This window comes from Oryx dammah, unplaced genomic scaffold, assembly GCF_014754425.2.
Source record: "Oryx dammah isolate SB20612 unplaced genomic scaffold, SCBI_Odam_1.1 HiC_scaffold_3, whole genome shotgun sequence".
In the NCBI taxonomy this organism is placed as follows: domain Eukaryota; kingdom Metazoa; phylum Chordata; class Mammalia; order Artiodactyla; family Bovidae; genus Oryx; species Oryx dammah.
The window spans coordinates 75,976,631-76,981,020 of record NW_024070187.1 but is presented as its reverse complement, the minus strand read 5'-3'; the positions used below and the strand labels follow the sequence as shown (position 1 = coordinate 76,981,020).

Genomic DNA, 1,004,390 nt, shown 5'->3' with positions numbered 1-1,004,390 from the left:
CTATAACAAAACAACCACAGAAATTTGAAATTTGGGACCCCCAGCTCCCCTCCCCCAAGGCTCCTGGAAAACCAGCTCTGTGTTCATGTTTCTGGGGCTTCTTCCCCAGGGCCCTGGCTGGCTTGGTGTACATGGTATATTCAAGTCCAACCAGAGTATGGGATCTGGAGAGGCCCCTGTGTCTGCATCCCTGAGTCAAGGGTTAGTGTTCATGTCCAGAAAAATGATGCTAAATATCTTTAATCTTGTTCTGCCCTCACCTGTGTTCCCGCTTCAGAACTTTTTGCCTCTTCCTTTCCGCAGGTAGGACCCTGGGCAGAGGTGGGGAAAGCGTGTTGTGTTCAGAGTCTCCACTTCTATTTACTGTATGGACCGGTTCCTGTTAAGCTTGGAAGCACAGATGTGCCAGTCACTTTGGCTGGGACCTTCCCCAGACCCCCAAAATCTGCACATCTCACGTGAGTAAGGTCCTGCCTTGTCAATCAGTGTCTCTAAGGGACACCCTGGGTGACAGAGCAGAGGCTGGTGCACCACTGTCTGAGGGTGCCTGTGGGAAGACCGGTGCCTTGGACTCCTTTTAGAAAACACCCTATTTATGGTAGAACAGGTCAAGGTATGTTTGCCACCTACTGCTGGTGACAAATGTGTTGTGTCACCCTGTGGGTGTGCAGGTACAGAAGGCAGAGCAGGCTCCTGCCCTGACCTCCCATCTTGGTGTGTTTAACCCCACTGGCCAGTTATCTTGCTCCCCTGCCTCAACTCCCCCAGAAGTTTTGCATCCTGTGTCAGCCAGGTACCAGGAAGCTTGAGGGTTCTAGAAACCAGCTGCAGCCCTGCCCCTCCCTACAAGGCAGAGCTTCACAGGAGCAGTCTGTCAAACTCCTTGGTTGCTGTGGCAGCAAAGGCCAGTATGCAGGCCCTAACACCAGACCAGTCCTCCGCTGCTACGGTGACATCCCTGGCCCCGCTTTGCCCAGAATTCTGAGGACCCCCCCAGTGTGGATGAGGCAGGTCTGCCCACGCTCAACATCCACCCTGACTCTGGGGGTTGCTGATGTGTGCATCTCCTGGGAGCCTAAGGCTGAAGGGAAACAGAGAGGCTTCAAGAAGTGGGTCCCTGGGAATACAGGCTCTCCTAGAGCAGCCCTTGTCCCTGCCTCCAGACACCCACCTATCTGTGGCTGTGCCCAGTCTCCCAGATGCTTACCTTCTCAGTACTGAGTTCTCTCCTTTGTTGAAAATGCTCCCAAATGAAGTCTGGCTGGTCTCCGCTGGACTCTGCACCCCTTTCCATCTCCCCCACTCTACTCCTGTTCTGAATGTCCTAACTCTCAGAAGTTAGTGCCTGCAAGCAGAGTCAGGGGTCCTCTGGTCCTTGCAGAGGTCAGTGGGTCAGGGTATGTGTCCCTGTCATGGCCTTTCAGGGTCCGCTGGCCCAGGAGGAGGAGGAAAGCCTGGTGGGGGAGAGCCCGCAGCAAAGAGGTCAAGGGACCAGCCACAGTCCCACAGGGCCTTGGGCCCCCACAGAGCCTTTAATGGAAAACACTGTCACTGCCAAGTAGAGCTGAGGCGATGGCTACACTGCCAGCCAGTGGGAAATATTATTTTTCTTTTCTTTCCTGTTTTTTTTTTTAAACCTCTGGACAGAAAGTTATTATTAAAAATTATTTTAATAATTATTATTATAAATAAAATAATAATTATTTTAAGATGAGAGATATATTGGTCTTGAATTGTTGGCTTTAGTAATAAAGTATAGAATTCAAACCTTCTCCTGAAGACCTTGAAGATAAATTACAAAATATGGTTCTTTTTTTTTTTTTAAACTAAACTAGTTTTGAATCATTGCCAAGTCTTGCAAAGGTAGCCAGGTTAGTCTTCACTGTTTTTGCGACATGTCAGTCATGGTAAAAATGGAAAAAAAAAAAACATAAAACCTTTAGAAAAAAGGAGTTGACCATAAATAAATAAAAAGACATAAATCTAACTATATCAAAACAGAACATATTTATCAAAAGATGTTTTAAAGTAAGTCAAAATGTTGCAAAGTGGGATAAAACATTTGCAATATACTTAACAAAGTATTCAGATGTTACATATAAAAAGACTTTCACAAAGTAAAATATGAAAAAATTTTAAATGATAAAATAAGTCAAAATGGATGGAAACTTTTCAAAGAAAAAAAATTCACATGACCAATAAAAATATTAGCAGTGGACATGGAAATACAGAAAAAACCTTGCAGTGAAATACTTTTATGTATACTATGTGTCAAAAATAAAATAAATGATAGACAGAAACACAGATTTTGTAAGAATTTAGGGGCTTATTTAATTTGGGATTCTCTCTCTAAGGAAAAGAGATAAAGAATAACTAATAACAAATCTGGTATAAAATTTAATATTTATTTAGAATGAAAAATTATAACAAATTAAATTTTAAGAGCTGGCAAAAACCACAAATGGGCTTCCCACCTGACACTCATGGTAAAACTTGCCTGCCAATGCAGGAAACTTAAGAGAAGTGGGTTAGATCCCCTGGAGGAAAGTAACTAACTCCAGTATTCTTCCCTGGAGAATCCCATGGACAGAAAGGCCTAATGGGCTGTTGTCTATAGGGTCACCCAGAGTCAGACACAACTGAAGTGACTTAGCACACACACATCACAAATACCATAAGCTAAAACAAACAAATGAACTTTAGAAGTCTCCTTTGGACATATCTTTATGTGTCCTAAACTTTTTGGCTGAATATTTTGTATTGCTTTTCATAGAATAAAGATTTTGGAAAATTTTAGTGAACAGAAAGAAAAGCAATTCCAATTTTTAAAGCATGATTGAAGTTTGTTTCTAATATTGATAAAGTAGAAAAGTTTCAATTTTATGGGTTATCATTAGGAATATCATTTAGACTTTTTTTTGTTATTGTTGTTAAAATTAGGAAAACCTATCTGTTTGCTTTATATATGAGCTGTGAGTTTTCGGAGCCTTTAAAATCTTCTTGTACAGGGAAATATATTAAAGAATTATGTATTCATTAACCAAATTACTTATAAACTCATTGTGTGGCATATTTTATGGTATATTCATCAGTGTTAGTATTTTGGGTCACATCAGCAGGAAACCTTTCTTTTTTTAGCATAAGCCATAAAACTGCAACTTAAAAGACAAATGCATCAAATATACTAAGATGTGCTCCCATGTGTTGAGATGCACAAAACAAGGGTGGACATGCTGGTGTGCTTATTTACAGCATGTTTACAGGTCTGTGCCCTACCGAACACTGAATTCTGTTGTGTAAGGTACTTTTTTAAAAAGTGTGTATTTATAACTGTACATGTAAGTTATTGGATATGTACCAGACAGGACAGAGCTTCTGTTTTGAATAAGCACCAAGAAGGACAACATCCTGTACTTACAATTTGATTGGAAGATTTTTTTATATATATATAAGTAAGTTCCTACATTCATGTTTCTCAAAACATTTTTCTCCTCCACTTCACATATGTCTTTGTTGCTAGGGACTGTAGGACAAGTTCATATGGCAGCTCAGCCTCAGGGCCATAAGTTCTGTGTGGTGAAGCCAGGTAAGACTATACCATATGAGACTGGAGAACTCTTAGAAGGCATTCCCATACCAACAAGGCAAACAAGAATTAAAAATCCAAGAAAGTAACTCTATTAACCACATAAACAAAATTCTCTACTCCCAAAATACTTATCTCCTTAGCTGAATTCCCCAGAGTTCCATGGCCATGCTATTTAATTTAACCAAAACATAAGGTAAATGAATACATTGTTTAAGGACTTTCAAAGGGCTTTGTTACTGATAGGAGAAAGGTTTAGAATTGGAAAATAGATACTTGAGAAAAAAAGAATTCTTAAAAAGTTATAATTCACAATATTCTTAAGAAAGACAGTGGATGTTGTTGAATAAATAATACAAAATAGACTTTATGTCAAAAAGTACAGCTAGTTATTGAAGAGAATAAGTATAATTTTCCAGAAAAATATAATCTGATAGACAGAGTCCCTGAAAAAACTATGGACGGAGGTTCGTGACATTGTACGGGAGGCAGTTATCAAGTCCATCCCCAAGGAAAAAAAGGCAAAAGGGTTGTCTGAGGAAACCTTACAAATAGCTGTGAAATGAAGAGAAGTGAAAGGCAAAGGAGAAAAGGAAAGATACACCCATTTGAATGCAAAGTTCCAAAGAATAGCAAGGAAAGATAAGAAAGCCTTCCTCAATGATCAGTGCAAAGAAATAGAGGAAAACAACAGAATGGGAGAGATGAGAGATGTTTTCAAGAAAATTAGAGATACCAAGGGAATATTTCAGGCAAAGATGGGCACAATAAAGGGCAGAAATGGTTTAGACTTAAAAGAAGCAGAAGATATTAAGAAGAGATGGCAAAAATATACAGAAGAATTACACAAAAAAGATCTTCATGACCCAGATAACCACAATGGTGTGATCACTCACCTAGAGCCAGACATCCTGGAATGTGAAGTCAAGTGGGCCTTAGAAAGCATCACTACGAACAAAGCTAGTGGACATGATGGAATTCTAGTTGAGCTATGTCAAATCCTAAAAGGTGATGCTATGAAAGTGTTGCACTCAATATGCCAGCAAATTTGGAAAACTCAGCAGTGGCCACAGGACTGGAAAAGGTCAGTTTTCATTCCAATCCCAAAGAAAGGCAATGGCAAAGAGTGTTCAAACTACCACACAATTGCACTCATCTCACATGCAGGAAATGTGGCCGAGAGGAGCTACCCCATGGACAATGTCAGGGGCGGCAGCCAAGAGGAGCTACCCTACATCCGAAGTCAGGGAGGGCAGCCGAGAGGAGCAACCCCACATCCAAGGAGAGGCGGCTGTGCGGGCGCAGGAGGGCCCAGAGGAGCTACTCCATGTTCAAGGTCAGGAGGGGCGACTCGTCCAAGGTAAGGAGCAGCAGCTGCACTTTGCTGGGGCAGCCATGAAGAGATACCCCATGAACAAGGTAAGAGAAACCCAAGTAAGACAGTGGGTGTTGAGAGAGGGCATCAGAGGGCAGACATACTGAAACCATAATCACAGAAATCTAGCCAATCGAATCACACAGACCACAGCCTTGTCTAACTCAATGAAACTAAGCCATGCATGTGGGGCCACCCAAAACAGACGGGTCATGGTGGAGAGGTCTGACAGAATGTAGTCCACTGGAGAATGGAATGGCAAACCACTTCAGTATTTTTTGCCTTGAGAACCCCATGAACAGTATGAAAAGGCAAAATGATAGGATACTAAAAGAGGAACTCCTCAGGTCAGTGCCAATATGCTACTGGATATCAATGGAGAAATAACTCCAGAAACAATGAAAGGATAGAGCTAAAGCAAAAACAATACCCAGTTGTGGGTGTGACTGGTGATAGAAGCAAGGTCCGATGCTGTAAAGAGCAATATTGCATAGGAACCTGGAATGTCAGGTCCATGAATCAAAGCAAATTGAAAGTGGTCAAACGAGACGGCAAGAGTGAACATCGACATTTTAGGAATCAGTAAACTAAAATGGACTGGAATGGGTGAATTTAACTCAGATGACTGTTATATCTACTACTATGGGCAGGAATCCCTTAGAAGAAATGGAGTTGCCATCATGGTCAACAAGAGTCAGAAATGCAGTACTTGGATGCAATCTCAAAAACGACAGAATGATCTCTATTAGTTTCCAAGGCAAACCATATAATATCACAGTGATCCAAGCCTATACCCCAGCCAGTAATGCTGAAGAAGCTGAAGTTGAGTGGTACTATGAAGACCTACAAGACCTTTTAGAACTAACACCCCCCAAAAATGTCTTTTTCATTATAGGGGACTGGAATGCAAAAGTAGGAAGTCAAGAAACACCTGGAGTAATAGGCAAATTTGGCCTTGGAATATGGAATGAAGCAGGGCAAAAGCTAATAGAGTTTCGCCAAGAGAATGCACTAGTCATAGCACACACCCTCTTCCAACAACACAAGAGAAGACTCTACACATGGACATCACCAGATGGTCAACAACGAAATCAGATTGATTATATTCTCTGCAGCCAAAGATGGAGAATCTCTCTACAGTCAACAAAAACAAGACCAGGAGCTAACTGTGACTCAGATGATGAACTCCGTATTGCCAAATTCAGAATTAAATTGAAGAAAGTAGGGAAAACCACTAGACCATTCAGTTCAGTTGCTCAGTCATGTCCAACTTTTTGCAACCCCATGAATTGCAGCACGCCAGGCCTCCCTGTCCATCACCAGCTCCCAGAATTCACCCAAACTCATGTCTATCATGTCAGTGCTGCCATCCAGCCATCTCATATTATGTTATCCTATTCTCCTCCTGCCCCCAATCCCTCCTGTGCGGGCTCAGGAGGGCCCAGAGGAGCTACTCCATGTTCAAGGTCAGGAGGGGTGAGTCGTCCAAAGTAAGGAGCAGTGGCTGCACTTTGCTGGGACAGCTGTGAAGAGATACCCCACGTCCAAGGCAAGAGTAACCCAAGTAAGACGGTAGGTGTTGCAAGAGGGCTTCAGAGGGCAGACATACTGAAACCATAATCACAGGAAACTAGCCAATCGAATTTTTGCGACCTCCCAGCATCAGAGTCTTTTCCAATGAGACAACTATATGACCTAAATCAAATCCCTTATGATTTTACAGTGGAAGTGAGAAATAGATTTAAGGGACTAGGTCTGATAGAGTGCCTGATGAACTATGCATGGAGGTTAGTGATATTGTACAGGAAACAGGGATCAAGAGCATCCCCATGGAAAGGAAATGCAAAAAAGCAAAATAGCTCTCTGAGGAGGCCTTACAAACAGCTGTGAAAAGAAGAGAAGTGAAAAGCAAGGGGAGAAAACAAAAGATATTCCCATTTGAATGCAGAGTTCCAAAGAATATCAAGGAGAGATAAGGAAGCATTCCTCAGCTATCAATGCAAAGAAATAGAGGAAAACAAAATAATGGGAAAGACTAGAGATCTCTTCAAGAAAATTAGAGATACCAAGGGAACATTTCAGGCAAAGATGTGCTCAATAAAAGACAGAAATGGTATGGACCTAACAGAAGCAGAAGATTTTAAGAAGAGGTGGAAAGAATACACAGAAGAACTGTACAAAAGAGATCATGACCCAGATAATGATGATGGTGTAATTACTCACCTAGAGCCAGACATCCTGGAGTGCGAAGTCAAGTGGGCCTTAGGAAAGCATCACTACAAACAAAGCTAGTGGAGGTGATGGAATTCCAGTTAAGGTATTTCAAATCCTGAAAGACAATGCTGTGAAAGTGTTGCATTCAATATGCCAGCAAATTTGGAAAACTCAGCAGTGGCCACAGGACTGGAAAAGGTCAGTTTTCATTCCAATCCCAAAGAAAGGCAATGCCAAAGAATGCTCAAACTACCACACAATTGCACTCATCTCATACGGTAGTAAAGTAATGCTTAAAATTTTCCGAGCCAGACTTCAGCAGTACATGAACTGTGAACTTCCAGATGTTCAAGCTGGTTTTAGGAAAAGCAGAGGAACCAGAGATCAAATTGCCAACATCCACTGGATCATTGAAAAAGCAAAAGAGTTCCAGAAAAACATCTATTCTGCTTTATTGACTATGTCAAAACCTTTGACTGTGTGGATCACAATAAACTGTGGGAAATCCTGAAGGAGCTAGGAATACCAGACCACCTGACCTGCCTCTTGAGAAACCTGTAGGCAGGTCAGGAGGCAATAGTTAGAACTGGACATGAATCAACAGACTGGTTCCAAATAGGAAAAAGAATACGTCAAGGCTGTATATTGTCACCCTGCTTATTTAACTTATATACAGAGTACATCATGAGAAACTCTGGGTTGGAAGAAGCACAAGCTGGAATCAAGATTGCTTGGAGAAATCTCAATAACCTCAGTTATGCAGATGACACCACCCTTATGGCAGAAAGTGAAGAGGAACTAAAAAGCATATTGATGAAAGTGAAAGAGGAGAGTGATAAAGTTGGCTTAAAGCTCAACATTCAGAAAATGAAGATCATAGCATCCAGTCCCATCACTTCATGAGAAATAGATGGGGAAACAGTGGAAACAGTGTCAGACTTTATTTTGAGGGGCTCCAAAATCACTGCAGATGGTGACTGCAGCCATGAAATTAAAAGATGCTTACTCCTTGGAAGAAAAGTTATGACCAACATAGATAGTATATTAAAAAGCAGAGATATTACTTTGCCAAAAAAGGTCCATCTAGTCAAGGCTATGATTTTTCCAGTGGTCATGTATGGATGTGAGAGTTGGAGTATAAAGAAAGCTGAGTGCTGAAGAATTGATGCTTTTGAACTGTGGTGTTGGAGGAGACTCTTTAGAGTCTTTTGAACTGCAAGGAGATCCAACCAGTCCATCTTAAAGGAAATCAGTCCTCTATATTCATTGGAAGTACTGGTTGTGAAGCTGAAACTCCATTACTTTGGCCACCTGATGAAGAACTGACTCTTTGAAAAGACCCTGATGCTGAGAATGATTGAAGATGGGAGGAGAAGGGTTTCTTGGAACAGATATCAAATTTGCCCTGAGAGCTCCATTGTATAATTGTTTTCTATCATCACATCTCTTGTACCTAGAGTCAGGCTAGATATACAGGGTCATCTGAAGCCATTTTTAAAATTATTTTATTTTAATGAAGATAGTCCCTTAGTTTAATGAATGTGTCTTTTGTGTTGCACAGTGACTTCCTCCCAAAAGCATTCCATTCACCTAGGAATAAAGACACCTGACGTGTCTTCATCCTGAAGGTGCACTCATGAATCTGGGCATGAGCACCACAAATTCAATTCTATTAAAAGTAATGAAGTGGGAATGACAGCATAATTATCTGCAAATGGTTTGTGTCTGTTCAGATTTTTTCACAGTTCAGGCTAATAGCTGCTGTAGGCTTATAAAATTTCTGTGCAGCAAAGTCTTACTATAGGATATATATCTGAACTTTAACTAATAGTTGGCTTTTACTTATTTATTTTTTCAAACAGATACCCTAAGTCCTACCTAGATGATGATTTTGATCTCAAAATTAGTCACCAAAAATGTAGTAGAGACTTTCCAGCTCACAATATTTAGAGAGAGCTTAAAAATAAACACATTTTTCTGTTTATAATGTAGTGAAGGCAGTTGTGGAGTTGGAGATAGTTGTTTTATTGGTTGTATGACTTGAGCCAAGTTACTGAGATTCTCTGTGCCCTGGTTTTGTCAAATATAATATGGGGGAATAGTGATCACCTAACTCTTAAGACTGTTAGTAACCTTATGTGAATACTAAAAGAGATAAACTTGTACAAAATTTAGTTCGCCACTAGCCATGCAGTAAGTCATTAAATAGCTGTTAACTTTTATCAGTAATAGCAAAACTAAAGAATATATTGACAAAACTTTATTCTAAGAATATCTAGATTTAATTTTATTGATAATAATTTGTAAATTATTTCTTCTCTTCTATGACTGTTACACAGACAAGTCAGGGTAGCAGAATCAGTACAGAGAGAATAGTTGTAAGCAGACTCCTAAGATGATCTGTAGTAATGCCTGCCTCCTGTTATTTATATCATTTTATGATCCCCTTTACTTGTATGTGGGGTGAACCTAGTAATCTGCTTCTAATGATTTGAACCCAGCAAAGTACATGGGATGGTACTACCAAGACTAGATTCAAATCTGTCTGCAATTTGCTGACACACCTTTCTCTTGTCTTCTTGCTTGGTAGTTCTGATGAAGCAGGGTGCCCTGTTTTGAGTTGCACTATAGAGAGGTCCAAGTGGCAAGGAATTGAAAGCAGCCACTGACCAACAGCCAGTGAAAAACCAAGGCCCTAAATCCTACCAACAATTTGGTGAGTGAGCTTGGAAGTGGACCCTTTGTCAGTTGAACCTGACAATAACTGCTCTTCTGACTGACATCTTGACTGATTGAAACTTGAAACAGAATACCTAGCCTAGCCTCACTTGGATTCCTGACCTACTGAAACCAGGAGATAATAAATATTGTTGTCTTAAGGCAATCTCAGGGTAATATTTTATGCAGCTATAAATAACTAATATAAGGAGGAAGGATTTGAAACCTTTTGAAGTTTTTGAGCCATGTTTTCCAATAGCTTAGACAATCTTTAAAGGAGAATTAGGAAACATGAATTAGGATCTTTACATGTAAACTCTAAAGGGGCTGTTTTGTAGGAGAGATTATACTTACTCTTATTTTTAAAATATAAAGCTTGCTTCTGCTTTTAAGTATTCTGCTCCCATAAAAATGATTCCAAACAAAAATTATTTTAGAAACTGTCTCTGTGCCCAACTGATGTATTTATGATATTTTAAATGACTACTTCTGTGGTTTTAAAAGATTTTATAAAGATTTATATATAATTTTTCTGGAGGGAAATTGGCAATAAAAAAGGATTACAATAGGATATTAGGCAATAAGCTCTCAAGCTCCAAAACAAAATAATTTATCTTTGTAGCATTAGCAGTTAACACAGAATCTGGCACATAGTACAAGCCACAGAGTTGTTTTCCTTACTGAATGAATTGAATTTTTTAAAAACAAGAACTATGTATATGGAGTATAAATTTTGGAGCCAGGCAGATTTTATTTCAAATGCTGCCTCTGCCCACCCTGAGATATGTATCCTCAGGCAAGCCAGTTACTTTCTTAAAAAGCAAAAATTACAAGTAAGTTTCACATAATGGAAAGAAACATTAAGGAAAAAATGTTTAGAGGAACATAGTCCTTATAGATTAAAATATGTTGTACAGATAATTTTACATTATACCTTATATGTTGTAATAATTTTACAATTTATTATTTGGATTTTAATAGAAAAAAGAGTAAGCAGGCATGTCAGTGAATCAGAATTAAATGCTTGTTAATTAATCCAAATACAGTTCTGCAATTTGAGAATAATATATGTGGAATTTCATACCATGGAAGAAAACAGAATATTTGGATAATAAGGTTTAAACAACAAAATGATCTGTGAAAAACAAATGACATGGAACACTTAAGACAATATGAATTATTACATTAAAATTCTCTAAATGATTTAACCAATTTATTGATATATTAAATTAATAAACCAGTACAAACAAGACCAGGCAGCCCTGTTAGAAACACATTCAAATGATATTTAAAACATTAGTTCACAGGAAATAAACCTTATTGTCCGGTATATCTATGAATACAGCTCAATACCCTTTCTTCATAAATTGCATTCATGCAAGGAAACATAATATGGTGATCTACAACTGTTCACTTGAAAGACTGCCAAAGATGAAAAGTATTAACATCTAATGTTAGCCATGGGATGGGGAAAGAAACTCTCATAAACTATATGTGCGAGTACAAGGACTAAGACTTTGTTAACGGAAATTTGTCCCACCTGTCAAAATTAAAAATCCACGTACCATCTTTGCTAGAATATTATGAAATGATGTTTGTAATGGTGCAATGTTGGACCTTCCAAAATCCCATCATAAAAAGAGGTGCAGAAACTACATAGAAAAACCCCAAACCTCACAGCTAGCAGCTACAATAAAATTGACAAAGTATTTCCATGGACTCCCAAATACTAGCAGATAGGAGTAGATCACCAATAATTATAAACTATAATTCATAGCATTCATTAAAGGGACAAAAATTAAGCAAATGGGAATCTGAATGATCTGAAAGGAGGAGAATGCCAGAATTACAAAAGATTTTTACCAGAAAGCACAGAAGCTAAAAGTGGGGGAGCTTTTGCATATTCCAATTCTTGGGTGCACAAGTTCCATGGTAAGTTCTGACAGGATGGAGCAGTACAGTTTCTGTGAACATTCAAAACTAACCAGGTGAAGCTACCATCTAGAACAAAGTCCCACAATGAGAAGAAAGTTTGGGGAATAGATTCCAAGTGAGCAAGACAGGGACAAGATAAGAAAAGTGAAGGTCTGAATAAAAATAGAAGGGTGCCAGATCAGAAGAGTTCAGAAAATCATATTTCTCATAACACTTTATGGCAATGAGAAGGACCCCTGAAACTACAAAGCTAAAACAAAAATTCTGATCCACCTCTCCTTTCTAAAAGTTTAGGAAAACTAATTTCAGATAAAAATGGGACACAGACAGGGATTGGTTTGAAACTCATACAAAACTTTTGGAAATAAGGAAAGAATGTGGAGCAGAACTTCCCACAGACATTAAAGCAGGACAGATATGCTCCAAAAAGATAAAAATTATAACCTATAATTTTAAAATAAAGTGGAATAAATAATAAAATAATAAGTTGTGAAAGAACAATATATATTAGGATTTTAAAAGTTCAGACAAGGTGATTGAACTTAAAAAAAATAGAAAAATATATTCAGTAATAAAAATAATTATAAAGAATATCTGAGCTACTAAACTCAATAGATAACTTCTTAAAAGAAATACAAAGAAAAAAGGAAAATTGCAAAAACAAAAAGTGAGGAAAGCAATAAGAAATTAAGGAAAACACAGATAAAGATGTGGGTAAATATGTTTCAATATATCTATAATAGTAATCCCTGAAGAAAAAAACAGTGGAATGAAATAGAAGTAAGCTATAATAGATGTCCTCAACAAAAACAAAATCAATTCCAAGAAATGAAAAAAACAAAACAAAACAAAAGTTATAATTCAGGAAAACTATCTGAAAATGCAAGCCATATTGAAAAGGAATGCATACTGAAAAACTTGACCCAGAATGGCTACCCTTGAAGACATATTTTAATAACATCATAGAAATTTTAAGCAAAAAAAGTCCTGTGAACATTAAGTCAAAACGACCAAGCTACATATGAGTAAAGAAGACCTGATTGTCACCTAATTTTCAATAGCAGCATTTTATGCCAAAAGACCTTCAAGACTCCTTTGTCTTTGAATATACTACTCAGTATATTCATCATATTTCAGATACTCAAGAAAAGCAAATTTGACTCCGTTTTTCTTGCCAAATTTTTTAGTATAAAAGTCACAGTTCAGCTTTTTAAATCTTCTATGAACTCTGTTCTCATGCCCATGCCCCTTTTTGAGAAATCCATTAGGGAAATAAGCCTCAGATAATGAAAACGACTGCACATATATTGACATCAATACTGATGGCATTATCAATGGCTACTCATACTATATATAGAGAGACAAACAGATATGATTTGCTTCCTGATGAAAGAAAGGAGTGAAACATCACCTATGAAGTAATCTTGCTTAAATCACTGTACATGATTCTACTCAAGCTTCTGGACCCAACACTCATTGTAGAGTGCAGAGAGTGGAGGAAACTAGCAAAAGACATCATAGTGATGCATCAAGTAAAATCTTGATTGTTATAAACAAATAACAAAGCAAACAAACAAAAAACAAATTTTTTTTTTTTTAATCAAGGGGAAAAAATGGCTTAAAGACCTAATCAGCCTTAGTGAGTGACTTAACTGATTCTTGATTCTAAAACATGTAAAACAATTGGCAGTTGAATATATAAACACTTGCTAGGTATTTGAGAATTTTAAAAGAATTATTCTTTTATTTTAAGGCATGTAAATGATATCACAGTTATGTCTAAATGAAACAGTAATTTCTTAAAGAGACATATATGTATGGATATAATTGCATGAGTTGCTTTATGAGAAGGAAAGTAAATCACAAAAATTATTTATTTCAAAATAAAATGGGAAGGAAGGAGATGTATAGATATAGATGAACACACTGGCCAATGCTTGATGATAGTGGAGGTTGGGAAGTACTTGGGGGTTTATGTTTATTTATTATAACACATTTAAAGCAGCACACATCTTTGACTTGGCAATTTTGGTTCTAGGAGTTTATCTATAGATACATTAATATAGTGTAAAGAATGTGTAAAAAAGAATTACAGAAAGCTAGAATTAACTTAAATTGGAGGTTGAAACTGGTTGGAAAAATTTACTGTTATAAAACATAATAGAAACACTCATGTATCGCATAGGAAGCTGTCATTGAACTGCTCAAAATGTAAAAAAAAAAAAAGTCTTTTGCTGAAAATAAGTAACATATTAAATGCTAATATATAAATGTAAGTCAACGTAGAATATATAATTACATAAAGTATAAAGCATGCCTATATCTGCATGTAAACATACATATACATGTATGAATGTATACCTAGGCTGTGTATACACATTGGCATATCCTTAGAAAATTTTTAGAAGGAATACACACCAAATTGATACCAGTGGCAAATTTTATAATATGCTATTTTAAAGTTTTTCATTACTGCCTATCCAGTCATTGACCTATTCCTTTATCAAATATTTATTTAGTGCTGCCACATGCCATATACTATTCCAGGTACTGGGAATACACTAATAAATAGCACAGACATAAATCACGACCTTCATGGAAATAAAATCTGGAGAGACAGATAGGATGCCAGATAAATAAGTAAAAATGACAGTATGTCAAAAGAAAAATTAAACAGAGGAAGAGTGGAAGGAGGAGATTGCTGAATTTTTAGATAGGCTGGCCTGCAGAAGCCTCACTGAGGAAATGTGGGTGGTATCTTTGGGGATTTTCTCAGCAAAGAGACCTGCAGCAGAAAGAACAACAATTGCAAGGGTTTTTTTTGCAACAACACACCTTCTGTCCTTGAGGACTGGCATCAAGAACAGTGTAGCCAAAGGGAAAGAATGAAGAGAGGAGTATAGAAGATGAATTTAGAGGGAACCGGGTACCTAATGTTGAAGGTCTTATAAGGACTTTTTAACGCTGGATGAGGTGAAACAGGCCATAAGACATGTTTTATTGTATTTGCAATACTAGTTTGGGGATTTTTCTTATGTAGCTATTTTGGTGCTTTATAAGTTTGTATCATTTGCACATGAAAATACTGATGCTTATAAAAGACATCTGTGGTTGTCTTCATTTAATTTGGAAGGTGACCATTTGCAGAAAAGGAAAGCATCTGCCTGGCTTTCAGTTGGCAGTAATCTGTTTGCGAACCTATCGCATCAATCAATCAGTCACTTTTTTTTTTTCCCAAACATGAACCCCCCTCCCACCTCCCACCCCACATCATCCCTCCGGATCATCCCCGTGCACCAGCCCCAAGCATCCTGCATCCTGCATCGAACATAGACTGGTGATTTGTTTCTTACATGATAGTATACATGTTTCAATGCCATTCTCCCAAATCATCCCAACCTCTCCCTCAGAGTCCAAAAGTCCGCTCTACACATCTGTGTCTCTTTTGCTGTCTTGCATACAGGCTCATCATTACCATCTTTCTAAATTCCATATATATGTTAGTATACTATATGTGTTTTTCTTTCTGGCTTACTTCACTCTGTATAATCGGCTCCAGTTTCATCCATCTCATTAGAACTGATTCAAATGTATTCTTTTTAATAGCTGAGTAGTACTCCATTGTGTATATGTACCACTGCTTTCTTATCCATTCATCTGCTGATGGACATCTAGGTTGTTTCCATGTCCTGGCTATTATAAACAGTGCTGTGATGAACATTGGGGTACATGTGTCTCTTTCAATTCTGGTTTCCTCGGTGTGTATGCCCAGCAGTGGGATTGCTGGGTCATAAGGCAGTTCTATTTCCAGGTTTTTAAGGAATCTCCACACTGTTCTCCATAGTGGCTGTACTAGTTTGCATTCCCACCAACAGTGTAAGAGGGTTCCCTTTTCTCCACATCCTCTCCAGCATTTATTGCTTGCAGACTTTTGGATCACAGCCATTCTGACTGGTGTGAAGTGGTACCTCATTGTGGTTTTGATTTGCATTTCTCTAATAATGAGTGATGTTGAGCATCTTTTCATGTGTTTGTTAGCCATCCGTATGTATTCTTTGGAGAAATGTCTATTTAGTTCTTTGGCCCATTTTTTTTATTGGTTCGTTTATTTTTCTGGAATTGAGCTGCATAAGTTGCTTGTACATTTTTGAGATTAGTTGTTTGTCAGTTGCTTCATTTGCTATTATTTTCTCCCATTCAGAAGGCTGTCTTTTCACCTTGCTTATATTTTCCTTTGTTGTGCAGAAGCTTTTAAGGTTAATTAGATCCCATTTGTTTATTTTTGCTTTTATTTCCAGAATTCTGGGAGGTGGATCATAGAGGATCCTGCTGTGATGTATGTCGGAGAGTGTTTTGCCTAAGTTCTCCTCTAGGAGTTTTATAGTTTCTGGTCTTACATTTAGATCTTTAATCCAATTTGAGTTTATTTTTGTGTGTGGTGTTAGAAAGTGATCTAGTTTCATTCTTTTACAAGTGGTTGACCAGTTTTCCCAGCACCACTTGTTAAAGAGTTTGTCTTTAATCCATTGTATATTCTTGCCTCCTTTGTCGAAGATAAGGTGTCCATAAGTGTGTGGATTTATCTCTGGGCTTTCTATTTTGTTCCATTGATCCATATTTCTGTCTTTGTGCCAGTACCATACTGTCTTGATGACTGTGGCTTTGAAGTCAGGCAAGTTGATTCCTCCAGTTCCATTCTTTTTTCTCAAGATTGCTTTGGCTATTCGAGGTTTTTTGTATTTCCATACAAATCTTGAAATTATTTGTTCTAGTTCTATGAAAAATACCGCTGGTAGCTTGATAGGGAGTGCATTGAATCTGTAGATTGCTTTGGGTAGTATACTCACTTTCACTATATTGATTCTTCCAATCCATGAACATGGTATCTTTCTCCATCTATTAGGGTCCTCTTTGATTTCTTTCATCAGTGTTTTATAGTTTTCTATATATAGGTCTTTAGTTTCTTTAGGTAGATATATTCCTAAGTATTTTATTCTTTTCATTGCAATGGTGAATGGAATTGTTTCCTTAATTTCTTTTTCTACTTTCTCATTATTAGTGTATAGGAATGCAAGGGATTTCTGTGTGTTGATTTTATATCCTGCAACTTTACTATATTCATTGATCAGCTCTAGTAATTTTCTGGTGGAGTCTTTAGGGTTTTCTATGTAGAGGATCATGTCATCTGCAAACAATGAGAGTTTTACTTCTTTTCCAATTTGGATTCCTTTTATTTCTTTTTCTGCTCTGATTGCTGTGGCCAAAGCTTCCAGAACTGTGCTGAATAGTATCGGTGAAAGTGGGCACCCTTGTCTTGTTCCTGACTTTAGGGGAAATGCTTTCAACTTTTCACCATTGAGGATAATGTTTGCTGTGGGTTTGTCATATATAGCTTTTATTATGTTGAGGTATGTCCCTTCTATTCCTGCTTTCTGGAGAGTTTTTATCATAAATGGATGTTGAATTTTGTCAAAGGCCTTGTCTGCATCTATTGAGATAATCATATGGCTTTTATTTTTCAATTTGTTAATGTGGTGAATTACATTGATTGATTTGTGGATATTGAAGAATCCTTGCATCCCTGGGATAAAGCCCACTTGGTCATGGTGTATGATCTTTTTAATGTGTTGTTGGATTCTGATTGCTAGAATTTTGTTGAGGATTTTTGCATCTATGTTCATCAGTGATACTGGCCTGTAGTTTTCTTTTTTTGTGGCATCTTTGTCAGGTTTTGGTATTAGGGTGATGGTGGCCTCATAGAATGAGTTTGGAAGTTTCCCTTCCTCTGCAATTTTCTGGAAGAGTTTGAGTAGGATAGGTGTTAGCTCTTCTCAAAATTTTTGGTAGAATTCAGCTTTGAAGCCATCTGGACCTGGGCTTTTGTTTGCTGGAAGATTTCTGATTACAGTTTCAATTTCCTTGCTTTTGATGGATCTGTTAAGATTTTCTATTTCTTCCTGGCTCACTTTTGGAAAGTTGTACTTTTCTAAGAATTTGTCCATTTCTTCCACGTTGTCCACTTTATTGGCATATAATTGCTGATAGTAGTCTCTTATGATCCTTTGTATTTCTGTGTTGTCTGTTGTGATCTCTCCATTTTCATTTCTAATTTTATTGATTTGACTTTGCTCCCTTTGTTTCTTGATGAGTCTGGCTAATGGTTTGTCAATTTTATTTATCCTTTCAAAGAACCAGCTTTTGGCTTTGTTGATTTTTGCTATGGTCACTTTTGTTTCTTTTGTAGTTATTTCTGCCCTATTTTTTAAGATTTCTTTCCTTCTACTAACTCTGGGGTTCTCCATTTCTTCCTTTTCTAGTTGCTTTAGGTGTAGAGTTAGGTTATTTATTTGACTTTTTTCTTGTTTCTTGAGGTATGCCTGTATTGCTATGAACTTTCCTTTAAGCACTGCTTTTATAGTGTCCCACAGGTTTTGGGTTGTTGTGTTTTCATTTTCATTTGTTTCTATGCATATTTTGATTTCTTTTTTGATTTCTTCTGTGATTTGTTGGTTATTCAGAAGCGTGTTGTTCAGCCTCCATATGTTGGAATTTTTAATAGTTTTTCTCCTGTAATTGAGATCTAATCTTAATGCATTATGGTCAGAAAAGATGCTTGGAATGATTTTGATTTTTTGAATTTATCAAGGCTAGATTTATGGCCCAGGATGTGATCTATCCTGGAGAAGGTTCCATGAGCACTTGAGAAAAAGGTGAAATTCATTGTTTTGGGGTGAAATGTCCTATAGATATCAATTAGGTCTAACTGGTCTATTGTATCATTTAAAGTTTGTGTTTCTTTGTTAATTTTCTGTTTAGTTGATCTGTACCTAGGTGTGAGTGGGGTATTAAAGTCTCCCACTATTATTGTGTTATTGTTAATTTCCCCTTTCATACTTGTTAGCATTTGTCTTACATATTGCAGTGCTCCTATGTTGGGTGCATATATATTTATAATTGTTATATCTTCTTCTTGGATTGATCCTTTGATCATTATGTAGTGGCCTTCTTTGTCTCTTTTCACAGCCTTTGTTTTAAAGTCTATTTTATCGGATATGAATATTGCCACTCCTGCTTTCTTTTGGTCTCTATTTGTGTGATATATCTTTTTCCAGCCCTTCACTTTCAGTCTGTATGTGTCTCTTGTTTTGAGGTGGTTTTCTTGTAGGCAGCATATATAGGGGTCTTGTTTTTGTATCCATTCAGCCAGTCTTTGCCTTTTGGTTGGGGCATTCAACCCATTTATGTTTAAGGTAATTATTGATAAGTATGATCCCATTGCCATTTACTTTATTGTTTTGGGTTCGGGTTGATACACCCTTTTTGTGTTTCCTGTCTAGAGAATATCCTTTAGCATTTGTTGGAGAGCTGGTTTGGTGGTGCTGAATTCTCTCAGCTTTTGCTTGTCTGTAAAGCTTTTGATTTCTCCTTCGTATTTGAATGAGATCCTTGCTAGTTACAGTAATCTGGGCTGTAGGTTATTTTCTTTCATCGCTTTAAGTATGTCTTGCCAGTCCTTCCTGGCCTGAAGAGTTTCTATTGAAAGATCAGCTGTTATCCTTATGGGTATCCCCTTGTGTGTTATTTGTTGTTTTTCCCTTGCTGCTTTTAATATTTGTTCTTTGTGTTTGATCTTTGTTAATTTGATTAATATGTGTCTTGGGGTGTTTTGCCTTGGGTTTATCCTATTTGGAACTCTCTGGGTTTCTTGGACTTGGGTGATTATTTCCTTCTCTATTTTAGTGAAGTTTTCAACTATTATCTCCTCAAGGATTTTCTCATGGTCTTTCTTTTTGTCTTCCTCTTCTGGGACTCCTATAATTAGAATGTCAGAGCATTTCATATTGTCCTGGAGGTCTCTGAGATTGTCCTCATTTCTTTTAAATTGTTTTTCTTTTTTCCTCTCTGATTCATTTATTTGTACCATTCTTTCTTCTATTTCACTAATCCTATCTTCTGCCTCCATTATTCTACTATTTGTTGCCTCCAGAGTGTTTCTGATCTCATTTATTGCATTATTCATTATATATTGACTCTTTATTATTTCTTCTAGGTCCTTGTTAAACCTTTCTTGCATCTTCTCAATCCTTGTCTCCAGGCTATTTATCTGTGATTCCATTTTTATTTCAAGATTTTGGATCATTTTCACTATCAATATTTGGAATTCTTTCTCAGGTAGATTCCCTATCTCTTCCTCTTTTGTTTGGTTTGGTGGACATTTCTCCTGTTCCTTTACCTGCTGAGTATTCCTCTGTCTCTTCATCTTGGTTATATTGCTGCGTTTGGGGTGGCCTTTCTATATTCTGGGAATTTGTGGCATTCTCTTTAATGTGGAGTTTCCTCACTGTGGGTGGCGTATCAGTGGCTTGTCAAGGTTTCTTGGTTAGGGAGGCTTGTGTTGGAGTTCTGGTGGATGGAGCTGGATTTCTTCTCTCTGGAGTGCAATGGAGTGACCAGTAATGGGTTATGAGACGTCAGTGGTTTTGGAGTAACTTTGAGCTGCTTGTATATTGAAGCTCAGGGGTGTGTTCCTATGTTGCTGGAGAATTGGCATGGTATGTCTTGCTCTGGAACTTGTTGGCCCTTGGGTAGTGCTTGGTTTCAGTGTATGTATGGAGGCTTTTGATGAGCTCCTATTGATTAATGTTCCCTGGATTCAGGAGTTTTCTGATGTTCTCAGGATTTGGACTTAAGCCTCCTGCTTCTGGTTTTCAGTTTTATTTTTACAGTAGCCTCAAGACTTCTCCATCTATACAGCACTGATGATAAAACATCTAGGTTAAAGATGAAAAGTTTCTCCACATAGAGGGACACCCAGAGAGGTTCACTGAGTTACATGGAGAAGAGAAGAGGGAGGGGATAGTTAGAGGTGACTGGAATGAGATGAGGTGGGATCAAAAGAGGAGAGAGCAAGCTAGCTAGTAATCACTTCCTTATGTGCGCTCCACAGTCTGGACTGCTCAGAGGTATTCACGGAGTTATACAGGGAAGAGGACAGGGAGGAAGTAGACATAGGTGGCCAGGAGGATAAAAGAGGGAAATGAAAAGGAGAGAGACAGATCCAGCCAGTAACCAGTTCCTTAAGTGTTCTCCTCCATCTGGAACACACAGAGATTCACAGAGTTGGGTAGAGAAGAGAAGGGGGAGAGAAGAGACAGAGGCCACCTAGTGGAGAAAAAGGAGAGTCCAAAGGAGGAGAGAGTAGTCAAACCAGTAATCTCGCTCTCAGGTAAAATTGGGTAGTGAAGTTTGGGTTTTTAAATGTACAAAATTGACAACAAGAACCAAAAAGCAAAGATTAAAAATCTAGAGTAGAGGTTGGATTTTCAAAAATACAATATTAAAGAAAAGAAGAAGAAGAAAGAAAACAAAACAAAAAAACAAAGCCATAAGAATTATTAAAAAAAACAACAACAACAACAACCACACAAAGACTATATATGGCGTTTGCTTTAAAAAATAGGGTCTTTTTATTCTTTTGAAAAGTAATAGTAAGTTATAGAAATAAAAATTAAAGGAGAAATAGAGGACTGTTTTTGAGGTCAATGATCTGCTATTCTGGGTGCCTGATGTCCTCTGCCAGCATTCAGAAGTTGTTTTGTGGAGTTTGCTCAGCGTTGAAATGTTCTTTTGATGAGTTTGTGAGGGAGAAAGTGGTCTCCCCGTCCTATTCCTCCACCATCTTAGGACCACCCCTCTTCAGTCACTTTTAAATACTTATACATTAAGCTGTAAATATCTTCACTATTTTTCCTTGTAATCATTTGTTAAAACTAGTTTCTTCACTTGCTAGCACACATAATTATACTTTTTCTGTTTGTTCCTCTTAATTTCAAGTAACAGAGTTACTTGTATGTGTGCAGAGACATTCAGAAATGTCCATCTAAGGAATACTTTTACCCTAAAGTGACTTTACCAACCAATTGTGTATCATTTGCAACTGATTGTGTCCTATGATGTGTGTCCTGTGTTACTGGGACAGAGTTGTACCTTACTGACATCTTTGGGTAAAATGGTACGGCTTTATCAAGAGGACAAAGAACACATACCTGATCATCACACCCCCTATTAAGATACTTCAGTATTTGTTAAATAGCCATTTCCTGATGTGTTTCCATTATGAATCTTGCTAAACTTTATCTAGTGCTCATTTTTAAATGAGTAGTCAAATGTTGATATAAAGACCTTTCATTCATGAGACAAGAAGGATTTGTGTTGCTATCAGGTTTTACTTGAACTTCACTATCTTTTGACTAAACAGTGCATTGTCATTTTCATAATGGACTTCCCTAGTGGCTCAGACCAGAGAAGGCAGTGGACCCCACTCCAGTACTCTTGCCGGGAAAATCCCATGGACGAAGGAGCCTGGCAGCCTGCAGTCCATGGGGTCGGTAAGAGTCGGGCACGACTGAGCAACTTCACTTTCACTTTTCACTTTAATGCATTGGAGAAGGAAATGGCAGCCCACTCCAGTGTTCTTGCCTGGAGGATCCCAGGGACGGTGGAGCCTGGTGGGCTGCCATCTATGGGGTCGAACAGAGTCAGACACCACTGAAGCGAATTAGCAGTGGCTCAGATAGTAAAGCATCTGCCTACAATGCGGGAGACCTGGGTTCAATCCCTTGGTCAGGAAGATCCCCTGGAGAAGGAAATGGCAATCCACTCCAGTACTCTTGCTTGGAAAATCCCATGGATGGAGGAGCCTGGTAGGCTACAGTTCACAGGGTCGAAAGAGTTGGACATGACTGAGTGACTTGACTTCACTTCACTTCAGTTCACTTCACTTTCATAATGATTACAACCTTTAAAGGAAACTCCTCCTAAAGCTAGGCTAATCTGGTTCACTGGAAAAGGGAATGGCAAACCACTTCCATATTCTTGCCTTGAGAACCCCATGAACAGTATGAAAAGGCAAAATAACAGGATACTGAATGAGGAACTCCCCAGGTCAGTAGGTGACCAATAGGCTACTGGAGATCAGTGGAGAAATAACTCTATAAAGAAGGAAAGGATGGAGCCAAAGCAAAAACAATATTCAACTGTGGATGTGACTGGTGATAGAAACAAAGTTCGATGCAGAAAAGAGCAATATAGCATAGGAACCTGGAATGTCAGGTCCATGAATCAAGGCAAATTGGAAGCAGTCAAACAAGAGATGGCAAGAGTGAATGTCGACATTCTAGGAATCAGTAAACTAAAATGGACTGGAATGGGTGAATTTAACTCAGATGACCATTATATCTACTACTGCAGGCAGGAATCCCTCAGAAGAAATGGAGTAGCCATCATGGTCAACAAAAGAGTCCGAAATGCAGTACTTGGATGCAATCTCAAAAACGACAGAATGATCTCTGTTCATCTCCAAGGCAAACCATGCAATATCACCATAATCCATCACGATGGTGTGATCACTCAATTAGAACCAGACATCCTGGAATGTGAAGTCAAGTGGGCCTTAGAAAGCATCACTATGAACAAAGCTAGTGGAGGTGATGGAATTCCAGTGGAGCTGTTTCAAATCCTGAAGGATGATGCTGTGAAAGTGCTGCATTCAATATGCCAGAAAATTTGGAAAACTCAGCAGGGACCACAGGACTGGAAAAGGTCGGTTTTCATTCCAATCCCAAAGAAAGGCAATGCCAAAGAAAGCTCAAACTACCACACAATTGCACTCATCTCACACGCTAGTAAAGTAATGCTCAAAATTCTCCAAGCCAGGCTTCAACAATATGTCAACTGTGAACTTCCTGATGTTCAAGCTGGTTTTAGGAAAGGCAGAGGAACCAGAGATCAAATTGCCAACATCCACTGGATCATGGAAAAAGCAAGAGAGTTCCAGAAAAAACATCTATTTCTGCTTTCTTGACTATGCCAAAGCCTTTGACTGTGTGCATCCCAATAAACTGTGGAAAATTATGAGAGAGATGGGAATACCAGACCACCTGACCTGCCTCTTGAGAAACCTGTGTGCAGGTCAGGAAGCAACAGTTAGAACTGGACATGGAACAACAGACTGGTTCCAAATAGGAAAAGGAGTGCGTCAAGGCTGTATATTGTCACCCTGCTTATTTAACTTCTATGCAGAGTACATCATGAGAAATGCTGGACTGGATGAAACAAGCTGGAATCAAGATTGCTGGGAGAAATATCAATAACCTCATATACACAGATGACACCACCCTTATGGCAGAAAGTGAAGAGGAACTAAAAAGCCTCTTGATGAAAGTGAAAGAGGAGAGTGAAAAAGTTGGCTTCAAGCTCAACATTCAGAAAACGAAGATCATGGCATCCAGTCCCATCATTTCATGGGAAATAGATGGGGAAACAGGGGAAACAGTGGCAGACTTTATTTTTTTGGGCTCCAAAATCACTGCAGATGATGATTTCAGCCATGAAATTAAAAGATGCTTACTCCTTGGAAGAAAAGTTATGACCAACCTAGGTAGCATATTGAAAAGCAGAGACATTACTTTGCCAACTAAGGTCTGTCTAGTCAAGGCTATGGTTTTTCCAGTAGCCATATATGGATGTGAGTGTTGGACTGTGAGGAAGGCTGAGCACCGAAGAATTGATGCTTTTGAACTGTGGTGTTGGAGAAGACTCTTGAGAGTCCCTTGGACTGCAAGGAGATCCAACCAGTCCATTCTGAAGGAGATCAGCCCTGGGATTTCTTTGGAAGGAATGAGGCTGAAGCTGAAACTCCAGTACTTTGGCCACCTCATGCGAAGGGTTGACTCATTGGAAAAGACTCTGATGCTGGGAGGGATTGGGGGCAGGAGGAGAAGGGGACAACAGAGGATCAGATGGCTGGATGGCATCACTGACTCGATGGACGTGGGTCTGAGTGTTCTCCAAGAGTTGGTGATGGGCAGGGAGGCCTGGCGTGCTGCCATTCATGGGGTCGCAAAGAGTTGGACACGACTCAACAACTGAACTGAACTGAACTGAACTGAATATTTAGTTTATGCTGTTTTGGAGAAAACACAACACTATTACAGATTTTGAATACCTTGGGTTAAAAAATGTGTTTCAGTCTGTTTAATCTGAATGTATTTGACTCACAGAAAATCCTCCTTCCCACCTCCCCTCCCCCACCACACACATACATATCTTAAAGAACCGAAGATTATCGGAATAGTTTGGGAAACACTGACTTTCTTACACTTCATTACTGCAGAAATATCATCATGATAGAGATTATTTTGAAGGCCTGATAATGTTTCCAAACTCTTTGAATAAGAGGTATAAGATAAACATTCATTTACTGGAGGACCATTATGATTAGTTTGAGGTCAGTAGATCAATTTTTTTTTTCCTCTAAGAACTACAAAAAGGAAATAGTTATTCAAAAACTTTATCTCTAGTCCTTTGTGTCTTAGTTTTTAACATCTTAAACATTCTTTTGCCACGGTAGGGTAGCTTTTGAGAGAAAAAAAATAACCCTAGCAGGATGTACTTAAAAAGTCACTTACCTGTAAGTGACCCTCTACAATCTTTTGTTCCTCTATGTTATATTCCATCCACAAGCCTGCTTAATGTACTTCAAACTGATTGTTCTGGGGATATTGTTAAATATTTGTGAAATATTAATAATGGGAAATACTTATTTTGGTAAGTTGTTTCTATCTAGTAGCAGTTATGTATTTTTTAGTCCACAAACTATAATGGTGCACTGGATCTTAATATATAGTAGTAAATAAATATCTAATGAGATAATTAAATCTCACCAAGAACATAATTTTTGAAGGACTGATGCTAAAACTGAAACTCCAATACTTTGGCCACCTCATGCGAAGAGTTGACTCATTGGAAAAGACTCTGATGCTGGAAGGAATTGGGGGCAGGAGGAGAAGGGGACGACAGAGGATGAGATGGCTGGATGGGATCACCGACTCTATGGACATGAGTTGAGTGAACTCCGGGAGTTGGTGATGGACAGGGAGGCCTGGCGTACTGTGATTCATGGGGTTGCAAAGAGTCGGACACCACTTAACAATTGAACTGAACTGAACTGAACTGAGGGACATAATTGCTGAAGAATCTAAAACTCAGGATACAGCCGAGCTTCAGCTCATTTAATCAAAAAGGTTTTATTATTTGCATAGACAGTTTATATTTACCCTCTAAAGAATGGTCTTTACAGCATCTATTTTGCATGACAATCACATCAGGATTTATTTGCAGCACAATATGCTTAAATTACAATAGTCTTGAGAGTTAAAATCCTTTTCTGTCTCGCATACAGGGTTATCGTTACCATCTTTTTAAATTCCATATATATGTGTTAGTATACTGTATTGGTGTTTTTCTTTCTGGCACAGATGTATAGAACAGTCTTTTGGACTCTGTGGGAGAGGGCAAGGGTGGGATGATTTGGGAGAATGGCATTGAAACATGTATAATATCATATATGAAACGAATCAACAGTCCACGTTCGATGCATGATACTGGATGCTTGGGGCTGGTGCACTGAGATGACCCAGACGGATGGTATGGGGAGGGAGATGGGAGGGGGGTTCAGGATGGGAAACACGTGTGTACCTGTGGTGGATTCATGTTGATGTATGGCAAAACCAATACAATATTGTAAAATAATTAATCTCCAATTAAAATAAATAAATTTATATTTAAAAAATCCTTTTCTGCATTCCCTTCTCTTGAAAGTGTTTTCAAAAACTTGGAGCATGCAACTCTATAAGCCCCAAGTGTAATTTAATCCTCAGTATTTTCCCATTGTTTTTGAAGTTGATATTCCCTCAAGAAAAGTGAAAGTATGTGTTGACTTTGTATATTGTTAGTATTTAGGTAGGGTGACAGGAAATGGGTAAACATTTTATCATCTTAAAAACTTTAGCATACTGAGATTATGCACCTGCTTTAATGTAAAGCCTGTATAGATAAAGGATGAGGTCTTTTGTAGTAATCAAGTTCCAAAATTCCAAAATCCAGGCTTTTAGATCTGGCAAACTCCCAATAGAGCATTAACATTCAATTGAATTTTATTTTTAAATGACAAAATTTAATCTTATCTGTAATTAAATCACTATTAGGCTTTAATTTTTTCTAATTAAAGATTTGCATCATTTCTTTATGATGGTCTCCCCTCTAGCTTGTTTGAAATTAAGTCTACTGGAAATAGTAATTTCCTCCGATGTATATCCAAGTTTTTGCATCTCAGATTTGGAACACTTCAAACTATTATTTTTTTTTTAATGAGACCACTCAATTAGTTTTTATTTTTGTCTAGCTTTTAATATTTTTGGAAATGCTTCAAAAGAAAAATCAAAATTTAGCAGCACTTCTAGTTTGTTTATTCATAAAAATCTCAATAATTACTTTCACTTAAAACTGAAGAAACTGATAAATAAAACACAACTATACAGTCATATGGATCATGAAGCAGAAGAGGTAGGACTATAATTGTGTTTCACTTTTGACTTATTTTGGTAGAACTGAAAATCCTATGGCTTTATACAAGGGGTTGGATCTTTTTTTTAACCTAAAGAATATAGAACACTGCAGAGTATGACACATATATATTCCTCCTTAGTGAAACTGGAAATGGCAACCCACTCAGTACTTTTGCCTGGAGAATCCTGTGGACAGAGAAGCCTGGAGGGCTACTGTCCATAGGGTCGCACAGAGTTGGACATGACTGAAGTCATTTAGCAGTAGCAGCAGTGAAATTGGTGGAAAGCTGCTAGGACTTGCGTTTGTTTGCTAGAATTATATATATATTGGAGTAGGAAATGGCAACTCACTCCAGTATTCTTGCCTGGAAAATCCCGTGGACAGAGGTGCCTAAAAGGTTTCAATCCATGGGGTCACAAATTAGGACATGACTGAAGCAACTTAGCATAGTCACACACACACACACACACACACACACGTATATATATATATATATTTTTTTTTTTTTCTCCTCATTTTCCCTCCAATAGTTGTGTTTTTGTATGTGTGTTTGAAGGTAAGATCAGCACTCCATATTCAAATAAACTGCTTTTTGTGCAAGGCATACTTTGGGAAAACTCCTGACCATTTTATCTGAAAGATTGTTTTCAACTGGTGGCAGCATGTTGGAATTGAAATGTAATTATTCTTTTGTACAGATGTATGTATTGCAGTGGGGTGTATCCTTCAGTTTTAAACCTTCAGGCTGGATGAGAATAACAACTTCTCTGGCTGTCTCTTGCTAATCCTGGATTAAACCTAATAGCATTTTCATCTCTACCCTTTTTTGACAAAGAGTTTTCATCAAATCCAATTTAATTATCTTTTCAAGGACACATAAGTGTTAGAAAAAATAGTATTTCTCTACTTGAAATTTTCAAACTTACAAAGTAAAATTCAGGACTCGACTGAGAGAAGAATAAAAGAATGAAACATTCACTTCTGATTTTCTAATGTTTATAATTAGACTTATTAAGGAGAGGAGAGAAATTAATTGTAACTGAGGGAAATATGCCACTTTTGTAATATTGATTGGATTATGGGTTTACTAGGTGCTTTTGTGAGATAGAACTGAAACTAAATCAAAATAATCAGTTAAGGTCAGTCAGATGTAAAGCAGGATTTAGCTGTGAAAGAGTGACATTTACAAGGCCCATGTATCAGATGGACTGGATGAGACACAGCACTGTAAGAACTGATTCTACTCCAAGTGTGTTTTTCCAGCATCCCCCTCACATTAGCTCCTCTTAAGACTTTGTTGTCCTAGAGGAGATAGGAACAGTAACCTAGGCTATCCCAACCATGGTACATAATCCCAGAGGGAAAACTGGTCCAGGGTAAGCTATGAGAACCAAGCATGATGAATCTGAATCCTTCCTTGTGATTTTTCTAACCAAATGCACTTTTAGATTTTCATGGCTCTGTTTGATTCAAAGTCCAAAGCTGCTGCCAAACATGACTCTCGATAAAAAGAAACTGTCTTGTTGCAACAGAAAGAATAGGAAACAGTTCTTAAGCATGTATTACATGTAAGGCACTGTTCTAAAAGCATTTTATTAACTTACAATTTTACTGTATTATCTCACTATAGAAACAGAGGAGGGGACTGAACTATAGAGAACTTGCTCATAATCACAGGACTAGAAAATGGAGAAGCAGGCTTTTAACTCAAGCAGTGTAGACTCAAAGTCTGGAAACTCAGTCACCATCAGATACTGCTTCTCAGTAGGGAAATCAAGCTAGCACATAGGGAAAAGTAGATACAAATAAGACACAGAGCAAGTCTTTACTGTGTTCATTGTCCTGGTTCCTAATTAGGTTTGTCTTCACCCTTTTCCTTCATGATTACATGAATCAATAAATCCCATTAAATATTTGATTTTTTTTATTTGTTTAGCTTAAGAAAGATTGAGTTTTGGTTCTGTTTCTTAAAAAAAAAGTATCTTGAAATTATAGTAAGAGAGGAGAAACTATATCACATGTGAGGTAAACATATTGTCATAGGAAGGGTAAACCAGGAAAACATTTTAAAAATAACATAGTGTAAAATGTGCTAATCAGGAAACCCTGACTCAAGAATTAGCTCCAGCATGAATCTTATGACATTGAACACTTCCATGACCTCTGTAGTCCTCAGTTTACTTATCTGTGAAGTAAAAGGATGGAACTAAATGATTTCAAGAGTTGTCTCAAGTCTGCAATTCTGTGAATTTACCCTGTACACTGGGGACACAAATGGCTTAAAGTGATGAGCAAAGAAGTCCAGAGAGATGGATGAAAATGACCTAGAAAAAAAATTTGGGTTGAGGACTAACACAAAATTGGGTCTGGGAATATTGAAAGGAAAAGAAGGGAAACAAAAGAAAGGATTCAGTGATGAGTAAATCTTTAGACGGAGTGGGAGAACATGCTGTTGATAAGAAACATCAGATAAGGCAGAAATGACGTTTGTGAAACACAGACCTAAGAGGGGAAAATGAGTAAGGCTAAGAGTAAAGATAACAGAGAGACCGAGAATGAAATTGATAAGGAGGAAAATATTAAAGAGAAAAGAGATCTCATATTTCTATGAGATTAGATAGAATATAGCCTGAATATGAGGGAGACCAGACAGGCATGTGGTAAGATGGAAGTAATGACTAGATAGAGGAGAGGAGAGCTTACGTATAGCTTTGTGAAAATATTGGGAATGGAAATTTTCTAAACATAGCTCAATAAGTAATATAAAGCAAACATGAGAAAGAGGTAGAGTGAATGATTATAAATAATATTTCTGCTCCCCGTTTAAAATATTTTTTATCATTGCATAACTGAAATAGCTGTCATCAAAAAGGAGCTAGGACTCTGGATTCTTCTAAATATGTATCAGATATTTGTATTAACAACTTGTATATAAGAGATGAAAAGTGAAATTGAAAGTGTTAGTTGCTCAGTCATGTCTGACTCTTTGCAACCCATGGACTAGAGCCCACCAGACTCTCTTATATACTATATGTTTATATAAATATGTAAATTGCACATGAGTTAATTTATTACCCCTGTGTTTTTTTTTTCCCCCTTACTATAGCAGATGTAAAAAATTCATTATGGGATTCCTTCTTACTAATCTTAGATGCAGCTTTCAAAAGGTATGTTCCAAGCAGACATTAACATCTGTCAGTTGTCACTAGAGTAAAAAAACTATTTGACATCCTATCATTTTATCTATGAAAGTTATGCGTTAAGTAGGTTGGTAATTTAGATGTAGTAATTCTATGTATTATTGCTAACCATTGAAGGAGAATACTAGTGGCTGTGAGAACCCAACCTAAGAGGTTATTTCTAATGAATGGTTACTGATTTTTCTCTTACCTTCCATGCGGTCCTCCATGCTATACCTGATTAGAGAAACATTTAGGAATCAATGTTAGTTGTTTACTAGAACTTAAAATAAAAATGTGAATTGGATGACCAACAGGTAAATATTAGCTGGGCATTATATTGAAGAAACTTAATTTACTATCTGTTATGCATTGTTAATAATAAAAAATTATATCCTTCATCATTTTATAAGCAACTCATTTTTACAGTGAGTAGATTTTTGAATAGCTGGATTTGTAAATAGCTGTGCAAAATGCCAGGTACATATATGGTTTGGTAGTAGTCAAATTTCCAGGGAAAACTTGAAGATACTTTTGTTCCATGCAGTTAATTCCTGGTATTTATCTTTGAATTCTGAATGATCTAAAGCTAATAACTGACTTCTTTGTATATGATAATATTCAAGGACTGGAAAATGGTGATAGAAACCCAGATATTTTGAACAAGAGTTTTTCAACTATGAATTAAATAATGAAAAATATACTTAGTAATCCAGTTGATTTATATTTGAACAATATATAAATTATCTTCATAAGTTGAGAGAAAAACCATTTAGATGATTAATCAGACTCACCTGAGGATAAGAAATTCTTTGTAATTTTCTGTATATAATTTCTGCTTTAAAGAGAAACTTTATAATATTTTGAGCATATTTAAACATCTTATTAATGTTAATACTTACCAATATTTATTAAACTGTGGGCCCTGAAGATTAATTTATACTTGGTCACCACCCAGAGAATCAGATTTAATTGCTATGGAATGAGGTGTGTGTTTGTTTGTTTTCTTTTCTTTTCCTAATATACTCTAGGTGATTCTCATTGATGACAGGGCTGAGAAATACTGAGCTAACTATTTTATTGACCTTTATAATAACATATGAAAATAGCAAGATAAGTTTAATCATCCTCTTCAAAATAAGAGAACGAAATGTAGCAGAATTATTGTGTTTCATAGGGATTTGAATTAGTCTCTCTTTGTAAATGAGAAACATGATTGTTGAGTAAAAACTCTGTCTCCAGTGTCTGTTGCCAAATGGATATTTGATGTTAGAAGATAAGAAGGTATATTAAAATAAAGGGATTCTATGATTAGGCAGAATTCTTAAGGTGTCATTCATCTTAATTGTTCTTTCTCCACCTGCAGAATGGGACCAGATATTTAGGGCCAATACTTTTGTAACATTATTTTATGATGAGTTATAAAACCAATTAATATTGAAGGAGTCACGCCTACAGCATTTCATTGATGTAAAATACTCAGGGAAAATAAAAAATGCAGTTGTAACAAAAATATCTTGGGCAGTGTTTTACCAAGTGAGTTCCATAGGTTAATAATTTTAAATTGTTGCTCTTCAGATTCCTTGAGGATTTTAGGGCCAAATAAGTTTAGGAAACAACACAATACTCCTCTTTTACTTTGCAGCACATTCTCTGAAATCTTATAATAAAAAGTTATGTTACCTTGTTTAGCCTGACATCTCCCCAAAACATGTAAACTCAAAGACATTTTTTTCATCAAATGAGACTTGCTGAAAAACAGCACACACATAAGAGTTTATTATGTATGAAAAATCTGTTGTAAGAGGGGTTTTTTTTTTTTTTTTGAGAATATCATGTGTGTCAATTACATCCCATACAAATTAGGTGTTGCATTTACTTTAGAGATGAGATGCTCTATTCTTAGAAAAGTAATTTTTCAAGTGTACAGTCAGTGACACTTCTCTATTTCTGCCAACTGCTTAGTAAAATGGAGTTTGCATAAAGTCTGAGCTCTTTAAAAAGCAGGCGTAACATTTTTCTTAAAGTTTCCTTGAATATCTGTTTTCACTCCTTTATTTAAATAAGAAGTGAAAGTAAAAGTGTTAGTCACTCAGTCATATCTAACTCTGTGACCCAGTGGATTGTAGACCACCAGGCTCCTCTATCCATGGAACTGTCCAGGCAAGAACACTGGAGTGGGTTGTCATTCCCTTCTCTAGGGGATCTTCCTGACCCAGGGATCCAACCCAGGTCTCGTGCATTGCAGGCAGATTCTTCACCATCTGAGCCACCTCTTTTCAACTAATCATTTAGTTGATGAGATTAATACAATAGACTTTAGACCCCCCAAAATCTATTTTTTTGAACCAAAAAAGAGATTTTGGTTCAAAATTCACTAGTTCTATGACTCTGAGGTCTGAATTTCAATTTCCTTTGTGTGAAAAAATCCATTTCACCATATGATTGGAAAGATCAAATGAGGCGTTGTAAAGTGTCAGGGACACACTAGCCACTCAAGAGTTCCTGATTTCTGTTTCCTTTTCAAAGTACTTTTTTTTTTTATGAAAATGTATTTTCAATATTACAAAGTAGAGGCATCTAAATTACATTTCCTCTAGCTGAAATTTGTACTGATGCTAAGAGTTAGTAAACCAAATAATCAGAATCCCTGACAGTACAGAATGATGATTATATAATGTCTACCTTTGTGATCTACAACATTTACTATTTATCACGCCTTTTATTCAAAAGAAGAATAGTGGTGGCTCAGATGGTAAAGAATCTGCCTGCAATACAGAAGACCCAGGTTCAATTCCGGGGTTGGGAGAATTTTCTGGAGAAGTGAATGGCTACCCACCCCAGTATTCTCGCCTGGAGCCTTTCATGGTGGGCTACTGTCCATGGGGTCGCAAAGAGTCCGACACAACTGAGCAACTAACACCTTCCACAGAGAACCTAATTCTTCTTTGGGCCAAAGTTTCATTGGTGACTAATTCTCCTACTTGCCAGTTTGAGAGGAGGAAAAAGAAATTGATCAGGCAGCAGATATAGGACTGCATTTGATTATATCACATCATTGGCAAACTTTAAGGGCAAACACTAAGTTCTAAATTTAATTTTCTGTTTTCCTGGAAATAACGAATCAACTCATAGACACCTCAGATGGCAGCAGTTTTCCGAAAACATAAACAAAATAGTTCATTGTTTTATTTTCAGCTTGTCAGAGGAGATTGAAGGGGTGGGGATAGTAAGGGTCCATGTTTCAATTATTATCCTGCAGTTGAAATACTGTTCCCAAACCAAAGTTTGGGTCTTACCATATAATAACAGTGACTACATCACTTATTGTTTACTGATATTTTTTATTGAGGTTTGTAGCTTATGATTTTACATGTGATTGTACAGAAGATTTAAGGGGGAAAAAAAGTTGGAAACGTTGTACAAGGGAAAAAAATCCAATAGATTGAAATCTGGTAGGTGTATATGATAATTTTAATGCCATGTGTAAATATATGAGAATGTAAGAGACCAAAGCCTGCAATAGCTATATTCTAGTTTCTAAAAAAGTGATTTTTCTTATCAATGAGAAATGGTTCATTAGTTGTTAGTTTTTAAAATAAACTATCATTTTTCAAAAGATGTATTTTGAATTAGACTTAATGCTTGGCAAGTGGGAAAACAGTATGAAAAAACTCTTCTAATTATCCTTCCATTTTCCAATATATTCACAGAAGCCATTAAGGGAAATCAAGTTGACCCTCTCTATAATTCTTGACTTTGTAGTTCATAGGCAAAGATCAGTGTTAGAATATACAAATAAGACTTGTTTATAAATGAACACATTCTGATTGTCCACAGCTGCTTCAAGATGTATCATCTTATATTACTTAGGATGGTAAAGGAAATCTCTATTTTCAAATGAGGCATGAAAACCAATTTTAAATGTTTTTTACTAATCTCTTGATTCATGATGTCATTCAAAACATAAGACATGGTGACAAGTTGAAATTCAAGGCATTAAAAAATGTACTAGAGGACAAGGCAGTGGTCAGCATAAGAAGACATTCTGTTTAGTCACTGTATCCTGAGTTCCATCCCCAAAGACCTCTACCTACTACTAAAGAGTTGTTGTTATTTTGTCATTTTTTTGAGGTCAACCAATATAGTTCGTTTTGAATCTGGCTCTATTTTACCTGCTCCACTTTCAGAAGAATCAGAGGAATTCTTAACATTTAAAAGCCAATTTAGGTATGGATTTTAAACCTATTTCCTTGCCAATATATTGTGAAATTCTGCACTCTTGGGCCATTGAGACAAACTTAACTCCTTTAAAATTTAAAATTATCCAACATTGGGCTAACTGTAAACTTTAATAACTTCTCCCTCAGACCACAAAATGGAACATTTTCCTTTTAAAATTATTCATTCTGAATGACAATGTTTATCTAAATAAGATCCTTAGAAGGCATTACTTTCTTCTTCTTTCAAGCTCTTTCCTTTGGCATTTTAGAATGAAAGAAGCACTGGGAACTTTTAGACATACTTGGATTATGGAGTACTTTGATAACACATCATGTGTACAACTGTCTGCAGAATTTTATGAATTGACTACAATAACTGAAGAGAGAGAAGGACTTGAGAGTACTATTTTCAGCATTGTAATTATTTGTATTATTCAGTCTCAAAGTTTAATCATATATATATATATTTATAATGAATTAATGATTATTGCTTGGTTATGAATTGTTTTGCACAATGTACATAATTCCAATTTAATGTTAATTTAATGTTTATTAGAAAGATTCATAATAAAGCTCTAAAAGGTACAAGGCTACTAGTAGCATTAATTATATTGACATACAATAGAGCAAGCAGACTACAGTGTGAATGTTAATTGAGGCAAAAATACTTCTATTTAAGAGACATTTATAAAATATTCATGTTTCCTTGAGACAAGACTAAACAAGAAATATCTAAAGAGGGTTAAAAGTGTTTAGTGTTTTCTGTAGTAAAAATTATAATATGGTAAACCTAAATTTGATTTTTTTCAATACATCAATAACATTTGGTACAGTGTTTAGGATTTTTATCACTCTAAGTAGTTTTATTATTTTTTCCTGGATAACTTTTCTCTCTATCTCTAATTTAGTTCTAGTTACCTCACCATGAATTCAACTTGGTTCTGCTCTTCTGTTCATATTGTGGTTGAAAACACTTTATTACCTCAACAGAGGTTTGTTTCCTTAAATAGTCTTCTATGACTTCTTCACATAAATCAGAGTTCTCCTTTCACATGCCTTCTTAAAAATCATAGTTTGTATTTACCTTTGAAATGCTCTAAGGGGATATGAGTTTAGAATGATTTGTGTGATGTCCTATTAAGAGACAGAAATATTGAAATCAACACATTTGAATAATAACTTAAAGATCCTAGATATTAAAGAATTGCTGGCTTTTAACTTCTTAAGAATAGGGAATGGCAATAACTTTATTTCAAATGAGAAGATGCAAAACCAAAACAACTACCTGTTTCATTGCAAAAATCACAAAGTTTGCAATAATGTAAACAAGCTATTTCCTCAGCAAACAAGAAATAAAATAAATGGCATATGGAAGTATGTGTACAGATGAAAGTTGACTGATTTCCTTTTTAAAGCAAAAAGGAAGTAATCAAGTTAATTAGCAAATAGGAAAGTTCCTCTTATGGCCTAAGCAGGAAAGAAGAAGCTATTGACACTTGAACTTACTTTAGTCTAGAAATGAAAATTTAGATATTTGTCAATATTCTTCAGATGATTATATATGGACCTTTTTACTACTGATTACAAAATTGAATTTATGGTTGGGATCCATCAAATCTATTTTACAAGCTCAAAGATGATTCTCATGTAGAATTCATTTGCACAAAAATGCTCCCATAAGCTATTCTGCAACATTGTTGCTTCACTTTTGTGCTTCCATGTTACTAATTTATGTGTAGAAATCTAACAAAAGACATATTTAAAGTATTACTTAGAAATGCATAATAATTACTTATGTGGTGAGCTATAATTAAGAATTGCTAAACATGAGCTAATTAATTATTAATATCTTGATACCATTATTATAGTACATTAGGGATATCATATATATTGCTATTTTATCTAAAATATATATTTGTTAAAGAAGAAAGGACATTCTTGTCAGTATTTTCAGAGTTACTCAAAATCAAATCAAATTAGGATTTGGGTTCTTTTTTTTTTTTTCTTTCTAAAGTTTTATCTCTCTAAATATGAACTGATTACATACTAGTTCTACAGTGTTTTTTGAAAAATGCCATAAGCAGTTGCACTTTGGTACAGTATTGATGGACAACTAAAAAAATGAGTTATTCTTTCATTAATAGGAGGTGATGATTTTGAAGTTGATCTTTAGACAACCTAGAAGAAATATTTTCCTCTCCCTTTTGGTCTCCACAATTGAGCAAAAAGTTAGTCTTTGAAGTTTTTAATGTCATTTTTTAAAGCAGGCAAATTACAATGGATTTGAACAGGTTTGAGGGAAAAAGCTGCAGATATTGCCTGACTTTAAGTTTATGGGTTCTTAAATAATTCATTTATAATATATGCTTTTTTCCATTATTATGAAAACTTTTGTTATACCAACTAAGTTAATATTTAAAAATTTAAATATGAAATCTTAAAAACCTTTCCTCATAATGTCAACATTTTTAGACTAATGGTATCTTAAAAATACAAATCATAACTACATTTTAATTTCAGTCATTATAAATTTGTATTACAGGAGGTAAAGGGGTGTCCTTTACCTGCATTTAATTACTACATTATATTGACTATTTTTAACCTCAAGATAATTTTTCATGCCAGTTATTTTTTCCATTATGATTATTTTAGCATAACAAATTATTATTTAACTATAGTATTGTTAATTTCAATAGAGTGAAAACAAAAGATGCTCAAAAACTTAATTGGAATTCCCGCTTATTTCTCCTCACAAAATTTATATTTCTCCATAAATATTATCAATTAGGAACATGGGCTATGCAACAATCCAACATTTTCTAAATCAACTAGACATGAGGTTTGTAAGCTAATGTCCTATTAAAGTATCATGTGAAACAGACCTCAAAAAGGAAACAAAATTGTAAAATGTTACAAAAATGTTTTTTACTTGGAAATAATAACTTGTTTCACTGACATAACTTTTACTTCCAGCTCTCCAAATAATGCAGTGTAGTATAGTATGTTTGGTGAAAAATTTTTTTTGATGGAAAATCAGATAATTACACCAAAATATGCAAATAAGAGGGTGATAAATGTCACAAAAGTACTGAAAATATAGGGTCAGCCAAATATGATTAAGAAAATTTTAAAATTATCAATTGCCACACATGAAAATGCACGTGAAAGAAGATTCAAATTCAGGAATTCAACACTTGCTAGTGTAAAGAGGACTAGAGGAATATATGATAGACATACACAAATTTCTATTGAAATGTATACATAATTAACTCTTTCATCCACTATTTTGTCTTCACTATAGTCACATTCAATCTGGGGGAATAATCTCTTCTTGTGAAAGTCTTTGGGATCTTAAGTCTCTCTGAAAGCATACCAATTATGATGTATGCAAGTTCAAAAATCTGACCCTTTCATCTTGACCTAAGTGCTTGGTGGTTACCAACAGGACTGAATGGCTTTCCACATCAGTCTATGTATTCAAGTGATCTCCTTCAACTTGGACTATGTAGAGCTGGGAGATTCTCAGCTTCAAATTTCCATATAATGAAACACAAAAAATAATGGTCAGGGAGGTAGCAATAGCAGAAAATCAGAATTGGCATCATCAGCAAGCTGAATTGAGGTAGCTTCCCCATTATTCTGTGAAACTAGCTTCTTATTGATGGAGCTGTTTTCATATAGATTACTGTTGGATTGGCAAAACTAGCATAAGTACTCATAAATCCACAGACTACATTCGTGTTTCTGAAGTTGCCTTAAGCATATCTAAAAGGGATTCTTTCATTATCAAATGTATTCTATGTACCAGATAGACTAACCACCTTTTAGGGAGCTAATATTGCCATATGTGGTAACTGAAAACCTAATTACTCATAAAGCTTGTGGTTCTCCTGTAACTTAGAGACAATGTGTAGACTTAAAAAATATTTCTGTCAAGTGACTAAAAGGAATGATGCATAAGATATTTTGAGGTGATATTAATTTAAGGTTATGATGTACTCTGGCCCAGTACAGAATTTTTTCTTTCGTTTTATATTAAAACTGTATACATAGATTACTGGCTACTCTCTAAACTACTCTTTCTAATCTTAATTCAAGAAATTAATTTATAGGTGGCTGATGTTTAAATTTTTTGAAAAAAATAAAGAAAAAAAATCACCAAGAAATCATATAATACAATTAGAAATTATAATTTGGCAAATTCATTCTAACTTTGCCCTAGGAGGGTCCCCATGCTTGCACACTGCTGGTAAAGATTCTTCAGTAATTGGAGATCTAGAAAGTTTCTTTGAAAGGACTTTTTCCCTCTCATTTTATCTATACACAGAAAAACAACCAAAAAAATAGCATAAAAATGTCTTATGTTTATAAAATGGGTATTCTCTTTGCCATTATTCTTGTATGTTTAGCCAATGGAATGAATTTAAATATTCAACATCAAAATGAAGAATACAAGGGAGGAAAAAATATGATCCTTCTTTTCCAAATACTTTAAATCTCTGATTTAAGCTGACTTTTATAATAAACCATGTGACTGAAGCTGGCTTATAAATTAGCACATAGTAATCTATATATTAACCTGCTTGAAAGTAAGTTATGCATCTTATTTCAGCCAACATAAAAATGCCCATCTCATTTTTCTCTCATACTTTGTCTGCAAAAACTAATTTTGTGCTTAGTTTATTCACCTAGGCAGACTGATTTCTTTAGCATGGCTCATTTGGGCCACAGAGGATTAGCAGAATTTATATACTGAAAACAGAAGGAAAGAAAGGTGAGAAAAATGAAAAGAATAATTAATCATATAGTACATACATCAATACAATATCTTCTAAATCTCAATCAGTTGTTTATTGGTTGGCAAACAAGTTTCACTTTTACAACAAGTATTAGTAATGAGGTCATCCAACTTTGAGACCATACAAAATGGATCATAAACTTAAAAAAAAATTATATGTGCTGCTAATTTACTTCTTATATTCCTACATTACTTAAAATCCTGTCAAATAAATAATTTTCCTGTTAATAAACAGAAGAGTTTTCTTTTTTAAATCACTTCAAAATAACTTGACCTTTTGCTTCTTTCTACAATTGAGTGAATTTCCTTTAAAAATTGGTAGTGCAGGTGCCCACTTGGGGATCAGACTGAGTATTCAGCACTTTCACACCTATGGGATACCGTTTTTCACATGCAGAAGCCCCACTAGTTCTATTGACATCTCTTGACTTCTAGAATCATAGCTACTGTCTTAGTGATGAAATGCTTGCCAAATATGCTTTGCATTACAACAGATGTGCACTGTAAACATAAAAGTTCTTCCTGCTCTAACTTGCAAAAATGCTCTTGGAAATATTCTGACTGAATAAAGATATATAGTGAGGGAAGGAAGTCTAATTTTATTTATTTTATTTTTTTTGTAAAAAATAATTTGTTTGCATTACTAGAAAATGATTCTTATAAAGTGATAGCTTCATTTATTTATTTATTTATTTTTTGCCAGGTGAAATTTTAAAGAAAAAAGGAACGAAAGAAAGAAAAGAAAAGAAAGAAATGAAGAAAGAAAAGAAAGAAGAAAGGAAAGAAACTTTGCTCTTCTGGTAGACAAACTTGCAAGACCAGCACGAAAGAAAAAGAAAATTTCTTTTTTTTTCCACTACATTAACAGGACTCAAATTCTGGAGGAACAGAAAGCAGACTACATGTGCAATGCTAGTATCTGTACATTACATAGAAATTGTTCAGTTTTTTTTCTGCCATTAGTTTATCATCAGTTAATACAGCAAATCATAAAATATGCATTTAGCATATAATTCTAGAATTCTCCTCCATTTCATTATTGATTTTGTTGTTTGATTTTGTATACCACAGCTATTCCCACTGTGGTGAATTCAGGTTGTGAGTGACTAAAAACCACTATGTGATACAGTTTGCTTTGCTTTTATGTTTGTGCAGCACTCCAGTCTAGATGCAGCATTGTTACTAACTTCAAACAACTGTTCTGGCCTTTGAAAAAATCAGGTCCTTGTAATTATAGTAACAGAGCATCAGAGATGTTAGAACAAACACAACATAATTCAACAAGGCCACAATGAGTGCCATTTTCTTCAAATCTCGTTCATTAACATAATGAAGTCTCCATCTTGGGTGCGGGGGGTGAAGGGCAAGAAAGGAGAGGGCACAGGGGAATTTCAGCAGTTATCTTTCTCCCCTGGGCTGACCTAAAAATCTCAGTTTAAAAACAAAAAAAAAAGGAGTCTGAGAGTTTGTGTTTGTCGTTCAAGAACAGCATAAAGATTTAAAAGTACACACATTATTACCACTGTGTATATCAACTCAGCACAGTCTATCAGGTGTTAGCAGTCTTGTTGGCTTAAATTTCTGTCATCTTCTATAGGCTAGTGACCAAATGAGCTGGTCCTTTTGAACTTCCCTCTGGAGGGGTCCCATCTTTGTTTGGAGGAACTATAAACCCGTCACTGCTACCGCGACCTAGCTGGTAGTAGGTGTGCAGCTGATGGACGTGGTTTCTGGAGCCGAGGTTTGGCATGCTTTTGTAGTAAACATCTTCAGCATCACCACATTTGGCCGGTGGGGGTTCGGTCTGGGTGCTGGTGGTAACGCTCTCTGCAGTGGGCACACCAGCCAGCGCTGGCATGCTGGTGTAGAGAGAGTCCCTGTGGGGTGACTGGAGATCTTCTGTGTGCTCGTTGGTTAGCAAAGGGAAAAAGCTCTCACTGTGATCTTGGGGGATCCGCCTTCTGGTGTAATGATGTAGCTGATGGTTCTCTGTGGCGTAGACTCTTGGGGGCAGCAAAGGAGCATCTGATTCCTCATGAATCAATTCCAGGCCCAGACTTTCCTCATGGTTAAAGGAGGTGGCATCATCCAGGACAATGGCATCATCTTCACTCCCACTGCCCAGGTTGTTCACCAGCTTGTTCATCAGATTCCTGTTCTGTTCGCTGGAGCGCTCATGGTTATTCAGGTAAGATGGGATATAGTTGGAAGTGAGTTCCTTCAGAATCTTTTTCTCTAGGGCGGTCTCATTATGGTTATAGCCACGGTCTATGATTTGCACACAGTTGCTCAGGTATTCACCACTGGCAATGCTGTAACTATTGCCATGGTTACCATTCAGTGGTAGAGTATCCATGACACTTGTATCCCTGGCATTGTTCAGAAGCCCCTCTGAAAAAGATCACAAAACATTATGACATTCATGTCCAATTGGCAATAGAACACATACACAGAGACACAGAAGCAAAAACACCCGACTATGAAGTATGTATAAACTGGTAGCAATTTTAATTAAGTATAAAATGTTTGGAAATAAAAAAGTACTATTCAATCTATATGTACATATCTATATAAATATATATGCATATACTTGGACAATTGATAGAAATCTTATAAATAGAAAATAAGTATTTACAGTAAATCTCTAAAAGAATTTTAAAACTATAAATTTGCACAAAACACTATAAAGTTCCATACAAACATTTCCTGACACTATTTGAAACATATTTGGTTATAACTTAGGAAAAAAACACAAACTTTTCTGTAGTCATTCACAGCTTTCAATTTATACACACCAAAGTCAATCAATAATTCATTACCTTTTAAATTTATGTGTTGTCTTAACATTGAAATAGGTATAGAATTAACATAATTCATGGTGTGGCACTTTGAATATACTAATCAAAGTAGAAGATTCAAGCACTGTCTAATAATTTGGTATGTAATTTTGTAAAACTGAGAAATCCCTATACAAAAACCACAAAAGGATTATGTTAAATTTGTCAGAATGATATAGTTATGAAATAATGCCTAGGTAAATAAATGGCACATCAAAATAATTTGCAAATGGGAACTCTCAAAACAGAAATATTTTGATTTACTTTCCAATTTTTTTTCTGTTATAAGCACTTTAGTTACTATTATATATCCATTAGTAATTGTTAGGGTCATTAGATAATTTTACAAAAGAATGCATAAAACATGGGGATCTAATTCCTAAAAACATAGTGTCAGTATTTAAGGTTCCATTTCATAATAGTGATGACTTTGTGTGCATATTAAACTTTGGGTTTAAAAGAGATTAAACATCTTATTCTGGAAAGAAACAGCTGTAGTGATATAAATCTGACCATATGCTTCTTCAAGGTTTTTGCATTTTCTTGAATGAACAAGAATCCAAGAATCAATAACAGTTACATAAATTATTTCAAATGCAACCACAAAATAAAATAAAACACAAACATTTAACCAATACTGCTAAATAAGGGTACTTCTTTATAGAACAATTTTTTTTAAGAATTCCATTAAACTTCTCAATACATCATTAACTTGTGAAAATATAGCATTCATTCTATATCTGTGATGCAGTTATGTTTACCAAAAGTGAGCTAGTTCATTTAATAAAGTGTTCCAAATATATCAATTTTTATATGGACTTCTGATGCATACTCTGTATTCAAGTAACACAGTTTTCAAAAATAACAATGCACTGAATACATTAAAAAAGCAGCCATCACAGACATAGGGTGAAGCGATTTATTTTCATGTTATAAGATATCTTTGAGACAAATCCACGATGTTAAGAAAAAATAAAAGTAAATGTTTTTTAAAGGGCCATATGTGATGGGTGATTGCTGCTGCAGAGGCTGCTATGGTATGCTTGATGGTTATGGTTGAGCAACTGATGCATTGAAACGTGTTTATTATTTCTGTTGTCAATGCATTAGGTACGGGTTGAAAACAGCCATACTAAAAGAAGGTGGACACATTGTATGTGACATGTATTTGTGTAATGGAATGTAGTAATGAAAATTAAAAGTTTATGAATTACTTAGCAAAAATAAATGCTTAATTTAAAAACAATTTAACTCACACAAACATTACATGAGACTTAACAACTATGTTACGTGACACAATAAAAGAATCAGACAACAAAAGCGTCTAATCTCTGTTAACATATATTTATATAAGTTGATTTATAGGTTCTTTAGTTTTTAAATTGTGAGATGAACTGTTTTTAATAACTACATCATCTATATGTGATGCAATAAAAGTGAACTAAAAAAAATTACATTTGATATGCAATGTTTAGCTTTACTCCCATACTTGTCTCTCTGTAGGGCTCTAAACGACAGCATGGAGAAAAGGAAAGAAAAAACAACAAGTAAGCTTACAGCGACAGTAGAAGAAACATGAGTAAAAAGCAAATTGATGATATGCAGAAAAAAGAGTCAAAGGAAATAATTCCACTGCCCCAAAATTCATGAGTCTGTGTTACATGGCTTATCATAATTAAAAATACTGAAATGTTAGAAAATAAGAAACCCCCATAACACATGCTAATAAAATGAGTAATAAGCATTTAGTCAGTTTGTAAATTTCAAACAAATACACATTTATTTTAAAGTTAAAATTATCACACCAACCAAAGAGAGTAAAATCCTGAGGGCAAGCCATGACTTTTTCCACAACTTTAATTCAATATTACATATATATTTGTGTGTATGTGTTAAGACATATTTGCTTCTAAGGAATATCACTTTAAGTTTTTTTCAGTTAGATTATAAGTAAATTCTTTAGTTTGTATAGCGAGAAAAGAAAAACACTTTTCTTAGTTTTTATGTTTGTTTTCTTATGTATCTTCTCATGTACAAAGGTTATTTTTTTCCCACTGTACCTATACAAATACTTTTTATCATTTGTAAATAATATTGATCAATACTGTCATTTCTGGAGCTCATATTCAAAAGTTGTATAACTATGGAGAAAGAAAAATGTTAAATCCAACCATTATTCTGTATCATGAAAATGTGAAGGGAAAAAACACCAGCAATCAGTATCAAGTTTTCCTCTGGATTGTTGCATAATCATATGCAATCAAACATTTAAAAAGTTAATACTTTAAAAACAACTATAAAAACATTATTTTAAAAAATTCTCACATTTTAATCCAGTCAAAAAACCACTCTTGCTGATTTTCTTTATAAGAGGATTAAATTATCACAAAATAAAACCCAGCAAAGTCACTGGGCTAGATAATTTCAAGAGATGCAGACTTGTTACCATTTAACTACTGCTTTAGAGGTACTGTTTTTGTACTTTAAAAGCTGATTTGCTTCTCAGCAAAAGACCAACAATATTTCAAAATGCAGAGAAAATTTCTTTTAAAGAAGAAGAATTTGAATAAAAAGCCAAATTAGTATAGCAACAGATGTAAATTGCTTGTAGGCTCATTATGGCCCCTTCTGTAAACGATAACATTTTAGAAGTGGAAAGCACAGGAGAGGTAACTGAAGTTCAGCTCCTGCTTTGCAAGATGAGGAAGCTGCAGCCAAGAGAGACTGAGACTTATCGAACACCCCTCTGCTAACAGTGGCAGAACTGGGATCAGAAAGGGAATCTTGATTGACTTCATGCACTACTCTCCTCTACCTCCTTCTCTTCACATTCTGCCTTAGACTCTGAAAGCTGTAACAGAATATTTAATTATATACTTTATACTATAACCTTGTATTCTTGACAACTATAATGTATTCTTCATGTATCCCATCCTAAAGATATGTCTTTCTTTAAAGTTTTAGAATTGAATTAAGTCACCTTAAAATGTAAATTAACTTGTAAAAGCATGACTTCTCTATATATTACATTTTGTTGGCAGGTTAATCTATAATAAGATTTATCTAACAAAAACTTAACTATCCAATATTGATAGGAAGATAATGGTCCAGAAATACTATGCATGAAATTTTAAATATTTCCACAAAGAGAATCTGAATCCAATCTAACAAAAGTATATTATTCATTTTTGTTCCTAAGTCTATATGCATCAGGAACAATATAATATATCTTTATATATTTTAAATAAAGGCATCAAAAACAAAAATGGATACTTTAAATCCAAACGCTTCTTTGCTTGGATGGCATTGGTATAACAGAATTAAAGGACCAACAGAACAGAACCAAGTTGTAATTCAACACAAACCACTCCAGTACATACCGAGCCACCTATATTTCATGTAAGATTTCACCTTGCCAGTAAGAATATAAGTGCATTCATCTGAAAGCATAAGATTAGTAGCAATATGATAGTCACCAAGTTTTATTTTTGGTCAGTGGTAAAACATCATTTTAAGCACTACCATAGTTTCTTAACATCTTAAAAAATACTAAAACATAAAGTAGTTGAACAATTCCATTTTTGATTCTGAAAACCAATAATAAAATTATTTACTTCTGTTTTTAAGAAAAGTCAGCTGAATGTAATTTACTGGCATAAACAACAAATCCATTCAGAAGTAACCTTTGCGTATTTATTGATAATCTTAATAGCAATATTCAGTAATAGGCTTGACAGGAATAAAACTTTGGATTTATATGGTACTATTTTAAATTTTGTCATGAAAAATTCACTTTGAAAGTGTTTATATAATAGTGTTCCATCCTTAGAAAAATCTCCTAATTTAGAATGCCAGTAATAAAGTAAGACAAGAAGGCAAGAATTAGGGAAAACATAGATTAATGATTGTAACTTTTTCATTATGTATGACACTAGAAATTATATCTGAATAGTCAGAAGAGCTAAACAAAATGTGTTCTAAATATATTACTTATTTTAAACCAATTTCCAACAATTTTTCGTGTAAGGTGAATAATGTAGAATAGATAAAATTTGCAAATATAGTGTAAATCTTTATTTAGTATCCTTGAAAACTTAATATGTCAGCACACTTTAAAATGCTTCTGATGACACGCTATCTGTCATTTAGACTAATGAAAATAAAGAAAAGCCCCAGACATGCCTCTGTAAAGTCTGCAGAACTGTTCTGCCAAACCATATTTGTTGCATTGTATAATATACACATCACTGAGTGTTACAACGAAATAAGGATATTGGCAAACGGTGAATGATATAAGGGGGATAACCATGAAGAAACTTTCTTCTATTGATAGCATAAGGCTGCTTTACTAGAATAAAAAGGTGACTAAAAGAAGCCAGATTAACTACTTTCAAGTATTTAAAGGATGCCACAGACAGCAGAAAAATGCTTTGCTCATCTTTGTTCGAGAAGGCAAAGCTAAGCATCCTGGCCAGAGGCAAATTTCGGCTTGGTGGAAAGAAAAATATTTATAACAAATGGAACATTTCAACAATTGAATACTTAAGATCCTGAGCTAGGAAAGGAGTCATTAGAGGAAATACTTAAGCACAGGCTGACAGAATGTCCATAGTATAGCAAAGAGGAGTCAGTGTGTTCTCTCCCTTCTTTTAATTTTAGGTCTATGATTCTCAGGTGTAAATCTTAAGTAACTGGATACAATTAACAGTTTGCTTAATTATTTTTTCTACTGACAAACAACTTGACTATATTCCTGAAGTCACTTCTGAATTATTGGCTTTGAAATTTTTGAAATCATTTATAGTCGTCTTTTGTATCTAACAAGGTGTCACCTAGGAAACTCAGATGATTTTAGGGAGATATCCAAAGACCATGTTGCAACAAACACGCTTTTTTTGGAATAAACATTCACACCAAGTTTTCACATACATGCCAGTAATTTTTTACCTCTGACCAAGGAAACACACACACACACACACACACACACACACACACACACACGGATTCCCAAAAAAGGATAATAGACATTTTACTCAAGATTGCCTAGGAAAGTTAAAATATATCTAATCTATCATGTCCAGCTTGAAGGAACTATTGAAGTCTCTTTATTATAGTGAGTTATTTTCAAATATAATTTTAAATAGTTGGATCACTGACTAAAATTTTTCTTTTACAAAACTTTTACTTAATTTTTTCTGTGGTCACTTTACTTATGATATGAATTTTTAAATTTCTTGTGCCCCCAATATATTTTTATCTTAAAAAAGGTAGTGTCACATACAAATGCTTAGAGTGTAAGTGGTTTTAAAGAGACTTATGCTTATCTGAGATATAATTTAAAGTTGGAGGATATACAGAGGAGCCATATCCAAAACCCTTGCTGTTAACATGCAGTCACAGTATAAAAAGCATTTCACGACCTTCCTAAGTCAGTGCATATAGGCAATATTAAGATAGGGTAGAACTTGATCTGTTACTGTTCAGTTCACTGTTCTTTCCTCCATAGCTTATTTCAGTGTTTTCCAAGAAGTTGATCTAAGTGCTTTCATTAGTACTGATATTTGTGCCTAGAGTGTGCTTCATGGTAGAAGAGAGTAAGATTACTTTCTTGATCTTATAGCATTAAGATTACTGAATCAAGTCTTCTTTATCTTACTTACCTTAGGCAAATAGCTCATTTCTCAAAATGAATACATAGGTATTTAGTATGGAAATCAATCAACAACAAGAAAAGTACTGACAAACCACAAAACATTTTATAACATTACAGAGAACAAACACATATTGGTGAATCAAGCATTTGTTTATCAGAAGGAAAAAAATCCATTTCTTACTAAGGAAAACCTAAGGAAAATGGAAAATAAAAGCACCAAGAAGAGTGAAAGGTGAAAAGAGTCTGTGTGTCTGCTTCCAAAAGAAAGAAAAGGCAGGAAGAAGGAAAGAAAAATAGAATGTGGCCATAAAAGCTACATAAAATGGGACTTTCACTTGAAAAAATTAAGATAAACTCCAGCACACCTTGTGCGTTGTACATGCTGACAGAAGGGTTGTTACAGACCGCCGGTTCCCCAAGCAATGTATTATAGGGATTGTTAGTACCATGCGGACGAAGCAGAGCATTGCTTATAAGATGATTAGCCATGGCTCCTGGAGCAGCCCCATAGAAAGACAGAGAAAAAAAAAAAAAAAAAAGGTCAATCAGGCAAATGTGTTTGAAGAAAAGAAAGGAAACATTTAGAATGATAACAGTTGATATAGTCCTGATTACAGGCAGGCAGCTAGTCAGACTCAAAAATATATGCCATTAAAGCACACGTTTCCAACAATGCACATATCTGAGTCAATGGGAAAGAAAGAAGATGATTTATAATGTTAAGCCACATTTAGGGTGTTCTCTTTCCCAGAGTGTAAGCAAGAATATATTCCCATGCTTGCTAAAAATGAAAGATTTTTTTAAAAAAGCAAAATATAGTCTTCCATATAAATGAAACACAAAACACAAAAGCTTAAAGAAAGTTTAAAACACAGAAAGAAAAGCTAAAATTAAAACATTCATTCAATCACAGAAACCACTAGGTTGTTTCCAATGAAAATAATAAAAGGCAACATTTATGATAAAACACTCATTTGGAGAGCAGTTGTGGACACAACAGAAGATTTTGACATTACTTACAATTCTATGAAGAGACTTATTCAAATTGAAATAAAATAAAATGCAATCATACTTGTTAGTTCACCATAGTAAGCATTAGGTGAACTTTCAAATCTGATAAAATGATCATAAGGATATTATTCTAAAATATTTTAAGTAAAATATCAAGTTCATGGTATCAACCATACATATAATTACATTTTCCATTTTCCAACTGGTGGGTTTTGGCATAGCAAAGTAAGAAAGTTAAACTCTTTCATTTCTTTATGAATAGAAGTACTTAGTCTCTACCAAACTGTCAGCATGCATTACAACTTCCCATCTTTCATAACAATTTAACCAAAAAGGCAAAAACTTTAGAAGACAGTTTTATTAAATAGAATTAGGCCATATATGAAAATTATAGATTTATATGTATTTATGCTAGATGATAAAGGAAAGTAACTGAAGAAAGAAAAATACAAACTGTATAAGGGTAGGGTGAAAGCACTGTAAATTAATTTAAATATATATATATATTAGAAAATGAAAATATAACATATAGAACAGGAGAAAATATTTGTAAGCCAATTTACAAATGTTTGCAGTCCAACAAAGGACTAGTATCTGGGATATCTGGGACTCTGGAGAACTCCAAAAAGTCAACAGTAAAAAACAACCAACAACAAACAAAACCAAAAACAATTAGAAAATGGGCCAAAGGTATAAACAGATGTGTCATGGAAAAGAGTACACAGGCGGCAAACAAGTTCATAGTGAGAAAAGGAGAAAGAATGCTTTAGGAAAATAACAGGTTAAAACCATAACGAGATATCACTATACACTTCAAAATGGTGATGACATCAAATGTTGGCATGGATAAAGAGAAATGAGATCACTCATACGTTGCTGATGGAAGTATACAGTAGTACAGCTATTCTAAAAAGTAGTTTAGACTTTCTTATAAAACTAAATGTACAATACTGTAAAGTAATTAGCCTCCAATTAAAATAATTAATTTAAAAAAACCCTAAATGTACAATTACCATACCACCCAGCTACTATTTATCCCAGAGAATTGGAAATTCATGCTGGCACTAAAACCTACAGATTCATGGCAGCTTTATTCTTAATTGTCCATAATGGGAAAGTGTCCAGATGTCCTTCATCTGGTGAGTGGTTAAACAATCTGTGGCACATCAATACCATGGAATACTACTCGGAAATAAAGCTGAACAACTATCAATACACATAATGACCTGGATGAGTTGCTAGAGAATTATACTGGGTAAAAGAGACAATTCAAAAGATTTACATCAAATGACTCAATAAATATGTATATAATAATCTAGAAATGACAAAATTATAGAAACGCAGAACAGATCAGTGGCTTCCAGGGTTGAAAAATGCAAGTGGGAAGGAGGTGGGCATGGTCATAAAGGGGCAACATGAGGCATCCTTGATGAAATGACTCTGTATCTTGACTATGGTGGTGGATAAACAAACCTACTCATGGGGTCGCAAAGAGTTGGACACAACTGAACGACTTTCACTCACTCACTCATTCTTATGATAGAATTACAGGGAATTAAATACATACACACACACAAATACAATTAAATACAAGTAAAACTGAAAAAATCTGAGCAAAATTGGTGGGAAGTTTCAATGTCAATATGCTGGCTGTGACACTGTAGTATACTTTTACAAGATATTATTGAGGGAAACTGGGGAAAAGGTACATGACCTCTGTAGTATTTCATTACAACTGCAAGTGAATCTACAACTGTCTCAAAATAAAAAGTAATCTATCCTGAATGCATAAAATAGGAACATTCAGTTGCTCACAGAAATATTAAAAAAGTGAAAAGGGAAAATTTTCCATGGCAGTTTTAATTTTTTTAAATCATACTGTTATACAGTAAATTACCAGTCAAATATTTTAATGTCAAAATTGGGAAAGTGAACTCTTGATTTAAAGGACAATAAACATTGTCTTGGGTTTCCCTGGTGACTCAGACAGTAAAGAATCCGCCTGCAGGATATGGCACGCTTGGGGCTGATACGTGGGGATGACCCAGAGAGATGTTGTGGGGAGGGGGGTGGGAGGGGGGTTCATGTTTGGGAACGCATGTACACCTGTGGTGGATTCATGTCAATCTATGCCAAAACCAATACAGAATTGTAAAGTAAAAATTAAAAAAATAAATAAATAAAAGAATCCGCCTGCAATGTGGGAGACCTGGGTTCGATCTCTGAGTTGGGAAGATGCCCTGAGAAAGGGTACTCACTCCAATATTCTGGCCTGGAGAATTTCATGGCCAGACAAAGCTTGTCTGATCTGTAGAGCTGAAAGGTTTCAGTTATATTAGGAAATAAGCCATATGTTTACATCCTACACATTCTGCAAAGAACTAGCACACAATTTTTCACTTACTATATGCTTGATGAATATTTATTAAACTTGTATTTCATATACATTTACATGTCTTTACACAGTGAGATGACAGATCTTCATCTTATTATAAAATGGGTACATCAGGATATTATTTTTCATTGATGAATTAAATACATGGTTTATTAGTAAGGAAAGCTAAAATGAGTTGGCTATAGTGGTCTTTCAGATAAGAAACTGAATATTGATTAATCTTAAACATGGATATTGCACAAATTTAAGATAAACTGATTGAGACAGGATTTGATTTGCCCAACATTTTCTGTAAACAAACTACCTATAAATTGTATTTATGTAATATTTATTATTGCAACATTTTTCAAATAAAAAAGGTTAGTCTTCTAATACAAATAATTGTTTTCTAAAGTTACTATAAATGAAAATTTAAATTAAAAATGAAACGTGTAAGAACTTAAAATGAACTAGGGTAAAACAAAAATATGAAATTATTCAAACTCTTTATATTTTCTCATAGATCAAATAAGGGTAAGATCTTTATTGCTGGGACTTACATGTGCATTTCTATAGATTTCCCTTCATTTCTACATATTATTTAAAGTAATAGGAAAACAAACAGTAGGCTGGGAAGATGGCTTGTGACTTTTTTTCCTTACTTCACATAGCTTATAAAAGAAAATATCCCTTTTTTTTTCCTATGCCGATGTAAAAGATAATCTGCTTAAAAGTTACCATCAGAAGAAAACTAATTATGTATGGTAATGAATGTGAACTAGATTCATCGTGGTGACTTTCATAATATATACAAGAAGTTAATTATGCCATATACTGAAAACTAATATGTCAATTTACCTGAACTTAAAAACTAATAAATAATAAAAATACAATTTAAAAAAGATGACCTAGAGAACAAGTAAACAATTGAGTTGGAAAGAATCAAGCATAAGCAGGAAGCAGGTGACTCAAATTTTGGTTTCTGTTTAGAATTTGGTTTTCAAAAAAGCTAATAATAAGAGAACAAAAAGTGGAATTCCATAATGGAATTCTAATGAAACTATCAAAATCTGTATAGATAACCCATTTGGTTCTAGCTTTCCTAGCATAAAGTTCCTGTTCTGTTTTTCTTAGGGGTTTCCTAATCTTTAAATGTATTTTAAATTTAAAGCACTTTTATCAGTGAAATCTACTAATGTAGGAAGACTGAATTTTAAAGTTTTCTTATTTGTCATCAATTCCTGCTAAGTTAGAAAAGGCCAGGAATAATAGCAGCAATGGATTGCCATACAGCTGTATTATGATACAGTGTTGCTGAAATGGTACACTATCCATCTCTACCACAAGAGTTTGGTAGGCTGTTTCAAGTCTGAGGGCAAGGAAGAATCAGCTACTAAACTACAGCCCTAATGAGTGACATTATTGGAGATCCACCTGCTGTTGAATCTAAAGCCAGATAAAAACTTAAAAAAAAAAATTAAACTTAAAACTAAAATCAGCTTTCTCTTTATCGTTGGTGTTAAGGACCTTTCTTCCTGATAGAAAAAGAATCACTATTTACATTGTTGGCTTTTTTACTATCATTCATTTTTATACCTCATGCACCATTTAAATCTAATATAATTAGTGTCACTGAAACTGACTTTAGTCCTGAAACCGAAGAGTTATAAGAAGTATGGCTTCAGTTATAGGAACTACAGAGCAGGATGTGCCCTTTGGTGATCAATGTTTTGCAAAGATTATAAAGTTTTGGATAAGCTCTATGAGTTTGCTAGTTTGAAATTTTGAGGGCGATATCTGAATAACTCAACAATTATGCTTCATTCGATTCATCTTGTGTAAGAAGTTAATACCTTTTCATGGACACTCATAGCTGTTGTAATCTCAAGAGGCCATGTTTCCTGTTGGCGTGCCAAACAAGTGCAATTTTCCTAGAAAGTGACACCTATCTTCGGGCTTCCCTGGTGGCTCTGTGGTAAAGAATCTGCCTGCAATGAGGAAAGACCCAGGTTCAATCCCTAGGTTGTGAAGGTCTCCTGGAGAAGCAAATGGCAACCCACTTCAGTATTCTTGCCTGGAGAATCCCATGGACAGAGGAGTCTGGAGGGCTATAGTCCATGGGGTCACAAAGAATCAGACATGACTGAGCAACTAACACTTACTTTCACAGTACCCACTCACATTTAGGCATTTAAGTTATACTTCTGAAAGATAGAACTGGCTGTACTAAAAAACTCTGCTTGTTGATAATGCCCAATCTTTTATTTAAACACCTGCACAGAAACTATCTTCCTTCATCTTTTAGGTACACAGTTATGCCTATGTCTTTCTCTGCAGCTGCACTGCATTTCATTTCTCTTTTGCCCAAGTCTGTTCTGTTTGCTTCTGGCTGCTTCTTCAATTTATTTGGGTCACTTTGAATTCTGATACTGTTTCCCAAGGTTCTGTCCATCCTGTCTTTTCCCTTTCCCTCCAAATAACTTCTGATTTGTAAACTTCCCTTCTAATAACTGTGAAATTGCTGAAGACTTCCAAGAAGATCAGCGTTTACAAACCATCTGTTACTAATTTGCCACTAAAAAGTTAAGCCTACTGGTTAGTCAGTTTGAAGATAGAAATAAATTGATGGTGGGAGGTGGAGAGGAAGATAGTTATAACACTATGTATGGGAAAATCCTGTTCATGTGCTAATTTCACTGTAATGTAAACCCCAGAAAACAGAGAATATATAGTGTGGGGCCCTAAATGGGAAACCTTAAAAAAATGGGTTTTGCGGTTAGAAACTAAAAGGGCGCCTGGCGAAAGAGATAGGGGCGTGGTCTATGTTAAAGGTTTTGATTGGCTCTCTTGATTTCCGTGCACGTGGACAGCACGTGATCACCATAGACTCCTGTTATAATGAAGGCACATGATCATTTGACCTTTAATGTGATTGGTGCAACTATGGCATATTACGATTTGACCTTTAACATGATTGGTGCAACTATGGAAAATCCCTTGCAAAACCCCCCTACTTGCCTATATAAACCAAGAGCTGTGGCAATAAAGCGGAACTGCTCAGATGGAACCCCTGTCTCGTCTGATTGTCTCTCGCTTGTCGAGGGGCTGGGTTGGTGGACAGCAGGCTCACCTCTCCTTGGGACCCCTTGGCTTTGCTGAGGGAAGTTCCACTGCCTCTCTCTTTCTGCAGAGCGCCCCCCCGCAATATAGGGTTTTTTTCACTGCTCTGTATCTCATGTCTAGGATAGTTCTTAAAGCTCAATAAATATTTCCTTAATTAAAGAAAAAATTTATGTGAAATACATGATATTATAAAAACTAAAACAAAATCATTTTTTTCAATTATAAGCAGTTTTATACTTTGAGTAAATTTTTTAAGAGTGTAATTGGTATAATTCCTACTGTGATTTCAGTTCAGTCATTCAGTCATGTCCGACTCTTTGTGACCCCATGAACTGCAGCATGCCAGGCCTCCCTGTCCATCACCAACTCCGGGAGCTTACCCAAATTCATGTCCATTGAGTCGATGATGCCATCCAACCATCTCATCCGCTGTCATCCCCTTCTCCTCCTGCCTTCAATCTTTCCCAATATCAGGGTCTTTTCAAATGAGTCAGCTCTTCACATCAGGTGGCCAAAACACTGGAGTTTCAGCTTCAACATCAGTCCTTCCAATGAACACCCAGGACTGATCTCCTTTAGGATGGACTGGATGGATCTCCTTGCAGTCCAAGGGACTCTCAAGAGTCTTCTCCAACACCACAGTTCAAAAGTATCAATTCTTTAGCGCTCAGTTTTTTTTATAGTACAATTCTCACATCCATACATGACCACTGGAAAAACCATAGCCTTGACCAGACGGACCTTTGTTGATAAAGTAATGTCTTTGCTTTCAAATATGCTGTCTAGGCTGGTCATAACTTTCCTTCCAAGGAGTAAGCGTCTTTTAATTTCATGGCAGCAATAACCATCTACAGTGATTTTGGAGCTCAAGAAATAGTCAACCACTGTTTCCACTGTTTCTCCACCTAATTCACCATGTACTGTGATTTATTTCCTTGCAATACTACACTGATGACCATAATAGTGAAACAATTAAAGCAAAGATTAATATGCATATAATTACTTGAAAATGGTAAATGCTACCTGAATATTGATTGCAGATAATAATTAGAGGGGGGAAAAACAGCACTGCCTGCCATGAAATACTGAAATTATTAAAGCAAAGACAATATTCATATAATTATTTGTAAATAGTAAATGCTACTTGAATATTAACTGAAGATAATAATTAGAAGGGAAAAAAAAAACAGAACAGACTGCTATGACTCAAAAAGCTTAAATAGGGTAAAACAGTTCAAAGTGGCTATGTAAAAATAGTTATTCTTTAATTCTTTGACTCATTACATCCTGACTACAGTCTAGTCAAATTGATTATTTGCTATCAGAAACAAGGGGTTGCTCTTTAACAAAACCATAGGAAAGGAATTAGTATTGAGTTTCAACATACATGACTCATCAACAAGGCTGTCAACAGAGGACTAAGCACAAAATCTTTATTTTTGGTAAAAGCGTGATAGAAAACAAAATAAGATTTTCATATTCCACACTGAAAACTTAGAGGTTTTTCTGGCAGTTTTTTGTCAGACCCTGTGCTACTGAAAAAGACTAAGTGTAAAATCAAAGGTAGTCATTTTAAGGTTTTTTTTTAATATAAAAAAATTTAAATATTGAGGTTTATATAAAAGTTTTTGAATGAGTGAAATTTGAATGGATTAATAGTATATTCTTTTCAAATGTGTAGTCTTTTACCACAAACCTGCTACATTTCTTTCCTTAGGAAACTAAAATATGTGTTCTGACACTGGGAGGCCCTGAATGACAGCACTGCCTAGGTTAGTTCAATGTGATACCTGTAATTGAGGACTGAAAATCTAAGGCAGATTCACCTGCTTTGAAACTGTGAAGGAAGGAACAGATCTGAAACAAGATCACAGTTGGATCTCACTTGAATCTACATTATATGATTCAGAAACATAATCCAAACAATGTTTCTTCTTGACAGCAGGCTAACAAAACTATACTGAAAAGCTCTTAAAATAACTAGAACTATCACTCTCTTTTGCCCCTCACACTTCATTAAAAAAAAATGCACTTACATTCACACTGATCATATTAAATGGGAAAAATTGTATAATTTAAGACCACAGTGATCCAATGAACCAATTGAATACAACCATTCTCTAATAATCACATATCAATATACCTCAATTTTCAAATTCTGATGTATAAATATACAGCATAGTAAATGTTCTGTTTGATTTATTTCAATAAAATAGCTTTACCCAGATGATTCCTCACTCCTTAATATACCTCATCCTCCATTCAGTTCCCTCATGGTTCTCTCCTTTGGTTTGGCATAGTTTTGTTTTGTCTTCTATGAGGTCATTTTCATTATATATATTGACCAATGCATATAAGTCAGAGTTTTACACAAAGCAGAGTTACGCCTGAGTGATGTCTTTGTGCTTTTGTCTTCAGATAATAATACTGGCCCACAGCAGAGACTTCATTTTGTATAAGTAAAAATATTTTCACCAATAATATATTTTCTATAGAAATTTAGAATACTAATTTCAGTGTAAAGCAAGGATGCTTTCACCAGGAAATGGTCTCTACAAAGTTGTGAAACCCTTAAAATTGTATGCAAAATAGGTGTATGTTTGTGTGCTCAACTGTGCTCATACAAGAATGGGAGTACTGTGGCTTTTACTTCCTTTTTAAATATTTAAGAAAAGTGGTATGCAGGACAAAAAAAATGTCTTTTTCTTTAGCAAGCGACCAATAAAATAAACAAGGATTCAGACATACCCAAAGTATACCTTACATATATAAGTATCACCTAATCAATTGCAATGTAATAATGGAAAAAGGTTATAACCAAGAATTTACAATGGAATGAGATTTTAACATTATCTAAACCTTTTTTGAACTGTGGTGTTGGAGAAGACTCTTGAGAGTCCCTTGGACTGCAAGGAGTTCCAACCAGTACATCCTAAAGGAGATCAGTCCTGGGTGTTCATTGGAGGGACTGATGTTGAAGCTGAAATTCCAATACTTTGGCCACCTGATGTGAAGAGCTGACTCATTTGAAAAGACCCTGATGCTGGGAAAGATTGAGGGCAGGAGGAGAAGGGGATGACAGAGGGTGAGATGGCTGGATGGCATCACTGACTTGATGGACACGGGTTTGGGTGGACACTGGGAGTTGCTGATGGACAGGGAGGCCTGGCATGCTGCAGTTCATGGAGTTGCAAAGAGTCAGACATGACTGAGCAACTGAACCAAACTGAAATGACTATCATCACACAATATGTAAAGAAACACAGGATCAGAGACATTCATAATTTATTCAAGGTCACACATGACTCTGATCAGTATCAGTAGCTATCAGTTCTGTCACTCAGTCGTGTCCGACCCTTTGCAACCCCATGAACTGCAGCACGCCGTGCCTCCCTGTCCATCATCAACTCCCGGAGTTTACCCAGACTCATGTCCATTGAGTCAGTGATGCCATCTAACCATCTCCTCCTCTATCATCCCCTTCTCCTCCTGTGTTCAATCTTTCCCAACATCAGGGTCTTTTCAAATGAGTCAGCTCTTCACATCAGGTGGCCAAAATTACTCTGGTAGTTTTTCTTAAATATATTTAAGTCAATGACTTTCAAACATATTTTAGCATCTTCTCCAAAAATATGTTTCAACAAAATTTTATTAGGAAACTTATAGTAGTGTATTACTTTGTCATAATGTTTTTCTGCAAATTCAGTTAGTTTATTTTTCATATTCACATATTAATTCATATAACAAATAAAAATAAAAGTAGATAAAAGTGACTTCTAGAACTATGGAGAACTGATTCAATAGGCAGTTTCTCTTTGAAATATTTTGTTTCCTACTTTTCTGCTTTTTTGTGTAATAAAACAATATCAGTACACAAATGCAATCTGCTGAAAGACAGTGTGAGCAATGATTAAATCAATTTTAAAGGGCTATTTTATAAAATAGAGATAGACATATTAAGACCAAGATTTTTATAATGATAAAAGTAAAATAATCTGCATGGTGCCCTTACAGTGATACAAATTTTAAAGCCATAGAAACCATATTTTTATATTTTTTCAGTTTTTATTCAAACAATTAATTAAATTACAAAGTGTCAAAGAAGAGATGTTTTATTGAAACTCATCACTTTTTCCCAAAGTCATAAATTGAAGAGCTGACATCTTGATTTATCACACTATGCACTTTTAATAGCCAACAAGTTTGCTATTAAATATTAATCAACCTGCCTATTAAATTTCTTTCAAATGGTTGAGAGATACTTCAGTTTCTTTTAATAGCTAATTCATTCACTGGAAATCTATTAATATGGATTTCAATGACATGTTGTCTCTAAAGACTGGATTATTGTTAGTTCAGTATAAAATGGAATATTCTGAATGTAGAGGTGTTGCCTCTATTTTAATATGTAAATTCAGAGCTTTAGAGTCAGGAGGCCTAGATTTTACCTATTCTCTTTTCCCTTATTTTGTGCTAATTGGCTTTATACATGTCTTCTTGTCCAGATACATGAGTTTTTCTACAATAAATACTTAGAAGTAAAATTACTGGGTCATATGTTGCCCACATTTTCAGTTTTTTCAAATACATGTGTATCAATTCACACTTTCACAAGTAGTGCATATTTCTTAAATTTTTGCCAGGATTTAGTATTGTTTGGCTGACATTTTGCCAATTTGATAGAGTATGAAATATATCATACTACCCCTATACTATGCATTTTCTTGAATACTAGAGAGATGGAGTAATTTTTCATGTATTTATTGATTGTAAATGTTCTTTATTCTGAGAATTGATTTATATCTTTTGCCCACATACACATTAGATTGTTGAATTTTATATAATAATTTGAAGACATTCATTGCAATGTAGGCATTAACATTTTGTTGTTACATGTACTGTTTACATCTCCTTCCAGTAGCTCACTTTTTTTGAGTACTGTTTAAATTTTGAGATGAGAATCCTATCTTTTTCTTGTAGTTTATGTTTGTTATTTTATTTTTAAGAACTCCTTTAACCTAAAATCTAAAATATATTTTCTTCTAAAAGCTTTAAGGTATTATTTTATGCATGTATATATATATATATATATATATATATTTTTTTTTTTTTTTGCTCTGCAATGCAACACAACCTGGTTGTACTCTATTGAAGAAACTTATGCTATTAGATATTCATTGTTGTTTTTTTACATAATTAGCTGAAAGAAAGCTACTCAGAGATCTTATGTTTTCTGACTACTCAAGTCAATGGTGGCAGGGCTGGAAATCAGAATTCTTGGTGAGTCTTTGCTTCGCAAAACAGGAGGTGGATGGTCTGCAAGTAGAAATGATGAACCTATACTACTCAGTCATTCATCTCTAAAACTCATCTTTTGTGGTCAGAGCCATTTATTTCTGTATGCTTTTAACTTAGACATTTTGAATACTTTGGCAAGGTACTCAAAACAAGAATACTGAGCCCAAATATAATAGGCCCAAAGTGCTTAACCACAGGAAAAATAGCAGTAAATCACATTTCTTTTTAGTAAGAATGTAGTGTATCAAATGTGGTATGTGATTCCCACAGTTATATTCATTTGTAAATCACAAACTGCTTGTGATTTTTTGCTGAATAAAACAAATTTCAGAACAAAGGAAAATATACTAATTAAACAACCTAAAATACCAATTTGAAGAAAATATGACTTTTCATAGAATTTTTTGCCCTATATTGTCATACTTATAGTGTACAAATTATCTAAACTCACATGCAGAAAGTCTGTGAAAGTTAGTGTTAGTTGCTCAGTCATATCCAACTCTTTGAGACCCCATGGACTGTAGTCTGCCAGACTCCTTTGTCCATGGAATTCTCCAGGCAAGAATACTGAAGTGGGCTGCTATTCCCTTCGCCAGGAAATCTTCCCAACCCAGGGATCAAACCCGGGCTTCCTGTATTGCAGACAGATTTTTTACTATCTGAGCCACAAGGTGAAGCCTATACCAGCTAAAGTTTGAATTTTAAATTTGGACACATTATTTAAAAAGTATACAGAGAAAAGTAGATATGAATTAAAACAATGTGTCTATGAATACAGAGATTCTTGATAATGTTTTTCAGAGAAAACTTATTTTGTCATATAATCATAATCAGCTCAGCTCTGTTTTGTTTAGACTGAGGCTATTTCAGGAAACGTATTGTTTCTATTTTTCTACATCAAGACTAACTCTCTTCCTTCAATCTGTAATATCATTTTAAACCTATCTTAGTTCTCCAGTGATTTTCTGGGATTGTAAATTACTCTGTGAATGTGATGGGTAACTTGTTTTAGTTTTTGAAGAACCCACATCCTTTCTAATAATAAGTTATGAGGAAAGTCTATTACAAGATCAAAGGAGTGCCTATAACATAAATACTTACTTTTAAATGGCATGTTGTATATAAGATTGAACTATATGAAACAAAAGACTCACTATACAATAAACAGGGGCTATTGGATACTACAGAATTATTGGCAATTACAATTTAAGTATTTTTTAATCTAATAAGACTTTATTTATGCTAAAACATATCCCATTTCCAGATTTTAATTTTTCATGTAAATGAACTAGCTTCTATTCACTTTCAGAACAGCAGATATGTTAATATAATCTATTTCTTAGAAAAAAATCTGAACAAGTGATGAATCAATTAACTTTGGATATTATATATTGCAGTTATACCATCACAACATTTATGCTTATAATATAGTAGGAGCATTTTTCCAGATGAGAAGGACAGTTTAGTTTGTTTTTAGATTTTGAATTAGATGTTTCATGGATTTTTTGAACCTGAAATGAGCACATGAAACTAATAACTTTAACTTACAACATTCAGTTCAGTTCAGTAGCTCAGTCATGTCCGACTCTTTGCAACCCCATGAATCGCAGCATGCCAGGCCTCCCTGTCCATCACCAACTCCCGGAGTTCACTCAAACTCACTTCCATCGAGTCAGTGATGCCATACAGCCATATCATCCTCTGTCATCTCCTCCTCCTCCTGCCCCCAACCCCTCCCAGCATCAGAGTGTTTTCCAATGAGTCAACTCTTCGCATGAGGTGGCCAAAGTACTGGAGTTTGAGCTTTAGCATCATTCCTTCCAAAGAACACCCAAGGACTGATCTCCTTTAGGATGGACTGGTTGGATCTCCTTGCAGTCCAAGGGACTCTCAAGAGTCTTCTCCAACAATATAGTTCAGAAGCATCAATTCTTTGGCACTCAGCTTTCTTTACAGTCCAACTCTCACATCCATACATGACCACTGGAAAAACCATAGCCTTGACTAGATGGACATTTGTTGGCAAAGTAATGTGTATGCTTTTGAATATGCTATCTAGGTTGGTCATAACTTTCCTTCCAAGGAGTAAGCGTCTTTTAATTTCATGGCTGCAATCACCATCTGCAGTGATTTTGGAGCCCCCAAAAATAAAAGTCTGACACTGTTTCCACTGTTTCCCCTCTATTTCCCATGAAGTGATGGCACCAGATGTCATGATCTTCATTTTCTGAATGTTGAGCTTTAAGCCAACTTTTACTCTCCACTTTCACTTTCATCAAGAGGCTTTTTATTTCCTCTTCACTTTCTGCCATAAGGGTGTTGTCATTGCATATATTAGGTTATTAATATTTCTCCCAGCAATCTTGATTCCAGCTTGTGTTCCTTCCAGCCCAGTGTTTCTCATGATGTACGCTGCATAGGAGTTAAATAAGCAGGGTGACAATATACAGCCTCGACGTACTCCTTTTCCTATTTGGAACCAGTCTGTTGTTCCATGTCCAGTTCCACCTGTTGCTTCCTGACCTGCATACAGGTTTCTCAAGAGGCAGGTCAGGTGGTCTGGTATTCCTATCTCTTTCAGACTTGTCCACATTTTAGTGTGATCCACACAGTCAAAGGCTTTGGCACAGTCAATAAGCAGAAATAGATGTTTTTCTGGAACTCTCTTGCTTTTTCGATGATCCAGCAGATCTTCGCAATTTGATCTCTGGTTCCTCTGCATTTTCTAAAACCAACTTGAACATCTGGAAGTTCACGGTTCACGTACTGCTGAAGCCTGGCTTAGAGAAGTTTGAGCATTACTTTACTAGTGTGTGAGATGAGTGCAATTGTGCAGTAGTTTAAGCATTCTTTGGCATTGCCTTTCTTTGGGATTGAATGAAAATTGACCTTTCCACTCCTGTGGAAACTTACAACATTAACACTACCTAATTGCAGTCAACTCAAATAAATTTCCAATTTTTTTCTCGGTATTATTATACAGCCTTCTGGGAGGACACAGTTCAAGGAACATCAAATTCAGGAATATAGAGATTTGGAAAAGTTATATCTTTGGTTCTATTACTAAATTATTATATGCAGAAGCTATTTACCAGATTTTTTAAACACAATCTTTGCCCCAATCAAAATATTCATCCTTTTACTGAAACACAAGAAATTAAAAATAAAAGAGAAAAGGATTCTACTAATAAAATTTCTTGATATTTTGCATACTTGAGAACTTCCAGGAAAAAAGGATGATCATAAAATTCTTGCAACCTAAGTCCTGCAGTTATATTTAAATATATAGTTAAACAGTTATGTTTAGTAATTCTGCATATTCAATATCAAATCATTTTATAAAAAAATTGTATTGTCACTCCATCTCCCAATTTACTCACAATATCTTACAGTTTCCCTAAGTGAGTAAGATGAATGAATCCATACTAAAGTACTGTGCTTAGAACAAAATAAAGCGAAAGGAAATGAATCAAGGCAATTAGGAAATAAAGATGTGAATAATTGTGCTTTAAGAACAACATATTTCCATATAAGGTAATAAAAATCATTCTGAAATATATTCTTGGAAAAGATCTCTAATTCTAATCCTCAGTAAGCTTCCTGAAAAGTTGTCATCATAAGAAAATAATGAAAATTTTTATTGCTGTAGTAGGGCTCTCTGGTCAGAAAGACCTTGTTTGGAATTTAGATTTAGTACTTTATTAGCCACATGATTTTGGACAAGTTGCCAAGAAACCCAAGTTCTTCGTGGATATAAAGATAATGGATAATAAATAATGAACAGTGTACAATAAGAAAATGACAGTTACACACAATAACAGAGAAATTTCAAATTTATAAAGGCTAAGAAGGAGCATATTGTGTTCTAGCAGAGAAAAGAACACCAGCAATTTCTGAAGATAAGTTGGAGTATTCATATTTAGTTCTCAAAAAAGATACTATTCCCTAAAAGAAAAAAAATCCCATCCTCAGCAACTTACAGAAAACAGTAGTATTTTAAAACTAAATGGAAATGGTCTATAGCACCATATTTAGAAGTTATCAAGGTATCTCACTGTGGCTTGTTTGGTTTATAACAAAGCAGTAAGAGATACTGCTAACTATAAATTAAATATAAAGGGAGAAAGATCATATTTTATAAAAATAAGAAATCTACTCTACATAAATGACCTTCTTTATGAAGAGATCTTTAAAAATTATAATAATAACAATAGTAATTAACACCATTTTTACTATTGTATAGTTGGCTGTGAAGCCTGGACAATTTCAAGGATTCCTAACAAAGGGACAAAGTTAAGAGCAAAAGATAAGTAGGACTCACTGGGAAAGCATTTTAAAGGTTTTTCTTTTTCAGTTCCTGCTAAAAATTGATAGCAACAACATATGCCCCAGACTGATTAGAGATCAATATTTAATATATCTCATATTGCAATGGAAAGTTCATTCTGAAAGTTACTTGGTCTTCCTTGAGGAATCAAGGAATCAGGTTATTAGTAGCATTGTTACATTATCTATTTGATGCAATATTTCACTTTTAAAATCTGTATCATTTTGCTTTTGTGTATTGAATTGATTTTCCTAAAACACGAGATACTCTTATTTTATCATATACTTTTGGAATATTGAAGACACATAGAAAGGAAAGAAACACAGAAGTCACTGTTGCCTCATTAACAATCACAAATACAAAAGTAAAAAATACTAGATATAAATAAAATGGTGAATCTCAAATAAAAAATGTGTCCATGCATAGGATACTTACTGCATTTGCACTCATGTCATCATAATACTTATTCATAACAAAGTAATTTGTTATATAGCCCAGTCTGATCTGTTAGCTATGCAAGTTCTCTTAGGCATATGATAACAGTGTCTACAAATTTCACAAATAGATATCAGATTATATTAGAATCTGGTTAATATTTACAGCCAATGATTTTATAATCCTTCAAAACAGCAAGGCTTTGGGGGCAATAAGACATATGCATGTAAGCCAAATTATACTTACTGACATTAATAAGGTGGTGAATGAGTTTGAGTATTCACCCTAGTAGTTTTAATATATATAAATAATTAATTACAGTGAAAGACCACTTATATCTTTTCATTTGCATTTTTCTTTAAATATATAAAAATAAAATATGTTTAGTAGCCTAAATATTAAGGAGACAGCCAGTAATTTCTTGTGAAGCTTCATCTGTCCCAGTGACCAACCTCCTGGGAAAGACAATATAGGTTCTGAGAAGATATGAATTTAAAAAGGGACCAAGTCATATTCCTACTCTGTTATGTATCTAGTTATCTAGAGGACCTGTCTACATTGAGCTAGTGTCTCTAAGCCTCTGAAGCACAGGAGGGCTTGGAGGAAAGAGAAGGTTGTGCTTGTTTATACCATCTAAGGTAGGGAGAAAATACATTTTACATTTATTTCCTCAATGCTAAAATATAGATACAAATCAAAAATAGAAAATGCAACTACACAGGTATAATTTGCATTTAATTTCTAATTCAAAAGAGACAATTCAGTTTTATTAGTTTATTTCCTTTTGTTAGTGTCAAGGGGAGCACCATATTAGGTAAATTATTTCTTTTACTTGATATTCAGGTAATTACCTCATTCTTCCCACCTATTACTAGAAACTACAAAGTGAAAGAAACCTTTGCAATGAATGATGAATTTTAATATCTGATTACTTGAGATCATTGGCAAGTATCAGTTTTAATTTGTTAGAAAATATTAATGAACTTGTGAATACAATAATAATAATAGTACTTATTATGTTCCTGGCATGTTGTAAGCAATTATGATATATTAACTCAATCCTTTCAAGGTCCCTCTGAAGTGGGTACTATTTATATCCCTACTGCAAAGACACTGAAAAGTTCAGCAATTTACTGAAAGTTCCTAGGTTAACACTTCATAATCAAAACTGCTATGTAAAATACAGCTACAGATTAGACAGTCTTCTGCCATATAACACTTAATCTTGGCTTACATAAATACAGCTTTACTGGTCATAACTCCATGAAGAAAGATCTACATTGTGTGGGATGTTGATGGGAAGGAGAATGGGAAGTAAGGGAAAATAAAATTCACAGTACTAGCCAAGTCATTATTCCAGAAGGAGAAATGCATTTTTGGTGGTTCTCCCACTCAAATGGGGCACATTTTTGCAGTCCACAGCTGGGAGGTGGGGAGGCACCTTTTGATAATTCAGACATATTGGTAGCAGCTACCTACCAAACCTTGCTTTTAAATTGAAATTTCTGATGTCAATTCCACTTATTAAACAAAAAGAAAAGGAGAGATATAAATATTATTCATGATGATAGAGCCTAATAAGATCTCATTTCAGAAAATATCACAATTTCTATATATATCTACAAAAAGAGTGGAAACGTGTAACAATTATTATAACTGAACTACCAGAGAATATATTTCTCATCAAATGCTATATATTTGGATCAAACTCAAGTTTGCTAATCTAAATCACTCAGAATACAGTTCGGCCAGTAGAGACTGGGTAGGAGATACAGGTGGGAAACCTAACCTGAGCTACAAATTGTTTCTACTACTATCAGGAATTCTGAGCTACCAAAAATTTGAATTAGTGTTCCATTGTCCTGGGAGCAGCTTGGGAACTGAGCATGACTTCAAGGTATATGCAAATTGTATATATTTAAATGAACAAAGGAACAAACTATCTGGTGGGGTTTGTGAAACATGTTTTGGATCAGAGTTAGCTTTCTCTGAAACTCTCTGTAAACAACCATCACCTCACGGTTCTCAAAAAGCTCCTTCTCCCTGTGTATACAGTGGAATGGGTGAAGTTAACTTGATGTTAGTTCTGGGACTTGGGGAATTGGGTTCATGAAATTCTGGATTTGTATGAGTGTGTAGCACTGTGGCAAACAAATCATCAGAAGAAAAATGTCTGAAAATGTATAGGGAACACTTGGAAAACATCTTCAAAATATAGAAATTTCAAGGACAATGTAATGAAAGCTTTTAAAGAGATGAGGTGACCAAATAACAAAATCCCCAAGAGAACGTCTAAGAATGATTTCATAAATTTTAAAATTATCAATAAATCTTCCAAAGTCTTGCTTGATTCCAAGGAGTACAATCCCAATAGTAATCAAATTTATCACACTGGAGATTCTAGACAGATAATCTGATACATAGGATATAACTAGTTGGTTCAAGAACCAAACATTAGGGATAATTTGAAAAAATATAAACCACTGAGAAGGATTTATTCACTGCATGGTAGATGTTTTATTCTTAATGAATCTCAAAGATGATAATAATGGTTCTTATTTGGAAGAATAGATGATAAGACATACAGAATTTTAAGATAATTTTCTTTTAATGAATTGGACAGTGGTATGAATAGAAAAGAAATCCTGAATTGAAAATGGGACTAATTTTTAGACAACTTCTTGTAGTTTTCAAAGGTCAGAAGTACTCTAAAGACAAACATAAGAGATTTAAAATATCTAATTTAGAAAGAAAGGAAAATGAAGTTGGAAATTAAAAAATTATAACTGTAAGAAAAAACTAAGAATGAATGGGAAGTTAGAATATATGAAGATGTAAAGATGTAGTGCCTAACATTTTTATTTTAATAATAGAGAATATAATCTTTTGAATACATAGATGTAAATAATTATGCTGCTGAGGTGACTGAAGTGTTTATCTGGAAGGGTGAATCTTATATGCCACCTACCTAAATATGATACACACGCCTGAATGCAGGGAAGATAGGACCCTGGGGAATAAGACAAGATTAAAGAAGGAAGTTAAAGACTAGCTTCAGAGATATTATATGAAGAAATAAAATTTTAAAGTACTGCACTCATCTAAGATAAAAAATAATGAGATGAGAATAAAATGAGGAGTTTCTGACTCAAGGGACTAGGAAATTAATATAGGAGATCAGGAAGATCACTATGATGTCTCCCCATTAAAGTCACTGAGTGAAAGGAAGAATATATATCCTGAAGGAAAAGATCACTGCATAGGCATACTTCAAACAAACCATAAAGTCAGTTTTACCCTCTCCCCAAAGTCATCGTCAAATAACTTACTGGATATCACAAGAAATTTTGTACCCTTTCTTCAATAACTTTAAGAAGTATCCTTTAAAACTAAAGATTTTTAAAAACAGATTTAATATATAATCAGACAATATAAAATATTATTATTTTCTTTAAATATATTTTAAATTGACCTATTCATACATAGCATATATTCCAAGTTGATGAAATTTCTGAGAAGGAACTAAAAAGGGCAAAATCTTACATAGTGCAATTGACCTTAAAATCAAGGTCATAAAAATTATTCAGTTAAAATAATTTTTAATAAAGCTACATACTTTAATGTCAATATAAATCTAGATCACAATGCTAAGCCAAGTAGTTTACATGTTTTCTCTGTCTTCACAGTAAGCAAATAAATGGTGCATTATTATAATCAAACCTCATCTTTTGTAAAAATAATACATTCTATGGTTTCTGTGATCATTAGATGCAAGATACTCCTAACAAGAAATCTTATTAATAAGAATAGCTTTGAATAAAAGAATAGTTTTCTTAAAGGAGCATACTATACTATTTCAATGTATTATTTCTATGTATTATTTAAAGTAAAAAGAAAATCTGTCACTATGAAAGCAATTTATTTCCTAAACTTTGGAGGCATGTGTAGATAATATATATGCTCTGATTTAGGAAGTATTTCAAAGAGTTAAGAGTATTCATATTTAAATTTTCATAAAACTAATCATAAAAGTAAACTTAAAAAGAGAACACTTGTGAGATACTATGTAAAATAAACTGAAAATGAAATAAAATACAAGAGGGTAATTGTTTTATTTTAATGTATTTTCTTCATATTTGGAAGAATATTTGCACTCACTGTTCTAACTTAAGCAAAACTGTTGTAGAAAATTTAATATCATCACTAGGTTTATAGTTACTTTATCACTACCACACATATAAGCATGGAAGTCAATCAAGATTTATACAACATGGATGAATCCCTAAATCAAATTTAACTTAGACACTATTTGTTATAACTTCTTTTATATAAACAAGATGCAACTTTTATTTGACTAAAAGTAATCAAGAATACCAGTATTTGAATCATTCTTAATCATAAGCCATAATTAGTGAATTAGTTGTTTCTAAGTAGCATTTGATGTAACAAAAAGTAGACACAAGTAGGTTTAAAGCAAACAATTCCAGTTTGGAGCTAATAAAAATAACAATATTGATCATAAAAAAGTCATGAAAATAACCACAGAATGTATGCATCAAAAAATGTCTCTTTTAGGACAGTCTGATTAAAATGTGCTCATGCCAGCACCATCCCCAAGATACAACTATGTTCTAAAGATTTCCCAGCACAGACTGTAGTGTACCCCAGCTCTGTGCAAACATTGTTTGTACCCATTTTTATTGCAATCAATTTAATTTTAATCTCTCTCTCACACTCACACATACATTTACGATGGGGAGGAGGAGGAGAGGGAGAAAGTAAGAGGGAGAGAGACAGAGGGAATAAGAAAGATCCAGCACAAACAAAATAGTAGATTAAGGGAACATCAGTTTTAAAATCTAAATGGTATTCCAGAAAAATTTTAACCAGAAGCATATACACACTGAAAGAATTATTATATACATATATGTATAAAATTTACATATAGTGGGTTTTTCCTTCTGTATCTTTAAATATCCAATATTATCTGAACACATCTTACTGATATTAAGATTAAATGGGATTTTTCCAAAAATACACAGGTTGCCTTAAGTATATTAGACAGTATAATTTTACTTCCACAAAGACTAAGAAATTGCTCTATACCTGGGACAGTGTGGAACTCTATGATGCTTAGCAGACTATATAGCCACATAATTGCCCATTTTCAAAGCTTCCAATGAGGCCTGACAACTCACCAGTTTATAGCAGTGGCAGATGATTAGAGAAAGAAATTTTTCACTTTTTAACTTACTTTCAGAAAAGATATGAAAATTCAGGATTGAGAAAAGAAGCCTTATGAATAATGGAATACACAGCTACACTCAACCACTTTTTATATCTTTGCAACATTTCTATCACATGGAACAAAGTCCAGAAGTTGCAAATAAAGCAATGCATTTAGGAATTTTTTTAAGTAATCACAAAAAGAGTAAATATGAAAAATTATTTCTAATTACCTCTGTTGAGTGATGCTGAACTGTTTATATCTCCAGTAATGAAGGAAGACTCTGACTGTTTTCGGACTGTATCATTCCACATTCTACGAATTCGGCTCTGGATGAAGAAAAAGGAAAAAGGAGATAAAATCACCACACAGTGAACCTCGCACAAGTCACTCTTTTTTTTAATTTCTGTAATATAGGCTTATATGAGGCTTTTATTTCTGGCATCTGGCAAATACACAGCTTCCACATGCTTGTAGTACAGGAGCATGAGAATATCAGGAACTAAATTAATGATAATCATTGGTTCTTATTAAGTGTATTCTTAAATGCATATGCCAGAAGTCATTATAACTATTTAAAAGAAATAAATGTAATGGTGGTAGTTTAGTTGGTCAGTTGTGTCTGATGCTTCGCAACTTTATGGACTGTGCCCACCAGGCTCCTATGTCCATAGAATTTTCCAGGCAAGAACAATGGAGTGGGTTGCCATTTCCTTCTTCAGGGGATTTAACTGACCCAGGGATCAAACCCGTGTTTCCTGTATTGCAGTCAGTCCCCTGCATAGCAGGAGGATTCTTTACCAGCTGAGCTACCAAGGAAGCCCTAAATGTAATATGATATGCCAATTTAAAAGATACATATGATGTATGTGTAGATACATAGAAGATACATAGAAGTGTACTCTAGATAGAATATAGTAATTTTAATTTCTAAGGTAAAACAAGTCATTTTCACTGTAATTTTATGGGAATTTAATATTTAAATGTGCATTAAATTAAAGCTTTAGTAACAAAAATTTTACTTAATTCAGAATCTTATAACAACAAATATTTTGGGATGAAAAGAATATAGAGTATTATTAAGATGTTACTAAACAACATTTTCTATAAATTTTGTAAGAAGATCAATATAATTTTACAGGTTACATACTATCTTGACTTTTCTATCTTTTGAAGTAAACAAAGGAAGTCAGTTGATCTTTATTCATTTCCATATAGTAGGAAGTTTTATAGAGAATTGAAATTCTTACATCATTATATAAATTCTCAAACAATTTTCTAAGTGTCTGATAATTCAAGAAAGATTTTTCCACTGTGGGGCGAAACTTTTTTCTGGTTTACTGTTCAGTTACTTTATTAGACTTAGGGATCAAAAATGAAATAATGGTCTTATGAACAGGAAACAAAATATTTTCAGAAGCTTTTCCAAGGATGAAAAAGTTATAATACTAACTAGTACTAACTAGTACTAATGGTGAAACCAAGCTCACAGAAGGGTTATGTTTCAAATATATTTGAACTCAAATAATAGGAGTACCTAATCCTCAAATATTAGATGATTGGTTTAATGAATATTGGGTCATGTTTATCCCTTGGAAATACTGTCTATTTTGTTATATAGGTGAGAAACTATACATATTACACATACAAACAAAGCAAAAGTAATAAAAATACAATAAGAAAACCAATGCAATAAACCTGACAATTAAAAAATGTTTCTATTGAAAAATACTCCAAAATTCAAACTGAAATACTTGGAATCAATTTCTCACATTTGTTTTATTGGTTAACTAACTATAAACATATTAATTGACCTCTTTAATGTAGAAGATACAAAGAGGAAAGGCAAACACAAACATCTTTGCTTTCATGGTCCTGCTAGACTAATGACAGATTAATCACACAAATTAATAAAACAAATGCAAAAGTACAATATGTCCACAAATCTCTATAGAAGCATTACTAATTATAGCTGAAAACTGTGAACAATTCAAAGACTATCAATGGTACGATGGACACATAAATCATAGAATAATGTATAGTGATGAAGGGCTTCCCAGGTGGCTCAGTGCGTAAAGAATCCGCTTGTAATGCAGGAAATGCAGGCAGACACAAGTTCAGTCTTGCAATTGAGAAGATCCCCTGGAGGAATGTATGGCAACCCATTCCAGTATTCTTGCCTAGAGAACCCCATGGACAGAGGAGCCTTGTGGGCAACAGTCCATGAAGTCACAAAGATCAGACATGACTGAATGGACTGAACACACATAGTAATGAAAATAAAAGGGCAATATAGTCACTTGCAGTAACATAAAGCCCAAGGAAAGAAGGAAAACATAAAAGAATATGTACTGGATGATTTCATGTGAATAAGTATCAAATATATGCAAAAAAAAAGATACTGTTAAAAGTTAAGCTACTGATTATGTCTTGAGATGACTGATTAAGAAGCATTCAAAGGGTATCTAAGTTACTGCCAATGTTCCAATAATTGATCTGGGGAAGGATAAATCAATGTGCCATACACTTAAATTTTTGTGGTTTTGTTAATATCTATTATGATACACAATTGAAATAAGTGCACATAACAAAAGAATATATCCTTGTCTAGGAAATCTGAAACCAATATGTTACTGGAGATCAGTGGAGAAAAAACTCCAGAAAGAATGAAGGGATGGAGCCAAAGCAAAAACAATACCCAGTTGTGGATGTGACTGGTGATAGAAGCAAGGTCTGATGCTGTAAAGAGCAATATTGCATAGGAACCTGGAAAGGTAGGTCCATGAATCAAGGCAAATTGGAAGTGGTCAAACAGGAAATGGCAAGAGTGAACATCGACATTCTAAGAATCAGCAAACTAAAATGGACTGAAATGGGTGAATTTAACTCAGATGACCATTATATCTACTACTATGGGCAGGAATCCCTTAGAAGAAATGCAGTAGCCATCATGGTCAACAAGAGTCCAAAATGCAGTACTTGGATGCAATCTCAAAAACGACAGAATGATCTCTGTTTGTTTCCAAGGCAAACCATTCAATATCACCGTAATCCAACTCTATGCCCCAAACAGTAACACTGAAGAAGCTGAAATTGAACGGTTCTATGAAGGCCTATAAGACCTTCTAGAACTAACACCCAAAAAAGATGTCCTTTTCATTATAGGGGACTGGAATGCAAAAGTAGGAAGTCAAGAAACACCTGGAGTAACAGGCAAATTTGGCCTTGGAATGCGGAATGAAGCAGGGCAAAGTCTAATAGACTTTTGCCAAGAGAACGCACTAGTCATAGCAAACACCCTCTTGCATAAACACAATAGAAGACTTTACACATGGACATCACCAGATGGTCAACACTGAAGTCACATTAATTATATGCTTTGCAGCCAAAGATGGAGAATCTCTATACAGTCAGCAAAAACAAGACTGGGAGCTGACTGTGGCTCAGATGACGAGCTCCTTATTGCCAAATTCAGACTTAAATTGAAGAAAGTAGGGAAAACCGCTAGACCATTCAGGTATGACATAAATCAAATCCCTTATGATTACATAGTGGAAGTGAGAAATAGATTTAAGGGACTAGATCTGATAGTTAGAGTTGCCTGATGATCTATGGACTGAGGATTGTGACATTGTACACGAGACAGGGTTCAACACCATCCCCATGGAAAAGAAATGCAAAAAAGCAAAATGGTTGTCTGGGGAGGCCTTACAAATAGCTGTGAAAACAAGAGAAGTGAAAAGCAAAGGAGAAAAGAAAAATATAAACATCTGAATGCCGAGTTCCAAAGAATAGCAATGAGAGATAAGAAAGCCTTTCTCAGTGATCAATGCAAAGAAATAGAGGAAAACAACAGAATGGGAAAGATTAGAGATCTCTTCAAAAAAATTAGAGATACCAAGGGAACATTTCATGCAAAGATGGGCTTGATAAAGTACAGAAATGGTATGGAACTAACAGAAGCAGGAGATATTATTAAGAAGAGGTAGCAAGAATACATGGTAGAACTGTACAAAAAAGACCTTCACGACCAAGATAATCACGATGGTATGATCACTCACCTGGAGCCAGACATCCTGGAATGTGACGTCAAGTGGGCCTTAGAAAGCATCACTATGAACAAAGCTAGTGAACATGATGGAATTCCAGTTGAGCTATTTCAAATCCTGAAAGATGATGCTGTGAAAGTGCTGCACTCAATATGCCAGCAAATTTGGAAAACTCAGCAGTGGCCACAGAACTGGAAAAGGTCAGTTTTCATTCCAATCCCAAAGAAAAGCAATGCCAAAGAATGCTCAAACTACTGCACAATTGCACTCATCTCACATGATAGTAACGTAATGCTCAAACTTCTCCAAGCCAGGCTTCAGCAGTACGTGAACTGTGAACTTCCAGATGTTCAAGCTGGTTTTAGAAAAGGCAGAGAAGCCAGAGATCAAATTGCCAACATCCACTGGATCATCGAAAAAGCAAGAGAGTTCCCGAGAAACATCTATTTCTGCTTTATTGACTATGGCAAAGCCTTTGACTATGTGGATCACAATAAACTGTGGACAAGTCTGAAACAGATAGGAATACCAGACCACCTGACCTGCCTCTTGAGAAACCTGTATGCAGGTCAGGAAGCAAGAGTTAGAACTGGACATGGAACAACAGACTGGTTCCAAATAGGAAAAGGAGTGCATCAAGGCTGTATCTTGTCACCCTGTTTATTTAACTCCTATGCAGAGTACATCATGAGAAACGCTGGGCTGGAAGAAGCACAAGCTGGAATCAAGATCGCTGGGAGAAATATCAATAACCTCAGATATGCAGATGACACCACCCTTATGGCAGAAAGTGAAGGGGAACTAAAAGCCTCTTGATGAAAGTGAAAGAGGAGAGCGAAAAAGTTGGCTTAAAGCTCAACATTCAGAAAAAGAAGATTATAGCATCTGGTCCCATCACTTCATGGCAAATAGATGGGGAAACAGTGGAAACAGTGTCAGACTTTATTTGGGGGGGCTCCAAAATCACTGCAGATGGTGACTGCAGCCATGAAATTAAAAGACGCTTAATCTTTGGAAGAAAAGTTATGACCAACCTAGGTAGCATATTCGAAAGCAGAGACATTACTTTGTCAACTAAGGTCTGTCTAGTCAAGGCTATGGTTTTTCCAGCAGTCATGTACGGATGTAAGTTGGACTGTGAAGAAAGCTGAGCACTGAAGAATTGATGCTTTTGAAGTGTGGTGTTGGAGAAGACTCTTGAGAGTCCCTTGGACTGCAAGGAGATCCAACCAATCCATTCTGAAGGAGATCAGCCCTGGGTTTTCTTTGGAAGGAATGATGCTAAAGCTGAAACTTCCAGTACTTTGGCGACCTCATGTGAAGAGTTGACTCACTGGAAAAGACTCTGATGCTGGGAGGGATTGGGGGCAGGAGGAGAAGGGAACGACAGAAGATGAGGTGGCTGGATGGCATCACTGACTCGATGGACATGAGTTTGAGTGAACTCCAGGAAATGGTGATGGACCGGGAAGCTTGGCGTGCTGCGATTCATGGGGTCGCAAAGAGTCGGACACGACTGAGCGACTGAAGTGAACTGAGGAAATCTGAGAACACTGCAGTGAAGAAGTGACATCTCAACTGAGAGTTGAATAAATTATGATCATTTTTGCATGTGTGCTCAATTGTATCTGACTCTGTGACTCCGTGGGCTGTAGCCTGCCAGGCTCCTCTGTCCATGGAATTTTCCAGGCAAGAATAGGGAATGGGTTGTCATTTCATTCCTCCAGGGGCTCTTGCACACCCATGTCTCCTGTGCCTTCTGCATTGATAGGCAAATTCTTTACCATCTGAGCCACCTGGGAAGCCTGCCTATTTTTCCGTTCAGTTCAGTCTCTCAGTCATGTCCAACTCTTTGTGATCCCATGAATCGCAGCATGCCAGGCCTCCCTGCCTATTTTTTAGGTGATGTTTATTTGAGCTGGCCCCATTATCTTCTATTATTATTATCTTCTATTAATCTCTCAACCTGGGCTTGCCACACCTGTTCCCCTGCTCTTTCGTAACAAGCCAAGCATGCTTCTGCCTTAGGTTTTATTTGATTATTTCTTCTGCATGGAGTACTCTTTCCCCAGATATGGGTATGGATAACTCTTACATCTCTTTCAATCTTTGCTCAAATACTTTCTCTTTAAAGAGACCTAACTTGATCATCCTATATAGAACTGTATTTCATGCACTCAACTTTGCAACTTTTTGCCCTCATAGCTTTACCATTTTCTATATACAACATATTATTATAATATAGTCATTTCATATATTTGTATTTAATGTCCAAAGTGTAATGTCCAATGTCTGCATGTAGGTTTGAGGCTCTAGAAACCAGAAAGTTTGGGAATTCCCTGGTGGTTGAATGGTTAGGAATCCACACTTTCACTGCTGAGGGCCCAGGTTCAATTCCTGGTCAGGGAACTAAGATTCCATTGGCCACATGCAGCCAAAAGAAAAAAGTAAAATAAAAATTCTGTCCTTTTTTGTTCACCTGAAATGGTACCTGATATATAATAATTATTGTGTGTGTATATAAAATATATTTTACAAATATAACAAATATTTCAATTTATTCTTCTAGGTTCTCTCATGTGTTTTTCATGTATTCACTCACTGAAATCTCCCAAGAATTCCCTGAGGTATGTACTCTCCTATTCAATACAAAATTGAGATTTAGAGGTTAACATGTACAATATCACAGACCTAATAAGTGGTATAACTAATATTTGACTTCAATCATTTGGCTCCTGATTTAGGAGATTAGAACTTATTCAGTTCAGTTCAGTTCAGTCACTCAGTCATGTCCGACTCTTTGCCACCCAATGAATCGCAGCACGCCAGGCCTCCCTGTCCATCACCAACTCCCAGAGTTCACTCAGATTCATGTCCATCGAGTCAGTGATGCCATCCAGCCATCTCATCCTCTGTCATCCCCTTTTCCTCCTGCCCCCTATCCCTCCCAGCATCAGAGTCTTTTCCAACGAGTCAACTCTTTGCATGAGGTGGCCAAAGTACTGGAGCTTCAGCTTTAGCATCATTCCTTCCAAAGAAATCCCAGGGTTGATCTCCTTCAGAATGGACTGGTTGGACAGATCTCCTTGCAGTCCAAGGGACTCTCAAGAGTCTTCTCCAACACCACAGTTCAAAAACATCAATTCTTCGGCGCTCAGCCTTCTTCACAGTCCAACTCTCACATCCATACATGACTACTGGAAAAACCATAGCCTTGACTAGACGGACCTTAGTTGGCAAAGTAATGTCTCTGCTTTGAATATGCTATCTAGGTTGGTCATAACTTTTCTTCCAAGGAGTAAGCCTCTTTTAATTTCACGGCTGCAGTCACCACCTGCAGTGATTTTGGAGCTCCCCAAAATAAAGTCTGACACTGTTTCTACTGTTTCCCCATCTATTTCCCATGAAGTTACACTATATCAAATAATAATTGAAAAAAGTAAAAGGAGATAAGGGTAAAGTGTTGCAAGCAGAGAAAAATATATAATATGTAACATTAAGCTTATACTTAAATATTCATGGAAAGGACCAGGACAACCTTTAGAATATGCCAGTGAATAAAGCAAGTCTCAGAAGATTACACACAATAAGATACCATTTTAAAGAAATATTTTAAGAAGGTGAAGTAATTAACATCTTTTAGAGAGATGAAGAAATTTTTAGAATAAGTCATGAAAATGATAAACAAAGGTTAGTAGATTGTCTCTGGTAGGGAGATACAGGGATTGCTTAGAGAGAAGTTTCAAGAAGGGAAAACATATGGCAAATACTCTATTTCCTAAGTTTGATGATAAGTTCACAGGTGTTCTTACTACACTTCACAATATGGTACATATATTTTTTGTTTAAAATACTGTATAACAAAAATAAACACATCTACAAATTCAACAAAACAACTGAAAATAGATGACAGAATAATTAATGAAAGGTCAAGGTAGAAAGAACAATACTTCAGAGTTTTTCTAAACCAATCCTTTATAAGTGATTACCACTGGGAGATTAATAGATGGAGAGGATTTTTACTTTTTAGTCTTGAAAATCACATCCTTCCACTACCTACACAGTAGCCACATGATTTTATTACCTGTGGGTGATTTCCTGCCACCTCCTTTTCTAAATTATATTCTTAACTTTCTAAATAGTCAAAATAAAATAAAAACTCCAGTTCTCTTACAAATACCTAAGGTTCTGTCTCCAGCTTTCTTCAGCTCCCATTCACATACCACTTGAACCAATGACATTCTTCCTACTCCCAAAGTTTCAAGTTCTTACCCACCTAAATGGCTTTACATCTGATGCACTGTCACCTGAGATTCTCTTTCCCTGAACACCCTTCCTGTCATTTCTCCAAACAGTCTTTGCCTATCACTTAATCCAAGTAACCACCTGGACTTTATGCATCATATGGCTATATTTGGTTCTGCACCAACTTTTATAATCTGATATTTTCTGTTGGTTTATTTGATTGCTAATAAATGTTCTGCCTTTTACAGTTAGTATGAAAGCCCCAGATCTTGGAGGAAGTTGTCTTTTAACCATTTTATCACCAGAGCTTATAATATTGCTTGGCATTTTATAACATAAATCCAATGTTTCTTAACAACAAAAAATAATGATTGTGATTTTAGAAGCTCTCTGATGTGGAAAAAGACACCTATACTCAAAATTTTACCTCAATATCAGTGAGTGTTTTAGATGTTGTGCATGGAATTTCACAGTTAATGTAAAATGTTTATTATTTCTACCTAAACAGACTATATTTAAGTAATAGTACTTTGTGTAGTGTTAGACTGTCAAAGTTAAACAGAATTGCATTATATTAAGCACAAGAAAACAACGTGAGGTTTTTCTTCCCAATATTATAATTGTGATGTTATAACTATAAAAGTAAAAAAAAAAGAGACAGCTTTAAAATATATACCTGAAATTACACTACTAAGTGATATCTATTCCAACTTTTTGAGCATATACAATTTGTCATGTTTTGTAAAATTAGCTTAATCTGCCTATTGATGTAAGAAATCAGAAACCACTTTATTATGAAAAAACTGAGGGCTAGTGAGATTTAATGACTTGTTTTGTGTCACAGCTGGTAGGAATATGGCAAGGCTAGAATTAAAACAAGGTCTACTAACTCACAAAGTTTATGATTGTTCTTTTAAGCTGAAGTATTTTATCTTGTGGGTTAGAAGCAATGCTAAACATTGCACAACTCTGTTTTAACATAAAGCATAAAGCTCCAAAATATTATGATTTCACTGAAGACATTTGTCAATAAAATGGCTATAGGATAATGGTTGATAAGCTCAGTTCTATGAAAGGAATGCAGAAACAAATTAAGTTAAATGACATACTGAATCTCAGAAATTTCAATTCAAACTTGTTGAAAAGACTGTTACAAAAAAGAGAGGTAAGAATTTATCAGGTTTAAAATGAAGGACTGGATCACAAGAAGGTCCTACAGAAAGTATCCAGGTGTGCCTCCACTGTTACATGAAACTCAGATTCTGAATGACAATTTACTAGTCCTGACTCAGAAATCTCAGTCCATCTAATTTGGTACATTTGCTTCCTTAATTTACAACTGTGCAACCTTACTAAGGCATAGAAATAATAAAATAAATTCAAATTTTAAATAACTGCCTATTATATGTGGAAATAAGTTCCATGATTATTATGATAATTTGTGTTGTTAAGTGTCAGGATAACTTGTCAAAATAAAAATAAACATTCTAAAACTGACATATAACTGATAGGTTTGACAGTTACATATTAGTTTTAAAATGTTTAGTTGGAACTATTAGATTGATAGCAGATATATGGTTTTATTCATAAAATAAAATATAACTCCTTTAGTGTGATGAAAACATTTCTGAGAATATTGTTTATTATTGGTTTATAAGAGTTTTTCAAGTGCTAGTTCAGTGTGTACAACTGTCCAGTCTGACAATGAATGTGTTTTAGAGAATCAGATATATTAGCTTGGCAAGTGCTATTATAATTAAAGGTTCCAAGGGTATTTAATTTTCTAAGCATATGAATGGAATTGTTTAGAGAAACTAAACCTATTATATTTATAAGCCAATTGGAATTAGTCAAAGAACAAATGATCTTTTTTATTATATATATGTGTATATAATTACCAAATTAAAATAAATAAATTTAGAAGTTTGAGTTAATAGAGTTAAAATATGCTCCTGATTTATAAATTTATTTTGGAATTTCAATTCAAGTCTTCTTCAGAATATTTCAATTAACAACACCAGAAAAATGATTATTTTTCCCACTAAATCATATATTCTTAGAAATATTAGTTTGGTAACTGGAATTCAAACTCACTCATGTATGACCCACATTATGTCTTTTACTTTGCACATTTTAGCATCCTAGAGTTGCTGAAATTTCTACATAGTAATCTTTGGACTGACATTGTGTGGAAAATAGAAGACAAGTTACTTAAAAGTTCAGAATTTCCTTTGAGAGGGGTGACACAGTCATTATTAATATATCTAGTGCTGATGTTGAAGCTGAAACTCTAATACTTTGGCCACCGGATGCAAAGAGCTGATTCATTTGAAAAGACCCTGTTGCTGGGAAAGATTGAAGCAGGAAGAGAAGGGGATGACAGAGAATGAGATAGCTGATGGCATCACCGACTCAACGGACATGAGTTTGGGTAAACTCCGAGAGCTGGTGATGGACACGGAGGCCTGACATGCTGCAGTTCATGGGGCTGCAAAGAATCGGACAAGACTGAGCGACTGAACTGAACTGAACTGAACTGCTGGAGTGATGAGAGTAAGCACTTTGACCAGTTAAATTAATGATGCTATTTTGGTATTCTGAATTGCCCTTTGACCTACTAGCATACAACATGAAATGAGTTATAACTTTCTGTTAAACCTATTTAATAAGTAAATATTTTCAGTATTCAATAAAGAATTACTAGACTAGTTAAAAGAAGTAATTAACTCAAAAACATTTATGTAAAGTATTACTTTCTTAGAATTTTAGGTGAAATGTCAAATTCCTTTCCTCATCTTCATTTTTCATTCAACTAGGAACAATCTGAAATCATGAATTACTATTCAAACTTAGACTCTAAACTTCAAATTTTTTGCAGTTTGGTTTCTTAAATTTCTGTCATAACCATTTTCATTTGAGACACACTAAAACAAAACAACAAAATTGTGTTGTGTTAAATGCTTTGGATAGAAAATAAATCTCATCAAGATAGGACAGCAACTCATAATAGAACACAGATAAGAGCTATTTCATTTTAATTAACAAATATTGTTTACCTGTGAGCCTGTAGAGTAGCGCCCAGGAGTTCGAGAACCAGATGTTTTCCCTGAGCCGATGGAGCTCTCTGTACTTTTGCCACTACAGCAATGTGTTCGCAGGCATTTCCCATACTCTTTTCGTACCTAGTCAAAAACATTAGCTTCTATTATCAAAGAATTCATTTCAGCTAGGAATATAAAATGTATGTAAATTTTATTTTCTGATAATTAAAACATTTTGCCCTACACATATAAATAAGAAAGTCTGTTCAGAATACATTTTATATGTTTTTTACAATATAAAATAATATCCATAGTGTCAAGATTGAAATTTGTACAACTGGACTTTTTAAAACACATAAACACACATATGCCCAATCACACCATAATGATATAATCTCTTAGTTGAAAAAACAAAAATTTAAGACTTTTCTACACTATTTTTAGCTTCATAGATCTGATACAAAGTATCCCTACTGGTGCAAATATTATTTAGAGAAGGAATTTAGAGAGAAGAGGAAATGGAAATAGGAAATGGAAATACGTGAGAGAAAAGAGGGGACAAAATATTTAAAGACAGAGCAGACAATGGAGTATTACTCAGCCATTAAAAAGAATACATTTGAATCAGTTCCAATGAGATGGATGAAACTGGAGCCGATTATACAGAGTGAAGTAAGCCAGAAAGAAAAACACCAATACAGTATACTGACACATATATACGGAATTTAGAAAGATGGTAATGATGACCCTTTATGCAAGACAGCAAAAGAGACACAAATGTATAGGATGGATTTTTGGACTCTGAGGGAGAGGGAGAGGGTGGGATGATTTGGGAGAATGGCTTTGAAACATGTATACTATCACATAAGAAACGAAGTGCCAGTCTATGTTCGATACAGGATAGAGGATGCTTGGGGCTGGTGCATGGGGATGATCCAGAGAGATGATATGGGGTGGGAGGTGGGAGGGGGATTCAGGATTGGGAGCTTGTATACACCCGTGGTGGATTCATGTCAATGTATGGCAAAACCAATACAGTATTGTAAAGTAAAATAAAGTAAAAAAAAAAAAGAGCAGAAAACAAGAATGTGTTGGGCTAAGCATTTTAAAATAATTTATATTTCTTTGAAATGTATTTCTCTTAAAAGAGGGAAATTGTCTATTTGAGAATATAAAATTCAAAATATTTAAAATTTATTCCCTCAAAATGGTGGTGGTTTAGTCACTAAGTCATCTCCAGCTCTTACAACCCCATGGAATTTTCCAGGCAAGAATACTGGAATGGGTTGCCATTTCCTTCTCCAGGGAATCTTCCCAACCCAAGAATTGAACCTGGGTCTCCTGCATTGCAGACAGAGTCTTTGCCAACTGAACTGTGAGGGAAGACCTTCATCAAAATAGTTCTATTAAATAATTACAGAGAAATATGATTGCTTTCCTATATAGCACCGCAATTAACTAATTAATCCTTGCTGTAGTATAAAAATCACAATATAAAAGGAGATATACATTTTTTAGCTGATACTTTCCAAAAAGAAAATATATCAACAATTCTGGGGGAAATCAATTTAATCAGACAAGACTTAAAAAAATAAACAGAAATTGTCCTAAATCATATCTCCACTAGTAACATCAAGAAAAATAAATGTCAATTACTTGTTCATCAATTAAAACACATTATAGGATAACTTACTGGTTTTACATTCACAAAGTTTACATTCATTATGAAATAATATTGTATATATATTATCTTTAGCATTTCATTGATTTCACATGAGTTCATAGTTTCCAGAATTTGTGACAATGTAATATTATTTAAAACAAACTTATAAAAACATGCTTTCCTGAGAAATTTTACTTAGAATCAAGAGAAAAATAAGGAGTGTGTATGATATATTAAAGTTAGTATTTGAAATTAAACATTATCTCAATAAATTACAGTTCATTCCATCTATAATATGGCAAAATCAGAGACTGACTATATTCAGATTTGTTTGAAGAACTCACATTCACTAAATTATGTGATAGGAACAATGATACAAAGTCATGTGAATCAAAGCATGGAGAAGGAGTGCCTGATAGAAGTAGAGAGGGACCAAGAAAGGCTTCCCAGAGAAGAAGACTTCTGAAATAATCTTCCTGTGTATACCAATGGCTGATTCATATTGAGGTTTGAAAGAAATCAACAAAATTCTGTAAAGCATTTCCTTTAATTAAAAAGTAAATTAATTAATATATATATATATATATGTATGTTTGAATTTGTTGGTTTAGTGAATTAAGTTGAAAGATAGGATAGATAAGAGAAAAATGTGCTCAGTGTGAGCAGAAAAAGGGGCATGATGTGCTAATTCTTAAAGCCTTTCATTAGTTATGCCAAAATTTAAATTATATTGTTTCCAACCAAGTTTTTTATGCCATTTATCATTAATTAGAAGTCATCATTTTTATTCACTATTTACAAGCCAATTCATATTTTGTTTTTTATGTGACCACTTCTGTGTGTGTGTGTGTGTGTGTTGAAGATATGCGTGAGGGTGAGATAGGAGGGTGAGATGAAGAAGCCTCTCCATCTTAAACATTCTTTGCTAGGAACTATGCGAGGCTCCTCCCTTGAAATGAATCTAGAAAATAATTATTACTGACATTTTACAAATAAGAACACTAAAAATATTAAGCAATTAAAGTAAACTGAAAGACTGAAAAGGTTAAGTGATATGCATTATATGAAAATATCCAAATCTATGATCAGAAAGCTCTCACTAAGATGCCACATTTCTAATATTTATATGACCAACATAAGGTATTATATATTATTAATCTATTAGATTATCTCATTCTTTGTCTCTGGAGAAAATGAGGACAAATATTTAATTATAATTTCAGGAAACTTAAAATAATCTCCACCCATAGGGAGGCATTATCAATTACAGTTTAGTAATTTGTATTCAATTTATGAAATATCTCCTAGAACCTAAATTTTCAGATAACCTATATCCTATTTTGTTTTTCCTAATGAACTCAACAAGTGATGCTTTTCTCCTTACCAAAGGAAGTGTTTTTTAGTAAAGTGATGTAAATCTAAACAGATATTTTGGGGAGAGAGGGGCTATTAGAGAAAGAACAAAGGGAAGCACTTCCATTTCTGTTACTTACAAAGGGAGCAATATTGTATAAGCAGGAATTCAGCATGAAAATTTAACAAAAAATGTTAAATGTTCTGAACTGATTATATAAATAATCAGTAAATAAAGGTATATAGTGATACCTAGTCCCACATTTAGCTATATTACTTACTGAATCATTACAGACTTTATTTTTCTGTGATTACATCTGAAGTGGTGAGCATGTATGTTAAAAAGAAAAAAGCAAAAATAACATGCACCATCTCCATGAGAGGTATCTCTTCAGATTATAATATAATTTATTTGACAATTTAGTCATTTGAATATTCTAATCCACTATTTCACATGATACAACATCCTATCCCAATCAGATATGGCATGTGATTATTCAACATGAGGTTGTTCTAAAATATATAAAGATGGGAAAGAAAATATACCTGCCCAAAGAATATTTCTTTTATACTCTCTGATCAGAAATAAAATAATTATGAAACTTTCTGTGATGTTTCACATAATTAACAACAAAGCAAACGTGACGACCTTAATGACAAAGTAGAGATGCTGGTGACACATCATGTAACCTACACTCTAGAAAATGACTGACAATTATTTTTTTGTTGTTAATGAGTTGAATCAATCAACAAATAATCCTATAAAACAAATGATCTCAAAAATGGAACATTTTACATTTCTCTACTCAAATATGAGTAACTACATAAGACGAGCATATTATTGAAATCAGTCAGATGGCTTAAGAAAAACATCCTACAAGAAATAAGACTGTTAAAATGTCCATAAGAACCAAAGCTATCCATAGGTTCAATGCAGTTTCTATAAAAGTTCCAATATTTTTCACAGATACAGAAAAAGATATCCTAAATAGGTACAGAACCACCAAAGACTCCAAACAGCCAAAGCAATCCTGAGAAGAAAGAACAAAATGGAGGCATCACATTGCAGACTGCACACCATACCACAAAACTATAGTAATCACGATGGTATGGTATTGGAAAAATAGATCAATAGACAAAGGATCAGACTCTGAAATGAAAGTTGCTCAGTCGTGTCTGACTCTATGTGACCCTATGGACTACACAGTCCATGCATTCTCCATGCCAGAATACTGGAGTGGGTAGCCTTTCCCTTTTCCAGGGGATCTTCGCAACACAGGGATCAAGCCCAGGTCTCTTGCATTGCAGGCAAATTCTTTACCAGCTGAGCCACAATTCAAGCCCAATGGAACAGATTGTGAGCCCATAAATAAACCCTTGTCTATACCTGGTCATAGTAAAAACATCCTCTTCCAACACACAAGAGATGACTCTACACATGGACATCACCAGATGGTCAATACCAAAATCAAATTGATTATATTATTTGCAGCCAAAGTTAGAGAGGCTCTATACAATCAGCAAACACAAGACCACGAACTGACTGTGGCTCAGATCATGAACTCCTTATTGCCAAATTCAGACTTATATTGAAGAAAGTAGGGAAACTAGACCATTCAGGCTTGACTTAATTTGAATCCCTTATGATTACACAGTGGAAATGACAAATAGATTCAAGGGATTAGATCTGACAGAGAACCTGAAGAACTATGGATGGCGGTTCATGACATTGAACAGAAGGCAGTTATCAAGACCATCCCAAAGAAAAAGAAATGCAAAAAGGTAAAATGGTTGTCTGAGGTGGCTTTACAAATAGCTGAGAAAAGAAAAGAGATGAAAGGCAAAGGAGAAAAGGAAACACATACCTATTTGAATCCAGAGTCCCAGTGAATAGCAAGGATAGATAAGAAAGCCTTCCTCAGTGATCAATGCAAAGAAATAAAGGAAAACAATAGAATGGGAAAGACTAGAGATCTCTTCAAGAAAGTCAGAGATGCCAAGGAAACATTTCGTGCAAAGTTGGCCACAATAAAGGACAGAAATGGTATGCACCTAACAGATGTATTAAGAAGAGTTGGCAAGAATACACAGAACTACACAAAAAAGATCTTCATAACCCAGGTAACCACAATGGTGTGATCACTCACCTAGAGCCGGACATCCTGGAATGTGAAGTCAAGTGGACCTTAGGAAGCATCATTATGAACAAAGCTAGTGGAGGTGATGGAATTACAGTTGACCTATTTCAAATCCTAAAAGATGATGCTGTGAATGTGTTGCACTCAATATACCAGCAAATTTGGAAAACTCAGCAGTGGCCACAGGACTGGAAAAGGTCACTTTTGATTCCAGTCCCACAGAAAGGCAATGGTAAAGAATGTTCAAACTAAGCATAATTGCACTCATCTAACACAAGCAAAGTAATGCTCAAAATTCTCCCAGTGAGGCTTCAGCAGTGCGTAAACCATGAACTTCCAGATGTTCAACCTAGGTTTAGAAAAGGTAGAGGAACCAGAGATCCTAATGCCAACACTGCATCATAGAAAAAGCAAGAGAATATCAGAAAAACATCTACTTCTGCTTTACTGATTATGGCAAAGCCTTTGACTGTGTAGATCACAACAAACTATGGAAAATTCTTAAAGAGATGGGAGTACCAAACCACCTAACCTGCCTCCTGAGAAATCTGTTTGCAGGTTAAGAAGCAACAGTTAGAACCGGATGTGGAACAACAGACTGGTTCCAAATCATGAAAGGAGTATGTCAAGGCTGTGTATTGTCACCCTGCTTATTTAACTTATATTAGACATCATGAGAAATACCAGGCTGGATGAGGCACAAGCTGGAATCAAGATTGCTGGGAGAAATATCAATAGCCTCATATATGCAGATGACATCACCCTTATGGCAGAAAGTGAAGAGAACTAAAGAACCTCTTGGTGAAAGTGAAAAAGAAGAGTGAAAAAGCTGGCTTAAAACTCAACATTCAAAAACGAAAATCCTGGCATCCATCCCCATTACTTCATGACAAATAGATGGGGAAACGATGGAAAACAGTGAGAGACTTTATTTTTTGGAGGGCTCCAAAATCACTGCAGATGGTGACTGCAGCCATGGAATTAAAAGATGCTTGCTCCTTGGAAGAAAAGCTATGACAAACCTAGTATTAAAAAGCAGAGACATTACTTTGCCAACAAAGGTCCATCTATCTAGTCAAAGCAATGATTTTCTAGTAGTCATGTATGGATGTGAGAGTTGGACCATAAAGAAAGCTGAGTGCCAAAGAATTAATGGTTTTGAGCAGTGGGGTTGGAGAAGACTCTCAAGAGTCCGCTGGACTGTCAGGAGATCCAACCAGTGAATCCTAAGGGAAATCAATCCTGAATATTCACTGGAAGGACTGATGCTGAAGCTGAAACTCTTTGGCCACCAAATAGTTTGGCCACCTGATGCAAAGAACTGACTCCTTAGAAAAGACCCTGATGCTGGGAAAGATTTAAGGTCAGAGGAGAATTGGGCAACAGAGGATAAGATGGTTGGATGGCATCACCGACAAGATGGACATGAGTTTGAGCAAGCTTGAGAGCTGGTGATAGACAGGGAAGCCTGAGGTGCTGCAGTCCATGGGTTGCAAAGATCAGACAGGACTGAGTAACTGAACTGGACTGATATTGTCAACTAATATCTGATAAGAAAGCTATGAATAAATAATGGGGAAAATACAGTCTCTTAATAAATGGCATTAGGAAAACTGGATAACTACATGTAAATGAATGAAACTGAACCTCACTATCTTATACCATACACAACATCTAATTTGCGAACTCTTAGTTGCCATGTATGAGACCTTGTTACCTGACTTGGGATTAAACAGGGCCCCCTGCATTGAGAGTGCTGAGTCTTGGCCACTGGACCGCCAGGGAATTCCCAGGCCTGGAATTTATTAAATCAATCAATCAATTTTTTTTTTTTTTACAAATTTAAGACACCTGTGGAGAGGAAAAAAAGATGGCACCCCAGAGCTAGAGCAGGTAGAGGGATACGCCAAAGATGGCACCCCTGGTGCCCTCACTGGAGGGCATCCAAAAGCTCTTGGAAGTACATGTTAAGTTAGACACCTGCCCCTTAGGCTGCTTCTGCTTATACATAAGTAAATGAGCCTCTTTTCTCCTGAAGTCTGGTCGCATCAGCAGCTGCAACTGTGCTGGACATGAGGTGGGTTTCAATACAAAAGAGGCCATCTGTGGACTAGTGGAGAGGACTGTACCTCACCAAATGTTTGTTATGGGCTCAGACAGTAAAGAATCTGCCTGTAATGTGGGAGACCCAGGTTCAGTCCCTGGGTTGGGAAGATCCTCTGGAGGAAGAAATGGCAACCTACTCTTTCGTATTCTTGCCTGGAGGAATTCCATGAACAGAGAAGCCTGGTGAGCTACAATCCATGGGATCGCAAAGAGTTGGACACAACTCTGAATCTAACACACAAACATAGAAAGAAAAAGCAACAAAAGAAAAAGTAATAAGTTGTACTATATCAAACTAAAAAGCTGCTGCACAGCAAAAGAAACAACAGAGTTGAATGGCTATCTACAGAATAGAAGAAAATATTTGCCAATCATATATCTGATAAGTAGTTAACACCAATAATATACAAAGCACTCATACAACTCAAAAGTAGCCCCCCCCAAACAATCCTAAAATGGACAAAAGAAATGAATAGACATTTTTTCTAAGAAGACATACAAATGGCTAGCTTGAAAAGATGCTCAATATAACTAATTAGAAAAATGAAAATCAAAATCACAATTAGATATCACTTCACATGTGTTAGAATGGCTATCATGAAGAAGACAAGAGATAAGAGTTGGTGCTTCTCTGGTATCTCAGGGGTAAAAAATCTGCCTGCAGTGCAGGAGACACAGGAGACATATGTTCCATCTCTGGGTCAGGAAGATCCTCTGGAGAAGGAAATGGCAACCCACTCCAGTATTTTTGCCTGGGAAATTCCATGGATAGAGGAGCTTGGTGGGCTATAGCCCATAGGGTTGCAAAGAGTTGGACATGACTCAGAGACTAAACCACAATAAGAATTGGTGAGAATATAGAGGAAAGAGAGCTATTGTGCCCTGTTGGTGAGAATATAAATAAATAAAGCTGTTATGGAAAGCAATATGAAGGTTCCTTACAAAATTGAAAAAGGAACTACCATATGACTCAGCAATCCCACTTCTGGGCTTATATCCCAAGAAAACAAAAATTAGGATCTTAAAGAGATATCTGCACACCCATATTCACTGAAGCACTATTCACAACAGCCAAGATATGGAAGGAACCAAACTGTCCATCAGTGAATGAATGAATCAAGAAGAAAACTGTAGTTTGCTGTATGCTGTTGTAATGAATCACAAAATTGAGCTTGATGACATATATTTTTAAAAAATTCACCTTTTTAAAATACATTCAATATACTAAAAACCATAATTTGTTTTTGGATTGAGATTTGGTATCTCTACCTGGATATCAAAACAGTGATGTGTATTTTGGACATAATAAAATAATAATTGGGAAAACTCTAATAGGTACTGGCTAATGAAAGTAATCCCAATCAAAATAATTCATGCATAAAGCATAAAAATCTTTTCTGTTCTATAGGAAATTTCAATACTCACATTGAAACAAAATTTCCAGCTAATATAGAAAAGAATTGGCAAATTGTTACTTTATTTGAAAATGTTAGTATAACTACCTATGAAGGCCCAATATTCCCTTATTTACATGAACAAATGTTACCTTTTCCTGGTTTTGCTTCCACCTTTTTACATATTTCTCTTGACAATCAGTTATGGTTCCTTTCTAATAAAATCTAGAAATCTTTTCAAGTCTTTCTGACTTCTTTGCAGTGTTTTATAATACTGACCACTGTTGTTTACTTCTGGACACTTCCCCCTATCTTTAATTCAGATACTATCTTTTCATTCTTCTCCTCAGACACTTTCTTCCATTTCTATTCTTACTCGTCACTCACGTCTCCAAGTCTTCACACTGACCAAGTGTGATCAAATACTAGCTGTTTGTATTATAATATCCAATTCTTCATCTTCCTGGGGTACAAGAGGTAGACTGTTTCCCAGCCTTGCTTGCAGTTTGGATGGTACTACTAACGGTGTCCTATCTGATGGAATGTGAGTGGAAATGATATGAACCATTTCCAGACTTTTTATACAAGGTTCCCTCTCTTTTTCTCAGATTATCTGCCGGATACCAACACCCAAAGTAACTATGGAAATAAAACAGTGAGGTTAGTTGAGCTGTCACTGGCTGTGTCCCTCCATTAGGCACCTGCATCAATTGGGCCATGAGTAAAAAAGAATAAACATTTATTAGGTTAAATGATTGCAATTTGGGGTGAATGCACATTAAGTATTTAGGAAGATTTATCCATTCTAACATCATAACCTGTTTTCTGTAACCTACATTAACTGTCCTAAGTCAACACTGTTATTCTAGCTTACATTTAATATCATGCCAGCACATTTTTAATATCTAACACCATATAAAGCTGAAAACAGGATAAAACTGAACTCATTTCAATAAGTGGACACACATTTCTCAAATTTGTTTAGTCTTTCAAACCAAATATCATAGACTGATATATTTACTTTTCATTTTCCAAAGAAAAACTGTAGGTCTTATTGTTGCTTAGGGAAAAAAAAAATCACATTTTCCCATTTCATCTTCAGTGCCACATCTCAATATATCATAATTATTTTATTATCTCCATTTTATACATGAGGAAACTGGAGCACATGCACGCTAATTAAATGGCCCAAAGTCACATAAGCCATTAAGTAGAGGAACTAGGATTTGGACACAGTCTTGGCTCAGGAGTCTATGTGATCAGAACTATAAAGACCACATTTTTAATTGAGTTAAAAAGTATAAGATGAGAAAATCAATGTTGAGATTAAAAAAAAAAGCAATGTAAGTGTTTAGTTGCTAAAATTAACTTTTAAAATTAGCACTTTAGGTCCTGGTAGATGTGAAAAATAATAAAAAAAATAGACCATTATAAAAATTAAATATTGCATTCTGATCATCAAAATCATAAATTTTAATAAAATATGCTTTTAAAGAAGTTCAAAGATCTTAGGTTTCCCTGGTGGCTCAGACAGTAAAGAATCTGTGTGTAATGCAGAAGACTTGGGTTGGATTCCTGGGTCAGGAAGCTCCCCTTGAAAAGGGAATGGCAATTCACTCCAGTATTCTTGCTTGGAGAATCCCACGGACAGAGGAGCATGGTGGGCTAAAGTCCATGGGGTCACAAAGAGTTAGACATGACTGAGCAGCTAACACATACATAGAGATATTTACTAAGTGTTTTACCATTCACTAAAATAATAAATGCTTTCTATCATAAATTGTTTAGATATTTACATTTCTTAGAATATACAACTAGTTTTTTAAAAAATAGAAAAATATATGTTTCCTATGCTGTGCCATATAATATATACATATGTATATTCTTTTCCTCCATACATCTTAGAACATCTACTTCCTAATATACAAATTCCATGTGTCTGCCAATAATGATATCAAAGACATTAAGGTCAAATCTATAAGAATATTATTTTTGTGCACTGTCTAAATCAAAATATAATTCTGTCTTTTGTTGTTAACACATTCATCATCTTTTACACTTGCATTTTATGTTTGTTTTTCTTTTCTATTATAAAAGTGAAATTAACCAAATAATATATTTATTTTTTAGATACAAAAAGATAAAGAATGATTTATATTATGGGTGTTTTGTTATCATAGAATATATGCCATTTATTCTTTTTTTTGGTATGCCATTTGTTCCTTAACAGAGATTTCTAACTTACCTTCTTTTGTAGGACACAATGGAAAATGAATATAAACATTCCCTGTAGAGAATTGAAAATGGTGAAGAGATACGCCATGATGACTGTGCTTTCATTAATATACATGAGTCCAAAGGCCCAGGTCAATCCTAATAGGCAGAGAAGAGCTATTGCACCTATAACCCATGATCTGCAAAGAGAAGAGAAAATTAAGACTTATCAAATAGTTTGTTTTTAGTTAACATAGTCATATTGTATCAACAATACTGACACTGAAAAAATGTTACGGTAAGTTTATTGACAGGAAATGTAAGACAGGTGGTATAAGTACTTCAAGGTTTTAATGAGAACTTACAAGTTTTCAAGCTTGAGGAGATATACATGAATGAAAATGTTATGAACACAGAAATTCATTTAAGCAAAGCAGATTTGTACTATTAAACTATTCACATATTTGCAGCACATATGTGAATGATATGGAGATGTAGTTATGGTTAATGACAAGGTGGGAGAGTCTGTAAAGTTATGTTAGTCTCCACTGGTCTCATTGGTATGATAACATTTATTTGACTAGACTCTTTCCATTAGTGCTTCACCTGATACACTTTTACCCCATTTTTCCAAATTTCCTATTTTTCCATAAAAAATTTAATGTGTACTGATAAAAACAGAAGGAACCAATATATGGAACACATATAAATTTCTGTCTGATTCTATACTTATGTAGAACAAATGTGATATACAGTAGATGGAAAAAAAAAAATAGTTCCCCTCTAGATCACCATCTACTCTTTCAGCCTTTGGATTGCTGTCTTCTGGGTTATGTTGGACTAGACTTTGGAAATCAGGCAATTGGCAGCTTTACTGAAAAGAAGCCCAAAGGCTCAGGACACCTTCATGTCTTTGAAGTGTCTGTAAACTCATGGGAGAAAATGAAGTTGAAAATGGGATGGAGAGGTATGAACAAAGTAGTCCAGAACGGAAGAAAAATCCCCACTCTCACTCCATTCCCTTAGTTTCCTCCAAGCTGCCATTCACAATATTAGTAAATGGGTGACAAAAGTTCATATATTTGTGGTTATGTATTCACTATCAACATAAAATAAATCTTTCCAATAGATAGGAATCCAATAATTGAAAATGGAATCTTCTCAACTTCTATGTACATACAATAGGACCAAAACAGTCTAGATTTCTGTAATCTTAGCCCATCCTTTCCTTTCCCAGTATACTTTCCTGAACATGGTAAATTAATATTTCTTTTCAGCAGACTACTATCCTCTACTTACATTGTCTAAGAAATGAATATTTATGGGGATTGAAACTTTGCAAAACAAAGGATGGAAAATTGCATATATTTACTATAATCTGAAGCTAGGTTTAATAAATTTTTCAGAGAGAACTACATTTTAAGAAAGATATGTCCCAGAGTAGTTAAATATTATTAAAGTCTTATTAAAGTTAATCTCAAATATTTACCATTTTCCTTCTATAACCATCAGCCACTATATTTCAGATGCAAACATCCCCTAAATTTAATGTGCTTAATTTAAAACATTAATAATCTTGAATAAAGAATCCCTAAAGGAAGTTTGCCATGCCACAAACATGTATGTGACATGTTTGTATATAAGAATTAGAAAACATCTTAGAAGTTAATATCTTGTTTCACAAGCAGATTCAGAAGTATGAGAACTTTCAAGATAAAGCTCTCAGTTTTTTACATATACTGGAAAAAGGAAAAATGGGAAGAGTTGCCATTAAACCAAGACAAAATTGTTATTCAGCTTTAGAAATAAAATGATAGGATAAAATATTCAAGTCAGCTATCCCCTAGAAAACACATATGGGCTCAAGTGTTAATGATATAAAACAGTGATGAGCCCAATTCTAAAGAAAAAAGAAGTAAGAGCATGAAGAAATAAGTGAAATGGTACTGGAGAAAATGAAAACAAAGGACTCTTCACCAGAAGAACAAACTGAAAGTCTACAGCAAGATCACCGAAAGGTTGCCAATCTTGTTTATTGCTGCAGGACATAGAATTTTAAAATGTACAAAGGAGAAAAAGCCCAAATCTTAACATTTACGTTTATTTTTATTAGATTAGTACAGACTTGTAGCTTTGTTTCAGAAGCTTAAAAGATATGATCGATAATCAAGATATGTGTCAAATTTGAAAGAGATTATTTTGCATACGCAAGATTTAATTTTTGAAGGAGGTATTTCCCCTTCTTTTGGATATTTAGCCTAAGAACTTCATTAGTATCATTTGTAACTCAGTAGTTTCATATCCAGAAAATCATTTGAAGAAATAACACTAAATCATGAAATAGCTTTAGATGAATGATGTCCGAACAAGCAACAGAAATGACGACATATGCAGCACAGAGGAGCACATCACAATGAAAAGAGAAAGCTAATAAAAGCAAAACAAGTCTGTACCACATGAAGTTGCTATTACTGTGGCACTAAGTTCAGGTGATATCCAATTAAAAGAGGTGAAGCAGAATTTTTCTGGCAATACACCCGCAGCATATTTATTCTGCAGAGAAGTTGTATGCCTGATTATTTTCCTGCACAGTTTGCTCTTCTGCCTCAATGTGAATGACAGAAGCTCTAATGATTTTTCAGTACTGATCTGACAGCTGGTTCATGGGACCACACTGATAAATGAAATTTATCAGCCATTCAGGTCATTCTTACTTGATGAAGGGTCTGTTATCCTCATAGCTAAAGAATGCATAGACATAAAGACAAGAACACCAACATTAGCATTTTATGACAAAGAATTTCATATGAAAAATATTCTCCTGGTTCCCAAAGGCCTCTGTCGCCCACCTCCCTAGAAGGCATCATAATCTTCCCTTTATATCCAGAAGGTAAATCCTAAAATGACCATGAGAACCTAAATAACAAGGAACAAAATCAATTTTACAATACTGCAATATCCCTTATGAGACTAAAAAATTCCATTTTTTTTCATCATGTGCACATATTACTTGTGACTTGACAGAGACATTTATTTCTAAGAGACCACATTTCTCTAGAGAATGAGAAATCTTATGAGCAACCTGGAAAAGGCTTGGGGGCATACTTAAAATGACAGATTTCATGTCACCTAAAGGTCTCCTTATTCTATAATATTAGTAGGTAAGATTACTTAACTATGGACAGTACACTTCTGAGTAATTTTAACTTGCAGATGATTGACCTGAGTTAAATCGGAACATTATAGCCCATTGAAAATAATCAACAAGACTACTTTAAAATTATTTCTGATGGTGCATTGAGAAAAATTGTTGAACAATCTTTTGTAGTAATAGGAGCAAACAGACAGCACCTGTCCATTATCACTTATATGTACTATTTAGTATCATCCACATAAAATGAGATCCAAGCACCAAATCAGTAGAGATTAGTTAGGGAATATTTTGGATTTTTTTTTTTTTTAAACATAGTTGCTTCTCAGTGAACTGTGACAGGACTGAAAAGAAACAGAAACCTTGGTCCTCTATTCTCTTACCTCTTGCCAGAGGCAATGGTTTCTGATATCATGCATACAAAGTAAAGCTCTTAGAAAGGCTCCAACTGTGATGCATTTTGAACAAAGCAAACCACAGATAAAAAATCTCACTCTCCAGCATGATAAAAGAGGAAAGAACAGAGTGACAGCCTGGGATTTGAGGCCAGTTTGCCTGAGGTTTACATCCTAACTTAGTCACTTACTAGCTATTTGATATTAGGCAAAAATTATTAATAATTTCCCTGTGGTTGTGTCAATTTTTACATCTGTAAAATGGTGATAATTATAATGTAAGTTTCCTGTGATAATGAAATGATACATTGTGTATCAAGTGCTCAGAATAGTACCTGACATATTGTTTGATAAATATTCCATAGTTACTATTAGACCATTTTCATTCTGAAAATACAGAATTTCTTACCACCCCAAAGAATATAACAGAAAATAATAAATGTTGAACAGTTAAATTCATTTGATGATGCTTCAGGAGTAAATATTATGCTGTAAAATAGATATGGTGAAAATAAGTTTGGAGATGGAGCAGGGAGTGACTAACTATAATGTCTAATATGGAGTTACTGGCCACATGGGTTTATTTATATTTAAATTTAAATTAATTAAAAGGAGATTAAGTTTAAAATTCATTTCCTTTGGTCACACTAGTTACATTACAAATACTTAGAAACTTCAGTAGCTACCATGTTGAACAGGGCAGTTCTAGAACATTTCTGTCATCACAGAAAGTTCTATTGGACAGTGCTGAACTAGAAGATTCAAAGAGAGTTTTTAGCCAGGAAATGAAATTTTAAGAAATATTTAAATAATGTCATGGATATGGAAAAAGATAAAGAGAAGAATTTCTAAGAATTGATCATATTTAACACTTGTAAATTGTGCCTAAAAAGAAAATCCTGTACTTACATTAATATTGAAAACTTACAGAAGATAATAGCATGATATTTATTCTACTATATGCATCTCCTTGGTATCAACAGTTTCCACCGATGATGCTAAATTTATTATTAGAATGACTCTATTTTAATTTATACAGTACAATATTAGGTAAAGAAAGTTACACAGGTTAACATGTAGGGATATCTACAAAAATGCTATACAAAATTATATTAAGCTACCTAAATGTTTCAAAAACAATATACAGTCGATTCTCTTTGATGTACAGGAGAAGCTAACACAACACTGTAAAGCAACTATGGCTCACTAAAAATATTATACACACACACACACATGTATATATATATATAGATATATATACATATACATATATAGAACTTGGACTATAATTGCTAGAGTGAGATGTCTACCTTAATGAGAAATACCAAAAAAGAGAGATATCAGGGTGCTATTCTGTGATTTTTGTTGGCAACTCTGGGGATCAGCTACTTGCTATACTCAGTAGCAAAGACTGCAATTCCAATTCAAATTTTACTTAGAGTTAGCTACACACAAACTGCAGAAAAATTATACCACAGAAATTCTTGAACTGTTCAGAAAGTTCTAGGACCCACAGCAGACTTCCCAAACTGGGGATCTGGCAAAGGGACAGAGAACCCTAGGGAATTTGACTATGGGGGCCACTGGGATTTGATTATAGAACTTCCACAGGACTGGAGAAACAGACTCTTGGAGGGCACAAACAAAACCTTGTACACACAGGAGCCAGGAGAAAGAAGCAGTGTCCCCACAAGAGACTGAGTCAGACTTGCCTGTGAGTGTCCAGGAGTCTCCAGTGGAGGCATGGGTTGACAGTTTGGCATTAGGCCAAACAACAGGGAGGGAACACAGCCCTACCCATTAACAGAAAATTAGATTAATGATTTACTGAGCATCAGTAATCATCAGAGGGCAGACAAAATGAAAAACAGTCACAGAAAACTAACCAAACTGATCACAAGGACCACAAGCTTGCCTAATTCAATGAAACTTGAGCCATGCCATGTAGGGCCACCCAAGACGAACAGGTCATGGTGGAGAGTTCTGACAAAATGTGGTCTACTGGAGAAGGGAATGGCAAACCACTTCAGTATTCTTGCCTTGAGAGCCCCATGAACAGTATCAAAAGGCAAAAAGATAGGGCACTGAAAGATGAACTGCCCAGGTCAGTAAGTGCCCAATACGTTACTGGAGATCATAAGAGAAATAACTCCAGAAAGAAGGAAGAAACAAAGCTAAAGTGGAAATAACGCCCAGTTGTGGATGGAACTGGTGATGGAAGTAAAAGTCCAATGCAGTAAAGAACAATATTACATAGAAACCCAGATTGTTAGGTCTATGAATCAAGTTAAATTGGAAGTGGTCAAATAGGAGAAGACAAGAGTGAACATTGACATTTTAGGAATCAGTGAACTAAAATGGACTGGAATGGGCAAATTTAATTCAGAAGATCATTATATCTTCTACTGTGGGCAAGAATCCCTTAGAAGAAATGGAGTAGCCCTCACAGTCAATAAAAGAGTCTGAAATTCAGCAGTTGGGTGCAATCTCAAAAACGACAGAATGATCTCTGTTCGTTTCCAAAGCGAAATATTCAATATCCCAGTAATCCAAGTCTATGCCCCAACAACTAATGCAGAATAAGCTGAAGTTGAATGGTTCTATGAACTCCTAAATACCTTCTAAAACTAACACCAAAAAAAAAAAAAAAGATGTCCTTTTCATCATAGGGGACTAGAATGGAAAAGTAGGAAAACAAGAGATACCTGGAGTAACAGGCAAGTTTGCAGTTGGAGTACAAAATGAAGCAGGGCTAAGGCTAACCGAGTTCTGCCAAGAGAATGCACTGATCACAGCAAACACTCTCTTCCAACAACACAAGAGATGACTCCACACATGGACATCACCAGATGGTCAATACGAAAATCAGATTGACTATATCCTTTGCAGCCAAAGATAGAGAGGCTCTATACTAGAGCCAGACATTCTGGAATGTGAAGTCAAGTGGGCCTTAGAAAGCATCACTACGAACAAAGCTAGTGGAGGTGATGGAATTCCAGTTGAGCTGTTTCAAATCCTGAAAGATGATGCTGTGAAAGTGCTGCACTCAATATGCCAGCACATTTGGCAAACTCAGCAGGGGACCCAGGACTGGAAAAGGTCAGTTTTCATTCCAATCCCAAAGAAAGGCAATGTCAAAGAATGCTCAAACTACCGCCCAATTACACTCATCACACAGGCTAGTAAAGTAAGGCTCAAAATTCTCCAAGCCAGGCTTCAGCAATATGTCAACTGTGAACTTTCTGATGTTCAAGCTGGTTTTAGAAAAGGCAGAGGAACCAGATATCAAATTGCCAACATCCAATGGATCATGGAAAAAGGAAGAGAGTTCCAGAAAAACATCTATTTCTGCTTTATTGACTATGCCAAAGCCTTTGACTGTGTGGATCACAATAAACTGTGGAAAATTCTGAGAGAGATGGGAATACCAGACCACCTGACCTGCCCCTTGAGAAATCTGTATGCAGGTCAGGAAGCAACAGTTAGAACTGGACATGGAACAACAGACTGATTCCGAATAGGAAAAGGAGTATGTCAAGGCTGTATATTGTCACCCTGCTTATTTAACTTCTATGCAGAGTACATCATGAGAAACGCTGAGCTGGAAGAAACACAAGCTGGAATCAAGATTGCCAAGAGAAATATCAGTAACCTCAGATATGCAGATGACACCACCCTTATGGCAGAAAGTGAAGAGGAACTAAAAAGCCTCTTGATGAAAGTGAAAGAGGAGAGTGAAAAAGTTGGCTTAAAGCTCAACATTCAGAAAACGAAGATCATGGCATGTGGTCCCATCACTTCATGGCAAATAGATGGAGAAACAGTGGAAACAGTGTCAGACTTTATTTTTTGGGGCTCCAAAATCACTACAGACGGTGAGTGCAGCCATGAAATTAAAAGACATTTATTCCTTGGAAGAAAAGTTATGATCAGCCTAGATAGCATATTCAAAAGCAGAGACATTACTTGGCCGACTAAGGTCCGTCTAGTCAAGGCTGTGGTTTTTCCAGTGGTCATGTATAGATGTGAGAGTTGGACTGTGAAGAAGGCTGAGCGCTGAAGAATTGATGCTTTTGAACTGTGGTGTTGGAGAAGACTCTTGAGAGTCCCTTGGACTCCAAGGAGATCCAACCAGTCCATTCTGAAGGAGATCAGTCCTGGGGTTTCTTTGGAAGGAATGATGCTAAAGCTGAAACTTCCAGTACTTTGGCCACCTCATGTGAAGAGTTGACTCATTGGAAAAGTCTCTGATGCTGGGAGGGATTGGGGGCAGGAGGAGAAGGGGACGACAGAGGATGAGGTGGCTGGATGGCATCACTGACTCCATGGACATGAGTCTGAGTGAACTCCAGGAGTTGGTGATGGACATGGAGGCCTGGCGTGCTGCGATTCATGGCGTCGCAAAGAGTCGGACACGACTGAGCGACTGAACTGAACTGAATTGATACAGTCAGTAAAAACAAGACTGGGAGTTGACTGTGGCTCAGATTCTGAACTCCTTATTGCCTAATTGAGACTTAAATAGAAGAAAGTAGAGAAAACCACTAGACCATTTAAGCATGACCTAAATCAAATCCCTTATGATTATACAGTGGAAGTGACAAACAGATTCAAGGGATTGATCTGATAGACACACGGCCTGAAAAACTATGGAAAGAGGTTCCTGACACTGTCTAGGAGGTGGTATCAAGACCATCCCCAAGTAAAAGAAATTCAAAAAGGTAAAATGGTTTTCTGAGGAGACCTAACAAATAGCTGAGAATAGAAGAAAAACTGAAGGCAAAGGAGGAAAGGAAATGTATACCCATTTGAATGCAGAGTTCCAAAGACTAGCAAACAGATAAGAAAGTTTTCCTTAGTGATCAATGCATAGAAATAGAAACCAATACAATGGGAAAGACTAGAGATCTCTTCAAGAAAATTAGAGATACCAAAGGAACATATCATGCAAAGATGGGCACAATAAAGGACAGAAATGGTATGGACCTAACAGAAGCAGAAGATATTAAGAAACGGTGACAGGAATACACAGAAAAACTGCACAAAAAAAGATCTTTGTGACCCAGATAACCACGATGGTGTTATCACTCACCTACAGCCAGACACCCTAGAGTCTGAAGTCAAGTGGGCCTTAGGAAGCATCACTACGAGCAAAGCTAGTGGAGGTGATGGAATTCCAGGTGAGATATTTCAAGTCTTGAAAGATGATGCTGTTAAAGTGCTGCACACAATATGTCAGCAAATTTGGAAAACTCAGCAGTGGCCACAGGACTGGAAAAGGTCGGGTTTCATTCTAATACCAAAGAAAGGCAATGGTAAAGAATGTTCAAACGACCACACAACGGCACTCATTTCCCAAGACAGCAAAGTAATGCTGAAAATTCTCAGTGAGGCTTCAACAGTATATGAACTGAGGACTTGAACAGATGTTCAAGTTAGATTTAGAAAAGGCAGAGGAACCAGAGATCAAAATGCCAATATCCATTGTATCATAGAAAAAGCCAGAGAGTTCTGGAAAGATTTACTTTTGCTTTATTGACTATGCCAAAGTCTTTTACTGTGTGGATTGCAACAAACAGTGGAAAATTCTTAAAGAGATGAGAATACAGACCTCCTTACCTGCCTTCTGAGAAATCTGTATGCAGGTCAAGAAGCAACAGACCCCAGACGTGAACAACAGAACTGTTCAAAAATGGGAAAGGAGGATGTCAAGGCTATATATTGTCACTCTGCTTATTTAACTTATATGCAGAGGACATCATGAGAAATGCTGGGCTGGATGAAGCATAAGCTGGAATCAAGTTTTCCAGGAGAAATATCAATAACCTCATATATGGAGATACCACCACCCTTATGGCAGAAACCAAAGATGAACTTAAGAGCCTCTTGATGAAAGTGAAAGAGGAGAGTGAAAAAGCTGGCTTAAAATTCAACATTCAAAAAAATGAAGATCATAGCATTGGTCCCATCACTTAACGGCAAATAGACGGGGAAAGTATGGAAACAGTGAGAGACTTTATTTTCTTGGGCTCCAAAGTCAATGCAGATGGTGACTGCAGCCATGAAATTAAAAGATGCTTGCTCCTTGGAAGAAAAGTTATGATAATTGTAGACAGCATATTAAAAGCAGAGAAATTACTTTGCCAAGAAAGGCCCATCAGTTTAAAAGTATGTTTTTCCAGAAGTCAGGTATGGATGTGATAGTTGGACTATAAAGAAAGCTGAGTGCCAAATAATTTATGCTTTTGAACTGTGGTGTTGGAGAAGATGCTTGAGAATCTCTTGGACAGGAGGAAATCAAACCAGTGAATTCTAAGGGAATCAGTTCTGAATATTCATTGATGCTAAAGCTGAAACTCCAATACTCTGGCCACGTGATGTGAAGAAATGACTCCTTGGAAAAGACCCTGAAGCTGGGAAAGATTGAAGGCAGGAGGAGAAGGGGACAATAGAGGATGAGATGGTTGCATGGCATCACTGACTCAACGGACATGAGTTTGAGCAAGCTCCGGGAGCTGGTGATGGACAGGTAAGCCTGGAGTGCTCCAGTCCTTGGTTTTGCAGAGTCGGACAGGACTGAGTGACTGAGCTGAACTGATGGCAATGCGTTTAATTCATGGGAATATGAACATAGGTGAACTGTGACATTTCTGGGTCTTAGCAATTAAAAGATTGGAATTGGGCTTCCCTGGACCTTTTTATCCTTCTCTTTTCCTAGGAGACATTGACAATACAGCCTCAGATCTAATAGGAAGCTTGTTTGATGGCAGAGGATGAGACAGCTGGGTGGCATTGCTGACTCGATGGACGTGAGTCTGAGTGAACTCCGAGGGTTGGTGATGGACAGGGAGGCCTGGCGTGCTGCGATTCATGGGGTCGCAAAGAGTCAGACACGACTGAGAGACTGAACTGAACTGAACTGAACTTATTGATGGGGAGCCACCTTTTAGATTTAGATCACCTATTTCTATACTCTAATGTAAATTTAAGCTACTATAATTGAGAATAATTTTTATTGTGCCTTAGCCTGTGCAATAATTACTAAAGCAGGTTTTAGCTATAAGAATCCCTAGTTCACATGCAATATAGAAATTCATGCTAATGACAAAGAACTATTTATTAATTTTATCTCCAGAATGACATGAATAATATACAATAGTTTAAAATCTAAATATCACTAAAGTTTATCTATAATATGTCAGTTATTTTCCATCATTTTGTCAGATATTCTACTGGCTTAAAGAATCTAGTTTCAGAATGTCTTTCCATCAAATCTAAATTAAATTGATGATAATGTTGCCACCTGTTATGGTGACAAAGATATATTCTATTGATTCACTTTTTATTAAAAAAAATCTACATAGCTAGTTTCTAAAGTTGAATAATTTTCATTCTGATTCACCAATGAAAGTCCATTGATACAAAAATTCATCCCAAGTTGTAAGACTGAAACAATTTTACTGTAATTATTTTAAGGTCTTATGAAAATATGGACACAAGGGCTTAAGATGTTCTTGGTGATGTTAATAGGAACTTGCAAGTTATCTTAGAATTTACAAGTTGTGACATGGAAAATGAAATAAAACATATTGTGTAGTTTTCAAGGTACAAATAAGAAAAAATATCCATTTTTCTTAGTAAGTACATTTTCCTTTTATCAGACATTTATCATTTTATCCTTACATTTAAAATTCAAAATTTTAAATATTAAGGTCATAATATTATCTTTAGGAGTGATCCTTAGACTAAAGTTCAGAATTTTTAGGGGCCTCTATGGTAGAGAATTTTTAGGGGTACTAGTGGTAAAGAAAAGTGAAAAGTGAAGTCGCTCAGTCGTGTCTGACTCTTTGCGACCCCATGGACTGTAGCCTACCAGGCTCCTCTGTCCATAGGATTTTCCAGGCAAGAATACTGGAGAGGGTTGCCATTTCCTTCTCCAGGAGATCTTCCCAACCCAGGGACTGAACTCGGGTCTACCACATTGTAGGCAGATTCTTTACCGTCTGAGCCACCAGGGAAGTCCCTCCTGCTAATGTAGGAGACATAAGATACATGGGTTCGATCCCAGGGTCGGAAAGATCCCCTGGATAAGGACATGGCAACCCACTCCAGTATTCTTGCCTGGAGAATCCCATGGAAAGAGGAGCCTAGCAGGCTATAGTCCATAGTGTCACAAAGAGTTGAACATAACTGAAGCGACTTAGCATGTATGCACATAGATTGAAAATACTTATGCATATGTTTAGTTTATATAGTCTATAACAATTATTGTGATCCCATGGACTGTAGTCTACCAGGCTTCTCTGTCCATGGGATTTTCCAGGCAAGAATACTGGAGTGGGTGGCCATTTCCTTCTCCAACAATTCCAAAGAACAAAAAAGGCTATTAAAATCTAGCCCCCTAGAAGCTTAGCTAAAAAAAGAGAAATACATCTTCAAAAGATTTCATAACCAAAACATTAACTTATAAATTAATGCTATAATTGTGGTTTAGTTGCTAAGTCTTGTTCGAGTCTTGTGACTCCATGGACTGCAGCCCTCCAGGCTGCTCTGTCCATGGGATTTTCCAGGCAAGAATACTGGAGTGGTTTGCCAAAAGTCTTGTAATATAATACATCAGTATAGACAGATGACAAATGGACAGAAACAATATAATGAATCAATTTAGTTATAGGATATTCTTTCTCTAACTTTAATAATTCAAAATAGAATATTATATTTAATAAAATTTTTAAAGGACATATTACCTAAACTTCAAGATAAAAAGAAGATTAATTCTTTAACTAGTTTTAAAATTTCCTCTTCATTATATTAGATACACAGAATTTTTTTTTCTTTTTTAAAGAAAATAGTAGAATGGGTAAGGTTTGGTGTGAAGGAAAATGAAGGAAAATACATGTTTATTTCACATATATTTTATCTTACTGGGACAATACCATCCTAGAATTATTATTCCGTTATCTTTTTTTAAGCAGTGTAGGAAGATTAAAAGGAAAAGTCATTTAGAATGTAATTCAATATTTTTGAGTAAAATATAAACAATGTTTCATCATGGTCATATGTTTAAATTAGTTAGCATTAAATATATTAAAATCCTTTGAAAAATATGAAAATTATATAATGAATATAAAATTTATAAATAGATAAGATATTATTTCAACTGTGGATTTTATTACTATTAATATATTACTACTAAAAGCTATATTTTTACACTTGCTTATATAAAAATATAAAGAGGAGAGTGAAATGAACCAAATAAAGAAAATAAATGGTTTTGAATACATCATAAACATTTTTATTCCTATCCCTCAATGTCCTTACAATAATATTGCAGTGTTGAGGAGAGTAAACACCAATATTAAATTTTGAATCTCAGAATTTTACACTCCTGATAAATTGGGTAAGTCTGAAATTTGGAAGAATTGAGTATATAATAAATCAGGATTAATAAATATTAAATAAATGACTAATAAAATAAAACTTTAATTATACTATCTCCAAACTCAATGCTATACAAATTCTTATAACTCAGTACAATATGGTCAAAGAGCTAACTTATATGAAAGACATTAGGAGTATCAATTATGAGAATGAATAATGAATTAGTATATTGGACACAAACAGCAAAAAATTATCACACTTTAGTATCTCCATCTATCAGATTTATAAAATGAATCAGTAGGTTTATAAAAATGAATTTATGAAAATTTATAAAAAGGAATTGGTAGTTTCCATGAAAATAAGATGCTTCCCCCTGGTGGCTTAGACAGGAATCCTCCTGCAATGCAGGAGACATGGGTTCAATCCCTGAGTCTGGAAGATCTCCTGGTGAAGGAAATGGCAACCCACTCCAGTATTCTTGCCTGGGAAATCTCACGAACAGAGTAGCCTGGCAGGCTACAGTTCATGGGATTGCAAAGAGTTGGACACGACTGAGCAACTAAGCACAAATGTGGATGTGCAATTAAGATATAAAATTTTGGAATTACATTGGAAGCAAATAAGATCACTGTATGATTATCAATACTAATACATGAAAGATAGTGTATCTTAATAACTGAAAGCACTGATTTGAGAATCAATCTGCCTGCACTCAGATGAGCATTTTACAACACTGGGCACATTATTCATCCACTCTGACCCTCACAGTCTTCATCTTTGAAATGTGTAGAAATATAGATCTTTGTTCATAGGGCTGTTGTGTGTATCAAAAAAGTTCCAAAAGCTCCTTTTATTTAATATGCAAAAAATATTCAATAACATATAATTTTAATATACAAAGGTACCATACACATACTTGTTATTACATTTGCTGTTGTGTATTGACCTTCTGACCTCAAAAAAAGAGCTACACGGAAAAAAGTGTTTTTCTTTTAAGTGTTTTGGAAATTCATATATTAACTAGAAATCCAAAGAGCAAGGGAGAATCACTGCCTTTTTCTGAAATCAATATTTAGATTGAGAAAGCTTCAGTCTATTTGATGTTTTATTCTGGATTTTCTTTAGGCTTAGTATATGCTATGAAATTCTACATTTTCATTTGAACTGGGGTATATATCCAGATTTCTAATGAACATTAAAATAGAAACCAATAGTTCTTTGTATTACATGAGAAATCCAAATTTAATTGATAAATATATTGTATCTTCAGTGTCAAAAAGTACACTAATAACTGCAATAGTTCACTAAATGTAATCCTTTGATCATCAAGTCAGACATAACATAAAATTATATGTGAAATGTTCATGAAAATTCATTAAGATACCTGTTATAAAATTGAATTTCATAGTTCCTCATGATTTTTTGAAAACTTGAAACTCTGAATAGTATAAAGTAAATGACAAACTATATAAAGAGAAGTTTGCATTTCTTACTAATGATTTTTGTCTTGTAATCTATGAAAACTGTGGTTCTAGTATGTGATAGAAATATCTCAAGATCTTAAAATAATGGCAGCAAATTGACATCTTTTATTTTTTTAAAACTTTCAGATAGAATCATGTTTCCTGGCTCATTATTTAAGGATCAATGTTTTTCAAGCTAATAAGCTTGATCATTGGAATGCAAGAAAAGGAAGTACTTTAAAGAATATATAACATACTTTCAAGGTTTCTTTTTCCAATTTAGAAGATATAAAAACTTTTAAGTTAAGTAAAATAAGAGAGAAAATTTGATAACTTTTAGATATTCTTGCCAAATGTGTTTTGACACGTTGAATTGTTATATCTTTCTCATACCATATGGTATCATCACCTCTCATTTCAACAACTTGCAAGAGAAACATTCATCATAGCCTATCTGTGAATAAACACCTTATTATAAACTGCTTGTAGAACAACTAAAACATAAAAAAGTACAGCTGTGTATTTTAAACATGTTGGTATTTACTAAAGATTCTAATAAACGGAACCAAGGCAGACCTTGAAACACAATAGGATACAGACAAGTCTTATTTAATGTTGGTCAAGTGATGTAACTTTCATTAGGCCTAGTTTACTCACTTTCACAATGAATGACATAATCTTGCATGTGTGCGTGCTCAGTTGCTTCAGTTGTGTCAGATTCTCTGTGACCCCATAGATTGTAGCCCTCCAGGCTCCTCTGTCCGTGGAATTCTCCAGTCAAGAATACTGGAGTATCTTACTATGATCTTTTTAGAGTTGAATGCAACCAAGAAAAGAATAGTCTATGCCTCAACTAGTTTCTTGAATAGTGAGTAGACCTAGGTAATGACCCACAATCTCTACTGCAAGTCTGCTTCTAACATAGAAGCTCTGTGAGATGTTGTAGCCCCTAAATATATGTATAACTAGAAATCTGAATATAATTTTAAAATTATGTCAACAAGAAAACATTGAGAAATGGTATAGAAAATTTAAGCAAATATACACATAAATCAAACTTTAAAGTTATACAAACTCCAAATACCAAAATAACAGTTCTTAAATCAATCACACGTTAGCCCAAAGGGCAACCTTAATAAAAACTAAGAATTAATATCAAACCTACTGCATTCTCTGATGATCGTGACATCAAATCTTGAAATCAATAACTTATAAAACAAGCATAGATATACATGAACATGTATCCATCTGCTGCTACATCTCCAAAGAAACCTCAAGACCCTAAATATTTTACAAATAAGTTCTGTTTAACATTAAAACAACAAATAATCCTTTTTCCATGTAGGTAAGGCCTAAATGAAAAAGAAGAAAAGCTTTATGAGACTACTATAACTTACTAGGTAGGTAAAATTTAAGAGAAAAAAAAGAACATTTTTATTTAAAATCTTACTTAAAAATCCTAAATAAGCTATTAGATAGCAAAATCTAATGGTGCATAAACATCATGATCAATTATTACATAATGGTGAAGAAGAACTTGAAAAACGGATTCTGAAATTTACATTGAAGAAAAATGAAAGTCTAAGAGAAGATAAAGCAATTTTGAAAGATGATGAAAATGGGAGGACTCATGCTACCAGATACTAAGCAAGGTTGGTAATAATGAAGTAATGGTAGAGAAATGAAGTCTATGTCCATGGAATAGAAGAGAGCACACAGAGATTTGGTTTGGGACAGTGAAGCAGCAAAAATCTTGAGGAAAAGGATGGATTATTTTGTGAACGATGTTGGAAATTTGGCTGGTCACATTAGGAACACATGTCCTCCAAAGACCTCAAAATCACACACTACAGAGGAAAAGTTGATGGTTTAAATATATAATATTGTTCTCCATAGTAAAACAAGAATCAACAGAGACATGACAAATGGAGAAGCTACATGCAATAACTGAAGTATTTAAAGTGTATATTAGCAAGTAAATGAGAAAGTTTACAGAAAGGCTCATTGAAAAAAAAAAGGGGGGGAATTAAAATGATTTTAGAAAGATTAAAAATAGAAACAAATGACCATAATCATTTTACTAATAGGGTTCCTGTAAGTATGAACTGACATGTTGAATATTTATTGTTTTATTGCTTTAAGTTTTTATATACTACATTAATGAAAATAACTGAGTGGAAGATCTGGTAATTTTAGATATCTTTCTACAGCTAACTGAACAAGATGTAAATTCAAAGGCAGAAAAATGAGAAAAGTGCAATGACAATGACTATCACAAAGAAAATTTGCCATTTTTTTTACTTCTTGGCATATGTAATGTTAATATTCAATTATGTCAATATTTTTCACTATATCTTACTACTTTTTATGCTCATGGTTTGCTTTCTTTATCTCATAGACAGTTTGGAATTAAAGCTAAAACCGTTAATCTCAGTTCTGGAACTGAGAGGATTTTTGTGTTAGCATGTTTAAATGTCTGATTGAAAATATGAACTTCTACAAACAACATTCTGAGTATTCTAGAATACATGCTCAAATATACATTTATAAAAGAGCCAGGGGACTTGGATGACAGATCTTTTTAAAATACATAATTGTATATAGTGGAAAAATCCAGCAACAATTGGGACTCAGCCAAGAGAAAATTAGATTAGGAAATTTTCAGCTGTGGAATGAGCAGCTCAAGACAGCTAACATTCCACTATACTGTCTGCACATTTTATTTAAAAATCCAGGGATTTACTATACAGTCCTTTATTTAAAATAACTGTGACTTACATTGTTTCACTACTTGTTAATATGAGGTAAACTTAATAAAAACAAAGTAACACTCCTATTAAAAAAGTACTCCTGGAAAGTAGGAGAATGAGAAAAGCTGAAGTTTGAAAAAGTGTTTTTGCTTTAATGTTGTTCTTATTTAAATGAGAGGTATTCCCTTGGAATTGCAGAGTACATCATGAGAAACGCTGGACTGGAAGAAACACAAGCTGGAACCAAGATCGCTGGGAGAAATATCAATAACCTCAGATATGCAGATGACACCACCCTTAAGGCAGAAAGTGAAGAGGAGCTAAAAAGCCTCTTGATGAAAGTGAAAGAGGAGAGTGAAAAAGTTGGCTTAAAGCTCAACATTCAGAAAACGAAGATCATGGCATCTGGTCCCATCACTTCATGGGAAATAGATGGGGAAACAGTTGAAACAGTGTCAGACTTTATTTTTGGGGGCTCCAAAATCACTGCAGATGGTGACTGCAGTCATGAAATCAAAAGATGCTTACTCCTTGAAGAAAAGTTATGACCAACCTAAATAGCATATTCAAAAGCAGAGACATTACTTTGCTGACTAAGGTACGTCTAGTCAAGGCTATGGTTTTTCCAGTAGTCACGTATGGATGTGAGAGTTGGACTGTGAAGAAGGCTGAGTGCTATTGGAGAAGACTCTTGAGAGTCCCTTGGACTGCAAGGAGATCCAATCAGTCCATTCTGAAGGAGATCAGCCCTGGGATTTCTTTGGAAGGAATGATGCTAAAGCTGAAGCTCCAGTACTTTGGCCACCTCATGTGAAGAGTTGACTCATTGGAAAGGACTCTGATGCTGGGAGGGATTGGGGGCAGGAGGAGAAGGGGACGACAGAGGATGAGGGGGCTGGATGGCATCAGACTCGATGGACGTGAGTCTGAGTGAACTCTGGGAGTTGGTGATAGACAGGGAGGCCTGGCGTGCTGCGATTCATGGGGTCGCAAAGAGTCGGACATGACTGAGGGACTGAACTGAACTCATTTGTACCCAGAGTGTGCTGGTAAGTTGTTTAGCTCGATTGTGTAAACCATAATTTGTGATTATTAGTTTCCCTGTCAGTGATCATCTATTTATTATCTTTAATCATAGAGCATTTCAGTCTCCTTTAATGAACTGGAATATAGGTAAATAGCCCGAGATGTGATTTTTAAGATTAAGTACCTTGGTATTTTCTAGAATTTGAGGAGAAAATGTATGTATCTAAGGCAGAGTGTAAGTAGTGCTTTCATCTATCTAGGGGGATTTTCCATTGGTATGGGTACAAAATCTATTATCTAAGATTATAAGTGACTGCAAGAAGATAGTAAATAATGAATGGGTACCACAAAAATGGTTCCAAGCTTGCTCCAATTACTTAAAATTTATGTGCATATCTTTTAATTCAATCCAAATTTTCACTATTTTCTGGTTCTCCCCAAATTCCATCCTATCCTTTGAAATTCAGAATCTAATATCAACAAATTCCCCTACATTCTAATATTCTGTCCTGAGTGTGTTTTTGTCATCTTCATGCTTTAAGTGACATTGTTGTCTGCTGACAGTGCTTTCCCTGAAGACCACACAAACTCAAATACTGGATTTCTCACAAATCAGGCAGTAGAAGTAATATTGCCAAACCATGATTTTTACCTCTGTCAAAACACCAGCTCCTTTGAGAGTCTTGCCATGAAATATCTACTACCACCATTTATTTTCTTTTTTTGGTTGTTATTTACTAGCATCTCCAGACATCCCATTTTTCAGTCCCTCCACACTTTCACTATATATCCTCCATTTGTACTCATCCTTTCCTGCCTGACCAGACTAGATTCTATAATCTTTAACTTCTTGCATCTCCTTTCATCTTTAATGATTTGAAAAAATATGCAACCCTGATTAGATGAGTATTGAACAAACAACAGATGTCTAATAACATTTAACAATATCCAGAAAGTCAACTAAACTCCCCTATCAATGTGCTTTCCCTTACCCCACGAGGAATATTTAACATCTTCCTTGTACCTCAAACTTCCTTTTTATCCCAACACCTTCAGCTGAATATTGCTTCCTATTTACTTTGAAAAAAGCAATCTGATAGTTGCAAATGCACTGGTGCACTGTCTGGACCTCACAATCCCTTGTATAGATCATGACTTTATCCCTCATCTGCTGCATGCTTAGCTGATAAAGATTTGGCCTGTGACCTGCAGAGGACTGTTTTTTTGTACCAGAGCTAGTAGGCCCATACAGCCAGAAGTGCCTGGGAGTTTACATTCCACTCTCACAACCCATCCCATGCCCCTCAGCAAGACTGTAGTCCATTACTAACAGGTCTGAAATTATAGAATCCCAGTTCCTATGCCTTAACATTGGACAGTTCCGAAGTGTTATTTACACTCCAGAGCTCCATTTGGGATCAGGGTCAGTCTGAGACTTCCCCAGAATGACAACCTTGCATAGCTTCTTCTTCTTATCTATCCTGCTTCCCCTTACTTTCTTATTGATTTCCTATGAAAGGAATTCCTTTATTAATTGTTTGTGCTGAATCCTTGGCTCAGAGTCCACTTCTGGGAGAACTCAAACGAGACTACTGACAGAAACGTCCTCATCTTTCTGAAACCAAATCTATAAACTACTTTCAGCAGTACCCACACACACTGTGTTCCCCCCTTTTATAATAAGATAAATGCCTCTTTCTTATTATGGCAACATATCCACTCATTCTGATGCTTCTCAAGAACTGTGCTCCTTTGAGGATTCTTCTCTCCTGCTTTTTATGAATTATCTCTTCGTCTATAGGTTCATTCCCATCAACAAACATACTTCAGTACTTTTTACTTAAAAAAACAAAACAAAACACCTTTTATATCCCACAGACTCTCCAAGAATCTTTGGTGTTATCTTTACTGAAAAATTTTGTCAACAGTTTTCTAAATATATAGTTCATACAGGCTCACTTCTTATTTTCATAAAAGCCACTCTACTTAGGCACACATTCCTCATAACTCCACAATGTCCTGTCATTGCCAAATCCCTTGTCAACTTTTCCATCTCATCATACTTGAGTACTCAGGAACATCCTATAGTTGATCATCCCCTTCTATTTTTTGGCTTCTATAGCATAATTTTTTATTTATCATGTTGACTATACTTTCTGAGTCACCAAAGTGACTGTTTACCAAAACCACATCCTTCTTGGGTAGCTTCATTCAGTAATACACTTTAAATTCTAGTTACTCTGAAATCTCTGTCTCTAATTCTAAGACCACTGTTACATTAAGATTCCTGAAAGCTGCACGTTACTAACCTTATTTTTCAGCTCATTATTTAAAATATTAAAATAATCACAGGATTTTGAAGATGGGGTTCTTGAGTCATGTATTCCAGTCCATATTTGAATTTAAATCTTCTTTAAGCATGTCTTCATTCTAAAATGATCCTTATGAAAAAACTCAAGTGAAGCACAGTTTATCTGTATATGTACAATGTGATACAATAAGGAATATACGGTAATAATTGGGAAATGGACTCAAACCAGATGGCCTATTGGAATCCAAGTTTTGGCACTAACTATCTGTAAGGTCTCAAAGTAAGTTAATTATCCCTTTTGATATCTCAAAGAGTTATTACAAAGATTAAATTTACACAGGTAGAGGGTGCAGAACTGTGCCTGATACAGAGCAAAACTTCAATAAATTAAGTATGTCTCATTATTTTGCTCACAGTTTCAAATAGACAAAACACATGAAATCTTAAATTGATGTTGGATCAAATGCAACTATTAGGGCTGATTTAAGGGCAGAACCACACAGTCAAAGGCTTAGGCATAGTCAATAAAGCAGAAGTAGATGTTTTTTTTTAGAACTCTCTTGCTTTTTCAATGATTCAAAGGATACTGGCAATTTGATCTCTGATTCCTCTGCCTTTTCAAAATACAACTTGAATATCTGGAAGTTCACAGTTCACCTACTGATGAAGCCTGGCTTGGAGAATTTTGAGTGTTACTTTGCTAGCTTGTGAAATGAGGGCAATTATGTGGTAGTTTGACCATTCTTTGGCATTGCCTTTCTTTCGGAATGGAATGAAAACTGACTTTTTCCAGTCCTGTGGCCACTGCTGAGTTTTCCAAATTTGCTGGCATATTGAGTGCAGCACTTTCACAGCATCATCTTTTAGGATTTGAAATAGCTCAACAGGAATCCCATCACCTCCAGTACCTTTGTTCATAGTGTGGCTTCCTAAGGCACACTTGACTTCTCATTCCAGGATGATGTCTGGCTCTAGGTTGGTGATCACATCATTGTGATTACCTGGGTTGTGAAGATCTTTTTGGTATAGTTTTCTGGGTATTCTTTCCACCTCTTCTTAATATTTCCTGCTTCTGTCAGGTCCATACCATTTCTGTCCTTTATTGTGCCCATCTTTGCATGAAATGCTCCCTGGATAGCTCTAATTTTCTTGAAGAGATCTCTAGACTTTTCTATTCTATTGTTTTTCTCTATTTCTTCGCATAGATCACTGAGGAAGGCTTTCTTATCTCTCCTTACTATTCTTTGGAACTCTCCATTCAAAGGGGTATATCTTTCATTTCCTACTTTACTTTTCACTTTTCTTCTATTCGCAGCTATTTGTAAGGCCTCCTCAGACAATCATTTTGCCTTTTTGAATTTCTTTTCCTTGGGGGTGGTCTTGATCCCTACCTCCTGTATGATGTCACGAACCTCCATCCATAGTTCATCAGGCACTTTGTCTATCAGATATAATCCCTTGAATCTATTTGTCACTTCCACTGTAATGTAAGGGATTTGATTTAGGTCATACCAGAATGGTCTAGTGGTTTTCTCTACTTTCTTCAATTTAAGTCTGAATTTGGCAATAAGGAGTTCATGATCTGAGCCACAGTCAGCTCCTGGTCTTGTGTTTGCTGACTGTATAGAACTTCTCCATCATTGGCTGCAAAGAATATAATCAATTTGATTTCAGTACTGACCATCTGGTGATGTCCATGTGTAGTGTCTTCTCTTGTGTTGTTGGAAGAGGGTGTTTGCTATGACCAGTGTGTTCTTTTGGCAAAACTCTATTAGCCTTTGCCCTGCTTCATTTTGCACTCCAAAGCCAAATTTGCCTGTTACTCTAGGTATTCCTTGAATTCCTACTTTTGTTTTCCAGTTCCCTATAATGAAAAGGACATCTTTTGGGGGTGTTAGTTCTAGAAGGTCTTGTAGGTTTTCATAGAACCATTCAACTTCAGCTTCCTCAGCATTACTGTTTGGGGCATTGACTTGAATTACTGTGATATTGAATGGTTTGCCTTGGAAACGAACAGAGATCATTCTGTTGTTTTTGAGATTGTATCCAAGTACTGCATTTCAGACTCTCTTGTTGACTATGAGCACTACTCCATTTCTTATAAGGGATTCTTGCCCACAGTAGTAGATATAATGGTCATCTGAGTTAAATTCATCCATTCCAGTCCATTTTAGTTTGCTGATTGCTAAAATGTCAATGTTCACGCCAGCCATCTCGTTTGACCACTTCCAATTTGCCTTGATTCATGGACCTAACTTTCCAGATTCCTATGCAATATTGCTCTTTACAGCATTGATCTTTACCTCCATCACCAGGCAAATCCACAACTGGATATTGTTTTTGCTTTGGCTCCATCTCTTCATTCTTTCTGGAGTTATTTTTTCTCTGATCTCCAGTAGCAAATTGGGCACCTACTGACCTGGGGAGTTCAGATGGGAATACCATACCACCTGACCTGCCTCCTGAGAAACATGTATGCAGGTCAGGAAGCAACAGTTAGAACTGGTCATGGAACAACAGACTGGTTCCAAATTGGGAAAGGAGTACGTCAAAGCTGAATATTGTCACCCTGCTTATTTAACTTATATGCAGAGTACATCTTGAGAAATGCTGGGCTGGAGGAAGCACAGGCTGGAATCAAGATTGCTGGGAGAAATAACAATAACCTCAGGTATGCAGATGATACTACCCTTATGGCAGAATGTGAAGAAAAAGTAAAGAGACTCTTGATGAAAGTGAAAGAAGAGAGTGAAAAAGTTGGCTTAAAGCTCAACATTCAGAAAACTAAGAGCATAGCATCTGGTCCCATCAGTTCATGGCAAATAGATAGGGAAATAGTGGAATCAGTGACAGATTTTCTTTTCTTGGGCTCCCAAATCACTTCAGATGGTGACTGCAGCCATGAAATTAAAAGACACTTGCTCCTTGGAAGAAAAGTTATGATCAATATAGACAGCATATTAAAAAGCAGAGACAGTACTTTGTCAACAAAGGTCTGTCTAGTAAAAACTATGGTTTTTTCCAGTAGCTGTATGGATGTGAGAGTTGGATTATAAAGAAAACTGAGAGCCAAAGAATTGATGCTCTTGAACTGTGGTGTTGGAGAAGACTCTTGAGAGTCCCTTGGACTGCAAGGATATCCAACCAGTTCATCCTAAAGGAAATCAGTCCTGAATATTCATTGGAAGGTCTGAATCTGAAGCTGAAACTCCAATACTTTGGCCACCTGATGCAAAGAACTGACTCATTTGAAAAGACCCTGATGCTGAGAAAGATTGACGGAGAAGGGGACAACAGAGGATGAGATGGTTGATGGCATCACCAACTCAATGGACATGAGTTTGAGTAAACTATAGGGGTTGGTTCTGGACAGGGAGACCTGGTGTGCTGCAGTCCATGGGGTTGCAAAGAGTACAACATGACTGAGTGACTGAACTGAACTGAAGGACAGAACCAGAGGGTTTAGGTCATTTATTTCAGAATCTATGACTAAATTTTTACCTGCAGTATGTGACTCAAAACATATTTCAATATTTAACTTAATATTACCCACAAATTTTCTTTAAACATCTCCATGAAACATTTTAAATATGGGTTGATTAGGATTTGCAAGTAAAAAAGTCTTTGAGCCCAATAATATTCATGCAAAATTTCTCACAACAAATTTTTTAAATCGTAAGTTTTGGTCAACTTTCAGACAAATTTATAGGCTGATAATCATTGTAGTAAATAGAATTTTCAGTTTAAAATAATTTGTGTCACTTTGTCCTGTTCTGTGCTGAGTCGCTCAGTCATATCCAACTCTCTCAGAGTCACATAGAGTTATATTAGGAGAAAATGTTATTATGACCTGGTTCTAGTTATAGCCACCAAGACAGCTCTTAAAAGCCACATAATTGTGATATCCATGTGATTTCATATATTTCATTCAGCCTTTAAGCAATCATAGTTTACACTTCATATTTTAAAGAATTATGACCCTAAGTAATCACTGGGGCAAAAACTGACTTATATGTTTAAAAGGAAGATGATCTTTATGGAAATAAATCAAAGTGACTCAAATCTCTTTATTTATATTTAAAATATATAGTTCCAAATCTATTATTACCTTTTATAATTGTTTATAAGCTGAAAGTATATTAAAATAAATATATTACAAACTAATGAAAATGCTTTAGGATAAAATTTGTGAGTTTAACCAATAGCAAGCAAGATTGTTTTACAAGACAGAATTAAACAAGATAATGCAAAATACATGTACCTGTTTGGAAAGTGCACAGCAATTACACTTTTAAAAAATGAACAAAAAAGATTAAAACAGTAAGTTTCAACATTTTTAATTCCTAAATAATAACTAGATTCTTACATTAATTTCTTCTATGGTATAAATAAAAGCAAAGACTAGAATAAGTTCTATCTGTCAAAGAACCTGGGGATGAATGAACTACAATAATAAGATTTACCTGAATTTTCATAATGTAGACATATCCACAACAGACATTTAATAATAGATAATTAGACATGAGAACAACCTGGAGAACAATTATATCAAAGAAGTTCTTGCACTGTGGTGAAAGTTCTAGGGCCCACAACCGATTTCCCTATCTGGGGATCTGGCAAAGGGACTGAGAACCCAGGGAATTTGACTTTGAAGGCCAGTGGGATTTGATTACAGAACTTCCACGGGACTGGAGAAACAGACTCGGAGGGCACAAACAAAACCTTGTGCATACTAGGATCCAGGAGAAAGGAGCAGTGACCCCACAAGACACTGAGCCAGACTTGCCTCAGTGTCCAGGAATCTCCAGTGGAGGTGTGGGTCGACTGCAGTCTCCAGTGGACTGCATGGTGTAAGGGGCACTGAATACAGTAGTCCTGGGATAAGTCCTTTAAAAGGAGGTCATCATTACCCTCATTACTCCTAGTAGGGAAGTCAACCCCACCCATCAATAGAAAATAGGATTAAAGATTTACTGAGCATGGCCCCGCCCATCTGAGCAAGACTCCAGTTGCCCCACAGTCAATCCTTCCCATCAGGAAGCTTTCATAAGCTTCTCCTCTTTATCCATCAGAGGGCAGACAGAATGATGACTACAATTTACAGAAAACTAACCAAACTGATCACATGGATCACAGGCTTGTCTAACTCAATGAATCTATGCACCATGCTGTGTAGGGCCACCCAAGACGGACAGGTCATGGTGGAGAGTTCTGATAAAACGTGGTTCCCTGGAGAAGGAAATGGCAAAGCACTTTAGTATTATCACCTTGAGAACTGATGAAGAGTATGAAAAGGCAGAAAGATATGACACAGAAAGATGAACTCCCCAGGTTGGCAGGTGCCCAATATGCTACTGAAGAAGAGCAGAGAAAATAGCTCCAGAAAGAATGAAGTGGCTGAGCCAAAGTAGAAACAATGTCCAGTTTTGGATGTTACTGGTAGTGGAAGAAAAGTCTGCTGCTGTAAAAAATAGTATTTCATAGGAACCTGGGATATTAGGTCTGTGAGTAAAGGTAAATTGGAAGTCGTGAAACAGGAGATGGCAAGAGTGAACACTGACATTTTAGGAATCAGTGAACTAAAATGAACTGGAGGGGGCAAAGGTAATTCAGAGGACCATTATATCTACTACTGTGGGCAAGAATCCCTTAGAAGAAATGGAGTAGGTCTCATAATCAACAAAAGATCATGAAATGAAGTATTTGGGTGCAATCTCAAAAATGACAGAATGATCTCTGTTTATTTCCAAGGCAAACAATTCAATATCACAGTAATTCAAGTCTATACCACAACCTCTAATGCTGATGTTGAACAGTTCTATGATGATCTACAAAACCTTCTAGAACTAATACTAACAAAAGATGTCTTTTTCATCATAGGGGACTGGAATGCAAATTAGGACGTCAAGAGATACGTGGAGTAACAGACAAGTTTGGCCTTGGAATACAAAATGAAGCAGGGCAAAAGCTAGCAGTTTAGCCAAAATGATATACTAGTCATAGCAAACACCCTCTTCCAACAACACAAGAGATGAGTCTACACATGGACATCACCAGATGGTCAATTCCAAAATCAGAATGATTATATTCTTTATAGCCAAAGATGGAAAAGCTCTATACAGTCAGCAAAAACAATACTGTGAGCTAACTGTGGCTCAGATCATGAACTCCTTATTGCCAAATTCAGACTTAAATTGAAGAAAGTAGGGAAAACCACTAGGCCATTCAGTCATGACCTAAATCAAATCCCTTATGATTAAACAGTGGAAGCAACAACAGATTCAAGGGATTAGGTCTGATAGACTGAGTGCCGGAGGTACTAAGGACAGAGGTTTGTAACATTGTATAGAAGAGGCTTTTGACGATAGCAGTCTTTTCTCTCTTTGTTTTTGCTTTTGAACACAATTGCTGAAGATAAGATGGTGGGAACTGAAGGAGACATTTCTGGACCATAAGTTGACACTGAGAGTGACAATAGCCAATATGCTAAGGGTGATAAATGAAAAGGGAAAGAGCTTAGGTACTTACTAACATCACTGAGTTATTAAACCAGCTACAGAGACACCTACTTCTGGATTTCAGTTTTTATTAATCATCAGGATCATTATGATGTATATACTCACAGCAAGGATACCCTAACAGTAACATACCATGACAAGTGACACAAACCAACATGACTGGAAAATCAGTATCTTAACCTTTTGTCATGTCTGCATACCACCTTTACATTATTAATTTTTAAAAAATCATCTCACTTTTCTTAATGGTTTAACAGGAAATACATCATTGTCATAAATGGAAAAAAAAAAGCAGAATCATTTACCACTATAGAAAGGAATAAAGATATATAAAACAAAATCAATATTTAATACCTGAAAAACACTAAATGCAAAAATCAAATCAAATCTATATACCAATGATTTCAAATTTAAATCTTCAGCTCTCTTCATTATTCCAACTGCTTATGCATCATCAGCACTGCAATATTTATCCAGCTGCTTATGCATCATCAACACTGCAATATTTAGTAAGTCTTTCAAAGTTATGTTGTTCAACTCCCCTCCCAAATCTCCTAATCTGCCCCTAGTGTGTCTTTTTTCTACAATTCCATATCTCAATACCCAATGCCAACAACCTTGGAATCATACTCTACTACTTTTTATTATAGTTTGTGTAAATAAATTAGTCATTTGGTAAGTTATGTCTTCAATATATATGCAAAATTTTATCACTTCTCATTTATTAAATAAATTAATGAATGAATAAAAGACTAAAATAAAATCTATACATTAAACTTAAATAAAATATGTGACTAATATAGAATATAAATATTATTTATTATTATTCTTGTATTTCTTCCAACCTAATGAAAGTTTTAAGTGAATATTGTCTCCTAGTTATTTGGGGGGAAAAACTATACCCTTTTAATAATTACTTATTTTAGATTAATTCTGCTGTTGCGTGTATAATTACTACAGAAATGCTAGTTTCATAAAACAATTCTGATTACCAAGCTTTCCCAAAGTCTTACTGCACATTTCATATAGGATACAAAGGAAATCTGAGTTTAGCCAACATATAAAGAATACAGGCGCTACTAACTTTTAAGTTTTTCTCATAAAGCATAATTGGCGCCCCCCCCCCCCCCGCCACTTAGGTAGTCTTTTAGGCTTTTTCATCTTTAGACTGTAATTGATTGTCCTAATCCTGATATAAACCTGATCATTTTGGGAAAAAGTAAAAGAATTATTTGATCTCAAGGTAAAATGCCTAACAGTTTTCCAGTGAGCCCATGACTGTCATCCTTCAAACTGTTTTTTTTTTTTCTCTCAGTGTCAGCTCCCAGAAAATGAAATATGCCAAACACAGTGATGTAAAATACACCTGGTTCTAGAAAGATCTCATGGGGATCTGAATGCATTTTAAAGAGAAAACCTGAAAACAGAGACTAACACTTTTAATATTTTACAAAACTTAAAACTACAGCCTAAAATGCATAATACAGTGGGGCTGGCAACAAGACTGGCCGAATGCACAGCTTTGTGAACTGGTGGCTAAAGTTAATTTTCCATAGAAGTGACTGTTATATGTTTGTAGTTGAAATTAAGTTAATCGGTAAAGGACTAACTAAAACCTAAGGAAAGTCTTAACTTATTTGAAATAAATCTAGTGGTGTCATAAAAATACACAGAACTCCAAACAGTGCTGTTTAGATTGTATTACTCTTCAAGTACACCTCGATCATTTATGATAACTTTGTGGAACATTTTCAGTGATGTTTAACCACAGACCAAGGAAATGGAGGGAAGGTGGGGAAAATGAGATACTGAATGATATTCTTTTCAGAATATTCTTAAAAATTATTTTATTACAGTGAATAAAGTAAATAAATTACTGGTTCTCTTTTAAGAACTAAAGTGTTCACAGTGTGTGGGGGTGTTGATAATTATATTTGATTAAAAAGTTTTGGAAAAACATCTCAGTAAAGTGTGTTGGCGAGGAATTTTTTTTACAAGAGGTGACAGTTTCTAAACACATCTCTAAATGCTAAAATAATTAGAAATCTATGGCATTTTCATTTAAATATAGTAATTTGGGTGGTGGAAGGTAAACAATGAATAAAATTAGCTGAATAGAGACACAAGTTTTTCTTTTTTTTTTTGTCTTCAAGGACTATATAAACTATACTGAGCTTCCTTTATAAAAGCCCAAAACAATATTTCAGCCTTTTAATTCACAGCTAATATTTTTCCCTTCATGGCTCACAACTTGGCCATGGTGAGGGGGCTTGAGTAACTCAATGAAGCTATGAGTTATGCTGGGCAGGGCCGCTCAAGACAGACAGGTCACAGTGAAGAGTTCTGACAAAACATGGTCCACTGGAGGAGAGAATGGCAAATCACTCCAATATTCTTGCCAAGAGAACCCCAGGGACAGTATGAATAGGCAAAAAGTTATGACACTGGAAGATGAGCCCCCAGGATGGAAGGTGGCCAATATGCTACTAGTGAAGAGCAGAGGGCAATTATTAATAGCTCCAGAAAGAATGAAGTTGCCGGCCAAAGCAGAAATGATGTTCAGTTGCGGATGTGTCTGGTGGTGAAAGTAAAACCTGATATTGTAAAGAACAATATGGCATAGGAACCTGGAAATCAACCCTGAGTATTCCCTGGAAGGACTGATGCTGAAGCTCCAATACTTTGGCCAACTGATGCAGAGCTGACTCATCAGAAAAGACTCTGATGCTGGGAAAGGTTGAAGGCAAAAAGCAAAGAGGGCAGCAAGGGATGAGATGTTTAGATAGCATCACTGACTCAATGGACATAAGTTTGAGCAAACTCAAACTTCTGTCAAGGATAGGCAAGCCTGGCATGCTGCAGTCCCTGGGGTCACAAAGAGTCAGATATGAATTAGTAACTGAACAAGAAGTTAATATTTTAAGAAGAATGAGAAAGTACTATACATATTTTCCTCAAAACTCATCCAGAAGGCATTGAAGTGGGCAAATATATTTATTACACATAATTCAGAACTAGGTTTCCAGTTTTCATAAAAGATCAAACTCTTTTTAAGATACTGTACTGACTTCAGTATAAAAATGATACCACTTTAAAAAGCAGGGAATATATATATATATATATAATTTCATCTTAATATATTAATATAAAGAAAAATCAGAGTATTGAAAGTTTTTGTGATACTGTTACATTTTTCATGATTGTATCATTCTGCTTTTCCACTTTCAGTTTTTAAGAACCTACCACACTTAATTCCATGAAGTACTAATGTAGTACTAGCAAAGGTAAATGACTTATTTCTACAAATATCTAGAAATACAGTACAAAGCAAAAATTACCTCGTTAAGGAATAAGTAAGTTACTGTGGATACCGGTAAGGCAAAACATTTTTCTATTCATCCCTGAAGCTACTCAGAAGCCTTCTTAGTTTTCTTTATGTGTGGCAGATGTCCAAGTTCACTGAGACACTTCTTTTCCCCCCTAATTTAAAACTAACTACAGAACTTGCTACTTATTAATCAAATGAACATTTCACTCCTGGAGCCAATTCTTTCATAATAGGATAACTTTTGCCTTAAAAGAAAAAAAAAAAAAAAAGAGAGAGAGAGAGAGAGAATCATATCAGGCCAGTTCTACATGAGAAACAAAGCCAGTCAAATTCTAATGAGATTTTGATAGGAGAATGAGCAAATTTCATTAAGGAAAACACTAAGAACGAAAGGCAGAAATGTATTTCCACATAGATTAAAAATAGGTTAAAAATAATCAAACCATCCTATATGAACACTAAATTATGTGTTGTATTCTTTATATATATGATAGTTTTAATTATAACAAAACTCAGTAAAGCAGAAACAATTATTCCTAATTCTGAGGAGATACTAAGACTTTAGAGCCATGATGTAACTTGTGAGATCATATTACCAATTCAAATTGAAATTGTGTATAACATGAGTTGTTGCTTCTCTTCAGCACTATACCTTCCCTTAGGAATCAGAGCACAGAGAGGAAGGAAGGAAAGTGAAAACTGTTTCTTTAAACTATCTGACATTGTGTTTGCCAATTCATCACTCATGCAAAACCATAATGAAGGGGAGATACCAGAAATTGGAAAACAGGACTAGGTCAAGATAAGAAGTCTGGATGCAGAAGATATCTGTCCCTGGAAAAGGGCAAAGGGACAGATATAGAAAAGGTAAATCTAGCAGATTCTTTTTCTCTCCATATGGGCACCAATTTTCTTTCTTTGCCCTAAAGATTCCTATTATTTATTTTTATTATTCAAAGTCAATGTGATGCTGTTAGTTTTTTCAACAATACAAGTAGTTGATAACTATAGAAATGATTAATTTTTATTTCTAAGGTAAATGTCACAAATGCTATAAATGTTCCTCAAAAATTAAAGTTATACATGTCATAATACTTCAGCAATACTATAAATTACTTTTGTGCTGATAACAATTCATTAATTGCTTTACTATATTTATATATATATTTAAAATATTAGGCTAGATTTTCCTTATGTCTGAAATTCAACACGAAAATTCAAGTGACTGGAGTTATTTTTTTCCTCCAAATATAATTACCTATTTTGATGAAAAGAAGACAAAGGACAAGTAAGAAAAGAGCAAACAGAAATGTAGTTTTAAGTATTTTTTTGGTTATATCTGAGTCATGGAATACCTCTACCTCCATAATTATGTTAACTATAGCAATTTAATATATTATTATTTTTTCCCAGATTATATCATTAATATAGTCATGATCAAACCAAATGAATACCATATACTACCATCAAAATGTATTTATTTACTTATTTTTTTATAAGTCAAACACTAATTTATCCACTTATAATAAGAATTAACTGTCAAGTAGGCTGGAACACTTCATGTCAACTGGTTAGCAAATATTCTCCCCATAACAATAACAACAAAAAAGTATTAATATGATGACTATGAAGTAAATTTAAATTAAAATATAACTAAATAGTTTTTAAATTAGAGTAGTATCAGTCATGCAGTGTTAGGGAAAAGAAAGTCTATAGAGAAATAGCAGATAAGACCTGAAGGAAAAGTGAGTGCATCTAGAATGGCCAGAGGGGCACATAGCTTAAAATGAAGCTGTAGAAAGAAAGGGGCAACTAGATTAGGAGGGCTTAGTGGGCCATGGTAGGAAGTTTGGACTTCAGTGTTACAGTAACAGGAAACCGCTGAGGAGTTTTACCCAAGAGAGGTGCATGATCAGATTTAAACATTTTAAGAGATCGTTCTATCTAATGAAGGCAAGGGCAAGAATCAATGTGGGGAAAATAGAAGACCATTGAAGCAGCTTTGCAGAAGTTCACTGTGGCATAAAAGTGGTGGTGGTGAATATGGGAAGAAGCAACAAATTTTGGATAAAGAAGATATTTCATCTCTGTGAAAGAACATATATAATAAAAGTAGCACATATTTAATAAATGAATGAATGAATGGTTTTAGAAAGACACTGTCTGGCAAAAGGCCTTATATGGTGAGCTTATTTTCTCAGCAAACTGTGTAAGGTGGTGGATCTTATTCATTACTTTACAAAATAAAACAAAATAAGAAAACATACATTTTTATGCCCTCTCTCCATACTAAAAAAGATTTCCCAAATAAATCAACTATGCCTTTAAAATAAATACCCTTATATCACCCATACCACTTAAAAATGTATATTATACAGATCCTTATTTTTACTAAAAACAAAAAGAATGCCAGATTTTGTGTTTTGCTTTTTCTTAAATTCTCTTTTTTTCCTTTTAATTATGCCCTGGTGATTTTTTTTTTTTACAAGCACCTATTAAATAGTTAAAATATTTTGAATGAAATAAAATGTTCCTCAAATTCTATAAAGTTCTAAGAAATATTTTCTTGAGACTTCTTTCTTAATTTTCTCTCTCCCACATGTCCTCATAACCTGTAGATGACCATTTTTCTTACTTTGTAGAGGAGAATAGACAGAAATTCCTCAATTTACTGTTCTACTCTGGTTCTACCGCATATGTACATCACACCTATTAACTATTTTATCCATTCTGAGTAGAAAAGAATTCCCCTAGCTGGTTTATGGTATCTCAGTACAAAAGTGTCTCATGAAATCTAATGAAGTGGAATTACAGTCCCACTATTCTGGATCTCATTCCCCTCAGTTCCTTGGATCATGATTATAGCACATATTCCCTTTCCTCTATTTCTAACCATTTTTAAAACTGGTTCTTTCCTATCAGCATATCCATGTGCTTATCTTTCCATCTTAAAACTACACTCTATATTCTTTATAACAGCTACCTTATTTATCTCCTTGTACTTTATTAACTTTTCCTGAAAAACCATCATCATTACATCATTACATTCCTGATAACATTATTCTGCTCATGGTGGCTCAGACAATAAAGCATCTGTCTACAATGTGGGAGACCCGGGTTTAATCCCTGGGATCGCCTGGAGAAGGAAATGGCAATCCACTCCAGTATTCTTGCCTGAAAATCCCATGGACAGAGGAGCCTGGTAGGCTACAGTCCATGAGGTCGCAAAGAGTCGGACACGACTGAGCGACTTCACTTGACTTCATGCTTCATTATTATACCCATTTTAAAGAAGAGAGAAAGGCTCAAACTTGCCAAAGGCTGTAAACTATAAAGGAATTTATACAGAATTCAAATCAAGACAGCATCATTTAAGGCCTTATTTTGCTTCATAATATAAAATTTGATGCCATCTATACTATTACATATAATTATTGCTTTTGTGTTCTTGTTTTTCTAATTAGTAATATCACAGAGATTCAACTCATATTACCTAAATAAATATATATGAATAATGAGAAAACAAATATATATTTTAAAATATGTGACTGTACTAAGTTAAGACATTTTTAAAATTTTTAATTTGGTAAAAGCTGCCACATAAATATCAAAGTGTTATTCACTTATTTCTGATAGTACTTTAAAATGTAACAAAATGATAATAAAATATTAAATGCATTCTTATATTACATAAAGATACATATAAAGATATAATTTATACAAAAGTGAGTAGTATGCTAAGATAAAGAAGTTATATTTTATGTGCCTATATAGTTGATCTAAATTCAATGCCATTAGGAACAAAGAGTCCAAGGAATTATAATGATATTTTAGAAGGGCAGTCTAGTTGTACATAATTCAAAAGTGTAATGACTCAACTAAGTAATATTAAACTACAAAAGACTATTACTCACAGTAGATAAGTTCTAGTTTGCTCCATTATATTTTTATTTTCTCTAACCCTTTAGCTACTTTTTCAACTGTTATAGATAGAAGATCCCTAAAGCCAAATTAAGCACTTAATTTCAATGCACTTTTGTCACTACAGTCTTTAATGCATTACTTTATTCTGAAAACACATTGAGGGCTTACTATGGGCAAGGAACTATGTCAGGTGCTAAATGTAAGTAGATGAGAAATGGGTGACAGAGCTGCTATTTGAGGTAGTTCAAGATAGTTCAGTAGCACATGAAAGTGCAGGCAACTTCATTAAACCTCTGAAAGTACATTCATTTAAATAAAAACATTTAACCAGTTTACACATAGCATAGGCAATCACATACAAAAGCTACTTAATACAGACTATATGTTAATGACTAAAGTACATCTCCACACTATTCTTTCTCTAATGTCACAGCATTTAAGGGAATAAGACAAAGTTTTTGGTTATACTAAAGAACTTTTTTTTTTCCCAGAAAATGTAAATTGGATTCTTTTTGTGTATATATAAAAGAAGTACTACTAGGGAGGAAAGGAATGTGGATATTTTCTTATCTCTGCATGTTTCAGATTTTTGAGCATAAAAAAGCAGATTTTGGTTAAAGGATAAACCTTGAGAGTTAAAAGATGATCGCATAGTGAGAGTCTTCTGGTGGTATTTACTTCCCAAGAGATTTGTTAACATTTCAAAGAAAGTAAAATCTGGAACCTTACATTTGTATACCATAGGATTTTACATTAGAGAGATGTGAAGTTTCTCTTTCTCTCTCAGGAGGACAGAAGGGCAGCAATATAAGAATTCCTCTGTAAACACCCAGATTAATAATTTCTGAGTTCCTCCCCTGTAGTGTAAACACCCTCCTTTGATACTCGCAGGTGGCACCATCTTGCTCTCTTCCCACTGCTCTGAAGTAGGAGATGGAATGTTGAGCACTACCGGTGTGGCTATTGCTCTACGAAACAAGAATCTGCCCAATATAGTAACTGTATATTTGCTTCCTGGACAAAATAAATAAACGCATCTAATAAAAACTTGGTCTTCCCTGACAGGTGAGTTGGTAAAGAATCTGACTGCAGTGTAGGAAATCCGGGTTCGATCCGTGGGTTGGGAAGATCATGGGGTCACAAAGAGTCAGGCATGACTGAGAGACTAACACACTTTCAATAAAAACTTTAAATTTTTTAAATTGGAATTTAGGAGAAAAAAAGTTTCTTTGAAGGCAAAGCTTCACTATACTTATTTTCAGGCAGATCAAGTCACCTAAGTAGTCAGTAAATGATCTTATTCAGCAAAGAAAACACATCGATCTTAATCATTTTGTCATAAAAATCTCAATACAATTAAAAGCTTGAGTAGTTTAGTGTATCAAGGTAAGGTAGACTGAAGAAAAGCAAAAGAAAAGTTACTTACTTGATATTATCAAGACAGCCAGATTCAGGTTTCAGAATGGCAGTGTGATGAAACATTTTATATAAAGCAATCCCAAGGAAGATTACATTAAGCTGGAATGTAAAAGGTACTGTTATGTAGCATAACTGGAGTAGAAAAAACAAAGTAAGTCGATTTTCTATGACAGATGAGTTGTTCTGGGAAATTAGCTCTCATAAAATAATTGGATCACAGATAATTATCTAGTCTTTTTGTAAAGGCAGCTTGGAAACTTGAGATACCAAAGGATTACAAAGCATTGATATGCCAAATGCAAATAGAAAATCAGCAGCAGTTAGAATGATGCTGTAGAAACTATAAAACAATTCAAAGTCAAGTATATGTTTATAAAAAAGATAATACCTATTCCAGGTTGATATTATATCCACCCTCCAAACATAGACCTTAACTTATTCAAATGCTGCATTACAAAACTAATACTCAAAATCATAATATTTGTGAGTAGCTAGATTGAAAGGGTTATAAAATGCTGGTTAAATTCTCATGCTACAACAAATTAGAATTAAAGTAGTGGGCACCCCCAATGACACTGTTATATCACTGGACCAAGAAAGAGCATATGACTAGAAATAAAGCAAACCACATGTTAAAATGCCCTTGTTACCTGCTTTGTTTATACTTCAGAACTTGGGGCAATCTTGTATTTTAAAATGATAAGCATATAAATAATGATACCAACAATAGTATCTAAATTAGGATAAACAATTCATATTTGAAAGATATTATGCATTTAAAAATAAAAAAGAAAAAGCATAATTCCAGAATGTTTACCTAACTTACTTGTCATTCTCAAGTAAAATCTTTTTAAATTTTAAAGTTTTTGAAATTTATATAAAAACAGAATTGAAGGAACAGAAGGTTATTTATTTATTTTTTTGCCACATTTCCAATTTGATTCCATTCATAGTTCAAATTATCCAAGTGAAAAAGAAAATGTATTACTGTCAAACAAAGTCATCACTGCTTAAAACCTATACAGCTAAATAGATTATGCTAGATCAGGTTCCTGAGGAGCTATAGTACTGCATAATCTTGTTCAAATGCATGTTTTATACCCCCGAGGGTTTTGATTAAGCATTTTACAATATAAAAGTAGACTAATGAGTGTCTAATTGCTTGAGTTATTTAGGGTCAAATAAATACATGCTTACCCCCAAATTAATCTATGTAAATTAAAGATAGCACAGGGAGAGTGAAAGTTTTATTTCTTGACCTGGGAAACACACAGTTAATTAGGAGTTCTTACCATAATTATCAAGGTCGCTGGTCCTATAAAACTCCAAATGAAGTAGGTGTCAAGTCGGAGCCAACATCTGCAATGAAACACAGGGAGAGAAGGCATTCAAGGACTGGCTGTGGGACATACATCAAGAGTGAGCGAGTGACAGAGAAGAATGTGAGCTGCAAAGCATTCCACTGGGAGACAGGAAATATTACATTGCTTGTTCATTTAAATGCTGAATTATGTGCCCAATTTCTGACAGCACTATTGATGGAATAAGATAATTACCCCTGGAGGAAGCAGGAATAAATGGCACTGGGCCTCTTTGCTGGGGCCTTTTGTGTCTGTCACAGAAATCTTAAGAAAAAAGAAAGAAAGAAAGAGCCATACATATAGCCATTAAGTCGAGTAGCTTTAAGCTATCCTTTTCTCTCCAATTATGGTGCTACATAACCTGCCTATCAGCTGTCAGGTAAAGTGACATTTTCCTGTCAAGAAGATCTGAGGAAATTCAGTACAAAGAAGAAATAAATTTGGTATCAGAAGATTGAAGTTTAATTAGGTTGGGCAGCCAACCTTTGAGAGTTCTTGAGTCTTAAAAAGTGCATTGTTACTGCTAGTGCTTCTGAGGTTGCAAATGATCCTTAGCATCCCATGAAGTTGATTCATGACCCAAAAGTAAATTATTAATCATTTAATTTCAGTTACATTTAATACTCCCCAATTCTTAAAGCCTTTGGGAAATTACATTTTCTTTCTTCAGGATGACAGGAAGACAAAATGGAAGTGACTAGTTATGAGAAAGATTAACGTAAATCTTGAATAAATTACCTTTAATGTTAAAAATCATATCTTAAATTATTTGCCATTTGGATATATTTGAAGCATAATTTATAAAAAAAACAAACTGGAAAATAGTTCAGTGGTGTGCTAAGCGTTCTAAAACAGCATGCATGTTGTCTGAAGTATGTAAATATTTCTCATTATGTAACTACTCATTAAATCTCAACAATAATGGAAAACTAGAAAAGCTATGAAGAAATTTATATATGTCAATAGAGCAACAAATAAAAATATTTCTATTCATGTGATGAAATGTTATAAAGTAGTGAAGAGGGAGGGTCTTCATATGTCAGTAAAATAGATCACAGTAACAAAATTTAGTGAAAAACTAAAGTGACATATCTATATGAACTATAATATTTATATTTTTGACAGATATATATATATACATATATGAATGCAATTTTTTAAATTAATTGGGAAAAATCACCAAACTCAGGTTAGTGATTGCCTCTCATATGAGTGTACAGAGGACTAGAAGTGCACAAAAGAGGCGTTAGCTATATGCTTTGTTTTTAAAACTACTGAAAGCTACCTGCCAAAATACTAACAGTTTTATCATCTGAGCAATAGAGCCAATGAGGTTTACTATTTTTTTTCTTTTTACTTTTAAGTAACTTAAATTTTTTATAAAGGTTAAAAGTTAGATTTTTTAAGTAAAGAAATAACCAAATGCCCTGAAAAAAACCTGATTAGAAAATAAGAAAATTTGGCTTTATTCTATAAAGTAAAATATTTGTGAAATAATTTACATTGGGATATATTTGCAGTCCAATAAGAAACTGACTACAAGTTCATATTTTTACATAATTTCTCTTCATTCACAATAAACATAATAATCATATTTTATAAAAATGTTAGAGAGGCAATCAATACTCAAACTACTAGCCATTAATTTGTTTGAGTACTTAGTAATCTTTTTGTTGTGCTGTTGTTAACAAAGTTTGGCCATGGAAAAATAAAAGTGTGGTACTGGCAATAAGCAGAAACAAACCAGAGAACTCAATGGTTGAAATAGGAACACTGTCTTCATTCTGACTGTAGGCTACTTTGTTACCTCTCTAATAATGAGTTCCTATTTGTTGCCAGGAGACCAAAGCAGAGGAAATATCCATGGTCTTTCAGGGTTTTCAACAAGGATTATATTTTCCCACAAAGTAAGATCAATAAAGGACAAAGCATGAACATTTTCCCAGATTAAAACATACATAAGCACACGTGCACACACACACAGACACAGAGTCCAAGAATGTTGCTAAAAAGCCAGGCTCCTCTGTCCATAGGATTCTCCAGGCAAGAATACTGGAGAGGGTGGCTATTTCCTTCTCAAAAGGGTCTTCTCAACCCAGGGATTGAACCCAGGCCTCCTGCATTGCAGGTAGATACTTTACCATCCGAGTTACCAGTGAAGCCCTCTGAAATTATAGCAGCATGATATTCTAACAGCACATTTAAGAATGACTGTTATTAGTGTAGCCTCTGTCCATGTGTAGGTCAAACAAGTTTTTGAGAGTTAATCTGAGAACCAAAACAAATTCTCTGCAAATTGTTTTCAAAGGGAAATGTATTTTGAGGATTTCTGAAAACAGTAACTCTATAGGTTAAATAGTTCTTATATGAGTAATTTTAATTACAATATTGCAGAGTATCTTGGATTAAGTAGGACATTTTAAAAAAAACTTTACATAATCTCACCAAATGTGTTGTTAAAATAACATCATTAAATTTTATTCTTACAAAACTTTTATACTTTTTTGAAAAAAAAGTCTCTACTTAGCAAAGGCTTTGTTTGGAAATAGATATGCTTTTGGCATAGTGATCTCTAAATGTAGAAGTGAAATTACTTTAGAAGTTTTCTTTGGGGAGGGGGGTAAAAAAATTCTTCAATATCTATTTGGTATAAGTGAAATTACTTTATAAGTGGTTTTTTTTTTTTTTGAAAAAAAAATCTTCAATATCTATTCAGTACAACAGATTTAAATTCCCTGGAGAACTAAACGACGAATGAGGCAATATGAAAGACTTAACATGTGCCGAATAAATCATCCATCCCTAAGGGCTGCCTGGGCCTGACTATCTTCTGGAAGGCAACGTGGCAAGAATTCCTTTTCTAATTCAATTGCCATATGGCCATACCTGCTGTTTCTGGCTGCATGCTGGCTTTCTCAAAAGTTTCTGTATTTCCTCTCTTTCTCATTAACTATCTCAAAAGTTTGTGTGATTTGTGCCCTGAGTTTCCTATGCCAGTGTTGAAAGAACTCACCCTGGCTTTAAGGTCAGGGAGAATACAGACATCTCTCAGTATCCATGGGAATTGGTTCTAGGACCCCAAACCCTCAATTCACAGATGCTCAGGTCCCTTAAAGCTGGGCCTCCATATTCACAGATGCTGAACCCATGGATCTGGAAGGCCAACTGTATTATGTGGGTGTTTTACATGCCTGGACACATACAATCCACCTCATAGTATTCCACAAGTCTAGACAATTCAATGTCACTTAGATATAATGTAAAACCATTAATTAAGGGAAGATAAATGTTAAAGGAACAATTTATTGCACTAAACACAGTGAAGTCTAGTTTGCAAATGACTGCATAGATCTGCCACTGAAAAAATATGATTTATCTGAAAATTTCCTTTATCTACTAAGCATCATTCAATTCATGAAATTGTTAATTTTGTACTTAGTCACTCAGTCATGTCCGTCTCTTTGTGACCCCATGGACTGTAGCCAACCAGGCTCCTTCGTCCATGGGGATTCTCTAGGCAAGAATAGGGGCAAGGAGTGGGTTGCCATGCCTTCCTCCAGGGGATCTTCCCAACCCAGGGACTAAACCCAGGTCCCCTATATTGCAGATAGATTCTTTACCATCTGAGCCACCAGGAAGCCATTTTTGTTTAATTTTTAAGATTATATCAATTCTTTTCTAACTAACTTCTGTCGTTTACATATAATCTATACATTAGGTTTATAGCAGTACTATAACAAGAGAGATAACCCGCTCTTGAAAGAGCAAATGTATTCTGATGACACAACATGCTTATTTGACTCGTTTGGAAAACTTTGTAAGACCAGATATATCCTGTAATCAAAAGAACTTGTCACAAACCATAAACTGACTTTTTCTCCCATGTACCTATACAAAGATGTCATCAAATTTTTTTTGTAGCAATTTTTAAAAATTATAAAATCAGCATATATTGCTAAATATTTGAAAAAATCTTACTACATTAATTCAAGTTTATTGGTTTAATATGCTAAAGAAGTAATGCTAATTTACATGGCTAAATTATCATTCTCTTCTAGAACTGTCTTCTTCCAAAATATAAGAAACATTTGCAAATTAGATGATAATAAAGGTATTGATATCTGGATCAGTCTCACATAAAAATATCAATTACCAATCCAGCAAGTACTACCTAAAAGTTTACTCAGAAAACAGAAAAATAAAAATAATGAAACTAATTAATTTCTCAAAACAAGACCAGAGAAAACCATACTTCTAAAGCTAATTCTCTTTTACTAAAATATTCCTTACTGTTTTTCTTTTACTCTTTGCAACCCCATGGACTATACAGTCCATGCACTTCTCCAGGCCAGAATACTGGAGTGGGTAGCTTTTCCCTTCTCCAGGGGATTTTCCAGACCCAGGAATCGAACAGTCTCCTGCATCGCAGGCAGATTCATTACCAACTGAGCTATGAGGGAAGCCCTTCTTTCACCAGAAAAATGGTACTGAAGAATTTATTTACAGGGCAACAATGAAGAAATAGATGTAGAGAACAGACTTATGGACACTGGGCAGGGGAGGGGAGGAGAGGGTGAGATGTATGGAAAGAGGAACATGGAAACTTACATTACCATATGTAAAATAGATAGCCAACGGGAATTTGGGAATTTGCTCTATGGCTCAGGAAACTCAAACAGGGGCTCTGTAACAACCTAGAGGGGTGGGATGGGGAGGGAGATGGGAAGGAGTTCCAAAAGGGAGGGGATATATGTATACCTATGGCTGATTCATGTTGAGTTTAATAGAAAACAGCAACATTCTGTAAAGCAATTATCCTTCAATAAAAAATAAATTAATAAACACACACACAGAGACATGAATGATTCTGTGTTTAGAAAAATGTCAAAACCAATTGCCAAATATATATAAATGTTACCAAAAACATATGACTTATAACGTGTTACAGTTCAGTCGCTCAGTCATGTCCGACTCTTTGCGACCCCATGAATCGCAGCTCGCCAGGCCTCCCTGACCATCACCAACTCCTGGAGTTCACTTAGACTCACGTCCATCGAGTCAGTGACGCCATCCAGCCACCTCATCCTCTGTCGTCCCCATCTCCTCCTGCCCCCAATCCCTCCCAGCATCAGAGTCTTTTCCAATGAGTCAACTCTTCACATGAGGTGGCCAAAGTACTGGAGTTTCAGCTTTAGCATCATTCCTTCCAAAGAAATCCCAGGGTTGATCTCCTTCAGAATGGACTGGTTGGATCTCCTTGCAGTCCAAGGGACTCTCAAGAGTCTTCTCCAACACCACAGTTCAAAAGCATCAATTCTTCAGCACTCAGCCTTCTTCACAGTCCAACTCTCACATCCATACATGACTACTGGAAAAACCATAGCCTTGACTAGACAGACCTTAGTCGGCAAAGTAATGTCTCTGCTTTTGAATATGTTATCTAGGTTGGTCATAACTTTTCTTCCAAGGAGTAAGCGTCTTTTAATTTCATGGCTGCAATCACCATCTGCAGTGATTTTGGAGCCCCCAAAAATAAAGTCTGACACTGTTTCCACTGTTTCCCCATCTATTTCCCATGAAGTGATGGGACCGGATGCCATGATCTTCGTTTTCTGAATGTTGAGCTTTAAGCCAACTTTTTCACTCTCCTCTTTCACTTTCATCAAGAGGCTTTTTAGTTCCTCTTCACTTTCTGCCATAAGGGTTGTATCATCTTCATATCTGACGTTATTGATATTTCTCCCAGCAATCTTGATTCCAGCTTGTGTTTCTTCCAGCCCAGCGTTTCTCATGATGTACTCTGCATATAAGTTAAATAAGCAGCGTGACAATACATAGCCTTGACGTACTCCTTTTCCTATTTGGAACCAGTCTGTTGTTCCATGTCCAGTTCTAACTGTTGCTTCCTGACCTGCATACAGATTTCTCAAGAGGCAGGTCAAGTGGTCTGGTATTCCCATCTCTCTCAGAATTTTCCACAGTTTATCGTGATCCACACAGTCAAAGGCTTTGGCATAGTCAATAAAGCAGAAATAGATGTTTTTCTGGAACTCTCTTTCTTTTTCCATGATCCAGCAGATGTTGTTTAAATACCAGAAACACTGCATTAGTGCAGTTCCTTATTCAAAGTTACCATGTTTAATACAGTGCCGCTTAATTAAGAGGCCATGATACACTTATTTTTTTGCCTGTTTTTTACTCTTATCAAAGTAGACATCTAACTATGAACCATTTTTTTTGAAGTAGTGTAAATTAACAATGGTATTTGCTTCACTTTCTGCACACTCTAAATCACAGACAAAACTGTCCTTGATGAGTATTAAATGTAACCAGTAAACAATCTTCGCTACTGGTAGATCATGAACTTTACATGGTCTCATCATATCAGGTTGTTTATGAAAGTTTGTAAACTACATATTTGTCTTTTCTCTGTAACATATGCAGATCTCTGTATAGTTGTACTACGTATATCTGGTAAGATTGAGAGAGAAAAGAAGAAATAAGGAGAATTGAGGAAAGAAAGGGGAGAAGAGGAAAAAGGACAGATATATACTTAAAGCATAAATCTAGTTCTAAGCTTACTGAATAATACACCTACTAAGGATTTTTTTAATGTAACATATCACAATACACTATTCCCTCTAAACTTGAAATACTTTGTAAGTGCATAAACTGGAAAATAGATTGGCAGAGTGATGTAGGAATAGAATGTGATCCACTGGTACTCCAGACTAGCATTTGTAGTTCAGCTCCACTTTTGCATCTGATACATCTCATACACCAAATATAGGTTATGTTGTCTTCATGTACCCAATATGCACTTATTTTTTAAAAATAAGTGTTTCATTATTTCTTCAGCAAAATACATCCTATAACTTTATGGTGGACTACAAAGGTAAGAAAAGTGCTATTATAATTTATTAATAGTAAATGTTGGAATAATCCCTATAGTCCCATGTTGCTTAAACTAACAGGAGGCAGTAGCATAAGAACTGCAATCATTACTTTTATAAATGGATGCTTTTAATAAAATTTATTTTGCAATTAAAACTATGTTGCTAATCATAGTTTGTACCCCAGTTGAGTAATAGCACCAGTAATAATAATACTTCTATTTTAATAAATATTTATATATGCCAGATATTTTATATACATTCATTTGTTGCTGTTGTTGTCTAGCCACTAAGTCGTTTGACTCTTTTGAGACCCCATGGATTGCAGCCTGCCGGGTTATTCTGTCCATGGGATTTCCCAGGGAAGAATACTGGAGTGGGTTTCCATTTCCTTCTCCAGGGGAACCTTTGACCCAGGGATCAAACTTGCATCTTCTGAATTGGCAGGCAAATTCTTTACCACTGAGTCACCAGGGAAGCCCACATGTACACATAATTAAATATTTATACATATATATGCCCACACATACATACATATATGTATTTACTCATACACACACAATTTCAAATATTGCAGTAGTTTCACACGGTACTTATATAATAACCCTCATATTACGAATTAGAAAGTGAAACTGACTTGCTCACAGGCACATCACTCATAATTAGTTGTGCCTGAATTTGATTCTAGTCTACCTGACTCCAAAGTCCCTTAACCTAGTTTTTCTCAAAAAGAATACACAAGATATAAAATAATAAAATCTAAGTTTTGTTGACAATTATAAATTCTAAATGATTAGATGAGAAATGTATATGTTGCATATAAATCTCAGATTGCCCAAGTGAAAATATTAGATCTTTGCAATTATAAAGTGATCTGTTGATAAGATATTATACTTCTTTGGTTCCAGTAAGAAGTTAAATCCTACATTTGACATCAGTTACATTTTCTAAATAACAAGACAGTAGTCTTGATGTTCTGTGATATAGCTAAATCTTTAAACACAAAAAAAATAGGCTGAACCGTAAATTCTTATATACTGCATACAGTGATAATCTCACACTCAATGCAGGTTCCTGGGTGATGAAATGATGATATAATAAGCCCTCAATCTCTGTAATTCATACATAAAACATGCTCTTGGCTTTAAAAACATAACATATAACATACCGAGCACTCCTCACACACATATTGAATGATTAGCTTCATATATGTTGAAGGTAAATACTTCTTCATTATCTATATTATTTCTCCCTGGTCAACTTAAAGTCAAACATGCCTGTTGACAACATATTCAATAAGGTAAGTGCTTCATGTTAATACAATATTACAAGTAGGAATATTTTACATATAATAATATGATTAGAGAAACATTTCAGATGAATATATAATGTTCTATGAGTAGGATGAAGTGCTTAGACATTGTAAATGTATTGAATAAACCTATGCATATAACTTTCAGATACTATCAAACATAATGTTCCTTGGCCGGCTTCCTTCTTGAATGATAATATAATCCAGTATTTTAAAAATCAATAATCAGTTTTCTACTCAAATGATTATGTAGGTTAGAGAATGAAGCTGAAATAAAGAAACTGGAGGGGGGATTTTAACTAGCAGAGGAGAGACTATGCTTTTTAGAGCTGTTGTTAAGCTCACTAGGAAGACAAATCTAAGACTTAATAGATGATTTATAATAATTTTCAGATCATAAAATTGATTTCAATTATCTTTAAGAGCTCACTTATGCTTCAAGAACTCAAGGATGTTCTGGTCCATTATAAATGTTCATGACCTAATCAATGTCTTTCAGAAACCTCTTACCAATTTTTGAACTTGCACTTTAATTCCTGGGCTATTCTCTGAGGTTTACTACTTCCCAGCACTCTTCCTTCTCCTCCTATTGGAATCTACTTCCTTCCAGCCCTTTTTTCAATCTACCCATCACTATAACCACTGCTTTTACTGCCCTTAACTGAGATTTCAAGGAAAGCGCTATAAAATATAAATGTATTTTTTTCCTTTGAATAAAAATTAACTGTTCAAACAGTTTACATTTGGGGAGGTAATACTGAGGTAAATAAAGTTTACAGGAACTGATTAGTTTCAGGTCATAAAATCAAACTATTTATCACAGAATTTCCAAATCAGTTCTGTTTGAATTATTAAGTCAATGCCAGACTTTTTATCTTTTGACAGAATCATACCCAGTGGCTTTGCTGAATATTGATATAAATAATAGTATGGATGCATGCCTGCATGCTAAGTCACTTTAGTCATGTCTGACACTGTGTGATCCTATGGACTGTAGCCCTCCAGGCTTCTCTGTCCATGGATTCTCCAGGCAAGAATGCTAGAACAGGTTGCCATGCCCTCCTCCAGGGGACCTCCCTGAACCAGGGATCAAACCGGTGACACCTGCATCTCCTGCATTGTCGGTGGATTCTTTACAGCTGAGCCACTGGGAAAGCCCCAAATAACAGCATAAGAGAGACTAAAGAAGATATAAAAAGAAGAGAGAAATGGAAAAACTCCCATAGTTAGAACAATTTAGACCTGTGGTCTACTAGCTGAGGTTTTTTGTGTTTTTTCTTAACAATTGTATTGAAATTTTAATTTGATTTTTTAAGTATCTTATAATTTTGAGTAAATGTAATTCTAATTGTCTCAAGAATAATGTCAACACAGATTAAAAGATTACACTAAACACTAACATGAAACAATGAGATTCTTTTATAAACTTTGCAAATTGATGGCAAACTAAGCAACTTCTCAAAATCAAATTATGTATGCTTTGTGTGTCAGTATGTGTTTTGAACATAATAATCAATTCAACAACCCTAATAACTTTCATAGAAAACACATCATAATCCATCAGCCAGATGGAATATGATAGTTACCTCTATCTGTATCAAAATAACATTTATTTAACCTACAAAAACAATTTTGTCTCCAATTTTATCTCCTACCATTGATATGATTCTGTACTTTTTAGAAATGTAAGCTATTATTATTAAAGGTTTCATAATAAAACCTCATTGCTACTATAATAAAATACATTAAGAACATTAAGGTGAGAAAAAAAGAAAGAGAAGCCTGTTATTTGGAATACTCTAATATATATTCAATGGTTTTATTCTAGATGTAATCAAGCAATTGAGGCTAACAAGTAAAAGCGCATGATAATAAAATTCCAAAAATAAGTAAAATAGACTTCTAAGACAAAAATTTTACTGTATCAATTTTAATGACAATTTACAAAAAAAAAGTGGGACAATATGTCTTTGATTTCTGGCTAATTGCTATTTATTATGACTGTGGACTTACATATTTGTACTAAAAACATCAATGTAGCACATAAAGAGGTAACACTGGCAAAAAAAACCCAAATAAACACTGAAGTATGATGAGCAGGAAGAAGAAAATGCCATTATAAGTAAAAGAAATAAGCAATAGTAACAGAAATCAGACAACAAAGACAAATTTAATAATAAGCAATAAAATACATAATTCTATATACAGAAATTCTTCTAGTTGTATACAAATTCTTTGCTTATATATATTTTTAAACGATATCTTGATTAAACTCCCTACAAAAACATGGTCTGTTCGTTTCAGCTTATCAAGTACATACAAATGACTGAATAACATTTCTTTTTCAACATGTGCTTCCTCAAAGAGCAAAACAGAACTCTATACACACTGGGCTGGATGAAGTCCCAAAGGGATAAGTCAAACATTTTTTCCATGTATTTTGAAGGTCTCTCTCTGGACAATTTATTGAAAATATAAAAATAAGACACTAACTGCTCTGTGCCCACCTGTGATAGAGTTAGTACAATTTTCCCTATTCTTTTCTATACTTCTTTCATTTATCTATTATTTTATCTGTATCTGTTTTACTTCTCCTTGTTTTGGGAAAAATCATAATGGTGAGACTGAATTATCATTAAGGCTTGTTTCAAATGAGTGCCTGGGAAATAAATTAGCCTCTATTCTTACAAAGTAATAATGTCAGTAAATGAGAGCTTCCAGGTATGGTGCAGGAAATTAAGGAAATGATAGCCAAGGCTTTAACAAAGTCACAAGAGAATATATAGTATTGATTCTAAGAAAAGATAGATAACAAATAACTATGTCAGTCAATTTAATATATTAGAGTGGAAACATATTAATTAAAACATAAAATCCTATGATTTAAGGGCAGTGTCTGCTAATGGGTTTCTTTTAGAAAGGATAAAAATATTTTAAAATTAGATAGTGGTGATGGATGCCTCACACTGAATATACTAAAAACAATGGAAGCATATTCTTTAAAAGAGTGAATTTTATGGCATGTAAATTATATCAATAAAAGATTTTAAATTAAATTCTATCATCTATCTAATTTCCCTCTCCTAAAATGTCTTTACAACAAAATATAGACAATATTTTTTATCTAATCCTAATCTGGTCCATGATTGCCACTGAGATATACAAAATGACCTTAGATTTGACAATTCACAAGGTTTAAATTAAAAAATAATTACTACTAGCAATATTAGGCAAATGGTTTTATGTAGCTTGTCACTGTTCTCAATAAAAAATTCAACAGAAGTGATATAGTCTTCTTTTAAATACACTGTTGGTGCTTCTACACCAAAGCATATTCTATTTTAACTATGCTCCTTGTAACTGTGGAGTCCTCTTGTCATTCCCTCCTGAATCTTCTCTTCTGGGAAATGAGCTGCTTTATTGCTAGCATATTCAGGCTGCTGACTGCTGGTGGAAAGTCATGAAATTTGGCTTATTAACTTCTGTATAAATTGATGTTATCTAACCTCATCTGAGCCTTCACTATTGCTTGGAAATCTTTTTATTAATATCTAATTGGCTCCTTAAAACATTTTCCATAGTGCTCATTTCAAAGCTTTTCAAATCTCCTGTCTTTTTAACATGACCTCACCTATTCATTCAGCAAAGATCAGCATCTCCTACTTGATGAAAAAATTCCTCCACTTCCAAATTTATCTTATCTGTTATTTTCTTCACACCTCACAAGACAAGGGTCATCTGACTATTTCAAAATAAACCTGACTTATTTCATTACATGTCTGCCACCATCTACCTCTATCATCATGGGCAAGGCAATTTACCTGGCTCCTGATTTTTTCATCTGTAAAATTAATGCCTTGGACTAGGTGAATTTTAAGGTCACTTTCAGTACTGAATCGAGGTTTTTCTCATCTTATGTCTAATCTATGCTTTTCTATCCCCCTAGGACCTTTCCTTTTCATTCAGCCTGTATAGTGAAGTCAGTGAAGTCGCTCAGTCGTGTCCGACTCTTTGTGACCCCGTGGACTGTATAGCCTACTAGGCTTCTCCATCCATGGGATTCTCCAGGCAAGAATACTGCAGTGGGTTACCATTTCTTTCTCCAGGGGATCTTCCTGACCCAGGGATCGAATCCGGGTCTCCTGCATTGGAGGCAGACGCTTTAATCTCTGAGCCACCTCAAATGAGGCATAAGATACTTTCTCTCTACTAATTTCCTCTTTCCAACTTGATTCTTCACACCCTAGATATTCTTGCAGCTTCACTTTTAAAAATTCTTCATCACTGCTATCATAAATTAATATTTGTACTATTTCTCAATCAAATGTTTTCAAGCTGTAGATAACACATGAAGACTCTACTGCCACTGACTTATCTCTTCCCATCTTCCAATTTGGCTTCTGTTTCTAGCACTTTATCAAAATAGGACAAATGATTTTTCCTCCATGCTTACCCTACTTACATTACCTTGGACATAAAGCACCACCTTGAAACTTTTTCTCACTTTCTCCATAGTTCAGAGGCTTTATTATTTTACCTCTTTTCCTTCTCTATTTTTATTTTCTTTCCTTAATCTATGTCTTAAATGTGAGTATTCATCAGAGATCTATCTTGTTCTTCTTTCTAAACTTTCTTCTATGAAAACTGATTAATTCTCAGGATCCCAGTTATTATAATGATGTGAATTACAGGAATATTTTTCACTGAATTTCTTTCTGTAAGTATGCTTAACATCTCTATGGGTATGTCTCACCAATTTGAAAGTATGTTGAAAATAAAGGTCATCACTAGACCCCAGTAGCTACCCAGGGAAAAAAGGGAAACCACAAGTTGCCCCTGAACCTCTAAGTCTACCTTTCTATTAATGGTATAAGTTACTTTATAGTGAACTAGATTTGATATGTCAGGAAGGAGACAAGGTTTCAATGTCAGAGACTACACTCTCCTCTGAGTACGCATCTTTAACATAGCTAATTCTTGATCTGACAAAAGTCTCAATGCTCTGAAAGATATTAAAAGTATCGTCCCTGTACAATTACTCAAGTTTGTGACATAGATGTGGAATCTCAGAATATTATCTTTTTTTTATATATCATAACAAAAGTACAACCCATGAATTGAATTATCTTCATTTGCTTCTATAGTTCTGTCATTTATTGCTGTAAGGTGATATAAAGATCTTAGTTTCTGAGAAAATTAAAAGTTTCCATTCCAACTAGATTTAAAAAGAAGGGAAAAAAGGATAGAAAACATAAACTTACACTTTGTCAGTTCCATAACTCCTATAGTCTACAGCAGCTGACACAGCCACAATGAGGGCAGGCATTCCATAGCCAACCAGGTAGAAGTATTTCCTTCGTGAATGTTCACTCTCAAAAACCTCCACCAGCATGATATAGAGTTGCACTCCCTCCAGGAACATCCATGTGAAGGCAGCCAAGAAGAAGAAATGTAATAGGGCAGCAAAAACTGCACAGGCAATCTAGGGAAAGGAACACATGAGTCAGTCAGATAACTATCAAATGAAGTTCCAATTGCCATAAAGTTAAAATAAATATTTATCAAGACTACAGTAATAAATAGGTCTGCAAAAAAATTGAGACAAGATTCTTAAAATTCATATACTTAATCCATATATTAAAACATAATCAAATATAACCTATATTTAAAAATCATCAGTTCAGTTCAGTTCAGTCACTCAGTCGTGTCCGACTCTTTGACACCCCAAGGACTGCAGCACGCCAGGCCTCCCTGTCTATCGCCAACTCCTGGAGTTTACTTAGACTCATGTCCATTGAGTTGGTGATGCCATCTAACCATCTCATCCTATGTCATCCCCTTCTCCTCTTGCCTTCAATCTTTCCCAGCCTCAGAGTCTTTTCAAATGAGCCAGTTTTTCGCATCAGGTGGCCAAAGTAATTGAGTTTCAGCTTCAGCATCAGTCTTTCCAATGAATATACAGGACTGATTTCCTTTTGGATGGACTGGCTGGATCACCCTGAAGTCCAAGGGACTCTCAAGAGTCCTCTCCTACACCACAGTTCAAAAGCATCAACTCTTTGGCGCTCAGCCTTTATAGTCCAACTCTCACATCCATACATGACTACTGGAAAAACCATAGCTTTGACTAGACAGACTTTTGTTGGCAAAGTAATGTCTCTGCTTTTTAATATACTGTCTTGGTCATAACTTTCTTCTAAGGAGCAAGCATCTTTTAATTTCATAGCTGCAGTCACCATCTGCAGCGATTTTGGAGCCCCCCAAAATAAAGTCTGTCACTGTTTCCACTGTTTCTTCATCTATTTGCCATATTTAACATTTTATTAATAATATATATGGATGAAAGCAGAGCATTATAATCAGAAAAAAGTATAACATGTAAGAAAATGTACTAAGAAGATCCTATTGATAATTATACTGAAGATTAGTCTAAAGGTTTTAAAATAGATCTCACAAGTTTTTTTCTTGGTCCTGTATAAATAATCCTGTATTTATTAACATACTAAATTATTCAATGTAAATGAAGGAGAAACACTAAAACCAAGGAGAAAAATAGCTCAAAATAAAAATATAATAATTATAGTTTATGAGATTATTACTTATTATTAATCATTTATTTCTTCCTTGCCTTGTTTCAGAAAGGATTTAACCTGAATTGCGAAGTTTGTACTGCAAAGATGTAAAAGTAGATCTGGTAAAAATAAACTGTTCCATAAGTGCTTTCATTTTCTTATTTTTTTGTGTTATTTTACTAAATGGTGGTCTACACAAGCTTGGTTAAAAAGGCAGCTGGCCCTACTCTGTCATATTTTCTAAGGTACTACAAGTTTCAGCTGACCGTATATTAATTTTCTTATGTCTGTTCCTGAAATTCTCACTCTTCTGGAGGGGAAGTCTTTATTTTTATGAGTCCTAAGTAAAATCTGTGGTTCCTATAAAAAAAAAAGAGGCAACAAATTCATACAAATGATCTGATTAGTATGGATTCAATGATGAGTATGATCCTTGAGACATGAGGCAAAAGGCAGGTCTATATCCTTGGGTTAGAGAGATGATGATGAAGGGGTGATACGGAAGTCAGGCACCAAAGGAGCTAGAGAGAGAAAAGGGAAGTGAAAGTCACTCACTTGTGTCTAACACTTTGCAACCCCATGGACTTTAGAAGCCCACCAGGCTCTTCTGTCCATGGGATTTTCCAGGCAAGAATACTGGAGTGGGTTGCCATTCCCTTCTCCAGGTGATCTTCCCAACCCAGGAATTGAGCCCATGTCCCCAGAATTGCCGGCAGATTCCTTAATGTCTAAGCCACCAGGGAGGCCCACAGAGAGAGAAAGCAAAGCTTAACTGCCATATAAGATGCAGGAAGAGGACACATATCCAGCAACAAGAGTAAAGACAGCTGGGCTGAACTGCACATATCCAAGTTTCATATCAATCATTGTCCTCACGCTATTGTCAGAAATTAGTTTTGTGTAATCTGCAAAATTTGGAGAAGTTTATCATACCATATGTATCATCAAGAAGCAAAAATAAGGTTTCTAAGTGAAAGGAAAAATCAAACAGCAGTTGAATTGCAGCTTAAAAAGAGAATGAAATGATTTCTTCTTGGGAAATATCACAGTTTCTTGATTTTTAGAGTTAGGGCTTCAACTATTACCTTTTGTTATCAGAGAGTAGTTTTTGGAGAAAAAGATGTGTACTTTGATTGCTTATTCATCTATATGCATTTCTGAGAAAAATTGTCACATTTGTATATGATAACCAATTAAAAGTATAATCACTGTAATTGCACCTTTTAATTAATCATGAAGCATAATCACAAAAATGAATTCAACTGCTTTTTCATTGTGAAGACTATACATATGGACTCATACTAGAGAACAGCAGTAAGTGAATGAATTATTTATTATGCCTAAAAGTCTTCTAAAAAAATGAGTTTTCATTTGTAGTTTTAGTCAGGAGAACAAATGTGCTATTTTTATGAATTTAAGGGACATAGAAAGGGCCTCACAAAAGTTACAAGTGGGCATAAAATTTGTTTAATATATTAGATATTATCTGTTGATCATGGACCTGGAATGTCAGGTCCATGAATCAAGGCAAATTGGAAGTGGTCAAACAAGAGATGGCAAGGGTGAACATCGACATTCTAGGAATCAGCAAACTAAAATGGACTGCAATGGGTGAATTTAACTCAGATGACCATTATATCTACTACTGCAGGCAGGAATCCCTCAGAAGAAATGGAGTAGCCATCATGGTCAACAAAAGAGTCTGAAATGCAGTACTTGGATACAATCACAAAAAACAACAGAATGATCTCTGTTCGTCTCCAAGGCAAACCATTCAGTATCACAGTTATCCAAGTCTATGCCCCAACCAGTAACGCTGAAGAAACTGAAGTTGAACGGTTTTATGAAGACCTATAAGACCTTTTAGAACTAACACCTCCCAAAAATGTCCTTTTCATTATAGGGGACTGGAATGCAAAAGTAGGAAGTCAAGAAACACCTGAAGTAACAGGCAAATTTGGCCTTGGAATGCGGAATGAAGCAGGGCAAAGACTAATAGAGTTTTGCCAAGAAAATGCACTGGTCATAGCAAACATCCTCTTCCAACAACACAAGAGAAGACTCTACACATGGACATCACCAGATGGTCAACACCAAAATCAGATTGATTATATTCTCTGCAGCCAAAGATGGAGAAGCTCTATGCAGTCAACAAAAACAAGACCAGGAGCTGACTGTGGCTCAGATCATGAATTCCTTATTACCAAATTCAGACTCAAATTGAAGAAAGTAGGGAAAACCGCTAGACCATTCAGGTATGACCTAAATCAAATCCCTTATGATTATACAGTGGAAGTGAGAAATAGATTTAAGGGCCTAGATCTGATAGATAGAGTGCCTGATGAACTATGGAATGAAGTTTGTGACATTGTACAGGAGACAGGGATCAAGACCATCCCCATGGAAAACAAATGCAAAAAAGCAAAATGGCTGACTGGGGAGGCCTTACAAATAGCTATGAAAAGAAGAGAGGCGAAAAGCAAAGGAGAAAAGGGAAAATATAAGCATCTGAATGCAGAGTTCCAAAGAATAGCAAGAAGAGATAAGAAAGCCTTCTTCAGCAATCAATGCAAAGAAAGACAGGAAAAGAACAGAATGGGAAAAACTAGAGATCTCTTCAAGAAAATTAGAGATACCAAGGGAACATTTCACGCAAAGATGGGCTCGATAAAGGACAGAAATGGTATGGACCTAACAGAAGCAGAAGATATTAAGAAGAGGTAGCAAGAATACACAGAAGAACTGTACAAAAAAGATCTTCACGACCGAGATAATCATGATGATGTGATCACTAATCTAGAGCCAGACATCTTGGAATGTGAAGTCAAGTGGGCCTTAGAAAGCATCACTATGAACAAAGTTAGTGGAGGTGATGGAATTCCAGTTGAGCTCTTTCAAATCCTGAAAGATGATGCTCTGAAAGTGCTGCACTCAATATGCCAGCAAATTTAGAAAACTCAGCAGTGGCCACAGGACTGGAAAAGGTCAGTGTTCATTCTAATTCCAAAGAAAGGCAATGCCAAAGAATGCTCAAACTACCACACAATTGCACTCATCTCACACGCTAGTAAAGTAATGCTCAAAATTCTCCAAGCCAAGCCTCAGCAATACACGAACCATGAAATTCCTGATGTTCAAGCTGGTTTTAGAAAAGGCAGAGGAACCAGAGATCAAATTGTCAACATCCACTGGATCATCGAAAAAGCAAGAGAGTTCCAGAAAAACATCCATTTCTGCTTTATTGACTACGCCAAAGCGTTTGACTGTGTGGATCACAATAAACTGTGGAAAATCCTGAGAGAGATGGGAATACCAGACCACTTGACCTGCCTCTTGAGAAATCTGTATGCAGGTCAGGAAGCAACAGTTAGAACTGGACATGGAACAACAGACTGGTTCCAAATAGGAAAAGGAGTACATCAAGGCTGCATATTGTCACCCTGCTTATTTAACTTCTATGCAGAGTACATCATGAGAAACGGTGGACTGGAAGAAACACAAGCTGGAATCAAGATTGCCGGGAGAAATATCAATAACCTCAGATATGCAGATGACACCACCCTTATGGCAGAAAGTGAAGAGGAACTAAAAAGCCTCTTGATGAAAGTGAAAGAGGAGAGTGAAAAAGTTGGCTTAAAGCTCAACATTCAGAAAACGAAGATCATGGCATCTGGTCCCATCACTTCATGGGAAATAGGTGGGGAAACAGTGGAAACAGTGTCAGACTTTATTTTTGGGGGCTCCAAAATCACTGCAGTTGGTGACTGCAGCCATGATATTAAAAGATGTTTACTCCTTGGAAGAAAAGTTATGACCAACCTAGAGAGTATATTTAAAAGCAGAGACATTACTTTGCCGACTAACGTCCGTCTAGTCAAGGCTATGGTTTTTCCTGTGGTCACGTATGGATGTGAGAGTTCAACTGTTAAGAAGGCTGAGTGCCGAAGAATTGATGCTTTTGAACTGTGGTGTTGGAGAAGACTCTTGAGAGTCCCTTGGACTGCAAGGAGATCCAACCAGTCCATTCTGAAGGAGATCAACCCTGGGATTTCTTTGGAAGGAATGATGCTAAAGCTGAAGCTCCAGTACTTTGGCAACCTCATGCGAGGAGTTGACTCATTGGAAAAGACTCTGATGCTGGGAGGGATTGGGGGCAGGAGGAAAAGGGAACGACCAAGGATGAGATGGCTGGATGGCATCACGGACCTGATGGACGTGAGTCTGAGTGAACTCTGCGAGATGGTGATGGACAGGGAGGCCTGGCGTGCTGCGATTCATGGGGTCGCAAAGAGTCGGACACGACTGAGCGACTGAACTGAACTGTTGATCATATTTTCTGTTTTGTTTTTATCAAGAACAGTTGGCTGGTACTATTCCTTATTATCCTCTTTTATTTCTTTAACTCCCTTCCTTCCTCCTTTCTTCTCTCCCTCCTTCCCTTCCTTTCTTGATATGGCTAAATGTCATTAGTAATAAAGTATGACATTAGCATTTAAAATGTAAACAGAACTTGAAAAAATAAAAAGTGTAAAACAAAATTGGGACAAGTATATAAATTAAACGCATGTACACCCGTGGTGGATTCATGTCAATGTATGGCAAAACCAATACAGAATTGTAAAGTAAAAAAAAAAAAAAACAAAAAACACAGTATACAGTTTGAACTATTTTCCAAAATAAGTCAATTAGAAAAGTCATGTTAACATCCTGTATCATGCATTGAACCTGGACTTGCAATTCATTTCACATATGATATTATACATGTTTCAATGCTATTCTCCCAAATCATCCCACACTCGCCCCCTCCCACAGAGTCCAAAAGACTGTTTTATACATCTGTGTCTCTTTTGCTGGGATGACCCAGAGGGATGGTATGGGGAGGGAGGTGGGAGGAGGGGTTCAGGATGGGGAACATGTGTACACCTGTGGCAGATTCATGTTGATGTATGGCAAAACCAATAAAATATTGTAAAGTAATTATCCTCCAATTAAAATAAATAAATTTATATTTAAAAAGTCATGTTAGACATGCAATTTTCAACATAATTTCCACTGTCTTTAAAAAGTTTATTATTAAAGAATAACAAATACGCATTAGAAAAGATACTCCTCCATTCCCTAAATTACTTAACTCTCCTCAATATTCAGCTCTGTGATTAAAAAATAAAGACTAATAAAGAAACATGGTTCTTTAGAAAGGCAAATTTATGAACAGAATTTCTCAAGAAATGTACATTCATACATCCATATATTCTCTACTTCTTTATGACAATTGACATGAAAAAGGGCAAACTGAATAAGATATGAAAATTCTTAACTAAGACAACTGGAAAAGAGGACACTTTCAAACAATAATATTTTGAGTATTGGAAAGCTACAAGTGGAGAAATTGTTTTCTGATAACAACATAAGTTGCTTACTGGTTGATCTGTTCTGTTGATCCCAATCAAGAAAAGCAGTTCTGCTACAAAAAGGCTGATGCAGAGGTTCTTATGGATGGTGTTACGGTCACTCTGGAGCCCACGGAAAAAGCAAAATGTGAAGATGCAAATCAGGAGGCACACAAGGGACAGCAAAATTCCAACCCAGGTGATCACATCCAGAAGAAGGTCATGGACAGCATCACTATGCTAGAAACATGACAAAAAATACGTAAGTTCCAATCATATATAATGAATTACAAAGTTTTATAAGGGCCTGGATTCATGAAACATGATTTTTAAAATGTATTAAAAATCCTCCACACAAACAATGAGTAAGACGACTTATTTATTTTTTCCTAGTCCACAGGTAATGCGTTTTATCTTTACTCTGAGGTGTAAATCAGTTTGTCAGTAGTGTTCACACCTTACTTAGATATGTTCATTTTCAGCATATAAATAGTTGAAGCAAAACAACTTAGTTCTGGCCAAAGATTTCAAGGTAAAGCTTTTCATTTTTCTACACCATGTTGCTTTCTTACAACTTGTTTTTAAACAATTCTTGCTAGGGAATACTTTCTTTAAAAATCGTTAAACATTTAGGGAAGTGGTATCTTAACTGAAGTGTTCTCTGAATTATTGTTTTTTAAATAAAAATTATAATTTATCTGTTCTATAAATCCTTTATCAGAATTTCCAAGGTTGAGTTCATAAAAGTATGTGATTTTATAAAGATTCCCAGTTAATTCTGAAGGACAGTCACATATGTGTACCATTTATTTAGTAGAAGATCTAAAAGAAAAAGGATAGTCATTGGATTTATATTCATACTGAAGGGCTTAAAGAGATCAAGAATTGTGATCCCTAAAAGGTTTTACATGAATAGAACCTGTTACATACAGATGGAAAATAAGCATTCAAAATTACTATACTATATAAGAAGCCCAAAACAGATAGTAGAATTATGAAAAAGAAATATGCTCATGAGACCTTCCACACTGAAACTGCATTTTGTGGCTCTGTTATAGACCTGTGAGTTCCATACCTGACACGTTTCTTGGTTTTTCCACAATCTCATGTGTCTTTGTTCTAAGATTCAAAACTCTATTTCTACTCTATGATAGTTTACCTCCATCCAAAACCACTTCTGTGAAGCTTGAGAATTTATAGTAACCCAACACATTGAGAAGGCAATGGCACCCCACTCCAGTACTCTTGCCTGGAAAATCCCATGGATGGAGGAGCCTGGTAGGCTGCAATCCATGGGGTTGCTAAGAGTCGGGCACGACTGAGCGACTTCACTTTCACTTTTCATTTTCATGCATTGGAGAAGGAAATGGCAACCCACTCCAGTATTCTTGGCCTGGAGAATCCCAGGGACAGGGAGCCTGATGGGCTGCCATCTATGGGGTTGCACAGAGTCGGACACGACTGAAGCGACTTAGCAGTAGCAACACATTGATATGCCAACATGTTGGAGCAGACTTGAGAAATTTTCTGACTGTCAATTCCTTTTTTCTTTCTAGGTTTCTTGAAAAGTCTTAAAGACCTAACTTCCATCAAAAGGGTTAATAAATAAATATTGGTTGATACTTAGGAAATGGTATTCAAAAGAGGAGTAGAAAATTAGTATTCTAGAGATACAGTCCCAAACATGAATACTTCTCAAAAATCTAATATTAGACTTTAAAAAATGCAAGTAGAAAAAGTACCTATACAGTATGATTCCATTTATATAAAATTTTAAAAGACACAATTCAATTACACTGATTTTTATGGGTCTATGCATAAGTAGAAAAAAGAATAACATGTGCATAGGAAATTTTTTAGTAGAAAACAAAGAGATATGTTTCTAATTGACATCTTCTCAACTGTAGAGATCATACACATTGATTTTTGTTTTAGGATGGAGTTACTATTTACATTTCATTGACTCCCACATTGTTAGTTCACCTTAGAAATATATATATATACAGTTTTTTTAATTTTTTTTATTTTATCCAGACTTCGTCCTTTTATGTTTTATGGAAACTTCATACAAAGATTATTCTGAATGTGGAAATTCTCCTTACAAGTGAGCCACCATGCTGCAACCTGAATCACAGCACTTCACATACCGCCAGATACAACTTCACAGTTGTTATCTGATAAAGAACTCTGCTAGGACACTGTCAATGAAACAGTTTTGATATATTCCTGCATAACTCTAGATGTATTTCTCAGAAGGAGCTCAAATCATGAAAGAAAAACCACATGAAATTTTGCTTTAACTGCTTTTTTCTCCAGGGGACACAGACTAGTGTTGGTCTCTGACAGCTTAAATTACTGTTACTATTGGAGAGTGGTTAGTGCTACTGGTTCCCTGAACAGAGGGCTATTTGCTCTCTTCTTTGACTTAAAGGAAAGATGCTGTAATTGAATATCAAGCACCAATGTTCAGCACAGCAGTCTTTCATAAATGGCAGATATACTACATTCTCAAATGTATCCTAAAGATCTATAAAACTAAAAAAAAAAGAAAAAAAAGAAACCAAATAACTTCTGTCTTTCCTGGGTAGTTGCATTATTAGAAATGTATATATACTATACTCAGTGCCTTCACAGGTCTTAACCTCATGCAGAGTTATTAAGAGAAGAGTACCAAATGTCAAAACAACAGTACAAAAAGTACAAAATACTCAAATGAAGAACAAAAATGTCTAGCAATTAATTAATAATCATCTTTCAGGTAATACTGTCTAGCTCAGAAAACATAAACATCAACAACCTTATATATACCATACTGTGATCAAATGCAACTCACCACTCGAATTTTATCAGTAAGATGAAAGAGAAAGAATGATGGGCACTAAATGTGAACAAGATCTATGAGTTTAGCATTCTTTATATCTGTCATATCAGAAATTTCAGGAGACCAAGCCATGATAAAAACCAACCCTTCTTCAAGAGGATGGTCAATTGACTAAAACTCCAAATAGGAGTATATCTTTAACAATGCTATAACAGATCAAGTATTCTTATTTCCAAGGTTTCATGTTTGTGAACACTATATAATTCAAATCACCTTTGACATGAACTACATATCATTATGTGACTTGAGATCTTTTTAAGCATATATCTTATTATTATATTCCAGTACTCAGTACTGGACATGACACATAAGAAATGCTTAATATTTGTTTTTGAATGGTTATAACCCTGCACCATTTAGACCAAATGTCCTAGGACCCGGACCCTCTTACATCAGTATAGCTTTAGCTTCCATTTAATCTCCATTGGAATTTAAAAAGGATCAATATCAAACATTATGTTAAAAACTGAGTCCTTTATCCTGTTTCTCCCTCCACTCTCACCCCCAGATCTACATTTCCCTCTATTTTTTTCATTTCAGTAAATAGCAACACTTCATTCTTTGAAGTTTTCTGGCCAAAAACTTAAGAATCATATTGATTCCTTTTACACACACACACACACACACACAAATTACTCTTAATCCATCAAGAAATCTCATAGATCCTGTCTTCTATCTGACAGCTGCCAGTCATCTCAATTGTACCACACTGGTTAGAACCACCTGATTTTTTTTTAACAGCCTCCTAAATGAATTCCCTACTTTGACCCTCATCTCTATTGTCCTTTCCTCTCTATTCAACAAGATAGAGACACTGGATGCTTCCATCAGTGAGTCAGGTAATAAGACTCTTTGATGGAAGCATCCAATGTCTCCCATTTCAATAAAAGTAAAAACCAAAGTCTTTACAAAGATCTACAAGGTCCCAGAAATCTGTGCTTCTGTGGAAACATTTTCTATTCTCCCCTTCGTTCAGTTTACTCAACCCCAGTTGGCCTCCTTTGGCCCATGAATATGTCCAGCACATTCCAACCTCACAAACTTTGTACTTGATGTGTTCTTGGTCTGGAATGCTCTTCCAAAAGATAGCTGTGTGATTTGATCCACTACCTTCCTTCAGTACTTCATTCAAATGTCACCTTCTCACAGAGCTTTTTTGAATCATCCCATCTAAAATTGCAAATATCATTTACCCAACTGACTCTATTATTTTTCCTGCATTATTTTTCCCCTTAACATTTACCTATATTAGATACTTTATTACTATTTGTTTATCATCTGTGGCCTCTACTAGAAATTGCACTCCAAGAGAATAAGTTGTTTTATCTTCTGATCCCCAATGTATCCTCAGGTCCTATAAAGTTGCATCCTAGAATAGATGTACAATTAATATATGAACTGAATAAATGAATCTCTCTCTAATTATTCCTCTCTTCTGAAATGGCCTTAGATTATAAACTAAAAGTTGCATCATGCTGCCCAATCTTTGGGACTTTTTTGGCTACATCACATGGCATGCAACATGCAGGAATGTGGGATCTTAGTTCCCTGACCAAGGATTGAATCCCTGCCCCTGCAGTGGAAGCAGAGTCTTAACCATGGGACCAGCAGGGAACACCCACTTTGGTTCATAAATCACCTGCTCTAAAATCTTGAATAAGATATTTTAAAAAATAGAGCTGGAGAATGAGGAGACTGTTAAACCACAATATCTTAAAATATGTGGATATATCAAGGTGTCAGTATGACAAGGAAGGCAAAACTCTGCATGGAAATAAGAGGACTACAGAGTAAATCTGAGAATCAAAAGATGCGGATTTAACCTTGTCACTCTAATTTTGCAATTGTTATCTTGAAGAACTACCTACCCTTTACAGTATCAAAACCTCATACATATACAGATAAAATAACAGAGGATTCAGGTTATTGTGTGGTAAGATAATATCTGTGAAAGTAAGGAAGTCAATATTTCTTTGTTCTTGATTAATCTAAAAATATTCTTAAATTTTTTCATGCTTGAGAGCAACCTTCATTTAAAAGTCAAAAGTCTATACGAATAATACAGGGTAGAACAGAAAAATAATAACTGTAGCAAGAACAAATGTTAATGTTATTTTGCCTAAGGATATCAAACATTATTGCAACCAACTAATGAATTACCTAATTTCTTCTTATAACATTGTCAGTTTACTTTATATCATTAATAATATTTGCACTATTATAAATTAAGAGCAAAATATGTCCATAGCATATGAGGAGAGAGATTTTAACTTTAGAATCTGAATTCAACCTTTATTGCTATATGTTTGTGCTAAGTTGCCTCAGTTGTGTCCAACTCTTTGTGACCCTATGGACTGTAGCCTGCCAGGCTCCTCAGTTCATGGGATTCTCTAGGCAAGAATACTGGAGTCGGTTGCCATACCCTTCTCCAAGGGATCTTCCCAGGTCAGGGACTGAACCTTCATCTTTTAAGTCTCCTGCATTGGCAGATGGGTTCTTTACCACTAAGACCACTTGGGAAGCCCTTCATTACTATACAATTCTGTTTATGATATTTATATAACAAAGCCCAAAGGTACTTAATTTCACCTCTATACATATTTTTTCCAGAGTACCATAAACTGCTTATGTACCAGTGTACCATAAACTGTTACCATAAAACATTTGGAAAATTCACAAAAAATAAAAATAAACAAAAAAAATAAAAAAAAAAACTTCAAGGCAACTAACCTCTTAAAGATGATGGAAAACTATGCAGAATCATTATAAGCAGAATGATTCATCAGAATATACTTCCAAGAAATTCATTGACTCTTCCATTTTAGAAAGAAATGTTTATGAAAATAACACTTGTTTTTCTAGCTTTTTATGAAGTTTATATTCACATATGAAATGCAGATATTTTGTAAAGGCTACAGAAAGTTTCTGATTTCCCTTTTATCTTCATCTCAATGAATCTGCTTTGTGCCATCACTGTTGGGTTACTGAGTAATTCAAATACCACAAAAGAAATAAGTACTTCAACAAAGGAAAAAGATGGCTTAAACAATGATGCTTTGTGAAACTCACTCTGTCAATATAAAACTCTTAAATAAACCAATAGGTATATTTAATGAAACAAAGCCCAAATTCATGGAATAGGAAAATGTGGCTTTTGCCTCAGAATATAAAAATAATCTGAGTCAACTAAGACCCTTATGTAAATTTTGATATTTCCAACTTTATTTTCCAAAAAGTAAGTCAGCAAATAAGATGGAGAAATAGATTTTGAAATGCTTTTCATTTTAACTTCATAAGTGTTTCCAGATAGGACATAAACTGTATGAATTAATTCTGAACCCTTCTGTATGTTTTCTCTTTTATATATTTTTAGAAAGCTGAATTTTCCAGACACTGCTTAAACAATTACCCTATAATAATTATTATTTGTTGGTCAGTAATTTTCAAGAATCTGTTTTACTTTCTGCATTAAAATGTATTATTTTAATGTTGAGTCAGATTTGCTAAGGTGTAATAATATGTTTTTTAACTTGCCTCTCAAACATATCTTGTTCTGAAGTGCTTGTAATATAGCTAAAATGAGTTTGATTTTTTAATTCTTTGCCATTGCAGGAGCACTAGATTTGTTATTAATGTATCACATCAGCATAAGGCATTGTTCTGACTCAAGAATTTTACTGAAGCCAGTGTTTGTTATGAAAGCCCTATTTTCTGATAAATGTGGTAAGAATTCTGTGAAATAAGTTTCTTGCATTGCTCCAACAGATCATCAAACACAAAGGTCACTCCACAAATACTTGGCAAAATAAAGGGCTCAATGGTTTGAGGAAATAAGGATTTTCTTTGTGGAATAAGGTGAAGGTCAAAGTTGAGTAACAGTAAAAAGAATGATGAGGCTGCATTTCTTATGATTTTTATGTAGATTAACCAAAATAACACAGCAGTAATTTCCAAATTTATATCAAATTGAAAAAAAAAATCAATCAAATATTTTCAGACTTTAACTGCCGAGAGAAACACTGGCAAGTAAGAGCACACAAAAACATACATATCCAACTGTCTTCAGAGTTCAACAGAACTTATTCAGAATATCTCTTTGGTTTTAGAAGCACAGCATTGTATGCCTAACTTATGTAAGATTTACTTGATTTGAATTATTATTATTTTTTAAATTTCATCACATTTGGGGAGCCAGATTCACAACTACATTAATGAAGGAAACAGAAAAAAAAATAGTAGGAAATGTGGAAGCTAGGTATCATACAGTAGCTGAGAATTAAATGGGGATATAGGTTTTTTAAAAGTACAGTTGATTAAAAAAAAAAAAAAAACAACACAACTGGCCAATTAGAATATTTTTAAGTAAATGATGTAATCAAGCAATAAATAAGAAAAAGATTTTAGAGAAGTGGGGTGAGGGTAAGAAATGAAGTGAGGTAGAGAGAAAATTTCATCTTTAACATTTCTGACAGTGATGATGATGATGGTGATAACAATAATGATGACGATAATGATAGCTGACACACAACTTTCAAAATACCAGATTCTTCTAGAGGTGCTAATTTATTCTACTAGGGTAGTCACTTAGTCCTATAAAACAATATGACATTATATTATTATTACTTCCAATTTACAGATGAAGAAACTGGAGCACAGAAAAGTAATTTACCCAAGATTATTCAGCTAGTAATGTGGCAGATACAGCATCAATGGCAGAGTGACTACCTATCCAGGTTTGCTCAGGAATGTCCTAGTTTTAGCAATCAAATTTTGGTATCCTGGGAAAATGTTCTCCAAGACAATGAAACTATTTCAGAGATCAGAGATAGGTTCAGTTTGAAAGAAAAATATAAAATCCATACAACTGTTTAGAAAATAGAGGCTGAAAGCAACACTATTTTTAGTATCAAATGTCTGTGGCATTGAATATTCACTTTCCTTAGTGACCCCTGCTGTTCTTGCCCCTGACTGTTGATGTTGGAAACCCTGATCTGCAGTTCCTAGTATAGAGTCAAACATGATGGCATCATTCTGACTGATGAAACCTAAGTATGCCACTTTAGTGTCTTGTGATCCTCAATTCCTCTTTGACTTAAATGTTTGGATTAATTGTTGTACTTTGTATCAAGACTGCTAAATTGATTTTTAACATTGTTAATACTGGGACAATGTTTCTAAGAGTTCACTGATGAAACTGAGAACAGCTATAATATAATGATAATAACGAAAAAGAATGCTAAACAACTATGCTATATTAAAAATACATGAAATTAGATTATAGAGGTAACAAAAACAAAGCATACTGCACAAAATGCTGAATTTAATTTGTGACCAGGCATAAGTGTGAATGTATGGAGAGAGGCTGAATCTCACAGGAATGTTTTTGTAAGATAAAAAGCTATTTTTTTTTCCAATCTCCCCTCAAATGGTACCAATGTTCAGTTGAAATTAACGATGGGATAAGCTTGAGTATTCCAAAAGAGTAAACATGCATTAATGCTTTGTTCCCTTGATTTGTCTGTACACCTGAGTAAAGGTGCATTTTTCCTGATGTACTTTTCCAGATTCAGAGGTTGCAAATGAAATGTCCTATGGGTAGACAAAAGGGGAAATTTTGATAACCAATGTTTTGCTTCCTTATAAATCTCACCAGAAAAGAGCTGATTCTGTCAGATCTTACTAATGACAAAAAAGTGATGTGTTTAATCTCAGAAACAAAATAATGTTTCCCCTAGGTCTTATATATTTCAATTTGAAAAATGAAGTTTCAATTGTCTTCTTAATTTCCATAAAGATTTTGATTAAACTTCAGAAGACACAAAAGACTGTTAATATCTTGTCCAGACATAAAATAGACTTTGCTTATCTGTCTGCATACTTGATAGACAGTGCAAATGTAAATTTTGGAAAATGTCATTCAGTCTATAAACTCTTTACAAAAGAAAATGAAAAAAAAAAAAAAAAGAGAAAGAAAATGAACAGCTGTTACCCACTTAATGTCCTGTACACTTTGTAGAAAATGCTTCTAAAAAGGGATGTGATTTGCTTACTTGTGATAATGAGGACTCATAATGAAATTATTTGGTCACTTTTCAGTTTCCTCAAAGTGTGTAGAAGTACTTAATGAGCCTTTTCACTTTCTAAAAATGGAAGGAAACAGTCTCCTTGAGACATGTGCCTTCAGGATGACTATTACTGGGGCCGGCCATAGACAAGATGCTATAATACTGACTTTCATAAAATCCTATTTTCAAAGTATGGAGCAAGAAAAATGTCTTTCTCTAAATTTTATATATATGACAGATGACAGTGGAGAAAAATATTACAATATGACACATTTATATGTTTTTCCAAAACTGTTTGATGAGCTCTGAAGCAGCTATGAGGAATCTGGTAAAAGATACTCTATCTTATTCTACCCAAGTTGTGTGAACTTCTGTGTAGGTTAGAAAAAAAAAAAAAGTTACAGAAAAACATTGCTTATTTTTGGGATTTAAGATTGTTTACAAAAAAAAAAATCTCACCAGAAAAGAGCAGTTATGTTAAATAGGACTTTATGATTTCTATATTAAAACTAAAACTTTATTGGATTCCAATCTTTATTTCATAATTTCACAACTATTTATTTAAGTGCTTTAAAGCCATTATCTCTGATAGTGTTTTATCTTATGCTGACATTCGAGGTGCTTGAAAATGGTTCTAAATCATGAATATTTTGGACATGGACAGACTATATGATGAATTCAGAGATTCAAAGGAATAAATTGAAAAACAGCTGGTTTACCAAAACAAGCCTGTACATATAAAGTGAATGGGAATTTTTGGAGAGCTGGGAACTAATACCCGCAAGTCTAAAAACCTACTAAGCAAAGTGATTAAGTAAAGTCCTAAGTATTCTTTGCTGAAAAGTTTTGTTGAGCAGATATTTATTTTGATGCCATCATATTGTATTGACATTAAGAATCAATGTAATCTGGTTTCATAAGATGAAAACTACAGGTTAGAGTGAATTTTACTATACACTATATTCAGTTTTAACACTATCAAAAAAAGGATAAAGACTACAAATAGAAAAAAAACATGTCATAGTTATTTTTATTAAACATATATCATATCTGTTTAATTATTTTGTTGTACTAACTTATTTAATTCTCACATTTATAAAATGTATAATAATATAGTCTAAAAATTTTAATATACAGTAAAGATTTTTGCTGTATCAGAGTACAGAAAAAGCATTTAAAAATATAATTATAGGTTTTCACAATATTAGCACTACTACTAATTAGTATTAAATACTAATTGTAACTTTTAAGTAGTAACTGTAACTTTTAGGTAGTAATAACACAATTATCGAACAATTATACCAAAGAAACTCTTATACTGTTAAGAAAGTTCTAGGACCCACAAAAAATTTCCCAATCTGAAGATCTGGCAAAGGGACTGAGAATCCCCTGGGAATTTGACTTTGGAGGCCAGTGGGATTTGGTCACAAAACTTCCACAGGACTGGGGAAACAGACTCTTGGAGGACACAAACAAACCTTGTGTGCCCCAGGCACCAGTATAAAGGAGCAGTGTCCCCATGAGAGATTGAAGCAGACTAACTTGTGAGTGTCCAGGAGTCTCCGGTGGAGGCAAGGGTCCACAGTGGCCTGCTATAGGGTCGGGGCACTAAATAAAAAGGTGCATGACGCACAAGTCGTTTTGAAGGAGATCACCATTACCTTCATTACCCCTAACATAGTTTGGGTTCAGGACAAAAAACAAGGAGGGAACACAGTCCTGCTCATCAACAGAAAATTGGATTAAAGTTTACATCAGAACAAGACCCAGTTTCCCCCACAGTCAGTCTCTCTCATCAGGAAGCTACCATAGCCTCTTATCCTTATTTATCAGAGGGCAGATAGAATGAAAGTACATTCACAGAAAACTAACCAAACTGATCACAAGGACCATAACCTTGTCTAGCCCAATGCAACTAGGAGCCTTGCCATGTGGGGCCACCCAAGATGGACAGATCATGGTGAAGAGTTCTGATAAAACGTGGTCCACTGGAGAAGAGAAGGGCAAATCACTTCAATATTCTTGCCTTGAGAACCCCATGGACAGTATAAAAAGGCAAAAAGATAGGACAATGAAAGATGAACTCCCCAGGTTGGTAGGTGCCCAATATGTTACTGGAGAAGAATGGAGAAGTAACTTGAGAAAGAATGAAGAGATGGAACCAAAGTGAAAACAACGCCCAGTTATGGATATGACTGGTCATGGAAATAAAGTCCAAGACAATAAAGAACAATATTACATAAGAACCCAGAGTGTTAGATCCATGAATCAAGGTAAATAGGAAGTGTTCAAACAGGAGATGGCAAGAGTCGACATCAACATTTTAGGAATCAGTGAATTAAAATGGACCAGAATGGGTGAAATTAATTCACATAACCTTTGTATCTACTACTGAGGTCAAGAATCCCTTAGGAGAAATGGAGTAGCCCTCACAGTCAACAAAAGAGTCCAAAAATGCAGTACTTGGGTGCAATCTCAAAAATGAAAGAATGATCTCTGTTTGTTTCCAAGGCAAACCATTCAATACCACAGTAATGCAAGTCTATGCCCCAACCACTGTTCCGAAGAAGTTTAACTTGAATGGTTCTATGAAGACGTACAAGACCTTCTAGAATTAACGCCAAAGAAAAACATGTCCTTTTCATCAGGGAGGACTGGAATGCACAAGAAGGAAGTCAAGAGAAACCTGCAGTAATAGTCAAATTTGGCCTTGGAGTACAAAATGAAGCAGGGCAAAGGCTAATAGAGTTTTGCCAAGAGAACACACTGGTCATAGCAAACACCCTCTTCCAACAACACGAGACAACTCTACACATGGATGTCACCAGATGCTCAATTCTGAAATCAGATTGATTATATTCTGCAGCCAAAGATGGAGAAGCTATACAGTCAGCAAAAACAGGACCAGAAGCTGATGTGGCTCAGATCATGAACTCTTTATTGCCAAATTCAGACTTAAATTGAAGAAAGTAGATAAAACCACTAGATGATTCAGTATGACCTAAAACAAATCCTTTATGATTATACAGTGGATGTGACAAATAAATTCAAGAGATTAATCTGACATAGTGCCTGAAGAAGTATGGATGGAGATTTGTGACATTGTACAGGAGGTGCCAATCAAGAATGTCCCTCTAAAAACAGAAATGCAAAAAGTCAAAATGGAGGTCTGAGGAAGCCTTACAAATAACTGAGAAAAGAAGAGAAGCCAAAGGCAAAGTAAAAAGGAAAGATATACCTGTCTGAATGCAGAGTTCCAGAGAATAGCAAGGAGAGATATGAAAGCCTTCCTAAGTGATCAGTGTAAAGAAATAGAGGAAAATAATAAAATGGGGAAGACTAGAGACCTCTTCAAGAAAATTAAAGATACCAAGGAAACTTTTAATGCAAAGATAGGCATAATAAAGGACAAAAATGGTATGGACCTAAGAGAAGCAGAAGATATTAAGAAGAGGAGGCAAGAATACATAGAAGAACTGTACAAAAAACATCTTAAGGACCCAGGTGTGATCACTCACCTGGAGCCAGACATCCTGAATTCCAAAGTCAAGTGGTCTTACGAAGCATCACAACAAACAAAACTAGTTGGAGGTGATGGAATTCAGGCTGAGCTATTTCAAATCCTAATAGATGATGCTGTTAGAGTGCTGCACTCAATGTGCCAGCAAATTTGGAAAACTCAGCAGTGGCCACAGGACTGGAAAAGTTCAGTTTTCATTCCAATCCCAAAGAAAGGTAATGACAAAGAATGTTCAAACAACCACACAATTGCATTCATCTCACATGCTAGCAAAGAAATGCTCAAAATTCTCCAAGCAAGGTTTCAACAGTACATGAACCAAGAACTTCCAGATGTTTAAGCTGGTGTTAGAAAAGGTAGAGGAACCAAAAATCAAATTGCCAACATCCATTTGATAATAGAAAAAGCACGAGATTTCCAGAAAAACATCTACTTTTGCTTTATTGACTATGCCAAAGCCTTCAACTGTTAGATCACAATAAACTGTGGAAAATTCTTTAAGGGATGGGAATACCAGACCACCTTACCTGCCTCCTGCGAAACCTGTATGCAGGTCAAGAAGCAACAGTTAGAACCAGAATGGAACAATGGACTGGTTCCAAATTGGGAAAGGAGTATGTAAAGGTTGTATATTGTCATTCTATCTATTTAAGTTATATGTAAGAATACTTTATGGGAAATCCCCGGCTGGATGAAGCACAAGCTGGAATCAAGATTGCTGAGAGAAATACCAATAACCTCAGATATGCAGATGCCACCACCCTTATGGCAGAAAGCTAAGAATAACTAAAGGGCCGCTTGATGAAAGTGAAAGAGGAGAATGAAAAGGCTGGCTTAAAACTCAACATTCAAAAAGAGAAGATCATGGCATCCAGTTGCATCACTTCATGGCAAATAGATGGGCAAACAATGGAAACAGTAACAGAGTATATTTTCTTGGGCTCCAAAATCACTGCAGATGGTGACTACAGCCATGAAATTAAGACACTTGCTCCTTGTAAGAAAAGCTATGACCAACCTAGACAGCATATTAAAAAGCAGAGGCATTACTTTGCAGACAAATTCTGTCTAGTCAAAGCTATGGTTTTTCTAGTAGTCATGTAGAGATGTGACAGCTGACCATAAAGAAAGCTCAGCACTGAAGAACTGATGCCTTTGAACAGTGGTGTTGGAGAAGACTCTAGAGAGTCCTTTGAACTGCAAAGAGATCCAACCAGTCAATCCTAAAGGAAATCAGTCCTGAATATTCATTGGAAGGACTGATACTGAAGAAGAAGCTCCAATATTTTGGCCACCTGACATGAAAAGCTGACTCACTGGAAAAGACCCTGATGCTGGGAAAGATTGAAGGCAGAAGGAGAAGGGCACGACATAGGATGAGATGGTTGGATGGCATCATTGACTCGATGGACATGAGCAAGTTTGAGGAAGTTCCGGGAGTTGGTGGTGGACAGGGAAGCCTGGGTGCTGCAGTCTATGGGGTCGCAAAGAGTTGGACGCGACTGAGTGACTGTACTGAAGTGGACATGGAAGCAACATAAAAGTCTACTGACAGAAGAATGAATAAAGAAGATATAGTTTACACAATGGAAAATTATTCAGACATAAAAAAGAAGGGAATAGTGATATTTCTCCTCCCACCTTCAATCTTTCCCAGCACTAGGGTCTTTTCAAATGAGTCAGTTCTTCACATCAGGTGGCCAAAATATTGGAGTTTTAGCTTCAGTATCAGTCCTTCCAATGATTATTCAGGACTGACTTCCTTTAAGATGGACTGGTTAGATCTACTTGCTGTCCAAATAACTCTCAAAATTCTTCTCCAACACCACAGTTCAAAAGCATCAATTCTTCAGTGCTCAGCTTTCATTATAGTCCAACTGTCACATCCACACATGACTACTGGAAATACCATAGCTTTAACTAGACAGACTTTTGTTGGCAAAGTCATGTCTCTGCTTTTTAATATGCCGTCTAGGCTAGTCATAACTTTTCTTCCAAGGAGCAAGTGTATTTTCATCATTTGGTTTATCTTAAAAATCATCTCACACATGAAGAAGAAATTCAATCAATGAAAGGATTATGTATACTTAGTACTAACTTATGATTGTAGTTAAAATTGAATTTGGTGGTGCTGACATTGTAGGAATTCACAATGTCCACATCACCATTTTGAAGCACTGGGAAGTTTTGGGCAGTTATGATGATATCTTGCTGTAAATCTATTTATAACTTGACAATTCCGTTGTAAAAAAAAATAATCTGTCACTTTGAACAGTGATGCAAAGCACTGGTCTAAATGTCTTTCTTTCATGTACCAGTAAAGGACTATTTATTATTAGAAACTCAATTAAATATTGGAGTCTTGATAGTTAGCTACTCCTAGGATCAAAAGCTCAAAGGTTTTGAGGGCACTTGAGTATATAGTGAATTAAAAATTTATATTTTCAGAAATCTTTATAATTCTCAACATGATTTTAATAGATTTTGCTGTTCAATCACTAATTTAACCCTGAAACAATGTTAGAAAATAATTTTATTAACCTCATTTACCTGATTATAGCTGTGAAAAGGAGAGAGGCAAAAAGCAAAGGAGAAAAGGAAAGATACAAGCATCTGAATGCAGAGTTCCAAAGAATAGCAAGAAGAGATAAGAAAGCCTTCTTTAGGGATCAATGCAAATAAATTGAGGAAAACAACAGAATGGGAAAGACTAGAGATCTCTTCAAGAAAATTAGAGATACCAAGGGAACATTTCATGCAAAGATGGGCTCGATAAAGGACAGAAATGGTCTGGACCTAACAGAAGCAGAAGATTTTAAGAAGAGGTGGCAAGAATACACAGAAGAACTATACAAAAAAGATCTTCATGACCCAGATAATCATGGTGATGTGATCACTAATCTAGAGCCAGACATCCTGGAATGTGAAGTCAAGTGGGCCTTAGAAAGCATCAGTACGAAACAAGCTAGTGGAGGTGATGGAATTCCAGTTGAGCTATATAAATTCCTAAAAAATGATGCTGTGAAAGTGCTGCACTCAATATGCCAGCAAATTTGGAAAACTCAGCAGTGGCCACAGGACTGGAAAAGGTCAGTGTTCATTCCAATCCCAAAGAAAGGCAATGCCAAAGAATGCTCAAACTATTGCACAATTGCACTCATCTCACATGATAGTAAAGTAATGCTCAAAATTCTCCAAGCCAGGCTTCAGCAATACATGAACCATGAGCTCCCTGATGTTCAAGCTGGTTTTAGAAAAGGCAGAGGAACCAGAGATCAAATTGCCAATATCCGCTGGATCATGGAAAAAGCAAGAGAGTTCCGGAAAAACATCTATTTCTGCTTTATTGACTATGCCAAAGCCTTTGACTGTGTGGATCACAATAAACTGTGGAAAATTCTGAAAGAGATGGGGATACCAGACCACCTAACTTGCCTCTTGAGAAATCTGTATGCAGGTCAGGAAGCAACAGTTAGAACTGGACATGGAACAACAGACTGGTTCCAAATAGGAAAAGGAGTATGTCAAGGCTGTATATTGTCACCCTGCTTATTTAACTTATATGCAGAGTACATCATGAGAAATGCTGGACTGGAAGAAACACAAGTTGGAATCAAGATTGCCGGGAGAAATATCAATAAGCTCAGATATGCAGATGACACCACCCTTATGGCAGAAAATGAAGAGGAACTAAAAAGCCTCTTGATGAAAGTGAAAGAGGAGAGTGAAAAAGTTGGCTTAAAGCTCAACATTCAGAAAATGAAGATCACGGCATCTGGTCCCATCACTTCATGGGAAATAGATGGGGAAACAGTGGAAACAGTGTCAGACTTTTTTTGGGGGGGGCTCCAAAATCACTGCAGATGGTGACTGCAGCCATGAAATTAAAAGACGCTTACTCCTTGGAAGAAAAGTTATGACCAACCTAGATAGCATGTTCAAAAGCAGAGACATTACTTTGCCAACAAAGGTCTGTCTAGTCAAGGCTATGGTTTTTCCTGTGGTTATGTATGGATGTTAGAGTTTGAATGTGAAGAAGGCTGAGCGCCGAAGAATTGATGCTTTTGAACTGTGGTGTTGGAGAAGACTCTTGAGAGTCCCTTGGACTGCAAGGAGATCCAACCAGTCCATTCTGAAGCAGATCAGCCCTGGGATTTCTTTGGGAGGAATGATGCTGAAGCTGAAACTCCAGTACTTTGGCCACCTCATGTGAAGAGTTGACTCATTGGAAAAGACTCTGATGCTGGGAGGGATTGGGGGCAGGAGGAGAAAGGCACAACCGAGGATGAGATGGCTGAATGGCATCATGGACTCGATGGACACGAGTCTGAGTGAACTCGGGGAGATGGTGATGAACAGGGAGGCCTGGCGTGCTGCGATTCATGGGGTCGCAAAGAGTCGGACACGACTGAGCAACTGAACTGAACTGAACTGAACAGTGAGTTCAGATAATGTGCTGTAGAAGAAAAGACAATTACTTCAAGAGCTGGAATCAGGACACTGAGTTTCCTAAATTTTCTTATCCTAACTTCCCTTCAGATTATAAAACAAGGAAATAAATTATGATGACAATACCTATTATGGTATTATGGATCAAATAAGATGATGTAAGTAGACATTAAAGAAATTATATCAATTCCTACTATCACTGGCCTCTCTGAGGGCTGAAGTCTTTATCAAATCTCTACTTTTTGCAATCTCCTTAAACTTTATTACTTATTTTTCTTATAAAGTATTTCTCACTAGAATTGCAGATGCTGCTCCAGCTGCTATTTTTAGCCATGTTTATCTACCGAAGACAATCAAGAGTCTGAAAAATTTAAGGGTAAGGATTTAGGATGTGTTAGAAGACTGCAGGGTTTTTTTGTTTTTGTTTTTTTTTTTTTTTTGCTTAAAAATGCTACCATGTCTCAAAAATAAAACAAATAAGAGGAAGAATGCAACTAATACTCACTAAAATAATATGAAATTTACTTAAAATACACACCATAAAAAACTGAACCTTATTTCATGCTACCTCAACCCTGTCACTCATTTTGCTTAAAGTTATGGCATTTCATCTAGAGCATCTTCTTTGATTTCTTAAGGTCAAATTAAGGCTTTCCCCTATGTGTCTCTACCTGGAGGAGGAAATGGCAACCCACTGTGGTATTCTTGCCAGGAAAATTCCATAGACAGAGGAAGCTGGCCAACTATTTTTCACGGGGTCGCAAAAAGTTAGACTTGACTGAACGACAGCACGCCCACACCATGTGTTTCTACAGCATTCTCTAACACAACAATAAGACATTTCTCATAAGACACTAATTTTGCTGATTATTTATCTATATTACTAATTAGATCAGAAATTTTGTCCATCCCTAAAACAGTACTTATATATTTGAGGAACAAATGAAGGGTGGGATAAACTGATTACAATGAAATAAACTGAGATTGATAAAATTAACTTTTCTTCCACGTTTCTCTTAATTAAAAACTTAAATGTTCCCATACAATGTAACTTTAAGGTGGTCAAACTTAGTGACTCCTATAAGTGGCTTCCTTTTGCAGTGGGAGTGAAAGTGTTAGCCGCTCAGTTGCGCCTGACTCTGCAGTCCCATAGACTGTAGCCCACCAGGCTCCTCTGTCCATGGAATTCTCCAGGCAAGAATCCGGGAGTGAGTTGCCATGCCCTTCTCCAAGGGATCTTCTCCACCCAGAGACTGAACTTAGGCCTCCAGCATTGCAGGCAGATTCTTCACTGTGTGAGCTACACAATGGGAAGGATATAGCATCTCCTACAAGGTATTATTTTGCCCAGAAAATTTAACCTGGATTTAATTATGAGGAAACAATCAGAAAGATTGAGATTGTGAAACATTCTATAGGACAAATAACCTGAACTCTGCAATATATCATTTTCATGAAAGACAAAAATAGGTAGAGTTACATCTAAAGAAGAGCAAAAAAATGTCACAACTAAAGATAATGTGTGATGTTTGAGTAGGTCCTAAGTGGAAACACAATGGCTATAAAGCAATTTATCAGGATAATTAGAACACCTGTGTATAAATTATACAGTAGATGATAATACTGAGTCAAAGTTAAATTTCTTGTGTGTTTTAATGGTAGAGACTTTTCCTGAAACACATTTGCTGCAAGATTTAGGAATTAAATATTATAAAATCAGCAATTTACTTTCAAGGAGTCAAATAATATAATATATATGTTATATACATACAGAGAAAAGTATGTCAAATATGTCAAAAATTTAAATGTAATTCCAAATAAGGAGTATGTGAGTATTTACCACTGTTTCATCTTTTTCTATTAAAGTTCTATAAAGAGTATAAAAAATAAGTAATGAAAAAAAATTTTTTTCCACTCCAACTACACTGTTCTTATAGTTCACATCAGAATTACCCCCAGTTCAGGATTTTGTTCTTGTCCATTCTGCCTAGAAGAGTCTTTCCCTAGATGATCTGTAAGACTGATTCTCATTTCTTTCAGGTTTCTGTTCAAAATACTGAGCTTAGGGTCTAGCAGAGGAGGCAGACAATAAAACAGCATACTAGCAAATAAATAATTTCATATTTTAATAAATCTATGAAGGAAACATATTACTATGAAATTGTTTAATAAGAAAATCCAATAATAGTTCTTGGTTCTAAGAGGTTGTCAAAAATTTTGATAGAGTTAGTATTTAAGATTATTCAATAAAATTTTACATTTTTGAAACCATTTTGTTTTCATAGAATTTTACATATTTGGAGGGTATTCAATTTGTGAGTTACCTACTTTTATTTTTTTCCTCTTAATAAATACATCAATTAAAGTATTATATACTTTTGTTATTCAGTCTCTAAGTCATGTCTGACTCTTTGTGATACCATGAACTGCAGCATGCCAGGCTTCTTGGTCCTTCACTATCTCCCTGAGTATACTCAGACTCATGTCCATTGAGTCAGTGATGCCATCCAACCATCTCAGCCTCTGCCACCCCCTTCTCCTCTTGTCCTCAATCTTTCCCAACATCATGGTCTTTTCCAATGAGTCAACTCTTTACGTCAGATGGCCAAAGTACTGGAGCGTCAGCTTCAGCATCAGTCCTCCTAGTGAATATTCAGGACTGATTTCCTTTAGGAATGACTGGTTTGATCTTGGTGTCCAAGGGACTCTCAAGAGCCTTCTCCAACACCAGAGTTCAAAAACATCAATTCTTTGATGCTCAGTCTTCTTTATGGTCTAACTTTCACATACATACATGATTACTGGAAAGATCACAGCTTTGACTAGATGGACCTTTGTCCGCAAAGTGATGTTTCTGATTTTTAATACATTGTCTAGGTTTGTCATAGCTCTTTTTCCAAGGAGGAAGCATCTTTAATTTCATGGCTGCAGTCACCATCCACATTGATTTTGGAGCCCAAGAACAGTTATGAGTTTTAATCTCTACCTTCACCTCAAACCCATTACAGTACAGATGACAATAAATAAAATGAGAATAAAAAAAACTGGGAATGAAAGTGTACAACCTTTATCAACAAACATTAAACATTCTATTTTTCACTAATAAAATCATCTCTTAAACACTTAACTTTTCTTTTGGACTTTAAAAATAAAATTACTCTTTTTAAAAAGCAAGTACTTTCCTTCATGTTCTACTGCAGAATCCTGCAGTATATTTCCTTCTAACCTAGAAAGTCTAGTATAAAATATCTGACACACAGAATCCATGGTATGAAGTTAAAAATTTCAAAATTGTTTGAAATTGTTCAAATTGTTTTAAATCAATATTAAATTTAAAAAGAAATACAATGTATTTAAACAGAAAAAGAATACCTATCCTTGGACTGGGGTAATGTTGAAGTAGAAGCAATAGGATATACTAAACTAAAAAGAAAAGAGAGGGCAGAAGAGAGATGCAAGCATCAGACTAAGGAAAATGAAGTCTTTTAAACATAATAAAAATCAACATCAAGCTGAACTGACAGGAATGATCATGGGGACTTTTTAAATTCTCTCCCCCCAAATTATCATTTGAGTAGAGGAAAAAGCTATCAGTGATTTCTAAAGCATTTGTCACTGTGTTCTCAAAAACCACAGTAGAAATGTTAGTCAATTAGTTTGAAACTTATGACCCTGCAAACTAAAATACTCTTCCCAAACAGATTGTTCACAAAGAGAATTACTAGTAGGAGAAGAGACAGACATTTGAATTTAGTGTATTCAACATTTTACTGAACAGCAGACAAATCCGCACATGATTCCAATAATGAAAAGTTTTTAAAAATGCCATACATACTACCAGAGTTTGGGATAAAACTGTATTATATAAACTTTCATAATGGAAAGAGAAGAAAATCTAAACGAGAAGAAAATCAAATGTTTCCATAGACAAGAGAAGCAGAGAAAACTCAAAAGTAGTTAATCAGCTGTGTAGGACTGAGCAGGACCCTGTAGGGCTCCCAGGCAAAAAAGTCTTTCCATGTTCCCTGTTTCTCGTACAAAACAGTCTTCACTCAGCCTCCATGATCTTCCCTGAGTTCCAAAGGACAGATTCAAACAGTTGCTAATAAGAAAAGAGAGGAGATGAAGAGACAAGGAAGGAGCAGTCAAGAAATAATAGTGGAGCCTTGGGAAAGGGTTCTGGTTCCTCCTTAAGGCATATACATAGCAATGTCTTTGAGTTCTGTACAGAACCAAAACCCCCACCAAATGGAAGTTGTTAACTTAATGAAGCCTCCTTCATTGCAGACAGAAGGTCACAGAAGAACCTCAAAAACCACAGAAGGTCACAGAAGAACCTCAAAAACCACAGAAGCTCATCCAAAGACCACCTGATGCCAGATGACCTCTGGATTGAAGGAATGCAGGCCCCGCATGCACCCTGATCCTTATCAGCAACCCTGCCTACAAACTCTAAGACTCCTCACAACAGCTCCTCAGGTGGGGATGCACAATTTTGAGAGCATTAACCTGCAGTAGCCCCCTTTACTTGCTAAAGCAATGTTCTTTCCTAAATCACCCAAAATTATGCATCTGAGATTCAATTTATAGGAAAAGGAGTACGTCAAGGCTGTATATTGTCACCCTGCTTATTTAACTTATATGCAGAGTACATCATGAGAAATGCTGGACTGGAAGAAACACAAGCTGGAATCAAGATTGCTGGGAGAAATATCAATAATGCAGATGATACCACCCTTATAGCAGAAAGTGAAGAGGAACTAAAAAGCCTCTTGATGAAAGTAAAGAGGAGAGTGAAAAAGTTGGCTTAAAGCTCAACATTCAGAAAACGAAGATCATGGCATCCGGTCCCATCACTTCATGGGAAATAGATGGGGAAACAGTGGAAACAGTGTCAGACTTTATCTTTCTGGGCTCCAAAATCACTGCAGATGGTGACTGCAGCCATGAAATTAAAAGACGCTTACTCCTTGGAAGAAAAGTTATGACCAACCTAGAGAGCATATTCAAAAGCAGAGACATTACTCTGCCGACTAAAGTCCATATAGTCAAGGCTATGGTTTTTCCTGTGGTCATGTATGGATGTGAGAGTTGGACTGTGAAGAAGGCTGAGTGCCAAAGAATTGATGCTTTTGAACTGTGGTGTTGGAGAAGACTCTTGAGAGTCCCTTGGAGTGCAGGGATATCCAACCAGTCCATTCTGAAGGAGATCAGCCCTGGGATTTCTTTGGAAGAATGATGCTAAAGCTGAAGCTCCAGTACTTTGGCCACCTCATGCGAAGAGTTGACTCATTGGAAAAGACTCTGATGCTGGGAGGGATTGGGGGCAGGAGGAGAAGGGGACGACAGAAGATGAGATGGCTGGATGTCATCACTGACTCGATGGATGCAAATCTGAGTGAACTCCGGGAGTTGATGATGGACAGGGAGGCCTGGAGTGCTGCGATTCATGGGGTCGCAAAGAGTCAGACACGACTGAGCAACTGAACTGAACTGGTGCACAGAGGCAGGTTTTCAGTAATATTGTCCCTTCATGTGTGTGAGCGCTAAGTCACTTCAGTTGTGTCTGACTATTGCGACCCTATGGACTCCTCAGACTGTGGGATTCTCCAAGCAAGAATGCTGGAGTGGGTTACCATGGCTTCTTCCAGGTGATCTTCCCAACCCAGGGATCGAACTCATGGTTCTTATGTCTCCTGCACTAGCAGGTGGGTTCTTTACCATTAGCACCATCTAGGAAGACCTATTGTCACTTTAGTGCATCACTTTCCTTCAAAAATCAGTCTTAATGCTTCTCTCCCTTGATAAACTGTAAACTAGCTGAGGCCAGTGACCTCCTTTCTCTTACTTTCCACAATATTTTGTGGGGATGGGTTATTCCAGAGCTTTTGGAAAGACAGAGTAACCATTTACTAAGAAAGAAAAGACTGATAGGAAAACACCAAAAGTGTTGTTCTGGAATTGTGACACTGATTAGAAGTCTAGATGGATATATCAAGTTAACTATTGAATCTAGGAGTCTGGAGTTAAGAAATGGAGATAGAATCTGGGGATCATGAGATGATGGTTACAGCATACCACCATATGAGATCAACTACAGAGAAATGGATAGTGCCTGGAGTACATCTAGGATTACACTCCTGGCCAGGGCAACAACAAGAGGCTGTGGAGATGGGGAGGCACCAGCAAAGGAAGCTCAAAAGGACCAGTTGCTGAGGTAGGAAAGAGATAAGAGAGAATAGCGTACCCAAGGCAAAGTGTTCCAAGAATGTGGTTGATGCAAGTTTTACACAAGTTACCTTACTAAATTCATCCCACTTATCCTTCAGTGCAGGTCACTTTTTTGATAAGCCCTCTCTGAGCAGTCCTGCCTTAGATGAACCCCTTCTGTGTCCTAAATCACAGTGTAGGTATCAATTATAAGGCTTATCACAATTATGACTGAAGCTTCATTTCTCTGCCCTTTCCTTCCCCTCAAAAACGTAAGCATCATGAATGACCTAAGTTCCACTGGAATGCTAGAATTTTGTGGTATCTCTGGCAGATCAGAAGGAATGAGTTACATTTATTGAGAACCTATTGTGTAACACATCAATATCTTTACTTAGGTGCTTGAAAAATATTCTTTAAAAGAAAGAAGGAAGTACTGAATGAATTGCAGGGATAACACAGATGATAGAAAAGAGCAACTCAGTACATCGGTAGAGCCCTGGAGTGAAGATACATCAGGGCACCACAGATTAATAGCAACAGCATCTAGACTCAGCTAATTCTTCTTGCTCTTTCCAAGCTCATCAAGCAAAATTCTCCAATGTAATTTTGTTTTCTTTATAGATTTTCCTGTGGAATTAGAAACTGCTAACTAGACAATGTAAATATCTATTCTAACTGGCTACTGCATATCTCACTGTGCATGAATAAACTAGCCTTCATTTCTAGACATTAGTCTAATGTAAGTTTGGTTGCTGTGTTTTCTTTCAGACTTTCAGGGATGATCATTCTGTTTGTTTCTCGTTTTTCAAGTGTCAAATTCATGTTGCATGATCAAGATGGGAATGACTCTCATAGCTGCAAGAGATTGTGATAGAAGAAATCAAGGGCATACTTTGTTACTGACTGCTGAAGGAATATACTGATTTCCATTTATCTCTTTTTGACCCACAAGAATGGTCACAGTCAAGATTCTTGTGTAATGGACTGAGTAGAGATTGTTGCAATGGACTGAGCAAAAAATTGTATTTTCTTGTTCCTTGAAATATGATCCATTTTCCTGTGTTTGAATTTATACCCTAAGCTGAAAAGAGAGAATCCTAGAGTCATACGAACACATTCCAGGCTTAAATCTAATATTTGTTAGTGTAGCCAATCTTGCTTAGCTTATCAATTTGTGAAGTTCTGACAAAATACTGTTTGTAGTCCTTAAAAGACCAAATTTGATTGTGTTGACACAGCTAAGGTAATTTATTAGGTGCTAAGTGGGCTTGGATTTGGTTTTCCTCTAAGATACCTTTATCATTTTTAACTTCAAAAGAGCCAAAGAAAATTCTGGATAAAATTATCGGATCAATGATATCAGGTAGATAAAATCTTTGCCATGGTTTTTATGTTTTAAGATGTATTGGAGAATGAATGATACTTCCTCTATTTTTATTGACATCAGGAAGATGAGAAGAGAATTCACAATCATAACTTCTTGTTACAACCTATCTGTCAATCTCTATAGCCAAGTCAGTAATCCCTTTGTATTTTTATATCCTAAATATATCTGAAATCTAAATACTCATCCTGCCTTCCATGATAACCAGTCACCTAGAGAGAGACTGATGCATCCAAGTTAGCCATGTTTATGATTTTGGAAACAATCTATTACCTGAATATTTCCTTAGAATTGTGTCTTCTGAATGGGAAGAACCATTATTACAATGTGTTTAATGGCTATTTTCCCAATACTCATTTTGAGAGTATTTGATCTCATGTATGCATCCTTAGTTTTCAGCCTAACAGATTCTAGCTTCCTAACCCCATTGCCCTGACCTGTAGTGCTGAGGTCCTATCTTGTCCAGATCATGAGGATATGGTCTGACATTTATTCATACAAAATAAAAGCAGGGAATAACAGAGGAAGTTTTATCAGCAAAATTTTATTTCATATCAGATTTCAAGATTATGGACTATATTGATAATAGAGAAAAAAAAAGAGTTCTTTGAATCATCCACTATGGTATGGGTTGAACATCAGAGAGTTCTTGAATAGAATTACTACAAAAGCTAGAATACTCTCCAAGATAGTGCAGAGGTAAGACTTTTTATAGTTAGTGTCTTAACTGTATGCTAAGGAATTTTATCGTATGCTATGTATCTTACCTTAACTTCCACATGTGCCATCAATACTGCAAAATTGGTTAGGTGGTTACAAGAGCATGTAGTATGTGTCTTATTTGTTGTCAGGAGCCGACAGCCTTGGGTTGACCAGTAACCTGTCATTGTGCGCTTGGAATAGCTCCAAAATGAACAGTTAGGATTGAAGTTTTCCTCAGACTGCTACAGAAAAAAAAGAAAAATCAGTAAAGCCAATAACTACTTTATGATCATGCAAACTAAGTAGGCATTTTATTTACATCTAACAAAACTTCATACTATGTTCCAGTATTTCTGGAGATGTCTACCGATGTTTTCATATTAACTGGGGCTTATCAATTCTAAATAAAGTTGAATATATGAATATGTTATTTACACCCCTTGATTACAGGTGAATTCATTTAAAAATAATATTAAATGGATACCAGTATTATCTCAGAAGCACATCAATTAATATATCCTACAAAGCAAAGAATTGCTGTATACAATAAACTTCTGAGATGATAAAAGTGAAAGTGAAAGAAAAGTGAAAGTAAAAATTGCTCAGTCTTGTTCGATTCTTTGCTACACCATGGACTGTAGCCCACCAGACTTCTCTGTCCATGAAATTCTTCAGGCAAAGATACTTAACATTCTAAGAACTATGGGCTGCCATTCCGTTCTACAGGGGATCTTCTCAACCCCAGGATCAAACCTGGGAATCCTGCATTGCAGGCAGATTTTTTACCATCTGAGCCACCAGGAAAGCCTCTCTGAGAGAACAGGTTTTAAAATTTTTTGTTCAATTTACGCTACAGTCTTTGTATATGCATAAAATTATATCTACACACAAAGGGCATAATTACTTGTAATGTCAGATGTGTAGTTATGCCGAGTTCCACTGAACATATTGGTAGTTCTTTTTAATTACAGAGAAGTATTTATAAATCCATCTATGAATACTTTTACCTAATTGCTACTTTTGAACTGTGGTGTTGGAGAGATTCTTGAGAGTCCCTTGGGCTGCAGAGAGATCAAACCAGTCAATGCTAAAGGAAATCAGTCCTGAATATTCATTGGAAGGACTGACACTGAAGCTGAAGTTCCAATACTTTGGCCATCTGATTCGAAGAACTGACTCAATGGAAAATACCCTAATGCTGGGAATGATTGAGGGCAGGAAAAGAAGGGGGCAACAGTGGATGAGATGATTGGATGAAATCACTGATTTGATGGACATGAGTTTGAGCAAGCTCCAGGTGTTGGTGATGGACAGAGAAGCCTGGCATGTTGCAAGTCCATAAGGTTGCAAAGAGTCAGACACAACTGAGCGACTGAACTGAACTGAATTGATATACATATACAAGAATTACTCTCCTGCCTCACTTTGGGGGAAAAAGTCACTATTTCATAGAAAATGAATTTCTATATGTCAAAGAATATGGACAATGAAAGGAAATTAATATACTTCTTAATTATAACAAATATAATGTGGATAAACATTTTCTTACCTTGATGTGTTTAACAGTGAACACCACAGGATCAGCCAAATAAACCTTATTACTGAACTCTTTGTTTATGGCCGCTGTGATAACTGGAGAATTGACGATAACAGAATGATTGGTGGACATGGCCTCTGTTCCTAACTTCATGCTGGCATTCTCCGTGGACAAATAAGGACCCAAGTTGTTATAAAGGACAAAGGCCACTCTGATCTCTCCTAAAATAAGTACATATAAATTGGGAAGAAACTAATTAGCTTGTACATCCTTTTTAGACTAGGTGTTTCTAATTAGATTATAATCAAATTTATATATTATATATATTCACAACAAAATTCAAACATTCATTTCAAACAAAGTGCCAGTCATTCATGAGGAAAGGAGAGTCTAATGATGTGAAAATAACTACTTATCAGTACTAAACAAACAAACAAACAAATAAAAAACTTCAATCCCTATCTCATTCAAATCAAAGAGAGTCTGGAACAAAATATCAGATGTCTATGTGATCTTGGGGAAAGCAAAGATTCTTTGGATAGGACCTAAAAGCCACTAATTATAAAAGAAAAAGATGGCAAACTAAATTTTATCAAAATTGAAAATCTGCATCTACCAAAATACAATATTAAGAAAATTAAGAAGATAGCCACAAACTAGGAAATACAAATGCATATGACTCATAAATACATAAAGCATTTCTTCTACTCAACAAATAATTTCATACTAAAATGGAAAAACACATAAAATTATTATAAAGTATTATTATACTTTATTATAGATATATAAAAAGCTAATAGATACAAGAAAAACTGTCAACATTATTCATAATTAGGGAAGTAAAAATCAAAATAATATTGAGATAGCATTTCATACCCACTAGAATCTCCACAACTCACACTACAAAAGACTAGCCACACTAATGTTGGTAAAAGTGTGGAACAAATGAACCTCTGCATACTATTGGTGGGAGTTCAACTATTTAGAAAAATATTTGGCAATTTCTTATAAAGTAAAACGTATATCTACCCTTGCTAGATACATGGAAACATATATACACAAAGAAAGAAAAGGTTGTATAAGCATGTTTATAACTACCTTATTCACAAACAACTCAAAGTATATCAATTGGAGAATAAATAAATTATGGCTTATTAAAATAACAGAATTACTATACATCAATAAAGAACAAACTAATGATAGATGGAGCATCATGACTGAATCCACAAAATATTATAAAGAATTAAAGAATACAGATGGAAAGAATACACACTTTATTATTCCAGTTACATGAAGTCTAAGAACAGACAAAATTTGTAATGAGAAATATTAATGAGAATAAAGCAGTTCATCAGTTTGGGAGATGGGGTGAGAAAACCAGAAAGAGACATCAGGACATTTTCTGGGTTGTTGTTCAGTTGATAAATCATGTCCAACTTTTTGCGATCCCATGGACTACAGCATGCCAGGTTCCATGTCCTTCACTATCTCCTGAAGTCTGCTCAAATCCATGTCCATTGACTTGGTGATGTTCTCTAACAGCCTCTTCCTTTGGCACCCCTTCTTTTGAATTCAGTCTTTTCCAGAATCAGAGTCTTTTCTAGTGAGTCAGCTCTTCGTGTAAGTTGGCCAAAGTATTAGAGCTTCAGCTTCAGCTTCAGCATCAGTCCTTTAAATGTATATTCAGGGTTGATTTCCTTTAGGATTGACTAGTTTGATCTTCTTGCAGTCCAAAGGACTTCTCCAGCACCATGATTCAAAAATATCAATTCTTTGGCATTTAGCCTTTTTTATAGTCCAACTTTCACATCTGTACATGATTACTGGAAAAAACATAGCTTTGACTATATGGACTTTCATCTGCAAAGTGATGTCTCTGATGTCTAGCTTTGTCATCGCTTGCCTTCCAAGGAGTAAGCACCTTTTAATTTCATGGCTGCAGTCACTATCTGCAGTGATTTTTGGGCAAAAGAAATTAAAGTCTGTCACTGCTTATAGTTTCTCCTTCTATTTGCCATGAAGTGATGGGACTACATGCCATGATCTTAGTTTTTTAATGTTGAGTTTCAAACCAGTTTTTTCATTCTCCTCTTTCACCCTCATCAAAAGATTCTTAGGTCCTCCTCAGTTTCTGCCATTAGAGTGGTATTATCTGCATATCTGAGCTTGTTGATATTTCTCCTGGCAATCTTAATTCCAGTTTATGATTCATCTAGTCCAATATTTCACATGATATATTCTACACAGAAGTTAAATAAGCAGAGCAACAATATACAGACTTGTACTCCTTTCCCAATTCTGAACTAATCTGTTGTTCCATGTCCAGTTCTAACTGTTGCTACTTTCAGTTCAGTTAAGTTCAGTCATTCAGTCAGGTCCAGCTCTTTGCGACCCCATTGACTGCAGCATGCCCGGCCTCCCTGTCCATCACAAATTCCTGGAGTTTACCCAAACTCATGTCCATTGAGTCAGTGATGCCATCCAACCATCTGATTCTGATTCTCTGCCATCCCCTTCTCCTCCAGCCTTCAATCTTTCCCAGCATCAGGATCTTTTCAAATGAGTCAGCTCTTTGCATCAGGTGGCCAAATTATTGGAGTTTCAGCTTCAACATCAGTCCTTTCAATGAACATTCAGGACTGATTTCCTTTAGGATGGACTGGCTGAATCTCCTTGCAGTCCAAGGAACTCTCAAGAGTCTTCAACACCACAGTTCAAAAGTATCAATTCTGTGCCCTCAGATTTCTTTATAGTCCAACTCTCACATCCATACATGACTACTGGAAAGACCATAGCCTTGACTAGATGGACCTTTGTTGGCAAAGTAATGTCTTTGCTTTTTAATATGCTGTCTAGGTTGGTCATAACTTTTCTTCCAAGGAGTAAGCGTCTTTTAATTTCATAGCTGCAGTCACTATCTGCAGTGATTTTGGAACCCCAAAAATAAAGTCTGCCACTGTTTCCCCATCTATTTGCCATGAAGTGATGGGACTGAAAGTCATGATCTTACTTTTCTGATGTTGAGCTTTAAGCCAACTTTTTCACTCTCCTCTTTCACTTTCATCAGGAGGATCTTTAGTTCTTCACTTTCTGCCATAATGGTGGTGTCATTTGCATATCTGAGGTTATTGATATTTCTCCTGGAAATCTTCATTTCAGCTTGGGTTTCATTCAGCCCAGAATTTTTCATGATGTATTTTCCATATAAGTTAAATAAGCAGGGTGACAATATATAGCCTTGATATATTCCTTTCCCGATTTAGAACCAGTCTGTTGTTCCATGTCCAGTTCTAACTATTGCTTTCTGACCTGCATACAGATTAAGAGGCAGGTCAGGTGGTCTGGTATTCCCATATCTTTCAGAATTTTCAAGTTGTTTGTGATCCACACAGTCAAACGCTTTGGCATAGTCAAGAATGCAGAAATAGATGTTTTTCTGGAACTCTCTTGCTTTTTCAATGATCCAGTGGATGTTGACAATTTGATCTCTGGTTCCTCTGCCTTTTCTAAAACCAGCTTGAACATCAGGGAGTTCACAGTTCACTATTGTTGAAGCCTGGCTTGGAGAATTTTGAGCATTACTTTACCAGTGTGTGAGATGAGTGCAATTAAGAGATAGTTTGAGCATTCTTTGGCATTACCTTTCTTTCGGATTGGAATGAAAAGTGGCCTTTTCCAGTCCTGTGGCCACTGCTGAGTTTTCCAAATTTGCTGGCATATTGAGTGCAGCACTTTCACAGCATCATTTTTTAGGAATTTATATAGCTCAACTGGAATTCCATCACCTCCACTAGCTTGTTTCATACTGATGCTTCCTAAGGCCTGATTAACTTCATATTCCAAGATGACTGGCTCTAGGTGAATGGTCACACCATCATGATTATCTGGTTTGTGATGATCTTTTTTGTATAGTTCTGTGTATTCTTGCCACTTCTTCTTAATATCTTCTGCTTCTGTTAGGTCCATACCATTTCTGTCCTTTATCGAGCCCATCTTTGCATGAAATATTTCCTTGGCATCTCTAATTTTCTTGAAGAGATCTCTAGTATTTCCCATTCTACTGTTTTCCTCTATTTCTTTGTACTGATCACTGAGGAAGGCTTTCTTATCTCTCCTTGCTATTCTTTAGAACTCTGCATTCAAATGGGTATATTTTTCCTTTTCTCCTTTGCTTTTCGCTTCTCTTCTTTTCTTAGCTACATGTAAGGCCCTCCTCACATAGCCATTTTGCTTTTTTACATTTCTTTTTCTTGGGGATGGTCTTGATCCCTGACTCCTGTACAATGTCATGAACCTCTTTACCTGCATATGAATTATTCAGGCAACAGGTAAGGTGGTCTGGTATTATTATCTCTTTAAGAATTTTCCACAGTTTGTTGTTATATACATAGTTAAAGGTTTTAGTTGAGTCAATGAAGTAGAAGTAGATGCTTTTCTGGAATCCCCTTCCTTTCTTTATGATCAGTGATGCTAGCAATAAGATCTCTGTGTCCTCTGTCTTTTCTAAACTCAGCTTTTACATCTGTAAGTTCTCAGTTCACACACCACTGAAGCCTAGCTTGAAGCATAACCTACTAGAATGTGAAATGAACACAACTGTACAAAAATCTGAACATTCTTTGGCATTGCCCTTCTTTGGCATTGGAATGAAACTGAAATTTTCCAGTCCTGCGCCTACTGCTGAATTTTCCAAATTTGCTGCCATATTGAGTGCAGCACTTTAAAAACATCACTCATCTTATTTTATGTGATGTAACAGAGAAATGTATAACTGTCAAATTCATCAAGCTAAATACTTAAGATCCTGTAGTTCAGTCACCAAGTCACATCCGACTCTTTGTGACTCCACAGACTGCAGCATGCCAGGCTTCCCTGTCCCTCACCATCTCCTGGAAACTGCCCATGTTTGTGTCCATTGCATCTGTGATGCTATCCAACCATCTCATCCTCTGCTCCCCTCTTCTCCTTCTGCCTTCAGTCTTTCCCAGAATCAGGGTCTTTTTCAATGAGTCAGCTCTTTGCATCAGGTGGCCAAAGTATTGGAGCTTCAGCTTCAGCATCAGTCCTTCCAATGAGTATTCAGGGTTGATTTCCTTCAGGATTGACTTATTTGATCTGTTTGCTGTCAGATCAGATCAAGCAAGGAGATCAAACACTTAAGATAAGTGCATTATTATATTCCAATTATTTCTCAATTTCAATTAAAACAAATTAAAATATTCAAAATCTTTACCTGTAGTTACTGAAGGGGAGTGAGTATGGGAGAAAGAAGGATTGGGAGTTTGAGATTAGCAAATGCAAATTATGTAGAGAATGATTAAACAATAATGTCCTACTATAGAATGCAGCATATTTAATATCCTGCAATAAACCATAATGGAAAAGAATGGATATGTATATTGTAAATATAACATTGTAAATAACTGTATTTCAATGAATTTTAAAAATTCCTTACCTGTCTTAAACCTCAACTATCATATTCAAGATCACATTCTTTTTATGTCCTTCTACCTTATTTTTTTCTCTTGTGACAATCTCTTACGTATAAATCCCCTGTAAAATTAACTTTTTAGTATGTTTCTCTTAAATTTTACATAATTTCCTTTCTTAAAGCCCTGTGTCTTAGTTCCAGTATAAATCCATTTTGGTTCCACAAGAGACAGGTGCTGTCCTGACCACCGTAGTAACCAAGACAGGGAAATCCCTGAATCTTAGAGTGAAGTGGGGATAAAGATAAAAATTAATACATTTTTTGAGGAAGGAGGGGGCTGCCCATATCTAAATTGCACTCCCACATTTGGGAAATGCCCTACTCTTAGATACTTATAGACACAAAAGGGACATATATTTGCTTTCCCAGCTTGCCTTTCAAAGAGGTTGCTTGGGGCACATCAGTTCAACATGCCCAGTCAGATGCACTAGCCTCAGATTTCAGATGCGGCGCTAGTGACTCAAGGACATAGGAGGTGCAGCAGCAGCAGCAGCACCTTCCCTTGCGGCAGTAGTGACACATCACAGCACTGTTTCTTTGTGATGACACTGGCTGCTGTCGGCCTCTTTGCTCCTGTATGTTTTCTGGGCCTGATTATCTAGCTGTCTCAGTAATACTATAAGATTTCTAATCAAGTAAAGAGATTATTATCCAAGCCATCTAACAGAAAGGGGCATTCTTATACTTTCTAATACAAACAATAATGTACTAAATACTTCTTGACTGTTACAACATAGCATTTAATTTTAGTTCTTTTCCTCTAGATTTAACATAAAAATGTTAATCTTTGGAGGGCTACACTTTGGAATGGCTATGTATTTTTATCATTGATAGAAACAACTGCTATTTTAATTGGTTTAAAACTGGTGATAATTCATACCAATTTGCCCTTGTGGAATGGTGTCAGACTGTCATCCCACCTTGTTTTACCAGTGTAATTTGTCATATATAATTGTTACAGAATCTCCACTCCAGAATTCATGCTTAAATGTGGCATAAAACACACACAGACACATGCACACATTAATTTAGTAAATAAAATGAGTTCAAAATTATATCACTATGTAAACTATATGTCTATATGACTAATGTAGACATATTTCAGTCTTCATTGGCTTTATATCTGAAAGTCCATACATTATTTGATAAACCCTTAGTGACTGCATCCATGTGCCAGGCACTAGGGTTACATCAGTGAACATATTGGAAAAGCTTCTTGTTCTCATGGAGATCATCTCCTAGAGAAACAGTCAGACAATATGCAGAAAACTTAAAAAAATAATAATTATTATTAATAATAATTTCATATAATGATAAGTAAATAAATCCTATGAAGAAGCACTTGCAGAAAATGGCTAATGGGAAAAGAATGATTAGGGAAGACTAGTCTACCTTTGAGGCAATAGGAAAAACTTTCCTAAAGGGTTAAGATTTATACTGAGCAATAAATGATAGAGAAGCTTCTAGAACAAGTAAGGTAAAAATTGTACTTCAGAAGAAAGAAAATACAAATGTAGGATGAGGGAATATTCTTGGTACATTCAAGAAAAAGTATTGAGACTAAACTAGGGAACACTTGTGTATTATTGGTGAAAATATAATTGATATATCTACTATAGAAAACAAAAAATTAAAAATATGAGGATTCCTCAAAAAATTGAAAGCAGGATTGTCAGATGATCAGCAAGTCTACTTCTGGGTATTTATCTGAAGCAAATAAAAGCAGTGATTTGAAAAAGACCCATGTTCACTATAGAATTATTTATAATAGCCAACACACGGAATCAAGTATCCACTGATAAATGAACAAATAAAGATAATGTTATGTATATAATTATATAGAGATATAAAATGGGAAATGGAACACTCTTTAGCCATGAAAAGGAAAATTTTGTTATTTGCTATAAAATGCATGGACTTTGAGGGCATGATGCTAACAGAAATAAGTCAGATAGAGAAACACAACTATCTCATTTACATGTGGAATCTTAAGAAAAAACAAACTAGCTAACTAACTAATAAAGAAAACAGACTACTGGTGGCTAGAAGTGAAGGGTGAGGATAAGCAAAATGAGGGTAAAATGTAAAAACTTCTACTTATGAAATAAATAAGTCATGATGATGGTGATTATAGTTATGATGCTATATTATCTGTTTTGAAAATTGATAAAACAATAGATTTTAAAACTTCTCTCAAGAAAAAGAAAATTAACTCTCTATGGTGATGAATGCTAACTAGACTTATTGCGGTGTCATTTCATAATATATGCAAATATCAAGCCACCATGTTGTACACCTTAAACTAACATAATGTTATATGCCAATTATATCTCAGTTTAAAAAAGAAGATCAAGACCTGACTGTCTAGATCACAGAGAGCATGCTAAAAACAGACATAAGCTGGAGCAGCTGAGGCAGGAAGGAACTGGACTAGGGAGCAGGTGATAGGTCTATGAAGTCATTTTATTTCATCCTAAGTGTAAGTTGGGGTGAAGAACTCTCTGTCAATAGGATAAACTGATGTGGGCCAAGAGCCAAAGAAGGGAAATCATTAGGAAGAATCAGGAGTCTGATTTCACTCTACAGAAAATCTTAGCGTTGCCTCAATATTCACACTTAATAACAAAATAAATACAATTTTAAGTTAGGGCTGATAAAACTTCCAGTACTAAAGAATTTTGTTCTGCTGGCAACAAACATAATCTGTTTTTCTTGATATTATTTAAGTCTCTTCTTTTTCAAAACTATTTACCTTGTAATATGAAACATCAGCTTTGAGTTGGTTGTACAACCTGAAGTCATCTTCCTATCACATAGCAGGTTAAAACCTATCATCTCCTTATTTAAAAATGTTAATATTAGTGAGGCTTGAGACATACTCTCTATGAGATTATTTTTTTAATATTTATTTAATTTTAATTACACTCAGTTACTATACTCTGGTACTAAATTGATCTGTATATACTAGTTCCATTGTCCAAAAGCATCTGCTTACATTTACATTTTCTATATGCGTTGCAAAGGAAAAGAATAGAAACATCATCAAAATTAATTTAATAAGGACAATACAATTTTTAAATTATAAATAAAATTTCTATAGAAATTTTAGAAACAAAATCTGTCAAGTTGGTGGGTGTTACTCCTTCCAAAGGAAAAAGTCAGAACTTCTGGATTTTGTTGTCTATCAATTTTCCTCATATTCAAGTTTCTGATATTTTTCTATATCTGAAAGGTAACAATTTCCAAATATAACTGGGAATTTTGTAGAGCAAATATCATTAAAATATTGTCAGTGTAGAAGCTAAGAAAGAGGAGAAGAAAGAGATCAGTGGAGAGAGAGGAGAGAAAAGATTTTAGATAGCAGATCTAAAATTCTAACCTAAGACTCAAAGAATTAATGAAGAGTTCAATTCCATCAAACTTAATAAATTCTAACCTACCATTTCGGCCATTTTGTTTTAGAGTATTTGCAGAAAGCTGGATAGTGCTTCCATGACCAGTGTTTTCTGGAAATTTCAGGTCCTCTAAGTTTCCTTCTGTGCTCAATCTTGCAACTTCCAATTCTATTAACGGTAAAAAGATGTCAGTACTCATTGAGAAACATGCCAAAGTTAAGATAATCTAATTACTAAAACATTTCTGAAATCAAAACACTGGAACTGATCTTCATCTGCTATACTTTATAGTAGTTCAGTGTTTTTAGAAATTCTTTTTTTTTTTTAGTATTTCACTTTTTTTTTTCAAAATAAAGCAAATAAAAGTTATTAAAAATCAGATAAGTAAGACTATCAATTATAAAGCCTAGAATTTAAAATTAAAGCTCAAATATAATTTGTCATTGACTATCAGTTTCCTTTCAAAATGTTATCTTTATTTTATGAATTAAGTGAAATCTTTTTACAATCTTGAGCTCTACTATTATATCAATATTGACTTGTCTTTAAATCTAATAACTTTGAAATAACTTTATCAAATCTTCTGAAATGAAACTGTCAGCTACATCCTTAAACACACTTATTAGATTTATACTTTTGATGAGCTAGCAATACAATTATAAAAAATTATTTTTAACACTTTCACTTAAATTACTACCTTATTTATAGTTTATAATTCAGAGAGATTCTTATTATAACTGAAGTGACCCATAGGGTAAAATTTAAAATACTACCCTCCATAGATAGAAACTTATATGTATACATAAGTTTCACACATAAAAATTGAAGAAAAAAAAAGGTCTCACTGACCTCGATCTCAGGTCAGGCTAATATAATCAGTATTGAAATGTCCTTGGAAAGATACATACATGATTATGAGGACACTCCTAAGCTAACGACAAGTGATACCCTCCTAAGTATGTGTGTGTGTAAAGTCGCTTAGTCATATCTGACTCTTTGTGACCCTGTGGACTGTAGCCTACCAGGCTTCTCTGTCCATGGGATTCTCCAGGCAAGAATACTGGAGTGGGTTACCATTTCCTTCTCCAGGGGTCTTTCCAACCCAGGGATAGAAAAAACAATAACTTATCGCCCCTGAAATAAAGTACCACTCATAATATGTGGTCCACCATAGATGACACTTTTTTCTTTTCCCTCTTCTGCTGAACAAGATGATAGTTTTTTCTTGTCCTTCTCTGGCCCTTCTGTATAACAAAAGCCACTTACGAATATTGTCTGTGTTCTCCCTGACAATGTCAGTCTTCAAAAGGTTATCAGCCAGCACAAAGGCACTTTCCTCCACAGTGTCAAGCAACATGGTGGCTGCACGCAGTTGATCACTTGTAGTCAGGTCTCTCCAGGCATTCAAGGCTTGTGGCTGGAGGAGGTTGTTAACTGTCTCGACCATTGCCTACAAGAAGATGAACAGAATGACAGAAGTCTCTAGTGAGCCCACAGGGCTGTCAGAAATCCAGGCATACATGCTGTCCAGCAAGTAAGAATCACTGGTGTGCATGAGTTCAGTATTGTCCCAGCCTCCCCTGTGACATGCTGCAGTGGAAGCATTCATTATTTTGTGCTGTAAAATCCTAGCTGAGACTTTGCAAGACAACAGGAAAACCTGCTTTCTGTTTTGAAGGACAACAAATAGAGCTATGCTTCTTTCTTAAAATCAATAGCAAAGGCTTCAATAAGACTATAATCACATAATTAAATTATTTGGCTGGGAAACTGTTGGCAAGTAATTCCAACTAAGACTTTCATCACATCACCACAAAAATGATTTCCTTTATACATCACCATAAAACTAGATGCTGAACATAATAGAAATCAAAAGGATGACTAAAGACAGGACAATACAAGAATTTGTTATGCATAGGTTAAGAATTCACTGCTGCTGCTGCTGCTGAGTCGCTTCAATCGTGTCCGACTCTGAGCGACCCCATAGACAGCAGCCCACCAGGCTCCTCTGTCCCTGGGATTCTCCAGGCAAAAACACTGGAGTCGGTTGCCATTTCCTTCCCCAATGCATGAAAGTGAAAAGTGAAAGTGAAGTCAATCGTGTCTGACTCTTAGCAACCCCATGGACTGCAGCCCAGCAGGCTTCTCTGTCCATGGGATTTCCCAGGCAAGAGTATTGGAGTGGGGTGCCGTTGCCTTCTCTGAAGAACTCACTAAGCAAACCAATTTTTTTCTTAGCCAGCTAGTAAAATGTCACGATGGGGAAAATATCAAAGCATACATACTCCTAGGGCTTTGGAAGAGAAACCTTTGTGCTGTTTACTACTAGGAAGAGGAGTAAGCAGTTGGAGCTTGCTACCTTGCATTTTTCCTTAAAAAAAAAAAAAATCAGCAGTAAGTACACTCACACATAGAGACAAAGTACCAAAGTTCTCTCTGCTTCATCCAAAAGAATTGTCTTTCTAGTTACAATTTATATATTTCCAACTGTTAGCTCAATACTCTGGGTTGCAAGGAGACAATTCTTCCATTAAGGTCTTAAGATTTCACTCAAACATAGAGAATTGCACAACAGAAAAATACACCACTGACAGTTTGAAAGTGATCTTCCTTGAACCTGTTGATTATGAAATATGCATCTAATCCGGAAATAAGTTGAATAAACAGCAAACACAGGCACTTTCCAGGCAGTACATAGGTGTTCTAAAACAGGACTCACAGTATTGACACCTTGGGAGAGGGAGTGGGAGAGACTGGGGGAATACCCCTTAAGCTGCAGTGTTTTCTTCTGGCTGGTGTTTTCATAGTAACCAAGTAACAACTGTTAAAAATTCAGCTTCATAATGAAACACCTTGCTGCCAATTAACACCAGCTTCAAAAACTAATCTGCCTTTTGATAAAAGTTGTTCTTGATATTTTTCCCAGCTATTCCAAGTTCTGGCTAAAAATCAGCATCACTGGATTTGTACATAAAATAGTTCTACTTGCAAGTTGAGTACTTTGCATTGTTAAAAAAAAAGTCCCTCATGAGTTTAATGACTATTTCCACATAGTATGCTTCGCTCTATCATTTGTTCTGTGTTTAAAACATGACCTAGAAACCAGACAAAAGCATTTCTTGATCACAGCAATCTGATCTGCTTTCCAGGAAGTTCTCTATGGGGTGATGCCAACAGGACATGCCAAAAAAAGGAGATGCTGGATAGAAATCAAACAACAAAAAAGTTTAGGTATTCTCTGAAGCCAAACAGAGGACACTGACCTCTTGAGTGCAAGGAAGTATTCTTTCTGGGATTCACTGATCTTCTTAATTCATTAGAAATGCTCTGAAAACTCCATATGTGACAAAAATTATGCCATTTCTTTATGGACCAACCATTTTAACATTAATGAATCACCTTACATTGATTAAACCTTACCTCAGGGAACATTTTGGAAAGATAATGCAATGTTTCTGCCCTCTATAGATTTTTTTTTTAATTTAAAAATGCAAAAGGAAAAGAAGCAACTATAGTCAACTCTGAGATGTTCTAAATAGGAAACTGTTTACAAATGGGGTACTTTACATAAAATACTGAGTCTTTAAACTGACAGTAATTACATCAGACACACCCCTTATTATCTTAGTTTTGCAATTGAAAATGTATAAGGTGCAGTATTTTTTCATTATATATTTTGAGCATATTTTAACAACTGCTTTGTCCCAAATAAGACAAAGTCTTTAGAGAAGTTTTCTGTTAAAGCCTAAATGATTTCTAAGTTTATTGCAGAAATGACATGTCCTAAAATCGGGGTGGGTTAAGACACAAATCTAGTATTTATTTATTTTTAAAATAGCACCTATTATGATTGCCTAAGTATATAAAAGGAAATGTCAACACAAGAAATGAGACAGAATTCTCAGGTGCTAAAATCAGTATGGGATTTGGAACCATATCTGCTGAGTCTGCAATTGTACTTTGCCAACTTACTAGTTGTGTGCTATTGGGCAAGTTTTTTAACTTTTTTGTACTCTTCTGTAAATTAGAGATGATAATGAAATCATTTCATAAGGTCTCCTGGCTCATAACAAGTGTTTAGGTGTAATCCTATCTTTATTTTAATTTGATATCAAAGTTCAGTGTGGGAAGAAGAGAGGTATTCACTGAATAAAGCACAAGTCATCCCTGATAACTGCAAAATATTCACACTGAAGTGAGAACTGGAAGGAATGCCTCTTCTACAATGCAATCTCATAAGCAGAACTGATGCACAACTTAACTACTATGGAGGAATGGGAGGAACATGTGTATTAAGATAGTTCATAATGTTCCCTGGTGGTACAGTGGGTAAGAATCCACCTGCCATTGCACAGGACAAGGGCTTGATTCCTGGTAAAGGAAGATTCCGCATGCCATGGAGCAATTAAGCCCATGCCCAACTACTGAGCCTGTGCTATCTAGAGCCCACAAGCTGCAGCTATTGAGCTCATGTGCCACAACTACTAAAGCCTGTATACCCTAAAGCCTGTGCTCCACAATAGGGGAACCCACCACAGTGAGATACCCATGTTCTGCAAAGAAGACCAGCCCCCACTCCTCACCGCACCTAGAGAACACCCACACATAGCAACAAAGACTAACTGTAAAAAAATATATAAATGATTTTTTTAAAAAACTCATAATACGTATTCCAGAGGCTTGAACTAACTGATCTGTTTTCTGCTAGTGAGATAGCACAATTAAGTCAATTTTAATAGCTTTATAATTAATACAATTTGTGTAAGCTTTCCAAAGGTTGTTGACATGTCCCTGTTACCAGTTTCATGAAGATCAAATAAATAGTCACAAATATTCAATAGCAAAAGAACATCTATATTTCATTTTCCCTATATATTCATACATTTATACATTTTACATACAAATGATGACTTTTGGCAATAAAGCTTTCATTTTGGGGGGTTTTCTGGTCAAACTAGGTATTGTATTGCTTTCACTACCTCAAAAACATTTCTTTTAAATATGTTACTTTTTCATTTTATTTGGTTCCAAAGAAATGAACTTAACTACAGTTTTGAACCAAAGTTGAACAGGAAATACACAATGAATTTGATTAAAGTGAGGTAATGGGACACTGATCAATAGCTCTCATCAATTTCTCATCTGCTATCATTTTTTTTATTGACCTAAGATTTATATTCTAAAGTTAGAATAAATAAGACTAATTCTGGATAAATCTTAAAATATATTCTAACCACAAAAGGTTGAAAAAGGAAAACAACAAAAATACCTAATGGTTTTGACATTATAGACTGAAATAATTTAAAATTTGGGGATGTTAATTTAATTAAAAATATCTTTGCCAGAAACTAAATGTTAATTCACCCTACTATCTTTTTCAAAACACAAAAAAACTGAATAGAAGATGGACCTGGGAATTTATATTCTGGTTTCACCACACATTTCAGTGTGCGTTTGGGCAATTTGATGTTTTCTAACCAATTAACAAAGTGTGAACTGCATAAGAAAATAAGATGCATCATATTTCAATTTGAGGGTGGTTAGGGGCATGCTATATAAGATACTACTTTTCTTATTAAGCAGTTTACAGACTAGACTCTAAAGTCACTTTTGCCTTCCTAAAAATCAAACATAAATTAGGAAGTGTGAAAAGTCAGTTAGATTCATACCAGAATTATAGACATCCCATATCTTTCCGGACATGTATTGGCATTGCACAATATTATCTGACCCCTCATCATTAAATTCAGATCTTAAGCAAATTCATTTGACTAATTTTACACTGAGCATGTTTGTTAAAAGGTGTTTTAAACTGTTTAATCACACTTCATATATTTCAAAAGGGACACTGTATTTATTTGTTTTTATTTGTATTTATTTATTTGTTGAAATACTGTGAAATTTTGGTGAAAAATAGTTGTATATCTTTCCAATATCAATTTTTATCATTTTCCCAGGAGAATGTGCTTGTGAAATAGTCTAGAATTCCTTAGCAAGAATGCATAAAAGGGTCCATGGTGAGAAATATATCAATGGCATTTCTTACCAAGGTAAACTCTAAATCATAAACTAGGTAACCTAATCACCTGGGAAACTTAGTTACCCTTCTTCCTTGCTTGAAAACCATTAAAATAAAGATCCAAACAGAATGAATGCCTTTGAAAGGATATACAACTATACCATCATAGTAGTTTTTTTGAAGACAAGCTTTTTAATCATGATCTCATTCAGGTTTTAGCTCAGGTATCAGCTGCTCATATAGGTCTTCCATTAGCAGCATATCTAAGGAGAGTCACCCACTTAAATCCATTATATGTTTTGTCTTCTTTGTAATGGGTATCATTATCTAAGGTGTGTCAGATATTTATTCACCTACAAAGCTATTTAACTGGTAGATCACTCACTCAAAAAAGGGTAAACTTCATGAAGGTAGTGATTGTGTCATTTGTAAGTGCCCAAAACTGCCTGGCACACAGGAAGTGTTCAATAACTCTTTGCTGAATTATTGCCGTCTAGTGAAGATTCACATGAAAGTGAGTTTTCTCCCTTTTCAAATCAGTAGGAAAAAAAAAAAAATCTCTGATTTTATGAGTAAAGATTATCTAAGTACAAATGAAAAGATCTATTAATTAGCCAGTATTATCCAAATCATTATCATCAGAGACTTGATGTCACAATGGGCTCCCATTTTTAGTACTTATTCACCTTTAATAGAATTATTCATATTTGGTTTGGCTTTCTCACTAGATTATGATGTCCTCAGGGGACATATCATGTTCATTTTTATTTTTCCAGGGTAAATTTTAGTGTTTTGAGACATTTTAGTATTCAATAAAGGCTCATTAAACAAAAATCTCCTACTTTTACTATCAAATCATTAATACAATAGGGGAACTGAAAACATCTTCTTTTAATCCTATAACTTTTTGCTATGTCACCCAAGAAGTCTTCTGAGTGACCAGACATCAGCATGGTTTGGAAGGAAGGCAGGATGAGTTACAGGGAATGAAGGTAATTCATTTTAACTTTCAATGCAACTCATATTTTATTAAATATGTATGATATGCAAAGAACTAGGGAAATCACTGCTGGGTAAGTTTAGGAAAAACAAGGAAATCTGTTCTTAATTTGCCTACACACCAAAGCAGAAGGTAAACATATCGCATGGGACAGAAAGTACTGAATTATTGCTGAGAAAGATAAAAGATCCTGGAGGTGTTTGGTTTTGAATCAGACATTAAAAGATAAATAAGCTTTCTTTACCTAAGAAGAGGAAGTTTGAGGCTGAGGAACATAATAAGCAAGTTAATGATTAAAAAAGAAAAAATGAAGGTATTGAGGCAAGAAATGGTTTGTGTTTGGGGTGAGAAGAATGCATGATGTAAGAAAAGATAGATTTTTAAAAAGTGGACTTCCCTGGTGGCTCAGACGGTAAAGCATCTGTCTACAATGTGGGAGACCCGGGTTCGATCCCTGGGTTGGGAAGATCCCCTGGAGAAGGAAATGGCAATCCACTCCAGGACTATTGCCTGGAAAATCCCATGAACAGAAGAGCCTGGTAGGCTACAGTCCATGGGGTCGCAAAGAGTCGGACACGACTGAGCGACTTCACTTCACTTCACAAAAAGAGTACAGTGAGAGAAATGGTGAGTATAATTCAGATCTTAGAAGATTTTCAGTATGATAGCAGTTTGGGCTGTATTGTGTAGAAAATCTATAGCCATTAAATATATTTACATAAAGGATTTATAAATTTAGATCTTAAGTTCTTGAGGTCATTCATTATTTTTAAATGAATTTTCTTTTTTTTTCTTTTGTTGAACCATGTGTTCATATATATGTATATTATCATCAGGCAGCCCATTAGAATGTTAAGAGCAATTATCTCCCATTAGTGGATAAATTTAAATTAATAAATTGCTGACATCCTTTTGAAAAAAGAAATTTTATTTTTTACCTTCACATCTTTGTCTTTTTCCTGTGTTCTCATGAACACAGTACTTTTTTTTATCAATATATACAGTAATCATGCTGAACACTGTTTCCCTTACTATATCATATATATATATTTATGTTTAATAGATAGAAGGAAAGATAGCGCTAAGTGGTGTCCAACTCTTGTGACCTATGGACTGCTGCCTGCCAGGCTCCTCTGCCCATGGGATTTTCCAAGCTAGAATACTGGAGTGGGTTGCCATTTCCTTCTCCATGTTTAATATATGTCATGTATAAATCTCAGGCTATGTAGAGAAAGAAAAATAAGTTTTCTTGCTTTCTGACTCTCTCTCTATATATATATATATGTCTATATATATATAATATATAATTTACATTGATTTATAATTAAAATTTAGAAAAAACTTTAACTCTTCATTTTTGACTTTGTAATAAGTTTGTCATTTGAGAATAAAATAAAATAGAGCAAAAGTTTAACATCACTCCTGAATAGGTCACATTGTACTCCAATCTACCTTTAGACATTGATTGAAATCAAAATTTTAAAGGTAAAATGTTAGAAGTCTTCAAAACAGTTTTAAACTTAAAAGTTTTTTTATTAGAAGTCAAGCTGAGTGACTGATATTTACACATCTAATCAATAAACCTAAGATTCTTTTAATAATCACTGTTATTTAATATTACTAAGCATATAAAAACCACTAATCTCTGAACTCCCTTTTATATTACAGAGAAGTGTTGGCATTTTCAAGTCTTAATAAAAATGATTGTATAACACAACTGATCTGAATATAGTAACAAGAACCTTTAATAGTAGAACAAGATAAAACAGAAATTTTACAAAAAAAAAGACCCTGCCTCTTCAAGAAACTCCTTGTTATTTAAAAATGTATTTAACAATCTATAACTGACTGTATTATTTTTAAATCTTATATAAAATTACATGATTGCTGCTGCTGCTGCTAAGTCACTTTAGTCGTGTCCAACTCTGTGCGACTCCGTAGACGGCAGCCCACCAGGCTCCTCCATCCCTGAGACTCTCCAGGCAAGAACACTGGAGTGGGTTGCCATTTCCTTCTCTAATGCATGAAAGTGAAAAGTGAAAGTGAAGTCGCTCAGTCGTGTCTGACCTTCATGACCTCATGGACTGCAGCCTACCAGGCTCCTCCAACCATGGAATTTTCCAGGCAAGAGTACTGGAGTGAGGTGCCATTGCCTTCTCCAAATTAAAATGATTGAATGCTGTCACATCTATGTTGTGTTATAGAAATTTTGCTAAGTCCCTTCAGTCATGTCCAACTCTTTGTAACCCTATGGATGTAGCCTGCCAGGCTTCTCTGCCCATGGAGATTCTCCAGGAAAGAATACTGGAGTAGGTTGCCATTAACTTTTTGCTTACTCAACATTCATTCAACAAATATTAATTAAGTGCCTTTAACTGAGATACTGCAAAGAGAGATAGTTATTCTTCCTTCCTTCAAAGTGATAACAATATAGTGAAACCAAGGAATTAAACAAGTAAAATACAGCATGACAAGCATTTTAATAGTGGAAACACAAAGTACAAGCTTTGTATTAGAATGGCTCTATGAGAATTTCAAGCTTAAATACAACATTAATCAAACAGACAAGAGGTAAATCAGGCCTTCCTACCAATCATCTATCTATCTATCATGTAAAATAAAAGGAAAATATACATTATGGGGGATTCAGAGTTAGGGGTAGGGCTGGAAACAGGGTGGCTTTTGGCTTTTACTTAGGATGGCCCAGGTGGGCCTCCTTGAAAATGTAATGATTTAAAAAAGACAAAGTTGCTGAGAGAGTTATCCATGTAGATATTTGGAGGAGGTATTTCAAAAGGGTGTATAAACAGAATGCAATTCAACAAGTGGAAATATGCTTTGCATATTTCAAAATCTTAAAGAGGCCCATGTTTGGAGCTTTATTTAGAAAACAGGAAGTGGCGGGGGTGAACCAAATCAACTGAGTAGGTAAACACTGTACATAAAACTAGTTTTCAGGTGAAGATTGGAAATTTAGTTATGAATTTGATGTCTATTTAAAAAAAAGTGAAGATTTGAAAAGTTACCTTCAAGCTAATTTTGGAGTTCACAAAAGTGGTCTGTGCTATAGATAACATCTGTGAGTCTTAGGCACATAGGTGCCATTTAAATCAACTAGCTCACATAGGAGTGTCAGAACAAAGAGCAAAGAAGAGTCAGCTGAGCTAAGAGGCACCCAAACCCATGGATTTAGAAGAAAAGGAGTGAAGAAAATTAAGAGAATGAGTTTTCTTCAGGATAGTGTATTAAGGAAGACAAAGAAATCAACTGTGTCTTCTGACTGGTTAAGTACAGTTAATTGACATCTGACTACTGAGTTCATCAGCATGAAATCATTAACGACCTCAACTAGTACAGTTGCAGTAAAGTAGCAAGGGCAAAGTCTGATGAGGTGAAATTAAGAGACAGTATAAGGAGAGGGGCTGGTGACAGTGATGTAGAGAAGTGTTTTGAGAATTTCTACTGCAGTGGAAATGTTGTTTCTGCTGTTGTTCAGTAGCTAAGAAGTTTCCAACTCTGCGAACCCATGGACTTCCCTGCCCTTCACTATCTCTCGGAGCTTGCTCAAACTCATGTCCATTGAGTCAGTGATGTCAAGCAACCATCTCATCCTCTGTCGCTCTGATCTCCTCCTGCCCTCAGTCTTTCCCAGCATCAGAGTCTTTTCCAATGAGTCAGCTCTTCTAATCAGGTGGCCAGAGTATTGGAGCTACAGCTTCAGCATCAGCCCTTCTGATGACTATTCAGGGTTGATTTCCTTGAGGATATATTGGTTTTATACCCTTGCTGTCCAAGAGACTCTCAAGAGTATTCTCTACACCACAGTTGGAAAGCATTGATTCTTCAGCACTGAGTCTTCTTTATGGTCCAACTCTCATATCTGTATATAACTACAAGAGAAACCATAGCTTTGACTACATGGACCTCTGTTGGCACAGTGATGTCTCTGCTTTTTAATATGCTGTTTAGATTTGTCTAGGAGCTTTCTGGGTGGTGCTAGTAGTAAAGAACATGTCTGCGAGTGCAGGAGATGTAAGAGACATGGGTTTGATTCCTGAGTCAGGAAGATCCCCTGTAGGAGGAAATAGGATTTGAAATAGCTCAGCTGGAATTTCATCACCTCTGGCTTCATCATTAGCTTTTTTTCATAGTAATGCTTCATAAGGCACACTTGACATCACACTCCAGGGTGTCTGACTCTAGGTGAGTAACCACACCATGTGGTTATCCAGGTCATTAAGGCAGTTTTTTTTTGTATAGTTCTTCTGTGTATTCTTGTCACCTCTTCTTAATCTCTTCAACTTCTGTTATGTCCTTACTATTTCTGTCCTTTATTGTGCCTGTCTTTGCATGAAATGTTTCCTTGATATCTTCAATTTTCTTTAAGAGACCTCTTGTCTTTCCTATTCTTTGCTTGCCTCTGCCTTCTTTGCACTGTTCAATTAAAAAAGCTTTCATATCTGTCCTTGCTATTCTCTGGAACTCTTCATTCAATTGGTTATATCTTTGCCTCTTTCCTTTGGTTTTGCTTCTCTTCTTTTCTCAGCTCAAACAACCAATTTGTCTTCTTCCATTTAATTTTCTTTGGGATAGTTTTGGTTACTGCCTTTGTATAATGTGATGAAGCTCTGCCCATAGTTCTTCAGGCATTCTCTACCAGATCTAGCCCCTTGAATCTATTAGTCACCTCAACTATATAATCATAAGGGATTTGATTAAGGACACACCTGAATGGCCTAGTGGTTTTCCCTATGTTCTTCAATTTAAGACTGAATTTTGCAATAAGGAGCTCATGATCTGAGCCAGTCAGCTCCAGGTCTTATTTTTGCTAACTGTATAGAACCTCTCCCCCTTCGGCTGCAGAGAATATAATTAATCTGATTTGGGTATCGACCATCTGGTGACGTCCATGTGTAAAGTTGTCTCTTGTGTTGTTGGAAGAGGAAGTTTTCTATGACCAGTGTGTTCTCTTGAAAAAACTCTGTTAGCCTTTGCCCTGCTTCATTTTGTACTCCAAGGCCAAACTTACCTGTCACCCAGGTATCTCTTGACTTCCTACTTTTACATTCCAATCCCCTTTGATGAAAAGGACATTTTTGTTTGATGTTAGTTCTTGTATATCTTCATAGAACTGCTCAACTTCAGTTTCTTTAGTGTTAGTTGTTGGGGCATAGACGTGGATTGCTGTGATGTTAAATGGTTTGCCTTAGAAACGGAGAGAGGCCATTCTGTCATTTTTCAGATTGCACCCAAGTACTGCATTTCAGACTCTTTTGTTAACTATGAGGGCTACTCCAATTCTTCTGAGGGATTCTTGACCATTCTTATAATGGTCATCTAAATTAAATTTGCCCATTCCCATCCATTTCAGTTCACTGATTCCTAGAATGCCGAAGTTCACTCTTTCCATCTCCTGCTTCACCATGTCCAATTCACCTTGATTCATGGACTTCACATCTCAGATCCTGGGCAATATTTTTCTTACAACATCAGACTTTACTTTCACCACCAGACACATCCACAACTGGATCCATTCCTGTTTTAATCCAACTTCTTCATTCTTTCCAGAGCTATTTCAACTCTCTTCCTCAGTAGCATATTGACCACCTATCAACCTGGAGGGCTCATCTTTTGGTGTCATATCTTTTTGCCTTTCATACTCTTCAGTGCAAATACCATCAAGCAATTGGAAACATTAGATGAAGACCTAAATTAAATGGTAAATATTTAGAGATCATTTTTCATGTGCTAAGTACAATTTAAATGGTCTTCAGGATATAGGAATAATCCTATTTATGCATCAAGTAAATGTTGTCAGATAAGTGAATGCTACTGAGAAGAAGGGAAAGAGAAAGGAGAACAAGTAAAGAAGGAATCCAAGTGGAAGGCACTGTGACTACAAAGGCACGGAAATATGACATGCAAGTCCTTAGGTCATTTGGGAGTGTAGAATCCAAGTTTATGGAAGGGGCCAGCTAAGATGTGGGAAATCAGCAAGAGGAGTCACATTCTCAAACACTATTGTCCAAAACAGGACTTTTTTTAAAGGGAAAAAGACAGTCTTTGAGTGGGATCAAGTCTTGATCAATCTGCATTTTAAAAACATTTCTGTGGCTAGAGAGTATTTAACTATTTGGTGTAGCATTTTATTCAACTGGTTTTCCTACTGATAAACTTGTTTTATTGGTATAAACTGTGATGCAAGACTGCCTTTCATCATCAGTATATGTTTATTCTTTCAGTGGTGGAATGCTACCACATAACGTGAGTTTGCCACAGCTACTCTCAACGTCCTAGTAGTAGGCAAGGAGAACAAACACTGTTTAGTGATTGTATGATAAGATTTATAAAGACACATTATAAAAATATGGATATGAGAAAAACTAGTCTTCCCTGGTAAGATATTTAAGAGGTTGATACAGTAATTGTTTTGAGGAAGGAGATATGAATTACTGGGGAGAGAGGCAGGGCTGCTTGCACCTTTCAGCTCCGAGGGGACACCACTGAAATAGGACACGTCAGTGGCATGCCCTGGAGTTAGCAGTGTGGTGGCCTGACTGGGAAGGAGACATATCTATTATTCTACTTTTTGAATTTTCTAACATATACCTATATTAGCCATTCAGAAAAGTACTTAAAAAGAAAAAAATGCCATCTGGAAATAATTTGAAATAAACTATTTTTCTTTCCTTTAAACAAAAATGATTGCCTTCAGACTATAACAATCAAAAGGACATTTTAATCTCTACTTAGGATTTAAAAGTAACCATTGGTATTGTATCATCATAACTCTCTGGCAGATATCACATCAAAACTGGAAGAATATATCAATATGTACCATCAAATATGAAAAAAGTATTTTTTATTTCATCTAAGAATACTATTTCCCAATAATTCTCTTGTTTTAGATACAGAATCATTGGACACTATGCCCAGCTGCAAAACTGTATCTATCAAAGAAGAATTTACTTATGTAAACTGAACAGCCAAGGGATACGGTTAGGAGTAGGGGAAATGATTAAATGTAATTGGGTGAGATTTTTGGAAAGTTGTAACAGAAATGAATAGTTTACTGTCCTTCTCTGTGTGTAGAAATCAGCATGAAGTGATGATTGGATCCTAAGTAAGCATCTTGTCATTTTGAAGATAAGCCCAGGTGCTAAAGACAATATAGCAGAAAAACAGATGAAGCCTTGGTCTCTGAAATGGAGTGTTCATACTAATCTTGAACTGCTTCAACTACATTTCCTTTTTATTTATGAAAATAAAGTCCCAGTTTAAGTTACCATAGTTAAGTTTCTGTGACTACTGTCTGTACAAAATTCATACATAAGTGAAAATATAAAAATTATAATTCTGTTGGGAGTGGTATTAAAAAATCATTTGTTTGGTTCCAAGTCATTAGGCAACTATTTTACTGCAAATGACACCTTAAAGCTTCCATTTCTTTTCTAACCTGCACCAGAAATGCTAATGATAGGTTCAGAAAGTAGGATTTTAAAGCTCTAATGCTATTTTAAGTGTATTTTTGGCCTTCTCGTTAGGTATATGATCATAAGGCTTTAAAGACACATAGTAAGGTAAATTGATGTGTACTCTCTTATGTTTGCATAGAAATAATATATATTTATGTTATATGTATTTAAAACTTCTCTGAAGGTAAACTCATGTTCAGAAAGCAATGATGCACTAGAATGGACTTTAAATGAACAATTTTACAATTAAATAATGATCCAGGCTTTAATCAAGAAGTTATAAGAAAAGAGAGAATAAAATTTGGTGAAAAAAAAGTGAGAAAATACTTTTGTTTTAGATGAAAGTATTTTATATAGAAATAAAAGGCCTTTCACTCCCACCCTTATTAGAATTACTTCCTGGATATATATATATATATGTTCTCTCTATATATATTCCATATATATAAACCATATATATATACATTCTAGCTATATATAAATATATATGAAAACAGGAACATTTTGTTGATTTATAGGAAATGTGCAAAATGGAAGAGTTGGAAATAACTTTGTAAAGCAGTCATCTCTGCCTGATCTGACACACTATTCACGGGGATTTTGAGAGATTCCCAAAATGATGTTCTTTGCACGTCAAAGCAGAGAGTCCATCATCAACATCTGTCACTATCCTTTGGAGGTTTTCACATCATTAGATTTATGAACTGACCTGTCCAAGATCTTAAATAATAGCCTGTATAATTTACACTGCTTATATTACATATGGTTTTACTATCTTTTGATTCAGCAATTTCTTTACAACAGTATTTAATGACTACAATGTATAAAAAAGAATTCTTATATCTTCTTTATCTAAAGAAAACTACTTGTACATGGAAGTCACTTTCTTTGATCTCAGTGTCTTTTAGCAATAGGGTCAGGGCACCAGAAACATGCAGGGTGCAGATTTATATTTTCTCTCTTACACAAATCAAGTACAGATTTATCAAGCTGTGAAATATATTATGTTCATAGTGTTTTAACAAAGGGTTACCAAACCTCAAGAACCTGGCGTGATTCAAACTACTTTCAGATGTCCTTTTAATTATATTAAATGAAAGTTTGAGTTGGCTTTGATGCTTATGGGCAAACATCGAAATCTCTTGAAAGAGCTGCTAAAAGTACTCCCCGTTGCTGTAGTTAATATACTACATTGTATGCACACCACTAGGCAATTTATTCTAGCCACTTTAACAAGGATATCCAGCCTGACAGGCCACAAAGAATAGTATCACAAGTCAAGCAAAGCACAAATCATTAGAAGACTCAAAAACTTGTTTGACATGCACCACGGAGCTCTTTGTCACACAGCCAATTAAATGACCAAACAAGGAACTTGAAAATACTCATTAATTTTTCCCTAGCAGTATAAATGGAGGTTAGAATCTTTTCTTGTCTCATCCACCAAAGGCACACAAGTAAAAATGGCATAATTCAATTTTCACTTTGTCAAAGGTGCAAGTAGCAACTTTGGTTCACAGAAAGTCTGTATTAAAGACAAAAAAAAAAAAAAAAAAGAAAGCAATAGGTAGAAATGTTTATGTATCCAGGCTTTAGAATCTTTTAAAATTCATCAAATGTTGACATTACTTTTATCACTGAAAAGCTGTATTTGTGTTTCTGAGCAGATTCAGCAGCACCTGACATCCTTTTCTTTTGTGTGAGATAAGAACTTGAGTTGACTCCTGGATGTCATACTCTTCAGGCCCTCCTCCTTCTTAAGGTGTTCTTTAGTCTCTGCTGCTGGTTACTCTTCCTCTCCCGGATGTCATCATACAACAGTGTCCCGGGTCTCAGACTTAGATTCTCTCCTCTCTATACTCATTTCCTTGATAAACTCATCTAGGAAATGAAACATTGACTGAAAATGCCACTCTAAGTGAAACATTGTTTTTGCTTTCGGTGTTTTCCAGTGGCTCAGTCATGTCCGACTCTTTGCGTTCCCAAGGACTGCAGCATGCCAGGCTTCCCTGTCCTTCACTATCTCCTGGAGCTTGCTTAAACTCATGTTCATTGAATCAGAGAGGCCATCAAATCCCATTCTCTGTCATGTCCTTCTCCTCCTGGCTTCAATCTTTCCCAGAATCAGGGTCTTTTCTAATGAGTTGGCCCTTTGCCTCAAGTGGCTGAAGTAATGGAGCTTAAGTTTCAGCATCAGTCTTCTAATGAATATTCAGGATTGATTTCCTTTAGGATTGGCTGGTTTTTGAAACATTACTAAATGATTACTTCTAGCCTGACCGTTCAGCTAAATTTTAAGCTCATATACCTAAACTGCAAATTTACCATCAATATTGCATATCTGATAAGAAACTTAACATACTTCTTAGTGAAGTTCTTTTCATGTTCCTCCCAAATTGGTCACAGATAGACCATTTCAGTAAAGGGCAAATTCATTCTTCCAGTTGCTCAGGCAAAACACTGTGGGTCACTCCAACACCTCTCTTTTCCAGACACTTCACCTTACAAGCCCTTCAATTCAGTTCAAGTGCTCAGTCATGTCCAACTCTTTGTGACCCCATGAACCACAGCACACAGGCCTCCCTGTCCATCACCAACTCCCAGAGTTTACTCAGACTCACACCCATTGAGTCAGTGATGCCATCCAACCATTTCATCCTCTTTCGTCCCCTTCTCCTCCTGCCCTTAATCTTTCCCAGCAACAAGGTGTTTTCCAATGAGTCAGCTCTTCGCATCAGGTGGCCAGAGTATTGGAGTCTCAGCTTCGACATCAGTCCTTCCAATGAACACTCAGGACTGATCTCCTTTAGGATGGACTGTTTGGATCTCCTTGCAGTCTAAGGGACTCTCAAGAGTCTTCTCCAACACTGCAGTTCAAAAGCATCAATTCTTTGGCATTCAGCCTTCTTCACAGTCCAACTCTCACATCCATACATGACCATTGGAAAAAATATAGCCTTGACCAGATGGACCTTTGTTGACAAAGTAATATCTCTGCTTTTTAATATGCTGTCTAGGTTGGTCATAATCCTTCCAAAGAGTAAGCGTCTTTTAATTTCATGGCTGTAATCACCATCTGCAGTGATTTTGGAGCCCAGAAAAATAGTCAGCCACTGTTTCCACTGTTTCTCTATGTATTTGCCATGAAGTGATGGGACCAGATGCATGATCTTCGTTTTCTGAATGTTGAGCTTTAAGCCAACTTTTTCACTATCCTCTTTCACTTTCATCAAGAGGCTCTTTAGTTCTTCTTCACTTTCTGCCATAAGTGTGGTGTCATCTGCATATCTGAGGTTACTGATATTTCTCCCGGCAATCTTGATTCCGGCTTGCGCTTCATCCAGCCCAGCGTTTCTCATGATGTACGCTGCATAGAAGTTAAATAAGCAGGGTGACAATGTACAGCCTTGACATACTCCTTTTCCTATTTGGAACCAGTCTGTTGTTCCATGTCCAGTTCTAACTGTTGCTTCCTGACCTGCATACAGGCTTCTCAAGAGGCAGGTCAGGTGGTCTGGTAGTCCCATCTGTCTCGGAATTTTCCACAGTTGATTGTGATCCACACAGTAAATCCTATTTGTTCCACTTTGAAAAAAAAATCTTGAACCAAAAAAATTATTTGAGCATGCCATACTCATATCCTGTTTTAAGTAGTTGTTATTGCCCAAATGGTTACCCTGTTTCAGCCCTTACTTTCCCTGCTATCATCTATTTTCTAGTTTTAAAATGTACCAGACCATGTCTTCCCTCTGCTCAGAAACCTGGAGTGGTTTCTTATCTGTCTATGAATAAAAGCTGGTGTCCTTACAAAGGTCTATCAGATCTGGGCCCTGATGTCCTGTCATCCTTTTCTCTTTCACTTTGTTCCAGTTGCACTGGCTTCCTAGACAACACAGGCATATTTCTACCTCAGAAACTTTCTGTTTTCTTTGCTAGAATGCATTTTCCTACATATCTTCACAGTTCACCCCTTCAGAGTTTTTCTCAAATGTCACCTCACCTCAGTGATGCATTTCTTGCTCTGTTTTTCTCCATAACATTTATTATCATCTCACATACCATATATGTACTGTTTATATTCTGCTACTAGATATTTCACCCTATGAGAGTGAACAGGCATTTTGACCTGTTGTGGGCCCTGCTGTTTTCCCAGTACTGAGAAGATTATTGCGCACATGTGCTCAACTAGTAATTCTTGAATGTTTTTGTTAACTACTGTGTGCGGTTTTTTTTTTTTTTTTTAAACAGTTGAAGCTGAGATTGCTTTTACAGTGATGATACCTAGGATATAGATTTCTAGTGGATAATGAAGGTGAAACAAAATAAATAAATAAATAAATAAGTAAATTTTAAGTCCAAATAAAATAAAATAAGTAAAATCTAATAAAAAGAGGGCTTATTTCAAATACTTTGTAAGACTTAAGACATAGACTATCTACCTTTTAAAAAAATGAAAAATAGAAGGAAGGATGGGAAGAAGAGAAGAAACTTGGTGTGTGTCCTTTTTAAAAAATTTGCAGCTATTTACTAATTGTTAAATCAGTTCTTGGCCTAACTATGCAAGTAATAGTGGTTTCCAAAGAATGACTCAATTCACATCAATAACGATGCATGTGTGTCCAGTCACTCAGTTGTGTCCAGCTCTTAGCAACCCCATGGACTGTAGCCTGGAAGACTCCTCTCTCCATGGGATTTTCCAAGAAAGAATACTGGAGTAGGTTGCCATTTTCTCCTCCAGGGGATCTTTATGACCCAGGTATTGAATCCCCATCTCCCACATCTCCTACACTGGCAGGCAGACTCTATTACCATCAAGCAAGATTGACTATGAGCCTCCAGGGAGTCCATGCCACCTATGGGATTTGGAAGACAAAGGAAACTGCTGGCGAAAATCAAAACATATTTCTTAACTAGGAAAATGTTCTGCTTTTAAAGCATTTAAAATGGAAAAACATGAATGTCAGTAAATTTTAATAGTCCCTTAAAAGAATATGAAATACGAATTTATGCAAAATGCTTTTCACAGTGAGGGTCACAATGCCTAATAAATGATTTATTCTTCATAATACATCACTGTTATTCTTAAGCATGGTGTTGAAGAAGCACTGGATGCACCAGGAAAGAAGCATTAGTGTCATCAGTGTCAGCTATGTGACCTAGTTCCAGTCATTGGCTCTCTCCAGATTTCAATTCACTCATCTTCACCTCTGTGGCCCCTCCTGGTAATAATATATATGGTAATTACTTAATATGCATATGGAACACAAGCCTTACTTGTCTTCTTTGGCATAAAACTTAAAACCCTCTTCTACATGAAGATATGCATTGTGTCTGGGATATGGTAATGATATTTTAATTTGATGTATGTGAATACCTATATTTTAATAGTCAACAAAATTTTTAGGGTAATCTAAAACTACAACTGAATAAAGAAAAATAAAATATATTGGACCTAGTTTTTTATTTTCATTAAAATTCTTGATATAAAAGCATAATAAGTTTTAGGAGATTCATATATTATTTTAAAAAATCAAAGCAACTGACTTTTAATTGCTCTTATAGATCAGTTATCATAGCTGACTATTGACAGTCCAGATTTCACTGTTATTGTGTGTGTGTGTGTGTGAAATAAAAAGTGGGAAGCGAGAAGTAATGAATGGATCTAGATAATTCATAAAATAGACACTGTATTTCTAAATAATTAAATGCTAAATGTATTTAGATGGTCAAAATTATATCTAGAAGAATCACTGCTGTGCCCATGGAAAGGAAAAAGAAAATTTAAGTATCTTGTAATAAATATTTTTTTTCAAATTTAGTGCAAAAACCTTTTTAGTATATTTCATTCTTATTTCATAGGTAGCTTAGAGTGTGCTCTGAACATAGAAATAATAGAGAACATGTCTTTAAAAGCCAAATAGATTAAAGATTTAGGTATTATTCAGTCTAGAATTTCACAGAATAATGATCTATACAAAAGGAATAGAAATAATGCCATGTATTAGCAAGCAGAGCATTTCCACTTCACCAATATTCTGTTTGGTCTTATCAGATGTTTGGTCAATAGCTGAAACATTTATTCATAGCCAGTCAATTATAACAACAGGAAATCAGCCATTGAATAAACTGTGCTATTAATTTTCCATCAGAGATTCTTATTTGAATGACCATGCATTTCATAGATTTAAATACTGAAAGGCTAAGTCTAATTATTTCCAAGGCCCCATTAAAAGAATAACATAGATTGCAATCAAAAACAATCCTAATATTGCTCAAAAATGATCCTCAGCTTTCAATTCTGAAGAGTACTTCATTTTTTTCTATCTATTGCACACACTAAGCAGTATATATACATAAACCTCCCAAAGTAATTTCTTTTCCAAAATATTAGAAAAACCTGAACAGTTTCTTATATACAACGGTTCATTATTTTATAAGAAAAAAATACAAATTAAAAGGTTTTCTTCCTAATCTCTGTTATGCAGATTTTTTTCCCCCTTTAAATGACTGTCTCACACAATGCCCTTATTGTGAATAAACAGATACAGTTTAATTTCTGGACTACCAATCTGAGAACTAGTAACTTGGGTCTTGAGGACATTCTTCTTTACAAATGTAGTTGACCTTCCCCTTTAAAAATGCTGATATACCCACATAGGGAATAAAATTTACAGCTACACAGTTTCAAATTTTTCTTCCTTCTGATAAAGTTAACTTGTATATTGGAACCCACAGAATGGAAGCTGCCTCAGTAGCCAGGCCCATATCACAAATCTAAACCTGCATTTATGTGAAATGACTGTCAAGGAGCCAATCACAACCCTCTAACCCAGCTCACTTTACCCTAGAAAACTGGATCTGCTAGCCTTATAAGGAAATCCCCAATTTCCTTTGCTTTGTTTTGAGTTGTCTCCATAAAACTAACTCTTGCTCAATATCCCTCAGGAAGAGTGTGCTACTGACGGTGAGGCACTGACTCTGGCAACCCATGGATTGATTTACCTTGAATAAAGCAGAGTGAAGTCATTACTAAATTATTTTGTCATTTGACCTTGCCTCCCTTCCTTTGTTCTTTCCTTCACCTCTCTCCTCTCTTCTCTCTCCTATCTTCTGACATCCACGCCCTTCTTTTCCTTCTAAAAATAACCATGAAGCTTGCTTCAGGGATTCCTTTCCAAAAGAACTCTTAAACATAGAAACTTTTTTTTTTTTAATCCTGCTTAGAAACAGATTACAACATGTTAACTGAAACATTCACTTTGGGATTCACGTGCTTATAATGACTGAAAGAATAAAATCATCACAGCATGTCTTGATCAATTTGGTACAGAAGTATAACATTCCAAGTATCCTGGAACTGTTGTCTTATTTGATTGTCATTTCTGGATGACTTGTTACTCAAATATTAACCAGATCAATATATGAATGAAATGTTTTCAAAGCCCCCTCTGAAGAAATTGGAGATTTATATATTATATCCAACTCACCTTTCAATGATGATCAAAATTCTCACACCAAAGTTGCATCTCTTTGCTAGTCTATGATCCTCTTGTATGATAGAGCACTGTCACTCTCACATTTCTTTTTAGCACATGCTCTTTCATATAGCTTTCCATTCCCACCCTCTATGCCCTCCCTGAAATTCTTCAAGTTCAATACATTATCATCTTTCTGTCTGATTCCCATACATGCTATTGCCAACAGAGATAATTTAACAACTTAACACATTTATAAAAACGCAGAAAGTACCTGGACATAGGCTCTGCAAGAGCGCTCTCTTTTCTGAAGCTGAATCCATTAAGACAGCAGATTAAACACAGAATAGAAAAAACAAGTTAGTGACAGAAGAAAACAAGAAAAATAAAAGAACACATCTACACAAACACCTTATTTTGTTGTGCACTACTTCCTAGAAGAGAATGATAGCTAAGCAGCAGCAAAATGTCAGCATTGGCTTGAAAAATAGTAACCAATACTTTTCCAGAACCCAAGTGATAACTGGATGGTATAAAGCTGTTAATGATGGAAAGAAATCTTAGAATAAATTTAGTAGAAATTAGTAAAAATCAATATACTTTATTTTTTTGACATGATTCATTTCATATGAGGTTAGTTATTAACTTGTGGGCCACAGATGAAGACGTGTGAAGTAAGTAAATTATGTCAAGAATTTGAAACCCATTTTTTAAAGATAGTAAATTGTCTGTGGTTTAAAGATAATTTAGATAGTTAATATGTACCACAAACCATTTGTTCATACATACAAAAAGTTCCATTTATTGATAAAATAGAAATGCATATTCATTTGACTCATTGATCCTAAGAGACAAATACCAAGAGATAAGTAACTTCTGATTAAAAGAATGTGATTAATCTTCTGATTTATCTCTATTTTTATTTCTTGAAGAATTTCTTCTAATGGTTTTGACCAGAAGATTTTACATATTTTAGAAACTTTTGTGGAATAACAAGACTGTGTTTATTTGTTTACATACAGAATGATGTTTTTCTGGGAAAAAGATTAACAGCAACTCTATTCAGTACCAAATATTTTTTTCCTGGTGATAAAATGAATAATTAATACATATATTTGTTCGGTTTAAATAAATGACTGCAAATTTTATAAATTAGATTGTAGTTTTCCTCCTCTTCTAGTTTTTTTTTTTCCGTCAGTAGCCTTGATTGTTGAAGGAGAAAATTACCCATTTTTAAGAAGCAGTTACTCTGATACCTTTTGTGTGGCTAATACTCTCCCAACTTTAATTCATACATTCTTCAATGAGCATAGTGTAGTTACTCCTCTAAAGAATTAAGTGAGTAATGAGTACAAGTAAATTGCCAGTGTTGTCATTGGATCACTGACTAGCATCTTGGTTTAAAAGTTCTCTAAACTCTCCCGTATTTCAATGTGGAGCACAATCGATTTGTACCGAGATGACTTTGCAAATCTGTTGGGTTATAACTGCTTCAGGGAACAGTGGGAATCACAGGAAATGGTAGCAAGCCAGGAAGCATGTGAATAACCTTTGCCATCCCATCTCTTTACCCCATCATGCAAATTAACATATGACAAACCACATTATATAAACAACTGAAAAGAGCCAAATAAGAAACAAAAGAGAGCATTAAAAAGCTTCACAAATGGAAATTTGCCCATTATGTAGTTATTTGATATTCAGACTAGGCAAGCTGATTAGCTGTAGCCTGTTAGAATGTGACATTAATTGCCAGTTTTACCTGATATTGCCAGACATCAACATCATTTTTAAATAAAGATACAAAATATTCTATAACAAGTAGTGTTATGGATATGTAGCATTAATAGAAATTACTACTTCTAGTACATTATAATAACAATAGCTGGCAGCTATATTCATTAACAGCATCCAGTAAGCCTTGGTAAAATCACAGCATGCCCAGATTACGTAGACAAACAGCTGTGGATTATGTTCTGTCAGGGGCTGGGCTGAGATTCTATCATGGATGTGAGTGACAAAAATAACTCCTTTTCACTTAGCATGAAAATAACCAAAAAAAAACCTTAGTAATATATTCTATCTAACTGATAAAACTGAATCTATTTTTTGAGGATGAAGTTGCAGAAAAAACTGCTAGATAAAATATCTAGCTTATTTTTTTCTTTAATGTCAAACAATCATCATTTAAAAAATGTCTTCCATCTCGTGAGACTCTTAGTCAAATAAGACAGAAAAGAAATAAACATAACAAAGACCACTCTGTAAAGTTATTTTTTCATTCTAAAGGGGAATATTCATTCAGTGAATTCCACAGGCTATTAGTCTGTTGCTGCCAAATTCTTGCTGTTTGAAGTATCCCTGATATTAAGATTATCCCTGATATTTAAGGGCTTAAAATACAGTTTCAATAACTGATCATCTTTATTACAAAAATGCCATTAAGAGAATATATGTTATCTAATGGCAGCAATTCTATTATCTTTTCACAACGTGAAATTTTGTTACATAAATGATACTCCTTATAAATATATATATATAAAACATATTTTATACACTTAAGTAAATACAACACATATCTGTATAAGTTATATACAAAATGTTTACATATGTGTATATAATGTATATAAACATACATTGTAGATTTATAGCTATATATTAAAACACATAAAATTCCTTAAAATTTAAAAATATTTTTATTACTTACAATTCAAAGTTGCTGAAACACATTAAAACCTATTAAGTTATAATGGTAGTGATGCAAAATAAGTTACTGGAAAATTAAAACAAATGCTTTGTCCAATGAGCTTTTAAATGTGATATGAATTAGGTTAAATTATTTTTTAATCTATAATATAATGAACTGATAATATATTATTTATATCTTTTCTCACTGTTGTTTTCTAAATTTCTCTTTATTGATTAGATTTGTTTTACTGTTAATCATATTAATAAAGGCTTGAAAGGGGGGGAAAAAAGAAATAAAAGAAGTGGCATTTATCTATATTAACCATGTCAGAATTTAGCATCCAGAACAGGATTCTACAGAAAATGAATTATAATTCAAAATATATTTAAAGAGATTATCATTTATTGTTCCTTAAATTGAAAGTCAAATAAGGGCATTATTATAATGAGACAGTGAAGTGAATTGAATATAGCTAGCAATTTTTTTTAGAATGATCTGATTTTATGGAAAAAGAGAAATTAATCAGGGCAGTCTCACTGATTTTACTACAACTTTAAAGATGCATGTAACTAAGGTCCTTACCTTGTTCAAACTTCGTGCAGCACTATCTTTTCCACCTGGAGTCAAGTTCCGGAGTTGTACATCTAGGAGGCCTACCAACTGATCCATGGCCCGGACAGAATAAGTGATATCTCCAGCATTCAAATGATTTCTTGTCTGTTCAGCCAGTTCTCTAGCAATGTTGGCAGCTGTCTCTCCAGATTTCAACTACAATTTTGAAAACAGAACAAAAAGGAAAGAGATCTTAAGTAATTTTATTGGCTTCTCTGGACAATTGTTTTTGCATATGTTATAATCATTGAGGTAAGTAAGTTATTAAACTCCCTCTTTATTTGGTACACATTCCCTGAGTTTTCCTGCTAATCCATTATTTTCTTTAATAACTAACTTGAAAGTCATGCCTTTAGGAAGCTCCTCTTGAGGACTCTAACTTCTGGAACTGATTCTCACTTTACCCATCTGAGGGGATAAGTCTAAGGTTTGCCCAGTGATTTTTCTCTATGCATTTCTAAATTGAACATTGATGAATTTGTGTTGTAAACAACTGTGTTCTCAGAGAACAATACAAATTTTCCATTATGTCTAGTTTAACACTTAGTTCACAACGAATATTCACTGTCTGCTAAACTCTGTGAAAATGTAATTCCAAATAAAAACTCTTCTATTTAAAATGGTCTTCATCTTCTTACTAAGTAAGAGATTTCACCTCCCATGTACTTGGGAGCAAACTATTGCTTAGATTCTATCACTTTCCTTCTCTCAAACTACGTGCTGATTTTTTAAGTATATTCTATAAGAATTGTTCAAATTGTCAACAATCCAAAGATGTTAAAAGAGATAAAACTTATATGCTATGATCACTTGAACAAATTTGACAGCTCTGGGTAATAAGATAGGAATATATACTAATTTGTAAGGAAGGCCTGTAAAACTTTTTTTAAAAAGGTAAATAAGTGTACTTTTCCAAGTTATAATATCCTTTATCTTTTTAAAAATTAAACTAAAGTACAATTATAACACATTTATGCAATTTAGATATAGGTATGCAATGCAAAAATAATGAGTGTCTCTTCTTTTGACTCTATACATTCCCACTTTCTAGAGATTGTTGATGGTTTGGCATATATCTTTCCTAATTTTAGTCTGCCCTACTATTACTTATACTAAAGTGTCATTATTTAGAACATTTTCTTTTCTTCTCTTTTTCTGTTTTTAACAGTCTGATATAGAATTTAGGATCACAAACAGAAAGGGCTTCTCTTTGTAAGGCTATCTTCCTAATTGATATTCAGAAACCTGTAAGGGGTACAGCTTTCAAAACTCAGACTGGTTACCACTATTGATGCAGGGATACTTAATATATTTGTAGCAGGACTAAATGTTAAAGAAATAAATGAATAAATTGGAGCAATTGGAATACCTAAATTGTTAACAATCACATTCTTAAGTTTATAGAAAATCCTAATTCAAATATGCAAAAATAGCTTAGTAACCAAGTGTTGGCAAAGATTTGTATAAATGCATATGACAATCATAAATTACTACTGGATATGTATATTTGTATACTTCCTATGTAAATTATAGTGTCTATTAAACTCTGAAATATGAAGACTGTATAAGACAGAGATTTTTCTTATCACTATCAGCCGTAAGAAAATAATCCCACTGTTACGAAAGGGAAATGTTCAAATATATTCATTCCAGCTTGCTTATAATAGAAAACAAAATGGATTATATCTGTGCAAAACTGGACATATATATAAAAATTATGGAATACTATACAACAGCTTTGTAATAAAGAGAACAATACTGTTAACATCAATCTTCAACATGTAATACTGACTTAAAATAAATGCAAGTATAAAAATTATAAATATATACTAATATATATAGGCATGGTATTTGTGAAATATGAATATTACTTGAGTAGCATATAAACATGCTATGAAAAATAAATATTATATGTAGATATTTTGTGTGTTTATAAAAATATGTGTATGTTTAAACACATAGGACAAAATTGAAAGATGGAAATTGAAAGAAGAATCATTTTGCTCAATGCTTAAATTTTATAAGAATATATATTGTAAGAAGAATATGTTAAAGTATTATATGGTTAATTGGTACTTTTTAAAAACCTTTAAAATGAAAAAAGACAAAAACACCTGCACTAAGTTTATTGAATTTGTAAAATATTAGGGCCTGAAAAACTAAGATAGGTGTAACACCAAATGGAATACATTATAAGGTTCAAGGATAAATGTGTAACAAAGTCAATGTAGATCAAAGTAGCATTCATGACCCACTGATGGATCATGAAAGTACTTTGAAGCAGTCACAAAATGATATAAATGTGATTATAATTCATATATTTAATCATTATATACAATTTAGAGCTATTTACTGGTAATCTATTAACTCACTTAATGATTTATAAAATTCACTATTCATTAATTAAATTGATAAAATGTTAGTATTCACAAAGTGTTCAGCTTCAGCATTCCATCAATTAAGTCTGAACACCTGATACAATTGCTTAGCAATGTTACAAAACCCCTGTGCACATGAGTATCCAGATAGCTGGAGTTCCTGTAATATCCGAAAGAATATTCTTTTAATCAGTGCACCATGCACAGAGTCTTGCATTTGCTATCGTGTTCCACCTATGCTATTCTCATAAAAAGGAACATATTTGTGAAATTACTATTGTTTTACTTTGTTAAGCATTGTGCTCTTGTGTAATTGTTTTATTACCATTGTTACTATTATCATTATTATTGTATTGTTTTCTTTTATGTCTTTATTACCACATAGTACTTTTTCTATCAGAAAATGTCAAGGCATATGCACCTCTGGAGTCTTGTGATTCAGTTAAATGAGCCCTTTTGGAAAAAGGCTGGGATCTACTAGAATAAGTAATAGGCTTTAGCACATTATCTTCAAAACTAAAGATTCAAGTAATGGCTTTCATTACAGCTATCAGGGAACATTATAAAAAGAAAAATTACTTAACAAACAGAAAAAAATAATAGGTATTTTCATATTGCAATTCAATTTTTTTTGGTTCTGGATAGTTGTACAAACTTTGTTTTCAACATTAATTATTATAATATTGGGATAGGACAAGATAAGATAAAAAAGAAGGCTATATAATTCCCTAATATAAAAATTTAATTTTTTTTAAATACAGTAATGAAAAAGCTGAAAATATAGATGATAAGTCAAAATATAACTATTTTCAACATAAAAGATAATGATGTTGCCAATGTATGTGTCAGTGACAGATAGTGTGTTGTTGTAAATGCCGAATCAAATACAAAAATCATCAGTAATTTATCTTAAAAATAGTTATTATGTTTTTGCATTCAAGAAGTATTTATTTATGAAGAATAAATCAAATTAATTCCACAAAAGAAGTCTGGAACTCAAAGTTCACTAACAAGAAAGCTGCAACAGAAAAGAAAAGTACAGATAAGTTATAAAAAAAGTTTAAAATAAAAACGTGAAAACCATATTTAAAGTAAAATAAAAATGGATATAACTAGTTATTTATTATGATCCCCTCTTTCTCTTAAAATTGAAGAAACTGTAGTAGTAATATTTTAAAAATTTTAAATATTAAAAATTAAAAAATTATTTCATTCATTTAACAATCATTTGGACACTTATTTCCTAAAGAAATAAAGTCAAATGTTATATGTAGTTTTGCTCACATTCAGGAACCTCACATTCTACTGCTTGATATGTGGGGTACATAAAAGCAGATGGTATTAATTCAAAAATGCAATTATAAGATAATTTCTGTGAGGTTTTATGGGAATATAGTACAGGGGTAATAAAGACCTGGAAACTAGGTAAGAAAGCAATAGAAAATATCAAATAAGTTGAAAGTTAACAGACAAGTTGAGGGTGACCCAGTAAGATAAAATTCTGATGGGGACTGTGGAGAGAGCCAAGAGGATGCTATATAAGTAAGTGAAGTCTAGAATAACCATGTTTTGGGAAGACAGGGTACTAAAAGTGGAAAATAAATTTAAAAAATATATACCTTCAGAATTCAATCTGCTACCAACATAGAATAAATTGTGTATATGTACACAAGTACATATGTATATATAGTCATACATATATAGATACAGTTTTAAAGAATAAAATATTTCTATTTATAATTTCAAAAACTGTTCTATCATTCTATATGTTCATTTGTTATTTAACCACAATTTGAATTTCTATGAATAACACTATACTAATGTCTGGGGATAAAGGTAAATAGTGGTTTCACATAATAAAAGACCTATTAATAAATTAACTGCACAATTATTTAATTTTCATTTTTTTTGAATTTAATCCAGAATCCCAGTGCAGCGGATCAAATCTAAAGACAGCTTTTTTTTTTTTTTCATTTATTTTTGACTGTGCTGGGTTTTCGTTGCTGCTTCCCGACTTTCTCTGGTTGCCATGTACAGGCTTCTCCTTGTGGTAACCTCTCTTGTGGAGCACAGGATCTAGGGTGTTCAGGCTTCAGTAGTTGTGACGCATGGGCTCACTAGTTGCAGCTCACAGGATGCAGAGTGCAGGCTCACTAGTTGTGGCACATGGGCTCAACTGCCCTGACACAGGTGGGACCTTCTCAGACCAGGATTGAACAGGTGTCTCTTGCATTGCAAGGTGAATTCTTAACCACTGGACCACCAGGGAAGCCCTAAAGGCAGTTTAGCCTGGTGTTGAAGTTAGGGAATAATTTAGGAAATACTTCTCTGAGAAAGAATGTTTAATCTGAAGAGAAATAGAAAAGATAAAATTAGGTTGGGATGAGGATAGGGGCTTCTAGGCAGAGAGAGAAGCTTTTAGGAAAGAGGTGCAGGGAGACTTAGGGTACTGCATGAAGGGTACTTGTTACTGGGGTTCAGGCAGCTGGAGAGATGAGCAGGAGCAGAGCAGTAGTACTGCTTGAAAGGCATGATGATGATTTTGGGAAATTGTGCTAAGAGCGATGTGAAGGTATTAAAGAATCTAAATAGGAGTGGTCTACTCAGGCTTATATTTGAAAGGGAACTCAGTGGAATGGATTAGAGGGTTCAGGAGTGAGTGAAAGGGGACCTACTATGAAGCTAACACAGTAGAAAAAGCTGTGGTGGATTAGGGTTGGAGCAGCATGGAAAATGAAGTGGCCTGATTTGGGAGAGATTTACAAGTACAGACAGGCTTACTCTGATTGGATGTGTGAGTGAAATGAGAGAGAGGCACCAAGAGTCTTTCCAGGTTTCTTGTTAATGGCAGTGGTGCCATCAATTGGATTCTCCCATAGCTACTATTCTTTGCAGCCAAAGATGGAGAAGCTCTATACAGTCAGCAAAAACAAGACCAGGAGATGACTGTTGTTCAGAGCATGAATTCCTTCTTGCCAAATTCAGACTTCAGTTGAAGAAAGTAGGGAAAACCACTAGACCATTCAGATGTGACCTAAATCAAATCCTTAATGATTATACAATGGAAGGGAGAAATAGATTTAAGGGACTAGATCTGATAGAGTGCTTGATGAACTATGGACGGAAATTTGGGACATTGTACAGGAGACAGGGAGCAAGATCATCCCCCCAAAAAAAAGAAATGCAAAAAAGCAAAATGGCTGTCTGAGGAGGCCTTACAAATAGTTGTAAGAAGAGACGTGAAAAGCAAAGGAGAAAAGGAAGGATATGCCCATTTGAATGTAGAGTTCCAAAGGATAGCAAGGAGAAATAAGAAAGCCTTCCTTAGTGATAAGTGCAAAGAAATAAAGGAAAACAACAGAATGGGAAAGACTAGAGATTTCTTCAAGAAAATTAGAGATACCAAGGGAACAATGCAAAGATGGGCTCAATAAAGGACAGAAATGGTAGGTACCTAACAGAAGCAGAGATATGAAGAGTTGGCAAGAATACACAGAAAAACTGTACAAAAAAGATCTTCATGACCCAGATAATCATGATAGTGTGACCACTAACCTAGAGCCAGACATCCTGGAATGTGAAGTCAAGAGGGCCTTAGAAAGCATCACTACGAACAAAGCTAATGGAGGTGATGGAATCCCAGTTGAGCTATTTCAAATCCTAAAAGATGATGCTGTGAAGTGCTGCACTCAATATGCCAGCAAATTTGGAAAGCTCAGCAGTGGCCACAAGACTGGAAAAGGTCACTTTTCATTCTAATCCCTAAGAAAGGCGATGCCAAAGAATGCTCAAACTAATGCACAATTGCATTCATCTCACACGCTAGTAAAGTAATGCTCAAAATTCTCCAAGCCAGGCTTCAACGGTACATGAACCATGAACTTCCAGATGTTCAAACTGGTCTTAGAAAAGGCAGAAGAACCAGAGATCAAATTGCCAAATCAGCTGGATCATCAAAAAAGCAAGAGAGTTCCTGAGAAAACATCTATTTCTGCTTTATTGACGATGCCAAAGCCTTTGACTGTGGATCACAGTAAACTGGAAAATTATGAAAGAGATGGAATACCAGACCACCTGACCTGCCTCCTGAGAAATCTGTATGCAGTTCAGGAAGCAACAGTTAGAACTGGATGTGGAACAACAGACTGGTTCCAAATTAGGAAAGGAGTACATTGAGGCTGTATATTGTCACCTTGCTTATTTAACTTGTATGCAGAGTACATCATGAGAAACACTGGGCTGGATGAAGCACAAGCTGGAATCAAGATTGCCAGGAGAAATATCAATAACCTCAGATATGCAGATGACACCACCCTTATGGCAGAAAGTGAAGAACTAAAGAGCATCTTCATGAAAGTGAAAGAGGAGAGTGAAAAAGTTGGCTTAAAGCTCAACATTCAGAAAATAAAGATCATGGCACCCGGTCCCATCACTTCAAGGCAAATAGCTGGAGAAACGGTGGAAACAGTGGCAGACTTTATTTTTGGGGGCTCCAAAATCACTGCAGATGGTGACTGCAGCCATGAAATTAAAAGACGCTTGCTCCTAGGTAGAAAAGTTATGAACAACCTAGACAGCATATTAAAAAGCAGAGACATTACTTTGCCAACCAAGTTCCATCTAGTCAATGCTATGGCTTTTCCAGTAGTCATATATGGCTGTTGGAATTGAACTATATGGAAAGTTGAACGCCAAAGAATTGATGCTTTTGAACTGCGGTGTTTGAGAGGAACTCTTGAGAGTCCTTTGGACTGCAAGGAGATCCAACCAGTTCATCCTGAAGGAAATCAGTCCTGAATGTTCATCGGAAGAACTAAATTTGAAGCTGAAACTCCAATCCTTTGGCCACCTGATGTGAAGAACTCACTCTTTGGAAAAGACCTTGATGCTAGCAAAGATTGAAGGTGGGAGGAGAAGGGGAGGACAGAGCATGAAATGATTGGATGGCATCACTGACTCAATGGGCGTGAGTCAGAGTAAACTCTGGGAGTTGGTGATGGACAGGGAGGCCTGGAGTGCTGCAGTCCATGGGGTTTCAAAGAGTCAGTCGCAACAGAGTGACTGAACTGACTGACTGATAGCTACTATGACTTTAAGGTTCAAGCTCAGTTCAAAGGTTGCCTATCCAGATCAGGCCTGCATGAAACATATTCTTTCCAGTAGCATCCTGAAGCTACTCTTTTTTCTGATTGTCCTATTTATTTCACTCACCACAGTTATTATTATCTAATTTCCATACAAAAATATACACATATCTTACATCTGCCTCAAGTCTTCTGTGCAAAGAGCAAGACTGAAATAGTTATTTCGCTTATTCTAGCTTAAAGACATCATTACAATGTCTATCTCTAACAATTCTTTTAATAAATTCTGCTAAAATTATTCCTCAGAAATAGGTACAGGCATACTGAGAAATCTTATAAGTTTTGTGAGGATTAGTAAATTAATGCCTGTATTGAAATGGTAGGATTATACCTAAGGCTTGAATAGGGGAGGGGAAACCCTGCTGCTGTAGTTAAGGATAATAATTATGACAGAGATGGATACTATTTGCATTTCAAATTTTGACACAAGAAAAAACCATTTTATTTGAAATAAGCTTTGACATTTCACGGGATTTTATACATCAAACATTAATTAGGTGGCAAAGCATTTCATGGAGGAGTTACAGTGTTTAAGTACAAAGCTACCATTTCTTTGAAAGATCTACCTATTTTTCTATGAATCTGAGTCAAGTGGGTTTATAGACGATAAAATGCCTCTACCTTACAATTGAATGTAGGCTAATTAAGCTTGAAGATATGGAAATGCCACAAATCTCTGATAAAATTAATAAGCAATTTACTTTTATTCCATAGTAGATCTATGGGTGCTAAAAGAATGGTGAAGTTAAGATCTGGGTACAAGATTCAACCACAGTTCCAGAACAAACGGTTGGTTTATTTTGTACTGTAACCTGAACCTGGGGCTTCCCATGTTTTGCTGGTGGTAAAGAATTCGCAAATGCAGCAGATGTAAGAGGTGTGAGTTCGATCCCTGGGTCGGGAAGATCCCCTGGAGAAGGGCTGGCAACACACTCCAGTATTCTTGCCTGGAGACTCTCCATGGACAGGAGCCTGTGGGGCTACAGTCCATAGGGTTGCACAGAATTGGACATGATTGAAGCAACTTAGCATGCACATAATATAAAACAGCAACACCATTTCTAGATCTACACATCCTTCTTTAGAAAATGCAGGAAGAACCTTACATTATCTCAAAATCTGTCAGTAACTTGTGTGCGGACAAAAGAAAAGATACTTTAGTTTGCTAGAAACAGAAAGACTATTTCCTAGTAACAATTCAGGTGTTTCTTTTGCATATAATACTTGGACCAGTTAATGAAGTAGGAAGCAGATCTCACTTTACATGGAAATATTATAAATATGGAGGGTCTTCACATTTATAATTTCATAGTTTTCAACTGAAAAAAAAGATATGAGGGATTATAAAGTACAATGAATTCTTTACAGATATGCAAAAATAGAAAATATAAACTCCTTTTCGAAGACTTGAATCCAAGCTACAGGTCAAACTAAAGCCAGAGATTATGATTTCAGTTGAACAGTCTTTGAGAAATGTGAGAAAATCAGATATTTCATCACATGTATCTGAGAACGCAGAGCTCTAAACTAATTTGTTGGCTTCCATAAACAGGAAAATGTTTTTAAAACATTAATTTGAAGACATGTGTACTCAGCTTCACTATCTAATCTTTTTATCCAATCATCTATTTATCTTTGTATCTGCCTTTCTATCCACCTGCCCATCCATTTGTCCACTCACCTACCAATTTCTCCTTCCTTCTCTGCTCCTACACTTTCCCGTTGCTGCTGAGGTAAATTTTCCTTTTTGTATTTTGCTTTTCCTTTCTACACAAATTTGGCTTCTTATTAAATCTCATGACTATGAAAGTATTATGGCCAGCATTTAACAAATTTCTTCTGACTTTAAAGGCTTACATTTTCTCTAGTGAAATGTAATCTACTCTATAATACCACTCAAAATTTAATCTATCATTTTACCCATATATAAGTGGCCTGACTTCATTTGTGAATCACAAAACCATCAAGATTCTGTGCTTGGTTCTTCCCTCCTTGCCTGACTGCAGGAGGAAAAAACACAACTCATTTCTTAAGAAAAATGATAATGTTTGCTTTTTTCCAACTAAAGTAAGCATCATGATCCATTTATTTATTCATATTTGCAGCTTACAGTGGTACCCACAAACTTGGGTAGAGGATACTGGATATACTGTTCAAATGAGAGAATCACTCCCTCTTTCTTTTTTCCCTATCTATACTGTTACTGGGGGTAAACAGTGTTCCTCTACTTTAAAAATTCTCAGAACTACAGTGAGTGGAGGAGGGGAGGAATAAATCAGATACCTATTTCACTTTAAGTTTTTCAACATGGCATAAAACATAAGAAAAATGGGGAGGTCAGAGCAGAGGAAAGAGGATGGAGCAAGAGAAAGGAAGGAGGGAAGAGACAGACAGTGAAGAGAGGAAGAGGAGGAGAAAGGGAGGACGGGTGAGAGAAGCAAAGAAAAACTGAACTCTGCTGGATACTTTCCATTTCTTAAGTCAGGGAAGACCACTTTCCATCCTCCTCCGTCCTTTTCTCTATCTTAGGAAATGGACTTACATGATATATTTACGACATCTCTCCCTCTGGCTTTTGTTTGGGTTTGGCTAGTGGAGAGGCTCAGAGAAGGCAATGGCACCCCACTCCAGTACTCTTGCCTGGAAAATCCCATGGGCGGAGGAGTCTGGTAGGCTGCAGTCCATGGGGTCGCGAAGAGTTGGACACAACTAAGCGACTTCACTTTCACTTTTCACTTTCATGCATTGGAGAAGGAAATGGCAACCCACTCCAGTGTTCTTGCCGGGAGAATCCCAGGTACGGGGGAGCGTGGTGGGCTGCCGTCTATGGGGTCGCACAGAGTCGGACACGACTGAAGCGACTTAGCAGCAGCAGCAGCAGTGGGGAGGCTGGGCAGGTGAAGCCAGTTAAGAGGTGTGGGGTGGGTGAGATCAGAATATTTATTCCCCTAGATCTTTTCTGAAAAGTTGCCTGAGGCTAGGAAGCGTCTCTTGTCTAGAGGCCATCTTTCCTCTCAAAGACACTCTGTTACCAATTTTCCATCATTCCTTTGATCTGTCAACCATAGGCCTGGGGTTGGGAAAAGCTCCATCCGGTTCCTAGCATTGGAATTCCTCTTAATCCCTTGCAGTTCACCTTTGTTACCTCAATACCACTGTAAACAAGTTCTCTGCACAGGTTCCATCTGTTTGCTGTTGGGACTTGGGTACTGAGGGAGGAAATGAGTAAAAGGATGAATTCTGCGGAAGATGCTTTGGAGAGGAGGGAGAGAAAACAGAGACAAATCACTATGGGAAGTGCATGCAGATTCTCTCTCAGAGGTTTACAACATCAATATTTAAATATGTTGGAGTTTCGTGGTAGCCTGTTCAACTACCATTATGTTTAATGAATGGCATAAATAGTTGGAGGTATAATGAATACACCAAGGAAAAGAGTAGAGAGACGTGAAGAGAGACTAGCTAAGTGGGTATGGGATATAAAGGCCATCATGATCTATTCATCGTGTAGCTAGTGATGTTGCTAAGCATGACATCTCAATAAAGGTAGAACCAGTTAAACACCAGCTCCAACGGTGACCTAGCAATAAGCACATAAGTCGATTTCCAGGGCTCAAAAGCCCACTATGAAACATTTGACAGTTCTACAAATTTATAAGTAATCTAGCTAAGGTATTATAAATTTTAACTATCTAAACTGTATAATCTTAATATATTTTTACAGATGCTATAAGAATTATACAGAAACCCTCCAAAAGAATGGAACATATCTATTATAAAATAAAAACATTCCATCCCTAAATCAAATGGGCAACAACTGTCTGGTCTTTGCAAGGAACTGTGTCTTTTGTCATAAGATTAGAAGGCCTGCAGAGGAAAGGAAAGAATTAAGCAATATTATCAGTTAAAGTCACCAGTATTTTCTGCAATGAAATATGCCAACCATATTCAAGAATTAACATGAAAACACAGCTTTCTAGGTGAATTATTACTGAATTAATGTTAACCCCCAGGCTAAGTATGTAGGGAATATTTTTTAAAAGTTGCTAATGTAAGGTGATATGCTACTGATCTTTTAATCTGATCACATCGAGTAAGAGTTATTTGCCCTGGGGTCTGAGCTACACTGTAATAAAATCAAAGAACATAAAAACTGTGTCAGGAACAGTACTGAAATTGGAGAAGCATCATTATGAATAGCAACAAGTATGGAGATGCATATGTAAGAGGGTAACTGGAGTCAATACAACCACTGGTCTTCCATGATTTAGGGTAAATAGATAGTTATGGCTCATCTGCTAAATGATCTACTGGGTAGATATTTATGGATTATTATACAGTATATTATTGAGGATAAGCCTGGTTAAAAACAAATAGAGAAAAGAGCAAATGGCACAGACAGGCTTTTAGTGAGGCCATCACTTGTAATATTTCTCAGGAAAAATCTCTTTCAAAAATTCCTCAGCATAGCTAATGTGCTATAGAAGGACTCTCCATTTTAGGAGTGCATAAATCTGCACAAATTGCTATAATAAGGATTCATCCCATAGCCCTTTTGGCATAAATGCACATCTGGTCTCTGTTTGTAATGAAATCAGTTCAAAGCTCCACAGTGCATTAATAATAAAAATGCTCAACATATTGCAACCAAATAAGCCCTGCAAATTTGAGTCTGCAAGATTCTGTCACACATGTGTATACTTTTAACATTGATAAATGAACAGGTTACAGAACATTTATCAAATGGATTAAGATTCCAAAGGTAGATTTTTTTTTCTTTTGGTAATTATTATTTCCACAGGATAATCCATATGTATGAATACTAGAAGCTTTTGCTTGTTTGATTTATAATACCTCTTAGACTTTTATATCTGTAATTCACAATACCATAAAATTTGTATTAATAATAAAACTATTATAAGCCATAATGCCAGTTTAGGGGAAATACACAGATTTGCCCTTTAAGAACAACAAAATTCTAGACTTAGCTCACAGCATATTAGAACTGTCATTAAATCTTGAGTTAAAATAAAATGGGAGAATTTTTCCACATTAATTGAAACAAATATTGACTATTTTGTTTTTAGCTGTTATATTCAACAGGATCTAGAACTGGCAAAGCCTTCCTTGACAGTCACATGGTTTACCTTCTGTGTTATATGGTTGACCCAAGGAGAAGAACAGTTGCTAAGGTCTGGTCCCTGGGGGTCCCAGATTCCATCAGGAGCCAGGCAGAGATAAGTTGATACTCCTAAAATAATGAGAAAAATAGGTCTGCTTCAAATATTCAAACAATCTTTCTTATAATGACTTTATGTCCATGATATTTTTACATATGAGCAAAAGATAAGATTGTGATCATTGAACTGAGGTAATGACTATTAAAGTACCATTTATAGTGCCTGACAAGCAAAGCAACTATCATTAGAAAATCATAACACAACAAACACTCAGTATTTTTAAAGCATTTACGGACAACTACACCAGGTACATGAAATAATTTCATGAATTAAATGAATAAGCCTCCACGGGGCTTATTGCTTGAGTTTTCAGATGTAAGGTAGCAGCTGAGTCATAAAGGAATCACTCTGCAAGGTGGGTAAGGACATTCCAGGCAAAGGAAAAATATGCTGTCTTTGGGAATCAAGTGTTTTGAATTGAGGTCTGCTGGGTAGGGGAGTTGTATTTAATGGAATTGGAAAGGCTGGCAGAGCCAGATTGTAAACGCCCTTGTCTGTCATCTGCGGGTGTTGGAAAATCAATGAAGGCCATTAAGCAGAGGAGACAAATGGGCTGATTTAGGTTTTAGAAAGATAACTGTGGCAGCAGGATGGAGGATGAATTTCAGGGAGTGATGCAGGGGCTATGAAGAAGCTATCACAATAATTCAAGTGAAAAAAGACTGTGTGGGCCTGAACACAGGATCAGCAGAGGGGACAGGGAAAGGGTAAAAATAAGACCACAGCATAACTTAGTCACCTGGGAGGGAGGGTTTCAGGTTTTCTTTAAATCTCTTTCTTCATTTTCACAGAAATATAACAACATATTTCTGTAGTTCTTTACAGTTTGCTAACTGCTTTCAAAGAAAAAGTACTTCACTAAGCTCTACAACAAACATCTGAAGAAGTTAGTGCTATTATTTTTTCTCTGTTAGAGATAAAGGAATTGAGGTCCAAAATTAGGGGACAGTTCTAGAGAAATTAAAAATGTTTCTGATTCCAATACCATAGAAAACAATGGGACTAAACACTGTATACCTTCATAAAGGGAAGGGAGATTTCAGAATAATTTTTAACACTTTGCTGAAAAAAATTTAATGTGCACTTTTATAAAAATCAATATACATCTTCTGATCTTCCCATCACTTTATATACCATGGAATTCAGAAGTATGTGTCCACATTGAAACTTTGTTAAGACAAACCCGTTGAAGTAATCAAATCAATAAAACCCAGAGACAGAGTCCTAACAATGCTAGTCTAATGACATCTATTGCCTATGTTTTACTTACATATTTTATGGAATAATTCAAATTTTATGCAGGGTGTCAAGTATTAATTTTATGATGATTTATATGTAACAATAAGAAATCAAACTATTTCTGAGTTTGGGATATTATGAATTGTTCAGTTCAGTTCAGTTCAGTTGCTCTGTTGTGTCCGATTAAGAGTAGAAAAAAAGCAGGGGGCGGGGAGGTGTTGGTGGAGGGCAAAGAGCTATCCAGTTCTTGACTGTTCCCTACAGAAAACAATGCAGGATTGATGTCTCCAGTGGTTGCTGGGTAAGAGGTGGTTGGCTCCTGCCAGCATCATCCCTGACAACAAAGAGCCTCTGATTATTAAGGCCAGCTATGAGGACTGGTAATAAAAGATAGTTACAACTTTTCTCTTGTTAAATGATATGTAGTTCCAATGATTATCTAATACAGAAGTCCTCAGTCTAGTTTTGTGTAATATATATTTGATGGTAACAAGCATGAGAACTAGTGCCTCCTCTGTCTAGCTTTATGTCATCAACATTTGATGGTGACAGGCATGAGAACTAGCGCCCACTAACCTAGTGATTTAACTCTGAGCTTTTGTGTAGAAGAGCTGGCTCTTTGGAAGTTGTGCTGTGCCGTGTTTAGTTGCTCAGTCGTCCAACTCTTTGTGACCCCATGGACTGCAACCTCCCAGGCTCCTCTGTCCATGGGATTCTCCAGGTAAGATTACTGGAATGTGTTGTCATGCCCTCCTCCAGGGGATCTTCCCAACCCAGGGATTGAACCCAGGTGTCTCGCCTTGCAGGCAGATTCTTTACCATCTGAGCCACCAGGGAAGTCCCTTTGGAGCTTAATTGAAACTTGACCTAGAAACGGCACAGCATGGGTGAGAACTACTGGTCTCATAAATATTACCAGCAGATTCTCACCTGTGACTTCTTTAGGCTGCATTCTCAAACTCTGGAAATATTTTGCTTTCAATTGTAATTTAGCTGAGTCCAGAATGTAATCAAATGTTAAAATATGTTGTGACAAAAACAAACAAACCCCAAACCACCACCAACAACAAATAAACAAGACAAAAAAATGCTAGGAAAGCAAGCCAAATTAGCAATACACCTTTAGCTTAGTTTTGCAGGACAAACTTACCTATAGTTCCTGCAGGGCATGGCTGCTTCGCCATCTGTCCTTGACGAGTCTTAAACCACATGATTTCACGAGCTTCCACAGCCTCACAGCTCTCTTCTAGAGCTGGGATTTGGGGCGATGCTGATGGAAGGTGTGTGGTAATGTCATTAAGCACCTCGACAGCTGGAGATGGGGTGCTGGTACTCCTGTTTCTTCTTCCTGACACTGAAGGGGTGGTACTCCTGCCTGGGCTCCAGGTTGTGGTCCGAAGGGTGGTACTGGTGGTGGTGCTTCCCATGCCAAGAGGTCCTGTGGTAGAGATTTCTGAAATAAAATCCAGAAGAAAACACCTGCATTGCTGGTTCAAAGTAGGATCTAAAGACATCCTAATACTTCAGAAGTCTTTTTTATTTGACGATTCAAGGAGCTTTAAATATGGGAAAGATAAACCAATATAAAAATTTGAGAGTGTCACTTGAGTATCAAAACAAGTCATTTGACTAATGTTAAACAAGTCATTTGACTAATGTTAAATGTAGTCTTGTCTGTGGTTCTCTTTGACTTCAATTACAGAAAACAAAGTTACAGCACAATTCAACTCTTCAGTAAGCTTTAAGAAGCTTCAGGACTTTTCAACAATTAGGGGATTAAAAAAAGTTTAAAGCCCTCTCTTTACCATTTTCAAACTCAGTATAGATAGGGAGAGAGCTATATATTGAAAGCAATATTCTTTCCACATTAACCTTAACATGAATTTCTAAAATGTTGCAAATAGAGGACAAAAAAAAAAAAAATCAGAAATTTAAGTGCTCACAAACTAAAAAGTAAAAGAGCAAATCTGAATCTCCTTAACACAAACTGGAGTAGCTTGGTGATTTACTCTGATGCTCTTAAAAACTGAACCATTGTATCAGAACTTTCAAGCTTGATATTTGTTGTTGTTCAGTCACTAAGTTGTGCCTACGTTTTGAGACCACGTGGACTGAAGCATGCTCTTCTTCCCTGTCATTTACTGTCTCCGTTAAGTAGCTTCCTATTGGTGTGTTAATAAATTATTTACTAACTAGATTTTTTAAATTGGCATTTTCCCAATGTACTCCAAATTCCAAATGAAAGTGGCTAGGTTATTTGACCAGATATTAAGTGAAAAGTGAAAGTGTTAGTTGCTCAATCATGTCTGACTCTTTGTGACCCCATGGACTGTATCCTGTCAGGCTCCACTCTGCACTGAATTCTCCAGACAAGAATACTGGAGTGGGTAGCCATTCCTTTCTCCAGAGGATCTTCCCACCCAGGGATTGAACCCAGGTCTCCTGCATTGCAGGCAGATGCTTTATCATCTGAGCAAACAGGGAAGCCTAGATATTAACAGATTATTAAATCTATAATGTATACAAAGGAATGTCCTAATAATACTATAGAAATAACCACTGCAGAGAATCATCTTTCTGGTAAAATACATTCAGATCCCCATCATAGGAATACAAGCTTATACCAGCCCTCCACATACTTACACTGCTTTTCTAACTGTAAGGTTAGAAACTACTCAACCTCACTTACAGGCAACAAACAGAAGGGGCACTGGCTATGGTCAGATTCAAAGTATCTCAGGATTAAGAAACTGCAGAGAGTCCTGTAAGGATCCTGAAGAGTTGCCAAACCCATCACAGTGCATTTGGGATATAAAACAGGATAGAAGTGCTATTTTGTTTTCTTGCTTATTTTTCTGTTTTCTCTCTTTCTCCTTTTTCTCTTGTGTCCCCTCTTTCTATGGGAATGGTAATGTTCTTAACTACATTTACTCAAAGTTTATACAAGAAAGCAGAGTATTCTTTTTTCCCTTCATTTTCCTTATACACAATATACTTAAATTGCCAGGTCTGGCAGATTCTATCTCATTAAAAAACTTTTCTTTCTTCCCAGTCACCATTATCTACATTCAGCCTACCATCATCAGTGAATGAAAACAGCAGTCTTTTAACATTTTACTAATAAAAGCAAAAAATGTGAACAGTAGTATTTCACTATCTACTTTTGCAAAATACAAATTCAGGAATTAGAAAGTAAAATTATTGACCCAGCATTTAATTCAATTCAAATATAAAATTTAGCAACATATTTTAAAATACTAAGTGAAACTGAATTCTTAAAATAATAAACAGTAAAAATGATTTTAATATGTTTTTTGCATATAAAATTATCTGGATATTTCAAAAAGAAAACATAAAATTAAGAAAATTTAATAATAAAAACGAAGTTTAAATATTATGTGTTGATATTAATTAATGTTAAAATTAAGTGATATAATTTTATTAATATTAAGCAATAGGTTTAAAAATGTGTGTCAATGGTGTCATTGCTGGGATGTTAAGACATTTTCTCTGCAAATTTTTCCAGTTGATGGAAAAGGTTCTTTTTTTGACTTCTTACTGCTTGATGGAGTTTTAAAGGAGCCATTTTGAATAACAAGTTTTTGAAAGGAACTGTAAATCTTTTCATTGATAGTGAGCTCCAGATTTTGTTTCAAGCAAAGCATCTTGAGTTCTTTGTCTTCTAGTTCAATCATTGCTTTTCAACTGTCTTCCTTTTCTTCTTGAGAATTATGTAGGTACTAACGAATGCTTTTGAATAAATGCACCCTTCTTCAGTTAGATATTTTAATTAACACTCTGGGAGAAGAGATTTGTTTGCAATCATGTTTGCTCTGATTGCACCATCAGAGATGGTGCATCAAAGATGCATCATCACATGTGCATCCCATGTGTGGTAAGAAGATTCTTCAGCTTACTGTGTCAATCACATGGTTAAAGACAAGGAGTAATGACATTATCACAAGATTTTTCTTGCGATAGTTTCAGACTTGCCAAGTTTGAATGTATTTGTCTTTTAGCATAGATTTAATATGATCATTGTGCTTTTTTCAAATGATCCAGATTTCAGATTTTTAGAGACTACAGTATCCTACCAAACTATATTTAGCAATAGCATCACATAATGAAAATCAATGTTCTTTGTTTTTCTCTAAAATTTCGCTATCCAAACCATTCTCTACCATTTGCCAGGGGCATTCTTAGGGTATATATTAGAATAGGTGACTCCCCAGATTAAAATCCTTGAATGTTTTCCATCTGCCTTCCAAACAAAGGCTGATCTCTTTTTCTTCATTCCTATAGCCCTTAGGAGTTTCTTTCTTCAGTTCATTTACAATGTTTTTTCATCTTTACTTCTACTCTTAAACCATAAGAAATCACCAGTAGTTTCCCAGCTCTCCTGTTCTTTTGGCCCCAGGGTCTTTTTTGTATGCTACAGTATTCCTACCTCCATTTCCATCTGGTAATTCCTATGTATTCTGTTGAGTTTAGATTGGATACCATCTCCATCAAGAGACCTTTTCAAATTTAACAAGTCAGGGTTATGTGTTACAAAGTGTTATGACAAAATTATTTTCTCAACTTTTAGCCTTGTGTCTAACTAAGAATTAATAAGCTCCCAGCCAGTATAGATGACCATCAGGGATAGGTCAAGGAAGCATGGGAGGGTCCCACATTGTAAAACTTCACAATAGATAGGAATGGATAAATGGGGAAAATAGCAAGCAGGGCATCTAAGAATATCTACAGTTGATGGGCTGGAAAATTTATTTTATCAATGCATTTTATTCTACATTAAGAAAATTCAAGAGATAAGTCAAACAGAAAATGAACAGGAGGAATACAAAGCCCCTTTCTCCCAAATGACCTTATCTCAGAACTATCATATTTAAATTGAATTATTTTTGTGAAGCAATAACACTGATAAAAATTATATTTTTATGTTTAATTTGTTATGAAATACATTGTAAGGACTTTATTTAGTTTAATACAGCAATACTAATGTCAAGGATCAATACAGAACTTTTTCCCTCAGAACTGTGCTTCAGAGAGATGTCGACAACCAGGGTCATATCTTTCTGTTTGGCTTTAAGCAGAATAAAAGTCTATTTTCAAAGCTGTCTCTGATCCTCCATCCCTTCCATTCCATTTACTGCCATGTAAGACTAACAAGGGCTCTGCTCAATGCCAGCTTTTGGAAGAGTAAGTACAACGAGTGATATACATGTGACCACCATCCAAGAAAGAACCTTTTACTGGTAGACGCTGTGGGGAAAGATCTACATTTATTAAAGAGTGTTACCAACACGCTTGGCAAAGTAAATGACGAGAACAACAGATTAATAAACATTTACTATCAGTCATGGTGTTGTTGGAGAAGGGAATGGCAACCCACTCCAGTATTCTTGCCTGGAGAATCCCGTGGACAGAGGAGCCTTGTGGGCTACAGTCCATGAGGCTGCAAAGTGTTGGACACACATGACTGAAGTGACTTAGCACAGGACATGATATTGTTATTTATTCCTCAACACAACCGAGAATTATTGATTGCTTATCACATGCTATTCTAAACACTGGGATACTGATATGAACAACAAAACAACGAAAAGTAAAAACTCCTGCCTTCAAAGAGCTTGTATTTTAGTATGATAAATAGGACAGAAATTAAAATATATAGCATATTAAATATTTAAAAGTGCTAATGACAAGAAGAAAAGAAAAACACGGGGAAATAATCAGAAGTGTTAGAAGAGGGAATTGCAGTTTTGGATAGGGTGTCAGGCTTTGCTTAGCTGTTAAGGTGACAAGGAAGACCTGAAGGAAGTGGAGGCCTGAGAGATGTGAGTAACTGGGGAGCTTTCCAGGTAGAGGGAGAATCATCTGCAGAATTCTCTATGCAGGGAGATGGCCAGTGTGGCTGGAGCAACATGAGGGAAAACCAATGTGAGATGAGAGCACAGAGGTGTTGAGGGACTGAGCACGTAGGACTTTACAGTTATGGGGAGGACCTCGGTATTCACTCTGTCTGGTGTGGGAAGCCACAGTAAGTTCTGAGCAGAGGAAAGATACGATCTGACTTAGGTTCACTTTGGTGGTTGTGTTCAAGAGTAACTGAGTTGGAAGAGAATGGAAGTAGGGAGGACAAGTTCCTATTTGACCATATATTTGAGGGTTCAGTAGTGATGAAGATGACTCGAATACTATGGGTCACGTGCATACATACAAGAACAGGGGGCTGTAAGAGAGGTGATGGCTTTTGAATATGGATTCTATGCTCCTCATTGGTACATACTAGGCCTTCAGTAATGGTGGAATTGAGTCAATGCCTGAGTCTTTATTTCAACAAAAGAACAGCTAGTCCTTCTCAAGTAAACTCTTCTTCAGCTCCATCTCAAATACTATATGTACTTAAAATTGAAATGACCACACAGACATATTAACTTCAAACAGTATGAACATATTTCTGAGAATTCCTGAGTTATAATCAGCAGTTATGTTGATTTTCTAATTACAGTAAAATTTCCAGAAATTTTGATTTATGAGAATATTAAGTAAATTTTGTTGGTTACAAAACTATGCACACAAAAAAACTGGGGGAATAAATTCAACTGAATTGAATTTACTGATTTCTCATCAAGCAGCAAAACATTCAGAGTGTAATGATGCTGAATTGGTATTAGGATTTAGAATAATTCCTTACTTATAGCCTCAATATTGTATTTTATTTCCCTAGTTTTGACATCATTGTTATCCAGTTACTGAAGTTATCGCCTAATATTTGCAGTGACATATATTTGTGAATTGTAGTTTACCTATGAAGACAAAGTGGTTTCAAAATATATGGGTTATACATGATTTATTTATAAGTATGAAGTTAAATTTAAGAAAAATAAAATTATTCTGTTTCTGGAAATGAAACACTCAAAGTGAGTAGGGAAGAAGAGCTCATAATTTAAGCTCCAGTTTTTCTTTTTTTTAAGAATGTAATTTTAGTAACTTCGATCTATTGCAGATGCTTAAAGTAATATATATGTGGTTATCCCTGTTACATATGCACAAGTTCCTAAGAAACTGATAAAATGTAAGGCCTTTGTTCAGAGTGGCTGAAGTTCTCAGCTATTTGTTCTGCTGTTTATGTCTAGGGTCTGGAAAAAAGAAGGTCATTAGATTGTATTCTAAGCACTTTCTTAAAAGCAACAATTAAACAAACTCAAGTATTTTTTCTCTTTTTAACCAAAAAACCTAACAGTGACACAAATGGGAGATCCAACTCATTGCTAGAATAGGAATACAAGATTGAATATGACATGACCCCTCTCCTCAAGGAGTTTATATAGGGTAGGGTAGTCAAGCTTATTGTATTATGAGTTGTAGACAGTCAAATCTTGGCTCTTCACTGTGCCTATCATCTCTCTAACACTCACAAGACCACTAAGCATTTCATTTTCTTCAGATAATTAAAATTATAAAAAAGAGAGCTGCATAATTGTCATATAAATGATACTTAATTTCAAGTAAAAACATAAATGTTCTTTTAAGTCACTTAATAATCAGCATATACATTACAGACTTGATAAATTAATTCATCCTTCCAAAACCACATTTAAAGTCTTCAACTCTATAGCTTACTGAATGCAAGGAAATTCTACTCTGTTTTCCATGCAAATATACTGACATATATTAAATACTCAGTAATTCATGATGAGTGCATGATATAACAAATATCTATGCTTTATTTTGAAAAGTATGTTCAGATATATGTATATATGTAACTGTATCTCATTACATTGAGGTTTTAATAAAGTTGGATTAAATAATGTAATTGTTCATTCCAGATTAAATTTTGTATGATTTAATTTACAAGAGTTTCAAACTTTTACTTCCATAATATTAAGCCGTAAGATTAGTATCAGAAAATACAGACCTAGACTCTTGAGAAACTTAAATATTTATATAGATACTGATAATTCCATTAATTTCCTCTAAAATAAAGGAAGGGGTAGAAATTGTCTTTATTGTTGTTCAGTTGCTAAGTCATGTCTGAGTCTTCGCGACACCATGGACTGCAGCACAGCTAACCAGTCCACTATTCTTGCCATAAGAACCCCGTGAACATGAACAGTATGAAAAGGCAAAAAGATATGATACCAGAAGTTAAGCTCTCCAAGTCAGAAGGTGTCCAAATATGCTACTGAGGAAGAGGGGAGGGCAGTGAAAATGACACTCAGTTGTGGATGTGGGACTCCCTGGTGGCTCAGGCGATAAAGCGTCTACCTACAATGTGGGAGACCTGTATTCGATCCTTGGGCTGGGAAGATCTCCTGGAGAAGGAAATGGCAATACACCCTAGTACTCTTGCCTGGAAAATCCCACGGACGGAGGAGCCTAGTAGGTTACAGTCCATGGGGTCGCAAAGAGTTGGACACGACTGAGTGATTTCACTAACTGAAAATGTGGATGTATCTGGTGGTGAAAGTAAAGTCTGATGCTATAAAGAATAATATTGCATAGAAATTGTCTATCTTGAGAGAATTAAGTGTTTGAGTGATTAGGCCAAGGTATTTTCTGTTTTATATTCAGGAACAGATTTCAGGACATTTATCTCTAAGGCAAATGTTTTGACTAGTCCTCATGTTGGGAACTTATTAATTTCTCCTCACTCAGATATATACCAAATAGTTTATTTTCTTTTTAGTATCATGCTAACCATGCCTACTGAAAACCTTCCAGATAGAATAATAAAAACCTCCCCAGTTTGCTTTCTCCTGGTGATTTTTCTTCTAATAAGATGGAGTCATGCATTTCACAGGTAGTAATAAATGGATCAGAGAAGCAAATTGTTTAGGAAAAAATTACAATTTGGAATAATAATTTTGAGGTTTCTCTACTAAAATATATGGATATACATATATGTATATACACACAGATGCATAAATTGAAAGTGAAAGTGAAGTTGCTCAGTTGTGTCCGACTCTTTGCAACCCCATGGACTGTAGCCCACCAAGCTCCTCTTTCAATGGGATTCTCCAGGCAAGAATACTGGAGCGGGTTGCCATTTCCTTCTCCAACATATGCATAAACATACACACAAATACATGCATATGCACATCTCACATATATTTTAAATTGCTAGGGAAACAAGGAAATAAAATGGATACTGATTATACTGAGGTTTTTTTTTTTTTTTTAACTCCAAAAGAATTATGTTCATTTTTAGAGGCCTATGAAGAGAACTCAAAGGCTTCATAAAACAGTATGTTAAAAAATTTAGACACTGACGTGTACTGGAAAGAACATTCATTTTAACTTCAAATATTAGATAATCATCTACTGCTGCTGCTGCTAAGTCACTCAGTCGTGCCCGACTCTTGGCGACACGATGGACTGCAGCCTACCAGGCTCCTTCTTCCATGGGAAGCTGTGTGGATTTGGTCAAGTTAATTCTCCAGAAAGCAAAAATTAAAGCTTTAAAAATGTGGATTCCTATATTCACTTGAGGACATATAATATATTACATATTATAATGTGTTCAAATTATTAAAAATAGTACAGACTACAATAGATATTCAGCAACAATACCATGGGCTTTCCTGGTAGATCATCTGGTAAAGAATCTGCCTGCAATGCTGCAGACCCTGGTGTGATTCCTGGGTCAGGAAGACTCTGGAGAAAGTATAGGTTACCCATTAAATTATTCTTGGGCTTCCTTGGTGGTTCAGATGGTAAAGAATCTGCCTGCAATGTGGGAGACCTGGGTTCAATCCCTAAGTTGGGAAGATTCCCTGGAGGAAGGCGTGGCAACCCACTCCTGAATTCTTGCCTGGAGAATCCCCATGGACAAAGGAACCTGGTAGGCTACAGTCCACAGGGTTGCAAAGAGTTGGACATGACTAGCGACTAAGCGCACATACAACAGTAACATTATTATAATCAAATTCAGGTTATCCTAAGATGCCACTGACTATGTTTCAGGAAAGTTATAAACAGCCACCTAATTTAGAAGGTTGAACTATTTCCTGAATTTGTATAACAAGAACTGAAGTTAGACCAGCCTGAAGTACAGTCATAAAGTTTATCTTTTTCACCTCAAGCTCTGAAGGACATTTAAAACCCCACTAGTACTCTACTACCTAGTTTATCCAAACCAGCTTTAGAAAAGATATAGGATATTGTTACTTGCACTCCAATGGGAAATATATATATATATATATATATATATATATGTATATTTTTATTTTTTTTTTAAATTTATTTATTTTTTATTTTACTTTACAATTCTGTATTGGTTTTGCCATACATTGACATATTTTTAGAACCCAAATTTTTATTTACAATTTTCAAACATTTATAAATATTCTATTTAATTTATTTTCAGGTTAAAAACAACATTATCCAGAAAATTTTTCATTCTAGTATTGACAAAAACTTCAGTATCTTGTGAGCATGTTGTCTGTTGATTTTTTCTTCTCTTGGTTTTTGACCATTTGTCCTCTTTCTTCATATGCTTCCATATTTTTAATTGAATGCTACACATTATATTTTTGACATTGTAAAGACAATGTATATAGTACTGCAACAAAGGTTAAATTTTCCTCAAGTAGCAGATAGAGTAAAAACAGATCAGTTTGATCCCATTTAAGGATTCATGTTGTAAAAATAACCTAAACCACTTTTGGTCTTATTTCTGGGATGTGACCCTTACTCAGGAATATGACCACCTTTTTGAGATCTCTGCTGCAAATATGGACTGTTTTTAGGATATCTAATTTAAATAAGGAGAAAATATTTCTTCGAAATCATTTGTCTGCTCTGTGGTATTTCAGAACATGAAATTTGGGAGCATACAGGGTTTAACAAATCATTTTATCCCAATAAAGCTAAATTCAACAATTAGCTTTAAAAGTAAAATTAGAGGGATTTTAGTTTCAAAGTGGAGAGAAAAAGGACATTGTATATCAATATTGAAATATATGATATGAAAAAGATCAAACTACTGTAAAATCAAAATTACAGATGGCCCACATAATTTAGGAGTCCACAAATCATAATAAAATTCAATCAGCAGCTTGATCTCTTAGAAGCACAGCCTGGTCTTTATATAGGAGAGTGCCAAAATTTTATAACATTCTCTGCAGGCATGTTTTAGACACCTGATAGCCCAAAAGCCCCATTAAAGACAGACTCTTGCTGTTTTGCCCAACAGTGATTCTCAGTGCCTGCAACAGCCTGGGACACAGAGAGGCTGTTCAATTAGTATTTGTTCAATGAAAGCACTCTAGCATCAACTGCTTTGATTCATTACAAAATCTTAACACTGGGACTTGCAAATGTGATTGTCATTGAGCCCACAGGACATTGCCTTTCTCATTCTTTACCATCATCCCATTCTAACCTAAGCCTATTCTATTATGATAGCCCTTTAGAACTCTTTTTTATTTTGAAATAAGCATAGACTCATAGAAAGTTGCAAAAAATAGTACAGAGTCCCTTTCTTTATCTTCCCTCCAATGGTGAATCCTTATATAACCACAGTATAATGTCAAAGCCAGGAAATGGGCTTTGGTACAGAACTGTTTAATTTTCACTGTTCTTCACCTGCATTCATTTATGCACACCTGCATATAGTTCAATGTGATTGTATCTCATGTAGACATGTTTGTCTACACCTTAATGACATGGCAATGTTCTATTCATACCTACACACTCCCCTCTCATCCCTATTTCCTAGCAACCTCTTAACTATTCTGCATCTTTATAGTTTCAACCTTTCAAGAATGATATATAAGTAGAATCATAAGCATGAAACTTTTGAGACTACTTTTTTTCTTTAAGCATAATGCTCTTGAGGTCTACCCAGGTAGTTGCAGTTATCAATAGTTAAGTCATCTCCCTGAATCATCACAAAAATACCTGCAATCTTTCACCTTTTACCTGAATGATTTCTGAAAAATGCAAATATAATGTTGTTGCTCTTTAAAGGCTCCCAACTGATATTATTATAAATTTGACATGCTTAAACATGATTTTAAAAGGTCTCTAATCCTCATCCTGCCTACTTCTCCAGCGTCACTGAAGCCATCCTGCCTTTGTTCTCTCCCTTCTAATAATTCTGGATTTACTTCCCGTTCCAAAAAGACTCCCTTTCAACCTCAATGATCCAAATGTTTCTTTCTGGGACATACTCTTCTCAGTCTTAACTATTTTTTCCCTTTCACATTCCACTTCATTTCGCTAAATCCCTAATCATAATGACAGCTGTGATTTTTAATGATTGCAATCAGAAAAGGAGGAAGAGTGAATGAAATGATCATTTTTAGATGACTCATAATTGTATTCAGTGTATGTTTATTATTTTAGGACATTAATTTAGACTGAAAGTTCAAGATTTCATTCTTCTGGGAGTGTCCTTTTTTTTTTTTTTTTACACCACCAGTTAGGAAGAACCACATGAAAGGACGTTTGTATATGAGTACCAGCTGGTGCACTTTCTAGCTTTGAAACTTTGGGCAAATCTCTAAACCAGGAAAAGTATTAGTTCCCTTTTTTAAAAAATGGGCAAAATAGACTTATGAATGAGAATGAAATATTGCACACATAGTACCCAGTTCCTGTTAGATAATACGTGCTTAATAAACCTTTTGTATATGTGTGAAATCCATGTAAGATATGCAAATGGCTCAAATGTCCAATGAAGTTATTTGAAAGAAACAGAAAATTCTATTTGACTATATAATTTTCATGTCTCCAAAATTATGCATTATGAGCATATTTTCTATAAAAACAAACTCTGAATTCTATGAATGTGAAAAAATACTTGATATCTATCAAAATGCAATTTTATCAGTCATCACATATGTATTAAGTACCATAGAATATGTCTTTTATAGTATAGCTAATAGATCAAACAGTAAACAGAAAGAACTATAGTTATTTGTGGAGCTTCCCTGGTGGCTCAGCAGTAAAGAATCTGCCTGCCAACACAGGATACTTGGGTTCCATCCCTGGGTCGGGAAGGTCCCCTGTAGCAGCATTGTTATATATCAGTAGATAACAAAAGTTCTAACTGTTGTCACAGTTGTATGTGATTTAGAATTTAAAATTTAAGATATGATTTGGTTCCACAACTTTATTGAGAGCAAGAATTCCCAACAGTGATACTATTGACACTTTGGTGTGTGTGTCTTAGGGAGTGGGATTTGTCCTGTGCATTTTAGGATTTTAACAACGTCCTTGGACTTTATGCACTAGATGCCAATAGTACTCACTACTCTTAGTTGTGACCATCAAACATAACTTTTAGTTCAGTTCAGTCGCTCAGTCGTGTCCGACTCTTTGCGACCCCATGAATTGCAGCACGCCAGGCCTCCCTGTCCATCACTAACTCCCAGAGTTCACTCAAACTCATGTCCATCGAGTCGGTGATGCCATCCAGCCATCTCATCCTCTGTCGTCCCCTTCTCCTTCTGCCCCCAGTCCCTCCCAGCATCAGAGTCTTTTTTTAGAGACTGCCAAATAACCTTTTTTGGGGAAAATCACCTCCATTTGAGAAATGGAATTTGCAGGAATTTCTTCATTTACCTCTTATCTATATTTATTCAACGAGAGGGCTACTGCATGCTGATAATGGTTTTAGAATCTTTTAAACATATATTAATCTAAACATGAAATGGCTGGGTGGTTGCTTTTCAATTTGTGAAATGAGTCAAAGTCTGTAAATAAAGGAAATTGGATGGCTTTCAAAAATACAGATTATGCTTTTCAATTTCTAGTGATTCCATGCTTCTAAAACACATTTCCACAAATCACACATTAATATATAAAAAATGGCTGTATTTTGCTTTTTTAATTAAGGAGAATAGACATAACAGCATACTAGAAAACTAATGAAAAACACAAAATACAAAGCATCTCAAGTTGCATGCTTGAATTGGGTCAAGGATGGGGAAAATTGGTGAGAGAAAGAAAAACTGTGGTGGTTTCATGTTTTCTGATTTCAGTGATCACACTGCACAGATAAATTCTGTGAGACTCTTGTTCACTACATTAGATCTGCCTTCCAAAGATGTTCAAATGCCTTTAGTGTCCAGTTACTTTTTGAGTGAGAAATCTGAGAATGAAACTTATGGTTTCAATGCCACTGCATTTGATGACCACAAATTATCAGCTTTCACGTAAACATATCTCATGGATGTCTTCTCAAGTTAAACATTTAAGGAATAAATTATGAAAAACAAAAAAGTCTGCTACATGAAACTAGTTTATATCTTCCCCTTCTCATTTATTATACAGTTGGATCCACATCATTAACATGCAAATCATACTGCACTACAGTGCATTTTAAACAAAGAACTGAAAGCTGGGCTTGTAATTTCCTTACGGCTTGATAAATAGATTTTTGCCTTAAGAGAACAAAATAAACTTAGTCACATTATGTTCACATTTTAGGCCTAAACAGTTTAATCTAAAGAAAATTTTACACTTTTCTCACCCTGCTTATGAACATATTTTAAGTTACTCTGATTTTAGTGTGAAAAATCTAAATACTGTTATCAAAGTAAATGGTAACATTTATATTATTTATATTATCACTTATTACTCTACATATTTAATCAGAAACTTAACAAAAACATAAATCAATCTGAAATATATGGCATTGACCTAATAAAAGATTGACATTTCATGTCAACTTGTATATAATAAAAGACACAGAATGTGAAAGTAATTTTGAAAGGTTCTCTGCTGTACCCTTTATTAAAATAAGTTTATTTATATTTCTTTTTTGGAATATGGTATATATTCAGACAAATAAATGTCATCAAAAACACACAATGGCAACATTTTGATTAAGTGACATTTCCCATAGAGAAGATAAAGTATATAAACTCACCTTTATCATGAAAGCAAAAATCCATTACATTTTATCAATTACTCTAAATGCATTTGGTACAATTTTAACATAAAGGTTATTCAGATAACTTTAAAAAATAAACAAATGATACCATTCTTTCTCACTGGAACACTTTCATATAGCAAAATAAAATATTTGCTTATATTTTACTATAAACATTGGATGAATCTACTAGTTTAAATGTGTTGCTTAAAAGACTCTCTGTACTATTAATGCACAATTCAAGTTGCATTTTACTGCTCCTACTTGAAAGGATATACACACTATTTGATCTTAGACTCCACCAGAGCCTCCTTAAAATCAACTTCACTTAAATTATTCAGTAATGCTTTTTTTGGGAAAAAAAAAAAAAAAAAAAACCTTACTGTCATTTGGAAGGCAACTAGTAACTCCAAATACAACTTCTTAGAAGTATTGCAGGGAGTCAAAATAAGATCTATCCAACTCCTAAACTTAATCAGGTTGAATCTGCTCATGTTTTATTATTTCTCATTTCTTGCTTCACTTTCACCTGGCTGAATACCTTCCTGCACACTTAACCTTTTTCTCCTCCCACCCCTCATAATGGTCTTTTTCCTCTTCAATTTTTAAATTTAATTCTTTAACTTACTATCAAGTGCTGATATGATTATCTCAAAAAAATTTACCTTTAGATGTAAGTTTCTGGTTTCTGTTTGGTTTAATCTAACTAGTAATAATGCAAATATTCCTTAGCATATCTGTTAAGAAGCAGATATGAGTTAATATCAAAATCCCTTTTTTATGATGTTTAACCTAAGAAACAAAATTTGAAGGCAAAGTACACAAGAATTTTTCATGTTGTAATGAAAAAAAATTCTGTAAGAAAGTCAATACAATTCTTATAGTCTGTACGTAATCTCTACTGTGCTTGTAGTTGCTGCTGCTACTGCTGCTAAGTCACTTCAGTCATGTCTGACACCGTGTGACCCCATAGACGACGGCAGCCCATCAGGCTCCCCCGTCCCTGGGATTCTCCAGGAAAGAACACTGGAGTGGGTTGCTATTCCTTCTCCAATGCATGAGAGTGAAAAGTGAAAGTGAAGTCACTCAGTCATGTCCAACTCTTCGCGACCCCATGGACTGCAGCCTACCAGGCTCCTCTGTCCATGGGATTTTCCAGGAAAGAGTACCGGAGTGGGGTGCCATTGTCTTCTCTGGCCTGTAGTTGACTCTCAGGGAAAACAGCTGAATGCCATGAGCTTCATAAGAACAGAAAAGGTTTTTACTTTTTTTTTTTTTTTTTGTCCTGTTTAATTTTGTTATTCAACAAGCATGTGGAAGATTGATCAATGTGACACTACCTTTAATCCCTAAAATAGAATTACAACAGACACAAGAAAATAGTTTTCCTTCAAAAGAGGACTTGAGGATGTGCTCAGGGGAGACACGCATTTTAGTTAATGCCAGGAAGTGAAAGGTATCTTCAGTGAAAAGACTTGCTGAACAGGGAGTTCCTTAATTATAAGGTTTCAGAAGTTATACTGGAAAGCTTGGAGGTATTTTGAAATCCAAGTGTTTTCCAGCCTTACTATAGACACAAACGAAAAGAATGAGGTAGCTTTAGGCCATTACCAATAGAATCTGAATTCCTCCTGCCACAGAGAACATATATGCTGAGGACAGGCTAACTAGCTCCAGAGCAGACAAATCTGTCATTAAATTGCAGACAGCCCTAAGGAAGTTCTCTGCAATCCTGGCCTGGTAGTTTGTACAAATGATATGAACCTGAGGAATATACTATAGTGAGAATGGTGAGATATGCCACCAAGTGTGATCAAGGTACTGAAGGGCTATGCCATTGTTTCTCTCTCACTTAAACCTAATGAGAAAGGATTCACAGGAGCTTAATATGTACGCCCCAGAGTTTGTTGACAAAGTAGAGAAAAAAGACCAAGATGCACAGAGAACTGGCTATAGTTCTACTTTAAAGATGACAGCAAGGCTGGATAAGTTCTTAAGGACCAGGGAAGGGTGCAGCCTGGAAGCCCAAGATGACTTTTTGGAGGTGAAAAATGGTATTAGCAGAAGAGGTGTACAAAGGAATTTCCAGGGGCATAAGGAGAAATCATGAGTGGTCTTCCAGCTGGACGAGAGTGCATCATTCGTTTTCACATGGAACACAGTCAAATATTTCTCAGTGGGACCTTTCAGCTTTCAGCTATCTGCCCAAGACAGATTCATTTTATGTATCTTTCTAAGGAGAAACTATCGACTACCCCATCTGAATCTATCATATAAGACAATCCCTATGCCTCACCTGTCCTCTCTTCCTCCCCTGTGATGCTAAAGCATTGGGAGCTAGAGGCAGTCTGTCCCGCAGAAAACAAGTAGAAGTGTTCAGTGGAGAAACAGAGAAGAAGCAGGCTAGGCACCCAGTTCACACAGCAAGCTTCCTATAGCACCAAGGAGAGGGAAAGTCGGGAAGAAATTTTATTGTGAATGAACTTTGGAAATTTTGCTATCATCAGTTCAGTTCAGTTGCTCAGTCATGTCCGACTCTTTGCGACCCCATGAATCACAGCACGCCAGGCCTCCCTGTCCATCACCAACTCCCGGAGTTCACTCAGACTCGTGTCCATCGAGTCAGTGATGCCATCCAGCCATCTCATTCTCTGTTGTCCCCTTCTTCTCCTGCCCTCAATCCCTCCCAGCATCAGAGACTTTTCCAATGAGTCAACTCTTCCCATGAGGTGGCCAAAGTACTGGAGCTTCAGCTTTAGCATCATTCCTTCCAAAGAAATCCCAGGGCTGATCTCCTTCAGAATGGACTGGTTGGATCTCCTTGCAGTCCAAGGGACTCTCAAGAGTCTTCTCCAACACCACAGTTCAAAAGCATCAATTCTTCGGCGCTCAGCTTTCTTCACAGTCCAACTCTCACATCCATACATGACCACCGGAAAAACCATAGCTTTGACTAGACAGACCTTAGTTGGCAAAGTAATATCTCTGCTTTTGAATATGCTATCTAGGTTGGTCATAACTTTTCTTTATGGAACTGTAAATGGAAATTGAAACTTCAAAAATCAGATTATTCTTTGGACTGAAATGATGATTGTGGGGCAAAGGGGACTATAAAGGCAGGAAAGAAATATGGTAGGATTAGAACAAAGGTGTTTTATGATTAGACTCAGAACCTTAGCTAATGTGTGATTACAGACTAACTATGACAAAAAGAAATGTTAATATTAGTATATCGGGCAATCTTCCTCTATATGAAATTTCTTTCAAATAGCTAAAATGTATTAGAAGGCTTACTATTTATTTTCATTAGAAAAAAAAAAAAGAGATTTTCCTCAAATATGGTCAAAGAGTTTGGTGGGAACCAATGGGATGATGGTGTCCTCTAGAGGACACTTAGCAATCAATATTTAGAGATTTTTAGTTGTAACAACCAAGAGGGATGGTATACGGTGGGTAGAGGGCAGAGATGCTGTTCAACATCCCACAATACACAAGACAGCACCCTACAACAAAGAATCATCCTGCCCCAGATGTCAAAATGCCAAATGGGCACCAGCCAGAAGAGTGGAAGGTGAGAAATTTTGCAGTAGGTAATAGGGAGAAGGAACAGATATAAGCATTTTTGGATTTTTGCTATCAAACAAAGAAAGTGTGTGTGTTTCAGGGATGGTTGATGATCTGTTAACTGAAGTGGAAAAGTGTCAGACTGGTTACAAAAACTATCCTAAATTAGCAGGACTAATAAAAATTAATTCTCACTTTGCTTTCTGTGTTGAATATTTATTGTTTTTGCTTTCCTGATTTTCACTTCTGCTTGGAAAAGCATCTCAATTTTGTTTTGTAGAACTATCTAGCTTGTTTATATAAACTTGTGAAATGCCACTCAAGGTGCCCTGACCCTCTCTGGTCTAAGTCAAGCTAAGTCAGGTAGACTTCCTGGGAATCTACATCCTGAGTGAAATCATACAGGACACAACAGCATGCTGTGCTAAGTCACTTCAGTTGTGTCCAACTCTTTGCGACCCTATGGATGGTAGACTGTGAGGCTCCTCTGTCCATGGGGTTCTCCAGGCAAGAGTTCTGGAGTTGGCTGCCATGTCCTTCTCCATGTATTTTCCCTACCCAGGGACCAAACCCCCATTTCTTATGTCCCCTGCATTGGCAGGCAGGCTCTTTACCACAAACACCATCTGGGAAGCCCAGGATACAGGACAGCTAGACGAAGGCCCTGAAGAAACCAATACATTTAATTCTGTTTTTGTTTTTTTTTTAACCCTTGTGAATGGTTCAAGTTTATTATCTAAAATATTCATTTTATTCTAGACTAAAATTTTATTTCATAGTTTACACTTAGTTTAAGCCAACCTCATTCAGTGAGATATAAATTATTAAGTGGATTACAAACATTCATATATAAGTAATACTCTTGACATTTTCTCCTAACAGGCTAAAAATCACTAGGTTCTGCATCAGTATTAAGATATTTGGGTCTTTCTGGATCAAAGTACCTATCATGTGATAGTGTATGTCCATCAAAGAAAATAACCTCAAGATACGGTTAAATGAAACATTATATACTATGCTTCTAATGACTACATTTTAGTTCAACAGTTTCACAGCTTTACCAGTTTTTCCAACCTGTTCTTTGAATGTGTCTTTGGGGCACTATTCACAGAACTCTATATATTCAGTAAATGTAACATTTTTCCCCTCAGTCAGTTTAACACCAGATTCAAAAGAATCTTGCTTGAAAATTCCATTATTTGCTCCAGTTTCTGCTAGTGACCTCAGCTTTCTTTGTTGTCGCAGTAGTATAAAGTTATTCTACCACAAATGAAAGGAAATAGTAGATCAAAATTCTGATCTTCTAAAGCCAGCATTACTATAGTTTCTGCATGTGATTTAGGCAGTAGTTGTCATAATAACATCACAATAACATCTAAAAGCTTGGTTTTCTGGTGAGCTCAGTTTAACTTAAGTATCTGATACTCTGGGGTTTTGAAATGTTCAAATCAAATGCAAGATCAGGAAGAAGCAAGGTTTTACGCTGGACTTGCTAATATTTACTGAGGCTCCTGAAAGGCCTTTTGCACTGAGAGAAAAACTAGTTAGCTGGCCTTCCTATTCTGATCAAGGACTTGAATTCAGTAGGGAAATTTTTATTGGTTTAGAGAAGCTATTTTTAAAGATCAATTCCCAACATTTCATGTTAATTTCATAAATTCAAGCGAATAACTGAGAATCAATCATGAGAAAACTGGTTTGAAGAGAACATCTAAATGGACTTTTAGTTTTTAAATCTGAAAAAAATATTATTGACATATAGGTGATTTACAATGTTGTATTGTGTTCAGTTAAGCTGCTCAGTTGTGTCCGACTCTTTGTGACCCCATGAAATGCAGCACACCAGGCCTCCCTGTCCGTCACCAACACCCACAGTTTACTCAAACACATGTCCATTGAGTCACTGATGCCATCCAATCATCTCATCCTCTGTTATCCCCTCCTCCTCCTGCCTTCAAACTTTCCCAGCAACAGGGTCTTTTCAAATGAGTCAGTTCTTCACATGAGGTGGCCAAAGTACTAGAGTTTCAGCTTCAACATCAGTCCTTCCAATGAATATTCAAGACTGATTTCCTTTAGGTTGGACTGGTTGGATCTCCTTGCAGTCCAAGGGACTCTCAAGAGTCTTCTCCAACACCACAGTTCAAAAGCATCAACTCTTCAGCGCTCAGCTTTCTTTATAGTCTGACTCTCATATGACTAATGGAAAAACCATAGCCTTGAATAGACAGACCTTTGTTGGTAAAGTAATGTCTCTGCTTTTTAATATGTTGTCTATGTTGATCATAACTTTCCTTCCAAAGAGTAAGCATCTTTTAATTTCATGGCTGCAATCACCATCTGCAGTGATTTTGGAGCCCAAAAAAAATAGTCTGTCACTGTTTCCATTGTTTCCCCATCTATTTGTCATGAAGTGATGGGACCAGATGCCATGATTTTTGTTTTCTGAATGTTGAGCTTTAAGCCAACTTTTTCACTCTCTTCTTTCACTTTCATCAAGAGGCTTTTTAGTTCTTCTTCACTTTCTGCCATAAGGTTGGTATCATCTGCATATCTGAGGTTATTGATATTTCTCCTGACAATCTTGATTCCGGCTTGTGCTCCCTCCAGCCCAGCGTTTCTCATGATGTACTCTGCATACAAGTTAAATGGTGACAATATATAGCCTTGACATATTCCTTTCCCAATTTGGAACTAGTCTGTTGTTCCATGTTTGGTTCTAACTGTTGCTTCCTGACCTGCATATCGATTTCTTAAGTGGCAGGTCAGGTGGTCTGGTATTTCCATCTTTTTCAGAATTTTCCACAGTTTATTGTGATCCACACAGTCAAAGGCTTTGGCATAGTCAATAGAGCAGAAATAGATGATTTTCTGGAACTCTCTTGCTTTTTTGATGATCCAGCAGATGTTGGCAATTTGATCTCTGGTTCCTCTGCGTTTTCTAAAACCAACATGAACATCTGGAAGTTCACGGTTCACATACTCTTGAAGCTTGGCTTGGAGAATTTTGAGCATTACTTTACTAGCATGTGAGATGAGTGCATTGTGCGGTAGTTTGAGCATTCTTTGGCATTGCCTTTCTTAGGGATTGGAATGAAGATTGACCTTTTCCAGTCTTGTGTCCACTGCTGAGTTTTCCAAATTTGCTGGCATATTGAGTGCAGCACTTTCACAGCATCACCTTTTAGGATTTGAAATAGTTCAACTGGAATTCCATCACCTCCACTAGCTTTGTTTGTAGTGATGCTTCCTAAGGCCCACTTGACTTCACATTCCAAGATGTCATGCTCTAGGTGAGTGATCACACCATCATGATTATCTGGGTCATGAAGATCTTTTTTGTACAGTTCTGTGTATTGTGTTTGTTTCTACTAAACAGCAAAGTGAATCAGTTATACATACATCCACTCTTTTTTAGATTCTTTTCCCATATCGGCAATAACAGAGTATTAGATATAGTTACATGTGCTATAAGTAAGTTCTCATTAGTTATCTGTTTTATATACAGTAGTATGCATATGTCAATCCCAATCTTGCAGTTTATACCTAACATCGCTACACTCTGGTAACTGTGAATTTGTTTTCTACATCTGTAACTCTAGTTTTGTTTTATAGAAAAGTTCACTTGTACCTTTTCTTTAGAACTTTAACTCAGGAATTTAATGTCTTAGATAACCTATAAAGATACAGCTTATTTCTAGAACAGCTTAGTGTCCACCATTTTCACTTATATACATTGAGACTATTTTCAAGGTTTGATGAGACTGTAACTACTAGTAGTATAAAATATGTGCCAGAAGAGTTTATTTAAAACCACTTTCCTTTTTGCTCTGTTGCAAAGCTAGACATTCAGAATAATCAGTGCTGACTAAACCTTCATATGGATAATTGAAATATAGCATTTCATTCCGAACACCTGTTAGAGCATAATTAAAATATCCTTTAAAAATCAAACCTTACTGAAGCTTTGCTGCTCAAAAATCAATGCTTATTAAGTGATGTTTGTGTGATTTCAATCGCTTCAAACTGTGCCCACATGCTGGCAGTGAGGTTTTTTTCATTTTGTTGCCTATAATAAATTATAGCTCTAAAGTTATAAAATATCTAACTTCCTCCCCAACTAAGGTGATATATTTGCAAGACTTGTGTTAAATAATGTTTAAAAATAAAGTAATTCATGTATACTTGAGTGCATTTGTATGCTGCTACCAACATAAGTATATAATTTACCACACGAAAAGATATAGAACTGGAATTACTGAGCATGAATGATATCCAGGCACTAAGTGAAGTAGAAGGTTTCCTTGTCCGTGATGTTTGGTCTTTGTTAGTGGGTTCAGGATATCAAGCATATCACAGAATGTAAGAACAGAAAAAGTTCATTCTGCTCATCCGGTTCAATCTGTTCTTTCAGAGAGGAGTCACCCAGTATTTAAGTAGCAAAGCTGGGCTGCAAATATTGGCTTCTGAAATTCAAATCCTGTGTTCTTTTGTCTATCTACTGGCTCCTGAATGTACTAAATCAGAATCACTTTATTAATGCAACTTAGGAAGCTGATTTTTGTCTGATTTAAAAATATACCTCCTATCCTGCTCCCCCCTGCCAAAAAAAAAAAATTATTTGGATGCATAACCAGAATGAGAACCACAAACCTACTAGTTGTGCTGGAGTATTTTTGCTGGTACCATGCTTTTCACACTTTGTTGAACATCATAGTCACCTGAAGAGTGAGTTTAAACCAATTCCTGTGTTATCTCAGAATGATTCTGATTAGTCTGAGATAGAGTCCAGGAATTTGTAGTTCTACCAAGGTTCTGGAGAGGATAATCCTAGGGGTCCAGAGATCACATTCTGAATTGCTTTGTTATGGAGAGCAAGGCCACTGGCACAGGCAGAGACTCAGAGTTGAGGTTTTCCCCAAGGATACCATTGGCAGAGGTGCTACACAGAGCACCAAGGAACATGTGTGAGGGGACAATGAATGGTCTGCTTTGTTTTCATCTAGGGTCAGGTTATTCAATATCCTATCATAGATGAGTCTCTTTCTCTTCTAACCCACATTGGACAATGTCAACCAACATCTCTAACTAAAAGTGGGTCAGGCCAGCTGAACCATATAAATGTTTATGCCTTGGCTGATCTGGACTCTGGCTTCTCATAGTTACAGCTCTGCCCCATAGTTTCTGTTTTTGGCAGAGATTATATCTTGAGGAACAGTTATCTTATTCCAAATGCTCTTTTGAACTTGTGCTTACCATAGAGAAACCAGCATATCGTGGCTTTCCTGGGACATTCTCAGTTTTAAAACTGAAAGGCTCATGTCATGGTAACTCTCTAAGTCCTGGGGAAACAAAGAGGTTTGGCTACTCTACCTTGCCATGCCCCTATCAAAAGGGAGAGTATGATTCATCTCCCCTGAATTTTGCGTTTCCTTAGATGATGATGTTAGCTGTCTTGTAATACTGTGACAGTTACTGAATAAGAAGTCATAAAGTGCTCCAAAGAGTAGTTGCTACATGGCAGGCACTCTCATAGCAGCTATTAACAACCTGAAGGAACTCTGAGAGGCAACTGCATGGGAATCAGGCATTCAGTGACAACTCTTAGATATAGCACCCAGGGGAAGTACTGCAGATGAAGTAAAGTGGATGAGAAGATTTGTATAATGTCGGCATTAACAAAAGGACCAAGATATTGGCATCAGCACAGTGCATTGATGCCAGCATCATAAAAGTCTTCTACTCCACCCAGATTCAGAGAGATAAAGGATTAGCTGACAGCTGCTGTTATCTATCTCTGCTTGTGGGTAAATTTGTTCACTTTTTGATCAGCATGGCAAATAATTCCACATTTCACTTCAATTCTGATAATTTTATTTTGGACAATGTTGGTAAATAAATGTTCATCTGGCTTCAGTTTATCTCCATATTGTTAAGGAAAAAGAAAGAGAAGAGAATGACACTGTTCTCAGGTTAGCTGTCCTAAGCCAGGTGCAGGGAAGGAAGTAAACAATACACAGACTTGTATATATACTTGCACACAACACAACTATGTCTCTTACCTTTGACATGCAAGTTAGAAAACCCCTGGAGTGCTTTAAAAAATTACAAAGCCCTGCCACTCTGAAGCTACAGAATCAAAAGTCTCCACAGGTAAACCTGCGATATACTCTGTCATTAAAAGTTTTATTCCAAAATAATGACTATATATATATATATATATACACACACACATATATATAAACACACGCACATTTGGAGAAGGCGATGGCACCCCACTCCAGTACTCTTCCCCGGAAAATCCCATGGATGGAGGAGCCTGGTAGACTGCAGTCCATGAGGTGGCTAAGAGTCGGACACGACTGAGTGACTTCACTTTGACTTTTCACTTTCATGCATTGGAGAAGGAAATGGCAACCCACTCTAGTGTTCTTGCCTGGAGAATCCCAGGGACGGGGGAGCCTGGTGGGCTGCCGTCTATGGGGTCACACAGAGTCGGACACAACTGAAGTGACTTAGCAGCAGCAGCACACACATTTACTTCTATTTTTTAAGTTAAGTATGAGGATTTGTGCTCTGAAAAACAGCTTTTAGTATAGTGGTATTTTATTAACCTAAAGGCAATAAGATCATATTTCTCTAACTCAGACAAGCATCCGAAAAACATAATGTCATTTATTTTGCTAACATAATTAGGCACTATCTTTCTTTAAAATTGGTTTCACTAATGAGATAACTAGTTCTGTTTAGTAGTTGCCTCTTTAGTAAGAATAATGCCACTTTAATATCACACACTGCTGAAACAGATCATTACTGTGGATTCATAATCACATTAATTTCCTAGCATTTTATCAGAACTAAATTATAAATACCACTTAATAATGTTTTTAACTTTTTGACATTTGAATTTCCTCTACTTCTTACAGAACCACATGTGGTTATTATTATTATGTCATACTTTTTAATAACTTACAAATTGGAAAGAGAACATTGAAAAAATATGGAGCTTTGGGTCACTGAAACCTACCTAATGGTGAGGGACTTCATTAACAAATGTTTTAGTTAATCATTTTTAACCATCAAGGAATTAAGAAAAACATAAACACTTAAGACCATCATGACTAAAGTGTGAAAAAATTAAATGTAACCACTAATTTGCAATATTATCATTACTAATTATTTTATTATTACTTAACCTACAAGTTATTTCAAAGTTCTAAGCTTTTCATTTAGTTTCGTTTTTGCTTATCTAGATTAATAGGTAGAAAAAGAACACAACCTACAACTTCCTAAGTTAAATCAAACAGTTCTAAATAAGGGTATTTAAAATATTTTACTAACCAGTCATCCTCCTTCAGACAATTTTCAAATGCAAATTCTACTGTAGGTGGTTTACTAATCAGTGAAAAATACACAGAAAAATGCAGTATAGTTTATATGCTAATAGTATTCAGATTCATAGTATATGTAAAGAATAATGACTATAGGATTATTCATTAAATAATATAGGATTTGTTTTATTGATACTTTCCAGATCTCATTTGATACCTCTCAAATCTCATTATTGACTCCAAGTCCATAAACTCTGGTTCCCTAACCACATACTAACCATGCTCTTTTCTCCATCAATACATTCACATTATGGTATCCATAACCATCACTTCAGACTTCTTTGTATAGGTTAATACCACCAACAACAAAAAGTTCCCATCTCTAAGCCAGACCTCTTTCTAGATCAAAAGTCAGCAAATTATAGGATTTTGGGCCAAATCTGCCCATTGCCCCAACCCCACCCCCAGTCTGTTTTTGAATGGTCCATAAGAGCAGAATTATTTTTGTTCTTCTTCTTTTTTTTTTGTTCTTCTTTTTAATAGTTAGAAAAAAGAAACAATATGACATGACATGAAAATTATATGAAATCAAATTTTAGTGTTTTAAGGTTTTATTGCCTCTCTCAGTTTGTTTACATAGTGACCCTGGCTGCTTCCCAGTTTCAACAACAAAACTGAGTAGCTGTGACAGGGACCTTATAAAACCTTCAAAGACGAAAAGAGTTATTATCTAGTCCTTTACAGTAAAAAATTGCAACTTCTGCTCTAGATCATGTTATTCATTACCTTTTGGGTATGTCATTTCTGCTTCCCATTGGTATCTCAAACTCAATATGCTAAACTTAATTCATTATCTTTCCTCACAAGCCAACTTCTGTTCCTTTCAATAATGAAAACTCATTTGGGATATCTTTATTCTCACTATTTATCAATGATTAAGTTCCAAATGATTATGCCTCATCAAATTATCCCAAATTTGTCTTCCTTTCTGTCATTATTGCTAAACCTTAATTTGGATCTCTCATATGGACTATTAAAACAGTCATTCAATACTTAATCTCAGCTGTCTACAATTTTATGTTCTTCCAAAGATTTCTTCAGTGTTTTACCCCAAGTATGCCTGTATTTCTAGGCTTTTCTCTTATAGAATTTCTACTCTTACCATGGCTGAGAAGTTCTCAAATACTAGCAGTGCCTGAATCTAACAGTCTGAAGCTTTCAGTCTTCAGACTATGCATTTGGTTTCCCAACATTTTTAGCATGATGAAAGATGTTTAAGCTCTGGAATAATCTGTTCTGCAAAGCCTTTTTAAACTGTCCCTGTCCTCTGCAATTGATGATTCCTTCTTCAGTGTTCTCAATGGACCAAGGCATAGTTTACTTAATTACTGTTATTGATTACATGCTCATTGCCCTCTACTAGACTGTAACTTCTTTGAAATTAGGGACTAAGTTTGTATCTCCAGAGCCTAACAACTGGTAGGCATTAATTAATGTTTGTTGAAAAAAAGCTAAAGGAATTATATCTTTCACCTTTCAGTGAATATTAGGAAAGTATTTTCTTCATTCATAGCACATAACCCTCATAAAACTACTTTAAGATGATTTCAAGTGGATTATTAAAGTCCCAGTGTGGGCCAGTTGTGCATTTTATTAGTAACAAACTGCTGATATCTAAAGAACAAAATTAAAACTGTCATGATCTTTTAAATAGCCCAGAAAAATTGTTAAAATTGAAAAATATTTATCGACATCCCCTATTGCTATCTCAATATTCTTCATTGATTGTCAATTCACTCATAAAACAGTGTCTTTTAAATCAGAACTCCTTTTTGTTGAAAGCAAGCAAACACCATAAACCTTTCAGTTTCTGTATTTGATTGCTTCTAGAAAATAAATGTTCTTCTATATAAAATCCCAGGCAACTTTATAAATGTGAGATTTTTTTGTTTCATATTTTTTCTCTTAATTTTTTATTTTACAATTAAAAATGTTTTCTAGGTTACTACATAAAATTTGCAAAGATTACCTTGCAACTGGCTTCCTACATACCCAGGACTCAGTTTCCCCAATTTTTAACATCTTACATTACTGTAGTATACTTGTCATAACTAATTTGTTGTTGCTGTTCAGTTGCTAAGTCATGTCTGACTCTTGGCAACGCCATGGACTGCAGCATACCAGGCTCCTCTGTCCATCACTGTCTCCTGGATTTAGTTCAAATTCATGTCCTTTAATCAGCGATGCTATAACATCTCATCCTCTGTCTCCCCCGTCTCCTTTTGCCTTCAATCTTTCTCAGCATTATGGCTTTTTCCAGTGAGTCTCTTCGCATTATGTGGCCAAAATATTGGAGCTTCAGTAATAGTGCTTCCAATGAATATTCAGGTTAAATACACACCAGTTTATTAGCTTTTCCTAAATGTCTTTTTTCTATTATATGATGACACCCAGGATGTCACTTTACATTTAGTTGCCACATCTCTCAACTTTCTCTGGACTGTGACATTTTCCTGCATTTCGCTTGTTTTTAAGGATGGTGATAATTTTGAGTTCTGGTCAGATAATGTGTAGAATGTTCCTAAATTAGGGCTTGTCTCTTGCCCTGTCTCATGATTAGACTGGGAATGTAGTCTTTTGGAAAGATGGCCACAGAAGTGAAGTGTCATTTCAATCTCATTACGTCAAGTGAATATGCTATTAACATGTCTGACTGGAGAAGATATTAGCATTGATCCTATGAGTGAGGTAGTGCTTCCCAAATTTCTCCACTGTAAACTTACTTAGGTTTTTTTCCACCCCCTTCCATATTGTATTCTTTGATAACAAGTTACTAAAGGAAATCAGTCTCTCCCCCTCTATTTATTTACTTGTTTAATCATTTAATGGTATTAGTATGGATTCATGGATATTTATCTCACATTGTTAAGTTGTATTCAAATGTTACATAATTTAGTCTGTTGCACAAATTGTTTCCACTTTGGCTATCAGAGCTCTACCCTCTTGGTCACTCTCATCTCTCTTTGACACATCACCATTGTTTTAGTTTTTGAGACTTTCTTTACTTTCTGTCACTGTAAGATTTTCCAGTTCTGTTCTGTACACTTTCTGCCTTAGTCCCAGAATTGGACATTCCTCCAAGGAGCTGGTTCCTTGACTGGAGAATCATTTCAGAAATCAAGTGCTACATGGTTTCTTTTATTTTTGAGGTTTGTTTCAATTATGCAAGGAAGATATTGACTAGTCAACTTTCTGGATGCCCACCATTATTCCATCACTCCTTCTAAGAATACGAATATAAGCATAGTCACACATATGTAGTTCTACCAATAAAGAAGCAATAAATTCCCACCAACTCAATGGACATGAGTTTGAGCAAGCCCTGGGAGATGGTGAAGGACAGGGAAGCTTGGCATGCTACAGTCCATAGGACTGCAAAGAGTTAGACATGACTGAGTGACTGAACAACAAAAAATTCCCAGTACTCTGGCTTATAAATATGCTAAGAAATAAGTTTTCTTAGAAAATAAACTAAATCATATCTGCAAATGAAAACTGTAACATATCAAAATCCATAACTACCACCAAAAAAAATAAAAGATATGCTTTCAAAGATAGGTCTCAAGTCTAGGCTATTGAAAAGAACCCTTTTCTATAAAAATTACATACAGTAATCATTATGGTTCATGCTTTCCATATCTGGCTCTCCCCTATTGAGTTTTACAAATGAACCTGATTCTTATGATGGATATTGGGACTCCTGGAAATTAAGAATATATTTCAAATATTAGGAACTATATATAAACATCAACTCAAGGAATGCAAATCATGTAACAACAACAAAAAAAGCTTCAGCAGGTGGCCTTGAGTTTACCTTCTTAATGGTCAGAGGCAAGGGACACAAACATGCTTCTTTAGTGACTCAGGAGAGCAATGTTCTTCAAAATTATTGAAGTAATAATAATACTTTATAGCAGAGAGTACTTTTTAATTTCTCCAAGTATTTTTGTAGCCATTATGCTGCAGCCAAAAGTGAATTGTGTAGTAGAACATAAAATTACCAGATGATGAGACAGTAAACACACTGTGAATGCTTACCAATGCTTTGGGAGTGGAAAATCTGATCATAATATTCCACTCACTTCAGAAACCAAACTCTGGTAAAGTTAAAATATATATATATATATATATATATATATATTTGGTCTTGATCCCTGGTTCTTGTTATTGAACTCCTAAAATTCTCAGAATATCCTAAGTATTGTGAGTGTCTTTTCTCATTAATAACAAATTCTGAGTTCATCCTAATAGAAGTGACTCAGAGTGGGGTCTCTTGATGGAGGGGGCTGGTTATAGAAAGACCAAACACAGGATTAGAGGGTGGGAATTTTAGGCCTTTTTGTCTAACCTCTTGGGAGGGGAAAGGGGACTGGAGAGTTGGTTATAAAAACTCTTGAATTCTAGGATTCTGAAAATTTCTGGATTAGTTGAACACATTAATGTGCTGGGAGGTGACACCCAGAGAGGATACTGAGGCTGTGCAGAACCCCACACCTCTTCTTACTTCAATTTGGCTTGTCTTGAGTTGCATGTAAAGCTATAACCCTAAATAATAACAGAGCATTTTCATGAGTTCAGAGTTACATGGGTTACTCTACAGAATTATTGAACCTGCAATGGGGAAGGGAATCATAGTTATCCCTTGAATTTGTAGTCAGGCAGGCAGAAGTGTGGGTAGCCCAGGCACTCTTTTGTGGCTGGCATCTGAGTGGGGGACAGTCTTCTTAGGAGTTGTGTCAGAAAACAATACACACAAACAATATAAAAACATACTTTAAAAAATGAAAGATATACCATGTAGTCCTGAAGAAGGAAATGGCAACCCACTCCAGCATTATTGTCAGGAAAAATCCCACGGACAGAAGAGCCTGGCAGGCTACAGTCCAGGGTTGGACACAGGCTCTCAAAGAGTCATACATGACTGAGTGACTGAGCACACCATACAGTCCCTAAATATTCGAATTCCAGACTTCCTTTTCTTAGTGCCTTCAATGTAGCATGTGTTCAGTCGCTCAGTCGTGTCCAACTTTTTGCAGTCCCATGGATTGTAGTCTGCCAGGCTCCTCTGTCCATGGAATTTTCCACTTAAGAAACCTGGAGTGGGTTGCCATTGCCTACTCCAGGGCATTTTCCTGACCCAGGGATCTATCTAACCTGTGTCTCTGTGTTTCCTGAGTTGGCAGGCAGATTCTTTACTACTGCAGTAGTAGTAAGAAAAAGAAATAGAAACAAAAGAACTATTGTTATTATTTTGAAATTGCAAATGAGAAATTCTTTATCCTTTTTTAAAGATAATATTAGACACCAATAGCATAATAAGTACGCTTTTAGTCCAAAAAGGAAGTAGAAGACTGAGAGAAAAGCACTAGGAATGCACTTTTACAGAAATTTAAAAAGCACTACAGATTGCTTGCCACTTAGAGAGGAAATGATGCATCATAGCAACGATGCTGCAAAATCTTAAAGTCAAAAAGAAATGTTAAATATCGCATTAATCAAAAAACTGTTGAAAATTGAAGGGTGGGTTTTTATAAGTAAGTACAAAAGCAAGGAATAAGTCATTAGGAAACTCTTGAAAAGAAAAAACCAAACCTGCCTAAACCAGCGGTTGTGAAGAGCCTGTGTAAGAGCATATACCAATCCATGTCACTTCCATCCATAACTTAAAGTAATATCTTTTACTGTGAGATTATGATTTTTATTCTCATTTTCATCACAGGAACAGGGACTAAAATGTTCTTTCTTCTTATGAAACTGATGCCAATAATAGTTTTTTTAAATATACATATATAATTAATATTCTTATTGGCAAAAATGTTGTCATTCTTGGTTTATCATCCTTGATTTATACATACATATATATATATATATATGTATGTATTTGGTTAAGTTCTAGTAGTGAAAAAAAGGTTCCTGTAGGGCATATAACATACACTGTTAGTATAGTTTGGGTGAACTATGTTAAGGATAATAATATATTAGGTAGCAAGGGTGGGACACAAAGCTGGATAAATACATTCAGTATTATTTATCACTGAAAAGCAAAGTATTCATTCATATTTCTTTAAGTTACTTAATAATTGCTAAATCTCATTGAAGACTACTGCTGACTGTGCACATTCTTGATTGTGAAGAATTCACTTCTAACACGAGATGGGATGTTTAATTAGACCAAAGTGAGTTGGAACCTAAAGAAAAACTGAATTTAAAGGGTTTTTGTCAAATTTTTACATTAAAAAATCAGTGCTATTCTAATGAGACAAATTAAACCCTTGTTTAGTGGATATCACATGGCATATATAGAATGTATATGTGAGAGTAGTCTGGGTTTACTGTTTTGTTTGTTTCATTCTTGTGAAAATCATTTGGGAGCATGATTACTGAAATAAATGTTAAGAAATTTAAGTGAAGGATTTCCATAAATCAACTTATTAACTTTGCTATTTTGGGGAAGGTAACCATGATCTCTAGGCTTTAGTTACCTTGTCTGTAAAATGGGGAGAAATAGTACTACCAGAAAAAGTTGTCAGAAGGATATAAAAGCAGTGTGTGCTAAGTCGTTTCAATCATGTCTGACTGTATGGAGCACTATGGACTGTAACCCACCAGACTCCTCTGTCCATGGGATTCTCCATGCAAGAATACTGGAGTGTGTGGCCATGCCCTTCTCCAGGGGATCTTCTCCACTTGGAGTGCTTTAAAAAGTACATAGTGAAAAGTTCTGGCAAAACATGATCCATAGGAAATGGCAACTCCCTTGAGTATTCTTGCATAGACAACACCATGGACAGTACAGAAAGGCAAAAAAGATATGAAGTAAGAAGTTGAATCCTTCAGTTTGGAAAGTGTCCAATATGCTACTGGGGAAGAGGTGAGGGCAATTAATAATAGCCCCAGAAGGCATGAATGACTGGGCAAAGCAGAAATTACCCTCAGTTGTGGATATGTCTGGTGGTGAAAGTAAAGTCTGATGCTATAAGGAACAATATTGCAAAGGAACCTGAAATGTTAGGTCCATGAATCAAGGAAAGATTGGCCATGGTCAAGCAGGAGATGGCAAGATTGAACACTGACATTGTAGGAATCAGTGAACTAAAATGGATGGGAATGGAAGAATTTAATTCAGATGACCATTATATCAACTACTGTGGGCAAGAATCCCTTAGAAGAAATGGAGTAGCCTTCATATTCAATATCAAAAATCTGAAATGCAGTATTTGGGTGCAATTTCAAAATGACAGAATGACTTTAGTTCCTTTTCAAGGCAAACCATTCAACAACAGCAATCCAAGTCTAGATCCCAACCACTACAGTCAAAGAAGCTGAAGTGTACTAGTTTTATGAAGACCTACAAGACCTATAACTAACATTAATAAAAGATGTGCTTTGCATCATAGGGTATTGGAATGCAAAAGTAGGAAGTTAAGAGATACTTAGAGTACCAGGCAATTTTCCCCCTGGAGTGAAAAATGAAGCAGGACAAGAGATAACGGAGTTTTGTCAAAAGAACACCATGGGCATAGACAACATCCCCCAAGGATGGGGGAGCCTGGTGGGCTGCTGTCTATGGGGTCACACAGAGTCAGACATGACTGAAGTGACTTAGCAGCAGCAGCAGCACCATGGAAGCATGCTAGTATGCTCAAAATTCTTCAAGCTAGGCTTTCAGCAGTACATGAACCATGAACTAAGGTTCAAGCTGGGTTTTGAAGAGGCAGAGGAAGCACAGATCAAATTGCCAAGAGTGGATCAACCATGGAGCAAGCACGGGAACTCCAGAAAAGCATTTACTTTTGGAAGGACTGATGCTAAAGCTGAAGCTCCAATACTTTGGCCACCTGATGCAAAGAACTAACTCCTTGGAAAAGACCCTGATGCTGGGAAAGATTGAAGGCAGTAGGAGAAGGGAACAACAGAGGATGAGATGGCTAGATGGCATCACTGACTCGACAGACATGAGTTTGAGCAAGCTCCAGGAGTTGGTGATGGATAGGGAATTGGTGTGCTGTAGTCTGTGGGGTTGCCGAGTTGGACATGACTAAGCAAATGAACTGAACTGAACTTTTCTTCACTAACTATGCAAAAGCCTTTGACTGTGTGGATTACAATAAATTGTGGAAAATTCTTAAAAGAGATGGGAGTACCAGACCACCTACTTGTCTCCTGAGAAACCTGTATGCAGGTCAAGAAGCAGTAGTAGAATCAGACATGGAAGAAATGACTGGTTCAAAACTGGGAAAGGAGTACAGCAAGGCTGTGTATTGTCACCTTGCTTATTTAACTAGTATGCAGTGTACACCATGCAAAATGTCAAGCTGGATGGAACACAAGCTGGAAACAAGACTGCTGGGAGAAATATTAACAACCTCATAAATACAGATGATACCACTCTAATTGCAGAAAAGTGAAGTGGAACTAAAGAGCCTCTTGATGAGGGTGAATGAGGAGAGTGAAAAAGCTGGCTTGAAACTCAACATTCAAATAGCTAAGACCATGGCATCTGGTCCTATCACTTCATGGCAAATGGAATGGGAAAAAGTGGAAGCAGTGACAGATTTTATTTTCCTGGGCTCCAAAATCACTGTGGACACTGACTGCAGTCATGAAATTAAAAGATGCTTGCTCCTCAGAAGGAAAGCTACGACAAACCTAGATCGTACATTAAAAAACAGAGACATGACCTTGTTGAGAAAGGTCCCTAGAGTCAACGCTATTGCTTTTCCTGTAGTCATGTACAGTTGTGAGAGTTGGTCCATAAAGAAGGCTTAGGGCCAAATAATTGATGTTTTCAAATTGTTGTGATGAAGACTGGAAGGCAAGCTGATCAAACCAGTTAATCATAAAGGAAACCAACCCTCAATATTCACTGGAAAGATTATTGCTGGAGCATAAACAGCAATACTTTTGCCATTTAATGTGAAGAGGTGACACTGGAAAAGACACTGATTCTGGGAAATATTGAAGGCAAAAGGAGAAGGGGGCAGTAGAGAATGAGATGGTTAGATAATATCACTGCCTTAATGGACATGAATCTGAGCAAACTCAAGGAGATAGAGGAGGACAGAGGAGCCTGATTTGCTGCGGTCTGTGGGACTGCAAAGAGTTGGACATCACTTAAAACTGAACAGAAACAACAATAACAACTTTAAAAAGTGCATGCTATGTTGTCAAGCACATGACAAGTATTTAATAAATAATTGTAACACAAACTGTCAATAATAATAGTAGTTTTACAGGGATGTGGTTCAGCTGGTAAAGAATCCACCTGTAATGCGGGAGACCTGGGTTTGATACCTGGGTTGGGAAGATCCCCTGGAGAAAGGAAAGGCCACCCACTCCAGTATTCTGGCCTGGAGAATTCCCTGGAATGTATAGTCCATGGGATCATAAAGAGTGGGACATGACTTAGCAACTTTCACATCACTTATCCAGATCAGAGAGAGAAATCAGCTACAATTATCAGCATTATTAACAATGCAAATTCTATTCCACCATCTTGAGTCTGTGTGTGTGTGTGAGTTGCTTAATTGTGTCCGACTCTTTGCGACCCCATGGACTGTAGCCTACCAGGCTCCCCTATCCAAGGAATTTTCCAGGCAAGAGTACTGGAGTTGTTTGCCATTTCCTTCTCCACATCATAAGTCTAAAGGGTTACAATCTGGAAGATGGGTCCTGGGAATCTGCATGCCAGGAAGGATATTGCAATGTGAAAACCAGGAGATCCTTAAACAGATAGTGGTTTACATTTATTTCTTTAAGAAACAGGGATTGCTTAAGGCCATCAGTGAATACCAGATTAGTAAATCTTGCCCTTGTGAATCACTACCCCTACCTGTGGCCTGGACACTGTGCTAATTAAGAACAGGAATACAAAGAGGGATAAGCTCTGACAGGCTCACACCTCTAGGGCACAAAACAAGTTTCTTTCTTCTATAGTTAATAGCTGGTGGTTTCAAAAGAGGGAAGTTAGAAGTAGTTCTAAGAAGTAAGAAGGTGAGTTCTAAAACAAACTGAACTGTGGGCAGAAATATCCGTCTGATAATTCCACATATTTTGAAGCTCCATTCATAAAAGTTTTCCACTTTTAACTTCACACATTCGAACTAAATGAAACAAGCAGATTAAATAACCATGGCATCTACATTTTAAAAACAGTTTTTAATTGTATTAAATAGCACACCAATATAACATCAGTGTTAATGAAGCAGAGTTTAGAGAAACCAGGACAAACTCCTCCCCTTTTTTTATTAAAAAAAAAAGTAAATAAAATTCTTAAAAAAACTGTCCTAATAAGTAAACAAAAACCTAATAATATGGCCACCATCCTGTAGTCTCTTAACATGCAAACTTAAAGATATAAAATTTAAATTGCTTAGGAAAAATTTGGACATTAACAATATATATTTTAGCTATGACATTTGTTTCCTCTATAAACACATAATTATATCATCAGTTCCTGACAAAGTAAAAGCTGTCTATGTTTTTCTAGTTGTATAGCAAAACAAATCTTTACTATAGTATGTTGACAACGTCTTTCAAAATTTAAAGAAGTAAACCCACTATATACATTATGTTATATTAAAAACACAAACAGTATCACATGTCATTGGAGAGGTTTATTCTATATAATACTTCAAATGAAAAAACAATTTTAAATATAATATCAGGAGAAATGGAGCTAGGGTGAAATTTTTAACAAGATTAAAGTTACTGTATAGTAATTACCCCCTAAAAGTGCCACTTGAATGCACTGAATAAGAACCTTGATTTGTTATTCACATTATAAGTACTTAATAAATGCTCTTGAAATTAATATATATCTTTCCTGATCTATACATCTTTGTTCACTTAATACTAAAGATTTCATAATTTCTCTGCATAATACAACTTTTGGATAAATCACTATATTTTAAAAGAAATAGATAAAATACTTGAATATCAACATAATATAAATAATAAAAAATAGTAGATAAAGCAGATAAAGTTATGTGTGTTTTAGAATAAAATATACAAGCATTCAATTCAAATCTCTACTAATGAATGGTTAAAAATGACATTTGGTTCACTTTTTAATTCACTTTCATTATTAGGGAATATCCTTTTTTTTATTTCAATGGGGAATGCTACTGGCAAAGATGATTCCATGTGGGGACAGAATTTTAAATAGCAGTATATCTCGATGGGGATAATTTATATTTTGTTGTATCTAAAGTTTTTTTTTTTTTCCCTTTTGTTGCACAGAGGATAATTTTTATATAGATTACTGACAAAAATTTCAGATTTTTCTATCTATATTTAAATTTCCACTTAAGTACAATCCTATATAAAATGGAAAAAAATTAGTAATAAGTAATAGCCTGGTCCAGAGTATCTTCTTTTTTTGGTTTATTTGTTTTGCTTGTGTTTTTAATTTATTTATTTAATAAACCCACCCCATCTCATCTCCCTAGGTTGTCACAGAGCACCAGGTTTGAGTTCCCTGTGTCATATAGCAAATTTTCACAGGCTTTCTGCTTTATGTATGGTAATATATATGTTTCAATGCTACTCTCTCAATTTGTCCCAACTTCTCCTTCCCCAGTTTGTCCACAAGTATATTCTCTATGTCTGCATCTCCACTGCTGCCCTGCAGTTAAGTTCATCAGTATCATCTTTCTGTTTTCCATATATATGCATTAATATACAATATTTTCCTGACTTACTTCACTCTGTGTAATAGGCTCTAGATTCATCCACTTCATTGGAACTGATTCATATGTGTCTCTTTTCATGGCTGAGTAACATTGCATTGTATATTTGTACCACAACTTCTTTATCCATTCATCTGTTGATGGATATCTAGGTTGTTTCTATGTCCTGGCTATCGTAAATAGTGCTGCAATGAACACTGAGGTACATGTGTCTTTTTCAATTATGGTTTCCTCAGGGTATATGCTCAGTACTGGATTATTGGTAATATGGTGGTTTTATTCATTTTTTAAGGAAACTCCATACAGTTCTCCACTGTGCCTATATCAATTTACACTCCCACCGACAATCAAGAGGCTTCTCTTTTCTCCAGACCCTCTTCAGTATTTAATGTTTGTATCTTCTTTAAGGGCAAAATGCTACAAAGAAAATGCCTTCTAGAAAGATCCCAGGAAACTAGCACAATTATGCTGACATTTTCTATAATTAACAATACAGTTTGCCTGCATAATTTGAAACTTTTAAGCTTAGAATTAAAATGAAGACAAAGGATCTAAAATGGATCAGTACTGCTGCTGCTGCTGCTGCTAAGTCACTTCAGTCAAGTTCGACTCTGTGCAACCCCATAGACAGCAGCCCACCAGGCTCCCCCGTCCCTGGGATTCTCCAGGCAAGAACACTGGAGTGGGTTGCCATTTCCTTCTCCAATGCATGAAAGTGAAAAGTGAAAGTGAAGTTGCTCAGTCATGTCCGACTCTTCGCAACCCCATGGACTGCAGCCTACCAGGCTCCTCCATCCTTGGGATTTTCCAGGCGAGAGTATTGGAGTGGGGTGCCATTGCCTTCTCCAGGATAAGTACTATTAGTCACTAAAGCTATCATATAATAATGGTAAGACAATCTAGTCTGATATCACATCTGTTCTACTCATTGTATTTCACTGATGGTAAGTATCTAGTAAACTGAATAATAAACTTAAAGCTAGGAAAGAAAATACAGTTTCTCTAAGATTCAGTGTCTGCATCTTTAAAAGGGAAAAAATTAATAATAATAATAATTCAGAATTATTGTGAGGATAAAAGGAGTTAATCATAAGGTTAAGAAGCAGAGTACATGTGGCCCATGGCATGTGCCCAATAAATATTAAGAGAAGATAAACTGACCAGCCATTGTCCTGAGTTAAAGAATTCCTAGTTACTGTTTTCATTAATACCTGGATCAGAGGATATTACTACTTATCTCTTAGGAGTTAAGATTCTGATGTCCTCAGTAAGAGAAATTAGGAAAATAAAATAATGTCAAAAATTGCCTAATATGCTATATCATAATTCAAAGGAATATTCTTTAAGTCAATCTGCTTTGCAGAAGCATTTTGTTTACACGTAAGGTGCTTATACCTAAAATACTCATGGCAATATTCACTAGAGTATGAAAATATTTTAAGCAGTCTTCAAATTAAGAATAAACTAAATGTGTTTGGTTATGTTGACTGAATTTGCTCTTTGTAAGAAATAAAGTTGTTGCTGGCATTTAGATATTAAATGAATACAATATTTGTAAGAAAGAATTGAAAATTTAACCTAAAGACAATTAAAATCAGAGATGAGAACAAGAAGATACAGAACTGTTTATAAAGGTTACACACATAACTTCTATATAAAATGGATAAAAAGACCCCCAACAAGCACTGCAGACGAGTGTTGAATGGGGTTACATAGGAAGAGTTAATATATACCAGTCTGTGCCCGATGAAAGAAGGGAGATCCAGTTTTTGAATCACATCTCACAAAAATTGTATACAACATTCCTCTTTTTACAGAAAAGCAGAATATGTATTAGAATCTATCCTAATGATACAGAGAACTTGACAGTAACTGAAGCCAGGTAACAAATATAGCAGGCTGCATTTAGAAGTTTGTGCCGTAAGGAAGCAATAATTCATTGGTAATACAAAGCTAAATATCACTGGATATAAAGTGAAATTTGAGCATCTCTATAAGCACACAGGACATTTATAGACAATAGTAAGTGCCCTTATTAAAAAAAAAATAGTAGGAATTTGTTTTTTCAAAATGAGAAAAGAATCAATAGAACTTAAAGCAGAGAAAAAAGATATTTGGATCAGCTAAATATGATTTTTTTTTGTAACAGTGGTGATTTTTCACTAGAAGAAAACATAACTATAACTTTACTGTATGTTGTTAAAAGCTGAACTTGTTAAAATGCATATACTATCTATGTGAGTTGGTTTCATTATTTTAAAGTATTTGGACAGCTTGATAAAGTACTTCTCTACATACTGGTATGGACAGAGGATTGAATGGGTTGGAACTTTCTTCATTGCTGTCTGTCATAATCTAGTCACCTGTGATATCAGTGGCATGTCTCAGAAAATCCTCAGTGAACTTTGATTTTCCTATTTTGTATATAAGAGGGTCTCTGGAACAAAAGTAGTCACAAGGTGAAGGGTTTGGTGATTGAATTGATTTCTCATTGTATGAGATAATACTATTAAAAGTACTGACCTACAAGTAAGAACTACTATTACCTCATTATCAAAATAGATAATAATTGACTGGATAACTTGTAAGATATATGCAGTAATGGGTTAAAATATGTCCTCCAAAGAGAGCTTGGCTGAACTCCTGACCCTGTGTGAATGTGGTTTGACGTTATTAAAAAAGAATATTTTCAGATGTAATCAAGTTAAGATGAGGTCATACTAGAGAAGGGTGGCACTAAATCCAACTTACTGGTGTTTATCTTTTTTTCTTTTTTTCTTTTTTTTGACTGGTACTTAGAGATACAGGTACACAGGGAAGACAGTATGTGAAGATGGAGGCACAGATTGGAATTATGCTATCCAGTTGTGGATGTGACTGATGATAGAAGCAAGATCCGATGCTGTAAAGAGCAATATTGCATAGGAACCTGGAATGTCAGGTCCACAAATCAAGGCAAATTGGAAGTGGTCAAACAAGAGATGGCAAGGGTGAACGTCGACATTCTAGGAATCAGTGAACTAAAATGGACTGGAATGGGTCAATTTAACTCAGATGACCATTATATCTACTACTGTGGGCAGGAATCCCTTAGAAAAAATGGAGTAGCCATCACGGTCAACAAGAGAGTCTAAAATTCAGTACTTGGATTCCATCTCAAAAACGACAGAATGATCTCTGTTTGTCTCTAAGGCAAACCATTCAATATCACAGTTATCCAAGTCTATGCCCCAACCAGTAACACTGAAGAAGCTGAAGTTGAACGGTTTTATGAAGACCTACAAGATCTTTTAGAACTAACACCCCCCAAAAATGTCCTTTTCATTATAGGGGACTGGAATGCAAAAGTGGGAAGTCAAGAAACACCTGGAGTAACAGGAAAATTTGGCCTTAGAATGCAGAATGAAGCAGGGCAAAGACTAATAGAGTTTTGCCAAGAAAATGCACTGGTCATAGCAAACACCCTCTTCCAACAACACAAGAGAAGACTCTACACATGGACATCACCAGATGGTCAACACCAAAATCAGACTGATTATATTCTTTGCAACCAAAGATGGAGAAGCTCTATACAGTCAACAAAAACAAGACTAGGAGCTGACTGTGGCTCAGATCATGAACTCCTTATTACCAAATTCAGACTCAAATTGAAGAAAGTAGGGAAAACCGCTAGACCATTCAGGTATGACCTAAATCAAATCCCTTATGATTATACAGTGGAAGTGAGAAATAGATCTAAGGGCCTAGATCTGATAGATATACTGCCTGATGAACTATGGAATGAAGTTTGTGACACTGTAGAGGAGACAGGGATCAAGACCATCCCCATGGAAAAGAAATGCAAAAAAGCAAAATGGCTGTCTTGGGAGGCCTTTTTCAATGAAAAGAAGAGAGGTGAAAAGCAAAGGAGAAAAGGAAAGATATAAGCATCTGAATGCAGAGTTCCAAAGAATAGCAAGAAGAGATAAGAAAGCCTTCTTCAGCGATCAATGCAAAGAAATAGAGGAAAACAACAGAATGGGAAGACTAGAGACCTCTTCAAGAAAATTAGAGATACCAAGGGAACATTTCATGCAAAGATGGGCTCGATAAAGAACAGAAATGGTCTGGACCTAACAGAAGCAGAAGATATTAAGAAGAGATGGCAAGAATACATGGAAGAACTATGCAAAAAAGATCTTCACGACCCAGATAATCATGATGATGTGATCACTAATCTAGAGCCAGACATCTTAGAATGTGAAGTCAAGTGGGCCTTAGAAAGCATTACTATGAACAAAGCTAGTGGAGGTGATGGCATTCCAGTTGAGCTGTTTCAAATCCTGAAAGATGATGCTGTGAAAGTGCTGCACTCAATATGCCAGCAAATTTGGAAAATTCAGCAGTGGCCACAGGATTGGAAAAGGTCAGTTTTCATTCCTATCCTAAAGAAAGGCAATGCCAAAGAATGTTCAAACTACCGCACAATTGCACTCATCTCACATGCTAGTAAAGTAATGCTCAAACTTCTCCAAGCCAGGCTTCAGCAATATGTGAACTGTGAACTTCCTAATGTTCAAGCTGGTTTTAGAAAAGGCAGAGGAACCAGAGATCAAATTGCCAACATCCGCTGGATCATGCAAAAAGCAAGAGAGTTCCAGAAAAACATCTATTTCTGCTTTATTGACTATGCCAAAGCCTTTGACTGTGTGGATCACAATAAACTGTGGCAAATTCTGAGAGAGATGGGGATACCAGACCACCTGACCTGCCTCTTGAGAAATCTATATGCAGGACATGGAACAACAGACTGGTTCCAAATAGGAAAAGGGGTGCATCAAGGCTGTATATTGTCACCCTGCTTATTTAACTTCTATGCAGAGTAGATCATGAGAAACGCTGGACTGGAAGAAACACAAGCTGGAATCAAGATTGCTGGGAGAAATATCAATAACCTCAGATATGCAGATGACACCACCCTTATGGCAGGTGAAGAGGGGCTAAAAAGTGAAAGAGGAGAGCAAAAAATTTGGCTTAAAGCTCAACATTCAGAAACCAAAGATCATGGCATCTGGTCCCATCACTTCATGGGAAATAGATGGGGAAACAGTGGAAACAGTGTCAGACTTTATTTTTTGGGCTCCAAAATCACTGCAGATGGTGACTGCAGCCATGAAATTAAAAGACACTTACTCCTTGGAAGAAAAGTTATGACCAATCTAGATAGTATATTCAAAAGCAGAGACATTACTTTGCTGACTAAGGTCCATCTAGTCAAGGCTATGGTTTTTCCTGTGGTCATGTATGGATGTGAGAGTCGGACTGTGAAGAAGGCTGAGCACCGAAGAATTGATGCTTTTGAACTGTGGTGTTGGAGAAGACTCTTGAGAGTCCCTTGGACTGCAAGGAGATCCAACCAGTCCACTCTGAGGGAGATCAGCCCTGGGATTTCTTGGAAGGAATGATGCTAAAGCTGAAGCTCCAGTACTTTGGCCACCTCATGTGAAGAGTTGACTCATTGGAAAAGACTCTGATGCTGGGAGGGATTGGGGGCAGGAGGAGAAGGGGAGGACAGAGGATGAGATGGCTGGATGGCATCAGTGACTTGATGGACGTGAGTCTGAGTGAACTCCGGGAGTTGGTGATGGACATGGAGGCCTGGCGTGCTGTGATTCATGGGGTCGCAAAGAGTTGGACACGACTGAGCGACTGAACTGAACTGAGCTAAGGAACTTGTGGAGCTGAGGCAATAAAGGATCTTGTTCTAGAGGCTGTGAAGAGATTATAATCCAGCTGACATCTTGACTTTGAACTTCTAGCTTCTAGACCTATGGAGTGAATAAATTTCTGTTGTTCGAAGTCATTAAAACATGTGGTGAAAAAAAAAAAACCATGTGGTGATGATTTATTATAGCCTCCATATGAAACTAACTTATGTGGTTTCAGAGTTAGAAAAGCTAATATATTTCAGTACCAAAAAAAAAAAAAGACTGTGGTTTATAATATAAAATTTTTAGATACAGTACATGGTTTAAAAATATTCTTCCATTGTACTACCGTTTAATACATAAAAATTTTTTCACTTAACATAAATTCCCAACTGGGACTTTGAAGCAAATAGAATTCTAAGATAAAAATTTAATGATTCTTCATACAAAAAGTATAGTATCTACTTTCAAGTGATACACACACACACACACACACAGACACACACACCCCTGCATTTAAATTGTTAAAAATTTTTCTAAGTGGATCTAAATAATTAGTGAGATTTGGAGGAGAGCCCTACTTAGGTTGTATATCAGTGTAACATTTCTGCAGGACAACTGTCAATGAATATTTTAAAAGATGTGGTAGCATTTTGCTTATCCTCTAATTTAGGAATTTCATTACCTAGAAGTTTAGTCTAAGGACACAATCACAGATGGGCACAGAAGATATAATCCCATACCTTGCAAGAATATTCACTGCAGAGCTATTTATAATATGAATTAATTGGAATTATCCTAAATATCTCATAATATGAGAATGATTAAATATACCCATACAAATGAAATATAATACAAACACAAATAATACTGTAGAAAAATATTTGTTGATGTAAGCTTTTTTTCATGACCTATTTTGAAGTTAATAAAATAGATTGAAAAATAGAGTGTACAATAATATTCCCTGTACAAAGAAAACAGAATGTAAAGTAGCTATGCATACACTAACACTGCAGTTTTCTGGGAAGTGTATATATGAGTAAGTTTTAATTTTACTCTTTTTAAATTTTTAACATGTCCTACATGAGCAAGTACATAATTTTTAATAAAGATATTATGCAAATATAAAGTTTTGCAACCAGAGAATGAAAGAATCACTGATAAAATAATGTAATGACAATAAATATTATAAAAGTGCACTGAGCAGTATACATTAATAGAATAGTACTGGTGGAGGTAATTGTTCACAGAAATTGGTTTACAACTCATCATATAAATATTCACACTGTTTCAGTTTAACTATTTTACTGTATCCCTATAATCTCTTCAATTTTCTCCCCAAATGCCACACTCTTCCCACAATAGTTATTGATTTCTATCATTAAGGGTTAATATTACCACTAAGCAAATTCTGAGTCATTAAATAGAGCATAGTGGAGTATAATAATTGTTAATAAAATAGAAGAAAAATATAACAGGACTTATGATCAATAGTTATGAATAGTTTCTTACTTTTCCTCATAAGAAATTTTCCAAAAATGTAAATGGATCATTCCAAGAGAATTTATGTCTAAAAAATAAAATTAAGACACCAAGAATTAAACTATCAAAATATAAAACTGTAATAAAATAAGCTTACTGTACACACTAGAAGTATATATGACTACACCTATCTACATAACATTTTTGATTAATATAAAGAAGAAGGCTGACTTACTATAAGAACAACTGCTTCCTTCTTTCCTATCTTCCACCCCTTTTTCTTTCCTAATATTTAACGGGTAGCTACTGTGTGTGCGTTAGTCTAGACAGATAACTGGCATGTAGGAACTAACATTTCCATTGTTTTTGACTGGCATGTAAATAATAACTACACAGAGTGTTGTTAAGTGTGAAAGAGATACACCACAGCACAAGGCAATGAAGAAGCTGGTCAGATAAGGCAAAGAAAATAGTCCAAAAGCTGTGAATGCAGTTTGAGTCTCCTGGAACGCTTCAAATAAAAAGAACAAAATAATGCCATTTGCAGCATCCTGGATATACCTAGAGACTGTCAGATTGAGTCAAGTAAGTCAGACACAGAAAGAAAATAGCATTTGATAATGGCTTATATGTGGAATCTGAAAAAAAAAAAAAGAGGTACAAATGAACTTATGTATAAAACAGAAGTACTGTCACAGATGCAGAAAACAAATTTGTGATTACTAGGGAATAAGATGAGGAGGGCTAAACTAGGAGTTTGGGACTGATATATACACACAATTACATATAAAAAAGGTAACTAACAAGAACCTGCTGTTTAGCACAGGTAACTCTACTCATGGAGTCACAAAGAGTCGGATACAACTGGGTGACTGAACTGAACTGAACTGAACTGAACTCTACTCAGTACTCTATAACAACCTATATGGGAAAATAATCTTAAAATAAAAAAGAGTGGCTATATTTATATGTATAACTGGCTCACTTTGCTGTACATCTGGAACTAACACATTGTAAAGCAATTGTAACACAATAAATTTTTAAAATTATATATCTATGAAGAGATGAAGAAGTTTTGCAGAAAAGGCAAGGGTAGTTGGAATGGATATAAAGCTGGTACTTGCGAGCTCAGTTGTGTCCAACTGCCACCCCATGGACGTTAGCCCTCCAGACTCCTCTGTCCATGGGATTTTCCAATCAAGACATTTCCTCCTCCAGGGTATCTTCTCAACCCAGGGATTGAACCCGTGACTTGTGTTTCCTGCATTGGCAGGGGGATTCTTTACAACTGAGCCACCACATAAAGATATGAAGAGGTTTGCAAAAGGCAAGAACAGTTGGAATGGATACAAAGGCTAAATCAATGACAATCTTTAAAGCAGTAATGTTCAACCTACAAAACAGAAAATTTCTTGCCATTATTCACTTGTAGCCAGTCTTTTCCCAAAATAATTAATAAGATAAATATATAGCTTTTAATTAATTTTTTCTCTGAAAATTTTTTGAATGCAATTGCTATGGTAAAACTAGAACTGCAAAAAAGAAAGGAAAGCAAAGATGAAAGAGAAACCACATAAAAATATAATTTTTGCATTTTTATATACTTCTGAGAATCAGAGGCCCTCATGAATTGACAATAGGCACAGTCTACTAGTGAAATTATTATTGGATCTCATGCTAGAGTATAACAGGATGAGATTCAGCTGTTGGTGATTAAAAAATCCAACCTAACAATGGTTAACTCAAGAGACCATTTTATCTCTCTCTTAAGACAAAGCAGCTTTCCAGGGCTAATATGGGAGCAGGCACCTTCTATCACGTTCTTCGCTTCTCTAGTACATAAGAGTCTACTTTGTGATCTATAATGGCTCCCCTAGAATATTGCAACCAGCCAGTGGGGAGGATAAAAGAAGGGAAGGAGAATGCCACCTTCATCCAAGAACACTTCTTAGAAGTTTCACAAACCACCTCTATTTATGTACTGTTGGCTAGGACATGTCTTAACTGTAAGGGAAAATTGCTTTATTCCCAGTAGCCAAGGGGCCAACTGTAAATGAAAGCCCCGTTACCACTGAAGAAAAGGTAAACAGGCACTGAACTTCCAGTTGTCTCTGCTGCATGGATTTTACATATCTATAGGTTTATATCTATAAATTTAGAAATGATGTCAACTAGACAACTTCTGAGAGTGAAGGAAATGAAACAATTTCATAGCATGAACAACGATTCTGTTTGTGTCTGTACTATTACACCCTTTCCACCTAGGCCTATGTTTTGAAAGCTTTAATCCTATGGTATCCTTTTTCCATTTGAGTCATTTGGCACTTGTATGAATGAGGTAATAATCATAAGAATTATGAGTTGCTCTTTTTCTTGTGTGTGTTTCCTCATAGGCTCCTACTAGAAGCAATCCCATATAGAACCAGTGCCGGAACACCTGTTTCCAATCTCCAGTGTGTAAACTACATCTTCAGTGTATACTACATGCATTCATGACTAGAAGCTTCCATTTAGCTGATCTTTTCAAGTAAATTCATCAGCTACTGCAAACAATAATGATGCAGCTTCACACAAAATGCAAACTGCTTTCAACCAGAGCTTATATAAAGTCAACCTCTAACTTCAGGATTATAACAAATCTGATGGATTTTATTCAACTGCAATCAGTTCATTAATAAGATTTTGATTTTCTAAATGATGCAGTAGATTAAAAAAACACACACACACACACAAAAACTAAAAACACCTGAGGAGTAGGCGTTATGGCCAGTTGCTGTTTTACCCCCTAGGAGGATGACTCACAGTAATTTTGTGTCTTTGTAACCAAATGCAAAGGAAAACCTAGTTCTCTATCCTCTTTAATCAACCAGTTGCTGCTGCTGCTAAGTCGCTTCAGTGGTGCCTGACTCCTAGCAACCCCATGGACTGCAGCCTACAAGGCTCCTCTGTTCATGGGATTTTCCAGGCAAGAGTACTGGAGTAGGGTGCCATTGCCTTTCCCAAATCAACCAGTTACCTAAATCTAAACTCTGAAAGCACTAAAGTAGGATGATGAAAACTTAATAGCCTCTAGTTGTTACAAAAATGAATTATCTTGTAGCTTGAAAAATCCACTAGGTAAAAACAGAATGTAAACTTAATTATATACTTACCTACACAGAAAAATCCACAGGAAACAAGAAAAGGGTGAGGGTGGAGTGGAGACTGTTTAAAAAAAAATCCTCTTAGTCAAAATATGATTTTCTTAGCCACCTGCAAGCATGGATCTCAATTCTCTCAGGTGAATAATATTTTAACCTATAGAACTTACTTTCACATTTCTTTGTAAAATATTGCTTTTGGTATTAAAGGTTTTGACTGTATGGACTTTTATACACTGGTACATTTTTAACAGCTCTGTATTACAAAAGTTCTGTCATACATAGAAAAACAGATTTAAATTAGTCTTTGGGAGTTTGCCATTTCATAAAATTTCCCTTAGGAGTTTCAGCTAATTAAACAAATGATTGCAAAATACCCCCAGTGTCAACTTTGCTGGCTTCTAAGGCATAACTAAAGTCAAATTTCAGTCATTTTTCTCTATACATGCTGGCCTCTTCCCATGCCCTCTCCTTTCCCACTACAAGTATTACTCTAATAGCAGTGTGTACAAAGATAAGAGTAAAGTCCTTTAGGCAGCAAGGAACTCAAATATTCAAGAAAATAGCAAGCAGGTACAAATGACTTCACTATGGAATTTTTTTTCCTCATGATAATTTATTTGTCCAATAAATTTTTTTTTCTCCCATTCTACAGTTTTGAAATTATCTCATGCTTTTAAATGATCACGAGGAAAAGGGGATGACTGAGGATGAGATGGATGAATGGCATCAACTCAATGAAATGGGTTTGAGAAAAGTCTGGGATATAGTGAAGGACAGCGAAGCCTGACAAGGTGCAGTCCATGGGGTCTCGAAAAGTCAGAAATGACAGCAACTAAACAACAACAATGGATGTGCTCCTTCCTCTCTGGAAAGACAGTTTGTCCTTCTTGTGTAAAGTATTCTTAGTAACAAATCTGTGTTGCTTTGTTAACCTTTCCCCTCAGTTTTCATTCTCAAAATCTCTACCAGCTACTATGTGGTGCTAACATGAAGTTTTGAGTCAATTAAGATGAGCAGTGAGATGAAAAGGTAGGGAGAACAGAAAAGTTTAAAAGAACTTCCGTAAAGGTACTGGTTATTGTGATTTTGACTTGAAAATCACCTGCGACTATCTGTTAGGCCTGAGGACGTATATGGAAATTTAAGAAACTACATAATTTATATGCAAATACTTAAGTGAGCCTCCAGCATATTGGAAAGGACTGATGGAGACCAGTGATTTTTAGTTTTGCCGAAAGACGGTCATACTTTTGAGTTTTCAAATGTTGAAGGTTTGAACCAGGATTTTTATTGTTGCCATGGTTGCATTTGTTTAGGCAAAACAAGAGAGGAAAAAAGGAGAAACTATAGTGAAGAAAGAAAAGTGGAGGCTGGTGGTAGAAAGGCTGCCTTTAATGTAAAATATGGAATATTTGACTTTAAAACTTAGCCAATGTACATTTTCAGTTTATACTGATAAACGACACCTGGAATTTAGTTATCACTTTCCCTATAGATTAGAGGAAGTTTGAGAAGGAAATTTTTATTAGCCTTGGAAAAGAAAAAGAGAAGGAAGGATGGAAGGAAGCAAACCTTTAAGAAAAACATAATCTAAACCAAAACACACGAACCATCTCTCCTCTTGGCTGAAGATGCAGTCACTTCCTTAAGTAGCATATTTTGATAGATCATCCAGAGGCATTCTTTAACCTTTTCCTTCATCCAAATCCAGATGTAAACCCAGGAATATAGCTTTCCCTAATTATCTGACCCATTCTTTTTGGGAAAAAATGTCATTTCAAGAAGGGACAGCAAGAAAACTAAGCAAACAGCAAACACCTCTATTATAACCTCCTAAAGGGTTCAGTGTTCAGATGGTAAAGAATCTGCATACAATGCAGGAGTCCCGGGTTTGATCCCTGGTTTGGGAAGATCCACTGGAGAAGGGCATGGACCACTCCAGTATTCTTCCTGGAGAATCCCATGGACAGAGGAGCCTGGTAGGCTACGTTCTATGGGATCACAAAGAGTCAGACACGATTGAGTAACTAACACTACTATTACTATTACTAAAGGCCCTAGCACAGTAACTAGTAAAATAAAACAATGAAAAATCAAAGCAAAGCTAGAAAAGATCAGTTAAAGGCAATACATTATGGCAGAAAGTGAAGAAGAACTAAAGGGCCTCTTGATGAAAGTGAAAGAGGAGAGTGAAAAAGTTGGCTTAAAGCTCAACATTCAGAACGAAGATCATGGCATCCGGTTCCATCACTTCATGGCAAATAGATGGGGAAACAGTGGAAACAGTGGCTGACTTTATTTTTCTGTGCTCCAAAATCACTAGGGATGCTAAGTGCAGCCATGAAATTAAAAGATGCTTGTTTCTTGGAAGGAAAGTTATAACCAACCTAGACAGCATATTAAAAAGCAGAGACATTACTTTGCCAGCAAAGGCCCATCTAGTCAAGGCTATGGTTTTTCCAGTAGTCATGTATGGATATGAGAGTTGGACTATAAAGAAAGCTGAGCCCGGAAGAATTGATGCTTTTGAACTGTGATGTTGGAGAAGACTCTTGAGAGTCCCTTGGACTTCACAGAGATCCAAGCAGTCCATCCTAAAGGAGATCAGTCCTGGGTATTCATTGGAAGGACTGTTGTTGAAGCTGAAACTCCAATACTTTGGCCACCTGATGTGAAGCTCTGATTCATTGGAAAAGACCCTGATGCTGGGAAAGATTGAGGGCAGGAGGAGAAGAGGATGAGATGGCTGGATGGTGTCACTGACTAAATGGACATGGATTTGGGTGGACTCCGGGAGTTGGTGATGGACAGGGAAGCCTGGTGTGCTGCGGTTCATGGGGTCACAAAGAGTTGGACATGACTGAGCAACTGAACTGAACTGACTGGAACTGCTTATTGATTCAGAAGAGTTAGCTTAGACTTAGACTTACAAAGGGTAGTATACTCAAAATGTGTTATCAGTCATAAACTCTTAAGAGATTCCCTTTCCTTATATGTGTAAAAAAAAAAAAAGACAAGCCCCAAATGGAGCTGCTTATGGTACGTCCCAGTACAGTTTTATCTCTCCGAGAAATGGAGTCTTAAATCAGTCAGTTGGGAATTGCCTGATAGCTTCCCAGGTGGTGCAGTGGTAAAGAACCTGCTTGCCAATGCAGGAGATGTGGGTTTGATCGCTGGGTAGGGAAAATGCCCTGGAGAAGGAAATCACTACCCACTCTGGTATTCTTGCCAGGATAATCCCATGGACAGAGGACCCTGGTGGGCTACTGTCCATGGGATCACAGAGTTGGACACAACTGAGCACATACAGGCATGCACACTAGTTAGATAATCTGCTCATAGACCCTTACTGCTACTGCTGCTAAGACGCTTCAGTTGTGTCCGACTCTGTGTGATCCCATAGACGGCAGCTCACCAGGCTCCACCTTCCCTGGGATTCTCCAGGCAAGAACACTGGAGTGGGTTGCCATTTCCTTCTCCAATGCATGAAAGTGAAAAGTGAAAGTGAAGTCACTGAGTCATGTTCAACTCTCAGCGACCTCATGGACTGCAGCCTACTAGGCTCCTATGTCCATGGGATTTTCCAGGCATGAGTACTGGAGTGGGGTGCCATTGCCTTCTCCACATAGACCCTTGCCATCCCCTAAAGGAAAGTAACCTTGCAATAATTAGTCTACATTTTTGCCTAGTATAACTTTCTTGATTTCACGCTCTTCTGCCTGTAAAAGTCTTTCATTTTGTATAGCTCCTCAGATCTCCTTTCTATGTGCTAGATTGGATGTTGCCTGATTTGATCAATATTTTTTCCAAATAAATTCTTAAATTTTAATATGTCTTAGTTTATCTTTTAACATATGTAAATTGGATTTTTAAAAATCACATTAGATGTCTTTGGGAAAGTTAAATAGATGACATTCCATACCATTATATGAGAACCATGCTTTTATAATCTGTAATTTTTCATATCTCTTATCTCTAAAACCTATAAGTAAATCAAAAGTAACCAAATCATTAAAAAGAAGAAAACCTGGAAAATAATGACAATTAAAAAGAAAAAAAAAAGCATAAGAATACTCACAGGAAAAATGTATTCTTATGGTATTTTTTTGTCAACTATAAATTTTATAGTTATATAAAAACTAAGAATTTTAGAACTACTGCACAAAGTATGAGAGTTTTAAATAGTCCAGCACATGCCTTTTTCCTTCTTGGTCTCCCTCACTCCACCCTACCTATGAAGTTTCCTTAATAGAAAATCACTCAATATTCTTGCCTAGAGAATCCCGTGGACAGAGGAGCCTGGTGGGCTGCTGTCCATGGGATCGCACAGTCGGACATGACTGAAGCGATTTAGCATGCATGAATGCATTGGAGAAGGAAATGGTAACCCACTCCAGTATTCTTGCCTGGAGAATCCCAGGGATGGATGAGCCTGGTGGGCTGCTGTCTGTGGGGTCGCACAGAGTCAGACACGACTGAAGCAACTTAGCAGCAGCAGCAGCTATCAACACAACCCTTTATATTAAGTGATTCTGAAGAACACCTCTGTACTAGTCTCACTAGTATTCAACTCATAGTTCTTAAAAGGTCATTTCCATTTTCTCTAGACACTTAAGACACATGAATGAATGAGAGTTACAGACAGAGCCTTTTATTTTGTCATTAAATTAAACCCACTCCCTTATCTCCTTCACAATAAAATATAACAAAAGGAAGAAATTAAATGAATTTGCATATTCAGACATTTTCTTAAGGATAAATGGCACAGACCTTGTTTTACTTCCAGCCAGAGAAGTTACAGCTTCGCTTATGTTAAAACTTCACTCATTAATATAAACAGAGTTGGGGATTCTTCAAGATGTTCCACATATTAGATAAACCTATATCTATATGCAACCAAAGTAATTCAATTGTACATGTTTGTATGTAGCTCTAATTTACTTCATAGAAGCAAAACCTGAAGTTTCAACAAATACAAGAATGGTCTCGAATTTACCTGCTTGACAATCTTTCTTTAAATATGACAAATGCTAAATTGCTATGAGAAACTTATGAAAAATTTCCTGTTCATTTCTGTTTCTTTTTATAGAGCTAGGTTCACATTTAAGTAATTTTAAACTATCATGAACCCAAATAAAATAGCACTAATTTTTCAGAAACTTTCACAAGGTTTCTTGATTTTTAACTGCATACTTATCTTTATATATAATGAGATGACCACAGAGATTTATGAACACATTTCTTCCTCTTTGCCCCATGATATAATCCAGCAAGTGTAATTATTACTAATACCATCAAAATGTGGTTTACATATAGCTACAACTTGGGGTCTGGGTAATGTGACCAATGATAATGAGAGTTTGATGAGAAACAAATGTTATCAACAGCAACAAACAAGACAGTTCTAAAGCTTACTCCTAATTGCATATAGTACATCCTGACAAATGGGATTCATTTCCTTCATTTCACTTTAAAATAAAAATTCAATACTGTTCTTTCAAACTCCACATCTAGGAGATTACTATTACCTGATAATAGTGTGTGATCTTTACTTTCTAGAAGGTTATCACAATTGTTTTTGTTTTTACATTGTTTCCTAAGAGATACTGGTATTTTGCTACTTCTATTGTATATTTTACTGACTATAAAAATGTGGTTACTGCTCTGAATTTTTTTTGGTGGGGGCGGTTCTCAAGGCAAGAATACTGAAGCATATTAAAAAGCAGAGACATTGCTTTAGTGACAAAGGTCCATATAGTCAAAGCTATGTTTTTTCCAGTGGTCATGTATGGATGTGAAAATTGGACTATAAAGAAGGCTGAGGGCTGAAGAATTGATGTTTTTGAACTGTGGTGCTGGAGAAGACTCTTGAGAGTCCCTTGGACTGCAAAGAGATAAAACTGGTCTATTCTAAAGGAATTCAGTCCTGACTATTCATTGGAAGGACGGATGCTGAAATTGAAGCTCCAATACTGGCCACATGATGTGAAGAGCTGATTCATTGGAAAAAGCCCTGATGCAGGGAAAGATTGAGGGCAAGAAGAGAAGGGGGCGACAGAGGATGAGATGATGGGATGGCATCACTGATTCAATGGACCTGAGTTTGAGCAAACTCTAGGAGACAGTGAAGGAGAGGGAAGCCTGGCATGCTGCAGTTCATGGGGTCGCAAAGAGTGGACACAACTTAGCGACTGAACACAACAACAGCAACTGCTTGGAATCTTCTGCAGGATTCCAGCTCTAGCACTTAATAGCTGTACAACACTGGTTTTGTTACTGCACCTTCTCTAAGTCTCAGCTTCTTATTTCTGTAAAGAAGATAAAGAGACCTACTTTCCCAAGTTTTCGTAAGAATTAGAAATAACCTATGTGAAGCACGAAACACTGTACCAGGTTTAAAACTGCCATTCAGTTGGTGGTGACCTTTCTTTTTCTTATTTTATTTGCTAATAGCATTTTAAAGATATTTCCTAAGTCTTAGATTTCAAATTTTCTTCTATTATTCAGTACTACTCCTACAGTTACAGTTGGATAGAAGCTGAGTAAAAGTCATTTTAAATTACATGTGTATAAAGGCAAAGATTTCATATGACAGAATAAATAAAAACCACTCACTAATTCTTTTCTTAATTGAGAAGACATCAAAAATTTCCACAAAAATAAATTTGTTTCATGATAAATACAGTCACTTAAATATGAAATGTTAATAAGTGCTATAATAAGCATTCATGAATAATATTTTTATTCAAAGAAAATATTAGCATAAGGAAGACATTTGGGTTTTACATGTCTCTTGATTTGAAATTATGGATACTTCAGATTTAGAAATGTATAATGGCCTGAATATCACACATTCAAATTTTATTGGTAAAATGAACAAGAGACTATAACATTTCATGTCAGTAATCTAACACTGGCTATTCTAAAACATTGAATACAAAAAGGAAAAAAAAAATTCTAGTGCTTTTGATAAAAGAATGAAAGCACTTAAATTGTTTCCACTTAGCTTTTACAACTTTATGACTCCAAGGTTTCAGTTATTTGCATTGCATATATTATTCAACAGTGCATACAATAATGAGTTTACATAATTTGATAGGACCCTAATTATACAATATTTGTTCCTCAGAGAACATAGAATTTTGGAGCTTCAATCTAGCAAGTATTTCTAGTTTAGAAGATGAAAAGATTAAGCCCCAAACTATCTGAAACATGAAAAAAGAATAAAATCAGTAAAAAGCTTTAATTCTCAAAAATGTATATAATTTTTCATTAGACTGGGTATGTGTCAATCAGCTTCTGTAAATAAATCTAATTATTGTCCCCAAATTCCTAGCAGTTTAATGTATCTGATTTAATAATGATTGTAATTATATTAGAGGGAAAAGAATGTTGTTTACATTTTAGAGTTATTCCATTTTTTGCTCATGGAAAGCAATTTACATCTTGCTACCCTATGGCCTAAAATAGATACTATATCTTAAAATTTTCTGTTAAATTCCATAAACATTTGTCAAATGGTTAGTGGTAAAGGTAAGATTTGTAAATTTATAGTCTTTTCACTGTGATTGTACACACCTTGAAAAAATTATAGTTAGATCACAGACTTCCACTGTTATTATTACAGATTACTATTGTACTATTTTCTACCATGAACTATTTCATTAAACTTTTTAAAAAAATTCTATTTTTATTAATATCTCCACTTCTCTTATTAAACATTTAAAATCTTTGATCATATATTTTATTGAATTTTCTTTGTATCTTATTGTTCAGTCTCTAAGTAGTGTTGGACTCTCTGTGACCCCATGGACTGCAGCGTGCCAGGCTCCTATATCTTAGCAGGAGTTAAGCCCATTTTCAGTATGGATGATAACTAAAGTTACTCAGTAACATGGATTTTAAAGATTGTAATAATAGCTGAAAGCGAAAAGGCAAGGTATTCACCTTTGTACATTTTTAAATGTAGTATGAACTAAGTGTCCTTGCAAAAATTATGCTGGTTATTTTACATGAAATTTCAGGGTGACCCATATTTTTCCTACCAATTATATATCATGATATATGCTCCAATATTGTCCCAAATGAAGTAAATTTTTGATAGTGGAGATCTAATGAAGTTGTGAGAAAGATACATGTAAGACAAAGGGGAAAGGAAAGTAAATGAATGAGATTCCTGCAAAGTACAGTCTGGTAGTTTAGAATAAGCATGGAGGTCTAGTCAGCTATCCAGTACTTTGACTGTCTCAGGGCCCTCCTATGTGAAGCTTACTCTGAAGGTTTTAAAATTTTTTTGCCAACCAACTGAGCCTTCATACCAGCCTCCCCTGATTCTGGTTACACTTGCTCAAGGGTTTAGATCTGTAAAAGAGAGAAGTCTAATCAGTTCATTTGGGGAGCTTGCATCCCTGAAGAGTCTTGGCCAAAATCATTCTATGTCACCTTTAGCATGAGTTTTCATCAAATAAATCTTAACCATATTATTTGGGTTGGTTGTTAAAAGATCATCTTGTACAACCCAGGTGACTTAGTGAACTTTTCAGTTATTCAAGTCAATGAAATAGTCTATAGACTAATATGACTATTGATCACTGATATCTATAGAGAACAGAAATCAAAGGCAGCTATGTCCATGCCAATTAGAGATATTGTCAGTGTAGTCAGGTTTTGCAAATGCATTCTGTCACACTACCAGAGCCTTTTGTTTCTTTGGGATATTAGAACTAAATATCCTCCTCTTCTTTATCCTTGATGATATTTTTCAGTTATGTGAGACATCCTTCCAAAATACATGGTTTCTTTAAGTTTATAGTTCTAATGAAGAAATTCACAATCTTCTGCCACCTAGTTTCCTGTGTGAATGCTACCATTCATCACACTGAAAGCTGGAACTGGGTATAGGAGGAAGCTTCTTGTTGGCAGCTCCATCCTTTCAAACAGCCAAAGGCAATTATAATATGGCTTTGGTATTAATGTAGATTCATCCTCATACCATACAATTCTGTTGTCAGTTTGTTAATAATTTCCTGTCTGTATCATTCATTTTGTTCTAATCTGAAAGGTCAAGGTCTAATAGTGACACTGATCATTTAATAGCCTTTGAGATTTCTCTTTCCATGTACTGGATCCTACCATCACCCCAGTCTTAAGTTTCTAAACAGACAGCAGTTGAGACATCTCTGAAAGAACTTTTTCACAGACAGTAATTTCAATCTGAAGATCTGGAGTCTTCATAACAACTGAAGCTCTCTCTAATACTGAACATGGAAACAGATATGTTGAAGTTCTGGCTATATTTTCTTAAGTCCAAAGGAAAGGGCTGAAGGGTTCTGTAGATGCCAGTAGGAACATCAATTATGAAAAACTACAAAATGCTAGTTCTGTTTCTCCTATTTCCCTTAGCTTCTCTCTCACAAACTGAAGCTTCTCTTTTCACTATCTCTCACTATCTCTCTTATACATATTATTTAGGTAGTGCCACTGTTGATTGGGCTTCCCTTATAGCTCAGTTGGTAACAAATCTGCTGCAGGAGATCCTGGTTCGATTCTTGGGTTGGGAAGATCTGCTGGAGAAGGGATAGGCTACCCACTCCAGTATTCTTGGGCTTCCCTTGTGGCTCAGCTGGTAAAGAATCTGTCTGCAATGCCAGAGACCTGGGTTCTATCCCAGGGCTGGGAAGATCCCCTGGAGAAGGAAAGGCTACCCACTCCAGTATTCTTGCCTGGAGAATTCCATGAACTGTATATAGTCCATGGGGTTGCAAAGAGTTGGACACAATTGAGCAACTTTCACTTTTCACTGCTGATTATGGTCCAATGGAATTATTATTTTTGTTATTATTATTTTGTGCTAAAAATACTAGAATGAAAATGTACTCTCAATGAACATTTTAGATGTACAAAGTGAAAGTGAAAGTGAAGTCGCTCAGTCATGTCTGACTCTTCGCAACCCCGTGGACTGTAGCCCACCAGGCTCCTCTGTCCATGGGATTCTCCAGGCAAGAACACTGGAATGGGTTGCCATTTCCTTCTCCAGGGGAATCTTCCCAACCCAGAGATCAAACCCGGGTCTCCCACATTGCAGGCAGACGCTTTAACCTCTGCGCTACCAGGGAAGCCCTTTAGATGTACAGTACAGTATTGTTAGGACTTCTCTGGTGCTTGCTGATAAATAATCAATCTGCCAATGCAGGAGACATGGGTTCAATCCCTGGGTTCAGAAGATCCCCTGGAAAAAGAAATGGCAATCCAGTCCAGTATTCTTGCCTAGGAAATCCTATGGACAGAGGACTGACATGACTTAGTGACTAAACAACAGTATTATTAATGATATGCACCTTATATCATTGTAGATTTCTGGGGAAACTTTTGATTTTTCCTGAGAGCATTATCACTTCTTTACAAAATCAAATAAAAGTTTATAAGTAAATGATAGAACTGTACTATTATTTTAAGTAGATATGCATATTAATATATGCAATTGTACATCACTTGTGATTCACATTTACCCTATTCTCAAATTTCATAAATATAAACAAGACATCTTATATTCTAAAATCCTCCAAAGATATAAATTTATACTATATGTTTAAAAAAGGAGATGGTATTGGGAGAAGGAAATTTACAGTAATAGTGACATGAAGGGACCATTCATTTGTGTGGCCACTAATTCTGTAGGGTAACTGTTCATAAATTAAATGCCTGACATTCAGTAATAGATGATTATATCTGACATAATGAAGTTATAATGAAGGTGTTCACACACTGCTTGACTATTAAGTGCCCATTTATTGTCCCTGCTCCAGGTGTGATAGTGATAGGTTATACAAATCATCCAGGAGAAATGTCAAAATAGGCTCCTTTGCAGATAAAGCGCCACACATGTTTATTAATATAGCAGCTTGTCTTAGAACTGGTCCATCTGCTCATTCAAAACAAATCTTTTCCTGTAAGTATTTTGATGTTAAGAGCATGACCAGTAGTTAATAGTTTTAAGGTAATAGGAATGGAAAGGGAAGAGGAGAAAAAGGAAAATAGCTGGAACTTCAATACAATATTATCCTCTTTCTTTCACCTTAGGCACATCTAATAGAAGAGGTGGCGAGGTAGCTTTTAATGTGCCATTTGCCTTAGATTAGTGCTGCCTGAGCATCGGCCATTGAAAATGGTCCAGGCTCCAGCTGCTGCTTGGGCAAGGTGGGAAATGGCAAATTTCACCAATGTTTTCAGAATACACATTTCAGTAAAATAGCAATCCCACTGCTGGGAATACACACCGAGGAAACCAGAATGGAAAGAGACACCCGTACCCCAATGTTCATCGCAGCGCTGTTTATAATAGCCAGGACATGGAAGCAACCTAGATGCCCATCAGCAGATGAATGGATAAGAAAGCTGTGGTACATATACACAATGGAGTATTACTCAGCCATCAAAAAGAATACACTTGAATCAGTTCTAATGAGGTGGATGAAACTGGAGCCAATCATACAGAGTGAAGTAAGCCAGAAAGAAAAATACCAACACAGTATACTAAAACATATATATAGAATTTAGAAAGATGGTAACAATAACCCTGTATGCGAGACAGCAAAAGAGACACAGATGTATAGAACAGTCTTTTGGACTCTGTGGGAGAGGGAGAAGGTGGGATGATTTAGGAGAATGGCATTGAAACATGTATAATATCATGTAAGAAATGAATTGCCAGCCTAGGTTCGATGCAGGGTACAGGATGCTTGGGGCTGGTGCACTGGGATGACCCAGAGAGATGGTATGGGGAGGGAGGTGGAGGGTTCAGGATTGGGAACTCACGTACACCCATGGCAGATTCATGTTGATGTATGGCAAAACCAATACAGTATTGTAAAGTAAAATAAAAAAAAAGAAAAGAAAAATGAAGTAGTCAGTTAAGAAGGTATCCAGGGCTTAATTCATATACATTTAAACTTATCAGAAAATATTTTAGCTGGATAGATTTTATAAAGAAAAATAATACCACATATTTTTGGGGGTGTTAAAATTCTGAGAATTTGCTTCTAAAAACTCTTGTTCTATAAGACATCAACATCACCTTTTTATATAACAGAGGAAAAACAACAGACACAAAATTTGAATGTTTATCCACCACCACCCCCTTTTTTTTTTTAACTAAGAAATCAGAAGTACAAGGCTAAGACATTTTCCAGCTGGTATCCCAGGTTTTATGTGCTTGCAGTGCAGCCTGTATGTTATGTGTTTCATCTTCAAGAATGGTTTTATCTAACAAAAAAGGAAACAAGTATGCCCTGAGGTGCCCCTCTCAAATGAATGTACACACTGGAAATGAAGGAGTACAATTGTTCAAAAGAATGAAACAAAGGAAAGGCATGGATCATTTGATGAACAGAGGTGGTTTTCACTCTATAGCTTTGCCTTCATTTATTCATTCATTAAAACCTAAATAAAATCTGGCAGGCATGCCTTTCAGGTTCCAGGAAAGAACTTTATCAGACTCAGTATCCCATAAATCCACTAGTCATACTCTTCTAAATAAATTACATCTTGGGATAACTAACCACCTGGTGACCAAAGGGCCAATTCAATTACTTGTAAAAGGTTAAAGATCTCAGACACCCCTGAAATTATTTTTCGTATCTCCTGTGGACTGAAAGGAAACAAGTTCCAATCACGTTTCATTTTGCATGTATATTCAAAGAATTAATAATAGGTGATCTTTAGTTTGAACATGAATTTCCCTTGTCTTCCAGGACAGTATCAATATTCACGCAAATTATCCGAATTAGAAATCAAGGAATTACATATTTTTTCTCCCCAATATATCCAAAAACTCACCATGACCTATTATAACTTAAGCTGCAGAGTCTATGAATCCATCATGTCATCTGTATTCCCAAACCCACTGTCTTTAAGTTTGCAGTCCCAAGAATCCTTTCTTGAAATAGCCTACTAATTTTCTTCATTCTCAATCCATCCTAAACAATGTACTCAAAATTTCTATGCAAAATAGTGGTATCAATGCCTCCTATGCACGTGTGCTAGGTCGCTTCACTCGTTTCTGACTCTACGACCCCATGGACTGTAGCCTGCCAGTCTCCTCTGTCCATGGGATTCTCCAGGCAATATGAATACTGGAGTAGGTTGTCATTTCCTCCTCCAAGGGATCTTCCCCACCCAGGGATGGAACCACATATCTTAATATCTCCTGCATTGGCATGTGGGGTCTTTACCATTAGTGCCACCTGGGAAGCCTTCTATACCCAAAGTAATTTTTAGTTTCTATAGGATACACTGAATTGCTAGGATTAGTACACAAAGATCTGCTATAATCCCTCATGCTAGCTTCTGCCTTTTCATTTCACATCAAATCAATTGTGAACACTGAAGGTTTTCCCAGTTCCAGAGGCAATGCAGACCAACCTGACCAATAGGTTAACAGTCTAGTTATCACCAGCCAAGAATCTAAGGCTGTTTTTGCTTTAACAGGGTCAATATTCAGTGTACCCAGCCTGGGCATAGCAAATACAGTGTTTTCATGGGCTATTTGTATCAGTTAATGCCCTTCTTCTCTCCAGGGACTATAACTCCAATGCATTTTTGGAATCCAGGCATGTGTTCCCTCAGGTCCTGCTTCTAAAGGACCTAATTTTTCTCTACTTCTGGATCGGAGAAGTCACACATTACCCAAAGGCCATTAAGGTGAAAAATGGAGTGGGAAGTAGGAAAGAGAATCTCAAAAAAAAAAAAAAAAATCAAGTGGCAGGAGGGAATTCTCTAAATGAAATTTAAATAAGCCACAACAATATGGTTGGTCTTATGCTACTTTCCACACTGGATCTAGAGTTATTTTTTAAAAATGAAAACCAGATTATGCAAAATTCTGTGTAAAAATTACTCAGGGATCCTTAAAGATCTTAATATAAAATCCAAACTCCTTGCATGGCCTACAAGGACAACAGAGATTCTTTGCTTGAACAAACTTTAATTAGACTCCTGAACCTTCTTTCAGGTCCATCTGGGTACTTGTAAAATCCAGTTTTAACAGTGACTCTAGTAAATTAGGTTAATTATAACCCCACCCTCAGTATTGCCTTCCACATCTGGTCATATTCCTCATCCTCCACCACTGGACATCTGATCATGTCCAATCTCCCTGACCTGCCTTCAGCTAGAATCCTATGAAGTTGGTTCCAGAATTATCCTCACCTCTGATGTTTCCTCTTAGTAAGTTTCCATCCGCTGATCCCTGCCCTGTTCCTTGGCTATAAATTCTCACTAGTTCATGCTGTATTTGAAGAGGAGGCCCCTTCTATACCAGGGTCTTTATTCTACTGCAATAGTTCTAAAAAAGAAACTTTTTAACCACTTTACTGTCCAGCTCTGATTTTTCCTTTAAAAAGTCCTGTATAGTCTGAGTCCTGACTAAATACATTGCCTATATCCCCAGTCATCCCTCTATGTTCAGAACTAATCACATCCGCATATTTGTTAATTATTTTGTTCATTTACTCTATCTTTCACTGTCTAGAGTGTAAGTTCCATGAGAACAGAAGTGTTGACAGACCTTTAAACTGCACAGTCCCAGGAATGCCTGGCACATATGAAGCTCTAACCAGTATTTGCTTAGTAAAAAAATAACACCATGACTTGTCTATGTCAGGGGCTTTGATTACACTATCCTTCAACTTTAATCAAGGTTAACTCATTTTCATTGTGATCTCACAGTTCAGCTCAATATTTATCTTTCTAGAACCGTTTTTATTGACCAGCCACTTATATACCTCCTTTATAGTTCTAATCATAACCTATTCATAACCTTGGTTGTTGAATCTATGTTTATATACTGGTAACTTCCTCCATTACCAAGTTAAGCCCAGGTTTTCTCTCCTGTTTATCACTGTATTGTCCATCTCCTCTACAGTGTTCAGCACATAATAATTATTCCCTGATGCTGCTACTGCTGCTAAGTCACTTCAGTCGTGTCCGACTCTGTGCAACCCCATAGATGACAGCCCACCAGGCTCCTCCGTCCCTGGGATCCTCCAGGCAAGCATACTGGAGCAGGTTGCCATTTCCTTTTCCAATGCATAAAAGTAAAAAGTGAAAGTGAAGTCGCTCAGTCCTGTCTGACTCTTAGTGATCCCATGGACTACAGCCTACCAGGCTCCTCCACCCATGGGATTTCCCAGGCAAGAGTACTGGAGTAGGGTGCCATTGCCTTCTAATTATTCCCTATAGCATAGTTATTGCAAAATTAATTTGACTTAAATTCAACGATGTTAACTCAGAAAGGATTTGAGAGAACAGTCCATTTGCCATTTTACTCAAGGGACACATGGCCCAGAGTGACCTCAAGAGCTATGTTTCCCTGGTTCTATGTCTTCCCACACGATCATCACAAAAATACCTCTACTCCCAAGAGAAAATTGAGGTATTTTTATTCACATTTTCTGATATCCAACTCACTGTTGGATAAACTATATTTTATACATAATTTTGAGGGTATCTCAAGATGGGTTTTGTGGGTTTTTTCTAGTCTTACCCTATAAGCACAGAACCTAACCTATTCATAAGATGTAACAGCACAGAATATTAAATAAAAATCAATCTCTCAGGAAAGGACAAAAAAGCTGATGTATAGCTTTATTGCCTGATACATTTTTGAGATTTTAAATGTACAGAAATTCACAGGGTAAACATGAATATTTTTAATGTGAAAATTTCATAGATATGCCAATAGGATTTAAGGAGTATTAAAACATTTTAAACCCTCTTGAGGGTTTATATTCTTGTTCTTAATGTGTACGAGGTATAATGAGATTTAGACTAAAGCAATAAAGCACTGGTGCTAAATTATATTAATAATATATGTATAGCAATGTATAGTGTATGAGGCACATATATTATCATATTTGGTATTTGATACTTAAAAAATCTTGGGAGAGAGTTTGTTGCTGTTATTGGATTTGTCCATGATCATATATAGTTAGAAAACTAAGGTTTGTTATTGTTGTTTAATCACTAAGTAATGTCCAATACTTGCAACACCATGGACTATAGCATGCCAGGATCCTCTGAACTCCATTATCTCTGGAGTGTGCTCAAATTCATGTCCATTGAGTCGATGATGTTATTTAACCATCTTATCCTCTGCTATCCACTTCTCCTTTTGCCTTCAATCTTTCCCAGCATCAGGGTCTTTTCTAATAAGTTCACTCTTCGCATTAGGTTGCCAAAGTATTGGAGCTTCAGCTTCAGCATAAGTACTTCCAAAGAATATTCAGGGTTGATTTCCTTTAGGATCAACTGGTTTGATCTCCTTGCAGTCCAAGGGGCTCTCAAGAGTTGTCTGTAGCACCACAGTTTGAAAGCATCAATTCTGTGCTCAGCCTACTTCATGGTCCAAATCTCACAACCCTTCATGACTACTAGAAAAACCATAGCTTTGACTATAAGACCCTTTGACAACAAAGAAATATCTCTGCTTTTTAATATGCTGCCTACGTTGGTCATAACTTTAATTCAAGGAGCAAGCATCTTTTAATTTCATGGCTGCAATCAAAGTTCACAGTGATTTTTTGAGCCCCCAAAAGGAAAATCTGTCACTACTTCTATCTTTTCCCCTTCTATTTGCCATGAAGTGATGGGAACAGATGCTATGATATTAGTTTTTTGAATGTTGAGTTTTAAGCCAGCTTTTTCACTCTCCTTTTTCACTATCATCAAGAGGCTCTTTAGCTCCACTTCACTTTCTGCCATTAGAGTGGTATCATCTGTATATCTAAAGTTGTTGATATTTCTTCCATCAATCTTGATTCAAGTTTGTGATTCATTAAGCCTGGCATTTTGCACGAAGTACTCTGCATATAAGTTAAATAAGCAGGGTGACAATATATAGCCTTGACAAACTCCTTTCCTAACATTGAATCAGTCAGTTGTTCAATGTCTGGTTTTAACTGTTGTTTATTGATCTGCATACAGGTTTCTCGGGAGACAGGTAAGGTCGTCTGGTACTCCCATCTCTTTAAGAATTTCCTACAGTTTGTTGTATTCCACACCGTCAGAGGTTTTAGCATAGTCAGTGTAGCAGAAGTAAATTTTTTTTTTTTTTCCAAGTCTCCGTTGCTTTCTCCACAATCTCTGATTCCTCTGCCTCTTCAAAATCCAGCTTGTACTTCTGGTAGTTCTCAGTTCACACACTGTTGAAGCTTAGCTTGCAGGATTTTGAGCCTAACGTAAACTAAGGTTATCATGATTAAATACAAGAGTTAGAATTGGAGCTGCATACTTTCATAATATTCCACTTAGAAAAACCTGATGCCAAACAACAGGACTAACTGCTCCAGTGAGGGAATGTTTTTTTTTTTCCCCTGCTGGCCTCTGAAGAACTGGAAATTATTGCTGGACCCAAAGCTATAATTAGCTAAGAGAAAAGTGTTTCTTAGCACTGAGGGTGCCAAGGGCCTCTTAGTGTAAAGGCAATGCTGCTTTTGGGTGTCATGGGATTAATAATACCCAAAGTCAATGCTTCCCATACATATAGCTTTTAGAACTAAGAAAACATGATCCTCACTCTCCTCATTCCTATGATATATATGATGTATCTGTGACAGCCTCACCTACTACCATCCAGATAAAAAAGATGAACCTGGAGAAAAGAGATTTTATCACATCTCAGGCAACTGACTGTAAAAGTAGAAGATATTTCAAAGTTTAAGGATTTACTATACATTTTATCCTTATCATACCAATCTTCTAAATCTATTGTCAAGAATTGTTCTTAAAGATGGTACTTCTGAATGGCATATATATGTGTATGCATGTGTTGTGGGGGTACACCAAAAAAACGAGAACCTTGCAGCTGTGAGTATTCAGCAGGTAGGGATGCAGGTGACTGCTATATTTGGAGTCCAAGCCAATTCCTTCTTCCCCATCCCAGGCTATGGTGGTGGTGGTTAATACAACTGATAGCTGTCTGCTCCTGGCAGTACAATTATTTTGAGTATACATATATAACATTATTTTTTAGTGATTACATAAATAACCATTTTGGGGAGAGAATACTGGAAAATACAGTATACACTACTTTTGTGAAGAAAAAGTAACACATTTTATGAGGAGTAGAAGGTAACAAGAATGGCAACAGAACAAAATATTCTATTTTATAGAAAAAGAAACACACACAACACAAATTATTTCTCATTGAGCAGTAGTACATAAGTGTCTGAACTGCTTGCCTCATATTGTGTTCTTGAGATGAATACTGAGAGTGGTGAATTTGTTTTATAAAATACACTACTATGGATGGTCAGACTCCCATTGCTTGCTGATAATATTTTATTACTAAATACTTGCTATAATATGTAGTTTTATAAGTTAAGTCAGTTTGTATAAGTGAAAAACTGTCATACCAGATTTTAGATGCCTCTGTTTGAATCTGGGCTCCAAAACTTAATACTTGTCTGACATTTGTGAAGTTAAAGAAATTCTCTGTGTCTCAGTTTTTCTCATTCATAAAGTTACAGCAATAATACTATCTGATTCATGGGATTTGGGAAATTATTGAAGTACTAATCCATGTCAAGTACTTAGAATAGAGCTTGACACAAACAGTAAATATAAATATCAAGTGTTCATACCAAGTCAATTGAAAAAAGTAGTATCTACTGGAACATCCTGACGAATACTATGAGAAGCTGTCTTTGAGAATTGGGAGAAAAGGGATCATATGGATAATTTTTAGGTGATCATATGGCTTAAGGTTAGTTTGTATAATCAAAGTTAGCTATTATTATTAATGAGTAGTCTTACCTCACTGTAAAGTTATGACATCTGGAAAACATTAAATATTTTATTTCTGAACAAAATAAAGCAGTTCTACCCTCATGTATCTTAATGAGACTAAAACCAAAACAAGACAAAGAGAAGTAAGTATTGGAACCTATGGTAGCATTCTTAGGAGAGCTGGGCCATTGAACAATCTTAAGAGGGAGCACAGAGAGCCAGGGGTGGTTGGGAGGTGTGGGGAAGTGTGAAGTTCAGTGAACTGAACCATGGTCATAGCTTCTTAGAGATATCCTAATACTTAGACTTTTCCTTGCCTTGAACAATAGCTCTGATGGAGGAATCTTCATGTTCAAGTCAAGGACCATTATCACTGGATCTGCCATTCAGCACACCAAATCTGAAGGAGAATGTACATATCATAACAGTATCAAGCTTCTGCCTTCATGTAAAATCCTTTGGATACTAATATTATTTAATCAACCAATGGGGAAGGAGAGTTCAAACAAGCTCTCTTCTCAGTCAGGCTTACGGAGAGAACACCAAGATAAGCTGACTAGGAGCCTAATGAGATAACCTACCAGATCACACTATTCTCTGGATAATTATTCTCAACACTTAAATTATTTTCTACAAGGGACCTGCAGGAGTATACTAAATTATTTCAAATGATAAATGTTGACTTTTCAACAATAATTTATACTCTGAAAGTAGATTATAGATTACAAAACCCTCCGACTTATTCCTAAAGATATTGGGAAAAAACTACATTTTACCACTGAGTTAGAATTTAACTTTAATTAAATTCAGCCCAAATTCAATTATTAATTTACTGTATTATAGTTGTATGCTTGATGCTAGAAATAGAATGATGATGACCAATAAGCCTGAATGAAAAGTGACAGGATCCTTGTAATACAAAGGAGACAATGTGTATAAAATATTTTTTCCTGTGTCTGACATAAGATACATACTTAATGAAAGGGAGTGGTGTTTACCATTAATAATAACCAGCTATATACTCTCTGTATCTATTTTGTATGTGATCATAGTGTACTTTAAACAGAACAAAAAAAGCTTGGCATTTGCAACTGTAGGGAGTTTATCCAACATGGTCAAAGTACTTCATTATATGCAAGTTTAATTTTTATTACCTTAGGATAAGGGTGGATAAAGCTTGGGAATTATGTTTCACCATATAATATTTGTTAACCAAATAAGTTAGAAAAACATTATCATAGCACATTAAAGAAGCCTGGAGACTCCTCAGTAAGAATGCCAGATGTGTTGATCTTATTTTATTTTAATCAATATAAAATGTTTTTATATTTCACTAAATAATATTGTGTGTTAATGTCTCAAATTTGTGACTCTGTATCTTTGGCTATAGTCTATTTTTTATATATATGCACCACACAGGACCATCTGTTTATTTTGAGCTGAAAAAATATTTTCTGTGTGTAGATTTGCTGAATGTAATTCAGTTTGGAAGTGAAACTTAATGCCTGACATTATTCTATTCATTGATTAACTGCCAATGGAACCATGTTTATATTACTCATCTTTATTACAGAAGAAGAAGTTTAAAAATGTATAAATTGGTATTGAGTACTGAGTATTAGACTTATGCAACACACCTTTTAGTATTGAGTATTATTAGATTTATGCAACATCCCCTTTGGGGCTTCCCTGGTAGTTAGACGGTAAATAATATGACTGCAAAGCACTAGATCCAGGTTCTATCTCTGGGTTGAGAAGATCCCCTGGAGAAGGGAAAGGCTACCCACTCCAGTATTCTTCTCTGGAGATTCCAATGGACAGAGGAGCTTGGTGGGCTACAGTTTAAAGGGTTGCAGAGTTGGACAATGACTGTCATGTCACATTAGGCTTATGACCAAATATAAGAACTTACCTAAAAGAAGATTATACACAATACTATACAAAATATAACAAAGTTTTTGACAGCTTTATTACTAGTGTCTTGTCATATTGTAAGGCAGAATGTATCTGGGAACAGTCAAATTTTTCTGCAGCATAATATTCCAAATATCACCGTTAGTTACATACAAGGAAGACATTTTTCAGAAGTTAATGCCTTTCCTTGGTTATTGACAGGAACTTACCTGAATTGAATTGCTAATGATGTTGTGAAGAATTTATAGGAAGGGTTCTATTATCTGCTAAAGCTGTCAGCCAATTTTATAGAAAACACAATGAAACCAAACCAAACCAAACCATGAAACAACAGTTTCAACTGAAGAGGGTGCCTCAACTGGTATAGCTGAATCTCAATATTCACCTCTGCTTAGGATTCTGATGCAGCTCCCCAAATAAACTCCCTCCTAAACACTGAGAGATTGAGTGATTCTGTTTGTAATAGATCTTATTCTGGTGCAGAGTATTTTGTGAGTAGTTAGGAAGCAAAATAAAGGTTAGGGAGAAAGGATCCTTGGTGAGGACAGATGACCTTCAGAACTGCAACTTCTATTGAGCCCTGCTATGCTCAAACTACTGCACAATTACATTCATCTCACACTGGTGGCACAGAGGTTAAAGCATCTGCCTGCAATGTGGGAGTCCAGGGTTCGATCCCTGGGTCAGGAAGATCCCTGGGAGAAGGAAATGGCAACCCACTCCAGTATTCTTGCCTGGAGAATCCCATGGACAGAGGAGCTTGGTGGGCTACAGTCCACAGGTCGCAAAGAGTCAGACACTATGGAGCGACTTCACTTTCACACGCTAGTAAAGTAATGCTCAAAATTCTCCAAGCCAGGCTTCAGCAATACGTGAACCATGAACTTCCAGATGTTCAAGCTGGTTTTAGAAAAGGCAGAGGAACCAGAGATCAAATTGCCAACATCCGATGGATCATCAAAAAAGCAAGAGAGTTCCAGAAAAACATCTATTTTTGCTTTATTGACTATGTCAAAGCCTTTGACTGTGTGGATCACAAGAAACTGTGGAAAATTCTGAAAGAGATGGGAATACCAGACCACCTAACCTACCTCTTGAGAATCCTCTATGCAGGTCAGGAAGCAACAGTTAGAACTGGACATGGAACAACAGACTGGTTCAAAATAGGAAAAGGAGTACATCAAGGCTGCATATTGTCACCCTGCTTATTTAATTGCTATGCAGAGTACATCATGAGAAACGCTGGGCTGGGAGAAGCACAGGCTGGAATCAAGGTTGTTGGGAGAGATCTCAAGAACCTCAGATATGCAGATGACATCACCTTTATGGCAGAAAGTGAAGAGGAACTAAAAAGCCTCTTGATGAAAGTGAAAGCAGAGAGTGAAAAAGTTGGCTTAAAGCTCAACATTCAGAAAATGAAGATCATGGCATGTGGTCCCATCACTTCATGGGAAACAGATCGGGAAACAGTGGAAACAGTGGTTGGCTTTATTTTTGGTGGCTCCAAAATCACTGCAGATGGTGATTGTAGCCATGAAATTAAACGATGCTTACTCCTTGGAAGGAAAGTTATGACCAACCTAGACAACATATTCAAAAGCAGAGACATTACTTTGTCAACAAAGGTCCATCTAGTCAAGGCTATGGGTTTTCCTGTGGTCATGTGAGAGTTGGACTGTGAAGAAAGCTGATTGCCAAAGAATTGATGCTTTTGAACTGTGGTATATTGGAAAAGACTCTTGAGAGTCCCTTGGACTACAAGGAGATCCAACCAGTCCATTCTAAATGAGATCAGTCCTAGGTGTTCCTTGGAAGGACTCATGCTAAAGCTGAAACTCCAATACTTTGGCCACCTCATGCGAAGAGTTGACTCATTGGAAAAGACTCTGATGCTGGGAGGGATTGGGGGCAGGCGGAGAAGGGGACGACAGAGGATGAGATGGCTGGATGGCATCACGGACTCGATGGATATGAGTTTGGGTGAACTCCAGGAGTTGGTGATGGACAGGGAGGCCTGGCATGCTGCGATTCATGGGGTTGCAAATAGTCGGAGATGACCGAGCAACTGAAATAAACTGAACTGAACTGAAGAATTCCCTTGTCCTTATTTACAAATCTGCTACAAAATTACCAAAGTAGACTTTCATTTCCAATTTAATACATAAAGTTGGGAAATATATCTGAAAAGCATAGAGAATGCATATGCATAAGAAATATATAATCTATCCCATTAAATTAAGTACAAATTGTAACAAACATTTTAATAATGAAGGGCTTAAAAATAATAAGGCTTCTAGATAAAACTGTTTCTTTTTAAGTCCTGATTAATGAGATATGTGGTGAGTAAAATTACTATAATGGTGAATGCTGATTCAGGATCTTATTTTTATTAAGTAGTTTATAGTGAGGGCTGTGACTATTTTTCTATTTATAGTGGCAGCTCTGGTTAACTACCTTGTAATGTATTGTGACATTAATGCACTAGTAAACTATTGGAATTTACATCCCGTTCAGTAATAAAATCTGTAAATTGCAGAATGCATATATAATCATCACAGGCATAAATTATGTGACCAAATGCCATGTATGATCACATTAGATTTAAAGAACAGCATCTCTCAAATTTACTCATCAGTGAGTAAGTGCTACTGAATTTATATACTTCAGCTATGCTGAAATATAAATTTCAACATTTTATTCAAGGTTATTTGGTAACGTGCTACTACATTTTCCATATGGTTACAATAAGCATGTTGGTCACAGAATACACATTATCAAAGAAGAAATATATTATGACAAACAAACACATCAATTTTGAAAGATACACTTTTTGCCCCTAAAAATGAGAGCAAAAGTGAAAGAAATCAAGAAAACTGAAAGGAGGTAGTATGGTGACATGTACATTAAAACTGGAGTGATTCATACATTATATAAAATTTAAGAGCATGAAAAATAAATGGAAATGTAATATAGATATTTGAAAACAATTATATAATTATTTTTTAAAAATCAGTTTAAAGATAATTCCAAAATTACCAATAATCAGTTCACTATCTCAAATACTAAAAGCAAAATCATTATTTTAAAAAAAGTAGCAAGTAATACAAAATTTTTGGGGTGAGAATAGTGTAAAATGGCAAAATATCAGAAGCAATCTGATATATAATTGAATGTTGGATAAATGATACTTTCTACTGAAAAATCCCCTGTGATAACATTGGTAAATGTATTGTTATTACTATTGTTTATTTGTTAAGTTGTGTCCTGCTCTTTGTGACTCTATGGACTACAGCACACCAGGCTTCTCTGACTTTCATTATCTTCCTGGAGTTTGCTCAAATACATATCCATTCAGTCAGTGATGCTAACTAATCTCATCCTCTGCCGCTCCCATCTCTTGCCTTCATTCATTTCAAGCATTAGGGTCTTTTCCAATGAGCTGGCTCTTCACTTCAAGTGGTCAAAGTTTTAGAGCTTCAGTTTCAGAAAAAATACTTCGAATGAATATTTAGGGTTGATTTCTTTAGGAATGACTGGTGTGATCTCCTTGCAGTCCATGGGACTCTCAAGGGTCTTCTCCAGTATCATAATTTGAAAGGATCAGTTCTTCGGTACTAAGCCTACTTTATGGTCTAACTCTCACATCTATCCATGACTACTGGAAAAATCATAGCCTTGACTATACGGAATTTTGTGGGCAAAGTGATGTCTCTGCTTTTTAATGTGCTGTCTAGCTTTGTCACAGCTCTCTTCCCTACATTCTAAATATCATTTTGTATTGCTTTTTTGATGTCAAAAACTTAAGTATGATATTCTATGAAAATATAGTCAAGTCTATAAAATACTCAAGGAATTAATATGTATATAGCAAGAATTCCTAAAACATGAACATCCATGTACACTAATGGAAACTGGTATAAGAAGGGAGAGAAAGAATACAATGAACTATGAATTAGTAGGCAGGAGAGGAATATCAATACATAGCTCTCATAGTTTCAACATATATAAAGCTATGGAAGAAAAGTAGAAAAAGAAAAGCTAAAATAGTATGGTTTTTCAGGTAGTTCAAAGTATATTGCTATATAATCTAACAAAAATTATTAGATAGAATTCCAAAATAAAGAACTTCATTTATCTTTTTGCATATATCCAAATAAAAATCTCTAACATTCATGAGAGACTCTCTCTATATATAAAGATAATTTATAGGTCATTTGCATCATTTGACTTCATAAAAACATCAAAAATATACAGTACAATTAAAAATAGTAAATGACGATAAATGAGTGATAGTTGAGATATTTTTGGTTCCAAAGTAACAATTTGGCCAATTCTACACTATTTCCAATATTTGTTTTTAAATTAAATATTAGATAGTTTTCATTAAAAAACAAGATCTTTTGTACTACAATTTTGGTGATTTATACAAACCTCTTTATCTAATTAAATGTTCATTTAAAAAAGGTTCAGAAGTATAACACATGAGCTAATAACTATAACTGTAATTGTATTAATCAGCATAGTTTAAGAGGGCCTTAGGCATATAGAAGAAAGATTTGAGAACTACAAGTTATCAGGGCAATCCTTCTAAGGTCGAAAGCACAATTTGAGGTGGCTCAGATGGTAAAAAATAAAACTACCTCCAATGCAGGAGCCGAGTTTGATCCTTGGGTTGGGAAGATCCTCTGGAGACGGGAATGGCTACCCACTCCAGTATTCTTGCCTGGAGAATTCCAAGAATAGAGAAGCCAGGTGGGTTGAAGCCCATGGGGTCACAAAAAGTCAGACATGACTGAGGGACCAACACTTTCACTTTTTCATAAAGCAGGGACACTGTTGGATTCTAGTAATTCATTCTTCACCACATCAATGTCATCACTGCTTTTACTAAGATGATGCCACTTTAAAGTGAAGCTCTTAATAATGTCAACTAACTCTTCAGAGTCTAGTTTATGTCAAGTTATTTGCCAGCAATTGACACTAACTCTTTCACTTAATCATCCTTATAAACTTGCCAGGCTTGCATTACTATCCTTGTGCTACAGATGACAGACAGAAGCTGCTTAAGATCATGCAGGTCTGTCTGGCCTCAAGGCCAAAGTTCTTCCCATGTGCCACAACAGCAAACCCAAAAGTACATACTAATAGCCACAATTTATCTAGGGCTTATGAAATGTCAGACTCTAGATTATATTATCCCTAATCCTCACAAAGACATTGTTGAGTTCTTATTTCTGTCTTCTGTGTAGCAGTTGAGGAATTAAAGACAAGAAAGTTCTAGAACTCGCAAGTTTAAAAATATTGTCTCTTAATCCCTTTATCACTCAATTTTTGTCAAATTTTATTCTAAACTTATTTTATTCTATCTGCCTAGCTATAGTAGGTTGCTTGTATGTGTGTTTGGTCAGTCGCTTCAGTCACGTACAACTCTGCGACCCTATGGATCGTAGCCTGCCAGACTCCTCTGTCCATGGCATTCTTCAGGCAAGAATACTATAGGCTGACATGGCCCGAATTCCTCTCCTTCTTCTGTCCATCATCCTTTAGACTGTGGTTCCTTCTTCAAGAGATGTAGTCTATTTCTCAAGTCTGGGGATGATTATGTGACTGACTTGGGCTAATAGGACATAACATGCATAGCACAAGCAGTCTTGAACAATACCTGAACTTTGGGGCTTTCCTACTTACTGCTGGGAATCCTGTCACATGGGAATGAGCTGGTGCTAGCCTGCTAGAAGATGAGAGTCATATGGCTACCACACAGATGATATCAAAGAAAGAAAGTGAAGTTGCTCAGTTGTGTCTCTTTGCGACCCTGTGGACTGCAGTCTACCGGGCTCCTCCGTCCATGGGATTTTCCAGGCAAGAATACTGGAGTGGGGTGCCATTTCCTTCTCCAGTGTATCTTCCTGACCCAGGGATCAAACCTGGGTCTCTCCATTGCAGTAGATGCTTTACTATCTGAGCCACAAGGGAAGCCCCAAGATGACATCAATGGCTACCAAAACTGTTAGTGAGTTTTCTCCCTTGAAAAACCGACCAGTCTGCTAAGTACTAAATATCCAGTCTCAGTCAAGTCAGCACACATGCAGTGCAACCAACTCTGAGAACTATAAAAAAAATGTTTCTTGATTTAAGCCACTAAATTCTGGAGTGGATTATTATACTACTCTACTCATAACTGTACAGTACTCTTCCCAAATTATACTGGGACTATGTATGAAGAACTGAATTAAAGCCACTAACTTGCATAAGCAGGCCTCCACCTCTGGTGGAAATGACATTCTTCTAAGAATGAGCAAAGTTAAAACAAGGCATCCATTCATAACTCATATTTCGCTCATGAGGAGAAATTACATTATAAACATTCAGGTAATTAATCAGTATAGCAATCTTAGAGGTATTTCTGCTCTTTCCCTTGTATCTGTTCAATCAATGCTATGTCTCTTCAAAGTACTTCTCAGACCCTACCACTGCCACCAATACACTGTTAATTTCCTATTCATCTTTACCTAGATTATTGAATCAGCCTGTCTCTGTCAATCTTGAATCATCTACATTGACAGTGATATTTTTCTGATATCAAGAACTGGTAATGTTATAATGTAAAACCCCACTAACTTATCTAAAAATATTTGACTTTCTTTTTCCAGGATAAAAGACAAACTCCTTGGCATATGACACAGAATCCTTTACAGTCTGCCTCATTACATCTTTCCAGTTTCTTCCTCTAAAACTGCTTTCATTTTACTGTGCACCTAGCATATTTCCTTAAAAATATCACAACCTTTACAAACCCATATTTTGGTACATTCTGTGTCCCCTTTGTGAAATTTCTCATTATCCCTGCTCAGCTTACTTCTTGAAAAAAATGAGGATGCATCCTTCACAATATAGGTTGTCACATTCAGAAATCATTGTATGACTTCCCATTATGTGCTAAGCACAGACCAGTGGTTGGAGGAGAAATAGTAATTATGACACTTTTGACCTCAAGGACCTTATAAAAAAGAAAGGGAAACATTCAGCCTGAAAAAATAAAATGCAATGCTTTAGATACAATAACTGAGGCAGGCACAGAGGACAGAGGCATGAACTTAGCTTCTGCCTGATACATAGTCAGCAAAGGCTTAACAGAGGAAGTGAAGATAAAGCAGGGCATTGAAACACTGGTAGAAGCTTAATGGGTAGAAAAGAAAAAAATGAGACTCCTAGCAGAGGAAACTGTATGGAGAACATGCTCATAAAAGACAGATCTAGTGATTTCTATTGCATATTATTAAAAGTATAAGAAAATATACTGTATTACTTTAAATAAAAAAAAATAACCTTAGGATATTTGGTATTTATGAAACTAAAACTTGTGTCCATTATTACATCTGATTAAACATTATACAACATTAAAATTTGTTAATAATCCTTTAAAAGTAGAAAGATAAATTCTGTAGATAAGATAAATGTTACTTTTAATTTCTATTTTGTATGACTAGTTATTTTTAAAAATCTTTAAACATATGGCATCAATTTAAATATATAATTTAAATTTATACAATTTAAAAATAAATTTTATTAATACTAAAATGACTTTTTAAAATAAAAATAAAACATAAGATGTCAATTTGCAAGGAAATAAATTTGTCAATGTAACTTAGTCTAAGACATCTTAATTTACTTAAAAAAATATAAAAAGACAGTAGAAGAAGAAAGTTCCAATAAAAAAGGTAATAATTATATGATAATCTTTAAATCTAGGCTGGTTTTCAACTAGTCTTTCTATCACTATGGAGCCACATCTCTTATCTGGTTTACAAGAATTTCTCAAAAAAATATTTCACATCTTATTTTATAAATAAGACTTACTCTCTGTTATCATATTCCTTACAAACCATTTTCCTCCTGTTTTCTAAACAGGCACTGCACTGTAACATACATATTTATAATCATCTTTAATTAATTATCTTCATCAAATAATGAATAGAATCTCTTTTTCTTTAAATAATAATATATTAAAAAAAGAATACAACAACTCACCTCTAACAGGGGGTCTTTCCAAGTCAGAGTCAAGGTGAATTGGTGGAGAGATGTATGATACCTGTCCGTGATGTGCCTGCCCTATGGACCCAAAAATAAATGTTAAGATATTATAATAATGTCTTTATACTTTTTGGTTAGTTTTATGATTTCACACATCTCTCTTCACACTGAATTCATAGCCTTATAGAATGCAAACATTATGTGTCATCCAAATTTCAACCAATTAAAACAGTCCTTCTTAAGCTAATTTTATTGTTGTAGCTTAGTTGCTAAGTAGTGTCCAACTCTTTTGTGATGCCATGGACTCAACCACACCAGGCTCCTTTCTCCATGGGATTTCCCAGGCAAGAATATAGGAGTGGGTTGCCATTTCCTTCTCCAATTTTGCTCTTGTGCTTTTAAATCATGTTTATAGTGAAATGACACTTTGAAAAACACCATAAAAGTGATTGGCCAGAAAGATGAAATATAAAAACTGAAAACAAGAGATATAAAATACAGTCCCCATTTTTCATTTCTAAAGAGACATTAAATACTCTCAGTTTGCTTTAAATGTTTCTATCACTTTTAATTTTTGCACTTATTTCAAGTCAGATCAGTAACAATCTGCAGACAGGTATACATGTCAGATAACACTTTTAATAGCACTTATTTAGATAGCACTTATTTACAATCCAAATTAACTTTATATTTATTATTACTTTTTTAATATTTTACTATTATTTAAAAACTATTCCTATTTGCTTATTGTATTTGATGGAAAAATAATAACTACCTACAATATAAAAAGCAGGTAAATGGATTCATTCTCTGTTTCTTGTATTTTGCCAGCTCACACACAAACTTGTAATACACTTTTTGTTGTATGAGTTAAAGTGTTAAAGTTCTTTTGAAGACCAAGTTGCTGACTGAAAAAAAAAAATTCTAACTTAAACACAAAAGGATTTTCTAATGCTCAAAGTAGCTATAGCTTGTATACTGATAATCCAGTAAGCAATTAGAATTTTAAGGCAAGAAAGTATAATTACGGAGTTCAATTACTAAAGCCACTTTATATGAAAAAAAAATTGGGTACAAGTAGAGAACCCACCATTTTCTTTCTACAAGGGATATGCAGTTGTATTTTATACATTTACTAAAGCACTTTATAGGGCTGTTAATCTCTTTTCCTAAACAAGGAAATTTAACGATACATAGATTATGATAACAGTTAGAGTAACCTTCCCGTTTCAAGTAATATTCGACTTGTAATAAAGTCTGCTGATTCCTCTTATGAGGCACATTTCAAATAATTAATATGGCTCCCTGTTGATAGTAGCTGCTGTTGCTCCCAGCATTTTTCTAGCTAACAGCAGACACAGTGAAAAGGTTGTAATATACAGAGCCCCTTATAAAGGTAACTAAGAATATTGTGGATTCACTGGCCATGTTTCAGTGGAATACTAAAAGCACTATTATAAAAATAATAAGAGAGCAATTGTGCACTATCAAGTTCATGTGTAATAGAGCTTATTTAAAATTTCAGATTAGATTAATTATAAAAACATCTGATGTTTACTTATGTTGCATACTTTGTTGCAAAAACATTTTTATTTTTAAAGACCTGTGCTGTTACAAATGAATCAGTTTCAAACTTTATTGATCATGTAAATGAAAATAAGAGTCATTTTATATTGGTTCAAAATAACCTCAGCATATAAAATAGTGTTGATTTTATGTCTAACTAAGGAACATGGCTTTTACTACATATCATAATAACCACTATGTATACATAAATACAGCATCTCATTTTATGCAACCAGTATCACTATAAGGTTTCAAAGGTAGGTACTATATAAGTATACACATATTTTTAAATAAAAAATATAATCAAAATTTTAAATCAAATTTAAATCAAAATTTTAAATCAAAAATGTAAGTAACTAATAGGCAAATAGCAAGGCCGGCAGCATTTTGACTTTTGACAAAAGCATTTGACAAACAAATTTGAAGTCTGTTCTTCTATATCATAATGTTTCTCAAAGAAAGCATACTAAACCTTGAAATAATGTGTGTAGATTTTAGTGATTAAATTCTGACAAGTAACTGCCTTTGAAACTGTCACTTCTATATTCAAAATGAAGTAAATGGTCCCTTTAAATGACACATTTGCCTCTGCTCTTGGGATAAATATGTAACTTCAGAGTGTTCCACCCACATATTTTAGGCAGTGCAGGGGTAGGATAATTACAATTGCAGAGGTTCTCTCCAAGGAGTGAGAGGTCTGAGCCCCACATTCGGCTCTGCAGTCTGGGAGTATTGTACCAAGCCCTAGAACATTTTTAGTTTTGAAGGCCAGTAGGGGCTTAATGTCAGAGGGCTGTGGGAAAGAGAAACTCCCCTCAAAAGGACACACACAAAATCTCTCACATTCCAGGCTCAAGGCAGAAACAGTAGTTTTAGGTCAGACCCACCAGCTCACCTTGAAGAGCCTTGAGAAGAGGCAGAAGGAAACTGAAGCTCACTATGGAGATACAGACACTGGTGGCAGTCATTCCGGGGAGCTCATTCTTTCATGTGGACAATGGTACTGGTAAGCGCCAGTTTGGAATCTTTCCTCAAGTCTGTTAGCAATGGGACCTCGTCCTGACCACCAGCATGTTTACACCAGTACTGGGATGCATCAGGACAAGTAATCCCACAAGGGTGGGGCTGCCTTAAGATCCCCTGAGCCCACAGCCTCCCCAGGATGCCACCCTGTACTTCAGAGGGTCCAGGATATGGTCCTTCATATCAGTGCACAGGCACTAGACCTGGTACCCTAGGTCCCTATGGCCAACATACTAGTCTGCAGCGCTGTGCATCATCAGTCAGATAATGACCCCAGAACCGGCTAAAACCATAAATAACTGCCATAAAATTTTCTCTTGGATTTATGGTGAATAATATTCAAGAAAAATGTGGTCAGCTTCAAAAAGAGCAAAGAGAGTAAAAAGCATATCAAATACATGTTTTTAAACATCTGACACATTTTCCACCATAATTGAGTCTTATAACTAGTGTTATACCTAGTAGCTGGAATCAAGATTGCTCGGAGAAATATCAATAACCTCAGATATGCAGATGACATCACCCTTATGGCAGAAAGCAAAGAACTAAAGAACTTCTTGATGAAAGTGAAAGAGGAGAGTGAAAAAGTTGGCTTAAAACTCAACATTCAGAAAATGAAGATCATGGCATCCGGTCCCATCACTTCATGGGAAATAGATGGGGAAACAATGGAAACAGTGACAGACTTTATTTTGGGGGGCTCCAAAATCACTGCAGATGGTGACTGCAGCCATGAAATTAAAAGACACTTGCTCCTTGCAAGAAAAGCTATGACCAACCTAGACAGCATATTAAAAATCAGATACATTACTATGCTAACAAAGGTCCATCTAGTCAAAGGTATAGTTTTTCCAGTGGCCTTTTGTGGATGTGAGAGCTGAAGTATAAAAAAAGCTGAGCACAGAAGGATTGATGCCTTTGAACTGTGGTGTTGGAGAAGACTCTTGAGAGTTCCTTGGACTGCAAGGAGATCAAATCAGTCAATCCTAAAGGAAATCAGTCCTGAATAGTCATTGGAAAGACTGATGCTGAAGCTGAAAATCCAATACTTTGGCCACCTGATGTGAAGAACTGACTCATTGGAAAAGACCCTGATGCTGGGAAAGACTAGAAGGTAGGAGGAAAAGGGGACGACCAAGGATGAATGGTTGGATGGCATCACTGACTCGATGGACGTGAGTCTAAGCAAGTTCAAGGAGTTGGTGATGAACAGGGAAGCCTGGTGTGCTGCAGTCCATGGGATCGCAAAGAGTCGGACACAACTGAGGAAGTGAACTGAACTGACACCTAGTTTCACCCCGTCCTTGTAACCACAGCTTTGTACATCTAAATATATGATATTCTCCTTACTTTTCCAAATTAAAAAGGATACATATCTGATTATTTTTCCCTCTGATTTTAATGCAGTTTTCTAAATTTCAAAGCAAAAAAAAAATCATACTGAAATTTTATTAGAATTACATTAATTCTGAAAACAATTTAAATAAACATTCTAACTAGTTTGTCTTCATATATTTTAAATGGATTGATTTTTGTTTGAATTGCTTTTAATAAAAATATGTTCTGAAGTTTTCTATAATTTGGTTATAAGAATATTTCATTGTGCAAGTATTCTATTTTCTCTATTTTTAACAAAATTTCTAAATTTTCTTGGTGACTTTCACTTATATTTTTTGACCTTCATTCTTATAATTAGTTATTGATTCTACCTTACTAGATCCTTAGAACTATATACACTTATAATAGCATTTTGATTATGATATGTGATCTTTGTTTCTTATAAGAAATATATTCCCAGGTTAAGATTCACCTGCATACATTTGTATGCGTTTGTATGAATACATTTGTATGCATTTGTATGAAGATGTCATTGTATGATGGCATTGTATGAAGATGTCATTTGTATGAAGGTATCCTATATATGCATTTATGTATACACAAGTATATACATAGACTAGAGATCTCTTCAAGGAAACTGGAGATATTTCATTGTAAAAAATACCATGTATTTTGTATCCATTAATTAGTTGATGGACTTTGGGAATAATTTTCACCTTTTGACTATTATGAAAAATTCTGCTATGAACCTTCATCTACAAGCTTCTGTGTGGGCATATGTTGCAATTTTCTTGAATATATATACCTAGAATTGGAATTGCTGGGTCACACAGTAAATTCTATGTTTTAAACTTTTGTGGAAATGATTTCTAAAGAAGCAGTTGTTACTCAGTCACTAAGGTGTGTCTGACTCTTTGCAACCGCATGGACTATATCCCCCTGAGCCCAGGCCCCTGTGTTCATAGGATTTCAAAGGCAAGAATACTCGAGTGGGTAGCCATCTCCTTCTTTAGGGGATCTTCCTGGATTAGGGATTAAACCTGTGATTCTTGCACTGGCAGGTGGATTCTTGACCGCTGAGCCACCAGGTACCATTTTACTTTTCATTTCATATTAGGGTTCCCCTATCACAGAGATGGTTTTTGGGGTTTTTTGCTTGTTTGTTCATTTTAAGCTGATAGTGTAGTTAAGTCAGGATTGATAAAACCTTGAAATAATTAATATTAAGACAACTGGGAAGGAAATAATCTCACCAAATAAACACAGAAACAAGATTTCGGTCAAATTTCTATAGTTCATCCACATTGAGAGAGAATGAGAGAGAAGAGGAAAAAATGATCTGGCCAAAAAACACACATACACACAGGAAAAGAAAGAGCAGCTCATATTCTGAAGTGAAAATGTGTGAACCATCCAGTGTTAGGCATGCCCAAAATATAGAAAAATTAAGGGTGCTTGTTAGAACCTGAAGGGCCATTTTCCATTTTGGAAAAGCCATTTTTTTCTATCTTCAATCTCTCTTTCAACTTTCATTTAATTTGCATCTCATTTAGGAATTCTGTGTGATTTCTACTGAAGTTCAAATATAGAAAAGACTTGGCCAGCACTAGGTACAGGAAAAGGCTTTTCCCTCCTCTTTCTGTCAATACCTTACTTACACATCAGAGCACAGAAATACATTTTTAGAACCATAGAATTTGGACGTCTGAAGACATTTGATAGCATATAGTCCCAAACATTTTAAAATAAGAATACTGACATCTTGAGAAATCGGTGACTTTCAAAAGCCAAATCAAACCAGTGGTTGTCAAGAGTGATGTTAAAGGAACAGTGATAAAGGGGACGCAGTAGCCTGCAGAAAACTGCCCTCAGCTCCCTCTTACCTCTGAAGTCTCAGCAAGCCTTTATTCTCTAGGTGTTTGGGTCATGAACTTTCAGGTGTGTAGAGAGAGACCTTAAGGGTTGAAAACTATTTATTTACAAAAATATGTACTTTTTTTTTTTCCTAGTTGGCTAGGTCTGTAAACTAAAGGCAGCTTAGTGTAACAGGTAAAATCAAGCCCAGGACACAGAACTGCCTGTCTTACTATTGGGATTCTGCCACATTTGAGCCATAGAATTATTAGCCACATAAGTTATTAGCCAGTAACGATAGAGCTGTTTAACTTCTATGTGCCTTAATTTCCTCATTTGGATAAGGGGGATTATAATAGCACGGAGCTCATAGGGTATTCTGAAAATTAAGTTTATACATATAGGGCTTCCCTGGTGGTTCAGATGGTAAAGAATCTGTCTGCAATGCAGGAGAGCAGGGTTTGATCCCTGGGTTGGGAAGGTGCCCTGGAGAATGGACTGGCAACCCACTCTTGTATTCTTACATGGAGAATTCCATGGACAGAGGAGCCTAGCTGGCTACAGTCCATGGAGTCACAGGGTTGGATACAACTGAGGAACTAACACACTTTCAGCAATTAGAACAGTGCTTGGTGTGCGGCAAATTGCTTAGAATTTTTAGCTTTAAGATTATTACTATTATAAATTCATTTATTCATTAATTCATCACACAAAATAAATGGAGTGCCTAATATGTGACAGGTGCCTTCTTAGGTGGTTGACATATATCACATAACAAATGATAATCCACACTCTTACATAGGGGAAGATAGGCAATAAGCAATTAATACAACAAATATATATGTGAGATGCTGAAGGCAATGGAAACAAATTAAAATAGGCTAAAGGGGAACTGAAGTGGGACTGGCAGGTTGCAATTTTAAACAATGATCTGGAAGGCCTAATTTAATTTTTATGAATAGCATTTGAAAAGTTCAAGAAAAGGCAAGAGATACTATCTGACTTTTATAGGAAACTGTAAAAAGATAAAAGTATGGATGAGTCCAAATCTATTTCTATTAATTAAGAATGAAAGACCAAAATGTGCTGCTATCAGATGGTTTTCTTAACATATTTATTTCACATTTTACACACAGACACATTAATAATGTCACTTATAAGTAAAAGAGGACACAAGTAAAATATAGCAGTATGTAGTTGGCAATACAACTTTGTTCCTGAAGTAAAAACACACTTTAATAACAAATAACAATAACTGGTTTTTCCAGTTATACCAACTTTCAAATCAAATTTTCCTCATTTTCTATACAGTGCTGTAAACAAATTTAATAGTTTATGGCCATCCAGGAAGATTTCATGCCTTCTTTTTGTTTGCTTTAAATTTTCAACTTCTGAATTTAATTGTTTCCTCTAGGGATACGACATTTTCCCCTTCTTACAAACAATAGAATAGATCTCATATTTTTGTTCACGGGGTTTTTAATGATATTCATTTTCTTTTACAAGCTTTAGAATGATAGCAAGTGATATCTCTCCATTTCTCTGCCCTACTATAATAATGATTCCATGTGGGAGGTGGGAACCTGTCATTGTTGTTCATTGTTGTTCATGCCCAGTTCTTTGTGATCCCATGGACTGTAGCATGCCAGCCTTCCCTAAACTCCACTACATCCCAGAGTTTGTTCAAATTCATGTCTATTGAATTAGTGATGCTATCTAACCATCTTATACACTACCAGCCCCATCTTTTTTGCCCTCAATCTTTCCCAGAATCAGGGTCTTTTCCAGTGAGAAAATTCTTCACATAAGGTGGCCAAAGTATTGGAGCTTAAGGTTCAGCAACAGTCCTTCCAATTAATATTCAGGGTTGATTTCCTTTAGGATTGACTAGTTTGACCTCCTTGCAATCCAAAAGACTCTCAAGAGTCTTCTACAATACCACAATTCAAAAGCATCAATTCTTCTGTGGTCAGCCTTGTTTATGGTCCAACTTTCACATCCATACATGACTACTGGAAAAATCACAGCTTTGACTATATGCACCCTTGTCAGCAAAGTGATGTCTGTACTTTTTAATATGCTGTCTGGGTTTGTCATAGCTTTCCTTCCAAAGAGGAAGCATCTTTTACTTTCATGGCTGCAGTCACCATCCACAGTGATTTTGGAACCCAAGAAAATAAAATCTGTTACTCCCTCTACTTTTTCCCCTTTCAAACTTGCCATGAGTGATGAGATCAGATGTCATAATCTTAGTTTTTTGAATATTGAATTTCAAGCCAGCTTTTTCACCGCTAGATACATCGACAATTGAGTGTCATTTCCACTTTGGCCTCTTCATTCTTTTTAGAGCTATTATAGTAATTGTCCTCTGCTCTTCCCCAGTAGCACAGTGGACATTTTCTGACCTGAGGTGCTCATCTCCAGTGTTGTATCTTTTTGTCTTTTCATATTGTTCATGGGGTTCCTGAGGCAAGAATACTGTAGTGGGTTGCCATTTCCTCCTCTAGTGGACCACATTTGTTAGAACTCTTCACTTTGACCTGTCTGTCTTGGATGACCCTGCTCTATATGGCTCACAGCTTCACTGAGTTATGCAAGGCCCATCACCACAAGAAGGCAGTGATCCATGAAAGGGGCGAGGGGGCGACACACACTACGCTACCTTTAAGAATGGCACATGAGATTTTTTCTAAGTTTTTCAACTACTCTGAAAGTAGATGAGCCTCCTCAAAAAAGAGCTTAATTTTTTTGCTGTTGTTGAAAATAATCTCAGCTACTGATTAAAAAAAAAAAAAAAACAGAGATCAATGTGTTGTATGTGCTGATGGAAAACTGGGTGTGCCTAGTATTGCAACAGCTTGCTTTTCTGTCTTCATATAGTCTGACTATAATCATCTGGCATTCAAAAAGCTAGCTTTCAGGTGAAGATGTAACACCAATCAAAAGTAATTACCAAAGAAAAGAGTTTTAATTTGCCAATTTAATGACTATCTTTTCACTCCGGTTTCCATTCCCCCCCTTCATCCAATTACTCACACTTATTTTCAGTGACTTTAGTAAGATATGAGGTAACAGAGAAACAACTACATGCTTGACTTATTGAGGATATAGTCATTGAAGGAGGCTCAAAGGTCATTGATGGGATTCTCTGTAGATATCACTTGCCACACAGAAAACAAATAGAGTAATTTGAAGCAAAGGTAACTTCTGTGCGTTTTGTTTATGTTTGGTGTGTATTTCATCCAGCAAATATTCCTTCAGTATCTGATCCCATTCTGTGATCATTATTAACAGTAACCATAAGAACAAGAAACTACAATGATTCAATAAAAAGATTGCAGCTTGAACACATGTTTAGGTAATTGCAGTGAAGTATGATATGTACCCAGATAGAGGTGAGAGCCAGAGCACAACAATAGCACTGGACTGAAGTAAGTGCAGTGAGGGAAGAACAGGATCTGAAGAAAGATGAGACTGAGGGAACAGCAAGCAGCAGTGTAGTTAATGAGCATGGGAGGCACGGGGCAGCAGAAGGAAGGATATGCGGTAACACCTGCCAATAAAATGAATGGGAGGGATACAGGACAGGAATCCACAAAGGAGGGTAGACAGAAAAAGCCCATTAAAATAATATAAAAATTCAAAAATGTATTAGAAAGGAAAGAATTTAAAAATACATGTGAAGGAGAATAGACTATACCACCCCAAAGCATGCCACTCTGATTTATTGATTATTCTGAATTAAAGTTACTTGAGAAACAAATGATACATAAAGATACTCTGGCCCTTCTTGATCTCCCTGAAAGCAGGACATAAATCTCCCATTGCGAAAGGTATCCTTTCTGCACCAGGAGGACAGACAGAAGGCATCACTGTCCCAGAAACAGGGCTGAAAAGCTGCATAAACAAGTCTTGTTACTTCTTCACTAATTTACTGCCCCAAGTTCATACCTTTTTGTCTTATAATGGTCAATTCCCTGAGTCATATTTTTGGAGGCAATGTTGTTTCCTATATCATGGCCTATATTGTTTCACTGGTTTCCTCCCAAGCCTCTTTCCCCATCCCAAAATATGGGGTGCAAACCCCAAACATCATATAATTTCATCTGTAAATTACTTGAGTATGTGTCTTTAAAATAAGAGTTCTTTAAAACAACCACAATACCATTATGATACCTAAAAATTAAGAAGATACACTGTGAAAGGAATTTAATGTAAAATTCAATGGAGCAATTTTCAGAAAGAATTGCCTTTCATACCCAAGAGAAATGAAACCTGTCGACCTGCAAAATACTTCGCTGGTTGTAGGTTTGAAATTGTACTGGATGGAGGAATGTTTTATATTGATGATGAATTTCAGGTGCTCACAGATATAGAGGGGGAATCTATTTTACAAAACCATACAAATGCTTCCCTTTCTTTCACAAGTGTGAAAAATAGACTTGGTGGTTAAAATGACAAACACTGAATTTTGGAGGCATCACTTCAAAATTATTCCTTGAAGTCTCAAAAACCTATTGTAGCAAGATTTACAAAAATAAACTAGGAAGAGAATAGAAAAAGGAAAATGAATCAGAGCATTTCTCTTTCCTGAATTTCTAGTTTTTATAGAAAAACTATAGTTCTCTTTTAGTAGTTTTTATAGTCCTATAAGAACAAAGAGGAATGAACACTTTGAATACTGAAGATCATATTAATAAAAATGATTATTTTCTATAAGACTAATATCAAGAAGCACCGTGTGAGGTAAATGTTGCTTCCCATTATAGAAATGCAGTAACTAAAGCTTTATAAGGTTAAGTGTATTTTCAAAGGTTACACAACAGTGTGGGTGGGAATCAGGTTTCAAGTCCAGAGACCGTGTTCTTAGAATATAGCTTACTGCCTCCACATCCTATAAATATACCCAGGAGGGCGGAGAGAGGCAAATACACTAAAATTCTGACATTTATAGTTCTCCTTTTCTAAGCTAACCTAAAACTAAGTATTTACATTACTAAATCACAGAACAATCGGGATTCTAAAACCAGTTTCCTCAAACAATGGACAAAACATTATGTACTATTTAACAATAGGTTAACTGTATTAGTCTTCCCCTGGAATTTTTAATTTTATTTTAATGGAGGTCTTAAAAATGATAAGGTTCAGTAACACAGATCTCCTTGAAACATTTTGAATCCAAAAGCTAGAAAAAAAGAGTTTTGAGGCAGTCTTCCTCTCCATACACAAACTCAAATCTTTCCTAATGTTTATCATCATTGTACTAACCCCATGCTCTGCATAAGAAGAAAATACTATTGAAGGAGGTAATATTCAGACCTATTCCACTGACAGTATGTGTTCAGGGTGGAGAACTGTGAAAAGCTAGATTGGGAACAAACATAGGCAAACCTAATGACCAGAATTGTGATATTAGCATGAAAACAGGGGTCATAAACTTCAGTTGATCAATCAGCACAGGCCATACAAGAGGCTGTTTCTAAGACTTTTTCTCTTTCAGAGCAATTCTGATTTAGGAATTATAGTCTCCTCAGATATTCTGCTTATAGCTTATGGTAGATAGAACAACAGTCCTCCAAAGATGCCTATCTCCTAGTCTTCAGAATCTGTGAATATGTTATTTTATGTGGCAAGAGGGGCTTTATAGATGTGATTATGGTGGTGATAGAGAGATTATCTTTATGTCAGTAGTTCTTGAAAGTCAAAAAGGGAGGCAGAAGAGTAAGTCAGATGGATGCAATGTGAGAAACACTAAATAAGTCATTTCTGGCTCTTAAGATGGAGGAAGGGGAGCTGAATCAAGGAATCAGGGCTGCTTCTAGAACTGAAAACCATAAAGATCCTTTACAGTCTACAGAAAGAACTACTTTTAGTCTAATAAGACCCATGTTGAACTTCCATCTTAGAGAAATATAAAGACATAATAAATTACCATTGTTTATCCTTCTAAGTTTGCGGTACTTCGTTCTATCAGTGATCGAAAATTAAGACACAATACAATAAGTAGTAATGTGCTTAGGTGCTCAGTCATGTCTGACTCTTTGAGACCCCATGGACTGTAGCCCATCAGGCTGCTCTGCCCATGGGATTCTCTAGAAAAGAATATTGGAGTGGGTTTCCATTCCCTTTTCCAGGGGATCTTTCTGACCCAGGGATCAAACCCAGACCTCCTGCATTACAGGCAGCTTTTTTATTGTCTGATCCACCAGGGAAGCCTTATATATATCTTAAACACATCCCATTCATATTAAATGTACTAACTATTTGAATAGCTAATACATGGATGTGGTACATATTTAACTGCGATAAAATGATAGCATTTAATCATATTGATACTTCCCACAGGCAATCTCTTTTATCTAGTATATCATTCTGGAGTTATTCTGTGCCCATATAACACACTCGCATACACACAATCTACCATGTATTTATTTATTTGAATTGCTGTCATATTGTAACACACTGATATTCTGCATTTTGTCAGGGCTGCTCTAAATGACAGTTCTAGAGCTTCAACTGCTTAACCACATCTTTCTAATGCATATAAATTCCTATATTACATTATTAAGAATGTTCAATCACCTAAAATATGGCCAATAGTATAGACAGGACAAAGTTCTTTTAATCAAAAAAGAGCTCATTTCACAAAGCAACATAACTTGATGACTTGTAAATGATAAGCATAAAACACAACTATACAAAATTAGGCAAAACAAAAATCAGAGATGGAATATTTTCCTTAGAAATCATCTAGCCCAACTATTGTGATTTACAGGAGGAAGTAGGATGAATGGGGAAGCCTGGCGTGCTGCAGTCCATGGGGTCTCGAAGAGTCAGGACATGAGTGGGCAACTGAACTGAAGATACAGGACTCACCTAAGGTCACCCTCTAGTTAGGGGCAGAGGCAGATAGCATAATAACTATACAAATTTTACTATTCTGTCTTTTTATCACTTTTTATGAAGAATTTTTTAGAAAAGTTAAAAATTTACAGCAAAATTAAGGAGGAGGTACAGATTTCCCATCTATCCTGTCCCACACAGGTATAGGCATTATCGATGCTCCCCACCACAGTGTTATACTTTTTACAACTGATGAACTGACACTGTCACTTTATAATTACCCAAAGTCCATTTAGTATTAGGGCTCATTTTAAGTGTTGTATAGCCAACGGATTTGGACAAATGTGTAATGATATCAGTCCATGATTATGGTATCATATGAGTATTTTCACAGCCCTAAATTTGGCATGATCTGAGCCACAGTCAGCTCCCAGTCTTGTTTTTTCTGACTGTATAGAGCTTCTCCATCTTTGGCTGCAAACAATATAATCAATCTGATTTTGGTGTTGACCATCTGATGATGTCCATGTGTAGAGTTTTCTCTTGTGTTGTTGGAAGAGGGTGTTTGCTATGACCAGTGCGTTCTCTTGGCAAAACTCTATTAGCCTTTGCCCCGCTTCATTCTGTATTCCACGGCCAAATTTGCCTGTTACTCCCGGTGTTTCTTGACTTCCTACTTTTGTATTCTAGTTCCCTATTGCTGGGAGCCAGCGTGAGGAATTCCACCAGTGACAAGGTCATGCGGCAGAGCTCTGATGGCAAGGCTAATCAGACCTCAGGTTTTCCCCCTGGAATTTCCTGAGCATCCACCCCCCCCCCCCAAAATAAGAATCTGCCTGCTTTTCCACTCTTCTGACATTCTCTGGAAAAAGTCAATTCAGGGCTTTAGTCTTCTCCATTTGAAAGAGTGTTTCAATCCAAAAACCCCTCTGATGGCTTTCTAGCCTGCCTGCAGGACTCTTACAGCTGCACATGTGATTGTTTGAGGCCTCCTGACCCCAGGAGGCACAGGAAGCTTAAAACATCCTAGGAATGTAGGGGCTTCCGAGGAGTCAAAATCATTAGAATAGGACTGATTAAAAGTTTCATTTGTTGAGCCAATACTTGCTGCCAAATTTTTATATCCTTTATTTTTAGATATAGTTGGTATATAGAAAAACAAGTAGTAGACCTGGTATTAGCAACATTAGATCTTTGAGTTAAGTACCTTCTTTGTTATAACCCACTGCACCTTTGTTCTTTAGAGATGTAACTTTAGTGCTTTAAGGAGATGCAGATTAAAGAAAAACACTTAGGGGAAACGAAATTAACATTCATTAAGAAAGAGAGCCCAAAAGTGTTAACAAGCCTCTTGGCCAGAAGATAATGTAAATCACCTGAGACCTTTTGTATACAAAAAGATATACAGAAAGAGTCTGGGCTGCTAACGCTACATAATTTTGTATTACCCATTGATCTCTATGTATAATCAAAAGTATAAAAGGCCTTGAAGGACAATAGAAGGAGAGCCAGTCGCTGGACTGGTTTCCCCCGTGTGTCCTCTTTACTCTAATTTCAGGCTGAATTCCCATCTGGGGCGCGGAGGCCCGCCAAGTCTACTTACTTGCCCTGGCTGTTAAGACCCGCGCGAAAGGGAGCCTAAGGTGAGGCACCCTTAGATATTCAAGCGAGCGCCGGTGGCCCAGCGTAGATGGTGCAAGTTCCTTGTTTGGAATTTTATTGGTCTTCCACGTAATCCAAGTTATTCAGCCTCTTCTCTCTACTTAATCTTCCTACTACACTATTGTTTCTTAATCTAATCTTATATTAATAAACAAGTTTTTCTCATGCCAACGCCGTCCCCGCTTCGAATTCCCTGGATTCACTGGGGCTGGACCCCGGCACCCTATAATGAAAAGGACATCTTTTTTGGGTGTTAGTTGTAAAAGGTCTTGTAGGTCTTCATAGAACCGTTCAACTTCAGCTTGTTCAGCATTACTGGTTGGGGCATAGACTTGGATAACTGTGATACTGAATGGTTTGCCTTGGAAACGAATAGAGATTATTCTGTCGTTTTTCAGATTGCATCCAAGTACTGCATTTCGGACTCTTTTGTTGACCATGATGGCTACTCCATTTCTTCTAAGGGATTCCTGCCCACAGTAGTAGATATAATGGTCATCTGAATTAAATTCACCCAAGCCAGTCCATTTTAGTTCGCTGATTCCTAGAATGTTGACGTTTAATCTTGCCATCTCCTGTTTGACCACTTCCAATTTGCCTTGATTCATGGACCTAACATTCCAGGTTCCCATGCAGATGGTGATTGCAGCCATGAAATTAAAAGACGCTTACTCCTTGGAAGGAAAGTTATGACCAATTTAGACAGCATATTCAAAAGCAGAGACATTACTTTGCCGTCTAAGGTCCATCTAGTCAAGGCTATGGTTTTTCCAGTAGTCATGTATGGATGTGAGAGTTGGACTGTGAAGAAAGCTGAGTGCCGAAGAATTGATGCTTTTGAACTGTGGTTTTGGAGAAGACTCTTGAGAGTCCCTTAGACTGCAAGGAGATCCAACCAGTCCATACTAAAGGAGATCAGTCTTGGGTGTTCTTTGGAAGGAATGATGCTAAAACTGAAACTCCAGTACTTTGGCCACCTCATGAGAAGAGTTGACTCATTAGAAAAATTCTATGCTGGGAGGGATTGGGGGCAGGAGGAGAAGGGGATGACAGAGGATGAGATGGCTGGATGGTATCATCGACTTGATGGATGTGAGTTTGAGTGAACTCCGGGAGTTGGTGATGGGCAGGGAGTCCTGGAGTGCTGCAATTCATGGGGTTGCAAAGAGTCGGACACGACTGAGCAACTGAACTGAACTGACAGCCCTAAAAATTCTCTGTGCTTTGTTGACTCATCCTCTCTCCTCCTTTATTTCTCTTATTTTTATGACAGATAATGGACAAAGTGTAGAAACTTGGTTGGACAAAATAAGGCCAGGAATGCTGCATTATAGGAAAATTAACTTTTATATAAAAGGGAGACATGGTGTCAATCCACTTTCACAAAATTATCTAGGTCACAGATTTACAGTGAGAATAATATCAATAGTGAGATAAAGATGACTAGTGTCTAGTACAGAATCAAGGTTCATTAAACACACATTTCTTTACTGCTCCTACCCCTTTACTAAATATTTCCTTTTGGGTTATTTCATTGTTGTGTAGTGATTTTCTGATACCTAATTCATCAGTCAATAGAAATGATAAGTGTAAGTAATGAAAAATAATTTATTTTTAAAAATTGCTTTTTATTATCTAATTTTGAGGAGGAGGAAATTAAGACATGAAAATTTTGCATTAAACTGGAATCATTCTTTGTCATCTTTTCCAACACTCAGAATCTAATTGTTCAGTGGGATATTAAAATGTGGGCTATTATGTATCAGCTGAATTTCTTGTTAATATTAAGATATATTGTGGTATATTAAGAATATAATTTTGTGCAGCATTGTGATAACAAAGTGGTTATCATGTTCTTGATATATCATTGTTCAAGAATTGTAAATTTTTAAAATAAAATACCAAATGTTAGTTTTATATAAGTTATTGATCATGGAACTTGCAAAACTGAGTAAAATAACTCTTTAACTCAAATAATGGCAAAATAAAAAGAAATGGTGAATAGCTTTCATTAATTTCCTCAATTACTCATTTATTCATTATGGCAAATATTTAATGAATGCCTACTATACCTTGTGGCTCAGCTGGTAAAGAATCTGCCTGTAATGCAGGAGACCTGGGTTCAATCCTCGGGTTGGGAAGATCCTCTGGAAAAGGGCAAGGCTACCCACTCCAGTATTCTGGCTTGGAGAATTCCATGGACTATATAGTCCATGGGGTCACAGAGTCGGACACGACTAAGCAACTTTCACTCTTTATGATCGATACCAAGTGTTGGAAATAAGTAAACTGTTAACTCTTGGAATCCACAATCAGAGGTAAAAACTATGGGATTTAAGTGAAAAATCCATTTGTTAAGGTAAAGGGAGCCCAATAAATATGTATGTGTCTCAGAGTAAGTGTTCAATAAATACTTATTAATTGTATCTATAAGAAAGACAAAAAATAACCTTGATTATTAAAACATAAAATCTCCTCAGGTGACTCAGGAAAGACTGGCAGGGGACCAGCACAAGGCAGATACTGTGACTCTGTAAGACTAAAATTGTCATGTTCACTCTCCTAATTCTCTTATGATATTTGGGAATATGATTCACCATATTAAAAACTGCTTTTCAAGAGACAGAAAAAGAGGTGTTTTCCATGGCATCTGATTTATGGCAAGAAATGCATAAAAGGCATTCTGTTCATTTCTTGAATCCACTTCTTTTCTTATAATTAAATTCAACTATCAAAACAATATCAAAAGATAATTATTTAACCTTTTCAACATGCAGCCTAGGTATCAAATTCTAAAGAATAAAAAAAAAAACGATGTAGGCTTTATACTCATTTTATGTAATGAAAACTTATATAATATTTATAAATGTATGTTTTCCAGAAGCTGTGTGCTATGTGGGAAAATATGAGTAGCAGTTGTGTGCATACATTTATATTTATCATCACATGCACACATAAACAAACACCCTCAAATTATTCTAGGATTTCTAAACCTGTTTAAAATTTGTTACAATTTTATAAATATTAAAACTGAAACACCCTTTCACTTCTCTAATTTGCCTTTGTTGTTCAGTTGCTCAGTCATGTCTCTTTGTGACCCCATGGACTACAGCACACCAGGCTTCCCTGCCTTTACTGGAAGAGTAAGCTCACTGAACACACAAAGACTTTACATAGGACAATCCAGGTATAAGACTCCATGAGAGCTGGAAGGGTAACAACTTCAGTTTCCATGTCTTCTGTGCTGTTGTAGGACTCACTCGAATGTCTTAGTCACTGTAAAATTCAATGAATTTCTGATGAAAATTCATTTATGGCCTGAAAGGCATTATTCGAATTACTTTAAATGAGAACTAGCAAATGAAAATTTGCTTCTAGAGTCACAGAAGCAAGCAGCAACAAGAAAAGTATAGCTTAGAGTCTTCACAATAACGAAGTTTGTTCCCTGGAGTACAGAGCCAGGAAGATGACCTGCTGTGCTTGTATTTGTAAGAGCTCTGCTTCAAAGATTATCCTAGCATGCTAAGAAAAAACATAACTTGTTAAATTTTCTTTTTTCCCCCACTGATAAAAAATATACAGCAACACTTGTTCACAAAGTAGAATGATAATGCATGTTAAATGTACTTGAAAAAAAAAGTTCATAGGTGGATGGCAACAAAATGCTTACACTTTGCCCTTAGCCCTGGTCCCATAGAAGGGTACAGAATGAAAAGTAACAGCCTGGATTTGGTTGAATAAATGCTATCAATGGAGAAGTGAGACAGCACAGGTCTCCAAGTAAAAGCTACTGAGCATGTGATACTATCAAATGATGCCCTTCAGGCATTTTTCCTCACAGCTCTTGAGTCAGTAAAAATTAGAGAAGGCATACCTATAGAGAATTAGAATGAGAACTTTGGATACTATAGTATAATAAATTTACCTCAAGTTATTTCTGAAATGAAAGGAGTTGAAAAATTCAAATATATTAATTATAGATCCAGTGTTCAAAGAAGTTCTTTATATGTGTAATGATATAGTTGCTTCCCCAGTGGCTCAGCAGTTAAGAATCTCCAGGTTCAATTCCTGTAGTTCAGAGGGTTAAGAATCCCCCTGTAATGAGGGAGACCTGGGTTTGATCTCTGGGTTGGGAAGATCCCCTGGAAAAGGGAACGGCTACCCACTCCAGTATTCTGGCCTAGAGAATTCCATGGACAGAGGAGCCTGGCAGGCTATAGGCCATGGGGTCATAGAGTCGGACACAACTGAGAGACTTTCACTTTCACTTTGATCGTAAAATTCTTTTTTTTCTCCAAAGAAAATAAATAAGGAGATGTTTATTTTCCCCACAATCAGGCCAATTAGGTCAGAACTTTTTTTCTCTCTTTTCATTAATCCATGGAATCTGTGAGAGGATCGATCATGAAGAGAGCCCCGCAGGATCTGCCAGCATGTTCAGTTAGTTGTTGGAGATCAATATACACCTACAAAAGACCTGAATTCAGAAATTTCTGTGCAAAAGGTATTTCATGTATAGGCTTTCAATAGTGGGACCAGAGTGCTTCAAACATGATAAGACTAAATTTGTACATCAAGAAATAAAAGGGTATGGATATTCTCCCAGGATGACGACAGTGAATTTTACCATGTAATTCTTTTCATAAACTCTAAAATATATCATTGTATAGAATGAAACTGCCTGTAGTGAAATTTTGACAACACCCCTCTGTGTGCTAAAATGCTGTCAGCTGAAAAGTCTGAACTCTTTGTGCAAATTGTTCATTTTTGGCAGATTTATCCCACTTTTATGTTTGCAGTCTTAATCAAATGAATTTGAAAAAGTTAGAATTTAGCTTTACACTCAAAGAAGAGCAAAGCACTATTAGCATAATTTGGAGGTACTTGGCATTTATATTATAGTTATCTATGAAAAGTTAAAGTTGTCATAAAAGTGAAAATATTTATAAAGTAAAAGTATAGAGTTTGATTGCTTGGAGAAATATCAATAACCTCAGATACCTTCTAACCACAGATGACACCACGCTTATGACAGAAAGTAACTTTATGCAAAGAGCTGACTCATTGGAAAAGACTGATGCTGGGAGGGATTGGGGGCAGGAGGAGAAGAGGACGACAGAGGATGAGATGGTTGGATGGCATCACTGAATCGATGGATGTGAGTCTGAGTGAACTCTGGGAGTTGGTGATGGACAGGGAGGCCTGGCATGCTGCAGTTCATGGGGTCGCAAAGAGTCGGACACAACTGAGCAAATGAACTGAACTGAACTGAACTGAAAGAAGAACTAAAGAGACTCTTGCTGAAAGTAAAAGAGAGTGAAAAAATTGGCTTAAAGCTCAACATTCAGAAAACTAAGATCATGGCATCCGGTCGTATCACTTCATGGCAAATAGATGGGGAAACAGTAGAAACAGTGACAGACTTTATTTCTTGGGGCTGCACAATCACTGCAGATGGTGACTGCAGTCATGAAATTAAAAGGCACTTACTCCTTGGAAGCAAAGTTATGACCAACTTAGACAGAATATTAAAAAGCAGAAACATTACTTTGTCAACAAAGGTCTGTCTAGTCAAGGCTATGGTTTTCCCAGAAGTCATGTATGGATGTGAGATTTGGACTATAAAGAAAACTGAGCACCAAAGAATTGATGCTTTTGAACTGTGGCTTTGGAGAAGACTCTTGAGAGTCCCTTGGACTGCAAGGAGATCCAACCACTCTGTCCTAAAGGAAATCAGTCCTGAATATTTATTGGAAGGACTGATGTTGAAGCTGAAAACCCAATACTTTGGCCACCTCATGTGAAGAGCTGACTCATTTGAAAAGACCCTGATGCTGGGAAAGATTAAGGGCAGGCGGAGAAGGGGATGACAGAGAATGAGATGTTTGGATGGTATCACTGACTCAATGGACAGGAGTTTGAGTAAACTCCGGGAGTTGGTGATGGACAGGGAGGCCTGGCCTGCTGCAGTCCATGAGGTTGCAAAATGTTGGATGTGACTGAGCAACTGAACTGAACTTGGTTACTCAGACAGTTGTATCAAATATATCAGAAGATCCTATGAGGATTTTCCCTGGAACTTGCTAGTGTTAACAGACAGAAAGAACATTCTTTCGAAGACAACTTGAGCTCCATGAAAAACTTACATTTGGAGATGCCAGTGATCATCTCGCTGCATGTGGAGGAAGTATATCTGAAACAGGAGTCAATCACAAGCAAGCTGAGCTTAGGGATGAGTGAGATAGAGCCTTGATAACACAAATGAACACTTCTATTTTAGGTCTGAAGCAAGCCTCTCTCTTTGGAAGTCTACGTATGTCAGACATCTAATTCCTTCCTTTAGCTTTAGCCAATTTGAGTTGAGTTTTTCTTTTTTTCTTTCTTTCCCTTTTTTTAAAATTTTTAAATTTTTTTTATTTTTTTTTACTTTACAATACTGTATTGGTTTTGCCATACATCAACATGAATCCGCCATGGGTGTATCTTGTGTGTGTAGAAATGTGTCTGGGTAGCAGAAGTATTTTCTTCCCTTAATAAGCACATCTTACAAAAAGGAAGCTAATCACTTCAGCTTTTTTCCCTTGGCCATTCAAAAATTTACTAACATAGTCATAATTCAATTAATTCAACCACCTATAACTCAACTATCACATCTTAATTTATCACTGTTTGAATGGGAATATATGGAGAGCTAATAACAATTTTTTTAAAAAAAATTGCTCATTATCATACCTCCTAAAGTGCTTATTAACTGGCAATAAAGGAGGGATGCCTTAGAAACTTTAGACAAAAACATCTACAAAAAATAGAGAAACTAGCTAAATCACTAAATGTTGGTGTCGAAAAAGCATTAACTCTTTAAGGAGAATATTCATTTCTGGAAATTAACTATATCAAAATACTTTTATATCTTAAAAATGCATTTTTAGGGACATTAGGGGTCAATCAATATCGTTAAATCCTACTATGAACTGCTGATATTATATAGAAGTGCTGGACTTGTTACTGTATCCTCCTTTAGTACAGAACAAGTAATTGAGCCTTATATTATGATACCAAAAGGCTTCCTTAGAGGCTCAGTTGGTAAAGAAACTGCCTGCAATGCAGGAAACCAGTGTTCGATCCCTGGCCTGGCAAGATCCTTTGGAGAAGGAAATGGCAACCCACTCCAGTATCCTTACCTGAAAAATTGCATGGACAGAGAAGCCTGGTTGGCTACAGTCCATGGGGTTGCAAGAGTCAGACACTATTTAGTGATTAAACCACAACCACCATCATGATACCATGAGGCATCATAATATTTTTACTTTTCTTTTTTTGTATTTCATTGCTACAATAACAAAGAATTCTAGAATTCTTCACTTTATTCTAGAATCCAACATCTTATTTCTGTGAGATAAATGTGAGAATCTACTAAAAAATAATAGCTAGAGAATGAATAGAATTCAAATCCTTTCAATTTAATTCAAATTTTCTTCCATGTTTTGGTATATATAAATCATTGTGTCTTATCATTAATATTTTACATCAAGTGCTAGTGCTATACTCAAATAGCCATTATGTTCTAAATGCTCATAGAAATGTTATCTCAAGAAAAAAAATCACATAAACCTTCCAAAAGTGATTATCTATGCCTCTACCTTAGTGATGACTTTACTGATTACCCATCACTAATCTTATTTCTGAAAATAAACATATTCTGAAGTAGATTATCTGTGCAGAAGAGCATGAGGTCTTACCTACAGTTTCAAAAAAGCAATATTGAATATTGATGGGCTGAGTTATCTCCCACTGAATATCAAAGGTGACACTGTGCTAACTTCATGGAAGGTTTGAGCCTAGTGGATCCTCAATTATCTCTTCAGTCTGATCAAATTGCACAGTTAACTGCATAGGACAGGAGTCCTATATGTCAGTATGAAGGAGAACATCGGTACTAGAACATGGCTGAGAAAATAAAAGTTGGTCACAAAAAAGCAATTTTACTTATCTGCCATAAAGTGCACTATTAAAGGAAAAACGGTAAGTGGTTATTACAGAATATGATTATCACATTATCTACATAATATTATACACATGAAAGGACTATTTTCATGAAAATCCTTCTTAGAATTATGTTTGATGGCCTACAACCAGCTCCAGAGGAGTTTAGTCCAAGCGTGAAAGTGAAAGCTGCTCAGTAGTGTCTGACTCTTTGCGACCCCAAGGACTATACAGGAGTAGGTAGCCATTCCCTTCTCCAGGAGATCTTCCCAACCCAGGGATCAGCCAGGTCTCCTGCATTGCAGGTGGGTTCTTTATCAGATGAGCCACAAGGAAAGCCCAAGCCTAGATATTCATAATTCATTAAAGAATATTATATTATTAGAATATGACCAAAGATGTTTAAACAAATATCTTCAATTATAGTTCAAGAAAACTCCAGGGGAACTTCTTGATCATGCAGGGTTACTTATCAAAACAACATGAAGGGTTTCAGTTATATATTGAACTTTTGTTGTCATTATCTCAGCTCTGAGTTAATGATTTTCAATACACCAATGACCAGACAAGTTATAATTTTTTCTGACCTGAATTTATCTCAGTTGAGGTTGGAAACTACAAATTATCCTTATCTAAATACCACTCTTCTTATCAAGCAACAGCCAAAAAGGGTGCAGGCAAGAATGGACCCCCTACTGCAGAATTAATATGAAAATAATTAGCTAATGAATTTTGACAAGTTGCTTAGTCTTAAAGTATCACTCAATATCCCTATACAACAATTATTCCTCCTGAATCTCATGTTGACAGAATATGTCTTGCTTCAATTGTACTAAGGGAATCTTTAAAAAAATAAATATACATGAATGTATTGTGTGTATTTTTTTCCCTATATTTATTGCACTCCCTAGCTTGTTATTAGGAGTAGGCAATGGCATCCCACTCCAGTACTCTTGTCTGGAAAATCCCATGGACGGAGTACCCTGGTAGGCTACAGTCCATGGGGTCGTGAAGAGTCAGACACGACTGAGTGACTTCACTTTCATTTTTCACTTTCATGCATTGGAGAAGGAAATGGCAACCCACTCCAGTGTTCTTGCCTGGAGAATCCCAGGGACAGGGGAGCCTGGTGGGCTGCCGTTTACCGGGTCGCACAGAGTCGGACATGACTGAAGCGACTTAGCAGCAGCAGCAGCAGCAGCAGCTTATTGTTATTAGATGGTTAAGAAGCTTAGGTTTTGCTAGACCTCTCTTACAAGGCTGAGCTATGATTCACTAATTCTAATCAAAGCCACATATCCCAGAACACATGGGTTTCAGTAGTGAGGCAGTGTAGTACCATGGTTATGAACACAGGTTGTAGAGACATAAGACCTGTGGGTACTCATACAGTTATATCACTTATGGATTCTGGGGAGTGGGTGTATTAGTCTTTTAGTGTCCATTTCATCTAAAAAAGCAAACAATAGCATTGCCATTTCTTAGGATTGTGGTGAGGGTTAAAAAAAAAAAATCACAAATATGAGGCAGAGTGCCTGCCACATAATAAGGCTTGAATGTTAAACTTTTGTCATCATTACTGTTTGTGTCATGGCTATTTTACATTTTTTTTCTCTGAGACAAAGGAGACAGTATCATTGCTGTTCATTAAACCTTTTGACCATGGAGTAGTTTAACTTGGTGATTAGGAGATGATAGGAACTGAGAATTCATATACGTTGTGGTCAAATTTGGGCTTCCCTTGTGGCTCAGCTGGTAAAGAATCCACTTGCAATATGGGAGACCTGGGTTTGATCCCTGGGGTTAGGAAGATCCCCTGGAGAAAGGAAAGGCTACCCACTCCAGTATTCCAGCCTGGAGAATTCCATGGACTACATAGCCCATGGGGTCGCAAACAATTGGACATGACTGAGTGACTTTCACTTTCACATTCATGTTCACGTGGTCAAATTTAATCTAAAAAGGAATATGTGTTTGGGGTTTTCCCCCTAATAGCGTGAACATTTCGTTAAATATTCAATAAACCAATTCAGTTGGTTTATCAATTGGTTTGGGTCATGATAAACTGCTACAAAAGATAATATAAAAATAAGGATAATGATAATGTTGGTGATATTTGTTGAATATTTAACACTTTGCTAAATCCTCTGTTAAGGATTTTATAAATCCATTTTTACCCTGACAACAAATCAATACAGTAATTGCTCTAGTTATCATTGTTTAACAAATGAGGCAACTAAGTCTCAGTTTAAATATGTTTTGCCCCCATATTCTCTGCCTCAAATTTGCAGTAATTTCAAAGAAAGTATAACCTTCAAATTAAAACTAAGGACTTTAATTTGGATATACCCTTTTGTAGGGTACTTAACATTGGTCTAAAATTAAAGAGTTGATACTTTAAAACATTCTTTATCATGTGGCATAGAGTCTGAATATATTTAACTCTTCTTAGACACTAGAGTTCTGAATTTCTTCTGTTATAAATTTACATTGCTTAACTTCTGTGTGGATGAAAAGCTATCAAAGAACTGAAAGAAGGAAAGCAGTACCAAATTTCATTTTAATTGTTCATGTAATGAAAAAAGGCCAAGAACTTCTGAGAAATCCTTTTAAGTCTTTGGAAAAGCAAAGGGTGCTGTGTTTTAGAAGAAAAAATAGAGCGATCCTGAGAGAAGAAAAAAGAAAAAAAAAAACACAGGCTGTTAAGTGCTGACCTTTTAAAAATTCTAAAGAATAGGGGAAAACAACTCTACCACAAAATCAAATTGTTAGATTATAAAACTGAAAACACCAGAAGGGATGCAAACTGTTTTCTTTTTTCCTTTTGAAATCTGTTTCTACTTTGTTAGGATGAAATCTATTACTGTTTATTCTCAGGATGTTACGGAAAAACCTGAATGAACTTTTTGGCCAACCCGATACAATGTGTTAAGTGCCATAATGGAGGTCAACAGCAATAAAAATGAGACAAGCATTTCTGTTTGGAGAGAAACCATCACAGAGGAGCTAATGTTTTAGATGGCTCTTAAGTAATGGTTCCATATGGCCCTGTTGACATCAATTTTCGCACTTCCTGTCTCACTAGCTCTCCTTTTCTTCTCAAGTGTCCCAATTTGGGTGATTAATTCTATGATCATCCCAATCTCAAAAGGTACAGAGGACTTGGCTTCCTGAGTGAAGAAAGAAAGGCAGCATCAAGGTACCAGAACATGGGGAAGTTCATTTACATGAAGTAGTACAGGGCCATCTTTGTATTGAGTGCCAACTGCAAAGAGTAAGAAGTGGGATGTGGGATAAGAGACATAAGCAAGAGCAGATTTTGGATATATTTTCTGAAAAGGTCACAGAATAATCTTTCGGGAGAGTAAAAAAAAAATCCTTTTCTAAAATGGATCTTTGGGTTTTTTTCTGAACTACATATAATTCTAAGGAACAATGAAAACCCCTATGAATAGCTGAAAAGTATTCCTTTGAACAGATTAGCTGATAAGCTGGAAAAGTGACTTCTATTTACCGTGAGTAGCTGTAAAGTATTCACTTGCAGACGGTAGCTGATAAGCTGAAAAAGTGATTCATTTCCTTTATGTTTCTATATTTTATTTTTAAATTTTGCATAATGTAAGTACTCTATAGTCATAGTTAAACAGGGATGAGTTCAAATGATTTCCTCAAGGTCACATATAAACTGAAAGAAATGAAACTCAAGAATTCTAATCAGTAGTTACTCTTTAATCATTCTTGATCCATTCTTTTTTTAAATCTAGGTTGAGCTCACACTGATTTTTTTTTTCATTTTTAGAAAATAGCTATTATTGTTTCTATTTGATATACAGAAAAATCCAATGAATAGCTCTTCAATTTCTCCTCAGTGGCCTGACATAAAGCCATTCATGTTAAATGCATTTATTGCATATGAATTTTTTGAGCTGCTTAGGCATGAAAAGAGGTTAAGAGATAAGAAGTTATTCATGTGGAAGTAATTGTGAATGCAACCATGATGAGTGACTTTCTTTAGAACAATTTTCAGTTAAGATCTATGCTTAAAATGGTCATTAGTTCACAAGCAAACATGACAGAAAACTGAAGAAGCCATCACCTAATGGTTTTCCTCATTTAGACTCTACGACTTACAAATGAGCAAGTGCCTCTTCAACTCTGCTACCTTATTCTTAAAGTCAGTCAATCATCGCCAAGTGCATTTGAGTTCCTCTTCACCAAGAATATCTCCACAGGCAAATGAACAATCACTTGTCTTTCCTTTCCAGGAAACTCAGTAACAGGAAGCTTTCATTTGTTTTAAATTGGAAGAAACAGACAACTAGAAATGAATCATGGCTATTCAGATTTGCATTATCTCAAAGCTGAATTCACAGGAAAACATCACACTATTTAAGAAGAGACAGGTGTTCTCTTTCTTAGATTAATTGGTTTAAAAACTAATCAATTTGTTCTTTTTAGAAAGTATTACAAGCAGAAATTTCCTTCTTGTTTTGAAGTTAGTAATGGACATCACAAAAGTATAAAATTCTACAGTGGAAAAATACTAAAGACTATGCTGTAATAATTTATCCACTTACATCTTTACTTTTCTGAGGATAAAATTACCCCCAGCCAATGTTCAGGTGACAGGGAATCCACCCCCACTCTCCAATGGTAAACAAACTTATAAGTAGGAAAAATGGCTAATTTTGTGTGGATATTGTCGACTGGAGTATATCACATGTTTAAGACTGTTTTAGCTACAAAAATAAATATGATCTACTTGGTTCTCTAAAGGCAATATAAATTTATCAACTATGACTGTCTGCAAAATAGGTTATGACATCATGGAGATGGCACCTAGCATCCTTTCTCGTAAAACATATTTCCTATGAAACAAGAACCAACTCCTGTATTCTTGACTGGAAAAATCCCATGGATAGAGGGGTCTGGCAGGCTATAGTCTACAGGGTGGCAAAGGGTTGGACATGACTGAGTGACTGAGCATGAGCACAAAGAATATGCGGATCATTATCAGGGAAGCTTTTCCAGCTCTTTAATGTATTTAAAATCCATTAAAATAAGCTTACCTTAATATTCTTATTTAGAAGCTAAAAATATAAGATGTGCTCTAATTTACAGTATAAATTTAGATGAAATTATGACAACACATTGTTTATGATGAAGACTATATATTGAGGTTATATTTCTCATGATACGGTTCATGAGGTTAACCATAGAAGCAATAGGAAGTCAAGAAAATAAACTATAGGATTTAAATAACTGTTTTGAGTTTTAGAATTATGGGAATGAGGGTGAAGAGGAGTCTGCTGAGACTAGAAGTTGAAACGTGAATCAGTTGCTACAAGATGATAGGAAAGTGATGTTGGGAGCCTCAACCAATCTCCCACATTTCAGTCTCTAAATATGTAAGGAAGACACGCTTCCATCAAAAACAGTGATTCACCCAGCAATAATTCTCAACAGGTGAAACTCTGGAGGGTTAGGTGGTTTTGGAATCTTCATGTGTTCAGGTGACTGTAATACATAATTTGTAATACCCCTACTCCCACCTGAATAGAGGCTCAATGGACTGAAGTAAAACAGTGACAGTGGGATAAAAGGGGGGATGCCAAGGTTATGTAATTTTAAAATATATAAATAAATCTAGTATCCCAGAATTTAAAGAGAATGGATGCAAGTGAGGTAATTCACTATAACAATACTGTTCTAGCTTCAGTTTATTATTATTTTATTTTATTTTATTTTTTAATTTATTTTTTATTTTACTTTACAATTCTGTATTGGTTTTGCCATACATTGACATGAATCCACCATGGGTGTACATGCGTTCCCAAACATGAACCCCCCTCCCACCCGCCTCCCCACAACATCTCTCTGGGTCATCCCCGCGTACCAGCCCCAAGCATGCCATATCCTGCATCGGACATAGACTGGCAATTCGATTCTTACATGATATTACACATGTTTCAATGCCATTCTCCCAAATCATCTCACCCTCTCCCTCTCCCACTGAGTCCAAAAGTCCGCTATACACATCTGTGTCTTTTTTGCTGTCCTGCATACAGGGTCATCATTGCCATCTTTCTAAATTCCATATATATGTGTTAGTATACTGTATTGGTGTTAAATATGACGAATGCATTCAATGTAATCCAAGTAATTTATGATTACACAAATAAATGCACAGCCATCTACTGTCATAGGAGATGTCAAAGTTTAATTTAGAACTATAAATGTTTGTAATTAATATATATGTTTTTAGTTATAGGCACTTAATTTCCCATAGTATCACAGTAAAAATAACCCACTTACTTTGAAACCAGGAATTTATATAAGACATATATGTAAGTCAGGTCAAAAGCCACAAACATAATGATAATCTAGAACAGTCAATTCAAGTTAAGCTAGCTTGGCTACAGGAAAAAAAGGGTGGTTAAATATATATACGGTACAGAAGAATTTACAGAAAGAATCTCTTCAAAAAGATTAAAATGTGTCTTAAATGTTCTGGCTACTTAAACATTCTCATTTAGATAGAGAATTCAGCTATTCAAAATGACTCATTTTCTGAGAGATTCAAATAGGAAAACTTTCATTCCAGTTTTAATAATGAGTGCTGATAAAAGGGCATGGTTCATTTATGTATTTACACTTTATACTGCACATTCCAAGTTTGATTATGCAACACTTTTTCAGTGTCATTTTGGAATCTTTACCACTGAAGTTATGGAATGTATATTCTAGTATATGAATATATCTTGGCAAAAATGGAAACAATTTAAAATTAATTACACCTTGCTGGTAATGAAGACATTTCATCCCTTAGAGAATTCTCTGAAAGTGGACTTTCAGTCATTTTCATTATGAAGTACCAATTAAATACTTAAAGTTCAAACCTGTCAATTAAAGGGAAGCTTAGCATACTACTTAGTTATATTATCTCATGCATAATTAGAAAATCTAAAACAGTAATACATTTTAAATTCTGAAGAAAAAATAAATTTTAAAATGTATGATTCCTGAAATATCTGCCCACATATATGATAAGCCTTAGAAAAAGTGATGTGGAATGTAAGATTTTCCTTGAGCAAGTGACAAAGCAATTACTTTACTTAGCACATTTGACAATTAATTGGTATGTGTTTGTATCATATTAAGTCCTCAAAGGACATCTGAAATTTTCTTACTTTGTTAATAAATACTAACTTATATCTATAATTTTATTTGTATAATTTAGTGAAAAGTATTCCAGGAAAATATAAATTCACTATATAAACACTTGCTTTACATTCTAAAAATAGATAAAATTTAAGATATATTTTAAGAAAAATATTTTGAGGAAAAACTAAAAACACAGTCAAGATAAATAGCACAGCTTTAATGCATGTGTTCATGCCATAAATATATAAATTTCTAATATTCTGAATCCAAGGTGAAAATTTAGTAAAATGTTTCCTATTCTCTACTTCTGTTTTTAAAGTGAAGAATTCCTTCAAGATCTCATAATTACTCTGAATTTGTTTTAAAATGTGGATTGTACATGTATATATAGGATTGAGGAGACATACTTTTATATTTCAAATAAAGAAATCATCTTTTGGAAAGTTTTATAGTTCTTGGTTTCTTAACCATAAATTCATCATGAACCAATGGAACAATACAGATGCTTAAACTCTGATATACTCAGTCTGCATTATAATGATTTAGTATTCTGTACAAAGTTAAATGTAGATGGAAATCTCAGTTCTTAAGCTGAGTTACATGATCACAGAGATATAGTTCAATCTTTGTAACTTCCAGTTTCTTTATATATAAAAAGGAAAAAAAATGAAACCTCACAGTTCATTGGAAAGGCTCAATAACTTTTAGTGGTGAACCACTGATGATAGTCAAACCACCTGTATATTGGTGGTCTCATTATATCTCTATGTGGTGCCCAGTTTTGAGAATAGAAAGAGAAAAGGAAATAAGGAGTCTTAAGAACATTGTTATGATGATACATGAATGAACACTAAGGATGTTCAGACTGGAGAAGAAGACTGAGAAAAAGCAATTATTACATTTGTGATGAACATTATTTTTAAAGGGAAGTTGATTCTTTACATCCTGCTCCAAAGGGAAGTAGAACACATCTTTTAAACTGGTAAAAGAAACTGATTTCATATAAGGAAAAATTATTGAAATGAAACAACAGAATCAGTTCTTGACAGTGGAATCCAGTCTCAGAAATGGAATTTATATATATTAAATATATAATATAATATATATATTATATATAAAACATTTAATGATTTTTGATATTTGATAATTCAGTTACATAAACATACACAAATAATTTTTTTATGATATTCTCATCAATAGGAAAATATCTTTATGGTCAAATTTGTAGCCAGATATTAGGTTATGTAATATGTCTTTATAGACATTACTTTCTTTTTTTAATTAATTATTTTAATTGGAGACTAATTACTTTATAATATTGTAGTGGTTTTTGCCATACATTCACATGAATCAGCCATGGGTGTACATGTGTTCCCCATCTTGAACCCCCTCACACCTCCTTTCCCATCTCATCCCTCAGGGTCATCCCAGTGCACCAGCCCAGAGCACCTTGTCTCATGCATTGAACCTGGACTGGTGATCTATTCCACATATGATAATATACATGTTTCAATACTGTTCTCTCAAATCATCCCACCCTCGCCCCTCCCACAGAGTCCAAAAGACTGTTCTTTACATCTGTTGGACATTACTTTCTTCACTGTATTTTTTATTGTTTTTCTTAGTCCTTTTCAGTTTTTATTTATGTTCTCTTAACTCTATGTACTAAAGAGCCTCTTGATGAAGGTGAAAGAGGAGAGTGAAAAATCTGGCTTAAAACTCAACATTCAAAAAAGAAAGATAATGGCATCTGGTCCCATCACTTCATGACAAACAGATGGGGAAACAATGGGAACAGAACAGATTTTAAACACTGTGGATGGTGACTGCAGCCATGAAATTAAAGGATGTTTGCTCCTTGGAAAGGAAGCTATGACAAGGAAAGGAAAGCTATGACAAAGCTAGACAGCATGTTAAAAAGAAGAGACATCATTTTGCTGACAAAGGTCTGTATGGTCAAAGCTATGGTTTTTCCAGGGTCATGTATGGATGTGAGAGTTGAACCATAAAGAGAGTTGAATGCCAAAGAATTAATGTTTTTGAACTGTGGTGCTGGAGTAGACTCTTGAGAGTCCCTTGGACTGCAACGAGATCAAACCAGTGAATCCTAAAGGAAATCAACTCTGAATATTCATTGGAAAGACTGAAGCTGAAGCTCCAATATTTTGGCCACCTGATGCAAAGAGCTGACTCATTGGAAAAGATCCTGATCCTGGGGAAGACTGAAGGCAGGAAGAGAAGAGGACGACAGAGGATAAGATGGTTGGATAGCATACTGACTCAATGGACATTAATTTGAGCAAACTTAGGGAGATAGGAAGCCTGGCATGCTATAGTCCACAGGGTTGCAAAGAGTAGGACATTATACAGCAACTGAACAATAACAATTCTATATCTTGATTATAGCAGTGAATTTAAAACATTTTATAAAATTTACAGAAATGTATACTAAAGTGGTGAATTTGATTGTATATAATTTATATATTTATATAAATATATAAAGAATTTATATTTATAAATTATAAATTTATAATTTATGTATAATTTCATATAATATACAAATTATATAATTTATTAAATTATTTAATTTAAAAAAATAAAAAAATCTTTTTTAAGTAAGGTAGGGCCTTAATAAAAAAAAATAAGGAATATAACATACAAAGAGTTCTGGCAAACTTTCAATGAATGATAAATTTCAAGAAAAACAGAATTATTTGGAATGGGTTTGTTTTCGATATTAAATTTCACTGGATTGTTTTCTTCTTTCACAAGCTTAAGCTAATACTGAAACACTTTCTATGATGTTACTTTATAATATTGAAGGCATATACAAGAAGAGTTTCAAAGAACACAGTGGCAAAATGTTATTTAATCCAAATTCAGTGTTATATGGTCCTATGAAAAAGTGAAATGTGTTAGCTCTCAGTCATGTCCCAATCTTTGTGACCCATGAGCTTGCCAGGTTCTTCTGCCCATGGAATTCTCCAGGCAAGAATACTGGATTGGTAGCCATTTCCTTCTTCAGGGAATCTCCCTTAGTCAGGGATCAAACCCAGGTTTCTTGCAATGCAGGCAGATTCTTTATCATCTGAGTCAAAAGGGAAGCCCTATATAGCCCTATACTTTTTAAAATCCATTATGTTATTTTTGGTTTTAAATCTTATATGACATATCAATCAAAGAGAACTGATACCTTCTATTGTGAAGTTAGTCAATTATTTACAAATTTTGACATTTATAGGATATTACAACAATTTCCTTTCTTATAGCAACCTCCCAGGGCATATCTAGTGTGGGAAATTAAGAAAACTTAATGCATTTTGTAATTAATTTATATTCTTGATTTTTCTTTATCTTTTGTATGCTGCTGCTAAGTCACTTCAGTCATGTCCAACTCTGTGTGACCCCATAGACAGCAGCCCACCAGGCTCCCCTGTCCCTGGGATTCTCCAGGCAAGAGTACTGGAGTGGGTTGCCATTTCCTATTCCACTTTTGTATACTGGTGAATGCCAAAAGAATTAGCATCACTTTGTATGACAAATTTTGTTTTTTTCCTGTTTTAATACTAAAGAAACTCAAGTAATCAGGATAAGACTTCACAAAAATCTAATTTGTGTTATTCATATTTAAAATGAAAGTTCTTAAATAAAAAACATTTGCTTTTATCAATAAAGGACTATTTTGGATGTAAGGCTTATTATAGTCACAATATGAAGAGTATTTGCGGGATATCACATGCTGGCTCAGTCAGTAAAGAATATGCTTGCACAACAGGAGACCAGGGATCTATCCTTGGGTCTGGTAGATCTCCTAGAGAAGTAAAGGGCAACTCACTTCAGTATTTTTGCCTAGGAAATCTCCTGAACAGAAGAGTCTGGTGGGCTGCAGTCTATGGGGTCCCAAGAGCTGGATACGATTTAGCAACTAAACCACTGCCTGTTTTATTCAGATAGCTGAATGTCTCTTAATAAAAGCATAAACTGAGAAATCATATTACAATAAATACATGAAAAAATAATGGGAAAGCCTGAGAATATTTTTGGATCAAACTAGTGAAAGTGGAAAGTTTTTCCAGTGGTCATGTACAGATGTGAGAGTTGAACATGAGCTCCGAAGAACTGGTGCTTTTGAACTGTGGTGTTGGAGAAGACCCTTGAGAGTCTCTTGGATTGCAAGGAGATCCAATCAGTCCATCCTAAAGGAGATCAGTAATGGGTGTTCATTGGAAGGATTGATGCTGAAGCTGAAACTCCAATATTTTGGCCATCTCATGCGAGGAGTTGACTCACTGGAAAAGACTCTGATGCTGGGAGGGATTGAGGGGCAAGAGGAGAAGGGGACAACAGAGGATGAGATGGCTGCATGGCATCACTGACTCAATGGACATGATTTTCGGTAAACTCCGGGAGTTGGTGATGGACAAGGAGGCCTGGTGTGCTGCGATTCATGGGGTCACAAAGAGTCAGACACGACTGAGCAACTAAACTGAACTGAGTGGAAGTGATGCAATTTCAAATCCTAAAAGATGATGCTGTGAAAGTGCTGAACTCAATATGCCAGCAAATTTGGAAAACTCAGCAGTGGCCACAGGACTGGAAAAGGTCAGCTTTCATTCCAATTCCAAAGAAAGGCAATGCCAACGAATGCTCAAACTACCACACAATTGCACTCATCTCACATGCTAGCAAAGTAATCCTCAAAATTCTCCAAGCCAGGCTTCAGCAATACGTGAACCATGAACTTCCAGATGTTCAAGCTGGATTTAGAAAAAGCAGAGAAATCAGAGATCAAATTGCCAACATCCACTGGATCATCGAAAAAGCAAGAGAGTTACAGAAAAAAACATCAATCTCTGCTTTATTGACTATGCCAAAGCCTTTGACTGTGTGGATCACAATAAACTGTGGAACACTCTTCAAGAGATGGGAATAGTGGACCACCTTATCTGCCTCTTGAGAAATCTATATGCAGGTGAAGAAACAATGGTTAGAACTGTACATGGAACAACAGACTGTTTCCAAATAGGAAAAGGAGTGTATCAAGGCTGTATATTGTCACCCTGCTTATTTGACTTACATTCAAAGGACATCATGGAAACGCTGGGCTGGATGAAGCACAAGCTGGAATCAAGATTGCTGGGAGAAATATCAGTAACCTCAGATATGCAGATGACATCACATTTATGGCAGAAAATAAATAAGAACTAAGAGCCTCTTGATGAAAGTAAAAGAGGCGTGTGAAAAATTTGGCTTAAAGCTCAACATTCAGAAAACTAAGATCATGGCATCTGGTTTATCACTTCATAGCAAACAGATGGGGAAACAGTGGCTGGCTTTATTTCTGGGAGCTCCAAAATCACTGCTGATGGTGACTGCAGCCATGAAATTAAAAGACACTTACTCCTTGGAAGGAAAGTTATGAACAACCTAGACAGCATATTAAAAAGCAGAGACATTACTTTGCCAACAAAAGTCCAGAGAGTCAAGGCTATATTTTATGCAGTAGCTATTTCAAATCCTGAAAGATGATGCTGTGAAAGTGCTGCACTCAATTATGCCAGCAAATTTGGAAAACTCAGCAGTGGCCACAGGACTGGAAAAGGTCAGTTTTCATCCCAATCCCAAAGAAAGGCAATGCCAAAAAATGCTCAAACTACCGCACAATTGCACTCATCTCACATGCTAGTAAAGTCATGCTCAAAATTCTCCAAGCCAGGCTTCAGCAATACGTGAACCATGAAGTTCCTGATGTTCAAGCTGGTTTTAGAAAAGGCAGAGGAACCAGAGATCAAATTGCCAACATCCGATGGATCATGGAAAAAGCAAGAGAGTTCCAGAAAAACATCTATTTCTGCTTTATTCACTATGCCAAAGCCTTTGACTGTGTGGATCACAATCAACTGTGGAAAATTCTGAAAGAGATGGGAATACCAGACCACCAACCTGCCTCTTGAGAAATCTGTATGCAGGCCAGGAAGCAACAGTTAGAACTGGACATGGAACAACAGACTGGTTCCAAATAGGAAAAGGAGTACATCAAGGCTGTATATTGTCACCCTGCTTATTTAACTTATATGCAGAGTACATCATGAGAAACACTGGGCTGGAAGAAACAAGCTGGAATCAAGATTGCTGGGAGAAATCTCAATAACCTCAGATATGCAGATGACACCACCCCTATGGCAGAAAGTGAAGAGGAGCTAAAAAGCCTCTTGATGAAAGTAAAAGAAGAGAGTGAAAAAGTTGGCTTAAAGCTCAACATTCAGAAAATGAAGATCATGGCATCTGGTCCCATCACTCCATGGGAAATAGATGGAGAAACAGTGGAAACAGTGTCAGACTTTATTTTTTTGGGGCTCCAAAATCACTGCAGATGGTGACTGCAGCCATGAAATTAAAAGACTCTTACTCCTTGGAAGAAAAGTTATGACCAACCTAGATAGCATATTCAAAATCAGAGACATTACTTTGTCGACTAAGGTCAATCTAGTCAAGGCTATGGTTTTTCCTGTGGTCATGTATGGATGTGAGAGTTGGACTGTGAAGAAAGCTGAGCACCGAAGAATTGATGCTTTTGAACTGTGGTGTTGGAGAAGACTCTTGAGAGTCCCTTGGACTGCAAGGAGCTCCAACCAGTCCATTCTGAAGGAGATCAACCCTGGGATTTCTTTGGAAGGAATGATGCTAAAGCTGAAACTCCAGTACTTTGGCCACCTCATGCGAAGAGTTGACTCATTGAAAAAGACTTTGATCCTGGGAGGGATTGGGGGCAGGAGGAGAAGGGGACGACAGAGGATGAGATGGCTGGATGGCATCACTGACTCGATGCATGTGACTCTGAGTGAACTCCGGGAGTTGGTGATGGACAGGGAGACCTGGCGTGCTGTGATTCATGGGGTCACATAGAGCCGGACACGACTGAGCGACTGAACTGAACTGAACACTATGTATTGATATGAGAGTTGGACTATAAAGAAAGCTGAGCACTGAAAAATTGATGCTTTTGAACTGTGGTATTGCAGAAGACTCTTGAGAGCCCCTTGGACTGCAAGAAATTCCAACCAGTCCATCCTAAAGGAGATTAATTCTGACTGTTCATTGGAAGGACTGATGTTGAAGCTGAAACTCCAATACTTTGGCTACCTGATGCTTAGAGCTAACTCATTTGAAAAGACCCTGATGCTGGGAAAGATTGAAGGAAGGAGGAAAAGGGGACGACAGAGGATGAGATGGTTGGATGACATCACCGACACAATGGACATGAGTTTGAGTTAACTCTGGTAGTTGGTGATGGACAGGGAGGCCTGGTATGCTGCAGTCCATTGGGTCACAAAGAGTTGGACATGACTGAGTGGCTGAACTGAGCTAAATTGAACCGGACCAAGAACTTATTTAGGGTAAAAATATATTATTAGTTTATAAGCTCATCTGTGAGCAAGAACTGCAATTTTTAAAAATCCATTGTTTATACTATTTAATATAATACCCGTTTGCATAGGTTATTGGTTAAAAATAAAAAACATATAAAACTATGAGAAATAAAATACTTTGTTGGGTAAGAGCAACTAAGGAATGAGTTTCTCACCAAATATCTTATATCTCCCCTTCTCCCAGAGCCATTCATGCCTTTTTCTTTTTGAGTATTATATCATCATTTTATGAATGTTATTCCTATTCTTTCTCCAGCTGGTTTATTCAGTTATTGCTTGCATCCCCAACTGGCCTGCATTCATTTGGGGAAAAATGCTTTTCTATACTGTTAAATTCACACACAGTGCCCACCAAGTATCTTCACTGAAAACAGTGAAGTAATTAATAAATGTTTAAACTGTATGAAGATGAGTATGTGAACTTAATTACGAATAAGAGAACTTACTGAATGCCAAAAATTGACTGCTTACTAATCACAACTCTAATCTTACATGTGCCTAATAGGGGGAAATTGCCCTTTTTGAAACCAGTGAAATCAGCATTACATAGCTTTCTAGTAGCATAAATGTAGATATGTATCAGTGGAGACACAGCACTAACATTCTATAGATGAAGCTGTGATATTGCAGCTAGTATACACACAACTATCTAAGGTATATAGTCTTCCCGTGGATGTGCTAACACTTATTTTTCTGGATTATTTTTGGATAAGCTAAAAATATTGTAGGCTTAGAATACCAACAGGGAAAAAAAATTCCCTTCTAAGGAAATAATTTTTAAAAACACCATTTCAAAAGCTCCTCTTTCTTCATAACCATGGTTTTACTTTGAAAATGTTACATTATATTAAGGTCAGCAAGAGAGGTTTCAGTAAATCCATGAAGAACAGTCCAAGGAAGAAGTCGCCACAGCAGGACCTGTTACTATAAGAAATCTTAGTAATAACACTGTACTGATGAGATTTTATTTGGTTACAGAAAAACAGAGGCTAAGAAAATTATTTGAATATATTCAGATAATCTCTGGCCGAAGCACTGCTGGAACAAAGACCCTACCACCTCCGGTTACCAGCTATATTATCAGTTAGTAGGCAGTCATGCCCTAACATGGCATGTACTCACCATTATTAGAATAAATTTTGTTTCCATATTTGGAGTTGACAATATTTCTGAGATTTATTTAGACCTTAAAAACACTACCACCTAGTTTGGATGAAAGCTGTCAGGTTGCAGGGTTGTTGAAGCTAATTTTGCCAATTCTGCATCATTTTAGAAATTACCAAAATTTAGGAAGGAGGAAAGGACTTCAAAATTATAACTGACTAAATTTTTAAATTTTAAGTTATATTTTATAACATAATGTGATCTGTCTTCACCCTATGGTTTCTAAATACTTGCTTGTGCTCACTGTAGGAAGAATGAAGTATGAAGATCTCATCCACAGACTTCAGGTCTTTGAAGATACCTCTGATTTCTCTCCTAAACCATTCTATTTATTTATCAATAATCTTTTTCTCTCCCCCTCCTTTTCTAGCCATTTCTGCCAAGTATTTTGCACAGAATAAATACTCATGAAATGTTGAATAAATAAAATCTGATATTTTGAGTGTGCTTATAACCCATCTAACTGAAAAATCTTGAGAGGCTTTATGTACAACTTCCTGGCATTATCTCTTTTCAAAATATCTCATATCACCAAGCTTCTAACTTCTCTTGGCTTTAATAACATTGGCACTTCCCACTCGGATGAGACACACACACACATATCTATGATATTTATAAACAAGAAAAAATACCTTTTTTCCTCATTAAAAGTAACCTCTTCAGGTCTATGATAATTGAATCCATATTTAATCACCCAGTGGGCTTGGCCCAGATATGGAGTTACTGGTGATGGTGACATGACACAAGAATAAAGTAATGTCACCTGCCACAATCACAATGAATTCCTGAATGAGTCATAGCATCCACTAAAGTACAAATATCAAGAAATATAAGTTTAACCTCTGTTTAGCCTTCAGGCAAAAATTGACGCTGCATTAAAATACACCAATATAAGCGTTTTCATATCACTGTATCAAATACTACATGACACTCTAATGCATAGCCAGCAGAAGTGAATTTCTGATAACACCATATCTAGTAAATGGAGACTGAGAATACTTTTCTTATCAAAATCCAGAGTTCTTCAGTGGACTTATGACACACAAATTCACTTATAATTAGAGGAAAATATCAGCAGTGACTGTGGGATTCTTTCCAATTATGGATTTCCTGGTGCTTGAATTAAGACTTCTTTGGCTCTAAAATGAAGCAGACTAACACACTCAGACTATGTCTATCAATATTTCTGGACTGGAAAGCTCATGCAATTCCAGAATTCTTGGTAAGCCGTCTGCTTCTTTTACTGGCAGAGTCATCGTCTTCTATCAGAGTGAATTTATTATTTAAAGATGATTGCTTACTTTAGCTTACTGTTGGGGGAAAAAAAAAAAAAACAGGGAAATTGTGGTACGTGGGTGAGTATGTTTATCTGCACTATTCTTTGGAAACTTAAAGCCAAAGGATTCTAATATGATTTTTGTAATCTGACCATGTTTCCCATTTGTCTAAAGCTTGTGTTTATCTGTGGATGACTACTATAATATTTTCAGTATTACTTACTAAAAGTCATCTCTTGAAATTCTGCTCAACATTACTAATTAACTTCTTCATTATCATAAGCATGCTGCTAAGCCATACTGCCGTCATAAAATTTTTAAATGAATAAACAAAATCATGTAATATAAACAATGATACAGCTGCTCATTGTTTATACAGTTCAGCATATAATGGCCAAGTGCTACAGACTGAATCAGTGAATATTATTCCTTCTCATTAATGGAAAAAGAAATGAATCTAGTAAAACCTTAGAATATCAAAATAGCAAGGAGCTCATATATTTAAGATGCAGCCAGTGTTACATCCTCTGCTTATAGTACCCATCGATACTCTGCAAAATGATAACTGTGTCCTCCTCATCCCATTTCAAGCAGTATAATCAGTCCACTTTAACACTTAAATGAATTGCTTTGAAATTTAAAAGGATCAATTCCATCACATATTCATTCTAATTAATTTAAGATCTTGAGTACAGAGCTGGGCATAAGAATTCAATAACGATTTGTTAACAGGTTGAATTACATAAAATTTTAGCCTTGTTATGTAAAATAATTAAAGAAATCTAAAAAGCCTCTGAATTATCTCGAAGAGGATATACTTAGAATCTAAAATAGGTAATCATCATGGCTATTAGTGAAACATGATTTTTAGATTTTCCATCTCTTTGATTTTCCTTTTTCCTACAGTTTAGAAATGCAAAAAATCCCAAAAGCTTGTGTGAGGCTTCATATTATTTTATTACTTTACTATTTCATATCATTTTAAACAGGAAAAATAGCAGAATTACCTTTCATCTGAATAAGAATAGAGTACATTCAAAACAAATAAATCAAACTTCAATTCAAGAAGAATGAATGACTGCATTTTCAGCTCTAAATTGGGGGAAGAGACAGTATAAAATTTAAAGAATTAGAGGAAACTGAACAAAAATATATTCAGAATAAACAACTACTACTCAACCTAGTTACTAAGCCAAACATTTCTAGGGATAACTCTAATAATAGATATACTTTTAAAAATGAAGGGAGGATTTAACATAAAAGTTTTTCTTAAAAATAGTTACTTTGTTTAGTGAGACAGCACTTCTAAGCACAGTTTTAATTTAAAAATCAAAATGATATAAAATTTTGAGTGCCTTTTAAGTGAGTTAGCATATTTATTCAACAGGTTCATATCTGAAAATGTGCTTTTAAATTTTACATCCTTATTGAGTCAAAGCCACCAGATGTTTCTGTCTTAAAAAAGAAAAAATGGAGAGCAGCAGGGGGCTGGACAAAAGAAAGTTTACACATCAGTTTGATTCACCATGAGCACATTTTCTGATTCCACTCAGATCTCAGCTGGCAAAGCTGAGTGCCATTCATGCCTGCCTTGAATAGCCAGAAGAAATAGTCATAAAGGGTGATCAGGCTCAGAGAGCAAAATAGCATTTCAAAACATCTCATCCTCTGTCCATGTTTATGAAAGTTAGTGGGAATGGACAGAAGAAGGACTATCATGTATTCCTGACTATGTGTTAATATACTTGGAAAATTATGAACATCAATGAAAAATTCAGAATTCTAGCTATTATTACTTTTGATTATGAAATATAACTTAGCCTTAAATTAAAATATGGAAGTTTGAGGTATTGCTCATAGGATTATACTATATATTCTTTCAACTATAGGGAAAGTCCTTACTTGTTTTCCTGCCCCTTTTCTTACCTTTGGTGTTTGTTTCCAAACACGTGATTATACCATGAGTGTTCCTAAGGCACTGCATGATTACAAAGTGTCTCATTGCTCTTCTCACTGTGTTAATTTATTCCAGCTACCCAAGGTGAAGATGAATGGCACCTTGCTTTGCCAGGACAAGCCTGTGAGGGGATGTTTCCATCCTGTATTAGGCTACTGTTCTTTTCTGTCAACCACACAGGTAGTAATTCTATGAGGACACAAAACAGGGTCATTTAATCAAAAACAAAGTGATGCATTTCACTGCCAGAACAGCCTTAGCTCAGAGAGAAGGTAGATAGTATATATCGCTCCACAGATTCTTAATGCATTAAAATAACATTCCTGCTCAGATACAAATTTTATTTATACCTTAGGGAATCTAAAATAGTGATATATTTTTTCAAACCCAGAATCACTTTTAAAAATACTGTCCCCAGATCCCACTTGACACTGAAGCAACATCTTAGGGCTGTGATTTGAGAGAGATAGGAAATCTGCATTTTAACGTGTTCCCTTAGTGATTTATATAGCTTCTTTCAGACAGGGGATTGGGAAACACTTAAAGGCAATCAGAAATTTGGGAAGCAAAAAAAAAAAGTAATATTTTTATTACACTTTGTAGTATATACTATCCTAGCTTATACAATTGACGGATTATAGCCTATATAGCAATTCTCATTTAGTAGCCTATTAAAAATAGATTACTGAGTTCACCCCCAGAGTTTCTGATTTAATTTTGAGTGAAACCTGGAAACTTGCATTTTAAAAAATTTCTGTTGGACTTTGCTTTATGCTATATAACTTAGCAATCTCTTGCTTATAACCTACTTGCAAATACTGAAGTTTTATTATACAAAGAAATATAAAAAGAGGCTTTAATTCATCAGAGTATTTAAACTCACTGATCACAACAACAAAATTATTTGCCTCCCAAAATAATTACATAAAACTGCAGTAAAACATTATAATAGTTTATCAACAGTTTTTAATATAATTACACAAAGATAACAACCATTAGCGCTTCTCAGTCATCTAAAGTATTTCTTGGGTATCTTATTTTAACGGAACTGTGGTATTGGAGAAGACTCTTGAGAGTCCCTTGGACTGCAAGGAGATCCAACCAGTTCATCCTAAAGGAAATGAGTCCTGAATATTCATTGAAAGGACTGATGCTGAAGCTGAAACTCCAATACTTTGGCTACCTGATGTGAAGTACCGAGGGGGATTCAGGATTGGGAGCTTGTATACACCCGTGGTGGATTCATGTCAATGTATGGCAAAACCAATACAGTATTGTAAAGTAAAATAAAGTAAAAATAAATTTTTTTTTAAAAAAAGAAAATACCCTGATGATGGGAAAGATTGAAGGTGTGAGGAAAAGGGGATGACAGAAGATGAGATGGTTGGATGGCATCACTGACTCAGTGGGCATGAGTTTGAGTAAACTCCGGGAGTTAGTGATGGACAGAGAGGCCTGGTAAGCTGCAGTCCATGGGGTCACAAAGAGTTGGACAAGACCAAGCAACTGAACTGAACTGAACAGTCAATATTCAATAAACGTACTTATTTTCTACTTCTTAGAAAATATAAGCATGCTGTTCTTGTTTACTTGCTAAATTGTGTCCAACTCTTTTGTGACCCATTGGACTATAGCCTGCCACTCTCTTCTGTCCATGGGAATTCCCAAGGAAGAATACTGGAGTGAGTTGTCACTTCCTTCTCCAGGGGATCTTCCCAACCCAGGGATTGAACTTGCATCTCCTGCACTGGCAGGCAGATTCTTTACCACTGAGTCATCTAGAGGGGGCCACAAAAAGGGGACAGTTGTATACATAAGAAAACAATACTGAATGTCATAGATGAGCAAATTAACCTGCCTTACTATCAAAGCTAAAAGTAAAATATTTAAGTTGCATCTCTGATTACGAAGGTTGACTCTTATTCAATTTCAATGCTGGTACATTTAAATACATGGTTCTCTTTTTATATTTTTTCCTTTTCAATTTGAATCTTTATAAACAACTAGTGAAAACTGATTGTTTAAAAAGTTTAAAAGTCAAAATCGACAAAAAGTACCACTAAACCAAATTATGTCTCAGTAATCAAGGGGTAGAGGTAAAGTTTCTACTAAGTCACTTCAGTCATTTCCGAATCTGTGCGACCCCATAGACGGCAGCCCACCAGGGTCCCCCATCCCTAGGATCCTCCAGGCAAGAATACTGGAGTGGGTTGCCATTTCCTTCTCCAATGCATGAAAGTGAAAAGTGAAAGTGAAGTCGCTCAGTCGTGTCCGACTCATAGCGACCCCATGGACTGCAGCCCGCCAGGCTCCTCTGTCCATGGGATTTGCCAGGCAAGAGTACTGGAGTGGGTTGCCATTGCCTTAAGAACTACAAATTTTCTTCTATAGCAAAGAAAAAAAAAGCTAGAAATAGAGTAAGGCTCCCCTCTTTCAGTTTCATTCTCTCAAGAATATTTTGGCACTTTCTTGTTTTTGTGTCCTAGACATAAGTGGGTGAGAATCAGTTAGTTGGGCAATTGTCCTGAACACAACTAGAAGGCCTTTTAATATCTCATCATAGAATTCTAAAGATTATTATACTCTAGTAATATGGAATATTAATTTTAAGAAATGTGTTTCATATATTTTGAAGACTGCACATATTCACTAAAGAAATCTGGAGAATCCCAGATAAGCTCAAATCTGAACCAATAAGAAATTAAGTGGTTAAGACTTTGTGCTCCCAATGAGGGTAAATGGATTCAATCCCTGGTGGAGAAGGATCCTGCATGCCTCATGGCAAGGCCAAATAAAATAGAATTAGCTACCATTAAAACTTTGGATTCTATGCTTGTAACTGTGCTAGATATAATGAGTAGGTTTATTCCACATAAAGAATTTTAAAAGCTTTGTATAAAATTTTTCAAACACAAATGAAAGTAGAAAAATGTATAATGACCTAAATTCTAAATAATTTAAACCTGCTTTAAAAAGAATTAACAATACATAATGAACATTTCTCATATCATTAAGTATTCTTATACCACAATACCTTTGTAGTTGTATCATTTAGGCACTTAATAAGTGTTCTAATACTTCCATATAAGTTTAATGGGAAAGTACAAATTAATATATATTTTGGGTAAAAGTTCTAATGTAAATGATTTACACAGGAATAACTATGGAACTCTTTTTTTTAATATAAAGGAATTGTATCACAGATATTACACTCAATTTACATGAATTCATGTAGTGCTGATATGTAATTAAATTACTGTAAAAGTATACTTTGTAAAGGTACCATTTATTATGTACAATATATATTACACTATAACATATAATGCTATCTCTGTACTCTAGGGATATATATTTTTTAAAACCTCATTATATTTTATAAACTACTACAGGAGATTCAAAAATAGGTTTGATAATATTTAATTTTACTTTAATAGATGGTTTTAGAATCTAACCCAATATACGTTTTAACTCCACTAGATAATTATTTTTTTAAATTTCTTATGTGATATTCTGTCCTGAAATACAATACTTTTATGGCACAAATCTCTTCTGACTAACTCAGCTTTTTCTATTGTAACTCAGAGAATTAAAACCTCAACCTTCATTCACATGTAAATCCTCTAGTTTCCTATTGGGTTTAGAAAATTTTATGTTTTCCATGCTTTCAAAAACTGGGCTCTTGAGCTTATGGCATGGCATTGCAAGTTCTTAACTCGAACATGATCAACCAACTCAGTCATCCTGTTCAGTCCCTGAAGTATTTTGCCACTATCCTGACAATTAAAAAATTATCATTATACTAAAAGCTGTTATAAGAATACAGAATATATGGCAGGTTAGAATGTACGGCAGGTTAATCTATTCATACTCAGGGGAAAATTCAGTGAAGGTGATAAACAAATTCTAAGCAATTAAATCTTAAGAATTATTTAATATGCACAGTGGCTGAAACACATGAGTTACTATAAGTCACACTCAATTAAAATTTCAGAGTAAAATCTCCTTTTCTGACAAGAGAGGGCTTCTTTTACTAACAGTGCAATGATTTCTGAGAAAGAGTTATAGGAGTTAAAGGCTGTTGGTGCTCGAGAAACTGTAATCCTGGCTTCTTTGAGTTATTATAGCCAGCATGAAACCAGGTGGATGATATTACTAGAAAGGGTAAATCTCAAGATTTTTTTCTTATTTATCATTTCATGGGTACCAGTACCTGACTTGGTATATTTCTTTCTAAGATAACTGATCACATAATGCTTCCCTCTAGCTTCAACACTGCCCTGGTGACTCAGATGGTAAATAATCTGCCTGCAAAGCAGGAGACCTGGGTTCCAGCCCTGGTTTGGGAAGATCCAAGGAGAGGGGAACTGTTATACCTACTCTAGTAGTCTTGCCTGGAGAATTTCATGGACAGAGGAGCCTGGGGGGTTACAGTGCAAAGAGTTGACTGAACTACTAACACTTTCACTTTTCAACACTGACCAGGGCTTTTATAATTTCTGGTGCAAGTGAAGATAGATGTCACATTCGTATCTCCTATACCAGCTGCTTATTAGTCACTTGGGCAACCACACACAAACCTTGCTCTCTTAGGACAAAAGTAAGAAAGTTTCTCCAGAAGCAAATCTAAAAGTGGATTTGCTAGTATTTGTGTGTGTTAGTCAGTCAATCGTGTCTGACTCTTTGCAACCCGGTGGACTGTAGCCCACCAAGCTCCTCTGTCCATGGAATTCCCCAAACAAGAGTACTGGAATGGGTTGCCATTGCCTTCTCCAGTGTATCTTCCTGACCTAGGGATCAAACCTGGGTCTCCTGCATTGCAGGCAGATTCCTTACCATCTGAGCCACCAGGGAAGCTCTTGCTAGTATATAAGGTATCACTTAGACATGCACTCTACTAAATGCATGCTCAGTCACTCAGTCTTATCTGACTCTTTTGCGACCTCATGGACTGTGGCCCACCAGGTTCCTCTGTCCATGGGATTTCCCAGGCAAGATTTCTGGAGTGGGTTTCCACTTCTTCCTTCAGGGGATCACCCTGACTCAGGGATCCAACCTGTGTCTCCTGCATCAGCAGGCTGATTCTTTACGATTTGTGTCACCTGGGAAGCTCCATGCGCTCTACTAGATATTGCCAAGTTTCCCTCAAAAGTGGCTAACAATAATTTATATTTCAACCAGCAAGGCATAAGTATGCCATATTTCTTGTCCATTTACTTTCAGGAGAAAAATGTTTATTTCCCTCATTTCTTGCCTCACCACCTCCTTTCTTTTGTTTCTTCATTTTTTCCCCCATTTTACTATTCTTGCTCATAGATAGTAACCATAAAAGTATTGCTAGCAAAACATCTAGATTAAGAAATGGAATTAATATAAGTTAAGTAAAGTAAATCTAATAAAGAGCCAGTCCCCAAATCTCTAAAGTCTTTTAAATTGTTCAGAATTTCTGCAAGTTTCTAAGTCTTCTAATCCTTCAATAATTAAATCTGTTTCTTCAAGCATTTATAAGAAGACACACGCACACTTACACACGCACACAGAAAAACCATACACCATTAAATCACATTCTACTGTATATTTTGTGCATTACAATTTTTTCATTGTAAATATGAAGTATCTCAGCTTCATGATTTAGTTAAATAAACCTGGGCTTCTTTAAAGTTCACATCTACATTCACAAACTGGATTTCTCCAGACAGATGACTTTACATTTCTGAGTCTTAGTTTTCACATCTGTACTTCACAATATTTTTTTAAGTGTTAAGGTATGTATGTGAAACCTAGTGCGATGTGGAGGGATGGCAGGTTCTTCTTTTAGAAAATAGAAGTGTTCTGGAATGATCTCTTCAATTCTCCAAATCTCTCTCCAGAAACACCTATAGCTCCTTATCCTACACCTTCTTCCTGACAAGACCAGTGCACCTCAATTTTATGAGAGCAGATCTCAGCCGGGTGGGCAGAGTTCACAGGAAAGCAGTGGAGACTGCATGCTCTTATCCTTCAGGCAAATGAAACCAGAGATCAAGGTGAGGAAGGTCTGCTTGTCCGACAGCTGCCCTGTTGTCATATGCTAATACTGCTTGCCAAGCACTCGGGCAAGGCATATGCAAAGGAAGGCCCTACCCCACTGCACAGACAGCACACACAGCGTGCTGTTTACTAGGTACTTTGCAACACTAGCCGCTGTTTGCTTGTCCTTATTCTAAGTGAGTTTGATGTGGCCTTGTGGCTTTGCATTTGCTACTTCGCTCTATCTGCTTATATTCTATGTACTACCTGTACACTGCCTTTCTGCTTTCCCTTTGCTCCTTAACTATTGCACCTGTACTCTTTTTAATTACCAATGGAGGCAACACGACACAGTGGAAAGTCGGACAATTAATACTTTAACCGCAACTCTGGACTATGCATGTGACATTTGAATTATTTACTGTCTCTGAGCCTAAATTTCTTTAACTGGAAATGAATGCTTTTTTTTTTTTTGCAAGATTTCTGTTAGGATTAAATTTGATAATCTATGTAAAAGACCAGAAAATAAAATACTCAAAAATTAGTAGTTAATCAGTATCACTGTTTTCTGACACACCACCGCCCCTTTTTCTTTTTGTTTCTTCTTATAAGTTTTCCCTATTCTATAAGTTTATAGAACAGGTCAATGCCTGGCTTGTTCAACAGTTGTAACCACAGAGCATACCTGAGCTACCTAAAGACACGTGTCTTGAAGAATGAAAGGGAGGAAGGAAGGGAGGAAGAAGAGAGAAAGAGGGGAAGAAAAATGAACTATTAATCATTGGACTTCTGAATTAAGCCCAGTTTGGCTCCCTGCTTTGGCTTTCTATAGCAGGCTTGATTTTGTGCCTGAATTTCACTTTTCACCTCTATCTTGATATTTTTAAATTCCACTTTCAAGCTTCCTCTCCACAAACAGGTCAAGGGATTTATTTTTTTTGTATCAAAATGAAGAATAAATTTTCAGAACTGCTCCCCACTATTATCACTATTTCTCTCAGATTTATCTCAGTGGGCTTCTCTATAAAATATAAAAGTATATTTTTAATATGCAAATACATATACTATATAACAAAATTTTCATAGATTTTAAAAGTTTGTTTAAAAAATTTTTTAAGTTTATCATTTTGTATTTTTATGGAACAAAGCGTTTACAAATAAAGTGCCATTTTTTCTCAAAGAGATAATTCTAAGCCATGAAATTAACAAATACCTAATTTCATGTGCATTTGTATATTTTTGGTAGAATTTCATTTTTTAACAGTTAGTTTTAAAAATCCAAATTCTAGGGTAAACTAGTTCAGTCACATGACAGTAGGCAATTTGTGTCTTTCAATTTGTGTCTTCTTTGGGGTAAGTGGATACATAGAGTTTGGCCAAGGATTTGTACTAGTGAAGGGCATGAAGAAAACCAGGAATAATTATTACTAAAGTAAACAAAAACACATAATCCATTTGTTTTCAGGGATATCTGACAACATGTCTCATTCTATAAAGTTATGTAGCATGGTTGATTATTCCTGTAATTTAGGTATCTTAAATTTTTGATCATTCATCATTATTATCTGAGAATTTAACTTTGTGGAGTAAAAGTAGTTATTAAGGGGGAAATATTTTTTCTGCTTAAATTTGTATTTTTGCTTGGCAACCCTATTCTGTTTGTTGTCTAAAAAAAAAAAAAAACGGAAAAATAACGCAAAAATCAGACTTTACTATGTAATAAAGTCAGTTCTCACTTACCTATGGTAATATGGATAGAAGTAGAGTATTCTAAAGTGGAATCCCTTGATAACCAGAAATCCCATTTTAATCACTGCTGCCAACCCTGACAAGATGTGCTAATAATGAACAGCCAAACTGTTTCAGTTCCACCTGTCTGCCCTCTGGTGGACATGCTAATGAGCAGTGAAATGGTTACAGAAAAGACAGCTGGTGTGAGTGGGAAGCTTATTCATAATAAGTCATCTTTTATGACTGTGAGCTGCTTGTATAAATAATTCTGATTACTGTTCTAATAATTATACATTTTTCAAGAATGTCACTATGTAGGAAAAAAATTAATAAAAATTTTGAACATTTTTGTCCCTTGCATCTGTCTCCTTTATTAAGAAGGTCACCTCTATGTGGGATGAAAGGCTAACACTGGGTTTGGTTGTAGAAACCCAGTAAAGTTTTGCTTTGTACAGGACTGAGATTTTGATATTAAGAGACTGAAAAGCAGAGGGTGTCATTCTAGAAAGGTTTAGCCTTAAAATTACAAAGAAGAAAAATATAAGAAATGTAAAAACAAACATAAGAGAATTCAGCTGACATTAAGTGGCAATAGAATAGCTTTTGCAAAATTTGTAAGTTTTGGCTGTGCTCCCTGAAAAGTCACCAGCAGCAATGCCCTTCCATCAGAAGCTGTCACTAAAAGCAAAGAAGCAGCAGTGGAGAGAAAGAGAGGGGGCACCTCTGCAGACAGCCAAACAGCTGATGCATAAAAATAAAGACCTGGATGAAATTAGCAACAAGTAGCTGACTATTTTTTTCTTTCGGTGAAGTTCACTCCGTTGCTGAGATTTACATCAATTAAACTTTAGAGACAATGTGATATCTCAAGTGGAACCATGAAGCAATCACAACTTATATGCTGAGGGCAAGTTTGATTTAACATCCCACTACTTTCAGGCTTTTTTGTGACTAGGATGCAACATATTTAAATAAACCATTCAGGAAGCAGATTCAGCTACTTATTAAGCACGTGACAGCTTCAAAATGTTCAAGATTCTCTGCCCAGCATTCACATTGCTCAGCTGTCAAAGTAAAGGGTTCAGATATATGATGTGAAAATTACGTTTTAACGAGGTGTCATGTGTGTTTAAAGTTCTTATTCATCACTACATAGCCGCAGCTTTTACTGGAGACACAAATGCACTTAATTAGCATATTATAAGGACAGAAGGTTCACCTTATCTGCATTATTAAACTGTTATGTGTAGGCTTTTTGTTTTTTTAGATTCTACTATCTTAAGCATATACAAAATGATTACATTTACATAATCTAAAATGGCTTTCAAAATTTGGATTGTGTTTGGAAAGCACAAGAGCAAGCACTAGACAGTAGCTACATGTCATTGTTGTCTGATGTTCATACTGACTGCCTGGTGTGTTTCACCAAATCTCAACCAATAGGTTGTAGATCTGTTAGATGTACTAATTTTAGGAATTTTGGCATTGACCTTCTCTGTATATTCTTATTATCAACCTGTGCATATTTCTTCTTTCTTCAGGATGAAATAGTGGAAAATATTTGTATATTTGACAATGAACATTTAGATTGTTCAGTCGACAGTTTAGAGACAAAGTGAGAGAGTAAATGATAATACTTCACATCTCTTTTGTATTAATGAATTATGAACTCAGCACAATATGATTTGAGACAAAGAACTCCAAGGGTAAATAAAAGTCATTAAACAGCAGTGAACTAAGGACAAGTAAAGTAACTACTTGATTCCCTCACACCAGACATATGAAGATATCAAGTAGAATTTTAGAATCATGATGGCCACATGAGAATCACTCAAATAACATGTGAAATAACTAAGTACTGTTTGGAAGTTTTAAAAGTATATCTTACAAAAGATAGCCATTGAAGGAAATGATGAATACATAATTTATCATATTTTATGAGAGGAAAAAGGCTCAGTTAAAAGTACATTTCAGGAAAATTGTATATTTGCTAGTCCTCGGTTTAGAAAGAAAAAAAGCAATTTCACATATTTACTTTTTAGCTCAGGTGGTAATGCTTACAAGCATTTTAGATACTGGTGTCCAAAACTTAACCACCTGTTCTGCAGACAAAATATATTTTCAAAGAAACACACTTACTTACTTGAATACACAGGTGTACTCAATGGATACACTTTTCATTTTCTCTAAGCTGAAAAGATTCATGCAATTCATCAATGGAAAAATCTGAGATGTTCTGAAAACAAAATCCATTGAACTCACTTTCTTTCCCATTGTAAAACTATTGAGTAATTCTATAATTACTTCCAGAAGAAAATGCACTAGGTGCTTTGGCACTTCTTACCACACAAACCTTCCTTTATATTACCAAATATCACTACGATCTGAGTGAAGATAAGAAGTAAGTGTGTGTGGTGGGTGAGGAATAACTGGGGTGACTTCCAGATAATAACTTCCAGATCGTAGGAGTGCATGGCCAATAGTGAAGGAGACTACCTGAGAAGCACATGTATAATCTTAATAAAATACATTGTTGGACTATTACTCCAATTACCATAATATTCTGAATAATAAGATATAAAATATGTATGTATATATTATAATTCATTTATTTATTTCTTAAATTATTCAACAAATCTTCACAGAGTATATGATTTCACCACTGAAAATCAGAAGTACTTTTTTTTGGAGTGCAGATCTATGGTAATTATCTAGTCATGAAATCTACAAATTAGATTGACATCTGGAGAGTGCCTGGCACATGGGGATACTGAGATCACTTCTATCAAATGAATGAATTTGGACACATTGTTTCAGTAAACATACTTTCCACTTCTAGTGTCACAGAAGGGACCATGACTTTGAAGTTCATGCTGCATTTTAGTAGCTGGTGATTTTTAATAAAATTATATAAGCAGTAGTGCCTTAAGCCCCTAAATTAGATAACATGGATAATAATGGTCCTTGTAGGGCTGGTATGTAGTTTTATGTTAATTTTGCTATATCTATATATATATATCATCTCATTAAAATCTAACAATAATCTTCATGGACTTTATCCTGCCAGACAACTCTGTCCATGGAATTCTCCAAGCCAGAATACTGGAATGGGTAGCTGTTCCCTTCTCCAGGGTATCTTCCCAATCCAGGGATCGAACCAAGGTCTCCGCACTGCAGGCAAATTCTTTACAGCTGAACCACCAGGGAAACTCAATCTTTGGACACAGGTATTATTATTATTATTATTACGTTTTATAGTTGAGGTAACTAAGACCAAGAGGCCCACAGTCAAACAAGCACTAGAGGCAGAATTAAAACCCAAGTCCTTTGGCTCCCAGACTCATGTTCAGAGACAGTATGCTACCTCCATGGATGTTTCACCTGGGGATTTTTATACATCAGGGGAACATATTTGTCTCAACTTCTAATACCCAGATATTTTAATTTACAGGGTAGTATTTTTGACCCTAAATATTTACAGTAAGTTGGTTTCCTTACACAGACAAATAAAAATGTCCATAAAAACAGTCAAAAGGAAATTTCTTTGAAAAATGTCAGTGTAATGTATACTAAAGAAAAACACTCAGTTGAAACTGTTTTTGTATAATAGGGTGAACTACTTCCATTAATGCTAGTTTAAATTCTCATATTGATGCATAAAATGTACACATTCTTATTCTCTACTTTTTCTTTCTACCTCTCCACTATAGTAACACACCAAAGTTCTAGCTTAAGTTCAATACAGCTGAAGTTTCACTTTTTCGAAAACAGAAACAATTTCACTGTCATTTAAAAAGAATGAAAACTGAATTTCCTGGATTAAGATAGTGATTTGTTTCAAAAGCTGAGCTTTCTTATTTCTCAGTGTTTGCCACTTTAATAATATCCTTTTAACAAATATGATAACTGTTATAAGTGGGCAAGATGGCTCATAATCTAACTTCTATAAGCAAACAAAAAGTATTAAGTGAGTGGTATAATTTTCCTATGTCCACGATTACAGTGAATTATTATCATGCATAAGGATACATGTATGGGATAAAAATATAATTTTATTAATGTATGCCAGAAATATTTTTGACAAGTCTCTAAATACATGGGGCTATAGTATCATCTTTAAGGATAATTTACAAAAAGTAAGTTAAGAATTTGCTTCAGTTCATTGAGTAAAAATCTGGAATGCTAATTAATTTAAACTTATCTATTAGTCTAAAAAATAATGCATGATTTTACCAATAAATAAAATTAAGGTATGTTACTGCCCTTATTTCACTAACATCAAAAGATGATTATGTTACTATGTATCATTTCTTTTAAGGCAATTAGAAATTACTTTGGTCACAATTAAAAGTAAAAAAAGGCTAAGAACCACTCAACAATAGAGTTTCCACTGGCAAAATACTCAAGAATATCACAGACCTGAAAGAATTGTCTTCCCAGAATATTTCAGATGCTTAGCTTTTTAACTGAAATGTGTGTTGGTTTAAGAAACCTTACCTGTACAGAGGTTAGCTAGGTCTAGGGTATTTTTCAGGACTAATAATGAGAAGTTGCTTTTGTTGCTATTGCATATTAGGGTTTTTCTTCCATGAAAAGCAGTTCAACATAATATCAACATGCTGGCCATGGAAAGAACAGCTCTCAGTCTTGTAGAAGCTTCTCAGGCATTAGAGAAAATGCCACCCATTGACATTCTATCATAGTGAGAAATAGAAAGGCATCCATTCATGCTTTCATCCACTCATTCATTCAGCAGAGAATTATTGAGTCTTTATTAACTTTATGCTATATAGTACACGAGGATCTAAGAAGGCAGAAATAATGGTCAGATGAAAAATAATAAAAAGATAAGTAAAGCAAGATTACTAGCACTTAGATGCTAATTGTATAAAATGATATGTATATAATGAAGTTAGTAAAGCAAAATGACATACTAGTAAAAGCATGGAAAAAACAATGCAGAAAATAAGAAATAATAACTTGTAAGAATTTTAAAAGATGAACTTTGAATTGCTATGTTACTATCAAAATTCAGACACTTATATCTTGCTTTTCCATTATATTTTATCAGGAGGAACAATATTATCACTGTTTCCATTAATTCAGGGAAATGGAATGGGAAACAATGAAAACAGTGAGAAACTGTATTTTGGGGGGCTCCAAAATCACTACAGATGGTGACTACAGCCATGAAATCAAAAGAAGCTTGCTCCTTGGAAGAAAAGCTATGACCAACAGAGAAAGCATATTAAAAAGCAGAGATATTATTTTGCCAACAAATGTCCCTCTAGTCAAAGCTATGGTTTTTCCAGTAGTCAGGTATGGATGTGAGAGTTGTACTATAAAGAAAGTTGAGCACCGAGAATTGATGGTTTTGAACTGTGGTGTTGGAGAAGACTCTTGAGAGTCCCTTAGACTGCAAGGAGATCAAACCAGTTTGTCCTAAAGGAAATCAGTCCTGAATAGTCATTGGAAGGACTGATGAAGCTGAAACGCCAATACTTTGGCCACCGGATGTGAAGAACTGACTCACAGTAAAAGGCCTTGATGCTGGGAAAGACTGAAGGCAGGAGAAGAGGATGACAGAGGATGAGATGGTTGGATGCCATTACCGACTCAATGGACATGAGTTTGAGCAAACTCTGAGAGTTGGTGATGGTCAGGGAAGCCTGGCGTGCTATAGTCCATAGGGTCGCAAAGAGTCAGACATGACTAAAAGACTGAACTAAGCTAACAGTAAAATTGCTAGTAAAACAATTTAACTTCTAAACTAAGATAAATCTGCTGAGTTATGCAAATAAAAATGTAAAAGATGGATCAATTCATGACTGTCTTCAAACAATATTAAAAGTAAACAGTATTTCCTAGAGAAGAAAAAGATACTTTTAAAGAAAGGGAGTTGAAATGTCTTATTTTTTTTTAAGCTGAGTTTTGTACTGTTTTTTCTTTTACAATTAGATCTAGTCTTTTATCTGTATCAGTTATGAACATTTATCTGTATATATCAATTAGATACACTTATACATATTTGGAAAATTCTGAAGGAGATGGGAATACCAGACCACCTGACCTGCGTCTTGAGAAACCTATATGCAGATCAGGAAGCAACAGTTAGAACTGGACATGGAACAACAGATGGGTTCCAAATAGGAAAAGGAGTACGTCAAGGCTGTATACTGTCTGTCACCTTGCTTATTTAACTTATATGCAGAGTACATCATGAGAAACACTGGGCTGGAGGAAGCACAAGCTGGAATCAAGATTGCCGGGAGAAATCTCAATAACCTCAGATATGCAGATGACACCACCCTTATGGCAGAAAGTGAAGAGGAACTAAAAAGCCTCTTGATGAAAGTGAAAGAGGAGAGTGAAAAAGTTGGCTTCAAGCTCAACATTCAGAAAACGAAGATCATGGCATCCGGTCCCATCACTTCCTGGGAAATAGATGGGGAAACAGTGGAAACAGTGTCAGACTTTATTTTGGGGAGCTCCAAAATCACTGCAGATAGTGATTGTAGCCATGAAATTAAAAGACGCTTACTCCTTGGAAGAAAAGTTATGACCAACCTAGATAGCATATTCAAAAGCAGAGACATTACTTTGCCAACTAAGGTCCGTCTAGTCAAGGCTATGGTTTTTCCAGTGGTCATGTATGGATGTGAGAGTTGGACTGTGAAGAAAGCTGAGCACCAAAGAATTGATGCTTTTGAACTGTGGTGTTGGAGAAGACTCTTGAGAGTCCCTTGGACTGCAAGGAGCTCCAACCAGTCCATTCTGAAGGAGATCAGCCCTGGGATTTCTTTGGAAGGAATGATGCTAAAGCTGAAACTCCAGTACTTTGGCCACCTCATGTGAAGAGTTGACTCACTGGAAAAGACTCTGATGCTGGGAGGGATTGGGGGCAGGAGGAGAAGGGGACGACAGAGGATGAGATGGCTGGATGGCATCACTGACTTGATGGACGTGAGTTTGAGTGAACTCCGGGAGTTGATGATGGACAGGGAGGCCTGGAGTGCTGCGATTCATGGGGTCGCAAAGAGTCAGACAGGACTGAGTGACTGAACTGAACTGAACCGAACTGATACACATGAATTAACTGACAATATTCCCAGTAGGGTTGGTCATATATGATGTGCTCAATGAGTTGAACATATTGGTATAGGGCTCCTGAAGAATTATATAAAGCGAACCCTTTGGCATTTCCAAGTAGAGGGCACATTGTAGGGCATGTCACAATTAATTAGGTGGGATAGCATTCTGTTTTTGCAAAGGTTTTGTATAGTTCACTACACACACAGACACACAAACTAACTAGCTCATAATGAAATGCCCTTCAAAGAATGGATGAAAATTGGAGACTAGCTGCATAGAGGATAAAGAGTTGGATTCTCATGCCTATAAATTTTTTTAACAGTGATTAACAGCAATATTTTTTAGCTAAAAAAAAAAAAAAGAATAACTTTCAAAACACAGGCCAGAAGAAAAACCAGGAGATAGAAGTCTAATCAAAATATACAATAAACGTACAAAGTTTAAGCTGTAAATAGTTCCCTTTAAAGTACCATCAAAAGTCAAACTTACCTGATCTACTATCCAGAGGTCCAAAATCCAAAGAATATTTCACGACGTGATAGTTATTCCATACATAAAGAAGGTTGTCCCTGGGGTTGTAATCCACAGCTGCTATGTACTGGTATGAATTAGGAAAGGGTACATCCACCAAACTGTCCTTACTTTGGTCAGTGTTGTAAATGTAGTCAATCTTATTTCCCGTGGCCTCATTGTCGTCATCCTCATAGACAGATTTGACCACATACAGAATTCCACATATCATGAATGCATTGGAAGCTGACCTTTTATCATATGCAGTATCCCATGTCCCTTCAATCCGTAGGGTGTAAGGATTCAATTGACTAATGACAATTTTACCATTGTTTTGTTCTGTTGCATAGATTACCCATAGCCCATTCTCGTCCACTGCCAAGTCTATGTCAGATTTGCCTCCCCACCGATAAGGGGAGGTATCATGGTAATTGGCATTTGCTATGATAGCTTCTCCACTCTTTATCCTAGTCCGCAAATCAAACTTTACTATGTTTCTGGTGCGCTCTTTATTGAAGAACAAAGCTCCATCATACACTACAAATCCTGTGCCATCCACCCTGTGAGGAAGCTTGTAGGTTGTAGTTGGCCTTCCAGCAATGAAGTCATCCTTGGATGAGTACTCAGTCAGGGTGTCAGTTCTGTACGGGGTCCAAGGCATATAATAAATCTTGTCAGAAGCCTGAAGAGGGTCTTTGCACCATGCCCCAGATTGGTGGTCAGATTCAAACAAATGTTCACTCTGGTATACTCCTTTTAGTAGTCCAGGACAAAGAAAAACTGTCAATTGGGAAAGAGTCAAAATAATAATTATATTAATTTAAATATTTTGTCATATATTCTTACTTTTCACCAAGTGGAATTCAACTCTAATAAGAAATGCCCACCACCACTTAATTATTTCGCTGCATTCTTCTGAGAACGTAAAGTATTTTTCCACATTAATTTTGACATTTCTTTAGAATCATTCTGATTTGATTTGCTGATGAAATTTGGCCTTTTCATGAGTGGCTGCGCTTTCCTTTGCATTTTACCTTTGCAAGAGTGTTGCAATAATTTTGGATATGCTATCTATATAGATGTGACTTATGTCTGTGTATTCTATAGACATATAACAAATATAAACATTTACACGTGATGGTTTCATATATCTTATTTGAAAGTTTTTAAAAAAATATTGTTTTCACTCTGATGCTAGTAACTACTCTATACTTATCATTAAGAAGCAAATGAAAATACAATAGTAATTAAAAACATAATAAGGGGAAAGAAAAACCTTGTGATACAGGCCACTGAATCTTATAGCAAAAAAGCCCTTAAAGCTGCTACAGCACACACAGAGCATGCAACTCACACAATTAAAAATGAGTGATGGATGGATACTGGAAGGAAAAAGAGAAAGGAAGAAAAAGAAAGGAAAGAAGAAATAAGGGAAGAAGAAAAGGTGAAAAGTTACAGAGAAGAACCCAAGATCTAGATTTTAATCAGTTAAAAATGTCCTGTTAAATACAGTAGAATTGGAACTTAAAAACATGTACCTTTTACTGTTACATGAGAAGAACATTAAAAAAAACAAGATTACTAGCTACAATATTTTGCTGCTCATACTTCAGACTGAAAATGGGCAGGACTTGTCTGATTTGTTTTATTTTTCAGTAGCACATCATGTGAGTGGTGGTAAGGAAAGCTTGACTGATTCATCTGTAACAAAGGGGCTAAAAAGCAATGTTTCCCAAAAGGAGGTCCTTGAAATACCTATTTATATGGTTTAGATATATGATACACAGAAAAAAAAAAAAAACACAAAAACAAGGATTCCTAGCCACACATGCTCAAGAAATATCTAATTAAAATAATATCAGGATTCTAAGTACTGAGGTACATTAGTGACTCTGCAAGGCAGAAGAAGGGAATGTGAGCAAATTTCCACAAATTAATTTGATCACAGAACCCTTTCTACAGAGCCTGATGGGATGTAATTTTCTTCTGAACCTGCTATGGGAAACACTGCTCCAATATTTTTGCAGAGCAAACACTTTGAAAAATAATCATGTAGTCCACTGTTATGTTTGAAATGATTAGAAGTATACTGGGAACAGAAATTAGGAAATCACAAGAAATTTGGAGGTTGACTCGTATTTTAATGATTAAAGTATTATTCTCTTGATATTAGTGATTAACTCTTTAACAGCAATTATAAACCGACATCTAAGAGAAAATCTAAGATGAAACTCAACTAGGGTTTGCAGGCTATTAAAAACAAAAGTTTATTGTTAAAAAATGTCCAAAGTTTCAATTTTGGGAAAATGAGACATTTAGGGGAAAATTTAACTGTCAAAATCTTCCATAGCAAGGATAGAAGACCATCATCAAATTACACTTGATAATAAAATTCATTATTGGAAGAATTTTTCAGGACTCTAATATGATGCCTGGGCTTCCTAGGTGGTGGTAAAGAACCTGCCAACCAATGTGGGAGACATAAGAGATGCAGGTTCGATCCCTGGATCAGGAAGATCCCCTGGAGGAGGAAATGGCAACTCATTACATCTTCTTGCCTGGAGAATCTCATGGACAGAGGAGCCTGGCAGGCTACAGTCCATAGGGTCATAAAGAATTGGACACGACTGAAATGACTTAGCATACATGCAATATGATGTCTATAATTATAAAGGATGGGTAGGTATTATTGTCAAAATTGTATATAAACTTTATGTTAGTTAATAATCAGCCCTTGCTTACAAAAGCAATTTATTTTAATGTATTTCAGAAAACCATCTCCCCTTTTCCCTTAATAGTTAAAAATCAAAAGAACAGGGAATCACTCCAGAGCTAGGAAAAGTATCTAGTCTAGAAATAAAACAAATCTGAAGCAGTCATTATGCATCAGCATCTACTGGATTTCTAACTACTCATTTAAAAATAAAGAGGAATAAAATGCATGGTTGAAAACTTTACACTATTAAACTGTTTTAGGATAAAAATAATCAAACCAGCACTGGTCAGTACAACAGATTAAAGTGAAGTTGAGCAGCAGAAATAGTAAATAAATTTTCAGAAAATAGATAAAAATTAATAACAATTATTTTAACTAGATGTTAAACTGTTAAATAACTTAGCCTATAAATAGTATATAATTTATGAAAGGTATTTAATTACCTTTTTGTTCCACTTCTATTGGAGAGAGAGAAGTAAAGAGAGAAAGGAGAAAAGAGAATAGATTAATGGTACGATATTGGCCAAGCACTTTTTATTCACCTCTTGCAAACTGAAAGTAAATAATTTATTGCACTCAAACTTGATTTATTGAACATTATGTTTTTCTTAAAAGAACTCATTCCTCTATAAAATTATTTTTTTAAGAAACAACCACATTATAAGCTTAAAAATACAGTATAAGTTTGAAAAAAATAAGGCAAAAATTAATCAAACTAAGATTGAATTAATATATCATTCCAAACTATAGACATAGGAAATACAATATTCATAATAATAATACAAGGATTTTCTATTTGAAAGATAGGTTGGTAATTATACATAGAAAGCTTTCAGATAGTTTGGATAGTCTCATTTATTAATTATTATTTATACCAGTACTTACAAAATAGTCTTGCTTTTTACCCATCTCAAGAATTGATCTCTTTGGAAGAAACTACTCTGTAACTCATCTCTTAGGGCCTAATATTTTCTGTAGTTAATGAGAAATGTACCTTGTGAGGTGACACATTAACAGGAAATGCTCTCATTCTGAATAAATATATTTAGAATCCTTACTGAAGAAGCTTTTCTGCCTCCCACTCATCAGTATTTTATGTTACTGTGGAAAAATACTATCTTCAGGAAAATATATATCCAAAGGTTGATACAAATAATGAGCCACCTGCTCTGGGCTTTTCTGAAATTCTAAAGCAAGTCGTTCAACAAACTCTTTTAAGAATAAATTGAGATTCTCAAACACGTTATGGTTATGTATCTTTCAAATTAGATTCCATTATGATTTTAAGGTATCTATTATTACAAGTAGAGGAAAATTTTGGGAAACTGTAACATATTCATGAAACTCATCAAGAGACATCTTTTGCTAATCAATATTGGTCTCATTAGAGAGAATTTGCCAAGATCACAACAAGGAAACAAACAAACAAAAAAAGGATCAGTGGGGAAAAAAGAGGGAAAGACTCAAGAAAGAATGGACTCATAATACAAACATTAAAAAGAAAAATAATAGGTTCCAAGTGATATAAAATCTAAGATAATTTCAGTGCAAGGGATAAACTGAGCTACTATGTACAATAAATAAAACTCTAGGAAAATTTTAAAACAAGGGAGAAATACTTTCTTGGATATTTACTTTCAGGTAAGATTTTGTGCTTTGACCTAAGCTCATGTCTTCAATTACCAGCAAAATCACACTCATTTCTCTCCTTGACTTTTTTGAAAGCTCAAAATCACATGTGTTAGAAGACAAAAATGGTATATAGGAAAACCTATGTTTAGGAAGTTGTAAATGGGGTTATCCTTTTTAAGATATGTCATTAATTTACAAATCTTATTTTTAACAGGATTTTTATGACTTTTTAAAAAACTCATGATACTTTTATATTATTATAATTTATCATCATCAACATTAATTAAACCTATATCAAGTAAATGTAGTATTTACTGGAATGTATACTTCAATATAGTCCATTTAAATACTTTACCTAAGAGATGAACTTCACGACTAGATTACTAACAAACCTGAGCTCAGACTGACAAGTAGAAGAAACGGAAGTAAGCACTTTAAAAATTAATCAATAATCTCAAAAAGTTTGTACCGGAGGCTCATTTCAGAATGAAAGTGGAGGCTGAGTGGGGTCTTACACTGAAGTTGACATTTGTCAAGGACTCGTCTACCAAGGGATTCCTAGAACTAATTTCATTCTTTGAAATAGCTCTAAATATATATGCTTTGGATTATATATGAAGCTGGTTATATTATACAACATAAAATGTACAATCACACAACTTTAGTCTTATTCCATATATAATTCATCTTATTTTTGTGTGCAATTACTCTAACTTCTTGGTGACTAGCATTTCTCTCTCCAACAAATGTTTAATGAGCAAGATGGATATGTGGCAAAAAGTATTAATAAGGTATATTTATTACAATTTATAATTACTACCTTACAATTTAATGGAGATTTTATTTTTCAAATAAATTTTACATTTATTTTCTCAACTGTCATTAGGTAAAGTTTAACTTTTAATTCTCTGGTCCTGGTCTAATTTGAAGAAACTGTCACAAACTGTAGCCCAAGTAAGGTGCACCTCTGGCACTGCTTGTTACTTTAAATTAAGATTTATTAGGCAATTCTATTTCAGAGAAAATTATTATGGTGTTGCCTATGTCATGACTGGCTGTAGTTCATTCATCATTTATTTGCCATTTCTAAGGCTAAAGTAAAACAATCCTATAATTTAAGTTGAGTTAAATACATACAAATCATATTCCCATAACAAAAACTAGTATGGCAAACATAATTTGTCACTGAAAAGCTAAGTAACATTTAGGATTCTCCAGTCATTGTTCATCATCTAATTCTAGATGCTTCCCTCACCTGAAGAAATAAATGCAAACAAACTGCCTGTATATAAAAACCATGCTTACCCCTGTATCCTTCACAAGCTCACAATGCCTGGCACATAATGTATATCAATGAACATCCACTGAATTAATACACAATCCACATAGAGACAATTAAAATTAATTGTTTTGAAGATATTTATAGCATGTGATAAGAAGAAAAAAAACAGCAAAGAATAATCTGGATTTGTTATATAGACTCATACATGGGATGATGTCTTTGAATATATTAAAGAATGGGGAGGAAAGTAAATTTATAAGCAATTTGCATCTTCAACTCATTAAATATAAAATCAGAGGAAAAAAAAGGAAAAAAAAAAGCATGGTCTTGAGGTTAAAATGGCAAGAGAAATTTGTCACTATAAAGTAGTCTATGACAATCTAGAAACACAAGTGGAAAATACTCCCTTTTCTTCTCTCTGTTATAGGATCATGAATAAATGAATTGTATGATGACAGCCCTGCTAGGTGTTCTTCAGGACCTCTTGTCTGTTACTCTGATCCAATATCCTGAATTCTGACATTTTAGCTGTTGCTGTTCATTTCCAAACCTCCTTGGAAGTAGTTTCTCTCCTTTTCTGTCTTCAATTTTAATACCCAAACTACTTTTTTCATTCATGCAACCTCCATAAATATGTTTATATACTGCCTTAAAGTGATTTTCTTGTTGTCCTTTGTCAAACTTAATGTCACAAGCTATATTCTGTGGTTAGCTACAGGACAAATTAAAATTAAGGGTAACTGCATTCTGAATAAAAGGAAGAAAGTAAAAATAAAAAAGACTAGCAAATTTCCCCTTCATTCCACAACAATTCATAAAATATAATACAGTCATGTTATTGTTTAGAAAAAGTAAGATGTTATTAGTTCTATATTAGTTCTGTCCATATCTGTACCATATGCAATATTTGGGATTGCATTCTTTAATTAGAAAATGTATAGATGAGAGAGCATATGCATGCATTGCCAACCTTTTTCAAATAGTGTTACAAATTACAGAGAGATAAAATTGTCGCATGCCAAAAATTGTTAGAACTAAATTGCCATAACTGAGAACTATGAAATTGTATCTAATTCTAATGTAGCTTAAAATTTCTTTCCATTTAAACTGCAAGTCATACAACCCATTTTCTATCTAAAATTTAAATATTCTAAATGAGGAGAATTTTATGCAATTAATGCACCTAATCTAATATTTAGAAATGACATTTATGAAGAGAATAAGATAGTTGTAAAATATTAAATAATTATAAACAAATATTTTTATTATTGAAATGTAATAGTATTTTGAACCAAACTATTTTGTTGGTTACATTTGGCTTAGATTATTAAAATGCATTTGGGTACACTTTTCACAGGACAGCAAAAACAAGTCAGCAAAAACAAGACCGGGAGCTGACTGTGGCTAAGATCATGATCTCCTTATTGCCAAATACAGACTTAAATTTAAGAAAGTGGGGAAAACCACTAGACCATTCAGGTAAGACCTAAATCAAATCACTTATGATTATACAGTGGAAGTGACAAATAGATTTAAGGGACTAGATCTGATAGACAGAGTGCCTGATGAACTACAGACAGAGGTTCATGACATTGTACAGGAGACAGGGATCAAGACCACCCCAAGAAAAATAAATGCAAAAATGGAAAATGGCTATTTGAGGAGGCCTTACAAATAGCTGTGAAAAGAAGAGAAGTAAAAAGCAAAAGAGAAAAGGAAAGATATACGCATTTGAATGCAGAGTTCCAAAGAATAGCAAGGAGAGAAAAGAAAGCCTTCCTCAGTGATCAGTGCAAAGAAATACAGGAAAACAATAGAGTGGGAAAGACTAAGAGATGTGTTCAAGAAAGAGAACACTGTGTGCAAAGATGGGATCAATAAAGAACAGAAATGGTATGGACCTAATAGAAGCAGAAGATATTAAGAAGAGGTGGCAAGAATACACAGAAGAGCTATACAAAAAAGATCTTCACAACCCAGATAAACACAATGGTGTGACCACTCACCCAGTCAGACATCCTGGATTGTGAAGTCAAGTGGGCCTTAGGAAGTATCACTATGAACAAAACTAGTGGAGGTGATGGAATTTCAGCTGAGCTATATCAAATTGTAAAAGATGATGCTGTGTATGTACTGCACTCAATCTGTCAGCAAATTTGGAAAACTCAGCAGTGGCCACAGGACTGGCAAATGTCAGCTTTTATTCTAATCCCAAAGAAAGGCAATGCCAAATAATGCTCAAACTACCACACAATTGCACTCATTTCACACACTAATAAAGAAATTAACACAATATTTCAATCAACTATCCTTCAATAAAATAAATTTTTAAAAATTAAAAAAAAAAATCTCCAAGCCAGGCTTCAGCAATATGTGAACCGTGAACTTCCTTCCAGATGTTCAAGCTGGTTTTAGAAAAGGCAGAGGAACCAGAGATCAAATTGCCAACATTTGCTGGATTATGGAAAAAAGCAAGAGAGTTCCAGAAAAACATCTATTTTTGCTTCATTGACTATGCCAAATTCTGAAAGAGATGGGAATACCAGACCACCTGACCTGCCTCTTGAGAAACCTGTATGCAGGTCAGGAAGCAATAGTTAGTACTGGCCATGGAACAATAGACTTGTTCCAAATAGGAAAAGGAGTATGTCAAGGCTGTATATTGTCACTCTGCTTATTTACCTTATATGCAGAGTACATTATGAGACACGCTGGGCTGGAGGAAGCACAAGCTGGAATCAAGACTGCTGGGAGAATAATCAATAACCTCAGATATGCAGATGACACCACCTTTTTGGCAGAAAGTGAAGAAAAACTTACATCCTCTTGAAGAAAGTGAAAGAGGAGAGTGAAAAGTTGGCTTAAAGCTCAACATTCAGAAAACTAAGATCATGGTATCTGGTCCCATAACTTCATGGCAAATAGATGGGGAAACCGTGGAAACAGTGTCAGACTTTATTTTTGGGGGCTCCAAAATCACTGCAGATTGAAGACATGAAATTAAGAGACACTTACTCCTTGAAAGGAAAGTTATGGCCAACCTAGACAGCATATGACAAAGCAGAGACATTACTTCGTCAACAAAGTTTCATCTAGTCAAGGCTATGGTTTTTCCAGTGGTCATGTATGGATGTGAGAATTGGACTATAAAGAAAGCTGAGCACCGAAGAATTGATGCTTTTGAACTATGGTGCTGGAGAAGACTCTTGAGAGTCCCTAGGACTGCAAGGAGATCCAACCAGTCCATCCTAAAGGAAATCAGTTCTGGGCATTCATTAGAAGGACTGATGTTGAAGCTGAAACTCCAATACTTTGGCCACCAGATGCTTAGAGCTGACTCATTTGAAAAGACCCTGATGTTCGGAAGGATTGAATACAGGAGGAGAAGGGGATGACAGAGGATGAGATGGTTAAATGGCATCACTGACTCAATGGTCATGAGTTTGGATAAACTCCGGGAGTTGATGATGTACAGAGAAGCCTGGTGTGCTGCGGTTCATGGGGTCACAATTAGTCGGACATACTGGGCTACTGAACTGAGTTGAACTTCTCAGGACAGCTGAGTAGTTACGCTAAAAGCAAACAAAAGTAATAAACAAATCAGTCTTCTAAAAAATATTTGCCAGTGCATTATTTACAAAGAAAATCTCCTATAAGCAGATAACCAAAAGTTCACAATAATATATTAGTACAGTACTTTTTAAGCAGTCGATCCTAAAGGAAATTAATCCTGAATATTCATTGGAAAAAATGATACTGAAGCTGAAACTCCAATACTTTGGCCATATGATGAGAAGAACTAATTCACTGGAAAAGACCCTGATGCTGGGAAAGCTTGAAGGCAGGAGGAGAAGGGGAACACAGAGGATGAGATGGTTGGATGGCACTGCCAACTCAATGGACATGAGTTTGAGCAAATTCCAGGAAATAGTGAAGGACAGGCAGGCCTGGCGTGCTGCAGCCCATGGTGTTGTAAAAAGTTGGACATAACTGAGTGACTGAACAACAATTAAGCAATATTGCATATATACTAATTTAATCATCTCACAACAAACTTATGTGGTAGATATTTTCATTATCTTAATCTTTCAAATGACAAAACAGGTACAAAGATATATGGCTCTTTTATTAAGTAGTAGTAGAATTGAAATTCAAAACCAAGTTCTGGTCTTATTCATCACTGCATCTTCAATACTCAGCACACAGAAAGAGCTCAATTAATATTTCTCACACCACCATGCAATGATGAATTGTACTGTGGTATTTTCAAAGAAAGGAACCAAATGTCATACTTTCCAGTGCTAGCAGCCTTCAGAATGGTGATGTAATGTATCTCTTCACAGCAGATAAAATAATAGAAAAAAAAAATGGCATCCTCATTTCTTGGCCAAGGAAACAAGATATTTCTTATCACCAGAAACAAACCAGTGCTGAGTAACTCATGTCCTATTAATTATTATTCTGAAGCAGAGAAAATTCTCTCCTCATGCATTTTACATCCACCAAGAAAATACAAAAGCACTTCAGTAAACAGAAATAAAAAGATCTGTGATGTTCATTAATTTTTGGTATACTGTGTATCAAAAAATTCTGAAAGACATCTGTCTCTTTCCATAAATAAAGTGCTAATACTTTTTTTAAATTAAAGACAAGTGTAATCTCTGCAGCTCAGCATCTAAATTATGTTTTTAAATGATACCCATGCACCAGTGAATAAAAGTGCTGCTCAATCAGCTTGTATTACAATGGCTTTATATAATGTGTTTCCTAAACTATCACCTCCTAATGAATTTCATCCTGGAGTGTGTAGATTGAAAATATCAATAATTCATAAAATCCCTTCACTAGCCACATTATAATTTAAGCACTTACGTGCAATATCTGTAGATGCCACAGAAATTGAGACTGTCTTTTATTTTGTATTAACTCTCTATTCCATTGATGGACTTGTAAAATCCTTCAAACTGTTAATTTAGACCCTTTCAATAAAACGGTGCTACTGGCTGACTCTTTTGTGACTCTATTAGTAACAGTTTCTAGTAAAAAATAATAATTTTCAAAGTTATTATTGGTAACAGTAAAGTCAACATCACATTTGATTCATCAAGGATATTCCTTTATCATAATGATTTGTCACACTATGTAACAACCATGTGGCAAGTAGAGTTGTTAAAAAAAAAAAGCAAAGGCAGTCCCCTCAGTGTGTCTTCAACTATACATTCATATTTACATAGTAGATACATTAAATGTATCTGCTATGTGCAAGGCCCTCAGAGATGTGAATACAGAAATAAGTAATAACAATCAAAATACCTAACAATTACTGAGTATGTACTATGTGAATAATTATTCAGGAGATCATTTAATTTAATCCTCAAAAAGATGAACTTGGTTGTACTTTTATGAACATGTTACAAAGGAGGTACTGATTTCTGCCTTAGGGAAGCTTCAGTTCAGTTCAGTTCAGTTCAGTCGCTCAGTCGTGTCCGACTTTTTGCGACCCCATGAATCGCAGCACGCCAGGCCTCCCTGTTCATCACCATCTCCCGGAGTTCACTCAGACTCATGTCCATCGAGTCCGTGATGCTAATCCAATAACTGGTGATTTTCAAAATACTTTTTTACTAATGATAAGTTCTTTCTAAATGTCTTCAAAGGAAGTCATATAGAAAGATAAAATAAAAAAGAATAGAAGTGAAGAGCAGAGAAAGGGGGAACTGTTACGAGAAACTGGAGTTACAAACACAAGGCATAACAGTTTGACTACGATCAAATTTCCTATGGAAAATGTCATCCATTTGCTCTTGAGAAATATATTTTTGACTGATGCCTGTTACTAGGTTCTATGGATCCAGCTCTGTATATTTAAAAATAAAATATATTTCAAAGTGAATCTAAATCTAATCTCAGTTAATAAATACAGTTAATTCTTACAATTAATTCTCCTTGGGTTCTACAGCTGAAAGGTTTTTTTTTTTTTAATTATCTAGTCACAGTAAAAACTTTATAAATTAGAAGAAGGAAGCCAGAGAATTAATATATTAGTCTTAACTCAGTTTACCTTTTAACTCAATAGTATTAAATCAATAAGAAAAGTGACTTTCTTTTTGAGTCACTTAACATTGTGCATTGTAAGGGCAAAAATGGCTATCTTAATCTTCAGTTCAGTTCAGTTGCTCACTCATGTCCAACTCTTTGTGACCCCATGAATTGAAGCATGTTAGGCCTCCCTGTCCCCCACCATGTCCTGGAGCTTGCTCAAACTCATATCCATGGCGTAGGTGATGCCATCCAACCATCTCATCCTCTGGCTTCCCCTTCACTTCCTGCCTTCAATCTTTGCAAACATCAGGGTCTTTTCCAATGAATCAGTTTTTAGCATCAGGTGGCAAAAGTATTGGAGCTTCAGTTTCAGCATCAGTCCTTCCAAGGAATATTCAGGACTGATTTCCTTTAGGACTGACTGGTTTGATCTCCTTGCAGTTCAAGGAACTCTCAAGAGTCTTCTCCAACATCACAGTTCAAAAGCATAAATATTTTGGCACTCAGCTCTCATTATAGTCCAACTCTCACATCCATACATGACTACTGGACAAATCAGAGCTTTTATTAGATGGATATTTGTTGGCAAAGTAATGTCTTTGCTTTTTAACATGTTATCTAGGTTGGTCATAGCTTTACTCCCAAAAAGCAAGTATCTTTTAATTTCAAGGCTGCAGTCACCATCTGCAGTGACTTTGGAGCCTAAGAAAATAGTCTGTCACTGTTTCCCTTGTCTTTCCATCTATTTTCCATGGTGTGATGGGACTGGATGCCATAAACTTTGTTTTTTGAATGCTGAGTTTTAAGTCAGGTTTTTCACTCTCCTCTTTCACTTTCATCAAAAGGCTCTTTAGTTCATCTACATTTTCTGCCATAAGGGTGGTGTCATCTACATATCTGAGGTACTTGATATTTCTCCTAGCTTCATCCAGTCCAGCATTCCGCATGATGTACACTGCATAGAAGTTAAATAAGCAGGGTGACAATATACAGCCTTGACCTACTCCTTTCCCAATTTGGAACCAATCCATTGTTTCGTGTCTAGTTCTAACTGTTCCTTCCTGACCTGCATACAGATTTCTCAGGAGGCAGGTAAGGTGGTCTGGTATGCCCATCTCTTTAAGAATTTTCCAGAGTTTGTTGTGATCCACACAGTCAAAGGCATTGGCATAGTCAATAAAGCAGAAGCAGAAGTTTTTCTGGAACTCTCTTGCTTTTCTGATGATACAACGATGTTGGCAATTTGATCTCTGGTTCATCTGACTTTTCTAAATTCAACTTGAACATCTGGAAATTCTTAGTTCACATACTGTTGAAGCCTAGCTTGGAGAATTTTGAGCATTACTTTGCTAGCATGTGAGATGTGTGCTATTATGTGATAGTTTGCTCATTCTTTGGCATCGCCTTTCTTTGGGATTGGAATGAAATTTGACCTTTTCCAGTCCTGTGGCCACTGCTGAGTCTTTCAAATTTGCTGGCATATTGAGTGCAGCACTTTCACAGCATCACCTTTTAGGATTTGATAAAGCACAGCTGGAATTCCATCACCTCCCCTAGCTTTGTTCATAGTGATGCTTCCTCAGGCTTACTTGACTTCACACTACAGGAAGTTTGGCTCTAGGTGAGTGATCACACCACTGGATTATCTGGGTCATGAAAATTTGTTTGTATAGTTCTGTGTATTCTTGCCACCTCTTCTTAATATCTTCTGCTTCTGTTAGGTCCACACTGTTTCTCTCTTTTATTGTACCCATCTTTGCATGAGATGTTCCCTTGGTATCTCTAATTTTCTTGAAGACATCTCTAGTCTTTCTATTCTATTCCATTCGCATATCCATTCCCATTCTATTGTTTTTCTCTATTTCTTTGTATTGATCACTGAACAAGGCTTTCTAATCTCTCCTTGCTATTCTTTGGAACTCTGCATTCAGATGGGTGTATCTTTCCTTTTCTCCTTTGCCTTTCTCTTCTATTCTTTTCTCAGCTATTTGTAAGTCCTCCTCAGTCAACCTTTTTGCCTTTTTCGTTCCTTTTTTGGAGGGCATGGTCTTGATCACTTCTTCCTATACAATGTCACAAACCTCCGTCCATAGTTCTTCAGGCACTCTGTCTGTCAAATCTAATCCCTTGAATCTATTTGTCATAATCTTATTGATGCAAAAAGCAGAAGCTGAAGGAAGTCTAATTACTTTACTTTTGTCTATATATTATTCTTTCAGTTTTCACTGGAGTTCTTAAGATCTTGTGACTTATTCTTGGTATTGAAAATTTGTATAATCACTTGGTGCAAGAGAATAAGACAACAAAATTCACAATGACATTCAGTAAGCAAAAAAGAAAATAACATTTTGAGAAATAGCTTAGGGATCTGAAGAGCTGCTACATAATCTGTTACTTGGTATGACTCTTCCAAATATCCCAACCAAACTGGACTAGATTCAGTAGCCAAAGAGCAGAAAACATTTTGCATTTGGGAATAGCATGGTTAGTAAGAATAAGATTAATAATAGAATTATGAAAATATAACTATAAATAAAAACAAAGTTAGATCCAGAATTCATTATTACAAAATATACACCAAAAAATCTTACATATGTCATATGAATTTCTTGAAAAGTAGATTTAAGATCCTTACTCATTTAGATTTTGGAATTTGATAAAGTTAACATGCTAATAATACCAATTCATCTGAATAAATTTTAGGTCTTTAGTTTCATTGCTATAAACTTCCAAAAATGTGTTCTTTATGATATTATTCTCATTTTGTATTTTACTATTTTGTCACAGTATTTTTTTTCACTTTTCTTCATATACTTCACACCTATATTTTTCAATATACTTACACCTATATTTATTTTTCAGCTTTTACTAACTCTGTAGCCCCTACCCAGAATGCCTCACACAATATATCTCAGTAAGTCAAACTCTGTGTTTAGGTTATTCCTTCATAAGCACTATTGATAATTATATTCTAGGTCCATACTGAATATGTATATAATTCCAACAGAGTTTATGAAGGATGGTATTCTATAATGTCCCAGTCCAATGACTGGCAAACTTTTTACAGCCAATTAGTGATTTAGGTTTTTTGAGCCACCTATAAGCTTTGTCACACAGTTGTCTTTGTCTCCCTTTTTTTGAAACAACTCTTTAAAATTGTAAAAAATATTCTTAGTTCATGGGCTAGTATGTAGACAACCCACTGGAGATTTATCCCTTGGCCACAGTTTGCTAATATCTATTCTATTTAATTTCACATATACTGTCTCATTTACTATTCTCCTGGCCCTTGGTATTTTAACCTTCTATCCTTCTTCTGGAAGCACAGCTGACCCTTAAACAATGTGAGTTTGGACTATGCAAGACTACTTATACACAGATATATTTCAATAATAAATATTATGGTACTCCATGGTCCATGGTTGGTTGAATCAGTGGATACAGAGGGCCATTCATAAGTTATACTCAGATTAATCCCCAAGTTATTCAAGGATCAACTGAACTTAGAAGTTGTTGAAGGCCAAAAATGCTGTATCACTCACTTAGGGATTATAAGGGTCTATCTTAATGTCTTGTTATAACTGCTGGTCAAAAATTGCTGGCACTGATACACTTTTAAAATCACAGGCAAATAGTTCCAAATATTAACTTGATATGCTTTATTTGATGATGTGCACAAAAGAGAAGGGGCAAATCTTACAGACAGCAAAGTACTTCTGGTAAACAGACAAAATTCCCCTTAGATACTACTTATTATCTTTCTATATTAGAGTCCATTGTAACTCTCACTGTCTACCAAAATGATTGTATACAGCAAAATGTTTCTTCTACAATCAATTATTAAGAAACATTTTGTAATCTGTGGAATTTCTCCTTAATGATATTGAAACAAATGATTTTCTAATTTTTAAAACATTTATTTAATACTTGCCCTATATCAGGCTATTTGTTGAATACTTTATCTAGATTATTTAATTTAATCCTCACCACAACCCTGATGAGAATGTTGTCAGTGTTATACAGGTGAGTTCAGAGTTCACATAATTAGCAGTTGGTAGAGCTGCTATTTGAACTTCTGGGCTTGGACTCTTAACCTCTATGCTATGCTTTCTAGCAAACAAGAGGCTGATGATGATGAAAATAATGAGGATAACTAATATCATCTGTGGGCTTACAAATTACTAGATCATCTATTGTTTAAAATAATTTACATTGCTATTGCTAAGTCACTTCAGTTGTGTCCAACTCTGTGTGACCCCATAGACGGTAGCCCACCAGGCTCCCCCATCCCTGGGATCCTCCAGGCAAGAACACTGGAGTGGGTTGCCATTTCCTTCTCTAATATATGAAAGTGAAAAGTGAAAGTGAAGTCGCTCAGTCATGTCCGACTTAGCGACCCCATGGACTGCAGCCTTCCAGGCTCCTCCGTCCATGGGATTTTCCAGGCAAGAGTACTGGAGTGGGTTGCCATTGCCTTCTCCGAAAATAATTTACATATACTATTCATATAATAGATAGCATCACTAACTCAACAGACATGAATTTAAGCAAAGTCCAGAGTTACTGGAGGACAGAGGAGTTTAGCTTGCCACAGTCCATGGGGTCGTAAAGACTCAGACACAATTTAGCGACTGTACAACAACAATTCATACAATAGTCACATTACCATTATAAAATGGCAGCATTATTATTTCAGTATTCAAGAAGGAAACTAAATGAAGATAAGATAAATTAATAGTAAGTAGCAGACTCAGGATCCAGTGCCAGGCCTCTGACCCAAGAACCTAAGTGCTAATCAGTATCTTTCAAGTGCAAACTATTGCTGAATAAATCCATCAATTGAGGAATAATATCTCAGTTATCCCTATTACTTTCTAAATACCAGTAGTGCTTTATCCACTAAATTATACTCACTAGATATAAAAAAATGATTTCCTTCCCACAAGAAAAATATGTGATTTCAACAACCAAAAGCTTTAAAGGGTTAGTATTAATAACTAGCAATAACTTAACTTGAACAAAAGTATTTACTGATTTTCACTAAAGAATCTCTTCTCAAAGCTGCCTATTTAAGATCTCTTTGGCGACATGAGCCTTTCTTTTTTCATGCCTTTTAGGGCAGTGTCACATCCCAGTCTCACAAGGCACACAGAGGTCACCTGTAAAGACAGGAGCCAGCTTCTGACCTAAATCAATAATGTCAGAGAGATTTGGAAGAAACACAGAGGTAGAATAATTAAGGATACAATAATAAAGTTGATAGATACACATAAAACTATCTGCTACTTTTTTCCTACAGAAAGAAAAATATGTTTGATTAATTATGCATCCTAGAGTAAACTGTAGACATAGCATACTTCGCATAGAAGAAGTTTCTTTACTCTTCATTCTGTTTCTTTACTCTTCATTCTGTTTCTTTATTCTTCAGTGTCCATCGTAGCATGTCTATGACCATTTAGCAGCAAGATTTCATTTCAGTCTAGTCAAACATAGCTAATCGTATAGTGAAAAGTTCCTACTTTTTTCTCACTCATAGGTGAGAGCATTCATAATGGAGTTTAGCTCTGCAATATTTTATTTGACATAAGAAGTATCCTTAAGTCATATTCTTATGCTCTTAATAACCGGAACACATTCTTCCTTCCTTTCCTTGTCCTATTATGTTCTTCCTTTGAGAGACAATAACAGAAGGAATTAATATTCCTTAACAGATGTGTTGCAAATTAGCCAGGTGAAAGTTGCGAAAGGAAATAATAAGCAGGCAGTTCTTAAAAATGGATATACTGTTTACAACACCCAAAGTATAGACATTAAATTTAAAATAAATATGAACAGCATAAAGTGTGTTATCCCATTCTTTATAATACCCAGCCAACATCTTTTCAGTAATTCACTAAATGTAGTGTTTAGTTTGTTTTAGGAAAATATGTTAAATTAAATGAAAGGCAAGTTTCACAGAATAAAATAAATAATCACTATTTTTTACTCTAGTGAACACTGGCAAGATACTTTACAGTTTACTTTAACTTGACTCCAGCTGTTTGTCTGTTAGTTAATTTTGCCTTAAAAGCTATCTGTAGAAGGATCATAAAACACAAATTTCCTGGTTAGAGCATTCAGGAAGGAACTATCAACAATATAACATTATTATATATAATTTTCTCACTTTTTAATTTAAAAACTTCCCATAAACAAACACCAAAGGGGAAAAAAATGCTAAGTTGTAAACTGACAGTGGGCTTCCTGTTGGATCAGACAGTAAAGAATCTGCCTGCAATGCAGGAGACCCCTGCAACGCAGTTCGATCCTGGGTTGGGAAGATCCTCTGGAGAAGGGTATGGCAACCCACTCCAGTATCCTTGCCTGAAGAATTCGTGCCTGAAGAAATTCCATGGACAGAGGAGCCTGACGGGCTACAGTTCACGTGATCGCAGTGAGTCTGACAAGACTTGGCGACTAAAACTTTCATTTTTACTTTTTTTTCTTTTTTCCACAAACTGACTATAGATGATAATTATTTAAGTTTTTAATTTCATGTTTACAGGTATAACATAAAAATGTTATTGTTGAATCTGCCACAGAAGGTGATTAAAAAATACTAAAGACCAAAAATAAATTTCAAATAGAAACTATATATTTTCTCAGAAGCATCCATATTATGACATTCTCTATTAATCAACTAGAAAGTTAGTTGTATATATTCAAGGTCCCTCTTTCATTTATGCATTGTTCTGTCCTAGCTCCTAGAATAGTGCCTAGAATATAGAAGCTACTCAATAAATATTCTGAGTTTGTTAAATCAATACAAAGGGTCTCGATCTATGATGCTCTTGAATAACTGGTAAAACCTAACTCAAATCACCAAAGATAAGATGAAAGGAAAAAAATTAACTGATATATGTAGATTGTGCAATTGCTACACTGAAGTAAATATTTTCTACATATGCTGTTTGATTAATAAACCCATTTGATATTTTAGATTAATATTGCTTAAAAAAAGAAAAAAAAACTGCATTTAAAAATAACGAACACTGGAAACAAAGTCATTTACATTTTTTTGGCATTTTAAAACATGGCAATAACTGCATAATTTGAAACAAGAAGCATTTATAGCAACAACAGTTAACAGTTACTGAATGTGTGTTATGTGGAAACCCCTACTATTAACTCATTTAATTATCAAAACAAGTCATTAATGGAAGTATGAAAGTGAAAAAATATTAATCGCTCAATTTGTCCAACTCTTTGCAACCCCATGGATTGCAGTCTGCCAGGCTCCTGTGTCCATAAATTCTCCAGTCAAGAATACTGGAGTGGGTAGCCATTCACTTCTCCAAGGGATCTTCCTGACCCAGGGATTGAACCCTGGTCTCCTGCATTGCAGGCAGATTCTTTACTCTCTGAGCCACCAGGTATAATCACCATTTTACAGATGAAGTATAAGGAGAAATTATTTGCTTAAGGTCACAAATTTAGTAAGAAAAAGAGCTAGAATTTGAAAAAAGACAATCTGACTCCAAAAGCTTATTCTCATCAGATGGTTCTACATGGTCTCCTGAGAATTACTTATCAGTTTATACTGACTAAAGTTTCTCACTCAGAAAATAAAATAACAAAACAGTTTGATGCTCATGTTAAATGTCAATAAATTTGAAAAACAGATTCAAAACTATGATTTTGAATGAATTCTCAAGTTGTGAATGTTGGCTGATTTACCAGTTACATGAAAATTATGTGACCTACAGAATTTGGTATCCACTTTCAAATAAATGACATGTGCATTTGGAAAGAGAGCGTGAGGTTTCTTAGATTTCTCAAGTTGATATTTTCTAGTTTCAAACAATAGCATCTCAACTCACCAGTCTTCACTTAGCATCAGTTTATTTGTTATGCATGTACCATGGATTCATTAGAAAACAGTGAGGAACTAAGTTCTACTGTGCCTAAAAATTTTAGAGGAGAGATTTGTGATGGAAAATTATAACTCCTTAGCAGCAAAAGTGAAGGTCAAATGCTTATACTATGAAAAGAACAGAGTGCAAAATTCTAGTATGCAGCAGAGCTATGAAAATGAATTTTCCTTCTTTTTCAAATCAACTAATTTTTACCACCACTGTAAAAAATATTATCTTAATTTCATGTCTAAGTTTAGTTTATGCATTTGGAGAATCTTTTATAAATCTTCTCTCTCAGACTGGTAAACTATATATTGTCTATTTGAATTCAGGGCCATTAAATTCGTGCAAAGTTGTTCCTGCACTATATATATATTTTTGGTCCTGTCTCTGATCAGTGTCCTCTTTCTGCTTTACAGCTAATGTATCATTTCTCCATGGCATCAATAGATTAAAACATTTGCTACCAGAAAAAGTATGTGAAAATAGAGCAAGCTCCTTTTCCTACAAGATAACTCTATAAATCTGTCTAGCTTGCTGATGTTCACTTTAATTTAAAATCAGTAAATATTTATCTTGCAAACTTCAAGAAAGCAGAGAGATAGGTTATTTCCCTTTTTTTGTCCCTGACAGAAATGCTACTTTGTTAATGTTTAATAGGACTAGATATATATTTCTGATATATACTTGGGAATATTTAGAAAAGGGAAAATGATAAGTATATTAAGACTTTAAAAGATTCAATCTATTGTTTCTCGAGCCATACAACTCTTCCGTATAGAAAGAGGCAAGAGAGCTTAACTGACTGAATTTTATAATGCTAGTTTGATGGTTTCCTTAAATTTACTATAACAATGGCTTATTGACAAACCTAGATTATTTCCATAAAAATAAAAGCAAATTTAGTCCAATATTCTTAAACTGATAATTGAGGGATTAAACAAAATGTTGGAAATAGTCAGTACTTCCCTTAACAGTATTATAGAGGAAAACATTTTTTATTTTGAAGGTAGACAAACTCTGCCCTGTTACAGTCCCTTACCTCCCACAGAAGATGGTTATAGATAAGCTTACATATTCAATCCCCTAGAGCCATTCTGAGCAATTGGTCAAGTATGCAACAGTCAGAATAGATGCTCACAGATAATAAAACCTGCACTCTCCCAGTTCTATGTGGCAATCTTATTTTATCCTTGATTATGAAAATATTGATTTTTACTAAATCAGAACATGCCCACAGCTGTAACATAACTATATTGTATTTTTACATACCTAGCACAAGTACAAAATATGTCTCAGCAGATAAATGCCAGAATTTTTATTATGATATATTTGATTTTACTTTTGAAAGGCTATGTGTGAATCGATGTCTTGCTTTTATTTTTATATACTATTTTCTTGCACACAAACTTGCCTTTTACATAAGAAAAAACAAGTTGGTTATAGGGTCACTCTCTCTCAAGCTATCTCTTTTGAAATGAAACACAGTGATTCTCTTATAGCTGTGCCTATGCACATACCATTGGAGAAGGAAATGGCAACCCACTCCAGTATATTCTTGCCTGGAGAATCCCATGGATGGAGGAGCCTGGAGGGCTGCAGTCAATGGGGTTGCAAGAGAGTTGGACACAACTTAGCAACTAAACAACATTGCACATACCACTTATCATTTAATACTGACTTTCCCATTCTCCAATACATTTACCTAAGATTAGTTGAAATCCCACCTCTTCTTAGGAGGTTTTCAACAACTTCCTCTGTGAACCACAGCTTTTAGGAAAGTCTGCTTTTGAAAAATAAGCCTTAGGAAGAAGATTTTGCAGAAATTGTTCACTTTGGGAGAGCTGGAGTAAGACACCACTTCAATTTGTATGTTAACAAGAAATTCAGTATTCAGTAGAATAATAGAGGAGCATTGGTCAACTGTTTCAAACATGTAAAGCTTATTACTTCATCAGCAAGATTATAGCTGCTTTCGAAGAAGGTATATAATATGGTAATGTTAAAAGAGGTAGTGAGATGATTAATGTTTTGCAAATCAAATTTACACAAAAGGATATGCAATATTTTTATAACACTAAATAATTACATAATGGTTGGTAGATACTTATTGACAGATGATGCCTACAAATGTTTTGAGTTATTCAAACATAAAAATCCAAGCAATCTTATGTGGTTTGGTATCTTAATTTGGGATCTCTGAAAAGTAGAGCCTGAGACAAGAACTTTGATGTCGGTAGGTTACTCAGGGGGTGATCCCAGGAAAGTAGTTTGAAGGAATGGGAGAGATAAACTGAAAAGGAAGAAGTTACCCTATGCATTATTATTGGAATTGCCACTTTTGGCAAAGAAAGCCAAATTCTGTCCATATCTCTGAGACATTTCTGTGAGTAATATAAATCTGGGGTAATGATACACAGGCCCTTCTCCCCAGTGGCTGAGGACAGTCTTCACGAGGTGAACTCCCCTGTATCCAGGTGAATGGCTCAGTTCCAACCATAGTAGCTTGTAGACTTGGGGAAAGTCTTATGGCAGAATATTACAAGACAAAGAGAAAGCACAGAAGGTGAGAATGAGGTAACTGAGGTAGGCCTGAGTGCTCACAAAATAGTTTACTTTGGGTCTGAGTAAAATTTTGGTGGCCCTGCTGGCTCAGATGGCAAAGAATCTGCCTGCAATGCAGAAATCTGGGATTGATCCCTCTGCCAGGAAGATCCCCAGGAGAAGAGAATGGCAACCCATGGCAGTATTCTTTCCCAGAGTGCTCCTTGGACAGAGGAGCCTAGTGGGCTACAGTCCATGGAGTTGCAAACTGAGTGACTTTCACTCAGTAAAAAGGTAAAATTACAGTTGAGCCAAGAGGTTGCTATATGTATGTCAGAGGCATCTGCTAAATGCCTCTGTGTGTGTTTGTGTGTGTGTGTGTGAATACTGGAGTGGGTCGCTGTACCCTTCTGCAGGGGATCGATCCAACCCAGGTCTCTCTCATTGCAGGTGGATTATTTACTGTCTGAGCCACCAGGATGTGTATATGCATGTACAGAAGCAAAAACAGTACCTAAACCTAAAATCTTTAACTTCCATTAACTCATAATACTGAGTTTCAAATTTATTTAGTAGTCGCTTCAATTTTGGACATAGGAAAAGATAGTTACTCATGTGACATTTTACATAGCAGTTTTTCTTCACTCCTTCTCCCAACCACCACAAAAAAATAATCTTTACTACTGTAGTATTACTAGCTTATTTTTGTAACATCCTTTCTGATCACATGCAGCTGAGAGTGAAGAGTTCAGAAAAGAAGTGTAGCTAGAGGTCTAAAATTTACACATTCCATACAACGTCTGCTGCAGACATAGAAAGGGGAAAAACAGAACTTGTGGCTGATTCTGTCTATTCTCATGTGAATTCTTGGAATATATAAAGAGAAAGATAAATCACCGAAATCACATATTTTCACTTCACAAGCAGCTAGGACCCAGTGGACAAGTAGGGATTCAACAGATGTAACAATTATTTTCTGCTACTTTTTATGACAACATTCATTTAAGTTTAGACTTTTGATAGTCCTTCCTATTTTCTTAAGAGAAAACGTGTTTAGATAGACCTTTGTCATAAGAAACTATTAAAATACTACCTATGTAAAAACCATTATTCATTTTTGGGTGTCTTACTTCTTGGCCTTTTAAAATATAGCATGTGAAGTTATTTTAATAAATCATGTGCAATTCAGGATGATTAAAGGAACCTAAAATTCTTGAATAAAGAATGAAATGATGGGCAATGCTGGCCATTTTAACTCATATATTTTCATTTACTAACTCATACACAGAAAAGTGAGCCCATGTAAATTTTAAGATTCCGAGAGGACATCATTTAAACTGAGAAGTAGATCAAGGTCGATTAATCTAACACAGTAAATTAGGAAGCAACCTAAAATATTTGCAAGCAATTTAAAGGCAACAAAATGTATGCTTTCTTGAGCATTGGTTACACAGTAAATATTTGGTGAGTTATTGACTTAATGAACATAATGATGAGTTAATAAGAACTAATTTCTAGACAAAGAAAGAATATACCAAAGGGGAAAAAAAAAAAAGAGTGCACTCAGTGCTGGTCATACAAGCATAATTGGTTTCTCACTGGAGGAAATGAGTACCAACGACCATTCAGTTCAGTTCAGTTGCTCAGTCATGTCCGACTCTTTGCAGCCCCACAAATCGCAGCACACCAGGCCTCCCTGTACATCACCAACTCCCAGAGTTCACTCAGACTCACGTCCATTGAGTCAGTGATGCCATCCAGCCATTTCATCCTCTGTCGTCCCCTTCTCCTATTGCCCCCAATCCCTGCCAGCATCAGAGTCTTTTCCAATGATTCAACTCTTTGCGTGAGGTGGCCAAAGTACTGGAGTTTCAGCCTTAGCATCATTCCTTCCAAAGAAATCCCAGGGCTGATCTCCTTTGGAATGAACTGGTTGGATCTCCTTGCAGTCCAAGGGACTTTTGAGAGTCTTCTCCAACACCACAGTTCAAACGCATCAATTCTTCGGTGCTCAGCCTTCTTCATAGTCCAACTCTCACATCCATACATGACCACAGGAAAAACCATAGCCTTGACTAGACAGACCTTAGTCGGCAAAGTAATGTCTCTGCTTTTGAATATGCTATCTAGGTTGGTCATAACTTTTCTTCCAAGGAGTAAGTGTCTTTTAATTTCATGGCTGCAGTCACCATCTGCAGTGATTTTGGAGCTCCCCAAAATAAAGTCTGACACTGTTTCCACTGTTTCCCCATCTATTTCCCAGGAAGTGATGGGACCGGATGCCATGATCTTCGTTTTCTGAATGTTGAGCTTGAAGCCAACTTTTTCACTCTCCTCTTTCACTTTCATCAAGAGGCTTTTTAGTTCCTCTTCACTTTCTGCCCTAAGGGTGGTGTCATCTGCATGTCTGAGGTTACTGATATTTCTCCTGGCAATCTTGATTCCAGCCTGTGTTTCTTCCAGTCCAATGTTTTTCTCATGATGTACTCTGCATGTAAGTTAAATAAGCAGGGTGACAATATATAGCCTTGACATACTCCTTTTCCTATTTGGAACCAGTCTGTTGTTCTATGTCCAGTTCTAACTGTTGCTTCCTGACCTGCATACAGATTTCTCAAGAGGCAGGTCAGGTGGTCTAGTATTCCCATCTCTTTCAGAATTTTTCACAGTCTATTGTGATCCACACAGTCAAAGGCTTTGGCATAGTCAATAAAGCTAAAATAGATGTTTTTCTGGAACTCTCTTGCTTTTCCATGATCCAGCAGGTGTTGGCAATTTGATCTCTGGTTCCTCTGGCTTTTCTAAAACCAGCTTGAACATCAGGAAGTTCATGGTTCACGTACTGCTGAAGCCTGGCTTGGAGAATTTTGAGCATGACTTTACTAGCATGTGTGATGAGTGCAATTGTGCGGTAGTTTGAGCATTCTTTGGCATTGCCTTTCTTTGGGATTGGAATGAAAACTGACCTTTTCCAGTCCTGTGGCCACTGCTGAGCTTTCCAAATTTGCTGGCATATTGAGTGCAGCACTTTCACAGCATCATCTTTCAGGATTTGAAATAGCTCAACTGGAATGCCATCACCTCCACTAGCTTTGTTCGTAGTGATGCTTTCTAAGGCCCACTTGACTTCACATTCCAGGATGTCTGGTTCTAGATGAGTGATCACACCATTGTGATTATCCGGGTCATGAAGATCTTTTTGTACAGTTCTTCTGTGTATTCTTGCCACCTCTTCTTAATATCTTCTGCTTCTTGCCACCTCTTCTTAATATCTTCTGCTTCAACTACTTGTATAATTATTATAAAATGACAGTATGTTTATTAATGTAAAAGTAGCTACAGAATCAGGCTAGTAATATAGTAATAGGCATTCATACTTACATACTAAAATAATTTTTAATAAAGTCTTATTACAAGAATATATTATTACTTTGTAATGAGGAGGGTATTTGGAAGTAACTGCAATATCAGTCCTCATTGTTTTCCATGTATCTGGGTGTTGTGCAACTCAGATACCCAGGTTTAACTGATGGCCAATTTTTAAAGCATATGATAGTCACTTTTGTCACAAAGGGCAATTTTAGTTTGAAAACAAAACATTCCAAGAAGAAACACAAAAGGTAAGTGTATACAGAGACATGTGACTTAAAAAAAGACAAAAGCAACCAAAATCACAATGAAGAAGGCTCCATTTGCCTTTGTACAGATGACAGCCATCCCTTGAATGTCAACAGGTGGCAAGGATGTTCCCATTGTGATATCAGCTATGTAACTGTATGGACACGAAGGGGATCAGAATACGCCACCCTATAACATGGTGCCTTGACATATTAAATACTTTAAGAAACCTCAGGTGCAGGAAGGACTCTCTGACCTTCCTCTTCTCTCTTGAAGTAGGTCATAAGGCCATCTTGTGAGAGGTGCCCTATTCATTCCCAGAAGATAGAGAGATGATAGAAGAATCCAAAATAAGAGGCCTAAGTTATTTCCAGTTTACCAACCTTCATTCAAACATTTTGTCCTCTAATGTTTTCCCACAGATTCCTATTCTTTATCAATCTTGGTAAAAACACTCAGGTTAAGGTCTTCATTTCCTTATGGAAGCTCAGCGAACTAAGTAGTCCAAGTATATAAATCATACAATTGTGATCGACAAGCTTGATATTTCGATCCAGATATGTAAGATTAAAAAACCTATATTCTTCCAAAAATTAGTTGTAATTGAAAATGACCATACTGATACTCAGAGTAAATCCATGAAATACAGAAAAGTTATGATTTTTAACACAAATGACTGCATAATCAGGATATACTTATGGTGGACTTGTCATGGCACATTTTTAACAAATGTTTTGTCAGATAATAAAAAACTTATTATTTATTAATAAATGATTTGTCAGATAATTTAAAAAACTACATTCTAACCAAAATGCTATATATTTATTTGTGGATATAATAGAATATAGAATGAAAAGCAAATGTAAAATATAATTTCACTTGTGATGATTCCAAAAACCCTCAAAAATGTTTTTTTCCTGACACTGTTTAAAGCTAATGGTATTCTAATTAATTTACAGAAATAGTTGCATCTATTAATTCTATAATTGTACTATTACAGCAAAATCTCTGAAGCATATGTTTGAAGACAGCACTGTTAGGTTCATAGCTGCAGCCAAATGAATCCTAACTTTAGTAACAGACAAGAAGGATAAAAAGAAGCAATAGCAATCTTTGCATATTCTTTATTTAAGAGCAACTCAACACTGCAAACCAAGTATCATATACAGCTAGTGTAGTGAATAACATTTTCCATTCAAATTATAACAAGCAAATAATATTGTTGACAGTCACTTTACCATATGTCTTTAATGAGCAAAGCAATATCTGATATAAGAAGAGAATGTACTTTTCTAAAAAAGAATCTAATCATCTTAACCTCCAATTAAAGTAAATAAATTTATATTAAAAAATAAAAAAAATAAAAAGGATCTAATCAGGTTATTGAAATTAGGGAGTTGTCCCTTAGATTTAAGGCCCATGTGTGCTGACTTTTATGGACAGTCTGAAAAGTCTACAGAATTCATAATATACCACAAATCATTTACAGATGTTGGGCCAAATTTTGATCAGTGTGCTAAATCATTATCATAATACAACTGAGAAACAATTCCCCTGGATAAAATGTTAAATTGAATGGAGTAATGTGATAACACATGGGGTACAGCCACTGTCAAAATTAAAATCTTCCAAAATAAACATATTTTCAATCAACCTAGGGGGTGGGATGGGGAGGAAAAGGGGAGGGAGCTTCGAAAGGGAGGGAATATAAGAACGCCTTCCTCAGCGATCAGTTCAAAGAAATAGAAGAAAACAATAGAATGGGAAAAAAGACTAGAGAGCTCTTCAAGAAAACTAGAGATACCAAGGAAACAATTTCATGCAAAGATGGGCTCAATAAAGGACAGAAAAATGTATGGACATAACAGAAGCAGAAGATATTAAGATGAGGTTGCAAGAATACACAGAAGAGCTACACAAAAAAGATCTTCAACACCCAGATAATCATGATGGTGTGAACACTCACCTAGAGCCAGACCTCCAGTAGTGTGAAGTCAAGTGGGCCTTAGGAAGCATCACTATGAACAAAGCTAGTGGAGGTGATAGAATTCCAGCTGAGCTATATCAGATCCTAAAAGATAATGCTGTGAAAGTGCTGCACTCAATATGCCAGCAAATTTGGAAAACTCAGCAGTGGCCACAGGATTGGAAAAGGTCAGTTTTCATTCCAATACCAAAGAAAGCCAATGTCAAAGAATGCTCAAACTATCACACAATAGCACTCATCTCACATGCTAGCAAAGTAATGCTCAAAATTCTCCAAGCCAGGCTTCAACAATATGTGAACCATGTACTTCCAGATGTTCAAGTTGGATTTAGAAAAGGCAGAGGAACCAAATTGCCAACATCTGCTGGATCATCAAAAAAGCAAGAGAGTTCCAGAAAAACATCTATTTCTGCTTTATTGACTATGTCAAAGCCTTTGACTGTGTGGATCACAATAAACTGTGGGAAATTCTTCAACAGATGGGAATGCCAGACCTCCTGATCTGCCTTTTGAGAAACCTGTATCCAGGTCAGGAAGCAACAGTTAGAACTGGACATGGAACAACAGACTGGTTCCAAATAGGAAAAGGAGTACTGCAAGGCTGTATACTGTCACCCTGCTTATTCAACTTCTATGCAGAGTACATGATGAGAAACACTGGGCTGGAGGAAGCACAAGCTGGAATCAAGATTGCCAGGAGAAATATCTATAACCTCAGATATGCAGATGATACCACGCTTATGGCAGAAAGTGAAGAATTAAAGAGACTCTTGATGAAACTGAAAGAGGAGAGTGAAAAAGTTGGTTTAAAACTCAACATTCAGAAAACTAAGATCATGGCATCTGGTCCCATCACTTCATGGCAAATAGATGGGGAAACAGTGGAAACAGTGTCAGACTTTATTTTGGGGGGCTCCAAAATCACTGCAGATTGTGATTGCAGCCATGAAATTAAAAGACACTTATTCCTTGAAATGAAAGTTATGACCAACATAGATAGAATATTAAAAAGCAGAGGCATTACTTTGCCAACACAGGTCCATCTACTCAAAGCTGTGGATTTTCCAGTAGTCATTTATCAATGTGAGAGTTGGACTCCAAAGAAAGCTGAGTGTTGATGAATTGATGCTTTTGAACTGTGGTGTTGAGAAGACTCTTGAGAGTCCTTTGGACTGCAAGGAGATCCAACCAATTCATCCTATCGGAAGGACTGATGTTGAAGCTGAAACTCCAATACTTTGGCCACCTGATGCTTAGAGCTGACTTATTTGAAATGACCCTGATGCTGAGAAAGAAAGAAGGTGGGAGGAGAAGGGGAACACAGAGGATGAGGTGGTTGGATCTCATCACCAACTCAATGGACATGAGTTTGAGTAAACTCTGGGAGTTGGTGATGGACAGGGAGGCCTGGAAAATCCCATGGATGGAGGAGCCTGGAAGGCTGCAGTCCATGTGGTCGCTAAGTCGGACATGACTGAGCGACTTCACTTTCACATTTCACTTTGATGCATTGGAGAAGGAATAGCAATAGCAATAGGGAGGCCTGGCATGCTACAGTCCATGAGGTCACAAAGAGTCTGACACGACTGAGCGACTGAACTGAACTGAACTGATATGTATACCTATGGCTGATTCATGTTGAGGTTTGACAGAAAACAGCAAAATTCTGCAAAGCAACTATTCTTCAATAAAAAGATAAGTTAATTTAAAAAAGAAAAATCCACATAATTAATATTTACTTGAAATATATAAAATAATTTTACATGTGTATAAGGATAGCAGTCCAGAAAAGTATTATGTTGAGATGCGAACACACTAAAGTGAATATATAGTGCTGTATGCTGTATATTTGAATGAACTTGAATTCATTCAAGAGACCCACCAAGATTCTGGTATTTGATGTTTCTTAACATATATACATATACACACAGGTTCAGAATCATTAATTATATACTCTAGGTATAATCTGCAATAACCTTACCCAGTACAGTGCTAATAAAATTCTGTCTGGGAATGCAGATGTTCAACAGAATGCTATACTCCTGTTGGCCTGTCATCTGGGCAGAAGAATCAAAGGATCTATGATTCAAGAAAAAGGGACCACATCATGCAGGGGAGGGTCTCCAGGCAATTAAATAGTCATTTTGAAGAGTGACCTTCCATGGTATAAATTTAAGGGTATTATAAAGCTGAAGACTGGATTCATGTCTATTCTCCGAGACTAATCCATTAGATTTTCTCCAGGGGATCTTCCTGATCCAGGATTGAACCTGAATCTCCTGCACTGGCATATGGATTCTTTACCACTGAACCACCAGGGAAGTTTATGAGTCCCTTTTATGATTTTTGTAATTTCGCTAAAGATATCATTTCTACTAATTGAATAATTAGAACTTTAAATACATGGGCAATTAAGTAACATTTAAATATGAAATAAATTACCAGATTAAATATTTACCTTGGTGCAAAAGTAATTACAATTTTACATTGTTGAACTTTGCCATTTGATATTGGAATACATTCTTAAATAAATGTAGTTATGTTATACATCATTTTGATGCAACATTCCTGCTTTATGCTTTTTTGCTAATGTATTATTACTTGCTATTTATTTTATATGTATTTTAGACTATGGAAACTATGTTAGAAAGCAAAGTTGAGTGATTTTCTTATTCTAGTTCAAAATGGGTCACAAAGTAGTGGAGACAATTGATAGAATCAAAATGCATTTGGCCCAGGAACTACCAATAAAGGTACAGTACAGTGATGGTTCAAGAAGTTTTGCAAAGGAGACAAGAACCTTAAAGATGAGGAGCAGAGTGGTCGGCCATGGAAAGTTGACAACAACTTAGAGCAACATCAAAATGATCCTCTTACTTAAAACTTCATGAGAAGTTGCCTAAGAACTCAACACTGACCATTCTACAGATCTTTAGCTTTTGAAGCAAGTCAGAAAGGTGAAAAAGCTCGGTAAGTGGGTGCCTAATGAGCTGACTGCAAATCAAAAAAAATGTAATTTTTGAAGTGCCATCTTTGCTTATTCTATGCAACAACAATGAACCATTTCTCAATCAGATTGTGACCTGTGATTAAAAGTGGGTTTTATTATGACAACCAGTGATGACCAGATTAGTGGCTGGGCTGAGAAGAAGCTCCAAAGCACTGCCAAAGCCAAAACCGCACCAAAAAGAGATCATGGTCACTGTTTAGTGGTCTGCTGCTGATCTGATCCATGACAGATCTGAATCCCAGTGAAGCCATTATATCTGAGAAATATGCTCAATAAATCGATGAGATACACTGGAAACTGCAATGCCTACAGTCAGCATTCGTCAACAGAAAGGGCCCAATTCTTTTCCATGACAACACTCAACTTCACATCACACAAGCAATATTTCAAAAGCTGAATGAATCGGGCTATGAAGTTTTGCCTCATCTGCCATATTCATCTGACCTCTCACCAACTGACTACCACTACTTCAAGAATCTTGACAACTTTTTGCATGGAAATGTTCTACATCCAGCAGGATGCAGAAAAAGCTTTCTAAGAGTTCATTGAATCCCAAAACATGGATTTTTATGCTATAGGAATAAACAAACTTATTTATTGTTGGCAAAAGTGTATTGATGAATGGTTCCTATTTTGATTAATCAATGTATGTTTGAGCCTAGTTATACTGATTTAAAATTCACAGTCTGAAACTGCAATTACTTTTGCACTAACCTAATATAACTCGAGATAAAATAAAATAGGCTAAAATAAAGGGCTAAATTTAAGTAGATACAATTGAGCCATAAATTGTAAGAAGGGTGTAATAGCAAAATGGATATAACTCTATGAAATGTTCTGTTGGTTAAGGTGGGACTGAAACTGAAAGATTAAGAAATGTTAAAAATCTTAGAATTTATCTTTTAATTTTGATCAATTTTCATTTATAACTTAAAAAAAATAAAAGTAGAAAGCATCATGTGTTTTCTTAAATTTTTATTGAGTTTTTCAGTTCCTACTTAAAAAAAAAAAGACCAACATAGATCTAAGAGAGTCTAAATTTTCTACCTGGAAACCTCATTAAAAAATCTAAGACCTTAAGGGTTTAAAAAACCAGTAACATGGCAGAAAACAGTACCATTAAAAACTTGTTTTAAACCATCTTTAAAGATATTAATAATAATCAAAGTTTTCTTGCTAGTAGTGTAGAAAAAAAAAAAAACAGCCACTGCAATTAAAGAAAGGCATTTGAAAGGTAAGATTTATTACTCTGATACATTACCTTATTTAGAATGAGAGAATTTATTATAGTTTTAAATTTGTCTATAATCCAAATGACACTTACTGTTGGCAACACAACCATTTTCTCCCAGTGCCAGTGTAAATTCACATGGTATTTTTCATGAATAAGCATGAAAGTGTCAGCAATTCTAAACAAAAGGGAGATGGCAAGTTTGGAAATAAGCCAATAACTGTGCCAAATGACCCAGGAAGCTTGAATTTCAGAAAAGAATGTCTGAAATTTGGGTAATGTTGAATACAATATTCTGAAGAAAACATACTTAAATTATACATTATAGCCACAAAAGGGGGCAAAGAATGAAAGTAAGATGAAGTGACCCACAGTAAGCTTGAAATAAAGTAGTACAGGCAGTGACATGGTGAGTTAAGCCCTCCGCAGTGCTCATATTGGGGTCCTGGTAGACTTGCAGCCAATATGCAAGCACATATGGGCCTTTCATCAGGGGGTCTTAAACAGCAGACAATCTTACACACCAAGGAGTATATTCTGGGTTACATATGAGGAGAGACAAGCACATGAAGCTTAAGGGTTTTCATTTCTTTCTCATAATACTTTGTTTGCTTAAAAAATTTCTCAGTACACTTAATCATGCTGAAAAATGTCTCTAAGATCTGATTAGATAGCTAGAAATGTTTACATGTTTGAAAAAAGCTAAACTCAATAAGGCTTTAAAAATATCAAAGTCAAACAAACACATTTAAAATCATTGATGAGGGGAGGAGTCAAGACGGCAGAATAGGAGGATGTGTAGTTTGTCTCTTCTCACAAATACATACATCAAGAATACATCTACAAAAGAGACAATTATCAGAAAGGACCTGCAGAACATAAGTGGAAGATTTCGGAAACCTAAAAGGACAAGAAAAATACCTTCACAACAGGTAAGATGAAAGAAAGAAAAAAAAAGAGAAATAAAAAATATTAAGACCCTGGAAAAGTTTGTGGAAGAAGCTCTGGCACCGTAGAAGCAAAGCATTGTTATTGAGTGGCATGCAAGGGGCATGGCAGCCATTAACCCACTTCCTTATCTTCTAGCTTCTGCCTCCATGGAAACTGGGAGGGATTAATTTCCAAAATACACAAACAGCTCATGCAGTTCAGAATCAAAAACAAACAACCAACCCAATTAAAAGATGAGCAGAAGATCTAAATAGACATTTCTCTAAAGAATACATTGTTCTTTAGTTGCTAAGTTGTGTCCAACTCTTTCGTGACCCCCATGGACTTTTGCCCACCAGGCTCCTCTATCCATAGGATTTTCAAGGCAAGAATGCTGGATGGCCAACAAACATATGAAACCATGTTTAATATCACTAATTATTAGAGAAATGCAAATCAAAACTACAATGAGGTATTACCTCACATGGTCAGAATGGCACAGTCAAAAAATCTATAAACAATAAATGCTGGAGACTATGTAGAGAAAATGGAACCCTCTTAAACTGTTAGTGGGAATGCAAGTTGGCATAGCCACTATGAAGAACAGTATGGACATTCCTTAAAAAAACAAAAACAGAACTACCATATGACCCAGCAATCCCACTCCTGGGCATATACCCAGAGAAAACTATGATTCAAAAAGATACACTCACCTGAATATTCACTGAAGCACTCTACCATAGCCAGGACATGGAAGTAATCTAAATGTCCATCAACAGAGGAACAGATAAAGAAGATGTGCTATCTAAGTACAGTGGAATATTACTCAGCCATAAAAAGTAAGAGAATTGTGTCATTTGCAGAGATGTGGGTGGATCTGAAGGTGGTTATACAGAGTGAAGTTAAGTTAGAAAGAGAAAAACAAATATTGTATATTAACCCATACACGTGTAATTTAGAAAAGAGGTATAGCTAACCTTATTTGCAAAGCAGAAATAGGATACAGGCTTAAGAGAACAAATGTATGGACACCAAGGGTGAAAGCAGGTGTAAATAGGGAGATTAGGATTGATATACATTCACTACTGTGTATAAAATAGAAAACTAGTAAGAACCTACTGTGTAGCACAGGGAACTCAACTTGGTGCTCTGTGGTGATCTAAGTGGGAGGGAAATTCTAAAAAAGAGGGGATATATGTATAGACATGGCTAATTCACTTTGCTATGCAGCAGAAACTGACACAGCAGTGTAAAGCAAATATACGTCAACAAAAATAAATCAAATCATTGAAAAGATATAAAAACATTAAAAAGAAATCAACACTCTGTTATTTATTTTTTTGAATCAAAATACTTTATAGTTTATCTTTCTTTCCAAATATTTGCACTCCTATGGAAATGTGGATTTATTGATAAGTGGAGAGACTTTGATATATAATTTCCAATCAGTCTTGGATGTGCTGTGATATCAAATAACAAAGCCTGGGCACACTTGACCTCCTTTAGCAATTACACTTTTAATGTTCCCCTTAAAATCCTTCAGCTGGTAATAGCGTTGCCCCTTGAAGCATTGTTAATGAGTTCCCAAAGACTGCTATACATCGTCTAGAGAGTATAGATGCTACCCCCAAAGAAAGTATCTCCACTCAACTTTTGCAGCAAGCAATTCTGAGCCCCCGATGATTAGAAACCACTTCCCTAAGGTGCAGATACTATTCCTCATCTCTTCTCCATTCTGGCCTCTAAACAAATGTCTTTCTGTAAAGACATTTAGATAAAGAAAAATAGTTAAATATCAAAGCAAACAATAGATGAGATGTATCATAAAAGAGTATCCTATGGCCTGTTGAAGGAAGTGGATGTAAATTCTGTGGTGACAAGGTTTGGTTTTTTTTTAGCACCCATTTTCTGTCATCTGCTTCTCTGAGTCACTACCCAGCAAGACTGTCCTAATTTGCTCTCGCTAACAATGGAAAGAACAGTCTTGATGTCTATCTCTTTTATAAATTGATCCATTTTTCCTAAAACCATACCCTATTTTTCTGAAACTTGGCATTGTAACTTTAAATTCAGAAAGTTATTTTAAGATGTTGAATGGATAAACAGAACCCTTCCCTATTACATATTTTTTACTGGAAAGATGTCTCCCACAAGCTGTTTTTGTAGAAACAATTAAAGACTAAGTTCCCAGAATAAGTCTCATACTCCTTAAGCTTAGTAATTGAAAGAAATTTTTGTATGTATTCAATGACTTACAGTTCCCAAAATTACTTTCACCCTAGGTTTGTAAATGGATCTAGGTTCTTAGTCAAGACTAGGGTGCTGAAAGAATAATATCCAGGATTTGTTGAGCATTTACTGTGCAAAGTACATTCCAGAATTTAAGTTTATTTAATTCTCACAATGCTGTGAAAACTGAGGTAGAAAGAATTTGAGTGCATAAATGAAGATTCTAAAGCCACTATGATAAACTACCTTAAAAATAGAATAATACAATACAAAGGAAAGTTGTGGGGAAGCAAGAGGAAAGACACATGCCTTTACTAGAAAGGGAGGAAATGTATGTTTAGAGAAACATATTAGTGATACTGACGTAGGGTACAAGATAGATTCTAGAATTAGGAGATGGGTACTAAGTACATGAAAACAGAATCACAAATTATATCAAAGTAATACCACTTTCTTCACAGAAAATCAGGAAATACAGGAATAAAGATTTCACAGGACACCACATGGCTTTGAAAAAGCTTATCCTAATATGTAAGTGGATAGATTGTAGAAATAAAACAAGAGAGATGATTAATTTAAGAGAAAAAGCCACACCCAATGAGCTGGATGCAATTAATAACTGCACTCAAAGATTTCTGGGTAAATTAAAGTTGGACAATGATTATAGCAGCTTTCAGCAAACCGTTGTCCTTCATGCTGATCACTCTAATATTAATATTCAGCTGGAGAAATCAAAGGCATAAAAGTAAAATCTGCAATTTACACAAAGCTAGGGGCTTCCATAAAAAGAAAGTCAGAATGAATATTTGAAAAAGTCCTTTAAATACCAGGCAAGGATAAAGAGCTTATACTAATAAAATGTAAATGTAAATTGTAATGCAAAGTTACAAAATAACCTTAAATAGGTGTTTCATTCATGTACAAAAGTTAGATAGCTACTAGAAGAATTTTAAAGATTCATATAAATTAAATACAATTGAATAAAATTCAAAGAGAACCCATCCTCTGATCATGTTGTCAGAAAAGATGAAACACACAATGCCCTAGAAAAAGGAAAGGGATTCTGTCTTCAGTTCTAAGCAATAGTTTTTGAGATCAACATAATCAAGGTGGACGAGTTCAAAGATTGAAACTTGAAAGGAGTGGAGTCTAGAAACCATGGAGAGAGAAACTGGAGTCACTGCCAGGACAGAATAATTCAGGGACTGGTATTCCTATCAACCTTTACACAGCCCAGAGTCCCAGTAGTCGTCAGCTTTGTAAACAATCTGGCTCCAGGGTAATTTTAACACAGTCATTAATCTAGTGGGCCTCACCCTTTCCTCCTAATTCTACAATTCCACAACTCTCATTGTTTACCCCAATTCCCATGTCCAGATTTAAACTGTCCTTTTATCTCTGCAACACCTCTTTTTAACATTTCTTAGATTCTAGTGATTCAAGAGCCCCCCTTTAAGAATCTTCATCCTACCCCTAAATGATTCTTTTCTTAAAAATATATTCAAATATGTAATTCCTAGGTTTAAAACATTAAAAAAAATAAGATGCTCACTAAGATGAAGTTAAATTTCATATTTCTCTATAGCTTTAGTGTGCTAATTTACACTGTGATTCTAGAAGATGAGGAGAAAGATGGCTGTGATAACCTATTATTTTGAGTCTTACAAACTTACTTGATATGATAGATGCAATCTTTCCTTTGCACTCCTCAATTATGTTGCATGGCTAATGTTCCGTAGAACATATTTGGAGAAATTCTGCTCTACAGAATTCTACAAGTTAATGTGTTTCCTTTTTTCTATGACTTTCCTTCTCCTAGTTTTTTGTGACAATAGCCTTTTCCCTAGGTTCTGGACTAGCGTCTTTCAACTTTGACAAACCTTCTGCATATACATATCTCCATCCTGTTTTCAAAGTTTATGTTCTCTACACGTCCCGCTCCCCGACCCCAACCTTTGGTTTGTTTCAGATACGTGCACCACTCTCAAAATTTCACTCGTACCTCTCTACAACTGATTCTCAAATATTTAGTTCCTTCTGAAGTGGAAGCATAGTGGTTTGGTTAAAAAAAAAAAAAATGATGGTGAAGGAGGTTAAACTTTAGGTCTACTTATTAGCTGTATGACCTTGAGTTTGAGAATTAAGTTAGGTTTCAGGAAAAATGCCTCAAATATTTTTTATAAGCTATTCTTTTCTTTCCTGCCTCAAGCTCTTTTCTAAACCCAGGGCTATCATCACTGCTGAGCAGTATAAATTTCCCCAGCCCCTCAAACTTCAGATTTTAAGAACTTACTTCCAATCCCACTTCACTGAATTCTACACATCAACATTTCTTCATTTTCCTATTGTAAATAATAGTACTGCCACTTGCATAATCACCATGGCTCAAAACTCAATACTTGCTTTTTTTTTTAAACCATGCTCAAGAATTTGTTAGTTTCTGTCAAATTTTCTTCACCACTTCACCCTAATCTCATTTCTCCCCCTCACCATCATCAGCAGTTTAGTTCAGGTGGAATCATTGAACACCTAGATGGTGGCATTCATCTACTTAACTATTCTTTCTGGAATTTAAAGCACTTGAATGCAACTGTCACAGCATTTTCTAAAGTTCTCTGATCTATTGGTCTCCTTTCAAACTGATATTTAAGGTAAAATCTGTTCTCTCTTGAATGAAAACTTGATATTTTATTGTCTACTAGTCTCAAATTTAAAAACTGCTTTGGTTCCACAGTTAGATTAAATTTCTTCTTTCATATTCTATTTTGTGGTACTTCTGGTAGTGTGCCTAGTGCTAGAGTTTGGGGCAAGTATGAAATCCTTCCGATAGAGTATGATCACTGAATACAAAGTCTTCTCTGGTGGTTCAGCTGGTAAAGAGACTGCCTGCAATGCTGGAGACCTGGCTTCAGCCCCGGGGTCAGGAAGATCCCTTGGAGAAGGAAATGGCAACCCACTCCAGTATTCTTGCCTAGCGACTTCCATGGACAGAGGAGCCTGGTGGGTTACAGTCCACGGGGTCACAAAGAGTCAGACATTATTGAGTGACTAACACTTGACACCTGACTGAATACAAACACAATGTAATACATTTACATCCTCTTTATAACTTTCCATAGTGTTTGGGAGATAAATGACATGGCTATTCGTGAGTGTTTAAATATACTTTCATGAACTGACTCATATAATATATAGCCTCTTTCTCTTTTGCTGGTCATTTTCCACTTAAGTGATGATTTTCTTTTTAGAACTCCTATAATACTCTATCTAGCCAACAAGACACATAGATAGGTAGATACTTGTTATCTGAGTACAGATCTAAACTTTCCAATCATTCTACAATTTCATAAAAGCATGATTTACCTACAATACTTTCTCCAAAGTTAAACAATTTTCAAGAAGCTCCTGAATAAACAAAGCAACATATTTTATTAGAAAACTAAATATATCCAACATTACTTATTCCTATATAATTGCACAGATTTCTAGAAGTTATTATTATATGTTCAGAAACCACTGAGCACATGGTGAAGTTTTAGAGCAAAAACAACCAATGTACAACATTAGAAATAAAAATCCTAATGGATTTTCTCTGCTCACTGTCTTAAATCCCCTATTTCACATTCTATTGGGGATGATTCTTCTTTAAAGCTTAAACATGCTCTAAGCCCTTCAACAAACTTAAACCAAGCCTAAAATCCTTTTCTTGGCCCATAGGCCTTATAGGATCTGAACCCTGTGTCTTTTCTTGTCCCACTTCACCTGGTTCTGTTTTGCTTTCTGCTGTATTCAGTGTTTAGCATACCACTGGGCCAGAGTAGCCAGTTAATGAATAATGACTGGAAAATTATTTTTTAAATGAAAATTAAATTTTATAATTGCTTATATTTCTAAAAAAATTTATATTCTTGTGGAGTCCCTCTGATATTCATCTTATCCCTTCTCACATTTAAAATCATGTTTGGAGAACTCTATTTTTCTCCTTCACCCCCTTTTTCCATCTGTAAAACTGCAAAAACTCTTCTCAGCTAGTGGCTACATCTCAGGGAGGTGGAAAACATTAATAAGGTCATATTTTAAAATGCTCAAGACTTCTCTGGATGAAAGATGTTACTGAGTATAAAGTATAATTACCATTTCTGATAGGATTACATTCTGGATGGGAAAGTATAAATGGGAGTCCCTAGAGGAAGAAGAACACTAATGGTTTAAGTGAGATGCTAAAGCCTGAGGATAAACTAATTTAAGTCAAAGCTCCAGAGTTAAAAAGAAAGTAATTTTAACTGGATTAAATAATGCCACCCATTGCAAAAGAACAGCCTGCCATTTACATAAGACATAATTTAAAGTGGACTTTCTGGAACTCTATGTAATATGCAGTTACCTCATTTTATAAGCTGGGGCTGGAATCAAAGATTGCAATACACTGTGATGGAATGAAAAAGAACACACCAAATGATTATGATATTTAATCATATTTTTTCTTGAGATAATCTCACATACTAAATAAACAACTCTAAATAATTTATTTAATGTATAATTAGTAGAATTTAAAAACTAAGCATTTGAAAATATCACAAGAACTTGAATGCGTGTAACCTCTTTTCATTCTGTAAGGTCAGTGACCCACTATTTTTTTCACTTTTTGCTTCAGCTTTTCACTAAGTGCCTAGCATATAGCACTGAAACTCAAGTAAATGCCTTTTTAAAAATAAATCATGAATTTTACAATCATTAATACTTTATAATTTCACATAGTGGAATAAGTTTTGATACTACTGTCTCAAAGAATAAGTCAGAAACCAAACAGAAAAAAGTAGTTCAGTTCAGTTCAGTCGCTCAGTCTCTGTTCGATTCTTTATGACTCCATGGACTGGAGCACACCAGGCTTCCCTGTCCCTCACCAACTCCCGGAGCCTACACAACTCATGTCCATCATGTTGGTGATGCCATCCAACCATCTCATCCTGTGTCATCCCCTTCTCCAGTCTTTAATCTTTCCCAGCATCAGGGTCTTTCCAATGAGTCAGTTCTTCACATAAGGTAGCCAAAGTATTGGAGTTACAGCTTCAACATCAATCCTTCAAATGAATAGAATATTCAGGACTGATTTCCTTTAGGATGGACTGGTTGGATCTCCTTGCAGTCCAAGGGACTCTCAAGAGTCTTCTCCAACACCACAGTTCAAAAGCATCAGTTCTTCAGCATTCAGCTTTCTTTATAGTCAAATTGTCACATCTATACATGACTACTGGAAAAACCACAGCTTTGACTAGATGGACCTTTGTTGGCAAAGTAATGTCTCTGCTTTTTAATATGCTGTCTAGGTTGGTCATAGCTTTTCTTCCAAGGAGCAAGCATCTTTTAATTTCATTAAAGTTAAAATAGAAAACTAAGATGAATGATATTCTTCTCTATGGCTCCTAATCCTGAATGAGGGGAAGCTCCTTGAATTGTCTTTTGTTGTTCACTCACTAAGTCATGTCCAACTGTTTGCAACTCCATGGTCTGGAGCATACCAGGCCTCCCTGTACTTCACCATCTGCCATAGTTTGCTCAAACTCATGTCCATTGAGTCAGTGATGCTATCCAACCATTTCATCCTCTGTTTTCCTCTTCCTCCTCCTGACCTCAATCTTTCCAAGTATCAGGTTCTTTTCCAATGAGTTGGCTCATCTGATCAGGTGGCCAAAGTATTGGAGCTTCAGCTTCAGCATCAGTCCTTCCAATGAATATTCAGGGTTGATTTCCTTTAGGATTGACTGGTCTGATTGCCTTGCTGTCTAAGGGACTCTCAAGAATCTTCTCCAGCACCAAAGTTTGAAAGCATCAGTTTTGGTCCTCAGCACTCTTTATGGTCTAACTCGAGTATTTAGTAATTTTAAATATTATTCCATAGCTAATAGATAAGGGTATAGATCAGATTGATTTATTCTAGTCTTGTAATCACTCCTGGCTTTCATGGGGCAGAAATTTCTCTGTGGTTAAGTGATGCACATAATAGAATAACTTGAGATTAGTAAATGAAGTTCCATGCTAATAGTATAGACCATCTCAAGGAGAACTCACACAGAAGTTTTGTGAGTTTACAAAGAGAATACTAGCTCAAATTCAAAGACACAATAATGTACCCTACACATAACCACTATATGCTACAATTATTAGGCCAGTTTCTAAAGAATTCAGAAATGGACAGAAAAAGTTGATAGTGTTTTCTTGGAAACATCTCTATCACTACCACTTCTTGCATAGGGTCCTCTGCTGTTTCACTGAGTTTTTGGATGTTCCCACCTATTTTTTTTAATCAATTTTCAAATAATATCAAATACTTTTTGACTTAAAATATTATTACAACTAATTTTTTAACTCACTTCACTGTATTCTTCTACCATGAATCTTTGCCAATTTTTGTTTTTGAATATTTCTACTTCTATAGAAACTGGCTCATGAGAATTTTTATTTTGCACATATAAAACTATGAGTAATTCAGGAATTTGTATTTTCTAATGAAATTGGTTATAAGCTTGTTAAGGATATTAAGGTTATCTTTGTAGTTAGTCTTCAATTGGTCACTGAATATATACTAAGTATAATATATATTTAGTGATATGATACATGCATGAATGCTAAGTTACTTGAGTAGTGCCCAACTCTTTGTGACCCTAAGGACCAAAGCTTGCCAGACTTCTCTGGCCATTAAATTCTTCAGGCAACAATACCGGAGTGAGTTGCCATGCCCTCCTCCAGGGGATCTTCTTGACCAAGGGATTGAACCCATGTCTCTTAAGTCTCCTCCACTGGCAGGTGGGTTCTTTATCTTGTCAAGTAAATATAATGTGACACATTATTCATAGTATACTTTCTACTTACTTCTTCTTTATATATGTCATCAGTATATTAAAAAAGGCACTGTAAATTTTCAATAGCACAGGGTAGAAGAGATGATTGTGTGATAGGTGTCTGGATTAGAAATGAAATGTAGAAGACATACTGTTTTAAAGTCATTATCATCTGCTTGGTTCAGAAATTATTTTGTGAATTATAATATATATATATATATATATACACACACACACACACTCAATATTTGAAGAAGTAGAATACTAGAGAGAAACATAAGCCAATTAGAAAATGAATATCATACTTAAAACCTGCAGATATAATACAAACTTTTAGCATTAGGGGACTATCAGAAGTTGTCAACTATCTTAATGAAGAAGTTGGACTTCCTGATGCTCTTCTAAATAGATTCCAAGTATATCTGTTTCATATTAATGTAGATATTCTTTACCAACCTTCACAATATGCTATTTAATATCAAGCTGAAGAAAGATGACGTGACTAGTTCTTTCTTGCCAAATACTGGAAAATTTAATTAAATAGACATTTGACTTCAAGTTGAAAACTAAATAAACTTTATCCTTTTAACGTTATTGACTGACCAAAGTAACACAAAATCATCAGTATTTCATCTGCAATAAGAACTCATATTGGATGAACTTTGTCTCTGTCAAAGATGTGATTACTAATGGAGGTGGTAGAGCCAGACTTAAAATCAAATTACTATGATGTGACAGCTTAATCTCAGACTTAACATAATCTTTATTCTACCACTTTGAAACTTCTTGGTGATTTAATAACACTCAATTTAAGGTTATAACATTAAAAGCTTTAGGCATGCCAGTTAGAATTCTGGCATGCTAAATTGTTGGTTTGTATAAAACTCTCACAAAAAATGGAATAAATTTTGCTTGGCGCTAAAGTGATCCATTTCCTTTGAAGCTTGAAAAGAGTGAACGTGACAGTTTAAAGGTTAATCTGGTTATTTTGTGTAAGAAACTAAATAACAGTGGCTATATTGAGTTAAAGTATAATAGAAGAGCATAAAACAAAAGCATACACTTTCTGTTATTATTTTAATCTTTTCACAAAAGTGAAGATCATTAAATCTCACAAAAGTAAGAATGAAAGAAAAATTTTCCTTAACTCATTCATGGATTCTGGCATTTTCCCCTGGGTTCTAAATTACTGTCACACTGAGACGCTTTCTAAAAATGAAATTATATAATAATTTGGGAAGATGAAGAAATCACAAAGGAGCAAAAGGATTGGAGCATGTTAATTTTCAAGATAAGAACTCACATTTTTTCATGAGTAGTCAAGAATACACTGAAGCTACTTGTAACATGTCTGTAGAAGGATTAGGATCATTGAATTCTATAAGAAATTCAACAAAATAAAATAATAATTATGAGATTGAATTGGTGAGAGTGCTTCAAAATTTAAAGAAACATTGATAAGTCAAAAGGAAGAGTTTAGTAAAGAAGGAAATAGTAAATGGTCACAACTATTGTGGAGATATTGAAAAGCAAGTTCTGAGAAAATAAAATTTGACTCAAAGTTTCACACAGTTTTTGATAAAAAATTATCAGTAAATCAGTGGAGGGAAAATATGGTGGGGAAATAGCTACTAACTGCTTAAGGAATATCATTAAGGTTTTATATATATATATATTCCATCCTTGTAAATTCACATGTGTTTATATAAATGTATAAAGCAACACCTAAAATAATGGTTGGTACCAAAGACAGTTGAATTTACCTCCAGTTATAGAAACTCAAGTAAACTTTACTTTCATCTTCATTTATATTTTTGTAATATTTTTATTCAATGATCACTTATTCTTTATGTAATCAGAAAAAAAAAAAACACTTTGCTGTAGAAGAAAAAGGGAGGCAGACTGGTTTCAATTTATTTAATCCATCAATCTGAAATCAGCCATGGACTGCCCATTTTCTCCTAGATATTATGAGACATGAGCATTCTATGATAGTTGATATTTGATAAACAAGTATATTTGGTCATTAAGCAATAGAGCAATAGAGCTTGACATAAATTCTTGAAGTATATTCTTGAAGTATATTCTATACTGAACTATACTCTTTTCAAAATAAAATCATGCACTGTAATTTAAAAAAAAAATTGTGGAAGGATGAATAATGCCCTCTTTCTCAACTGTCCATACCATAATCCCCTGAGCCTGTGCATGTTTTAATTTTCATTGCAAAATGAACTTTTACAGGTATGATTAAATTAAGGATTTTGAGATGAGAGGACAATCCTGAGTCATCCAGGTGAGCCCATAATGGGTCCTTATGAAAGAGAAGCAAGAGGGTCAGTGTCAGAGAAGAAACCTGAGGGCAGAAGCAGAGGGTGGAGTGAAGATGCAGGAAGGGGCCACAAGTCATAATATTCAGGTACCCTTTAGAAGCTGGAAAAGTCAAGGGAATAGACTCCTCTAATAGAAATGGATTTTATCAATAACCTTATTTTAGACTTCTGACTTTCACATCTGTAAGGGAATAAAATTATCACCATGTTGCAATATAATGGTTTAACAATTATTAACAGAAACAAAGCATTATAAATCAGATTCAGTTCAGAGAAAGACTTGCAAGACTTTTAAAATGGGAATTATACTACATAAATAAAAAAAATTGCTATAAGAATAAAATGATATACAAAAGTGACAGTGATCACCCTACTCACTAACGAGTTTCTCTCGTGTACCCCTTGTACTAACACAGGTTCCTAACTATGATTCCCACCTCCTGATGAAAATTGTTTTCATGTCAAGCTAACTTCAGCAAACATGACTCTAATTTTTAGGTATCGCCCTAAAGAATAGTAAAACATTTTGCAAAAGATAGCTGATAAGAATTATCAATTCCCAGATAAGAAGCTATTTTTACCAGCCTTTAATAAAATGAACAGAATATTATAAGTCAAAGGGACCTGTATTCAAATCCCCACCCCTTCTTTCCACACAGCTACTAAGCATGGGAACTTGGACAAAATAAGGATTAAGAATATTTCCTGTGTTCCTTATTTTTTAAATGGGAACTATACTACATAAATAAATAAACTGCTATAGGACAAAACTGTTACCAAAATCAAGTTGTGTGCCTGATGCACAGTGAGACCAAACAAAACCAGAATGTCAGAGTCTGGAACAGAGAAGGAGATGGGTGGCTCATGCCTTTAAAAAAACCAAATTCCCGAAAGCTTTAGCAAAGCCCTTTTCTAGGAAAGGTGAGAGATGGGAGTGGTTAGTTGTTGCAAACTTCTTGGTGTCAGATCCTTTGTTCTTGAAGTCAATAATGATGTTTCTGTAAATCTCTGCCATTTGTGCATGCATGCTAAGTCACTTCAATCGTGTCCAACTCTTTTGTGACTCCATGGATTTTAGCCTGCCAGGCTCCTCTATCCATGGGATTCTCTAGAATACTGGAGTGGGCTGCATGCCCTTCTCCAGGGGATCTTCCCAACCCAGGGAGTGAACCCCTGTCTCCTGTCTCCTGTCTCCTGCAATGGCAGTTGGGTTATTTACCACTAGCACCACTTGGGAAGCCCCAAATGTCTACCAAACAGAAGTTTTTCTCTGCCCTGTCAAGAAAGGACCAGGTCCTAAGGCAATACTTTCACCTTCTAGGGACTCGGTCATGGCTAAGAGAAGGCAGATTTTAATTGGTAGCTTCCTCAGGCCAGCAAAATGCCTGGGGAGGGTGGTATGGCATCTCCCACAAACTGCAACCCAGGCAGACTGCCACTGCTATTAGGTCACAGAGAGGGACAGGGAAGATATTTATCACTACCTCAATGCCTGGGCCAAGGTCAGTGAGTGCCCTTAATGAGGGCTCTCGAGCCCTGCCAAACACAGCCCCCAGTTTGTCCCCTGAACCCCCAGCTAACATGCTGTTTCAAGGCTGGGTGAGCTGGAGGGCCCCAGGGAGAGGCTGGGATCCACCTCTTACCTCACTCTCCACTAAGGCCACCACTTCACCAACCTTTGGCTAAAATCCTCTTCCTAACTGACACTCCTTGGCAGTTGGCTGCTTGTGGGTGGGGTCCACTGCAGTGCTGACCAAAGGCTCAGCATGACCACTAAGGGTCACTTATTGACAGTTGGTTGCTTGTGAGAGGGCCCTCTGTGGTGCAGACCAGTGGCTGAGTGGGACCTGTTGCCTGGTAACAGGGTGAGCGGTAATGGCACACAGAAGCAACTGTATTCTAAAGGCTAAACTTGGCCTTGCTGTTAGGAAATGATACTGTATACAAAGTATTTAGCATAGTGTCAACACTTGGTACTTGCTCAGAGAACAATGTCTACTATTCAGGAAAAATACTTCATTTTTCTCTAGCGATTTCTCCCTTTTATATTTTAATTTTGACAAAGAGAAAGAAAATCAAGTAGAAGAGTTACAGTCTATTTTTATTAAACACTCCACAATGATCTTTCTCAATCGTTTCCTGAACCATCAGGTTCTAAGTCACTCCAGTTTCCACTCCAATCAGAGAATGATCTGCTAAATGTTTCAGAACTATTAGCATCAAATAGTTACCTAGCAACCATCACTAATGTAAAATTAGATTTGAGTTTCTGTTAAAGTATCTAATATATACTGAAATAATTCAAAGATAGATGAATACTAGTCCATATCAGAATTTTAACTCTTAAAAACACACTCAGGTAGAATATCTCAAGAGCCCAAATCAGGAAAGTACGATACTATTTATAGCTTGGGGATTCCCTAGTGGTTCAGCAGTAAAGAATGATGTGGGCTCAATCCCTAGTTCTGAAAAATCCCCTCAAGAAGGAAATACTACCCCGGTATTCTTGCCTGGAAAATCCCATGGACAGAGAGGAACTTTGTGGGCCCCAGTCCATGTAGTCACAAAGAGTAGGACACAACTTAGTGACTAAAGAACAACAACAGTTCAGAATTTTATTATTTATTTGGTGTTTTCAACAATAGACTAAGCTCTCTACCCATATTGTATGAAAGATTAAAATATTAATAGCAAATTTTTATCAAGCACTAATTACATACCAGAAACTATTTTATTCTTTTGTGTGTATAGCTATTTGAAGAGTCAAAATAACTAATGTAAGTGCTTGCATTGAAAAGATAAATCATATTTTAAAACACTAGATTCATTTGAATATTTCTGGTAAACAGTGAGACTCAACTTTATTTTTCATCAATGAGGCAGACAAGATCCCAGCTTTCTAATACTTAAGTAAAATAAAATGACCTTCATACGTTGGTCCCTATTAGTTCTGAATCTTCAGCACTTTCAGAACCAATGACAAACAGGATTTTTAGTGAAGAGTCACTGCCAGTGTTTAAGCTACTCCCTGATGATAAAGAAAAGGCATTTCAACATTTTAGAAAATATCATCTGACACCCCCAAGGAGCAGCAGCTGCTAAGATTCAATCAAGTAATATAACATCATAAACTCTTGAATTTTGTGTTAGAATCGGTGCTAATCACAAATGTAGGCAAATGTTGAAAAATGACTAAAGGACTGCTGGGTCCTAAAGACACAGAATAGTTTGTTTTTCACTTTACACTTATCACTCATTCTTTAAAAGAGTAACACATACCATCTGTTGCAGGGCAGTCATTTCATAATTTATGAGATCTGAACTTGATATTTGAAACTCGTTTAATATGAGTATTAGTCCTTGATAATCTCTGCAATATTCGTTTACTAGGCAAGCACTTTTCCTGGAATTAAGCCTTGATGAATTTGGGTAAATAGCTTGATAAATAGGATAGAACAGATCAGGATTATGCCAGAATACAGTCATAAGAAAAGTTTGTTAGAATTTGATGCACACAGCCAACTACTAGTTCAATTAGTATTTGAGAAAACAGAATGAATACAGAAGGTAAAAAACAAACAAACAAACAAATCCCTGAAAAGCCTTGTTGCAGAAATAAATGCATTTTGTTTCCAACAAATTTGAATATGGTCTTCATCTGAGTTTTTCCTTTTGTCTTGATAAACTTAACAATGAATTTTCTAAGATTAAGAATAGGAAAGAGAGCAAGTCAAGGAAAACAACAGTATAGGAAAGCCTTTTGAGAGAGAATCATTCCTTTCTGCCTTTTGAGAGAGATTCATTCCTTTCTTGTCTCCATAATTACATTTGCTGGATTTTGTTTGGTTGTTTTTAATGGCAGACAGTTTTTAGAAACTATTAAATCTCAATGTAACTGAGTGGTGAATCTATTCCAAGCTACTTTAAAAACTAAAATGAGAAAGGATTTGCTGCAGAAATTTGGATGTAAATTTGAAAGTTTCCAAAAGTAAATAGAAATGGCACACTCCACCTGCTCTAAAAATGTTCACTTATTGGCTTTCTCTAGGTAATTTTGAAATAAATTTATGAGACATGTTACAAGACTTGAAATCAAGCTGTATACACAAAAGATTGCTCTTTCATGATATTGAGAAAGTTGGGTTTTTTGATGCCTCACTATGCTATCCTAAATTGTATTATGGAAAAGGAAATGGCAACCCACTCCAGTATTCTTGCCTGGAGAATCCCGTGGACAGGGGAGCCTGGTGGGCTGCTGTCCATGGGGTCGCACAGAGTCGGACATGACTGAAGTGACTTAGCCTGTATGCATGCCTGCATTGAAGAAGGAAATGGCAACCCACTCCAGTGTTCTTGCCTGGAGAATCCCAGGGACAGAGGAGCCTGGTGGGCTGCCATCTATGGGGTCACACAGAGTCGGACACGACTGATGTGACTTAGCAGCAGCAGTAGCAGCAAATTGTATTAACTACAGGCTATATTGAAGGTAAAGAAACACAAAATAACCAAGTTATTCACATGAGGGAAATTTTGAATTTTGAAATCTTCATGGAAGAATTTTAATTACTATGAGAAACTGAATTAGAATGCCAAATATCAATTAAAGGGGATCTATTTTAAACATATCTTTTTTTTTAATCTTTTTTTAAAATTAATTAATTTATTTATTTTTAATTTTTACTTTACAATTCTGTATTGGTTTTGGCATAGATTGAGATGAATCCACCACAGGTGTACATGCGTTCCTAAAGGAGGCCTTACTCACTCCTTCTGTCTATTACTATTGTTCTGTTGTTCAGTTGTTCAGTCATGTCTGACTCTTTGTGACCCCATGGACTGCAACAGGCCAGGCTTCCCTTAACTTTACTCACACATGCTCACTGAATCAATGATGTCTCCAGCCATCTCATCTTCTGTCATCCCCTTCTCTTCCTAACCTCAATCATTCCCAACATTAGGGTTTTTTCCAATGAGTGTGCTGTTTGTATCTGTTGGTCAAAGTATTGGAGCTTCAGCTTCAGCATCAGTCCTTCCAATGAATATTTAGGGTTGATGTCCTTTAGGGTTGACTGGTTTGATCTCCTTGTAGTTCAAGGGATTTTCAAGAGTCTTCTCCAACACCACAGTTCAAAAGCATCAGTTCTTTGGTACTCAGCTTTCTTTATGGTTCAACTGTTGCATTCATACATGACCACTGGAAAAACCATAGTTTTGACTATACAGACCTTTGCTGACAAAGTAATGTCTGCTTTTTGATACACTTAGGTTTGTCATAACTTTTCTTCCAAGGAGGAAGCATCTTTTAATTTTATGGCTGCTGTCACGGCCTGCAGTGATTTGGGAGCCCAAGAAAATGAAGTCTGCCACGGTTTCCATTGTTTCCTCATGTATTTGCCATGAAGTGATGGAACTGGAAGCCATGATCTTAGTTTTTTCTGAATGTTGAGTTTTAAGCAAACTTTTTCACTCTCCTTTTTCACATTCATCAAGAGGCTCTTTAGTTCTTCTTCACTTTCTACCATAAGGGTGGTGTCGTCTGCATATCTGAGGTTATTGATATTTCTCTTGGCAATCTTGATATCAGCTTAAGCTTCATCCATTACAGCATTTCACATGATGTACTTTGCATTTAAGTTGAATAAGCAGGGTGACCATATACAGCCTTGATGTACTCCTTTCCCAATTTTGAACCAGTCCATTGTTCTAAGTTCAGTTATAATGGTTGCTTCTTGTTCTGCATACAGGTTTCTCAGGAGGCAGGTAAGGTGGTCTGGTATTCCCATCTCCTTAAAATTTTCCAGAGTTTGTTGTGATCCACACAGTCAAAGTTTTTAGTGTAGTCAGTGAAGCAGAAATAGATGTTTTCTTAAAATCCCCTTGCTTTTTCCATGATCCAATGAATGTCAGCTATTTGTTCTCTGGTTCCTCTGCCTTTTCTAAATGGAGTTTGAACATCTTGAAGTTCTCAGTTCTAGAACTGTTGAACCCTAGCTTGAAGGATTTTGAGCATAACTTTGCTAGCATATAAAATGAGTGCAATTATGTAGTAGTTTGAAAATTCTTTGGCATTGCCCTTACTTGGGATTGGAATGAAAATTGACCTTTTCCAGTCCTGTGGTCACTGCTGTGTTTTCTAAATTTGCTGGCATATTGAGTGCAGCAATTTCACTCCATCATCTTTTAGGATTTGAATAGCTCAGCTGGAATTCCATCACCTCCACTAACTTAGTTCATAGTGATGTTTCCTAAGGCCCACTTGACTTCACACTCCAGGATGTCTGGCTCTAGGTGAGTGATCACATCATTGTGTTTATCCAGGTAATTAAGATCTTTTTTGTATAGTTCTTCTGTATATTCTTGCCATCTCTTCTTAATATCTACTGCTTCTGTTAGGTCCATAACATTTCTGTCCTTTACTGTGTACATCTTTCCATGAAATGTTCCCTTGTTATCTCTAATTTTCTTGAAGAGATCTCTAGTCTTTCCTATTTTATTGTTTTCTAAGGCTACATAAAACTATTCTGAAATTTAAAGAAACAGAGTAGAATGAGGAAAGTGAAGTTGGAAAGTGGAGTCACTCAGTCGTGTCCGACTCTTTGCGACCCCATGGAGTGTAGCCTACCAGGTTCCTCCGTCCGTGGGACTTTTCAGGCAATAGCAGTACTGGAGTGGATTGCCATTTCCTTCTCCAGGGGATCTTCCCGACCCAGGGATCGAACCTGGGTCTCCCACATTGTAGACAGATGCTTTACTATCTGAGCCACCAGGGAAGTCTACTAGAATGAGGAAAGGACAGCTCAATTTACATATAACTATACAATCATACTATACAACTATACTCTGAATCTTAGGATGTTTACCCCCCCCAAAAAAAAAAGTTTAGATTGCTTCATAATTATTCACTAGTGTTATTAACCTAGAGCCAGTATGTATAAACTCATATAATAAGGACTGTACCAATATTTGTTGAGTGAAATAACTGAACATGGCCAGGATCCACCTGGAGGTGCTGGAGGACACTAACATCTTATCTAGTGTTGGGCTTCCCTGGTGGCTCAGAGAGTAAAGAATCTTCTTGCAATGGGGGAGACCCTAGTTTAATCCCTTGTTGGGATCTTCCCTGGAGAAGGGAATGGGAAAACACTTCAGTAGGCTTACATGGAGAATCCCACAAACAGATTTGCCTGGTGGGCTACATGTAGTCCAAGGGGTCACAAAGTGTTAGCCATGACTGAGAGACTAACACTTTCACTATCTATTGTGATCTATGGAGAAAAAAGGGTCTGGAGGTGAATAAACTAGCACTAAAAAGTTAACATCAATGAGAAACACATGACTGTAAAGGACACAATGCACAAATCCATAGTAATAGTGGGTGTGATTCATGCAATTTCCAGCACCATTCAGTTCAGTTCACTTGCTCAGTCATGTCCGACTCTTTGCAACCCCATGGACTGCAGCATGTCAGGCCTCCCAGTCCATCATCAACTCCCAGAGTTTACTTAAACTCATGTGCACTGAGTCAGTGATGCCATTCAACAATCTCATCCTCTGTCGTCCCCTTCTCCTCCCACTGTCAATCTTTCCCAGCACCAGATTCTTTTCAAATGAGTCAGTTCTTTGCATCAGGTGGCCAAAATACTGGAGTTTCAGCTTCAGCATTAGTCCTTCCAATGAATATTCAGGACTGCTTTCCTCTAGCATGGACTGGCAGAATATCTCTGCTGTCCAAGGGAGAAGACTCTCAAGAGACTTCTCCAACACCACAATTCAAAAGCATCAATTATTTGGCACTCAGCTTTCTTTATAACTCTCACATCCATACATGACTACTGGACAAACCAGAGCTTTGACTAGATGGACCATTTTTGGCAAAGTAACGTATCTGCTTTTTAATAAACTGTCTAGGTTTATCATAACTTTCCATCCAAGGAGCAAGTGTCTTTTAATTTCATGGATGCAGTCACCATCTGCAGTGACTTTGGAGCCTATATATATATATAGTCTGTCACTGCTTCCAGTGTTTCCCCTTCTATTTGCCACAAAGTGATGGGACCAGATGTCATGATCTTAGTTTTTTGAATGTTGAGTTTTAAGCAAACATTTTCACTCTCTTCTTTCACTTTGACCAAGAGGCTCTTTAGTTTTTCTTTGATTTCTGCCATAAGGGTGGTGTCATCTCATTTTCTGAGGTTATTGGTATTTCTCCCAGTAATCTTGATTCAAGCTTGTGGTTCATCCAGTCCAACATTTCTCATGATGTACTCTGCATTTACATTAAATAAGAAGGGTGACAACATACAGCCTTGACATACTCCTTTCCTGATTAGGAACCAGTCTGTCCCATGTCCAGTTCTAACTGTAGCTTCTTGACCTGCATACAGATTTCTCAGGAGGCAGGCAAGTGGTCTAGTATTCCTATCTCTTTCAGAATTTTCCAGTTTGTTGTGATCCACAGTCAAAGAATTTGGCATAGTCAATACAGCAGAAGTAGATGGTTTTCTAGGACTCTCTTGCTTTTTCAATGATCCATCCGATGCTGGCAATATAATCTCTGGTTCCTCTGCCTTTTCTAAATTCAGCTTGAACATCTGGAAGTTCACAGTTCACGTATTGCTGAAGCCTGGCTTGGAGAATTTTCAGTATTACTTTGCTAGTGTGTGAGATGAGTGCAATTGTGTGGTAGTTTGAGAATTCTTTGGCATTGCCTTTCTTTGGGATTGGAATGAAAAGTGATCTTTTCCATTCCTGTGACCACTGTTGAGTTTTCCAAATGTGCTGGCATATTGAGTGCAGCCCTTTCACAGCATCAACTTTCAAGATTTGAAATATCTCAACTAGAATTCCACCATTTCCACTAGTTTTGTTCATAGTGATGCTTCCTAAGGCCCAATAGACTTAGTATTCTAAGATGTATGGCTCTGGGTGAGTGACCAACCCATCGTGATTATCTGGGTCATGAAGATCTTTTTTGTACAGTTCTTCTGTGTATTCTTGCCACCTCTTCTTAATATCTTCTGCTTTTGTTAGGTCGAAACCATTTCCATCCTTTATTGTACACATCTTTGCATAAAAAGTTCCTTTGTTTTCTCTAGTTTTCTTGAAGAGATCTCTAGTCTTTCCCACTCTATTGTTTTCCTCTATTTCTTTGTATTGATCACAGAGGAAGGCTTTTTTAAAAAATCTCTCCTTGCTATTCTTTGTAACTCTGCATTCAAATGGCTATATCTATCCTTTTCTCCTTTGCCTTTCATTTCTCTGCTTTTCATAGCTGTTTGTAAGACTTCCTCAGACAACAATTTTGCCTTTTGGCATTTATTTTTCTTGGAGATGTTCTTGATCACTGCTTCCTGTATAATGTCACAAACCTACATCCATAGTTATCAGGCACTCTGTCTACTCCCTAGATAAAGCAATTTTCCCTACTTTCTTCAATTTAAGTATGAATTTGGCAATAAGGAGTTCATGATCTGAGCCGGAGTTAGCTTCTGGTTCTGTTTTTTGCTGACTGTATAGAGCTTCTCCTTCTATGGCTGCAAAAAATATAATCAACCTGATTTCAGTATTGACCATCTGGTGATGTGCATTTGTACAGTCTTCTATTTTGTTGTTGGAAGAGGGTGTTCGCTATGACCAGTGTGTTTTCTTGGCAAACTCTGTTAGCTTTTGCCCTCTTCATTCTGTACACCAAGGCCATATTTGCTCATTACCCCAGGTATGTCTTGACTTCCTACTTTTTCATTCCAGTCCCCTATAATGAAAAGGACATCTTTTTTGGGTATTAGTTGTAGAAGGTCTTGAAGGTCTTCATAGACCATTCAACTTCAGCTTCTACAGCATTACTGGTCAGGGCACAGACTTGGGTTACTGTGATATTGAATTGCTTGTCTTGGAAATGAATAGAGATCAATCTGTCATTTTTGAGATTGCATCCAAATACTGCATGTTGGACTGTTTTGTTGACTATGATGGCTACTCCATTTCCTCTAAGGGCTTCTTGCCCACAGTAGTAGATATAATGGTCATCTGAGTTAAATTCACCCATTCCAGTCCATTTTAGTTTGCTGATTCCTAGAATGTTGACGTTCACTCTTGCCATCCTGTTTGACCACGTCCCATTTGCCTTGATTCATGGACCTAACATTCCAGGTTCCTATGCAATGTTGCTCTTTACAGCATTGGACTTTACTTCCATCAGCAGTCACATCCACAACTGGGTATTGCTTTTGCTTTTGCTCTGTCTCTTCATTCTTTCTGGAGTTATTTCTCCACTGATCTCCAGTAGCATATTGGGAACCTAGTGACCTGGGAAGTTCCTCTTTCAATGTCCTATCTTTTTGCCTTTCATACTCTTCATGGAGTTCTCAAGGCAAGAATACTGAAGTGGTTTGTATTCCCTTCTCCAGTGAACCATGTTTTGTCAGCACTCTCCACCATGACCCACCCATCTTGTGTGGCCCTTCATGGCACGGCTCATAGTTTCATTGATTTAGATAAGGTTGTGGTCCATGTGTTCAAATTGGTTAGTTTTTCGTGACTGGGGTTTTCACTCTGTCTGCCCTCTGATGGAGAAGGGTAAGAGGCTTATGGAAGCTTCCTGATGGGAGAGACTGACTGAGGGGGAAACTAGGTCTTGTTCTGATGGGCAGAACCATGTTCAGTAAATCTTTAATCCAATTTTCTGTTGAAGGTTAAGTCTAAAGAGGATGCAGAGTAGGGAATATGTGCTGAAAGAATGCACAGAATTGAGGGTAGATGAGAAAATTTGTTTGATGTGTCTTAGTACCACTTTGGGGTCAAAGAGAACAACCACATAAAATAGCACTGTTTCAAGAGCTAAATCATAGGACAGATTGCTCTGTAACTAGTTCTAAGAAGGACTCAAAATCTAAAAAAAAGAACAAGAATGAAGACAAAAAGTCCTGTCTGTGAATCCATACTGACAGACTAGAGCAATAGAGATGGCTAGGATACCCAGGGCTTCCTGGGATAAATTAAAACCATAACAATTGTAAGCCCAAGTACACTCTTAGCACTGATTGTCAAAAAAACTTCAGAAATGGGTGAAATGTCACAACCATCTTAATTTTAATAGCTATGATATACTCAGAATTTAATATATATACTGGGAATTTAATTTAATATGGCCATCACTGGATAAACCTTTTTATGTATATTTAATTTTAATTTTCACAGACACTATGTGACTTGATTATGATCCCTACTTTCTATGTGAAAAGACTCATTCATAGAGCAATAAAGTCATTTCACTAGAAAACAGCTATTAATTAGCAAAATCAGAACATAAATTCTAAGGTTCTCACTCTTACTGTTATAGTCTCATGCTTGAGAGAACTGGTAAGGGAACGGAAAATGTGACAAGACCTGCCATGTGCCTAAGTAATAATTAGAAATATGTCATTGCCATGAAGAACACTTGGAAGGAACCACTTCTTTTGTCTCTATATCACTTATTATTCTATCCTGCATTGGTTTTTATTCCAATTGAAGTATAAAGCAATTACCACAAAGAGGACAAAATATATTATTAAAACACAATTATAAAAACAAAGGAATATTGAGTTCCTTTCCCTTTCTGATTCAATGTTAATATGATTACTCTAAGGATGACAATTATGAGATGATTATGGTTTCTTGGAAGTTAGAAAACAAACATATATATAATATTGGGGGCATTTAGACATTGTGCAAAATTTTGAAGATAATTAGGTTTTTATTGGGCTTCCCTGGTGGCTCAGATGGTAAAGAATCTGCCTGCAATGCAGGAGACCAGGGTTTGATCCCTGGGTCAGGAAGATCCCTTGGAGAAGGAAATGGCAACCCACTTCAAGTATTCTTGCCTCGAGGATCCCATGGACAGAGGCTGGCAAGCTATAGTTCATGGGGTTGCAGTCAGACATGACTGAGCAACTAAGTACTGATAAAATGGAATTAAATTAATACATGCAGAGTTGACTTGGAAGTCCATGAATAATGGATTTAATTCAAGTATTACTCAGTTACTGTGAAAAATTCTTCTTTGCTTAAAGTACAAGAAAATTTAAATGGAAACTCACTGCATTTATTCACCCTATCTGATTAGCTCATATGTTTACCATAAACCACTTATTCACCCATTTAATATTTTTGCTGCCTATTATAAGTAGTTCACTTCAGTTCCTTAGTCGTGTCCGACTCTTTGCAACCCCATGAATCGCAGCATGCCAGGCCTCCCTGTCCATCACCAACTCCCGGAGTTCACTCAGACTCACGTCCATCGAGTCCGTGATGCCATCCAGCCATCTCATCCTCTGTCGTCCCCTTCTCCTCCTGCCCCCAGTCCCTTCCAGCATCACAGTCTTTTCCAATGAGTCAACTCTTCGCATGAGGTGTCCAAAGTACTGGAGTTTCAGCTTCAGCATCATTCCCTTCAAAGAAATCCCAGGGCTGATCTCCTTCAGAATGGACTGGTTGGATCTCCTTGCAGACCAAGGGACTCTCAAGAGTCTTCTCCAACACCACAGTTCAGAAGCATCAGTTCTTCGGTGCTCAGCTTATTATAAGTAGTAGATATATGTAATACATTAAAATTGATTTTTCGAACCATTAACTTGACTTTAGTTTGCTTTAGGCTTGCTATATTCATAGAATTAAAATGATTTCTATCTATAACAACATGTTGTGCATCTCATATTCAGCCATTCCATGAAAGAGACAGTTTCCATGTTTATCTTTTAAAAATATCATTAGAGAAATACACAATCTTTATTCAGAAAATAAAACTGTCTCGCTAGTTTCCATCATAAGTAAACATTGTTTTCTTTTTCCAACTATGTTAATCATGTCAGAAAAAAATTGTAACAGGTTATGCTTACTATTCTAGTGGTGCTATAACAAAATACCAGAAACTTGGTGATTTTAAACAACATACATTGTCAGAAGTTCGAAATGGGTCTTAAGGGCTAAATTTAAGAGGTCAACAGAATTGTGTTCATTCTGGATGCTCAAGGGGAACGTCTATGTCCCTGTTCTTTCCAGCTTCTTATAGGACACCTGCATTCCTTGGTCAGTAGCAACTGCCTCCATCTTCAGTGCACATCCCTCCAATCTCTGCTTCTGCTATCATATTTCTTCTTTTGAATATTACTTAGTACTTTCTTTTTTAAATTTTATTTTTAATTAGAGGATAATTGTTTACAATGTCATGTTGGTTTCTGCCATACAACAAAGTGAATTAGCCATAAGTATATATATGTCCCTCTCCTCTTAAACTTCCCCCTACACCCCACCCCATCCCACCCCTCTAGTTTGTCACAGAGCACTAGGCTGAACTCCCTCTGATATATACCAACTTCCCACTAGATTTACTTTTCATATAGTAATGCATAAGTTTCAGTGCTACTCACTCAATTTGTCTCATCTTCACCTTCATCACTATGTCCACAAGTCTCTTTTCTATGTCTGTGTCTCTATCACTGCCTGCAAATAAGCTTATCAGTACCATTTGTTTCTTGATTATATATATATATATGCATTAATATATGATTTTTTTTTATTTCTGGCTTACTACACTCTGCATAACAGGCTCTAGGTTCATCCACCTCACTAGAAGAGAATCAAATTCACTCCTTTTATGGCTGAGTAATATTGCATTGTATATATGTACCACAACTTCTTTATCCACTCATCTGTTAATGTCTTGCCTCCTTTTTATAAGGACATTTATGATTAGATTGGGTCTCCATGGATAATCCAGGATAATGTCTCCTTCTCAAGATCTTCAAAGTCTGCAAAGTCTGCAATCAAATCAGCAAAGTCTCTCTGCCAATTATAAACACCTAATCATGGGATTAAGATATGGATTTGTTAAGGGAACATATTGAGTCTACTATATAAGTATTTAATTGTGTAAAATAATTTGGCTTTAATAGCGGGGCTTTGAAAACATTTTAAACAATATAATAAAATTTACAACATTTACAGGATCTGTGATCTATCACAGATAGGAGGAATTTTGAGAAATTACTCAAAAATAAAACAAAACATTAAACTTTATATACATTTTTCCCTTTACTAATAACACAGTTTGTTGAGGTACTATTATGTGAAAATTTTAATATTTGGATTAAGTACTTTCTACACAATTGATTATTTTTTCTGCTTTCATAAGATTAATGATTATAATACACTAATACCCTTTCATAGTATTTCAATTGATTTATAAGTATTTAGACAGCATTTTTGTGAAAAATAAACTCTGAAGATCTCACACATCATATTTGCTATAAGATGTTCCTAGTAGCAAACACTTTGGAAAGAAAACCTTCACTTTCACATGTTTTCACTACTTTTTGTTCCATATGCTGTATATTTTAAAAACAAAATGTTATATTCCATGTCTGTTTAAATGTCATGTTTATGTTATGCAATTTGAGGGTCTTATAAAATTTTATTTGAATTAAGTTTAAGTGCCTTAGTTATATAACCTATTTCAAATGAAGTGAGTATGGGTAAGTTAACCTCTACAACTTCAAGTCTATAATAACAGTTTGCTTCCTAAATCAAATACTTTCCTAACTCTCCAAATCCAATTAATTTTTAATCCTTGAAGAGTTGACATATTGGAAAAGACCCTGATACTGGGAGGGATTGGGGGCAGGAGGAGGGGAGATGACAGAGGACGAGATGGCTGGATGGCATCACCAAATTGATGGACATGAGTTTGGGTGAACTCCAGGCGTTGGTGATGGACAGGGAGGCCTGGCAAACTGTGATTCATGAGATCACTAAGAGTTGGAAACGACTGAGAGACTGAACTGAACTGAACTGAATTGAACTATAATTGATCTTGTTTACTGATAATTAGCATCATGTTTACATTTACATATTATTCAGTACAGTACAGTCACTAAGTTGTGTCCTACTCTATCTGACCCCATGAATCGCAGCACACCAGGTCTCCCTGTCCATCACCAACTTCCGGAGTACACTCAAACTCATGTCCATCGAGTCGGTGATGCCATCCCACCATCTCATCCTCTGTTTTCCACTTTTCCTCCTGCCCCCATCCCTCCAGCATCAGAGTCTTTTCCAATGAGTCAACTCTTTGCATGAGGTGGCCAAAGTACTGGAGTTTCAGCTTTAGCATCAGTCCTTTCAATGGACTGGTTGGATCACTTTGCAGTACAAGGGACTCTCAAGAGTCTTCTCCAACACCACAGTTCAAAAGCATCAATTCTTCAGCGCTCAGACTTCTTCACATTCCAACTCTCCTATCCATACATGACCAATGGAAAAATCATAGCCTTGACTAGATGGATCTTTGTTGACAAAGTAATGTCTTTGTTTTTGAATATGCTATATAGGTTGGTCATAACTTTTCTTCCAAGGAGTAAGCGTCTTTTAATTTCATGGCTGCAATCACCTCCTGCAGTGATTTTGGAGCCCAAAAAAATAAAGTCTGTCCCTGTTTCCACTGTTTCCCCATCTATTTCTCATGAAGTGATGAGACTGGATGCCATGATCTTCGTTTTCTGAATGTTGAGCTTTAAGCTAACTTTTTCACTCTCCTCTTTCACTTTCATCAAGAGGCTTTTTAGCTCCTCTTCACTTTCTGCCATAAGGGTGCTGTCATCTGCATATCTGAGGTTATTGAGATTTCTCCTGGCAATTTTGATTCCAGCTTGTGCTTCTTCTAGCCCAGCTTTTCGCATGATGTACTCTGCATAAAAGTTAAATAAGCAGGGTGACAATATACAGCCTTGACATACTCCTTTTCCTATTTGGAACCAGTATGTTGTTCCATGTCCAGTTCTAACTGTTGCTTCCTGACCTACATACAGGTTTTTCAAGAGGCAGGTCAGGTGGTCTAGTATTCCCATCTCTTTCAGAATTTTCCACAGTTTACTGTGATCCACGCAGTCAAAGGCTTTAGCATAGTCAGTAAAGCAGAAATAGATGTTTTCCTGGAACTCTCTTGCTTTTTCCATGGTCCAGCGGATGTTGGCAATTTGATCTCTGTTTCCTCTGCCTTTTCTAAAACCAGCTTGAACATCTGGAAGTTCATGGTTCACGTATTGCTGAAGCCTGGCTTGGAGAATTTTGAGCATGACTTTACTAGCATGTGAGATGAGTGCAATTGTGTGGCAGTTGGAGCATTCTTTGGCATTGCCTTTCTTTGGGATTGGAATGAAAACTGACCTTTTCCAGTCCTGTGGCCACTGCTGAGCTTTCCAAATTTGCTGGCATATTGAGTGCAACACTTTCATAGCATCATCTTTCAGGATTTGAAAGAGCTCTACTGGAATTCCATCACCTCCACTAGCTTTGTTCGTAGTGATGCTTTCTAAGGCCCACTTGACTTCACATTCCAGGATGTCAGGCTCTAGGTGAGTGATCACACCATTGTGATTATCTGGGTGGTGAAGACTTTTTTGTACAGTTCTTCTGTGTATTGTTGCCACCTCTTCTTAATATCTTCTGCTTCTGTCATGTCCAGACCATTTCTGTCCTTTATAGTGCCCATCTGTGCATGAAATGTTCCCTTGGTATCTCTAGTTTTCTTGAAGTGATCTCTAGTCTTTCCCATTCTGTTGTTTTCCTCTGTCTTTGCACTGATCACTGAGGAAGGCTTTCTTATTTCTCCTTGCTATTCTTTGGAACTCTGCATTCAGATGGGAATAATCTTTACTTTTCTCCTATGCTTTTTGCTTTTTTTCTTTTCACAGCTATTTGTAAAACCACCTCATACAGCCATTTTGCTTTTTTGAGTTTCCTTTCCATGGGGATGGTCTTAATCTCTGTCTCCTGTACAGTGTCATGAACCTCTGTCCATAGTTCATCAGGCACTCTGTCTATCAGATCTAGTCCCTTAAACCTGTTTCTCACTTCTACTGTATAAGGGATATGATTTAGGTCTTACCTGAATGATCTAGTGGTTTTCCCTACTTTCTTCAATTTAAGTCTGAATATGGCAATAATGAGTTCTTGATCTGAGCCACAGTCAGCTCCCAGTCTTTTTTTTGCTGACTGTACAGAGCTTCTCCATCTTTGGCTGCAAAGAATATAATCAATATGATTTCAGTGTTGACCATCTCTGATGTCCATGTGTAGAGTCTTCTCTTGTGTTGTTGGAAGAGGGTGGACCGTCTGGGGAGCCCATAATGTACCAGGTACAATACAAAAAGTAATGGAAATTACATGAAGTAGCAAAGAACAGACCCTGTTTAAAAGGTGCAGCACATACTCAGCTCTGGTCTGCAGTTGCCCAAGGGAATGCAGGTCAAGTGTTTCTCCAGACTTAATGTTAAAACTGACTTGTTGATATCTGAGAGGCCTAAAGAAATCCCCTGCAGGCTGTATTTAGCACAGGGCTAGCTCCGGGATTTGGTGATGGACAGAGAATTCTGGCATGCTGCAGCCTATGAGGTCGCAGAAGAGTCAGACATGACTGAGTGACTGAATTGCACAGTCTACTGAGGAGTTTGCTTCTTTTATGGCAACCCACTCCAGTACTCTTGCCTGGAAAATCCCATGGACGGAGGAGTCTGGTAGACTGCAGTCCATGGGGTCGTGAAGAGTCAGACATGACTGAGCGACTTCACTTTCACTTTTCACTTTAATGCATAGGAGAAGGAAACGGCAACCCACTCCAGTGTTCTTGCCTGGAGAATCCCAGGGACGGGGGAGCCTGGTGGGCTGCCATCCATGGGGTCGCACAGTGTCGAACACAACTGAAGCGACTTAGCAGCAGCAGCAGCAGCTCTTTGACAACCCCATTCTCCTTCCTTGGCAACAACTGAATTTCATGCAGTCCTGATACCTGCAGGTTGCTGGCCACCGTGCAGTCCCTGGTGGCTCAGATGGTAAAGAACCCGCCTGCAGTGCAGAAGACCCAGGTTTGATCTCTGGGTTGGGAAGATCCCCTGGAGGAGGGCATGGCAATCCACTCCAGTATTCTTGCCTGGAGAACCCCATGGACAGAGGAGCCTGGCAGGCTATAGTCCATGGGGTCACAAGAGTTGGACACGAGTTAGTGACTAAACCACCACTACCACCATTATTCTTGCTTGGAGAATTCCAGGGACAGAGGACCCTGTCAGGCTACAGTCCATGGGGTCGCAAAGACTAGGAAATGAGTGAGCAACTAACACTGAGTCCCAGAAGAGATATTTACAGGACTTAGATTACACAGACCATTTTTGGAACTGATTTACCCAAACACGGAGTCCTTGTTGTCCACTAACACTCTCTAGATTACTGGATCTTGAGATTTACCTTTTTATCTTTTGATTCTGGAACTATTACACTGTTATTTCCCAACCCTCTCTCCCCCCAAAGACTGTTTTTCATCTTAGTCAAAATTGTTTTTTGCAGATTACAAACAAGTATTTCTAATTAATATATTAATTACATTAAAAATAATTTTCTACCTTTGTGTTCCTCACTGTGATGCATATCAGGACTCAAAAGAATCCCAGCATAGAGGGACATCAGGATTTCTACCCTGCCCATCTATGGTTTCATTTCCTGTCACTCTTGTATTTTGTTTTTATACAAATACTTAACTGTGTTTGTTTTATATTCACCATAACAGTTTTGTCATTGCCCCATCAGCCAAAACTGATTGCCCTTCTCACTAAAGTCTGCTCATTCTTTAAGGCTCAGCTCAAGGGCCATCTCTTTCAGAAAACCTTCCCTAAAGATGTACCCACCTGTTACAAACATCAAGCGCTATGAGACGGACATGTCTCCTCGGTGTGCTGTGAATGTGAAGTGCTCAGCTGCTTTGCTGAACAAGTAACAGTGTAACTTTGGGGACCTTGAGTCTCACTGGGCTAAATTCCTCAATGATAGAATTTTTATCTTAGCTTTCTACCAACTATTTAGCACAGTGTCTGGTCTGCAATATAAACTGATTGAGGAAAGAACTATAAGAGAGGGAGATCTTGAGAGCAACTGATATCATCTAGTTGAAACTAATTTCCATAAACATATGAAGCAGTTGGACAAAAGTATGAGAGAGTTTAGGATGAGAACTTCTAAGAAAGTATATAGTCCACTCATCCTTCCTGTTTTTCAAATATATAATAACAATTTTTATGAATATTTAATATTTATTATATACAATAAAAGTTTTAATTAACTGCTAAATAATCTGACTTACAAAAGCTTTATAAATTGTATGTTAGGTGCAAGATACTGTCAAGTATAGAGAAAATATTTAAGAAAGAAACTAGTGGGGAGAAAAAGGAGAAAGGAAAGGAAGAATTTTGATATTCTTTTAAGTATCATGGTAAAAACAGAGAATTTAGATAACTGTTATTCTTCTTATAGAAGGATAATACTTGATATATTATAAGAGGGTATAAAATAATAATATGGAAAACAAATTGGTTGCTAGTAGCATTCTTGAGGCACTTCCCAGGTGGCACTAGTGGTAAAGAACATGCCTGCCAATGCAGGAGACATAGAGACACCAGTTTGATTCTTGGGTTGGGAAGATCCTCTGGAGAAGGAAATGACAGCCCACTCCAGTATTCTTGCCTGGAGAATCCCATGGACGGGGGAGCCTGGCAGGCTATAGTCCAAAGGATAGCAAAGACTTGGACATGACTGAAGCGACTTAGCACAGCACAATATAGCATTCTTGAGGAATATAGTAACAAACATCAAATAACTTGGAGAAACTAAAATTAATAAATTCTTTTTTTTATTATCATAGATCTTTCCTTTGAGTTAATAAGGTCGGTCTTGTAGATAAGAGTTTCTTTTGTTTATCATTCTAGCAATGAACATAATACTTTTAGAGGATTAAATTTTGATCACATTTCCTTTCTTCTTTCAATCATTCAGTATACATTTATTGAATATGTATCAAGCTGGAAAATGTACTGAGGCATTGGAAATCAAATTATATCTTGACATTTTTTGATATTTAAAAACTTAAACCTATGGGTTAATTTCAGTACAATGAGCTTTAAAATATATACTGATTTATTTACATAATACCAGTAGGAAAGCAATGTTTGCACATTTTAAAATATACAATCAGTGCACATTTTAAAATATATACTCAGTTAAACATTACTTGTAAAATATACTTGTGTGTGTGTTAGTAACTCAGTCGTGCCCGACTCTTTGTGACCCCATGGACTGCAGCCCACCAGGCTCCTCTGTCCATGGGATTTTCTAGGCAAGGACACTGGAGTGGTTTGTCATTTCCTTCTCCAAAGCATCTTCCCAACCCAGGGATTGAACCTGGATCTCGTGACTGCAGGCATATTCTTTATCAAATGAGCTACCAAGGAAGCCATAAAATATATTGAGTTATTTATAATTAAATATTTAAAGGCTTTGTTCACTTTAAATGTTGAAATTATGACATTTTTTAGTAAAAAATGTAGATTATATAATTATAAATATTAATTCTGATAATGCCCTTTTTGCAAGTCTTTCTATAAAGACAATCTTATACATAACTCCAAATGGCAAATGTGAATGGTGAAAAAGTCTGTAAGTGCTATAATGTAAGACTGATTTAACCAAACACTTGTTTCTAGTACCTCTCCAATTGTGTGCTTCCCGCATTTATCTCCTAAGAAAACCTACCAGAGGAGAAGATTACTAGAATAAGTAAAATGTGCTTTGTATTTTTAAAAAGAAGAAACAACTGAATAGGAAAGCTGGACTGTGAGAGAAGACATGCACTTTTTGAGTGTAATGTGCGTGAAATTGTATCCCTTGGAAGAAAGACAAATTGTCAGCTGGATATAAAGTAAAGAATTTTTTGCTCAGAAATACTCTGTGTAGGTGGTTAGTTGTTTTATTGTTTTCTTTCTAACTCAAGTCATCCCTATAAATTGACTAAATGAAGGAAGCTCTACTTAAAGATGCTTACAATTTTTTTTATCCCAAATCAGACTAGAAGTCATGGGGTAGGGTGAGAAGAAGATGAGAGAGCAAATATGTGGCACTGGTAAAGGCTGAGGTTTAACCTCTTGAATATCTGGGTCATCTCTTGGAGAGAAAACATCACAAAGGAGGAAAATCAAGTTGCAGAAGGAAAGGCAAAAGCTATCAAAGCCACAGTGGAACTAAGGTGTGACAGCAACAGAAAAAATATTAATTCATCCTATCCCAAATCAGGGTACCTATAAACCCAAACAAGAGAATACAAATAGTAGGAAGAAAAGATTAAATACAACTTTTACAATTTGAAAAAAAAAAAAAAACAAAAACAAAACAGTACAAGATATCCAAAAAACTCGGTGTAGGACAATTCAGTAGCCTCAGTACATAGTTAACAATTACTCATTTTCCTTATTTTATTTCCCACTGTCATCTTTTCAAAAGAAGTCATAACATTTGATTGATTCAGGTAAAGTTTCTTTTAAAACTTATTGTTCAATTATCTACCTATTTACTGACTCCTAAAACTCTGTGCAAAAATTACTGCAAGCTTATCTTAGATATTTTCAACTTTCCTTCTATGTGATACAACAGACTTTGTTGAATTTTTCTATATTACCTTTAATATGCTTATATATAATTAATATTGATATGTTTTTATACATAATTTTGTTTTTCCCTATATTTCTATATCTCCTTCTTTTCTATATTTTACCAAGAAAAAGTATCACATTAAAAATCAATATTACCATGGAAAAATACAGAGTGTGTGTATATATATAATATAATACATTTATATAATATAATACATTTATATAATATAATATAATAATATAATATATATATAAATATCAATATCAATATTTTCCCATACATCAATATTAAGATCAAAGCATTCATAAATACAAAATATATCATCATATATATTTTAAAATATCATCTTAAATTCAAAATTAAAATAGATATTATAAAACTATATGACAAACAGAACCAAACAGCATCTCTTGTTTGGTTGTTTATTCAGTGGTACATTAGAAAAGCTTAAAATATTAATACTGAATCCTAAATATAAAGTCTGTCTTCTACTAATACAATGAGGTTTTCTAACACACATTTTAATTAAGTACAACGATTTTTTTTTCTTATAATGCAGGTAATTTAAAAAACTTTTAAAGTTACTACGTAGGTAAAAGCCTAAAAAATTGTGGGTAGTATTTTTAAAGCACAAATTAGTCTTTGCCATAAAGCTTCACTAGGTGTTTCGGAAAATAAAACTTTGCAGTGATTCAGCTGCTTTAAGAGAAGAATATAAACCTCTTAAAAATAAGTAGCAAAAGAACTGAGAAAAAGGGCCTGAGTTCTTGAAGTTCTTTCTTCATCATGTGCCATTACTGTACTGATGAAAGTTGAATATTGAACACCATGGAATAACTCATGAAAATATAAAGGGGAAAATCTATGTGTGGAAGTAGAGTTGGGTCCTTAAGAACAAATATTACAAACAGACTCAACTCTTGCCTCTGCCATTTTCTAGGTATTCTACATTTTATAAGAAACACTCTACTTATCCTATAGAGTTTGTTTCTTCTTTAGTAAAGCTGTGACACACATATCTAACAGGGAGGAGATTGTAAGAATTAAATAAAAGAGGGTATGTAAACATAAAGGGCTTCCCTGATAGCTCAGTTGGTAAGGATTCCATCTGCAATGCAGGAGATCCCGGTTTGATTTCTGGGTCAGGAAGATCCTCTGGAAAAGGGATAGGCTACCTGCTCCAATATTCTTGGGCTTCCCTTGTGGCTCAGCTAGTAAAGAATCTGCCTGCAATGTGGGAGACCTGGGTTCGATCGCTGGGTTGGGAAGATCCCCTGGAGAAGGGAAAGGCTACCCACTCCAGTATTCTGGCCTGGAGAATTCCATGGACTATGTAGTTCATGGGGTCACCCGTAAAGAGTCCTATAACCAATGTAGTAAATGACATGTAGTAAATTTTAATAAATGTCAGCTCTTTTTATAAGTGAATATTTTCACTTTTGGGAAAACAACAACAAACAGGGCTTTTTTATTCTGGAGAAAAGTAAAGGAGCTTATCATCACCTAAATCAGGACTTGTAATAGTCTCCCGCTGACTTAGCCATGCTAAGACCATTCTAAGGGGAATATATTCTAAGACCCTCAGTGAATCCCTAAAACTGCAAATAGCACCAAACCCCAAAAATACTGTTTTTCTTCCTATACATATCTATGATAACATTTAATTAATTAGTCATAATAAAAAAAATCCATATTTCCAGCATCACTCCTCGTGCACTTTGGGGCCCTTTACTAAGTAAAATATAGGTTACTTGAACACAAGTACTATGATGGCATGATAGCTATCATCACTAGACAGCTGAAGTGATGACCCAGATGACTACTAAGACACTAACAAGAGGGTAGTGAACACAGTAAATATACTAGACAAGAGGATGATTCATGTCTGTGGTAGGACAGCAGATTTCATCCAGCTACCTAGAATGGCATATTATTTAACACTTACAAATTGTTTATTTATAGAGTTTTCCATTTAATAATTTCAGAGTGAGGTTGACAACGGGTAACTGAAATCATGGAAAATGAAACCACAGATAAAATGGGATGACTGTACTATAGATGAGGGCAAGTTGGTAAGGTGAGACTCAGAAAATTTTAACAGCTTACCTAAGCTAAAAGATCCAGATTTTTGTTAAGTTAACCAGGACCCTGCTATCTGGGCATTTTTCTAGTAAACTATCCTACCTTTCAAACGAGTCACTCTATTTTATTTTATGGTTTTCAACTTCTTTTGGATTCTTTTCTTTTAAATTCAAGTTAAACTTACTAAATGAATTTCTAGTTATTCATTATACTTTTAACTGAAACAGACTGAAAATACTTCAAATAAACATAATCATACTTTATCATATAAATTAAACCATGTATAACCTGGATAGTGGTTGTACCTGTGTTTATAATTGTTATTTAATGAAATAATCAGATAAATATTCTAATATAGTATGGACATACATCTAAAGTAATCAGTACATTTTTAGGATTATCAGAAACCTGTAAATACAGGATATTCAGGAATCAAATTGCCCAACTCTAAAAATTTATAAGAGATAGAGGGAATCTGTGATAAAGCACAATCCTTTTATACAAATGTGTGGGAGCAAGTTCTCATATCAAAATGATTTAAGAAAATTATTTTTTCAGAATGAGTTTGGCACAGGATTTTGGAGTAGTTATCCTCAAAGAAATTTGGAAAAAGCACATAAAATTGAAGAAACAGCTGTGAAATTCTTTAATTTTTAAAAATTGTGTAGAAAACCAATATTAAACAAGCCTTCTTCAGCTTTCATGTTTCAAAAATATGAATGTAAGTTTCTTAAAACTGTCTTTAAAACTGAAGCACACCTTAATTCATACTTTTAAAAAATGCCTTCAGAAGTAGCAATTCTACATTTTTCACATAGATATTATTATTATGCAATCCAAGTATAATTGTCACAGTTCTAAAATAGACTACAAATTTTAGTTCTTTAAAATAACACTGATGAACAATAAATGGTCATTTAGCTTTATATTTTTATACAATGGTCAGTCTCTGGAGATAACAATATAAGAAGGGGAACCTCAACTGGGATTTCAATAAAACCTATACACTCATGGGCTTCCCTGGTGGCTCAGAGGTTAAAGCGTCTGCCTGCATTGCAAGAGACCTGGGTTTGATCCCTGGGTCGGGAAGATCCCCTGGAGAAGGAAATGGCAACACACTCCAGTATTCTTGCCTGGAGAATCCCATGGACGGAGGAGCCTGGTGGGCTATAGTCCACGGGGTCGCAAAGAGTCGGACACAACTGAGTGACTTCACTTTCACTTATACACTTATGCTTCTGTATAATAAAGTTAGCCTATAAAACTTCACTAGATATACTTCTAATCAATCACATCTTAAATAAATAAACAATGGAATTTTCTCCTGATTGCTTTTACTATTACTTTTACATTTAAATCCATTTCTTGCTGGCCAAATTTTTCTCTATTATCAGAGTATGCACACTTACAGCTCATAAGCAATGCACTGCTTTTTAAAGAAACAGAAATGAGTGAAGCCCAGAAATATCTCTCAGCACAGTATACTTGCTGATCCCCAGACAGTTCGTTTCTTCTGAGATGTCAAAGGATATTGGAACCTGGGATTTGTTTTTGATCCCAGGAGTTTTCTACCTCTAGGATGAGCTGCATATTTAGTATGAGAATACAGGATTTCCTAAGTGCTCTTCACTAAGGTATTCCATGAATAATTAACTAGTTAGATCAAAATTTTTTCTTTTGAGATGGTGATTCTAACTTTGAATTAAAAAAAAAGAGCAAAAATATTTCATTTTTGAATGTTTGACTTTTTATTATTCCTGAAGGAAAAAAATAATTTCTTGGTATATATTTTTTCTGACATAAGGTTTGTAAAGACTAACTTCTTGAGAGTATAAAAGAAGCATTCTAAAGAGTGCTTTAGTTCATGTAATTCTTGCATTTTCTACCCAGCCTGTTCCCTCTGAATGAATATTTTTAATTCTCAATATGTTGGCAGCAGAGGAAGCTTAGATTTAATTGCTTCTATCAAACTGAAAATGTATCCATTTCTATGCTACCCTATATACAAGCATATTATTCACTTTTACTGCTGCTTGTTGGAACTAGAGGGATATAGTACTGACATAACACTCATTCATCCTTTTTCCTAAATATTTTATATTCTTGCATTAAGAAAAGAGTTTTAGAATAAGTACTGATTGATATATAGAAAAATATAGTCAAAATTAAATGCTGCAAGATCATGCAGGCAACATCTAATTAGTCCAAGTGTGAAGATAATGTATGACCTTGAAAAATCAAAATTATCCAGTTTTTAATATAATTTATGTGATTATTTTTATGTTTTATAGAGAATATGTTGTCAATGCATGCAAAGCAATGCTAAATATCTTTCCTTTTTTAAAAGAAGTACAAGAATATACATACTGTAAGGAACACATTCATACTGCACTTCAAGGTATTTATAGGTTCCTGGACAAGGGTCTGGAAAAACATCAGGACCTGCCACCACTGCACACTGGGTTCTGTTATTGCACCTAAAGTCAAAGGAGAAGAAAAAATAATAAGTGTCTATATAGTTAAGAAATTATTAACATAAATACAAACTTTATCTAATAAATACTTTCTAATTACAAAGATTTAAGCAAGGTTTTGGGTAATTCAGGGTTTAGTTTACTAAGGTAATGTCTATAGTATACTTTAAAAAGCTAGACATTAAAAAATTCATTCAGTTTATTCATAGTAACTAATTGAATATTAGACTGAGCACAGCACAATATTGAGTTAGAAGTTAAAATACAGCTTAAGCAACATTAACTGGCCCATAGGATATTGTCAATGTGAAGACAGGACTATTTGGTAGGAAAATGCTCTCATTATATAAATAAATAATAATTAAGAAAATAGAACCACAGAACTTTATTAGGCAGTAGTAAAATAAATTCACTGATTATCATATCACTTTTATAGGCAGTGAACATATGTTTTTGAAACACTTTTAGCTATACCTAAAAAGTAAACTCAGTAAAAAGTTAATATTTAAATATCAAAATCTATCTAAGAATTTAATTTATATAAATTAGTATAAAAATACATAATCCCATAAGTAAGACTATTTTTAAGAATGTATGCTTATATTCCTCATGATCAGCCAAATAATGACATTAATGTTGCAGACTGCTATTCACAAATGTCAGCATCTAAGAGTTGACTTATTGGAAAAGACTCTGATGCTGGGAGGGATTGGGAGCAGGAAAAGAAGGGGACGACAGAGGATGAGATGGCTGGATGGCATCACTGACTCAATGGACGTGAGTCTGAGTGAACTCCGGGAGATGGTGATGGACAGGGAGGCCTAGCGTGCTGCGATTCATGGGGTCGCAAAGAGTCGGACACGACTGAGCGAAAGAACTGAACTGAACTGAACTGAAAATTACCAGAGAGAAAGATCAGACATTACTAATGAAATAGAAAAACAAATTAGGCATCTTTTGTGGCTTTGGGCTAAACAGATCTGGGTTACCTAGATTTCAGTTCAGTTCAGTCGCTCAGTCGTGCGGTAATTTGAGCAAATCTCATGGAGGTGATGGAATTCCAGTTGAGCTATTTCAAATCCTGAAAGATGATGCTGTGAAAATGCTGCACTCAATATGCCAGCAAATTTGGAAAACTCAGCAGTGGCCACAGGACTGGAAAAGGTCAGTTTTCATTCCAATCCCAATGAAAGGCAATGCCAAAGAATGCTCAAACTACCTAGATTTACTCATGGGTAAATATACATATAATGAAAATGATTTTGCCTCTGAAAAAGACACTCAATTTCAGAGCAGCCTCATTCTAGCAAATTTTACTCAAAATCTTTTTAGACTCAATAATTTATCAATAAGTAGACATTCCTATTAAAAAATATATATATGGCTTCTCCTACCCAAAAGAGTATGGCTAAGCACACAGTATGAGAAATTCTCGCTGTCGTTTGCTTTATGTTCTCATCTTAGTCTTCTCAGAAATATATCTCAAGCTAGATTTTTTCTCTCTCTGTTTCTTTCTTTCTTTATTATTACTTTTTTATTATTGTCTTAATGATATGTTTCATTTCCTGGTATGACCTATACCTCTGAATCCTTGCTAGGATACTTGCTGGATAAGAAGAATTTAGGGCAGAACTCATTTTGATTTATACTAAAAATGGTTTGAGTTTACTTGAAGCTACCATTTGTCAGGCATAATGATGTTTTTATTTATTACCTAAATTAAAACAGATTTATTAGTGAATGTCTTAAACTTAAAAATATATTTTGTATTGCCAATAAAGGCCAATATTCCATGCTCATCAGGCAGTTTATTAGAATAATAGTTAATTCTGATGGTCAACATACTATAAAATTCTCTTGCATAGATTTAGGTTTAAGAATGATTATCAAACAATTGTATAATAATATTAACATAAATGTGGCTGTCACCAACATACATAGAAAATAGGTGGTACAAATATTTTAGTGTATTAACATTGTTTAAAATCAGCAGTACTTTCCTATTATATACAAAAACCCTTTGAGAAAGTTGTCTTAAAAGACATGACTTTTTTTTTGCAGTTAAGAAATACAATTTTAACATCACACCTTAAAAAGATAAAATCCTAAATCTGTGTTAGGATTTTATACAATGAGCAGCTATATAAACTCAGTTATATCCAGATTGTTACAGAAAAATCAGCTATTATCAGGAATGAATTCAAGTAGAAATAATGAAAAATGAAAATATACGTGATGAAAACATGATTATATTTAAATATTCTATAAATAAAATACTATTGTTAATCTCAAGTAATTATAAGATTGAAATAAATATTATATATATTATATTCAGTTCAGTTCAGTCGCTCAGTCGTGTCCAACTCTTTGCGACCCCATGAATTGCAGCACACCAGGCCTCCCTGTCCATCACCAACTCCCGGAGTTCACTCAAACTCATGTCCACCAAGTCCATGATGCCATCCAGCCATCTCATCCTCTGTCTTCCCCTTCTCCTACTGCCTCCAACCCTCCCAGCATCAGGGTCTTTTCCAATGAGTCAACTCTTCGCATGAGGTGGCCAAAGTACTGGAGTTTCAGCTTTAGCATCAGTCCTTACCCAGGACTGATCTCTTTAGGATAGACTGGTTGGATCTCCTTGCAGTCCAAGGGACTCTCAAGAGTCTTCTCCAACACCACAGTTCAAAAGCATCAATTCTTTGGCTCTCAGCTTTCTTCACAGTCCAACTCTCACATCCATACATGACCACTGGAAAAACCATAGCCTTGACTAGACGGACCTTAGTTGGCAAAGTAATGTCTCTGCTTTTGAATATGCTATCTAGATTGGTCATAACTTTCCTTCCAAGGAGTAAGCGTCTTTTAATTTCGTGGCTGCAGTCACCATCTGCAGTGATTTTGGAGCCCATAAAAATAAAAGTCTGCCATTGTTTCCACTGTTTGCCCATCTATTTGCCATGAAGTGATGGGACCAGATGCCATGATCTTCGTTTTCTGAATGTTGAGCTTTAAGCCAACTGTTTCACTCTCCCTATATATAAATATAACATTTTGTTTCTTGGCCTATTGTTTTACTTCCTATTATCAACCTATTTCCTAATTACTACAGCTTTATAGTAATGAAATTAATTTTGAATCTGTGCTATTTTTATAATTTTCAGATATAAGTGGACAATTTCAAATGTATATTGTTTAAACAATCAATGTTTGATACCAGCAAACCATATTACATGAGTAGGGCATAAAGGTTAAAATTTGCAATTATGACAGTGTTTGTTTCTAAGAAAACTGTCTTGAATCAAAAATAATTTCACATGGTTATAATTGTATAGATCAGATATTAAAATATATGCATATTATTTACATCCACCCATCTTACTATCTAAACATGTGAACTGATCATTCTGCATATCATATACTATTTAATTTACAAAAATACTAATTATTAATGTATACATAGGAAAACTGAAGCAAGCCACATTTATTATAAACATTAGATGCTGACATGAGTCCCAAATATTGTATTTAAGGGTAACCAAAGAAGAATCAAGAAAGGCTTCTAAATGATGAGACATGTGTTTGAAGAGGTATATAAACCAAACCATGCTACATAAATAATATTGCAGTTATTGTCATCATTGTTCTATAGAAAACAAAATGCTTTACAGTATTTTCAATAGGTTATATTCTATTACTTTTCCTGTATCAAATGCTTTTCATAAATTAAGATCTTTAGAAATAAAAAGGTAGATAACCTCTAGAATATTATTTCTGTATCAGATATATTACAGATTATTTAAAAACTATCTACATTTCTAAAGCTGCAGCTTAAAAGTCTATCTTATTTCTCTTTTATGATTCTAGTCACTGTGAGTTAAAAATTAAATTAATATTATATTAAAGATTATTGATCAATATATACCAGTAAGAAAACTTTTAAAATTATATCAAAGTTGTCATAACTAAATTTATTCTACTTTTGATGATAAAAGCAAAATAAAATAATTGAATGTTCTTATGTGTTTTACATTGTTTTTTCTTTAATTTCATTTTAATTCAAGTATACATTAAAAAATGATTTTCAATATCTCTGATATCAAAGATATTTTTAAAACACAATAAAGGATGAGAAAAGATTATAAAATATAGTCAAATGCAATCGAATCTACTAATATTCACAGGAAAAAATGCCATTGTCTTATAATAGAATTAAGGCTTCAGTATTTGATAAAAATTTCAACATTTTTTATCAGAAACTTTAGGCAATAAAATTTTTCTATATCAACAACAGACAATTTTCAAATAAAGTTTTTGAATTAAAAAGCAGGTGACAATAACAAATATCCAGTAGAACTCTCAATGAAATATCGTGTAGTTTCAGTCTTTACATATATAACATGGAGGCCAAATTATTTTACTACCTCATAAAGTTAATTTGTTTATAAAACTGTATTAAAAAACTCTGTAAAGTATCATACAAATGCACAAGATATACTATTAATTACTGTTGCTACCCTCATTATTATCATTAGTCATTTGTTTTGGCATGGGTTGGTCACACTTTATTCTAGATAGACTGAGTCTTTTGAGATAAACCTACAACACAGAAAAAGCTGACACACAGAAAAGCACATAAATTCTTTGGATTGAGAGTAGAAATAGGAAAAAAGCAGATTTACATTTCTTTTTACAGTAGGCCAAATAAATAGCTATTGTCATTTAGTTGCTAGGTCTTTTCTGACTCTTTTGCAACCCCATGGACTGCAGCCTGCAAGGCTCCTCTGTTCATGGGATTTCCCAGGCAAGATTACTGGAGTAGGTTGCCATTTCCTTCTCTAAGGGGTCTTCTTGACCCTGGGATTGAACCCGTGTCTCTTCTATTGGTAGGTGGATTCCTTACAGCTGAGCCAAATAAATTATTTGTGTGCAAATTACATTTGCCAGCATACAAAAAGCTTGAGATTTACAGTAACTCTTTAATCAAGCACATTCATGCATTTCTTACTTGCTACTTCTTTTTGAGATGAATATTACTAGTCCCACTTTCATGGTGGAGGGAATAGGTGTAGTGATGTGAAATAACTTTTCAGACTCTCTTAAGTGAACAATAGGCACTGGACTCCAGAATAGTGACCTGAAAACCATGATCCCTTTGTCTTGTGTGAGTGTGTCATATATTTCATGGCACTCTGGGAAACTAATGTAATTCACTCTTATAGGTTTTGGGGAGTACTATTATGACCTGGCTCCTGAGAAACCTGCATGCAGGTTAGGAAGCAACAGTTAGAACTGGACATGGAACAACAGACTGGTTCCAAATAGGAAAAGGAGTACATTAAGGCTGTATATTGTCATCCTGCTTATTTAACTTATATGCTGAGTACATCATGAGAAACACTGGGCTGGAAGAAGCACAAGCTGGTATCAAGATTGCCAGGAGAAATATCAATAAACTCAGATGTTCAGATGACACCACCCTTATGGCAGAAAGTGAAGAACTAAATAGCCTCTTGATGAAAGTGAAAGACGAGAGTGAAAAAGTTGGCTTAAAGCTCAACATTCAGAAAACTAAGATCATGGCATCCAGTCCCATCACTTCATGGCAAATAGATGGGGAAACAGTGGAAACAGTGGCTGACTTTATTTGGGGGGGCTCCAAAATCACTGCAGATGGTCTTCGCAGCCATGACATTAAAAGACGCTTACTCCTTGGAAGGAAAGTTATGACCAACGTAGACAGCATATTAAAAAGCAGAGACATTACTTAGTCAACAAAGGTCTGTCTAGTCAAGGCTATGGTTTTACCAGTGGTCATGTATGGATGTGAGAGTTGGACTATAAAGAAAGCTGAACACCGAAGAATTGATGCTTTTGAACTGTGGTGTTGGAGAAGACTCTTGAGAGTCCCTTGGACTGCAAGGAGATCTAACCAGTCCATTCTAAAGGAGATCAGGTTTTCATTGGAAGGTTTGATGTTGAAGCTGAAACTCCAATACTTTGGCCATCTGATGCAAAGAGCTGACTCATTTGAAAAAACCCTGATGCTGGGAAAGATGGAGGGCAAGAGGAGAAGGGGACAATAGAGGATGAGATGGTTGGATGTCATCACTGACTCAATGGACATGGTTTTGGATAGACTCTGGCACCTGGCGATGGACAGGGAGGCCTGGTGTGCTGCAATTCATGTGGTCGCAGAGTTGGACACGACTGAGTGACTGAACTGAACTGATGATGATCTGATGAGGTAGACTTGCTGTGAAATATATAACTTGCCCAGTTTTCATTCAGATATGGTGTGAATCAGGCATTTGAAGGATGTTATGAATTTAAATTAACATGACATAATGAGGCCCTCTCAATTCAAGTTGGAATGAAGCAATCAGAAAGATGAATTGCTGAACATAAGTTAGAAGGAGTGATAAGACTTACATATATATATATATATATATATAAGTTTTACTTATATATAAGACATAAAAAAAGAAAAAAGATAAAAACAGGCCATTTTAATTCAATCCATATACAAAGATTCAAACTAAGCACAGTTGCTTCCTATTGATAAAAGTTTAAAATATTACATAATATGTTTAATAGGATTGGTTACTAGTACTAATTTTAAAGCAATATTAGTACTAATTTTAAGGTAATATTGCTTAACTTAGATGTCTTATGATGATTGTCAGGGAAGATATACATAATTACAGGATTATAAATTAGATATAGAATCATTTGTTGCTAACTTATTCATTCTAATATTATTCATAGCAGTATAAGAAAAAAATACTTAAGTATGATAATGAAAAAGTAATATTGGGCAAAATTTTGCCATAATATATTGCAGAAAATAATAAAAATGAAATTGCTATGTTTATGCACATATTATCTATTCCATAAGTTCTAATTATATAGAAAATAATCAGCTTCTTTTTGCTGAATTTAATAAAGTGATATTTGTTTTAACTTTCATATCTAGGTAAAAATTAGCATCCCATTAGCTGCCATTTAGTTACAAATATTTATAGATGAAGAATATCAAATAAATACTAAACATAACTGTATTTCAAAACATTCTTACATACTAGACATATAAGGATTATATTGGTTGGTTCCATGGCTCTAGTATTTTACTATGGTAAAATAAAAAAATTTAAATAAAGTATTATTGTATTTATACGCTGGGACTGTGACCCATAGGGTTCTCCATTAATAAACCCAATTACATATTTTTATTATGCTCTTAAATTAGTGTGTACAAAAAATTCAATCCAACAAATGTTCAGAAACTTCTCAATTAATTCTTTAGTCATGCAAATATATAAAATTCTGTTTAAAATCATTGGAATAATAAGATATGACCATGTTAAAAAATAGGTACTTTGTATCTTTTGCTAGCAAAATTATGAATTTATGTTAGTATTTATCACATGACTGATGAGAAACACATACACTGAGTATATCCAAGTAATACAGTATCTAAAATATGGCACATCAATATCTGAGCCATATATGAGTAAAGAATTTTGTTCTAAGAGTAAAATATTTTAGATCTATTCAAGAGATGTGGGTTCAATTCCTGTGTTTGGAAGATCCCCTGGAGTAGAAAATGGCAACCCATTCCAGTATTCTTGCCTAAAAAAAGTCCATGGAGAGAGGAGCATGGTGGGCTACAGTCCATGGGGTTGCAAAGATTCGAACATGACAGAGTGACTAAGCACATATAATTTATGCAAAAAGCAAGGTACTATCCTCAGGCTACATTAATGTTAAAAATCTGAAAATGGTTTAGGTATTCAGGATTTCCCTGCTGGCTCAGTGATAATCTGCCTATCAAGACATAGGTTTGATCTCTGATCTGGGAAGATCCCTCAAAGAAGGAAATAGCAACCCAAACCAGTATTCTTGCCTGGGAAATTTCATGGACAGAGGAGCCTGGCATGGTATAGTCCACAGAGTTGCAGAGTCAGACACAACTTGCTAACTGAACAACAACAGGGTTACTAGCAATTTTTAATTCTCAGGATGGCTGTAATGATATACAAAAAATGAATTTATCAATGAATATCAATAACATTTTGCTCAATGTCCATAATCAGAATAATTATCTTTTCCTTAAGACAGTACTTTCCCTATGTGTCACTGTCCATTGCTCTGAGGCCTACAAATACATCATTCAGTTTGGACTTGCTTAGGAAGAATAAGGCAGCTATCTTTTGGTAGAATATGAATATATGTATCATAAAGGAATCATGCAGGTCTCAATTAGTATGATAACTAAATGTCAGAGAAAAATAAATCAATATTTTTAAAAATTCTCTAATTCTTATAGTTTAGCTTTACACCTAAAATTAACAAAAGAATCTGCCAAAGTTGTTTACATATACTTTAAGTGACAATTTAAAAAGAGCAACAAAAGTGATAAGGTTCTTATTTGCTGTTTATATTTTTGAGAACATTGATTCTAAACCATAAACTAAAAGTATTGTAATGTCTTCCAGAAGACATTGTAACAATGAAGTTAAATCAAGTTCTATGATTCACAAGGTAATTCTTTAACCCCGTCATTCATATTTTGTATTTTTATATTTTATTTCACATTCTTTACATTACAACTGTGATACGACACAAGCAAGTAAAAATGACCAAAATGAGGAGTAAGGAGGACCACAGAAACTAGGATACTGTGTTTGTTTTCTTGTTGCTTCTGGAACGAATTACCACAAAATAGGTCTGGCAGTAGAAGTCCAAATAGTCTTCTACGACTAAGACAAAGGTGTTGGCAGAGTTTGTTCCATAAAGGGTCTGAGAAGAATCTGTTTTCTTGCCTTTTTTTTTTTCCAGTTTCTAGAGGCTTGCCCTCATTCCTTGGCTTGTAGCCCCACACCACATGACCTTTTTCACACTGATTCTGACACAGCACTACCTTCTTCCTTCTTTGACTTTCTTGCTTCTCACTATAAGGATACTGTGATCATATTTAAGGCCCACATCCATAATCCTGGATGATGTCTCCACCTCAAAAGTCTTAATACTGTTGCATACATAAAAATCTTTTATCCATATAAAGTAAAATTCACAGGCTACGGGAATAAAGATGTCAAAACCATTGAAGCGGTATTATACAGCCTACCATAAGCACTTAAGCAAAAAGACTTACTGAAATTGCTTCCTGTGGCAGTCACTTTATAGAAGTCTGACACAGGAAGATGCATGCTATTATAGTAGAGCATGTTTAGTAGAGCTAAGATGTTTAACATTTCCATAATATACAGTTTTATTTATTTAAATGATGCATAGGCCTACACTTACATATATAATGTTTCAGTACAAACAAACATTTTGATTACAGCTTGGCTAAAAGACATCATGTTATACTTGTTTTTTTTGGATCACAATGGGATTTTCAGTGGATAAAGCTTATTGCAATAGATGTGAGAAAATGAGCTAGGTTTGCCTGACCAACAAAGGCAATTATTAACGCATTTTACAGAGACTAGGTCATTGTTTCAATTTTTTATTTCATAAAGTATAAAATATCACGAATAAAACTTTATAAAGTATGAAATATCAAACATTAAGAAATTATTAATGAGATCCAACTGATGCATTAATTCATGTATCAGTGTTATTATACGACTATTTCAAGTTTACAGACTTAAGTAAACAGTTTTAGTTTGACAAAATTCAATTTAATATACTAATTTTCTACTGCACTAAAAAGATACTATTTGCCTGTGTTCTAAATTATTGCTGTGGCAATTTAAAAAAAGAAAAATTTTCAGATTGTCTTACTATAGTATGAACAAATTTATGAACCTTAAGGGTTTATCACTGGGAATATTTTTTCAAATTGCCTTAGTAATATTAGTAATATTCTGAAAATACAGAAATATGTTTGAAAATGCAGTAAGCTTGCAAGGAAGTCCAACTGCCAAATATTCCACACATCTCTGGGTAATATTTGCTAGAACAAATTATCACAATCATCAGTCACCATCCACAGAATATTTATGGAGCCCATTCCAAAAACAAAATGATTAGCTATGTCAGACATGAATACAACTCATAGAAGCATGCATTCACAATAAATGGAAATGTACATTTAAAATTAACATGCTCACAAGCATTGCTTGGAAAAGCATTTCAGTTCTGAGTTATGTGCCAGTGATTTCTAAGCTGTAATCTTCTAGTACTAGCTAAATGCTACAACAATAGATATATAGAATTATGACAAACTTCTCATTTAAAAATAATTGAAATTGCCTCTATATTAGTTTATTAACCATCTACTTACAGCTGCATATCAGAACTGAACATTTTTGAAGTTGCATGTTTGGTTAACCAAATAAATTAATGTGTGTCTGATAAAGTATAGTAAATGGAGGTATAACTTGTTTTCTTCTAAAAGAGGAACAATATTTGCATGGATATATTTTTCTTATTGAAGACAATGTTCACTTTGCAGACAGATTTTCTTTGTTTTAAGTTAAAAACAGACATAATTGATTACACTTCCTGTGAGTACTGCAAAGCATTCTTCTCTTCCTCAAGCTACAAGAACGTCCTAGCTGCCATGACAGCACTAAGACTAGAGACGTCATACTAATTCAGTTTAGTCTTTTGTCTTCTCAATGTGTAATATTTTCAGATCAAACTATTTATGTGTGATAAAAATAAAAAGGAATAAAATCAAATCCAGAGAAAGAAAATTGCAAATGGTATTTCACTAATGTTGGTGCCTGCAATCACTTAACATGAAAGCTTATGAAAGGAACGACATGAGCTCAGAAAGATGTCTTTGATTTCTTCACATTTGCTTTCAATGAAGTGCCAAATAAAGGCAAATGAATAACTTTGTGTGTATGTGTGCACATGCCTACGTTAGGATACATATAAGAAGACTTCCAAAGGAGAATATACAGCAGAAATAAACTTTCATGTCTAACTGTCCTCATACATGGACTTTTTGAAGAGTGCAAGAGTAAGATTTATATTACAAAAAAAAAAAATTTAGCCATCTTTATGGTATGTAAAATTAATATACATGGTGCAGCATAATAAACTGTGAAAGAAAGCCCACATGTGCCAGTTTCTGAAGACCATTAAATCTCACAGGTCTGTCTCCTCTAAGATGCTTCATCTCTTCTTTCTGGTACCTGGCCTGGTTGGGTTGGCTTTTGAATTGGGTCCAGTCATGACCTCAGACAGAGACTCTTCTATAGTGTACATCCTACCTGCTTTAAATTAAGGTATTTCCAGGAAGCAATAAGTACAAGATAAATGCAAGGACATTTCTACTTTTATCAGAATAATTTAGGCTGTTAAAAACAAAAAAAAAGCAAATGTAAATTAAAGTAGCTTAAAAATAAGGGTTGTATCATCTCACATATTAAATTTGGAAGATGAATTGATTCAAGTTCATTAATTCAGAGATTTAACACTGAACATTTAACATCATGGCTCTGACTTGGATTCTGTGAAATTTTATTGGATTTATGTCCTATGGTCTTAAAATGGACACTGTATTTGTAGTTCATACATGAATATGTTAAATCCAAAAAAGTAAAATTCCTACCTTGTGTCTCATTTTAAGAGTAAGGATGTTCTACACCAAAAGCCACTCCATAGGCAGCCCTTAAAGAACAATGGCCAAAATCAAAAAAAGGCCTATGCCTAAAACAATCGCACAAAGGGAATCCACATGACTGGTTTAACCCAGTGAGGGTTCTTCATCAGAGGGCTAGAGAGTCAAGCAGTCTCCTTTGATGCACTAGCCACTTACAGAAGAGGGAATAAATTGTGGTTGCTAGATGTAGATATACCATTCTCTCAAGATTCCTTCTTTAGTGAAAAGCATCTCATATAAAAATATTATAACGTCTTCATTACAGCTATCAAAAATATTGGGACATAAAAATAAGTCTTTATTCAAATTTAAAACACAATTGTTTATTTTGAAAGCATGTATATAGTATATGCATTCTAAGGTACAGAGTCTGGTTAAATATATTAAAATGCTTGCCTATTGTGGGATGCTAGACAGCATTTCCAAATAGGAAAAGGAGTACGTCAAGGCTGTATACTGTCCCCTTGCTTATTTAACTTATTTGCAGAGTACATCATGAGAAACGCTGGGCTGGAAGAAGCACAAGCTGGAATCAAGATTGTCAGGAGAAATATCAATAACCTCAGATATGCAGATGACACCACCCTTATGGCAGAAAGAGAAGAGGAACTAAAAAGCCTCTTGATGAAAGTGAAAGTGTAGAGTGAAAAAGTTGGCTTCAAGCTCAACATTCAGAAAACGAAGATCATGGCATCCAGTCCCATCATTTCATGGGAAATAGATGGGGAAACAGTGGAAACACTGTCAGACTTTATATTTTGGGGCTCCAAAATCGCTGTAGATGGTGACTGCAGCCATGAAATTAAAAGATGCTTACTTCTTGGAAGAAAAGTTATGACCAACCTAGATAGCATATTCAAAAGCAGAGACATTACTTTGCCAACAAAGGTCCGTCTAGTCAAGGTTATGGTTTTTTCCAGTGGTCATGTATGGATGTGAGAGTTGGACTGTGAAGAAAGCTGAGCACCGAAGAATTGATGCTTTTGAACTGTGGTGTTGGAGAAGACTCTTGAGAGTCCCTTGGACTGCAAGGAGATCCAACCAGTCCATTCTAAAGGAGAGGAGATCAGTCCTGGGTGTTCTTTGGAAGGATGATGCGAAAGCTGAAACTCCAATACTTTGGCCACCTCATGCGAAGAGTTGACTCATTGGAAAAGACTCTGATGCTAGGAGGGATTGGGGGCAGGAGGAGAAGGGGACGACAGAGGGTGAGATGGCTGGATGGTATCACTGACTCGATGGACATGAGTTTGTGTAAACTCTGGGAGTTGGTGATGGACAGGGAGGCCTTGCTTGCTCTGATTCATGGTGTTGAAAGCGTTGGACACCACTGAGGGACTGAACTGGAACTGGAACTGGAAGCGACTAACATATGCATAGGAAATGGCAACACAATCCAGTATTCTTGGAAAAAGGAGACAATTCCATGGACAAAGGAGTCTGGTGGGCTATAGTCCATGGAGGCACAAGAGTCAGAAATGACTGAGCACACTCACACATCCATGTCATGATATCTGCCATTTGACAAGAGGTTCAAAAATTCATTCAACACTGCTTCCTAAACCTCTTTCTCATCCTTCCCAACATTTAATCAGCCCCATCCCTGAGTGTTCAACCCATCTCCAGTATCCCTTCTTAACCAGATTTCACTACTGCTGCTTTATCTCAGCTTTTCTCATAACCCTTACTTGACTTTCATGGTCCTTCATTTCCTTCAGATTAAGAACTAAATATGACACATCACTCTCTTCATAAGTAGACTCTACTTTCTGATTAAATTAAGTCTCTGACAGTTCTGGGGAAAAACAGAGTATGATGCCTGAAAATGAATCAGTAAGTTATTTCTTTCATTTATATTTTATAGATAAGCATGAAGTAATTAGATATTTTTCCTAAAGCTACACTAACAATGAGGTCCCAGGGAAAAGAACTATATTCTGTTTGTTTCTGATTCAAGGTATTTCTATATTCTTTCTCTTTGTAGTAATGAGAAAGTAAAAAATCAGATTATTAGGTATTATGTGACATTATCAACTCTTGTAATCTTTTGTATCACAAAACCTATTTTTAAATAGTGAACAATAATATACTTACTTAATTGACATGTATTAAAAGCTTATCATGTGTCCTGTGCTAGGAAGACAAAGAGATTAGTCTTGGCACATGCTCTAGAGAATTTGAAATCTATCAGAGGAGATACATGAGCAGTTTATTAACACATGATGAGTTAAATGCAAAAATAGCTGTATAACAGGTGATATGAAAGTACACATGAGAGTTACTATTGTTGGTGGAATTGTCTTTCAAAATATGTGTTTAAGTGCTAATCCCCAAGCACCTAAGAATGTGGCCTAATTTGGACTTAGACTTCTTGTAGATTCAACTAGGAAAAATGAAGTCAACCTGGAATAGGGTGGGCCTTTAATCCAATATCACAGTATAGAGAAATTTGGACACACAGGTAGAACATCATACTATAACTGAGGCAGAGATTAGAGTGATGAGGCTGCAAACCAAGGAGTACCAAGTTTGATGGCTACCATCAGAAGCTAGGAAGGCAAGGAAGGATTCTATCCAGGACCTCAGATCCATGACATTTAGCACATCTGACTTTCATAACAGTGACGGATTTTCATTGTTTTAAGGCACCTAGTTTGTGATACTTTATTTTGGCAGCCCTAGGAAATACAGATATCTCATGGGACAGAACAGTGGATATCAGGGCAGCTTTCCTGGATATGACATCAGAATTGAGTATTAAGAGATGAATAATAGTCACCTTGGTGAAATTACTAGAAGAAAAGAGCAGGCATTTCAGACAGATGACAAGAGAAAGAAAATTGAAACTACATACAGATCTAGAAGCCACTTTGTGTCCTTGGAGTAGAGGACACAGTCTGACAACAGAAGAGGTCAGTGAGGCAAACAGAGGCTCAAACACAGAGATTTTGTATAACATGTTAATAAACAGAGTAGCTAACATGAATTGATCGCTCTCCAAGTTCAACACTGTGCAAAGTGCTCTATGTGCATTATCTTGTAATAATCTTCACAATGACATTAATACAATTATATACATGTGTATATGAGAAAAGCAAGGCTTTGAAAAATTGTTATTTGTGTACACATTATCCAGTTAGTCATTAATGGAGTCTAGAGTCAGTCTATTTGGTTAAGTGAGATCCCAGAATGTGTTATAAGCAAGGAAGTATTGGGTTGGCAAAAATTTTGTTCAGGATTTCCATAACATCGTATGGGAAAACTCGAATGAACTTTTTTGTCCATCCAATAATAAGCTCTCATTACTTTTGATATAGGTTAATCTGACATTTCTATAGAAAATGAATCTGTGAAGTACAGGCCTATAGGCATGGGGATTGTATAACAAAGATGGAGAAATAGGTGGATTCAAAATATATTTAAGGTGGCAAAACTGAAAAGTCTTGATAATTGCTTGAAATGTCAAGACTTAAAAGGAGGGAGGAACCAAGGTTGAAGACTCTAGCTTTAGAAATTAAATGTCTGGTGGTGGAACAACACAAGAAGGCAGAGAATAGAAGCAGGGGATATATCTATACTTTTGACTGATTCATGTTGCTGTATGGCAGAAAAAAAATATAATATTATAAAGCAATTATCCTCCAATTATTAAAAAATATTGAAAAGAAGGCAGAGAACACAAGGGGCATAATTTATAATAGATCTACATTAGGAAAATGATACATGAAGCACTGGTTCTGGGTTGATGTGTATTTTGTGACCCCATGAATGGGTAGCCTGCCAGGCCCCTCTGTCCATGGAATTCTCCAGGCCAGAATACAGGAGTGGGTAGCCATTCCTTTCTCCAGGGAATCGATCTTCCCAACCCAGGCATCGAGCCCAGGTCTTCTGCACTGCAGGAAGATTCTTTACCATCTGAGCCACCAGGGAAGTCCCTGTATACAATAGGAACTCTAAATGGTTAATGGTAAACCTCCAATGTCCTTCAACAAGCACTGTTTCTCTGCTATATTCTGCTGTAAGGTATCACTCTGTTAAACAGACTCCAAACAGATTCTCTTGTTCTCCAATGTTTATCATTATCCTTAAAGAGATGAAGATATAAATCTAAATCTCATATGTCAACAGAAATATCTGGGGTACACACCCTTTGGATTTCTAATACATAATATGAAATGTTTAACAATTTCTATTGCAATATACACATTCAAATAACCAGATTTTGTTGTTTGTTCATTCTCCAAAGAAAGAAACATTTTCAAAATTAGAAAGATTCACATTTCTTAGAAGAACAAATATTAGAAGTGGTTGAGGCAGTCAGTTAGCTACAGAATTAAAAGGACAATCTTGTTTCTTGGCTTTGGTGTTAAATGAGAACTTTTACAACAAATTTTAAAGAACTGGGTCTCCAGAGAGAACAGTACTTAAGTGAATAAAATCCCATACTGTCAGATACTGATTAAAGTTACTATCAGCTAGCAATATATTTTTGAACATATGCAATTATAAATAAGCATTTATATGGCATATATGTATGTCTGTAGCATTAGCTCTTGAGGATTATAATGTCTGAGCATGTTGCAGAGATGATAGGCAGTCCCTAAAGACAGGGAAGAAGGTGGCTGTTTCCTTCTGCAGCATTCCCTGTGGTCTAATTATACAGCAATACTTTCCTCAGTTTGAGGGAAAGGCACTCCCATTGAGGCTTCTCAGCTGGAAGCAAGTTACATAAAAATGATAGAAAGAAAATGGAGAAGCCTGAAGGAAAGCATAAGAATGGACAGCTTGGGGCTGGTGTACGGGGATGATCCAGAGAGATGATATGGAGTGGGAGGTGGGAGGGGGGTTCAGGATTGGGAACTCATGTACACCTGTGACTGATTCATGTCAATGTATGGCAAAACCAATACAGTATTGTAAAGCAAAATAAAGTAAAAATAAAAATTAAAAAAAAAAGAATGGACAGAAGCAAAGGTGAAAAAAAAATTATGCTTTTTACTGCTTACCATATTTCAAGAATTTTAATTCACCTGATAAGTAAATAGACTTTTACAAATATATCAAAAGGGTCAACATTTGGCGAATGTATGCAAACTGAAGGAGATGTGTTTGCTGCTTTTACAAGGGGAGAAGAGTACTGGGAGACTGCCATTACTAACACATCAACAGAGAAAATCAGTGGAAGTTCACCAAAGAGAGAAATAGCAGGGGATAAAAGTTAAGTAGCAGCAATGGCTAAGTGAATCTGAAATATCTAAGTGGACATGAACAAGGAGTCAATTAACAAGTATAACCTGGGTGAGAAGGCAGCAAAAGTTAGGAAATTCATTGCTTTTTCTACATTATACATTGGCGTTTTTTTGTCCCCATCAATGGAGACCCACTCTAGAAGTGCAGGATATAACTATTGCATCTCTACTTGCCAAAATTTACAAACTCGTGAGATAAAAACAAAAGAAACTTTCTCAACTTAAATGTTACCTAGGGACAAAATAACTCATTTATATAGTCATTTATAACACGCAGTTTTAAAATTTAGATTTCAAAATTAAGGGATACGGGTTGCAATACATATTTATTCTTATCGTCGAGGACTTGAGATCACTACATGCAGCAGTAAATGAAAAAAAAAAAGTGTAACAAGAAACACTTTTTATATGTTTCAACCAATTTATGTATGCATAATGCAAGTTATTTCACTCAACAAATGATCATATATAACTTTAATTTCATAGAAAAAAAACTGAACTACAGATTCATACTACTCTTTTATTTTATTTATTTTTTTAATTTAATTTAATTTTTTTATTTTACTTTACAATTCTGTATTGGTTTTGCCATACATGACATGAATCCACCACGGGTGTACATGCGTCCCCAAACATGAACCCCCCTCCCACCCGCCTCCCCACAACATCTCTCTGGGTCATCCCCGTGTACCAGCCCCAAGCATGCCATATCCTGCATCGGGCATAGATTGGCGATTCAATTCTTACATGATATTATACATGTTTCAATGCCATTCTCCCAAATCATCTCACCCTCTCCCTCTCCCTCTGAGTCCAAAAGTCCCCTATACACATCTGTGTCTTTTTTGCTGTCCTGCATACAGGGTCATCATTGCCATCTTTCTAAATTTCATATATATGTGTTAGTATACTGTATTGGTGTTTTACTTTCTGGCTTAATTCACTATGTATAATCGGCTCCAGTTTCATCCATCTCATCAGAACTGATTCAAATGTATTCTTTTTAACGGCTGAGTAATACTCCATTGTGTATATGTACCACTGCTTTCTTATCCATTCATCTGCTGATGGACATCTAGGTTGTTTCCATGTCCTGGCTATTATAAACAGTGCTGCGATGAACATTGGGGTACATGTGTCTCTTTCAATTCTGGTTTCCTCAGTGTGTATGCCCAGCAGTGGGATTGCTGGGTCATAAGGCAGTTCTATTTGCAATTTTTTAAGGAATCTCCACACTGTTCTCCATAGTGGCTGTACTAGTTTGCATTCCCACCAACAGTGTGGGAGGGTTCCCTTTTCTCCACATCCTCTCCAGCATTTACTGCTTGCAGATTTTTGGATCGCAGCCATTCTGACTGGTGTGAAGTGGTATCTCATTGTGGTTTTGATTTGCATTTCTCTAATAATGAGTGATGTTGAGCATCTTTTCATGTGTTTGTTAGCCATCCATATAATCTTCTTTGGAGAAATGTCTATTTAGTTCTTGGGCCCATTTTTTGATTGGGTCGTTTATTTTTCTGGAATTGAGCTGCAGGAGTTGCTTGTATATTTTTGAGATTAGTTGTTTGTCAGTTGCTTCATTTGCTATTATTTTCTCCCATTTGGAAGGCTGTCTTTTCACTTTGCTTATATTTTCCTTTGTTGTGCAGATGTTTTTAATTTTAATTAGGTCCCATTTGTTTATTTTTGCTTTTATTTCCAGAGATAAATCCACACACATATGGACACCTTATCTTTGACAAAGGAGGCAAGAATATACAATGGAGTAAAGACAATGTCTTTACAAGTGGTGCTGGGAAAACTGGTCAACCACTTGTAAAAGAATGAAACTAGATCACTTTCTAACACCGCACACAAAGATAAACTCAAAATGGATTAAAGATCTAAATGTAAGACCAGAAACTATAAAACTCCTAGAGGAGAACATAGGCAAAACACTCTCCGACATAAACCACAGCAGGATCCTCTATGATCCACCTCCCATACTACTCTTTTAAAGATTTTTAAGATGTTGACTTAAAAAATAATACATATAAGTTGTCGTATCAAAAAAGAGTACTAAGGGACATTCATGAAATTTGTATCTCTGTCTGCTGAAAGATGAAATATACGACTCACTAAAATGATAAGCATCCTTTTAGCAATACAATGAACATTTAATGCTTTACTTCAACATTAAACACATGATTAAGAAAATGCATGAAAAGCCACTGGAGAAAACCAAACAGCTGGGACCAAGTCAACCAATGATCTTGAATTTTAACATTAACAAGGAAGCAGGTATTTTTTTAAAAAAAATACTAATTAGAAAAATATATTCTGTATATATATACAGAATCTCATACATCTAAAGGAAATTCATGTTTTTATTCAAAATTTAAATCTATGGTAGCATGTATTTTATTTGAATTAAATTCAAGTCAACTGTATAATAGGCTGATGCTGAGTTTCATAAGAAAAAAATAATAAATCTTCTTTAGAAACTTGACTTATGCAGAAGCCAAATTTGCCAATTTTTATATCATAATTTACCATAACAGCCACAATATAGAACTAATTGATTTAAAATTTTTTTTGAATGAACCTATCAATTTAGAGAAAAATAAGGCACTTAGTTGCTGCTAAAAACAACCTCAAGCTTGAGGCAAAAAGCTCTAACTAGGAAAGACAGGCATTTGCCTAAAATCAACTCAGTTTTTAGGTTATTTCCCCCTAATGTCAAGGTGTTTTTGATTATTTAAAATGTTTTCTCATTTTAAATTTTTATTTAATTTTATTTAACTTAGTTACTATTGATTTGACTTAATGGTAAGCCTGAGGAAGTACATTACTGTTCAATGCAATCATAGAGGATTTCCTAATGAAGTTTTTTTTTTTTTTTTAAAGTTCTGTGTATTCATACAACCTCTTTTTAATATCTTCTGCTTCTGTTAGGTCCATACATTCTGTCCTTAATTGTGCGCATCTTTGCATGAAATATTCCCTTCAGTTCAGTTCAGTTCAGTTCAGTCACTCAATCATGTCCGACTCTTTGCAACCCCATGAATTGTAGCACACCAGGCCTCCCGGTCCATCACCAATTCCCAGAGTTCACTCAAACTCATGTCCATTGAGTCGGTGATGCCATTCACCCATCTCATCCTCTGTCGTCAACTTCTCCTCCTGCTCCCAATCCCTCCCAGCATCAAAGTCTTTTCCAATGAGTCAACGCTTCGCATGAGGTGGCCAAAGTATTGGAGTTTCAGCTTTAGCATCATTCCTTCCAAAGAAATCCCAGGGCTGATCTCCTTCAGAATGGACTGGTTGGATCTCCTTGCAGTCCAAGGGACTCTCAAGAGTCTTCTCCAACATTACAGTTCAAAAGCATCAATTCTTCGGTGCTCAGCTTTCTTCACAGTCCAACTCTCACATCCATACATGACCACTGGAAAAACCATAGCCTTGACTAGATGGACATTTGTTTGTAAAGTAATGTCTTTGCTTTTGAATATGCCATCTAGGTTGGTCATAACTTTTCTTCCAAGGAGTAAGCATCTTTTAATTTCATGGCTGTAGTCACTATCTGCAGTGATTCTGGAGCCCCCCCAAAATAAAGTCAGCCACTGTTTCCACTGTTTCCCCATCTATTTCCCATGAAGTGATGGGACCAGATGTCATGATCTTCATTTTCTGAATGTTGAGCTTTAAGCCAACTTTTTCACTCTCCTCTTTCACTTTTATCAAGAGGCTTTTTAGTTCCTCTTCACTTTCTGTCATAAGGGTGGTGTCATCTGCATATCTGAGGTTATTGATATTTCTCCTGACAATCTTGATTCCAGCTTGTGCTTCTTCCAGCCCAGCGTTTCTCATGATGTACTCTGCATATAAGTTTAATAAGCAGGGTGACAGTATACAGCCTTGACATACTCCTTTTCCTATTTGAAACCAGTCTGTTTCATGTCCAGTTCTAACTGTTGCTTCCTGACCTGCATATAGGTTTCTCAAGAGGCAGTTCAGGTGGTCTGGTGTTCCCATTTCTTAATCTCTAATTTTCTTGAAGAGATGTCTAGACTTTCCCATTCTGTTGTTTTCCTCTATTTCTTTTCATTGATCACTGAGGAAGGCTTTCCTTATCTGTCTCTCCTTGCCATTCTTTGAACTCTGCATTCAAATGGGTATATCCTTCCTTTTCTGACTGAACAACTGAACTGAATGAAGATTTTATATATATACTATTGCTTTTATTATAAATATTTTCAAATTCATGATTTTGGAGGTTCAGTTCAGTCATGTCCGACTCTTTGAGGCTGCATGGACTGCAGCACACCAGGCCTCCCTGTCCATCACCAACTCCCAGAGCTTACTGAAAGTCATGTCTATTGAGTTGGTGATGCCATCCAACCATCCCATCCTCTGTTGTCCCCTTCTCCTCCTGCCCCCAATCCTTCCCAGCATCAGGGTCTTTTCCAGTGAGTCAGTTCCTCACATCAGGTGGCCAAATATTGGAGTTTCAGCTTCTACTCAGTCCTTCCAATAAATCTTCAGGACTGATTTCCTTTAGGATTGACTGGTTGGATCTCCTTGCAGTCTAAGAGACTCTCAAGAGTCTTCTCCAACACCACAGTTCAAAAGCATTGATTCTTTGGTGCTCAGCTTTCTTAAGGTCCAACTCTCACATCCATACATGACCATTAGAAAAACCATAGCTTTGACTAGATGGACCTTTGTTGGCAAAATAATATGCCTGCTTTTTAATATGTTGTCTAGGTTGGTCATAACTTTTCTTCCAAGGAGCAAACTGAAACTGAAGTCGTTCTGTTATATCTGACTCTTTGCAGCCCGTGGACTGTAGCCTGCCAGGCTTCTCTGTCCATGGGATTTCCCAGGCAAGAGTACTGGAGTGGGTTGCCATTTCCTTCCAGGAGAAATTCCCAAGATTGAAATTCCCAGAGATTGAACCCAGGTCAGATATCCAAGTCAGAGATCTCGCATTGAAGGCAGACACTTTACCATCTGAGCCACCAGGGAAGGAGCAAGCATCTTTTAATTTCATGGCTGCAGTCACCATCTGCAGTGATCTTGGAGCCCCCAAAACTAAAGGCTTTAACTGTTTCCATTGTTTCCCCATCTATTTGCCATGAAATTGGAGGAAGTCTTGCATAATTTAAAAACATTTGCTTAAAAATTATGCAAACTTGAGAATCTATCACAGGTCAATTATCAGCTATTATAATTTATATAAGTTACTTAACCTCTCCAAGCCTCAAACTCCTAATCTATATAATAGAGATAATAGTACCCATATTTCACAGGGTTCCTGTATGAAGTAAAAGAAGCCAACCATATAGTATAAGTAAGTGTAAGTACAATATTGCTTAAAAAGAAGACACTTTCTTTTAGGTATTAATAGTGCTGATAGCAAAAGTCATGCCAAAACAAAACAAAACAAAACAAACAAACAAGAAAAAATATATATGGAAGGCAGCTCATTTAAAAACGTCATGATTATTCTAGAATAATTGCATTTTCAAAATAGTTTCTTTTCCAGTTTTCTTTATATACTTATACATACAATGTCAGGTCTTTTGCTATATAATATAAATTTCATAATCAGTTTTATTTTAGGAAGTAATAGAGCATGGAAGAGAATTCTAGGAAATACAAAACTGTTAAAATCATTTTCATATTTAATTTTCAAGTCAGTACTTATCTTACAGTATATTAATAATCTTACATATTCCCCTGGAAATATTTCTGGGCTTCCCTAATGTCTCAGCAGGTAAAAAATTTGCCTGCAATGTAGGAGATGCAGGAAAAACACAAATTTGACCCCTGGGTCAGGAAGACTCTTTGGAGGAGGAAATGGCAGTCTACTCCGGTATCCTTGCCTGAAAAATCCCATGGAAAAAGGATCCTGGAGGGCCACAGTCCAAAGGGTCACAAGGAGTCAGGCACAACTGAGCACAGAAATATTTCAATCTTACCTCATAGGGAATAATGAAATAGAGAATCTCATCTAATAATAATGCTGTATTTATATTTATACCTAAATTTGGGAATAAGATGTTCCTACATATATATACATATATATATATGAATATATATATACTAATGTAAGTCACATTCATTATAAATTTTTCATTAGCAGTGATAAAAAAATTGAAACTTTTAAAAAATGCTTCAAATTTCTAAATTAATCACCAGGATATACATAATACAAACTTTTACCAAAAAATAGTGTAGTCTACCCCCTATTCATTGATTCTCCATGACCAAATATAAAAGTCATATTATTTTTAGCCCAAAATATCACAAAGAAAATCCTAGTTATATAGAATGACATATTATTGAAAAGTTTCCCTAGAAGAGGTTTTCAGGTTAACTGCATGCAGTCAATATCAATTTGCCCACCTAGCACTCACACCATTAGACTATCTGGATTTTGCTCTGCAGAAAATTTTGCTCTGCAGAATCATTGCTCACAAGCTCAGTCTATTTAGACATGTGAGCCACATCTGCCTAATGAAGCTCCCTGGTCACACTGACTGAATCAGAGATGGGCTTGCAATCCAACAGAAATCAATAATATCCAAGCTTGGAAAACACTAGGGGAAAAAAAAATGCTCGTAACCTAAAACTGAGATTAAAAGTTCAAGTACATAATCCTGCTGCTGCTTAAAGCCAATATGCTAACACTTAAAAATGAAGCCCAATATAAAGTACAACAGAAGTGGAGAAAGACAGATTTCTGGCGGCTTCACTTGAGCACGTAGATGAAGAGAGACCTAAAGTCAATTAAATCTGGGGCTTTTCTGGTAAGAGAGTAATTCCTTTCTCTGTAAGTCATTTTAAGTTAGGCTTGAGCTCCCTGCAGTTTAGAGTAGTAAACAGCTGAGTTTCCTTCAGGCCTGACTGCATCTTGCCCATTGCATATAATGCATGTGTTGATTTAGATTATCTCTTGACTCTCTTGGTGGGTTGTGAACAAAATTATTCACTTTGATATCATTAGTACTTACATTTTTTGTATCTAGCAAGTGTTCAGTAATTAATTAATTATTTCATTGCCAGACATTATATAAAACATGCTTTTATAAGAAAAAAAGATGATTATGACAGAAATACAAATATTGTAGATCAGAAAAGCATAAACAGAAGTAATCTTAAAAGAGTTTATATATTCTTTAGCCAAGTGTTTTTCTTCAAAATGATTTCTAAAACACACTATAATATGGCAATAATCTATATATGATATACATGTATGTATTCCTTTGAGAAGTCAGCATAAATTTTCTTTGAAGTTCAGGTGGTAAATATTTTAGGCCTTATGGGATTGATGGCTCTGTCACAACTATTCAGCTCTGTCATTGTAGCAAGAAAGTCTCCACAGACAAAAAACAAATACATAAGTTGTGTTACAACAGGTCTAGTTTGGAATGAGGGCCATTGCTTGATCTCCCCTGCTTTATTTAATCAATGAACCTAAAGAACCTCTTTATTTGATTTCAGCTATAATAGCTACCTTTAACTTTTTGACTAGGTGAAAAATAAGATGAATGATATTTATTAAAATCCAAAGCATTCCACCATTAAGTAATACTTTTTAAATTTCCCCCAATTTAAAATTATATAGATTTGCACTCCATGCATAATTGATATCTAAAACAAAACAAACAAAAAAACACAACCACTATCAGCAACAACAAAAAACATTTCAGTATTCTGTGATATTCTGTTGAAGTTAATTGTACTAAGGCTACCCCTCAGATACTTGGCAAAACAGAGAGAATAAATTATGTTTTCTCCTATATACTTTTCAATTCCTTTAGATGGTATTAATGAAATTATTTTTAATATGCATATGCAAACTTTGTCAGAAAGATTGAAAAATAAGTTAATTCAATTATATTGCCTTCTTTGGCTTAAATATTTTTAATAACAATTTTGTGTTTAAAACATTAAAATTATCTTAAATATTATCTTAATAAGTAATTTATTTTAAAACATTACTCAATACAACTTTTAAGCGCTTCTCAAAGTAATACTGGTCTCTGTGTAAAAGGCACTAAACAGCACAACTACTTGGAATATATTTTCAAATTTGCAGCTGGTGGATAAGGCTATTAGATAAAGATATTAGAAATATTCTCATATAACAATTAATGACAAGACATGGTAATAATTCAGTCAATTTTTTTTTACTGATTCATAAATAATGTAAATATATCTAGTGGTATTTTAGTGATTTAGGAAACAGTTTAAATACAAAGGATTTATAGTCATTGTGCACATTTATTACCTTATTTATCAGTTTTCATCATTTCATCATCCCATTTGCATTGTTTGGTGATTGCAATTATCCATGTAATATGATCCAAAAAAATAATCATTTTTGCTTTCTAATGGACCAGTAATGAGTTGCTAAGATATTTAACCTCATTCTCATATGGAAAGTGCCTGCATAAGCTAAAACCTTTCCTCCCAACATTTTAAAACTACAACATTAGTGGGAAAAATTATTTTATTCAAGAATCATATTGATTGAAGTTGATTATATTATTTAAATATCTTTTATCATGTCATTGATCCCTGTATTATTATTATTATTATTACTTTTTATTCTTCTTAAGCAGGCAATCAGGTATTCAAAAAATACCCTTAAAGAACTTCTTGATGAAAGTGAAAGAGGACAGTGAAAAAGCTGGCTTAAAACTCAACATTAAAAAACTAAGATCATGGCATCTGGTCCCATACTTCATGGCAAATAGATGGGAAAACAGTGGAAACAGTGACAGACTTTGTTTTTCTGGGCTCTAAAATCACTGTAGATGGTGACTGTAGCCATAAAACTAAAAGATCCTGCTCCTTGGAAGAAAAGCTATGACCAATCTAGACAGTATATTAAAAAACAGAGACATTACTAGGCCAAAAAAGGTCCGTCTAGTCAAAGCTATGGTTTTTCCAGTAGTCATGCATGGATGTGAGAGTTGGACCATAAAGAAAACTGAGCACTGAAGAATTGATGCTTTTGAACTGTGGTGTTGGAGAAGGCTCTTGAGAGTCCCTTGGACTGCAAGGAGATTCAACCAGTCCATTCTGAAGGAGATCAGTCCTGAATATTCATTGGAAGGACTGATGCTGAACTGAAGCTCCAATACTTTGACCACCTGATGCAAAGAACTGACTCATTAGAAAAGATTCCGATGCTGGGAAAGATTGAAGGCAAGAGGAGAAGGGGATGACAGAGGATAAGATGCTTTGATGGCATCACCAACTCGATGGACATGAGTTTGAACATGCTCTGGGAGTTGGTAATGGACAGGGGAGGGTAGCATGCTACAATCCATGTGGTCACAAAGAGTCAGACACAACTAAGCAACTAACTGAACTGAAAAATTATTGTTCATTGGCCACAATCAGCATAGATTTTGCCACGTCACTCATGACTCATGTATAAATATAGAGGCTACGTTAATTTTCACTATTTTAATAGTTTATTTGCTTATTTTATATACTATGGTTAAGGTAACAATAGCTGATATTCTCCGTCATGACTTTGTAGTCAGAAAGTCAGATTCATCTTCTTCAATTGATAAGGATACAAGTCAAATTAATATCATTTATTTACTATTTCACTTGATAGTCACCTATGGCCAAAAAATTGCAAAACAAAAGAAAACAATTTTCATAAAACCTCCAAATACATATTAAAATAAAAATGCCAAACTCAGAAACATGAGGGATAGTAGTCATAACTTTAAAATAAACAGTTATCAAAACATTAAAATTGGCCTTTACTATTTAAGTTTTAAGAATATACTATTATAAAAGTTTTAGGAATACATCATTACAAAATATAAAATAGAGAAAATTCAGACAAGATAGAGTGCTTACAAGATTGTTGCATATGGAATCTGATAAAACTTTTGGAGGTCTTATAATGTGCTTCCATTCAATATTTTTCCTAAAGTTATGGAGTATGTATTCCCAACAATTATAATTATTTTCTTAAAATGTAGTATTTTGAGTAAAATTCAAGGTCTAATTTTGATTATACTTTATAAAATAGCATTGTATTTCATTGATTATCCTCCTTAATAAATTTTCCTTGTAAATCCTGATAACATAAAATATACAAATATATTTACTAATTTTAAGACAAAGATTAAAAGGTATTATTACTTTTGGTAGATTTAATTGCCCTAAGTTGCTTCTTCATTTTCACACCTTTAGCTGGTTTTACTATATGTAATTATTAACAATACTGTTCTAAAAGGGCGGAAAAGACACCAAACAATGGATTGCAACTCCAACTCCAACTGCCCAACCTGAAATAGGTCACAATGAAGGCTAGACAAGGGTAGATTAGTAAATGGATGCTACATTTACTGGAATAAGAATCACAATTCTCTCCTAAATTTAGAAGGATTTCTGTAATAGGAATGCAAATTGAGATGTGGACTCAATTTCATGTTTGTGTGTAGATGGATATCTTCCAGAGATAATAACTAGAGAGTGCTTCTAACTTTGCTATTTACAGGTCAAAGAAATATGGTATTGATATGTTAATTTTCTCATCTAAGAAAAAGTAATTGAACTTTCTCTAAAACTTTCATCATAAACAACAAAGGGTGTAAAATGATAAGAAACCAATCATTAGCATTAGCCCAAAAGACATTCTGTATTTTGCTTAGAGCTTAAAAAAAAATCATAGATCATTAAAATAAAGAGATGTGACAAAAGGTTAAACCCTTGCACAAAGTAAATAAGAAACCTCTTTTTATTCTCAGAAATGAAAAACCTCTAAAAAATAAATAATATAAAAAAAAAGCAAAGTTGAGCCTATAAATTTACTGAGAACTGAAGGCATACAAATAAAACATAAACATGCCCAAAGTAAGAAGCCTAAAGCTTTAAAAATTTATTTGGCAAATTTAGATATTGCCATTATTAAGGATGAATTAATTAGAGATGTTTATCTTATTAACAAAATACCAAATATCAGAAGGATACAACTTGTTATATTATTATAGAAATTTATGAATTTGATTTTCTCATTAACGAGTCAGTGATGATTCTTCTATATGTAACAATCAAAAAAAAATTAGATAGCACTATTTTTACTAGCATTCTTTTCCAAAACTTATTTTAACAGCTAATAGCCATTTCAACTGTTTTATATCTGTAGCAATGTATAGAGGAAGATCTCATTTTCTTAAATATATTCATATCTGATTGTTAAAAGTGGTTACTTAAAAGGACTAAAATGTGTTTTTTTTTGGGGGGGGGGGCATGACTTCTGTAAGTTAAATTACTTAAGAGGGAGAAAGATAGTATAAAGAATAATGGAAAGAGAAGGCTGAAGTCCTAGGAAACTGCATTCCTACTATATCCCTAGTACTTTTAAGGTGAAAAGCTGTTTTTAAAAGTTATCACATCCAATGAGCCTCAATTTTTTCATCAACAAAACTGAATTTCTTCATCTAAAAGCTTGACTTAGATGGGGAGCAACTGAAATAATATATGAAAAGTGCTTAACAGTGTTTGGCACACAGCAGTTACTTCATGAATACCAGTTTACTCATTTTCCTCCCTTTTTCATTAGTGAAAGTCAATACTGTTCATATTCTAGACTGTTTTTTCTCCCATAATTAGAGAGTAGGCACATAGCTTATTAGATATGTAGCTTCACAGACTTGAAAGAGGAAAAGACATTTTTTAAAAACCAAAAAACAAAACAAAACTCTCCTAGTACCAATGATACCTGTAACTGATAGGAATGGTAATGGGACAAATCCTTAACTTGATTAACTGAGTATCTGAGAAAGGAATGTGTCATTCCAACATTGCTGAACAGGAAATCACTCATTAAGAGCTATTTTCTACTTAAAAATATATGCAGATTTAATTCCCCAATTCTTCAAACCTGCTCACCAAAATTTTAGATTAAATTTTTTTGTTCTGCAAAGGACAGTGTCAAGAGAATGAAGAGACAGTCTATGGACTGGGAGAGAATATTTGAAAAATAAACATCTGATTAAGGACTGCTATCCTAAACATGGGCTTCCCAGGTGGTTCAGTGGGTAAAGAATCTGCCTGCAATGCAGGAGACATGGGTTGGATCCTTGGGTCTGGAAGGTCCCCTGCAAGGAAGCATGGCAACCCATTCTACTATTCTTGCCTGGCAAATTCTATGGACAGAGGATCCTGGTGGGCTACAGTCCATAGGTTCACACAGAGTCAGACTTAACTGAAGCAGCTGAGCACACACGCATGCATCCTAAACATAAAAGAACTGTTGAAAACAACACAATTTAAGAAATGAGCCAAAAATCATAAAAGTCATCTCACCAAAGACCATAAAGAGATGGCAAATAAACATATGAAAAGGTGTTCCACATCCTGTGTCACTAGAGAAAAATAAAACCAGATACTACTACACACATATTAGAATGATCAAAAACCAGAACACAGGCAACACTAAACGCTGGCATGCATGTGGAGCCAAAGGAACTCTCATACACTGCTGGTAGGAATGCAAAATTTATAACCAACTTTGGAAGACAGTTAGGCAGTATCTTACAAAACAAACATACTAGAGGATCGAACAATCACTTTCCTTGGTAATTACTCAAATGAACTGAAAACTTACATCCATACAAAAGTCTGCACCCAGATGAATATAGCAGCTTTACTCATAACTGCCAAGACTCCGAAGCACTCAAGATGGCCTTCTTTAGGTGAATGGATATACTCTCGCAAATCCAAATGACAAATATTATTCAGCTATAAAAACAAAACAGCTCTCAAACCAGGAAAAAACGTGGAAATACCCTAAATGTGGATGACTAAGTAAAATAAGCCAATCAGCAAGGGCTACAGACAGTATGATTCCAAATATATGACCTTCTGTAAAAGGTAAAATTATAAAGACAATAAAAAATATAATCAATGGCTGATGGTGGGGGTGGGTAGGAAGATCACAAAGAACTTTTAGGGCAGTGAAAATATTCTTTATGATACTATGGTGATTCATGTATGTTAGTATATTTTTGTCCAAGCCCATAGATTATATAACACCAAAGGGAAACTTTAAAGCACACTGTGGTGAAGAAGGTTGAGCGCTGAAGAATTGATGTTTTTGAACTGTGGTGCTGGAGAAGATCCTTGAGAGTCCCTTGGACTGCAAGGAGATCCAACCAATCCATTCTGAAGGCCATCAGCCCTGGGATTTCTTTGGAAGGAATGATGCTTACTGAAACGCCAGTACTTTGGCCACCTCATGCGAAGAATTGACTCACTGGAAAAGACTCTGATGCTGGGGGGGATTGGGGACAGGAGGAGAAGGGGACGACCGAGGATGAGATGGCTGGATGGCATCACTGACTCGACAGACGTGAGTCTGAGTGAACTCTGGGAGTTGGTGATGGACAGGGAGGCCTGGCGTGCTGTGATTCATGGGGTCACAAAGAGTCGGACACGACTGAGCGACTGAACTGAAACAAACTGATGGACTGTGGATAATTATAATGTGTCAATATAGGTTCACCGTTAATTAAAAAAAAAAAAAGTATTCTGGTGAATGAGGCTGATGATAGGGAGGCTGTGGAGCACAGAGGGTATGAGTAGATATAAGGAAAATCTCTGTACCTTCCTATTGATTTGTTAACCTAAACCTGCTTTTAAAAAATTACAAAAAAAATTTTTTTTAAGATCTATATCCATTAATCTCAAACACTGAATAGTCAAACAGAAAATGAAACAGTTATGTCAAACTCTGGTTAATTCACAAAGGAAAACAAATTTATTCTAGAAAAATAAATCATTTTTGTTTTTTGATGGTAAAAAAAAAGCTCATCCAAGCAGAACTCAAGAATGATAATGAAACCCAATGACCTATAAAACTAGTATCTTTTTCTAGGTACTGACTGGTAGAAATCAATATTATTTTAAGAGAAAGTGTCACATACAAATAAAAACTATTGAGTATCTAGTATGTGTCACAAAGTTCTAACAGAGATCACTATAACTGATAAATTAATAAAAAGGAATTTTCACACCCAGAGTTATGTCATGGAGAAGACATGGATATGGACAAATAGATTTAAAAAATATATGATGAATACTGTCACAATTATATGGTCATACGGAGAAAACAGTGAACCAGGGTTTGCTCCCAAAAGCCCACTTTATGAAACTGTGTGCCCTAAAAAGGCAGTTATGACTAACTATATAAGAGCAATCTTCTGCAGGGTAGCATTAACCTTCTTAGTTCACACTACAGAAGGCAAAAGTATCCTCCAATGGATACTGTCAGTGGCAGAAGGATCTGTTATGTAACTTATTCTCAAAAGATGACATCTGCTAAAAAAACATGTCAGGTAATTACTACTTCCTTTACTTTTTTTCTATACAAAATGAAGACATATTTTTTTCTCTTTCATATTCTGCTTTCTGAATAGATTTAGTTGGTGGCGGCAGCATGATATGATCTGATTATCTGATCACAGCAGTTTAAATGATTCTAAGTAGTAAGTTTGCAAAAAGTAAAAAGAGGTTTAACTATTCTGACCACTTCTTGCCTAGGGAGGTAAGGATATTACACTCTGAACTGTTCTCTAGATTCCAGCTGTCAAGAGTAAAGTCAGAAGTAATTTATTCAGACAATTCCATTTTCCTTTAATGAGCGAGGAGTACCCGTTAGCCTCTGTGAAATACAGATGGTCTCAATTGTTTTTTTATGTAATCTGTAACATGAAAGACTAAGTAGAAATCTAGATAGATACTAAAATTATTTGAGAAAATGGTCAGTATTAATTAGAACTTAATATGGCCTCTATGACTAAAGTTTAAAAATTATGGTTATGAACACATAATTCTGGGTGAGAAATATCTGGACTCATTTTCTTTAATTTAACTCACTACTGAGACTACAATTTAAAAATCCTTTTTAATGAGATTTTATGACCTCTCTGCTACCAGTTTATACTTGTTCAGCCATTGTCTTCAGCAGGATATTATATTTTATTAATTGAGTAAAATAAATCCTCCTAATGAATCTGTCCTATTTTGCATGATAAACCTACTTTCCAGGGAGATTCTAATTTATATTCACTCTTTCCTGTTTTGAGTTACAAATGTAACTATTGAAATGTCATTTCTATGATCTCACCAGTATATAAGTTTTGATGAGCGATTTCAGAACATAGCAGTAATGTTTTATACTACTTTGGGAGATACATTTTCCAATTTTTTTTAAATTGTGCATATCATTTTACTTATTAAGATATGCATTATTCACATACTACATTAAACATTATTCCAAAGTTTTACATTTCTCTTAAGAAAGTTGTTAAGACCTAATGTGTCAACAACCCAAGATCTTTTAATAATCATCACAATAGGAACTTCCCAAGTGGTCCGGTGGTTAAACAATTTGCCTTCCAAGGCAGGGGACATGGATTCGATCCCTGCTTAGGGGACTAGAATCCCACATGTTGTGAAGCAGCTAGGCCCATGCATTGCAACTACAGAGCTCGTGTGCACACCACAACTAGAGTTACTGCTACACAGCTAAAGATCCTGCATGACACAAGGAAGATCTAGAGTGCTGCAACTAAGAACCAATGCAGCCAAATAAATGAATATTTTTTTTTTTTTAAATCATCACAACACATCTAACAGCCTTGGGGAGGTTGAGGAAGGAGGGTAACAGAAAAAAAAAATATGGTTAAAAAACATAGTTTTTATACTTTAGAGTTGGCATTTCTTCTACTTCTAAACCTGTTACATGCACAACAAAATAATCTCACTCTTGTCATTGGCTGTTTTCAATAACTAGGTTTGATTCAGGGACAAAGAGGTGCAATATGACTGGCTTAAGACAACTGAGTTTCCTTCATTGAAGGCAGATTCTTTACCATCTGAGCCATCTGGGAAGTCCTAGAACACAGGATCAGTGCAGTAAACCACCAAGCCCTTTGGCACTCAGTGATCCAAGAGAACTACTGTACATAAATGAAACATAAGCAGGCAGGTTAAGTGAGAGTTGAGAGAGGGAGGAACTCAATTTACATACAATTATGTTTTCAGTCGAAGAAATTCACTGAAATGAGACAGAGTAAAAATATTTTCATTTAAGATTCATTTTGTCCACTGATCATCTCATTGATTCTGGAATAATAAATATAAGTGACATCATCCTCTCTATAAAACAGGGATAATCATACCGAGCCTTTCCTGTTTGACTTGGAGTGATTTTGAAGCCCAAGTCAAATACTATATATGCAGAATACTTTGTAAACTGAAACTTAGTATAAACATTTATATTAAATATTTGTGGTAGTAGTAGAAAGAGAAAGAAAGAAAGTGAAGTTGCTCAGTCATGTCCAACTCTTTGTGACCCCATGGACTTTAGCCTATGAGGCTCCTCCATTCATGGGATTTTCCAGGCAGGAGTACTAGAGTTGCCATTTCCCTCTCCAGGGGATCTTCCCAACTCAGGGATTGAACCCAAGTCTCCCAGATTGCAGGCAGACGCTTTACTGTCTGAGCTACCAAGGAAGCCCTAGTAGTGGTGGTAGTAACTGGATTAAAACATAGTGCACATTGTTCACTCAAGATAAAGTCAAGTAAAAATTGACTGCATGCCAATATAAGTAAATGTGTTTCTTATTCCATTTTTTTTTCAAGTTGTATACATAAAGAGATCTTAAATGTATTTCAATTTGGGCAGATGTCTAGATTCACCTAACCCAGACCACTATGAAACATGGGTTATTCCCATTACCCCAGGACCCATATATGCCTTTCTCACTGCATCCCTATGCTGCTGGAACATACATTTAAAACAAACAAACAACTCATCTGATTTCTATTACCAAGAAATCAAACAGTATATATTTATCAGTCTTGTTCCCTTTACTCAACAATGTTTTTAAGAATTTTACTTTCTGTGGCATCCATCAGTGGTTTGTTCCTTTTTATCAGTGAGTAATCTCATATTCCAGCAATATACCACAGTTTGTTTATTCATTCTCCTGCGGATAAACATGTAGGCTGTTTCCTGGTTTTGGCTATTATCAACAAATCTAGTATGAACATCCTTGTATACAAATATTTTTCTGGATATGTCTTTATTTTTCATTAGGATTGGAATTACTCAGTCATAAAGTTGATACATGTTAACTTTTATAAGAATCTGACGAACTGTTACGATCCAGTCTGGCAATATCTACCTTTTAATTGGAGTCCATTTATCTTCATTGCAATTACTGCACCATTTAATTTAATTCACTATTCAGGTGTTTGATTTTGTTTCATGCGATCTGTATTGTTTCTTTCTTCCTTCTTTCCTCTTTCTTCTTCCTCTCTTGTTTTGGGCATGCGTTAACCAAATATTTTTAGTATCCCATTTTATCTTCTCTACTGACTTTTTATTTGTGCCTTCATTAGTTTGCTAGGGAATCTGTCCTATATCCTTTCCCTTCCTTCTGGTGGTTTGCTGGTGATCTTTGGTGTTCCTTGGCTTGTTGAAACATCACCGTTATTTCTACCTTCATCTTCAAATGGCATTCTCCAGCATTCCTGTCAGTGTCCAAATTTCTCCTTTTATACAGATTCCCTGGTGGCTCAGATGGTAAAGAATCCGCCTTAGTGCAGGAGACCTGCATTCAGTTCCTGGGTTGGGAAGATCCCCTGGAGGAGGGCATGGCAACCCACGCCAGTATACTTTGCTGAAGAATCCCCATGGACAGAAAAGGCTGATGAGCTACAGTCAATGGGGTTGCAAAGAGTTGGACATGGTTGATTGACTAAGCACACAATCACATTGAATGAAGGGTCCACTCTACTGCAATACAACTTCATCTTAATTAATTACACCTGCAATGATGCTATTTCTAAAGAAGGGTACATTCTAAGATACTGGGGATAGGACTTGAATTTGGGGAGAATTCAATCCATATAAATGCCATGCTCTGTTCACTTCGGTTATTGCTCAAAACATTACAATATGCATCTTTAATTTATCACTACTTATAAAAATAAAACATAAAAACCTTACAACCATATATTTCCAATTATCATCCACCCATCTTCTGTACTCTTATTATCATATGTTTAACGTCTATAGATTTTTCCTTAATCACACAAATGTCTAACTAGATTGATAACATAGTCAATGTCTTTCTATGTATTATATAAAATATATGCATATATTACATGCATACCTATTCCTGTATATATATATTCATATGTATATATTTCATATCTTTAAGGTATTCTTCACCTAAAAGCAAACCAGATATATATCTGCTATCATTTTCTAAGAGCCTGAAGAATCTTTTTTTTTTTTTTTTAATTTTAACATATCTGTAATGGAGAACTCAGAGAAAATTTTTGCTTTCTTAATTTAGAAAAAAAGGCTTCAACTCACTTTCTTTTCTGAAAAATATTTTTGTGAGGTGTTAATTCTAGGTTGCCAGATCTATCTCTCAGAACTTTAAAGATGCTATTCTGTTATTTCATGGATTCCACTGCATCTGATGAAAAACAGCATCATTTGCATCACTTGTCCTATATTTAATACTTTTTTCTCTGGTTGCCTCTTTGAGTTTTCTTTCTTATCTTTGATTTTCAGTGTTTGATTAGGATATTGGAGGTATGTTTTTCTTTGAATTTACACTGATTGAAGTTCTCTAGTGTTTTGATCTGTGGTTTGATGTTTTTCATTAATGTTGGAAAATTATCCATTTTTATTCAAGTATTTCTTCTCTCATTCTCTTTCTTTTTACATCTTGGGATGCTAATTAAACATAGTCTTACAGAAATTAGTCACTTTGTTATATTTCTTCCTGTGCTTTAAGCTAGAAAATTTATATTGCTCAGTGTTGGCCAAAATCACTATTTCATGTGTTAGATTACTGAAAAGATCACAAGAACTATTTAATTCCAATGCAGTTTTTTTTTTTTTGTCTCTAGAATTCACATTTGATTTTTTTGATAGTTTCTATCTGCTGAAATTCCCTATCTGCTCACATATGTTATCCTTTGTTCAAGAAAATTTCTTAATATATTGTGAAGTGAAGTCACTCAGTCGTGTCCGACTCTTTGTGACCCCGTGGACTGTAGCCCACCAAGCTCCTCCATCCATGGAATTCTCCAGGCAAGAATACTGGAGTGGGTTGCCATTTCCTTCTCCAGGGGATCTTCCCGACCCAGGGATCGAACTCAGGTCTCCCACATTGCAGGCAGACGCTTTAACCTCTGAGGTATTAAAAAAAAAAATTAACAGGAGGATATTTGCTTTGCAATGTTGTGTTGGTTTCTGCTGTACAGCAATGCAAATCAGTTATATATATATATGTGTATATATATATATATCCCCCCTCCCTCTTGAGCCTTATGTACCCCTCCCAGAGAGGTGCCAGGCTGGGCTCCTTGTGTTATATAGCAGCTTCCCACTAGCTATCTATTTTACACAAGATTTTGCACATATGTCAACCCTACTACATCAATTTGTCCAGTTCTCTCCTCCCCTTGCTGTGTCCACAAGCCTGTTCTCTATGTCTGTGTTATTAGAGGTATTTTAAAATCAGTCTGATAACTGCAATGTCTTGGATCTCTCCTTCTATTGATTCTTTCCTCCTTTGACAAAGGATATTTTCTTCTGTATTGTAATTTTTGGATTGAAAATAAATATCATATGAAAAAACGATAAGGACTGAGATGAATAATATTTATACAAAGAAAAGGGTACACTTCTTGTTTGGACTGGAAGTCGGAACAATTTACATAGACATTATAAACTAAAGTGTGTAACCTCAAAATTTATATGTTGAAATTCTAACTCCTAGTACTTCAAAATATGATTGTGATTAAATAAATGGTCTTTAAATAGCTACGTTAGGCTTTAGGTACTCATTAGGCTGGATCCTATCTCATTACGACTAGTATCCTTCTAAGAAGAGGAAATCTGTACAGAGAAACACATAGAAGGAAAACCATTTGAAGGCAGATGGTGAAGTCTGTTATCTATGATCCAAAGAAAAAAGGCCTCAGGATGAAACCAACTCTGATGACACCTTGATCTCAGTCTTTCAGCTTTCAAAATCATGAGAAAATTCGTTTCTGTTAAGTCACGCAGGCTATAGTTGTTTGTAATAGCATATCTAGCAAACTAGTACAATGCACCAGAGCTTTGGTGTTGTTTAAATTCAGTCTACCACAGGCTTAAATGTTGAAAGTAGAATTAGAAACTTCACTTTACAGTCTAAGTGACAGCAGATTTTGTCTTAGTTGTCATACTCCGCTTTCAGATGTCCCAGAGTTATATCTCAGCAATCTTTTTCCTGTCCCAGTGGTATAAAAACACTTCCTGGTACTCTGAATAGCAAGGGCCCAGAGTGTCTGTCAGAGTTCTCTCAGTTCTGATCTTAAACCCCAGTGTACTGGTGACACCCATTCCTTCTCCATCTTCAGACTTCATTCAACAGCATCTCTGCACCTGTGACTTAGGAAACTTCTTTCTCAACTCTCTTCTCCCTCCCCTAAAGGAAGACAGACATTGACTCACTCAGGGGAGGGTGCCTTTGGGCTTCTCTCCATTTTGCCTGCCCTCAAACTTAAGCGTGCTCTACAGGAAGTCTCAGCTCTCCTAGACCTCTCCACCACCATACCCTGCCTCAGCCTTATGCCAACGAACCTCAGATGGGGCCAGGTGGATCTCTCCTGAGGCAGACTGCTTCTGCTGCTTATTGAACATGAGTCCCCGAATGCAGAAGCATTTCTCTTAGTTCTCATCGGCACATGGAGACTATAGCAGACTTGGTGAGCCTTCTCCTTGTAAGATGAACTTCTCATTTCTCCTGACCTTATCCTGACCTTTCTCATGGGCTCTCAAGTGAAGGCCAATGAGAAAGAAGACGAGGAGAGAGCAAAGATTCCTCTTGTATCTAGGACTCCTAGAAATTCTAAACTCCTACGCCTAGCCCACATTCAGCATTTAAAAATTTAAAAGTTCAGCTGCTTTATTTTTACTTTAGTGAGTTCCTCCTCCCACATTTCAAAAATGAAAGCAGCTATATATCCTAAGAGAGGTTTGTCAAATTTTGGATTTTAATTTATTCAATCGCTTTGGGCCTGATTGTTTGATGGGCTAAACTTCCTGATTTTATAGTTTATTCAGCTTGTTTTTCCTTGTTAGGTTTGGAGGGACATTCCCCTGCAACACTGTACATCCTCATTAGAAATAGCAGCCCCTTTGCATTTCTTTTTAATTACCCTATCTCCTTCCCCTGTTTCCCTTTTCATTTCCCCCTTCTCTGCATGCCTGTATGCTTTGATGTTCCAGGGGTCTCAATATAATTTCAAGTTTTCATTCCTATAGGGAAAGAGCAAATTAGCCAAGGTGGCGTGGTCAGGCTCTCTTGCCCCACGGCCTCTCACTCTTGCCCCATATTTTGTAAATAATGATTATGTAACAGCTGAGATCTGAGATCACTTATAGCACTGTGCATGAATGTCACAACGTACTCACTTGCTCATGGGCTACTGTGTGCAGTATGCCTGTATGAGCTTCACCATGAAAGCCCTGGCTGCTGCTGCATCAGGGCTACATTGGAGCAATACCATGGTTAAGTTATACGAGGTTATGTTATGGCCACATTATGGCTATGTCATGCTTATGTTATGGCTGTTGCTACAGTTGCTGCATCAGCCAGGAGAGAGGCTGTGTATACCTGCTGTGCCAGCCAGGAGAAAATAAATATGCCTGCAATTCCTATGGCTCCTAGAGTCTTCTTCCAGCCTCCTAGACCATGCCTTGCCTACCCTTGCTTCAGTGAACAGAGTGAACACTGTGAACAGCAAGACAACTAGCATCATGAACAGGACCAGCAATTCAATTCCATTTCAATTACATGAAAACTATTTTCATGGCTAAAAATTAGCAAGTGTTTACTAAGTAGAAACACTGTATTAAGTGAATTACACATATTATGGGCTATCCTGGTGGCTCAGATGGTAAAGAATCTGCCTGCAATGTGAGAGACCTGGGTTCGACCCTGGGTTGGGAAAATCCCCTGGAGGAGGGGATAGCAACCCTCTCCAGTATTCTTGCCTGGAGAGGGTTGTCTCCTCATGGACAGAGGAGCCTGTCAGGTTACAGTCCATGGGGTCTCAAACAGTCGGACATGACTGACTAAACACACACAGCACACATATTATGTCATTGCCTTTTCGGAACAATTTAACAAGGGAAATGCTTTAATGACATTCCCTTTACATGTAAGAAAAATGAGTCTTAAGTAACGTAGGCCAGATCACAAAGCTCACTTAGAAGGAGTGAATTAAAACCCATGTGTTCTGACTTTATAGGTTATCTTGATCAGTTCAGTTCAGTCGCTCAGTCATGTCTGACTCTTTTGTCCATCACCAACTCCCGGAGTCCACACAAACCCATGTTCATTGAGTCGGTGACACCATCCAACCATCTCATTCCTTGTCATCCCCTTCTCCTCCTGCCCTCAATCTTGATCAGAATACTGCTTTTACTTCCTGGCACCGTAATATTTGTTTCTTTTCTTTGCCTTTAGAATATGTGAAATCATATACTTACAAAGTATGGTAACTCAGAAGTGATTTGAAATTATCATTAATGTTGGGATTCTCTCCACTTGATTTTTGCACTGTAAAACTAAGTTGCAAAAGGTAAAACAAACTCAGGACTGTACATGAAGTAGATGTTAAACCTAAGTGTGTATGCCAAACAATAATCATTCTTTAAAACAAAAAATTGTAACATGGGTCAGTGTTATTAAATTACTACTTCAGGAATAAAGGAGTAAGGAATACAGGCTTTGGAGTCCCAGCTCCAAAACTTAATATATGTATGAGGACACAATGTAATTGACTCTCCAATAATGAGTTCATCCCTTCATTATTTGGAATAATAATATTTATGATCTTCAGCATTGCTGCAAGGACAAGATAAGATAATATATGTGAAAGCACATCTGCAAACATGTAAATTACTTTCAAATATAATCTGCGAACATCACTGTTATTATCAGGAAGCTCCAAACTTCAAAAGTTATCAATGATATTTCCTACAAAAAGTAAGGAACCTTTTAAATTATTAATAATGTGAAGTCACATATAGTAAATCAATGCAAGCCATATACAGTAGATCAATTAAGGTGAAAACGTTCTGGAAACCCAGAAAGGTCATTTACCTCAGCCAACAATTACATTGTATAGATAATTTATATATACACCTTTAAGGACAGCAATAAAGACTATATGCAATCATCCTTAGCAAGAGGAATAAAATAAGCATGAGTAGAGGAAAGTTGTTTGGGGGTAATGAAGCTCTGAAAAGTGAAACAGTAATTACCTTCCAGGTATAAAACATCAAGGACCAGTATCTAGGTTAGACTGAGATCCTGGTTCATTTTTAGCATGGACTTAACAGGCATGACAGCAGACTGGGCATTTAAATGCTCAGAAAAGAGTCTTCTTAAGCTTCAAGGCAGAGGAAAAAAAATTAAAGTGCAAAGAGCAAAACAGAGAGCAGATCCCTTATTGGTTTTTAAATACTGCATGCTTTGATGATCACTATTGCTTCTTTTCATTAACTTAAAGGAACAAGCTAATACTCATGAAGATTTGAAGGCTCAATAACAAATTCTTAGTGTGACTTTCATAATATTTAGAGAAATGTTTTTTATTTAAAATGGAAAATTATTATGACATTAATATTTCGGGTACACAAAAATAAATCTATTTTCTGGACAGGAATTTTAAAATGTAAAACATTTCCCAATATCATCATTAAAAATAAAATAACACATACAGAGGCAACGAAATGGTAAGGAAGTTATGAACAAAATGACTGCAGTTTGATTTTGTCCCAGTAGCGATTATTACTTTTGAGATGGTATGTATAAGAAGCTATTTAGATATTTTGTTTCATAGTTCCCTTATAAGAACTTTACTCATTTAGATACATAAATGATTAGTTTTTTTTTTTAAGGAAAACAGTACTAGTTATCTTTTTTGAAATTACCTTAAGCTTATTTCAAGTAATATAATAAATGTTAAATTCTAGCAAATAATATCTGACTTTAATTAAACTCATTTTCTTTTTTCTCTAGGTGTTAAATATGGTCAACAGAATTAGTAACCACTTTCTATATGCCCATTACATAGTGCTATTTCATAATTATTGTTTCAACAGGAATATATAAGGTGCAGAGATTCAACAAGACAAGAAACAAAGAGAAAGTGGTTAATTCCTTCTAACACTCAACATCTCAACATTTCCCAAACACTGATATATAGAACACTAGTCTCATGAGATTCGAACAGACACCATAATAAAAGAGTTAATTGGTCAAATGTTTAAAGAAATGCTAGGATAATCAACATTAAAAAGTTTCTTTATTGTAGAATTTATCAAAACACTAATGTTCACTGTGAATATCCAAAGGGTGATAGAGAATGCCTCTTTTCCAAATTTACTTGAAAATAGAAACCTTTTATTATATTTCCCAGGACACACATTAATACTTCACTGAATATGACTTTCCACAAAACTCAATTTAGAAAGTGTTGATCTAGGAGAAGTCAGGATTACGGAGATGCCATTGGAAATATTGAGAAAGGTACAAATTTATTAAGCATACTGAAGGGACAGCAACAAAAAAAATGTCTGAGAGTGTACTAAAGAGGCATAAAGGAGATAGCCGTCTTGTTGTTTAGCCTGGGAAATGGGAAAATAATGAAGTTATCAACACAAATTGAGATACCAACAGGAATGTCAGCTTGCCAACTATTACTTCATTCATTTAATCAAACAATAAATATTTATTTAGAACTCAGAATTATTTAGGCTAGGTAGGTGGCCAGTGAGGAATAAACTAACATCTAGTTTCATGTATCATAGTTTAATGACTGAATACAATATTCTTGAAAAGATAATATAACTGAACACCTTTTATGGCATCTGCCCACCTCTTCTTTGAGAACTACCACCTATATCATTGTCCATTAAAAAGGCTCCATATTTATGTATGCACTTTTCACACATTCACGAGAAAATGAATATGTGACTCTCTGTGACCAAGGTTTACAATCCAATCTAAATGTTCTTTCCTGAGTGCTTGGCTAGCCAGTTTTGGCTGGTTTCTTGAACTGCAGACACATGAACTTGATTTCAATGGGATCTTTTTTTAATCCTTACACAGAGTAACTGTTAGAAACATTGAACATTGGAAAACTAAGGAAAAAAATAGAATTAAAAAGAGAGTAATGGAGAAAAAAAGAATGAGAAAGTACATGGAAGAGAGAAAGACACATAGCTTACTGAGTCTATGAAGTCTTAACAGTTCTTTGTTTCAGGAAAATGTAGTCAGTAGACAACACAATATATTTCTAAAAAATAATTACTTTCTCAATCAAACTACTTTTACTAAGATCCTATTACTTTCCAAAAAGATCATGATTAAAAGAGAAATGTCATGGATAATATTATATAAATATGAAATTACAACAATGTCAATGGTTAGCAAAAGGCTTCAATGCCATAAATGGAAAACTGACTCCATAGTTTATTGTGATCTACAAAATTCTGAAAGAGATGGGAATACCAGAACACCTGACCTGCATACAGATATCTCAAGAGGCAGGTCAGGTGCCATAATACCAGAGGCACCTGACCTGCCTCTTGAGAAATCTGTATGCAGGTCAGGAAGCAACAGTTAGAACTGGATGTGGAACAACAGATTGGTTCCAAATAGGAAAAGGAGTATGTCAAGGCTGTATATTGTCACCCTGCTTATTCAACTTATAGGCAGAGTACATCATGAGAAACACTGGGCTGGAAGAAGCACAAGCTGGAATCAAGATTGCTGAGAGAAATCTAAATAACCTCAGATATGCAGATGACACCACCCTTATGGCAGAAAGTGAAGAGGAACTAAAAAGCCTCTTGATGAAAGTGAAAGTAGAGAATGAAAAATTTGGCTTAAAGCTCAACATTCAGAAAACGAAGATCATGGAATCTGGTCCCATCACTTCATGGCAAATAGATGGGGAAACAGTGGAAACAATGGCAGACTTTATTTTTTGGGGCTCCAAAATCACTGCAGATGGTGACTGCAGCCGTGAAATTAAAAGACTCTTACTCCTTGAAAGGAAAGTTATGACCGACCTAGATAGCATATTGAAAAGCAGAGACATTACTTTGCCAACAAAGGTCCATCTAGTCAAGGCTATGGTTTTTCCAGTGGTCATGCATGGATGTGAGAGTTGGACTGTGAAGAAAGCTGAGTGCCAAAGAATTGATGCTTCTGAACTATGTATGATGTTGCAGAAGGCTCTTGAAAGTCCCTTGGACTGCAAGGATATCCAACCAGTCCATTCTGGAGGATATCAGCCCTAGGTGTTCTTTGGAAGGATTGATGCTAAAGTTGAAACTCCAATACTTTGGCTACCTCATGCAAAGCGTTGACTCTTTGGAAACGACTCTGATGCTGGAAAGGATTGGGGGCAGGAGGAGAAGGGGATGACAGAGGCTGAGACGGGTGTATGGTATCACCAACTCAATGGACATGAGTTTGAGTGAATTCTGGGAGTTGGTGATGGACAGGGACACCTGGTGTGCTGCAATTCATGGGGTCGCAAAGAGTAGGACATGACTGAGTGACTGAACTGAACTGAACTGAACTTTTTGATTAGCATTACATTATTTAGAGGGTTTCCCAGGTGGTGCTAGTGGTAAAGAACTCCCTTGCTAATGCAAGAGATATAAGAGATGCAGATTCAATCCCTGGGTCAGGAAAATCCCCTAAAGGAGGTCATGACAACCCACTCCATTACTCTTGCCTGGGAAATCTCCCAGACAAAGAAGCCTGGTGAGTTATAGTTCATAGGATCCCTAAGAATTGGACACAACTGAAATGACTTATAACTCATTTATACATGCCAGTCAGAAAGTTAAAATGTGCCTGAATATTACATATGTATAAATCTGCTTTAATATTTCAATTGCCAATTCAGTTCAAAAAAATAGGATAATATATGGGTCAAATATACACAGTACAATAAAATCCATTAAAAATATAATCCTCTTGAAGTAGTGATTTCACAGGAGTAATCTTTCACATTTAAATAAGGTGGGTATGTAAAATACATAGACAAAGAGATCTGTCAAGCTGCTTTCATTCTGGGATATTATAATAGCAGTATTGGGAAGCATTTGCCCAAAGACTGGCAGGAATTCTGTCAACGATTTAGCATAGTAATTTATGGGAAAACCAGAATGTTTAGACAGAATTGATTAGAATTAGTCTCTACAGAATATCGTGCCAACACATGGATACAATTAAGACACATGTTCAATGCAAATGACTGATTCTGGTGAATCCAAATTTCTTGGATTTTTGTTTTAAAGATGGAGGAAAAACATGTAGTACCTCTTCAGATACTAATAATGTATGGCCCTACAGTGAAAGATGTATGTTACTGAACTACAAATGGAAGTTCACAAAATAAGTAACAATGTAGACAGAAATAACTAATCTTTCTACATCAGCATGAAATATACATTTTAGCCCTATGAATTTCTAATAGTATCAGCACCAGTTGCCTGTGATTATTACAAGTTGTCCTTTTACAAAATGAAAAGGAACTGTTTCTATTGGCATAGCACTTTCAAGGTAAAAAGGTTCCTAAAGAGAATCTCAGTCTGTATATGGTAAGTTTCACTTATTCTCACTTTGCTGATTTGCAAATCATATGATTCTCACTAAAGTCTCACTTGTGTTTTCTGCATGGATTTGTTAGTTGAGTGAGGTAGCAAGATCTCACATTTCAGAGACCCAGAGGTTCTCAGGCAAGCAAGGTTGTATTTGCTTAGCAGGAATAGGTGCTATGTAAACAGAAATCACCACAACTATTCTGTGGCAGCACTTATTCTCCAGGTAATTTACATATTATCAAAAAAGAACAAGGTCCAATTTTATTTCTTAAAAACTAAGATTATTAAGTGGGACTGTCCCTAAGCTATATTTTGAAGCAGAAAAAGTTGAGTTATGGCAAAACAGTTCTCAACCTCCTTACAGCCATCTCTTTCAGAAATGAACAGTGCCCTCAAAACTTTAAAAGAATAAGAAAAAATGGAAAGAATAAAATGTGAGAGAAAAGAAGCAACCATCTTTCATACTAGAGAGCCAAACAGAATTTTCCTTGCAAGCAGGTTAAGATGTCAAACTGTAATTTAAGCTCTTATTGCTCATTTATAATTACTAAAGAGCCTCTTGATGAAAGTGAAAGAGGAGAGTGAAAAAGTTGGGTTAAAACTCAACATTCAGAAAACTAGGATCATGGCATCTGGTCCCATCACTTCATGGTAAATAGATGGAGAAACAGTGGAAACAGTGGCTGACTTTATATTTTTGGTCTCCATAATCACTGCAGATGGTGATTCAGTTCAGTTCAGTTCAGTCGTTCAATATTGTCTGACTCTTTGCGACCCCATGAATTGCAGCACGCCAGGTCTCCCTGTCCATCACCAACTCCCGGAGTTCAATCAGACTCACGTCCATCGAGTCAGTGATGCCATCCAGCCATCTTATCCTCTGTCGTCCCCTTCTCCTCCTGCCCCCAATCCCTCCCAGCATCAAAGTATTTTCCAATGAGTCAACTCTTCACATGAGGTGGCCAAAGGACTGGAGTTTCAGCTTTAGCATCATTCCTTCCAAAGAAATCCCAGGGCTGATCTCTTTCAGAATGGACTGGCTGGATCTCCTTGCAGTCCAAGGGGCTCTCAAGAGTCTTCTCCAACACCACAGTTCAAAAGCATCAATTCTTCGGTGCTCAGCCTTCTTCACAGTCCAAGTGTCACATCCATACATGACTACTGGAAAAACCATAGCCTTGACTAGATGGACCTTTGTTGGCAAAGTAATGTCTCTGCTTTTGAATATGCTATCTAGGTTGGTCATAACTTTCCTTCCAAGGAGTAACCGTCTTTTAATTTCATGGCTGCAGTCACCATCTGCAATGATTTTGGAGCCTCCCCCCCAAAAAAAGTCTGACACTGTTTCCCCATCTATTTCCCATGAAGTGATGGTGATTACAGCCATGAAATTAAAAGACATTTACTCATTGGAAGGAAAGTTATGACCAAACTAGACAGCATATTAAAAAGCAGAGACATTACTTTGCCAACAAAGGTCCATCTAGTCAAGGCAATGGTTTTTCCAGTAGTTATATATGGATGTGAGAGTTGGATTATAAAGAAAGCTGAGTGCCAAAGAATTGATGTTTTTGAACTGTGGTGTTGGAGAAGACTCTTGAGAATCCCTTGGACTGCAAGGAGACCCAGCCAGTTCATCCTAAAGGAAATCAGTCCTGGGTGTCCATTGGAAGGACTGATATTGAAGCTGAAACTTCAATATTTTGGCCACCTGATGCAAAGAGCTGACTCATTTGAAAAGACCCTGATACTGGGAAAGATTTAAGGTAGGAGAGGAAGGGGATGACAGAAGATGAGATGGTTGGATGGTGTAAGGCTCGGAGAACTGCACTCTGAAAAGGACACTCAGGGACAGCCTCTAGTGGACTGACAAAGTTTATTATCTAACTGTGCAGTTTTATAATTCTCAGGGAATAGAGCATAAGGCAGACTTGCATGTAGCCATTCAAGATAAACATTAAAGCATTCAAGCATAAAATAGAGTTCCCATCGCCCAAGACATAACATAGCTTTGGCGAAACTCTAAAGGGAGTCTTATCATGAAACAACAGTCCTTGCTCTCAGAAACAGGGGGTCAGAAGGAAGCCTTCAAATGCCTCAAGGCCGGGTGTATAACCCTTCATTATCCATTCCCAGCCTCAGGCACTTGGTGAACGCTGATAACCCTTTGTTATGCTCGTTCCAGCTTCCAACCTTCGTCATGAGTGGAGCAAATACATTTTCAGTATTTGCTCAAAGCCTTCCAGCTCCTCCACAGATGGCATTACTGACTCAATGGGCATCAGTTTGGGTAAACTCCTAGAGTTGGTGATGGACAGGGAGGTCTGGAATACTGCAGTCCTTGGGGTCTCAAAGAGTTGGACACGACTGAGTGACTGACAAGAAACACCTGGACTACACGGGGCAGATTTGGCCTTGGTGTACAGAATGGAGCAGGGCAAAGGCTAATAGAGTTCTGCCAAGAGAATGCACTGGTCATAGCAATCACCCTCTTCCAAGAACGCAAGAGAAGACTCTACACATGGACATCACCAGATGATCAACACCAAAATCAGACTGATTATATTCTTTGCAGCCAAAGATGGAGAAGCTCTATACAGTAAGCAAAACCAAGACGGGGAGCTGACTGTGGTTCAGATCATGAACTCCTTATGACCAAATTCAGACTTAACTTAAAGAAAGTGGGGAAAACTACTAGACCATTCAGGTATGACATAAATCAAATCCCTAACAATTATACAGTGGACATGAGAAATAAATTTAAGGGACTAGATCTGATAGAGTGCCTGATGAACTATGGATGGAGGTTTGTGACACTGTACAGGAGACAGGGATCAAGACCAACCCCAAGAAAAAGAAATGCAAAAAAAACCAAAATGGCTGTCTGAAGAGGCCTTACAAATAGGTGTTAGAAGATGGGAAGCAAAAAGCAAAAGAGAAAAGGAAAGATATACCCATTTGAATGCAGAGTTCCAAAGAATAGCAAGGAGAGATAAGAAAGCCATCCTCATTTATCTGTGCAAAGACATAGAGGAAAACAATAAAATGGGAAAGACTAGAGATTTCTTCAAGAAATTTAGAGATACCATGGGATCATATCATGCAAAGATGGGCTCAACAAAGGACAGAAATAGTATGGACCTCACAGAAGCAGAAGATATTAAGAAGAGGTGGCAAAAATATACAGAACTGTACAAAAAAAGATCTTCATGACCCAGATAATCACGATGGTGTGATCACTCACCTAGAGCCAGACATCCTGGAATGTGAAGTCAAGTGGGCCTTAGGAAGCATCACTACGAACAAAGCTAGTGGAGGTGATGGAATTCCAGTTGAGGTATTCCAAATCCTAAAATATGAGGCTGTGAAAGTACTGAACTCAACATGCCAGCAAATTTAGAAAACAGCAGTGCCCACAGGACTCGTAAAGGTCAGTTTTCATTCCAATCCCTAAGAAAGGCAATGCCAAAGAATGCTCAAACTACCCCACAATTGCACTCATCTTACATGCTAGCAAAGTAATGTTGAAAATTCTCCAAGCCAGGCTTCAACAATATGTGTACTATGAACTTCCAGATGTTCAAGCTGGTTTTAGAAAAGGCAGAGGAACCAGATATCAAATTTCCAGCATCCGCTGGATCATCATAAAAGCAAAAGAGTTCCAGAAAATCATCTATTTCTGCTTTATTGACAAAGGCCAAAGCCTTTGACTGTGTGGATCACAATAAATTGTGGAAAATTCTGAAAGACATGGGCATACTAGACCACCTGATCTGCCTCTTGAGAAATCGTTTTGCAGGTCAGGAAACAACAGCTCCTGACCCGCATGGTGTCATGGGTGATGGGGTACATGTGCTCACAAAGAATTGGACACGACTGAGCGACTGAACTGAACTGAAAGTTATCATCAATGAGATGCATAATGTTAAATGAAATTGCTTAATGTACTCAGTCATGAGTAAATCAAATTATAAATACCCATTATTCTCCAAGAGCTCCTTTCTTTTAAAACAAATACTTTCTCAAAGAATCTGAAACATGCGCTATTTTGTCCCAGTAATCATTAAGTCCTACATGGCTTTGTTATGCATAAGCTGCAGTTATTCTTATCATTACTACACTGTGTACATCTTCCTGTCATGCTATCAAGTTAACTCTAAGGGGAGCTACCATAAAACACGCACCTATTTGGGGCAACAGTCATGTTTACTCAGGTTTACATTCTATCTCTATACTCTCGTTTCTGCATCTTGGCCTTTCCTCTCTTGCATCACTATGCCAACCTATCACAAAATATAAGATAGTGACTCAAAGATAATTTTTAATATAATGTGGTCATACTTTAAAAGAAACCTTAATGCAAACAAATGGTTTAAATGATTGGAAAATTAAGGCACTATAAGCAAGAAAGGGGGCTAAGGAGAGTACTGTGCCCTTGAAGTAGCCAAACACTGACACCTATTCTACTTTTTCTAATGCAATCTGTTATCACACTTACAATATACTGGATTTGATGTTAACAGTTACCAATGTACCAGCTCAAAAGGAACATTTAGAGAAAGATGATTATTATTTTTCACAAAGTACAAGCAGAAAAGACAAATTTTAAATAAGGTAAAATGAATATAAGGTCTAATAAAGATGAAAAATTTGACAGAATATCAGAATAATCACTTCTCTTGATATATAAGGGACAGGATAAGAAAAATGTTAATATCAGAAGAAAATAGGAAGAGTATTTTTCTTCCAATTTCTTTGGAAAAGGGCATGTCCATACTAAAATCATAAACTGATATGGTATATTATTGTTGTAATAAGTGAGGATGAAAAATCAAAAGGAAATACAATTGTGCACTACCTTTATATCAGGTAGATTGCAAGCTAACTTGTACATTATATTTTCTTTAATTTTCATAAAACTCATATATTTGATATTACTGTTCCATTTTATAGATTAAGATAGTAATAACCACAAAGATTAAACAAAGGCAATTTCACAAATAAATAAAATTATTATTAACTTTAAGTGTACATCACTTTAAAGTCAGTGTTCATTAGTTCATTAGTAATAAACTTACAGAATTTTCTTTCATAACAATATAATAGAAATTAAATTAGAAATTATGAAATTTATAAGCATAATTTAGGAAATGCCCTGAAACCTGAAATACAAAATTTAATTAATGATTAATATTTGTTTTTGCATTTGATCCCTCTTGAGGAGGAAACATTTTTACTTCTTTAACCTTGCCAGATGGTAGACAACACTAACAGGATGGTAAAACACAAATCAATAGAGAAATAAATACATCTTTTAAAAAGTTTGAGGCCCTAGATTGTCATACTAAGTGAAGTAAGTTAGACAGAGAAGGAGAAATATCATATGGTATCCCTTTTATATGGAATCTAAAAAGAAATGATACAAATAAACTTAATTACAAAACAGAAAGACACTCACAGACTTAGAGAATGAACTTGTGGTTGCAGGGAGGAAGGATGGGGAGATGGAATAGTTAGGGACTTTGGGATGGACATACACACATTGCTATATTTAAAATGGATAACCAACAAGGTCTTACTGTATAGCACATGTAACTCTGCTACTGTTATGTGGCAGCCTGGATAGGAGGGGAGTTTGAGGGAGAATGGATAGATGCATATTTAAAGTTGAATCCTTTTGTTGTTCATCTGAAACTATCACAATAAACTATTGGAAATTGGCAACATCCCAATACAAATTGGCGACATCCCAATACAAAATACAATACAAAATAAAATTTAAAAAATAGAAAAAAAGTAACCGATTTTTAAATGAATGCTAGTAGTAGTAGTTATATACAGTATTTTAATCTAAATTTCAGGCTACAAGAATATTGGTAATAAGGAGGTAAAAATATGATCATGGTTTCAGCTCTTGTAAAATGATTCCTAAATAACATTTATATCCATTTTTAGTAACCTGATTTTCCTGAAGGTGGTTTTGTTCCTGTTTCATTTTGTATTGAATGAATTCAGTTACTCTTCCACTCCAAATAGTAGATTTAAATCTCAATACTTTATTACTTGTATGAAGTGAAAAGAATAACATGTTTCTATTGCCTCATTTAAACATGGATAGTAATGTCCCTCATTTAGTTATTATTAGTAAAATTACTTAACACACAGCAGATTATATAGTATATAAAATGTATCATGTAAATGTGCATTTCCATTTCACTGGGAACTCCTCATATCATCCCTATGGATCACCAACATTGTTTCTAGAAGTCTTATTTATTAATAAAAATAATTTTATCTTCATATGTATCATTGCCCATGAAGAGTAGACAAAATATTCTGAAACTATGCTGTACAAAGGAGATCAATATGTACTTGTACACACAGAGGTTACAATTCTCAACATGTATGTATACAGTTGTATTCTTAGAGAAATGTATATGAATGCACATATGGATCTGTGGGTGTATGTTTATGTATCAACATGTTATAAAAGAGGGCAAAGTATATGCTTTTAATAGATAAAACAGGTTCTGTTATTAGAGTATAAATGAAAAACAGTAATAATATGTAGCTTTGATTCATTTTTGAAATAGTTTTCCTTATCAAATGTAAATGAATGAAATAAAAAATAATTTGTTGGTAATTAAAGCTTGGGCTCTTAATCAAAAAAATATTGAAGTACAACAATAAAATGAATACCAAGAAAAAAAAAGAAGTTTGAGGAGAATAGAAATAGCATATAGTCAATGACTCTAACTTGTTTCCAATCTAACTTTTCTGTTTGAAGAAATATGCTGAATCAAGAATTGTATGAAAATACAAAAACTTGATGGTAAGTGGCTTAATCCAAATAAATAGGAATCTAGAGGAGAGGAAAAGGAGCTGAAGACAAACACAGACATGTTATTGTGTGTGAAACATTCACTTGGTCACTAAAACAGTAATATTTCTGAATAAAATAAATCATTAAATCATGTAAAAATAATTTATTAGATTCTTACAGACTTTTAAAGTGAGGAATTATTATTTCTACCTAGAGTTTTCTTATTTGATATGAAAATTAAATGAAAGGCTCTATAAACATATACCCTACACTATAAAATGGTGAGAAACATACAGTTGTCCCTCCGTATCCATAGGTGATTGGTCCTACAATCTATTTCAGAACTAAACTCTGCAGATACTCAAGTCCATTGTCACTCATCCATATCCATGGAGTCTGTATCCATCAATTCAACTGACAATAAGTATATTTACATATAGTGAAAAAAAAATCTATGTATAAGTGGACTCATTCACTTTAAACCTTCATTTTCAAGGGAAATTTAATTTACTCTGCAAATACATAGGGTTTTACCCAATAAATATTTACTATTTGTAGAACCAAGTAGGATCTCCATTCTAAGGTATACAGAAGTATATAAAATAGAGCAAAATAAAATACTGTCAATTGATGCAATCCTTTCCATATATACTTAATAACCATTGAAAATAGTTTTAATAATATGTATAGAGTGCCCACAGCCACACTTATAATTAACTTTTTCTTCCATCAAGCAGCTAATATATTCTCTGTGAAGCATCCTTCCCTACATCCATGCCAAGTCAAGACCCCTCCAAGTTCTCAGATTGTATTATGCATTTTAATACATCAGGAATATCTAGCCTGTGAATGATCAGATTGTCAAATTCAAAATATTTAAATTAAGAAGGGGAAATCATCTAAGTGTTGTTAGAAATATTTTAAAATTATCTATTGTAACCAATATGTAGGCTTCGGTTGCTGCTACTGCTGCTGCTAAGTCGCTTCAGTCATGTCCGACTCTGTGCGACCACATAGATGGCAGCCCACCAGGCTCCCTCGTCCCTGGAATTCTCCAGGCAAGAACACTGGAGTGGGTTGCCATTTCCTTCTCCAATGCATGAAAGTGAAGAGTGAAAGTGAAGTCGCTCAGTCATGTCCGACTCTTAGCAATCCGATGGATTGCAGCCTAACAGGCTCCTCCATCCATGGGATTTTCCAGGCAAGAGTACTGGAGTGGAGTTCCATCGCCTTCTCCCATGTAGGCTTCTACATACTAATAAATATATACAGGCATTATTCCCTCTAACATGTAAGTTTATTATGCAAAAAAAGAACAAAAAATAGCAAAAAGTACCTAGTTTATAAACTAAGTCCATATACTTTTTGAAACAAATAATATCAATCTTGTTTATGATTTTTTAACAAGAACTTTTCTGAACATGTTATATAAATAGCAATCTGGCCTACCCACCTACAAGTGTTCATTTTATCTAGTTTGTTCACAGATTTATGCCAGTGTCATAAATATTGCCTGGCATATACCAAGCACTAAATAAATAGCTACTGAGTGACTGGATGAAAAATAATACTTTAATATAATTACATTTAAAGTTCAAAGTTCAAATTCCATTGTTTAATTTTTTAGACATTTCATTTTCAACATTTAAGTCTTTTGGGGAGTCTTTATCACCACATGGACAATTTTTCAAAATAATTTCCAGTTTTATACTTCAAAATAGTAACCTATGCATACTTCAAAAAGAATTTTTAGATATGTAGCATTTGCATTTTTAATAGGAAGAAAAATTTTATCATTAAAGCATGACAAAGCCTATATTACTAATGCATATCTACTATTATAGTGTATTTTTTTTTTTTGGCTGCCTTGGTCTTAGTTGTGATATACCTGCTTACTTCCCCTGCAGGATGTGGAATCTTTCCAGACCAGGGATCAAACCCAAGTTTCCAGCATTGCAAGGCAGATTCTTTATCACTGAGCTATCAGGGAAGTCTTATAGAATAATTCTTGAGGACATATTTTATGAGCTTTTAAAAGATACAACTGAATTATATATAATAAATATATATAAGCTGTTTCTGAGGTATCATAGTTATTAAATACAATTAATTTATTATAGCTAGTCACTTAATGAGTTAAAAAAGAGATAAGAAAAATTTTCTCAGTGATCAATGCAAAGAAATAGAGGAAAACAAAGAATGGGAAAGGTTAGAGATCTCTTCAAGAAAATTAGAGATACCAAGGGAACATTTCATGCAAAGATGGGCACAATAAAGGACAGAAATGGTTTGGACCTAACAGCAGGAGAAGATGTTAAGAAGAGGTAGCAAGAATACACAGAAGAATTATACAAAAAAGATCTTCATGACCCAGATAACCACAATGGTGTGATCACTTACAAAGAGCCAGACATCTTGGTTGTGAGAAGTTAAGTTGACCTTAGGAATCATCACAGTGAACAAAGCTAATGGAGGTGAAAGAATTTCAAACGAGCTATTTCAAATCCTAAAAGATGATGCTGTGAAAGTACTGCACTCAATATGCTAACAAAGTTGGAAAACTCAGCATCGCCACAGGACTGGAAAAGGTCAGTTTTCACTCCAATCCCAAAGGAGGGCAAAGCCAAAGAATCTTCAAACAACTGCACAATTTCACTCATTTTACATGCTAGCAAAGTAATGCTCAAAATTCTCCAAGCTAGGCTTAAATAGTACATGAACCAAGAACTTTCAGATGTTCAAGCTAGATTTAGAAAAGGCAGAGGAACCAGATATCAAATTGCCAACATCCACTGGATCATCAAAAAAGCAATAGTGTTCCAGAAAAACATCTACTTCTGCTTTATTGACTATGCCAAAGCCTTTGACTATGTGGATCACAATAAACTGTGGAAAATTCTTACAGAGACTGGAATAAAAGACCACCTTACCTGCCTTCTGAGAAACTGGTAGCAGGTGGAGAAGTAAAAGTTAGAACCAGACATAGAACAATGGACAGGGTCAAAATTGGGAAAGGAGTATGTCTAGGTGGTATATTGTCACCCTGCTTATTTAACTTATATGCAGAGTACATCAAGCAAAATGCTGGGCTGGATGAAGCACAAGCTGGAATCAAGATTGCCAGGAGAAATACCAATAACCTCAGATATGCAGATCACACCACAGAAAGCAGAAAGCAAAGTGGAGAAAGCAATAGCAGAAAGCAAAGAGGAACTAAACAGTCTCTTGATGAAAGTGAAAGAGAACAGTGAAAAAGCTGGTTTAAAACTCAACATTCAAAACACTAAGATCATGGCATTCAGTTCCATCACTTAATGGCAAAATAGATGGGGAGATGATGACAGACTTTATATTCTTGGTCTCCAAAATCATTGCAGATGGTGACTGCAGCCATGAAATTAAAAGATTCTTGCTCCTTGGAAGAAAATATATGACCAAAGTAGACAAATATTAAAAAGCAAAGACACTAATTTGCTGAAAAAGTTCTATATAGTAAAAGCTATGGTTTTTTCCAGCAGTCATGTTGGATGTGAGATTTGGACCATAAAGAAGACTGAGAACCAAAAAAATTGATGCTTTTGAATTGTGGTGTTGGAGAAGACTCTTGAGAGTCCCTTGGACTGAAAGGAGATTAAATTAGTCAATCCTAAAGGAATCAATTCTGAATATTCATTGGAGGGATGATGCTGAGGCTTAAGCAGAAATACTTTGGCCAATTGATATGAAGAACTGATTAACTGGAAAAGACCCTTATGCTGGGAAGGATTGAAGGCAGGAGGAGAAGGGAACAACAGAGGATGAGATGGTTGGATGGCATCACCAACTCAATGGACATGAGTTTGTGTAAGCTCTGGGAGTTGGTGACAGACAGGAGAGCCTGGCGTGCTGCAGTCTGTGGGGTCACAGAGTTGGACACAACTGAACAACTGAACTGACTGACAGGTAATGATGGAAGAGACTGTATCAGTTCTCGAAGGTTAAATGTGTTTTATCTTTGGAAAAACCTAAAAAATTATTTTAGAAAGTATTACATCATATGATTCAAACATGAAGTAAGATATTAGAGGATTTTTGCATTTGACAATAAATTCATATTAAAATCTTTTTAAATTGTAGCTATGTTTGAACATGGTCCTGTTCTTTTTCATTTTTTTTTCAAGTTATCTTTTGTTTTGAAGGATGGGGTCTTAGAAAATTAAGACTGCTGAATAAGCTCTGGTTTTACTAGCAAGAAGCACATAGATAAAATAAGTTAGGGAAGAAGTTAGGGCCTTACATTAGAGAAGATATGTGGCAAAGACATAATAAAACAGTAGAATAAGTTTGAAAGAGATAAGACTGGGTCATTTTTTTAAGTGCAAAAATGTTACTTTAGGCCATGATGGGTAAGAATGATCCTGGTTAACTGTCAACTTCAAATTAATTTTAACATATTTTCCTATTCACTTTCCTATTAAAATGACCATTGAAGGAAACTACACATTTATTTTTCAATATTTTCTTTTTTCTTCTGAGATGTAAAGACTGTGAACTAAGCAGCTGGTTTTCTCAGTTTTTCATAATTTTTCCTGAAAAATGGCATTATTATAGTTACATTATGATTGGACTAAATTGCCACTAAGGAGGAAGTGAAGAATGTTATGGTTCTAGTATATCCTTGAAAATAACTGCTTCGATTTCATTCTCAGCTTCTTTGCTCACTAGTCTTACGACTTTTGAAATATTTAAAAATTTTCCCTGCTCCAGTTGCTTTAAATGGAAACAAAATTTTTATCAACTTTATAGTGAAGATTAAATGAAGATGTTCACATTAAGCACCTACTAGAATGCCTGCATGTAGCAAATATTTAATAAATTCTAGCTATTCTTTTCACCTTCATCATGATTTTCATATTATTAGTGTATTCTTATTTTAATATTATTATCCTACAAAATGTATAAAAAGTTATCTTAACAAATCAGATTGAATTTATAAGAGCTTTGGGGAAACAGGAGGCAATGATGAGCATCTTAAGATAGACCACTTTATAATGCTCAAGGAGGACTTCATATGGACAATTTTTAACCCTGAAGCCATAATATCAATATTGGTTTAGATTACTGTTATCTTACTTTAACAGAATCCCTCAATAGAATTTATAGAATTTTTTGAATGAAAATAAATACAACTGGCTGACTAATATCAGATCAATGATTGTATCATTTTCTTTAGGATATATATTTTTTCAATATATAAAAGAGATGCACTTCCAAACTTTGTTTTGTGCATATGCCTCAAATTTGGTTCTATAAACTCTCAGAAAATGCTAAAGAAATACTGACTACTTTGATATAAATATACCAACAGCAGTAACAGAAACATAAGCAGTGTCTTGATGAATAATTAAAGTGGTCTAATTGTCTGACTAAAATTTTGCTTACAAGTACAGACATAGATGAAAACAGCAATTTCTTTTACCCTTCCACCTTTGAATAAATTATGTAAGTAAAAATTAATTTCCCTTTTCCCATTTTATAACAGGAAATGAAAATTTTTTCTTTAATTTTAAATTTCACAGCAAAAATTAAAGGCATCAAAAAAAAAACCCCTAGAAACTGCCTTTTTGCACACAAATTAATTAGCTCTGCTGTCCTAGTGACAGAATGTAAAAGGAAAACTAGCTGTTAGAAGAATTAACTAAGCACACATGAGCAATAATGGATAATGTTGGTTTTACTGAGAACAAACAATATACTTACAAAGACTTTTATTGTTATTAAGTGTATAATATTTTTAAACAGTTCAGTGAAGAGGAGCAAATGTTAAAACATGATAAAATCCCAACATTGAAGAATTTTTTAATATAAATTTATTTATTTTAATTGGAGGTTAATTACTTTACAATACTGTATTGGTTTTGCCACACATCAACATGAATCCACCACGGGTATACATGTGTTCCCCATCCTGAACTTCCCTCCCACCTCCCTTCCCCGTACCATCCCTCTGGGTCATCCCAGTGCACCAGCCCCAAGCATCCAGTATCATGCATAGAACCTGGACTAGTGATTCCTTTCATATATGATAGTATACATGTTTCAATGCCATTCTCCCAAATCATCCCACCCTCTCCCTCTCCCACAGAGTCCAAAAGACTGTTCTATACATCTGTGTCTCTTTTGCTATCTCACATACAGGGTTATCGTTACCATCTTTCTAAATTCCATATATATGCGTTAGTATACTGTATTGGTGTTTTTCTTCCTGGCTTACTTCACTCTGTATAATCGGCTCCAGTTTCATCCACCTCATTAGAACTGATTCAAATGTATTCTTTTTAATGGCTGTGTAATACTCCATTGTGTATATGTACCACAGCTTTCTTATCCATTCATCTGCTGATGGACATCTAGGTTGCTTCCATGTCCTGGCTCTTATAAACAGTGCTGTCATGAACATTGGGGAACATGTGTCTCTTTGAATTCTGATGTACTTGGTGTGTATGCCCAGTAGTGGGATTGCTGGGTCATAATAAAATTCAAGATTAACAAATTTCCTTTCCACGCAAATTTTACAAATTTACTATAGAAAGTTTTCCTAGGATTTCTCTGTTGGTCCAGTAGTTAAGAATATGCCTGCCATTGCAAGGGACAAGGGCTTGATCCCTGATATGGGAGATTCAACATGTCAATGGAACAAATAGACCTGTCTGTCACAACCACTGAGCCCAACTCGTAGAGCCTATGCTCTGCAATAAGTGGGGTGTCATTGCAATGAGAAGCCACATACCCATAGTAGCCCCAGTTCACTCCAAATAGAGAAAACCCACACATAGCAACAGACCCAGACTTAACAAAAATAAATTAAGAATTTTTTAAAGTATTGCCACACTTACATGCACTAAGAAATTTCCAAAAAGCCAACTGCAACTTGAGGTCCACTGGGGTAATGGGGTGCAGGTGGGGCATGAACCATCTTTTTAGAGATCACTGTGTGCTTGTCATCATTGTTATTATTTAAATTCCAGATAAGAATTTAATCTGTGATAATTTCATTATAATCATCAGCTTCAATTCATCCATTTTATTAAGATAAGCTATATAATAAAGAAAGGATATAGTAAAGAAGCTAGGGAAAAAGTTAGAATATAAAAACAAGATTGAAATGCATTCAGTTCAGTTCAGTTCAGTTCAGTTCAGTCACTCAGTTGTGTCTGACTCTGTGACCCCACGGACTGCAGCATGCCAGGCTTCCCTGTCCATCACCAACTCCTGGACTTTACTCAAACTCATGTCCATCGAGTTGATAATGTCATCCAACCACCTCATCTTCTGTTGTCCTCTTCTCCTGCCTTCAATTTTTGCTAGCATCAAGGTCGTTTCCAATACATCAGTTCTTCACATTAGGTGGCCAAAGTATTGGAGTTTCAGTTTCAGCATCAGTTCTTCCAGTGAATATCCAGGACTGATTTCCTTTAGGATGGACTGGTTTAATCTCCTTTCAGTCCAAGGGAATCTCAAGAGTCTTCTCTTAACACCACAGTTCAAAAGCATCAATTCTTAAGCACTCAGCTTTGTTTATAGTCCATCTCTCACAACCATACATGATTACTGGAAAAACCATAGCTTTAACTAGACAGACCTTTGTCAGCAAAGTAATTTAATGTCTCTGCTTTTTCATATGCTGTCTAGGTTGGTCATAACTTTGGTTCCGAGAAGCAACTGTCTTTTCATGGCTGCAGTCACGATCCTCAGTGATTTTGGAACCCAAAAAAATAAAGTTAGTCACTGTTTCCATTGTTTCCCCATCTGTTTGCCATGAAGTGATGGGACCAGATGCCATGATCTTCATTTTTTGAATGTTGAGTTTTAAGCCAGCTTTTTTACTCTCCTCTTTCACTTTCACCAAGAGGCTCTTTAGTTCCTCTTCACTTTCTGTCATAAGGGTGGTATCATCTGCATATCTAAGGTTATTGGTATTTCTCCCAGCAATCTTGACTACAGCTTGTGCTTCCAGCTTTGATTCCAGCCTGGCATTTCTCATTATGTACTCTGCATTTAAGTTAAATAAGCAGGGTGACAATATACAGCCTTGATGTACTCCTTTCCCATTTTGGAACCAGTCTGTTGTTTCATGTCCAGTTCTAACTGTTGTTTCTTGACCTGCATACAGACTTCTTAGGAGACAGGTAAGGTGGTCTGGCATTCCCATCTCCTTAAGAATTTTCCACAATGTGTTGTGATCCACACAGTCAAAGGCTTTGGCATAGTTAAGAAAGTAGAAGTAGATATTTTCCTGGAACTCTCTTGCTTTTTTGATGATCCAACAGATGTTGGCAATTTGATCTCTTGTTCCTCTGTCTTTTCTAAGTCCAGCTTGAACCTCTGGAAGTATTAATCATTAATCAATATTAAATAAAGCTGTAAGACTGTTCACTATTGACTTACACTCTTTGAATGAGGGAATCTTCCACAGTCCAATGGAGGCTTAATTGTTTAAAGCAGAACAAACAAAAAACTAAAGGGGATAATAGAAAAAAAAAAAAAAAAGCCAAGTAAATGCATAAAATTAGATAGAGAAATGAACTATTCTACAGGAAGGCATAATTTACACTACGTACATTATACAAAAGGGTAGAAAATAAGTCAGCCAAACTATTTCTTTGTCTATTATTGCTTAAGAGATGAGCGAAAGAATAAAAGGCAAACTAGAGATGAGCGAAAGAATAAAAGGCAAACTTGTGTAGATTCAAGTGTCCAGGCTTCTCTGAGAGTGTGGCTTATTAAATAGCTATTTTTATTTTCTTTTCCACCTCCAGTTGGACCAGTACCATCAGTTCCTTAAGACCTTTGGATAGGATTGATTTTAGGCTTTCTGCACTGTTAGTTTAGAACTGAAATTTATCAGTTATACTCAAATAGTTATTTACTATTCATCCATCTGCTTTCCAGCTTCAAAACCTGCCTAGCTACTTTTTCTTTATTTTCTTTCCATTCTTGTAGCATTTACATCTTAAAAAACAATCTCTTCATTGTCATTTCTATGGTTTTCAGAAGGGAAAGCAGTTTGTTGTATGAGTTAAATCTGCTAAATATATTGGAAATTGTTCTTGTTTGTACTTTCCTATATTATTAAAGAACTCCCAACAATTTAAGAAAAAAGTCCATAAAGCAAGATTCATTTTATTTATACATACTGTATATGCATATGTATATATATATATCAAATACATGTATATATATGTACATATATGTATACATATATCTAAAATATCAAAAAAGTATCCAAAAGTATCTAAGAACAGATTTTAAATATTCCGCTTATAATTTTACTCCACTTGTCTCTTTTTTACTGGTAAAAACTCCACCAGAAACTTGATGCAGTGAAATTTTAACTATTTTTTCTTTACTAGGATAAGTAGCAGCATATTTTTGATTAATCAGCAGTAACCTCTTGACATTAAATTTGTTTTCTCCAGAATGTAAAATCCTTTGGAAGGATATGTTTCTTTTGAAACTGATGGTATATTTTAAATAGAGAAAGAAAGAAAAAAGTGAGGTAAGTTTCAGTCCCTAGAACTTCTAAGTGTGAACTGCAGTGGCTACAGTGTCTCTGCTCTGAATGGCACCTAGGTGGCCAGAAAGCAGCAATGAGCCTTGTGAGCTTCAATCACTAGTTAGGACTACTCTGGACACCTGGGGGCAAATAGGATAAAAAATATCATCAGAGTTGCTATATATCCAAAAGAATGACTATATATATATATATATATATATATATACACACACACACACAACATACTCTGCAGAAGCCTAGCAATAAAGCTACCAAACAAAAACAGAATATTTCAAACGTGGATACTTAGTAGCACACAATGTCTTTTAAAAATAATTTTACTATCTCCTTCCAAAGAAAATAATTATTTTCTTACTTTGATTTCTAGAAAAAAATCTACTTGGGGAAATCTTTTTATGGAAGAGTGCATTTAAAAAGACCAAGTAGAAAGAATAAAGGAGGTCTATAAGGAAGCAAATGTGTTCAATTAATAGTAACAAAAGCAAACAAATGTCTGTGTCTCTAATCCTGTACAAATAGGTTCATCAGTACCATGTTTTTAGATTCCATATATATGTGTCAATATACATATTTTATTTTCTCTTTCTGACTTACTTCACTCTGTATAACAAACTCTAGGTTCATCCACCTCAATTCAGCTGATTCACATTCATTCTTTTGGCAAGGATGGGGAGAGGAAGGGAGGATCAAGAGGGAGGAGGTACATTTATATTTATGGCTGATGTGCCTCGTTCTATGGAAGAAACCAACACACTGCAAAGCAACTACCCTCCAATTAAAAATAAAATACAGATAATTTAACATTCAAATAAAAAGGGAAACCAATTTTAAAAAAGGAAAAAAAAAAACAGATCCACTCTTCATACTGTAAATGTATAACTAATAATTAGTCCTGAGACAAACTGGAATGTAATTTTCAATATGGAAAAAAACACAATGAAATAAGAAAAAAAGAATAAAATGATAAAAATTAAAATCGACAGGGTGACTGTAAATTACAAATATAGCCACAGATCATTCCTATCCATATAGTGTTTGAAATCTGAATTGCAACTATTCCCTTAAAAAGAGGTGAAACTTCTTTCTCCACAGTTGTCTCTGGGATTGGCCAAAGTGACTTGGTTTGGCTAATAGTTCACTTTTAAAAAACATGACTCAAGCAGAGATTTGAAAAGTGCTAGAATACTGCAACTTGCTCTAGCTTGCAGTCCCTTGGAACCTTGAGACCACCTTTTAAAGAAGTCTGGAGAACTGGAGGCCAGGGAAAGCTCAGACAACCAGTTCCATCTAATCCCTCCAACTCTCCTCTAACCAATGGACTTTTTCTGCCAACCACTACCACCTACGATAGGTGTGGCTATCGTAGACCATCAAGCCTCAGCCTAGCAGGCCAAGATCTGATAAAAAAAAAAATCACACAGCTGACCAACAAAACTGCGAATCTGATAAATATTTATCATTTTAAGACACTAAGTTTTGGGATGATTTGTTAAATAGTAACTCCTGATATGGAAATTTTATGCACTATCTTATTTTTATTAAATTTCACTTTTAAAAATAACATTTTAAAGCAGTATTAATAATAATACAAAAATTTATAAATTAAATAAAAATATAAACCTTATAGTTTTTCTCACATTCATTCTGTTTCATATCTGGGCTTCTGCTATTAGAAATATCTTCCTATATCTTGCTTACTTTTCCAAGACAGAATCTTTCTCAGGAAGCTATTAGATTGCTGCAAAAGTAATCATGGTTTTTCACTGCTGAAATTTGTCATTTCATATTGGAATTCATTCTAATAACTGTTGGAACATTATACACCATTTTATTGCACATTTCTTGCTTCATGTTTGTGTGCTTGTTTTGTTGTTGTTATTGTTGTTAATGACATTACTTGCTGCTTATTTTTATATTTATTTTAGACTAGGAAATGATTTTAGGAGACGGCAATGGTCCCACTCCAGTACTCTTGCCTGGAAAATCCGATGGACGGAAGAGCCTGGTAGGCTGCAGTCCATGGGGTCGCTAAGAGTCGCATACGACTGAGCAACTTCACTTTCACTTTTCACTTTCATGCATTGGAGAAGGAAATGGCAACCCACTCCAGTGTTCTTGCCTGGAGAGTCCCAGGGACGGGGGAGCCTGGTGGGCTGCTGTCTATGGGGTCGCAGAGAGTCAGACACGACTGAAGCGACTTAGCAGCAGCAGCAGCAGGGAATGATTTTAGACCAAAACAAATCTAAGCGATTTTCTTTTCAAGTTCAAAATAAGTCATACAGCAGTGAAGACAACTAGCAACATCAACAACACATTTGGCCTAGGAACTGCTAATGAAGGTACAGTGCAGGTGTGGGTAAAGAAGTTTTGCAAAGGAGAAAAGAGCTTTGAAGCTGAGTTCAGTGGCTGGACATCAGAAGTTGACAACAACCAAATGAAAGCCAAAATGATCCTCTTACAAATACATGAGAGGTTGCTGAGGAACTCAGTGTCAACCATTCTAAGGTCATTTGGCATTTGAAGCAAATTGGAAAGATGAAAAGCTCAATAAGTGAGTGCCTCATGAGCTGACCACAAATCAAAAAATTTTTGTTTTGCATTGGTGGTCTCAGATGGGACCTCAGACATAAGGGGCTTTTCTGTCCCTCACTCTGGCTGGCATGCTCCATTGAGACAGACACCAGCTATAACAATCCTACTCAGCCATTGACTGGGCACCCCGGTGGGCCCCCCTCCTAACCAAGTGAGCAACTGTCAAGCAGCAACCAGTTAACAGTCTTGCTCTGCCATTGGTCGGTGCAACTGAAAGTCCCTTCCCCATCTCTGCATAGAATATAAAAGGACTCTGTATCCTGAATGAGATAAGATGGTTCTTCCAGATGCTAGTCTGCCATCTTCCTGGTCTGCTGGCCTTTCAATTAAAGCCATCACTCCTTGCTCCAACAACTAGTCTCCTGAACTACTGACCTGTTGTTTGGTGAGCAGAATGAGCTGGGCTTGGTAACAGTTTTGATATGTCATATTCTCTTATTCTACACAACAACAAACAATTCCTCTATTGGATTGTGTTGGGTGATGAAAAGTGGACTTTACACAACAAATAGTGATGACCAGCTCAGTGGTTGGACTAAGAAGAAGCTTCAAAGCATTTCCCAAAGCCAAATTTTCATCAAAAAAGATCATGTTCACTCTTTGGTTGTCTGTTGCCCATTTGATCTACTACAACTTTCTGAATCCTGGCAAAACCATTACATCTGAAAAGTATGCTCAGAAAATAAAAAACACACAAAGAAAACTGCAATGCCTGCAGCTAGTATTGGTCAACAGAAAGGGCCCAATTTTTCTCCAGGACAACACCCACTCACACATCAAACAACCAAAGCTTCAAAAGTTTAATGAATTGGGCTACAAAGTTTTGCTTCATCCACCATATTGCCTGACCTCTCAACAACTGAGTACCACTTCTTTAACCATTTTGACAAATTTTTGGAAGAAAATGCTTTCACAATCAGCAGGAGGCAGAAAATGCTTTCCAAGAGTCCGTCGAATCCTGAAGTAAAGATTTTTATGCTACAGAAATAAACTTATTTATTGTTGGCAAAAATGTGTTGATTGCAATGGTTCCTATTTTGATTAATAAAAATGTGTTTGAACCTAGTTATAATGATTTGAATTCCACAGTCCAAAACCACAATTATGTTTGCACCAACCTATTAGTCTTCAATTTCAATACTGAGCAAATATTTATTTCTAGATTCCAACAGAATCCTGATCACACCTGTAATTACAGGGCTTAAAATATTAGGCTGAAGTTATCTATGTATGTCACTTTTACTAGATTTTTATCTCTTCAAAGACAGAAAGATGTCATATTGTCAGTGAGCTCTAATAACTCAGGCCAATTAAAGATTTTAAAATAGTAGATATTCATATGATGTTACTGAGCTTAACTTACTAGAACAAGTTCCCTGTTTTGACAGTTAGAGAGCAGTCAGAGAGACCCTAAGGTAAATAATAGAAGTAAGTAGACACTCAAGTAGGGTCTGTTACAGAAATTAACAGAACAGATAGGTCAGGGTGAAATATTAAGCATGTCTTCAGAATTCAAGCTATGTCAATAAGATTCATATTGAAAAAATAAAAATAGAGTTGCTGAACAAGAAGCACTCAAGTGACTTGAGATGGGGCGGATGCTGTTTGAATTCTTGGCTGCCTCAGACTTTCCCATTTTATATTTGGAGCAACTTTAAAAATAAGGTTTTTTTTGATTGAGAGGTGCCAATCTTACTGGAAGCACTCAAACTAGTTTGGGGAAAAAAGCAAGAGGTGGAATGGCCAATTAATGACTGCCAAAAATAATGAGAGGAATTAAACACCTAGAAAGGAAGTGGTCATTGAAACAGCTGAAATAAAGCAAATGTTTAGGGATTTTGAAGCTTAAGAAAATATGAATCATATAATGGAAACAAAAGTTAAAAAAAATAAATACAATATGGAAAAATGAATGTATTCAAGCAATTATCAGAAATTCTAAAGGCCAGTATTTGTCCTGAATAGTATAAACATCAAATTTGATAGGCCCACTATTAAATAAAAATGCAGTATTCTTATGTGTAATTTGTATTTTCACACATTTAGTACAAAGGGAAAATCATTTGCATCTGTGATCAAATTCCTTAGAAATCAAAATTAATTAATCCAATATCTATGAAAGTATCCCAGTAATTCCAGATTTCCATGAAATGGATTAAACAAAATAAATATCCACTGTATCATAATGATCAGATTTTTATATAGGAAGAAAGCAAAAATTATGGAATAATATTTAAATATTAGCAACCCACCTATTGCTACTTTTTTTTTTCTAATTTTGGATACCACCCTAAAAGAATACAACATACTTATAAAAGCTTATTTTTTAAACATCAGTCACACTATATAGTATGGATAACAGAATTGAAAGTAAAAAAGTAGTATCAGAAATCTAGCTTTTTCTTCCAGGTACCAATCAATATCATAAATAAAAATTAAAAAGAAAATATTTGTCAACATGGGAGGTTGTATCAATAATTGGATTGGGACTATGTCACTGGCAAGACAGCACTACTTAAAAGAAAAAGAAATCTTCCATCAATCAAGCTGCTTGTGAAAAACAAGCCTTCTCAAGCGGTCTTTGTGTTGCTTAAAATTCTACACAACATCTTTGCAGGACAGAAAATTTTAAATCCTTTCTCTGACTACAGAAGTGAAAATTAATTTCTAGTAGTGATAAAATTGTTTTTTCCCACTAAACTATTCAATGGTTTTCACTCTGAAAATAAAAATATAAATGACCTTAAATTATAGTTTATAATGTTAATTGCATCAGCTTTAGGCATCTGTTATGCAAATTTTAATATTTTCATAAGACATTACTTTTAAAAAGCTTTATTTCTAATAATGTTTGTTTTCAACATATCCCTACTTCACAGCTATTATGCAACAATTAATCATTTTGATCAAATATCTTGAGTCTATGTTTTCTTTCCCTACCACTTATATTGTCAACCTTAAAAAATAAATATTTTAGACCATTTTTCTCAGTGTCTAATTTTCTCATAATTTCCAATGGGAGCTTTAGTATATTTTTTATGTCCTTCCTGTGATAGAACAAAATGTTCAGTTTTGTTGAAACATATGTTCCCAGACTCTCTGAGATGCAAACATTCCTTAGCCATCATTTTCTATAGAAAAAGTTTGTTCCTTATATTAAGATGTCTCTAAATCATTTAGAACAGAACACTGCCTTGATTCCATATAAATATGAGGAAGAAAATGTCAGACTTTTAAATTGAAATATATATGTATCGAGATTATTTTTGGTGCATTATTCATTTATCTTTAATAATTAAAAAAATCTATGATAACAGCTGTCTATCCAAGCCATAAATTCCTCTTCATATCAAAATAACTCACTAAAGTATTTGGCATAGCCACTTTCTTAACACTCCTACTGCTTTAACTCCAGCCCTTAAAGTGTGTTCTTACAATTGGGGTCATATTAAAGAACCAATTTCTAATATCCAAGGGCATTCACTGTATGTAAGGAATTAGCTTATATTTTATGAATCTAGAATGGTGTTACCTATGAACCACTGGAAAAATTGCCAAAAGACTCACTCAAATAACTTTCTATAGGACTTAATTTCTCATAGAAGCCCAGCTGAGAGAGTCTTCCTGAATACTAGCTCTAATGATGATTCAAGAATGTCATAGATGATAAGACTGGAGGTGGCAGTTTACAGGAGGAAGGAAGATACATAGTTCCATGGTTAATAATTTTTGGAAATATGACATAACATTCCCCCAACTCAGATTCATGAGGCGCACAACAGTACTGAATTTGCTAAGAAGTTTTGTAATAATAATAATAGTAATAGCAATAATAAAATAATAAAGCAAATAATAAACCTTTTATCTTTGCTTAATATTCCCAACACATAGCTGACCTTGCAATATTTTTTTCACCCGCTCTCAACAGTCATTCCCCAAAGCCAGCATTCCACTGAAAAAACTTTGGGGGAAAACCAGAGGTCTAAGATATCAATCTCCCACCTTGCCACTGTCTCCCTCCAATGTATTCACCACATTCTGGACATAGGAATCATTTTTTAAAAATACAATTTTGTTCAAGTTATAGTCCCTTGCTTAAAATTCTTTGGCAGCTTTCTATCAGCTAGAGAATAAAATGAAAATGTACTCTCTTAATCTGATACTCAAAACCATAATTTGTTCCCTCTTTATCAGTCTCCTGTCAGTCTGTCACATACACACGTGATTCTGACCAGAATACGCAAATTCTTTCTCACACCTAGATCCTTTATGTCTAACTGATACACAAATCTCTATCATATTTCAAAATTAAATTTAAATAATACTTCTTTCTCAAAGCTTTCCCTCAATATTGCAAGGCATTTCCTCACTTTGTTCCCACAGTGCCTTATACTAGCTTCTATTTTAACACATACATTATTGATTCAAATATACTCTAGCTGCTTTCAACTCTCTCCAGATAGTGGACCTTTGAAGGGCAGGACATATGCTCTATTAATCTTATTATGCATAAGGTTTAAAGTAATGTCAGGCATAGTAGGGATAATTTAATAATTACTAAAAGTCAACATATAGCAATCATAATTCAAGATGTTAGATTTCTTAAAATCTTCATCCTTATGTATATCTCATATAAATATTTATTTTTTCTCTCAAACTGTATTTTTTATCATTATCTTATACATTAATAACTTTTTGTCCATTTTAAAGGGTTCTCTGTAAAACTCTTTTCTATACTCATACTCTGAGATTGTTTATAAAAAAAAAACTCTTTACTTCAGCTCCAGTGAGAAAAAAGGATAATACATTCCTTTTCACTCCACAACATTATTTTATTTTTAAAGTGCCTCATACTCCAGGTACTGTTTTAGGTAACAGTATTTTGCAGTAAGCTAAAAAAGACAAAGTCCTTACCCTCATAGAGATGATACTCTAGTCAGCTGAGACATACACATACATGCATACATTTAAATAGTTATACAGATTGGTAATCATATCTGAAGAAAAATAAATAAGATGGAAACAAAGTGTGTTTGAGGGTAGGGGTCACCACTGTTCTTTCAGACGCGGAGGTCAGGAAAGAAGTCTTTAAGAGATGATTTTTCAGTAGAGACTAAAGTATCATTCCACATCCAATACATCATTTCTTGGCATCCTGGATTTTTTTCTCTGTATTAGACTTGATGAATTTATCTGAATTCTCAGAGCACTAGGGTGATTACTATGCTAAAAGGTGCTTTAAATCCAGTGCAGCTTATTGAGACTATCAGAAGCTAGTCTTTATATTTTAGCCATCATGATCCCAATTGATTGCTTACATCCTGCAGTGCAAATATTCTCAGTAGGGATAAATGGTACACAGAATAAGCAGTGACCTTAAGCATCACTGCCTCATAGCAGACAACAACAGCTGCTTAATAAGATCAATCACTTTCTGAACTGCATGCTATGAAGTTTGGAAAGAGAGCCTTCTGAAGTTTGCCACTTGGGATAAATTCAATTTTTTGAGATCACTCTCAATGTAAGCATGCATAATGCTATTAGTGAGAGTATGGTATGCTGGCAGCTTTTGAATCTGCCAGTGACAGCTTTCAGTTCTGTGGCTGTGAATACTGCAAATACAGTCAGCAGTAGGACCTTTTTACTTTGCAATATTTTTCTTGAGACCTGGATATTTTATTTCCTTTGTAAAAATAATTGTTTTCAACTTTATTGAAAATTAAACATGTGGGGAATTAATTCACTACCCATAATGCATCTCCACCAATAAATTCTGGACAAATTCACACTGATGATTTCAATGCATATACCATTTAGGAATTTAACAAGCACCTCTGTCTTTGCAGCTGGAATTTTGTACTCAATAGTGTCAAGTTGCAGCACTGCTATCACATTCTATATTTTCACACGTGATATGTTTCCATAATAGGACAGAGGATAAGATGGTTGGATGACATCACTAACTCAATGGACATGAGTTTGAACAAACTCCAGGAAATGGTGATGGACAGGGAAGCCTGGCGTGCTGCAATCCATGGGATTGCAAAGAGTCAGACACAACTGAGTGACTGAACAAAACAAATGTTTCCATAACTGAATCTCAGTTTATGTATTTCATGTAACACTGTACTGATTATAATTAAATCTACTACTGCAACACGTCTCCAGGACCCACTCTTAATCAATTTTTTAAAAGAAATAGTTCATCAAAAATATCAGTGAAATTCTCATAAGAACTCAGAATTTTATGCTTAGGCCTAGAAAAATAGAGAAGAGAAATTAAAATTATGCTCTTATTTAAGCCAGCTTTAAAGCTTCCCCAGACCAACACAAAGAAAATGTTAAAGGGGCAAATCTAGGATCATAACGTTCGAAGGGAATATGGGAAGAATAGGGATCATGGTTAGGAGATAAAGTGAGACAGGAGTCCATATCATATTGAGTCTTAAGGGCCATGGTAAGTCAGAAAAATATGATAATTTAAGGGATAATCTGCTTCTTCAACATTTTTTTTTAAATTACTTCAGCTCTATGAGGGTAAAGACTTGGCCTAAATTGTACATATATTTTCTATACAATGATTTGGGATGATGAAAATAAAAAGACAAATAAATTAACCCTCTTGAGATTTAAAGAAGCTTTAAGATTTCCTCTTCTCCCCTTTCTTCCTTGAAGCAGATATCAGCTTCCATTCATGCTCTTGAGGTTACTTTATGTGGGACTGCCAATTTTATGTACACATTGGCTAGACTAAACTGGTGAGCATACAGTTCGAGACATCCCATGTTTAATAATCAATAATTTACCAGTGCTCAGAGTAGTGAAATCTATAAATGGTCCTTTATTCTGCATCAGTTCAGTTCAGTCACTCAGTTGTGTCTGACTCTTTGCGACCCCATGAATCACAGCACGCCAGGCCTCCCTGTCCATCACCAACTACTGGAGTTCACTCAAACTCATATCTATCCAGTTGGTGATGCCATCCAGCCATCTCATCCTCTGTCGTCCCCTTCTCCTGCCCCCAATCCCCCCCCAGCATCAGGGTCTCTTCCAATGTGTTAACTCTTCTCATGAGGTGGCCAAAGTATTGGACTTTCAGCTTTAGCATCAGTCCTTCCAATGAACACCCAGAACTGATCTCCTTTAGAATGGACTGGTTGGATCTCCTTGCAGTCCAAGGGACTCTTAAGAGTCTTCTCCAACACCACAGTTCAAAAGCATCAATTCTTCAGCACTCAGCTTTCTTCACAGTCCAACTCTCACATCCATACATGACCGCTAGAAAAACCATAGCATTGACTAGACGGACCTTTGCATACTATGTCGCAAAAGCCTAAGTCCACCCCCTGTTTGTAGATAGTAATATAATCCATTTTCTCAATGGCAAAAGAGACTGATATTTGTATTAAAGGATATTTTTGAGTGCCTTCATCTTTTAATTCTCTCTCAAAGAATATTACCATCTCTAACAAGGGTAATAATCATCTTGTAAAAGTAAAGAAAAAGTCATTAGTGTATGGTAAATTATTTAGAACTAGTTAAAAGACTCTTCATATTATTGGCTGATGCACAAATGAGTAAAGGTGTATGTTTTCAAGATAAATTACAAGAGTCACTGTGATTACCTTTACTATCTAATGTCTAGTGAGCCTTTGAGTACCATCTCTGTTTTCTCATGAGTCTTTTACCAGAATGAATCACTTGCTGGTTTCTCAAAGGTAAAGAGAGCAGACTCCCCAATGGTAAACACTTCAGCTGATAAAATTCACAATGATCTCATGGATGAAAGACTGAAAATATCAAAATCATGCCAATTATACTGTATTGTGCTATATCTGCTTTTGTGTCTAAATTACTTATCATGTGCTTAAGTTGGCCAGATTTCAATCTGACCAGAATAAAGGGATTTTTTTCTTTCATCATGTGAACTAACGGAAATGTTTTCTAACAGGAAAATTAAGCAAACCCTATTTCATCTTTTTAACTTTTATCTCTTCAAATCATCAAATATCCACTTTTTAATGGCTAAGTAAATAGAAAATGTGTATGGTATACAGTAAAACACTAGGGTAGATGAGTTACTGATTACTAAAATTCTTTTCCATTAAATTTATATAGAAACATTTAAAAATATAATTAATAATTAATTCACACACATGGTATTAGTTCAAGCTGTGAAAATGTAGTAACTGAAGATATTTTTCCCCTTGGGGACTCAGCTTACTCCACCTAGAGGTACCGTTCTGATTGCTTGTTAATACTCATCTTTGGAATGGACCTTCACTATCAAATTTAATTTATTATAGTTACTCTGATAGAGACAGTTAGTTATTCAACAAAAAATTGTGTTCTTTACTCCAGAGTGTGGGAAGTAGCCACTCATAGAAACTATAGGCCAGCAAGACAGCTTTATCAGGACTGTCTATATGACGGTTTCTTTCTATATTCTTGGCTATGTGACTTGTTCTTACCAGAGTATCATGATTGGAAGTGGTAACCTTTCCAGGTCACAGTTTTGAGGAGCTGTAGGGCTTCCCTGGTGGCTCAGACGGCAAAGTATCCTTCTGCAGTGCAGGAGACCCATGTTCAATCCCCGGGTCACGAAGATCTCCAGCAGAAGAGAATGGCAACCCTCTCCAGTATTTTTGCCTGGAGAACCCCATGAACAGAGGAGCCTGGTGGGCTTCAGTCCACGGGGTCACAAAGAGTCAGACACGACTGAACTAACACTTTCAATTGTGGGGGGTTCCTCTGTATCTAGTCCATGTCCCCTTTCTACCATGACAGCTGGATGGAGGGAATTCTTAGGCACCAGAGAAGATGGGAATCACAGTTAGAGGGAGCCCAGGTTCTTTGATAACCATATGAGAGAAAACAGCCTGCCAAAACATCAGCTCTGAATTCTTATAAGGACAAGAAATACACTTCAGTGTGTTAAGCCTCTGAAGTTTGGGGGTTTATTTGTGAGAGCATCTACCATTTCCCTAAATGAGAATCTCCCTGAATATACTGACATTTTTGACATAATGGACTTGAGAGACAAAAAGAAACAGAATATTTTCCCTATGCCAAGTAATATTAAAAGATTTTTATAAGTGGTTGTCGCTTTTTGGAAAAATTGCTAATGCTGATTATATGCAAACATTCTTCACCTCACTATCTATTTAGTATTTATTTTTTGACCTCTATGAATTGAATTTCTAATCTAAAAGAAATAAAAGACTTTCTCTTTCAAAGTACTCATGTAGTGTTCTGTTCCCCATGGTTAAAACCATTTTCTTTTCTCTTTGCACTGACAAGCAGATAACGTTAGAAAAATTAAATTGAAACATCTGAATATCTGTCTATATTCTTGCTAAAAATCAAGGAAAAATACGATCCACTCTAATCACTTGACCATTTCACTATTATCTCCATGAAATTATTTTTAGAGGCTTTCTCTTCAACAAATACTTATATTTTGGTTGTTCTTTTAATCTGCCAGATCACTTACAGTATCAAAACCTTAAGTGGTATTTCCCCGAGTTCAAGGACATCTTTTAAAGTTCAGTTTTGATATAAGAAGGTGAGTTAATATGTACAAATTTGAAATTACACATCTTCTAAAATGTAGTTTGCTGACTTACCTCTTGGCAATCTTTGGAAATAGGATACATTAGATATGAAGAATCAATGCATTACTCAAATAAGTTTTAAATTAAGAATGGATTTTAGGAATGTGATACTTGTCTTAAAGAAAGTACTAAGTCAGAGAGTCAGTAAATCTATAATCAAATGTTTGAATCATAGATTTTCCTGCATTAAAATAAAAATGTAATCAGTTTATTTTATAAAAGAGACACATGTGTCACTTCTCTTATTTTAACATGAAATGCTCATAAAAAGATAATTCTGGAAGCTAGATAAATGTCTAGTTAAAGAACATGTCCTAGTTAAAGAACCTGTTTGCCAATGCAGTGGCTACCCTCACAGCTCAGTTGGTAAAGAATTTGCCTGCAATGCAGGAGACCTCGGTTTGATTCATGGGTAGGGAAGATCCTCCGGAGAAGGGATAGGCTACCCACTTCAGTATTCTTCAGCTTTCCTTGCGGTTCAGCTGGTAAAGAATCTGCCTGCAATGCAGGAGACCTGGGTCCCATCCCTGGGTTGGGAAGATCCCCTGGAGAAGGGAAAGCTACCCACTCCAGTATTCTTGCCTGGAGAATACCATGGACAGAGGAGCCTGGTGGGCTACAGTCCATAGGGTTACAAAGAGTCACACGACAGAAGTAACTTAGCACACAGGCTACTTGTATACTCCTATAATCTTGACATAATTACTAACAATGCCTACTTTGACTTTCAAAAATGTCTTTCTTAAAAAAAAAACATGTATCAGCCTACATGTGACATGTCTTTAGTAACTATTATATATTTGTTTCATTTCATTTTCTTTTGTGGGGGGAGAGTTTATCTCAGGCAGCAAAAAGAACCAGTGATAATTTATGTCCATTTTATCTGCATATTAAAACCAGCTACTCTAGGGCAATTTTTTAAATTCATATCAGAAGCCAGAAGATCCTAATTTGAAATATTTGTTATCATAATGTTACACATTTGAAAGTAACATGGGACATGCCAAAGGGAAGAAAGATTAAGACATAATAATATTAGGTGAAGCTGGGTTGCTTAATCAGGACTGTATGTATAAATATAGGAAAGAAAGTTCAGAAGGCAGAATTCTGAAAATACAGAGAAACTGAACTAAATAATATGCTAATAATATGTATGAAACAATTCTTCAAAAATGAATTCCAGATATTTGGGGTATTTTGCCCATGAACAATGTTTACTTCTTTAATTTTAAGAGCTTTGCTATTAAATATTAATAGCTATAAAATCAGGCACATTCTTACTCATAAATAACTTTATGAAACCCAATAAAGTCTTTAGGGTGTAGTCCAAAATAGTATATACAGCATATTCTACCTTGCTTGTTAATTATTTATTTGCACAAGTCTGCAGAGTTAAAATTTATTATTTCAGAAGGTGCAGAATAACACATAGTGTAGATTTCTCTGGGAATACTGATGAGTAAATTTTAATTAATCTCAACAATAAAAAATTTGGAACTCAGATATCTTTTTCATTGTAATACTGGCAAACAGAATAACCAATAAGAATATTGTTGGCAAGGACTTTTCCTTGCCTCATGTCTGCTGTAACTTCCTCTACACAGTTAATAGCTTCACAGTTGATAAGGCCTATCTATATAAACAGAAACAAATAAACATTATCATGTATTTAACAGAATGCTAAACTGTAAAATGCAAAATAAAGGCACAATTTTAACACAAAAATAACTATCAGTTTTCTCTAATCATAACCCTAAGCAACAAATTATAAATAAGTTCATGGGTAAGTCAGTGAATTATTAATTTTCCATAAAATATAATACATTGTTTCAAACGTTGCCATATTATTGAGCTGACTAGATGCCACTAACAATAACAGCAGGTATATTTATAATCTAAGTCTCGTCTTTATGATACTGCATATATCAATGATTTAGACTATTCTCTAAGTATAAAGTATAGTAAATTCCATATACCCATGAACTTCCAGTGCTTCCCGTTAATGACTTACCTCATAAAGTTAAAAAGACACAGGTTTAAAGGATTAATACTAATAGATGAAAATTTCAACTCCTTCTCACTCTTACACCTATGCATACATAGGGTAAAGTATATGAAAATGCCAGCAAAAGAACCAAATCATAAAAGAATACTCTGTAACAAATCGGAAGTTTTTCATTCCTGAATAGCTAAGTTTATTTGAAAATTTATAAACAGTATGTTTCCATATTTTTCAACTTTGATAAATCAAAGATAATTGGTCCTGCCTCATTTGCCCTACTTAGGCAGCATCTTCTCAAATTACAAATAAGTGAAGGCATACCGTTTCTAATGACATCATGTCTGAGGAAAACATTTCTAATAAGCCTATAATCATTTATTATTTTGCTATCTGGTGCTAACCAAATGTAATTATGAAAACATAGCTTTGACATAACTCCAGTTTATGTTTCAAAGCTATACTCTGATGGTCTTTACTCCTCCTTTCATTACCACCACCCAGAATCTTGCAACTTATGTGCATGCTACTGAATTTGAAAATAAACTGAAACAAACCCTGAGATTGTCTGTTCTGTGAACTTAAGAGATTGTCTACACTTATTAAAATCCTTGAATGATTGAAATGCATTTTAAACAGAAGATTAAATAGAGCCTTGTTTACTGACTTCTTGATGTAATAATCATTATCCATGATAATTCATATTTGAATTCCCAGATTCTAGTAGACAGCAGTCAAATACAAGGTAAATTTCTTCTTCAGATAGTTTGTTCAACCCACACGTTAATTGATTCAATGGAATTTAGGAGACTTGTAAAAGTCCAATTTCTGACTTCCTTTAATAATAAAAAGGTTAGCTGCACATGGCTAGCATTCCTACAGTAGACCTCTGAAGAATATTCATATATTTAGTTTCAGTTCAGTTCAGTTCAGTCGCTCAGTCGTGTCCAGCTCTTTGCGACCCCATGAATCACAGCACGCCAGGCCTCCCTGTCCATCACCAACTCCCGGAGTTCACTCAGATTCATGTCCATCGAGTCAGTGATGCCATCCAGCCATCTAATCCTCTGTTGTCGCCTTCACTTCCTGCCCCCAATCCCTCCCAGCATCAGAGTCTTTTCCAATGAGTCAACTCTTCGCGTGAGGTGGCCAAAGGACTGGAGTTTCAGCTTTAGCATCAGTCCTTCCAATGAACACCCAGGGTTGATATCCTTCAGAATGGACTGGTTGGATCTCCTTGCAGTCCAAGGGACTCTCAAGAGTCTTCTCCAACACCACAGTTCAAAAGCATCACTTCTTCGGCGCTCAGCCTTCTTCACAGTCCAACTCTCACATCCATACATGACCACTGGAAAAACCATAGCCTTGACTAGATGGACCTTAGTTGGCAAAGTAATGTCTCTGCTTTTGAATATACTATCTAGGTTGGTCATAACTTTTCTTCCAAGGAGTAAGCGTCTTTTAATTTCATGGCTGCAGTCACCATCTGCAGTGATTTTGGAGCCCCACAAAATAAAGTCTGCCACTGTTTCCACTGTTTGCCCATCTATTCTCCATGAAGTGATGGGACTAGATGCCATGATCTTCATTTTCTGAATGTTGAGCTTTAAGCCAACTTTTTCACTCTCCTCTTTCACTTTCATCAAGAGGCTTTTTAGTTCCTCTTTGCTTTCTGCCATCATTACCACCCCAAAGCTAACAGTCTTTCTTTATAATTCAATACATAGATAAACAAATATTGATTGAATGAGTCTGCAAAGTGCTGGTTTTCTTTTGCTTTTGCATTTCTAATATTGCCTCAGTTTTTGTTGGATTGTTTTTTCCCTTGGTTTATTTATAATGTTGATTGTACTTAGGAGGTTTTTCTGTATATACTTTTGAAACTGTTTACAGCATTCCACATTAAGGTAACAAAAACAATACTTATGCTGTTAACTTGATTAACTGAAGAACTAATAGCATTTATGTCAGTCTTATTCAAGGGCACAATCACGGCTGGATTAGAAGGAGCAAGACTGGGAGTACAAAGAGGCAATACCAAAGAAGCAAAGCTGTGTAGGCAAGGCGGGAAATGGAAGCAGGTTGGTCCAGCTTTGAAGGCCATTTTTTAATTCTCTTTCTATGTTAACCTGTATTCTTAAGGTAAAACCACTATTTTTGTAAGACAGAAGTTGGGACTTTAATTTTATTTTTTAATTCCCTTCTCATCTGCATCCAATTAATGATACATTCCTCTCAATTCTGTCTGCCATTCTCTGTTCATGCTACAACTGCTCTAGATTAAGTTTCTCATAACAGACAGCTTGTTTTATGTTTCAAACTTGTCCTCAGGCCTCCATTATTTTTTAGCTTCAAATCTATCTTCATTATGTATCTAGACACAAATTTTACAAATGTCAGAATGTGCTTCTTCTCTTAAAGTCTTTCAGTCGACTCTCTTCATGTTTATCATTATAGACAAACCTGTGTCCCTCCAAATCATACGTTGAGGCCCTAAACTCCATATTTGGAAATAGGGACTTTAAAGAACTAAAATCAAATGAGGCTATAATTCAATCTAACTTGCTCTCAGGCTTCCATTATTCAATTCAATAATTCAATAGGAATGAAGTACTTATTGGAAGAGGCAGAGACCAGGGATGCATATGCACAGAAAAAGACTGTGTGAGAGCACACAGAAGCCATATGCAAGTCAAGGTGAGAGGCCTTGGGAGAAAGCAAACCTCCCGACAACTTGATCTCAAACAACTAGCTTCCAGAACTGTTCAGAGTTAAATGTCTTTTTGTTTAAGGCACACAGTTTGTGGTATTTTCTTATGGCAGTCCTAGCAAATTACTACAGCCATTATAAAATCCAATATTCTGAACATGATAGTCAAGGCCATTATTTTGTGTCTATATATCTCATCTTTTCCTAGAAAGAATTTCAGTGTCACTGAACTGCATTAGTTTTTACTTCCCTTCCCATCTATACAATCCCATAACTCTCCTTTATCCTGAATGTTCTTCTGATGATTTTTTCATATACACTTTAAGATTTAGCTAAGATTTCACACTTTAGGCTTCCCAGTCTACTACAGGAGTTCTTTTCTTTAGTCCTTAAAGTATTTTCATCATTAAAAAATAATCTTTTTCAGTTTTTGTGTATATCCATTGAGTAAATAAAATTGTTAATTTTATTTTGTGAGGGAAACACCTTGATGTTTCATAACAATTCTCAATAGTAAACATGTGTCTGCAACAATAATAAATGGATAATGTATCATTTATCCACATCATTCTTTATGCATCTATTATATATTTTTTTCAATGTAATTGCTTATATAATCTTCTCCATTAAACCTCTTTATAATGAAGTCATGCTTAAATGCCTGGCACTTATCAAGATTCCTGGCATAGTAGCATTAAGTGGGAGAATCTTTAGGAATAGCTTATTTCTATGGTTAATTTAATATATCTGTGCCATCAAGCCTGGACTTGCTCAGCCTCAGCTTTCAATACTCATTTCATATACATAAGCTTTCTATAAAGGTCGACTACAATATAGAAACCCTGGCTATTCGTTAAATGTTTGAAAAGTAAAACTTGCACTTCTTGTATGAAAGTAATTTTATTGACAAAATAAAACAGCAGGCTTTTTGTTTTTCTTATGCATTTAGTTTGAAATTAAGGATCTTGAACTACCCATAATACAATCATATTCCTATAAGTTCCAAAGAGTCACAAAGAAATAGCAAGGAGAGGTAAGAAAGCCTTCCTAAGTAATCAATGCAAAGAAAGAGAAGAAACAATAGAATGGGAAAGACTAGAGATCTTTTCAAAAAATTTAGAGATACCAAGGGAATATTTCCTGCAAAGATATGCATAATAAAGGAAAGAAATGGTATGGACCTAACAGAAGCAGAAGATATTCAGAAGAGGTGGCAAGAATACACAGAAGAACCATACAAAAAAGATCTTCATGACCCAGATAATCATGATGGTGTGATCACTCACCTAGAGCCAGAAATCCTAGAATGCTAAGTCAAGTGGGCCTTAGGAAGCATCACTAAACAAAGCTAGTGGAGGTGATGGAATTCCAGTTGAGCTATTTCATTTCCTAAAAGATGATGCTCTGAAAGTGTTGTACTAAATATGCCAGCAAATCTGGAAAACTCAGAGGTGGCCACAGGACTGAAAAAGTTCAGTTTTCATTCCAATTCCAAAGAAAGGCAATGTTAAAGAATGTTCAAACTATCACACAATTGTACTCATTTCACAAGATAGCAAAGTAATGATCAAAATTCTCCAAGCTAGCCTTCAACAGTACATTAACTGTGAACCTCCAGATGATCAATCTGGATTTAGAAAAGGCAGAGGAAGCAGAGATAAAATAGCCAATATCCGTTGGATCGTTGATAAAGCAAGAGAGTTCCAGAAAAACATCTACTTGTGCTTTAGTGACTACGCAAAAGCCTTTGACTATGTGGATCACAACACACTGTGGAAATTTCTTAGAGATGGGAATACCAGAGCACCAGTAAATCCTAAAGAAAATCAACCCTGAATATCCATAGGAAGTACTGATGCTGAAGCTGAAGTTCCAACATTTTGGCCACTTGATATGAAGAGCCAACTCATTGGAAAAGACCCTGATGCTGGGAAAGACTAAAGGCATGAGGAGAAGGGGATGATAGTAGATGAGATGGGTGGATGGCATCACCAACTCAATGGACATGAGTTTGATCAAGCTCTGTGGGTTGATGATGGACAAGAAAGGCTGTCGTGCTGCAGTCTGTGGGGTCACAAAGAGTTGACATGACTGAGCTACTGAACTGAACTGAATTGATGAAACAGCAAGGTGTCTCTCTAACAAAATAAAATTAACAATTTTATTTACTCAATGGATATACACAAAAAGTGAAAAAAAAAATCACTTTTTAATGATACAAATTCTTTAAGTTACTTAGTTTCTTTCTTTTTTTCCCCCTATCCACTCCAGTTAATCCTGTGTTCCAAATTACATTTTATCAACCAAAGCATCTTGCCAAAAAGAATCATAGTCAAAGCACAAAAGGTAAGAGGAGAGCCTGGCAAAAGTTCTGTTGAGGTGATATAGGGAACTAAAATGTCTCAATACTTAAACGTAAGACATGACAACATATAATTCCTAGAAGACAACATAGTCAAAATGTTCTCTGATATAAATTGCACTTTTATTTTTTTTTGTCTTCCAAGTCAATAAAAATAAAAATTAAAAAATGGAACATAATCCAAACTTACAAACTTTTGCCTAGCAAATAAAACCATAAAAAACCAAAATAATAATCTACTGAGTAGGAGAAAATATCAATATTTGCAAAGTATGCAACAGACAAGGGCTTATTCTCCAAAATAAACAAATAGTTGATACAATTCAACAACAATTAAAAAAAAACAAAACTTAAAAATGGGCAAAAGACCTTAATAGACATTTATCCACAGACATACAGATGGTGGGTGAGTAGGCACAGAAAAAGATGTTTAACACTAGTAATTATTAGAAAAATGCAGATCAAAACTATAATACACCTTACACTGGTCAGAAAGGCCATCATTAAAAAATCTATATATAAAAAATATGGAGAGGATATGGAAAAAAGGGAATGCTTGTACACTGTTGGTGGATATGTAAGCTGCCACAGCCACTATGCAGAACAATATGGAGTTTCCACAGAAAACTAAAAATAGAATTACCATTTTGATCCAGTATCCTGCTCCTGGGAATACACTGAGACAAAAACTATAGTTCAGAAAGACATATGCACCCATATATCCTTTTCATCATAGGGGGCTGGAATTCAAAAGTAGGAAGTCAAGAGATACCTGGAGTAACAGGCAAGTTTGGCCTTGGAGTACAAAATGAAGCAGGGCAAAAACTAACAGTGTTTTGCCAAGAGAATACACTGGTCATAGCAAACTCCCTTTTTCAACAATACAAGAGACAACTTTACACATGGACATGACCAGATGGTCAGTAAAAATATCAGACTGATTATATTTCTTGAAGCCAACGATGGAGAAGTTCTATACAGAAAGCAAAAACAAGACCAGGAGCTGACTGTGGTTCTGATCATGAATTCCTTATAACAACATTCAGACTTAAATTGAAGAAAGTAGGGAAAACCACTAAGCCATTCAGTTATGACCTAAATCAAATCCTTTAAATTATACAGTGAAAGTGACAAATAGATTCAACGGATTAGATCTGATAGAGTGTCTGAAGAATTATGGACAGAGGATCATAACATTAAACAGATGGCTGTTGATCAAAACCATATCTGAAGAAAAATGAAAAAGATAAAATGGTTGATGAGGAGGCCTAAAAATTAAATAAGAAAAAAATAGAAGTGAAAGGCAAAGGAGAAGAAGAAAGATATACCCATCTGAATGCAGAGTTCCAAAGATTGGAGATACTAAGGGAACATTTCATGCAAAGATGGGCACAATATAGGACAAATAAGGAAGCTGTCTCTCTTTGGTTTTTCCCTGTACATGTTTCCCTTTTCTATCCTGTCCTTATGGTGAAGAATCCTTCATTATCTTTCCCCATTTCTGGCTTAGAAACTATATCCAGGTAACAAGGCAGAGGAATCAGAAGTAGCTAATAGTTACATTCTTGAAGGCTGAGGCTTTAGATAAAAATACCTCTCTTCTTTCTCTAATACCTGACTCTCTCCTTTCCTGTCTTTTCCCAGTGAGTTAAGTTTAGACATTTAAAAAAAAAAAAAAAAGAGTTAGCTTTTTATTTGTATTTTAATGCACAGTATTTTTTTTTCCCATAATGACCAAGTTTCTTAATTTTTGGTAGATAAATAGACTTCATGTGTTTATTATATACTATTTTTTTCTATTCAGACTGGAATGGACAATGATTTCATGTCTTTTGTTGCTACTAAAAGCAGAGTATATACATTGCCTTGCCACGGCAAAGGGACTTGCATAAGTTATGAAGCTATGAGCCATGCCATGCAGGGCCACACAAGAAGGACGGGTCATAACAGAGAGTTCTGACAAAATGGTATCCACTGGAGGAGGCAATAGCAAATCACCCCAGTATATTTGCCATGGGAATCCCATGAACTGTATAAAAGGCCAAAAAGATGTGACACCAAAAGATGAGTTCCCCAGGTCTGAAGGTGTCTAATATGCTACTGTGGAAGAGTGGAGGAGAATCACCAATAGCCCCAGAATGAATGAAGTGTCTAGGCCAAAGGAAATATGAAGCTTGGTTGATGAGGTGTCTGGGGAAGAAAGTAAAATATGATGCTGCAAAGAATAGTATTGTGTAGGAATCTGGCATATCAGGTCCATGAATCAAGGAAAATTGGACATAGTCAAGCAGGAGACAGTAAGAATAAACATCAATATCCTAGGAATCAGGGAACTAAAATGGATGGGAATGGGAGAATTTAATTCAGATAACCTTTATGTCTACTACAGTGGGCAAAAATCCCACAGAAAGAATGGAGTAGCCCTCATAATCAACAAAAGAGTCTGAACTACAGTACTTGGAACTGAAATACAGTACTTGGAACTGAAATACAGTACTTGGAACTGTGGAACCTCAAAAACAACATAATGATCTCTCTTTGTTTCCTAGGCAAATCATTCAACATCATAGTAATCCAAGTCTATGCCACTACCGTCGATGCTGAAGGAGCTGAAGCTGATCAGGTCTATGAATACCTAGAAGACCTCCTATAACTAACACCCAAAAAATATGTTCTATTCATCATTAGGGATTGGAATGCAAACCTAGGAAGTCAAGATATACATGGAGTAATAGGCAAGTTTGGCCTTGGAAAACAAAATGAAGCAGGGCAAAGGCTAACCAAATTCTGCCAAAAGAATGTACTAGTCATAGCAAATACTCTTTTTCAACAACATAAGTTGACTTTACACATGGACATCACCTAATGGTCAATATTGAAATCAAATCAACTACATTCTTTGTAGCCTAAGATGGAGAAGCTGTATACAATCAGTAAAAACAAGACCTGGAGCTGACTTTGGCTCAAATCATCAGCTTCTCATAGCAAAATTCAGGCTTAAGAAAAAAAAAAAAAAAACTGGTAAAAACACTAGGCCACACAGATACAGCTTAGATCAAATCCCATATGAATTTGCAGTAGAGGTAACAAATAGATTCAAGAGACTAGATCTCAGTAACAGTGTGCTTGAAGAACTATGGACAGAGGTCTGTAATACTGTACAAGAGGCAGCAAACAAAACCATCACAAAGAAAAAGAGAAGCAAGAAGGCAAAGTGGTTATCTGAGGAGGCTTTATGAATAGCAGAAGAATGAAGAGAAGAGAAAAGAAAGGGAGACAGGGAAAGGTGCATCCAATTAAATTCAGACTTTCAAAGAATATCTAGAAGAGACAAGAAGGCCTTCTTCAATGTACAGTGTTTAAAAATAGAGGAAAACAACAAAAGGGAAAACCTAGAGATCTCTTCAATAAAACTGGAAATATCAAGAGAGCATTCCACCTAAAGATGGGCACAATAAAGGATAAAATGGTAGAGACCTATTAGATGCTGAAGAGATCAAGAAGAGATGGAAAGAATACATGGAAGAACTGTATAAAAAAGATCTTAATGAACTGGATTATACGATGGTGTGGTTAGTCACCCAGAGGCAGACATTCTGGAGTGCCAAGTCAATTGGCCCCTAAGAAGCACTGCTGTTAATAAAGCTAGTGGATGCAATGAAATTCCAGCAGAACTATTCAAAATCCTAAATGAGGATGCTATCAAGGATTTCTACTCATTATGTCAGGAAATTTGGAAGACCCAGCAGTGGCCACAGGACTGGAAAAGATCAGTCCTCATCCCAGTTCCCAAGAACAGTAGAACCAAAGAATCTGCTAACCATTGAACAATTGCATTCATCTCTGATGCTAGTAAGGTCATGCTTAAAATCTTGCATGCTAGGCTTCAGCATTATGTGAACCAAGAAATTTCAGATGTACAAGCTGGGTTTAGAAAAGAAAGAGGAACTAGAGATCAAATTTCCAACATTTGCTGGATTATAGAAAAAGCAAGGAATTTCGGAAAAACATCTGTCTCTGTTTCACTGACTACACTAAAGCCTTTGACTGTGTTGATCATGACAAACTGTGGAAAGCTTTTAGAGAGATAGGAATATCAGACCATCTTACCCGTCTCCTGAGAAACCAGTATGAGGATCAAGAAGCAAAAGTTAGAACACTGTATGGAACAATTGATTGATTCAAAATTGAGAAAGGAGTACAACAGGGCTATCTTCTGTCACCCTGCGTGTTTAAACTATATGCTAAACACATCATGAGAAATGCTGGGCTGGATGAATTACAAGCTGGAATCAAGATAGGTAGGAGAAACATCAACAACCTCAAATATGTGGCTGATACCACTTTGATGGCAGAAAGCAAAGAGGAACTAAAGAGCCTCTTGATGAGGGTGAAGGAGGAGAGTGAAAGAGCCAGCTTAAGTCTAAATATATATATATATATATATATATATATATATATATATACCCTAAGATTATGGCATCCAGTCCCATTATTGCATGGGAAATAGAAGGAAAAGGTGAAAGCAGTGATAGATTTCCTCTTCTTGGGCTTCAAATCACTGCGAACAGTGACTGCAGCCATAAAATCAAAAGACAATTGCTTATTGGCAGGAAAGCTAGACAAACCTAGACAGTATGTTGAAAACCAGAGACATTACTCTGCCGACAAAGGTCCATACAGTCAAGTCTATGGTCTTCCCAGTGGTCATGTATGGTTGTGACAGCTGGACCGTAAAGAAGGCAGAATACCAAAGAATTGATGCCTTTGAACTTTGGCACTGGAGAAGACTCCTGAAAGACATTTAGGCAGTAAGGAAATCAAACTAGTCAATCTTAAGGGAGATCAACCCTCAATATTCACAGGAAGGACTAATGCTAAAGCTGAAGCTCCAGGATTTTGGTCATCTGATGTGACCAGACGACTCACTGGAGAAGTCCTTGATCCTGGGAAAGATCGAGGGCAGAAGGAGAAAATAGCATCAGATGATGAGATGGCCAGAAGCCATCAATGATGCAATGAACGTGAACTTGGGCAAACTCTGGGAAATAGTGAGGGACAGGGAGGCCTGGCGTGCTGCAGCCGATGGGGTCGCAAAGAGTCGGACACGACTGGGCGACTGAACAAGAACTATATAAATATATATATGTGTATATACACACACAGATATATGTATATGTATTTTTTCCTGTTACAAATGAATTATACCGTTTATTAACAATGGTTCACTTATGTTAATAATAGAAATCAGGATGCTTTAAAAATTGCAGAAATTATTTTTATGGTAGAACATACAGAATTTTATCAAATTTAAAACTGCAATTTAAACTAAAGTATGGGGAAGAAGGGATTATTTGAAATTTTACATTGTTTTAAAAGTTTGTTTCTATTCGTAATAAAATTTTTAAATATTTAAACTTTTTCAGCATGGAATTCACTAGTTATTTCACTTTAATGTGACAATATTTCTTTTTACCTTTTATGAACAACATTTCATTTCAGAGGAAAAAATACCACTGATTTTAAATTTTTTAGGTAATTTTACAGATTGTGGTTAGTATGAAGCCTGACCGGTGCTTCCCACATCCAGTTTCTTTCATTAGTCTGACCTCAGCAACCTGGAGTGGAGGGAAGGTGAAAAAAAAGGAGGCAGCCAGGTCTCAGGTCATAAGTAGCAGCACACATTCCAGTAAGTTCCAGCCCAGGGCTTCATTATTAGTCTCCTCAGATCAGTGATGAAAAGTGAGGACAAATTCGCAAAGGCTCATGTAAAACATGTAACGAAACTAAAATCTGAATTCAAGTTTAACTAATTTCCCAAATCTCTTCTTGAAAAGCAGGATCTTCAATCAGATCATAGAGCATCTGGTGCTATGAGACAAAAACAGAGACACTGCTTTTCTTTCAGAATTGAAGTACTGCTTGTGGGAACAAGATTTATCTTTAGTTTAGATTTTGTAGGGGAGGTGGTACTGTGGAGGCCTGAAAGATTCTGAGATTCCAAGTCTTTGTGATTAGCATCATTATTTTCAGTAAAGGGGAAACTGTTTCATGATATTTCACATAAAATACTAAACTGTGCTTGGAGTAGGTGATATGTAGTGATTATCTCCGCAGGATTTTCCCAGTTAGTGCTTCCCAGGTGGCACTAGTGGTAAAGAAGTTGCTTGCCAACAACAGGAGAGAGACATAAGAGACATGGGTTAGATCCCTGGGTTGGGAAGATTCCCCTGGAGAAAGGCATGGCAACCCACTCCAGTACTCTTGCTTGGAGAATCCCATGAACAGAGAGGAGCCTGGCAGGCTACAGTGCATGGGCTTGCAAAGAGTCAGACATGACTGAAGCAACCAGCCCACACAAGCACCCCACCATCTATCCCTCATTTTCTGTCAAGAATATACAGATTTGCAGTGGTGAGTGTTCTTCCCTTATTTGTAGCCATGAGCCTCCCTGAGATCAGAATCATTTTTAGCCATTGGTGCTATTAACCAAAGGCCAGATGTCAGGAAAGGGGGATAGGGATAAGAGAAGTGGGAGTAAGTTTAAATAGCTGCTTCTTTCTTGTTCAATTTTTCCTTCTGGAAATATCTCAATGCAGAAGAGATAACTACTTTATTCCCAAACCTATGTGCATATGTAAAAGAGCCTACTTAAATAGTTCTGGTTTCAGTCTTACGGAGGAGGGTCTTTAGAATTCAAAGGTAATTAAGTATCATATTATAAATTCTATTTAGGCTTTGTGGCCTTAGCCCACAAAATGTCCAGCTATAAAAGAAATTGTGTGGCAATGTGAATTTGGAAAGAGTCCTAGTTTTCTAAGCTCCTAGACTGGATTGCCCAACAGGCATTTCCTTAGAGGAGAACTTATCATGCTCAGTTTTAGTAAACTTTATATTCAGACCCTTCCTTCTGACACTTAATGGTTTCTATTCCACACTTTTGCCTGTTGGGTTTAAAAATACAGCTGACTCTCCATTGTGCTAGTTACTTCATTAAGAGGAAGATTCTGGAAAGATGGTATTGCCTATACTCCCTCCTAAAATTCTATCTCTGTTTATTACTAATGTAAACAGTGTGTGGGTGAATATTCCTTATGTAGTCTATCAAGATGTTTCCAACAATATTGACAGAATAAAATGACACTGTTGAGACAAAATTCACAAGTATAAGACTTCCTTTAAAAAGTTATAAAGATTACTGCTTGAAATACAATAATTAAACAGAAGAGAAAAAAATCTACAAAGCTTGATTATTCAATGCCAAGACTAAAGGAGTGACTTGTGGAGAAATTCAGAAGCAACATTTCTTTTCAGATAAGTGACATTTTCATAATGCAAAATATAGCCTCTTATAAGTATGTAGGTGAACTCAGAGAAACAAACACTTTCAAGAAATAATAGCTTTGCTGATATCTGTAACATATTGTACAGTATTATGCCTGTTATTAATCTAGTCAAGTGAAAGTCACTCAGTCTTGTCAGACTCTGTAATCCCATGGATATACAGCACATGGAATTCTCCAGGCCAGTATACTGGAGTGGGTAGCCGTTCCCTTCTCCAGGGGATATTCCCAACCCAGGGATGGAACCCAAGTCTCCTGCACTGCAGGCAGGTTCTTTACCAGCTGAGCCACAAAAGATAAATCATTTTGTGATATTCCACATAAATTTAAATTTGTCTTTGGAACAGGGGTGGCTAGTTTGAATGATCTCCTCAGCATGTATTTCTCTTTTTCCTCTCCAGACAGATAAAACTTTGGTTAGCATTCTTCCTTCATTATGAGGCATGTACTTCACCTGAAATTAGAACAATTCTTAGTTTCAGAGGTAATTTTAAAGTAAGAAAGTAAAGGTATTCTTATATAGGACTATAAGGCAAGGAGTGGGGTAGGGAAGAGAGACTAAACATACTAAAACAATGAGGTCTGAGGTCCCAGAACATAAAGAAGTAAAAGTCTGCAACACATCCACCCCTAAAAATCTTTCTGGCTTTAAAGATAAACTTCATGTGCTTTAAGGATTTTCCCAGAACCAGAACTCTTTACATAGTGACCATAACATTTTTAAAAACTACAGCAAGAAAAACATGTACAAACGTAAACACATCCTATCATATTTCTTTGGAATATGAACTTGATGATAGAAGGAGACAGGAATTATTTAAAAACTTTGACTTTCATAAGAAAACAAACATCAAAATCCAGACTAACATCTCTTATTCAACAAAGAAGATAATATAGAAAACATTTCTCTAGTCATAATAACAATCACTTTGGCAACATGCTATTACACATGTGAAAAAAAACACAAACTTTCTATTCTCCTTATGGCCCTTCAAGGCAAGTATTTTAATTCTAACTTGCTCAGAAATAAATGTGTACTGGGATACATAGCTTGGATTTGAAACCAAAGTCTGCTTCAAAGATCTCAAAGCAAAACAATCAATGCATTGAACCTACAAGAGGGGACATACATATCTGAGAGTAAGGGGGTGGTTTCTAAATGTCTTTTTAAAGCATTAATATGATTTTGGAGCTTCAAAGACATATTTTCTTAAAACGTCTCTATACCATTGCTGAATATCTCATATCCAATTTGTTTACACTTATATTAGGAAATTTTACTTTTGAATTCAAAAGTCTAAGAATTTAAACTGTTTTTTTTTATTTTGTTAATAAAAGACATACTTTTATTAATAAAACTAAAGATTAAGTCAATCTGCTTTCCAAATAAACTAGCTATGAAAACAGATTAATATATATCTAAACTTCAAGGCACAGGATCATATTTAACTCTGGATTAATCATTTTATCTGTTTGAGTATCAGTATCATAAATAGCAAAATAAAATAAATGTTTTCTCCATCATCCTAAAGCAAATAAAATATATTTTAAAATAAAACAATCAAAGAAATGGATGAGAAACATATCCCTCTACTTATTAATAAATGAAAGAAAAAGTAAACATTAAATTTTGATAATGATATAACAACGTGATTCCAGGGCAGACACATTATTTTTTTCCTAAAATCAATCAACATCCAAGAAATACATAAAATAAATGCTCTATACACTTATGTCTCAGAAGTTATATTATTTATTTATATTTGTGTACATGCCAACACTGCTGACATAATAGTTTCAAAACTAAGGGTACACGGAGTTCATGCCACAACCATCAAAGCAACATGTTTTTCGATTGGTTCCTACAAGAATTGTGGTACAACAGACTAAAGGACTCTGGAAGACATGACTTATATTGCAGCTCCCTTTTGGTCATTTGTTGCTGACAGTCTATTATAATGCAATTACAGCTATAAGATATATATCCAATTATATCATATAGGAAAATCATCTTTTATTTACATACAATAATGTAACATTGGAGATATATGTTATGTACCTCATAACTTACACTAAGACGCATTTTCATTTCCATTAGTTTGCAGAATAAGGGTCATATTCCATTCTAATATCCATGTGGACTTGTGCTTCTTTTATTAATTTATACTTTCTATGACTTTCATTAAAATATTTTATATAATTATTATTGTTATAGTTGCAGTGTTTTCTTTTAATGTCACAGTAGGGAAATGCTATTGGAAGAAATAATCGAATTTAAAGTTATTAGGAAGACCCCACTGTTTTTTTTTTTTTTTTTTTTTTAAGATCCAAACTTGGAAAATAATTCAGAATCCTATCTCCTTAGGCAAAAATGATCTACTTGAAATCCTTGCAAAAGTAAAAGATCTTTTATTGCAGCAAATTTGCAGAGACTAATTTGTGAAAAAGGTGTGCATATTTGTGAACCTAATTACTAAAATACTGTCAGAGAAATAACTCACCCTGTCTAGAAGGTTATAAATGATGAAACTGATTATGAGTATTTTTACTCTATATTTTAATGGAAAGACAAAAAGTTGTGGTTTGGGGAGAGAAATAAGATTTAAAAAAATAGTATCTAAACAAAATGAGAAGCATTGAAATATATCAGAATCATATATGTACATATATATATGTATATATATATTAATATACAACAGAAATGCTCAAGGATGTAGCATGTTGCCAGAACTTGGTGGGCATAATTCTGAAACTGAAGCAAAACCAATTACTATGAAATAAGAAACTCAATGTTAAATCAGTAAATAATATTAGAATAGTATATTTAGTAAGATGTTCATATTGGTAGAAGACTTATAAATCTTTCATGTAACATTACTATACTGTTAACTTCAAACCCATAGCCATTTATATTCCTCTTTTCATATTAGCTCATAACCATATCCTCTTGTATATTATAATACATTTGAAGTATGTTTTGCTCTTTACATATGGAAATATTTTTGTAGAGTTATATTATTTTCATAATATTACTTCCTGAATGAACTAACATGTCCAAGAAACAGCTCCAAATGTTTATTTTCATAAGGTTGATAGTACTAATAGTCATGAGTACTAACAGTTTTGGAAAGATGAAAGTCTTTTCAAGTCAAAACTCTCAACATATATTTATATATGGAAATAAGCCCATATGCATGAAAAAAATTCTTTTTCTTTTACCATTTATAAATCTAGTTACAAATAAATATGATTTACATATCTTGATGCAACATATGTGACAAAGTATTATACTTAATTTCACAGAAACTGGTATCAGTTAATGCAATTTTTCATACTAACAAATGTTAGAGTAATGGTTATTCTCCAGTGACTTGGGAAATACCATTTTTATAAATTAATCACATAACATAATGAGAAATTCAAAATGTATTACACAGAATGACTTGTTAATAAAGAGAAAATAAATCAGTTTAAGCTTGTGTCTAACACATTATTCATGGAGGCAAAATTACCAATATGTTTTCAGCATGATGTGGCAGAATATGCAAAATAAAATAGAAAATAAGAATAAACTTACCACAAATAAAACAAATTTACCATAGAGTGGCATAAATAAAGACCCACTTTGTTTTCTATAACTGTTATCAAAAGCCTTATAGAGATTTATGCCACTTAAAATCTCATTACATAAAACATTAGAAATTTTAATATATTCTGTTACTCAAGTTTGATTTTAAAAAGATTGACATGATACATTTTCTCATTTATAAGTATTTCAAATTCCCATGGGATATATTTAGTTTCAAATTCATGAGTCTCACTTTGCTAATGTCTGCCCGTCAACTGATATCTATTTCCTTTTATTTCCATACACATACAGAAACTGGTATATTATTCCCCATTATTACCTACAAGTTCATCTTTACTGAAGTATTTCTATGGATAATTGTTTCCCTATAAATTCTAAAATGTTAAAAAGAATAACAAAATCTGATTTCATTATTTTTAAGAAAAAATATTTCACAGTTGAGTGATTTTTTTCTGAAAACTTATCCTTAGGGAGAAAATGAATATCATATAATTTAATAAACTTCATGCCATGTCTCAAGTTATGACCAACCTAGATAGCATATTCAAAAGCAGAGACATTACTTTGCCAACAAAGGTCCGTCTAGTCAAGGCTATGGTTTTTCCAGTGGTCATGTATGGATGTGAGTGTTGGACTCTGAAGAAAGCTGAGTGTCGAAGAATTGATGCTTTTGAACTGTGGTGTTGGAGAAGACTCTTGAGAGTCCCTTGGACTGCAAGGACATCCAACCCATTTGAATATTTCACTTGCTTTTTCTGATATACTAAAAAAGTAAAAAGACCTTTCCTTATGATGGAAATTATTCTTAGTGTATCACTAATTACCAAAGAAATGCAAATCAAAACCACACTGAGGTATCAACTCATACCAGTCAGAACAGATATCATCAAGAAGTTTACAAATAATAACTCTCCTATTATATTGGTAGGAATGCAAATTGGTGCAGCCACTATGGAAAACAGTATAGAGGTTTCTTAAAATAAAAAAAATAGAGCTACCATATGACTCAGTGTTGCCAATCATGAGCATACATCCAGGAAAAAAGGAAAAAAAAAACTAATTTAAAAGGATACTTTAACCCAATGTTCACAGCAGCAGTATTTATGAGTCAAGAGCCAATCTAAGTGTCTATCAGCAGATGAGTGGGTAAAAGAAAATGTGGACATTTTTCAGCTATAAAAACAATGAAATAATCCTTTTAAAATTGATACAGATGAACTAGAGATTATCAGATTATCATACTGAGGGAAGTTAGTCAAAGACAAAATATTGTATCACTTATATGTGGAATCTAAAAAATAATACAAACAAATCTTTTTTTTTTTTTTTTGTCCATACCACATGGCCTATAGAATCTTAGTTCTTTAATCAGGTATCAAACCTGCACCCCCTGCTTTGGAGGCATGAGGTCTTAACCGCTGGACTGCTGGGAAAGTCCCACAAATGAAATTATATCCAAAACGGAAACAGACTCAGAGAAATAGAAGTCAAACTTACAGTAACAAAAGGAAGAGTGGGGTGAATTAGGTGTATAGGATTAACATATATTAATATAACCTACTATGTATAAATAGATAAGCAATAAAGATTTCCTGTATGACACAGGGAACAATATTCAATATCATATGATAACCTATATTAGAAAAATAATCAGAAATATATATTTATATATATCTTTATAACTGAATCACTTTGCTATATAGTTGAAACTAAAATAATTGTGTAAATCAACTACACATAAATTTACAAAGATAAAAAGGTACTCAGTGTCTTAGAAGAAGACAAATGAGCACAGCAAAAAAAAATCATAGGCTTTGTGCCCAAAGAGAGCAGGTATGTTTGCACAATCATACAGTAAGTAATTTCAGATAAATTTAACTTTGTACAACTCAGCCTTCTCATCAGTAAAATGAATAATGAAAGACAGTAAATATACTCTGAAAGCCACTCCCACAATATCCTCAGCAACTTTTAAAATCACTGTAATGAGAAGAGAAACTGAGGTATTTATTCTGAATATCTGCTATATATCACTATAACTTATTTTCCTCCAGAGTCCAGTTACATTGCATTACTCAGTAACAAAATTTATGCTCATAATTGTTAGTTGTCTTCCATTTCAATTGAAATTATACTCAAGATAATAGCTTCAGTGTTTTTATCCTATGTTCTCTAATTTTCAGAAAATTCTTATCCTTCTTCCCTTGTCAGTATCTTCTAAACATTTCACACAAGATGTCAGGTTCTACATAGTGATCACAGGGTGTAAAATTTCTAAAAAATCTAGAAGTGGGGAAACAATTATGATGATCTTTCACTATGAATGAAAAAAAGTGATTCTTATATTTTATAAATCAAATGTGAAACAGAACAAATCCTAGGTAAATCTATCTATCTCACTCTATCTCTATTTCGAGGTCGCTATTAGGTTTATTTTGTTTAGCATATTTCCCAGTGCATTTGCTGATGGCTTCAGGCACTGGAATTAGCATGAATTAAAACAATTAAAAAGAAGTCAGAAAATATAAAGAGTGCCAGGGAACAGTTGCCCAAACATTCTTCAATTTTGTCTTTACAAGGCTGACTCTTTTTTAAAAAAGAAAACTGATATCAACAATACACAAAAATGAAAAATATTTTCCACTATACATAGTTATATAAATTTAGTTTCTCTAAAATGTTTGTGTTTAGGATAATATCATAACAGGGCTATCTCGTCATTCCCACAAAATCATACTGCTAACCTGTGTAGTAATTTTATTCAAAAAAAATAGCTATTCTAACTTTCTATTGTTTTAATCACTTTATTTGTAATTTTAGCAGTTTTTATAATTTTATGAAAGTTATGAGTATCTGAACAGAAAATTACATTAGTAAGTTTTAGACATGAGTCTAATTCTCATTTTATTTTATATTAGCAGGGGGTATTGTATAACACAGAGATATTAATCCTTTCAAAAATAATTCACTTATAGAAAATGTCTACATGATTTTAAAACAAATAGAATGAGTATTATACAATGTAAGAATACTTAAAACAGAACATAAATCACTAATTTCACCCAATTATTAGAAATGAAAAAAAAAAATCTTTGGAAAATCATCAATTTTTCTAAGTTTTGGACTCATGACCTTCTTAACTCTTAAAATAATTAAGATTCCCAAACTATCAGTTTATATGAGTTACATCTATCAATATTTACCATATTAGAAATTAAATAACCAAGATATTTTTAAAAGTACATTGTTGCTAGTGCCTTGATCCCTGCTAATGTTACCTACCACTGCTTTTGCACCATCAGTGTCGGCACTAAATACAACAAAAATGGCAAATATTATGTCAGAATTTTTATGAAAATAGTTTTGATCTTGCAGAATGTCAAGAAAGAACCCAAGGATTACAAGTTTCCATGAACAGTGTTAGAGAATGGCTGCACAAGGGGTTAACACTCCCCAAGGCCTATAAGAGACAGCCAACACAACCCCCTTTAACTTTTCCCCTAATCTTTCCTGAAACACTTGAATAATTTACTAATTTTTAAATTCCAAATTTCACATACATAATAAAATTTCATTCAAAATCAGATGACCAGTGAAGAGGAATAGGAAGCATTTTAGCAGAGTATTATCAAATAGGTATTCTCAGAATCAAAATGAGACAAAATATAAGAGAAGAGATAAATGCCTTTCAGATACAAACTTTTCAGGTTTTCCATATTCTCTACATTTGGGCTTTGGGAATGGGACTTTTCTTCCTTCCTTCATTTCCTTCACTCTTCTTTTTTTCCTTTGTGTTTCCTTAATAAGCATACATACGAACATTACTGTTCATACTTACAGCAAAAGGTTATATATTACCATTTATATCCTTATATTCTTTTGTTCTTTTTATTGCATTAAAATATGTATTCAATGAAAAAATTCCTGAAAATGTGGAATTATTTTTGATCTGTTATAATTTTCAAGAGAAATACAGGACATAATGCAATGAATCTGTCAAGGGAGCAAAAGAAAATACTCAAACTGAAAAATTCATGTCTATATACAAACTTATTGCAGAATATATTCAGCTATGTACATACAAAAACTGTCACTGGCATTTCCTCCTTTACTGCTATTGAAAGAGTTCTTAACGTCACTAGGATTGACTGCAACAAAAACAAAGCCCTTTTTGTACACTGTAAAATCCCCTGCAGTGGTATTGATTTAAACTGAAACAGAACTTTTTCAGAAAGGTGAGAAATGATTTTCTTTCTCCCACCCCTTGTTTTTTTTTTTTTTTTTGGCACGTTCCTGATGTGACTATGACATGTGGAAATGTAATATTGCTACAATGGTGCTGGCAGGTTAAAAGTAAAACCTAAATCATTTATTTAAATAGAAAAAAATTACTACTTTATACATTTAACATCTCTTCTTGATGATAGAAAACTCTAAAGAGGGTACTTTTTAAATGTCTAGATTCATGATATTTGATTCCAAGATAATTCAAAAGGTAATAAACATATTTATGTCCATGCCTCCAGAAATAACTGCTAAAATTTCTTTGATAATATCCCCATTGAAACACCCACTAAATCTAACTGGACTTCAAATATTCAGGTTTTAGCTGTAAAAAAGAATGCATTAAGGATAGACACAAAGACAAGATACAGTAGAAACAATACAGGGTGGAGAAGGAGATGGAGATTAACAAAGAAGAGCATGAACAATCTTACTGTGGTGATGTAAACATCCTAAAACTGATTTATGGAAATGATTGCACCTCTTGATAACATACCAGAAAAAAGTTATCATGAATGCAAAATAAGTGAATTACACAGTATATAAAAATGCTTCAATAAAGTTGTATTTTTAAATGAACACACTGAGTGAGAGAAGATAGACACCAAAAATCATATACTGTATGAATCAATTTATTTGAATTTAATTGAATAAAACTAATTTAAAGTAGTAAACAACACAGTAGCAGCAATTCTTGGTTGGGGGGAATATGGCTGATACAGAGCACAAGGTGGGATATCTGAGATATACTTAATATTCTGTCTTCACTTGGTTGCTGTTAGATGAGCTTGGTTTGTAAAAATTCACTAAGATGTACACTTATGAGATTAAGAAGAGGTGGCAAGAATACACAGAAGTACTATACAAAAAAGGTCTTAATGACCCAGATAACCACAATGGTGTGGTCACTCGCCTAGAGGCAGACATCCTGGAGGGTAAAACAAGTGGGTCTTAGGAAGCATTACTACGAACAAAGCTAGTGAAGGTCATGGAATTCTAGCTGAGCTATTTCAAATCCTAAAAGATGATGTGCTTAAAGTGTTGCACTCAATATTGCAGCAAATTTGGAAAAGTCAGCAGTGTTCACAGGACTGGAAAAGGTCAGTTTTCATTCCAATCCCAAAGAAAGCAATGCCAAAGAATATTCAAACTACTGTAGAATGGCACTCATTTCACATGCTAGCAAGGTAGCACTCAAAACCTTCAAATAGGCTTCAACAGTATGTGAACCTGGGGATTTCCAGATGTTCAAGTTGGATTTAGAAAAGGCAGAGGAACCAGAGATCAAATTACCAACATCCACTGGATCACAGAAAAGGCAATAAAATTAAAAAAAAAAAATCCACTTCTGCCTCATTGACTATCTTAATACCTCTGACTGGGTGGATAACAATGAATTGGAAAATTCTTAAAAAGATGGGAATACCAATCAGCTTACCTGCCTCCTGAGAAAACTGTATGCAGGTCAAGAAGCAACAGTTAGAACCAGACATGGAATAATGAACTGGCTCCAAATCGGAAAGGAGTACATTAATGTTGTATACTGTCACCCTGCTTATTTAACTTATATGTACAGTACATCATGTGAAATGTCGGGTTGGATGAATCACAATCTAGGATCAAGACTGTTAGGAGAAATATTAAAAACCTCATATATGCAGATGATACCAACGTAATGCCAGAAACTAATGAGGAACTAAAGAGCCTCTTGATGAAGGTAAAAGAGAAGAGTGAAAAAGCTGGCTTGAGATCAACATTAAAAAAACTAAGACAGTGGCATCCAGTCCCATCTCTGCAAGGCAAATAGATGGAGCAAAAATGGAAATAGTGGCAGATTTTATTTTCTTGGGCTTCAAAATCACTGCAGACGGTGACTACAGCCATGAAATTAAAAGATGCTTGCTCCTTGGAAGAAAAGCTATGACCAACCTAGACAGCATATTAAAAACAGAGACATCACTTTGGTGACAAAGATATGTCTAGTCAAAGCCATGTTTTTTCTAGCAGTCAGGTACAGATGTGAGAATTGGACCATACAGAAGGCTATGTGCTGAAAAATTGATGCTTTCAAATTTTGTTGCTGGAAAAGATTCTCAAGACTCCCTTGGAGCAAGGAGATCAAACCAGAGAATACTAAGGAAATCAACCCTGAATATTCATTGGAAGGGCTGATGCTGAAGCTGAAACTCCAATACTTTCGCCACCTGATACAAAGTGCCAACTCATTGGAAAAGACCCTGATGCTAGGAAAGATTGAGGGCATGAGGAAAAGGGGGCAGTAGAGGGTGACACTGATGGATGGCATCACCAGTGGATATGAGTTAAGTAAACTCCGGGAGATAGTGAAGGACAGGGAAGCCTTGTGTGCTGCAGTCCACGAGGTCACAAAGAGTCCAACATGACTTAGCAACTGAACAACAGCAGTGTGCAATTAGCAGTATGTATGTTATACTTCAATAAATTACAGTATTTCATATACATATTGAAATTGAAAGTCGCTCAGTCCTGTAGACTCTTTGCGACCCCATGGATTATACAATCCATGGAATTCTCCAGGCCAGAATACTGAAGTGGGTAGCCTTTCCCTTCTCCAGGGGATCTTCCCAACCCAGGGATCAAACCCAGGTCTCCCACATTGCAGGCGGATTCTTTACCAGCTGAGCTACAAGGGAAGTCTAAAAATACTGGAGTGGGTAGCCTATCCCTTCTCCAGTGGATCTTCCTGCCCCAGGAATTGAACTGAAGACTCCTGCATTGCAGGTGTACTCTTTACCAAGTAAGCTATGAGGGAATCCCTCATATACATATTCATATACATACTGTGAAAGTTGCTCAGTTGTATCTGACTCTTTGTGACCCCATGGACTAGTCCATGGAATTTTCCAGGCCAGAATACTGCAGTGGGTAGCCATTCCCTTCTCCAGGGGATCTTCCCAACCCAGGGATTGAACCCAATTCTCCTGAACCCAGGTCTCTCCCAATGCAGTAGGATTCTTTACTAGCTGAGCCACCAGGGAAGCCCATTCATATACATATGTTTATTCAAATTTCCTTTTCAACTTTAACATTATGGTCAGTTGTATGTAACGTAAGGCTATTATATCAGATACTTAAAATACTTGTCAAAAGTTGGCTGAGGATGTAATAAAATATGATTTTCAAACTTCCCACATTTACATGGAATTTGTGTTTAGTTTATAAGATGGACACTAGTAGTTTTATTAATAAGAGAATAGCATCCAAGCTAGTTTATTGGCAAATCATCAAGGCTTCCTTAGAGCATAAGTGTTGAATCTACAGGAATGGTTGGTGGTGAGATGCTGGCCTCAGGCACATTGGGAAGAGGAACTAGAAAGATTAAGTTGTGCACATCAGACATCAATAATCATATGAAGTCCTGACAGAAAAGGATGAGTGGGTGGTTATTGAATAGAAGCTGCTCCCCATGTTCTTTTTCAGTATTCATCCACTTCTATATCTAACATCGCTTTGGTCTCTTCCATTTCCACTAATATTGCAATCCTTCAAAGACCAGTCTAACACTTCCACTTCAGCTGAATGCTCCCCAAGACCACGTAGGTAAAAGAGAACTTCTTGTTTTGAACTCTTCAATTAATGTAAATGAGATAAAAATAAATTACTGAACAAATGATATAGCAATTTAGTTTTTACTGAACAAAAATATATAGTTTTATGAATTAGAATCATGACTGATGTATTTATCCACCAAACTCCAGAGTAACTCTCACAATGAACTTCATATCATGAACTTTTAGATACTGGTAGAATTAAAAAACACAAGTATTTCCATTAATAGCTGGTGATAACAGCTGCATTCAAAATGTAAAAGTCCTGCAGTTATTAGTTGCCAGTCATGTTCATGTAGATTCTAAAGTTATATATATTATATTTTAAACTCAACTGTATAAACATAAAATGAAAATACACAAAAATGAATCAGATAATAAATTTAAGAAAGCTTTTAATTGGCATGACAAAATTGGACAGCATATGTATTTCTTCATTAATAGATATATTTGATTTAAGATATATGTATTTGACTTGACTTGAAATATATACATATATACGATTACTACATTCAAACTTTACTTTTAGGTAAAATCAAGAGCAAGTCTTCACACTAGAAGCCTACTATTTACTTTAGACAAGGAAATGATCTAAAATATGGTAAAACACATCTATTATTTAGATGCAAAACAAATGGATGTAGATGATAATAGGTGAGGGGCAGCATGAGAAGTTATGAGAAGGGAAAGTAAATGTGTTCTGACATTTTAACAAGTCTTCTAGCAATATAATGAAAAAAAAAAGCACAAAATACTCAGAGAAATTGGGGGAAGAATAGTATGAAAACACACTTGGATTTGAGAACAGCAGGCTTAATCTGAAAGGCAGTAAGGAAACTGAACTCTCCAGAGCAGATTCTATAGTTCTACTGGGGGACAAAAAGGTAGAAATCATGTGTCATACCCTTTTTGATTCAAGTCCCCAATTTTTCACACCAAATGTACACATTAGCATACAATTTATTTAACATTCATTGAATGTGTATTCAAACAACCACAGAAATAACAGGTTATGACTGTCCTTGTCTGTGACAACTGTCTAATTTATGAGGTTGAAGTCATGAAGGCTTTTTAAACAAGGTTTTGCAAAGATACATATATAATTTTTTGACTTCAGTAATATTTCACCCATTAGAGACATGCTTAAAAGTTGTAGACTCTGATAAAATGTCCTTCTATAAGTTTAAATAAAATAAAACACAATAATTAATCTAAAACACCTTTTAAAAAGATGTTTTCTATTATGGTTTTAATTCAAACATATTATTTAAACTGTCAACATCATAATTAATATGCGACTTAGTAATTATGAGCATTACTTAACATGCTAGCATTGGCATGACAGTGAGAGTTCATTATGAAGCAGCTTAAGTAGACGTGATCATCCCTTATCTTGGGAGCTTACAAAATGGAACCAGATATCTTCTCTCCATTTATTTTGGACAGGTGTAAATGTAGTACATTTAATAGTTCAAATACAAGCAAGAATCTTGCCTCCATGGAGAATTAACCACAGCTATTACAGTTAACTGACAATTCTTATTTGAGAGCCCCCCTGCAGGGATTCTATAAATGATTTACTTAGGGTGCTTAAAGCAGTTTTCCTCTGCAGATTTGTCACTTTATAGATGCATCCCATCTAATTCAGTAGCTCCAGAAGATCCATTGTAACGACATTTTTTGTAATAATTATAAGATTAAGGGCTTATTTTGGGAGCCATTAATAATATCAATGAAAGGATTAAGACAATCTTTTGTGAAAAATCATATAGGGATCAAAGAGCTAGAGAAGTTAATGTTTCTCTACATTTTAAATGAAAATGTAATCACCAAAAAGCAGAAATTCCTCCTCAACCCACTCCCAAAAAGGATTCTGAAAAATCCTATGTTTGGTTTTCTAACCAAAACAAATAAAATAACAATTTAGTCATGGTGCCAATTCCATACTACTTATGGAAAAACTGCTCTTGAAAGATGATATTAACACCTATATGCAACAAAATGATTAGCTTTCTAATCACCAAACTTGTATTAAATGGAATTCCTAATTTTAAAATCTTATTTCCCATTAACACTCACCTTACCATAAGCCAGCATTTTAGAAACAGACAAATAAGAGCCCTCAGATTTGCCCAGAGACTACTAACTATCCTTCCATTATACCCCAGATGCTCTATCATCAAAATCCTGGCATGTTATAATTTCTCTGAATAATTTACACAACAGTAATTTATAAAAACATAGACTTATGTATCTGAATTTTAAGTATCAAGAAGGTTAAAAATAAGGCAATCTTTCATAAGTACAGGAAAGATAATCCTGAAAATCACTATTTTTGCAGTTTTAATTCAATTTATTTTTACATATGGTATGACCTCATCCATATTTTAAGAAATTCTTAAACAAAAGAAAGAAATGCCTGAATAGAAATTCTAATTAAAAACAAATTCACTAAATCATTTATTAAGTTTTTAAAAATTACTTTGTGAGTAAGCAGTCAGACAGTATAAAGGCTTGTCAAACATGAATCACTTTGTTACTGATTTCTGATAAATCATAATAGTGAGCAAATATATGAATGATATTTAGTATTTAACTAATTTATTAAGAAATATTTAACCACCTGTTGTGAAGAGCCAACTCACTGGAAAATGCTCTGATGCTGGGAGAGATTGAGGGCAGGAAGAGAAGGGGGCAACAGAGAATCAGATGGTTGGATGGCATCATCAACTCAATGGACATGAGTTTGGGCATACGCAGGAAGACAGTGAAGGACAGGGAAGCCTGCAGTCCATGGAGTCGCAAAGAATTAGATATGACTGAGTAACTGAATAACAATGTTAAGAACTTCTAATATAAACTTTCTAAACTATAAATTTGAATTAACCAGTCTCTTTAGAATTGAAGATTTTCTTTTACTTATCCAATGATATTGTATGATACTTTAATTTATATTTATTTTAATATTGTAATACTTCAGATAGTTTAAATGGATTAAATGAATTAATTCATATACTAGATATCTAAGAAAACCTTTTAAAATTGCTTTCCAAGGTCAAATAATCATTAATAAACAGCCTTTACTATATTTCTTTTTTTATAAAATTGCCCATGAATCTAAAATTTGTTTGCTTTTCCCACACTGATGGAAAAGTATTGTTAGCAGTAACATATTTTGTCTGTAATTTCTGGAGAAAATTACATAATTCTGTTTTTGAAAACTGAAAAATTAAGTTGATTTCTCAACTAATGAATCTAGGTCTAGAGAATGCAGAAGAGAACACATGAAAAAATAAATAATCTAATACATTTTAATATTTTCCAATGCCATTTGCAATTTCTGGCACTAGCATTTTAGTGATATGGGGAACAGTTTGATATTGAAAAAGCACTGTAAAGTATTCTAAAGTACAGGATTTTATGTTCTTACCTATGCTTAATATGCCACACAGATGCATGTTGACTGTCTATACTAAACGCAGAAAGAATATTAGAAATATCATACCTTTGAGACATAATCTTATAGGCATCAGGCAGATAGCATCGTATATTCTCCATCTGAGCAGGGTCAGAGTCACAAATTTTGTCATCAGTCCTCCCATAGTTGGCACTTTCAATCATGATGACATCTGTTCCTGGACAGCGGAGCTCAATGGGGTAGCTCTCACAGGACAGCTCTCTGCGAACCACAGCCATTGGAATGGGGGCACGGCTGAAAGCTACCAAAAGGAGGAAGAAAAATAAAACGTCTTTGTTACATACAAAGGAAAAATATGTGGTTTTGGTCTACTAATACAAAAGAATAAAGCAATTTCAATTCATAAATTTAACTAAAAATGGAGCATTTCACTTCAGTAACTTGACAAAGGAGTATGTCAAGGCTGTATATTGTCACCCTGCTTATTTAACTTATATGCAGAGTACATCATGAGAAACGCTGGGCTGGAAGAAGCACAAGCTGGAATCAAGACTTCCGGGAGAAATATCAATAACCTCAGATATGCAGATGACACCACCCTTATGGCAGAAAGTGAAGAGGAGCTAAAAAGCCTCTTGATGAAAGTGAAAGTGGAGAGTGAAAAAGTTGGCCTAAAGCTCAACATTCAGAAAACGAAGATCATGGCATCCGGTCCCATCACTTCATGGAAAATAGATGGGGAAACAGTGTCAGACTTTATTTTTGGGGGCTCCAGAATCACTGCAGATGGTGACTGCAGCCATGAAACTAAAAGACGCTTACTCCTTGGAAGAAAAGTTATGACCAATCTAGATAGCATATTCAAAAGCAGAGACATTACTTTGCCGACTAAGGTCCGTCTAGTCAAGGCTATGGTTTTTCCAGTGGTCATGTATGGATGTGAGAGTTGGACTGTGAAGAAGGCTGAGTGCCGAAGAATTGATGCTTTTGAACTGTAGTGTTGGAGAAGACTCTTGCGAGTCCCTTGGACTGCAAGGAGATCCAACCAGTCCATTCTGAAGGAGATCAGCCCTGGGATTTCTTTGGAAGGAATGATGCTAAAGCTGAAACTCCAGTACTTTGGCCATCTCATGCGAAGAGTTAGCTCATTGGAAAAAACTCTGATGCTGGGAGGGATTGGGCGCAGGAGGAGAAGGGGACGACCGAGGATGAGATGGATGGATGGCATCACGGCCTCGATGGACGTGAGTCTGAGTGAACTCCGGGAGATGGTGATGAACAGGGAGGCCTGGCGTGCTGCGATTCATGTGGTCGCAAAGAGTCGGACATGACTGAGCGACTGAACTGAACTGAACTGAACTTGACAGGATTTTAAAAATCTAATTATACAAGTGAACTTACTTGCAAAACAGAGACTCACAGACTTAGAAAATGACTGCCAGTGGAAGGCACAGTTAAGGACTCTGGGAAGCAAATGTACACATTGCTATATTTAAAATGGATAACCAACAGGAACCTATTGTATAGCACATGGAACTCTGCTCAATGTTATGTGTCAGCCTGGATGGGAATGGGATTTGGGATAGAAAGGATACATGAATATGTATGGATTAGTCCCTTCACTGTTCATGTGAAACTATCACAACATTGTTAATCACCTATACTCCAATAAAAAATGTTTTTGATGTTAAAAAATAAAATTTAAAAAATCTAACTATAACAATTATTTCTTAAAAACCTAGTCTTACAGTTTGTTTGTTTCTTTGTTTTTCCCCCTTATAAATGGAAACAAAGCACTGTGGATTTTCTAAAGCACTGGCTGGTAGATGAGTTAAAGACTATACAGAAATAGCATCCAATTTGTAAAACAAGAATCTCAAATTAATCTCAGGAATACTTTATCTGTTTCATTTTTCGATGGAAACCATTACCTCTCCAAAAATGTAATGTTCTTGATCTTATATATACTTACTTAAAAAGGCAATCTATTTCAATTTTTAAATTGTTTTATTGTTTCAAGAAATAATGAAAATAAATCAGTATACTTTTTCAGTTAATGATAGAAATAGTGAATGTTCTTTTAGAAGATAAGAGATTTGTAAGGAGACAAATTACAATTCCTTCAGGTCCCTTGCTGCATCTACCTTTCATTGTCAGGAGGCAATTAGTTAACAACGTGGTGACCTTTCTATAAAAATTGTCTACAGAAAAAAAAACTGTATTTTTCTTCCCTTCTCTTTTTTAATTTTACTTAAGTAACTTTAAGTCAGGTAGTATCACACTATACATATTGCTTGCTACACTGATTTATTTTACTTATTAATTTAACAATATATGATGGAAATCTTTTCATTTCAAGTTGAATCTCACATTTTTAACACCTGCATTGCATATACATATACACATAAAATGTTATTTAACTGGTCTTATGTTAAAAGGTACTTAGAATTGTCCCAGTGTTTTTGTATCATAATATTGTAAAGAAGTACAAACCTGTGTACTTGGCTATGATATTTTAGAAAAAATATAATTATCTAAATATATTTTATGGCATAGGTCTATAAATGAAATTTATAGGGGGGTAAATATATATGAAGTTTGCCAAATATCAACAACTAAATGTCCAAAAAGCTTAATATAAATGCATACTTCTATCAGCAGTACTTTCTTCTTTAAAAGTGCTGCTGCTGCTGCTAAGTCACTTCAGTTTTTAAAACTACAGATTACTAATTGTTCTATATTTTGCCAGTGATAGACAAATAATGATATAACAATCATCCTTATTTTAATTTTCACTATTTTATTTATATAATGAAATATATTGCCATATGTTTATTAATCTTCCACATATATTTCATTTGTGAACTGCTTGCTCACATTTATAGTTTGTTATTGCAAAACTTTTTTGCATAGCAAGAAAATTGAAATTTTGTCCTTTGTGTTTTTCTCATTTGCTGTTTGGTTTCAGATATTTGCTGTGCATATATATTTCATTTTCATACAGCAAACCATGTATCTTTTCATTTCAGATTTAACAGTTTCATAATCCAAGACTGTGAACATAATCAGTACATTATTGCAAGATAGTCAAATGTTTAATTGGAATACGTCAAGTCTTCTTTTAAAAGCACATGGCAAAATTAAGTGTTTACCAATCAATTACTAAGTTGATATTCACATAAGAGAATTAATTATAGAGATAAACACATGATACCATTACATTTTAATTGATGGTTGATTAACTCAGTGTGTACATACATAAAAATGTATTTAAAGAAATACATTCAACTTTTCTTATGGCTCTTACATTAAGTATGAAACCTGAAAAGCAAAGAAGAGAGGGGAGAAACAAGAAAGTGTAAAAAGAATTGTAATGGAGAAATGAGATTTTATTACTATAAACATTTTACTTGAAACTTAGAGAAAATACTGATTTGTTTTATGAAACCATAACTCATTTCTAAATTGAGACTGACATTAGTTTTTATCTCAGTACTACTTTGGAAAAACCATAAACACCCCCAAAGACCCCACGCGTAACTTCCAAGTAAGTAAGTCACTCAAGCCACACTGTACAGTTAATTCCATTCTTTTCATTCAGCATCTTTCTTATTCTGTCCTCCGTCACCTTTAAACACAGAGAGACAGATACACACACACACACACACACACACACACACAAATCTAGCACAGCCACAGCACTGATCAAAGAGAATGAACATAGAGATTGGAGGTAACATTATTTTTAAAGTTTGATCTTGAGTCAATATTTGACAGGGTAGTCTCACAACAGACACTGAATTTCTAAAAAGTTCATTTCTATGCTTTGTATTATAAAATATATATGTATATATATATAATTTAGAAATTAGACACCTATTTTTAAACCTGAAGTTCTTTTTAATACTGAGATTCTTTCAAGGAAAAAGACATTTTCATTAATGTATATAGTATTTTAATTAATAAAATCACTGAACAATAAAAATGCTCCAATTTTGGAATCTAGTTTCATAACTTTGATCAGTTAAAATAGAATAATAGAAATTTTTTGCTTGTTTATTTACAAAACATTCTTGAAATCTGAATTTTTCAGAATGTTTTACAGTAAACTCTTGAGCATTTGCTACGAGACAATTTTTTTCTTAACTTTGGTATAACTGTTTAAAAATCACATCGAAACTGTTTCCAAACATTGAGTTGATCTTGCTATGTTTTGTTAACCTAACCAATTAAATCAAATTGTTTAAAACAAGTTAATTTAATAAAGAAAAGCAAATAAGCAAATCATACAGTCAAAGCATTTCTCTAAGTGGACAATTTGACTGATTAAACTCATCAGTCAATTTTACTAAAACAAGTACACACACAGACATAGCTTTATCTGCCTTTAACTGTCAAAATATGATATAGAACCAGACACTAAAAAATGCAAAGAGAGCTAAAATGTGGAGGACCAGTTTCCCATGTATCTCTTTTAACCCTATGAGAATTATTCAAAAGTTACAGATATGAACATTTTTACAAGACATCATGGTTGATTTGTGGATGCTTTCTTCTATGTAACATACAATGCATTTGTATCAATAACTCAGTGATAAATTACATTCCTAAATGTGGATGCTTTGTTTAAAGGAATGTATAATGGGAAACTATTTTATAACATTATCTGATTAGCTACTTAAATTACTTCTAATTATGTTGCTAAATGCTTTAATCAGCAAGCAATTCAAATGTAAAAATAAAATGCTTAAGTGAAAAGTTTTTATTTTCATCATTTTGTCTTGCTTTCCATTCACTTATCATGATAACAATGGAGAGACTTTGGTTACTATAGAAAGATACCATGACATGGAAAATGTCATAGTATTTTCATAGTATATTTACTGCATTTAGCCAGTGAAATCATCTACCATATTTTTAATCAGGATATATTGTACTGGGCATTGTGAAGCGGCTATGGAAAAATAATACAGAGCAAAGAAGACATATTCTTGAGCTCCATCCCACTTTCTTACCATGACTTACTCTGTAGTAATAAGAGTGTTACCTATTATGTATGTGATCGACAGACTTTGAGGGAATAAATTGGAAAAACTAAACGTGAAACCTGGTAGACTTCTGATAGGATACTACAGATTGGGACTACGCACTGACCATGGGACAAAATGAACTTCTCTACTACCAATGGCCAGAACCTCAGAAAGAGCCCAAGTTCTATGTGAAAAACATCCTTAATAGTGCTCCTAGTTAAGTTAGGGGACACAAATGAAAATGAACTTCTCTGCTACCAATGGCCAGAACCTCAGAAAGTGCCCAAGTTCTATGTGAAAAACATCCTTAATTAATAGTGCTCCTAACCCGGGAATAAACAACAAGAAAATTAGACCCCCCCCCCCAAAAAAAAAAGAAAATTAGATCCCAGTTTTTGCTCACTCAGTTCAGCACAAACCACTCTGATTCTTCATTTTCTGAGACTTTGGCCACTCTGCTATTGAAACTTCTTGTTGCTTTCCTATCATAATGCTGGGTTGATGACATCTGACTCAAAATACTTTAAATTCTTGGTGAGTTTTGGGTAACTAAATATACCAATCTAAAGATTGCCTGGGCAGAACGGGGTCAGGGGTGGGAGGCATGGGGAGGTGGTTGGTGAGGTTGGAAACTGGGTGCTAAAAGCTAATGACCACAGCAGAGTTAATTGCTTCCACCGGGACTCAAGAACAGGGGTCAGAGCCTTGCTAGGATAACTTTAGAGCTTTATAGAGGGGAACACTCAAAGAAAGGGGTGGAACTTGAAACACAGGATTTCAGGACAAAAGATAGCAACTAAGTAAAAGACTAAACAGATTAAGAGGAAAGCGATCAGTTAGTTGGTTGAGGGCATTAATCTAGTATAATTAATTAAGTCTTTAAACACATTGAATTTAAGTGTCATGACAATACTCAGGAATGTTTAATTCTCATTTGGATTCATAAGTGTAGAATTCAAGAATAGAATATAGGCTAAAACCATGGTAATGACACAAAATAGCTTGAAGAGTACATATAGAGTAGAAGAGGATAAATGCAGAAGTTGGAGTATCAGTGGCTACAGAAGACACAGAGATGAGTGTATTGATTAGATGCTGGATATCTATAACACAGAGAAAAGCACTATTTATCTACTTGAAGATTTTGACTAAAAGGACTAATATACCTGCCACTACCACTTGGCTTCAGGACAGATGAATCAAGTATGTGTGACTACATGCATGCTCAATCACTTCAGTCACAACTGACTCTTTGTGACCCCATGAACTATATAGCCTACCCATCTCCTTGTCCACGGAGTTTTCTAGAAAAGAAATATTGGAGCAGGTTGCCATTTCCTTCTCCAGGGAATTTTCCCAACCCAGGGATTGAACCTGCATCTTTGTGTCCCCTGCTTTGGCAGGCAGATTCTCTCCTGCACCACCTGAGAAGCATATTATCCCATGTATTAATCAAAATTAAATTTACTAAGAAAAAATTAAGCATAGAGAGGAAAATGCATATTAGAAGGATATTTGCAGTAATAAAGATAAAATGGATGCTTTAAATGGGTAATGACAGATAATATATCTATGTTTAGGGACAAAAAAATTACATGACTAATGATTGGTTGAACATGAAGGGTAAAAGTGAGAGTGACAAGGATGACTGCCAGGTTTCTGGAAGAAGCAAGTTAGAGTACAGTGCCATGAACAAAATCTATTAGGAAGTTGAAAAGGTCATGATTTAGAAAAGAGATCTTTATAAATTTGAGAATTGTAAAGTAGTACTTAAAACCAAAGCAGGAAATAAAAACAACCCAGAAGAGGCAGAACAGACTTTACTAAAGAGGTCTATATGGCAGTTTTAAAATATGTTCATAATTCTTTGCTGCTTCTCCAGTTTCATTGTCCTTACCCTGAATGTGTGCTTTACTTAGTTCAGTTCAGTTCAGTTCAGTTCAGTCGCTAAGTTGTGTCCAGCTCTCTGCAACCCCATGAAGCGCAGCGCGCCAGGCCTCCCTGTCCATCACCAACTCCCGGAGTCCACCCAAACCCATGCCCATTGAGTCGGCAATGCCATCCAACCATCTTATCCTCTGTAGTAATTCACTTCAAATGAACATAGCTTGATAGACATTAGAGTGTACGCTTTCCAAGAATAGCTCATTAACAAAACACTGCAGCTTTAACCTCTGTCTTGAACCACTCACTTTGTACAAAGGTAGTTACCAAATCTTAAAACCATTCAAGTAGCCCCAAGGAGAGGTCCAGAAAAGGAACTGCACACTATGCTGACAGCTAGAATGAACTCGTAGGCAGGTGAGTGAGGCAAATTGGAGGCTGACCTTTCAGCCACCAGAAAGAAGAACTATAAACCCATGAGAGACTGAATCAGAACCAGCAAATGCAAACTAAGCTACTTCAAGATACCTAACCTAAAGAAACCATAGAAAATAATAAATGTTTATTCTTTTAAACCAGTAATTTTGGAGCTATTAATAATAGAGTGTAGAATAAAGTCCGAAGGAATGCTTAAAGAGTGGATGTTGAAACTGTTGGACGATAGTGAAGAATTACCAAATCAATAAAAGAAAAATACTATGAATGACCCACACAGACAGTCTAATATTACCATCCCTTTGCTTGAACATAGTTCAGGCAATTAATTTTTAAAAATACAACTATATATATAATTGTATTTTATTATCCAATTTATCATACACATATTTTTATATTACTTATAATACATAAATAATCAATTTTTGGTAAAAACAGATTACTAATAGGTATTAATTTTCTTCCTCTGTATTCTAATGATAATAAAAGAAAAAAGAAAGAAAAGTTCTTTTGGAAACTTTAAAATAAAATATCTATATATATATATAGATATAGATCTCTTTCCTTAAGAGAAAGAAGTAAATTAAACCATTTATAAGTCAAAGCTAATGATTTTAAAGGAATTTAATTATAGAGAATACTAACATATCTGGGAGTAGGCTACTTCCTACCATAAATTATCAGTAATGCCTTTTACTTCATTACTTAAATGCTGCCAAAAAGCAAACATTTCCAATTCTAAGTTTCAACAGAGCCTATGACATAATGTTCTTAAATATGTGTAGTTTCTCTGTTGTTTTACATGCCAACATACTTATCCAAATTTTTAAAAATGTGCTCTGAAGATCTAGTCTGAAATGTTTGGCTGAAAAAATAATATTGGAAACCCAGTGAAATATCAACCTATCATCTACTTTATATAAAAGTACATCTACTACCAGCAAGCATCCAATACACTGAATTTCAACAAGTCTACTTCAATAAAGAATACATATCATTTAAATACTTTAGTATTTAATTAAGTGTAACAGTGACAATTAAAACTGACATCATAAAGAAATAACCAAAGCCAATTATGGTCTGAGGTTAAAAAAAAAGCATGAAATTTACAATTCTGAAATTACTCCTGTAATTTCTAAAGTATTCTAAAGAGATTAATATCATGAAACAATTAATACAAAGCTATCCTTTTGAATTATCAAGCTTCAACATGAGAGTAACATTAATCATTCTTTTTAAAAATACATATACAAATTGGTGACCTTTAAGTGAAATTATCCACATGGAGGTTGCCTAAAAAATGTATCAAGTGTCTGAATAAATGAATTCGTATCTACTTGTTGTAAGTTTCAACATTTAATAAAATTATATTTGACATTCCTTCCAATTATATTCATGAGGGATAAAATGTCTAAAACTGTGTCAAATTTTATATATCACAATTATCCCAGTCTTTTTCTAAATGTCAGAAACACCAAACTGGCTGTTCAAAATGTTCTTAAGACTAAAAATCATAATTTCAAGATAAACAAGAGTCTACTAAAAAAAATATACAGTTCAAAAGATTTTAAAAGATATGCCAATTTAATTTGAAATGTATATTTATCAGTTATAAGGTGGCTGTGAACAGACGACTAACTGGAAAAGTCCCAGATGCTGGGAAAGAGGACAGAAGGAGAAGAGTGTGTATGAGGCTGAGACGGCTGGACGGCATCACCAATGCAATGGACATGAACTTGGGAGAGATGCTGAAGGACAGGGAGACCTGGTATGCTGCAGTCGATGGGGTTGCAAAGAACTGGACATGATTGGGCAACTGAACAACAACAAGGCGGCTTCTGGGTATTACTAAATATAAGACATGGATACTGTTTAAATTCTCCATCCACATGGGTGATTATCTCAGGCCTAGCAGTGGTCCTCTACAGATTGGGATTCCAAAAGTCTGGTAAAAAGACCTTCAGAGCGATCATATGAAATCAAGAAAATGACAGATATTTGTACGTGATGGTTAATTGTTTGTGTCAATGTGATTGGGCAAAGGGATGCTCCAGGTAGCTGCTCAAACAGTATTTCTGAGAGTATCTCTGGGGCCTCTCTAGAAAAGATTAACAAACTTTAGCATTTGATTCTGAAGACTAATCACTGTCACCAATTTAAGGTGGGCTGTTGAGGGTCTGAATACAACAAAAATGGAGAAGTATAAATTTTCTCTCTGCATGAGCTGAAATAAGTATCTTACACCCTCTAACATTGGTCACAGGCCCTCAGACACAGGCCAGGACGTATATCAATGACCCTCTGATTTTCAGGTTTTCAAGCATGGATTGGAACTGTATCACTGCATTTCCCAGGCTGCCAGATTGCAAACCAGCAAATCATGGGATTTCTCAGCCTTCGTAATTGTGTGAGTCAATCCCTCACACAATTAATAGATCTGATCTCTTAATAGACAGATAAACATGGATACAGATAATAGAGATAGACTTGATATAAAGATAATATGCATAATGTGACATGTGAAATATGACAGCTTAGAAATTTCATTCCTCATGAATATAACTAGAAAACAATCTAGAGAGACCTAATGATGTGAGTGTGGCAAAATCCCCAAAGCCAAAAGACAGTATCCATGATTACTAAAACCAAAGGTTACAGAACAATGACAAGATCCGATGGGTAAAACTTCATAGCAGGAGAGAGCAGACAGACAGATGGTCCAGAGCAAAAGAACTGAGAATCTTCCTAAGTGTTTCCTGCCATTCTGAAAGTTTATAGTTGATAAGAAAATGCACAACCTATGAAAAATTTAACCAAACCAAAATACAAGGAAAATGGGAAACAAATGCAAAGTAATGAAGCAATAAACATGTTTGGGTGCTTAAGATAGATTTCTTAAGGAAGCAAACATGAGATATCCTTTAAAGATGAAATAATATATGAATATAGGAGCAAAGAGAATATAATATTCCAGGCAGAAGTTAGGAGCAAATAAAGATATATTCAACATCCTGAGTAATGATCTCAGGAGATGCCTGTACCCCCTTGTACATTACAGCATATTTTCAACAGTCAAAAATTGGAAACAGTGTAATTATATTACAATGTACAAAATGATGGATGGATGAAAAGAGCAGATGTGGTATATGTACCCAATGGAATATCATTCAGTCAGGTGAAAAAAGGAAATCACATCATTTGCAAAACTGATAGACCTTGAGGACATTATGCTAAGTAAGGAAAGTCAGACGAGAGAAAGTCAACTACTATATAATATAGCTTAAGGATACACAGAAGAACTATACAAAAAAGATCATAATGACCAAGATAACCACGATGGAGTGATCACTCACCTAGAGACAGATATACTAGAATGAGAAGTCAAGTGGTCTGTAGAGGTCAAACAAAGCTAGTAGAGGTGATGGAATTCCAGTTAAGCTATTTCAAATTCTAAAACATGGTGCTGTGAAAGTGCTGCACTCAATCTGTCAGCAAATTTGGAAAATTTAGCAGTGGCCACAGCACTGGAAAAGGTCAGTTTTTATTTCAATCCCAAAGAAAGGCAAAGCCAAAGAATGTTCAAACTATCACATAATTGTACTCATCTCACACACTAGCAAAGTAATGTTCATAATTTACAATTTAGGCTTCAACAGTACGTGAACCAAGAACTTTCAGATGTTCAGGTTGGATTTAGAAGGAGCAGAGGAACCATAGATCAAACTGCCAACATTGTTGGATCATTAAAAAAGCAAGAGAGTTCCATAAAAACAACTACTTGTGCTTTATTGATTACGCCAAAGCCTTTGACTGTGTGGATCACAACAATCTGTGGAAAATTCTTAAAGAGATGGGAATATCAGACTACCTTACCAGCCTCCTGAGAAATCTGTATGCAAGTCAAATGCAACAGTTAGAACTGGACATGAACAATGGTCTGGTTCCAAACTCGGAAAGGAGTACATCAAGTTGGTATAGTGTCACCCTGCTTATATAACTTACATGCAGAGTGCATCATTCGAAATACTGGGCTGGATGAAGCACAAGCTGGAATGAAAATGGCCAGGAGAAATATCAATAATCTCAGATATGAAGATGAAACCACCCTTATGACAGAAAATGAAGAGGAACTAAAGAGCCTCTTGATGAAAGTGAAAGAGAAGGGTGAAAAAACTGGCTTAAAGCTCAGCATTCAGCAAACAAAGGTCATGGCATCCGGCCCCATCACTTCATGGCAAATAGATGAGGAAACAATGGAAACAGTGAGAGATTTTATTTTCTTGGGCTCCAAAATCATTGCAGATGGTGACTGCAGCTTTGAAATTTAAAAAATGTTTCCTCATTGGAAGAAAGCTATGACAAACCTAGACAGTGTATTAAAAAGCACAGACATTACTTTGCTGACAAAGGTCCATACAGTCAAAGCTATGGTTTTTCCAGTAGTCATGTATGGATGTAAAAGTTGGACCCTAAAGAAAGCAGAGCTCTGAAGAATTGATGTTTTTGAACTTTGGTGTTGCAGAAGACTCTTGAGTCTCTTGGACTTCAAGAAGATTAAACCAGTCAATCCTAAAGGAAATCAGTACTGAATATTCATTGGAGGGACTGATGCTGAAGCTGAAACTCCAATACTTTGGCCACCTGATGTAAAGAAGTGACTGGTAGGAAAAAACCCAATGCTGGGAAAGACTGAAGGCAGGAGGAGAAGGGGATGACAGGATGATATGGTTGGAATGCATCACCAACTCAATGGACAGTAGTTTTGGGTAAGCTATGGGAGCTGGTGATGGACAGGAAAGTCTTGCTTGCTGCAGTCCATGTGGTCACAAAGAGTCAGACACTACTGAGTGACTTAACTGAACTGATATATGGAATCTAAAATGCCAAACTGATAGAAACAGAGAATGGATTAGTAGTCTCTGGGGCCTGGAGGTTAAGGAAATAGAGATATATTTTTAAAGGGTTTAAATTTCTAATATTTATAAGATGGATAAATTCTGAAAATCTAATGTACAGCATGGTGAGTACAATTAACAAAACTGTATTATATACTTGAAATTTGCTGAGTGTAGACTTTGAATTTTCCCATTACAAAAAACAAATTGCAATTATGTGAGATGATGAAGGTATTAACTAACTCTATTATGGTAATCACTTCACAAGATACATGTGTTGAAATCAACATATTGTATACCTTAAACAAACATAATGTTATCAACTCTATCTCAACAAATGTGGGAAAGAGAAGATATATTCACAAGAGTGTCAGTAGATGGCAGAAAGAACTAAACAGTAGTTAACTCAGAAAGAGTCTTGAAATCAGATTCAGAATATAGTCCAAATCATACAGGATATTAAGAAGAGGTGGCAAGAATACATAGAACTGTACAAAAAAGATGTCAGAACCCAGATAATCACGATGGTGTGATCACTCACCTACAGCCAGACATCCTGGAATGGGAAGTCAAGTGGGCCTTAGGAAGCATCACTACAAACAAAGCTAGTGGAGGTGATGGAATTCCAGTTGAGCTGTTTCAAATACTGAAAGATGACACTATGAACGTGCTGCACTCAATATGCCAGCAAATTTGGAAAACTCAGCAGTGGCCACAGGACTGGAAAAGGTCAGTTTTCATTCCAATTGCAAAGAAAGGCAATGCCAAAGAATGCTCAAACTACCACACAATTGCACTCATCTCACATGCTGGTAAAGTAATGCTTAAAATTCTCCAAGCTAGGCTTCAGCAATACGTGAACTGTGAATTTCCAGATTTTCAAGCTGGTTTTAGAAAAGGCAGAGGAACCAGAGATCAAATTGCCAACGTCTGCTGGATCATTGAAAAAACAAGAGAGCTCCAGAAAAACATCTATTTCTGCTTTATTGACTATGCTAAAGCCTTTGACTGTGTGGATCACAGTAAACTGTGGAAAACTCTGAAAGAGATGGGAATAACAGACCACCTGACCTGCCTCTTGAGAAACCTGTGTGCAGGTCAGGAAGCACCAGTTAGAACTGGACATGGAAAAACAGACTGGTTCCAAATAGGAAAAGGAGTACGTCAAGGCTGTATAGTGTCACCCTGCTAATTTAACTTATATGCAGAGTACATCAAGAGAAATGCTGGGCTGGAGGAAGCCCAGCTGGAATCGAGATTGCCGGGAGAAATATCAATAACCTCAGTTATGCAGATGACACCACGCTTATGGCAGAAAGTGAATCAGAAATATAGAGCCTCTTGATGAAAGTGAAAGAGGAGAGTGAAAAAGTTGGCTTAAAGCTCAACATTCACAAAACGAAGATCATGGCATCCGGTCCCATCACTTCATGGCAAATAGATGGGGAAACAGTGGAAACAGTGTCAGACTTAATTTTCTGTGCTCCAAAATCACTGCAGATGGTGATTGTAGCTATGAAATTAAAAGATGCTTACACCTTGGAAGGAAAGTTATGATCAACCTAGACAGCTTGTCTCTGTTATGTCCAACCTAGACAGCATGTCTTTTTAATAAAAGCAGAGACATTACTTTGCCAACAAAGGTCTGTCTAGTCAAGGCTATGGTTTTTCCAGTGGTCATGTATTGACGTGAGAGTTGGACTGTGAAGAAAGCTGAGCACTGAAGAGATGATGCTTTTGAACTACAGTGTTGGAGAAGACTCTTGCGAGTCCCTTGGACTGTAAGGAGATCTAACCAGTCCATCCTAAAGGAGATCAGTCCTGGGTGTTTATTGGAAGGACTGATGTTGAAGCTGAAACTCCAGTACTTTGGCCACCTAATGCGAAGAGCTGACTCATTGAAAAGACCCTGATTCTGGGAAAGATTGAGGGCAGGAAAAAAAGGGGACGACAGAGGATGAGATGGTTGGATGGCATCACTCACTCAATGGATATGGATTTGGTTGAACTCTGTGAGTTGGTGATGGACTGGGAGGCTTGGTGTACTGTGGTTCATGGGGTTGCAAAGAGTCAGATACGACTGAGTGACTTAATTGAACTGATATAGGGTAGTGGAAAATTACAGCCTAAAAGAATAACATAATATTAATTAAATTAATCCTAAAAGCCCTAGCCAAAGGATTATTCAAAGAGAACAGAGTGAAAAATAAGTCTAGAAATTGATGAAACAAATACTGCAATAAGCTATAAGAGCATATGATGATGGTAAGCTAATATATATCAGGTGCTTTAAAAGCATCATTTTATTTTCTTATATATCATTGTGTTTCAAACTCCAAACTATAAAGCTTGTCAACGTCATCATCCCTATTTGGTGTACACCAAGAAACTATGTGTTAGTTGGTCAGTCATGTCTGACTCTTTGCGACCCCATGGACTGTAGCCCAACAGGCTCCTTTGTCCGTGGGATTCTCCAGGCAAATGGTTTAGTCTAAAATTGCAAGAATGAGAGGATTTAACTAGAAAGTCATATAGGAAAAAAGATTCAATGACTCTCTTTGCATGTTTCACAGAGAAAAAAGGAAGCAGGGGTTATGTTAGGAGATACATAAAGCAATGTGACAATATCACACTAGTTATTAATAATATAAAATTTATCGATTACCATTTCTTTAGTGAAATTAAGCCTAATGTCTGAATCAAAATGTAAGTTATTATTCCACTTACTGTGTCTGACAGAGCCCTTTTTTAATAGCACAAAATATAACAGTATACTATTATTATTTCAAGAATCTTAAAATTTCTTTCTAACATTCAATACATTTCAATATTATATCACAAAAACTAATATGAAAATTTCCTTTGTGTGAAAATCTACTGTGGTAAGATGGAAAATCACTGATTTTAAAATAAGGCATTAATTTTCAAATGCAATTATATTTTTACTACAGTATATAAATAAATGATTTTCTTTATTGCAAATCACCAAGTTTAAAATATATGTTTGTCTTGTCATACACCAGAGAAAATCTGCAGTCATACAGATTTTAATAAGAAACATACAGGAAATTTAGAGAAGGATAAATATCAGTTTTGAACAAACAGTAATGTCACAGGTTAAGACCAAATGATGTTTAATTGTAAAGGGAATTACAATTGACTGTTTCTAAACAGTGAATGAACTCTCAAATGCACTGTAAATACCATTCAGAAATACACAAGCAGCACCTACTCACATTTTTCCCCTCCTCTGACTTTCCCGCAAACACAGTATATTCACTGGAAAGGATAAAGAGCTTTCAGTGGCTTAAATGTTTTTGTTTTGTTTTATCCTTAAGGAAAGCAATGCTAAGACATCTCTTTCTAATTCAGCACCACAAATCTTCAACAGATAAGACCTTGTAATATCCTCTTTGGTAATCTTCAGTATCGAAAAACATATAGAACAATATTTATAATTTCTTTATCCACAAGATTTACAACAGCTTTCACATATATAAACTTGCCAAACCAGTGCTGAGCATTAGTGTCTGTGTAATACACCTGAGATTAGAACAAAAAATCTAATCAAGAAGAGCCTGACCAAATCCACATCTACATGTTCATTGGATTTTTAGCCCAAGTTTCCTACTACCTGTTTACAGAAGCTAACAAATGTTGCAAATAGACAATGCTGTTTGCAAAATGAATTGTTCTTTATTCCCAGTGAATATTTTATTAAAAATTCTTTCAAATGAATACATTTCATTAAGAAGTTGACTAAACACTAAATACTGAATGTAAATCCTAGTTTTAAATACAGTGAAATCAATACTTAGTGATATCGGTAAATAAGGAATGTACTAACTAACAAAACCTATAAGCCTATGAAAGTTCAGATATTTGCTAAACATGCAAACTGTAGGATTAGGAAGAATAGTAACGTGCTTTTTCATAAATACTGATGATGATTTCATCTCCAAATTAGGAAAAACAAGGAATCAGAATGTGGAAAAAATCTAGCTAAAATGAAACTGTAAGTCTTAAGCAAAGCAACATACAAACAAAAATCCCAAGCACACGTTGAATAATTTTGAACATTAGGGAAGATCTTTTGAGTCAAAATGAAATACATGGGGCTGGGTCAGAAGTGAACTTTCACCTCTCCCCAACTTCGAGGCAAAGCCACCAGAAGGATTCTGAATAGATTTTTCTCTTTTCTCTAACAACAATAAATACAACAAAAATATTCTGAAGGCAGAAACTCACCTCACACACTTAAGTTTCAAAACTCTTATGAATTGATTTCAAAAACCAGATTTTTGGGAACGCAAGTACACCCGTGGTGGATTCATGTCGATGTATGGCAAAACCAATACAGTATTGTAAAGTAAAATAAAGTAAAAATAAAAATTTAAAAATCTAAAATAAATAAAAAATAAAAAATCACAGGATACAGGTGATAAAGACTATACCAAAGAATATTGTATATGTGGATAAAAATTGTATATGTGTCATGAAATTATATAAGACATGTCCAGCATTCTATTTCATTTGTTCAGCTCAACCTCAACATACATTATTGAGGTTAATAAAATTTTCCCACCTATAAAAAAAGTTAATACAAAGTATTTATGTATTTTCAGGACCACACAGCAACTTTTTTGAAATAGATTAAAACCAAAGAAATAAAGTTCTAAACATCCACCTTGCTGCTGCTGCTACTGCTAAATTGCTTCAGTCGTGTCCGACTCTGTGTGACCCCATAGACGGCAGCCCACTAGGCTCCCCCGTCCCTGGGATTCTCCAGGCAAGAACACTGGAGTGGGTTGCCACTTTCTTCTCCAATGCATGAAAGTGAAAAGTGAAAGTGAAGTCGCTCAGTCCTGTCCGATTCTTAGCGACCCATAGACTGCAGCCTACCAGGCTTCTCCGCCCATGGGATTTTCCAGGCAAGAGTACTGGAGTGGGGTGCCATTGCCTTCTCTGAGCATCCACCTTGATGGTTCCTCAAATTATTAAACAAGAAAGCTGTGAAATAAAAACTGTCAAGGTGATGGTTGAGAAACACATATTGTGACATGCTTAAAAGATAAATATCAATCAGTGATTAATTTCATCTATTCATTCAACAAAAATAAATTGATCGTTAAAGGAAGTGCCCAACACTGTTCCAGGTTGTGGGTATTCAATGGTCAATAAAACACTGATTCATGACCTTGTGGAATTTATAACATAAATTGGAGAAAGGAATACACATTATGAATAATATGCAAGTGGTTAACTAACCCCCAGATAATCATGAGGACTATGGAAGAAAAAAGAAATGTAAAACAATGATACTTTGGGAGAACACAGCATAGTTTCACCAACTGAAGCCTGAACAAATGTCTGTCTCTGGTTTATCCAAGGAAGTTGAGAGTGTTTAAAATGATTTTAACAAGATTGTTTTTAAAGTTACTAAAACACAATTTTAAAATCTTATAGAGCTCAATGTTATTTAAAATAATTTCATTAAGTCTTGCTCAAGTTCTTATTAGAGGAAGCTTTCAAAAATGTATTGTTATAAACAGATATTGATTTTAATCAATAAGTTGTTGAAGAACAGAGCAAAAAGGATGATTATATTCATAATTGGCTTTCTGTGATTCATGCCAAAAAAATGAAGGGATAAACTGCAATATTGATCCCACTTCAATCAAACCGTGTCATTTTACAAGTATGTTTAAACTAACTTGATAGAAATACTGACATTTGTAAACAAACGATTTTCAGATCTTTGATTTAATTTGCAAAGAATATAATACCTAATAATACCAGATCTCAATGCCTAGTACGATGCCTTAGCACATATTACTGAATAAGTGTCTTTCCATTGCTGATTTTCTGCACTAATGAACAACTGTTATTTTAGTCCTACAGCTTTGCTCAGGTGACCTATAAATCTTATTTCAGAAATACTAAGAATTTGTCACAGAAATCCTGAACTTTTGGCAAAAAATGATCATTTACATAAAGATGCCTGGAGATTCGAATTGTCAAAGGCATTTCTTTATTTCAGTGGTCTCAAAGAAGAGGTCATGTCACAGAACGGGGCCTTGAGAACACACGTAATTTTCACATATGTAATAATCTCTGTCATATTCAATTTCACATGACACAAATTAATGCAGTGTTATTTAGGGTGGAAATTGTGAAAGAAGTGACATTTTTATAAATGATAAGTTGCTGGTATGTTATTTATAGTATTTTGAGATACTACATTTCCATGAATATCATGTCACATGCTTTTGGTTTTCTAAGATAGGGAAATGTATTTTTAAAAGTATAACTAAAAAGGGATTCATCTGTAGTCCCTTAGATAATTCACAGTCTCATAAATTGTTCTTTTTAAAAACATAAGCATTTAAACCATATTTGTTTTCTCACAATATTTGGATAAACGAATTTTAACTATTAAGTCTAAGGACAAACTGGGCTATAAATTGGTCTATAAGATAAAACAGAAGACCAAGTGAGGCTGAATTAAAAGTGGTCTTTACTGAAGCAAAAAAGTAACACAAGTAAGAATGACTGCACAGATAGGATTCATAAAGAGTCAAAGTGTCTTTTCTTCAATATTTGTGGTCCCCTGATCAGTTACTGTAGAGAAAATAGAAGCCTACTGGAATAATATTTGCACTTTTTAAAAAGTGGTGAATTGCATAATTATAGTGTTTTCTATGGTTTACGGGTCTGTTTACCATAACACTAAATCGATTAAAGCAAGTTTTGCCAAGAAAAAGGATTTAAAACAAGCAAAAAAATTTTTGAAAACTCTCTAACAAATATTATTAAAATATTCAAAAACACTCAAACTCTTCACTTGGGAAACATCATCTGATGTGAACATCTTATTATTATTTGTAAGCTAATACAATTTATTTATCTATCTACTCAGCCATTAATTCAACAAACAGCTGTTGATTTTTATTATATGCCAAGAAATAAGCTTTATTCTTTGAGAGATGAATATGAGTGTAATGAATATAAATGTCATGTTTCCTATCCAAAGCTATCTATTCATGAACAACCTTCTCAAACTTTTCAAGTAGTAGTCTTCTTCTGTATTAAATGAGGATACTAATTTGAATCTCCTTCATAGGAATTAAGTCAATTGTCAAGCATAGTGCCAGGAACATAATAAGAGCTTGATCAAAGTTATACATCTAGTAAATTTCAATACTGACTGAGTTTTAAGTGGATATGAGAATTATACACAAAATAATTCCTAGTAGATTAGATGGTATGAATAAAGCTGTAGAGCATCATCTTGGAGCCTGGGAGGTTTACACAGGCATCCAGTAAAACAGCTACCTGCTTCCAAGCTGTCCCAAAGTCTCACACTCCTCTAATCTGAGCCCACTAATTGCCTTAATGTCTACTATTTAGTACCTTATGTTTGTGGTCTCCATTTCAGTATAAATATCCTTTGGTTTTCACCCTTTTTTTTTTTTTTAGATCATACTTATGTCCTTTTCTGTGTTTCCTCTGTTTAACGATGGCTTTCCAGATAACCTTGATTTCAGAACTACTTTGATCAACCCTCTTCCGTAATCCAGAGCCATAGCCTGTAGCCTCAGTAATTTCCATTACCACCCACTTCTCCAGTTGATTTAAATTGAAATTAACACAGAAATTAATTTAGGAAATGGCACGAGGTCTACTTTAGCTATAGTTATAGGTATAAGGCAAGAAATAATACATGCTATTAGTGAAAATATATAATAATTTATGTTAAAGAGAGGTCTGGGTTTGATTTTTACTTCATTTAACAAATAATTACTGAGTTCCTACACACTGTCCAAAAAGATGGAGCATAGCAGTAAACTAACAGAAAAAAAAAAAAATCTAACCTCATGGAGCCTAACTTCTGATTGGGGGAGATAGAAAATGAACCATAAATTTATGTTGTGTCCATTAATGGTAAGTATAATGGCAAAAAATATAACAGACTGCAGTGTTTGATCCTGCCATTAATCTTTCTGATTACAGTGCAAGTGTCTGATGCTAAACTTTTGATTTTGAGGTGCCCATTTCAAAAGACAATCATCTTCAATAAACATATTCCCCAGGTGTGTGACACAATCAGATAAGGAACTAGGCCACCCCCAGCCATTAAGATCCCTCTTTTAGAAAATCCTTGGTAATCTAGAAAACTAACTGCTTGAGTGACCCTGCGTCTCCCTTCCTGGACCCTAATTCCCACTTTTATAGTTCAACTTAGCCAATAAAGTGAACCCAGGGATACTAATAAAGGCTGAACCCCAGGTCCATGTTTGCCCTCTGTCTCCTACAACTTTCCTGTGTGGCTCCTGCATGCATGTGTGCCCTGGAGGACCTCTGAGCAATAAATTTTGTTCTTCAGAGTCCCTTGATGTTTTTGCTGAGCTGATTCCTCGGATAACAGAGAAGCACAAGGCCCTTCCAGCCATGAAAATGGCCCAGTGGCAGAAATGTCTGTGGGGCTAACTATAAATAATACATGCTCAAGTGAATGTGTCTGGTGTTCCTAGTTGAGAGCATGACCATCAGTAGGCTTGAACCCAGGGAACACAGACTCTGAGGGACAAGGAGGTGTTTCAGATGTGAGGCATTGAGATCTTTGCATGGAGTCTTGCTTTGGTCATAATTGCACATTAAAAACAATAATCTGCTTGAGATGAGCAAGACAGATTTGAGAGAATTTACAGTGAAAAAATGGTAAAACAAACAAAAAACAAGATGCTAACTGTAATCCTCCAGATAAGAAGAAATGACAATGATAATAAAGAAAAACAGAGCCTTGCAGGAAAAAAATCTATTTCTGCTTTATTGACTATGCCAAAGCCTTTGACTGTGTGGATCACAATAAACTGTGGATAATACTGAAAGAGATGGGATTACCAGACCACCTAACCTGCCTCTTGAGAAACCTATATGCAGGCCAGGAAGCAACAGTTAGAAATGGACATGGAAAAACAGACTGGTTCCAAATAGGAAAAGGAATACTTCAAGGCCATAGATTGTCACCTTGCTTATTTAACTTCTATGCAGAGTATATCATGAGAAACGCTGGGCTGGGAGAAGCACAAGCTAGAATCAAGATTGTTGGGAGAAACATCAATAACCTCAGATATGTAGATGACACCACCCTTATGGCAAAAAGTGAAGAGGAACTAAATAGCCTCTTGATGAAAATGAAAGCAGAGAGTGAAAAAGTTGGCTTAAAGCTCAACATTCAGAAAACGAAGATCATGGCATCTGGTCCCATCACTTCATGGGAAATAGATGGGGAAACAGGGGAAACAGTGTCAGACTATTTTGTGGGGCTCCAAAATCACTGCAGATGGTGACTGCAGCCATGAAATTAAAAGACGCTTACTCCTTGGAAGGAAAGTTATGACCAACCTAGATAGCATATTGAAAAGCAGAGACATTACTTTGCCAACAAAGGTCTGTCTAGTCAAGGCTATGGTTTTCCCAGTGGTGATGTATGGATGTGAGAGTTGGACTGTGAAGAAGGCTGAGCACCGAAGAATTGATGCTTTTGAACTGTGGTGTTGGGAAAGACTCTTGAGAGTCCGTCCCTTGGACTGCAAAGAGATCCAACCAGTCCATTCTAAAGGAGATCAGTCCTGGGTGTTCTTTGGAAGGACTGATGCTAAAGCTGAAACTCCAGTCCTTTGGCCACCTCACGCAGAGAGTTGACTCATTGGAAAAGACTCTGAAGCTGGGAGGGATTGGGGGCCAGAGGAGAAGGGGAGGCAAAGGATGAGATGGCTGGATGGCATCACCGACTAGATTGACATGAGTTTGGGTGAACTCTGGGAGCTGGTGATGGACAGAGAGGCCTGGTGTGCTGCGATTCATGGGGTTGCAAAGAGTCGGACATGATTTAGCGACTGAACTGAACTGGTTGACTTTCAATAGAGAGAAGAAAGGGTAGGAATAGCAGAGAATGGAAAACTCAGGAGTTTTCAAAATGCTGGGAAAGGAGACAAAGATAAGTTCCCTTTAAGTTTTTATATACATAAAGACTCAGTAACTATTTAGGCCTTAAACTTCAAGCGCTTGTGTAAATCAATCTTGGGCGACATGTGATAATCACCTGAATTAAAAATAATACATGAAGTACAACAGTTGTAAAAAGTTGCCATTAAAAATGTGATGCAAATGTTAATAGCAGCTATAGTCCTAGCCAAAAATGAAAACAAAACAAATGTTCACCAACTGATGAATGATAAACAAAATGCCGAAGATCCTAGGAATAACTAGGAATGAAGTGACGAAAACTTTTACAACTTGATATATGTAGTTATTGCACATCATAATGATTATATTAAATGCCATGTAAGTGTTCAGTTTTAAATGGCTGACTTTATGTGACTTTCACTTCAGTAGAAAAATAAAAATAAGAAATTAAAGTACCGATACATGCTATAACTTAAATGAACTTTGAAAACACTGTGCCAAGTAAAAGAAGCCAGTTTGTAAGATATAATATATTCTATTATTCTATTTATATTAAATATACAGACAGTCACATCCATAGAGACAAGAAGTAGATTAGTGGTTGCTTAGCATTTGGGAATTTGAAAGAAAAAATGGTGAGTGACTGCTAATAGTTATAGATTTTCTATCATGGTGATGGAAATATTGTAAATTCTGTGTGATGACACTTGCTTAATTCTGTGAACATATGAAAAATCACTGAATTGTGCAGAATTGTGTATTTTATGAGGATAGATTTTACTGCATGTGAACTACTTTTAAATAAAGCTATTTTTTTCAGTTGCCAAGGAAAACAATCTATACAGGGAAGTATTTCTGAAACTTTTTTGACCATGACTCTCTAGAAATAAATACATTTTTACTTAACCCAATACAAAGTTCTCTCTCTCTCTCTCATACACACGCACACACACACACACACACACACACATATACAGTGGAAAGAAGCCTCTCCAACTAATACTGATGCTCACTATATGAGGTTTATTCTATTGTTGTACATTAAAATAATTCTAATCTCAACCCTTTAGATTGACTTTCTAAATCAATCATTAATCATAATCTAAGATTAAAAAAAAAAACCACAATTCTAGAAAAGATAAGAAAGCTGAGAGTTATCCTCAGAAGTAGATTCATTTGGAGGAGAAGGGGTAAAAATAGAAGGAATTGTGAAGGGAAAAGAGAGTTAAAGAAGCAAGAGGAGAACCATGGATATACTTTACAAAATCAGATGGAGTGAAGGGGATCATGAAAGAACTAGCAATTAATATGAAGTAATGTAGAATTTTCACTGATGATGAAGAGTGAAAAAGACCTATAACTTAGTGTTACAGGCTAAATGTCTCCTTTCTCCTCAAATCCATATGTTGAAATCTAATTCCAAATATGATAGTATTTGCAGGTGGGAAGTCTTTGGGAGGTGATTAAATCATTAGGGCAAAGCGTTCATACATGGGATTAGTTCCCTAATAAAGATTCCAGAGATGATTTTTCCACCTATACCACTAATACCATGAGACAATACAGCAAAAAGATGGCCATCTAGGAATCAGAAAGCAGGTCCTCATCAAACAACAAACTTGCCAGCACCTTGATCTTAGACTCTCTACTCGCCAGAACTATGAGAAACAAACTTCTGTTGTTTATAAATCACCCCATCCATGGTATATAACTGCTATAGCAGTCCAAACGGACTAAGACATTTACTTGATAGATTTGCATTAATATATTACAGTGGCAGCATTACAGTGGGACTAATATGAACTCTGGAAAAATTAATTTTTACTGAGTCCTGACTTATCACTTATTCAGTTTATAACCATTGTATAATTTCTCAATTCCTCAGAGCTTCAATTATGACTGTGAACAATTATTTCAGAATTCCTTTCTTCTACTGCTTCCACGTAACAAAAATTAGTTTTATAGTATAGTTAAAAGAACGAAAAATAGGAATTTAAACCCACAAAAGATAAAGAATAAATTTAGTTTCAAATTATTAGTATGGTTTAATGGAAAAGTAGTAGCATAAAATAGGTTGAAGGGTATTGTAGACAGATTTTAGAAATTATAATTGCTACTATTTTGTTTTCTTTGCTTATTTGCTGGAGAATTCTTAAAGTGTTTATTTGGTATGGGGCCATGCAAAAAGATTCAAAATGAAAGGAGATAAGTTTACATATTGATAGGAAAGGAAGTTTTCAAACAAAATCAGATCATATACTAATATAATTAGGTAGATTAGAAAATAAATGGAAACTGAATGAGGAAAAATATAAGGCACCATAATGAGAAAAATCACAACAAAACAAATTAATTATTAGACTTTATTTACTTACTGCCTTGAAAAGAATGGTGTATGGGAATCATCAGTTTATTCAATAGAGATTTCAGAAGGAGCTAAGGACTATCAATCTACTTGGATAATTAGAAGGCAGAAGAACATAGGGTCTTGTCCTTAAATTTTAATATACTTTTCTTCCTAATGACTGGTTATTGATTCCAGTGGTAGTACAAATTGAGCTGTGACTTCAACAGTGTGCAGACTGCAGATTCTCGGCCTATTTTCCCTACCTATGTATATATTTGCTTAACTATTTTTAGCACTTACCTATAGGGGTCTTTGGAGAAAGGGGTGATGTCAAGATCAGAGCAGGTTACCTAGTGGCCCCTAAAACATCCCATGACATTGATCTTGCTTGAACTGATTTTGAGATGAGTGCACTAGTTAAACATGCATTTTAGTATTTACTCTGTCACTGAATTAACTGTATGATTTTGACTAATTATTCAACTTCTCTGAGCCTTAGTTCCCTCATTTGGAAAATTACAAAGCTGATGAACTCAAAGGTCATTTCAAGTTGTAAAATCTGTTGGATTTTTATTCTATAATTTTTGGTTTCTTGCCGGACGTTTTCAATTAATTGCCTAGCATATGACAAGCTGCTTCTCTGCTTCAGGAATCTATTTCCTTCTCATTAAACATGGTAAATAAATGATTAAGAATGTTTCCAAGCTTAGAGTTCAAGTAGAATAGGTGACGGATAAAATACAGGCAGTTCCATATTCTACGAGTTAAAATGTCATATTTCTGTTGAGCAAATACGTCATATTTACTCATATAAAGAACTCATTTCTTTAATAAAAATGAGCACACATGTATTACTAATGATAGTAAAATTATACAATTTTATACTAAATTATTTTAAAAATATCCTTTAAGAACAAAAATTTCTTGCATAAAGTGTCAAAACTGCATTTATAAATAATTTAATTTTATTTATTAACCATACATGTCTTACCATCATCAGACACAATAAAACTATTGAGTCTATGCCAAAACACATTTTGTTAAATTTCTTTTAACAGATATCAAGAGAAATCGTTCATATTAAAAAAAAAAAAACTTTAAATAGCAGATCCAGCCCTACTAGGAAAAAAAGCTGCAGATGTTTTTCTGAAATGCAAATTTTCCTTCCTATTACACATATTGAAGGAAAATTTCTATGTTGAAATCCTAACCCTCAGCATCTCAGAATGTGACCGTATTTGGAGATAGGATCTTTACAAATATAATCAAGTTAAAATGAAGCTACTAGGATAGAGTGAAATCAAATATGACTGATGTCCCTAGAAGACAAAATGTGGACACAGACAAAACATAGAGGGGAGATTCCGTGAAGAGACACAGAGAGAAGAAAACCATCAATAAGTTAAAGAGAGGCCTGGGACAGGTCCTTCCCTCACAGAACTTAGAGGAAAAGAATTTTGGGGATACCTTGTTCCCAGATTTGTGGTCTCCAGAACTGAAGAGAAAATAACTTTCTGTTGTTCAAGCCACTATGTGATACTTTATTACAGCAGCCCAGGCAAATTAATTGGAAGGATTGATGCTGAAGCTGAAACTGCAACACTTTGGCCACATGATGCAAAGAACTGACTCATCTGAAAAGACCCCAATGCTGGGAAAGATTGAAGGCAGGAGGAGAAGGGGATGACAGAGGATGAAATGGTTGGATTTCATCACTGATAAATGGAGATGAATTTGAGTAGACTCTGGGAGTTGGTAATGGACAGGGAGGCCTGGCATGCTGTGGTCCATGGGGTTGCAAAGAGTAGGACACAACTGAGCGACTAACTGAACTAAAATGATCATCAAGAGTGCCAAAATAATATGTGATTAAATATAAATTATAAATCTTTACTCAGAACACTAATAAGAGTTAGGGTCATCTTATGAGTAATAAATAAATTCTCAAGATGGTAGGCCTGAGCTTAGAATGAATAAACCACAGGATAGATGAAATGACAAGATAAAAGCAAACATTATGATATATAATGAAAAATAATTTCTAAAGTCAATCTTACTGAGAAGTAAACTAATAATTCCTATTTATTTGGTAGATTTATGAGATTTGTAGACTGTAATTTATAATTTCCATAAACTGGAAATGGAACAATTGTTAGTATGTTCCATAATAGAAAGAAACATGCAGAGAATATCACCTTTCTGTGTAAGAAATTAACTAATAACTATTTAGAATAAGGCTATGAAAATTTCAGGTATTCAAAAATCTACCCATTTCCTTGAATCATCTGTTTTAAAAAAAGAAAGCAGTAAATTACTTGTTTTTCTTTCTGATGAAAACATGTATCAAGAAATCTAATGTACCTAGAGGTAAATGAGATTATAAATGAGATATACATTGAAATAATTAAATATTGATAATTAAAATATCTATCTCATCCAGAACATGTATTCTTTTCTTGACATATTTCTCAGTAAGAATAATGGCAACAAAATATGTTCTTTTAAAATTATTTTTAAGTCACATTGTTAAATAAGACAAGCAGAATTATTTTTTTCTTTTATCTACTGCCAAAGAAGGTATTCAACATGGAGCACTGCATCCAAATAGAAATGAGTCTTGAATGGCAGAATTAATTCTCCCTGGATGGGAAAAAAAATTTGATATAAAACCTTAGAATGTATGTACCGATCAGTATTATTAATAAAGCATACTATATTCCTTAAGCACCTTTAAAATTAAAATAAAAGGTGCCATATTCATTTATCTATATGGTACTGTATCTTTCTCAATTTTTTTTTAACTTATTAGCAACACAAGTTATCATGACACTTTATCTAAAAGAAAACTGCTGCAACCATAAATAAATCAGAGTCTGTATTTTAGTGACAATGAAAACAAAACTATGACTGGAGAACAAATAGGCATATCTGTTTTCCCACTGTCTTATTGTCATAGTAAAATAGATCCATGGATAGCAAGTCAAAGTGTGGAGGCCTTGTGAAATCAGCCAGATGAAGATAAAAGACTTATTTGGGTTCTTATGAAGGGGTAGATTACACCCCTTCCTTATGAAGGGGTAGATTACTAATTAGGAGATTAGTAGATTAATCTCCTAAAGATTACTTTCTTTAAAGTAAGGTTTAAAAAAACAAGGTAAATGCAGTGGGATCCGAAATATTGGACGTATTTGGTAGGACTGGTTTTCTCAATCCCTACACACTTAGTGACATCTAAAGGTAGGTATCCACTATAATCACTTTACGTGCTCAGATTATCACACCATTTCCCAAAAAAGAAAGCTAACTATCACAACAATTTCAGGATATTTAGAGTCTCCTGGTTATTAGAGTCTTCAGGATATTTAGAGTCTCCTGGTCAGTTAAAAGTCAAACATAGTTTACCATTGAAAATGAAAGCGAAAGTGAAGTCGCTCAGTCATGTCCAACTCTTTGCGACCCCATGGACTGTAGCCTACCAGGCTTCTCCGTCAATGGGATTTTCCAGGCAAGAGTACTGGAGTGGGTTGCCATTTCCTTCTCCAGAGGATCTTCCCGACCCGGGGACTGAACCTGGGTCTCCATTAGTTTTTATCATTTTTACTTTGAAATGTAGGGAAATGACATTATATTACTGTAATTTCTGGATACATAAAAGACACCTTATTAACTATTATAGTTAGCATGCATTGTTTCATAAAACAACCCTTTATTGTATATCATAAGTTAATCACTGTGCTAGGCATAATAGATTTAACACAACAGAAAGACACATGAAGCATTCTTCCCCAGTTCATACTTTTATTTTGCTTCAGGCAAGTAATCAATAACAATATAACAGGCTGTGTCATAACAGACTGTGGAAGGCAAGCCATGGGAGCAGAGAGAGGGCTCTCTAATCTTCCTTGTCCAGGGAAGAAGTAATAGCACAGGAGGATATAATGAGTCTTGAAGCTGAATCTTGAAAGATAATTAGGAGTTTGTCATGTGAATCAGAGGGATATGGTTAAGGACCAAAGAGAGAGAAGAGAATGCTATACAGACAGAATAGGCGTGAATGAATACAGCGCTCACAAAGGGTAACACATACATCACATATCATATTCAGTTCCACAATTCCATCAAAGCTCATTTTTGTTCTATAAAACTAGAATAAACATAACATAATTATGATTATGTGTAACTATCCCATTATTTCCTCTTTAGGTCAGTGGACTATACACCCTAATATGGACATAAGCAAATAAGGAAGAAAGACACAAATATTTTACTCATGCTTTTCATGTTTCCAACATTTTTAGTCACACTTTCATCCCCTTATGGTACTGCCAAAAAAAAGTAACACATAACAAATATGTCCACACATTGAGCACAAAATATTACAAGGCATGAACATTTGTGCTGGAAAAACCTACTGCCAGTGTGTCAGATGCACTGACTATTAGTAGACAAGAAAGAGCCAAATTCAGCCTAATAACACTAAATGCCATGCTGGGTGCAAGCCAAGGTTTTATTTTTAAACTTTTTCATTTTCTAATTTTTATTTAAGTATTCAGCTGGGCCATAAACAAAAGTAGCTTATATTGGCAAAGGGAGAACAACTTACAGAAGACTTTAAGTCACCACACAAAAATTAAAGGGAATTAAACCAGTTGTACTGACTGTCTCATGTTTCTACAAATAGATTATTTTAATTCTTAATCAAAAAATAAAATATGGAATGTATATATGGAGCAAGTGCCAATGGTTAGGGATGATGGCGGTGGTGGCAATTATAAGAGGCTACAGAGAGCTTATGTTGTGCAAAAGACAGCATTAAATGGATTATGCAACCTGTCTCATTTTTGCTATGTATAGCACAATATGTCATGATAATAATCCCAAAGTATGACGAAGCAGTTATCCTGCACCAGGACTTGTGCTAACTATTAATCTCACTTAATTTGCAATATGATTATTATGTACACATAGTATGCTCCTTCAGAGAAGGCCATGGCACCCCACTCCAGTACTCTTGACTGGAAAATCCCATGGACGGAGGAGCTTGGTAGGCTGCAGTCCATGGGGTCGCTAAGAGTCGGACACCACTGAGCAACTTCACTTTCACTTTTCAGTTTCATGCATTGGAGAAGGAAATGGCAACCCACTCCAGTGTTCTTGCCTGGAGAATCCCAGGGACGGGGGAGCCTGGTGGGCTGCCGTCTATGGGGTTGCACAGAGTCGGACACAATTGAAGTGACTTAGCAGCAGCAGCAGTATGCTCATTTAACGCTTATGATAACCTGAGGGGTATTAGAATCTGCCTTTCCCAATGACAAAAGAAGAAAGTTCAAGTCCACTCAGAAAGTTCAAGTCATCCACCACTGTTCAAGGCACTTTGAAACTTTATAAGACACTTGAATATGTCAAATACTTCCTTCAGGACCTAGAAACAGTACTTATTTCAGTGAGAAGCTTAATATGATGCATTTTTAAAATAAAAAGTTTATATTGGAGGAATTTTGAGATTTTTTGAAAAACAACTGGATAATAACAATAATTTCTCCAAACAATTTTATAGGCAGTGAATCTATGCAGATAGATAGGTACCTAGGAAAAAAGGAGAGTTCTATCTTATCTCTGGTACTGGTAAAAGACAGTAGAACTAAAAGCAATATTATCTATTAGAGGTTTACCAAAGGGCTAAACACCAATCTCACAGTGCTACTTTTTTCCACTCAGCTTCTAAAATGGTCATCAAATATAGACTGGGAAAGTCCATGAGGAAAGGAGCTAGAAATACAAAAGAAAAATGATTTAACTATATTAGAGTTCTAGCAAAGCTCCATTCAACCAGACTATGATCATATTTTGTAACCAGAAATTTAAATATGTTGTGATGGGAAAGAACATAAATCAATAACATCAAAGCTGAAATAAACAGGGGTACTTTAATAAAACTCAAGATATATATTGTGACATTCTCCAAATTTAGGGCACTTTTTAAATCATATTTCACAAGCCATTATATCAAAGGTGCCATTTTTACACATTACTTTCCCACAAGATTTTACAATAAAGATCCATATTACCTCATCTGTTTTGTAAATATTGTCATCCAGGCAACCTGTCAATCCATTCTCATGAAAATGTGCTGGACTCATTTACAGTTCTTTAAAATTTTTTTATTTTTTATTTATTTTTATTTATTTTTTATTTTTATTTTTTTTTAATTTTTTTTATTTTACTTTACAATTCTGTATTGGTTTTGCCATACATTGACATGAATCTACCACGGGTGTACATGCGTTCCCAAACCTGAACCCCCCTCCCACCCCCCTCCCCACAACATCTCTCTGGGTCATCCCCGCATACCAGCCCCAAGCGTGCCATATCCTGCATCAGACATAGACTGGAAATTCGATTCTTACATGATATTATACATGTTTCAATACCATTCTCCCAAGTCATCTCACCCTCTCCCTCTCCCACTGAGTCCAAAAGTCCATTATACACATCTGTGTCTTTTTTGCTGTCCTGCATACAGGGTCATCATTGCCATCTTTCTAAATTCCATATATATGTGTTAGTATACTGTATTGGTGTTTTTCTTTCTGGCTTACTTCACTTTGTATAATCGGCTCCAGTTTCATCCATCTCATCAGAACTGATTCAAATGTATTCTTTTTAACAGCTGAGTAATACTCCATTGTGTATATGTACCACTGCTTTCTTATCCATTCATCTGCTGATGGACATCTAGGTTGTTTCCATGTCCTGGCTATTATAAACAGTGTTGCGATGAACATTGGGGTACATGTGTCTCTTTCAATTCTGGTTTCCTCAGTGTGTATGCCCAGCAGTGGGATTGCTGGGTCATAAGGTAGTTCTATTTAAAAAGACTACTAAAAATTCAATCAATGATTCAAGGCAAAATAAGAAAAGTATATATACAGACACATATACTTTTATTCTAAAGAAACCACACTCTGTGAGAGATACCAAAAGTTAGTATTCAAGTGCTCTGATTAACTGCAACTTTGGGGACCTACAGCAATTTAGCATTACGCATGAGGTGGCCAAAGTACTGGAGCTTCAGCTTTAGCATCCTTCCTTCCAAAGAACTCCCAAGGCTGATCTCCTTCAGAATGGACTGGTTGGATCTCCTTGCAGTCCAAGGGACTCTCAAGAGTCTTCTCCAACACCACAGTTCAAAAGCATCAATTCTTCAGCACTCAGCTTTCTTCACAGTCCAACTCTCACATCCATACATGACCACTGGAAAAACCATAGCCTTGACTAGACGGATCTTTGTTGGTAAAGTAATGTCTCTGCTATTCAATATGCTATCTAGGTTGGTCATACCTTTTCTTCCAAGGAGTACGCGTCTTTTAATTTCATGGCTGCAGTAACCATCTGCAGTGATTTTGGAGTCCAAAAAAATAAAGTCTGACACTATTTCCACTGTTTCCATCTATTTCCCATGAAGTGATGGGACCGGATGCTATGATATTCGTTATCTGAATGTTGAGCTTTAAGCCAAATTTTCACTCTCTACTTTCACTTTCATCAAGAGGCTTTTGAGTTCCTCTTCACTTTCTGCCATAAGGGTAGTGTCATCTGTCTATCTGAGGTACTTGATATTTCTCCCGGAAATCTTGATTCCAGCTTGTGTTTCTTCCAGTCCAGTGTTTCTCATGATGTACTCTGCATATAAGTTAAATAAACAGGGAGACAATATACAGCCTTGATGTACTCCTTTTCCTATTTGGAACCAGTCTATTGTTCCATGTCCAGTTCTAACTACTGCTACCTGACCAGCATATAGCTTTCTTAAGAGGCAGGTCAGGTGGTCTGCTATTCCCATCTCTTTCAGAATTTTCCACAGTTTATTGTGATCCACAAAGTCAAAGGCTTTGGGATAATCAAGAAAGCAGAAATATATGTTTCTCTGGAACTCTCTTGCTTATTCGATGATCCAGCTGATGTTGAAATTTGATCTCTGGTTCCTCTGCCTTTTCTAAAACCAGCTAGAACATCTGGAAGTTCATGGTTCACGTATTGCTGAAGCCTGGCTTGGAGAATTTTCAGCATTACTTTACTAACATGTGCTGCTGCTGCTGCTGCTAAGTTGCTTCAGTCGTGTCCAACTCTGTGTAACCCCAAAGATGGCAGCCCATCAGGCTCCCCCGTCCCTGGGATTCTCCAGGCAAGAACACTGGAGTGGGTTGCCATTTCCTTCTCCAATGCATGAAAGTGAAAAGTGAAAGTAAAGTTGCTCAGTCATGTCTGATTCTTAGCGACCCCATGGACTGCAACCTACCAGGCTCCTCCATCTAGGGGATTTTCCAGGCAGGAGTACTGGAGTGGGGTGCCATGGCCTTCTTCGTATTAGCATGTGAGATGAGTGCAATTGAGCATTCTTTGGCATTGCCTTTCATTGGAATTGGAATGAAAACTGACCTTTTCCAGTCCTGTGGCCACTGCTGAGTTTCCAAATTTACTGGCATATTGAGTGCAGCACTTTCACAGCATCATCCCTCAGGATTTGAAATAGCTCAACTGGAATGCCATCACCTCCACTAGCTTTGTTCGTAGTGATGCTTTCTAAGGGCCACTTGACTTCGCATTCCAGGATGTCTCGCTCTAGGTGAGTGATCACACCATCATGATTATCTTGGTCTTGAAGATCTTTTTTGTACAGTTCTTCTGTGTATTCTTCCAACCTTTTCTTAATATCTTCTGCTTCTGTTAGGTCCAGACCATTTCTGTCCTTTATAGAGCCCATCTTTGCATGAAATATTCCCTTGGTATCTCTAATTTTCTTGAAGAGATCTCTAGTCTTTCCCATTCCGTTGTTTTCCTCTATTTCTTTGCATTGCTCACTGAGGAAGGCTTTCTTATCTCTTCTTGCTATTCTGTGGAACTCTGCATTCAGATACTTATATCTTTCCTTCTCTCCTTTGCTTTTCACTTCTCTTCCTTTAACAGCTATTGTAAGGCCTCCCTAGACAGTCATTTTGCTATTTTGCATTTCTTTTCCAAGGGGATGATCTTGATCCCTGTCTCTGGTACAATGTCATGAACCTCAGTCCATAGTTCATCAGGTATTCTATCTATCAGATCCAGTCCCTTAAATCTATTTCTCACTTCCCCTGTATAATCATAAGGGATTCGATTTAGTTCATACCTGAATGGTCTAGTGGTTTTCCCTATTTTCTTCAATTTAAGTCTGAATTTGGCAATAAGGAGTTCATCATCTGAGCCACAGTCAGCTCCTGGTCTTGTTTTTGTTGACTGTATAGAGCTTCTCCATCTTTGGCTGCAAAGAATATAATCAATCTGATTTTGGTGTTGACCATCTGGTGATGTCCATGTGTAGAGTCTTCTCTTGTGTTGTTGGAAGAGGATGTTTGCTATGACCAGTGCATTTTCTTGGCAAAACTCTATTAGTCTTTGCCCTGCTTCATTCTGCATTCCAAGGCCAAATTTGCCTGTTACTCCAGGTGTTTCTTGACTTCCTACTTTTGCATTCCAGTCCCCTATAATGAAAAGGACATCTTTTTTGGGTGTTAGTTCTAAAAGGTCTTGTAGGTCTTCATAGAACCATTCAACTTCAGCTTCTTCAGTGTTACTGGTTGGGGCATAGACTTGGATTACTGTGATATTGAATGGTTTGCCTTGGAAATGAACAGAGGTCATTCTGTCGTTTTTGAGATTGCATCCAAATACTGTATTTCGGACTCTTTTGTTGACCATGATGGCTACTCCATTTCTTCTAAGGGATTCCTGTCTGTAGTAGTAGATATAATGGTCATCTGAGTTAAATTCACCTATTCCACTCTATTTTATTTTGCTGATTCCTAGAATGTCAACATTCACTCTTGCCATCTCTTCTGGGGAGGAGCAACCCCACGTTCAAGGAGCCATGGCTGCACGTGTGCAGGAGGGCCTAGGGGAGCTATTCCACGTTCAAGGTCTGGAGGGGCAGTGGTGAGGAGATACCCCTCATCAGTAAGGAGCAGTGGCTGTGCTTTGCTGGAGCAGCTGGGAAGATATACCCCACGTCCAAGGTAAGAGAAACCCAAGTAAGACAGTAGGTGTTGCAAGAGGGCATCAGAGGGCAGACACATTGAAACCATGATCACAGAAAACCAGTCAATCCAATCACACTAGGACCACAGCCTTGTCTAACTCAATGAAACTAAGCCATGCCCATGGGGCCAACCAAGACCTGTGGGTCATGGTGGAGAGGTATGATAATGTGGTCTGCTGGAGAAGGGAATGGCAAACCACTTCAGTATTCTTGCCTTGAGAACCCCATGAACAGTATGAAAAGGCAAAATCCTGATAGGACACTGAAAGAGGAACTCCCCAGGTCAGTGGGTGCCCAATATGCTACTGGAGATCAGTGCATCACTAAAATACCCAACTCTGTAGAGGGTACACATTAATAATAAATGGGTTATCTACTTTTACCATATTATCTTTAACAAAACCACATAGTGAGTCTTTGAATTCTAGCACTTCCTGGTGCCTCATGCCTGTGAATCAATGATGTATTTGTAATGATTAAAAAAAAAAATGACTGTATCTTGCATTCATTAAAGGCCCATAATGAAAATTTGTTTTAGATATTACACATACATGTCTGCTGGATCATGGAAAAAGCAAGAGAGTTCCAGAAAAACATCTATTTCTACTTTATTGACTATGCCAAAGCCTTTGACTGTGTGGATCACAATAAACTGTGGACAATTCTTCAAGAGATGGGAATACCAGACCACCTGACCTGCCTCTTGAGAAATCTGTATGCAGGTCAGGAAGCAACAGTTAGAACTGGACATGGAACAACAGACTGGTTCCAAATAGGAAAAGGAGTACGTCAAGGCTGTATATTGTCACCCTGCTTATTTAACTTCTATGCAGAGTACATCATGAGAAACACTGGACTGGAAGAAACACAAGCTGGAGTCAAGATTGCCAGGAGAAATATCAATAACCTCAGATATGCAGATGACACCACCCTTATGGCAGAAAGTGAAGAGGAACTCAAAAGCCTCTTGATGAAAGTGAAAGAGGAGAGTGAAAAAGTTGGCCTAAAGCTCAGCATTCAGAAAACGAAGACCATGGCATCGGTCCCATCACTTCATGGCAAATAGATGGGGAAACAGTGGAAACAGTGTCAGACGTTATTTTTGGGGGCTCCAGAATCACTGCAGATGGTGACTGCAGCCATGAAATTAAAAGACACGTACTCCTTGGAAGAAAAGGTATGACCAACCTAGATAGTATACTCAAAAGCAGAGTCATCACTTTGCCGACTAAGGTCTGTCTGATTAAGGCTATGGTTTTTCCAGTGGTCATGTATGGATGTGAGAGTTGGACTGCGAAGAAAGCTGAATGCTGAAGATTTGATCCTTTTGAACTGTGGTGTTGGAGAAGACTCTTGAGAGTCCCTTGGACTGCAAGGAGATCCAACCAGTCCATTCTGAAGGAGACCAACCCTGGGATTTCTTTGGAAGGAATGATGCTAAATCTGAAACTCCAGTACTTTGGCCACCTCATGAGAAGAGTTGACTCATTGGAAAAGACTCTGATGCTGGGAGGGATTGGGGACAGGAGGATAAGGGGACAACCGAGGATGAGATGGCTGGATGGCATCACTGACTCAATGGACATGAGTCTGAGTGAACTCCGGAAGTTGGTGATGGACAGGGAGGCCTGGCGTGCTGCGATTCATGGGGTCGCAAGGAGTCAGACATGACTGAGCGACTGAACTGAACTGAACTGATGAGTTCCTCTTATTTAAGGATAAAGTCTTATTGTGTTTGAATGTCTTAAGAATCATTTTATTGTGATAATAATTGAAGATTATTAAAGGTAAAATAATTTAGGTCATACTCAATATTGGATTATGATGAAATATGTCTAAGAAGAAAATTTTAATAAGTGTTTTACCTAAAAAGATCAGAATATAAGAGCAGATCTCTCTCCCTTCATCTTTATCTCATCTCTTATTTATCATTGTTGAACCCACCAGCTTCATCTTGCTACATATAGATTAGAAAATGCAAACTGGAAACCTTCCTTTAAACTTTTCCCTCAGAAATGTTATAATCAGCTGAGATAGTGTTGGGTGATTGAGTGTTTTAAATATGAGTGAGAGGCCATACTTCTAAAGATCAGCAGATTTAACACAAAAATTAATATTTTTTTGGCTTCTTGTAAAAAATCTGAAGACCTAGAAACACTTGGGCCCATGTTATCATAATGTGAAAACTGGAGGTGAGCAATGACAGCCCTTTCACAATGTGCTTCCTAATACACCACAGGTTAAAATGCTTATCACTGAGGCAAAGCACCCATTTCCTTAATCCTCTTAACACCCAGCTGCTTTCAATACTAAACTTTACTCTTTTATGCTAACTCCAAGCCCTATATGCATCCAAGTGTTTTCAGTAGAGCTTTAGGAAAACTTTCCATCTCAAAATAAGGAAGGCCCTTCCCTACTCTTCTCTATATAATAGGCAGAATGATCCTTGGAAACAGGGTAGTCAAGTCTTGTTACTCAAAGTCTCATTTTCCTTAGATGCAAACTCCTTACTCTGACCCAACCAACCCCCTCAACACCCAACTCCCATTTCCATAATTCTCCCATTCCTCAACACTCATCCACTGCTCATTCTGCTTTAGTTACATCAATCTCCTTGCTGTTCTTCAATACACTCCTTTCTCAGCCTTCTTTTACTATTTGTTCCTTCTGTCTGGAATGATCTCCCCTAAGATATTGATCAGAAGTCACTTTTTCATTGAATTCTTTTCTGATTATATTCTTTATATTTGCAACCTTTTTCATCTACCCTAACATTTTTCTTTATATTACTTTTTGATGTATGATATACCATGGTTTTTGATATACAATACTGCATGGGCTTCCCTCGTGGCTCAGATGGTAAAGAATCTGCCTGCAATGCAGGAGACCCAGCCTCAACCTCTGGGTTGGGAAGATCCCCTGGAGAAGGAAATGGCAACACACTCCAGTTTTCTTGCCTGGAGAATTCCATGGACAGAGGAACCTGGCAGGCTACAGTCCATGGGGTTGCAAAGAGTTGGACATGACTGAGTTACTAACACTTTCATTTTCATTGCAGAGCTTCAGAACAGGCCTCCCAGAGACATATCAACTTGGTATGTGGATTATTTTATGCTAAAGGCAATAGAGACCTTGAAGTTCAAGAGAAATCACTGCCCTCCTTTTAACTACCTAGAAGAATTTGTGTTTTGTTTTTTTTTCCCCAAAAAAACAGAATTATTATCAGAGAGAAATTTTATTTAAACGATTCCATCTGTATGGCAGAGCAAACATCTAATTACCCAATATCTGTTCTTTTTATTGCACTGTGAATGACTCTCATGTCCTTGACAATCTCAGGCCCTTATCCCATTCTTTAGCCCAGGATGTCATGTATAGTTCATTTTACCATTCTGTCTCTGAACCTCTCATGTATATGGGGTTAATGCATGTATGAAATTAAATTCAATTTTCTTGTGTTCATGTCTCATGTCAGTTTTATTCTTAGAACATCCAGTGAAACAGTCCCCCTAAAAACAAGTTCCCCTGCCAAGTTTATGATTAATTTCTCTATTCAAAACTTCATTCCCTTTTTATCTCACCCTTGTTCCCCTTAGGATAGATGAGTATCAAAAGAGAGGGCATTGAAACCAGTCTAGTCCCTACAAAACTCTCCCAGGTACAAAATCTCTTCCATGTCCCTCATTTCTTATTTGCAGAAAAAAAAGTTTTAATCTCCTAGGCTTTTGCTGACTTCCAAAAAGCAGCTACTAAATAGAGAAGTGAGGGAATGCAGAAACAAAGGAAAAGAAGTTAAGCAAGGCAGCTTGAACAGTAGTTCAGGCATTAAATAAGAGTCCTAGTTCTTCCTCAAAAGATACATATAACAATGTGATAGATAACGTTAAGTTCTTAGGCAAAAACTGAGACCTCTATCTAGGGGGAATATGGTGACCATAAGCATGTAGACCCCAGACTAGTTGGAACTATAAGGTTGATGATTGAGATTCCCAAAATACCACCTGTTACCTCATCACCAACCAATCAGAAAGTATTGTATCCTGTAACCTTAACTCATGACACTGCCTTTAAAAACCCTTCTATGAAAGTCATCAGGTAGTTCAAGTAATTTGAAAAGAATTGTCCATTCTCCCTGCTTGGTACCCTGCATTAAATGCTGTAATTTTCTTAGTGTGAGTAAACTGTTTTGCTGTGTATCAGACATGGATGAAAGTTAGGTTCTATAATACCAGAAGAAGCTAGAAGGGTATAGGAATATTTTCCTTTGATATAGTATACCAATGAATTTTATTTCCAATCTTGTTTTCTCTATCTGCTCTCCCAAGGCTGCCTACTGAAGAAAACAGAATATTGTCTATTGCTTATTTCTATCCCATTCTTTTGTTCTTGTATCTAGAAGAGCTCCTAGAGTACAATGGTAGTCAATGAATATTTACTGAAAAAAGGCAGAATGTATATAACCCTGGCTTTATTTTTTAATAGGCTCATTTGTCATTTGCATTCACTAAAATATAGATTTCTGCTACTTTTAAGATAGGAAATAAAGAGCTAAGGTGGTGCTACTGATAAAGAACATGCTTGCCAATTCAGGAGACACGAGATTCAGGTTTGATCCTTGGGTCAGGAAGATTCCCTGGAGTAGGGCATGGCAAACCACTATAGTATCCTTGCCTGGAAAATCCCATGGGTGGAGGAGCCTGGCAGGCCACAGTCTTAAGGGGTTCAAAGAGTCTGACAACACTGAAGCCACTTAGCACGCACAAGCAGCTAAGGTATACAATATGTTAAAATTAAAGCATCCCTTTATCATTGGGAGAAAATTCCCTTATTGGACACTCCCTTACTGGACATTCTAAAGCAGATGAAAAGGACCAAAACATGTCACCCCAAAATAAGCCACATCGGTGTAAGGATTATCTTGAGCTGAAAGCTATTAAGAAAGAGCTGACTCAATGGATATGAGTTTGAGCAACCTCCAGGAGTTTATGAAGGAAATAGAAGCCTGACATGCTGAAGTTCATGGGGTCACAAAGAGTCAGGCACAACAGAACAACTGAACAACAACAACACAACTCAGGAGGAGTTGTCCTTCCACTTTCCACCTAAAAGCAGGAGATACATTTCCTTTCTGAAGAGAAAATATCAAGGAAATTTCCACTTGTAAATGTGTCTTCCTCTCCCTTTCCAGGAGTGAGTGTACAAATCTGGAGACAACTCTTATCTGAGATGACTGAAGTCTGTACAACAAACCTGTCTAGAAAACCCTCATTACCCTACCTTTCTCAGTCACCTTCCTACAATTCCTTCTCTCCACCAGAATCCCCAAAGCATTTCCTATAAAAAGTCCCTTATGCACACTTTATCATGCTTTGTTAAAATGGTATGTAAGCCCCCACATATATCTCATTTGGGGGGATTTCATTTCTTTTCTGTGTTGTCCCCTTGTATGCATACGAATATGCATATGCATATAACTTCTCTCCTGCTAATCTGTCCTGTGTCACCTTAATGTGAAGGCTCCAAATATTGAATCTAAGAAAGTAGAAAGAAAAGTTTTACCCTCAATTTTACTGGTTTTTTTTTTTTTTGGCTGCACCTTATGGCATGCAGGAAGTTAGTTTCCTGACTGGGTATCAAAACCTTGCCCCACCACATCGGTACCATGAAGTCTTAATCACTGGAGCACCAGGGAAGTCTCTGACATACAATTTAATTCAATGTGACCCTGAAATTAAAATTTAGAAATTCCATTAAAAAAAAACCTGTAATTGTTTTTTAAACACTTAGATATGTAATCAAATTTCCTTCTTTCACCTGTTTTCAGTTTCTCACTCTCAGGAACACACGCACACACAAACATACACATGGATGGTGGATTAGGAAACAGCAGAAAATATGAATATAAATGACAGAACTATAAACCTAAATCAGGAGAGAAAATTTTTTACAAGTAAATAGAATCAAACATTTTAAAGGTCCAAGTCTAATTTACAGGAAAAAAAAAATCTGTAGCTAATGTGACTTTGAGATACTCATTAAAGAACTATCATTCCAAATTGAGCTAAAAGTATTTCTTAATAATCATGAATTAATGAGGATTACCATGAATCCCTAAAACAAAGTCTGAAAAAATGGATACTTTACTTCTCCTTTTAATAGCTTTCACTCAAAAACTTTCTCCAGGGTCCTCCAACAAGTAGAGGCACTACCCTAGTGCTAATTTAAAGGAAATTCCACATATCATTGATATGTAAATTATGATTGCTTCAGCTCAAATACTCTTCATTTGCATAAACTAATTTAAAAATGGGATTTTAACTCTGTTTCAAGATTGAGAATCTAAAAACCCAAAGATATCAATTGCAGAAGTTAATTGAGAAGTTCAGAAAATTTCTAGCAAGTCTACAAATCATCCTGTTGCCTAGCCACTAATTAACCAAATAGTTCCACTTGGTGAGGTGTTTAGAACAACAGTGTGAAAATTTAATACAGAATCCTCATTTAAATAGAGTTAAGAAACCAGAAGGAGGAGCTCTCATGCCTTATGATGATAACAGAGCCCAATATTGGGAAAAAAAAAAAAAAAAGCACCTCTTCTTCCAGACACCTTGAGCTCTCCCAACTTCCTTTTCTCCTCTAAAAAAGTGCTTTCCTTTAAAAAAAAAAAAAGTTTTCATTTTTCTTTCCTTCCTGTATACATAACTGCCTGTGGTACACCATTGTCACAGATTCCAAATTATAATTGTTTGCTGATTCTGAATAAATCTATCTTTGCTAGAGAAATATCTGGCAATCTATTACAGAGAACATGATAGAAAAATGCCCAGTGAATGAGAATTATTGTCATTTATTTTATGCTTACACTTGATCATAATACTTAAAAACCATCCCTTCTATTATATTGTGAAAGTGCTAGTTGCTCAATCATGTTTGACTCTTTGTGACTCCATGGACTGTAGCCGGCCAGGCTTCTCTGTCCATGAGATCCTCCTGGCAAGAATACTGGAGTAGGTTGCCATTCCCTTCTCCAGGGGATCATCCTGATCCAGGGATTGAACCCTGGTCTCTTGCATTGCAGGCAGATTCTTTTCCATTTTAACCACTAGGGATGCCCTATTATACTGCAAAGTTAGCCAATAATTAATTAGTCCATATGGGAAAAAATAAAATTAAATGATGGTGAAAAGTCACAGAAATCAACCAGTTGTATAATCAACTGGGGAGGTTGGCTATATTTTAATGCTAAATCATTTATACAGTTTAATTTTCTTCATTTAGCATTCTGAGAAGTTTTATAATTTGTATGTTTGTGGAAGCATAATTAATAGTTGTGCCATAATATTTTATCTAGCTAAAACAATTCTTTCTCCTCTTCCTAAAACAAATCTATATCTATTTTTCCATTTTACCTATGCATTGAAAACATTTATTCTTATTTTTATTGTTAGTTTTGATCTGGATTAAAAATTTATAAGTACAGCAGTGTTTATGTCCCCTTCATGAGTCATGACCTTGCTGTGGCTAAGGAGCTTGCATAAAACTCAATGAAGCTATAAGCCATGCTGGGCAAGGCCACCCAAGAAGGATAGGTCACAGTGAAGAGTTCTGAAAACCGTGAACCACTGCAGGACAGAATGGCAAACCACTGCAGTATTCTTGCCATGAGAACCCTATAAACAGTACAAAAAGGCAAAAATATGTGACACCAGAAGATGAGCACCCCAGGTTGGAGGTGTCCAATATGCTACTGGGCAAGAGCAAAGAGCAAATTACTAATAGCTCCAGAAAAGAGTGAATTGGTTGGGCCAAAAGTAGAAATCACATTCAGTTGTGGGTATATCTGGTGGTCAAACTAAAATCCAAAGTAGCCAAGAACAATATTGCACAGGAACCTGGAATGTAAGGTCCATGCTGCTGCTGCTAAGTCACTTCAGTCATGTCCGACTCTGTGCGACCCCATAGATGGCAGCCCACCAGGCTCCCCCGTCCCCTGGGATTCTCCAGGCAAGAACACTGGAGTGGGTTGCCATTTATCAAGGTAAATTGGACGTGGCCAAGCAGGAGATGCTTACAGTTTTTCACCACTGAGAATGATATTTGCTGTGGGTAAGTATTCAGTATTATGCTGAGCAAGTTGCCATTTCCTCCTCCAGGGGATCTTCCTGACCCAGGAATTGAACTTGAAAACCCATGTCTCTTGCATCTCCTGTATTTGCAGGCAGATTCTTTACCAACTGCACCCTGAGTTCTCTTTGAAGATTTCATCCTAAAAGACTTAATGCAATCTTTTCAAATTAGGGGTTATGGCCTGAGAGCATCAAGATAAGATTTATTTAATTGCCTTTCTTGTCCAACTTATCCCAAGGGCTTACAAATAGGCACTTACCTCTTTTCCAAAGAGCCACCACCTTCCAGCTCTTTGGCTCTGAGCAAAAGAAGGTGATTCCAGATAGGACTTAAAGAAAAATTAACTTTGACAAAGGCTATCTGTGGGAGATATAAATATTGTTTCTTGAACAACTGAAAAGAAGAGTTCTCTAAATTATCAGGCACAGAATTTATGAGGTCCAGTTTCACCTGAAATATCTTTGAAAATGTAACTATGTGAATAAGTACAAAGGAACCCTTGATAATATGGTCTATCACATTGATCGATCTGCATATAGTGAAGATTTCTAGCCTCCCCGGGATAAAATCCCAGTTTCCTAGTATCTTGTTGCGGCTTTCTGCATCTGTGTTCATAGGTGATTTTAACTGTAAATTTCTTTTTGTGATATTTGTGTCTGATTTTGGTATCAGTGTGATAGTGGCCTCTTAAGGTTGGGAGTGTTCTTCCTTCTGCAATTTTTTGGAAGTTTTGAGGAAAGGTAGCTCTTCTCTAAATATTTGATAGAATTCACCTATGAAACCATATTCCTGACCTTCTAAGTCTTTATATAGAGTTGGCCCTTGAACAACATGGAGGTTAGGGGCACAAAGCTCTGTGCCCTCAAATGCCTGTATATAACTTATAGTTGGTTCTCTACATGCACAGTTTCTATATTTCCACTATTCTACATCTAATTCAACCAACCATGGATACTGTAGTCCTTTAGTATTTAGCACATGTTCAGTTCAGTTCAGTTCAGTTCAGTTCAGTTCAGTTCAGTTCAGTTGCTCAGTCGTGTCCGACTCTTTGTGACCCCATGAATCGCAGGCCTCCCTGTCCATCACCAACTCCCGGAGTTCACTCAGACTCACGTCCATCGAGTTCGTGATGCCATCCAGCCATCTCATCCTCGGTTGTCCCCTTCTCCTCCTGCCCCGAATCCCTCCCAGCATCAGAGTCTTTTCCAATGAGTCAACTCTTCGTATCAGGTGGCCAAAGTACTCGAGTTTCAGCTTTAGCATCATTCCTTCCAAAGAAATCCCAGGGCTGATCTCCTTCAGAATGGACTGGTTGGATCTCCTTGCAGTCCAAGGGACTCTCAAGAGTCTTCTCCAACACCACAGTTCAAAAGTATCAATTTTTCAGCACTCAGCTTTCTTTATAGTCCAACTCTCACATTCATACATGACTACTTGTAAAACCATAGCCTTGACTAGACGAATCTTTGTTTCCAAAGTAAAGTCTCTGCTTTCTAATATGCTGTCTAGGTCATAACTTTCCTTCCAAGGAGTAAGCGTCTTTCAATTTCATGGCTGCAGTCACCATCTGCAGTGATTTTGGAGCCCAAAAAATAAAGTCTGACACTGTTTCTACTGTTTCCCCATCTATTTCTCGTCAAGTGATGGGACCAGATGCCATGATCTTCGTTTTCTGAACGTTGAGCTTTAAGCCAACTTTTTCACTCTCCTCTTTCACTTTCATCAAGAGGCTTTTTAGCTCCTCTTCACTTTCTGCCATAAAGGTGGTATCATCTGCATATCTGAGGTTATTGATATTTCTCCCGGCAATCTTGATTCCAGCTTGTGTTTCTTCCAATGCAGCGTTTCTCATGATGTACTCTGCATATAAGTTAAATAAGCAGGGTGACAATATACAGCCTTGACGTACTCCTTTTCCTATTTGGAACCAGTCTGTTGTTCCATGTCCAGTTCTAACTGTTGCTTCCTGACCTGCATACAGATTTCTCAAGAGGCAGGTTAGGTGGTCTGGTATTCCCATCTCTTTCAGAATTTTCCACAGTTGATTGTGATCCACACAGTCAAAGGCTTTGGCATAGTCAATAAAGCAGAAATAGATGTTTTTCTGGAACTCTCTTGCTTTTTCCGTGATCCAGCGGATGTTGGCAATTTGATCTCTGGTTCCTCTGCCTTTTCTAAAATCAGCTTGTCACATGTTACCTTCTGAAAAAAGTCTGCATAAGTGAATGTGAGTAGTTAAACCCATGTTGATAAAGGGTCAACAGTAATGAGTTATGCATAAATGTAATCACACCTTATATAAATGTTGATAGTACCTTCTATGAATAAAATGGTCTATTGTTTCTCAGTCATCACAGTCCCTTCAGCCTCCTCCATAGTTATTACTCTTAATTTTCATATTTGAAAGCAAAGTAGAACACCAAAATATTTTTAACACTAAAATATCCCAGTATCATGATTTTATAAATACTTTCAACTCTAGCTAAAATGAAGAATTCAAATTATGACGTTTGAGGTATACATTTCTTCATTGACCATGAGTAAAAAGATTTTGTCAGTCCTCCTAAAATATGCTGGTTTTGCCAGAAGATTATTTTCAGTGAAAAGTAATCAAAGACACAACAGATTGAGGAACAATTCCCTATACCGCCCCCTACCCAGCCCACCGCAATAGCCTTAATTTCCATTGGAAAAAGGGGCCAGGAAGAGAGTTGTTAACAAATTATCTTTTTACCTAAGAAACTGATAACAGCAACCTTTGTTTTCTACACATCTCTGCTTTCCTATGTATGGCCTTCCACCCTTCTGTATCCCCATACCCTTAGCCCTTTCCTTAGCTTAGGATGTTATATAATCTTCAATTACCTGGCTGCCTTTTGATTCATCTTTATAGGGCTCCTGCATATACATGTAGTGTTATCTGTATTCCTCCTATTAATCTGTTTTATATCAACTTAATTATTCGACCAAAGAACCTAAAAGGGGAGAAAGGAAAAATTTTCTTCCCCAACAAGCACATAACTGGTTTTATAATTACACAAAACATCACTAGGAATTTGCTAATACTTGATAGGCAAGTTTCTAAATAATTAATCAGGATTTACCAACCTAGACAGCATATTAGAAAGCAGAGACATTACTTTCTCAACAAAGGTCCATATAGTCAAGGCTATGGTTTTTCCAGTAGTCATGTATGGATGTGAGATTTGTACTTTAAGGAAATCTGAGCACTGAAGAATTGATGCTTTTGAACTGTGGTGTTGGAAAAGATTCTTGAGAGTCCCTTGGACTGCAAGGAGATCCAACCAGTCCATCCTAAAGGAGATCAGTCCTGGGTGTTCATTGTAAAATCTGATGTTGAAGCTGAAACTCCAATATTTTGGCCACCTGGAAGGGCTGACTCATTTGAAAAGACCCTGATGCTGGGAAAAATTGAGGACAGGAGGAGAAGGTGATGACAGAGGATGAGATGGTTGGATGGCATCACCAACACAATGGACATGAGTTTGGGTAAACTCCAGGACTTGGTGATGGACAGGGAGGCCTGACGTGCTGTGGTTCATGGGGTCGCAAAGAGTCAGACACGACTGAGTGACTGAACTGAACTGAACTATATAATTTCAAATAGTTACATGCCTCAAGACATGATGCTAGAAAATAGCCATAGAGTCCTTAATCTACAAAAGAATACGCAGAGTGATGCTTAGATCAGGTGTTTAGCTACAGGGTACTAACTGTGGAGTTGAAATGAGTATTATGTAGCTATTAATACAATGTGATAAATATTTTTAATGTAAAATTTTAAAAGTGTTTAATCACACACATAAACACACACACGCACACAAGCTGACAGTTGAGAATTGAAAAATCACATGACTAGTATAATTTATAATGAAAATAGTGAGATATTTAAGAATTACCTAGATTTATAGTGCTATTATTTAACAGGATAACTACTTAGTTGGCCAGCTCCCTAGATTAATGATCCATAAATTAATAAATATATTGCAACTTTAAAACTATGCCTTAGTCAGCCCCTCAAAATCAATTAGCTTCACAAGTAAGAATACTTCTGGAATCATATTTATCAATACACACCTTTCTTTGTTATTCTGGACTCAGCGCCTTTATCATTGATTCACCAGTCACCAGAGCAAAATATACAAAATTTTTTGTCTGTTGCTTCATAAAGTAAATCAACAAAGATTATAGGACATTGAAGCAATTTGTATTCTTTTAATATTTTATTGGTCTATCAATTAGAAAACACACACACGTGTGAATCAGCATATAAATTCCTATACAAATAAGGCATGCCTCTTTTGAGAAAGTGTCAGTGGCAAAATCCATTAAGACTTCTCAAGAAATAATAAAAATCTGGGTAATAAGACAAAGTCTAAGCTTTTTTTCCTTTTCCTTTGTGTTCATAGGGTGCTGAGCACAGGGGCCTCAAACCCGTTATTTCAGACCAGAGTTCCTCCTACAAAATGGTTGTGCCCGATACCTAAATGGACAGGTTTGTGCAGAAGCAAAGCAGAGGACACATAGACTCAATATGATGTCAGCAGGCAATAAGACAAAATACTATGCCTGGTGCTGGGATATGAAGGGTAAGCAAGCACAGCTGCCCCTGCCCAAAGCAACCACTCCCCACTAAAGGGAGCCCTGTGAGCAGCTCTGCCCATAGTCTGTGGGTAAGAGCTTGGACTAAAGATGAGCTAGCATCCCTCCATCCTCTGATCAAAGAATGAAACATTCCTTTGTTTCTGAACCAAACTCAGTCTCATTCTCTTAGCTCAAACACTAGGCAGAAGGATTCTTGCTGGGGAATAATGTGAGAGAGTTGATAACAAAAGTACACAAGTTCAAAATTGTCTAAGAAAAGTGAATTACTTTATCATACTGCATGTGTGCATGCTCAGTTGCTCAGTTGTGTCCAACTCTGTGACCCCATGGACTGTAGTCCACCAGGCTCCTCTGTCCATGGGATTCTCCAGGCAAGAATACTGAACCCAGGAATCAAACCTGCATCTCCTATGTCTCCTGCATTGTCAGGCATATTATTTACCAGTAAGCAACCTGGGGAGCAATTTGTCATGCTGACTCTGTCATTATTAACAGTATTATCTTTTCTTAGCACCCTTCAGTTAATTTTCTTAACTCAGAAACCACAACAGAAGAAAAAACAACCTAGTCCCATGAATTTACTTATCTTTTGGACTTTAACTGAATTCCAAAGTAAAATGATTCTAATAAAAAAATATTACTTACAAAGATAGAAATACTGCAGGAAGAGCAATGATGTGCTATAAATGTTTGACTGGCTTTCTAGAAAACCATGGGTATATACAAACATTACATTTGTTATAAATGTTACTGATATAAAAGATGTACAGTGTACAATCTATAAACAATAGTAACACCTATAATACCCTATGTTATAAATTCCATACAACCAATTGACTCTCATGGAATGCTGTCACTAACTTCTTATATCTGTGGCCAAAGTAAGGTTGTAACTAATGAACAAGTATAGTTAAAGTTAATGTTGATTGATATTTCTATTTATTTAATGAAAAAGATGAAAACAAAGACAAATGTTGAAACTTGACTAGTTCATCAGTAATGTAACTTCTGTGTTATATTGCACTGCTGCTTCTGCTAAGTCACTTCAGTCGTGTCCGACTCTGTGTGACCCCATAGATGGCAGCCCACCAGGCTTCCCCGTCCAAGGGATTCTCCAGGCAAGAACACTGGAGTGGGTTGCCATTTCCTTCTCCAATGCATGAAAGTGAAAAGTGAAAGTGAAGTCACTGAGTTGTATCCAACTCTCAGCGACCCCATGGACTGCAGCCTACTAGGCTCCTCTGTCCATGGGATTTTCCAGGCAAGAGTACTGGAGTGGGGTGCCACTGCCTTCTCCAGTTATATTGCACAGTAGCTTCTAAATTCTGGAATATCTCCTCAAATTTTTGTGCTATCCATGGTTTGAAGTGAAGTGAAAGTGTTAGTCCCTCAAGTTGTGTCCAACCCTTTGCAACCCATGGACTATAGCCTGCTTTGCTCCTCTGTCCGTGGAAATCTCCAGGCAAGAATACTGGAGTGGGTAGGCATTCTTTTCTCCAGGGCATATTCCCAACAAGGGATTGAACCCTGGTCTTCTGCATTAAAGATTCTTTACCATCTGAGCCACCAGGGAAGCCCCACTCATAGTTTACTCTGCATTGACAACTGTTTACAATGCATATTTATGTCTAGACAATCAACAAAATATTAAGTAAGCACTGATTTGTAATATTTGTTCTTTTTTATGGTGAAAATTCTCTCTCAAGTGCTGATATCAAGCTATCAACATGACTTCACTATACACTAAGTAAAACCATTAGAAAGTATTCAACAATACCCACACAATATACATGAAAAGACCCCAAGAGCTTAAACAATAGTATAATAAAATGCAATAAAATAATTAGCAAGTGATGAGAAATGCTGGGCTGGAAGAAGCACAAGCTGGAATCAAGATTGCTGGGAGAAATATCAATAACTTCAGATATGCAGATGACACCACCCTTATGGCAGAAAGTGAAGAGGAACTAAACAGTCTCTTGATGAAAGTGAAAGAGAAGAGTGAAAAAGTTGGCCTAAAGCTCAACATTCAGAAAACGAAGATCATGGCATCTGGTCCCATCACTTCATGGGAAATAGATGGGGAAACAGTGGAAACAGTGTCAGACTTCATTTTTTTGCTCTCCAAAATCACTGCATATGGTGATTGCAGCCATGAAATTAAAAGACGCTTACTCCTTAGAAGGAAAGTTATGACCAACCTAGATAGCATATTCAAAAGTAGAGAAATGACTTTGCCGACTAAGGTCCGTCTAGTCAAGGCTATGTTTTTCCTGTGGTCATGTATGGATGTGAGAGTTGGACTGTGAAGAAAGCTGAGCACCAAAGAATTGAGAAGACTCTTGAGAGTCCCTTGGACTGAAAGGAGATCCAACCAGTCCATTCTAAAGGAGATCAGCCCTGGGTGTTCTTTGGAAGGAATGATGCTGAAGCTGAAACTCGAGTACTTTGGCCACCTCATGCAAAGAGTTGACTCATTGGAAAAGACTCCGATGCTGGGAGGGATTGGGGGCAGGAGAAGAAGGGAACGACCGAGGATGAGATGGCTGGATGGCATCACTGACTCGATGGACGTGAGTCTGAGTGAACTCTGGGAGATGGTGATGGACAGGGAGGCCTGGCGTGCTGAGATTCATGGGGTCGCAAAGAGTCGGACACAACTGAGCGACTGAACTGACTGAACTTGAACTAGTTATTTTTTAGCATGTAATTTAATTTATTGTAAGATTATATAATATTTTAATAGTTCATTTTAACAACTGACTTGCAAATTTTTTGAAAATTTATCAATTCATTCTCACAGTCAGTGCAAGCCAGCTCCAGTTCAATGTAGATATAAGGTGATATAAACAAGGCTTCAGATATAAACAGGGACATAGCAGGTAAAGGTTTTATAAACCAATGGATGGAGTTTTTATTTAATTGAAAGAATAAGGAAAAACCACTACAGTGTGGCAATCAGGGGAGAGCTGTGACAATTTGTGTTCTAAAACATTCCTTCTCAGTACTCTGGAGAATTGATTTCAAAACCATAAAAACAGATACAGGGAGAACAGAAAGAAGTTACTATAAAAGCCTAGGTAAGAGATAATAATGGCTTAGGGAAAAAAGTACTCATTGCAATGATGTTTTGGAGGGAACTTGACTTATTGATGGTTTGAGGTAGAGACAGCAGAGCCCTTGGGTCGGGCTAAGAAAATCCACATCTGACATTCACAGAAACTCCTTTGTAGGTCATAAGAAAGATTTTTTGAAAGCTCCATACCCAAAGAGAATCACTGGGAGAGATACAGGAACTGTCTCCAAAGTGCTTGCAAGTCTGAGCACTGGAAGGGAAGGGTGGGACAGTGGTGGTAGAAGGAGAGAACTGAGGAAAAATTGTGCAGTAGAACATTAGAGAAAAGAGTGGCTGCTTTTGCTTAAAGTTGTCTTTCTCAAATTAGCTGGAGTCAATGTCTAGGAAGACAGAGTTCCTTCTCTTTTCCCCTCTGCTTGGAAGAACCTAGGACTGCTTGGAAACTCAAAGTGGGAAAAGTGAGATACAGAGGAAAGGCATTGCCCACTCTGTCTCATTAGAGTTTGATGATATCAGTCCTGCCTCTGGGTAGATCCTGGATGAGCCCAGCTTCCGAGCATTTCCTACAAGCAGAACAGAACCACCTTCAAGCTTATTAGCATTTGTCCCACAAGGAGGGGAACTCCTTTAGCCTCTATATTTCAGGGTAGTAACACAGGCAGAGTATGGAAGATAGCTTAATTGGTAACTTTCAACTAGAATGTATGATATGCAGGCTTCCACATAAGCCCCTGTTCTAGCTCCACAAATATTAAAGACAACATAGCATTAGCAAGAGGTAAACAAAAATAAAAATTGAAGAGAACTTCTAGAATTTTTACTAGATATTAATATGATTCACTTTATCAGTGTCCCACAAATCAATCTAAATTCAGTGTATTTCTAATTAAAACTTAATCATAAAATCTGGATGGAAACTTGAAAATCTACTTTAAAAAAATTTAAGCCAACTTTAAAAAGGAGTAAAAGGAAGGAACTTGCTCCTACAGGTATTAAGAGTATTACAAAGTCATAGTGGCAAACTGGATTAGATGCAGGCTAATGAACCAGTGAAAGAGAATAAAAAGGTATGAGTACACGAGAATTTGTTACATAGAAATAACATCACAAACCACTGAAGAGAGCTTGTATTATTTGGTAATGTGTATTGAAAAAAAATGGCTCACTACATCCAAAAAATATTTTATTTCTAGCTCATAACATATTAAAAACTTCAAGCTAATTTACTTGAATTCTAGGAGTGGCTCTAAATGTGAAAGGTAAACTATGTATGATATTGGGTGAGGAACGGTTTTTGAAATACCTCCTAACACAAACCAAAAGGTTGAAAATGGTATCTTCTGACTATATTTCAATGAAAGATTTATGCTCAAACCTATCTAAATGGCAAAAGAGAGGAAGAAGATATTTGCACAATTGAAAATCTCAAAGACTTACCATTAGGAGTTCTTACAACCTAGGGGGAAAAAAACAACCCCAGAGAAAAACAGGTAATGACTGTGAAGAGTCAATTTACAGAAGTTACTGTCCAAATGGCCAATTAGTTTTGAAAGAGAATATTCACTCTCACTAGTAATCAGAGAAATGCAAATTAAAACACTGAAATACCACTTAATATCTATCCATAGTGAAGTGAAGTGAAGTGAAGTCACTCAGTCGTGTCTGACTCTTTGCAACCCCATGGACTGTAGCCTACCAGGCTCCTCTGTCCATGGGATTTTCCAGGCAATAGTACTGGAGTAGATTGCCATTTCCTTCTCCAGCAGATCTTCCCGACCCAGGGATCGAATCCAGGTCTCCTGCATTATAGACAGATGCTTTACCATCTGAGCCACCAGGGAAGTCTCAATATCTATCCATAGACAAAATAAAAAGCTGGCTTCTACAATTAAGCTTTGGTGAAGCTAAGAAGAAAGAAAAATTCTGACCTGTTTGTTGAAGTGAAAACTGCTGCAACCATTCTGGAGAGCAACTTGTTGCTGCTTAATGAAGTTAGTTATCTGTGTGTGATCTACCCTGGAATATATTTATTTGCAAGGAAACTTATACTGATATACAAAGAGACAACTAGGACAACGTGTAGCACGTTGGTTTTGATTATGAAGAGTTAGAAGCATCCTAAGTATCCATTACTGGATTAGTAAAATGTGAACCACACATATGATGGGCTAAGATAAGCAGACAGAATCACTACAAGACTGGATGGGTAAATGCAATACATTCATATGATGAAATATGATACAACAGTGGAATATCTGATGATGGAGTATGTTTGAGTCACTGAACAAACATTACAGCAATATGGATAAAGCTCAACAATAATAGTGAGTGAAAAAAAAGTAATAAATAAGATGAATAGCACAAAACCATCTCTGCATTCATCTATGTAAAAAAAAAAACTCACAAAATATTTCCTAATTTTATAAGAATATAGGTGCATTTAAACAAATTTGGAAAGTATGACTAAAAGAATATATATTCAAAGCACTAGAGTGGAGAAGGAGAATTAGTTTGAGAAAGGAAGATGAGAAGTATATATTGGTTTTCTACTTTTGAAGTAACAAATTACCATGAACTAAGTGGCTTGCAACAACACAAATATCATTCTATAGTTCTACAGTCAGAAATTTGCTGTGGTTCTCAACAGACTAAAATCCAGTAGGGTTGTGTTCCTTTCTGGAGTAGTTAGGGAAGTAGTTAGGGATTATATAGTAGTTAGAAATTAATTAGAATGATGATCACTTTGGGAAGCCATTATTCTGCCCACCACAGGGAAAGGTAAAAATGAATAAATAAAAATAAAGATTGAACAAGCTGGAAGAGTGATGATAGTGTGACACCCATGAGGAATCACATAATCTCTGAATTCCCTGTACCTGATATCCTAAAATAGTGTAGAAAAAAGAGGACTATGAGATTGTGGTGTTGTCAACTATGTCAGATGATGCTGAAAAGTCAATTAAGACGATGACAGAGGAAACAAACGGTGAATTTGTCAAAATGGAAATTCTCAGTGAACTTAAGAAAAGCAATCTGAGTAATGCAGGATTAAAGTGAATGAATCTGAATTAAAGTGAATTTAAGTAATTAATTAAAATTAAGGAGAATGTTAGGTGTAGGAATGGTGTGAAAACACAATGTCACTTCTCAAAGATGTATTTATATTAAGCAAAAATCTCCTATTAGCAAAAATTAAATGTCACAAAATAGACAACACACAAATTATTCTATTTCTTAATGGAATATCATGCAAATACAACTTTATAAACACTTTGAACGAGTTTGATATTTTCAAACTCTTGAAAAAAGATAAAAACTATAGTATAATCACAACTGCATTAAATACATAGATACGTAAACAGCATAGATAAAAAGATAAAGTATGTAGAGCTCTTCATAGTGATTGCTTTTAGCAGCTTGATATATGCTTTTTTCTTTAAGTTTCCTACGTTTTTCCAATATTATGCCCATGAATTATTTTTTAATTTCTAGAAATAATGTAAATGTTTAGACATAGTTAGATTCCTCAAAATTGTTTTTGTTTAAACAACTAAAATGAAAATATAATTAGTTCACTTAAAAAGCATATGTGTTCACAATAAAGAAACTAAAACTTGTTTAGAGATGAAACTGGGTCTGCTGTCGGCCCATTAACTATGGAGAAATTACATGAAGCTTCTGAGCCACAATTTTCTCATTTATAAATAAGTGGATTATAGACATGATCTCAAATGATCCTTCTAAGCTTAAATATTTTTGAGAATATCCAGATTCAAATTCAAATAGGAAAATAGAGATTTTTGTTTCTATAAAAATATTTATAAAATTTTTATTTGTATAAAATTGTTATATAAAAATCTATAAAATAAATGAAAAACTGGGAATAATCCACACAAAAAAGAAATGGAAATGGACCTGAACCTTAAGAAACTAATCTCAAGCCTTTCATGATAAGAAAACTGTCCAGCCTTCTCACATTAAGAAAACTGCTAACTAAAACTCATTGAAATATTCATTTATCTACTATCAGATTGGAAAACCTAAAACTTTGACAGTATATTCTTTTGGTGGGGCTATGGGAGAGCAAACACTCTCAGATCTAGCTGGTTTGGAAATAACTAGTGAAATGAATACGTGCATTTTACCTGTGTAGCCTGCAATTCAAATTTCAAAGATTTATCTAAAAAATACACTGGCAAAAATGAAATGAGATTTATGTGCAGACATGGCATTACTTGTCAACTTCAAATGTTGAATAAATTATTATATATTTACACTAAAAAAAAATCATATAATTTACCTAGATCAAAGATCATCAGAAAAAAAGACACTCTCATTGACTACACTTCTGGTAATTAGTGCTTGTGAAAGTTTGGATGCATTTGCCATGACCCCACAGCACTATGTCACTAAATATGGTCACAGGCAAAGACAGACTTAAGCCAATTTAAATAATATCCTATAGCATACCTTATATGTGGAATCTAAAAAGAAATTATACAAATGAACTTACTTACAAAACAGAAGGAGACAGACTTAGAAAATGAACTTATGGTTGCCAGAGGGTGGGGTGGAAGGGATAGTTAGGGACTTTGGGAAGGTCATGTACACACTGCTATACTTAAAATGGATAACCAACAAAGACCTATTGTATAGCACATGGAATTCTGCTCAATGTTATGTGCCAGCCTGGTTGGGAGGGGTTTTAGGAGAGAATGGATACATGCATATGTATGGCTGAGTACCTTTGCTGTTCACCTGAAATGACTGCATTGTTAATCAGCTATACCCCAATATAAAATGTTTTTGGTGATAAAAACAAAATTAAAAATAAATATAAATAAAATAAAAAGATTTCAAAACTCAACCAGCATGGCCACTGAAATACTAGGATATGTATATATGTGTGTGTATGTCTCAATATATCCATTCCATCTGCCTTGTTGGTTGTCTTTCTTGATAGATTGCTTGCTTTGAAAAGAGGGAAGAGGATACATTTACAGGCTCAAGGGAACTCTGTATCATCATCTAGTTCTTTTAGCCCAGAACTCCCTCTGGAAATGTACAGAGGAACTGCTCTCCAGGTAGTCCAACTGAACAGAACTCACACTTATTCCTTCTCACTTTCTTGGGAACTCTCTTCCTCTTTCCAATGAGAGCTTCCCTGTCAAGATGACTTTGGAGGTTAACTATGAGATGGAAGTAAATCAACCTTATTGAAGAATATCAATGCTTCATTCCCAACCCTTCCCTTATAATGCCTTCGATCAGGCTTCAATCACGTAAGAAATGGCAGGCTCGTGGGCATGGGATTATTGGAAGAACCACTAAAATGCCTGGCTAAAAGAGTAGATACATGTGACTTGTCCAGTTGTAAAAAAAGAAAGAAAAAAAAAACTACCAGAAAATAGCATCGGCTCTAGCCCTGCCCTCATAACAGCCACTGTTTTCGGTTATTCTCACCTGCTGGCCAGGTTCTCTCAGGATTAACTCTCACTGGGGGTGAAACAAATAAAAACAGCCAACCCCGAACAATCAAGCTGCTTCAGTGCTTTTCCTTTGCTGCTGGGGCCATGAACTCCTTCTGCCCATCTTGCCCTGGACCTTCATTTCCTAGGACTCTCTAGGCTGCCAGCAGTTTCTATGAACTTGGAAAGTTTCTCCTATTCTGTCTCTGATAACAATGTCCTAGAGGTTTCCATTACCAAGCTTCAAAGTCATTAATGTCCCTGCTCAACCCAGCTGATCCTAATTACATTGTGACTAAAGGTGTGTGGCTATTTTTTTTTTTTTTTTTTTTGGTGACTGCTTGCTGCTACTGCTACTGCTAAGTCGCTTCAGTCGTGTCCAACTCTGTGCGACCCCACAGACAGCAGCCCACCAGGCTCCCCCATCCCCGGGATTCTCCAGGCAAGAACACTGAAGTGGGTTGCCATTTCCTTCTCCAGTGCATGAAAGTGAAAAGTGAAACTAAAGTCACTGAGTCGTGTCCAACTCTCATCGACCCCATAGACTACAGCCTACCAGGCTCCTCCGTCCATGGAATTTTCCAAGCAAGAGTACTGGAGTGGGGTGCCATTACCTTCTCCAATTTTGGTGACTATTTCCCTTTTTACCATATCAAACCTTTGATAAAAATCTAGTGAATGAATGTTGTATATTTCAACTTCTTTTTTACATGCAAGGATGCCCCTTTTGGTAATTAATCAGTTGCAGTGATCAGTGATAGGTTTCCAATATGCACAAATATAAACTTTCTTAAAATATACCTTTGAAATATCAACTTGGGGTATTAAATTCAGGTTAATTTTCAAATGCAATGAATTTAACAACAATTTTGCTATATTCTCAAATCTTATCCCTCAAGAGTTTACTATATTTAATTCAGTTTTAGGAATGTGTTTAATAATTCTAATATCAAAAACATATGGAAATCTTAGATTTCCTGAAGAAAGTCCTTTTATCTCACTCAGTATTAGTGTGGTTATAGAGGGAAGGATTTCAGACTTTGCTACAGATTGCCTGGGGTTAAGTCTTACTTCTGCAATGACTTTGCAAGTATTTAATTTATTTGTGTCTCAATTTCTTAATCTGTAAAAGGAATAAAAATAGTCCCTACGTCATAGGTTGGCATGAAGTACATATATTAATGTGAAGTACTTAACAAAAAGCACCTAGTACACAGTACCTTTTTAATAAGTAAGCTATTTTTATTGCTGCTGCTGTTCATCTGTATAGTCTTTTAGCTAAAAGTATCAACTTTAAGGATGAAGTTTCAATTTCATCATTAATAAGTTATGTTTTAGAAGATACTTAGATATTTGAATGCAAAGCCATGCTTTCAGTTCAGTTCAGTTACTCAGTCGTGTCTGACTCTTTGTGACCCCATGAATTGCAGCACGCCAGGCCTCCCTGTCCATCACCAATTCCCAGAGTTTACTCAAACTCAAGTCCATTGAGTCGGTGATGCCATCCAACCATCTCATCTTCTGTGATCCCCTTCTCCTCCTGACTTCAATCTCTCCCAGCATCAGGGTCTTTTCAAATGAGTCAGCTCTTCACATCAGATGGCCAAAGTACTGGAGTTTCAGCTTCAGCATCAGTCCTTCCATGAATATTCAGAACTGATCTCCTTTAGAATGGACTGGTTGGATCTCCTTGCAGTCCAAGGGACTCTCAAGAGTCTTCTCCAACACCACAGTTCAAAAGCATCAATTTTTCAGCAGCCTTCTTCACAGTCCAACTCTCACATCCATACATGACTACTAGTAAACCATAGCCTTGACTAGACGAATCTTTGTTTCCAAAGTAAAGTCTCTGCTTTTTAATATGCTGTCTAGGTCATAACTTTCCTTCCAAGGAGTAAGTGTCTTTTAATTTCATGGCTGCAGTCACCATCTGCAGTGATTTGGGGGCCCCCCAAAAAATAAAGTCTGCCACTGTTTCCACTGTTTCCCCATTTATTTGCCATGCAGTGATGGGACCAGATGCCATGATCTTAGTTTTCTGAATGCTGAGCTTTAAGCCAACTTTTTCACTCTCCCCTTTCACTTTCATCAAGAGGCTCTTTAGTTCCTCTTCACTTTCTGCAATAAGGGTAGTGTCATCTGCATATCTGAAGTTATTGATATTTCCCCTGGCAATCTTGATTCTAGCTTGTGCTTCATCCAGCCCAGCATTTCTCATGAAAGGAATGGCAAACCACTTCAGTATTCTTGCCTTGAGAACCCCATGAACAGTATGAAAAAGCCATGCTTTAGAAATCATAATTTGAAAAAAATTCATGAATATGGACATTTCAAAAAACAGAAAATAGTAACCTAACCATTTGATATTAGACATGACAAAGAAATGACAGATTTGTGGTAGAAAAGCTAATGTCAGAGAACAAAGGAAGAGACCTTTGAAATTTATTTAGATTTTATTTGGTGGTTATTTTGGTCACTAAAGCTAGTAATAGTAAAACCAGTGAATATGGTTAAAATAGAGTTGATAGAGAAATACAAATGCCCTCAGAGAGATTACAATGCCAAGAACTGCAGTTCCCCCAAAACTTTACAAACTATGCAAGTCTAACCCAGTCCCACCATCTTCTCAATGAAAGCTAAAAAGCACACAGGCCAGAGATGCTGTCCTGGACCACATGATGTAGGAGCAAATGAGTCAGAACTAGAAACCAGACCATCTTGTCCTCTCCAGAGGTCTCCATCCAGAGTCACAATGACTTCACATGTTTGAAATCTTAGGTTGAACTGCCAAGGCTGCATTTTCACAAACTTCATTATATATACATTTTACTGACCAGACTCCCTAAAGAGTAAAAAATATGATTCTGAGTCATAATTGGGCAGAAAAGTCCTTTTCATCAACAAATTCTATCAATCTTCTTGTCAATTTATTCATTCTTTGTTTTATGACAGATAGCTTTTCCCTAATTAAGCCTCCTTTCAGAACACAGAGATTAGCCACTGCACCTTGAGGAAGCAAATCCCTTTTTCCTAAGAGCACCATGTTCTTAATATCCAAAGGAACTGAGGCAAAGAAGCTGAACATAATCCAGTCCGCCTTTTCCAGCTGAGCTTTCATTTCATACTTCACTACAGTTGCTCTAATCCTCACTTTCTCTTTGGGTTGCAATGTATTCCAAACACATAGCATGTTTAAAATCCCTGCTGATCCGTTGAGATGCTACACAGTGCATGACAGAGTTTGGCAAGCATGTACACTGAGACTTCAAAAAAAAAATCTAAATAAAATGGAAATCTGTGTTACCATCAGTTTTACTTTGTTCTTGAGGCCACTAAATCTCCCTACTCCCAGGGGTGCCCCCTCTTCCAACAGGCATCATCCTAATTGGGATCTGACCAAACAGCTGGATTTACAGTGAAACATTAACCATCAGCTGAATTCCAGACAAACACACACAGACACACACACACATCCACACACGTATAGCATCCTGCAAAAGCAAGACTTACAAACGGATACTTGAAGACTCATTTCTCACTCTGACCCCTGGGGGTCAATGATGTCAGAGAAACTATTTCTGAAAGGAGATCTTGAGTGGGAGTGAACAATCAGACCAACAGTAATGAGTAGTTCTTGAAGGTCACAGCTGTTGAGCAGCTAATTGTAACTTGAAAAGTTGAGTACCAAGTTATTAATGATCTTGCTGATAAACTTTTTTCCACTCCAAGTCACACAAGCTTTTATTCCAACTTTGAAGCTAAAGCAAGAGCTGGTGTGGCTATATGCACAATGCTTTTCCTGTCCAGATGCAGCCATGCATATCTGACTGCCTCCTTTCCTCACACACTCAGTATAAACCGGTGACCTTCATATAAACTGAGGCACGCTTTCTGATTCCAAGATCTCACCTAAGGAAAGGGATCGCCAACTCTGCCAAATATTTTTAGCTTGTTTTAGCTTGTTAACAATTCAGTATTATAAAACAGACAGAACTGAATCAAATAAGTAATTTGCTCAGACAGCCAAAATAATCCTTTCCTTATTTTACATGCATGTGGTAGAAAACATACCACTTTAATTTGAAACACAGACACTGTATCATGTGGAGGTAAAACATAATACTTCCACAGGCTAACAAAAGTATACTAGAGAATAACAAGACCTGTCTGCTTTTCTTAGGAATTACTAAGAGCAAAGTCAAGCAGACAGGAGGAAACACAAAGCATACTATTAGAAAATCGGAGAGTACATCACATATGGGAATTTTATTCCAACAATTATCCCTTCTCTAATGATTTACAACAGGGTTGCTCTCCTCTCTATTCCATCTTCTGTCTTATTTATTGGTTTATGATTTCTTCCCAAGCAGGAGTCAAATCTTCAGATCCCTATTATTTATCTAAAGAGAGTCATTCATTTGCACACACTAGGTTCATAGTAAATGCTTGCTGAATGAAGGAAATGAAATGCTTTAATTATAATGTCTTTCCAACTGGAGAGCTGTTCATTGCTCTCTCCACAGCAAGCCACTAAGGTTCTTGAATAAACCCCCAAGGCTATCACAGAATGATGAAAGGTACTTACCTTTACTCCCCTCCACAACCCCAAAGGAATTAATGAGCAGCTTCCACAAAGCCCAGAAGCAAACAACTAAAATCAGAACTGCAGCCTGTTAGTATAACACAAGTTAAACCAGGAGAAAAACATGTTTCCTGAAGGGTAGAGATGGGAGCAAAGCATCTAATTATTTAAGTGAGATTTGGGTCTGTGAAAGAACATGTGTGCAAACATGCCCACTTGTTTTATATGCTTAATAAGCTCGTCAGTGATATGCCATACAAGAATATCAGTATTTTATCAGTTAACTCCTGCTTTCATAAATGGTTGTCTACAGCTCACAAACATTGTGCTATTTGTATTACAGTTAATATATGATTAAAGACATATTTATTGGATAAATACCTAAGTCATAGTTAATATAATATTAAGAACCCAGGCAAATGCATGATGAATAAAAGTTCCTCAAGACTTTTTCTAATCAGGTAAGGAGGAAAAGGTACATATATAAATAACTATAATGTGACAGTGTGATAAATTCTCTACTATTTGAATGCCAAGTGTTACCATCTACAACTATATGAATTCCTATAAACTGCTAGGTATACACAGATCAATACAGTTCCATCAATCTTGCTTCTCCATCCACCTACAAAAAGGAGGGTTTCCACTGAGCTCATGTCATTTAATCACCCATCAAATCTCCTGGATTTTTCAAATTTAATGTGGCACAAGAGCACACTGGTAGAATCATTTTTTTTTTAGTAGTATCAGGTCATCACCTAAGCAGGGTGTAGGGACACTTGAATAATAGATGACTGTATTATCCCAGCCCCTTCAAACTGGAGTAACCATATATAAGTACAAAATTCCAAACAGCAAAACTTCTCGATAATTTGTGTTCAACAAACTCAATCCTGGGCCATGGGATTTTCTACCCATGAAAAAAAAAAACAAAACAAAATAAACAGTGTTGCATTAAAACGAAATAGTTCAGATATCCATATATTTTAGGAAGATTTCTTTTTACAGAGCAGAGAAAATTCGGTTACTCTCTGGTAAGATTTTTAGTTGTCAATCTTGAAAGATCCACAAAGCAAGAATTAATTCACCAGTAAAAAATGTGTTATCCAAATTTTTCTTCACTTCCCTTCTACATCTACACTAACCCTTCTGGGACAATTCATATATTTATGTGATTTCCTCTCTGTAGGTGATACCCATATCTGTTGCTAAAAATCTGATTTACTTTAATTCCCATTATTCTCAAAATCCCTACAGAACTGGCTATGGATATCTGAAAATATATCACATTGAAAACTGAAGTTATTACCTCCCTCAAAAAACAGTATTCCTTGCCAACCATTTAATTCAATATATAGATAGAATACAAGCAGAGGTTGAACTCACAGCCATAAAGTATTTTAAAAACCACATATAATAGTTTCAAAATGTTTTATTTAATATACTCCATTTTTAAAGAAATTAATAAAAGTGCTTTTAGTTTTTGAACTTTAAAGTCAATGGTCACAATGTCTCAAATATTTCACCTCAAATATAAATTAAAACTGTAATTTTGTACAATTCAAAGTAGCTAATGCAAACATTTACATGCAACCTTCATTTAGGTCCAGTTCTAATGGAAAAAATGTTCTTGTCTTCAGGGTAGTAGTTATATGAATAAATTCAATGAAGTAAAATCATTTATACATTTTTCCTAAGTATCAAAGACATTTAGATTTCACAAGGGCTTTATAAATAATAGCTAATCCACTAATTGTATAGATGGGGTATTTCATAACTTACCTCAATTTACAGTTTCACAAGTAACAGATGGTAGATTAATACTAAGGTGGCAATATTTTGGGTTGGCCAATAAGTTCATTCAGATTTTCTGCACCATCATATGAAAAAACCCAAACGAAATTTTTGGCCAACCCAATTCATTATCGTTCAAAATAGGACACTTTTGAGAATGGGAGAGGATACTATTAAGGATGATTGGAGGACAACAGGTATAAACTGGGTCTCTTTGGAAACCAGAGATTATGGTTAGCCATAACACATCCAATGTGTATTTGCTACTTCAATTGAGAACACTTAATCTGCTATAGATATAAGAAAAAAATGTATAAGTAAAACTTATATGTTAAATATACATTAAGTATAAGCAAATAACTTGGGAGATACAGGCAAAATTCATAAAATATATGAAGAATAGAGAGTAAGTTAGTAACCCTTACACATGTTACAGAATTAATGAAACAATTACAAGAATGGAACATATAAGAGTGTTACTTAGAAAGAGATTTAAAGACCATACATCTTAAACATTCATAAAGCCCAGATTATATCACCTCTAGATTAATAGTTACCTCCCCTCTACATCTGCGGAGAAGGCAACAACATCCTACTCCAGTACTCTTGCCTGGAAAATCCCATGGGCGGAGGAGCCTGGTGGGCTGTAGTTCATGGGGTTCCTAGGAGTCAGACACGACTGAGCAACTCCACTTTCACTTTTCACTTTCATGCACTGGAGAAGGAAATGGCAACCCACTCCAGTATTCTTGCCTGGAGAATCCCAGGGACGGGGGAGCCTGGTGGGCTGCCGTCTATGTGGTCGCATAGAGTCGGACACGACTGAAGTGACGCAGCAGCAGCAGCAGCAGCTACATCTGTACCTCTTAGTTATATCTGTTATGGTCCATTTCTAATTCCATATGTTCTTCTCTTGAAAAAGGTAGATATAAGCTACAGCAGCCCAATACATTAAACAGCAGGATATAGCTGCAGTCAAGTGTACAAGTCTCTGCATCTCTCCAATAAAGTAAGCTAGTGTTACTTGTAGATACCTCCCAAACATTGAACGTCCTTGTTTATCTGTTTTTTGTAACCACATCAGTAGCAGAAATAGCTGATGAAGCAGAAAGTGAATGAGGATATTGTGACACTGCATAAACAGAATTTAAAAAATGTGACCTTTCCAACCACCCAATGGAATGCTTCCTATCTGTGCAAATGTATCCTACAGCTTTGTAATGGGCTTCCCACGACAGAATATATAAAGCATGCAATTCCAGAATCTTGATGCCTTGGTCTGAGTGTCTTGCCATCATAATTTCACTTGTCTGGTAGTTATGTAGAGGCTTTTACTGCACTGATATAAATTCCCACACAACAGCACATATCTCTAAAATCTCATTAATTTATTTACTCATTCAACAAATGTGAGGGTCTACCTCACAGCATGCTCAATTCTGGGTGCCTGGGATATAAAAATGAAAGACACAGCCTCTGTTCTTAAACAGAGTCCAAGGAGGAAAACACATGAGCAAACAGACAAGATACAATAATGTTGTTGTATCCTAGCCTCCCGGGATCAAGGAAGGCTTCCTAGAGAAAGGGACACAAAAGAATACAGTATAGAACAAAACAGAACAGAAGGAAAACAAGGACTAACATTTATTGTTACTGCATGCTGACCATTTTCTAACTCACTTAGTCCTCATAACAATCCTATGAATTACTATTGCTATTATTCCTAGCTGAAAAATAAGAGAAGGAAGGCATAAGGAGGTGACACATCTACCAAGTAGAAGAGTCAGGACTGAATGCAGAGCACTCTGGCCCAAGAAAATTCCCTCTTCATCACCAAATTACACTGTGTCATATTCCAGGTGCCAAGCACTACAATATGAATGGGAATTAGAAATGCAAAAAAGGGAGAAAAGTGCATAGAAAGAATCCAAATTAAGACAACCACCATACTTCAACAGAGTTAAAAACATGGCACAGATATGAGGAATTGAAAGAGATGAAGCTATTAAATTAGGCAGGGCTCAGAAACTGAGATTACCATGCTGTTGCTGCTGCTGCTAAGTTGCTTCAGTCGTGTCCGACTCTGTGCGACCCCATTGATGGCAGCCCACCAGGCTCCCCCGTCCCTGGGATTCTCCAGGCAAGAACACTGGAATGGGTTGCCATTTCCCTCTCCAATGCATGAAAGTGAAAGTAAAAATGAAGTCGCTCAGTCATGTCTGACTCTTAGTGACCCCATGGACTACAGCCTACCAGGCTCCTCCAACCATGGGATTTTCCAGGCAAGAGTGCTGGAGTGGGTTGCCATTGCCTTCTCTGGAGATTACCATAGGCTTTATCAAAATGCCTCATCACCTTCCTTGTCATGTGTCCCCATAATTCAATGTGTACATTACAATATTTTAAGGGGAAAACAAGTGAATACATCTTGTGGAATGAAATGCAAAAAATAAAACAAGCCTTGAAGTCTTCAATTAGTGAAGACTTTCCTTTAATGTAAGGCAATATCTTATAAAAATTTCACATTCTCTGAACTACAATGCAATACAAATAAAGATTTTAACTTACATCTAATCTGGTATAGTCCGAACCATGGGTTACATAACCATGTTTATTTTGTTTAAATTCCTGTGGATATGAATTTATGTATATGTTGACTAAAAATGTGAGAAATGAAAAAATGGACCTCATACAAGTAGCTTTTCAATAATACTATGCTGTCATAGATGTTTAAGATGGTAAACAAATCTGTATAACAGGACAAATAAAATATAGGTAAGAGGTAAGAAGAAACCAACAAAACACACATCTTCATAGGCTAGTCAAATAATTCTGGTAGAATATCTTCCCAATATAATCATGTTAGTTTTCTAATGCTATAAATAATCACATTACTTAAAATATAAAATAAAATTTATAAATACCAGATGAACAAATGGTATCTTTTTCCTTTCAGATGTGAAACTGGGAATAAATTACTCTTTCACAAGACCAGCAGTTTCAAATAAAATTTGAAAATCAATCTGCTTTGTATAATTCTTAAATTTTAAAGTTTGTTAAACAAGTTTTTTTTTTTTTTTTTTGCTATTGACTGCATATATTTAGATTCAGCCAGTCAAAACTTATTACAGTATATAATTTTTAGCTTAATTACTAATTTCCAAGTCTCATCAAAAAAATCCCAGCATTTTTCTATTAATCTCAAACAGTATTACAACATTCTAGAAATTAAAATTTCAAAAAATTGTACATACTTGTAACATGTGTCCAATCCAGCACTACTTTAGCCTGATAATTCACAACTATACCATGATGAAAAAAGAATATTTGAGAATTCCAGAACAGAAGAAAATCACTAGACATAATCATTTCCCCTCCAATTCTAACATACATACTAATAAATCTAATCATCTATCATATGCTCTACTTGCTAGAAGATATTTGAGAAACATCATCACATCACAAATCTATCAGTGAGAATCAAAAATACTTTCATTTTGTCCCTTATTAGCTCACACTCTCTCATCATCTTATCATGCATTTATGAACTTTCTGTGGATTAACATCAGCAGAGGCTGCCAGAGTAGTAAAGCATATTAAAAGTTTGGGACTTCCCTTTGCCAGTTGTATCAATCCATGATATGATTACCCCTCCACTGGCTTATAATATTCCCTCCTCTAAATGAAAGCATGCCCCCAGGATATCTTCTTGCTCATTCTCTTTTCTGCTTTGACAATCTCCTAAACCCCAGTAACCTTAACTATCTATCACCTTTATGTTGAAAATTTCTAACTTCTAACTGCAATAACTTCTCTCAATATTTAGATTAATATTTCAAAGTCTGGTTCTCATTTATACATCTAACTCAATATTTCTAAGAGCAGATTCATCATTTTTCCCCTGAAAACCAAAGCTTACTCTTGTCATCCTAATTCTATGAACGGCCCAGTCATCTAGGCATCTTTGATTTTTCCCTCATCCTTACTTCCTACATCCAATTAGGAGTCAAGCACTGCAGATTCCATTTCTGTGCGTCTCTCACATCATTTCTCTTCTATCCATCCCCATTGCTTTCTCCCCAGTTCAGACACTCATTACCTTCTGCCCTAGGGCAACAACCTAACTGATCTCTCCATGCTCAAGTCTCTCTCTACCACAAACCTTCCTACATGATCCTGACAAGTTCTAAACTGCAACTCTGATCAAAAGCTTCCAAACAATCCCTATGACAGACAAAATTACATACAAAGTCTCACCCAGGCATTTAAGACCCCCTACAAGATGCCTACGGACTACTTTTCAAACTTCCTGCCCCACTACTTCTTTCCTCATTCCCTTATTGTGGGTTAAACTAGACTATTCATTGTTTGATGAAAATGTCATAATTTTCTTCACCTATAACTTTGTTCACATAAATCAATTCCCTGGAGCATCCTCCACTGCCAGCACCTCCCATCTAAGCTTGCAAATGATTCTGGGGATTTTTCAAGAGTTTGTTAAAATATCACATTATCAGGGGTTTCCTGGCGGTTCAGTGCTTCAAGACTTTGCCTTCCAATGCAGGGCATGTGGGTTCAATTCCTGGTCAGGGAGCTATGATCACACATGCCTTGCAGCCAAAACCAAAACATAAAACAGAAGCAATATCATAAGAAATTCAATAAAGGCTTTAAAAATGGTTCACATCAAAATCTAGAAATAAAAAAATACCACATTGTCTCAGCTTAACCTGTACTCCTTTCTCCAAAATCCCCAGCTCATACCAGGGAAGCCATTTCTTTCTCCTTTAAAATACTATAGCATTTGTATTATTTCATGGTAATGTAACCCACCAGGCTCCTCTGTCCATGGGATTCTCCTAACAAGAAGAGTAGAATGGATAGCCATTCCATTCTCCGGGGGTTGTTTCACATTTCACCAAACCACTGAGTTAAATGCCTATGGTTTGCCAACTCTCTCTGTCACCAGCAACTGACTGGAAATCCTTGAGGAAAGAAATAGCCTTATAGAGGGTTCTATGTGCATTACAGAAAAAACCAACATGTAAACTAAATTAACTGAAGTTATTTTCTCATCAGAATACTTAGACTCAGTGTTCAATTACCCTAGCTATGAACCCGTGATCATGACAGAAACATGAAGCCAGTAATTGAGTACAGCATTTTGTCTCTTTCAAAGTCAACAAAAATATTAAAAGAAACTAAACAGTTCATTGAAAAATTTTCATGGATCTTGCATTATTTATCTATGGTATGATTATTATAAAATGACACCAAAAAAAGGAATGCATACCAGGTCTCAAAAGCTATGAGCTTAATCATATTTGATATATTTACATATGATGCTTAATCATAAGAACAACAATGTATATACTTTTATTAGTACACTATACAGATGAGATAATGAAGATTTTTTAAAATGTAAGTCCTTGGCCTTAGTTGATACAGTTAATAAACAATAAAGCTGAAAGTGTTAGTCGCTCAGTTGTGACCCAACTCTTTGTGACCCCATGGACTGTACTGTTCAGGCTCCTCTGTCCATGGGATTTCCCAGCAAGAATATGGGATTGTGTGGCCATTTTCTTCTCCAGGGGATCATCTCAACCCAGGGATTGAGCCCTGGTCTCCTGCATTGCAGGTGGGTTCTTTACCATCTGAGCCACCAGGGAAGGCCCTGGTGAGAATGAACTCAAACTGTCAGACTCTAAATTTCATACAGTTACTGTAATTCCATACTACTACTCTCACAATAGCAATAAAAACAAAATGGTGGCGAGTTAAAGACATGTCTAATGATTAAGAAAAAGGAATTGCTTCTTTAGGATGTATTACTCGGGAGAGAAATTATCAATTTGGCTAACTATACATATATGAAAGAGAAAAATAATAAATTAGAGTGTCTGGCCAAATGTTTTCATTTCTGTGCTGGAGACATACATGAATAATGCAAAAATCTAAAAACCAGACATAAACCAATCTATGAATGTATGATATTCTATGCAAAACAACACCTGCCCTCCTCTTCCCTTTCATCTTAATTTGAAGTTAAGGCTTTTATAAATATAAGGGAAGCTTCCTCTCTGTATCTGGAATATACTTCAGATCTTTCTCACTATCACATATTATTTGAGTTGAAGGGAAACATAAGAAAAAGGAAAAGATTTTCCAGTAAATAATTTATTCTGAAAAGTACCTGTGACTGGAAGGGTAAAACCTATTTCTTTGGAACATATACACAATTGTTATTATGTGGCAAACACTCAATAGATTAATGAAACAATTTATATATCCCTAATTAACTCTTTTTGGGGAATGTCAAGGTTTTTAATCTTTTTCATGATACAAATTCTTGGTAACAAGAAAATTTCAGTGGCAAAAAATATAATTTCTATGAGCATTTTGAAAAGCTAGTAAAAATTTACTTGACAGATGGAAAGGAAAAATAATTTATAATTTAAGAAACATAAAGAAACAAAGTGTTTATCATATTTTCCTGGAAATATCTGAAGGCCAATCTCATTAATATATTTATTTTCCATTGGATACATCATTACTATTTGGGGGAAGAAACAAGATCCTAAAGAAATGTTTTAAAATATCATGTTTTAGGCCAGAAAGTTTATTATTTTTTTAACCTCAATATTTTACCTATTTTCCTAAATACCTATTATCCTTCCCATTTAAAATATAATATTGTGTACCTAATCATTCTAAAGGGCTTTCCAGTTAGTGCTAGTGGTAAAGGACCTGCCTGTCAATGCAGGAGACTTAAGAGACTCAGGTCCAATCCCTGGGTAGGGAAGATCCTCTGAAGGAGGGCATGGCAACCCACTCCAGTATTCTTGCCTGGAGAATCCCACGGGCAGAGGAGCCTGGCAGGCTATAGTTCATAGGGTTGCAAAGAGTCAGAAACGGCTGAAGTAACTTAGCACACACACACAATGATTCTAAAGGGTGCTGTCCAAATGATAAATTTTGCATATCAATTCGACCTGACATTTTGTTTAAACTGGCAAACCTCACTGAAAGAAACAAATATGAGCAGGGGCTTTTATCTGAAATATTATACTGTCATGTAAAATAAGAAGCTAACACAGCACTTTGAAGGCCATGTTATACTATTCTCTTGTAGTAACAGTTATATTCAAAAGACTGAGATTGTAAAACAGAGGGTTTCCATTTTTGTAGCAACATTTATCTCTGTTCTTCTGTTATAAGTTCTTTCATCTCTCTAGCTCCCCCTGAATTCCTGGACTTAACCTATACACTTCAGGCAGCAATGTAATAACAAAAACCAGATTTTCAAACTTGGGGAGTAAGAACATTAAAACATGCTAGAAGGATAACTAATCAAAGGCAATATAAATAACACATATAAACATATTAAGAGTAAAAAAAGGGTCAGGTTTTCCTGTGATCATTACTTATATAAAATGAAAATATAAAAGCGAGGAGGAAGTGAAGTTATTTACCAAATGCACACACACACACAACTTAGGGCCACTCTAATTCAGAATTAGAGGGAAGATAGAAATTGTTTGATCAAGAATACAGCTAAGGATGAGTGCAAGGAGAGAAAAATCAATTCAAGGCAGTCCTACAATGAAATTTTAGCTGAGCTAAGGAGGAATCAGGTAGTATAGGACAGGGCAACCAGCAAAAATAAGATTAATTGCCAAAGATGTGGAAGGAAGTGGGCAGGGCTTGTCTAACAAATTGTTAGAAACTCCATGGGGTTGAAAGATAAGAAAAGTGTGGAAGGAGATGTAGTGTGAGGTAAGAAAAAAGTGTGCTACCTACTAATCTTGTTTTGGGTTTCTCAGGTGGCTCAATGGCAAAGAATTTGCCTTCCAATGCAGGAGATGCTGGTTTGATCCTTGAGTCTGAAAGATGGCCTGGAGTGGGGAATGGCAACCCACTCCAGGATTCTTGCCTGGAGAATCTCATGGTCCACAGGGTTACAAAGAGTTCAACACAACTGAATGACTGAGCATGCATGCACTAATCTTATTTACTGGATGCATGTACTTTGGCGTGTAAGTTTTAAAGCATCCCATGTTACCTCTTCCTGTTCTTCCCTTATTTCAGTGTCCATGACCTCCCCTATGATGTTGATGAGATCATGGTATAACTGGCTCCATTTCCAAATCACTGTCTTACAACTATCAGAGTAAATGAGCTTTTGCTAACCTCCCCCTGCCTCCATCAGTTCATTTTAATGCCTTCATATGTACAACTTTGAGAAAGAAATGGCAATCCACTCCTGTACTATTGCCTGGAAAATCCCATGGACAGAGGAGCCTGGTAGGCTATTGTCCATGGGGTCGCAAAGAGTTAGACACGACTGAGCAACTTCACGTTCATGTACAACTAGGTGAGTTCTGCAGCTGTGGTCTTGGACCTATGACTTGAAAGTGTTTATTTTTGGGGGACTTTTAATCAATTGTTTTTTTTTAATTAATTAATTTATTTTAACTGGATGCTAATTACTTTATAATACTGTAATGGTTTTTGCCATACATTGACATGAATCAGCCATGTGTTTACATTTGTTCCCCATCCTGAACCTCCCTCCCACCCCACTCCCTATCCTGAACCCCCCTCCCACCTCACACCCTGTCCCATTCCTCAGGGTCATCCCAGTGCACCAGCCCTGAGCACCCAGTCTCATGCATCGAACCTAGACTAGCGATTTATTTTACATATGATAATACATATGTTTCAATGCTATTCTCTCAAATCATCCCACCTTCACATTCTCCCACAGAGTCCAAAAGTCTGTTCTTTACATCTGTGTCTCTTTTGCTGTCTCACATATAGGGTCATTGTTACCATCTTTCTAAATTCCATATATATGTGTTAATATACTGTATTGGTGTTTTTCTTTCTGACTTACTTCACTCTGTATAATAGACTCCAGTTTCATCCACCTCATTAGAACTGATTCAAATGTATTCTTTTTAATAGCAGAGTAATAATTGATTAAACATTTCCTTAAGATAAAACATCATTTTGCAATGTCATCAAGAGATATTCTGTTTTATTAATCATTTTTAATTAGGCAAAAGTATAAATAAAGATTCATTTCTGAGGTATTCTCATATGCACACGAAGATTATTTTTTATTATTTCATTAAACGATGTTCTCTGTTACTTTGTTAATGAGCTCAAATATGTGAAGACTAGTCTCCTACTTCCTATCTGAATTTTGACAAGGAACATTGTACTAAGAACTGAATGAATGCCAAATACATTTAGGCCTGCAGATCAACTGTCTTAACCTCATTCAATTTGCCTCTTTGCCATAGTACTGAAAAGTATACATTCCAAAAGAATATATATAGGAAGAATTCTTCCAGCTGTTTCATGGCAACACAGGAGAGTTCAAAATCAAATCTCATCTTGGCTCCATTACAACCCTGCTCAGTATTACTGGGAAGTATTAGAAGGAATGCCTGAATGCCTACCACTCATTTGTTGAAGAATCTTATTATACCTAAGGCAAAATAGAATACCTAATGAAGAATAATAATATTTTTCTTTTTAATGAGAATATCATGCTCAATTAATAGCATTAATATATATTTTTTCAGAATAACATATTATTTTTAAGTTGAGCATTCTTAAATTCAGAGCCAGAAACCTGGGTTTCTATTCAAAGGAATGTATTGAAGAAGTCATTTGTAAATGTTTGGGTAACACCACCATCATTTCCTACCAATATTCTCTGTCTCCTCTTGTCTTTCTTATCTCAGTAAGTGATAGGATCGTTCCTCATATACTCATGAAAGATAGAAACCTGGCAGTCTTCTTTGGGTTTTCCCTCTGTCTTACTCCCTTATCCAATGAATCCTTTATCTCCTGTCAATAGATCCTCATTATCACCAATGTCATTGGTTTGCAGTCAGTGCCACATCATTTCTTATTTGAATTAATAGAATAATCTCCCATTTCAAGCCTTGAAGCCTCTACTTTATTTGTCAAATGCAGGTGGCAGTTCATTCTTCCCTCAATTCCTCTAAAATTAACTTAATATTACCCTTACTGCCATCAGAGAAATTCCAAACTCCTCAAAACATTATATCATGCCATATTTACCTTCTGTAGATTATATCTGGGCAAACAAATAGAAATTATCCTTTCTGAACTAGGCCTGTGTACTACTGTTTCCTATCTATATTAGTTGCTGTTGTTCAGTTGCTGAGTCATATCCAACTCTTTGCAACCCCACAGACTGCAAAACACCAGGCTCCTCTGTCATCCACTAACTCCCAAAGTTTACTTAAATTTATGTCTATTGAGTCAGTGATACTATCTACCTATCTCATCTTATGCCACCCCCTTCTTCCTTTGCCTCAACCTTGCCCAGCATCAGGGTCTTTTCCAATGAGTTGGCTCTTAGCATCAGGTAGCTAAAGTACTGACGCTTCAGTTACAGCATCAGTCCTTCCAATAAATATTCAGGATGGATTTCCTTTAGGATTGACTGATGGATCTCCCTGAAGTCCAAGGGATTCTCAAGAGTCTTCAGCACTGCAGTTCAAAAGCAATTCTTCAGCATTCAGCCTTCTTTATGTTCCAACTCTCACAACCATACATGATTACTGGAAAAATCATAGCTTGAACTATACAGTCATTGTCAGTAATGTCTACTGTCTAATACACTGTCTAGCTTTGTCATAGCTTTCCTTCCAAGGAGCAAGTGTCTTTTATTTTATTTTTTTTTTATGCTTGATTTTTAAAAAAATATTATTTATTTTTTATTTTACTTTACAATACTGTATTAGTTTTGCCATACATTGACATGAATCCACCAGGGGTGTACATGAGTTCCCAATCCTGAACACTCCCCCCACACCTCTCTCCCCATATCATCTCTCTGGGTCATCCCAGTGCACCAGCCCCAAGCATCCTGTATCCTGTATCAAACCTAGACTGGTGATACGTTTCTTACATGATAGTATACATGTTTCAATGCCATTCTCCCAAATCATCCCACCCTTTCCCTCTCCCCCAGAGTCCAAAAGTCTGTTCTATACATCTGTGTTTCTTTTGCTGTCTTGCATACAGGGTTATCATTACCATCTTTCTAAATTCCATATATATGTGTTAGTATACTGTATTGGTGTTTTTCTTTCTGGCTTACTTCACTCTGTATAATTGGCTCCAGTTTCATCCACCTCATCAGAATGCATTCAAATGTATCCCTTTTAATGGCTGAGTAATACTCCATTGTATCATGACTAGAGTCACCATCTGCAGTGACTCTGGAGCCCCCAAAAAGAAAATTTGTCACTGCTTACACTCTTTCTTCTTCTGTTTGCCATAAAGTGATGAGACCAGATGCCACGAGTTTTCTGAATGCTGAGTTTTAAGCCTCCTCTTTTATCCTCATCAAGAGGCTTCTTAGTTCCTCTTCACGTTCTACCATGAGAGTGGTATCATTTGCATATCTAAGGTTGATATTTCTCCCCAAAAACTTGATTCCAGCTTGTGATTCATCTAGCATGGCATTTCACATGATGTACTCTGCATATAAATCAAATAAGTAGGATGGCAATACATAACCTTGTACTCCTTTCCCAATTTTGAACCAGTCAATTATTCCACATTTGGTTCTAGCTGTTGCTTCTTAATCTGCATACAGGTTTTTTGGGACATAGGTAAGGTGGCCTTTGACTATGTGGATCACAATAAACCGTGGAAAATTCTGAAAGAGATGGGAATACCAGACCACCTTACCTGCCTCTTGAGAAATCTGTATGCAGGCCAGGAAGCAACAGTTAGAACTGGACATGCAACAACAGACTGGTTCCAAATAGGAAAAGGAGTACATCAAGGCTGTATATTGTCACCCTGCTTATTTAACTTGTATGCAGAGTACATCATGAGAAACGCTGGGCTGGAAGAAACACAAGCTGGAATCAAGACTGCCAGGAGAAATATCAACAACCTCAGATATGCAGATGACAGCACCCTCATGGTAGAAAGTGAAGAGGAACTAAAAAGCCTCTTGATGAAAATGAAAGAGGAGAATGAAAAAGTTGGCTCAAAGCTCAACATTCAGAAAACGAAGATCATGGCATCCGGTCCCATCACTTCATGGGAAATAGATGGGGAAAAACTGGAAACAGTGTCAGACTTTATTTTTGGGGGGGCTCCAAAATCACTGCAGATGGTGATCGCAGCCATGAAATTAAAAGATGCTTACTCCTTGGAAGAAAGGTTATGAGCAACCTAGATAGTATATTCAAAAGCAGAGACATTACTTTGCCGACTAAGGTCCGTCTAGTCAAGGCTATGGTTTTTCCAGTAGTCATGTATGGATGTGAAAGCTGGACTGTGAAGAAGGCGGAGCGCCGAAGAATTGATGCTTTTGAACTGTGGTGTTGGAGAAGACTCTTGAGAGTCCCTTGGACTGCAAGGAGATACAACCAGTCCATTCTGAAGGAGATCAGCCCTGGGATTTCTTTGGAAGGAATGATGCTAAAGCTGAAACTCCAGTCCTTTGGCCACCTCATGTGAAGAGCTGACTCATTGGAAAAGACTCTGATGCTGGGAGGGATTGGGGGCAGGAGGAGAAGGGGACAACCGAGGATGAGATGGCTGGATGGCATCACGGACTCAATGGACGTGAGTCTGAGTGAACTCCAGGAGTTGGTGATGGACAGGGAGGCCTGGAGTGCTGCGATTCATGGGATCGCAAAGAGTCAGACACGACTGAGTGACTGAACTGAACTGAACTGAACTGAAGGTGGTCTGGTACCACTTCTTTAAAAATTAATAGTATCTTTCTTCTTCTACCTCTATACTTGAAGGTGAAGGTGAAGTTGCTCAATCATTTCCAACTCTTTTTTGAACCCGTGGACTGTAGCCTACCAGGCTCCTCAGTCCAGGGGATTTTCCAGGCAAGAATACTGGAATGGGTTGCCATTTCCTTTTCCAGGGGATCTTCGTGACCCAGGGATCGAACCCAGGTCTCCCGAATTGGAGGCAGACACTTTAACCTCTGAGTCACCAGGGAAGCCCTACCTCTATACTTGGTTAACCTCTACTTGGCTGTCAGATCCCAGGTTAAATGTCATGTTTCTTCAGAAGCATCTTTTCTAGTCTTCCAAAACTGAGTTGATACTCTCGTTACGTGTACCATGGGACTTTATACTCACTTTTGTAATAGGGTCTCAGTACTTCCTCTTTACTACAAAACTGCTTCTATGTGGCCCTACATCCTAAGATGACCAGTGACATGAATAATTAAATCAGGGGTTTAATCAGGCCGAACCAATGAGGACTCAGTTCAGTTCAATGTTCTTTTTGGAAATTCAAACTAAAAGGTAAGACAAGTGCCAGTTGGTGGTTAGTGCTATTGCTAAGGGCAGTGGTGTATAATTCAGGCAGGCAGTCATTTACAATGTTAATGAGCAAAGAAAGCTGTCAGAAAGCTAGAAAAGAATCAAAGAGGAACTAGGCTCATTGGGGGGAAAAATATTCCCTGGTATCATTTACTGATAACCAAGGTTCAGTGCTTAATAGTCCTTAGATTTCCATAAGAATTATGTTTTTTTTTTTAAATTAATTATTTACTGGCTGTGTTCCATCTTAATTTTGCTCTTGGACTTTCTCTACTTGATTTCCATGGTAGCTTAGATGGTAAAGCATCTGCCTACAATGTGGGAGACCCAGGTTCAATCCCTGGGTTGGGAAGACCTGCTGGAGAAGGAAATGGCAACCCACTCCAGTATTCTTGCCTGGGGAATCCCATGGGCATAGGAGCCTGATAGGCTACAGTCCATAGGGTAGCAAAGAGTCAGATATGACTGAGCAACTTCACTTTCTCTACTTGCAGCAAGTATTGACTATGCCAAAGCCTCTGACTGTGTGGATCACAATAAACTGTGGAAAATTCTGAAAGAGATGGGAATACCAGACCACCTAACCTGCCTATTGAGAAATCTGTCTGCAGGTCAGGAAGCAACAGTTAGAACTGGACATGCAACAACAGACTGGTTCCAAATAGGAAAAGGAGTACATCAAGGCTGTATATTGTCACCCTGCTTATTTAACTTATATGCAGAGTACATCATGAGAAATGCTGGACTGGAAGAAACACAAGCTGGAATCAAGACTGTCTGGAGAAATATCAATAACCTCAGATATGCAGATGACACCACCCTTATGTCAGAAAGTGAAGAGGAGCTAAAAAGCCTCTTGATGAAAGTGAAAGAGGAGAGTGAAAAAGTTGGCTTAAAGCTCAACATTCAGAAAACGAAGATCATGGCATCCGGTCCCATCACTTCATGGGAAATAGATGGGGAAACACTGGAAACAGTGTCAGACTTTATTTTTTTGGGCTCCAAAATCACTGCAGATGGTGACTGCAGCCATGAAATTAAAAGACGCTTACTCCTTGGAAGAAAAGTTATGACCAACGTAGATAGTATATTCAAAAGCAGAGACATTACTTTGCCGACTAAGGTCTGTCTAGTCAAGGCTATGGTTTTCCCTGTGGTCATGTATGGATGTGAGAGTTGGACTGTGAAGAAGGCTGAGCACCGAAGAATTGATGCTTTTGAACTGTGGTGTTGGAGAAGACTCTTGAGAGTCCCTTGGACTGCAAGGAGATACAACCAGTCCATTCTGAAGGAGATCAGCCCTGGGATTTCTTTGGAAGGAATGATGCTAAAGCTGAAACTCCAGTCCTTTGGCCACCTCATGCGAAGAGCTGACTCATTGGAAAAGACTCTGATGCCTGGAGGGATTGGGGGCAGGAGGAGAAGGGGACAACCGAGGATGAGATGGCTGGATGGCATCACGGACTCGATGGACGTGAGTCTGAGTGAACTCCGGGAGATGGTGATGGACAGGGAGGCCTGGCGTGCTGCGATTCATGGGGTCGCAAAGAGTCAGACACGTCTGAGCGACTGAACTGAACTGACTTGCAGCAAGCAAGCTCTTTGGCTACTCTCTAGTTGCATTGTGAGGGCTTCTCACTGTGGTGGCTTCTCTTCCTGCAGCTCAAGGGTTCTGGCCCATGGGTTCAATTGTCATGGCATGTGTGCTTAGCTGCTTCGCGGCATGTGGGATCTTCCCCGACCCGGGAGCAAACCAGTGTTCCCTTCATTGCAAGGCAGATTCTTAACCACTGGACCACCAGGGAAGTCAGAATTATGAATTGTTAAAATACTGCTCCTACAGGTAGCACCTACCATCAAATACACACACACATACAAAAGCATACCTTAATCACTACTTTACAAACAAAGCTCTTGACTCTTTTGGTGCAAGGAAGAAATATCCTCTAGCAAATTTTTGTCACAATGTATTATTTTTATCTCCCAATACCATTAAAGTTTGTTAGTTCTTCATCTCTGCCTTCCTGCCACTTTAGAGCAAGGCCCAGCATGCATCTATGAACAATCGAAAGAGGAAAACATAGTGAAGGCAAGAATGAATGAAGGAATTACCAGTATTCAGACTAATTTAATTGGAGAAGGAAATGGCAGCCCACTCCAGTGTTCTTGCCTGGAGAATCCCAGGGATGGCAGAGCCTGGTGGGCTGCCGTCTATGGGGTCGCACAGAGTCGGATACTACTGAAGTGACTTAGCAGCAGCAGCAGCAGCAGCAGCAGACTGATTTAAAGACTAACTTGTGTTTAAAGCAATAAAAAAAAAAAAATCTGTGGTGGATTCATGTTGATGTATGGCAAAACCAAGACAATATTGTAAAGTAATTAACCTCCAATTAAAATGAATAAATTTATATTTAAAAAAAGGAAAAAAAAATCAAATATAGTTTAATTAGCATGAAAGAATCACCACCTATAAACATAAAAAGATGGAAGAAAGAATGGGAGAAAATGGAAAAAAAAAATAGTGATGGCAGAAGTGGATGTAATTCCTCAAGAGACTGAGAGACTACACAAACCACATGTAAAAGCATTTTGACTCCCGCAAAAGGTAAGCTTAAAAATGATCACAGACGACTAGAGTTTTTATAACCTCTCAGGATTGAAATGCTTCAGCTGTACTCTGAGAGAACACTTATTAACCCTGCACACTATACGTGTGGCTTGCAGGAGGCTTATTTGTAGATCATCTCAATGAAGTTTTTATGCTTCTGCATGAAAATCACAATTAAAGCAAGGAAAATGCTGATAAAAAACACATTAACATTCCTTTAGCTTCAAGGAAAACTCTTGATATCTAGTCATTAACCATGCAATCTGCCCTCAGACATCCTTCTGCCTTAATATGCTAAAGAGAAAAATGTCTTCTGAGAACAATGTTTTTTAATTCTTTATGCTTTGCTGCTCTACTGTGAAGTCCTAATTCCTGTGAATCCAAACACTAGTTAACTCTCAAGAAATGCTATTAACTATCTGGAATCAAATGAATATAAAGGGGAAAAAAGGGCAAAGTTTAATTTCAAACAAATAAAAGGGTTTTTGTTATGTTATGAAGGCTGTGTTTGTTGGGTTTCTATTTGCTCCTTTGGCTATCTATAGAACAAACAGAGGTTAACTTTTTTTAAAGTAATATCAATTTTGTATTCCAATCAAAGACTGCATTAATATCAAGCTTTACTATTTATATTTTTCTGAGTTTTCTGTATCTTAAAATATCTTGTTTCTATAACAGACTGTTGTTTTTCTTTTAGAAAGACAGGTAGAAGAAGGGAGGAAGCTGGAGTTCGTTGACATTTTCCAGTTTGAATTCTTTCCTGTCTTTTCAGTTTGAAGAGCTCAAAGTAATGTAATATCTCTTATTTTAATTTCATATTTAATACCAGTTCATATGTTCTAGCTGTATGTACTATTTTCCATATCAATAAAGATTATGCCTCTGTAATATTTACTTCATCTTCTTTATTCTTTCTATAGAGAGCTTTCAAAGATGACCTTTAGTTGCTCTCTGACTGATAAAATTACTTTTGCACAAAAGTGACTTTCAGAAAGTATTACCTCATCATAGCAGATTAACATAATAACCTAGGCTCCTTTTAAATCACATGATATTTATCTCAGTGTTCATTTATAAGATCAAGTAAAGGTTTCCTGATGATACTCTCATTTTTGTCTTTGCCCAAAATAGAATATAATTCAATTTTCCTATTTGTAAATAGATAGAAAAATGTGACTTAATCTCCTTACTACAATGTAACCTGACACACACATGGCAAAAAGTAAAAGCTAGTAATACAGATAAATCTTATTAAGCTATAAAAGCTGGGGAACATATAAATTCAGCCAACATATTAGTAAAAGTACTATAGGAAAAAACTTATGCTAATTGACTGCTATTTTGAATTGCCAGCAGGTGTTTGTGTGTGTTTCTGTGTTTATGTTACAGTTGCTGATTTAAACATTTCTAACATCTACTCAAAAAGTAAAATTCATTTCTAAATTTCTTCTTCACTAGTACTAGAAATTGTGATGAACACATATGTATTTGAGCAAATTTAAAAAAACATTAATTTAGTGTTACTGTTTCATAATATAAATCAAAAGCCAATGTCATGATGAAAACTTTGATTGCTAAAGCACATTTTGTGAAAAATATAACTGTACGAAATTTAGAGAATTTCAGATTTAAAATGATAATACAAAACAGAAAAGAAAAAAATGAATTCTTAAAGAATATTTATTATACCTTTTCTCTGATTTTTCCAAACACACTGGAGTCAATTCTATGTGCTTCTGTAGAAATATATGCACTTACCTCCCACCACTGACCCCCAATCATCACTATCAGGGAAGTAGTGCTAATCTGAATTGAAAGATTCTAGGCCACTGATTAAAATATGTGATTGAGTGGAAAGAGCCACTGTGAGTGCCAGCATCACCACACACTTACTCTATGTGCCTGAAGTAGTTGAAGAATTAGGTTTAAATATCACAGGTCTCTTAAATCTCAAATTGATAAAGAGGTGATGAATAACCCTTAGTCCCTGAACTAAAATACAGTATTCCAACGTATTTTACCAGAGAGTTCTGTAATGGTGCTCAGAAGATAAGCTCAGTTAATATAGTGGCATTTCAGGTTCCTTAGACAGTATTTCCTGTATTATTAAATTATGGTGTAGGAGATGTGAGTGTATTTTGGGATAAAGCTTGATACTCATGGTTCCACCTGCCAAATGTTTCTCAACCTTTTTCATGTTGCAGACACATAGAAAATTATAAATAAAGTATTAATATAAATAGTGTATTATAAGCACATAAGTACTATATAATATTTGTATATATTATTTTATATTCATTATACATATTATGTTCCCTGAGGGAAATTAGAGAGATAAGAGTGTCTTCATAAAGTTTGATGAGTGAAAAGAAAAAAAAAAAACTCTATTGCCTAAATATTATGTAAAGATAAAATAAAAACATATGAAGTACTGAGGAAAAGAATAAAACTGGATTTTCTAAAAATATTATATAATTTTCCTCATTGGAACTTCAAAGGCTGGGTGTCTCACACTGTACTTGCCAACTGAAGAGACAATAATAAAAATAAAGCACTTTCCAACATTTTCATTAAAAAATTTGGTTGCTTCTGCAACCATCACTTTCCTATCAGGATGGATTCTTTAAATGACTACACACAATTCCTAACCAAGATGTTTTCACCATAATCTCCTCAAAAATCTTTCCAGTTTCCATTGATGGGAATATTTTTTCAAACAGATGATCGGAAATGTTAAAATGTGTCTTTTACAAGCATTCAAATTTACAACAATTGACATGGTCACTAAGAGTAATTTTAAACTTCCAGTGAAAATATTTCAAACCGAATCGGAAATTTAAAGTCAAACATTTTCAAATAGCGATGAGGTTCTAATGTAGAACAAGCATGCATTGTTCAACAACATGTCAGTATCTCACTGGGTGCAAACATTGGCCGCAATGAGTGAATGCAGAGATCTATGAGAAGACACGTTTGGGGCACTGCCTGGGAACAAGCTTCCCAGGGGCCCCTACCCAGCCACCCCCAGCCCTCTCTCCCCACCGCTGGCCGCACCTTGGGCTGAGATCTGAGCTCCATGGGCACCTGGACCACGAACTCCTCTGGCAGCTCCACGGGGCCCTGGTCCGCGATGAGCAGTGGCGCGCTCCGCAGCTGGCTGCTGAAGGAGATGTCTGGGAGGTAGAGCGCCTCCTGGGCCGCGCTCAGCATGTCGCAGTGGAGAAGCAAGGGCTGGATGTCGCTCACTGTGCTTGCCACCTGCGGGGACCGCAGGGCGCACCATCAGACTCCGCTTAGCTCAGGCCGGCCTCAGAGGAGCCCTGCTGGGGCTATTCCCAAGGCTGCTCTCTGCTGCGGGCCCTAGGCCGTGGACTCCACCACCCCAGGCCCCACAGGCAACCTTGGAGCTAAGGAGCTCACATCTCCTGGTTGCTAGTGTGATATGGACTGTGTAACTCTGTCCTAGTTAATCACCATCTTAAGTAAGCCAAAAACCTCATCCTAACTCCTAACAACGATTAGAAAATTAACTAAAATTATCAAAAGCAGAAAAAGCTGCCTGAAAAAAAATATGATTATATTTGTTATAGATTCACTGCATTCTGTTCTAATTTATGGGCACTCATGTCTATGTCAATGAAAATATTGGTTATTGAATTATATATTTACACACAAAAAGCTTGATATAATAATGGGTGAAGAAACTTTCAGAAAGTATTTTTATTAATTTTGTTTGTTGAATTGTTACATGGATTTTTTTATATTTATTTATATGTTTCAGGTTATTTAACATTTTTGGAAAGATGCTGTACTAAGGTTTGTGATAGACAGTAGGATGAAAAATATATACATACATTTTTTGCCATATATATACACAGTGATTTTACTCACAAATGGTACATATTACATAAATGGATAAATATGGAAGACCAAGACAATAATGAAAAAATAAAATTACACACACATGACTATTTTTTAATATTCACAGAACAGTCATACATTTTATGCTATGAAAAACACAACGGTTTAAGTACAGGAGTTCTTTTTTTGTGTGTGTGAATTGGTACAGATACACTTTTCTATACTAATTGCAACTAGTGTAATAAATAGGAGTGATAATGATAATGTTCCTGCTAACAGAAAGAAAAAGACTTTACAAGGAAAACAATTTTGCATTACACAATTATTTTAACATAAAATGCATATTAAAAACATGATAATGATGCAATATTCAATAGTCAGGAGAGAAACTAAGAAATCTGATAAAGTAAGAGAATTTTATAATCATCTTTCTAATACTAGAAGCTTATACAATAGTGCTACAATCTCTTGGTGTCTAAAGTATTTGAAAATTAAGACTGAAAAACACATTCTCCTCCAACTCACGACAAATGATATAGCTCTTATAGAAAGCAAAAATGATATTAAGAAATTTGTCAAACAATCCATCCACAATGACAAAGTTTAAAATATATCTTTAAGGTACCACCCTAAAACAAATTTTTATTTAAACTCATTATAATGTATGTACACTAAAATATCTAGCCAAAAGGTAATCTGAATGCTATTTTGACAGTTTGTGTGAATGAAAAGGTATCAAAAGAAGTAACAAGTTTTAAGGCCAAATACAGCTGTGACAAAAATTAAAATATCTAAAAAATCACTTCCAGTGACATCTTTTCCAACCTTTCAACTTCCAAAATATCATTCTCCTTGTACCCAGGTTGACAATGTGACTATTTCTTAAATTATTTTTACATGAATATGTGCATGCTCAATTGCTCAATCATGTCTGATTCTTTGTGATCCTATGGACTGTAACCCACCAGGCTCCTCTGTCCATGGGATTTCCCAGGCAAGAACACTAGAGTGGGTTGCCATTTCCTTCTCCAGAGGATCTTTCTGACCCAGGGGTTAAATCCATGTCTCTTGCCCTGGGGGCAAATTCTTTGCTGCTGAGCCACCAGGTCAGGCCACATAAACATGTACAGGTATATTTTCTCTAAAATATCTATGGTCTATGGAAGGAAATTAGGAAAAGATTATGAAGCTATTATGTATTCTTCAAGCTTCAGTTATAATAAAGTTGAGAGATTTTGCCAAATTAACAAGAAGATCTGGAGTGATGGAGCATGGGTTTACTTGTTCATTCATTCAACAAATATGTTTTGAGTTGCAATTATATGTCAAGTCCTTTTCTAGGTGCTGGAGATTTTAGTGAAAAAGACAGATCACATACCTACTTTAATGAATAACCCATTCTTGTGTGGGAGAGAGAAAACATGCAAATATATTAATAATTTTAATATCACATAGATATGAGTAATCCACAGAAAGTTTAAATAGAATAATAAATTCTACTATGTTTAGATTTTTACAGATTTACATATGGAAGCAAAATTAGAAGTTGCTAGTCATAAAAAATCAGGAGTAAAGAGCATTCCAAAGGCCTCAATCTGGAACCGCCTTGGGCTGATCAAGAATTATCACAATGACCAATGAAACTGTGTACAGTAGACTGAGAAAAGAGATCAGAGAGGTGAGTAACAGCCAGATTATTGGCATTGTAAACCAGGGTAAGGAGTCTAGTTTGGGAACAACCAGCCACTTGGTTAGAATACTGAATAGAGCTTCTAGGGAAAAAAGGACTAGGGCAGGAAAGGGAAAAAGACATAAGAAGGGAACTAGGGATCAATTATTTCAGGAAAGGTAAATTGCTAGAGCAGGCAGAAAACTGTAACTGATTGAAAATGCATGTGGAATGGAATCACTATCAGTTGAAAAGCATGAGTGTCTGCATTAAATGAAAGAATCTCAGCTTGAACAAGAAATAAGAGTGCTAAAACTACTAGAAAGCAAGGTCTGGGGACCTATAAAGAATGGGTTTGGATCAGATAATAAAATTATTTCATGTGGTAAGATGGAGAAGCACAGAAATACTACAAATTTAAGTAGATTTTGACACTTAAATTGAAGATTAGATTGCAAGGTGTTCCACGAAGCCAGAGTATCTTATGTGTGAATAGATCAAACTAATCTTTAAACTGACCATCTCAACAAAGGAATCCAAGTCACTGACCACTAGCAGCAAAAGTGGAAGGGCTGTAATATGGCCCACATGGACGAAGTCTGTTCAGTTCAGCTCAGTCATGTCAGACTCTTTGTGACCCCATGAACCGCAGCATACCAGGCCCCCCTGTTCATCACCAACTCCTGGAGTCCACCCAAACCCATGACCATTGAGTTGGTGATGCCATCCAACCATCTCATCGTCTGTTGTCCACTTCTCCTGACCTCAATCTTTCTAGACATCAGAGTCTTTTCAAATGCAGCTACTCACATCAGGTGGCCAAAGTATTGGAGTTTCAGCTTTAACATCAGTCCTTCCAATGAACACCCAGGACTGATCTCCTTTAGGATGGACTGGTTGGATCTTCTTGGTGTCCAAGGGACTCTCAAGAGTCTTCTCCAACACCACAGTTCAAAAGCATCAATTCGTCAGCACTCAGCTTTCTTTGGAGTCCAACATTCACACTGAAACATGATTACTGGAAAAACCATAGCTTTGAGTAGATGGAGCTTTGTTGACAAAGTAATGCCTCTGCTTTTTATATTCTGTCTATGCTGGTTATAACTTTCCTTTCAAGGAGTAAGAGTCTTTTATTTCATGGCTGCAGTCACCATCTGCAGTGATTTTGGAGCCCCCCAAAATAAAGTCTGACACTGTTTCCACTGTTTCAACATCTATTTGCCATGAAGTGATGGGACTGGATGCCATGATCTTCGTTTTCTGAATGTTGAGCTTTAAGCCAACTTTTTCATTCTCCTCTTGCACTTTCATCAAGAGGCTCTTTAGTTCCTCTTCACTTTCTGCCATTAGGGTGGTATCATCTGCATATCTGAGGTTATTGATATTTCTCCTGGCAATCTTGATTCCAGCTTGTGCTTCTCCCAGCCCAGCATTTCTCATGATGTACTCTGCATAGAAGTTAAATAAGCAGGGTGACAATATACAGCCTTGATGTACTCCTTTTCCTATTTAGAACCAGTCTGTTGTTCCATGTCCAGTTCTAACTGTTGCTTCCTGACCTGCATACAGATTTCTCAAGAGGCAGGTCAGGTGGTCTGGTATTCCCATCTCTTGAAGAATTGTCCACAGTTTATTGTGATCCACACAGTCAAATGTTTGGCATAGTCAATAAAGCAGAAATAGATGTTTTTCTAGAACTCTCTTGCTTTTTCCATGGTCCAGTGGATGTTGGCAATTTGACTTCTGGTTCCTCTGCCTTTTCTAAAACCAGCTTGAACATCTGGAAGTTCATGGTTCACATATTGCTGAGGCTTGGATTGGAGAATTTTGAGCATTACTTTACTAGTGTGTGAGATGAGTGCAATTGTGCGGTAGTTGGAGCATTCTTTGGCATTGCCTTTCTTTGGGATTGGAATGGAAACTGGCCTTTTCCAGTCCTGTGGCCACTGCTGAGTTTTTCAAATTTGCTGGCATATCGAGTGCAGCACTTCCATAGCATCATCTTTTATGATTTGAAACAGCTCAACTGGAATTCCATCACCTCCACTAGCTTCGTTCATAGTGATGCTTCCTAAGGTCCACCTGACTTTCAGGATGTCTGGCTCTAGGTGAGTGATCACACCATCATGATTATCTGGCTTGTGAAGATGTTTTTTGTACAGTTCTGTGTATTCTCACCACCTCTTCTTAATATCTTCTGCTTCTGTTAGGTCCCTACCATTTCTGTCCTTTATAGAGCCCATCTTTGCATGAAATGTTCCCTTGGTATCTCTAATATTCTTGGAACAGAGCTAAAATCTTAAGTTTTGTTTTAAAAAATAGTGTATATGTTATCCTTAAGCTATTATATAAATTCTGGGGAAATATTTGAGTTATAAATATAAATCTAATTTTTCTTTCTGAAGCTATTATAAAACTAAGTCTTCAAGATAAATATTACAGTTATATGTCTGGCATTCTATTAAAAATATGCAATCTCAAGTCTGGGAAGAACCATTCAATTCACACAATAGATAATAACTCTAAGATTATCCCTACTAAAAATCACTAAGTTTCATATGAGGAGACTGTGACTACAAATTCACTCTGTTCTTGAGCCACCCATCCAATTACATATGAAGAAGCAAGTCCTTCTTCATGTTGAGAAACATGTGATATCTATACTATCGCATTTTCCACCCACTGTATAAATTCAATGCAAATAGGCTATGTGCAAAACACATTAATCTACTTCTAGAAGACACTTGTCTTCAAATATTTGTCTTTTAATTTCCAAGATTTAAGCAAATACAATATTGCTTTCCTTAAGTCAAACTTTACAAACTTTACTTCTTTCATTTTCCTCTTTTATTTCTAGTTCATTCTTCTAGTAATATATGCTGCTCTGATTGGTTTATTTCTAATTAAAATCACAGGTCTACAAAATAAGGTGATTCTCAATAGGTTATTAAAATGCTTTGGAAGAAGCCTCTAAGAGCTGGTTAAGGGATTTTGATTTGAGTTTCTTGTCTAATAACTATGTGAAATGTCACTGAATCATTAGATTGACAGTTCCAAGTTTATTTGTGCATCTTAGAATTAATGATACTACTATGTATGATTCAAAGAGTTGCTATGAGTAGTCACTGAGCTATTGTGTGAAAAAGTGTTCAACTAATGGCAACATGCTACATAAATGCTACAAATTGTATTGAAATTCTTGTTAACAAAAAATGACTGAGTGATACAAAACATCTAATCCAATTTAGTGCCATATGTATATCTATCTATCTATCCATAGAGAAAGGGTAGAAGAGGAGGGAGGAAGCAGGAAGGAAAAGAGGAGAGGGAGAGATATGATTGCTATTATTTCTTTTCTTTTAAGTAACTGTCATTTCCCATTTTGTGTGCTTCTTTATACATACCTGAAAGACTACCTTTCTGCCATCACCTTCATCTTGGCTATATTAATAAATTACTTCTTTCCTGATTTCTCCCTAAAATAAGTATGACAGCTGCAAAATTGCTTTATAGGCTGGGTACAATTGCACTCATTTCATATGCTAGTAAGGTTATTCTCAAAATCCTTCAAGCTAGGCTTCAGCACTATGTGAACTGAGAACTTCCAGATGTACAAACTGGATTTAGAAAAGGCAGAGGAACCAGAGATCAAATTGCCAACATTTGTTGGGCAATAGACAAAGCAAGCAAATTCCAGAAAAATATCTACTTCAGCTTCATTGACTATGCTAAAGCCACTGACTGTGTGGATCACAACAAACTGGAAAATTCTTAAAAAGATAAGAATGGGAGACCTTACTTGCCTGCTCACCTTACCTGCCACCTGAGAAATCTGTATGCAGGTCAAGAAGCAAAAGTTGGAACCTTAATGGAATAACAGACTGATTCAAAATTGGGAAAGGAATAAGAAAAGGCTGTACTGGCACCCTGTTTATCTAACTTATATTTAGGGTACATGCAAAATGCCAGGCTGAATGAATCAAAAGCTATAATCAAGACTGCCAGGAGAAACAGCCACAAACTCCAATATGCAGATTATACCAGTCTAATGGCAGAGAGAAGAGAGCTAAAGAGCCTAATGATGAAGGGGAAAGATGAGAGTGAAAAGGCTGCCTTAAAACTCAACATTCAAAAAACTAAGATCACAGCATCTAGTTCCATCACTTCGTGACAAATGGATGGGGAATAAGTGGAAGCTGTAACAGATTTTATTTCCTTGGACTCCAAAATGATTGTGGATGGTGAGTGCAGCCTTGAACTTAAAAGACACCTGCTCCCTGGAAGGAAAGCTATCAGTCAGTTCAGTTCAGTACTTTGGCCACCTCATGCGAAAAGTTAACAAACCTAAAAAGTAAAGACATCACCTTGTTGACAAAGGTCCATACAGTTAAAGCTATGATTTTTCCAGTAGTCATGTATGAATATAAGACTCAGACCATAAGGAAGGCTGAGCACCAAAGAATTGATGATTTCAAATTGTGGTGCTTGAGAGTCCCTTGACTCTTGAGAGTAGCTTGGACTGTAAAGAAATCAAACCAGTCAATCCTAAAGGAAATCAAACCTGAGTATTCATTGGAAGGACTGATGTTGTAGCTGAAGCTCAGATACTTTGGCCACCTGATGTGAAGAACTGACTCACTGGAGACCCTCATGTTGGGAAAGATTGAAGGCAAAAGGAGAAGAGGGCTACACGGGATGAAATGGTTAGATATCTTCACTGACTGAAGGTACATGTATCTAAGCAAACTCCAGGAGATGGTAAAGGACAGGAAAGCCTGTGGTGCTGCTGTCCACAGGGTGGCAAAGAGTCGGATACGATGTAGCAATTTAACAACAACAAAGTAATCTCTAACAATTGTCATAAACGTTCCACTTCTACCTGACTAAGGTAGGAACTACCTGGTAGAAACTACATCATGGGAGTTCTAATACAGAGAAAACTCTGATTTAATCCTGAGTCTTAGAAGAAATGGCTCAGAAGTGATGACTTTTCTACCTGTATATGATAAAGCAACTTTTAGAGTATATGCGTATATTATTTAATTCAACAGATTCTTCTAATGCTTGCCTTATGTAGTGTTCATATGCTCTACATGTATATGCAACTTTCCTTTCAAACTGAGTTTCTTGCTCTTTTCTGAAACAGAGCTTGTTACAGGAAAATAAAACACGTTTAAATGTTTTAAACTTTCATCAAAAGACTGAAAGTTCAAGTTCTGAGAGCAATATAAGACATCCTGAGACTAGTGGAAAAAGCAAACACCTGTTATGAATAAAGCTAAAGGGAAATTAAGTTCCCAGTGTTAAAAAACAATAGAAACAACATTAAAAGATTATTTTTAATTGTCTTTCAACCACGATATCTTCTATGTTCTAAAAATAAAAGAAAAATTGTGGCTCACTGTAATGGTTGCTTGCACTGAAATACTGCAATGGAAATATCTCAAATATTTGTTAAAATGAATAAGCAGATAATAAAATTATGGTACTGATACAAATTTGTAAAAAAAAAAATCAGCTCTTGAAAGCACATTATTTTCATTTAAATTAAATAAAATGTCAGAACTGTCTCTTTGTAAACATAATGCAAATAGATTTCAATTCATGATAACAAAAGTATAAATCTGGAATTTATTCTTTGGAGAATATAAATATTCCTTTAATTTCCCTTCCTCTACTCTCCTCTTAAAGAATGTTAACATTTTAATGGTATAGAAAATGTGCCTTCAGAATGTTCTAAATAATTTCTTTGAAAATCTTTTTAACTATAGTAATGAGGCACTTTACCTTAATCCCATTGACACCTGTACTTGACATGTAGGGGGAAAAAATAGCAAAAATTATACATATTTTGACAGAGATCTGTCTTGTTAGTGAGTGCTTTCTCCCCATCTTAAGCTAATCATAACTGGCATTTCTGAAGGTAGTTGAGAAGAATGAAAATTTTTTGGTATTATTTTTCAAATAATAAGGAACTTTTACCAATCAACCCCATCCTCAGCACATATACAAAATGAATGCCTACATGCTGGTTCATAAGAAAGCAGACATGTTAACAGGCTCACAGGTCAAAACAACTGACTATGTTTTTATATTATGATATATAGAGAGGGAGAGTGATTATTACTGGGCACTTACTTTTAAAAATTGACATGCTGATTTTTAATTTGTGTGTGGAGGCACGATGTCAAGCCTGCCTCTAACAACAGTGTGTAACCCATAAAACATCTGGGCTATCTCAGCTCTTCCCACTGTCCTGAGCCACTGTGACTAATATAAAAGGGTTCTTTTTAAGCAAATATGAGTGCTTCCTGGAGTGAGCATCATGCCAGTCTGTTGCTTTGAATTTTATGTATTATCTCTCTTCATTATTTAATCATGTGTCCTTAAGGTCTGAATGGTTTCACCAACTTCACTATCAAAAGGAATTTTTAAAATGGATCATTGCTAAACAGTTACCACCATTGTTGATTTATAAAAAGAGCTACAGAAAATAATAGTACTGATCTAATTCAGGTAGTGTCTGTGATCACTACTTTCACAGTATCTCTAACAGCTTGGAGAGAAGCAGTAATATGTAAAAGCTGTTTGTTCTTTCATCCATATAGAGGATTTTTTTTTTTCATCTACAAGGTATAATCATGCCTGGATCTTTTTTCCTCATGACATCTGTTATTTTCTAATTCAACAACAAAATTAACTGGTTTTGAAGTCATCAGAGTCTAAGAAAAAAAATGAATCACTGAAAAATACTATTTTGAATTTGTATATTATATCTTTATGTTTAATCAAACAATGATTTCTCTAATTTAGCTCAATGTATTTATCCCTTTTTACTTCACATTACATTAATAATATCAAAGGGAGGGTACATCTGTCACTTATTATTCAATTTCTTCAAACCTGGGAAGATGAGTAAAGACAGGAAATTTCACTAGGCTTATAGCCTAATTAAAAGCAACAGCCTTAACTATGAATAGTTTTTCAAAATGCTAAAACTTTTTTCTTTTTTTGCTTATCTAAGCTTAAGATGTTCATTAGTAACTCATTAAAGACTTAGTTACAGTCCAATGGGTGAGTCCTGAATATAATGATGGAATGTGTGTACAAATGTGTAGACTCATAATTAGAGAAACTGTCACATTTGGGGGTTAAGAATATACAATGCAGTCTTTGAAAAACACTATGGAAAGTAAGTGACCCAAGACAGTGTAGTATTTTAAAATTTGCTAATACCCAGGTCACTTGGTTTTTAGGTCTAATTCCTGAAGGTATGTTTTAATGACCACACTTTCCCAAGATTAAATGTGTGAAGCTTGGTGCTAAGGCCTTTCTATACATTATTTTACTTAATCCTCATACTACAACAAAGTAGGCCTAATTACCCTTATAAAAAATAAGGAAACTGTGATTCAAATTGGTTAAGGTCATGTTTCTTAGCAGTAACAGAATTGGAATTAGATTCTAAGGCCTGAAATCTTTTCACTTCATTCAATAGAACCATGTAAATTAGAATTTCAAAGCAGTTTAAATTGAATAATACTACAAACTTCAGTTTCTGGGCTTCATGTAAGCATTGCTTTCTAAATAGGACATCTTCCTTTATTCAGGGTTTCTTAAAAATGTAATGGCTGTTCAGTAGTAACATTTATAAATCATTATCTATATGTCCTAATCTTTTCTCCCGAAATAGTAATATTTCAGGTAAGTCCAATGGGCTGAAATAGTGCAAGTTGACTAGGATTCTTTCCAAATAATACTTCAAGTCCTTTTCCATTTCTCCTCTTTTTCTGTTTGTTTAAAGATGTGGTATGAGTGAGTCCAAAGGATACTAAGTAACGTGTAGATTTGACAGACACAACAAATCACATAACTTTCTTGAGATTTAAAGAGGCATTGAGTTGTTTGTAGAACATACCAGAGAAAATAAGTCCATGGAAATAAAAGATGCACTGTTTATAATTTGAGCAAAGATACAAAAAATGTAAAAAAGAGGACTTTCTGAATCTGGTAGAAGAATTCAGACTAGAACAAAAATAGAAACGCTTTTGGCCATCACAATTAAAGCTTAATGTTCTTTATCATTTTCTTAAGGAGGAGTAATTGGAAACTGACTAGAAGAATCCAATGAATTTCCTAACTATTCTGTGTATCATTCACCACTATACAATTCACATATCAGAATAAAGTTACAATCACTGTCAATTAGAAGTTTTGCAATCATAAAAAAAAAACAAGTTAATGAACTATTTTTAGGACACAAATTCATAAGTAAAAAAGGTGGAATGGGGCTAGACAAATGATATATGATTTCAAAGTGAATTTAAAATAGCTGAGATGTAAGTGGGCAAATCCAAGCTAAAAGCCTCTTAGAAAATGCAATCTAAAGATTTCTTAAATCCAAGTGTACTGTAACAATGGTACCCTGTGATCTTTTTACAAAAAATATATTTATATAAAGAATACTTAGAAATGAAAAATAAAAATTAAGAAATGATGAATAATTCTTCAAGTAAGATATGCAAATAACCAAGTATACGAAAATGGGCTCAAGATTATGCCATAGAGAAATGTAAGTCAAGATTGAGCGTTTAGAATTGACATGCACAAACTACTATATTTAAAATAGATCACCAAAAAGAAACTACTGAGTAGCACACAAAAAAAAAAAAAACCCACAAGATACTACTTCATTTTGACCAGATTGATTAAAAGAAAAAAGACAGTGACAAATACAGTTGAGAATGCAAGAATGTTTGCAACGTATAACTGTGCAACTACTTTGGAAAGTAGTTTAGCACTTTCTCAAAATGTTACATATAGTAATCATGTGACTCAGCAAGTCCACTCCTAGGTTTATACCCAAGAAAAGTGAAAATGTCCACACAAAAATTTATGCATGAATTTTCATAACCACATTATACAGAATAGCCAAAAAGTGGGGAATAATATAAATTTCCATCTATTGATAAATATAATATGGTATATTTATACAACAGGTTACTTGGAAACAAAAATAAAAACTACTGACACATGCCATGGTATAGATATATTTTTAAAATATTATGCTAAATGAAAGAAGCAAGTTGCAATGTCTACAACAGGGAAATGCATAGAGATATTGATTACTGATGGTCAGGGACCGGGTCTTCCCAAGGGGAAGATGGATCTGACTACTAATGGATATAGGATTTCTTTTCTATATTCTAAAAGGTGCACAACTATGCAAACACTAAAATCCACTGAACTAAATTTTATGGTATATGAAATATATCTCAATAAAGATTACTTTAAGTACCCATTTATACATTAAAAAAGATACTGATGCATCAAATCTAATTTTTTAAAAAACTACAATGTATTTTATAAATATTTTCTTCTTCCTTCATCACAAGAGGACTACAATTCTCAGACTTATTTATCGGTGTGGCTATGAGGCACAGTTTTAATTAATGGAAGTGGAAACAAAAGTAATATGCACTACTTCCAAGCATATCCATATAAGAACCTCCCACTGGAATCCTCCCAATACTCCTTCCTTCTGTGGAGAGGAATGACAATGAGTCTCAGAAAGATATTGGAACTCTTGTGCCATTAATAGACTGAGTCTATAAATAACTGTGAGAACAAGAGAATGGCATCCCCTCTGTCCTTCAAACACAGAGATATGCACACGTGCACACAAACACCCCCCCACACACACACACACAAACACACACATATACTGCCCAACCAGAAAGATTCACCTTTCTTGAAACGTTTGGTGAACAAGAATATATTCTCTAGAAGCTATTATTCATTTTGAATTCTACCGTGACCACAGCCAAAGTTTATGCTATCTAATACATTAAGGATGGAAATTAAAGTAGGCAACTCAAAGAAGTCTTTCTCCAGAAGTTCCATAATATATAATTGGAAACACATACACACACAGTTGATTTGATCCTTATTTGACTCTTTTTTGTCTTAGATATTTGATTTTCTGAGGAGTCATTCCTTGAAAATTATAATACAAATATAGAATACAGTGATTTTTCAGGAATCTCATTTTCACAATTGATCAATTACCCTAATTTTGATATTATATCTTAATTACTGTTCTTTCATAATATATATGTTAAATTTATATCTACCTATTACTCTTTTCACTTTTGTAAACTTTTTCTTAATATTCTATATATATCAATATATATTTTAGAATAATTTTGTTAAATTTCTATATGGAAAAGCTCACATCAGTACTCTGAAAGCAGTTGTGTGAACATACATAAAAATTAACTGGGAAATAACTTACAATTTTGCTGTTCCTAGTCTTTTTTTATTCAGGAACATGATATATCGGGTGTTTTATTTTACAATTCACAGTAAGTTTCACAGTTTTCTTCTCCTAGGTTTAATGTAGTTCCTCCTATATTTCCTAAGTAACTCAGGCATTTCATTTCCATTGTGATGTAATCATATATGCATGTATGAATCATAAACTTGAACTTAGTGCTTTCACTGATTCTGAGAAAGTTATTATATTATTGATTTTCTGAATGCATCATAATCTACCTGCAAATAACAATTATATCTTAATATTTGAATATTTATTCTTGTTTATATTTTTTGATTATTATAGTAGCCAAAACTTGTGGAATTATTTTAAACAAATGGTGGTGATAATGAGCAAGGCTGTTTTGATCTTTTATGACCATTTATTTTAGATAGTTGTGAATTAATCAAAAATGAGTCATTCTTTTACTCTCCGTATTATCAAGAGATTTTCTTCTATGGGTACAAAGATATAGTCAAATTTTAAATACAACCATGATCCCTTATACTGCGATTTGTAACTGTAATGTATCAATGACTTTCAATGCTGAGCCAATAATATATGGTTAGATAAACAATGATTCCTTCATATAACATGCTATCATAATTTTTTTAAACTTTAGTGAAGGGCTAGAAATGTCATTTTAAGGTGAAATCAGTATTAAAGATATAACTTTTATTTCTAAAGTTATTCCACTTTTAAAAAATATGCACTTGTACGACTGCAAAAAATATGTAACCATTAGTATTAATTATACCACCAGGTCATGGGATTATTGAATTTTTGCCTTCTGATTTAAATTTGTTTGAGGAGGATTACTTAGACAATAAAATAGGTGACACTGATAATGACAAAGAAATATATGAGACTATGTTCTTATACTTTATCAAGCTATAACCGTGACTTCATGACATTCATATCACCACAAACTACAGTGTGTATAGATCAAATAAACACAGAAAGTTTATCAAGTGTCACTGTAAGAGCCTAGTTTTGTTTGAAGGTGTATATCCATTACTTTTGGAAATACAACCAGCATATTTCTCTTGCAAATCCTTAGCTAACCTAACTCCTTTGGTCAAATCATTCATATACAGTTTTTCTGATACAAAGACAAGTTTTTATATTTAAAGAAACTAGTCCTGCTATGATGGTAAACAAACATAGATTCAAATAAAACAAAAATATACTTATTAAAATAAAAAGTTTATTTTTAATTCATCAATTAAAAATCTGAAATAAATTAGAGAATGACTTAACCCTAGTTTTCAACAGGGCCTTATTCTAATCTGTCAAAACAGATCATAATATAACATTGATATATAACATCTTATTTTCATGATAAGACTCTTTCCTATTGCATTTCAATTTTTTGATTGGTCATTAAGCAATTATTTTCCAACCTGCTTGCAGGAAATAATTGTATGAAAAATGTCCTATGGCTATTTACATGAAATTATAATGTAAGAGCACTATTCTTACATTGAAAATGAAAATAAATAGCAATGCAAAGAAGAGGGAGACAGATAATTAGATACTTATATATTACATATCAAGCTACTTGAAATTTATTCAACATCAAGTGCACAACAACCATCCTAGTATAATCAGTCTACCCCAAAGCCAAGAAGCATGAAAAATAATACATGATTCTAAACCCTCAAAACAGTCACAGTACATAAAATCTGAAGATAGAAAACACTACTTTGCTCTCAAAGTGCGCATTTGTTACTTGTAGAGGAGTGTCACTACAATAAAATTCACACATAACATATTTTGCAGATGCAAAGGCAAAATAAAATTATTTTCCAACTGCCAAACTGCATACTGAATGCATAGGGAAGGCTCCTAAACACATTCTTACAAAGGAAAGCTGTCAGGTGTACATATTGGTAGTACATACTGTTGTATTGGAGACTGCATAGTTAACTTCTGAAATATATATTAATATTTATTTTGAATTTCTGTACCAAGTGGCTAATGTATTAACAGATGCTATTGGATGTGTTCTCAATAATCTCAAGTATCATGATGATGACAAAGATTTCTCAGTATAACATATTTGACCATACAGATAGTGATATTACTTCAAGTATTACAAATTATCTAGGCTGGCAAGCATTATAAACATTTAAAGGATGCTTAATTTCTAGAAAAGAAAAAAATAGCAAAGCCCAGCTTAGAAATCAACCTACCTTTTTCACCATTAATAAAACATGACTTCATAAAAAAATTATATGGTAATATTTCCTGTGGTAAAATATAATTTGGTACTTTCTCAAGCTTCATATATTATTAGAGGTTAAAATATTTTGAATTATTATTTTAAATTATTGACACATTAAATATTACTATAACTAAAAATAGATTAATAATAAAACAAATTACATAAAAACATAATAGTACAAGATATATATGTTTGATCATTTTTTTGTCCTTGCTAAGAACTGTTTATAATAATTAATTTGTTAGCTTTAAAGTTCATTAATATATAAATACACATGCAACTTTACCAACACAAAATAGACTTGGGGAAAAAAGTACATATATGGTGGCTCGTGAAAGAATTTTTAAAATTCTACTTTTTTCTGCAAAGATATCACTAAAATTACTGTTTCCTTTTACACACAGTAAGCTACCATGACCCTGTTTTCTATCTCTATCATTGTGATATACTTGCTAAGAACAGTTTAATTAACATAAGATGCAGTTAAAATATTTGAGCATCGCTATCACCTTCTCAACTCCCAACCCATTATGGCTTAGGTGACGTCCCTCCCAAGGACAGATCTCCTAGTGTGGGTCCTATTCTGAACCATGATATTGTTTTACCGCCAGTCAGGATGACTCCCAGGTGCTCATGTTATCACTGGATTTTTGTTCTCTGATCCCTCTCTTTTCCCTTGTTCCCAACCACATCATTAGAACAAAAAAGTCTTTTATCTTCATGCAACACTACATTAGTTAACACCAAAGAACTGGCCATCTGCTTTCACTACTTCTCTTTACTTCTGCCAGGTCTCATTGCATTATAGATAAGGATTTTATGGTTATACAGGAAGGAGACACAGTCATGGAAAACAGAAAAATAGAAATACAGAGGTACACAGAGACATAAAATATGGACAGATAAACACAGAAACAGAGACATTTCTTAAGTTTAAAGTTGTATATGTATATAAACATACACAAAATGTGGATATACTAATTAACTTTATTTTCCTATAAAAAACACTGGCCAGACTCTCTAGGATGATGTGGGAGATTACTCAACTAATGTAAATATTATTCAGAATTAATTATTTAGCTTAGTTTATAATTTTACCCATGCAGAATCATGCAAAAAATGCTTCACTGACAATTACATACTACTACCACTGACAATAGAGAATTATATACTATAATATACTGACAATTATATATTGTCTTTATATATGTCTGATATATATAATCAATTTGACAATAATTTTGTTTATATATTAGTATTAAAATTTTCTGGTAAAATCAAAATGCTGAGGTTTTAGTAGCAAAAGACTTCAATTCTCAGGATAAGAATAATGATAATTCTATATCTTCCTTATCTAATGCTGAGAGGTTTAGCTTGATTCAAAGTAATTAGGGGTAGGAAAATAAAACAGAAATAAGATTAACTGAGTGCCAAGCACTATGTTAGGAACTATGTGTATATCATTCATTTCTTAAAATAACCCTACATGGAGTAAGTGTTTGTTCTTACAGATAAAAAGCAGGCTTACAAATTTCTAAGTTACTATAAACTTGAGGGAAGAATTAAGAATCCCTTGTTCATTACCATAGCTTTAGTAGCTAGTACAGTCATCTGACTCAAAGTCTATGATAAATGTTATTTGTTAACTAATTTACCAAGTAACTGTTACAGAACTTGTAGGCAGTAGAGCTGAAATTTTTATCTCAGATCTGTTAAGACTTCAAAGCCCAGTCAGTCTATCCCCAGAACATGGAAGAGGCAGAAATCTACCTTTTTACCTCATCTGTTCACAAAAACCAGGAGGGCTGATGTGGAATTTTCTACAGGGAAGAATGGCTTTAACAGGAACTGATTATTTACTGGCAGTTAAGACCAGAGCTCAAGAAGATAAATCCTTCATTTTAAGACCTCTCTGGGTCTCATGTTCAACTTTAGTCAAGTTGTTTGGTCACTTGGTACCCCAATACTTTCACTATAAAAAGTTAATGGTAATGATGATAATAATAAGTAATATTAAACCCATGAGAATGCTATGATAATTAAATGTACCAATACATTTAAAGTTTATGGCTAGTGAATCACTATGTCCTTGTCACTCCGTCATGTCCAACTCTTTGTGACCCTAAGGACTGTAACATGCCAGGCTCCACTGTCCTTGGAATTCTTCAGTCAAGAATACTGGAGCAGGTAGACATTCCCTTCTCCAGGGATCTCCTTGATCTAGGTCTCAAACCCAGGTCTCCTGCATTGCAGGCGGATTCTTTATTGTCTGAGCCACCAGGGAAGTAGTCATTATTATTATTTACTCTGGAGAAAAGGCCAGAAATTCAGGTCATATCCAGAAAAGTTAATTCTCTCTGATCAGGAGAAGAAATATAGCTAATAGGCAAGGACATGCTATCCAGGGATGTTTTGGAAAAAAAGAACCTCTATTACTAAGACATCTATTTTATTTCCGTTGTCTCAGGTTTCAAGCTATATGGTATTCCTTCAAGCCAAGACTGGTGGGGACTCCAAAAATGCCTAATACTATTATATTTCTGCACTGATCAAAGGCACACACACTTTCTGTTTATGAGCAAGCTGAATTCAAAAAATCTGCTTACATGGAGCCCTTCATTTACAAGTCTGAAGTGGCATCACAAGGCAATGGAGAAAGCCTTCCATAGAAGGCAACCAAAACTGACTTGCATTTTCTCTGGTGAAAAATTTTAAAATATTTACACAAGGTAATAAGAATAAAGTTTATAAGTGGAAAGTTTCTATATTGTTTAGCCTGATATGCATAGGATGATATAAAGTAGTTCACAGAAAATGAAAACATTATTTTAGTTTTTTAGTCAAAATATTTTATATATTTTTATATACCAGGATCAATATTTTCTGTACTTTATTAGATTTTAAATAGTTATTAGAGTTACTTGAAGAGATTATATGTGTGTTTCTCTATGCTTGTTCAATACAGATCTCAACTCAAGAATCATGGTGTAAGGCTCAGTGATCTTTGGGACCCATGAGATACAAAGTAGGTGTCAGGTTTAGGAGACCAGAAACTACACCTCTGAACAGAAAGTTTTTCTTACAATGTGTATTTCTGCTATTTTTAACCTACCTTGCTCTAATAGTACAATTTTAGACTGACTTTGTAAACATAAATTGTATAAATACTTAAGAGTTTTTTTTTTCCTGAATATCAGTATCAAATGAAGAAGCTCTCAGGGTAAGCTAATTCTTAGCCATTACAATTTACTGGAACAAAAATATACAGGAAGGGTAGATAGTATGATGAAGGAAATTAACATGTTCAATCACTTAATATCAGTCATGTTCTGTGCTAGATTTTTTACATATCCTATTTATTTAATCTTCAAATAAACTTACGAGTGAGACATTTTCATAAAATCAAAAGGCTAAGTAGAATCATCTTTAGGTACACTGACAATTAGAAAAGCATTTATTTAAAGGAACATAATTCCTATACTGCCCCATATCATAAAATGTTATACATGCCCAAGTATGTGAATGTGCAAGTGTCACATCAGTATAAGAATTAAGGGAAAAATTTGAAATATTTAACAATTTTACATTGTTTAAAATGAGATGGTGGTATAATTTTACTTTTATTTTTTAAAAAAGCACCATCTTATAGCAATTTGTTAGAAATAAAGTTGTGCAAGCAGGGAAATTTTAGGGAAAATGTCAAAAGACAAGTGATTTTTATCCTGTTTTTATAATGACAGTAGAATGCAATTCATGTTAAAACATATGAATGAGTCAAATTAAGAACTGCATCCCTGAAAAACTACAGTAGATTTCTATAGTCAATTAAAAACCAAAAATGAGCCAAGGAGGCTAAAAAGTCATTTCAGCTGCCTGCTAAACTATAATACTCTGAGACCTCCTAGACAGTGGCAAGTACAGCTGTGTCCTTTTTTCTTTGCTATAATTATCATCAACATATGCGACAGTGACTGTATTATGCCATTTTCATTTAAGGGCAAAATCAATGATAATCAGTAGAAAACTTTAAATTGGGGAAAAGTAACATATATAGACTTTAATCTGGCAATTTTTAGAGGGATTAAATAAATATTCTAAGTGGCACAGAATTTGTTTTGCTTATTTATTGACTAATTAGATGTTTTATAAAAATTTGCAAAGGAAGATAGAGCATTTCTTAACTATCATACTCATGCTATAAGTACCAAGATGTCTAAATGAACAATGTATACAGTCTTTTATGAGTATATTAGCATGTTTCAGGAAAAATACATTTTTCCTTATGTTGATACTGTTTTGATAATGCTTTTTGTCTCTTTTCTCATTAAAAGGGATATCACAATTCTGCCTTAACGAGAGGTTTCAATTTAATTTTGTGTGTTAAGGATTGAGCAGGGTACCAAACACTCAGAAGCAAATAATTACTGGGTTCAGGAAAGCAGAATTTGGGAGTGATTTCTTTCAAAAGGCCATTTACTATATTAAAAGCTATTTTACTTAGCAAAATAGGTCAATTAAGTTCATAAGAAATGATAGTTAATAATTCAAATGATACTCTTTAAGGGTGATAAAAATAATAAAACATGAAAGTAAAAAAATAGTTTGGTTAAATACACATTTTAAATGGTATTTTACGAAATAAAACTCAACATTCTATTTATTACAGCTTAAAGTACATTACTTACAGCTATTATTACATAGGCAAAAACTGCAAAATCATAGCACAAAAATTTAAAATAAAGGATCTAATGTAAATTATTGAGACAAAATTAAGTGTCACAGAAAAATATAATTAAAAGTCTTACCATGAATTATCGGTGCTAAGAGCATCATGAAGACTAGTAGCTGTGATGGCCACATGGTCGTGAGCTCGGCAGTGAGGGTGCCTCAGGAGTGAGTATTCTAAACTTAAAATAAGTGTCTCTCTGATTCTTTTTCTGTATCCCAAGATGGATGATTAAAAACAAAACAGCTCAAAAAGAAATATTCTTCAAAACAGAAACACCAATACCCAATTCAGAATCCTGCAAACAAGAAAAAAAAAAAGTTATCAAATATAGGTTTTATCATTTCCTTGAAAGTTTCCTTGCTGACAAGAACATCTGTACACCTCCTCCCTTCCTCATTGTAATGAATACACACATCATATATAAAAATAAGTAAGTAACCTAAAAGATATTATTAACTTATGCATTACCACAGTGTTTATTTCCCAATCCCCAAACTGACACAAATAATTCAGTCTCACTGAACAAATTAATATAAATAAACTATACTCATTAGTATAACAATTAATTTGTATAATTTATCAATACATTTAAACACTTGGTGTTTACTCAGGGTAAATATTAGCCACAAGTATAATTTTTACTAATAATAGAAAAAAAATCATTCATTATGATTACTATATGTGTAATCAAAAAAGTTAAATGTATGAGTCTTACTTTCATTCCAGACCCTGAGAATAATTCAGAAATTATCTAAATTTTAACTATATTACTTTTCTAATTATTTTGTAATTAAATTTGTGAAAATTATAATTTATGTTAATTAATTATGCTCAATCAAAATCAATTCATTTAGCAGAAGTTTACTGAGTAGCCTCTAAATTACAAAGTACTGTGCTAAGAAAATCGGGCAAAATATTGAATAAAACATGCAACCTATCTTCCAGGATCCTACAACTCAAAATGAGTAATTTTGCTTAAAAGTGTTAAATACATATAGAAGACACTATAAATTTTAAGCATTGTAAAGTTATTTTACTGAATCAAACTGATATAGCCGCCCTTTCTTTAAAGTTTGCACATATATATCTTAGAAAGTAAAAGTACTGAAGGTACATGACCTCAATTTTGAAGATGTTGTTTTTCACAGTGAGCATCTTTAAAACTGATCAATCAAGTACTAACTGGGTCTTCCTTTTCTTTATTTTCTTTCCTCTTTCTTTCCCTCTATTCAAGCAATTATTGATAGTATATATTTCACTATTGTGAAATAGTGTGAAATATATTTCACATTTTGAGTATAAATCTAAATTTTTTTTCTGGAAAGAAATATTCAAAATAGAGATAGCTTACTGAGGATTGTAATAGCCTTCATTCTATCAAAACACATTGAAAAATATTTCTGAAGTGCTTCTATTCATTATAAGGCAAAATTACACAGATTTATCTGAATTTCTGGCACTACTATTCACAGTATGTAATTAAGAGCACAGGTTCTGAAGCAAGACCATCTAATTTGAATTATTAGCTCTACTAGTGGGCTTCCCTGGTGGCTCAGACAGTAAAGAATCTGCCTGCAATTTAGGAGACCCAGGTTCAGTCCTTGGGTTGGGATGATCCCCTGGAGAAGGGAATGGCAACCCACTCCAGTATTCTTGCTTGGAGAATTCCATGCACAGCAGAGCCTGGCAGGCTACAGTCCATGGGGTTGCAAAGAGTTGGGCACGACTGAGCAACTAACATACACACAACTCTGCTAGTACTAAGACATTGGGTAAGTCTTCTAAGCATTCAGTTTCTTGATTTCCTGTGTTAATGGGAAAGCAATGTTACTTAATTCATATGGTTACATGAACATTAAATATGTTAAAATTTGTCATATATTATATGCAATACCTAAAATATGTATTGTTCAGAACAATAAGTATGAAAGTCCTATATATATTAACAATTCTTATACACCTCATGAATTTTCAATTTTATCTTACTTTTACTTTTTAATGTGGTTGTGTAAGAAGCAAGACATTTGAAAATTCAAGCAAAAATATTTACTGAGTCACTATTGTACAGATAAGCTTGGAATAAACTAAATCTGGAAACAACAGATATAATAATTTTCTTTCTAAACTCACAGACATAATAGAAAAACTAAGCTCATAATAAACACTCTCAACATTTTACTTTTACAAACAGAGAAAGCATTGACAAGAAAAAATGAGGTTGAGATAAATAATGTGAAAATAATTTCTGTGCAACATTTTGCTTGTTTTTTTAATTAACACTTTGACTTATAAGAAAACATTTAGAACTTATATTTAATTGTCATGTCACAAGTATATAACTCTTTCTGAAAATAAATTTGAGAGCAGGTATTACTTTAAAATAGCCTTCTTTTACATGCATATGATTATGGATACTTAAATAAGGATACGTAAATTGACTGACCCATCAACAAGTAAACAATCCCCCTCAACATTCAATTATCTTTTCTTCCCCTCTCTCTATAACTGTAGCATTAAGGGGCATGTATATGTACACAGACAAACACAGACAAACACACGCACAGACACATATGGAATATTCCAGGCAAGAGTACTGGAGTGGGTCGCCATTTCCTTCTCCAGGGGATCTTCCTGACCCAGGGATTGAACCGGCTCTCCCTCGTTGCAGGCAGATGCTTTACTGTCTGAGCCACCAGAGAAGCCCATAAATATATACAGTACTATTTTAATAGCAACTCATCTAGGTGAGTTATTTATTCACTATTTCTAAAATATATACTAAATATCTTCCTTGGTGAATACTATTGAGTATGCAACTAAAGTAGAAAAAATTTTCCCACAACTTTTCCTGTAATGGGAAAATCATAATAAATGAAGTCTCAATATAAAGAGAAGAATTAATATTTTTCAGTTCTTTTCATATGACAACTACTTTTCTAGGTATTACACAATTATATGATTAAATTATTCATACAGATCTATCATGCAGATAATATTGTCTCCTGTCTACTTAGAAGGAAAATCAGACATGTTACTGAACAAGAATTTCAAATTGAACCTCTGCCTCCAACATTAGTGCTCTTTCTTCTCTCTATGGTAGAAATAAACAAGATGTATGGGGCTTCCCTTGTAGCTCAGTTGGTAAAGAATCTGCCTGCAGTGCAGGAAACCCGGGTTTGATCCCTGGCTTGGGAAAATCCCCTGGAGAAGGACATGGCAACCCACTCCAGTATCCTTGCCTGGAAAATCTCATGCACAAGAGGACCCTGGTGGGCTGCAGTCCATGGGGTCGCAAAGAGTTGGGCACTACTGAGCGAATAACACTTACTTACTTATAAACATAATCAGGGGTGTTACTTATGGCAAGGAATAGACAAAATATAGCAAGCTTTTGAGGAAAGACTTCAGTTCAGTTCAGTCGCTCAGTCGTGTCCGACTCTTTGCGACCCCATGAATCGCAGCACACCAAGGAAAGACTTAGGCTTTGCTTAAACATGTTACCCAATTGTGCTGAGTAAAGAACAAAGGAACAACATGAATATATGAAGTTGGTCTGGAGGGACAAAGAGAAAGAAGAAGATAGACATGCTTAAAAAGGAAACTGGACAAATTATAATATTGTACCCTGTGAAGGAATCAAAAAAGTATTTCCATAGTGAAATATGAGTATCACAATTATGAAGTAAATTAAGTCTAGTTTTAGTGAAAACCAGCAGTTCATTTCATGTATTTTCAACTTGATGAAGGAACAGAAGAAAATTATAGAAAGTATAAGAAAGTGATTATCTGTAACAATGACTTATTTTAGGATATCATGGCAGGGCATAAAGCCATGTCTACTAAGATTATTTTGAACTTGATTTATGCATAAAAATTTGTTTTCATGATTACAGTGTAACCATGTACTGTTTACTATGTAAACACCTGTATGTAAACAGAGGTAGGGAAAGGAATTTAGATGAATGGAAGCTATTATTTGAGGACAGTGACATGTTCTCACACTCTAGCCTCACCATCCATGGACCTTTCACTCACAGTTCCACAATAATATGCTAATTTGGAGGTACAAAGAATAAAATTGAAATTTTAGTAGATAATGTTCCAGACCAGACTGTTCATAATCTACAGAAAAATAAAACATTACTTTTTCAATACTAAAATTAAAAAAAAAAAAGAAAACTTTTTGGAATTTTTTTTTCCACCTACATGTTGTTATTAGCCAAACCAATCAGTTTTCATATAAAGGGGATTTTTACTCAAATCATTTTGGAAACATAGCTCTTCAAAAACACATAGAAGAAAAAACAAAGACATAAGACTCATTAAATCACATCTGAAAAAAATGGTTACTCAAAAAAATTTACTACTAATAAAAAGAATTTGACAAGTCAAGTTCAACATATATTTCCAACTCTAAAGAATTTCTTTAAACTTTTCCATGTACAAAGCTCTATGTTAATACGATGGGTCAAATAAGGAGAATGTGGCTGAAAGTCTAAAATATCACCATTTTTAAACAACTTTCAGTAAAATATGGATGCCAGAAGGTGTACTCACCAATAATTTAAAGTGCTGTGCAAAATGTGATATGTGTTAAGTGAGATATTCTAGAAACATGTGCACACACACATACAACTTGCCAAATTGTTTCTTGAAAGAAATGGCAAAGGACTTAAAAACACGCTGACTGAACATTCTGGTACTAGGCAAGTTTAAAAAGCTCTCTGAATTTCAGTTTCTTCAACTGCATAAGAGAAAAATATACACCTGTATTTTGTTGAGAAGATTAGCAATACCATAAATTACTGGGGCTTCCCAGGTGGCACTACTGGTAAAGAACCCACGTGCAAATGCAGGAGACATAAGAGACGCAGGTTCAATTCCTGGGTTGGAAAGATTCCCCTGGAGGAGAGTATGACAACCCACTCCAGTATTCTTACCTGGAGAATCCCCATGGACAGAGAAGTCTGGGGGGCTATGGTCAATAGCGTGCACGGAGTCAGACTGAAGCAACTTAGCACGCACATTGCATGATGCAGAGATGTCATGTCATCATGAATGTCTACAGTGCTTGTTTGTCATTCACCAATTCCTTTGTTTCCTTAATTTTTCAAAACTGAGGAACAGACCATATGCTTGACTCCCACACCTCTCACTTACATATTTAGGAAAATCATACACAGTCTCCTTGAGAGAGATGCACACTGTCCTTAAGAAAGCTACGGATGAATAATGGATACTAAAACAATGTAAGATTTTGTTTTTTAAAAAGAATTTTCAGTATGTTCTTCTTGTTTGAAATACACTGTGTTACTTAGGATATTAATTTCCAGTAATAAACCATATTAAATTACTTTAAAAATTAAGTTGCTTTAAAATTTACTACTGAAAGATAGTTTCTAACATATATCAAAGATTATCAGATGATGGCAGACAGTTTTCCCTGTTATGGTATCAAAAATCTGGAGTGAGTGAAAGTCGCTCAGTCATGAAGGACTCTTTGCAACCACATGGACTGTAGCCCATCAAACTCCTCTGTTCATGGAATTCTCCAGGCAAGAATAGTGGAGTGGGTTGCCATTTCCTTTTGCAGGGTATCTTCCCAACCCAGGGGTCAAACCTGGGTCTCCTGCAGTGCAGGCAGATTCTTTACTGTTTGAGCCACCAGAGAAGCTCTCAAAAACTTGGAAGGAATATATTTATCTGATTAGGTTATCTGTCCTCCATCAAAACTATATAACTTCACTACACTTAACAATATTAGAAAGGAAATATTGAGTCCAATGAAAGTATTCTAATTTATATCACTAATATTTAAGATTATAATTGGGAAACTATGATTTGACTCATTTTCAACTAAACATTAAAAAAAATCCATAATACAGAAAACATTCTATGAATGCTTTATGTAAGTAAAATCTTTCCTCATAAATTACATGGAAAATTCCTTATTTGTTCAGATTAAAATTTAATAAAATTTATTTAATTCAGATTAAACTTAATTCATATCTAGAACAATTATATGCTAAAACTAATTTTTTGGTTACCGCTGAAATAAAAGTTCTTCTGAATTTGGACATTGATTTACTTTGAGGAAACTAGTACCTTAAATTCTGATGGCATAATTTTTTCTCAATTTAATTTTTTCATATATCCTTCTTAAATCATATTTGAAATTTCACTTTATATTTGCTTTCTTTCTACACTCTAAATAAACATTAGTATTAGCCTGTGAATGTCATTCATCTTGGAATTGTTGCTTCTACTTTTAAGCTATTCTTAACCACATATCTATAAAATAACTGAACCTCAATTTTTTCCAAATTACACTGCATATCATTATTGTACTTTTCCCTCATAATAACCTACTGAAGACACTATAATATCTTCTTTATAATGTTTTTATATCCTCCCACTGGTTAAATATTCACTTATTACAAAGTCTCCTAACTATAAATTATATTCCATATTTTCTTTAAAAATTCATATTAATCCACCTTTCATCTTTTTATATATTTACATGTTTTGCCATTTAAGTATTTTTAGAGCTTGATTTTTTCTACATGTTTGGCACATGCCGAATGTTTAAAATGCCTTGTGGTACTGTTTTAATAACTGATCGGTACATAGTCCTACAACATCATTGCTAATTATAAAACAACAGTTTCCCATTCAGCAACATTTCCTCATTCCAAATAGCTAAACTGCAGATATTAAAAAAAAAAAAACTCTTACTTTAGAAATGTTTATAAATATTGTTTGAGTGTAATCTGTATTCTTCCAGGTTATTAGACAGATTTTGAAATTTGAATGATTTGCAATTACATTCATTAACAAATATTAACTTCTTAGCAATATAAAACTGACATATGGTAACTTAATGAAAGTGATACATTTTCAAAAAAAGTTTATCCATATTAACCAAAAAGGATCAAGTGTTTCTGAGAAATATTTATTTAACAAGGCTGGAAAATATATTTCAAATAGAGTATTTAATTATGCATAGATGCTTAGATAGGGGGTTTAAGTGCTAAATATTCAAATTTAATATGGCAATATTTCCATGATTTATTAATATTACACAGTCATAAGCACATACAGGTCAGTGCTCCATAATCCATGTCCTATAAAACGATGGATGGTATCTATTCTCACAAACATGCTCTTCCAACATGGTTCTACATGGAAGACTCACTCTGCTGTAAATGGATGCTCCAAGTTATAATTAACTCTTAGGGAAAAGAAGTAGAGCAGTAAAATGAAAAATTAGATGACTATTACACAACTTCCTCCCATCACCATCTTATAAAATGTTTAAACGTCTGGTGTTAATGATCACTGGGTGGAAGCAAAATAAGGTTTAAAGTTCAGATTGAGTAAAATACATATTTTTTTAAATATGAGCTATAATTTACAAGGTCTACAACTTTAAAAAGAGTACTTTTTCTTTGAAGTTTTCTTGCTGCTTGCCAAGAGAATTATTATATATAACTTCTCAAATGAGAGTGCATTTGAGTAGACTATGGAATTTTTAAGTTTGTAAGGATACTTGTGCTAGAGCATGAATAGATAAAATTTGGCTAAACAGTGGTTGGAGAAGGATTATTCTAGGTTATGAGTTGTTATGAAGAAAGTTAAGAGCAGATAAACAACAGCTATAGAACTCTAATTTGTCTAGTATGTGAGGTCTACTGAGTAAGTAAGGAGCAAGGGAACATAATATAAAGAAAGATTTGGGTAGAAGAGAAAAGGTTGTGAAAGCTATACAAAGAATTTGAATTCAATTTACTTAGTTTCCAACGATGAATTTTGAAATTTTAATTTCTTTATTTTAAAAGCAAAATTTGCATAAATAAAAATCACTGCAAACATTATCTTCAAAAACGAGGGTATATATTTACAGTGAAAGTGTTAGTCAATTCACGGAATTCTCCAGGCAAGAATACTGTAGTGGGTAGCCCTTCCTTTCTCCAAGGTATCTGTCCCATGGAGGGATCAAACCTAGGTCTCCTGAATTGCAGGCAGTTTCTCTACCTTCTGAGTCACCAGGAAAGCCCCAGGAATACTGGAGTGGGTAACCATTCCCTTCTCCAGGGGATCGTCCCAACCCAGGGATTAAACCTGGGTCTCTAACATTGTAGGCAGATTATTTATCATCTGAGCAACCAGGGAAGTCAAATATTTATACAAAGTATATTTAAAATTTTTTTAATCTTCTAAATTACTCTTAAACACTTGAGCATTTTTCTCTGAAAGTGATTTATGTGAATCATCTTTGGTTTGATATAAAGAGACTGAGTTAAGATATTAAGTAAAACAGAAGTATTAAGTGAACCATCAAATTAATAAACTAACTAGTATTTAGATAGTACTTAACATGACACCACACAAAAATATCAGAGACTTTGCATTTTCATAATATGATACATTTGTCAGGGTTCTAAACTTGCATAACATCTCTAAGCAGCTGTCATGCTATCTGAGATCAAATACATATTTCAGAAAATTACCACACTTTCAGATACAATGGCAGCGGTGTGCATTCAGAAGTGAATAACAGACTATGTGTTTAACTCTGCTCCTTATCTGTTCAGATGTATATTTTATACAACATTCAAGACAAATACAACCTGGAAGAAATTTCACATACACTTAAGTATGTTTGCATTGACCTAGAACCAGATGCAGCCATATCTTTCTTAGATTTCTGCGAATTAAAAAAAAAAAAAATCTCCTATTATCAAGTGTTAAACAGAGACATCAGAATCAACATAAATAGAAGGCATAATATGAGCTTTGGAGTGAGAAAGTTTTAAAGTTCTCTCTCTTCAAGCTGTGAGCTGTATGACCACAGGCAGATGACTTAATTTTTCTATACTCTAATGTTCACATCTAAAATTAATACTTATTCCACCAGATTGTTAGAAGGCTTAAATAAAAGTTATACACATACATGACCTATAAAGATACCTGGCAAGAGCAGGTATTCAATATGTGAGAAAAATCCTTGTTTTTATTTAATGAAGGGTTTTATATTCAAAAGTAGGATTATAAATGGTAAATGAGATTACATTTGGTGGTGACTAGGACAGAAGAATGTTCAATAGAAATGGATGATTGGCTGTGTGAGAACTGGGATAGAATCAGAAAGCATAATGTAAACACCACACTTTCAGAAGATTAAATTGGTCCTGGCATACGGAGAGAAAAACAGAGACGAAAGAAAATTAGGCTAGTGGTATTAGTAACAATATTAGCCAGAGTTTGTACTTTGGGAGTTCACAGTGACCTCCAAGCATAGAACTGTGATTTAAAGTATAGATCACTCGAAGAAAGTCAAGACGACGATTTCTCATATTACAGAATATCAAAGTTATATATTTTGTAAGCGTAGGAAAGAAAAATAATAAATCAGGATGAAAAAGAAAAAAATAGAAGATAGTTAAGAAGACACAGGAAAAAAAATTAGAGTTAGATTAGTCCCAAAGTAAAACTACATTTTCACTAGAACTTTCCTGAAGTTTTCATTCTTTCCTCATTCCTTCCCTACTATTGTCTCACAAATTCCAAAGTAATAAGAAAAAAGACCCATTTGTATTCAATTAATTTTTTTTATTTACCCACCACACTTTTCAAGCAATGAACTGCTAAGTCTCTACCCATTGTCTGAAACACTAACAAAGTATTTTTTTTTTACTGCTTAAGTAAAACACATATTGCCTTATAATTATATTTCAAACATAATTTGATATTATGTACGAAAATAGGTAATCCAGAAAGGTAACTTTTATAAGAAAGTCCTCTAGAGTAAAAGTCCCATCTAATTGTCTTTCAGATAATGTTATGATCTAACAAGTGTCTATTAATGTTTAGGAACAAATTTGGATTTAATGAACAATGCTATTTTTAGCTTTAGGGCAGCATATCATTTAGCCATGAAATAGATTGATGTTTTACTAAGGATCATTTCCTTGCAAAGTGTCCTTGAATTAACCTTTTCCCTGAGATTCCACAAAGCATCTGGTTATTTCCAATAGGCTATGGATAAGATATTTGCCTCCGCTAATATGTTCAACAGGAAATAAAATAGTGAGTTTGAAATTAACATAAGTATAAATAATAGCATTAATGCAACCAGTTTGAAAAATAATGCTATTTGAAATGAGATAAGGAAAACTTAAAACTGGATCTCACACTCTTTCCATGTACATGATTTGTAAAATAGATACTATGGTCTTTACAAAGGAAAATTTTTGTCATCAATAGAATCTCAAACTTTTATCATCACTATTAAGCTGTGAAAAATAAGCCTGATGAATGCAGCCATTATTTAAAAGGATATTCAAAAAATCAACAACAGTTTTATAATATGTCATTTATGATAATATTCAAGGACTGATTTCTATTTCCAAGGGAAGTAGAAATTAACAAAGGCAAGCAAGCTATATTTAACACAGGCAGATTTATTTCAAAGTAAGTAATTCTACTTCTGACAGGAGAAGGGGAATCTATTCCAAAATCTAGAGCATGAGGCAAAATAATAGTCCTCCTCATAATAACAATGAACATTTACTGATTCCTTACTATCAGGCACTGTTGTAACACCCTTAATTTATTTTAAAAATAAATATTAATATTAATTCTGTAACAACTTCAAAGAAGGGGGCTATTATTATTCCTAACTGGCAAATGAGGAAATTGCAAGACCAAGAGGTTAAAGAGTTTGCTGAGGTCACAAAGCTAAAAATAAACATGCTCAGATTTGCAGCTGAATAGTCTAGATACATGGTGTGTACTTTCATTCTTAAGATCCTACTCTATCTCATCATTGCCATTGACTACTGACTCTACAGCCTACATACTATAACCTGCATGTTTGTCCCCCTTCCCCCAAGGAGTCATATGTTGAATACAAATACTAATGTGATGGAATTTGTAGGTGAGGGCTTTGAGAGGTGATTAGGTCATGAACCTCAAAATTTCTAATATTTATTGGATTTTTATTATCTGCCCTGACTTCATGATTGGGATAGATAAGTACTGTCTTATGTTGTTTTCTTTTCAACAGTTTTATAACTGAAATCACCTGGGTACTTCATAATTGACAATCATGATAATATATTATATCTAGCATAAGTTTTGGAGAAGGCAATGGCACCCCACTCCAGTACTCTTGCCTGGAAAATCCAATGGACGGAGGGGCCTGGTGGGCTGCAGTCCATGGGGTCGCTAGGAGTCGGACACGACTGAGCCACTTCACTTTCACTTTTCACTTTCATGCATTGGAGAAGGAAATGGCAACCCACTCCAGTGTTCTTGCCTGGAGAATCCCAGGGACAGGAGAGCCTGGTGGGCTGCCATCTATGGGGTCGCACAGAGTCGGACATGACTGAAGCGAATTAGCAGTAGCAGCATAAGTTTTAGTTACAAATTAAGTACCAGGGTTTTCTGGAGAAATAAAAAACATGATTATGTTTTCTCTAGCAAAATTTTAAAAATATCACACCAATGCAGATAGTAATACAGTTGACAGTGGTAAAAAGCTATTTGCATAGCTGGGAACAATAAACTTAAACTTAAAAGTCAACTTAGATGCTAGACTCATATCAAGCTGTAGAATGAGTTTAGAAGGCTGAATGGGGAGGGTGGGGAGTCTTAACACTACTTCTCTGAAAACAATGACAGTTACTAAGTAACTGACTTAATTAAAATTAAATCCTAGAATAGAAAAGCTATAAGAACTGAGGTAGTAATATCAAATTCATTCTATTCCAATTCCTTCAGGCACACAAGGGAAAAAAAAAAAAAAAAACCTACAAAAATACTTAGTTTCTTTGAAGACTTTCCAAAACCAAGTGGAATGCAGGGGAAGCTAAATCTCATTATGAGCTAGATGCTTATATCAGAGTTTCACTGAGGTTTAGTTATCATGACTAGTCAGTCCCATTCATCTCTTTCATATAAACAGTTTGACTTTAAACCCTTGATATTCACATTAAAAAAAAAATCAGTATGTATCTTTTCAAAAGAAGTTTAAACAAGTATACAATAGTGGATTTTTTTTTTAATGTGTAACAGATAAGGTCTAAAAATAATTCCTTTAGAACCTCCTAACATAAGGATATCTATATATTTTACATGCCTTGTTCTTGAGATTATGAAAGAAATGTAGTGCCCTTTAAGAGTTATACAGATAACTTTGCTATGTTTCATTCCTTGTAGTTAGTGTAGCAGTAGTAACCAGGCAGGAGGAAAATCAGAGGTTTTGAAATTATCTCATCTCAGTAGGGTACACCTGGATAGGTCTCAAATTAAACATCTTCCTTAATGGCCCATTATGGAGTATCAATTCCTGAAATACCCAAAGGGAGTCAGGGACCATTAATGCTAAGGGAGATTTTCTAAGGTTGTAGCATATGATGCAATATTTATGCTTTAACTTTAACATGACTGAGAGTTTATTTAAATATACACTTAATGGTTTTAAAATCAATAGCTACCATAGTCTGGTTTAATATAATACCAAAACACAGATTAAAAATTTGAATGCATCAATACATTTTTATATTAATATTTTGATGATTTAGCATTTACAGATAGCTACCAAATTATGAAACAGTCATTTTACAAAACTCAGCTTTTAAGACAGCTGCTTGTACCTCAAATTATATCCTTCATGGGGAAGAAAATTATATCTAAACTATATTTAATCTTTATAATAAAATATATATAATTTAGTAGAAATAATAATCATTATAACATCTATTCTCAAGGATTTATAAAACAAGTATATGATGGAGCTATGGGAATTGCTGCTTAGGGTAAATAAATTTATTTTCATATCAGCAACATTTCTTCAACTTCCAGGGTTTAACTAGTAGGCAAAATGGTCAACAAGAATTAAACAAAACAAAAAATGAAATCATCTTTATGTTCCATTCGTCATATTTCTAGCCCTATCACTATAGAAGCTGACCTGAGCAACATTGGGAAAAACTAAAAAGCAATTACATCTGGGACTCAGTAACCAACAGCCTGGGAAAGAAAATGTCAAGGAAAAGAAGTAAATTGAAAATTTCCTAGTGGCAGTACCTCAACAGAAAAGGAAATGCTAAACAGGTTTCACTAATGTCCTTAACTACAGAATAATAAAGGATGTATTTAGACAAAAAAAAAAAAAATGTAAGTCAGGTCCTGTTAAGATTCCCATAATTAAATAATTTTATAACAGAACTTATTATACTTAGTCATTAATATACTAATTTATTGATTCATATATATGTAACACATAATTTATATAAATGTCATATAATATTAATAAATGATAACATATAATCTTTTATCATGTTCATTTTTATTCTATAAATATTATGATTTTAGTGACCCAATAAAACAGAATGCATATGATAGATAAAACAAAGTGAAAGTGAAGTCGCTCAGCCCTGTCCGACTCTTTGGGACCCCATGGACTGTAGCCTACCAGGCTTTTCAGTCCATGGGATTTTCCAGGCAAGAGTACTGGAGAATTATCATTCAAATAATCAATTTCTAACTCTCAGTGTACTTTCTATATATCTAGAATATTTTATAATGATAAAAATAAGTGTCATCTTAAATTATAACAATGTCAAGAATTTTCATTTAAAAAATTAAACTGAATGACTCCTAAATATGTCTACACAAATAACAGCACAAATTTTCTGATGTAGAAAGATAATTAAATCAATCAAATATGGTGATTTAATTTTGACAATTGGTAAAAACAAAGGAACAAAAAGAGAGCCTTGTTTAGTGGGAAGAATAACCATGTTGTTCTTGTTTTTGTGGAAAAAAAAAAATGGTCCCATTAAGAACTGTGAAAATGCATGAAGACCAAGCCACACAAACCATACACATCTCACCTAGAAGTCTACACTCCATCCTCTGGTTGTCTATACTTTTCAGTGTTCAAAATCTACACACATCAACGAAATCAAATGAAATTTGAGCAAGATATTCTTTTATATACAGGAACTATTTTTTTAATTTCCCATTAGATAAGAGGATGCTATAGAATTACTTCTAAGTTATATTTAACTGAGTTTAGGCTAAAAGTAATCCATTCTAGAAACTATGCAACTGAAAAAACATAAGGAAACAAAACTTGGAAAGGAGCAGTACAAAAGTAGCTGCCTAAAATTATTGGGACAAAGAGTACTATTTAAGACATTGCCTGTAAAAACTTTCCTCATAAAATTTGACTTTCTTAATAATTAAGATTTCTAAAATGGCTTAATGGCTTCTATTTATTTAAAGATACTGCAGTTTTGATCCCCTAGAAAAAGCTCTTCTCCCTGTCTTTGGTAAAAATATCTTTGAGTTATGTAGTTTAAAAAGCCCATTGATGCTTCAGTACATAAATCATTTCTTTCTTCAATCCTTTCTCTGCAGAATGGTGATGATTCACAAGGACAATTCAGGAACACCTAGGTTCTAAAATAACCAAAATTGGCAAATTGTACAAAAAAGATATATAGCATCATCGTTCAACACTTGGCTCTAGCTAGAAATATAGTAAAGAAACACAGATCAACTGTGATGGAAAATCCATCAGAAACAACAAAGCTAGCAGATTACTATACACAGTAATATCTGGACCTTTTTAACCAACATTTTATTTAACTATTCTTCAAATATAATTCATAGTGAAGGCAGATAAAGAGCCAAAGTGCATGATTTTCTACCATGGAAACTGCTGAGGCATCTTTACGTTAAAAATATTTTTTGAAACAATAAGTATATTTGCACTAACTTTGGAGCAGTTAAAATTTTGTGAATTAGAATAATTACAAAACTTTACTTTTTAGAAGCAACAATTATCTATGTTATCTGGCTTTTTCATTTCCTAGTACATCTATGACTACTGAATAAGATATAGTTGAAGGCACCCAAAAGACTATTTCTTCTTGTTTTGGAGACATTGATTTACCTTTCAAGGATATTAAAAAAAAAATAAGGTATGCTCTGAAATATCTCAGAAACTTGCATTTCCAAAGAAACATAGTCTTGCTTTTAGGAATATTTACTGTTGCAATAATTTTTAATGTTATTCATGAAACATAACACAGCTTAAAAACAAAGCTTATAGCCCTTGCTTTTCTTTCCTAAACCTCTTAAAATAAAAGGCAGATAATTATTTTTCTTTGTAAAGCAATAAGATTATTTAGTCAAATAAAATAATGGCCTTTTGAAAAGGGTCTCTTCTTTCTTTTATTCTTTATGATGCCTTATTTATTACCTTTAATGAAAATGTATACTTTAGTATCTGAGTCTTCTAATTACAAAATAAATGATTTAGGAGGATGAAATGTACAGAGTGGGTAACATAGTCAATAACAATTTAGTATTTTTGTATGGGGACAAGGGTAGTGAAAAGACACAAACTTCCAGTTATAAGATAAATGAATATTAGAGATATAATGCACAATCAATATAATTAACTCTGTTGTATTTATCTATGAAAGTTGTCAACAGAGTAAATCCTAAGATGTCTCATTGCAAAAAAAAAGAGAATCATTTTAAATATTATACCAGTATGAGGCAATAGATGTTCACTAAGTTTATTGTGGCAATCATTATATGATAGATATATATAATTGTTATATATATATATGAATCATAAAATATATATTAATCATTTATATGTTTTAATATTAATAATTTTATATATTTATATAACATTTATATATATAAAATCATTATGCTGTACAACTTAAACTAATGTTCAGTTGTATGTCAATTTTATCTAATGAAACAGGAAAAAAAAAACACAGATAAATACACTCTCAAGCCAGAGATCAAATTTCCAACATTCATTGGATTATGGAGAAAGTAAGGGAGTTCCAGAAAAACATCTACTTTTTCTTCATTGACTACTCTAAAGACTTTGTGTAGATGACAATGAACAAGGAAAGTTCTTAAAGAGAATGGAACACCAGATCACATAATCTGTCTCCTGAGAAATCTGTATGCTGGTTAACAAGCAACAGTTAGAACCAGAAATAGAACAATCTAGTTCAAAAATGGGAAAGGAGTATGACAAGCCTGTATATAGTCACCCTCCTTATTAATCTTCTTTGCAGAGTACATCATGCAAAATTGCCAGGCTGGATAACTCACAAGCTGGAATCAAGATTGTAGGGAGATATATTAACAACCTCAGATGCAGATGATATCACTCTGATATCAGAAAGTGAAAAGGAACTAAAGAGCCTGTTAATGAGGGTGAAAGAGGAATGGAAAAGCTAGCTTAAAACTCAACATTCAAAAAACTAAGATCATAGCATCAAGTCCAATCACTTCATGGTAAATAAAAGGAGAAAGAGTGAAAGCAGTGACAGAATTTATTTTCTTCAGCTCCAAAATCACTGTGGATGGTGACTGCAGCCATGAAATTAAGATGCTTGCTCTGTAGAAAGAAAGCTATGACAAACCAGGGCAGTGTATTGAAAAGCAGAGACAACACTTTGCCAACAAAAGTCCATACAGTCAAAGCGATGGTTGTTTTGTTGTTGCTGGTTTTTTTTCTTTTTTAATTTTTGCAGTTCTCATGTACTGATGTGAGAGATCATAAAGAAGGTTCAGTACTGAAGAATTGATAGTTTTGAACTGTGGTGCTGGAGAAGACTCTTGAGAGTCCCTTGGATTGCAAGGAGATCAAACCAGTCAATCCTAAAGGAAATCAGTCCTGAATATTCATTGGAAGGACCTTTGCTGAAGCTGAAACTCCAATACTTCTGCCACCTAAGGCCCAGAACTGACTCCTTAGGAAAACAAAAAAACCCTGATGCTGGGAAAGATTGAAAGCAGGAGAAAGGGAAGATAGAAGATGAGATGGCTGGATGGCATCACTGACTGGATGGACATGAGTCTGAGCAAGCTCTGAGAGTTGGTAATGGACAAGGAAGCCTGGTGTGCTGCAGTCCATGGGGTCACAAAGAGTCACCCATAACTTTGCAACTGAACTGAACTGAAAAGAAATCAACCTTGAATATTCATTGGAAGGACTGATGCTGAATCTCCAATACTTTGGCCACCTGATGCAAAGAGTTTACTCTGGAAAAGACATTGATGGTGGGAAAGATTGAGGGCAGGAGGAGAAACAGGTGACAGAATGAAATGATTGGATGGCATCACTGACTCAATGGATATGAGTTTGATCAAACTCTGCAATAGCGAAGGACAACAAAGCCTGGTGTGCTGCAGCCCATGGGGTCACAAAGAGCTCGAAAGGTTCAGCAACTGAACAACAATAACAACAAAGCATGGATAGTTGATTTATACTGAGGTATTTGTGGTTTATTAACTTTCTTCTAACAGAAAAGTTTCAATCTGTTTGGGAGCCTGGTGTCAAAAAAGAAAAAAAATTATTTGGGAATCAAGAGGCATCTCTTTGACAATCTTGTATAGAGTTAATCTGCCCATAACTAAGATTTAAAAAAAAGGAAAAACTTCACCAGTTCAGCTGAAGTATACCAACAAATATTAAGCAACCAATCAAACAGCAAAAAGACAATGAATATTTCCTATGTGACCCATGCTATAGAAAGAAAAGAGCATTTTTTTTACAGTGTATCTATACATTTTCTACATCATTGAAATATGACCTGAAATAATTATATCATTATTTCATTTGAATATAAAACATATACACATGTGCACTCACAGGCAACTTTAAAAATCTTAGATAGAAATGGATATATTATTACAAATTAGTACTTAAGGGAAAATGTGCTGAATATTGCCAGGAAACTTCCAATGTAAAACAATTTCACCATCCAAATCCAAGACAAAGTTACAGAAAGGATTCACTTCATCTCAAACAGAAAAGAGTCAAATAGCCCCACACTGGATTTCTTAAATATTAAAGATTCAGAAATGAAAATACATAGCAGAGACAGAATGGCATTGTGGAGAATCTCAGTATTCCCAGGGACTAAAACAGTTAATGGAAAAGTTTCTTTAAATTCTAAGGAGCATTGAAAAATACATTTCAGATATCATTAAACCAAAAGCATCCATTAGCCCCTCTCAGACATGACCCCACTAAGTTTCCTTCTTTTTTCTTCATCTTTTGCTTTGTTGACTTAGTGGTCAGCCAAGAAAGCAAAGGATCACTAACCCCATTACCAGAATCCCCCTGTGATACAAATGCATGTCTCAGTGTGAATGTGTGTATCTTAAAAATTAATCAGAAGACACAAAATTATCTGCAAAGAAATATAGCATTAATCCTTTTAGCATAGTGTTAATCCTAGATACCTATAAAAATTACTCTGATAAGGATCAACAATTTATTGGCTTTGGGAGATCATATTCCAAGTGAAGTAATTATTATCCTATGTTCTATTCTCAAAGAAAATTTATAAAGAAATAAAAATGAGACATATGACACTTAAGATACTCTATGGAGAAATTAACTAGAAATTATTTTATATATGTAAAAAGTGCAAATTCCATATTTCGGTAATTTTGATGTGTCAGAACAAAGGAAAACTTGCAATCATCTTCTTCAAGCATTTTTTAAAGAGGGGAAATATAATGAATTGAACATTAAAAGTCAATGAGCTTTTATACATTTTTTGCCAAAGTATAGTTTTTAAATTAATAAAGATAAAGAGGAACCATAAGAGTAAGATAGAAAATAATAACTCAAACACAAAATATATTTCAAAATAATTGTTAATTGAAGTATAGTGGATATAAAATGCTATATTAGTTTAAGATGTACATCAAAGTGACTCAATTTTATACACACACACACAAACACACCCCTGACCTCCCACCCCCCCCCCACATCTATCTATTCTTTTTCAAATTCTTTCCCATGATAGGTTATTAACCAGATACTGAATATAGGTCTCTGTGCAATACAGTAGGTCCTTGTTGTTTTATATACAGTAGTATGTAGGCACAAACTTTTAAATCCCCTAAGCCAAGTGAGAAGGAGATAATGTTCTAAACTTCCCTAAGCTCTCTGTATCCTTCCCCTATACACACTTCTTAGTATTGCAATACGTTTACCAATAAAATATAAATATAGTAGGAATAGATTTCTGTTTACAAGGAGCTAAAGTGAGAGTGAAAGTTGCTCAGTCTTGTCCAAGACTCTTTGCGACGCCATTTACTATACAGTCCATGGAATTCTCCAGGCCAGAATACTGGAGTGAGTAGCCTTTCCCTTTCCAGGGTATCTTCCCAACCCAGGGATTGAACCTAGTTCTCCTGCATTGTGGGTAGATTATTTACCAGCTGAGCCACCAGGAAGCCAAGAATACTGGAGTGAGTAGCCTATCCTTTCTCCAGGGGATCTTCCCAACCCAGGAATCCAACTCAGGTCTGCTGCCTCACAGGAGGCTTCTTTACCAACTGAGCTATCAGGGAAGCCAAGGAGCTAAAGGGTATAGTTCAAATTCTTGATTCCACACATTTTTGTACCAAGTAGCTCTGTTCAGAGAATTAAATTGTTCTTGTAACATTAATGATTTTACAAAGAAAAAAAATGTTTCAGTCTTTTTTGGTTCAACTCTTTTTGATAATTATTGATGTGGATCATTACCTCTTTAAATAAAGTAAATGTTACTGTAGCTTATTAATAAAAACACATAAATGGCCACCAAGCTAAAGCTTGAACATACTACCAGATAAAAATTCTGACCATGAATACTCTAACATAATAATGAGGAATTTCATTAATGTCTCTAATGCAGTTGACTTTTTGATTTTATACTATTTTTATGGGATTCCCAAGTGGCTCTTGGTAAAAGAAATCTGCCTGCCAATGTAGGAGAAGATCCCCTGGAGAAGGAAATGGCAACCCACTCCAGTATTCATGCCTGGGAAACACCATGGATAGAAGAGCCTGTCAGGTTACAGTCCATGGGACTGCAAGAGTCAAGCATGTACATACATGGAGACCCACACTGTAGTTGAAACTAGATTAATTGAACAAAAAATTATTGAAAAGCTATAAAAGATTTTTAAAATTAGGTATCAGACATATTACAGTACACTTCTTTTTTCAAACTACAAAGATTTAGTGCATTATCTTTTCATTTATTTCTGTATATGTCATCATTTTTTTTTTTTTGCATGAGCTGAGTTCAAGTTTTTGCTTAATAAATAAATAAAATGGGAAGTAGGAGGTGGGAATGAAATTCCCTAGAAGCAATAATCACTCTTAAAAAGTACTGATATGCAACGATATTTGTTGAATATTTGATTATGTTAATGAAGGTTTTCAAATACTTAATATAGGAAGGAATTCACCAGAAGATAGAAGAGTAGCTATTGTGCAACAGAAAATATGATGTATAAATACAATGATAAATATTAGGAACCTTATGACACAAACTGAACACAACCCAAAAAATGCCCCTGGGCCAAGACTGATTGTGATGCTGCCAGATTTTTCTGAAAAGCCATTTAATCTTTTAAGAGTAAAGTCTACATTCTTAACTAAAATTCTTGCGTAACATCATGGGCTTTTTGAAATTAAAGGCTGTCATTATTTTTTTCATCATTATACAGTCTACATATTTGCTTCAATATGAATAGGATGATGTCTATAGATTTCAATACTAAACACACATGGTCTGTAAATCTACTGAGGTAATAGAATTTAGAACCTTCATTTACCCCTGATTTAATATTCTTGAATTGAAGTTTATATCCCTGAAATATTATCAAGGCTTCTGAGGAATCCCTATGGTTGCAGCAGTTAACATAAGATCTTGGCAGGTATTTTGACAAAACAAAGAAAATGTAAGATCTGTCTTACGAATATTAATCAAAACTTATATTTGGTAGTCATAATTCATCACAGTTTCAAAAAATCACAGTGGCTTTGCTAACATTTCCCAAATCTAACTTTAAAATACAACTTTATAGAAAAAAATCTTGCCATTAGCACTAACTCTTTCTTATGTACTTCAAAAAAGATCTAGTACCATGGGGACCAAGCAGGACTGACAGAAAAGAAACTATAAATCTATGTCACTTTTAGAAATGAGCCCCGAATTCAATCATAATGAACCATATTCTTTTTCTCTTACCTAAAGTAACATAGCAGTGCTGTTAACAGTAACCCAATTTATTCTACCTCCTTCAGGTTCCGATAAAAAATGCTTAAAATTTCATGATTCAAATATCATTATCTTTTACACAGAGAATCAAGGGACCCTTTGACATGTGACATGCAATAGATACTACTATAGAACAAATCAATAGTAAAAAAAGAAGCACAAGAAAATGCCCCAGCTTGTGAAAATTCTCTTCAGAATGTTCAATTAGAGCACAGTGAGAAGATATTTATTTTACATTTTCCATCGCATTCTAAAATAGTTTGTTAGATTAGCCTAAAATAGTTGGATTGTTATTAAGCACACATGTTCTTTAGCGAGAAAATAATAATTTCAAATAAAACGTAACTTTGTACAATGGGACAACAGTGACTTAATGAGAGTTGGACAGCAATTTATATTAATTTAATCAGCAACAAATCCTGCAGGGAAAAATAGATTTATTTTTGGAGGGGATACACTACATTTGGATAAATAGATGAAGTATAATAGCACTCAAGTGAAATAAATTAATGCTTTAGATACTAAACAGCAGGTAATTCCTTATTGCTATAGCTTTGAGATAGGCAGGTCTTTTCCTGTTAATGAAATCTATTACAGTATTGATGAAGTAAATATACTCATTACTATTTAGGGTGGAAAAACTGTAAAAATAACACAGTGAGGACATTTCTTATTTTTTGTTTATTTTACTATTTGAAATGTTCTCACTCTTCCTTCTTGCTACAGGTTCTCCCTTAAAAAATATTATCAGCATTTAAGTTCAATGATATGACTTTGCTTCTTATGAATTTAGCAACTAATAATATTCTATAAAGCCTTTGTGGTAAAAAAATAATGTAAATAAGCCATCTCTGTGTCCCAAAAGTACTATTTATCATAATACTAACTGATATTTTTGTTGTTGTTGTTGTTGTTGATATGTCTCCTTAACTTTTAGAACATCCTATGGAAAAACAAAGCCTCCCATAGAAAAGACTCAAATTAATTGCTCTCACTGTCATTCACAAAAACTAAAATAGTATCTTCAAATTAGTTTCTTTCCCCTAGTTAAAAGTTATTCATATAAGACAGTTGTACCTAAATGTCAAGATTACATTCTGAATATTTCAGAGGGATTTGCACAACATTCTTATTGTACATCAGAATCCTAACATTCTTATTGTACGCTAGAACTTGAGCCTTGCAAAACTTTCTGTCTGCTTGCTCTATTGTAAAATTAAAGATTCAGGAATAGCTCCATAATCATCAATATTAATAATACATTCATTAACCTTATCCATCGCAAAGTAAATCTTACTTCTATAACATTTACAAATATCTTTCCCTGTAACATTTTTTCTGACAAATTCATAAAAATTTATATTCACAATTGTATCACAAGGTCAAGAATATTTTACTATTCTCATTTATTCACGTATATGTGTCTCTTCCTAGAGAGAGGCCTAAAAGTACATGGTCATATTTCATTCATTTCTACATTTGCATCAACTAGCACAAAGCTTGGCATCTAATAGAAGGTGAATAAATTTCTGCTTCACTAATATGTAATAGAATTAAGCCAATGATTAAAGTTTCAGATAAAAGAAAAGTAAGAGCTGGTTAGGTCAAAGAGAAAATGACTGTAAATATTTTTCCTAAATAAAAGTATGTAATACTAAAATTTACCATATATCAAGGTCTTATGCCCTATTATAAACAATATAAATGTTTTTGGTTTGTTTTTGTTTTTATTCATTTACTTCTTGTTCAGTCTGGAATTATACCCATTTTACATATGGAAAAGGTGAGCCACAAAACCTTTAAGGAACTTGCTCAAATACATGTCACCAAACTAATTCAGTCCAAGCAGTCTTAATCTAGTGCCTGCTCTTAGGCACACAGCCCTTCTTCTAATGAAGGGAGAAGGAAAAGCTGCTTTCATTCATCTACCATCCCCTTGTACAGCATTTGCTTTGCTTCAGGCATTACACAAGTATCTAAAGCACAAAGGTGAATAAAACAGGCTTTCTGGTCATCATCTTTCTCAGAAATACATGAAAGTCTCTAATGCTTAAAAAAAAGATATACATTCAAAAACATACATATCTTTTCCATTTCACTGTCAAATTTCTCACCTTAGCAACCAAAAATTATTGGTTCCAATACCTCACAGCCACTTCACCCTCTAATTACTTCCAGTCAGGTCTGTCTTCTTCACTCACTGAGAATTCTGTCAAAAAAATTGCCTTATTGTCAAATCCAGCAGTCTTTTCATAGTTTTCAATCTATTTAATGTATTAGTAGCACAGAAGACCTTTATACCAATCAGATTCCTTGGTTCCTAAAATTCAATGATATGCAAAGGATAAAAGGAAATAATATGAAATAATAATGAAAACAGATATAATAGAACCCAACATTTCACTTTACAATGGGAACTCTTAAGTTAACTATTTCAAGGTCATATCTTGAGTTGACCCAGAGTTATGGTTAAAATTTAGGGCTATCTTTTCAAAGTCTATCAATACTTTCTTCAACATAGATCTTTCTTTCAGTACTTCTACCAAATCTATATCTCAGGCTTTCATATCTGTGGTGGGCAGCCTCAAGATGAACCCCCAATGATTCTTGCCTGCAAGTATCTATACTCACATGTAATCCATCCCCTTGTAGGTGAATTGAATCTACTGATTCACTTCAAATAAACAGAATGGCAGAAGTGATAGGATGTCACTTTAAAGATCAGATTATAAAAATCCTATGGTTTTCCTCTTAGGCCTTTTGTGTTGTTTACTCTGGAGGAATCCAACTGCCACGTCATGATGTATGATGTAAGGTCATGATGTAACTGGTATGATGTCATGATGTCATGATATAGCCAGTAGAGAGTCCCAGGTGAGTAATCTTAGTAGTGGACTCTCCTCCAGTTGAGCCTAAAGATGAGACTGCAGTCCAACAGCCTGACTGCAATCTCCTGAGAGAGACAAAGCTAGAGACACTCAAATAAGTAACACTAAGACTCATAACCCACCGAATTACAAGAATATGCTTATTTTTGAGTAATTTTTTCTCATGCATCAAAGATAATACATCTTATCCTGAAACTACTTGTAAAATTATTACTTCAAGTATCTCTTCACCTTATTTTGTATTGTTCTACTCCATTATCCTTCCAACACCAGCACACACATGATGTTTTTCTGTTATTCAATGTCCCATAAGCAATGTCATAAAAATAGTAACAAACACAGATATGTTAAAAATACTGAATCTAATGCCCAAAGACAACCAAAGTCTTCCAGTTTGTGCTAACTGGTTTACTGTTTCTCAAATATAAACAGTGGTTTCCTTCTGCTATTTGTTATTGGAACATTTGCAACCTTATAGAATAGGTATTGAAATATTATTTTAAAATATTCAAAGATAACAAAAATTCTGTACAATAATATTTACATTGACCACTTCTGCAATTCTATGAAAACACTGTTAGGTAAACGTTTTGTCAATCAGATAAGAGCCACCCTGTATCATCTGTTCTACTGCTATTTTCTGTTGTTACCTAAGTTGTAAAATAAACTCAGGTATGCCTACTCTGGGAATACAGAAAGACTCTAAAAGGTAGAGGATCCAGATAGCTTTAAGATAACTTCCAGAACCTAAAATTCAACCTGTCCTCTTTTTAAAACGATTCTGCCTCAGAAAGTACTGAGAATCAAGATTTTTCTCCCCATTCAAAATCATATTTCAGATCCACACAGTCAAAGGCTTTGGCATAGTCAAGAAAGCAGAAATAGATGTTCAAAATCATAGTTTTTCCAATTTTAGGAAAAGGCTTTCCTATGAGCTGTCTAGAATCTTACTATGATGTACTGTCTAAAAGTGTGACAAAGTGATTATAATAAAAAGTAGCATTTAAATTAGCCTTACCTGAGGAACCAGAGATCAAATTGCCAATATCCACTGGATCATTGAAAAAACAAGAGAGTTCCAGAAAAATGTCTATTTCTGCTTTCTTGACTATGCCAAAGCCTTTGACTGTGTGGATCACAATAAATTGTGGAAAATTCTTCAAGAGATGGGAATATCAGACCACCTTACCTGCCTCTTGAGAAACCTGTATGCAGGTCAGGAAGCAACAGTTAGAACTGGACATGGAACAACAGACTGGTTCCAAATAGGAAAAGGAGTATGTCAAGGCTGTATATGGTCACTCTGCTTATTTAACTTATATGCAGAGTACATCATGAGAAATGCTGGGCTGGAAGAAGCACAGGCTGGAATCAAGATTTCTGGGAGAAATCTCAATAACCTCAGATATGCAGATGATATAACCCTTATAATAGAAAGTGAAGAGGAACTAAAAAGCCTCTTGATGAAAGTGAAAGAGGAGAGTGAAAAACTTGGCTTAAAGCTCAACATTCAGAAAACGAAGATCCTATCACTAGGATCTTCTGGTCCCATCACTTCATGGGAAATATATGGGGAAACAGTGGAAACAGTGTCAGACTTTATCTTTTTGGGTTCCAAAATCACTGCAGATGGTGACTGCAGCCATGAAATAAAAGACACTTTCTCCTTGGAAGAAAAGTTATGACCAACCTAGATAGCATATTCAAAAGCGTACACATTACTTTGCCAACAAAGGTCCATTTAGTCAAGGCTACGGTTTTTCCAGTGGTCATGTATGGATGCAAGAGTTGGACTGTGAAGAAAGCTGAGCACTGAATAATTGATGCTTCTGAACTGTGGTGTTGGAGCAGACTTTTGAGAGTCCCCTGGACTTCAGGGAAATCCAACCAGTCCATTCTGAAGGAGATCAACCCTGGGATTTCTTTGGAAGGAATGATGCTAAAGCTGAATGTCCAGTACTTTGGCCACCTCATGCGAAAAGTCGATTCATTGTAAAAGACTCTGATGCTGGGAGGGATTGAGGGGCAGGAGGAAAAGGGGATGACAGAGGATGAGATGGCTGGATGGCATCACCGACTCCATGGATGTGAGTTTGAGTGAACTCCGAGAGTTGGTGATGGACAGGGAGGCCTGGCGTGCTGCGATTCATGGGGTCACAAAGAGTTGGACACGACTGAGTGACTGAACTGAACTGAATCAATGTATATAGTTAATAGTGAAAAATTAGGCACCCACCTGGTAGAATATCAAACCATTTTTTCAGTGTATTTTTCTTAATTAAACAAATAAGACACAGGGAAACATTCTTATGGAGCACACAACCATGAAAAAAGATAGTATCTTCTTTTCCTTTCTAAGCACATACAGGTAGGGCTGTAGAGTTCTATTTGATTTCTCAAAAAACAATTCATAAATAACTATATTGTAAATTAATGCCCACATTGTATATTCTCTTGTCATTTGTATTCTGTGTAATATTCTCATGCTGTAAATTACAATTGGTCTTGAAAATAGATAGCATTTAAAAATTATGAATCTTCATACAGCCAAATTTATCTCTTTTTTTCTATCTAAATTCAATCTCAAAAGAGAAACTGAAAAGATTTTACAAAGGATAAAATGTTATTGCTGCTGCGGCTGCTGCTAAGTAGCTTCAGTCATGTCCGACTCTGTGCGACCCCAAGACGGCAGCCCACTAGGCTCCTCTGTCTCTGGGATTCTCCAGGTAAGAATACTGGAGTGGATTGCCATTTCCTTCTCCAATGCAAATGTTATTAGGATGATGCAAAAAGCAAATTTTAATATAAAACAGGTTTTTAAATGTCAAAGAGCATAGCTTTCAAATGAAGGGACAAAATTGAATCACACAAACACACACATATGCACACACAAACAGAAAAGTGCAACTCTGACCAATGCTTCAAAACAAAAATCTATGGGGCTATGTGCTCAAAAACAGAGGTTTATAATTAGGAAAGTCTTTCCTATCTGAATACCTACAGTGCACTCGACTTCATTCAAAATACCTGACAAAGGTTAATTAATTCATTCTTCATGAACATTCTTTAAACATTATTTTCATCACTGTATGGATGAAAAAAATTGAAATATAGAACAACTAAGAATTTTCAAAGAAGACATCTCTGTCCACATAGTCACTCAATGGCCAAAAAGGGATTCAAACCAGGTAGTCTGATTCAAGTCTAAACTCAGGACCACAAGGCAGTGTACTGCCTTCCCTTTTAAGATCTAAAGACTGACTGGGAATCATTGAGGAGTAATGGTAGCTAGACCTCTCATAAGAACAGAGAAAAATGCCATGCTCCCTGGAATAAGGGCAGGGTAAGATGACAAAGCCGAGCCAAATAGAGCACACAAGCCAGAAATCTGAGTCTGGCTCCAGGGACACGAAGAAGTAGGAAGAGTTTAATTACATGTTTATAATTTAGTAACCTATTTTACTTTTATCTTCCATTTTACCTATTACTTGAGAAATAAGAAGCTCTGTCAGTACTAACAGGTGATTGGGTTCATAGCCAATGATTGAAGTTGAAAAGCTGTGTCCTTTCCATGCTTAAGGTTGCAGTGTTCAGTTTTGTTCAGTCGCTCAGTTGTGTCCGACTCTTTGCGGCCCCATGAATAGCAGCATGCCAGGCCTCCGTGTCCATCACCAACTCCCGGAGTTCACTCAGACCCACGTCCATAGAGTCTGTGATGCCATCCAGCCATCTCATCCTCGGTTGTCCCCTTCTCCTCCTGCCCCCAATCCCTCCCAGCATCAGAGTCTTTTCCAATGAGTCAACTCTTCACATGAGGTGGCCAAAGTACTGGAGTTTCAGCTTTAGCATCATTCCTTCCAAAGAAATCCCAGGGCTGATCTCCTTCAGAATGGACTGGTTGGATCTCCTCGCAGTGTAGGCTCTGCTAAATGACATTCCCTCTATTGATGCTAGTCACTGCAACAGAGCCCTTTTTATTAAGTCCATTAAATAAGAAACAATGGATTGTTACAGTTAATCATCCTAGTCTTATTTCCAGCCTTTGGTGCAAGTCTCACTCAGTTCGCGCTCCACTATCTCCAACATGTAGCTTCCTAAGATAGTACTATTCTGGACAAAGGAAATAATTTTAACTTAGTCGAGTTTAAGATGTTGTTGATAAAGTGAAATCCTTCTCTAAACTCTAGTCACCCTGTATATGACAGACTATTTGGGACATTCTGAAAAAGCCTTTTTGAGAAAAACGGTTCCTTTCAGGGTGATTTGACAAAAGCAGACCTTTTTGAAAAAAGAGATCCTTCTCTAGCCTTCTAGCACTGGCATCCCAGCTGCACCTCATAATGATTTACCAAAGCTATGAAGTCAGGAAAACAACTGCTAAAGCTGAGCTACCTGGTATTTATATCCTAGTTAGTAAAACACAGACACAGTTTCACAAAGTGACCTGACAGCTGCTTAAGAGATTGTGATGGTTATACAGGCAGGGGCTCAGGAGAAGGTGTGGAAGAAATTATGCCTGAGGTAATAACTGTTTTTCAACAATGGGGTTTTTACTTTTTTTATTCCCTTTTATGCTTATTTCCTCTGTAGCACCTGTTGCAATATACTATATGCTGCTATGATTTAGAAAGCTGTTACTCTGAAGTGATTTTATAAGTATAAAGACTACAGGGTAAAAACCTGTTGGAGCCTGGCTATTTATTGCTTTCCTAGCACACAAGTAAAGGAAAGCAATAAGTACTACATATGAATGTGTCAGAACATAAGTTCATGTATCTTCAATTACTTAATCCTAAATTACTGTATATTGTACATAGTATAGAATTTTATATGTGAACTTCTACAACTCAATATTTTGTAACGATGACAACAGACATTCAAAGAAACAAAGACAAATAATTTGATTGATATCTTTAAAATTTGCATCAATATTCAATGCTACCATTTTAAAGCTTTCTCAAGGGTTTATGTTGGCTTGTTTCCACAGTTATGACTTATTCATATAAAAGACATATTTTGACCAGCCACATTACTCCAAAGTTTAAAACATGAGCATTTGTCTCACACATTTGTCTTATTGACAAATGCTTGATAGATCATATCTAAGGTAGCTACTTCTTACTCCAGTTCACCCCCTTACACCAAGTTCTCTTCTCTAGACACCTTGTGTTTGTCTCCCTGTCCCTTTTTATCTGTGTTACCTGAGATATCATGGTATACTTGCCTGATTATACAAGGTCTAATCTATTCTTCCTTTAACAAAGGTCAAAGATGTGACAAAACATTTTTAGGTAATAAGAACATAATTTTCTACAATAATTAGAACATTTTCTCAGGTGTACATGTCAATTCAGTGATTAATAAGACAGACATAAGCAGACAAACATGCAGCCAATAGTCATGCATAGAGAAGAAAATAAGGTGGTTTTTCATAAATATTTACAGTGGTCCAAAAATCAAATGTTGATGAAAGCAAAGAGGGAGGGAAGGAGGGAGGAAAAGAGAGAAAGAGAGGGAGAGGTGGAGAACCATGAAAATAAATCAAAGATTTTTTTTTTAATGAAAAAGGGAAAATGTTCAATGAAAGTAAGATCTGCAACGTTACAAATGGAAGAAAAAGGTGTAAAATAATTAGGAGGTGATTGAGCTACATTCATATTAACTGTGAAAAGAGAACTACAGATCACTTCTACTCTAGTGTTCTAACTTGAAATGAGAATGTATTTCACTGCCTCACTTCTTAAAGAAACTGTTCTCCAACTATATAAGCCTCAAATTTCATTTATTCACATATATATGTGCTTGCCTGATGGCTCAGATGGTAAAGATTCCTCCTTCAATGCGGGAGTTCTGGATTTGATCTCTGGGTGGGGAAGATCCCCTAGAGAAGGAAATGACAATCCACTCCAGTATTCTTGACTAGAGAATTCCATGGACAGAGGAACCTGGCAGGCTACAGCCCATGGGATTGCAAAGAGTCAGATATGACTGAGTGACTTTCATTCACTAACTCACTCACTGTGTCCACACTTCAAATACAATCAAACCTCACATTAATGAGTTTATTCATTCATTCATTCAAAAATTATTTATAGAGCAGCAGACATTGAATTTCTTTAAATGTATATTATGCATTGGAATGCTTAAACTAATTGTATGGTCTGTTGATGTTTAGTCGTTAAGTATTGTCTGACTCTTTGTGACCCCATTGACAGTAGCCCTCCAGGTTCCTCTGTTCGAGGGATTTTCCAGGCAAGAATACTGGAGTAGGTTGCCATTTCCTTCTCCAGGGTATCTTTCTGACCAAACCCATTGCTCCTGTGTCTCCTGCACTAATTTTTTACCACTGAGCCACCTGGGAAGCCCTTCTATCTTTTATACACACAGTTAAATGCTTTAAAATAATTTTTTTTCATTTGGTCCTTATAATAGTTTTATAATTTACACATCATCATCCATACTTTATTAATATGGTCACTCACGTGCTTTTCTAAACTCAACACAGCTAACAGTCAAGCTGGGTTCTATTTGATTTTAAATTGACTTCATCGTTTTTCATATACTAAATTTTCACAAATGATTTATTTATTGGTTTAACTGAACTTTCATTGGTCTAACAAACACAGGAAGACATCATTCATTCAACAAATATTTACTCAGTACCTACTTTATACCAGACATTCTAAGTCGGGAGAGAGCCGGGAATGAAGCTAGCAGTCTCTGAGCTTATGGAACATACAGTCTCTTGAGGATATTGAATTCTCCAATAGTACTGGACACATTGACTGGCAATTTAATAACATGAAGAAGGTAATGTAAATCATACTCATTCATAATCTAATTTTTGTATCCTCCCTGGTCTACCAAACTAGACAAACTACAGCAGAATTATCCAGTGTTCATCATTCTTTATATTCACATGAGACACTAATGATACAAAATGTTCAGAATTTTTCAAAAAAATTTTCATATAAGAAAATAATGTATAAAATGTATTTTACAGCCATTTTAGAGATGACAAATTTCCTCATGGCTTTGTTTTCTGATACTGGCTAATGTATGAGACAATCTAGAAATAAGATTGAAAAGGATCAGTAAGTAGAAATTATTTTAAATATTACTGTCAAATGTTAAATAATTTTAGTTCTCACATTAAAGATGAAGTAATCTTTATTGAATTGGATACAATGTGTCCAAACTATGTATCTCTTATTTAAATGTATATTACTGTACCATTCAAGAACCAGCCCCAAAACACAAAACAAACCACACTTTAATTTTCCACAATCCTGTTGAACTAATTAACTTACCAAGAGAAAAGAAGTTTTTGGACAAATCATTTGGCAGTTAGAAATAATTCATACTCAAGTAATTACTGGACTTTTTGAACATTTAATTTTAAAATTATAAGAAATATAAGTAGAAAGAATATTTGTATCTTTTCAATAAACTACAATAAAAATTTATCAAGATTATTTATAAAGTCGACAAATAAATATATTTGCAATTGTATCCCAATTATATTTAATCATAAGATTATGAATTGTATTACAGCTGATTAATCTGCTTGTTTAGGACAAAAAGGTAGCTATTTGTAGGTTGTATTTAGACTATTTAAAAATTTCTCATAATATTTTCCTAAAATCCTTCCCATCTTCTTCTGGACAAGCTTTATTAATTTTAAAACAAAAAAATATTTATTAAAATGAAATGGATTTTCAGTTTTGCAAATAACACTATTTTTATATTTGCATATATATACCCACAAAGAAAACATATTTGCAGATATATTTTCCTGATATTTTATTGATATACAAAATACTCAAAATGCAGCATTAAGTACTCTCTACATGGGTATTCTAAAATAATCACATATGTTAATAATTAAGTGCATTTTCCTAAAACATGCAATGACATCAGTATCCCAGTGTTGAGGATCAGTTATGACAATGATTTATAAAGAACAATTCTAAAGCCTACCCCAAAGCCTTTTGTTGCAGCTTAAGATTCAGAAGATACAGATATCAAAGGAAAAATTATATTGGTGTGTATATATATATATATATATATATATATATATGCCTATAGTAGTGTTAGAGGCATCCAATTATATATATCATAAACACAAACTGCTTGCCTGCATTAAAGAAGGTTGTAAAGAAAGTATTTATATGTTCCAACCTTGATAAGCTTTCTAAGGAATATATAATTAATAAATAAACTACCTAAATTATAAAGCAATTTTAAATCAGGACGTGAAGAAAGAATACTTTCCATATCAAATGCAAGCAACACATATTTCTAGTTCCAATATTAAAATGTGTATTACAAAACAAACATTCTTTAGGAATTATAACATTAGTTATATGTTATTTTAAAATAATAGAAATGTATATTTTAAATGTTTGGATTTTATAACTTTAGTTAAAATGTTTCCAAATGTCTAAATTAAATGCAAAAGACACTACCAATGTTGCTAGAGTAAATAGATACTTTTAAATACCACATATATAAACAGTGCAAGCCAAAAGTTAAATTTAAGAAATTAAAATATGAAGACACCTTGCCAGAGAGAGTAACCTGAATTAGCATGTTGCAGTGAACAAATGTTCATATTTACATTCCTAGTACAGGCATTAATGACTCTTGAAGTTTTACTCTTTTGCTATATACATATGTCCATGTACTCCAATATGCCAAACTTAAGAATGAAATTGAAAACTCATTTTGAAAACATAAATTTGTTCTGATGCAACTGATGTGGTTCAGGAACCATTTGAACATAATGCAGTTTTTAGATTTGCTTATTTAAGAATTGGTAAGCAGAAAACTTTAAGCCAAAATCTACAAACCCATGTGAAATCAGAAGTGACCTGTTTTTATTTTTAAAAAAGGTTTATTGGAAGACAGCTAGGACCATCATTTTATGTACTGTCCACTACTTTCAGGCTTAAAGGTGCAATAACTTTAACTGACTTCTCTAGCCCCTTAGGTAAATGGCTGCACTAAACTGAACCCACTTGCAGAAGAACACACAAAATGAACAGTTCAGTTTAGTTCAGTTCAATTCAGTCATTCAGTCTTGTCCAACTCTTTTCGAATCCATGGACAGCAGCAATCCAAGCTTCCCAGTCTATCATCAACTCCTGGAGCCTACGCAAACTGATGTCTATCACGTAGGTGATGCCATCCAACCATCTCATCCTCTGTCGTCAATCTTTCCCAACCTCACGGTATTTCTCAATGAGTCGGTTCTTTGCATCAGGTGGCCAAAGTGTAGGAGTTTCAGCATCAGCATCAGTCTTTCCAAAGAACATTCAGGACTGATTTCCTTTAGGATGGATTGGTTGGATTTCCTTGAAGTCCAAGGGACTCTCAAGAGTCTTCTCCAACACCACAGTTCAAAAGCATCAATTCTTTGGCACTCAGCCTTCACAGTCCATCTCTTACATTCATACATGACTATTGGGAAATCATAGATTTGAGTAGATGGACCTCTTTCAGTAAAGTAATGTCTCTGCTTTTTAATATGCTGTCTAGGTTGGTCATAGCTTTTCTTCCAAGGAACAAGCATCTTTTAATTTCATGGCTACAGTCACCATCTGTAGTGATTTTGGAGCCACAAAAAATAAAGTCTGTCACAAATTCCATTGTTTCCTCCTCTATTTAGCATGAAGTGTTTGTTGGGACTGAATGCCCTGATCTTACTTTTCTGAACACTGAGTTTAAGCCAACTTTTTCATTCTCCACTTTCACTTTCGCCAAGAGGCTCTTTATTTCTTGTTCACTTTCTGCCATAAGGGTGATCTCATCAGAGTATCTGAGGTTATTGATATTTCTCCCAGCAATCTTGATTACAACTTGTGTTTCATCCAGCCTGGCATTTCGCATGATGTACTATGCATATAAGTTAAATAAGCAAGGTGACAGTAAACAGACTTGACATACCCCTTTCCCTATTTGGAACCAATTTGTTGTTCCAGGTACAGTTGTAACTGTTGCTTCCTGATCTACATATAGATTTCTCAAAAGGCAGATCAGGTGATCTGATATTCCCATATCTGTAAGAATTTTCCACAGTTTGATGTGATCCACACAGTTAAAGGATTGAGTATAGACAATAAAGCAGAAGATGTTTTTCTGGAGCTCTATTTTTTTTCAATGATACAATAGCTGTTGGGCATTTGATCTCTGGTTCCTATGCCTTTTTTAAACCCAGCATGAATATCTGAAAGTTCACAATTCGCATACTGTTGAAACCTGGCTTGGAGAATTTTAAGCATAGCTTTGCTAGTGTGTGAGATGAGTGCAATTGTGTCATAGTTGGGACTTTCTTTGGCATAGCCTTTCTTTGGAATTGGAATGAAAACTGATCTTTTCCAGTCCTGTGGCCACTGCTGTGTTTTCCAGATTTGCTGACATAATGAGTACAGCACTTTCACAGCATCATCTTAGGATTTGAAATAGCTCAACAGGAATTCAATCACCTCCACCAGCTTTGTTCTTAGTGATGCCTCCAGCTTTCCAGAGGAGACATAGGGCACACCTGAGACAGTGTTCCCACGTCGCACCCAGAAAACTGAGCAGCGGGGCCTGGGAAGTGATTAAGATGCATAGCCCACCTAGGACAGTGAGCTCACCAAGCACCTGGTCGCCTGAGGTTCTCTGACCTGGGAAGGGCACTAAATGCATGCCCAACCCACAGAGACTGATCCAGAACTGTGTCTGAGTGTCTCCTGTCTGTAGAGGTACAGGTAAGCAGTGGCCTGGTGCAGGGGCTCTGGGTGCAGCAGACCTGAGTATGGCATAAGTTCTCTTGGAGGAGGTTGCCATTAATACAACAATGGAACCAACAGAACTTGCAGAGGACTGACTGAAGAAAGGAATGGCAGACCAGTTCAGTGAACTTGCCTTGAGAACCTCATGAACAGTATGAAAAGGCAAAAAGACACGACACTGAAAGAGGAACCCCCCAGGTCGGTAGGTGCCCAATATGCTACTCGAGATCAGTGGAGAAATAACTCCAGAAAGAATGAAGAGACAGAGCCAAAGGAAAAACAACACCCAATTGTGGATTTGACTGGATATGGAAGCAAGGTCTGATGCTGTAAAGAGCAATATTGCATAGGAACCTGGAATGTTAGTTCCACGAATCAAGCCAAATTGGAAGTGGTCAAACAGGAGATGACAAGAGTAAATGTCGACATTATAGGAATCAGTGATCTAAAGCAGACTGGAATGGATGAATTTAACTCAGACGACCATTATATCTAATACCGTGGGCAAGAAGAGTCCAAAATGCAGTACTTCGATGCAATCTAAAAAATGACAGAAATGTATACTTGGATGCATTCTAAAAAATGACAGAAATGGTATGAAACTAACAGAAGCAGAAGATATTAAGAGGTGGCAAGAATACACGGAAGAACTGTACAAAAAAGATCACAACCTATATAATCATGATACTGTGATCACCCTCCTAGAGCCAGACATCATGGAATGTGAAGTCAAGTGGACTGTAGGAATTATAACTACAAACAAAGTAGTGAAGGTGATGGAACTCCAGTTGAGCTATTTCAAATCCAAAAAGATAATGCTATGAAAGTGCTGTACTCAATATGCCAGCAAATTTGGAAAACTCAGCAGTGGCCACAGGACTGGAAAAGGTCAGTTTTCATTCCAATCCCAAAGAAAAGCAATGCCAAAGAACTCAAACTACTGCCTAATTGCACTCATCTCACACACTAGAAAGTAATGCTCAAAATTCTCCAAGCCAGGCTTCAGCAATATGTGAACCATGAACCTCCAAATATTCAACCTGAGTTTAAAAAAGGCAGAGGAACCTGAGATCAAATTGCCAACATCAACTGGATGATCAAAAAAGCAAGAGAGTTCCAGAAATACATTTATTTCTGTTTTATTGATTATGCCAAAGCCTTTGACTGTGTAGATCACAATAAACTGTGGGAAATTTTGCAACAGATGGGAATACCAGACCACCTGACCTGCCTCCTGAGAAATCTGTGTGCAGGTCAGGAAGCATCAGTTAGAAGTGGACATAGAACAACAGACTAGTTCTAAATAGGAAAAGTGATATGTCAAGGCTGTTTATTGCACCCTGCTTATTTAACTTATATGCAGATTACATCAGGCGAAATGCCAGGCTGGATGAAGCACAAGCTGGAATCATGATTGCCAGGAGAAATATCAATAACCTTAGATACTGAACTGAAATCACCCTTATGGCAGAAAGTGAAGAAGAAATAAAGAGCGTCGATGAGAGTGAAAGTGGAGAATGAAAAATCTGGCTTAAAACTCAACATTCAGAAAACTAAGATCATGGCATCTGGTATCATCACTTCAAGGCAAATAGATGGGGAAACAGTGGAAACAGTGGCTGAGTTTATTTTTTGGGCTCCAAAATCAGTGCAGATGGTGACTATAGCCATGAAATTAAAGGAAGCCTACTCCTTGGAAGGACATTTATGACCAAGCTAGACAGCATATTAAAAGCAGACACATTACTTTGCCAACAAATGTCTGTCTAGTCAAAGTTATGGTTTTCCCAGTAGTCATGAATGGCTGTGAGAGTTAGACTATAAAACACAGCTGAGCATCAAAGAATTGATGTTGAACTGTCATGTTGGAGAAGACTCTTGAAAGTCCCTTGGACTTCAAGGAGATTTAACCAGTCCATCCTAAAGGAGAGCCATCCTGAGTGTTCATTGGAAGCAATGATCTTACGGCTGAAACTTTTGGCCACCTGATGCAAAGAGCTGACTCATTTGAAAAGACCCTGATGCTGGGAACGATTGAATGTGGGAAGATAAGGGGATGATAGAGGATGAGATGGTTGGATGGCATCACCAACTCAATGGACATGAGTTTGGTTAAATTTTGGGAGCTGGTGATGGACAGGATGTCTGGTGTGCTGCAGTCCATAGGGTCACAAAGAATTGGAAACAATTGAGTGACTGAACTGAACTGTACCGAACTGAGGCAACAGCCTCTTGGAGGGCACAAACAAAACATTGTGTGCACCAAGACCCAGGAGAAAGGAGCAGTGACCCCACAAGAAATCGATCCAGACATGCTCATCAGTGTCCAGAAGTCTCCAGTGGAGGCTTGGGTCAGCCCTGGCCTGGGGCAGGGTCGGAGGCACTGAGTGTAGCAGCAGGTGCCTGTGACCTTCTGAAGGAGGTCACCATTATCTTCACTACCTCCACCACAGTTTGGCCTCAGATCAAGTAACAGGGAGGGAACACAGCCCCACCCATCAACAGAAAACTGGATTAAAGATTTACTGAACTTGGTCCTGCCCATCAGAACAAGACCCAGTTTTCCCTTTAATCAGTCTCTCCCATCAGAAGTTTCCATAAGCCACTTATTCTTATCCATCAGAGGGCAGACAGAATGAAAACCACACTCACAGAAAACTAACCAAACTGCTCACTTGGACGACAGCCTTTTCTAGCTCAAAGAATATGAACAGACACAACTTCAAATGTCCACAGGTGGCTTCAGTATCTAATATGACATTGAAACTTTCTATCCAATTTCACATAAACTTCATATCAATTCTTTCCTCACAACTCACGAACTAACCCCCACTTCCATAATAAATTTAATATCTTTTTCAAGTTAAAGTACCATATGTACTGTGTGTGTTTTGTTGCTTTATTATTATTTTTTTTAATGTGTCCCCTAAATGTGGATTGCCGGATTATAGTAAAACATGCAGGATGCTAGGTAAAATTTTAATTTCAAGGGAACAGCATATACTTTTATATGGTGTATACCTGTATGTCTTGAGTATTCCCAGTGATTACACATACACTGCCAATCCCTTGAACTTCCAAAGAGAAAAATTAAAAGGGGCTTCGTCTGCTCCTTTTCACATTTCCTTTCTACATTCACTTTACTTTTAAATTATTCCACCTTGGGAAGAATATTAGTGGTGTAACTAAGGTTTATAGTTTTCTACCAAACACCTTGGAGGTGAGAACAAGCAAACATCTGAGCAGGAGGTCTTTGAAACTGTTCTGATTACTCTCAAATGTGACTGAGTCTAAACTCCTTGGTTATAGGGATTGTGCTACTTGGCTTTGGCCATTTGCCTTTTGCCAAGAAACAGGTACTGTACAACCATTATACTCATTGAACAATGACTGTGTATCCTGAGTAACACCATGTCATCTGGCCAGGCTGAGTGGCCCAATATACTAGGGCAAGGCGAAAACAAAAGTCAAAAGAAGTTTTCTTTCTTCTCTACTATTTTTTAAAATTAATCTCAGTTAATCAGATCCATTACTTCCTGCTATTGACAGTTAAGAAACAGTTTATCAAGGGACAAGGACACTCTCAAGTCATCATATCTTTTCATAATTATGTTTTCAGTTCAGTTCATTCACTCAGTAGTGTTCAACTCTTTGTAACCCCATGAATCGCAGCACGCCAGGCCTCCCTGTCCATCACCAACTCCCGGAGTTCACTCAGACTCACGTCCATCGAGTCCGTGATGCCATCCAGGCTTCTCATCCTCTGTCATCCCCTTCTCCTCATGCCCTCAATCCCTCCCAGCATCAGTCTTTTCCAATGAGTCAACTCTTCGCATGAGGTGGCCAAAGTACTGGAGTTTCAGCTTTAGCATCATTCCTTCCAAAGAACACCCAGGACTGATCTCCTTTAGGATGGACTGGTTGGATCTCCTTGCAGTCCAAGGGACTCTCAAAAGTCTTTTCCAACACCACAGTTCAAAAGCATCAATTCTTCAGCTCTCAGCTCTCTTCACAGTCCACCTCTCACATCCATACATGACCACAGGAAAACCATAGCCTTGACTAGACGGACTTTTGTTGGCAAAGTAATATCTCTGCTTTTGAATATGCAATCTAGGTTGGTCATAACTTTCCTTCCAAGGAGTAAGTGTCTTTTAATTTTATGGCTACAGTCAACATCTGCATTGATTTTGGAGCCCCCAAAAGTAAAGTCTGCCACTGTTTCCACTGTTTGCCCATCTATTTGCCATGAAGTGTTGTGACCAGATGCCATGATCTTCGAACGTTGAGCTTTAAGCCAACTTTTTCACTCTCCTCTTTCATTTTCATCAAGAGGCTTTTTAGTTCTTCTTCACTTTCTGCCATAAGGGTGGTGTCATCTGCATATCTGAGGTTATTGATATATCTCCCAGCAATCTTGATTCCAGCTTGTGCTTCATCCAGCCCAGCATTTCTCATGATATACTCTGCATAGAAGTTAAATAAGCAGGGTGACAATATACAGCTTTGACGTACTCCTTTTCCTATTTGGAATCAGTCTGTTGTTCCATATCCATTTCTAACTGTTGCTTCCTGACCTGCATACGGGTTTCTCAAGAGGCAGGTCAGGTGGTCTGGTATTCCCATCTCTTGAAGAATTTTCCACAGTTTATTGTGATCCACACAGTCAAAGGCTTTGGCATAGTCAATAAAACAAAACTAGATGTTTTTCTGGAACTCTCTTGCTTTTTCAATGATCCAGCGAATGTTGGCAATTTGATCTCTGGATCCTCTTTTCTAAAACCAGCTTGAACATCTGGAATTTCATGGTGCACGTATTGTGGAAGCCTGGCTTGGAGAATTTTGAGCATTACTTCACTAGGATGTGAGATGAGTGCAATTGTACGGTAGCTTGAGTTTTAGTTTATGTTTTAGTACTTAACAAATTTTTTTACTGATTCAGTGAACTGGACCAAACCAAGCCCAAAGCATCCAGGGGACTGATGCCCAGTATCTTCTATTTCAAACTTATTGTCCCCACACTGTGTCTTTTTCTTTTAAAGGCACCCTTTTCTCAAATTCTCACTCCTTTCTTACCTGCCTTACTTAGAGGATAATGTGAATAGTTCCTTTATAAAGCATAAAGTTCTGCTAGGGCTCAAGTTGTTATCCTCACCTGAAACATCTACATTTCAATGAAAACCAGGAATTGATCTTATTGGAGATTAAATTCATCAGAAAAGAAGGGATTAGTGGATCCAGGGCCCTTCTGGAAGCTTGAGAAATAACACAGATAGACAACAATTTACTATGGCTATTATTAAGAATAGGTCAAATTAGAAACACTTGATGAAATCATATTTATTCCTATCCCCATTTACATATGCAATGAAGACTCCTAAAAGGGCTATAAAAAATAAAGGTCAAATATGAATTTTATAAGAAGATGCTATTTAATTGCATGTATAAATATTACATTTTACTGTACCTCATGCAGTTAATAATACATGCTTAGGCATTTAAGATGTTGTTGTCTGTTTGATTTTTTTAAATTACTCTTTTCCTTAATCAGGAAAAGGTAGCCTCTCTGAACAGATTAAACAAAATATAAAGAATGCACTTGTAAGCTGACTTATATCAGCTATCACACATGGAACTTACACTAGGTGTGATCTGGAGTTCATCTTGGGTTTTATGTGTTACCATACCACATTTATATAGATCCATGAAATATGTTGTCTACAAAGATCTGTGCTGGTGACTTAGAAAGATGAAACAATTCAGTTCCTAACAACTTTTTGAATTACTACTGATTTTTAAGATAAATACCTAAAAATATAATGTCAAAAAATGAGAAAAGGTTTAAAACTTAAGATTAAATGTGTATCCTTAATATCTAATGAGACAAATTTATAAAGATAATTTCTATACAGTAGAAGATGAGCTAAATAAGAGAAATATTTATTTTTGACTGTGATATAAAGTTCAACCTTAACAAATTATCATCCATTACATCACTAAATATAAACATGTTTTTGAATAACTATCTCTTGGTGATATTCTAAATGTATCAAATCCTTTAAAAGAAAACATGAAAAATAAGAATTAGAAAAATAAATGGAACTGAATTTCTGAGATGCTAGTGTCACCCACATCACATTAAAATATCACTATTTCAAAAAATAAATTATCTCAAGAACACTTAGGGATAATGGGTTTCCAAAAAGGAAACAAATAAAAGCTCCATAATTTAAAATTGTATTTCTTATATAATTTAAAATTAATTTTGGTCAGTAACATTAGATGACCTGAATAATTTGTGTTGGGTAATTGATGAGGTAAAATTCAATTACAGGGCAAGAAAACTTTTTTTTTTTTTTTAAGTTAAATGGGTATCCAAGATTAAATTTTTGGTGATTGCAGCCACAAAATTAAAAGATGCTTACTCCTTGGAAGAAAAGTTATGACCAACCTAGATAGCATATTCAAAAGCAGAGACATTACTTTGCCGACTAAGGTCTGTCTAGTCTAGTCAAGGCTATGGTTTTTCCTGTGGTCATGTATGGATGTGAGATTTGGACTGTGAAGAAGGCTGAGCGCCGAAGAATTGATGCTTTTGAACTGTGGTGTTGGAGAAGATTCTTGAGAGTCCCTTGGACTGCAAGGAGATCCAACCAGTCCATTCTGAAGGAGATCAGCCCTGGGGGTTCTTTGGAAGGAATGATGCTAAAGCTGAAACTCCAGTACTTTGGCCACCTCATGCGAAGAGTTGACTCATTGGAAGAGACTCTAATCCTGGGAGGGATTGGGGGCAGGAGGAGAAGGGGACGACAGAGGATGAGATGGCTGGATGGCATCACTGACTCGATGGATGTGAGTCTGAGTGAACTCTGGGAGTTGATGATGGACAGGGAGGCCTGGCGTGCTGCGATTCATGGGGTCGCAAAGAGTCAGACATGACAGAGCGACTGAACTCAGATTAAATTTTAGGAATTTATCTATTTCTATTATTTTTCCAAGTTCATGTCTTCTAAGACACATCACTATTTGAAAGCAAAGGAGAATATTATTAGATCACACTCGTATTTTAAGAACATTTATAAATCATGTATCTAGAACACATTTAATATAAAAAGAAACATCATTGGAGTTGATATTTCTAGTCTTGAAATTATATTAATTCTTCTGACCAATTATTAGTGAAGATTTTACTTACTGCATTTTTAGAAATCTCCATGAAAATCCAGCAGAATAATTCATTTAATTCAAATTTTTAAAAATAAAGAAACTAACAATCCTTTCATGATATTTTAATGAACTAACACACCACTTTTCATATCTATGGACATATCCAATTAGTTTGTTTCACTTCCCATGAAAAAGATACAAATTAAATTGCAGTGGTCAAAATCATAATGCAAAGTACCCCACTTATTATGAGAAAAAGAAAAATGCTATCACTTGCAAGCTATTTTTAGATAGTTACCATGTATAAACACATTAACTCTGACAAAGTATCTTGACAAATTTATGGCAAAAAGCATTTCATGAAATCTGAACACTTTCAGAAAGACTGAATTCTATATGTACAAGAGGCATTATAAATCAATGTTTATTTATTTATATTGGGGAATTAGGAACTCCAAAAACTCAAGATCTTTGTGAATAACTAAGAAATTCTAACCTTGTCCAATTGAATCATTTTATGTTAGTAAAATAAGAAATGCTAAATGATTTTCCTAAAATTGACACAGACCTTAAAAGCTAATACATGAATCTTAATTGCCAGTTTATATTCCAGAATCTAAAATTACAAAAGAACAAAAAACAAGTCACAAAGAACAAAAAACAAGTCAGAAGGGATTAAAAATGTAAATTAAGTCTCCATTAGTTTGATTAAATTTCCATTATTAAACTATGTAATTGCATTTTAACAGAGGTTTTCAAACTAAACTTCAGAACATGACTATTACATGATTTAAGGTGGGGGCTCTGCTTTCAAAACTGTATTCTCAGAAAAGAGTAAGACAATGAACAGAGTCTTCAGAATTTTCAATTTTTCTTGACTTTTGCTTAATATATAAGATGGTAAGTAATTTAATGAAAATTATATTTTTGTTAATTTATGTTTAATGATCAATTTCCAACTATTTTCCAAATTAAGCACTATGACCACCATATGCCAACCCCTAAGTATTTGAGGATAACTACATAAAATTGAGTGAAATAAATTTTTTTATTACTATGTAACCATTTTACATTGGAAAAGATATTAACCTGGGCAATTATATATTTTCAAACTATGGTTTAATAAAGGGACACTAGTTTTTTAGAAATAATTCAAACAGCCACTGAATAACATTTTGAAAAACATTTATGGGGATGCAGAGTACTTCATGATATATTTTGACTTAAGTAAAAGATACAAACTATGCATGCATTCTCATCTATAATGATGCTATATTAGAAAAAAATATCATAGGTACATTTTTTTTCAGAAGACTAAAATGTATATCAAAATATAAATGATAGTCACTGGTAGAAGACATCAAAAAGGAATTTAGAAAGTGAATTATATAACTCCCTACATTTTGTGCTGTGAGTGCTCACTCAGTCACGTCCGACTCTTTGCAACAACACAGTCTGGTAGACCACAAGCCTCCTCTGTCTATGGGATTCTCCAGGGAAGCATTTCCTACTCCAGGGAATCTTTCTCATGAGGGATCAAACTCAAGTCTCCTGTGTCTCCTGTACTGAAGGCAGGTTCTTTACCACTGAGCCCCAGGGAAAGCACGACATTTTACTATACAATAAAATTTGTATGACTAAATTTTAACCATCTTCGAATTTTGACAAATGCTTATGCATATTTTGGGACTCATCTCATTACACAATTTTTAAAAACTCTTTTTATCTCTTCTAGACCCAAAAGTAAACCTACATAGTTTTATCTGAGCAAATCATCTTGTCTGTCCTCACTTGTTCCCAAAACTCTGCTGTTGTTGTTGTTTAGTAGCTAAGCTGTGACTCACCCTTTTGGGACCCCATGGACTGTAGCCCACCAGGCTCGCCTGTCCATGGGATTTCCCAGGCAAGAATACTGGAGTGTGTTGCCACTTCCCCCTCCAGGGGATCTTCCCCACCCAGGGAAGAACCTCAGTCTCCTGCCTTGCAGGTACATTCTTAACAACTGAGCCATCAGGGAAGCCCTCCCCAAACTCTAGGGACTGTGTTTTACATTATATTTGACCTTTCTAAGTAACAAAGCAAAGACAGGCAGTAGGTATGGGATAAATAAGTCACTGAGTTCGTTTAACATTTGTTTCATAATACTTTGTACAATCATCAGTTTTATTATTAAATACATGTGAAACAAAAAGACAATTTAGTAGAGATAAAATGAATAATACAGATATAAGGCCTAGTTCAGTTCAGTCCAGTTCAGTTCAGTCACTCAGTCGTGTCCGACTCTTTGTGACCCCATGAGCCGCAGCACGCCAGGCCTCCCTATCCATCACCATCTCCCAGAGTTCACTCAAACTCACGTCCATCGAGTCTGTGATGCCATCCAGCCATCTCATCCTCTGTCCCCTTTTTCTCCTGTCCCCAATCCCTCCCAGCATCAGAGTCTTTTCCAATGAGTCAACTCCTCGCATGAGGTGGCCAAAGTACTGGAGTTTCAGCTTTAACATCATTCCTTCCAAAGAACACCCAGGGCTGATCTCCTTCAGAATGGACTAGTTGGATCTCCTTAAGGCCTAATACTTGAGTGAAATTTGTCTGTAACAAATGACTAAATGAAATCTTTATCAGCTGAGCCATAAGGGAAGCCCAAAAATACAGGAGTTGGTAGCCTATCCCTTCTCTAGCAGATTTTCCTGACCCAGGAATAGAACAGGGGTTTCCTACATTGCAAGCAGATTCTTTACCAACTGAGCTTGAGGGAAGCCCCAAACAACTAAACACATATATCTATAATGTTATAGATCAAAGGTGCTTTAAATCTAATTCTGAAGTAACAGGTTTATTCCATTTGAAATACCTCAGTTATATAAAAGAATGAGTTTCTTTAAGTACAATAGGGCTATTACCTGGAAATGCTTTCATTTCATAACCAAATAAAGAAGAAAATGTAGTAGAATAGGATAGAACAGAATAGAAAAATAGCTGAGTTGAATAGATAAGACTATTACTATAGTTGAATATGTATAGGCTATTGTTATATTACTATAGCATATACCTCATATACTATATATACTCCATATAATATATATATACTGCATATACTATATTAATATAATAATAGTTACAGAAAAGCATTTTTTCTGTCTGTTTTATTCATACCTACACGCTCTGGGCCAGACATATGGCTGATACTCATTTGTTGAATAAATGAATAAACTACTTAGAATACAATGGTGTTGGCATTCAGCCTCAAGATATAGCTAAGCTCTGGCCATATTTTTACCTTTTCTAGTTATAAGTGTCCTCATCTATAATCCCTGTCATAGGGAAACATTTTCAAATTTGAAAATATTCAAAAGCTATGATTAAGTCTTCTTTTTTATTTTTAATAATAGTGCTTTGATGCTTTTCCATTGCCTTGTCCAATCCTCCAGCCTTAATGGGATATTCCTTCTGTTGCAATTGTCATCATTAGTTAGAAAATAATGTCATTGAAGTCTTTCAAATCTAAACTATGTCTTTTCCCAGCCCACCACCACTATGTTTGACTGATTACTTTTAGTTACATAAAAGGAAAATAGACTAAATATAAGTCCAAAATCATGAAGTAACTTTTTAAGAGTTTTCTTTTATTTTACCTTAACAAACAGGTAGAGAAGTCGCTCAGTCATGTCCAACTCTTTGCAACCGCGTGGACTGTAGCCCACCAGGTTCCTCCGTCCATGGGATTCTCCAGGCAAGAATACTGGAGTGGGTTGCCATTTCCTTCCCCAGGGGATCTTCCCAACCCAGGGATCGAACCTAGGTATCCCACATTGCAGGCCAATGCTTTAACCTCTGTGCCACCAGGGAAGCCCTTAAAATATATTACTCGCAACATAATTAAATTTTTCATCTTTAAACTACAATACCACTGTCACTGAGGAAGGATTTCCAATGTGAAAGGCCTTCATGCTTCCTGATAAAGTGAGCTCTAAACAAAAGAAATTCCAAAGATATATACTCCTCTCACAAATTAATGGGGAAAAAAAAATCTTACATTCTGTCCAATCATATATTTATATGATTTAGTTTGTGATTATATATATTTATATATGAATCTACATGGGCAAAAGATGGTAGACTATAGGTATGTATACATATACTTACCATACACACACATACACACACAAATATATATATATATATATATATCACACAAACAAAAAGCTACCACTTGTTCAGCCAAATTCATTCTGATTATATGCAAAAAATGCGTTCTAAATCTCAGAAGATGCTCACTGTTGTGATGTATGATTTATTCATATTAACTATCCATGGTTATAAATCAAGCTCTTCACACTCCCGTACAATGTAATAATAGATCACATTTTTTGCAAAAAAACCCATCCTACTTGCATACATTCTCATAGCTTTGTTTTAAAAATAAATCTTTGCTTTGAATTTAAAATGTAAAATATTTGTGTCATATTATAATTTATCTAAATATTATCCTAAACAGAAGGTAGGAATGAAAAACAACTCAAGCGAGGTATAAAAAAAAAATCGGGCAAAAGAATTTATCTTTCCTAAAGATATTCTTCTCTTTTCTCTCAGTGAAACCTGTATTCAGAAAGTAGTACAGATTTATTTTCTTCTTCTTCTTTTTTTTTTTTTTTTAAATGGCTGGGCCACTTGATAGGATCCTACCAGGGATAGAATCTAAGGCCCCTGCAGTGAAAGCACAGAGTCCTAACTGCTGGACTGCTAGGGTATTCTCTTCAATTCTTTTCCAGTTTAACTAAGTGAAGGTGAAACTTAGTTATAGGAACTATTTAAATAAAGCCTCATGGAGATTTACAGCTGTAGGGAGAATTATAACTCAGGATAGGCAACAAGATAGCTGAAGTTTTCCTGTGTAACAGGCACTGTGCTGAGCACTCTTCATATGTTAATCCCTTTAATATTCACCCCGACCTTACAAAGTAGAACTTTTAGTATCCCTAACCTTTATGCAAATAAGATAAAGAACTGAGACTATAAGTGACTTGCCCAAGGCCACTCACCAAGTAGCTGGCAGGGCCAGTATTTAAGACCTGAATGTTCCACATCCATTCTCTTCACTATGACATTTTACTTTTCATTGTAAACATTTCTTGCTCATGATCATGTTCATGCTCACACTCAGTCATCTCTGACTCTTTGTGACACATGGTCTGTAGCCCACCAGATTCCTCTGTCCATGGGATTTTCCAGGTGAGAATACTGGAGTGGGTTGCCATTTCCTTCTTCAGGAGATACTCCCGACCCAAGGATCTAGCCCGAGTCTCTTGCATCTCCTCCATTGGCAGGTGAATTCTTTGCCACTGCACCACCCAGGAAGCCCCCTAAGAAATTTTATTCATGTCAAGTCATGGAGTAGGAAATGGTAAACCACTCTAGTGTTCTTGCCTATAAAACTGCATATACAGAGGACCCTGGAACGCTACAGTCCATGGAGTCTCAAAGAGTCAGACACAACTGAGCAACTGAGCACACAGGTAGAATTGTTGCTTAGAATATTATATTAAAAAATGTGAGCATTAATAAATTTATTTATATTCAAAATAGCTAGTAGGTAATAGCTGGCTTGGTGTTGTATACATAAAATTAAGGATAAATGACACTTCAGAAAAAAATAGCATAAAATGTGCTGCTTTATTTTTAGGTGAAGCAGTGGAACAAAGCATGCCACTGTAGAGTCATGGCAAGCCTGATAATTATTTCTCACTGGGGCTGCTATTCACATTTGGAAATAGGTTGGAAAGATTCTACCTACATTTACTTCAAATTTTTAGTTTTTACTTATCTCTTAATGATACCTCTGTTAACATAAACAAGATCTCTGCTTACATAAGTCACATAGCTTTTAATAATGACATATTTACAATTAAGTGACAGATCTGGGAATTAGAAAGATACAAGTTCATTAAGAGTGATGCCTATCTGTTGTTGAAAGGTGATACTACTTATTTCCATTAACCACATGGAAAACAAGTTAGCAAATGTGAATTCATAGAATCTAAAAAAAGTGAAATATAAATGCAGATGCCAAACAATTTTTTAAATTTTGAAATGTTAGCTATCTGATACCAAATGAATTCAAGTAATTATATATATCTATATAAACATATTTATAAATTTGTAATTGTATAAATGTAATATATTATATAATGTATTATATTTATAATACATATATACATATCATACATTTATATACATGCATATTTATACATTCATACTTGTAGAAGTGTACATTGTAATACATTTATAATTGCATACATTTATTTTTTTAATAATAGGCTAATTACTTCACAATATTGTGTTGGTTTTCACCACACATCAACATGAATCAGTCACAAGTGTACAGGTATATACATTTATATACACACACACGTTGTATAAATGCAATTGTATCTGTATAAATTAATATATTTATAAATGTATGCTGCTGCTGCTGCTGTTAAGGTGCTTCAGTCACGTCCGACTCTGTGCAGCCCCATAGACGGCAGCCCACCAGGCTTCTCCGTCCGTGGGATTTTCCAGGCAAGAGTACTAGAGTGGGTTGCCATTGCCTACTGCTTATAAATGTATATTTTATACAATTATAAATGTATACTTTTATACAATTATAAATGTATAAATATATGTGTATATATATTATAAATGTAATACATTATCCAATGAATGTATTACATTTATACAGTTATACAATTACAAATGAATATGTATATATGTATAAATATGTATATATATGTTATAAATGTAATACATTATACAATGCATATATTACATTTATACATTATAAATGTATAAATGTTTATATATATACATAATTATAAATTTTATACATATCCATTGGAGAAGGCAATGACACCCCACTTCAGTACTCTTGCCTGGAAAATCCCATGGATGGAGGAGCCTGGTGGTGTATATGTGTATATATATACACACACACACACACATATGTATACATTTATAATTGCACTCATATATATTTATACGTTTTATACATATACATATTATAATATATGTATATATAAATATATACATATTTATACATTTATAGTGGAGAAGGAAATGGCAACCCACTACAATGTTCTTGCCTGGAGAATCCCAGGGACAGTGGAGCCTGCTGGGCTGCCGTCTATGCAGTCTCACAGAGTCGGACAAGACTGAAGTGACTTAGCAGCAGCATACATTTATAATTGTATAAATGTAAATCATTTATTGTATAATATGTGACATTTATAATACATATATATAAATATTCATTTATTTATATACACGTCTACATTTATAATTGTATAAATGTAATACATTTATAAGTATATTTATATTTATAAACACATATTTATACATCAATGAATCTGGGTGTATGTACATATATTTGTTTGAGCATATATGTAAGAAATGTGTCTCTATAGAAATTTTTATACAAGTTTTACCGAGTATTATTCCTAGGGCTTAGTTCAGTTCAGTTCAGTTGCTCAGTCGTGTCTGACTCTTTGCGACCCCATGAATCGCAGCATGCCAGGCCTCCCTGTCCATCACCAACTTCTAGAGATCACTCAAACTCACGTCCATCAAGTCCGTGATGCCATCCAGACATCTCATCCTCTGTCGTCCCTTTTCCTCCTGCCCCCAATCCCTCCCAGCATCAGAGTCTTTTCCAATGAGTCAACTCTTCACATGAGGTGGCCAAAGTATTGGAGTTTCAGCCTTAGCATCATTCCTTCCAAAGAACACCCAGGACTGATCTCCTCTAAAATGGACTGGTTGGATCTCACTGCAGTCCAAGGGACTCTCAAGAGTTTTCTCCAATACCACAGTTCAAAAGCATCAATTCTTTGGCGCTCAGCTTTCTTCACAGTCCAAATCTCACATCCATACATGACCACAGGAAAAACCATAGCCTTGACTAGACGGACCTTAGTCGGCAAAGTAATGTCTCTGCTTTTCAATATGCTATCTAGGTTGGTCATAACTTTCCTTCCAAGGAGTAAGCGTCTTTTAATTTCATGGCTGCAATCACCATCTGCAGTAATTTTGGAGCCCCCCAAAATAAAGTCTGACACTGTTTCCACTGTTTCCCCATGAAGTGATGGGACCAGATGCCATGATCTTCGTTTTGTGAATGTTGAGCTTTAAGCCAACTTTTTCACTCTCCTCTTTCACTTTCATCAAGAGGCCTTTAGTTCCTGTTCACTTTCTGCCATAAGGGTGGTGTCATCTGCATATGTCAGGTTATTGATATATCTCCCAGCAATCTTGATTCCAGCTTGTGCTTCTCCCAGCCCAGTGTTTCTCATGATGTACTCTGCATGTAAGTTAAATAAGCAAGGTGACAGTATGCAGCCTTGATGTACTCCTTTTCCTATTTGGAACCAGTCTGTTGTTCCATGCCCATGTTCCTAGGGCTACTACCTAGCAAAATATCTTTAAATGAAATAAGCAAGACAGTGGAGACAACAGAAATCTAGTGATAAACTGAGTCTTTGTATAAGAAATGGACAATAATTTTAAGTACAGATTAATGTATATCTAAGTTCAAATCAATTTTTCATTATTTACATAAGCATGAGATACTAGGTAAATCCAACATGGCTTTGTAAAACATAAATGTTTCCAAACCAATTTAATTTTCTCCTGGGATAAATTCTGAGGCAATGAAGATAAGGAGAAACAGTATATTTAATCTGTGGACTTCAGTGACTGTTTTGATTTTAATCAATAAAATAACCATTATATCCCAAAAATATAATTTTGTGACTAAATACACCAATGTCCCACTGCCTAAAAGGGGTCTGTCAGCCACACAATCATCTGAGATAATCCATTTCAACAGTAACCACAGGAATCATTCCAAGGGATATGTAACATAAATATATTTGTAAAATTTCCAAATAATGGAATTGAGAATATGACAATCAAGAAGACTTATATCCTGTCTTATTGAGATGACATCCTAAGTAGGGCCCTTCCACCATTCTCTTCCTTTACCAGTTCATTTTTTGTATCACTTTTTCATCTGTAATGTACTTCTCATATGTTACCTAACCTGCCTCTTAAATTGTTTAAAACTGCATACTACCTAAAAGAAAAAGTTCAGTATCCTTAAAAATCTTTTAAACTTACTCCCATTTTACTTGACCTTATTCAAACTCAAGATGTTCTCCCAATGCTGTATCCAAATCTTTCACTACTGAACTAGTCTCTTATCTTTTGACAGTCTCCCAATCATATAGTATGATACTTCTGAACTACAGTAGCACTTACAAATTTAATCAGTTCTCATTTATGATAACTAAACAAGCAATATATGCATGTCTCTCTAAGTCATTGCAGAGTCAACATTAACCTTTTGGAGAATTTCTCCAAAGTAATCTATAAAATAGAATTTAAAAATCAAGAAAAAATAATAATAAATTGTCCTTAAATTGCCAAGCTGTTTTACATTCTGTCATCTTTGTTCCAGGCATTTTGTGAAAAAAGAGCTGTCTCACTTGCCTATTCCATTATCAAGTGAAAGCACATCATGAAATTTCATGTCACAAACACTCCAAATCCCAAAACAGATTGTGAACACATCATAATCATTCTAGTTATGTGTACAATTTTAGTGAGAATGAGGAGAATACAGAATTAGTCTTACATGTTTTGTGCTGTAAAGCCCTGATAAGGATTAAAAAGATGCCAACAATAATTTCAAACACCAAGTAAGGTACATTTAAAAGATTCTCAAACATCACTCCAAGTTCATCTAAGAACAAGTTTGTCTTCCTGTTCTCGGAATCAATAAAAATTGAAATAATATCTGCAAGGTTTGGAATATTATCATGAATATGACTAGAGTTCTAGGTCAGATTCCCTGGGAAGCACACCTTGAGTACAAGATATATTTGCAGGAAGAATACTGGGGGTGGGGTTGGGGAACCAAGAGAAATTAGGAAAGCTGAGCTAAGCAGAGGACAAGGTTGAACTGTAATAAGAGTACAGAGGCTTCACGCTAATAATGAAGAGACTTCAAAACAAGATGGCCCTTGAGGGCAGTCATGTACAGCAATGGAGAAGGCCTGGGTACCCGAGCATTGACCATTCACTGGAGGAAGACTTCCTTAGGACAGAGACAAAACCTTGATCAAGGCACCTCCCAGTCTAAGGAAAATTCCTTCAGAGATTTGGCTGTCAGTCCAAAGCAGCCACACTCCAGGCAACTGGGGGAATCAGCTCTAAAGGAGAGGACTCTGGACCCTATATAAAACATAAATCACCAATCAGTGATCTCTTTTATGTAGGGAGAAAAAAAGGGGATTTGAAAATGATGTGATACAAAATCAGAGTTCAGTCCATATTAACCTTAGTCTACTTTAGCAAAAACTCTTTAGTTGGTCTTGTTACTGTGACTTCTTGTGACTTCTGGGAAGCTGACCCCTTTCTGATCCACACAGAGCAGAAATGATAAGGAAGGCTGGCCAGTTGAAGTGGTGTCCAGAAAATGTTCAGATTAGGCTATGATTTTGACTACTCCAAACATGTGGACATTTGCATTCATCTATAGAGAGTTGGAGGTTTTCAGTTGGATTTCCAAAGGCATAATGTAAACTTTACAAATGTTACTTTCTTTACCACTGTATTCTCTGGTGAGGAACATGAGCTAAAAGTCTGAATGTCTATTTATATAGAAAATATTGCCCATCTCGCTGTATCCAGACTGCTCTGAGATTTTTAAAAACATGTTAATATAAGTAACCTCTTCTATGTACCTTAGCAGTATCTAACCTGGCCAATCCATCAATCTGGAAATTGTTGAATCTATTGATATTCAACACAGTGGTTGTATAGCCTTCGTGATACTTTTCATTACCTGTAAGCTCATAACGTCCTTCACCATTCAGAGTAAGTGCTGCATTACCCTTTGCCCCTTTTCTTCATTAAAATGGTATATCTTTTAAATGTATTAGTTATACAGTTTGAAAGAGAGGAAATATATTTTTATAGAGGTGTTTAACAAATTAATAGAGCAACAGTTCTGAAATACTTCAATCTCTTTTGTTTGAGTCATCTATTTTATCATATAATCTGATCACATACAAATCAAGGTCAATTTCTAGGCTACCTATTCTATTCTAATGATTTGTCTGACTATTCTTGTATCAGATTTACTCCTTCAAGAATATTTAACCTGTTAGATAATAAACAAAAGAGTTAGCAAACAATAAGTGATCATTAAATGGTTTTCAAATATTTTTATTAGTTATTCATAAATGTTTGAAATGTCTAAGACTGTAGTGTACAGAAATTTCTAGACAGCAAAATTTGAAACTTCTTTTGCTTATACATATTAAGTCTATATATAGTAAAAATTTCTATCTTTATTTTTATCAGATAACTTTATTAAACATAGATTTTAATAACAAACAATTGCACTTTAAATGAGCTGAGAGAACAAAAACAGATGGGGCAAATAGATATGAATTATGAATATAATAGTCTTATACCAAAATAAATAATTATGTTAGATATAATGCTGAAGCACCAATACTTTCATCACCTGATGCGAAGAGTTGACTCACTGGAAAAGACCCTGATGCTGGGAGAGACTGAAGGCAAAAGGAGAAGAGAGTGGCAGAGGATGAGGTGGTTAGATAGCATCACTGACTCAATGGACATGAATATGAGCAAACTCTGAAAAACAGTGAAGGACAAGCAAGTCTGGTGTGCTGCAGAATATGGGGTCACAAAAAGCCAGATAGGTCTTAGTGAATGAACAACAACAAAACTCAACATGCCAGTTCAACAGGCAGAGATTGATAAACTGTATAAAAGGTTAAGACTAAAATAAATATTGTCACAAAATTGTGTCATGTAACAAAAAGTAACATATTTTTAAAAGAATACATCTATACAAAAAGACACAAAGAATTTAAAGTGAAATAATAATAAAAATATATATATATATAAGCTTGTATTATAAGTATGCAGCTCCAAATTGCTTTCACAGAAAAAAACACTAATAAAGTAAATAATTGGTAGACTTTGGGAGAGAAAACAATGTTCATAATAGTGATTTATGCTCCTTCCCTTTATAAATAAGAAATTTTTAAGAGACAAAATAATTTATTTAGAGCACTTAGAATTTAAAGGCAGGGGAACCTGAACCTGAACAAAGGCTCCCCTGCCTTTGCGAAACTGTCCTTTTTTTTTTTTTATTTTTATTTTTTTTAGTTAAATATTATCTGGAAGAAAAAAAATCAACTGTGTGACTAGGAAGATATGGTTTGAAAACTCTGCTGCTGCTAAGTCACTTTAGTCGTGTCCAACTCTGTGTGACCCCATAGACGGCAGCCCACCAGGCTACCCCGTCCCTGGGATTCTCCAGGCAAGAACACTGGAGTGGGTTGCCATTTCCTTCTCCAAGTCTCACTTATTTATTCAAAGCATAACTAAATTCAATAAAGAGATACGACTTGCTCAAAATCACACAACTTCCTGGATGCCCAGTCTGGACCATGAACATAAAACATTGTGGTATGTAACACTCTCTAACATGATGTTAATAACTTAAAGTATGTTCACACAAGTTATCATCTAGATAGCAGAAATGTAATTTCTTTAGCTAAAGCTTTTTTTATATATCTAATTTTTAGTTGACTAAATAAGAACTCTAGAAACTAACAAAAAGTAAAGTGTTCATATTTAACACCTTCACTAAATACAATTAATGGTAGTCCATGGCATCTGACTTGGGCTTCCCTGGTGGCTAAGACAGAAAAGAATCTGCCTGCAATGCAGGAGACCTGGGTTTGATCCCTGGTTCAGGAAAGATTCCCTGGAAGAATACATAGCAACCCACTCCAGTATTCTTGTCTCTTGGACAGAGGAGCCTGGTGGGCTACAGTCCCTGGGGTTGCAAAGAGTCAGACACCATGAGTGACTAAGCACACCATAGCACAGCATGATGAAGGTAATGATAATACAATATTTTCCTTTTAAAGAATGAATTCTAGGTGATTATTTTTTTCATGTCTATTCATTTGTTATTTAAACATCCCCCAACTCCAATGCTCTCATTAAATTGAAAGTGACAATGAAGAGAAAATATATGTATTTCTATCATATTACTATATGGTATGGTATTAAAATGCTAAAATAAGCATTGGCTTAAAATTATAGACGAAAGAGTAAATAAACAGCTATGCAAGATGTAGTTAAAACCAATAATTATAAAAATAATATCTCACATTTTGAGCCTGCACATTTTAACTAGCATTGTTTTTAGTTATTCATGTACATTATGATATTTAACTCTTAGAAAAATCCAAACAATATATGCTATTATCCTCTTTTTATAAACTGTGAAACCAAGGAGCAAAGTAAATTAACCAAATAGTGAGCTATAAATCAAACTCTGCAATGATATTAAAAGTCTGGAAATCTTAGTATATCCACAATGAAAAGAAGCTATATGATTTCTATTCATTTTATAAAGTTTGAGCTTAAAAGAGTCACTTCTTCATATTTTTCATATTTCATTAAATTCCATTTGTTTCCCTTGCAATGTGAAAAAAAAATGAAAAAATTCCATTTTCTCACAAATTACACATCAATGCTTTATAATCTGACATTTTCTCTTAACACTCTACTAGGACCTTTAATATTATTTGTTTGAATATTTTATCAGCCTAAAGCAATCAAGAAAAAATAAGCTGATCTTAATATTCAACTCTTGGTCTACAATACTAAGTTCTAGTCATGATTATAACTGCATGATCCATCTTCATCTATTTAACAGAGGGAGAATGATAAAATGTCTAAAAAGAGTTTCTGGTTTTGTTGTTTTTTTTTTTCTCCCCACAGAGTTAAAAGATGAGTATAAGAATGTGCCATATTTGGGGGGAGAAGTATTTCTGTAGAATAATTAAATCTGCCATTGAATAACTCTAGGATATAACACATCTGTGACAGAATTCAATTATATTATCTAATGCTTACTGTTATTTGTAACTTAGATGACTATCAAACCCAAATATACAGGGCTGCTCTTAGCCCATAGGGTAACTGCAAATTCATTAGAAAATGATGCCCCATCTGTGCACACTCAGCCCATACTAGAGCATATGCCTTGGGAAGTAAAGTAGAGTCTGGATTCAGACTTTATTTGCCTCCTTGACTTGCACAATAAACAAACTATGCATTGTACATGACAACCCTGCAAATATTAGAAAGCAATGCCCATGAAAATGATATCCAAAATATGAGATTACATATTCTCTTTGAAACTGTACTGCTATGAGAAAAATCAAATGGAACATCAGCAGAAAGAAAGAGAATATATATATATATGTATGTATATATTATTCTATATGTTCTCAAAGTTTTTCATTTTGTTTCATTTAAGACAAAGTAAATGAAATGGTGGTTTCATACACTATTATTCTTAGTAAGTCATACACTCTATAGATTATAAATACCTGTGGTCAAAGACTCCAAAAGACTGGAAAACCAATAGGCTATTTGTTTTCTATATGTACATTATTCTCTGGCCTGACATATTCTAACAGCATCACTCCAAATTCTAAAAACAATTTATCGAGATAAATTCTAAAAATAAATTTATCAGTAAATAATTATCAAGATGAGTTAAGAATCTAGGTCTGCTTTAAAAAATTAAGTGATGAAGGGTTTTTCAACCCCCCAACACTCAATCTTCAATGCCATTTTTGCCCTTTAAAGCTGCTAATGAAGTGCATTTCAATCAAATTTCAACTTAATTATTTGAAGTCCACAGGACAGAAGGTGTAAGACTGATCAAATGATGCATATGCTGAGAGGTATTTTAAGCACCTTTAATTGTCATTTAAACCTCACAATAATCTATCAAGCAGTTTTATTATTTTCACTCCACAAATAAGGAATGAAACTGAAGCACAGGCAGGTAAATCACTTGCCCAAAATTCCCCAAGAGAATCTCATCCTAAACAGCTAGGTTGCTTAGAATTATTGTCCGAAGTCTTTTATCTCTTACTATTGTCCCTGTGTCCACTTCTTCTTAATAGGTATATTTTCAGCTTTGTAGCAGCAAATGATTTGCTAGCAAATACATTTTTTTGTTGTTGTTGTTCTAGGCTAAGCCTAAAAGCAGTTAAATAAATATACACCTGGCTGCCAACAACTGAGAAGGAAGCAGGAGAAGCTTCCTGCTTCTCCTGTGTAATGTGTAACATCAACACAATATTAGTGATTTAACCGATATGTATCACTGCTCTGTGCCTCCCACTGAGGAAAATTCTGGGGATTTAAACAAAAAGAAGTTTGCCCTTGCTTTTATATAGATCTTCTCTGACTTCCTTCATCCTCATCTATATTTTCTTCAACTACCCTAGACAGGACACACAGAATACGTCTTTTCCAACAGGCAGTGCTACTAGCACTGAGACTGGGTTGGGGCCTAGACAGTCTTTCAAGATGCAGAACTTACAAACATGAAAGGAAATTCAATATAGAAGAAGCACATTTTAGTAATTTGTCAGCTGTCAATCCCATCTCATAGGTTCAAGAAAGCTAATCTAAAGTGTTTGTCCGAAGAATCCAGGGATTATTGAGGCAGGAAAAAATCATGAAACCTGGTTCACGATGAGCTTATAACCATGGTATGGCCTCTGGTAATACGTACCATACTGGGTTGGTTGAAGGCCAGTGATGGATTATAAAAAAAATAAAGTGCAAATTGAGTGAACTGAGAAATAGTGACCCAAACGAATATCTATAATAGGAGATTAAACTATGTAAGCACATGATATACAGAATGTAAGAATTACCTTAAGGTAAGATCTAGGGCCATGACCAAGATCTTTGTAATTTATTAGAAGATTAAAAAAGGGATGAATGCAGGGATCTAAGCATACACAAACTGGAATAAGAGAACAAAATTGGGGTTGAGCCAAAGTGGGTTCAAATCAGAGGCTGGGCCCAGATACAAGATAAAAGTCACTTACTGAATTTGGTGCCTGAGGGGGAGGGTTGAGCATGGTGATAGAGGGGTCCATAGACCAATCCAAGAGTTTGAAAAGCAGACAAAGCTAAGGATTCAACAATTCATAAGCTGGGAAAAAAGAATAAAAGGCCTATGACCAGAGACAAAGTACTTCTAAAAGCTGCTCACCTGAAAGAATTAATGACATTACACTAAAAAAAAACACCAAGTGAGAAGCAATTCAAATATGCCTTCATATATGGAATGTCATTCCATCCCAAATTATTATTATTATTAAATGCATAGAACTGATCTGATACTATGAAGAAGGAATGTCTTTTTATTCCAGCAATAAGGGAGTCCCTTGCCTATACTACATAATATAAATTCCTGTCATTGTTTTTCATCTAACAGCACACACTGATTCAGCCATCAGAATCAGATATATCTGCAATGTATTTAAAGTGAGACACAGATGTGTATAGCGGACTTTTGGACTCAGAGGGAGAGGGTGAGATGATTTGGGAGAATGGCATTGAAACATGTATAGTATCATGTAAAGAATCGAATCACCAGTCTATGTCCGATGCAGGATACGGCATGCTTGGGGCTGGTAAACGGGGATGACCCAGAGAGATGTTGTGGGGAGGGGGGTGGGTGGGGGGTTAATGTTTGGGAACGCATGTACACCTGTGGTGGATTCATGTCAATGTATGGCAAAACCAATACAGAATTGTAAAGTAAAATAAAAAATAAAAAGTGATATCCATTGAGAATGAAAACATCTAAATTTAGTGTTAATAAATTAATGTTTTTCATATAAATCTCACATTATTCATAAGAAATTCTGTCCTTATAAACACATTTACTCTGAACAAAAGCAAAAGGCTTTAATGTTAGAAGTTAGTTATGGCTTAACTTCATTCTGTTTTTCGTTGAAAAATTGATAGGTGGTTACTCAATGACTACACAGATAGGAAGGGCCAAAACATGTGAACAAATTTTTACTGGATCAGTCAAAAACTTCATTAGTTTTTTCCCATAAGTTGTTACAGAAAAACCCAAACAAACTTTTTGGCAAACCCAGTATACTGCTCACACACCGCTGGTCTAAAGTAAGGAAAACCACAATCACATGAAGTGCAAAAAATGATCAAAAATATGTTCAAATTTAAAGAAATATTTTTAAATAACAGAATGAAAGGCTGGCTGGTTTATATGCTAAGTTTCAGTTAGGTTCAGTTCAGTTGCTCAGTCGTGTCCGACTCTTTGTGACCCCATGAATTGCAGCACGCCAGGCCTCCCTGTCCATCACCATCTCCTGGAGTTCACTCAAGACTCACGTCCATCGAGTCCGTGATGCCGTCCAGCCATCTCATCCTCAGTCATCCCCTTCTCCTCCTGCCCCCAATCCCTCCCAGCATCAGAATCTTTTCCAATGAGTCAACTCTTCACATGAGGTGTCCAAAGTACTGGAGCTTCAGCTTTAGCATCATTCCTTCCAAAGAAATCCCAGGGTTGATCTCCTTCAGAATGGACTGGTTGGATATCCCTGCAGTCCAAGGGATGCTCAAGAGTCTTCTCCAACACCACAGTTCAAACGCATCAGTTCTTCGGTGCTCAGCCTTCTTCACAGTCCAACTCTCACATCCATACATGACCACTGGAAAAACCATAGCCTTGACTAGACGGACCTTAGTCGGCAAAGTAATGTCTCTGCATTTGAATATACTATCTAGGTTGCTCATAACTCTTCTTCAAGGAGTAAGCGTCCTTTAATTTCATGGCTGCAGTCACCATCTATAGTGATTTTGGAGCCCAAAAAAATAAACTTTGACACTGTTTCCACTGTTTCCCCATCTATTTCCCATGAAGTGATGGGACCGGATGCCATGATCTTCGTTTTCTGAATGTTGAGCTTTAAGCCAACTTTTTCACTCTCCTCTTTCACTTTCATCAAGAGGCTTTTTAGCTCGTCTTCACTTTCTGCCATAAGGGTGGTGTCATCTGCATATCAGAGGTTATTGATATTTCTCCCAGCAATCTTGATTCCAGCTTGTGTTTCTTCCAGCCCAGCGTTTCTCATGATGTACTCTGCATATAAGTTAAATAAGCAGGGTGACAATATAGAGCCTTGATGTACTCCTTTTCCTATTTGGAACCGGTCTGTTCCATGTCCAGTTCTAACTGTTGCTTCCTGACCTGCATACAGATTTCTCAAGAGGCAGGTCAGGTGTTCTGGTATTCCCATCTCTTTCAGAATTTTCCACAGTTGATTGTGATTCAAACAGTCAAAGGCTTTGGCATAGTCAATGAAGCAGAAATAGATGTTTTTCTGGAACTCTCTTGCTTTTTCCATGATCCAGCAGATGTTGGCAATTTGATCTCTGGTTCCTCTGCCTTTTCTAAAACCAGCTTGAACATCAGGGAGTTCACAGTTCACATATTGCTGTTAAGTTTATTTGGAGTTTTTAGTTTTTTCTTATCTTGCTGTATGACATGTGGGTTCCCATTTCCCTATGCCTCTTGCACTGGCAGCACATAGTCTTACCTACTGGACTGCCAGGGAGGTTCCTGGGCTTTTTAAAGGATTACTTAGATAAGATAATAACCATAAAAACTGAACAGTGATAATATATAACATCCCTGTTAAACATAAAACTACATGGAACCTAATGCTATAAATAAAAAAATTACTTAAATTTTAAGTAAGATTAAATAGCAAGTCCTGAAATGTTCTTTAGAGCATGAGTTCCTGTAAATCCTCATTTAACATCTAAAAATAAATGGAGTAATTACAAAGAATGTAGCTATGTATGTTGCAAGGGATTTGGAAAATTACTTCATTTGCTGGTAAACAGACTGTTTTGCATAAAACAAAACTAAGTGGACTTTAGTTGAGAAAATTATATGATTTCATTGATATAACTGGCTGAATTTGGCAGGAAAGGGGTCAGAAATGGTACGCTAGATTTAGAACAAAATGGTTTTGTATTAGTCTTTCAACTACTGTTTAAAATGCTACACAGTACAAGATACATTAGATAAAAATGAATTCAAATTTTAAAATGCCCCATATCAGTAAGTGCCATGAATAAAAATATTTTACATTTACTTTTCCTGATTAAAATTAAAAAAAAATTCCTAGCTTATGAATGGAAAACTCTATTAACAAGTAAATGGTTTTGTTGTATTTTTTAAGGTATGAATTATTAAAATGCAGAAAGTGAAAGATGCTCAGTCCTGTCTGGCTCTTTGTGACCCTGAATTCTTCAGGCCAGAATACTGGAGTGGGTAGCCTTAGGAGTTCATGATCTGAGCCACAGGCAGCTCTCAGTCCTTTTTTGGCTGACTATATAGAGCTTCTCCTCTTGAGAAGCCGCCTCTTGAGAAACCTGTATGCAGGTCAGGAAGCAACAGTTAGAACTAGACATAGAACAACAGACTGGTTCCAAATAGGAAAAGGAGTATGTCAAGGCTGTATATAGTCACCCTGCTTATTTAACTCATATGCAGAGTACATCCTGAGAAACACTGGGCTGGAGCAAGCACAGGCTGGAATCACGATTGCCCGGAGAAATATCAATAACCTCAGATATGCACATGACACCACTCTTATGGCAGAAAGTGAAAAACCAAATAGCCTCTTGATGAAAGTGAAAGAGGAGAGTGAAAAAGTTGGCTTAAAGCTCAACATTCAGAAAACTAGGATCATGGCATCCAGTCCCATCACTTCATGGCAAATAGATGGGGAAACAGTGGAAACGGTGGCTGACTTTATTTTTCTGGGCTCCAAAATCACTGCAGATGGTAACTGCAGCCATGAAATTAAAAGACGCTTACTCCTTGGAAGGAAAGTTACGACCAACCTAGACAGCATATTAAAAAGCAGACATTACTTTGCCAAAAAAGGTCTGTCTAGTCAAGGCTATGGTTTTTCCAGTAGTCATGTAAGGATGTGAGAGTTGGACGATGAAGAAAGCTGAGCACCGAAGAATTGACGCTTTTGAACTGAGGTGTTGGAGAAGACTTTTGCGAGTCCCTTGGACTGCAAGGAGATCCAACCAGTCCATCCTAAAGGAAATCAGTCCTGGGTGTTCACTGGAAGGATTGATGCTGAAGCTGAAACTCCAATAATTTGGCCACCTGATGTGAAGAGCTGACTCATTTGAAAAGACCCTGATGCTGGGAAGATTGAGGGCAGGAGGAGAAGGGGACAACAGAGGATGAGATGGTTGGATGGCATCACTAACTACATGGACATTGGTTTGGCTGGACTCCGGGAGTTGATGATGGACAAGAAACTCTAGCGTGCTGTGGTTCATGAGGACGCAAAGAGTCAGACACGACTGAGCGGCTGAACCAACTGACATAGAGCTTCTCCATCTTCAGCCACAAAGAATATAATCAATCTGATATTGGTATTGACCATATGTTCATGTCCACGTGTAGAGTCTTCTCTTATTGTGTTGTTGGAAGAGGGTGTTTGCTATGACCAGTGCATTCTCTTGGCAAAACTCTGTAAACTTTTGCCCTGCTTCATTCTGTACTCCAAGGCCAAATGTGCCTGTTACTCCAAGTATCTCTTGACTTCCTACTTTTGCATTCCAGTCCCCTATAATGAAAATGACATCTGTTTTGTGTGCTATTTCTAGAAGGTCTTATAAGTCTTCATAGAATCATTCAACTTTAGCTTCTTCAGCATTACTGGTTGGGGCATAGACTTGGATTATTGTGATATTGAATGGTTTGCCTTGGAAACAGAGATCATTCTGTCATTTTTGAGACTGCATCCAAGTACTGCATTTTAGACTCTTTTGTTGACTATGAGGGCTACTCCATTTCTTCTAAGGAAGTCTTACTCACAGTTGTAGTAGTCATTACTACTCAATAGTCATCTGCGTTAAATTCGCCCATTCCAGTCCATTTTAGTTTGCTGATTCCTAAAGTGTCAATGTTCACTCTTGCCATCTCTGTTTGACCACTTTCAATTTGCCTTGATTCATGGACCTAACATTCCAGGTTCCTATGCAATATTGCTCTTTACAGCATCAGACTTTACTTCCATCACCAGTCACGTCCACAACTGGGTGGTTTATTTATTTATTTATTTTGCTTTCACTCTAGCTCTTCATTCTTTCTGAAATTATTTCTCCACTGATCTCCAGCACCATATTGGACATCTACTGACCTGGGGAGTTCATCTTTCAGTGTCCTATCTTTTTGCCTTTTCATACAGTTCATGGGGTTCTCAAGGTAAAAATATTGAAGTGGTTTGCCATTCCCTTCTCCAGTGGACCATGTTTTGTCAGAACTGTCCACCATGACCTGTCTGTCTTGGGTGGCCCTACACAGCATGACTAATGGTTTCATTGAATTAGACAAGGCTGTGGTCCATGTGATCAGTTTGATTACTTTTCTGTGGTTTTGGTTTTCCTTCTGTCTGCTCCCTGATGGATAAGGATAAGAGGTTTATGGAAGCTTCCTGATGGTTAAGACTGACTGTGGGGAAAACTGAGTCTTGAATACTCCTGAATATTCATTGGAAGGACTGATGCTGAAGCTGAAGCTCCAATACTTTAACCACCTGATGGGAAGAACTGACTCATGTGAAAAGACCTTGATACTGGGAAAGATTGAAGGCAGGAGGAGAGGGGAACAACAGAGGATAAGATGGTTGGATGGCATCACCAACTCGATGGCCATCAGTTTGAGTAAGCTCTGGGAGTTGATGATGCACAGGGAAGCCTGGCGTGCTGCAGTCCATGGGGTCACAAAGAGTCAGACACAACTGAGTGACTGAACTGATTAAGATGCATAAGCATGTTTTGACTTCAAGGAACCTACATATAAGCTTAAGTATTTAATAAATTCAAGACAAATTCATTATGATTGCTTCTCCTCCTAAACTCCCCTGCTTTTTCTATTAAATAGGCAGTATTATTACGACCCAGCCAGAGTTCAAGATGAAACCTAACTCTTTCCTTTAAATGCTTACTCAATGAGTACTATTTTCTTTGACTTTCCACACTTCTCATCCCATTGTTGTTCTAAATCCAAGTCTAAGCATGATATTCTCATCAAAATTATTGGAAGTGGTTCCTAAATGATCTCTCTGACTAGTCCTCTCTCTCAAATCCAGAATTTATAATGCTATAACTAGGACTGTGTTGTCTCTCTGCTTAAAAGGATCTAATGGCTTTCTTTGTGGCTTTCCAGGTGGCACTAGTGGTAAAGAACTTACCTGCCAATTAGGAGACATGAGTGACACAAGTTTGATATCTGGGTTGGGAAGATCCCCTGGAGAAGGAAACAACAACTCACTCCAGTTTCCTGCCTAGAGAATTCCATGGACAGAGGAGCCTGGTTTTCTTTGACCTATTCCAGCCTACTTTTAAGCCTAACCTCTTGTCATTTTTTCACACATATCTAATACTCTACCTCATCAGCTCAACTTACTTTTTCTCTAGCACAACACACTAGTCATCCCTCCAAAAACTGTTGTATACACTCGACTCTATTTGTAATGATAGAGCTAGGGCTTCTATCATAGATAGGGCTTCCCTGCTAGTGCAAATGGTAGAGAGTCCACCTGCGTTGCAGGAGACCGGGATTCCATCCCTGGGTCAGGAAGATGCCCTGTAAAAGGGAATGGCTAACCACTCCAGTATTCTTGCCTGGGAAATTCCAAAGACATAGGAGCCTGGTGGGCTACGGTCCATAGGGTCATAGAATCAGATATGACTGAACGACTAACAATTTTTACTTGTAATGTCTTTCCTATACTCAGGTTTATGCTTCAAGGTTCAACTCAGATATAACGCTTTCTGTGAAATAACCTACTGTATCTATTCAATGTTTCTCAAATTAGTAATATAGTTATTATCAAAGGATTTTTGTTAATAATTAGAGTTCTATTTTAAGCACAGACTGGGGTTCTTTTTCATATTCCTGACATTCAGTACACTGCACCTACTAAGTGCTCTAAATATTTTCTCAAGCTCAAAAAAATTGAATTAGTATGTTTTACAGTTTAGTGAAGGCTGAGTGCCAAAGAATTGATGCTTTTGAACTGTGGTGTTGAAGAAGACTCTTGAGAGTCCCTTGGACTGCAAGGAGATCCAACCAGTCCATTCTGAAGGAGATCAGCCCTGGGATTTCTTTGGAAGGAATGATACTAAAGCTGAAACTCCAGTACTTTGGCCACCTCATGCAAAGAGTTGACTCATTGGAAAAGACTCTGATGCTGGGAGGGATTGGGGGCAGGAGGACAAGGGGACAACCGAGGATGAGTTGGCTGGATGGCATCACGGATGAGATCACTGGATGGCATCACGGACTCAATGGACGTGAGTCTGAGTGAACTCCGGGAGTTGGTGATGGACAGGGAGGCCTGGCGTGCTGTTATTCATGGGGTCGCAAAGAGTCAGGCACGACTGAGTGACTGAACTGAACTGAACTGAATACTTTATAAGCACTAAAATAAAATATTAATAGTTTTGATGAAGAAAACTATTTGCTCACTGCAATCAAATTATTCCTTTAGCTGAAACTACTCTTCCAAATTTTCAATGAATAGTAAAAAAATATTCTCAGATTTTAAACAAGAGTTTCATGAACATCATCTCAAACTATATTCATGTAGTAAAAAATGAACGCGTATTCAAACAATATGCTCAAAATCAGAATTAATATGATGGCAGCAAAAAACAGTATTATATGTGAACTTACAGCTATAAAATTATCTATATATTAATAGCCAAACTTAGAATTTAGATGAAGCCTGCTCAATTCAATAAACATTCATTAAACATCTAGAACAGATAGAAGAAAGTTCAGCCAGCTGGGGTCAATTTGTTCATGCGAGAGATTACTTCCCATTGGAAAAGTTAACCAAATAGAATGGATAAAGGGTAGAATTCAGAAAGGCAGAGGGTGGGGAGGATAGGACATTCAGGAAGATGAAAGAGTCGGACACATTGATAAGTAATGAAAAGTTGTCCAGCTTCAGTTTATGAATTGTGAAGGGGATTTCTGGATGTAACCAATATGTGTTGGCTTGCAATTATATAAGATAGTAAATACCAAAATGGAAATATGGCAAGCATGCCCTCTCTATTTATTTTTGAAAATGTGTAGGCAATGAAGACTGTTAAGAGCATAAAGAGAATCTTTTCAATATTTCAGAAAGATTATTCAGCAGTAACATGTAGACTTAATTTGCAGGGCTATTTGTAGGCTTTAGAACGTGCTGAATAGCAATAATATTTAAAAGAATGCTATATACCTGACGAACAATGAAAGAAACTAGGGAACAAGATAAAAATCAACACTGTGTGCCTCCTGTTTGTAGATAACAACTGAAAGAGAGAACAGAAAAAAAGACAATGTCGTGAGTGAGGGTATTTAAAAGGATAAGGATGATTTAACCAAGAAGAATTAATTTTAAATACTGTAGAAAGATTGTGACATTTCTAGAGTATTTTCAGGCAGAGGCATTGGTCAGACATTTGGAGACACAAATGTCAAAAGAAAGAGAAGAATGGAGTTGTAGATATCAATTTAAGAATTATCTACAAAGATATGAAAATTGATGATTCAAGAATGAATTAGTTTGGCATGAAATATAAAGTACAAAAAGAAGAGAAATAACTGGAAAAAATAAAGTTTACAGAGTCACTCTTTAGGCTCTCAAAGAGAACTGAACTCAGATACTGGTTCTGATATTTATCAGCTGCACAATACAGGACAAATGGGTTTCTCAGGTGCCTCAGTTTTAAAGAATCAGCCTTCCAATTCAGGAGATGCAGGACACGATAGCTCAATCCCTACGTCAGGAAGATCTCTTGAAGGAGGAAATGGCAACCCACTGCAGTAATCTTGCCTGAAAAAATCCCATCAACAGAGGAGCCAGGTGGGCTACAGACCATGGGGTCACAAAGAGTCAGATACAACTTAGTGATTGAACATACAAGCGCTGCACAAATAATTTAACATAAATCTTAAAATGTAATGATGATCAGTTGTCACAATATTTAAATTAAATGCCACACGACCTATTACATATTAGGACTATAGTTTTTAACACAATTTGATCATTACTTTTTGCTGTTGTTGCTATATTGTTGCTATATAATAATCATTATCACATCCCCTACCATCAGGGACAAAAAGAGGAAAGGAAGGAACAATGAGAATCAGGACAACTTCAGTTCAGTTCAGTTCAGTCACTCAGTTCAATTCAGTTCAGTTCAGTAGCTCAGTCATGTCTGACTCATTGAGACCCCATAGACTGTAGCACCTCAGGCCTCCCTGTCCATCACCAACTCCCAGAGTTTACTCAGATTCATGTCCATTGAGTTGATGATGCTATCCAACAATCTCATCCTCTGTCATCCCCTTCTCCTCCCCCCTTTAATCTTTCCAAACATCAGGGTCTTTTCAAATGAGTCAGTTCTTCACATCAGGTGGCCAAAGTATTGGATTTTCAGCTTCAACATCAGTCCTTCCCACGAATATTCAAGACAAATTTCCTTTTGGATGGACTGGTTGGATCTCCTTGAAGTCCAAAGGACTCTCAAGAGTCTTCTCCAACACCATAGTTCAAAAGCATCAGTTCTTTGGTGCTCAGCTTTCTTTATAGTCAAACTCTCACATCCATACATGACTACTAGAAAAACCATACCCTTGATAGATGGACCTTTGTTGGCAAAGTAATGTCTCTGCTTTTTAATATGCTGTCTAGTTTTTTCATAACTTTCCTGCCAAGGAGCAAGTGTCTTTTAATTTCATGGCTCCAGTCACCATCTGCAGTGGTTTTGGAGTGCCAAAAAAATCCCTTCCTCTTCATCACCCATTTCCCTTCATCACAGTTTCCCCATCTATTTGCCATGAAGTGATACAACCAGATGCCATGATCTTCATTTTCTGAATGTCTAGTTTTACACCAACTTTTGCATTCTCCTCTTTCACTTTCATCAAGAGGCTCTTTAGTTCTTCTTCACATTCTGCCATAAGGGTGGTGTTATCTGCATATCTGAAGTTATTGATATTCTCCCAGCAATCTTGATTCCAGCTTGTGCTTCATCCAGCCCAGTGTTTCTCATGACATACTCTGCATATAAGTTAAATAAGTAGGATGACAACATACAGCCTTGATGAACTTCTTTCCCTATTTGGAGCCAGTCTGTTGTACCATGTCTAGTTCTAACTGTTGCTTCTTGACCTGCATACAGTCTTGAGAAAGAAGAATGAAACAGGAGGAATCAACCTGCCTGACTTCAGGCTCTACTACAAAGCTACAGTCAATCAAGATAGTATGGTACTGGCACAAAGACAGAAATATAGATCAATGGAACAAAATAGAAAGCCCAGAGAAAAATCCACACACCTATGGACACCTTATCTTTGACAAAGGAGGCAAGAATATACAATGGAGAAAAGACAATCTCTTTAACAAGTGGTGCTGGGAAAACTGGTCAGCCACTTGTAAAAGAATGAAACTAGAACACTTTCTAACACCATACACAAAAATAAACTCAAAATGGATTAAAGATCTAAGCGTAAGACCAGAAACTATAAAACTCCTAGAGGAAAACATAGGCAAAACAGTCTCCGGCATAAATCACAGCAGGATCCTCTAAGACCCACCTCCCAAAGTAATGGAAATAAAAGCAAAAATAAACAAATGGGACCTAATTAAACTTAAAAGCTTTTGCACACCAAAGGAAACTATAAGCAAGGTGAAAAGACAGCCTTCAGAATGGGAGAAAATAATAGCAAATGAAGCAACTGACAAAGAATTAATCTCAAAAATATACAAGCAACACCTGAAGCTCAATTCCAAAAAAATAAATGACCCAATCAAAAAATAGGCCAAAGAACTAAACAGACAATTCTCCAAAGAAGACATACAGATGGCTAACAAACACATTAAAAATGCTCAACATTATTCATTATCAGAGAAATGCAAATCAAATCCACAATGAGGTAACATCTCATGCTGGTCAGAATGGCTGCTATCCAAAAATCTACAAAAAATAAGTGCTGGAAAGGGTGTGGAGAAAAGAGAACCCTCTTACACTGTTAGTGGGAATGCAAACTAGTACAGCCACTATGGAGAATAGTGGAGATTCCTTAAAAAACTGAAACTAGAACTGCCATATGACCCAGCAATCCCACTGCTGGGTATACACACTTAGGAAAGCAGAATTAAAAGAAACACGTGTACCCTAATACACGTGTACCCCAATACAATAGCCAGGACATGGAAGCAACCTAGATGTCCATCATCAGATGAATGGATAAGAAAGCTATGGTACATATACACAATGGAGTATTACTCAGCCATTAAAAAGAATACATTTGAATCAGTTCTAATGAGGTGGATGAAATTGGAGCCTACTATACAGAGTGAAGTAAGCCAGAAAGAAAAACACTAATACAGTATACTAACGTATATATATATGGAATTTAGAAAGATGGTAATGATAACCCTATATGCGAGACAGCAAAAGAGACACAGATGTATCAAACAGTCTTCCACAACAGTCTTCTTGTGGGAGAAGGCGAGGGTGGGATGATCTGAGAGAATAGCATTGAAATATGTATATTATTACATATGAAACAGATTGCCAGTCCAGGTATGATGCATGACACAGGGTGCTCAGGGCTGGTTCACTGGGATGACCCAGAAGGATGGGATGGGGAGAGAGGTGGGAGGGGGGTTCAGGATGGGTAACACATGTACACCCATGGCTGATTCATGTCAATGTATGGCAAAACCACTACAATATTGTAAAGTAATTAGCCTCCAACTAAAATAAATAAATTTAAAAAAAAAAAAGAAAAAAATAGATTTCTCAAAAGGCAGGTCAGGTGGTCTGGTACAGGACACTTAGCACAATACAAACCATGATAGGAAAACTGAGTTGGACATCTTAGGTCAACAACATATTATGATACATTATATGTATTTCTATTTCAAATTTTCAAATAGCAACTCAACTTCTGCCATCTGCAGATGTTACCCTCTTGCGAAATAATCTGCCTCATGCTCTCTTAAGAAAAGCCACTGACAAACTTTAAGAAATCTACTGACATGGCTAATACATCTGAGAAGTCCCTTGAGACAACAGATGGTGTTTTATAAATAGGATTTGAATCACCTGTTACATGACTTGAGCAGCCCAATTACTAAGTGCTTCTTCTAAACTTTGTCAGTTTCCATATGAAGTGTGAAAAAAATATTCTAAATTTAAGAACCATAAACTTTATATTACAAGATAGATAGGACAGATATATAACTGATGGAAACAACTAATACAATGATATTTATTGCATATGACATGCATCCATGTTCAATCTACTTGTGTATATATTCATGTATATGTGCCTGTGTAAAACAGGTATCAAAATGGATAAAAAGGGAGTGGAGGTATATAATGAGTATAGGAAGAAAAAGAAAAAGTAGCATATTTTTTTGAAATGCATCTTTCTAAGGGTCATCTTTTTAAGATAAAAAAAAATTTGTTTTAAATTTAAAAAAAGAACCTCAGCCAATATATTTATACATTTTCTTACAAGAAAAAATGTCACCTTTTATTTATAAGGGGGTCACTCTCAAGAATTATTTGAGATCAAATCTTGTGTAAACTGAGACAAAAGTGTAAGCTGAGAAAAAGTTGCTATTATCAAATACTGTCTGTCAACCTCCAAGGGTCTGTTCTACTCTTTCAACAATTTCAAAGTACAGTGACTGGAAAGTTAATACATCTCAGAAATACTTACAGAGAAACTTCTTTATCAAATGAAGTCTGAATTAGGAAGATTAAATTGAGGAAATTATTACAACATAATGATGTTTTCACAAATACCTTAAGTTTCGTATTCAATATCATTTTTGGAGAAGCGATTCCTGGGTGACTGTGTGGTAAAGAATCCACCTGCAATGCAGGGTTCAGTTCCTGGGTAGGGATGATCCCCTGTAGAAGGAAATGGTAACCCACTCCAGTATTCATGCCTGGGAAATTCTATGGACAAGGGAGCCTGGTGGGCCACAGTGCATGGGGTCGTAGAATAGTCAGGCAAGACTTAGCCACTGAGCACAAGCACATCATTTCATCTGTAGGCCTCATGTTAGAGTATTAAAATTGTACAATTTTGCTTGGTTAATTGATTAATTAATCTAATACTAAGTTCCAGGTACTATGCTTGTGCTGGAAACACAGTAGTAAAGACAGACAAGTGTCCTATGGAGCCTAGTCTATGTATCACCTAGACAGAAATACAACTAAATATGTAAAGAAATAATTTTATTCCTGATACTTAGTACTTTGAAGGAATTGAAATAGGTTAATGTGAAAGAGAGTGATAGAGTGACTTGAATACCTACAGACAGTTTTATAGGTTTCCATGCATTTTAGCATGCAAATTCCTAAAAAGTGTATTAAAATATTCATAGCTTCTTTCCACTGTGTCATATTCATATTCATCACTTCACTGAGGGCACATTTGCCTTATCATTCCATCATAAACTGCTTAAAGAAATGCTGTATTTTGACAGACACAACACTAAGTATGAGGAACTCCAAGAACAAAAAAAAAAAATGTGCAGCCAGCCCTAGTGGAGTTTTCCAGGTAGCTAGGAAAAACAAGGTACACAGGGCTGAGAAGTCAATTATGGAGATTTGTTAATAATGTTAACAATTCATTTGGATTAACTTCTAAGTGTGGATGAGTTTCAAAAGAATTCAGAGAAAAATGTCACTGATGTCCAGTGAAGAATAGGATATGATCTGGAGCATGAAGTGAGGGCAAGTGTTGGAAAGAGAGGGAGGAGGACAAAGAAAATTGTAAGCAGAAATAAGAGGATGAACTAAGTATGGAGAAAGTCTGTCTGAAGTGTAACTTATGTAGAAGGAGATACTTGTATTATGTAGAAGGAGACACTTGTACGGAAAGGGAGGTTTGCTTGTGGAGAACTTTGTTCATGGATTTCTATCTGTATACATCAAGTAATTCAATTAGTTCTGAGGAGCTGGTGATGGACAGAGAGGCCTGGCATGCTGTGGTTCATGGGGTTGCAGAGTCGGACACAACTAAACTGAACTGAACCAAAGAAACAAGTTTGGAAAGTGCTAAAGGCATATAAAATTCAAGGTTCCTGGTGGCTTCCCTGGTGCTCAGAGGTTAAAGCATCTACCTGGAATGAGGGAGACCAGGATTCGATCCCTGGGTTGGGAAGATCCCCTGGAGAAGGAAACGGCAACCCACTCCAGTACTCTTGCCTGGAAAATCCCATGGAGGGAGGAGCCTGGTAGGCTACAGTCCATGGGGTCCCAAAGAGTCAGACACGACTGAGCAACTTCACTTTCACTTTCAAAGGCATATAAAGTTCAAGGTTCCTAGAATTTCAGGCAATTCCGACTTTCTCTCTTACCTATCAGCTGACCAGTTTCAAATGTTTGCCTCCAGGTAAGACCTCTTTCTTCAGTGTCAAATATTACAAACTCTAAAGCATTTTTCAGTCTTTCATACATTCAATGACTTTGTATTGACCCTGCATTTCATATGACATGTTAATTTTCTCATCTTTAAACCTTACCACTAGAGTCTCAAGAAAACTGGCCTCAACAGTTACAGGGAGCCAGCTCTACTGCTGTATTTTAACTCTGGCTACCACCACACAGTTTCACATTTCTGTGTTTTTGAACATACTTCCTGGAATGGGCAGCTGCCAATGCTAGGTAACATAATCTCCTAATACTTGCTTCTTCTCTCTGTAAACTTGGCAGATTGTATTGTTGTCCTAAATTTCAGCAAAGCCTTTTACATAAATCTTTTAAGAAACTCATTACATTTTTCTGTAACTACTTATGTCAGCCTTCCCATGTCAACTATGACATACTCAACTATGAGCTTCTTGAGAACAGAAACTGTCCAGGCAGATGGGCATCACAAGTATCGATATAGAAAACAGACTGACACTCAGGAACCGTTCATGGATAAACACGTGAATGAACACAGAAGAACCAGAATGAATTTATCCACATGGTGAGTGATCTATTAATCACGTTCTTTTATAGCATGAGGTACTGATCAATGTATATCCATAAACATTTATTCCATTGGAGAAGGAAATGGCAACCCACTCCAGTGTTCTCGCTTGGAGAATCCCAGGGACAGGAGAGCCTGGTGGGCTGCCGTCTCTGGGGTCGCACAGAGTTGGATACAACTGAAGCGACTTAGCAGCAGCAGCAGCAAACATTTATTCCATATATAAAATCAAAATTTTAAAATATTTTAAAATTCAAAGAAAAGCAAAAATGAATTGAAGCTGTCATCTTTGATTTTCGCAAAAAACAAAGAATAAATTTTAATCAACCAACAAATAGATCCTAATGTCGGGACTTAATCAGTATTGAAAAAAATTATTATTATGAAAAGCTCACATCTGGAATCATAAGCTTTATTCAATACCCATCATGGCTTACTTTAATTACATGTAAAATGAAATTAATTTTTTTGGCCTTTCATACTAATGAAGTTATTCAGAGTACACCAGGTCTGCAAGAATTATATACTAATTAAATTCCTAGAATAAACTCCAAATTTATAAAAAGTGTCTATTATGCAAAGTTCTGTTTATGTATACATATTATAAGTTTGGAACTACTATTAATTGAAATTCTTATACACTCTTTGAAATATGCTAGATTATAAAAATTGAGGTTCCTTTTGCTGTTTTATATTATGTGTATTTACTTTGTCCATACCATGTGTGTGACTTGTAGGAATTTAGTTCCCCAACCAGGGATCAAACCCAGGACCTTGACAATGAGAGCACAAAGTCCTAAACACTGGATCATCAATGAATTCCCTCACTTGCTGTTTTAAGAATGAAAGACTGTCAGGGAACAAGGTAGAGGACCAGAAAAAAGATTTGTACAGTTTCCTAGGTGAGGGATTAAACATTTGGAATATGCATTGATTAAAGGAGATGATGAATACTATACCAATTAATACATATTTTAGAAAGAGATGATATTATATAGATAACAGAATACAGAATAGAATACACTGTACAGAAAAGAATACATTGCAAACCCTATACAATACATAGAAACCTAAGTTAACCTTTCTATTTTCACATTGAAAATGGGCACATGTATTGACACATTCACAAAGAAATAAACTGGTATAGAGAACTGAATATATTTATGATGAATACATGAATGTCTGGTGGTAGTGAAATTTAAGCAGAGGATTAGAAAGTGATCTCTACATTTTGCTCTCTATATTTGCTATTAATTTTTTCTTTTATATTTATTCGTAACCTTGAACTCCTTTACAGACAGTGAAAAATAGTTCTAATCATGAAAAAACATGAAATAAATGGCAAAATCAATGATTCTTCTTTAATTTCAGGGTCTACAATCCATAAAAATGATAGTTATAGCTACATAAAGGATATTAAATTTAAATGGTCACATCACACAAATTAACAAAAATTATTAAAACTATTAAAATACTAAAAGCATTAAAATACTTTTAACATAATTAATAAGGTAAATTGTTCTTACAATTAAAAATAAGAGTTACATTTTTATTTCACAATTGACAATACAGGGAATATAAAATCTATGTTCTTCAATTCAATGTTTGAAAACTTTCTCTTCAAAACATGAGTGATATCATTTTTAAGTCTCAGTGGCCATATTATTTATCTCAATTGAATATATCACAAATGAATCAGTTCTGTTTTATAAATGTAAGTTATTATTAATTAATATTTTAAAATATTTGTAAAGTCTGATTGAATAAAAAAACTGGGAGTGATAAACGCACATCTTCGAATTTACAAATCTTCATTTTGCTGGTTTATGTTAGTTAAAATCAAGCTATGTGTATGTTTTAAAATCATAAAAAAAAAACTAAAAATAAAAAATAAAAAAAACCCCAGCATATCTGAAGTACTTTGGTTAATTGTGAAATTACTCAATGAATAAGAATATAAATATTCACTAAATACAGTAGTATAAAGTATTCTTTCTGATTCAGAATTGCTACATGTCAAATTGAGAAGTTTTAAAATAGGAGGATACAGGATAATCATTAACCTCTCATTTATGCTAAAGAAGGAAACTACTCTATGAATATATTATCTGTTCTGACTATAGAAATAAAAGATTAAAATCAGAATATCATCTGATTTTATTACTACCCAGATCACCTGATTTTATTATGATTAAATGTATAAATTTCATAGTGAGAAGCATATATTTTGAGTTAAAGATATATACGCTCATGGCTTTCACAACACTTTTATCTAAATCATGAATTGCTCTGTCAAAACTTATCACTTATTCAAAGTTCTAGAGACATTTCATCAAAAGGGCATTGGAATTTATTTCAAATAATATCATGGTCAATTTATACACTATCTGCCAGCAGTCTTTCCACCGTGACTGTGGCAAAGGTTTATCAAAGTATCATTTACCAGTGGTTATAGAGAGTTTCCTCCAGGAAGCCCTAATAAATCCATTCATTCACAAATATATTCCAATAACTACTGTGAGCCCAGTGATGGGTTAATCACTTGAAAAATAACAGGAACCTCAATATATCTAAGTATTGTGCTTAAGAGGTTATAATCTAGTGAAGCAGACTAAATCAGAAAACTAAGTACTTGGACTAAGCAGATGGTCTTTAGAAATATAATGAAAATCAGATTAATTTAAGACATATTCTGGCAGTGTCCAATCAAGATAGAGTTATCATAAATGATTCATTCAGTTCAGTTCACTCGCTCAGTCGTGTCTGACTCTTTGTGACACTATGAACTGCAGCACACCAGACCTCCCTGTCCATCACCAACTCCCAGAGTTCACTCAGACTCACATCCATCAAGTCAGTGATGCCATCCAGCCATCTCATCCTCTGTTGTCCCCTATTCTTCCTGCCCCAAATCCCTCCCAGCATCAGAGTCTTTTCCAATGAGTCAGCTCTTCGCATAAGGTGGCCAAAGTACTGGAGTTTCAGCTTTAGCACCATTCCTTCCAAACAACATCCAGGACTGATCTCCTCCAAAAAACCTGGTTGGATCTCATTAAAGTCCAAGGATTCTCAAGAGTCTTCTCCAACACCACAGTTCAAAAGCATCAATTCTTTGGTGCTCAGCTTTCTTCACAGTCCAACTCTCACATCAATACATAACTACTGGAAAAACCATAGCCTTGACTAGATGGACCTTTGTTGGCAAAATAATGTCTCTGCTTTTCAATATGCTATCTAGGTTGGCATAACTTTCCATCCAAGGAGTCTTTTAATTTCATGCCTGCAGTCACCATCTGCAGTGATTTTGGAGCCCCCCAAAAATAAAGTCTGACACTGTTTCCACTATTTCCCCATATATTTACCATGAAGTGATGGGACCAGATGCCATGATCTTAGTTTTCTGAATGTAGTCTTTGGCATAATGGAAATCTTATTTATTGATATGGAAAGATTGGCAGTTAGAACAGGTGTGAAGGAGGGTTTTTTTTTTGGTTTTGTTTTTTTTATTTTTTTTACTTTTTATCTTTTTGAAAATGTTAACTTGAGAAGACTATTAGTTCAGTGGTTCAGTCATGTCTGACTCTTTGCAACCCCATGAATCGCCGCACTCCCCAGGCCTCTCTGTCCATCACCAACTCCCGGAGTTTACTCAAACTCATGTACATCGAGTCGGTGATGCCATCCAGCAATCTCATCATCTGTCATCCCCTTCTCCTCCTGCCACAATGTGTCCCACCATCAGAGTCTTTTCCAGTGAGTCAACCCTTCACATGAGCTGGCCAAAGTATTGGAGTTTAAGTGTCAGCATCAGTCCTTCCAGTGAACACCCAGGACTGATCTCCTTTAGAATGGACTGGCTGGATCTCCTTGTAGTCCAAAGGATGCTCAAGAGTCTTCCCCAACACCACAGTTCAAAAGCATCAATTCTTCAGCACTCAGCCTTCCTCACAGTCCAACTCTCACATTCATACATGATTACTGGAAAAACCATAGCCTTGACTAGATGGACCTTTGTTGACAAAGTAATGTCTCTGCTTTTGAATATGCTATCTAGGTTGGTCATAATTTTTCTTCCAAGGAGTAAGTGTCTTTTAATTTCATGGCTGCAATCACCACCTGCAGTGATTTTGGAGACCAAAAAAATAAAGTCTGACACTGGTTCCACTGTTTCCCCATCTATTTGCCATGAAGTGATGGGATCAGATGTCATGATCTTAGTTTTCTGAATGTTCAGCTTTAAGCCAACTTTTTCACTCTCCTCTTTCACTTTCATCAAGAGGCTCTTTAGTTCTTCTTCACTTTCTGCCATAAGGGTTGTGTCATCTACATATCTGAGGTTATTGCTATTTCTCCCAGCAATCTTGATTCCAGCTTGTGCTTCTCCCAGCCCAGCATTTCTCATGTTGTACTCTGCATAGAAGTTAAATAAGCAGGGTGACAATATACAGCCTTGACATACTCCTTTTCCTATTTGAAACTAGTCTGTTGTTCTATGTCCAGTTCTAACTGTTGCTTGCTGACCTGCATAGATTATTCTCAAGAGGCAGGTCAGGTGGTCTGGTATTCCCATCTCTTTCAGAATTGTCCACAGTTTATTGTGATCCACACAGTCAAAGGCTTTGGCATAGTCAAGAAAGCAGAAATAGATGTTTTTCTGGAACTCTCTTGCTTTTTCCATGATCCAGTGGATGTTGGCAATTTGATCTCTGGTTCCTCTGCCTTTTCTAAAACCAGCTTAAACATCAGGAAGTTCATGGTTTACATATTGCTGAAGCCTGGCTTGGAGAATTTTGAGCATTACCTTACTAGTATGTGAGATGACTGCAATTGTGTGGTAGTTTGAGCATTCTTTGGCATTACCTTTCTTTGATATTGGAATGAAAACTGACCTTTTCCAGTCCTGTGGCCACTGCTGAGTTTTCCAAATTTGCTAGCATATTGAGTGCAGCACTTTCACAGCATCATCTTTGAGGATTTGAAATAGCTCCACTGGAATTCCATCACCTCCACTAGCTTTGTTCGTAGTGATGCTTTCTAAGGCCCACTTGACTTCACATCCCAGGATGTCTGGCTCTAGGTGAGTGATCACACCATCATGATTATCTGGGTCATGAAGATATTTTTTTTGTACAGTTCTTCTGTGTATTCTTGCCACCTCTTCTTATCTTCTGCTTCTGTTAGGTCCATACCATTTCTGTCCTTTATCATTCCCATCTTTGCATGAAAGCTTCCCTTGAAGACTATAAGACACCCAAATCAAGATGTCAGGAGATAGCTAAATATGAGTCTGGAACGAAGTCCATATCAGTTCAGTTCAGTCGCTCAGTCGTATCCCACTCTTTGCGACCCCATGAATCGCAGCACGCCAGGCCTCCCTGTCCATCACCAACTCCCGAAGTTCACTCAGACTCACGTCCATTGAGTCTGTGATGCCATCCAGCCATCTCATCCTTGGTTGTCCCCTTCTCCTCCTGCCCCCAATCCCTCCCAGCATCAGAGTCTTTTCCAGTGAGTCAACTCTTTGCATGAGGTGGCCAAAATACTGGAGTTTCAGCTTTAGCATCATTCCTTCCAAAGAAATCCCAGGGCTGATCTCCTTCAGAATGGACTGGTTGGGTCTCCTTGCAGTCCAAGGGACTCTCAAGAGTCCATATAAATATATATATATATATATATATATATATGTATGTATGTATGTATTTGTGAGCCAGAAATAGTCAGTATTTACAGAGTAGGAATGCAAGAAGTCAAGGGGGATAAAAAAACTCAATGAAAGAACTCAGTAAACAGGCAAAGGGGAATACTGAATGGTGGTGCCTGAAACTGATATGGAAATTCCAGAGATGTGATTTAGTTCATTGCATAAAAAAAAAAAAAGTGTCCGAAATAAGGGGAGTTATTAAGTGTTTTGAATACTACTGATACTTAAGTAAGATGAGACTGGAAATTATCCATCATATTTAGCAACACAGAAGTTACAGGATTGTGCTGAGTTAGGTGGCTTGCTAGGTTAATTTAAAACAGAAAAAGCCACTTGCAATCTTGACTCTGTAAATTATCATGTCATGCCTTTTTATACATTTCACTAATATGATACCTAGATATCTTATCCAGCATGTATACATTCATAAATTAAACATAACAAACTTAACAAACTTTTATTAAGTTTCTACTGACAAGTCATCTGCTATGAGATGGCAACTCAGAGGCATAATACACAAGATACAATTCTTACATATAATGAGCCCAAAACATCATGAAAAAATATACATAAGCAACACTGAAAATACCAGATAGAAACAGTGCACAATGAAGTACTGGGATCATTGGAATGCAGGAAAATAATCATATCTCTATTCTATATATTTTTATTCTAGAACTGCCACTCCTAAATGTTAAGAGAGCCCTTATAAGGCTGTTGGTCTTGTAGCATACCCTGATCCTTTGCTTAGGGAAGTTAGTAACTTCTTGCCTAAATGGAGCATTAGAAACACAGAAAACACCAAGCATGAGTAAGAAAAGTATTATAATTAATGAGACATTAGCAATACTAATTTAGGATTAGGACAAGGTCTAATGTACCTGCTATTTATCAGGCTTCTCTTGTCTTTTAAAGTTAAAGCCTGCCTTATAATCTTATTGCATAATAGGTAATTTAGACATGTGAAATGGACTGAAAATGGATGAGCATTGATGAAATACGTCACAGCTGAATAGTCATAACCCGGCCAATATGACATAATAACTTGATTTAAAAGAGTCAACTTTTATATGTGCAGTTACTATAAGCAAAAATTTATTATATTTACAGAATCATAAAATGGCAGCGCATTTTCAATTATGTTTTAAAATAAGACAGTTTCAAGAACTTGGTCTTACACTGGTTCTTCAGGGGAAAAGATCAATTGGCTTACATACATCAAACAAAACAAGTGATTCTGATATTATTACTTTTTAAAAATAATAGCAAATATTTAACTTACTTCCCTAGAACCCTTCTGAATACTCAACATATACTGGCTCAATTGCCATGACAAAAATATAAAGTACCTATTATTAACCCTATCTTACTTATGAGAAATCTGAAGCAGAGATAAATTAATTACCTTACCTATGGTCACTGAAACAGAGGATAGCATTGCTATTAACTTATTAAGTTCAGTTCAGTTCAATCGTTCAGTTGTGTCTGACTCTTTGCAACCCCATGAACCACAGCATGCCAGGCCTCCCTGTCCATCACCAACTCCCAGATTCCACTCAAACCCATGTCCATTGAGTCAGTGATGCCATCCAATCATCACATCCTCTGTGGTCCCTTTCTCAAAAATTAGAACAGTTCAATATCAGTAGAACTTGTTATAGGTAACAAAATGTCCAGGCTCTTGAGACTGAAAGTGTTAGTCATTCATTTGTGTCCGAATCTTTGCACCCCCATGGACTGTAACTTGACAGGCTCCTCTATCCATAGAATTCTCCAGGCAAGAATACTGGAGTGGGTTGCCATTTCCTCTGCCAGGCGATCTTTCCCACCTAGGGATAGCACCCAGGTGTCCTGCAATACAGGCAGATTCTTTACTGTCTGAGCCATCAGTCAGTCTCAAGCCCCTTTGAGGCTGAATACTCCTACAACAAATAGCTGTCTATCTCAGTAGGCCATCTTGTGTTGAGTGTTCAGTCTCAAAAGAGACAACGGCTTCCCTGGACAAAGGAATGGTACCTACTGTGGAATGAGAATAGCCATTGAGGAAGGGGAGATAGAGGACAGCTGCTTCTGCCAGATGGCCCTCACGGCCATTGGTTTTGTTTTATAGAGGGATTGTTTAAGCACTTCAAAGATCCTATTTCATGGTTTGTACAGTTTACCTCAGATTCCTCACAAAGACAGACTGTTTCAATTAAAATGACAGAAACTATACAGAGACTGCATTCCCAATCCACCTCTTATCTTTGCTTTCAAGTGATGATAATAATGATTACAAAGACAAATAATTTAAAATTAAAGAGAGACCCAGTTTATCTTACCCTGGTGTGACTCAAACTTTTGAGGAACAAACCAAGACTTATGGAAGGAGAAGGCTGTTAATAGCATTCAATGACTACTTAAACATCTAAGACATTATGATTGAAACTACTGTTTAACATTCAGTATTCTTTTTATAATCAACCTGAGGTTTTCCTGAGCTTGAGGTTTTAATGTTGCCACTAAACCTCTTCTACCCTTAATATCAAAATACTAGGTTGAATATATTTTGATATGATATAAACATATCAGATATATGCTGTGTTCACAGAAAAAACTTAACTATCTATAATCAGTTAGTGGCAGATTCAATTCCTTAATCCCATTATTTCCTAAAGGGCACTGAGAAACACCACATTTATATAAAGGATGAACAAATAATAAAACTAAGTACATAATTTTTTCAATTTCATTTATTTTTATATCTCAGTTTTATTGATTGTGGGTTTTAAGTACAAGCAATGTTAAAATGTACATTTCAGTATGGATGAAATATCTTGGCTAAAAGATGAATGAGAAATAGGAATAAATTTTCATTTGAATTCAATATTGTTAATGCAAGTTGCATGTTCAGTCCTATTCTCCTTACAGAGGTTGCATTCAAAATTGAAATGTCATTGATATACTTTTATAAATCAGAAGTGCTAGTTCATGTATATTTTATTCTCTATACCAATCTTTTTAGGACATAATTAAATGCAAACAAACAGAAAAGAACTAACTTGGATCAATGTGTCCTTCCGAATGACACATCCTTCATACCAGTGAAGCCATCTCATCAGTTACACTATTGCACTCATGCTCATAAATTTGACAAGGTTGGTTGATTCACTTCCAATCCTATTTACATTTAGAAATAGGTAGCCATATAACTTATTTTTCTATTAATTTATAAAGTGCTTCAGTTATGATGAAAGGCAAAATTACCTGTTTCCAAAGTACAGTTTAATAATTTGATTATCTTTGTACTTCACTGTTGATATAGAGTTTTTGAATATCAATATAAGACTGATTTTTCTGTGTTTTAGAAGACAAAGCATTCAGGTAGGATACTCCAAAGCTATCAATGGAATCATCTTTCACTAGGGACCCTTGAGCCATGATACAGATAAAACGATTCAGCACTTCAGCTCTACAAGCCATTATTTCTAATTAAAAACTACCCAATAAATATCTATTTCATTGTGACGTTCATGTGATAAATAAACTCAAGTGATCATTCACCAAGAAAATTACCTTAAAAAATTACTTCATTTCCAAGAGTCTCTTCCTAATTAAAATTACTATTTCCCATCCATATTTCTGAACTGTAATTGATAATAACTTGAGAGTCTGAATATCCAGTACTCAGGCAAGTTAATGCCCTGATTTCTTCACTCATAATGCCTACAAACAGGAATTTAAAAAAAAAATTATTGACATTCTTGAAATGTAGACATGAGAATTTACAGAGCTTCTTCTTATGTTCACAGAAAAACTGATAAAGCTATAAGCATTTCCCCAACTCTAAACAAGAGCACTGGGGTAAAAATCAGTTCAACTATATTGAATGTAAAATGACCACATGCAATTTTAGAATATAATATATCTTATACAATATATGAACCCACATACTCCTAAAGATGATGGTCCGAAGAGTCTTCTTTCTCCGACTATTTACTTAACATGCTTGATCTTCCTTCACCTCTAATTTTTCAGCATGCTTTCTACCTACACACTCTTTTCTGGAGTGACAGGGCCCAATGGAAACATCTTGAAGGTGACATTTCATTAGATACTCTTGTGTGTCTTTAATTTGCCATTGCTAGAAGTATTTTTTTAGGCAACAAAAGTTGCTTTGCTAAATTTCATTTTAAAATTTTCTATCACCAATCTCCTTTATTTCCTGGGACTTTGAGCTAACTCTCACTTCATATGCTGTTATATTTCTTCTCAATATCTAAATACAAACTCTATTTTCAGACCATAGAATCTTTTCAGATCTAACTTTTGTAACCTTTGACACTGTGGGTTGTTTTCCTTGAATCTTTCTTCAGTATTACCTCTGTGACATTGTCCTCCCTTTCTGTGTTTCTTTCTGAATCTCTAACATTAACCCTTCTCAGCTTCTTTCACTTAACGCCTCATCCTCTACTTCATCTTTATAGGGAAGTTTTCATCAAAGTCCCATTTTTAAACATGGTTTTACCCTATAATCCATCCTTGGCTTATGGCTACTATAAACACTGCATCCCATTCTTCATATCTTGATTTAACCGTGGCCTTGTTTCTAAGTTCCAAAACAACACATTCCCAACCGTGTGAGGAACAAAACAACCAAGATCTTCAGCAATTCTGAAACATCCCACAACCATCACCCTCTCCCAGTAATCCAACTCTTTCACATCCTGTGATTTCAACCTATTAAAATAACATCACTGGTCTTCTAGTCAGTCACATTACAAATTCTGCTATTATTGTGGAGATTTCCCTCTTCCTCATTCTTCTCCACATATAAGCCTGTGAATTCCTTTAAACCAAATCCAGAATACCTCTTAACACCACTTCCTTCATTCAAATCCATCATTCCACAAGGTCAGGGCCCTGTGAACTCTTGTCTGACTTTTATCTTCTACATTGCAGTCAGCCAGGCTTATTTGAAGAGGTCTCTCCCTATCTCTTCATCAAGTCTCAGATGACTTCATGCTGCTGTAGCATGAAACCCAAACTGCCTACCATAACATTCAAGAACTCTTGAAATTCAACATCAGTACACCTTTCTAGCTCATCTCTTGCTAATCCGCTCCATACCAGATTCAACACTCCCCTGAATATAAAGAAAGTTCATGGCTTCTTGCTTTAACCTACTGTTCCACTGTTACTTTTCTACCTAACAGAATTTTAGTAACTCAGTTTCTTTAGTGAAATGATCAATGACTTTCTTGTTTTTTTCTGAGCAGTTGACTCTCAACTCCAAGGTTTATGTGCAATACAAATATTATGCATAACAGATTAAAAGAAGTGTAAAACTTTGGGAGTAATCAAGATGTAGCCAACACAAACAAACTATATATCAGCTCAAAACAAAATCTAGTTCCTCTTAATTTTAAAAAGTCTCAGGCATGCTTCTCCACACACCAGAAATAATGCTAAAAATCACAAAATACAATCCCCTTAGAACTTTTAGCAATACCTCTTCATAAAATTAAGGCTAAGATTTAATGTTTCATCTATATTTATATTCATCAAAATTTCACAAATAAAATTGTGACTTTTCCTATTATCTGTTTAACAAAATGCTTTTTGGCCAAAGCAAAACAATGACTTCTAATTTCTTTCTTTCAATCATATGACCTATTCTTAAGTATATATACTCTTATGTGCAGAGTTTATATATGAATAATATATAAGTTCTTAAAACTATTCATAAGAAAATAAAACTATCAATGATAACCAAAAATTTACTAATTAATTAGACAATGTAATACCCCCATGCCAGACTTAATCAAAATTTATAATACCAATAAATTAGATATTCAGCAGCATTCATATTAGCCTCAAAAATTCTTATATGAATATACTATACAGAAAAATATCTTGGATCAATTTTGATTTTATCATGTTTTAAAACATATCTTGGAATCCTTAGTACACAATACGCTCTATAGCTTAGTCATGTCTGAATCTTTGCAAACCCATGGACTGTAGCCCAGTAGGCTCCTCTAACTATGGAATTTTCAAGCCAAGAATGCTGGAGTGTGTTGTCACTTCCTCCTCCAGGAGATCTTCCCAACCCAGGGATCAAACCTGTATCACCTATGTCTCCAGTATTGCAGTTGGATATTTTAACACTGAGCCACTAGTTAAGCCCCAGTACTTAATAACCAAGTAAGATGCTCCATAATTTAACCAGAAACCATTTAGTCTTATCTGTGTGTATATATAAACAGGCTATGTTTGTGAATACATTTGCATATATTAAAAGCATAATAATGACATATGTTTGTTAAAATTTTAACTGAACATACGTGATGAGAAATCAAATAGACTAAGGAAATCAGTGCTGGATATTTATTGGAAGGACTGATGCTGAAGCAAAAACTCCAATACTCTGGCCACCTGATCAGAATAACTGACTCATTGGAAAAGACCCTGATGCTGCGAAAGATTGAAGGTTGGAGGAGAAGGGGACAACAGAGGATGAAATGGTTGGATGGCATCACTGACTCAATGGACATGAGTTTGAGTAAACTCTGGGAGTTGGTGATGGATAGGGAGGCATGGTGTGCTGCAGTCCATGGGTCACAAAGAGTTGGATATGACTGAGTGACTGAACTGAAGAAATCAAACTAACATTTAGAAAAACCAAATCTTTAAGAATGTATTAAGGAAGATGTTTTAAACAGTATATCCTAGTTGGTAACCTTTTTCATTTCAGTTTCTCAGTCGTGCCCGACTCTTTGCAACCCCATGAATCGCAGCACGCCAGGCCTCCCTGTCCATCACCAACTCCCAGAGTTTACCCAACCTTTTTAGAGATACTAAAATTAACACTTGCATAAAAACGGTTATACATCTGTTAGGTAGTTACAATAGGAAACTGGAGTCCAAAATGGTGGTGGCCAAAAGACAAGGAAGGGAAAAGCCCACAAAATAGAACAAAGGAAGGTCAAAGGAAGGTCCGAAGACTGGAGTGAGGACCTCAGGTAGAACAAACAGCACTCCTGGCTAGCCCAACTTACATAGGGCAGGCCTGGGGGGAGGACAAAAACATATAAAAAGAGGAACCATAGGGCTGGGGGTCTCTCTCTCTCCTGCGGTCATTCTCTCCCCAAGCCCCCCACCACATGCACTCACATGCTCGCCCTTTCTTCTCTTCCCGTCTTTGGGTCTGCATGCCCTCACACCTCAAGGATGTATGTTCCTGCTATTTTCTAAATAAAATTGACCTATAACCTGGAGCTGTAACACTGATCTGTCTAAGAGCTATAACACGGTCTGTTCGAGACCCAAGAGCTATAACAGTCTGTCCAAGAGCTGTGATGCACTGAGGGCTTTAATGTCCTTCGCTTCAAATTTTTGTTGAGAAGAGACAGAACCAAGGAGAATACACTCACCTGACAATTCCATAAAGTGAAAGATAAATAAGCAGGTCAAATGAATTAGGCATGACAGCAATAATAAACAGTACTTTCTAAAAGTGCCATAGAGATATAAATTACTCTTGTTGTGGATACTATTACAAGACTTCTAATGCTTTTCACACACATCTTATTTGATCTTCACAGCAATTGTGTGAATTTGTTACTAAGATGGCATTTGCCAGTTGCGCAGAAAACTGATAACAAGTATTTTGCTCCAAGTTATGCAGTTCTTAAGAACCAGAGCTAAAACTTGAAGATAGATCTTCCAATAGTATTCTAAAACAACCAGAGTGGCATTTCTTATCTGGTATGCAAGTTTCCTCTTTGAGACAGGTGATAGAAAAATAAAGATCGAGAGGATGAAGTTTTACTTGACCTCACCCAATAAGTCACTTTTTATAAATTTGGGTATGACTCCGAATTACCTTATGCTTTAGTTTCTTCATCTATAGAAATGAGACTTTGAATAAATCACCACCCTTTTATCCACTGCAAATGTTTCATTATTATTTTAGAATTTACCATGATAAAAATATGTCTAAAGATTTATTAACCCATGTGTGCATTTACAGAAACCAAAATGTTTTAAATTCCTGATTAGTAACTCTTAAGCACATTCACAGAGCCAGGCTCCCTAATGTAAAAGATATCATGTAAAGAAAAAAAGATAAAGAAAATAGAAAGGTGTATCCTAAAATTTTTAACTTTGTAGTCAATAACAGTCAGATCTATATAAAGTGGTAAAACATAGATATTTTAACATATCTGAATATATTTTACTTGTCTGAAAATATCAAAATATAGTAGTATAATTCTAAAAATATACTTGCATGTATCATACATGTATGATACATACATTTTAATAAAATAAGTGTCATATATGAATTTATAAAAGTGTAAAACCATGAAAACCACTAGAAATCAAGTATACTATTGAGACATATGACAAAGGATTTCAATTTATGATCAGTAGCATGTAGATAGTATCTGAATTAAATCATATACTTTTTCTTCCTATATATTAATAATACAGAGCCTTTAAATTTTACTGTATGCTACCTGTATATCCAATCAAGAATTTCCTCTTAAACTCTACTCATAGAAGCATGAATATTCAACACAGTTAATACAATTACTACTGAGGCATATTATATGAATGCATATTGATATGAAAAGAACATTTTATGAGAAAATCAACAAAACAAACATTGGGCCTTACTGAGAATTTTCTCAGCAGGATGTTATTTCCCTATTCAAGTGGTCTGTTTTCATTTAAAGTGTTTTCTTTCATAGAATTTATTGATACATATCATTTTATCAAAGAACATAGCCCTTGCCAAGACCAACAAAAAATGAAAAAGATATAGTGTTAACAGGAAGACTGTCAGGAATAAAGTACTGCAAGAACATTAAAAAATAATAATAATACTCAAGATACTGAAGTAATGAACAGAGATGGCCCTAAACAAAATTTTATATCAATTTGCTTCCATTTTGAAGACAAAACCAGGCCAGATGTTCAGAGCTCAACATATGCTGAACTGGGGAATATCAAGCCATTGTGATGGCAGAGACTTCCAGATGATTACCCAATATCCTTTCTCTGCTGCTAACTCACTTCAGTCATGTCCGACTCTATGCAACCCATAGATGGCAGCTCACCAGGCTCCCCTGTCCCAGGGATTCTCCAGGTAAGAACACTGGAGTGGGTTGCCATTTCCTTCTCCAATGCAGGAAAGTGAAAAGTGAAAGTAAAGTCGCTCAGTTGTGTCTGACTCCTCACGACCCCATGGAGCCTACCAGGCTCCTCCATCCATGGGATTTTCCAGGCAAGAGTACTGGAGTGGGGTGCCATTGCCTTCTCGACACTGCTCTACTATCAACATGCAATCAATCTGATTCTTTTGGGTCTATTACTCCAGCAGTCAAAGGTTTTGCTCTAAAACTATCTGCCTTACCAAAGTTCAAACTCTGTTGTAAGTCAGTCAGGGAGTAGAGAGAGTTTAAGCACAAAATTGCATTCTCAATTATATTTCTATATAACTCCTCTTATAATGAAAAAATAAAATTTGATTTAAACTAAAAAATAAAATTTAACTTAAACTACAACATCTGTTATCATTATATTTACCACTAAGGAAAATGTTTCTGTTTTCTCAAAAATAGCCATTCAAACTAGACAAGAGTACTATTTTCATAAACCATGGCTTTACAAACTATCTGTGGTAAAGGACTTCTTTTTTTCAATACAATGTGTCACAGACTAATTCTTTTATGAAATACATCCCTCTCAACAAAACAAGCCCACTGATTATATGTTTAGAGATTGCAACAGATATCAAAGTGCAATAAAAGTTTCCCAAAAATTAATCTCAATTTTTTTCTTGCTTTGTTGCACACTAGAAATAAGCAGTTATTAGCCCTTTGGAATTGATCCAAAGCCATACTTACTATACCATTTTTCAAAATCATTTGTATTGGAATTCAAAAATATAAGCAAAAATATTTTTCTAAACAAGATTCTTACATACGTTGACCCAGTTCAGTACTCAACTATCCTTTTTTCTTTAAGTTGAAACTGAATAAAGCACCATCATTTTGAGGAATCTGGGGAAGGCTTGGATGAAGAATAAAAGGAAGTTCAATAACTTTTGAATGAAGTTCGAAGTTATTTATTTATTTTTTCTAATAGGTATATAAATATTAAAAATACTCAACATTTTAGCTTTTACTGAAAAAGTACTAATTTCTTATCTCCAATTATGTTTTCAGCCAAAACTGAGATTGATGTAAGTCAATATTATGCTTGTGAATATATACTAACAATAACATCAAATAACATATTATAATATATTTTACATAATTTACCAATTCTAAAAATGAGCACATAAAAAAACATAACTGAAAGATGTATTTTTTAATATTCTGAAAATTACTTTCTATAATAACCTAAACTTCTTATTAGTGAGACTGAGGAATCTTGATGAATGTCTAACTGAACCACAAAAGAGACAGAAGAAAGGGAAAAATTGCCTTTAAAAGGCATAGACTACTATTAACTTCTGAAACACTGCTGGAGAATAGCTCAAAAATGAGAATAATAGTGTCAGACAGAACATGGGAAAAATGTCCTCATCTAGATTCCCTACACTGAGATATATCACAACCCCTATTATTGAAGTGTATGTCCCTGGCTCTATAAAGTGATTATTTGAAAAGCTGAAAATATATACCATATTGGGGAAAAAAAAGGTACTTTAGATAGAGGTATGTGTTTTTATTTTTGTTTTTTTAATGGGGATGAAGAAGAGGAATAAGTAGAAAAAGAAAAGATTGGTAAAAAGAAGTAGAAACAAAGATAGAGGAAAATGAGATAAACTTAACATGGTCAATTATATGTGTTATTAGTACTCATTAGAATTTTATCATCTTTACAAAAATAGCACCTCAACTCTGATGCTGGGAGGGATTGGGGGCAGGAGGAGAAGGGGACAACAGAGGATGAGATGGCTGGATGGCGTCACGGACTCAATGGACGTGAGTTTGAGTGAACTCCAGGAGTTGGTGATGGACAGGGAGGCCTGGTGTGCTGCAATTCATGGGGTCACAAAGAGTCGGACAGGACTGCACGACTGAACTGAACTGACTAAATGATGTACTAGGTGGTACAAATTTAAATTATTGTTGCCTTCAGGAGATAAATTTCTAAAGTTTTCCTAACTAGTTAGTATTAACATTTTACAAAAATTGCTTGAAATACACAACTTTGGGAAAAAAAAAAAGAAAAACTTTTGTCTTTTCTCAAGAACTCATTAGTTCCTCATTAAAAAAGTCTTCCTAAAATAAAAAGAATTTATGAAAATAGGCAACTATTTACAAATAAATAAAATTTTCAGAAGTGAATTACCAATACATCAAATGTAAACTAACATAAATATAAGTTTCTTATTATGTGACTCGTAGCAAGTAGGTTGTAATTTAATCAACCCCTAGTTTTAATTAATTTAATATATAACTGACATAGAATACTGTATTAAAGTATTCCACAATAAATTTAGTTAGCATTTAGTGATATATTTTAGTAGATATATCTTAGTAAAGCCTATTTTAATGGCTTTCGTCTTTTTATTCAAGACATATAGAACTTTATTTAAAGTCAAAGCAAAAAAAAATAAGAAATAACTGGAAATAAAAACACAGCATATCTCCTTCCACTCAGGTAAAATTCAGAAACCTACTTAGAACATTGGTTTGCACATTTCCAATTATTTTATGACAACCAGAAAGCTATAAGGTAGATTAAGTAAATAATATTGTCGTTGTTGCTAAGTCTTGTCTGACTCTTTTGTGACCTCATGGGCTGTAACCCGACAGTCTCCCCTGTCCATGGGATTTCACAATCAAGAATACTGGAGTTGGTTACGATTTTCTTCTCCAGGGTATCTTCCTGACCCAGTGATCAAACCCATATCTCCTGCATTGGCAGGTGGATTCTTTACCACCGAGCAATCTAGGAAGTCCAAGTAAATATTGTATTTGCTTAAGATTGCCATGAAAGGTTGGATAATTTAAGCTGAAATAATAACAGAAAAACTTCTATATCATTATTTTGATGACTAAAGTTGGAAAAATAAAATTTTTATGTCTTTTACAAAAAATTATGTGAAAAATCACTTTTACAGTTTATAACAAATATCAACTCCTGTAACAAGCAGAGAAAAACCAAAAGGAAAAATCCATAAATACAATTCTTGGATTCACTATATTATTGCAAAGTTAAGTATTTGTGTGTTCAGACATGTCTGACTCTTTGCAAATTTATGGACTGTACCCTACCAGGCTCTTTCTTCTGTTCATGATATTTTCCAGGCAAGAATACTGGAGTAGGTAGACATTTCCTTCTCCAGGGAATCTTTCCAACCCAGGGATTGAACCCATGTCTGGTATCTCCTGCATTGGCAGGCAAATTCTTTACCACTAGCGTGAGCAAAAAACAAACCCATTCTCATATTTTCTTTGTTGCTGTCTCCTCTCCTCCATTTCCCTTAATATAACTGCATAAGCACAGGTTAACTAATAACTTTTCAGGAACTAAACAATGAATAACAAAAAAAGAGACAACTTATGGAATGGGAAATGATCTTTGCAAATTATATATCCAAATAAAATGGAAATCCAATATCCAAAACGTATAAAGAATCCACGTAACTCAACAACAACAAAATTGGGCAGAGGAGATAAATAGGCATTTTTCCAAAGAAGACATATAGATGGGTAATAGGCACGTGAAAAGATATTAAAATCACTAATTAGTAGGGAAATGCAAATCTAAACCAAAATGAGGTATCACCTCATGCCTGTTCTGTTAAAATAGCTACTATCAAAATGGCAAGATGATATGCACTGGCGAGGATATAGAAAAGAGGGAACCCTATACACTGTTGGTGGGAATGTAAACTGCTGCAGCCAATATGGAAAACAGTATGGAGTTTCCTCAAAAAATTAAAAACAAAACTATCATATGATCTAATATTTCAACTTCTGGCTATTTATCCAAAGAATATGAAAACACTAATTGAAAAAGATAAATGCACCTCAATGTTCATTACAGCATCATTTACTGTAAAGATATGGAAGCTACCTAAGTACCCATCAATAGATAAATGGATAAACAGGATGTGCTATATATCTGCCTTTTGCAACAGCACAGATGGATTTAGAGTGTGTTATGCTAAGTAAAATAAGTCAGATGGAGAAAGACAAATACTGTATGATTTCACTTATAGGTGGAATAAGAACAAAATAAATAAAAAGGAAACCCTCACAAAATGCAAAAACTGACATGGAGCACAGAATAACAGTCAAAGAGTTAGGCAAAATATCAAACATAATAATAGAAACTTTTGAAAATATTCACTTGGATCATGTTACCTTTATCAGAAAAGAACAAAATTCAAGCAATAAAATTCTTCTCTGGAAAAAGAGTGACATATAAAAGAATAAATAAAATCTTTAAATCTTCAATTATCAGCTCCAATGTTCAAAATAATAAACATGCACTGAGTTGTAGAAAGAATAGTCTTGGCAGTGCCTCTTTATATTACATACAAGGGACGATGTATCTTAAATTAGTGAAGCATTTTTATTGAAGAGTTGATAAAACTTTGTCTGTCTCACTCATAGTTCAGCTGGTAAAGAAACCACCTGCAACGCAGGAGACCTGGGTTCAATCCCTAGGTTGGGAAGATCCCCTGGAGAAGGGAAGGCCTACCCACTCCAGTATTCTCCCCTGGAGAATTCCATGGATGTATATTCCATGGGGTCCCAAAGAGTCAGACATGATTGAATGACTTTCACTTCATTAGTTATGAAACTTGTTATGAAAGTGAAATCCTTTGATATTATTTTTTCCATTTTTCCAGATGAGTTAGCTTCTGGGCTCCTAATTCTATGTAATGATTTTTTTCTCTTCACAATTATCTATGACAGCCTAAGAGGGTCTTCTGAATAATTTTCTGAGATGTTTTCCGCAAAGTTGATGAATTTCAGTCACAACAATATGGTTTAACTTAATATTAGAAATAGGACTTTGGGGCATAAATATTCCCAATAAATACAGGAAAATCACACATAGCTGCCAAATGTACATTTACTATTTGAAAATGCATATCTTTAATAAACAATAAGATTTATGACATGCCATGTGAACATTTGACTCTTGTTTGGTTTCTTAATCTGAGGTACCAAGACTTAATACAAAGGAAAGAATAAAGAAAGCAAATTGAAGGAAATTAAGTTAACATGTATGTTTTCTCATATTTCCAAAATAAAAACCACAATAATTTCTCATTCTTCAACATATCCATCATTAAACTGCTAGTACATTAATAGCAAGGATTAAAAAAAAATTGGTCATACAAATATCTTAAGAATGAAAAATTTGTCAAAGGACTGAATTAGTATGAATCATTAAAGTAAATACTCTCATAGAAAGGGAATAAGATAACAAAAATAAAATTAAAACAATATAAAGTTAGAAGCTAACAGTAAAGTTGTAGATTGGTAACATGAAAGCATTCCATTAATATAAAGTTTCATACTAATCTAGACTTTATACACAAAGATACTTCATATCAGTGGGACATGATTTTAATATTTTTTCATTAATAGTCAAAAAATTAGCAATAACCAATTCACTCTCCTTGATCCTCAGTCCACACAGAATATTAAATAAATCCAAATGGATAGATATTTGGAAATTAGAGCAGTATCTGGGATTGATCTGCTTAACAACAAGGTAAAGAGAACTCTGATCCCAGGGAGACGGTACATGAGTTTTTGCTGTTGTTACTTTTTTTTTTTTTTTCTAATTTCTTCAGTTAAGTAAAACTTAAAACCATGGACATTATACATAAACAAATATAAGAAGACCCTGAAAACTGGAGAGAATAGGCAGACAAGCTAGCGTATTCAAGATTCAAGGAACAACATGGTGGTGAATCCTTGGGTTTTCTCTTGGATTTATAGAACTTAGGCTTGGAACACAAAAACCTGGGAACCTAAAAAAAGAACAGATGCAGACAACAAACTGTTCAACTAATGTTTCCTCTCTTGAACCAAGGAATAAGGAAAAACATCACAGCAATGCCAGAAACTTAACAAAAACACTCTATTGAAGGCAAACAACATAGAACTCATTGTACCCCATGAACATTGATATCATCAAATACCAAGAAATGTCTGAAGTTCAGCTCCTACTAGATTATAACAATATAGCTTAATACTCTTCCCACAAGGGTGATATCAGAGAAGGTATAGTGGGGAGGTCACACTTTCATCCCCTCTAGGTAATAATAAGAACTTCTAACTCCATGTTATCAATAAAAGCTACATGGGGAACTTGGATACCCACACTGAACAAGAGTAATGAAATACCTCTTACAAGGTCGGTGAGCAGAAGCCAAGTGAGACTTTTACCAGTACACACAGGAAGTGGAAGCCACACATCTAGTAATAATGGAGCACTCTTCTTCCTCCCAGTCAGGGAGATATCAGTAGAGGGCTCCTGGGAACTACATGTTCCAGCCTCATCCAGCTGTGATAAGGGGCTCCCCTTCAGGTTTTAACAACGGCCAAATGAGAACTTCTATCTCCATAATAAAATAACAAAGCAGTACCCAAAGAAATCAGCTAAAAGAGAAGATTTAAACAAAATCTAGAGCTTCATCACATAATACACAAAATGTTCAAGTTTAAAAGAAAATTATTCATTATATGAATAACCAATAAAATCTCAAAGAAATAAAATAAGAAAATTATTTGTTAGGCTCTTGGGGTTATACATTGAGTTTTTAAATTTTGATTACTGTATTTTTCTGCTTTAAATTTTCTGTTTGGTTCTTCTTTATATCTTATGTTCCTTTACTGAAACTTTTTGTTTCTTTGCTATGATTGTTTTACTTGGTTCAGGTGTTTCTGTAATTGCTCTTGGGACATTTTTTTGTGATAGTCACCTTAAAAGCTTAGTCAGATGTCATCACTTTATTGACATCATCTGATTTTTTTTTTAATTTCTTTGAGATTTTTAAGATGGTGATTGCAGCCATGAAATTAAAAGACGCTTACTCCTTGGAAGGAAAGTTATGACCAACTTAGATAGCATATTCAAAAGCAGAGACATTACTTTGCCATCAAAGGTCCATCTAGTCAAAGCTATGGTTTTTCCAGTGCAAAGAGTTGACTCATTGGAAAAGACTCTGATGCTGGGAGGGATTGGGGAGGGGAGGAGAAGGGGATGACAGAGGATGAGATGGTTGGATGGCATCATTGACTCAACGGACATGAATCTGAGTGAACTCCGGGAGTTGGTGATGGACAGGAAGGCCTGCTGTTGCTGCTGCTGCTAAGTCACTTCAGTTGTGTCTGACTCTGTGCGACCCCAGAGACGGCAGCCCACAGGCTCCCCCGTCCCTGGGATTCTCCAGGCAAGAACACTGGAGTGGGTTGCCATTTCCTTCTCCAATGCATGAAAGTGAAAAGTGAGAGTGAAGTCGCTCAGTCGTGTCCAAATGTTCACGATCCCATAGACTGCAGCCTACCAGGCTCCTCCGTCCATGGGATTTCCCAGGCAAGAGTACTGGAGTGGGGTGCCATTGGCTTCTCTGCAGGAAGGCCTGGCGTGCTGCAATTCATGGGGTCGTAGAGTCAGACACGACTGAGCGACTGAAATGAACTGATATATAATTTTATATAGAGCAAAATAATTATCAAATTTAAACCACAGAGGATAAAAAAAAATGGAAACAAAAATTTGAAAAATCTTAGAAACTATAATAAAAGATCTACTATTCTCATTTTAATAGACACAAAATTCCCCCCCAACCCCCCAAAAATACTAATCAGTGAAACCTGTGAACACACTACATTATATATCAAGAAACATATGAACATTTCCTTCAGGAACCACAGGGAATAAAAGTATCCTAAAGAAATGTGTTGCCAAACAAACTATTCTAAGAGAATGCCTGAAAGTGGTTCTCTAAATAGAATGGAAATAATAAAAGTAGGAATCACTGATTATAAAGGAAAACAGTAAGATAAAAATGTGTTAATAAAATAGATTTTCCTTTTCTTCTTAAATTATATTTGACTTTAGTAGCACAATTTTGACACTGATATGATTCTGAACGTATGGAGAGAAAATAAGACAACTATTTATACATGAGGGAGGGTAAAGGGATGATAAGGGATATAAAGTCTTGGCAATTTTGGTGGAGAAACTTGTACTGGTGAAAAGTTGACAACAGTTCACCATTATCTCATTTATATATAATATAATGCCTAAAGAAAGAAACTATATAAAAACACATAAAAGACAATAAAGACAGGGCATTTTCCTGTTGGTCAAGTGGTTAGGACTCCACACTCTTACTGCCAAGAGTCTAGGTTTTAATCCCTGGTCAAGAAACTAAAATTCCAGAAGTTGTACAGTATAGCCAACACAAAACCAACAACAGTGAAGATGCAAGCCTTAACATATTAAATAATTACACTATGAAAATTTAAACCAAATTAAATACAAAGATTGACAGATATGGTATCTATAAGAAATTCTTTTCAAATATTGAGATAGGCATATAGAAAGCAAAAGTATTTCACTGAACCATTGTCACACCCAATCTATAATATTCTACAGCAGTTCTGCCATGTATCACTATTGGGGAAAACAGTAAAGGAAGTCTCTCCATAGTATTTCTTACATATCAACCTACATCTATCTGTAAAATTTATATGTTTTTAATTAAAAACAAAATAAAAATTAATATTGAAATTTGTTTAAATTAATGTTTGCTTATGATACTTTACTACAGGGCCTTCAACAGGAACTGTAATATGGAATAATGAGGCACTATAATTATGCATATTTGTAAATTAATACAAATATTAAGTTCTTCCAATAATTTTCACAATGACATCAAAAATTTGATCTAAGTAATAAAATGCTCAAATATTCACCAAAATGATTAGTAAAGTTAAATCCTAGGGAAATTGTGTAATTAAATTTCCAAAATGTGCATACATATTCAACTGTTATAGATATAGACATAAAACATACAGTATTTCAAAATAGAAACATTTACAATACATAATTTTAAATTAAATAAAAGTAATTATATATTTATTAGACAACTTCTAGTATTATTTTAAAAGAATAAATTTCACATCATTAATTATTTCTTAAATCGCAAAAATAAGTGTTGGTATCATTCCTAAAGATGTAAGGATAACTTCAGGAATTATGTCTGTCTCTTTCTGTTTACATACTACTTAAAATTAAATGTAAATTATAAAATTGATGTAATTTACTAAAAAAAATTATATTTTTTAGTACATGGTTGATACCAAACACTGTATGCTATGGAAATATTAAGCAATGATATGTATATTGAATATATTTGATGTACTTGAAATTCCTTAGTATGAAATCAGTAAACCAAAGTTTTCAGTTAATATGTGGGAATGTTTTAATGTGGGTAATTTTATAGTATTTTATAATTTTATTATTTTACAAAGCATTATCAAATCTAAGCCTCCCGTCATAGGCTGCAATCTGTAGATCTAATCAGTCCATCCTAAAGATCAGTCCTGGGTGTTCATTGGAAGGACTGATGTTGAAGCTGAAACTCCAATACTTTGGGCACCTGATGCAAAGAGGTGACTCATTTGAAAAGACCCCGATGCTGGAAAAGATCAAGGGCAGGAGGAGAAGGGGACAACAAAGGATGAGATGGTTGGATGACATCACCAACTCGATGGACATGGGTTTGGGTGGACTCCGGGAGTTGGTGATGGACAGGGAGGCCTGGCGGGCTGCGGTTCATGGGGTCACAAAGAGTCAGACACAACTGAGCGACTGAACTGAACTAAACTGACAACATTTTTTAAATTATTCACTATATTAAACATTTTATGTACCTTTTAAAGTGTATGGAATATTTTCCCCAAGATGGTGAAGTTTATTTGGAATATCACAAGCTTGGTGTCAAAGCTTAGTTGCAATGATGTCACATCGTCTTTTTAATCAGTTTCCTTGAAAACCCAAACCATTTGGGAGACTTCAATTGAGTTTAACAAGTAAATAAAAAGACTACCTTAAAGAAAATCTAACTTTTCACTTTAAACTATAGTAGAGTGAAGTAAGAATGTAAAAGCCCACTAATCATCAGGGATGATCAGATCAAAACTGCAATGAAGAATCACCTCACACTTGTTAGAATGGTTCTTACCAAAAAGACAGGGGAAAAAAAGTGTTGACAAGGATGTGGAGGAAAGGGAACACTTGCACACTGTGGATGGGAATGTAAATTGGTGCAGCCACAATGGAAAACAAAATGAAGACTGTTGCTAAAAAAATTAAGAACAGAACTATTACATAATCAAGCAATTATACTTTGGATTATTGATTATTTATTCAAATAGTACAAAAAAACCCTAACTCTAAAAGGTTATATACATCCACATATTTGCTGCAGCACTAGTTACAGATTCAATGTAGCTCAGTTCAGTTCAGTTCGATCACTCAGTCATGTCCAACTCTTTGTGACCCCATGGACTGCAGCAAGCCAGGCTTCCCTGTCCATCAAGAACTCCTGGAGTTTACTCAGACTCATGTCCATTGAGTTGGTGATGATCCAACCATCTAAACCTCTGTTGTCCCCTTCTCCCACCTTCAATCTTTCCCAGCATCAGGGTCTTTTCAAATGAGTCAGTTCTTTGCATCAGGTGGCCAAAGTATTGGAGTTTCAGCTTCATCAATCCTTCCAATGAATATTCAGGACTGATTTCCTTTAGGACTGGTTGGATCTTCTTGCAGTCGAAGGGACTCTCGAGAGTCTTCTCCAACACCACAGTTCAAAAGCATCAATTCTTCAGTGTCAGCTTTCTTTATAGGCCAACTCTCACATCCATACATGACTACTGGAAAAACCAAAGGTTCAACTAGATGAACCTTTGTTGACAATGTAATGTCACTGCTTTTTAATATGCTGTCTAGGTTGGTCACACATTATTTATTAATCATAAGTTTCTGCTTCTTTATGGAGTATTTTTCACGGAGTTATGGAACCTCTTTTAGAGAATCAGTGTTATAAAGTGAATAACCATTAGAGATGATAAAAGAATGAGATCTCCAATTTATTTACTCTATTTAGAGTGCTGCCCCCAGCCTCTGCTGCTGCTGCTAAGTCGCTTCAGTCGTGTCCGACTCTGTGCGACCCCAGAGACGGCAGCCCACCAGGCTCCCACATCGCTGGGATTCTCCAGGCAAGAACACTGGAGTGGTTGCCATTTCCTTCTCCAATACATGAAAGTGAAAAGTGAAAGTTAAGTCTCTCAGTTGTGTCCAACTCCCAGCGACCCCATGGACTGCAGCCCACCAGGCTCCTCCATACATGGGATTTTCCAGGCAAGAGTAATGGAGTGGGTTGCCGTTGCCTTCTCCGGCCCCCAGCCTCTAGTCATCCTTTAAAATTTATCAAATATTCAGTCAATTTTACTGGGAAACATAACACTTCAGTACATTTTTAAGCTGAGTCAGGCACCCATATCAGTGCTTCAGGAACACCCTCTGCCTGCCCATGTCATAAGAATTAGCCCCACTGAACTAAAATTATTGAGTTACCTTTGTATGACTCTAGCCAAATAGTGAGCAAGCTATCACAGCACGTAGTCATCAAGCGTGGACATTTGAGAGGTGATGTATTACCAGAACTCAATTTGTGTGTATTAAGATGAATAAATGAGTGCTAGCATTCATATTAACACATTCTTATTATTTAATTTAAAAACTAAGAAAAGTTTTAATGACTTTATATTTAAATCATTTCAATAATTGGTTCTCATCTTAAAATAGAATTATCACTCCATTAGCTGAATTGTTAAAATGATTTTCTCAGTAATATCACTACATTTGAAAGTGTTCAGGAAATCTCTGAAATCTCCCAAGTATATCCTGATGTCCAGTAAGTAACATATAAGGAGTCATTTCAGTACAGCTTAAGATATACTTGAAATTTCTGACAAGTCAGAAAAGTGTAAAGAATAAAATTTAAAAATAAGATAAAGAGAATTGATCATTTATACAAAAAAGATAAAGACTGAAAGAGGTATTGGCTAAAATTGTAATCTGAAAGAATGGAAATATTAATGATTCAAACCTAGAAGCTAAATACTGCTCTTGTGTTAATATGTATTATATTAGTGTGAATCAGACAGTTATCCACATAAGAAGTGCACAAAACTGTGGCAAACTTTTAAGAAAGAATCCTGCTTTTTCAATATCATCTTTACAGAAGAGGGAATTTTGCAATACGGAGTTCAAAATCTGAGCCCCAGTCAGGTCCCAGTCTGTTTTTGCTGACTGTATAGAGTTTCTCCATCTTCGGCTGCAAAGAATATAATCAATCTGATTTTGGTATTGACCATTTGGTGATGTCTATGTGTAGAGTCATCCCTTGTGTTGTTGGAAGAGGGTGTTTGCTGTGACTAGTGCATTCTCCTCACAAAACTCTGTTAGCCTTTGTCCTGCTTCATCTTGTACTCCAAGGCCAAACTTGCCTGTTACTCCAGGGATCACTTGACTTCCTACTTTTGCATTTCAGGCTCCTCTAATGAAAAGGACATCTTTTTTGGTGTTAGTTCTAGAAGGTTTTGTACGTTTTCATAGAACCATTTGACTTCAATTTCTTTGGCATTAGTTTTTGGGGCATAGACTTGGATTACTGTGATAATGAATGGTTTTCCTTGGAAACAGACATCATTCTACTGTTTTTGAGATTGCACCCAAGTACTGCATTTTAGACTCTTTTTTTTTTTTTTTTTTTTTTACTATGAGGGTTACTGCATTTATTCTAAGGGATTCTTGCCCACAGTACTAGATATAATGGTCTTCTGAATTAAATTTGTGCATTCCAGTCCATTTTGGTTCAATGATTCCTAAAATGTCTATGTTTACTCTTGCCATCTCATGTTTGACCACTTCCAATTTATCTTGATTCATGGACTTAACATCTTAGGTCTCTATGCAATATTGTTCTTTACAGCTTCGGACCTTACTTACACCACCAGTCACATTCACAACTGGGTGTTGTTCTCATTTGGCTCAACCTCTTCATTCTTTCTGGAGCTATATTTTGACTTGTCTCTGGTAGCATGTTGGGCATCTTCCAACATGAGGAGCTCATCTTTCAGTGTCATATCTTTTTGCCTTTTCAATCTGTTCATGGGGTTCTCAAGGCAAGAGCACTGAAGTGGCTTGCCATTCCCTTCTCCAGTGCACTATGATTTCTCAGAACTCTGTACCATTACTATCTGTCTTGGGTGGTCCTATATGGCATGGCTCATAGTTTCATTGAGTTAGACAAGGCTGTGATCCAAGTGATCAGTTTGCATAATATTCTGCAACTGTGGTTTACATTTTGTGTGCCCTCTGATGGATAAGAGGCTTCTGGAAGCTTCCTGATGGCAGGGACTGGCTGTGAGGGAATCTGGTTCTTGCTCTGATGGGGAGGGCCATGTTCAGTAAATCTTTAATCCAATTCTCTGTTGATTGTTGGGAAGAAGAACTAAGGAGCCTCTTGATGAAAGCTTGATGAAATAGGAGAGTAAAAAACTGCCTTAAAGCTCAAAATTCAGAAAACAAAGATCATGGCATCCAGTCCTATCACTTTATGGCAAGTAGATATGGAAACATGGAAACAGTAACAGATTTTATTATCTTGGACTCTAAAATCCCTGCAGATAGTGACTGCAGCCGTGAAATTAAAAGGTGCTTGTTCCTTGGAAGAAAAGCTATGATAAAGCTTTAAAAAAAAAAAAAAAAGGCAGAGACATTACTTTACCGACAAAGGTACATCTAGTCAAAGATATGGTTTTTCCAGCAGTCAGGTATGGATGTGAGAGTTGGACCATAAAGAAAGCTGATCACCAAAGAATGGATGTTTCTGAACTGTGGTGTTGGAGAATACTCTTGGGAGTTCCTTGGACTGCAAAGACATCAACCCAGTCAACTGTAAATGAAATCAGTCCTGAATATTCATTGGAAGAATTGATGCTGAAGCAGAAACTGCAATACTTTGGCTACCTGATGCAAGGAACTAACTCATTGGAAAACACCCTGATGCTGGGAAAGATTGAAGGCAGGAGGAGAAGGGGACGACAGAGGATGAGATGGTTGGATGGCATCACCGACTCAATGGATGTGAGCTTGAGCAAGCTCCAGGAGTTGATGATGGACAGGGAAGCCTTGCATACTGTGTAGTCCATGGGGTCACAAAGAGTCAGACACTATCGAGCAGCTGAACTGAACTGAACTGAATAGAGGAAGGAATAACTTTTGTTATTGACATCACTTGCCTCCTAATATGATGTACTGAGAACATCATATCATTTTTGTGGTATTCTTGTAAAAAAATGTCTAACATAAATCTAATAATGAGAAAAAATAAGAAAAACTCTGATTGAGGGGCATTTATAAAAGAACTATCTTACAGAATCTACAAATGTCACTTAATGAGATACAAAGAAAGGCTGAGAAAACACCACCAAAAAAAAAAAAAAAAGGAAAAAAGACTAAAGGGGCATGATCACTGAATATAATGCATGATTAGGGATTTTTCTCTTGCTATAATGGAGATTACTGGTAAAATGGACAATATTTGAGGTTTATAAACAGTGATGGCGTCATGGACATGCAACCAATGCAGCCACATGAACTCAACACTCAGCACTTTAGGCTAAATGCTCTTCAGAAATCATTTTGAAATTTTTCATAATTTTATCTTTGCCTTTGTGTTTGCATGTGAAGCTGAAAGGAATGATAAACCATGTATGTCACTATGTTAAAAAAACGTTATTCTTTTTTTAGGAACTGTGGTTACAGGTAAAAGTTTAATATTTGGGGGAATGTGGTTGAAGAATATACAGAAATTCTTGCATAATTCTTGAAATATGACAAATTAAAAGAATAAAAAATATCCTGTTTTCCAGCTTACCTCTCAAAACTTCATTTTTATAGGCTAGGTTTAAAGAATTACAAATATAAATTTATGGAAAAACATGCTATTTTAAAATGTCCAATACCAATTTGTTTAATGAATAAGTGGAAACAAATAAGTTTCAGAGTTTTTTCTTCCCTTTCATTTGCCAAGGTGCTGATTGACGCTTCTTTCCCCAAAAAAGAACACTACATACATGCACACACAATTTAATATGGATTGATTATTATAAAAATCAAGTAGTTTTATATCTTGGGGCTTTCCAGGTTGCACTAGTGATAAAGAACCCACTTGCCAACGTAGGAGATGTAAGAGACACAGGTTTGATCCCTGGGTCAGAAATATCCTCTGGAGTAGGGCATGACAACCCATTCCTGTATTCTTGCCTGGAGAATCCCAAGGACAGAGGATCCTGGTGGGCTATGGTCAGTAGGGTTGCAAAGAGTCGGACATGACTAAAGTGGATGCAGCATGTGGTACATACTCATAGACAAAAATGTAACTGTAATGCATTTCCTCTATCCTAAAATTCCTTTTCCTAATCCCTTAATTAAACTCTGAATTAAGTTTTAATCCTATGAAAGAATAAATATTCAAAAAGTTCACTTAAAAATGTTGGGATAACAGTTCTTTAAAAATAAGGCACAACAAAATCCATTCTTCCTTTCGATTAACTTTACAGATCAAATTATCAGTATTCTAAAATTTAAGAATATAAATCAAGCATAAAAATAAGTGTAATCATTTTCTGAATCCCAGTAAAGGTATTATGTCATCTTTACAAGTCACCTTAAAAAGAAAGTATAACATTTTATTTTCTGGTTCAAATTTTGGTTAAAATGGCTTTTTATTAATTTTTTTTAGATATTACTTTAAAAGAATAAAAAATGAGGTTACTTTGTGTATGAAACATTTAGACCTCTGTACACAATTTTGTTTTTAAGATGCTTTTCCTTTTTTTGGCTCAACTGGTCAAGAGTTTTGGGATTATGAATTAATAAGATTTTCACAATGCCTAATTTTAAGACATATCAAAAAGTAAAATAAATGGTATGTATACTCTTGATATACGGACTTCCTGGGTGGCTCGATGAGAAAGAATCTGCCTTCAATGCAGGAGAATGTCTGTAATTCAGGAGATACAAGTTTGATTCCTGGGTTAGGAAGATCCCCTGGAGAAGGAAATGGCAAACCACTCCAGTACTCTTGCTTGGGAAATTCCACAGAAGGAGGAGCCTGGAGAGGTCCATGGGGTTGCAAAGTCAGACATGATTTAGCGACTTGATAAATATTAAAAGGAAAGTTTGAGAAGAGACATAATCTTCATAAATTTATTCAACAAAATTAGAATTTTTAGAGACTTTTCTAAACATATCTTTGTTTTTATAAGATATAAAATACTGGAATAAGATAGAAAATATAATATATAAATATAAAAATATTTATATAATAATTAATATAAATATATAATAAAATATACTGGTATAAGGTATAAAAAACTGGGGGAAAAAAAAAAAAACTAATGAACCAGGCAGAGCTAGTCATGAGGCATAAAATGCCAGTATCTGAGTTCCATACACAAAATAATTGCTCTGACACACTAAGAGAAGAGAAGACAAAATTAATAAGTAAACTACATTATGTAGACTTAACAGTCAATATATGTAAATCTGATCAGCAGCTCTCTGCATTACTAATGACTCTTCTAAATTAATCTATAAGAATAATTTATAAAACTCAGAAAAGTAAATTTAATAGTATATTTCTGGAGGGGGGAATGGCAATCCACTCTGGTGTTCTTGAGATTTATCATTACTGATTATCTTGAAACTTATATAAATTGAATAATCTACATTTAAAAAGCAAATTCCAAGTTAAATACTGGTATGCATGGGACATTTGCACAAGGCTTAAAGAGGCAAAACCACGATTCAGTCAAAAATCAGTAAGAGCTGGAAAAATTGATGTGCAGCTTCTGGTAACCTATTCTCATAAGCAGGGAATGATCAAATTAATTTCTGTATAGTCTATTAATGCAGCCAGGCAAATCTTTACAAGCAAGAAAGAAAGGGAAAGATCTAATATCTCCATGGGCTACAAACACCCAGGTGCAGTTTTAGTAGTTTAAAATAACATTCTCATTGGTTAACTGGGGCCCAGAAGAGAAGTAAGGGCCAAACTAATAAGCCTAGCACATTTGGAATCCATTGCAGGCAAAGAGCAGGGAAACTTTACCCAAAAAAGTAAGAATATAGAAGAGTATAATAGTCAATTTAGTGCAATGTTCAAAAGAACTTTGCTGGATGTTAAATTTTGTAAAATTTCTTTGATAATCACATATTCATCTTAGAATCAGCAGTTAAGACTCCTTATTTTAAAGTTTTATCTTTTTACTTTCCTTCTCCCTTCTGTCCTTTGTCCTCTGTGTTAGAAAATATGATGCACTGTAGGCTCAGCATCTTCTGTATTTAAATGTTTTTTTCTTTTTTTTCAGATGCATTTCTATGAATATAGTCTATAAAATGTCTGTTATGGAAAACTAATTTATAATTTGAGTCTATGATTTATAAAAGAGTCCCTTCATTTACTAATATATTGTCATTCTCTAATGAATTCATTCATTCAGTTATAATTTATACACATATAAACATGAAAATGGAAGTCAAAAGAATTTTTCATATTTTTATTTATATATTTGGCCATGCCAGGTGTTAGTTGCAGCATGTGGGACCTAGTTCCCTAACCAGGCATCAAACCCAGGCCCCCTGTATTGGGAGCCTGAAGTCTTAGCTACTGGACCACCAGGGAAGCCCCCAGTAATTTTTATAGCTTTAAGTACAGGCATTTCTGAAATTACTGGCAAAGTATATACATTATGTATGAGCTAATCCAGTCTCCTTCATCTCTTGGGATTCGACTCTCTATTATTTCCCAATCCTTCAAGCTATGATGATGACAGAGAAACTTGTTATAGAGAACTTTGTTTGGAAGGTAAAACCAGATGCAATGTAAACTCAGAATTGGTTTACACAGCTGGCGTTTTCTTTTGTTTCTTATGGGCAACTCTAAGACATAATCAAGAAGTTACAAATAAAGAAAGATTATGAGAACCTCAAACCTAGAAGTTTGAGGGTTTCATATGATATAAAGGAGGGAAATTAAAGGATTAACTACTATATTTATTGAATTACACTGTCAGATGAAGTCCAAATCTTAAAGGGTTGGCACTATTCTATCATTATGGTTTGAGCAAAGAGAAAATTAATATGTGAAAGACTAATGACATATCCTCTTTTGCAATATCAAAATAAATTATTTTAAAGCATATTTCTTTAGTATAATTCTTCAACAGTTTTTTCCATATGGCTCAAATCTTGGCTTCCAGTTAGAAAAATATTACCTCAAATTATCTTTATTATTAATTTTGCAAAAATACAATAAAGTACTATGAGATTTCATTGTATCAGACGTAGGCATTGAATATAAATTTTATCACTGGAATCCAAGTATAGAAGTCCTGTTGAATTACTTATACAATTACTTGCCTAACTCGCATACCATCGGAATGAAATAAAATCTATACAAATCTGACTAAAGTAATCAAATTCATAACATTCTACTTTGTTATTTTTAACCTTAGTTGTAATTTAAAACCCTATACAGTATTTTATGACAGTTGGTTCCATGGAATGATTTGTGGCATAACTAATGCATACTGTTCTTAGCTAAAGGAAATACCAATGACATCATTCAGCCATTACACTAGATAAGCTCACCTATTAAAGAACAATACTAACAGTGTTTTATATTTTTACTAAATTGACATGATGAATAAGTTGCACAGAATATTTTACTCCACACACTATAGTTAAAATATTTGAACTACCTTTGCCTCTTCAAACATGAATGTGTAATATTGAAAAGGTTTAATAATTTCAATGATTTATCAGCCACATTATTTACCCTGTTGTATTTTGATAAATAAGAAAAGAAAATGACTTAAATTTAAAATAATACAAATTTAGAAATGACTTTTTAGAAATACAAGTGTATTATCTATCAACACATTTTAGATATAATTTTAAATGCAGAAAAAAAAGTGTATGTTCATCAGAGAAAAATACCTTAATAAAATATTGCTTTCTCTATCTCCCTCAATATGTACCATCTTTAAAATGTATTAGTTATTCATAAAAGCAGCCTATAGTCCTCATTAATATTAAAAAGTCATTTGACCTGTAAAATTTAACCACTCGTTCTTTTTTTAGGTAGGGTCAAAAGTCAAGTAGAAACTAAAGCAGCGTACATTGAGGTTGTATTGTATAGCATTTTGGCCTCAGCTCAGATTCAAAGCTTGCCATATAATGTGGGAAAGCCCACATTAGCTATATGACTACCCACAACTCTTTTCCCTTTAGTTTTCTCATCTATACCATGAAGAACAAATAGAATCTGCTCTCATACAGTTGATTTAAAAATTAAACAATTGTTATGCATACAAATAGAAGGTGTGTAGGTCCTTCTCAATAAATGTTAACTGTTTTCATTATGAATGTTTTACTGTTTTAATTAATGAATGAATAAACTGCTTAGGTTTGCTTATTCCCTGTAATATCTTTGATTTCTTTTCAAATACATTTTGATGAACTAAATAAAATATAATGTAACCATAAGTCACATCTGGCAAAGAGTATTTCTGATAGGTTTAGCATCATAGTGACAACCAGATGTTGAAATATACAGATCAAAATGTATTATTTTCCTGTTGTGGCTGACCATAGAGTAACATTCATTATTTAGAAAGGTTAGCATTTGGCAATCTGAAAAACATATTTTGCATTTAATATAAAGAAGCCTTTCAACATAAGAATTTGGTAAAGATAGGATCAAATCTAAATTTCATTTTGCATCCCTAAATTTCAAAAAACAATCTATGTCTCATAGTCAGTACTAATATTCACTTGTAATTTCACATCAGATATTTTTCACAATTAGGAGGAATTTGAATCAACTACAATAAGTGATGTATACCAGAATATTACCTGGTGTTTCACTGGGCTTCATGGATAGTTCTCACACCATAGGAATGCTTAAATCACTCTGAACAAAAGTTTTTATTGTCATCATAAATCTCAAGCTAAAGAGCCCCTTTGGGTATTACTCCAGATATGTATCTGGACTAGGTAGGTCATAACTAAGACAATTAAGATTAAGTGCTAGGAGTCTACAAATTGTACCTCTTACAGAACTATGCCCTTTTACACATAGTAATAAGAAATGTAAATAGTTACTATAATACTAAGTGCAGTTAAGACTGAGCTCCTGTCACACATGGAAAAATTTATCAAAGTGTATGAAATTTTGTGCTTCCTTTCCAAATGGAATTGTTTATTCACTGTAAAATCATGTTGTTTTTTAATCTGCCAATTTTTAGTATTCCCCATAATAAGAAAGTAGCAGTGTTTCCAAAGACTCTTGACATCTACATCTTCCCTCCTCAAATACTCCCATCTCTTTTCAAAGATGTTAAGTAGTTATATGAAAACAATCCAAGCTCTAGCAAAGAACTGGTCAAACGGAGTGCATTTTAAGTATATGGGCTTCCCTGGTGGCTCAGAGGTTAAAGCCTCTGCCTCCAATGCGGGAGACCCGGAGGGTTCGATCCCTGGGTCGGGAAGATCCCCTGGAGAAGGAAATGGTAACCCACTCCAGTAGTCTTGCCTGGAGACTCCCATGGACGGAGAAGCCTGGTGGGCTACAGTCCATGGGGTCGCAAAGAGTCTGACAGGACTGAGCGACTTCACTTTCACTTTCACCACATCTTTAGTTATATCTCAGATGTCGGTATATGTATTTATCATCACTCTCTATGTTATTTTCATGAATATTTCAATTGTTTTATATTCTTTCGCAATATTAGGACTACTAACACACTAGAGTTCAAAAAAACAAAACAAAGTTTTTATTTAAGACATTATCTAATGATTCTGATATTCTGATATTTTGATATTCTGATCAAAAATATCAAATTCTGATATTTTTGACTTGAATTTTTAAAATAATAACAGATTTTTCCTTTGACTAATATTAACCAGACATTTTTTCCCTTTTTTTGCAAAGGAAAAGAGGAAATACGGTATCAGCTTATACTAAACTATTTATATACACTATCAGGATTTTTATATTGTATTCCGAGTGGTAATAAAAAATGGATCACTTGAAGGAATGTTCTATTTCATAGCAGCAACACCTAGTTGAGGCATCCTCTGTTAGTAAGGCTTAAAGCCAAGATAACAAATATCATATGATGTGACTCTAAATTTCTTCAGATAATTTGTTTCAAATGTAACTAAATATTTCAGACTATGGATTTTTTTTTATTATTTCTACAGATCAAAAATTAAGCTACAATTGGAAAAAAGCAAGGTACTATTCCCCATAGTAACTGAACAGGAAAGACTACAGGAGCACGCACCCCACTGTAACAAGGATTTTTTTTATTTTTCACAAGCTGCTTTCTTTCTTTAGAAGATTCCTCTTCAATCCTCAAGGAGACCTTCTCTGAACCTATCTAGGTTAGGATTTTTATTATATATATATATATTCTTTATAATTGTAATGATCTCAAAATAGTGGGTTTTTTTCCTTAGAGAAGTTATTTCACTTTCTATTACACATTAATTAGTGAAATTACTTGAGTGATATCTCTCTCTGCCAATAGACTATAACCATCATGGCACTGAAACTTGCTAACTAATATAAGCACATTAACTATAACAGAGCCAGGCACAGAGTAGTTGATATGGTATAAGTTGTCCCCTTTAAAAAATCATATATGATAGTATGTGGATATGGGGCCTCTAGAAAACAATTAAGGTAAAGAACACGAGGATGAGGCTGTGATCTGATAGGATAGTATAATTATAAAAAGAGTACCTGGGAGCCCTCTTCCCTCTCCTTCCATGAACACATATGGAGAAAGATCATGTGAGAGAGCAGCCACAAGCCAGGAAGAAGCACACACTAGAGACCAAATAGGCAGGCACTGTGAGATGGGATTTCTAGCCTCCAACATTGTGAAAAAATAATATTGCTGTTGTGTAACCCACCCAGACTATGATATTTTGTTATGGCGGCTAGAGTCAACTAATAAAGTTCAGTTCAGTTCAATCTCTCAGTCATGTCTGACTATTTGCAAACCCATGGACTGCAGCACGCCAGGCTATCCTGTCCATTATCAACTCCCAGAGCTTACTCAAACTCATGTCCATTGAGTTGGTGACTTCATCCAAACATCTCATCCTCTCATCCGCTTCTCTTCCCGCCTTCAATCTTTCCCAGCATCAGGGTCTTTTCCAAATGAGTCCGTTCTTTGCAACAGGTGGCCAAAGTATTGGATCTTCAGCTTCAGCATCAGTTCTTCCAATGAACACTCAGGACTGATCTCCTTCAGGATGGACTGGTTGGATCTCCTTGCAGTCCAAGGGACTCTCAAGAGTCTTCTCCAACACCACAGTTCAAAAGCATCAATTCTTCAGCACCCAGATTTCTTTATAGTCCAACTCTCACATCCATACATGACTACTGGAAAAATCATAGCTTTGACTAGATGGACTTTTGTTGAGAAAGTGTTTATGCTTTCTAATATGCTGCCTAGGTTGGTCATAACTTTTCTTCCAAGGAGAAAGTGTCTTTTAATTTCATATCTAGAGTCACCATCCACAGTGATCTGCAGCCCCCAAAAATAAACTCTATAAACTTTATTACTATTTCCATTGTTTCCCCATTTATTTGCCATGAAGTGATGGGACCAGATGCCATGATCTTAGTTTTCTGAATATTGTGTTTTAAGCCAACTTTTTCACTCTACTCTTTCTATTTCATCAACAGACTCTTTAGTTCTTCTTCGCTTTCTGCCATAAGAGAGGTGTCATCTACATATCTGAGGTTATTGATATTTCTCCTGGCAATGGTGATTCCAGCTTGTGCTTCATCTAGTCCAGCGTTCTCATGATGTACTTTGCACATAAGTTAAATAAGCAGGGTGACAATATACAGCTTTGATGTATTTCTTTCCTGATTTGGAACCAGTCTGTTGTTCCATGTCCAGTTCTAACTGTTGCTTCTTGACCTGCATACAGATTTCTGAGGAGGCAGGTAAGGTGGTCTGGTGTTCCTATCTCCTTAAGAATTTTCCACAGTTAGTTGTAAATCACATGGTCAAAGGCTTTGGTGTAATCAATAAAACAGAAATAGATGTTTTTCTAGAACTCTATTGCTTTTTTGATGACCCAGCAGATGTTGTCAATTTTATCTCTGGTTCCTCTGCTTTTTCTAAATCCAGCTTGAACATCTGGAAGTTCACGGTTCATGTATTGTTGAAGCCTGGCTTGGAGAATTGTCAGTATTACTTTGCTAGTGTGTGAGATGAGTGCAATTGTGCAGTAGTTGGAACATTTTTTGGCATTGCCTTTCTTAGGGACTGGAATGAAAACTGACCTTTTCCAGTTCTGTGGCCACTGCTGACTGTTCCAAATTTGCTGGCATACTAAGTGCAGCACTTTCATAGCATCATTTGTCAGGATTTGAAATAGCTCAACTGGAATTCCATCACCTCTGCTAGTTTTTTTCCTAGTTAAGCTTCCTAAGGCCCACTTGACTTTGCATTCCAAGATGTCTGGCTCTAGGTGAGTGATCACATCATCATGATTATCTGGGTCATGAAGATCTTTTTTGTTAGTTCTTCTGTGTATTCTTGCCACCTATTCTTAATATCTTCTGCTTCTGTTAGGTCCATACCATTTCTGTCCTTCATTGTGCCCATGTTTGTATGAAAATTTCCCTTGGTATCTCTAATTTTCTGGAAGAGATCTCTAGTCTTTCCCATTCTATTGTTCTCCTCTATTTCTTTGCATTGATCATAGAGAAAAGCTTTCTTTTCTCTCCTTGCTATTCTTTGGAACTCTGAATTCAAAAGGGTATACCTTTCCTCTTCTCGTTTGCCTTTTGCGTCTCTTCTTTTCACAGCTATTTGTAAGGCTAATAGAGTAGGTAACTACAACTAATAGAGTAGATAACTAAAAAGATGTGTTGAAGGATTGAATAAATGAAAATAAAAGATAGGAAAAACAAAACCCTTCCCTCTAAATGTATTTTTTCAGTCAAAGAACAGCATTAATGTAACTTTCTGGCATTTGCCAGCTTTTCTTCACTCTGCTATAGGGAAAAAAACATTAAGACTTATCTGACGAGTTCAGAAAAGGAACATGACATACCTGACTAGTTTCTTCTCTCTATTCCATCTGTGAGCAGCCAGACACACACTGGAAACACAGATTCTAGCGTATCATTCAATAAATTTTACAGTAGCAACAATCTACATGGGGAGGCCTATATGTATTCATCTGCTTAATTCTGGGCTGCAATGCGCATTGCACCTATTTGTATACACTACCTTCTCCAATCACTTTATTCACATTTTGATCTCCACCTACCCAAATATCTGCCTAGCCCTTACCTTGATTAAACTTCATAAGTGGAGGAAAAACATGTTATTTTGGGATACTATTAAATCTAGGTAGATGATATTACCATTGTTTCAAAATAGAATGGATCATAAAATATTCACATTATCAACAGAAATTGATGTAGAATTTTAAAAAGGAATTTTGAATACATAAGTGTCTAGTCTAATGTCTAGTGTTTTTAGTACTAATTTTTGTCATGCAGGTAGACAGTATATTTGTATTTAAATTATATTTGTATTTCGATAAACCAAGAAACAAACCCTCTCCAAATATAAAAATAAAACAAAAATCGGAATGTAATAAAGACAAGGGTTTGGCAAACTACAGCCCGCATGACTAACCTGCCATGTTTCCTGTTTTTGTACATCTCACAAACTCAGATTTACTTTATATATCTTAGAGTAGTTAAAAGAAGAAGATTTCATGTTGTGAAAATTAGATGAAACTCAAATTTCATCTACTTAATTTTATTAGAACACAGCTATGCTTATTTTTTAACATATTGACTACAGGTGCCATTGCACTATGACAGCAGAGCTCACAAGTTAGGACAGACACCATATGTCATGCAAAAACTTAAATGTTTACTATCTGGCCCTTATAGAAAAGGTTTGCTGATATCTGCAACAGACTAACTATCTGTATAACAATGGGCCAAAGTCTGACCCACTGGCATTTCTTCCATGATTAGGTATTCATAGAAAAGAACTTTATTTATGTTACTGATTTGAATATATGTTATAGTCTATATTTTGAGATATTTATGGGAAGTAGTAGTATGATTAGCATGTTTTATATTTACAGATGAAAATGTAGAAAAATATTTTTCTTATTTTTACTTATTCTTGTCAAATGTCACCATATCATTTGTTTCTTAAAGCACTTAAATTTCGATAATGACAAATTTAGCATAATTAACCCTATAATAGATGTTCAATAAATCACAACTGTAGTAAAGGGGAAAAATCCTCATCAGAGTATATCTCCTCTGTTTTTACAGCACAAACATCACTCTGTCATGTTTATACATATATGTGTATTTTTATTCAACTGTATGAAACACATTTGTTTTCCAGTATATGCTAAATATTATATTCTGTAAAAATGAGACATGAATGTGACACAATAGTTTAGTGATTTCTATCCCCATTCTTGAACAAAATGTATTCTTCAAAAATAAATTCTTCTGTAAATACATTTTATCTATAGTGATCAGTGTCTTCAACTAATTTTTAACTATACCAATCTCTTTATGGGTTCACTGTTTTGTGGTTTTTTGTTTTGGCTGCAATGCCTGGCTTGCAGGTTCTTAGTTCCCTGGCCATTGAACCCAATGGGCCAATGGGACTGAACCCAAGCCCCTGTAAGTAAAGGCCCAGATTACTAACTACTAGACCACCAGGACATTCTCTTTATGGTTCCAGTGCTCTTCAATGCCTTTAATTAGTCAATCTCATTTCTTCCTTGGGACTCTTTTCACTTTATGGTAAAAATTAACTTACTAAAAAGTGAACTTTAAATAGCTGTCAACCTAAATATTTTTTTAAAAAATAAAAGCCTTATAAGCAAAAGTTCAGGTGGCTCACACCGTAAAGAATCTGCCTGCAATGTGGGAGACCTGGGCTCAGTCCCTGGATTGGGAAGATCCCCTGGATTGGGAAGATCCCCTGGAGAAGGAAATGGCAACCCACTCCAATATTCTTGTCTGGGAAATCCTATTGACAAGAGGAGCTTGGTGGGCTACAGTCCATGTGGTCGCAAATGGTTGAACATGACTGAGCGACTAGCACACAACACACAATTCTACCTACACATTTTATAAAAATTTTTCACTGAAAAACACTTCTCTTCCACATGAATTATCATGAATTCCCCAGGGTCAGATTCTGCAGATGTTAAAAATGAAAATCATAAATTGAATAAATTTTAAAAATGCAAAAGCTGCTATAAAAATAATCATTTAAAACCTAATGAAAACACAGCATCCACATGAGAATTACAACAGACCTTTCAGTATATTGCACAAACACGTGACATACTATTAAACAAATATAATTAAGGACAAGGGAGCTGAACTTTTTTTTTTTTTTTTGTAATTTTAGCTGCACATATGGAGCATTTTGTTTCACTTCTGGTTTACTTTCTTTTAATCAAAGACCCCCACTGTAGTGCCTTCACACAGGGCTTAGTGTTGTGGTTACCATGGAAACCATAATTCTGAATGTCCTAACTTGTGTGATTAAAATTTAACACAAAGTAACATTGATAGTCTCTCTCATTTCCACTACCAGCAATATCCAATTCTAATTAGCAGCACAATAACTGGTTTGGAAGGAATAAAGAGCTCTGACTACCATAGCCTCACATTGCCAGTTATTCACAAGGAATCTCATAGACAATATATAGCGATGGTCTTCTTTTACTAAATGCCAGGTTTTAACAGGAATCATTTCTAGTTGTCTTACTAGTCTCCTCTACAAAAAAAATATATATGTATATATAATATTTCTTCTTATACTGTAAATCTTTAGTTCTTATAGTTCAGTTGACTTTCACTGGAAGAAAAGCTTTTTTTTAATAATTGTACTCATTTCTATCATTATTATACTACTTTCAACATGGAATTGATCCCTCCAGATATGTTAATCATTAAGATACTATATATGCAAAATTTTTCTAATTAACTGAGATTTAAAAATTCAACTAGATCTTTTCCCTTTTCTTCATTTATTTTAAATGAATACTCTAATAGAAGCTGATAAACTCTCCATATTCCATTAAATATATGTTCTTTTGATTATTTTGATCTATAGAAAATTATATTATCTCAGGAGCATATTTGCACTTATCATGTGCCCTGCTACTCACTGCCTCTACTTTGAACTAAGTATAAATTTATTGCATTTGTCAATGCAACATTTTAAATTTGGAAATTATACCCTGTCATTCCGACTGAAGTTCTTGTTTACTTTATCATATATAAGAGCAAACATAAATGACATTCTTTCTCACTTCTAAATTCCCAAAGGGAAGAGTTTAAGTTTGTAGAGTAAAGGAAAATTTAAATATTAAACATTTAACATCAGAAAGATATCTCAGTCATTAAGTTCAGTGCTCTCAAATTTACAGCAGAAACTCAAGTCCACGGAAATGAAACCCTATCTTTAATATGTACAGTGAAAGAACCAGTATTAGTAGTTTTAAATACTCATTTAGCATTTTTATTCACTATGAAGAGTTAAATATCTTATTAATAATTGATACCTTTTGCTACTCTTGCTTACAAACCTAAAAACTTTAAACTTTAAAAATATAAAGTATATATAGTATTTTTAAAATAGATCTTAAAACTTAATCAAATTAGCCAAAAAGATGAAACAAGAATGAATTAATAATTCTGCTATACAGTAGTCTAATATATGTCTACATCATTTAAAAATTAGATTTCATATGGAAAATAATCTGCTTTAAAGATTAAATCTTTAGCCATGAAAACACACTTTCAAAGTCAATGTCAAAGTAGTCACCAGTGGCCTTTTCCAAATAATCTTAATTTCTATTGTGAAACATATAAAAAAATCATCTCTGTTCCTGAGAGTTTCACACAGTTCATTTCATGTTATTTATATATTAATGAAGAACAGAATACTAACTGAACTAAGAAACTTTCATATCAAATATCCTGTTGACATTTGAATAAGAATAATTTTAGTAATGTTCAATTCTGTGGACAATTCCTATTTTCATATACTTTCTACTTACAAGTAAGGAATTGTCCTGTCCTATAGATGGTCCATTCATTGCTGTTAGTTTTAATTAGAATATCTGAATAAATTCAAGTAACCCTGCTGCTGCTGCTGCTAAGTCACTTCAGTCGTGTCCGACTCTGTGCGACCCCACAGACGGCAGCCCACCAGGCTCTGCCATCCCTGGGATTCTCCAGGCAATAACACTGGAGTGGGTTGCCATTCCCTTCTCCAATCAAGTAACCCTAGAAGACATTATTCTTTTCTTTACGTAAGAAAAAATAAACGAGTAAAAAAGCACTTGGGTGTGTATATGCGTGTGTGTGTGTTAGGGAGACAGTTATGAAAGGAGAAAAACACAATGCAAAAGAGAGGAGGAGAAAAGGAAAAAAAGAGACGATTCCTTTATTTAAATGTTCGAGACATCAGATCTGATTCACTTTTTTAACTGAATAATAGATTTTGACAGATCCTTTGAATATGTGGGTTCATATTTCAGAAGTATACCAATAAAGTAAAACATGTTTTTAAAGAATGTGTAGAAAGTCTTTAGTACCACCGGCTCCATATATGGTGTCAGAGGGCAAAAGTAGGAAGGAAGCCAAAAAGGTGGATTGGTCAGCAAACCTAGGGAAGTCAGGAAAGGTAGAAAAGGAGAAACTATTTTCCCAGGTATTAACTGAATCAGAGTAAGGTTGATGGACAGGATTATCATGAATTGAACTTGCTAACCAAGTTCAGATGATGACTTTAAATATGATATTCTTTGCCAAGCTTTAAATGCTAATAGACAAGAAAAAAGATAAGGTAACTTATTTCAATGAAAAAAATACGGTTCAAGTTGAACTGTGATGCTATTCACCATCAATATATTTACAGAGGCTAAAATTTCTCACCTTCTGATATCTAATGAAAGGTCTGCTTAAATGTGTATTTTCAATTAATAAAAATCCAAAATCCAAAGTTAAAATCTCAAATTTTATATGGAATTTCAGCTTCACAAAGGCTGATTTCTTATAATTACTTGATCACATTCAACTACTTACTTAATTTTAATTTTTTGACATTTCACAAAGAGCACTGACAAATTTTCAGGATTATAGTTTAGTGAAATGTTGTTTATTGAAATTTTTTCTCTAGGCAAAATAAATATATCAAAACTAACATAACTTTATTATTTCATCATTCAGAGTCTAACCTGCTGGGTGTAATAAAGTCTTCTAAAATATTATGAAAAATGATTCACTGTACAGCTTTCAACAGTTCCAGATTTATTTACCCGTTCTAAATATGGTTTAGTATTGTTCTCCAGTGAACGATTTATTACTCATCCATTCTATTTCTACAAATATACACTCAAAATATCTTTGGAGTACAATACAGAGAAGAAGTTGAATCTTTATGCTTTAAAATTCCTTCTTTAAAGAAATGATTCTTAAGAGATAAATTCAGTATACTTCTCTGAAGCCTGAAAAAAACATTTACTATTTAAAAAATTTTTTTACTCCGGATTAGAAACTCCTGCAGTTACTTAATTTTTCTAAAGATAGTACTCACATGTGGCACTCAGAAAACATAAAGAATAGAACAGGATTAGTCTTAAGCAGCATCTTAGAAACATTGGCGTTCCACTTTGTGATGCAAAAGAGGGAAGAAAAGTTGGTGAAGACATAGGGAACATAGCTAACTAGGCACTAATAGGTAGGAAGATGCTATGAAACTCAAAAGTCTCTGGAGGATTAAGGCAGTATCTAAACGAGTTTTAAAAGGCAAAATGTACATTCATATTTTCATATCCTCACATTTGCTCCATTTCCCTTTTGGGTATCTTTTTTACCATTTAGTGTTAAATGCTGGCCAGATCACAGAAATGAAGGGGAATTCTGTTTCAGTCACATTGGTTCTATTCCTTAATTGATCTTGTAAAACCATTTAAATTTAAAATTGAGAAAGTTCTGTGAGAACAAGTAGGCTTTGCCCCGGGACAAAAACCATAAGTTATATCAACACGCAACAAAGAAAAAGTTCATTGCTTAAAACTCCTAACTTTATATAACTTTGTAATAACTGGTAAATGATGATGTAATGACTTGATTAATTTTTAATATAATAATAAAAATAAATGCTGGAAACTGCATTATTGTTATTGCTATCTATTATTTTATAGTTTTAATATAATTTTATTATATTGGAAACTAATTATGAAATATCAAATGTTATTCTACTAAATCAAATTTCCATTCCTTGCAATGTCTAGAGTGACAATCTCTTCTTTACTAGGTAATGAGTTACTACAAATTTCATTAAAATGTGTTTACTACTATCTGGGAAATAATAGATACTCAGTGATATGAATTTGAATGTGAAAAGCATCAGAAACACCAAAGCATGGCACAAATACATGCTATCATGTCACTTTAAAAAATAATTATCTAGAAAAAAATCTAGATTTAGAATAAATTTACAATAACTACAGTTTACATTAATAAAACAACAAATACAATTTTCTTGTTAGATGAGTTAAACTTGGATATTACAGAAAATGCAGTGCCTGGGAAAGCCAAAGTGTTTTGGTTACTCTTCATTTTTACCTATACTACACAATATGTTGTCAGAGATCGAAGCCTTTCAGATGATAAACTACTCAAAAATTCAGTGCAAATGAGTCATGATGGAAATAATTTTCATATATGTCAAAAATCTCTCTTCCAAGATTAATATTAAAAATGTTTTCAGGTGACCATGTGGAGATTTGGGGAGAACGGCAGCCTGGAAAGAGTCCTCCTCTCTCAGACCCTGTCCACACTGCACCTTTCCCATGTGGCTGTTACTGAGATTAATCTTTTGTAATGAGCCAGAGATCTAGAACTTACAGGGACAGAAGGGAGGGGCCCTTGACCCTGAGGAGAAAGTGATTTCTTTAATTTGTTCACTGGGAATCTTTCATGCCTCACTGGCTGAGTCCAAGACAGACTGGAAAACAGAAAAGAGAACAAGCCCTGATCCTTTGTAGTGGGAGCACTCACTCCAACACCCTAGACTACTAGAGAACTAACCCTAGGATGTAAGAAATAGTGAGAACTCATACAAACGAAACCACTTGAATACAAGACTCAGCATCAGCCAACTACCAGTAGCACTCTGTGCAGGATGCCAAAGCTAAACAACAAACAAAACAGAAATGCAAACCCCAATAATCAGCAGACAGGATTATCACCTCACTTACCCTTGCCCATTAGAGGCAAAACAAACAGACAAAAACTCAACACAAATCTCACCCTATTCAAAGCTTATACAAATCACTAGACCAACCTTAGGAGGGCAGAAACCAAGAGGAAGAAAGAATTCAAACTTCTTCAAGGAAAGAATTCAACTTTCCTTAAAGCCTGGGAAAAGGAGACCTCAAACACAATAAGTTAAATAAAAACAAAAAGTGAAAAGGTAGAGAAATACTACACAAATGAAAAAACAAACTAGAAACACAGAAATTCAAATAAATGAAGAGGAAATAGGCAAACTACCTGAAAAAGAATTCAGAATAATGATAGTAAAGGTGAACAAAAACCTTAAAAACAAAATGGAGAGAATGCAAGGATCAATTAACAAAGACCTAGAAGAATTAAAGAATCAACAAACAGAGACAAACAACACAATTATTGAAATTAAAAATACTCTAGAAGGAATTAATAGCAGAATATCTAAAGCAGAAGAACAATCAGTGAGCTGGAAGATAAAATGGTGGCAATAACTTCTGAAGAACAGAATAAAGAAAAGAGAATGAAAAGAACTGAGGATAGTCTCAGAGACCTCTGGGACAATATCAAATGCACCAACATTCAAAGTATAAGGCTCCCAGAAGAAGAAGAGAAAAAGAAAGGGTATGAGAAAATTTTTGAAGAGATTATAATTGAAAATTTTCCCAACATGGAAAAGGAGACAGTCAATCAAGTTGAAGAGGCACAAAGTGTCCCATACAGGATAAACCCAAGGAGAAACATGCCAAGATACATATTAATCAAACTAACAAAGACTAAACACAAAGGAAGAATATTAAAAGAAGCAAGGGAGAAACAACAAGTAACATACAAGGGAAACCTCACACACTTAACCACATACACTTAAGTTGGTCTTTCAGCAGAAACTCTGCAGGCAAGAAGTGAATGGCAGGATATATTTAAAGTACTGAAAGGGAAAAATCTACAACCGAGATTAATGTACCCAGCAAGGATCTTACTCAAAACTGATGGAGGAATAAAAAACTTTTCAGATAAGCAAAAGTTAAGAGAACTCAGTATCACCAAACCAGTTCTACAACAAATATTAATGGGACTTATACAGTTAAGAAATACAAGAGAAGAAAAAAGACCTGCAAAATCAACCCTCAAAATTAAGAAAATGGAAATAGGAACATATATATCATCAGGAAGCAACAGTTAAAACAAGACATAGAACAACAGACTGGTTCCAAATAGGAAAAGGAGTACGTCAAGGCTGTATATTGTCACCCCGCTTATTTACTTTATATGCAAAGTACAACATGAGAAACACTGGGCTGGAGGAAGCACAAGCTGGAATCAAGATTGCCAGGAGAAATATCAATAACCTCAGATATGCAGATGACACTACCCTTATGGCAGAAAGTGAAGAACTAAAGAGCCTCTTGATGAAAGTGAAAGAGAAGAGTGAAAAAGTTGGCTTAAAGCTCAACATTCAGAAAACTAAGATCCTGGCATCTGGTCCCATCACTTCATGGCAGATAGATGGGGAAACAGTGAAAACAGTGGCTGACTTGATTTTTCTGGCTCTAAAATCACTGCAGATGCTGACTGCAGCCATGAAATTAACAGATGCTTACTCCTCGGAAGGAAAGTTATGACCAACCTAGATAGCATATTAAAAAGCAGAGACATTACTTTGCCAACAAAGGTCCATCTAGTCAAGGCTATGGTTTTTCCAGTGGTCATGTATGGATGTGAGAGTTGGACTGTGAAGAAAGCTGAGCACCGAGGGTTTGATGCTTTTGAAGTGTGGTGTTGGAGAAGACTCTTGCGAGTCCCTTGGACTGCAAGGAAATCCAACCAGTCCATCCTAAAGGGGATCAGTCCTGGGTATTCATTGGAAGGACTGATGTTGAAGCTGAAACTCCAATACTTTGGCCACCTGATATGAAGAGTTGACTCATTGGAAAGGACCCTGATGCTGGGAAAGACTGAGGGCAGGAGGGGAAGGGGACGACAAAGGATGAGATGGTTGGATGGCATCATCAACTTGATGGACATGGGTTTGGGTGGACTCCGGGAGTTGATGGACAGTGAGGCCTGGTGTGCTGCAGTTCATGGGGTCACAAAGAGTCAGACACGACTGAGAGATTGAACTGGACTGAACTGAATTACTTTAAATGTAAATAGATTAAATGCTCCAATCAAAACACACAGGCAGCTGAATGTATATAAAAACAGGACCCACATAAATGCTATTTACAAGAAAACCACTTCAGACCCCAAGACACATATAGACTGAAAGTGAGATGATGGAAAAATATATTCCATGGAAATGGGAAGCAAAAGAAAGCTGGAGTAGCAATCCTCATGTCATACAAAATAGTCCTTAAATTAAAGAAGATTACAAGAGATAAGGAAGGACACTACATAATAATTAAGGGATCATTCAAGAGGAAAACGAACAATTGTAAATTTCTATGCACCCAACACAGGAGCACCTCAAAGCATAAGACAAACACCAACAGACAAAAATGAGAAATTGACAGTAACAAAATAATAGTAGGAGACATTAAAATCCCACTCACACCAACGGATAGAGCATCAAAACAGAAAATTAATAAGGAAACACAAGTCTTAAATGATACATTAGATGAGATGGATTTCATTGACATCTTCAGGACATTCCATCTAAATGCAGAAGAATCCACCTTCTTCTCAAGTGCACATGAAACATTATCCAGGATAGACCACAACTTGGGTCACAAATCAAATCTCAATAAATTTAAGAAAACTGAAATAGTATCAAGCATCTTCTCCAACCACAATGCTATGAGACTAGATATCAATTACAAGAAAGAAAAAAAAAACCTGTAAAAAACACAAACACATGGAAATTAAACATGTTCCTAAATATCCAACAGGTTACTAAAGAAATCAAAAGGGAAATCAAAAAATTTCTAGAAACAAATGACAATGAAAACACGACAACTGAAAACCTAGCGATGCAGCAAAAGCAGTTCTAAGAAGTTTATAGCAATATAATCCCACCCCAAGAAACAAGAAAAACATCAAGTAGACAACCTAACTTTACACCTAAAACAACTGGAAAAAGAACAATAAAACCCCAAAATTAGTAGAAGGAAATAAATCCTAAAGATCCGAACAGAAATAAACTGAAAAGAAATGAAAGAAACAACAGTAAAAATTAATAAAACTAAAAGCTGGTTCTTTGAGAAGGTAAACAAAATTGACAAACCTTTAGCCAGACTCATTAAGAAAAAATGAGAGAAGAATCAAATCAACAAATTGTAAATCAAAAAGGAGAGGTTACAACAGACAATGCACAAATACAAAGGATTATAAGAGGCTATTATGAACAAGTATATGACAATATAATAGATAACCTGGAAGAAATGGACAGATTCTTAGAAAAGTTCAATCTTCAAAGAATGAACCATGAAGAAATAGAAATTATGAACAATCCAATCACAAGCACTGAAATTGAAGCTGTTATCAAAAATCTCCCAAAAAGCAAAACTGCAGGACCAGATGGCTTTGCAGGAGAATTCTATCAAACATTTAGAGAAGAGCTAATGCCTATGCTTCTAAAACTCTTTCAACAAATTGCAGAGGAAGGAACACTACCAAACTCACTCTATGAGGCCACCATCACCCTGATACCAAAACCAGGCAAAGACAACACAAAAAAGAAAACTACAGGCCAATATCACTGATGAACATAGATTCAAAAATCTTCAACAAAATTTCAGCAAACAGAATTGAGCAACACATCAAAAAGTTCATATACCATGAATAAGTTGGGTTTATTCCAGGGATGCAAGGATTCTTCAATATATGCAAATCAAACAGTGTGATACACCATATTAACAAATTGAAAGAGAAAAACCATATGATAATCTCAACAGATGCAGAAGAAGCCTCTGACAAATTTCAGCACCCATTTATGATTGAAATTCCTCAAAACATGGACACAGAAGGAACCTACTTCAACATAGTAAAGGCCATATATGATAAGCCTATGGCAAACTTTATTCTCAATGGTGAAAAACTGAAAGCACTCTCACTAAAGTCAGGAACAAGACAAGGGTGTCCACTTTTGCCACTATTATTCAACACAGTTCTGGAATTCCTAGCTACAGCAATCAGAAAAGAGAACGAAATAAAAGGAATCCAGATCAGAAAAGAAGTAAAGCTCTGACTGTTTGCAGATGACATGATATTGTACATAGAAAACCCTAAAGATAGTATCAGAAAATTAGTAGAGCTAATCAGTGAATTTGCAAAGTTGCAGGAATACAAAATCAATACACAGAAATCACTTCCATTTCTATATACTAACAATGAAAAACCACAAAAAGAAATTAACAAATCATCCCATTCACCATTGCAACAAAAAGAATTAAATATCTAGGAATAACCTTACCTAAGAAGACAGAAGAACTGTACACAGAAAATTATAAGACACCAATGAAAGAAATCAAAGATGACATAAACTGATGGAGAGACATTCCATGTGCCTGGATAGGAGGAATCAATATTGTGAAAATGACTATACTACCAAATACAATCTACAGATTCAGTGTGATCCCTATCAAATTACCAATAGCATATTTCACAGAACTACAGCAAAGAATTTCACAACTCATATGGAAACACAAAAGACCCTGAACAGCCAAAGCAGTCTTGAGAAAGAACAATGGAGCTGGAGGGATCAACCTTCCTGACTTCAGATTATCCTACAAAGTTACAGTCATCAAGACAATATGATACCAGCATAAAAACAGAAATATAAACCAATGGAACAAGACAGAAAGCCCAGAAATAAACCCGTGCACCTATGGGTACCTTATTTTTGACAGACAAGACAAGATTACACAATTGGGCAAAGACAGCCTCTTCAATAAATGGTGCTGGGAAATTTGGATAGCTACTGATAAAAGAATGAAATTAGAACACTTCCACCACCACACACAAAGATAAACTCAAAGTGGATTAAAAACCTAAACGTAAGATCAGAAACTATAAAACTCTTAGAGGAAAACACAGGCAGAGCAAGATCAAACAAGATCCTCTATGACCCACCTCCTAGAGTAAAGGAAATAAAAACAAAAGTAATATATTTACAGGGTGACAATGGAAAAATAGACACTGAGAACTGACTTATAGACACAGGGAGAGGGGAAGAGAGGGGAAGATGTATGGCAAGAGTAATATGGAAACTTATATACTATATGTAAAATAGATAGCCAATGGGAATTTGCTGTATGGCTCAGGAAACTCAAACAGGGGCTCTGCATCAACCTAGATGGGTGGGATGGGCAGGGAGATGGGAGGGAGGTTCAAAAGGGAGGGCGTATTTGTATACCTATGATTGATTTATGTTGAGGTCTGACAGAAAACAACAAAATTCTGTAAAGCAGTTATCCTTCAATAAAATTTTTAAATGGTAAAAAAAAAAAAAATGTGTTTTAATGTAACTTGATATATATATGTTCTTTAAAAAGTTTCAGAGTACCCAAGTTTTGTTGATCTATGACATTATGAAAGATATAAATACATAAATAAAAATTAAGACTTTATCATCATTAATGGCAGAAATGGACCAGAACTTTGAGTTTACATTCTAAATGTATTAAAGACAAATACACATAATCATAACAAAATCTAATATTATTTCATTAATTTAAACTATGCTAGATGTTTATTTTCTGCTGTAATTAAAGTTAAAAGAATTTTATCAGTGGGCATCATGTATGTACAGGAAATGTATCAAGCATTTGAGTAAAAACACACATAATAGCACTTCAGAAACACATCCTTTCCCCTTTAGGTAACAAAAGCTATAGTAAGTGAAATTTGGAAATGATCTCAGTTCAGATGTTGTCTTCAATTTATGATGAATACAGTTTGTTGGACACTCCATTAGCTCATTATTCCTTGTTGATCTATTAGCATTAGCCCAAGGTGGGATAATCTTAAAGATGGGATTAAAAACCCTGCTATCCTTTGTCTCTCAGCTAGCAAAGAATCCTCTGGTAATGTGGTAATGTGGAAGACCTGGGTTCGATCCCCCGGTTGGGAATATTCCCTGGAGAAGGGAAAGGCTTCCCACTGCAGTATTCTAGCCTGGAGAATCCCATGAACTGTATAGCCCAAGGGGTCTCAAAGAGTCAGACACAACCGAGCAACTTTCACTGTCACTGTCACTCTTTCTAAATGAACAGTTGGGCTAGTCCCCTTCGTATCAATGTTTTCCAAATTGTTTTATATTAAATTTACTCCTTGTCATTATATGGAAGTTCATGCCAATTAAAATATATTCAGCTATGTCATCATTAGCTGCTAATGGGAGGGAATTACTGCTACAATATTTATTGATAGAGGTATAATGATAAGAAGCATTTGTTTTCTTTGGATATTTACATATTCCCAGAACAAATATCAAACTTTCATTTTCAACTACTTATCACTAGATTATCCATAAAATAACAATCCAAAATAGTACTAATTCAGTGTATTTAATCAGGGATGAAATTAAATTGAAATGAAAAAGAACTCTATTAAGAACTTCATTTGTGGAATAATTAATAACATCAAAGATTTCTTCACTCATGGCTGAGAACACTGAGACAATATAACAAAAAGTGTTTGTCTACAAAATTCAGTTTCTTCATTCAAACTGATAATGGAGAGTTTACATGATTATATATGCATTACCACCATGTTTTATAAAAATCTAGCCATTCACAATTTTTGGCAACAAAGCCAGCAAACAACTGCTTGCTTCCATTACACTTGTAAGAGGCAATTTGAGAAGCTACTCCCCAGGAATTAAATTTTGTAGATAAACATTTTATCTAATTGCATTATTGTTCTCAGAACATTGAAGGCAACACTAAGCCAAACCAAGAAATTCAATTTCTTTCTTCTTTTTTCTTAAAGAATTAAATTCTTCTCCACTAACACATTTTAGGACTCAAGAACAAAATGTATATAATGTACGTGAGATGAATTGGAAAGATGAAAGAAATTTGTATTTATGTGTAAAATGTATAATGTTTTAAAGAAGAAAAACCATAGTCCTCCTCAACTAGGTATGTCCTAAAGGTATATATGTCGAAGTTTTATATAAAAATACAAGGGAGGAAGTTAAGCACTTGGAATTCATCAATGCTGAAAACACTAGTGTTTCTGATCAGCTTAGAGAAGATAGTAGCTATCAGTTCTAGCCCTCTAGTTAATGATCCTATCTGATGGTTATATCCCACCTTTAATGCAACTCCCACACTTCCAAAAGATGTTGTTCTTAAAAAAAAAAAAAAAAAAGCATGACAATATAGCTATGTAGTTAGTACTACTTAATATATAATCATATCAAAAGGATCTCTTATTATTCTTAAATTTCCTCAGGTATCTTTATCTAATTCTCCATCACTGAGGAAAACGATATTCCCTCAAATAGAATATTCACTATTTTCTAATGAACACAGTATTTTCTAAAGAATATCTGTTCTTTTAGAATGTCCATTCTCTGTTCTCAGAAAGTAAAATCCTTCCCATATGCTAGCAATTTGCAAAGCTTTCCTAAGGCCTTTTATTCAGAATTAATTATGTCCTTTTTCTCATGTTTCTATTATAGTATTTAGGACATTATAATGTAGCTAGTTTTACATGATCTTTCATCCCCTGCTAGAGCTGTGATTTCCTCTGTGTCAGGAAAAGGACAACACAATCCCTCTAGACCACACCAGAGGTCTTAAGTATCCCAGATATTAACATAATATCCACTAAATCACTTTTTAAAAACAAATTTAATGTTTTAACCTTTATTCCTCTTCAAGATTCACAATGACATTCTTCAGCATTCGAAATATATTAATTAATGAGGTAGTAGTTACCCAGCATTAAGTAAATATAACCAAAGATGATGTTTTTAATTAGTCGCCTTTCCTTGTGATTATATAAGTGAAAATTGTTTCAAAAAAAACTTCATATTTACTCTGAAAAAATTTGAGAAATCATTATGAAGTCTATGTTTCATAATTAAGGAGAAGTACTAATTCAATAAATTTGTATTGACAGAAATTCTGGAAAAAATGATTAAATGCTATTTTCAATAAAGCTCTATAGTACTAAAAAAGGAGTTATCAATTTATATTTATTCAAGTAAATACTTAATATAAAACAAATTCTAGAATTTTTAAAATTAATTAACTTTTGAAAAATAGTAAGAAAATTAATGATTTGATAATAGTCAAGGTTCTTGAATAGTTAGTGGATTTCTTCCAAGTACCAAAACTGTTTTTCAAAGTTATACATATTTTTAAGTCTTTTACAACATACTGTATATATCCTTGCCTTGTGACAAAGTATATTAAACACATACAAACTAACTTTTCTTCTTAATGACCCAAGATCACTACAGAATTGCAGCATCCTTTTTTAAGAGCAAGTAGGTCCTTTATGGATAATCTAGCGCTACCCTCACTAATTGGACAAAGGAGAATACTATAATCCAGAGAGATTATATGATGTGCCCTGAGTCTCATAGCAAGTTAATGGCAAGACCAAGCCTAGAGGGAACAGAACCTGATTCAGAGGTGTTCCTAATGGGAACCATATTTCTAAAATATGTATAATTCAGAGACACTTAGGTACATATGGAAACTTTACTCTGAAATATAATAGAGTGCTACATTTACAAGATTTTTTATGATGACTTTCAATGGCTATTCATGCCTCATAGTTGATAAACAGATTAACATTTAGCTTTTAGTATTTCTAAAAGTTTTATATGTGGTTTTTTAAAAATTTTACTTCTTAAGTCTTGTATGCTAAATGACCAAATTTGTTAGAATATATTGTATTTTTTTTTTCAGTGAGGATCTTTTCTATGTAAAAAGTGCTTTAGTTAGAATAAAACTAATTTGCTTAATTAGAATACAAGCTAATATTGTACCTAGTGGATAAACAGTTAAACTGCAGTTCCTATGGTTAATTGTTTGGGGATCAATTAATTACTAAAGGAAACAAGACATATCCTAAAGAAAAGTGAAAAATATTATAGAAGGAAATATCATAACGCGGCATTTTCCACTTGGATGATAGAATTTTTTCTATTTAAATTCAGAGATAAAGAAAAGCAGGTCTTGAAGTTAGCATTAAAAAAGTAACAGGTTAACTTAGCACTTGAATATTAAAATCTTTGCATAGCACCAATTTATATAACAACAAAGTCACATAAGATACAAGTAAAATAGCAACAGGAAGAAAATAAGCCTGGAAATACAAAACAGAAAAAATAAAAAAATAATATATACACTTACCATGACACAACACTGCAATCTATAGGTATTTAAACTAAAGAAATGAAAATTTATGCACACACACATACATATGAATTTTTACAGGAACTTTAATTTCACCAAAAACTACGAACAATGCAAACGTTTTTAACAAGGGAACAGATGGATAAATGAACTGTTAGTCATCTATAGATTGGAATACTGCCAGCAATAAAGAATATATGAATTGTTGATATACTCAAAAACAAGGATGAATCTCAAAGGCATTATGCGTGAAAGAAGTCAGTTTCAAACGGCTGCTTATTGTATGATTCGTTTATATGGTATTCTAAAAAACCTAAAAATACAGGAATGAAGAACAGAATAGTGGTTGCTATGGATTAGAGACACAGGCAGAAAATGACTAAAAATGGGCAGCAAGGAGAAACTTTTAGGTGCTATAACTACTTTGTATCCTACTTACGGTGATAAAAACATAGTTCTATACAAGTCTTAAATCTCAGAATAGAATGTCATATTCAGATATATAGACAGATATAAAGACAGACAAGGAACAGTCACAGTTTCATGGGTGTACACATTTGATAAAATTCCTTCAGTATTTTCAAATTACTTCATAATTTGAAATATATGTACTTAGGAAAACATTTTAAATGTATATACTCAATTTAAAAATTATTTAAAAATCCCTCTCCTGCAAAAAATAAAAATCATCAGTAATAAACTACTTTTAGTTTTTCACTATGGCACAAAACAAAACTTCCATTCCCTCCAACTTATAAATATTTATATTCTAGAGCAGTCCTCTCTATACTCCACATAATATCTCTAATTCAGGCAGAAATGACCAGTCTTTTTTGAACCATCACAATATTTTCAATGCCATAAATCATGCAGGCAGTGTAGGGGTTGTGTGACTTGAGTCAGGAGAACTCTCTGGGAAATATTTGCAATATCCCATGTAAGGGATAAAAAAGATTTAGTATCAGGTGACAACACTGGGAACTGAGTGACAGTACTGCATTTAAGACTCTGTATTTAAAGGGTAAAACTGACAAGTCTTAGTGACTGGTTGTATTTGATTAGTGAGAGTTGAAGTCCCAGTGGGACAAATCTCAATATTCTATACATTCTAAAAACCACACGATTTATATATAATTATTTTGAATGCACAAAGTTTTTAAATTCTGTCTCTCATTATTTTTTACTTTGGTTTAGGTATTCAGCACTGTTCTGAAATATGAATGTTTCAGGTTTAGGGTGATGAGTGTGTTAAGCAGTAAGTGACATGCATACATAGAAATATAGAAATTGAAATTAGTAACAATAATAAAAGAAAAGATACTTTTAGTTGAAAATGATTTTATGCCTTACATAGATTTTGATTTTAGTACAACATTCCCTAAATGGCAATCTTTAATCAGATATTTAAAATATAACATCTGAAAATGATTAAAGGGAGAAGGTGAGTATTTCAATAAGTTGACTTTCTATAAGGAAATTTTAATATACATCAAAAGTTTTAAAAAGAGTTATAAATTAAATCAAATAATTCCACCACTAAAATCTATTCAAAAAATAATCACTATGTATCAAAGGATTTATACATGTTTATCTGTCATATTTATGATGAATCAAATATAGTATAATGACAGTAAGAGTACTTGCCTATTATGAGGCCATGAATATGCTTATCTATTTAAATAAATAAATATGTATGTGTATATTTATCTATTTAAAAGGATAAATAAGAATTTACACTAAAGCATTAACTATGGCTTTCTCTGAGTGTGAGGCTATGGATAATTATTAGCTTTCTTTGCAATATTTCTAAATTGTCTATGATAATTATACACTGATTTTATAATACAAAATCTAGTAAACATATTAAATGATTAAATTTTTAAATTCTTATAATCTAAAACAAAACTTTGAATAAATATGTTATGAGAAAAGCAAAAATACTGTTCCAAAGATATCTAGTAATTGGTTATAGCTTTTTTAACTTCATAAAGCTCTAGTTATAAACAAGCTATGTTTTTGTTTTGGTCAAATAAGTATTATTGCTGTTTTTGTATATACTCCATTTGCTATCCCTGCTTCATTGCCCATTTTGTGGTTTAAATGGTGGCTGACAACTTTTGCCTTGCAAAACTGACTGGCAGCTATCATTCCAATGCCAGACTTATCTTTATGCAAATTTCCAAAGGTCACCATTTATGCATGTAAATTCTGAAGGGTACTAACTATACAGCTGACAGATTCTGACAGCCACTATATCTCCAAGAATGGAATAAGTAAGGATGACTGTCTGAATAATTAATGTGTTTTTACTCTGCCCATGGCCAGTTTATACATCTTACACTTTCTGACTGTGGTTTTGAAATTAGAAAATGTAATTTCAGAGCATACCAAAACATTTTTTTCTTAATTTCTATAAACAAATGGGTAAATAATTTGAGACAATTAATGAAATGACCTTCAGTTTAAAGTGTTCTATTTTCAGAGATCATTCCTACCTAGATATAAAAATTAACATCTAGCTTTGGAAATAATTTCTGTAAAAAAACAAGCTCTATTATTCCTATGAAGACAATTGTTTTTCTGTAAAAAACACACAGGGTTCTCTAGAACCCTGCTTCCTAAAGCTCAGTAAATGGTGCCACCATCCATGGAGACATCAGTTTCAAGCTTCTTGAGATTTGTCCCACTGAGACTTCAACTCTCATTAATCAGATATAATCAGTCACTATTACTTGTCAATTTTCTTTAAATACAGAGTCTCAAATGCATTACTACTACTCAATCCCCAGTGTTGTCACCTTAAATCAAATCTTTATTATCTCTTACACAAGATATTGCAAATATTTCCCAGATAATTCTCCTGCCTCAAGTTAGACAATGCCCCACACTGCCTGCCTCCAGAATCAATTTTCTAATATTCAAAGTCATGAGCAAGGCCAGTGGTACAATATAAAAGATACATTAAAGCAAAAATTAAAAGAAGGCTATAAAGAGGAAATATTTCAAATATCAAACAGAATTGTATGTAATGTGGTATTATATGATCTGGAGAAAAAGAAAGCAAGAGAGGAGGGTGGGGTATGTCCCCAGACAGTTTCAATATTAAATAGGTTGTTCAAGGAAGGCTGCCATGTAAAGAGGGTATCTGAAGCCTAGGAAATAGCCGTGGGATATCTTGGGATAAGGCTCCTTGGTAGAGAGGGCTCCTGTGGTCAGTGAATGAAAATGGTGCCAGGGCAGTTGGAGTTTAGATAAGGTTGAAGGTAGAGCAAGAAAGACTGAGTGTTGTAGAGAGAAAACAATGGAGCAAGACAAACAGGAGACTGTTGTAATTCTCCAGTCAAGTGGATTGTGACTGGATGAAGGCAGTAGCAGAAGAGGTACTCAGTAGCCCAACAAAAGATGCTGATGAATATGCAATGCATTTGAAAGAAAATTCAAGAGTCAGTCTTAGTATCTGTGCTGAAGGAATTGGAAGAATGGAACCATTAACCAAAACTTGTGTGAGCATGATGCTTCTGAATTACTTGTATTATTTTGAAAAATGTGATTTGATTCTTTGTGACTGAATTGATACTAAGAAGTCATTTACGGTGGAAAATATACTCCAATAAATCTTTCGTACAAGATTCAAAAAATTATAATTTTAAAAACATGAGTGTCCAGAAGTGTTTAAATATACCTAGCTCTATCCTAAATGATATGTGGTATATGATGTTGTTAACTCTGTATTTCTAATAAAGAAATTGAAGCAGAGAGAAGATAAGTAACACCTTAAAGGTCATATATAGAATCCTTTTTCAAAACTAGTCAGCATCTTCAGTCAGCTTCCTCTCAGGGGTTATTGTTTTTGTTTTGTTGTATTTCATTACTAAAGAAGAATCTAGAGATTCTCAGGAATGATACTGGCAGAAGGGAATGACTACAAACAGGCACAAGAGAACTTGTGGTGAAGCATATTTTTGTGGTACATTCTAACACAGCTTTATGCATCAAAATATAATTGTACATTTAAAAAATGCATTTAATATACATAATTATATATCAATAAATATAATTTAAAAAGCAATCTAGCAAATATCATAAACTGATTGATATTGGAAAAACAGGTTTTGTCCAAAGGCAAAACAAATCTCTCATACTACATAATTTGTTCTAACATTACTTTTTTTTTCTGGTTAAAGCAATGTTTCTTGTGTAATTTTCTAAGAATATTTAGTGATAAAGTAACATAATTTTGTTTGTTGTCATGTAATTTATCTTGTGTGATTTCAACCATCTTTACCACAGCAGGAAAAACTATGGTTTCTCCAATGATTTCATTCCTTCCTTGCAGGAAATCTCAAATACAACTTCCAAACATTTATCATAAATTTAGTGAAAATCTGTAAATGGCTAGATTGAGCATGACTTCAAACATTGCTGAAAAACCCAGAAAGGGGTGCAGTGGTGTTCCAGATATTATTAAAATCGTGGTATTAATGACGCTGTGTACTGTCACTAACCTATACCTCAAGACAAATATGCTCTTAGGCCAAGTTTAATCACATGTAAGAGATTATGTTGTTTTTGATACTCTGAATAAATTTAACGTGATTATCAATGCTTATAATAAATCTGAAAATATCCTTTAATAAAAACAGAGAAAATGCCAGCTATACCATTTGTTGTTGATTTATGCATGGGGTTAATCAAATAACCTTTATTTTGAAAGTTTAACTCAAAATTCCCTGATGGCTCTGATGGTAATGAACCACCTGCAATGCACGAGACCCTGGTTTGATTTCTGGGTCGGGAAGAGCCACTAGAAAAGGGATAGGCTACCCACTCCAGTATTCTTGGGCTTCCCTTGTAGCTCACCTGGTAAAGAATTCATTTACAATGCAGGAGACCTGGGTTTGATCCATGGGTTGGGATGATCCCCTAGAGAAGGGAAAGGCTACCCACTCCAATATTCTTGCCTGGAGAATTTCACGGACTCTATAGCCTATGGAGTTGCAAAGAGTTGGACATGACTGAGCGACTTTCATTTTTACTTTTGTAAAGACTACTGTCTGAATATGAGAATCAGTCTAGTTGAAAATAGACAATGATTCTATTTAACACACTTATCAAAACACTTGTAACATCAGTATACTAAAATACTCTTAAAAATACAACTGCCATCAAAATCCAATGAGATGCCACTCGATATCCATTAGAATGGTTGTAATCAAAATGACAATAAAAACTTTTGGCAAGAATATGATGAAATTAGAACACACATAATTTTGGTGGGAATGTAAAATCCTTCCAATTTGGAAAGCAATTTGGAAGTTCCTCAAAAGGTAAAACATACAGTTAACATTCCACCCTACCTATCCATCCAAGAGAAAGTAATACATATGTCTATGCAAAAACTCAGACATATATGTTCATAGCATCATTACTGATAATAGCTAGAAAGTGTTAACAAACCCAAGGTCCATCAGCTGATAAATGGATAAACAAAATGTGATTTCATTACTATTATCCACGCATAAAATAATTGTCCTAATTTACACAAGAGTTGAAACTTGAAAATATTATGTTAAGTGAAAAGAGCAGATACAAAAATATTGTATGATTCCCTTTTTTTGGTAAATCCATGGCAGCAGAAGATATGTTAATGGCTTCCTGCAGATGAGATGAGGGAGGAAAGGGAGTAACTGGTTATGGGTACAATGTTTCTTTTAGGAATGAGAAAATTTTTCTAGATTAGATAGCGGTGACAGGTACACAGCTCTGCAAATACACTAAAAATCATAGAATTATACACTTTAAAAGGGTGAATTTATGGTATATGTATTATAGGTCAATTAAAAAACCAGGAAGCAAATACTATCTACTATTTAATACTATAAAAATTTCAAAAATCTTCCAGAAATTTCACATTTTGGGGGCCAGTAGCAATCATGATATTAAATATTATAAGGTTTTTTTGTTTCTTATGTTTCTTAATGAAAATAGGCATCAGGAGAGATTCTGAAAATTTTTTCTTACAACCTTATAGATACTTAAGCACTCTGCTGCTAAGTCACTTCAGTCGTGTCGGACTGTGCAATCCCACAGACGGCAGCCCACCAGGCTCCCCCGTCCCTGGGATTCTCCAGGCAAGAATACTGGAGTGGGTTGCCATTTCCTTCTCCAATGCATGAAAGTGAAAAGTCAAAGTGAAGTCGCTCAGTAGTGTCTGACTCTAAGAGACCTCATGGACTGCAGCCTACCAGGCTCCTCCATCCATGTTCATGGGATTTTCCAGGCAAGAGTAATGGAGTGGGGTGCCATTGCCTTCTCCTAGCACTCTAGAGACAGCTAAGATGGAAAACTAAGCTTTCGTCTGGTAAACATGATATATTACATGAGCTGCTCCAAATCTACTTTTCCAGACTCATCTCTTAACATAGTACTATCACATATGCAATCCCTCAGTCCTTCAATGGCCATCCCTTTCTCCTTTATGCACTCCATGGACGGAGGAGCCTGGTGGGCTGCAGTCCACAGGGTCACGAAGAGTCGGACAGGACTGAACGACTTCACTTTCACTTTCACAAGGTATTGTGTTGATCTGGAATGCATGGTCTCCCACATGGCCTCCCTTTCTCTGTATCAGCAACCCCTCTCAGTGAGTTTCACAGCATGCATGAAGGTTTCAAGGGCCTCCAGCAAAAGTAAGCTCTCCCGTGTCTGTTTCCTTAGCAGTTTGCTACTGACGCTTTTAAAATATATATAATCATTTCTATAGAGCTTCATGTCTTTCTCATTAGCCTTATTTTCTCTATAGCAAGCACATCTAAGTTTATCTTGGATTAATTTTTTAAAAAATGATTCAGACTGTTTTAAATTTTATTTCTTTCATTAAGTGCCAGAAAAACCACTTTACTCAAGTCAATAAAAGAATTGCTGTGAAATTTACATGTCAATGTATAGATAAGCTAGTAGATTCAATCATATCTATTCTGGAAAAGAGGGATAATGTTATTTGCTTGCATTTGTAAAGGAATGGGCAGAAGAGAACAGTGACAAAGAAATTGAAACAAAATATCTATAAGAAAGAAAATCAAGGGGAAAATTTAGTATCTACAAAGGTGAGTGCAATGCTTTTATAGTCTTAAGTCACTCAATATTCTTCTTAGAGTAAAAAGCAAAATACAGAATCTTTGAAAAGTAGATTAATACAATTTTAATATAAAGAAAATAAAGTTAATATTTCTACTTTCAAGCTGCATGTTTATAATAGTGTACATTTTAGAAATTTCAAAATCACTTTAAGGAATTTAACTTAGTAACTTCAAGAAGAAAGGAAATTCCAATTTTACCATTGATTAATTATTTTGTCTTCAAATGATTTGTTGCAAAACAAACTACATGTACTGGCCTACTGTTATACTCCTTAAAGGCTCTTATGTTGTACTGCATACATATATTTATGATAAATAAAAACATTACTTTTAAAAAGAATGTGATTTACATTAAATAGTCTGGTCTATAAGATACATACATTTTATTTCCTAATATTCATTTTCACCATCATGGATAGGTAATTGAGAGCAAATAGAATGAATTAAGCAAAAGTGACTTTAATGAATTGTCATATACATGTACTAACTTTTTTAAAAAATCTGTATAGTTATCCAATATTACTTAGGAGTGTAAGATAGCCATATGCTTTTCAAAACTAGAACACTGCTGAAATTATTTTTAGTAGCCCATTTAGTGTTCAAATATTTAGAGTACAATTCTTCACAACAACAAGTACTTTGTAGTATATTATTTACATATTTGTTCACCAGCGATGTCTATTTATTTTCCAAAACTATGTAAAATTGCATTTCAGTAGTCCATCAAACAATATGTTCAATTTTCAGTGAAACACATAAAAGCATACACTAACTCAAATATATTAAATGTACTTTGAAATTACTAACAATCATGATTGGCAGCAATAATCTAATAATTACCTTAATTTGCGCTTCAGTTGCTAAAACTCCATGTTTTTTTTCCTCCAATTTACTGAACACTTAAACATTTCTGTAAAAAAAAAAAATTAATTAGATGATAAGAAAGATACACTTTATAGTTATAGGTGTAGGACTATTTGAGTAGACATGTATTTCTTATTGTTTGTCAAATATATTTCTCCAACAAAGGTTAGGGTATAGCAGCTAGTCACAAAGTCATGTCTGACTCTTTGCGATCCCATGGGCTGTAGCCCTCCAGGCTTCTCTGTCCAGAGCAGCAGAACCACATATAAAAACAGAATTCAGTTCACATGTGATTTATCTTCCTTTACCATGTAATTTACTATAATGTTCAGTGGGAAAAGTGAATGAATTTGATAGGTATGGAGCTTAAATATTTTCCTAATTAAATGAACACACAGGGCTTTAAAATAAATTCTGAGATTTCCAAGAAACTTTCTTATTTCATGCCATAGGGACTTTTAGCTAAGATCCTGGGATATGTTTAATCACTTTTATTACTAGAACTATTGTGAGAAAATACTGGAGGAAGGCCTTAGTATATCTTGCTACTCTATCAGACATATACACACAAACCCCCAAAATACACATGCTCTGTGTATTTATGAATAAATAGATAGTGTTTAGGGGCTTCCCAGGTGGTGCTGCTGCTGCTGCTGCTAAGTCGCTTCATTGTGTCCGACTCTGTGCGACCACATAGACGGCAGCCCACCAGGCTCCCCCATCTCTGTTATTCTCCAGGTGGCGCTGCTGCTGCTGCTACTGCTAAGTTGCTTCAGTCGTGTCCGACTCTGTGCGACCCCATAAGACGGCCTCCCATTAGGCTCCCCCGTCCCTGGGATTCTCCAGGCAAGAACACTGGAGAGGGTTGCCATTTCCTTCTCCAGTGCAAGGTGGCACTAGTGGTAAAGAACTCACCTGTCAATGCAGAAGACATGAGAGGAGGGTTTGATCCCTGGGTTGGGAAGAAGGGAGAAGGGCAGGGCAATCTACTCCAGTATTCTTGCCTGGAGAATCCCACAGAGGAGCCTATGGGCTACAGTTCATAGGGTTGCAAAGAGTAGGACATGACTGAAGTGACTTAGCACAGCACAGCACACACAGAATGTGATTATAATAATTTAGAGAAATTCAGACTTTAAGAATTTTATGAAGGAATAAACAATAACATTAAAGTTTCCTTAAATGGCAAATTTTAGTTTTTGTTTTCTGTAAATTACTACAGTTTATTCTATTTATCTTATTATTAAAATACTATCAATGTCAAATATTTTATCAAAAAAGAAATAATATAAACATACCCACACATATATATAAATTTTTAAAAGGAATAATGTCCTCCAAGGTTATTTGCTTTGGTATTTCAGTGTTTTCAGTGTCATGCAACAAGTTCAATTTCTGAAATTTACAGTGAGTCCATTTAATGCTTTATACAGGCATCACCTATATCAATTATTATGATATTTGGTATTCTTTATGCTGTTAGTATTGTGCTATTAGCAGAGGTTAAGTAATCATGTACATGTCAAAACAATGACAAAATCTATTATCTATTCTAGTATCTTGTCCCTCAAATGGAGTAAGAATTAGTTATAGGCAGAAAGCCATTAGCATAAAATTAAAATTGAGGTTTTATTTACAGACATTATTGATTACCATCAGATATATATGAAAACAAGCTAGTGGAAAAATATTCACTAATAGAAGCATTATATTTTGTTTCAGGATTTAAAAACATTAAAGTAATGGGACTGGCTGTTTTCTTCAATGAACATCAAATCATGTTAGGCATGAGCAACAAGGAGTGGCCTAGCTGAAAAGGATTGCAAGCTGATCTTTAAAACCCATCCCAGACACACCCAGGAGAGCTCACAGATAATACTACAAAAACAAAATCTAAAACAAAAACACAGAGACTTTTCCAACTATTGCATTTGGGCCCTAGGCACACAGTAGATACAAACTAACTACGGGTGCTTCCTCAAGTAACCTTAGGCAGCTAAGAGCCCACTCAGTTCAGTTCAGTTCAGTTGCTCAGTGGTCTCTGACTCTTTGTGACCCCATGAATCACAGCATGCCAGGCCTCCCTGTCCATCACCAACTCCCAGAGTTCATTCAGACTCATGTCCATCGAGTCAGTGATGCCATCCAGCCATCTCATCCTCGGTCGTCCCCTTCTCCTCCTGCCCCCAATCCCTCCCAGCATCAAAGTTTTTCCAATGAGTCTACTCTTCGCATGAGGTGGCCAAAGTACTGGAGTTTCAGCTTTAGCATCATTCCTTCCAAAGAAATCCCAGGGTTGATCTCCTTCAGAATGGACTGGTTGGATCTCCTTGCAGTCCAAGGGACTCTCAAGAGTCTTCTGCAACACCGCAGTTCAAAAGCATCAATTCTTCGGCACTCAGCCTTCTTCACAGTCCAACTCTCACATCCATACATGACTACTGGAAAAACCATAGCCTTGACTAGGCAGACCTTAGTCGGCAAAGTAATGTCTCTGCTTTTGAATATACTATCTAGGTTGGTCATAACTTTTCTTCCAAGGAGTAAGCATCTTTTAATTTAAGGATATGTAAATATTATATACATACATACATCTGATTGTAACAGACTGAATTTTGAGAAGACTTACACAACAGAGCCTGTTACATAACTTGCAACTGTCAGTCAGTCATACATATGCCCATTTGCATTCCCTTTCCTGACTGGTGATGGGTACAAGTCCCATTTTACACAGTGCACAACCAAGAGAATGAGATTTGAAGTATGAAAAAGGAAGCCAAGAGAGATCTTTATGACTCCTTCAGGGTTGGACTGCTTCCATGTCTTGGTAGGGTCTATTGAACAAAAGTTCTGTCTGCTTGAGCTACAACTGAGCTGTAGCTTCTCTGTTGGTTTAAACCCTTTAGCCCATCATTTCAAATCTTTGCTGTAATAAGACAAGAACCAAAGGAGTGAAACAAACAGACTTGACAAAGGGACTAGAAAAGCAAACAGAGATACCAGACCAAATAACACTGTTCCATCAGTATAGAGCAATAAGGCTGAATTTCTTTTCTAATTAGTAAACATGTCTAAAAGGGATTTTTAAAAGAAGAGTTGCTAGGATTATTTTTGATCAAAGTGATTACTTTGAAGGAAAACACTCATGGAGGATATAACAGTTCAATGTGTTTATATTGACATGTTTTCACTAGTGTTCAAAATTTATATAAATACAATTAACTGAGTATCACTGCAATATTTCATTGCCCTTTCACATTTAATAAAGTGTCTACTCATGACTTCCATAAACTTTCTTTTGTCTTTCCCTTTTGACTTTTAGGGTTATATACTAATTCTGAAAGTAATCTTTTTTTGGTTAAGTGGTACATATACCTTCTATTTGTGGCCTGTCGTTTCACTAATTTTAATATTTTCTGATGAACATTGAATTCTTATTTTAATGCTAACAAATTTGCAAAATATTTACTTTAAAAATATACTTTTGGGGTTTGTTCTATTTGTTTTGGGGTCTTTCTTTTCTGTAACAAGAAGGTATATTTTTAAAGTAAATATTTTGCAAATATGATAGCATTAAAATAGGAATCAATGTTCACCAGAAAACATTAAAATAAAAGTTACATAAAAACCAATTCATGATCAATTATTGAAATTGACTGTCAGTTGTAAGAGTTAGTTAGATGAAGTACTTTGGATATGAATACTAGATTGCTTAAATTAAAAAATAAAGTTAAATTAGACCCTGCTCTTGATAAAATATAAACAAACACATATATATCAAAATGGAAAATAACATAACAATAAAGTTTGAGTCTCTAATGTAAAAAAAAACAAGATAAAGACATGAAAGTTAAAGATAAATCTTCTGATCCTGAGATAGCAAGTTTAAAAAACAGACTAGCTTCTTTCTTTTCTCCCTTCTTTCCTTCCTTCCTTCCTTCCAACAGCAATTAAGTATTTACCCTGTGTCAAGGCACTGATCTAGGTACTATGGATTCAGAAATGAAACAAACAGACAAAAATATCACTTACAGAGTTTAGACTGTTCTCAATGGGAACTAAGAACAAAATGAGAAAAAGAGAGGAAGGGGAAGAGAGCAAGTTTGACTTTATATTCTTAAGACATTTTGAAAACATTTTTAAACTTTAAACACTATTTTCTGAACAATTAACATTCTCAGTGAACTTAAAAATATTTAAATACTGTAAAATTTTATATTCTGCTTAATCTTTAGAAAAATTTTCTGAGGTTGGTATAAATGTTATTTCCTTTATTTTACAAATATACTGAGACACCAAATGGTAAAATTAGAATTTGGTCACAAATATTCCAGATCCAGAGTCTAAATCCTCAAGCTGCTCAAATAGCATTATACTGATTATTACTGTCGATATATGTTAAGAGCATATTTACAATGGAAGACAGAAAACAAGCTTCCTTAAGTGAATTTTTCAGGAAATAGTCATCTCAGAATTTCCTAGGATTCATGACTATTAGAAGACACCTTCATATTCTGATATTTAAATGAGATTACCCAGGAAATCTCAGTAAAAATCAATCTGGAATTAAGATGAAATGACATTTTTTTATAATACCACCATATCCTAGTGTGGCATTAATTCAAAAGTATTTGACAACTCCTACTCAACTGTCCAGGAAATGTTCATGAAGCGATAAAGAAGTAACATGTACAAACATATAATTAAAAGATCATTTTAATGTCAGTTAATAGATGATCTGGAGCCTAAAAAAGATATTTTTAAAAGATCAATGAGAACTTAGATTCATATAAAAATACAATGAATCAAAGAAATTATCATAAGGCAAATTTTTATCTATGAGAGTTAGAGCTCAATTCATTTTTAAATTAAACAAATAAACACTGGGTACCACAATTTATTATCTTACTGTAAAAGGAAGCATATAGTCTTCATATCTATCATTTCAAATTGTTTGAAAGTTAAGAAAATATAAGATAAAGCTTTATAAATAGATACAGTAACACTATTGACATTCTACCTCCATAAGATCATATTATTTAAATCAGTTTCCAACTACCATCTTTCAATCTCCCAATCTACTAGTCTATGAGTTATCTTCAAATATTTTCTACTTTAAGTCCTTATGGATGACCATTACTATGTACTACTATATTATTCTGTCTGTGGAGTGTTTAGATTTGCTTTCACCTCTATTTCCAGTATCATAATCATCCTAGTCATGTGAAGCAGGCAGAGACAAAAAAAAAAAAAAAATCCTATTTTACAGATTAGAAAAGGCAACTCATAAAGATTATCATGGCTTTCAAGTAAAAGTGCCAAAATAGGAATCCAAACCATTGGACACTTAGTTTGGCCACCTGTTATTACATGTTGTCACCACTGGCCCCTCCATCTGTCATACTGCAATAGGCCTTGATATTCTTGGAGTACCATCTATCCCTCTCTTAAATCTATCTGCCAGAATAATCCAGGATCTCATTTTCCTCACTAATCCAAAAATGTCCCTATTATTCTGCATAGAGTCTTTGACACCGTCTACACCATTAAATAGAATATTCCCATCAGCCAGCTTGGGTTGCTGGCTGGCTCCTCAGACAGAATACAGCTAAGATAGAGTACCTTGTTAATGTAAACCCCATGAATTTAGCCTGAATACTTTGGGTACAAACACATCTCTAAACTCATGGTGCATTTGACTCATGGTGCATTTGAAACTGAGAGTACAAAGTTTAGTTCTAAATGCACCATATTTTTCACACATGATAGTTTAAGGACTCAAGAATGTATGCCATTGTAAAAAGGAGAATTCCCAGGTGGCTCTAGTGGTAAAGATCTTGCCTGCCAATGAGACATGGGTTCCATGCCTGGGTCAGGAAGATCCCCTGACATAGGAAATGGTAACCCACTCCAGTATTCTTGCCTGGAGAATGCCATGGACAGAGGAGCCTGGTGGGCTACTATACATAGGGTCACACAGAGTCAGACACAACTGAAGTGACCTAGCACATATAAAGGAGAGTGTCTTAAGGCAGACTTTTAAATCAATTATAAAACTAGACAACACTGTCAAAAATTAGCTATTTATAATGGAGTATGGAAATTGACTAGTTATACAGCAGATTAAGTGCTTAAACCAGAAAAACTATCCTACTTTTGGTAAGAACAGTAGGGATGCTGTGGCATTTATACCTGGGAATTTTACCATCTCGTTCCTAATTTAAAAGAACTGAAAACTATACAAAGTCAGTTGTCAAACCAAAACAAAATTAAAATCAAATCGAAAAGAAAGAAGTTTGGAAAAATCCCTGATATTTGGAAATTTAAAAAATTTTTCTAAATATCCAGTGCATCAAAGAATAAATCACGAGAAATTTAAAAATATTTTCAACTAAGGAAAACTAAAACACAACATGACAAAATTTATGGATTGCAGCTAAAGTACTGCTTAAAAGCAAATATATAATTTTAAACACCTATATTACAAAAGAAGTTTCTAAATCAATAACTAAAGCTGACATTTTGAAAAAAAGAGCAAACTAAACGCAAGTTTAACAAAAATGAGAGAATAATAAAGGAAAGAAGGGATAATGTTGACCAAAGACCAATGTTAAGATGAACACATTCCCACTAATTATATATTTTATGGTACAAAAAATTCCATGTCTTTTTTAGACCTAAAGTGTCTTCATTTTTAATGTGAATAAATTAGAATAAATTAGTCATAAACTTCTTCCCCACGAAAAAAAAATATACTTTTTGGAACAGTCAACAGACCTACAAAGTATATAAATTATATGCAGTACATGACAACTCATAGTTTATTAGGGGACAAGTACACAGATAATGCAAAATAGAGAATAGACTTCAAAGATCAATATATTATCCAACATTTTTACTGATCAAATGCTGAATTTCTCACATTTTGTTTAGATGAATAAAAAGTAAATTATAACTAAAACAAGACAAGGGAAGAAATATTATGGTGACAAATACATTGGTTGCCTACATATAGAGAATAGGATTGTTAGATAAGATAAAGTAGAAGAGTATAGGATAAACAGATACAATGAAGGAAATGGAAAAGCTCATCATCAGTGTCTACTGTATTCCCAGTCTCCATGGTTAATATCAAGGATTAGAACAATGTATACAAAGTTCTTACAGAGAACAATTTTTATTTCTTAAAAACAAACCCAAAGAACAAGGCTTTTACTTTGTCTGTAATTCAATTACATACAAAGATTGTTTCTGCCCCACAGAAATGGTAATTTTCTGATTAATTAAAAGTTCATGGCATATATAATACCAAAACTCTCATCTTGGTTAAGGCATTGCATTTGACTGGGAATTCCTTCAGGGGTCTGCTTTCCCTGTATTCTTTTGGCCTTGATTATGATACTAAAAGGCAAGAGTATTAATCTCACTCAAGTTTTCACACCCACAGGTACCTCCTTCTTATGGCTTGGCCTAGCACTGAGTCACAGATGCTTTAGCTTGTTCCTATGTAAGGAACTCTGCAGCTATCACCCTATGGCATAAGGAAGAAAACATGACCCGCTGTGAATAATTCACCATCAAAAGGAGTTCAAGCACTCTATTGCTTACAGGAAAAATGAGAAAGTTCCTATGATGGCAGAAAAGTTGGTAAAATATACAACAGATGTGACTATTGAAGGTTAGAACCAATACTTTAAAGGACTCAATTCATAATAGAAACTTTGTGTAGGGAAGATGGATTAATGGCTGAGGTCTGAAGGGTTTCCTGCTTTCCCTTTAACACTTCTTCATTACAAGTAGTCAGCAGCCCATTGCTCTAACCCTAAGAAGAGTTGGTGGAGTTCTAGGAAGATTATTTCCTAAGCAATGAATGTTCTTTGCATTCTCTGCTTGAGAAATAGCTTTCAAGTTATCAATATAAAAAACAAATATCCAATTTAATCTCTTCTAACCCTCAAAAATGGTTATGTTTTAACCATAATAACACATATTTGCTTCCTAGTCATGATTTGCAGGTTCTATAATAATAGGTGTTATCTAGCTTCTGTCATTTATAGTAAAAAGTACCTACTCTATATACTTTTAAATAATCATTTTCTGGTAGAATACATTAAAATCCACTTCATTACTAATATCATGAAGTATCAGCTGTTTAAAAAATATACATATTTATATGGTTTCTAACAGAGCAGTGCAAAATAATTTGAACAGTTTGCATTATTAGTAATGAAATATATAATAATTGATTGCCCAAGAATTTTTATTAAAAAGAGGATTATTTAGATCCATGTCCATTTGTTTCAACTTCAGTAGCAATATATAATATCAAATTTTGAATAATAAATGTTTCTTTTAAATAGAGGAGTTACAAAACATGTGGTCTCAGAATTCTTTTTAAAATATGAAACTATGATTCCTAAATTATACAGAATTAATTTTTAAAATACATACCTCAATAAAGCGATACTGATTGCTACTGCTTCTTTGAATATACATTTTAAAGCTCATAATGTATCCTTTTAAAGGTAGATTACAAAAAAAAACAGTCACCTTATTCTTTATAGGTAGTTTTGAATGGTTGCATATGAATTCATTCATTTTGAATATATTACAGATACTTGCTATTTAAATGATCCCCAAATAACATTTAAATAAAATGCATAATAATCAACTTTCAGTGTACATTATTTAAATACCCTTCAATCAATACATCTTATTACCTTTGATACCAGTCAAGCAGACATTAGAGCCTAACATGAAGCATGAGTGTCAGAATGGTATTAACTTGACTAAATTAGCTAGTACACTCATGGATTCATATGAGAATTATCTCAGAAATATTGGTGTAGAAAATTTTGTCATGTTTTATCTCATGTTGAAAATTTTAACAAAAAACTTTAAAGTACACTGAAGCAGAAATCCTAAAATATAAAAAGATGTATTTTTTTAAGTGTTATCCAATTCTTAGTTATCAGGTTTTCAGCTGACAAAAATGTACTTTCCCTTTATGGCTAATTTAGACAAACAAAACAGCTTAATTTCAAATGATTATAAATAAGGAAAAGAGTCTAAGAACAAGTTATTGTGCCAACTCTTTCTACGAAATAATGTCAACAGGCACATGATTGAATTTTTTTTTAAACTGTTACTGAACTTCACATATTTATGCAGTTTGTGACTGTTAGCTCCAGAAAAAATGATTTTTATCTCCAATGTCTGTGAGGCCAAATTGTCAGCTGATATCAATCCCAAGGAAAATCCAATATGCCAGAATCCTCACAGAGTTTTACTAACGATGAAGACCTGGCGTCTAATGAAGTGTTCTCAAAGGTTTAAAAGAGTTCGGACTGCCAAGTCAGACACTGAATCTCAGATGAGCGTTTTCCAAAAATTCTCATTCCACTGGTCATTAAAAAAATCAATAAATGTATTCTAACTAAAGTTTAAAAAGCTTCTGAGAAGTGACCTCTGCCAAAGTCTTTTGGGGACATTCCAACTGTGCAAGGGGCAGAGTATGGGATCAAAAAGCAGAAAGAAAGAAATAAAGAAATTCTTCTCACAAGAGAAAAAAAGAGAAAAATCTGGCTGCAGGACCAAAAGAGATTAGCTAACATATCAAATATCAGATTTCCATTGCAGCGCATTGCTCTGCTTTCTCCTTTTTTTTTTTTTTTTCCTGTTCCATTCTTACACTGCCTATAGCTTTATTCCTCACTTTGTGTAAGATTTCAAGCAGAAAATTTCGAGCACTGAGATCTTTAAAGTGATGTACATTATATGCCACTGAAATAAGTTCCTTATCTGAGACTCCACCATCTGGAAATCAGATCAATCTAACATACAGTCCTTAATCAAGAAAGATGGTGTAAAAAGAAAATACAGTGCACTAAAACTCAGTGAGCTTGACTCACAGAGAGGCCTTCAGTCAACTCTTATTGTTTATTTTCTATAGGGTCTATCAAGCAGAAATCAGAAGAGACAGCACTATGACACTGAGAGACTAACCACCACCACAAACACCTAAAGCTCTAAGGAAAACTGAAATCTACCTACAAAGAAGTTTGGAAATGGTTTTATTCAAAGTATCAAACATTTGGAGTTTTGCCATTTTTATCAGGTGGGAGTTGCTTCCAATTTTCGAAGCTTTTCTCTGCAAAGAGTACAATACCCAAACCCGATTCTATACAACTACATTTTTATTCATGTTTAATTCAGTAAGGTCAAACTATGCTGGTATTAAATACAATTAAAAGTTAACACCCTTGATAAAGTTTAAAGGATATGTATATACATAAGTGTGTTTTGTCCATGCCTTTTCAAGACATGATTTTAAGTATACCTATTTTACTTATATATGTTATGTATATCAAAAGAAGAGCATATAAACCCACATTTTAAGTTATTTAAATATCACATACCCATGAAATTCATATCACTCCTTCTAAATATTGTCCAGGCAAATTTTTTTTTTTTTAATTAGTTGGGATTTTGGGAGAAGACAGGCAGAAAGCATATTTATTCACAGATCTTTTAAAAGTAATACATGTTACTTGCAAGCAATCAACACAAATCTTTAAAAAGTAAGGTTGATCAAACCAAAATTGTACTTTTCAGATTAACAAATCAAAGACTATAGCACAAAGAAAATCATTGAATACAAATATTGAGCTTTTAAAATTTACTTGGAATTGATTTTAGTCTCCATTGTTACTGAATACAATCAACTTACTGTAAGTTATGCTTTCAGGAGACAAAACATACAGGAAATATTAATACTAACTGTTCAAACAAAAATTTTGTATTTTCCTCTTAACAAATTAAGTTCTCAAATTCATATGTGATAAAATATGCAAATATAAATTTACCTTTAACTATTAAATGAAAATAAAGTTTTTAATGTTTCTCATTCCTTCAAACAGCATTTAGAACTAAATGACCATGCCGTATAGAAAACACAGCATATATCTATTCCCTCTTATATGACTATTATATACCTATTATAACTGCAAACATAGCATGATATGGTTATTATAGTTAAAAATCAAGACCAAAGATGAATAAGGTATTTTTGGAAGAGTAAGTAAGAAATGGTTTGAAAAACGGCTGGAATCATCTTTCACCCACAAAATTAAATTAGATATCTCACCTTGTAATTTTACATTAAAGTGTATAGAAATTTAAAATATATTATAAAGCAAACCTATTATATATTTAGATCTTTAACTAAGAAAACTATTCATAGTCATTTTCATTCAATAATCAATCCAATATACAAAACCACAGAAAATCTGATGCTGAGTTAGCTAACAGCTACAAAATTCAATCAAACATTACTTCTGCTCCCAGGACACTCAGAGCAACTTTGCAAATTATTAACAATGTACAACACCCTGATTTGGAGCTATTTAATTACCAGCATTAGGAATCTTCCCTGGTGGCTCAGATGGTAAAGCGTCTGCCTACAATGCGGGAGATCCGGGTTCAATCCCTGGGTCGGGAAGATCCTCTGGAGAAGGAACTGGAAACACACTCCAGTACTCTTGCCTGGAAAATCCCATGAAGGGAGCAGCCTGGTAGGCAACAAACAGTCCATGGGGTCATAGAGAGTCAGACAATGCTGAGCAACTTCACTTTCTTTCCTTCATTAGGAATAACAAATAATAGTAACAACAAAAAAGAAAAAAAAAAATAGCTGAAGAAGTCAACTACCTTAAGTGGCAATTTACATTACAATCTGGACAAACACAGTGGAGTATAGAGGAAACTATACTGAAAACATTACCTAAACAACAAATAAAAATAAAATCTTTCTCAACTTCACTGCAAATACAATTTGATCCAATTAAACCAATTTAGGATACACAACTACTTAAAAGCGTGAGTGATGAAGGCAAAATGGATTCAGTCCAAATCTGCTTTATTTTCTTAGATGCTATTTATCGTGGCTATATTTTATTATACAGTAGTTATAAAAAAGAAAAAAAAACTACAATGTGACATGAAGTCATTTTCCACTGGGAAAAATAGATGCAGATGCACTATTAAAACTCAGCACAGACAGCACCAAGACAGGCTACATTCCACTTGTGCCTTTACAGTGTTTCAACAGACACTGAAGTTTATGTGTTTAATGGTAAAGCTAGTCAAACTACTGACACTTAAATGTTCCATAAAATTATGGCTTTATAAAAATCTCAAAATTTTCAGCATTTCTAGTGATTATACAATTTGGAAGGAGAAGAGTTGTTTTAAAATAAAGTTATTAAGTACCAATATCTCTTTTTAAAAAATAAAATGGAGTGAATTTTCTCCCCCTAAAGTTACTACCCTACTTTTAGGAAAAATTATCTGGCATTTCATTATATTGTCAATTGTAAACTCCCACTCAAATCAGTTATTCAATAAGTAGTCTACTTTGTTGAAAAACTGACTGAACTTCATAACACAATTAGGATAATAGCTTTCGTAAACCTCCCTTCATCATTATTCTCATGAATTTATATTCATCATGTTTCGAAACTGTTGCAGCCGTTATATAGAATTCTTACAAAACAGAAATAAGCATTTTGTAATGTTTTTGGGGGAGCAAGAGAGAAAGAGAAGGCAAAATATTTTGGGGTTAACATTTGCAATTTCTAAGGATACTAACTGTTGTTCTACAGTTTACACTTTAGGCACCTCCCAGGTTGCACAATGGCAAAGAATCCACCTGTCAAATGGATGGGATGCAAGACTCAATCCCTGGGTCAGGAAGATACTATGGAGAAGAACATAACAACCCACTCCAGTATTCTTGCATGGAAAATCCCATGGACACAGGAGTGTGGGGGGCTACAGCCCATGGGGTTGCAGAGTCAGACACAGCTAAGCACACATACACACATATACTTTAGACAAAAAATATTGTGGTACAAAAGTTGAGGAGTTCTAGGAATTGCTCTTAGTTCTGAAGTAGAAGCAATTTTAGACTTGCTACCATGAAATGCCCCCTCAAAACTTTGGCTGATCCAAAAACTGAGAGTTTGTGACATGCAAGAGGATGACAGCAAACTATCCCTGCAGAGTGGCACCGAGGACACGGTAAGTGTCTTCAGTACATGGAGGGTGCAATTCTTCTTTTGATGTAGTTCAGTTCAAATGATCTTGAACATCAATTAGCCTGTCTTTGCTGAGAGGCTTTCTATAAGCATTTAATTCCCAGAGTACTAGTCTTTTCAGCAGTCTCTTTAGAGCTAAAATATACCTTTTTACATTTTAGAAAAGTCAGCCAACCTTCCAGTGGTAGATTGAAGTTTTGTAGCTTTTGGCATTGTCATCTCCAAAGTCAAGTTGTCAAGTAAACTCAAGAATAAAAGTGTCTTTTTCCCCTCTCTCCTGTTTAGAACAACCAACTTCAGTTAGAACACCTAGGCAGTGGCATCTGCTCAAAAATCATATCATAAGCATTGTTTAATGGCTTGGGTATAATGATATCAGGTTATATTTTATCTTTCATTTCCTTTAGCAGAAAGTTTTTTTTTTTTTTTTTTTTTGTCATTTAGAAAATATTCTGCTGCTTAATGTTCCCTCTAGAAAGACAACCTACGGCTAAAGTAAGGCTTATCATTTTTGCTACAATGGTTTTAAGAATGATGACATTCAGTCGCTCGGTCATGTCCAACTCTTTGGAACCCCAAGGACTGCAGCACGCCAGGCTTCCCTGTCCTTCACCAACCCCCAGAGCTTGCTCAGTCTCATATCCATAGAGTCAGTGATGCCATTCAACCATCTCATCATTTTAAGAACATGAGTGCACAATTTCTGTGTATTATATCTACTGCAACATTACCCAAAATACAGCTGTTCAAAACTTGATAACATCAAGGTGCACTTATTAATGAAAAGACTACTGCAAGTCACATTACAGTAACCATTAGTATTATTACTGAATTTTGGTTATCTAGTAAATGTCCCCATTTCAAACTCTAACCTGTTTGTATTAAACATATTATGAGAAATATTTAGACTGTCCCTTCCTAATTCTCCATTTATGCTAATGGTTTCATTTCCTTGTTCACTCATTCATCCTACAAAATGTATTCAAAATCTACTGGGCGGTAGTCACTATGCTATAATGTGTGATACAAAATAAAAAAATGAGAACCTGGCTTACTAAGAAGCTCCACACCCAATGGAGGAAACATGTATAAATAAATATTCAAAAACATAAGGTAAATATCTTGTTTTATAGAAAAGGAACTGAAAGCAGCAAAGACGCACAATAGGGTTTTATATAAGATAAGCATAATATCGCCTTGTTTTGTATACTCTATTTCATATTTCAAGAACCACATGATAAACCTATAGAAGATAGGATATATCACTACTGAGTGATTTATTATACCCCCAATTATTTATCATAAATTATACATACAACATATAAAATATCTATGTAATAACAGTAAAAAAAAAAAAAGAAACATAAAGTATATGCTCTGGAACCAACTTACTTGGTTACAAATTCTGACTCTGACAATAACTGCATTAATTTAAGTTGTTTATGTTCCTATCTGTTCATCTGTAAAACTTGGAAAATGAGCTATTTTAGAGTATCTTAAAGTGTTATTGAAAAAATTAAAAAAAAAAACGATATGAAAAATCTGAAATCCTTTTCAGCACATAGTGGGCACAATTATTTTTGCTATCAAGGCCATAAATGTTACACTGCATGTTTTATGTGTGTACGTTTTTATTTTTTAAAATTTTAGCTTACAAAGTAAAGAAGAGTACCACCATTCAACAGATGGAGAATCTGCAGCATAGAGAATGTAAAACTTACAAATCCTGAGATAAATACTAAATGGTAGAGTCAAAAGATAATATAGCTCTACAGTATTCAAAAAGGACAGAGTAAATGACATGCTTGTATCACGCTGGGCATCATAAGATATGGGCTTACAATTCTAGCGATTTCAAGAAATAAGTGAGTATCACTACAAGAAAAAAAAAAAAAACTTGCACACTTATTATATGTGTGTAAGCAAAAAAGGTTCAGTTCAGTCAATTCAGTTCAGTCGCTTTTTTTACTGTTATGACCAAATGTGTATGTTTCACCATTTATGTTTATTTTTTTTAATGTTAAATAAGCTCTGTGGTATTTTTAATAATATTTTTGCTAAATTTAATTTATAGAAATCTATCATAGTTATTTATTTAGAGTAAACAAAGGAAAACATTCTTTTTCAAACATTAAAAACAAAATCCTAAATATTCAAATACCACTAGCTTTAGATTTTTTTTTGATTGGGACTCTTGTCTCAGGGATTTAGACAAAATATAGATATCATTGCATTCTTTATTAGTAAACAAACAAGAACATTAAGTAATCACTTCTGATATTTTATATTATGCCTATTATAAAATATTTAAATTGATATTAATATCTTTCAGTCTTCTGGAGTAAGACTATATCATATAAAATTTAGATATAAAAATGCATATTGACAAATTGTTTAAATAGAGAAACTGTAATTCTAACATGCATCCAATATAAAGTTCTAAAAGAAATATTGTACAGAGAAGGCAATGGTGACCCACTCTGGTACTCTTGCCTGGAGAATCCCATGGATGGAGGAGCCTGGTAGGCTCCAGTCCATGGGGTCACTGAGAGTAGGACACGACTGAGTGACTTCACTTTCACTTTTCACTTTCATGCACTGGAGAAGTAAATGGTAACCCACTCCAGTGTTCTTGCCTAGAGAATCCCAGGGACAAAGGAGCCTGGTAGGCTGCGATCTATGGGCTCGCACAGAGTCGGACATGACTGAAGTGACTTTGCAGTAGCAGCAGCAAAAAAGATATTTTAAATTATTCATGCTAGGCAGTTGTATTAACAATACAGAATTTAAAATCAGAAAAAGTAGTTAAGGGCTAGCCCTTGGACACTGGTGTCAATGTCATGCTCTGAATTAAAATACAGGAACATGAGCTTGTCATTGGTAAATGTCTCAACAAACTTTAAAAATAGACACTAACAATAGACCCTGGGATATATTACAACAGAAATACTAGAAAGTGACTGAGCGACTGAACTGAACTGACTGAACTGAACCTTTTTTGCTTACACACATATAATAAAAATAGCACTTTCAAATATATCCTTGTAGCATAAAAGAAAATACATCCTTCCTCAAAATACTTTCTACATTAACACAAGATTTCATAACTCCTTTCATTGTTTCCATATATTTGTCTTCAATTTTATGACCAAATGTGTATGTTTCACCATTTATGTTTATATTTTTTAAATGTTAAATAAGCTCTGTGGTATTTTTAATAACATTTTTGCTAAATTTAATTTATAGAAATCTATCATAGTTATTTATTTAGAGTAGGAAATGGCAACCCACTCCAGTATTCTTACCTGGAGAATCCCATTGACAGAGGAGCCTGGCGGGCTACAGTCCATGGGGTCGCAGAGTTGAACACAACTGAGCGACTTAGCATGATCATAGTTTTTTACTAATATATCTCCCATTCTCTACTGATTCACACTGTTTATTGCTTCCACAGTATGTTTTCTAAAATACAGGTAAATTTGTAAATAAAATGCCTAACTTTATTATATGCTGGACCCCGCACTAAGCCTTTTTGCATGCAGGGACTCATCTAATCCTCTCAACATCATGTGAAGTGTTAAGTCACTCAGTCATGTCTGACTCTTTGTGACCTATGCACTGTAGCCCATCAGGTTTCTCTGTGTATGGGATTCTCCAGGCAAGAACACTGGAATGGATAGACATGGCCTTCTCCAGGGTGTCTTCCTGACCCAGGGAACGAACTCGGGTCTCCTGCATTGCAGACAGATTCTTTACCATCTGAGCCACAACAGAAGCCCCTCAACAACATGAGGGAAGCTGTCATTTCTGTCCCGGTTTTACGATATAGCAATGGCGGTCTAGAAATCTGTTAGTAATTGTCAAGACCTGGACTAGAAATCAAGCCTATTTAACCCCAACACCCACACTTTCAACCATTTCATTTTGCTTTCTCCTTTCTTTACTGTTCCAATTACATCAAGACTCAAATCAAAAGTAGATATTTCAAAAGATTATTTTTTTAATATCAAGCAATCAGTCAAAACAAAGCTTGCTTCTCTCCCTTATCCATTGGAGCCGTTCTCTGATCCCTTATGCTTATTAATACTCATTATATTCTAGGCACTGTTTCTATACGAGTCACCTGACAAATGATATAGGTAATATAATTATCTCCACTTTATAAATGTAACAAAGGAAGACCTAAGGCATTTAAAAGATCACAATAAGCTGGTAGAAATTCAAACTAAGAAGCTGTGCTTCCCACATTACACACAGCACACAGTATTCCATTGCTACTGGGAAGAAAAGAACTGGATGAGGAACTCTGGGCTTATATCTAGGTCTCTTACTTACTATATCCACAGCCTTTGCTGGATTGTTGTACCTCTCAGCCTCAATTTCTTTAATGGTATGAATATTAATATAAAAATAGTATCTACTTAACAGTACTATTTGAAGAAAAAAGTGAAATAACATAGGCACATATTCCCTAAAAGACCCTGATACATAAAATTTACCTATTATTAGTAATATAATTGCTATTTACATGACAATGTCATTTACTAGGGAAATAGCTATTTGAAAGTTCACTTCCTCAAAAATGTTGCATATCAGTATTCAGTATGGAAGGAAAAGATCTCGATAAATGTCTGAAGGGTTTTAGTCTTCATTATTTTTACTTTATGAGAGAAAGCCCAATTAAGTATGTTGCAACTGAGCAACTATTATTAACAACCTAAAAGCCAAATCATTCTAAGAGTTTAGTTCATAGATCGATCTCAGGAAAAGGATTTTCATTAAAAAAAAAAAAAACTATCATGGAAAGATGAAAAAAGATGTCCTTTTCATCACAGGTGACTGGAAGGCAAAAGTAGGAAGTCAAGAGATACCTGGAGTAACAGGCAAGTTTTGCCTTGGAGTACAAAATGAAGCAGGGTAAAGGCTAACAGAATTTTCCTAAGAGACAGCACTGGTCATAGCAAACACCCCCTTCAAACAACACAAGAGATGACTCCACACGTGGACATCACCAGATGGCCAATGCCGAAATCAGATTGATTATATTTTTTGCAGCCAAAGATGGAGAAGCTTCGCTCTATATACGTTCAGCAAAAACAAGACCATGAGCTGACTATGGCATGATCATCAACCTCTTATTGCAAAATTTAGACTTAAATTGAAGAAAGTAGTGAAAAACAATAGACCATTCAGGTATGACAAAAATAAAATCCCTTACAATTATACAGTGAAACTGAAAAATAGATTCAAGAGATTAGATCTGATATACAGAGTGCCTGAAGAACTATGGACAGAAGTTCTTGACATTGTACATAAGGCAGTGATCAAGACCATCTCCTAAAAAAGAAACACAAAAAGGCAAAATGGTTGTCTGACAAGGCCTTACAAATAGCTGAGAAAAGAAAAGAAGCTAAAGACAAAGGAGAAAAGGAAAGTTATACCCATCTGAATGCAGAGTTCCAAAGAATAGCAAGGAGAGATCAGTGCAAAAAAATAAAGAAAAACAATAAAATGGGAAAGACTAGAGATGTCTATAAGAAAATTAGAGATACCAAGGGAACATCTCATGCAAAGATGGGCACAATATAGGACAGAAATGGAATGGACCTAACAGAAGCAGATTTATTAGGAAGAGGTGGCAAGAATACACATAAGAACTATACAAAAAGATCTTCATGACCCAGATAACCACAATGGTGTGATCACTCACCAAGAGCCATACGTTATGGAGTCTCAAGTCAAGCAGGCCTTAGGAAGTGTAGCTAAGAACAAAAAGAGTGAAGATGATAGAATTTCAGCTCAGTTATTTCAAGTCCTAAAGATAATGCTATTAAAGAGCTGCACTTAATATGCCAGCAAATATGGAATACTCAGCAGTGGACACAGGACTGTAAAAGGTCAGGGTTCATTCCAATCCCAAAGAAAGGCAATGCCAAAGAATGTTCAAACTACCACACAATTGCACTCATCTCACACGCTAGCAAAGTAATGCACAAAATTCCCCAAGCAAGGCTTCAACAGTTCATGAACCGAGAATGTGCAGATGTAACAGATGGATTTAGAAAAGGCAGAGGAACCAGAGATCAAATTGCCAACATCCATTGAATAATAATAGAAAAAGTGAGAGAGTTCCAGAAAAACATCTACTTCTGAATTATTGACTATGCCAAAGCCTTTGACTGTGTGGATCACAACAAATTGTGGAGAATCCTTAAAGAGAGTGGAATACCAGACCACCTTTCCTGCCTCCTGAGAAATCTGTATTTAGGTCAAGAAAAAACAGAACCAGACATGGAAGAACAAACTGGTTCCAAATTGGGAAAGGAGTTCGTCAAGGCCATATACTGTCACCCTGCTTATTTAACTTATATGCAGAGTATATCATGCTAAATGCTGGGCTGGATGCCACAAGCTGAACTCAAGATTGCTGGGAGAAGTATCATAATCTGTTACGCAGATGACACCACCCTTATGGCAGAAAGCAAAGAAGAACTGAAGAGCCTCTTGATGAAAGTGAAAGAGAGTGAAAAAGCTGGCTTCAAACTCAACATTCAAAAAATGAAGATCATGGCACCCAGTCCCTTCACTTTATGGCTAACAGATGGTGAAACAATGGAAACAGTAACAGACTTTATTTTCTTGGGCTCCAAAATTACCACAGATGGTGACTGAAGCACTGACATTAAAAGACACTTTCTCCTTGGAAGAAAAGCTATGACCAACCTAGACAGCATATTTAAAAGCAGTGTCATTTCTTTGGCGACAAAGATCCTTCTATTCAAAGCTATGTTTTTGTTTTTTTTTTCCCTTAATCATGTATGGATGTGAGAGTTGGCCCATAAAGAAAGCTGATCACCAAAGAATTGATACTTTTGAACTGTGGTGCTGAAGAAGACTCTTAAGAGTCCCTTGGACTGCAAGGAGATCCAACCAGTCCATCACAGAGGAAATCAGCCCTGAATATTCATTGGAAGGACTGATGTTGGAGCTGAAACTCCAAAACTTTGGCCACCTGATGCCAAGAGCTGACTCTATTGAAAAGACCCTGATGCTGGGAAAGATTGAAGGCAGGAGGAGAAGGAGACAACAGCAGATGAGATGGTTGGATGGCATCATTGACTCAATGGACATGAGTTTGAGAAAGCTAGGGAGTTGGTAGGAGAAGGCAGTGGCAACCCACTCCAGTATTCTGGGTGGGGGAAAATTCTATGGATGGAGGAACCTGATAGGCTACAGTCCATGGGGTCTCTAAGAGTTGGACACAACTAAGCGACTTCACTTTCACTTTTCACTTTCATGCATTGGAGAAGGAAATGGCAACTCACTCCAGTGTTCTTGCCTTGAAAATCCCAGGGACAGGGGAGCCTGGTGGGCTGCTGTCTATGGGGTCGCATGGGGTCACACAGGGTCTGACACGACTGAAGCAACTTAGCAGCAGCAGCAGCAGCAGCAGGGAGTTGGTGATGAACAGTGAAGCCTGGCATGCTATAGTCCATGGGGTCACAAAGAATTGGACATGACTGAACTACTGAACTGAACTGATCATGGAAAGATAATTTTCTTATATAGATAATTTTATTATTTTAATATCTTCATATTCAACAATTCTATCTTAAAGGAAAGTAATACAATTGGGGCCAAAGATCATTTCTTACCTTACTTTTTTCTGTTTTTGGTAGTTATAGAAACCATTTCATCAATACCCTTTGTCATATACATATGACATTTCTCTTCTTCAGGCTAAATAATATCAATTTTTTCAAATTTAACATGTATAATCTTTCCTAAGGGTTTTGGTCATTTTTAGGATTCCTATGTCTAAAAAAAAAAGTCCCTTTTTACATTGATTGAATATTATAAACTGTATTCCTATTTATCTTAGTAATATTTATAATCCTTAAAATCACAACATGAAATTCTTGGTCCCAAGCAGTAACAGTTGGAAACCCATACTTCAGATGTAGGCTAATTTGTACTATATATAATATTATGTATAATAATGAAAAAATAACACAATAATAATACACAGTAGAAACTGAATATGCACTAAGTGATTTTAAATGCATTCATCAAAAAATATCTAATTATTTCAATAAATATATTGAGCTTTTCCTGTGTGCTTGACATTTTCTCATATTCCTATCATGGAACATAGATAACAAAATGTGATAAGTAAAGTATATTGCATGTTTCACACAGTACAGTGATAATAAAAGTGCATATAGATTTATAAATTTTTAGATCATATAATGAAAGACTCCTTCACTGAGAAGGTGACATTTCGGTACAAGATCTAAAGGAAGGGACCAAGGTAGCAAGCTACTTGGGTATCAATAGCAAGAGCATGCTACGCAGAGGGAACTTCTACAATGACCCTCAGGCAAGAGCTGAAAAGGATGTTTCAATAGCATCAAGAAGCCTAAAGGCCTGAAGCATCCTGAGTGAGGAGGAGATGGTAGCAGAGATTAGACAGCAAATAGGGGAAAGGGGTATAGAATCCTAACTCAAATGGAACTGTGTAGCCTATTATTCATTTTCTGGCTTTGATTGTATGACAATACCAATGTAAGATTCTGAGCAGAGGAAGAAAATAATACAACTTGTATTTTAAAACAATGACTCTGGCTGCTGTGTTAAGAACAGATTACAGGAAGCCAGGGGCACTAGTCAGAAAAGTGATGATAATCTAGATGAATGAGGAAAGTGACTTGGTTGCAAAGTGGTGATAGTAAAGATGAGAAGTGGTAGAATTTTTGATACATATATAAGATAGAGCCATTAGGATTTGCCTGTGAATTGTATATGTGCTGTGAGAGATAGACAAGTCTTTTTATTTATTTATTTATTTTTACTATTGCAGTGGAAACCAAACAGTTGCAATTGTGATACTGTAAAGGCTTCAGATGGTTGGATGGCATCACTGACACACTGGACATGGTTTTGGGTGGACTCCGGGAGTTGGTGATGGACAGGGAGGCCTGGCATGCTGCGGTTCATGGGGTCGCAAAGAGTCAGACACAACTGAGCGACTGAACTGAACTGAACTGAACCGAAAAGGCTTCAGACAAACTGATCTTAGGTATTTGGAAGGGGAGTATATATACGAGTCAGTTTGGTGTAAATGGTTGGGCCAGAGATAAAATTCAAGAAAAATGAGAATTTAGAGAATGTTCAATGTTAACCTATATTACTATATATTAATCTATATTATTCAAGAAAACACACTGGTCCTAGCAAACACCTCTTTCCAACAACACAAGAGGTGACTCTACACATGGACATCACCAGAAGGTCAATAGTAAAATTAGACTGATTATGTTCTTTGCAGTCGAAGATGTAAAAACTCTATACAGTCAGTAAAAAAAAAAAAAAAAAAACAAAAAAAAAACCTGGAGCTGACTGTGGCTCAGAGTATGAGTGCATTATTGCAAAATTCAGGCTCAAACTGAAGAAAACAGGAAAAACTAGTAGGTCATTCAGGTATGACCTAAATCAAATCACTTATGATTATACAGTGGAGGTGATGACTAGAGTCAAAGGATTAGCTCGGGTAGACAGAATGCCTGAAGAACTATGGTTGGAGGTTCATAATATCCTACAGGAGGCAGTGATCAAAACTATCCCAAAGAAAAAGAAATATAAGAAAGAGAAATGGATGTCTAAGGTGATTCTACAAATATCTGAGGAAAGTAGAGAAGCAAAAGCCAAGAGAAAAAGGGAAAGATATACTTACCCAAATGAATGCAGAGTTCCACAGAATAGCAAAAAGAGATGAGAAGGCCTTCTTAAATGAATAATGCAAAGAAACAGGGAGAAAAAATAGAATGGAGAAAACTAGAGATGTCTCCAATGTAAACTGGAGACACCAAGGATGGACGTGACAAAGGACAGAAATTGTAAGGACCTAACAGAAGCAGAAGAGAATAAGAAGAAGGGGCAAGAATACACAGAAGGACTATACAAAAAAGTCTTAATGACCTGGATAACCATGATGGTATGGTCACTCACCTAGTGCCAGACATCCAGGAGTATGAAGTCAAGTGGGCCTTAGGACACATTAGAACTAACAAACCTAAAGGTGGTAACAGAATTCCAGCTGAGATATTTAAAAGATGATGATGTTAAAGTGCTGCACTGAATATGTCAGCAAATTTGGAACTCTCAACTGCAGCCTACCAGGCTCCTCCGTCCATGGGATACTCCAGGCAAGAGTACTGGAGTGGGTTACCATTGCCCTCTCCCAACAGAGGCCAGAGGACTGGAAAAGGTCAATTTTCATTCTAATTCCAAAGAAGAGCAATGTGAAAGAATGTTTACACTACCATACAATTGCACTCATTTCACATGCTAGTCAAGTAATGCTCAAAACACTTCAAGCTAGGTTTCAGATGTACATGAACAGAGAACTTCCAAATACACATAGGTTTAGAAAAGACAGAGGAACCAGGGTTCAAATTGCCCATATCCATTGGATTATCGAGAAAGCAAGGCAATTCCAGAAAACAACTATGCCTGCTTTGTAAACTTCGTGAAAGCCTTTGACTGTGTGTATCACAAAAACTGCAGAAAATTCTTAAAGATATAGGAGTACCATACCACCTTACCTGTTTCCTGAGAGACCTTTATGCCAGTCAAGAAGCAACAGTTAGAAACAGACATGGTTCAAAATTGGAAAAGCAGTACAACAAAGCTGTATACTCTCACCTTGCTTATTTAATTTCTATGCAGAACACAGCATGTAAATTGCCAGGCTGCATGAATCACAACTTGGAGTCAAGACTGCTGGGAGAAATATCAAAAACCAGAAATATACAGATTTTGCTACCCTCATGGCAAAAGTAAAAGAGCCTCTTGATGAAGCTGAAAGAGGAGAGTGAAAACGCTGACGTGAAACTCAAGATTCAAAAAAGTAAGATCATCGACATCTGGTCCCATCACTTCATGCAAATAGATGTGGAAACAATAGAAAAAGTGATAGAGGTTTTCTTGGGCTCCAAAATCACTGCAGACAGTGACTACAGCCATAAAATTAAAATATACTTGGTCCTTGAAAGGAAACCTAAGACAAATGTAGACACAGTATTAAAAAGCAGAGACACTGCTTTGCCGACAAATGTCCATATAGTCAAAGATGTGGTTTTTTTTTTTTTTTTCAGTAGTTATGTACAGATGTGACAGTTCAACCATAAAGAAAACTAAGAATCAAAGAATTGACGCTTTCTAATTGTGGTGCTGCAGAAGACTCTTGAGAGTCCTTTGGACTGCAAGGAACCAGTCAATCTGAAAGGAAATCAACCCTGAATATTCATTGGAGGGACTGTTGCTGAAGCTGAAGCTCCAGTACTTTGGCTATCAGATAGAGTCAGCTGACTGGAAAAGACTAAAAGATTGAGGGCAGCAGAAGGGGGAAGCAGAGGGTGAGATAGTTAAATACTCTCATTGACCTAATGGACATGAATTTGAGAAAATGTTGGGAGATAGTTGGGGACAGGGAGGTGGGGCAACCTCAGTCCATGGAGTTGCGAAGAGTAGGATGCATCTTAGTGACTGAACAAAAACAATAACAAACTATACTACAAGGAATTAAATGTAAACAGAGAGAGAAAAGAAGCAAAGACTGAGCTGTGAGAATGTCTAAGATTTACTGATTAGAGAGGATGAAAAGAAACTTTTGAAGAAAATTGAGGGAGTTGCCAAAAAGATACAAGGAAAACTACGAAACTGTGATGACCTGGAAGACAGGTGCAGTTTCAATGAGGACAGATGATGAACTGTATCAGGCTGTTGAAAGATCAAGTAAAATGGGAACCTAAATTTATCCCTCAATTTAACAACACAAATACTGAAAAGAATAGTTTTCATAGAATGGTCAGGTTTAAAATGAGATGGGAGTAGGTTTAAAAGAGGATGAAGCAAGAAAGTTCTACTAGTACTTTTCACTCCCATAACTACTTGTAACACTATGGAAATACTGAACCTCAGCAAATTGTCAATAATTAGCCATTCTGGTCCTAAAGTCTATATCTTAACCACACTGCTATACATCCTTTTAAAGCCATGAAGTTTCTTTCACATATAATTTGTAAGTAACTGCTTCTGATTAGACTATTTTTTTCCATAGAAATGTTCCATTGATATGTATTAATATGAATTCTTAACCGATCTTTTGCTTTTCCCCAAACAGGTCATTATGGGTTTTAGAACTTTTCACGTGTGTCTGAAAATATGTAAAAATACATTTTAGATATTTATCAAGGTGCTCCCCAGTTATTAATGCCAATTGCTGCCAAAAGTGTGGGTCTCTATGCCTAAATGAAACCACTCTCAATACAAAAAATGTTAAAACATCTTCACAATTAATAAGGCTTATAATACAATGTGAACCAAATAAAGTAGAAAGCACATATGTAATATAGATATTGTTGTTGTTCAATCATTAAGTTGTGTCCAATTCTTTGTGATCCCATGACAGGCTTCCCTGTGTTTCACTATCTTCTGGAATTTGCCCAAACTCAAGTCCATTGAGTTGATGATGCCATCCAATCATCTCACTCTCTGTCACCCCCTTCTCCTACTGCCCTCAATCTTTCCTAGCATCAAGGTCTTTTACAATGAGTCAGCTCTTTCTGTAATTATTGAAAATATGCTTTAAAAATAGCTGTTAAAAGAATGAATATATTAAATATTTTAAAAATTGGTGATATTGAAAGTGAAGATTTCTCATTTTCTTCTTTTCTCTATTTGTTCTTTAAAAGACATGCATTGGGTTTCCCATGTTGCTCAGTGGAAAATAATATACCTGCCGAGCAGGAGATGCAAGTTCGATCCATGGGTCAGAAAGATCCCCTGGAGAAGGAAATGCCAACCCAAACCAGTATTCTTGCCTGGGGAATCTCATGAACAGTGGAGCCTAGTGGGAGAGTTCATGGAGTTGCAAAGAGTCAGACATGACCTAGCGACTAAACAGCAGCGGCAGCAGACATACATTAATATTATAATGGAAAAATATCAACATGCTCTACTATTATTCAGTTTAAGTCAAAAAATTCTAACATATTATTTAATTCTAATTATATCAAAATCCATACCCAACAACATTTTCTTATTTCATATCATTATTCTAGTTAACATCATATATGAAGAAACATATATTCATCTTCATTAAGCAGCTAATTTTTATATTCATATTATAAAATCAAAAACATAATTATTTGATAAAAGGCAGCTATGGGTCTTTACCTTCCCCAGAGCAACATAATAAAATAAAACTTAAAATTCCCTAGCATCAGTGGATAATGAACTGAATATATGATGACAAGGTTTAAAGCAATGCTACTTTAATTGACTAATTCAAACATCTTTGCACATTTAATCTCACCAACATTTTATTGAAAAATTATATATATGGCACTACACTTTGTCAAAAGTGTAATAGGAAGTTACTAAGTATCAATAAGTAAGTTGAAATACAATTTACAGTATTCAGGGAGGAAGGAGTGCCCAGTTTTTAAAAAAGGCAGTTGTGTCCTGCCGAAAAATACAGACCTTTTCAGGGTAGGACTCTGCAGTCCTAATATTTTAGTTGGTTATGTTTTCACACTTATCTTTTCCATTCCTATGAGTAATGATAAAATGCATTTGCATTTGCAAACTATTTTGTTTATGAAGAGAAGCTGCAAGAAAAATTTTAATGTTTGCTTTTAATTTAAAATGAGACCAAGCAAAGAAAATTAAGAAGCAAAAACTAAAGAAGCCATTTAATGCAATGACCTTGTCAAATATCACATGGAATGAGTTGCATTTGCTTCACGAGAGTATTAAAATATGCTTGCAAAATGAATTAAAAGCTATGATTAGTATTACGGAAATGAAAAAAGCTACTATATATAGCCATAGGTTACAGAACTGAAGTTTATTCCTCTTTGAAGAAAAACAGTCTTGGATTTCTCCTCTTAATATGTGGAATAATTTTTCTGTATTCACAGAAACAATGTACAATTTTACTAGTGAGGTGCCAGAATACAGTATATTTGGTGGAATCATAACTGTTTTGCATTAAAAAATTTCACTTAACAAATTTCTGAAGGCTTTAGTTCAGTTCAGTTGCTCAGTTGTGTCTGAATTTTTGTGACACCATGGACTGTGTGTGTGTGTGTATCAAAAATTATTACATTATTAACATCAGTAATTGTAAATTTTAAAAAGAACCAAATGAATACCATATGTGAGCAAATTTGGAAAACTCAAGAATAGCCACAGGACTGGAAAAGGTCAGTTTTCATTCCAATCCCAAAGAAAGGCAGTGCCAAACAATGCTCAAACTACCGCACAATTGCACTCATCTCACACACTGGTAAAGTGATGCTCAAAATTCTCCAAGCCAGGCTTCAGCAATACGTGAACCATGAACTTCCAGATGTTCAAGCTGGTTTTAGAAAACGTAGAGGAACCAGAGATCAAAATGCCAACATCCACTGGATCATCAAAAGAGCAAGAGAGTTTCAGAAAACACCTATTTCTGCTTTATTGACTATGCCAAAGCCTTTGACTGTGTGGATCACAATAAACTGTGGAAAATTTTGAAAGAGATGGGAATAACAGACCACCTGACCTGCCTCTTGAGAAATCTGTATGCAGGTCAGGAAGCAACAGTTAGAACTGGATATGGAACAACAGACTGGTTCCAAATAGGAAAAGGAATATGTCAAGGCTGTATATTGTCATTCTACTTATTTAACTTATATGCAGAGTACATCATGATAAATGCTGGGCTGGATGAAGCACAAGCTAGAATCAAGATTGCCAGGAGAAATCTCAATAACTTCAGATATGCAGATGACACCACCCTTATGGCAGAAAGTGAAGAACTAAAGAGCCTCTTGATGAAAGTGAAAGAGGAGAGTGAAAAAGTTGGCTTAAAGCTCAACATTAAGAAAACTAAGATCATGGCATCTGGTCCCATGACTTCATGTCAAATAGCATGGGGAAATAGGGGAAACAGTGACTGACTTTATTTTTGGGGGCTCCAAAATCACTGCAGATGGTGATTGCATCCATGAAATTAAAAGATGCTTACTGCTTGGATGGAAAGTTATGACCAACCTAGACAGCATATTAAAAAGCAGAGACATTACTTTGTCAACAAAGGTCCATCTAGTCAAGGTTATAGTTTTTCCAGTAGTCATGTATGGATGTGAGAGTTGGACTATAAATAAAGCTGAATGCCAAAAAAATTGATGCTTTTGAACTGAGGTGTTGGAGAAGACTCTTGAGAGTCCCAACCAGTCGATCCTAAGGGAGATTAGTCCTGGCTGTTCATTGGAAGGACTGATACTGAAGCTGAAACTCCAATACTTTGGCCACCTGATGCAAAGAGCTGACTCATCAAAAAAGACCCTGATGCTAGGAAAGATTGAGGACAGGAGGAGAAGGACACGGCAGAGGATGAAACGGTTGAATGGTATCACCAACTCAGTGGACATGGGTTTGGGTAGATCCCGGCAGTTGGTGATTGACAGGGAGGCCTGGCCTGCTGCGGTACATGGAGTCACAAAGAGTCGGACAGGACTGAGTGACTGAACTGAACTGAACTGAAGTAACAGATTTAGGATAACACTTCAAAATCTGAATATAACCATGAAAATTATCTCTGAAGCCACAAGACCACCAGTGAAACATAAACTTGAATTTACTCTTCATTCACTTAAGCAACATTTATTGAAAATCTTTCATTCCTTTTCTTCTGTACTAGATACATTACTCTCATAGGAAAGTTAGTATAGCTGTGCTAAGAAATGAAATGATCAGCAAATAAAAATACATATATACTTAAAGAGAGTGGGTCAGTGTCTGCTCTGAATGCCAAGGCATATTTTGTCAACAAACATGGCCAAAAAGGACTCATTTACATTTCTTCCACAAATTGAAAACACTCAATTTAATCCCCGAATTATCATTTTTAGAAAAGTATCATCTATCTATTAGCTTTCTTAGAAAGGTACTCCTTTACCTTAGAAAGATATTATCTATTTTCTATTTTACCAAAGGAGATTTCCATGGTTGGATATGTACTTTCTTCATTCAAGAACTTAGAAACGCATTTAAACCAAGCACAATAGCTGTGCTTATATAACAGGAACTAACTTCATTTACATGAATAATACATTACTATTATTAAAAAATTAAGAAATTATCAAAAAAGATGGACTATGCACACACATCCACACACATATATGTATATGTCTATATTTTAAAAGCAAAATATGTATCTTAGAGGAAGTCTTTTTGGAAGAGGCTTAAAATAGGACAAAAAATCAGTTATAATAATAATATAATAATACAATATGGGATTTGTTTGTAGCTGATGAATATGTTTTATCTTACTTGGGTTTCACATTTCTGAACAGTAAACTTTTCATCTTACCAGACTTTCAGATGAGAATGAATCCTGCTTAGTTAAGTGTCTCATCTAATATTACCCATCAGGCAGTTAAAGAATTGATAAGAGAAAGGAGATCTCTATACTTCTATTTTTATAAAATGAAACTAGCCTTTATATTTTTACTTTTAAGGAACTAAAGAAAGAGCCAAGGACAAATTATTCTGCTCCATTGACCTTAAGTATTCTGATCAATTCACACTATGACAGAAGGAAATGTTGAAACCAGAGACTGACCTGCTCTAGCAAGTATAAACTGAAAAGAGGCCATAAAACTATACCACTGTTCAGACCAAGGTAGAACAGAGGCTCAAGGTGAACAAGAAGCTCTTTAAAGAGTCTAAGCAAGGTCATGCTGATAAATTGAAATGAATACAACTTGGAACTACTAATAAATCATGCTAATTTCTTCAGAAACCACTGTCCTGGCCTCTCTGAACCCACAGGTAATGGGTAGATCATTCACATTCCTGATTAATAATCTTTAAAATGTTATATATATTACAATAGTTTATTGAGTCAGAGTTCAAAGTCGGAATTTAATTTGGGTCAGTAAAGCACTGGGAAAAAAAAGTCTTATCCACTGTGAATAGTAGAGAACTTTATATGAAGTATGTAACATATGCCATCATGCTTTCATACCCAAATAAACAATCTTGGCCACTAACTTTTCCTTCATTTCTATAATTATTTGCATTGCCCTTGACACATCTTTTTTTCTTAATTTTGTTTCTGGAAGTAAATTTTATATTGTAATGCAAATTTTATATTGTAATGTAAATTTTATATTGTGATGGAATAAAATATTTCATAAGAAGCAGAATAGTTCCATGATTGATAGCATGATCAATGTAGTTAGATGGCTAATAACTCCATTCCCTGATGCCCCAATGACTAGATGTGTGACCTAAGATAAGCCACTTGATTGTTTGTATATCAAGGTGTTCCCCTTTGAAAAGGCAATATATCATTATTTATTTCATAGGGGTGTTATGAGGATTTAAAGATTTAACAGAAGTCAATCACATAAACCATATCTGGCAAATGGCAACCAATTAAATGGCTGGTATTTGTTATAATTTATATAGTATGTCTTTGAGAGAAAAGAAGACAGACTCTAAAACTAAGTATGGCTGGGGGTAGGTTCTACCAAGAAAATGAAAATGGTCCTTTTAACCCATTTGTGGTATTAGAAAGAAAAGTAGGAAATCATACTGGTAGACATTATTACTTCAAAAAATTAATTCCAGCTAGAGAAGTGTAGAGAAAAATGCTAAGTATGAATTTATATAAATCATCTACATATTGAAAACTGCTAAGTATCTTGTCTCTTCATCTCTTTTAGAATGGTGGTTGGAGGTTATTTTATTTTTTTATTTTTATTTTGTTTCTGATTTTATTTTTTATTTTTTAATTTTTTTTATTTTTTATTTTACTTTACAATTCTGTATTGGTTTTGCCATACATTGACATGAATCCACCACGGGTGTACATGCGTTCCCAAACCTGAACCCCCCTCCCACCCCCCTCCCCACAACATCTCTCTGGGTCATCCCTGCGTACCAGCCCCAAGCATGCCATATCCTGCATTGGACATAGACTGGCAATTCGATTCTTACATGATATTATGCATGTTTCAATACCATTCTCCCAAGTCATCTCACCCTCTCCCTCTCCCACTGAGTCCAAAAGTCCGTTATACACATCTGTGTCTTTTTTGCTGTCCTGCATACAGGGTCATCATTGCCATCTTTCTAAATTCCATATATATGTGTTAGTATACTGTATTGGTGTTTTTCTTTCTGGCTTACTTCACTCTGTATAATTGGCTCCAGTTTCATCCATCTCATCAGAACTGATTCAAATGTATTCTTTTTAACGGCTGAGTAATACTCCATTGTGTATATGTACCACTGCTTTCTTATCCATTCATCTGCTGATGGACATCTAGGTTGTTTCCATGTCCTGGCTATTATAAACAGTGCTGCGATGAACATTGGGGTACATGTGTCTCTTTCAATTCTGGTTTCCTCCGTGTGTATGCCCAGCAGTGAGATTGCTGGGTCATAAGGTAGTTCTATTTGCAATTTTTTAAGGAATCTCCACACTGTTCTCCATAGTGGCTGTACTAGTTTGCATTCCCACCAACAGTGTAGGAGGGTTCCCTTCTCTCCACACCCTCTCCAGCATTTATTGCTTGCAGATTTTTGGATCGCAGACATTCTGACTGGTGTGAAGTGGTACCTCATTGTGGTTTTGATTTGCATTTCTCTAATAATGAGTGATGTTGAGCATCTTTTCATGTGTTTGTTAGCCATCCGTATGTCTTCTTTGGAGAAATGTCTATTTAGTTCTTTGGCCCATTTTTTGATTGGGTCGTTTATTTTTCTGGAATTGAGCTGCAGGAGTTGCTTGTATATTTTTGAGATTAGTTGTCTGTCAGTTGCTTCATTTGCTATTATTTTCTCCCATTCGGAAGGCTGTCTTCTCACTTTGCTTATATTTTCCTTTGTTGTGCAGAAGCTTTTAATTTTAATTAGGTCCCATTGGTTTATTTTTGCTTTTATTTCCAGAATTCTGGGAGGTGGATCATAGAGGATCCTGCTGTGGTTTATGTCGGAGAGTGTTTTGCCTATATTCTCCTCTAGGGGTTTTATAGTTTCTGGTCTTACATTTAGATCTTTAATCCATTTTGAGTTTGTCTTTGTGTGCGGTGTTAGAAAGTGATCTAGTTTCATTCTTTTACAAGTGGTTGACCAGTTTTCCCAGCACCACTTGTTAAAGAGATTGTCTTTACTCCATTGTATATTCTTGCCTCCTTTGTCAAAGATAAGGTGTCCATATGTGTGTGGATTTATCTCTGGGCTTTCTATTTTGTTCCATTGATCTATATTTCTGCCTTTGTGCCAATACCATACTGTCTTGATGACTGTGGCTTTGTAGTAGAGCCTGAAGTCAGGCAGGTTGATTCCTCCAGTTCCATTCTTCTTTCTCAAGATTGCTTTGGCTATTCGTGGTTTTTTGTATTTCCATACAAATCTTGAAATTATTTGTTCTAGTTCTGTGAAAAATATCGCTGTAAGCTTGATAGGGATTGCATTGAATTTGTAAATTGCTTTGGGTAGTATCCTCATTTTCACTATATTGATTCTTCCGATCCATGAGCATGGTATATTTCTCCATCTATTAGTGTCCTCTTTGATTTCTTTCATCAGTGTTTTATAGTTTTCTATATATAGGTCTTTAGTTTCTTTAGGTAGATATATTCCTAAGTATTTTATTCTTTTTGTTGCAATGGTGAATGGAATTGTTTCCTTAATTTCTTTTTCTACTTTCTCATTATTAGTGTATAGGAATGCAAGGGATTTCTGTGTGTTGATTTTATATCCTGCAACTTTACTATATTCATTAATTAGCTCTAGTAATTTTCTGGTGGAGTGTTTAGGGTTTTCTATGTAGAGGATCATGTCATCTGCAAACAGTGAGAGTTTTACTTCTTCTTTTCCCATTTGGATTCCTTTTATTTCTTTTTCTGCTCTGATTGCTGTGGCTAAAACTTCCAGAACTGTGCTGAATAGTAGCGGTGAAAGTGGGCACCCCTTGTCTTGTTCCTGACTTTAGGGGGAATGCTTTCAATTTTTCACCATTGAGGATAATGTTTGCGGTGTGTTTGTCATATATAGCTTTTATTATGTTGAGGTATGTTCCTTCTATTCCTGCTTTCTGGAGAGTTTTTAGCATAAATGGATGTTGAATTCTGTCAACGGCCTTCTCTGCATCTATTGAGATAATCATATGGCTTTTATTTTTCAATTTGTTAATGTGGTGAATTACATTGATTGATTTGCGGATGTTGAAGAATCCTTGCATCCCTGGGATAAAGCCCACTTGGTCATGGTGTACAATCTTTTTAATGTGTTGTTGGATTCTGATTGCTAGAATTTTGTTGAGGATTTTTGCATCTATGTTCATCAGTGATATTGGCCTATAGTTTTCTTTTTTTGTAGTATCTTTGTCAGGTTTTGGTACTAGGGTGATGGTGGCCTCATAGAATGAGTTTGGAAGTTTCCCTTCTTCTGCAATTTTCTGGAAGAGTTTGAGTAGGATAGGTGTTAACTCTTCTCTAAATTTTTGGTAGAATTCAGCTGTGAAGCCGTCTGGACCTGGGCTTTTGTTTGCTGGAAGATTTCTGATTACAGTATCAATTTCCGTGCTTGTGATGGGTCTGTTAAGATTATCTATTTCTTCCTGGTTCAGTTTTGGAAAATTGTACTTTTCTAAGAATTTGTCCATTTCTTCCACGTTGTCCATTTTATTGGCATATAATTGCTGATAGTAGTCTCTTATGATCCTTTATATTTCTGTGTTATCTGTTGTGATCTCTCCATTTTCATTTCTAATTTTATTGATTTGATTTTTCTCTCTTTGCTTCTTGATGAGTCTGGCTAATGGTTTGTCAATTTTATTTATCCTTTCAAAGAACCAGCTTTTGGCTTTGTTGATTTTTGCTATGGTCTCTTTTGTTTCTTTTGCATTTATTTCTGCCCTAATTTTTAAGATTTCTTTCCTTCTGCTAACTCTGGGGTTCTCCAATTCTTCCTTTTCTAGTTGCTTTAGGTGTAGAGTTAGGTTATTTATTTGACTTTTTTCTTGTTTCTTGAGGTATGCCTGTATTGCTATGAACTTTCCTCTTAGCACTGCTTTTATAGTGTCCCACAGCATTTGGGTTGTTGTGTTTTCATTTTCATTAGTTTTTATGCATATTTTGATTTCTTTTTTGATTTCTTCTGTGATTTGTTGGTTATTCAGAAGCGTGTTGTTCAGCCTCCATATGTTGAAATTTTTAATAGTTTTCCTCCTGTAATTGAGATCTAATCTTAGTGCATTATGGTCAGAAAAGATGCTTGGAATGATTTCAATTTTTTTGAATTTATCAAGGTTATATTTATGGCCCAGGATGTGATCTATCCTGGAGAAGGTTCCATGAGCACTTGAGAAAAAGGTGAAATTCATTGTTTTGGGGTGAAATGTCCTATAGATATCAATTAGGTCTAACTGGTCTAATGTATCATTTAAAGTTTGCGTTTCTTTGTTAATTTTCTGTTTAGTTGATCTGTCCTTAGGTGTGAGTGGGGTATTAAAGTCTCCCACTATTATTGTGTTATTGTTAATTTCCCCTTTCATACTTGTTAGCATTTGTCCTACATATTGCGGTGCTCCTATATTGGGTGCATATATATTTATAATTGTTATATCTTCTTCTTGGATTGATCCTTTGATCATTATGTAGTGGCCTTCTTTGTCTCTTTTCACAGTCTTTGTTTTAAAGTCTATTTTATCGGATATGAGTATTGCCACTCCTGCTTTCTTTTGGTCTCTACTTGCATGGAATATCTTTTTCCAACCCTTCACTTTCAGTCTGTATGTGTCCCTTGTTTTGAGGTGGGTCTCTTGTAAGCAGCATATAGAGGGTTCTTGTTTTTGTATCCATTTGGCCAGTCTTTGCCTTTTGGTTGGGGCATTCAATCCATTTACATTTACCTTATGACCCAGCAATCCCACTACTGGGCATACACACTGAGGAAACCGGAATTGAAAGAGAGACACATGTACCCCAATGTTCATCACAGCATTGTTTATAATAGCCAGGACATGGAAACAACCTAGATGTCCATCAGCAGATGAATGGATAAGAAAGCTGTGGTACATATACACAATGGAGTATTACTCAGCCGTTAAAAAGAATACATTTTAATCAGTTCTGATGAGATCGATGAAACTGGAGCCAATTATACAGAGTGAAGTAAGCCAGAAAGAAAAATACCAATACAGTATACTAACACATATATATGGAATTTAGAAAGATGGCAATGATGACCCTGTATGCAGGACAGCAAAAAAGACACAGATGTGTATAACGGACTTTTGGACTCAGTGAGAGAGTGAGATGACTTGGGAGAATGGTATTGAAACATGTATAATATCATGTAAGAATAGAATTTCCAGTCTATGTCCGATGCAGGATATGGCACGCTTGGGGCTGGTACGTGGGGATGACCCAGAGAGATGTTGTGGGGAGGGGGGGTAGGAGGGAGGTTCAGGTTTGGGAATGCATGTACACCCATGGTGGATTTATGTCAATGTATGGCAAAACCAATACAGAATTGTAAAGTAAAATAAACAATAAATAAATTAAAAATAAAACAGAAGGGGAAAAATCTTTTGTTGTTAATCTTATGTTAGTATATGAGATCTGCAGTCTCACACTTTATAAAAATTCAAGGCAGAAACTTAAAAATGCAGCAGATTTTTATCACCATTACTAATAAATTAGAAATCAACTTTCAGTGTTTTTGTGTTCCCTACAGTTTTCAAAGTACATATAAACATCACCATTCTATTGACAAAAGACTTGAAATCTGTAACTTGGCATATATTATGGAAGGCATAGGGCCAAATACAAAAACTGATTAGGTACAGTCTATTCAATGCAATTAAAAGGACCCCAGAAACATCCCTGGTATCCAGCAATGATTTTCAATGTACCTATTTAGAAATCAGAATTATCCATTTTATCCAGGAAATAAAACAACACTTTAAAAATAAATAGCTACCTATGCAATTAAAAAGCACAACAAACAGTATCAATTATGGTACCTGATCTATTGCTTTCATGTTATTAATATTTATAGGGTTTCCAAGGACACACAGTGGTAAAGAATCTGCCTGCCAATGGAGGAGACACAAGAAACTCAGGTTTGATAACTGGATTGGGAAGATCCCCTGGTGAAGGAAATGGTAACCCCTTCAGTGTTCTTGCCTGGAAATTTTCATGGGCAGAAAAGCCTGATAGGCTACAGTCTATGGGGTTGCAAAGAAGTTGGACACAACTGAGCAACTGAGCAAATATGCAAACACACACAGGCATAGTTTAAGGAGGTATAGGAAGAATATCAACTGCTATAAAACTGATGTTCTCTTTGCAAAATACTTTGGTGAGAGTTTTCAAATAATATCAATATGTCAAATATACCATAATAAAGCATTTTTAATTCCATAGATATAATTAATGTAACTTTAAAGTAGGGAGCCAAAGAAGAGAGATATAAATTATGTGTTTGAGCACTGCTACTTTCACAAGTAGCATTTTATAAACACAATTTAACAAGCTTTGCTTTGTATAAAGCAAGCTACTTACTTTCAAAAGTATAGGTACACAAAATCATATCTTATAATGATAATATATTTTGGAAATAAAAGTCTTCATCTCCAAATGAAGTTTCAAGTAAAGCCTTTTGCTATTTACACTTTCTCAAGAAACTGTTTTGACATGAAGTAATCCTGGTTTTCTGGGAAAAGAAGACCAAATAAATCCCTTAATTCTAATCCAGTATGTACCATCCTTACTGCAGATGGATTTTAAATCCTTAAGCAATTGATCTACCAAAATATAAGGCAAAACACTGACTCCCAACTGCTGATTTTTATTTCATGTATCAACTGAATCTACAAATCTGTTGAAAAGCACACCAGGGCTCCTCAGAAGTTCCCTCACGACTGGGTTTACAGACATTTACCATGAAAAGAAATGAGTTTTTCTTTGTTCCTAGCACCAGAATTTCAGTTAACCTGAGATTTGTTCTGGGTAAAGAGTCAGTCTACCTTCTGTCTCATTTCCTATTACTCAACCTTTTATGTTCTTGTCCTGATATTTCATCACTGCACTCAAGTTTCCTACATCACATCATCTGCTGAAGTGGCAGGGAAAAAAAAAATAACAGTGTTATTAAGCTAGCTTTGTTTAATTTCTTATCAGAAAAATCCAATAGCCTCTATTTCATAGCATCCTTTTCATACTGCTCACATCCAAACAACACAGCCACGAAAACCAGTATACTTTAGATGAGACACCATGACAAAGTCCACTTAAAAACACATAACATATATTATCAATTCCATACTGAATGGAGTCTCTGTTAATGCATGTGTGAGCGCCAAGTCACTTCAGTAGTGTCTAACTCTTTGTGACCTATGGACTGTAGCCCACCAGGCTCTTCTCTCCATGGGATTCTCCAGGCAAGAATATTAGAGTGGTTTGCCACACCATTCTCCACTCTGTTTATAGCCCCCATGTATTATGTAGAGATCAGCTGTTTCATCAGAAACTTGGTGATGTGTGAAAATATCTTTATCAAAGCACAGCTATTACTAACAAGTGCAATTACAAGAATTTAGCTATTTTTATTACTTGCTTCATATTTGTGATGTATATATTTATTAATTGAAAATAATTCACACACACACACACACACACACACACACATATATATATAATCTGAAACATCACAAAAGGAGCATAGACTGAGGCTTAAATTAGCCATTAGTATTAAACAGTGGCTAATATCAAATAACAGTTATACGGAAAAGGAACGGGAACTAACAGTTTGGGTACATCTATTCCCAATTTGTAAAACATTAAGACACCTTTCATTATAGGGTGGAGTATTATTTTAGAAGGCATTTTATAACTCATATTTCAAAAACACACGATGCCACTGTTTATATAGTAGAACATAACTTTATGCACCATTAAGGGGAAATGCATGTTACCAATTACATTGATAAACTATCAAATATTATAAGGCATCCATTTTCAGATACACAAAAATACAAATATAATGTATGCCTTTGAGTGGATAAATTATAGTATGTTCCAGTCACTGTACAAAACTCTTAAGGTCATTACCGTTTTATTCCTGAAAACCACAAGAGAGCATTCCATACTTATGAAGTAGAGAAACTGGCAGAGGGAGATTTACTTACTTGTTCTAACAGAACAAGTAGGAAGGTCACAGTTAGGATGTTAAATTAATCCCACATTGGTTGAACCTTCCTCAATTCCTACACTTGCTAGGTCTGAATTCTCATCAACAGACTTGAAATTGGATTCACTTATTGAAAAGTGAGTAAACAAATACCTGGGGCCAATAGATTATGCTTCTCTATTTTGTCACTTTCTTCTAAGTATTATCAACTAGTTTAGCATCAATCAGAATATTCCTGAGTTTATTAAATTTCTGACTAATGAATGCAGTTGTGATGCACACAGATAGGCAAGGTATTTGCTAACATCATATTCAGTACTGCAGTATATATCATCACAAGTAAAATAAGTCATAAGTCTAAATTCTGAGTACCTCATCTATTAAAATACTTCCATTTACAGGAAAAGGTAGAGTTTCAATATCATTGTGAGGAAATGAAAATAAATCCATTTGGAAATGTCTGAGCAACTGCTTTAAATCATATGACTTGCAAGTGAATCAAGAAAGCTTTATTCAACAATCACATTTAATATAAACCTAGTAGAATATCTTAGGCATCATCAGTGTTTAAAAGACAAAAGAGGAAGGGGAATCTACTGTTCCTGCCACTCCAGATACCTTCACTCTTCCTTCTGATGAGTCCGCTCCATGTTTTTTCCCCTCAGTATAACCAGTGCTTGGGTTTGACTTGGTGTCTTTCATTTCACAAAACCTCCAGCTGGTACATAACCTATCTCAGCAATCCACCACCTCTGTTTTCTGCACATCCTGGCTTTGCTGAGGCAAGTGCTTGGTGCTGATAACGAGCTGTGTTTGCGATTGAAACAGAGGGAAAAGAGGTTCACCTGAACAGTCTGTGAAATCCCTTTACTGTTCCCTTGGAGCCTCAAATTGGACAGGTGGTCTCAGGAAATTATAGTCAAGCCACTTGGGTAGATATTTTGTTAAAATGAATCTTGGTTGTTGGTCAAGGAGTTTCTATTTGCTTTCCCAGTGGTGCAATCTGAAGAAAGGGGCATTTTGAGAAAAGGCATCTAAGAGAACATAGGAGAATCTCTAAAATTCTCCTCCTTTGTCAGCTAGATTATTTCCTGCCTTCCAGCTTCCTCCAAGCTTTCAGGATTTTCTCAGACTCCAGGTCTCTTACTTTGCTATTAACAACGAAAAGCCCTGGGGCAGACCTTCTTTATTTGACTGATTCACTCCTGTACCATCATGCACTCATTAGATGCACAGCAGAGTCATGAAAACTATGTTGTTGGCAGTCTTAAGACTGCTTTTTTTTTTTAATGCTCAAATTATGGATACAAAGTTACACATACATACACAAAGATGTTTTCATATAAACAAAAGGTAATTACAAACACGTACAAGCTCGTCATCTAGTTGAACAATAATCTAATTTCCAAACACTATCGGTACTTTCTAGATAAACCACAATAAATGTTACTAGTTTTATAACTATAGTCCCCAAACCCCCAGAGATTATTTTATTATTTTGCTTTCTTTCATCAAAGTTAGAAGACTTTCTCTTTGAACTAAACAAACTGGATTAAATAACCAGAATGATATTTTATACTTGAGCCATAATGAAAAATAAGTATATTTCAGTATATATAAGGTAGTTTTAATTATGAAGAGATCACAGACACTCTATAACTGTTTTTTATTGTGGTTTATATTGACTACATTATAATTGTGGCTCCATACTTTTGACCCTACAAACTCTAAACCAGTCAATGGACACTGGAGAAACTCCAATTCCATCTCATTTATTCTGCCCTAATGGGGGCACTGTTTGATTCTCCCTTCTTAGTTGCATAACTTAAAAATTGAAGGTGGTGGTTTAGTTGGTAACCTGTGTCCAATTCTTTGCAAGCCCGTGGACTGTAGCCCACCAAGCTCCTCTGTCCAAGGGATTCTCCAGGCTAGAATACTGAAGTGGGTTGCCATTTCCTTCTCCAGGGCAACTTCTCTACCCAGGGATTGAACCTATGTCTCCTGCATTGCAGGCAGATTAGACTTAACAATTAATGTTGATTAAAACATTTTGTCTTTAGTATCCTATTACTATCTCCTTACATTATATTGGAATCACTAAATTTGCCTTTTCTTTCTTTTTAAAAATATATCTCACCTGAACAAAGATAATCATGGAGAAAAATTTTGGTATAGCAACATCCAAATATCTGGCTCATTCAAAAGTTTGAAAAAGTTGACTTAGAAGTTCTGAATCAATAGCATGAGAAAAAAATACTATTATGTTCAGTTCAGTTCAATTGCTCAGTCATGTCTGACTCTTTGCACCCCATGAATCACAGCATGCCAGGCCTCCCTGTCCATCACCAACTCCCGGAGTTCACTTAGACTCACGTCCATCGAGTCGGTGATGCCATCCAGCCATCTCATCCTCTGTCATCCCCTTTTCCTCCTGCCCCCAATCCCTCCCAGCATCAGAGTCTTTTCCAATGAGTCAACTCTTCGCAGGAGGTGGCCAAAGTACTGGAGTTTCAACATTAGCATCATTCCTTCCAAAGAACAACCAGGACTGATCTCCTTTATTTTTTTTAAATATAAATTTATTTAATTGGAGGTTAATTATTTTACAATATTGTATTGATTTTGCCATACATCATGGACTAGTTGGATCTCCTTGCAGTCCATGGGACTCTGAAGAGTTTTTTCCAACACCACAGTTCAAAGCAGCAATTCTTTGGCGCTCAGCTTTCTTCACAGTCCAACTCTCACATCCATACATGACCAAAGGAAAAACCATAGCCTTGACTAGATGGATCTTTGTTGGGAAAGTAATGTCTCTGCTTTTTAATATGCTATCTAGGTTGGTCATAACTTTCCTTCCAAGGAGTAAGCGTCTTTTAATTTCATGGCTGCAATCACCATCTGCAGTGATTTTGGAGCACACAAAAAAATAAAGTCTGACACTGTTTCCACTATTTCCCCATCTGTTTGCCATGAAGTGATGGGACCAGATGCCATGATCTTAGTTTTCTGAATGTTGAGCTTTAACCCAACTTTTTCACTCTCCTCTTTCACTTTCATCAAGAGGCTTTTTAGTTTCTCTTCACTTTCTGCTATAACTTATCTATAAACATGTCTTCTATAATATAAATCATGACCATGTCATAAAGACAACTATTGCCATAATTTATATCTATGTAATTTAGTACACAACATGTCAATAGTCTTCTAATGTTGGAAGTGACCAGGGAAGCAAAATTATCTACCTCATAATTATTTAAGTTTGGTACAATGATAAGTATCTTATTAGTCAGACATGAAGTGAGAGAGAAAGATGGTGCAAAGTGTAATAAGCAAACACTTCTCTAAGATGATGCTAATATTTTCTGTGGGTGATTTTGAATGGAAAGAGAGCAGTATCTGAGCCTATGAAAGAAGAAAAGCTTGGAAATCAGCAAATGAAAGGAAAACATGATAAGGCTATTTTAAATTACTAGAATTCTTCAGTTGTGCTACATCATGGCAATGCACACCTCCAAAATACATGATAATACATTACATATCTAGGTGTATATAACATTCTGTGTATATATATGCACATATATGCAAAATTTTACTTTATTTTTTGCCTAATTTATTTTGACCTATCCTGTTTTCATCATTAGCATCTTGATGGAGGAAGCAGGCGAGGATAACAAGTTTAGCAGAACTTGCTTCTATTATGTGAAATACTTTGTTAAAATGACATTATTCTAAAGATTCAGAACCACTGAAAAAGCACAAGAACTAAAACAGATAAAAAAGGGCTTTTCATTACAAAGTCTTCAGTATGACTCTACATAAAATGAAGGAATTATCTATTTACTTTGAGCAGTTGTGGGAGATAACAGCCACACAACTGCTCTCAGTCACACTCTACCTGGCAGACTCTATTATGAATATAGAAAATGATAACATTTATTTACGGTCTATTGTTCTAGTTAATGATATAGAATTGGGGGCAGGGGTGGAGTACTGGGTGACTTTAGAAAAATATTTGTGTAATCTATTATACTTCTGTTTTTGAATGCTGTTATGTCAGGACCTGATGCCAAGATATCTGAAAGCCATTTTACTACCTACAGTTAGCAAAATTATATACCAAAGCCTCTGAAAAGGGAAAAGGTTCTTGATGATTCAGTTGAAAAACCAAATCATCACAGGTACCACCTTCTTTCGGAATTCTTTTGAAGTAAGCAAGTGTCCTTTGGATAAGGTCACTGCTAGCTTGATCTTCTGTTATATAGAGCCAAAAGCTGCTAAACCGAGGAGATATCTTAAGGACTAGGTTAAAAAATCCATTTATGAAGGGAGGAACATTGCAGCTAGAAAGCACAGAGAAACATTTTTCTCCCAGCAAAACTTCTGATGGCATACTATTACTATTGATGGCATAGAACTGAGAAAATGGTCCTCTCCAGCAGCCCGTTAGGGTAAGGTCTAAAAGAATTATGTTATAGTCTGCTTCTGGGCTTTCCTAGTGGCTCAGACCATAAAGAACTTGTCTGCAAAGCAGGAGACCCAGGTTCAGTCCCTGAGTCAAGAAGATCCTCTGGAGAAGGGAGTGGCAACCCATTCCAGTATCCATGCCTGGAGAATTCCATGGACAGAGGAGCCTGGTGGGCTATAGTCCATGGAGTTGCAAAAGAGTCAGGTACTACTTAGTGACTAAATAACAATAAGGACAAAGAGGTGAATTTCAGTGTTCAAAACATTAAAAAAACAAGTATGCTAAGCCCTCTCAACCCATCAGTAGTCTCACTGTCCATGAGCTCCAAAAATAAAACAATTAAGACTACAGTGAAAATCTGTGGTTGTCAACCCTGCATCCATTATCTTTTCTAAATAGTACCCCAAATTTCTGAGCAATAGGAAACTGGTCTCATACTCATCGATACATAACCCTTTATTGATTGAGGTGAATTAGTACATGCCATCCTCACTGACCTACAGATGGACTGGGATAGGTCTCTTCTCCCAGTCAGGCCAGTTGAAGTCAATAGCATTGATCCTGGGACTTTTATAAAACATGGGAAGCAGATTTTTCTCCTCTCGATCAGGATTTTAAAGAAAAGTCCTGTAGCCCTACAGCTTATGGCCACACCATCTTTGGGTCACTAGAGTACACAGTCAACAGTGAGAGAGAAGCATCAAGAAACAGAGAAAGAGAAATGCTAGTTCTGATCATACTGCTTGAAGCCAGATATATCCTTCAACTCACTAGTAAAATCAATACATTCACATATTTTATTAAGTTACCTAGGTCAGATTTTTACCTGTTCCTAAAATCATTATCACTACTTCAACTATAATACCTCAAAACCATTTAATCATATTAAACAATTTAACTTACTAAAGTTATATATCAAAAGACAGGTACTATCTGTCCTCAAAGATAAGTTTTCTCAAGTTACCAAAAAATCTGTATCCATCATCCTATATTTTCAATTTCTCCTAAAGAGGCAGAGCTATAAACAGTACCTTTGAAAAACATCACACAAGCATAGCCCATATTTTTATGCTTTTGATCACTACTGAGAAAGCTGCTTACATAATTCTTACACAATTTAATAAATCTACACGAAATAGTAACATTTATTCAAACAATCATTTTTCTATAATACAGAAAAAATAGTCAGTAAAATTACCTCTAATCCCTTAGAGTGGACATTTTTACTTTCCAGGTTTTTTGTTTTTTTCTAATGTTTCAGTTCAGTTCAGTTCAGTCACTCAGTCGTGTCTGACTCCTTGCAACCCCATGAATTGCAGCACGCCAGGCCTCCCTGTCTATCACCAACCCCCAGAGTTCACCCAAACCCACATCCGAAGAGCACATTAAAGTTTTCCTCACCGGACAGGTATAATGCATTAAGATGAAAATCTCAATATACAAGAAAAGGATGTGTCACCTTAACAATAGCATCAGACATATTTATACTCTGGTGCAAGACCACAGTATAGAAGACTGTATTAGTAATGGTCTATTATTAAAATACTAAGATGTTAAAGGGGGCAAATGATCACTGAAGTGCACCTTCTACATAGCTACACTTCTACAATATAACTACAATATCCACAAGTAGTTTGTGCTTGGACTGTTTCTACCTTGGTGTGTTATAACATATCTTCTATTCAAGAACTGAAAACTTGGTCTCTTCTACCTATGCAAAATCATGACTATAAAAAGCTCCATAATTATTGCTGATATTCAGTCATTAAATAAGAGTCAGTGAAAGTAAAGCTGGACATTGCTTTTTTTCTTATAAATTTAAGGAGTCCTTTGACTTTAGTAATTACAGAATTACTTCAGTAATTTTAAGTTATTTGCTGCTGCTAAGTCACTTCAGTCGTGTCCGACTCTGTGTGACCCCACAGACGGCAGCCCACCAGGCTCCCCCATCCCTGGGATTCTCCAGGCAAGAACACTGGAGTGGGTTGCCATTTCCTTCTCCAATTTAAGTCCTTTAGTAATTACAAAAGAATACAGACATCTTGGGCTTCCCTTGTGACTCAGCTGGTAAAGAATCTGCCTGCAATGCAGGAGACCTTGGTTCGATCCCTGGGCTGGGGAGATCCCCTGGAGAAGGGAAAGGCTACCCACTCCAGTGTTCTGGCCTGCAGAATTCCATGGACTGTATAGACCATGAGGTCACAGAGAGTCAGACACAACTGAGCAACTTTCACTTCACAGACACCTTGTTTACCAAAAACAAGAGGATAAAATTTGAGGGAAAAAAAGAAATGTGCATAAAACTGATGACCATATTTAAAAAGAAGAAAAATTGTGGATTTTATAACTTTGAAAGAAATATTATTTCTAACACTATATATTGAGAGAAAGACTGTATGTTTACTGAATTTTAGGGATTTTTTCCCCTCCTTTTCTTATCTTATTCAAATTAGGACTTCTAGAAATAACATACTGCTAAAAAATTCAATGAATATGATGAATTTACAAAAGAATTTACAAAGATACACAAGGTCCGTCTGGGTATACAAAAGAGGGAAAAATTCATGTCGGACTAAATGATTATATTTAACTATTTGCAGTTTCCCAATTCACTGGGTATTTACATACGACTCACCAATTCGCCTTAGTTACACAGATACCATCTTAAAGTGTCAGACTGAATTTATCTTCTCTCATTTTATGACTTCTGTCACCATCTGAAATGCTGTAAAATATTCTAGAAAAAACTTTTAAATTTTACTTCCAAAAAAAGAGGATTGTTAAAAGTCAAACATTATTTTAAAATTTCATTGCCAAGGCCAATCAGCTTTCATGTTAAAGTGAAAAATCTTAACTGTTGGGAAAAAAAAATACTAAACAAGTGACTCCAAGCTCCAATCAAAAAACAAACTTCATTGTTTTGTTCTGGGGGATGACATGAATTTGGCACTGCAATCCATGTGAAATATTCGAAGGGTTCACATATTTGAGCCAAAATGATAAATCAAGTTTCAAATAACTATATTTTAAAAAACACACTATATATCCCCATGCCAAGATGCTGTGAAACAGTTGACCACAAAGAGAATTAATTTTACAGCAGAATAAATCAAAGTATTTTAATATATTTAAGATTGTGTTTAATTTTTTTTTTAATTTTAAGAGAATTAAACACTCTTCTTCAGTTCTCCTATGCATGAGTTGCAGGAAAAAAAGAAAAATAAGATAAGAAAAGTTAAACTAGAAGTCCAAGTGGAAGCGCCAAGTAAAAGAAAATGATTTTTAAATTCCTAACAGGGAATAGCCCCCTCTCTGTTCTTAATGGTACCATATATTAATTCAAGATCACTGGAACTCAGGGAAAGCACCAAAAGGAGAAAGTATTTCATAAAACCTAAGACGATTTTTAACATAATGCTGAGCTCCAAACTGGATCCCTTTAAACCTCTGACTGAAGCAAGGATAAGTAAAAAGTGAGTCTGGAGATGACATTTTCTTTTGTTTGCAGCAATGAATGACTGTCCTGTTTCATAAGCCTGAAGCATGTCTGGTTAAGTGGCACCGAAAGGCACTGAGCGAGACACTGACACTAGGATTTGCAAAGTGGGAATGAGGGACAAGGCTGCTCCACAAGGGGACAACATGAGGATCAATCCATGGACTATTTGGCAGTCTAGATACACAGCCAGGGAAACTAAAAAAAAGTACTGATATGCATTTTATATTTTAGAAATTATATTTTGTCAAGTTTAACATCAAGAAAATTACTTAACTATTTCTAGCAACCAACGAAAATTTTAAGAAATATACCCCTCATTTTATATATATAACTTAAAACTCAGCAGTATTCCAGGTATGAAAACTAAAACTATATATATACACATATATATCCCCATATATCTGCTCTTCCATTTGTTGATAAATATTCTATATTTTTACTCAGTAAGATAAATGCATAATTTTTTAAGGTTGATTTAATCAGTGCAGGTGGTAAACCCTTCTGTTGTAATTAGCATCTGGAGACGTGGTTTTTTCTTTTCTTTTTTTTTCTTTTTAATGTACGGTATTCCAGCTGGCTAAAGCACTATACTAAATAAAGTCAGGGTCATATTTCTTTCTTTCTTGACAGATTAAGTAGTTTCTCTTTCATTGCCTGAAACCATATCCATCTACCTGTGGCCAACCATCTCATAAATACATATTTTTAAACATTAAGATCATTAAGCTAATGATGAAACAAAGCCATTGGTAAAATAAGACAATAAAATAAGGAGAACTCAGGATAACTTGAAGGAGAACAGAGGAAGGGACAGAGGGAAGGAAGAAAGAAAGGAAGGAAAGGAAGCACAGACAGTGTCTTGTTGATTCACATATGCTGATATATTTTCCAGTTTGATCTCCTGCCTACATCAATATGATGAGATCTCACTATTTCTTTAGACATTTTAAGAAAACACACATTCTTTCAATGAATTCTCCCATTATATAAGTGAATACGCCAATGCTAAAACTTTGGATATGTTCCACCAATTATTTTTACAGCTAGATAAAGTTAAATTATTTTTACAGCTAGATAAAGTTAATTTAAGCAATTCATAATAGATTTCTAAACTTTCCATAGTAATACAATGAAAATATTTTTATAAATAGAGAACGGATTTCTTTGATAATCAAAAAACACCAATTAATAGATAAAATGCTGCATACCTTTACAATGAGGAAAAATATACCTCTGGATCCATCATTCATATGTAGCTCATAAATAATATGTGGTGAGATGCTTTGGTAGAGAGTAGGTACTGAGCTTTTATTTATATCTGCCACACACTTTTCTGCACATTTAGGTGCAGAATATGGCCCTATTAGGTTAATATAAAGCAAACAACTGTCCATTATTTCTCACAGGAGACTTAAAAGCAATAGAATCACTTGATACAGATATTTTAGAAAAAGAGACAGTGGACTCTGGTAAAGAAAGTCAATCATGTCTTAAGTATAAATGTGTTACAGGTTATGCTGTTTTGTTCCTTCTAGAGAAGGCTCTATGAAAATTCCTGCTTGTTTGAATAGTTGTTTGTAGGAGATTTGGAATTAAAGACCATTCGGTGTCACTTCACATCAATTAAGATGCATGGAAAGACACTGAAATAGTCAGGATATGTTATTAAGAATAAACAATCCAGAATGCACTAGCTTCGATCATGTATTAGGGACAGGACCACAACTGTGTAATTATGGATTAAGTGCATATAGTTACATAATTGTAGGGGGATGCTCTGGAGTGTGGACCTTAGCACTATGAATCATTTCAACATCCGGAGAGATTAAGGACTCTGGACACGGTCCTCGCAAATTTGTACCAAAATGTAGAGGGCAGTGAGGTGGATGCATAAGGTACTCCACTTGGTAGAATAAGCTGCCCCAGGATTCTGGAAACAGGTAAGGAGCTACAAGACTTAGGATGAATGTAAGCCTTTGAGATATGAAATTTCTTTAACAACATCTGTATTGTACTGTGTGTTATTTTTCTTTTGTTATCCTTGAACTTTACCAGTAAAGTATGAACCACTGGAGTCGATTCTCTACTATACTTTGGAGAATTGAAGAGTCGGCATCATTTCTGAAAGTTAGTTAACAGAGAGTAGTGTCTCTGAATTCCTAGGTACAAGGTAACAGAATTTATAACCAGCAGAGCTGAAGGAATAGACTAGGGCAGGTCTGACTGAGGTCATCAACACCTGAGTGCGGCAGCTACTGCAAAAGGAAAAAGATAGAAAGAAAAAGTTAAAAAATAGAAAAAGATGGAATTAAAAGACCTGAAAGTCCTATTCATGACTACCACTGAAAAGGGGTCCCTGAAAAAAAATCTCAATTGCTAATTAGCCATTTCTGAGGAAAGTAAGTTTTAGCCATCAAGCCAGTGCTACCTATAGTTATGAAGAGCAGGAAGGCTAACCAATTCCAATATACCAAAGTTATACATTCACTACTTTATTTGCAAGAAAAATGTAAACATAAAGGAATCAGAGAGAAATACTTTCACTCTTCCAAATTATATTAGGCAGTATGTGATAGAATTATTGGTGGCTTTGTTGAAGACATTTACAATGTGTGACTGGCTACTAAGCTAAATGCAACCTTCTACTAAGATTCTCTTTGGCATGAGAACATATTACAAACAATAGTGTAGATCTTTTTTTTTTTTAATAGCTGAACCATGACTAAACAAAGGAGAAGATGTGTTCTTCACTATGAAAAGTAGCTGGACCATGATTAAATAAAACAGTCTCAAATATGAAAATTTATGTCATATTATAAGGAAGTCCTTCACATTCGGAGACTTTCAATGGATAACAAAAACTTTAGGTTTGCCAAGTAATTGTGAATGAATGAAATAACCACTGGTTGTCATACTTCAGGCAGGAGGTTCCAGCTATTCGGTAAATTTGAATTGTGAGTCTAAAGATCAAATTTGAATGTCAGCTGCTGCAGAATTTCAGATTTTATTTATATCAACCGTATTCACCATTGATAAACAGTTCATCTGATGTAACATAAAAAGATTATTAAAAAAGGAACTACAAAGGATATATCATGTTAATTATAATAAAAGTTGTGGGATCTCTTTAGTGAATCCACAAAATATCCAAAAATTTACTCAAAAAACACCTAAAATATTATGAATTTAAAAGCATTATGAATTTAACTTCCTCACTCTTAAAGCCAACTTCACACTATGCTACACTAGCACATACTCCAAAAAACTCTAACACAATTGTCTTATATTGAAATTAAAATATTACCAATCAACTTAATAACCAAAGGTGGATTTTAAATGTGATGTGAAACCTCATTATACAGTCTTGAATTCAATCTTCTGAAAGCAGCTGTTAAACATCAGTCAGGTCAGTCGCTCAGTAGTGTCCGACTCTTTGCAATCCCATGGACTACAGCATGCCAGGCCTCCCTGTCCATTACCAACTCCTGGAGTATACTCAAACTCATGTCCATTGAGTTGGTGATACCATGCAACCATCTCATTCTCTGTCATCCCCTTCTCCTCTCGCCTTCAGTCTTTTCAGCATCAGGGTCTTTTCAAATGAGTCAGTTCTTCGCATCAGGTGGCCAAAGTATAGGAGTTTCAGCTTCAAAATCAGTCCTTCCAATAAATACCCAGGACTGATCTCCTTTAGGATGGACAGGCTGGATCTCCTTGCAGTCCAAGAGACTCTCAAGAGTCTTCTCCAACACCACAGTTCAAAAGCATCAATTATTCGCCCCTCAGCTTTCTTTATAGTCCAACTCTCACATCTATACATGACTACTGGAAAAACCATAGCTTTGACTAGACAGACGTTTGTTGGCAAAGTTTCGTCTCTGCTTTTTAATATTCTATCTAGGTTGGTCATAACTTGCCTTCCAAGGAGTAAGCATCTTTTTATTTCATTGCTGCAATCACCATCTGCAGTATTTTGCAGCCAAGAAAAATAAAGTCAGCCACTGTTTCCACTGTTTCCCCATCTATTTCCCATGAAGTGATGGGACCAGATTCCATGATCTTAGTTTTCTGAATGTTGAGCTTTAAGCCAACTTTTTCACTCTCTTTCACTTTCATCAAGAGGCTCTTTAGTTCTTCTTCACTTTCTGCCATAAGGGTGGTGTCATCTGCATATCTGATGTTACTGAGATTTCTCCTGGCAATCTTGATTCCAGCTTGTGCTTCCTCCAACCCAGTGTTTCTCATGATGTACTCTGCATATTAGTTAAATAAGTAGCGTGAAAATATATAGCTTTGATGTACTCCTTTTCCTATTTGGAACTAGTCTGCTGTTCCACATCCAATTCTAACTGTTGCTTCCTGACCTGCATACAGATTTCTCAAGAGGCAGGTCAGGTGGTCTGGTATTCCCATCTCTTTAAGATGATTCAAGTATGACCTAAATCAAATCCCTTATGACTATACAGTGGAAGTGACAAATAGATTTGATAGATGGGATTAGATTTGATAGAGTCCCTGAAGAACTATGGATTGAGGTTCATGACACTATACAGGAGGCAGGGATCAATACCATCCCCGAGGAAAAGAAATGCAATAAGGCAAATGGTTGTCTGAGGAGGCCTTACAAACAGTTATGAAAAGAAGAGTAGCGAAAGGCAAAGAAGAAGAAAAAAGGTATACCCATTTGAATGCAGAGTTCCAAACAATAGCAAGAAGACATACGAAAGCTTTCCTCAGTGATCAAAGAAAAGAAATACAGGAAAACAACAGAATGGGAAAGTCTAGAGATCTCTTCAAGAAAATCAAAGATACCAAAGGAACTTTTCATGCAAAATTGGGCACAATAAAGAATAGAAATGGTATGGACCTAACAGAAGCAGAAGATATTAGGAATAGGTGGCAAGAATACCCAGAAGAACTATACAAAAAAGATCTTCATGGCCCAGATAATCATGATGATGTGATCACTAACGTACAGCTAGACATCCTGGAATGCTAAGTCAAGTGGGCCTTAGGAAGCATTACTAAAAACAAGTTAGTGGAGGTGATGAAATTCCCGTTGAGCTATTTCAAACCCTAAAAGATGATACTGTGAAAGTGCTGCACTCAATATGCCAGCAAATTTAGAAAACTCAGCAGTGGCCACAGGACTGAAAAAGGTCAGTTTTCATTCCAATCCCAAAGAAAGGCAATGCCAAAGAATGCTCAAACTACTGCACAATTGCACTCACGTCACACGCTAGTAAAGTAATGCTCAAAAGTCTCCAGGCCAAGCTTCAACAGTATGTGAACTGTGAACTTCCAGATGAACTTCAGGCTGTATATTGTCACCCTGCTTATTTAACTTATATGCAGAGTACACCATGAGAAATGCTGAGCTGGATGAAGCACAAGCTGGAATCAAGATTGCCGGCAGAAATATCAATAACCTCAGACATGCAGATGACACTAACCTTATGGCAGAAAGCAAAGAAGGACTAAAGAGTCTTTAGACGAAACTGAAAAAGGAGAGTGAAAAGTTGGCTTAAAACTCAATATTCAGAATACTAAGATCAGGGCATTTGGTCCCATCACTTTATGGTAAATAGATCGGAAAACAGTGGAAGCAGTGACAGACTTTATTTGCAGGCACTCCAAAATCACTGCAGATGGTGACTGCAGCCATGAAATTAAAAGACACTTGCTCCTTGGGAAGAAAAGCTATGATCAACCTGTCGCTACTGTTGCTGTTAAGTCACTTCAATCGTGTCTGACTCTGTGCGACCCCATAGACGGCAGCCCACCAGGCTCTGCCGTCCATGAGGTTTTCCAGGCAAGAGTACTGGAGTGGGTTGCCATTGCCTTCTCCGATAATCAATCTATTGATTGATTATTAAAAAAACAGAGACATTACTTTGCCAACAAAGATCAGTCTAGTCAAAGCTATGGTTTTTCCAGTGGTCATGTATTAGTGTGAGAGTTGGACTATAAAGAAAGCTGAGTGCCAAAGAATTGATGCTTTTGAAGTGCGGTGTTGGAGAAAGCTCTTGAGAGTCCCTTGGACTGCAAGGAGATCCTACCAGTCCATCCTAAAGGAAATCTATCCTGAATATTCATTGGAAGGACTGATGCTGAAGCTGAAACTCCAATACTTTGGCCACCTGATGCAAAGAACTGACTCATTTGAAAAGATCCTGAAGCTTGGAAAGATTAAAGGTGGGAGGAGAAGGGGACAACAGAGGATGAGATGGTTGGATGGCATCACCGACTCAATGGACATGAGTTTGAGTAAACTCCAGGAGTTGGTAATGGACAGGGAGGCCTGGCGTGCTGTAGTCCATGGGGTCACAAAGAGTCGGACATGACTGAGCGACTGAATTGAACTGACTCTATGCAATGCTCCACTTTTGGAAGGCAACACAAGCAGCTACCGTACCCTATTTAGAATCTTGATAGCAAAATAAAAAAATAGGTTGGATATAGTTGTGAATTGGAAGACCCAGAGAATAAGGACCAAGTACCTTACCAACACAGAGACACTAAGTAGGTGTTTTGAAAGTCACATTCACTTCAGTGACTCTGGATAGATATTGACAATAACAAACTGAAAAGATTTTCTAAACTTTGAAACATACCTACTTTTGTCATTTAATATATCTCATTAAAAATGCTTTTTCCCAATCATTTCTCAAACCATTATTATGGTTTTGTCAAATAAAAGAAATGGAATGCTGTACAAGAAAACTGTAACCAGAAAAACAACCAAGGCTCAGTACAGGTCAGCCACCTTGCTCAGATATAAAAAATCCAATTCTATAGAATTGCTTCTCAGGATTCTCTCCTGCCTTTGCTCCCTGGGCCTTAAGGCATTTAGAAGAAATCAAAGGTAAGGAGTGTTTCAGTCTGAAGATTCTAAAGTCTAAATCCTGCCTTCTTTTCCACATCTTGTTCTTTTCTTAATGCTTCATCCAAGAAACAAATCTCTATAGATATTCTTAACAATTAACAATTCCTTATTGCAAAAATATAACTACTCCCAAGTATGTTAAATCATCTTAAAATATTACCTTCTCATCAGAATGCAATTTAATGTGCAAGAAATACTATTCTTGAGGTACCAAAAGGTTAGATCAGAGAAATACTGCAAGAATCATAACACAAGGAGCTTTACATGTGAGAAGTTTAAAAAATACTTGCTACAATAATCACAACAAAAATCTGGTTTAGAGTATCATAATCTCACTGGTTTTTGGAATAACATTCCCATTTAGGAAATGTAATTCAAACAGTCCAATCTTTTTTTTTTTTTTTCCAAAAAACTGTAACTATGATTCAATGAACTCATTTACCAAATAGAAACACACTCACAGACTTAGAGAACAAACTTAAGAGTTACAAAGGGGGAAGGGGTGGGGAGATAGTTTGGGAATTTGAGATGGACATGTATACACTGTTGCTGTTGTTCAGTCCTAAGCTGTGCCCAACTCTTTGTCACCCCATAGACTGGAGCACACCAGAATTCCCTGTTCCTTACTATCTCCCAGAATTTGCTCAAACTCATGTCAATCCATATATTGCTACATTTAAAATAAAAAGCCTTTCCACGAAAAAGAAAAACAGAAAGCAGCTTTATTGTTTTGTCTCTAATAAAGTAGTATTTGCTACCTTTCAAAAATTTAGACATATATAAAGTCACATATAAAAATGAGTACTATCAGAAATTTCCAGAAGTTTGAATTAAAATACTACTTGATATACAATATTCAAAAATATTCAATATCATATATATCAATATGCTTATTACAAAGTTGGTCATATTATGAGACTCATCATTCTTTTTTAAATTTTCTTAAAATATATTTTGTTTTAATTTTTATAGAAATATCGTTAATTTACAATGTGGTGTTAGTTTCACGTCTACCATAAAGTTATTCCATTGTACATATATATAAAAACCTATGTTCTTTTTTAACATTCTCTTCCATTATAGGTTATTCCAAGATACTGAATATAGCTCCCTGCGTCATACAATAGGTCCCTGTTAGTTATCTGTTTTATATATAGTAGTATGCATATTTCGGAGAAGGCAATGGCAACCCACTCCAGTGTTCTTGCCTGGAGAATCCCAGGGACAGGGGAGCCTGCTGGGCTGCCGTCTGTGGGGTCACACAGAATCAGATATGACTGAAGTGTCTTAGCAGCAGCAGCAGCAGCAGTATGCGTATTTTAGGCTTCCCTGGTGGCTCAGATGGTAAAGAATCTGCCTGCAATGCGTAAGACCTAGGTTCAATCCCTGGGTTGGGAAGATGCCCTGGAGGAGGGCATGACAACCCACTCCAGTATTCTTACCTGGAGAATCCCATGGACAGAGGAGCCTTGGGGGCTACAGTCCATGAGGTCAGAAAAAGTCAGACACAACTGAGCAATGAAGCACAGCACATATGTATATTTTAATCCCAAACTCCAAATGTATCCCTATCTTCCTCTTCCTCACCAGAATACTGTTTTCTATGTCTTAGAGCCTATTTTTATAAATAAGTTCATTTGTATCATATTTTTAGATTTCACCTGTAAACAATATCATGCGACGTTGTCATTGTCTTGCTTATTTCACTTAGTATGATAATCTCCAGGCCCATCCATGCTGTTGCATACGGCACTATTTCATTCTTTTTTTTTTTTTTTTTTTCTGGACTGAAGCTGAGTAATATTGTGTGTGTGTAATATACCAGATCTTCTTTTTACATTTATCTGTCAATCAACTAAAAGCTGTTTTCTGGGTCAACATGTTTAAATTTTGCATCAAAAGTTTGAATTGCTGCAAAGCATTTCACTAAGTGAATGTTTCACAATACATTTAACTAAGCTCATTTGTTAGGCAAACAAATTGATTCTGATATTTGCTATTAAAATATATATCTTTTCATGGACTTCTGTGTTTTCTTTTACTTTTAAAAAAAGATATACCTTTTGAATCATTAAACAATAACAAAGCTGTAATTCAGAAAATCTATCTACTCTGAAATAATCTTCTCAGGAAAAATAATATCAGATAATAAGAAACTATACATTGGAATGCTCACTCAGTCGTGTCCAACTCTTCACAACTCCAGGAACTGTAACCCTCCACACTCCTCTGTCCATGGAATTCTCTTGGCAAGAGTACTGGGGTGAGTTGCCATTTCCTCCTACAAGGGATCTTCCCAACCCAGGGATTGAACCTGTGTCTCTTGCATCTCCTACGTTGGCAGGATTCTTTACCACTGTGCCACCTGGAAGCCCTACTTTGTAGAGGGGATTTTAATTTCACATTAAAATGTTAACATTTAACTTACATATCCAATATGTAATCCCTATTAATGTCTCCCAAAATTACATGTTGTTTATAAGGGCAACATTGTATACAGATGGATTAGAGATAACAAACAGCACCTTATGTAGAAACCTACTTTGCTGCTGCTGCTGCTAAGCTGCTTCAGTCGTGTCCAAATCTGTGTGACCCCATAGACAGCAGCCCACCAGGCTCCCCAGTCCCTGGGTTTCTCCAGGCAAGGACACTGGAGTGGGTTGCCATTTCCTTCTCCAATGCATGAAAGAGAAAAGTGAAAGTGAAGTCACTCAGTCATGTCCAACTCCTAGCGACCCCATGGACTGCAGCCTACCAGGCTTCTCTATCCATGATATTTTCCAGGCAAGAGTACTGGATTGGGTTCCCATTGCCTTCTCCGAGAAACCTACTTTACTTCCATTAATTTGTCCTTTTTCTTAAAAATAATACTTTAAACATATTTTAGAGAGCAATACATCAAATGGTTTAAATTTTCTTTGATAGTGTTAGTGTCTCCTGGGGTGAAATTACCAACACACATTATATCCCCCATATATTTTATACTTCTCAGAATCCTTCACAGGTACATTTAATACTGAACTATCAGTAACCTTTGAATACTCTGAAGTAGTTTACAAAGCTTAATTGTCTTCATTTTCCAGATGAGGAAACTTTGTCGCAAAGAGGTTAAGTGACTTGGCCATAAGCATACATTTATTAACAGAACCCATATAAGAACAACACATTTAACATTAATCTTGTAAAGCCAAGAGCTTCTGTCACAAGGTAAAGGAGAAAGGGGAGATGGGATAAAATAAATAATAGATGGAAAATGAGACAAAAAACAAAAAACATCAGCAGAAACCTCTTAAGTTCTCAAACTGGAATATAAGGCCATAACGAGACATGATAAAGTCAGTCACAACAGATAATTCTATTACTCAGGCACACATAGAATCACAGATATGACTTTAGAAATCATTAAGTTCAGCCCTACAGAAATGAAGGGCCAGCTCTAATGTTTTAGGCCTGACCTTAAATGTCATCTCTTTAAAGATGCTCTCCTTGATCACACTCTCAACAATCTCTGCTATTATGCCATTTGCATAACGTGTTCAGTAAATGTACTCTGAGCAGATAAACCGGAAGACAGTCGGCTGGCTAATACAAAACAAAGGATCTAATTCAGGGAAACAAATACTTTTACTTAATAAACACAAAACAAAAGCCCACTCAGAAATGTCAACGAATACCCAGTTTTCAATGCAGCAGTTTACTTGTGTACCAGTAAACTAAGTTTCAGAAGTGATACATTTTTGGCTTCAAGACAGCCCAAATAGATCTATATTTTAAAAGGAACTGCCTCTAAGCTGAAATATTACAACTTTCATTATCAAATAAAGCAATACTTTTTTTGAAACCAGTCTAGACAAACAGAATCTGCTGGAGTCTGAAATATTTTTCTTTTATGATCATGAACAGACATGGAGCAGCAACAAACTTAAGGCACTAAATTGTAGCCACATAAGGACTTTATTATTAAAGGAGTCTTGTTCAATGTGAATTAAGAGTTGGCATGTCTGTATACAAATGAACTAAAACCTGTGGTATATCAGAATGATACTGTACATGCTCATATCTGGTCCTTTTGTATATGGATTCAAAACCATTTCTTACTAATGAAGTGCTTCATTTTCCCTTCAAACACCACTGCAATGTTTCCTAAGATATTTTGCAATTTTATGTCACATATCATATTTTCACTTGTGAACCCTACCAGATATACTGTAAGAAATGTTTCAATAGTCTTAGAAAAGCTAAAATTCAACTTGCTACTAGCTCATTATCTTTGCACAGAACTCCAGAGTTTTGATCTGACGAAAAAACTCCCTTGAGAAAAAAATACTTTTAGATCTTAGTTGCGTGTTGTGGGGCAAGAGAAAGGGCAGATGAAAGGGACCATTTTTTTCAGAATATAAACATGATTCATGGTGTAACCCCAGGCAGCCAAACTCAGCTACCGTTAAAAAATAAATGAAAGGATCAGCTGTGTCTCAGTTGAAAATTTTCAAGTATAAAGATCTAGGGGAAACATTACCCAATTTTACTTTAATCTGTTCTCTTAATTTCCTAACCAGCCTCTTGAAAATTGTTGACTGCTCACATCCACAAACCCTTACAACTGAGAATTTACCCCACGGGTATAAATTCTTGGCTGGCCTCCTTCATGGAATTAGCCCATCACTGCTTCTTCCACAGGTCTGAGGGTATACCTATCTTCTTCTGAGTGTTCCCTCTTAACTTTTGCATTGCATAGGAACAATAGCATCATTTATAGTGCAATGGAGCTTAATGAAACATTTTGACATGTATTTATTTCATTTAATTCTCACAACAATCTTTGCTGGTACATAGGATAGATATTCGGAGAAGGCAATGGCACCCCACTCCAGTACTCTTGCCTGGAAAATCCTATGGACGGAGGAGCTTGGTAGGCTGCAGTCCATGGGTCACTTAAGACTCGGATACAACTGAGCGACTTCACTTTCACTTTTCACTTTCATGCATTGGAGAAGGAAATGGCAACCCACTCCAGTGTTCTTGCCTGGAGAATCCCAGGGACTGGGGAGCCTGGTGGGCTGCCGTCTATGGGGTCGCACAGAGTCGGACATGACTGAAGTGACTTAGCAGCAGCAGCAGCAGGATAGATATTATTATCCTATTTTTGTAAATGAGAGGTGGATTTCAAGAAGGTGAAGTAAATTGTTCTGAACAACACAGCTGGTAAGGTGTGGCTGTGGGACTGGAATTAAGATCTTGAGACTCTCTATTCAAACATTCTTTCCACTACATCCCTGTGATTTTAGATTCTGGATTCTATTGAAATTCTATGCCAAGATGTTGGCTCTTATCTAAGTAACTGAAAATTTGACCAAAATGGTATTCATAGTTTTTAAAAATGCCATAACTTAACAAGAAAGTGAAACAGAATTAATATTGATGTGTGTCTACCTAGATCTTGTCACGTGCTAGGTGCTTTATATGTTACCCACATTCATCAAGATAAATCAACATCAACCCCTGCTGAACTACTTTAATCCATCTATTCTAAGATTCACAGGCATAATTCTAACCCATATCTACCCATATCAGTCACTCCTATCGTATCACCCACAAAATAGAGAACTTGAGGCTTAAGAAGTTAAATGACTTATTTTTCCCAAAATTGCACAGTCATTATATGGCAATATCAGAAACTGAAATCAGGTTGCTGGTTCTAGTAAAGTTTGAGTAAATAAAATGTATATGTTATAAACTCCACCCATAGGAAGCCAGAAATGATCAAAAAACACTTGCTGAATGTCCAGACATTATTTTTTAATAATAGCTATGTTAAAAAAGAAAAAAAGCATTTCAACTTGTTTAGTCCTTCAGTTTCCAGTTTCTTTCACAAATCATTTGATTGTCACAACAGTATCTACTATGTATAGCATGTGTATCGGTTATATCTGTTATGTATATTACCTATTATTGCAAATTATGTGCATACCAGTATCTATTGGGTTGGCCAAAAACTGTATTCACATTTATCTCTGTTGTCTTACAGAAAAATCTGGATGAACTTTTTGTCTAATCCAATATTATGTATATTATCCCTATTTTACAGATGAGTACACTGTCATTTTAAAAAATTAAGTAATAAGCTTAAGATTTTGATGGTTAAAAATTTTTAGAAAAAAAATGCAAGCTTTTTCTAAATTTGAGATATCTTCTTACTAACATATCAGCTTGAAAAAAGAATAGAGAAAACTGTCTAAATAAGAAAAATAGGCATATTAACATAAAATAAAATTCAGAGCTTAGTTACACATTACCACCTAAGTTGATTAAAAGGAATTATAAATGAACAGCAAGAATTCTAAAATCTATGATATAAAATCATCTTTTAAACACATCTGTGGAAACTCCACTAAAGAATGAACTACTTCATATAGCCCAGAAAGCCAAAAACAAAAAAATAAATACAATCAAAATCTGACCTGTAAAATCATGATTACATGGAATTTACTAAAGCCACATATTGTAGAACTGAGTGCCATTCTTTTAAGTTTGAAAGAGGTAAATACATAACAAACAAAAAGACATATTCTCTACACTGAAATCATTAAATGGGAACCCAAGAAGTTGTAGGACTGAAATCATAAATGGGTTTAAAATGTCTAAATTTATGGATGATTTATTTGCTTTTAACGGAGTTGGTCAGGAAAGCTAAATTTAAGATAAGGAAAGAATCCTCTGTTGTGGACAGCAACATTTTGAAGATGTTAAACATCATATATTCCTTTTTGCCCAACATCATGACCTTTATTGAAATAGATTGTTTTGCTGAATAAGATAATCAACTTTTTTTCTCAGTCTTTGCCCCTAGGTACCTACTCCTCATTTAGCAGAATAACTCCCATCTTTCTGTTTTGGGCACACACTCTTCTATCATGAACTCTGATGGCAGCTTATTGTCTTTTCCCTAACATCTGTCTTTGGCCTGTGGTACAGTCTCAGACCTTTTGCTTAAAGAAAAAATGTAGAGACACAAATGTCTACTTCTTAAATCCTTATTTAGTTCTCTACTTCTACTTTTAAGAGAATCAATAAATTCAACAGACTGTCCCCTGAGGCCAACAGACATCGCTTTTATTTTAGATACATAAGTACCTGAATGCCCATCCTGATCTGTCTAGACATGGTTCAAACACAAGGCCCTGCAGGAACCAGGCAGGTTGTTTAAATGAGTCAAGTGGACAGGGCAGAAGCAAAGAGAAGTAGGGAAAACTCAAGTACACTAAAGCCCACATGCTCCTCAACAGGGATCTCATTAAAATCTGTAAAGAGCACTTAGGGACAAGTTTTGCAGACAGGGTAGACCCTGCAGGACATTCTGTGATGCCTGGAGAAAAGAGAAGAACCAGAAACCTCGTATTTCCTTTCAGATAACCCAGTGACAGGATAGCAGACCCTTTATCAATATGAACTTGTATATGCACATCCTGAGAAATTAGAAGCAAATACCCTTCAGCTGGTACAGATGCTCTTGAAAAAAATAGTTATTACTAAAAGGTACTTTTTGTTGTTAGTGAAGAATGTATTTTGTTAGGTATAACACAGCACAGGTACCATTCAAAGTTGATAAAGGTAAAACTCCTACCTTCTGATAAACTTGTAGTGTCACAGAGAAGATAGTTATCTGATAATGCAAGGGTGAAGTTTAGGCTTAAGTAGTACAGCAGCCAATACTGACAGAAAGGAATAAACACTTAGTTCCAGCAGTATGGAGGGTATGTAGTTTGTGGGACAATACAGACATAGATTTACCCTATCCTCTGAAGGCTAAGGACCAGGGTGAAGTTGAATACAGTCACACATGTGGCCCTAAACCATATAATGACCCTTATTTAAAACCTCCTTTGGGTGGCAGTAATGATCTTTCAGTCTATCAATGAATCAAATCAACATGGTGTACACCATAAAATTACATAATGTTTTATGCAAATTACATCTTAATAAAGCTGGAGGAAAAAAAAAAGTCTGAAGGTTAAAATTGTCCTAATTTTAATTCTATACCAATGTCTTCCAGGAAAGAGCCCAGAAAAAGAAACTGACTTATTCAAAGTCACAAAACAAGTGAGGGGCAAAGCCAGGAACCAATTTCTAAGTGTCCATCTTGTATTCTTCCCTAAACAGCACTGTACCTATGATAACAAAATAAACATACAGAGAAGACAGATTATGAACCCTAAACACGTTAGTTTTTAAATCATTCATTTTGATAAATACAGTCATTCATTCAACACATTTGCTGAGGAGATCTAGGCTAGACCCTGGGTGTAAGTTGCTAAACACAACATAAACAGTCCTGCCCTCATGGAAAGGCAGTACCCTGGGGAATTAGATGTCTACAACTTGGAGCCAATGTAGTTGAAAGCTTGTAACATATTCTTCCCTTCTCATCTTCCACTAATGGGATACAATTTAAAACTCTTCAATTTCATAGTGGAGATAGCAGTCTCTCCTGTGGTTTATATAATAATGCCAACATTTATCATTTTTATATTTGCTCATTAAACTGCTAGAGACTCTTCATGTTGAAAGGTAGGAGAAAACCACTCCTGCCAGAACTCTGTCATCAAATATTTCTGACTTCCACACTTTAACATTTTTTTGACAAACCTTTCCAAATTATAGAAACTTTCCTCTAATATCGCTACATATGCACTTTAAAGTTTCTTAATTTCTCTTTATTATGTTGCATGTAGATTCTCTTTTTACTAAAAAGATGAAGGTTATTTTAGGATCTTTTATTGTAGTCAAGATTGCTGAAGACAATAGATTATATGGAAAAACTTACAGTTTTCACAATTTTTAAAACCACTAAAATATATTACATCAGTTTATCTTAAAATGTCATTCTTTATGCCTAGGAACAGATATGTTTATAGGAGGAAATACATTTAAAATATATATTAGGTAAAAAACAAAGAACCATTTAAGACTTGCACCACAAATTCCATTTGGGGGAACAGACGTTAGTTAACAGCAAAGGTATTCTTTTAAGACCTCTAAATGCTTTTATTATATGCAGCTGTGAATTGGTAAAATTGAAATTGTGAGTGTGGCAGCCATTCTCCTCTCAAATTCCTCATGGTGAAGAGTGGGGAATGGGTCATAAACAAACATTTTACCACAGCTTTTATAAAACTACACTTCCATTTTCTAACACCACTTCTCTTTTTTTTCTTTGTCTTTTAACATTTGACTAAGAAACAGATGGAAGTAATTCAAAGACACAAAGTATGTCACAAAGTCTTTTCCATACAAGCATATTTTTCAGCAAATACAGAACCCTTGTATAATTCTGCAAAAACAGCTGGGTGGACAGGCATATGGGAGGCAAAAGTGGCAACTCTGCCACTCATATGGAGGCAAAGGCATAACTCCAGCTTTCTCCATACACAGCACGCGGATCTTAGTGCTGCCTTGCCTCTGCCAATTGTAGAAAGACAACATACTGCACAATTTCCTCCAAATATGATACTTAGGAAAGAGAGGTTTGGACTAATGACAGTGGTCATACTTAAATATTTATGTTCCTTTCCAAATTAAATAAATTCAACAAAGGAAACTAAAATCTGGCCCTGAGTGCATCAACATGTGTCCTTACTCTTTTAAAAACAACTTCAGCAAACAAAACAATAAGTGAGTTATGCCAGAAATTGTACTAAGCATTTACATGCACCATCTACCTCATTTCAGCCCAACCCCAACCCCAACAGTACTTTTCAGCATTAAGCTCAGTCACTCAGTCATGTCTGACTCTCTGCGACCCGATAGACGGCAGCATGCCAGGTCTCCCTGTCCATCACAAACTCCCGGAGTATATTCAAACTCATATCCATTGAGTTGGTGATGCTATACAACCATCTCATCCTCTGTCGTTCCCTTCTCCTCTTGCCTTCAATCTTTCCCAGCATCAGGGTCTTTTCAAATGAGTCAATTCTTCATATCAGGTGGCCGAAGTACTGAAGTTTCAGCTTTAGCATCACTCCTTCCAATGAATATTCAGGACAGATTTCCTTAAGGATGGACTGGTTTGATCTCCTTGCTGTCCAAGGGACTCTCAAGAGTCTTCTCCAACACCACAGTTCAAAAGCGTCGGTTCTTCAGCGCTCAGCTTTCTTTATAGTCCAACTCTCACATTCATAAATGACTACTGGAAAAACCATAGCTTTGACTAGACGGGCCTTTGTTGGTAAAATAATGTCTCTGCTTTTTAATAGGCTGCCTAGGTTGGTCATAACTTTTCTTACAAGGAGCAAGCGTCTTTTAATTTCATGTCTGCAGACATCATCTTCAGTGATTTTGGAGCCCCCCAAAATAAAGTCTGTCACTGTTTCCACTGTTTCCCCATTTACTTCCCATGAAGTAATGGTGATTGCAGGCATGAAGTTAAAAGACGCTTACTCCTTGGAAGAAAAGTTATGACCAACCTAGATAGTATATTCAAAAGCAGAGACATTACTTTGCCAACAAAGGTCCGTCTAGTCAAGGCTATGGTTTTTCCTGTGGTCATGTATGGATATGAGAGTTGGACTGTGAAGAAGGCTGAGCACCGAAGAATTGATGTTTTTGAACTGTGGTGATGGAGAAGACTCTTGAGAGTCCCTTGGACTGCAAGGAAATCCAACCAATCCATTCTGAAGGAGACCAGCCCTAGGATTTCTTTGGAAGGGATGATGCTAAAGCTGAAACTCCAGTACTTTGGCCACCTCATGCGAAGAGTTGACTCATTAGAAAAGACTCTGATGCTGGGAGGGATTGGGGGCAGGAGGAGAAGGGGACGACCGAGGATGAGATGGCTGGATGGTATCACTGACTCGATGAATGTGAGTCTGAGTGAACTCCGGGAGTTGGTGATGGATAGGGAGGCCTGGCATGCTGCAATTCATGGGGTCACAAAGAGTCGGACATGGCTGAGCGACTGAACTGAACTGAATGAGACCAGATGTCATGATCATAATATTCTGAATGTTGAGCTCTAAACCAACATTTTCACTCTCCTTTTTCACTTTCATCAAGAGGGTCTTTACTTCTTCGCTTTCTACCATAAGGATGGTGTCATCTGCATATTTGAGATTATTGATATTTCTCCCACAATCTTGATTCCAGTTTGTGCTTCATCCAGCCAAGCATTTCTCATGATGTACTGGTATATAAGTTAAATAAGCAGGGTGACAATATACAGCCTTGACATACTTCTTTCCCTATTTGGAACCAGTCTGCTGTACCATGTCCAGTTCTAACTTTTGCTTGGTCAGGCAGCCTGATATTCTCAGCTCTCAAAGAATTTTTCAGAGTTTGTTGTGGTACACACAGTCAAAGGCTTTGGTGTCATCAATAAGGAGAAGTATACATTTTCCTGGAACTCTCTTGCTTTTTCAATGATCCAAGGGATGTTGGCAATTTGAACTCTGGCTCCTCTACCTTTTCTAAAATCAACTTAAACATCTGGAAGTTCATGGTTCACGTACTGCTGAAGCCTGGCTTGGAGAATTCTGAGCATTACTTTACTAGCATGTGAGATGAGTGCAATTGTGCGGTAGTTTGAGCATTCTTTGCCATTACCTTTCTTTGGGATTGGAATGAAAACTGACCTTTCCAATCCTGTGACCACTGCTGAGTTTTCCAAATTTGCTGGCATATTGAGTGTAGCACTTTCACAGCATCATATTTTAGTTTGAAATAGCTCAACTGGAATTTCATCACCTCCACTAGCTTTGTTCATAGTGATGCTTCCTAAGGCCCACTTGACTTCACATTCCAGGATATCTGGCTCTAGGTGAGTGATCAATCCATCGTGATCATCTGGGTCATGAAGATCTTTTTTGTACAGTTCTTCTGTATATTATTGCCACCTCTTCTTAATATTGTCTGCTTCTGTTAGGTCCATACCATTTCTATCCTTTATTGAGCCCATCTTTTCATGAAAAGTTCCCTTGGTATCTCTAATGTTCTTGAAGAGATCTCTAGTCTTTCCCATTCTGTTGTTTTCCTCTATTTCTTTGCACTTACCATTGAGGAATGCTTTCTTATCTCTCCTTGCTCTTTTTTGGAACTCTGCATTCAAATGGGTATATCTTTCCTTTTCTCCTTTGCCTTTCACTTCCCTTCTATTCACAGCTATTTGTAAGGCCACATCAGCAACCATTGTGCCTTTTTGTGTTTCTTTTCCTAGGTGTTGGTCTTGATCCCTGCCTCCTGTACAATGTCAGGAACCTCCAACCATAGTTCTTCAGGCACTCAGTCTATCAGGTCTAATCACTTGAATCTATTTCTCACTTCCACTGTATAATCATAAGGGATTTGATTTAGGTCATACCTGAATGCTCTAGTGGTTTCCCTACTTTCTTCAATTTAAGTATGAATTTGGCAATAAGGAGTTCATGGTCTGTGCCACAGTCAGCTCCTAGTCTTGCTTTTGCTAACTGTATAGAATTTCTCCATCTTTGGATGCAGAGAATATAATCAGTCAGATTTCAGTATTGAGCATCTTATGCTCAGTGTCCATGTGATGTCTATGTGTAGAAACTTTTCTTGTGTTGTTGGAAGAGGATGTTTGCTATGACCAGTGCGTTCTGTTGGCAAAACTCTATCATCCTTTGCCCTGCTTCATTCTGTACTCCAAGGCCAGATTTGCCTGTTACTCCAGGTGTTTCTTGGCTTCCTACTTTTGCATTCCAGTCCCCTATAATGTAAAGGACATCTTTTTTGGGTGTTAGTTCTAGAAGGTCTTGTAGGACTTCATAGAACCATTCAACTTTAGCTTCTTCAGCATTACTGGTTGGGGCATAGACTTGGATTACTGTGATATTGAATGGTTTGCCTTGGAAATGAACAGAGATCATTCTGTCATTTTTGAGATTGCATCCAAGTACTGCATTTCAGACTCTTTTGTTTAGTATGATGGATACTCCATTTCTTCTAAGGGATTCCTGCCTACAGTAGTAGATATAATGGTCATCTGAGTTAAATTCACCCATTCTAGTTTATTTTAGTTCACTGATTCCTAAAATGTTGATGTTCACTCTTCCCACCTCCTGTTTGACCACTTCCACTTCGCCTTCATTCATGGACCTAACATTCTAGGTTCCTATGCAATACTGTTCTTTACAGCATTGGACTTTAATTCTGCCAGCAGTCACATCCACAACTGGGTATTGTTTTTCCTTTGGCTCCATCTCTTCATTCTTTCTGGAGTTATTTCTCCACTTATCTACAGTAGCATATTGGACACTTACCAACCTGGGGAGTTCATCTTTCAGTGTCCTATCTTTTTCCCTTTTCATACTGTTCATGGGGTTGTCAAGTCAAGAATACTGAAGTGGTTTGCCATTCCCCTCTCCATCCCAGCCCCATGTCCTGCCAAAAGTAGTTTTCCTCATTATCTCCTATATATTGCTGAGGATATTCAGACTTGAGACAGTAACTTACTCAAACAGCTAGCATGTATGGGAAGGAAGCAAATCTAGACAGTAGACAATAGAATTCAAAATATATTATTGGATTGACCAGAAAATTTGGTTGGGTTTTTCCATATGTTATGGAACTTCTTTGTCAACCGAAAACATCACTCCAGAATACTACATAATAGTTTAGAGCAAAGTTTTATCTATTTTCAACTTACTGTCTATGAAGAATATACTTTATACATATACAGCAGTCTGAATGCTCTTCGATGGGCATTTGATTACACAAAATTTCCCTAATTTACTCTAAATGAAGAGTCCTATCTTAATAATATCAAAATAAATTCAATATGACTGACAGTTTCAAAGTTATTCAAAACCTACTTTTCATTCTAAGTATTAATTAGGATTATAGCCATATCCAGGAGAAGGCAATGGCACCCCACTCCAGTACTCTTGCCTGGAAAATCCCATGGATGGAGGAGCCTGGTAGGCTGCAGTCCATGGGATCGCGAAGAGTCGGACACGACTGAGCAATGTCACTTTCACTTTTCTCTTTCCTGCATTGGAGAAGGAAATGGCAACCCACTCCAGTGTTCTTGCCTGGAGAATCCCAGGGACGGGGGAGCCTGGTGGGCTGCCATCTATGGGGTCGCACAGAGTCGGACACGACTGAAGCGACTTAGCAGCAGCAGCAGCAGCAGCATAGCCATATCCATGTTGGTTTTAGTTACCATCTCATCTTAAAAATCTGTAGAAGCCAAACTTAAAAGTCTGTAGTATTCTCACTAGCTGTGTATCCCAAGCTGTTTGGGGAAATGTTAGAACAGGTTTTTTGGTTTTTATTTCATGAAAATCATGACTGCATTGTTTTCTAATTTTAAAAGGCTGTTCAAAAGTAAAATCTATCCAAAGCCCTCATTACACAGAATGCAAGGCTTATACAGATATTTGATTTATACACATGAATGCAACATTAATCTTACCAATGAATTACTTTAATTTCATTTGAAAAATGTAAGTTATTACCCTACCTCCCCCTGTTTTTTAGATTCACTCTCTTTGCTTATTTTTAAATCATGACTTCTGAACATACTTCTGCTTCTAGGCATAGTTTTTTCATTAACATTTTAAGTTTGTCACAGAAATCAAAAAAATGAACACAAAAATGTTAAACTCAGTATCATAAAACCATATCATTTTCAAAACTCTAGAAGCTCTATTTTAGCATAAGCACTAATTTATATGAGAAAATTAAATGTTTTAGTGTCCTATGAGACACCATTACTTAGAGAAATCAGATGTTCCAAATAATTCCCACATATTCAAATTACCTGAAATTGACTGAATTAGTTCTTGTATTTGAAGATCTCACAAATATCAAGCACTTAAAAAACAATGTATTTTCACCTCTAATGGTAAATTTAATATGCACTGAAAAGTCCTTTGTTAAATGGACACATCACCTTCTTCCCTATGGCTTTGCATTAAACGTCACACAAATGAACAGCAAGAATTCGGAATTACATGGATCTATATCACCCTTTCATTCTCTACTGAGAATGAACATCTATGAAAAGGAAACCCTTCTACCATTTAGCTTAAACAGAAGCAAGAGAAGTTCATGACATCTGAAAATCTACCTCTTCCAATGATAAGTGACATTTTCCTCTGTCCCAGTTCTGAGAAAGGTCACTTGCACATTAATTCTGGGCTGGCCTTGATTGCTGCTTCTGAATAATCTGAAGCTCAAAAGCAGTGAATACTCTCTCATAAATTAGTTAGCTGTGGGATGCAGTGCAGCTGCCTTCAGCAAAGAGTTCAGAGAAGAGTAGGCTTCTCTGTTTCCTTATCCATTTCTGATTTTAGTAATTTACTTTCTTTTCTTAAATGCCACAAAATCAATCTTAGAAAGACCTGCTTCACTCTGATGTGTATATGGAAGTGATATGGACATAAGATAGATTGTATTTCACAAACTTTTCCCATTTATTTAAATATCTGAAATAATAACAAAACCTAAACAATACTTACTCTGAGAAACCAAAAGCTCTAGTATAATTATATTTCTTAATGCCATAGTATGACCTCATTTGAGATATCTGTAAAACTGGGCAACATTCAATTCTGTCAAATCTTTGTCTAAGATCAAGGACTTGGACAATCAATATAATACAATAGTAAAGAACAAAGATTTACAACATATATAAATTTCAGTTTCATTTTACATTCTTGTCTCCTAAAGGCATTTGAGTTTATATAGTCCTGACTTGGATACTAAACACCTGGATTTGAATTAGTGTTCTATTACTTCTTAGCTGTATTTCCTGAGCATTAATTTTATAGGAAAGGAACACTGATACACATCTTTATCACTTTCCAAGAAAAGGGTTCATATTCCTCTCATATAAGAGATGCTCAATATCCACTACTGCTTTTCTGTTGTTTCCTTTAACTACCAGGTTTTGACAGTCTATTAAGAGATGGAGTTTTCTAGAAATGCATATGCCATACAAATATTATCGTCTCCAATACACATGATATGAAAAGAATCTGGAACCTACCAGCATCAAGTCTTCCAAAATTAAGTTTCAACATAACTGTAGCCAATGAAGGAAGTGATCAGAAAAGTCATTCAAGTAACATCAGATATTCATGGCATAGCAAGAGCTCAATTCCATATTTAAGGAAATGCTTGCTTTCTTACTGTATTAGCTGCTATAAATGGCAGGTGTTTAGGACATTCTGATTTTCTTGGCCATTCTTACATTTCATCTGCCTATTGGCAGCAATAATAAAAACACGCTTCGGATAACATTAATTTCCTGACAACCTCTCCAACTGCCTTTTCATTTCAAACTTCTTTCCTCTGATGCAGTGTTATCTCCCAAGCAAATCTAAACTACTATGACTGCCATTCTCCTATGATGCCTAGGACCTTCACAATTAGACAGAGATATGCTTCCAGGGATGTTTAATCTCAGATAAACAATTTTTTTCTTATTAAGAATATAAACTGAAAAGTGATACAAATAATGTGATTCCCATGTGGGAAATATTGGTGCTGGTCACAAGTAAAATTTTCTCAAATTCTCACCCTTTATGGAATTTAATCAGTCATGCAACAGCATCCTGTTAGAATTTTAACCCTAAAGGTTTTCTTTTATAAAGACATGGAAGTAAACCTGCACTCAGGAAGAGGCCCTGCACTCAGGAGCCTATAATTTTAAATTTAGTCTTATAGGGTATACCTAACATTTCTGGGCCTCTAACATTTATTCTTTACATATTCTGACCCTTAAATATGATGGATTTTGCAAGCTGCACATGTCTAAATTATTTGTACTATGATAATTCTAAGTAAGTTGGGATCTGAAGACAAACTGGTTTACATTTTTTTTTTGATGTGGCCCATTTTTAATCTTTATTGAATTTGTTACAAAGCTTCTGCTTTATGTTTTGGCTATATATGGCCACAGGGCATTGGGACCTTACCTCCTCCACCAGGGATCGAACCCACACTCTCTGCATTAGAAGACAAAGTCTTAACCCCTGGACCACCAAGGAAGTCCTCACATAAATAAATTTTAAACCATTATTGTTTCTTATAGACAGCAACCAATCTCTTTGACATGATGTTTTGAAAAGAAGACTCAGTTGAGGGAACCGGGTTTTCTTGGCAACAATTTGCTATGTAATTTTAGGCATGCCACTTAATTTCTCCTGGTCTCAGTTTCTCCATTTGTAAAACAAGGGAGCAGAACTAAAGGATTTGGAAAGGTTCGTGCCAGCTCTCAGATCGATGATCTCATTTAAATCTTTTACTCAGATGAATTAAATGGCAAGTTAATAAATCATCTATTAGATTGAATGTAATGGTCTGAGTAAGGTTTTGCTGCAGAATGGCAAGGACTTGCATTTTGGTTTAATTTTTTAAATACTGGCTCTTGCCAAATTTAGAGCAAGTCTAATTTGACAGCTTGTTCTGCAAATGACATTATTACTTGAATAGAGCATTAGGCCATATTTGGAAAGTACTTCAACTAGCAAAGCAAAATAGAATTTATTATAGCTTTATTTAATGCCATGCATGCTTCAGAAAAATCACAAATCAGTTTCATTAAATTTAAACAAAGATACATTTAAAACTTGGCAAAGGTGACTATGCTAATGAAGAATGATTACTTCTCTACCTATCAGGTACCACCAGAGTGTACATTACCACGATAAGATTTAATCTATTCAAACTCGAAACAAATGGGCTCTGTACAGAGTTCAAGTGCACGATAGTTAAATTTCTCAAAATCAGATCTATTGTTCTCAAATTCTCTTTTAGAAATCCTTTCTAAAAAGAGCACACACAGAAGAGAACAGGGAGGAGAATGTAAAATGCACTAACAAAGCTTATGTGCTATTAAAAAAGGAAAAAAAGAATATGCGAATTTTTATTCCACCTTGATCTTCAAATTAAAATAAGTCCTACAGCAAACACTGCACCTGCCAGCCAACCAGCCAAAAGTATATAATGAACAGAGAGACTTACTGCAGAGTCTCTTATCCATGTAGCTCCCTCGGGCCCAAAATATTGATCCCTTTCATTGAATAAATACTAAAGTAACAACAAGAATCCATTATGTCTGACCTAACAAGAATTTTTAATTGAACAAGTTACCATCTGAATGACCAAGAAACAGTGGATATACTATCACTTGCCTTTCACTTCTTAAAGCCCTAAGTATAAAGGGCAAATAATGAATGAGTTGACAAAATTATTCATTTTTCCAAGAGTGCTCTCCAAATAAATGTCCTTTGTTTTAAAGAATTAAGATAGTTTTTGCTATCTGAGAAACTCAGTCACACTTTCTATAGTATTGTAGCAGTGTTTCTCAAGAAATTATCTTGCCAATTAATAAATGATGCTACAGGTCTAACATTTAATTTTATATAATGTTTTTTCCCAAATATCTGTCATATTTTAATATATCACACACAACTAGAATAAAAAGAAAAGGAAGGCCATTTCTTTTTCTTTAGAGGAAGCTGTTAGTACTAAGTACTAAAAAGGTATGCTAGCAACTTGATGTTAAATAATTCACAGGGCATTTCCACAGGAAATTATGATATACAAATATCTTCCTTAAACCATAGAATTTACCACCCTCAAAATAGCTCAGTCCAATACATTCTTATATACTTTATTAGACCCTAGACTAAAACGTACCTGATAGTAGGAAGATATAAATTTGGTTAATCAGCAAGTAAAAACAGATAGCTAAATCTTGGGATGAAGTTCTTTACCCTGCATCTACAAAGAGGGAAAAATTGAATTCAGGAGAGAATACCTGCAATGATTTCAAATTAGAATATTAGGCCTGTGACTTTTACACTAAGAAGTTGACACTTTCCACTCCAAATATTAATAACTTTCAAAAGAACTGAAGCAATATTAACTTCTCCATAAACTACTTATATTTTTTCCATTTGGATCAGTTAATACATTGGATTCATAACAAAAGCAAACTAAATTTTATAAACTAAAAAGTGAAGCCCATGTTTTAGGAAATCAATCATTTACATGGGCTCATTAAAAAATGGCATGTTGGCCACTAATAATTATACATATTCATAATTTTAAAAATCAGTTATCAATATTTTCTTGCCAAGATTTTAGACCAAGAGCATGCTCATATACTTCCACAAAACTTACTTAATATTCTGTATTTTCAATCAATACCTCGCCAAAAATACCAGTACACTATTTATCATATAATTACAATACTTGAAACAAAGTAGCAAAATAAAAAGTGAAGACAACTAAAATATTTTACACCCTATCCAAATTTGAGGTGGACAATGCTTTACTGAAACAGATCCAGAGACTTAGTCCTTGTATAGCCTGCCTTTTAATTGAGTAGTTCTCAGTTTCTGTGAGTATATAAGAAAGAGACAGAGAAAAGAAAACATCTTTTTCTCCTTTTTTTTTTTTTTAATTGAACCATGGTATTAGTAGATGGACAGTATTTTTTTTTTTTTTTTTTTACCAAGCTGACATCAACTCACTTTAAATATTCTTTCTAGTCTATACTGGAATGCTGAAGGGTAAAGAAGGATAAGAAAACTGATCTTCTATGTGCAAATGAATAAAATCTGGGCTGCCTCATCTTCTCAGGCCTACTGTACAGCAGAAATGAGGAAGAAGTCTACAGGTTGGCCAGTCTCTGAGATCAATGATGATCAGTGGTGATATAAGAACTCACTATATAACTCATACTTTAACCATATAACTCTTTCTGAGGGAAAGAGATAGAGATTTTTATTCATGCTAAGTTGTAGCTGGGACCCTTTCTGAAAAAAAAAAAAAAGAAATCCTGATTGATGTCTCTTAAATATCACATGCCAGTAATTTATTATATAGGGTGTTTGCTTTTAGAAAAGGTTATTAAAAATATATTCCAACAGAGTTGAAAGCTTAATTTTCAAACAAGAACTACAATTGCTTTCATTTATGTAACTTGTGTGAGTTTGTTTCAATCTTTTAAATGTTTTTAAAAACATGGCATTCAACACATTAAAATTGCTACTGAGCTCATAATTATAATACTTAGACAAAATACAATACATCAAAATGAAGAATATTGACAAAAATACTATTCAAAACTAAACTGAATTCATTTATTAGCAATAGTCCAGGACATTTTCATCATTGAACATACAATTCTGAACACTAACTCTCCATTGCTCTACAGCAGTAATGTTTCTATGACTTTATTATTAAAAACAAAGGCACTGACACTAGTCTATGGCTTACTTTAATTAGTGGACTACTATATGAAAGTGAAAGTGTCAATCATATCTGACTCTTTGTGACCCCATGGACTGCAGCACACCAGACTCTTCTGTCCAAGCAAATCTCCAGGCAAGAATGCTAGAGTGGGGAGCCATTCCCTTCTCAAGGGAATCTTCCCAACCCAGGGATTGAACCTAGGTCTCCCACATTGCAGGCAGATTCTCTATCATCTGAGCCAACCAGGGAAGCCCCAATTCAGATCAAAAGAATTTTTGTCAAGCATAAAATATTTTTGGAATGATTAGATTATTCTTATATATAAAACTATTTCATTCTATAAGAATGTGACTATAGTAGAAAAACTACTTCCTGAGAATCTTTATCCCTATATTTTCAGAACAGTCTAAATTGTATGTAAGAAAAATCACAGTATAAGATCCACTGTAGAGCATTCCCTGCCCACAAATGCTTGTCCTAGTTCACACGAGTCTGTATGTTTGGACACTCAGTCGTGTCCGACTCTTTTCGACCCTATGGGCTGTAACCCATTAGGTTCCTCCACCCATGGGATTTTCCAGGCATGAATGCTTGTCCAAATATGTCCAAAAACATCCAGTAAAAATTTAGTGAATCAAAGCAATATATAACAAATCTCCTTTCCTACAAAAGTATGTTAAAATTGAATGGCATCTTCTTAAGAGTCTAGAATCCCTACTCTCTTAAAGTCTCCCCAAATAAGAGTCAGCTCTTTATTCTGCCTTATGAATATGTATGAGTACAATTTAATCTTTCTAAAGTATCCCTAAATGTACTTTTTAAAGGTAATATTGTAGTGAAGCACAGGAAAAGCCTAGAAAACAGAGCTCTTTCTAAAATAGTCCTGAGTCAGAAAAAACATGAAGTGGAGAATCAAGTCCAAGCCCTTTAGGATATAGTTGTGCCAGGCGGCTAGCAGAGGCATTAAGGAGGAAGACCAGACAAACTTTCTGAAAATGGATTCATTACAAAAATAAAAGCCTAACCTGAAATGGTACAAATTACTTTTGGATTTGTTATCAAATTGTAACTGCCCAAAGAAGAATTCTAGAAACACATAAAGACTAAAAGAGGTAAAATTAAAAAGGTAATATGATAAAATTCCTTATTAATTTTATACCACTGTAGATAATATACCAAATATCTATGTGCATCAATATGCTTTTGCAAGAACTAAGGAAAAGATAAGTTGCAAAATGCAAATTAAAAAGATCATTATTTTAAGTTAATCTCTTTCAACTTTGAAATTGCACTGAAGGTCAAAAGTCTTGGGTTGTAGTTAATTTTTCACATTATCTTCCTATGCGTGCCAGTACCTCCCACTTTCTGGACCTGACTGACCCCCACAGTATGCTATATTGCTTTGATTCCAAAACCAGTTTGAATTAAACTTCTCATCATTTTTAAGGCTAGTAAATTTCAAAACTTGTCCATTTTAGGCAATTATCTCACTTTTCCCTCCCCAAGTAAAAACCCCTGATTTATACTTTTTATCCTATATTACTTACAGCTCTTAGAGAGATTAGAACTTGTTTACAGCATAAGGTATACCCACTACATTCCTCTGTCACTGTTCAAAGTCACCTTATTAACTACTCTCCTCCTTTTATTCAGCCCAGGAAGATAGGAAATAATTGTTGCTGTCATGAGTTAGATCAAAACCTAAAAGATACAGCCTAGAAATTCACATATGCTGCAACCCTGGCCATGAGCCAGGGAAAAGTCAATCAATCAAAATCACTTTGGACATAATCTTTTTAATTGTGAACATGAATATCATCAGCAGATGATGAATCTTCACCTACTAAAACCCAGTATCAATAGCAATGTTAGCAAGTTGTTCTTTGATAGATTCTATTTTTCCAAAAATATAAAAATATTAATCAGGTTGATACAGTTAAGAATTAGCTCAAACTGACTCGATGGACATGAGTTTGAGTGATCTCCGGGAGTTGGTGATGGACAGGGAGGCCTGGCGTGATGCAATTCATGGGGTCGCAAAGAGTTGGACATGACTGAGTGACTGAACTGAACTGATTCTGTATATAAAGATCACTCAAATGAGTATATTTTGAAGAGTTTATCAGTTTTTCTTCCTTCATTACCTAGGCAAGGATGGATGGTTGTGGAATTCCATTAACACTTCCCTGCCTCTTACTTGTACGATGGACAATACAACTTCATAGATGACTAGGTGTAGCTATGACAAATAAATGCCCTTTATTGACACACATGGTCACTTGGACCTACGACTTTTGCCTTCCTAGTTTGCATCGGTACCTACACAAAAGGCTTCATTTATTTAAAGAATCATTTTTCCCCAGATATAATGTATACTTTCAACACAAATTATTTTTTCCTCTCCCATTCTGGGAAACAAAAAAGATATAAACAACAAAATTTCAGTATTGTCCATATTAGTCATAGGTCAATTATACTACTCAAATAATTCTATATTTCATTAAGAAAAAGTATGTTGGACCAGGTTTCCAATGTCTTCCAACCATATTATCTATCATTATGGATTTATAATTTGACATAAAGAAAGCAAACCTTTGTATAATACACACTGGTTCTGCTTTTGTTGAATACACACATCAGTGATTTTTAGAAAGGAAGAAAGGAGGGAGAATCTGAATTTTGATGTGATTTACAAAGACAGACCATCCTTTATACTCTTAGTATATGTCTCAAACATATTTTATAATGTCTTACCAACTTTATAATCACTCTGAGCAAAATCTGAATTCAGATTACATGATCCTCAGCTATGTTGCTCATCTGGAGTTCTGTATAGAGAAGGTAGTTTAAAGAAAAGGTTAATTAACACAGCTGTGTCTACCTGGAACATTTTCTAGGCTAGCACAACTGCAATTCACTTCCCCTAGAAATCAGTTGACTGGAATTCTTGGCTTTCTCCCAGGCAGTTTCTTAAAAAGGTTACCAGCTTAATTGAATGAAATCAGTGTCTGCAACCATCAACAATTATCTTTAGAGCAATACTTGTTATTAGACTGAATAAAATCAAAGTTAGAAACCAACCACAATTACTTATGGAACAATTATTCCCAATATTGGCCGGTTTGATTGCATCTGTTACTGCTATGGAAACTTCCTGAAATCTACTTGCTTCTTCTTTCATGCAGACACCACATGGATAATAAAAGATACCAACAAGTCTATAACTTCCATATATTTCAAGGAAAGTCAAAATTATCTTGAAGCAAATGAGTAAAAGTCCACCCTAAATGGACAAATACAGTCTATCTTATTCACAATCACAATGCTCTCTCTGTTACATTTGCTGTTGGCCAGTGACCTGGGTCGATCCCTGGGGCAGGAAGATCCCCTCCAGGAGGGCATGGCAACTCACTCTGGTATTCTTGCCAGGAGAATACCCATGGACAGAGGTAGGCTGCGGTCCATGGGGTCGCGAAGAGTCGGACACGACTGAGTGACTTCACTTTTGCTTTTCACTTTCATGCATTGGAGAAGGAAATGGCAACCCACTCCAGTGTTCTTGCCTGGAGACTCCCAGGGATCACGGAGCCTGGTGGGCTGCTGTCTATGGGGTTGCACAGTGGGACATGACTGAAGCGACCTAGCAGCAGCACTATTTCAGTACTTGCAGTCCCTGGAAACTTTTTTGATTCATTTGAGAAACCAGTAGCCGCAGTACCCATGTAATGTAGTCATAATCACATTGCACTGAACGCCTCATTAGATGACTAGTTGCACATCACACGTCATTTAAGGCTTTTTCTGGCATTTCAGAATAGACAGATATTCCATCCAAATATGAAAGTTTCAGAAGTATTTTTTCTTCCTGCAAAATGAAGAGCTAGAACTATATATAAAAATTCAAAGAAATCAGGCTTTTCCAGGTTCCTTAAGGTACTATATATAAAAATGTGTTTTATAATTAATATTTAATTACAGCTAAGATTAAAAAGATTAAACCCCAACCACAAGGTTCCTCCTCTTAAGAATTTCCTAACTTTTCAAAATATCAAAGTGAATTAATGAACTATTTTAAATCCCCTCTCTCTGGGAAAATTAGGGATATCTTTACTACAAAGCTCAATTCCTATTAAATAATATATTGCATCCTGTTGATTTCATTCCAATTATTTTAATGCTAACAAAATGGTACATACTTTACCTGGAAAATAACACAGCAGAAAGCAGTCTATGAATTGTTTCTGCAATGATTTTACATTTACCTAACTTTTCAGTTTGTTGTTGTTGCTCAGTGGCTAAGTCATATCTTAAGTCAACTCTTTTGCAATCCTATGGACTGTAGCCTGCCAGGCTCCTTTGTCAATGGGATTTCTCAGACAAGAATACTGGAGTGGGTAACCATTCCCTTCTCCAGGAAACTGTCCAGACCCAGGAATACAGTCTCCTGCGATTCTTTACCACTGAGCCATCCAGGAATTCATTATTTACCCAATGTCTCTTTATATCAAGATTGTATTGAACAATTCAGAAACTTTAAATGTGGAATCCCCACTTTTACATTTTAAACTCATCTAAATATGCACAGTTCCTAATACTATTTTTTAAATCTTCCTTAGCATTACCATTTAAAAGCTGATATGCTGATAGTTTTTCCAGAAATATTTTAAAAGATACACTTCTTTATGGTTGAGTCATAGAAGTTTTTAAGAGTGGTAGTGTATCACAGGACAATAATAATGAACTGGTTCCTTATTATTCATGATAAAACAGACAACAAGTCTAGTTCTTGATGTATAGGTGGCATTGTATAAAGTAGGGCAAAATTAGAGGAGACAGAAGTCCTTCACTTTTATTTTTTTCTCCTTTCTATAACAAGATAAATGCTTGTAAAACTATTATAAAATAAATATGATCAGGAAGAAACTAGTGTTCCAAATTGAAAATATAATGAAAAGAAACCAAGGCAGACTTTTTTTTTTTTTTTTAATTCAGGGTGGTTGGCCAGGCAAGAAGCAGCCCAGGTTAGTTAAAGATCACCACTGTTAAGTGGTGATCACGAATATACTGTTTAGTGAATGTGAAATAAAGCATTAGCTGAGGTTTTTTCAGAAGAGTGAAGCCCAGAAATAACACAATTCTGAGGTTAATATTTCTTCCTGGCAAAACTGAAACAGGTATAAAATAGAATTAGCACTTATAGAGGTTCCTAGGAAAGTCATAGCAAACTAACTTCATTTTCTAATTTTGAGAGTTAATATTATCAGGTAGAATTCAGATATGCATATATTTAATTTCATAAAGTCTTCCATTTAAAAAAATAAAACACATAATACAAAACAATGAAAAATATATCATAATTATGTAGAGATGGCTGAATGACCACACCACATAGATGGCTATGAATCACCACAGATTGTGGAACTGCTTAAAATTGCAAATAATAAATTTTATAACTATTATAAAGATGATTCTCATGAATAAGGCTGGATTATTATACTTTAACATGGAATAATGTTAAAAGTCAAATCTTCTAACCATGGCTAAGTCCTTCCCTAATCTCTATTTTACTTCTTCGACCTCTCCTTTCCTAACATCTCTCTCTCCATAGAAGTCTAAGCCCCACTTAACTCAGCTGTTTGAAAGAACAATTCTCTCAGCTTGAGAACCTCACATAGGTTATTTCCTTCTGTTTCAGAAACTGTTGTCCTCACTTATCACATGGCAAATCTTCAATATAGACGTTACTCTTTTTCAAAGGAGATACTCTTCCTTGACATTCCTGGCTGGTTTCAACATCCTTGTAAATACTAAACTGAAACACTGTATTACAGTTGTATCATAGTGTTTACAATGATTCTTTAATCATATGTCTCTTTTATCCAGGAGTGTGCTTGTAAGTCAACTCTTGAAAAAAATAAGGATCTCTGATTTGCAGTGTTTATCAATTTCCATGGCAAAACATTCTCTCCCTGCCAGCACTGCACATACATACACACTCCATGGCCTATTTCAAAAAACAATCTTTCAGTCCTTTCAAACACCTTGGTAAATCACTATTGTCCTCTTCATAGAGATGAAAAAACCAGATTTGGTTTCATATGATTGCAAAGATCTTAAACCAGGCTCTTAGTTTAACATAGAGCTAAATTTGTATGTGTTTAGGTGTGTTGTGTGCCAGACACTTTGCTGTAAGTACTTTTCACTTACCTTATTTAATTCTCACAACTACCATGAAATACTATTTATGTATGAAAAAAGAGACATGATGATATTAAATAGTTTTCCAAAATTGGAAAGGTAGTAAGTATCAAAATTAAGAGCCAAAATCACATTGTTTACATCAAAGCCTTTGATCTTACCATTAACTCCATCAAATGTACTATGCTAGACTGTCTCTAGGCTTCATTATTTATTAACAAGTAGATCAAGAAATTCCCAGGGCAAATAACAGACAGAAAAGCACATTTCGTTTCCTACTAAAAACAGCTTTTAGCTAAATGTTTTGGTAGGAGATATAAAATTTGAGGCTCTATCTAGTCTATCTCTTGTCCAAAAAGTATAAAACAACCAAACCATTATCAGGTTTCCAATATTCTTCATAAGCTGCACAAATTTACAGGTTTAATATGCAATGAAACCATCTTCAAATATCTAAATCATTCTGATCTCTTTCAACTCTGACCTTGTGTGGTATTAATCTCTACTATGCTCATCATGGCCTTCCCTGGTGGCTCAGAAGGTAAAGCATCAGCCTGCAATGTGGGAGATCTGGGTTCGATTCCTGGGTTGGGAAGATCCCCTGGAGAAGGAAATGGCAACCCACTCTTGCCTGGAAAATTCCATGGACAGAGGAGCCTGGCAGGCTACAGTCCATAGGGTTGCAAACAGTCAGACACGAGTGAATGACTTCAGTTTCATGCTCATCATATATTTTGACATTTAATCATACACATCTTATAGAAGTTCCTTGATTGCAAGAAGTATTTTTATACTTCTTTGCAAATCCCTGAAGCCTCTAGCACAATGTTAGATACTAAGTACTTATTTAAATGTTTTCTAAATTGAATCATAATGATTTTTGAAACTGTAGAAAAGAGGAACTCTGATGTGTCAATGGCATATATCTTGGTAACCTATTTGAGTATGCATTGATTTGCATCGCTTTATAACAGAAACTCATATATTTCCAATGAAAGTGAGTGTTTTAGAACATAAATATGTTCAAAGAAAAAAATGTACAAGAGAAAGATACAAAAAGCAAATTATGCCATTTTTCTCCTTTATGTCATCATGTCAGTGAGACACAAGGACTAACTTGCATTTCAGTCAGTCTTTATGCAACACAAACACTGTGAGAATAAAACTGCAAGACTCCAGGCTGTAAGGAAAACTGCTTTGCTGAGTTGCTTACATTGAGGAAGAAGCCTGACCAGTTCTGAATAGTGATGATCTTATATCAAATTGTTATCTTTCTTGATTTTAAAATAATTAAATATGGTGGGAATGGGAGGATGCTGGTGAAAGATTTTATTGGAATATATCACTAATTAGTTTTGAAATAAATTCAATTGAAGAAGCATGCCTGAAGTGATACTGGGAGCGAATCAGGCAAATATGGGAATGCTTAAAAATCTTGGCATGACAGAAAAGAAAGGCCAAATTTGTATCCTCTTATCTTAGACACAGGATTTCATTTTTTTTAATGTATTTATTTATTTTTTATTTTACTTTACAATTCTGTATTGGTTTTGCCATACATTGACATGAATCCATCACGGGTGTAACGTGCGTTCCCAAACATGAACCCCCCTCCCACCCCCCTTCCCACAACATCTCTCTGGGTCATCCCCATGTACCAGCCCCAAGCGTGCCATATCCTGCATCGGACATAGACTGGAGATTCGATTCTTACATGATATTATACATGTTTCAATGCCATTCTCCCAAATCATCTCACCCTCTCCCTCTCCCTCTGAGATGGATGAAACTGGAGCCGATTATACAGAGTGAAGTAAGCCAGAAAGAAAAACACCAATACAGTATACTAACACATATATATGGAATTTAGAAAGATGGCAATGATGACCCTGTATGCGAGACAGCAAAAAAGACACAGATGTGTATAGCAGACTTTTGGACTCAGAGGGAGATGGACATAGGATTTCAGAATGCAAATTATTAGTATATGAGAGCTTTTCTTTAATACTTGTAATACCCAACATACCTATCTATATTTCAAAACTGAATTACTTCATTTTTATTATATATTCATATAAGAACAATATGTGATTAATCCTGAGGTAAACACCTTACCTACTATTTATGGACACACTAATTTTATAGGTTTAGGGTCTACAACGAGTAGTTAGGAATAGTACTGTAAGTTTACTCTTCAAGCAGTCTGACAACATCTCAGGAGTGTCAATGACAATTAGTTGATTTCAATAATGCTGAGCACTTACTATGTGCCTGATACAGAACTAATCACTTTATATGCATTCTGTTATTTAACATAATCGAGAAGCAGTTACTATTTGTATTCCCCTTCTACAAGGTAGAAATCAGGAAGGTAAAATAATATCCCCAATGTCACACATCCCAGAAGAATAGATCAAAAACTTGATCCGAAGGCTACATGAACCACATTAGGATGATGTAACACACATGCTAACACACCCCAGGGTTCTGGTGGGTCCTAAATATTGCAAGAGCAATATGCAGATTCCATTACAGTTGGAAAAATTATCAATACCGAAACCATGGAGGCTTATAGGGCAAAGTATATCCTCATTTGGGGATCCTCTGATGTTATAAGGGCTCTTTTTTTTTTTTTTCTTTTACTGGAACCAAGACTAAATTTTATCAAGGGACCTGGTCCATTAGTTCATTCAGTGCTAATAAGCAAGATCTCTCGGTATTACCAATATTTTAGTATTGGTGGGGTAGAAATTGTAACACTCAGGTTTACAAAAATATTAGTCCTGGGGGTCCCGAGGCAGTTGGTAGCTAAAATGAAGAACTTAAAGCACTCTAATCTGTACCTGTTCATACATCTCTTCTTACTTTGGAGAAAAACAGGCAACTGAAACCACATATACATTTTCCCCACAAACCACTGTGCCTTCTGCCCAAAAGTGTGCATACACATGTACACACAGGTACACACACACACACATACATCCATACCTTCAGTAAGAAAAATGGATCCAAAAATATTATGAAGTGAAATAATCTTTAATAAGTTCACATGACATAACTATAGAGCAAGGACAACATAAGAGCATTACAATATTTTATTTGATTTTTATTTCAAGACTGTTATCATCAGTAGTGAGGCTTTCTAACTTAATTTCAATATTTATCACCACTATTTAAATTTGGTACTCAGAGAATAGATTTAAAGTATTCCTAAGCTATCCCAGTCAGTGTGTCTAAAACTAAGTTCAAAGAACACAGATCTGTCTAAATATATACCTAGTCTACGACCTTAAACAAATAGATTCACTGGTCCGCACAATATAAACTTAATACCAAAGGATTATTATGGTTTTAAAATAACAATTATAAATAGCACTAATTAGATATCATGAATAAATATTTAAACTATTGTTTTGAATAACACCTGGAGAAGGAAATGGCAATCCACTCCAGTACTCTGGCCTGGAAATTCCATGGATGGAGAAGCCTGGTGGGCTACAGTCCATAGGAGAGCAAAGAGTCAGACACAGCTGAGCCACTTCACTGGTTTGAATAACATTATCCTCTCTCCAAAATTTGGAAGCAAACTGAATTTCTTATTTCAACAGAGCGAAAAATTAGACCAAGACCAGTGTGATCTTATGATCTTTTTGATACTGTGATCTATCATAAACTACTATGATATTATTCATAGGAGGGCAAGTATGTTAGGAATAGACTTGGAAACATGGACCTAATGGAAATACTGGATTTCAATCCCAAAGAATTCAAAATAGAGAAAGGTGAAATAAAAGCACTCAATATATTTTACAATTAAACTGACTCTAAGCACATTAAGACTTTTCCACCGTACTTTTGTGTACAGCTGGAAATATTATAGTTTTCACATTTCAGTTCATATTAAAATTTGATTGTGTGTATAAAAGGCTAGAAACAGAAGAAATGAGAAAAGTAATCACAAAAATGTTAGAATTTTTAATGTATATGCTGTGTCAGTCATGTCCGACTCTTTGCAACCCCATGGACTGTAGCCTGCCAGGCTCCTCTGTCCATAGGATTTCCTGGGCAAGAGTACTGGTGTGGGTTGCCACTTCCTACTCCAGAGGGCATTACTGACCCAGGGATCAAACCTACATTTCTTGTGTCTCTTACATTAGCAAGTAGATTCTTTCACAGTGCACCACCTATTAAAGTTAGTTTTCAAATATAAATATTTTTCCATAAATACAAATGACAGGATGTGAGAATACACATAGTCAAATGCATGACACACTTAGCTGGCTTTGCATTTTTAAAATGTGATTCTACCCTGGATGTCCTTCATCATCTTTAGAGTTTATAAACTTGGTTTGTTCTAGATTACAATTAATGAAAGGTAAAAATTAACAGAAAGTAAATCACTAGCAAAGCACAGTAAAAATGTGCTTTCTCAGGTTGATTTAGTGTTGATTAACTCACAATACTCCTTCATACAAAACAAATAAACAAAAGAAGCTAAACTGTGAAGATTTATCTTGAAAGATACGATGTTCCTAAAAACGTCAAGTACGTTTACGGACTCATGCAGAGGAAAAAAATATCTGTAATTATTGATAATACCTCAGAGAAGACTCATAATTCTAGTAAATTCTATTCAGTGTGGCAGGAAAATAACTTCTGATTTACTTTTAAATTCTCTAACAACTAAATACTAACTATGTGCTGCAACAATTTAAAGCAATAAACAAATACCTACAAATGAGGACTAGGGAGACATACATTTTTAAATTAATGATATATATGATAAAGGATAATTATGATTAAAAGATAGCCAAACAACTAATGTTCATGTTGCCTCAGAATTCTCTATCAGAGAATGATCACGTGACTGTAAAGAGCAGAAGAAAAACTGATCAGAAGGAAAAGTAGCGCTAAAGGTAAGAAAATGTGAAAATGTGTTGAGAAATATTGTATTGCTAAAAAAGTATTCCAATCTCCTAGACCATTTGACTAAAGAGCAGATTATTTGAAAGGACTTGCAAAATAGATCCAACAAACGCAGTTATCTTTGAAGGAACTTAAAAGATTGGAGAGGGGCCTGAGTCACCAGGCAGACTCAGACAAATGCATTTTCAGTTTGCAAAAGAAGAGAACAGTAAATTCTTCAAGATATCGACATAAGAATTTTACATTATTCTTTTAAAAGCTTACCTAACAACTTATTAGGAATTGATTTGTATGGTGCTAGAAAAGGATTTCTTGTTTACCAAGGGCCACCTGGCTACACTAACCATGAGTTATCAAAAATGAAGTACTGAGACACAGACAGCACAGAACCATGGTGAATAGTAAGAGGTCCCAGGAATTATGTACAACCTGTGTGATCCAGGCAAGTAATTTCCACTCCCTACAATTTGATTTCCTATTTGTACAACAGTAATAACAGGACCTCTTCATAACAGAGTTATGAAAAATAAATGTATTTAATAGTGATGACATAAAACAATAATACACGTCTTCTTCAGCATAAATAATTTAAAATGGCATCTCTAACTACAACATCATCCTTTCTAAACATATCAGATGTGTAAAGAGGGAAGCAAAGAAGATTGAGTTTAATCAGTCCTATCCCTGGTGACATAGCAGTAAAGAACCCACCTGCTAATACAGGAGACATGGGTTGGATACCTGGGTCAGGAAGATTCCTTGGAGAAGGAAATGGCAACCCACTCCAGTATTCCTCCCTGGGAAATCCCATGAACAGAAGAGTCTAGCAGAATACAATTCCAAGGAGTGTCAAAACAGACAGACACAACTTAGCAACTAAACAACAAGAGTCAGGCATGACTTAGAGACTAAACAACAACACAAGGCAATTGGCAAGATCACTCATGACAGTCTTGTCCTCACAATGGGATGTACAGAAATAAAATCAAGCGAAGGCTTCTCAGGTGCTGCTAGTGGTAAAGAACACACCTGCCAATGCAGAGGACAGAAGAGAGATGGGTTTGATTCCTGGGTCAGTAAGATCCCCTGGAGGAAGAAATGACAACCCATTCCAGTATTCCTGCCTGGAGAATCCTATGGACAGAGAAGCCTGGAGGGCTACAGTCCACAGGGCCACAAGGAGTTGGATATGACTGAAGTGAATTAGCTGAGTGTTGACATGCTGCAAGTTTAGTAAGAGAAACCCAAAAAGCATTTAATAAGAGGGCCAGCTGAATCATTTCAGGACCACTAATGCACCAGTCTATGTATACTGAAAATATACAGTATACTGTGTATACGTTAACTTCTGTGTGTAAAAGCTACTTCGAACAGAAGCTCTTTTCTTGAGCACTTGGCACTTTCAAAATTTCACAAAAGTGAGCAAGTCTGTGTTGAAGAACAATGGGATATCAAACCTGATTGCCAACAACAAATGCATTCAGTGGTCAGGTAATGTCATTCTAATACCAACCCACAGCATCCTTCTTTAATCTAACATGTGGTTGCTATATTTATGCTATAACTTAAGTTACTTTATTGCCATTATCCCTTCCGTTTTTTCCATTCATGTAGAAAGTGCAAGAGTGTAAAAAGTAGTAAGAAGGAGTACACAATGACAGAAGTGAAAAGATAACAGGAATGAAAGTAAACACTGGTGCTGAGATGAGCACTGAGTCAGGAGTGGCAGTGACTCTGAAAAATGAAGAGTAAATCAGAAAACATGCAAAATATTGTAGGTTGATCCGGAAGACAGAAAGACAAGTGACTAGTAAAAAGGAAGAACTTTGGGTGTGAGGATGACCTAAGGATCAGCATCAAGCCTGGATGCCTGTGAAACTGATATTAGTTCAGGAGACAGACATTTTTCAGGAACTTATTAAGCATGGCAACTACTACTGAGGAACCCATGTTGAAGTCCAGGGATAATTATAGTTCCTGGGCAAGTTCACACTTGTGAAACATAGCACTCAGGAATGGAGATTCCCCAGAGGAGGGGTCTACTGGGGGAATTAATTCTACAACAGAGTAGCAATCAGCACAAAGCTGAAAAGTGTGCCTTTTAAGGTTTAAGGTTTAGAAATTAAAAGACTAGTAGACCTGGTCTTCCAAAGTCGTATCACTTTTAATTTCTTTTATCTTTTTTCCCTCAGAGTTTTAAAATCATTTCAAATGTCACCAAGTAGGTAAAATATGTAACAGTAAAAATCTAGGTTTCCAGTTTCTAGTAAAATAATCTGAGGAGCTGGCAGCACTTACACAATATATGCCTAGTTTATTAAGACTTTCTGCTTAGATCTTGAAGCTTCTGAGTTTATGATCCCATTTTCAAACTTTCAAAGAACTGAGCCACACACATATTTCTATAGGATGGAGGGTATAAGCAGGATGGAAGAGTAACCATGCACTTTGACTAAACCTGAAGATGCTGAATGTAAATCAACTACTGTAAATGAAACAAACAAGCAAACAAAAAATGCACACGGAGGTTGAGAAGTAGTTAAAACAGCAAAAGCTAAAGGTAAAAAGCTTTCCGGTTCTTACCAATAATATTCATAATGCACCTTGGTTGCTTGTACAGCACTTTGATCAGAATAATGGTTACGCCAAAAATTAAACAAAGGTAAAAAATCAAACTGGAGGCTAAAGTTGAGAAAAATAACCAGTATTATAGAAACATAGGGATTTAGAACTGCCTTTGGAGACCACCTGGTTCAGTCCTCACAGAGATAAATTAACTTATATGTAAAAGCTCAAAGCATTTGAAGCTAACTTTAATTATAAAGTACATAAAATTTTTAGCAATGATTTTTTTAATTTATAAATTTATAAAAGGCTGTGACAGTATACTAAGTCATAAATACATACATGTATGAGTGGAACTGAACATATAAACAAAACGTCACAACCTTGGCCCCTCTCACTCTCTGGGCTCTCACCCCTGTGACCCAGTCAGGACGCTGTAATGAATACCAAAGGAGATCTGGCAGCACAGTATACTACTCCCTGGCCTGTTTGGAAATCAGACAACAGTCCCTCTTGGAGTTAAGTTGTTGGTGCAAAGATTTTCCTCTTTTCTCCCAGCAAATGAGAACTATTGTTCACCACTGGAATAACAGAACCCTGGTTACCTGAGCTCAATAAATACAATCAGTACTCTAGAGGTTTGAGAGAGTCAAGGAGCCTGATAATTAATGTTCTATTCATAGTGCAAATAAAGAAGTAAATTACTTCTTCTATAAAGAAGTAAAGTAAGTAAATGCTGAATCTCTGAAATTTGGAATAGCCAACTTCTTAAAAGAAAAAAAAAAAATCTTGTGCAGAATCATTAACATATCATTGCTATGTCTGCAAATTTCTGGCAGGTTAATTTTTGATAGCTGAGGAAGAGTAAAGTCCCCACCAATTTTCTAAATCATCTCTAGGCAAACATCTAGGGGCAATCACCTGTAGACTTCTGTGTGAAAGACCCAGGTATGTTTTGAGAAAGCAGTCAGATTCCTCAATGATTTACAGAATTAACTGTCAGAACTGTCCATATGCCTAGTTTAGACTGAGAATGATAACTAAAAAAATATGCATGACACATTTTAACCTCGGTGTCTTCACTTCACTCAGAAATCAAAACATCAAGAAAAGACATATTCATCCTGGCTATTCAAATAATTTTTAAACTCCTACTTATGCAAGGTACTCCAAGCATGAGGTCACTATAAATAACAATGAAATAGCAGGCTTGATACTGAGCAAAAGAAAGTATGGTCATTTAGATGTAAATAAATTATTAAATAAGCTACTTATTTAGATTAAATAAGTTTGCTTTCTGGTTTGAGTAAGTTTAGAAGAGCATCATCAGCCACCAGGTGCTATAATCTCAGGTTTTAAAACATTCAACTGGGGCCCCTCAAAAAATGTGCCTTAAATTTGAGACAACTAAAACACAAGTCAGAAATGATCCAAAATAAATCTGAACAAGTATGATGATATGCTGTTGCTTCCAAAAAATAAGTGAGATCAATTTGGAAAATTAATGAGACATTCACATCTGAAATATAATTGTAACTACAGATCTGAGAAAGAATATTCATTGTAATTTAAAATAAGAATCACTAATTAGTTGACAATAAATTTTGACCTTTAAAACAAATTAACAAAATCAAATCTGCTGAAATATTATAGTAACAATCCTGATGGTACAAATATTGGTAAATATTATGTTGATTTAACAATAATTTACTTTTATTATTCCTTATGCCATTTTAAAAGGAATTTACAAGCATTTTTTAAGTGTGCGTGCATGCATGTGTGCATGCTTAATCTCTGTCATGTTTGACTCTTTGCGACCCCATGGACTACAGCCCATCAGGCTCCTCTGTCCATGGGAGACAGAGAATAATACTGGAGCAAGTTGTGATTTCCTCCTTCAGGGGATCTTCCCCACCCAGGGATCAAACCCGGATCCCCTACATTGGCAGGTAGGTTCTTTACCACTGAGCCACCTGGAAAAACTTTTTAAAGTGTAACAAAGCAACAGTTAGACTGGTTCCAAATAGGAAAAGGAGTACATCAAGGCTGTTTATTGTCACCCTGCTTATTTAACTTACATGCAGAGTACAGCATGAGAAATGCTGGGCTGGATGAAACACAAACGGGAATCAAGATTGCCGGGAGAAGTATCAATAACCTCAGATATGCAGATGACACCATCCTTATGGCAGAAAGTGAAGAGGAACTCAAAAGCCTCTTGATGAAAGTGAAAGAGGAGAGTGAAAAAGTTGGCTTAAAGCTCAACATTCAGAAAACGAAGATCATGGCATCTGGTCCCATCACTTCATGGGAAATAGATGGGGAAACAGTAGAAACAGTGTCAGACTTTATTTTGGGGGGCTCCAAAATCACTGCAGATGGTGACTGCAGCCATGAAATTAAAAGACGCTTACTCCTTGGAAGAAAAGTTATAACCAACCTAGATAACATATTAAAAAGCAGAGACATTACTTTGCCAACAAAGGTCTGTCTAGTCAAGGCTATGGTTTTTCCAGCGGTCATGTATGGATGTGAGAGTTGGACTGTGAAGAAAGCTGAGCGCCAAAGAATTGATGCTTTTGAACAGTGGTGTTGGAGAAGACTCTTGAGAGTCCCTTGGACTGCAAGAAGATCCAACCAGTCCATTCTGGAGGAGATCAGCCCTGGGTGTTCTTTGGAAGGAATGATGCTAAAGCTGAAACTCCAGTACTTTGGCCACCTCATGCGAAGAGTTGACTCACTGGAAAAGACTCTGATGCTGGGAGGGATTGGGGGCAGGAGGAAAAGGGGACGACAGAGGATGAGATGGCTGGATGGCATCACCGACTCGATGGACGTTGAGTTTGCGTGAACTCCGGGAGTTGGTGATGTACAGGGAGGCCTGGCGTGCTGCGATTCATGGGGTCGCAAAGAGTCAGACACGACTGAGCAACTTAACTGAACTGAAGCACTTATTTTGGATTTATAATATATATACTTGGTACTGTTCTAAGCATTTTAAAAATAGTCAATTTAATCTTCATTAAAACCTTAGGGGCTGCCATGGTAGCTCAGTGGTAAAGAACCTGCCTGCCAATGCAGCCCGGACCAATGTCATGGAGCAACTGAGCCAGTACTCTACAACTACTGATCCTGTGCTCTACAGCTTGGGAGCCACAACTACTGACTTCATGTGCCCTAGATTCTAGGCTTGTAACAAGAGAAGCCAGCACAATGAGAAGCCCACACACCGCAACTAGAAAGTAGCCCCAACTCATTGGAGCTTTAGAAAAGTCTGCACAGCAAAGACCCAGTGGAGCCAAAATTAATATAAATAAATAAATTATTTTTTCAAAAACCTTAGGAAGATATAACTCCTATATGAGAAAAATAAAATGTGCCTGACCACCACAATGACTTTTAATTTTTTTTTTTTTAGAAAAAGATTTATCATAGAGTTGAGAGTATAAAGGTCGAAGATTAGCAGGATTAAAAGCTAGGATTATATTTTCAGCAATTTTACACCTTTGATGAAAAACTTTACCTGCTTGGTCATATTAAAATGTTGACAAATTAGAGTTTCATTACTTCTGAGAATAACTTACAAACTATCTTCAAACGAAATCATGCTTATCCCTCATCACTTTCAACCTTCTATAAGGACAGGAGGACAGTGGGGATGGCCTTACAGTCCTCTGACACACTTTCCAAGGACACAGAAAGTCTATGCCCCGCCCCCTGAACCTGGGAGAGCTTGTGAATTCAACTAATAGCATGTGGCAGGAGTGATGCTATGTGCCTGCTGAAGCAAGGTCAAAAAGTGCCATGCCACTTCCCCTGGGTCGCCTGGAACACTTGATTTCTGAATGTCCCCTTCCAAACACAGCTGTCATACTGGGAGAAATCCAAACCACACAGAGAGGCCATGTAGAGGTTCTCTAGTCAATCGTCCAGCTGGATACAGCCTTCAAGGCACCACACCCTGGAAACCAGACCTGTGAGTGAAGGAGCCTCCAGATGAGCCAGGTTCCAGACCTGAGGCACCCTCAGTCTTTGGAATCTTCCCCACTGAGTGCCCAGACAAGTGTGGGACAGAGGCAAGCCCTCCACATATTGTCAGAATTCTGCCCATATAGTGTGTGAGCAAAATAAAATGGTTATTGATAGCTGTTATTTAGCAATAGATAAATAATCATCTCCCTAATTAAATTAGCTATCAAGTTCATTTCCATAAAGGAGGAATACTATTTAGTACCAGTAATAAAATAATAGTTATAATCTCTAGCTCCAGACAAATGGTTAACAAACTTCACATTCATGATTTTCTTTAACTCTCCCTCCTTGACCTAAAAAGCAAGTATAATAAATATTCCCATTTGTGCAGATAAGATAGTAAGTAGTCTCTGCAAATGACAGAACACATACCAGAACAAGTATTTACTTGGGAGTGATTTGGAAGAACTTAGTTTTAGTAATCCATTGCTCATTTGGGAGGAAAAAAAGTCCAGTTCCTTTCATAAAAATGCATGTCAAATAATATACACTACTATATATAGATATATAGCCAGTGGAAATTTGCTCCATAACTCAGGGAACTCAAAATGGTGACCTGTGATGACCTAGATGGGTGGGATGCAGTGGGAGGTGAGAGGAAGGTTTGAGAGGAAGGGGACATAGGTATATCTAAGGCTGATTCATGTGGATATATGGCGGAAACCAACACAGTATTTTAAAGCAATTATCTTACAATTAAAAATAAATATTTTTTAATTAAATGTATTAATAAAGGATAGAAATGGTATGGACCCAACAGAAGCAGAAGATATTTAGAGGAAGTGGCAAGAATACTCAGAAGAACTGTACAAAAAAGATCTTCATGACCCAGATAATCACGACGGTGTGATCACTCACCTAAAGCCCGACATCCTGGAATGTCAAGTCAAGTGGGCCTTAGGAAGCATCGCTACAAACAAAGCTAGTGGAGGTGATGGAATTCCAGTAGAGCTAATTCAAATCCCAAAAAATGATGCTGTGAAACTGCTGGACTCAATATGTCACCAAATTTGGAAAACTCAGCAGTGGCCACAGGACTGGAAAAGGTCAGTTTTCATTCCAATCCCAAAGAAAGGCAATGCCAAAGAATGCTCAAACTACTGCACAACTGCACTCATTTTACACGCTAGTAAAGCAATGCTCAAAATTCTCCAAGCCAGGCTTTAGCAATACGTGAACCGTAAACTTCCAAATGATCAAGCTGTCTTTAGAAAAGGGAGAGGAACCAGAGATCAAATTGCCAACATTCCTTGGATCATCAAAAAAGAAAGAGAGTTCCAGAAAAACATCTATTTCTGCTTTATTGACTATGTCAAAGCCTTTGACTGTGTGAATCACAATAAACTATAGAAAATTCTGAAAGAGATGGGAATACAAGACCACCTGACCTGCCTCTTCAGAAACCTATATGCAGGTCAGGAAGCAACAGTTAGAACTGGACATGGAACAAGAGACTGGTTCCAAATAGGAAAAGGAATACATCAAGGATATATATTGTCACCCTGCTTATTTAGCTTATATGCAGAGTACATCATCATGAGAAAAGCTGGGCTGGAAGCAGCACAAGCTGAAATCAATATTGCCGGGAGAAATATCAATAACCTCAGATATGCAGATGACACCACCTTTATGGCAGAAAGTGAAGAAGAACTAAAGGGCCTCTTGATGAAAGTGAAAGCAGAGAGTGAAAAAACTGGCTTAAAGTTCAACATTCAGAAAACTAACATCATGGCACCCAGTCCCATCACTTCATGGCAAATAGATGGGGAAATAGTGGAAATAGTGGGTGACTTTATTTTGGGGGCTCCAAAATCACTGCAGATGGTGATTGCAGCCATAAAATTAAAAGATGCTTGCTCATTGGAAGGAAAATTATGACCAACCTAGACAGCATATTAAAAAGCAGAGACATTACTTTGCCAACAAAGGTCTGTCTAGTCAAGGCTATGGTTTTTCCAGTGGTCATGTATGGATGTGAGAGTTGGACTGTGAAGAAAGCTGAGCGCTGAAGAATTGATAGTTTTGAACTGTGGTGTTGAAGACAGTTCTTGAGAGTCCCTTGGACTGTAAGGAGAACCAACCAGTCCATCCTAAATGAGATCAGTCCTGGGTGTTCATTGGAGGGACTGAAGTTGAAGCTGAAACTCCAATACTTTGGTCACCCGATGCGGAGAGCTGACTCATTTGAAAATACCTTGATGTTGGGAAAGATTGAGGGCAGGAAGAGAAGGGGATCACAGAGGATAAGACGGTTGGATGGCAACATCGACTCGATGGACATGAGTTTGTGTGAACTCCGGGAGCTGGTGATGGACAGGAAGGCCTGGTGTGCTCTGGTTAATGTAGTAGCAAATAATCGGACATGACTGAGCAACTGAACTGAATTGAACTGAAAGGAAAATAATGTACAATCTGACAGCCATTTTATAACAACAAAAAAATGTATTAATGTATATGCCACTGAACTTTTATTTTCAAGAGTATTTACTTAAATAGCTCAAATCTGATTAAATCTGCAATTCTTAGAACTCCAGAGAGGAAAATAAAGAATTTGATACCTAAGGAAGCAAAACTTAATTGTATAAAATTGTGAGGGCTGCTTAGATCCCACCAGATCGGCCCACCCTCACTATCCTTCTACATATAAAAGCAGCAAACACCACAAAGACCTACATGGTCTTAAAAGACCTTAAGAGAATGGGATTTCTACAATTACATCATTTAAAAAGAAGGACCTCTGAAATCACCCAATCCAATCCCTCCTTTGACAAGGAGACTAGCCATGTGACTTGCCCAGGCCTGCCCTTCTCTACTGACACTCTTTTAGCATCCTTGACTAAAGAGCAGCCTGCTTCTTTAAGGAGAATGATTATTTCAGTGAACTCCGTAGTCCCCAAAATTTCAGAATAGATTAATCCTGGCTGTGGCTAATCCTTTTCCACTTCAAAGAGTGACTAATCCCCAGTTATCGGTTATATTTAGGGCATGAAGATAGAATGTCCCTTTGCTATGTAAGGCATTATAGATGAGAGACAATACAAGGAGACACCAATTGCAAACAAAGCACATATTAGTCCCAAAAGTGAAGTAATTCACAAGTTAATGTGGATCATCATATCCTAAGTGTCCATAAAGCCCTGAGACTTCCTGCTGCTCTAATGTTGCAATAATGACAAGGGAAACGAGAATTAGAGAAGCAACCGTGGTGATGTTTACTCTGTCCCAGGACTAAGTATCACTCATGCAGTATCTCCCTCAACCCTCACACAAACACCATGGGGAGGATATTCTTTTGCCAAAATTACAGTTGAAAAAACTGAAAACTGGAGAAGCAACCATCATGTATATGAACAATGACAGTTGCATATAAAATCCATTCTCCTTTTTTTTTCCTTATGTCATTTAAGGGGGCAATGTTCCCAATTTAAAGACTGGGTTTCTTCCCAACCACCCTTTTAGCTAGGTATGGCCATGTTATTACATTCAGGCTAGTGATATATATATGTGCTGTGTGGAATTTCCTAGAAGGCCTTGATTCAGCTGAAATATGCATTCCTTTTGTGCTTCCTGCTTTGAATTTTCCCTTCCTTCCTGCAATATGGAATGTAGATGAGGTCGCTTCAGCTCCAGAAGCCATGGCATAACATAAGGTGATCCTGAGAATGAAAGCCAGAGTCAAAAGGTAGGAGGAGGCAAGAGCCTTGGTCTCTGAAAACCATGGAAACAACCTACAACCATGTATGCCCACTGAGAGACCTCTTTTCTAAGACAGAGAAACTTCTATACTGTTTAAGCTCCTAACATGCTGGGTTTTCTGATAAATGCCAAGAGACACAGCTAATCCTTACTAATGTATTACTTTTACAGAAAAATATTGCCAAACAAAATGTTGAAAGCTCCTAAAAAAATTAAAACTCAATTCATACCTAAGAATCTACTTCACTGTAATTTCTATTTCATCCTGCAAAGGATCTATACTTCAAGATTGAATGTACAAATTTAAAGATAGACACTGCAGACTATAATTGTCTAAACTGTATAATTCTGCTTGGATCATATTGCAGGCAGGGAGGTGAGATGGAGAAGGGAGCTAAGCAAGTTAAAGACAGCTTGAGGAAGAATCAGAAATGCTACAGTTAGTCGACTCAAAGCTTTATGCTGTGCACGTACAATACAACCAACCAAGAAATTCTACCCATTATTTACCCAGTGACAGATAAAGGAAAATGAGGTGTAGCTCGATAAACAAGCTCTCTGCTAAAGCAGATTTAGACACTATTCATCCCCTTCTTTTCAGCCTAGAAGCCTACTTAGCTGGAACTGTAAAATAAATTCCAGCACTCAGAACATTTCAAGGAGGAATAATTTTCAAAACTGGCTCAGGCTTTATTTTTCTTCACTTTGAAATTGATTAGATGTACTGTTAAAAGAAAAATTGGTTGATGTCTAAAAGAAGAGTATTTTAGACAAATATAAGACAGCTAATTTTAGTTGCTTTAGCTATTACCCATTTCTGCCCATGTGTCATCAACCCACAGACAAATCATGTCAGATTAGGTTTTACTGCAGATCAAATTATATCAATCAATATATCAGTATTTGCTGTTTAGTCAACTGATTATAAAATCAGCAGTGAAATTTGTTCTTTAAAAGACTTTAAACAAACAAATAGACTCAGGCAGTGGAAATAGCTTAGAAAATAATGGAAATCAAACTCAATATACTTGGAAAGAAATGTTACATAATAGTAATTTAACTTTTCAATTTACAGCATGCCTAGTCATATGTAACTTTCTAAAATGAAGCATTTCAACAACTCACCATGGGTCTGTTTTAGAAGATAATCTGAAAATCTATGAGAGTGACAAAAAATATATACAGTACCACTTGATCAAACTGCTAAAGAAGCAAAGACAAGTAAATTGGAAAGCTTCAATTCAGTAAGTCAACACTGCATTTCACACATGTAGCAGTTTACCCCTCTGGAACCTTTTTTAATTAATTTATTTTTTATTGAAAGATAATTGCTTTACAGAATTTTGTTGTTTTCTGTCAAACCTCAACATGATATAGGTATACATATATTCTCTCCCTTTTGACCCTCCCTCTCTGAAACTTTTAAATGGTATTCAAATTAGTTTACTGCTCTCCTTGTAGGGGATGTCTGGAGTAAATAGAAAAGCTCTAAAACATAAATCACATTAATTCTGTTTTGAATGGTTTCATGTTTCCTTAAAGCATTACTAATAAACTGTAAATTCACATCGGTGTCTTTGCTCTTAACTCTGTGAGCTAGGACACAATCACAGAAATAGAGTCTGCATGCAATAAATAACCTTTGAATAGATAATGAGTCAGTAAATGACAATGCACCAGATTATGTCCCATAAGATCTGGATATTCCAGTTCTGATAACTGGCTGAGTGACTTGATTAACTCATACAAGGAGGACAGAAGTGTATAATTAGAATATATAATAAAGAATATTCATATTTTAATATATTAGAATATATAATAAAGAGACTCCAAGCAAGTTTGAGATAGATCTAGGTTCAAATCCTGATACAGCCAGGCAGTAGGGAGGGATCTACCATGCCTGATCTTCCATTTTTTTCAACTGTAAAGAAAAAGTTAATAATGCATAACTTCCACAGCGACTGTGATGTATTGTTCCTAGTACTGTTCTGGACAAACCTTTGTTCTTGATCTAAAAGGAGAAGCTGCTATTATTATTAACATCTTTGAGTATCATTTTATTATTTAAGGAAAGGAATAACAATTTCTGGTAAAGCTAAATTTCATGGAGGTTGGGAAATGCAATCAGATTTCTTTATGTGAAAATGCATTAAAATATAAAATGCTATATAATGTAAATAATGGTAGAATTATTCTGTTATTCAAACCCCACAACTGACTGAAATGTAGCAAAAAGTGTCATTAGTTAAATACCATTGTGGGGCAAGAAAATGAACAACTGTCAATTATGGCATTAGGTGGGAAGTATGGTGCAAAATCGGAGAAGGCAATGGCACCCCACTCCAGTACTCTTGCCTGGAAAATCCCGTGGACAGAGGAGCCTGGAAGGCTGCAGTCCATGGGGTCGCTGAGGGTTGGACACGACTGAGAGACTTCACTTTCACTTTTCACGTTCATGCATTGGAGAAGGAAATGGCAACCCACTCCAGTATTCTTGCCTGGGGAATCTCAGGGACGGGGGAGCCTGGTGGGCTGCTGTCTATGGGGTCGCACAGAGTCAGACATGACTGAAGTGACTTAGCAGCAGCAGCAGCATGGTGCAAAATATGCCCTTCAAAACATTTTAACTCCTATCATAAATTATGCAGATGAGGTATTTAAAAACCTACCTAAGTTTTACAATCCACACCATCAAAAAGTGAATGCCCTATGAACTTTTACAAAAGAGCTAAACTTTATAAAACTTACAATGCACAAATTGTCATAAAAATTTTGGTCTGCCTATAGGAGTAGTATACAAGGGAGATTTCTATTTATAAAAGCATCCCCTGAATAGGAATAGAATATGATGAAGGCTCTTTGTGTGCTGTACTCATTTGTGTGTACTCTTTGTGTATACTCATTTCTCTATCCTCTGGATGTAGCTCAGTGTCAGGAACATTATATTTTTTATTAATGACTAAATGAATTCAGCTAAAACTAAAAGTGTCTGCTTTCGATCATGCTTTAAAAAGCCAATATGCCCTGACAAAAATATCTGAAACTAAAGCATATGGAAAAAAAATAACGATTTGCTTCCTTTCTTTTTCTTTAAAAACATCTCAATCTCAGATTGTTACATTATTACTGTTTGCTTAAAAGATAATCAGTAGAAGCACTCAATTGTGTGGCCTTATAGACTGTAAACCTAGTTTCTTTCCTATAAGCACATGATAAAATTTGATGCTCCACAAATAGGTAATCATAGTAAAAAGCACTCACCCCAATTCTGATCTATTACCCCCTCCCCCCAAAAATTTGAAAACTCATCTTGGTTAAAATATTGTAAAGGAATAGGGTTATTAGCATAAATCTATTATTTAGGATATAAGTGAATCTTCATTTGTTCTGGGCAAAATAAAATTAATGTAATAACATGACAAAAGACAAACAAAATCAATTGAAATTTGCTACAGATTGAGACATAGTCAAAGTCATAATGCCATATTCCAACCTAAATATATATTTAAATTTAAAGTTATGGAGAAACTAAATAATTATGGACAAATAATTATTAAGGTTTTTGAACATTTTCATAATATAATACCCTTTTAGGGCCCCAAACTGCAGCAAGATAGCAAGGACTAAACTTACCTCCAATGCCAATGCCTGATATTTGTAAGTTTTGCTAGTTACTTCCCCCTAGAATGAGTCCCACTATGAACCATTCTACAGAAAACTCCTCCCAGATCACCAGTAACAAGACAGATGGCAGCTGGGCTATTTTATGTGATAAGGAACTTGGGTTTTCAATGTGGTGAGGGAAAAGAACCAGAAGCCTGGCACCTGTGAATCTGTGGCCCCACCCTTTCACTATATAAGGAGAATCAGCTGTTGCCTCAACAGCTGGCAGGTGGCCGATGGAAAGAGATCTGAAAGGAGTTGTAGATTTTATGTAGATTTTTAGAGGCGAGCCATAGTCAGGAGGCAACAGAGAGTAGCACAGAGGAAAAAAGAAGAGGGTGGAAAAGAAACAGGAAGAAGAGAAACACAGAGAAATAGCCTACTGATGCGAACACAGTGTAGCAGGAACTACTTATAGATATTATGGGAGCTAATGAGAGACCTTGTTTAAAAAAAAAAAAAAGATATCTGCCTGAAGGTATTTTATTGCCTTATCTAAAAGGAGCAAAGCCAGATTATTATTTGAACTATTTCCTCACCCTTCCATCTGTTTACCACTTACTGCTATTACCACGTAGTGATAGGGTCGCACAGAGTTGGACACGACTGAAGCGACTTAGCAGCAGCAGCAGCATGTAAATTATAAACAGGAAGATATTTGTGACAAATGTTAAGAAGACGATGACTCTGGCTTCCCCAGCAGACCACATTTTGAGACCAACAACCTATTCAAAGGCATTAGGTTACTCAGCAAACCTAGACTGATGTCAACTATGCCTCCCCTACCCCCTGCCCTCCACTGGACTAGAAAATGAATGAAGCATGGACATGGCCTCCAGTAACTGCATGTGGGAGAGAAAGGTTTCATCACTAATAACAATGCTACCTGTGACACACTAAAAGCGTGCAGAAGAAAGACAGTAGCTAGGCTAGGGGAAGGACCCGGGGAAGATGGGAAGAAGAAAGGGGCAAGCTGCAAAGCTTCATAAACTCAAGTAACATCCCAGCCATCTGAAGAGGAACTTTTAAAAAAGATATTTCAGGAAAAGAATAGCACATGCAAATATGAACACCATGATAGATGGGAAAAGGAAGCTGACTGGGAGACAAGTGAAAGGATCTGCTGAGGTTCGGCTGAGGCTAAAAACCTTACATGTGTAATAGCACTGATCCACAAGTCTATTTGGTTTTCTTTAGCTGTTCTTGACAGTCTGCCAAAGAAAGCAGAAGTAAGGACAGCAAAATTGAATGTGCTGGGGGCCTCCCTGGTGGCTCAATGTAAAGAATCCAACTGCCAAAGCAGGGGACACCTTTTTGATCCCTGGTCTGGGAAGATCCCACATGCAGACAGAGGAGATACTAAGCCCTTGGGCCACAGCTATGGGGCCTGTGCTCTGCAGCCTGGGAACCACAACTTTCTGAGCCCATGTGCCACAACTACTGAAACCTGCATGTCCTAGAGCCTGTGCTCCCCTACAGGAGAAACCACCACAATGAGAAGCCCTCGCACCCCAACAAAGAGTAACCCTTGCTCACAACAACTAGAGAAAAGCCTAACAGCAGGGAAGATCCAGCACAGCCAAAAATAAATAAAAAATAAATTTGTTTAAAAAAATTGAATGTGCTTCAGAGGAGAAATGATGAGAAAGAAAGACAATGCCAAGATGCTGTCTCTCCATTTACTACTACCCAATCTTCTCTCTTGTTTACATCTTAGTTCTTCACACCAGCATCTGCAGAAGAGTAGGGCAAGGAGAGGATTATGTGGAAAGGGTCCCTTTTAATAAACCCTTCACATCTCTCTGAACAAGTATTCATTAAAGAAAAACAGTATAATGTATAATAAGCAAAGATGAGTGGCGGAAAATAGAGAAAAAATCAGATCAGAGTCACATGATATAAGAGAATATGCCATACATATATTTACATATGCATACATCTATTTAAAGAGAGAAAAAGAAACATGAGTTTTATGTTTATTACTCGTACAGCTATTTAGGCCTCACGGAAAAAGTAAACCAAGGTCAGCAACTCTTCTATAATAGTATTTAAGTGACTTTTATTTCTATTCTCTCAAATGGGTATTTATGTCATTAAAACAATTTTATAAGGAAAATATTCCCCACAGAAGACTTGAAACACAAGTTTAACTCTCAATGTGTTTTCTGATCAGTAAAACACAATCCCTCCCCTTTCATCAAATTTACTACTGCATAAATCAGTGTAACTGGAGTCAGCCAATAAACTTTCACAACCAAAGGTCTCATGCTGAACTCCATATGACAGGTTGGGAAAGTTAGGTAATCTGGACAGCAATAAATGATCATAATTTTTGTATTCTATCTATGAGTTGTATTTGAAATTGCCATTACAAATTTAATTTCAATGGAGAAAAAAAATCATAAACCCAAGGATAGAATTTAATCAAAATATTTTAGTAGTGAAGTAAAATTTAATTTAATCTTAATAGCGTGGTTAGCTTCATTGGATTGCACAGTGATATAATGTCCTTTAACTTATTTTATGATGATGGTATTAAAATCAACCTTGGGTTTCATTCACAAATCAGACATAAGAGACTTTTAATTTTATTTGCTGAAGTTTTCCACCAATACAAACATGAATTCCCTTGGAAGGTCTCTGAAGGAAAAGGAACTAGAATGGATATTAAAAAGCTTTCTGTCAAAACAAAATGACAGCTCTAAAGAAAAGCCAATATTAGAATTAACAAAGCTTTCTTTAAATATTACTAGTAAGTATTTAAAGCTTAAGGTAGTTTCTATCAAGATACCTACTATTAAGGGAACCATAATCCCCTCTCTCATGCAGACACTTCTACTCCCAAGAGGAAAACATATTTAACAATCTCTTCATTCTGTAGTCACTGCTGTCCTTGTCAGAAGCAGAGATTACTTGGTGGGTAATTTCATGTACTTCAATTTAGGGAGGAAAAGGTGTAAAAAGTTTGCCCGAGACCTGGGTGTCCTTTCCCACTTGGTCTGAATAAGTTTAACCCCAGGGAAGAAGTATTTGAGAAGCCATTTGGCTGCAGGTCCAGGCTGTGATTTTTTTTTTTCTTATTTATTTTTAATTAAAGGATAATTACAATATTATGTTGGTTTCTGCCATACATCAACATGGATCAGCCATAGGTATACATATGTCTCCTTCCTGTTGAGCCTTCCTCCCACCTCTCACCCCACCCCTATAGGTTGTCACAGAGCCCTGGGTTGAGTTCCCTGAGTCATACAGCAAATTCCCACCAGCTATCTATTTTACATGTTGGTGTCTATCTTTCCATGCTACTCTCTCCATTCGTCCTGCACCCTGCCTTCATGTCCATAATTCTGTTCTCTGTCTGCATCTCCACTGCTACCCTGCCAGACTGTGGTTTCTAATTGATATAATAATAAAGTAATATATAACCAGTAATAACAGAGAAGGCGATGGCACCCCACTCCAGTACTCTTGCCTGGAAAATCCCATGGACAAAGGAGCCTGGTAGGCTGCAGTCCATGTGTCGCAGAAGAGTTGGACAGGACTGAGCAACTTCACTTTCACTTTTCACTTTCAAGCATTGGAGAAGGAAATGGCAAACCACTCCAATGTTCTTGCCTGGAGAATCCCAGAGACAGGGGAGTCTGGTGGGCTGCCGTCTATGGGGTCACACAGAGTCGGACACAACTGAAGCAACTTAGCAGAACCAGTAATAATAAATTAGATGGTTTGATCTCTACCTGTCTTGTGTTTATTTCCCATCTGGTTTTTTTTTTTTTTAATTTTACTTTACAATTCTGTATTGGTTTTGCCATACATTGACATGAATCCACCACGGGTGTACATGTGTTCCCAAACATGAACCCCCCTCCCACCCCCCTCCCCACAACATCTCTCTGGGTCATCCCCGTGTACCAGCCCCAAGCATGCCATGTCCTGCATCGGACATAGACTGGCAATTTGATTCTTCCATGGTATTATACATGTTTCAATGCCATTCTCCCAAATCATCTCACCCTCTCCCTCTCCCTCTAAGTCCAAAAGTCCCCTATACACATCTGTGTCTTTTTTGCTGTCCTGCATACAGGGTCATCATTGCCATCTTTCTAAATTCCATATATATGTGTTAGTATACTGTACTGGTGTTTTTCTTTCTGGCGTACTTCACTCTGTATAATCGGCTCCAGTTTCATCCATCTCATCAGAACTGATTCAAATGTATTCTTTTTAATGGCTGAGTAATACTCCATTGTGTATATGTACCACTGCTTTCTTATCCATTCATCTGCTGATGGACATCTAGGTTGTTTCCATGTCCTGGCTATTATAAACAGTGCTGCGATAAACATTGGGGTACATGTGTCTCTTTCAATTCTGGTTTCCTCAGTGTGTATGCCCAGCAGTGGGATTGCTGGGTCATAAGGCAGTTCTATTTGCAGTTTTTTAAGGAATCTCCACACTGTTCTCCATAGTGGCTGTACTAGTTTGCATTCCCACCAACAGTGTAGGAGGGTTCCCTTCTCTCCACACCCTCTCCAGCACCCTCTCCAGCATTTATTGCTTGCAGAGTTTTGGATTGCAGACATTCTGACTGGTGTGAAGTGGTACCTCATTGTGGTTTTGATTTGCATTTCTCCCATCTGGTTTGAAATTGAACTCCCTACACCAAATACACAGTGGGGTCACGGTGTTCTTACCAATTCACCTCCTGAAATTCTACTCATCTTTAAATGCTCATGTCTAGTATCACCTATTTCAGTAAACATTTCATGGATTCTCTTGTTGAAATTAACTTTCTCCTCAATGTTCGCAGGGCACTTTGCAGTTTGCTTACAGCACTTGTCCTATTTCTTCACTAGCTTACAAATAAAGCCAGCGACAATAAATTATTGGTATGCTTTTCAAACAATGCCTTGCATAGAACTGTTCAATAATTATAAAATCAAATTCTAAAATTTATATATTCCTCAATGTGAGGATATTGAAATCAAGAATGTGTTATGAAGTATGAAGAGGATGACAGTCTGTAAAAATGAAATCATCATATATATTCTATTTAGCCAACAAATAAGACCACATTCCTGAATAGTTCAGGGGAAACTGTTAGCTAGCAGCCTTCAGGCAATGATAACGTGTGCACTGGGAATTTCTATGTATTTTCTGCATTGCTAGTTCTAATGTTTATGAAAAATTTATACAACTCTTTCAATGGAAAGCTCCTCACTGATAAACCCAGGCCTTGGTTTTTCTTGAGATTTCAGACATTAATCCTAATTTTATGCTTACATATAGATAAGAGATTTAATGTTCAAAATAATGCAAATATACTTTGATTCAAATATAAAGCAGTGTAGGAAATAATGGGAAAAAGGAAAATTGCAGAAGCATTCTAATAATTATACATAGGCTTCTTTGTGGCAATTAACAATGTTTAAAAAACACTGAAGCACAATTTCCTCAGTCTGAAAGGCACTCATTCACCTCATTTAACAAATATTTACTGAACACCAACTACATGCCCAGTCCTCTACAGGGACTGGAAGTACAGCAGTGCAACATAACAGACATAAATCCCAGCCTCACTGAGGTTACAATTGGCATAAAGTGCTAGATATTAAACAGATAATCAAGCAAATAAAATTATGATTTAGGGTTGCCCAGAAAAAAAGGAATTAGGTGAGTGAGAGTGGTGAGCAAAGAATTACATGATCAGGAATATTCTAATAATCTAAATCGTGCCATATATCATCACAAATTTAGTAATTTTGCAGCCCATGGGGTCGCACAGAGTCGGACATGACTTAGCGACTTCCCTTTCACTTTTCACTTTCATGCATTGGAGAAGGAAATGGCAACCCACTCCAGTGTTCTTACCTGGAGAATCCCAGGGACGGGGGAGCCTGGTGGCTGCCGTCTATGGGGTCACAAAGAGTTGGACATGATTGAAGCAACTTAGCAGCAGCAGCAGCAACATTTACATATATTAAGAAACATAAAACACATTTCTCTCAAGTAATATATTGTTAAGCAAAATCCGGGAATATAAATAAACTATGCCTAGAGTACATGGTATATCAAGTGTATTTTTGTGCTCACAAGTAAAAAAAGTTACATTATGCTATAACAAAGTGATAAATATGGTGATGCTTACTAAAGTACAGGAAAGATTCAGGTTAAAATTGGACAGGGGAAGAGAGGTCACTCCCAATTCAAACTACATATTCTGCTTATAAGTAATTTACAAATTTTATAAAAACCAAATATATTGATAGAAAGCACAATTTTTTTCCTTTATGTTACCCATCCTAACAACAGAAACAATTATGAAAAAGTAATTGCCTTGCAAAAGCATTTCCAAGCCATGTAGAGATTAAACTGGCTAAAATGGATATTGACAAAAGTAATTTCAATATATTGATGCCTAACTCAAGATTACATATGCTTAGTATGATAATCTCTAGGTCCATCCATGTTGCTGCAAGTGGCATTATTTCATTTTTTGTGGCATAGTATTCCACTGCATGTATACACCTCATTTGCTGTATCTATTAATCTGTCAATGGATATTAAGGTTGCTTCCATGTATGGGGCTACTGAAAACAGTGCTGCTATGAATGTTGGGGTGTATGTATCTTTTCAAATTAGTATTCTGTGGATATATACCCAAGAGTAGCATTGCTTGATCAAGTGGCAACTCTATTTTTAGTTTTTTTAGGACTCTCCATATTATTTACAAAAGTGGCTGTGCCAGTGTACATCCCCACCAACAGTATTCAATGAGTCCCTTATCTCCACACTCTCTCCAGCATTTGTAATTTTTAGATCTTTTCATAATGATCATTCTGACTGGCATGAAGTAATATCTCTTTGTAGTTTTGATTTGCATTGAACTAATAATTAGATGTACCTATTGGCCATCTACATGTCTTTTTTAAAGAAATATCTATTTAGATCTTTTGCTCATTTTTGATTGTGCCTCATTTTGATTTTGCTCATTTTTGATTGGATTGCTTGGGGGTTTTGTTGTTATTGAGCTGTATGAACTATTTGTATATTTTAGAAATTAAGCAGTTGGTCAAATCGTTTGCAGTTATCTTCTCCCATTCTGTAGGTTCTTTTTGTTTCATTTATGATTTCCTTTGCTGTGCAAAAGCTTATGAGCTTGATTTGATCTTATCTGTTTATTTTTTATTGCCTTAGGAGACTGACCTAAGAAATTATTGGCATGACATGTGTCAGAGAATGTTTCGCCTATGTTCTTTTCTCGGAGTTTTATGGTGCATGTCTTACATTTAAGTCTTTAAGTTCATTTTGAGTTTATTTTTTGTGTATGGTGTGAGGAACTGTCCTAACTTTATTGATTTACATGGTGCTGAAGATGGACTTTTCTTTATATTGCACTTAGGGAATAAAATTTCTTGTAGAGATGAGCAGCGAAGAGTTGACTCATTGGAAAAGACTCTGATGCTGGGAGGAATTGGAGGCAGGAGGAGAGGGGGACGACAGAGGATGAGATGGCTAGATGGCATCACTGACTCAATGGACATGAGTCTGAGTGAACTCCAGGAGTTGGTGAAGGACAGGGAGGCCTAGCGTGCTGCAATTCATGGGGTCGCAAAGAGTTGGACAGAACTGAGCGACTGAGCTGAACTGAAGAGATGAGCAGAAAAGGAAATCTGAGAGCTATTTGGAAACATTCCAGTTAGTTAGGTCTGAAAACTGAAATGCTTGCCAAACAGTCAATCACCTTATTATCTTTTGATATTCAACTAAATACACACTTAAGTAAACAGATATTTCAGTTTACGAACTTAAGCCAGTTTTTTTTCTCAAGAATGTGGTTCTCAACTATTTTCTAATTCTAAAGTAAAAACTCTCCTGCTTCAATGTCATATTTAGCTTTACCTATTTTCAATGGATGTGATACCCTGAAAGAAAATCTTATTCTCTCCATGTTAAAATTTCATTACATTCAAGTACCATTTAAACCCTCCAAAGAAATAAAGCATTATATCTTAAAGGTTTTTTTTTCTTTTCTAGAAATCTTCTCTGACTCATTTTTTACTCTTTCCCTGTGTTTGTATTTAAGTGGGTAGGCAGCAAACTGTGAGAACAGAGATCTAGATTGTCAATTATTCTGCTCACTCAGAGCTTAAGTGTTCTGTTTGATGTCTCCTGGGAGAAAGTAACAGCCATAGTAACAGATGTAAAAGCACTTACTTTAGGGCTATTTTAAATGGTATGACTAGTTTTAAAAAATTCTATATAGAAATGTGTCTCCCAGGCACTAGGGATTAGCGGCAATTTTCTCTTTAAATGTTATTGGCTAAACTTCCACGATGTTGATGTTTGATACACATTGAGTCAGCCACATGTTTAGCATCCCTATACATTATCACTCTCTTCTCTACCTTCAGCCTAAAAACGCAGTCCACATTGTATATGTGGAAAAATAGCCTTCAATTTATATAAGTATTTCACCATTCATGGTTTGATTCTTTTCTCCTGTCATTTGTTGTGGAAACCATTTAAATAAAAAACAAAACAGAAACTGCCACTGCTAGGCAGCAATTCTGGAGAGGACACCTCAGCTTATCTGTAATAAATCCTATATGAAGAAGAGCTAGGATCGACACAATGACCAGCAGAACAAGGCTTTCTGGAGAGGAGGCAAAGGCACACATAATGCTCACAAGAGAGTACAAAAAGGGGGTTTAGCTAGCCTACAGGTGTTTAGCACTTACTTTCTTTGTTAGGCTTAACTAAGCTAAAATAAATGGTTCTTCTGTATTTTTTAAATGTAGGTCATCACGTTGTTCAGTCGATAAGCTATGTCCCACTCTTTGTGATCCCATGAACTGCAACATGCCAGGCTTCACTGTCCTTCACTATCTCCCAGAGTTCACTCAAACTCATGTCCATTGAGTCAGTGTTGCCATCTAACCATCTCATTCTCCTATCTCGTATTACTTAACATTATACTATATATTATATATATATTACATGTATATTTTTCATATACACACATCTATATATATATGTTTATATATTTATATGTATTATACATATATATTATATATGTTGTGTGTATATAATTGGTATATACATATATTTATATATATGTTGTATTTATATAATTTGTATATGTATTTATATATAATGTATATAATCGGAGAAGGCAATGGCACCCCACTCCAGTACTCTTGCCAAATAATGTTATTTAACATTACTTACAGTAGGTTTTTTTAGAACAGTAATGGTGGTGGTTTAGTCACTAAGTCATGTCCAACTCTTGTAATGCTATGGACTATAGCCTGCCAGGCTCATCTGTCCATGGGATTCTTTCTCCAGGGGATCTTCCTGACCCAGGAATCGAACCCAGGTCTCCTGCATTGCAGGCAGATTCTTTACAAACTGAGCTACGAGGGAAGCCCTAGAACAGTAATGCTGCTGCTGCTAAGTCGCTTCAGTCATGTCCGACTCTGTGCGGCCCCATAGACGGCAGCCAACTAGGCTCCTCTGTCTCTGGGATTCTCCAGGCAAGAACACTGGTGTGGGTTGCCATTTCCTTCTCCAATGCATGAAAGTGAAAGTGAAGTCACTCAGTCGTGCCCAACTCTTAGCAACCCCATGGACTGCAGCCTACCAGGCTCCTCCATCCATGGGATTTTCCAGGCAAGAGTACTGGAGTGGGGTGCCATTGCCTTCTCCAGAACAGTAATAGTTACTCATTATTTAATGTACACTACATGCTTTATGTAGACTTCCTGAGTGGTGGAAATGGTAAAGAACTGTCCTGCCATAACAGACACGGGTTAGATCCCTGTGTAGGGAAGATTCCCTGGAGGAGAGCATGGCAACTCACTCCAGTATTCTTGTCTAGAGAATCCCATAGACAGAGAAGCCTAGCGAACTATAGTCCATGGGTTCACACAGAGTCGGATATGACTGAAGTAACTTAGCATGCAGCATGAACATGCTTTATGTAAAATGCAGTTTTAATCTTCATAGCAACTCTATTACACTCTTCAGGTTGCACAGCTAAAGACACTGTGAATAAAACTGTCAAGTAATACACCGTGGAAAGTATCATAGTAGGGATTTTATTCTAAGTCTTATTACAAACCCCCAATTTTTTTATTTTTTAGTTGAAGGATAACTACTTTTACAGAATTTTGTTATTGTCTGTCAAACCTCAACATGAAACAGACATACATATACATATTTCCCCTCCCTTTTGAATTTCCCTCCCATCTCCCTCCCCATCCAACCCCTCTAGGGTGTTTGAGTTTCCTGAGACACAGAAAATTCCCATTGGCTATCTATTTTACATATGGCAATATAAGTTTCCATGTTACTCTCTCCCTACATCTCACCCTCTCCTCCCCTCTCCCCATGTCCATAAGTGTATTCTATGTCTGTTGTTCCATTGCTGCCCTAGAAATAAATTCTTCAGTACCATTTGTCTAGAGACTATATATATGTTAGTATGCAATATTTATCTTTCTCTGTACTTACTTCACTCTGTAGAACAGGCTCTAGGTTCATCCACCTCATTAGAACTGACTCAAATGTGTTCCTTTCCATGGCTGAGGAACATTCCATTGTGCATATGTACCAAAATTTCTTTATCCATTCATCTGTCAATGGACATCTAGGTTGCTTCCATGTTCTAGCTACTCTATATAGGGCTGCAATGAATAATGGAATACATGTGTCTTTTTCAACTTTGGTTTCCTCAGGGTATATGCCTATGAGTGGGATTGCTGGGTCATATGGTGCTTTTATTCTTAGTTTTTTAAGGGTTCTGCATACCGTCTTCCATAGTTGCTGTATCAATTTACATGCCAACAGTGCAAAAGTGTTCCTTTTCTCCACACCCTCTCCAGCATTTTTTTTTGTAGACTTTTTGATGATGGCCATTTGAATGGTGTGAGGTGATATCTCATTGTACCAAACCTCAATTTTTAAAACCTTCACGCTACTGTCTCTAGTTGGGGTTCATCAATTTTAAACTAATTCCCAAAGTAGCTTTGGATAGAGTGTGTGTTAATGAAATCAGCACAATCTGGAAACAAGGACTTTGGATAATTTGATAACTACATACACCCCATGTATACATACACATATATATAAATAAGACTTCACACTTTCACAAAATAATGTTCAAGTTCCATTATAAAAATTTTAGGTAAACCTTGAAAACAGGATTTTATATATATATATATATATATATAGTTTTCATTCCAATCCCAAAGAAAGGCAATGCCAAGAAATGTTCAAACTACTGCACAATAACAGTCATTTCACATGCTAGTAAAGTAATGCTCAAAATTCTCCAAGCTAGGTTTCAAAAGTATGTGAACAGAGAACTTAACAGATGTTCAACTTGGATTTACAGAAGGCAGAGGAATGAGAGATCAAATGCCAGCATCCATCGGATCATAGAAAAAGAAAGGGAATTATAGAAAAACATCTACTTGTGCTTTGTTGACTATGCTAAAGCCTTTATGTGGATCACAGTAAACTGTAGAAAACTCTTAAAGTGATGAGAATACCAGACCACCTTACCTGCCTCCTGAGAAACTTGTGTGCAGGTCAAGAAGCAACAGTTAGAACTGGACATGGAACAACGGACTGGTTCCAAATTGGGAAAGGAGTACGTCAAGGCTGTATATTGTCACCCTGCTTATTTAACTTATTTGCAGAGTACATCATGTGAAATGCCAGGCTTGGATGAAGCTCAAGCTAGAATCAAGACTGCCAGGAGAAATATCAATAAACTCAGATATGCAGATGACATCACGATTATGGCAGAAATTGAAGAGAAACTAAAGAACCTCTGGATAAAGGTGAAAATGGAGAGTGAAAAAGTTGGCTTAAAAGTCAACATTCAGAAAACAAAGATCATGGCATCTGATCCGCTCCCATCGCTTCATGGCAAACAGATGGGAAAATGATGGAAACAGAGAAAGACTTTAGTTTCTTGGGCTCCAAAATCACCACAGATGGTGGCTGCAGCCACGAAATTAAAAGATGTGTGCTCCTTGGAAGAAAAGCTATGACAAACCTAGACAACATATTAAAAAACAGAGATATTATTTTGCCAACAAGATCTGTATAGTCAGTTCAGTTCAGTTCAGTCACTCAGTCATGTCCGACTCTTTGCGACCCCATGAATCGCAGCACACCAGGCCTCCCTGTCCATCACCAACTCCCAGAGTTCACTCAGACTCACGTCCATCCAGTCAGTGATGCCATCCAGCCATCTCATCCTCTGTCGCCCCCTTCTCCTCCTGCCCCCAATCCCTCCAGGCATCAGAGTCTTTTCCAATGAGTCAACTCTTCACATGAGGTGGCCAAAGTACTGGAGTTTCAGCTTTAGCATCATTCCTTCCAAAGAAATCCCAGGGCTGATCTCCTTCAGAATGGACTGGTTGGATCTCCTTGCAGTCCAAGGGACTCTCAAGAGTCTTCTCCAACACCACAGTTCAAAAGCATCAATTCTTCGGCTCTCAGCCTTCTTCACAGTCCAACTCTCACATCCATACATGAACATACATACATACATAGCCTTGACTAGACGAACCTTAGTCGGCAACGTAATGTCTCTGCTTTTGAATGTACTATCTAGGTTGGTCATAACTTTTCTTCCAAGGAGTAAGTGTCTTTTAATTTCATGGCTGCAGTCACCATCTGCAGTGATTCTGGAGCCCCCAAAAATAAAGTCTGACACTGTTTCCACTGTTTCCCCTCTATTTCCCATGAAGTGATGGGACCAGATGCCATGATCTTCGTTTTCTGAATGTTGAGCTTTAGGCCAACTTTTTCACTCTCCACTTTCACTTTCATCAAGAGGCTTTTGAGTTCCTCTTTACTTTCTGCCATAAGGATGGTGTTATCTGCATATCTGAGGTTATTGATATTTCTTCCAGCAATCTTGATTCCAGCTTGTGTTTCTTCCAGTCCAGCATTTCTCATGATGTACTCTGCATAGAAGTTAAATAAGCAGAGTGACAATACACAGCCTTGACGTACTCCTTTTCCTATTTGGAACCAGTCTATTGTTCCATGTCCAGTTCTAACTGCTGCTTCCTGACCTGTATAGTCAAATCTATCCTTTTTCCAGTAGTCGTGTATAGATGTGAAAGTTGGATCATAAAGAAAGCTGAGTGCCAAAGAACTTATGCTTTTGAACTGTGGCATTCAAGAAGACTCTTGAAAGTCAATCCTAAAGGAAAGCAATCCTGAATATTCATTGGAAGGGCTGATGCTGAAGCTCCAATAATTCGGCCAACTGACTTGAAGAGCCAACTCATTAGAAAAGACCATGATGCAGGGAAAGATTGAAAGCAGGAGAAAGGGACAGCAGAAGAGGAAATAGTTGGATGGCATCACCAACAAACTCACTGGACATAAGTTTGAGCAAAATCCAGAAGATGGTGAAGGACAGGGAAATTTGGTGTGCTGCAGTCCATGAGGTTGCAAAGAGTCAGACACAACTGAGCGAATGAACAAAATAATATATACACACACATAGAAATTCTTAAGGAATTGAAAATATTTTTCTCTTAAGTGAATCCTCAACATATTAAAATGTTTTTAGAGCCACAGTGATTAAGTATTTCAATAATTATTAACCTCTCTCATAAATGAAATCTAAAGAACAATGGAAAGTAGACACAGTAGCTCTATTTGCTTCAGCACTTAGTTTGTGCTCTTGTACTATAAGAACAAATGCTAATTACTGTTCAGCCCTAATGCTAATCTCAGCATCTGCTAATTAAAAGATCACATCTTCTGCAAAGTCAGCATTACCATTCAAATGAAAACATTAATCAGTTTGAAAAACTCAAAATCAATCAACTGAAAAGAGAAAGTTGTCAGCCTCCAATGAATTGATACCAGTGAAATATCAAGACTGCAAAAGAGCTAGTGTCAATTTGTTAATATATGCCTCAGCTACACAGATTCACATCATTACAAAAGAAATGCTTTTTATTCTGCTTCTATATTTCACTCTGACCATTCACTTACATATTGTTTCTATATACAATATTATAATATCATCTGGCTTTTAAGGAGATCTTGTTTTACATTTAATATACGAGAGATATGACTACTGACAAGATTTTTAAAATAGATGTTGCAGAGTTTTCAAAAAGCTAATGCAACTTAGTGAGGTATTTCCAGAATACTAATAACTGCAGAAAACCTCAGCTGCATTAATTATCATACAGCTGCTTTATTTTTTTCTTTTTTAAAGCTAACCAATAGGACTATCTTTTATAATGTTTATCAATATTCATGACATCTAAAATGCAGACAGGGTTATACTTCAGGTTAAATAAAAAAATGGTATTTCTCAGCTTCACTCAAGGAGTTGGTATAGACAAAAGATCTAGGATTTGGTCAGTGGTGATCTCTTCCATCACATTTTGTCTTCTTCCCTGTGTCAAAGAACAAAGACTATTAGGAACCTACCTGAATCATTGGAAAAGACTCTGAAGCTGGGAGGGATTGGGGGCAGGAGGAGAAGGGGACGACCGAGGATGAGATGGCTGGATGGCATCATGGACTGGATGGACGTGAGTCTGAGTGAACTCCGGGAGATGGTGATGGGCAGGGAGGCCTGGCGTGCTGCAATTCATGGGGTCGCAAAGAGTCGGACACGACTGAGCGACTGAATTGAACTGAACTTAACTGTCTCCCTTCTCCCCTTCCCCCTGAAGTGGGGGAAAATGCAGCTAACCTAGCTTTATTGGCCAAAAGTTTCTTTAAATATTCAACAGGAACCCACCCCCAAAAAACTAAAAATCATGACATAAGGGATGGCAAGATATATAAAACATACATGCAATGCTTTCCTTTTTTTTTTTTTTTTTCATTTGGGATATAGATGCTTTCAGTTCAGTTCAGTTCAGTTCAGTTCAGTTGCTCTGTTATGTCCAACTCTTTGCGACCTCATGAACCACAACACGCCAGGCCTCCCTGTCCATCACCAACTCCCAGAGTCCACCCAAACCCATGTCCATTATGTCGGTGATGCTATCCAACCATCTCATCCTCTATCATCCCCTTCTCCTCCTGCCCTCAATCTTTCCCACCATCAGGGTCTTTTCAAATGAGTCAGCTCTTCATATCAGGTGGCCAAAGTATTGGAGTTTCAGCTTCAACATCAGTCCCTCCAACGAACACCCAGGACTGATCTCCTTTAGAATGGACTGGTTGGAGTCCAAGGGACTCTCAAGAGTCTTCTCTAACACCACAGTTCAGAAGCATCAATTCTTCGGTGCTCAGCTTTCTTTACAGTCCAACTCTCACATCCATATGACCACTGGAAAAATCATAGCCTTGACAAGACACTCATTGGAAAAGACCCTGATGCTGGGAAAGCCTAAAGGCAGGAGGAAAAGGGGATGACAGAAGATGAGATGGTTGGATGGCATCACCAACTTGATAGCCATGAGTTTGAGCAAATTCCAGAAGTTGGTGATGGACAGGGAGGCCTGGTATGCTGCAGTCCATAGGGTCGCAAAGAGTCGGACATGACTGAGTGACTGAACCGAACTGATAGATGCTTTACAATGCTGTTTTAATTTCTATTGAACAACAAAGTGAATCAGCTATATGTATACATACATTCCCTCTCTCTTGGACCTTCCTGCCTCCACCCAACCCCTATATCCCACCCTGTTAGGTTATCGCTGAGCACTGAACTGAGCTCCCTCTGCCATACAACAGCTTCCCACTAGCTATCTATTTCACACACGGTAGCGTATATACGTCAATTCCAGTCTCTCACTTCATCCTCTCTTTATCACCCCCCACATCCACATATCCATTCTCTACATCTGCGTCTCTATTTTTGCCCTGAAAATAGGTTCATCAGTACCATTTTTCTAGATTCCTTACATTTTAAAAGTTTAATCTATGTCAAACTCCAGGCAGTCCAAATGAATATACACTTGGAAAATGAAAAGATTCCTAACATCTTCAGAATGTACTGCTCATGTATTAAAAAGAAAAAGAAAAAACTTTAGGGAAAATAAGCTTAAGCAATCTCTTAGTAGTCAGCAACAACAATAATGTAAAATATGAAACTGTAACTCTGATGGAACACAACTACAGATGAATAAATATCTTTGCATTCTGAAAAAGGAATGAGTAAAGAATTATATGTAAATTCACATGCAGAGCAAAAGCTATTAATGTAGTAAAATCTGAAAGAGAAAGTCAAATTCATAGCCTTGTTTATCTAAAAAGATAGGAAGAAAGCAAGCCTAGACAGATTTACAATTATGATTTCATTGAGTGGACAAAAAAGTTTTGATATATACCACACTGAGGAAACTCAGCTCTAATTCACTTTATTGAATTATAAAATAAATAATACTTTTTCCAAAACAACCTCATGTGACAACTGTAATTCAGAGGAATTATTACTAGGATTTACAATGCTTTTCTTAAATAGACCTCTACTTACAGATGCTAAAAATCACTAAAATAATTAGTTGGCTACCATAATATTGATACATGCTCATAAAAGTTCATGTTATATGTATAAGCCCTAAAAAGCTTTATTAGAATAACAGTCATGTTCTATCTAGTAAAGATTGTTTTCACAAAATATCAAAAGATAAAGAAGAAAAGTTTCAGTAGTATTATTTTATCTTTGTGGTGCTAAGTAGAAAAATGGCTGATGGATTCACCAAAGAAAAAAGCATGTCTCCTCCTTGACCATTTACAGGAAGGATTCACTCTCATGTACTTAGAAACATTAATGAAAGCTGCACATTTAGAGTGGAAGAAAAGGCCTCTCAAAAGCAGACTCACTATATCCAAGCCCACAGAAATTGACATAGATAAGCAGAATGTCACCTTACTAATTTACAAGGAGAAATAACCTTCACAGGGACCCAGATACTAGAGTCTCAGCCATCAGCCCATTCTTTCTCTAAGGGCAGATGGTCTTGCCAATGGATGAAGAATTTCCTTTCTACACAACCATAGTTAACCAGCTCTTCTCCTGAGTGACACAGTACTCATCAGATCTAGTCATACTTTAATCTAGCAAAGAGCTATAGGCCAAAGAGCGATTCAGTCACTTTTGAGATGGTTTTACACACCTATGCTTTATCCATTCTGTGCTTATCTCACCTTTAGAGGAATTTTTATTTCCCTTCTTTCTTACTTATATAAGCAACACTTTGGTCTATAAGCTCTCACACACTGCACTATCATTCTACAGTGTAAGGATTATATTTGTAAAGCTTGATACAATCAGTGGCATAGCCAGAAAAGATGTGGTAATAAAAAAGATTAGCCAAAAAACAGGTTTGAACAGCAAATTAAGAATTACAGACCAACTAGTTCCACCCTCTTAAAATTATCATAAGTTTAACAGAGTGCAGTTAAACACTTAATACTTATCTGCTAGTACAAACTCTAGGTCAGCAAGCACATTTCAGGAGTTAGGATTTGGGAGCTGAATAGATCAAACATTTACTGAATGCCTCTTACCTCTAGACATATAAACTAGATAAATGAGAACCTATTTTCTCATTAATTCCTTATAGACATAAGATAGGCATTATCTCCATGAGCAGAAGTATAAGCTAAGCCTCTCCTTCCAAGTGTTCCTGAGACCTTGCTTTGTTAGTTAAGTTCTTCATCTGCTCACATTTTCTCTTCAGACTGACTTCTACAACTCACAATTATGTTCCACCCTCTCTTATCTTCAAAGTGCAAGTGAGCAATGCAGCAAACAAAAAACCAACCCTCACAGCCATCTATAATTCTCCTCTGGACACTGCCAAAAATTTCTCTTGCTCTTCCCAACAAATGGGGAAATAATTTATATTTGCTGTCTGTTCTTACCCACCTCTCCCTCAATCACCAACCCTCTGCAATCATCTTTTTTGGCCAGCATCAACTTTCACTGAAAACACTCTGGAAAAAGGTCACTAATTACATTTGAACAAGAACTTCTGAAATACTCTTTCTTTGCTTCTATTTTAAAATCTAAGTGTTTTTCCTCCACACTCTGGGACCATATCTTTTTGTTTCCCTTTTCTAGTTTGGATCCCTCAGAGTTCCTCATGAATTTATCCTTGGCTATATTCTGTGCCTGTACTTTATGACTCCTCCTAGTAATTTAATCCATAACCTTGGCCTCAACCTCCACCCAAAGATGCCAAAACCTGTATCTCTAACCCAAATCCTCCCCATAGCCTCAGAAATCTATCTCTAGACCATACCCATGAGAAAGTGAAAGAAATGGCCTATACTGAATGCAATACCTTTCCCACCATTTTTTTTTAATGCTCCTCTAACACCATAAAATGACACCACCATCCTCTCTATCATGCAGGTAACATATAAATCAACTTGGATTTCTTCTCCTTTACTGTCCATCCATAATTTAGTCATTAGCTCCGAAATATTTTACTTTCTTACAACCTTCTCACCATCCCCATGACTACTGCCTGGTGAGGTCCCTAACATCTTTCCAAGAGGCACCTAAGACTGGCCCCTCTTGCAGAATTCCTTATCCTCCATGTCCTACACTTGTTAACCACAAGAAAGTCCAAGCCCCAGAACCTGACTCAAACTCACCTCTCTAGCTTTTTAAAAAATATATATTTGATTTATTTATTTGTCTGTACCAGATCTTAGCTTTGGCATACAGTATCTTCATTGCAGTATCTGGGAACTTTAGTTGTAGCATACAAACTCTTAGTTACAGCATGTGGGATCTAGTGCCCTGACTAGGGATCAATCCCAGGCTCCCTGCACTGAAAGCTTAGAGTCCTAGCCACTGGACCACCAGGGAAGTCCCCATACCTCTCCAGCTTTATTCACCAGAATTCCAGACTCCTCTTGTAAACCACATCAATACAACACCCATGCTTGTGCACACACATCAAATTTATCCTAAAGTTCATCCTCTTTCTGCTACACCTTTCAGCACAATATTCAGGTCAGTGCCACATTGATCCAACACCTAATGGAGTCTCAAGAAGCCAATTTCAACCTCTTTGTTGACTGACCTGATCCACAATATGTTTTAAAACCAAGGCATGATCATAAAAATTGCAGAGTTCTCTTCTCAGTTAAGTGTCAACAGAAGTAATTCTCATGTCGCCGGTTTAGATATGCCAAACCACAACTGCCAAACCACAATTTCCACCATAACAAGAATTATGGACACAGTATATTATCATGTTCTTCACTGTCACAAATTAAGAAGCTTCCTATCTACATCCACCAGTAATAACAGGGCTCATACCTTACTATATGAGAACTTCTGAATTACTTAGCAGTTTTAGCTCACGATAATAATAAACCCCTACACTAACAATAGAATACTAATGCTACTAAGACTGTGAATACTGAATATGTGATTATGTTGCTCAGAGTTACTAGCAAGCACTTCTGATATTCTATAACTTCCAGTGTCAAGAAACAACTTAAATATGATGCTGAGCCTTGAGAGCAAGCCCATGCATTCCCTCAGATAACATAACAGTCTTCCGTACCCAACTGGATACAAACATTGATGCAAATGTCACCGAAGATATATACAGCAACCATTATACAGAACATATTTTAAGATATAATGAACTTAATATAAAGTGAAGAAAATGTAATTTTTCAAAAGAAAAAAATCTTCCCTTCACAAAGAGGTCCTTTTCATTGTGGGACTAAGAAGAATGCCAAAATTCTTACCCTAAGCAGGTCATTTTATGTATCATTTTCATTCTGTCAGCAAAAGATGCCTCTCTCCTTATTAGTAAGTTAAAAATTTCTCTAACAAGTGTCCTTGAAATTGGCTATTTACCTGTAGAACATAGTTCATATGTATAGCTATGGATGATGTATCTCAATGCCCCAAGCAGGAGAGACTTTAAGTAACATGCTTTCACTTCCTTATTTTCTAACTTCTACACAACTAAAATTGTGTAGAAATTTGGATCAAACTTCCTTATACATTCTGACATCCTTCAAGTCTTTATTCAAATGTGACCTTCTCAATGAAGCCTACCCTGTTTAATATGACAACCTGCCTTCCTTTCCCCTCAACCTATTCCTCTAATCCCCTTATCCTGCTCCGTCTTTTCTCTAGAGCACTTACTACCTTCCAAAAGGCAGCGTAATTCACTCGCTTTTTAACTTTACTACTACATATATTCTCCACCACAGAAAAACATCCTGGGAAGACAGTAATCTTTGGCTGTTGCTTATTTCTCATCCCAAGTAACCAGATCAGCATCTGGTTTTGAATAGGTACTCAAATATACATTGGTTGAATATTAAATACATAATTTAATTTCACCTGTTTGTCTGAACTGGTTAATAAGCAGTAATTGATGATGAAAATGATACTTGTAAGATGGGAACGTTCCCAAGGTCAGCACCACAGACGTTAACCTTATTATATCTTCTCGCATATCATAGGGCCCACCACCCAGTGCTATGTGCTCAGTTGCTCAGTCGTGTCCAACTCTTTGCAATCCCATGCACTGTAGCCCACCAGGCTCCTCTGCCCATGGGATTTTTTGAAAAACCCTCAGTACCCTTCTCCAGGGCTCCAACTCCCACAGGGGAGACAGCACTGACTTAAGGGCTGCTGACTGGTCAGGAGACATGCAGGCTTTCAGGGTAACTTCATGATCGTTGTTTGTTCCTCTGAGCACTCTGTTCCAATACTTTCTCCTTTCCTCAACTCCAACTTTTTAGTCTATAAAATGAAGGATCTAGATGGTAAATACAAACACTGTATTATTCTAACAGTATAGCTTGGGAAGAAAAGCTAACACTCTTGCAAAGGCATAAAGGAAGAAAAAATATAGTAGTAGTATATGGCATAAAGCAGGGGTGCGCAATGGCCTTTTTAAAAAGAAAGAAGACAAAAGCACGGGAAACTAAAATAAAGGAGAATAATTTATAAAAGAAGAACTGTAGGAATTTAACCCATATCACTTCAATCACTCACGATGGCCTAAAGAGATGACCTGGTTCTAAGTGAAAATGTGTGTGCAGAAGCGCTTAACTAAAATTAAGTTTAATATGTTGAATATAAGGTTTTATTATTATTATTATTATGTGTGTGCACATGTGCACTCAGTCATGTCTGACTCTTGTTACCCCATGGACTTTAGCCCTCCAGGCTCCTCTGTCCGTGGAATTTCCCAGGCAAGAATATGCAATGGGTTGCCATTTCCTTCTCTAGGAGATCTTCCCAACCCAGGGATCAAACCCACATCTCTTGTGTCTCCTGCACTGGCAGGCAGATTCTTTATCACTGTGCCAAATGTTATCATTATTAAGGGATTTTTCATTAGAGTACTCAAATAAACCAGATGGCTTTTTTCATAATGAATTTTAGTACTAATTATAAAATAAATTTGTTTTAAAAGTCTATAATAATAAATACTCAAGCAAATAATTTTGTAATAGAGCAACATTACAGAATGTTGAAGCTTTGTCACTATCTACATTCAGGCTGACACAGAGGCAACAAAATTATCTTGGCTGATGACACCTTTGGGTGAGTTGTGCTGGCGGCAGTTCCACACACGGTGTAGCCTCCTCTGGCTCTATTCTGGCGAGTGCTCTAATGAAAGCGGAAGGTCCGTCTCTTAATACAGTATTTTCAGAGACTTTAGCTATAATAACAACTATCTTAAAGCACATTTTCGAAATCCCAGGCCCTGTTTTAAACATGTTACATACTTCAAGCCAGTCAATCCTTAAAACACCAATGTGAAGCTGCTGCTATCATTAGCTCATTTTCAGGATGAATAAACTTACTTTTCTAAAGTGACACTGATAGTAACTGGAAGAACTGGAATTCAAACCTAAGCAAACATTAGAATAGACATCCTACCTCTTTAAATCTAGATAAGAATATATAAGAATATATAATTGATCACTTACTCTGTGGCAAGCCTTTCTCTGATTTCTCCATACACATCATCACATTTAATTTCCACACAATCCCAAGAGGGAGAAATCACCATTCTCTCCACCATTTCAGATTAGAACACTGGGGCTCTGGGAGGTTAAGTACTTGCACAAGTTCATCTCTCTAAATTTCCCACCTCCATCTGTTGAACAATGCTTTTTTCCTCCTTCCTATCTAATGGGCTCATTCTTCCATTGTAATAGCATGGCACAGTCATCATTACCTCCTCAGCGTTATACACTCAAATAAACTCCTATCCAGGTATTGTACATTGCAATGCAGATATCTGACACTATGGGTATCTTTAATTACCTTATGTTTATCATTTACCATGTCCTAGGCAGTAAGATTGCTCTAGGGGATAAAATGAAGAATAGAGATACTATTTGTGGGAAATACAATAAATAGATAGCTACAAAAAGCCTTAAGAAATGCCACAGCAAAGAAAGTGCAGTTGCTAAGAAATGCAGAAAAGGATAACCTTATCCAGATTTGGGAGCTGAGTGATGTCTAAGCTGAGTCCTAAATGATAAGCCTGAAATTGCCCGGTGAAGAGGGAAGGATGGAGAGATGGAAGTCCAGTAAAGTATACCCAGAAGAAAAGACCAAGGCCAAACTCAGGCTTCCCTGGTGGCTCAGACGATTAACAACCTGCCTGCAATGCAGGAGACCAGAGTTCGAACCCTAAGTCAAGAAGATCCCCTGAAGAAGGGAATGGCTACCCATTCCACCAGTATCCTTGCCTGGAGAAGCCCATGAACAGAAGAAAGAGCCTGGCAGGTAACAGTCCATGGGGTCACAAAGAACTGGACACAGCTAAGTGACTAACACTTTCACTTTCAAGGCCAAACTCTTGGAGAGGGTTTGTTTTTGTGTTTTGTCCCCTCCCAACACCCTCCATAAATGATTTCCCTGCATGAATTACTAGTTAGCGGCCTCTTCATTCTACAAAACCTCTCACCTGGAATTATAGGATGTCTTCCAACTTTAATTTCTGTCCCACCCAGCCTCCAGAGAAGACAAGCATAACAACAACCTCACATGGAGTCCCGTGAATCTACCTTTACAGTTACAAACTGCTTATCTGGCATGCCTGAGTTCAGTCCTGCACACACTGAGACCATCGTCTCCTAGAGACAGAACAATCCTCACACTGGACCATTTTATCCAACTGGGCTGCTGCCTCAGTCTCCTTGTATAGCAGAGACAACATCTGCTTGGGCTGAGGGACTGCCTGGGACAGATGCCCACCTGGCTGTGCCCAAGCCAACTAGCCTAGTTCTTATCAGCACTTCTCTCCAGAAAACTACTGGCTTTCATCTAAGACTAAAATCTTTGCAACCTATCTGCAAGTTTGATAAGCCTCAAGATATTATTAGGCATATCATGATATAAACTTCTAATTAGTACACAATAAATATTTTGTTGAATGGTTAAATAAAGTTCTACTGCCATGAAACTCCTGTGACAGGTGGTTGGGATCAACAATAATACATTTTTTACAAATCATAACATACAAATAAAAAAACAACAGGGGTGAAAGGGTTATAGAAAATTGGGGAAAAGACCTCACCACAGTTTCTTAACAACTTATGCAGTGAACCCCACATTCGAAATTCAGAAAAGATAAGGAAAGATTGCAACATCTGGAATATTTTCACAAAACTTGACAGTTCTACTAAGTACTGTTTCATTTAACCAAACTGGGTCTAATGCTGATGATCTAAAAGAATTCACATATAATAGAGCAACAACAATAACAAAGCAGAATGCCTATCAGATGATGAGGACTCACTAGGTGCTGATGAAGACTCGCTAGGTGCTGAGAACTGTGCCAAGGGATTCTGCAGACAGTATTAGCTGCTTGTCATTCACCTCCCTTTTCCTAAGTAGCAGAAACTTCACATTGTTCAGGGTAAGAATACACTTATTTAAAAATTACTTGATTCCCCAGACACCCCTCTAGCTAGGAGTGGTGCTATACTCATCACTGTTGAAAGACATAGAAACTGAGTATTTTCTAGAAAAGTTTTCCTCTACCTTTACTAGTTCCAAGACCTCCACACAACTTTTTCTCCTTCTTCCCATGGCTGAAGTGAAGGCCAACTATGAGAATACATAGGATGTAAGAGCAACATGATTGCTGCTGCTGCTAAGTCACTTCAGTCGTGTCCGACTCTGTGTGACCCCATAGCCGGGAGCAACATGACTAGGCTTAAGCAATAGGAGCTTCAGGTCTCACTGTCTTCAAAAACATGTTACACTAGCATTGGACTACTCACTTCTGGAACTATTTTTGCATGAAAAAAATCAAAACTATATTTCGTTAAATCTCTTTAGGCATTTGCATGCATTGTCTTATCTGGATTTTTAGTTTGTTGAATTGGCAATATTCTTATTCTAGGAGCCTGGTAAAGTTAAAATGCCTCTATGGCAGTATTTGGGGCTTCCCAGGTGGCAGAGTGGTAAAGAATCCACCTGCCAATGCAGGAGACACAACAGACATGGGTTTGATTCCTCTGTTGGGAAGATACCCTGGTGTAGGAACTGGTGACCAACTCCAGTAATCTTGCCTGGAAAATTCCATGGACAGAGGAGACTGGTGGGTTATAATCCATGGGGTCACAGGATTTGCACACAACTGAGCACATGGCAGTATTTTAACTACTACAATACTAAGGGGAAATTTTATTCGTCACTATTATTTAATAGTTTTCTTCTTTTCTTATTGTCATACCACTTCTAATTTACCCCCACCTCTCTACTTCTCTTTATTCCTAAGGTTTCCTGATTATCTACCCATTCTTGGATAAAACAGTTACATGTTATGATAATTTCTAAATTCTTTCAATAGCAATTTAACAAATCTCTTCTTTAAAATGAAAATAATAAAAATACACCAAAATTTAACAATGTAACTTCTAATTACCTAACAATGACACCTCTGCTGATTTGTCCTTGATCCTCTCTCAAAATATGTCATATGGTATATACAGTGATTTAAAATTCTAAAATGATGCCTTTTTAAAGAATTATAAAAATTAATATTTATTGTTTTTATTGTGGACCAAACTGTGCTATGATTTTTAAATATATAGTCTCATGAATCCTAAAATACTATGGATGTAAGTACTATTTAGTATTCCCAACTTGCAAGAGACACAGGAAGGTGCAAATATCACCTAGCCAGCCATTGCCAGAGCCAAAACCTATACTTTGGACATTTTTACTTCCACACATTATTCAGCCCTCACATAAATATCTGATGCTGAAATAAGTTTTTGAAAAATACATTCTAAAATTTTGATTCATACTCATTTGATGTTAGCCTGGCTTCTTTTTCACATATTTACAAATTAAAATTAATATATGTGTGGTTGAAAGAAAAAATTAACTTAAAAAAGTCATATGTCCAGTGTGAATCTACATTACATTTCAAATGTACAAAATCTTATCCACAAATTCAAGTTTTCTCAAAACAATACGATGAAGCAAATAATGTCTAGATAAGACTACCTGAATAACTCTTCATTGCCTAATTACTACCTATTTGAAAGATTTTCCTCAAAGATGTATTAGCTATATGACTCACTTTGCATAGGCTATTTTACATCTGCTCAGAATTTAGTTAATAGTAGTTTACCAACAGTAATTTCCAGATTTGATAATTGAACTATAGTTACTGTTTTAGGTTGTTCAGGCTACTATAGCAAAATACCAGAGATGTCAGTGGCTTATAAAAGTAGAAATTTATTTCTCACAGTTCTGGAGATAGAACTTCTAAGTTCATGGTGCAGTGATTCAGTGTTTGGTAGGGCTTCCTGGGTCATAGATGACAGTCTTTTCACTGTGGCTAGGGAGTTCTGAGGGGTCTCTTTCATAAGACTGTTAATTCCATTGGTTCATGAGGCTCCACCTTCATGACCTAAGAGCTCTTAAGGGCCTCATCTCCCAATACCATTACATTAGGTATTAGGATTTCAACACATGAAATTTAGGACACCTTCAAACCGTAGCAATAACATTAGAGGACACTACTTAAGGAGTATATGGGAACTCTTCTATTATTTTTACAACTTCTAAGTTGAAATTGATCCAAAATAAAACATTTAAGAAAATTGCCAGTTCTTTTAACAGAAAATTTTAGAGTAGCTTGCTGAGCAGTCCAGATGTCACTGAACATCAAATGAAGACCATTTCAAATATTCTGAGCTTTAGAATACCAGCATAACATAGCTTCTACTGGCTGTGTTTAACAATTAGGGCTTATTAACCTTTGATTTTTGACAAAGGAATGGTTTTACAAAGATAGAGCCATGAATGAAAAATGAAAACTTAAGTGCTACATTTGAACCCGAGAAGCAAAACACTGTATCTCATTAGTTATACAATTCCAAGGCTCAGTTCAGCCAAGGGCAGAATTAAAGAACAGATTATACTTTTTTCCATTAGGATTGTAATATAATTCTGAAAGAAAAGAAACACTTACAGGAAATACATTGCCATAAGAAAAGGTTAAAATTCCCCACTCCATCTTTGCCAGATATCTTTGCTAAGGCAAAATAAAATTTTACCTCTTCATTCATCAATGTGCATTTATGAAGCATGTACTATGTGCTAGTATTGCCATTCATGTTGAGCTCCAGAAAACAAAATCTTAAATAAAAATATTATCATTTTGATATATAACTTGCTCCCAAAGCACAAATTAGTAAAATAATCTAATTTTGAATACTTAAAAGAGTTAAATTTGGTTTCTCAGAGGGGTATATTTTCTGTTTCTTCTTCACTGAGCTTGAATAATCTCAATTTACAAAGATAATGAGGCTCTACTTTCATATACCTTCAAATTATTCTGAGGATTGAAGATAAGAGTTGGATTTTATAGGCTATCTACCTTCCATTAATTTTTTCTAATTGACACCCACATTTCTCCAGAGTGAGTTGAAATGACAACTTCATGCCACATTCCTATCTGAGCTGTCCCTCTAGTTGTTTGCTAGGCAATTTGCAGTCAAAGTAGAAAATCTCTCAGGGTTTTCACCTCCTCCATCTTCTCATAAAATGAGGCCAATAAACAAAGGTCAAATATATCCTACTTTATAATTCAGAGATTATTCACCTAAGTAGTCGTATTTGCATTTCACCTAAAGTCATAAGTCTAAAATGAGTCCCATAAAATGAATGAATTTCTGCTATCCACTCATCAAAATCTCAGCTCTATCAATGACCCTGAAGCTAAAATAATCATACATGCACGGAAAACAAGAGATTTCTGACCATGTGGAAACCAATGTGATATTTAAAAAAAAAAAAAAGATTTTTCCTATCTCCCACACTTCAAAGTGAAATGATTTATTTACTGTTACAAATTCTAAAGTGTGTCCAGTTACAGCTAATATAAATTCTCAGTGTTTTCTTTTAAAGAAGTGGTCCTTAAGCTCAGCCACTAGGATAACTACAGATATTGAGACACCCCTCACCAAGCTAAGAGGAAGAGTTGTGCTAAGATTGGATGGAAAGCATGATAATTATAAATGGGTTTAGAAATGTTAATGCTTATGCTGATATTTGAATTGAAAAGGAACAATAAAGAACTAACTCTAAGCTAGACAAAGTGATTCACCTATAACCCATGAGGAGTCATTATAAATTCTAGGTAGTTATTCTGGGGGAGACAAAGAATAAGGGTGGGGAGCACTCTAGAGAAAAATGAGAACATGAGAGCTACTAGCAAAAAAGAGTCAGATAACAAGATGGTAGAAAACAGTGATGGAAAAGATGTTATTAACAAATGAAACAAGGGGAACAGTCAATGGATTTTCATTCTGACCATGGGCCAGGAAAGGAAATAGATACATAGGACTGAATCCAAAAACTGGATGACCCAGAGTTCTTGCTGGAAGACCAATTTTGATTGTTGACTAGGGCTCAGAAGAAACGACCTTGCTCTTCTAAGAATGAACTAAACTCAACTCTGGAATTAAATTGGATGTCACTAAAAAAGCAAAGGAAGTAAAAAGGGAAATGCCTAAAAAACCAGATGCCTGTTAAAATATATGAAGCTACATACAGCTAGGGTGAACAACAAGGTAATATTTGTAATTATCTGCACAGAGAAACACTGACTCTGGTATTAGGACTATTTTTCCCTAGCAGAGGATAGTTAAGTGATATTATATTGCCTGGGGACAACACTGAGGTTAAGGAAGATGAGGCAGAAAAGATAATGTCCCTAACAGCATAGAGATAGGAAGGGGAGAAATGGGAAAAACAGACATTGACCCAGTAACTACATAAAACTGGACATGTTCCGAAAAGTTTCAGTCTTACACAGCCCTTTCAGCCACAGGGCTATCAACTCCAGGAAGGTGGGTTTGATTGGAAATTAACTAGTCCACAGTATCAGCCAGGAAATGATTCATGTCATATCATGATACCAGAAGAACGTCCATACATTTCAAGTTTCTGGCCACTACTATATCAAATTATAACCAGTTTTAAAAGAACAAAAGAGTGGCTTCCACATTCATGTAGAATACATTGTCAACAAAAACCTAAATAAAGGCTCTTAAACAAACTTTAGATATGTATGTCCACCCCAAAAATTTTAACTATGGAAAATAAACATATTTAAAGTTTTCTCAAACCTGGAAAAAAAAGAGTAATGATAAAGACAATTTGTTAGATATGAAATTTCCATCAGATCCATCTTTGAGACCCCACTTAGATATTCATGCAAATATTCTTTTTGGAAATAAAAAATTAAAGTATGATTTTTAAACAGGATTTTAAAATGTTATAATTTATCAATAAAATAGTTATGAGTGAAAAAAGTACTGACCACTTAACGCAGCAAGAATTTTAAAAGAGAGGGTAGCCAATGTAAAGACACTTACCTTTTTTCCTATCACATTTTTGATTGTAATATTTGGAGATTTCTTCAGATACATTTAAAGTCTGGGATCTGTTAGTATTTGCGCTTAGAAGCTGATTGCTTGGTTCTAGATTGTCATTTCTATGGTGCTTGAAAAGGCATAGGGAGGCAGGCAGAAACTAGGCAGTGTAAGAATGACAAGGTACCTCAAAGAATCCTACTCTTTTGCCGAACAATCAGTAAGTCACAAACACTCAGACACACACCCTCAGCACAGTAGGAAGAAAATAAAAATCAAATACAGGTTGTTACCCCATAGTGTGTGGGCAAAACACCCACAATTGTTGACATATGAATCTTAACCATAAGTAGAGGCGTTTGACTGACACCACCACTCACCAATCTGGTTCTACACCTACATTCAAAACCACTGTGTTCCAGGAGAAGCAAAGAGAATTGTTTTACTTCTCTCTCAAAGTCACTGAAGCAGGAAGGCCAATGAGAAAACCATAACAGGACAATTTTGCATCACTCTCTTCTCACTGCTCAAATTGTACTGCTAGTCATAACTGCAGATAGACCATTAAATATGCTTTCTGCTCTTCTCCCAAACTGCCATAATAAAAGTAAAAGGAGATAAAATTATACCTATGATTTCTCCCTTCTTCCCTGGCATCCTAATCTCTCTCCAAAGAGAATTTTGTGATATGTTTCCAACCAATTTTCTAACTACCAATTAAGAAGAACACTTTAAAGCTTGCTTTCTGAAAAGGACACAAATAAAACTGAGATAAGAGTTTGACTCAGAAAAAAAATAATAACAATCTAAGACACATCCTTAAGAATTATTCTTAGAGGTAGAAATAAAATTCCAACTCAATCTTTATTTTCTATATTTCCTCTATGAATAGCCTAGACAAGCATCTGCATAAACTGGTACAATCAATTTGTTCTGGCAATTATTACAGCTCATAGAGGTTTGGGGTCTGCTGCACTGGAGGCAGACTCCTTACCCTCTGAGCCACATCTAGAAGGCTCCAACAATTTTCCCTACAAGCACTTCATATATTTGATAAAAACCAACAATTACAACCATGATATCAAACCCCTCATTACAACTCCTGTATACAACAGTAGTAGAGGCCCAGTGTATTTGTGTGTGTGTGTGTGCTTAGTCGTGCCAGACTCTGAGACCCCACGGACTGTATCCCACCAGGCTTCTCTGTCCATGGGATTCTCCAGGCAAGAATACTAGAGTGGGCTACCATGCCCTCCTCCAGGGGATCTTCTCAACCCGGGGATTGGACTGAAGTCTCTTACATCTCCTGAACTGACAGGTGGATTCTTTATCACTGTGCCATCTGGGAATCCCTTAAGACAGGACATAAATTCAAAACTTTTATTAGTACAGGAAAGTATGACATTGTCGATACTTTCTTGAGAAGATATTATTCACTTTATGGTCTGAGATTTTCTTTCCACCTTCCCTGAATGCACAATAAAAAGACAAAAACATATAAACTCATTCCTTACCAACTTGGTCCTGATACCTATCATCCTTTTCTGCCATTCTTCTCACTGGCATTTCTAAAGGAGCTTGAAAATAACATTATTTTTCCTGGCCTAATGTCTTATTTTATTTTGTTGTATTAGGTTGATTTTTGTTTTCCTTTAGTGTTTTATTTTATACATCATTCTCTAAGAAATCAGCACAGCTCAAGTCGCAGTTTGTATTAACTAAAGCTACTGAACAAAAGAGTACAGGGAATCTTTACAGTATTAATATTTAAATTTCTCACAAGAATTACAAAATATTTTCTTTAAAAGATAGAAGGTTAGGTTTGGGAGGGAAAAAACATCTTGGCCATGTCACAGCATTATATTTGGAGAATAAATCACCCAATAGTGTCTTAACAAGTAGCCTCAAGACAATATAAGATTAACACAAACATACATGGACATATAATCTAAATGAAAAGTAGAATTTAACTCAGTGCCTCCAGAGGAGAAAAAGAAGCAAACTTCATAAAAATAAAAAATCTAAATGGCTTCACCGCAATTATGGTTATGATGAAACTGGCACAGCATGGTTTTAACCACATAGAAGATTAATATTTATTTTCAACAAATGTAGCTAGAAAAATGTTATTATATCCTCTCCTTTTTTCACTAGGAGCATGCTGATTGAAATGGATTCATTTATCTAAGCTGACAGCTAGACAAAACTATATTGTGAATATTTTTTATCTTTGATTAAATAAGAACTTAGCAACATCTGGTTTGCTACAAGTACCCAAAATTATTCAAAATAAGTTCTTTTTTGATATGCTTAACTATGTCATTCTGTGTTTAACAGTTCTTTTTAATACAACATTCAGAAAAAATAATAAAACAATTACAGAATAAAATATTAATTCCAATGAAAGACTCAAAAACTCACAGAAAAATTAATAATTCATTTTTAGAGCAATCAGGATTATAAATAATATTAGATATTCAATTACCCAGAAGAACAACTTAGGGTTTTTACTTTCATTCAAAAAGTCCTTTTAGTTGAAAAGAGAGTTTTAAAATTGCAACTCTTCTACCCAGTACAATTAGAGAATAGAGACTATATTAAATTGAAATGGACTTCCCTGGTGGCTCAGACGGTAAAGCGTCTGCCTACATTGCAGAAGACCTGGGTTCGATCCCTGGGTCGGGAAGATTCCGTGGAGAAGGAAATGGCAACCCACTCCAGCATTCTTGCCTAGGAAATCCCATGGACCGAGGAGCTTGGTGCAGGCTACTGTCCATGGGGTTGCAAAGAGTCGGGCACCACTGAGCGACTTCACTTTAAATTGAAAGAGCAGCTCTTCATGAGGATACAAGTACTGACATACAAGGCTATCTCTGAAGAACAAGTTCTCACAAGCTAAGTACAAAGGGTACCAAGCCCTAGTTCTTACACATCTGCAATTGTTCTCAGAATACTTGGCTACAAAATATTTTTGAAAACTGTACTGCTTTTATTATGCATACCAACTGTATAATTTTTTCTCAAAACCACCAATAATTTTGGTAACTATTACCTAATTATAATTCCCTATTGCTTCAGGGTTTTATAAAACTGTATTCCATTCAAAACTGAGTTCATACCCTATCCTTCCTAAGAGTTAATTCTTTATGAGAGTAATGCTATTTTCTTAAACTGTCCCTTTTTAAAATAAGCAACTTTTTTCAAATTTAAAAAAAAATTTTTTTTAGGCTTCCATTTGGAGCTCATAAACTGCTAGATAATCATTCCTTTCAGAATAAGTCAGAGATTAAAAAAAAAAAACAAAAAAACATAGTGTGGTATATATGAAGGAACATGACAAAATAATCCCAAGTGGAAGGCCATGAAGATTGAAGACAACATGTAAAGTGATGTCAATCTTGCAAAAATTTTGGGATTAAAGGATAAAAAGAGATGGCTTGAACCGCCGTGTTTCACTCCTTGCTACATGCAAGCATGACAGTATCTATTTTTCCCATCTGACTCATATGCAAAATACAAATCTTGTATTATATAACAGAAACTAATTTAATTATCATAATATCACTATGAAATAGATATTATTAAACCATTGATATAGAGACTCAAAAAATGACCCTAAATCACACAGCTCTTACTTGGTATGCAGCTCTAAAGTTTAGACTTAAGTTCATCTGACTCTAACGTCGATGTTCTAAAACAGTAAGTCTCATGGACACAGTCAAGTTATTAGAGGTTATACTATTAATTTTTAAAATCATCCAAGATATATTTCATACATGAAGCTTACCTAGCATACTATACCTCCATCTTAAAAAAAAAATAACCTATCAACATAAAACATAAACTCTATTTACATAATCAGGTACTCTAGGTTATCAAAAGACTAAAAGCAGTCCCAACTATAAATGAAATTATATTTCCATACAAGTATAAGACAAGAAAACAAATAATCAAAAGCCATGGCAGAGTGTTATAAATGCTATAAAAGAGACATTTAAAAAGTGTTATGGGAAATTAGAAAACAGAATACAAGGGGAAAATATAGTGTTTAAATTGTTAATGAAGTATATAAGGGGTAAAATGTCTTAGAAATTCTTAAATAATATCCTGTCAACATTTCTGCATTTGTGACTCAGACTATCACCCCACTGTAGTGTTGCAATAAACCTATATTACTGTCTTTTCAGGTGTCATTAAAACAGGAATTCCTTTGAATGACTTTGGGCTTCCCTGGTGGCTTGGAAGGTAAAGAACCTTTCTGCAATGCAGGAAACCCAGGTGCAATCCCTGGGTTTGGAAGATCCCCTGGAGAAGGAAAAGGCCACCCACTCCAGTACTCTTGCCTGGAGAATCCCCATGGACAGAGGAGCCAGGTGGCTACAGTCTATGAGGTCACAAAGCATTGGGCACAACTGAGTGACTAAGCACAGCATCGCATATTAGGGTTGAAAGGGATATCATATAATACAAACTCCCTCCTTACACATAAAGCTCTGGACTACACTTCCCAACTGAGAAGGGGTGAGGCAGAAGCTTAGACTCTCATCTAACTGGTCTCTTCACATCCCCTCTCTAAGCCTCCCCCAATGACATCTACATAGAAGAGCCAACATGATCTTTGTTAAAATGAAAATCTGATCTTGTTGTTACCCTGCTTCAAACCTTTAGGGCCTTCCTGGTAGCTCAGATGGTAAAGGCCTACAATGCAGGAGACTTGGGTTCGATCCCTGGGTCAGGAAGATCCCCTAGAGAAGGAAATGGCAACCCACTCCAGAACTCTGGCCTGGACAATCCTGTGGACCGAGGAGTCTGGTAGGCTACCGTCCATGGGGTCGCAAAGAGTTGGACACAACGGAGCAACTTCACGTAACTTCACTTCACTTCAAACCTTTCATGATTTTCCCACTGCTCCTAGGAAAAAATCCAAAATACTTAAAAGAAAAAGAAACCTATAAATTCTGGACTCCTACTTACTCCTCTAGCTATATTTCATGCCTCTCTCAATCCTGATGTTCCAGCTACTAGAACCTTCCCTGAGTTTTTCACAGGAGCTGAGCTCCAATCTCACTCTAGGCCTTGAGACTGGAGGATCCCCTCTACAGGAAGGTTGTCTGCTTAGCCAGCTCTCACAAATCCTCCAGGGCTTGGTAGGGTGAGAAAAACTTTTACCTGGAGTGCCTGAGATTCTTGGGGCAATTATTCTATTTTTTTTTTCTAATCTCTATCACTATTCTGTTTAATTTTATTATATAGGAAGTACACAGTAAAATGTTGATAAACAGATGCAAAAGATTAATGATTCCAAAGTTACTATCTTATTATAGCATTTTCCTATATTAATTTTTTTATTCTAAGATAATTTTCTTAAACCACACTTATTTATCTTTTCATTCATAGACTTTAATATCATTTTTTCTAGAACATACTTCATTGTTACTTTATTAAAATTCAATGATTTTCTCTAAATAACAGTAAAACCAGTTTTATCATCATATACTGTGGAAAGCTTTCAAAAAATAAATAACAAGCTTAATCCTCCTCAATCTAGTGGAGAGATGCTAGAGAAACTCTACTGTCTTTACTAAATGATTATACTATATCTCTCTTAACAATCATTTTCCATATTGATATTTTACTACTGATCTTTGACAAGTAGAGTTATAACCACTGCCAAACTATAGAACTGGTATTCCTAAAACTATTTCCTCCATCTCTAAAGTTTCAGAACCAAAAACACCACACACTTACTAAGACAACGGGCAGGGGAAGTTAGGATAAAAATGAACAGAAACCAACCCTCTGGAGTAAAACTCTCTCCCGGTCACACACACACAGATACACGTGCCTAAAGCTAAACTAGGAAATCTTGATTTCAGTATCCATACATATTTTAAGTACTGTCCTCATCTCAAATCTACAGTGCCTGATCATACTTTATGGTCATTAGACAGGTCATAATAGACATTCTGAAATTTAGCATCATAGCCAGACAACTGATATTAAACCATTCTGTGCTAACTCAGGTAAAATGAAAAATTCAGGTGTGTTGTAATGTGTTGTCTCTACTGTCAAATCAAGGTAACTATGCTCGATTTTCTTCCCTTTACTCACCTCTATTAACCTCCTCCACTTGAACATGCTTGGGTCTGTGATGAGCTCTTCTGATGACAGAATGTGAAGGAAGCAGTGAACCAGCACATTCTCTAGGGCTGCCTACTCAACCTTCATATCTCAGTTCAAATGTCACTTGCTCTGGGAAGTCCTTGCAGACTCACTCACCCTGTCAACTCAGACAAGGTCTGATCCTGCTGCTATCTCATAGTATCCTGAACTTGACCTTTGTAGCACTTACCAGAACTTTAACAATTCATGATAGATACATTGCTTAATACGTCTTTATTTCTATGTCTGTGCAAGTACTAAAGTCAGAGGCTCTTTTTGCCATATTATGTTCCACATCCCCAGCATCATGCAGACATCTGGTGCTAACAAATACATAGTGAATGACAAAATTAATGACTTCATAAAGCTGGTCTTTTGAGAACTGCAGAAAAAGCAGAATGATTTAGAGTCTCACTTAAAAGAAGATATCCGCTTTAAAAATCTATGAAAAACTAACACAAGTTATACAAGCTATCAGTGTGCTATATTTTTTATGTTTACCATCTCATTTAATCCTCAAAACAACTTGGAAAGGTAAGCATTATTTTTATCCCCATTTTACACGAAGCCGTGGAGAGGCTGAGTTACGTTTTCAGAGTCACAACAGAGAGCAGGTTGGAAATCAGGCACTTCTGACTCTCAAGCTTCTGCTATTCTACCACTTTGCTTCTCATTAATATACATTATATGTTCTTGTATTTTGTATTTCTCTACATGTGTATTTATTACTTTGGGTAAAGAACATTAATATAGAACTAAATGCAAGTTAATGCTTAAACCTTACAATAATTTGTAATAATTTTATGTAAGTAAATTCAGCCATGTAAGAAAAAAACAAGTGAAAAGGAAACACTAAGTATACATCTAAGTATACCCTAAACATATCAATGCATACACTTGACAAAAGGCAGCATATGCTATAAACCAGTCATGTTACTTTGGGCAAGTCAGTTCAATTCCTCACAACTAACTTTTTATTTTTTTGAGCAGACAAAGGTTTATTGCACGGCCATGCAAGGAAATGAAGTGGCTCATGCCCTAAAAAGCCTCAAACTCCTGAAGGGTTTTAACAAAGCACCTTTAAAAGCCAGGTAAAGGCAGGGGGAGTGGGGGTCACAGGGTATGTGATCAGAATGGATACAATTCTCTGACATAGGTAACAGGGTGGTGTCACCGGGGTTAACATTTTCCGTCTTTAGGTTCTAGGAGGCCTCGGGCTATGTGCTCATAATCATCAGACTTGTCACTTTTCAAAAAGATTTACTATGGTAAGAACCTTTGAGATTTACCCGCTTAACAACACTTTTAAACAGACAATATATTATTAACTACAGACACAATGTTATTCAGCAGAGCTCTAGAACTTACTCAATTTGCATAACTGAAACTTTATAGCCATTGATTAGTAAATGGGGAACTGTGCCTTTTAGGATTCCTTCTATGCCTTTATTATTTTACTTGCAGGTGCAAAGCAACTTTGAATGGCACTTGAATTTATCCTGCAACAGTAACTTCAAAAACTGCTTTCATGTTCAATTATTTCTTCTAGGTCCATAAAGCACACTCATGCAGGTATACATTCATTATTAATCTAGCATTAAACTTGGTTCCGTAAATATGTTCTGGTACATATTTTTAAAGAAAATATAGAAAGTGAAGTAAGAACTGGTCTCCAACTTGACTGCTAGGAAGTGTACCCTATATAAATATCTTTATGATAGATGCAGAAATCACAAAGATACTGTTAAAAATAGAACAACTGGTCCCTCTGACCAAAGAATGAAATAATGAAATTAAACTCAGTAGGCATTGGCATTATTGTTAAAAAGATAAAAATTTGCATTACATACCTACTGTTTTCCTCTTCTATTTCACTTTAGTGCTACTGAACACGTTAATATTTTATAGTCATTTTTTATCCAATGGACAGATCTCTTACTAAACTTAAACCTAGCAAAAACTGAACTCACATTTACTAATTATGCGCCATACTGTTCTGTCAGTTACTTTCCTTACTGATCTCATTCTTCTTTTATAGGCAATCTTTAATTATTATAAATGTGTTTACTGACAGTTTATTCCCGCTTTTCATCCTTAAATTTTACAATAAGCCAAATCTAGTCCACCAATTTTCTTGTTTCATGAGAGGTTTGGAAAAGAAGAACTTTGTTAAAAATTGATGTTTACAGATGAACTTGAGAGATTAAGTCCATTCAGAGCAGAGAACAAAACTAAGAAATTACATGGGGACATAAATTTTATGGGGTGGATTTCTTAATTCTTCATAAATTAGTTTCAATTATTGGTTTCATCTTAATATTAAGTTAAATTCAAAGATAATAAGGATCAGTTCAGTTCAGTCATTCAGTCGTGTCCAACTCTGCAAAACCATGAACTGCAGCACTCCAGGCCTCCCTGTCCATCACCAACTCCCGGAGTCCATCCAAACCCATGTCCATTGTGTCAGTGATGCCATCCAACCATCTCTCATCCTCTGTCAAACCCTTCTCCTCCTGCCCTCAATCTTTCCCAGCATCAGGGTCCTGTCCAATGAGTCAGCTCTTCGCATCAGGTGGCCAAAGTATTGTAGTTTCAGCTTCAACATTAGTCCCTCCAATGAACACCCAGGACTCACCTCCTTTAGAATGGACTAGTTGGATCTCCTTGCAGTCCAAGGGACTCTCAAGAGTCTTCTCCAACACCACAGCTCAAAAGCGTCAGTTCTTCAGCGCTTAGCTTTCTTTATTGTCCAACTCTCACATCCATACATGACTACTGGAAAAACCATAGCCTTGACTAGACGGAACTTTGTGGGCAAAGTAATGTCTCTGCTTTTTAATACGCTGTCTAGGTTGGTCATAACTTTCCTTCCAAGGAGTAAGCGTCTTTTCATTTCATGGCTGCAATTACCATCTGCAGTGATTTTGGAGCCCAGAAAAATGAAGTCTGACACTGTTTCCACTGTTTCCCCATCTATTTCCCATGAAGTGATGGGACCGGATGCCATGATCTTCGTTTTCTGAATGTTGAGCTTTAAGCCAACTTTTTCACGCTTCTCTTTCACTTTCTTCAAGAGACTTTTGAGTTCCTCTTCACTTTCTGCCATAAGGGTGGTGTCATCTGCATATCTGAGGTTATTGAGATTTCTCCTGGCAATCTTGATTCCAGCTTGTGCTTCCTCCAGCCCAGCGTTTCTCATGATGTACTCTGCATAGAAATTAAATAAGCAGGGTGACAATATACAGCCTTGATGTACTCCTTTTCCTATTTGGAACTGGTCTGTTCCATGTCCAGTTCTAACTGCTGCTTCCTGACCTGCATTCAGGTTTCTCAAAAGACACGTCAGGTGGTCTGGTATTCCCATCACTTTCAGAATTTTCCACAGTTGATTGTGATCCACACAGTCAAAGGCTTTGGCATAGTCAATAAAGCAGAAATAGATGTTTTTCTGGAACTCTCTTGCTTTTTCCACGATCCAGCAGATGTTGGCAATTTGATCTCTGGTTCCTCTGCCTTTTCTAAAACCAGCTTGAACATCTGGAAATTCACGGTTCACATATTGCTGGAGCCTGGCTTGGAGAATTTTTAACATTATTTTACTAGCGTGTGAGATGAGTGCAATTGTGTGGTTGTTTGAGCATTCTTTGGCACTACCTTTCTTATTTAAATATTAATAGCCAGTATATTTCATTGTTTTATTACTGAGAAGTTTACTGACCTCAGCTTTTATAATTGATATGAGAGTTAGTAATTCTTTAGAATTATCATACAACTTTGTTAATTATTACAACTGTTACTAACTTTATAAATAACGAAAAGTTAATAACTACTAATTCTACACAATTGACAATAGATAATTCTTCAAAATTTCCCATGAAAATCAGTTAGACAATGATGCATATGGATTACTATAACCAAGTAGTAAAAGTCAAAGAGTCATTATTTACTTTGTCCTAATAACTGTACTTCAAGAAATCTCCACTACAAAAATCATCAGAGAATGGGCCGAGCTTCATGTTATTTATCATTGCAAAATACAACTCACATGAATAAGGAAATATCAAAAAAAATTTTTTTCAGCCACACCGTGTGGCATGTGGGATCTCAGTTCCCTGACCAGAGATTGAACCCACACCCCCTACAGTGGAAGTACAGTGTCCTAACCCCTGGACTGCCAGGGAATTTCTCAGAAAATGTTGAAATAAATCATGGTATATCCACATTATAAAATAAATATTTTATAACATTAAAAATAATGCTCTAAAAAATTAATGCTATTGGGAACCTGAAGAGAATTATACAAACTATATATATTTTAACCTCAATTCTTCTAAAACAAAGACACAAACACACATAAAATATAGATAATACATAGATAAATACATGGATAAATAGCCTAAAAATGTGTGACATAACCTCTGTGAACACTGCAACTGCTACTGCTGCTGCTAAGTCACTTCAGTCGTGTCTGACTCTGTGCGACCCCATAGACGGCAGCCCCCCGTGCTCCCCCGTCCCTGGGATTCTCCAGGCAAGAACAGTGGAGTGGGTTGCCATTTCCTTCTCCAATGCATGGAAGTGAAAAGTGAAAGTGAAGTCGCTCAGTCGTGTCCCACTCTTAGCGACCCCATGGACTGCAGCCCACCAGGCTCCTCCGTCCATGGGGTTTTCCAGGCAAGAGTACCAGAGTAGGGTGCCATTGCCTTCTCTGGAACACTGCAATATACCATTATATTATGATATATACTGGTTGATTTCTGTTTTGACTTTATATATCACTATATTTCACAAGTATTCAACATGAGCATGTGCCATAGGAAAAAAAAATTTAAGTGTGATCACTAAGAATGTAGAATAAGTTGCACTAGGAAGAATGAATAGGAATCAAAATTCAGCTATCACTGGCACCCAAGTAGAATCAAAAGAGCATAAAGGATATACACTGGGATTGTGGCACAAATCCCAGAATAACATCTACCAAGCTAAGAGAGAATAGTAGAAAAGGATGGAACTCAGCAAGATTACTGAAACAAAGCAAATGGACTAGCACACCATCTTGATAGTGATACTTTGAGTCCTCCACACAGAGAATCCATTCATTTGCAATAATGTAGGTTAATTTCTCATTTATAAACCTATGCTATCTTTCATACACCATTATGTTTTTGTTGTTGCTCTATCTCAACCCTTATATTCAGGCACGAAAACACACATACACACTCCTGCAATTTCACTATCATCTATTATTCAGTAAGGGTCTCAATGAATAAATGTCTGCTCAGAGGCTCTAAACAAATTTCATTTCTGAATACTACTGTTGCAGCCCAGCAGGCTATTTCACCAAGATAAGATCACACCTTTAATCAAATGCTTCACAAAAAGAAATACTCCCAAAGTTTGCTTAATAAAATAAAATGCTGACAGTCTACTAATTTTTAGGACTCTTTCTTCTTCAAAGATATGCAACAATAAGGAAAGTACACAGGAGTTCTTCTAATTAAGGTTTCTATCAACCTTTAAAAACTCTCCCAAATTTTCCTATGTTACTATTTATATCAAGTTGGTCATATTAAAAGAAAAGTCAACAATAACTTTCTGTTTGAATAAATAAAACATAAACACAGTAAATTTAAGAGGTTTCCCATCCTACACAAATAATAGCTCTAAAGCACCATTTAACTTCAGCTGGTCAAGTGTCAGGATTAAACACTACCTAGGCTCTAGTTTTTGTGATGATGGATCCAAATTAGATGTCTATCATTTCAATAACATTATTAGTGGATACATTGAAGATATATTTTCACTGGATGCTTTAGCTAATAAAGCTATCTATACTCAATTATTTGAAATATCCTACATGATGTACTTCTGAATATTCTGCCTCTAAACATAAGGTTAATTTGAATAAAAATATATTCCCATCAGTAGCATGACATAATGAGTACACTAGCAAGTGTAAAATAATTAGATGTTTCAAACAGATGGATGGATTTATGTCTGTAAATCCACTTTTTTCTCCCTTTACTTCTACTTGCATTTATTTTATGCTGTATTTAATCCCATTTTGTTTCTTTGATTTCTTCTGAGATAACTTTTTCTTCTGTGAAACTTCCATTTCTGGTTTAGGAACAATTTATTCCTTTTCAGTAAGGACCATCTAAATATGGCTAAATGGAGCTCATACATAAGTTAACCCAACCATGAGTTCCATGCCCAGTGGCAGGCACATCTTAGGGGATTTTTCACCTGGATTTTAGGACTCAATGCCTAAATGATCTAACCAGTAAGATCAGCACTGTGGGGAAGAGTAGCAAAAAGTTAGCACTCTGTGTACCAAGGGATCTGTCTCCAGTGTCCCCTGTTGAGCACTGTGGGATGGCAACTCTGCCATCAAATGATGGAATGCCATACACTGTTTATGTAAATTATATCTGCACATATTTGATGGCTTTTCAGACATGGACAGCCTGGACAAATTAGACAGTTTCACAGATGTTCTTGAATCTGAAAATTTGAATTCCCTTGATCGGCATGCTTTTGTTGCGTTTTCTGAGTCAAGTAAAAGGAAACCGTTTTCCATGATCACTTTGGCTACTAAAAAGAAAAGAATACATCCCTTTTAAATGGCTTTTCTAACCAATTCTCCTAATGCCTGATATGAGTTAACAAAGGATCACTGCAGTGGACATTCAGGTTTCATCAGTCCCTCTACCTTTTTCTGTTGACAATATCCCTCTCTTAATTGAGCCTTTCTTTCTTCTAGATATTAGTCCATCCACAGAGGAACTGCAGTGTTCTTACTGACTCCATAAGCTGGTGATAACAGATTGATCTAAAGCTGAATACCTAATTAAGATTGTGGTGAAAGGTTAAGAATCCAGAGTGAAGCCAGAGAGAAGGAAAAGAGACAGTCTGAATAGGATCAGGAAACTGGAACAGAATCCTAGTGGTAGTCAAGGTGCTAATTTCTTATGATGCCTAGGTAAACCTCCATCCTTCCCCAAGATTTTTTAGGTGAGAAACACAAAAACCTCCTCCTAATCATTTATGGCCTAAAGCGACTGGGAGGTGTCTGCAATCAAAAGAAAAAGAATGAGCACATCCATTCTACTAAATCATTTAAGCTAAATTTAAGTCCATTTGACAACTGAGATGTTATCATACGGTGATGTTATCATATGATATATCATAGATGGTTATCATATATAATCATAATAACTATGATATATCATATAGCATCAACTGAGATGTTATAAACTATGCTGCATTTTGGAATGACTGCAAAATAATATTTAGCTGTCACACATAAAATCTATTGAAAAGTAAAGTGAAATTTAATTGAATATGCCTAAAATTCAAATCATGATGGTATGTTATTTTAAAAGAAAATGGATTCCCTAAGTTCTTCTTCCAAAGTCAACTACTGTTAACATTATGATTAAAACTCAACAGACAAATTCAACTGAACAGTTAAAGCCAGCAGAAAGAAGTCTATAGATATACACATGCCTCATGCTAATACAAACCTATTTCTCAATAGACTCTTTGTCTACTCCTTTAAGTCATGATCAGTATTCTGAGTCAAGGTTCAAACAACAACCATCAGCCACTGACAAATCAACACTGAAAATATGAAAAAAAAAAAAAAAAAAAAAAACAAGAGACAGAAATGTTAACCAGTTGAGCCCTTTCCGTTCTGGCCAGAAATAAAATCTCATACAAAAAAAGAATCATCCGTCAGGACCATTTCCTCTTATCCAAAAGTATTTGGAAGAACTCTGAGGAAAGGAAAATGGGGAGGGGGTACCAAAACAAAACAAGAGACTGTTGAAAACCCTCTTAGAGGGTCAGCTGTCAATGGAATGCACTCTAGTATTCAGGTTACCCACCCATGCAGAACATCAAAAACTGGGCTTAAGTCTCTCCCCTATTCTCACAGGCTCAGGCTACTGTGGAGCCACTGGGGCTGTCTTGAATAGTAACACACTTTGCCTCTGCGGGATGCATAAACACCAACACAAGCTGATCAAACAAAAGGGGGTGTCGTTTCTACTTGGCTTTCGTTTTCTTGAGTCATACTTTAAGACACTTAAGTCTGGTACAATTTAGCAAGTCAGCTGTCCAATGTGCAGCTTATTATTTCATTCATTTTTACCACCAACCATGTTGTACTCTTTCCATTTTAACATAAATTCTGAATGATTAGATATGAGTCACACATTTTAATAGCTTCTGTTAATGGCAACTGTCACTGAAATACACATGTTCATTCTAAAACATGGACTTATTTATGACCCCTTCCATACTTCTAGTCTTTAAAACGATTTGGGGATCTGAATTTTAAGGGTTCATCTGCATTTATAGCAATCTTATGAGGACTAAACTTTAAGATTATAAATCCTTCAAAAACATGAGAAATTCTTAAATCTTGGAAGTTTATGATGATTTAGTTACAACACGTAGAATATTCTGATGCAGTTAAAGCTTAAAGAGCTGCTGACGCCATGTGAAAAGATGATCAGGAGTTTAATTTAAAATGTCTTAAGTTAAATTGCTACTTTCATTTTATACCTGATTTAAAGTCAATCTCCAGACACAGCACTTTGTGGCTGTCAAAAATATTTTCCTGTCAGGATTATGATGGAGGGGGGCAGAATTAGTAGCAAAGTACATACAACATTTTAACATTACAAGGAAGAGCTCAGAAATAGGTACTGACTAAAAGGTTAAAACAAGAGAGAGGGAAAGATCATGGAAAAGACAAAAATACATGTGAAACCTTTCTCAACTTCTTAAGAAAATGCTATTGATTTTCATAGCTCATCGAGAACTCTTCAATAAAAAAAGATATTTGATTTAGCTAAGTTTTCTTAATACCAGTAGCGAAGGACATTTCTATTACTCTTATAATAATAGGTACCATTTATTAAATGCTCACTCTATCAGGTCCTTTTCTGCTCATTTCCTATTTCTCACTCCAAACCAACAATGCAGATTTTATTACCTTTATTTCATAAAGAGCAATGATATAGCTATAAAGTTGTAGATCTAAGGCTGTATTCAAGTGTCTCTTTTTCCAAAGGCCATTTCTAAGCAGTTCATAATCTGGAACACTGTCCAGGTATGCCCATCTAAGGAGTATAGTATAGTTTCTCCAGAAAAAGTCAGGTTTCACCGACGAGCTGGAGAAGATCAGTGCTACAGTCCTCATTTCATAGTGGTCACCCTAAGTCAGAAATTAAACTAACCATGCTGCTGCTGCTAAGTCACTTCAGTCATGTCCGACTCTGTGCAACCCCATAGATGGCAGCACACCAGACTCTGTCCCAGGGATTCTCCAGGCAAGAATACTGGAATGGGTTGTCATTTCCTTCTCCAATGCATGAAAGTGAAAAGTGAAAGTGAAGTATCTTAGTCGTATCCACCTCTTAGCAATCCCATGGACTATAGCCTACCAGGCTTTTCTGTCCATGGGATTTTCCAGGCAAGAGTACTGGACTGGGTTGCCATTTCCTTCTCCAAAACTAGCCATGAAATATGCTCAAATATATGTATGGAATTTATAAATATCTCTATAAGGTTAGGGCTTCCCTCATAGCTCACTTGGTAAAGAATCTGCCTGCAATGCAGGAGACCTGGGTTCAATTCATCGGTCAAGAAGATCCCCTGGAGAAGGAAATGGCAACCCACTCCAGCATTCTTGCCTGGAGAATCCCATGGACAGAAAAGCCTGGCAGGCTACAGTCCATGGGGGTCTCAAGAGTCGGACCTGACTTAACAACTAAAGAGAGAGAGAAAGAGATAAGGTTTTCCAATAGACGTAAAAGTGCCATTTGGAAGTATTACAGATCATCTTTAAACTTCAGCATCTATTAAAAGCAATCTCTATGTGGGATTTCTGTTACTTGTCAAGCATATGACCACTCACAAACAGAACTGCAGTGTATAATTACCCCAAGGATGTTTTTCACTGAAAATGGCCTGTTTAGATAGTGATTAACAGACTAAGAGTGTAGTGAATCATCTTGATATCACTTCAGAAAAGTGATTTCCTCCCTAATAATTCCCAAGATACATAAATATTCAATTAGGGTCTTTGAAATCTCAATTTAATTGGGCATTCATCCTCTACCAAACTTCAAACTTGGCCCAGACTAAAAAGGTGTTTGATTCATTCTTACTATACAGGAAAAAAAAAAAAAAAAATCCAGTAACTCTTCATAAGTTTTCACGTGCAAGTGTAAAATACAGCCAAGATTATCTTTTATATGAAATTTTCAAATTTAATTGCATTTTAAGGTATGCTGTAAAGCAATGACATAACACATAATCGCAAATTTCAGTCACATAGTCACATGGGGAATTGATTAAAGTTTCCTGGGCCCCTCATGAGACCTAGAAAATAATAATAATGACAGTAGCAAGTAGTTACAATTGTGTCTATAACTGCTTCAAACACTTTGCATGTATTTTCCCATTAAATTTTATGAATGGGAAAAACCTATGAATTAGGAACAGTTATTATACCCACCAAAACATACCAGGAAATTAAGGCATAGAGAGAGAGATCCAATATCTTGGCAAAACTCAAATAATTTATCAAACCTCGGCAAACATACCACAGAGTTCCTTCTCATCACCACCAAGCTGTTCTGCCTGTCTAGACAGCAGAATATCAAGAATTGGGGCCTAGATTTTAAATTTTCCCAGTAGCTCCTTTGCTACTATCAGCACGTCATGCTGGAGACCCACAGCCTTAACGTTTCCATTCCACTAACTGGGGACCAAAGAAACTAGAAAGAAGCTCTCTGGGAAGGGAAAAGTGAAAATGTCAAATAATGAGTAAAATAACCATCTGGCTTGTGTGTTTTTAAAACTTGAATAATTTGTTTTCTCATCCTAGATGACTCTTTATATGGTAGTGAGGTGAACTTTTGAATACAAGGAGGCAGATCTTGAAGCTAACTTCAGTGGTTCTCAAATTCTCTGGTTCCAGGACCCTTTTACATACTTAAAATTGGTGACCTAAAGCAACTGCTGATTATATTGGTTACAACCATCAATATTTAAATACTAATAGTTAAGCTCATAAAATGTTAAAACAGAAGAATACACCAGCATGCCATATGCCATCAAAGTAATGATGCCATCACATATTGTATAGCTTCTGGAAAACTCTACCATAAACTTGTTAAAGTATGAGATTGAAAGGTTTAAAAAAAAGTCTTAGCATTATTGTGAAAATGTTTTCTTCTTAGAGTACTCCTGAAAGGGTTCCAAAAACCCACAGATTTCTCCAGAATAAAGTTTGAAAAGAGAAGGTTGTCTGCTCTATAAAATAACTGACACAGAAGTTTCCAGATAGAAATATTCAGTTGGATGAATCAAATCTCCATCCCAGAGACAATGTTTATAATAACTATGATTACCACCAACAGTATTCCATTTAAGTTCTTGAATATGGACCAAATGCTAACAACTTCTAATGTATATATGTAATCACTCCTGAAGAAATTTGTTAATATTTAACTAAATTCTTGTTTTAAATGTCAACAAGACATTAGTAAGATATAAATTATTAAGATCTACAGAATCTTTTAGGATTTCCCTGTAGCTCAAACGGTAAAGAATCTGCCTGAAATGCAGGAGACAATCCCTGGGTCAGGAAGATCCTCTGGAAAAGGGAATGGCAAGCCACTCTAGTATTCTTGCCTGGAGAATCCCATGGACAGCGGAGCCTGACTGGGTACAGTCTGTGGGGCTGCAAAGAGTCAGACATGATTGAGTGACTAACACACATAGAATCTGTTATTATCAAATACAGAAAGGACTCTTCCTTTTACCCACTCTCTAAAAACAGATGGAGAATTTCAATGAACTCAGAGTAGAACAGCTAAGTCTTTCATATATATTTGTATTTGTGAGCACATGGGCACACTTAACAATTCTAAGAAAAAAATGACACCTGGTTACTTTATGCAGTAGAAAAGTTAATTTCAGTGGGCCACGTAGACACTCAGACCAGGGTACTGACATGAAAGAATTTGGGGGACAGTGTACACATATTTGGGCTCATAAATGCTATTCACAGGCACGCTTGTACTACTCTTTCACAATGGCTAATAAACATCAATATCAAAATCATAAACAATGAAAAATCTAGGTTTTTCTCCCACTGATCAGCAAATCCCTAATAACACACACTCAAAGATAAGAAAGGAAGCATATCAGGAAGCCCTTACTCATATTTTAAAGTTTTCATTTATATTTTATTATAAGATAGGATATTCTAGTAGGAAATTCATTTGCATAAAAGAAAAAGACATAAATCCAATAGTGATCAAAGCGCAAACATGTCCTTGAAGGCAAACAAATGCTAAATTACAATACAGCCTCTGTCTTTAGGGTTCCTCCCTATGTGAACAAGAGCATATTTTGAATGCTATGCAAATCTAAGAAATCAAAGGGAAAATAGTCATTTGCAAAACTTAAGGAAAGATATTCTCCCTCTAATTCCAAATGCTCTAGCCATTCACACCATGCTAAATTAAAGCTGCATAGCATTTCTCAAAATTATTTTGTTCTCAAATACATAGGTAGTTTTCCTTGCTGATTTCTGGGCAAAAAATGCCCCACTTCTAACAGTAACTATCACTCCTACTTGGCAGCTCTTTTCAAAGAGAGTTTCATCCAGCAGTTAAAGTTGTCCAAAGGAAATCTGAAAAAACATTTCAGTTTAGCATAATATTAGTTGACTGACTTTCGATTTGATAACTTTTTTTTTTAATTTGCTATTTAGGATTAACTTCGCTAGAGCTCAGCAAGAAATCAAAAGGAAAACAAGTCCATAAAAAAATTTGTCTTTCCTAATTACTAGAAACAATGCCAGGCACAGTAGCTGGAGCCAGTAAGTCTCATACTATTATTCCCTGTGCAAAGGAATGTTTTAAAGAAACGTTTAAAATCTCCAAAATGCAAGAAGATCATCATTAATAAACTCATTTCTAAAAGACCTTCCATTCATATTTTCATGGAGGGCCCCCAATCTGAAGGAGAATCACCCAAGCAATTTAAAATGAGACATCAAAAGCATTTATCCATCAAGCAAATCACATGCTGGCTTATCGCTCTTTAGGCCAGGGATGCCTGGAGCAACCTAATGTATCTATCTAAAATTTTTAAATAGTTCACATAAACCTTCATAGTAATCATTCCTCCTACCCTGAGTTTACGGAAATAGTCTCATCAACATGCACACCAACAGAGCAGGTTACTGAATACTTAGTTATGAAGAAGTGCTAGGGAATGGCATTCAGGCACTTGTGACACATTCACCTTCAGCTAAAGACAGCACAATACCCTGACAGACACAGTTCTAATGACATCAGGACCTGTGGAATGTATGACTGCTAGGAAACACATGCTGCTAGGAAACAAAGAACAGATCTGATCAAATCTTCTAACACAGGACCTGGAATCACTGTGATTAGATCTTCTAAAATAAGAGGACAAGTACTCTTTAATCTTCAGAAATACTTGCAAGGGCAAAGGCTTTAACACATACCCTCTAGAAAGGAAAGAAATGTAAGAAGCTAGAATCAGATGGATGAAATCACAATTTCCTAAGTTTTCCACTAGCCCTATCCCATACAAATATAACTTAATCAAAATCAGGCATCAGTGATTCAGTATTCCTTTTTTGGCAAGGGAAGTGAGGGGTAAGCTAAGCTTTTCCAAGACGCCAGTATCTTAAAATTGAAAGAAATGTGAAAATGATGGTACCCAGAATCGAAGTACCCTTTTACATTTACAGTGCTATACTTTCTTTCAACAAAACCATGGGCAACAAACATGAAAGCAGTCAGGGCTCATCTACAACTAAAGAATTTCATGTCTCTGATTATTGAAACTGAAAAGTGATTAGCTTTCCAACTTTTTTAAACTGTCTTTGTACATTTTTAACCCTGGTCAACAACAGTAACAACAACAAAAGATTGGGTGAAACAAAGGTGAGATATTTCACTACAAATATTCTAACTCCTAGACAAATATCTGCGAACCTCTTTTGGTGATTCTATAAAAGAACTGACAATTCTATCTATAATCCATATATAGACAAACTGGATGCTGTAACTCTAGGTCATTTAGTACCATTACAGATTGAAAAATATACCAGGGAAATCTACCTAAATTCTGTTTAATCTCAGGGAAACAAAGTACATTCTCCAAATGAAAAATTACAGAAGAACTATTTCTCTGGAGATTCTACAGTGACATCCTTTAACTAGTGTTGATAGCCCATATGACACTAAATTAGCAGACTGCCTATTTACTTCAGAGCAAAACACAGAAGGCAATTTTTCCTTCCTGCCAGAGTCTGTGCATCTCCTCATTTCCCCAGCAGCTGGCTGAAAGGATGTAAAATCAGAGGTCCAAGAAGGCTTATACTTCCTAATGAGTAATCCACCCAAGAAAGTAAACACAACAGACATCACCAGGTCGGGCTCCGAAGGAGACTGGCAGGGCTGCTTACACAGTTGTTTACAATGTGCTCTAACTACCGCAGGCAGGATCACACACAGGCACAGGGAGGAGACACCCAGAGGTGGCTCACACGCCTCGAGTTCGCCCAATTGCTGTGATATCTCTGGCCATAAATTATGCAGCGCACATTTCTATCTGAGAGTGGCCAGAGAATTCTAAACAAGGGTTATGCTGGCTTGACTTGGTTATTTCAACCTGACCGAAAGAGGACTACTCTATTGCTTGGTCCTCACCAGGGCCAATCCGGGGTGCATCGCGCGCTGCACCAGAGATTCTCACGCGCAGCACTCATCTCTTAGAGGTGCTCACTAGGGGACAGGGGACACAGTAGGGCTTCCTCAGAACCCCTACCTCCCCCGCGGCCTCCTCAAACCAGATTTTCCGGTTAAGCGGATCGCAGGCGATTTCGATAAGCAAGCTCAGCTCAAGTAGCATCAGCTCTGTCATCCCGGCAAATATCTCCGGGCCATCTCCGGGCCATCCCCGGAGCGCACTACGCGCGCACACGTAGACCTGAACACGCCGATCCCGCTGCCGATTAACCCTGGTAGCGGAGGTTCCCCCCCATACACACACATACACGCCCACCCACCTACAGTGCCAGGGGCCCTGGCACGTTTAGCCTCTGAGCTCCGACGCGGGACCATCGGCCGGGGTGCGGTGACACTGAAGCTCCGCCGCAGCCCGGAGCTTTCCCTTCACTGGTGAGAAAATACAGGGCGCCTGCGTTCCTACCTGTAACCTAGCCGACCGCGGCCACCAATGCTCTGACCACCCTGCCCCGGCGCCCCGGCCAGACTGATTATTGCAACACCGCCCCCCCACCCCCCGCCCAGTGCCCACTCCCAACACCACGCCGCCCCCGGCCACCCACGAAAGTAGCCGCTTTCTCCAGCCAAAACCGCCTAACAAAAGCCAGAGCAAGCAGGTCTAAACCAAACTGCCCGTGAAGGGGACACAGCGGGCTGGGTATGGGGAGGTGGTGAGGCTCCGCGACTCCGGGACACGAACTGGGCAAACGCGACTCCCATGGATGCTTCAGGCAGGTGTCTTGAGAGGGTCCCCTCTGTCCCCATCACCCCTGAGCCGAGCTCCTCACCAGGTCCCTGTAGGTCCTCCAGCCCTCTCCCGCCTCAAGCGGCACAGGTTCCGGGCCGGCAGAGAGAAAGCGCCCCCTGGTTTGCTTTGGGCTCCCACCGGGGGAATGATACTGGGGTGAGACAGGAGGGAAAATTCCCAGGGTGGAAACCGTTCCTATCCCCCAGAGTGCTGGACTGAGAATGCCCCCCCCCCTCCCCGGCCACTCTCCCCTTCATTTCTCTCAGCCGCCAAACCGCCCAGTGGCTGGAAAAACCTCGAACCCGTGCCAACCCCCAGCACCCACCAGTCTCGTGAGGATCCCTTCCCGCCCCACATCACGACTGGATGAGTGTGTGTGCGGGCGAGTGTGCAAGTGGGAGGCTGAGTGTGCGTGAATCCTGCGCCCCCTCGGTCGCCTGCCCCGCGGACGCAGACTCCTGCGCCCGGCCGGGGCCACCACTATTAGGAAGAGTGAGAAGAATAAATTACCTTTCGTAACCGCCGGTCCCTGAGCTCGTCCCATCAGTTGCTCAACAACCTGCAGCCTGGTGCAGTTTCCACAATCGAACCATGGAGCCCGGGGCAAAATACCGAGCGGCCCCAGCGTAGACACCCCCAGCACACGCGTCCAGGAATTATAACCAGTGCGCAGAGAAGGCAGCGGGAGGGTGGAGACCCCGGCCAAGGAAACAACGAAAAGTCTCCTTCCCCCTTTTCTTCTGCTACACAGCCATGAAAAAAAAGGGACAGGGGTGGGGGGGGGGCGGGGGAAGCCAAATGCTTGTCTTCCTTTATGTTTCCTCGCTTCACACACACCAAGGGAGTAAAAATGGAGCAAACAGAGTGGAGGGTTCAAATGTCTCTCCCAGTCCACAGTTGCACAACTTCGGAGTCAGGCTCTGGCTCCAGTAGCAGCCGAGGGACCCCAGCGGCAGCTATTAACATGCGGCAGTCATAGCTGGGGCTGCTTTTCCTCCGGCTGCTGCTGCCGCTTAAGGAAAGACGCTGCTGAAGAGACCAAAAATCTGCCACCATCCCCCCAGTCGATCTTTATATCCAGTTCTCCCACCCCACCCCCTTTCTTTTTCTTCTTCTTCCTCGTCCTCCCCTTTCCGCTGGAGAGCGGGAGCGATGGAAAAGGTAGGGGGAGCCGCGAGGGCCAGGGGTGGCTCCTTCTCCGCCAAACCCTCCTCCTTCTCCTCTCGGGGTTCTCTCGCCGCCGAGGGTCTCCCCACGCGCCCGAAACCTGCGCCGAGAGCAGGATCGAGGGCCCCACAAACTCCTTCCCAGGTGCACAGCGGGGGCTCGCCGGCGGAGCGGGAGCCCAGCCGCCTCGAGCTGCGTCCAGGGGGCCGCGGAGCCCCGAGCCCGGAGGGTGGCTGATTAGCTGGTCGGCCGGGCCGGGCAGCTGCGGACATGTGGGAGCTTCATCGCGCGGCCCCGGGCTCGGCGCTGCCGCCGCCGCTGCCTCTTCGCTTCGTTCTCTTCTTCGACTCCCCGCGAGCGAGCAAGGCTCTGGCGCTCTCCAGACACGCACACTCACACACGCGCACACACGAGCGAGCTCCTGCCAAAGCCAGCCGTGCAACCCGCGCGCGCGCACACCCGGAGAAAGAAGACGGAGGCAAAAAGAGAAGAAAGAAAGGGGAGGGGGCGAGTCACAGGCGGCAGCTGCGGGAGCTGAGGCCACGAGCAGTCCGGGAAAAGGCGGCAGCGGCTGCGGCGGCGCCCACCCGGACCAGCGGCAGCATCTGCATCCCCGCTCCTGGGAACTGGGGCGAGCAGACAACCGGGCGACGCGCCGAGAACGGGTCGGAGCGCTGGCGCGCCGTGGCCGTGCAGCCTGCGTGCGGAGGACGCAGCCGGGGCCCTAGCCGAGCCCAGAATGAGCCGCGGGCAAGCGAGCGCTGAGAGCCGAAGAGGGGGCTCGCGCCGGGAGAAGGGGTGGCGGGAGGCAAAACCCGGATCTGGAGTGCGCTCGGGCTCCGCCGCGCGGGCTCCACCTAGCAGCTCGACAAACGCTTGGAGGTGGGAACGAGAGAGCTGCTACAAGAGGCTTTCCTTTCAGGGTTTGTCAAACAAAGGGTACCTCTCCTCGCGGCTTTGAGAGAAGCTTTCTCTCTCCCTCTCCCTCTCTGTCCTTCTCCCTCCCCCCCCTCCCTCGCGCCCCCTCCATTCCCCCTTCGAGCTTCCCTCTCCCTCTCCCCTCTTTCTTTCTTTCCCCCCTCCCTCTCTCTCTTCTCTTCCTCCTTCATTCCACCCCAGGTGAATAAGTGACATCAGATTGAAACTACTGCCAGCGTCTCTTTTTACAGGTGCAAATTATTCCATATTTTCATTATGCAGGTATCCAGCCCCAGTGCGTTTTCTGCCTTTGGTCCATTTTATGTTCCTTCAAACTTACCACGGCGTGCAAGTTCATTGTAGTCGTTAAAGTATCTTCTGATAGTCCGATGTGGGGATTAAATGATTTTATTTCACATCAGTAAAAATTACCATAATGCATATGGAAAGGTGCCGCTTCCAAAGCAGTGCCTTTTGATGGAGGAAAAGTCTGTTCAAGTTAACTGAGTGACCTTGTTCAATTACTGAGCCCCTTTCTGCCTTCTTTGTAAATGAGAGGGTTAAGTAGGTAATTTCTAAGGTCTTTTCCTGCTCTAAAATTTCATAATTTGAAATGGCTAAGGTGTTATTTATATCAGTACATTCAAGTTGCAATTATAAGAGAAACCAAGATTTATTATATGCATCCAACAAGCACATTATATCCAAATTACATTTGTATATAATATATTCAGAATGATCTAATGTCCTCTCAGTTATTAGGGAGGTAGAGTCAACATCTGAAGAACATAAAACCGCATTCGAATTAACAGACCAGACCCAATGCAAGTGACTATCAAAATCTCATTCAGTCTTCAAAACTCAATTCCAGTACCAACTGCTACTCATTCAAAATAATCACCCCTTCTATTATATTCCCATAGCACTTTGATTGTATCTCTACACTCATCTCATTCTGGTTTTTTCTTGTTCTTTTAAAGGTGTTAGTTGCTTGTCTGTATACCTCTTCACATTAGAGTATCTTCCTGGAATTTAAATTACAAATTTCAATCATCTGTGTAAGATTAATCTGTAACCACATTATTTTGCACATTATAATTCGTTTTATTTTGGAAAAAAAATGGGAAAGAGGTTGAATGATATTGCTGAATTCTGACCAACTAAATATCCACAGGCTTAAGTTAGGCTACTTGAATTTGCTTAATATGGGGCATCCATGAATTCCCCAGAGTACTTAAAGAAACCGTAAACTGACATCTGGAGTCACTTGTTACTTAAATGATTTTGGAAAGAGTAGACTCTAACCAATTGTGACAAGAGGCTCTTATTTGTTAAAGGAGGAAAAATGGAAAGTACTCAATTCATCCCCCAAATGTAGATATGTAGAAAAGTAATAAAAACAGAATATAGAATGAAAGGTGCTATATAGATATTAAATGATATTAGTGGTAGCAGAAGAAATATAAATAAACAGCACCTAATAGACCAATTTTTAGAATCAGACATCACGATATGGCAGGTCTGGTACAATATGTGAGAAAAATAAATTTTAAAATATAATTAATATGTTTATCAACATGTGAGATATAATAAGTGAAAACTAAGCATTGTAAGTTAAATAAAGTATTCACCACAGAGGAGTTGACTCAAACAAACAAAATTACAAACAGAATAATGAGGAAGAAAGAACCAAAAAGGGGAAAAAATGTGTGAATAAAAATAGCTGATGGTTAATGAAAAGCACTGGAAAGAAAAGAATAGGTTAAAAGTTTATACAACTTAATCAAATGTCAAGGTAACAATTTTTACAGCAGCTACCTGTACTTTAGGTTCAAACCTCATGCTTCCAAATCATTTTTAATCTGATGGCCATAGTCTTCTCTATTTGATTTAAGATACAAAGTGTCAATACTCCATTGCCAGGAAATCCATGACTCTTGCCAATATTTTTCTAAGGTGAACCTTCCACAAAAATACCATCAAATAAAATGCTATGCCCTCTTTGCTACACAACTTTTTTTAACACCTTCTTCTTGGGGCAGATGATGTTTGAGCAAAGAAGCTTTTATATGTGGTAGTTCTATGTGCAAGAGTGGTTTTCAAAAAAGATCCCACTGTTGACTTTAACTACATTAAAATTTAAAAATAAATCAATATTTATAAAATTGAAAAGAACCCCTCCCCCCAAATTTTTAAAAGCTGAATAGCCAATCAAATAAGATAATCACAATTAAAATATTTTAATAATTTAAAAAATTTCCTGACCAAAAGACTTTTCAAATAAGAAATATACTAAAATCTCCAGCATGTGAAATTTAGGAAAAGAACATGCATAACATGTTCACAAAATAAATACAAATGGCCAAAAAAGGAAATATGTTCTGTCAATATAAATCCAATACATAAAAATGTATACAAGTACCAGATCCATCTTGTTTCATTCATGAAATGAGCTGAAAAATAGCAGTTTCCTACTACTAAACTCTAACAAAACTGAACTGAAACAGGCCTGCCTCTATACTAGTGATATTTACCGACACAATTTTTCTGGAAAGAAAGCTGATATTATGTCAACTGCCTTATATCCATGGTTTCTATTCACAGATGTCACTTCTACAGAAATAAACAGAGGTATAGACAAGGCTTTTGCACTGTGGCACACCTCTCAGTTGTAATTGTTGTATAAAGGAAGTAAGTATGTAAGATATCTTGTTTTTGCATAGTCAGTAAATGCCTTCTTACCTGATTGGCATTGATAGTTATTCAATTAGTCGGGGGAAGTTAAAGTTAACAAAGTTTTTTTTTTTAATAACTTATTCTATATTAGTTAGGATTCACTTTGGCTACAAGTAACAGAAACATCAACAATAAATAAGATAAAAGTTTATTTATTTTTTCAGTTTAAAGTATAGTTTTTAGTGATCCTGGGCTGTTGTGGCATTCCAACCTGTAACAGACACCTTCCTTATCTTCTTGCTCAGCCATGCAGGGTAGTTATTCCCGATTCCAGTTCTCACAATCATGCCTACACTGCAGAAACAGAGAAGAAAGGAAGAAAAGAAAGGCATACTCACACCCAGAGACATTTTCCTAAAGTTGCACATACCATTTGCTCTTTCATTTCATTTTCTGAAATGATGAGCTGGTAACACCTAGCTACAAGCACAAAGAGAAATGACTATTCCAGGCAGACATGCATGCAAGTGAAAATCAGGATTCATTAATGATTCAACTCTTCCTTACCCTATGACTTGACATACACTACCCTGGGCTGAGCTTCAAATATTTGAGGCTTTTAGTAGCCAAATGGTCCCTTCTGCAGACACTAGACAATGCCACCTTCACATGAAATGACCTTGTATTTCAACCAGACGTAAACTTTCAGAAGATTATAAATTACTAAGCTTTTGTTATTAGGAAAAATATTTTCTAATACCTAATCAATTATCAGCAGACAGTTATCATCTTAAATGCTACTGGGCCTAGATACACTGCAGGGTTAATCATACCTGCAAGCAAAATATGTACCAGAGCTTAGTACTCAGATTCCTAGTATGCCATGGTATGATTAGAAGTCTAAGGGATTTGGGGTTCACTAGAATAATGACTCAAGTGAAGATTACATATACTATCAGAACATATTTGACTGAGGAAGGGATAGTTTAATTCTAAGAAGTATCCAGTGATGTTCTTCGTTTCTTGGTATGTACATCAAAGGACCCATTTTAAAAGGTTGGTTATATATCCCTACTGATTTGGTATCATCTATTCTTACCTTGATTCAAAGCAATTCAGCCTTACTCTTTTTCGGTCCAAAAGAGGATCTATGTATAAAACATTCTAAATAAACTGGAAATTTATCAATAAACCTAAATAAAATAAATCTAGATATAGATATTTTTATAAACAGCTTCTCCTAATTGTTTAACATTCTTTTTATATCCTAACTTTTTTCTTCTCAGTGGAGAGTCTCTCTAGAACTCTTTTTCATAATTTCCCTAATGCTTGCATACGTGCATGCCAGTTCTGCATGACTGTGAAAGAAACAACAAGCTTTTTCTTTTTTAGCTTTTTTCTTTTTTAACTTTCCCTGCTACTTTGTTTTAGATCCCACAATTAAATTACCTTTCATAACTTTAAATTAGGTTCAACACCAAATGCTTTAAACTACTTACTATAAATGTTACGAATAGAACACTGGCCCTTGGAGAAGTATTCAGCACCCTTATAAACATGGTTGCTGTTAAAGTATCACAACACAGTATCTAGCTTCTAGACTCTAGAAATATAAAAATATTCCAAAACCCAAAACTGTTTTCTTAAGATCTCCCTCTTGTAAAGGCAAACGTGCTTATGCATTACAAATTAAAATATCATGGTCAACCAGGTATTTAATAATGATTGTCACGGCCTGCAACAAAAGGGAAATACTTTTTGTTTCTTTGTGAAATATCGCACCCTGTTAGGCTCTGCTCCTCAACCTTATTCTTTTTAGACACCAATAGGAGATGAAAGTGAAAGTGAAGTTGCTCAGTCGTGTCCAACTCTTTGTGATCCCATGGACTGTAGCCTACCAGGCTCCTTCCTCCATGGGATTCTCCAGGCAAGAGTACTGGAGTGGGTTGCCATTTCCTTCTCCAGGGGATCTTCCTGACCCAGGAATCAAACCCTGGTCTCCTGCATTCCAGGCAGACACTTTAACCTCTGAGCCACGAGGGAAAAATCAGTTGTGTCTGACTCTTTGCAACCCCATGGATTGTAGCCTACCAGTCTCCTCAGTCTATGGAATTTTCCAGGCAAGAATACTGGAGTGGGTTGCCATTTCCTTCTCCAGGGGATCTTGCTGACTGACTCATAATTATTTCCCCTTCTCTCAGAGTGGTTCCTAAACATAAGTATGAGGAGGCTTTGGCGATACTGTTTGGCCCTGTTCCTTGGCTATGTTTGATCCAGGCAAGGGCAGCTGACCCAAATTTCCCTAACAGAATTCTTCATTAGGAGTTTTCAGACTATATTATGCAAAGGGTCTTAACACCCCTGATGGTGGAGGATCAGGGGTACATGGTCACATTTTATGCTATATATCTAAGACTGATTTAGTACAATATATTCTTGAAGAAAGCAATCAGATTTTAAAAATACTGCTAGCCTTAATAAGAAATTATTTTTTATTTGGCATCTATATCTAAACTCCTAATAAAGATGTACACAAAGAAAAAATTCTGTATGGACATGTTGTTATAGTCTAACATACAGTCTGTATTATGGTGCTATCTAGGAAATTAGTTTCCCTATAATACTGTCTGCTATATTTTCCTGTAAGCTTAGCTCATAGAACACATATTGCATTGTTTCCCTTGGAATGTTGGTCATATTATTTTTGTAGTTATCTAACTCCCAGTTAGATAATTTTCTCATTTCTGATATTTGCTTCAATCATACACCTCACCTCTTTTCTTATAAAAGCAAAATGAAGAGTGGTAGGAAAAATAATAGTTATTGCCTACTTAAAAATACAGTGCTCAGGACCATATTAGATATTTAAGAAATGTTTGGTGATGAAAAAATTCAAGGCAAGTGTTATATGATATATGTTATAAAATACATGCGGTTTATTGGTTATGTCTGACTAATATTAATATATCACTCTATTAAGATTATATATTAATAAAAGTTATACATCTAAAATAAAGCTATCAAATTTAAGTTATTCACCTTGACAAGGGGAGGCTGCTGTTGCTTAAAACAAATTGAATCCTCTGAAATAATTTTATGCTATGACATGCTTTGGAATATCCTTGAGATATTAACGAATCTCTTGCTTTGAAAGCACTATTTTTTTGGCTAATGGTTTGGAGTCCACTGGAAAAAATCACTTGCATTAAAGAACTGGAAAAGAGCTTGGAAATCATCTAATTAGCCATCAAGCCATGAAAAAAAAAATGTTTTGTTGTTCGAAATAAAGCATGACTAATTTTTATGTGGATTATTTTTGCACTGAAACTCTTTTAAAGTAATGACCCTCACCTTCTATCAGTTTAGTTCAGTCCAGTCACTCAGTCATGTCTGACTCTTTGCCACGCCATGGACTGAAGCATGCCAGGCTTCCCTGTCCATCACCAACTCCTAGAGCTTACTCAAACTCATGTCCATCGAGTCAGCGATGCCATCCAACCATCTCATCCTCACCTTCTATGGGCAAGGCCTAATCCTCCCAAGAAACCAGCGACATAGGTATTATTTCTACTTTAATAATAATGATACTAAGATTCAGAGAGTATAATATCTTTCTCAAGGATGAACATTTAGTATTAATAGAGAATAGCATTTAGACACGTTTATCTTATTAAACCTTTGGCAACATTCGTAGAGATCCTGAAAGTGAGTTTTTCCAATGAGAACACTGCTCCTTGGATACGGTTCTTTGAATCAGGAAGGGAAGGAGGTAAGCTGCTTGATTAACAGGATAAACAAGTCTTGTTTCCAGGGAATTGGTCTTGAGAGAGTCATTGTTTCTCTGAACAGGCCAGGTAAGCTACCAAATTGTGGTGTGGCCCTCATTTCCCTGCCATTTTAATTCAAGAATCAGAGATAGTTTGTATTTGATGGGAGACCTAGACTATTCTATCATCATTTAAACTTGCCAGCAAAAGTGAAGAAAATGATGATAATCTGCAGAAAGAGTCATAAAACATATGCACAGAGAAGAGTCTACATGAAATGCAGAGAGTTTTTAAATGGCTGTCTGGACCTGAGTTCTATTTCTTTTATAAGATCCAGCTACATTGCTATAGTAGGAAACTATAGTCTGGAAATCAGCCCTTGAGATGTTATAGTACATTCTCCTTTTTGATGAAGCCAGCATAACTTAGTCATAGTCATCAATGGATTTTGTCTGGTCATTTCCCTCTTCCTGCTTTTGAAAATTGCATGCTTATTCCTTGGGTGTCCTTTTCCTCTGCACTTATATATTGGTAATGGTCTGTGCCTATGGTACCCAGGGAAGGCAGATGATCCAGGTCAAATCACATATTGTAACCAGCTCTACCCAGTGTTTTGTTATAGATGGCCATGTGACTTAAGCCAGGCTATTCAGAGTTCTTCCATGCAGTTTTTAAAATATGAACACTGAGTAAATTTCCCACCTTCTCTGGTGAGTTTTCAAGCTGGAATGGTTTAATTCTCAAGTGTTTTTGTTTGCTTAGTAATTAGTTAATTAGTTCATCTCTCAGGGATTTAACAACTACAAAAATAAAATAATGATTTTCTCACAAAATGGTGAAACAATTAAATATACATATATAAACAGCTTAGTGTATTCTTAAGTTATTTAGCATTATATTTTAATAAGATACATTAGTTAGGCTTATGTGAAATTTCATGAAGTAAAACCCCCAAACTATACTACGTATCTTACACTAAGGTAAACATATTGTGTTTCCAATTCTCTAGTCATTAAAAAAAAAAAAAAATCACTGGATTAGGAATATAAACTGAAACAGGAACTAGTGTATGGGTATCTTTGTTCCTTTCAAACATTCAGAGATCCAGACTAGTGGATACTCGTCCATCTTTAACGCATGGTTTTGCACTGGGAAGACCCTGGGGAACAGAGAGCGATGATTCCTTAGCATTTTATTTATGGGCCTGCAGGATTCTTATTGCAGTCTTCCCTGGTGGTTCAGCAGTAAAAATTCTCCTGCAGTGCAGGAAACATGGGAGATGGGATTTCAATCCCTAGGTTGGGAAGATTCCCTGGAGGAGGAAATGGCAACCCACTCCAGTATTCTTGCCAGGACAATCCCATGGACAGAGGAGCCTGACAGGCTACAGTCTGTATGTGACTGAGCACGCACACACACACACACACAAATGAATGTTAGGGTGGGCTGCCTTGGTCGCTCAGTTGTAAAAAATCCGCCTGCTAACGCAAGAGACAAGGGTTTGATCCATATGCCGGGAAGATCCCCTGGAGAAGGAAATAGCAACCCGCTCCACTATTCTTGCCTGGAAAATCTCATAGACAGAGGAGCCTGGCGGGCTATAGTCCATGAGATCACAACAATGATCCTTATCACTGCTCAGATTCCATTCATGAGATCTCAGTCATATGGCTACACTAACTGTAAAGGAAATTGGCAAATGTGGTCTAGCTTTGGATCCAGGAAGAAACTGCTGTGAATTTGGTAAACAATTATGCAGTTCTTTCGACATACTTTCTTGGAGCACTGCAATATAACAAAGTGTAAAAGAATATGCAGAATGGTGTAGTACAAGCACTATCACATATCTGAAGTGATATTTAAGCCATGTGACTTGGAACAAACAACTCAGGACATGGATTCAGAAGAGCATATGTTCAGTCTTGCCTTTACCATTAACTCACCAAGTATTGGGCAATTAGTTGATATTTCTAGGCTCTGTTTTCCTTATTGGAGAAATTAGTATTTTAAAAATCTGTCTTACTTGCACTACAAGGTTAATGTGACCATCAAATTACATATATTATAAAGTTAGTGTACTGTGCAAATGGAAGATCCTTGCTAGGATACACACAGACACACCCCATAGACAACTACACCATTTACACACACAGAATTCCATGGGCTATACTCCAATTCCAGTTTTCCCATGCTGTTTGAATCTCTCTTCTAGAAATGCAGTATCCTCTTCTGGAGATGATATAAAGCACCTTGCATATTCCTTCTCCCCAGGACCAAAGTATTCATTTCCATAGCCTAAAGCATGTGGGCTGCTCACAGAGGAGTTCCTCAAGTATTTCCTTCCCTCTACAGAAGGGAGACCGCTAACTCAAGATTATGTTCCCTCCCCAGGAAACTAATTCAATACCTGTCCTTCACAGGGATACTTACGGTAGGCTCACCTCCTTCAAGTTGACCCTGAAGGACCATCTCACATTCAGTGAGAAACACTGAATTTCCTGGGTATTTTGCAAGCTCCACTCTTCCCCCTGCCTAGTTCTGAGTCCCTTATCCCCCCACCCCACCTCCATTCCCACCTGGTATTGTTTCTGAGCATACTTCTGGATAAACCTTCTGTATGCAAGTCTTTGATTTAGAATCTGCTTCCCAGGACACTTGATGTAAGATAGCCTCCTAGTTGCTACCCTTGCCCTTGCTATAGTTTTTTCTTGACACTTGGTCAGAAACATGCTGTGAGAGCAAAATGACTGTATTAGTTTCCCAGAGCTACTGTAACAAAGTACCACAAACTGGGTAACTTAAAACAACAGAAGTTCACGGTCTAGCAGTTCTGCTAGAAGCTAGAAGTCAAGATGTCAACAGAGCTATGCTCCCGCTGAGGCTCTGGATAGGATTCTGCCTTTCCTCTTCCTAGCTTGTGATGGTGGCCATCAATTGTTGGCATTCTCCACTTGGCAGTTGCATCACTCCAAATTTAGCCTCTGTCATCACACAGCATTCTCCCTGTGTGTCTCTGTCTTTCCATAGTATTTTCCTTTTCTTATAAGGACAATGGCCATGTTGGATTAGGACTCAATCTAGTGACCTCATCTTAACTTGATTATGTCTACAAAGACCCTGTTTCCAAATATCTAATTCACGGGTACCTGGAGTTAGGACATCAGTAACTTTTTAGGGTGCTCAATTTAACACCTAACAAGTGGCCTTGCCTTAAATCCTCCAGTTGTTCCTTTATCACTCAGAGAGGTCTGAAGTGGCCTTCTAAGCACTATATAGTCTAACTCCCAACACTTCTAAAGCCTGACCTTCAGCTCCAGAGATCACTTTGCTGCACCAGTAACAGCCTCCTTGCTGCTTATCCACTTTCCAAGCACCCTCCTGTCTCAGGGCTTTGCATCTGCTCATCCTTGCACCTAGAGCACTCTATACCTGCAGAGGTCTGCACTGCTTCCTTGTGCACAAATATTGCTTCTCAGGGATGCTTTCTCTCATCTCTATTTAAAATTGCCAACAGTTTTATCCCAGACTCTTATCACACTTCCTTTTTTTTTCTTCCACAGAACTTCTCACTTTGTAATATACCACATAGTTTAGTTGTTCATATGTGTTTATTACCAGTCTACTATATGACTTTTGTGGTCTCAAGGCACTTCTGCTTTAATGGTCCCCTTCTTCAGAAATTTTTTTAAATTCTATTTTACAGCTGCATTGGTATAAAGAAAAATATAATGCAGGATGGGTGCATTATTATAACATTCACATTTTTCTTCTAGTTTTAAAATAAATCAAAAGTAAAATATATTTATGGACCCTAAAGTACCATGGGCCTTAGGCTCTATACGAATGGATAAGTTGCCCCTGGTTTATAACTGTCTCCCCATCAGAATGTAAGCTCTTCGAGGATGAGAACTTTTTCTGTTTTACTCATTGATATTTCTCCACAAGTAAAACAGGAACTGCATATAGCAATGTTCAATAAATATTTACTGAACATATGAATGGCTAAAAATACCACCTTGGTTTTCCATTAGAATTAGTTTTCCATTCCCTTAGTGAAATTGGTTTGTGTGGCTTAACCTAGAATGTACTGTTACTTCCACTTCAGCACTTAAAACTTCAAGAATAATTCTGCAATAGGCTAACCAGCCTTTGAACTAACCACAGGACTCTACCTTATACAACTCATGGGAACCTTGGGAAGCTATGGTAAGTGACCTGAAGGAATTACTTTTCTGTAACCCACCTTGGTGCCCTGACAAGTTATATACTCTGTCAATAAGTTATTACAAATATCACAACAGATATTTTTTGAAATTAGAAAAACCTCCTTGAACAATTATAAGAAAAAAATTGCTGTTACCTAGAGATAAACCATAATCTTGAAATATCTTCTAAATAACAAAATAAATCATGAAAAAAAACTTTAGATAATTTTATAGAACTAAACTATAGTGTGGTTGCTGTATTATAGAGATTTATTTTAATGAAAATTTTAAAAAAAGCTCTGTGAAACTGGTGGGTCTCAGGTGGTGGAGCAAGGATAAAAAAATGACTAAATGTGATTTGTATTTATTAAAAAAGGAGAGATCAGACCTCCAATTTGATTTGGAAAAACTGAAGTTAAACTTGCAGGGGTATAAATATTACTGATTTTGTACTGAAGGATCCTAGTACTTATGAGTTTCTTAGGATACAGTCACTGAAATCCTTCTCAGAGGGAAGTGAGGAGAAGCAAAAATCATTACAGTGCTGCATACATTTATTAATATGCATAATATTTAAATGTACAGCTGATCAGGAACATTCATGCGTACTTCCTGACTGTTTCTGGAACTACTCTAAAGTTTCACATTTGTTCTACTTTCCATAGCCTCATGTGTCTTCCTCAAAACTTGGCTAACATTCAATATTTAGTTAAAAATGTCTGTCCTCCATTAGATTCTTGGGGAAGCAGTTAAAATTTATTTTAGTACATATATTACCCAGCAAGATCCCTTTCATATTGACTAGATATTCAGTGATTGAACCATTGAATGTGAAACAATTTAAAAACTATAAACTAAGGTTATTTTCTTAAGGCTGTTTTTATTGTATAAATATTTTAAAAATTATTTCCTTTGAAAGTTTCTTTTTTACTACCTGCCACAAGTGTATTTCATTTACCTATTTAAGATATGGAGTCTGAAGCCTATCAGAGTAGCAGTATTATTCATCTAATACTTGCCTTGAACCTTACCGGGAACATTATATACATGATCTCATTTAACAATAAAAACAACTCAGAGGTATAGGAGTTATTTACTTCATATTGTAAATTTAGAGGGCCAAGGGCTGGCTAACTTGCTCAAAGTCAAACAGCCAATAAGTTGAAGGGCTTAGTTCAAACCTAAACCTATCTAATTCTAAAACTTATGTTCCTTCACTTTCATGTTCAGATTAGTGAAAGATCAATTCTACAAAATAACATAGCATTTCAGAGTGGAACAATCTTTTAAAGCGAGATATTGAAAGATAACATAAGTGAATTTTTATAAAATAGTTGAAATTTTAACTTAGTAGCCACTGCATTAGAATAATAATTATGAAACAACAATTTTTTGCCAGAGAAACCTATATGAAAATGAGGAATACATTCCTAGGGAAAATGGAGACATTTACAATGACAGATATTGCCCATTGGATTTTTTTTATCATTTTAAAATCTGTATTTTTTTCATGTCCAGTTCAATTGTGAAAATGATTCTACCACTTTTATCTTCTTGGTGCTTCTTTACCTTTTGTAATTATTTATTTCTGCCTCTCTCCTTTAGTCTTATATGTCTCACCGTCGCTTGCATTGCTGATTTTTTTCTATCTTATTTCTATGATTTCATGTCATTTCATCCAAAGTTTCTTTATGTCTTTTTTTCCCCTCCTCCTTAAAGACCTTATTGCAATACTGTCTGTGTGGTTTTGAAAAGTTTCAGTGTAGATCCATGCAATGTTTCTTCTCAGATTTCAGAGCTAGGGGAATATCTCTTTCCTGATAATTTGGTTTTCTACTTATTAGCTATTGAAAGCTATGCATCCTATTATGTTCCCCTTTTGCTTTGAATGCCTGAAAGATAAGCATTTGGTTTTGTGCACAATAGTAAGAATTTCCCTAGACTTCGTTGTCTGAGATGATTATTGTTCCCATCATTACTTGTCTCTTGTAATTATTTAAATGATGTTACAGTTTTGTCATTTGTGACCTTAATTTGTACCATACCTACCTTTCCTATTGAAGATAAGAAAGTAAAAGATGAGAAAGAGACTTAAAGAGAAAGAGACGTGAGAAATTTTAAAATTTGTTTCAATGTTTCAGGTTTGGTTCTGCCTAATTTTCTTCCATTTAAGTTAATAATTTCTCCCTAGATTCACTGAACAAGCTTTTGCTCTGAATCCAACTTGGAGTAGCTGGGACAGCTGCTTTACTCTTTTATGCTTGACTACCTGTCTTCATATTTCATTTCCTCTGTGAATAGAGCATTTCTTTATTTTGATATACTTTTTCTATAATCTCTCTTCTTCCCAGATTGTATCCCTTCTAAAGGCCAGACCTACATAGGAGGTCTTGTTGCCTTTGGTCTGATAGACTCAATTCTGAATGTGAGCCTCTCTGTCCATCTATCTGTTGCTATGTGTATGTATACACATACCTGTATGTTCACACATGTGTATATACACATACATGCATATTAATGGTATAAGAAAGTCCAACAGGAGGTGCTGGTGTGTATTTATATCAATGCTAACCATGGTTCCTGTTACGTGCCCTATATTTTAGTTGGTTGACTTTTCCTGTACTATTTGCCTTTCAAAGTGCCTTTTACAACTAAGCATCTATGTCTAGTTTGAGATTCAGGCCCATCACTGCCAGCTTCAACTCATGGGAAGTATTCCTTTCATTGATGGAAAATCCAGTTTTGTTTTATTTCTATAATTATTATATTTCTATAAAATTCAGGAAGAAACATCACTTTATAACCTTTTGGTTTGGAGTTTGATCCTATTTGGATAGTAGATCAATCTGCATGCCTGTACATACATGTGTCTAATGGATTGTCATTGTCCTATAAAAAGGATATTCATTATAATCAGTTGTGCCACTGACATATTGTTCATCTCTAATTCAATTCATTAGAACTTTACTAGGTCTCTTGTGTCAACTATCTCCATAGTAATGTATATGAATAAGGCATAAAGTTTATTCTTTATGGAGTCACATATTTTGGAAACAAAAATACCCATAATATAAGCAGGTAGAGATATGGATCTGGACAATGATTCAAATTCTGTAACTGAAAATATTTTCTAGTGGCTCTCTTCTAGGGCTTCCCAGGTGGCTCAGACAGTAAAGTATCTGTGTGCAATGCGGGAGACCTGCATTTTATCCCTGGGTCAGGAAGATCCCCTGGAGAAGGGAATGGCAACCCACTCCGGTATTCTTGCCTGGCGTGTCTCACGAACAGAGGAGCTTGGCAGGGGATTGCAGAGTTGGATACAACTGAGCAACTAATACATTCGCATTCACTTCTAGGGTAGACCTAGGGGTTTGTGTGAGTTCTAGAGTTCTATCTGTCACTGTAACCTTTTTCTTCCTACTTGGTGGTGATGATGAATTACTTTAGGTATAATCTTGAATTCTAATCAATGTAGGCTAGCTATGTGAACCTGAATATATTAGTCTCTGTGACTTGTTTCCTTGTTAATAGTATGTAGTCAAGTGTATTTATTAAATGAATGAATACATATCTATGCCTGACACAAAGCCATTCTTAGGGGATACAGTGTGTGCAACACAGAAAAGTTTCTATATTATGAAGATTAAATTTGAAAAGACAATCATAGTGGTCAAGCTGTAGCTATGTATAGTTATATACAGGCTTCCCAGGTGGCACTAGTGGTAAAGAATACTCCTGCCAATGCAGGAGATGGAAGAGATGCAAGTTAATTCCCTGGATCAGGAAGATCTCCTGGGTTCGGTGATGGCAACTGGCTCCAGTATTCTCGCCTGGAAAATTCTGTGGACAAAGGAGCCTGGCAGGCTATAGTCCATGGTGCCACAGACAGTTGGACACAACTGAATGACTAAGCAACAGCAGCATAGTTATATGCACAATACGTAGTATAACATAGTAATATTTTATGTCATTACTATGGTATATTGGAGAGATTAATTAAATATATTCTATGCATTTTCTTTATTTAAAACACAAGTAATAAAAACTGAACATTTTCTTACATCAAACTGGCAAAGATATAATCACCAAATGTTACATATATATTTTTAATGTTTTCTCTCCAGATAGAGAATGCAATATAGTAAGCGTATTTGGCAACTTTCACTCAATGCAGTGATGTCACAGTTTTATAAAATGCTGCTTGATTTGACATTCCACTGATTCTTGAGTCTCACAGTTGAGAATAATACCACAGTTCCTAATATGCTAAGTTTGGGGTTTTAAATCACCTTCTGGCTCCTCTGTTATCTCTGAATGTAATAAGGACATTTTGCCCATGTGTTTTCCAGATCTCATCAAGTGTAAGGAGATGTAACCTAAGGTGTTGGAGGAAGGAGTGGTAGATACCTCAGAATAGCTCCTTTAATCCTGATTCCACCACATGGGATGCTAACACAAGTCTGCCCTCTCCTCCAGCAGCTGGATTCCAGGGTATCTTTTGAGAAATGCTGACCTCTGGACTTGCATTATACAGAAATGAAAGAAATGTGTGTGTTTTTTTAAAAGTAGTGATTAAGGATTTGTCAGGGTTCCTACTATTCTTTCATCATTTACTGAAACCTATGAAAGTGACAAAGTGTGTCACTAGAAGGCTTTTGTTAAAATGTAAACAAGTAAGATATTCTTAATGATGTGTTTAAAATTTTCAAACCAGTAACTAAAAAAAATTTTTCCCAAACTTTTTAAATTGAAGCATAGTTGATGCACACTGCTATGTTATTTTTCAGGTGTACAATGTCTGATTGGACATTTAAATAAATGCATTATGAAATATGTACCACAATAAGTCTAGTAACCATCTGTCATCATTCAGTTATTACAGTATTACAATATTTTTGACCATGTTACTTATGCTGTGTGTTACTTCTCTATGATATGTTTATTTAATAACTGGAAGTCTTCACCTCTTAGTCCCATTCACCTCTATTTTCTAATCCCTCATCTTCCTGCCCTCTAGCAACAGCCAGTTTGTTCTCTGTCTTTATGAATTGGTTTCTCTTTTGTTTGTTTCTATTTTAGAATCCACATTATACATGAGATCATGCACTATTCATCTTTCTCTGACTTATTTCACTTAGCATAATACTATTTCTAATCTTTGAGGACCCTCCATATTGAGGGTTCCCAGAGTGACTGTTCCCTCTATATTCCCTTTCACCAATCCTTGTTATTATATACTAGTTTTTAGAATCAGTTTTCTCAGTGAGAAAACAATGTGAATGTAGATATACTGGGCCTCAGCTCACTTATCTGTACACAGGGGTATTAATAGAAAGTCCTTGTAGATATTAAAGAAGTTAATAAATATGAAATGAAGCACTTAGAAAAATGCTTAACACATAGAAACACTAGAAAACTTTCTATACATATATAAAATATACATGTAGGTGTACACACACACACACACACACACACACACACACACGGGTCTTCCCCTGTGGCTCAGTGCTAAAGAATCCGCCAGCAATGTGGGAGCCTCAGGAGACCTGGGTTCAGAAGATCCCCTGGAGGAGGGCATGGCAACCCACTCCAGTATTCTTGCCTGGAGATCCCATGGACAGTGGAGCCTGGCAGGCTATGGTCCATAGGGTCGAAAAAGTCAGACACGACTGCAGCAACTTAATGTGCATGCACACACACACACACACACATATACACACACATATGCATATATATGATATATAGGGCCCTCCCTGGTAGCTCAACTGTTAAAGAATCTGTCTGCAAATGCAGAAGACCCTGGTTCAATTCCTGGGTCAGGAAAATCCCCTGGAGAAGGGATAGGCTACCCACTTCAGTATTCTTGGGCTTCCCTGGTGGCTCAGACAGTAAAGAATTTGCTTGCAATGTAGGAAACCTGAGTTCAATCCCCAGATTGGGAAGATCCCCTGGAAAAGGGCATGGCAACCCACCAGTATTCTAACCTGGAGAATTGCCATGGACAGAAGAGCCTGGCAGGCTGCAGTCCATGGGGTCGCAGAGTCGGACACAACTGATTGACTAAGCACATAACATATATATATATATATATATATATATGCTATTATCCATAAATTGTTCAAATACAAAGTACCTAAGTAATTATAAAATAGCTGTTTGAAGCATATAAATCAAAACGTTAATGATAGATCTCTAGGTGATGTGATTACAAGTAATTTTCTTTTCCTTTCTTACTATCTTATTTTCTAAGTTTTCTATGATGAAATGAATTTTACTAGATATGACTGAGATGATGAAATAGGAAGAGTCCGAACTCATTTCCTCCTATAAGCACACCAAAGTTATAGCTATTTACAGACCAACTATGAGGATGACTTGAAGACTAGAAAAAAAGTTTTTTTACAACTAAAGATGTAAAGAAGAAACCACACAAGGTAGATGGGAAGGGTGAACAATGAAGTATAGATAACACCTACACTTCTAAGTAGGTGACCCAAAAAATAAGGATAATTACAATTTCAGAGGTTCTCTCCAAAGAACAAGAGTCTGCACTCCATGCACCAACAAGAGGAGCCCACAGAACATCTAGCTTTGAAGGCCAGAGAGATTAACATATAGGAAAGACAGAGGGCTGTGGAAAACAAGAGACTCTGTTCTTAAAGGGCAGCTACAAAATCTCACATGCTCCAAGTCTCAGCACAGGGGCAGTAATTTGAAAGGAACCTAGGGCAGACCTACTTGCTGATCTTGGAGAGTCCCTTGGAAAGGGAGAAGGCCACTGGGACTACCCTTGGGAACACAGGTGTTGGCAGCAACTATTTTGGGGAGCTTGTTCCAGCAAGAGGACCATTTTGGAGTTCTCCTTCTAGCCTATTAGTGCTTACTTGCCCACAAGTGGGCTGCCAGCCACTGCACAAGGTGGACCTGGCAACCAACTGGGCTGGGGGCCATTTCTGCTTACCATCATACCCATAGTAGTCAATCTGCCAAAGGAGAAGAGCCGACCCAGCCCAAATAAGGGACACTCATAAAACATCTAGCTCTAGTGACCAGAGAGGAGTGTGCTGCTGGGTCCCATAGAATGTATCCTACATAAGGCCATTTCTCCAAGAGGCGGAACATAACCAACCTATCTGATACATAGAAATGCAAACAATAAGGCAAAATGAGGAGACAGAGGAATATGTTCCAAATGAAGTATGTTCAAGAAACTTGGGAAAAGAATGGGTGAACAGAGTGATAACTTTAACAAAGAGAAAACATGAAGAATAGCTAAACAGAGCTGAATAATTCAGTAACTGAAATAAAAATATGCTAGATAAAATCAAGTAAATTAGATGATACAGAGGAACAGATCAGTGAACAGGAAGACAGAGTAGTGGAAATCACTCAAGCTGAACAAAAGAAATTTTTTGAATGAGCAGAGTTTAAGAGGCCTCTGAGACAAAAGCAACACACTAAGATTGCATTATAGAGATCCTAGAAGGTGAAGAGAGGTAAAGAACGGGGCAGAGAAATTATTCTAAGAAACAGAAGCTGAGAAATTGCAGAATCTGGGAAAGGAAACAGATACCCAGATTCAGGAAGCATACAGAGTTTGAAACAAGATGAACACAAAGATGTTCACACTAAGACATATTGCAATTAAAATAGCAAAATTTAATACAAAAAGGAGAATCTTAAAAGGAGCAAGAGAAAATATGCTAGTTATGCCAGCAAATTTGGAAAACTCAGCAGTGCCCTCAGGACTGGAAAAGATCAGTTTTCATTCCAATCCCAAAGAAAGGCAATGCCAAAGAATGCTCAAACTACCGCACAATTGCATTCATCTCACATGCTAGTAAAGTAATGCTCAAAATTCTCCAAGCCAAGCTTCAGCCATATGTGAACCATGAACTTCCAGATGTTCAAGCTGGTTTTAGAAAAGGCAGAGGAACAAGAGATCAAATTACCAATGTTCACTGGATCATCGAAAAAGCAAGAGAGTTCCAGAAAAACATATGTTTCTGCTTTATTGACTATGCCAAAGCCTTTGACTGTGTGCATCACAATAAACTATGGGAAATTCTGAAAGAGATGGGAATACCAGACCACCTGACCTGCCTCTTGAGAAACCTGTATACAGGTCAGGAAGCAACAGTTAGAACTGGACATGGAACAACAGACTGGTTCCAAATAGGAAAAGAGTACGTCAAGGCTGTATATTGTCACCCTACTTATTTAACTTATATGCAGAGTACATCATGAAAAATATTGGACTGGATAAAGCACAAGCTAGAATCAAGATTGCCAGGAGAAATCTCAATAACCTCAGATATGCAGATGACACCACCCTTATGGCAAAAAGTGAAGAAGAACTAAAGAGCCTCTTGATGAAAGTGAAAGAGGAGAGTGAAAAAGTTGGCTTAAAGCTCAACATTCAGAAAACGAAGATCATGGCATCCAGTCCCATCACTTTATGGCAAATAGATGGGGAAACAGTGGCTGACTTTACCTTTCTGGGCTCCAAAATCACTGCAGATGGTGATTGCAGCCATGATATTAAAAGATGCTTACTCTTTGGAAGGAAAGTTATGACCAACCTAGATAGCATATTAAAAAGTAGACATTACTTTGTCAACAAACGTCCATCTAGTCAAGGCTATGGTTTTTCCAGTGGTCATGTATGGATGTGAGAGTTGGACTACAAAGAAAACTAAGCACTGGAGAATTGATGCTTTTGAACTGTGGTGTTGGAGAAGTCTCTTGAGAGTCCCTTGAACTGCAAGGAGATCCAACCAGTCCTTCCTAAAGGAGATCAGTCCTGGGTGTTAATTGGAAGGACTGATGTTGTAGCTGAAACTCCAATACTTTGGCCACCTGATGCGAAGAGCTGACTCATTTGAAAAAACCCTGATGCTGGGAAAGATTGAAGGCAGGAGGAGAAATGGATGACAGAGTTTGAGATGGTTGGATGGCATCACTGACTCAATGGACTTGGGTTTAGGTGGACTCTGGGAGTTGGTGATGGACAGAGGGCCTGGTGTGCTATGGTTCATGGGGTCAGAAAGAGTCAGTCAGGACTGGGCGACTGAAATGAACTGAACTGAACTGATGTACAAGGGAAAGCTCATAAAGCAACCAGCTGATTTTTCAGGAGAAACTTTGCAAGCCAGATGATAGTAGATGCTACAGTCAAAATGATGAAAGAAAAAGAAAAAAACAAACAAACAAACCCATGACCATGAACACTCTATCTGGTAAGGCTATCCTGATATGATGTTAAATTGACCAGGTTATAGTTGAAGGTATCTTAGTATTTATTTCATTATTGCCCCTTAATTTGCAGATATACAAGTCTGAAAAGTGACAAAGGTAAATAACTTCACCTACATCATACTGTGTGCATGCATGCTTAGTTGCTTAGTCATGTCCAACTCTGTGACCCCATGGACTGTAGCCTGCCAGGCTCCTCTGTCCATGGGTTCTCTAAGCAAAAATACTAGAGTGGGTAGCCATTCCCTTCTCCAGGGGATCTTATCCACCTTGGGATTGAACCCAGGTCTCCCTCATTGCAGACAGATTCTTTCTTTCCGAGCTACCAGGGAAGCCCAAGTTATACTATTGATTAGCAATTGCTTATAATGTCAGAATTAATATATGTCTCTTGACTTACAGGTCATCAAGAAATGTAAGAAGTTACTATACAAATGATATTAATTTTATCAGTGTTACACGATCACTGTAGTAAGCCACTGAGATTTTGGCAATTATCTCTTAGGCAGTTTGTATTACTACAACTAATACACAAATTGCCAGTAGAAGTGAGTAGGACTTCTAAAACACAAAACCCTAAAAGATATATCATGGCTTATTAAGAAGGCAGTGGATGGCAAGAAAATTTGTGTCAGGGGCTGGAAAGACTTAAGATAGTCAGTGCCAAAATATTTGGCAAGAATACTATCTGCAATATGCTAAATGGCAGACTCTATGCATACCAAATCGGCATCAGTCTGGGGCAAAGCTTCTGCCCCACCTATTTAAGTGAATGAAAAATAAAATTCTATTGTGTTAAACCATTGAAAAATTCCAGTTCATCTGTTATGGCAGCTAGTGTCATCTTAACTAATTTATACTTTCATGTACATACCAATGTGTTATTTTGACCTTAATTTTGTTATTCACCAAGGATTTTCTTCACAGTAGTTACTTGAGTATTATAACATTTTTGCCCAAAATTGTTTTGAATACACTATAGATTAGGAATAAAGGGTCTTTATTAAGCACTTGTTATTTGCCAGGTACTGTAGTAAAATGTTTAAATTCTCTCACTGATGTTATCCAATGTGACCCAAAGCAGATACACAATTCTTATTCCCATTCTACAAATGAGAAAACTAACATTGAGATAACTTAACTATCAATAAGTTGGGTGAGGATACAGCTGGTACATGGAAATTACCAGATACTTAGTACTATAGGACAGGAGAAACATGAGATTGATGATAATCAAAGCAGGTATATAGACGATATTTCCTAGAGAGAGTATATTTTATGCAGAGAAGAAGCAAAACAAAAAATAATAAAGAAAAAAGAGCTGGGTGAAGTACTTGAGAAATAACTTACTTTAAAGCATGTGTACAATAAAAGAAGCTGTCAAATCAGAGTAATCAGGGAGTCAGAAAGATAGGAAAAATAGGAGTATGCTTTTGTAAAACATGGGAAAGTGAATATTTCAAAGATGGAGTAATCAAGAATGCTAAATATTGCAGGTAAGGCAAATGAAATAAGGACCAAATGATAAGTTTCACTAAAATTATTAGTAAAAATGGGCTTCCTTGGTGGCTCAGACGGTAAAGCGTCTGCCTGCAATGCGGGAGACCCGGGTTCGATTCCTGGGTCGGGAAGATCCCCTGGAGAAGGAAATGGCAATCCACTCCAGCACTCTTGCCTGGAAAATCCCATGGACAGAGGAGCCTGATAGGCTACAGTCCATGGGGTCGCAAAGAGTCTGACAAGACTGAGCTACTTCACTTGGCAAAAGCAGTGTAGGAGATGGAGATGGGTCAGGCTTGTACGGAGAAGGCAATGGCACCCCACTCCAGTACTCTTGCCTGGAAAATCTCATGGACAGAGGAGCCTGGAAGGCTGCAGTCCATGGGATCGCTGAGGGTCGGACAAGACTGAGCGACTTCACTTTCACTTTCTATTTTCATGCATTGGAGTAGGAAATGGCAACCCACTCCAGTGTTCTTGCCTGGAGAATCCCAGGGATGGGGGAGCCCGGTGGGCTGCCACCTATGGGGTCGCACAGAGTCGGGCGCGACTGAAGTGACTTAGCAGCAGCAGTAGCAGCAGACTTGTTCAATGAGCCTTAAATGTAAGGAAATTAAAACTGTGAGTAGAAACAACATTCTGAAAAATTTTGACTGTGGAGGGAGAAAAAGTTTAAAGTAATAGCTGGAGTGGACTGTGGTATTGAGGTTTTTTGTTTATTTGTTTGCTTGGGGTCTATGTTGTGAAAGAATCAATAGACATGGGGAGATATGCAGAATAGAGAATATGAAGGTCTTCTGAGCAACACAAGAGTGGAATCCAAGAGGCAAGACAAAGATTTACATTTTAATCTGAGTAAAAGTGAACAGGATAGACAATGACGCAAGTAAGTATGTAAAATTATTTTAGGTGAGGAAGCATGTGTTCTATTTTCTTTCAAAAGAAGGATGTGAATTCAACTGGCTGAAAATGAATATGGTTGAAGGTTTGAAGAGATTAGTCATGATTTTAAACATCTTCAAAAAGTAACAAGAAAACTGATAGTAAAATACAAACATAACACAGGTCTGCCAGTTGGAAAACGTGATGGAGGTGGAAGGCCAAATACTTATATAGATGAAGAACATTAGAATCTTGCATACTTTTTGATCTCCTATGTTTGGATTAGAAATTTATCCTAAAAAGTCATAAGAATTCTGTGTGGAATTTATGATAGTGAAAAGCAAACCAATTTATAATGCCCATTGATAAGGCTTGCCTAAAATATTTTGGTATATTCATAAATAGAATACTTTGAAGCCATTAAAATTGTGTTTTAAAGCATTTAACAGCCTAGAAATATGTTTATGTGTAATAAAAGTTGGAGGTTATAGAAAAGAAAGTAGTATGATTCCTTTTTTTTATAAAAGTGAACTTACTAATGCATGCAAAAATGACACAAAGTTTTAAAATGATACACTTAAAAAAATCTCATATATAAGATTATATATAATTTATTTATATTTATTCTTATTTCTATTTATACTTCTTTCTATTATAAGCACTTTTAATTGTTCTCATTAAAAGTACCTTATTTTTATAGGATTTATCAAGAGTTTATTAACAATCTAATATATGGTTCATAACAGTACAGCATACTCTAAACTGTTTTTATGAGGAATATTATTCCACATGCTCTTAATGGGTGTCTATGGGATGAAATGCTCACATAGGTTTGGAAAACTTTAATTAAAGCTTCACAGTTACAATTTTCAATGGTAAGAGTACACAGAGCTTCTAATATTCTAATTTTCATTGAGAATCTTCCAATTTTAATTGATACTGAATTCTTTTTGCATAAAATATTTATCAAATTTCTATAAAAATGAATATTTCTTATATTACTTTGATAAATGATGTGTTAACATAAGTTTCCTTAAGACAATTGATCATGTCTACACTGGGTACCTTATTGTCATAACACTGATAAGCAAGAGCAGGGATATGAAATTTTGTCAGTTGATAAAAATTGTCAATGTTTAGAAATCTATCTTTAGGAGTACACCATTCAACATACAGAGCTTGGTTTCTCTCATTTCAGAGATACCATTTTTTAGGTAACAAAACTTTTGCATTGTTTTAGAAATGCAACCATTGTGCCTTTTGACCAATTTAAATCAATGAAACTATGTGACTGAACAGTGCTCATATAAACCATTTCTGAGAGATGAGCCAACCAGTGTTATAGAAAATAAAGATAAAATAAAGATATAAAATGTGCTGACATAAAACTAATATCTAATATTTTTCTCTCTTCATGGCATTTGTAAAATCAAAAATTAAGCCTTAATTATATACATTACCTTTTAAATATATTAAATATGGTTAATCTTGAAACTTTGGTGGCCTACTTTTCTTCTTGCTACTTGTTCAAGTATTCTGCTTATCATAACTTCTTGTATTTTAAAAGAACACATGCCCAAAATTCTACATAATCCATTAAGTAATGAGTGAACCTGTAAAATGTTGCAACCAGTTTGCAGGAATATCCAAAAGGCAGCCATCTTATGTAGATCCACGGTGAATATTCAAATAAATTTGCTTAATAGATGCAAAACTGGCAAAATTCATCAATATCCACAGAGCAATAATCAATTTAATTCCACCAAACACTATTAATTTGCACATTCATGGGCAAGAATCATTCACATTGATTTTCTACAACTTATAAAGTTATAAACTAGAACAAAGACAATGAAAAATGCAAACCCCTTAGCATCAGAAAACCTGAAATGGTGTGCTCTAAACAATACATAATTTTCCCCACTACAGATACCTAGTAATCTTTTTTATACCTTTCAGTGTCTTTCACAATTCCTCCTGACAGGTTCCCCTTCCCTCGTAATCATGATAATCTCAAGAAAAGATTTTCTTGATTACAAAATAAGTCTGGTCTCACTAGGTTGGTCTGATTACTTACACAGATACAGTAAGAGTATTAATTTACCATGGACACCTTAGATTTTTTGCAAATCAAGAGCCATATAATAGTTAACAACTGCAAACATCACAAGGCTAACATCTACTTAGAAAACTGCTACTGCTGCTGCTAAGTCACTTCAGTCGTGTCTGACTCTGTGCGACCCCAGAGACGGCAGCCCACCAGGCTCCCCCGTCCCTGGGATTCTCTAGGCAAGAATACTGGAGTGGGTTGCCATTTCCTTCTCTTAGAAAGCTACAGTAAATAATATCAGATTTGACTTATAAAAGCTCTCATTATCTAGTAGTCCAAGGTAAGGAAATAAAGTCCAAGATGCTCCTTCCACCACATTCATTAGCAGTAACTCTAAACTTGTATCATTTTTCTCTCTTCTCATAGTACCCCAAATTGTATAAGGTTCTTGACCAAACAGGAAATAACCTTCTTTACTATCTGTGAGGCTGAGCTCTGCAAACCAGGTATCAGGCAGTTTTCCTGTAAGAATTTTGTAGTCATTGTCTCCGTAAGAAAGGTAGCTTTTATTTTTCAAAAGCAGCTTGTCATATCTGATTAAATGAGCATTGTTCTCAAATATGACACTCTTGAGATAAGGCCATGGTTTCACAATCATTTTGTTTTATTATATTCTGGTAAAAAGGAAGACATTTTTATCAATCCTCTTCAAATAACTATATTGGCATAAAAGTAAGTAGAAGTAGTAAGTTTCTGCATTTGATGATTAGTGAGAATTAGATATCATCTAAAATAGTTCATCTCAATTTACAAAAGCAGAGTTTATGCAGTTGTTCTGGGTTTCAGAGAGCTTAACAATGAGAAAACACTTTCTTATATATTCAGGAAATAAAATGTTAAAGATATATTATTAATATACCCTTCCTTTAAAAATCTACCTTAAAATTCCCCTCACCAGCTTATTCAGCCCTATGTAATTAATTCTTGTTTTACTTGGTATTGGGTTAGCATTTTGATGAGGCCATCTGCTTCTCGACTGAAAAGAGTTCTGGAAATCCTGATGTCGTCCACTGGCAGAATCTAAAAGTGGTCTAAACAATGTCAGTCAGAAACATAAATCCAAAATTCTATTCATTGAAATGTCAATAGTGTAAAGTACCTAGAACAGTCCTTTTCCATAAACCTTTGAGACTATATTTTGTTGAAGGAGACTGATATATTTTTGTTAAAGAAGTCAGTGACTATTCTATTAAATAATGGATGGAGTTTTTCATATAAGATGAAAAGAATCTTGATATATAACATTTAATGATCCTGAAACATACAAATCAAAAGTTTACCAAAAACGTCAAGTAAACTCTGGAGTAAAGCTTACACATACGTTAGTCTACTATGTCTCACTGTTTGAGAATCGCTGGCCTTGAAGATGGTAGTTTGAAATTGCAGAAGTAAGGAGGTGGTCAATAAATATTTTAAGTAATAATTGAAACTGTGACTGATAAAATTATATAGATATTGACTAATATTAGATAAAGCACTACCAGAAGATTGAAAAATGCAGGAAAACTTGAAAAAAAATTTCATAAGAGTTTAGATCAATGTTTTCCCTGAGGTTGAAACATGTTATTGAAAGAAAGGGCAGTAACAAATACACAAAGACTTCCCATAAACTCTGAAACTTCTGGAATATTTATATTAATAGCATTTTACCAATATCAGTTTTAACCTAAGGAAGGCTGAGTGTCTCTTCTGATTTGACAAGTCTGCCTATACAACTCGTCAAACAAATCTAATTAGATACTTTTTTTAATCTCTTTTTGAAGTGAAAGAACAAATCTTTGTGATTTTCCAGGGACCCTCTGATATAATCTGATAGTTTCAGATATTAAAATATTCTGGAATTTTTATCTTATTTTTCTGCTTCTAAGATCTGATTTTTGAAAGGAGAATTTTAAAAAGTTTTTAGGAGAGATTTAGACACTGGTTTAAAAGGATCATGTATATCTGAGAAACAGTACTTTGTTAACCATTTAATTAAAGTGACAATAAAATATTTTAAAGCAATATGTGATAACAAGATTTAAAGAAACTTAGTTCTTTGGTAAGTGATAACTTTTGTTTTTGTTCTTCTTTAAAGTATTCAAGGCCTAATAAAAATTAACATAAAGCGCAGAAAACCATTTTGGTGAAAACACAGAATTTTACAGTGTAGGCTATGGTTTTTCCAGTAATCATGTACAGATGAGAGAGTTGGACCATAGAGAAGTCTGAGTGCCTAAGAACTGATGCTTTCAAATTGTGGTGCTGGAGAAGACTCTTGAGAGTCCCTTGGACAGTAAGGAGATCAAACCAGTTAATCCTACAGGAAATCAACCCTGAATATTCATTGGAAGGACTGATACTGAAGCTGAAGCTCCAATACTTTGGCCACCTGAAGCAAAGAGCTGACCTGTTGGAGAAGACCCTGATGTTGTGAAAGACTGAGAGCAGGAGGAGAATAGGGTGAAAGAGGATTAGATGGTTGGATGGCATCACCGACTCAAAGGACATAGTTTAAGTGAACTCTGAGAGACAGTAAAGGACAGAGAAGGCTGGTTGTGTTATAGTTCATGGGGTCACAGAGTCAGACATGATTTAATGACTAAACAACTACAAGGCAGATTACACAGAAGGTAGTTACCTTTCATATTGTAGATGAAGGTATTAATCAGTAAACCAAGGAAACAAGCCACTCAGGATTAAATTAATTGGTAAAAAATTAATATATTGCTTAATTTCTTTTTAGATTTAGCTACTATAATGCAAGAAAATGCAATTTGCCTTCCAAGTTTCATTTTTTATTATGCCTTGTCATATTGTAAAACTGATATAATTATGTTAGGATAGCTCTACCATGTAAAACTAATTTCATAATTATACTAAGATATTGTTGCCAACACACAATGTTTATTTCTTTGAAGAGAGTAATGATGAATACATTGTGATGTATTCATGAATTCATCATACAATGATAGATTCATATGTATGTATGTATTTATATATGTGAATACATCACTACTCTCTTCAAAGAAATAAAAAATCATCTCAATTTCTAATATGGTAATATTGATAGGTATAACTCACATGAATGCCAGCTCTTAGAGGGCCTCAATAATTCCTAAGAATGGGAAGGTAGCCAAAGACCAAGAAGTTTGAGAACTCCTGCTTTGGAACAAATAAATATTTTTCCTTAAAAAGAAAAAAAAAAAAAAAGTTGAATTCTCACTATTTTGTCTTAAGCAGTCATTCAATTCAGTTCAGTCACTCAGTCATGTCCAACTCTTTGTGACCCCATGAACTGCAACAAGCCAGGCTTCCCTGTCCATCACCAACTCCCAGAGTTCACTCAAACTCACATCCATTGAGGTGGTGATGCCACCCAGCCATCTCATCCTCTGTTGTCCCCTTCACCTCCTGCCCCCAATCCCACCAGGCATCAGAGTCTTTTCCAATGAGTCAACTCTTAGCATGAGGTGGCCAAAGTATTGGAGTTTCAGCTTTAGCATCAGTCCTTCCAAAGAACACCCAGGACTGATCTCCTTTAGAATGGACTGACTAGTTGGATCTCCTTGCAGTCCAAGGGACTCTCAAGAGTCTTCTCCAACACCACAGTTCAAAAGCATCAATTCTTTGGTGCTCAGTTTTCTTCACAGTCGAACTCTCACATCCATACATGACCACTGGAAAAACCATAGCCTTGACTAGACGGACATTTGTTGGCAAAGTAATGTCTCTGCTTTTCAATATGCTATCTAGGTTGGTCACAACTTTCCTTCCAAGGGGTAAGCGTCTTTTAATTTCATGGCTGCAGTCACCATCTGCAGTGATTTTGGAGCCCAAAAACATAAAGTCTGACACTGTTTCCACTGTTTCCCCATCTATTTGCCATAAAGTGATGGGACCAGATGCCATGATCTTTGTTTTCTGAATGTTGAACTTTAACTTTTTCACTCTCCTCTTTCACTATCATCAAGAGGCTTTTTAGTTCCTCTTCTCTTTCTGCCATATGGGTGGTGTCATTTTCATATCTGAGGTTATTGATATTTCTCCCAGCAATCTTGATTCCAGCTTGTGCTTTATCCAGCCCAGGTTTTCTCATGATGTACTCTGCATGTAAGTTAAATAAGCAGGGTGATGATATACAGCCTTGATGTGCTCCTTTTCCTATTTGGAACCAGTCTGTTGTTCCATGTCCAGTTCTAACTGTTGCTTCCTGACCTGCATACAGGTTTCTCAAGAGGCAGGTCAGGTGGTCTGGTATTCCCGTCTCTTTCAGAATTTTCCACAGTTTGTTGTGATCCACACAGTCAAAGGCTTTGGCATAGTCAATAAAGCAGAAATAGATGTTTTTCTGAAACTCTCTTGCTTTTTTGATGATCCAACAGATGTTGGCAATTTGATCTCTGAATCCTCTGCCTTTTCTAAAACCAGCTTGAACATCTGTAATTATACATTTTTAACAAAAGTAAATAACTACTATTTCACATAGAAAACAGTGGACTGCAGAGTGAATAATAGAGAGCTCTCCTTTTATGCAAGCATTTAAACAGATTAGCACAGTTTGTGAAACTTAAAAGTTTTTGATAACAACCTATCCTTTTTACACTTCCTTAAAGTGGCAAAAATGAACACTCATTAACGTCACCCAAAGATATAGCTTCTTTGTAACATAGGAAAATAGGTAAAAATACATAAACTTTATGTTCCAAGTATTAATCAATGGTTTGGATGTTTCAGTATTCTGTCTAACAAATCAATTAGGGATCCAATGATTATCCATTAATTAATTGAATCCTTGGTTTAAGCTACCTTAAGATAATTTGGAAATTATCTTCAAGTAGACACTACAAAATAGAACTACTTTTGAAATCAAAAGTTTCAGAACTATTCAATTTAGTTGAATACAAATGTATATTTTAATAATTGAAAACATTATATAGGTGTATAATCAGTTTATTTAATCAGTAAACTTTTAAAATTTGAAGCAAACCCAGGTAGAATAAAATGTATGCTTGTATTATATATAAAATAGAAAAACAAATTGAAAACTATACCATTCAGGTATGATCTAAATCAAATCCCTTATGATTATACTGTGGAAATGGGAAATAGATTTAAGGGACTAGATCTGATAGACAGAGTGCCTGATGAACTATGGATGGAGCTTCCTGACATAGTAGAGGAGACAGGGAGCAAGACCATTTCTTTTCCCCCAAAAGGCAAAATGGTTGTCTGATGAGACCTTACAAATAGCTGTGAAAAGAAGAGAAGTGAAAAAACAAAGGAGAAAAGGAAAGATATACCCATTTGAATGCAGAGTTCCCAAGAATAGCAAGGAGAAATAAGAAAGCCTTCCTCAATGGTGAAGTGAAAGTGAAGTCACTCAGTCTTGTCTGACTCTTTGCGACCCCATGGACTGTAGCCTACCACGCTTCTCCATCTATGGGATTTCCCAGGCAAGAGTACTGGAGTGGGTTGCCATTTCCTTCTCCAAAGGATCTTCCCAACCAGGGATCAAACATGGATCTCTCATTGTAGGCAGATGCTTTACCATCTGAGCCACCAGGGAAGTTTCTCATCTGTAAGTGCAAAGAAATAGAGGAAAACAATAGAAAGGGAAAGACTAGAGATCTCTTCAAGAAAATTAGAGATACCAAGGGAACATTTCATGCAAAGATGGGCTCAATAAAGGAGAGAAATGGTATGGACCTAACAGAAGCAAAAGATATTTAGAAGAAGTGGCAAGAATACACAGAAGAACTGTACAAAAAAGATCTTCATGACCAAGATGATCAAAATGGTGTAATGACTCACATAGAGCCAGACATCCTGATGTGAAGTCAAGTGGGCCTTAGGAAGCATCACTACAAACAAAGCTAGTGGAAATGTTGGAATTCCATTTGAGCTATTTCAAATCCTAAAAGATGATGCTGTTAAAGTGCTACACTCAATATGCCAGCAAATTTGGAAAACTCAGCAGTGGCCAGAGGACTGGAAAAGGTCAGTTTTCATTCCAATCCCAAAGAAAGGCAATGCCAAAGAATGCTCAAACTACCGCACAATTGCACTCATCTCACATGCTAGTAAAGTAATCCTCAAAATTCTCCAAGCCAGGCTTCAGCAATACCTAAACCATGAACTTCCTCATGTTCAAGCTGGTTTTAGAAAAGACAGAGGAACCAGAGATCAAATTGCCAACATCCACTGAATCATTGGAAAAGCACGAGAGTTCCAGAAAAACATCTATTTCTTGGTTATTGATTATGCCAAAGCCTTTGACTGTGTGGATCACAACAAACTGTGGAAAATTCTGGAAGAGATGGGAATACCAGACCACCTGACCTGCCTCTTAAGAAACCTGTATGCAGGTCAGGAAGCAACAGTTAGAACTGGACATGGAACAACAGACTGGTTCCAAATAGGAAAAGGAGTACATCAAGGATGTATATTGTCACCCTGCTTATTTAACTTATATGCAGAGTACATCATGAGAAACCCTGGGCTGGATAAAGCACAAGCTGGAATCAAGATTGCTGGGAGAAATATCAATAACCTCAGATATGAAGATGACACCACCCATATGGCAGAAAGAGAAGAGGAACTAAAAAGCCTCTTGATGACAGTGAAAGAGGAGAGTGAAAAAGTTGGCTTAAAGCTCAACATTCAGAAAACGAAGATCATGGCATCCGGTCCCATCACTTTATGGCAAATAGATGGGGGAAACATTGGAAACAGTGGCAGACTTTATTTTTTTGGGCTCCAAAATCACTGCATAGGGTGAGTGCAGCCATGAAATTAAAAGGCACTTGCTCCTTTTAGGGAAAGTTATGACCAACATAGATAGCATATTAAAAAGCAGAGACATTAGTTTGCCAACAATGTTCCATCTAGTCAAGGCTATGGCTTTTCCAGTAATCATGTATGGATGTGAGAGTTGGGCTCTAAAGAAAGCTGAGCACTGAAAAATTGATGTTTTTGAGCTGTGGTGTTGGAGAAGACTCTTGAGAATCCCTTGGACAGCAAGTATATCCAACCAGTCCATCCTAAAGATCAGTCCTGAGTATTCATTGGAAGGACTGATGTCGACACTGAAACTCCAATACTTTGGCCATCTGATGTGAAGAGCTGACTCATTTGAAAGACCCTGATGCTGGGAAAGATTGACGGCAGGAAGAGATGGGTTCAGCAGATGAGATGGTTGGATGGCATCACCAATTCAATGGACATGAGTTTGAGTAAACTCCGAGAGTTGGTTATAGACAGGGAGGCCTGGCATGCTGCAGCCCATGGCGTCACAAAGGGTCATACATGACTGAGCTTCTGAACTGAACCAATGCAGAGAGAAGGCATACTTCTTTTTATTAAACCAAAATTATAAAATATTCTTGTTTACCAGAGACTGACCTTAATTTTATAAAATTTGTATTATTTAAGTATGCCTTAAATATATGAACCTGTATTTGTAAAATATTTCTGAGTGAGTCTCTATAAGAATACTTTTTAAATGTCTAGCATATTTAAAATATTAGAAGTTAAATTTTCTTATTCTCTAGCAATTTTAAGAATATTTACTTTACATATTCACTTATCTCCACAAACCAATTAGAACAGGATTCAAGTAACTTATAGTCTAATTATTAACACTTTCTGGAAATTAAAACATATTTCACACTAATATAACAACAGCAAAAGAAAGGTTTTCATGAAATACAGACACATAGACATGCAGACATACAATAATCTTATAAGATAAAATCTGCAGTTTAATCACAGGTAAACAAAAACACACTGCCCTAAGAAATCCATATACAAACAATTGTTATCATTGCTGGTAGACATGACATTCTTAAATTATTTGAGCTCCAAGTAAACAAACAAAAGAAAACATCACATTCTCTTTCAGCTCTTACTCAAGAGGCAATGAATCTCTCTAATTTATTAATCTATTTTCAGAAACCACTAAATGATAAAGCCATAAAATGCAATTATCAGTCATTGCTGCCATCAATGGGCAAAAAATTTTCTACCCTGCACATACCAAAAACTAAAAAAAACACAAAATTAGCAGAGAACAAGAGTTAGAGAAATAGAAAAGTAAAACTCTTGATGATTGTGATTCATCTCTGGGAGTTCAAAAAACATATGTCTGAGCTTAAGCCATCTATTATATGCAATCATCTGGCAGCACAGCTTACCATTCTCTTTCCTGGGAAACCATTGGGCATCTTGATGGACAGGTTTTAAGAGTATAAAATTAAGACTCTCATGAAAATGTGAAAGTAACATATGTTAAAGCTTTTATTTAACTCGATGAGAGACCCAGTAATATGTTACCTTTGATTCCTGTGCTGTTCTTTTTACTTCTTTGTATTAATTCGCCAGAGCTTTTCCATTGATTCGTTAATTTGTTATGTTTGCTTCCACGTTTTCAGGTTGATTTCCTATTTTTGTCACTTGGCTATTTTTTTTTAACTTATTTTAAAAGTAATTGAAAGGAATATTCATTTTACAAAGGGATTTTCTATTTTATGTTGAGAAACTGTTCTCATTGATTTTATGAAAACCAAATTTTGAGTTTCAAGGATAACATCAGTTACATAAAGGGAAACATCTATGTCCATTTCTCTCATTTCACTGTTTTCTTCTCACCCATTTTTTTTTTTTTGCTTGTTATATATCATTACTGAAGTACTCTTTTGATTTGGTAAAATCTAGAAATATTACACTAATTACTTGGGACTACATAATGTCTGTTGTTTAGTATTCTCGATTAATTTCTCTTGGGATGACAAAAGGATGACTAACACTCAGAAAACAACAAGAGGTATCACAAAAGCCAAGGTCTCAAGCAAACAAAATGAAGTAGAAATGTCACCACACTTTCTTTCTACTTCTGTGCTCCCTCCTCTCTTTCTTCCTTCTTTTCCTGTCTTTTCTTTCCTTCCTTCTTTCCTATCATTCTCATTCGTCATATAGCAACTCTCTGTCCCTCTCGATACTCTGTGCCTTGAAGAGGGAGACAGTGAAGTCTTCAGTTTGTATTCCAGTCAACACTTAGTGGAAGCTCAATATATCTCTGCTGAATGGTTTCAATGAAATACATCTCAGACTTATACAAGATGATGATAGTTTGACCTCTATGAGCTGTAAATTTCTTTGGACTCTCAAGGTTACATTTTAAAATTGGGCATTTAAAACATTCATATATATTATTTATAATTATACATACATATATGTATACATATATATATATGTATACATATACATTCATATTTGTATATATATATCACATATTTTAATGTCTCTTTAATTGTTTTTAATACTTAATATAAACCCTGTCCAGATTTTGTAGATTCTAAAATTTTGTTGACTTATTAAGAAGATGAATATAAAATTATGTATATAAAATTATTATAAGTATGTAAGTGATCATTTATTTAGAAGGGAAATCATAGCAAATATCACCAGGATCATAAAATTAAAAAAATAATAAAACATCTTTAGTAATTAAATGCATAACATATCTCTATATTATCTTTTCTTTTTCTTTTGTTTTCATACCTTTCCTTGCCTTTTGGTGGCAAGAATCATAAAATATCATTTTCTATAGAAAGAATAGAAAGATAATTTAGTCTTCTTTCTAGCATAACTGATTGGTTAATTTTTTTTTTTTAACTAATACTGACATTAGAAAAACTTCATTCAGCATCACAATTCATTATGTATAAATACCATGTAAATTTTTTGGACTGTTTTCAAATTTGGGGAAATCTTTATCAACTTTATTTCATATATAAGTTGCAAGACTTGGATGAATTTTCTAGAAACTAATTTCTTGCTGTATACAGTTCAAACCTTGTTTCTTCTCAACTACCCACATGCTTCCACTGCCAGTGCTACAGGATAAGTTCAACTTGCTAAAGGATGAGTTTATCCTCTGGTCCTATACTTTCATGTTATGACACTGGGCACATCAGCACAGTATGCTAGGAGTAGTCCTGGAATGTATTCCTTCAATAAGACAGTCAGTAGTACCTTAACTATATATGCAAATTACTCTGCTGAACCTAAACTCAATTAGTCCCCAGTTCAGCTTACCCGCAGCTGGTTCAGAATGCCCAGGGCCATTTCAACTCATTTGACATTAAAGGAAGCTGATGCAGTGGGAATCAAAATGGAGGGAGACAGCTGTCTTAAGTGATTATGGATGGATATTTTATTTTTTCATATTTATAAAAAGATGTGAGCTTATGAAAACATTGCAAGGGTGCCTCCCAAGGCTTAAAATAAGAAATTCAAAGGAAAAATAAAAACCTGATGCTAAGGTTTACAGCTTCATGGTAAATCCAACTCTAGTGTCAGGCACTCTACCTTTAAGCGGCTTACATATATTATTAGCTCAATTAATGAGAATATTAAATGTCATAGTAATGATTATCCCCACTTTATAGATGAGGAAAATTGAGGCGCAAAGTGGTTGAGAAACTTACCCCAAGTTCACAAAGATAATGATTGACCCAAGAAAATGAACCAAGGCTATGTGGCTTTAGAATCAGCACTGTTAGCTATTGTTCATTGGTGTGCTTGCTTTCATATTACAGATTTAATTACCTTTTTAGTCTCCCTAAAATTTAACCTATAGGAAGGTATGCACTATTTACTAGTGAAGTTATTAAGTATCACCTAGCACAGTGCTATACACACCTTCTATTCTCATTTTGAGAAGCATCATCAAAGCATATGGCACTGTTTATCTTCTATTTATCAGAAAAGAACAAAGCTGGAACTATGTGATTCCTCAAGTTATGCAATTATACATAGTACCAAGAATTATGTCCATATTTAAAACTGTATCTAATGCTATTTAATATAATGCCAACATATTGTTGATCCCATTACAAAATAGCATTTTGTAACATTTGTTTATTTAATCATATTGTCTGACTACAACCAATGTCAATCAAACATGGTGTTTGAGTCAGGTGTATCTATTGTAATTATGTAAATAAGAGGAAAAAATGGTGTATCTAGTAACTCCTTTATCTATTTTCAGATAAAATCTTGACTTTTCAGGATTTTAAAAGCCTCAGGTACATCTTCAATTCAGTTCAGTTCAGTCTCTCAGTCGTGTCTGACTCTTTGTGACCCATGAATTGCAGCACACCATGCCTCCCTGTCCATCCCCAACTCCTGGAATTCACCCAAACTCAGGTCCATCGGATCAGTGTTGCCATCCAGCCATCTCATCCTCTGTCCTTCCCTTCTCCTCCTGCCCCCTATCCCTCTCAGCATCAAGGTCTTTTCCAATAAGTCAACTCTTTGCATGAGATGGCCAAAGTATTGGAGTTTCAGCTTTAGCATCAGTCCTTCCAAAGAACACCCAGGACTGATCTCCTTTAGAATGGACTGGTTGGATCTCCTCGCAGTCATCTTCAAAATCTTTAGTAAATTTAAGTGAGGTATAATTTAAAGTATGAGGTTATCTGTTTATTATCATGACAACACCAGTCATCTTGATAACTGCAATCAACAATGAAAGTGAAAGTTTCTCAGTCTTGTCCAACTCTTTACCACCCCATGGATTACAGTCCATGGAATTCTCTAGGCCAGAATACTGGGTTGGGTAGCCTTCCCCTTCTCCAGGGGATCTCCCCAACCTAGGGATAAAACCCAAGTCTCCCAAATTACAGGTGGATTCTTTACCAGCTGAGCCACAAGGGAAACCCAAGAATACTGGAGTGGGTTGCCTATCCTTTCTCCAGTGGATCTACCCTCCCAGGAATGAAACTGGGTGATCACTATAACATTATCACTGTCAGTGTTGACTGAATATCTGCTCTGTATCAGATGGCATATCAATATCATACTTCATATCATACTTCATCTCAATTGACCCACAAAAAATCTGAAGAACTTGTAGGTAATTTTCATATTCTTTTTGCAGTGAAGCTGCTGCTAGGAGAAAGTAATTAATTTACCCAAAGCTACACATCTAGTAAAAATGACACAGACAAAATTTTAATTAGGATTAAATCTCAAATTGTTTTATTAAAGCCCACTCCAACAGAAGAGGAAAACTATGGAAAACATCTTTTTTGACCATTGTATTAGTTTCCTAGACCTCCATAACAAATTACCACAGCTTGGTGGCTTAAACAACAAGGATTTCCCTTACAGTTCTGAGGATTGAAATCAAACTGTTGGTAGATTCAGGCTTCCTCTGAAGGCTCTAGGGAAGTCTTTTCTTGCTTCTCTTTGCTTCTGGTGAAGGCAGGCAATTCTTGGTGTTCCTTGGCTTGTAGGGGCATCGCTAAAATTGCTGCCTCCATAGTCATATGGCTTTATTTCCTCTGTGTGTCTGTGTGTCTCCCAATCTTCATCTCCTTAGAGGAGACCAACCATTGGGTTTAGGGCCCATCCTAATCCAGTAGGACTGATGTTGAATTTGAAACTCCAATACTTTGGCCACCTGATGCGAAGAGCGGACTCATTTGGAAAGACCCTGATCCTGGGAAAGATTGAGGGCAGGAGGAGAAGGGAATGACAGAGGATGAGATGGTTGGATGGTATCACTACCTCAATGGACATGGGTTTGGGTGGACTCCAGGAGTTGGTGATGGACAGGGAGGCCTGGCGTGTTTCGGTTCATGGGGTCACAAAGAGTCGAACAACACTGAGTGACTGAACTGAACTAATACAGTAGGACTTCAACTTAACGTGATTGTGTGTGTGTGTGTGTGCTAGTGTGTGTGTGTGTGTGTGTGTGTGCTAAGTTGCTTCTGTCATGTTAGACTCTTTGTGACACTATGGACTGCAGCCCGCCAGGCTCCTCTGTCCATGGGATTCTCCAGCCAAGAATACTGGAGTGGGTTTCCATGCCCTCCTCCAGGGGATCTTCCTGGGTGTCTCCAAATCTTTGTCTCCTTATAAGGTAAGCAACCATTGGATATAGGGGTCCATTCTAATCCAGTGTGACTTCAACTTGATTACAAATGCAAAAATCTTATTTCCAAATAAGGTCACATTTATAGGGACCATAGCTTAAGGCTTGAGCCTATCTTTTTCAGGACATAATTGAACCCACAAAGACTATCTTCACTCTATTAAAGTCTGATTTTGTTCTTTTCTCCATCTTGCCTCATCAACCCATTTATGCTGTAAGACTTTACTCAGATAATACATTGTTTCAGTCTTTTTCCCATTTTTTTCAGCTAGAAATACTGATTTTCAGAGTTTAAGACATATTTTGTTCCATGTTGCCATGCAAATCACCACATTATTCGTATTATATTCATTCATTTGCATGCCTAATCCACTTAAAATTGTGTTACCTATTAAAAATATAGAATGACTTTTTCTTAAATGTCCTTGTAGCCTGGTATGCCTATCCCTGAAGTAAACATAGTATGCATTTAACAATTGTTTTTTAAATGAGTTAAAGTTTGTTCACTTGATAATGAAACAAATTTTTTACTTTTCTTTTAGGTATTTCTCAATTTTGATGTAAAATACATAGAATATTTTCTATTTAAATTCTCTGATTTCAAAAATTACTTTCTTTGGATATAAGAATGAGGCAGATTTCTCCAGATGTCTGGAGAAAGAAAGGAATATTTATTTCTAAGTGAATAGCAAATTTTAATACTATTTGTCAGAATCTGCAAATTCTCAGAATCAGAAATGCTGATGAGATCTAACCTTACAAAAAAAATTTATTTGGTAGGATGCTATTTATTTCAATTCAATTTGACTCTATCATTTAATTAATTCAACAAACGTTTATTGGATTCAATTATATACAAAAATATTTGAGAGTTTCAAAAATAAGTAAAATACTTTATTGTTGTGAAGAAAATTACATTTTGAAATATAAGATAGATTAATTTACAAAATACACATTAGTTGTCAGAAAATATTCTAGGTATTCTTTTCATAAAATATCATATTTAACTCATACAAGATCCCTGAAAAGAAAGTATGATAACACATATTATACAAATTAAAATTTAGAGAGTTTGATAATAATGATAATTTTACAATATAATTATTTTACTCTTATGAAGTTAATATTTTAATGCACTTACCATGTACCAGTAACTGTACTAAACACTTAACATGAAATATCTGATTTAGTCATCACAATAGTTGCATATGACCTATTACTATTGTTATCCACATTTTATAGATGATTGGGATACAGTGAGATTTAATGTCAAACAGTAAGTAAGCTACTGAGTCAAGATGAAAGTAACTTTTAAGGCCACACAGCCAGTCATTGTGAGGCTGGAATTTCAACCTGAGCTTGTGTAATATTCAAAGTTCATGCTCTTTCTTATTCCTCATGCTGTCCCCATGTGCTTAAAAAACAAGAAGCCATGTACTTACAAAACTGTAATATAAGCCCGAGAGTAATATGAACTGAAGAGTTATAAATTGCAATTGGAGTTCTGAGGAAGGTTGAGCTGATGAGGGAAACTTTAATGGTGGGATTGACCTTTTAACTGAACGTCAGTGAGTCAGATTTTGCAATAACACAAAAAATCTTACATAATTTCAATTAGTGCGTTTATGATGCTGCTGCTAAGTCGCTTCAGTTGTGTCCGACTCTGCGACCCCGTGGACTGCAGCCTACCAGGCTCCTCCATCCATGGGATTTTCCAGGCAAGAGTACTGGAGTGGGTTGCCATTGCCATTCTGTAGTTCTTTTGTGTGGATGCTCAATCTGGAAAATGAGCTTCAAACAGGGTATAGAGAATAAGAGAGAGTTAAAGTCACATATATCTCAAAGCATACACTGAAAAAAGCATCGAGGAAAATAAGAATTTCCCTTGAAAAAAGAAGGTAGGACTGGTGTTTGTGATGGAGGAGACTGGGAAGGAGAAATACACTTATACATGCATCATACTTTCTAATTTTCCTAAGCAAGAATTGCTTTAGAAAGAGCAAAGAAAAGGATCTGCAATATTACAAATAACTAGAGAGATTTCCTTCATCTAAGAATGAAATGTGCTCCAAGCAAAAGTGCCTTGAGTGCCTCAGAAGTCACATTCAAGACAATACCTGGCAAGGCTCACTAGGAAAGCAATTGTTGAGAAATCCGTTGCAATACTTGTGTATTAGCTAGATGAAAAACGTTCATTGTGGGATCTGATGCCAATCATGAATTTTAGTTTTAGTCATTTTACACATTCCTCAGATTTAGTTAACATTGTTTTCTGTTGATTAACTCTTTTGAACCACTGGATAGAATACGGGCCAGTAGAGGGTCATGGCATTCAAGAATATCTACCATCTATTGGATGTCCACCAAAGGCTAAGAGTTTAAAATACATATTCATATCTGTTGGGGTTCAGGGCAGGTCACCCCAACATGAGCCACAATGTCACATTCATTATTTTGAATTGAAGTTGCTTGAGAAGCTGCAGACGCAAGAAGGAAACTCTGATCCTCCTCTGTCCCCTTGAAAGCAGGAAATAAATCTAATGCAAAAGATGCCCTCCTTGCCTCTGGAGGCAGAAGGACACCCTTATCACCAGAGACTGTGAATCCAGAGCTGAAAAGTCTGTATAAACAAACTTTGTTACTTTAATTACTGCCGGAAGCCCAAACTCTGTACAGATGTTCTTCACTAATTGAGTACCCCAAAACCCATTTCTTTACCCTGTCAATTACTCACAAATTTATTGTTTGTCTAAAATGTATAAAAGCTGTCTGCTTTGGCCACTTCTTAGTTCCCATTTCCATGTGACCTCTGTGGGCATGAGTTAAAATCTGTTTCTTTTCCTTCTGTTAACCTGTCTGTTATCAATTTTATTATTAGTACACAGCCTCAAGAAAGGTAGAGGGAGAAATTAAACCCTTTCTGACAATTCCTATACAGGCAAGGACATCTAGAGTGCATATCACTTCATGGATTAAGAAACTCAGGTTAAAATAAATTAAGAAATCTGTTAAATTTCTAAAAGCAAACAAAGGAAAGGAATAGAATTGGAACAAAGATTTGTCAACTTCAAAGTTCATTCTCCTTTATCCTTATAAAGTTAAATCGAAGGAAATATTTTTTCCTAAGAGTTAAATGGGGGCTTAGGCCAACCAAAACGTCATTTGTTTCCTTGCCTCGCCTACTGTAAAATAAAGTAGGCTGCAAGCCTGAGGCATCTCAGATATGGGTTACATAAGCATAAGCCATAAACCATATTTAATCATGATAAATATGTGTAATATATTTCTTGGATCTTTTCTTATTTATTTAGTGTTTATTAGTCATTCTTTAATCTAGCAATTAAAATCTGGAAAGCAGGAAGGCTCGATATTATTTGTTTTGCTAAGTCATTTTTAGCATACACCTGTAGTGCAGTTTAAGACCTAGATCAGAAATAACCATTTACATAGAATGTGAAATTTTAGACTTCCCTGGTGGCTCAGATGGTAAAGTGTCTGTCTACAATGCGGGAGACCGGGGTTCGATCCCTGGGTCAGGAAGATCGTCTGGAGAAGGAAATGGCAATCCACTCCAGTACTATTGCCTGGAAAATCCCATGGACAGAGGAGCTTGGTAGGCTACAGTCCATGGGGTTGCAAAGAGTCGGACACAACTGAGCAACTTCAATTTCACTTTCACTTTCAAGCTTGAAATAAATACAAAAGTTGAATTATAGAAGAAAATTCAAAATTCAGAAAATGTAGTGTTGTCTAAACTCAGATCTGAAATACTTTACAGGTTGGTTTCATTTTAATGATTACTAGAAAAAGAAGAGTTCTTTTTTCCCATTTTAGGAGACTTGTCTATAATACTCAGTAATAGATATAGAATAAAAGAATATTGTTTTTTAAAGTGTAAAAGGCTTTTAATTTATATATATCAATAAATCTAAGATCTATTTCATAATAATTTACTATAAACTGACAGAAGCTTAAATTTGTTACTATAATTTCCAAAATGATTTTATCCTTGATTTTAACTTGATTATTCTGATATGTTTATGTAAAGTATATTTTACCATTTTATGTAAAGTATATTAAAAATTTCTGTTTTACTGGCTAACATCGAGACAAGTAGGTTGTGTGCTCATGTGAAGGAAGGATCAGGTTTCAAGCTCATTCAGGCTGTTGGGAAAATCCAGTTCTTTGGAGTTGTAGAACTGAGGTCCCCATCTTTTTGCTGTACGTTGGCCAGGGATTACTCCCAGCCGTTTCACTGCCTGCTATGCCCTACCATGTGCCCCCTTCCATTTTCAAACATAGCAAAGGAGAAACTCCTTCAGTACCAGTCACATTTGGAATCTCTCACCAAGTATGACCTAACATAATCTAATCACAGAAGTGCTCTCTACCCTATTCAAAGTCCCTCCCACTCTAATTGGCAAATGCTCCAGGGTAAAAATGGCTGTAAAAGCAAACTTAACTTTTCAAAGGTTTCCTCTCTGGAGTTTTAACTTTTATAATATCATTGTCTAAGCACCTCTTTGAATTTTCCATTTATCCAACTTTTCTGATTGTTCTAGGTGAAGAACTGATCTGTTGTAAGCTGCTCCATTCCACTTGAAAGCAGACATTGCTATTAAGTTTGTAAATTCTTAGAATTCCAAATGCCTAATTGCAATGATAATAGTGAGCAATGATTTAATTGTTTACAAGTGATTTCACAAAGACATCTCTTGGCAATTTGCACTGTATAACTTGTCACATCACTTGGTTTCATTGGATATGGTTATGCTGGGTTTTAAATCATTTATTTATATAGAGATTTATGATATTTTAAACATGAGTACTTATAGTCATGAATATATATGCATAAAATGATGTTGGCATTTTGAGACTGAGATTTTGAAAAGTTTTCAATTTTGACAAACTAAATCAAAGCTTCTTTTAATAAAAATATTTCTAATTATATTTAGAATACAGACAATTATGTTAAAAAAAAAGATGGTTAATTACCAATAAATGAATTCTCTGAACAAACTCAGACAATAGGATAATTAATATACTTTTAGGAAATGTGCAAAATTCTGCAGTCATAATACACTACTTCAGTTCAGTTCAGTAGCTCAGTTATGTCTAACTCTTTGAGACCCCATGGGCTGCAGCACACCAGGCCTCCCTGTCTATTACCAACTCCCTGAGCCTACTTAAACTCATATCCATTGCATCAGAGATACCATCCACTAACTCATTCTCTGTCGTTCCCTTCTCCTCCCAGCTTCAATCTTCCCAGCATCAGGGTCTTTTCTCATGAGTTGGTTCTTCTCATCAGGTGGCCAAAGTATTGGAGTTTCAGCTTTAGCATCAGTCCTTCCAATGAATATTCAAGATTGATTTCCTTTAGGATGAACTGGTTGGATCTCCTTGCAGTCCAAGGGACTCTCAAGAGTCTTCTCCAACATCATAGTTCATAGTTCAATTCTTTGGTGCTCAGCTTTCCTTACAGTCCAACTCTCCCATCCATACATGACTACTGGAAAAACCATAGCTTGAACTAGACAGACTTTTGTTTGTAAAGTAATGTCTCTGCTTTTTAATATGCTGTGTAGGCTGGTCATACCTTTTCTTCCAAGGAGCAAGTGTCTTTTAATCTCATGGCTGCAGTCACCATCTGCAGTGATTTTGGAGCCCAAGAAAATAAAGTCTGTCACTGTGGCTGTTGTTTCCCCATCTATTTGCCATGAAACGATGGGACTGGATGCCATGATCTTAGTTTTTTTAATGTTGAATTTTAAGCCACCTTTTTCACTCTCATCAAGAGGCTCTTCAGTTCCTTATGGCTTTCTCCCATAAAGGTAGTGTCATCTGCATATCTGAGGTTATTGATATTTCTCCTGGCAATCTTGATTCCAGCTTGTGCTTCATCCAGCCTGGCATTTCACATGATGTACTCTGCCTATAAGTTAAATAAGCAAGGTGACAATATACAGCCTTGATGTACTCCTTTCCTGATCTAGAACCAGTCTCTTGTTCCATGTCCAGTTCTAACTGTTGCCACTTGACTTGCATACAGATTTCTCAGGAGGCAGGTCAGGTGGTCTGGTATTCTCATCTCTTTCAGAATTTTCCACAGTTTGTTGTGATCCACACAGTCAAAGGCTTTCATTTAGTCAATAAAGCAAAAGTAGATATTTTTCTGGAACTCTCTTGCTTTTTTGATGATCCAACAGATGATGGCAATTTGATTTCTGGTACACTAAGAAAACACTAATTCTTGCATTCCTCTAGACTTTGTGGGAGGAAGCTTTAATATTTCGATTGTGGCCTGTAACATGTATTAACTGAAATTTAGAATCCTTTGAGCTTTTTAAAGTTTTTAAGTAGTTTGCCCTAACCAATTTGACACATTATTTTATTTTAGAACACATATGATTAATTTGAGAAGAAATTGGAAAAAGTAAATTCTTGTTCCAGCTTAGTTGAATTAGGTACATTATATACAGGTATCTGATTTTTTGTACCACATTAACTATTCCTAGTAATATATTCCAAATGCCTACAGGCAGCTGGGCAATTAAAATAACACAATAAATTAATTATTTAATACTGTTAGAACTTGAACAAACTTTCAAAGCAACACTTACACACCATGAACATTTTTTAAAGAGGCTTTGTAAATCTTAAAGCATAAGTCTTATTTGACTTCATTACAAATCATGGTATTAAAATAGTTTTTATTAAGTAGCACCTGTGTATACTAGTGTGTTAAGCATTTTAGATAATGCAGTCTTAGGACAATATTTTCTTAGCTTTGAATCCAAGAAAGATTTCATTATGAATTTTGTTTTACAGAGATTCCTAACCTTTGCTCTGTGAATAATTCTTATAATGAAAAAATTGTCAAATTATCCCATCCCTTTTCCCTCACCCCATCCACCTTTACAAAATTCTTTGCAGAAATAATGAGACTTTCTTTGCTTTTAGTAAGAATGAAATAAGAACTATTCTCATGAATACAGATTATGTTTTAAATTTATTCAAGTAAAAATATATATAATATGTTCTGCTAATGTAAAAACATATTTGTAAATGTGTTTTGAAAGAATAGGCAAGAGATCATTCAGATGACAGAATGTGGTTAGAAGAAAATTTAAGCATTCAGTTGCCTATAAGCACAATTTTAAAGGTAAGAGAAATATTGATGAGTAATAAAAATGTCTCATTGTCGTAATTAATATGTATTTGTACTACAAGGATTATCTTCAGGCTATCCTTTGTCTTATTCTTAACTTCATGGGATTCTTCATATCATAAGGAGCAGAGAAATAAATGATTTATTTTATTCACTCTCTTTGGAGCAAGTGTAGTACAGTGGACTGAGAGAATGAGCTATAAAGCCATTAAATCTATTTTATCCATGTTCACTTGAAAAAAAAAAAAAAAGGAAAATTCCCACCTTGAAGGGCTATGAAGATTCAATCACATTTAAGCAAAGCAACTGGCTAAAAGATATGACCATACAGTTCTCAAAATGTAACCCCAAACAGTTATTATTTAATGGAACATTTCAGTAAATAGAAGTTTTAAGAAAGAAACTTCAGTTCAGAATTAAAATCATCACCATTCATTCACTGGGCAATCAGGTTTATATCCTTATAAGTACTCAGAAAAGTATAGTATCAAAAATTATTTTTGGTATGTCATTACAATAATTCCAGGACCAAGAATAAGTTTCTGAATGTCAGGATATTTATACGTGTGGTTCCACTTTCCTTGACACTAACTTGTAAAGTCCTCAAGTCTCATTTTATACATCCATAATTTTAATTTCTTTGTTTACATTGATCTATTTAATACATTGTTTTGAGGCTGATCTATATTTTTAAGGATTGAAGCCATATACTTTTGCTGGTGGGCTCTTCCTTGTTTCTAGAAGTTGACATTTTTGAGTGCTTATAGACATGCAAATGTTAGGTAAATACCAAACGTATAATTTTATTTGTCCATTGTTGATGTTTGTTGTTTAGTCTATAAGTTGTGTCTGACTCTTTGTAACCCCATGGTCTGTAGCCTGCCAAGCTCCTCTGTCCATGAGATTTCTCAGGCGAGAATACTGGGTTGCCATTTCCTTCTCCAGGGGATTTTTCTGACCCAGAATTAAGTAAGAAAATTTCTGTATAGATAATTATTATGTTATCTGAGGACTCAAACCAGATATGGAATTCAAGGACTTAATAAAGAGAGAATTTAAGAAGACATCTCTAGTTTAAGCAGTGAGCCCTAGGACCAAGGTGACAAATTTAGGTGAAGGGAAAAGAGCTAACACTAGGGACATGGGGTAAAGGGAAATCTTCCAGACTTAATGGTTAATTTTAATTTTTATTATGCTATTTTTAAATACAGCATTCAAAAATATCTCAGATGAGTGATAATTTATAAGACAGAAGGAGAAGTTGGTATGTGCATTTTCTAGTGGAAGTGAGTCAAAAAAACCCATAACTTTTTTTCTTTGGGATTTAGGCTAGTGTAAAGAACCTGCCTGCCAATGCAGGTAAAGTAAGAGAAAAGAGTTTGATCCCTGTATCAGGAAGATCTCCTGGAGGAGAGCACGGCAACACATTCTAGTTTTCTTGCCTGGAGAATCCCATGGACAGAGAAGCCTAGTGGGCTACAGTCCGTAGGGTCTCAAAGAATCGGACATGACCGAAGCGACTTAGCACGCACTGCTGTACAATGAAGTGAATCAACCTTATGTATACATATATCCCCTTCCTCTGGGACTTCCTTCCCACCTTCCTTCATCCCACCCATCTAGGTCACCTGGCCAGAGGAAATGAACTGTAAATACCAAAGTACTGGGGGAAGGCACTGGATTTCTCATAGTCAGCAAGGTATCAGCTCTAGGTAAATAATGTTTAAATTTAAAGATATGTTGAAGGGTGTCTTAGAAGACTGAGAACTTTAGGGGCATGGCTACATAGGAAAAAATAAATGTGTGTGTGTGTGTGTGTATGAGTGTTCGTTTTATCACTCATTCAAATCTGACCATACTAAAGGACAGGATGCGGAAGGAGGGGTAGAGTTGTCTCTTAAAGTTAAATTTGAAAAAGCTTGTAATTCTGTTTGCTCTTTATATTTCTTTATTGTCTGCACAATTAAATTCAGTCAGTTTACTGAAGACTTATTATATGATAGGTAGCATGCTAGATTGAAGATCAAAGAGAAATGAAATGCTACCATAACTCTCTTTATTTCACAATCAGGTGGAAGCAATTGAAATATGAAATCAGTTATTCTGGCTTCCAGTAGTACCATCAGAGGCTTATACACAAAACAATATTAAGTAAAATTTAAAAATTGAGTGATTACTTCTAATTTGGTAATTGGGAAAAGTCCAGTGTTAACAGGGGAACTAACTGATACAAAGCAGAATTTGCTTCTTGGATTTGTTCTTTATCATATATGCATTCTTTTTTTAATGCTAACATCTTGGATAATTTGGTCCTCCATTCAGTTTTAGCTGAAGATCTAGGGAGATCTAGAAGTGAGCCTCTTCTACTATGGGCAAGTACCTTGCATGGAGACCTGGTAGATTGTTTTGGAAAATGCATGGCTTATTTTCCTTCTCTTTGTTCATCTCCTTTTTTCCTCTTCCTCTTTCCCTTATCCCATCCATCCCACCTTCCCTCTTGCCTTCCTTCCCTTCATTGCTCCCTTCTTTCCAAATTTTCTTCCTTCCTTCCATCTTCATCTCCCTTCATCTCTCCCTTCTTTTCTAATTTCATGCCTTACTATCTTTCTTTCCTCTCTCCATCCTTTCTATTAAAGTACTACATTGAGCAATTATTCAAGGATTATTGAGGGCAGGAGAAGGTGGTGACAGAGGATGAGGTGGTTGAATGGCACCATCGACTCAATGGACATGAGTTTGAGCAAACTCTGGGAGACAGTGAAGGATAAGGAAGCCTGCAGTCCATGGGGTCACAAAGAGTCAGACATGACTGAGAGACTGAACAACAACAAGGATTATAATTAATTAGCTTTAAAGTATTAATTTGATTTATTTATTGGTGACCCCTTATGTTTCTGGCACTGTTTTAGGTACAGAGGATATAACAGTGAAAAAAAAATGAACAATTCTCTGACCTTGTGGAAGTTATGTTCTAGTGGAAAGTATTAAATAGTAAAACAATGACAAAGTAGAGGAAGTGTATTGTGTGTGTGTATGTATGAAGAATGAGGTTAAACTTTTAGATAACATGTTCACAGTAGGTTTTGTCTGCTGAAAACAAGAAAATTAAGTCTTGATTGAGGGGCAACAGCAAGCCTAGGGATGACTGGGAAGGAATGTTTGATTCAGAGAAAATAGCAAAGGCCCCGAGATGGGAATATCCTTGTTGTATCTGAGAAATAACAGGGAAGTGTGAGTGCCTGGAGTGATTCAAGATAGGAAATCAGAAATGTCGTTTAGGGCCCTATTGTTTATACTGAGAATTTCCCCTTTTCCTCGGAGAGGGTTGGAAAGCCCAAACTGAAGAATAGCTAGATCAGTTGTTTTTTTTTTTCCCCAAAATCACCCTAAATGCTGTCTTGAGAGGCAGGGCAGAATCAGCAAGACCATTCAGATATGAGAATGTGAGAGAAATAGCTTTCAATTTTTTGACTGAGCAACCAGAAGAACAAAGGTGCCATTTACTGAGATGAGGAATCTTTAGAGAGAAGCAAATATATTATAGAGTGAGAAGTTAGGTTTATCAGCACATTTGTTCTGAATATTGTAAGTTTGAAATAAAGTAAAGATAACAGACAATAATATGTATAAGTTTTGAGCTCAAGTAGGGGAAAAGCCCCTATATTGGAAATACTATGTATCTTTAATATCCTATTACTTACTTTATTAGTCTTATGAGAAAACTGCATTTCAAGTGGCAGGTACAGCCATTAGAATGGGTATAGAGATATTTTAAATGCATTACCTTGGAGTGGTACCACTATGCAAGTTCTTAGTGGGATGAAACCCAGGTCAATAAAGAGTCAGTTGCTCAGTTCAGTTCAGTTCAGTTGCTCAGTTGTGTCCAACTCTTTGTGACCCCATGAACTGCAGCTTGCCAGGCCTCCCTGTCCATCACCAACTCCCGGAGTCCACCCAAACTCATGTCCATTGTATCTGTGATGCCATTCAACCATCTCATCCTCTGTCGTCCCCTTCACCTCCTGCCCTCAATGTCTCCCAGCATCAGGATCTTTTCAAATGAGTCAGTTCTTCACATCAGGCGGCCAAAGTATTGGAGTTTCAGCTTCATCATCAGTCCTTCCAATGAACACCCTGGACTGATCTCCTTTAGGATGAGCTGGTTGGATCTCCTTGCAGTCCAAGGGGCTGTCAAGAATCTTCTCCAACACCACATTTCAAAAACAACAATTCTTCAGCACTCAGCTTTCTTTATAGTCCAACTCTCACATCCCACACATGACCACTGGGAAAACCATAGCCTTGACTAGATGGACCTTTGTTGACAAAGTGATGTCTTTGCTTTTTAATGTGCTATCTAGGTTGGTCATAACTTTCCTTCTGAGGAGCAAGCATCTTTTAATTTCATGGCTGCAATTACCATCTGCAGTGATTTTGGAGCCCAGAAAAATAGTCAGCCACGGTTTCCCCTGTTTCCCCATCTATTTGTCAGTCACTCAGTCATGACTGTTATCTTTGTGACCCCATGGACTGTAGCTCGCCAGGCTCCTCTCTCCATGGGATCTCAGCAAGAATACTGGAGTGGATTGCCATTTCCTTCTCCAGGGGAACTTCCCAATTCAGGGATCAAACCCACTTCTCCTGTGGCTCCTGCACTGGCAGGCAAATTCTTTATTCTTGAGCCACCTGGGAAGACCCATAAGAAGGAGTTCTAGCCAAAAAGAGTCAATAACATGGTCCAACTTTCTTAGAAATAGCCCTGCCTTGAAGCCAACTTTCCCTTCTTCTCAGGTAGAGTCGTACGTCTCCCATTTTCCTTTTCTGACCTTTTGTATGTAATTCTTTTTTTTGAGGAGGACACATTTCACACTGATTTCTAGTTGTGTGTTTATAGGTTTAGCTCTACCGTTAGATTGGAGGCTTCTCTGGTGGCTCAGATGGTAAAGCATATGCCTGCACTGTCAGAGACCCGGGTCCAATCCCTTTGTGGGGAAGATCCCCTGGGGAAGGAAATGGCAACCCACTCTAGTACTCTTGCCTGGAAAATCCCATACCAGTTTCCTCTGGTAAGTTACAGTCCATGGGGTTGCAAAGAGTCAGACACAACTGAGCAACTTCAATTTCACTTTAGATTGGAAGCCTCTGAAGAGTGGGATCATATTAATTAATTTTTATACTTTCTTTTCCACTGCAGCGCCTAACACATTATACTTAATATTTATTGACTGAATGAATAACTGACTGAAGCTCCTCCTCTGGTCCAGAAACTAGGATTTTAACTGCTTGCCGGTTATTTCTGGTTCAAAGTCCTATAGTCAACTCAATATGCTCAAAACAGAATGTATTTATTTATCCTGAAAACTTATATTTTATCCTGAATTTTCAGAATCACTTAAGAACCTAACTTTGCAGGAAGATGCTCCAAATGAAAACTTTTCAATGTTGGCTCTCTTATCCCAATCTTACGCCATTATGCCCTATTAATTCTCTCTCTGATGTGTTTTTGGAATTAATTCCGCTATTGCATTCACTCACACCATTCCTCCCTACCTCATTCCCTGTGAGTTTTTCTACTTTGTTCAATTTTTTTTCTACATTCCTCCATATTATCAAACTAGTTATAATCCTTGAAGTCCCAGTTTAAACCCACATGTGACATGAAGTCATTCTCAGTCCTACAGTCAGCATAATTCCTCTTTCTCCCCAGTAGTACACTGTGACTCTCTAGCACACTTGGCATTAGAGTGGAGAAACTGGCATATTTATTTCATGTTACTCTGTGGTTTTCTCATCTTTATACCCCAACACCTAATTCATTACCTTCATGAAGAAGATAATAAATGATGAACTGATTGAATGAGTGCATATGTTTTACTGATTCTTTTACATATATTTCTCTTCAGTGGAGAAATATTTGTCATTCAGCAAAAGTCATTTTCTTAAATGTGTTTGCCCTTCATGTATATTCACCTTCCTATTCAGTTGCAGAATATCTCTAAGAGATACTTTTAAAAACAGTAATCTCCAGGTTGGAAAAAAAAAAAAGTGTTCAATCTTTGAGTATAAGTTATCTCCTCACATTTGGGAGGAGGTCTGATTGGAGACAATTTTGTCAGATTTCTGTTTCAGAGCATCAAAATGCCACCAAAAGTGTGGTAGTCCTTTACATTTTAAAGATTTTGTGACATTGTCTGATTAGAGAAACACAATGCTTTAAACTTTTGCTTAAGTGGTGCTAACAGATATTTTGATAATGCATTAGAAAGGAAGTTATGCACATAAATATTTCACTGTGCATTGATTATACTTATCTTCCTTTTAGAGCATAAGAGGGAAATATGCTGTCGAGATATTCTCAAGAGTAGATAAATATTGAGATTTTATTGTCTTCCTAGAAAAGTAAATAGTGTCAGTTCAGTTCAGTCACTCAGTCATGTCCGACTCTTTGAGACCCCATGAATTGCAGCATGCCAGGCCTCCCTGTCCATCACCAACTCCCAGAGTTCACCCAAATTCAGGTGCATCGAGTCAGTGATGCCATCCAGCTATCTCATCCTCTGCCATCCCCTTTTCCTCCTGCCCCCAATCCCTCCCAGCATCAGGGTCTTTTTCAATGAGTCAGCTCTTCTCATGAGGTGGCCAAAGTATTGGAGTTTTAGCCTCAGCATCAGTCCTTCCAATGAACACCCAGGACTGGTATTCTTTAGGATGGACTGGTTGGATCTCCTTGCAGTCCAAGGGACTTGCAAGAGTTTTCTCCAGCACCACAGTTCAAAAGCGTCAATTCTTCAGCACTCAGCTTTTTTCACAGTCCAACTCACATCCATACATGTCCACTGGAAAAACCATAGCCTTGACTAGACGGACATTTGTTGGCAAAGTAATATCTCTACTTTTTAATATTCTATCTATGTTGGTCATAACTTTCCTTCCAAGGAGTAAACGTCTTTTAATTTCATGGCTGCAATCACCATCTGCAGTGATTTTGGAGCCCCCTCAAAATAAAGTCTGACACTGTTTCCCCATCTATTTCCCATGAAGTGATGGGATCAGCTGCCATGATTTTAGTTTTCTGTATGTTGAGCTTTAAGCCAACTTTTTCACTCTCCTTTTTCACTTTCATCAAGAGGCTTTTTAGTTCCTCTTCACTTTCTGCCATACGGGTGGTGTCATCTACATATCTGAGGTTATTGTTATTTCTCCTGGTAATCTTGATTCCAGCTTGTGCTTCTTCCAGCCCAGTGTTTGTCATGATGTACTGTGCATATATTTAAATAAGCAGGGTGGCAATATACAGTCTTGATGTACTCCTTTTCCTATTTGGAACCAGTCTGTTGTTCCATGTCCTGTTGCTTAATAGTATCATATAATCTCAAAAATTAAAATTTATGGCTGTTTACAAATTATGGGGAGAAGTTATAGAAAAATGATTTGTTAACACTAATATGAGGGCAAAGGGATATCCAAGATGGCATGCCTAAAACAGGTCAACCAACAGTCTTTAGGGTGCAGTGAAATTCTATGGCTTGTCACCCAGGTTATGAATCTGATTCACCTCCTGTGAATAAAGTACTGTTCCAAATAAAAGGTCTATGCAGGAATATTTACTGAATAAGTGCTCTACATGATAAAAGTATATTACAAACTTTATGAATCCTAGAACTGATATCATCTTACTCACCCTCATATGCAAATAGGTATGCAGAAAACTAAATGCAGTGGTACTTCTGCTATCCAAATGTTGGGACTCTATTCATATTCTCTTTTCTTTAATTCTCTTCTACTGTATATTGCTTTGGAGTCTGTCTTTCTCTAGAGCCAATACCTCGAAATATATTTGAGTGTAAATAAGTGATAACAAAGCCCTTTTTCAGTGTGTCTCAATTAATGCAGGTTTTTCTTTCTGATTTATTTTCCAGTCTTTACTTTTACTACGTATCTCACAAAAAGGCTTTCCTTACTCCATCTAATTCTTTCTTCTTTCTGACTATTATCTGATTCTATATCATAATATTCTAACAAAGACACACTTCATCAAGGAAAAACTAAATAAGGAGAGTACATTTTCTATTTAACAGGTAGAAAGAACTGAGGAATTTATAAGTTAAAATTTTTACCCTTTTAACACATTTACCCTGGTCAGTCTTTACAGAATGTCTTCAAAGGCAAATCCAATATTTAAATAGGACTTTCAGATGATCCTTGTATTGGCAATCAATTGCACCCTAACTCCCTTTCTTTTAATTCTGTTTTTTGGGAGCAGAGAATGAGGGCTTGGTGAGCATTGAGTAATTATCTGGAAAAACTCTAGAAACACTGCCAAGCAGGGCCTTGTTGGGTTTATTACAGTCTCATTTCTCTACTTTAGACTGGGGGAAGGGCATTCACCATTTATTTCTTGTGCTTTCTAGGTGTCATTGAACAGCAGTTTGAAAAATAGATTGTACTTACTTTATAATATTAATAGGTATTGACCAAGAAAAGGTTTTTTTTTTTTTTTTTTTTGGCCAAAATTAGAGCAAATGTGTAACCAATTCTATCCTGACTGAGTTCTGAATGCAAGCACAGTAATTCTTCCTAGGTCCAGCCTTAACCTGTAATTAGTGGAGTCCATTGATTAAGAAGGGAAAATATTTATTTCAGCCCCCTGGGATCTTTCATCTTTTAAAGGCAGAGACATTTTTATCCCTTCTGTTATATCAGATTTGTCCCGGTACTTCAGTTTGAATATCTTAGTTGATCCAGATTTTCTGGTACTTTCTAATCTGTCCTCATTTTCCTGTGCTTCACCAACAATGCAAGTCTGGGAGATTTTGAAAGAACAATGGGTTTCAGTAGAAGGTATGAATTCTTTACTCCAAATCACTTCTATTTCAACTCATTTCTGAGCATCCATGTCTTGTTCTACTGTCCATTGTGAAACTGTCTACTAGAGTTAGAACAGCCTAACCAGGGGACAAAATATATTTCCACAGCTCCATGTACATTTATGAAATTGGCAGAGACAGAGATGTCTTCTCTTCTATTTTTATTACAGTACAATGGTTGGTAAACCTTTTCTATAAAGGGTTAGCTAACAAAAATTTTAGATGGTATGGCCGTTAAATGGTCTCTGCCCCAACATTTCCACTCTGATCTTGCAGTGTGAAAGCAGCCACAGACAATATGTAAACGAATGAGTGTGACTGTGTCACAATAAAACCTTGGATTCTGAAATTTAAATTTTAAATAATTTTCACATGTCACCAAGTATAATTCTTCTCTTGATATTGTTTTTATAACCACTTAAAAATAATACCTATTCCCATTAGTGGTTAAAAAACAAACAAAAACAACCCACACCAAACATGTAGCAGGCTGGATTTGGCCTCTGAAACATTGTTTGCCTATACTGTTCTAGGGCACTGAGTTAGTCCTTTTTATATATATGCTATTTTTAATAGCTTTAAGTCACAATGGCAACACTGGCTTGAAGATTAATTAAAAACAGTGACTCTTTTCTCCCTGTAATCTTTTAAATTTCTATTCAGTGTCTGTAGTATATTCTAGTTATGGCTCAAAATTTTATTTACTTTGTGTAATATTATTTCTTGCCTGTTTTCCAAGGTCTTTAGACAAATAATATGCATAGACAGTTCAATATTTTTTTTTAATTTGAAGTCCCTTGTTAGTACCATGCCTTTCAAAGATCTTATAGTAACTGTGGAGAAATGGCAAGAAACTACTCACTTATCCATGCAAGGTGAACTTGGAACTCTTCTTTTAATAAAGACACCAGTTTCTTAAGAAACTGAATATGGGGATGTGTGGATATGCATGTCAGTGTGTGGGCAAAATCTATATTCTAATTCAGCACTTCTTAAGGAAATATTTTCTGTTTCCTCAATTTAGTGAATCCATTTGCAGGGTCCCATTTGTTTGGATCTATGGCTGGTATATCCATTTCTAAATAGGTATTTTTCTTAACTTTGAGCCCTTGACTTCATCATGTTGTCATCTTCATAATGATTCTTTGAGTTCCTAATGCAGAGAGACTTGACTGTGTTATTATTTTAAAACTTAGCAGTTCTGATTTTTATCTCAGGATTATTTCAAAATCTTAGATAAGCTACCTGAATGTATCTATTTTGGTTTCTGGACCTATGCCAACAGTTTTTCATATAACAATAGTAATAACTAGAATAAAAAATAGATATCAACAATATCTGTTTTTGTTCTTCAATTAAATTTTCCTCCTAAAGAACTCTTTGAATTTAGGGCCCATTCTACAGAACTACATTTTACCACTCATTCAGAGGTATACACTCTTTTTTTCAGGTAAATAACTATCAAAATGCAAGTATTAAGAGGATCATTTTTTTATTATATTAACTTTTTTCAGGTAAAGCAAGAACATCATGTGAATAAACTCTTAGAGAGACATTTAAAATATCTGTATTATCTGTATCTGTATTACTAAAATGGAAGAATTTATTCATGAGAACTAGAATGAATCTAAAGTTAGTATTCATTGAATATTTCCATCAGCAGATGAATGGATAAAAAAGCTGTGGTACATATACACAATGGAGTATTGCTCAGCCATTAAAAAGAATACATTTGAATCAGTTCTAATGAGATGGATGAAACTGGAGCCAATTATACAGAGTGAAGTAAGCCAGAAAGAAAAACACCAATATGGTATACTAACACATATATATGGAATTTAGAAAGATGGTAATGATAACCCTGTATGCGAGACAGCAAGAGAGACTCAGATGTATAGAATGGACTTTTGGACTCTGAGGGAGAGGGAGAGGGTGGGATGATTTGGGAGAATGGCACTGAAACATGTATACTATCATGTAAGAAATGAATTGCCAGTCTATGTTCGATACAGGATACAGAATGCCTGGGGCTGGTGCACAGGGATGATCCAGAGAGATGATATGGGGTGGGAGGTGGGAGGGGGGTTCAGGATTGGTAACTCATGTACACCCATGGTTGATTCATGTCAATGTATGGCAAAACCAATACAGTATTGTAAAGTAAAATAAAGTAAAAATAAAAATTAAAAAAAAGAATTAAAGGGAGTCATCACAATAGAAAAAAAATAATGAATGAAGTAGAAAGTTGTAACACTTACGACTCGCAAGGACTCTTACAAAGTGGATTAATTGCTAACACAGACCTTACAGTACTTACTTTACACACAGTTTCATCTCACACTTAATATAAGAATCTGCAGTAACTTTTTGGTCAAATATTACAAGTCAGTCAAGAAAATTAGAGATACCAAGTTAACATTTCAAGCAAAGATGGGCTCAATAAAGGGCAGAAATGGTATGGACCTAACAGAAGCAGAAGATATTAAGAAGAGGTGACAACACTACACATAAGAACTGTACAAAAAAGATCTTCATGACCCAGATAATCATGATGGTGTGATCACTCACCTAGAGCCCGGCATCCTGGATGTGAAGTCAAGTGGCCTTAGGAAGCATCATTACAAGCAAAGCCAGTGGAGGTGATGGAATTCCAGTTGAGCTATTTCAAATCCTAAAAGATGATGCTGTGAAAGTACTGCACTCAACATGCCAGCAAATTTGGAAAACTCAGCAGTGGCCAAGGGCTGGAAAAGGTCAGTTTTCATTCCAATCCCAAAGAAAGGCAATACCAAAGAATGCTCAAACTACCGCACAATTGCATCATCTCACATGCTAGTAAAGTCATGCTCAAAATTCTCCAAGCCAGGCTTCAGCAATACATGAACTGTGAACTTCCAGATGTTCAAGCTGGTTTTAAAAAAGGTAGAGTATTCAGAGATCAAATTTCCAACATCCACTGGATCATTGAAAAAGCAAGAGTGTTCCAGAAAAACATCTGTTTCTTCTTTATTGACTATGCCAAAGCCTTTGACTGTGTGGATCACAATAAACTGTGGAAAATTCTAAAAGAGATAGGAATACCAGACCACCTGACATGCCTCTTGAGAAACATGTATGCAGGTCAGGAAGCAGCAGTTAGAACTGGACATGGAACAACAGACCAGTTCCAAATAGGAAACGGAGTACATCAAGGCTGTATATTGTCACCTTGCTTATTTAATTTAATGCACATTACATCATGAGAAACCCTGGGCTGGAGGAAGCACAAGCTGGAGTTAAGATTGCCAGCAGAAATATCAATAACCTCAGATATGCAGATGACACCACCCTTATGGCAGAAAGTGAAGAGGAACTAAAGAGCCTCTTGATGAAAGTGAAAGAGGAGAGTGAAAAAGTTGGCTTAAAGCTCAACATTCAGAAAACGAAGATCATGGCATCTGGTCCCATCACTTCACGGGAAATAGATGGGGAAACAGTGGAAACAATGGCTGACTTTATTTTGGGGGGCTCCAAGATCACTGCAGATGGTGATTGCAGCCATGAAATTAAAAGGCGCTTATGCATTGGAAGGAAAGTTATGACCAACCTAGACAGCATATTAAAAAGCAGAGACATTATTTTGCCAACAAAGGTCTGTCTAGTCAAGGCTATGGTTTTTCCTGTGGTCATGTATGGATGTGAGAGTTGGACTGTGAAGAAAGCTGAGCACTGAAGAACTGATGGTTTTGAACTGTGGTGTTGGAGAAGACTCTTGAGAGTCCCTTGGACTTCAAGGAGATCCAACCAGTCCATCCTAAAGGAAATCAGTCCTAAATATTCTTTGGAAGGACTGATATTGAAGCTGAAACTCCAATACTTTGGCCACCTGATGTGAAGAACTGACTCATTTGAAAAGACCCTGATGCTGGGAAAGATTGAGGGTGGAAGGAGAAGGGGACGACAGAGGATGAGATAGTTGGATGGTATCACCGACTCAATGGACATGGGTTTGGGTGTACTCTGGGAGTTGGTGATGGACAAGGAGGCCTGGCGTGTTTCAGTTCATGGGGTCGCAGAGTTGGACACGACTGAGCTACTGAACTGAACTGAACTGATTAGAAGTCAGTAAATACCAATTAACTTGCGTATTAAAAAGTGCACCGATAACACCAGCACTTTTTCCCTTAAATTTATACTTTAGTGTCTTAGCCCTTGAAACTAGCACTTCAATGTAGAAAACTGCTATAAGGCTGCAAAATTTTCTTGCATTGGCTGGTATGTGTGCATGCTGAGTTGCTTCAGTTGTGTCTGACTCTTTGCAACTCTATGGATTGTAGCCCACCAGGTTCCTTTGTCCATGGAATTCTCCAAGCAAGGGGACTCAGTTGCCTTGCCCTCCTACAGGGGATCTTCTCAATCCAGGGATGGAACCCATGTCTCTTGTGTCTCCTCCGTTGGCAGGCGGGTTCTTTACCTAAACTAGTGCAATCTGGGAAGCCCATTTTCCAAGACAGGCTTAGCTAATTTTTTAGTCATCCTCTCTTCAAGTATATCATGAGGAATTGATATTTTGTACTTACACATTTTCTTCCTGCTGCTGGTATACGAAGGCTTCTTCACTGTCTTCAGCCATATGCCATTTCTCCCATGACATTCAATCCATTTTCAACCAGTAACACTTCTTGTTGGTCTGCAGAATGAATGTCAGACTAGAGTTTTTTGTGTCTTTTTTTTTTTTTACTTCTTTTCCAGTTGTGCTAAATAGCTTCAGTCGTGTCTGACTCTTGTCGATTCTACAGACAGTAGCCCAGCAAGGTCCTCTGTCCACGGGGATTCTCCTGGCAAGAATACTAGAGTGGGTTGCTGTGCCCTCTTCCAGGGGATCTTCCCAAACCAGGCATGGAAACTGTGTCTCTTGTTTCTTTTCCTCCTTACATCTCAGCACATTCAACATGCAGTTATTTTCCACTTTGCTCTGTCTTTTCTAAGCAAATATTTTCTTAAATGAGGCAGTTGGCAGGATAAAGTCAGAGAAAGCTGCTGAAGTGGCTGCAAAACACTACTTCCTATTAGGCAGTGCTTTCAATGCATTCTTTCCTTCTCCTTGCCAGGTCTTTATAAGGTAAGTGCCATTTAATCTCTGTTTCAAAATGAAAAAAAAATAAAAGATGCTAAAAGGAGAGATTTTTTGTAATAATAATAATAATGTAATAATAAGTAAAGGAGATAGAAACATGTTACTGTAATTGTAATCCTACTCCATTTTACATGCTGAATTCCTGTGCTAACTTGATTCATGAACTTGCCCTAGTTTCTTAACTTTCTACTTTTGCAGTTACTGATTTGTAAAATAAAGATAACAGTATCTTTCCTTCTTACTTGATACAGGATCAAACTGACTCCAAAGTGAAAATATGTAAACACCCATCAAATGTAATATATTTGCACGTGACCATTTAAGCATCTGTCTCAGTCTCTGCACTTCCTTCATTTGTGCCTTTATCCACAAAATATACTATTTTCCTTTCTTTTAAACAGAAAACAAGAGAAAAAAATATGGTTCATTACACATATCAAGGAAACAAGTTTTATGTTTTGAATTTGAAATCATAGCAAGTAATCTCTAGTACTCTTAAAAGTGCCAAGAAATTGAAATCAGAATCCATATGAAGGCTTCCTATTCTTTCAAAATTAGATTTGATTTTTTCCCAAACACCACAGACAGGTACTTCCATTTGAAAAATTGGAAATTAGCTCTTGTTACTGGATAATTACTATTATTCCACTAGACTTGGAACTAGATATATAATTATTAATAGCATTATGTTCTCAATATATTTACCATCTCATAGAGAAAACGAATGCGCGCACACACACACACACACTCTCTCTCTCTCTCATTATTACAAATTGATAAAATAAATGGTAAAATCTAATGCTATGTTTACCAAGAAAATAGATTCATTCAATCTGGATTGTTTAGTATGGAATTTGGAGAAGATAAGGAAAGGACAGGAAAGGTAAGGAATGAAGCATTGGGAGGAAGAATGGAGAGTATTTCAAAAAAGAAGTGACTTGTGACTTGCTCAAAGCAACATGGCAAAAATTGCACAAATGAATGTTATTGAAAGCTTTGCTGATGGTTAAATAATCTGAATTTTATTGTTTAATGTCTGTAGTGACTGGAATTTTAGGTCATTGAAAAGTGAGACCATTTACAAAATCTAGTTTCAAGAGAGCCATTAGATTATAACTTCCTTGTCTTAAAAGAGATATGTGAAGAAAAACTATAATATTCATGTTCTTGAGAACTAGAACTTTGCTGTTAAAACTTGACCATTTCCCCTGGCCTAAATTGTCTCTGTTAGCTTTTCTGGGTTTGGACCTGTTTCAAGAATGCAAATACATACTGGACTGGTGATGACTTCAACCCCTGGTTGATAATACTTCTTTAAGAATTGAAAAATAGTTGGTTTGAACTTGAAGTTCTTGAATGTGGGAATTACCCTGGACAGAGAAGGTAAGTCCAAGTTTCATGACTCATTCATTCATTCATTCATCCATTTATTCATTATTCTTTCATCTGAGGTGGAACAAACCCTTTCAGAAAAGAGCAATAGTATTCAATTTTTATTTATATTTCATGTCAGTATACACTTTCGTCATAGTGTGAATTTTCACTTTAGGAAAAAGCAGCTATTTATTGTCCATAGAAAAGACAATGGTAAGTATAATGACCCTCTTTTCTCTCCCTCTACTGTTTAATTTTTTTTTTTTTTAAAGAACTCACTATTATTTGAGGCTTTTAAGTGGCTATCCTTCAAATACCACAGCAAGAGCCTGTGATCCATCCTTGGTCAATAGCAGTATCTCACTTTCCCCAAACACACTGATTGAGTTAGGACAAGATGAATGTGTTCCTACTGGTGAAGTAAAGTGAAACGAAGTCGCTCAGTCATGTCCAACTCTTTGCAACCCCATGAACTATAGCCTACCATGCTCCTCCATCCATGGGATTTTCCAGGCAAGAGTACTGGAGTGGGTTGCCATTTCCTTCTCCAGAGGATCTTCCCAACTCAGGGATCGAACCTGGGTCTCCTGCATTGTAGCAGACACTTTACCATCGGAGTAAACAGGGAAGATCCTACTGGTAGGGACTATCAAAATCCCCAAGACACATTTTCTTGAGCTACTGGTAAATAGGCTCTTTTTCTCTTTGATGTCTATCTGGTAATATGCAAGCTAAAGTTGTTATAGGACATTGGTTTTTTACATGTAGACAATCAGCCTCAGAATAAAGCCAACAGAGGGTGAAGTAAAAACAGGAGACAGAGTGAGAGAGAGATAGAAAAGTGAAAGTGAAAGTTGCTCAGTTGTGTCCGACAGTTTGTGATCCCATGGACTCTAGAGTCCATGGAATTCTCCAGGCCAGAATACTGGAGTGGGTAGCCTTTCCCTTCTCCAGGGGATCTTCCCAACCCAGGGATGGAACCCAGGTCTCCCACATTGCAGGCAGATTCTTTACCAGCTGAGCCACCAGGCAAGCCCAAGAATCCTGGAGTGGGTAGCCTATCCCTTCTCCAGCAGATCTTCCCAACCCAGAAATTGAATGGGGGTCCCCAGCATTGCAGGCAGATTCTTTACCAACTGAGCTATTGGGGAAGCCCTAGAGAGACAGAGAGAAATAGAGAGGAACTCATGGAGCTAGCCAAATATATCCAACTTTCACCTCTGAATCTATTTGCATTTTGCTTAATTTAGTTTTAGCTGGATTTCACTTATGGCAAGATTCTTGATAAAGAGAACATCTAAAATGTGTTTTGATGATGAAAAGAGGAGAACTACCTCAACTTCTTTTGTTTTCTTGGTAATTATAAAAATTTTGCACTTGTCTAATATTTATAATCTTAGAAAAGGAAGTTAAAACATGGCACATTTTTAGTTTTGGTATTTATGGTTGCATTTTAGATTAAGATCATTTCAAAATATATTTGAAAAAAAATAATGGATTTTAATCAAAGCAAGAATTATATTTGGCATCCAGTTCTTTAAAAAGGTTTTCCCGTTTTTAAATTTTATTACATTCTGATCAGCTATTAATATTATGGTTAGTAATGGGATTAACAGTTAATAAGTGAAATAGTCAAATATGGAAAATAGCAGCTGTGCTTTAAAAATAAATATAGTTATATAAATATTGAATTAAATAACTTTCAAAAATTCCATGAGAATAGTGAAATATAGTAAAAGCCCAAGAATCAAGGAGAAACTTTGTATATTGCTTTAGTTATGTATGAACTAAGCACATTTTATTTTAGAGGTGGGATAATGGGAGTAAGAAACAGGAGAGGAGAAAATGGAATCCAACAAAGATCTAGTAAACAAGTAAAGAAACAGAGTCTTAAGATCACTCTATGAACATCAAAGTTGTTCCATAGCTCTCTGGGATCAGAGACAAACTGAAGTCACTGGATGGAATAATAGGGACATTATGTCTATGTGTGTGGACACTCAGTCTGGTCAGACTCTTTGAGACTCCATGCATTTTAGCCTACCAGGCTCCTCTGTCCATGGACTCTTCCAGACAAGACTACTGGAGTGGGTTGCCGTTTCCTACTCCAGGGAATCTTCCTGACCTAAAGTTTGAGCCCATGTCTCTGGCATCTCCTGTATTGTCAGGAGGATTCTTTACCACTGAGCCACCTGGGAAGCACTCAATGGGGACCTTGGTCCTGCAAAGTTGAGGGCCAAGATGGAGACATACGTTAAGCCAGTACCTACACAAATAATACTTTTAATACTGTTCATAGGGTTCTCAAGGCAAAAATACTGAAGTGGTTTGCCATTCCCTTCTGCAGTGGACCACATTTTGTCAGAACTTCCCACCATCACCCGTCTGTCTTGGGTGGTGCTACAAGGCATGGTTCATAGTTTCATTGAGTTATACAAGGCTGTGGTCCATGTGATCAGATTGGTTAGTTTTCTGTGATTGTGGTTTTCAGTCTGTCTGCCTTCTGATGGAGAAGGATAAGGGGCTTATGGAAGTTTGCTGATGGGAGAGACTGACTGATGGGGAAACTGGGTCTTGTTCTAATGGGCAAGGCCATGCTCAGTTCAGCTCAGTTCAGTCGCTCAGTCATGTCTGACTCTTTGCAACCCCATGGACTGCAGCATGCAAGGCCTCCCTGTCCATCACCAACTCCTGGAGTTTATGTAAACTCATGTCCATTGAGTCAGCAATGCCATCCAACCATCTCATCCTCTGTCAAACCCTTCTCCTACCACCTACAATCTTTCCCAGCATCAGGGTCTTTTCAAATGAGTCAGCTCTTCACATCAGGTAGCCAAAGTATTGGAGTTTCAACTTCAACATTAGTCCTTCCCATGAACACTCAGGACTGATCTCCTTTAGGATGGACCAGTTGGATCTGCTTGCAGTCCAAGGGACTCTCAAGAGTCTTCTCCAACACCACAGTTCAAAAGCATCAATTCTTCAGTGCTCAGCTTTCTTCACAGTCCAACTCTCACATCCATACATGACTACTGGAAAAACCATAGCCTTGACTAGATGGACCTTTGTTGGCAAAGTAATGTCTCTGCTTTGCAATAAGCTGTCTAGATTGGTCATAACTTTCCTGCCAAGGAGCAAGTGTCTTTCAATTTCATGTCTGCAGTCACCATCTGCAGTGATTTTAGAGGTCAAAAAAATAAAGCCTGTCACCATTTCCACTGTTTCCCAATCTATTTGCCATAAAGTGATGGGACCGGATGCCATGATCTTCGTTTTCTGAATGTTGAGCTTTAAGCCAACTTTTTCACTCTACTCTTTCATGTTCATCAAGAGGCTCTTTAGTTCTTTTTCACTTTCTGCCATAAGGGTGGTGTCATCTGCATATCTGAGGTTATTGATATTTCTGCTGGCAATCTTAATTCCAGCTTGTGCTTTATCCAGCTGAGTTTCTCATGATGTACTCTGCATATAAGTTAAATAAGCAGGGTGACAATATACAGCCTTAATGTACTCCTTTTCCTATTTAGAACTGGTCTGTTGTTCCATGACCATTTCTAACTGTTGCTTCCTGATCTGCATACAGATTTCTCAAGAGGCACTTCAGGTGGTCTGGTATTCCCATCTCTTCAGAGTTTTCCAATGTTTATTGTGATCCACATAGTCAAAGGCTTTGGCATAGTCAATAACACATAAATAGATGTTTTTCTGGAATTCTCTTGCTTTTTCAATGATCCAGTGGATGTTGGCAATTTGATCTCTGGTTCCTCTGCCTTTTCTAAAACCAGCTTGAACATCTGGTAGTTCACGTTTCATGTATTGTTGAAGCCTGGTTTGGATAATTTTGAGCATTACTTTACTAGAGTGTGAGATAAGTGTAATTGTGTGGTAGTTTGAGCATTCTTTGGCATTGCCTTTCTTAGGGATTGTAATGCAAACTGATCTTTTCCAGTCCTGTGGCCACTGCTGAATTTTCCAAATTTGCTGGCATATTGAGTGCAGTACTTTCACAGCATCATCTTTTAGGATTTGAAACAGCTAAATTGGAATTCTATCACCTCCACTAGTTTTGTTTGTAATGATGCTTTCTAAGGCCCACTTGACTTCACATTCCAGGATGTCTGGCTCTAGACCATGATCATCTGGCTCATGATCATCTGGGTTGTGAAGATCATTTTTGTACAGTTCTTCTGTGTACCTTCTGTGGGCCATGCTCAGTAAATCTTTAATCCAATTTCCTATTGATGGGTGGAGCTTTGTTCCTTCCCTGTTATTTACCTGGGGTCAAACTATGGTGGAGGTAATGAAGACAATTGTGACCTCCTTCAAAAGGTCCCATGCCTGTCCTGCTACACTCAGTGACCCAAACCCTGCAGCAGCCACCACCGACCCATGCCTGCACTGGAAACTCCCTGGCAAGTCTGGGTCAGTCTCTTGTGTGGGCACTGCTCCTTTCTCCTGGGTCCTGGTGGGCACAAGGTTCTGTTTATGCCCTCAAGAATCTATTTTACAGTCCTGTGTAAGTTCTGGCAGCTCTATGGTGAGGTTAATCGTGACCTCCTCCAAGAGGGCTTAGGCCATATCCACGTCTGCTGCACCCAGAGCCCCTGCCCCTTTCGTAACACACTGCTGAACTGTATCTCCACAGGAGATGCTCAAACACAGTTCTTTCTCAGTCTCTGTGGGGCGTCTGGGTCCTGGTGCACACAAGGTTTTTTTGAGCTGTCTGAGAGCATCTCTGGAGGGAATGGGGTTTGATTCTAAACACGAATTAAAAAGCAGAGACATTACTTTACCAACAAAGGTCCGTCTAGTCAAGGCTATGGTTTTTCCAGTAGTCATGTATGGATGTGAGAGTTGGACTATAAAGAAAGCTGAGTGCAGAAGAATTGATGCTTTTGAACTGTGGTATTGGAAAAAACTCTTCAGAGTCCCTTGGACTTCAAAGATATCCAACCAGTCCATCCTAAAGGAAATCAGTCCTGAATATTCTTTGGAAGGACTGATGTTGAAGCTGAAACTCCAATACTTTAGCCACCTGATGTGAAGAACTGACTCATTGGAAAAGACCCTGATGCTGGGAAAGACTAACGGCAGGAGGAGAAGGGGATGACAGAGGATGAGATGGTTGAATGGCATCACCAACTCAATGGACCTGAGTTTAGGTAAACTCTCGCAGTTGGTGATGGACAGGGAGGCCTGGCGTGTTGTGGTTCATGGGAACACAAAGAGCTGGACATGACTGAGTAACTGAACTGAACTGAACACAAAGGATGGATTCACATATATAGTGCTAAAGGAAAAAGTTAAAATCCACAAGATGGATAATCTTGCTGCACTGTTTTTCTAGGGTATTGTTATACAAGGGGTCTAAGGAGTTTAAAATCTGCTGTTGTTTACAATGTTTTTGTAGCTGCCAGGTGTATTTAAGGCATCAATAAATGTACCTACATATAGGGAGCAAAGCACTAGGATTGGGACAGATAAACATGAACTCTGCTGGGGGAAATGTGAGAATAGACTCCTTATCATCTCAATAAACAAAGGCAAAGTGGTAAATGTAATAACCTTGCAGCAGGACTCTGTTATACCAAAGCAGAAAATTCACTCAACATAGTTCAACACAGCAATTGACCAACAGTTTTCTGTAATGAGTCTTACAGTAAATATTTCAGGGTTTGTAGGCCATATGATCTGGGTCTCAGCTACTCAAATCTGATTTTAGTGCAAAAGTAGTCAAAGGTAATACATAAATTAATGGGTGTGGCTGTGAGTCAATAAAACTTATTGACAAAAATGTAATCTGTGGACCCTGATAGAAAAAAGCAGATAAAAGTATCCATGAATGGTGTTCCTATGGAAATATATACACGTTCTGATGGGGAATGTTTGCTTATTTCTGTGGTATAAATACCACCGATTTCAAATTGCTAATGATTTGAAAATCACCTATCAATATTTCTGAAAATTAACAAACAGCACTTGGAAGCACATTCAAAACAACTGCAGGACATGACAAAAAATGTCCTGCCTACAGAGAAGTAAAAAAAACTGTGTACTGATGATTAGCTTTTAATAGTCTACAGTCTTACATTACTTTCCCTCCTTCCATGTTTCCTTGTCCTTGCCCTCCCCTAACCATCTGCTTCTTGGAGTCACGTTCTCAAAAACCATCTGCATGCAAGCTTTTGGCTTGGGCATAGCTCAACCTCAGAGTTACAAAACATTTATATTTTCTATTCTGATTTATTTAATGGCTCATTTACTTGTATTTCTCTAATATGCAGTAATAAGATTTTGAGCAGGCACCTATATTCTAAATTGCCAATGAGTTATTTAAGAAAAATAGGCAGCTAGAGATCAGTTGATGAATTTATATTGTAGACCTATATTAGAAATTGCTACATATAATGAAGTATTCACAATCAAAGGAAACAGTACAAAAGAGAGTATGTTTAGGAGGATACCGCAAAATGGGTTGAAAAAGAATATAATTATAAAACAAAGAAAGGGGGAACAAGCTTGGGCTCATTTAACACTGGATAAAAACTCTAGGTCCAACTACTCCTTATTAGACTATTTTCATGATGAACCAGTTCCAAAAAAAGTCGAAGTGGATATGCTCTTGGTGCTAAATGAGTTTAGAAATAAAACAAATCTGCAAAAGCCTTCTTTTATAGTCTGTCAAATTAGAAAAACCAAGTAGGTCTTTGTTCTTGTAATAGTCTATTCGCTTAAATACATAGAGAAGTGGCAGGGGAATCATTTAAATGTTTGCAGGCAGTCAACCGCATTAAAGAATCACAAGAAAACAGGCTGAACTCTGCAGTCAAACTGCCAACTTTATTCTAATTAATAACCCTAAATTGTGTAGCTATTCATGGATTGCTTACATTTGGGAGATATGAATGTTCAGTTTAGAGGCTGAAATTAGAAGTAAAGTAAAACAAAACCATCATTCTATGTGAATTTTGGGGTTATCTATATAGAGGTTAAAGGAGATTAAACATCTTTTGAAATTTAAAAGATTCTGTGATACAAAGAGTATGTAACAAATGGAATGCTTTTACTTCATACTTATCCCATGGTCCTGTCTTCATGTTGGTTTATTCCTCACTAGTCTGTCTTGGAGTCACCCTGTTATCCATCTCACCTGAAAATTTCCCACTTGAGAGTTGCTTAGAGACGCAAGATATGAAAATGGGGCACATGTTCTACAAAATTTTAGTTCTTTTTAAAACATGTGAAGGAGTTTGCCTGGTGGCTCAGTTTTAAAGAATCTGCCTGTAATGCAGAACATGCGGGAGATATGGGTTTGATCCCTGGGTTGGGAAGACCCCCTTGAGGAGGAAATGGTAACCAACTCCAGTATATTGGTTGCCAACCAAATCCTGAATATTGGAGGTAGAAAGATTTAGTTTCTGTCCTCTAGAAAGTTATAGTTTCTAACTCCATTTTCTCTGCTTCACTTTCATAGGAGGACCTTGTTTCAAACTTTACCAGGATAAGTAAAGCTTTTCATAAAGCAGATTGGAATTTTAAATTGCAAATAATAATTTCTGCCTTAGTCTGCTGCTATAACAAAAATACCATAACTGGGTGGCTTATAAAAGGAAATCGTTATTTCTCACTGTTCTAGAAGCTGAAAGTCCAAGATCATGGTGCTGAGAGATCTAGTGTCTGATGAGAGCCCACTTCTTGTTGATAAATCTCTTTTCACTTTAATCTCAAGTGACATGTGATGAAAGGGGTGAGGGAGGTTCCATGGCTTCTTTTATGAGGGCACAAATCCTACTCATAAGAGTTCAACTCTCAAAGATTCCCACTGTCTAATACCATCGATAGGGATTTAGGGTTTCAATGTACGAATCAGTTCAGTTCAGTTCAGTTCAGTCTCTCAGTCGTGTACCACTTTTTGCTACCCCATGAACCGCAGCATGCCAGGCCTCCCTGTCCATCACCAACTCCCAGAGTTCACTCAAACTCATGTCCATCGAGTCGGTGATGCCATCCAGCCATCTCATCCTCTGTCATCCCCTTCTCCTCCTGCCCCCATCCCTCCCAGCATCAGAGTCTTTTCCAGAGAGTCAACTCTTCGCATGAGGTGGCCAAAGTATTGGAGTTTCAGCCTTAGCATCAGTCCTTCCAATGAACACCCAGGACTGATCTCCTTTAGAAGAGACTGGTTGGGATCTCTTTGCAGTCCAAGGGACTCTCAAGAGTCTTCTCCAACACCACAGTTCAAAACCATCTGTTCTTCGGCGCTTAGCTTTCTTTATAGTCCAACTCTCACATCCATACATGACCACTGGAAAAACCATAGCCTTGACTAGATGGACCTTAGTTGGCAAAGTAATGTCTCTGCTTTTAAATATGCTATCTAGGTTGGTCATAACTTTCCTTCCAAGGAGTAAGAGTCTTTTAATTTCATGGCAGCAATCACCATCTGCAGTGATTTTGGAGCCAATAAATAAATAAATAAATAAATAAATAAATGGGGAGGTGCAAACATCAATCTATAGTAATTTGTAAGTACAGATTACTTACAAATTGTCAGACCCCCTTCTCACTCCCATTCTTCCTTTGGATACCCTGTTTTATCAGAGTGCTTGGCCCAAGGTGAGACAGTAGTAAACTTTCTCAAAAAAATGAATTTTGCATAAATGGGTAAGGATTTGAATAAATAAGCAATTACATATAGTGTGATAAGAGCTTTGTTACATGCTTTTTCCAGTTGAGAAGTATAAAGTAGCATGCTCAAGAACATGAGGCTATGTACTGTGAAATGTAAGAATTCACCTAATTTTTATGACTACCTCTCCTTTGTGCTCTTTCTATCCTTCCATGCCAAAGAAGAAATGCTCAGAGTAATTTCAAGAATATTTGTAAATTTTGATGAGGAAAGTGTAAGCATGGAAAAAGGACTGAAATAGTTTGTAAAAAAATGTGATATCTAATAGCTGAAGAGGAAAGTTTTACTGTCTGTTATAAACTATTTTGGAGTAAATTACTTAACTCCCAAAGTCTCATCATTCTCCCACAGAGAAGGATCTTGCCCTTTCACAAAGTACAGCAGCTATTTTTATTCTATGTGATCCTAGATCTTAGTCTTACCTGGACCAGGAAATTTGGAATTAGCATTCAGGAGTGGCTAGTAAGTATCTCCTCAGATATGCAGATAACATCACCCTTACGGCAGAAAGTGAAGAAGAACTAAAGAGCCTCTTGATTAAAAGTGAAAGGGGAGAGTGAAAAAGTTGGCTTAAAGTTCAACATTCAGAAAACGAAGATCATGGCATCTGGTCCCATCACCTCATGGCAAATAGATGGGGAAACAGTGGAAACAGTGGCTGACTTTATTTTTCTGGGCTCCAAAATCACTGCAGATGGTGAGTGCAGCCATGAAATTAAAAGACACTTTCTCCTTGGAAGGAAAGTTTGACCAACCTAGACAGCATGTTAAAAAGCAGGGACATTACTTTGTCAACAAAGGTCCATCTAGTCAAGGCTATGGTTTTTCCAATGGTCATGTATGGATGAGAGAGTTGGACTATGAAGAAAGCTGAGTGCCAAAGAATTGTTATTTTTGAACTGTGGTGTTGGAGAAGACTCTTGAGAGCCCCTTGGATTGCAAGGAAATCCTACCAGTCCATCCTAAAGGAGATCAGTCCTGGGTATTCATTGGAAGGACTGATGCTGAAGCTGAAACTCTAATACTTTGGCCACCTGATGTGAAGAGTTGACTCATTTGAAAAGACACTGATGCTGGGAAAGATTGAGGGCAGGAGGAGAAGGGTTCAACAGAGGATGAGATGGCTGGATGGCATCACCAAATCGATGGACGTGAGTCTAAGTGAACTCCGGGAGCTGGTGATGGACAGGGAGGCCTGGTGTGCTGCAATTCATGGGGTCGCAAAGAGTCGGACACGACTGAGCGACTGAACTGAACTGAACTGATGCAGGCACAGATGAAACATGATGTGAAGATGCAGGGAGCAGAGAGCTGTCTACCAGCTAAGGAGAGAGGTCTGGAACAGATCCTTCCCTCAGGACCCTCAGAAGAAACCAACCCTGCTACCACTTTTATCTTGGACTTCTAGTCTCTGAAACTGTGAGAAAATGAACTTCTGTTGATTAGGCCATCCAGTCTGCAGTACATTGCTATGGCAGCTCTAGCAAACTGACATGTCATCATGGAAACTAATCCCCCTTACCTTGTGCTATTGCATTATTAAATGCATTTCTTAGTTTCTTTTTCTCATCACTAGAATGTAAATTAAATGAAGGCAGGGAGTTTTACCTATTTTGTTCTTTAGTGTTTTTCTCAGTGGTTTGAAAATGTTAAACACACACATTCATACACAGAAGAATTTTTAATAATGTATAATCTTTTAAGGTAGACACTAAGCATGACATGAAAAGTGGAGATACTTTGTAACTTTAGGTACACTAACTCAATGTATCAGAACCTAAATTATGTGTAAAAATAAGATGTTTGGATTCATAATAAAGAGAATTGCATCATCTTATAAAAGGATAAATATTCAGGTTTTACTTTTTTGCTGCTAGAAAGACTTATAGCATTTGTACTCTGAAGTCCTTTGATGAACTTCTTTGGATCCAGAGATAAAGTTTTTTCTACCTGACTGTAAAGATTCTAAGGAATATTTGTGTTTTCTCCTCACTTTTAGAAATTCACCAGTGAGCCTTCTACATGGTGACTTGGGAATGAGATAGATATATTTGTATTTAAATTCTCAGCTTTATTTGCAAAATTAATAGTAGGTTGAAAATGGTTAGTTTTGTTAGACATTTATTTTCTCATGAAGCAAACTTTTTATGGCTATTTTTTGAAAGGAATGACTATTATAGAAAATTTTGTTTCATAGAATTACGTAAAATCTTAGTAAGTCTCATTGCTGTTCCTTTCTTCTGTTTATTCTTCAAATTAACTATTTGTCAGATATCACTTATGCAATCTCTATTTTGGAAGGAGTTACAACTTGCATTACAAGGTTAGTTCAAATTTTATTATTCATTTTATCCTTGACCTTAGTGGTTATAACTATTAACTAAAGTAATGCTAATTGTGGTGGTGTTTTTTGATTTAGACACTTGTCCACTAGGAATTGGACTGAGACCAATTCATTTTATTTGGGCCACTGAAAAGACATCAAGCTGTAATGATTTTTGGTTACTGCTCAAGAGTTTACATTAATATAAAGGTCACTTAGGGTAAAACTCAATCATAAATATCATCCTGTACATTTAAGTGGGCGTTTATGTACTAAACTGTGTGAAGTAATGGGGAAAATTATGAATATATTTTAGTATTTTGCAACTGAATATGAAGTACCACTATTTATTTTGTTCCAATGTATTATCTTTTCAGTCATATATAATGGCAGTGCATATAGAATATTTATGAAAAACTAAGAAAGAAATCCATTGCCTTATCCAACAAATATTTGATTGCCTGATATTTCTAAGGTGTTTCCCTGATGGCTCGAAGGGTAAAGAATCCTCCTGCAATGCAGGAGACACACGAGATGAGGGTTCAGTCCCTGGGTTGGGAAGATCCCCTGGAAAAGGAAATGGCAACCTGCTCCAGTATTCTTGGCTGAAAAATCCATGAACTGAGGAGCCTGGTGGGCTATAGTTCAAAGGGTGGCAAAGAGTTGGATACGACTGAATGACTTATCATTGCCTAAGTTACCATTGCCTAAGAATGCAGAAGATCCTAAAGGAAATACATGATCATGGTCCTCAGGAGGTTTTGGTTTCATAAAAGTAATGAGATAAGCAAATGGATAATAACTGGCAGATTTAAAATAACTGATAAAATTTATTGAGGATTCACTATGTGCCAGGCACTCTTCTAAGAGCTTTACATATATTATACCAATTGTACCTTTTAACCATACTTTGAGTATTATTTTATGGATGTGAAAACAAAGTCAGAGAGTTAAAATAACTTCCCAAGCTCATGAAGTTAATATGTAAACATGATGGCATTTGAACTTGTGATGTTTTCTCTCTCACTTTTTCTTTTTTTTTTTGGTCACGGCTGAACGCTGAAGAATTGATGCTTTTGAACTGTAGTATTGGAGAAGACTCTTGAGAGTCCTTTGGACTGCAAGGAGATCCAACCAATCCATTCTGAAGGAGATCAGCCCTGGGATTTCTTTGGAAAGAATGATGCTAAAGCTGAAACTCCAGTACTTTGGCCACCTCATGCAAAGAGTTCACTCATTGGAAAAGACTCTGATGCTGGGACTCTGATGGGGGCAGGAGGAGAAGGGGATGACAGAGGATGAGATGGCTGGATCACATCACTGACTCGATGGATGTGAGTCTGAGTGAACTCCGGGAGTTGGTGATGGACAGGGAGGGCTGCGATTCATGGGGTGGCAAAGATTGGACACGACTGAGCGACTGAACTGACTGAACTGAACTAAACTGAATGGCTTGTGGGATTCTGATTCTCTGACCAGGGATTGAATCCATGGTCTCAGTAGTGGGAGTGCAGAGTCTTAACCACTGGACCAGCAGGGAAGTCCCTTGAATCCCATCTTAATCTGTTTTGCCTTTAGAGTAAGCTCCTTAAGAGCAATGTAAAATGAAAACAAAACAAAATGAAACCCTACAAACTTGTTTAAGGGCTCCCCTATGGCAAAAAACACACCTATGTTGCAAGAACTCAGGAAACTTAAGAAAACTGCATTTAGAACAGTCCTTGATGTATTTGGATATGTGGAACTCTAAAATGAGACATCGTTTTCAGGGAGTGAGACTATGTCTCAGACTTGCTAGTTTGTCACCAAGTCTTCTTCCCATGCATAGAGTGAGGCTGTCTTTCTCATCCTCCCCTGTAGATAGGCTTAACTGTTGCCGAATTAGGTTCGTTTGCCCATTATGTAGCAAGCCAGATACCGAGGCTTGTAGCAGAGAAAGGGTTTATTCACAAGGCAGCCAAGCAAGAAAACAGGAGAAAAGTCTCAAGTCTGCCTCACTGAAGGTAAGGGGCTGGATATTTATGAGATAAAAAAGCAGGTGGTATGAAGCATGAGGAATGTAAGGAAAGGTGATTAGAAATAAGACAAAGGTGATGTAGTTTTTGTCCTGTGCAGGTGCAACTAAGTCACAGCCTTCTTCACAGGATGCATGTTCAGAAAATGGTGACATAGACGTGTTGTGAGGGTGGAGTTTTGGGCCCTCTGATGTCAAAAGGTCACTGACCACACACTTGTGTTGAAGGGTCAGTTATCCTAATCAGTCTTAAATGAATGGAGCTCAAGCTGGACACAACTGACCCTGAATTCCTGAAAAACAACTTGGGTGTACATATTATTGTTTAGGCTCCTTGAGGCTTGGAGTAGGTCCAGTTTTTGTGAAAACAAAGCAAGCTTGATCAATGAAGGTAGGTTACAGCTTATTATTTATTAAGCAAGATATAGTTTAATGGATCTAACTGATGAGTGACCTCAGGTGCATAACCATGTGACTGAGGTCTAGCCAAAGAAATATATATTGTATTAATATATACATTACAATGTATATAATGTACAATGAGTGTTCAGTAGAAATGATATAAAGTCTGTGGACTTTCAGGTCAGGCTTATAAGACCTCCCATGTGTAATTTTTCATCTGCTATTCTGTCTGTTGAAATGGTCCCTAAATCTTAGAAACCAATTGAGGAAGATGAGAGATCACATTCACAGTATGAAATAGGCCTAGCTCCATGAATCATGTTTGAAAGAGAGCTACACTCTGATTAGGGAAACTCACCTGAGGGAGTTTTGAATGAGAAACAAAACTTTACTGTGGTAAGCTACTGAAATCTTGACATTTGTGGATTGCAATCATTAGACTACCTTCACTAATGTAGGGAATATAAGAAGGATGTTAAGGACTTCTCTAGTGGTCCACTGGTTAAAACTTCACGCTTCCAGTTCAGAGGGCCCTGGTCCAATCCCTGTTCGGGAAACTAAGAGTCCACATACGGAGGCAGCAGGGGACAAGACAAATGAAAAAAAAAAAAAGTGTCATATAAGGAGACAGATTATATGAATAAATTTGATTCTCACCAGTGTATGTGAAGTGTAAAGTTAGTTTCTAAAGCCTATGTGAAAAGTTAAAGCAAGTGGCAAAACAATCCTTGAAATTCCCTATAGAGTTCTACATATCCAGTATAGTACAATATAAAACATAGTTGACCTTATACAAACCAACAGTAGATAATGTCAATTCTTCTTACTCTTGAATTGTTAATGTTTTTCTAGTTTCAATTAATTATTCAACTTCCTCCTTTAGGATATTGATGAAACAATTACCACTTATTTGTCTGGCCACCTGAACCATATGTTCTACTTCTTTTTAATGGAAAAGAAGCGTAATCTTTTAAAAGCTTTTTGTGAAATGTGTTAGCCATTTCAGCCTAGTTTTCCACCATTGCTTCAGACAGACTTACATGATGTGATTTCCTGGAATTGAGAGGTAGTTTATTGAAGGAATGGAGGCTTTATCTGCAAAAGACTTCAATTTGCATCTCAATGCTGCATTATTTTAGTTGTGTTGTGGATCTTGGGTAATTTAGTTAAGTTTTCTTAACTTTTGGTCTCCAATTAGTAAACTGGAAATAAAACTTTACACACATGGTAAGATTGTTCTGAAGATATATATGTATAATAATGAGTATTTATTGAGTACTTACCATAATGCATTTTATAAAACAATTGCCCTATTATAAGTTTATAATATTTTTCAGTTTTCTGTGTCTTATAAACATTATTAATTTTGGTCTGTATGTGTCACACATTCTGTTCAGTGTTTGCACAATTCCTAGCTCAATATTGAAAAGTCAATATTTTCATTTATTCTCTCTTTCTTCTCTTCCCATACTTTTGGTACATCCTTAACTCTACTCCATTTAATTTAAGATCACTCCTTTTGCAAAAATGTTTTTAAGTTAATACATCAATACTAAAAATACTAAAATTTTTTAACTTTGCACTTATAGCAAGCTTAATAACTAATTAAGGAATGTATATTATCTTCACTTGACAAGGTAAATGACTTGCCTGATGTTCCACATTATTTTAGTGACAATGCTGCTGCTGCTAAGTCGCTTCAGTCGTGTCCGACTCTGTGCGACCCCATAGACAGCAGCCCACCAGGCTCCCCCGTCCCTGGGACTCTCCAGGCAAGAACACTGGAGTGGGTTGCCATTTCCTTCTCCAATGCATGAAAGTGAAAAGTGAAAGTGAAGTCGCTCAGTCATGTCCGACTCTTCTGCGACCCATGGACTGCAGCCTACCAGCCTCCTCCATCCATGGGATTTTCCAGGCAAGAGTACTGGAGTGGGTTGCCGTTGCCTTCTCCTGATGCTAGGGCTAAAATACCAATTAACAATTACTGAGCACTTACAATTTGTCTAGAGCTTTTCAAATATTAACTAATTTTTGTTCAAAAAATTCTGTGAGTTAAGTACTATTATCATTAAATCATACATGAAGTAAATGAGGCACAAGGATTTGAGTAACTTGCCATGGTTGCATAAGTACTACAGGATTGGACAGGTATTTGAACCCAAATGTCTACAAGTCTAAACTATTCTATGCTGATTTTCATTACAAAACAAACACTCTTTGGTTCTGTGACTAATACGTGATATTAGTAAGTGAAAGACATTGTTATTGGACAATTCAGCAATCTGAAAAGGTCAGTATAACTATACCATCCTGTTATGGTACAATGGTAGAAGAAAGTTTAGCTAATAAGCTAAGGCAGGCACATACATTGAAGGCCTTAAGTGCCATGTTCTGCATCTACATTCCTAAACATCAAATATTATTATTGTTTAACTTAAAAAACCCTGAAGATAAAAAACAATGAACAAACATATAGCATGAAAAAATGTCTTCTTCAATTCTAGGAATGAACCTAGAAATTAAAAAAAAAAAAAAAAAACTAAAATATCCCAACTGTACATTTACTGGAAACTATTGTTTCTTACTATTTCATAGGCTAAATTACAGTTTTTAGAAAAATCATATGCAAGTAAAGGCCAAAAAGGAAAAAGATGATTTAAATCATTAAATTAAAAATCATGATGTGATAATCTCTTTCCTTTTTATGGAATACTTATACTATGAGAATCTGTAACTAGATGAAATATATATATAATAATTAAAATAATAAATAAAATAATAATAAAAATAATCCATATATATACATATATATATATAGGTCTAGTGGGATTATTTTTGACAGCTAAATGGACTATCTGACATAGGCAGGAAAATTATTTGGTATAGCATTATAGCTACCATTTCTAATTGTGGCTTAAATCTGAAATGTATCAGAAAATACATTATCACTGGTTAATATTTGTTTTTTCTAAGTGATTCCAAATAAAATGAGCTCATTTACAAACTGTATCATATTCCAGATGACACTATGGTCTCAACTTATTGCTTGAAAATGAGACAGTCCTCTTCTCCCTCTCATATAGTTATGAGAGATATGAATTCTGCAGCTGAAATTCAGCTGACAAACTTGGTTGTGATCCAGTAGTCATAGTTCTGTAAAAAGACAGCAGTAGGTATGGTCACAGAACTAATTAGATTGATTATGAATGTGCTATTTTTAAAAAATTGACCTTTGTAATTTCTTTGTATATGATATATAATCTATTTATTCATGAAAAATGATTAATTATTTCTGATATTTAGATACACATGTAAAATAATTCTATATTTTATATAATGTTTCCATATTAAATCCACTTTTATACCCTCATCCTACAATCTTGTTTAAACATTTCTTACTTAAAAACCTTAATTTTCAACAAGCTGTCATCTAACTAGTAAGATGATTAGTTGTGGGCCAGTGAGAATATTTTAAGAGAGACTGGGTAGCTTTTTGCTTTAATCAAATTCAATTCATATACTTCCTGTTTATTAGGATCAAAGCATTAGGATTAGAAGTGATTCCAGAATATTCATATGGGTTGTTTATTGATTGCAATCTGGTGGAAAGGTGTGGTTAGAAGACATGTCTTGATACTTTTTCCATAACAGTTATGCTTTTTATTTTGATTATAATTTAAGTGGTGGGAATGGAAAGCAGAGAAAAAAAATTATACAGGGGGAGGAGGGCAACAAACCTAGTTGATTATGGGTATCATCACAAATTAGAGGATATAAAATAATTAAGACACTTTTTTCCTGTTCTTTAATCTTCTGACGGCTGAAGATATACACAACCACCTCTAAGATTGTGATTTCCCAATAAAGTGTAACCTGAATGTCTAAATTGGCACAGAGTAAACAATTGATTCTAACTGTTGAAATGGAAACAGTGACAGACTCTTGGGCTCCAAAATCACAGTGCATGGTGACTGCAGCCATGAAATTAAAAAGCGCTTGCTCTTTGGAAGAGAAGTTATGACAAAACTAGACAGTGTGTTCAAAAGCAGAGACACTACTATACCGACAAAAGTATGTACAGTCAAAGTTATGGTTTTTCCAGTAGTCATGTATGGATGTAAGAGTTGGACCATAAAGAAGGCTGAGCACTGAAGAATCTATGCTTTTAAATTGTGCTGATGGAGAAGACTCTTGAGAGTCCCTTGGACAGCAAAAAAGATCAAACCAGTCAATCCTAAAGGAAATCAAAACTGAATATACACTGGAAGGACTGATGCTGAAGCTGAAGCGCCAATCTTTTGGCCACCTGATGCAAATAGCCGACTCATTGGAGAAGACCCTGATGCTAGGAAAAGATTGAGGGCAGGAGGAGAAGGGGGGCGACAGAGGATGAGATGGTTGGAAGGCATCACTGATTCAATGGACATGAGTTTGAGTAAACTCCAAGAGATAGTGAAGGACAGGGATGCCTGCTGTGCTACGGTCCATGCAGTTGCAAAGATATGACCGAGTGACTGAACAACAACAAATAACAAGTGTTACCAAAGATGTTATATTTGAACTGAGCTTTGAAGGATAAATAAAATTTCAAAAGATAGAGAAGAGGGGAAAGATCTTCCAGACACAGACAATAGCATGACCAGAGACACAGAGGCATAAAGCATATAATAGTACAATAGTATGTAAGCTTTTATAACTAAATACAGATACAAAGTTGAGTGGGGAGCAAGGAGTAGTGGGAGACAACACAAAATCTAGGCATAGATTTGATTTTAAAAGCCATCAAGTCTACTTAAATATATGGATGTTCAGTTTTGGTCTGCCCATCACACTTATTTTACCAAGATCGCCTCTTGTTTGTTTTTTTTGGGGGGGTAGCGGGGAATATGGATTCTGAGATTACTGTATAAGAGCCAGCCAAGAGCTTGTCAGGAAAACAGGAATGATGCAGGGAAATTTAGGAAAGTGTGGGAAACTTAGGTCCGCTAAGTTAACACTTTGTTGGCCACAGATGACACTAAAAACTAGTGTCCAAAATGCTATTAGTACCAAACCAGAGCAAGCAAAGTGAAGTTTTAAGGGAAGTGTGCCGTTATTGTAAGGAATCACAAATTTGGAACCCAGAGCAAAGCGAGATTAGACAAACCAGAGTGTGGATTTAGAGATGTATGCAGTTTCTGAATCACTGCCTAGCTGTCATCAGTGATTTGTTCTGAACCTTCTGGGTCTAGGTGCAAAGTCAGCTTATCAGGGCCAAAACCTCCAAATAAGTCAGATGTAAAACTAAAATAACCAGAGGTAATTTATGCTAATTAATTAATATAATTAAATAATTAAACATCTGCGATTTCGCTCTTTCCTGTTTTTCTCTTGACTCTTGCTTTTATTCTCATTCCATAATTCCAAATCTGCAAAAGGAGAACCGCCTAACCAAAGTTAGGTTAAAGGAAGGGCAAATCAGGTGGCAGGATCGGTAGGTGCTATTTACAGAAAAAATGTGCCGTGCCAAGTTGCTTCAGTCATGTCAGACTCTTTGTGACCCCATAGACTATAGCCTGCCAGGCTCCTCTGTTCATGGGGATTCTCCAGGCAAGAGTACTGGAGTAGGTTGCTACGCCCTCCTCCAGGGAATCTTCCTGACCCAGAGATTGAACCCGTGTCTCTTATGTCTCCTGCATTGGCAGGCAGATTCTTTACCACTAGCACCACCTGGGAAGCATATGACAAATATATTGTCTTACTTTTGACCTGACTCTCTACTCTCCAGTGTATGACAATGGGGTAGAATTTGAAGTGTGTTTTACACCTTAAAGTAAAGAAGCTATACCGTTTTCAAAAACAAATTTTCTTTTGCTGACCTGCAAATTAGTTCATCAGTACAATCTTTCTCAAGAACAAACTGTGGACACAGTGGGGCAAGGAGAGGGTGGGACAAATTGAGAGAGTAGCCTGGAAACATACACAATATAAATTACCATATGTAAAATAAATAGCCAGTGGGAATTTGCTGTATGAGGCCTGGAGCTCAAGCCAGTGCTGTGTGATAACCTAGAAGGGTGGGATGGGATGGAAGGTGGGGAAGGTTCAAGAGGGAGGGGGCATACCTATGGCTGATTCATGTTGATCTACGGCAGAAACCAACACAATACTGTAAAGCAAATATTCTCCAATTAAAAATAAATAAATTTTTTAAAAAGAACAAATTTTCTTAGTGAGTGAATAAAGAAACGCTAATTACCTGAGGTAAGCAAAAAGGGACTATTTTTTTCCATGGGGCCAAAGACAATGTGAAGTTGAGTGCAGACACTAGATAGATGCTGCTTCTTGCTTTTGCATGGAATTGATTCTTCTTTCCTCTCTAAGCCCTCCTTTGGTATATTCCCATTCCATTACAGTGTTCCCTTTCTGAAAACCCATAGCCAGAGTCCTTACTCCTGACCTCTCCTGGAATGCCCATCCAGATTGCTAATCCTCAGCTGCTCCCCAGATGCAAGGCTGAGTCTTCTATTTATCGTATTTTGTAGAAACACTGAATTCATCAACTGAACAGTTTTAGATTGTTTCATGTGAATGAATGCTCCAAAAGCCTGGATAGATGTAGTCTTCAGAGGATTGGAAGTAGGGAAACTAAATTGATTTCCTTTTGAATAACTTTTCTTGTAAAAATGTGACTAACCAGTAGAGGAAAATACATGAACTAATTGTTTTTAGTGGAGAAATGAATCAGCTATAGCATGAGATTGTTTTGCACATGAACAAAATAAAAATACTATTTTGAGATTTATTTGGAAAATAAACATGTCCCAAGGACTCACAGATTGTGGGTGAGATTTTAGCCTTTAATATCTTGTGTGATAGCTCTCTAATCTGCAAAGGTCGAAGTATAGTATTTCAAGACAAAGCTTTGCTATTCTATTATTTATGAGAGCAAATTTCATTGTTAATGTTTTGCAAACTTACAAGGTAGTGAAGTATATGTGAAACTGTATATTCTCACCAATTTGCAAATACCATGATGGCTAGGTGGCTGATAGAGTTTGAAATTCTATATTACTATATTAGGAAAGAGAAAATGACAGATAATAGGAAGCATAAATTGAGATACTGATTCCTTTTCTCCAACCCTGAATTTTTTTTTTTTTCTTAACAAACCTGTGTAATGGATAAGAATTCTTAGCTCCATCAAACAGTCTGGAAGTTTTTTTCTTAACCTATCTTATATTTAGACATTCACAGTGGTCATTCAAACTATACAACAAATAAAGTACCATAAATTCAAGTAAGAAATGGGACCTTTATCACTTTCTAGATATGCCAGCCCTAGCAAGTTGTAGTAACTTTATTTGGTGTTGTCCATCCCATCACTATGCTATCTGAGAGGTCTAGCTAACAAGACAATCTCCTAATTGATAAAAAGTTATGCATTTTCTATCATAAACTAATATTTATGGAGTTGATATTTATTATAAATTATTATACCCATAATCTTCAGTTCATTTATAAAGATGAATCAAAAATCATTTGAAAGAACTTTTCCCCTCTATCAATAATGTTTTCCTCCTAAAATTGGACTAGAGAAAATAAATTCAAAAATAAAAGTTAAATTCTTGTGGAAAAGCTTATCATTACTGTTATGGAAATATCCATGTATATTTTTAAAAAGCAGTAATTTAATATGCTGAGTAAATAATGTCTTTGTGTTGTCTCACTATTCTAGGTGAGAAATGGATTAGCAATTAACATATGGCAGTTCTCTGATTCCTTAATAAAAGGAAAAGAGCTTTTGCTCAAAGCTGTTGGAACTCTTTCACAAATTAATTGACCCTAACAGGTGGATATTGTGTGGCCCCATATTCCAAAGGGGGAAATGGGAATAGCCAGTTTATAAGAATTGTCAAGTTGTAGAACATATCTAAAAGATAAATACTTATGAGAGGTGAATTTGGGGACAGCTTTACACTTTAGTCTTTTGAAAGAAGGCATCATTTCTAGCCTTTTGTTCTGACCTCATATATTATAAAACTGATTTATCTTCAGTTCCAAGTCTGTGGGCATGTTTCCATAGTTATTTTAATGAGCTCTACATGAGTTTATTAAGTTTTTTAAAAAATTACTCATTTGTATCTACCCACATATAACATCCACATGTAAAGGTCACATACTGCATTTTTCATTTATGTGACATTCTAGAAAAGGCAAGGCAATGGTCAAGAGAACAAATCAGAACTTGTCAGGGGTTGGAGCATGCTATAACTATAAGAGATAGACTTAAGCAGTTTTTTGGGGGGTTGATAAACTATGCTGGACCCTGCTTGTTGTGGTGGTTACAAGAATGTGTTACAATTTCTATCAGTTCAGTTCAGTCGCTCAGTCGTGTCCGACTCTTTGTGACCCCATGAATCGCAGCACTCCAGGCCTCCCTGCCCATCACCAACTCCTGGAGTTCACTCAGACTCATGTCCATCAAGTCAGTGATGCCATCCAGCCAATTTCTTTAATGAACACCAAAAAAGGTCAATTTTACTCAAGTAAATTTACAAAGGAAAAAAAGTTTTAAAAGATTATCTGATTTTTAGTACTGTCTTAATTATTTGCTCTTTCTTAAATATTAGAATGCTGTTTAGTGGTTTGTAGGAAAGCTGATAAAATATTTCAGTATTATTAATACATTTCTGAATAGTTCAATATCTAATCATTTTATTGATGAATGAAGGGATACTGTGAAATCTTTCTATAATGCAATCCTCAAGGGATCAGAGCAAGTGATCACCTAGATCCTTTCTCTATTTTCACCTTCCAAACATCTCAGGTAAAATGACAGATAAGCTTCTTTCTGCTGAATTTCTCTTAGTATTAAAGTGTTACAGTGAGAATTCAGTATATTTTGCCATCCATTTTTCGTATTTTTACAAGTGTGAAGGACAGACATTTCTTACAGTTTAAAGTTAGGTTTTAATCTTTCTTCTTATACATCTAGGTTCGTCTCTTTATTGTGGTAAAACTATAGCAATAGCTTGTATCTTCATATTTTTAAATCTGAACCATGTATTTTATAATAGAATAAAAATAAAGCATAGTCAAAGTGAAAGAAACTTATAAACAATTTAAAAAATCACAGAAATATAAAACAGTGAATGTCAGTCAATTCAAACTGGCAGCGAATCTTAAAGTGGGCAACTTTCAAGTTCTAATTGAATTGAATAGTTTAGCACTTCCTTATGCCTACCTGCAGAATGTACCTAAAAGCTCATCTCTGCCTTGAATACTTTTGATAAACAATTAAATATTAGTACTGTGACTTATGCAGAAATTAGATGATTTTTCAGTAATAAATGGCAACTCAATAGTCTAGGTTTTTAATCCCTTATTAGCCTTAGAACTTTTCTACTTATATTAAAAGGTAATGATTTCCTTCATCATTTAACATTTATCAATTTTCACCCTCAAATATTCAGTTTGTTACAAACTCTTAATGAAAGAAAAATAGGTTCAGATAATATACACATTTTTAAATATATAAGGCTGCCTTAAGAATTTAAAACTAAGAAAAATAAACGTAAATTTTGGAATTTGCTGAGCATTCAAATTTTTTTCCAGTGGGAAAATCATCTATTAACACTTTGTCATCTTGATCTGCCATTTTCCAGGAGACTTGTGTTCAGTGGTACCTTAATTTTCCCTGTGTAGCCCCCTCAGTTAATATTCCTTCTACCCTTGACTCCTGGAAACCACTGATGCAATAGTTTTGCCAGAATGTCATATACATAGAATCTTACAGAATGAACTCTTTAGTTCTGGTCTCTTTCATTTAGAAAAATTCATTAAGGTTTACCCTTGCTGTTACATGAGTTGACAGCTTGTCCTTTGTGTTGCTGAGTCATTTCTGTTGTGGTTTTGTTTATCAGACATGTGTTGAGGCACTTTTGTGTTGTTTTCAGTGAATAAAGCTGTTAGCTTTGCACAGAGGATTTTAGGGAAACATGTGTCTTCAGATCTGAGTGTTCAATTTGAAACACAGACTGTAGGACTTACATTGGTTGGGGGGTAAGATTAGGGTTGCCAGCCAATATTCTGTCTTTCTCTCACATACACAGTCTCTCTCATTGATTTGTTTGCTTGTTTACTGAAAACCTAGATCACTCTTTTTAGGAACTCAGATTATAGCAGGATGATGGTTTTTACTAATTCTATATCTTTTGAGGTTCCGAGCAGAGATTTTCCATGCAGGATCATCCACAGAGGAAAGGGAATAAGAAAAAGGAAAAGATTGAGCTGGAGGAATGTGTGGGAGTAGAGTGATTAAAAAACCCACCTAAACTTCGTTTTGGACCTCTCTGGTTCAGTCACTGTTTATAATAAAATTATTTTAAGTTTAAATGTATGTTTATATGAACTGAGTTTTTTAGTGAAGATTTCTCAACATGGTATATATTGCAAATATTTTTTCCCCTGAAGGATTTTCCAGGCATATTGCTTGTCAAATAGCACTTATAATTGATTGTGTGCAGTTGAATTTAGATTTCTACATTTTAGATTGTTGAGTCAGCAGGGCCATTTGGGAAAAAAAAAAAAAAAAATATATATATATATATATATATATATATATATATATATAAAACTCTGTGTAGCAGACAGGATTCTCAGTTGGCCTTGAAGATTCCATTCCCTCCCTTGGGTCTGGGTGGTTTGGACCTGTGAATATGATGATGTATCATTGCTGTGATTGTGTGACCTTATATGCTAGAAGAGATATTGTAGATATGAAAAAAGTCCCCCATCAGTTGACTTTGAACTAATCAAAAGAGAGATTTTAATATGTGAGCTTGATATAATAATCTGAATCCTTAAAAGAAGTCAGAGAGTCAAACAGCAGATTTTCCTGCTGTCTTTGAGGAAGCCAACTACCACATTGTGAACTGCCTATTGGACTGGGACCTTTGGCAGGGTCCTGAGGGTAGCCTCTAAGAGTTGAGAGTATTCCATTTCACGGCTAGCAAGAAAAGGGAGACTTCCTTTTCTACAGCAACAGGGACTGAATTCTGCCAACGACCAGTAAGTTTGGAAGACGATCTGAGACTAAAATGAGATTGTAGTTCTGGCTAACACCTTGATTTCAGTCTGGTGAGATTCTGAGGATGGGAGCCATCTAACTGGTACTTACATTCTTGACCCAAGGAAATTTGTATGATATATTAGTGTGGTTGTAAATATCTAAAGTTGAGTAATTTGTCATATAGCAAAGGAAAGCTAATATACTACAAATGGGTCATTTTTAAAATGGCATAGTATTTAACAAAAATAACCTTCCATGGCATAATTCTTACAAAAATTAGTATTTGCTAGTATGAATATGATACTTTTAAAAATCCTGTGCTTGGGGACACTTTGATCAGACAGCAGGTATTTAAATTTCTAGACAGAGTGGTGAAACTCCCAGGAGGTCATCACTAGGCAAATTTTCTAGTGGTGAGGGATAATTGTTGGTTGGTTTAGAAATTCCTTCATTAAAAAGTACAAAATGAATATAATATTACCTTAGTACACAGATTTTGGTTATATCTGATGAAGTTAAACTATGAATTCTCAAATAAAATATGATTCATGTTTTAAGTGCCAAACCATTACTCTCACTATGTTCAAGATTTAACTACATTTTTTAATAGGAAGTGGTTGGCTAAGTTTTAATGCTTATTTACATGAAATAGTGCTGTGTATACTTTTGATTTGCATGGGCACAAATAAACATAAGCCCTAATGTTCTGGTTATGAAATCTTTGAGATTAAATTGTTTTCTGTAGATAAAACAAGAAGTACATATGGGTTACAAATGCAGGTCTTGAAATCTATTAGCAGAGATGACTTTTAATTTTGTTTTCTTTTCTATAGGGGAAACTTCACATATTTTATGAAGTTGCATATGCTTTCAAATTATTACTGGAATAGTCATCCTTGAATACCTCCTCTAAATGTTTCATTCATGATATGTTGACCAACTTGTTTTCTCATACCTAAGTAACAAGCAAGGTGATTTTAAGAATGCTATGACCTTGCTATATGATCTTATACTTTTATTCATTAGTCACAAAAGTATATTTAAACACTTGCAGATTATTTTACTTTTCCTAACTCTTCTCTACTGTCTCTAATGAAGAATTACATATTTCCCTTTCTATCTCCTTGCCAGGTGGCTTGCCAACCCTCTCATTAGTTTAAATACTTTCTGACCATTAGTC

At 35.8% G+C, this 1,004,390-nt stretch overlaps 1 protein-coding gene across 1 annotated transcript; it reads right to left on the bottom strand.

The window, feature by feature from the left end:
• Window positions 1-33,575: 33,575 nt before the first annotated feature.
• ADGRL3 (adhesion G protein-coupled receptor L3) lies at window positions 33,576-767,701 on the bottom strand. Its single transcript, XM_040238287.1, has 24 exons — window positions 767,632-767,701; window positions 631,186-631,404; window positions 530,128-530,341; window positions 427,446-427,555; window positions 360,364-360,378; window positions 357,184-357,984; window positions 300,602-300,682; window positions 225,177-225,479; window positions 222,695-222,798; window positions 209,996-210,181; window positions 206,999-207,037; window positions 186,022-186,205; window positions 184,801-184,923; window positions 175,882-176,090; window positions 174,398-174,574; window positions 149,149-149,358; window positions 142,418-142,638; window positions 128,883-128,949; window positions 127,598-127,689; window positions 91,956-92,124; window positions 81,072-81,197; window positions 69,954-70,050; window positions 48,292-48,420; window positions 33,576-41,827 (listed from the first exon to the last, which is right to left on the bottom strand). The coding sequence occupies exons 2-24, from the start codon at window positions 631,238-631,240 to the stop codon at window positions 41,028-41,030; spliced, it is 4,512 nt and encodes a 1,503-aa protein (XP_040094221.1). The 5' UTR covers window positions 631,241-631,404; window positions 767,632-767,701; the 3' UTR covers window positions 33,576-41,027.
• Window positions 767,702-1,004,390: the final 236,689 nt, after the last annotated feature.

Excerpts from the sequence above, each read along its gene's own strand:
- ADGRL3 (XM_040238287.1), bottom strand. The coding sequence starts at position 631,240 with ATGTGGCCATCACAGCTACTAGTCTTCATGATGCTCTTAGCACCGATA. Across the intron at positions 225,480-300,601 it reads GGAAAGACCCCCTGTTAGAG|AAATCTCTACCACAGGACCT; the intron begins GTGAGTTGTTGT and ends ATTTTATTTCAG. Across the intron at positions 149,359-174,397 it reads TGGCACATGTGGAAGTTAAG|CATAGTGATGCTGTCCATGA; the intron begins GTAAGATACATA and ends TCATGTTTCTAG.